At 42.1% G+C, this 1,153,433-nt stretch overlaps 11 protein-coding genes, 5 long non-coding RNA genes and 9 pseudogenes across 62 annotated transcripts; 15 read left to right on the top strand and 10 right to left on the bottom strand.

The window, feature by feature from the left end:
- Positions 1 to 8,223: 8,223 nt before the first annotated feature.
- On the top strand, positions 8,224 to 120,128 carry Sema4d (semaphorin 4D). 9 transcript variants are annotated; one of them, XM_074052383.1, is made up of 19 exons: positions 34,259 to 34,640; positions 81,415 to 81,726; positions 83,133 to 83,278; positions 86,374 to 86,436; positions 87,891 to 87,989; positions 90,837 to 90,930; positions 91,849 to 91,962; positions 92,835 to 92,986; positions 95,246 to 95,421; positions 95,505 to 95,661; positions 96,699 to 96,921; positions 97,737 to 97,852; positions 103,654 to 103,826; positions 103,900 to 103,943; positions 105,123 to 105,452; positions 107,608 to 107,817; positions 114,640 to 114,849; positions 118,466 to 118,563; positions 119,337 to 120,128. In XM_074052383.1, the coding sequence occupies exons 2-19, from the start codon at positions 81,621 to 81,623 to the stop codon at positions 119,361 to 119,363; spliced, it is 2,538 nt and encodes an 845-aa protein (XP_073908484.1). In that variant the 5' UTR covers positions 34,259 to 34,640; positions 81,415 to 81,620; the 3' UTR covers positions 119,364 to 120,128. The 9 variants fall into 9 exon arrangements, 8 of the variants coding, with proteins under 8 accessions (XP_073908479.1, XP_073908482.1, XP_073908484.1 ...); XM_020160944.2 differs by lacking the exon at positions 105,123 to 105,452 and having other exon boundaries at positions 34,261 to 34,640; XR_012440513.1 differs by lacking the exon at positions 105,123 to 105,452 and having other exon boundaries at positions 34,263 to 34,640; positions 114,617 to 114,849; positions 119,337 to 119,377.
- Positions 106,446 to 156,006, bottom strand: Secisbp2 (SECIS binding protein 2). Of its 7 annotated transcripts, none has more exons than XM_074052384.1 (18): positions 155,875 to 156,006; positions 154,760 to 154,908; positions 150,795 to 151,041; positions 150,423 to 150,564; positions 148,693 to 148,919; positions 145,251 to 145,329; positions 143,250 to 143,452; positions 140,718 to 140,840; positions 138,977 to 139,066; positions 137,629 to 137,752; positions 131,624 to 131,790; positions 130,659 to 130,797; positions 129,934 to 130,090; positions 129,037 to 129,257; positions 123,780 to 123,934; positions 123,309 to 123,498; positions 122,631 to 122,770; positions 106,446 to 111,605 (listed from the first exon to the last, which is right to left on the bottom strand). In XM_074052384.1, the coding sequence occupies exons 1-17, from the start codon at positions 155,908 to 155,910 to the stop codon at positions 122,667 to 122,669; spliced, it is 2,553 nt and encodes an 850-aa protein (XP_073908485.1). In that variant the 5' UTR covers positions 155,911 to 156,006; the 3' UTR covers positions 106,446 to 111,605; positions 122,631 to 122,666. The 7 variants fall into 7 exon arrangements, with proteins under 7 accessions (XP_073908485.1, XP_073908486.1, XP_073908487.1 ...); XM_074052385.1 differs by lacking the exon at positions 106,446 to 111,605 and adding an exon at positions 151,567 to 151,699 and having other exon boundaries at positions 121,897 to 122,770; positions 155,880 to 156,005; XM_074052386.1 differs by lacking the exons at positions 106,446 to 111,605; positions 155,875 to 156,006 and adding exons at positions 151,567 to 151,699; positions 155,474 to 155,844 and having other exon boundaries at positions 121,897 to 122,770.
- Positions 156,007 to 157,506: 1,500 nt separating this feature from the next.
- Positions 157,507 to 162,379, bottom strand: Cks2 (CDC28 protein kinase regulatory subunit 2). The gene is made up of 3 exons (XM_020160940.2): positions 162,182 to 162,379; positions 158,739 to 158,866; positions 157,507 to 157,924 (listed from the first exon to the last, which is right to left on the bottom strand). Exons 1-3 carry the CDS (start codon positions 162,238 to 162,240, stop codon positions 157,872 to 157,874), a joined length of 240 nt encoding a protein of 79 aa, XP_020016529.1. The 5' UTR covers positions 162,241 to 162,379; the 3' UTR covers positions 157,507 to 157,871.
- A 232-nt stretch (positions 162,380 to 162,611) lies between these two features.
- Positions 162,612 to 197,916, top strand: LOC141415542 (uncharacterized). 3 transcript variants are annotated; one of them, XR_012440514.1, is made up of 3 exons: positions 162,612 to 162,637; positions 163,173 to 163,258; positions 196,333 to 197,916. It is a non-coding gene; the product is annotated as an uncharacterized lncRNA (long non-coding RNA). The 3 variants fall into 3 exon arrangements; XR_012440515.1 differs by lacking the exon at positions 162,612 to 162,637 and adding an exon at positions 162,699 to 162,771; XR_012440516.1 differs by lacking the exon at positions 162,612 to 162,637 and adding an exon at positions 162,739 to 162,799.
- Positions 197,917 to 229,000: 31,084 nt separating this feature from the next.
- Positions 229,001 to 569,659, top strand: LOC141415543 (uncharacterized). Of its 14 annotated transcripts, none has more exons than XR_012440518.1 (10): positions 229,001 to 229,134; positions 240,848 to 242,852; positions 365,503 to 365,612; positions 372,617 to 372,673; positions 381,085 to 381,137; positions 386,761 to 387,291; positions 387,998 to 388,139; positions 388,233 to 388,406; positions 391,474 to 391,540; positions 391,809 to 408,450. XR_012440518.1 is itself a non-coding variant. In XM_074052391.1 (3 exons), the coding sequence occupies exon 2, from the start codon at positions 242,131 to 242,133 to the stop codon at positions 242,839 to 242,841; it is 711 nt and encodes a 236-aa protein (XP_073908492.1). In that variant the 5' UTR covers positions 229,001 to 229,134; positions 240,848 to 242,130; the 3' UTR covers positions 242,842 to 242,852; positions 391,477 to 408,450. The 14 variants fall into 14 exon arrangements, 1 of the variants encoding a protein (XP_073908492.1); XR_012440521.1 differs by having other exon boundaries at positions 393,413 to 408,450; XR_012440517.1 differs by having other exon boundaries at positions 391,477 to 391,540.
- On the bottom strand, positions 239,779 to 240,852 carry LOC141415545 (calcium/calmodulin-dependent protein kinase II inhibitor 1 pseudogene; annotated as a pseudogene).
- Positions 292,003 to 292,646, bottom strand: LOC109678198 (hypoxanthine-guanine phosphoribosyltransferase pseudogene; annotated as a pseudogene).
- Positions 393,778 to 395,406, bottom strand: LOC109678199 (spermatogenesis-associated protein 31E1-like; the record flags this gene model as incomplete). The annotated part of the gene is made up of 1 exon (XM_074052389.1): positions 393,778 to 395,406. A coding segment is annotated over one exon (1,629 nt), but the record flags the coding sequence as incomplete, so codon positions are not given.
- LOC109702329 (NHS-like protein 1 pseudogene) lies at positions 415,979 to 420,748 on the top strand (annotated as a pseudogene).
- Positions 435,338 to 531,742, bottom strand: LOC141415544 (zinc finger protein 782-like). Of its 11 annotated transcripts, XM_074052393.1 has the most exons (8): positions 531,115 to 531,287; positions 499,618 to 499,713; positions 499,047 to 499,104; positions 492,450 to 492,576; positions 475,354 to 475,455; positions 438,987 to 439,039; positions 435,926 to 436,043; positions 435,338 to 435,709 (listed from the first exon to the last, which is right to left on the bottom strand). In XM_074052393.1, exons 3-8 carry the CDS (start codon positions 499,059 to 499,061, stop codon positions 435,654 to 435,656), a joined length of 471 nt encoding a protein of 156 aa, XP_073908494.1. In that variant the 5' UTR covers positions 499,062 to 499,104; positions 499,618 to 499,713; positions 531,115 to 531,287; the 3' UTR covers positions 435,338 to 435,653. The 11 variants fall into 11 exon arrangements, 8 of the variants coding, with proteins under 8 accessions (XP_073908494.1, XP_073908500.1, XP_073908497.1 ...); XR_012440530.1 differs by lacking the exons at positions 499,047 to 499,104; positions 499,618 to 499,713 and adding an exon at positions 445,058 to 445,118 and having other exon boundaries at positions 531,000 to 531,128; XM_074052399.1 differs by lacking the exon at positions 499,047 to 499,104.
- On the bottom strand, positions 565,280 to 570,782 carry LOC109696440 (procathepsin L). The gene is made up of 8 exons (XM_020179494.2): positions 570,633 to 570,782; positions 569,539 to 569,675; positions 568,941 to 569,063; positions 568,692 to 568,838; positions 568,243 to 568,467; positions 567,308 to 567,470; positions 566,596 to 566,713; positions 565,280 to 565,712 (listed from the first exon to the last, which is right to left on the bottom strand). The coding sequence occupies exons 2-8, from the start codon at positions 569,662 to 569,664 to the stop codon at positions 565,613 to 565,615; spliced, it is 1,002 nt and encodes a 333-aa protein (XP_020035083.2). The 5' UTR covers positions 569,665 to 569,675; positions 570,633 to 570,782; the 3' UTR covers positions 565,280 to 565,612.
- A 1,892-nt stretch (positions 570,783 to 572,674) lies between these two features.
- On the top strand, positions 572,675 to 617,876 carry LOC141415546 (uncharacterized). Of its 2 annotated transcripts, XR_012440534.1 has the most exons (7): positions 572,675 to 581,273; positions 581,382 to 581,503; positions 593,757 to 593,847; positions 597,929 to 598,108; positions 599,112 to 599,307; positions 599,492 to 599,628; positions 616,965 to 617,876. It is a non-coding gene; the product is annotated as an uncharacterized lncRNA (long non-coding RNA). The 2 variants fall into 2 exon arrangements; XR_012440533.1 differs by having other exon boundaries at positions 597,929 to 599,307.
- Positions 599,606 to 625,194, bottom strand: LOC141415547 (uncharacterized). The gene is made up of 3 exons (XR_012440535.1): positions 625,107 to 625,194; positions 622,209 to 623,550; positions 599,606 to 599,726 (listed from the first exon to the last, which is right to left on the bottom strand). It is a non-coding gene; the product is annotated as an uncharacterized lncRNA (long non-coding RNA).
- A 14,024-nt stretch (positions 625,195 to 639,218) lies between these two features.
- LOC109696439 (carbohydrate sulfotransferase 1-like) lies at positions 639,219 to 642,086 on the top strand (annotated as a pseudogene).
- A 6,663-nt stretch (positions 642,087 to 648,749) lies between these two features.
- On the top strand, positions 648,750 to 651,077 carry LOC141415482 (small ribosomal subunit protein eS24-like; annotated as a pseudogene).
- A 384-nt stretch (positions 651,078 to 651,461) lies between these two features.
- LOC109696442 (spermatogenesis-associated protein 31D4-like) lies at positions 651,462 to 681,488 on the top strand. Its single transcript, XM_020179496.2, has 5 exons — positions 651,462 to 651,570; positions 652,630 to 652,733; positions 671,725 to 671,959; positions 677,678 to 677,726; positions 679,235 to 681,488. Exons 1-5 carry the CDS (start codon positions 651,462 to 651,464, stop codon positions 681,486 to 681,488), a joined length of 2,751 nt encoding a protein of 916 aa, XP_020035085.2.
- Positions 681,489 to 691,116: 9,628 nt separating this feature from the next.
- LOC141415698 (uncharacterized) lies at positions 691,117 to 710,965 on the top strand. The gene is made up of 4 exons (XR_012440661.1): positions 691,117 to 691,371; positions 697,846 to 697,972; positions 707,980 to 708,069; positions 709,293 to 710,965. It is a non-coding gene; the product is annotated as an uncharacterized lncRNA (long non-coding RNA).
- A 27,480-nt stretch (positions 710,966 to 738,445) lies between these two features.
- Fam240b (family with sequence similarity 240 member B) lies at positions 738,446 to 759,429 on the bottom strand. Of its 3 annotated transcripts, XM_074052668.1 has the most exons (3): positions 759,298 to 759,429; positions 747,119 to 747,300; positions 738,449 to 739,246 (listed from the first exon to the last, which is right to left on the bottom strand). In XM_074052668.1, exons 2-3 carry the CDS (start codon positions 747,295 to 747,297, stop codon positions 739,153 to 739,155), a joined length of 273 nt encoding a protein of 90 aa, XP_073908769.1. In that variant the 5' UTR covers positions 747,298 to 747,300; positions 759,298 to 759,429; the 3' UTR covers positions 738,449 to 739,152. The 3 variants fall into 3 exon arrangements, with proteins under 3 accessions (XP_073908768.1, XP_073908769.1, XP_073908767.1); XM_074052667.1 differs by lacking the exon at positions 759,298 to 759,429 and having other exon boundaries at positions 738,446 to 739,246; positions 747,155 to 747,432; XM_074052666.1 differs by lacking the exon at positions 759,298 to 759,429 and having other exon boundaries at positions 747,119 to 747,432.
- Positions 759,430 to 810,301: 50,872 nt separating this feature from the next.
- On the top strand, positions 810,302 to 833,781 carry LOC141415548 (uncharacterized). The gene is made up of 2 exons (XR_012440536.1): positions 810,302 to 811,171; positions 831,102 to 833,781. It is a non-coding gene; the product is annotated as an uncharacterized lncRNA (long non-coding RNA).
- Positions 833,782 to 847,325: 13,544 nt separating this feature from the next.
- LOC109702959 (transmembrane 9 superfamily member 3 pseudogene) lies at positions 847,326 to 851,531 on the top strand (annotated as a pseudogene).
- A 6,889-nt stretch (positions 851,532 to 858,420) lies between these two features.
- LOC109702961 (fidgetin-like protein 2) lies at positions 858,421 to 862,586 on the bottom strand (annotated as a pseudogene).
- An 89,433-nt stretch (positions 862,587 to 952,019) lies between these two features.
- On the top strand, positions 952,020 to 1,123,839 carry LOC109678496 (alpha-1A adrenergic receptor-like). Of its 5 annotated transcripts, XM_074052402.1 has the most exons (7): positions 952,020 to 952,165; positions 1,008,154 to 1,008,412; positions 1,009,624 to 1,010,173; positions 1,025,465 to 1,025,571; positions 1,044,833 to 1,044,945; positions 1,099,136 to 1,099,344; positions 1,123,640 to 1,123,839. In XM_074052402.1, the coding sequence occupies exons 3-5, from the start codon at positions 1,009,909 to 1,009,911 to the stop codon at positions 1,044,851 to 1,044,853; spliced, it is 393 nt and encodes a 130-aa protein (XP_073908503.1). In that variant the 5' UTR covers positions 952,020 to 952,165; positions 1,008,154 to 1,008,412; positions 1,009,624 to 1,009,908; the 3' UTR covers positions 1,044,854 to 1,044,945; positions 1,099,136 to 1,099,344; positions 1,123,640 to 1,123,839. The 5 variants fall into 5 exon arrangements, 4 of the variants coding, with proteins under 4 accessions (XP_073908503.1, XP_073908506.1, XP_073908504.1 ...); XM_074052403.1 differs by lacking the exon at positions 952,020 to 952,165 and having other exon boundaries at positions 1,007,927 to 1,008,343; XM_074052404.1 differs by lacking the exons at positions 952,020 to 952,165; positions 1,008,154 to 1,008,412 and having other exon boundaries at positions 1,008,987 to 1,010,173.
- On the top strand, positions 964,311 to 964,800 carry LOC109678498 (zinc finger protein 706 pseudogene; annotated as a pseudogene).
- On the top strand, positions 974,784 to 978,899 carry LOC141415549 (small integral membrane protein 15-like). The gene has a single exon (XM_074052407.1). It carries the CDS (start codon positions 976,400 to 976,402, stop codon positions 976,622 to 976,624), a length of 225 nt encoding a protein of 74 aa, XP_073908508.1. The 5' UTR covers positions 974,784 to 976,399; the 3' UTR covers positions 976,625 to 978,899.
- LOC109678497 (FGFR1 oncogene partner 2 homolog pseudogene) lies at positions 979,258 to 980,746 on the top strand (annotated as a pseudogene).
- Positions 1,123,840 to 1,153,433: the final 29,594 nt, after the last annotated feature.

Consider the following 1,153,433-nt stretch of genomic DNA (forward strand, 5'->3'; position numbering starts at 1 on the left):
CAGATTAAACACTGCTCTGGCTGTGACCGTGCATGCATTTCAGGATGAGATCAGTGAGCTCAGTGATGTGGGTGGCCCTCCCCAGCATGGGTGGGCATCACCCATGCTGAATAGAACAAAGAGAGGACAGAGGGAAGACATGTCCCCTCCTGCCTGTCTGCTTGAGCCGGGGGACATCACCCTTCTGCTCTTGGACTAGGATTTATGCCCCTGGTTGTCAGGACTTTGTACTTGGACTGAATTCCACCAGCAGCATTCCTGGACCTCCAGCATGCAGAGAGCATGCCTCCCATAATCAGGAGAGCCAATCCTTTGCGATAAATCAATCTGTCCTTCTCTTGGCGGATGATCATTTATTGATTGTTTCTCAGGAGAACACAGTCTATCAGAGAACCAAGTGAAATTGCCCAAAGATGTGTGGAAAAGATAAACACTAAAACTTTGTGCTTGTCACACAGTCATGCACTGCATAAGGCTTTCTGGTTAACAACGGGCCACATAGCCAGTGGTCTCAGGACCACCATGGCACCGAACGTGGGAGCTGTTGGAGCATTGAACTGCAGTTCATCACGTGCATGGTGATGATTACCATGCTCCCAGTCCTACAAGAGCACAAGCCAGGCACTGGTGGCTCAAACCTATAATCCTAGCTATGTGGGAGGCTAAGATCAGGAGGATTGTGGTTGGAGGACAGCCTGGACAAAAAAGTTTGCGAGATGTCATCTCAATGGAAAAAAGCTGGGCATTATGATGCTTACCTGTCACCCCAGCTACAGCAGGAAGCATAAAATAGGATGCTGTGCCATTGATTAACCTATGCATCCAGGTTTGTGCAAGGACACTCTCAGATGTCCACACAGCAAAGCACTGACCTTCAAGAGGGTGTGTGGACAGACAGCCTGGTGGTACGGCCAGAAGACGATGGGCTTGTGTCTCCTGATGCTGACATGCAACCTGATAGGAACATGCTTTTTATTTCTGCTTGCAAATGCAGAGCTCTTAGAGCGGAGTCTTCACTTAGTCTACGACTTCATAAAACAGCAGGAACTATTGTTACTTGGGACTGTGTGGGGTTTTCCCACCACACACTATTTCCTTTACTGCATTGGGTAAACAGCTCAGCATTGGGTTTTTTTTGGTGGCTCTAATCAAATGCAACAGTTTCTTGACTGAAGGAAAGGCGGGTGCAGAGTTTCCCTGGGACAGAGAGCAAGCGAAGCCCAAAAGTGTGTAAGTAGGTGTCTGATTGCCAGGCACCTATGAGACTCACAGACAAAGAGAAGGGAAAATCACAGGTCATAAGCTGGGTACCAGTGTCTCAGGCCTGTCATCCTAGCTACTTGGGAGGCTAAGACCAGGAGGATCACGATTTGAGGCCAGCCCAGGCAAATAGTTCTCAAGACCTCATCTCCAAAATAACCAGAGCAAAATGGACTAGAGGTGTGGCTCATGCAGTAGAGTGCCTGCTTTGGAAGTTCAAAGCCCTGAATTCAAATCCTGGTCCCACCGGAAAAAAAAAAGAAAGGAAGGAAGGCAGGCAGGGAGAGAGAGCAAGAGAGAAGAAGAAGAGAAAGAAAGAAAACCACAGGTCATAAAGATGAGCGTCCTCTTCAAAGAATCCAATGTTTCTATGGCAGAGATGCCACAGCCAATGAGTTCAGACACCTTCCCTGCTGGCAAGTCCACAGGTGGCCGAGTCTGTCTCCCTTACCCCACCCTGGCTCAGTGTCGCTGCCAGGGTTTGTCTAGAAGCTTCTGGTACATGTGCATACAGCATCGATCATGGCCTCTTGCAGCACGCTGGAAGTTGTGAAAAACAGTAAAATGGGTGGTGAAAGGCTCTCCGGAAAGTTCAAATGCTAGAGTGCAAGAAATGACTCAGACAGGGAGGAGAGCCCAGCAGGCCTGTTCCTCTATACAAGGAACGAATATGACCTGCCCGGCACTGCCTTTCTGTGGGGGAACTCAAGCCTTGGGGCCATCAGGGCTGTGCCAGTAGGGTTTTTGTTTGTTTGCTATAACAGCAAAATATGGGCTGGGCATTCCCAACCAGGAGCAGAGCCTCTATTTGACAGCTGAGCACACTGCATTTTTAATTACATACATTTACCTTTACTCCCTGCATTTTTGTGTTTTGGGATTGGTGTAACTTACAAACATAAAAGAGCAGAGTTCAATGCATTTTGACATATGTATGCACTTTAAGTAACTATCACTCACCCAAGTCAACCCATTGTGCCTTCTCAGTCCCTAATAAGAGTAACTACTACTCTGACATCCATCACTTGGTTATGTTTGCCTGTTTGATAACTTCATATGAACAGAATTATATAGAGGAGGACTCTTGTATCTGAGAGATTCACTCATCTTGATGTGTGGGGTTCTTTCTTTTTCATTGCTGAGCAGTATTCTATTCTGTGAATAAACCAAAGTCGATTTGCCTGTGCATTAATGATGGAATTTGGGATGCTCTATGAACACTCTTGTGTATGTCTTTTGGTGAACATATGCATTTAATTTTGTTAGTTATATACCCAGCAGAGGAATTGCTGGATTGTAAGGCTTTAGAAGTACTGCTAAGCATTTTCCCAAAGTGGCTGTACCATTTCACACTCCCAACAGCAATGTCACTCCAATCCTTGCCAACACTGGATATTTTCCATTTCAGACCTTCTAGTAGGTGAGCAGCTTTCCACTTACATCCATAACAGTACCAGTGCTATAGTGTGTTGTAAAATCTTTTAATTGTTCACTAACATCTATTTTCCCGTCCTAATATAATAAGCTTTCATCAGCTAGTGACTGCATGGACAAACGTTTCTTGAAGCTAAATGTGGGTCCATGAGTAGGTTCTGGCCAAGGGTATGTGACAGAAGTGATGAGTGCCATTTCTGATGGTGCCCTTGAATCTATTGCTCATTTCCTCTAGGTGTAAGAATCTATTGATCACATCATTTCTGGTGTAGCAAGTGTACTGAGCAAACTACTTCTGGTGTACAGGACCAATTGGTTGTGCTCTTCCCACCCTCGGAGATCTGCTGCTCAAGGTCTTCCTGGTCCCTGCGATCTGTCACATTCTTCTCTTTCTTGCTGAGCAGATGGGCTCATCCAGATGAAGGGTGACAAAGTTGCCTGCCAGTCCTGGTCTACCGTGGCTAAATAAACTTCTACCTAAACACTGAATTTTAGGTTATTTTATTACAGCAGGGAACTGCACCCTGCCATTCCTTGTTTGTCCCCCAGCTCTCTCACACACCTGGGAATGTGTTGTTTTGTCTGCTCAGTACCCATCGGTCCTCTGGTAACTGTTTCCCACCCAGCCGTGGGGTTTGGGACCATGCACCACAGGCAGGACCAGGTCTGACAGCTGTGGGTCCCAATCCCCGTTTAGAACCATGGGTCCATGGGATTAGCATGAGTCCTTCCGTGGGACTTGGAGCATGGAGAGAACCTTTGACGTTATCATTTTCGATTTTGGCTGTCAGTGGCCCTATGGCAGGATGGAATAAAACCAATATTCAAGCAGAACCAGAACCAACTAGGGAAAAAGAGGGAAGGAGTCAGAGAGAGGAAGGAAGAGGAAGGCCTGGCAGTGGACTCTCGGCCCTAGATTTAACTGCACCTCAGCACCTTCAGATGCTGAATTTCTGTCACTTGCCACCAAGAGTCCTGTCTTCTGCATGACACAGTAAACAAGTTTGAGGACAATTTTACATAAGCATCGTGGAAAAGGCTGAGGGTACAAAGTGCTTTTCCTTTTAAAAAGCATTCTTAGGGCTGGGATGTAGCTAGAGTACATAAGGCCCTGGTTCGATCCCAGCCCTACACACACAAGGAACTTTGATAGTCTCTGCAGAGCCCATTCAGATGGGCAAGATAAGAAATCCAGAACTAAATTTTTTCTACTAACCCCTAACTGAGACAAAGCATTTCCTTCAAGTATCCACACAGGCAACAAAATATGGTCACATTGGCAGGATGAACTTTTTTTTTTTTTTGGCAGTACTAGACTTTGAACTCGGGACCTCACACTTGCTAGGCAAGCACTCTACTGCTTGAGCCACTCCACCAATCCTTCTTTATTGTTGTTGTTGGGTAGCTTTGAGATAGGGTTTCAGGAACTATTTACTGAGGCTGGATTTGAATTTGGATTCTCCTGATCATGCCTCCTGAGTAGCTAGGATTACAGGTGTGAGCCACCACCTGACTAGGATGTACACTCTTGTCCCCAGTAGAAATCACAGCAATTCTCGGGACATATGTCAGTTGTCACAGAGCCTACAAAATCGGGTGGTTTATCACCACTTGAGACTACTTGTCACTTGCCCTCCCCTAGGGTGTATTATTCAACATGCAAATAAAGGAGCAAGTGGATCACATTTAAAAATATTTTGATAACTGGATTTCAGTATAATTGGTTTTCTTTCTAATCCTGCATTTGGCTTTCTGCAGTTAAGAGCGTCATTCTGAGAGGAGGTTTGTAGAGTTCTCCAGACTCAAAAAATAAATAAAAAACTCAAGAAGTAGACCAGAGAAGTAGAAAGAAAAATAGCCAGAAACAATTTTAGTAGAAGCCCAGCACAGGCTCCAACCTTAGATGAGAGATGTGCAAAGTGACATCACAGTGCCTAGTAGAGTGGGGACACTTAGCTCTGCTGGGGGCTCGTGGGGAGGTGCTGGAGGAAATGACGCTGGGTTTCTGACAATAGGCAAGAAGTGTAGGCAGGACCCGTGGCTCTGGCAGCTGGTGGCAGCTGTGGCCTTGGAGGCCAAGGGAGGAGGGGTCAGCACCGATTAGGCTAATGGTGAGTCACTGTCACTGATTTCAGATCCCCCCTGGTTGGACAGAGCACTGCACAGCTCCTTTGGAATATTTACAGTCCATTGGTGTGACAAAAGATGGCTTCATAATCCATGCTGTGCGCTCAGGGACCTGGGAAGTGTGCAGGAAGAGCGCTGAGAGCTAGATTACAGCCTTGACCAGATTTAGTTAGTGCTCAGAGCTCTGACAGCTGAGACGCAGCCCAAGGAGCAGAGAACAAGAGTAATGTCTGAACGGCTCAGCAGGCCTTCATTTATATTCTGCTGCCAGTGTGGTGTCTAATTTCCCAGGGCAGGTTTTCGTAAAAGAGCCCTCCACGGCTTGTGGGGGTCACAGTAATAGTGGGGACACAAGAGGGGGCCAGGGGCATCTGGAAGCCTCAGTGTTCTTTGCTTGTCTTCGAGGTAAAGCACATGCTCTGAAGGTGCCTGGGACTGATGAGTGAGGACTCTGTTTTGGAGAGGCTGGTCAGGTAAGGCCTATTCTGGGGCCAAGGACAGGATGGAAGTGGCAGTCACAGTATCAGAAGCCACTATGCAGGTAACAGGAAGTGTCCTGCAGGCAGAACACATTCAAATGACATCCCTCCAGTCTTCCTGAAGTAGGGGTCAATCTCTGGGGAGCCCCATTCCTCTCCTTTTTGAGTTTAGCCTGGACACAAACACCAGCAACCACAACTGAACACAAGGGGCCAGCTCTTCCAATCCCTCCCCTCCCCCCATTAATGGCCTGGACTCAGCTCCCAGCCAACCACACACACGGCATGCACACATGGGTTGTTGCACACTGTGAAACAGAAGCACAGAAACCTGTCTCCTGCGTGTCTGCTGGAGTGATGGTGGAAGTCAAGTATTATTTGTGCCATTTAAACTGCCACACCTGAGATTCTTTTAAATATGGGATTTAAATATTATCTCTTCAATATCCTTGCTCATCTGCATATAGGTGAGGTTGCTATTCTTCTAACAGGGAAATGTAGAAAAAAACCTGATGTAAGTATCCAAACACTTTGTTTCTGAGGGACACTGGATGACAAATTGGCCATTAGGCATCAGTGATATGCTTGAAATTAACATCGCAGGGGAAGGTAAGTGGGTCAGAGGAGGAGAGAGATACGACTTATTTTGCTATGTTACACTTATGTTCCAAATATGCCATGATAAAATATTCAACAACAACAGGACAAGCTGAGATGCCTTGGGTGGGGTCCCACACCATCGATTGTGCTGACAGAAGGGAACAGGGAAGGCAGCCCTCCCACAGGCTGGGTGTGTTTGAGAGCCATTTGGAGGTTTCACTTTTCTTTCCCATTCCCCCGGCATACACCAGGAATCAGACTTGAGAGGCTTAGGATTCTTGAAGGTCGTGAGGACAGAAATGTGGGCTCCAGGACAGCCAAACCAATGTCTCTTCTTTGCGCTGGGCTGCCATCTATCAGGTTCAGGGCATGTGACTCTGAAGCCAGGAAACATTTCCATTGTCATTGAGAAGCTCCTCTAGTACGTTCCCAGGTGGCCCCAGACCTGTCTAGACACTGGTTCTAGAGGGCTGGCTCCTCCTCTGGCAGAGACATCTGTCAGAAGTGCTCACAGTGGGGGGATACCCACTTTCTCCTCTAATTTCCACCTGTCTGTCCTCTCGTTCTGCCCTTCATAATCCTACAGGATACTGCTCTTCTCTGAACAACTTTACAAATGTCTGGATTCTTCTGTCTTGTGCTTCATACGTGGATTTTCCAGGCTGAAGTCTCCCAGGGTGACACCTACTTCCTCAAGCCATGTTGGCTACCTTAGACACTGAGGAAGGCACACTATTCTAGATGTGCCCCAATGGTGAAGAGTAAAGGAGAGTCCCCTTCCATCTGTGCCATACATCCTGAGTGTGCATCCCTTCCTGGCCATGGGGTGTTGTCAATCAGACCTGGCCTAATCCAGTTCTGTTAGGTTGTAATCCAGACAGGATCAGGGCTTGGATTCATGGACTCCTACAATCAGAAGAGAGCTTAGAGAAGAAATTTCCACTACTTTTTCCCTGTAACAGTAACGGTGCCCTATGCACTGTTCTCAGGTGAGGCAAGCCAGAGAGCTGAGGCCCAAGGTCACCTTGGAAGCAATGGAGCCAAGCATCAAGTTGAGTTTTGTTAGATTTCCACTGGAGGGTCATGATCCCCACCCACTAGAAGGAGAAAGGGTGGGCCTCACCCCCAACCCCCCACCCCTCTTGGCTGGAAGTCTGCATCTTAACCTTTGCTAGGTTGGATCTTGCTCTTTGAGCCTGGACACAGAGAGGCAGAAGCCTCCAGAAGGGAGCTCACAGGCACTTGCACCTTTTATCAGCTAGGAACTGCTTGGTTTGTTAACTCTCAGCAGTTTGTGTCTAAGCAGCCTTAGCCCCACCCCCAACCCCTAAGGACCATCTGTAGCTCAGACTGTCATGGCCAGGCCTGGAGAGAGAGGCCTGGGTCCTCACATTTGCAGAAATTCTGGCCAATTCATTAGGGAGCTGGGTTCCTTTCCTGGGGGACTGTGTCTCTGGGTAGGACTGTCCACCTGGCCAGTCACTGTGTGAAGCATAGTTACTGGTTACTTCTCTCTCCAAGGAAGGACAGAAGGAACATGGTCCTTCTGTAGCACCAACTTTTGGAGGCCCCAGTTCCCCAAATCCGCGGGTTAATTACAAACGTGTCTCACCAGGACCCTCGTGGGGGAACCCTTTGCCCCATGGAAAACTGAGGAGCTGAGGATTAGCATGGAGGGGAGAGGGTAGAAAACCCAAAAGCTCAGTAGGACCCTATTCACCTCACTCTGGGAAACTCGAGGGGCTGGGGGGCTGGCTTGGAAAGTTCTTGCCCCAAGTCAAGAGCCCAGTGTCCTGGGTGCCTGTGTGCTTTGCCTACAGATAGGTCAGGTCCCTGGCAGAGCTGGTATCAGGGCCTGGAGTGCAAGAATACCTTGGGGATTTGGGGGAGCCTGGAAAGGATGGGGTCAGTTCAGGCTCCCAGCAGGGCAAGCTTGAACATTAGGAGGTGGAGGGGATGGGGGCCCCTCTTATGGGGAATCTGTGTTTTACCCAGCAGAGACCAGGCCAGGGTAGGGGGCAGCCTCGGCCAGGCCCCTGGGGCCTGGTATGGGGGAGGAGGTGGGAAGTAGGGTGGAAGGGGGGGTTGTGGAAAGAAGGAGGGAAGGAAGGTGGAAGGGGGTCGGGGAGCGTTGAAAAGGTGAAGAAGGGGGAGGGGAAAGAGAAGGGAGGGAGTGAAGTTGGGGGAGATAGGAGGAGGGAGGAAGAAAGGGGAGGGACCAGGGGAGGGAAGAGAAGGCGGGAGGGGGAAGGGGAGGAGGCGGGAAGGGAGGGGAGGGGAGGGGAGGGGAGGAGGGGCCTGCGCGCCCGCTCCGCGCCCTCGGTCCCGGCGCCGGCCTCCGCGCCCTCGCGCCGCAGCATCCCCGCGCCGCCGGGCCTCCTCACCGCCCCCTCCCCGAGCCTTTCGCCTCCGCCGCCGCCGCCATTCTTGGCGCGGAGCTCGCGGAGCCGGGCCCTGCCGACAGCAGCCGCGCTCTGGACGCGCGTTCCAGGTAAGCAGCCGGGCCGGCGCGGGAGGAGGGCGCGTGGGACTGGGCAGGTGCGCGGAGCCCCCTATCCGCACCCCAGACCCCTCTCCGAAGCCCCCTTCTTGGATCACTGGACTCCTCCAGCAGCGCCCTCCCGGGACTCCTCGGCCACCCTGGACTCCCCTGGGTCCCTTCCCGAGCGCCTCCTGGAGCGCCACCTGGAGCCTCCAACCCAGCCCCTTTCCCGGACCCCACGGGCCCCCTGGAGTCCAAGCCGGATCCCTCCTGGTCCGCTCGGCTTCCCGGTTCCGGCCCAGCCCCGGCGCGCAGGTGGCTTCGGGCGCGGGGACGCGGGGCGCGCAGCCGACCTGGACTGGGGAGGGGGCGGCGCTCTCGGTCAGGCCCCGAAGCGGCCGGCGGGGTCGGTCCCCGTGGGTCAGGAGAGCTCGGGCCCGTCCCTGCTGCAGCCCGCCGGGCTCCCGTTCCCTGCGGGCTTCTATTTCGGTCACCGAGGCTGAGGCCTCAGCGCGCCGGATGCGGCGCCGCGCACTCAGACAGGTGGGGCAGGCAGGTCGGGTCGCCCGGTCGTGCCACCGGGCGCTGCAGGCCTCGGCTTCCTTTAGGATTTGGACTGCGTTTTTCTAGAACCGCCCTGAACCACAAGCCTTAGCTTGGGCTGCACCTGTTGCAGCCGCCCGGTGAGCTGCAGGAGGCTGGGTCTACTGGGGCTTGGCCAGTAAAAGCAAGGGTAGGATTGCTGAGCACGCAGTTGGTCTCTATTTATTTGATTTAGGCTTTTGGGAGGTGAGTAGGTGAATGGAAGTGTGGTTGCTGCAAATGAGGCCTGTTGCGGAGGGCCTGGCTCTGCTTTCTGGAGCGTTTGCCACTTGAACTTGCTCTGCTTTTGTTTTGAAAACCTCTCTGTATTAAGCACATCCCAGGCCCGTGGGTGGCCAGGCCCTGGCTGGACCTGGGGCCTCCAGCCAGCCATTTGACCCTGCTGTTCAGGTCCACCAGGCGCCACCAAACGGAAGTTTCCTTTCCAAGGGGTGAAGTGACATTAGTGGCCTGTCACCTTATATGTGCCCCAGGCCTTGGGTCTGCCTCCTGGCTGCCCAGCGAGGTTATTTGGGAATGTGTACTGTGTCCCAGAAACAGGCATCTTCAGCCAGTGCCCAGAGAAGATTGTGATAGAGACCGTAATGCTCCAATTGTCACTTTGACCGTTGGTGTCTGCACATCATGCCTGGGTAATCATCGCTGAGAAGCAGGACTGCCCCAGTACCCCATGGAGGGAGGGGATGGTGAGGGAATGTTTCTGTGAGCAAGGACTGTCTTCCCAGAAGGCCAGACTTGCAGACTGATTTTTTTTTTTTTAAGTGTCTGTAGTCAACATAGCAAATAAAACTAACAAAGAAACAAAAACACTTTGCTGGTACCAGGAGTAGCTCTGCCCAGGGTCCTTTTCTTGTGCCTTGTTGCTTAGCCCTGCAGCTGGCACTGGAGTGGGAGACTGCCTTCCACTCTTGAAAGTCTTGTCTGTCTGTCTGCACTCTGAACTAGAGTCAGTGAGTCTCTCTGTTGACAGATTGTGGTCTACTCCTGACTGGCACAGAGTTTGCTGAAAACGCAGTGTTGCAGAGACCCCCTCCTTAAGATGACCTGCCCTGGGCTGAGGATACCCAGGTGCCTGGCATGGGCCACGCTGACCCAGCTGTCTGGCAGGGTGGGGCCAGGGAGAGGTCCTTGATGACATCATCCACTTGTGGACAGTTGCCTGTGGACAGTGGATTGTCCTGGGTGGATGCTATCCAGAGCTGCCTGGTGGGTGTGTGGCCAGTGCTGGGGAATGCATGCTAATGGCTGGTGAGGGAAGAGGGAGGAAACCAGGATTTGGCCAGCAGCAGTATAATCAATAATGCATTGCAAAGATCAATGGTTTTCTCCACTCCTCCGCTGTGCTTCTGGAGGGAACCTGCCCAAGGATGGCTGGGCGGGGCCTGGAGGGTGGCTGGAATCTCTTGATTGCCTTATTTTGTGGGGTGAGCCTGGAGCCAAAGCTCCCCAGCTGAAGTGGGGGCCTGGGTCTCCTCTCAGGGCATCTCTACTGCCCCTGGTTAGGCCTACAATGCCCTGGAAGGGAATTCCCTTCCTGAATATTTAGTAATTTATAGCAGCCTTTCCCTTCGTGTTATGGATTTGCTTTTAAGGATTTTTGGAAAGGTGTATTGGTCCTAGGGTGCCTCTAAATCTCCCCGCTCAAGCTTCCTCTGCCCCAGTGCTGTCCATCTGTGCCAGTGCGCAGATGGATGACTGTCCAAGGTGGTTGCTGGGAGAATAGCTGCTGTCTGCAGCTCCCAACCAAGGGCAGTTCTCTCTCTCTTCTCTGTCAAGCAGGGTCTCGGTACGTAACCCAGACTGGCCTTGAACTTGAGATCTTTCTTCCTCATCTTCCTGAGTGCTGGGAGTACAGGTATGCACCACTTTGTCTGGCTTATTTCTCTCCTGAATGCTGACATTTCCAGAAGGTGAGGAGGAAGGAGGCAGAGGCTATCAAGGAAGGGTCCTCTTTCCCCTTGGCCCTGGTCCATTCTGAGCTTGGCAGGTGCAGTTTGGGCAGCTCCACCCATGCATCTCCACTGAGGGAGATGGCTGACCCTGGTTGACTCAGGGCGTGGCCCCAGGGCTGGGCTGGTCAAGCAAGCTCTTCTGCACGTGGCAGGAGAGGTCTGCCTGGGCCTCTGTGCAACTCTGCTGTCAAGAGGTGACGCAGGAAAAGTGGAGTTTTGTTAGGAGGGATCTGCTGACTCTGTCTGTTTTGGAGGGGTGCACCTCCCCTGAGGCTTGGGTGGTGTCCTCCAGAACGCCAGGGAGGAGCAGAGTGCTCTGTGCACCTTGCTTTCCGACTTGCCTGCCCCTCCCTGAGTGCATTTGTGTGTCGTGGGGGGTGCCACGACAGAGCCTGCTTCCTGCTGCCCTGCTGTCATCCCTGAGCTTGGACAGGAGCCCCATCACCACTTTGCTGCTGGGCCCTCGTGAGTCTTGGGGGGACCAGGGTCCCATCTTTTGTTTAAACTCTCAAGATGCTGCCCATGAGAGCAAGGACTACCCCTCCCCTAGGTCCTTTCTAAGTAGCACCCCGAGATTGTGGTTTTGGGACAGAGTGTGACTCAGAGTTCCCAGTCAGATCCACATTTGATTCAAGAGTCACTGCTTTCAGTGACTCTTGAGCTATTAGCAACACAGTTGGATGGACATTGGTCGAGGGCATGATGGTTTTAAGGAATTCCTTAATGACTGCAGTGCAGCTATCTTTACTTTTTAACAATGATACCAGCATTGCAGATGGAATCGTAGGGTGTTTGGGATCTGCCCAGGTCAGCGTAGGGTAGGAAGGGGATGAGGTTGTCTGTGGCAGACAGTTTGGGGTCTGAGTGTGAGAACCTGGGTTTATTATTCTGTTCTGGACACTGGTATGTACTTTTGAAATACTCTGTAATTAAGATAATCTAGGAACCTCAGTTTCATCCCCAAAACACACCATTGGATCTTTTACTTATGAAAGCATTCAAGGGTTTACATCAAGCACCCTGGTCTCCCTTAGCACAGAATGTATAAATGGCGTCCCTTAATGTGCACTTATGTAAGTATAGGCACTTGTGCATGGAAGCTCGCACTCCTGCACGCACACATCACGCATGCGTGTATCTGGAAGGACACACTTGTGTATCCATCTACACACTTGTGAAGAGCATCTGTGTGAGTGAATGTGTAACTTCAGTAGACTGAGCATGTGGAAGTGTGTGTAGTTCTGTGTGTGTGTGAATGAATGTAAGTGAGTGCATGTGGAGAGTGTGGAAGTGTGTTGAGTGTGGGGTGCCTGTGAGAAGGTGCATGTGCAACGGAGTGTGCAAGTGTGTGTGTGAGGTTGTGTGTTGGGGAAGGAGGAAAGAGGAGGCAGGAACCCATGCATTTGCTCGGCCTGTATTTTTTTTTTTTTTTTTTTGTGGTATCTGGGTTTGAACTCAGGCCCTCAAACTTGCTTGGCAGGTGCTCTACCATTTGAGTTACTCCTCCAGCCCATTTTTGTATTGGGTATTTTCAAGACAGAGTTTCACCAACTATGTTCCTAGGCTGATTTCAAACTGCGATCCTCCTGATCTCTGTCTCCCAAGTAGCTAGGGTCACAGGCGTGAGCCACTGATGCCCAGCTCTCTGGTTTGTTTCTGTTACAGTGGAATTGTTTTTGTAATTGTACCATTAGGTCATCTTAGTTCCTCAGATCGTTAAGTAGAAGGTGGTTGCAGCAGTTCACGTTCCTGTAGGAGTTACTTATTTGGATTTGGCTTTCCTGAGGCGGTGATCATGGTTATTGACCCTCGAACATGGGGTTTGTGGCACTGAAAGGAGAGCTGAGGAGGCTTTGAAGATGAGCTAGTGTCTTCTGGGGTAGGAAGAGTGACTTGAAGGCAGCAGAGTGTGGTGGGAGCCTGTGGGCCTACCCCCAGGGAGGGGGCCTTCCTCCACCTCAGCAGGGCTGTGCCTTCTCCTCCCATTGAGTGAAGGATCTGCCCAGTGACCTCGAATTCTAATTTTCTTAAATTTCTTGCCTGGACAGCCAGAGTGTAGGATTTGCTGGAATCTGGAACCTGGGGGTTGGTACTTTGTTGTTCTGGCCATGTGTTCAGGAGCTCTTGATGTTGTCTTTGTGGTCATTACCGTTGGCCTATGTTTTCTGAGAGAGCCCAGCTGGGCACGACAGTGGTGTGGGTGGCATGCCCCAGCTTGACCACACCTGTGAGGGTTATAGCTCGGGTTCATCAAGGTGCTGTTGTATGCCGCCTGCCTCTGGACTTGGCATGATACTGTTCCCCGGCTTCTTTTTCCCCACTCAGATCCTTCTACACACATCCCCTTCCTGGTCTGCGATCCTGGTCACAGGACCCAGTACTTCTGGGCCCTGGTAGCTGACATTCACATTTTGGGTTCTTGATGTGAAGGAACTGTGTGGGTCATCTCCCCTCCCCTGCCCTTATCTTCAGGTGACAGCTTTCAAGACCTCTGTAGTGATGTTTGACTTACAAATCAGGCCCAGCAATAGATCAAGAGCAATAACTAATAATAAAATAGAGTTACCATGCCAGCTCCTTCTCCAAGCTTCTGTTGACTTGCAGTATGGTTCTGGGCCTCTACTTGTTCCTGGGCTCCACAGACAGCTAGGGAACCAGGCTTAGCAGAGAGTGAGGGCCTGGGATGGTGACCTGTGACTCCCAAGGTTTGAGTGCTGCAGCTGGAGCTCAGGGGCCATGGGTGGGTGGCCTTCCCAGCTGAGAGCACCCGTATACAAGGCTTGGAGAAGGGAGACGGGCCTAAGGTGATCGATCATAATAGGTCTGGCCAGAAACTGAAGCAGACACTTCTGCTTCATTCAGGGTGAGCATGGGGGTTCATCCTGTGTCCATCAGACTGGGAGCGTCTTTCTGATGCGGGCTTGCCCTGAGCAACAGCCACAGGCTGTTTCTACCTGCCCCATGCACTAAGCAGTGGAGGACTGAGAGCTTCTCCAGGTCTGGTTCCCACCTCTGCCGTCCATCCCTGGGAATTTGTCAGAATGCAGTGTCATCATGAGTCAGGGACTGGGACCTCCAGGGCTTCTGATGTGCAGATACAGTGGAAGAACCAGGGTGCTAGGACAAGCCACCTTCAGGAGCAAGTGCCTGGTGGCAGGGCAGGCCAGGCCTCCATGAGGTCCTTGTTCTAACTGCACAGTGGTGTCATGTGCCTGCCACCATGATCAGGATGTAAGTCAGTGGCCTTAGACTGCCGCCTGCAGGTCAGATACGCCCCACCTGGTCTCCATCCCACCGTCTGTGGCTCTTCTGCCACCTGCAGCAGGACCGAATAGTTGCCCTGGAGACTGGCCCTAAGTACCCCCAGAATTTCCTCTTGACCCTTCGTACTTGGCCCCCACAATCCCTGACCTACTTAATTAGATTATTACAAGTGAGGTTTGTTTCTTCAGGAGGTTCATAGTGGAAGCTTGCAGTCGTCCACCCTTGACCTTGGGGGATCCATTCCAAGACTTGAGTGGATGCCCGAAATTGAGGGTAATACCAAGTCCTGTAGATACTGTGTTTTTTCTTATACATACCTATCTAGGGTAGAGTTCAATTTATAAGTTAGACAGGGTAAGAAGTTAGCAACAATAACTAATAATAAATGATATATGCTGTTAAAAGGCACGTGAATGTTCTCTCCCTCCCTTTCTCTTTCTCCTTTCCTTCCTCCTTCCTCTCTGCCTCCGTCTGTCTCTCCCTCTCCTGTGATAACTTACTGTACCTTATTAGCAACTCAGCAGATGATTTTTCATCTTAATTCTAGAACTTTCACCTTTTTAATTAAAGGAAACATTTAATGATTTCTCTTTGGCATATGTGAACTGTCTGCATCTTTACCCTTGCACTGGGGGCCATTAGTAAGTAAAGCAAGGGTTGCTTGGACACAGGTGCTGCGGTATCATGAGTGGATCTTATAACCGGGGCAGACATTAGGTGACTAACAGGAAAGACGCACTGGACTGTGGATGGTTCATGGCCCAGGTGAACAGAGCGGAATGGCGGGAGATTTCATCATGATGCTCAGGATGCCGTGCAGTTTAAACCTTATCAATTGTTTGTTTCTGGAAATTTTCCGTTTAATATCTTTGGATCCTGATTGACTGAGTAACTGAAATGCAGAAAGTGAACCTGCAGATCAAGGGGGACTACAGTATATTTCACACTCTGTTGTGTCTGCCTCCTTTTCCTGTGATGCTTTTAAGATTCTCGCCTGTTGCTGTGACTATCAGTACTTATGTCTTTGTATTGCTGAATGAATAGTCTTACATTATTTTGCTGTGGTTTGTTTATTTACCTGTTGGTAGATGTTTAGATTGTTTCCTGTTTAAAAGGTTATGAGTTAAAACTCCTCAACAAAAGGAAAATAACTGACAAGACATGGGTAAACCTACAGCACCAAAGAAGATGCATAAATGATAGCCAAGAAACACGTGAAAAGATTTCACCATTATTAATCACTAGGGAAGTGCAAATCAGATCCACTTTGGAATACCCACTAGAATGGCTTTCTTTTTTTTTTTTTTTTAAAGGAAAATAACAAGTATCAGTGAGGATGTGGAGAAACCGAGCTCTTAGACATTGCTGATGGGAATGTAAATTGGTGTGGCTGTTTTGGAAAGCAGTTTGGAGAACTGTTAAAAAAGTTAAACAGAAACAGGTACTCAAGCAAAAACTTAAGTACAAAAGTTCATAGTAGCAATATTGACAATAACCCACAGGTGGAAGTAAGCATCAGTGCACGAATGGGTAAACACAAAGTGGTACATGCACACGTGGAATATTATTCAGCCATAAAAAGGAACGGACCACTGATTGCTGTTACGATATGGATGAGCCTTGAAGCATTATGCTAAGTGAAAGTAGCCAGATCCAAAGACCAAATGTACACTATGATTCTATTTTTGTGAAATGTTCAGAATATTCCAGTCCATAGACAGAAGCACATGTTAGTGGTTGCCAGGGGCTGGGAAGATAAAATGGGGCTTAATTGAACAGGCTTTTTTTTTTTTTTTCTTTTCTTTCCCCTGCAGTGCTCGGGGTGGAACCCAGAGCCTGGCACACGCTAGGCAAACACTGTGCTGCCCAACTGCACCCCCAGCCCCAGGGTTTCCTTTTGAGGTGATGAAAGTGTTGCTAACTGTGAATAACTAAATGCCACGGAACTGCATACTTTAAAATGGTAAATTTTACCTTAGGTGCATTTTCCCACAGTAGAAAAATGATTTGCAAAAGTGCTATGAGCACGCAGAGGCAAACCTTACCCCAGGCGTGCTTTCCTTTCCCCCGGTGTACCTGCCAGAAGCGGAATTGCAGGGTTTGGTGGTGGTGTGTGGAGCTTTGAAGAGCCTGGCAGTGTTTCCCAAAGCACTTGCATGGCGTTGGCCTTCCACCACCCAGGCAGGAGAGTGGCAGGGGTTCCCATCACTTTATTTTGGCCATCCTTGTGAGCACCTTGTCCTGCAGCACCGCGGAGGCTTTGGTATTGCTTACTGCCTATCTGTGCCTATTCTTTGGGGAAGTCCCTGTTGCTCACCTGTTAGTTGGCTCATTTATTTTGCATTTGAGTCGTAAGAGTTCTTTATGTGTTGAGGATTCAAATGTCTGCCAGATATCTGTATTGCAAGTATTTTCTCTCAATCTGTGTCTTGCCTTTTTAATTTTATGAATAACGTCTTTCAAAGGACAGACTTTTTAGTTTTGACTAATCTGTTTTGTCAATTAGTTTAATATTTTATGGGTTTTTTTTGAGAGTGTGTGTCCTGTCTCTGCCTCTAACCCCTTGTCATCAAGATTTTATTCCATGTTTTCCTCTGAAGATGTGATAGTTTTAGCTCATATGTTTAACTCTTATTTCATGTGATTTTGTTGTTGTTGTTTTGGTGGTACTGGGGTTTGAACTGAGGGTCTCATAATTGCTAGGCAGGTGCTCTACTACTTGAGCCCCGCTGCCAGCCCAAATAGACATTCAACAAATCGTAACTATTGTTAACTTTTGTTTTTTTTGTCTGTTCCTTTTTGGTAGCACTGGGGTTTGACCTCAGGGCCTCACACTTGCTAGGTAGGGGCTCTTACCTCTTGAGCCACTCCACCAGCCCTTCCATTTCACATTAATGTTTTCACTAGGAAGCGCTAAGGACTGAGGTCCTATACATATTTTTCTTTTTGTGGCACTGGGGATGGAGCCCAGAGCCTCTGGCATGTAGGCAAACGCTGTGCCACCGAGCCACACCACTAGCCCGAGGCTCGTTGTGCGTGTAGATATCCAATAGTTCCAGCACCAGTGGCTTGACATAAATCTATTCTTTGTCTCGCCGGAATATCTTGGCCTCGTGACTGGAGTAACTGACTATATCTATGGCTTTGTTTCTGGATTTTGTTTGTTCCATTATGGCCGACTCCCCGGAGGCCCCAGTACGGTGTTTTCTGGATGGCTGTTACTCTGTAGTCCCTCTGGAGGTCAGGTAGTGTGGCAGTCTTCATTTTCAGCATTGTACTGTCAGTTGTTGATCCTTTGCACATCCCTGTCTACTTTAAATCACTTTATCAGTTTCTGCAGAAAGCCTGCTTGTATTTGACTGTATTTGCATCAACTCTTGGGTCCATTTGGGGAATTGATGCTGTAGCAATATCAAATCTCCTGACTGTGATGATGTCTGAAGGCCTTCATCTGAAAAGAAAGAAACCCATCTGCCTGGGTTTCTTTTAGTGGAGCTTTGTAGTTGTGAGGGTACAGGTCTTGCATATGTCTTATCTCATAAGTATTTCATGTTTTTTAATCTTATTATAAATGGATTTGTAAAAATAGCTTCAGTTTTACTGCTAGTATATAGAAATGTGATTATTGTTTGCTTATCCTCAGGCCTTTCCAAATTCACATGTTTAGCATTTTGGTATTCTCTTAAGCTTTTTAATATTTTCAGTATTCTCAAGGTTTGCTCATAGATAACCCCAACAATGACAAGTAAAGACTTTAATTTTTCTTCCCAGTTGGGTTCATCTTGCTGTAGTTGTGTTGGGGGGATTTATAAGCACATTTGTGAAGGTGCTGTTTCCTTGTTAGAAGTTCTTTCCTCGTTATTTGTTACTTTTTAAAAAGTGATTTTGTAGGATTGGTATTATTTTTTTCTTAAAACTGATAGAATTTAATACCGAAGCAGTCAGGGCCTGAGGTTCTCATAATGGGGAGCTTTTAGTAATATAATTGATTTCTTGACATAGGGCTGTTAAGATTTTGTATTTCTACTTGATTCATTTCTAGTAATTTCTATGATCTGTTGAGATATATTATATATACAGTAAACTCCACCTTGTTAACTGTACATTCTGAGTTTTGGTAAATGTATAGAATCATGTTAACTATCACCCAGATCAAGGTATATGGAAAATTTCTGTAATCCCAAAAATTCTCTTGGACCCCTTTGAGTCAGTTCCTCCCCCCAGGCCTGGCAACCAAGGATCCATTTTCTGTCCTTCTTGGCTTTTCTAGAATGTCTTGTAAATGGAAGCACATGCTGTGGCCTGAGAGCCAGCTTCCTCCAGAGCAGGTTGTGCAGGTGTTTGTGCAGGAGCTACAATGCTCAGGTCCAGGTGTAAGAGTGACCTTGCAGTTCTGAGGGATGACTTGGAACGAGGGGATCCAAGATAGGGGCAGCAGTTGTGGGACAGGAATGACACAGTGATATTCGTGGTGGCCTCTTCGTAAACGCTGGGCCAAGTGCTTTCTATTCGTTGCCTGGAATCCTGAGCACAACCCTTAAGGTTGGCACCGAGGGCATTGAACAGAGAAACTGTGTTCTTGGGGCCCCTCAGCCAGGAAGGAGTGAAGGCGTGATTTGAACCCAGGATTTGCCATCTCAAGTCCTGTAATGAGGCAGTATTTATTGCATACCCTGCGTCTGGTGGCAGTTGGTCAAGGTGTTTTAAAGATTTAAAGATGCGTGTACCCTTTGCCAGTGAAGTCTGAATGAAACTGGAAGTTAGTTTATCCTAAAGAATTATGAGAGTAAAGAAGCATTTGCTGAAAAGGGCATTTTTATTGTTTATAAATAGAAAGTCCCGAAGAACTGGTTGGGTGTAAGGGGTGTGGAGACATTGGTCAGTTGTTAAAGGTAAGAGTGTGATGTGCGTGTGATAAGGTTGTGATAACACACGGCAGGTGCTGTGGACAGTCGTGGGCGATGCGTTCAGTATGTACAGCGGGGACCTTAGCTTGCCGGGCTGTGACCGAATGAATGGTGGCCAGAGGTGTTGCTGGTGATGGCACATTTTTCTTACGGTGTTTCTCTGTATTTTCCTGACTCCTTGCAGTAGCACTCGTTTAAAATCATAAGGGCTCCAGTGACTCACACCTGTAATCCTAGCTACTCAGGAGGTAGAGATCAGGAGGATCGTGGTTCGAAGCCAGCTCAGGCAAATAGTTTACAAGACCCTATCTCAAAAAACCCATCACAAAAATAGGGCTGGTGGAGTGGCTCAAGGTGTAGGTCCTGAGTTCAAGCCCCAGTACTACACACACACACACACACACACACACACACACTCAAAATCGTAAGGGTAAAATCAAAGAAAAAGGCTGAAAATATGACCCTAGATTTCACACATGTGCACAGACACCACACAACACCATATGTAACACACAGCTATGTGTGCTACACATAGGCTCACCATCTACCTCTGCACCATCCCACACTTAAACACCACACCCCACCTAGAACCACAGCAGCCTGCACGCACACCACACCACACCACACACACCCCCCCAAACCACATGCAGCATACGTACATACATGCATGCACCCCATACACACATGAATACCACACATACATGTCATGTTCATGCACCTCAAAGAAACCACATGCCATGCAGCACACGTGCCGTATACATACACGCACACAGCACTTATCAGGCCACATATGAACCACAGCACGCACTCCACACCCTGTACACACCATGCACAACGCACACCACAATAAACCACATACACACCTGCATACCTACCGCTGAAACACACTTACTACATACACACTAAATGCCACACACACACACACACATACACACACACACACACACCATGGAACCCTACAACACAAACACAGACACACACATTGCGTGTCTTGAGAGCCCAACATGGTTTAGCTAGACTTGGCACAGGCTTGCTCACAAAGCAGGCAGAGTCTCCTAGCACGCTCTCCTTTTAAAGGGCACGCTTGCAGTGAGGCGAGCCAGCTGCTCCTGCCTCTCCCACACGCAGCAAGGCAGCGGGTAGGGAGGAGTGTGTGTTTGTGGGGTGTCGTGATGAGGAGGTGGCCTGCAAGGTATGAGTGGCTGTGGGAAGCCTCCTTCTGTGCTCTGGATTCTGGGTGGGGGCTGGACTGGGATGGCCAGGAAACCCATCTGCAAATGGGTTGCCCTCAATTTTTTTTGGGAAAGAGAGATGTTGCAGGGCGATGAAGTGATGTGTCTGCATTTATGTCCTTTGGCAAAGCTGGGATACACATGGAAGTCAGTGTCATTCAAAGCCAAACTTCCCAGAGGTTCCGGTGCATGTATGGTCTTGCTCAAGACTTGTTATTGCAGTATAAAAACCTCATGAGCATAGGAAACTTGGCTGTGTAGGTGGCTTGTGCCTGGTGACTTTCAGACTCTGATGGTGACCCCTGAGCAGTGTGTGGGGGCATCGTGAAGCCCACGAATACTCAACATCTTGCACTCATCCTGCACCCGGCGTGTACACACCGCTAAACCACCGTTTTGCTTGATACAGCCATATAGGATGCTCACTGACATTTTTAATCAATTGCATTTTATTTAAAAAGTGTGTTTGCACTCCCACATTGAAAAATCCTGATGTCACATATGGCGTCTGATCCTGTAGGTGACTTTTAGCGTCAAGTCAGCCTGCGCACGCTGGACCCCTTCACCCTTTGGTTTTCTCCACGTCCTGCTCATCCTCATCTTTGGGGTCTTGGGGTGGAGCACGGGCTGGAGCCTCCTGCACAGATGTCCAAGTTGTTCTGTCCACTGTAAGTTGGGGTTGACCACACACCCAGGAGCAGCCGGGCAGAGAAACTAGGTCAAAGCAAAGCTCTTGAGCAGGCAGAATTGGATATCTGGCCTGTGTTTGAAAGCTGAGGGCAGCCAGTGGCTTGGGTTTCAAGTGTGGAATCCTGAGAAGCTGCCAGCTCCCTCCGACTGCCCCTGTCAGCAGTGGGCAACTTCCGTCATGTCTGATGAGGACAGGTCTCTGGACGGGGACCCACATCCTCACAGTCCATCCACAAGAGCCCCGACCAACACTGCTTGTTTTTCGCCAGCTCAGCAAAACCAGGGAGGTGGTGAGAATGTGATCTTTAAAATAGATACCAATCACGGAACGGCCTGGAAAACAAGCCTTGGGGGAGTCACTGATCCCCATTTATTTGCAAGCAGCTGCTCTGTGACTCTGGAGCCATTGGGCACAGGTTTGATTTCAGTGGGAATGAACCGTCGTGTATAATGAGCACAGTTATTTCTGCAGAAAGGATGGGAGGCTCACAGACATCTCACTGTGAAAACGAGCAGAACTGAGCCCTGCTCTCTTCCCCTTTCAGAGGAGACACAGCCCAGTCCTCATCACATCCTCTGGAATAAGTGCTGATGTCACTGGGGAACTGCCCCGAGGTTTTGTGTCAGGACTATTTTGAGGCATTTTCTAGTAGTTAGGTTGTAGTCATTAAGTATGGAGAGACACTTTACCCAAACGCAGCTCTGTTCATCAGCTGGGAGGCCATGAGTCCCTCTTCCCTGGTGTCACCCTCTTTACAAGGCTCCTGCATGTTCTGCAGGTGACTTTTGCCAGTCTGGTGGTGGCCTTAGCCACATGGGACTAGAACGGTGTGGATGCCTCTGTGAAGTCAGAGCTCTGGATGCTTTGGATAGTGCCTTGCAGGTGTGATCTGTGTTTTTCTTTGCATTTTGAATTTCACAGTGCCTCTCAGTGCAGAGCTGATCTGAAGGTGGATTCTGTGGTCTGAGACTGTGGCTTCAAAGTTGTCTTCTGCCTGAGAGGGTAACCGGGTGTGGCCACTCCTTGACCGTCCCTCTGCTATGTACATTTTCTGTGTACCTGCCCCAAGGAAGTAGCAGAGACAGAGACAGGTGGTGGACAGTGGTGCCCAACGTGAACTCCTGGGAGCCAGAGTCTCTGACCTAGGAGAGGCCACGTGTGTTCTTGTTGCCTCCTCCTCAAGTAGCCAGGGCCTGCCACTCTTTCCTACAGGCTCCTAAGGCTTTACAGTGGCTCTCCTCACCCTGCTGGGTGGTGACATCTCTCCCAGCTTCCTGTCCCATCTTGCCCAGGGATGGACGTTTATGGAGAGGCAGCAGCAGAGGCTGCCAGTACCTGGTCCAGTCTCCATTTTCACTTTTCAGCTCATCCTTCCCCTCACAGGGAGGTGTTTGCCAGTCCCTGTGCCCCAGTGACCCCTGGTGATCACAGCAGAGTTAATTCTGGCTGGTTTCACTTTGTGTGCATCAGACGCTGCTGTGTGTCCCCACGCATGTCACCATCATCTGCGTGTGCCATTGGACTCAGCGCATGAAGGGCCTTTTCTTCCCTTGCCGTGTAATACGGGCTGAATATCCCTAATCCAACACTCTGAAATGCTCCAAAGTGTGAAGCTGTGAGTGGAAAGTTCTACACCATGAATCTTTTCTTTCATGTACAAGATTATTTAAGGTATTGTCTAAAGTTTCCTTCAGGCTCTGCATAGAAGGTGTATATGAAACATGAATGAATTTTGTGTTCAGACTTGGGTCCCATTCTCAAGATACCTCATTAAATTTATATGGTATTCCCAAATAGAAAAAAAGTCTTGTTGTTGTTGTTTGAACTTGGAGTCTTGCACTTGCTAGGCAGGTGCTCTACCATTTGAGCCATGCCTTAGCCCCCCAAAATATAGTCTGAAGCATTTCCGACCTCAGGCATTTCAGGGAAGGGGTCCTGAGCTTTGTGTTCTGTCGTGTCTGCCCCCACAGTTCATACACACTTATATCCACCACATGGACATGTGTCGCCTGCTAGAGGCCAGTTTGTGGCTGTTGTGAGTGAGGCTTCTGCATACAGGCAGTTTGATTCCTTCATTTTCCCTTTGGGACACCAGGAGCCCTTGGGGTTTTCTGGCTCCTCTTAGAGGGGTAGCCGCTTGCCTCCATCTGTAGTGGTGGTACCTGTGACTTAGGTCTCCATTCAGGGCTTGTATGTGGCACTGTCTTCAGCCTGCTCTGAACAGGAGCCTCTGAACTGCCTCCCACCCCCCCACTGGCAGTGGGACCCCCCCCACCTCTCCCACGGGGCCCTGAGGTCTCCCCAGCTGTACCCTCTGCCCCTCTCCCCAAGGCCTGTGGGAACCTTTCTGCCACTACTCCTCCTGAGTGCTTTTTTTTTTTTTTTTTTAATTTTATTTTACCGTTTTTACATTTTCTTACATGTGTATGTATTATTTGACCCCCACTCCTGCTTCTGGGCAGAGCCTGTTTTGCCCTCTTGTTCTCTGACTTTGTTGAAGAGAAAACATAGGAGATAATAAGAAAGACATAGCGTTTTTGCTAGTTTGAGATAAAGACAGCTATACAGAGAGATTCCCAGCGTTGCTTCCATGCATTGCAACTCACATTGGTTCATCTCTACCAAACCTCTTCACTACTTCCTGGTCCCCTTCCCATAGTGGCCTCTGTCAGTTTAAGATTACTTGATTCGCTCTTCTACAGTGGGCACATCAACCACTTTCAAGTTTTTGGTTTCCTTCCCTTTCCCTGTTCCTCCTGTATGTGTTCTCCCTTAGTGTGTGACCCATGTCCAGTAATATTACTGTATTTGTTTTAGGTCTGTAATCCACATGAGGGAGAACACAATGAGTTTTGGTCTTCTGAGCCTGGCTAACTTCGCTTAAGATGATGTTCTCCAGTTCCATCCATTTACTTGTGAATGACAAAATTTCGTTCTTCCTTGTGGCTGAATAAAATTCCCTTGTGTATAAATACCACATTTTCTTGACCCATTCGTTAGTAGTGGGGCATCTTGGCTGTTTCCATAACTCGGCTATTGTAAATAGAGCTGCAGTAAACATGGGTGTGCAGGTGCCTTTGTAATGACGTGGGTCGCATTCCTTTGGGTATATCCCCAAGAGTGGTATTGCTGGATCATATGGTAGATCTATGTTTAGTTTTTTAAGCAGCCTCCATATTGTTTTCCAGAGTGGTTGTACTAGTTTGCATTCCCACCAGCAGTGTATGAGGGTTTCTCCGCGCTTTGTTGTTATTGGTGTTCTTCATAATAGCTGTTCTAACAGGAGTGAGGTGGAATCTTAGTGTGGTTTTGGTTTGCATTTCCTTTATGGCCAGGATGGTGAGTATTTTTCATGTGATTTTTGGCTTTAGACTTCTTCCTTTGAAAAACTTTTGTTTAGTTCAGTTGCCCACTATTGGTTCATTGATTTTTGGGGAGTTTAGTTTTTGAGCTCCCTGTATATTCTGGTTATCAGTCCTTTGTCTGATGTATAGCTAACAAATACTTTCTCCCCCTCTTTGGGTGGTCTCTTCAGTTTAGAGACCATTTCTTTTGTTGTGCAGAAGCTTTTTCATTTCATGTAGTCCCATTTGTCCATCCTTTCTCTTAATTGCTGGGCCACTTGAATTCTGAGGAAGTCTATGCCTATACTTATTGCTTCGAGTGCATTCCCTGCTCTTTCCTGACTAACCTCAAGGTTTCAGGTCTGTCTGATATTAAGGTCCTGAATCCACTTTGAGTGATACCGGTCCAGGGTGACAGGCATGGATCTAGTTTCAGTTTTCTGCAGGTAGATAACCTCTTTTCCCAGCAACATTTGTTGAAGAGACTGTCTTTTCTCCATCATATGTTTTTGGTGCCTGTGTCAAAAATAAGGTAGGCATAGCTGTGTGGATTCATATCCGGGTCCTCTATTCTGTTCCACTGGTCTTCGTATCTGTTTTTGTGCCAGTACTGTGTTGTTTTATTGCTATGACTCTGTAGTGTAGTTAAAGTCAGGCATTATGATACCTCCAGCATTGCTGTTTTTGCTGAGTGTGGCCTTGGCTATTTGCAGACTTTTATGTTTCCAAATGAACTTTAGGGTAGATTTTTTTCATTCTCTGTGATGAATGTCATTGGAGTTTTGATCGGAATTGCATTGAACATGTAGGTTGCCATTTTTACTATGTTGATTCTGCTAATCCATGAGCAAGGGAGATCTTTCCATCTTCTGTAGTCTTTCTCGATCTCTTTCTCCATTGGTTTGTAGTTCTCCTTGTAGAGGTCATTTACATTCTTTGTTAAGTTTATTCCGAGATATTTGATTTTTTTTGAGGCTATTGAAAATGGAATTGTTTTCCTATATTCTTTCTCAACTGATTTTTGTAAGTTGATTTTGTATCCTGCTACTTTGCTGAAGCTGTTTATGGTATTTAAGGGTTTCAGGTAGAGTTTTTTGGGTCTTTAAGCTATAAGATCATGCCATCTGCGAATAGGGATAGTTTGACTATTTCTTTACCTGTTTGTATTCCTTTTATTTCTTCTTCTTGCCTTATTGTTCTGGCTAGGAATTCCAGGACTGTGTTGAATTGGGTAGTGGGGGGAGTGTCTTGTTCCTGACTTTAGGGAAATGGTTTCAGTTTTTCCCCATTAAGTATGATGTTGGCTGTAGGTTTGTCATTATAGCCTTCACTGTTTTCTCTTGCTGCACGGTGCTCATCAGCTGGCTGGCCACCTCCTCTCCTCTGCAGCAGGTGGCGTGTAGTAGTGTTCCTGGGCTCTGGATCCGTAGGAGGCCATGCGCTAGAGGACCTGCACACCAGAAGTGGCCCTAACAGTGGGAGAAGGCACCTGGATGCTTCTGGGGCATAAGGTGTCCTGGGAGGAGACCTTGAGAGTGGGGATCATCCAACAAGGATGAGGTAGGATGCTGAAGTCAAGAGCGCCAGGCTGTAATGCAGAACAGCCAGTGGCTGAGCGGAGAGAAAGCAGTGGCATTTTAAAAACACCGCAGCATTGGTGCCTCCATTGCTCTGACTGGCTGTGGGTATCTGTTCCTCCCCACAGACCTGGTTGGCTTCCTGATTGCTTTGGTAGACTGTGGCAGTCACAAGGCCGAATAACCTTCAGTTGTGACATCCATCATTTATTGGATGCTTGCTCTGGGGCCTGTGCAATGCCAGGTGATAAGGGGCCAGTGGTAGCCATGCAGTGGGGAAGCTGGCTCCACAGAGGCCTGGGAAGGGGATCCAGGATAGTCTTGGGGTTTGGCCCTCCCCACCCCCCCACCTGGGGCCCTATGTGAGGGACAAGCCTTTCAGTGACTGTAGCCTGCACCTACTGGGTGTCCCTGGATTTTGGAACAGAGATGAGTGATGCCAGCTATGGCCTTTGAGGCCCCTCACCCACAGAACTGTAAACAGTAACATGGGCTGCTGGGAACAGGGCAGCAGGAGCGGCAGAGGCCTCTCATGGGCTGTGCTGAGGATGACTAATTTTGCTTTGTGTAGCAGGGTCTTCCCTGCTAACTACCCTCAAAGGAAGTGTGCTCTGTCCTCACAGAATCTCGGAGTCACCGGTGGGCATGTTCTGAGGCTGCTGTGACAAAGTACCCCAAATTGGAGGTCTTATACAGCAGACACTGGTTCTCCCAGTTCTGGAGGTGGAAGTCAAAATCAAGTAGTCAGCAGGGCAGCATGTCCCTGCAGAGACACTGAGGAGGACCTGGCCTGTCTGTCAGCTTCTGGTGGCCCCAGGCTTTCTTTGTGGCCTGGTCACTCCAGTTGTCACTTGGCCATCTTTTCCATTGTTTCTGTCTTTTGTTCTGTGTGTCTCTTTTAAGGTTACTTAGTGTTGGGGTTAGGGCTCACAAGGACAGGCCATTTTGAGATCCTTCGCTGAAGCACCCTTTTTGCAAGTAAGGTCACGCACACTTGCAGGTTGTGGTTGCCCTGTCCCTTCAGTCTCCCATAGCATAGAAAACACGGGTGAAACGCTCATGGGGGCTGGACGCCAGGCTGGTGGCCTGGTGAGTGGAACAGGGCTGGCATGGGGTCTGGCAGGCAGTCACCTCCCCCGGGATGTATTCCAGCGGGATGGGGCTCTATCAGCAGGAAAATGGAAACCACTGCTCATCTTGTACTCATGGGAAGCCCTAGAACGGGAGGCCACGGGAAACCCGCTTCTTTGTGAAATAACGGTCCTGGCTTGGGGCAGACAGGAAGGGAGCCTTCTATCTACTCCTGTCAGTTTCTTGCCCTTGGTGGGGCCTGGGCTTTTAAGCAGTATCTCTGCAAAGATCCTTGTGAACTTTTCAGCCTAAGCAGGAAGGGATGTGTGCTGACTCACCTTTTCCTTTATTTTGATGGCATTTTTATTGTTTAGAAAATGAAGAGAGAAAGCAAAGAGCTTCCTTCTTGTGCTGGGTCAGTGCCACTAACAGCTTGCCTTTCTGAGGTGTTTTTAGTGGTGCCATTTTTCAGACACACACACATACTTGCTTCCATGAGCGCGCACACACACACACACACACACACACACACACGCACACACACACACACACACAGCCTGCCGATGGAGCTGTGGTCACACTGTGGAGAGTTTTGCAGCTTGCTCTGTCAGATCACACCTTGCCATAGATTTGCATGTTCTGAGTCATGCCTAGAGGCTTTGTCTGGCCCTCAGAGACAAAGATACCCCTTGTGGTATCTCTCTGATCTGCCATGCACCTGTCTGGTTTTCTTGGTGGGTATTGCTCTTCTTCAGACACTGATAAACATGGGAGTGCCAACCTGGCTGCCTGCCTGTGAGGTGTGTAATGGCCCCCGTGATTGGTGGAGCCTGAAAAAATAAACTGGTGGCTTCTGTGGCACCTGCATGTATGTTGGTGTGTGTGTGTGTGTGTGTGTACATGCACATGTGGACAAATGTTGACGTGCACATGTTCATGTGTGAATGTGTGTATGCGCACGTATCTGTGCACACGAGCACTTGCCTGCACGTGTGCACACAGAAGAGCAGTGCACAACAAGCAGAAGGTGTGTATTCTGGAAGGCTTTCCTAGACCTAAGAGGCTGTGCTCATTAGGAGGCCAACTAAATTTATTTTCCAGAAGTCGTAATTATATTCTTAGCCAAAAGATAAGGCTCACCCTCACTCGTCTCCTGGGCATCTAGTCTATGTACATTAAGAGCACGTAGGGGACAGCTATGATTGAGTGATGCCATTATCTGGGAATCACCCAGCGGTGCTCCTGTCCCAGGTCACATTAGCTGAGCGCCCCAATGGATGCTGTGTATATTCCCAGATTCTTTGCAGGCATGGTCTTCTGTAGGTGCTGTGTGTTCATTGCTCGTGGGATTTCCCTTCCAGTCAGGGTTTGACCTGAAGGGGGCACAGGCCTGGAGGTCTCTTGTGAGCCAAGGGTGGTGGCTTTGCCATGTCCCCAGAGAAACAGCCAACAGGGCATTTGTGGATAAAGAGAGACAAAATGTATCATGAGGAACTGGCTCGTGATTGTGGAGGAACAAGGCCAAAATCTGTGGGCTGGGTTAGCAAGCTGGAGACGCTCAGAAGTGGTGCAGCTCAAGTCTGGGGGGTCTGGGAGCAGGATCCCTTCTCAGCGGAGGTCAGTCTTTTGGCATTCAGGCCTTCAGTAGTTAGACTAGGTGCACCCACATTGTGGAAGGTCATCTGCTTTGCTCAAAGTCTCTGCTTAAAATGTTAACCTCATTCGAAGACCACCTTCTCTGAAGCATCAAGAGTGTCTGATGCTTCCACGGCTCAGCCAAGTCAGCATACTCGTTAACGTCGTACGTCAGCATTCCCAATTGGCCCACTGCGTTCTATCCCTTACGCTGTAGGTAATATAGGGAACTTACTCAGGGCTTGGCCTCCTTCTGGAAGCCTGTCCCAGGAGCAGGCAGGGCTTGGAGTTCGTCCCCAGAAGTCACCGGCCAGTGTCAGCATGGACGAAGGCTGATATTTCTTGCTCTGGCCGCTAGTATCAGAGTTCTGGTGCTCCTGTCAGTGGGGCCTCCCCCCTCAGCTGGCCTGTCATTTAATTGGTGCCATTGCTTCATGCCTGTCACTCTGGTTCCAGGTTTAGGCATGAGTAACTCCTTAGGTGTCCCCTGCTGGAAATGGCTTTGTCTTCTTGACTGCCATCGCAGTGCTCAGACATGCTAAAGTGTTTATTAGCAGAAAGCCTCTGAGTGCTGCCTCCCTGATGTTTCTTTTTTCTGGGAAAAAATATTTGTGTAAGTTGCGGTCTTGTTATCATTTTCCCTCCCCTCCGTGAACGGCTGAAGTTGGCCTCCCGTCCACCCCGCCTGCTCTTATCTGACCTCTGTGTCACATTGTTAATTTGATGATAAATAATTCCCTTACAAGAGAGAAACCCTGTCTGGGCATTCTGGTGTCTGCAGAGGCTCGGAAAGGAGCTGCCTGATGGTGCCTAGATGGTAGCGGAGAGGGTCCCCAAGATTGAAGAAGGAGGCTGGTTCCCCACTGGAAGTGAATGAGTGACAAATGAGTGAGTGGTGGAGCTGAGCACATGTCAGAAACTAGGTGTGGTTGCAGTGTGGAGATCGTTATTTGGGGGCCCTGTGATTGGAGTGTGTCCTGGGTCCTCTGTGCAGGTGGACTGACAAGACTAGGCTTTTGCTTATGGACTGGTAGTTGGTATGGGCCCCATGTCTTGCCTAAGGCTCAGAGAGGTGACACCCTGAGGAGGCCTGTCCTTACCCCAAGGCGTATGAGGGTGCACACCTCAGCACTGACTGCTCCCCAGCATTTGGGGTTTCCTGCCAAGCCTTGTCCGCCTGCTTTCTCAGAAGGCCAGGTCTTTCCGGGTAGCCTGGGCAGGCTGGGGTTTGTGGCTGGCCCACCATCTGGCTGCAGGTTCTTCTGCATACTGGCAGGGCTGCTGGAGATGGCTGGCACCTTGCCCCAAGAGCTTCCTCAAGGAGTGGCCTGGTGACAACGTGGGTCAGTGGGGTGGCTTCACACCTGCCTGCGCCTCCATCCTCAGGGCCTCCTGCTGTTCTTGGAAGTGCTGCTTGGTGTTTTCCGAGGCAGGGCACTTGTGACCGAAACCAGAAGCTCCAGTCTGGACCCAGCCCGACCTTCCTCTGCAGAAGGGTTTGGCTGGGAGGATAGGGTGGCATGGCAGAGGTCCTGCCCAGCCTGTCTTTCTTCTTTGAGATCCCAGGAGAGGCCTGGCAAGATGGTTTGACAGTGTACCACTTTGTAGCCCTTGGCCTCTGCCAGGAGGGTCGTGGAATTGTGAGACTTGAAAAAGAGATAAAAAATATTGAAGTGAGCCCATTTTGAAGGTAATAATCCACAGGTCTTGAAGCTTACTAGGTTTCACGGTTCACTTGAGGGCTTCTGACTGGAGAGAAAGAAAACAACTTGATATGCAGTTTACATAGACTATTTATTGGGTTCTTTCATTTGTGTATACAAGGGAAGATGGCTGGAAATCAGAAACATGGCGACATGTGGATCTATTTATGTTTACTTGTCCAGCATAATCTCTGGGTTGCTCTTATTTGGATTAAAATGTGAGTGATTTCTTAACCCAAACTCCCAGTTTAAGTGAAGGGTAATTTCTGGTGACATGTCTGCCCTGTGGAGAGCGGACTGTGAGTCGGCCGTGTTTATCCTTGGGTTTTATTGCTGCCAGGTGTCTAGAAGCTGCAACTTGCATTTGGACATCACGGGCCTGAGGTTTCTTGGCAACCAGTGAGGGTGGCAGGAGGACTCATGTGGAGCCTGGTGCCTGCGTGTCTGCCGAGTGGCTGAAGCACCTCTGTGCTGGAAACAGGGACCATGCCCATTTTTGAGGGAAGCCCAGGGAGGACCTGAGAAAGAGGGGCCCTGCTTTTGCAGCCAGGAGTCTATGTAGCTCTCTGTCCACATTCATTTCTTTTTAAGATTGTGGTCAGCCCAAAATATAGTATATGTATTATTCCCCCAGTGGATGGCTGAAACCATGGGTATTACTGTAATCTATATATACTGTTTTCTTCCTGTGCATGGATACCTATGATACTGTTTGTTATAAATTAGGCACATTGAGTTTAACAGCAGTAAACTACACACCAGCAAGCAGCTCACATTGGTAATCCTACCCACTTGAGAGGCAGATTTTGGGAAGATTACAGTTGGAGGCCAGCCTGGGCAAAAAGTTGATGATACTCCATCTCAACTAATAACTGGATGCTATGGCATGCCCCTGTCACCACAGCTGTGTGAGGGGTTGAGATCTGGAGGATTGTGTTTATAGGCTGGTCCAGGCAAAAGAGTTTGTGAGACCCCCATCCCAAAGGAGAAAAGCTGGGCAATTGGGTATGGTACACACCTGTCATCCCAGCTACCACAGGAAGTGTAAAATATGAGGAGTCTGTCAGCCTGGGCAAAAAGCACGGCCCTATCTCCAAAACATCCAGAGCAAAAAGGGCTGAAGATGTAGTTTAAGCAGTAGAGCGCTTGCTAGTAAATGTGAAGCCCTGAGTTTAAACCCCAGTACTGCCCCCCCACGCAAATTTAACAATAGCCAATAATAAAGTAGATCAATTTTAACAACACAATGTTATGTGAATGTGGTCTCTTTCTCTCTAAAAATATTGTACTGTACACCTTAGCAAACTCAGCATACTACCTTTTGTCTTCCCTTGTCGAGAACTTCCACTTTTTCACTTAGAGGAAGTACTTGCCAGCATCACGACTCCTGTGTTCCAGGGCTATTATTAAATAGAAGGAGGGTTACGTGAACATAAGATAAGCACTGTGATACTGTGACAGCCCATCTGATGATCAAGATGGCTACCAAGTGACTCTCATGACAGTAGTCTATACAGTGTGGATACACTGGAAAAGGGGCGATTGACACCCCAGTGGGATGAGACAGGTGATGTGCGATTTCATCATGCTACAAAGAATGGTTCATGACTTAACATTTATGAATTATTTTTAGAATAGTTTTGGCCCATGACTGAAACTGCAGAAAGTGAAACCTGAGATAAAAAGTGTACTCTGCTTGTTCAGGCCAGGGATGTACTTTTATTACTTTTTGGCTGCCTCTGTTTCTGTGGAGAGCAAAAAACATGATTCTTTCAAACTCAAAAGGATTGGGTAAAGTGCCTGGAGGTCTCTGTTTCCTGTGTAATTACTGGATTAAAAGCTTCTATTCCCGTGTGCACCTGAGCTGTGTGCACAAAGAAGGTTTGCACGAATGCACTCCAGTTGCTGGCCTCTGGTATTCGGGGAGGGGAGGAGGAGAGGGGGAGCTTTAGCCTTTTGAATTTCTTTTATTGCTTTTCTTTTATACATAAGTAGTTTTGAAATCTACTTTTCTGATAGAGAAACAGGTTGTTTTCTTTTTCTTTCTTTTGTTTATTTTGGCTTTTGAGACAGGGTCTTCCTGTATAGCCCAGCCTCCCAAGTGCTGCGATTACAGGAGTGAAGCCCATGCCCTACTTGGGTTGTTTTCTTATTGTGGGAAAGTATACCTAACAATATTTACCATCTAACTGTGTTTGAGTGTACAGTGCAGTGACACTAAGCACATTGATGTCACAGTGCCACCATCATCATCCATCTCCACAACTCTTCCATTTTCCCAGACTGGAATTTTTTCTTCAGCAAATAGCAGCCCCCAACCCCCTCCCTCTGCCCCTGTCACCTGCCATTCAGCTTTCCACCTCTACAGATTTGGCTCTGCATCTCAAGTCAGTGGAATATCACGCAGTATTTGTCCTCTCGTGTCTGGCTAAAAATAATTTTGTCATTATCAAATGTTAATTGTATTTATTTTTTAGTTTTCCCCCCCACATTTGTAGGTGGAGGTACAACTGGAAGTAGCCCTCCTTTTCTCAGGGAGACATGATATTCTGAGGAGGAAGTGTTGAGTTCGTGTTCTCTTCCCGTTTTACGTAAAGCATTCGTCATTGGGGTGTGATTGAGTCTTGTCCCTTTTTGTAATGCAAAATCTGGCAGCCCTAATAAGTTATTTTTTTATTAATTAGTCAATGTCATCTAGCAAAATAAATAGTCTTTTGGTAAATGAACACTTGACTTGGGTACACTGTGGTAGCAGAAGTTAAGGCATGGCTAATTGTTATTTCCCTGAGTACATTAAGTGAAATTAAAACCTCACATTTGGTGTATGTATACACATACCCAAATAAAGTAGTTAAAAATTGTAAATTATCATCCCTTTTGTGTATACAATGTGCTAATGAAGTTGCATAAAAGGTATATCTATTCTTAAAAAGTGGATTTTTAAAAAAATCCATCAATTTGGGCTGGAATGCAGCTCCGTGGTAAAGCGCTTGCCTGGCATGTGTGAGGCCCTGGGTTTGACTCCAGCATCAAAAAACAAAAGACAAAAATTAAATTAAAAAAAAAATAATGCATCAGTTGCAATATTAGATTGTATTTTTTCGGCTTTTATCCCAGGTGAAATTTATCCCTACATCTGTCAGATCTTTTTCTTTTTTTTGATCTTTTCTTTTCTGGTGCTGGGGATGGAACCCAGGGCCTCACGCACATAAGTTAAGTGCTCTACCACTGAGCTACATCCCAGCCCTCAAATCTCTTTCTAGTGACTTACAGTGAATCAAATACAGAGGTATTTTAAAAGATATTTTAAATTCCTTTTAATTGTTCTTCAAATTAATAAACAGTAAGTGATTATTTTGTTATCAGGTTAATGCTAGCTTCATTTAACTTGGGAAATAAATGTTTCTTCCTTCTCTTCTTTTTTTTTGGCAGTACTGGGGTTTGAACTCAGGACCTTGTTCTTGGTTGGCAAGGGCTCTCCCACTTCAGCTATTGCTCCTAGCCCTTTTTTTTCTTTTTGTTATTTTTCAGCTAGGGTATTGTGTTTGTGCCCCCAGCCTACCTGGTCTACCATCTTTCTACCTGTGCCTCTCGCATAGCTGGGATGACAAGCGTACACCACCACTCCCAGCTTGTTTGTTGAGATGAGATCTTGCTAACTTTTTGGTTGGACTGGCCTTGAACTGTGGTCCTCCCAATCTCTCCCTCACTAGCAGCTGGGATTCCAGGCACCAGCCATTGTGCCTGGCTCCTTTTCTTACTTTCTAGAAGAGATTATGTATAATTGCTGTTACTTCTTCCTTAACATATTGGGCAGAATTTGCCAGTAAAACCATCTGGCACTTTCACATATCTTTTTCTGAGGGTTTTAACTACACATTCAATTTCCTCTGTAGTTTATGGTATTATTGAGGTTATCTGGCCCATCTTAGGTGGGTTTTGTTCATTTATAGTTACTGAGAAATTTGATTTTTTCCCTTTAGACTGTGGATGTTATGTGATAGAGTGTTTAGTGTAAGAGGAGCCCTGGGAGGCATGTGATCAGGACTGGTAAGTTAATATGTGACCCCTTATTGACCTGCATGACTTCCGTGTCTCTAGAAGTGCGAAATTGCTGCCTGGGAGCAGCGATGCACTGGGAACGTCAGGTGGCTTTGGGCTAGAGCAGGAAGAAACCTGCAGCCTTCCCGGAGGGCTACCAAGATTTCTGCCTCCATTCCTGGTGTTCATTCAAGGCGACTGTTCTGAGTGGCGTGTTAATAAGTGCAAATCATTTATGGTATGTCTCTTTCCAGTAAAGGAACATGTTAGCCTGTTTGCAAAAGCCAAGCAAATGAGGCCAAATGGAGTGGTGTGTTGGAGTGGGATATTTTATTTAAGCAGAGTGCTTTGCTGCTTTTTATTTGGTGGCGCTGAGATGGCTGACAGTATCTCCTTCTCTGACATGTTGTCCCCTTTTGTTACAAGTTTTAAAGTAGAAGCTATTTGAATGACAGGAGCTGTAGATTTTGGTTCCTGGCCTTGACAGTACTGTAGCATCTTTCCATGTGAGGGGAAAGGCCACAGGTCTTTAGTAATTCTTTGAGCAAGGTTAATTTTGCTTCTTTTAATTAAAAAAATCTGTGTCACATTGGGCTTTAAGATAGGAGAGTGGTTTGTGAACAATAAAAGGAAGGTAGGTTTCTGCAAATGCAGGTTTGGAAATGGCTAATACAAAGGGAAGTGTGGGCTGTTGGGGACCCTGAGCCACCATGGGGCGCCGAATTGCAGTGACCACAGACGGCGGGGCGGGGGGGTGGGCAGCCAAGCCCCACGTGGTAACCTTCATGGTCTCTCTGTGTCTTCCTGCAAGTGGTTCTGTGTGGCTGTCGTCCCAGGGTGTTCCGTCTCAGGCTGTGCTCATCAGCTGCAGGCTGAGCGTCCTGCCTAACTGGCCAGGTGTGTAACTTGGGCATCAACAGTCTGGTTAGTCACACAAATTCTAGGTGACCCCAGGCTGTGTGAGGTGTAGTTCTGATCCCAGGTGCTCCAGCAGGCCGTGGCAGCTGGAAGTGAACCTGCAAGAGGCTAGCCACCCTTCCTCCCTCGTGGTCATGTCCACGCAAGGGTTGAAGAGCATTGGGACTTCTAAGTGTGGCTCCCACCTTACTATACAGTAAGCCATGTTTAAGTACAGTGAGTCAAAGGAGGGAGATCAAAACACCATTTGTCCCTCTGTGTGAGAGGACTGATTCTAGGAGCCTCTGAACACCCAAATCCTCAGACACGCAAGTCCCTTATACAAAATGCACCTCCTCGTGTATACTGAAGACTAGCTACAATCCCTAAGTTGGTGTGCATGCTATGTAAGTAGTTGTTTTTGCTGTACTGTTTAGGAAATAATCACATGTGTTCATCAGAGGTGTGGTTTTTCTTTTTTTTCTGAATATTTTGAGCTGTGGACGTATGACCTATATGTGACCTTTTGAGTCTCCTTTGGTGGGAGCCAAGTGCCCAGGAGCTGTAAGAAAGCTGCCGTTCCTGATGGTCACTAGACTTGTAGGTTTTCCTTTCCTTGATTTTGTGGTGGGATCATAAGGTCGCACCTGTTCTGGAGTGTCAGGAGAGGGCAGTTGGGGCTTGAGGGGACAAGCAGATGGGACCAGGCAGGTTCACACATCCACATATGGCTGCCGGGAAGGAGGCGAGTGCTACGCACCAGCCAGAGCCATGCCAGGAGCGGGCTGTCTGCTTCTGCTCATGGAAACTTTTCAGTCTCAATAACAAGGGGAAACCCAAGTTAATCTTCACGGTAGGGCTGTGAGCTCTGAAGATTAATAATTCACTTTCTTTCCAGGAGCTGCTGACATTTCAGGTTCTGTTCTGATTATTGTTAAAGAGTAACGAAACTCTCTTAGGGGCCTGCCTTCTGGAACTGTGGCCCAGAGCCCTCTGGCTGCATGGTAGGGAGAGTGCTGAGGAAATGGAGCAATGTCCTTGAGGAAGGTTCCAGTAGCTGGTGTTGAGTTCCTATTTGGAGTGGCCGCAGGAGTGCAGTGGTGAGCGTTTATGACCTGGCTGCACAGGACAGGCTGAGCTGCAGCCACCGACGTGTTCGTGTCACTGCGCAGTGGGTGCTGATGGCGAGGAGAAAGCACAGCTGGCTCAGCCTCGAGTTAGGCCATGCCCATGGGCGAACAGTGGTTCTCAAGTAAGACCGGGTGCTCCCTGGCTGACAGTGTGGACCCTCGCTGAGGGGCAGCCATGCACGAGCTCATGAGGTCTGTAAGCATTAGTGTGTCCCGGTGCTGCGTGCACACTGGAAGCCGTATTGCAGGCTTGGCACCCGGGTAATGCATCGTGGCTTCCTGCACCTGTGCTCTAACTTGGAGAAGGGAAGGTCCTGGGCAGCCACTCTTGGGTGCTCAGGCTTGTATTTTAGGAGCCCTGGAAAGAATCCAGATTTGCAGAAAGACAGGCATTTCTGAATACGTAAACTTAGCTATAGTAAAGTGAACAATGCAGTGATATTTGGAACCTTTGGTGTTACCACCTCCCTCTCTAGCTCTAAGACATTTCATTACACAAAAGAAGACCCTCCCACATACACCCATTAAGCAGCCACTCCCCATTCCCTGTCTCCTCAACCAACTCCATGTCTTTTGTGATTCTTTGATTTCTCCTTTGAAGGGGTCGTAACATCTCATTGTTTTTGTTTTTGGCAATTCTGGGATTTGAACTCAGGACCTCATGCTTTCTGAGCAAGGGGCTCTACCACTTGAGCCACTCCACCAGCCTCATAACACTTCGTTGGTTCTTTCAAGAATAGTGAGTTATAAATAACATTTTTAACAGAGGTCATTTTGTTTAAGCAACACTTTAACAGCCTGGCTGGCCCTCAATGCTCTCTCTGGCCCGTGGTGCTGGCTTCCAGGTCCCATAGCTGCCTCCTCCTGTCCCTTCCCCACGATGTGGTGGGCCGAGACCTCTCTTAAAAGTGAGAAGCGTGGCTTAGAGCGCAGGAGTAACACTCATGGGTGGTTCCTCCAGTCAGAATGGGGGACTGCAAGTGAGGCAGTAAGAGTGAGTCCTCTTCCCTGGCTCGTCCTCTTTGCCCAGACATGGCAGGGCGCCATGTATTTATTAATTGGCATGTGTGTACACAGGGCTGTGTTAAGCCTGCACAGTGTGCACAGCGGTGAGGGGAACATGGCACCAAAAGCAGAGATGCAGCCGAACAAGGAGAGGACTCCCAACAGAATTGGAGCCCCTGTGTTTGCTTTAGAGTTGTTCGTGTGAGTTGAGCAGGGAGCAGGGTCCCCTTCTCAGAACACCGAAGCCCCCTGTGGTCCTCTTGGGGCACTCGGACCCCTGGAAGCTCAGGCATCCTATATACCCTGTTCTCCAGTGGGCTTTAAGGATGAGGTTGTGACTTTTCCAGTGCCACTGCTGTTGGCCGATCTCCATATCACAATCTGTTTCCCTTGTGAGCTTTGCCAATGGTGGGACCAGCAGGGTTGAATTTGGGGTCCCTAGCTTCTCCTAGTGGGGAAAGGCCCTCCCCTGGCTGGGACATTGTATCCTCCTCTGCGTTGTATCTTTCCTTGTTGGCATATTTTCATCTTTTCCCCAGATCCCAGACACTTGGGGAACACACAGTCAGTTGCAATAGCCCCATAGTTAAGCTATGAACTGAAGTCAGCAAGACTTTTTCAGTGCCTATAATTGGAGTAAATAAGTTCCAAGCATTTGTAGGACAACAGTGCTGAGCCATTTCTGCGATTTCTTTCTGGGTATGCAGTCTGTCCTGAGTAGAGAGAGATTTTGGCACCATGTTCTGCAGTTTGGGAATCAGCAAAGCCCCAGAATTACCCTTCCTATCCCAAACCAGTTTAAGGAGCTGCTAGAAAAAGAGAATTGTCCCAGCCTTAACTCATTCATTATTCATAAAGCACTTTGGCCCAGGACCCAGGTGTCTCTGGCCACTGAGGTTTGATGATGTCTTGGCAGTTTCCATCTGTGTGCTACTACCCCAGTGTGAAAAAAAATGACTAGAGGTTTATTCTGACACTTTTCCTCATAGAACACATGCTGTCCTCGGGTGCTGGATCACCCTTGTCTTCCCGGTTAGTTGAAGACAGTACAACGCAGGCTGTAGCAATCTGCAGTGTAATTAGTTGTGTGGGTGTGTGATGTGTTCTGAGCTCCAGTGGTTTATAATTTATAAACAGTTCAAATGAAAAACAAATTGGGACTTGGTAAGGAAACTTTCATAGAAAGGTTATGGCAAAAGGGGGAAAGGATGTTATGTCTTTGTTATGTGTATGTAGATGTTACACATACATGCATGCATATTCATAGATGCTCTGACCAAGTGATCAGTGTCCCAAGGGTTAGACGGACGGTTTTGTTTTGTAGGAGCAGAGACCAGGCTGACAAGAACCATGTGTGGGTACAGGGCGAGTGTGGAGTGATCACGGGGTGCTCACAAGGCCAGGCTGTTTCCCCAAAAGGGACTCGGGGGGTGGGGAGGGAGGGTCCGAGGGACCTGGGGAAGGAGAGAAGCTAACCTGAGGGTGGACCTGAGGGTTTTTTTTTTTTTTTTTGCGACCCTTTCAGGCAGTTCCACTGGTCATTAGGAGGCACCAAGCAGGACCTGTAGGGTTCCGTGCCTGCCCTTGTCCTGCGTATACAGGGCATTAAGTCTTGGCCAGTCATATGAGGGAAGGGGTTTTCTTGCAGTGGTCTTTCCAGAACATAGCATGGGGTTTCTTATCTGTCACTGTTGTCCAAGACCTCAGGGCTGGTGTGAACTCAGCTCTGTCCCAGGTGTCAACCAGAGTTTTGCACAGAGTAGGGTGTGTTGTTGTGGCTGGCCCCACTGACCTCGGCTCCCTTACTTAGTCAGGTGGCCCTGACACACCCTGCCTAGGCCTCTGGGGCAGGGACTCCATCCCTGCTTCCAGGGGGCAGAGAGGAGATGCCTGTATGTGGTCCTCCCCAGGTTGCAGGGGAGAGGCTTGGGGTCTCAGCAGGGCTCTCTTCCCTCCAAGATGAGGTTCCCTGGAGTGTTAGAAACAGAGTGTGATCAACCCTTACCCTTTGGCAAGGTCTCAGCTAAAGGCCTCCAGTTTTCCTCAGGTCTCCCTGCAATCTCTGACTTCAGCTGTTTTTTCCTTGTGTCCTGGAGGTGGGGGTCAGGGCTTTCGATGCAGCCTGGCACGGCCTTGCAGGAGCTTGTCGTTGACAGAGTGACTGAGCTCATCCACTCCCTGACTCCCCCGTGTGTTCCTTGTCACCACAGGGCCTGCAACAGCTCTCCCAGGAACCCCTTAGAAATGCACGTTCCTGGCTGGGGTACCTCTGGGGCCCATAGATGCTCTGTTCACACCTGTGCTGGATTCTGCTGCAGGCGGTCTGTATGAAAACCAGTGCCCGGGGCTCAGAGTGTGTATCTGAGAGGCAGTGGGTGGGGGTAGAGTATTGCCCAGTGCTGTGGGGAGGGCATGTGTGTGTGTGTGTGTGTGAGTGTGGCATATGTGTGTATGGGTACGTACGTTTGTGTAGCTGTGTGTGGGTGTGCACATGTATGTATATTTGTCTGTATATACGTGGGCATATGTTTATACATGTATGCATGTGTATGTGTGCCTACATGCTTGGGGCGGGGGTGTGTGTGCCTGTGTGGCATGGATGTGGCTGGTGAGTCCTCTCACTGGGCTCAGGTGGAGAACCTTGTGACCATTCGGGAATCAGCTTTTCTCTGTGGTGTGCACATAATTGGTTCCCCAAAAGAAAAGTGGGGGCTGCTAAGTAGAGGACCGTGACATGTCTGTTGGAGAGCATTCAGGGTAAAAATGTCCCCAACACAGAAGCATGTTAGTGTAGTGACCAAGCTGCTGTCTGAGCCCCAGGCTGGCTCTGCAGTGTGAGAACCTGTTGCTGCCACCTTGACTGTCCCCCGCTGCTTACTGCTCCTGGAGAGCTTGTTTACACATTGTGTGACGACACACATGGAGCTGTGGCCCCACCAAAAAAAAAAAAAAAAGTGGGGTTGAGGAATCCCAGGCAGGGGTCCTGGCAGGCCCAGGAAAGGACTGTCCGGGACTTGGGGCCATCTGGGTGATTCTTGTGTTTCTAACTTGTCTCCTTTCTGGGGTGGAGTAGAGAAGAGGGCTCAGGAGGGAGGTAGCTTGACTCGGTTGGGGCGAGCCACCCCCTGGGTCTGAAGCCCCAGCTCCTGATGGGTTAGGTCACGGAAACAACTTGGAGATGCAGCCACTGAGACCTCACACCATCTGTGGCTGGTCCCTGAGGCTTGGACTTGAGGTTTACACAGACATGACTGTGTTAGATGGAGTTTCCAGATGTGACTTGTGTTGTAGCACACAGGATAGTCAAGTCTCTGAGTCCTGTCCAGGCCGTTTGCACAGCCTCCATCTCCTGCCCGCAGGTAGCTCAGCCCCCCGCCCCCATCCTGTTCCAGGCTTAGGATCCCCTCTGGTCTTGGCCTTCACATCACAAATACAGTAGTCCCCCATTATCTGTAGCTTCAGTTTGCTCATTTTAGTTCTCACAATCAACAAGAGCCTCAGTGCAATGAGATGTTTAGAGAGAGAAGAGAGACCACATTCACATCACTTGTATTACAATGTGTGGTTATAATTGTTCCATTTTATTACTAGTGATTGTTAATGTCTTACTGTGCTTGATTTATAAGTTTAACCCGAGCACAGGTGTGTATAGGAAAAAGCACTACCCACGGAGGCAGGTATCCACTGGAGGACTTGGAACATATCCCTGTTGATAAGGCGGAGACCAGTGCAGTCTGAATATAAAAGGCCATTTAAAGATGAATGCGAAGATCAAGACATATATTCTAGATGTGCATTGAAGTGGAAGCAAAAATAACTCTTTTCAGGGAACTTTTTCAGTGTGAAGTGGTCCATACAGACAGCTTTGCATTTTGTGGGTCCTTGGCATGGGGACAAAGCAGGCATTGTCCTTCCTTTTGCCCCTGTGATCCTGTCTGTATAATGCCATGCTGGAAATTCAGCAAGCATCAAAGGGTGGTCTCTACACGAAGCTGGTGTGTGTCCACCCAGTGAGGGCAGCGTCCAAGTGGCTCTGCGAGCCCAGCTCCCAAGAGTGGTCTGGGGTGCTGAGGCCCCCCTGCTGGCCTGATGGGTGGTGCTGGGAACACAGGGCACATGAAGGGACAGAATGCAAAAGGCTTGCAGGTCTTGGCTTGATGGGGGACAGGCTTCATGTGGACTTGTTTGGGAAGCCAAGAGTGGCAGGACACAGGCTATGCCTTACCCATGGCTTCATCTCTTAGACCCACACTGTTCACCCTGAATGTGCTCGTGAGGACACCAAGTGGAAAGTGAAGCACTTTGAGCTGTGTTGCTGTTTTATCGCCGCTTAGTTTTTCTTTCTTTTCTCCACCCATGCTAGCTTATCACAGTCCTGCAGCGTTAAGCTGTGGGAGTGTGCCTAGCCCCCGAGGCTGCTTCACCTGCAGTGAGACATCCCTCTAGGAGGTGTGCTTTATTTTTAGCACGTGTCTAAAGTACTCACAGAGCTGAGAGTAGAACGATCGTAGATTTAATTAAATGACACTGAAATGGGAGAGAATTATTTCTGTGTGTTTCACGAGGTCTGGGAAGGTCTCTCTGGTCCCCGGGTGCAGCCCTGTGAGGCTGTCACCTGGAAAGATGGCCAGGATCCTTACCCATGCCGCTCTGAATGCTCATGGATTCGTGAACAGGTCAGTGGCCTTGGCCGAATGCTGATCTGTGTGCCATGTCACCTGGAGGCACTCAGTGTTGCTTAGGAGCACCAGGTCATCCCATGAGCCGTGTGTAAGTGAGTGGGTCATCAGTTACATTCTGCGAGGGTCTGTCTTGCAGTATGTACTGGTTAATGAGCTATGAGCTATGTGACTAAAATGAGCTTCACCTGGTGACGTTTACCTCTAACGTGGCTTCTAGGAAACGGTGGCTGCAGTCTCGTGCTGCTTGCCTGCTGTGGCCGGACAGCGTAGACCTGTAGTGCTCTGGCTGCGCTGGGGTTTGAGTTTCCTCCCATCCAGACTGGGTTTCTGCAGACAGCTCCAGAGCAGCGTGGGATCTCCTCAGAGGAGTGGGCTCCCCACACACTGCGTTTCTCCTAGGGGCACCCCGCTCAGTCAGCTGTGCCCTCAGTGAGTACCCACCCCCAAGGCCCCTGTGTTGTCCAGGCTTCTGTCTCTCCTGTTTCTGTTGGCAAAGACACACAGCACGCTCACTGGTTTGTGACTGATTTGCCATGCCATGGCTGTGTCCTGAACACATTGGTTGGGGTGCTCAGCTGAGCTATGTCCCGTGGGAGGAGGGCCACCACATAACCCTCACCAAACCCCCACGTGCACTTGCCTTGGCAGCCTCTGGGGTCTGGGTGGAGGGGCTCTGTCTACACAGCTGGGAGGCACCCGATGGAGCCCTGGGAAAAGACCCCGGGCGCTCCACATCTGGCTGAGCTATGAATACCCCACAAAGGGCTCCTTTTGCCTTGCAGAGAGTGGACATGTGGCGATGCTGTCATGCACACGAGTAGAGCTTGTGAATGAGCCTTTCAGCAAGTGGCCTTCTGGATCATCCACACATTCCCCTCCGTGTGCTTAGGCCTCAGGGTGGGGAGCACGGAGCAAGCATTAAACTGTTGGTGAAGACAGACCCCAGGCATGGTCACTAGGCCAAGTGTGAGTGAGTTAGAAGGTGACGGGTAGCCAGAGGAGAAGCAAACTGAAGAAGGGAATAGAACACAATTCTAGAAGGGAAACCCAGGCGTCTGGCTGAGAAGTGATGGTTGATTGCTATCTGGGTATGGGGAGGAGCGTTCCTCACACAGGGTGAGGAATAGCAAGTACAAAGGCCCTGTGGCAGATGGGAGTGAGATAGAGGTGTTCAGGGAAGATTGCAGGGGCTGTGGGCTAAGGTAGAGGCAGAGAGGGCGTAGGCAAGAGGAGATGCAGTGGGTAGGAAGCTTGTTGGTGCTCGGGATGCTAAGTTGGGAGGGTTTGTGGAAGTTGTGGGTCAGGTGTGGGGGCCCCAAGGCTCAGCTTGAGCAGCTGGAAAGATGGAGGTTCTGCTTGGCCTCTGCCTGGGCTTGCCAGGAGACATCCAGCTTTGGGGAGGTGGGGGTAGGCTTAGGTTACACCAAAGCTGAAGATACTTCCTCAAGGGGAGGGAGCCAGCGGGTGCCAGGCCTGGGATAGGGGATATGCCCCAGGACCAGCCCAAGGGCTGGGTCTCTCTGAGTTCAGGCCTCCCCTGGGAATGCCTCCTTTACCTGTCCCTCAGGTAGAGATGAACCAATGCCTAGTTTTGTACTGTGCAAGCCTGGGAGGGCCCTGGGGGGGGGGTCTTTGTCATAGATGATGATGTTCGTGTACAGAGTAGAGGGATGGGGTTCAGAGTGGCAGCCAGGCTGCCAGGGAGTGATGGGCTGCAGGTGCCAGGTGAGATGGGCATATGGCAGGGTGAGAACAGGGACTTTAGGGAGTGTCATCCACATCTTAACTTGTTTCCTGAAGTCTTGGGGCAACAGTGGTGGTCCCATAGCACCTCCAGCTGAGCCCTGCCAGTCCTCTGAGCTGGACAGGAAGGGGGAAGAGCATGCGGGAGGAAGATGAAGTAAGACACAGGGAAAAGGTGTGTGTGTGTGAAGATGAAGTAGAGGCTAGAGTGGTCGACTGTGAGGAAGGATTTTCCTGTCCACTTGCCTGGACCATGGGGTGCCCAGATATGTGGTCAGACATTGCTCATCTCATCATCCAGGGTCTAAACAGAATAAGAGGGGCGGCAGGAAAATGCCCCTGCCAAACCACCTGGGAACTGAAAGGTTGAGTCTCTGGTTTCCAGCTTGCCGATCTCTTTCTCCCTCTCCACATCCTGTTGGTTCTGTTTCCCCGGGGAACTCTGGCAAACCAGGGACCCCCAAACCAGGGACCACTGGAGCCACCAGGCATGGGAAGAACCTGGAACAGGTTGGTTTTACTGGGACCTTGGCTTTGGTTGAATGACACTGATTTCAGACTTCTGCCCTCCAGGACAGAAAGGATAAATTTCTGTTGTTTTAAGCTGTGCGGTTTGTAGTAATTGGTTAGAGCTGCCATAGAAAAGCAGAAGGTAAGTATAAACAGTACTTTCATAGATACCCTGGCCACACCTCAGCCGTCATCTGTGGCTTAGACTTCAGGGCATGGCACCGCTGGGTCTCAGGGTGTGTGTGTCTCTTTATTTCAGTAGATCTCGCCAGATTCATTTCTGAAGAGATCTGACAGTTGGTCGTGGTGGAGGTCCCTGTTTCCAGCATCCTCTCTTATGGTGGCAGGCAGAATGACACCTTTGCCATACTCATTGTGGTCTCTCAGACCTGGTAAGTTTGGTGTCTTTGCTCCAGTCTTTGGGTCCTCCTTTGACTGGCCAGTTGTGTTTCTTGTGCCCATCTCTGTGGGGATGTTCATCCCCCTCTTGCCTATCCCCCAGGGCTGTGTTGTTGTAGAAACTGAGCCTGTGCCTCACTTCTGCTCTGAGGACATTATTCCCAATTCTGTCCAGCCAGATGACATTCCTTGATGATCAAATATGTCTTTCCTTTCTCTTTAGGCTTACAGGTACTGTGTTGAGATTACATGGCTGCCTTTTGATTTTCTGGCAGGAGTTTTATTCAGTGGGTTTCAGTTAAACTCCTGAGTGTGTCTGGAATACTTCTGCATTACATGGGTTAAGATGTCTGAGGGAGGCTATGCTGTACCTCAGTGGTACAACACTTGACTAGCATGAGCAAGGCTCAGGTTTCCAACCCAAGCACTGCTTAAAAAAAAAAGATGCCTGAGGTAGGGAGAGTCCAATCTTACTTGCTCCCAGTGTGCTGTACCAGTTACTCAATCATCTGTCATTTGGTCTGTGAATTAAACTTCACCTTCTGTGTTTTGTTAGGTTCTTGTGTTGACTGGGTTCCGGCTAGGGAGCTCTGCCCCATCCTGGTTGTTTGCCTTGCCCAGTGCCTGAGCCACACTGGTGGCAGTTTTACAACATGCATTGACAGCGGGAGAAGGAACTCCTCGCTGTGCCTTGAATTTGTGAGTAGAGGAGAGCTCCTGTACAGGAACGTGGATGATGCACATTTCTTCCAGCTCCTAGCAGAGGACAATAGGGGGCTGCCCAGGAGCCATGCTGGAGGGGCCGCCAGGGAGGAGGCTTTGGAAGTGGGGAAAGGAGCCAGGCGAAAAGGAAGACACTCACGTATGCACAGAATTACCCCAAAGATCATGTAACAAGTGAGCATCCCATGCAACTGGCATAGCTGTGTTAGGCACCTGCCCCCAGCTTGGGTGCCTCAGTGGGCAGGTATCGCACTTCCACATGGTTGGGTGCGTGTGTCACTGTCACAGATGTGTGTGCCTGACCTTGGCTGCCTGGCCCTGGTCTCCCTCAGAGTGTTATACTGAGGCCTTTGGCTGGTGACCCATGGTCTCTGAAAGCTTCCTGTGCTGCCTGAGCCCGGTAGGCCCCACCTACTCTGGGAGCAGGGTGAGGTCGGGGCCTGTATTTGTCTGTGTGTGATCCTGACCCCGCCTGAGCTTCAGGTGGAGGTGTGGAGAGTTTCAGATGCCTGACACCACACAGGACTAACAACTGGGACCTAAGGAGGCTGGGTCTCAGCTCCCCACTCCAAGGTGCACACAGGGTGAAGTTGACTAAGGTGCTGCAGGGTCAGAGCCATTCAGTCACTTAGCAGGTCCTCCTTAGGCCAGCCTGCTTCTGGGGTGGCAGTTAGGGGCAGGTGGGTTCAGGTGTGCTTTGCAGGGAGAGATCATTGTCTCTTAGACACCTGACAGTTTGTAGGAACAACCAGCCTGTGGCATCTGCTCTGAGGTCAGCGAGAAGGTAAATGGGCAGCTGGACCAAGTGGGCAGGTGAACACAGTAGTCAAGCCCCAGCCCCATAGGAAGGTGGACAGAGTGTCTGGTTCCAGGGGACAAGTGGACGTCACAGTTGCATCTACTACTGACCTCTTCCCAGGCTGGACACAATGATGAGCCCACCAGAGGTGTTCCGTGTTGTGACCCCCCCCCACCCCCCACCACCACCTTGTTGGCGCTCCTGGGGTTGGGTTGCTTCTCTGCCAGCTAGTGGAGTCTGTGGAAGTGGAGCGCAGTATCTTTTCAAAGTTTACCTTGGGCCTCAGGTGAAGGAGGCTGATCCCAGCAAGATTCATGCCTCATTTTTATGCACCGTTTCATCTCAGCCCTGCCCTTCCTCCCCTCCTGGTTGCTGAGCCTCTTGTGGGATTTGCCACCACCTGGTTTACTCATAATTGGCGTGCTCCTGTGACTTAACGGATGGGTCCATGCTGTCCTTGGAGAGCTGCTTGCGTTGAGTGGAGGACTCTTAGAGACTTGACAGCTCAGAGAGACCAGTCAGCTCACTTCTCCTTGGGTAGGGTGGCAGTGGGTGGGGATTGGGGCTCAAGCAGCCTCCAAGCCCACATGGCACCGTCTCTCCCAGCCTCTCCCATTGCTTTGGCTGGTGAACCTCACCAAGGCCACATCTGGGCAGCAGAGAGTCTCAGGCCTGAGCACATGGCCTGGGCCATCAGGAAGGAGGAAAATGCAGCCCCAGCTTGCTAAGTGCCCATGGTGAGGAGAGGACAGGTAACAACTGAGCTCGTGGCCTTGCTGGGTGTTGTTCTACACACCTGCTCTGTTCAAGATGTTAAGTAACAGGGCCTTGTAGTGTGCTGGGGAGGAGCTATTAAAATGCAGCTGCCATTTCCTGCACATCTGCCACGATCTGCTCCTGTGTCCCCGGGGAAGGGTAGACATGTCCTTTATCCATGGTGCTCAGCTCCCCTCTCACCTAGATCTGAGGCTGAATTTTAATGAGGATTTAGTCTGGTAGCAAAGCAGTTGCACTGGTGTTGGGGGTTGGAAAACAAGAAGAGCTGGGCACCCAGTGACAAGGCAGCCCCAGCCCCAGGTGGGACCAGTGGAAGCCAAGAGCTGTGGTCTCCAGATCCCCAAGGAGGAGCCACAGGACAATGGGATGTCCCCTGCCCTCCGTCTAATTACAGGTAGGAAGGAGAAACTCACATGATTGAGTCCTGCATGTGGAGGGAAAGCCAGGGGAGTGTTGGTGAGGTTGGTTTAGTTTAAGACAGATCTGTGTGTTAGGGGGGTCAGATTGGGCCACATTCACGAGGTGAAGTTTTGGGCTTGATGGGCACAGCAGAGGTTGAAAAGCCAGCCTATGTGTAACCCCAGCTTCTTCTTGCCGAAGAAGCAGTTTGCTCAGGGAGGTGGCTGTCATTCTTAGAAGACCTTGCTGCCCTGAGTGACTGGGTGAGCAGGCTGCATGTCAAGTGAGACGACTTTCAGGAACTCATAGCAAAGCTGTGTGCTACTTTTTCTTGGGTGAGTATTTGCCACCAGTGTGCTTGTAGGCAGTGCTGACCCTTTCTGGTTCAGGTGTCCGTTCAGGGTCACCTCCAGCCCTCTGACCAGGCCGGCTTATTTTTGGCACCTGTGATTCCCTGCATAGAGCTGATTACAGCATGTCCCCACATGCATGCACCCAAGCTCTTGCATGCTCCGTGGCAAGTTTGGATGTCTCTTCCTCTGGTGACTCTAGTCAGGGTAGATCCAGCCCCATTCTGCTCTGTTGCTACTTAGCATGGTGCCTGGCAACAGAAAGTGCTTAGAAAGTACTCCAGGTAGATGTGAATAGGTTTTGCACAAGGTGCCAAGTAGCTCAGAGAGGGAGGTGGTCTCCTTTTTTCCAGATCAGATGGAAGGGAGCAGCTGATGATTAGGGCATGGGTGGGAGGCAGATCAGATGTGACCTGCACCATTTGGAGCAAAGGGCTGAGATTTTAATCAGAAGGTAGCAAAGGACAGGTTGACAGCAGACATGTTGGACCAGATTTGGATTTTGGAAATGCTCATGCAGATGCACCATGGAGGGGTGGATGGACGTGTAGGTGGAGAGAAGGGTGTGGAGGCTAATGAGGAATTCACAGGAGGATACCATGCCATCAGGAGCAGGGGGGCATTACCAATCTGTTGGCCAGGGTCTTCTGCTCTACTTAGATAGAAATGTGAGTAGGCAAGGGCTGGCTTTTCTACCGCTGGTGGACCTGAGCAGACGGCTGATGGGGCTGGGCTGGCCCCTCAGAGACTCCTGGCTCTGGCTCTGGAGAGCAGGCGCTATGGCTCTAGACGCTCAGGTTGGAGGCTGTTGCTCTGAGCTTCGATCCTCAGCCTCCCAGCACTTGGTGGGGAGCGTGAGCCTCAGCTCTTAGCAGAAGCTAGTGGCAGGGTCAGCCAGTGTCACAACTCCCAGGTGTCAGGTGTCGGGACCCTTGACTCTTGGGGCTTGGAGGCTCCCTGGGACTCTTCCCTTGTCTTCAGCTCTTTATCGCTTTCTCTACGCTTCCACTGTCTTTGGTCATCTCTGCCACTTCTGCTTGCTGCCATCTCTGCCCCTGGCCACTCTCTGGAATTCTCCAGCTGTCCTGTTGGCCGTTCCTGTTGCCGCTGCCTTTACTGCTCCTTGGTCTCCTCTTGTGCTACCAGCTCAGCCTGCTCCACTTAGGAGCAAAATGAAAAGTAGGCCAGTTAGCCTTTTATGGAGCTTAAGGTTGCCACACCAGGGGGCAGCATAGGAGATGTCTCCCCATGGAGGAGCTGGTGTGGCCAAGGCATCTGCACCAATCGCAGCCTTCCGCTGGGTCACCAGGGGAGGTGCTCCCCCTGTGTCCTGAGTGAGAAGGGCTGTGGGGTGAGCAGAGCCCTCTGCAGTTCGCTGAGGCTTGTTTGCTCAGAGTGCTTCCTTCAAGGCTGGAGCAGGCTGGCTGTAGGTGGTTAAACCATAGTGTGTCTTCAGCCATGGCTGCCCTGGTCCTCGGAGTGACCGTGAAGTGTCCAAACACCTGGACTGCCATGAGGGCCACTACTGGGCAGGAGTGGCCTAAAGGACAACGAGAGAGTTGCAGAGAGTGGCCTTGAGTCCAGCCAGTTGGCAACAACCTGTTGCTCAGGTGGCAGTTCCCAGCTCAGGGCTGCCAGGTTAAGAGAAGGGACTGTCACATGGTCCCCTCTTAACAGTTTAATCATTCACGGAAAGCATTAAAAGGGTGTTTATAAGAAAGGCCTAATGAAATCTCAACACAGAACTGACGAGTCTAATAGCATTTAACAGTGCTTAATAGTATTTAATAACGCTTAACAGTGTCCTAACTCCTGCCCCAGTGCCCCAGGGAGAGGTGGTCCCTCTGATCTGTCTCATGGTGGCCACAACCAGGTCCGAGAGGTGAGACTCCCACTGCAGTTTGTCCTGGGTGGCCATGGATGTTGGTGCCACAGCTCTGGTGGCACTCAGGGTGTGGTGGTTCAGGGGGAGGACACTGACACTCTGGTCCCGGTTCTGTTCTGTGTGGACTGTTCTTGGTGAGCCCAGAAGCAAGCTGGTCTCCAGTATCCTGGACTGCCCCTCCCATGGCTGGCACGTGTACTTTGCAGCTCTGATGAGTTGGCCAAAGGGCCGGACACAGATGTAGGATTATTATTTGGCGTACTCTCAGGCTAAATAGGGCGAATTAATGCTTAAAACTGATGTTGGAATGTGGTGAGCCTGCGAGCTTGATCACCAGCCAGCCGGTTTTCATTCAGCCAAAACTTGGGCAGTAGATTCTTCAGTAGCTTTTTTGTCAAGAGAACATGTAGTGCCCGTAAATAGGCTTTAAAAATAGATACCTGCTCTTGCTTTTTACCATAAACAAATTGACAATTTGTCTTCTTGGAGAGGTTGGTCTGGTGCTCTCTAGATCTTCTATTCACTGAATGTTTTTAGACAAGTGGAATTGAATTTTGTGTCATGTCACGTCTATAGATAGCACAGGTTGGTGTTTGTAACCAGTAGCCTCTTTTTGGCTAATTAAAAATCTTCATATTTGTTGGTGTTAAGTCTCTAAGCACAGAAGAAATATTTTGCCCTATTACTGTTGTCTGTGCTTGTCCGAGATGCCTGGGTCACCCCTGCATTCAGGGCTGGACCCTGGTGTGGACAGAGGGGCTAAGAACCTGACCCAGGGCCTCACAGGCCATGTAAGGGGACCCAGTGGGATTCCAACATGTCTGTTTCTGGGATGTCCCCCAGCCTCATGTTCTCATGGCCATATGCTGAGAGAGCTGGGAGGTGGCCTTGCCTGGGAGCCCCCAGGGACTCAGTAAAGCTGTGGCCCACAGTGGCTCCCTGGATGAAGTGGAAGCTTTGTGGGACCCTAACCTGGTGGGCTATGGCATGTGTGGTGTGGGTGCTGGGCCTAGTGGCCCCTTTTCCCTGGATCTGACCCCTAGTCTCTAAGGTGGCCTTTCTCCTAACTCAGCCCTAGGCTGGTCCTGCTCAGCACCCCTGAATCGGCCCACACGAGAAAACAATCGGGCCCACATATCAGAACAGCCGTGCTATTTACAGAGCAGAGAATGGGGACAGACTTGTTCCAAGACCTTCAGGGAAGACTCTCCACTGGGCCTTGTTCCTCTGCTGAAGGGTGCCTTGTTGTGGCTATAGTGGGCCCAGCTGCCTGAGGCACATACCCCACACCCCACCCCAGAGGTGCCCCAACTGATAACAGAGCCCTTGAACCTCCGTGGTTAGCCCAGACAACCCAGACAGCCCTGCGTGAGTGTGGAGTGGCCACAGCAGATGTGTCTGAGTGCCCATCTTCCTGGTGGCCAGGGACACGCTGGTTGGTAGAGGATCGGGAGCCCTGCTCTAGAAAGGTGAGCTGTGTGACTGGGTGGGTGGGAGGGCTGGCTTTCCCTCTCCTCTGTGCAGATGGTTCCATTGTCCTGTTCCTCACCGCGCACCAGGGCCAAGTGGGAGCCTTTCTTCCAAACTGAGGTATCCAGACTCCGATGGCCACCTCCCTGCTGGAGCTTAGGAGGACAGAGTTGCTTGGGTGAACCATACAGGATTTGCCCAGGAGCTTGATCTGTCCCTGCTTTGAAGGTCCTAGACACCAGGTCCAGCTGTGGAGTCAGTCCACCCTCGTGTTGATCCTTGCAGTGGTTGGTGGGCATCAGAAGCTGAGCCTGGGGAGAGAGTGTAAGCCCCTTGGTCCACAGCTGACTCTGGGTCTTTCTAGGCAGTGATTCAGTGTCCATTGCGACACATTCAACCAGATAGGGATGCTGGGTGGTTGGCTGTGTGTGGACCCTTCTTTTATTGTTTGAATGCGTTTATGTTTTGGGCATCTCTGTTTTCACTTGTGTTCTGTAGGGAAAGGCTGGTGGCCATGGGTGCCTGGCCTGCTGCCTGTGTGGTGTAGACCCGTTATGGGCTTACCCAGACTGGGCAGTCCAGGGGCTGGGCCTTCAGGGCTGACTCCACACTCCTAAAGCTATGAGCATGACTGCTGTGCAGGATCCTGGGGGACACTGTTGGACTGGCCTCAAATAGCCAGGTTCTATAAACTGAGGTCCATGCTGGGCACCCTGTCCTGATGGTCCCTGTGTGTGAAAGTCAGAGGACTGGGGCGTGCATTGTCCTGGAGGTGGGAACAAGGAAGGGGAGGGGGGGAGACCAGAAACAAACCCAAAATAAACCAGAAAGGGCAGGGCCTGCCCTAAGGGAAAGAAACCTTGGAGCCCAGACAGAGGCTGGGAACTGCTGGGAGCCCAGAATTTCCATAGGAATGAGGGCTGTGAATGGGGCGCTGTAATCTTTCCAAAATTGGGGTAAAATTTGCATCTGAATGACTCATCAAATCAAGACTCTCTTGGAATGTGAGGTTCCTTGTAATTTCCCAGTGCCCTCCAGGGCCATGTGCTCCTTACTCAGCTTGCATTCTTCACATCCCTCCTCCAGGGACTTCCAGCACTGAGGGCAGTGTTAAACCCCACCCCCCACCCCACTCTCCACTGCATGGACCCAGGAACCCAGGTGGGTGCTGAGTGTTCCAGTGACCAACTTGGCCCCGAGACGGATTTGGTGTGGGCTTTCCGGTTATTAGAAAAACAGCAAATCAGTTATAGCCTGAAGAGACCTCACCTCAGAATACAGTGTTTTCTCTTAGGAAAAAGTCAGGAGTTGTGCCCACGCTGGGCATATTCCCAAAGCTGGCAAGTACAGCTGCCCTACAAGGCAGGACCCTGGCTCCGCCATTGGTGGAGGCTCAGCTTTCCTGCCTCCCATCACCTTTTCTGTCTAGGCTCTAGAGGCTCAGATTTGAGGGTTCACAGCAACACTATAGGGTCTGCAGGAGGCTAGATAATGACCTCATTCCTGGAGCCTGTGGATGTGCTAGGTTACATGACGGTGGGGCTTTGGGGCTGAGATTAAGTCGAGGACATTGAGGTGGGCAGTTACCCTGGATAATCCAGGTGGGTCCTACATGGAATCCCAAGTGTTCTTAAGAGAGACAGCCAGGGCAGAGAGGAGGAGAACCTTTACTCTTAGGTTCTGTTAGTGGAGACTGTTAGTTAAACTAACAAAAGACAGATCAACAGGGGAAAAGGCAGGCAGATTTTAATATTTTTATGTATGTTGGTGCTGCTGAGAAAAGAAGTGAAAATTAAAAGAAGCAGATAAATCAGGCTTACCTATGGGTGATAGATAAATTGCAGAGAAGTGACTAGACCAAGGGAAGAGGTAGTAATCATGTGACAGTGATGAGGAAATGTGTGGTGAGTGAAAGCTGCTTGTTCGTGCAGACTCATGTAGGTGCCATCTCCAGTTTCCTGGTGTGGGAATAGAGAGCCACTTGCCCAGGTGGAAATTGATGTCACTTTAATTACCAGAGGGGTCAGCACAGCCATCTCTTACATTCTAGGAGAGATTTCAGGCAGGACACAAAACTGGGTGAGAGTAATAGCAGTGAGTGAGGATAAACAGGTGAGAAGACAGGGAAGTTATATCTGCCATTTTTGTAGATATTAACACAACCAGGAAGCAAAAATACAAAAACCAGAGCAGCCTGCTCCCCTCCCATCACCTCCTTTTAGATGTGTGTTACCAGAACAGGGAGACAGAGAAGGGCTGTCTGCTTCTGCTTTCCCCTTTGAGATGTTAAGAAGCTACAAGGCCCCCTGAAGAGTAGAGAGACAGAAAAATGGAAGGCATATCTTGCAAAAAGAAGTCCTAAAATTCACCTTTCTGTTCCTGTGTTTTGGATCACTTCTCCATGTTTTAAAATAATAAATAGCAACCATTTAGCCACCTAGAACCATTGTGTAATGATTAGTGACTGCAAGAAGACATGACCACATGCGTTCTACCATCGCCCACCTCCTAAAATATAAAGGCCACAGATGAGAGCAACCATTTTGAGTTTCTAGTCCCAGTTCTTCTGTGGGGAGCAGGAAATGTCTCTCCCTTTCTCCCTCCTTCTCCCGATTTTATTTGTTATAGTAAAATAAATCTTTGCTAAAACTTCTACATTGTGAGACTCCTTGTTGACAGACATAGCTTTCAAGTTCCTGTGATTTTGTATGAAACTAGGAAGCCGGGGGATCCCCCTCACACCTCATCCAGTGACAGTAAAGTTTATACAGAAGGTACTTTCAGTGGTGAAAGTGGGTTTGTTAACGGCACTGGTGCAGTCTGTGATCAGAAGATCCTGATTTTTGTGCTCCAAATGGAAAAAATCCAAGCAGAGCACGTGGAGGGGTGAGGTAGTTGAGAAAAGGGGAGTCAGCTGTTCTACCAGGTGAGGAAAGGGAAGAAGAAGAAGAAGGGTGCATGGTGGGTGCAGGTGGAGTCCACCAGCAGGGAAAGAGTGCTTGTCTCCAGGCCCAGGAGGTTCCCACCCAATAATGAGTAATGAATAATGAGTGGGGAGGGGCATGGGGGGGTCCCCAGCCAGGTTTGGGTGGTCTGGCCCATCCCCAGGCAACTACATGAGCCCCAAACTTTTCGTACTTCTAACCTGCCTCAGGTTGTCTCGAAAAGAGACGTCAAGAAGGACCATTATGCCCACCCCGGCACAGGTTTTCATTGAAGCTTTAGGGATTGGAGCATCAAGTCCTTCCCCAAGACCCGCTCCTAGGGAGTGATTGACGTAAAAATTGTGGAAGAATTACAATATCTCAAAAGTCCCTCTGCACGTGCGATTACCCATGACCACCTAAGAAAAACCCATGGGGGGCCGGATTTAAAAGTACAATGACATTACAATGACATGGTAATAGACAAAAGGCAACTAATTACCTCTTGATCAGAGTAGCCCACTTTAACCTGATTAAATCAGAACTTGGTTTTCATTTGGGACCATGTGCAGAAATTTGGTCCCCCAAACTCGATGCCAGTTCCCAAATAATGAGAGCAGGGTTTCAAGGAAAAGGAAGTAAGGTTTCTTATTGTTTGCCAGACAAAGAGGAGAACAGAGAAATCCCTCTTAAAACTCCGTCATCCTAGTTCTGAAGGAAAATAGCTGATGTTTAAAGGAGAAGCTCAAAGCTCACTTTGGGGTACGTGATGGGGTGCAGGTCCTAGACCACACGTTGGCCTTGGGTCTTTTCAGTTGGTTGGCACCACCTCTCTGAAGCTGTATGTCTTGGTTGACAGAGGTTTTGACCTTTCCTGATGGTCAGAGATAGATAAAGAGGCGGGAGAGGGAGAGAGAAGATTGCCTGGTTTAGTTGGAGAAAAAGAAAAAACAAGTATTAATCTGGGGCTCCCCAGCATGGGGAGAGGGAGAAAGGAGAAGAATGCCGGTTTGAATCCTTGAATAACTAAGCCCAGCAAGACTGACGAGCACACAGGCTGGCTCCAGCCAAAAGCCTTTTCCCTCTTACGGCCCCAGTGACAAGGCAGAGCGAGTAATAGAGTAATATTCCGGAGCAAAGGTGATCTCCAGACCTCCTTATCTCTCCACATCAGGCCTCCTCCCTGTTTGGTAAAAGTCTGGTATGCAGCGTGTGAGCGAGAGGACAGGGCTCCCCGCACGTCTGCACTGAACCAAGGATCGTCTGGTGCCTTAGCACCACCCCGTCACTCGTGTCTAACTGTTGCCTGGCACTTTTATAAAGGGAAATTTATGCCTTGCTTTGAGGTAGAAAGGAGGAGGGCAGAGAGCCCCGCCATACACACCCATCTGCTGTTTCTCACTCGTCGTCAGCTCAGAGTCATCCTCGTGCCAAAGCAGCCTCTTTGGCATGTCATATTTAGATCCAACTATCTGGATTTGAAGAAGGAGGAAGGGGCCAGGTGCCATGGAATACAGGCAGCCTCTAGAATGTGGAAAAGGCAAGGAAATGTATTTTTCTCCCCTGCCTTGAGGAGGATCATGGCTGTCTCTTGGATTTTAGCCAGCCCTCTGCCAAGGTCTGACCTTCACAACTGAGATAATTTATTTGCTTTAAGCCACTGAGTTTGTGGTCATTTTTTACAGTTCCTCTAGGAAACCAGTGCTGCTCCCTAACACTGGGTCTTATCTTCAGAGGAGCTTCTTGGCCACTTAGAAACAAGGTCAATGACACCATTGTTGAGCGGCAAGGTGTTTAATGTAGGGCAAAGTGGCACAAGTGTTATACAGACTGCAGCATGTGTACAAGTCACCTGGAGGATGTGGCACAAGTGTGCCTGCATGCTGGCCTTGCCACAGGTCCCAGGCGGGCTCTGTGTAGACTGCAGGCATTGGAGGGCAGCTCAGGAGGGGCTGGAATCCTTTGGCCAGCAACAGATGGATAGAACTTAAGGATAGGAGGAAAGGGGGGCACTGCTGGGCGGGGTGCTCTCTGGCTTCCATTTCACTAAAGGAGACCCCTGCATCCTCTGGGGACTGGCACAGTCCAATATGGCTTAGCTCAGGAGCCCAGTGCAGTGGCACACACCCGTCGCCCCAGTTACTGTGGAGGCTGAGCAGGAAGGGTCACAGGAGTTCAACACCAGCCTGGGCAACATAGCAAGACCTTATCTCCCCCAAAAAAAAAAAAGGAACTCACATTTGCCAGACAAAGAAGGTCCATAGACTGGGTTTGCCTCCTCCCTCTTTGCACTGTCTCTTCCGCTGGGGCCTGCACTGGATGTGAGTCATCCATGCTTCCACGGTCAGGCAAGCAGCCACAGGTACTGGGCCTGCAGAATGGAGAGGTCATTGTGAACAGGGCGTAATGAACACCTTTTTCTTGCACTTGTGTTGGGCATGCTCAGTGTGGGAGGAGCTAGCAACAGGAGCATGTGGCCTGCTGTCTGGGTAGCTGTGGTTTCAGTGACAGGTGCCCAGGTTCAAGGGGCTGCTGCCTGCAGTGGCAACTGCTGTGCCCTGGACTCCACGGCAGCTCAGCCTCTCCCTGCCAGCTCTGTGCCCATCCTCCACCACAGAGCTGATACTCAGCTCCTCCCCCCAGCACACAAGGAACGTGATTTTCAGCTACATCAGCAACAGATTTGCTGTGTGGAGGGGCAGCAGGTCCTCCCCTCCATGGGTGGGTTCAGCCTGTGGGAGACATTTTGTGGAGTCGCTGTTGGATGCCTGTCTGTGTGAGGCACAGCCTGCCTGTGGTGAGATCAGACTCTGGGTCCAGGGAAAGAACAAGCCTGTGGAAGTGACTGGCAAGGTGCTGTTGGCCTGTCTGCGTGTGTGCCCTCCAGAAGACCACCCAACACTGCCCACAGCCTGTGCTGAGGACCTGCTCTGCTGGAAGCCTTGGGGACCACCCGGGCCAAGCCACCTCTCCTAGACCATGGGCCACTGGTCAGACTCATCTACTGACTTGGGGCTCTTCATGTGTTTATCGCCTCTGGTTTTCTTTCAGAACACACATGTATGTGCACACACGCGCGCACACACACGTACATATTCATAGTTGGCCATCTTCAGGGCTTTCCTGACAGTCAGCCTGGAGTTGGTGGCTGACATATATCTTGATTGAGAAAGTGACTTTTAGCCCAGGAGGTGATCAGTACCCTGCTGCAGAGTCTTCCCTTCTAGAAGTTTCCTTCATCCTGGCTTGACCTGGACCATGGCTGCCCTCTGTCCACTTGTTTCCTGCACATTAGCTGGTGTTGGGCGTGCTGTGGAGCTGGAGCCAGAAGGTCACTGTCGCTTAGCTGGCTCTTATGGCCTGTTCCCTACTGCTTGGGTTGAAGACTGGCTGGTCTTGAAGTGTAAACACGTGGAGACAATGTCAGATCCAGTGTTAAATCCATTGCCATGGTCATTCCTGTGTGTCCGTCTGACCCATGTAACCCACAGGGAGGTAGTGCAAGCACTCCTTGGATTGTGTGGTGACCCCTGCCCCTGTTTAGGGTGTCTCTCCAGTTCACCATCACGCCATGTGCATCCACCCTGAAGTGTGCTGTGGTACTCTGCCTGGTGTGACCCAAATGGTATCAGAGCTAGTTGACTGCAGGGCCTCTAGAAACATCCCCACCAGGTCTTCTGGGGCCATGCTCTGGCATGTGTGTGGTAGGGAGGGGGCTTTGTGTCTCCCCATCTGCAACAATCTAGCTTCTGTCCTGGGGTCTTGCCTGTCCTGCATGCCTTACCGGCAGCCACATGCAGGGTCACAGGAGCCTCTCCTCAGGGGCATGGAGGGGGCTCTTCAAAGTGCCACAGTTGGCTGTGTCTGAGTAGCTTCGCCAGCCCACAGGCCAGTCCTGACAAGCTCCCCAGCACATGGGGCAGTGGTTGTGTTGACTGTGCAAGTGGCCAGTGGCTAGACACCAGTCATGAGAGCTCCTTCTCCCGTTGAGGACTTCTCCCCACCAACAAGGCCCACATCTGCACATCTGTGCAGAGGTGATTCAGTGTCTCCTGACCGTGTGGTCCCTTTCTGGGTTCCAGGGCTTCAGGGCCCCACATAAAAGCCAATCATGACCAGGACGCTGACACAGAGAGCTGCTCTTTGCTTCTATGCTTGAGGCTAGGGCCTGCAGCGACTCTCAGTCCTACCCACATGTCTCTGTGTGAACCTGGAAAAGAATTGCCAGAGCCCATGTAATTCTGTGTTTCATTTCTGTTGCCCCTTCACACTGTTGCCATGGCAGTACACCATCCACATCGCCAATCAGAGCTACAGTTTCTCCAAGTCCAGGCTCACACTTGTGCCCTGGGCTTTGGTCATGGCCACCCGGATGGGTGTGAAGCAGTTGTTCTTGTTTTCTAAATAAAGCTTCCATGTGGACACCTGCTTTTGTTTTTTCGCATGGCTCCTAACCTTCGTTCTCCTACAACACCTAATCCCTCTCTCTTGCTGGGGATCTGCAAGTCCCCAGAGGCTGTGAAGTGCTGCCCTAGTGGCCATACAGGATGAAGGACCTTGGTCCTTGCTCCAGTGTCAGGGGAGGCCATGACCAGGGCTTCTGGTAGCCTGCTTTACTTGGCTTCGAGGTTCCTACTACAGTAGCTTGACTGTCTCGAACTTTCATCATCAGCCATCAGTCAGCCTTGTGTTCTGAGATCTTGGCTCCTGAGTCCCCTGGAGGGTCATGTGTATCCCCAGCTCACCAGAGAAGCATGGAGGAGCCACCTGGTTAGTGCAACCTCTGTCTGAGCCTGTCGTTGGCCACAGCAGTTCTGCTGTGGATGTTGTCACAGTGTTTGTGCAAAGCTCCTGTGCAGTTGTCTCCACGTTTGAGTTTGTACCTTTGTACTCGTGAGGTTATAGACCTGTGTGTCTTTAAGACATCTAGACTGTCCATGTCCTGGGAGTGGGCACTGTTGGTTATGCTCTTTTCCCACCACTGAACCTCTCCATTGCCTGGCACAGGGTTGGTGCCAGGTGGAGGATGATAGGCCAGGGCATGGCAGGAGCTCTGAGCCTCCACTTAGAAGCTGTGGTGCTGGGTGTTGGGCTGATGGCTTTTGCTGTTTCCTTTCCCTTTATTGGACTCTAATGGAGGCTTAACACTTAAAAATTTAGTAATCCAGATGACAAACACAGCCAAGATTGCAGAAGGCTCTTCCTCCCCACCTCCTTTTTCTTTTTTTAATTTTTTAAAAATTTTATTATCATATGTGCATACAAGGCTTGCGTCATTTCTCCCCCCTGCCCCCACCCCCTCCCTTACCACCCACCCCACCCCCTCCCTCTCCCCTCCACCCCCTCAATACCCAGCAGAAACTATTTTGCCCTTATTTCTAATTTTGTTGTAGAGAGAGTATAAGCTATAATAGGAAGGAACAAGGGTTTTTGCTAGTTGAGATAAGGATAGCTATATAGGGGTTGACTCGCATTAATTTCCTGTGCGTGGGTGTTACCTTCTAGGTTAATTCTTTTTGATCTAACCTTTTCCTGGTCCCCTTTTCCTATTGGCCTCAGTTGCTTTTAAGGTATCTGCTTTAGTTTCTCTGCGTTAAGGGCAACAAATGCTAACTAATTTTTTAGATGTCTTACCTATCCTCACCCCTCCCTTCTGTGCTCTCGCTTTATCATGTACTCAAAGTCCAATCCCATTGTTGTGTTTGCCCTTGATCTAAAGTCCACATATGAGGGAGAACATACGATTTTTGGTCTTTTGGGCCAGGCTAACCTCACTCAGAATGATGTTCTCTGATTCCATCCATTTACCAGCGAATGATAACATTTCGTTCTTCTTCATGGCTGCATAAAATTCCATTGTGTATAGATACCACATTTTCTTAATCCATTCGTCAGTGCTGAGGCATCTTGGCTGTTTCCATAACTTGGCTATTGTGAACAGTGCCGCAATAAACATGGGTGTGCAGGTGCCTCTGGAGTAACCTGTGTCACAGTCTTTTGGGTATATCCCCAAGAGTGGTATTGCTGGATCAAATGGTAGATCAATGTCTAGCTTTTTAAGTAGCCTCCAAATTTTTTTCCAGAGTGGTTGTACTAGTTTACATTCCCACCAACAGTGTAAGAGGGTTCCTTTTTCCCCCGCATCCTCACCAACACCTGTTGTTGGTGGTGTTGCTGATGATGGCTATTCTAACAGGGGTGAGGTGGAATCTTAGTGTGGTTTTAATTTGCATTTCCTTTATTGCTAGAGATGGTGAGCAATTTTTCATGTGTTTTTTGGCCATTTGAATTTCTTCTTTTGAGAAAGTTCTGTTTAGTTCACTTGCCCATTTCTTTATTGGTTCATTAGTTTTGGGAGAATTTAGTTTTTTAAGTTCCCTATATATTCTGGTTATCAGTCCTTTGTCTGATGTGTAGTTGGCAAATATTTTCTCCCACTCTGTGGGTGTTCTCTTCAGTTTAGAGACCATTTCTTTTGATGAGCAGAAGCTTTTTAGCATTATGAGGTCCCATTTATCTATGCTATCTCTTAGTTGCTGTGCTGCTGAGGTTTCGTTGAGAAAGTTCTTACCCATACCTACTAATTCCAGAGTATTTCCTAGTCTTTCCTGTATCAACTTTAGCGTTTGGGGTCTGATATTAAGATCCTTGATCCATTTTGAGTTAATATTGGTATAGGGTGATATACATGGATCTAGTTTCAGTTTTTTGCAGACTGCTAACCAGTTTTCCTAGCAGTTTTTATTGAAGAGGCTGCTATTTCTCCATTGTATATTTTTAGCTCCTTTGTCAAAGACAAGTTGGTTATAGTTGTGTGGCTTCATATCTGGGTCCTCTATTCTGTTCCACTGGTCTTCATGTCTGTTTTTGTGCCAGTACCATGCTGTTTTTATTGTTATTGCTTTGTAATATAGTTTGAAGTCAGGTATTGTGATACCTCCTGCATTGTTCTTTTGACTGAGTATTGCCTTGGCTATTTGTGGCCTCTTGTGTTTCCATATAAATTTAACAGTAGATTTTTCAATCTCTTTAATGAATGTCATTGGAATTTTGATGGGAATTGCATTAAACATGTAGATTACTTTGGGGAGTATCAACATTTTTACTATGTTGATTCTACCAATCCATGAGCATGGGAGATCTCTCCACTTTCTATAGTCCTCCTCAATCTCTTTCTTCAGAAGTGTATAGTTTTCCTTGTAGAGGTCTTTCACATCTTTTGTTAGGTTTGCACCTAGGCATTTGATTTTTTTTGAGGCTATTGTAAATGGAATTGTTTTCATACATTCTTTTTCAGTTTGTTCATTATTAGTGTATAGAAATGCTAATGATTTTTCTATGTTGATTTTATATACTGCTACCTTCCTGTAGCTATTGATGGTGTCTAGGAGCTTCTGAGTAGAGTTTTTTGGGTCTTTAAGAGAATGGAGTCTTACTATGTTGCTCAGGCTGGCCTCCAACTCCTGGATTCAAGTGATCCCTCACCTCAGTCTCTCCAGTAGCTGGGATGACAGGCACACGCTACCACACCACTGGAGAGGACCCTTTGACTTGACAAGAATGTCAACAGCCAGGGCTGACTCATCCCCTTACTGTGTTTTAGAGTCCAACTCATAAAGTAGTCACCAAGTGAATACAGGTGTCAGGTGACCAGTAGCTGCAGGCCATTGGTAAGGAGGTGCTCTTGAGTGGCAGCTCCCTGGGGTGGCTGGAGGTGCTGAGTGGGTTGGGGTGCAGCTCATCTGGGACTTCTGTGTATGAGCCTGGGAAGGAGGCCCTGCTTCCTCGGGTGCCCCACCCTCCTGGCTCTGTGTGCCCCTGACTGCTTGTTCTCTCCTTTCCTCTCCGGGTCTTTTTCCCCTCTCTTCTGTGGAATGTGACCTTAGATCTTCTCACAGAGAAGTGGCAAGCATGGTTCCCCTGGAGGTCACTCTGCATGAGTCAGGGCAGGTGGTGCCTGTGGTCAGGCACTACCCTTCAGGACAGGGTGAGGCTGGAGCCACCTGAATTTCCTTAGGCCCCTGACGACAATCTCTTCTTGTCAATTTCTTGGTGTGGGAGTGGGGTGTGTGTGGGGGGTGGGGTGTGTGTTTGTGTGTGGGGGTGTCCATCGTAGAAAGAACAAAATGGCCAACTTGAGAGTGTTGTGTTATTTTTCTTTTTTGCCAAACTGTGTTTGAATTTAGGGTCTTGCACTTGCTTGTCAGGTGCTCTACCACTTGAGCCACACACCTTAGCCCTTTCTTATTTAGTTATTTTCTGGATAGGGTCTTGCATCTTTGCCAAGGGCTGGCAGTCACCAAGTGAATGCAGGTAGGAGGACTGTGATCCATCTATGCCTTCCACATAGCTGGAATCATAGGCTCATGCCACCAACACCCTGCTCATTTGTTGAGATGGGGTCACACTTAAGTTTTTGCCCTGGCTGGCAAAAAGTGATCCCCTTGATTAGCTAGGATTATGGCCGTGAGCCGCTGCACGTGGCCATGGTTTTTAAGTGATTGCTTTTGGAAGGATTAAAGGCTATCTTGATGAAGGTAAAATTTAATAACATTACAGCTTGGCACCTTCGGAGGCCAGCTACAAAGTTGGCTGACCCTGGGTTGCAGCTGGTACAGGGTGGTCAAGCATGTGACCCCTAAGTGCTGTGTTCTAACTATAACTCTAGTTGAGTAATGAACGGGCAAAATTTGTGAGCGCAGAGCAGCACAGGTGTGCAGGGAATGAGGCACAGGCCTGAATCCAAAGTCACACTGGGGCTTGAGGATAGGGGTGGATGTGTGCCTCTAGGGACTCAGGAATGCCTTATGCCACTTCGCCCTCCCCAGCGAGGTACTGGGGGCAAGACCATCAAAAGAGAAAAGGGAGGGGTGGATGTTACAGTTGGAAAAAAAAAAAACCCATCATCCTTTCTAAGGACAGTACTGAAAAATGCTCCCAGTAAAATAATTACAAGAAAGTCCACAGAAGAAATTTAAAAAGCCATAAAAATTCTACTGCCTGTAACTGAGTGCTGGTGGCTTTTTAGTTCCTCCTGGAGGTCTGTCCACCTGTGTATCCGTCCACCCAGCTCAGTACTCCCCATGCTGAGACCCACATGCACTCACTGGGATGATTGGAGGTGCTGAGTGGAGTTGAGTAAGGGGGTCAGCTCACTCTGCAAATGCAGGAGCCACTGCTCCTCAAATGAGGAGAGTGCGGGGAACTATGTGCAGGCTGGGCCCTTCCTGATGAGATCATCATGACATACTACAGCGAAGGGCTCATTTACTATCTCCTCTGCATTTAATGACACATGTGTTCTTCTGGACTTGTCAAGAAACATCAGCTACATGCTATCATCATTTTCTTAACCTGTTCCTGATGGGTGCACATTTGCCATGATAAACTTTCACTATGGAGGCACCTTGTAGATAACCCTCCCTAAGGAGGCATGCTCTTGAACTTGTGGGACTGAGCAGGCTGAGCAGGTAAGCTCCTCGAGCAACTCGGGGTCCCCCACACAGCAGAGTCCTGCTTCCACACTCCCTGGTGAGCCACAAGTTGTGCTGGTTTTCTTCTCTGCCTAGGAAGATGTGGCCTATTTGCCTTTGATGCCAGGGTGGCTGTCACAGGGGATTGTCTCCTACTGAGGACTTGGGCACCTCTCATCAGTCTGGATGGTGGGATCATGGCCCTGTGTGCCGAGCAGTGTGAGGCTGGCAGTCCAGAGGGCCACCGTGCTTTGGCTTTTTGGTGGAGGAGGGAGATGGCTGTGCGAGGTGAGGTGGGACACAACGGGCTGGGTTGGGCAAGCCCCTGCCCGGTGGTTGGGATCATATTACTGAAAACTTCCTTTGGTTCTGACATTTTGCAATGTGGATGCTGCTTGTGTGTCTTGCCATCTCTACTCCCAGCCTGTCCTTCTTGGGTCAGGACAGAGTAGCTACTTGGAAACTTGGGTACAGATTTTATGGCAAGAGTTCTCAACAAGGTTTTATTATTTCGGTTTTCAGGTTCCCCCTCCCCTGCCACAACTTGACACTGGGCTGAAACCTGATGCTGCATTCACCCAGTCCACTTCAGTCTTTGAATGGGCTAACTTCCTCTTTATACTCTTTATAAACCGAGCAAAAAAAGGAAGAAGTACCACACTCAGTACTCAGTATGCTGAGCAGTGGGCACTGATCTGGAAAAACTCCCCAGACTTCCCAGATGCATGAGGAACATCTTCCCACAGTGACCCACACCCCACAGCAGGAGATCCTCACCGTAGCTCAGCAACTTGCTGTTCAGGCAGTGCCCCTGGACTCCTGGCTTGGAGCAGCATGAAACTTTTGATGAACTGGATGAGAAGGAGCTGAGTTCAGCTCAGATGGGATTCATGGGTGATTCGCTCTTCTGGGCTTATCTCTGAGTTAGAAATGGGAGCTTTCGCTTTCTGTGTCAGGCTCTAGGTCAGATGCAGAGGGTCAGACGATGGCCTGCCCTTTGATTAATCCCAGCAGGCTTTTGGAAACATCAAAGCTTTGAATTTCTTACCTTCAAAATAGGGCTGATCCTGGCTCCTAGAGTTTCTAGAAACCTTACAAGGAAGTCTGGTGCATGTGCAGAAAGTGCCAGCTGCTCCCTCCATCACCCACGTTCTTGGGGATGTTCCTGTCACTTAGGTAGCCTGAACTGTTCTTCCCAGCCTGAGAAGGCTTTTGCTGTGGTGGGAAGTTGACGCTCCCTCAGAGAGTCCTCAAGGTGACTCCAGCATGGGGCAGCTCCTGGGGGTATGTGTGGGAGAGCTGGACCCACACGGGGCTGCCAGGTGGGTGACCATCTCTTGGGGCCTGTGCTGACTGGGGGTGCTCTTGGACAAGTTGCCTCGGGGCCAGTGACCCAAGGCTGGGATGGTATGAGGAGTGATCCTGCACTGAGTCCTGCGTGCATCCCCTCTTCACCCCCCCTCATATGGCTAGATCCTCTGGACTTCTGGGTCAGGGTTCTGGAGCCCGTGGGTGACCAGACGACCCAGAGGGCAGAGCCCGACTGAAATGCGGTGCACTGCTCTGCTGCATACTGTTGTTTGTTGGTATCTGCACATTGGTTCCAGAACACCCACAGACCAAAATCCACTGATGCTCGAGCGGCTTACAGAAAATGGCACAGGGTTTATACCTGTGGTGCCTGGGGCTGAGCCTGTTAACTTCTGTTTTTGGAGGTACTAAGGGTTGGACTCTGCCTCCTTGCACTGGCCAGATGGGTGCTCTACCACTTGAGCCACTCCGCCACCCCTTTTTGTGTTGGTAGGCCTGACCTCCATCCTTCTGTTTATCCTTCCCCGTGTAGCTGGACGACACACACAGCCATTGGTTGAGATGTGGGGCTGCCACGGAGCCTGTGTTTGGGACCCCACTCTCTAGCCTGGCATCATGCAGGACAGTCCTGGCCTGGGCTTCAGGAGTGGACACCGAACTCTCTCAAGGCCAAGCCATTGTTCTGAAGCCAGAACGAGATGGCAGAGCCATTGTCCTGTAGGTGCAGCCTAGCTGATCTTGGTGTAATGATGTTCTAGAATCTCTTTGGATTCTTTTTTGGTAGATATGGGTTCCTGTGGATTCCGAGGCTTGGTGCTCTTGGCTTGAGGAGAAAGCTCTGTCTTGGCCACATGTTATTCCTATCCCACCCCTAGCAGTGAGTCCAGCTTCTTCCTGCCCTGAAGGAGACATGTTTCTAAGTGTCCCTGCGGGAGCTGTAGGGCCTAGGAAGTGTGTGTTGGTGTCCAGTGACCGTGACTCACCGGTTCCCCTTAACCTCGAGGTGACTTGCTGTATCTTACATGTTCTGAATCATCGACACACAGCATAGAAAAGAGGGCCTGCCTCTCATCTGGCAGGACAGTGCTTGTTGTGGGTCAGCCAGACCACAAACCCAGGGCTTGTGAACTCGGCTTACGGAGTTCCAGGCCCAGGTACCCTCCCTTGCCGGGGGACCTGGATTGCCCGGACAGGTAGGCTCTGGTTAGGGGTCCTGTTTGTAGTGTGCAGAAGAGTCCTTGGGATTGGGGTCCCTTTGATTACTGCAGTGGGTGATTCCTCTGTGGCTCAGCAGAGCTCTTTCCCTGGGCCCTTCCTGCCACTTTGGGGACTGCATTTCTGCTAGAGCCCAGATCGCACCTGTCTTTCTACTGACCTTCTTGCAGCCTCTGCTGCAGTATGGGATCAGGCAGACTTGAGTACCCCTTTGGGTCATGTCTGTATCATCTTAGTTTATTCTCTGCCTCTCATGACTCCCCTGGGTGGAAGTTGAGGAAAAGAAGACCAGCTCTGCAAGGCAGGGCGGATGGTGGATGGGAGCCATGATTGGGTTAGAGGGCTGGTTAGAATTTCCTGGATTATAGTGTATTAAACTCTAATCCAATATTGGATCATTTGGGTATTTGGAAACTAGAAACTGATGGAAATTCTTGCCATAACTGTGACAGTGGTTGTGCAGTAATTGCCTTAGGGGCAAAGGGAACACTGGTGCTCCCAGATAGTAAAAAGCTTAGACCTTCCAGGGCCAGGTGCGGTCGACCAGACAGGTGCAAGGTTGTCGTGTTGTCTTGTTTTTAGCACTTTACTGATGCTGTTCCCACTCACCCACAGTGACCACTCGGTGAACTATTAATGGGATGTGGGTTGGTTTGGTTTGATTGTGGTTAAGAAGTAAAAGAGTTATGCACCTACTCGGAAAACAGGGGCAGGAAGATGGCTTGGGCCCAGGAGTGAGGCCAGCTTGGGCAACATAGAGGGACCCAGACTCAAAAAGGAGCAGTCTCAAAATAACTAGCTGTGTTGAAGCTGCTTCCCTGATACCAAGGACCAAGGTGCAATTTCCAGGGTCTCTGGATGGAGGCAGGGCCGGTGAGAGAGTCAAGGGGTGATGCACATGAAGGGTGTGCACAGAAGAGTAGCAGTTGAGTCGGCAATAAGGTGGGACCTGGCAGCCTCAATCATGACCTCGTCCTCCTAGGAGGGGTGCAAACCCAGGCCCTACACAGAGTGTGAGCTGCAGCAGGTGGCTCCTGTCACAGGCATGCCACGTCATAGGGATGGGATCACAAGCAGAGCCTGTGTTGACTTGGGCTCCTGCCCATTCAGTCCTTGGTTATAACCTGTGGTCAAGCTGGCCTGACTTTGTAATTTTGCTGTGTATTTCCAAGGAATTGTTAAAGATGAAAGTATTTTACTAAAGGGTAGTATTTTGTGGTTTTGAGACTTAAAAAAGAAGTCCCCATTTGGGCCTGATCCTCTCCCCTCTTGCTGTGCCTTTACCATGGCCAGGAGCATTGGTGGGAGAGGGGGGTTTTGCAGCTGGGTTGGGCTTGGAGTGGCAGGGCAGGAGAACCCCCGCCTGGAGGAGATGGATTGGTGCCCTGGTGAAAGGTCATGATCCCCTAACCACCCCCGCCCCTCCCCGTGGACAAATGGAGGTGATCAGGAGCAGGGCGCAAGGCATCCCAGGCAGCTCAGGTGTCCCTGTGCTTTTGGGGACAGGAGGCATCAGCTCAGAACACAGCAGGAGAGCAAACACTCCCAGTCTCCAGTCACAGTGGCTGGAGCCCACAGGAAGCATCTGGTGTCCCTGCCACAGCCTTCACCATGTACAGTGGACGTCCCAGGGCCTGGGATGTGCTGTAAAGCCTGGGTTCATTGCAGGGCCTGGAGGGAGCCTTGGCTCTCACAGTGACTCTAGACCATTGTTGTGTTTCCCTCTGCACAGCAGTGCCATCAAACCTGGTCCACCAGGGCTTGGAGCAGATTCACTGGAGTGGGGGCCCAAGGGACAGAGGTGTGGCTGCTATTCCAGAGACAGCCAGCAGGCCACACATTCATGTCATGATCCAAGTCTCTAAGGTTGGGGCAGCAGGTTTGTGGTCTTCTGTTGCTGAGTCCTAGGAGGGTTCTTCTCAGATGTTAAACACTGGGGTCAGTTAGCTTGTACACGAACAGTGCATCTGTGTTGTCGCCAATGCCCCATGCTTCTGTGGAATACAGTGCTGAGGCTGCTGGAATCCAGCAGGAGCCTGTCTGGCTCTCTGAAAGGTCTTCACTCCCTTGCTCACCTTTCCTAAAGGTGGACGTTAATGTCTTTCCTGCTCAAGTTTTCCCCCACACCCAGTACATGAAAACTGGCTGAGTGGAGGTTCCTTGATCTACAGGACAGGGCTGTGGTGGCCCTGACGTGGGAGCTGAGTCACTGTGGCCAGGATTTCAGCTGGTGGCTTGAGGGTAGGGAGATGTATGGTGGAGAGAACGCAGAGGTCTGTGGGGTACAGGCTGGCTCTCGCATCTGGCTGCCTGTTATGAGGCTCCTGCAGACCCTGGATGAGCCAGAAAGCTGCTTGGTCACTGTACTTGGGGGCAAGGTCTATTCTGTAGCATATTCTTGGAGCTGCACAGGAAGGATGGAAGAACACCTTGCAAATCATAGGTCACCCTTCAGGGATACCAGATTGGAGATTGGGCCCATCCTCTGCAAGCCCCAGAGAGAAGAAGCAGGGTTCAAACCAGTCAGTAGTGTGATGCCAGCTGCCCTGTGAGAAAGGGTGACATGAAGATGGGGGACTCAAGACAGGTGCTCTTAGAAAGCGACACTCCTTCCCCTTGGGTGGCGGGTGCCAGATGGAGGCTGTACATAAGGTTTTGATGGTACGCACTGTTGGGTGGATGGAATGGGGGGTGTTCCCTGTGGTACTGTAGTCCAGGCCCTCCCCACCTGCTTCTGGCCAGGGTGAGGCACTTGAGCAGGAGGCTTGTAGCCCTTTCCTGCCCAGCTGTGCTGGCTCATGTTGGTGTTGCTACACCCTGTCCGCAGGTGTCTGTGCATGTGGACATGGGTGGCCCTAGCTGGCGGAACCCAGTCACTGGGCCACATCAGGCGTGGGACAGTTAAACCCTGCTTCTTGTTCTATCTTGCCATGTCATCTTAGCAAGGCAGGTGTAACCAACTGCATTTCATAGGTAGCAACACTCATAGTTAACACTCGCTAGTGTTCCACTAGGTACCAGATGCTTCTGTAAGCTCTTCACATAGATTAATCTTGGACCCTCATAACAGCCAGTGAGGCAGGTACTGTTAGTTTGCCCACATTCAGAACAAGGAAATAGAGGCCCAGTAACTTCCCCCAGAACACTCAGCTTGGTGAAGCCAGACTTGGAGCACAGATGGTTCTGATCCCAGGGCCCCTTGCCTTGCTCCTTTCCAGCTGTCTCCTCCAGGGGCTGAGGAGCACCTGGCCAGTCCTTCTGGGAAAGTGAGGGCGTAATGACAGAATGGAGGCAGGAGGAAGGCCTGTTGTCATCTACTGCTCTCCAGGCCTAGGTGTGGTCCTCTTTTGTGTTCTTGGGGATGTGGGAGGGGGTATAGACAGGACTTTTTGCATGTGTGGCAGGAGCCAGGAGATGCAGGGGTTGGGACTACACAGAGGGCAGTTACACAAGGAGGCTGTTTTGCATTCTTCTGCAGGGTGATAACTAATTATAACTTTTGGGGTTTTGTGTTGAGGAAGCAGAAAAAATGGTCTGAGTGGAGGCTGAAGACAAGCTGGCGGCCCCGGGGCCTGGGTGAAGTCCCTTGTGATTTAGAAACTGTTGGAGGCTGGATGTGGCCCCTGGGCTCCCGGAAGGCAGGAAGTGAGGACACTGACTGAGGAAGGCTGTTGGAGGCCTCTGGGGATCAGATATATCCTGCTGTCGTGTGTTGTTTCATGCCCTGACACGATGCTGAAGATACTGCTCATCTTTTCTAGCCGTAGAACGAGCAGTTCTGGACCTTCATTTGCTGGAGAGACGAAGATGGATTGAATTTCGTGAAAAGAGGTTTTCAGTTTCAGAGTTCTTGCCCTTCCCGTTACTTACCGAAGCTTCTCTTTGATGTCTAGCACCCTCTTTTCCCACTGAAGTGTTTCAGACCTGTCGGCGTGGGTTACCATGTAGCTTTCCCAGACGCCCATGGCTGTGGACTTGCTGAGATGCTGCCCAGGGTGGGGTCACAGTGCCTCTGCAGCGAGTCCACTGGGAGCACTGCTGCTGGGCCCTGGGAGCGGGCTATTCCCAGGACCCTCCATGTGCCCCCTTGGGCCCCCGTGACCCATTTGCTAGCTTGAGGATTCTGTTCATGCTTGGGGTATGCCAGACGCTGAGAGACCGGGCCGGCCTCAGGAAATGAGCAGTGGTTGCATTTGCTCTGAAAACAAGAGGAAAGCCTGCAAGGATGGAGCAGTGAGGGAATCGTTTATGATCAGGGAGCATCCCTGTCACTGGGGCCAGCCTCCAGACTGTCCCCAGTCCTGCATGAGGCCTCTGGCTATGCAAAGTGGAGTAGATCAGCTCTCAATCTAATTGTTGGTGACATCACTGGGCTTGGAGACTCCTTTCAGAGGGCTCTGTCACACCCTGTGTAGGGTGACAGACACGCTCCAGAAACCGTGCCCCACTGCAGGGTGGACATTTTCATGTTTGTCTTAAAAACTACCATGATAAACAAAGGGAAGGCTGGGAGTGTGGCTCAGTGGTAAAGTACTTGCCTAGTACTTGGCCAAAGTCCTGGGTTCCATCCCCAGCATCCCCCCAAAATAAAAAAGATGAGTATCAGTTTTTTTCTTATAAAGGTGTTGTCTCTATTTATCCCTTGCTGGCCTTATGCAGATGAAAAGGGTCTATGTCTGGCATTTATAGCCAGTCAGATGGTGCTTTTCCTGATATGTGAACTCTGCTGCCTGTCAAGGTGGGTTGTATTCAGACGGCTCATGTTGTGTGAAAGTGGCTGTAGTAGCCGGGCATGGTGGCACATGCCAGTAATCCCAGCACTCAGGAAGCTGAGGTAGTAGGAGCCGTGAGTTCCAGCCCAATCTGGACTACATTGTGAGACCCATCTCAAAAATGAAAAAGAAAGAAAGAAAAGAAAACGGAAGTGGTGAAGGCTTGAGGCCATACTTCCCCTTTGCTGGTGGGTATTGGCTGGCCAGCTGCCTTTCTTCCATCTGTACCAGGGCCTACAAACCACAATGGTCCCAGAATGGAAGGTCATCTGTGTGGGGTCCACAAGTTTAGAAGTGTGGCAAGAATTTGTTGTTGGTGCCTTTCTGAAGTGATGCCACGTTCAAGAGGATAGAGTGTTAAGGGCTTGGCTGTCTTTGTTTCAATGCGAAGTTTTCTGAGGACAACTGTCTAGAAGCCCTAGGAAAGACCCCAAGGCACACAATATAGGTAAGTCATGTCATTTCATGATCTGTGTTCCCAGGTTGGTGAAGCTCATACCCTCTAGAAGCCTAGTTGGATCTGGTAGACAGTTGGATACTCGGTGCCTAGATGCTCCTTGGGGCCAAGGTTGAGATCTAGCTGCTGTTCCTTGGTGTGGTACTCGGCACTGGAGCCCCTGGCCCGCCTTTCCCTTTACTTCTCCCAGTTCCCCACCTTCCTGGTTCCCTTGGTGGCTCCCCTCCCTGCTGTGTGGTGCCTGGTGGCCGCCCTGCTGCTAGAGCCTTGATGGCCCCCGTGTGGCACCAGAACGGTCACTTTTCTTTCGGGGGTTTAGGGAGGTGCTTGGAGAGATGCGGTGTGAAAGGAGGTTCTAGGTATCCTCCTGCCTTTGATGTGGGCCAGTTTGTGATTCATCTTAATTTTGGTCATTTCCAAGCCAAGCCTAATGTTAGAACAAAGAGAAATAACCAGTTTGAGATGTAAAAGCAAGAGGAAAACCCCATCTTTCCTTCCTCCTTTCCAAACCCCTCATTCACGGTGGCACAAGATAATGGGCTCGGTCTGCTTGTAGAAGTCCTGCCAGACCATGCCTGTGTGCTTGTGATCTGGGTGCCATCACTAGAGCACATTGCCTCTTTGGCAGGGCTGTTTTATGTGTTTATTTTTGGCAGTATGGAGGTTTGAACTCAGGACCTGGCACTTGCTGGGCAGATGCTCTCCCACTTGAAGCATATCCCCAGCCCTATTTTGCTTCAGTTATTTTTCCTCCAGGGTCTTGAGTTTTTGCCCAGGACCAGCTATGCCTCTCACATAGTTGGGATGGCAGGCGTACACCACCATGATCCTCCCAATCTCTACCTCCCAAGTAGTTGGGATTACAGGTATGAGCCACCGTGCCAGGCATAGGGCCATTTTAATCAGCACAGCCTCACTTCTCGGGTGGCCTTTGCACTTCTGATGTGAATTTGCTGGGTATATAGGTGTATATATATATATATATATTATACAAATTACTTGTACCTTGGGCTGGGAACTCTGTTTTTCTACTGGTCACTTTATTTAGGAACAGTTGTAAGTGTTGGCACTTGGGTTTCAATATCACTTTCCTAGTATTTTCCTCCCCCCCATAGGTCATTTATCTTTGAATTTTCTTGGTCTCTTTGAAGGAAAGTTTTTGAATGTTTGGGTATAAGGAAATTGAAGGGCTCTGTGCTATTTAAAGCAGTAAGAGAATATTCTAGCCGAGCCCATGGGGAACGGCTCTTCCACTATTTTCTATACTGCTGTTGTAAAAAGTGTGACATTCTTTCAGAGAAAAGAAGCACTTTTCATTTTTATAACATGCAGAAGAGTCAAAGAAATAGCAGGCAACCATCACCTATACCAAGAAACACGCAGGCGCTATGTGTGGGCATAAATTGTTGTTGTGTTGACTTCAGGATAGTATAGTATGGTGAAGACATCAGGTTTTTAATGAATGAATGAATTTTTGTTTTATCAAAGTGTATGTGTTTAAAAACAAACATTAAAAATTGAGTTTCTTGCCCATTCTCCTCCCTGTGTCCAGAGATGACCTCTTAACAGCTAGACGTGTGTCCATGTCTGTATGTGCTCACATCTGGTGTCTGTGTGAGTATATCCCTGTGTACACTTGTATCCTTGTGTGTGGCGCCTGTCTCTGTGTGTATCTGTGTGTGTAGACCACCAGAGACATCCTGTGTAGACCCAGTATGGAGCACGGCTCCCATGTTGCTCGGTACCTGCCCTCGCCTGTGGCAGAGGCATGAAATGTGCTCACGGTGGTCCATGCATACCTGCCCTGCTTTGTAACAGTGCGTGCTGACCTGTTCCCCCACCCCCCACCCCACTGAGGACTCAGCCCTGAGGGTCAGTCCTTGTCCATGTCCCCTTGCACACTGGTCATAGAACTGCCACCTGAGAGTGGCCAGGGCACAGGAGTGTGGACAGTGGGGATTTCTGAATGGCTCTCAGAAACCCTTCTTCCCACCCTCTCCAGCACTAACTTTCTGTTTGCCTTGTTGTCAGTGCGTGGTATTTTTTTTTTTTTTGATTTACATTTCTTTTGTGGAGTTAAGCACCTTTGGAATTATTTTTGAAGATACAAAAGTTTTATAAGATAGAATTAAGAATGCAAATAAACTCCAATTACAGCAGAGCTTCAGTGCAGTGTGTTTTATGTAATTTGGTCCTCTGTATATTCAGGCATGCCAGTGGCATTTCAAATAACTCCTCTGAGTAAATGCTGTCCTCTGGCATTCTGGAAACATCCCTGCTGTATTGTATGTGGTGCCCGGCTCCCAGGGGCCTAACAGCCCCTGGATTGAGTTATGGTTTTGGTTGGCTCAGGCTGCTGTGACAAAATTCTATAGCCTGAGCAGGTTTTGAATAACAGACACTATCTCAATACTGCAGGCTGGGAGTCCAAGATCAAGCAGATTCAGGGTCTGTGGCGGCCCACCTCCTTGTTAGTTGCTGATGCTCTCTGTCCTCAGTGGTGGAAGGGGTGAGGGAGGCAGCTCTCTGGAGCCTCTGTACCCCTCGTGACCTCACCACCTCCCAAAGCCTTCAACTCTTGGGCTTAGGCTCCCTTAGAAATTTATTGGTTGACAGAAACGTTCATGACAGCCACCACCAACACACATGATGTTGGTGACCTCTACAGGGCCATGGAGCATCAGTGACAGTCCTCCCTAAGGGTCTGGTCAGCCATCCCCCTCACTGCCTGAGAACCAGGTCACCTGGATTCCTTTTGACATCCTGGAGAGTAGAGTGGGACGACATTAGACCAGTGGAAGAGGGCTATTTTATTTGTCCAAGTGCTAGCCTGACCGGGCCACAGGACCCGTTCCCAAGCCGAGCATACATTCTGCACACTCTTTGCCCCTTCAAGGTGGCTTGAGGTGGCATACCTTGGGACAAAGGGTGCTAGCCAGCTGCCTGTGCTGGCTGTGTCCAACCTGATGCTGTGGCAGGGCCTGTGAGCTGGAATGTGGGTGGTGTGTGCTTTGCTACAGGGCTTTTTCAGTACTAAGATGCACTATGTGCTTGTTGCAAAAGGAAACGAAGCACAGTGTCACCAAGCCCTTGGGGACTGGGACTGGGCCTGGACGCGGCCATCGCAGCCTGGTGCCTGCTGATGAGATAAACGCACTTCAGACCAGGACAGGAGTCCCAGGGAGGGACAGGGTGGAAGGGAGAGGCCACGCTGCCCTGAGCACCAAGAGTGCTCCTGACGGCCGTGTCAGGGTCGCTTCAAGGTGGAACCTCTTCACATGGCCTTTTTCTTTCCCCATGCCAGTCTCAGAGCCCCAGTGGACACCAGCGTTTCCCACCATCTGTACAAGTCACTCACAACTGCCTGCTGGCTGGGCTTCCTGGGGCATCCACTGACACCTGTTGAGCACTTCAGGACTGCATGGCCCTTCTGCAGACCAGTCATGAATGCAGAACAAGATTCATCTTGACTCTGTTCTGTGACATTCTGCCATTGGGGTCTTTATCCTGTCTGTCCTGCCTTGTTGGTTTGGGTGCCATGTTGGATTTCCTGGTCTCTGTCTTGCCTCTAAGGGACTCAATCAGGAAGCCATTTTCATGTTCTTTACCACATGCTCTGAAAGCCACAGAGCAGGACGGTGGGGTGGACTGCAGGGGTCAAAGGGTCAGTGCAGGAAGGAGCCACCAGCCCTCAAAGCTTCTGGAAGCTTCTGAATGTTCTGGAAGAGGGATAGCTCATGCAAAGCTAGTGCAAAAGCAAAAGTAGTTTGCACAGTAGGGAGCAACAGAGCCAGGTTGCTGGTGGCTCCAGGAGCTCGTACCACTGCTCAGCCCCCTCCCTGTCCCCTGCTTGATGACTCGTCCCATTCTCCTGAAAGTGACCCTAGGGTCAAGGCTCCACGCAGACTGCTCACTGCCCACTCTTACCCACACTTGGGAGGCCACCTGCAGAGGTTGTGTGAGCTGTGTCAGGACCCAGGACCCACCGAGCTGTTTTATTCCAAGCTACAGGAACCAGGACACTGATTTCTTTCTAAATTCATTTCATCACAGTAACTAGTGCCCTTTATACGGCCTGCCAGGCTTGACTCTCAACTCCCATTCCTGCTGCCCGGAGATGGGAGTTTAGCCATCCCTTCTTCGTTCTTTTTCCTTCAAATTTGTTTTACTTTCGTTTCTTGACTTCTCCAATTTTTGTTATTTGGGCAGCACGTAAGACTCCTGTAATCCACTCTGATTGCATTTCTGTTCATGGACTGCTCTGCTTCCGCTGGCGTTATTAATTGCTTCATTTTGAGTGTGTGCACCTTCATCCTTAAAAACCTGTGTGTCTGTTACTAATTGATGCTCAGAGCCTGCCAAAGTCATAAAAGTTATTTCTGCAGACAAGCCAGTGGAAGCCATCAGTAACCCATGAAACCCCCTTTGGGGTCTGTGCTTCCCCACTTCCCAGCTCCCTACCGTCTGTGCCTCCTCAGGCCACACAGCCTGCTTCGCAAGGAAGGAAACCTGGGATGCAGCTCCCTTGTCCTACTGGGGCATATCAGTAGCTTTCTGAGAAAGGATGGGAGGGAGGTAAGAATTTTGAAAACTTGGGGTGTGATGAATTCTGGGTGAGAGGTCATCTTCCCTTGGATTTAGAGGCATCGCTGCCTCCTGGCTTTCAGCAGGGTTGAAGAGATTTCCGGTTCAAGTACTAACCAGGCTTGACCCTGGTTAGCTTCCAAGATCAGATGAGATCAGGCGCCTAGACAAGGCTGAGGAGATTTCTGTTACCTGTTTTCTTTCTGGAAGCTTTCAAGACCTTCACTTAGATAATGATCATTGTGTCTGAATGTGTGGGCTTCTCTCATTCACTGTGCTGCTTGCTGCATCCTTTCATTCTGAAACTCATGTCCTCTTTTTATTCTTTCTCTTCAAATTCCTTTTTTTCCCAACTCTTTTTTAGAGCGTCTGCTAGTTTAACATAGGACTCCAGAATTGACCCTCTAGTTTTCTTGTCTTCTGACTCTCTCTCTCTCTCTCTCTCTCTCTCTCTCTCTCTCTCTCTCTCTCTCTCTCTCTCAGTGGTACTGGGGTTTAAACTCAGGGCCTTGTGCTTGCTAGGCAAATCCTCTAACACTTAGCCATGTCCCAGCCCTTTTCTCGCTTTTAAAATATAATATTTCTGTCATAGCTAAGCACAGTGGCATAAGCTTATAATCCCAGCTATGTGGGAGACTGAGTGAGATAGGAGGACTAGGGTCTAAGGCCAGCCCCAGGCAAAAGTGTGAGAGTCTACTTGAAAAATAACTAAAGCAAAAAGGATTGGGGGTGTGGCTCAAGTGGTAGAGCTCCTGCCTAATAAGCATGAGGCCCTGAGTTCAAACTCCGGTACCACCAAAAAAAGGGGGAAAAAGCCTGACACATCATTCAATTTTAGGAAACCTGTTTTACCACTGGGTTTTCAATCAATTGGATATTTTATTTCTTTCATCAAACTTTTTTTCTAAGCTTTCAGTTCTGTTTCTTTGTGACTTCTCCCCTCCCAGGCTCTGGTTTCAGCTCTATTTAGTCTGAAAAGTCAGTTAGCAACTGTGTTACATGTGTGAGAGTAGCTGGCAAGCATAACCCTTACTGAAAATCAGATTGTGCAGGATAAAATTAAATAAGTTAATTTAAAAATCGAGGTGAAATATTCAAAACCCATTACTTTCTAATAATTATGCAAAATAGTAATTGCATCATTGTTTTTTGCATTCCGCTATTATGCATATTTTGGGGTTTTTTTTTTTGTGACTTGTCCACTGGGTCTGTGTGGTGGGAGTGCTGGGCACTGGAGTGTGGGGTTCACCCGCCCCGACACCTGTGGGGAGCTGACACCAGTCAGTGCTTTGTAGAACAGATCCCCACCCCCACCCCAAGAGCCGGCTGTTAGAGCCTGCCAGCACACCACTGGTTACCCTGCACCTAGGGTTTTTTTTTTTTTTTTTTTTTTGGGCATCTGTTTTCAGCCTTACAGTTTATGTCCTTTAGAGTGCCTTTGCTCTGAATTTGAGGAGATTTAAGATACATCTCTGTGTCCTGGGTGCTAGTTCATAGGAAAAAAAATCCTCCAGTCTCCTCCAACTCTTGGTGGCAGTGTGTTCCATGGGACCCTGGAGCATGGACTGTTCTCAAGGCCCTGAACAGGAACTGGACCTGAAAAGAACGATGCCTAGTGGGGCTCACATCTGCTCCGTGGCCGGGGATCGCCTGTGGCGTGGGTACTCGGTCAGGTGTCCAGGCCCTGAGGCCCTCACCTGTACCCCTATGTGACCCAGGAGTCCTCCTCGGGCTGTTTATTGGTGTTTGGTTTGGCAGTGGTAGGGATGGAACCCAGAGCTCTACCACTGAGCTACACCCCGAGCACTGTTGTTTTTTAATAGACTTGTAGATCTGTTGTAGGGTCCCAGGTACAATAGGCCTTACAGGTCCCCTGCCCCTCACGTACAGCCTCCTGCATTCAGCAGCTCCTTTGTCCCAGTTGATGAACCCACACGAACTGGTCCTCAAAACCTGAAGGCCATGGTCTCCCATGGGAGTCACTCCTGTGCTGGATGCCCCATGGGCTTGGGCATATGAATAAGGACCTGGGTCCACCAACACGGTGTCCTGAGCAGATTTCCCTGCCCTGACAGCCGTCTGCATCCCTGCCACCCTGCCTAGCTCCAGTTCTGCCTTTGCCAGAGCATGCCAAGCTGGAGCAGGAATTGCTCACCCTGACCTCGAGGTTCCTCACAGCTGTGATGTGGCTGGTGCATTTCTCCTTAGTGCTAAATAACATTCCTTCCTCTGCTGTAGCACAGTTGGATTGTCCACGTCCAGGCCCTTGCCACCGCCACAGCTGGCTTCCCGTGCCATTTACCGTCCTGTCTCTCAGGCTCACGTCAGTCTTCAGAGAGGCGTCCCCTCCATGTGCCTTGGCCTCTTGTGGTGACTTCCCTTGTTTTGTCACAGCTTGGAGCATCTCTTGATGTGCCTGACCCTTTGTCTGGATAGGGTACACAAGCCACCAAAGGGTCTGTGCCTGTCGTGTCCTCACTGATGCATCAGGTGCCCAGGTCAGGATGTTGGGGTGAGGGCACTCTGGCCGGGCCACAGTGTCCTGGTCATATGTGCACCAGAACTTTCCAAAGATGTTAAGCTGTTGGCTTCCTCCTCCTCTGGCCTGCACGTCATCTGTGACCCTCTCAGCTGAGTATCACCCTCTGCTCTGAAAGGGCCACTTCCAGCTCTCGTGGGTGGGGTGACTCCTGTCACATGGACCCTGCCAAAGGCCGAACTCCTACATAGCCAGGGGACCACCATTCCAGAAGGTGAGTGAAGGGCAGTAGGTGCAGAGCCTTCAGGGACTCTGCGGCCTGCCAGCATCACCACCACTGCCCTTTCCCTGTGTCTGGAGTCACATGCCAGGAACGTGGGATACCCAAACCACCGGGGCCATTCACGGGGTGTCTCTGCAGCCGGCTCACCAGCTCCCTGCACAGCTTCTGTGGGGTGCGGCCGGCGAGTTCAGACTCACCCATTGTATTTGTCAGAGAGTGGACACTGTCGTGATTAAATGCTTGTTAATTACATGTCCTGATGATCTGATACCGCTGTCTGTGAGACATACTTGTGTAACTGCATGCAGGCTGGGTGTGGCCACTTTTGTCTCACAGAGGAGAGTGACTCTGTTCTTTCAAGGAACTATAACCAAGTGTGGAGTGGAGGCCCTCTGAGCGTGTAAGCCAGTGAGTTCTCTTCGTTGGGGGCTTAGGTGATGACTGCTGCCTGTTCGGAGCTCCAGGTGGAGACGTTCTAGGAGCCACACTTGGTAATGGGCAGTCTCCAGACCTGTGGATGACGTGGGGCATGGGTCCATGTGGGAGACTTGGGGATAGGTACATTGGGAACATTCTTAGTGCTGGAGACCGACAGAGGGTGGCTGGTACAAGGCCTGTCTCGCCATATTCTGGTAGAGGGAGTGGGAAGAGGAACGGACCCTACAAGAGGCATAGCTAGGCTGTCCACATCCTGTGGCCCTCATTGAAAGCAGGTTTATGTCTGAGTGGTGGAAAAATATGTCATGTGAGAACTGACACAATCTGGTTTACAGTGACAACTTCTCTGGCCACTGCTGCTGTGTGGCGATTGGATTATGGGGAGTTTGTATCAGTTTGGAATTGAATCAGTCGGTAACATAAATCTGAAAACAAGTCATTTAAAGAGATTAACCATTTATGAATAAGTCTGGGATGGCCAGTTGAAAGTAGAAAGCAGGTGCAAAGCCTCCACCATATTGTCAAGGTCCCAGCTCCTGTGGGATTCCACTTGGTAGCTCATAGAGTATGATCCTGATTTTCCTGTTCAAAAGGTGGTTGCCAGAGCTCCAGCCATCAAAATTTGAGCTCTAGGCAGCACCACGGGAGGAAGAACTGAGGGCAGAAATGCAATTGCTAACTGAGTCAGCCTCTTTTCAAGAGCTTTTGTGGAGTTCCTATCTAATAACTTCCTCTTATAGTTCTCTGACCAGAGATAGGGAAGCTTGGAAATGTGGTGAGCTGGGCACACTGCCAACCTAAGGTAGTTCTGTAGAGAGAGTAAAGGGACAGGAAGCCAGTGGTCACCATCAGAGAAGACAAGAGTAGGGCGGGGTGGGGGGGTAAAAGGCTGCTGGGGAGGCTAGGATAAGAGGCTGTTGACTTAGGTTGGGGTGGTGGTATATCCGAGGCATGTTCCAAGTAGGGCAGTGCACTTGTGGGATTCACTGTGGGTTGGGACTCGAGGGGTGAGATGGCCCCTGGAGGCGCCTTTCTTGGGTGAGGATAGCTCAGCGTATTGTCATGAGCAACCCAGGCTGCAGCTGGCTTGGGGTTCCCCCAGAGCCCTTCCTATGTCTGAGACCCTGGCTAGCCGTGTGGAGTTGCAGATCTGGCCCCTTCATTCTGTGCTTGCAATGTGCAAACTGGTCTTCTCGTTCCTAACTAGTGATGCTGTGTGGACACTGATGACTCTGGTTTGGGGCAGAGGACCCGTTGGGTTCCGGTTACTGGGTCTTGTATGCCAGCGGGCTTAAGGAGCATTTTCTGACACTATTATTAATTGCAGTAGAGTTGGAAAGCTTGCAAGGTGGTACCCTCCATTGGGGCTGACCATCCTCGGGCTCAGGCTGATGTGGCCCATGTGTCCCTCTGCTCCTCCCTCACAGCTGGGTTTTAAATGGAGGGAAACAGCTACATGAGGGCCTTGTTTCACAAATGTCCCTTTGAGCCCACGCGGCGATGATGTGGAAAGCCTCTTGCAGCCCACGGCTCCTTCCCTGACACCTGTAGGTGCCAGTGCCTTGCGTGCAGACTGAGACCCTGTTGCACTGAGTGCCCCACTGGGTGGCCTGAGAGTGGCATCACTGTCCTGGTCACCAGCCCTATGGTGAGAGGGAGCAGCATGGATTTAAGAGAGTTATGTGGACTGTGTCTCAGTGCCTCATTCCCTCACTGTGGTGGAACGGGGCCTACCGAGTGGACACATTTGTGAGCTCGCCCAGCACAGGGGCCTCCGACTGCCCAGGGACACAGCTGTCCCTTCCTCCTTCTGCTTCAGTCTTTGGCCTCCTGCCGTGCCTGGTTTCAGGGCTGAGGTTGCCCCTTGGTGCTGGGTGTCCAGGGCTGTGTCATTGTGAGTCCCTAGCCTTGGCCTCATGCGCATGCGTGAATGTGTGTGTATGTGTGGCACGAGTACACGTTTGTGTAGGCACGTGCACCTGTATGCATGCACGTGTGCACTGCAGCTCTGTGGCCCTCTGGTCTCTCTGGACATTTCCTTCCGTCAGCACTAGAGGAATTGGGAAGGCAAGTCTCTGAGGGACCCACCCAGGCTCTGTGCATCTGGTTACCAGCCGTGCAGCAGCTGTGTGCTGGGCGTCTCCACAGTCTGCGTCAGGCCCCTCAATGAATCTGCCCCACAATGCAGGGTTGGGCTGGGGCAGAGGAGAGGCACTGAGTCCTTTGTCTGCATGGGAGGTAGCAGGAGTGGCGTGTGGCCTCACATCCCAACGTATGACCTTTCTTTTCCCTTTTTTTTTTTTCCAGTATTTGATGCCCAGGCAGTGAGAGTGGCATCCAGCCAGCAGGAAGATGTAGCTTCTGGGGGACCCTGCCACTCACTGGCTCCAGGCTGTGCTGCCAGTGCCCCAGCTTTGAGCAGCGTCCCGCTGATGTGACTCCTCGGTCTCCTACTGCCCATGAGCCTGTGCTGCTGAAGACCCAAAGCAATTGCCCCCCCCCCCGCCTCCCCAATGAGGATGTGTGGCTCTGTCGGGGGGCTGCTCCTGGCCCTGGTGTTGGCGTTTGGGACAGCAGTGGCATTTGCACCCATACCCCGGATTACCTGGGAGCACAGAGGTGAGACCCAGGGCTGTGCAGGTGCTGAGGATGGAGGGAGGGGACAGGACAGGATGGGATGTGCTTGGATGCTGGGATGGACTGCTGGATACCCGGCACTGGCTTTGTGTGAGCCAGAGGCCTGTGTGGCTGTTCAGAGGGATGCTTGCTAACCGGAAGCCTTCCCTGGCTTGCTCAGCCCTCTTGCCGGTCCTGCAACGTGCTGTTTGAATTGGGGATCCCTGAAGGGAAGTTTGCTTCCTTGTGACTGATGACAGCTGAGGCTGCCCGTGCACTTGGGGAGAACCTGGAGGAGACCAGGCCAGCAGGCGCCAAGCTTCCTGCACTGATGCACATGTGCTGTACACTAGTTTCAGCTGTGGTTATTTCCCGGCTAGGGAAGCCAGAGTGTAAGCATTGGATGCTGCTTCCAGGCAGGACCCAAACTCTCTCGGGCAACATTCCAGGCCCTCGTGACAGAGCCGGGACCTGAGTCTTGGTGCATCTTGCTTTTGCAAGCCTTCCTGGCTCTTCCTGTTTTGTTTTACACCTACTGTGTGCTGGGCACCGTGATTGGTGCTGGGGGATTTCAGTCCAATGCTATTACACTCATTAAACTATATAATAAGCACTAATTATAGATCAAGCAATTGAGCGACAACAGACATCAGCTCTGTTAAAGTGACTCACAGCTTCAGAGCATTGGGGTTGAACTTCTGACATGAGCGTGACACAGGCTGTAAGTGATACTGGAACAGAGAGAGATAATGGTATGTGCAAAGGCACAGGGAGAGGAAGGAAAGTGCCATAAGAAGCTGCAAAGTCTTCCTGAACTCCCGACTCTTCAGTCTTTGGATACTTGATGGTTAATGAATGGATACTTGATGTGGAAAGCCAAGTTCAAAGCACTCATATCGATGCCAGGACAGCTGGAAAGAAGAAACAGCTTCTTAAAAATAAACAGCACTTAGAGGGCCACGGTGTCCCATGCCAGTAATCCCAGCCCTTAGGATTTGAGATCCTGAATCATTACATACTTTCCAGACTTGATCCATGGATGATTCAAGACACATAGACACGAGGTAGACGGGCAGGTGGAGGCATCTGTCCTGTGGTCCCCTGGGAGGCTACTGAGTAGGGAGCTTGGAAGAGCAGTCAGGTGCGCAGCTTTGGTCACGCATCAGCTCCAGGGACCGGGCCGTGATCTGGTCCCTCGTATGCACTTGATGACTGCGTGGTAGGTCTGCCCTGAAGTATCCATATCGTTCCTCTGCTGCAGTGAGCATGCATCCGTGGCTGCACAGGTTTCCACCCAGGTGGGCTCGCTGTAACTGAGTGGTACTCTCAGGACTGGTCGAGGCTTAAAAAGGATCCCTCACCTCTGTCCTCCCTTCCCTGCCTCTGACGATGCCCCTTGCCTCCCACAGAGGTAGGTCTGGTGCAGTTTAATGAGTCGGGCATCTTCAACTACTCGGCCTTGCTGCTGAGTGAGGACAAGGACACCCTGTACGTGGGTGCCCGGGAAGCCATCTTCGCATTGAATGCTCTCAACATCTCCGAGAAGCAGCACGAGGTAGGTCCTGGGCCCCTGGACCCTGCTGCCTTCCATGCAGCCCCACCTTGGGGTGTCTGCTGGCAGCACACCCAGGGAGTGCTCCCTGTTCATCTTCTCCTTTTGAACTTTTTACCACGGGACAATCTCCACCATGCCCATAAACAGGCCAGGCTCTCATTCCTGCCTGGCATAGTCCCTGCCTCTGGTGGTATTGAGGCAAATCCTGGCCCCGCCTTCATCTGTGCAGTTCATAAAGGAAAGGATTCCTTTTTGTCCAAATATCCCAAAAAAGCATCCAAAATTCATGTCATTAAATACTTAGTCAGTGTTCAAAGTTCACCAATTTGCTCATGAATATTTTTATTTGTTCAAAGAGTTACTTTGGATGCAGTGGAAATCAGCTCGGCACCATCACTGCAGCCTGCCGTTCTGTCCATTTCATCTCCAGCACCAGCCTCAGTTTCCTTCCTGAGAAAGCCACTCTGCACAACTTGTGTTGTGTCTCGGCCTTGACGTGGCTCCTTGCATCCTTAAAGTGTCTAACATGGGCCCCTGTCTCCTCATATCCTCTGCTGGTCAGCTCCAGGGCTTGCCCTGAGCAGGGTGGAGAGAGGCAGGTGGTCCCCCTGCAGGCAGGGTCCATCCCCTGAACTCAGAGGCTTGTGAGCCGGGAAGCTGTATCTCACTTCTGCCTCTCCTTTCCGTCTGTCAGCCAGAAGTCACCTCTAAAGGGAAAGTGCCCTTCCCCAGCTGTTTGGGTCCTGGAGTCCAGTGCCTTTGGGAAAGTCAGGACAGGTGTTATGGTGGATTTTGGACACATTTGATATGCTTATGCTCATTGAGTTCAGTCCTTTTTTTATTTTTACTTTTGTGATGCTGGGGATAGAACCCAGGGCCTCATGCGTGCTGGGAAAGCACCTCCCATCCAGCTGCTTCCCTAGTCCTCATTTGATGCTCTGAGTGCCCCATTCCAGGCCAGTGGCAGCCTCTCGGGCTGGCTTCTAAGGTCCAGCAGTCTCAGGTTGCCAGGCTGTTCGAGGCTCATGTGCACATTTCATGTCCAGGTCTCTTACTTCTCTGTTACGTCTTTGTCACCAGGGTCTACCAGATTCTTCATTTGTATTTGTCACACCAGTGAGCTTTTTAGCATTACCCTTTGAAAATAAAGTGTTCATCCTAAGAGTCACAGAGCACAAGGTGCTATGGGCTCAGCTCCTTCTCAGCTCCTCCTCCTTCGTGGTTCTAGTCACTCCCTCCCTCTTGGTCACTTGGGCCAGGGCTGTGACTCCAGGCATTTCTCAGGGAAAAGCCCTGGGGACACGATCCAGGGCCTGTCCCCCTGTCCTTAGGGGTTCATGCAGGCAGATGATAAGCCACATCTGATCCTCCTTTTAACGTCTGATAGAAATTGCCAGTTCAGGTGGGACCTTGCTCAGACCTCGAGTCCCGATTGTGATGTCCATTGCTGTGAAAAATCACCCTGTGTGGTTTGTCTGCTGCATGGGCACCTGGTGGGAACGCACTGCGCTTGTTCAGATGGACCCCTCTCCTGGGCTCCCCTCCCCAGGAAGTTGTGTGTGCTGCCTGACACCTGTGTGAGTCTCGAGGTGGGGAGAGATGCCCTCTTATTATTTCCGCATTAGTTTTGGGGCCTCCTGCGGGGCTGGTGGGGGGTGATGGGACACTGGGGGCCTCAGTTCCTCCTTCTGTCTTGTGCTGTTTCCTACCCTGTGTGGGGGGGTTTGGAGGGTGGCTCCACCCCCACATCACCCTCATTTTAGGCAAGGTGGTAGTAACATGGATCTGCCTATGGACGGAGTTAAGCCAATAGTGCTTACCACCACCACAAGTGTGAGGAATTGTAATTCTGCTCTCCCCTGCGAGAGTCGGCCACAGGGCTCTTTTCTTCTTCAAACTGGACTTGCAAGTCACTTTTTAAAGCTTTACTAACAGGGATTAATTGCACACATTAATGTTTCCATACACGTATACACTGAATGCTGATGGAATCTGACCTTCCCCAGCCCCACACACTTCCCCAGGTTGACGTTCTGTCGTCTACATCTGAGAAAAGGTGCAGTGCTTGTTTTTCTGTGTCTTAACTTATTTCACTCCACACGACGTCCTCCAGTTCCATCCATTTTGCTGCCAATGACAGGGTTTCATTCCTCTTTACTACTGAGTGATACTCACTGTGTAAATATGCCACCCTTTCTTTATCCGTTCTGTCGATGGGCACCTGGACTCATTCCATGTCTTAGCTATTGTGAGTAGTGCTGCCTAAAATCACTTTTGCAAGGATGACAAAACCCACTTTAGGGTGTAGCTTTTTGGCAAAAGTAATTTTTCCCTACTTCCAATAGTTGTGTCTGCTATTCTTTTGCAGTGAACAAAAGTACTGTGGGAACCAGCCTTCCAGGCCCTGCTGGTTTTAGGGTGAGGGTCATAGAACATTCAGTAAGGCCTGAGACAGCTCCCCAAGTCTCCTTCCCAATCTGAGATTTTATCTCCAGTTTAGAAACCCCTGGGCTCTGAACTCTATGGTGTGCTTTTTAAACAGTACATTTTTTTTTTATCCCAGCACTTCCTTTTTCATCAATACTGGGGTTTGAACTCAGGCCTCGTGCCTGCTAGGCAGATGCTCTACCACTTGAACCAGGCTTTGTTTTTTTGTGCTTTTAGTTATTTTTTTAAATAGGCCTGGGCCAGTCTGAGCCTCTGTTCTCTTATTTAATGCTTCCTTATTTAATGTCAGGGCATACCACCAGGCCCAGCTATTTTTTTTTTTAAATTGTTCAAGATAGGGTCTCACACACTTTTTGCCCAGGGTTGATGTCGAGCCTCTGTCCTTTTGATCTTTGCTTCCTGAATAGCTGGGACTATAGGTATGAGCCAACACGGCTGGTCCCAGCACTTTTTTTTTTTTTTAAAGAAAAGGAAGAGCTGGGCACTGGTGGCTCACGCCTGTAATCCTAGCTACTCAGGAGCAGAGACCAGGAGGATCTCAGTTCGAAGCCAGCCCCAGGCAATTAGTTCCATGAGACTCTATCTCGAAAATACCTAACATGAAAAAGGGTAGTGAAGTGGACTCTTGATTTGTTCCTCCCTAACAGGTATACTGGAAGGTCTCTGAAGATAAAAAAGCGAAGTGTGCAGAGAAGGGGAAGTCGAAGCAGGTAATTTCTTTTGCAAGTTAAAAACAAAACAAAACACCATGTATTTCTTAGTTGCTTTAACCTCATACATGCTGCTACTTGTAGGCTGGGCATTGTGTGTGGGTTGTGTAGTTCTGTGGTCTCCGGTTGGGTCATCGTGACACAACAGGGAGGCTCCTCCCTTCTGTTCCTGTTCCTGGGATAGCCACTCTCACAGCAGGTGCCAGACATACAAATTGAACTTACTCAAATGGCCTGAGATGTTGACTATAGAAGACAACTTCCATGTCCAGACGACTGGCGCAGGGTGTAAAATTTAGGATACATCCAGCCTTAGGCCTGGAGGACTGTGAGGATTTGGGCACAGTGCCCATTTAGGGAGCACTGAGCCGAGTCAGTCCCTTGGGAGCTCTGGGTTACCCTTGCCACCCACAGTGCCACTGCATCCCCGCCTGGGGCTGGGCTAATGGGCAGATATCCAGGTTCTCAGATTATCAGAGCCCAGTTGTCCCTGATCATGGGTCACCACAGCTGAATTAGGCAGATTTCAGGAGTGGTTGGCTAATCTCAAAACAAAATTTCTTTATAATTCAAGAATTTTTCTTAAAAAAAAAAAGGTGCTTCCACTAAGGCATCTGTCTCTAAACCCAGTGTTATCTGAGGAGATGAGAGGGCAGCAGGCACTGCGATGGCAGGCTTGGCACAGCTAAGTGAAGTAGCCACTCCCACTGCCCGCCCTGTGCCAGGCCAGACAGTGGCCTGCGTCCCTCCTCCCAGCTCCGTGGAGGGATGATTGTGAATTGCAGCCCACCAGTTTGAAAACAGTCATGGCAAAAAAAAGTTTCCTGATTTGAGATAATTTCAGACTGTAGCATGTATAATCCAAGGACTGTTCACCCTGAAATAGCACAAGGGTTTGTAAATGGCACCTTTTGTTTTGCTGCTGAGGCCTTTATAATGTACAGATGACTATAACCCTTTTTTGGTCCAGCCTGTCCCCTTGGATGGGGCTGGGACTCTGAGAAGTGCTGTTTCAGTTCTGTGTACGCAGGAGTGGAGGATGGGGTTCCCTGGAAGGCAGAGGGGCTTTTGTACCAGAATATGTTTTCAGTAATTTTGGCAACAAAATAAGTGCTTAGAGAGAGTAAAATACATTTCTTTCTAGAGTGAATGTCCCCAGTGCAATTTGAGGTCAACTTGAATTGCTTTGTCTGGTCACCAGATCTTTTTCTGAGTGTCAATTAGTGACTGAACTGAAATTGTGTCTGACATCTGAAAAGTCTGTGGATACCACAGAGATAAGTATGCATAGCCCAGCTTTTGGAGTAGGTGTGCCCCGGGTGGGTGGGGTAAGGAAGAGCCCCGAGAGGGGCATGAGGAAAGGCAGGGCAGCCTGTGAGTGCACTTGACATGTGGATATTGAGGGCACTTCAGTGGCCAGCTGTTGATTTGTTGGTGTGTTCTTCTTCCTGCAGACAGAATGCCTCAACTACATCCGGGTGCTGCAGCCACTCAGTGCCAGCTCCCTTTATGTGTGTGGGACCAACGCGTTCCAGCCCACCTGTGACCACCTGGTAAGACCACAGACTCATCCCTTGAGTCAGCAATGGTCGTAGCAGCTTCGTCAGTGCTTAAAGCAGAGTGAGGTCCTGGGAATAAAGTGGTCTCCACCCCCAGAGCACCAGGATCTTCTCAGTTCAGCCCACACGGCTACTCTGAGCCTTGGCACTGGTTGGTGGATGGACATTTTAGAAAGTGTGGTGCTGGCAGATGTGCCTTTGGATCTCAGTGACCTTGCTGCAGTAGGCTCCAGGTCATGTGGACAAAGGTCCTGCTCCTGGGTGGAGTGTGTGCTTGGTTGATGCCTTCATAGGTCTTTGGATGTCACCATTCGGTGTCAGGGGCTGGTGTGACCCTGCCCACTGAGCCATCCTCCTGGATCACCCACTCTTGAGTGGTCTGACAAGTGGGGCCACCTCTGCCCCTCCCCAGTCTCATCCCTGACTGGTCCTACTGGCATCCTGCCCCGACCCCTGTGAGTGAGGTGGGGAGGGGCTTCCTCATCCTGACAACCAGATAGAGGGGGAGGCTTACGACTGTTCATCTGATTCTTTGAGGAGGAACTCTGTTTATTCGGATAATCAGAGGAGCAATTTGACAATAGTCACAAACAGGAGGAGGAGGAGTGTTTTAAATATCTAGATGGGAGGACAGAAATGAGCACATTTTCTGGTGACACTCCCTGGATGTAAATGAGTTCTTAACAAATGCAGAACATTCTTTGTGGTGGTCCCCCTTACCTGCTGGGGCTGCTTCCCAAGACCCTCAGCAGATGCCTGGTACTACTTAAGTAGTACCAAACCCTACATCTGACAACCAAGACGGCTACTCTGTGACTAACAGGTAAGTCGTGCGTACAGCAGAACACAGGGATGGCTCATGTCTTGGTCCTGGGCAGGGCAGGGCAGAGCAGGATGGCAGGAGGTCCCCATGCTACTCAGAACCCACAGTTGCTGCAATGGCTGAAACCACGGAGGGAAGAAGACTACTGAAATGAAAAGCTTTTTTTGCCAGAACCCTTAATTGGAATTTAAAAAAAGATATTCCCAGCTGTAGCGCAGAAGTAGAGCATTTACCTACCGTGCAAAAGACCCTGGGCTTGATCCTAACACTGCAAGAAAAAGAAAAAAAAAAAAAACATCCAACCTCGAGTCAGAGAAATGACAAGACAAAGTATGGACTCTAGGATTCACTCAGGTGGCTGGGTGTGGTTAGTGTGTGGCCATAATCCCAGCACTCAGGAGACTGAGGCAGCCTGGGCTATATATAGTGAGACCCTGTCTCAAATAAATAAGCAAACAAAAAAGAAATTCACTTCGGAACCTGGTGCTTGCTCACAGATGTCAGGTATGACACACAGCATGCATCTATCTACCTGGTGTTCCAGTTTGGTACCTCTGATGCTGGCAGCTGAAGGTGACACGGTATGGGAGAGGTGTTTCTGTAAAGACAGTCCTTAATAGACACTGCTTCTTGCTAAAGTGCAAAAAACAAACAAACAAAAAAGCAATTGAACTAGAAACATTTCGCACACTAAACATCTGGCTCACCTCTAGTTAACGGAAGCTGATTTCCATGGAGATACCTATTGTTGATAAACGCGATAAATACTTTAAATCTACATCTGTAACATTCCCTGAGACTTGAAATAAAAGATTTCTCAAACCTATAATGTCTATACTAACCACTTAGCTTGCAGCTGGGAATATTCGCGTCTGTGTGTACATTCATGTGTGCGTGCTTGCTGAAATACTGCCATGATTCCCAAATGCCTTTGCAAGCAGTGACATTTTCCTGCCTATATTTTCCTCTGATATCATCAGTATAGCTAAGAAAATGTCTGGCAATTCCCCAATATCATGCAACCTCCAGACCTGTCCAGGTCACCCCGGAAGCCCCAAGTGTCTTTTGCAGATGTAATATGTGGGTTCTATCAAAGGGGTTTACATAGCCACCCCACTCAAGTTTCCTAACCTGTGAATACTCTTTTAACCTGCCTAATACCAGCTGCAGCTGAGACCTTCCTGCCTCACTGGCAAGTGTTTCTAGCCAGTGTCCTCAGGCAGGGCTGGCCCGCTCCCAGCAGGCTTGCCCCATGGGTGGCTCTTCTGTCACTTACTGGTTCTGCCTGTTTTTCCTCCTGGGTGCTCTTCCTTATGTGTCTGTACCTGCTGCTTGAATGTTCAGGGATGGAAATGCCTCCTCCGTGATTTTGTGGGCATTCCCCCTGATTCGTCACCTGTCGTTGAATTTTGTCTTGTTTTTCCCTGTATGAGAGATTCTGGTTCTTTGTGAGGTTGGATCTAACAGGTTTGGGTTTCTGTGTGGGGTGAAGAGATTATAATCCAGGATCGAAATCCAGGCCTGTACTTTCTCATCGTGTAGCAGGGATTGCGTTGTCTATTCACGTCAAGGATCCACCTGGGATGGGCGTTGGTGAGTGGAGGGAGGGAGGGACTCTGCTTTTCTGGCTTTGTTGATAATAGCTCTCCCTGTCAGTGTTGATGGGAAAATTCTACGCGTGGGCTTCTGGTCACTTGCTGAGCACATCCTGTATTTGGTTCTCCCTGGCCTCTCATCTCCCTTAGAGCCACTAGTGTTACTGTCACCGTTTTATAGATGAGTAGACTGAAGCTCTGAGATCCTGCGTAGCCTGGCTGGGGCCTGAGGCACTGGTGTGGAGACCTGAGCTGAGTGACATGCAGCTTGGCTGGCTCCAACAGCAGGACCCATGTGGCCTAGTATCCATTTGCTTGGTCTCACAAAAATAATGAATCTGTAAAATTAAATGGCACAAAGACATGTTGTTACCATGGAAAGCCAGACAGCTTATGATGCCTTTTCTTTTTGTTCTGTTGTAGAACTTAACATCTTTTAAGTTTCTGGGGAAAAATGAAGATGGCAAAGGAAGGTGCCCCTTTGACCCTGCACACAGCTACACATCCATCATGGTTGGTGAGTTACCACACAGGCTTCTTCACCCCCAAAGATCATGTCCCCACATGGGGCCCTTGACCCCCCCTTCCTTCCTCAGTCCTGCCTCCCAGGGCCTCGTTGTAACATCAGCCACCTTACAGAAGGTCCCTGGGCACAGACTCCTACTTAGAGTTTTGAATGCATTGTTCAGAGGGATAGCCAGGCACCACCACCATGTAGGCTGTTGGTGCACACCATCCAGGTATTCTTGACTGGGAAGGAGGTTAGTGGCGAGTGGGCTGGGAACCTCATGGGTACCCAGTGTTACCCAGCATTGTGTAGACAGCCCTGTTACAGTGGCGCACGAAGGTTGTTTGCACTTTACGATGGTGTGGAATTGCACTCACACACCCTTTCAGTTTTCACCTTCAGTACTGTGGTCAGTGACATGCATGAGGAATTCAGTTCCTTCCCACAAAACAGGCTTTGGGTGAGATGCCCCTGCCTGTGCGCAGGCTGATGTCAAGTGTCCTGAGTACTGAGTACTAAGTTAAGGCAGGAGAGGCTGAGCTGTGTCGTCTGGGAGGGAAGGCGCACTGAATATATTTTGAGTTACAGTGTTTCCAACTTAGAATGGCTTTGCACTGTAACCCCATACTAAATGTGGGCGCATCTATGTTTATTATTATTTCACTTGATGCGGGAAATTCTTGCTCGTGTCTACTTACTGCCCTTTTACTTACAAGATGTAGCTGAACGTGGTGCCTACAATAATCTAGAGAAAAGACGTGGATGTAAGAAGCAGAAGCTTCATCCCACAAGTTGGGAGATGGTCCTTTCCCTTTCTACACAGGAGCTTCGCTGGGTCACAAAAACCATGTTAAAGCATCTTCACCACAGCCAAAGGGGGGGCTGGTCTAACTCCCCTTTCCCCTCTTTCCTCCCTGGCTGCTGCAGACGGAGAGCTTTACTCTGGAACATCGTATAACTTTTTGGGAAGCGAGCCCATCATCTCCAGAAACTCTTTCCACAGATCTCTGAGGACAGAGTATGCGATCCCGTGGCTGAACAGTAAGACGAGCAGCCGCCTGGTGGCCATGGCTGTGCCCTGGTTGACGTCCCCCTGGCTATCCCCAAGCCCTGACGTCCTGAGCGCATCAGTTCTGTGCAGAGGGAACTCTGGATGTGCTTAGGATCCACACCGGAGTCTTGTCTGGTTTGCTTTCTGCTACCAGAGCGTTGTTTCAGGCTGTTTTTACACCCTGCCCTGACAACAGTTTTAGGAGATTGTAAATGGAGACCTCCCACTCGTCATATTGGGATGTTGCGTCATTTCTGGTGGCCTTCAGGGCCTGGCCAGATGGGATCTGGGCTCCCTGTTGCCTCTAGACCATGCCCGCTTTGTGTCTGACGTTGGGGTGTGAATGGTGGGAAGCTGCTGGTACGGCTTTTCTTGGGGCACTGGCCAGAGGACCCTAGGCATATTTGAAGCCTCTTGGTCTAGGGACCGCTCCCATGGCCTGGGGTGTGAGGACAGCCAGCTTCTTCTCGGAGCGGGATAACCAAGAGTCTTGGGGCACCTGCTTCTGGTGGTTGGAGTTAATTGATTTGAGTCTTTTATTTAAAGTAACAGATGCTTTGATGACCAGCTGGGATGCCCCATCTGTTCTGGGGGTGCCTAGGGCATTGCACTGCAGGGCCACCACGGGGGCCTACCTCTCTGAGGCTGAGGAGGGTGGGACAGGTACTTCTGGGCTCAGAATCATCATCATTCCTGACCCTGGAGTGTGTGTGTGTGTGTGACATGGCACACACACACTCCAGACATCTTTGCAGGGAAGCCCCCGGGCCCTGAGGCTGTGCTGGCCAGTTTCTGACACCATGGGGAGCAGGCTGGGACATAGCTCTGTGTGCAGGGACCATTCTGTGTCTTCTCTTTGCAGAGCCTAGCTTTGTCTTTGCTGATGTTATCCGAAAAAGTCCAGACAGCACCAAGGGCGAGGATGACAGGGTCTACTTCTTCTTTACGGAGGTGTCTGTGGAATACGAGTTCGTTTTCAAATTAATGATTCCCCGCATCGCAAGGGTGTGCAAGGTGAGTGCTGCTCTGCCCACCGCTATAGTTCCTGCCCCGTGGAAATGCCACTTCCCCTGCTACCAGATCCCTTCCTGCCACAGATGTTGAGGATCCCAGCAGGTGCCAGGCTTTAGTTCTCAGGAACTCCGGTGGTGTCTTTGGATGCCAGTGGGTGTTGGCATTCCACACACAGTCAATCAGCTTGTGGTTCTCAAGCACTGTTCTTAGACGTCCCCAGACTGTAAGAAGTCAGGATTTGTTGAGTCGCTCACCAGATTCTATGGGAGTTGGATGAGTGAACTGAGAAGCAAGGGTTTAAGGTTAAGAAGTGAGAATGCTAAAATGTGTCAGACTTAAAGCTTGAAGTGTGCTTTTAAAAGCAGGTGCTTTGCACAGGAGACCTGCCTTGGGTCAAGTTAGGAGATCTCAGGGTGGTTTGGCTGGCATTTTGGGGGAGGCAGAGTGACAGGTCTTAGGGACACCATCCATCTGCACCCATGGAAAACATGATCGGCTGTGGTCAGTGGCTGGACATTCATCCCCCATAGAAGTCACTGCAGGTATAGTTGCCTTACCCTCCAGATGTCATCACTGTGGGAACACTCGTCACAGAAGCAAGAATCTCATGCCTGCAGTGCACAGAATGGTGCTTTGGATGCCCCTCCCTTAACAGCCACCCAATAAGGCAGGAAGCAGGAGCTCTACATACCTGAGTATCTGCTACCTAGACATTCTGTTGCCAGGGCTCACTGCCTCAGTCTCCCACTCAGTCCCGTACCCATGGCTGCCTTGCTTCTCGTGTTGCAGGTCTGGATACCACCTTGGCAGGGGCTCCGGTGTCCAGAACAGGCTGGTGTGTGATGAGATGGGCGGGCACTGCAGGGACATGGCTCCCTGCAGGTGTGCAGGTGTGCAGGGTGCTCTAGCAGCAGCACTAGCCAGAGGAGTTTGTGTTCTTCCTCACCTCCCCTCCTGAAGCTCCATAGCCTGCCAGAGTCAGACCTGCTTTGACCCTGACCTCGACACCGGGCCCCAGGGGGAGTGCACAGTATCTGTGAACAGGATCCCTCAGTATATACTGCGGCCTGCTTTCCCTGCAGGTCTTAGGTGAGCTTTTGTCCTCTCATCGGAATTCTTTCCTTTTCCCAGTGTTGTTTTCCGTGCTGGACTGAGGCCAGTGTGGGTGTGGCCCTCACTCCTCTTTCGCCCACCCTGCACACACAGCCCTTCCACGGGCTTCCAGGACCTGAAAATCACTGAGACAAATGGCCATGGACACTGAAAATCTCCTCTGCTAAAACATCAAAAGTCTTGTCCTCTTGCGATTACACAGTAGCAATAAAAATGGAGGTTTTCATTGTGTCCAAAATAAATAAGGATTCTTCCATCTCATAGTCTTCTGCATTCACATTTCCTGGTTTCTATACAGTTGTCCCCCAACCATGGGATATATGTCCCAAGACCCCAGTAAAGGCCTGAAGCCACGGAGAGTATTGGACCCCATATATACTGCATTTTCCCTATACATACGAACCTATGATGTTTAATGTATAAATTAAGCACAGTAAGAGATTAGCAATAATAACTCATGATGAAATAGAGTAGTGATAACAGTATGCACGAAAGTTATGTGAATGTTGTTTGTCTCAAGAGAGGCAAAACAAATAATAGTCTCAGACTCTTGACTGACCACTGGTAACTGAAACTGCTGATGAGGGGTCATCTGTGTTTCTCTCCAGATCACAGTCATATATGCTCCACAGTTGTCTCTCAGTCATGAGCTCAGTGAAAACTGTCTAAGAAGAACCTAGTACGTCCGAAGCCCTTTAGTTAAAATTCAGCAGGTAGAACAGAAGTAGAGGATCAAACCAAATCTTTCAAAGAGGAACCATCCACATGTTTGCCCAAGACAGGCTGTGGGATCAGAGGCAGCCTGCCGCCTGCTGGCCCATGGTGGAGACTGACAGGAGCCCAGAGCCAGCACCGATCAGAGCCCTGAGCTCAGTGGCACACAGGGGACTGTAGACGTGGCTGTTTTCAGCTGTCATTGAATGAGTTTTCAGTGAGAGGGTTTGGTCTGTTTTGCTTTGTGTTTTGATCCAGAAAGTCTGCAATCTGAGGCAACATGGAAGTAGCTTCCTTCCTTTTGCTCAGCAGAGCTGTGTTAGGCCATGCCCTGCACTGGTGAGGGCAGGCGGGCATTGTATCCTGTACGTGACCGCCTGCTTGTGGGGGCCATCTGTGCTCTCCCACCATGTCCTGTCTTTGGGGTTTCAGGGGGACCAGGGTGGCCTGAGGACCTTGCAGAAGAAGTGGACCTCCTTCCTGAAGGCCAGGTTGATCTGTGCCTGGCCAGACAGTGGCCTCATCTTCAACATACTGCAAGATGTCTTCGTGCTGCGGGCCCCAGGCCTCAAGGAGCCTGTGTTCTACGCACTCTTCACCCCACAGCTGTAAGTGCCCTTGGCAGGTGGGGCATGTACCCTCCTCACCGGCCCGCTGCCCTCTGGGCACTCATGTAGCCTCCCCCCTGCAGGAACAACGTGGGGCTGTCGGCAGTCTGTGCCTACACACTGTCCACGGTGGAGGCGGTCTTTTCCCACGGGAAGTACATGCAGAGTGCCACTGTGGAGCAGTCACATACCAAGTGGGTGCGCTACAATGGCCTGGTGCCCACACCCCGGCCTGGAGCGGTAAGTAGGGCAGGGGGCTTCAGGAGAGGGTTGTGGGCTGTTCTTCCTGTTCAAGGATCCAAATCCAGAGCATAAAACTTGACGCAGAGCTTCCCTGCGGGTTGGTCATCTAGCTACGTTAGGCTGTGTCTGCACCGGCCAGATGTCCTCTGGGACTGGGGGGGCCAAGGAGTGCAAGTTGGCTCTTCTCTGTTGTCTTTTGCCTGTTGTGTGACAGAGCTTGCCTCGCGCTGCCCAAATGAGGTGTGCCACTGGCACGGGCTGTTTTGTGAAATTAACATTGTGTAGTAGTTAGGATTGTTTTCTTCTCAGTTTTCTGCAAACGCCTCTGCACTCTCATAAGCTATCCTGTGCACTAGCCAATAGGAGTCATATTGTTTTCTCCTAAAAAGAGTAATAGGTGGAAAAAAAAGTTCTAATCTGAGCTGACTACCCACTCATTGTTTCCCATAGTGTGTGTGTGTATGTGTGTGTGTGTCTTAGACTCTTGTGTGGCCCCTAACCTGGTCCTCAGCCTCACCCGGGACCAGCTTTCTCTATGGGTGAGTGGCCCTGACGCCCTCTTTGTTCCTTCTGTGTATACTGGGTTTAATAAAATGTGGTCTCTTGTGGTTGTGAGTTTTGTTTCATGCACATTAGGAAGCTTGTACCAAAACAACTGTTCTTACCTTTTACCTTTGATGCTATTTTTTTATTGTTCCGTGGTGCCGGGGTTGAACTCAGGGCCTCGTGCATCCTTGGCAAATGGCCTGTGCTGTTTAGAATTGGGCTGTTTTCAGCAGTGCTTAGCATGCTTATCATGGAAAAGCTATGAAGTGATAAGTACTTTCACTTCAAAAGCTTGGTAGTTTTTTTATTGGTAGATAATTCCTGGATGTGCTTTAAAACTCTGTCCTCTGATTTCTGGGAGAGGCCACCTTGGTTACCCACTGTTCCTCTTTTGAAGAAGTTCTGTATGTGGTCCTCTAGTGCTGCACGTGCTCTGCGTGGTCTCTGATGGGCGGGGACGTTAACCAAGCGTGCTTTCGCCCTCACAGTGCATCGACGACGAGGCGAGGGCAGCCAACTACACCAGCTCTTTGAATTTACCAGACAAAACGCTGCAGTTTGTCAAAGACCACCCTTTGCTGGATGACTCAGTAACCCCAATAGACAACAGGCCCAGGTTAATCAAAAAAGATGTGAACTACACGCAGATCGTGGTGGACAGGACCCAGGCTCTGGACGGGACCATCTATGATGTCATGTTTATCAGTACAGGTGGGTTCTGAGGGCTTGACAGTCACAGGGTGTCTGTGTCTTTGGGTAAGAAAAATGGGAGATCCACTTAACTTTATGTAGGTAGATCTGGCATCTCCCTTGAGGTAACAGCCCAGAAGGATTTCTGAGAAGTTACCACACCTGAGCTTCCAGATCTCTGTGACTATCAGGCCACCTGGGGTGATTGTTAAACAGGCAAGTCCTGGCCAGCATTCGGGCTGTGCTATTGCAAAGAAGTCCCTGTTGTCACAGAACCAGGTGATGCTCATACTGGCAGAGGTTGTGAGCACTGGCTTGGGAGGAGCCATCTGCCTGGCATTTCCTAATTGCTGATGGAAGACCTTGTACCTGCTGCCTTTGAGGAGCCAGGCTGCGATGTGTCCTGTCCTATGGAAGGCGTACCTCCCTTAATCTGTGGACTCTAGAACAAGTTTCCTAGAATGGGGACCGTGGCCTGCAGCTATAGCAGCTGACTTGTGTGCCTTGCGGTCAGTAGCCTGGGACTCCTGTTAGGAGGAGTCCCCTGATGGGAGGAGTTCCCTAGAGAGGCAGGGGAGCACAGCAGCCACCTCACATGGAATCTGCCTTCCATTGTCACAGTGTCCAGTTTGTCCATGAAGGTCATTGACATTAGTCATGAGACAGGGGTTCATGCTTCAGAAGAAAATTGTAATAACCTGCAACTTGAATTCCTAATCATTTATTTTGCCAAAGGCTTCTCTCTCTCTCCCCCTCCCTCCCCTTCAAGAGAATGACTTGAGCGTGCTGAAGGGTGAATGTCCTTGGTGTGCTGACCTGTGCCTTTGACCTTGCAGACCAAGGTACCCTGCACAAAGCTATTAGCCTGGAGGGCGATATGCACATTATTGAGGAGATCCAGCTTTTCCAGGACTCCGAGCCAGTCCAGACTCTGCTGCTGTCTTCCAAGAAGGTAAAGGGGCTCAGACAGCATGGCTGGGTGGCTGTCTTACTTGGTGGCTGTCTTGGTGGCTTTGCACATCTGTGATGTGAGATTGGATTTTTTTGTTTGTTTGTTTTTGGTGGTACTGGGGTTTGAACTCAGGCCCTTATGCTTGTTAGGCAAGCGCTCTGCCATCTGAGCCATGCCTCTAGCTATTTTAGGTTATTTTTTAGATAGGATCTTGCATTTCTCCCCTTGATCCACCTATCTTCAGCCTCCATGTAGCTGAGACCACAAGTATGCTCCATCACATTCAGCTTATTGGTTGAGATGGGGGTCTCACTGGCTTTTTGCCATGCTGGCCTCGAATCCCAACCTCCCGATCTCCATCTCTTGAGTAGCTGGGATTACAGATGAGGGCTACCACACCTGATGTGAGCTGACCTTTGGGCTTGCACACGAAGTTGTTTTATGAACATGGGATCTGAAGTTTGGGAAGGAGGCAGGCAGAGCTGGGAAATGGAACGTCACTGAGCTATTGGGATAGATGGACAGCGCTGTGGTGAGGGGCACCGCCTCACGAAAACATATCTTGTGCCCTGAGCCTGCAAGCTCTCAGGCTGCTCTAGTGGAAAGCTATGTTATGTAACTTGTCAATGTGGGACTCCGTAAGAGAAATGGTAGGGCACTCTGTACAGCCCTGTCCACGTCGACACTGTACTTCCTCCTGAACCAGGACTACAGATGTTCCCTGGCAAGGCCAGACCGGGGCTTGGAGGGCTGGAAGCCTGGGCCACAGGTGCTCAGCTCTGCCCCATAGCTCCAGTTAACTGTGAACAAGACATGCCTGTCAACACCGATTGAAGATTTCAGCATGTCCTGAAATCTTCAAAGGTCATAAAATAGTTTTTTGATTTCTTTCAACTTTTAAAAATGTAAAACCCTTTAGCTACAAGGCTCTGTAGAAATAGCCAGAGGGGTTGGGCTGGGGGGTGGCTGGATTTGGCCTATTGGCTGTAACTTGCTGTTCCCTGTCATGTATCCACTGTGGCCTTATGAAGTGGTGCCGCCCCATTTTACTACTGGGATGGAGCAGTGAGGAAAGAACATGGGCTGGCCCAGATCCTGACTTGTGGGTGGCAGGCCAGTCTTGAGCTCTGTGCCTCAGTTTCCTCATCATATGGTGGGTAAAGGCACCACCTCAATGGGTTGGCATGAGGGTTATACAAGCCCCGTGAAGTGCAGGATCCAGGGGAAACTGTGGGCTGGGCCAGCACCTGTCCCACTGAGAGGTGTCACCTGCCCAGGGACCCTGTCCTGTGCTTGTCAGCCTAGGAGGCTTCCCTTTCCTGGTTGGGGTCCCTAGAGAGTTCTCATGGGCAGGCCCTATGCTGTGACCAGTTGACCTGGGACACATTTGTGGTTTCTGGGGCTGGCCTGGCACACGACCTCTTTCATTTGCACCTAATTTCCAAAGCCTGGCTCTGTGGCCAAAAATCTCAGGTTTGACTTGCAGTGTGCCAGAGCAGCTGGTGGTGGGGGAGGGAGAGGGATAGACATTCACACTGGTCCTTCAGTGGGCTGTCTCCCTGGAGTTGGTACTGGCAAAGGGCCTCTGCCCACCTGATGCAAGCCAGGCCTCATCAGCCCCTGGCAGTGGGCAGAGGATGGACCCCCGTCCAGGCAAACGGAACAGAGCTGACCTCTCAACAGGTGTGTGTTTGCAAACATCCCTCCAGGCTCTCCCACCCTCTCCCTCTAATTTGTGTCCACAAAGTGCAAGGAGTTTGGGGCTGGTTTTCAAACTCCTGCTTCTCGGTCCCCTGTGCTCTCAGCCTCTGCAAAACACATTTGGCTGCTGGTTCTGAAAGGGAAAGAAAATGAGATCCCTGTGAATGCTGGGAGACACCAGGTTCTGGGCATCCATGCTGGTTTTGCCACTTGTCTTCAGGGCCTTAAAGGAGCGAGAGATTTGCAGGGTGCCTGCTTTAGCCAGCCCTGGAGCTACTGGGTTGCCAGGGTGCTTTAGCCAGACTGGGTAGACATCTGGGAGGCCTCCACAGTATGTGTGTGTTCTTCAGAGAGAAGGTGGGGTGTAGAGTGGGGAGAGCCCAGAGTGAGCCCTCTCAATGCTCCACCCTGTCCCTCAGGGACCCTGGCCAGCAGGGCTTCCAGGACACATGGGTGCTGATCCCTGAAGGCAGAATGGGGAGAGTCCCACATAGGAGAGGTTACAGATCAGTCCTGTGTGCAGGTATGTGGCCATACTGGGGACTCTGGCCAGACAGAGAGCCACACACCAGGAAAAAGACCTGGTGGGGGAGTCCTGCTAGGCCACAGATTTGCCTTTCTCCTCAGTTGCCCAGGACAGGTGAGGAAGCATTACACAGGCTGTGGGGTACCGTGCCGCCTCCTTGGCCCAGGTGGGCTCTGGTGGATTTGGGATGCCTGGCTGCTTTGCTATGGCTGCAGGAAGCAGCTGGTCAGTGGCACAAAGGCTGGTCAGGTCTCTTTCATCTAGCTGGACAGGGTCCTTCTCTGTCCACAGTCAGGAGCTCATCTGTCGAAAGCCGAGGAGCAGCTGCTGTAGGGTCCTGCGAGCAGAGAGAGGGCCAGTGGCATAGCCCTCCTGTCCACACCAGGGTGGAGTGGCACTGACCTCACAAACCCATCTCCTCTAAAGACCATTATGGGCTCTGGCTTTTTACTGTGGTAAACACACATGACAGGCTGCACTGTGGCTCCATGGTAGAGCACTTGCCTGGCTTGTGCAAAGCCCTGAGTTCAATTCCCAGTACCCCTCCTCCATGTACAAAGTATGACTTGAAATTTACCATCTTACCTATTGTTTAGGTATACAGTGCTGTGGCCCTAAATATATATTTACTGTGCTGTTCAGCCATTGCCACCTTCCATCCCCAGAACTTCTCATTCCTGAACTGAAACTTAGTCCCCATTCCTCTCCCCTGCCCCTGGCACACCCAGTATTTTGCCTCTGTCTCTGAGTTTGACTGCCCTGGACACTGCATCTAAGTGGAACCATGCAGCATTGGCCCTTTTGTGACTGGCTTAAGTCATAGAGCACAGCCGCAAGCTTCTTCCATGTTGTAGCGTGTGGGTTTTAAGGCTGGGTAATGTTTCATTGCCTGGATAGACCATGTTTGTTTCATTTGTGGGTGGCCTCTTGGGTCATTTTTCTTTGACTGCTGTGAACATGGAGTGCAGATATCTCTGAGTATCTCATTTCTCTGGGCGTATCTGGCAGGTGCACTTTGCACAGCCCAGAGAGTGCAATGTGTCTGTGTTCATGAGGTCACTCCCGATTGGTGAGACGCAGCCTGGGTGACAATGGGGAGGAAAGAACTTTGGTGACCTGTATGGCTGGCCACATAACGCAGCACACCCTCAGGGCCGTGTGAACCCAGGTGCTGCATTCCAGGGATGTGGAGCCAAGTGTGGAACAGCATAAGAGGCAGGGCCATACAGGGCGGCTGCCCCCCTTAGTACACCCCACTAATGCTGTATACTGCCAGCCAGATGATTTTTTCTTTGCCTTTTTGAATCTGAAATGATTTCGGATTTATGGAAGAGCAGTGATAATAGCACAGAGGGTTCTCATGTCCCTACCCAGCCTCACCTCGCCTTGAGTGTCATAGAGGCAGCATACAATGTTGTCACCTCCATGTTACCCATCCCAGGACCCCATGATGCATTAGGGCATCCTTGTCTCTGCTTCTCTGCCTCCTGAGTCCTGGCCAGGCACTTTGTGGCATGTCTGACATTTTCTTCTGATGGTCCTGGGGTCATGGGTTAAGGAGAGCACCATGGGGACATGGTGTCCATATGCCTCCCAGCTGGTATCCTCAGCTATGACCTCTGTCCAAGTTTCTCTGCTCCGGGTGTCAGTATGAATGAGCACGGTCAGGCCCTGCCTCTCAGGGGAGGCATCTCAAAAACTGTGTGAGCATGGTTGAACCCACAGTCATTCATTGGCTTGGGGGAAATGGACTTTGAGACTAGGAAAATGCAGTCGGCCCTCTGTGGCAGGCGTTCCATATCTGTGAGTTTCACATTTGCAATTCAGCCTTAGGTGAAAAATACTCAGAAAAACAATTGCATCTGTATTGAACATGTCATCACTCCTGAAACACTTGTACAAGTGTTTCGGCAGTTTTTACATTGTATTGGGTGTTACAGGTCATCCAGAGATGCTGTAAAGTAGAGGGGGGAGTGCTAAGGTTCTACGCCAGTGCCACGCATTCTCAGTAAGGGACTTGAGCATCCGCAGATTTGGTATTGGGGGGGTGGCTCTGCAGACACTGAGGGATGACGGCACCTGCTTCCCCTCTCCTCTGCCTAGCATCCACTAGCAGGCTTGGCCTGGGTTAGTCCTGCCCACTCCCTGTAGCGAGGGGGTTTCCCTCTTCCTTCCACATTTACCCGTTGCACTCTGAAGTGCAGTTCAGTTGTCACAATTTGATTTTGTTTGAGCTCTGGTCCAGTCCCATCAGGGAGAAGTGGGGCCAAGTGTCCTAGAGGGTAGGAACCCCTTGGGATAGACCCCACCCTTCACAGCCCCTCACTCACCTCTCACTGGGCAGAGGGATCAAGTGGGGCTCCTCTTGGCCTGTCGGGGACCACCAGTTCTGCTCTGCCATGGTGTTCATGATCCTCACAGATGTCCCCAGCAGGGACTTCTCCCCTGGAAATGTTTCCGCACTTCCACCGTCCTGTAATTCTCGAGTGATCTGGGAGGTCATCTCTGTCCCTCTTTTGTGCTGAGCATCTGCCCAGGTCTGCACTGACTGCTGTTTGCTCTCATCGTGGTTTTCATCCTCGGAAGCATCTGTGTGTGTTGTGTTCAGGTGGGCCTGTGGGCCTGGGTCTTTGAGCGGCTGCAGCTTGTGAGACCTGGGTCTGCAGTAGAGACTGCTAATGCGGAATACAGCCTCAAAGGGTGGAGGTTGTGTTTTATCTGATTGTAAAATACCAACCTGTGTGCACGTTTGAGCATCTGTGGTGTTAGTCACAGGTTTTCTGGGATGCTAATGTGAAACGGACTCCCAGGTGGAGGAGAGTGTGTTGCCACCCTGTGCGTGTCTTGGAGCCCTCTCTGATTGTGCTCACTAAGAAAACCTAGCAGGCCTGGGGCACTCCACTGGCTCCAGGTGGGCTGTGTGCCGAGTCAGTCAGTGTCCTGTGAATAGGAAGAGTTTGGTGCTTTCTGTGTGTTCTTCCCTTGCAAACCTAGTCAACAGTGTTGTTCCTTCTTTTGTTTGATGTCCCAGCCTTCGATTTGTTCCTTGCACAGCCTTAATTGGTGTGTTTACACCTAGATGCTGGATTCAGACTCCAGTGACACAGCTCTCTGTTCACAAAGGACAAGATTAGCCCTCAGGTTGTGCCCTTTGGCCTCCAGCTGAGGTGCTGTCTCACCTGTGGCAAGGCCAGGAGGGTGGCCTGGGGTGTAGGCTAGGGGTTCCTGCTCCACAGGCAGGGGCGGCTGGTAGGGGAGTGAACAGCCTCCTCCCCAAAGAGAACCAGGCTCAGGGGAGGAGAGCTCTGCTAGGCCGAGGGTCTGCCAAGACAGGGTGGGCAGGATTCAGATCCCAGCCTTCCCAGTTCTGTTGGATACCAGGCACTGCCTTTTTCACACAAGCTGTAATTCCTGGTGGTCACAGATCTCACAGGCCTTGCTCAGTGGCCGATTCTAAGTTAGGGAGACCTTTCCTGCTCTGTGCAGCACTTGAAAATGCTCTGTCATCCCCACAGCTGGTGGAGAAACTCGGAGCCCCTGCCTTATGTCTGCTCTGTCTGTTTCCTGTACACAGGGCAGGAGGTTTGTCTATGCCAGTTCCAACACAAGAGTGGTCCAGGCCCCACTGGCCTTCTGCGGGAAGCACAGCAGCTGTGAGGACTGTGTGTTGGCAAGGGACCCCTACTGTGCCTGGAGCCTGCCCGCGGCTGCTTGCGTGACTCCGCACCAGGCCGAGGGCCCCAGCAGGTAGGGGTGGGACACCTTGGGCATGAGCCCCTTGAGTGCATGCAGTGAGTGACGGGTACCAATTGTCTTGCAGGGCTTGGATTCAGGAGATGAACGGTGATACGTCCTCATGCCCGGGTGAGTGGCTCCCTGTCAGCCATTGGCCAGGCCGCAGAACCATTTCATGGTGCTTCGGTTCTGTGATGCTCATGTGTTTTGTTTTTCTTTCTCCACTCTGAGCAGGGGGTGAAGTGTCATGTCGCAGACCTGTGATCTCTGTCCTTTGATTGCAGAACAAGTAGGCACATAGGGTGTTACTGGTTCACTGGAAAGCATTCTGTCTGCAACTGTCCTCTTTTCTCATTTACTCAGCTGGAGCTTATAACAAACCAAACCCGCTAAGAATGGGAAGAAAGGAGTCTATGAGTTCAGGTTGAGCTTCACTAATCCAAAAATCGCAAATCAGAAACTTTTTCAATGTCACTGTGACACCCCAAGTGGAAAGTTCCACACCATAAAATTTATCTCAGTCACAAAATTATTTAGTGTCAGGTAAATTTACCTTCAGACTATATGTATAAGATACATTTGAAACAAAAGTGGATTCCATGTTTAGACTCTGATCCCCTCCCCAAGACACCTATCTTATTACGCTTCTGCAAATATTCCCAAATCTGAAAAATATTGAAATCCAAAGCACTTGTGGTCCCAAGCACTTCAGACAAGTGACATGCAGCCTGTAATTAGTTCAGGTTGGTGTTCCCCTCAGGATCCCACTGCCATGGCTGGCCATTGGGGAATGGCACTGTGACCAGAGGTGGGGTAGGATTGGGCCAGGATGCCCTATCCACCTTCCAAGCAGGGGAGAACCCTTCTCCCCTCTCTAAGCAGACAGCAGTCTTCAGATTCAGAGAAGTAGAAAAGAAGTGTAAGGGTAAGACTGGCACTGACAGCCGGCCTCCCTTGTAGCTGCTAGCAGAAGGGTTTGGTGTCTGACTCAGGGTGCCATCATTGGATGCACAGCTGGCCAGGGGTTGGCCTCCCAGCCTGATGAGTTTTCTCCTGGGACTCGGGGTGAGAAATGGGATTTCTGCTGCTTAGAGCCGACTGATTTCCTTGTCCCTGGGGCTGCTATCCAGGGTTCGTCTTTGCTTTTTGGTCACGCATGTCTCTTATCTCCTTGGTTGTCCTGAAGATCTCATCTTGTTCCGGTGGGTGAGACTCTGTGTCGTCTTGTGGGCATTAACCTATTTTTGAAAGCAGCTGAGTTCACGTGCAGGGTTGTTGATGCTGTGCACATTTATTTTGATGTTCCAGATAAAAGTAAAGAAAGTTTCCGGCAGCGTTTTTTCAAGCATGGTGACACAGCGGAACTCAAATGCTCCCCAAAATCCAACCTGGCCCGGGTGGTATGGAAGTTCCAGAATGGTGTGTTGAAGGCCAAGAGCCCTAAGTACAGTCTTGTGGGCAGGAGAAACCTGCTCATCTTCAACCTGTCGGAGGGCGACAGCGGCGTGTACCAGTGCCTGTCCGAGGAGAGGGTCAAGAACAAGACGGTCTCACAGCTGCTAGCCAAGCATGTCCTGGAGGTGAAGGTGGTCCCCCGGCCCCCAGTGTTGTTCAGCTCGTTGGCTGCTCAGACAGAAGGTAGTAGGATCATCTCCAAGGTGTCAGCAGCATCTACCCAGGAGTCCCCTCCTGTAACGCCATCTGTGCGGCCCCCCTCCCCCAGGGCTGTCACCCCACCTCCCAAGCCTGGACCCACAAGCACATCCTGTGAACCAAAGATGGTCATCAACACCGGCCCCCAGATCCACTCAGAGAAGACACTGTATCTCAAGTCCAGCGACAACCGCCTTCTCATGTCCCTCTTCCTCCTCATCTTCGTCCTCTTCCTCTGCCTCTTTGCTTACAACTGCTATAAGGGCTTCCTGCCCGCACAGTGCTTGAAATTCCGCTCCGCCCTGCTGCTTGGGAAGAAAAAGCCCAAGTCAGAATTTTCTGACCTAGAGCAGAGCGTAAAGGAGACGTTGGTGGAGCCCGGCAGCTTCTCCCAGCAGAATGGGGAGCAGCCAAAGCCAGCCCTGGACACCGGCTATGAGACGGAGCAGGACACCATCACCAGCAAAGTCCCCACGGATAGGGAGGACTCACAGAGAATCGATGAGTTCTCCTCCAGAGACAAGCCGTTTGATGTCAAGTGTGAACTGAAGTTTGCCGACTCAGATGCAGATGGAGACTGAGGCCCCAGCCGCGTGTTCCCACCTGAGTCTCAGTCTGTGCGTGGAGAGTTTTGTGCTTAACCTTTCAGTAGCCAAGTCTCGTCATTGTACAGCGAACCTCAGCCCTTTGTTTTCTCGAGTTGAGCCTGTGACTTGATCCTCTGTCCTTTTAGAAAATGACAAGTATCACATCCCTATCCTGCAGTCCCTGGAGCGCTTTAAGATTCCCTATGGGCAGCGGCACCGATTTACCTGAGCCCTTTGTGTCGTGGGGTGGGGAGATGGTGACCTCCACTGGCTGAGAAGAGTTACCCTTCCACTTCCCCTCCTCGTAGCAGCCACTAAAAGATAATTTAATTCCAGATTGGAAATGATGTTTTAGTTTATCAGATTGGTAACTTACTGCCTGTTGTCCAGATTGGCACGAAGCTTTTCTTCCATTTAATTTTTTTTTTTTTTTTTGCTTTGATTGTGTTGTCTTTGGTCATTTTTTTAAATTACTGAAGCAGATGTTTTAATATTTAGAAGAAGATGTGCATTTTCTAGATTTTGTTGTATATTGGGATAAAATATGGCTTATGTTGCTTAAGATTCTCAGGGAGGACTTGTTTTTGCTAAATGCATTCGTTCTGCTTTTAGAAATGTAGACCTAAAACCACCTCTTGAACACACTCACCTTTTGACTTTTTACTTTATTCTTTGAAGGAAGCATCATTTTCAGGCATATTTTCTTTACTTTTTTTCCTTTTTTGACTCTCTTCAAGAGGAGGGCTATCCCACATCCGTGAGGCAGGCCTTCAGAGAGGGAAGGTGGCCCGATGACTCTGGGTGGTGATCAGGCTGGCCCATGAGGAGGAGCGTTTTACAATCCCACAGCCATGGCCGCTGGCTGAACCTCCTGTCCAGATGGACAGATGGAGCCTTCACAAGGACGTCGTTGGTGTCTGCCTATCTCCTGTCTCTTCTTGCTTCTATCTCACACCTACTGCCTGCGGGTTTCCCCCTCAGCCTCATGGACCTGGCCACCTGGGAGAGAAGTGGACCGGGGTGGATAGCTGCACACAGGACCACAGTCTCCCAGTGCATGTGGCCGTTCCAGACCCACTTCTGCCACTGTCTCTAAAGATGTGAATGGGTGGTACGATTTTAGCATTCATCTTACACTCCATCTCCCCAGTTTGTAAATACCCTTTAAGAGCAGACTTTTATTCCATGGCAAAGAGCAATAAACTGAGTTTTTGTGTGTCTGTGTGGACAGTCTCATCTTCAGCATGATGTGCTTTGATCATTTTGGTGAGATCATTTGTATTTTCTAAGATTTACTTTGTCTTTATTTTTCTACTTTGAATTGTATACATTTGGAAAGTATCCGAATAAATGAGAAGCCTTATTGTTGCTCTGGGCAGGCCATTCATTACTGAGTTACCTGTGTGGTGGCCCTCGTGGGGTGGTCTGAGGCACTTCCTTTCTTCATCCCTGCCTGTCCATTTCCTGCTGTGTTTCGCCTGCTCTGGCATGGGATGCGTTCCTGACAACTTCTTCCTCAGTTCCCTTTCTTTTCTGTCCTCTCTGTCTCACAGCCTCATCTCCTAAGCCCTTCCCTCCTCCTGGCTCCTCCTCCCTGTCCTGTCTGGGCCCCGGCTCGTCTTCCTCACCCTGGAGTCCCTGGCCGGACTTGGGCTCAGGGCCTGACAGCAGCACACGGGTCACCTTGCTGCCACCCCTCCTGAGTGACCAGGCACAACAGGTGCAGGCGCTGGGGACCTTCCACCTCTTCTGCCAGGCCACAGGTGAGTTGGGGCACGCTCTGAGGCAGATGGGTGCGGGGGGGTGGGGCAGGGAGTGCTCTGCCCCATCCACTTGGTCTCCCCACTTTGCCTACACCACCCACCTTGTTCCTGGCTGTGCCTCTGAGGTCAAGTCAGCTCATACTTTCACAAGATAAACTGTGAACAGACAGCAGGCGTCAACCATAAAGGGTCAGGTGTTTCAGGCTTCCGTAGGCTGTGACCCCAGCCAGTCAGCCTCTGTCACCCCTACTCAGTGTCATTGTAAAAGTAGCATAGACTGTGTAGTGAGCAGGCAGGTACTTACAGAAACCAGCTGTGGGCTAGATTTGGCCCAAAGGCCACTGTGGTATGGAAGGTTGCTTTCATGTCCCTAACAAATTGGAGGTTGATAGAGTTGGCTTTTTTTTTTTTTTTTTCTTGGTGGTACTGGGGTTTGAACTCAGGGCTTTGTGCTTGCTAGGCAGGTACTCTACCACTTGAGCCATTCTGTCAGCCTGGCATTTGGAAGTTTTTAAAAAGTAACTTCCGAGCTTCCAAAAGGGAAGTTGTATTAATGGTTTGCCTCGTGCTGTTTGAAATGTGGTACTGTTCCTGCAGACACAGGAGGGGCTGGCCCAGTGCTGGAGAATATTCCCGGGGGACAACCACTCTTGAAGGATGGCAGTTTGTCCCAAACCATGCTTTAGTTGTGTACCTGGCTTTGGCAGCACCCAGCAGCCCTGGTTTCTGTGTGCCTGGCAGGCTTAAGCCTCTACACAGAATGGAATAAAATGAACAAGGAAGGAAAGCAAATGCAGTTTGTCTTTTAAGACAAATTTTTAACAAACTGTCAAAACTGCAAAGAGATTTCTGTTAAGGCAGCTGTGGGAGCTGCCAGGTAGCTCTGTCCACTGTGAATGCAACACACCTCCTGGCAGGTAGTGGCCCTGCACAGGCTGTCCTCAGACCGTGGACAGGAGTTGTGACTGAGCACTGTGGAAAAGACAGACTTCTGACTGGCTGGCTCTGTTGGTCCAAACTCTCTTTTTTTGAGATGGAGTCTTGCTGTGTGGTCCAGGTTGGCCTTGAACTCTTAGGCTTAAGCAATCCCCCCACCTCAGCTTCTCAAGTAGCTGGAACTACTGGTGTGTACCTCTGTGCCCAGTGGTCCAGCGCCTTTGCTCAATGCTGTGGACCAAGGCTGCATGTTAATCTTTAGTCAGGTAATTTACCCCAGACAACAGGATGGGAAAGTCCTACCTGTCTCCATGACATCCGAATCTTTGGTGCAAGCAGACACCTTCACAGGCACACTTGGAAGCCTCCTCAGTGGTGGGGAAACACTGTTGGGTCCGTATGACATGGCAAAGGTCCCAGGGCCCCTTCACTGGCAGACACAGCAAGAGCCTTCACACTGCCAAACGAGAGCTTGGGAGAGAGTGAAAGCTTGGTGCCTTGGGGCAGTTGGACGGCGCTGTCTGATGCCAGGACTTCATTACAAAGGGGCTTGGAGCAAAATGGTAAAGGAAAGGTTACCTGAAGACATAAGAACTGCCGGAAGCCACTGCCAACGTGGGCAGGTGGAGTGAAGGAAAATGGTGATACTCTTGTCTCTCTTTCTGCACATGTGGGGCTGGGGCCTCCTGATCTGCAGCTGCCTCTGCTGGAGGTGCCACAAGAGCCTGGAGAAATGGTTCCTCTGACTTCCTATCTTTGGCAGTTCTCCCATGGGCCAGAATGCTAGTGGCCAGGGGCCTGGGAGTTGTGGAGAGCATGGTGGGAGCTGAGATGGGAGGGTGTAACCCTTTCCTAGCATTGGGATGGACTAATCAGGTGGGAGACAGGCCTTGAACTCTCCTGTGACCTCATGGCCACTGTTCTACCCATAGATACTTGGTTCCATCTGGGATCTTTTCTGTTCTCTTGTTCTATTGAGGCCACCTGTGAGGGAGGGTGGCTGATTGTGGTCCCCTGTGGGGTGGATCAGACCAGGGCAGACTTTTTTGCAGGCTTTGGCACGTGAGAATCCAGAGGCTGTCCTGTGGGCTTTGCAGTCTCAGAACAGGTTGCATGGTTGGGTCAGTCTGCAGACAGCCCTCCCTGGAGGGGAGGCCCATGTGGCCTTGAACTCCATGAGGCTTCTGGGAGAAATGAGAGCTGTGTTACAGGTTCTGCTTTTGACATTGTACCCTAAGGAAGCAGAAGACAGCTGTGCAGGTGAGGCCTGGGGCCCCAAGACTGCAGTGTGGCTCACTTGGCCTCTGTAGCCTCTCCCTGCTGCCTGTGGTGGGTTTGGAGCCTTGATTTAGGCTTTTTTTCCCCCAAACAGCTGTTTTTGTGGTAATTTTTATAAGTGGTTTGGGGCTGTCTGATTAAAGGCCTATTAGACTAAAGAGAATCTGCAGTTCCTGGGATCCTTCCTGGCACCCTGGCTCTGCTGGTAACCCTCCAAAGAGGGCTGACTGGAGGTCACATGGCCTGGCCTTCCCTTGTCCCACTCATGTCTCCGTGGAGTCAGCCATCCAGAACAGGTGAGGACAAGGCCATCCCTGAGGGGTCAGGGTGGGTCCACCTGGGGGAAATGCCCCGTGGTGTGTGTAGAAGGGGTTCCCTGAGAGATGGTGGAGAGGAGGGCCTGGTGTGGTGAGATGGCTCCCAAGTCAGGATAGACTGGACACGCTTGTGCAGTGCACAGGTAAGATGACCATGGCAGAGAGTCTCATGAAACTCTCCATCTCCCTGCCCCCATCCTCCATGCATGGCAGCTAAAAGGGCAGGGCATGGTTAAGCCTGGCCTTGGTTGTGTCCATCCATTATCTGACCTTGGAGCCTGCACTTGGATCCTTCCCAGCCAGAAGGACAATTTCCCTCCTTTGAGATCCAGTATTCACAGACTTGGTTGCTAGAAGAGCTGATAAATGTCTACGTTGGTGGCTGATCATGTTGCAGACTCTCTCCAGGCTGTGAGCAGCAAGTACCCTGGCCAGTCTCTTCTGAACTGACAGGATTGGATGGCAGGGGTATTTGGAGGCTTGTGACTCAGGCAGACACAAGTGATGTTTCCAATGGGCCCACAGCTGGGAGTTGGGAGAAACTGGGCAGCATGCAGGACATGCTTGGGGCAGCCTCTGCAGCATGGATTTAACTTTGTAGCCACCAGCTGGTGTCCGCTGATGGCACAGTGTAGATATGGTGGTCCTACAGACTGGTTTTAACTCTCACTTTCCCTCTCTCTTTAATCTCCTCTGCATTCAGAAGGAGTTGGATAGTTTAAAAAGAATGAATGGAACGTAAGTACTTTAAAAAACATCTTTCATGTCTAATGTAAGCACGTATTTGACCAATTTATGAATACTTAAAGATGTCCTCATAAAGGTAGGATTTGTGGCGAGAACATTTTGCATTGTTCCTCTTCACCCCCAAGAAAGCTTTTCTTTGAGGGGTTTTGCAGTTGAAGATCCCAACCCATGGGGTTTGGGTGGATTGGCTCCAACTTGAGCAAGCCAGATTCTTGTCCAAGGGCTCAGTCATGAGAACCTTCCAGAGGCTCCACTGTTGGGTAGAGCTGGTGGATGGTGGAGGAGACTGTGCTGCTTTTAGAGCTGACAGTGTTTGATGTTACAGAAAACTCATTACTTGATCATAACACCTCCCAAGAGTTCATTGCTCACAGGAAGATTCTAGCTGGATGCCCATCAGCTGGGGAATGGCTAAATAAAATGTGACATTGTGAAAGACACTCAGCAGTTAAAAGGAAGGAAATTCAGTTGGTCTCCTATCTGCAGGTTCTGAATCCATGGATCATCCAACTGTAGATCAGAAACAGGAAAAAAGAAAGAAAAGTTGCATCTGTATTGCACAGACTCTTTTTCTTATTGTATCTAAATAATACAGTATAACAACTATTTACACAGCACATAACATTGCATTGTGTTCTAAGGAACCCAAAGATGATTTAAGGGCTGGTGCAGTGGCTCAAGCGGCAGAGCTCCTGACAAGCAAGCGTGAGGCCCAAGCCCCAGTACTGCAAAAAAAAAAAAAAAAAGTTCAAAACACTTCTGATTGGGAAAAAACAAATTATGGAGTGGACAAAACAGTTCTGAACCCCAAAATAAGCCCCAAACACAGGCTTGTCCACTAGGCTGGGTCAGATGGACTGCTACACACAGCACTTTTGGAACAACTTTCAGATTTTCCTTCAAAGCTTTATGGTACATTCTACATTTCAAATTAGCATTTTTTTGTATCATAAAAGGAACATTTGTTTGTAATGAATTTTTAAATGCTAGGAAAATATATAAAAAAAATTTAACCCCAGAGGTAGACCCCACCAGCACCATGGCCATTTTCAGGTCCTTTCTCTGTGCATATACCTGAGTGTAACGATACACATATGTATATACATATCTACACATGTGTGTGCTTACATGTTTTTTCATTTCATGTTAGTGGGGCTTTTTCCTCAATATCCTTGTAAGAGATTCCCAGTGAATAACAGCATGGGTGTCCACTTATGTGGACTCCCACCCCCCCAATTTCTCAACTTCTCACCAACAGAAATAGGGTTGCAGGGTCCTTCCATGTGTCCCATTGCCACCTTGGAACTCATTCCTAAGATTTTCCAGTTAAGTGTCTGCTTTTTTTTTTTTTTGTGGTACTGAGATTTGGATTCAGGGCCTACACCTTGAGCCACTAAACCAGCTCTTTTCTGTGATGGGTATTTTTGAGATAGGGTCTCTGGAACTATTTGCCCAGGCTGGTGATCCTCCTGAGTAGCTAGGATTGCAGGCGTGAGCCACTGGCACCCAGCAAGTGTCTGCTCTTGAAAGTTCAGTGACAGTCCTAGATAGTGGGGAATTGTTGATGAAGGGACTGGACAAAGGTGAACAGATGGCAATGTTGGTAAAGTGAGGAGAATCATCACAAAAGTAATTTTAAACTAGAACTCTCCTCAAAAATCCAGCCTATGACACAGAAATCCCAAACTCTCTGGCCAGCACCTTTCTCCCAAAGTGGGAGTGCGAGACCTCCCACCTCTGGATGCCCACACCCGCACCCTGCTATACACTTGAGGACAATGCCAGGCATTCCGCCTGCAGGCATTCTTACAATCTTTTTGCTCTGTCATGATGTTTTACTTATGTCATGGTTTTTTCTATTTAGTGTTTTAAACTCCAGCTGGAGAAAAGGTAGTTCCTTTTCCCTGCTGAATGGCCTCAATGAAACCAGTTTGCCACTTCCAGATGGACTGGCATCTATGAAGAGTCTAAAGACTGAGGTGTTCTGGTCAAGTGTGGGTTACCATTGGGGATCAGCCGTGGGGTTTGTCAGGCCCCCAGGGCCCTGGGTAAGAGACACCCTTGTCCATGCTGTTGGAACGCCTGGCCTGATCCAGGGAGACATGCCTTCAGGACAGGAGGTGGCAGGGAGCTGGCGGGGCCTAGCCTGAGCAGCACCTGAACCTCTCAGGGTTACAGGGCAGGTCTAGCCTTTCCTATCTGGCCTGGTTCAGCTCAAGACCTCTGCACACACCCGGAGTAGGGCTGGGCCAGCTCAGACCCCCATTGGCATCTTCTTACACCATTCTGAGTAGGAGCTAGTATGTGAACCTGTCAGAGTAGAGCTGCCTCAGTTTGCTTTTCCTCCATGGAGGACAGGGAGCTGGGCCCCAGGATGGAGCCAGACCCACAGTCTAGCCATATGAAGACAGCCCTGATGGGGAAGTGACCTGCTGAGGTCACTGGTGGCCCTAGCACTATGACCTCAATCATGGTTCTCCACACATGGCACTCCCACCCCAACTGCCCCGGAACCAATTCAGGTTGGTTGGGCCTCTATCCTGGACCCTCCTCCAATAAGGGCCACACAGCCTCCTCACCTGTTGGCTGGGGAGGCCCTGAGAAAAGGCCAGTCTCCATAGGTCAGGCAGGGCCAAGACTGCTGTTCCTGTCTCTGCCTGTCACAAACTAAAGGTAGCCCCTCACTCTACCTTGGATGGGTTAGGTTGTCAGAGTGCTTGAAAATAGGCAGCCCTAGCCCTTATGTTTTTGGTAACTAAGCCTGGAGGGAGAACAGGAGTTTGGTGAAGATGTGGTGTGGCTGATGTCTGGCTACATGTCTCCGAACACTGGGCCTGCCTGTACATGAGGTGGAAAGCCCCGGGTGGGTGTGCAGTGCTTAGCTGCCCAGCTTAGTTCCAAGAGGCCCCCACCCAACCAGGGCCTCAGCTCTCCATTTGGCACCATCTGCACCTTCTTGAGACCCCAGTGTCTCCCTTGGGCAGGACAGGCCTTCACAGTCCTGGGTGACCAGCAGCCCACGCTACCTGGAGCCCTCCCCACACAGTGGGCCAAGCTCTGGGCCTCTTGATGCTGCAGGGTGAGCAGATGTGGCAGGGATGACAGTACCTTTGGGGGTTTCTCCATCTTCAGGGCCAGGGCTTGGAACCACTGGCAGGAAGGATTCCCAGCCCCTCAACCCCGTCCAGGCACTCCACTCTCAGGTGGGGGTGGACAATGCAGGGAGAAAACGTTGCGGGGGGTGGGGGGGAGGTGTTCAGTCCATGACTGCCTACTTGTGTCCTGAGAGGGCCAGCCTATGCATTTGAGGTCAAAGAGTAGAAAGCCCACGGAGCAGTGAAAGGCCTGAAACCTCTGCAGCCCTCTCCTGCCACTGGTCACTGTGGGCATGCTCTGGGGAGGCCCAAGGGCTGAACTGAAAGCTGTTTCAGATCACTTCTGGTCCAGCTGGTCCTTCTTCCCAGGGGACCCTTCCCCTGCTGGGCAGCTCCTGAAAGCCTGAGTAGGGATTCTGGGTGGAGGTGGAGACTTTGTGTTCCCTCAGGTCCGGCAGACATCCGCTTCACCTGGGAGAAACATGGGCGTGCTCTGGAGATGTGTGTGCCCATGCAGGCCCATGTGTTGCCTGATGGCAGAGTCCACCTGCTCAGCTGGCTGCGGGACACCATTCAGGAAAGCACAGAGTACCGCTGCTCTGCCCTCTCCTCCGCAGGGAACCAGACCTCCAAAGTGCGGGTCACGGTGCTGAGGCATGGTAAGTGATGTCCACGCCCAATGCGGCCCTTTTAGGTGGTGGTAACTCTCCTCGTTCCTCAGGGCACTCATGGCAGCATTTCAGTATGAGGATTAACCTAGTGGCTTTCCATTAAGAAACACAAGCACTTTTCACTCTACTTCCCCAATGCACACATGCATACATGTACACCCATGTGTTGGGACATGACACACACCTGCACATGCCATACCCATGCATGCCTGTATACATACACTACACACATGCCCGTATACCCACACATGTATACCTGTACACACGTCACACGTGCCAGCACCACACCCTGGCATAGCTGTACATGTACCAGACATCTACACATAACCATGTATGTACATACCAGACAACATACCACACATGCTGGCATGAGTGGTCACACGCACCATGTGTACATGTACACACACTTGCTGCCAGTATTCTACTTTCCCATATGGGAACTTGTGTTGTTTCCCACATACTTATTTCTGTTTGCTAGGTTCCCAGTTATCATGTATTCCACATCAGTTGTTGAATTCATAACTAATTGTACAGTCATCCAATCACATGATCTGCAGACATATCAGTGTCCAATCATGAGCCTCCTGAGAACCTGCTGGTCAGCTCCTATCCTGCACCAGGAGCCCAGATGCTGCCCTGGGACTGGCTTTCACCTTGAGATTCTGTTTTGGTGTCCGATCATCTGACTTCCCAGGTGTCCTTTTCATAATATGCTCTGTTTTGTTTGAGGGAGATGTCTTCCAGCACATCTCAGAAAGGACGCATGGCAAGAAATGTTCTGAGAACCTGTGTGTCCTTGAAGGAATAGTTTGGCTGGGTGTGCAAACTGGTCTGGGAGTGACTGTCCTGCAGCATGTGAGGTGCTGCTCCACTCTCTTCTGGTGCCCGGTACTTTGCCTGTGGCCCGTTTTTCTTCTCTGCTTAAAGTTTGTATGACCTCCTGTTTTCTCGAGCACTGTGGTATCTCACGATGGCTTGATCTTTTCATGCCTCGGCTGGGCCCATTAAATATGGAAGTCCTTGCCCTCCAATTCTGGAATATTTGCTTGAATATCTATTCACTATTTTCATTTCCCTTCTGTTCTTTTTCTGGAACTCTTTCTGAGCTGAGACTACTTGGACTGCTCTTAACATTCCACCTTCTCTTTCTTGTAATCTCTTTAAATTTTCCCTCTATTTCTTAGGTTTTCTCAGTTTTGCCTTCTAGACCTTAGTGACTGATTTTATTTCTATCACATATTTCTTAGGGCTTTTGTCATTCTTTTATTGTATGTTTCACAGGCGCAGCAGATTCTTTTCACTGAGAATACCGTTTTTTTTCTCGCACTTTTTCCAAGTTGCTATTTTCTGTTTGCTTTGGCATCCATTAATGCATCCCTCAGGTGTTTCATAATGTTGTCCATTTGTATCAACGAGGAGACACAAAGATCCCCCATGTCTCAGCAATTTCTCACCAAGGTATGGTCTCAGGACTTACAGTACCCGCATTGTGAGGGAACTCACTAGAAATACCAAGGAAGCAGGCCCTGCCCCAGGTCTGCCCAGTCAGACCTCTGGGGTGAGGGGTTCCAGAAATCGCTAGGTGATTTCCATACATACTGGAGAGAACCTGATGAGTCCAGCCCTTTGCCACTTTCGCGTATCACAGTCCTGGGCTCCTGCTAGAATGCAAATTCTGACTTGGCAGGGCTGGGTGGCTGGCAATTTAGCATCTCTGAGAGGCTTTGTGGGGGAGGGTTGTGGACTTAAATGGGGAGAGCAGGGACTTCCTTATCCATTGAACCCATCTGCTGTGCATCTAGCCCAGAGACCCTTTGTATTGTGCCGGGGCAGAGGGAAGGTCATCACCTGGATGGGTATCCAGGTGCTGGTGCTCACCAGTCTTTGAAGCCACTTTCAGAGGACTCAGCAGAGCTATGCTCTGGGTATTGCTGTGGCTGTGAGGTGGGTTTGAGAGAGAAAAGTACCTGCAAAGGTTCAGTCCTAGAACCCCAGCTGTCTACATTTGTGAAACACTCTGGCCCACCCATCCAACCCCCATGCTGCCATCAGGATGGCAGCAGCAAGGAAAGGAACTGGCAAATTGTGAAGCCTCATCCAAGAGTTAGAGGTAGCACTGCTGGCAAGTGACTATGCTGCCTCCATGAGGCAGGTGGGCAGTATGAAGTCTGTGCCTGCTTTATTATGTCTAATTTCCTTGTCTGAGAAGGTGGGTGCTGCAGTTGCCCCTTTTACAGAGGATGAAACAAAAGGCTAAGTGACTTGCCCAAGGCTGGCACCAACAGAGGACAGGCAGCTTTAAAGCCAAGTTACACAGAGGAGGCAGGGAGATAGATGACAGGATTACTGTTCAGACAGCTGTTTTCCTATCCTCTTCTGTTCATGATTTTCTCAAATGTGCAGTAAGCACACCTTATTTGTAGATTTATCACAGATGGTTTTGATGAAGTGTGGTCAAAACACAAAATTTCAATTCCCATGTATACATCTCAGTTGATGTGAAATTCTTAGTTCCACATTGTAAGTAGTGTTTAAATTCATGACCTGCTGAGTGTTTCCCTGCCCTGAATTTTGTGAAAATCTGCTGCCCCAAAGCAAATGGTACCTAAAATGCAAGGTAAAATTTAATAGCTTAATTTAAGTGATAAAGCGACAATATGAGATGTGTTGAAAGGCAATGTGTCTTTAACAGAGCTAGGCAGTGTTATGAAAAAAATGAATCAAGCATCCAGGGTACAGAGCTGAGCTCTATGCATCCTGAACATCCACGTGCTCTCCTCAGCGGTGGTCTCCTTGGAACCAGAGACACCAAGGGCCTACTGTACTAGGAGTGCTGCGGCAGGATGTGATTACAAAGCAAAATGATTTTCTGAAGAGGGTCCCCTGCTCTGCTCAGCTCACAGGCTGTTAGAATACAATCAGGCGAACTTGCAGAGCCCCCAAGGACCACTGCGGGGGCACTCCCCTCACCCTCCCACGTGTCCTGCAGAGGCCTGGGCTGCAGACTGGACAGGTACTTGGCACTCAGACAGACTACTGGGGCCCCTGCTTACTGGTGTCTGCCTCATGTAAGAAGGACTCATGTTCTTGGGAGCCTGCTTCTGAAGTCAGTGATGTGCTTCACTTGCGTGGTTGTCAGGTTTGTGTCAAGACACCTCTTTGGAAAGCCACGGAGATTCAGTGGCAAAGGACAGAATGTTCAGAACCCACAGCCTTGCTGGCTTCCTGAGGTGCCACATACCTTGGCGAGAGCAGAGGTGATCTGCATGCTCACTCTCACTAGAGGGAACTAAGGACGCTGCAGGCCCCTCTAAGCAGACCACTCACTTGTATGGCTGCGGAAAGCCCTCTTGCCATGGCAGGAACAGGAAGCAGCAATGGGAAGCAGAGGACAGGTTTACTGTGGCCTTGGAGAGAAGGTGCCACTGAAGGGGTAGGTGGAATGGCTTTTCTGAACACCGCCACAAGGAGAGCAGACCACTGGATAGGTCAAAACTGGGCCTTGCCCCTCACAAATGACCTGTGGTGGGGCTTTGGTGAACAATGTGCATTAGTGGTGCCACAGAGGACTGCAGAGCCATGACCTTGGCTGTTTGTCTTCCAGAGGCAGCCCAGCAGGAAAAGTGGAGCAGAGAGCTTGCTGCCTGGCAGGCTGTGGTCGGGGAGCACGATCGGCTGATGCAGGGCTGGAGGAAGGCATGGGTGCGTACTGACTACCCAGGGGATCTTGCAGGGACTCCCAATCTGTAAGTGGGCTACTCTTCAGCCTGCACAGATGTTTTTGAATTCTCCGTCTTGGCACTGAGGCAGGATTGGGAGGCATGAAGCCATCTGAATGGGCCCAGTGTTTGGACAGCATTCTGCAAGTACACAGGTGGGGCTGCCTGCAGGTGGCGCTCAGCTGGGCACTGCTGGGGAGCAAGGAAAGGTAGCATCCTGGGTCCAGCCCTAGTGGGGTCAATCAGCAGGTCCAAGGCTGCAGAAGCAGCGGTGTTCCCAGATAAGCCACGTAGGTGGAGGCTGCCTGGGCCACAGGCTCCAAATTCACTGGTGTTGCTTTCTTGGATACCACCAGAAGACAGGCCACACGAGTTGCATAGAGGTGGGGGCTCTCTACCAGCTCAAGCTGAGGGCCCTAAAGCCCTCTCCCTCCCCTTCGTTGGCAAAAGAGTGAGGGCTCAGTTGGTCTTTTCACACTAGAACATCTGCAGACTCTCAACCTAAGCCCTCCGGGAATGTGTGCTCTAAGCAGCCGGTTGGACCAGGAGGTGGAGCAAATGGGCTGCTTGTGCAATCCTGTCCCCTGTAGAAAAACCATTCCCAAATGCTTTGATGCTTAGATTCCAAGGGGATCCTACACCATGAGATGCCAGGCCTTTATTCCATCTGAGATGGTCTATAGGAGAAACTGGGTTGCAGAGCAGAGAAGACTCAGGTATTCTGCCAAGAATTCAAAAACTACCTTTTTCTTTCAGGAAAGCTGTAGCAAGGACACCTTCTAGCCACCAGGAGGCAGTTCCCAACCCAGAGCCTGATCCGACCCTGGCTCCCAGCCAGCCACCCACCCTAGCAAACTGAAGGCCCCAGCACCCACAGCAGCAAACTGTATTGCCCCTGGCCAGCTCTGCACAGCTCTCGGACCACCATCTGACCTGCCCCTCCCAAACGTTGGGCAGTAGAGAAGCAATGAGCCCTGAGTAGGCTTGGGACTGTAACCAAGACCTTTCAAGGTGCTTACAACAGAGGGTCTGGTGACAGACACAGGTGACCAGGTGTTCTTAGGAGATTCCAAACCGAAATATCATGTTAGAAACAGAAGTGTGAAGGCTCCTTTGCCTCTGGTGGCCACTCCTACTTGATCCCAGGACTTCCATTTCACATTCGAACCTCACCCAGGACAGCTAGCAGGGCTAATACAGCCCACCCCCATCCTGGTTTGACAGATGTTAAGTCCAGCCCGCTGCTGTGCCCATCTAAAGAGCTAGATGTTTAACCCCAGGGTCCAATCCTGGGGTGGGAAAAGTGAGATTCCAAGTGAAAACCCTTTGCCTTAAACCTTCAGTGACGATAAGGTCCAGTTTTGGATGGCTCTGTGATATCTGTGTCATTCTTCACTAATCTCAGAAGTTCTGTGGTTCCTGCTTATATTTACCCCACCCCACCCCAATGCTCCGCTTCTATAAAGAACACTAGGCATTTGAGGTAGAAAAGCTAAACAGGTCAATTATGCAAAGTTCCTGGTACCATATTAAACTTTTTTGACAGTAGCCTGAGTGATGAGTGTGTTCTCTTGTACCTGCTTGAGTCTCTAATTATTAAAGCTGTTAACATGAAGACTAAGTCACTGTGTGTGTGAACTTGTGAAAGCTTGGCCCTAGAGCTGCTCAGACATCTTAGACATGACTCTTCTTGATTGTGAAATGGCAGTTTTCACAGCTATCATAAAACCAAAACCTCTAATGAAAGCAAAACCATGCCCCTCTTGTGACACAGGGAGATACTGCATGTCTCCTCAGCCGTGTGGCCACAGCTCCCGTCTTTATCGAGCAGGATGTGTGTGGTAACAACCGTGTTACGAGATCAGCATACGGGTTCCTGCAGCTCACTTCCTGGATCCAACACAAAAAAGAATCCTGAAGCCAGCTGAGTTCTGGGCAGACACCCTGATTGCCACATTTGCCCTCTCCTTCATGTGGAGCCAAGAGAGCCAGCCACTGCTGGGGCACCTGCTTGGCCATCTGGCCATTGCATGCTAATCCTCCCCACAGAAACATACATACTCACGATATGAAAATTTTCTATAAAATCTGCATCAGTTTTCACTGTGGTTTATGCTTGCCATGTGGCTTCAACCATGACAAACAGCTACGTGAATACCGCCAGCTCTGGGTCCCTTCTCTTGGTGCTGTTTCCCAAAGTCTGGATTTAGTCAGAGCATGTTCTTACTTAATGAACCCATTATACACTTGAGGTTATAGTGGAGTGCCTGTAGCAAAATGTGGCTATGAGAAAGAAATTTGTGATTCTTTGCACTGCTGACACAAAGAGCTGCAAGTTCAATTTGGTACCCATCCCCTGCAACTCCCAGCACTGTTTGCCTCAGGCACCATCAGCACACCGGGTGAATGGGCTAGCTGAGCAGCACTTCCGTGCTGGCCTCAGCAGGAGTTCTCTACTGCCCACAAAGTGATGGCACAACCAAGGTGCCACAAGCCAGAACAGGATTAAGAGAAGGAATCCTGCGGAAGCTAAATGAGATGTTAAAAACTCACCTATGCATTCTGCTTAAGCCAGGAGCCTGGATTAGCAAAACAAATTCCACAAACCTACAGCTCTCCAAGAATGACCTCTGAGCAGGTCTTCACCTCCGGTAGACATTTAAAATATTTTTCTGACTTTAACTGCTGAGTGTAGCTAATAAGCTATTTGAATATTCCCCATAAATTAGTTTTGTAGCTTTTATTCTCAAATAATCTCCAACTTTCAAATTTACTACTTACTTGTTACCTACTGACACAGTGTGGGGGCAGGAAAGATCTCTCCTCTGACCCGCTGGTCTGGCCAGCTACATCTACCAACCATGTTGAACCAGCTCAGAATATGTCAACAATGGGCAGGGCAGGGCAGGGCAGGTGGTGCTCCACACACCAACCTCTGGTCATGCTACCACTGGTCAATGTATACTGTTTCTAACTCATTCTTCCAATCTTACTTGCTCATCATAAGCCATTCACTTCTCAGAGATCTATGCTGGCTGTGACTGACTTCAATTAATAGAGTTTCAAAGTCAAAACAATACCTGTTTGCTTGACAAGCAAAGAGTAGTGTAAAATTCTTTCCTGCTATGGGCTTTGGCAAAAAGAACCCAAGTGCGGGTTGGGGCTGAGCAGGGACAGACTTTAGCACTCAATACTTCTAGGGCTGGGAGTGCCAGGCACCATGACGACCCAGTGTCCAAGAGGGAAAAACCATGATGCAAGAAGAATCAGTAAGACTGAGACCATTGATAAGCCTAAGATCACCAGAGTCTAAAAGGAAATTAAATAATCACTCTTTATTCAAAATAAATAGCCCTCTTATTGCAGGAAAAATACAAAAGCTCTGTCCTCCTGGCCTCTAAGGCAGAAGCCACATTCAGAATATGTTCATTTAAAAAAAGAGCTGTAGATTATTAAAATGAAATCTAGGAATTTCAATATACCTGCTTCTTTGGAAAACAAAGACTAAAAGGAGTAATCCATGTCAAAAAGTCACAGGTTAGAATCTAACTTTCCTTCTGAGGCTCATTTTAGCAAATCCTCCGTATCATTAAGTAGCAGAGCTATGTCCCCTGAGAAAGGGCGCTTCCCACTGCCCGCCTGCTCTGACACCAGTGAACCCAGGGGTGGGGGCCCTCCCCACGATCCCCTGCAGGCAGCTGCACAACTGCTGCTTGCTGCAAACTCCCTTGCTTGGCTCATCTATGCTGCAACAGAGGGAACATTTCCTTAGCAGCTGGAGTACTCAGGATTATGTTTTCCAGTATTTTCCAGATCCACAGTATGCTCAGAAAGCCCAAATGGAAATCACCAGGCTCTTAGGAAAGGCTTCCGCTGGCATATGTGAGTCCATTCAGCAGGATCTGTGGCTATGAGGGCCTACAAACACTGTTTCCTGTGCCCTCTCAGGCCCATTAATTTCCAACTCAACAGTCATTCACCATACGTTAGGCCAGTGAAGAACTGAGAAGGAAAAGCCCCAAAGTCTTTTTCAAGCCTCCCCCTCCTTACCCAAAATACACAGACACACAGGAAAGAGCTCTCTTCTTATAAATTCAAGTTCATCATCTGAGAGGTTGACGCCTCCAGTGATTCTTCTAGCTCCAGGGCACATCGACTGTATGTTTCCAGATGTTTTCTCCAAATTTCAACTAAAATAGGAAAACAGCTCAAGTGATGAGCAGACACTGACAAGTCACCAAAGTCCATCAGAAACCAGCAGCATGATGGAGTGAGTTACAGACGCTGCCAGCTCACTCTGCTCAGGTGAGTTGCTGGCAGGTTCTACCTGCTCTTCCCCATCTGCCTGCCAGGTTTCTCCTTAATGAGCAGCATCACTCTCACTCCCCAGAGAGCAGAACTTATTGAGCAATGGCCTTGAGAAACTCCACTCAGCTTCCCAAGCTGGTCTTAGGTACAGCTGTCCTTAAGCTACCTCTGTTCAGGTGACACCTGGAGACAGTCACTGATGAGCCCTTGAAACTTCTAAAGTGTGCTAACATTTCTTAGGCAATGGCCTGGACTGATAGACCCTACTGCAGCTGTTCTTGGCATGAACCTCTGGGACTTATTATAGCGGGTCTTATAGCAACAGTACCAAGCTGCAACTCTCAGGCCCCTGATTTAACGGTGATAAACAACTTAAAGAGGACATTCACCCTAACACCAGACCCTTCACTGAGCACTCACTGTAGTGTGGTTCTTTTCCGGTGGAGGCTGGGGGATCATCTACAGAAGAGCAGCTGGGGTCCTGTGTGGGTGGGCTGGGAGGAATCTGAGGCCCAGCTCCTCCTGCCAGGTCCTGCTGCATGTTCTCCAGCATGGTTTTGTATGCCTGCCGGGCCACCATTGTCAGCTCGACCATCTTGTGGAACTGGTCCTTAGGCACAAGTGAGAGCACACAGGAAAGATGGTTAGTTTCCTGCATGCTCAGCGACAGCAACCTCCACAAGGAAGCAGGGCTAACACAGGTAGGATGGCCTACCTGTGATTCTCTGATGGCAGTAAGCCCACTGTTTTATAGGAAGGTTCTGCCTCAGTGGTAGCTTCTCAGTGCCAACCTACCAGAGGTTCTAGGCTTCCCTATGGGCAGGCACACAGGCCTCCTGTCCCCAACTTCCACCCATGGGCAGGGACCAGAGAGACTTGGGCTCAACTCACCTGGGCTCCATCATAGCTGAAGATCCCCACAACACTGACAGGAACTGCTTTGTTCAGACTACGCCCTAGAGCCTTGCGGTTGAGAGCAAATACAAAGGGAATGTTCTGCTCACAGGCATAATGGATAATGGTATGCAGGGTGTCATCCAGTCCACCTGGTCAGAAGACAAGGACATTATCACACAGGGCACGGAGGTGATATTGATTCTACAGTCAGCAACATACCCCACCCTACAATGTTATACTCAGGTCAATGACCCCTGCAAAATTCCACCAAGAGAGAGCAAGTCACAGCCACATGGTACAATCAGTTCTTCAAAATCGATAACTTCCCCCTCTTATAGAGACAGAACCAGGGGCTCAGAGATGTTAAAGACAATATCTCATGTAGCACAACTGGTCAGGCCCAGGGGCCAGGCTCCCAAGGGCTCACTGGCCCTACACCTGTTCCCTACACCTGGGTCTGCTTCCAGGTGAGCCAAGGCCAGCATGAGGCAGGATAGGTGGAAGGTACAGGTAACACACCTGGCCACCCAGAGTTCCAACATCGAGGAACAATCCCAACACAGGAGAAGCGAGTAACAGCAGTTGGCATGTCTCTATGTTTCAACAGCAGCCAGTGAGAATGCACAATCAAAGAGATGACTCCATTTACATGGGGAACCAAAGATGACAGTGGGCAGGAATACATTTATCAAGAAGTGTGAAAGATAAACAGAACAACTCCAACATGCTAATGTGCTTTTGGATAGAGATGATCTAAAATAACAAAATGCCAACTGTACATTATTAACTTTAAACTTTAAAATATTGTGACTGCCTACAAACAGGATTTCTTTGGTAAATTAAAAGTAGGAGACAATTTGAAGCTGGCATCACCAGGATACAAATTTGCAATAAAGCCACAACAAGATAAACAAGGAGATGCAGATCAAACAGAATGAAGGGTCCAAAAATAACCTGAATGTTTGAAAACTGAGTATGTTAGGAACAGTATTTTGAATCAGTGGGGCACGAGACCTTGGGGTGACTGGGTAGGCCTCTGAGAAGACTGATCTAGACTTGTACTTATGTCTTAGACGGAAATACATTCTACATATACATAAAAACATGGAAGAACCAGGGAAAAAAACAGAAAAAAAAATTTGAATAGCTTTGGAGAAGGTTTAAAAATAAAAGTAAAACTTATATGCAAAAACAAATAAATAAATAGGGGCTGTGCAAATAACTGAAGTGGTAGAGTGACTGCCTGGCAAGGGCAACACCATGACTTCAAATTGCAGAATTGAAACAAACAAATAAATACATATGTAAGAAAGCAAGCAAGCAAACCTGGTATGGTGGTGCACACCTGTATTCCAGCACTTGGAAGGTAGAGGCAGGAGAATCATGAGTTTGAGGACAGTCTGGCCTACATAGTGAGGCCCTTCAGAAAACCGAAACAACAAAACAATATTTACAACATGTAGTTTCTACAAAGCCAAAAAGAAGTTTTTTTGTTTTTTATGAAAAAGGGAAAGAACTAAAAAAATATTTGCAACTTTTATCCAAGGGCTAGCTTATTACAAAAAAAAGGAACAAGTTAATATAAAAAAATCAAGTTCTCAAAAGAAATATGCGCAAAGAATATGTGATTAGTTCAGAGGAAACAAAAAGTTCTTAAGTGAGAATATACTGACAGTTCCTAAGAAAAATGCTATAAACAACTTTCCAGGAGGGTGGCATGATTTGGAGGGTGGAGGGATGGGGGAAATCAGGCATGGGAGGCACTGCAGAGGTCACTAGAAGGCAGTGGGTCACATGCTTTAGGGTTACAGTTGCCCTTTCATGTCAAGTATTGAAACTGTAAGATACACATTTCTTATAAAGCAATTCTGAAAAACAATAAATGTTTGCTATAATTATTTAGAACTGTGAAAAAGTATCACCTGGAACCTAACTGCATCCTGCCCATAACAAATTCAAGAAGGGGACTTCTTAAAGGCACATCCTGTGTGACTCGGGAGCTGACTCTCCATCTGGTTGAACAGGGGATTAACTTTCAAGTTCCTTATGCTTCAAGCAGAAAAATACAGAAACAGATGATCAAACAAATACATTTCAAGTACATAAACATAACAAATCCTTAAGATGCCAATCAAGTCAAAACCCAGCCTTCTCCATCAAGAGGAAGGTGCTTCAGGGAAGGCAGGAGACTACAGATCAAGTATAGACACATCTACCTTTTCACTTTTTAAAGAGACAATTACATGGGAGGTGGCAAGAGCAAAAAGTTCTGGAAGCTGAAAATGCAATGGACAACTGAAGAAACAGACCTAAGCCAAGAAAAGCCCACAGCAGCCCTAGGGTCCCCCAAAGCTTGGCAACAGATAGCACCGTAGTCAGGCAGGACAGCTGAGGCAACATATCCCTCAGCTGCAGCCCCTCTGGTGAGGCAGAGAGGTGTGCAGGACCCCACATGCCACTGGATAGTGAGCATGAGAGCCACAATCCAAGAGCCACAACTGCCCTCCAAGTAGGAGGCAGGCATGTAACCAGCTTAGAGGGGAGAAGAGCCTCCCTCTGGGCAGCAGCCCAAACAATTCACTCTGAAGTAGAGGCTCTTCAAGTGGGCTCTTTATACCAGTATGATCACTGGGAAGTTGCTGGAAGTACTGACCTGCTGGGACAAACTCTGGAATCTGCATTTCACCAGCCCCATGGGTGACTTAGATGATGCCTGCACTTTGAGAACTACTACCCTGCAATACCACTCACAGCCCTGAGATGCCAGCCACACATCTGGAATTCTTTTAAAAGGGTCAGAGGACAGTTAGGAAAACATTACCAAAAGCAACCCAAACAAACACCAAATGCCCTGAAGGAAATGGAGGCTCCACAGGAGAACAACCTGGCATCAATGAAACACTCAAAGAAAGACATCCAATATATAGCTGCACAATTATAAAAGCAATGTTTAGCTGGGCGCCAATGACTCATGCCTATAATCCTAGCTACTTGAGAAGCTGAGATTAGCAGGATTGTGGTTCAAGTACAGCCTGAGCAAATACTTGTTAAGAGCCCCCCATCTCCAAAATAACCAGAACAAAATGAACTGAAGGTGTGGCTCAAGCAGCAGAGTGCCTGCTTTGCAAGTACAAAGCCCTGAGTTCAAGCCCCAGTCCCACCAAAAGAATAAAAATAAAAATAAAAGCAATCTTTAGGGGTGGGGTGTGGCTTAGTGGTAGAGAGCTTGCCTAGCATGTGTGAGGGTTCCCATCCCTAGTACTACAAGACAAAAACAAAACAAAACAAAAAGCAATCATCAGAGAACAAAAAAAAAAAAATCAACTCACAGAAAGAAAATGCTGTACAAAGTTGAAGAGACAGTTGAGAAATCCTAACAGGAAATTTAACTATAAGACCAAGCAAAAAGAAGCTGAGAGCAAAGAATAGTCCAGAAAGTCTAATGATGACACAGCTCCAGAAGAGCCAGCAGTCATGGAAAGGGTTACAGAGCAAAAACTCAACACATCATAGATCCAGAGACAAACTGCCCCACATTCTGGAAACCTAACTGAAGACAAGCTCCTGATGAGGAGAGAAGCACAAGAAGTTCTGATCACAAAGGATCAAGAATCAGAGACTAGATTTCAAGCAAGATATTCAAAAGTATCTCCTATGCACCCTTCCCTCCCCAGTCATAAGAGGATGTGTTCCAACCAAACAAGGGTGTACCCACAAAGGGAAGCCAACAGGATTGTATTAACAGTGTGTCCCAGTAAGAGCAGGGTAGAGGCCAAAGGTATGCTGGGGTAATAGCTGTATGAGGGGCACAGAGACCAGAATTAGTTTTCTTCAGATGAAATTTCAAGCTGCCTGATGCACCCAACTCTCTCAGAGCACACTGAGGCTGCTGGCCAATGGTGTGGGTTTAATTAATATTAAGTATATAGAAAAAACATTAAGTATATAGGCAATTAGGCAAACACCACAAAACAAGAACCGGAAGCCAAACTATGCATTAGAAGGCTGGGGATGAAAGAATAAAGTTCTTTCCTCTATTGGGAAGTTGACAAATAGGTTTAAAAACAAAACAAAAATGAGTAGTGGCCTTGCAAGCTACTTCTTTAGAGACAGGGAAGGAACTACACCAAGATTTACCTAAGGTCTGACCAGTGGGGTTTCTAGTGAAGGCAGAGAGCCCAGCTTGCCTTTTCCTGAAACAAATGTCATGTAACAATTGAGCCTTTTATCAGTGCAGAGGTATATAGTATACACTGTTGACCAAAGAGCCAGAAAAACATGTGGCTCATTCTCTACAATGACCCAAAGAGGCTTCTGGGTGCCACAGACGCACAGCCAGATGGACAAGTCCTGTCACGTTCTGGTCAGTGGTGATGCTGGACTTATATCGACTGAGGACAGGGGTCCAGTTGCTGCCCCTGGGCCTCCTGGGGCCTCACATGTGTCAGGAAAACCCCAGGCTTCAGTTGTGGAATAGCAACTGGAAAAGATCATCACTCAGGGTTTGGCACCAGGACCTGGACTTGTTACTTCAAAGTGTGACTCTGGCCAAAATGAAGTTTGCACACAGGAGGAAGGAATGGGGCCAGAGAAGGGCTGTGTGTATAGATGCCCCTCTTCTTCCCCAGCCCTGAGGACATGGAGGAGGGGTGTACATGAATGACAGCACTCTGCTCTTAACTACCAGTTATACTACTAAACGTGAAGAAGCACAACTCAGGCAAGTCCTCAGGAAGCCATGTTAGCACAAGTGCAGGGCAAACATGAGACACCACAGACTGAAGTATACTGTCACCTCATATAAAACATCTGACAACAAAACACACACCTTCTAGCTCAGGTAAAATGAAGATAAACCCATATTGGTAATGAGTAAGCAGAATGAGTTAATCATAACCCAACAACTTGCAGTAGGTTAGATACATCCCTCTTTAAGGATAGCTAGACAACCAGGCACAAGGTCTGCAGCAATTCTCACAAGCTCAATAGCAGCAGCCAGCACTTCCTTCCCTGCTGCCAGAGGAAGGTCGTGTGGGCTGCTGGAAATCCATGTGCAAGACCATGCCACCTCCTTGCCTCAGAATGAGGAGCTCAGTGGGCAATGAACCTGGGAAAAAACAAGAATGAAAGCAAGCCATCAATGCCCACAGTGTGGCCTGGCTCACTAAGCAGGTGCAAGGTGGATCATGAGGGCAGCACACTAGGCACTGCCACAGGGAGCATGTGCTATGGAATATCACAGAGCTCTTACCTTTCGACTGTATCTTCTCACAGTTGGGAGAAATGATGATGCATTTCAGTTTCCTGAGCTTTAGGTGTTTAAGAACTTCCCTCAACCCCAATACAAGCCGGCGTTTGGTCTTAGCCTTGACTGGATCTTTCTGGTACATACGATCTTGGAACCGAACCAGTTCCTTGAGTAGGTCTGTGACACAAGCGTCCACTTCTTTACTGAGCATCTGGCTGCAGTAACTGAAAGGAACATCAGATACCATGAACTTGGCCACTGGCTGCAACACTGCAGCTCTGAGATGTCCAACTCCAGAGAGAAGAGACAGTATCAGATTGGAAGTTGTTTGGATGCTAGCCCTCATCACTGGGACAATGGGATTCGTGATAAGTCTGATGTATAAAAGTGAAGAGTAAGCATCTCCCCACTACTCCCAACTACAAAAGCCAGAAGCCCAGGTCCTGCCCTCCAGGGCTTACACAGGGCCCAGTCTCACCACTCCCCATGCACCTCCCCATCCAGGATACAAACACCTGGACAGACTACCCTGAAGAGCAGTGGGAAGGAAGAATGCGCAAACAAGGAGAAAGTATCCTGCCCTTAAGAAACTATAGCAAGAAACTGAAACATGGATCCAGATTATCATCACTGCTACATCATCCATGCCCCACCTCAAACTAAGGGTACCTCTTGCATCACTACCAGCAGGAGAGAAGCCATAGCAGACACACACAGACAAAAATATTAGGCTAACCCCCAACACCTGCAGAACTAGACGATGCAATTTTCAACCAGGAAGGTCAAAGTGTAATATGGCCCAAACACACAGATTTATGGCACTCCACTCTGTAAGGATGGGAGAAATCAGTGCCAAACATAACCCTAAGCACCCTGCCTGTCCTGGCAGTGCTCACTTACTCCCGGAATCTCCGGCTGTGGATCTTGGGAAGGGCAGCATGATCAGGGGCAGGCTGGCAGGCCTCTGCATCCCTCTGGAGTTCTGTGCCAAGTAGTTCTTCTGACTTGCCCTCAATCACAGGAGTGGAGGAGACTGATTCTTCTGTCTCCCCTGGACCTTTAGGGAAGGGGAAAGAAAAAAAAAAATCACTGTACAACCTCTACAGGACCCTGTGACACAAAGCTCTGTGGTACAATCCCAAGGCGGTCCCACCTGCACACACCTGCCAACTCCCAGACATCCTTAGTTTAGAGGGCAGCAAATATCCTCAGGGAAAAACAGAAAAGTTGGTGGAGACAGAGGGTCAGGACAACTTTCTGGTCTTTCTGGAGGTGTGCCCCCTCCCCAAGTCTAATTATTCATTTTCACTGTGGTAAAATATACAGAAAAGTTACATTTTAACCACTGTGCAGTTCAGTGGCCAAATCCATTTTCAAATTTTAGAATCTGAAAAGTCTCATTATTGGGAGTGGCTCAAACCTGTCTAGCAAGTGCAAGGCCCTAAGTTCAAAGCCCGTACTGCCAAAACCAAAAAACAACATCGAAAACTTCCCTGAGGATCAATGTATACCACAAAGATGCAATGAGCTGGCAGAAGCCTGAACAGCTTCTGTGCACAGCTCACTGCTCTCAAGACTCTCCCATCTGAAAGGTTCTTAAGGTACAATCAATCAGAAACTGATACCTGTGAGTTCTGCCTGGTCCGGAGCCTGGTCATCAGCACCACTCTCTGCATCTTGTGCATAATCACTGTTAACAGCTAGGCTCAAAGCATTTTCTTGAAGTCGCTGCTGCTTTCTCTCTTGCCTTTCTTTCAAGATAATCTTTAAAATTAAACAAGTGACAAACCTAAAGATCTGTACCTAAAAGATAAGCTCTTCTGAAAAATAAACTGTCTACGTTCATTTTGTTGACTGAACTTGGTCATACCTTTGCAGTGGGGACATGCTCACATTCCCTGGGGACTAGCCCAAGTCCCCTCCTCCCCCCAGTATGAGAGTAGCATGGTCCCCCCCGGGGATGCAAAGCAGGTACACAGAGCCCCAGCTCTGAAGCTAATTCTGCAGCTCAACAGTCACCCAAACACAGGCATCTCAACGGACATGGAGCACAGGCACCACAAAAGAGCACATGTGACCATCCTAACAGAAGGTCAGAGCAGAAGTGTTCAACAGTCACTGACTGAACACCATATAGATCAGCCTGGGGAAGTGAGGCAGAATGTGTAAACGAGGAGTATCACTCCCCACTTTCTGGTTTTCTATGCATGTTCCTGCAAAGTAAGAAAAAGGAAGAAAATATTTTCCTTTCACAGAGCTGAAGCCATCCCAGCTTCATACACTCTAGCGCAGTGTTGGGAAAGCCAGGGCTCACTTATTAGCAAAGCATGAACACACTGTACAACATGTTCAAGTAATTTAAACTTTGTTTCTTTTTGAGACAGGGTCTTACTGTATAGCCTAGGCTGGCCTTGAATTTCGATTCTCCTGCCTTCCAAGTGTTGGGATTATAGCATGTGCCACCAAGCCCAGCTCAAATAATAATTAACCTTAAAAACTAAAGATGTAAGAGCCTGGAAGAAGTCAATATAGATCTGTGAAATTTTATCCATTTCCCAGTGCCTTGTTTCCACAGGAACATTCCACACACCTTTTTCAGTGAAGTGGGCTTCTTGGCTTTGGGGACCTCCCGCTGCTTCCCCTTCTTCACCAGGGGGGCGCTAGAGTCCAGGGGGTTGTGTGGGGTCTTCACCTGATTGAAGCGGCGGCACCGCTCCCCTGAGGATGCTTCTTTGGAAAGGACTGGCACCGCTCCAACTGCAACACAGTGGGACGCACGCCACTCCCAGTCAGACCCCACAACCTTTCTCATCTTTGTCAAGCAATCTTTGACCCATTCTTTCCACTGGCAGTGATTCTAAATGAAATTCACTCTTTTGGACAGGATCCCAAAATATAGCCATTAATCCACATTAACCCATGTATAGATAACCTTCTACCCATAGAACCCAATCTATGGTTTCTTAATGAAGTCCAGTAAGGTATAGATCATTTTTTTGACTTGGTATTTCTAGGTAGTCTGCACTTACCATTGTTACTGGGAACCAGTCCCCTTCCACTACATGGTCAGCTGGCACTGCCTTTGCAAAAGCTGGCTATTGGTTTCTGTACATGTGTCTTCAGCTCATATTACTTGACCTTATAAAGCTCTAGCAGTATTTCTATTTGATTCTCGAGTTTTTCAGACATAAACAGGTTGACCCAATCCCACCATGAGTAGTTGAGAATAATTTATCCACAGTCAGTGAATTACTGTGATTACTACTGAATACTTTAGTATAACTCTCCTGTTCTACCTCACTTCCTGTCCCAGTAACTGTTTCAAATCAATAGTTAACTCCTATGTACCACTCCCTACTCTTCTTATGAGACTGGTTCTCATATGTATCCCTGACTGACCTTGAACTCATTATTCTCCTGACTTAGCCTCCCAAGTGATGGGATTACAGATGTGCACCCAGTCCCCCCACTTTTCAGTTAGGAAAATTCCCAAACATGCACCAAAGAAAAAGAGACTGGTAAGTAACGAGTCCCCATGTACATTTCACCCTGCTTCAACAACTATCTGTGGTTTTCCAAATGTATTTTAGCCACCCTCCTTTAATTATGGAATATGATTTTTTTAAAATGTAAGTTTCATAATTCAGTTTTGCTCATTCCATCTCACCTGTGCAATTTCCTGCTTCAGTGCAAAACATTTCATTTATACAAGTTGTCCAAGACAACACTGTCTTCCAGGTTGCTTCTTGCCTTAGTTACAGCACAACTGCTCATATCTGCAGGTCCTTATTCCCCCACAGTGTTTGAAACTTATATGTGACTGGCTCAGTCCGTGCTCAGAACTGCTCCTTCACCTGGTACCCAATGCCACCACCAAATTCAGCCCCTTACACCTGCTCATACAAAACTTGCCTCCAGACCCTCAGTTCCGCAGTCACTACATCCCACTGCCAGGCAGCTCTTAAGAAGTATTACCACGAACACCATGCAACAAGACGTTTCCTGAAGACTCCTCAGGCGGCTAATTGTATCCTTTTTTGCGGGGACTGGGATTTGAATTCATGGCTTTGTGCTTGTAAAGCAGGCACTCTACTGCTTGAGCCACACCTCCAGTTCATTTTGCTCTGGTTATTTTTTGGAGAGGGGGTCTCCAGAACTATTTGCTTGGGCCTCCTACTTCAATCCTCCCAATCTCAACCTCCCAAGAAGGTAGTATTACAGGTATGAGCCATTAGCACTTGGCTTACTTGCATCCTTTGTAACAAACCACTACTCCAGTAATCAAACTGTTTTTCAGCATTCTGTGAGCCCTTCTAACAAATTATCAAACCTGAGGAGGGGGTCTTGGGAACCCCTAATTTTAGCTGATTAGTCATAAGCAAAGCGGCAACTTAGACTTGTGATTGCCTCTCTTGTGGGGACCAAGCCCTCACAGACTGGAGTCAGCTGCTAACTCTGAGCGGTTTGTGTCAACCTCGAGCAAAAGAATGAACAGCCAGTGTGTGCTGATGATGAAGGGAAGTTGAATCGGTGCATGGAAAACCACACATATCTGGTGTCAGAAATGAAGTTTGTGTTTCAGTGTTTTTCCTTTAACAAGAAATAATTATTAATATAGGTTGAATATCCCTCGTCTGAAATGCCTGGGAACAGAAGTGATTTAGACTCCAGACTTTTTGGATTTTGGAATTTTGCACAGATTTTACCTTGTTGTAGGATGACAGCAGGGTGATTTAGTTTTTTTTAAAAAAGTTACTACAAGAGATACACAATGAGGCATTAATTGTTGAAATGACATATTACCCATAATTTGCTTTAAAATACTCGAGGGAATAAAAGTAGGGCTACAGATGAAACAAGACTGGCCAAATAGTAAACACTGGAGCTGGGTAATGGGCAGATGGAAGGGTTCATCATATTCCCTATATTTTGGACTATAAAAAAATTTCCATAATATAAAAAAGTGAAAAGCAAAGACAAGACAAAACTTTCCATGGGGTGCTCTTTAAAATGCTGACTCCCTGATCCCATTCTGAGTCATTCTAAGAGTAAATCTGAGGTTTGCTTGAAATCTGGTTTCTGCAACACCCAGCTGGTGCCCACTGCTGGCAGTCCTGGGAACATGGGGTACAAAAAGAGGCACTGGTTTCAAGAATACGCTGTCTATTGGTGCCTCACCCACTACAGTGTAGTGCTCCAGGCTTTTACTAAAGATGACTGTAAAACAGTCACATAAAACTTACTTCTACATTAGCCACAGGAAGGCTACTTAGGTCACTAAATCATTCAGCAGCTCATATAAAATGACCAATCAGAGAAATCACATTTAAATTTTTAGCCTCAAAAAAACCTACCCCATCAGAGAGGCTAAAATTAGAATGCCTAACACCACTAAATTAAGGTGAGTATGTAGTTGCCAGAATCTTAATACACTATTGGCCAGACTGTAAAATAGTACAAAGCAGTTTGGAAATGATGGCAATTTTATAAACTAAATACCTACCCACAAGTCACAGTATTTCCATTCCTAAAAACAGATACTCAAATAAATACATGTACAAGAATATTCATAGCAGTACTATTCACAACAGCCAAAAAGTAAAAACAATTCAAACATCTAATAATCAACAGAGAAGATGCAAGAGGTCACCTAGTAAGACTTTATGAACTCAGGTTCTCCTAAGAAACCACATCTATATTCAAGAGTTTACAGACTTGATTGTGGAGAGATGGAATGTTGCAGATAAAGAAACCAAAGTTTATCTTGGGGTTTGCTAGTCCCTTTTAATTGTCATTTACTACCAACCTCTATATCTGACCTAGCTTTATTGTGACTACTAGATAAAACTCTTGGGATATATGCTAAGTTAGCTAGACTTCTGGCCTCCACCAACCCTAAAGATAAAATGTAATTACAACTGAATTCTGTAGTTCTGCCTTGTTGAAGACAGCATCGGAATCCTCTAAGATTTCCTCACCTTGCTAAAGATAACATTTAAATCCTACAGAAGACATGTCCCTGCTTCTCTGTGGTCTCCTACTTTTGTGACTGAGAAAGCTTACGTAACCTCCTTTACAAAGGAACCACTTCCTTCAGCTTAACTTGAGTTTGTGTTCCTGGGGCACTACTGCTCATATTTAACTCAGAGTAACTGTTCTGTTATCTCAGGTGTAATTTTACATCAACAACTCCATTTATATAAAATATCAGATGGAAAGCTTAGTGGGCATAGGATTTTCTTTTGGGCAATGAAATATTCTGGAACTAAACAGATGGGGTGGTCTAACAACACTGTGAATGTGCTCAATGCCATTAAAAGTTGTACACTTTAAGATGATTAAGCTACATGAATTCTACCTTAATAAAAGGAAATGACAAATAGATAAACAATAAATCTTAAAAATACCATGTTAAAAGAAGTCACACACAAAGGAGCACATACTGTAAGACTGGTTCTAATCATAGGATGATCTAGACCAGGAAAAGCTTTCTACGACAGATGATCTGCCTAGGGTGGCAGCAGGAATGGGCCAGGCAGGAAAGGGCCTGGGGAAACTTCAAGGGTGTTCTTCATAACTAGGGGTTTGGGTCACGGAGAATGATGCACTTGCCAAAAGACTTCAAATGGTGCAATTAAAAATCTGTGCATTTTGGGACCAAGGGAGTAGCTCAGAGGTAGAATGTGGGCGTCAGCATATACAAGGTCTTGGGTTTGATCCCCAGTACACACACACACACACACGCACACACACCATACACATGCACGCACGCAAACATACGCATGCACACCCCACAGGCACACACACTCACATGCACCACGCACACGCACCCCCACACCTCCCCACACGCACTCACACCACGCACACCCCACACGCACACGCACGCACACATCACACGCACTCACCACACCCCCACCACACACACACGCGCACACACGCCACACACCACTGCACACACGCAACACCACACGCGCACACACACATGCACATACACACGCACACACACATGTGCGCATTATGTTATAGGCCTACATTACATCAAAAAATAAATATCACATAAATAAACACTGAACTCTAGCTAATGATATGCAGGCTGTGCTTATGGGTAAAATACCATGAAGTCCACAACTTCACTTTGAAGTGCATCAGAAAAATAAAACATATTGCTGGATGGATAAATCAGCGTCAGCAAACTTTTCTTTATAAGGATAGATGGTTAATATTTTGGCTAATGAGCAACTGTCTGTGGCAGTAGTAGAATTAATTACCACATTACAATGCAAAGGCAACCAGACAATCCTAAAACAAATGGTGTTGGCTAAGTTCCAATAAAACTCTTATCAACAAAGCCAGGGACTGGTGGGCCAGAGTTTGCTGCCCTGACGAAGTTATGCAATACAGCAAACACAGCTAATTATTGTACAGTCTAGTGAGTACATGAATGTTCACTGTACAATTTATTTGGGTTTTCTGGACACTTGAAAATTTTCAAAAGACAAAAAATCCCAACTCTCCTGAAGAGACAGAACAAGTTAATTCTTTTTGGGATTAGCATCATAAAACCTGGCATATTTCCCTTTTTACTGACTACCAGGAACCTCAAAGACAAAAGGAAACCCAAGCAAATACAATGTGTAAAAAGTTTCTTTACTAATTTCTTTGGGTGCCTATGTTCTCATTTTTAAAAAATAAAGTGTTTCATAAAACTCTAACTTTGCCTCTGACCAAGATCCTCTTAACGTCTGCTTCTGGTAGCTGGGATTACAAGCACGAACTACTACCACATTCTGCCTTTTTATATTTTTTTGAGACAGGGTCTCACTACATAGCCCAGGTCGGCCTTGGGAGGTGAACACAGGAGGATTTCAAGTTCAAAGCAATCCTCCTGCCTCCACCTCCCAGGTGGTAAGATTACAGGAGTCAGCCAGTTGTCTTTTTTGGAGAACTGTGTTTTTAAGAACTTTGCTTCTATTTAGATTGTCTTTTTTGTTGTTGTTGCACTATAGGTGTGCTTATAAATTTGAATATTTAACTCCTACAGAGATATGATTTACAAGTATTTTCTTCCATTATATAAGTTATCATTTCACTTTCTTGACAATGTCCTTTGGTATACACAAAGTCTAATTTTGATGAAGTTCAATTTCTTTGTTGCTTATGCCTTTAGTGCATAAAAATCTAAAAATCTATTCTCTAATCTAAGGTCATGAAGATTTAACCATTTACTTGTAAAAAAGTTTTATAATTTTAGCTCTTATACTAAGCTCACATCCATTTTGAGTTCATTTCATCTATAGTGGTGAGGCAAGTGTCTGACTTTACTCTTTCACATCTGGAAATATCACTGTTTCAGCATCTTTCTGAAGGGAATATTTGTTCTTTTAATGAACTTGGCACCCTTGTCAAACTCAATTGGCTATAGACATTCAGGTTTATTTCTGGACTCTCCATCATACTATGTTTGTTCATGTGTGCTTATTCCAGTAGTACACTGTGTGGTTATATATAAATAACTTTTGATTACAAGAGAAAATATTTACAAAATAGTATCTCTGAAATCATTGTGAGACCTTGCTGAGATGACGTGACTCTTACCTGAGAACACAACTGGTCTAGAGGACTGCTTGGCATGCTGCTGCTTCTCCAGTGCTGCCAGCATGCCTCCCAAATCCAGCTGCACTGGAATCTGGCTCTTCTTTCCACTATTTTTAAAGTTACTCTACAAAGTTCAAAAATCACAAGTCTACTTAAAATACTATATTTTATACACTGAGCTTTTCATTTTACAAAAAAACGCATATAAATATATGTACAGACTTAAGACTATAAAAAACTTATCAATTTTTTAAAATCAAGTAATTAAAAAAAATCACTCCCATGCTATCTGCCAACATTACCATGGTTACATCCTTCTCAATTCTGGGCTTATAGCATCTCCTACATTTCTATCCGTATCTCCATTGTGTGTTAATAGCATACATTGACGTACAAAACATCAAGGCTTATAAGTCTGTGAGTGATGCTACTTGGTTAGAATTACTACCTCATTAGCACCATCCTCTCTCCAACTGCCTAAGTGAGCCAACAAACTGTCATGAAATTATTGGGACAGGACCAAAAGTCTATAAAGGCCCAAATCATACCTGCAAATGAATGCTAAATATAAGCCTCTATTATTTTTCTAGGCAAATGTTTTTGAAACAGTTGTGATTGGAGTTTTGAGACTATGTGAAGAGATGAAAGCCCTGTCCACTGTCTTACCACGTGTTCTCCTCCCATTTAACAACCCTGCTGGCTGAGGGTTTGTATCAGGGACAACTCCAAGTGCAACAAAGCAGCAAGGAGACCTGTTGCAGGGAAGGAGAATAAGCAAACTCTAACATGTGAAATGAAATCAAAGATAATTCTCATGGGGTTTAGAATTTCAGTTTTTATAGAATTTGCTGGAGAACAAATACTCCAAAGTATGCAAGTTCCCTGTCTAAATTATGACTCACAACTCCATGCTGAGTCTACAAGCTCAGGCTCAAGAATCACATCCCCTTTGCTTCTGTACTGACTGCTTAGACTGAAAATTTGTTGCCTCTCATTTTTCTTCTGTAACACAATACTGCTCTGTAACAAAATACTGCCTCAAAAAGGAACTGTTCCTGAATAAATGAAGTCAACTTTTTCTTTAACGTTTCATAAGATAGTTTCCCTCCTTTCTGACACAGCAACAGCAGTTACCAACAGTCTCAATACAAAAAGGACAAAACATTTTAGCTCAGAAGCAATTCTGCCTCAACAAACCTGAGGCAGTTATCACAAGGAGGAATAAATCAAAACAAAATAAAACCACCCATCTCAGCTCAGAGCCATTTGGTAAGTAGGTATTTTCAAGAGTTTAGTTTAGCAAGAAAAGTTAAGCCTAAAGCAACTGTGGTAGCAATCTAAAAATTACCTGTGGCTGCTGTTTAGACTGAAATTTCGGTGACTCTATTCTGTCTCTTCTTTCAGATGCAACTGCCAGATTGGGAAATTCCTCGGTATCCTAAGTAAACCATACACCCTTTAGCTCTTCATTCATGAGGAGAATGTAAATATGTCAAGGGCAACTTTCCCTGCTCATATTTCTTTCTTTAATATGACTGACCCACCAAGATCTCAAATGTGATACAAATACCCCCAAAACACTAACATAAGAGCTTCCGCTTTATTTAACTCACAGAGCAAATAGAACATAGTTCTATTACCTGTTCCAGAAAAAGAGAGGGCAAACCACCAAGTATCGTGGTACACCCCAGTGGTCTATAAAACAGACCTTGAACCATGGTAGCATAAGACTACCCAAAAATCTGCTATTTAAAAGATTGTTTTCCATTAGAAAAATCATCAAATCTAGATTCAATAATTTAAGCGTTCTAGGATTTATGCTAAGAGACAAAGACAATAAGCCAGTTTAAATTTTCTTTTTTTTTTAATCACTTAAAACTATCTTAGGGCCAGGAGTTGGTGGCTCACACCTGTGATCCTAGCTACTTAGGAGGCAGAGATCAGGAGGGTTGAGGATCAAAACCAGGCTGGGCAAATAGTTCATGGGACCCTATCTCAAAAAACACTTCACAAAAAAAAAAAGGGCTGGTGGAGTGAGTCAAGGTGAAAGCCCTGAGTTCAAGCCCCAGTACTGCCAAAAAAAAGAAAAAGAAGAAAATTATCTTAGGGCCAGGTGCCAGTGGCTTATGCCTGTAATCCTAACTACTTGTAAGTCTGAGATCAGTAGGATCAAGGCTCCAGACCTTCCTGGGCAAAAAGTTCTCGAGACCCAATCTCAGCAGAAAAAGCTGGGCATAGTGGCATGTGCCTGTCATCCCAGCTATTGCGAGAAGCATTTAAAAAAATCCTGAGGTCATTTTGTCAATATTTTAGGTACCATGGGGAAAGTGACATGGGAAGAAAGGGAGAGACCATGAACTATTCACTGGCACAACCATTATTTCTTTGCCACAGTAGGTCTTCAAATGGGTAATCACTTTCTTGAATGGATATTGCAAGAGCCTTGGAAACCACCCGCCCTGGTTTGTGGGAATGTCCTAGGATGGACCCTATAATGGACTCCTGGGCAGCACTTCTGGGACACTCTTGTGCCTACATAAGCAGCCAGGAGCCTGAGTCTGGTAAAGAAGTGTAAAAAAGCTGACCAGACTGATGAGAAATGTAGTCAGACTCTGGCTGTCTTAGAGTGCGTACTGTACGCACTTCTGAAACAATCACAGGTCACTTTTAGAAGGAGGTTTATGGAATTCTTGTAGCCAGTCTACAATAAATCTATGGCATTCTAAACCTCTATGGTGCAGCACAAGTCACCTGGCTAGAAAAGGATGTCCTGCAAAAGCCAACGTTCTAAAGCAAGGAAAGCAACAGAGAAGAGAACGGAAGGAAATATGAGTAACACAGCATACCAACTATTACATTTCAATACAAGTAGCTTTGCTCTCGACCATTCATTCGTTCAAATGTTTACTGAGTGCCTGCCAAGAGACAGAAGGAAGCCAAAAGGAAAAGGTGAAGATAATGATAACTACTATTTTCTTCAGCACTAGGAAAGGATTATTGAAGAAAATGTTAGAGATTTTCACTTACGAAACCTGTATGAACCCACATGTTTACGTATCACATAAAGTGAGTAATAAATATAAATATACTTCAATCCTTGGTGGCTCTTGAACTGTCAGGATTTCATAGTTTGTTACAGACTTTTCTTTCTTTTTCTTATTCTTTCTTGAGGCTTCATTTTGTTCAATGTCACCACCCTGTGATGTTTTGGGCTAAAACAACAAAAAAAAGCAAAAATCATGTGATTTTAGGGCATTCAATAGTATTAATAATGCCATATATTAGAACAAAATTAAGAAATTATGGTATCAAGTTGTACAATCTCAAGACAATTCCTTTTAAAGTTAGGCTCATCACTTATTTTTGAAAGCTCAAGCATTCAGTAGAATAATTCTAAAGGAAGCAAAATCTGGTGTAAGAGATGTAATGCTCAATTCCTTCTGAAAACTGGTGGACTGGACATGACCTAGTTATCACCTTAAGGAGATCAGGCTGTCATGATCCTACTAATCCAACCCGAGATCACTCATACATCCAGGTGTGCCACTTCTACCAGTGGAGCATGATGCCTGGTCCTAATCTGATTTGCCTGTGCATCAGAATCACCCTGAAGTCTCTAATCAGACACAAGCCTGATCCCCATGCTCAACTAACCTTGCCACTTGCACAGGCCCCTCAGCCCGGGCCCCTTTCTCAGTAAGGGCAGATGTACTTTTGGGCTCAGGGCTTTTGCAGTAAATACCCATTTGTGAGGGCTACAAAATGCTCACTCATTTACTAAAAATCACCTTATCTCTACTTAGCCCTTGTCTGCTGACCTTACTCATTTTTTTTTCTTTTCTTTTTTTTAATTTTAGCAACACTTTAATCTATTACACGAAAAATACTGTCCTTTCACCATACTAAAAACCTGCACTGCTCTGGCTTTTAAATTTGTATTAAGTGAAACTAAACATCCCGTCTGGAATCACCGGAGGCTTATTTCAAGGACTCAGTGACCACTGTGGCCGCCGATGCAGCCCCGGTGGAGGTTCCTGTCTTAGACCTCGCACAAAGGAGTAGTGCCCGACCCTGACCCGCACACGGACCCGCGGGAGAACCAGCCATCTGCACACAGACCCTCGGAGTGACCGGCCACCCACACACGGACCCTCAGGGAGACCCGGACGCCCCGCAAGCGGATCCTTGGAGGGACAGGCGGCCCCGCACATGGACACTAAGGACCCTCCCGCATCCGCCGAACCCCTCTGGGCACCGACATCCTCTCTCCGCTGCCAGGTGTCAACACCCCCGAGCCCGGAAGAGAGAACAGACAGGAGCCAGGCCCGCCTGCCACAAGCCCCGCAGCCCACAGCGCACCTGTCCCAGTCGGGGTCCCAGATGCCGAGCCCCGGCCGCACGCCACCAGACCAGCTGCGCAGCCCCGACGCACGCGGCTTGCCCACAGTGACTGCGGAGAAGCCATGCCGCCTTCATCTTTTTTTTTTTTTTCCTTTCCCCAAAGCACTCACCACTCTCTGACGTGATCGACATCTGTCTGTTAGTCTTTCTCCCTAGATCAGAATCTAAAAGAGACTTCTTAAATTTTGAGTTCTGCTTTGCCCAGAAGGAATTTACCCTTCAGGAATAAAAGATTCAGAAGCTATAAAAAGAATAAGCTTTCTCCCATGACCTGAAGGGACTGTTCATGGGACTCCGTTATGCGAAAAAGACAAATTTTAAGGGTGAAGTATACACAATATTTTATTTTAAAAAAGAGGCTGGGGTTATAGTTCAGTGGTAAAGCACAGCTTAGCATGTATGAAGCCCTGGGTTCCAAGGAAGGAAGGGAGAAGAAAAAGAAGCACCGAAAAACGAAACAGAGCCCCCTCTCAAACTGTTATAAATTTTTAATTTAAAGAGGTATGGGAGAAACAACTTTTCAATTGCTAAATGTTTGTAGCATTATATTTATCATTTCTGTAATAAAATTTCACAGTACAGAAAGTTTTAAAGGAAGAAGTCATTATGATAAGTATTGTTTGAAATGCGCAAAATGCAAAGCCATCTGGGTTTATAAAGATGACAAAAGATCTTAATTTTCTTCCTGTTAAGAATTTTTCTAAAACACTTCTCTTAAACTATAATCAAGAAAATGTTTTTTAAAAATGAATCTGGGACAAAAAAAAAAGTTAACTGTTAGAATATTAGCTACATATTAGAAAACTGGCTTGGACAGAAACTTCAGAGTTGGAACCAAAAACTAGACAGTGAGCAATTTTCTCGCCTGCACTTGGTTGCTTAGGAGCCGAGGACAGGCATGAGACCTGCCACCAACCACCACCCCATACCCCCAGAGCCAAGTTCTGTGAGCACACAGAAGGGAGGTCTCTACACAGAGTGGTGATAAATAAGCATGTCTCGCTCTGCTGTAGCTGTCCACATTTCACTTTTCCTTAGTCAAGGCATCATAAACACATACATACCTACCATTTACATGCAGCCACCATCACTCTCCACCTTCAGAGCTGTTTTTCTCTTACAAAACTGGAATTCTGTCCACATTAAACAGTAAATGCCAATGCCACTCCCCCCAGCCCCTGGCACACACAATCTTACTTCTTGTCTCTAGCGATGCATACCATCTTAGTAAGATGATCACGTTTCTCTTTGTTGTAGGAAGGATCCAAAGATAAAACTTCAGGTGTCATACTAACATTTTTAGGATCTGTTGATGAAGCAACCATCTTTAGGTTTATCATGGAAGTAACATTTTTAGGAGGTGGTGGTTGCTCTGAAGATAATGTCTGCCGAACAACGTAACCCATTGGTGTCCAAGATAACTCTGCTCAAAGATAACCAAAATTATAAAACAATCTCAACAGTAAAATAGAAATTACAGTTATTCAAACATGCATTACATGAGGTAACTGCTCAGAGCAAAACTAAACTATTGCCCAAAACATCCCCTTGGAAGCTACAGTACTCACTAAACTTGTTTTTCTTCTGGAAACATGCACACTAAATTTTTTCCCTTTAATTTGCAAGATTAATTGATTTTCCTACAAACTGGTTTTGTAACTTGGGTAGGGATAGGTGGGTAGACAAACAATAGTTTTGGTTAAAAAATAATGCACAACAACGTCCACATGGCAAACACATAGAATTAAAGAGCTAAAGATCAAATTTGGCCCTACTAACCTTGATTTGTACCTTTTAACATCAGAAGTCAAAGATCACTAGACTTCAGCTATCACAATAACTGGTAATTTATTTCTTTTAGAATACAGGCATAAGAACAACTACTCCTTAGGTGCCCATGAAACTCTATATACAGACAAAACAAAAGGACATCCATCAGGACATGGGCAAATGAACACCTGTCAGCAGCCTGTGGCTCCCCCATCAAGGGATTCATACTACTATAGACATATACATCCTTAGAGCAGCCTTGGAAATGAAGATCTATACTGAAGCACATACGTACCAAATATGGGAACATACAAGAAAACACACCAATGCAAACATTTGGGTTTTCTGTTAGGACAAGCAACTACAAAAATTCCAAAAGCAAGATGGGTGCCGGTGGCTCACGCCTGTCATCCTAGCTACTCAGGAGGCAGAGATCAGAAAGATTGAAGTTTGAAGCCAACCCGGGCAAATAGTTTGAGACACCCTATCTTGAAAAACCCTATCACAAAAAAATTGGGGCTTGTGGAATGGCTCAAGATGAAGACCCTGACTTTAAGCCCCAGTACAGCAAAAAGAAAAAATTTCTAAAGAAAAATCTACTAAAGTCTTTCTGAATATATTACTTTTTCACTTGGATTCTTTCAGAAGCCCTAAGTCAAAACTGTTTTCCTGACAGCAGAAATGCATCCACTGGCTTTCTCACTCTCCTGCTCTCTCATGAGTGTACCCTGGACTGTTTCAAAGGTTGTGTTGATGTCCAACACTGTGACTGCTAAAAGCTGAAGCAGATCTACAGTGCCACATGTTAAAAAGTTGCAAAATTGTAAAGCAAGGCTGCTTTCATTATAGTTTTTAAACTCTGGAGTATGTTATTTTTCATAAAAATAGGCTATGTTCAAAAGTAACACATTTATGATTTTTAAGCATTTTAAAAATTGTTTTAACTTTGGGGATGGGGTATGCCTCAAGGGGTAGAATGCCTGCCTGGCAAGCACAAAGCCCTGAGTTCAAACCCTAGAACTGCCAAAAATAAATAAATAAATAAATAAATAAATAAATAAAATAAAAGAGAGGAAAAAAAAAGTTAACTTCAAATATGGAAAATATTGACAGTATCATCCAAACAAATAGTTCATTGGGGTAAGAGGAAGGATCTCACTTTTTAAAGGTATTAGAGAGTTCTGAGACCAAAATCTTTTCAAAATAGGTAACATTGAAGGCAGGAGTCATTTCTGAGTTCATAAAATTCTCACTTAACTGCATGTATATCATTTAGAATTCTGTCTCTTGTGGGTGCGCTTAACTCTCGAAACTAATACGGATGTAAGTTTATCAACTCATTAGCTTCCTTAAAGCACTTAAAACAAAAACCACTTAATTACAAGAGTTAAAAAGGAGCTTGGAAAATATATGCCTCATTTTGAAAAATAGTATTTTGTAGCCACTCTCACCTCTTGTACACGCAGGGGAATTGGTAGCAGGAGTATCTGTTACAGGTTCACCTGGATTATTATTTTTCACCACTTCACCCTAAAAAGAAAATATATCAGATGCCATCAGGGAATGAAAGTTAAAATAATAATGAAACACCACCAAGTATCTTTTAAATGGCCAAAATGGAGAACACTGACAACACCAAATGCTGCAGAGCGTGTGGACAACATCACTGCTGGTGGGAATGTAAAATGGTGCAGCTATTTTGGAAAGCAGTTCGCAATTTCCAACAAATGAGCTGTCAAGCCCTGAAAATACTTGGGACAAGTTAAATGCATGTTACTAAGCCAAAGAAGCCAGCCTGAAAAGGCACATACTATTTGATTCTAACTACGTAACATTCTGGAAAAGGCAAAACTGTGAAGAAAATAAAAAGATCAGAGGCTGGAAGGTTTGGGGGAAGAGCTAAATAGGTGGAACACGGAAGATTTTTCAGGGCAGTGAAAGGACTCTGTGTGATACTATAATGATGGTAAATGTCATTATGCATTTGTCCAAACCCATAGAATACACAACAGAGTGAACCCTAAATTATACATGTTATGTGATGACATGTCCATGGAGGTCCAACAACTGTAACAAACGTAACATTCTGGTAGGGGATACTGACAGTCAGGGAGGCTAGGGAAAGTATGTGGGAACTCTGTTCCTTTTTCTCGATTTTGCTATGAACGTAAAACTGCTCTAAAATATAAATTTCTAGCCAAAAAAAAAAAAAAAGCCAGGACTGGCAGTGTGGCTTCAAGTAGATGAGCACCTGCCTAGCAAGTGTGAGGCCTAAGTTCAAACCCCAGTACCACCAAAAATAAAAGTGGAAAACAGCATGGCAGAACCACCCTCATTACTTTTTGGCTGGTAGAGTGGCTCAAGAGGTAGAGCCCCTGCTTAGCAAGTACAAGGTCCAGAGTACAGCACCCAGTAGCACACACAAAAAAAGTCAAACTATTTTTTTTCTTACTATTTCAAACTGAATGAACTAATACATTCAATGGCAAGCTTCCCTTGCCATTCTTAAAATCGGCAAATTCATGCTAATTAGAAATTCCAACATGAAAAGTTACTTCTTTTTGCCAAATCTCATTCTTAGAAGGTAAAAACAAAAATCCACTGTCTACAACTTAGGTAGTATCCCTCTACTACTCTGCCTACATAAACACTGTTTATATAAATATCATACAGTTTTACATGTTATAGAATAATGGAATCTTCTCCATAATGATATGCAACTTTTTTTGTGTGCAAGAGAGGGTCTTTCCACGTAGCCCAAGCTGGCCTTAAATCCTCAATCCTCCTGCCTCCACACCTCTCGAGTGCTAGGATTATAAGTGTGTACCACCACACCCAGCTAATGTGCAACTTAAAAAAAAAAACAAGAAACCAAAAACTTAACATACCACAGACAACTTTCCAGGTCAGGAGGCATATACCTCCATAACTCTTAAAGCTGCAGTGCTCTTAAGTGAATGCAAAAGATGACACTTACTAGCCTACATTCCAAAGTCCAAAACTATCCATCCCAATGTCCACAAGGAACAGAAGCTTGTAATGCATGTTCCCTTTTATGAAGACAGAAGGTTGCCTCACAAAATGACTGCAAGGCATATGATAACACTGTGTGGTGCGGGGGTGGCCAGTAACACCAGAGATAAAAATAAATGGATAAATTCAGACTTGATCTCATTAAATAGACAATGAATTTTAAATAATGTTTAAAGCTCGCATGCTTCATGAATTTACTTATTTGCCATTTTATTACTTCTGAGTCCAGTAATAAAGAGTAAAACTATTAAAATACCGTCAGTGACTGGGCATTATAGCTCAGTGGGAGAGCACTTGTCTTAAAAATGCTGGGTTCAATCCCCAGCTATAAAGAAACCAAACCAAACCAAACCACCATCTGTGCTTTTAATAAATATAACTTTTATGATCACCAAGGCCAATAAGAAAATACAAATGGCTTGCCTATTCATTGGTCAAATAAGTCGTACCTATTAACAGGGCATATCCAATGCAACAGTTGTATTAAAAAATATTTAATGACAGGGAAAAGATGCCAAAAAGCTTTAAAAAATTCAGACTGTATATATTGTACATATGTAATCCCAAATTCAGAGTAACTCGTTTTCATTTCTTCTACATACGGTTTTCCTTTCAGTTGTACAATTTCCAACAACTATATCTTCTTTTATACTTAATATTTTTCTGTCACTCACAAATACTACTGGTACAATAAGGTAACAAAGATCTCTTTTACAGAAAAAAAAATATCCCTCATATAATTCAAGATAGTAAGGCAATCAGTATGCAAATCTTCTTCCATAAACAGATGAACTTTTACTTCAAGTTCAAATACGTAACACTACCATGTAATAGGTGACCTTAACAGAGGGTCAGTCTTGCTCCTATCGGTGTCCCTGCCACAGTGGCACAGCATCCTGCACTTTTGTGTGTGGTGCTCATGGAAGTCCAGTCCGCCGCTGCACATCCCAGCACAGGGCTCAGGAGGCAGCCACACATCTTCAGTCAGTGCGTCAGCCTGTACCTAAGTCTCAAAAAGCAGCAACAACCCATGGTCTTGAAGAGGACTCATTCCTTTCTCTCTCCTCTTATAATCATCTGTCTCTCTCTCTCAATCCCCATCTCTGCCTCCCAAGTGCTGAGATTTTAAAAGGGGTAAGTGAATGGGTGAGCTGGCTTATCTTTCCTCTTTCTCCTTGTTTTTATACTGGCTTGCACCCTTATCTCTCCCTTTAGTGGAAATCTGTTAGAAGTCCTGTTAGGGATTATAAAACCAACACCATTTTCCCCCCTAGAAGTCTGAACTCAAAATCTGTTTGAGGAAAATACCTAAACTTGGTAGACTAAAACTTTGCAAACAAATATTGAATACTGTGTAATTTAAAATTGTAAAGCATCAAGCTTAAAGCACCTATCACAATAACTTTTGCTGAATTTGCTGTATCATTAACAAGACCAAGATATAGATAAAAAGCCTGGAAAATTCAGAAGTTATACCATGCAGTTTTAAATATTACTATTTTCATTTTTTGTCTTTTTCTCTGTGTTGGGAAAAGTGCTGCCAGAATGAACTATCAGTGCATGCAGACTCTGCCAGGACCTTTTTCTTCTTAGGCACAATACCTATGAGTTATCAGATAAAAACAAGTACGTTAGATGATTCTTTTAAAAGGATAGTGCACAAGGTGTTACAGCCTCAGTATAAATTTTTCAAATAACAGGGAAGGTCAGCTAAGTCTGTGATGAAAGGCCTCTCCCCAGTAACAGAGACTTCAAAGCCCACAGCAAGATTTAAGACACAGTCTTTGAAGTGATATAAATGAAAAGGTGTGTATTGAAGAAAAAGCGGGGAGGGCGCACAGACAGACAAACTCAACTCACCTCTGACACAGTTGCAACTGTTTTTCTCACTTCTCGAAGAGAATTATCAGTGGTGGCAGAGCGGAGAGGTCCCCACCTGGGTTGTTTTGGTACCTCTGACATATTATTGTTCTCTGGACCCTGCAGTTCAGGAAAATCCAATCTGCTAAATTCAAATTCAGGTTTGGAAGTAGATGCGCTTTTTGCAATAATTTTGGATTTCCTGTCTGCTCGTTTATGATAGCTGTCTGTAATTACAGAATGAAAAATAGGAATAAAAATCCACATACAGCTTTATGTGTGGTACTCAATCTTAAATTTCAGAGTAGATTGCTACTGATGCAAAATTGTTGTCAAAACATCTGAACTTTGCTGGTGTTACTAAACTTTACCATGACTAGAAACATCAATCACTCTGGGTGGGCCACTAAGCAGAAAAATCCAAAATGTACTGAAAATTTTAGGTGTAATTCTAAAGCTAATGAAATAGCTACCTTAAACAAGATTGCACAACTGGGCATTTTAGTTACTCATAATATAAATTTTAGCGTTTTGTAAATTTAAAGGGATTCTTACAAATTTTCTGTATGAAATAAATTTTCCACCTTTTAGTTTGCTGGGACAAAGTAGATGAAGGCAGACAGCACAAAATTTATAATCCCTTCCTCCTTAGCTGCAGTGGATGATGAGGTAGGCTGCAGTGACATGAAGCCCCTAACTGAACTGTGAGGCCAGAATTAGTACAATTACCAGTCAAACTTTCCTTTCACAGTTCCATGTGCCAGGTGGTTTATGAGTGAAGTGAATGAAAAGAGAAAAACTTATAAACCAAGCAATATAAATTATATATGTAAATAAAGTGGTTGCCCAAGTACACAATTATAGTTTGTAAATCATTATAGAAATAGGTGAGGTCTGTAATCAAACTTCACTAGTAAAGAATTTACAGAAAAACAAAAAAAAACACATGTGACTGGGGATGTAGCTCTGTGGTAGAGCATTGCCTAGCATACACAAAGCCCTGGGGGAAAAAACAGCTTTTGTGAGGCAAGGTGGTACACACCTATAATCCCAACACTTGAAATGCAGAGGCAGGAAGATCACAAGTTGGAGGACAGCCTGGGCTACACAGTGAGATCCTGTCTTAAAAAAACAAAACACAAACAAAAGAACATGACAAAATGTACAATCAATTTTCAACCAGATTAGAACAAAAGGTTTCAAAAGCCCAGAGTAGATGTGACTTGTGACACAAGTAAAAATGGCACCCTCAAGTAGGTATGACATTCAGGTTTTGTATTATGTAGGATGGGATTTTAACCATAATCAAATGCTTCCACATATTAAGTTTCCCATCAGAGGGTCGGCTCAAGTGGTAGATCACCTGCTTACCAAGTACAAAGCCTGGAGTTAAAACCCCAGCACGGAGAGAAAAAATTTTAAAAAAGCACATGGTTGTGATTTGTTTTTATTTAAGGGCATGTTTTAAAGCTTTCAGTCATCACCTACTGCTATGCGTTTTCAAACAAGTTCGTAAGATATAAAGCAAGCCTCTTCTGAGTCAACAATGCAATATGTACCACGCTGTAAGACCCTGCCTGAGATAAAATGCTTCCAGAATCCCACAGGAAGTTTAACGTCCTCGCTCCAGGTCTCATTTCTTGGAACAGTTATGATAAACAAGCCCATAGAAACAGTACTGTTTTGGGGATAAATGGGATGGTAGACATTATACTATAGTTTAATTTTACCTGATTTTAAACTATTCTCAGTGTGAATAGAAAGATGATGTGAACCTTTAGCTGATTTTATCTCAGATGATATCATACTGTCAGCTCTCTTACTGTTAAACTTTTGCTCATCATACATTTTTCTTTCATCACAGGGTTTTTTCTATAGGAGAGATTAAAAAATAACATGAAATAAGAAAACTACTGCTACTAAAAAAAGCTAGTATTTACAACTCAATTATTTAAGAAAAGGACAGAGTAAATCATCCTTCCAAAGGTTAAATATCACAAAAGATAAGCAATTCTTAAATATCATGCAAAGAACAATTCCTTAAATTTTAAATGCTAAAACAACCAACTCAATGACACAACAAAACCACAGCATTTCCTCACCTTAAACACTTTTGTTTCTTGTGGAAGAGGGCGCATGTGCTCATTCCGGGGCTTTACCAGCTGAAACCCTCGGTAACAGTTAGGTTGGCTGTAATCATACTGGGAGGCAGTCACTGAGCAAATGTTGTGTGTAGACTCAAGTGTATAAGGAGAATAGGAGTATGGATGGAGATTTATCTCAGAAGACAGGTACTGGGGAGGAAATGCTGAAGCTCCAAAGGTTGTACCTTCAGTATAGATTTTCTGTCTAAAAATGTAAATTTTAGTTGCAGATTTCATAACACAAACCAAGGACCTGAAGTGTTTTTAACACACTAATTTAAGCTTTTTATCATACAAGATTGTTTAGATCATTCATTCTAGCATAGGAAAACCCTCATTAAAAACCAAAAGAGCCAGGTGCTGGTGGCTCACACCTGTAATCCTAGCTACTCAGGAGGCAGAGATCAGGAGGAGCTCGGTTCAAAGCAAACCTGGCAAATAGTTCACAAGACCCTATTTCGAAAAATCCCATCACAAAAAAAAGGACTGGTGGAGTGGCTCAAGCAGCAAGTGTGAGTTCAAACCCTAGTACTGCGAAAAAATAAATAAAGCCAAATGATACCTGTTTCTCTCTCTTCAAAGAAATGATACCTCTTTAAACTAATGAGCCAGTGAGCCAGAGTCCATAAGCAATGTCAACAAAGTCAGAATATGCTCCAACAGTTTTCCACTTCCTGGCTATAAGGTATATGAGAATACCTCTCTCTGAAAACCCGGCCAGAAACCATACCCTTTGCTGAGGAGCTGCCCAACCTCCTTCCCCGGCCTCGGGCTTCTGAGGATGGTCTTCTTTTGCCCTTCCCTGTTCCAAGCCCTCTACAATATACTGTACACCACACGGCAGAGGCTAGGAATAACACGCCCTACAAACAAAGATAGACATCATCTTTAAAAAATGCTATTACTTAACTTGTTCAAGTTAAGCTAAGCTAAACTAAAATATAACTTAACTCGGATATATATATATATATAGAAAAATCTCTGCTTGATTCGTTTATGGCTTGGAAATCTAACAGAGGTCAAGTGAAAGTGAAGAATCTGTTCATAAGAGCAAAGAACGACTGACAGCAAAAGAAAGAAAAAAAGAATAACCTGAGTCCAAAAACTGGACAAATTCATACACAGATGAAATTTAGCTAAGACAAAACAGAGGGACAGGTCTAGTAATGGTCTTGAGGCCATCTTTCAGGAGAACAGACCTATACTGTATTTCCTATACAGCAAGCGTAAACTCTTCAGCAAGGCAAAGCTTAGCTGTTGAATACTGTCAGGCACCCGCTAGTGCTTTACATAGCTGATTGGTTAATTTATATTCATCAGCTGGTGCTTTCCCAAATCTCCACAGTGAATTGCAAGATGCTGAAAATGTTCAACAAACTCTTGCCAACAAACAGTAGCAGTTTTGGAGAATACTATCAAACTCAGGCTTAAAGAACTGAATGCTAATTCTGTTTCTGGAAAACCCTGAATAATACACCACTAAAGAGCAATTCTAGCACATAAAGGTAGGATTTCAACTTTTGTCAACAATCACACCTTTCTGGGGCTGGTGGAAGGCTAGTAGATCGCCTGCCTAGCAAGCATGAGGCCCTAAGTTCAAACCTCAGTGCCACGCAAAATAATAAATTACACCTTTTGATATTTCTTTTTTTCCTTTGGCAGAACTGGGGTTGAACTCAGAGCCTGACGCCTGCTAGGCAGGGGCTCTACCACTTGAGCCACTCCGCCAGCCCTTTTATGTTGAGTATTTTTGAGACAGGGTCTCACAAACTATTTGCCTGGGCTGGCTTCAAACCTCAATTCTTCTGATCTCTGCTTCCTGAGTAGCTAAGATTACAGTTATGAGCCACTGACACCTGGCTTGATACTTTTTAAGTACACCAGGCAACTCAATGATTTTATTACTTATTCTAGCGTTCACTATGGAATTTAAATGTAGTAAAAAGTCTTCATAATTGCATCACACAAGACAGAAAAACGAAAAGAGGAAACACACATATGAAAGCATAGGACCATAAAGCACAGGATCCTATTTTTTTCTTGCAGTACCAGGGATTGAACCCAGAGCCTTGAACTTGAGCTACATATGCCCCCAGCCATTTTGTTTTTGAGATAAGGACTAACTCTGCTGGGGCTGGCCTCCAACTTTTTTTTTTTTTTAATCAATTTTTCTACTTTTATTTATTTTTTTCTTTTATTATTCATATGTGCATACAAGGCTTGGGTCATTTCTCCCCTCTGCCCTCCCTTACCACCCACTCCACCCCCTCCCTCTTCCCCCCCACCCCCTCAATACCCAGCAGAAACTATTTTGCCCTTATTTCTAATTTTGTGGTAGAGAGAGTATAAGCAATAATAGGAAGGAACAAGGGTTTTTGCTGGTTGAGATAAGGATAGCTATACAGGGAGTTGACTCACATTGATTTCCTGTGCGTGGGTGTTACCTTCTAGGTTAATTCTTTTTGATCTAACCTTTTCTCTAGTTCCTGGTCCCCTTTTCCTATTGGCCTCAGTTGCTTTTAAGGTATCTGCTTTAGTTTCTCTGCGTTAAGGGCAACAAATGCTAGCTAATTTTTTAGGTGTCTTACCTATCCTCACCCCTCCCTTCTGTGCTCTCGCTTTTATCATGTGCTCAAAGTCCAATCCTCTTGTTGTGTTTGCCCTTGATCTAATGTCCACATATGAGGGAGAACATAAGATTTTTGGTCTTTTGGGCCAGGCTAACCTCACTCAGAATGATGTTCTCCAATTCCATCCATTTACCAGCGAATGATAACATTTCGTTCTTCTTCATGGCTGCATAAAATTCCACTGTGTATAGATACCACATTTTCTTAATCCATTCGTCACTGGTGGGGCTTCTTGGCTATTTCCATAACTTAGCTATTGTGAATAGTGGCCTCCAACTTTCAATCTCCTGCCTCCATCTCCCAATTAGCTGGATTACAGGCATGTACCATCATACTCAGGATTCTCATACAAGCACTAAAGCTGATACAGACCTTAAAAATATATCTACAAATAAATCTACACAATTAGGTGAAAAGCAACACTTATTTTTCTAAATTTAGTTAAATGTAGGAACCATTTTTCAAATACTCAAAAGGATGAGTCTTAGAAAATTTAAAGGAAAACAAACCTTTCAACTCATATTTAGAAGAACTTAAAACCAAAATGTAAGCCAGGTGCAGTGGCACCTGTCTGTAACCCCACCACTTGGGGGAATGGAGCTCCCAGGAAGACTGTGAGTTCAAGCCAGCCTGGGCTACATAGCAAGACCCTGTCTCAAAAATCAAAACAATGAAAAATAAAAATATAACCAAAACTTGTAAAAACCTATCTCTATAGGACAAATACAAAGCAAAATGGCTACAAGCAAAAGCCAACAATTTCCCAAGAATTATTCACACATTAAATATGAATATTCACTATGAACCACTAGCTATGGTTCCCTGAAAATGATTTTAAAAAAATAAACAGCATGTTTGCCACTTGGCCCTTCCTTCTTGCCTTTTTGTCTTTTATTAGGTATGTGTTTTTTTGTTTGGGGGAATTTTTTGAGCAGTGGTGATCAAGCCTAAGGCCCTGCACATGGTAAGCAAGTACTCTGCCACTGAGCTATATCCCTAAGAATGTTACATATTTTTAACTTGTATGAGCAAATGAACCCTACAACTGCATTTCCTATTAAGTGCAATGTAGTCTCCATCCTTTCCTGGCCTAAAATAACAATGAGTTCAGAGAGAAAAAGGCAGTCAAAACTTCAGTGTTTAGGATACAGTGAAGATGGGCTACTGGCTCAGATTCCCCTTGGATGGACAGCATCCTCTCTTTGTCTGCAAAACCTTAATGTGGTAGCTGTGGCATATCTCATAATCTAATCACAATTAAATCACAAGGCAAGACATTTACAAGATACATACGCAGTCACTGCTGGTTCCTGCACAAATGGATAGTAGGTGGCTGCACAGCTAGGGAAGACACATGCTTCTGAGGACTCCGGCCATGCTACGTTGAGGCCAGCAAACGTGGGGACAAACGGCTTGACATCTGCTGATAGCTTGATGCTCTCCTGAGGAAAAAAGGGGGTTTGGCTACACACATTCCGAGATTGGCTCAAGTGGTACTGCACTTGCCTAGCCAGTGCAAGGCCCTGAATTCCAACGCTAGTACCACCAAAAACCCTCCCCCCAATCGCCAAAACACTGCTGCCTAGTAAAAAACAAGAATTCGTTCGCTAACGATTTGTCCCCAATACTTTATTAGAAAAAGCAGTCTTTTGACTATAAAACTGAAGAATAAGAACCAAATAAAGTGGAGGTAAAATATTATGTAACAGGTCCACAGCTGACAACGTTAAACTCGGAAAACGTGTATTTTACCTCTCAACTTTAATTAGCTGTAACCAACAACCCTAGACCTATTCAGCCAAATGTACCTGGGGAATGCTTAACTCTAACTCTCACAACATCTTGCAGGCGTTTATTTCCAATGTTTTGTAAAGAAGTAACACCAAATATTTGCTTTTTCCTCAGTGAACCTCGAGATCTTTTGTAGGAAAAAAATCATACTGTCTTCACGATCCCTTGGAATTTAATAATATAAAGTGATTTGTTTTGAAATGCGTAAAGACTTACTTTCACTACAAACTTTGTACCCACGGCAGTCAATTAGTCTAAAGTTAATCTATGTGGTGGCCAGGGCTCCATCTAGCGGTTACGCTGAAGGTGTAGGGCGGAGTGCGGTCTAAGAAAACCCAGAGTGCCTTAAAAACCAGCAGCCCCTTGCCAGGGCGCGGAAGTCCCCACTCCTGATGCCGGGTCGCCGGCCTCTGTGGCATCACACACTACCCGTGGGCGGGACCCGGGAAACCCGACCGCAGTCCCGGGCGGGCTCGCAGCCACTCGCTGGGTCGCCGTCCTCAGCTCCAGCGCACACCCTCGGGACCAGCCCCACCGCCAGACTGAGATTCTGAGGCGAGCAAGACCAGCGGGCTGAGGCCTCCGAGAGCGCGCGTACCGGACCCGGTGGCCCTTACCTCACCTATGGGCTCCTGCGGCCCCTCCGACGCCATGGCGGCGGCCCGGAGGAGCCTACGCCGGGGAGGCCAACTGCCCGGCCCGCCCGACCAACGACTCGGCGTTTCCGCCTTCCGGGCGGAGCCGGGAAGTGCGTCACCTAAGCGCGACAGTATGTCCCCCTTCTTCCGGCCGGAAGCTAGCAACTCCGGGCATGCGCGGGCCGCACGTGGTGTTAATAGGCGCGGGGTTCTTGGTTGTTTCTATCAGGGTAGCGATTGCTGGTAACACGGTATGAAGCTGTGGTTTACTGTGGCCCCTGGCCTCAGGAGTCTGGCATTAGATAGGGTAAGAGGACTTCCTTGTGTAAGGTGACCCTTGAGCAGCCATCTGGAGAGAAGGGCTTTTGTAAGCAGACTTTGGGAAGCCCTGAGGTGACCTCCCCATCCTAAGACTGCATTTCCCTATGTTTCCCATAAGGTTGGCGAAGGTAGTAACTGCACACCTGCAAGTCCTACTGACCTGGAAAGCCCACGAGTCTATTGGCATTCTAAACTTATGAAAACTTCCAGCAATTTGGAATTTCAAAATTGCTCTTTCAATGTGCTAGGGCAAGTTAAGATGTAGAAAAATGATTTTCGCAGGTGGAAAAACCCTCTACACAAAGACAACACATGTGTTAGAAGTCGGTAAGGGGTGCGGAGAACAGGAAGTTGACAGAACCCTAGAGTGAATTTGAAAAATGTAGACCACTCAGAGGCTTGAATGGCGCATGTGGGTTTCGGGAAAATGAGTTGCTGCAGCGCGGGACCTTTGACAAATAGGAGTAAATTGAGGCAAACTGTAGGTTTCTTCTCTCCCTTGCAGACTTGACTACCAGGTTTTTATTTCAAGTAAGAAATAATTCCTGTTCAGGCTTCTGACCAGGTGGGTTCCACGGGTTTACTGCTACCTGCCCGAAAACACTCAAACCTGGGGTCTGATAGGAACCTGCTGGAGACAGAAGAGCAGCTGTGGCTCCTCCCTCAGGTAGTAGTTATGCTCACTAAGTGTAAAGGCACCTTTTCTCAACACAGAAGGGTCTTCCATTTTCTGGCCAGTCCAGCATTAAAGATTAAGATGTCTCTGCATTTAATTCTAAAATACCTAACAGTGAAAAAGGCACCCTACACGAATGCAAAATAACAAGGCATGAAGGTGTTTGTGCTTCTGAATTTTTAAAAATGCTGGTATTTTATAGGAAACATTATCTCCATTTCGCACATGGAGGAAATGATAAAAACAGGGTAAAGTGGTTTCTCCCCAAAACCACTGGTACTTAGTGGCAGTTTGAAGATAAGTGGAAGCAACCAGAATATTAAGTTGGGCTTTTCTGGTCATTTGAAGACTGTAGACAGTTCTTTAAACATTAAAAGCTGTAAAACCTACTTTGCCTCTAGTTTAAGATATATCCCTTATCATAAGTGAATTTAACTGGTACCCCCCCATCATACCAAGTTATTTTTAAAATTAGGATACATTAACAGTACAAGGGGATTTCACTGTGAAATGATGTGTATGTAGAGTGTACTCTGAACAAGTTCCCCTTTCCTCTATTCCCTTAACCTACACTTTTTCAAGCAGTATTTATACCAAGCTATTTTAAATGCATGTAACATTTCTTTCAAGTTTATTTTCTCAAGGCTAAAATTATAAAATTGAAAATCAGTTACAAATTAACTGTAAGAAAATATCAGTAACAGTGGTAAATGCAACATACAAACTTTATTTAACAAAAGTAACAGGTAAAGTCAAACAGGTACTTATATTAAAAGAAAAACTGTCTAGAAGAAATTAACACCTTACAATAACCTACTTGCAGTTGCATTTAACTGAGCTCTGTTGCTGTGAAGAATACAGCTCATGCACAGGTTTGGATGAATGATTTGTACATTTTTCAAGTATTCACTGAATACTACACCTTATATACACATATACATTAAATTTGAAAAAGATTTAATTGACGATTCCAGACATTTCATTTTTGTTGTTCCTTTGGAAGAGGTCGTCTAAAGAGAAGAATATGTGGTTCTGTGGAAAGAAAATGTTTATCATTTAATAATGATTATAAAATGGCCAAATTTAACTTTTAACAAAACTCAAAAGAATTTATTTGAACCAAAATACAATAAATCGAGTAAACAGAATATGAAGATGGCTTTCATTCTACCTCATTCAGTATCTGTGGTATGTATTCAAATTTGTTCGAAACATAAATTCTGTAAGTTAATTTGTTGATAATCCCAATGTAGAATATAACCCTACAAAGCATTAGTATAGTTTACTATTTAAGTCTGGAAAAACTTTTGGTTAATACCATATAATAGCACAAGGCACTCAGATATGCATAATGCAGGCAGCATTTCAGTTCATATGCTATGTTATTTAACCTTAATATGGCAGATAACATCTTGCCCTTTTAAGAGTTAAAGGAAAAGACAAATCATTTCTAACTGCATCAATATTATATACACAGGACTTAACACTTAGCTTTAAGAACTGACAATTTTTAAAGCAGTAGCTAAGACTATACTTTTGGGTATCATGTCTATAGTGTATTAAAGCAGCGGAACCTCTATTTTGTTTTTGTGTTAACTGGCATTTGCACTCAGGGCCTCATGATTATTGACTTAACTTGCAGGTGAACCAATGTATTACTTTTATTCCTGTGGTATCTTATTCACTATAAAATAGAAACTCCAGGGAGTTAAGGAATCAGTCATTTAAAAAAACTATTGTAACTTATTAGTTTACTTTGCGATATCCTTGAATGTCCATGTACCAAAAAAAAGTTTACATTCATAACTTTTAGTTCAGTTAACACCTTATAGCCAAACTTACTTACCTGGCTCATGAATCATGTAATGAACCCAGCCCAGACTCTGCTGGACACCAAGTCTCCTCCACTCCTCTTCAGACATCAGATGAGTTTTGGGTACTTGTTTAGAAAGTTCTCTGGGTAACATGACATGCCTGTCAAAAGACATAGCCAAGTATTAGCACTCTGTTCTCTCTGACAATGATCACTTTATATGTGTGCCTCTAAGATACCTACAATTTTAAGATTTTGTCCTCAAAACAATCTAAATTCTTTAAAGTAACTCTATATTACCATATTATAGGTATCAATCTTTAGTACTCTTTATTTGTATTCAAGTTAAGGAGCCAAGAAGAATGTGCTATCCAGAAGCAGAAGGCATTTAGGGTTAATCCCCCACACCCAACAGAATGCTTGCTACTCAATCTTAATTTTCTCTAGGAATAGAAGCCTAAAATGTAAGTTGGGCACCTGATCACACATCCCAGCTTCTTCTGCAGCTAGATTTGGTCCTTTGACCAAATTTGGACAACAGGGCATAGCCAGAATATTGCAAATCATGAGAAGTGTCTTCAGTGAGAAAGAACATGCCCAATACTTTCCTTTTTCTTCTTTCTGTTGTAGACTAATGTGATCAGGCAGCTACAACAGCAATCTAAGACCACAGTAGCAACACAAAATGGAGTTGCAACTACACTAAGGAGAATGATCCCTGATCCTAGAGTCATCCCAGCCTTGGACAATTAAGATACAGTTAACTTGTGCTTCCTGTTACTCAACACTAGATTATGGAGTAGAGACAAATTCTTATAAATTATTGCTTTATACTTCAGTTCCTTTGTTTGAAATTAAAAACAAAAATACTAACTGCAAATACGTGTCTGCAGCTAAATAAACCTTCAGTTTTCCAATAAGTTACCAGCCAATATCCAAAACTTTATTCACCTTAAGCAGGCAAGAATAAGTTTTTAACATTAAAAAAAAAAAAAAAAAAAGAACATGAACAATTGTAACTTTATGTGAAATTTTATTTTTGTGGGATTGGGGCTTGAACTCAGGGCCTCACTTCCTAGGCAGTCGCTCTACCACCTGAGCCATGCCACCAGCCCACTCTGTTTAAAAAAAAAAAAAAATCCCCCCAAGCACTGAATTATAAGATCTTTATAAAAGTCCTAATTCTCAGCCCCAGTTTTTAAACCACTCACAGCAGTATTAATATCATACAGAGTCACCTATAACACCAATTTTTTGACCAACAAGTATATGATCCTGTGAGTCAGCTGACTGGGTGGTTAAGTACAAATTGATCACACTTTCTGGCACATGTGCAAACTGAACCCTTAACTCAATTTAAACACCAAGTTGTCATAAATTTTAAGCTTGGTTAGTTAAGTACCAATTTTTTATTATTGCAGGCAAAGTGAGCTTCAGAACAATTTTATGTAGAAAAAGAAAGTGTGCTTACTACCATAGTCCATAGAATTTTCAACAATTCTGGTGAACTCTGTCTGAGGCCTCTCAATAGTGTACCAAGTACCACACTCATTCTCCCAATGCTGCTTAGCATCTTTTTTTGTTTGAAGATAGGGTCTACTATGTAGCCCAGGCTAGTTTTGAAGTCACAATCCTCCTACCTCTGCCTGGGATTACAGGTGTGCAGCACACCTGGCTCTAACATCCAACTTCTAAGGCTTTTTAATCTTCTACGTCTCAAAGAGAAATGTGATGCTTTTTTACATTTGCTTTCAGAGCATCTACACTGATGCACAAACAAGACATTTAGATAGAAGTTACCACCTGTTTCTTCTCCACAAGCCATGTAAAGCGGATCTCCATCAGGGTTTGATTATAATGGAAAAAAAAAAAAACTTTAAAGCTCACAGTATTTTACTACATGGACGGTTTTCAAACTACATGCAAGAAAAATTATTAGCCGGAGGCTCACGCCTGTAATACTAGCTACTCAGGAGGCACATATCAGGATTGTGGCAAATAGTTCGAGACACTATCTCAAAAACTCAAGTACTCCCCCGCCCCCCCCCAAAGTATCTCTGGAGATTATCCTCTTTCATAAAGGTGAGTGGCTTGGTCAATTAAGACTAGCTCCTGCCCAACATGGTGGGGCACACCTGTAATCCCAGCATGAGGACTGCAAATTTGAGACTAGCCTGGGCAATTCAGTGAAACCTTGTTTCAAAATAAAAAGGACTTGGGGGGGGGCGGGGGGGAATGAAGGGGATGAAGCCCAGTAGTGGAGCACTTGCCACTTAGGTAAGAATAAATCACTTCAGATATGCCAGTAGTTTCTTGTACACATGACCACACATAACTTAGTAAAGGAGGGTCCGTGCCTATCATAGGATTCATGCTGAGCATATTAAAAGTGAGTAATGAGACTACCAGCAGGTCTGATTTTAACGTTATGCCCAATAAACCCTTATCTTAAAAAGCTGGATCCACACGGTTTCAAACTGCAGAAAGCTATTACAGTTTACGTTCTGTACATTACTGGATATCTCCAGCTGGGATCTTTGTTCCCATCACATCATTGAAGATTACGCTAACATAGTACAAGATTGGAACTGTTTATTTATATAAAGACAAAATTTATTTAAAATGTATAGCCAGAGAAACATACGAGGCTTTCGTAGCTAGAAATGCAAACAGTGCAACCATTACTGACTCCTAAGACGGCCTGGAGAAACTCAGCTCCCTATGAAGACCTCCATACTGGGGGGGTGGAGAGTAAAGGCGGAGGCCACCCACTCTTAACGTCCTTTCTTCCTCAAACGGCATTCTTGCAAATCTATCCTAAAAGAGCAGTAAACACGATCACTACCCGGCCAAGGACGGCTTAGGCGCCAATCACCACTCTACATCTTGTTTCCCAGAATGCAACACTCTAGCCCCAGTAGGACAAGGGACTGGCTGAGATATTTAAGTTTTTGGAACAGAGTCTCGCTATGTAGTTTAGGCTTAGCGTCGAACTCGATCCTCCTGCCTCAGCCTCGCAAGACCTGGGACTCCAAAGTGGGCCACACTACACCCCCAAAGGCAAATTTGAAACGTCCCTCACCTCCCCCATTCCAGTATGCCCAGTTTACTAAGTTTACCCATCACTTTCTAGTAGACGGTTCAAAAGCAAATTAACCCCTCAAAGTCAAAGTTGTAGCTTCACTGACGCCCGGTTCTTGCGTCCCGGGCTCCCCGCAGAAGGTACCGGACCCGGGTGACCAGACTCCGGCGCTCTTCCGCCTAGAAACTCGCTTCTGGACCGACTTCTAACTCCACGCCCCTCCCGCCACAGGCGCAGAGACCCAGCCGGACCCGGACCCGGACCCGAGCCCGCTCTCCTCCGGACTCCTTCGCCCTCTCCGCGGGTGAACAAAGGCTCTCCAATGCGCCCCCGGCTCCGACCCCCGCCACACCCGCCCCGCCCCGCCCTACGGAGCCCTCCAGAGGCCTCTCACCGGTACTCGTAGTGCTCGTCGAAGTACTTGTCCGAGTAATAGATCTGCTTGTGCGCCATTCTACCGGTGCGCAGACGGGCAGAAAACAAAAAAAAAGAGAGAGAAAAGCGTGAAGAGTAGGCGCAGCGGGCCACACGTCCTCTCCAAGCCAGGGAAACGACTCGACTGAGACCAACGACCGCAGGCCAACGCTCTGGATTTGAATCCGACGGCCAGTTGCTGATTGGGTCGCAACGCCGTCCAATCGCCTTCCGCGCCAGCCACGACAGGGCTGGGCTAGCGGCCAGCCTATTGCTGCCTCTCTCCGCGGCATGTCAGCCAATCAGAGGCCTGTTGCCGGGTTGCCGTTAGGGAAGCGGTAGAGGGTTGGTACGGTGCGGGGGGCGGGGAATGCCTTGACGGACAGGGGCATTGGACTAGAAGGGCGGAGCCGGGACGTTAAGGGCCACAGAGCGCGTGCGTATGGGTTTAGAAAGTTCCAGGGTGGTGGGCGGTTGGGCTTCAGACTGTAGGGAGGGGAGGTGTCGCGGGATTTGGCGAGACCCGAGGCGGGATCGGGAACGCCGCGCGCGGTGCTCTGAATGGCCGCGGTGGGTGTTGTCCTGTGTCGCGCCAGCGGTCAGTGCAGTTTAACTAGCGGTCCGAGGCAGAGAGGCGGTGGGTGTTGAGGAGTTCCCCGCGCCGCCTCGGCTCACCTTTCAGGTGTCCTTACCTGACCGAACCCGAGCTTCCGGCACTCCCCTGGCTAGAGAAGCCGGAAGCTGGACCCGGCAGTCCGGGTCTGGAAAAGGGCCGAGGCCAGGTGGCTTCTCTTAGCCGAAGTCTGCCGTCCAAAACGGGGAAGAGTAAGATGCCTGTAACCGCCCAAAATAAAACCCTAAGTCCTGGTTCGTGGGAATAAAAATGATGTTAAAAATAAAAAGTACATGTAAAATTAAGTTATTGGAAGGCCTGGCAGGATGACTGACAGCTGTAATTCCTAACTGCTTAGGAGGCGGAGATCAGGATGAAAGATGCTTGAGGCCAGTTGGGCAAAAAAGTAGCGAGACCCCGATCTCAACAAACAAGCTGCTGGTGGTAAGTGGAACTTTAATCCCAGCCACGTGGAGGCAAACGTTGGATGCTCATGTTCTGAGGCTACTACGCAAAAATGCAAGACTCTATCCAAAAGAATCACTAAAGTAAGGCTGGGGTGTAGCTTACGTGATAGAACACTTGCCTAACAAGCACAGGATTCTTGAGTTCAATCCCCCGTACAACCAAAATAAAAAGTTACTGGAAGAAAACATGGCAAGATGTAAATAGTGGACATTTTTACGCAGCAGAATTAAAACTGACTTTTAGCATTTTTCACAGCTTCCACAATGAGCATATGTCATTTTCAGTTTCAAAGGAAATGTTACTTCCAGCACAGGGCAGAAAGTAAGGTGGCCCACTGCTTCCCTCCCACGGTATTGTGCTGCCGTGACAGACAGGTGGCTGTTAGGAAACGGCTTTCTTACTGTGCTGCAGGAAGGAAGATCGGGTGCCAAGGTGGTCAATCCTAACGTGCGCCCTTTTCCCGGTTGCACAGGGCCCGCTTTTATGTCCTCTAACAAGGTGAAAGAGAAAACAAGCTTTTCTGATTGCTTACAAGTGTAAAATTCACTCTTGACACTATAGTAATGGCACCAATTACCCCCTAATGCCAGCACATGGGATGGGATCTGGGATTAGAATTTCAGCATAGGAGTATAAGGAGTAAAACTCCGTAACACATGAAATACTTCAGGCCTCTATTTAAAGATGCCTTCTGCAAAATAGTTTCTGCCTGGAAGCTAGGGGGTAGGTGGGGAGAGGGAGGGGGTGGGGAGGTTAAGGGAGGGGCAGGGGGAAGGGGGGAGAAATGACCCAAACATTGTATGCACATATGAATAAAATAATTTAAAAAAAAGATGCCTTCTGCCAGGCACAGTGATGTATACCTGTAATCCCAGCTACTCAGGAGGCAGAGAGCAGGAGGATCCCAGTTCTAAGCCAGCCTGGAGAAATAGATCTCGAGACCCTAAAGGACTGGTGGAGTGGCTTACAGAGTAGGCCCTGTTTTCAAACCCTAGTACCAAAAAGGGGGGTGGGGGGAGATCACTTCTGAAAAAGTCTTCCTTAATCACCCTCTCTACAGTTAAGTACCTTGCTTTCACCTTTATTCTGTAGTGATAGAATCCTGCCACTATTTATTGCACTTTTAGGTACAGTTTGCGCTCCCCCCACCCCCATCTGCACTCTAACCTCCATGCAGCCAATTAGAGAGCATGTCTGTTTGTTCACTCCATGCCTAGCACACAGCAGAGTCCCTTGCCCCTGATAAGCACTCAATAATAAATTTTGAAGACATGTTGGGCATAATAATGTACTGTGAGAGTAAGGATGCAAACAAACTTAAGGGAAATCAGTTACTAACTTTGGGAGAGGAGAACTTGATAATGCAAAGCTTCCTAGAGGATGTATTTGGAAGAGATATTATGGAGAAATTCAAATATAGACTAGTACAATCAACTCCCATGATGCATCAGCTTCAGTAATTAACATTTTGCCAATCAATCATCATGCTCCATCTATTCCTCCTCTCTCTCTCTCTCTCTCTCTCTTAACAAGAGTATCTTGCTGGCCTTGAACTCATGATCCTCCTGCTGAGTACTCGAATACAGGTACACACCACCATGCCCAGCTTCAAAAAGATTAAAAAAAAAATTTAGCCACCAGCCATTACATTGAGAATTCCTTAGTATTCCAATAACTGGCTTAGATTCAGATTTTTCTGATTACCTCACAAATACTTTTTTACAGTGGGTTTGAATCTGCATCCAAACTTCAGCTTACACCTTGCATTTGGTTTTTATCTCTTAATAGTCTAATTGTTTTTTCTGGAGGGTGTGGTACTGGGGTTTGAACTCAGGGCCTTGAGTTTGCTAGGCAGGTGCTCTACTGCTTGAGTGACCCGCCCCACAGCCCTTTATGCTTTGGCTATTTTTGAGATAGGGTCTCCTGGTTTTTGCCCAGGCCAGCCTGAATTAATTGCAGTCCTACTTCTTACTCACCTATAGCTGGGATGACAGGCACACACCACTATGCCCAGCTTTTTTGTTGAGATGGGGGTCTCACTACCCACTCCTCAGGCTGACTTTGAATCTTAATCCTTCCAATTTCTGCCTCCCTAGTAGCTGGGTACAGGTATAAGCCACTGCACCTGGCCTCTTGCAGTCTTTAATCCACACAAAAACACACATGCCATCTTTAAAAATACCTGTTTATTAAAGAAACCCAGGATATTTATGCCTGTGAAATATTCCACTGCCTGGATTTGTGCGATTTTATTTTCATGGTATAATTTACTTTGTTTTTCTGTAACTTGTATTTCTTAAAATCTGGTACCTAGATCTAAATTAAAAAAAAAATCCATGCAGCTAGAAAGTAGTAGACTCACACTGGAGCCCTAGCTGTCTGCCTCCAGAGTTAGGGCTTGTCTCCCCCTCATCCTCCACTGGCATGCTAGGCACGTGTTCAACCACTGAGCTACATCCCCAAACCAGAGTGAGACCTTTTAACTGCTACTCTTTACTGCCTCTTAGAATTCCACTGGTCAAAAGCCAGGAGACTGAAGGGCCTTACCAATAGAGGGCTTGGCATTTGTGAAGGTCTAAGGAAACATGGAAGACCCAGAGAAGACTGCAGGTGTTTTCTTGGAATGCAGTGATCGTGAGGAGGAAGGTGGTGGGAAGTACGTCTGGGGGAATGGATGTGGCAGGCAGACAATGGCCCCAATGATGTCTACATCCTAATCCCTGCAGCCTATGGATACACTATGCAGTGAAAGATACAATGCAGGTTTGATTAAGGAGTTTGAGATGGGAAGATAATCCTGGATTAGGGCCACTGTGATCACAAGGTTCTTTTTGGGAGGGAGATGATAGGGTCAGAGAAAGTACTGTGACACAAGCAAATGTCAGTTATGTGATCCCATACTAAAAGTTGCAGGTGGCCGTTGGAAGTTGGAAAAAGCAGGGAACAGATTCTAGAAGAAAGTCCTGCTGTCACCTTGATTTTAGCCCTACTAAGACCTGCTTTCTAGAACTGTAATGTAATAAATTTGTGTCATTTTAAGTCACTGAATTTGTGGTAGTTTGTTAAAATAGCAATAGGAAACTAAGGTAGAAGATGGGGCCAGCCTAAGGGATTCTTGGACTCCTAGTTTTGATCAAAGTGGAGGCATCTTTTGTTCTTAGTCAGGTGAGTGGCACTAACATCAGATGGGGTAGGGTAACTGGGAAATGTGGAGGATGGACAGGAAGGAACCAGAAGGGATCCCTGTTAGGAGGCATGGCAGTCAATAGGATGCTTGTTATAATGAGGTCTCCTCCATGATAGCAGGGTTGATTACAGAGGATGATGAAAATGTGAAGGACAGACCCAGCAGGACTTAGTTTTGTTTTTTGTTTGTTTGTTTTGTTGTTGTTGTTGTGCTGGAGACTGAGCCCAGAGCCTTATGCATGCTAGGCAAGCACTCTACCACTGAGTAAGATCACCAGCCCCTCTGCTCCTTGCTTAGAAGTGGGCCTTACAGAAGTTCAGGTTTTGACTGGTGTTTACTTGGTGAAAAAATACTGGTCCTTCCTAAACTAAGATTAGAACATGCCCAAGTAATCACATCTTTGCCTTACATCTGGAATGTCTCTACCCCATCAGCCTACCGTCAGTGCGGTCACAAAGAGGCCAAAGACCAGCCCCAGTTGATCCCTAGAGAGTCACTCAGCAAACACTGAGCATTGTGCAAGGCAATGTGCTAGGAGAGCCTTACACCTGAGAATAACACTGATTCTGCTGCTCCTAATAATACTATCAAGAAGGCACTGTAGTTTTTATTAGCATATATGAATCGTACAAAGGAGTTTCACTGTGATATTCCATACATATGTATAATGAACCTCGATTAAATACACCCCCTACTATTACTCCCTTATTTCTCCCCCTTCTTTTCTTTACAGTTTTAAGGTTTCTTTATGCTATTTTTATAAATGCAAATAATGTACTTCAAGCATATTCACCACCCCATCACCCTTTCCTTCCAATCTCCCTTTTACATTCATGTAATAGTAGTAGTAGTAGTATTGTTATTTCTAGAGCTGCATATCTAGAAATGTGATAGTTTGTCTTTCTCAGCTTGACTTAGCTCCTTTACATGATCTCCAGTTCCATCTGTTTCATGAAAACCATACAATTTCATTTTTCTTTATGGCTGAATAATATTTCATTGTGTATGTATTTCACATTTTCTTTATTCATTCATCTGTTTGATGAGTACCTAGACTGATTCTATAGCTTGACTATTGAGAATAGTGCTGTTACAAACATGGGTGTGCAGATATCTAGATTGTATATTGACTTACATTCCTTTGAATATATGCCCAGGAGTGTTCTAGTAGGATCATGGGGTAGTTATTTCTATTTTTAGTTTTTTGAGGCGTCTCCATCCTGATTTCCACAGTGGCTGTACTAATTTACATTTCTACCAACACTGTATAAGGAATACTTCCCCACCCACACATCCTTGCCAGCATTTTAAAAAATTACTGTATTATTGTTATACTGGGGGTACATTGTGACATTTACAAAAGTTCTTACAATATATCACAGTTGAATCTACCCCCTCCATCATTCTTCTTTATTCTCCCCTCCCCCAGAATGTGTTGTTTGTTTTATTTTTGGTGGGATAGGATTTGAACTCAGGGCTTCATGCTTGCAAAGCAGGTACTTTACCCCTTGAGCTACTCCTTCAGTCCATTTTGCTCTGGTTATTTTGGAATCCTCAAGTAGCTAGGATTACAGGTGTAAGCCACCAGCCACCAGGCTGTTGATTGTTTTCTTGATGATAGCCATTCTGACTGGGATGAAATGGAATGTCAGTGACATTTGATTTGTATTTTCTTTATGGATAAGGATATTGAACATCATGTATTATTTCATGTGTATTTCTTCCTGTATTATTTGCAATTTGTACTTTTGAGATCTATATGTTTACTTCATTTGCTCATTTATTGACTGGATTATTTGTTCTTTTGGTGTTTAAATTTTTTACCTCTTTATATATTCTGGATATTAATTCTTTGGTGAATAGTGGGCAAAATTTTTTTTGCCATTCTGTAGATGTCTCTTAATTCTGGTAATTGTTTCCCTTTCTTTGCAGATGCTTTTCAGTTTGATAAATTGATTTGTCACTTCTTGCTCTTACTTTCTGAGCAATTAGAGTCCGATTCAGAAAGTCATTGACTATCCCTAGATCTTCAAGGGTCTTCTTTATGTTTTTCTGTAGTAGTTTCAAGGTTTCGGGTCTTACATTAAGACCTTTGGTCAATTTTGAATTATTTTTTGTACAAGGTGAGAGATACAGATCTAGTTTCAGCCTTCTACATGTGGATATCCAGTTTCTCCACCACTATTTTTCAAGGGGGTTGTCTTTTCTCCAATGTATGTTTTTAGCATCTTTGCTGAAAACCAGGTCACTATATAGCTGTCTGGGCTTATTGCTGGATCTTCTCTCTCCTTTTTTTGTGTGCACTGAGAATTGAACTCAGAGCCTCAGACATGCTAGGCACTCTGACACTTGAGCCACACCCTCAGCCCTGGATCTTTTATTCTATTCCATTGGAATATGTGTCTGATTTTGTGTAGAAGGTACTTTAAACTTTGCAAACATTTTTCCAGGGTCCCGACTGAGAATCTACACCAATCATCTAAAGTAGGCAGGGTGAATGAAAGATCAGTTGCAAAGCCCTCCTTGACTCAGAGTTCTCATCTAAACAGGATAACATTTTATTTTATTTAATTGATTTATTTTTTTTGGTTCTGGGGATGGAACCCAGGGCTGTAGGCTTGCTAAGCAAGCACTCTACACTTGAGCTATACCCTCAACCCTCGAGGCAAAATTTTAAACGTGTGTGTAATATCAAAAGTTTTGTTCATTGTGTCACTAGAAATGACTTTTGCCAGGGAATTCTATGTGTTAGGAGTGTGACTGACTGTGTACTTTAAAATATGTGTTAATCTTTTCTCTGCTAATGTGGGCACAAGGAAATGAACTAATTCAGAACCATCAGCACACAGAGTCAAGCTGAAGTTAGAGTTCCAAATGCTTACTCTCTATCGAATTCTGTTGATGTTCAGCTAATTGTGCACAAGGAAGAAGCAGGTCATGTGTGTCGTTTATTGACTGTTCTGTGGAAGAGTACATTTGTATATACTATTTGGTGGTTCTGGGGTTTGAACTCATGATCTCATGCTTGCTAGACATATGCTCTACCACTTGAGACGTGTCCCCAGCCATATATATAATTCTTGTTTTTCCCCAGTGGCACTGGGGTTTGAACTCAGGGTCTTGCACTTGCTGGGTAGGTGCTCTTCCAACTGAGCCAAGCTAGCCCCCTGTGTATAGCTCTTAATTAAAAATTTTAATTCCCCCCAAACTCATACCACTCTTCCTATTATGTTTTAGTTTTGTTTGAAAGTTACAGAACTACTAATTACTCTTTTTTTTCTCCATTAATTTTTTTATTAGGATGTTTGTGGTACAGGGGGGATTCATCGTGACACTTCCATATAGGCTTATATTATACATTGGTTAGATCATGCCCACCGCCTTTCTCCCTCACCCTCCTCCCCACCCCACTTAAAACTATTGCAAGAGGTTTCTTTGTTCCATTTTGTATACTAATCACTCTTATTACTAATTTAGAAGATATGTACAATATTAGAAGGAAAGTTCTGCTCAGTTAGCACAGATTTAATCAACTATAATCCCAATACAGCATCAACACAGAAGAGTTCAGGGACCTCAGAAAGTGTGCCATTTCTCCCCACCAGCAAACAGGCAATTCTGCAGAGCAGACACCAGCTGAGCCTTCTCTAATTAAATTTGTCCCATCACTCTTCACCTGTAGATGTGTTAGATCCTACAGGTTGAGGACTTGGTCCCTAAGACTACTCCCCACCACACACACACACACACACACACACAAACACCTCTGTTAATTGCTTACCCAGTTATAAATTCAGGTTCCCATGACCCCATTTGTGGGTTGGCTTAATCTGCTCAGACTTCTTAGAGAATTCAGGGAAGTGTCTGTTAACATTTACCAGTTGATTATTCAAAGGACACAGAAGAAGAGATGGCTAAGGGTGGGGTATGGAAGAAGGGTGGTATACTACTCTCCAGCAGTTTTTTTTTGCCATCTTGTGACTAATTCCTGTCCTTTTGGGTTTTTATGGAAGTTTCATTACAATTAAATCATTGCTCATTGGTGATCAAGTTAACCTTTGGCCTCTTTTCCCTCCCAAGAGGGTGGGAGCTAGGCAGTCCAAACCCTCCAATCCAGCCTAGGTTATTTCAGTGACCACTTCCCACCCTGGGGCTGCGAGCCACTAGTGAACTCATTAACACGCAAAAAGACACTATCATTTCAGAGATTCAAAGGATTTGAGGAGTTGTATACCAGGAATCAGGGGCAAGGACCAAACGTAGTTAGCAATATCAAATTACTGAACAGTATGAGGAGAAAAAAAAAGTGGTTATCTCAAAAAAACATTTGAGAGGATGGGGACATGGCTCAGTGGTAAAGTGCTTCCCTAGCATGCACAAGGCCCTGGGCTTGATCCTTAGGACAACAATAAAACGAAAAAACCCACAAACAAAAAATTTTTTTGATAAAGTTCACCACACATTTAAAATATAAACTCAACAAATCTACCATTTATTGATAATACCACTCTTAGTAGTTACGAATAGGAGAAAAGTTTGTTAATATGGTAATGGTACCTATAAAAAACAGTTAATATAATTCTTACGAGAAAACATTAGAAGCATTCCCTTAAAATTTTTCTATTAGCTTCAATTATATTGAATAATGTACTGGAAGTTTTAGCCAGCACAATAAAAAGAAGAAATTTAAGGCACAATAATTAGATAGGAATCAAATGGTTTAATTTTATTATATATGGGTCTGGTTTATGTATCTTGTTGCAAGATCAGTATAAAATGCCATTACATTCTTATATACATTCTTATATAGAAAACATACCTAAAAAGAAATACTACGTTAGTATCAAATGTCATATACCTAGGAATAAAGCCCCAGCAATCAAAATTACAAAATGTAAGAGGCTTAAACCAGGCACCTGTGACTCACGCCTGTAATCCTAGCTACTCAGGAGAGAGATCAGGAGGATGGAATTCGAAGCCAGCCCTGAACAAATATAGATAGAACCTATCTTGAAAAAAAATACATTACAAAATAGGGTTGGTGGAGTGGCTCAAGTGGTAGAATGCCTACCTAGCAAGCATGAAGCCCTGAGTTCAAACCCTAGTACTGCCAAAGGAAGTAGAGGCCTATGACTTGGATAAATGGAGAAATGTACTATGCTCATGCTCAGGAGGAGTTAATATAGTGAAGATACACATTTTCTCAAGATTGAACTTAGATTTGCTACAGTCCCAGTAAAAATACTGCATTCAAACAAACGCTTTAATTGACCTCCAGGGGTCAAAAAGAGCAAAGACACTTTGGTAGACTCCTATGAAGATCTTAACTTATTAAGAAGCTACAGTAATGAAGATAGTGTGACTCTAGCTTACAAAAACTAAGATCACGTGGGACTGAGTAGCCAAACTGACTCATAGAGCACGATAAATAACTTAGATTCAGTGGACCTTTGTGGTAGATATCCTCTATCATTTTAAGGATATTTGTTTGTTTGTTTGTTTGTTTGTTTTGAGACAGGGTCTCCTGCATATCCCAGGCTGGCCTTGAAGTCTTGATTCTCCTGTCTCTGCTTCCTGAGTGCAGCAATTCCAGGCATGCACCACCATGCCTGACTCATTTTAAGGATGTTTCATTCTTACTTTGCTAAGAATGTTTATCATAAATTTATGACAATGAATGTTTATCAAAAGTAAATGTACTTTACCATATATTCTAAAGTTCTTCATTTTTATATTAACTAACGATTGTTTTAGAATTATGGATATAAACTTCAAATAAAAAAATGAAATGATATTAGTAACAAATCTTAGAGTCAAATGGAAATATTATTATTATTATTGGCAGCACCAGGGTTTGAACTTAGAGCCTCTCACTTGCTAGGCAAGCATTCTTAACACTTAAGCCACTCCACCAGCCCTTTTTATGATGGCATTCTTCAAGATACGGTCTCCCAAACTATTTGCTTCGAACCCCTCAATCCTCCTGATCTCTGCCTCCTGAGTAGCTAGGATTTACAAGCATGAGCCACTGGTGCCCGGCTAGAAATATTATTGAAAAACATTTGAAATGCATTGAAAGCACAGTGGATACAAATGAACAAAGTGAACTAGAAGATCAGGTTGAAAGACAGCCCCAGAAAGCATAAGGGAGGGATTAAAAAAAATGTAAATACAAAGCAAAAAGACTCACAGTAGAAGTGACAACTCTCCTTAGAAGAAGAGTTCCAAAGAGAAAGAAAAAATAAAGAGGGGGAGGAAATACTTACACTGAGAATGACTGCAATTCCCTAGTTTTAAAGAAAGATAAAAAACTTCAGAGTAAAAGGACTTGTAGAATGCTGAACAGTATAAATTAAACATATATATATTTTTATATGTAATCATAGAAAGATTATACTGCAATTTTAGAAGATCAAAGACCAAGGAAAGTTCTAAAAGCTTCTAGATGGAAATTGCAGGTTACCTACAAAGCAACCAGAATAGCTGGACAATGGCAATCTGAAAAGCAGCACTGAAGTCAAGAAGAAAGTGGATCACTGTTAAAAAGTTTTGAATGAAAGAGTGGAAATAAGCTGAGCACAGGTGGCTCATGGCTGTAATCCTAGCTACTCAGGAGGCAGCGAGCAGGAGGATTGTGGTTCAAAGCCAGTCTGGGCAAATACTTCGAGAGACCTAATCTCAAAAATACTCAACACAAAAAAGGGCTGGTGGAGCGGCTCAAGGTATAGGCCCTGAGGTCAAATCCCAGTACCACACACACACACTCACACACACACACAAAGAGTAGAAACAAATACAGGACAACAGTGCAATGTTGGAAATAAAGCAGTCTCCCTAAGACTGCAGTTACTAATATCCTTTTGTCTGTTTTATGCTTAAAATTTATGTTCATAACTCAAGTCTGGCAGAGTGGCTCAAACAGTAGAGCACTTGCCCAGCAAGCATGAGACCCTGAGTTCAAACCCTAGTACCACCAAAACAAATTTATATTCATAATTCTAAAACTATTATTAATCACATCTAACTTAGTGACTTAGGATATGTGTTGTCTAAAAAAGGACAGATGTAAAAAGCTGTTTATTGTTCACAATTCAGAAACAATGCGAGTTGCAATACTGATTGATAAAACAGAGAGATCTTTGCAGGTGCTGATAAATTTAGGAAATTAAGTATATTCACAGCTGGGGAAAATAAATAAATATATATGTAAAAGAAAGAGATTAGGAATCCATCCCCAGAACTGTTCGCTACAGCACTTTGTTCTGCTAGCATCTGTAGTAGTAAAATTTAATGCTTCAAGTGCCACATTCCCCGTTGGGATAAATTTTAAAGTATTGTTCACAAATCCCTCCCATTCCAGTATGCTTGCCTTTTGCAATGTAAAGTCACCAACCCTTCTTTAGATAGGTGAGTCTATTTCTTCAAGCTTGGTCTGTTTGAGTTACTTTATCTGGCCAGTATAATATGGCTAAAGTGGAATTATGCAACTTCTGAGGTTTGTTCTTCAGAGGCATTGGCAGCCTCTACCTTCTCCCTCTTGCAGTGCTGCCCAGGAATGTAACCATCGGGAAGACACATAGAGAACTCAGTTGCCTAGCCATTGATTAGCATCAGTGACCAAACATGTAGGCAGTGCTGAACACAGCACAGAGACCAAGAGAAATGAATACAGCAACTGCCCAACTAACCCTCAGAATACTGTGAAAGAATGTCATTGCTTAATGACATTCATTTTGAGAGGAAGTTTGCCATACAGAGATATAGACAGCTGATTTGACCCCTTTAATCTTTGTGATGAACTCAAGTCTTGCAGAAGTGTACTTTATGGAGAAAAGTTAATTATGTTCAGAATCACAGTTTTAATGAAATCCACAAAACAGTCTTAATTTTCCAATCTCTGAAGCATTGGAAGGGCATTGGAATAGATCACCAGGAAAACACAATTTTGAGCCATATAGTGATGTGAAAAAAGTACATTTAAGCAAGTCAGTCTACATACCACAAAAAAGAGAAAAAAAATAGTTCAACTCATTTTATGAGGCCAGTATAACCTTTATCCAGAACCAGAGAAGGGGAATAGTAAAGAAAAAGCAAAGTTCCAGTCATTCCTATTTTAAATGCAGATGTGAATTTAGCTAACTGAAACCAATATTGTATTTAAAATTGCATCATCACTGGTGGCTCACGTCTGTAATCCTTGCTACTCAGAAGGCAGCCAGTCTGGACAAATAGTTCAAGAGACTCTATTTCAAAAAATACCCAACACAAAACAGGGCTGGTGGAGTGGCTCAAGTGGTAGAGCGCCTGCCTAGCAAATGTGAGGCCCTGAGTATCACCAAATAAATAAAATTACACCATCAAATAGAATTGTCTCAGAAAGTCAGTGGCAATGAATTTAATGGCAATGAGCCAGTCTACCAAGGTTACACCCATGCTTTTCACAATAGCCAAGATATGGAAACAACCAAGATGCTCCACTACAGATGAATGGATTAAGAAAATGTGGTATTTATACACAATGGAGCCATGAAGAAGAATGAAATCTTATCATTTGCAAGTAAATGGATGGAACTGGAGAACATCATTCTGAGCGAGGTTAGCCAGGCTCAGAAGACAAAAAATCACGTTCTCTCTCACATGCGGTCTTTAGATCTAGGGCAAATACAGCAATGTTGTAGGCCTTGGGTTACATGACAAGGGGAAAACATATACAGGAGGTATGGGGTTAGATAGAAAACCCAAACCCAAAATATGAAATCATTTGATGTCCCCACTACAGAGGAACTAATACGGAAACCTTAAAGCGACAGAGATCAACACAAGAAGGGGATCAGGAACCAGTGTAAAGATCAGTTAGAGATGAATCAACCTGGGTTGTAACACATTTGTACGTGAAAAGCAATGCTAGGAATCTCTCTGTATAGCTGTCCTTATCTCAGCTAGCAAAAATGCTATATCTTTCTTATTATTGCTTATTTCTACTCTCCAACGGAACTGGAGAAAAGCACAGAACAGGTTCTGCCTGGAAGGGGCGGGGAGAGGGTGGGGGTGGGGGAACGAGGGAGAAATGGCCCAAACAATGTATGCACGTGTGAATAAATGAATTAAAAAAAAAAGAATGTGTGTTCACAATGATTCCTAACTAATGGCCAAAGTAACACAGAACAGGGCAGGGGACACAGACAAAGATGGCTTTATCCCTGTGATTTCAGCGCGTGATCAGGTGGTGGTTTTCTTGGAGTCCTATCTACCCACTTATCCTCTTCCCTCCTCTTCTTTCCTTATTTCTTTCTTCCTTGCCACTCTTAAATTTAAACTTGTAATTTGATAAATACTAATTAAGGTGAGGATCTATATACATGTGTACATATGAACACATATATAACCATTTCTTTATCCACATTTACATTTTAGTTTAATTTTCTTTTTGAAAGAAAATTAATAAATGCTTTAAGAGACCCTGAGATTTGTTCTACTGTTTCAGAGCTTTAAAATTAATAACCCTGCCTGTTCTTTTTTTTTGGCAGTAATGGGATTTGAACTAAGAACCTTGTGCAGCAAGCACAAAGCAGACGCTCTACCACCTGAGCTGCACCCCACTTCTAACAAGCTTATTTACACTGCCTAGTGAATGACTAACCTTCTAGTGCCGCATTTGTAGGTGCATATGCTCCGTGCCTTCCACACAAGAGAATGAACTGAGCCACTCCCATCCCTAGGAAGTGGCTTTGCCCTGGAAGTGGTTAGAGTCAAGGTTCAGGAGGCAAGAAGAGCTAGAGGCTGAGCGAAATGTGACAAGGACATGAAGGCATGATGATAACAAGCACTGTGGAGGCTTAGGAACAGCATGGACCCCACTGCTGCCCACACATCAGTATGCAGAGGCCAGAACTTTCTGCTTTCAAGAGAGTTCATTTGCAGAGGATTTGCAGCCATGGTGTTCTACCTCACAGTTTGAGAAAGTGAGACAGATAAGGCCCCCATCCTGAGAGAAGCAGAGGAGTTAGGCTCCAGCCAGGCTCTTCTTGGCGTCTCCATCTACCTCTGGGGCTATTTTTGTGCCCCAGGTTCTAATGGTGGTGCAGTTCCCCCACACCCTTACAGTGATGTGGTCCTTTCCTATACAGTTATTTCCACTTCTTTCTTTCAGCTAAGAGTTTTAGTTGGTACTGGGGTTTGAACTTAGGTCCTCAAGCTTGCTAGGCAGGTGCTCTATCACTTGAGCCGTTCCATCAGCCCTTTTTTGGGTTGGGTATTTTTTGAGATAGGGTCTTGAGAACTATTTGCCCGGGCTGGCAATCCTCCTGATCTCTGCCTCCTGAGTAGCTAGGATGGCATGTGTGAGTCACCAGCGTCCAGCTAGCATACAGTAATTTGATAAGGTAAAATTATCCAGTCTATTTGACCCACCAAATCCTGGGCTGACATCAGTATGTCAGGGTGGCAATATCAGCTCTCACATTTGTCCAATGTAGGGTGTTTCAAACTCCTGTCTTTTAACACAATCCACAGAAGTACGTTTTACATTGATACCTGTGTCATGTGCATGTATGAGTGCATGTGCACACAAACACACTTCATTGGTGAATTTTGGTGAGACAATACCTGTTACGATGTGTGCTATAGCTCATCTCAATTTCCTTCTTTTCCAATTTACTATATCCCATTAGAAAAGATGGGACCTTCTAAATTAATTCCAGGATCCACCAATGGTTGTGACTGCACTTTGGAAAGTACGACTGTGATTGTTTCCTCTCAGCGTCACTCTTACAGCCCCATCTTCTGAGGAGATACTGTCTCATGAGATTTTCTTACAAGAAGAAAATTGACCAGTGAATGTGAGATTTCTGCTTATTTGGAAGCGATTTCCCATCACAGAAGAGCAGAATGGCCTTCTGCCTCCTGAGTTTAGTTGCACAACTCTCTCCTGGGAGCCAAGTACTCACACAATCGAATTTTTGACTCCGCAAAGCTGAGGCCAGCCAAGGATTTGGGTTCTCTCTCAGTTTGGAAGTGTGCATATGGATGATAGTGTACCTAGGTACCTTTCTGTCATGGTCTGAGTTGTGCCCCTCCAAATTCTTATGTTGAGGTCTCTCACCCCCTACTCAGAATGTGACTGTCTTTGGAGACAGGGCCTTCACAGATGCGACTAAGATAGAAGGAGGTCACTATGGTTGGTGGGCTCTAATCCAACATGACAGGTGTCCTCAGAAGAGGAGGAAATTAGGACACATATACAAGCATGTAGATACACAGAGGGATGACCACAGGGAGAAGGAGGGAGGCCTCAGAAGGAGGCCTTGACCTTGACCTTGGACTTTTCAGTCTCCAGAACCATCTGTTGTTTCATCCAGTGCTGTACTTTGTCTGACTATCAGAACTCCGTAGGTTTTTCCAGGCATTGAGGAATTATCTGCTTTCCCCTTACCTGGCTTCTGCCAAGTTCCAACAATCCTTCATTCCTATTGGAATTGTCATGTTTTATCTTAATTATTCACTGTGACTGAATTCCTCCATATGAAGCCATAATTTGATGAAGAAGAGTTTGTCAATAAATGCTTGTTTGATTGAACTCAAAATATAAGAACAAGTATTGTATCCTTCAGGATTGCCTCACAAATTTTTGTTGCAAAAAATTTTTGCTGTCATGAGGACATGTACACCCTCCCCACACACTGTACTTTAACCATGAGAATGCCATCTGAACTTCCTGTCATAACAGACACCTCTTCTTCAGCTCTTCCTACAGACGGCCATTTGGCTTGTTTGAATGCCTCCCTGCTTCATAAGGCAGCTGTATTAGTCAGTTTTCAATCACTACAACGTTTAACACATGGGCCTTTGGAGGATCGTCAACACCCAAACTACAGCTGTAGCCAATTTCTCCAGTTGGATCTTGATATTAGAATGTTCTTCCATATGATGCACTAAAATCTACCTGCTTTTGGCTTCCACACTGGTTCTCATCTCTGTTCTGGAGCCTAGAAGAATGAGGCAAATTTCTTTTTATCTAATAATCAGGCTGGTTAACCAGCCTCTCACTGCATAATCTCAATTTAGCAATGTATTGTCTATAGGGTGGCTTATCAGACAATAGAAGTCATTCCTTGTGGTGTCCTGCTTTGCCTCTAGAGGTGATGCAGTACAGGCAGCCAAGATAAAGTGCTTCAGAGGTCAGGCAGGTAAGGTAAACAAGAGAGGTCAGCCAAGAGTCAGCCCTGGTGACCTGTCTCAGCCTTCAGTTTTTGCCCTGTCTTTATTTTCATTCTGGAACAATGCAGTCATTCTACTTTAGGACAAAAATGTTATGTTACTACACAAAACTCTTTCCCATAAAAAATTCTTTTTCAACTTTCCTTACAAAATGCGTTCTCATATTTACAAGTTCCTTTACATTGACTCTCCACTACTTACTAGTTCCTTTCTGCCTTGTTTTATTTCCTTCCTTAAATTTATATTTTGAAAAAGTCCTTTAAAAAAAATCTCCAAATGAGACAAAATTGTTCTTTTCTCAATAAAAGAAATATTTTTTGTCTTTCTTATAGTTTTTCTTATCAAAAGCACACATTAATTTTCTTCTTGATTTCCTTACATATAGATTTACATATATTAATTAGAATTTTTAGCTCCTAGGAACCCAAATTTCTAGTGAAATCTTCCTGCCTCAGCCTTCTGAGTGCTGGGATTACAGGTATAGACCACCATACCCTCAAATTATATTTCTGATAAAATGGGCTGAGTTAAGGTCCCCTGTTGATATGACTACACTTTAAGATTTTCATTTGTCCAGATCATTTATGTGTATCAAATTTTTGGGTAAAGCAGTTCACATGGCAGGCTAGTTTTAAAAACCTTCTTTTATCCTTTCTTCCCTTTTTCTTCAGTTCCAAATGAGTTTTGGCTTAATTCTTCATTGTTCACATTTTGGCTAGCTCTGACTGAAGTAAAAAATTTCCAAGAGACCTGGAGTAACAGAACTATAGCAAGAAGAAGGTTCAATGATGCTCTAAAAAGAGGCAGCCTCCATTCGGTTCCAACTTACCTCTTCCTCACAGAAATCCAGCCTTGTGTCCATAGATACAGATTTTCAAAATAGATATCTGAATTCCATACTTTAAATTTAAAATCAGCTCATTAAAATAACGAGTGCACATAAAAACTAGGGAGACACAGTAAGTCCAATGTTGATTTCTTGGTTTTGATCATGTATTGTGGTTGTGCAAGATGTTAACATAGTGGAAAACTGGATCAGGGGGTCTAAAGAACTTTTTGTACCATTTTCACAACTACTTATGGCTAAAATGATCTAAAATTAAAGCTGAAAGATTTCCTTCTTGGCACTGTTTCACCTTCATATCTAAAGCATATTTTATCATTGATTTTTCTCTCCCATTCCCAATCCATTTCTAGATTATGTCCACAGGAAATCAACTCCAGGTTGCAGCCATGGGCAGAGCACACATGTCCAGTGACCCAGGAATACGCTCTGCCTATATAATGAGGGGTTTCCAAGCTATCACACTTTTTAGCCATAGCCATAACGACTGGACCTGTAAGGGTCCTATATGCTTTCTATGTAGGGAGCTATTTTTCTGGGGTTGCAGGAATAGCAGCTGTTCCTCTTGTACATACATTCCAGTACATTATAATTAATTATTATTTTTTTTAGTGGGATGAGGATTTTGAACTCAGGGCTACACTTGCAAAGCAGGTGCTCTACTGCTTGAGCCACACCTCTGGTCCACTTTTGCTCTGGTTATTTTGAAGAAGGGGTCTCATGAACCATTTGCCCAGGCTGGCCTTGAACCTTGATCCTCCTGATCTCAGCCACCCAGGCAGCTAAGATTAGAGACTTAATACAGTGCCTGCATCTGTCCCCTGCTGGAGGATGAGTCCTTCTGGGACCTGGAGGCTGTGTCCTCTGTGTCTCATTGCTGTTTCCAGATTAGGCCCTCATACCTCTGCCTAAAACCTCCCGCATGTTATATGCATGTATGAAAATAGCACACTGAATCCATTAATATGTACAATTAATATGCATGAAATTAAAAAGCCCAGTATGGCCTCCTGTGGAGTCTCTGCCAGCTTAGTTCTCCCTTCTCCTGTGAGTCTCTCTCACCAACTGAATGTCTACAATTTCACTCAGTTCTGATTCTATCTCCTAGAGTTAACACATACTCCACAAGTTAAAATCTCAGTCCCCACAAGACCTCCTCCATGCCAGATACCAGTGGCAAGTCCCAGGTTGTCACCAGAACTTCTGAACAACTGGCAATTGGATCAAGAGTGGTCACAACCCCCTCTTTGGTTCACAGAATTGATTTAGTGGTAAAAGATACTAAAAATCATACAAATAAACAGACAGAACTGAGGTTTGGTTCAAGAGGCACCTGCTTAGCAAGATGGGGCTCTGAGTTGAATCCCCAGTACTGCCAAAAAAAAATGTAAATAAACAAATAAGCAGCCAGATGAAGAGGTACATGGGGTGAAATCTGGATGGGTCCTGCACATACATGCTTTGGAACCCATGGAGTTGGGGTGTACCACCCTCCCAGCCTTTGAATGTGTGTTCACCAACCTCAAACTCTCTGAGCCCCATACTTTGGGCATTTTCACAAAGGCATTTCCCTCCACCTGGGAGATGGGGGTGGGGCTTGGAAATTCCAAGCTGCTTTTCATGGTGGGATGACCAGCCCCAGTCAAGAGTCACCTCGTGAACACAAAAGACACTCCTATCATGTAGGAAATTCCAAGGGATCTAAGAGCTCTGTGTCAGGAACCGAAGGCAGAGACCACATACATATTTCTTATGACACATTCCCTCACTTCCTGTCTGGCCCTAGACCTTCACTTGTGTTCCAATTTACTTTTCCCAGCAGCTGTTTCCAACAATCAAGTGCACAGGAAAGAAGATAAAAGGGCTTAGCTCTTCTTTCCTCCAGATCCTAACATTCACAGTCGTCTATGACGTTGGCACAACCTGTATAGCTCATACTTCATCAGTTATACATTGGGTTTTGTGTATGTAGGTCTATGCAATTTTGTCATGTACATCACACAACCAACACCACAATCAAAATGCTCAACTGTATCATGGCCACAGGATTTCCTCATTTTACTCCTTTGTAGCCATACCTCTCCCCCTCACCACTGCCTTCATTTTTTGGGTGGGTGTATGCACGGCAGTGGGACTTTGAATTCAGGGCCTCATGCTTGCTAGGCAGGCACTCTACCACTTGAGCCACTCCCACACCCTTTCTTGGGTTGAGTATTTTTCAAGATAGGGTCTCATGAACTATTTGCCCAGGGTAAACTTTGGACAGTGATCCTCCTATCCTCTGCCTCCTGAGAGGCTAGAATTACAGGCTTGAGCCACCAGCGCCCAGCTCTGCCTTCATCATTCTGTGAATTCATGACTGTTCTATAACCAGCACGTATCCTCTGAGACTGGCTCTTTTCACTCAGCACAGTATCCATCAAGGTTTATCTAAATTATTGTGTTTATCGATAATTTATTCCTTTTAATTGCTAACTGGTATTACATGATATAGATTGCTACAGTTTGCTTGACTATTAAAGTTTATTTTTTTATGTGATATGGAGTTTGAACTCAGGGCCTACACCTTCAGCTACTCCACCAGCTGCCCCCTCCCCTTTTTGTGTGTGTGTGTGTGTGAAGGGATTTTTTTGACATACGGTCTCAAGAACTACTTGCCTAGGCTGGCTTCGAACTGCCATCCTCCTGATCTCTGCCTTCTGAGTAGCTAGGATTGTAGGCATCAGCCACTGGTACCTGGCTTGTCTTTTCATTCTTATAAAAGGGTCTATCACAGAGTAAGCATTTTAAATCTTGGTAAGATCAAATATAACAAATTTTCCTCAGAAAGGTCATTCTTTTGGTGTTTTTTGTCTAGTTCTAAGTCCCAAGGATTTTCTCCAATGTTCTATTGCCTTACATTTTTATGTTTAAGTCCATGACCCATTTTGAGTCAAGTTTTGTATAAGGTGTGAAGTTTAGATTGAGATTTCTTCCTCCCCCTCGTCCTCCTTGCTTGTGGATACCCATTTATTGCTGTGTCATTTGTTGATGGCTGTCTTTTCTCTATTGAATTGATTTTGTGCCTCTGTCAAGAATTAAACAGCCATATTTGTGTGGGCCTCTTTCTGGATTCTCTGTGCTGTTCCAGGGATCCATGTGTCTATCCCTTGCTGACACTGTGCTGTCTTGATTTCTGGAATTATAGTAAGCTAGGAATGGAGGTTCCTCCTACTCCTACATTATTCTTTTGTATTTTTCAGTATGATTTTGACTTTTCTAGGGCCTCTCCCTTTTCACATAAATGTTAGAATGAGACTATTTCTACAAAAGAAAGTTTCTGGGATTTTGATAGGAATTGTTGCACAAAGACAATTTGGGAAAATCAACATCTATACTATGTTGGTTTTCTAATGCATAAACATGGTTTGTCTCTAAGTGTTTAGGTCTTCCTTTATTTCTTTCATCAACACTTTATAATTTTTTTGGTGGTACTGGGATTTGAACTCAGGGCCTCAGGCTTGCTAGGCAGGTACTTTACCACTTGAGCCACTCCATCAGCTCAACACTGTAATTTTAATTATAAAGAGCCTACTGATGTTTTGTTAGATTTATATTTAAGTAGTTCATTTTCTTTGAACCAATGGCAAGTGCTATTGTTTTTATCTATTGTCAGTACACAGAAAGGCAGTTGTTTTGGGAGCTAATTTTATATCATATGGATTTACTGAACTTGCTTATTTGTCTTGGAGTTTTGTTGTTTAGATTCCATGTGTTTTTCTACATAGGAAATTATGTTGACTGCAAATAAAAATTTGCAGTTAACTCACCAGAAGCACTTCGTGTATATGTAATGGGGGGTGGGGAGGAAAGGAGTTAGGAACTCTTCTGTGATCAGAAATTAGCAAATGATAGATTACAGGTGGTCTCCAACTTAAAATGATTCAACTTAAAATTTGTCAGCTTTACAATGGTGTGAAAGTAATACGTATTCAGTAAAAGCCATACTTCAAATTTTGAATTTTGATCTTTTCCAGCACATGTGACAGCATGAGCCACACTCTCCAGCTGCAGAAGGTATCCCTGTGCTAGGCACCCTCTCTGGTTTCCCTGAGGACTCAGTCTCCTCCTGAGGTCCCCTAACCAGTCCAGACTAGGTCATGCCTGCCTTTCTCATGTGTCTCCAGCCTTGATCAAATCAGCAGACACTAGAGTGTAGATAGTACAGAATGCACTGCACGTCCAGGAGAGAACAGCTCACCCTACTGAAACTCTTGACTGGTTAGAAACAGCTGGTTGGAACGGTATGAAAAGTACCAGGCCACTCAGTTAGCTTCCCACGCACAGATGCATGCATAATCAAGAATTCCAGAACTGTGGGAAATGCTCCCTTTTTAGGGGGGAACAGCAAAGACACATGTGGCCACTGAACAGCAGACTGGATAGAAAGACAGTAGGGAGAGAGGTAACTGCCAGGCCGAGGGAGACAAATGACAGGCTCTAGTTAGGGCTATGCTGAATGACTCACAACACCAGGTGGGTCACATGCCGAAGGGCCTCCTTCCTCTCTGTCGGGCATGTGGAACACTATAACACAACCACAACGAGCGACCTTAGATCAACTCCCCAAATGAGTGTGTTTTCATAAGAATAGGGAGTTGTTCAGATAAGTTCAGGATAATAAAATGATGGATAGTTGACCCTGGCTCACTGCATTTCTAGCAAAATACGCACAAGGATGTGAAGGAAAATAATAGGGAGCAGATTTGAAGTGGGGAGAGTGAGGTCAGAGTTCAAGTGGCATTTTTGGAAAGAGAATAAAAAGCTTACTTCTCGGTTCTTATTTTTCACAAGCTAGAAGTATGCAACCAGACAAGAATTTGTGGCTCTCCTCCAGCACGCAGAGACTGTCATGGGAGCCCATGGAGGAAAGTCCCTGTATACCAGCCTCCCTGCCACCTCCGACCGCCCTGAAATCCACGTTTGCTCTGGGAGAGGGGAGGGACTCCATATTTCCCAAAGGAATGTGCTGTGCAGCCTGTATGGACTGCTTCCCTGACTTTAGCTGTTCATATCTCACCATCTGCTCTGTGACTGGTGAACTTGAGGCTGCCTCAGCCTGGGCTCAGAGCCGGAGGGACTGTGTGTTGGGGTTGGGGAAATCTGGAGACCTCAGCAGGAATTCCAGGCTGCCATAGCACACCTTTGCCTTTGGGCATTAGTGTCACCTGTAGCTTAAGGGTCCAAGAGCATTTTTCCTATCTGGATCATTCACTTCTAGGCCTCTGTGATGCCTGCAGGGCACATTTCCTGTAAACCTGGAAATGTGGGAATTCAACCACCCTGACTCTGGCCAAATGGGAGAAACTCAATGTGGTTCATCTGTCCAAGACTCCATTCAAATGGTTGTTGAATAATGACCCAAGAAAGTCACTCTGTAAAGTTGCTGTCACCCTGTTCCAACTACATTCTTCTGATTATCTGCTGATTGACCTGTATCATCTGTTCTTAGACATACATTCTAACGCTGTGACAGTTAGTCACCACCTCCGCCAAGAGGTAAACTGTGATGTCACTGTAGAAGTGAGAACTCTGTCCCTTGTGTTGGTGGTGACTCTCTCCATTGAAGTTTTTTAAATTTTTGTGGGGAGGAAGCAGTACTGAGGTTTGAACTCAAGGTCTCATGCTTGCTAGGCAGGTGCTCTACCACTTGAGCCACTCTAGCAGCCTGGATTTGCAGTTTCTTAGCCTCTACAAGGAGACAGACCTGCTTCTTATTCTGTCTCCCTGTTCTGTCCACTTCTTTAACATCTGCAAGGAAAAGGGGATGGAAGGAGAGCTTGCTATTCTGATTTTTCAGTTTTTACTTCTGGTTTTGCTTTAATTTCTGATTCTGATCCTTATAATAGGTATTATTTTTAATTTCCTTGGTCTATCTATCTATCTGTCATGCCTCATTACCTGACCCCCAACTGAGGCCCATTTCCCTAGAGGTTAGAATTCAGAATTCTTCACATGTGTCTTTTTAGACTGAAAGAGGCACAGAAGAGCTAGGCAGGAGACAGCTCAAATGTCAGCACAGGATTTATTTATTTATTTTTTTTTTTTCATTTTTCTTTTATTATTCATATGTGCATACAAGGCTTGGTTTGTTTCTCCCCCCTGCCCCCACCCCCTCCCTTACCACCCACTCCACCCCCTCCCGTTCCCCCCCTCAATACCCAGCAGAAACTATTTTGCCCTTATCTCTAATTTTGTTGTAGAGAGAGTATAAGCAATAATAGGAAGGAACAAGGGGTTTTGCTGGTTGAGATAAGGATAGCTATACAGGGCATTGACTCACATTGATTTCCTGTGCGTGGGTGTTACCTTCTAGGTTAATTCTTTTTAATCTAACCTTTTCTCTAGTTCCTGGTCTCCTTTTCCTATTGGCCTCAGTTGCTTTAAGGTATCTGCTTTAGTTTCTCTGCATTAAGGGCAACAAATGCTAGCTAGTTTTTTAGGTGTCTTACCTATCCTCACCCCTCCCTTGTGTGCTCTCGCTTTTATCATGTGCTCATAGTCCAATCCCCTTGTTGTGTTTGCCCTTGATCTAATGTCCACATATGAGGGAGAACATACGATTTTTGGTCTTTTGAGCCAGGCTAACCTCACTCAGAATGATGTTCTCCAATTCCATCCATTTACCAGCGAATGATAACATTTCGTTCTTCTTCATGGCTGCATAAAATTCCATTGTGTATAGATACCACATTTTCTTAATCCATTCGTCAGTGCTGGGGCATCTTGGCTGTTTCCATAACTTGGCTATTGTGAATAGTGCCGCAATAAACATGGATGTGCAGGTGCCTCTGGAGTAACAGTCTTTTGGGTATATCCCCAAGAGTGGTATTGCTGGATCAAATGGTAGATCGATGTAGCCTCCAAATTTTTTTCCAGAGTGGTTGTACTAGTCTACATTCCCACCAACAGTGTAAGAGGGTTCCTTTTTCCCCGCATCCTCGCCAACACCTGTTGTTGGTGGTGTTGCTGATGATGGCTATTCTAACAGGGGTGAGGTGGAATCTTAGCGTGGTTTTAATTTGCATTTCCTTTATTGCTAGAGATGGTGAGCATTTTTTCATGTGTTTTCTGGCCATTTGAATTTCTTCTTTTGAGAAAGTTCTGTTTAGTTCACCTGCCCATTTCTTTATTGGTTCATTAGTTTTGGGAGAATTTAGTTTTTTAAGTTCCCTGTATATTCTGGTTATCAGTCCTTTGTCTGATGTATAGTTGGCAAATATTTTCTCCCACTCTGTGGGTGTTCTCTTCAGTTTAGAGACCATTTCTTTTGATGAACAGAAGCTTTTTAGTTTTATGAGGTCCCATTTATCTATGCTATCTCTTAGTTGCTGTGCTGCTGGGGTTTCATTGAGAAAGTTCTTACCTATACCTACTAACTCCAGAGTATTTCCTACTCTTTCTTGTATCAACTTAAGAGTTTGGGGTCTGATATTAAGATCCTTGATCCATTTTGAGTTAATCTTGGTATAGGGTGATATACATGGATCTAGTTTCAGTTTTTTGCAGACTGCTAACCAGTTTTCCCAGCAGTTTTTGTTGAAGAGGCTGCTATTTCTCCATCGTATATTTTTAGCTCCTTTGTCAAAGACAAGTTGGTTATAGTTGTGTGGCTTCATATCTGGATCCTCTATTCTGTTCCACTGGTCTTCATGTCTGTTTTTGTGCCAGTACCATGCTGTTTTTATTGTTATTGCTTTGTAATATAGTTTGAAGTCAGGTATTGTGATACCTCCTGCATAGTTCTTTTGAGTGAGTATTGCCTTGGCTATTCGTGGCCTCTTGTGTTTCCATATAAATTTCACAGTAGATTTTTCAATCTCTTTGATGAATGTCATTGGAATTTTGATGGGAATTGCATTAAACATGTAGATTACTTTGGGGAGTATCGACATTTTTACTATGTTGATTCTACCATTCCATGAGCATGGGAGATCTCTCCACTTTCTATAGTCTTCCTCAATCTCTTTCTTCAGAAGTGTATAGTTTTCCTTGTAGAGGTCTTTCACATCTTTTGTTAGGTTTACACCTAGGTATTTGATTTTTTTTGAGGCTATTGTAAATGGAATTGTTTTCATACATTCTTTTTCCGTTTGCTCATTGTTAGTGTATAGAAATGCTAATGATTTTTCTATGTTGATTTTATATCCTGCTACCTTGCTATAGCTATTGATGATGTCTAGAAGCTTCTGAGTAGAGTTTTTTGGGTCTTTAAGGTATAGGATCATGTCGTCTGCAAATAGGGATATTTTGACAGTTTCTTCACCTATTTGTATTCCTTTTATTCCTTCTTCTTGCCTAATTGCTCTGGCTAGGAATTCCAGTACTATGTTGAATAGGAGTGGAGATAGTGGGCATCCTTGTCTTTTTCCTGATTTTAGAGGGAATGGTTTTAATTTTTCTCCGTTAAGTATAATGCTGGCTGTAGGTTTGTCATATATAGCTTTTATAATGTTGAGGAACTTTCCTTCTATTCCTAGTTTTCTTAGAGCTTTTATCATGAAATGATGTTGGATCTTATCAAAGGCTTTTTCTGCATCTATTGAGATGATCAAGTGGTTTTTGTCTTTGCTTCTGTTAATGTGGTTTATTACGTTTATTGATTTTCGTATGTTGAACCACCCCTGCATCCCTGGGATGAAGCCTACCTGGTCGTGGTGAATAATCTTTTTGATGTGTTGCTGAATTCGATTTGCCATTATTTTGTTGAGGATTTTTGCATCAATGTTCATTAAGGAGATTGGCCTATAGTTCTCCTTTTTGGAGGTGTCTTTGCCTGGTTTTGGGATAAGTGTAATAGTGGCTTCATAAAATGTGTTTGGCAGTTTTCCTTCCCTTTCTATTTCATGGAACAGTTTAAGGAGGGTTGGTATCAGTTCTTCTTTAAAGGTCTGATAGAATTCAGCAGAGAATCCATCAGGTCCTGGACTTTTCTTTTTGGGGAGACTCTTGGTTGCTGCTTCAATTTCATTTTGTGTTATAGGTCTATTCAGGTGATTAATTTCCTCTTGGTTCAGTTTTGGATGATCATATGTATCTAGAAATCTGTCCATTTCTTTTAGATTTTCAAATTTATTTGAATATAGGTTCTCAAAGTAGTCTCTGATGATTTCCTGGACTTCCATGGTGTTTGTTGTTATCTCCCCTTTTGCATTCCTGATTCTACTAATTTGAGTTTTTTCTCTCCTCATTTTAGTCAGGTTTGCCAGGGGTCTATCGATCTTGTTTATTTTTTCAAAGAACCGACTTTTTGTTTCGTTAATTCTTTGTATGGTTTTTTTGGTTTCTATTTCGTTGATTTCAGCTCTTATTTTTATTATTTCTCTCCTTCTATTTGTTTTGGGATTTGCTTGTTCTTGTTTTTCTAAGAGTTTGAGATGTATCATTAGGTCATTGATTTGGGATCTTTCAATCTTTTTAATATATGCACTCATGGCTATAAACTTTCCTCTCAAGACTGCCTTAGCTGTGTCCCATAGGTTCCGGTAGGTTGTGTTTTCATTTTCATTGACTTCTAGGAACTTTTTAATTTCCTCTTTTATTGCATCGATGATCCATTCTTCATTAAGTAATGAGTTATTTAGTTTCCAGCTGTTTGCATGTTTTTTGTCTTTACTTTTGTTGTTGAGTTCTACTTTTACTGCATTGTGGTCAGATAGTATGCATGGTATTATTTCTATTTTCTTATATTTGCTGAGGCTTGCTTTGTGCCCTAGGATATGATCTATTTTGGAGAAGGTTCCATGGGCTGCTGAGAAGAATGTATATTGTGTAGAGGTTGGATGAAATGTTCTGTAGACATCTACTAGGTCCACTTGATCTATTGCATATTTTAGATCTTGGATTTCTTTATTGATTTTTTGTTTGGATGACCTATCTATTGATGATAATGGAGTGTTAAAGTCTCCCACAACCACTGTGTTGGCGTTTATATATGCTTTTAGGTCTTTCAGGGTATGTTTGATGAAATTGGGTGCGTTGACATTGGGTGCGTACAGATTGATGATTATTATTTCCTTTTGGTCTATTTCCCCTTTTATTAGTATGGAATGTCCTTCTTTATCTCGTTTGATCAATGTAGGTTTGAAGTCTACTTTGTCAGAGATAAGTATTGCTACTCCTGCTTGTTTTCGGGGGCCATTGGCTTGGTAAATCTTCTTCCAGCCTTTCATCCTAAGCATATGCTTATTTCTGTCAGTGAGATGAGTCTCCTGTAAGCAACAAATTGTTGGAGATTCTTTTTTAATCCATTTTGTCAAACGGTGTCTTTTGATGGGTGAATTAAGTCCATTAACATTAAGTGTTAGTACTGATAGGTATGTGGTGATTCCTGCCATTTAGTTATCTTAGTTGTTTGAAGGTTTGATTGTGTGTACCTAACTTGATGTTACTCTCTACTGTCTTGCTTTTTCTTATCCTGTGGTTTGGTGCTGCCTGCCTTTTCATGGTTAAGTTGGGTGTCACTTTCAGCACAGGATTTATTATTGGAGAAGAAACCCCGAGGATGGGAGTATCTAGTCAACTCCAGAATCCACTGCCACTTACAGACCTGGGGTAGATACAGGGGAGGGATCTAAAGGGGAAGTTTGGCTGGGTGGGAAAATTTTTCTGGAGTAGAGTTGCTAGGGGAAGCTAGCAATCCTAAAACAGAGGCCAGAGATTCCTCTCTTGGAGAGGACAAAGGAGGGTGGGCATCCCCATAACACTAACCTTGGCCTCCAGGCAAGAGAGAGAGACCAGAGCACCACCTCTTACAGGTGGGATTTTATAGGACTGTATGGGTTGTTTTGGGGAGGTCATCTTCGGGGCAGGTGTGCAGGGGTTGCAGCATCACTTAATAGACACCAACAACTGACTGTGCCACTTAAGAGAAATGAAAAATTACTGTGGAGGAAAAGAAGGCAATGTAAGCTGACACCGGAAATAGCAGAATAGGGTGGACCAGCGAGTGAGCTTTGAGAGGGCTGCCTGGTTTTAAGATGACTTTACTCTTGCTCTGACAACTTGGAGCCAGAAGACCCAGGTAAGCCATCACAATATGAATCTTGGGAAAATTTGTTATGCAATCATACACAGACACACACACACACACACACACACACACACATTTTGGCTGTTCCGGGGTGGTTTGAATTCAGGGCCTCACACATGTTAGACACTGTGCTACCACTTGAGCCCTTCTTTTGTGTTGGGTATTTTTGAGATAGGATCTCTTGAACTGTTTGCCCCAGCTGGCCTTGAGTCACTAGGATTATAGGCATGAACCACCAGCACCCGGCTATGTAATCATATTTAATTAATATAGTCCTTATGGAAAAACCACAGAGGTCTGTATATTTACTTGCATTTCTGAAGTATCAAATCTTCTGTAGATTATTATGATTCTTTTCAGTGAAGGGTAGGTTCAAGGAGACTTACTTAGGTCCATGATTGGTAAGGCAGCTGCAATTAGAAATCAGAGCTACAGTTTTAGCATGAAACTGAAACAGTAGAACAGTATGTGTGTGTGTGTGTGTGTGTGTGTGTGTGTGTGTGTGTGTGTGTGTGAATTTCTATCTGCTTTTGTTTGAAGTGAATGGCAAGAAAAACACTTTCTTAAAAACTCATGGCAGACCTGATTTTTGACAAAGGCACCTAAAACATATGATGGAGAAAAGACAGCCTCTTCAGCAAATCTTGCTGGGGAAACTGGATATCTTCATATGTAAAATGAAACTAGATCCATATCTGATACCCTGTACTAATACCAATTCAAAGTGGATCAAAGACTTTAATTTAAGGCCTAAAATTGTAAAACTAGTGCAGGAAAAAGCAGGGAATACACTGGAATTAATAGGCATAGGCAATAACTTCCTAAATAGAACTCAAAAGGCTCAGCAACTAAGAGAAAGGATTGATAAATGGGACTACATGAAAGTAGAAACTTCTTCATACACTGGAATTGAAGAGGCAACATACAGAATGGGAGAAAATCTGTGCCAGCTATACATCTGAGAAGGGATTAATAACCAGAATATACAGGGAGCTCAAAACACTAAACTCCCAAAGAATCAATGACCCAATGAAGAAATGGACAAATGAACTGAACAGAGCTTTTTCAAAGGAAGAAATCCAAATGGCCAAAAAACACATGAAGAAATGCTCAATATCCCTGGCCATAAAGGAAATGTAAATCAAAACCATGTTAAGATTCCACCTCACTCCTGTTAGAATGGCTATCATGAAGAACACAAACAACAACAAATGTTGGTGGGCATGTGGGAGGGGGGAAAGAACCCTCATACACTGCTGGTGGAAATGTAAATTAGTATAGTCACTATGGAAAACAGTATGGAGGCTCCTCAAAAAACTAAAAATAGACCTGCCATATGATCCAGCAGTACCACTGCTAGTCACCATATACCTGAAAGAATGTAAGTCAGGTATAATAAAGGCACCTGCACACCCATGTTTATTGCAGCATTAGTCACAATAGCTAAGCTATGAAAACAGTCAAGATGCCCCAAAACTGATGCATGGATAAAGAAAATGTGATATTTATATACAATGGAATTTTATTCAGCCACAAAGAAGAATGAAATTTTGTTGTTTGCAGGTAAATTGATGGAACCAGAGAGCATCATCTTAAGTGAAGTTAGTCAAGTTCAGAAAGTCAAAGGCCACATGTTTTCTCTCAGATGTAGAAGATAGAGCCAATGTAAATATAAGCAATATCATATATACATGGAAATATATACAGAACATGTTTCCAAACGTGGGACTGTTGGAGGAGACTAGGAGGAAGGAAGGAAGAAATGACTGACAGTGATTAATAATGTAATATATCACGTCTGTCTGGAACGAGACGTGAGGAAACACACTGAAAACTGTTAAAGGGAAGGCAGAGTAGTGGAGCAGGTTAGACTATTTAAACACAGTGTTTCATAGGTAAAATACCAAGGCAAAATCCCCATGGAACAATGAACAAACACTGAAACAACAAAGGACAGGAATGTAAAACAGCTCATGTTAAGGGGAAGGCACGAGTGGGAGGGGGAGGTAGATGAGGAGGGTGAATATGGTTGGTGTACCTTCTATATGTATGTGAATATGGAACATTGAAACCGGTTGAAGTCACTTGAAGAAGGGGAATGGGGTTGGAAGGAGAATAATGGAGGGGATGTACCAAACTAGGGTACAGTACATGTGTGTATTTATGGAAATGTCATTGTTGAGTTCTAGTTTTATTGCATTGTGGTCAGATAGTATGCATGGTATAATTTCTGTTTTCTTATATTTGCTGAGGCTTGCTTTGTGCCCTAGGATATGATCTATTTTGGAGAAGGTTCCATGGGCTTCTGAGAAGAATGTATATTGTGTAGAAGTTGGATGAAATGTTCTGTAGACATCAAGTAGGTGATGATAATGGGGTGTCAAAGTCTCCCACGACCACTGTATTTGAGTTAATATATGCCTTTAGGTCTTTCAGGGTATGTTTGATGAAATTGGGTGCATATAGGTTGATAATTGTTATTTCCTTTTGGTCTATTTCCCCTTTTATTAGTATGGAATGTCCTTCTTTATCTCATTTGATCAATGTAGGTTTGAAGTCTACTTTGTCAGAGATAAGTATTGCTACTCCTGCCTGGTTTTGGGGGCCATTGGCTTGGTAAATCTTCTTCCAGACTTTCATCCTAAGCCTATGCTTATTTCTGTCAGTGAGATGCATCTCCTGTAAGCAACAAATTGTTGGGTCTTCCTTTTTAATCCATTTCATCAAATGGTGCCTTTTGATGGGTGAATTAAGTCCGTTAACATTAAGTGTTAGTGCTCATAGGTAATGTGGTGATTCCTGTCATTTATTCATTTTAGTTGTTTGAAGCTTTGATTGTGTGTACCTAAGTTGAGGTTACTCTCTACTTTCTTGCTTTTTCTTTTCCTGTAGTTTGGTGCTGCCTGTCCTTTCATGGTTATGTTGGGTTTCACTTTCTGTGTGCAGAATCCCTTGAAGAATCTTTTGTAGTGGTGGCTTTGTGGTCACATATTGTTTTGGTTTCTGGTTATCATGTAAGACTTTTATTGCTCCATCTATTTTGAATGATAGTTTTGCTGGGTAGAGTATCCTGGGGTTGAAGTTATTTTCATTCAGTGCCCAGAAGATCTCACCCCACGCTCTTCTTGCTTTTAATGTTTCTATTGAGAAGTCTGCTGTGATTTTGATGGGTTTACCTTTGTATGTTATTTGTTTTTTCTCTCTTACAGCCTTCAATATTCTTTCCCTAGTTTGCAATTCCCATCAAAATTCCAATGACATTCATTAAAGAGATTGAAAAATCTACTGTTAAATTTACATGGAAACACAAGAGGCCAGGAATAGCCAAGGCAGTATTCAGTCAAAAGAACAATGCTGGAGGCATCACGATACCTGACTTCAAACTATATTACAAAGCAATAACAATGAAAACAGACATGAAGACCAGTGGAACAGAATAGAGGACCCAGATATGAAGCCACACAACTATAACCAACTTGTCTTTGACAAAGGCGCTAAAAATATACGATGGAGAAATAGCAGCCTCTTCAACAAAAACTGCTGGGAAAACTGGTTAGAAGTCTGCAAAAACTGAAACTAGATCCATGTATATCACCCTATACCAAGATTAACTCAAAATGGATCAAGGATCTTAATATCAGACCACAAACTCTAAAGTTGATACAGGAAAGAGTAGGAAATACTCTGGAGTTAGTTGGTATAGGTAAGAACTTTCTCAATGGAACCCCAGCAGCACAGCAACTAAGAGATAGCATAGATAAATGGGACTTCATAAAACTAAAAAAGCTTCTGCTCAACAAAAGAAATGGTCTCTAAACTGAAGAGAACACCCACAGAGTGGGAGAAAATATTTGCCAGCTACACATCAAAGGACTGATAACCAGAATATATAGGGAACTTAAAAAACTAAATTCTCCCAAAACTAATGAGCCAATAAAGAAATGGGCAAGTGAACTAAACAGAACTTTCTCAAAAGAAGAAATTCAAATGTCCAAAAAACACATGAAAAAATGCTCACCATCTCTAGTAATAAAGGAAATGCAAATTAAAACCACATTAAGATTCCACCTCACCCCTGTTAGAATAGCCATCATTAGCAACACCACCAACAGGTATTGGCGAGGATTCGGGGAAAAAGGAACCCTCTTACACTGTTGGTGGGAATGTAAACTAGTACAACCACTCTGGAAAAAAATTTGGAGGCTACTTAAAAAGCTGAACATTGATCTACCATTTGATCCAGCAATACCACTCTTGGGGATATACCCAAAAGACTGTGACACAGGTTACTCCAGAGGCACCTGCACACCCATGTTTATTGCGGCACTATTCACAATAGCCAAGTTATGGAAACAGCCAAGATGCCCCACTACTGACGAATGGATTGAGAAAATGTGGTATCTATACACAATGAAATTTTATGCAGCCATGAAGAAGAACGAAATGTTATCATTCTCTGGTAAATGGATAGAATTGGAGAACATCATTCTGAGTGAGGTTAGCCTGGCCCAAAAGACCAAAAATCGTATGTTCTCCCTCATATGTGGACATTAGATCAAGGGCAAACACAACAAGGGGATTGAACTTTGATCACAAGATAAAAGTGAGAGCCTACAAAAGAGATATGAGGATGGGTAAGACACCTAAAAAATTAGCTAGCATTTGTTGCCCTCAACACAGAGAAACTAAAGCAGATACCTTAAAAGCAACTGAGGTCAATAGGAAAAGGGGACCAGGAACTAGAGAAAAGGTTAGATTAAAAAGAATTAACCTAGAAGGTAACACCCACGCACAGGAAATCAATGTGAGTCAATGCCCTGTATAGCTATCCTTATCTCAACCAGCAAAAACCCTTGTTCCTTCCTATTATTGCTTATAGTCTCTCTACAACAAAATTAGAGATAAGGGCAAAATAGTTTCTGCCAGGTATCGAGGGAGTGGGGGAGAGAAGGAGGGGGTGAGGTAGGTGGTAAGGGAGGGGGTGGGAGGAGGTGGGAGAAATGACCCAAACATTGTATGCACATATGAATTAAAAAAAAAAAAACAGACCTGGTCAAAGGATGACCTGGTTGATCATGATTTCAGTTCTTGATTTGGGAGGGGAAGAAGTTATTATCACTGTCGTCACTTAAGGGAGCAGTCTGGTCAGGATAAGACAAGTTGTTCCATGGCGAGTGGTCTGTCCTGTGGAGGTTTCCTTGTTCTTTTTCTTGGGGCAGTTTCCTTCATCCCTCCTTGTAAACATGTTATCGATTCGTCAGTTCTATCCTTCCTTGATTCCAAGGTGGCTGCAAAGTGACTGCAGAGAGAATGGCTCAGAACAAAGAACACAGATATAAAATGGAGGCAGAGATGCCAAGTTTCTCCTGCTTTTAATTCGTGGGCCTAAGTGAAAAGGCAGTGCTTTTCAGCAAAAACAGTTTGAGTACCTGCTCTTTTAAAAAGGTAACAATCAAGCCAGTGCTGGTGGCTCATGCCTGTAATCCTAGCTACTCAGGAGGCAGAGATCAGGAGGATCGCACTTCAAAGCCAGCCCAGGCAAACAGTTCATGAGACCCTATCTCTAAAAAAACCCCATCACACAAAAGGGCTGGTGGAGTGATTCAAGGTGAAGGCCCTGGGTTCAAACCCCAGTACCAAGAAAGGAAGGAAGGAAGAAAGGAAGGAAATAAATGTCTTTTCTACCTCTCCTTTCTCTCCTTCTCTCTCTCTTCTTCCTCATATCCTTCCAGGTCTGGTTTCAGAACCAGAGAGCTCGAATACCAAAGAGAAGCCAGAGGAAACCCCCTGGGGAGGTAGCCTGGACACAGGTCTGCATGTCCAGTCCTAGACTGCCTGGGGTGGTCACCCCCAACTTCTCAGGCCAGCAGGGCCTTCCAGGAACCCAGAGAGAAAGATGCCACTTCTGGGAGTGGGAGCATGCTTCTAGTCAAGCTATTTTCTGGGGGCATATTGACATCTTGGGCTTGGACGTGGCCTTCCCTGACCTGGAGACTCCTGCCAGCATGCCAGGCAAGGTTTCTGGAAACTTCTGGTGCTCTCACCCCTCAAGTCTATCTGTGTTTCCACCTCCTGCTTCCCAACAGCTCTTCCCACAGCTGGAAGTCAGTGAGGCTGAGGCTCAAGTTTGGCTGGAGACATCTGGGCTGCTGTTACCCACGGACTGGGCCTGCAAGAACAAGAACAATGTCCTTCCTCTGGGAAGTTGGAATTAGCATGGGACTGGCACTTGGAGCCAGGAATGGCACCTGGGGATCCAAGGGTTTGAGAGCAGTCAGCACTGTCACCTCCCCAACTGCCTGAACTGAATCCAACTTTCCCCCCTCTGCTCTGGCCTCAACCACAACTGGTGGCAGGGCCTGCTGAGTGCCAGAACCAGTGTCCACCTCCCCCTCCCAGACAAGGCCTGTATGGGAGGCCCCAGAGCACTCAGCCCCCAGCCATGGCTGCTGTGGGGTCTGTACTTGTAGCTTCTGTCATAACAAAACAGAAAATGACCCAAGCAGGTATCCATCAGTGGGAGACAGCTGAACTAAACTATGGTTCATCTGGCTCATTTAACATTATGCAAAACTAAAATGGAATATAAAGAGCTGTATACTTTGCTATGGAAACACCTTCCAGACATACTTTTCAGGGAAATGTAGATGACGTCAGTATAGAAATACAGGGAAAATAAGGTGGGTAGAGGACCTAGAGGTTTTCCTTAATGGGAGAAAAAAGGACTTTTAAAAAAATCTGTCTTTCCTGAAAAAACCTACAATGTATGTGCTATTTTACAGCCAATAAAACGATGATGCATACACTGACTATTTCTTTTTCTTTATTGCTGGGGATTGAACTCAGGACCTCATTCAGGCCAGGCAAACATTCTACCATTGAGCTACATGCACAGCCTTGCCCACTGTTTCTTTCTCTTTTCTTTTCTTTCTTTTTTTTTTTTTTATGAAGGGTTTGCCTGGGTTGGCTTCAAATGCGATCCTCCTGATCTCTGCTTCCTGAGTATCTGGGATTACAGGCATAAGCCACTGGTACCTGGCTCCTGCTGCTGTTTCTTGAATGGATTCTCTCTCATTCATATTTGACCTGGTGTTCATGACATCTCTCCGTCCATCAGGTCTCACTTCTCCAGCATTCTTTCCCTATGTCCAGCCCAGTGCATCTTTCTGGTCATTGAGCATATCTCTATCCCTGGACACTTCCTTGAAAACTAGCTGTCCCCTCCCTATTCCCCTTGCAGGGCCTGATGCAAACTCCTGAGTACAAGAAATGGATCTGAGCAGAAAGACAAAAACATGCCATTTCTTCTCTCTTCTACTCACACAATCTAGCATAGAGCCCTTGGTGTCCCTCCCCTCTCCAACATCGGCCCAGCCACAGTGGGACCAGGAGAAGAGGAGAGGAAGAAAAGGAGGAGCACAGGAGTGATATGTTCAACCAGTGATGATGGGGAGGCTTCATGGTTGAGAAAATCAGAGACTCCCTTCATTTCTAGGAAGATCATATCTTTGGGGTTACTGCAAAGCAACACACAGCTGACCCTACTTGTGTATGTGAAGATCTAGTGTGAGTTAGTAACCAACAGCCCTGTACAGTCTGAGGTTAAGAAAACCCAGCGCTGTGTCCAGAGAAACACCTGGTCTTTCATATACTTCCCCTTCCGCTGAACCTCATCAATCTGAGGTGGTGATCCACGCAGAAACTCAGCATGGATCAGAGGCTGTGCTGCCCTTGGCACACCAGAGACTACTTTTTCTTCTCACTGGTTGCATGTGGAGATGGCAGCCTGGAGGAATGTCATGGGTCCCCTGCAGGGCTGTGGGGTGTGATCCCAAACCACTCACATACTGGTCAAAACACATCTGTAGCCTACAGCCCACCATCAGTTGAGGGGATTTATAATTCTCCATCAGGCTGAGCCCCTTTCAGGCAGAATCCTACAGCTCAGTTGGTCATCAGGGAGCTGGCCCCGCCTGGAGCTGGCAAGGGAGAGGAGCGTCTGATGCCAGAGGGCAGGATAGGAGCAGAGCTGTGTGGTGGGGGCTGGGCAGTTGCCTGCTGCTTACTCTTGGCCCTTTTAGCAGCCCCATGAAGACTCCCTTTCCTTTTCCCTTTCCAGGCTCCTCTGGCCCAGGCAGCTGACCTACAAAAGCCCTGAAGGGTGGAGGGAAGGGCCTTTAGTGGGCTGGGTTTCCCGTCCAGCTGGGCAACATTTCTTCTTTCCTAGAGCCTAGTTTTCTAACTCCAAGGGGCCATGTCAGTGCCCAGCTCAATTGGGATAAAAGCATAAAAATAAGAAATACATAAAAGATAACTCTGCTGTCACCATGGGAAAGATATTCCCAATAGACCAAAGTTGAAAGGTAAATGACAAACTTGTAAAGAAAAAGCAAAACATTTATGATGGCAGATAAATTAATAAATTCAGATGATGAATAGCAACCCCGGATAAAAGTGTACCTATAAATGTGGAATAAGGGTATTGGAAAAGTCATTCTAACATCAAAAAGCACAGTTTAAAACAGTGAACTGTCATTTAAATCCTCATATTTTATCAGATTTAAATATAATAGTCACATAAGGTCATGTAACGAGTTTTAGCCCCAAAACTATCTCACTTTGCAAACCAGCCTGCTTTCACTTATGCAAGTTTTTTCCAACAAGACACTCTGGTGGCTCACACCTATAATCCTAGCTACTCAGGAGGCAGAAATCAGGAGGATCACAGTTCGAAGTCAGCCCTGGGCAAATAGTTCCTGAGACCCTATCCCTAAAAAACGTACCCCAAAAATTAGCTGGTGGAGTGGCTCAAGCAGTAAGACTGCTTGCCTTGCAAGAATGAGTTCAAATCCCAGTGCTGCCAAAAATAAACAGACAATTTTCTCTTGGTCCGTTCTGTGTCCCTCTACCTCCAAGCCTTTCCCCCACAAGAGGGGGAAAAGTTTTTTTCAGCTCCAGGCGATGTCATCACTTTCCCCTCCTTATCTCACTGACCACTGCAGTGAGGGAACATTCAGGAGAGCAAGAGGTACAACTTCAGAAACTTACACCAGTACACTGTACTGGGAACTAAGCAGACCCAAGGCCAACATCCGGTCATCTTAGCTACTTAGAAGGCTAAGATTTGAAGGATCACAGTTCAAGGCTATCTCAGGCAAATATTTTGGGACCCATCTCCGAGATAACCAGCATAGAATGAACTGGAGGTGTGGCTCAAGCATTAGAGCACCTGCTTTGCAAGCACAAAGCCCTGAGTTCAAACCCCAGCTGGTGTGGTGGGACAAACCTGTAATTTCATCACTCAGGAGGCTGAGTCAGGGGACTGAGAGTTGGACCAGTCTGGACTACATAGCAAGACACTGTCTCAAAAAAAAAAAAAAAAGACCTGGCAGTGTTCTACCTAACCCCCTCAACTCGTAATTCCTGTTCCCTGAAAGCAAGATTTAAATACCTCAGGGTTTATTATGGCCTTCTATCTACACTTTTTAATTTGAGTTCTTACTGTGGTAGATGAGAATTTAATTCTTACAGTGCTTCCTCAATATCTGCTTTTTCCTATCTCTCATCATAACATTCAATGGTTTCTGTATAAGTTACAGTGTTCATATTATCACCATCCTTTTATTCACAGAACACGAGCTTATTCATATAAAGTCCTGATTATCTTCTCTTTCTGGCATGATTTTTTTTTTCTGTAGGACTAAAGTAAAAAGTGACTCGATTTTAGTTGCACGTTTGTATGCATAAATCCTCAAGCCTCAGATAAATATCTGAACACATACAGCAGCTCCATCAGTGCTCCCCAGCCTCTTCCTCCCTTTCTCAGAAGTCTCTCCTGGAGGCCTTGGCTCTCTCCTCCAGGCTCTGAGGTGCTTTCTTGACTTGTTTTCCCACTGCTACCTAGAATTTTCCTTTTCCATCATTTTGGGACTTTTTTTCTCTTCTTCCCCTTGTTGGAAGCCATGCATTAGGGTCTTTCTCTTGCTTTCCTCTATCATTTGGGGAGCATGTTGGCTTCCTGAGATGGGAGTTAATTTTTTAGGATTCTGTCTGAAAATTCCCCTTTTGTATACTTACTGGGTATACCTATATAGATATATGTCATATCTATCTAGTTATCATCCATTTATATCTATCTATCTATCTATCTATCTATCATTTTTCTATCCATCTATCATCTACAGGCAGTTTTCTGCTAGCTCTGCAAAGTTGCAAGCCTCCAGCTCAAGAAATTCCAAGACAACAAAAATAAAGAATTTAAAAAAGCAAAAGAAGAAATAAAGGAAACCATAGAAGCACTGCATAAATACCAAAGTGAAACAGAGAACATGATTAATAAAGAAATAAATGAACTCAGGACAAAAATAGACAACATTAAAGAGGAAATAACCCAGGATATGGAAAACCTCAGAAAAAAGAACAAAACAGAATTGCAAAACAAAACAGAAGGCCAATCCAGCAGAAGAGAACAAACAGAAGACAGAATCTCAGAACTCAATGATGAAATGGAAATTAAAAAAACCAAAGAACTATTAATTAAACAACTCAAGACCTGTGAAAAGAAAATGCAAGAACTCACTGACTCCATCAAAAGACCAAACTTGAGAATCATGGGCATCGAAGAAGGAGAAGAGGTGCAAGCAAAGGGAATGTGTAATATAGTCAACAAAATAATAACAGAAAATTTCAAAAATCTAGAGAAATCTATGCCCATACAGATGCAAGAGACTTCCAGAACACCAAACAGACCAGATCAAAATAGAACTACCCCATGACATATCATCATTAAAACAAGTTCAGAAACTAGGGAAAGAATATTGAAGGTTGTAAGAGAGCAAAACCAAATAACATACAAAGGTAAACCCATCAAAATCACAGCAGACTTCTCAATAGAAACATTAAAAGCAAGAAGAGCATGGGGTGAGATCTTCCAGGCACTGAATGAAAATAACTTCAACCCCAGGATACTCTACCCAGCAAAACTATCATTCAAAATAGATGGAGCAATAAAAGTCTTCCATGATAAGCAGAAACTAAAACAATATGTGACCAAAAGCCACGACTACAAAAGATTCTTCAAGGGGTTCTGCACACAGAAAGTGAAACCCAACATAACCATGAAAGGACAGGCAGCACCAAACTACAGGAAAAGAAAAAGCAAGACAGTAGAGAGTAACCTCAACTTAGGAACACACAATCAAACCTTCAAACAACTAAAACAACAAAATGACAAGAATCACCACATACCTATCAGTACTAACACAATGTTAGCGGACTTAATTCCCCCATCAAAAGCCACCGTTTGACAAAATGGATTAAAAAGGAAGATTCAACAATTTTTTGCTTACAGGAGACCCATCTCACTGACAGAAATAAGCATAGGCTTAGGATGAAAGACTGGAAGAAGATTTACCAAGCCAATGGCCCCCGAAAACAAGCAGGAGTAGCAATACTTAACTCTGACAAAGTAGATTTCAAACCTACATTGATTAAATGAGATAAAGAAAGACATTCCATACTAATAACAGGGGAAATAGACCAAAAGGAAATAACAATTATCAACCTATATTCACCCAATGTCAACGCACCCAATTTCATCAAACATACCCTGAAAGACCTAAAAGCATATATTAACTCCAACACAGTGGTTGTGGGAGACTTTAACACCCCATTATCATCAATAGATAGGTCATCCAAACAAAAAATCAATAAAGAAATTCAAGATCTAAAATATACAATAGATCAAATGGGCCACTTGATGTCTACAGAACATTTCTTCCAACTTCCACACAATATACATTCTTCTCAGCAGCCCATGGAACCTTCTCCAAAATAGATCATATCCTAGGGCACAAAGCAAGTCTCAGCAAATACTAGAAAATAGTAATTATACCATGCATACTATCTGATCACAATGCAATAAAACTAGAACTCAACAACAAAAGTAAAGACAAAAAACATGCAAACAGCTGGAAACTGAATAACTCATTACTTAATTAACAATGGGTCATTGATGAAATAAAAGAGGAAATTAAAAAGTTCCTGGAATTCAATGAAAATGAAAACACAACCTACCAGAACCTATGGGACACAGAAAAGGCAGTCCTAAGAGAAAAGTTTATAGCCATGAGTGCATACATTAAAAAGACTGAAAGATCCCAAATCAATGACTTAATGATACATCTCAAACTCCTAGAAAAACAAGAAAAATCAAATCCCAAAACAAATAGAAGGAGAGAAAAATAAAAATAAGAGCTGAAATCAAAGAAATAGAAACCAAAAAAACATACAAGGAATTAATGAAACAAAAAGTTTGTTCTTTGAAAAAATAAACAAGATCGACAGACCCCTGGCAAACCTGACTAAAATGAGGAGATAAAAAACACAAATTTGTAGAATCAGGAATGCAAAAGGGGAGATAACAACAAACACCATGGAAGTCCAGGAAATCATCAGAGACTACTTCGAGAAACTATATTCAAATAAATTTGAAAATCTTAAAGAAATGGACAGATTTCTAGATACATATGATCATCCAAAACTGAACCAAGAGGAAATTAATCACCTGAATAGATCTATAACACAAAATGAAATTGAAGCAGCAATCAAGTGTCTCCCAAAAAAGAAAAGTCCAGGACCTGATGAATTCTCTGCTGAATTTTATCAGACCGTTAAAGAAGAACTGATATCAACCCTCTTTAAACTGTTTCACGAAATAGAAAGGGAAGGAAAACTGCTAAAACATTTTATGAAGCAAGTATTGCACTTATCCCCAAATCAGGCAAAGACACCTCCAAAAAGGAGAACTATAGGCCAATCTCCTTAATGAACATTGATGCAAAATTCCTCAAAAAAATAATGGCAAACCGAATTCAACAACATATCAAAAAGATTATTCACCATGACCAAGTAGGCTTCATCCCAAGAATGCAGAGGTGGTTCAACAAATGAAAATCAATAAACGTAATAAACCACATTAACAGAAGCAAAGACAAAAACCACTTGATCATCTCAATAGATGCAGAAAAAGCCTTTGATAAGATCCAACAGCATTTCGTGATAAAAGCTCTAAGAAAACTAGGAACAGAAGGTTAGTACCTCAACATTATAAAAGCTATATATGACAAACCTACAGCCAGCGTTATACTTAATGGAGAAAAACTGAAACCATTCCCTCTAAAATCAGGAACTAGAAAAGGATGCCCACTATCTCCACTCCTATTCAACATAGTACTGGAATTCCTAGCCAGAGCAATTGGGCAAGAAGAAGGAATAAAAGGAATACAAATAGGTAAAGAAACTGTCAAAATATCCCTATTTGCAGACGACATGATCCTATACCTTAAAGACCAAAACACTCTACTCAGAAGCTTCTAGACATCATCAATAGCTACAGCAAGGGAGCAGGATATAAAATCAACATAGAAAAATCATTAGTATTTCTATACACTAATAATGAACAAACTGAAAAAGAATATGTGAGAACAATTCCATTTATAATAGCCTCAAAAATAATCAAATACCTAGGTGTAAACCTAACAAAAGATGTGAACGACCTCTACAAGGAAAACTATAAACTTCTGAAGAAAGAGATTGAGGAAGACTATAGAAAGTGGAGAGATCTCCCATGCTTATGGATTGGTAGAATCAACATAGTAAAAATGTCTATACTCCCAAAAGTAATCTACATGTTTAATGCAATTCCCATCAAAATTCCAATGACATTCATTAAAGAGATTGAAAAATCTATCATTAAATTTATATGGAAACACAAGAGGCCACGAATAGCCAAGGCAATACGCAGTCAAAAAGAGGTATCACGATACCTGACTTCAAACGATATTACAAAGCAGTAACAATAAAAACAGTATGGTATTGGCACAGAAACAGACATGAAGACAAGTGGAACAGAACAGAGGACCCAGATATGAAGCCACACAACTATAATCAACTTGTCTTTGAAAAAGGCGCCAAAAACATACAATGGAGAAAAGACATCCTCTTCCACAAATGTTGCTGGGAAAAGTGGTTATCTGCCTGCAGAAAACTGAAACTAGTTCCATGCCTATCACCCTATATCAATATTAACTCAAAATGGATGAAGGATCTCAATATCAGACCCCAAACTCTAAAGTTGATACAGGAAAGACTAGGAAATACTCTGGAGTTAGTAGGTATAGGTAAGAACTTTCTCAATGGAACCCCAGCAGCACAGCAACTAAGAGATAGCATAGATAAATGGGACTTCATAAAACTAAAAAGCTTCTGCTCATCAAAAGAAATGGTCTCTAAACTGAAGAGAACACCCACAGAGTGGGAGAAAATATTTGCCAGCTACACATCAGACAAAGGACTGATAACCATAATATATAGGGAACTTAAAAAACTAAATTCTCCCCAAACTAATGAACCAATAAAGAAATGGGCAAGTGAACTAAACAGAACTTTCTCAAAAGAAGAAATTCAAATGGCCAAAAAACACATGAAAAAATGCTCACCATCTCTAGCAATAAAGGAAATGCAAATTAAAACCATGCTAAGATTCCACCTCACCCCTGTTAGAATAGCCATCATTAACAACACCAACAATAACAGGTGTTAGCGAGGATACAGGGAAAAATGAACCCTCTTACACTGTTGTTGGGAATGTAAACTAGTTCAACTGCTCTGGAAAAAAATTTGGAGGCTACTTAAAACACTAAACATTGATTTACCATTTGAACCACCAATACTACTATTGGGGATAAACCCAAAAGACAGTGACACAGGTTATTCCAGAGGCACCTGTACACCCATGTTTATTGCAGCACTATTCACAATAGCCAAGTTATGGAAACAGCCAAGATGCCCCACTACTGATGAATGGATCAAGAAAATGTGGTATCCACTCTGGAAAAAAACTTGGAGGCTACTTAAAAAGCTGGACATCGATCTACCATTTGATCCAGCAATACCACTCTTGGGGATATACCCAAAAGACTGTTACTCCAGAGGCACCTGCACATCCATGTTTATTGCGGCACTATTCACAATAGCCAAGTTATGGAAACAGCCAAGATGCCCCAGCACTGACGAATGGATTAAGAAAATGTGGTATCTATACACAATGGAATTTTATGCAGCCATGAAGAAGAACGAAATGTTATCATTCGCTGGTAAATGGATGGAATTGGAGAACATCATTCTGAGTGAGGTTAGCCTGGCCCAAAAGACCAAAAATCATCTGTTCTCCCTCATATGTGGACATTAGATCAAGGGCAAACACAACAAGGGGATTGGACTATGAGCACATGATAAAAGCGAGAGCACACAAGGGAGGGGTGAGGATAGGTAAGACACCTAAAAAACTAGCTAGCATTTGTTGCCCTTAATGCAGAGAAACTAAAGCAGATACCTTAAAGCAACTGAGGCCAATAGGAAAAGGGGACCAGGAACTAGAGAAAAGGTTAGATCAAAAAGAATTAACCTAGAAGGTAACACCCATGCACAGGAAATCAATGTGAGTCAATGCCCTGTATAGCTATCCTTATCTCAACCAGCAAAACCCCTTGTTCCTTCCTATTATTGCTTATACTCTCTCTACAACAAAATTAGAGATAAGGGCAAAATAGTTTCTGCTGGGTATTGAGGGGGGGAGCGGGAGGGGGTGGAGTGGGTGGTAAGGGAGGGGGTGGGGGCAGGGGGGAGAAATGAACCAATCCTTGTATGCACATATGAATAATAAAAGAAAAATGAAAAAAAAAAAAGAAAATGTGGTATCTATACACAATGGAATTTTATGCAGCCATGAAGAACGAAATGTAATCATTCGCTGGCAAATGGATGGAATTGGAGAACACCATTATGAGTGAGGTTAGCCTGGTCCAAAAGACCAAAAGTCATATGTTCTCCCGCATATGCGGACATTAGATCAAGGGCAAACACAACAAGGGGATTGAACTTTGATCACAAGATAAAAGCGAGAGCACACAAGAGAGATATGAGGATGGGTAAGACACCTAAAAAATTAGCTAGCATTTGTTGCCCTTAACGCAGAGAAACTAAAGCAGATACCTTAAAAGCAACTGAGGCCAATAGGAAAAGGGGACCAGGAACTAGAGAAAAGGTTAGATCAAAAAGAATTAACCTAGGAGGTAACACACACACACACAGGAAATTAATGTGAGTCAACTCCCTGTATAGCTATTCTTATCTCAACTAGCAAAAACCCTTGTTCCTTCCTGTTATTGCTTGTATTCTCTCTTCAACAAAATTAGAGATAAGGGCAAAATAGTTTCTGTTTTTTCGAGGGGGTTGGTGGGATAGGGAGGGGGCGGAGTGTGTGGTAAGGGAGGGGGTGGGGCAAGGGGGAGAAATGACCCAAGCATTTTATGCAAATATGAATAATAAAAAAATAAATTAAAAAAATTAAATTAAAAAAAAGAAAATGCTAACTACCCGAATATGATCATTATACCTTGTATGCATATAGTGAATTATTACAATGCACATCAGAAATAGGTACAATTACAGTAATAGTAATTTAAATAATAATCACTTGGACCCATAACCTGTCCTGACGAGAACTCACTTGTCAGTGAACTCAGTCTGAACTCGTGAATCTATTCATAGATTTAAAATTCATGCCTCGTGTTCAGGAAGTAGTTACGTTTTGATTGTGGGATACACCCCATCGGTAATATTAGATTCTATGCAGTTCTTTTATTTCCTTTATAAAATGGGAAAAATCCTGAACTCCAAAGCACATTTCACTCCAAAGGTTTTGATCAGGTAGTTATCTCATGACACTCAAAACTCTGATGATTTTCTGCGTTTGATTAGAAAACTACAAACATCAATAATAATCACAATTTGTTTTATGCAACTAGTATTTATGCACAAATGGCCTGAGTGTTGATGGGTGCCCTAGGCACTTTGCCTACTGCCTCTCTGAATTCATTATGGACTGTGATTCCAGACAATACGCTCTGGAATTTCTTACCTTAATCAGGTTCTTTGGTTTAATTCCCTTAAAATCCAAATGCTCACACCATCCCCAAGGGGCATGCATCCTGCCTCTGGTACATCCGATGCAATACCATAACCCATTAATCAAGGGTTGTTTTGTTCAACTCACAGTTCTCCTATAAGATTTTGAAGCAGAATTTTCAATCATTTTACCTGCCCCCTTATAAGACTCATAAGTTAAACAGTTTACCCAGTGTCACCAAGCTGGTAAGTGGCAGATCTGTGAGAATTTTTCTTCTCTCACATGTTAACTTTCTTTGACAAACAAGGCACTGGGCCATAGCCACCATTCCCAGGAAATAACAGAAAATCCTATACTTTCTACCCAAACCTTGTCATGATTCATACAGTTCATACAGTCTCCTGGGTGATGGGAAAAATAGACAAATGAGAGGAATTCAAGTAGGGAAAACTCAGGGTGAGCAGGGACCTCCAGGGAGTGGGGTAAATGATCACCCAGCTCACGCTAACATTCACAGAGGTCTCAGGTGCTTCCGTGTCCACTTCTTATTCTGAACTTGCCGAGTGATCAAGAAGTGTCTGTGAAGCACTAAACATCAACTGTGTGTCAGTTTGGAGCTGAGTCTTGTGGGGGTTACTGAAGAAGACCCACTGCTTTCAAGTCTAATGGGAGAGAAGAGGTCACACACACAAACAACAGTCACCAGGACAAAGTTATGTTCATTATAAATGCTCCAGGAATTCAGGAGTGAGATGTCAGGTGGTCTGAGGTAGTCATGGGACTCTCCGTGGAGAGGTCTTGACAGGTAGGATTGGAAAAACCAATAGAAACTCCAAGATAGGTGTGAGCATAGCACATCATGGGCCTATGTGTCTGTCTGAGTGTGCCTGAGTGTGTCTGAGTATATGTGTGTGTGTGACTGAAGAAAAATAGTTATGGAAGAAAGCTGACTGGATTCAGTGGCACAACATTATCCTCAATGTCTTTTTGAAAACCAGACAAAGACTTTGGCCTTGAAGTAAGAAAACTGAGGACCCACTGGGAGTCAAGGGCAGGTGAGTGGCATTGTGAAGCCATTCTAGAATGAGGTTAGATCAGCAGTGATGGCAAGACATGGAAATGAGTGATTCATGTTGATGGTGAGGACCTGGATAGGGGTGTGCCTGGGAGATGCATAGGGCAAAGAGCAGAGACGTTTCAAGGCAGGCCAGTGGAATCAGAGGTGCTTTGAGAGAATCAGAGTGGAATTAGTAACAGATAACATTTGAACATGGAGTGTGGTACTAATGCCATAGATAGAGAGGGTAGACAAGGAAATGGCTCTAGAACACATTTGATTTGTATTTTATTCAACCTGAAATTGTAGTGTTTAAGTGAAACTATCAAAACTATGCTAGACTATGCCAATATGGTAGACTCCAGTCACATGTGGCAAGGTAAATTTAAATTTAAATTAGAAAAAATTAAAGCTTCAGTTCCTTAGTCAGCCTAACCACATTTCAAGTACTCCAGAGCTACTTATGGCTAGTGGCTACCAGATAGGGCAGCATGGGCATAGAATATTCCATCACCTTAAGATGCTCTAGTGGACAAGACTGGTCTAGAGCTCAGTAGCCAAAAGCAGCACATTGGTGAGGGGGAGGGCTCAGGATGGAAATGGGGAAATGATGAAGCAAAGTCAGTGGATCATCTCTTAAGGAGGAGGGTCAAGAGCAAATTTTGGGACACGTATGAAATTGGAAAGAATAGAAGAACAAACAGGAATTGCTTGAGGTTTGGAGGACGTGGAAGATTAAGCAGAGTGTAAAAGCCTGGAAACAAAAAGAAGAGACAATTTCAGTGAAGAAGGAGTGTTACCATTGTTGAATGCAGCAGCAAAGTCAGAGAGAAAGAGGACCCAAAGAAAAAAATTGTTTAGTAACCTCAGGTCATTTGTAACCTATGAGACTTGATGCAGAGTGGAGAAGAGTTGTCTACAGTGGGGATGTCCCCTGCTTTCTCAGACTGTGTTTTCAGGATCCGGGAAGAGCTTCAGTGAAAGGTAAGGCTCCAGGGGCTCCTTTACGAGGGTGGCCAGAAAGAAAGGGAAAGGGGAGCAGAGCCAGCTGATGAGAGAAGAAAAGAAAGAAGGGAAATACATGACATTGGTACCACCAAGGGCTTCATGGTCAAACTATGGTTTTGTTCTAAGAAAAGGAAGATGGGCCCATAAGACAGACATCTCCAGGCATTGATAGAAAGGACTGAAACCCAGAGGACATCCATGGGATTGAGCAGCCTTCACGGCCAGATGGATGAGCAAGGGGAGGGAAGAAGGGCTTGGCTTTGGGAGATTGGCTCCTCTGCCTTCCCCAGTCCCCTCCCCTCCCTTCTTCTTTAGAACTGATTTGCTTTGGGTGATGAGTTTATTGTGGACTAATACTCAATGCTTTATGTATATTACTTCATTTAATTCTTCAGGACATTTGGAGCAATAGATATTTCAATGTTCATTTCAGACAAGAAATTGTGGCAGAGGGTGGTTGAATAACTTGACCGGGCTCATACAACAAACACGTGACAGAGTAGGAATTGGGACCTGGTTCTGTCTGGTGCCAAATCTTGTGCCCTTGGTGTCCTCTGTGCTAATGTGACCAGCCTTTTCCTGCTCTGGTGAGTGACTTGGTCACAGCTGTGATCATGCCCACATAAGGATGTGTTTGCCCTCTATAGTCATAATTCTCCTCTTGTTACTGAAGGTGGAAAAATAGTTGTGAGAAAATAACACACGTAACACGTTCCAGTGTCAACCCAGCCTCCACGGGGGACAAAATGCTTAGCAACTCTCTCAAAGTAACCAAGACAAACCCTGACCTTTCAGCACTGTCTCCATGTAGAGTTAAATTTGTCTTCAGCAAATATGGTTTGAATAAATCAAGACTTCCTGTGTTAGCTATTTAACTGGGAAGGTAATATTTCCAATCTGATTTAAATTTTTTCTTTTGCCAAATTCCGCAGGGCAAAATATTAAAAAAAAAACTTTCCCAAGTGGGGTAAAAAAGAAACTTTCCCAAGTAGTGCATTGTTCTAAACCATCACTGCAGTCATAGTAAATATTACCTATACCTTACAAACAAAGTCTGGCATTTCCATGGTAACTGCTTTTACCCAGCTGATTTGCACCATGCAGTTTGTATAGGGCCATTGGCAAGACCTAGCTGTCTCACAAAGTTCAGGTGTCAATATCAAATGAATCATCTAGGGTGAATATTAGAAAGAAAAATATTGCACGAAAGCTCTCTCCTATCCATCCACCACCTTCCCACACCCTACCTCTTTGCTACTGTGATAACCCAGCGTCCAGAGCATCCCAGGGTCAGTCAGCCTCTCAAAGTGAAGGCACCAACTGCATTCTGCTGTGACATCTCTATATGTCTAAGTGTGTCTGTTGGAAGGGAGGTAGAGCCCACGCTTTATTTACTGATGCTGCCTCCCTCTGAGTATTCCTGAGTAATAGTGTTTCATAATGGTCGGAATGGAGATTTGATGGCCCCAGCCAGATGTGAACTTGAGAAAGTGCATATTGCCTACCTGTGATTCACCCCAGGATCCAGATGGAAGTGATGTCCGAGGTCAGCACTAATATCTGTCCAAAGGTGTCTCGTATGGAGAACATATGGTGTGAGGATCTGTTCTCTCCCTTGACTTTGGCTGAGTCAACCTGCCTGCAACGGCGTCCCTCCAAACAGGAGGGAGTCACAGGAACAGTCTGTGCCTTTCCTCCCCTCTACACCCTCCCCATCCTCCCAACCCCACCCTGTTTCTATTTTCTAGTCTCCAGGAAGGCAGGAAGGAAGAAACATGCCCCTTCAACCAAATCAGTTCTGTTTTGTAAAATGAACCCCAGCTCACCTCTTCTGGGAGACCACCCCAGAGTGAACTAGGATCTCAAAATATCTCCCATTCAAGAAATACACTGAGGACCTGGTGGGTGCCAGACTGCAACAGACTCTGACTTCAATGTGAAGGTGCAGACTGGCATGTGACCAGTCCCTACACAGGGCCATAATGGTCAGTCATATGGGTACCTTCAAAGGAGGTTAGTTGTCCACTGTGGGAGTCAGGGTGTCAAACTAGTCATAGAGAAGTGACTTGACTAACACCATCTATTGTTTTCCATATAGCTACCAGGCATCATCCATCAACTGCATTGTATCATAAGTGGTAGCTCTGCATACCCACATACAAGCTGACTTTGTATCTCCTTAGATAACAAAGATGTTGAGTGTGAAAAGCTGGTCTTTATTACAGTGGGTTCAATAGCTGATTCGTCCAAAATGGAGCTGAGAACATAGTGAGGGCATAGCTGTCTTTCCTCTGCCTCCAGAACTGAGGGGACCAGTGGAGGCAGTTTGTGTGAGGAGGTGGCTGTCCTATGATAGGCCTGTGGAGGGCAGAGGCCCTATTCTGTGTGTCCAGATGAGGGATAGATTGGCAACCAAGCCCTGAAGCTACAGAGGTGGTGGCTTATGCTAGTACTTTTATCTGACAGCATTTCTTTGGTACCAATGGCATCCATGCTTTCACCATGACTTCAAACTCTTGAAGTGCCCTGGCTACCCTTGCTCTGTGACTTGGGAAGCCTCCTGCCTTCCACGCCCAGGCTCTTCATCAGCAGAACCACAGAGCCAGTTGGAGGCACTCAGCACTTAAGCTCCAAACTGCACTGTACAGCCCCAACCCAAATTGGTCTCAATCAGCTCTGAATCGTTGGGCCCCAGCCTGATAGTAAGTACTGAATAAATATTTGTTGAATTAAATTAAAGAGAATCAAAGTCTAATACTCTCTTCAAAGGACATCATTAAAGAGAGATCCCGGCCAGCTGCACTTAATTTAATATAAAAAGTAGAGCAAGGGCTTAGATCTTCTACCTGTCCCCAAGACTTGCAAAGTGGCTTTGGTGACTTGCTCTTTAAACTGGTCTAAGTTGGCTTCCTCAGATGTAGATTCAGACAGATCCTGGAGCCGTGTCCTATGTTGTTAAATCTCTGAAAGTAAAGGGGAAAATAAGTTGATTATCCAAAGTACTTAAATGTGGCCTTATAAACTAAAGAAAGTCTTCAAGCAGCTTTTTGGTGTCTAAAAAAAAGATAACGTGGTATAAAACTTCTGTATGATTAACCATGTGTCCTGATTTGTACAACTCAAGCCTAAAAAAAAATCAGAATTGTCCTGATCGTGTGCTGTACTGCTTGCAAGGCATTGATGATGACCCTCTTTCTCTACATTCTCTGGTGCTTTGGTAGAGACAAAAGGGAAGAAGCACGGCAGGAATCAAAGCCAGGAAAGGTGGGACCATTCTGAGTCACACATCAAGCCACTGATTCTATTCCACCGTTAGCTCACCTGGGTGGGCATCGAATTGCCCCTGCAGAACTGTCTCATAAAGCACAGCTGGCTTTGCTGAACATCTGGCGATCCCAGAAAGGACACCAGTCAGACCTCAGGCTGTCTACTCGGGGCTTTTGTGGACTTTGACATGATTCATATTGTTTTTTGTTTGTAAATTTGTTTTTTTCCTATAAATTGTGCACCCCACTCAAAGCTGTTTCATTCCATATAATCATAGGGAAAAAAGAAATTTATAATCTGTTCAGGAACTGACAAGGGGCAAGCCAATGCTGGTAGAAGAGCGACCCTATTTGGTTTTTGATCTGTTCCTGTGGACCACTACTTCTCAGTGCTAATGTGCCGGCCAGATATCTTTCTCCTTGCTAAATAATAACAGTTCTGTTGGGCATAGCAAGGTGCAGGACCATCACCCAATTAGGAAGTGGGAGGGCTGGGACTCGAACCCAGGCCCTTGTAATCTGGGACTAAGGCATTTCCAGGTTCCATACTGCCTTTCTGGGCTGCTCATCTGTTCTGCTGTGGTCTCTTTGGAATGGCATTTTACTGCCCAGTGTAACATCAGCATCCACTTTTACCTACCTACCACCTAGCCACACACCATAGCTGGGCCCAAATCTGCTCTCTCTCTCTCTCTCTCTCTCTCTCTCTCTCTCTCTCTCTGTCTCCTCTCACTCTCTCTTTTCTCTCCCCCACCCAGGCAGATCTCAAAGTCAATCCTCCTGCCTCAGACACTCGAGTGCCAGGATTACAGGCATTCGCCATCATGCCAGCTACATCTCTCCTGTTGGAGAGTTTAACAACAGGCTTTAGCGTCATTACTATAGTAATATTTGCTGTTGTTTTTAGAATATTTATGCTTTCTGAGTGATGGATCATTTGAAATTTTCCTAACACAGTACAAGAACCACAGTGTTAGCCCAAAGGCTCTGACACTTTGGTGGGTTTTCTCTAATGGAAGGTGAAAGGGCCCTGGAGTGTTCGCATTCACAATGCCACGTCAACAAACTCAGTCATAGATTAGAACTGCAGTCCATCACCACCGTGGTGGCTCGGCTCCATTAGAGTGGAAAGAACATGGGGTGGTGAATCAGAACATCACAGGGCACATTCCTGCCTTGACTACCCACTGTGGATATGTCAGGGAGTGTCTCTGAAAGGACCTGCATTTCTTACCTGACAAATGGAGCGCCTAACAAGCTTCCCAAGTGCCTCTGAGTAGGGCTGTTTGAGACTCATGAAAGAGAAGTGATTTGAGCACCATAAAAGTGAGGTGTCATAAAATGTAAGGGGGTCTTGTTACATAGACCCCAGGGTGTGAAGAGTCATCTGCTAGATAGAAAGTGGTTTTTCTCTGATGAGATGTTTAACAGTGCAGTCGGGGGACAAGTGACACCGATGTGTGCAGAGAGATGTTTGTAGCAATGCAACTGCAGCTCTGTCTGTTGAACATAACAATAACAACTGGAGGTTCTATTTGCTTGGCACCTCTTTTTCTTTTTCTTTTTTCATTCTACTTTTTACAGTTTTTCTTTAAATTTAAAATTAGTGCCCAATAGATTTGGAAACGCTGGCTCTTTACACAGGTGACTTGCAAAGTCTGGATTGTGGGGCATCAAAAGTCCAGGGCCTGTGAGGAAGGAAAATGACAGCCTGCATGTGTTACCTGTCCCTGCAGCAGCAGGCAGGAAGCAGAAGCCACCCAGCCTTCCAGCAGGGCCAGCTGCAGCTGTGCCAGATGCTGGGTGTCCTGGATACCCAGGCGCAGAATGTGCTTTGCTCTCCAGACATTGGAGGAGTCATGAGCGTCATCGAAAGGAGTGCAGGTCCAGGGCATAGGGCTGCACTGTCTTTGCCAAAGCAATACCCAAGGCCCATGGGTATCGTGGCTGTTATGGGCTGATGGAGTGGGGTGGAGAGAACCCCAGGACAAAATGACATCCATGAGAGTCTGTGGTTGACTGGGGAAACAGGAGAACGCGAATATCCACCCTAGAAATATTAGAAGTGCCTGAATAATCAGCAGAAAGCCTGATTTACAGTTTGGGATCTATAGTTTATAAATTCATACAACTTTATAATCACATTTTTTTTGGTCATAGTGGGGTTTGAACTCAGGGCCTCATACTTGCTAGGTAGGCCCTCTACCACTTGAGTCACTCTACCAGCTATGTTTTGTGATGGGTTTTTTTTTCGAGATAGGGTCTCAAAAGCTGTTTCCTAGGACTGGCTATGAATCGCAATCCTCCTGATCTCTGCCTCCTGGGTACCTAGGGTTATAGGTGTGACCATCAGCTCTTTTGCTTTACTTTGTTTTTCAGATAAGGTCCTGCTTTTGTCCATGGTGGCCATGGAGTGTTATCCTTCTACCTTCACCTTCTGAATAGCTCGGATTACAGTCATATTCCACCATGTCCAACTTGTCTTTTGCGACAGCATCTTGATAACTTTTTGCCCAGCCTGGCTTCAAATCTTGATCCTCCCATCTCTCCTTCCTGAGTAGCTGTGATTACAGGCATAAGCCACCACACCCAGCCAAGTCAGTCAATTTTTATTCTGTACATGATATCAAATGTCTCCCTAGGTTTTTATTGCTACTGTAAATGCAATCTCATCCTTCCTCACATTCAAATGCTAATTAATGCTAGTGTTTTTAAAGCTACAGATTTTCATATATTTACATGTTTACAGATACCTCCTGGCTTTCTTATTATACTGCTAATAATTGTTTCCAACTAATCCATTTGAGTTATCCAAATTTACCTAATTTACCAGCTCTGCTTTTCCTTTCCAATATGTATAACTCATCTTTTTCTTGGCTAATCACATGAGCTGTTACTTCCAGGACAGCACTGAATATACGAGAACATCCAGTTGGAATATGACAGACTGCTGGCCTGGTCTTTCCAGATCAGCAGGCACATGTTACTGTGAAGCCATTCGTGATCTTCCTCTTCCCCTGTCATCGTTCCTCAAACCCTTGCTGATAGTCGGGCACCAGTTGCTCATGCCTGTAATTCTAGCTACTCAGGAGGCAGAGATCAGGAAGATTGCCATTCAAAGCCAGTCCCAGGCAAATATTTCCTGAGGCCCTATCTTGAAAATACCCATCACAAAAAAGGATTGACCAAGTGTCTCAAGTGGTAGAGCACCTGCCTAGCAAATGTGAGGCCCTCAGTTCAAACCTGATAGAAATAAGAGCCTCACACCATGAAGGACAGGCTTGGGAGAAAGCTGTGAGTTGAATACATTGTTTCATACTGTGGTGTGAGGAGACTGTAGGATTTAGGAGCTGATTAAGTGTCTGATGGTGATGTCCCTACATTTTTATAGCCTCTTAATTAGTCTCCAGAGGAGAAACCAAGTCACTCCTAGGCTGCTTGGTTGGGCTGTGACAAAGCAGTCACTGGAATTTGACCACCCTCTGTGCCTATCCAGGGGACAGTGGCGTCATCTGAGTCTTTACTTTGTGTTTTATTCTGGCTACCAATTTAAGCCCATATGTGAGGGACCCACTCCTGACAAGCTAAAGGGAGACAGAACTTATCCTTAGTTCTATTTCCAACCCATTCAAAAATAGAAAGTGATCCAGTTCTCAGGAACTGACATTTGTTCAGATGGGAACCTGAGTGCCTGCTTCTGCTGTGACAAACTCAGGGGGCATGAGGTCCATGTTACTCCAGAACTGTCAGCCTGGGAGTCTTGTCAGCATCTTGTTGGAATGGAGTCCAGGTAGACTTTTGATATGTCAGAAATTTTATACCTTGAAAATCAAAGATGCCCTGCCTTTCTTTTTTCCAGAGTTATGCACACATGCACGCACACGCACACACACGCACACACACACACACACACACACACACACGACACATCCATAACTTTACAAACACACACACACACCTGCACGTGCTCTGGTGCCATATGCCCCAACCCATAATCTGCACTGCTGGGAACACTGATGTCTGACAGTTCACAAGCTGAGTGTCACCTCCTGGTGGCACTCCCACCCTCTGCTGATGGGAGCCGCCTCTTCCTGGAAGCAGAAAGTACAGTGATGCTCCCAACTGCACCATTGCTCACTCTTTCTGTGGGGAAGAACAGGGGGTGAGGGGAAGAGAAGGCTAAAGGACTTGAGGAAAGTCACAGGGCTCTTGGTGAGCAATACTGGGTGGAGAGCAGCATAGCCTCTTCCAAGCCTGCAAAGCAGGCAGAAGCACGAACCAGCCTGGAGCACATGGCTACCCAGGGCAGGGAGCCACAGTGTGGGTGGCTGCTGCTGACAGCTGCAGAGATGGTGGAGAGGGTCACTAGGGGGCAGAGGTGGAAGGTGGAGTGAAGGTGGCAGGGAACTACATGCAGCAGGACTCAGGGTGACCTCAGTTCCCTGTGGGTGAAAATTTGCTCTTCTTGTCTCTGGGAAAAAAATATGAACAGGAAGAGAGCTGGCATGTTGCTGGTCTGTCCAGGCTAGACAATGGAAAACTGGATGACAATTCATAAATTTAGGAAAATCCAGTTAGGATATTTGGGCATACATGTGCCTCCTCCAATATGTATCACCGCTGTCACCTGGCACTCTGTAACCTCTGCACCCTTTCCAAACTGGCCATCACCAGTGGTGGGATGGGGTGTTGTCAGGGGCTGGTCCAGGGGGAGGCCTGAGGACTCACTGTCAGCCTGTCTACCTGAATGTTGGGCACAGCATTGCAGTCTGTCCCTGCCTGGGCATCGCTGGCATCACCTGTCCCCTGTTTGGTGTGGGAAATAGCACTGATCCTATGGGCTACTTCTGTGGCACATAATCATTACCCATAATAAGCATTTCAGAACTCAATCTACTTCTGCCAGTTGTTTTAAATCTTTCTTATTAGCTGTGTTAAGCACACTATCATCTTAATCTTCTGAATGTCCATGTGAGAGTTTGACAGTTCAGCAGAGCCTCTCACCTTTGCTGCTGAAGAGACACAATTAGATTGTAGTTCAAGAGGTTTAGCCTCCAGAGCAACCCTTGGCCTCCATTTCTCTCCCAGGATATATTTTTTTAACTGTGAATGACCTCAGTCTCCTGAAATCTGGCAGTAAAAGTGTGTCAGTGTGAACAAATACAGACTGATAACTTGTGATTTAACCAAATCATCAAACCTTGTGTAAATCAGTAGATAAAAAGGTGAGAGAGTGACGTTGACCTTGACCTCCTGGGGGAGGATCCTGCAACATTGCAAACCCATTCTGATAGGCTATAGAAACAATTTTCATATTCCAGAGGAGTCTGCACAAAATTCAGATACTGTGGAAGAACTTGGATCATTCTTTTCCTAGGGTGGGAGAATAATTTGGGTGGCTCGCAGCTGAGATGACTGTGGACAGAGCAGTTTATTTCTTGGTGAATTACTAAATAAACAATTGCACCTGCAAATTCTTGTCACAACCACAGCTGATGAGAAGATCCAGCTACACTGTCCGTCCAGCCAAATTGTCTTTGGTTTTACCTTCCTTTAACTCCTCTCTTTTCTGGGATGAAAGAATAGCATCTGACTCCAGAGTATTCTCTTTCCATGGTCATTTCTCTGTGGTCCAGATGTGTCACCTTCTAACCAGAACAGGGAATCCTGATGACTAAATTTAGGGTTCTGTCTTTGAGCCAATTTAAGAGAGCAAGATGTTAGGATGTCAGGTTGGTGGTGCATACTTATAATCCCAGCTATGCAGCAGGCAGAGGTAGGAGGATCATGGCCCTAAACTGGCCCTTGGCAAAAATGAGAGACCCTATCTGAAAAATTAAAGCAAAAATGATGGGATGTGTGGCTCAAGTGGTACAGTACTTGGCACAAGACCGAGTTCCACTTCAGGAAAAGAAAAAGTTGTTAGGGACACTGATACCAGAGCTACGTTCCTCCCCTTTCTTTGAAGTAAGTACATCCACCACTGCCTCCAAGTTCAAGGTCAGGTGCACGTGGACTAAGTCATGGGCACCTTTTGCTAGTATCAGAGTTCACTCAACATTTCACTTTCTGTACAGGAAACCTGCCCAAGAGCAGGCTATTACTGGTGGGTGGCAGGCACAGCTCTGGATGGGCAGTAATAAAGTGACAGCTCTTAATTTATGATGAGCCTAAGAATCACAGAGGAAGCTCATCAAATGTGTAGATTCCCAACCCCTCCCCAGAAATCCTGACTCTCAGGATGGATAGATCTTCCGTGGTTCTGACACAGGTGGCAGACTTGAGTCTACCAGAGCATCAAGGTGATGACCACCCTCACATATGCTTGGTGCTGTGTTCAAGCATTGGACTTTCCTTCTCCCTGAAACACCTCAATCCACACCCAACACACACACACATATTTAGTGTTTAAAAATGTGGGAACTCTCCAATGAATCAGCTTCTTGGCTTATCTGTCTGTTAGCTTAGGATTTTCACTGTTTTCTTGCAGAAATTCACTAGAGGCCTATGAAATGGTCTCCAAGTGACATGCTGGGGATTGCAGTCCTTTCCCGGGTGTTTATTTCCTCTGAGGCTGTTCTTCTGAATCCCACCATTGCCCATTTGCCCACCTTTACAAAGACCCCTCCATTCAGGGAGTGTGCCATGTTTCCAGAAGTGGAAGCAGGGATGACATGACTGCTCACTGTTTTCAAATATGTGATCGAGCACTTTGTAACATGGTCTGCTGTTTAGTTATTGCTGTTTCTCCTTTTTTCATGGATTCAACCACTTACCTTTTTCCTATTATTTTCTCATAAGTGAAATTTATAACAATTTTATGTGCCAAGGAAAATTTCAGCAGAATTCCATCCTTACTAAAAACGTGGGATGTATTGGAAACTTTGCAAAATTATTTAAGTAACAGACTTAACTTTCTTTTCTCACTTTTGGGGAAGATCCTCAGAGTTCACCTTGTTTTCTAGTTCTCTTTTCCCCAGGCAGCACTTTATTATAGATTCTAAGAAAGGTTCCTGAATTTACCTTGTTTTATGGTCATATTTTCATATCTCCTCCCTCTTTCCGTACCATTGTGTTCCAATCAGGATCTTCAAACTGGCTTTGTCAGTGAGCAAGGCAGGGGCCACACCAATCATTATGGATGATGGTGACAGCTAGAAAGCACCACTGTCCTTGGTGTGTTTCCCAGTTGCCAGCAATCATTTATCTAGTGTGGCTCTGCTGTGTTGAGACGTGACACTTCTGCAAAGTTTTGATATACCAGAAACTGTGCATGTACTATATACTTCCTCTAGCATGCAACTCTATAAGGCAGGTACTGCTCCTGTTCAAATTATAAAGGAAAAGGTACAAAAATCTCAAGAATATATAATTTGGCTCATAGAACTGGCATTTGGGAAAAGCAGGATTGAAGTTAGGACTAAAGTTGGGTCCAGGATGTCCTGTGTGAGGGTAGCACGTGCCCCCAGGTTATCATCAGAGGTATTATGGTCAGAACTCAGTTCTCAGTGTACAGGTCAACTGAATATCAGACTGCTAGCATAAAGATTTGAAAGAATTAAGACACTGATCCTATGACTTCATTTAATAGTGTTCTTCAGGGAGTGTGACCCTCTAAATCAAGAGGGATTTGTCATATTATGGTAACACCAGTGTCACAGAAAAAAAAGATAACAGAAACAAAGTCCATCCTTGGCATCCCAGGCTTTCTGTCCCAAACCCTACATTTGTAAACCCCTCTTATCCCCAGCTGACAGAGCTTGCCCCAGAGACAAGAAGCACGTTGGAATTAAAGTGTGACTGCCTGGTGCAGGACTTGTTACCCCTTCCAGACACCGTGTTTGTATGTCACAGGGATGGAACAAGGGAAGGGAGTTAGCGCTCTTGACCTTAGCACCAAATTTGGTGTCTAATGAGGACATGGGGCTGTCGTAACCACAGGTGAGTGGGAGGTATTTGTTTAGGACGCTAAACCAAAAAACAAGAGACATTCTGCTGACAGTGATACCCAGAACAGATTTTTAATACTTATGAAGTAAAAACTATGATTATTTGATTTTACAGAAGAGAAGGCAAAGTCTCAGTGTTAAAGTCTGAGTGTATTCCCCCAGATTCACATGTTGAAACTTTACCACCAGCACGATGATGTTAGGGTGTAAGACCTTTGGAAGATCTTTAGGCCATAAAGACAAAGCAATGATGTGTACATCAGTGCTCTTATGACACTCCATAGAGCTGCTCCCTCCTCCACCTTGTGGAGACACACCAGAAGATTTCATCTATGAAACAGGAAGGAGACCCTATCAAACATTGAACTTGACATTGAGCTTCTCAGCCTCTAGAATGGTGAGAAATAAGTTCCTGTTGTTTATAAGCCAGCTAGTGTGTTATTCAGCTGTAGCAGCTTAAATGGGCTCAGATTTGATATGTGTCTCACTTCACCCAACTAGAAAACGACAGAGCTGGGAGTTAAACCCACATTTGTCTTAGTCTGAAATATTTCTGTCAAACCTCAACACCTTCCACAAAGTTTTGGCTACAGTGAGACATATTTTGCCAGGTATCATGCTGTGACAGTTCTTAGAAAACCCAAGTATTCCATAAATATGAGTCATTGCCATATTAAATCATAATGATGAAAAGGTTAACATGTATTTAGTGCTCATCAAGTACCAGATGCAGCGTTAAGCAGTGTGCATTAATGAACTAATTTCATCCTTGTGCAGGACTGTGAGGGGATTCAGCTGTTGCACTCTGGTTTATAGATGAGAATACAGACACAGTGAGTTAGGGACTTGCCAGTCATGCACAGTTTTGTCCCCAATATGTATAGGCAAGGCATAGTGCAATGCTCTACAGAGCTAACAAAAGGCCCCAAACCTCACTGTCTCAGGAGGCCAATGTGCATATACCAGGGTAGCAAAGCAAGACAAGACAAGCCAGCACCAAGGCCATGGGACTGGACAGACCAGGAAGAGCCAGGCATAGACTAGATGAGCACATACCTACAGACTACAATACTTTGAACACCTCATGCAAATGCTTTTCATTTCAAAATAAACAATAGAATCATCTTTGTACCAATAGAATTGTAAAATATAGTTTTCAGTGTTCTTCATGACCCATGAAGGCAACAAGAGCTAGTGCCATGCAAGTCATATGTGACCCTGCCATGCCCTCCTGCATGCTTGTAAGTCCAAGGTCTTTGGGATGGCAGAACCAAATGTAGAAGAAGCCTGGGTCTCTCATAAAGGTCAGGGAGAGCTATTTTCAACTACCAATTGGAAACCTGGTCAACAGACCTCTGTCAATTGCCCTGGCATTCCTCACATCATTTTCTTAGGACAAATGAGACACTCTCTGGACAGACTGGGCTTTTGGCATGGTCAGTGTCCACCTCAGCACCTGGAGCACTGGAGGAATGAAGGAATGCAGCTGGTCCTTGTGCAAACACCACTTAACAGCCCTCAGAAGTGGGTTTTCTCTTTTAAGCAGGCATCAAATAGGCAACCAACTTTGCCCACCATTGTACTGAAAAAAAACACCCATGCAAGATGCTGACTCCTGTCCCTCAGGAACCATTAAATCAAGATGGGGCTGTTAAATCCAGGTCTAAGTGAGCATGCACGATAGATACCATTTGTATGAAGTTATGAGCTGAACTTGGGTCTATTCTAAAGAAGCCACAGGAACTCTGTGAGGACTGACACAGCAATGGAGACTTTGGGGGTGAGGGTGGGGAGCTTGACCTTGGACTTATGAAAGAAATAGGATGTTAGTCAGAATGGTTAGGGAATTTTGACAAGAATTGTTGTCAGACAAATATGATTTGGGAAGATGAGAGACCCGAGGATGAGCAGTGAAGAGTATTCACAGTCACTTCATAAGAAATGAAAGAAGGCAGAATTAGGAATTCCTCCCAACCTGCCTCTTCATTTTGTAAAACAATGAAACTTCCCCCTTGAAGTTTGATGGAAGAATGGTTAAAGGTAATGTGTGAGCCAGCTTTCTGTCACTGTGACAAAACACCTGAGATAAAGAACTTAAAAGGGAGGACGATTTTGGCTCATAGCTTTGGAGATTTTCATCCATTAGTCACTTGGCCTTGTTGCTTTGGGCCTGTGGCAAGGTAGCACATCATGGTGGGTGGACAGCAGGTGGCTTTGGGAACAGCTACCTCATGGCAGCCAGGAAGCAAAGAGGGAATGATAGGGGTTGAGTCCTAATACACCCTTCAAGGCCATGCCCCCAAGGACCTACTTTCTTCAATTAGGTCCACCTCCCAAACTTTCCACCACCTCCCAGAAGGATCAAGCCTTCAGCACATGGTCTTTGGGGGACATTTCAGAGTCAAACCATAACTGGTAGGCAGGAGAAGAGAAGAAGGGGGAAAGCTACAGATGGAAAGAAGAAAACAATGGTGAAGAGTGATGATTCACACAACCCCTTAGTGAAGAAATCCTCATAAAAAGTCCAGACACATTTGCTCACACCTGCAATCCCAGGTGCTCAGGAGGCAGAAATGGGAAGCATCACAGTTCCTGTCTGGCTACTGGCAAAAGAATGAGACCCCATGTAAAAAATATCTAAATCAAAAAGGCCTAGGGGTGTGGCTCAAATGGTACAGCACTTGCCTGAGTTCAAACCCCAGTAACACCAAAAAAAATCCCATAAAGTTAGAGGTCTTTTCTGCCCCTCTCCCACTATAGACATAGACCCTGAAGGTACAGCTAAACTCAGGGTGGGATGTGTGGGTGTCCATGGTTGCTCTGTAGCATGTGGGCATCATGTTTTTATACCAGTCTTAAATTCAGAAAAATCAAAAGTTGACAAATATTCAGTCCCATACCAGTGATCTGTGAGCTGTTCATAGGAACAATTTCTGCTCCAGCTGCAGTCAGTGTTCAGGGGAACATGGAAGCCATGCTCTCCTTCTGCAGGTGACTGAGAAGCTAGCATCCTCCTGGATCAGACAACTTTGTTGTCTTTTCTTCCAGGAATAAAGATGGACTCAGTCAACACGATGTCTACCTGCTCTCCTGCAATTAGCGTTTAAGTGACCGTCTGTGCGTATTAGTCACTCCAAGGAAATGAAATGATGCTATGGTAATTGGCCATGTGGTTTTCTTCACTTCCAGGAGATTTTACTTGACTCAGAAATCATTTTCTCACACAGGCCCTGTCTACACTCTTTATTTATCTAATCAGGGGGCATACAGGGGCAGCTGGAATGGGGGAGCGGTGGTGGTGAGAAGCACTAGGACAGACAGCATGTTATAATGTGCACAACATTTGAATGAAATGGAATATCTGGATTCTGGTCCAAACTCATAAGTTTTCTCTTCTATGACATTCTTATCTTACTCAACTGTGTCACGTATCCTATCTAATTAAGTCTCACCATAATCCTAAGATGTTGGTGTTGTGGCTTCCTTTCCATAAATAAGAAAATTGAGTTCAGAGAGGTTCCCTTGGCCAAGGTTTCCCAGCCTAGAGGCAACAAGGCAGGGACTGGATCTTGGTTGTAGGCTCTGCTGTCGACTTTTATTTTCTGCCTATTAAATACAACTGTACTGCCTGGAATACTCCACTGCTTTCTCTGTCCTTTCTTTGTTAGGAAACTTATAGATGCCAGCTTTTCTGAGCCTCTAAGTTCCTTTCTTTTGAAGTGGATGAAAACTACTAAGCATTCTTTCTACCTTTCCCTTTCCTTACTCCTGCCTCTTGTTTTGTTTCTCTTCTCTCTTCTCCCACATCCCAACCAGGACTAGTCTAACAGGTGTCAGAGGATGAACAGGGAGGGCAAGAAAGAGGAGACAAGCTGCTCTGTTCATCAAACACTGTTTGTGAGTCCTGGGCAATACTTTCTCCTAAATGAGCTCAGGGCAACGTGGTGTAGGGCAAGAGTGTGAAGTTTTTGTTTCTGGTTTTGCTGCCATCTTCTATTACTGTGGTGCTTTGGCTCAGCCAGGATCTTACACACCTCTGCTTCCTTGTCTAACTGCTTCAGAGAGGGGCTGATCCTTCAAAGTCACAAGAACAAACAAATATCAGGTGTAAATAATGGGACTGTGGTCCTAGTAGGGCACTGAATGAACAGGAAGAAGGGAGGTGAGTTTCCCGGTATCACAAATATGTTGAAACTCCAGGTTCCCTGATACCTACCCCACTGCTCTTGGAGTCAGTCCATTTGTTCCCACTTCCAGATTGAGGGAAGCTTGTTTTTCTTCATGGGATTCATACCTTTCAGGGAGAAACAGTAAACTACCTGTCATGAAACTTTTCTATTTCCCCTGCATGCTTGTTCGAGGGGAGCCAGAGATAGGGCTCACTGTGGACCACAATGTGCTATTGGCACATTCTCAGTGATGACCTATCTTGATAATGAATGCTGTGAGGTGATGCTGTGAGTGGAATAGAAGTCACTGCCCTTGCCCAGCCCTCACTGTGTATGGCAGCAGAGCTCAAAGGGTGACAGACACTGCAACGTGTGCTTTTTTAAGTGGGCATCACAGACAGCAGAGAAGTACACTTTGGAGAAAAGCTGACCACATGGTTTGCCTCCTGACACCACCCTCTCTCATTTCACTCATTTCTTATTACTTTCATATAACCAAAAATTGCAGCTCACAGTTGTGGAGGGAGGAGCATTCTTGGCCTGTATCCATAACAGCTGTGTGTTATCATAGTGACTACAAAAATCACTTTAGGTTAGATATTACAATGTCTTCAAATCAGGTTTCCATAATTTTTTTCTCTTCATTTTCTAACATTGTAGATCTGTGTATCTGTCGACTATAGAGTGTCCACTAGTAAAGTGTGACTATTTAACTTGAAATGACTCAAAGTTGAGTAAATGAAAAAATTCACTTCCTTGCTAACACTAGCCATGTTTCAGGTTCTCGGGAGCCACATGCAATGCTAAGCATGTGTGTGTGTGGCCTTGTGTAGCCCTCGTGAAACTAGTAAAACAATCTATGAACCAAGTACAGCTTCTCAGATGAAGAAGCTAAGTCTTAGCACCCAGATCACACAGCTGAAGGGTGGTGGGTATTGATCAGCCTGACTCCCAAATCTCCTTTCTAAGCTGTCATACAACCCTGTCCTGCTCATAGAGAAATGGCCACAAAGGGTACTTACAAAATGTGACAAGCAAATTTTCCTTCTGGGACAGTGAGCAGATGTACTTTTACCTATTACCCCTCTAATACAATGAAAAACTCTATATATCTATATATAGATATATAGATATGTTCATTAGACATTACACATAAGAGATTCTGAAAGGTGAGGAGAAGGCAGACTGGCTAGAGACTTTCAGACCTGAGGAATGATCCAGAGACAAATTCCCTGGGTTTTCTTTCCTCCCTTATATATCATAGTGCTGGAGCTAAAGAAGCAAACAATGCAGAAATTCAGGTACACACAAAAATCCTGGCAACCAAAGCCTTCTTTCATCAGCCAGAAGATCTGGATAGGGCATACAGAGCAAAGTAAACTTCTAAACAGTAACTTTTCTACTTCAATGAAATACACAGAAAGAAATATTATGATCCCTCCCCACCCATGTCAGCAAAGACCAAGTAGAGAATCCAGACTTCCACCCTTGCCAGGCTTCGATGTGGTACCTAACCCTCCCAAGAGAGGGCATCAAAGAAGATAGAGTAAGGAGTTAGGGCTTTCATCCCCAGCAAATGACAAAATCCCTGCCACATGCACCTTGATCTTAATAGAGACCACGGGGAGAGTCTGCACTTCCGTGTCTTATCTGGCAATATCAAGACACCCTCTCCACTCCAAGCCAGGGGATATCAGTGGAAGCCAGTGGGGGAAGAGGACTCTGACCTCCCACCCGGCAGTAATGATGAGCCCCTCCCCCCACCACTAAGGCATCAATGATGGTCAAGTGAATGTCAAAAATGGTATTTGAAAAAGTTTCCAAAAATCACAAGAAAGCAATCGGAAAAAACAGAGCAAAAACAACAGCAGCCAAAGAAACACACATGGAAAAATTAAATAGCAGACTTTAGCCTTCACATACCAATAATTACGTTAAGTGTTGATGGTCTAAATACATTAATTAAAAGACTGAAATTGGCAGAGTGAATTTTAAAGACACAATTAAATTATATTCTGTCCATAAGAAACTAAAATCAGATATAGTGGGACATACCTAATGGTGCTTTGATAAACATTTTTCATACTAAATACTTACATTTAGTATGAAAAGTTTCAAATAAATAACTTAATATCCTACTTCAAGAAACTAGAAAGTGAAGGAAATCAAAAAGGAAGAAAATTGAAAGGTAAGAGCAAAAATCTTTGACATTGTAAAGAGAAAGTCAATGACAGAAAGGATTGGGTCTTTGAAAAAAATCAATAAAATTGACAAGCATCTAGAAAGTCTGAGATAAAAAAGAGAGAAGACATATATTTCAAATATCAGGAGTGAAGTAAGAAATATCAAAAGGTAAGAAAATACCATGGGGACCTCTGTGCACATCAATTTGACAACGTACATGAAGTGGGACTAATTTCTTGGAAAGTACGAACTACCACAATCCACTCAAATAAATAATTTAATTAAGCAGCCCTACGATCTACTTAGGAGCTTGAATACGTAACTTAAAAACTGCCAGAAATGTCCAGGTGCAGATGGTTTTCCTGAAGAACTCAATCAAAAGAAAGATTAAAACAATTCTACACAATTTCTTCCAGAAATTTGAAGAGGATAGACTACCTGCCAACCCATTACAAAGCATCCATCACCCTGATACTAAAACCAAAAACAGTTTAAAAGCAAGAATGGTAGTCCTTCATGAATATAATGCAAAAACTCTTAACAAAGTAATAGCAAGTAGAATTCAGCCAGACATAAAAGGAATTACATATCATTACCAAAGGGATTTATTCCAAGGATGCAAGGCTTATTTAGTATTTGAAAATCAATCTGTGCAATTCATCATGTTAGTGTATTAAACAAGAAAAATCATGACTGGGTAAATCAATTCACAAAGTCATATGACAAATTCAACCCACAGTCATGAGCGTTCTCAGAAAACTAGAAGTAGATGGGCAACTTCCTCCACTTGATACAGAACATCCACGGCAAACCTACAGGTAACAGGACATATGGTGGTGAAAGAGTAAATGCTTTTTCCTAATATCAGCAACAAAGCAGGACGTACACACTCACTGCTACATTGGGGGAGTTCTAGCCAATCCAGTAAGGTGAAGAAAGGAAAGAAAAGACCAACAATCCACAAAGGAAGATGTTAAAAATTCTAAGGTTACAGAGCTTGGATAAAACTGTTTTTGAGATAGAGTAGCTGCACAGCCCAGGCTTGCTATTTGGCTCTGGCTGGCATTGAACTTGTGATCTTCATGCCTGAGCTTCCAAACTGCTTGGATTACAGGCGTGCACCACCAACAAGGACTGGCAATGCAACTGTGTTACATATTTGTAGTGCATCTGTTCTGTCCAGTGCTGTGTCTTGGGTGGGACATAGTTTCTTTACCAACCCAGCCTAGGCACAAGGGATCCCTATCAGTATTCCTTTGTTTTGTTCAATGTCTGGTTAAAAAAAAAAAAACAGGAAGGGAGGGGGAAGGGAAAGATAAGGGGAGAAAACAAACAAGAGAGGTAATTCATGAAATAGGAGAAAAAAGACCACAATAAAATAAAATAACATGGAGTAAGCTTTTAGTTCACTGAACCTCCCAAGGATAACAGCATTTAAATGCTGTTAATTTAATGCATTTAAATGCTACAGCATTTTGGTACATTTTTGCACACTTGCATTTCTATGCATTGTGCAGAGTCAAAGCTTAGAGGGGGGAAAAAAGCAAAAAAAAAAAACCTATGAAAAGTACTCTAAAAGAAACACAGGCTGCAGGTGGAAATACTTTTGGTAGAGGAGCTGTCAACTTCTGCATTCTGATTGCTTGGTTCCCACGAAGAAAACGAACCAATCAAAGTTGGTGTAGGGGTTCCTTCTCATCCAATCAGAACAAGGCTCCTGGCAGCCCTCATTTGAATACAGAGTCTATAAAAGGGCTGCTGGGACCACGTCCGCCATTTTTTCTCTTCGTGTGCTGGGGAGTGCACGCGCGTCTGTTCGGTGTCCCGGCCTCCGGCAGGAGAAGTGAGCAGCTCCGTGGACGTCGCTTGGACTCCGCTTCGTTCCTGCGGAAAGTCTCCAGTGCTTCTTCGTCCTGCAGCTTCTCATCCACGGTGAGTCTTCTCGTTATTAAAGTTCCATAGGGTGTCACAGGGAGGTTGTGACCACGGCCCCGGAGGGCCGTGCGGGGAAGGCGGAGCGGGGAAGGAAGCGCCACCTGCTTTCCTGGTTTTTTTCGCCTCTGGTGGTTTCCGGGCTTAGTTTTCGTTTGTGGAGAGGAGGTTTCTTCGGTTCCGTCGTCTTTGCTGGCGCTGGAGTCCTAGCTGTCGTGGAGGGTCCCCTGGCACAGTAGTGCTAACATTACTGTGCGGTTGGTAGCATTGGCCTCTCCGAGTGCAGGCTGTGGTCCCGAATTGCGTGAGTTAAGTTTCGGAGGAGTGTGCTGTGTCGTAGTTGTTGGTGACTTGCTCAGGTTCGTGAGTGTGCTTTTTAAAAGTACAAGTAGCATGTAAAACTCACTGGCCTTGTACTTGTTCTTCCTAATTAACGGGTAGTACCACGTCTTGCTGCTGGGTCCCAGGTCCCCTATGGTGTTCTGCATTTGAGAATCATTGTTACTGGCTATGAACTTGGTTGCATACGTTTATAGTATGTTAAGGCTTTGGGTGCTGTACATGTTGTTTTTTCTGAAATATGTTTTTGAAACATCGAAATTGTCTTAAGTCTTGTATTTTTAGGTCCATGTAACTGACAGGGCAGGGGCTGGTTTCAGAATTGTACCCAAATGTGTGGCGTTTACTTGGTCCCTAAAATAGTTTGCATGTAGCCCTGTACCCACTTATACTAACTTTTCAGCTTCCTCTGCAACCTCGAAGAAGCCACGTATCTGCTTTCTGTCTCTGTTTCCTTACTCCACACATTTCATACAAATGTCATCATATAAAGTGTTTTGTAACTGCCGTTGTTTCAATTAGCATTGTTTTTAAGAATTACCCATTTTAAAATTTTCTGTCAATACCACGTACTTTTTATTGGTAATATATTATTGTATGCATATACTAGTTTAAAAAATCAATTCATAAGTTGATGGACATTAGGTTGTTTTGAATTTCAGCTTTTAATTCACATTGCTATTGTGAACATTTGTATACAGATGTTTTATAATTTTGGATACATGGAAGTGGAATTGCTAGATCTAATATCAACATATGATCTGTGTTTAATATTTTGAGGAACTGCAACTGTTTTCCAAAGTGGCAGCATGGTCATATGTTCCCACCAGCAGTCCGTGAGGGGCGCATGTTCTCTTCATTCTTGCCAAAGGTTGTTATTGACTGTCTTCTTTATTATTGCCTTAATGGTGGGTGTGATGAGGTATCTCTTCGTCGTTTCCACTTGTGTTTTCTTTATGACTAATGCAGCCTAGCATCCTCTCATGTGCTGTTGACCGTTTGAGTATCTTTAGAGAAATGTATTTGTCTTTTTCCCATTTTGAAATTGTTTTGTGTTTCTATTATTGAGTTATAAATATTCTTTATTCTAAATATATGGCTCTTACCAGATATATGATTTAGAAATAGGTTTTCCATTCTGTAGGTTGACTTTTTTCACTTCCCTTTTTTTAAACGCAGGGCACTCTACCATTGGCCAATGCCTCTGGTCCCCTCCCTGTTTAAATTTAGAATTCATTTGTAGTACAAGGCAATTTCATGTGAAATTCCATGTGTGCATATATAGTTTTTAATCAAATTTACCCTCTGTATTATATTTTCTTCAAAAAGACAATTCAACAGAGGATTTAGTGGGAAATGAACAAAATGATTACCTAGCTCCTGACCCCAACAAATCAATGATAAATGTTACTAATAAGCTCAGTAACACAAAAAAAAAATTCTCTCAAAGAGGAAATCATGTATGAGATCACTGAGAAACTCATGAAGAAACTGCAAGACACAGTTAAGCAGAAAATACAAGATGCACTCAAGAAATATCAGGATGCCACAAGCAAAACACTTGAGAAGACACAGAAATGACTGGCTTCTGGGTAGCTAAGATTACAGGTGTGTGCCACCAGTGCCCAGCTAGGAAGTTATATCTTTAAATCTACTTTTTATTTTACTGGGAAAGTTAATTTTATTTCTTTTTAATTTTTGCTGTAGTAGGGTTTGAACTGTTGTTCTTACACTTGCTAGGCATGTGTCCTAACTCTTAAGATACTCTGCCAGGCTTTTTTATGTGTGTTAGGTATTTCTGAGATAGCATCTCACTTCTTCCCTGGGGTGGCCTTGAACCATGATCTTCCTGATCTTTGCTTCCTGAGTAGCTATGATTTCAGGCATGAACCACCATCACCTGGCTGGGAAAATTAATTTCTGTAGCCTGTATTTTGTTTTCTTCCTATCCTGTGTTTTTCATGGAAGTACACCCTTTAAATATCAAGTGCCTTTATGAGTGAGTTACATAGGTGCAGGGGCTCTTGTTGACAAAAAGTGACAAATTTGTATTAGAGACAGAGAAACTGGTTTGGTAGAAGCTAACCAGTCTGCTGATATTGTTTCTTCCAGTTATTCTTTGATTTTTAGCTTCCAAAATTAGTCATTTAATTTCTAGTTGTATAATAAGGTGATCTGACTTCTGATATTAGATAGCAATTGCCATGGAAAACATTTTCCAAAATAAAATTAATTTTTCATGCTCCTGTATTCAAGGCAATTGAACTGTATTCTGTGGACTTTAACTGATAAGAAAATTTTACTCTTCTCTCTCTCTCCTCTTTTCTCTCTCTTTCCTCTCTCTCTTTCCTCTGTCCTCTCTCTCTCTTTCCTCTCTCTCTCTCTCTCTCTCTCTGTCTGTCTCTTTCTGTAGCTTTTCATGGATACTGCCCCAACATAGGTATTCAGAAGCTTAACTACTTTGCACCTCTTTCTGATGAAACAAGTAGAATTGAATTTGTTAGTTGTTGTTGTTTTACATCCCATCCTTTCCTGTCTGCTTGTCTTAAATTTAGTCTCTGGTAGCTGATTCAATATTTTGTAACCGAAGAATATGTCTGTTTACATTTATGATGTAAGTTGAAAATAGTTCATATGAAAGATTTTATGGTTTGTGTGTATAGATAATAGTATTGAAGTGGTTTCTGTGATAGTTTATTGGGTTAATCATGAGTGCCTTGGTTTTAGAAGCATTGGAAATAATTTTTCTTTGATCTCTTGAGTATCAGTGGGTAGCTTTTAAAACTTACTTGAATATGTAGTTTGGCTGCTACATGCCCCTCTTGGCCTGTCCCCGAAACTTGGAGTGCAGTTACAATTTTGTGTGCATGATGATAATTCATTGTTGGCCAGTTTGTCACAGAATTAATGGTGACTTCTGATCATAGTGTTCTTGGGGTGACTTCTGATCATAGCGTTCTTGGGGTGACTTCTGATCATAGTGTTCTTGGTTATACTGCCTGGAAACCGGTGGGAAAGAAATAATGAAATTGCCTGTAATAATTGTTAGAGTTTTTCAGACCACAGGGATAAGTCAGGGACCAGAACAGGGACAGAGTGAGTCCACACATCTCTATTTCCTGTCTTATTTCTGGACCTTACTCCAGCAAGGGCCAAGAGGGCTTGTCTGGGGAGCAGTGTGAGGCTGGAAAGAGCAGTGAAAGTCACTCATATTAGAGTTTTCCTGCTGGCCCAGTGTTTAGGGTTGCCCTTTCAGCAGTTTTGTAGAGGGCCTTTTGGGTGGGGTTGCACAGCTGTGTACTCTTAAGAAGGAAAGTCAATTAAGAACTGTTAGGAATGTTAATTTATGTTCATTCCTTGATGTGTATTCTCCTAGATGTTCCCCCCCACCACCTTGGATTCACTTGAAGGGCTAGGAACAAGCCATTCAACTGCTTGTGCCCATGCCTGGCTGCCCCAGTGGGTAGCTGCCAGCCTAGGAGGCCCTGGAAAAACTCGGGTGCCTAGAGGACAGCCCAGCAGTTTCTAGTCCTCAGCTACCAGTCCTAGGAAGCCATGACTGCTAAAGTAGAAGCTGGGATTCCTGCTCCTTGGAAGACATCAATCACTCCAAGACCAGCCTCCCTGAACTCCACATGATCCCACTCACCCTACTATTCTCACTGTGTGGGGAAAGTATTCCTTGCCGAGTGTGTGCTGGGTGAAATTTGGGGCCACTTGAGCTCCACCTCAAGTCCATTTTATTGTGGTTATTTTGGAGATGGGCATGTGGCAAACTGTCCAGACTGGCCTCAAACCGTAATCCTCCGTATCTCAGCCTCTAAGTAGGAGTAGCCACAATTGCAGGTGTGAGCCACTGGCACCTGGCTTTGACTCACTTTTTGAGTCTACCTTGAGAAACCATCCAGTGGTTGTCCCTGCTGTTGCAGCAGTTGGCCCAGTGAAAGAATTCTCCCAAGTGGTCTTTTTATTTAGTTGCAACATTGTTTGAACCCAGGGCCTCACACTTGTTAGGCAGGTTCTCTACTACTTGAGCCACACCACCAGCCCTTTTTCACGATGTGTTTTTTTGAGGTAGGGTCTCCGGAATTAATTGCCTGGGAATGGCTTTGAATGTGGATCCTCCTTATCTCTGCCTGCTTAATCGCTAGGATTATGGGCTTGAACCACAGCGCTCGGCCCAAGTGGTCTTTTGACCACTTGTGGTCCTCTTCTTGAGTGGAGCAGGCCGAGCTGTTAACAGAAAGGGCGTCTGCAGCTTCGATGGCAATGAGAAAGCTACCGAGAGATCCAGAGCCACTGGCATAGAGACTGTGAGAAGTGGAAGACAACCAACGCTTGGGGAAGGACATAGCGGGCTGGAGAAGCTGAAGAGCTAAGGTTAGGAAAGGCAGGAGGCTGTGGACCCCGGTTCCTGAATGAATTCAGAAAGCTGCCAGAGCCTGAGAACAGAGGGTCCTGACACCCAGCGCTCAAGAGCCATAAAGCCTCTGCTTATTGTTGCCAAGGCAGGCTGCTGCTGTGAGCTGTGGCTTGCTGGTCACTGAGCCCATAGCAGTCAGTCCTCTGACCTGAGCACCTGCAGCTGTGCGTCTCTGGCCTGCGAGCCTCCACATCTGTTGAGTGCAGCCCATGGCTCTTGCACTCAAGGGCCTTGACCCACCAACACAGAGGAAGCTGGCCCTGCCTTCCTGTGATTCCCATCTGGGTAGAGCACAAGAGTGCCAGCTGGTAACTCATGGGCAGACCTTTCTTAGGCTTTCTGGCTCTTTCTTTTTCTTTCTGTGGTACTGGGAATGGAACCCAGCATCTTACGAAGATAAACAAGAGGTCTACTCCTGAGCTGATCCTTCAACCCCAGCCTTATAGTCCTTCGCCTAGAGTTGCATTCTATTTTTTAATTTGTCATTTTATTTAGTTTGTGAGTAGGTAATACATACCTGTGATTCAGAGTTCTGCAGCACAGACTTAGACACCTTCCCATTCCCTGGCTCTCTGTGCTTTCCTTCATCAGAATTGTGTTAGTTCTCATCTCTGTGACTGATGGCCTGACATAAGTAACTCAAAGGAGAAAAAATTTAGCTGGGAACCAGTGGCTCATGCCTGTAATCCTAGCCACTTGGGAGGCTGAGATGGGGAGGATCATGGTTCAAGACCAGCCCGGGCAAATAGTTTGTGAGACCCCCATCTCCAATATAACCAGGTCAAAATGGACTGAAGGAGGAGCTCAAGTGGTAGAGTGTGCTTTGCAAGTGCAAAGCCCTGAGTTCAAACTCCAGTCCCATCCCCCAGCCCCCGAAAAACAGTAGGAAAGATGTGTTTTGGCTCACAGTTTCTAGAGATTTTAGCCCATAGTTCTTGGCTCCTGGGCCATTAGTGAGGCAGAACATCATGGGGGTCACGGCTGGAGGAGCATGTGGAGAAGGAGGCTATTCACCTTATGGCATACAGGAAGGAGAGAGCAAGGAAAGGACTGAGACCAAGTTTAGCCCTATTGTATGTCTTACCAGAGATGTTCGTGCCTGTCTTAGTTTGTGTTCTCCTTTTATGACAGAATACCTGAGACCAGGTAATTAATAAAGAATCAAAACTGAAGCCAGGTATGGTGGTTACATGCCTATAATCCCACCACTTGGGAAGCTGAGAGAATTGTGAGTTCAAGGTCAGCATGAACTGCATAGAGCGATCCCGTATCAAAGGAACAAAAGTTTATTTGGCTTACGGTGTTGGAGGCTGGCATTTTCTTGGCACCTGGTGCAGGCTTCTTCATTTTCTTCCATTTCTCCTGTGCTGGCCTTTCTCTTCCTGTTTTCAAGAATTTTACTTTTACGTACCTTACACACTTCATAGCATGCGATTACTTTTGTTAAAACAATCACCTTTCAAGAGAAGTCTAGATGACAAAAATCTTTGATATTAGCATCTGTAGTGCCCTTCATTCATTGTGTAGAACCAGATTTCCAACTGGTATTGTCTCCTACCGGAAGGACTTCTTTTTACGTTTCTTATACAGCAGGTCTGCCGGGATGAACACTTGCATCCTTTGAATGTCTAAAATGTCCTCATTATACCTTCATTTTTTAAACGAGTTTGCTCCTACTGAATTGCAGGTTGACATAGTTTTAGTACTTTGCAGGTGTGGCAGTGCTGGTTTATCACTTTTCCCAACAAGACGTCTGACAGCTCATTTTTGTTTTCTGTGTAGGTAACATGGCCCCCTTTTCTTTGGCTACGTTCAAAATTTTCCCTTTGTCACTGGTTTTGAGCAATTCGATTATAATGTCTTGTGTGGTTTCTTCATCTTTCTTGCGTGTGCAGTTCATTGAACTTGAACCTGTGGGTTTGTAGAAATCAATTTTCTTCAGAAAAGTTTGGTTTGGGCCTCTTAGTAGTAGTATGTATCTCTTACTATAATTTTTCTTATAAATGACAGATCTATTGAGATGTAATTTCCATCCTATCCAATTCGTGAAATTAATGCCAATTTCAGTGGATTACCTTTCAGAATTTTATATAGTATTTAAATTTTGAATATTTATTTAAAAATATTAAATAATAGTAGTTATTATTTTGTGATATTGGGGTGTTAAGCCCAGGCTTTGTCCTTGCTAGGCAAGTGCTCTCATCACTTGAGCCACACAGCTAGCCGTTTTTGCTTTCGTCATTTTTCAGGTAGGGTCTCATGTTTTTTTGCCAGGGTCCATCCTGGACCATGTTCCTTCTTCTTACATCTCCTGCATAGCTGGGATTACATGTGCCACCATGCCTGGCTTGTTTTCTGAGATGGAATCCTGCTAACTTTTTCCTAGGTTTTTCTGGGTTTTTTTGTTGTTGTTGTTTTTGTTTTTTGTGGACACCAGCTTCTATCCATCTAACTTATGGAACATGTGGAATAGGGCTAAATTTTTGTAATGTCTTCTCCACTGATTGCTACTCTTACGTCTGTTCTGGCTCTGTTTTAGTGATTACTCTCCATGACTCATGGTTTTCTCCTTCTTTGTGTGAGTAGCAGTGTTTGATTGGGTGGTAAATGTGCATTTTTTTCTTTCCTTTCTTTTTCTTTCTTTTTTTTTTTGGCAGTACTTGTATTTTTGAACTCAGGGTCTCATGCTTGCTAGTCAGGCACTCTACCACCTGAGCCACTGTGTGAGCTGTATTTTGTGTTGAGTATTTTCACAAACTGTTTGCCCAGGGCAGGCTTAGAACCATGATCCTCCCCATCTCAGCCTCCCACATAGCTGGGATTACAGGTGTGAGCCACTGGTGCCTGCCAGTTGCTGCTGAGGCAAGTATTACTCGTGAGTTCTCTGCTCAGGGCCCTATGAGCTAGTAGTTTATATCTGATGGTGGTGGACAAGGCCATGTGGATGTCTGGCACCATCTGCTCTGGTCCTCTCCAGTGCTGCCTTCCTGGATCCCTGCAAAGCCCCCTCTTCCCATGTTCTGCTGAATACTTGGGACTGTTGGCAGATCCCAGCTTTATTCTCCTTGGTACTGTGTTCTGTGAACACTTCCTGCCTTGGTTTCTCTGGTCTTAACTCCATCTACTCAGTGCAGATCGTCTTCCAGAGCCTGCCTCAGTTTACCCTCCATGCAGTAGCAATGTTTGGAGGCCACTGTGAGGGGTTCATCTTTTTGTTTACCATGTCTCAGGGAGTACTGTCCCTTGCATGATTCCAAGATGTTGAAAAATATTTAATGTGTTGTTTAAAATTTTTTTTCCTAAATCATAGTAAATGTTGTCTTTGTCACACCAGGTGGGCTAGCACTGGAAATTCTGTGTTTTATTACAGATGTTATGTTTTTATTTTCATACATTGGTGTATTCTTCCACTTGAAATTTACTCTGCTGTGTGCTCAAGAGGTAGAGCCCCTGCCTTGCAAGTGCAGAGCCCTGAATTCAAAAACCAGAGTCCCACCACTAAGATAAATAAATAGATAAATAAAATAGTATACCTCGCTGTGAGGCTCTTTATTTATTTATGGAGGTACTGGCGTTTGAACTTAGGTCCTTTTGCTTGCTAGGCGGCATTCTACCACTTGGGCTGTGCCCCCAGCCCCCATTTATTTTCTCATATTTTAAGATGGCTACCTAACATCACTTATTTACTTGATATCTGGTTTGATTCATCTTCTCTCCCTTTCTCTTTTTCTCTTTCTCTCCGTAGTCTCACTGTGTAACCCAGTCTGGCCTTAATCTCATGCTCCTCCTGCTTCAAACTCCAAATGCTGAGATTACAGACATTAGCCCCTATGCCCAGTTCTCATTTATCATCCTTATCATGTGTCACATTCCCAAATGTGTCAGGATTCATTTTAAGGTTTCTCTTCTACTGTGTATGCTGATGAGGTGCCAGGAATACTCTGTTGTAGTAATGGTGGCTATTTCTTTATTGTTTATATATGTAGCACCTGGATCAAACCCAGGACCTTGTGCATACTAAGCAGTGCTCTTGCACTGAGAGCTCAGCCCTCTGGCTCTTTTGCTTGCTTATTCTGCCTTCTTTCTCCATGTGAACTTTAGAATCAAGTTGTCTGTTCTGTAAACAAATGCAATTGCTATTAATTACTTAACATAAACTTAGGGGGAAATCTCAATGACTTTTGTACAGAGAAACATGGCATGTCCTTGTTTGTTCATGTCTTTGTTTGGGTTGCTCAGTGTGTTAACTTTTCATCCCAGTCTTGTCCTTTCCTCGTTAAACTGCTTCCTAGTTTCTTTAGATGGATGTTTAGATTGTTGAACTTGCATCCTTCTACTTCTCTACCTTCTCTCTTTTCTATATTTTTTTTACTACAAATCAAAAGACATAAATTTCCCTACTTTCTCTCTGTCCCTAAATTCATGATTATTGATAAAATATATAATTCCCAAAGTAATTTTGAATTTCCTTTGAGGATTCTCACCTATGTGTTATTTTATAGTATGTTGTTTAATCTCTAATATGGGGTTTTGGTATGATTATTCTGTTAAAGATTTATAGTATTTTCCATTGCCTGATGATAGTCTTTGTGTGATAATTATTTTAATTTGTTCAGTTGCATTTTACATCTTGGAATGTGATTTATCTTGGTTGATGTTCTCTATGAACTTGAGAAGTATATGAATTCTGATGCTGTTGGATGAAGTATTATATTTTTTCATTGATAAATGGAACTGCTTCTTTCGTGGATAATTCTGATAGCAATTTCTTAGTTGTCTTACTAAACTAAATTAAAATATTGTCAACAGTCCTATTTCTGCTGCAGTTTTGTTAGTTTGTGCCTTAAGTGTTTTGATGTCTTGTTAGATGCATAAGTGTGAAGATTGTTTTACTTTAATCAAGAAGTAGCTATTTTGATGGTATGTATCCTCCTACTTCTTTTTTTAACACAGGAACAATTCTTTATTGTACATCACAGAAATAGCCCTGTGTGCTGGTACAAGGTGCAACATACAGAATATCAAATTAAGAAAAGAGGAAAATGGGAGGGGTAGGGAAGAGAAACCTCTTGAGGTCCAAAGTTGCAAACAAAAAGTGGTAAAAAAAAAATCCCTTCTGAAAGAGGCATTTTTGCAAGTTCCATGCAAAACAGGCAGCTGGACTGTCTTAAGAGAATCCAATAGATAACAGAAAAGACACTACAAGCATTCCTTTACATGGACTCAGAGCACCTGGGAAAAAGAAAACAAAATGCCTTTTGGCATTTCAAGATATTTGGCACTCTGGTGATTACATTTTTTTACAGTGCATTAAAAAGAATAAACAGACACAATATTAGAGAAAAAACAAGCGGCTCAAAGAACAGACTGCAGGGGCAAGTGTAGAAAAAGCACATGCATTTTTTTTGTTGTCCAAAAATTTGTCCATTTCCATTAACTTGGGCAAATAACTTGCAGCAACAGAGAAACACAAGCTTTAAAAATCATCTGAAAATAAAACAAGAATCCTTGCAGTGTATCATTCTTTAGAAAAGTTATCTTCTTGTTTTAAGCATATTCCTGATAACTTCAAAAGATGATCAAAATAAAACAGTATATATACACTGAGCATTTTTTGATTTTTTGTACATCCAAGGATAACGTAAAAAATGAACCTGGACAGCATTTCACATCCAAGTGCACAGACTCATTTTTGCAAGATTAGTGTAAACATTGGGAACAGCCAAATCAGCAAAGAATGCAGACACCTCAGAACACTTGGTGCTGCCTTCATTAAAGTGGTTGAAAATTCAGAACAATAATTGTGGAATATTCACGAGTTATGAAAAGAAATAGATATTAATTTTGACAAATAGCTGAAACAGAGAGTTTTACTTTCTTTATATGTGTGTGTATATAGTAATTTTTAAAATTTCTAATTTTATGTATTTTTTTATTTTTATTTTTGCTGAGGAGCCCAGAACCTTCACCTTCTCCTCCTCCAGCCTCACCTGTCTCTGGGCCTGACATGAGATACAGCTTGTTGATTTCATCCTGGGTAGGGATCTAAGAGTAAGTTTCACAGCGCTTTCTCTTTTTCGTGTTTTTTGTTTGTTTTGTTTTTGTGAACCCTGATCACCCGCCACTGTTGTCATTCTTTCTCTTAACTCATTGTCTTTGTGGGGTTTAGACACCAGGAGGTGCCTTGTCCATCCTATTCTTCAGCAGGTCATCAATCCTGTGATCTTGAATAACAAGCGGCTTGCTCTGGCCAATCTGGCCCAGCTTGGGCAGCTGCTTTTTCTTCTGGGCAACGAAGAAGTTGTTGGTGTCCTGCAGGTGGCATGAGAAGATGTGGCCCACATCCCTGCCTTTGCTTTAGGGGCTCAGCTTCTCATCGCCTTGGGGCAGCACCTCCGACACTGTCAAGTCCATGGCTCCAAAGTGGCACCTCCTCCACCCTCATCCCGGCCCGTGGTGGACAGTGTCAGCAGCGCTGGTGCCAGCCTGGGGCGGCCGGCCTGGGACGGCCCTCGAGCTGCAGCGAGAGGGAAGGGACACCGCTAGAGCAGGAGCGTGCAGCCCGCGCTAGGGACCCAATTAGCGCCAGCAGCTGTGCTGCTTGGGCTCCAGGCAAACTGGCCACTGCTCAGGCAGAGGCGAACAGGACTGACATCCTTGGTGTGGTAGGGCGCTTGGCGGGGCCTGTGCGGAGCCCTGCAAGGTGGTGATCTGTGGTGGTGGGGGCGTTGTCCCTGCGCTCTCTCTCTCTCTCTCTCTCTGTGGCCGGCATTCCCAGTAGCCCATCATTCCCTGGCGCCTCCTGCTCGTCCTTCTGGCCGGCCACTTCGCTAGTAATTGGTCCCATCCTGAGCTGCCAGGGTTCCTGCGCCCGTGCCTTGGCCTTCTGTAAGGCAAGGACAGCTCGGGTCAGTGAGCGGCGCAGCTGAGGCTGCCTGAAGGGGGCGGCAGCTCCAGCGGCAGTGGCGGCAAGCATCTTGCTTGCACTTCTGCACCGGGGGTCGAGCCTACCGAGTTCGAGATGGAATCGCATGTGGAGACGGAGGCGACCTCTGAAGACATCCTTGGTGAGTTTCCCGGGTCCCTTGGGATGTCTGCTGTTGGGCCCCTGAGGAAGCGGGGAGGATCCGGCGAGGGGTTCCAGCGGAAGGCCTAGGGATCAGTTGGTCCCCTGGTAGAAAGGTGCTGGGGGAGCAAGGGATTCTCTAAAGACCGAGCTGAGCGGCTTGGGACAGCCCAGCACCTATGATCCCGGATTGCCTGTGGCTCAGCTGGTCTCCGCTGGTTCGTCCCGGCCAGGTTCATTAGCGTGCCCCGCTCAGACTTTGACCCGCCGTGAGAGAAAAACTATCTCTCACCACAGGGCTCTAGGCTAGGATGCAGTGGCCAGAGTGTTGTGTTGAACGGACGTAGTGCCCCAAGCCGGCAACAGAACGTAGGCACAGTTCCCCTGTGGACCAAGAGGCGATCCGGGCCAGGACTGTCTGCCAAGCGTTTTCGTCTCTTGAGTGTGCCAAGCTCTGTTGTCCTCTTTTCCTTTTCCTCCTTCCCCGAGTCCCATGGGGCAGTTGTGCTGTCAGAGACCTGCTCCGTGTAGCAGAAGTTCCCCCGACATCACGTGCCCCTTCAACCATGCGTTCAAGTGCCAGATCAGTATTCGGCGTCCGCGAGAAAACCCGTGCCCTTTGTGCTCCTGAGCCTGGCTTCCTCACGTTCACGTGGTGTGCCCAAACCGCAGCCGTTCCCCCTCCAAGCAGGTCACATTCGGTCTTTTCTCCCAAAGTCCTCAACCTGCACCGCATTACAGCATGGCACGTTTTCTCGCTCAGTTCCTCAGCAGGCCATTAGGGTCGTTTCCCTAGCATGGGTGCGGTGACTGGTGCGTGCTCGTCACATTCGTGCAGGTGTGTCGGTTTCATATTTCCTTAGGGTCGAGCATTGGCGGCTGTCAGCATGGGTCAGGAGACTATCCTCTGATGCGATTCGGTCACGCTTTAGGTGCTTCAGGTTTGTTCTGGGCTCACACTTCCTCCATCCGAGCCAACTGCTTAGGAAGCGTGCATGCCCGCGCAAAAATGCACGCACGGATACGCAAACGCTCCCAGAATAATAGCGTTTTGGAGCTCCTTCTCGTCCCAACTCGGCTGACTAGAGCTTGGCCGATGCTGTGTGAGGACCTGAGTGGGTGGGAAGTTGTAGAAGCGTGAAACTTCAGCAGGCTGCACGTTTGGCATATGAACATCGTGCAGGCGGTGTGGTGGTGGTGCCCCGATGTCCTTTGCGTGCCTCTGCGCTCAGAGGAGGGGGTGCTGCAGTTCCATGAGTTACGCCTGGCGAGGAAGCAGGGAGGGAGTCGTTGGCCATGTGTGATGTCTGTTGATAGTATGTCAGGGCAGTGGAGCAAGGGGATGCGTGTTTGGGAGAGCAGCTGCCTTGCCGCCGTTGGTCTTTGCTGCTACCATAGGCAGCTCTCTTGCACCCCGACCCACTTGGCCCCAGGACCCTCTGTGCTCCCTCGAGTCTCGGCACTCTGGCATGCAAGTGGATACGCCCGAGGCTTCGTGAGTGAGAGAGTTTCGGCGGCAGATGGGAGGATTGCCCCGACACATTCAGGGCGTGTGAGGGTGGCCGAAATTCCCAGTAGCCCATCGTTCCCTGGCGCCTCCTGCTCGGCCCTCTGGCCGGCCTCTTGTCTAGGCATCGGTCCCACCCTGAGCTGCCAGGGTCTAGGCACCTGTGCCTTGGCCTGCTTTAAGGCAAGGACAGCTCGGGGCGCCGCGGGGTGCATCCGAGGCTGCCTGAAGGGGGCGGCAGCGGCTGTCGTGCTTCTGTGCCGGCAGCTCCAGCGGCAGTGGCGGCAAGCATCTTGCTTGCACTTCTGCACCGGGGGTCGAGCCTACCGAGTTCGAGATGGAATCGCATGTGGAGACGGAGGCGACCTCTGAAGACATCCTTGGTGAGTTTCCCGGGTCCCTTGGGATGTCTGCTGTTGGGCCCCTGAGGAAGCGGGGAGGATCCGGCGAGGGGTTCCAGCGGAAGGCCTAGGGATCAGTTGGTCCCCTGGTAGAAAGGTGCTGGGGGAGCAAGGGATTCTCTAAAGACCGAGCTGAGCGGCTCGGGACAGCCCAGTCATAACATGGTGGAGGGAATCAACGTGGCAACACAGAGCTAGTGTGCTAGAGCTCACTTTTATAACAAAGTCTCTCCCTTGATAATGCATTAATCGGTTAAGTGGATAGATTTATTTGTAAGGGCAGAGCCCTATGACCCAATCACCTCCCAAATACCCCATTTCCAAATACTATTAACATATAATTTTGGGGATTAGGCTTCTAACACAAGAATTCTGGGGACAAACGTTCACCCATGGCCCATGTTATCCTTCAAGTTTAGGACTTATAAGGAAATAGGGATGCTTTTAATCCACTCTAAAACATAAGTATTTTTATAATATTTTAATACTATGTGATAATGGTTTGGCTATTGCTATATTTTAATTTGAGTTACTCAGAAGATGGAAGGAGCTTGATATTCTATCAAATATGTTACCAGAACAGAAAACTCAAATGGATTAGAAACTTTGTCCCCTAAAAGATCATGGATGTTTTGATCTAATTTGTGGATGTTCATTTATTTGAACATTGAAGGAAAGTTTCTGAAAGGTCATTGTGATTATAGATTTCAGAATGAATTCAGTTTAAATTTGAATGTATTTCTTTTTTGCTTTGGGAATGTGTTTATGTAAACATTGCTTTGTAAAAACATTGGCAGTGGTGTGTGTATAATGAAAATAATTCATTACATTTATTGAAATCATATCTTCTGTAATGGCAACATCCTTAGGGAGGGGATGGAAGACAGTACCCATTAGATACTTTTCTGCATGTGTGACAGTATATTAGTTTTATCCAATTACCATCTGCCATCCATTTTGTATACGGTATGCGTAAAGAGCTCACTGCATATAAGAGTTCTAGAAGATAAAGGTAGACCATATTGTATTTATATTTGCAAATACTGTATGTACTAAATTAGAAATATTTATGTGCCATTAAGGTCTGGATAAAGGAAATACAGAGTTAAAGCAGACATGCCTCTCTTGTGCAAAGCTGGGGGTTGAAGATAATGTTTGGCTAGAAATGTGTGGTTCATTTGTGTGCATAGTTGAATTATCATAAGTTTCTGAATGTACCACTTTGATTTCAGTTTTCAATAGTTTCCTCAGTACCACTTGCAGAGTAAGAGTAAAGAATTTCTAGATAATTGAATTGATTTATGATTGCACTGCTGAAATACATATAATATAGATTCAATGATGGAATTGATTTATTGAGGAAACACATTTAATCAATTTCTTGACATTTAAAGAATTATACATTTTGTGTGAAATTATGCATTGATATGAGACAATAATTAGAGCAATAGATTCTGTCAACACTGTGGCACATGCAGTTTTGAAATGGAAAGACCAAAATTGTTTAATTTTTTTGCAGTTGCATACTTTCAGTCATACAGAGAAATACTAGTTTCCAGCATGAAATAGTTATCCAGGAAATATTTTTTAAAAATATTTTTAAAGAGTAAAAAAAATGAGCTGTAATCTAAACCATTCAAATACATATATACATACCCATACAAATATACCTGTACATAGCTCAAAAAAATCTATACAGATTCACAAGAAAACTTGCATTCAGATTGTAAATGAAAGCCTTTCATCAGTCTATGATTTTGAAAATTGGTGCATTAGCATGGTTATCTAGGGAGGCAGGTATAAGGCAAGTTTAATAGACCTCTGATTGAGTCAATTATGTAATGCAGTTGTAATATGACAAAGATCTGTGTGCATATACACACGTGTGCACATGTGTGTGAGCACGCATGTGTACATGCAAAGTGGCACTCAAGAAAACAAGAGGAAATGAGCCAGAAACATCTATATCACAGCATGGATTTTTGCCATTCCCTGTCTCATTGTCCCCACCGCCATACTACCATTTCCTGGCATCAAATTTAAATGAACTGCTGCACTGAAGAACTCATCTCAGGCTCTGCTTTTGGGAGAGATCCAAACTAATACAGGAAGTGTGTCTTGTTGTCCAGCCTGTTGTATAGCTTCTCTGGAGTATCCATCACTGAACATGACTTGCATCCACGACCAACATGAATTTCATGTCTATGATCCTACTTTCTTTAGGCATCTTCTAGCTCTGGACTTTACCCAATTCTTTCACATCTTATAGGAACCTGTCTATCTTATTTTTAATTTACTTAGGGATTCTGAATTCTTCTGAATAAAAGGTCCTTTAATCATGTGCTCAAATGGCATTGATGAAGTATATAATTTATTCCATTTGGTACCTCACATTGATATTCTATCAAAGCCTTAACTCAAAACTGTGAGTCCATTGTTAGGAATTTGGGTTCACTCAACTCCTGTCAAAGAGGCTGACACCAGTGTTTCTGACGTGGGGAACTTTTGCTGCCAACTCCCTTCTGTAAGAAAAATCCCCCAAATGTATGAGCTGAATGGGAACCGGGAGAGCATAATATAATCTATGATTCAAGTATCATTATGTTTATTATGAGTTCAAGAAATTTTAGGTTTTGAGTAAAGTACCTTACACAGGAAAACACAAAACAATGAAATTGACTAAGGAATGATTTGATGCACTGCAAAAATGTTTTGTGCTTTATAACATTGTGTTTAATGGTACCTTTTATGAATAAGTACACAATATACAATGTACAGTATTTTTTCCCCTACAACTGAATGTTCGTTGAGGTGTGGGGATCATTTGTTTATTTTTGTTGCTATCAAGTAATCTTTTACTTAGATCATTCAGTAAACATTTGTGGAAATAAACATGATGAAATACTACCCTATGACCTACTTGTGCTAAGTATTTTTATAGCATTAATTACTTAGCAAATTCTGCTACGTGTTGAATGAGTGACCTCGCAGTGAAACTTAAAATAGGATTAGGTGGTACCATCAACTGAAGAGAACTCAGAAATAACAAATAATTTTTAAAAGCTAGGAAAGAGCAAGGGCACACTAAGTATGATATAATAACCAGAAACAGTGATGTGAGGGCCAGACAGACATGAGTTTCAACCCTGGTTCTGCCACTCAAGGCCTGGGTGAAAATTTGCCTAACATCTCCAAACCTCATTGTAGAGGTTGTATAGTAACACTTATTTCATAGGTTTTTAGATTCTATAAAAGTTAAATGAGATCAAGCACATACCTACCCAAAATGTTTTTCTTATTATTTCCTTCATACTACATAACTGGTGAGTTGTAGATACCTGATTTAATCATTACATAAGATATATAAGTACTGAACATCTCATGGTACCCCCCAAATATGCATATTTTAATGTTTTTTATGTATCAATTAAAGTAAATTAAATAAAAATCTAGCTTAATGATGTTCAAACTAAGGTTCTTTTCATTGCATGAGAATAGGTCAAAACAAACATCTCTGTAGTTAGTAAGAACATAGGATTTGATACATTGGTATTTTTCCAAGATACCAGTATAACCTTAAAATATCCTCTGATTGATCTCGTTCATCAAGAGACCCATAGACTACTATATCAGGTGAATGACAATCTTTAGTGTTCTATTGGGAATGGTTTTGTTTTTGTTTTTGGTGGTGCTGGGGTTTGAACTCAGGCCTTCATGCTTGCTAGGCAGGCCCTGTGCCACTTGAGCCACTCTGCCAGCCCTGTAGTATTCTATTTGGGGCGTGAGTAGTGAATTTGCATCCTTTACCTTATAATAATGAACTCAAATAAGTGTTTCTTCCCTTAAGATAGTACTATCCTAAATGATGCACTTGAGAACATAAAAAAGTTACCTTTGGTTCTGTTGCTTGGACAGCTATTGCCATGGACGTTGTGGTGCATGGAGATGAGCTGATAATGGTAACTGTTATATGGTGGCCCTTTGAACCTTACTGCATAACGGATTTCACAAGGCTCAGGGTCTGCTAACACCAGAGATAAAGTTTGCATTGCTGTTCATCCCAAGCACAAAGAGGGTAATCTCTTTTCTGTCTGAATTAAGATTTGCTGTTAGATTAAAATTCACAACTAGAACAGTCAAGATCTGGTGTAACAATGAAAATTTATTCTAGAAATCTAGAGTCAAATACATGTTTTTTATTGTTTTGCTGTGTGGGTGTACATTGTAGCATTTATAAAAGTTCTTAGAATATATCAGATATATCATACTTGAATTTACCCCCTCAACCATTCTCCTTTATTCCCCCTCTCCCATTCCTGGAATGGTTTTAACAGGAATCATTTTTCATTTACATAGATGTGTACACAGTATTTGCGCTATATTTATCCTTCCACACCCTTTCCCTATCTTCTCCTCCATCCCACCAACGCCCCAGGCAGGACCTGTTCCACCCTCCTGTTGTCTGATTTTGTAAAAGGAAGGAAAATGACATTTTTGTTTAAGACATTACCATGTATATATGGACATTTCCATATATATACATATTTATAACCCCAATTGGTTCATCTCTATTTTTCTTCTTTCTATTTTATTCCCCTTCTTATTGTGGTTTCAGTGTGTTTAAAAATTCTGTATTTATTATTGTATAGAGAATATATCAGCAATACTCACCTTCTTCACTCCCTTCTTTTACCTTCTCCTATGTGATTTCCCCTTAACATGACCTGTTTTTCGTAATATTGTTGTATTTGTATTAGGTCTACATTCCACATATGAGGGAGAAACATGCAGGTTTTGGCCTTCCGAGCCTGGCTAACTTAAGATGATGTTCTCCAGTTCCATCCATTTACCTGTGAATGACAAGATTTCATTCTTTTTTGTGGCTGAATAAAATTCCATTGTGTATAAATACCACATTTCCTTAATCCATTTGTCAGTAGTGGGGCATCTTGGCTGTTTCCATAGTTTAGCTATTGTGAATAATGCTGTAATAAACATGGGTGTGCGTGTGTCTTTATAGTAACCTGACTTACATTCCTTTGGGTAAATCCCTAGGGGTGGTATTGCTGGATGATATGGCAGTCCTAGTTTTAATTTTTTTGAGGATCCTCCATACTGTTTTCCATAGTGGTTGTACTAATTTACATTCCCACCAAAAGAGTGTTTTTCCCCACATCGTCACCAACACTTGTTGTTTGTGTTCTTGATAATAGCCATTCTGACAGAAATGAGATGGAATCTTAACGTGTTTTTTGTTTTTTTTTTAAGTTTTAGCAAGAATTTATTTTAAGTATAGACAAAGTCAGAGGAGGGGGAGAGAAAAAGAGAGAGAAACATTTCTTGTCCTCATGCAGAAAATGGGAGCAAAGACTACTTAACGTGGTTTTGATTTGCATTTCCTTTATGGCCAGGGATGTTGAGCATTTCTTCATGTATTTTTCAGCCATTTGGACTTCTTCCTTTGAAAAAGCTATGTTCAAATCATTTGCCCATTTATTCATTGGGTCACTGATTTTGGGGGTGTTTAGTTTTTGACTCCTGTCTGTTCTGTTCATTAATCCCTTGTCAGATACATAGCTGGCAAAGATTTTCTCCCTTTCTGAGGGCAGCCTCTTCAATTTAGAAACCATTTCTTTTGTTGTACAGAAGCTTTTTAATTTCATGTAGTCCCATTTTGCAAGCTTTTCTCTTAGTTGCTAAGCCTTTTGTGTTCTATTTAGGAAGTCATTGCCTATGCCTATTAATTTCAATATATTCTCTGCTCTTTGCTGCACTAACTTCAAAGATTCAGGTCCTGAATATACTTTGAATTGACACTTGTACAGGGTGAAAGACAAGAATCTAGTTTCAGTTTTCTGCATGCAGATATCTAATTTTCCCTGCAACATTTGTTGAAGAGGCTGTCTTTTTTCCATCATATGTTTTTGGCACCTTTGTCAAAAATTAGGTGGGCATAGCTGTGTGGATTCATAGCTGAGTCTCCTGTTCTTTTTCACTGGTCTTCATATCTGTTTTTGTGTCAGTACCATGCTGTTTTTATTGCTTTGGCTCTGTAGTATAGTTTGAAGTCAGGTATTGTAATACCTCTAGCATTGCTCTTTTCGCTCAATATTGCCTTGGCTATTTGTGGTCTTTTGTGCTTTGAAATGAATTTTAGGGTTGATTTTTCAACCTCTGTGATGTATCTCCTTGGAATTTTGATGGGAATTGCATTGAACATATAGATTGACATTTTCACAATATTGATTCTACCAACCCATCGTGCATGGGAGATCTTTCTATCTTCTGTAGTCTTCTTAGATTTCTTTCTTCACTTGTGATGCTGGGATTACAGAAATGGACCACCATGCCCATTAACTTTTTTTAAATAAAGGGGTGGAGTGATTGGAATTTTGTTTTAAAATGATGAAAACATTTCTTTGGGAAAAGTTTTTCGAGTGACCTACCTGAGAGATGATAGCATCCTAGACTAATCCTGGTAATGAAAGTGGAGTGACATGGATGTATTCAGAAGATAGTTAGGAGATTTGTTTTACAGAAATGGGAGCATTATTCTAAATGTCATAGTGTATTCAGAAAAAAGGGCTTGAAAATTTCATACTTTATAAGTTGTGTCACATTTTTAATTTTTCAAATTAAATAAAAAGTAAGAGAAAACCCAAGATGCCATGTTGGTGAAAAGTTTGTTATAGTGCTCTTGGGGTTGACCTGAATCAGTGAGGACCCTAGGCCTGACACAAGCCAAAACCAGTCAGCCGCATTTAAGGGGTAAGCTTGATGTTGCTATGACTGCCTTAGCTTCATTGTGTCCCAAGGTGTCACCTGATAAATTTAGTGCTGCTAGTCTTGTTCCAGGGAGTCCCTTTAGGGAGTCACCCTTGGAACTAAGCCTGGTTACTCAACCTCTACCACTGTCAGTGTCAGGAACTTTCAGACATTTGTACTCACAGTATTCTCCAAAGTGCTGCCAATTAAAACAGATGGCCTGTGTCCGTTGAAGCAATTGTCCTTTGAGGAGCATGCGATCACTGACCCTTTTGCTAATCTCAGGCAGCCACCCAGGGACTTAGCAGCTTTCCTTCATCCATCCTCAAAGCATAAAGAGTTCATTCAGTAACTTCCTTCAAAGAGCTGATTTCCTTGCAGGAAAACTCCAGTTATTAAAAGTATATGAGCACAAAGAAAGGCCTTTTACTCTCCTTTAAGTGAGAAGGGTAAGAATACTCTTATACTTCTTGATGAAATACACCAACCTTTACTCTTCCACCTCAACTTTTCCCAAAGACAGAAAGGGAATTTCCTTGTACTTTCATAAAAAATAATGAAAAACCAACCTTATTTTAATTCTTAGGTCATTGGGTACAGTGGATTGTGTGTATGTTCAGGGTGACTGTGCTTATGACTGAGGGCTTATTATGTGTAAATAAACTATTACGGAGTTCAGGGGAAAGAGTAAGGCATTGTCTTTGGGAAGGATCAAGAAGAACAGAATGTCTTATAGAAGAATAACATTTGGGTCTGATCTTGCATACAAAATAGGACCTTGCCCAGTGCAGTAGAAGAAGCAAAGCAGGCAGGCAGAGGTAATACATTGTACAAAGGAATTGACCAATAATAATTGGCCAAGGCAAGAACATAGATGATATATGTCTGGGAGGGAAATCAATGCCAGAAGATGATTCTAGAAAGGTAGGTGGCAAATACATGGTGAAGACTTATATACTATGTTTAATAGTAAAGGCTTTTTCACAATGAAACCCACCAAAGACTATGAAAAAGAAGGATGGGTGCTTAAAAGAGTAAAATAGATGGGGTAAATTTCATCATAGTACATTATATGTATGTACTAAATATTACAGTGAACCCCTGTGCAATTAATTTATGCTAATAAAAATTTTAAGAACAGAGTTCAGGCTTTTTTTCCTAGGCATTGAGAAAAGATGCAACTTTCTGTATTTATTCATTTGATCAGATTTGCATTTCGAGGGTTGATGCTAGGAAAAACTTACAGGGTAAATGGGAAGAGAGTAACACCTGAGCTAAGAAAATTCATTCAGTGTTGTTGCAGTTGTCCTAGCAAGACATTTATTTAGCATCTCATGTGTACCAGAAACTATGCTAGGTGATTAACATATGCAGTTATGTTGAGAATACAGGCTCTGGAGTGAATCTGCCTAAATTCAAATCCTGACTTCTCTACTTTCTAGCTGGATGACTTAAGCAAATGACTTAACTTCCCTGTGCTAGTGTCCCCATCTATAAAATGTTGATAATCACATATGTATATTGGGATTGTGGTGAAGACAGAATATGAGACACTTCATTTTATTTCTTTTATCCAAATAACTTTCTTATTCTTACTCCATGGATGAGGAAATTGAGTCTCAAAAATGTTAAGACGTTCACTTGTGTCACAGAGGGAGGAAGGAAGAGTTGGAGCTGGTATTTGAGCCCAGCTTTTTGATTTCACAGTTCATGATGTTAATTTCATTTGTGAATGTTAATGCAACTGCCTGGGGTTGGGTGGAGGCTGGTGAATCTAAGTGACCTTTGGGGGATAGACTCTGCAGGAAGTGAGATGGCTTCTGCCATCATTCAAATAATGGAAGAGAGAAAGCATAGCAGTTCAAGAAATCTTTTTGTCAGCCTAAGGTGTTCTTAACCTCCAGGCTGCTATAGTTCTGCACAGAGGCTAGTCTGGGCATGTGCCAGGGAACACATCACCTGTCTCTAATGCAATTTGTTGATCTTGGATTTGCACAGTGATCAGAACTTACATGCTCACAGGGAATAGTATGTATTCTTAGGAAAGAACAGTATGTCATCCATCACACTCAGCCTAACAGAAGTTGTGTCAAATACATTCATGAACTTAATGCTCTAAAGTTCAAATGAGGCCTTTTCCAGATGATTTAAACAGTCATGCTAACAAGCCCTAGATGACCTAGAAGGCTTTTCTGCTTTGACTTCAAGAAAATGAAATATTTGTGAGTTTCAGTGCTGGGATGATCATGGGGTAGATATTTTTGGAAACGATAATCTTTTATTGCCTCATAATAAAGGACATAATATCATTAATGCCGCATTAATGTGATGTGTCTAAGACTAGAAGACAGGATATTTAAACACAGAGTCAATGGCCATTTTTACATTTGTAACTGACAGAAAAGGTTGCCACAGTCAGCACAGGTCAATAGCTATCCAGATTCCAACTTGGTTCTAAGTTTTACACATTCAAAGCTTAAGGTTATCCATCTTTCAGGTCAAAAGACATAGATTCTTGCTGAACAAATTCATAAAGGGATAAATTATGTACTAGAATATTTAGTTTATCATGAGATACTAATGTAGATGATAAATGATACCCCAAATTTAGATTTCCTAAGTAGTTCAGTACATTCCAAAGATCAAATTATCAATCTAAACATTGCTTCATAATGCTAGAATGAGAGGAGAAGGTGTAGATTGTCTTAAGGTATACATTTTCTGGAAAAATTACTTTTTTATTCTAAAATATTTCTGCCTCTGCCAAGACCATGCTGAAATTATATAGCCTTTGTCCTACAACAATTGACATGAATTAGAGTAATGCAGATGAGAAATGGCTTGAAATAAGACTCTACTGTGGGAGAAGAAGGAAAGAGTTGAGTGATATTTAAGAGGTAGACTCAATAGAATGTAGAGATGGATTGTGTGTGGGAAGGAGAAGTTGAGCTTATTTGTAGATTTCTAACTTTGAACTTGTAATCTAGGGATAATTATGAGCTATCCACATGGAGGAACCAGTTGGTATTGTCTTGGAAGAGATTTGATCTAGAAAGGTAGATTTGGAAATCATTACTATGTCTGTCTGTATAAGGATGTGATTTCCCAGGAAGTGTGCCTGAAAAAGGAGCAGAAGGTAACCTGTAGAATTCTGTGGCATGCCAACAGTTAACTGGCAGGTGGGAGAAGAGGAGCCCACAAAGGAGAATGAGAAAATGGTGGCCAGAGAGGTAAAGAAAAAAAAAGAGGCAGAAAAATGCTGTGTGAGACAAACTGGAAAGGTATTTCAATAAAATCAAATGTTACTTAGAGACCAAATAACAAAAACATGAAAATGTATGTAGTGTGTAACATCTAGGGATCCTCAGTTGTTATTTATTGAGTGCTAAAGTCAGAATTCAGATTGTGCTGTGTAAAAAGGTGAGTTGTAATAATTTCAGGCCACTCATTCAAGAAACCTGGCTGTGGGGTTGCATGATGGGCTTTACAAAATGATGGTACTTGAGTAGAGTTATTTGCAGATTAGAAAATGCTAGAAGAAGAAAGGATGTTGGATATATAGAATGGAGAGCAACAAAGGATACTCCCGATTTTATTGTTTCTTCGAATGGGACATTTTAAAAATAGTTACTATCTTGAATTCTTTATTGAGTATATAATTTTCTTTTTTTTCTTGGTGGTACTGGGGTTTGAACTCAGGGCCTCATGCTTACTAGATAGGCACTCTAACACTTGGGGCACATCCTCAGCCTTTTTTGCTTTAATTATTTCTCAAATATGGTCTTGCCCAGGCTGTCCTGTAGTGTGAGCCTTCTATTTTGTGCCTCCCACATAGGTGGAATGACAGGTGAGTGCCACCTCACCCTGGTTGAGATGGGGTCTTGCAAACTTTTTGCTTGGGCTGGCCTCCAATTGCTATTTTCTCAATCTCCCCTTCCATAGTAGGGAGTGGTTACAGGTGTGAGCCACCATGCCTGGCTGATACTCTCTGAGAGTGACATTTACAGATTCATCAAATTCTGCAAAATCTTCTACTTGGTTCCTGCTTATAAATAAGTAGAGGTCTGGTCCCTGGTAATATATCTGATTGGTTGTGCTCTAAACAGGGAGAAAGGTTGAAAAAATAGCATAAAGAAAATTTCTGTTCCAACTTGATGACTTACAAATTGTGCAGTCAGTTAGGGTTATACTTACTCGTAGAGACAGGATTCAAAGGATGTAGGCTATGAGTGCTTACTAACCACCAATCTCATTTGCAAATATATTTTTTATGCTGGATTCTATGGTGAGCAGACCACTCTGGGTCCCAGCTCTACAGAAGCATGATCTGATGCTGGAGATGAACATGAAACAAATAAATGCTTAGTGGAACATTTCTCTTAAGAAAATCATCTCAACTGATACAGCACTATAGAATGGTCAAAATGTAATTAATCACAATGGATTAAGATTAATTGGAAAGATGTTTTAATAAAGAAAGAGTTTTCAATACAGTCAAATGCCACATAAGAAAAACAATCTGTATTTTTGATAGAGAAAGTGTATGTCAAGGCCCTGGAGTAAGAAGTACCAGTTAACATTTTATGGACATCTTTGTTTCCCTACTTTTACCCTATATCATCTATATGTTTTATTTTGTGAGTGAAAGAGAAGAGATAGAAGCTTCATAAAAATAAATGGCTGAATTAACCAAAGATTTTCAAAGGAATAATTGATATTTTAGATGGGATAAAGAGTGAGAACTTGGGAATACAGAGTGCTTAGGTATTATGTAATTAAAAAATTTTTTTTGGTGGTACTAGGCTATGAACTTACAGCCTCACACTTGTTAGGTTGGCACTCTACCACCTGAGCCACACCTCAGCCCAAGTATCATGTAATTTTAAAAACTATGCATGTATTCACCATTGTAGATTTCTTCCTTTCCCAGTTCAAAAGGAAAACATTTCTAATAAGTTCCCAAATACTGCTGCTGCAAGTGGACAAGTTCTGTCTGCAGGCTCCTGGAGAAATCCCATTTTGGGGGGGGTGAGGCAGGTGCACAGGCACCAACAGGACTATTGAAATAAATCCTTAAAGTCACAAGCCTTCTGCTTCCAGCCTTGGTTCTCCAAGATTTGGTTCTCTCCAGTCTTGGTTCTTTGACATAATAAGGAAGTTCTCTCACACTCTCCTGGACAGTGGCCAAGATTGCAAACGTGAGTCTTTTATTTTTTCATTCATTTATTCCTATGTGCATACACTGTTTGGGCCATTTCTCCCCCTGTCCCTCCCCCACCCCCCTTACTTCCAGGCAGAACCTGTTCTGCCCTTTTCTCCAATTTTGTTGAAGAGAAGACATAAGCAATAATAAGAAAGACATAGTGCTTTTGCTAGCTGAGATAAGGATAGCTATACAGAGAGATTCCTAGCATTGCTTCCATGCATAAGTGTGTTACAATCCAAATTGATTCATCTCTACCTGACCTTTTCACTAGTTCCTGATCACCTTCCCATATTGACCTCTGTTGCTTTAAGGTTTCCGTATTCGCTCCTCTGCAGTGGAGACATCAAACACTTTCATGTTTTGGGTTTCCTACCTAACCCCATACCTCCCATATGTGTGCTCCCCTTGTCATGTGACCCAAGTCCAACAACATTGCTGTATTTGCCCAAGATTTAAAGTCCACATATGAGAGAGAACATAGGATTTTTGGTCTTCTAAGCCTGGCTAACTTAGTTCAGAATAATGTTCTCCAGTTCCATCCATTCACTTGAGAATGATAAAAGATTTCATTCTTCTTCATGGCTGAGTAAAACTCCATTGTGTTTAAGTACCACGTTTTCTTAATCCATTTGTCAGTAGTGGGGCATCTTGGCTGTTTCCATAACTTGGCTATTGTGAATAGCACTGCAATAAACATGGGTGTGTAGGTGCCTCTCGAGTAACCTGTGTCACTTTCCTTTGGGTATATCCCCAGGAGTGGGATTGCTGGATCATATGGCAGATCTATGTTTAGATTTTTAAGAAGCCTCCATATTTTTTCCAGAGTGGTTGCACTAGCTTTCATTCCCACCAGCAGTGTACAGTGTTCCTTTTTCCCCACATCCTCGCCAACACCTTTTGTTGGTGGTGTTTTTGATGGTGGCTATTCTAACAGGGGTGAGGTGGAATCTAGTGTAGTTTTGATTTGCATTTCCTTTGGGGCCAGAGATGGTGAGCATTTTTTCATGTGTTTTTTGGCCATTTGAATTTCTTCTTTTGAAAAAGTTCTGTTAAGTTCAGTTTCCCACTTCTTTATTGGTTCATTGATTTTGGGAGAGTTTAGGTTTTTGAGCTCCCTGTATATTCTAGTCCTTTGTCTCATGTATAGCCTGCAAATATTTTCTCCCACTCTGTGGGTGGTCTCTTCAGTTTAGAGACCATTTCTTTGTTGTGCAGAAGCTTTTTAATTTTATGTAGTTCCATTTGTCCATCCTTTCTCTTAGTTCCTGAGCTGGTGAGGCTCGGTTGAGGAAGTCCTTGCTTATACCTATTGCTTCCAGAGTATTCCCTGCTCTTTCCTATACTAACCTCAGAGTTTCAGGTCTTGATCCGTTTTGAGTTGATACTAGTACAGGGTGAAAAACATGGATCTAGTTTCAGTTTTTTGCAGGCAGATAACCACTTTTCCCAATAACTATTTGTTGAAGAGGCTGTCTTTTCTCCATTGTATGTTTTTGGTGACTTTGTCAAAAATAAGGTGGGCATAGCTATGTGGATTCATATCTGGGTCCTTTATTCTGTTGCACTGGTCTTCATATTTGTTTTTGTGCCAGTACCATGCTGTTTTTATTGCCATTGCTTTGTAATACAGTTTGAAGTCGGGAATTGTAATACCTCCAGCATTGCTCTTTTTGCTGAGTATTGCTGTGTTGATTTTCTTATGTAGCAAAGGTCCTTAATTCTCAAACCTGAGGTTAAGCATTTCAGAAATAACACTATCTTTGAAAATCACTTCATGGCCTCTTCTTTTATTCTAATTCCTTGTTAATGGATTTCTCCGTTCTAATTTTTCCCTTGGCTTCCTCCTTCCTTTTATCCTTCTCATTTATTTTTATGTTTAACTAGGATAAAGGAAGGCAAATATATTTTGATCCAAATTTCAATGTATAATCTAAGTTTCTAAGTTCACAGTGTGTATAATGTGAAATGTAAGAGACCTATCTGTAAACCAGGATGAGAGCAATCATGACAATGAGGGACTAAAACACATTGTTCTGATAAGTTGAGTGCAGAGTCTTGGGTTACTGAGTGAATTTTCAGGAATAAAATGCAAAGCTTTCAAAGCTGGTGCTGAGGTTGTTAAAGGTGGTCCTCCCTGAATCCAAATTTAAATTTCTTTCTCCCTCGTCTTTTTCCTACCCAAATCTGAGAACAAAAGTTTCAGGGGTGGAACTGTAATCCAGCACTCGGGAGGCTTTTCAGAAGGATCCAAATTTGAGGCCAGCCTGGGTGGGCTATCTAGTGAGACGCTGTTTCAAATTAATAATAATAATAAAGGTAAAGGAGGTCAGCTATCTGAGAAAATGTGACAAGTAAAGTTCATAAAAAAGCAACAAGGTAATAGAGTGTCCTGTTCAACTATGAGTAATGATGCTTTTTTAGTGTGACCTTCTGTTTTTTTGAAGTTCTGCATTTTTTTATCCCACCATAAAAATGTTTCAGTGTCTCATTTGACATTTTCTTTATATAGCAAAACACTCATATTTTGAAAAAAAAAAGAATTGTGAAAATGTTTGTCATTTTATTGGAAGGAAAGTGTTTTGTGCTCACCAAAAGGTTTCATAATGATAAAGACCTAAAATGAAAAAAATACCTGTGCAATTTATGTGAGACCAGTGGCCAGGAAAATTATGTACAATATTCCAGCTCAGTAATACCTTTTGATTCATAATAGGAGCTCAAATAATATAAAATACCAATTGATGCTAATTTACAAAAATTCACAGAAACACCTGAAAGCTGATAAACTGCACAAGTATTCAGGAATAAATTTAGAAATCAAAATAAGTCATATGTGTTTCCTTAGATGTTTGTTTACTGACTCTGGTTAAGATCTTTTCTTTTAAGAAAGTTAAGAAGCTTGATTATTTGGTTCATATCACTTGTAAAAAGTTAAACATGATCTCATTAATTATATTTTGGCTCTTTTAAATGATTAAATCCTAAGCCTGAGTTATTTTCAATCTACTTTGTAAAAAGAGCTAACTCCTAGTTTTCCCAGAGTGACTGTTGACCTGCATCTCTTCATTGAAATGAACAGACCAACATGCATTAACTGAAAGTTAATGATTATCACTGATCCAGCTTGATGCTAAATGATCTAGCTAAAGATAACTTGCAACAACAAACTGACCATCCATCTATGGCACTGCCTGAAGGGTTACAGTTAGCTCATAGAAGCGATGTGCAGGTTAGAAGGGCCAGCAGAGGTCATGCCAAGAAACGGAGTTGGAGGTGAAAGAGCACATCTTACCTGGATGGAGCCTGGCACTCTGTCATTTTAACAGTACACTAATTCCAATAAATTTCAGCACTTATGGCCTTGAAGCTTAATTACTCTCATTTGTCTTCCTAATAAATGATGCTAGAGCTTGAAGATGCCAGCAGTTTGCTCATAGTAAGTCCATAAATGAATGTCCAAGTTATCTGGGAATATCTTATGTGTGGATGTGAAGGATCACCCTATACCAAAACAGTAACGGAAACACTCAACTCAGAAGTCACAGGGCCTGTCAGGGTACCTTTCCTTTTTATTTATTACAAAAAAATTTTGTTAGGATATATTCATTATACAGGGAAGGATTCATAGTGACAGTTCCTATTAGGCTTATATTATACATTGGTTAGATCACCCCCACCCTCTCTCCCCCTCACCCTCTTCCCTGCCCCACCTAAAGCAATTGCAAGAGGTTTCTTTGTTCCATTTCATATAAGTATATGAAGTCCATCAACCTTAATTCTCACCTTAATTTCCTTCATTCACCCTTCACCCTCCCACTCATACCCCTCCCCAGACACCCACTGTATCTATTTTATAGTCCTGTCTTTCATCATTAATATTTAAGTTGATGTTCAAAGAGTCAGGGTATCCTTTCAATTGACTTCTCAATAGAATTAGCTAGCCTACATGTTTTTGGCACATGTAACGTCAGTACTTAAATAAACATATACATAGATGAATAAAATATGAAACAATTCCAAGAATGACAGATGAGTAGGACAGATTGGGTTTTAGTCATTTTCACTGAAATTTAATAGAAACAAATAAAAAACTGAAAATAAATTGCAGTTAATTTAATATACATAGATGAATAAAATATGAAACAATTCCAAGAATGACAGATGAGTAGGACAGATTGGGTTTTAGTCATTTTCACTGAAATTTAATAGAAACAAATAAAAAACTGAAAATAAATTGCAGTTAATTGAGATCCTACCCTCAAAATAGATTGAGTGGAAAGAACTTAGGGCTGTGTAGATCAGTAATCTGAAGTCAAGAGTGGGGTGCAGCTGGGGTGCAACTCAGTAATAGATCCCCCATAGTACAAAAAATAAATAAAAATAAGAAAGTCAAGGGAGAAAATCAAGGAAAAAGAAAGATTTACACTGTTTGGAAATGACACCTGGTGCTGGGGAATATGAAAGTGTTCATTTTATAAATTAATGTGATGCCTTACCCTTTCTTAAAAACTAGTAATACATTAAAAAGGGAGTGGAATTTTAGAATGCTTATTGAAATGAAACCTATATTGCAAACATCTTCTGTACAGATACTCAAGTTTTCTCTTAATTATGTTTCTATTTTCAGTCTCTAGAGCAAAGCACGCATTTACATATGGTGAGCATTAGTTTGAAGTGGTCTGTTAGCTTTTGTTAAGTCCTGTCATTAAATTTCTTGAATGAATTCCTATCCAGCTTATACTACCAAATCTAAAGTTTGTTCAGATGTCGAGACTGAAGAATTTCAAAGCAAGCAAATAGCCTCATGAGCTGGCACTAAAACACGAGAACTAGCTAGAAGACTTATGTTTTGTAGGTGGAGGTTAGAGGAGAAAAATAGTAATCACAGGATGAACAGTGAGAATTGTGAGACATGAGGAAGGAGAGAACAAAATGAGAAGGACTCTCACAAAAAGGTCCATCAGAGAATAGTGTCTATAGCATTTTACTGATCTCTGAAAACCCAAGATCTAACACAATACTAGAATGTTTTGGTCATGATGTCCTATTTATTGACCATTTGTCAGTGATGATGATAGTATATTTACTGACCATTTTCTCTGTCAATCTTTATTTACATACGTTAACTTGCTTTATTCTATAGAAACTCTTACTTTCCCCACTTTATGGCTGGAAAGATTGAGGAATGTAAAGTTTTTTGTCTGGCTGCACAGTTAGTACCTGGGAGACCTGGATTAGTAGGCAGGAACACATGATATGTAGTGTGTAGTTATTCACTCCAGTGAGTGACCCACTGAAAGCAAAGATTTCTGTGTGGCATTGGTGTTGGAAAGCCAAAGCAGCATTCTTTCCTGAAGCAAATGGCTGTACCTAGGAGCGTTTTGTCCAAAGTCTTAACAGTCAATTGGTTAGTATTTACTAAGCACCTGTTTATATGGAGGACCCTGTGCTAAGAATAGAGGACGTAAAAGTGAATCTTTTGATAACTGCATTTTCACAAAATTCACACTTAGTTTTTGAGGCTATAACAAAAAGTAGCCATAATGATAGTAATATTAATAGCTGCCACTGCTGAGTGGTAACATGCGTGGCATTTAACAATGTCATGATGTGGGTTTAGTTCTGTTTGTTTTATAGATGAGGGACTAAGACTTGTGTAGGTGAAAGTAACTTGATCAGCCTTATATGGTTAGAAACTGGGTGACCCAGGATTTGTACAAGCTGAGTACAAATGGATCTTCATGGAATGTGTGTGGAGTTTCCAGCAGGAGAATGAAGCTAGTCTTGCACCCATGACCAAATGATCCTTCTCTGTATGGGAATCCAATACTCTAAAATGGAAAGGGTCACTTTCCAAAGAAAAATGGATCTAAGCAAAAAGAAATGTGAGTGGTGTCAATCAATAAGACTTGAGATACCCCGAGCAAGAGACAAGTCTGTGAAAAGCCCTTCCAAAGAGCAAGCAAGTAAAATCCTATACAACTGTCATCAGTATCCATGCAGGACTGGTTCCAGAACACTAACAATGTGCAAGTCCATTATATGAAATGGTGTGGTGTTTGCATAGATTAGATTACTTCATCCAGTGTAAATGATGTATAAATAATTGTATTTTCTAGGGAATAATGACAAGAAAAAGAAAATAATTTATTTTTTGTGAATATTTCCAATCCACATTTTGGTTGATCATGTGAGTATTTGGTTCATACTGATCTCTTGGCAAAATAGAAATAAAACTTTTCTGGTAGAAATGCACTTGCTAAAAATTCAATAAATACAGTTTAAAAAATACTATCCATTCTGCTTTTTTGATGGTAAGAATTTGAAGTAAAAATTTATCAGAACTCTTTGAAGAGCAAAAATCTTGATGTAACACTCCAGAAAATATGTCATGTGTCGAGTTGCATATTTGATTACTCCAAATACTAATATTAAACACATTTGGATTAGTTATAGTAGAAATACTGAATTATCTCTGTTCCTGCTGTAGAAAGTAATATGATAAAATCACTACTGTATAAAAGGACTGTCAAAGACTATGCAACAGGCAAATCTCTAGTTATTTTTCTAGATATTAAGAATATTACAGTACCTGGAAGCTTTTAAAGCTATTATTGCTTATATATTATTTAAATTTTTTCTTTTTCTAAAAATACTCTGTTATTATGTATTTGAATTATTATGAAACTCTTCAGATTAAACTCACATAAATTGTAACCATTTTAAAGTGTACAGAGCAGTGCTATTTAAATGTTTTACAATGCCATGCTGCTGCCACCACTGTCTAACCCCTCAGTATTTCCATCATTCCAAGATTTCCTCTCCTTGGGCCCTGGCACCATGCATTGCCTATTTTGAACACTTCATATAAATGGAATCATACAATTTGTGGTCTCTTGTGGTTTTTATCCACTTAGCAGAATGCTTTCAAGGTTCATCCTTGCTATAGTATATATATATATCAATACTTCATTCCTTTCTTTTCATTCTATTTTGTCTAATAGTCCATTGCATGGATGTACTTCATTTTGGTTATTCATTCATCAGTTGACATGTGAATTGTTTACTATTGTTTTGAATACATATTTTGACTGTTATTAATGGATTCTATTGAACATGTTTTGTGTCAACATGTTTTTAATTGTCTTGCATATATATGCATATATATATATGAGTTGAGTTGTTCATAAAGTAACTATGTTTAATGTTTTAAGGAACTGATAAACTGTTTTCCACAGTAGCTGCAACATTTTACAGTTGTGCCAGCAATGTCTGAGGGTTTCAATTTTTTTTATTTCCTTGCCAACAGTTGTTATTTCTCACTTAAAAAACCATTGCCAAATTAGTAGATGTGAAGTGGTAGTTTATTGTGTTTTATTAATGTGAATTTCCTTAATGACTAAAGAGATATAGCATCTTTTCTTTTGCTTGTTAGCCATTTGTATGTCTTCTTTGGAGAAGTTATGTCTATTAAAATTCTTTGACCATTTCTTAATTAGGTTGTTTCTCTTTTACTGCATAGTTGTAATAGCTCCTTATGTATTGTGGATATTGGGCTCTAATCAGATATGTAATTTATAAATATTTTCTTTCATGTGTTGGTTGTCCTTTCATTTTCTTAGTAGTATTCTTTGATGAACAAATTTTTAACTTTGATGAAATCTAATTTACCTATTTCATCTTTTGTTTCTTATGGTTTTGGTGTTTCAGAAATCACCATCTAACTCAAGAAAATCCAAGATTTATATCTGTATTTCATTGAAAGGGCTTTATCATTATAGTTCTTTGATATATGAGATACATTTGCATTATTTTTTTTACATGATAGGAGGGAGGGATTCCAAATTCATTTTTCTGCATGTGGATATCTGGTTGGTTCCAGCACTATTTGTTGAAAGGATTATTCTTTCTTCATTTAATAACTTGAGGACCTTGTTAAAATCAATTGATCATAGTTTTAAGGGTTTGTGTTAGGTTCAGAATTCAATTACATCGATCTATATGTCATTCTTATACCAATACCACCCTGTTTTGAAATACTAGTATTTTGTTGAGGATTTTTGTACCTATTTTTATAAGGTATGTTTATCTGTATTCTTCTGGTCATGTCTTTGTCTACCTTTGATATTAGCATAGTATTGACTTCATAAGATGAATTAGGAAGTATTTCATCCTCTTATTTTTTGGAAAAGTTTGAGAAGAATTGGTGTAAAGTCTTGAAACATTTGGTAAGATGGAGCAGTTAAAACTTATGGTCCTAGGCTTTTTTTTATTTGAAAAAATGTATTACTGACACCATTTCTTATCATGTTATATGCCTAGTTTGTTTTCTTCTTGAGTCAGCTTTGGTAGCTTATGTCATGCTAGGAATATTTCTGTTTTATCTTGGTTATTTAATGTTTTGGTTTAAAATTGTCCATAGCATTTTATGATAATCCTTTTTATTTCTGTAAGATCAAAAGGGATGTACTACTGTTACTCCCGATTTTAGTAATTCGAATCTTTTATTTTTTAGTCTAAAGAGTTCTCAATTTAGTTGATCCTTTCAAAGAACCAACTTTTTGTTTCATTATTTTTCTCTATTGTTTTCTTTCTGTTTACTTTTGCTCTAATTTTTATTATTTTCTTCAGGTTTAGTTTTCTGTTTAAAATATTTTCTTAGGGGAGAAGTTTAGATCTTTCTTCTTTTTTAATTTTGGTATTTACAACAGTAATTTCCCCTGTGAGTGCTGCTTTAGCCTGCATTCAATCAGTTTTGATAAGATGTGTTCCATGTTTATCTATCTTAAAGTATTTTCTTATTTTTAAATTTTGTTCTCTTGATTTCTAATTTCATTCCAGTGTGTGTAGAGAAACATACTTGGCATAATTTTAATATTTTTAAAGTTTATGATGACTTGTTTTTATAGCCTAACACAATTCTTGGAGAATGTTTCATGTACATTTGTGAAAATGTGGTGGTGGTGTTGGGTGGAGTGTTCTATAGATGCCTTTCAGTTATGGCTTATAGTTGTGTTTAAGCCTTCATTTACTTGCTTATTTTCTGACCAGTTGTTGTATGCATTATTGAAACTGGCTTACTGAAATCTACAAATGTTAATGTTGAACATTCTATTTCTCCTGGCCCTTCAGTTCTATCAACTTTTACATCATTGCTTTGGGTCTCTGTTAGGTACATAAATGATTACAGTTTTTATACATTCTTGATGGACTGATATTTTTATCAAGATGTAATGTCCTCCTTTGTCTCTACTAACAATTTTTGTCTAAAGGTCTCTTTTTTGATATTTACATAGATACTCTAGCCTTTTTATAATTTGCATTGAAATCCATTTTTATCTTTTTACTTTCAACTTACTAGTAGTATCTTTCAATCTTTTAGATGACACATAAAAATTCATTCCCCTCATTCTCTCTTTTAGTTGAAGAGACTAATCAATTTATATTTAATATAATTAGTGATAAGGAAAGCATTAAATCTGCCATTTTGTTATTTGTTTCTAAATGTCTTATGCCTATTATGTTCAATTCTCCCATGGTTGCTTTCTTCCATGTTAACTATTTTCTTTGCGTGACTCGTGGTTTTTTTTTTTGGTAAAACCCAGATATCTTGAATATTATAATGTGGTAGCTTTAGAAATTTGACTGTCTCCTCTCACTACAGCTTATCATTGCTCTTTTGGATAACGATTGTTTTGAACTAACTTTCTAAAGTTGTGTTCTTTGTCATGTGTAGTCACTGTTCAATTTGCTCAGTGGTCAGCTAATGATTAGACAGCGATTTTCTCAAATGCTAGTATCCAAAAGTAACTGTCCTTTTAGAGGCTCTTATGTGTTTGTTGGCATACGAATGCCTTAGCCTTCACTTTCTTCTTGAACAGAGACTCAGAGTTAGTCAGGGTTGAGAGCTTAGGGCTTTCTTGGGTCTTTCATGAGCATGTATGCAATGCTGGACATGGGATGCCCTTCTAGATTCCCAAGAGTATTTGGGATCCTTTCAAACTTCTTTCAAAAGCCTCTTACTCTCCAATCTTTCATTCCAAGGTTTTTGATTAGTCTGTTTTTTGTTCTAATAGTTGTGTGTTGCCTTTGGAAGCAGCAAGTTAAACATTTGCCTGTAAATATTTTCAGCAGTGCACCCACATCAACCTCCTACCTACACACCCACCATCTATTTCAGGTGTGCTTTATCTTGAGTGAGATGCACACAAGCTTCTTGAGTCACACTGGTCAAAAAAAAAAAAACACCAATTTTTTTTTTCTCTTTTATTTTTCATATGTGCATACAAGGCTTGGTTCATTTCTCCCCCCTGCCCCCACCCCCTCCCTTACCACCCACTCCGCCCCCTCCCTCTCCCCCCTACCCCCTCAATACCCAGCAGAAACTATTTTGCCTTTATTTCTAATTTTGTTGTAGAGAGAGTATAAGTAATAATAGGAAGGAACAAGGGTTTTTGCTGTTTGAGATAAGGATAGCTATACTGGGCATTGACTCACATTGATTTCCTGTGCGTGTGTGTTACCTTCTAGGTTAATTCTTTTTGATCTAACCTTTTCTCTAGTACCTGTTCCCCTTTTCCTATTGGCCTCAGTTGCTTTTAAGGTATCTGCTTTCGTTTCTCTGCGTTAAGGGCAACAAATGCTAGCTAGTTTTTAGGTGTCTTACCTATCCTCACCCCTTCCTGTGTGCTCTCGCTTTTATCATGTGCTCATAGTCCAATCCCCTTGTTGTGTTTGCCCTTGATCTAATGTCCACATATGAGGGAGAACATACGGTTTTTGGTCTTTTGGGCCAGGCTAACCTCACTCAGAATGATGTTCTCCAATTCCATCCATTTACCAGCGAATGATAACATTTCGTTCTTCTTCATGGCTGCATAAAATTCCATTGTGTATAGATACCACATTTTCTTAATCTATTCGTCAGTGCTGGGGCATCTTGGCTGTTTCCATAACTTGGCTATTGTGAATAGTTTGGCTCTGGAGAGTCGTAAGTTGTCATTGAAGGTCTTCTGACACAGTAGTGGTAACATTTACTGTGCAGTAGATAGCATGTGCCTCAGAATTCTGATTCTGCCTTTCCCAAGTTCAGGCTGTGATCCCATAATTGCCTAAGTTAAGTTTTGGAGGAGTGTGTTCTGTCCTAGTTGTTGGTTACTTGCTAAGGTTCCTGAGTGTGCTTTTTAAAACTACAAGAATCATGTAAAAATCATTAGGCCTTGCATTTGCTCTTCCTTCTAAATTAACAGGGAATGCCAAGTCTTGTTGCTGGGTCACAGGTCTCCTATGGTGTTTCTGCCTTTTAGAATAAGTGAATTTGGCTATGAATACTGACTGTGAATTTGGTGTGTTAGGACTTTGGATGCCTTTAGAGAGTACATGTTGTTTCTTCTGAAATAAGTTTTTAAAACATTGAAAACCTTTTAAGTATTGTATTTTTAGGTTCATGTAACTGACAAAGCAGTAGCTATTTTCACAGTTGTATCCAAATGTGTGGAATTTACTTGGTGTTAAAATGTTGAAGTGAAATACCCTTATTTGCAACTTTGGCTTAAAAAAAATCAATGTCAAGTTCCATCCAGTGAGGCAGTAGGAGTCCAACCGTGCAGGTGCTGAGCTGCAAGCTTCCTGGCATAGTCTACCTTATCAGATTTCACTGAGGAGATATAAATACAAATTTTAATACAATATCAACACAGTAACAACACATAAACCTCAATCACCAGTGTCTCTTCTAAGCATGGGAGTCAGTGCACCTGTGCCAGTCTCACATCCACGAACCTGGCAACACATCTTCATTTTAATAAGCTAATTTACACTAGTCGACAGTATGAGTTACTACATACAAATACATTGTATATTTGAAGAACCTGATCCTTTTTTTATGAAAGAAAATGATAGTTTTTCAATTTAATTTTCTTGATTCTTTTCAAATGTCTTACCCCATAATAAGGTCATTCAGGTTTTTTGTGTTCTGTATTTTAAAAACGAGGAGGAAGGTTGAATTTTCAGTTTGGTTGATATGTCCGTAGCTCTTGTGTGCATGTGCAAACTCCCTCTCTCTTCTCTCAAGACTTACCCCCATGTCCCTCTGTCCCCATTCCTCCAGGGTCTCTTGTAGTTCAGGCTGTCTTGGAACTTGCTGTGTAGCCCAGACTTCTGGGAGGATAGGCATGGGTCAGCAACCCAGTTTGTACATTCTCCTAATAGGCCTTTTTAAAAAACTTTAAAGTGCAAAAGTCTTGATTTTTAAGCTAGTCAAATTGATGGATATTTTAAAAGTACTTCAGTCTTCTGAAACCTTCCCATTTCAGATGTAACTTAAAATTCACAAATGTATTTTAAATATATCTGAGCCTTAGGAACCGGTTTTATTGTCTCTGAACATTGAAGGGTTATTCCAGTATATTTGACAAACATTGCATATTTTCAAGGTGTATGCAATGATGACTTGATACATGTATACATTGTAATTGAGTATCATGAACTAATTTGCCATTTATCACCTCACAGATACTGCTTTCTCTTTGTATGGAGAGAATACTTAAGTTCTAAGTGCTTGTTAACTAGTCTCCATGCAGTCATTAGTGCTCTAGAACTTTAATAAAACTGAGTTTACGCTCCCTGTATCCCCTTTCCCAAACTCCTGACAAACACCATTCTATTCTTTCCTTGTAGAAGTTGGACTTTGTAGATTCCAGGTACAAATCAGTCACAAAGCATCTTTCTGCGCCTGGATTATGTGACTTAGTGAACATCTCTAGGTCCTAGCTTTTGAGTCTGTGTGGCCATATTGGCAGCATTTCCTTTTATAAGGCCAAACTGTATTCATAATGTGTGTATGGCACGTTTTCAGTGTATTTGTGGAGAAATGCTTAGGTGGCTTCCATGTATTGCTATTGCCCAGAATGTTGCAATGAAACGTGAGTAGTGCATGCACTTGAGATAATTTATTTTCTTGGGTGAAAGACTTGTAAGTGGGATTTCTGGATCATATGGTAGTTCTACTTGTAAGTTTTTTAAAGAAACTGTCTCTAACAGGTGTTAGGTAATACAGCTCACTATGGTCTTTATTTGCATTTCCCTGATAATTGGAAATAGAGTATCTTTTCATGTACTGATTGACCATCCTCCTGTCTTTGTGGGGAAATATTTAAACAGGTGTTGTGTATGTGTGTGTGTGTGTGTGTGTGTGTGTGTGTGTGTGTGTGTGTGTGTGTGTGTGTGTATGTGTGTGTGTGTTGCCAGGGATGCAACCCAATGCCTTTAGCGTGCTAGGCAAGCACTGTACCACTGACCACAGCCCCAACCGTTTTCTCACTGTTAAAACCGCTTTTTGGATATTGCTCCTTTATCAGATGCATGGTTTGAAACATTCTTCTTACTCTTTGTTTTGCTTTTTTTGCTTTTTTTTTCCTTTGTTGGAGTTCATGCCTACAGTGTTTGGTCTTCTACTTCTGATTACTTTTAGTTTGGTTTTTTTTTTTCTATCCAGTTGCTTCATTTTGTAGCATTCGTGTTGTAGCATATGTAGTTTCTTCATTTTGATTGTTGAAGGTATAAAGAAGTACATTTTGTCTTTTTCTTTTGTAGTTACTGGTTAACATTTGCGTTGTTTGCATTTTGAATGTGACCTCAGCTGCAGTGAACCCTTTGTTGCGTGTTGCCCTCAGGATGCTGGCTGATTCAGTGATCCTCTAACCAGTGTGGGCAAAGCTCAGATCAAGTGGAATACACAAATACCTGAAATGTACACATTTTAAGGATTTGATTTCCCAAGTTGGAAATTATTGAACCATGAGGAAGTCACTATTTTAAAGGTTCATAGATAGTAGATATATTCCCAAATGTTCAGGTACTGGAATTATGCTTAAACTGTTTAAATCAATAGAAGAGAAAATAATTTAAAAATAATACATAACGTTCAAAAGATTGCCTACAGAAAAACCAATGCCTGAGAAGCAAGTGTTGGTGAGAAAGAAAGTAGGCTTTATGGTGGAAGGAGATAGTCTGATTTCTCCAGACCCTATTTCCAAACCTTTGGGGGAGTATGGGATAGTTATATGAAGATAATGTTAGAGGATACGGTACGTACATGTAGTATTTCCCAGAAACTTGAGCTGTCTGATGTTTTCATTCTAACTAGAGATTATCTGGTCATGGAGCACTGAACCAAAGTGTAGGCATTTGAAATATAATTTAGGAAACTAAATTTATAATTGGATTAATGAACTAGAGATGGAGCTGCCAAAATGTGTTGAAGCGTGACAGCATTAGAGAATTGCAAGTTTGGACTCAGTTACAGTAGGGTATTTTTTTTCCACTTCTGGGGATCAAACCAGGGGCCTGCCTCACTGATAGGCAAGTGCTCTACCCCTGATCGACAGTCCCAGCTCCCCCACCTACACACAGACTTTTGAGATGGAGTTTCATTATGTCGTTCAGTTCAGCTTGATCTAGATTCAAGTGACCTTTGTACCTCAGCTTCCCCAATTAGCTTGGACTACAGGCATAGGCCCCCATGCCCAGCTCTAGTCAAATTTTCAGTGTTTTCCAAAAATGTGGAAATGAACTGAACAAAGATGAATGTGCTATTGAGGAGATTTTATTCCATGTACTGTTGAAAAAGTCTTTTTCTCTAATTGGTTGATACCCAGAAAGAACATTAACCAATCAGAGTTAGTCCATAGGAGTCTTCCTCATCCATAGTGTCTTCCAGGATAATTCATTTGAATACAGCTTCTATAAAATGGTCCGTTGTCATGTTTGCATCTGCCATTTATTTTTCTGAGAGTCCTGTTGTTCCTCTGCATTGGGATTTGTCATTACCCAGAAGTTCCCCAGAGCACCAGCCCCGAATCCTAAAATGAAGAGGTAAGGAGCACAGAGTGATGGTGGGAAGAAAGAATGTTCTTCAGGAGTGTGTGAGAGGTGCAGAAACAGGTTCACCCTGTATTGGAGAAGCTTTCCTGCTTTTTGTGCTCTCCATCCTACACAGACATGTGAGTCCTGGTGGTTCCTGTTGTCAATGTGTGTGCATGGTTTAGGTGTTGGGTCTGTTATCACAGTCCCTGAAGAGGTCAGGATGGGAGAAAAGTGTGACGTGTACGTTTGTACATATCCTCCTGGAGTAGGCTACTCGTTCACCAGGTTCCTCCTGTGGGAGCTGTCTGGTTGCTCAGCTTCTCCAGGTAGGAGAGTCTCAGGCCTGCTATGGAGAAGTGTGGTTCCATTGCTTGGACTTTGGCCTCAGGGCTCCACATTTGTCCACATCGGGTGGTGATTGGGCCTCGAGGATCACTTTGTGCTGTCAGAGGTTCCAGTTCAATTCCAGGAAGAATGTGCCTATTTGCCCAATATTACCAGGTTGGTAACTGCCAGCTGTCATTTTTTGGGGGGAGGGACACTAAGACTCCCTACTACCATATTGTTTCTTACTACATTTCACAGTTCTTTGGGTGTTTTTTCTATTTCAGTGGTTTGTATTCAGTGGCAAGAAGGGAAAACTAGATAAATGTTCTGCTTGTACAGGCTGAAGTTCAAGCTAACCGCCTTTTGTTGACTCAGCATTCTTCTGCCATTCTGAAGCCATTTATGTTGACTTTGAAGGTCTTCCAACACAGAAATAATAAGTCACCAAAATGATTTGTTGAATACATGGCAGCATTCCCCCACTGAACTCTGCATTCTGCTCTCTTTTGGACTATGTCCCCTTAACTATATGAGTAAGTTTCAGGGGAACAAACTGTTCTCATCTGTTCTGTGTCATGGTCCGTGAGTGTAGTTTTAACAAGATAACTGCCATATTAAATGTAACCTTTGCTCTTCATGCCACCTTAATTGGGAATATCAGGACTGTGTTGTCTACTTTTTTCAATCATAGGCAATGTGTGCAGATCCTGGTCATAGTACAGCTGCTCCAAAAAATTTAGTTTTGGTGTTGCTTGCTGTGGATTTTGGTTAGCAGGTACTTATAGTGTGTTGTTTGCTGGAATATTTTTAAAACCTTGCACTATGTTAAAATGTCTTTCGGGTCCACCGTGTTAGTGTGGTAGAGCATAAGTACCATATTTTTTTGAGTTGTATTAACGAGTGATATGTAGTTGGTGCTAAAATATTAATGTGAAATGATGTCCCAGTTTGTGAGTTTGGTTTTGAAAAGTCAACCCGTGAAGATACTTTGAAACTGAAGATTTTGAAATTTAAGGTAGTCAAATTGATGACTATTTAAAAATATTTCTGTCCTATGAAAACGTATCAGGGAGAAACCTCAATATAGTTTTAATGTGTTTTATTTTTTGCATTCATTGTGGCAAGGTTGACAAGTAAAGTAGTTCACGTTCAGCATGTACTTAGTGATTTGAGATGCGTGTGCATTGTGTATGAATGCCATAATCAAGTTAATTAAGATGTCTATCACCTTGCAGCCATCTTTTGAGGGGTGGGGATAGAGGTAATGCTCCCATCTCTGAGATCCTCCCCTCCCCTGGTGAGAACACTTCAGATCTCCTGTGAGCAGATTTCAGTTAGATATTGCATCATTTGTAGCTTGGCTTATCAAGCTGTGTACATTAGCGTTGCATGAAGTTACAAGCTGAGAGGGACACTGAGGCAGTTTAAGCTAGAAGCAACATTTTATTGTGCCAGCACAGACTCAGTGGACTGGTACCCAAAGTCTGAGCCCCAAGAACTAAGGGATCTCACCTTATGTACCCTGCAAGCAGGTTACAGAAGCAATAAAATTAAAAACAAGATTTAACCCATACAAGGTTCCATGCAGTTCTATAGGCTACTTCAGTCTAGTGCTAAGTGCTCTTCTACCCGTAGTGCTATGTGACCTTGTTCCCCTTTGGATTCTTAGGTTTTATCTCTCTGCTTTGCCATCCCTTCCCCCCTGCTACTATATCTGAACACAGGCCTAGTCTGTTTTCTTTTGATCCTCCTCCCTGCTACATTAGGACTCTAGCACTTCACTTACAACTGCATGTTTGTTCCTTTTGACCAGAATCTCCCCATTTCTCACAACCTGGGAATGGACCGTGTCATTCTCTGATTCTGTAAGTTTGACTTTCCTAAATTTCAAATGAAAATGAAATAAGGTGGTATTTTTCTTCATTAGGCTGTGTGAAATGTTCTTAAGAATTCATCCTTTTGGACATAGGTTGTCACAAATCTTTTGGACATACATTGTTACAAATGATAGAATTGTGGCCCTGTTTAAAAACAAAAGGAATGGCATTAGAATTTTTGTGTGTGTCACATTTTTTATTCGTCTGTCTACAGACAATTCAGTCCTTCACTTATCTTGGTATTTTGAATAATGCCACAGTGAGTATGAGATGATTTCATTTCCTTTGGCTATACACTTAAAAGTGGTACTCCTTGCTCATCTGTAACAGATGGTAGGAACCCACACCTCTGGGGCTCTGGGGCAGGAGTTAAGAATTATTAGAGCACTGTGAAATAACACTGTTAACTACTGTTAGAGCACTGTTAGTGATTAGTCTTGACTGCAAGCTCCTCGTATGGTGTTCATTTTTCCAGATGTTGGGAGTTGGGGAGGATTTACAGCTGTTAGACTCTTTTCCAGGACTGCTTGCCAGGTAAGCCACATTTCCCTCATGTCAGAACCAGCTTCTTTGACTCCAAAGAATGACTCCAGCTCCTAGAAGTATTGCCCCAGAAAGAAGCTTACACCAGACTCTTGTCACGCCAAGCCTGGGTGAACTGTAGAATGCCTTGTATCCACTTCCACCTAGGTGATGGGAGGGCACCTCCTCGTCAGGTGACCCGGAGGACCTGTGAGAGGCACCAAAACCATCCTTCATTTGCATGAAGGGATTGCCATGAGTGATAGTTCCTCCTACTCCTTTTTCTCCCCCCCGGTTTTTTCTTTTTTTGGTCTTACCCTTGCTCCTTCTCCTTGGGCTATTCAAGAAGGAGCGCTGCTTGCTCACTTGTGAGCAGCTGGGAGACATGCTCTTTTGCAGTGCTGACCCCTGGTTTTGCAACGTTAGGTCTAAATAACTTCTCTCAAGTGGTTTGTCTACATCGGATTCTCAATTAGTACAGCAGTGAGCTGGTAACTGAGTAGAGATGCAGCAGAGGTGGAGGTAAAGGCAACAGCAGTGGCAGGGTGGACAAGCAATTCCCATAATATCTAGAGCTGTGAGCAAGAGAAGCAACAGGGCCATCAGCAACTGACTGAGGTCTCCCTCATTGGCAAGAGCATCAGCAGGTGGCAGGGACATTGGCATCTATTCACCCACAGCAGGGAGGGGAGAGACTGTCAGCTGGAATGGCCTCAGGCTGACCACAGCCCATCAGGCCTGGGGAGGTGGGAGAAAGCAGTGTGGCAGGAGGATGTCACCTGCCCCAAACCCAGAGAAGAGTATAACACACCTCCACCACAGGCTGTCAATCACCCCAGGCACTAACTTGACAACAAGATGTGGAAGCCTGTGCACAAAACCTTCCAAGGGTTTTTTTTTTCCATTCTAGGAACTTTGTGTACAGTTTGGCCAGTGAGAATTTGTAAGAATTTGTTTTGTGAGTACTTCAAGGACTCAGTATCTACATTGAATATTTGTACATGGCAAAACGTAGTCCAGGAAAGTATTGTGACTTTCATTTCTTTTTGTCTCACAAGCCTATGTCACTCTTTCCCCACTGCATAAGAAAGTTAGTCCTACGGAATATACTCCTGGTATTCCAAAGGATTCACCCATTGGGTGTCTAATGGCTTACTGGAGTCAATTTAAGTCAGAGAGGCTCAAGAAAGAGACTAGCCCTCCTTTGTAACAATGCCTGGCCATAGTACAAAGTAGGATATCAATGAAATTGGCCAGAGAATGGGTCTCTATTATAGAAATGTGGGAAAACCCCCCTATGGCCAGACCTTCATGAAAATGTGTACAAGAACCCTAGACTGAAAAGTTCCTGTTGTGTTTATGGAACCACAATACCCAAGGCCCCTGAGTGTACATATCCTGAAGTACACACCCAATGGGACAAAGGTTAAAGATTCCAAACTCCTCTTTGCCCTTGATGGAATAAACCAGAAAGAAAGAAAAGGATGGAGCTTGTAGGCATCCTAACCATCATGTTAAATAATCTCAAAGAGGCCCCCTCTAGAGTTTACCCAATCAGAGCCACGATGCCTGAGTGTAGGAAACAGAGGGCACATTGTTGGAAGGAAGGGCTTTGTAAAAGGCACTGTCCTAACCTTACCAAGGAAGACTGGACAGAAAGCAAACCCAGTCAAGTCTGAGCAGGGGTTTCCTGATAGGGGAGATTGGCCCTTGGGTTATGTTTTGGAGGCCCAGGGAGCCTCAACATTGTCTTGGCCTGGGGAACTTCTTGCCATGGCAGGTGATTGCAATTTCCTGGATCTCATGGGTTAGAAATCTCTCTCTCTCTCTCTCATGTGTGTGAGTGTGTATTGTATGTCTAGATGCACATGTTTACAGGGCAACAGATTGACCTAAGGAAAATTGAGTGTTCATTTATCAAAAACTAGGGCCCAAATGTTAAAGGAAAATTGTAGGTAGATAAGACTTTAATACTGGCAAAAAAAATCTGATGTGCCTTTTTGATTAACCAAGTGCCCTTAAATTTAACTTCTTTAACCTTACTAAAGTGGGTCTCCTTGGGCCTACTTGACAAGGTTCCCTCCATGGCTAAAGAAAAGCATCCGCCTCAACCTTCTTGTTTCCACTGGCTTTCCTTGTGTATGGTTGGCCATGACCCCAGATGTATGGTGTGTCTGCGTGATAAAATGTCACAGGGAATTCTTTTCAAGTCCTCTCCAGACATGTGAGCACTCAAAGAGGTAAGATGGTTAACCTAAATGCTTTATGGTTCATGTGACTTAAATAAGTCTTCAGATGAACTAACCTAAAGTTGCTGGAAATTTTTCAAATAATTTACTGGCCAAATACTCTGGGTTTCTCAAATACAATATATTTGGGTCCTTTAAAGGCATTAAAACTCACAATTAGTGTGTAATAATAAAAGAAAAGTGCAAAAAAGGAAACTTAAGCTGTGATTTAATAAGTAAACTGGCAAAGTTCTTATTGCCAGGAAGCATAATTTCATAATTGTTTCAAATGATTATGAAGGAAGGCAAAAAGGAACCAGTAATAGGAAACAGGAAGGACACAGAAGTTTGAAACATGGAATATTTTAATTAAGAAAGTGAAAAGGAAGAGTGTATGCTTATGTTTGGTACATGGTAGGATTGTACATCCTCTCCCATTTGAATGTTTGATCAAGAGTGAACTCTTTTTTTGTCTTTCTTCATGTATTTATGTGTGCATACATTGTGTCATTTCTCCCCTCTGCTCCCCACCTCCTCCCTCTCTCCTCACCCCACCCCACTTTCAGGCAGAACCTGTTCTTCCCTTTTCTCCAGTTTCATTGAAGAGAAGACATCAGCAATAATAAGAAAGTTAGTTCTACTTGAGATAAGGATAGCTATATAGAGAGATTCCTAGCATTGCTTCCATGCAAAAGTGTATTACAACCCAAGTTGATTCATCTCTACATGACCTCTTCACTACTTCCCGGTCACCTTCCCATATTAACCTCTGTCACTTTATGGTTAACTGTATTAGCTCCTCTGCAGTGGGACATCAAACACTTTCAAGTTTTGGATTTCCTGCCTATCTCTATTCCTCCCATATGTGCTCTCCCCTTAGTGTGTGACCCAAGTCCAACAACATTACTGCCCTAGATCTAAAGTCCACATATGAGGGAGAATATACAATTTGTGGTCCTCTGAGCCTGGCTAAACTTGCTCAGGATGATGTTCTCCTGTTCCATCCATTTACTTGCGAATGGCTGAGTAAAATTGCATTGTGTATAAATACTATATTTTCTTAATCCATTCATCAGTGGTGGGGCATCTTGGCTGTTTCCATAGCTTGGCTTTCATGAATAGCACTGCAATAAACATGGATGTGCAGGACCCTCTGTAGTAACCTGTGTCGCATTCCTTTGGGTATATCCCTAGGAGTGGGATTGCTGGATCATATAGCAGTTCTATTTTAGTTTTTTGAGGAGTGTCCAGACTATTTCCCATAGTGGTTGTGCTAATTTACATTCTCACTAACAGTGTATGAGGAACCACTTTTCCCCACATCCTAATCAACATTTTTTCTTATTTGCATTCTTGATGATGATACAGGATCTTAATGTGGTTGATTTGCATTTCCTTTATGGCCAGGAGTGTTGTGCACTTATTCATTTTTTGTCCATTTGGTCTTACTTCTTTAGAAATGTCTACCCAGTTCATTTGTCCATTTCTCCATTGAGTCATTCATTTTGGGGCAGTTAGTTTTTGAACTCCATGTGAATTCTGGTTATTAATACCTTGTTAGATATATAGCTGGCAAAGATTTTCTCCCATTCTGTGGGCAGCCTCTTCAATTTAGTGACCATTTCTTTTGTTATACAGAAGCTTTTAATTTCATGTTGTCCTATTTGTCAATTCTTTCTCTTAGTTTCTGAGCTATTTGTGTTCTATTTAGGAAGTCATTGCCAATGCATATTAGTTCCAGTGTATTCCCTGCTCTTTCCTGCACTTGCTTCAACATTTCAGTTCTTATATTAAGGAACTAAATCCACTTTGAGTTGATACTTGCACAGGGTGAAAGACATAGATCTAGTTTCAGTTTTCTGCATGGAGATATCTAGTTCTCCCAGCAACATTGAAGAGGCTGTCTTTTCTCCATGGTATGTCTTGGGCACCTTTGTCAAAAATTAAGTGATCATTCCTTTATACATTCATTTCTGTCTGGGTCTTTTAGTCTGTCTTCATGCTGTTTTTATTGCTATGGCTCTACAGTATACTTTGAAGTTATGTATTATGATACCTCCAGTGTTGCTCATTTTGCTCAATTTTCTCATGGCAAGTCTGTTTTTTACTTCCAAATGAATTTTAAGATTGATTTTTCACTTTGTGATGAATGACAGTTGAATTTTAATAAGAATTGCATTGAACATGTAGATTGCTTTTTGTAATACAGCCATTTCACAATATTGATTCTGCTAATTCATGAGCATGGGAGATCTTTCCTTCTTTTGAAGTCTTCTTCAATTTCTTTATTCAGTGGTGTATATTTTTCATTGCATAAGTCTTTCACTTCCTTTTTTAAGTTTATTGCTAGGCATTTTATATTTTTTGAGCCTATTGGAAATGGAATGTTTTCCCATAGTCTGTCTCCGTCTGTTCGTTGTTGGTATATAGAAAGGCTGCTGACTTTTGAAAATTGATTTTGTATCCTGCTACTTGGCTGAAGATGTTTATGATGTCTAGGAGTTTTGGGATGGAATTTTCTGGGTCTTTTAGGTATAAGATCATATTATTTGGACATAAGAAAAGCTTGGCTACTTCTTTTCCTATGTGAATTCCCTTTATTTTTTACTTACTGTCTTAGTGCTATGGTTAGGATTTCCAAGCCTATGTTGAATAAGACTGGAGAAAATGGACACTCTTTTCTCATTTCTGACATTAGAGCAAACGGATTCAATTTTCCCCATTTAGGATGATGCTGAACATAGGCATGTCTTATATGGCCTTTATTATGTTGGGGTAGATTCCTTCTGCTCCGAGTTTCATCAGAGCATTTATCATGAAAAGATGTTGAATTTTGTCAAAGGCTTCTTCTGCAGCTGTTTATATGATCATGTGATTTTTGTCTTTGCTGCTATTAATATACTCTATTCCATTTATTGGTTTGCATGTGTTGACTTTATTATGTATGCTGTGTAATCTATTTGATATGTTGTTGAATTGACAGTGTTTACTTGAGAATTTTTGCATTGAGTTTTGTTAAAGTGATTGAACCATAATTACTCTTTTGTTGGACCCTTGTCTAGTTGGGGAATAAGTATGATACTGTTTCATAGAACGGTTTTGGCAGTGTTCCTTCCCTTTCTATTTCATGGAAAAGTTTGATGAATGTTGGCATTAGTTCTTCTTTAAACATCTGGTAGAATTCAGCAATGAATTTGTCAGGTACTGGAGTTTTCCTTTTTTGGAAGATTGAATTGCTGATTCAATTTCATTACTGTTAGAGATATATTTAAGTAATTTATAACCTCCTATTGTCTCAATTTTGGTTGGTCATATGTGTCTAGAAATTCTAGATTTTCCAGTTTATTTGCACATAGGTTTTCAACGTAATCCATAATGATCCCCTGGATTGCTTTGGTGTGTATTGTGATCTCCCTTTTTTGTTTCTAATTTTATTAATTTGGGTTTTTGCCCTACTCATTTTAGTTAGGTTTATCAATCTTAGTTATCTTTTTCAAAAAAATAACATTTGTCTCATTGATTCTTTGTATTGTTTATTTAAGTCACTATTTCATTGATTTTGGCCCTTATTTTTATTATGTCTCTCCATCAACTAGGTTTTGGTTTAGCTTGTTACTATTTTTCAAGGAGTTTGAGATGCAGTATCAGAGTGTTTATTTTAGATCTCTGTGTTTTTAATATACGCATTCATAGCTAGAAACTTTCAGCATAGCACTGCCTTTGCTATATCTCATAGGTTCTGGTAGGTTGTGTTTTCATTTTCATTAAATTCCTGGAACTTTTTGATTTCCTCACTTCTTTTATGAGCATGGGTCAAGGAGTGATGTGTTGTTCAATCTCAAGGTATCTGAACATTTTCTGCTGTTTCTTTGGTTGCTGAGTCCTACTTTTATTCCATTGTGGTCAGAGAGTATACAGAAGTTTTTTCAATTTTCTTAAATTTGTTAAGACTTGCTTTGTGACTTAAAATATGATATCTTTTGGAGAAAGATCCATGGGCTAAAAGAAGAATGTATATTTTGCTATTGCTGTAGGTATTTATCAGTTCTATTTGATCTATGGTGTCATTCAATTCTGAAATTTCTTTGATGATTTTTTTTCCTTTGGATGACCTTTCTGTTGGTGATAGTGGAGTATTGAAGTATCCCACTGTCACTGTGTTGGGGTCTATCTCTGCTTTAAATGCAGTAGTTTGTATTTAATGAAGTTGAGTGCACCAATATTCTGTACATGTGAGTTCCCAAAAGTTATCTCCACTTGATATATTGGTACTTCTATTAGTATGAAATGACCTTATTTGGCTCTTACAACTAATTTAGATTTGAAGTCTACTTTATATGATATAAATATAGCTACTCCTGACTGGTTTTTGGGGTCATTAGCTTGGTAATTTGTTTTCCACCCATTCACCCTTAGCCAATGATTATTTCTGCAAGGTAGATTTCTTATAAAGAACAAATCGTCAGGTCTTCCTTTTTAATGAAGATTGCCAATGGATGTCTTTTGATGAGGGAGTTGAGGCCATTAACATGCAGTGTTACTGTGGACAGGCATGTGGTGGTACTTGCCATTTATGGTGTATAAGGGGTTGTGTATATGCAGTTGATTCCCTGCTACTCTCTAATTACTTGTGCACTTTTCACTTGAGATTTAATAATTCCTGTCCTTTCATAGTTATGTTTATTTTTATCTTCTGAGGTTAGGATTCATTTGAATGTCTTCTGGAGTGCTGATTTAGTGGTCATGTATTTTAGCTTTTATTGATCACAGAAGGTTTTTATTTCTCCCTCAATTATGAATAATTGCTTTACTGGGTAGAGTAATCTGGGTTTGAAATTGTTTTCTTTCAGTGTTAGAAATACCTCACACCATGTACTTTTTCCTTTTAAGGTTTATGTTGAGAAATCTGCTGTTGTTTTGATAGACTTACCTTTATATGTTATATGATCTTTCTCGCTTGCACCCTTCAATATTCTTCCTTTGTTCTCTGTGCTAATTCTTTTAACTATAATATGCTATAAATTTCAGCAGAATTAAACATATATAATATATATCCTATATAATATATATTTTTATAATATGTGTGTTTATATATATCTCCTTCCCTGTTGGGGAAAGGAATGCATTTCCTCTGAGTTCAATGAGTACACAGGGTGTTCCACTCTGATTTGTAATCCTCAGGATTTATACTGCCTCCCTCATTCTGGGTGTTTTCTGTTTAGAAGGGGCTTGCTCTGTGTCTCTCCCATAGAATAAACATTCTGGGCTTCATGGCAATTGATGGTGCCCACTCTACCAAGGTAGAGGGGGCTCCACTCAAGATGTTAAAGTATAGGCTCCTCTTGGGTTGGCTCTCAGATTCAGCTTGATTGGGTAAGTGGTTCTTGGATTGGATCTCACAAGGAGCTGATGTGTGAGCATTTGCCACCCCTTCCTACCTGCCTGGCAAGCCTGGTAACAAGAGTTGAGCTGTTTGAGTTAAATTGCTTCTCTGGAAAGAAAGTTAGTGTCAGTACCTTACTTCTGTGAGGGATTTGAATGCATTGTTACTTCCTTAATTTTTGTGGGATGAGCCACTCCTCCACAGCACAAGCTCAATCAGCCACAGCACTTTGGGTAGCCAACACTCCCCTACCAGATAGGGCAGGAGATTTCACTCCATTTATTAGGCCAACAACTTTGTCCAGGAAGAGTGTGACCAGTACCTGCAAGCTGACTGGACTATGAGATTTCCTCTATGACAGAAGATGCTGCGAGCTCATTTGAATGGTTAGTTGTCTCTCAGTGGTCCCAAAGGTCAGCAGGTCTGGGATGCAAGTGGCAGTCAGAAGTTCCACATCTGCGATTCTTGGTTGTTTCAGGACAAAAGAAGCATTTTCTGAACTTGTTCTGTAGTCCTCTGCATTGACTTTTTGCTCTTCAAAGAGACAGATGTAAAGAATGAATAAAAATTACATCTCAAAGACCCAGCGGTGTTGCAGTCACACTCAACTACCCACACATGTGGGGGGCTGTTTCACTGTTTTGCACTGTACAAAGCTAATCTAAAGGTTGGTCATTGTACATTTTATCTGCTTATAGGCAACATCTTACTTTGTGGAGTAGACAGTTTTCCCCTGTTCTTGCTACCACAAACCTAAAGTTTACTTTTAAGGTTGTGAGACCTAAGTGTTCTAGGTTCTATCAGCAATCCACCATCTTGGTCTTTCTGTATAGTACAGAATTTAAAACTTAGGATGTATTCTGGTCTTTCTATAATTGGTCAGTCTGATTTCAGAAGTAAGAATAAATAATTATATAAACAATTGCATGCAGCTGTTTCCCCTCAGAGAGGGTTAATATTTGTGATAATTCTTTGCCAACATTTACGTGTTTTGCAACCATCACCTTTACCTGGTTAAAAAAAAAGGTTTTTATCATACCAAAGGAAACCCCTTACTCATTAAGCAGTCAATCCTTATTCTTCTGTACTTTCCAGGGTCTAGTATAAATAATGGTTTTAATATACTTATGCATTTACCTGTTCTGAATACGTCATTAAAATGAAATCACATACTATTAGAACTTTTGTGTCTGTCCTCATTGTAATGTGCTTGATGTGTGTGCATCATTAGACATGCCTTTAGCCTGCTAAAATGTGAACTTGTTCTGAAAATGTGGTTTGCATCTCTCTTTATAGTTTTTGCTGTAAACCTTGCTCTCTATCTTATTCTGTTCATTTAGCACCATGAATCCACTCACACTGCTCTTTTTGTTCTTATTTGCTGTAGAATATTTCATAGTATGTACAAGACATATTTTTCTCTTCTGCCTCCTATTAATGAAAAGCTTGTTGCTGCTAATTCCCTGCCAGATAAAACTGAACACTTTTTGAACACGTCTCCTTATGCATGTGCATCTATAACCGGTACGTGAATATCTCAGATATGTGCTGGACTGAGGTGGCTGCTCACAGGACATGTGCTTTATTTTCCTAAAACTTCCAACATTCCTTCCAGAATGCTCTGTGATTTACACTCAAAAGTGAGGGCTTAAACAATTCTGTCTCCTCACATCTTAGCTGAAACTTTATTGTCTACCTTATTAGTCATTTTTACGGTTGTGAAGTATTATTTCATTGTTTTAATTTTCATCTCCTACTTCACTGGAAAATTAAGCATCTCTTCACCTGGTGGATTTCATGTTCTTTTCTGGTAATTGGCCACCAAACCCATTACAGATTTTTTCAGTGTTAACCCCTTAGCTTTGCTGCTGCTGTTGTTGTTTTCACAGTTCATTTGTAAGAATTTGCAATATTAAAGTTTGCTGTATTATTTTAGGTATGTTTGGAAAAAATTAAAGTATGCCTTTTTCAACTCTAGTTTATTGACTAGAAATGCTTACCTGGCTAATGTTGCTTGGTGTTTGTTATCTGTTACCTGAATCTTAAAGTTAATATATTCTCCTCTTTCTTCTTTTGATATTTAATCGAACTAGAGTTCACTTCTTTACCCAAAGCTGAATAAATAAATAGATAGAGGAGAAATGCCATATTATTCTTAAAGAATACTTCCACTTAATCCATTAGAAGGAATGAGGGAAACAGAAAATCACCATTGTAACATCATAGTAGTACTGCTGCAGGCAATGCCTTGTTTTAATGCCAGGTAGCTTTTACATACTATGGTAATTTTCACAAATGTCTATAAAATATCTGAAAATAATCCCTTCCATACGTATAGCTAACTTCTCTTGAGTGTGTTTGGACTTGGGTCTCATTTCTAAGAAAGAGAAAGAGAAACATAGTAACATTCTATTGGGAGACTAAGACAGTTAACCATGTGGTCAAGGTTATCACAACTCTCACTAAATCTTGTTGATACTGTGCTCCCCTTGATACAGTAGAATAAACAATGCACATAGCCTCTGAGGTATTCTTCAAAAAAATCAAATTTTGTCTCCCATTATTTCCCCCATTCCCAGTCTGATCATGAGAAAATGTTAGACATACCATAATTGATACGTGTTTTACAAACCACCTGACCAATGCTCTTCAAAAGTATGATGTAAACCACCAAGGAGAGATTGAAAACTTTTCAGATTATAGAAAATTTAGGAGACACGATGACTAAATACAATACGCTACCCTATGTTGCATCCTGGAACAACAATAAAGGCCATCAATGGAAAACTTAATCAATATGAATGGGCTGCAGTTTAGTCACCAGATAGGTACACATGTCAATTTCTTTATATTGACCACAGTGCCATGATTAGGTAAGGTGATATTAAGGGAATCTAGGTGAAGGACATATGGAAGTTCTCTGTGCCTTCTTTGTATCTAATCTGCAGATCAAAATTTGTTTCAATATTACAAGTTTTTTTTAAATGAAAGCCCTCCAAGTAGTATAAGAACCTTACGTGAATTTTTCCTAACAATGTAGTGTGGAAGGCATTTTTAAGATGGATACATTTGAGCACATAATCGTATTTCAGTAAAAATAACATGACAAAAAGGTATGTTAAAATCATTTATTAAAGAAAACACTGGAAATTATCTTAGGCATCACACAAACAGGATCTGAACTCTCAGCTTCCTGGGTACCCTCATAGACGGGGGTTTTCTGAAGCTTGACACGATTCCCCTCAAAGAGTCTTGTGAGTCTCTCTCTTCCTAGGTGCTGCTCCTGGGTGCTGGTGGATGAGGTGCATGTCAGAGTTGTTCCAGTTATCTTCAGATTCTTGCTTTGGGTCCTGATTCCAAAAAAGCAGTCATGAGAAGTGTATCAATTGCAAGGTGACATTAATCTTTGGAGTTTTGAATGATTTTTCCTCCCTCATTCTCTTCTCCGTGGGATTTCCTACTTCCATTCCTAGTAGCTGTGGTCCATAGTATGAATGTTTGTGTCCCCCTCCAACATTTACATATGGAAACCCAAGAGCGCAGTGGTTTGGTGATAGGAAACTGGAGTCTTTGGGAGGCATCTTGGTCATGAGGGTGGGGCACTGGAGAATGAGATTAGACCTCATGAACTAGGGAACTTGATTCCTTTAACTATAGATCGTGTGAGGACACAAACAAAAGTAGCCTCTACAAGGCAGAAACAGAGTCTTCATCAGAGACCAGTCATGCTGGCATCCTGATCTTCCACTAGCAACCCCTAATGTAAGAAACATATTTCTCACATTAAGACCCTTGGGCTATGTATTATGTTATGGCAGTTTCAGCCAACAACACATGGGAAAATAGAAACAAATGAAATAAATTAATGGAGAAGAAAGTGTTGAGGAGCCCCACCTGAGCCCTACCTGCTTCCACAGATACGGCCATTTTCTAAAAGAAAGTGGGTTAGGAAACCAGCAGGTTGTTGCTTTCGTCAGTTATGCATGGACACAATTGTCCCACCTATCCTGCCCTGTCCAAGCATTACTTGCTTTTTTCCAGGGGCTTCATATTGCCAAGGACCTTGGGATTACCCTAAGGTTACTGATGAGTAGACAAGCCCGCATCCTCATGAAAACAAACATAACAAAAATCCACCAATACAGGGAGGATTTTGAGCACAGGCAAGCAGCTTCCATGAGGTTCTACTTGAGCCTCTTTTGTTGTGAAACTCATAGAATATAGTAGACATGTTTTCTGTGGAGCTCTTCTTCATTCCCTTCATTCCACTGCAAGATTGCTTCTGCTATATTCTCATTCTCTAACATTTTGGGTATTCTTCATGTGGTTATAGTCCTGAATCCACATCTGTATAAATTCTTCCTCGTCAAGTCTATTTCTCATTTCACATTTCTGTTACGTATCCATCAAGTCCTTTGCATCAGAACTCCTCGGTATTCCATTCACTCATGTCAGGACTGAAAGCCTTTCCAGTTTGTCCTATGCTTGGCTGAAGCAGACATACTTTTCCCTTCCATTTGGCATGGTAAGCTTCTGCCTGAGCCAAACTCTGCAATGCTGTTCACCATGTACTGGTGTCCTTCAAATGCTGAGACACATGGGTCTTACTCCCGCCCGCAGTCTTTAACCCCTTTCACAACTCCATACCCACCAGTTCAGTCTGTTGCATGGGATCTACAGTGGCACAAGGAAGACCAGAATTACCTCAAATCTTGTAGGTACTTGAGGTACTTTTCAACTATTATTTTTTATTCTTGAAGAGCATTTAGAAAGTATTCTCTAACGGATCCATATAGGAGTAACTTGAGACTTCTTTGCCTTCACCCACACATTACTCTCATTGAGGTACGTTGGTTTGGTTACATGTCAGCTTGATCAAAGTGGTGTTGTGAGGAGGCTACCAGGGAAGTTCAAGTGTCACCAGCATGAGTTGGTGGATAGATGTGTGTTTATCCATGAAGCCTATGGGAGTGTCTGGGGTAGAAGTTGTTAGGGATTGAAAGAAGTCAGGCATCTAGACAAGTTCTCCATCATAGAAAGTTTTTACATAACAGTAAAATCAGATTTTCTTCTATGTGGGCATCAGCATGTAAAGTAAAGAACATGTTACCAGAGAGCTTCCCAAGTAGAAATAGGGAAAAAAGTACAGTGAAATACCAGGAAGTCTGTGTAGGAGTTACATAGGGAAGTGACAAAATGTATTTAAATATACAAATGATTACTTTGAGGACTGCTTAAATGTCCCCACTGGCCATTGTGTTAACAAATTTTGTTCCCAAGCTGGCGATCTTGGAAAGTGCTTTCATCCTTTCCAGTGATCCACTGCTTGAGCAATAGTTACTGTTAGTTTTGTTTGTAACAGTGCACTAAAGGCCAAAATGATTAATGGATGAACACACATCCCTGTGGGTTCACCTGTGTGTCTCCTGTTGCCTATGGGAAATACCATATCCTGTCTGGGATCAATCTTCTGATTTGCTTAGTCAGTATTTTTTAAAATCAAGTGCACATTTTAAATGAAGGTCTACACCATGGGATGTATTTCAAATAAAAAAATTGAGGAAATTAATGTGCATATATAACCATTCAAAATGCACACATATGTGCACATATAAAAGATGTGTCTGGTTTTAGTCAGCAAAGTGTACACACCATACACTCAAATAATTAAAATAGTTAAATTGTTTTCTGCCTCTTGAAAAATATATTTCATAGATACTGATATCTATGACATAATTATCACACACACACACATATATATAAATGTATATGTATATATGTATGTATTCCAGCTAAACAAATATGTGTTTACTTAGGGATTATGCTTATAAACAAATACATATTGGATAAAGAAACATAAATACAAATGATAATTCTCATGGTTACCATGAGAATTTTCTCGCTAGCATTTAATTAAATGAAATGTACTAGAGCTAAAAAAAACACAGTAATGAAATAAAAATTTGAAGTGTTATTAAAATAGAATCAGGAAAGGTATGATTTTTCCCATGCCAACTCATGGATTTAAGGTGGTTGAAATGGGACATTTTAATGTGTTCGATCATTTCCAAGTTTCCACTAAGGCTCTGTGTATGGAACATAGCTATCCCTCTTGCACTGTCCAACTGACTAGGAAAGGACTGAGCTGGTTCTCAGGTCTCTGGGATGCAGCACAGTCTTTTCAACAAATTGTGTTGGAAAAAACTCCATATCCAAATGTGGAAGACTGAAACTAGGTACCTGTCTCTCACTTGGTAGAAAAATCAACTCAAAAATGGATCAAAGATCTTTTTGTAAGATTGAACCTTTACAGGTTAGTTCGAGAAGAATCAACTTTTATGTACTACATGCTAGGAATCTCCCTGTATAGCTATCCTTATCTCAACTAGCAAAAACGCTTTGTCCTTATTATTGTTTATACTCTCTCTTCAACAAAATTAGAGATAAGTGCAGAACAGTTTCTGCCTTGAAGCGAAGGGGTTGGGGGGAGAGGGAGGAGGTGGGGGAAATGGGGGGAGAAATGACCCAACCAAAACATTGTATGCACATATGAATAAATGAAAAAAAAAAAGATTGAACCTTTACAACTACTGTAGGAGAACACTTAAAGATATGGACAACTTTCAGAATAGGCCCCAATTGCTCAGGAAATAAGAGCGAGTATGACCAGTGTGTTAGCATCAAATCAAGAAGCTTCTGCAAATCAAAGGAAACAATTACTAAAATAAAGAGGCAACCTAGAAAATGGGAGACCTTTGCCACCTATTCATTGGAGAAGTAGAATTAATTAATATGTAGAATATATAAGGACATAAAAAGACTAAACACTAAAAAAATTAATGGAAAAATGATTGAACATTCTCAGAGAGAGTATAAAATGGCACATACATAAAGAAATGCTCAGCCTCCTTAGCCATAAAGGAATCACAATTGAAAACACCATCAAGATTCCATCTAATCCCAGACAGAATGGCTGTCATCAAGAATGCAAACAACAGGGGTTGGGGATTTAGCTCAGTGAAATAATGCTTGCCTGGCAAGTGTAAGGCCCTGAGTTCGGTCCCCAGCACCGGAAAAAAAAAAAAAAAAAGGAAAAAATAGAAAAAAAAAGCAAAACAAAAAAGACAAAAAAAAAAAAAAACAAACCAAAAAACAAGGCAAGAATGCAAACAAAAAATGCTGGCAAGTATTCGAGGGGGTGAGTAACCCACATACACTCTGTGGGAATGTAAATTAGTGCAGTGAACTATGGAAATCAGTATGGAAGTTCCTCAAAAAATTGAAAATTGAACTTCATTATGATCCTGCTATACAACTCTTAGGCATGTATCCAAAGGAATGTTAAGTCAGCATAAATTGTGATACATGCACACCCAATGTTTATTGCAATACTATTCACAATAGTCAAAATAAAGAATCAGCCTTGGTGCCTATCAACTGATAAATGGGTGAAGAAAATGTAGTATAAATACACTCTGCATCATTGTGCAAACATAGAAGAATGATATTTTGTCATTTGTAGGATACTGGATACAATTTGTACATAAGCCAAATAAGCCAGACTCAGAAAGAAAAATAGCATAATTTTTCTCTCTTATGTGGACATGGAAACCATCAGGACATGAGAGGGGTGAAATTGTGAGTCTTGGAGGGAGAATGATGGGAGTAGATTGTATGCAAATATGAAAAGTTTTAAAGGACAGTGTCCAATTTAAGTAGAAAGCAGTTTTTGATTTGTCATAATCAAAATTCCTCTTTTAAGGTTTGAATGAAGAATATTTCTATTCTTATTCGTTAAAAGTAGCACACTGTGAATTCATGTTAAATAAATGTGCTAGTATTTCCACTTTGCATTTAATTTGCAGTATCTAAGTATAACTCCTCCTGACAAGCTCTCAGTCCTTTATAAGTAGAATAACTGAGAGAACTTAGATGTACTCTTACTTTAAGATTCTCTCTCCAATGATCTTCTGTTGACTTTCACTATAACTTCTTATCAATGGTATTTCTTAATATTAACATTTGATTTCTCACTACCCTAGACACACACTTTATTCCAGAAAATCTAACTAGAACCAACATCTGGAAGACCACATTTCATTTTGTGAAGGTGAGGAATAGTTGAAAAATAGCTTCTCCAAAAGGAATAAATAAAGTGTCACCAAGGAAGGGGTGAGGATAGGTAAGACACCTAAAAACTAGCTAGCATTTGTTGCCCTTAACGCAGAGAAACTAAAGCAGATACCTTAAAAGCAACTGAGGCCAATAGGAAAAGGGGAACAGGTACTAGAGAAAAGGTGAGATCAAAAAGAATTAACCTAGAAGGTAACACCCACGCACAGGAAATCAATGTGAGTCAATGCCCTGTATAGCTATCCTTCTCTCAACCAGCAAAAACCCTTGTCCCTTCCTGTTGTTGCTTATACTCTCTCTACAACAAAATTAGAAATAAGGGCAAAATAGTTTCTGCTGGGTATTGAGGGGGTGGGGGGGGAGAGGGAGGGGGCGGAGTGGGTGGTAAGGGAGGGAGTGGGGGCAGGGGGGAGAAATGAACCAAGCCTTGTATGCACATATGAATTAAAAAAAAAAAAGAAAAACAAACTGACAAAATAAATAAATAAAGTGTCACTATAATATCCCTCCAGCCCATTCTCACAGTCACTTGCAGGCTGGGAGTCTAACCCAGGGTGCCTTCACTACCATTTCTGAGGGAGAATTCCACCTCCATAGTTTTCTGTGACTGTCACTGCATGAGCATGAGTGAATTTGATGACAACACCTTGTTCTCTCTCCTGGCTTCTAGGAATATTGGGTGTTTCTCTCAGGCACAGGAAACACATAGGATCAATTCACTTTTCCCTTCCACATTCTTCCTGCAAATATTTCTGGTAGGCAAGAGACTCTCTGAGGGAAGTAGGATAAATAAATATTTCATAAGAGCTATTTTGTGAATAACCAAATAAAATCTACCAAACCCCAGGTTTGTATATCCAGCTTTTTTCATAACTGCAAAAAAAAAAAGTGGAAACAATCAAATGTCCTTTGGTACAGAATGAATTAACAAACTGTGGACATTCTCCCAATGAGATATGCATTAATGAAAATAAATCATTAATTCATACAACAACATGGATGCATCTTGAATGCTATGTAGTATGTGAACAAAATCGAGACCCAAATGGTGATCCATGCTGATTCCATATAGACATGTTCAAAAAGTACAAAAACTAAAGGGATGGGAAGCAAACTAGTTATCACCAGGATGTGGGACCTGGGGAGAGAATGATGACAGAGTAAAGAAGGATGGAAGTTCATGGTGGTAGAGCCATTATTTGTCACAACCGTGGTAGTAGATATGTGACCTTGTAACTCTGTCCTAGTTTCAACTTTATGCCATGAATACAAATTTTAAAAATGAATCTAAATTTATTATAGATGAACAACATGCCCATACTGTCAGGTAAGGAAGAAAGGACACCATTACCTGCACTTAAAAAAAAAAACCTGTATTTTGTCTGAATATTGTGAGGCTAAAGACAGAATAGTTTAGAAACACTACGCTTCAGTTAACATATTGGTCACAGACTAAATTCTGATATTACCTTATAGGAGTAGTATAGTTGATAAAAATGCCACAGAAAAATATTCATTTTAGAATTTGATTTTATAGAGAAGCCAGACTGAATGATGGCTGTAGCCTTTCCCTGAGTTTGGAAATTCTGAAGACATGTGCCTCCAACCAATTTAGAAATCAGCAAGGGGAACAATAATGGGAGTTTCTTAAATATTTCTCCTGTCATCACAATCCTCGATCACACTTTCCTTTTTTGACAGTTAACTGAATGAGCTTCCTGTATGTGGTATCTTTCAACACCTCTGTCTTACAGTATTCCATAAAAGCATGCCAGAATACTTTGTCTTGGTATTTAAATCCTTCCATGTTTGGCTGCAGGTATGGGATTGTCAAGACACTGAAATGTAGATTTGGATTAGAGGGAAGACACCCCATGATGTGTATGAAAATCTTGAAGGATAAAAATGTATAAGAGATGCAGCATAGCACAACTTATCATGGAGAAGATGAGTGTAAAATGCACTGAATTAAATGAAAAACCCTCAAATTGTTGCTAATTATTAAAGACAATGAAGTGGATTTAAAGTAGTTTTGGGTGGAACTTTCAGGCCAAGAAAATGCATCCATGTATCCAGCCAGGACAAGAAGGTGAAGATAGGAGCCAATGTGTGATCTGGAGTACCATAGGCAGAATCCTTTCTAGGGAAGGAGACAGGGACTGAAATGATTCACTTCAGACCAGCTCTGCTGCTAAATGGAAGAAATGTAAACCCAAGTGACCGTGTGCTCAGAAGAAGAAAGAAAGCCTGTCTATGTATGTATTAACCCATGTGGTTAATCCTTCAGTTCATAAATACACACAAAGACCCACCCTACCGAGGAACTCTAGGTATGTAAGCAATGGAGGAAAGTCTTCATTGATTCTAGCATCTTTCCATGACACTAGCAAAACTGACACTGGACAGAAACCCTATGGATGTAAGCAATGTGGGAAATGCTTCAGTTGTTCCTGTTATCTATGAATGCATGAAAGAACCCACTGGAGAGAAACCCTATGTGTGGAAGCAGTGTGGTAAGACCTTTACTTATTCTGTTTATCTTCAAATACAAGGAATTCATGATTGTATGAAACCCTACTTATGTAAGCAATGTAGAAAAGGTTTCATTCATTTCAGTGCCTTTTGACAACAGGAATGAATTCACTCTGGAGAAAAATCCTGTTTGTAAGCCATGTGGTTAAACCTTCTTTTCTCCCAGTTACACTTGAAAACATGTAAGAACACACACTGTGGAGAATGCCTAACTATATACAATATAGAAAGTTTTCAATATTGTAACCTTACTAGCAATCGTGAGAATGCACTGTGAAGAGAATCGCATCAATATAACATGTGTTGGAAGGCTCCTACTCATCTTTCAGTTCCCAGATACACAGAACTTTACATGGCAGGAAGCCATGATTAGGAGAGAGGTACAGAAGTTTCCTGATGGCACACATGTATGAATGCATCTTGGATCAGATCTGTGAGTGTGGATAATAAAGTCAGGGTTTTTCTTTGTAATTTATTTATTTGCATTCAAAGACATTCACAGAAATAATCTGAGTAAGTGGAAAATACAGTGAACACTACTGAAACAGGTTTATTCGATTGAACAAAACCTCTTAGAGGCTGTCACTGATGTAAAAACTGCTTCTGACTTTTCTAAACACATGGCAGTACAATTAACAATATTCAATAACTTCTGCTCTTTCCTGAATATAAAAATTAAAACACCAATTAAAAAACTAATATATCTTCTCTTTAAATGTTTCTTACAGGTACAATTTCAATATTATAATTTAATAGTGGTGTAGTTTAAGAGATTTTTTTTCATTCACAAGTTAAACAACAATCACCCAGAGGAAACTGACAATCTGCCTGTAGGCTCATAGTGCAAAGAAAAAGATCAGGAATGCAGCAACTGACATTTCTAAAATATAAAACAGATAAAATCCTTAGAAGGTTCATGCATAAAGCTTTACTAAGCAGATGGTCACAGAACTAGAACATTTGATAATTTTTTTTTAACTTTTATTTCATTCATAGGTGCATACAATGTTTGGGTCATTTCTCCCCCCTTCTCCCTGCCCCTTCCCTTACCTCCCTTGCCTCCCCGCTCCTTCTCTTACCCCCTCTTACCCTTCGCTACCAGGCAGAAACTATTCTGCCCATATCTCTAATTTTGTTGAAGAGAGAGTATAAGCAATAATAGGAAGGACCAAGGGTTTTTGCTAGTTGAGATAAGGATAGCTATACAGGGAGTTGACATGCATTGATTTCCTGTACAGAACATTTGATAATTTGACTGGCAATGTCCATGGGACTCATGTTTTTGGACTCAGCTCTAGGCTTTTCCAGTTTCACTAGTGACACAAACATGATTCAAATCCCTCAAGTATTCATTATAGTCAAGGGCATATCCAACAACAAATTTGTCTGGAATTTCAAATCCAACAAAGTCTGGCCTATATCCAACACTTTGGGAGGTCCTTTTCACCAGCAAGCTTGCAACCTTAACCATCTTTGGGTTATGCTGCTTGACCAAGGAAAGCAAGTTTATATTGTTTTACCAGTGTCAATTATATCTTCAACAATCAAGACATCTTTCCATTTAAAGTGGAGAGACCATCTCCACCGATTACTTTTATGTCCCCTGTTGACTGGTCAATAGCAATAGCTCTTCGTTCTGATAAAATCTACAGTCATAGGAATGGATCTATCACTATTTCTATTCAGTGCTTTAATGCGATCCAGTAGGTCGGCAAAGAATTTATAGCCCCCCTTGAGCACACAGAGGGCTACAATGTGATGGCCTTCCATTTCTTTCAGCACATCTCGAGCTAGCCTTTCGGTCCTGTCCATAATTAGTCCATGAGGAGTAAACACCTTTTCCAAATCCCCGGCATAGTGATTAGATATACAAAATAAATCTAGGTCACGGCCTGGATCATCATCACTAATCATGACCCTGGGGCTGCAGGTTGCCATAAGGCAGACTGCCAACACACTGGCTGACCGCAGTGTGAGCAGGAAGCCTCGGAGATGCAGAGGAGGTGGTGCAGCAAGGCCTAAAGTTGTCGATTACAACATACTTTCCAAGTACAAAGTAAGTGAAAATGCCTCATGCAGTAGAATCCTACAGGTGTTAGGGCTGTGAAGGGTTTGATACAAAGTAATTTGTGTAGAATGTTCCATAAAATGCACAATCTAAGTAAAATACTCTAGAAGTGATAAAAAACAAGAAGAAAGCCTGTCTACCTGAGGGCAGAAAATCAAAAGATCTTAGTGAGATAAGTAAAGGAAAAGAGTCTACTGCTTTCAAGTAGATTCCCATAGGTTTCCATGGGGACATTACTTCCTAGCTCATTTCTCCTCCTAGATTTTGGTTCCAGCTGGTGATCAATTGGTTCTACTCTGTTTTACAGGACTGGTGTTTTCTACCATCCTAACCACAGCATTGCTTTTTCTACTTCAAACTCCAGCCTTGCCTCTCACTTCCATAAACACCTTTCCTGTTCTTGAGTTATTACATAACATAGAAACTTCAAGAAATTGAAGATTTTTTTCATCAATCGTTCCCCATGGCAAGAAACTTAGAAAACTACTCACCTTCCGTTATTCTCTAGTCAAAGGAAGGAAATCTAGCAGCAGTAAGACCCCGTGTGTTCATTTTGCTTTCACATGTACATTTACCCGTTAGGTAATTTTGAACCATTGCTTGAACCCACGGGAAATTCATTTAGTTATTTAGAAGGTATCACTATTCTTATTATTCATAATAAGAGGTGATTTGCTTTAAGTAGAAAAATTCATGCTTGCTCATGTGGTATGTCAGTTAATTAACATGTGCATGTCAATTGTATTTTACTGGGGATGATTTTATCAAAATTCCATCACTGCACAACCTGTTTGAGAAGACTGGAGTTTACATGGTCTGCCTCAGGCACCATGAGCTGGATTGTTTGCTGCAATTATATTCCTTCCTTCAGGACACGTCTACATTTACACTTTGTTCAGTGTGACTTGAGCCCTTCAGCCTTGATTTGGCCAGTGCCATAAGAGAATTGATGTGTGATTTCCAAGCAGCTGCTTCAACAGCTGCTTCAATACAGCCTATGAGGAAGTTGTGATTGGCCAATAGGGAGAAACTGTGCTGATGTTTTAACTATCCAGTCTTTGCCTCAGTAGCATACTTAATGTTTGTCTAGAGCCAGATAATCTGCCAAGTTAATTACTCTTTGTGGGAAGTCTGTCCTAGAGGTGGATGAGGAATTTGTTCATTGATGCAGGGAAATATGTCAGGAGATTGGGACTTTGGAAGAACATTGAACAAATTAGCAAGCAGACCCTTATGTATACAATTTGGATGACCTCAATTTCCAGAAATATTAGGCTGGATGTTTTTTGAGGGAAACAAAAACGTTTTCAGCAATAAAAATCAGCAGACTAGGCAAGGAGACAGCTTATAAACCTTTCTGAATTTTCTTAAGAATTAAACAGTATGCTTAAGCATTTTTTAACATCAACATATGCTTTGACAGAACGATTGTGCATTTCCAGCAGGTGTACACATGGCATTGTGTGCTAATAAATGAGTGTCCTTAGTATGCTGTTGCTTTATAACACTTTTCCATCTGGATACATTAGAAGCTTCAGTCTTAATTAATGAAACAGGAAGCCCACTTGGAATAGAAGGTAAAAGTTTTCTCATGTCCCAAAGTAAGTGGTGTTTTCAGTGGACTAATAAGAAAAGTAGTTGAAGCATGAAACATTTTTGACATTTTAAATAGTTTAAAGTTAGAATTACATAATAATTATATTCCTGCTAATAGTCCAGCAAAAAAAATACTTCCTTCAAGGCCAGAAACCACAAATGAAAAACAAGTCTTACGTAACTTTTCTGTGCTGTGGCTTTTATTAAATTTGAATATGGTAGTATTTAAAGATAAGATATGTTGTTCATAGTAGGTGTGTGCTGAGGCATCAAATAGATCTGAATCATGGAGACACATGAAAAGCATTTGCATTGTACAAGGGGTATGTGATTTTTCTTTGTGGTGCTGAGGATAGAACCTAGGGCTTTGCCCATGCTAGGCAGGCACTGTACCACTGGGTCACATCCTTAACCTGGGTACAGCATTTTCTCAAAATTCATTTTAGGAAATATTTTAAATGTGTTAGATGTTTAAATTTTTATGACTCCCTAAGTTTTAGATATGGCTTTCAGACACTGTATGGCATGTGGCTCCATCACCTGTCTAAAAGGATCTCTGCCCTTGAAGTTTCAATGCCACGTGTTTCTTGAGGCTGGTGAACCTCATTTGGAACCTGTAGCAGTTTGGATAATCCTTTGTGGTCTCTCCAGCCCTATGACTTAGGTATGCAGTTCTCTCATTCTCTCTTCACATCATCCCATTACTTGGGAGTGTTCAAGACCCAACAGAAAATTTCTCTGAAGCTTGTGAGCAAGCACTGGCATTTTGGATTATTACAGGAGGCACCTTCTGTCTGAAGACATCAAACTTGGTGCTACCTGCATTATCAAAGTTTAGGTTTTTTTCTGTGAACATCTGTAACTGCTTGGGCAATTCAAGAGCTTGATAAAGTTAAGCTAAATACTGTATTTCTAGGAGTGGTGAATAAATGGAAAAGTGCCAAAATTGTCACTTGTAACAAGAATTAAGAAGAAAGAATTTAAGATAAATAGGGAAGACTTATTCTTAAAATATCAAACAGCTTGTAAAGCAGGAAGAGGCAGCTCTCAGGAGAAGATAAAATTTAAAAAGCAGGTGTTCAGCAGGAGCAGAAATTGCTACTCTAGAAGAACTTCCCACCCAGGTCCCCCTGGTCCGCTTATGCAAATGAAGCAGTGTGCTCCATTCTGATTAGTTTTATGTAAAGGAGAGACGCTTCTATACCAGTTTGGTTGCCATTTACATATCTAGTACTGCTAGATTCTTGGTCCGTTGGGCATAAAATGAAGACTCTGGGACAGTTTATTTTGGCAGTTGCAACAAGAATGTGCATGTGTGATATGTGCATGTCACAAAGATTAGCTCGACGTCCTATTAGGAACACAATAGGATTGTGTGACTGCAGTCAGCAAATGGCTGTCAACACTTAGCTCTGAATTTTATGCTTAGTTGTCCTTTGGGTCCCTGCTTGAGATTCTGCCTTTTTAGGAGCCTGCACGGTGTACACTTGAGTCTGTCCATGAGTCCTGGGAGGTGCTGGGTTCGAGAGTGCTGCGGGGGAATGAAAACCACTGTGCTTGCTGGAAATGAAAAACACTGAGTGTAGTGCAGGTGGATAAGACAGGAATCCCTGTGGGGTGAGTGGAATTACTATTTCTTTCCTGTCTTGCCCTTTGGATTTTCTCTAGCCTGGGTTTCTCTGTGTGTGAGCCATTAAGAAATCCGATTTTTGCCCTGACTCGGTTGAAACCCTGCCTCCCTTGCTGACCAGATTTTTCCATTTTCTGGGACTTCAGAGAAGATGTCCTGCCTTAGCAGCCTAGGGCAGGACAAAGACAGGACTTTGGTTTACAGGATAATAGGGATAATGAGAACACAGTTACCATTAAAGAAGTTCCAGGGCTGGGGATGTGGCTTAGGAATAGAGGCCAGCCCAGCATGTCCTATTAAGTGTCTGAGAAACTGCTGCTGTGCCAGGTTCTCTGAATTATTGCACACAAGTGTGCAATCTCCACAGAGTGGAGATATTGCAGTCTTCTAATGAAGAAGTATGACAACTTTCGGTATGTGAGGTGGTTTGTTGAATTTTCCTGGTCTACCATGTTTAAGCTGGAGCAGAAATGTCTCTTGAAATGCGTGCTGTGGGAGCCTTTCCTTGTAGCCAGAGGGAAGCCCTGCTTTCAGCCTGAGCTTTCCTGACTCCTTCCTGTTACTTCTCCATCCCACGCCTGGCCTGAGAAAGAGGACCATGTGTCTCTCCTCTTAGGATAAACTCAGGTCTTTAACTGCCTTAAGCTCAATATGTCCTAGGAGTGAAGTATAAGTTTGATACATAGATTTTAGAAAGTTGTTCAGAACTCTCCCATTTGTGGTCAACTTAATTCAGTTGACGACATGTGCCAATCATGTGCCTGGCTGTGTAATAAAAGCTGAGGAAATAAAGATAGTACTGGTCCTTTATAAAAATGTGCTGCTTCTGTAAGACGAATATGGTCATTTACTTAGGAACACTGTTGTGATTTTAGAACCACCTGGACTATTTGGAACCTGTTCCTTTTGCTGAATGTAAGTTTTCAGTGGCCAGTTGAGAATGGTAATTGCAATTATTGAAATTTGCCTTTCCGCAGGTCTAAATTCTTTTCTTCTCAGGGCGTCAGAGCTGGACAGTCAGTGAGCACACAGGAAGAATCCTCCCTCCAGAGTTTTGATTCCCTGGAGGTTTTGTGGAGTCACCCAGTCTTGCAGCATCATTAAACAATAGATTTGATTCTTTCTGTTGTGTGGTCAAATAGGCTCCTAGACATCGAGATGGAAAAACAGCAAACAAAAATACAACTTCAGCTGGAGAAGTTTAAGTTTATGTCCTTCTCAAGAATGTGGCTTACATCACAATCTTTTTTTAAAATTTCTTTTCTCTTTTGTACTGCTTGGGATTGAACCCAGGGCTTGGAGCGTGCTAGGAATTCTGTACCTCTGAGCCATATCCTGGTAGCTTTCGTTGTTAGCTGAATTTAAAGGGCTGTTGATAAAGAGGGAACTTTTTTAAAAGGTCATTTTTTCCACATTTTTATTAGCACATATTAATTGTGCAATGAGAGAAATTTCATTGCGAAAAATCCATAAACCATATAGTATGTTTGATCATATTCACCTCCTCAATTACTCTCTATTGTCCCCCAACCCTCCACCCCCTTTTATTTTTCTTGCCATTATTAACTGGGTTTCATTTGGAGATTTTTCATGCACATATACAGTGAATGTTGATCATATTTTCACCCTTACCTTCTCTTTTCCCTATTTGCCACAGGTTTCCTAAAAGCCTCCTAAAGCTAAATGTTCACGCTATTTTGGTTTTAATGTTTTGAGAGTGTTTATATTGTAATTTTTTTCTCAAAAATATATTAGGCATTTCACCAATGCTGTGATGTAAAAAAGGAAACTAGTGTGAATCTGCTCCACTCTAGAGACTTTCTGTGTCATTTAATTGTAAGAGTAACCATCTGGATCCAGCTCAGTCCCTGAAATTTCTGAGTTAATGCAATGGCCATAAACTAAAGCTGTGAAATTGTGCATGAATACATGTTTATAATGGGAAAGGATGCCTCCTAGAAGTACACACACAAGTGCTTAAATTTGGACATTGCTAATGGCTGAGCATAAGCCCACTGCTTTTGTAAAATAAGTAACTTAGCCAAGAACCTGGAGTACTGTGCCCATTCTGACTTATTCTGATGTAGATATAACCATGTTCCATTGTAGGGTGAATCAGTCATTGAACAAGGAAGAGATCAGAAATCACTCCTGCTCTCCTGCTCCCTTGTCATGCAGGGCCGGCCTCTGAGGACCACAGAATTAAGCAGTTGGATTTGGTGGAATTTCTCAAACTCATGGCATGAAAAATGGTGCCAAGCATGCACTCACCTGAGGCGGGTGCAGACAAGAACAAAGTTCTTTCATATTCACCTTAACTTCCTTCTTTTACACTCGCTCTGGTATGTGACCTTCCCTTAGCGTGACCTGTTTTTCATAATATTACTGCATTTGTATTGGGTCTATACTGCACATATGAGAGGGAACATGTGACTTTGGGCATAGTTATACAGACATATGTATACATATATGTATATATACATATCACATTTTCTTATTTGACTTGTAGGGTATCGGGGCATGTCCATAGCTTGGCTGTTGTTAATCGTGCTATAAAAAACATGAGTTTGCAAGTGTCGTTATTGTATCCTTTCTTACATTCCTTAGGATATATGCCCAGGAGTGGTACTGCTGGATTTATGGCAGTTCTGGTGGTAGTATTTTGAGGAACCTCCATATTGCTATCCACAGTGGTTGTACTAATTTACATTCTCACCAAAAGTGTATAATGGTTCCTTCCCCTCCCCCATCCTTGCATCCTCACCAATGTTTTTTGTTATTTGTGGAGTTTTTTTGTGTGTGTTGAGGTTTTAACTCTGGGCTTCTCGTTAGCAAAGCAGGCGCTCTACCACTTGAGCCATAGCTCCAGTTCATTTTTGTCTGGTTATTTTAGAGATGCAGTCTTACAAAATATTTGCCTGAGTTGGCCTTGAAACATGATCTTTCTGATCTCAGACTCCCAAGTACCAGGGTTACAAGCATGAGTCACTGAAGCCTGGCTGTTGTTTGTGGTCTTGATGATAGCCATTGTGACTGGAGTGAGATGGAATCTTAATGTAGATTTGACTTTCATTTCCTTTATGGCCACAGATGTTGAGCCTTCTTTATTTACATATTGGCCATTTCTACTTCTTCTTTTGATTAAAAAACCATGATTGAAGGCAACTTTTGTTTAATTAGCATGATTACTCCAGGTAACTGGTTGGTTTTTCTGCATTAGGTTCCCAGGGAACTACCATTAGATAAAACCACTAGAGTGTTATATGGAGCTTAAAACAACTCTTCTTCAAGGAATGCACTTGACAATTTGATGTTAAGATACACCGGCTACTTACTTTCCAGCTAGGATGAAGTTCCTTTGGTCCTATACCATATATACTCCTCTGCTTCTGAACCACATTGTGGGCACCTACTGGTCTTGCTTCCACAGTGAGGAAGGAGAATAAGGAAATACAGGTAGGTCAAGAAGGGATGGAACCTGATCAGAGAGTATATCATAAATAAGTGCCACCTAGGACATGTCAACTTTAGAAAGCTTCTGATATCCCTTTTGGTGGATATCTCAGTAGCTGCTACGCCATAATAAAAAGTGGATATTTATGCAGAAGAAAATCCCAAAACTAGTACATGCACTGAGGACTGGAAAATCTGTCCTCAGGTGACCTTTTTAGAAAACTCTGTACTTAGGGACTGCATTATGCCAGAATGCATTATGAGTAGGGACATGCACAATTAAAAATAAGTTCTTATATAACTTAAAAGTAAGTTAAGTTATAATTATTTTTAAGTCAATAATATAACTTAAAAACATATGTACTATAACTTAAAAATTAGTTATGTAATATTCTCCTTGTGGACAAAGGTGTCAGTTACAAGAGACACCACTCATCCCCAGCTTGGGCCATAAATTGCAACATGAACAGGGAAATCAGCACCTTGAAGCTCTTTGCTCTGCTCTGGTGCCACATGTGGGACGATATTCCACTCTTAGTAAATCCATGCTTTGCTTGCTACTTTCTGTGCATTTTATCCACCAAGAACCTCAGTCACTCACACATAGGAAATGCCCACCCCTCAAATCCTCCAGACAGTATTATCTTGTCAAGTCAGCCAGAAGGTGAATCCCAAGAATCACCCAGTTGGTTTTTTGTTCTCTCTTGCTTCAGCATGCTTCCTGTGTATTCTTCTTCCCTTCCTCTCTTGGGAGAGCAGAGAATGCAACCTTGTTTCACCTGTACCATCCCTACTCTTTTTCTTTAGGTTTATGAAGCAGAGGGGGGGATTTTTCCCAGGCTTGGGTAAGCTTCAAGAAGCCTATTTTGCCTGTGGCAAGGCTTGTCATGGGAACACTGCTTGAGTGGACTTAGAAATCCATAAAGAACTTGATTGTCTGGGCCATCTCACAGAGCATTTATGTTCCCAGTACATTCTAGATGATGATCCCAGCTCTCTTCTGTTACACCCCACTGCTCTATGTTTTCTCCTAATTCTTCTCCCTCATCTGGTGTCTAAAAGACCAAATAATTACCCACTAACTTGCATTTTGCATTCTAAACTGTGGTGACAGGGTTAACATGTAATGAAATTGGGCTCTCTGTGTATGTTTCTCTCCTTTCTTTTTCCTTGTACTGAGACAGTTTTGTTCAAGTCCATTCTGGAGTTTTGTTATCTTAGTAGAACAGTACTATTCTATGTAATTCTTTGATTCATGAAAGGCCAATGGAAACAAAATGTGCAAAAGCACTCTTCTAAAAAACCAGATGGTAAGAGATTTTACATAATATCTGCAACTCAATGTGGATAAGTAGCAAGGTAAAGATTTTTACATAGTAAAACAAGGCTTTGTCTTAAAATGAATGATTGTTCCAAAGTAAAAACATGGATAAGAACAAAACTAAGAGTATCCCCTTTATTGTGAATAACTGGATAAGTTTGGGATTTTCCCTTCTTACTCTTATAATTAGGCACATGTCTAAACCTTTTTTGCTTGTGCTTACCAGGCAAGGGAAATATGATAATTGGGTAGATGCCAAAAGTTGACAGATAGGGAGTAATCCTGTGACATGCACACTCACTTGAGAGAAACAAATATATTTAACTTAGGGTGTTGAGTCTGTATTTTACAGGAATCCTCCCCAACTATTAGTGGTTTGCATTGAGAGACACTTTCATTTTAGCTCAAAAAATAAATACTGTATTAAGATGATTTTGATAGAAACATGTAACTCCAATTCTTTAACCAACTTAGATAGAAGCTGAATGTCTGGGAGCTTGTTTAATTCTGGGTATAGAGTCTATATTTCACAGGAATCCTCCCTAGCAACTACTGTTTTGAATGTTCCCTTTTGAGAACTGAATTTGCATGTTACAGGATTACTCCCTACCTATCACCATTTTCAGTTAGGAGAAACTTTAATTTTTATGTAAATTGGCATATATTGCTGTATTTAAGAGAAACATGCAACTCCTATAACAAAACCATGTAATGATACGTTATTGTTACAGAATGTCAGTGGAAAATAATAAAATCTATACATGACACTTTTCAAATGGACTGAGATGCCACCATAGGCATGGTAAGTAAATTATTCCTGGGACCAGGGATAACCTTTATAGTTAAAAAAAAGTCTACAATGCTTTCCCCCTATGCTCCTACTATATAACCCTGGACCAAGGTTGCCCCCTCTAATAGAACCAATACAGAGACAGATCCTAGCTAGATGAAGATCAGCAAATTAATTTTACTTATATGGCCCTTTGTCAGTGCTATGCACAATTGCTGATTCTTATTGATACCTTTACCAGCTGGACTGAGACCATCCTCACCAGAACAGAGAGAGCTGAGGAAGAAATTAAGGTCCTTCTCAAGGGAACCATTCATAGGTTTGGTTAAAAGTGATCATTCAGAGTCGTAACAGCCCAACCATAATTTCCCAAATCACTCAGGAAGTGACTCAGGATCTGGGAATTAATTTCCAACTACACTCCACCTAGAGAACTCAGGCATTCGTAAGGTAGAACTACAACCAAATTCTTTAGAAAAGCTTTAGAAAAGTTATGCTGAGAGACAACAGGTAGCTTTGTGCAGCTTTTGCTTTAATGAGGGTAGGAAATACTACTTGAGCTAAGATCCACATGGGCCTTTTGAAAATACAGTATGGAAGGTCCTTTGAACCTTGATCATAGATCCAGAGACAGCCACCTTAGGAAATTAGGAACTAATCTGGGTCACTTCCAGAAACCTGTTCAGGAGATAGGGATTAAAGTTCTCCCTTTAACTAAAGGAGAACAACTTCAAAAAAGGCCCAGAGAGCAGATGTTCATCCGCACATGGAAGAAGGGGACACCAGCTGAGCAACTCCAGCCCAGATGGAGGGACTCTCCTCAGTAACCTTCGCTTTGCTCACAGCCATTAAGGTGCAGGGAATGGCTTTTTGGAACCACCTTTCCAGAGTAAAATGCTAAGTAGCTTCTACATCATGATAAAAGTGCATGTTTGCACAGAAAGGAAAGTATCAGAACTAGGTCATCAGCTGAGAGCTTGGAAGCCTGTCCTCAGGTGATCTTCGTAAGTAAGGAAACCTCCTTAATTGGCACTTTGTACAAATGGACTGCATCTCGCGCATGTAATTTATGATGGGATGCATTATGGGTAAGGACACACACAGACAAAAATAAATTATATGCTCCTCCTGTAAATTGAAGCTGTCTATCATAAGATGGACTCCCCTATAAGGTTCCTTTCAGCCCCCTTCATCCCAGTTTTGCAACATGAACAGGCACATGGATGCCTTGACCTTCGCTCAGCTCTGCTTCCATCTGTAAGAGAGTATGCCACTCTCAATAAATCTATTCTTTTCTTGCTATTTCTGTGTATTTTGTTGAATTTTTTGTTCAATCTGCAAAGAACCTGGAGGTGACTAGACCCTGGATGGTATCAATAGGAAGACGCTTCTGTTTGTACATCACCTAGTAAATCGCCCCTGTGAAATCTCAGCTATGACCGCCTCTTTGTTCCTTGGTTTCATGGTAACTGTGTGCTAACTCTCATACCTACAACAAACTCTCAGAAGGCAATGTGAGGCCTAATGGTGTGTCTGGAACATGGCATGTGGGGCAAAAAGTAAACAGACTATTTTCATATAAATTCACACAAATTTGTCAATCAATGGAGCACATTTTTAAAGAACTCACATGTAAAACAACTTTTCAGTTCAAAATATTTTTATAGATTTTTTTCTTCATTCCTGTAGCTTCAATTAATTCCTACAAGCAAAACAGCCATTACAGCCCCAAACCTAACTTGGAAGTGTTAGCCTTGTTGGGATACATTAAATGCACCACAAACCTACCATCTGGAAATCAATCCACAATTCCATGCCCCGGCCTTTGGCATAGGCTGTTATCTCACCCTCTGTGCAAGCCAGACACAGCAGTCCTTTACATCTTTGCCTCCAAATATGCAGCCACTGTTGTGTCCAATGCAGTCATGTCAACCTTTCCCAGCATCACCAGGTCCAAATGGCCTGTGCTGCTTCAACTCAGCAGGAGGCACCAGCATCACCCTTGTCTCCCACCATCCATTCTCCATATGAGCCAGGGTGACATGCCTATCAGGTTGTCAGTCCTCCGCTTAGTACGTTGCGATTGTTCATGGACTAAAGGGAAAGACTAAATAAATCACAATAATCTATCAGGATGAAGTGTTAACTTCATTTCCTGCATGGGCCCTCAGTTATATTAAAAGATAAATATTTGTATAAACTATATATATGTATATATATAGCCTATAAAAATAATTATCTCCACACACTATATATGTATGTATGTGTTTACATGTATGATTGCCACACATATATATATATATACACACACACACATTCACAAAGGAGAATTGCATTTTATTAAAATATAAGACACATAGTTTAAAGTCTTAAACAATGTTAAAATCCACTGTGTGCTCAATTGATGATAAGTTATATATATATATACACACACACACATTCACAAAGGAGAATTGCATTTTATTTATTAAAATATAAGACACATAGTTTAAAGTCTAAAACAATGTTAAAATCCACTGTGTGCTCAGTTGAAGATAAATTCTGGCTCTCCTCTACTTGGTAAGTCTGAGAGATGTGCTTCCTATAGTTTCAGAAGTGAGACTAGAGAACTTACATAAGGATTTATGTGAGTCTATTTCCCTTCAGAGGACAAAATATTTGAGAAAAATATATTTTATTTCAGCGATGTTGATAGTGAATAATTCTTTTCTGTTGAATATTTCCATGGTTGTGCACCCATCTCCTCTGGTTATAAAATATTTTTATCACACCAAAAGGAAACTCCATACCCATTAAGCCCACTCCCAAGCTTCTAGAAACTGCTAATGGGTTTCTGTGCCTGTGAATTTACCTGTTTTGGATATTTTGTTAAAATGAAATCACACACTATTTGACCTTTTTTATCTGTCTTCCTTCACTTAGCATGATGTTATTCAGGTCCTCCATGTTCTTGTATGTATCAGCACATTATTCTGTTTATGGTAGAATTATGTTCGCTTGTGTGAATAAGGCACACATCTTTATTCATATATGGAAAGTGCTCATTATGGGATTTCATAGATGCTCGTCACCCACTGACCAACAGGCTTCACTCTCTCCTGTGCAGTAGGGTGTTTACTTATAATTGTTTCCTAGTTAAGAAAAAGTTCCTCCATTTCTTAAAGTTGAGATAATCAGTTTCTTCAGTATAGATATTCATATAATCAGTGTCTTGCAAAAAACTGGCTCCTATTACTTTTTTACTGTTATCCTTGTTCCCAGCCCTATTCTTTTCTATGCAAAATACCTCACTTTAATTTACTTGATGTGCATCATTAGACATGCCTAAAGACTGGTAAAACATGAGCTTGTTCTGAATATGTGGTTTGTATCTCTGTTGATATTTTGAACTATAAACCTTGTTCTCTATCTTAACCTATTCCCACAACCATGAATTTACTTAGTCCACTACTCACACTGCTCCATTTGTTTTTACGTGCAACAGAATATTTCACAGATTACGCCAGGCATATTTTTCTCATCTGTCTTCTTTTTTTTCTGTACTGAGGCTTGTACTCAGAGCCTACTTGAGCTACTCCACCAACACTTTATTGGAATTTTTTTTTTGAGATGGTGTCTTGTGAACTATTTGCCTGGGCTGGCTTCAAATCACGATCCTCCTTATCTCTGTCTCCTGAGTAGCCAGGATTACCAGTGTAAGCCACTGGCACCTGGCTCATCAGTCTTCTATTAATGAAGAGCTAGTAGCTGCTAATTCCCTGCCCAAGAAAAAGAGCCCTTTTATGTTTCTCCTTATGGACCTACAGACCTGTACAGGAATATGTCACATAGGTGCCAGACTGAAGTGACTGCTCACAGGACATGTGCTTTATTTTCCTAATACTTCCAACATTCTTTTCCAGAATGCTCTGTGATTTATACTCATATCAAGAGGCTTGAACAAGTCTGTCTTCACATATCTTAGCCAAAACATTGTCTAATTTATTAGGCATTTTGATGGTTGAGAAGTATGATCTCATTGTTCTGATTTTTGTTTCCCAGTTTACTGGAGAACTGAGCATCTCTTCACCTGCTGGATTTCATATCCTTTTCTGGAAATTGTCCATCCATGCCTGCTGTGGAATTTTTCAGTTTTAATTCCTTGTTTTTGTTGTTGTTTGGATAGTTTTTTAAGATTTGGCAATTCCAATCTTTGCTGAATTATTTTTAGATATGTTTTTAGAAATCTAAGGTATGCCTCGTAGGTGTTGTACTGTGTCTTCAAATGTCTCTAATAACTCTAGTTTGTTGATTAGAAATGGTTACTAGCTTAATGTTGTTTGGTGTTTATGTTATTTTCTGAATCCTCAAGTTAGCATTGTATTCTCTTGCTTCTGCTTTCCATCTTTTATCTGTCATGAGTTCATTTTTTACCCTCAAATCAGAATAAATAAGTAAACTGGGGAGTAATGACAAATATTCCTTAGAAAAGAATTCCAATTAATACACGTAGAATGACTGAGGAAAACAGAAAATCATCATTGGAACATCATAGTAGTGCTGCTGTAGTGTAGTGTCCATGGATTAAAGCCAAGTTCTTTTTACCCACTATGGTAATTTTTAACATATGTCCACAAAATCCCTGAAAATCCTCCCTTTAGAAGGTACAGCAAAAATCTCCTCCTCTTGAGTTGAGTTGGATTTGTGACTCACTTCCAAATCAGTAAAGAGAAAGGGAAACAGTAATTAATACTGCAGGAGCTGAGACACAGTGATCAAGTTTACAACTAGTAGTAGTCTTGTTGATAACAATTGCTCTCTGATACAGAGTGATGTGAAATACACATCACCTCTGTGCTATTACTCCACAAAATATATATCCTATCCCCCTTTTTCCCCAAAACCCATCTGATCATGAGAAAACTTTGGACAAACCAAAATTGATCTGTATTTTACAAGCAACCTGATCAATCTCTTTCAAATGTTATGTAAAGAGCAAGTAGAGATTAATAAATTTTTAGCCTGTTGAAAATTATTGAGACAAGATTACTAAATGCAATTCATTATCCTACATTGCATCCTGGAACAGTAACACACAAGGTCATTTGTGGAATAACTGGGTAACCTGAATAGGCTGTAGTTTAGTTACCAGGAATGCATACATGTACATTTCTTTGTATTGAGGACAGTCCCATGATTATGTGAGGTGACATTGTGTAAGGTGAATCTAGTTAAAGGATATGTGGGACATCTCTGCATTTTTGTGGCTCTTATACAAGTCAAAATTCATTTTTTTAAAAGTTGTTAACAATGAAAGTCTTCCAAGTAGTAAAAGAATATGGGAATCTTTCATAACATTTTAGTGTGGAAGGCATGTTTAAGATGGATGCATTTGAATACACAACTTTATTTCAATAAAAATAGTATGAAAAATGGTATTATTTCAGTGATTTTTTAAGGAAAATACTGGGGTAGTCACAGAAAGTATGTGGATTTCACATAAAGATTCCACAGACAGGTGCTTGCTGGGAGCTTGACACAGTTTCCCTTCAAAGTCTGTTGTGAGCTTCTCTCTGCCTGTTGCTGCTCCTGGGTGCCAGTAGGTGAGCTGCATGTCAGAGAATTTCCTGTTATTATCCAAGTCTTGCCTTGAGTCTAGATTCTAAAAGAACAACCATGAGAAGTGTACCACCTGCAAGGTAACACAAGAATCTCTGGAGTTCTGAGTTCTCTAAGAAACTTCTCTTTGGGGTTCACAACTTCTGTCATAGTAGGTGGAGAGAATGGGCTAAATGTTTGTCTCCCTTCCCCCAACATTTACATATGGAAGCCCAAATCCTCATGGGTTGGTGTTAGGAAATTGGATCTTTGGGTGTTAACCTAGTCATGACATCAGCACTCAGGAATGAGATTAGTCCTCATGAACCAGGGAACTTGGTTCCTCCATCTCTCTACAATATGAGGACACATATAAAAAGGAAGCCTCTGTGAGCAAGGAGGAGAGTTCTCATCATAGCCCAGCCACGCTGGCATCCTGAACGTCAACTTCCAGCTACCAATGTGAGAAACATATTTCTGTTGCATAAGTCCTTCAGGATATGTATTATTTTATGGTGTTCCTATGAGTTATGGGGTAGACACTGAGGTCTGTACCTCCCCTGCCCTGCGTAGGATTTACCAAGTCAACTTCAGGGTGCATACGTTGCCAAGGCCCTTGGGATTGTCCAGGTTGACAATGATCATATAATCAGCTTCCATGTGATCCTACTTGAGCCTCTCTTTTGGTGGTCAAACTCAGAGAACGTTGTAGATATGTTTTTACATTGACCTGTTCTTCAACCCCTAGAATCTCTGGAGACTGCAGGATTGTTTCTTCTGTGTTCTCAGTCTTTAGCATTTTGAGTCTGTGTCTAGCATTTTGGGTAATTTCAGTGATGAATCTATTTCCCTGTAAATTCTTCCTTATCAAGTCCATTTCTCCCGTCACAGTCCTACTACTTTCCCATCAAAGACCCCTAAGTGATATTTTCATTCATCTCGGGACTGTGAGCCTCTCTAGTCTGTCCTAAGCATGGCTGAAGCAGACATGATTTTGCTTTAAATGTGCCTGCTGGGCATCTTCCTGGTCCCTGCTCTGCAACACTACCCACTATCTATCTTGGTCCTTCAAATGTCATAGCATTATGAGACTTGCTGTCCTGCCCACAGTTCTTTTTTTTTTTTTTCATTTTTCTTTTATTATTCATATGTGCATACAAGGCTTGGTTTATTTCTCCCCCCTGCCCCCACCCCCTCCCTTACCACCCACTCCACCCCCTCCCGCTCCCCCCCTCAATACCCAGCAGAAACTATTTTGCCCTTATCTCTAATTTTGTTGTAGAGAGAGTATAAGCAATAATAGGAAGGAACAAGGGGTTTTGCTGGTTGAGATAAGGATAGCTATACAGGGCATTGACTCACATTGATTTCCTGTGCGTGGGTGTTACCTTCTAGGTTAATTCTTTTTAATCTAACCTTTTCTCTAGTTCCTGGTCTCCTTTTCCTATTGGCCTCAGTTGCTTTAAGGTATCTGCTTTAGTTTCTCTGCATTAAGGGCAACAAATGCTAGCTAGTTTTTTAGGTGTCTTACCTATCCTCACCCCTCCCTTGTGTGCTCTCGCTTTTATCATGTGCTCATAGTCCAATCCCCTTGTTGTGTTTGCCCTTGATCTAAAGTTCACATATGAGGGAGAACATACGATTTTTGGTCTTTTGAGCCAGGCTAACCTCACTCAGAATAATGTTCTCCAATTCCATCCATTTACCAGCGAATGATAACATTTCGTTCTTCTTCATGGCTGCATAAAATTCCATTGTGTATAGATACCACATTTTCTTAATCCATTCGTCAGTGCTGGGGCATCTTGGCTGTTTCCATAACTTGGCTATTGTGAATAGTGCCGCAATAAACATGGATGTGCAGGTGCCTCTGGAGTAACAGTCTTTTGGGTATATCCCCAAGAGTGGTATTGCTGGATCAAATGGTAGATCGATGTCCAGCTTTTTAAGTAGCCTCCAAATTTTTTTCCAGAGTGGTTGTACTAGTCTACATTCCCACCAACAGTGTAAGAGGGTTCCTTTTTCCCCGCATCCTCGCCAACACCTGTTGTTGGTGGTGTTGCTGATGATGGCTATTCTAACAGGGGTGAGGTGGAATCTTAGTGTGGTTTTAATTTGCATTTCCTTTATTGCTAGAGATGGTGAGCATTTTTTCATGTGTTTTCTGGCCATTTGAATTTCTTCTTTTGAGAAAGTTCTGTTTAGTTCACATGCCCATTTCTTTATTGGTTCATTAGTTTTGGGAGAATTTAGTTTTTTAAGTTCCCTGTATATTCTGGTTATCAGTCCTTTGTCTGATGTATAATTGGCAAATATTTTCTCCCACTCTGTGGGTGTTCTCTTCAGTTTAGAGACCATTTCTTTTGATGAACAGAAGCTTTTTAGTTTTATGAGGTCCCATTTATCTATGCTATCTCTTAGTTGCTGTGCTGCTGGGGTTTCATTGAGAAAGTTCTTACCTATACCTACTAACTCCAGAGTATTTCCTACTCTTTCTTGTATCAACTTAAGAGTTTGGGGTCTGATATTAAGATCCTTGATCCATTTTGAGTTAATCTTGGTATAGGGTGTTATACATGGATCTAGTTTCAGTTTTTTGCAGACTGCTAACCAGTTTTCCCAGCAGTTTTTGTTGAAGAGGCTGCTATTTCTCCATCGTATATTTTTAGCTCCTTTGTCAAAGATAAGTTGCTTATAGTTGTGTGGCTTCATATCTGGATCCTCTATTCTGTTCCACTGGTCTTCATGTCTGTTTTTGTGCCAGTACCATGCTGTTTTTATTATTATTGCTTTGTAATATAGTTTGAAGTCAGGTATTGTGATACCTCCTGCATTGTTCTTTTGACTGAGTATTGCCTTGGCTATTCGTGGCCTCTTGTGTTTCCATATAAATTTAACAGTAGATTTTTCAATCTCTTTGATGAATGTCATTGGAATTTTGATGGGAATTGCATTAAACATGTACATTACTTTTGGGAGTATAGACATTTTTACTATGTTGATTCTACCAATCCATGACCATGGGAGATCTCTCCACTTTCTATAGTCTTCCTCAATCTCTTTCTTCAGAAGTGTATAGTTTTCCTTGTAGAGGTCTTTCACATCTTTTGTTAGGTTTACACCTAGGTATTTGATTTTTTTTGAGGCTATTGTAAATGGAATTGTTTTCATACATTCTTTTTCCGTTTGCTCATTGTTAGTGTATAGAAATGCTAATGATTTTTCTATGTTGATTTTATATCCTGCTACCTTGCTATAGCTATTGATGATGTCTAGAAGCTTCTGAGTAGAGTTTTTTGGGTCTTTAAGGTATAGGATCATGTCGTCTGCAAATAGGGATATTTTGACAGTTTCTTTACCTATTTGTATTCCTTTTATTCCTTCTTCTTGCCTAATTGCTCTGGCTAGAAATTCCAGTACTATGTTGAATAGGAGTGGAGATAGTGCTGCCCACAGTTCTAACCCACTTCCCAAGTCCATACCTATCCTGTCAGCTTGGTGTAAAGTCACCTGAGGACTGACAGTGGAGAGAAGGAGGACACAATTACCTCAAATATGTATATACTGTTCAACTACCCTTTTATTCACTCCTGAAGAGAGTTGAGTTAGGATTCTCTAACAGCTCATGTTCACAGTAATTTAAGACTGCTTTGCCTGGCCCCACATAGTACTCACACTGAAGCTTGTCAGTTACATATCATCTTCAAAAATCCAAAGTGTTGGTATGTAGACAACCAGGGAACCTCAGTGCCAGCAGCATGAGCTGTGCAATCAACATGTGTCTGTAAAGCCACACAGTGATCCGGGCAGTAGAGTGTTAAGGGCTGGAGGAAGTCAAGCAGCTTGTCAAGGTCTGCATCATAGAAGGATTTTATGCAACAGTAAATCCACAGATTATTTTTCATGTGTGCTGCAGAGTGTGCAGTAAAGGGAGTGTTACCAGAGAGCTTCCAGAAGAGAGGTAGGACAAAAAACTCAGTGAGATACCAGGAACTCTGTGTTAGAGTTGTGCAGGGGGTGAAACATCTGTTTAAGTATACAAAAGATAACTTTGAGGACTGCTGTGCTTTGTACCTTAAAAGTCCCCCGAAAGCTCATATTTTACAGAACTGGTTCCTAGGCTGGCAGCATTGAAAAGTGGTGGAACCTTTAACAGTTAGGGTCTAGTGGCAGTTCCTTAAGTCACTGAGGGCCTACACCAGAGGGCATTGAGAAACCCAGCCCCTTTTCTTGGTCTCTTTTGCTTCATGGCCCTGAGAAGAGCAACTTCCTCCATTATGTGCTCCTGCCATGATGTGCTGCCTTGCCTCAGGCCCAATAGCAGTGGAACCAATTGACCACCTTTAAAACTGTAAGCCAAAATAAACCCTTTCTCTTCAAAAGTTGATTTTTTCAGATATTTTGTATAGCATGAGAAAGCAAACCCTGGAAGTATGTGGAGAATGTGTTCTACTTTCCCCACAAACATTTTCTTTCTTTTTCCATGTATTTCTTTAATTACAGATGCTCGATTGATTCTTCAGCCCTGGGATCGTTTACCTGGGAGAGGAAGCATGGGCATTCAAGAAATAGGCACACATAACCTGTTCAGCCAGATAAACCTCTCATTCATTTCCTTTTGTATTTTTGAGTTTTGCTGAGTCCTATGCTAAAACAAAAACAACAACCACGTGGCGATATTTAAGAGTCAAAAATTCTTATTTGTGTGTCACGAAGATTTCTAATTCTTCAATTTTTTTCTGGATATGACTGTGATTAGGGATGAAATGTGGATTTAATCATGGAGGCAGAGGTAAACAAAATGAGCCCTGGAGTCACTCACAGGACTGTGATTCACTGTTGGTTTCACACGGAGTTGCTTTTTGTTCTGCCCAAGTACTGTTTTTACTTAGGCACTGGGGATTCTAAGACAGAAAGTATTCAAAGAGCTAAGTGGGGGTGTCCATTCACAAAGCTGTCTCCTCACCTGCTGCTCCCAGGAACGAGCTCAGAGCTTTCATCTTTGCCAATGACCCACGACTTGAACAGAAGTTACTGCCTGTGTCACCTTGTAATGTACACTAAAGGCTTTATGGGTAAGTGGATGAGCATACATCCCTATGGGTCACTAGTGTGACTTCTGTTGCCTGTGGGAAATAACTTATCTCTGTCTGGCATCAATCTTGACGTTTGTTCACTTAGTAGAATGGATTTTTTAAAATCATTCAGTTCTCAAGTGCACATTTAAGATGAATGTCTACATTATGACATCATGGGTTCTCTCTCAAATAAAAACTAAAATTGGAAATCCAGCTACATATCTGACCATTTAAAATGCACACACATATGAGGCCATATAAAAGACATGTCTGCTGTTTCAAAAAAAGTACATTTGTTGTGGAGATGAAAATTTTTCAGCACCTGATGAAGCTCAAGTTTTTTTTTTTTTTTTGCTAAGAAATCATCCTGTATAATTGAACACATGTTCAATATTAGTCTGGAATTCTTTAAACATAAAACAGTGTGAATCTATACAGAGTATGCCACGTAACCTGTTGCAATGACATTGACAGTAAGGGTTTATATTTATTGAGTCATTATTGTGTGCTAGGCACTGCTCCATATACACACACTCAGCACAGAAGTGCTGTGAGTGAGGAGTAGCTATGTTGACTATTTTATTTACAAGATGGCTGCCTTTTAGCTTGCCAAGTGTACGTATTATATTCAGGGGCCTCAGGGTAGGAAAATCTGTAGGTAGTATTAAAAGTCAATTCATTTTTGCTTCTTCAAATTCAACAACTAGGATTTACTTTCTAAGTAATTTATCTCCTTAGAGAGGAATTATGGTAAGACTCAAGAGCAGTGGAAAAGATTGACAAGGTCCTTTTATTTACCAGGGACTAGAAATTTCTCTAACACATTAACCACCATTTGACTCAGTCAAAGCTAAATGAGATTTTTGTAAATTTATGTTTCAGTTGGGTAAAATGTAACAATTACTGATAGTATTAATATTACTGTTTGAAATCATTCATCTTTTATTTTGCTGATTAAAATTCACCATTTCTTTAAAGAGAAAAAAACCCAACCAGAAAAGGTGAAGTCTTGTGATATAAAAACACATGAAATGTAATTGAATGGCTGCATTTGGAAACTTAAGTCAGTAGGCAAATTGTTTTGACTTCCTAGTGTTAAAATGTTTATATTTTTATTTATTTATTTATTAGCATATTATAGTTCTATGGGGGTACACTGTAATATTTGCAAATATGCTTACAATACATCTTAGTTAGATTTACCCTCTCCATCTTTCCCCTTTATCTCCTCCCCCTGCCACTTCTTAGAACAATGTCAACAGGTCTTATTGTTCCATTTTCATATGTGAATACATATTACTTCTACAATATTCACCCAACTTCACCCTTCTTTATGCCCTCCCCTCCACCAAAACTATAGATAATGTTGTAATTAGCTGTTGGTGAAAACTTTTCCTAAAAATCGATGAATAGCATGTACAAAGAAATATATATCAACATAGTGTTTAGATAAATATTCTTTAATCTAAATTTTAAGAATTGTACTTTCTGACATAACATTGCTATGGAGAATTCACCAGTGAAAATTGTCCTAAGAAATGCCAAGGCCTCATAGATTCCACCGTGCAAAAGGCCACAATGAAAGGAGTTGACTCTAGAACACCCTATTCATTCCCTTGACTTACCCAGAGTTGGAGGCAAAGCCTACCTCCTAGGTGCCAGAAGAGATGCCCTGTTGAATTTTGTGCTCTAGTGTTGCATCCAAATTTGCTTTTGGTTCATTTGTGTGGTGGTATGTCTTCCAAGCACATTAGTGCCTCTAAACTGGAATAATGTTCTTGGTCATGTGTTTATAACAGCCCTATGCTCAGTGAGGTTTCTGGCACTGAAAGAAAGTGAATTGAATAGATCTACTCTGGATATGCAAATGTTACACCAAACAAGAAAGGTTGCTTGCTTTTTATATTAGCTTCAGTTTGCACAGCTTTATCTAGCAAACACACATTTATATCTACTGAATAGTTCCAGTTGTATTTATCAGTCAGGTGAGGATTATATTTAAAAAGAATATTATATGCAATGAAAATGTCTTTTTATGGTATTTTAGGAATTAAATTTTTTGCAATCTCTATCTTTATTCCTAAGTTGAATGTGGTACACAAAAATTACATGATGTTTACATAAATCAATTTTATGATGTATTCAGAAAAATCAAAGTTCTATACACATAACTCTACCAAATTATCCAACAGGTCAAACTCACTTTTTTCTCCTCAGAGTAACTGCTAAGGTCAAGAGCAGCTCTTCTACCAGTTCCTTTAAAATTTCATGTCAAGTTTGTATATATGAGAATTCTGCCCTGCCTAGCAGCCTGCAATCACCTGGGTCTATACACTTCTTCTTTGTCAAATATCAAGCAAGTTAAGTTAAATGGACTAAAAATACTTACCTCTTGATACTCATTCTTCTATCCAATTGCACCCATAAGGGGTTTTCTTTTTCTTATGAACTTTTGTGTTTGTTTTGTTTTTACTTAGCTCCCATATGTAATCTTTTGTAACTATTGCTCCTCATTCCTCCATTTCCTGTGGCTAGCTTTCCAAATTAATGGTCATAAATGACAAGTGTCATTTACTCCCTTTTGTGTCTCAGCTCTGCTTTCTACTGCATGAAGCACTCAGTGCTTTTGCTTCAAACTGTTTCTCCTGTAGCCATACTGGCTTTTTAGGACAACATTCACTGGAGCAGCTATGACTTTTGCTGCAGGTTGACAGAAACAGGAAAATGTGGTGATCTTTGACTCTCAAAGTTATAATCTCAGACAGGACTTTCTCATGATGGCTTCTCTACACTGCACTGCAATTATATGTTGGAAAAAAACAGAGAACTTCCTCAATGCAGGTGAGCTATGCAGATACCAGGTTCCCTGTCTGTTCTGCATGGTATGGAGACCTGTGCTAGTTGTATTTTCTAAGTCTCTTCCTCTTTCTGTTTTACACTTCTACCCCTGACCTCTGGCTGCACCATCATCACAACTTGATGCTGGAACACTATCTCCTTCTTAAAAGTCTCTGGATTTTATCAGGTCTCTGTTCACAACTAACTTTCAGCAGTGGAGTTTTTTATTTAATCAAGATATATTTACTGTACAGGGGGGATTGCTTGTAACAATTTCTTATATTTATTGAAGGATGAAATTCTTTTTAATAATTAGTCATGTTTATTTTTTATTATATTATTGTTATACTGGGGGTACATTGTGACATTTACAAAAGTTCTTATAATGTATCATAGTTCGTTACATTCACCCACCCTCTCCATCATTCTTTATCCCCACCACCACTATTCCTGGAATAGTTTTAACATGTCTCATGTTTCCATTTTCATAAATAAGTATTTAATAGTTCCATTACACTCACCATCCTACTTTTTCAATAGATACCATATGCAGTTAGATAGAAAATATAAGTTCTGGTCTTTTACCATACAGATTGGGGAAAACTTGTTCACAATAAATCCATTATTTATTGCAAGAGTCCAGAGAAGAGAAAAGCTCCAGGGCTCTAAACATAAAGTATGATAAGGAAGCAGAAATGCTAATTACCACAATTTATTTTCAGTACACATTGTATACATGCATTGACATGTCATAGAGTACCCATAAACGTGCAATTATTATATGTTAAAAATATTTTCAGTGCTTGAAAATGTTAACAGTCTAATTTAATTATTACAGCATATGTGCAAGTACCAAAATATTACATGGCACCCCATACACTTGTACAGTTAAAGTAGTAATTCAAATAAATAAATTGGTTTCTTGTTTGAAAAATTTATGTTACAGACACTTATATATGTGAAATAATATCACATATGCACATACACACACACATATATGTAAAAGTGTGATGATTAGAGATTATGCTTATAAAGAATACCTATGAGAAGAAGGAAAGTATATAAAAATGATAAATTTAGTCATAAGAATTTTCTCCCCAGCTTACATTTAATCTAAATGTACCATAACAAAAAAACCACAATCACAAAATTAAAAGTTTAAAGTGTTAATCTTATAAAACCAAGAAAGGGGTGATTTTACTGCTGCCCAAGTGCATGGGTTAAGATGGTTGATGTGGGGCATTTTAATGTGTATTTTCATTTCCATGTCTCCACTGAGCCTCAGGACATGGGCATTACTGTCACTCTTGAACTGTCCCACTCACTGGATCAAGACTGAGTTGGCAACTCAGGGATCTGGGCTCTGAGGCAGCCTCTTCCACAAATAGTGTGGTGATAACTCAATATCCAGATATGGAAGACTGAAACTAGGTCCCTGTCTCTCATCCTGTACAAAAATCCATTCAAAATTGATCAAAGATTTTTTTGTAAGACCTGAAACTTTGAAACTACTACAGAAGAACACACGCAGACATAGGAAATGTAACAAATTTGAGAATAGGCTTCCATTTCCTCAAGAAATAAGAGCAAGAATGACATATGCATGAGCATCATGTCAAGAAGCTTCACATCAAAGGAAACACCCATTAACTGATGAATTTTATCATCATACAGATACACTGTGTAAGTATTAAAGAGCAATAAAGAAAAATAAAATTGTCATTTGTAGGAAAATGGATAGAACTGGATATATAAGCTAAATAAGCCAGACTCACAAAGAAAATACCATGCTTCCTTTCATATGTAGTCTAGACTGAAATAAAGAGGCCTGAACACAAAAGGGGAAGTAGGGGGGACCATGAGGAAGTGGGAGGAGGAAGGTAGAGCAGGAAGAATATGATGGAAGTTGACTGTATGTAAACATGAAAAGCTCATAGTGAAAACCATTGACAAAAATTTACAGGAAAGCTAAAATAGGAGGTTGGATGAAGGTGAAATAAGAAAGAATCATGGAGGTGGTGAGTATGATCAAAGTAGATTGTATGCCTGTGTGAAATTAACACAATGAAATCCCTCATTTTGAACAATAAATAATATACCAATAAAACAATTTTTAGAAATTAGAATAATGGCTAAGTAACATACATGTAAATATCCAGGTATGATAGTAACCAATGAGTCGTGGAATAGATGTGACAGAGACATGATGAGTAGGTGACAGACACACAGATCAGATGTGGCTCTGGGCCTTAAACCCAAGAAAGTTGAGGATGAACCAGCAGCTGCAGCAAGGTACAGAACAGAGAGAAGTGCTTTGGGGAAAGCACCTCTTTGGTATAAGTCACTGGTGCCTACCCAGTATTTCATTCTTAGTCATTTAATGTAGCATACTCTGTGGATATATGTTGAATAAATGTGCTAATGTTTCCAATTTACATGTAATTTGTAGTATGTCATTGCACTATAACTCTAATGAGTTCTCAGTCCTTTATTAGACTACTTCAGACTTACTGAGTGATGAACTTAGGTGTATTTTTATTTCAAGATCCTCTCTTCAATCATCCTCTGTTGACATCCATCATTGCTTTGACCTATGGTGTTTCATAGCCTTAACATTTTATTTCTCATTACCCTGTACCCCACATTCCATTAAAGGCTATCTCACTAGAATTAACATCTAGAATAATACATGACATTTTAAGGAGGTGAAGAAGGTTTTAAAAGACAGCTTCTCAAAAGATAGAAATAGTCATGTGTTACCAAGCCATGCTCCACCCCCACTCTCTCAGTCACTTACTAGTTCTTTGTCTAGCCCTGGGTGCTTTCTTTTGCCCCTTATGAAAGAGAATTCCACCTCCACTTTTTTGCCTCAGTGAGCGATATTGATGGTACCCCTTTTGTTCTCTCTCTGGCTTTTAGGACTATTGGCTCTTTCTCGTGGAGAGGGGAAGCACAAAGAGTTAAGTCACTTTTCCTTTTCTCTTCCTTCCTGCAGAGATTTTTGGAGGCCAGAGCCCCTCTCAGGCAAATGGGTTTAATAATCTCCCTATCAGTTTTATTTTGTGAATTAGTGAAATTTATCAGTCACTACGCTTGTATAAACAGCTATTTCCACATTTGCCTCATCCACCATGAAATACTCATTAATGAAAAGAATACACCACTGATTCATTAGACAACTTGGATGAATCTTAAATGCCTTGTACTATGTGAGCAAAATCCAGATATAACATGGGGTCCATTGTAGGATTCTACACATACACATTCAGAAAGCACAAAATCTAAAGGGGTGGGAAGGACAAACCAGTGACCACCAGGATTTGAGACCTGGGGAGGGACTGATGACCAAAGCAAAGCAGGATGGAAACTTATGGTGGTAGAACCATTATGTCACAACATTAGTAAGTAAATACATGACCTATTCCTCTGTTCCAGACTGTATACCATGCAGTCAGAGCTGGTTAATGTTAATTCTTAACTGATATGTGATGATTTTATGAAAATAACAACTGTGATGCAGAGCTGAACATGAAGGAACATGAACTTTAATAAATGAATCCAACTTTGTGACAGATGAACAACATATCCACACTGCCAAGCAAGGAAGAAGGAATTCATTCACTTTATTTAAAAAACAGCAACAACAATATTTTGCCCAGATATTGTGAGGCTGCAGGCAGAAAAGAGAAGAAATACTACACTCTAGTTAGTACATTGGCCCTCAAATCAATTCTGAAAGTATTTTATAGCATTAAACATATGCTTCTAACGCATTTTAGGACTTGCCAGGGGTAAAAATCATGTGTATTTCTTAGAGGCTTTTCCTCGATCACAATTCTCTGTTCCACAATCATTCTTCACAGTTAACTGAATGAACCTCTTGCATGTGACATATTTCCATAACTCAGTCTTCTCCTGGTATTCCACAAAAGCATGCCTGCCCATTTCATCTTGGCACTTAAATCTTTTCATATTTGGCTGGAGCTGTGGTGTGTGGTTATCAAGTCCCTAAAGTGTACAATTTGGACTACAGAGATGGCATCCTGTGATGAGCATGGAAATCTCAAAAGGATAAAAATGTAAAGGGGATGAAGCATAGCACAACTTATCATGTAGAAAATGGGTGTAAAACACATTGAACTAATGTAACCCTTCAAAAACTGCCACTAAGAATGAAAGACATTCATATGAATTTGAAATAATTTTGAGAATGTAATTATTTTAAAATGTAATTGAAAGTATTTTAACCTACAATAGAGCCATCATATTCTGAAATTTGCTGAATAGATAGTGACAGAATATGGATGGGGAAAAAGCAAAAGAACTTCACTACTGCTGAAAGTTTCATTTTGGTCTCATATAATATCTCCTAGATTGCCTGGAACTTTCAGATTATCAAAATACAATCCTGATCTCATGGCAGACAAGGAGGTGGAGACAGGAGCACCTTCTGAGCAGGTCTACTATCTCGTTTCTAGGGTCAGACCGCTTAAAGCAGGACTGGAATGCACCAGTATTCTTGGGAAACTTTGTGACCAGTCTATGACCCACTCCCATTCCCTGTCACACACATTCACAGGCTTAACTGCAGACAGATTCTTGGTGCTTTTCTGGGTATGAAAATGCTCTACTGTGCTTCTGCATGGTGGGACAAGCTCCACTTTTCTTAAGGACATCTTTGTTCTGTTTGCTCAGTGATTTCTTTCTCTGGAGACTCTTTGCCTCATGCATCTGCAAACTTGCCATTCCCCCATCCCATCGTTTCTAGCCACACAATTTTTTTGCAATAGTGATCTCATTACTGGCTTTCATACTTGAATCCAAGACCTAGATCCCAAAATGTAAGAAGGGATGCATGATCTAGAATGGGATAGGCAGAATCCTTCCCATGACAGGTGAAAGAGGCTGAAATGATGCACTTCAGACCAGCTCTGGTGCTAAAATGGAGCAAATGTGAACTCTAGGGACCATGTGCTTAGAAGAGACAAGAAGGCTGGTCCACTGAAGGCAGAGGATAAACACTCTCAGTAAGAAAAGCAGAGGAAAATAAAGAGTCTCCTTTGTGTCTACCATGTGCAAGTGGGTTTCTTATTTCTCCATGGGATTACTGACTGGCACATCTCTCGTGGCTAGATTTTGTTTCTAGTTTGTGATTAACTTTTCCCTTCCTGCTTACTCAAGCCTGGTAAGCATACAAACTTTTCTTTAACAAAACTTCCAGGCTTGCTATTCATATACACAAAAACCTTTCTTGCTCTTGAATCATTAGCACGAATCTCTAAGAGTTGGAGGTTTTCACCCCAATACTACCCTTCCCCAAGGCAAGCAACCTACATTATGACATTCCATCAATTCTACTCTAGCCAAGAGAAGGAAATCTACAAGCAAAGAGACCCTATCTGAAGATTTTACTTTCACCCTTATGTTTATTTGTGTGGTAATTTTGAATCATTATCTAAAACCAAGGGAAATTTATTTATTTTCAAAGCAACACTGTACTTGAATTAAGAACTTATTATTCATAGTAAGAATTGGTGTTCTTTAGTAGACAAAAATTATACTTGCTCACGTGGTATGTCAGTAAGTTAACAGGTGCACAGCAATTGTGTGTTACTGGGGGTGATTTTGCCAATATCCATATACTGCACTATGTGGTTGAGAAGGCTGCCTATATCTATATAGAAAATTCAATGGACTCTTTAAAAAAACCTGCACAGTGCTGGTGGAACGGCTCAAGTGTTAGAGCACCTGCAAAGCAATTGTGAGGCCCTGAGTTCAAACCCCAGTGCCTCCACAAAAAACAAAACAAAAAAAACCCAAACCCTGCTGGGATGCATAAATGACTACAAAGATTAAAAAGCAACTCATTCTATGTGTGGTGGCTCACGCCAAAAATCCTGTCTCTCCAGGATGCAGAGATTGGGGGATTGTTGTTCAAGGCCAGCACAGGCAAAATGTTTGTGAGACTCTATCTCTACCAAAAACCCTCAGTGTGGTAGTACATGCTTGTCATCCCACCTAGATGGGAAGCAGAAATAGGAGGATCATGGTCCAAACTGGCCCAAGCATAAATGGAAGACCCTATTCCAAACCCATCTTCAGAAAATGGACTAACAGTGTGACTGGTGGGGAGAGGACTATGAGAAGCCTATGAGAACTTGACATAAGTGCAGTTATGCCCAATAATCTGCAGGCTGAGTTGGCACAGCCACAGCCACAGAAGGGGTAAAGGTAGAATGCAGCACAGTTGCCTTTCCTCAGATGTTTATGTTCAGAGAGTAGCTATGGCAGATTTCTCCTGTTACAATGTCATGCCTCTCCCCAAAACTGTTGCTCCACCTTTTTGTTTGCAACTGTATATAAAAGACTGGCTGAAGGAGGATGGGGCTGGCTGCCAGCTGCTTGCCTGAGGCCTGAGGCAAGGACTGAGACTTTATGAGTTATGCTAGCGATTACAGGAAACATGGGACAGTGCAAGTCATAGAACAAAGACTTTAAGAGATACTAAAGAAAACTTGCATTTTAATCTATCACCCCACAGAGGATTGTACATTTCAAAGAATAACAAAACTGTGATAGCAGATTGTCCCACAGTTAGAGCTGCAACTCGAAAGCCAGTCACAGTAAAGCACTAAGTGGCAACTTCTAGCAGTTCTGTAAATGTGCTAAGGCTCATCAGCTTGCTCCAGGGACCTCTCCAGTTTCACAGAAAGGTTTGCACTTCATTGCTCAATGCCCTAATCTCCTCCATACCCTACTTCTTGCACTCCTCTAGGTCCCAAGTATAGGGAGAACAAGTTAAACCCACATCCTTAAAATTACACATTAAGTGAAAAGGCACCTTCCTGGCCATCCCCACTTAACACCAGTGTGTTAGACATGGCCACTAGGATTTCCAACATTACAAGCCTGCCACCATGAGCTTAAACACCACCCCACGGCCTCACAGGAGAAGGTGTGAGTCATCAGGCATCAGGCACCAAGAAGAGAAAGAAGAGGCATTGGGGCCCATAGGTGGTGGGTGGTCTTTAGGGTGCTTATGCTCAAGGTGTGGCCTGAGCCGGATTTCACCCTGGTCACATCCTATACCCTAGCAGCCAAAGGCTATTCATCACTTAGCTGGTCCAGGTGGTCCTCAAGGTCCTCAAGGTAGGAAGGGAAGAGTGAGGGCAGGGGGATCATAGGGTGGGGGGAGAGTTGCATGGGGGATTGTATTCTGTAGTAAACAAAGGTAGTTTTGTTGGAGAATGCATTCAGGGGAGCTGCTTCTTTCCTGGCCTCTGTGCAGCTCCATGGAGTGAGGATGGCAAGGAGGAGAGGATCTGGACATGACAGGCTCTAGTGTGCACAGATGCCCAGCCCAGGTCTCCCTTCCAGATCTGTCCACTGCTCTGGAAGCTTCTGGGGATCCTGGTCATAATCCTCTCACAAGATCTCACTTGGTTTAGCGAGCTTTGTCTGCTCTTCCCATCATTATCTCTGTACATTAAAAATGTTTGGAAGGAGAGTTGCTTTCCATTCTCAGTCCTCTGGACCATTAACCCAGAAATACTATACCCTTCCCTCTATCCTCCTACTGCTTGAAATAGAGCCTGGAGATGCCCTTTTTTGTTTTCCTTGAAATTTATTTTCTTTCTTTTTTTATACTTTTTATTGTTTTATTATTCGTATATGCATACAATGCTTGGGTCATTTCTACCCCCCTGCCCCCAACCCTCCCTTACCACCCACTCCACCCCTCCCTCTTCCCCCCCACTGCCTTGCTACCCCGCAGAAACTATTTTGCCCTTATCTCTAATTTTGTTGTAGAGAGAGTATAAGCAATAATAGGAAGGAACAAGGGTTTTTGCTAGTTGAGATAAGTACAGCTGTACAGGGAGTTGACGCTCATTAATTTCCTGTGCATGTGTATTACCTTCTAGCTTAATTCTTTTTGATCTAACCTTTTCTCTAGTTCCTGGTCCCCTTTTCCTATTGGCCTCAGTTGCTTTTAAGGTATCTGCTTTAGTTTTTCTGCGTTAAGGGCAACAAATGCTAGCTAGTTTTTTAGGTGTCTTACCTATCCTCACCCCTCCCTTGTGTGCTCTCGCTTTTATCATGTGCTCAAAGTCCAATCCTCTTGTTGTGTTTGCCCTTGATCTAATGTCCACATATGAGGGAGAACATACAATTTTTGGTCTTTTGGGCCAGGCTAGCGTCACTCAGAATGATGTTCTCCAATTCCATCCATTTACCAGCAAATGATAACATTTTGTTCTTCTACATGGCTGCATAGAATTCCATTGTGTATAGATACCACATTTTCTTTTTTTTTTCTTTTATTATTCATATGTGCATACAAGGCTTGGTTCATTTCTCCCCCCTGCCCCCACCCCCTCCCTTACCACCCACTCCAGCCCCCTCCCTCTCCCCCCCACCCCCTCAATACCCAGCAGAAACTATTTTGCCCTTATCTCTAATTTTGTTGTAGAGAGAGTATAAGCAATAATAGGAAGGAACAAGGGGTTTTGCTGGTTGAGATAAGGATAGCTATACAGGGCATTGACTCACATTGATTTCCTGTGCGTGGGTGTTACCTTCTAGGTTAATTCTTTTTGATCTAACCTTTTCTCTAGTTCCTGGTCCCCTTTTCCTATTGGCCTCAGTTGCTTTAAGGTATCTGCTTTAGTTTCTCTGCATTAAGGGCAACAAATGCTAGCTAGTTTTTTAGGTGTCTTACCTATCCTCACCCCTCCCTTGTGTGCTCTCGCTTTTATCATGTGCTCATAGTCCAATCCCCTTGTTGTGTTTGCCCTTGATCTAATGTCTACATATGAGGGAGAACATACGATTTTTGGTCTTTTGAGCCAGGCTAACCTCACTCAGAATAATGTTCTCCAATTCCATCCATTTACCAGCGAATGATAACATTTCGTTCTTCTTCATGGCTGCATAAAATTCCATTGTGTATAGATACCACATTTTCTTAATCCATTCGTCAGTGCTGGGGCATCTTGGCTGTTTCCATAACTTGGCTATTGTGAATAGTGCCGCAATAAACATGGATGTGCAGGTGCCTCTGGAGTAACAGTCTTTTGGGTATATCCCCAAGAGTGGTATTGCTGGATCAAATGGTAGATCGATGTCCAGCTTTTTAAGTAGCCTCCAAATTTTTTTCCAGAGTGGTTGTACTAGTCTACATTCCCACCAACAGTGTAAGAGGGTTCCTTTTTCCCCACATCCTTGCCAACACCTGTTGTTGGTGGTGTGGCTGATGATGGCTATTCTAACAGGAGTGAGGTGGAATCTTAGCGTGGTTTTAATTTGCATTTCCTTTATTGCTAGAGATGGTGAGCATTTTTTCATGTGTTTTCTGGCCATTTGAATTTCTTCTTTTGAGAAAGTTTTGTTTAGTTCACGTGCCCATTTCTTTATTGGTTCATTAGTTTTGGGAGAATTTAGTTTTTTAAGTTCCCTGTATATTCTGGTTATCAGTCCTTTGTCTGATGTATAATTGGCAAATATTTTCTCCCACTCTGTGGGTGTTCTCTTCAGTTTAGAGACCATTTCTTTTGATGAACAGAAGCTTTTTAGTTTTATGAGGTCCCATTTATCTATGCTATCTCTTAGTTGCTGTGCTGCTGGGGTTTCATTGAGAAAGTTCTTACCTATACCTACTAACTCCAGAGTATTTCCTACTCTTTCTTGTATCAACTTAAGAGTTTGGGGTCTGATATTAAGATCCTTGATCCATTTTGAGTTAATCTTGGTATAGGGTGATATACATGGATCTAGTTTCAGTTTTTTGCAGACTGCTAACCAGTTTTCCCAGCAGTTTTTGTTGAAGAGGCTGCTATTTCTCCATCGTATATTTTTAGCTCCTTTGTCAAAGATAAGTTGCTTATAGTTGTGTGGCTTCATATCTGGATCCTCTATTCTGTTCCACTGGTCTTCCTGTCTGTTTTTGTGCCAGTACCATGCTGTTTTTATTGTTATTGCTTTGTAATGTAGTTTGAAGTCAGGTATTGTGATAATACCACATTTTCTTAATCCATTCGTCAGTGGTGGGGCATCTTGGCTGTTTCCATAACTTGGCTATTGTGAATAGTGCCACAATAAACATGGGTGTGCAGGTGCCTCTAGAGTAACCTGTGTCACAGTCTTTTGGGTATATCCCCAAGAGTGGTATTGCTGGATCAAATGGTAGATCGATGTCTAGCTTTTTAAGTAGCCTCCAAATTTTTTTCCAGAGTGGTTGTACTAGTTTACATTCCCACCAACAGTGTAAGAGGGTTCCTTTTTCCCCCGCATCCTCACCAACACCTGTGTTGGTGGTGTTGCTGTGATGGCTATTCTAACAGGAGTGAGGTGGAATCTTAGCGTGGTTTTAATTTGCATTTCCTTTATTGCTAGAGATGATGAGCATTTTTTCCTGTGTTTTTTGGCCATTTGAATTTCTTCTTTTGAGAAAGTTCTGTTTAATTCACTTGCCGATTTCTTTATTGGTTCATTAGTTTTGGAAGAATTTAGTTTTTTAAGTTCCCTATATATTCTGGTTATCAGTCCTTTGTCTGATATGTAGCTGGCAAATATTTTCTCCCACTCTGTGGGTGGTCTCTTCAGTTTAGAGACCATTTCTTTTGATGAACAGAAGCTTTTTAGTTTTATGAGGTCCCATTTATCAATGCTATCTCTCAGTTGCTGTGCTGCTGGGGTTCCACTGAGAAAGTTCTTACCTATACCTACTAACTCCAGAGTATTTCTTACTCTTTCCTGTATCAACTTTAGAGTCTGTGGTCTGATATTCAGATCCTTGATCCATTTTGAGTTAATCTTGGTATAGGGTGATATACATGGATCTAGTTTCAGTGTTTTGCAGACTTCTAACCAGTTTTCCCAGCAGTTTTTGTTGAAGAGGCTGCTATTTCTCCATTGTACATTTTTAGCTCCTTTGTCAAAGACAAATTGGTTATAGTTGTGTGGCTTCATATCTGGGTCCTCTATTCTGTTCCACTGGTCTTCCTGTCTGTTTTTGTGCCAGTACCATGCTGTTTTATTGTTATTGTTTTGTAATATAGTTTGAAGTCAGGTACCGTGATACCTCCTGCATTGTTCTTTTGACTGAATATTGCCTTGGCTATTCGTGGCCTCTTGTGTTTCCATATAAATTTAACAGTAGATTTTTCAATCTCTTTAATGAATGTCATTGGAATTTTGATGGTAATTGCATCAAACATGTAGATTACTTTTGGGACTATAGACATTTTTATTTTTACTATGTTGATCCTACCAATCCATGAGCATGGAACTTAAAAAACTAAATTCTCCCAAAACTAATGAACCAATAAAGAAATGGGCAAGTGAACTAAACAGAACTTTCTCAAAAGAAGAAATTCAAATGGCCAAAAAACACATGAAAAAATGCTCACCGTCTTTAGCAATAAAGGAAATACAAATTAAAACCACACTAAGATTCCACCTCACCCCTGTTAGAATAGCCATCAATAGCAACACCACCACCAACAGATTGTTGGTGAGGATGCGGGGGAAAAAGGTGGGAATGTAAACTAGTACAACCATGCTGGAAAAAAAATTGGAGGCTACTTAAAAAGCTAAACATTGATTTACCATTTGATCCAGCAATACCACTCTTGGGGATATACCCAAAAGACTGTTACTCCAGAGGCACCTGCACACCCATGTTTATTGCAGCACTATTCACAACAGCCAAGTTATGGAAACAGCCAAGATGCCCCACCACCGACGAATGGATTAAGAAAATGTGGTATCTATACACAATGGAATTTTATGCAGCCATGAAGAAGAACGAAATGTTATCATTCGCTGGTAAATGGATGGAATTGGAGAACATTATTCTGAGTGAGGTTAGCCTGGCTCAAAAGACCAAAAATCGTATGTTCTCCCTCATATGTGAACTTTAGATCAAGGGCAAACACAACAAGGGGATTGGACTATGAGCACATGATAAAAGCGAGAGCACACAAGGGAGGGGTGAGGATAGGTAAGACACCTAAAAAACTAGCTAGCATTTGTTGCCCTTAACGCAGAGAAACTAAAGCAGATACCTTAAAGCAACTGAAGCCAATAGGAAAAGGGGAACAGGTACTAGAGAAAAGGTTAGATCAAAAAGAATTAACCTAGAAGGTAACACCCACGCACAGGAAATCAATGTGAGTCAATGCCCTGTATAGCTATCCTTATCTCAACCAGCAAAAACCCTTGTTCCTTCCTATTATTGCTTATACTCTCTCTACAACAAAATTAGAAATAAGGGCAAAATAGTTTCTGCTGGGTATTGGGGGGGGAGAGGGAGGGGGCAGAGTGGGTGGTAAGGGAGGGGGTGGGGGCAGGGGGGAGAAATGAACCAAGCCTTGTATGCACATATGAATAATAAAAGAAAAATGGAAAAAAAAAAGATTCTGGTCTTCTTTTGGTATGAACAACGGTGTCATGTGCTGGGATATAGGGCAATTTATTGTACAGGACCTAATGTGGGATGGAGATGAAGGTGGTTGGTTTGGTAAAGAACACGGGAATTTGGCCTCAGCGTACACCTTGGCCACTGATGGTGACAAGGTTTGTGTCCAAAGTTGGGTTTGGACCACTTCCTGGGGTGCTTGCTCAGCTTGGGAAGGCTGTGGAGATCCATCAGCCTGATGTTGAACAGGGAGGGAGTTAGAGACTGTTAAAAACAACAGCCTTAGGTAGGGCAGTAGAAGCCCTCTTTCGAATCTGGGTAGTAGCCACCAGGGACTCACTGTGCAGAGAGGGTAGGCCCCAGAAAAGCTGGACCTGTTTCTCCTGCACTATGTTCCCCAGGTCTATGGAATAAGAAAGCTGTTGAGAACTGGGAAGCTTCTGCACTTTCCCTTTCATGGTCCAGAAGGGGTCTGGCCCAGTGTCTCTCTTGCTGCCTTTTGACTGCAATATGTTGCCTGGAATATCCAGGGGATAGTCTGGGCCCATTGACTGGGAAAGTGACCCCTTTTTGTCTTTATTCTCCCAGAGTTTTAGTTCTGCTCTTTTGGTGATCAGTGTCTCCAAAAGTTTCTGTACATTTTGTTTCATGAAGGAGGATCTCCCAACCTCTGCCTGCCAGAGTGTGGGGTCTCTGGAGGAGTTTTTATGTGGTTGGGGAAACAGAAATTCCTGGTGGTGTTTTGTATGTGCCCAGGTAGGAAACAATAAAGCCTTGGTAGTTGGCCACCACCAGAAGAGGAATGAAATGGGACTTTTGCAATAATCAAAGCCTGAGATGTTCCTGACAAGAGATGTCAGATATGAGGTATCTGGAGGGGAGGTCTGAAGGACAGTCCCCAGTGGGATTCTTTTCACTTCATTCTGGTCCTCTTGGTGTTCTTCTGATAGTGGTGAGCCCATAGTCAGCGGAGCCTTGTTGGGCAATGGTGAGGTGTTGGAAGAAGGATTTTCCACAATGTGCCTAGGTGTCTGATGGTCTATGGCAGGCCCTGTCCTTAATACTTCACTTGTGGTGTCACCACCGTGTAACAGTTCATGCAAGCCTTCTGTGTCACAGTGTTTCTCTAGGTGGCTATAGGAGACAGGAAGCACAAGACTTAGCCAGACTAGGCAGGAGTGGACACCTGAAACCCCAGCCCCTCTACTGCCCCACACATTCCCTTCAGAGAGCCTTTTCTCTCCCATTCCCCAGAACTGTATCCACATCTCACTGCAACCATAAATCTGTTGCCAGATGAGCTCTAGGCCTGATTTCACATCAGAGGTTTCAGTAAGAACATGGGAATAAAGAAATGACAAATTCCTTACCTTTCCAAAGTGAGAACCAGGTTCTGAGTTTCCTCTAGTTTTCTGAGGCAATCTCTAGTTACTAGAAATGGAGAATAGGTTACAGTGAAAAAAGTGTCAGTTGGCATCTTCCAGGAGGATGAGAGGACTGTTCCTTAGAGAAAATGGCATTAGATTCTGGATCCCAAACAACAGGTTCCAATGCCACAGAGTACTGATAGTGTTAGCAAGGCATACAGAGGGTCCACAATTTATCATGAACATCATGCTCTATTTCCACCATAACCTCCCTGTGAGAAGGAATGGGTCACCTCAAAGAGGCACAGGTCTTATGGAAGTGAAAGAGTTTGTCCACTGGTGAACCTGGAGGGCCCACCTGAAAATCAAGGCAGTATTACTCCACAGCCTCCCATCCCACCCACTACTGACCCACAACCATCCCCTGGCCCATCTTTGTTTTGCCATTCACAGAACATAGGAGATCTCCTGGGTTCTTATTCCCTCCCCAGGCAATTCCCTCTCAGAGTTTTGTAACTGACATCCTGGGAGCCCTGGTTCTGGTTGCTTAGGACCAGGGAGATCAAGTCAGCATGGGGAGGAAGCAGAGACCCTACCTTTCAGGATGCCAGGCTTCATCCTGTTTTTGTTCTGACCCCACTTCTCCTGATGCTAAAAGACAGGAAAGTAAAAGACTAGGGTATCTTTCTCCCTCTCCTCTCCCTAGACAGCTTCAGACATACCTTGTCCTGGATAATATGACATTCTGCATTTACCTCAGGATGCTTCATGTCCATTTCCTTCCTTTTAATCACAATGTAGGTAAAAATGTCTGTCTGTCTGTGTTCCAGTCCAGCATATCCTCCCTACCTCTATGTCCACCTGATCAACCTGTCAAAGATGGACTAAAGTTCATTTTCTGTTCCTTCCCCCTTGAGCCCAGACATTAGCTGCTTTCTTGGAGATCTCTGCTGGAAAACCATTTCTTTTGTAGTTTTTGTGACATTGACTTGTCCCTGGAGTATTTGTTGTTTCCCATGGTTTCGTATTCCACAATATCTTTCTGTGAACTCCCAATCTCCCAAATAATATATTCATTCCTTGCATCAACTCAGACATGAAAAATAACTTTCTTTTACATTTACTTAGCGTGGTGAAATTTCTGTAAAATTCATAGCAACTGTTTCATTTCATTTTATTATCTTCAACTATAGGGTCTGAAACAAAGACTTAATACTTTATTCTTAATTCACATGGCTAAATGTAAAAATTCAAACTTTCAAGGTGTGTTTTTGAATGTTTCTAGTATTTTACTGTTAAAATCAATTTAAAAATGCAGAAGAAACTTGGAAACTGTACACACACACTCACACACACAAGATTGACAAATTCTCCATTTTAAAATCTGAGAATGAACTATTTCTTGCAATGCAAAAACATTATCATAGTACTGTTAGTAGCATGCTCTTTGGAAGCAGCAAATTTTTCAGTCTTTCTTTCTCTGTAAATGTATTTTTCCTTCTGTTTTGAAGGATGTACTACTCAAAGTATTCTTGATTGACAATGTTTTTTCTTTTCCCTTGCTTTTTTTTTTTTTTTTTACTAACTTCACTACTATTCTGCGTCCATTGTTCTGTTTGGAGTATAGCTGTTGACCTTATTTTTGTCGTCTTGTACATGAAGAGATATTTTCCTCTGCTGCTTTTTAGATTCTTTCTTCATCTTTCCATACTTTGAGCATTATATTTCTAGGAATGGATCCATTTACTCTAGTTTTACTTGGAGCAGTCATTGAATCTTTAGATAATGTTTTCCATGATATTTGGTAAAATTTCAGGCATTATTTCTACAAATATTTTTTCTCCCCCCTCTCCTTTCTCCTTTATTTCTGAGAGTCATTGCACTCATGATGGGATGCTTGATGATCTAGATGTCTTGTTATCGCTCCCAAAACTGTATACTTTCATTTCCATTTTGTGTCTTAGTCTGTTAGCTTTGGCTTCCTATGTGATATTGCAAAAACGGTGAGAAGTAAGACGTTTGCCTTATTTATGAGCTCAGGTAAAGTTTCTCATTGTTCAGGGTGTTGTTAGTCAAGTTGTAGATGTTTTCCTTTATTACTAGTATAGTTTTTTAATCATGACTGGCAGTTGGAATTTTTCCCATAATTTTATTCTTCATCTACTGACCTGAACATGTAATTTTTTTCGTTTTCTTTTTGGTGCTACTGGCATTTTGAACTCATGACATTGTCCTTACTATGCAAGTGCTCTACTGGTTGAGCTACATGGGCAACTCGAATTTTTGTTCTAATGACTGTAGATATGATTGATTACATTGACTGGTTTATGAGTGCTTAATTAGCCTTTCATTCCTACTATCAAATCCCACTTGGTTGTTCTTTATATGTTTTAAACTTATTGTTGCCTACTTTTTGCTAATATTCTGCTGTTTGTTCATCATCTGTGTTCATGACAGGAAATGACCTGTAGTTTTCTGTTCCTATATTTTCATCTGATTTTGGCTTAGAATAAAGGTGGCTTAATAGAAAGTTAGGATGTACTATTTCTGGGTGCTCTGCCAAGAACAAGCCAGGCAAAAAAATACCTCTAGGATTTTGGTAAGAGCTCTGAAAGGAAGCTGAAATTAGACATGCTCCTTGAGAACAGTCATTCCTTGCAGTGTGCAATGGTTATTGCAAGAAGAGCCACTGTCCAAGACTTACTGGACGCAGTAGGCACTGGCCTACCTGTGGTGGGCCTTGTGCATGGCTTATTCACCATTCCATGGTCACTAAATATTTCCATTGACAACTGGGTAGTGAGTCAAGGGCTGACATTGTAGATGGCTCAGTGATAAGTGGACCAATGTTCTCTTCTGGGAAGGTGTGTCTGGGGTTTGCAATGGCCAACAAATGTGGGAATAGATATATGAACCAGGGGCACAATTGACTTGATGTCACGTATCTACACACATTAGCACCCCCATCCTTGGAAATATGCAGATGGTTGCTTCTCCTATAGTGCAGGCCCTTGTACAGACCCAGGCAGCCAACCTGTCCTGTGCGTACATATGACATACTTAAAGAAACTGCTAAAATGGGATGAAATTTATCTAAAGGGACATGATTGTCCCTAAATCATAGTGACTTGTTAGTGGCCCCCACCCAGTGGCACTTCTGTTCCCACATCTAGCCCTAAATGTTGACCTACATAAAAGAATAGATACACCAATCTCTCCTGTAATTATGGGACTACCAGGTTTATTATATTAACACTTTGTCTAACAGTGAAGGACATCAATGTGCTGTAATCTGTGTAGATACAGCTACTGTTCTTAATTTAGTATTTCTAGCAACAAAACAAATCAAACCAGCACTATCTAAGTACTTGAGAAGCTAATGTAATGTATTGGGACTTGAAAAGTATTTGCAGTGAATAGAGAACCCATTTCGGAGGTCAAGCTATACAGGTTTGCTCCCACATGTATGACGTATTGTGAAACTTTCATCTGCCATGACTTCCTCAGACAGGAGGGCTGGTATCCCCCTTGGCCAACTGGACTGAAGTCCTTGGAGATATATTAGTACATGTAAGTACACATACAACTAATGGGCCTGCTACTTATCTGGACCTGGGAGCTCTGTCCCTTTTCCCACAGAGCATTCATGTTAAAACTGTACATACAGATGCTACACTGCCAGAGTTGATACTGCCCTTAAATCCAGGATAAAGGACAAATCAGTGGTGGCTCACATGGCCTGTCACATTGAGGATGTGTCAGCTCTTTCATGACATAGGGTGAGAAATCTGTAACCCTCCTGTTTTTATCCTCATTGTTCCTATTGGGCTTGGATATCTGGTTACAGATGGTAGGTTAAAAATATATCAAGTGGCACAGTTATCTTCTTATCTGGTATGCCATTCTGCTGTAAGTTTTAGGAATCACCAATAGCCCCCTATCTACTGGCCAATGTGTGTTGGATACTCCATAGCATCAGCCTATACCTTCCACTGCCATGGTGTCTAATAGAAAGGGTGTCACCAGTGCAGCCTTGCTGGATGGTGCAGATCAACCTTCGCAAGATTCTGCTAATCATTTCTTTTCCACACATATTGGAGTCATTAACTGTTCTTTTTTTTTTTCTGTTTTCCATAGCACCTTTGCTATTACGAAGACAGAGCATTATGTATACATCACACAGGTCAAAACCCTCAAATCACCCAGGAAAACCCCACAATAATGCCTTGCTTGATGATGTCATCTTACAGGAAAGATGCTAAGTCATTGGTTTGGTTCCTGGGGCTCCTAGTAGAAAAAACTGTTTGTTAATATAACTGTGTCATTGTTTGCTGTCTCTTTTGTGTGTAGTCTGCTGTAGACTTTGACTACAAGATGAACTGCCTTCTGGCATGCTATCTACCCAATACCAAAACTTGTTGAAGGCTCAGGGAGCACTGTGTGAGTGAATAGGGAGTATATGAGATTGTAAGATCCAGTTATAAGGGTTAGAATTTGTATCTTCAACTTGACATGACTGAAGCCATATTTCTTTGTAAGGACCATGATTGTTGTAGGGTAACCATACTTGGTTTTTTCTGCATTGATTCCCAGGGAATTATTTTTAGTGCTATCAAGTCTAGTGCTATGTGAAGATTTATAATAAGACCCTTGTTGAAGGACTGTGCCTGATACTTTGATGTTAAGATATACCAAGTACATTCCAGTTGGATCAAGTCCCTTTTGTCCTAACCTATACATTCTCCTGGTTTTGACCCAAATTGTGGAGACCTATCTGGTCTTCCTTCTACAGGAACACCCTGTGCAATCTTAGATCTGTTTGCCTCTTATTCTTTGGTGTCATGCACCTTAGTGCTGATTGTCACATCCTGGAACAATCCTTCAATCAACTGTAGCAGCCTAAAAGGGAGTCCTGGACCTGGTTCATGTTTGGCGAAAATAAATAGACCATATTCATATAAATTCACATAGGTTTGTCATTCAATAGAGTGCATTTTTTAAAAAAAACGTAAAACACATAAATATTTTTCAGCTCAAAATAGTTTTTTCCCCTTTAATGTAATATAGTGGGGTGTGCCTCCTCTTATCCCATCATTACAGGACAAACAGGCATCACCTGTTGGCTGCAAGCCCAGCCAAGACCCACATCAGTATATTCCATGGACCACCAAAGTTACTAAGCTTTGTGCCAATTCTGGGTGTTCACTGACCCCATGTATGGGGACTGCAGCTTCAGTGGGCCATGGATTTGCCTCCTCTGGCCATAGTGGTGGTGCACAGGGTGCCAGGACTGAGGCTGGTGAACACAGAAAGTTGTGGCCACATCTCATCTTAGCCTGAGCAGGTTGCAATCTGCTGGGCTCTCACTGAGTGCTCCACAGGAGCTGGGCCTAAGCTCAAATCTCTTTCTTGTCTTGGGAGAATGGGGATTTTAGGTATTTTTGGGTATTAAGTGATATGTATATGTAGCCTTGGGATGTAAGCAGACTGTTAGAGTTTCACAAGTTGGACATATTTCTATGTTCCACCTAGGGTTATGAGGTGATATGTTTGTGTTTTAGGAATAGAGGAGCATCTCCTAACTTTAGAAGGAGGCAGTGATGCCTTTGTGTGGCTGTTATAGATATGTTTGTCTTCAGCTTTTGAGGCATTGTGTATATGTACAATTGCACATACAGGCAGTTGGATGTTATATTTGGGGATGGAGAATTATGTCATATATTATGAAGTATATGAGTTTGGTCTGAATGTATTTAGTTATTGGTAGAAAGTTTGTATAATTGTTATTTTGAGTTATACAGGGGATACGTAGTTTCATGAGGATGAAGATTGTATATTTATGTTTCCACTTAATGGGTGGTTGGATGTGTGTGCTCTTGTATTAAACATTGGAGAATGTGATTTTTCTTAGGAATTGAGGTGTATAAGTGTTTTATATTTGTTGCATGAGGGACTCTTGGTGTACAATCAAGCATCTGGGAGGCTGGGATTTTATGTGACTGAGAATTTTCAGAGATCATGGGACTGTGTTCTTAGAACTATGTATGTATGTCAAGAGGTGTGAGGAACTTGGTGATTATAGCAGAGATTTTATGCATATTTTTGGCTGTACTCTGTGTGTTTGTATTCAGACATCTGAATGCTAAACTCATATTAACTAGGTGTATGAATATATTCAGAAAATTTTAGGGCTGTGTATCCATCTTAGAGCTGTGGATTTGAGGTATGTACTACTACAGAAGGAACGGAAGACAGTTATATAAATGTGGAATTAGTTCTTAGGATGCTGTGGTAGTAACAGTGTATATGTAGTTTATGGTGTGACAGTTTGTGTGGTGTTTAGAGGAATATTTTTGTGAGAAATTTTTTAAATGAAGTCTAGTTTTTGAGTATGAGTGTGTATATTTTAGGACTTGAGAGGGGTATGAATGTGCCATTGTTGGGTTGGGTGTGCATTTGGGAGACCATGATGGGTGGATTGTGCTTCAGGCTGTTGGTATAGTTTTGGAGACTGTTGGAGGATTTTTGTGGATTGGTGATATAGAGTCATTGATTGTGTGTATGCACTTGGAGTTGTGAGTTTTTGTCCTTTGGGATTGATAGATGTTGTCAATGTGATAGCCAAAACAATTGACAACTGTTGGCCTGAAGAAGACTTTTGGAAAGACCAGCCCAGTACAGAGAACTGCACATTGCCCAGGTCAGCAGCACCTGTGCACCAGCTGCTCCACTCTCCAACCATGTTTGGGAAGGTGTGTTCTCTATGGATTCCATTGTTGTCTTTCCCCATGATAAATCCAGGCTTGACTCACTTTGAAATCTCATCCCTGGTAGGCAATATCAGCATAGAGTTACATTATGTGGGTTACTCTGCACTTTATTTGCAATGTCTCAAGCATTCATGCTCATCTAGACAATGCTCAGTTGGCTTACATTTCGAAATGCAATAAAGCAGACATGAATTATAACTTAAATAGGTTGGGAGTGGGACTGTATCTCCCACTAGAGTGGTACAGTATTTGTCTAGAATATGATAAGCTTTGGATTAGATATTCCTAGAAACTTGTGTCAGCTCTCTAACCATGGGCAAGACTTGTTAAACTCACTGTATCACAAATTTTCCTCAGTGAAATTGTTAAGAAAAACAGTGGTATCTGTACAGGATTGTGAAGATTAAACTGCTTGCACTAGTGAATTGCATAGGTTGTTGTCATAAATGATAGGTGAGTGATGGCTGACTGTTTGTGAATGCACAACATAACTGTTCCTTTCCCATTCCCATACATTTTGCGCTGGAGCTCATCTTCTGATGTAATTACTGCATAGCCTTCCTTCTAGCTCTTGTTCTATACTTGGCCCTGTAAAGTGCCTTCCTTTTTCCCTACATTGTCACCACAGTAGGTATCTATAGACCTGAAAATGGACATGTACCTCATGCTGGTTCCCTTTTAGGAGGCAACTACAGCAGAGGAAAGAGTATTGAGGATTGAGCTCTGTCTCTTCTATCTGCCCTCAAATTTGAATGTACAGCCCCTCTGTCCTTTTCTTCAGTTTCCCTGTTCCTTAAAGTAATTTCTGATTTAATTATCTCCAAAAACTTGAATGTATGTGTGTGTTTCCATGATACACATTTTTTGTTGTGTACTTCTTATAGGGTGTAATATCTACAAGAAAGTTGGTCTTTGTAGTTTGAAACAAACCAGCAGGTTAAAGTTTAGTGTTCATGCTTGATATGTAATAAATGAATGAAGGAATCAATGAATGTTGTCTTAGGTTGAATTCCCTGTAATTCACTCTCTGAGGAAGTATTATGTGGACAGTGTTCTCCTAAAAAAAGTGAAAAACATAGAGCACAATAGGGTGGGCAAAGGCAAAAATATAGCCCAGTCCCCCAAACAGTGTCACCTGACCCCAAGTGTTACTGGAGGGCTAACATGTCTCAGGGCCTGTCATTTGGTGTTTTCTCACTCTGCTTTATTAGGATCTAGATATGAAGGCATAAGAAGTCTGTGAAGCCTGTCTCTAGCTGAAACAAGTGCTGAAGAGTTGATAGCCAGGCAATTTACTAATGCCACCAGTATTCCCAGGAACTAGTAAAACTATCAGTGCACTGATATGAGATCTTGGTGGCATATGCCAATATCCAACCTGTCTCCTCCTTTTCAGCTCAAATTTATTTCTTCCTGTGCTTTCTTATAGTGGAAGAAAATGTGTGTGATTGTGTTCAGGGTTGTGTAAGTTGTGTGTGCTCTGGTTCCTTGTGTGTACTGAGTTGCCATTTGAATGTGTGAATTTAGTTGATGTGAGTAATTATGTACAAGGGAGGTTTAAAAGTTACCATACATATTTGTGGTGGGGTTGGAGTTTATATTCACATCTCAGCATTCTTCATATAGTTCATGTGAATATGCAGAATATTTGTAGAGAGCTCTTATGTGATTTTGAAGAGTGTGAGAATAATGATAAATACACATTGAATTCTGGTTAGATAGGTTATGTGTGAATTCAAACTTGTGCAAGTTTTACTGGTATGTTTGAGGAACATGGAGTGTCTAATATATGCATTTTGAGATTAGGGTTTGGTATGTCTGTGTATTTGCATCACGGATATATCTGTAGCTGTTTGAGAATTGAGGGGATATGTATGTGTGTGTGCAATGTAGTGTTTTTTCTCTGAAGTAAGCATGAAACAACACATGCTAGATTATCTGCTGTGACAAATAATTCTGCATCTCAGTAAGTTGCATGACAAACGTTTATTTCTCACTTAATTGAATCATTCCATTGATTAGTTACAATTCTGCTCACAGACTTGGCCAAAGTAAGGCATGTGGAGCATCTGGGTTCAAGCAAGTAGGGATGTGTAATCTCTCAGACCAAGACATTATGGTTAGGAACAGTGACTATCCTTCCTCATGAGAGGTCATCCACTTTGCATATGTTGTTAGAAATTGTTCCATTGCTATTATGTATATTTTCCCAAGAAACATAAGGAGGTTATGAGGGAGTGTGTTTAGGGGTGTAAAGGTTGCTGTGTGACCAGGGCTTCACTGTCAAGTATGGGATTTTTAGCGATAATGACTTCGGGGGCTTCATATCTGTGAGGTGGCAGCTGTATAATGTTGGAAATCGTGGGTGGTTGTGTGTGACATGCTGGCGTCTAAGAGGAATACCACGAAGGTGCCTCATGGAGGAATCACCTTGGGACAGTGTAAGAGTCCCTCAGATCCTCCGTTTCTCCTGCCGTGTAGGGCTCGCCAACCCATCGTGACTGCGCATGTGCAGGCCCTGGGACAGGGCGGGGCAGGGGGAGGCAGTGTAGCAAGTGCTGTCACCTTTGTGATCCTCATGGCCATGGCCATTGCACTTCGACTGCACCCAGGGTCCGTTTCTGACCTTTGGTGGAGAAACATAGGCGCAAGCACCGAGGACTTGGTCCCAACCGGTCGTGGCTCCAATGGCGGTGTCCAAAATCTGTTAGGAAAATGCAAAGGTAATGGAAACTCAGACCGGACACCTCGTAAGCATGGTTCTGCGCCTCACCAGGGCTCCCACACCTATGTTCTTAGTGTCCATGTGTCTCTGCAAGGCATAACTCCCAAAGTGCATAAGCAAAGATAGGCTTGAGGGAAACTTCTTAAATATTAGAAAAGCTTCATTCAGCTCATCAGAGAAATAGCTCATTGTCATTCAGAAATGATTACAGTTGCCAGAGACCTTCTGGTTGTTTCATGTTTGAGAATTTAGAGTGTCAACAAAAACATTCTGATTATGTCCCTCGGTGATGTTAGTGACTTTGCAGAATTTAATAATAGTGTTTTGCTCAGTTTGATGTTCTCAAGTCATGATGGACTTCCTGTGTATGCCAGATGCTGTCAAAAATCAACAAACGCCTTATGTGAAAATCAGACATTTGAAAGGAATTTTCAATAGAACAGTTTATAATGCATTGTTAAATTGTACACTACTTATCTGCTAGATGAGCAAAATTTATTAATGCTCATACGTGTATATGTGGATAAGATATTGAGAGTCATTGTGCCTATTTGATCACGTGAGGAGGTGTTTGCTTTGATTTCGAGGGCTTGGCCCTTGAGATTGTAGGAGTTCAGCAACATGGATGGTTTGCTACACATTTTTGTGTTCCTGTGGGAAATGTGCTTTATGAGTTCATAGTTTGTGGTTAAGTTGTAAATTTGATGATGAGACTCTAATATGTGCATTCATATGTGTGGGTGGTGGTGTCTGTATAGATAATTTGGGTATATGAAATTTATGATAGTGTTTGTGACATTGTGTAGGGTTGGGTGTAACATTGGAGGATGTGAAGTATAACATTTATAAACTCGCAATTGGGGTTAGGTGTGTGTAATTTGGGTTTTGGTTTATTTTATCACGGCGTTTTCACACAAATGGGATTTGTGAGTGAATCATGGCAAGTTCGTGAGAAATATATGCATGTGCCTATGGGCAATATTAAATAAATGCTTATGGATTTTTGTGTGGATTTACAAACCAACTAATATCCTGAGAAATTTTCTGTGTATTTGGGACTTGGTGGATGATTGTGTTTTTCAGAATTTGCATGTGTGTTTTTATCATGTGAGGGCTGGTCTATGTTTAATTGGGAACAGGTAGGAAGTTTGTATGATTCCACATATGGAGGATGTAGCAGTTTTTTATTTGTGTATATTTGGAATATGTGATGGAATATATGCAGGTATTATGTGATTGTGTGTGTGCGGGGAATGTTTGCATTTTATCATGGGCTGAGTGTGTGGATGTTTGATGCTTATGTAGAGTTCCATGTGTGTTGCATGTGTGTTTGGTAACACACTTCATGTGCACACATGTGTGGTTTTTCAGTTTTACTTTTGTGTGTGTGTGTGTACATGTGTGTACTGTGGAATTTGGACCCTCAGGGCCTCAAGTCTTGGAGACTAATGGTTTCTGTGTTTTGTATGTTTATATCTGAGTTGTGGGTATAGTTCCAAGGCTTTTATGCATGTGTATATTTAGGATCCACTATGTTCATTTTGCAATGGTATCTTTGATATGTTGGTGATGTTGCTTGTATGTATGGTTGTGGTGTTTCCATTTGGTCTTGTGTATTTAATAAGTATAGAATGTTTGTGGCTATGTGTGTATTTGAGCTCATGGAGCATGTGTATGCATCATGGTAGATGTGAGAGGTTTATTGTGTGTATTTGGAAATAGGCTATGCAGATGGTGTGTGCATTCAGAAATTGTGGAGTATATTATTTTGGTACTGTGGGAGTTTTGTATCTTTAGCACGATGCATGAGACAACTGTTTATATACTTGGTGCTTTTCTACAGCCTATGCATGCAGCCTGTTCATTGTGTACATATGGGCAGTGCATTTGGTTGTATGTGTTTATATAGGGTATATATTGTCTGTATGTGCATAATTGCACATACAGTGACATGTGAAGACTGAGGATGAGTAGAGTTTTTCTCTAGAAGTTTAGGTAATAACAGATGGTATATCTGTGTTCAAGGTGCAGGAAGAATTTGTATGTATGTGTCCACAAATTATGTGGGCTGTGTGACTTTGGCACATGTTTATATATTTGTGGTTGGAGTTGAGGCCTTTACTCAGTGGGACCCATAGATGATGTGCATGTATTTACATGAAAGGACATGTATGTGCTGAAGCAAGCTCATTTTAGCCAGTGGTGCACATCTCCCAGTTCCATGAAGAGTGGGAGCTAGTTGTACTTGTACATAGTCATGTTGGGACAGTTTGAGCAAATAAACTAAAAGTCAAGGCTTTGTTGCTTCCTTCTGGTGATATCTTATTAAGTAGTTACTAGCACACCTTGTGTGTGTGTTTGTGTGTGTGTGTTTTAGGTATGACCAGAAATTTCTGTGAAGTAAGAGTATCCAGAAAGAATGAGTACCAGTGTTAGACACCTACCTTAATTCTCAGTAGGGGATCAGGGGCTATGGACCCTTGTTTGTGTGCATTGACCCTGGACATTCCAAGTGTTTGCTTTACTCTAAACTAGGTCGTGTGGTCCTCACATCTAAGTGTAAAGATGACAAGGCTTGGAGGTCTGATAGTTGTCAAGAACATTACATTCAGGTGAATTCTGTTTGAGTGATGAACTGTAGTCATAACATTGTGATGATGCCTTGATAGGAGGTCAGATGAGACAAGTCCTCTCTTTTGTGAATCACCCTGAAAATCATCTGTAAAACTCCTATGGACACAACTATGAGAAGAAACACGATCCACCACACATTGTGGCTGTATAAGTCTGCAGAAACTGTGTGCCCATTTCCATGTGCACCTGGCATGGGTAAGACTACTGGTGTCAAGCAGGTCAGCTGTGTCAGAGTAGTTATGAACCAACCTGACTACATGAAATGTGAGGCTTTTCAGATATGTATGATCTCCTAGGTGCCTCAGTGGTGAGAGATTTTGGTTTTTGCCTTGGTAATCATATTTCAGTGTGTCATGTTTTGAAAAAGTTTATTCCTTTGTTTTCTGATGGCTTAAGGTAACTCCAGCTATAGGAAGCTTATATCACTTTGGTATTCCCCAGGTTATCTAGTTATCTAGTTTAATTTATTTCATTTTCTGTCTTCCATTGAGTCAATAATCAAAGAGGTATCAGAATGTTCAAAGTTGCTGACCCTCCCTGCCTCTAGCATCCCTGAGATGTGTACCAGGTTTTCTGGGCCTGGCTCATTACGATGAGTCTCTTTAACCTAGGAAACCAGAGTACAGCACAAGGCAGGCTTGGCTTTTGCAGGATGAGGTAGAGGTAATACTCAGAGGATGTAAATCACATATTATGGCTTAGTTCTTTAGTGTCCTCCAAAGGGTCATGTGCTAATGACTTAGTCCCCATCTAATGGCCCTGTTAGGTGATGGGCACCTTTTAAGAGGTGAGGCCTAGGGCAAGGGAAATTGGTCATCAGACATTTGACTTTTAAGTTGTATTGACATCCCAGCCCTACTCTCTGTGTCTCTGCTTGTGGCCACCATGACATGAACTGTATTTCTCACCAGGTGTGTTCCACCACGATGGACTGTCCCACCACAGGCTCCAGTGCATCATGACAACAGACATACATCAGGGTCAAGGGACCATGAAATGAAGCCTTTGGAACTCTATTAGAAAATTAGTGGTGTTTTCCCCTTTAAGATTTGTTTCATGGATATTTTTTAACTAGATAAGATTCTTAAGTGCCCATCAAATAATATTGTAGCAAGAGAATTGGTGTGTGCCTGTTGGAAATTTTAAATCTGTTACTGAGATTTACTGCACATTTATTTTGCTGATGTGTCCTTCCCACAGTTATCATTAGTAAACCTGGTTTTCCTTCCCTCGTCCTACCCTACATCCCTCCTTCAGAACTAGGATCTTGAACAATTTTACCAATGGTTTTATTTTTGAACAAAATTCAGGTAAACGCAGGAAATCTTAGTGAGGGAAGAAGAGGATGTGTTTGATACTGGAATTGCCCGGGGAGATCCAATGTATTCCCTTGCTGTGTGCATGTAATTTTTCAGGTACCTATCATCACATCTGTAACAGCTAGCCACTGCTGATAATTTTGCATTCTCAAACATTGTAGTCTTACTCATGATTTCCTTTGCTTGAAAGACGCTCTTCATCAAGGAAGCAACTGGATTCAAACCAGACATTTCTCCTCTTTGGTTCTTTGAATATTGTATTTATTGTCCAGTATTTACTTGCACAAATGAGGCTCATGTGACTTTGTTCTAGCACAAAATGCAAGTTCTCAGATAAAATTAATCAGATTGACATGATGAGTCTCATGGGTAATTTATGTATAGATAGATAGATAGATAGATAGATAGAGATATAGATAGATAGATAGATATAATGAGAACTGTTTGTGTAGGCTAGGCTACAATGTTTTGTAGGCTGGCAATATATACACATTTGACTTTTGACATCCTCAGCTTAGAAGGGTTTTAACATGTTACTTCATCTGAAATCTAGGAATACCTATAATTATAGCTTCATGGAAATTATGGTGACACCCTTTTAATGAAATTTTTTTGATTCTCATTTGCCTAGTGTGAATCATGTCAGTATCTGAGTTTCAAAATGTTAGGAGAAAGAGTACTTTTTTGTGTGTCATTAGTAGAATGTCTAACTAGGAAATTGTTGAAAGAGTTGTGGAGTGAGTCTATAGGGGAGTGCAACAAAATTTTCTGAGTGACAAACTTCACTAAGAGGGAGAGGATAAAATTGTTCCCAAAATATCTGTGAAGCAGATGAAAATTCATCCATGAAAATTGGAGCATCAGGCTACTCAAAGCCTGCAGTATTGGAAGCAGAGCTTAATGCCTGATTCTGGTGGGATCTCTGATGAGCAGAATGCTGATACTAACACTGACAGTAAGAAGTGTATTGGAAATTGGAAGATAGGCCCCTCATGTAACATTCTGGCAGAAATATTGTCCTCATTTTGCCCATTCCCTGCGTGTTTAAGTGAGCTCAGTTGAATGTTAACAGTCTATTAACCTGGGTAACTAAGTTGAAGGCAGTATAGCTTAAAGGTGTGAAATGACTTATCACTGGCTTCATTTACCCAGATTAATAAGCAAGATTTTGACAGTTAAGGTACAGTGCAAAGATTTGAAAATTTAACCTTTGGCCTGAAAGTAGTGGTGTGAAGTGGAGGTCAAGAAGGGTGTGGTTGCCAATGAAATCGATGTCCTTCAAAAGAGCCATGTCCTTTGCACTGGTTAGGAAATGCATAGAGTTCTTCTCAGGAATCGACATCTTTAATTACCCATTGCAGTATTACAAACCTAGTTGGTTTTTTTTGTTTTGTTTTGAGAAAAGAGCCCCAGTGCACCCTGCTTGCACAAGGCCAGCAAGGTATTGTCTTCCTGTCCAGCCATCAGTACACTCAGAGGCGTAGTAGACTATGGTTCAGTTGGTCCTGACTATGATTTGTGCTGGCATCAGAGGTTGGCCTCCCCCAATGATGCTAGTAGAGCAATCATGCAGAATGCAAGAGTTCTGTGGTCATAGAGGTTCTGGTGAAATTATAGAGGAAAGCCTGAGAGGCTAGTTAATATGTGGCACAATGAGAGTCCCTGTAAGCAGCCCCAGAGAGGGCCATGTATAAAGCTATGAGAGTGAACATGAAGCTGCCATGGAGACCCAGTGATGTTAGAGGTGACCAGAATGTGGACTGTCTGCTGTTAGAAGTCAAGGCAGAGACTAGAGCCTTTCCAGAAACGTGGCCTTGTGTGCAGCAGGCAGCAAGGCTGTATGGGTGAGGCTGCCCAAGATCTTAAGAGACCATATCCTGCCACCACAGATAGAGTTAAGGATGTCATGTTTGACATGCTAGGTTTTGATCTTGTATTGTTCTAATATAGCCTTGCTATGTTCCTGTTCCTCTCATTTGAAATCTGAACTATTACATTCGGTCATTGTATCTCAGAAATAAGTAATGTAACTTTATTTGCTGATTTTTAGAAGGTCCCACAGCTGAGGTTAATGCCAGAGTTTCAGTCTGTTGCCTGGCAAGAGAGTCCGTAATTAAAGAGCAGGAAGGGTGAGATGAGAAACAACTGTATTTAGCAACAGTGCGCCATGTCAGAAGATGAAGGGACAAGCCTGTAGTCAACTTCACTAGAAGTTTATGTTGCATCTATTATGTAATGTCACTTTAGTCTCAAGGGTGTGTGTGTCAGGGTCAGAGCAGTTCATTTTTCTTGAAAGTTGGCCAAGTCTGGAATATGGGTTAAAAGAGCATCTTATCTGAGTCCTGAGGTCACCAGGATATCCTGCAGCTGTAAATCTGAGAAAACAATGTTTAGAAGTTTGCTATTTCAAGTTCTGTACATCTGAATACTTCACAGCCAACTTTGCTTTGCCTTTTTATAAGGACCATTGTACAAGGATTAAATAAAATCATAGTTGTATCTTGAAGAAAGAGAGAAGAAAAAATTGACTCAGTGTGGGGCTTCAGCTAGAGTTTGCCTTCAGTCTTTGGACTTTTCAGCAGGTCAGGAACTTTTGAGAAGGTGAAACTCTTAAAGATGTTTGAATGCATTTTGCATTGTGACATGGACATAAGTACTTGGTTCTAGGGACAGAATATTATGCTTTGAATCTGAAGTGTCTGATGCTTCTTACATGCTTGGCCACAGCTAATAACCCTATTGGGAGCTAGTGGAATGTTTACAGAGGTGGGGCATAGTGGAAGGAAATTATGCCTTCGAGAGCATGTCCTTTAATGGAACATTGGGATAGTGGCCCCTATCCTCTCTGTTTCTTCATGGAGATGAGATAAGTAGTTATCGTACCCGACATATTTCTCTACCTCGTGATGCAGTACCTCAACACAGGTCCACGTGCAACAGAGCCATGAGATGATGAACTGAATCCTGTGAAAAGGCTAACAGAAATACGTGTGTCCTCCTTTTAAGTTACTCATCACAGGATTTTGTCACAGTGACAGAAAGCTAACACATCCCTTTTCTACACCACAGATGATTACAGCCAATATCTCTGTCTAAACTCACCTTATGTGGGTGAAAATAGCAGATAGCACTGAGGAATGTCAGCCTGGGAATCAGTGGTCTAGATCCTGCCCATCACCATGGCTTCACAAACCTATCCTTTGAGAAATAATACAGCCACGTGCACTTGGACTTTTGTGCATTTCAGGAGATATTGATTACTAGAAAACTCTTGGAGATGGTCTGAATGTATTTTGCATTGTGAAATGGACATAAGCATTTTGTTCTGGGGACAGAATTTATTTTTTGGATCTTAATTGTTTCTTAAAGATTCGTGCTTGATCCACAACTAATGGTCTTATTGGGAGGTGGTGGAAGATTTTCAGAGGTGGGCCATGGTGGAAGGAAGTTAGACCATTGGGGGCATATCCCCTAAAGGAATGCGGGGATACTGGCCCCCATCTTCTCTGTTTCTTGACCGCCATATTGTGGGGAGTTATCTTCACCTATGTCTCCATCATGATGTGCTGCTTCTGCACAGGTCCACTGCAACAGGGCCAGGTGACCAGAAACTGAATCCTTCAAACTTCTGGAAATAATACAAGTGTCCTCCTTTTAAACGTTACCCAGGTATTTTTATCTCAGTAGTAGTAAGCTAATACATCCCTTTTCAACACCACATGTGGCCCCAGACACTGTCTCTGCCCAGTTCACCTTGTATAGATGCAACTACCAGGGACCACTGTGGGATGTCAGCCTGGGACTCAGTGGTCTACATCCTTCCCATTAGCAAGGGCTTCGATCAGCCATCCTTGACAAATAATTTGTCCTCAGTGATTGTCAGTTTCCTTGAGATGAAGCCTGGACCTAGTGTGGATACAGGCTGAGAAGCCAGGCTACTACTTCAAATTCTGAAACCCATGTCAGGGTTACAGAACCTTGGATAGTGTTCCTAACCTCTCTGAGCCTCAGCTTACTTCTCTGTAAAATTGCAAAAACTCTACAGGGTTGTGAGGATAAGAGTTGACACCGGGAATGTCTTAGAGCAATGAATGGCATAATATAAGTACCTATCGTAAATATTAGGTAGTGTGCCTCCTTGTCTTTACAGACATAACTGTCCATTTCCATAGTACAATCCACCTGCCAAACAATATTCAGAGTCAGCATGTAATCTGATGTCCCAAGGGCACTAGTGATCCCTGCTCTTACTCCTAAAACCTCAGCCTCAATGTCTGTCGCAGAGAGGCATGAAGGCTTTGAGTCTGTGTCTCCTGCAGTATTTAGATCTCAGGGATGCAAATAGACTTGTTCACCTTCAAATCCTTTTAAATAGCCATTACACTGCCTATACCAAAGAGGTTACCAAGAATGGAGCATACAGGAAGACATGTTTTTGCCTTCCCACTGTTGAAGAGCAGAAGCAAGCAATTGGAAAAATTCTACTGTCCTGAGACTGCACTTGGTTGAGGGCATGGCAGAAGTGATCTGAATACCTGTCCTTACCTCATGATATCCCTGGTTCTATACCATGTGTCCTCCATAATCCTGCTTCCCACACTGGCTCTGGTCTCAGTTGTGGAACCTCCTTCTTGCCATCTTCCTCTTGTACTTGCTGAGGCTCCCAGCTGGAAGATACAGTCCCGGACAGCTACACGTCCCCATCACATGAGTGAGGCCACAGTGGTTAGGAGAGCCTTCTGTCAGAGCCTCCCCCAATCACTGACCTTCATTTGCAAAAGAGGAGTAAAACCCTGTGGTTTTCACACACTGAAAATTCATGTTGTCTGTTTATGTACAGTGTTGCCAAAGTAGATATCTGATAGATCAGAAAATTATCAGGTAGCTCATGTTAAGCTAGGGGTCCCTTTGTGAAGCCAACTACAGTAGCCAAAACAGTTCCACATGAGGGAATGTATGCTTCTTTGTACTTACATATTCTATTTTATTTTCAAGCACATTTCACTTCTGTCTGTAGAGCCCAGAAGATATATAGACTGTAATCAAGTTACTGACTCATGTCTCCAAAATCAAGAGTGTATCTTTGTTTGTGTGTGTTTTGTGTTCTTTGTATGTGTGTGTATTGAATACCAGGGCATTGTGTTCCAGTGTGTTGCATGTGTAGAAGGTGGCAATAGGGTATGATGTTTAACCCCGTGAATTATGTTGGGTGTGCATGTTTGATTATCATGTGTATAGTATTGGTGTAAATTTGGTAAATGCATGGTGAGTGCCTTTAGAAGTATATATCAGTTATGGCAGTCTCAGTGTATTACGTATTAGAGGATGTTCTGTGTGATTTTCAGGCTTGTATGTGTTTGAGAAAAGGTAAGGTTATATGGCTACTGCTTTTTGTGTTTATAATCAGACCGAAGTACTTATTTTTATAGCTGGATGTTTAGTAAGAATGTTGTAGATATGTATTTTTATGTAGAGAAAAGATGGAAGAATAAGGTTGTTAGGTATTTGCGGGTTTTAAGAGTATGTAGTGTAGGGATATAGACAGAATGTTACAGTTAAGTTGGACCTAAGATGGTCCAACTTAGGTTCCTACTTAGGGCTGTGAGGTGGTGTACTTGTCTTTCAGAAATGAACAAGGATATTGTGAGTTTAGAGGGAAGTAGTGCTCTCCTTGTGTGCCTGTTAGAGAGGTATTGTATATTTGGCTTCAGCTTTGTGAAGCATGGGGAGTATGTGCATAGACATAATTCAGACAGCTGTATGTGTTGTATTTGGGGATAGAGAATTGTGTCATATGAGGAGCATGTGAGTTTGTTCTGAATGTATTTTGTCATGGATGAAAAGTATGTGCAAATGAATTTTGCACTATGTAGATTAGTGCATAGTTTTGAGAGGATGAGGATTGCGTTTTGTAAGTTTTCATTTTAGGGTGGTTGGGATTATGTGCTTTTGTATTAAATATTGGAGATTGGATTTATTAGGGCTGAGGTGTGCACATGTTCCATATTTGTGCACGAGGGATTCTTTGTTTACAATTAGGCATATGTCAGTGAGGGATTTTATGTGACAGAGAATTTTCAGAGGTGAGTCACACTGTGTCCTTGAAACTATGCATTTATAACAGGAAGTTGGGAAGTTTGGTAATTGGTAATTGTAGTAGAGATTCTCTGCCTGTGTTTGGTTGTACTGTGGGTATGTATATTCAGATATCTGAGTGTTTAAGCTCATGTTAACGAGGCATGTGAACGTATTCAGGTAATTTGAGAGCTGTGTATCCATCTTAGAGCTGTGGATGCGAGTTGTGTACTTCTACAGAGGGAGTATAGGCCAGTTACATGTACATGAAAGTAACCATTAGTATGCTGTGGTAGAGATAGTGTATAGGGTTTATAGTGTGCTCTGTTTTAAGAGGAATGTTTGAAGGGAGAAATTTTTTTAAATGAATGTAGTTTTTGAATATGAGTTTGTGTGTTTTTGGATTTGGGAGGGGTTTGAAATCAGAGATGTGGTGAAATACATGGTTTGCTGCCACTGGTAGTTTAGGTGTGTATTTGGGAGACCATGTGGGATTCATCATGCTCGAGGCTATTGGTTTCTAGTTTTGGAGACTGCTGGAGGCGTGTTTATTTTGGAGTTGATTTTGGTATATCAAGGTATTCTGGGGATATGGAGTCTTTGTGTATACATTTGCAGCTGTAAGTTTTTGCCCTTCAGGAGTTACAGATATTATTTTATATACCTGTTTATAATCAGGGTGTATCAGGTTGACTTAGGTTTTAAAGTAATTCTACTAGTTGTGTGTCTATGTTGAGATGCAACAATATACACATTATTGAATATGTATATTCTGTGAAGAGGACAAAGTCTGATTTTTTCAGGGGATTTCGAATTCTGTTTATGCAGATTCTGATTATAGTTATATACATATAGGTGATTGTGTGGATTTCTGATGTTTGATGTGGTACATTGTGCATGTGATTTCACAGACTGTTGGGTATATTGGAATGCATAAGTGTGTTCCTGGGAAATTATGTGTATGTATGAGCGCATGGTTGGCTCCTTGGTTGGTCTGTCTCATGGGTGTGTCCAACTCAAAGTAAAGGCCATGGCCCTCAGTGTAGTCCTCATAGGAGCCTGCTCTGCCTGGCCTTTCTGGAAGTCCATGTGTCCACATGCCTGAAGTCATTGTGAGCATGCTTTTGGCAATACCAGGTATGGCTGATGCTGCAGTGAGCTATGTTCACCTTACCTTGGCTTCCCTATGCCCTGAAGTCACCTTTTCTTTTTCTTTGACACGTGGGCCAGGAGTCACCTTCTGCATATGGGAAGGATGTGTTATCTGTGTTCCCCTCAACCCCACAGCTGCTACAATAACATCAAAACTTCTTATTGTACTTTTGTGGTCAAAGTCTGGTACAAACCCTCCCTCCCTATCTGCCTGCCACTTTTGTGTGGTTTTCAGTACCCTCTTCTCTTTTCTACTGCATTTCTGTTCTCTCTTATAGAACATTCCTGCAATCTACTTCTAGAACTCATTTTCTTTAAATTTCTCATTTGTCTCTCTCAAGACTACAATGTATATCTAAAGATAATGGTCCATGCTGTATCCAAACCAACTGGCAACTGTCAGCCTGAGGAACACTCTTAGAAAGGCCAGCACAACGCAGACTGCCATACAGTGCCCAGGTAGGCAGCACCTGTGCACCTGCTGTCCCACTGTTCTACTGTCTCACCAGATTTAGAGGGTTGTGTGGGACTCTTGGATCTCCTTTACTTTCTTTTCCTCAGGTAGACCCAGATTTGACTCACTGCCAACTCACACCATTGGAAGGAAGAATCATCTTGGGGCTAAGTAATGTACAACACTGTGCATTCTGTTTGCAATATCCCAAGAATACATGCTCCTCCAGAATGCACACAGTTGACATACATTTCAAGTGCACTAAAGCAGGCGTAAAATATAACTTAATTTGTTTGGGGTGGGGCTGCATCTCAGTGGTACACAGTGCATGTCTAGTATGTTATAGGCCTTGGATTAGGTATTCCTACAAACTTCCGTGAGGTCTGTGACTCTGGGCAAGCATTAGCTTCTCTGCTAAATTTTATCTGTACAGGGAGGTGAAAATTAAACTGCTTGGATGGCATAAGTAGTTGTCACAAATGTTAGGTTTATGAGATCTGATTGTTTGTGTATACTCAATGTAACTGCTCTTTCCCTAACATTGTTCTCCTTCCCCTTCATATTTAAGGCAGCAGATCATCTTCTGATGTAATTCTTGCACAGCCTGTCTCCTAGGTGTTGCTCTATACTTGGCCCTATGAGCTGCTTTCCTTACAGTCTTCCTGTTGCTGTTCTGTCGTTGATGGGAAGATAAAGCAAGACTAGTCAGAGGGTCATCCATTATTACCACTCCCAATCACTCTCATTCACTGATGGGATTACATGTCTATGGTTTTTATCCACTTAACTTCCAGTTGACTCTACATAGTTTCTACTTTAGATATTAATACACCTGAAAATGAGTATGTGCTTCATGATAATTTTCTTTGAGGAGGCAACTACAGGAGCAGAAATAGTTTCCATGAAGGCATATACTCTGTCCTTTCCATTTTCCCCAAATGTGTATTAGCAGCTCTTCTGTTCTTTCTGCAGATAACCTGTTCCTTAATCTAATTGTTCAGGGTTGTTGAAATTGTGCATGATCTGGTAGTTTGTTTGTGTGTGTACCCAGATGCAGTGTGAATGTGTGAATTTAGCATATGTGAGTAATTGTGTATATAAGAGGTTTAAAAGCTACCATACATGTTTGTGTAGGGTTTGGAGCTTACATACATACACAAGTGTTCTTTCAGTGGTTTATGTGAATGTTAAGAATGTTTATGGAAAATGTTTGTGTGTATTTGAGTAGGGTTAGTGTAATGGGAAGTACATTTTGAATTCTGTTTATATAGTTTATGTGTGAATTCATAGCTTGTGCAAGGGTTATGCATGTGTTCGAGGAGCCTGGATTGTTTACTATATGCATTTTGAGATTAGGGTTTATATGTCTGTGTATGTGCATCATGGAATATTGTACTTGTATGTCATTACACATGGAGTTGTTTGAGGATACATGTTTGAGGATTTTTAAAGGATATGTAGTGTGCCATGTAGTGTTTTCCAGTGTTTTGGTGTGTGGCAAAATGATGAAATAGTACTTGCCACATAATCTGATATATGAAACAATTCTGGATCCCAGCAAGCTACAATGCTACAGGTAACTTAACTGCATAAATTCCATTGATCAGTTTTTGAGCAGTGTCTGGTGTCTTCACTTTGGATGCCATGGATTGAGCATCTCATCTGTGACAGTAACATATGGAGTTTTTCTGCTCATTAGTATTCTGTGGAATTTGTGCTTACATGTCATTGGCCAAGGTAAGTCATATGGGAGGGAGCATGTGAGTTCATCAATGTCAGGATGTTCAGTCTCTCAGACACAGACACCAAAAATAGGGACAGTGACTATCCTTCATGATATCTTGCCCGTTTTGTGTATATTGTTAGAAATTATTCCATTGATGTATTTTCCTAAGGAACATAAAGTGGTTCGGGAATGTCTATTCTATGTCATGTATACATTACATATATGAATTGAATGTATGTGGGTAGGTTGAATGTGTGGTTTTGGAAATGTGGTGCTAGGAAAGTATGGGTGGATTTGAGGGTCTGAGGATCGCCTCAACCTGTGATCCTCCAGTCTCTACCTCTTCAGTAGCAGGGTTTACAGGAATGAGCCATCATGACTAACCTTTATAATCATTTTAAAGTGTCATTGTTGTCAGTTTGGTAGTATTCTTTCAAATACTTTTATACTGGTATTTGCAAGGTATATTGAGCTGTATCTTTATCTGGCTTTGATATTAAGGTAATGCTTAGCTGCTGGCCTCATAAAAATAAATTTGAAATTTATTGGAAGTGTTTGGGAAGGATTGGGTTTAATTCTTCTTTTAATGTTTAGTAGAATTCACAAGGAACATTATCTAGTGCTAAGCTTTTCTTGTTTGGGGAATTTTTTGATTACTTATTCAACCATCATCAATGGTGTTTTATTTCTTCACAATTCAAATATACTAGATTGTGTATTTAAGGTGTTGTGTGTATTTCATCTAGACGCTCCAATTTGCTGTCCAAAATTTTTAAGTCACCTCTTAAAATCCTTTTTTGTTTCTGTAAAATCAGTGGTAATCTGCTCCCTTTAATTTCATCTTTTATTTACTTTACTCTTCTCACTACCTTAGAAAGCCCATCTAAAATTTATTTATTTTGTTCCTTTCCAAGAACTAACTCTTGGTTTTGTTGATTTTCTGTGTGATTTTTACTTGTCTATTTTGTCTCCACCTTTATTTATGCTAGATTTGTTTAGCTTGTTTTCTTTACCTAGTTTATTAAGATGCAGTTAGGGTTTAGATTTGAGACCTTTCTTCTTTTTTAATGTGTTTACAAGTATAAATTTGTCCCTTAGTAATACTTTTTCTATATCTCACAAGTTTTGACAGTGTTATCATTTTATTTGTGTCCAAAAAATATTTGCTTTTATCTTGTGATTTCTTCTTTTCCTCACTAATTGTTGAACACAGCATTTTTGGTTTTCATATGAATTTTGATTTTTCACTTTTCTTCAAGATATAACTTCTAGTGTTGTAAGATTTTTTTTAGGAAAAGATAACTTTGAATCATTTAAATCTTTTACCTTTTATTGAGATTGATTAGTTGCTCAAAATTTGGTCTATCCTGGACAGTATTCCATGTGTACTTGAGTAAAATGGGTATTCTTCTGTTCCTATTGGAGTTCTCTGTGTATGTTTTTTGATTCTGTTGGTTTATAGTATTGTTCATGTTTGCCATTTACTTATTAATCTCTGCCATGGTTCTTCTACCTATTATTGAAAGTGGGATCTTGAAGTTTTTAATTTTTATTCTAGAGAAATTTCTCCCTTCAATTCTGTGAATGCTTGCTTCATGTAGAGAGGAGCTGTGTTGTTTATTGTATATATTGTTGTAATTATTTTATGTTCTTTGTGATTTGGCCCTGATTGCTATTCTTAAGGAGCACATTCTCCTATTTTTTCCCTTTGTTTATGTTTAGATCTAAAGTAAATCTCTTATAGCAGGCTATAGTTGGATTCTGCTTGCACCGTCTCATACTGTGGGACAGAATACTCTGTAAATGTGTATTATATGCATTTTTCATCCATAGCATTGTTTAGTTCTGGATATTTTTCTTAGTGTTTTGTCTGGATGTTCTGTCTGTTGTTGAAAGTGGAGTGTTGAGCTCTCCCTGTATCATTTTATCTGGACCTATCTCTTCCTTTATGTTTAGAAGTGTTCCTTTTATCAGCCAGGGAGCACTGATGCTTGGTGTACTTGTATTTATGTTTAGAAGTGTTCCTTTTATCAGCCAGGGAGCACTGATGCTTGGTGTACTTGTATTTTGAACTGTTACAATCGTCTTGCAGGATTGTTCCTTTTATTAGAATGTTGTGATCGTCTTTATCTTTTCCAGCTGATTTTGGCTTAAAATCTGCTTTGTTTATTTATGAGAATAGTTACTTCTGCTTGCTTTTGATTGCCACATGGCTACTGCATGTTTTTCTGACCTTTTACTTTTAGATTGTATGTTTCATTGTTTGTGGTGTGTATTTCTTGTGGATCTTGCTTTTTCATCAAGTCAGATAATTCATGTTTTTCCTTGGAGAGTTAAATCTATTTACATTTAGGGTTATGATTGAGAGGTACTTACTGATTCCTGTGTTTCTATTGCTTTTTTCCCCTGGTTGAGCCTTATATTGGTTGCTTTTTATTCTTGGCATTATTCTTTGATGTTTTGCTAATTTACTGGGTTGATCAAGTTCTGTACTTTACTAATTTCCATGGGTTCCTAGCTTCCCCTTATGAATTTTATTCATTCCTGACCTCATGTGTTCGGGATTGTTTTTTCTTCCTCTTCTGTATGAAATATACCCTTGAGTATGTTCTGTTATGCATGCCTGTTGGACAGAAACCAAGTTAGATTAGCCTTATCCTAGAAAGTCCTTACTTCTCCATTTCAGTTGCAGGATAGCTTTGCTGTGTATAGTATCTTTGATTGGAAATTACTCTCTGAGTGTTTTCATTCTATTTTTCCTTTTTTTCCTGGCTTTTAGGGTTTTTGATGAGAGGTCTGAGGTGATTCTTTTGTTTTTACTGTTGTATGTAAGCTGGTGTTTTGCTCTTAGAGCTCTTAGTGTACTTTCTTCATACTCTAGTTTTAGGATATTAATTATGACATTATATGGAGTTGTTCTTTTCCAGTCATGTCTATTTGGAGTTCAAAAGGCTTCATGCACATGGGTATCTGTGTCTTTGTATTTAGTGGAATATTCCCTCAATCTTGTCCTCCATCTCTGATATTCTTTCTTCTGGTTTCCTTGATTGGTGATGATACTATCCACCATTGTTTAGAATTATTTATTGAGGTGGTCATTTCTAACATTTCTGCTTCCTTTTTTTTTCTAATTTTCATTTCCTTGCAGAATTTCTTCCATGTTGCTGACCTGATTTTTAACTGCCTTCTTCTGTTTATTTTAATTCTCTTCATAGTCACCGGTCATTTTTAATAGTAGACTTCACAGAAATTTCAACGAATTCCTTGTTTTTCCATTCAGTTGAGTTGTTCTGGGGTTTTGGAGAAGAGACACAGCCTTAGTTTTACATATTTAAATTTCTATGCTATGATTTGCTTGTCTGTTGGGCAAAGTTTCTCTTTTACTTCTTTGCATAAGTGGAGAACATACTGTGTTAAAAAAGTAAAAACTTTGACAATAAGTCCAATATGCAAATGAGTATGTAAGAATTGGAACCCTCCCCTTTCTAACCACTTAATTTGTGTGGGATCCTATCCCTGTGTTCTAGGTGGAGGATCTCGCATCCTAACACAGGCTAAAAGTATGATGACTGGAAACTGAATATACAGGAGGGGCATGGGGAAGGGCAGGGAATATGAAGATGGAAAGAGGAGATTGTATTGTAATTATAGAGAAATAAAGAATGGGAGATACGGAGAAAAATGAAGAACTTCTAAAAAGACTTAAAATTAGAAATGATTGTTTTTATTTTTTTTGTATACTGGATTTGAACTCAGGCCCTGTGCTAGCTAGTCATGTCTTCCACCACTTGAGCTCCAGAAATAAAAATTTTTATGTAAAAAAGAGAAAAAGAAAAGGAAAGAAATAGCCAAACAAAAATAAATTACATGAAAAGGAAAAAAGACAACTTTGTATTTCATGCTGGAGAGAAGTGTTGAGATTCTCTGCTTTTCTGTATTTTGCCCAAGTTATTTCCCTTGCATGAATTCTTATGCTTCAGGAAGGCAGAGTTGCAGCACTACCTGAGGGTGCAGACTGGACCCTAGAAGGGGTGGGCAACTGGGACTTTGTGGTTGACTCACTATGGGGCAATTCTCTTAGCAAAGCACTTTGCAGGCCTAGTTATTTTTAGATTGCAGAGCCTCTGCAGATAGTGGGTTTTCATTCTTGTTGCTATGCAGAGAGATATGAGTGGGGCAACTCTTTCCATGAGTTGGGACTTATTTTACAGAGTTCCTTTTGCTAGGTAGGGTGGGGCCACCAAACACCTAACCTTTTGCTGCTTTTCAGATTAACCCAGTGTAAATGTCCCCTTCTCTGTGTCTGTGGCCCACAGAGACATTGTTTTTTGCCAGACCTGAACCTCTCAAGAGAGGCAACATTGTAAATCTCCAGTTTCTCCGTTTTAAAACTCACCTGCAAGCCAGGACTAATCAGAGAACTCTGTAACCTAAGCTCTCAGTTGAGCCTGGGTGCTTTGTTCAGACATTGACCTTAGACAATTGGACTGTTATCCATGCATAGGGCAGGACCACAAAACTCTAGGCATTTGGCTGCTTTTCAGATTGCCCAGATCAAAACCTCTTCCTTTCTACAACCACCACTGGTGACATACATTTAGACTCTGTATTTGAGAGCTACAGAGTTCTCAGCTCTGTAGTTTCCATTGGTGCCTTGCCACAGTTCTCTGAGGTATGGAGAATAAACAGTAGTCTTATGTGATTATGACGTGTCTTGGTGAAGTAGTCACTTTCCCATCAGATCCCTGCACTGGGATTAAGATTTTCAGGAGGTGTGGGTTTTGTTCCAAAGCTAGGTCTGCCAGTCTTCTGTGGAAGATGCCTGGATTACCTTGGGGTGGAGGTTGTAGCTTCTCCTAGCCCAAGGTGTCTGTGGCTGGAGCCCTGGCTAGAGTGACAAATTGTTTCCTCTTTACTCTGCAGTCTTTGTGTTTCACAATATTTTTCCAGTGTCCTTTCCCTCTCTTGTGAATCTCACTGCTCTGCTATTGTCATTGCTAAGAATTTTGATTGAAGATGCCTGGCTCTTGTGTTCTGAATCCAAGCAGAACATGTGGACATAGTAGGGGAGATAATGAGTTTGTTATAGGTAAAGGGGGAAGGCGATTAGAGCTATGATCTCTGCCAGGTGGGGTGGACTAGCCATACAGGAGTAATGTTTGTATTAAGGAATTTTTCATACTGTACTTAACTTAGAGGTTGGAAAAATCTAGGCCATTCCTGGGTGCCAATTATCTACACTTGGGACGGTGTGTGTGTGTGGGGGGGGGGGGGTCCTGGCCAACTTGCATACACTTATGATAATTTTCAGGTCCCTAAGTCCACATGGGAGGAAATTTCCACAAATCCCCCTTTTTACTTAGCTCCACAGCTAACATTCCTCTTCTATGTCACTATTTGGTTCAGGAGATCATGATTACTTTGAAATCCTGCAGTAACTTCATAGCAGTCCATAGTAATGACATTATGATGCTGATTGGACCTGTGTGACAGGAATCACAGGAATCTTGCATGTCCTAGTAATGGATGTTTGGTTAGCTAGTTACTGGGCATGCCTCAGGCTGCCATAATTATTGCAAGGCTGTCTTCTGAACATGCATATAGCCTTCTGTATTCCAGAGACCCTCTCTGCCTGTCATCATTTGATCTTTCAGTTAGCAATAGCTGTGTACTTGTGATTCCTGAGACCATCAGAATCACTTGTTTGTGGTCTCCACACCCCTTTCACACATTTAATATTTTATGTATTAAATCTTACTCAATTAACTAGTGTTTTCCATCTGAACCCTGCCATGGCTTTTCTGACACACATCCCCATGGTTGGAATTCTCAGGATGGAATATTTTTCAGTTCATCTAGAAGGATGACAACTTTCTGGGCAATCTGAATCCATAAAGTTTTTTTTGATGTTATAAATATAATTAACACATATGAAACTCTTTTTCTTATCTATTAATTTCAGAGCAGGGAATCAGGTCCAACTTGTCAACCAAAGCAGCTGCTTCCTTTAGAGAACACTTCTGGGTATTCTATTTCAGTGCCCAACCCCGCCATGAGGTGGGACCATGACTAACTACATGTGAAATTTGTAGGTGCAGGACATGTCTAGGTCCTGGTTAGCTGGAAATATCACTAGATGTGTAGAACCATCACCACTTTCGCAAATGTCCTCCCACTTAGTTACATTTTTCATGGTGTCTGAATCATCCTGAAATATTCTATATTCCTAACAAGTTCACATTCCAGTTTAGAGAAATTGAGAAATGTAGCCATTTCTGAGATACTTGAGTATGTTAGCCTCCGGCTGATCACAGCTAGTCTAGCCCTTTCTTATGTTTGGTACATGGTAGGATTGTACATCCTCTCCCATTTGAATGTTTGATCAAGTGTGAACTCTTTTTTTTCTTTATTCATATATTTATATGTGCATACATTGTGTCATTTCTTCCTACCTCTACCCCCAACCCCCTCACTTTCAGGAAGAACCTGTTCTGCCCTTTTCTCCAATTTCATTGAAGAGAAGACATAATCAATAATAAGAAAGTTAGTTCTAGTTGAGATAAGGATAGCTATATAGAGAGATTCCTAGCATTGCTTCCATGTGACCTCTCTACGTGACCTCTTCACTCCTTCCCGGTCACCTTCCCATATTGACCTCTGTCACTTTATGGTTACTGTATTAGCTCCTCTGAAGTGGGGACATCCAACACTTTCAAGTTTTGGGCTTCCTATCTATCTCCATTCCTCCCATATGTGCTCTCCCCTTAGCATGTGACCCAAGTCCAACAGCATCTAAAGCCCACATATGACGGAGAACATACAGCGTTTGGTCTTCTGAGCCTCACTAACCTCTCTCAGGATGATGTTCTCCTGTTCCATCCATTTACTTGAGAATGGCTGAGTAAAATTGCATTGTGTATAAATACCATATTTTCTTAATCCATTCGTCAGTAGTGGGGCATCTTGGCTGTTTCCATAACTTGGCTATTATGAATAGCAGTGCAATAAACATGGGTGTGCAGGTGCCTCTGGAGTAACCTGTGTCACATTCCTTTGGGTATATCCCTAGGAGTGAGATTGCTGGATCATATGGCAGATTTATGTTTAGTTTTTTAAGAAGCCTCCATATTGTTTTCCAGAGTGGTTGTACTAGCTTACATTCCCACCAGCAGTGTACGAGGGTTCCCTTTTCCCCACATCCTGGCCAACACCTGCTGTTGGTGGTGTTTTTGATGACATGATTATTCTGGTTGTTTTTGATAACATAATTATTCTGGTTGGACAACTATAGTCTGTCACACTGAAATGATGTTGAAGGTTTACTTTATTTGCTTCCTGCTTAAACTTTCAAAGTGTACAGCATCAGAAAACTAGGTTTATTCCTTCCTGACACCACATACTCCGCACTCACATCAAATGATGTCTAACTTTGGGGATGCAGCTACAGACAATAGGACATTATCACCAACAGGGCAACAGGCAAGGTTGCTTCTGTTACCACCCTTGTATTGAAAAGGCTGGACAAAGAGCTAGCTAATCTTAGAAAACCTGTAGTGCTTGCACCCAGTCATCTCTAGCTTTGTCATACATAGCCTCTATTATGTTTACATGCATTCCTACTATTCTCTGTTTCTTCAGAGCTCTTATCATGAAAGGTTGTTGAATGATGTCATTCTTTTTTGTCATTAGATGAGATGATCATGTTTTGTGTGTTCCTGATTCTGTTTACATGCCATATTCTTTTTATTGATTCAAATATGTTAAACCAATCATGAATCCCTGGAATGAAACTGACTTGATCATGGTATACAATCTTTTCAATTGTTTTAACCACTCCCTCTATGATTCTGCTTGTTCCCCTTTACCTTTCTTAGAACAATTTCAACAAGTTCCATTATTCTATTTTCAAATATGAAAACAAAATACATCTACCATATTAACCCTTTCCTTATTCCCTATCCTCTCCCAGGGATACCCACCCATGGAAAGACCTGTTTTACCCTCCTGTCATTCAGTATTTAAAGTGTATATTGAGCAATACTTAGTCAAAAGAACAACACTGGAGGTATCACGATACCCGACTTCAAACTATATTACAAAACAATAATAATAAAAACAGCATGGTACTGGCACAAAAACAGACATGAAGACCAGTGGAACACAGTAGAGGACCCAGATATGAAACCCCACAACTATAACCAACTTGTCTTTGACAAAGGCTCTAAAAATATATGATGGAGAAAAAGCAGCCTCTTCAACAAAAACTGCTGGGAAAACTGGTTAGCAGTCTGCAAAACACTGAAACTAGATCCATGTATATCACCCTATACCAATATTAACTCAAAATGGATCAAGGATCTTAATATTAGACCCCAAACGCTAAAGTTGGTACAGGAAAGAGTAGGAAATACTCTGGAATTAATAGGTATAGGCAAGAACTTTCTCAATGGAACCCCAGCAGCTCAGCAACTAAGAGATAGCATAGATAAATGGGACTTCACAAAACTAAAAAGCTTCTGCTCAAAAAAAGAAATGGTCTCTAAACTGAAGAGACCACCCACAGAGTGGGAGAAAATATTTGCCAGCTACACATCAGACAAAAGACTGATAACCAGAATATATAGGGAACTTAAAAAACTAAATTCTCCCAAAACTAATGAACCAATAAAGAAATGGGTGAAAAATTTCCTGCTTGCCATGCAAGAAATGGGAGGAAAGATTCAAAATGATGGCTCTTATCTATAGGCTTTCTGCTTTCTGAGCTGGAAGAAACTTGTCATGGTGTTGGCGGGGCAGTGTTGAGAGTTCTGGCCTTCATGGGCCAAAGAATTGGGTAAAGAGGCAGAGGATTGACTCATGAGACAACAAGGTCAGCACAGAAAGTAGGATTTTTTAGAGAAAGAAAGAACTGAAGCTAGACCAGTGCAGTGGAGCCTGGAAACCATTGGCTCCATGCTGAGGTGAAGGCTGGGGCTTTTTATGGATGCTTTAACCCTGGGTCAGTGCAATGGTTAGGTGGGTTCTTTCCATTGGGAGTGAATTTGCACTCATACTCTTCTCAGTGAGCTGATCTGTTTGCCCCATATTGGGAAGGAACCACCTGAGAGCATTGTGTTTATCAGCTCTGTGGCAGATTTATGGACCATGTATCATCTCCTCAGGAGCAGGAATACAGATTTATAACTCCTCTTCAGGGTGCAGGGCTCATAGTGCTCTCCATGGGAGATAAGATACTGACTCACCCATCTGTCCCTTAGGTTCCCAGACCCAACAATGGTGTCTAGTAGCCCTAACCATTAGACAGTGGTACTGGTTGGTTAATATGGGTGCTTTATTATTCCAAAAAGTGCCTTCCCAAAACTCAGAGATAGTAAGTTTTAGGACTTTTCTTTGCCATATGCCTTCCAATTTTCTGATGCTATCCCTTTATGACTTCTTAGTATCTTAAAGGGGAAGGAAGATAAAGCTAGCCCTTGTATGTCTCCCTAGTCCTGTAATTTTGTATCTCTAAGGATGTGACTAATTGCTTTGATTTTTTTTTTTCAGTTTTTACTTCCTGGTTGAAATGTCTGAGTCTGGCTCTTTTAATTATTCATTAAAAATAATGAACATGATTTCCCTGTTGCCTGATTCTAACAGGCAAATCTATATCTATGTATCTATGTCTAATCTATCTGTATAACTCTACCCAATATAAGCATAATATACCTTTTCAGGTTTTTATGGAATATTAAGCAAGATAAACAGCATACAAAATTCTGGGCCAGAAGGAGAACCTCAACAGGTTTGTAAGAATCTACATCATACAGATTGTGTTCTTTCACTATAATGTAATAGGTTCTTAAAAGCTGCTTTTGCTGAAATGCCCAGACTTCTTACTTGGGCCCATGAATTAACTGAAACCAGGGTAATAGCTTGCAGTCCCAGCTTCCATTTTGTATCTGTGTCCTTTGCTTTGAGCTATTGATTCTCTCTCGCCATCTTGAAATCCAGGAAGGACAGGACCAATGGATAGACAACTTGTTGCAGGAGACAGAGCCACCCCCCCACCTCCATGTAACTATGACACTTATTATAACAAGACAGTGAGTTACTGGACGCCTGTGGCTGCCACCCATCATCACCAGAAAACACTGGACTGCTTGATAATGTGTAACTCTCCCCCATACCTAATTCTTCCTCCTCTATTTAAACCTAAAACAAATGTCCATGTGGCTAGATGAGTTGAAATGCACAACTTGCCTTTTCCACGCTTTGTCAATTAAATCTCCCTTCTTTGAACACTACCATCACTCGAATCTTTATTTGCTGTGTTGGGGAGAGTGGCTGACACATGATGAAACCCAGGATTTTGGGTGTGGGCCTGTAACAATAATGCCATGAAGTAAAGTCAACAGCAGAAAGAAATCCAGAAAACTCTCTCAACATTCGTTTAGCCCTGTTAGTTTTAAAACTCAGTAGAGTAGTTTATATCCACCTAGGATCACTGTGTCTTCACAGGCAGCTGATCCTTTTAACATTATGTGTTATCTTACTAAAGGATGTTTTGGTTGCCTCCAAGTTTCATCTATAAAGCTGGTATAAACATTTGCAGGTTTTGGGATGAACAAAAATTCTCACTCATTTGGTTAAACACTTGGGAGAGTGATTCACAATTTGTACGCTAAGAGTATGTGTAGGTTTTTTTTATAAGAACTATCAAATTGTCTTCCTAAGTGGCAGTATCATACATCATGCCCAAGGTCAATGTTAAGAATTCCTGTTGCTCCACATCTCCTTGGCTTAGTGTTTTGGATTTTAATCATTTTAATAGGTGTGTAATGGTATCCCTCTGTCATTTCAATTTGCATTTCTCTAATGTCACATGGTCTTGAACAGCTTTTCATATATTTATTTGGCCTATGTATCTCATTTTCAGTGAGGGATCTGAGCAGATCTTTTGCCCATTTTTCTTTGTGGCTTTTTTTTGTGGTAGCACTTGGATTTGACCTCAGGGCCTCAGGCTTGCTAGGCAGGAGTTCTTACTGCTTGAGCCACTCTGCCAGCCCTCTTTTGCCCACTTTGAAATTGGATTATTTTCATATAGTTGAGTTGACTATTTTTGAATACCTCTCTCTAATCTGAAATGTACTTTACAAAGTTTTCTCCCAGCCTGTGTCATCATTTTTCAGAATAATGTCTTTTGTAGAGCAGGATTTAATATTTCAGTGAAGTTCAATGTTTTCTTTCATGTATTCTACTTTTGATATCCCAGCCAGGAAGTCATTGTGACACTCAGAATCAGCTATTCCCTTCTGTGTCATCTACCAGAAGGTTATTCTTTTGGTACTATGTATTTAGTCTAGCAATCGCATTGAACAATTTTGTGAAAGATGTAATGATTGTGTCTCAGATTGTTTTTTGACATGTGATTGTACTGTTATTGCAATTCCACTTACTGACAGGATCATCCTAGCTCCATTAAATTGCCTTTCCTCCTATGTCAAAGGTCAGTTGACCATATGTGCATACATCTATTTCTGGGCTTCCATGTCTCCCACTGATCTGATCACCTGTTCTTCACCAATACCACACTATCTTGATTATATAGCTTGTAGTAAGTGTTTAGGTCAGATATCACTAGGTTTTTAACTTTGTTGTTCTCCTCTTCCTTCCTTCTCCTCCTCCTCCTCCTTCTGTATTGTGTTGACTACTGTGGATCCTTTTACTTTCCATCTAAACTTTACACAAAATGTTTTGCTGGAATTTTCATTAGAGTTGCATGAAATCTACACATCAAATTGTGGTGAACAGACATTGTAATGATATTGAATCTTCTTATCCGTGTATATGGACTATTTTTTCACTTATAACTTTGATTTATTGCATTGGAGTTTTATAGTTTTCCTCATATAGATCTTGTGTGTGTATATATGTAGAGTGAGAAAGAGACATGATTGTATATACATGTATATGTTGTCATATATGTATACATGATCATATTTGTATTTGAGTATGCATTTGTCTTTTGGATCTCTCTTCTTTCTACATAACAGAAATTGTATGACATTTTTCATTCTGAAGTTGGTTTAGTTCATGTAAGATGATGGTATTCAATTCCATATGTTTACTTACAATTGTAATTTCATTCTTCATTATGGCTGAAAAAATATATACAAATATGTGTGTATATGTATATATGTATGTGTATATATATATATAGTTAATGGGCTTTTGAGGCATTTTGTGCTTCTGTATGAACTTTAGGATTGACTTTTCCCTCTCTGTGAAGAACATCAGTTGTATTTTGTTGGGGATTACATTGAACATACACATTGCTTTTGGAGGCACCTTAACCTTCAGCTGTCAGGATCTGTGTCAGCTAGAAGCAGCATGGTGCTTGAGCACAGTATTGTCTACTGCAGAGACATTGAGATTCTCCTGTTTCAAGGCCATGTTGGATGTGCCAACTTGTGATCATACCTTTCTCAAAAGTGACTGTATGTGTCAGTTATAACTGCTGATGCTAAAGTTAGAGCTATAAAATAAATGATTATTCATAAAAAGTACTTTTCCCCTAAACTAAACTTTGTCTCCTTTCATTTTCTTGTTTGTTTTTTATGTGTTGGTTATTACTGGGCTTTGAACTCAGTGCTCTTGCACTTTCTAAGCATTACCCTAATCCTTTTCCTTTAGTTACATTTCAAGTAGGATCTTACTTTTATGCCAGAGCAACCTCAGACCATGATCCTCCTATTTATGCTCCCTCTTGCAGCTGTGATGATGGGGTGTTGGCACACACCCAGCTTCTTTATTTGTTGAGGTGTAGTCTGGCTTTCTTCTTGCCCAGACTGACTTTGAACTCTGATCTTCCAATCACAGCTTCCTGAGTATCTAGGATTATAGGCCTGTGTCACCACATTCTTTTGTATGCTTTCTTTTGGGGAAAGAATGAAAATGTGGCTTGGCACTGTGAGGGCTATCATCTATTTTATCAAACTGTTGGAGTTTCTCTATCAAGTCAGCTGGGAGTTATGATCCCCAGTGGCTAACAGAGGCCCAGAGAAATGCTCCAACTGCATGGATACCTTTTGGACTGCCTCATAAGCAAGGCTCAGATTACAGATCAGGCTCAATGACAGAACTACAGCATGAACTTCAAATGAGTTTTATAGCACATTGTGTTCTGGGGGATGTACAGCATTCTAGACCACACAGGAGGTCGGGGAGCCAAGGCAGAGAGAGGGGACATGAAGACATAGGTAGGAGGAGAAAAGGTCCAAGACTGGCCCCTGTAAAAAGAAATAGGAGGGACAATGCTGAACCTTATCAGTAAAATGAATAAAGCAATAAAGTTCTGAAGATACGGCTCACATGGTGCTCAAGTGGTAGAGCTCCTGCTTAGGAAGCACAAGGTACTGAGTTCAAACTTCAGTACAGCCAAATGTAACAAAAGAAAACTAAATCCAAGACAATCAGTTGTCAACTCTGACCAGTTACTTATTTTTTGACATTGTACTATGCTTTATGCTGTTTATGCTATTAACCTATCTGCTGTGTGCCTAGGAAATGCTACATGATTGTGAGAAATCCCACTGATAGCTTTGATGTTGGTCATGGTAGAAACTTACACCTTGGAAAATAGCAAATGCTACACATCATCAGAGCTTTTATTCTCAATAAGGCCCGTCAACACTGATGTTTGCTACAAGTTCTATCATTTTTTTTGCCTGTTCATGAAAAGGAGACAAAAAGGAAGAGAAGATGGAAGGACAGCCTCTGTCAGTGTCCTTGTTATTATGCACATGGTGATTTTCTCTGCAGGTAACTATGATGCTCCCTAGCCTCTGCCTTGCCTCAGGCATCCTTCAGCAGTTCCTCAGAGCTGACCAGCAGCCATGGCCCTGGGTTTGCAAGCCTAAATCTGAGAGATGGTGAGTCTGCTATTATCCTGCTCTTAATTCACCTTGAAGTTTAGAGAGGATTTATATTCTTAGTCATTTTCCATTCTTTTTTTTTTCTTTTTTCAGTTTTCTTTTATTATTCATATGTGCATACAAGGCTTGGTTCATTTCTCCCCCCTGCCCCCACCCCCTCCCTTACCACCCACTCCGCCCCCTCCCTCTCCCCCAATAGTCATTTTCCATTCTTATAGCTGAAAAATTAATTACATTCCATTTTATGAAATTGAAGAATATGATGCGTCATTTGGTTGCTTTCCTCTTCCTTACTATGAATTTGTCTGCATTTTATTCTGATAACTTGCCTCTATATTGATTGTCAGTAATTTCTTATAATCAAACTCTAATCAGAAGGGAATTAGTGCAGGTTAAAGATTATTTTCAATTATTTCATCTCTTCTTAGTTTTAGAGCACACTATAGAAGGGTGTCTAGTCAAGTGAGCTGATCGTGAGTAACTAAAACAAACAAATGAAATATATGAGGCAATGTTAGGTCTCTGGGGAGAGATTAAGCAAGACACCCCTTGACATCAATGTAAAGTGATGATGCCATGGCTAATGATGGGGCAATGGCTACTGTCTCAGGACTGCAGTGTGACAAGTCCGAAAGGATCCAGTTGCAAATAAGATTCCCACTCATTCTGCCAGTGAAGGAAGCTAGAGCCTTACTGTTCAGAGATGGATTAATCCATTTTTATTCTTGTGTGTCATTAAGTAAATTATTCCTTCTATTGAATAAATATTAGTTCAAAATATTAAGTTAAGTTGATACACTTGAAACTCCACTATTCCATTACTTGTTAAAGGGATAGATTATATTTTCTGTGAAAGATGAACTTGTTCAGGAAGTAAAAATCAAAATCGTCATCCTTATAAAATACATTTTGTAAAATAACACAGTATAACTACAGAATTTTGTATATTCCCCTCCACACACACCCTTTTTTTTTTTGATAGCACTGTGGTTTAAACTTAGTGCTTCATGCTTGCTAGGCAGGAGCTCTACCTCTTGAGCCACACCTCTATCCCTTTTGATCTGGCTATTTTGGGGATAGGGTGTTGCTTTTTGACCAGGTTGACCTGGACCTTGATCCTTTTATTTTGTTTACTGCTGCCAGGGGGATGACAGATGTGCACCACCCAGCTTTTTTCTGTGGAGATGGGTGTGGTAAACTTTTTATGCTGGCTGCCCTGTGACGGTGATCCTCTAGATCCCAGCTTCCTGAGTGGCTTGAGATGACAGGTGTATGCCACGGTGCCCAGCTATTGTTTTAGATGGAATCTTCCTAACTTTTTGCTTAGGCTTGGCTCAAATCAGATTTCTCTGATCTCAGCCTTCCAAGTCCTAGGATTACAGCTGTGAGCCACCATGCCTGGCTTTTCTCACATTTCCTAGCATCTCAAAGATGGTTAATTATAGATAGCTTGAATTCACTGTATCCCTTCACAGTGAAATGCAAGAAGTTAGTAATGGTTAAGCAGATATGTAAGAAAGAGAACAAAAGTCAAAATTTCCTGAGTTCATGCTGCCAAGTGTTCCCACAGTCGTATACTGTCATGGTCTTTTACCATGAAGAATCATTTTGGGGGTGAGATTTATGCTTGAAAGATCATTTAAATAATTTCTATCACCCCAGAAAAAATACGGTTTTTAATAACAGATATCAACTAAAAATTATCAAATTAATCACTTTTGTTCTTGCAGTTACTCTTCATACCCATGTAACATCTTAACTTCCCAGTGTCTTCCAAAATATTACAATAATGAAGTAAGAACTAAATGTATTTAAAGAGACCCAATAATTTAATTATTTATTGTTTTCTGATTTTCTGAGACAGAAACACTTATCACTGGATCTTCTACTATGAATCCTGCATACTGCAAGGGTTATAAATATAAAGAGAAAAAGTCTCAAAAGATTGTTATTTCTAATATGTTTAAATAAAACAACTCAGAATATGATAGGTGCTCATGAAATGACATTGAAAAGTTATATGCTATTTTGAGTCTACTTTTTGCATATTTAAAATAGAGTAAATGTAAGAGAGTAGCAATCACCTACAAAGGATTAGTTTTTATGGCTGCTACTGCTCTGGTTGCATTAAATGTCAATAACTATACTTTGAATCTAGTGTCAGATTTCATACTCCTTCTTAAAGCATGTGTTACAAACATGATTTATCAATATTTGTTCTGAAGGTTTATCTATGTATTCTCTGTTTAAAGCCAACAGACCAAAATCACCTTAGGCATTTTCATCGGCTTTGCAAACATATTAATTACTTCAATTTAGATTGTTCTCATGTAAAATATAGACACTATATAATGTGAATGATTATAATGGCTATAATTCGGGGAATTTTTGAAAATTCTGTTCATGAGTTATTGATGAAAATCTTGTCTGTTTCATGACAGATAGTTAAAATGTACTTGGCCCATGTGGTATTTATAGACATAAAAGTGGAAGCATCTTGCATGCCAATTTCTCAATTGTCTAGAAATCATTGAGCTCCCAGAGTTTTACTTTATTCAGAATTTGATAAACAATAGGTGATCACTGCCTCATATTTGGCACATGAAGCTGATGAGAGTAAATTGCCCGTATTTTATGTTACATGCGTTTGAATGTAGCCACAATTTTTTTAAAATTTGAAATTTAATGTACTTTATAATTTTAAGATATTTCATCATTTCAACAGTGAGAGTATCTCAATTAAAGCTTTATTTCACATTTTCTGTTTTATGTGTATATATTTGTTTTAATCATCTCATATACTTTTGTATGCATGTTGTTTTCTTGTGCTCTGTGGAAAGTAATGAAATATTTATTTGAAAAATATTAGCACTAAGTGAAAGAAAGGACTCTGTAAAGGGCACTGAGAGGGTTGAGTGGAGACCTCTGGGCAGATTCAGGCATTTCCAGGGACCTGTGGGCACTGAAGAACTTGATCCCTGAGCCTGTCATTGTATTGTCAGTATTTAGGAGGTCCCAAATGAAAAAAGCTGGTTTTTGTATAGAGAGTAATACTTTACCATTCAACACAGAATTAAATATTCTTATAGTTTATTTTTGAAGTCTCTCCTGTGCTGCATCTAGAGCTCCTGTTTGATTTTGGAGTTCTCACTTGATGTCCAGATAAGCATTTAACAAACTGATTCCAATATAATAGCTGCTACCTTTTTATGTCAAGAAAGGAAAGAGTACAGGAGTGTGAATGTAGTACAAATATTCTGTACTCATGTATGAAAATTGAAATAGTAGATATGTTGACTCTATTCCAGGAATGGGGGGAAAAGGGATAAAGGAGAATGGGAGAAGGGGTGAACTTAATTATGACACATTGTAAGAATTTTGTGTATGTCACAATGTACCCACAATTCAACAATAACATGATAATAAAAAAGAAACATAAAGTGGTGAAAAGATAACATCCCCAAATCCCTGAACAGAATTCTTCAAAACTTATTTTAAGTAGTAAAACTGCAACATTTAGATATAAAGCTGATGCATTTAGATATAAATTTTTTGAAAACTGGATTTGAGTGTTTGCGTTTTTCCATAAATACTAAATTATTTCCTAAAATTAAAAGATGGCTTATATTTCTCATATGAAAGCAAGATTGCTGAAATCTGCATTCTCAATAAGATCATTATATAATATCAACCTCATTTTTTCCTCACAAAAAAATCTCCAGAAGGGACTTTGGTGTGGTGTTGCATAATTGTGATTCCAGTACTTTTGCGACTAAGGCAGGAAGATTACAATTTTGAGTGCAGCCTAGGCTACATAGTGAGACCCTATTTCACTTTTATAATCACCCTGGGACTTGGTTTCTAAACAAGAAGTATGGGTTACTCTACCACCACACGCTTGCACCTATTATCATCATCATAACCCACACACCAGAGGTGTCATCTTCAGAAAAGTCAGTGGGATATTAATAACATATTGCTGAGCTATATGATCTCAGAATTAGTAATTTTTAAAGACCAACTAAAAGTAGATAACTGAAGGGGGGAGTTGTGGAATCTCAGAGTCTGTATGTCATAAGAAATTGTTTTACAGTTGGGCCAGTGGGGACGATTTTTACTTAAGGATGTACTGTTTGAGAAGCTGTACATTCTCCCTAGCTCAAGTCTCTGGAAAGTTGCAGGAGGCACAGAGAAGAAAGTCAGCAAACACCTTGACCAATGCAGATGAGGATTCTGCACTTTCTTTGGCTCCTATCCAGAAATGCTGCATGTATCTAACTGGAATTGTTACCTACTGAATCAGAGCTAGTAGAAATACTTAAATTTCTCTCTGCAAAATAGGCAGTGTGGTAGAAAAAAGCTTCATTGTGAAGCACAGAGCAGCTGGCCTCTTCCTTGAGAATGCCTGTGGTCAGTCACAAAAATTGTCAGCTAATCTCACTCCTCACTCACTAGTTCATCTACTGGAACCCTATGAATCATCTGGAAAAATAAACCAAAACAGGATGAAATCTCATTTGAAACAATGTTTCAATTCACCTTAGCACCTGTGGTATTTGTTACCTTGGCTTCTCTGCACAAAGCTAATGAGTTACAGAGGTATACTCTTAGAATGGGTGCAGAACAAAAAGGCAACCAGTCATTACTACCATCTCCACAGAAAGTTAAGTTGTTTTAGGTGTTTTCTCCTCTACAAAGCTGACTAAGGCAGCCCGCAGGCTGACCACAACTCAGGAGAATTTTTTTCCCTTTTATGTTCCTTTTCAAAATAAACAGCAAAATTTGAATCACTTCCTGGTGACTCTGTCATAAAAAGTGGCAGGTGACCACTGAGCACATCACAAAGTGGCTGCAGATCACAGTATTTGATGTGGTCCTGGCTGGAAATGAATCAGGGCAGTAATGCCATTGTAGAGTGCTTGAAGTTCTTCTAAAGAGTGATGGACGGAAATTGCTCACTGCTTTCTATGACTTCCTCCTGAATCCCCACACCAGCCACAAAACTAATTTATCCCCCCGTTGTCAGGACTGAGGTGCATATTTTTGCACCTCAGTGAACTCCTGAGTTTTATAACCCTGCTCTGTGCAAAGGGAGTCCTCTGGACACAGGTTTGTATTTCTATAAATCATAACATTTTCTCTGGGTGAGGCTTTTGGGGCTGGAGATGAAGGAGGCAGTGGAGAAGCAGCCTAGGGTGTGAGTAGAGGGTGGTGGTGTGATGAGCACCTTCTTTTTGTGTAAATGTCAGTGACCAAGAAAGAGTAATTACAAACTGCTGGGCACCACTTTGCTCCCATATGTATTGTTTCGTTTTTGGAGCTAGGGTCTCCCTTATGCAGTCCAGGCTGGTCTAAAACTTGCCATTCTCCTGCCTCGGCCTCTAGAGGCTGGGATTACAGGCATGTACCACCACATCCTACATGGTGCTTACAGATCTTCAGTGATTGATAATGAAAACTGATCAGCTTAAGAACAATTGATCTCCACTTCTAGTTGGTAGGGGCTGCCCTGAAGCATATAGCTTCTAAGCCTGCATTAGTGTATTATATGGGATGAGTCTCCTGGATTGCCCTGGGCTCCCTAGTAATCCACACATCAGTGCTCTCTCCCTTCAACATTTTACTAAAATTTAGAAAATGTGTCATCCACTCCAGCACATATGGATGGTCTGTTTGAGCCAGTGCACAGCGAGTTCTCCCTGTCTACAGTTTACCTATGACTATGTTTTCCTGCTGACATGAATTACCTCATGGCATGGAGATTCTGAAATTTCTCATTTTATTAATATACCCAGTTAATTTGCATGACATAGCACCTCCTGCCCACCGGTCATGAATGTGAAAAGCTTAATATTAATTAACTATAGTTTTTAACGCACGTTGGCAGGGATGTGACTGCACTTGTGCGACAAGCTGGACCCGGGGCTGTGCACTGGGAACATGCTGCTCTTTCCATTCCACTATGCTTCTCTACAAGTGTCTCATATTAGTTATATGTCCTAGCTTCCAGAGAAAATGACGATGGCGGGAAGATCATAAAATGGAACAGGAAAGTGTGCCATCAATGTGTTCTTACAATTTAATATCAACTATTGTGGGCAAGAATAAAGAACAGTTAACAGTACGTCAGAAATTTAAACTGCGTCATCCATATCAAGCCTAATTTTGATCTTGGTTTTCCCCTATGATGGAGGTACAGTCAAGAGCTCTGCCACTGAACTATACCCCCAGTCCTAATTTCTAACCTTCAAAGTAGTAATTATAAAATTGCAGCAGGAATGTTACTAAGGATTATTGCTAACTCTCCGCCAGAACTGTTCCCATTAACCAGATACTAGATTGGATCCTCTGACAGACAGTAGAACTAGGCAGGAAACTTTATATGTGGTGACCAGCCTTATTGTGAAGACAGCCGAGACAGGACCTGTTACAGAGTGAAGAGCACTAAGAAGACCCAATTCCTAAATTCAGTGCAGGCTCCTAGATTTGATTCTGTGCCAGAAAAAGGAACTGAGTGAAAAACTCAGAAAATACAGAGTGTAGTGTTGTTAATAACATTGTCCCAGAGACCTCTAGAACCTGTGCCATCATGGTGATTGTACGTAGTAACATTATATTGTACACTTGGAAATTGTAAGACAGGAGGTTTAAGTGTTCTCACCACAAGGGTTATGAGTATACATATGCTAATCAGTTTAATGTAGCCTTTCCACAATGCATGAATACGTCAAAACATTGCATTGCACATGACTACATACATACATAGGTTTTGCTTGCCAGTTGAAAGTAATGACATTTCTCAATGTTAATATGTTAATTTTGATGAAGATACCATGTGAAGATAGGTTAAAAAGTATGTGGAAATTCCCTATTCCCTCATTGCAACTGTTCTGTCAATCTGAAGTTATTTCAAAATAAAAGTTTAAAAATTCAAAAAAGAACAACCACAATAACAGCCTATTTAAATTTCTGCAGTAGGTTTTATTTTGTTTTGTCTTAAGGTAGTGCAGTTTGCTGTTGATCCTTCAGTTTCGGTCTCCTCAGTGCTGGGTTTACAGGTGAGCACCGACATCCCTGACCCTTTTTCAGATACTAAATCAAAGAACAAGATATTGCACTTTGGAAATGTTTGTACCTTTTAACAAAGATTTATTTCAGCAAATGAGGAAATCTTAGTATCTAGGATCTAAACGTTCTGTAAGCTTTATGTTGTATTAAATAAACAGCAGTACATGCATTTAGTGCTGTGTACAGAAGAGGTAGTCAACAAACGGTGTCTGCGCTCCCCACCCACACTGATGGATGTGCCTGATACCTACTTCCCTTCTCCTTACCTGGCAACTTGGCAAACACCCCACTCATTCTCTCTACTTACAAAACAGGGCAGGGACTTCAGTGTCAGTGCTACCAGTTCAAGAGAGGACGCCCATGGAAGTTACCAAAGTAGACAGTAATAGATGCTGGCAAAAATTCCAGGCCTTGTTATCCTTATTATCAAAGACTCAGGTTAGGTATCAGAACAGTGGGACAGTGGGAAGATGTGTTTAAAATGCTGATTTTGTTACATAAGGGTTTGCTTACAATTCACTTGTTTTTTACACATTATTTTATTAAAAGATGTGAGTGGCTTTCAAAATTATTTCTAAATTTTTATAATTACATATTAATTTAAAAGAGAAAATTCCACATGTAAAATGCAAATTCAAATGTAGCCAGCCCTCGGTGTCCCTGGGCTCCACAACCATACATTTGTCCAAACTGCAGCTGAAAATAATTTGAAAGAAACAACTGTGACTCTTAAACATATACAGGTTTCTTTGTTGTCATCCTGGCCAAAAAAAACAAAACAACCCCAAAACAGTATAACATCTGTCTGTTTTCTTGTGGTACTAGGGTTTGAACTCTTGGCCGTGCTTAAGTTCTATTGTTTGAGCCATTACCCCAGCCATTTCTCCTTTAGTTATTTTTCCCATAGGATCTCACTTTTAAGCCCAGGCCATCCTGGAATATGGTCCTCCTATGTATGCTTCCCAAGTAGCTGTCATGACAGGTGTGCACCACCACACCCAGCTTTTTTATTGGTTGAGATGGGTTCTCTTGAAAATTTTTTGCTGGGACTGACTTTGATCCATCATCCTCCTAATTTCTGCCTCCCAAATAGCTAGGATTGCAGGTGTGAGCTACCATGCCCAGTCCTGTAATGTAACAAATCTTTACATAGAATTTACGTTGTATTGGGTACTACAAGTAATGTAAGATGATTTAAAAGCATACAAGAAGATGTCAGTAATTTATATGCAAAGAATTTGTCATTTTGTATAGAGGACTTGAGCATTCACAGATTATGGAATCCAAGGGGGTCCAGACCCTCCATGAACGTTGAGGGACAATTGCACATGACTCATATTCCTATTAAACTGGAAGATGAAGTACAGCCACCATACATCCTTGGGCACCCACTAATTCTTCTGCTGCAGACAGGGCCCGGCCACAACAGAGCACAGTGGTGCTCTGCATCTGTTGTCTTCACTGCCTGGGAAGCTTCTTATCATTGCAGACAGTGAGGCATCACTTGCTAGATGGGGCTCTCTAATCTGCCATCTAATGCCTCAGATGTGTCCCATTTCCACACAGAAATCACCTCCATTTCTTGCCCATTGTTCTGTTAACTTGTTTTTGAAATGTCTTCCTTTCTTCTATGTCTGTAAGCACCTGAGTATAGGACTGTGCTATGAGCATCTTATCCCAACCTTCAACTAATGACTAAACTAGCACTGGGAGTCAATATACAAAGTATTTTTAGCTTTTCCTTGACAGGAATATTGCGCTGTCAGACAGCCCAGAGTGCTTCTGGGGGGACTGCAAAGGCATACCCTGTTTTATTGTAGCATCCCATCTTGCTGAAATTGTGATTTTTATGCATTGAAGGCTGTGGCAAGCCTGCATTGAGCAAGTCTATAGGCTCCATTTTGGTAATTCTTATAAAATTTCCAATTTTTTCATTATGATGTTACTTTGTTACAGTGATCTGTGACTTTGATGTTGCTATTGTAATTGTTTTGATGTGCCACAAACTGAGCTCATGGAGATAGGGAACATAATCCACAAATGTTGTTTTCTGATGTTTCATCCATCAGTCTTCCACATCTTTCCCTTTCCTTAGGCCCACAATATCTCTGGGACACAATTAGGCCAATTAATAACCCCACAATGGCTTCTAAATGTTCAAATAAAAAGGGAGTTATGTGTGTCTAATTTTGAAATCAAAAGTTAGAAATGAAGAGGCTTATCTAGGAAAGCATGCCAAAAGCCAAGATCTTCCAGATGTTGTACTGCATTGTTAGGCAAGTTGTGAATGATAAGGGAAACTTCTTCCAGAAAATGCCAAGTGCTTTTTCAATGAACACAAAAGTAATAAGGTGAAGAGCCTTACTGCTGATAAGGAAAAGTGTTGGTGGTCTTGATAGAAGACTGAATCAACCTTGTTGTTTAGCCTTGTGAAAACGTTGTTGTTCCCTTAAGTTGAAGGCTAATCTAGGGGAAGGTCTTAACTGTTAAATTCTGTGAAGACTGTAAAGAATCTGCACAAGAAATGTTGGAAGGTTTTCTGCTTGAGTATTAGGGTCTTTATTTTATATGGTTATTTTGTCTACAAGTAAAAGTACCATATCTGTTGAGATGACCATGTAATTTTTTTGTTTGTGCTTTTATTTGTCTGTGTTGAACCATCTTTGCACCCCTGGAATGAGTAGGAGAAGATCTGGAGGATTGATCTACACTCCTCCCACCCCCTGAAAAAGAACTACAGTCAAAAAGGGAAAAATAAATAAAAACTCACAGATCTTTCTATCTTTATCAATTGCTGGGTTTTTTTTTTCTTTGAGATAAGGTCTCACTGTGTTTCTCCATCTGGTCTCCATCTATGAGACTCAGGTGATCCTCCAACTTCTGCTTCTCAAGGAGCTGGGACTGCAGATGTGCATCAACCCCTTCCAGCTTGCCTATTTTTACTTTTCAAAAATAGGATGGTTGTTTCTTCCTAATTGAACTGTAAATTTTCTTTCATATACTAGATACAATCCATTATCAGTTATCTGTACTGTGGAAAGTTTCTTCCAGTTATAGTTTTGCTTCTCTCTCTCTGTCTCTCTCTCTCTCTCTCTCTCTCTCTCTCTCTCTCCCTCCCCTTCTCTCTTCCTCCTTCCCTCCTTCCCTCCCTCCCTCTCTCTTCCTCCATCTCTCTCTCTCTCTCCCCACTCTCCCGTCCTCTGTCTCATCTCCTTTTCTTTCTCTTACCTTTTATTTATTTTTTGGATATTTGAGTAAGGTCTTGTCACATATATCCCAGTTTGGCCTCAAATTTACAATCCTCCTGCATCAGCCTCCTAAGTGCTGGATTACAGGTATATCCACCATGCCATGCATTGTTTTCTTAACAGTATCTTTTGAAAATCAATTGTGATAACCTTGGTTTTCTCTACTGGTTAGTTTTTGTTTCTTCCCAATCAAGAAAGATTAGCTTAACCAACCAACATCAATGCACCTGCAGTGCTACAACCCACAGCATCTCCTGGGGAGAATACTTACTTGCCTGTTCTAACTTCTGGTTGCTCCTGGTGTTCCTTAGTTTATGGCAGTGTAACTTGTCTTAATTTCCTCCCTCCCATGGCCTTCTGTCATGTGTTTCTTCTCTTCAGTTCCCATCTTCTTTTATAAAGGCATTTGTCATTGCATTTTGAGTATGCCCAAATAATCCACCATGCTCTCACTTTGAGAACCTTCAGTTTTTGCAAGTACTTGGGCTCAAGATGTAGATGTACATTTTGGAAATCACAGCTGTACCCCTCTATGTCTGACCTTAGGTGAAGTTGCATGTTATTATTTCTTATCTGGGCATTCAGTTGTCCTGCTGTTATTTGTAGAAACCCATTCATTTCCCATAAAATAAATCACCTTAAAATTCTTGTTTGGAAATCAATGGACATGGATCTGTATGTCGCCAGTCTCACTCCTCTCTGTGTCTGTAAATAGCCCTCTATCCTGATGACTGTAGCTTTAATTATATATTTGTCCTTGAGATCATGTAATATACATCCTTACTTCTTTTTCAAAAATTGTTCTGGATATTCTGGATAATTTGAATTTTCTGATATACTTTAGAATCAGCTTACAGATTTCTACAAACATGCCGTCTTGGGTTTTGATTGTGCTCTTATCAAATATACAAATCAATTTAGCAAGAAAAGTCTCAACTTTACATCTGGTTAATAATATGAATCTTTGTTATGGCATAATGTGCCTGTTTCACAAGAAGAAAGCTAACAAAACAAGCTAAGTCTGTATCAGTTATTGTAGTGATTTAAAAAAAAAACAAGGGTTGTAGCAATAGGGGAGGAGAGACATGGTCAGTTACCTAGAAAGTAACCATAAATGACTTTTCTTTCTTTTAGTGTTAACATCTCAGCCCAAGTAGGAGTTATAAAGTCTCATTTCCTTAACAGGAGCACATGTGGAATTGTGTCTTCAAATCTCAATGTCTCGATTTTAACAGCTCCACACCTGGAATGAAGCTTTTACCACTCAACCCCTCCACTGGGGAAACTGAGGGACAGGGCCCAAGCCTCCTGTTTAGATATTGTGCAGTGGTAAACTGAAGTCAGAGCTCTAGAGGATGTATCTCTCAACAATACATCCCAGGCCGAGGAGGAGCAGGCAGAACAAGTACAGGGTGTGGCCTTGCCTACATTTGCATTCTCAGGATGCAGCTAAAGACTGTGCAGGTTGATTCAATGAGCTCTGAGGTTGCTCCTTGCAGGGTAGACCACAGTACTCCCATCCTTGTTTCAAGGCCACAGTTCCCTTGAGTCCATGTTTCAGGCCGCAGTCAGCCAAGCTGCACAGAGATAGGCAGAGCCAGTGAGAGGCTCCGGGTTTTATCCCAGTCTTATCCAGGTCTCCTTGTACACAGAGAAGTCTCTGTGGAGCCAGAGGGTGAAGACCCAGGGGTAGGGGTGGGTGGCTGGGTCTCAGCTGTGAAAGTAGTGCTTCCAGCCCCACGCTGTGATCTGCAGGAGGCTCATCTTGATGAAGACACAGAGACCAATTCCTTCAGCTCCCCAGGACCTCTCCCACTCTCAAAGGCCACACCTTACCAGGAAATATAAAATGCCTCCCTTTAGCTGCCTCTGTAGGGTAACCTCCAACTTATCTGCTGGAGACGGGGACCCTCTTGTCTCCATGGCATTGCACAGCCCAGATTGCAAAAGCTGTGCTATCAGGGAGGTGGTCTCTGAGAAGGCACTCACTGCTTTCCAAACACAAGCGTGGCTCTTAAGTCTCTGCTCCCACAGAATACGTCAGTAATCATCATGTATTTGTACACCATTTAAGAACACAGACTCCTATTACTCATGGTAGGAGACAGTGAACACACACTGTGTGCACCAGTGGTCAGGCAGGAGCCTATGCTAGGAAGAACAGTTTCAGCCCCACTGTGGCCCATGGAAGTTATTTTGGGTGGACACCAGGGAGAAGCCTATTGAGGGGGCCGAACGGGCCCAGGCATGGGGCAGGGGTATTCCAAGCACAGGGAGGGACAGCAGCAGAGGGCTGGAGGGAAAACTGCAGCATAGCTAAAGAGCACTAGGGGAGGGGATGGCAAGAGTGGAGCCATGGGGACATCCATGGCCAGAGCATGTCAGAATGTGAGGCAAAGGAAGACTTTTAGGCTCATTCTAAGCTGCGGGAAGCCATAGGAGGATAATCGGAAAGCTGTGGCTTCTGTAGACTTACCTTGGAGGGATTAATAATGAATCTCATTAGGAATGGAGGAATGGCTGGGCTGCTGATGAGGAGGGTACTGCTTTAGGCTCCAGGTGGACTCTCCTTTCCACCCTTGATCTTGACTTTCCAAATTGCTTGTTTGGGGATGTGGGAGTCTTAAGCCATTTCCTCCTCCCTCTCCCCAGCTAACTCCATGTACTCCAAGCTTTTACCTCATTCTTCCGAAGGATGAGATGGCAAAGGGTAAAGCAGCAGGGCAAAGTGTGACTGACAATAGGTTTGCTGAATCTATTGGTTATGGGCCTGATTTATAGTTGCATTTTTATAGCTGTGAGGCTCCTTATAGTTTTGTTTATTTCCTGTTCTGGACTATGTACTTCCTGAAAATAGAGAATTATTTGACCTTTAAGTCACTACTGTATTCCCACTTGTACTACACTGCCTGGTGTATGGCTCTTCCTCAAATCCTGATGTCTTTATGGACCTATGAGGGAGATACAGAGGCAGAGAGATAGAGATAGATGACAGATAGGTGATAGATAGGTAGATAGATAGAAAGAATCAAGCAACAGAGAATATCAAAGACACTTTTTCAGTTAGTGGAAACTCTTCTGTTTTTCCTACTCTCTCACTTTAGACTTGCAACTCCATAAATTCTTCCCTTTATCTTTTATGCTCCATGATGTGTGTATGTGAATGACTAGACACTGGCTGCTGTGCATTTTCTTGAATGGCAGATGGCAATCCGGACTGTGCTAAGTAATCGAGACCTCATGTTTCTTTCAGTAGACCTCCAGGTCATTATGACGTGTGCAGCAATACTTGAATAGCTGTCTAGACCAGACCACTTTGTAGCCTCTGGTGGATCTTCATTGTTATCAAACTTCAAAGAAGGACCATGCCTAATGGAACTCATAGGCCAGGCCACCATACTGCCTGTAATTCCTGGACCTTGAAGGGTTGATTTTCCTCATGGAGTCTTGTTTGTTGGTTGTACTTTGTTTTGGTGGCAATAGAATTCTAACTGAGGACTTTGCCTACTAATGCTCTGCCAGTTGAGCCATGACCACCTGGCCCATCTTGCTTTAGCATTTGAGGTAGGGTCTTGCAATTTTGCTTGAGTGGACAATTCCTCAATTTTCCCCTACTGTGCAGCTGGGCATGAAAGAGTGCCTCACCATACCTGGCCATAGCTCCTGGTGTCTTCTCTGAAAGAATGAATTTCTGCCTTTTATCTCTTGCCACTGTGTTGTCTTGTACTTGAAGTTAAATAACCATACTCTTCTCTCCTTGCACATTAAATAGTCTCATTATGGTAGGAATAAGAGAAGCATAAAATGAGCATTATCTACTATTTTCACTTTGAAAAATGTGAAGGCTGAATTATAATCAAGCACGTTCATTGTTATGCTTGCAGAAGATGGTGTCATAGCCCACACCGTTTATTTTGTTTAACATCTCAAAATTGAAAAGAATAACAAAAATGGGGCCGTTAAACACAAATAATTTGGCCTCAACCTATCTGGATACTTTTCTGATATCCTGTGTCCCAAAACTGTCACCTTCCTTAGTGACATGTAAGCTGCCCTGCTGAACAAACAACCTGTAATCTAAATAAATGGTGTAGTATATCCTTCTACTTGAGGAACTTAGTTTCAGCCAATCACAGCAGTAAAGCTTCAGCCAATCACACACAGCCAACTGATCAGATCATGCCCATCAAGAGAAATGCTGACTACATGCATCAGGTTCTTTCTGAATGGAACTTCCTTTTCTTTGGCTAGGAAGTACAGGAACAAGGCCCTGGCAATGGCTCCCATGAAGGAGCCCTCTTTAAACCCCAGTCAAATACAAACAGCCCTTTTTGTGGGCTCAGGGAACTGCAATGTCAATCATATGACTTTCTTGCTCTTTTACTCCCATTGTACCCTGCTGGTTGGGAGGGGTCAGAAGCCAAGGTCAGGGGCCTGTGTAGGGGAAGAGGTAGGAGCACCAACACGAAGCAGATGGAGAAGTCAATGCTGCTGCTTGCCAGTCTTGGCCCTGCCAGCTTCCCATGAAGGCCACCTGTACCCAAGAGAAACTTCTTTCCTTTCAGTGCAAGGTGACTGGAGAAGACACGGTGTTCTGATTTCAACCTGACCTTTTTGTGTTTGTAGACAATACCAATTGATTTTTCCTTCTTTGGATGTAAGCAGCTAAGCCATGGAGACCTCAGGTTTCACCCAGGGCCCTGGGAACCCAGCACCAGGTGCAGGTGTGAACAGAGTTGGTTTGAGGAAGGAACTCCACCAGGCCAACTTGTTCGATGTCAGTACTTGGACTGCAACAGAATCCTTTAACATCACTGTAAATTAGTAGAAACCTGCTAAATACCATGTACCCAAAAGTGATTTCAAAGTTAATCAAAAGAATTTTTAATTTATTTCTCTTAGAAGACTTTAAATGTCGAATACATACAAAACACTAGCTTTTATGTTAGAAAATCACATTGCTTTATTCTGGGAAAAAGTTGTGCATACTTTTTTTGGAAGGAAAATATTAAATTTAGGATAATAGGATAATAATAAAATAATGATACTAGTAGTATCATCCAATGAAAACTCTGCAGTGTTTTTATATTGCAGCAGAGTTCTCCTTCAGTGCAGTATTGTTAACTGAAATACTATTCATCCCTCTTTTCTAGGTCAAGAAGCTGAATTTTGAGACACTGAAGGAATTGCCCAAGTTATAGACCTGGTAGGTGGAACATTTACCTCAGTTCAGGGACCAAAAGGAACAAAATAAATTTAGACACTTTACAATGTTGTAATGGGCACTGAAAATAAGTATGTAAATATTCCTAGCATGAAATTATGGCAGTAACACAAAGAACATGTGAAAGAGTGGCCTTCTGAAGTTTCAGGATGACCCCTGAGCTGAGAAATGTCCCTGTGGTCAAGTCATGGGTATGGAATGACAGAGAGCCTGAAAGCATCAGAGAGCAGGTACTCATGATTCTAGGTTCTGAACAAAGGTGAAGCAAGAGTGACAGGCTTTGTCATAGTGAATGGATAATGAACAGGCATTCTCAGAACCAAAGAGCTGAGACAGTCTCCTTTCCTAGAGAAGTTGTTAGCCTTTTCCACTCCTCATCTACTGTGGCTGCCATAGCAGTATTTTATAGCCTTTAGAAGTTAGTTTCCCCTTCGTCAATTTTTTTATCTCCATAATTCCCACTTCCCTCTTTTACCTGCATCTTTTGTGAATGTTGTGGTGTTCTGGGTATGAGGAGCAGAGAGCACATGATTGTGTGGTGGAAACTGGCTGTTCTTATGACAGTGAGGTTCAGGGAATGTTGGTTCCTTAGCAAATCTCTGAGTGACCATGGAGATTTAGCCTGTTTGGAACATGCAGTAATCAACATTGTCCATGGGCAGAAATATAACAAAGGATTGTGTTTCAAGGGTGATTATGATGGAGTGGGTGTATTCAACAATGATGTATTGTAAGAACTTTTGTAAACATTAAGGGCACCCCTGTTCAATGATAATATGGTAATAAAAAAGAGTGATTATGAGTCTTACCCACCTTCAGAACATATTGGGGAAGCCATTAGGGATCCCTTGACTATCTGGATCTGGATGCATCATACTTTACTAATGTGAGCAGGACAGAAAGTATAACTTAGATATCTGGGAAAGAATGATGAAATTTCTTCTTGTGTGAGAGTCCTTTCGAAATAAAATGGGTGAAACTGTCCATAAAAAGTCTGTAAGGGAAGTGGCTCTTGGAATGCCTCTTTTCATTATTATTTGGAGAAGATCTTTATCCCTTGGTGCACTAGAGAGTCATCAAATGTTGCTACCTTTCACACCATGTTCTGGAGTGCCTGATCTATTGAAGTGGGTGTGAGACCTGAGAGTTGTGTTAAACAAAAACTAGCTCAACGCAAAATTTCTAATACATCCTGAATGTCATCTAGAAAGATTTTTATTGGGAGGTTTAAAAATCATTTCAGAACTAGGGATGTAGTTCATGGGTAGATATTTGCCAAGCGTATGAAAGGCCCTGGGTTTGATACCCACTATTGCAAGAAAACAAAAACATATCTTTTGCAACAAAATTTAAAAAATGAAAATAAGAGACATATAGTTTTGTTTGTTTCTTCATTGTCTCATGTTTGATATCCATGTCTTCTTGGAATGTATAAAATGCCAAAATGTTCCTAACATTTTCACTAGGTCAATCTCATTAAAATAAAATAAAGGTGACCAGAAATTCTGAAAATATACATTGCTTTATAACAGATTGAATCCCCTTGACTGTTTCTTCTGCTGTGAGAGCACAGGTGTTTGCAATGAAAATTGGACACAAATCGTTGAGGTAGCATATGACAGATATGTGTGCAATGACTGATGGGAATGTGGCTTTAAAGCACATTGTTCATTGTAGGTTTGTACAGTTTATCACACAATGATTTGACACAGAGGGATGACACATTTTTTTTTCATTTTTCTTTTATTATTCATATGTGCATACAAGGATTGGTTCATTTCTCCCCACTGCCCCCACCCCCTCCCTTACCACCCACTCTGCCCCCTCTCTCTCCCCCGCCCAATACCCAGCAGAAACTATTTTGCCCTTATTTCTAATTTTGTTGTAGAGAGAGTATAAGCAATAATAGGAAGGAACAAGGGTTTTTGCTGGTTGAGATAAGGATAGCTATACAGGGCATTGACTCACATTGATTTCCTGTGCGTGGGTGTTACCTTCTAGGTTAATTCTTTTTGATCTAACCTTTTCTCTAGTACCTGTTCCCCTTTTCCTATTGGCTTCAGTTGCTTTAAGGTATCTGCTTTAGTTTCTCTGTGTTAAGGGCAACAAATGCTAGCTAGTTTTTTAGGTGTCTTACCTATCCTCACCCCTCCCTTGTGTGCTCTCGCTTTTATCATGTGCTCATAGTCCAATCCCCTTGTTGTGTTTGCCCTTGATCTAATGTCCACATATGAGGGAGAACATACGATTTTTGGTCTTTTGAGCCAGGCTAACCTCACTCAGAATGATGTTCTCCAATTGCATCCATTTACCAGCGAATGATAACATTTCGTTCTTCTTCATGGCTGCATAAAATTCCATTGTGTATAGATACCACATTTTCTTAATCCATTCGTCGGTGGTGGGGCATCTTGGCTGTTTCCATAACTTGGCTATTATGAATAGTGCCGCAATAAACATGGATGTGCAGGTGCCTCTGGAGTAACAGTCTTTTGGGTATATCCCCAAGAGTGGTATTGCTGGATCAAATGGTAGATCGATGTCCAGCTTTTTAAGTAGCCTCCAAATTTTTTTCCAGAGTGGTTGTACTAGTCTACATTCCCACCAACAGTGTAAGAGGGTTCCTTTTTCCCCGCATCCTCGCCAACACCTGTTGTTGGTGGTGTTGCTGATGATGGCTATTCTAACAGGGGTGAGGTGGAATCTTAGCGTGGTTTTAATTTGCATTTCCTTTATTGCTAGAGATGGTGAGCATTTTTTCATGTGTTTTCTGGCCATTTGAATTTCTTCTTTTGAGAAAGTTCTGTTTAGTTCACATGCCCATTTCTTTATTGGCTCATTAGTTTTGGGAGAATTTAGTTTTTTAAGTTCCCTGTATATTCTGGTTATCAGTCCTTTGTCTGATGTATAGTTGGCAAATATTTTCTCCCACTCTGTGGGTGTTCTCTTCAGTTTAGAGACCATTTCTTTTGATGAACAGAAGCTTTTTAGTTTTATGAGGTCCCATTTATCTATGCTATCTCTTAGTTGCTGTGCTGCTGGGGTTTCATTGAGAAAGTTCTTACCTATACCTACTAACTCCAGAGTATTTCCTACTCTTTCTTGTATCAACTTAAGAGTTTGGGGTCTGATATTAAGGTCCTTGACACATTTTGAGTTAATCTTGGTATAGGGTGATATACATGGATCTAGTTTCAGTTTTTTGCAGACTGCTAACCAGTTTTCCCAGCAGTTTTTGTTGAAGAGACTGCTATTTCTCCATCGTATATTTTTAGCTCCTTTGTCAAAGATAAGTTGCTTATAGTTGTGTGGCTTCATATCTGGATCCTCTATTCTGTTCCACTGGTCTTCATGTCTGTTTTTGTGCCAGTACCATGCTGTTTTTATTGTTATTGCTTTGTAATATAGTTTGAAGTCAAGTATTGTGATACCTCCTGCATTGTTCTTTTGACTGAGTATTGCCTTGGCTATTCGTGGCCTCTTGTGTTTCCATATAAATTTAACAGTAGATTTTTCAATCTCTTTAATGAATGTCATTGGAATTTTGATGGTTATTGCATTAAATATGTACATTACTTTGGGGAGTATCGACATTTTTACTATGTTGATTCTACCAATCCATGAGCATGGGAGATCTCCCCACTTTCTATAGTCTTCCTCAATCTCTTTCTTCAGAAGTGTATAGTTTTCCTTGTAGAGGTCTTTCCCATCTTTTGTTAGGTGTACACCTAGGTATTTGATTTTTTTTTGAGGCTATTGTAAATGGAATTGTTTTCATACATTCTTTTTCAGTTTGTTCATTATTAGTGTATAGAAATGCTAATGATTTTTCTATGTTGATTTTATATCCTGCTACTTTGCTATAGCTATTGATGATGTCTAGAAGCTTCTGAGTAGAGTTTTTTGGGTCTTTAAGGTATAGGATCATGTCGTCTGCAAATAGGGATATTTTGACAGTTTCTTTACCTATTTGTATTCCTTTTATTCCTTCTTCTTGCCTAATTGCTCTGGCTAGGAATTCCAGTACTATGTTGAATAGGAGTGGAGATAGTGGGCATCCTTGTCTGGTTCCTGATTTTAGAGGGAATGGTTTTAATTTTTCTCCGTTAAGTATAATGCTGGCTGTAGGTTTGTCATATATAGCTTTTATAATGTTGAGGAACTTTCCTTCTATTCCTAGTTTTCTTAGAGCTTTTATCATGAAATGATGTTGGATCTTATCAAAGGCTTTTTCTGCATCTATTGAGATGATCAAGTGGTTTTTGTCTTTGCTTCTGTTAATGTGGTTTATTACATTTATTGATTTTCGTATGTTGAACCACCCCTGCATCCCTGCGATGAAGCCTACTTGGTCGTGGTGAATAATCTTTTTGATGTGTTGCTGAATTTGGTTTGCCATTATTTTGTTGAGGATTTTTGCATCAATGTTCATTAAGGAGATTGGCCTATAGTTCTCCTTTTTGGAGGTGTCTTTGCCTGGTTTTGGGATAAGTGTAATACTGGCTTCATAAAATGTGTTTGGCAGTTTTCCTTCCCTTTCTATTTCGTGGAACAGTTTAAGGAGGGTTGGTATCAGTTCTTCTTTAAAGGTCTGATAGAATTCATCAGAGAATCCATCAGGTCCTGGACTTTTCTTTTTGGGGAGACTCTTGATTGCTGCTTCAATTTCATTTTGTGTTATAGGTCTATTCAGGTGATTAATTTCCTCTTGGTTCAGTTTTGGATGATCATATGTATCTAGAAATCTGTCCATTTCTTTTAGATTTTCAAATTTATTTGAATATAGGTTCTCAAAGTAGTCTCTGATGATTTCCTGGACTTCCATGGTGTTTGTTGTTATCTCCCCTTTTGCATTCCTAATTCTATTTAGTCAGGTTTGCCAGGGGTCTATCGATCTTGTTTATTTTTTCAAAGAACCAACTTTTTGTTTCATTAATTCTTTGTATGGTTTTTTGGTTTCTATTTCGTTGATTTCAGCTCTTATTTTTATTATTTCTCTCCTTCTATTTGTTTTGGGATTTGCTTGTTCTTGTTTTTCTAGGAGTTTGAGATGTATCATTAGGTCATTGATTTGGGATCTTTCAATCTTTTTAATATATGCACTCATGGCTATAAACTTTCCTCTCAAGACTGCCTTAGCTGTGTCCCATAGGTTCTGGTAGGTTGTGTTTTCATTTTCATTGACTTCCAGGAACTTTTTAATTTCCTGTTTTATTGCATCGATGATCCACTCTTCATTAAGTAATGAGTTATTTAGTTTCCAGCTGTTTGCATGTTTTTTTGTCTTTACTTTTGTTGTTGAGTTCTACTTTTACTGCATTGTGGACAGATAGTATGCACGGTATTATTTCTATTCTCTTATATTTGCTGAGGCTTGCTTTGTGCCCTAGGATATGATCTATTTTGGAGAAGGTTCCATGGGCTGCTGAGAAGAATGTATATTGTGTAGAGGTTGGATGAAATGTTCTGTAGACATCTACTAGGTCCACTTGATCTATTGCATATTTTAGATCTTGGATTTCTTTATTGAGTTTTTGTTTGGGGGATGACACATTTAGCAAATCATATTGATAAACTATTTATTATAGATGGTTTTCTCTTTCAGACTTTATAACCACTCCAAATTTAATCATGATAAAAAATTAAGTTGAATCTGAGTGAGGTCTATCTTCCCAGCACTAGGGATGCATAGGCAGAATGATGGTGAGTATGATGCCAGCCTGGGTTCCCTAGGGGAAACATGTCACACACAAAAAATAGATTTGAAATGCATTTTCTATATGAAATCTCCCTTGATTGCTTTCCCTGTGTTCTTAATCTCTTAAATTTACTTTCAAAAGTTCCACTAACAAAAATGTATAAATCAATGGAGTACTAGAGGACATCTATGACCACCTGCATGCATTTTTTGATTCAGTGGCAATATCAGGGAGTGAAGAAGAAAAATTAGTAAGTATAAATTTGTATTAGTGGAGAATAGAAGGGAACCTTTTGAACCATTTGCTACAAAAGTGTGCTGATATTAGCTTTTCTGGTGTTCTTATAGAGAACGGACCTTCTCATCCTGATAAATAATCTGAGAGTCTGACCTTGTGACCCATAGTTGACAGATATCATTAAAATAGGTTTTATGAAGGTAAGCCGTGGATTTGTTCTTGAGTAATGAGAATAAGTAGTGTCTGAAGACTATTTTCCACTTTGGAAATGTCATTAGTGAGGTCTTTCATTGCCTATTAATGTAAATGTTGATTAAATGTACTCTTCTTCAATTCATATGTTTCAATGACCCTTCCCAGTACTTTCATGTATCTTAAACATGGATTAATTGATTTTAAAAAATTCTAAGCCGTTTGAAGCAATGTCCCTTTCAAGCCATGTAATGAATCTGACTGCCTGAGTGTTAGGAAATATGCATTTCCTACTATTCTTTTAAAAAATGAAATGTTGTAATTATTCTATCAGTTTAACTTGTGTTCACTGAACATTGAGACTTTTACATATGTAAAATAGATATGTATAATAAATGAAATATTATAATTTATATTTTGAGAATGGTCAGCTTGTTTCAGTTGAAAATAAAGCAAACCACGATTACCTGAAGTAGCTGTTGTATGCAGAACAATGTGCTCTCTCTTTGCCTAGCCCCGGGACAGTTGAATGTGAGTCCACATGACTATTTCCTAGTTTATGTCATCCTCTGTCAGTTTCTCCATTATCTTGTTTTTGATGTCCATTATTTCTTGCTGTGTATAAAGTATCAAAATGTTTAGAAGATTACTGTATGTGCATCTTAATATATTTGTAATAGATGGAGTAGTTTGAATTACTCTCACTTCCTGCAGGTCTTTATTTGGGTTTTCAACTTGGTCAGCTACCTTGAGTCCAGCTCTTGTTCCAAGCGAAAAGAGAAAAAATGTGGCATTGATACCATTTGACTAGATGGTAACTAAACCTGGATAAATAAGATATTTTCTCTCACTAGAGGTTGGTGGCATTTTCTTCATTTTTAAACTTGTGATTCTCTAACTGTAGATCAGATAAGAAGCTATTGAAAAACTGTAGAAACTAATTTTGTAGGTTTCCACTTGGCGTACACGTGGAATTTGTAATTCTTCTCTTCAGAGGGAAAGGAACAAAAATTGCAGAGAACTTTATTTGGAGGCCATGTGGACAACGTCTCAGGATCTCAGCAGGACCCAGACGGTGGTATAAGGAAGAATGGATGTGTGGTCCTTGTGGGAATATTGTGAGGTATCTATATGTCTTCTCTGTGTGGGATTCTGGAACACAATGATGTCTCTGTTGCAGTGAGATGTTTCTTTTGACTGTCTTCATGGTCTCTGTAGGATGAGGTTTTTTATGGAGGTATTTTACTGTCTCTATGGTCTGTTTAGGATAAGGGTGTCTGGGAAGACTGTGATATTTCTGTAACTTGGAGATCTGCTGGGGGAGGTCTCTGTAAGAGACCTCTGGGCAGTCAGAACCCTACGAGGCATGGGCAAGTCTCTGTATGTTGTCTCTGGGTAAATTATGTAATAACTCTGGAAAATCTGTGAAATATCTGTGGGAAGTTTCTGTGGGGCAATTCGGGATCCTTTGGGAGTTTGGTATGTAAGCTTCCCTTGCAAGTTCATTGTGTCATCCTCTAGTGACTGTGTATGGTGTCTGTGGGGAGGTCACATTTCATCCTCTAGTGCTTGTGTGTGGTCTCTGTGGAAGGTTATTGTGACATGCCTTAGTGACAGTGTATGGTCTCTGTGGGAGGTCATTGTGACCTCCCCTAATTATTGTGTGTGCTCTCTATTGGAGATCACTGTCACATCTCCTAGTGACTATTTTTGTGGTCTCTGTGGGCGGTCATTGTGACATCCCCTGGTTACTGTGTGTGTGTTCTTTAAGGGAAGCCACTGTGACAAAGCCTAGTGACTTTGTGTATGTTTTCTGTGGGAGGATATTGGGATATCCCACTAGTGAGTGTGTGTGGTCTCTGTGGAAGGTCATTGTGACATCCCCTAGTAACTGTGTACAGTTTCTAGGAGAGCAGTCCACACTGTCCTGGTATAAGTTCCTTTGTGAGGTCTGTGCTTATTGTGTGTGGAGATCTCTTTAGTGGAGGTCTCTGTGGGATGAAGTATGTGAAGTCTTTGGGAAATCTCTTCAAAGACTGTGTGTATCAGTGAGCTGTATCTGTTTTGTCTCCATATTCTGTGTGGGATTGTCATACTGAGGTTGCTGTGTAAGGTCTCTGGGAGTCTGAGATTTCTATAAAGTCTGGGAGGCTAAGTGATGTCTCTGTGGGGGACTGTGAGCTGTGTGTGTGGCAGTAAGAGGCCACGGTGGACATTTCTGCATTAGGAAGTCTCTGAGGTCCCACTTGGAGCAAGTCTCCCTCAGAGTCTCTGTGGGAGGTCCATGGGGGGGTGCGGTTCTGTGACATCTGTGTGAGGACTCTGAAGTCTCTGTATTGTTCTGAGGAACTTCCTTGAATGCTGCTTGTTTCCTCTGTCAGAAGTCTCTGTGTTCGTGTCCGTAGGAGTACATCCTTGAGTTCTCTGTGTGAGGGTCTTTCAGTGAGTGTCGCTGTAGAAGTCTCTGTGTGGGTTTCTATGGCAAGTTTCAGTGTGAGTCTTTGTGGAGCTCTCTCGGTGTGGGTGATGTGTGGGTGTCTGTGACAGAGTGACTGTGGAGGTGTTAGGGTGCATGTGTGTGGGGACATAAGGGTGGCTCTTTTGTGTGGGCCTCTGTGGAGGGGTAGTTCAGTGTGATCTCTGCACAGGTCTCTCTATGCATTGCTGCTAAGGTCTCTGTATGGATGGCTCTGTCCTGGAGTCTGTGAAATTGTGTGGGGAGTCTCTGGGAGAGACTTAGGGGTCTCAAAGCATAGGTTTCTGCTGAAGGCTGTGTAAAGATCTGGGGGGGGGTCTAATAGTGTGGGCCTCAATGGAGGTCTTCTGGGCCCACTAGCTTCATGATCTGAGGAAGTTACACTATCAAGATCTCTGGGGTCCACATCTAGCTCTTACACAAAAATAAACTGTCTCTCGTGACCCATTTTACAGTAACAACCTTGGCTATGTGCTTGTTACTAGGTTCACTCTTCTGGTCACTGTCATTATTATGCAGAGACAGGGCCTGTGTCAAGAGCAGCATGCAGAACCTTCACCTATACACCATGGGGTTGCCGAGTCCCACATGCAGAATCCTAACAGGCATGGGTATAGAACCATGCCCATGTCATGTGCCTCAGTGGTACCTCCTGGCACAGACCTCTCCAGAAAGGAATGATTGAGGCTCCTGGAGCAGCCTCCACATGGAGGACCTGGAGAATTGTCTGCTCCTCTCACTGCCTTGACCCAGCCTCTTTCCTACATGGGTGGGTCTTGTGATGAGCATTCTGGGATGGAAGCCGATAGAGGACTGGATGGCCATTCTTGTCCTTTCTCCAAGGCTGGAAACTCAGGCATTTTGGACAAGTCACTTCCCTCTCTGTGGACCAATCCCATCTGATTATTATTCCCCTTCTGGTCTCTGGGGCAAACAAGGTCTATGTGCCAAGACAGACTTGGTGTGAGAACTTAGGCCAGCCCATTGTTGCTCTTTGGTGCCCATATCTCCATTTGGAATAGTGCTGGTCCCATGTGCATGTGCAAAAGTCACCAGGCTATCACTGTCAGAGTTCCCTATACCAGGCCTTTCCACAAATTGTCAACTCCCTTCTGGAATTCAAGAGGCTATTTAATGCAGGTTTACTAAATACACTGTGAATAAATTAATCTTCCCTGCCTCAATGCCCTCCTTCCTCTCTAGTCTGTGTTGGAGTTAAGGGGATTTCTTGAGTTCTGTGGTCTGGGAGTCAGAGCAGGGGCCCATGGGGTAGGGACAGTGTGAGTAGCTGAGTCCTTGTGGTCTCATCAATTCAGGCTGGGAGGACAGGGGATTTCTGTCCATGGCAACCCTTATGGCACCTCCATGTCACTGTGCCTCCTCCTCTGAATAAAACCTTTACAATTTTTCTCCCACATTTCTCTCTGGGCCTGTCTCGTCCCCACCATGTGCTGGATATAATATACACAGGTCCACTCAGAGTGGAAGGCAGGTTACAGTTGGGGAGGGTAACATGCACCTGTGCATCTGTCCTATGACTGCCAGTGCCACACTGCAAGTTCCATCTTGGCCATTGGTCTACAGAGAGAGGAAAGCAGGGTGTCACTGCCATGACTTCTAGGCTGAGCTAAGAAGGGCGGGCGGGGTGCATCACCATCCCAGCCTCCATCAGAAAGTACAGGGGCTCCTGAGACATGCGTTGTCTTTTCCTCAGCAGGAAATACAAGGGCAAGATCCCTTCAATTCTGATCCTGCCTGCACCCTCTTCGTGACACATGGAGGTACGTGGCCCACGGGTTCCTTTGTTCGCTTGCTCCACAGCTACACAAGTTCAAGGTAGAGGTAGAGGGAAAGTTTTGGGAGGTGGGTTGACAAAGACTCTGGATTCGGATCTGTTTTGGTTGGCAAATCCTGACAAATCCAAAGACTTTCTACAGTTTGTTCCTGTAGTGACTGCATGATAGACACTTAAGGGGCAATGAGGGTATTTATAGTGAGGATGAATCCTCAGTGCCACTGTCTTCTCCCTGTGTGCCCCATTCCTTTTAGAAGCTGCTCTGAGGAAGGCCAGAGGCTGACTCTTCCCTACACCCAGCATGATGCAGAGAAGCTCATCCCTCTTACGGGAGAAAACATATTTATTAGGAAACAGTATATGTCTTGGTAAAGAGTCATTAGCATACAGCAGATTTGTTTATGTGAGGAGATGAGAAAGCTTTTCACAGCAGGAGAGTTGTGAGAAACAGGATCTGGTTAACCACACACGACATCTTTCTAAAGCCACCATGTTGGGTAATTGAGAAGGTGGCCCTAGGCACCTGCCCCACCTGGCCTATGCTGAGAGTTACTGGGTGGAGACACAGGGTCTCTGGGCAGCATGTTCTATTCTGCCCTGGTCTGTGGTCCATCTGTTCCTCATAAGGTGACTGTGGCCCTTGTGAGTGTCCTGGTGACAATAGCACGTATTCGTCATCACTCGACTTGGCCCTGGGTCACGAGGATTGCTGTAGTAGTAATGTCTGCCCAGGAGGGCCTGGGGTTTCTCTTTACACCAGCACAACTCTGATGAGCCACTTCGATGCTACAGCCCCAGCTTGTCCATTATGATCTGCTCAACGACCTTCGTGAGCACCCGAGCTTCAGCCTCCCCACCATCCATGAAGTCTCTGCTTGTGACAGACCCTCGGCTCTGGGTACTGGATGATGGGTGCTCATGTTTTGGCTGGGAGTCTTCCTGACCTTTGCCTTTTGTATTAATGTTAAAGTATTGCAAAATATTCTTCATCTTCCTTTTGATAGGGCTTTCTGGATGACCCTGTCCATTCTGTGGCAGGAATGGGGATGACTTCCTCCCAGTGGCAACGATTTCCCTGACCTTAGCATAGGGGCTCAACCCCCCAGCTTGGGAGGACCTCACTGCTGCAAAACTTTCTTCCTGTTGTCCTTGTGTCAGCCTCCCACAGTGTTTTCTCCTATCAGGGTCATCTGACATCTTTGTGTTCTTCTTTCCTGTAACCTTAACTCTGGTGAGATGTGGTTCCTGCTGGACCAGCCTGTGCACTTCCTTCTTGAAGTGGTCACATGGATTCTGAAAAGTGACCACATTGCTGCTAGAGGTGCACTGGGAACTGGATAAAGAGGACTGAGAATGTGGGCTATCTGTGGTGGGGAGCACGTTTACTTGGCAATCCGAACGGATGCCAGGGGCCATGCCCTGTGACTCCTTCGCTAACTCCATCTCCTGTTGAGATTCAAACACCTTAACTACGTGTGCTTTCAGGTTTGCATCTACAGGGTTCTGCCAAATAGAAAATCTAGTAGGGGAGGAGATGTTACTGGTCCCTGGCACCTCTGAACCCTTCAGTTCCAAATTTATGATTTGGGAGTTTGCCATCTTACTGGTTTCCATGTTCACGTCCGATGCAGGGGACAGCTTGTCCTCCACCTGCACTATCTCTTTGGTCACTGAAGGTTGGGACCCTGATTGGATCTCCAGCAATGTCAGGTTCAAGCCTGTGTCTCCTGATGCCTCATTAGCTCTCTCTTCTAGTAGATCATGCCTGTACATTGCTGTGCTCAGACCTGGCTCAATACTGCCTATCCCAGTTCCCAGGACAGTCCTACTCAGCTGGATTCTGTTCTTCAAATTGTAGGAGCTGAACTGCAAGAACAAGCTGTCCTCCTGTTCATGAGGATGGGCTTCTGCCAGCACACATTGTCCACCAGATGGGGTCACAGTCTCTGCCTTCTGCAGCTCTGCAGGTGTGTGGGCAGGGAACTGATTCTGCAGGGTAGCTAGTGACATTTTTCTTATCACCTTCTCTTTTCAAACTTTCTGAGGAAGTTCTTCCAGGAAATTGGCCACCTTTGCAACATAGTCACCTGAGGAAGGAATGGCAGGCTGTGGAAAGGGTGAGGCTGGAGCCTCACTTAAATTGACATTCATTGACTCAAGGACCTGAAGGTGTGGATCCCATCTGTGCCTCACTCGGTACCTTATGATATCTGTTTCTAGCAGCTAGCGACTTTTGGGATCAAGGAAGGAAAGCTCCTGGGAGGTGTTCACCCTGGATGGCTGACCCTCACTGGGTGCCTTATGTATGGGTTTCATGTGGGTGTTGGACTTGGGAAAATCATGGTTGGTAGCAAGCCAGGATTTACGCACACACAGAGGGATCATGCCTTCCTTCATTAGCTCCAACTTCCTGCTCAGGTGGACTTGCAGGATTTTTTCCAGATATTCCTTGTTTGGGTTTGTAGATAAGTGAGTACCTGAGTGACACTTCCCAGGCCTCAGCAAGCAGTGTTCTGATTCTTCCATCAGGTTCTTCAGTGATGGGCTCCCTGTACTCCAGTGTAGATCTTCTGGGTTCTTCCTTAAATCTTGCCTGTGAACCTTGCTTGGGTCGACTAGTTTGAATGTCACTAGACTTTTCTTAGATGATCTTCCAGAGTATGTGGACCCCACCTTCTGTATACCCTTGCTACTCTCACCAGTGAGATCAGAAGGCTTGATGGGCTGGAAGGGCCCATGCTTGTCCTTTGCTTGGCACTCATACTTCTCTGGGAATTTGTCCTCAGGCTGCTTCAGCTCCTGGGATGCCGGGAATCTGATGGGAGGGCAGTGCTGCTGCTCATCTCTGATGATGCTGTCTTGACTCTGCTTCTCCTCCTTGTGTTCCTGGAGCTCAGTTTTATCAAAATAGTCAGGAAGTATGGGGGTTGACTTGGTGGTGTGGGTGTCCTGACTGCCTGTGGGATGGTTGAGAGTGGGTTGCCTAATGGCTTCCTGAGAGTTTTGGAATTTAGAGGCTAAAACCTTCTTCCATTTCAGTTGTTTCTGCCAGGGACATTCCAGATTCTGGTCTTCATTTGGGGTGAGTGATTGTGCCTTATGCTGGGACCTAGAGGAAGTTATTATACAGGACCTAATCTGGGATGAAGAAGGTGGTTGGCTTGGGGAAGAACATGTCTGTATCTGAACCACTGATGGTGACATGCTTTGCCTCCAAAGTTGGGGTTGGGCTACTTCCTGGGGTAATTGCTCAGCACAGAAAAGCTGTGGAGGTCCTTCAGCCTGATGTTGAACTGGGAGGGAGTTCGAGACTTTGTTGAACGCAACAGCTTTAGGTTGGGCAGAAGAAGACCTGTTATGGACCCAGGCGGTAGCCACCAGGGACTCACTGTGCAGAGAGGGTGGACCCCAGAAAAGCTGGATGCATTTCTCTTGCACTATATTCCCCAGGTCTATGGAATAAGAGTGCTGTTGAGAACTGGGAAGTGCCTGTGGTCTCCCTTTCCTGGTCCAGAAGGAATTTGACCCAGTGTTTTGTGGGTTACCTTTTAACTTCACTAGGTTACCTGGAGAATCCAGGGGATAGTCTGGGTTTGTTGGCTGGAAAAATGACCCTTTTTTATCTGTTTTCTCCCACAGTTTTAGATCTGCTCTTTTGGTGATCAGTGACTCTAGATGTTTCTGGACATTTGGTTCTAAGAAGGAGAGCCCCCCAGCCTCTGTCTGCCAGTGTGTGGGGTCTCCCAAGGTGGCTTCAGGTGGTAGGGGAGACAGACATTCTTGGTGGTTTTTTTCATGTCCCCAGGTAGGGAAAAGTAAGGCCTTGGCAGTTGCCCACCACCAGAAGAGTATAGAAATGGGATGGTTTCAGGGGTCAAGGCCTGAGTTGTTTCTAATTATGGATGTCAGATATGAGGTACCAGGACCAGAGCTCTGGGGCACAGTACCCAGTGGGATTCTTTTCAAGTCAGACTGGTCTTCTTGATGTTCTACTGAGAGGGGAGAGACCAGAGGCAGTTGGCCCTGAGTCAGAGGAGCCTGGGAAGGCAATGGTGAGAAGGTGTTTGAAAAAGGATTTCCCATACTCTGCCTAGGTGTCCGTTGCTCTGTTGCAGGCCTTGTTCTCAACACTTCACTTGTGGTATCAGCATGTAACAGTTCATGCAAACCTTCTTTGTTACGGAGTTTCTCTAGACAGCTACAGGAGACAGGAGGCACAAGAAGAAGCCAGGTTGGCCAGGGGTGGGCACCTGAAGCCCTAGGCCCCTGCACTGCTTAACATGTTCACTTCAAAAGCCCTTTCCCTCCCACAACCCAGAACAGTAGTCATATCTCACTGCACCCTTGAATCTGTTGCCAGATAAGCTCTAAGCCTGGGATCACATCATTGGTTTCAGTAGGAAGATGGGAGAAAGAAGTGGCAAATACTTTACCTTTGCAAAATAAGAACCAGATTCTGAATTTCTTCTACTTTTCTGATACAATCTCTAGTCACTGGAAAAGAAGATTGGGTTATGGTGAAAAAGGAGTAAGTTGGAGTATTCCAGAAAGAGGAGTGGAATGTCCCTCAGAGAACATGACTATAGTTTCTGGATCCCAAATATCAGTGTCCAAGGCCTTTGGCAGTGTTAAAAAGGCACTCAGGGTGAGAGAGGGCATAATTGATCATTTACAAAGTGCTCCACCTCCACAATTCACCATTGCCTTCATAACCTCCTTGTATGGGAGAAGGGACATGCTGTCTCAAAGAGGAATGGGCCTATGGAAATGAAAGTGTTTGTCCACTGGTGAACCTCGAGATCCCACCCGCAAATCAAATTGCCCATCTCACTCACTATTGGGACACAACTGTCACAGAGCCCATCTCAGGTTTGCCATTCACAGACCCTCAAAATATTTGTGTTCCAATTTCCTTCTCAGGAGCCTCTCTCTGAGGGCTTCACAGCTGCCATCCTAAGAGACCTGGCACTGGTTGCTTAGGAACAGGAGACATCAAATGTCAACTCTGGGGAGGAAGCATAGAGCCTACCTTTCAAGTTTCCAGTTTTCTTCCTCTTTTTGTTCGGGCCCCACTTCACCTGATGCTAAAAGACAAGAAAGTGAAAAGCTGGGGCTCCATTCTCCCTCTTTTCTCTCTAGAAAGCTGTATACTCCCTGTTCTGGATAATGTGACATTGTGCATTTATTGAAGAGAGCTCTGTGTCTTTCCTTTCCTTTGGCTCATTTTTGTTTTCGTTTTTTTTTTTTTTTGGCTCATTTTTAATGTGGGTAAAACTGTTTTCTGTCTGTCTTCCTTGCAACACACAAGTGGGATTTCTTTGTGAGATCTACCATGGGTGTTCTCTGTCATTGTCCCTCTGCTCAGGAGCACAGACTTAGCCTTGCAGTTGCCTCTCAGCTCCCAATTGGGGTCTGATCCCTGAGGCCATAGACTATTCCATCTTCTGATGGGAGTCTCAGCACAGCCCTCAGAATGACCCCAACAGAGAGAAAACACATGGCTCAAGGCTCTTCCCATTAGAAGTGAACTGATGTTCAGGCCATGGGCTTCCCCCAAAGTACCCAACTGTGAGGAATCCAGCCCTTGGACACTGAGCTGCAGTGAGTGACTTCAGCCTGATACCTGCAGCATACTACATAGATGGTCTTAGAGCTCATGTGCATGACCCAGTGCCCACACTAGCCCTGCCCAGACCTACCAGTCACTAGGAGAAGAATGCTCTGTTCCTCAGATTTCCCCTCTGACATCATTCCTACTACTTGATTAAGAAAAATGAAAACAGTACCGAAAAAGAGATCCCCATCGTCTTTTTGGTTGTTCTATGCAGGTTTCTTACCTTCTTCCGGTTCTTCTTTTCCCCAGCTGGTGGTGAAGATGGATTACTCTCAAGGCAAGGCAATAATAGTAAGAAAAGCCCCAGTCCACACACAAAGGCAAGGATCATATCCATTGCCCAGGTGGTGGAGCTGGGGTTCAGCCATGTCTCACAAATGCTATTCAGAAAAAAGAGAAAATTCTCCATCATCTGAATCGCACTGTTGCTCTCAGGCAACTGAGCTCAGGGAGTTCACTTTGGGAGTAGGCTCTAGGTTACAGGCCTGCATCACAGAGCTGTGGCTTCCTCATCACAAAGTGCTCCTGAGGAGGGGTGCAGGGTGATGTAAAAAAGAGGCTGCACCAGTGCCTCCCCCCAGTCTAGCATATCATCCCTACCTTTATGTCCACCTGATCAACCTGTCAAAGATGGACCTTAGTTCGTTCTTGTTCTTTCCCCCTTGAGCCCAGACATTAGGTGCTTTCTTGGCAATCTCTTCTGGAAGTCTACCTCTTTCATAGTTTTTGTATCTCTGGCTCGTCTCTGGAATATTTTTTGTTCATGTGGTTTTGTATTCTCAAGATCTCTGTGTGAACTGCAAATCTCACAAGTAATATATTCATTCCTTGCATCCACTCATACGTGAAAAATAAATTTCTTTTACATTCATGTAGCTTTGTGAAGTCTTTAAAATTTTAATAATTTTTATCTCATTTTATTATCTTCAGGTACATGGTCTGAAATAAACTTAATACTTTCTTCCTAATTCATGTGGCTAAATAAATACAAAAATTAAACCTCCAAAGTATGTTTTTGAATGTTTTCAATATTTTGCTTCTAATAAAAATGCAGAAGAACCTTTTGAAACCACACTCATACACACACTTTCACAAATGAATCCTATGTTTGAAAATCTGAGAATGAACTATTTCTTGCAATTCAAACATGTTCTCATAGTATTTTTTGCAGCATGCTCTATGCAAGCAGCAAAACTTTCCATCTTTGTTGCTCTGGGAATGTAATTTTCCTTACATATTAAAGGATTTACTACATATGGAATTTCTGATTGACATTTTTATTTCTTGTTTTTTTCTTTGTTTATACAACCTCACTCTCCTGCTTCCATTGGTCTGATTGGGGTACTGCTGTTGATCTTACTGTTGCCCCTTGTACATGAAGAGATGTGTTCCTCTGCTGCCTTTTGGATTCTTCATCTTTCCCTACTTTGAGTGTGATATATCTAAGAATGGATACATTTACTCTAGTTTTACTAGAGCAGCCATTGAATCTACAGATCAGAGTTTTCCATTAAATTTCAGCCATTATTTCTATAAATATTTGTTCTCTCCCCCCCACCCCCTGTCTTTTCTCCTGAATTTCTTAGATTCATTCTACTCCTGATGGGATTCTTAATGATGATGTTCTAAGAGTCTGGCCTTATTTGCTGAATGGATGTTGGCTCCAGTGTGTTGTCTGGTTTTATTCTGTGGCTATACTTGCAGGCTCTTGATTCTGTTTCATTGATATGGTATCCATTTTTTCTCTACGATTACATTGTCTTGATTGCTGTTGCTTTATAGTAGTCTTGAAGTCAGATATTGTCAGTCCTACACTCCCTCCCTCGCATTGGTCTTCTGCAATACTGGTTGGGCACTTCTAGGACTTTTCCATGTCCCTATGAACTTTAAAATCAGTTTTTCAGTATCTCCAAATATCTTGGTGGAATATTGTGGGATTGTATTAAATCAATAGAGCAATCGTGGGAGCACTGACATCTTAAGGATATCCTGTCTTCCTATCCATGTGAACATGAACCATCTCCAAACTAATTTTTTTATTTCTATGATGTCTTCATCACAGTTTTATGGCTTCTTCATACCATGGGTATTGAACAAATTTGAGGTTCCTTCTTAAGCTGAGTATTTAATGTTGGGGATAATATTAGTGATATTATGTTCTAGATTTCATATTTCACTTGTTCATTCACATTATGTGAAAAGTTATAGGTTTTTGTATATTAATCTTTTACCCTTCATCTTCACTATAATTCTTTCACTCTGAAGTTATGGTTGATTTTGTTGGATTTTCTGTGTAGCCAATCTGTCATCTTAAAATAAAGACAACTTTATCTCTCTCAATTCTGTGTATCTTAATTTCTTTTTTGTGTCTTTGTCCATTGGTTTTCATTTCCTGTGTAATATTGAAAAAATGGTGAAAAGTGAATTCTCTGCCTTGTTTATGACCTTAGCTTGAAAGCTTTGAATTCCTCATCATTCATGTCACCATCTTATAGATGTTCCTAATTAAGCTGTGGATCTTTCCCCTTAATTCAGGGCAAAATATCAGTGAATGTGGAATTTTTCACATGCTTTTGTTCTGCATATACAACCATGAGCATTTGATTTTTCTTTTTTATTCTTGGCACTAGTGGCATATGAGCTCAGAGCCTTGTGCTGGGCAAGTGTTCCACCTCTTGAGCAACACTTCCAATGTGAGTGTTTTTTCTAATGACTGTTGATTGATTACATTGACTATTTATGTGTGCTTAACTAGTTTTTCATACCAGAGGTCAATGCCACTTTGTTGTTCTGAATACTTTTAAAATTTATTATTGGCAATTTTTTGCTAATGTTCTGTTGTTTGTTAGTCATCTCTGTTCTTGACAGAACCTGGTCTATAGTTTCCTGTTCTTACCATATTTTTGTCTCATTTTGATATTAGAGCAAAGGTGGCTTGATAGAAATTTAGTGTGTAGTATTTCTGGGCTCTCTGCCAAGAAAAAGAAAGGCAAAAAGTACATCTTAAGATTTGGTCACAGCTCTAAAAAGAAGCTGAAAGTAGCATACTCTCTGAGAACAGTATTTTCTGGTAATGTGCAATGGCTATTGAAAGTGGAGCCACTGTTCAAGACCTACCGGACATGGTGTGCACTGACCTCTAGTTATAAAGGATTGTGTGCATAGCCTATTTCCTAGCCTCAATTTATTATAGCAGACCCTTACTCTAAATAAGTGGTATGTGAATTTACAACAAGACTCTGGCTTTGCCAACAGTTTATGGAATCCCATGCAGTAGATGAGGTTGGGCCCATTTACTGTGAAACTGGCTCTCCATCCCAGGTTGCCATCCCAGTATATGGGATCACAAAAGTGGAAGAGAGAGAGGTCCCCCATACCTCAAAATATATTTGGATCCTGAAGGGGAACTAAATGCTTAGTTTGCTGCTTCAGTACAACCAGCCACTGTATCTGGCTTGAGAGGGGGAGAAATCAGAAGCAAATGGGCAGAATTATAAATGACTTGTGGCACCTCTTGAGCCATGGCCACTGGATATTTCTTTTGACAACTGGACAGTGAAACAAGGACTTCCATTATAGGTAGCACAGTGGCAAGTAGAACAGTGTTCTCTATGGGGAAGATATGTCTGTAGACTCACAATGAGGTAATGAATTTGGGAATGGTGGCATGAACCAGGGGCAAAAGTGACTTGATACCATGTATCCAATCACATAAAGATCTGCACAAGTAGAAATATGGAAAGTGATACATTGACTATCCTGCAGGCCCTTGCCCAGACCCAGGCAGCAGACCTGGCCTGTGGGTACATAGGAAGTTCTGTAGAAACTGGTAAATGGAATAAAACATAGCTGAGGGGGTAGGATTGTCTCTAAAATACAAAGATTCATTGGTGCCCCAACCCAATGACAGTTCTGTTCACATCTCTAGCCTATACTTTAACCCACATCCAGGAATAGATACACCTAGCTTTCCCATAAATATGGGGCCACCAGGTTTATCATATTGATACTGTGCCATGCAGTAAAGCGCATCAATGTGCTGTAATCTGTGTAGACACAGCTACCGATCTTAATTTAGTTTCCCTAGCAGGAAACCTAATCATAACAGCACTATCTAAGGACTTGGAATCTAGTGAAATGCATGGGGATCTGAAAAGGATTTACAGTGAATAAGGCACCCAGTTTGCAGGTCATGTATTCCTCAGACAGGAAGGTTGGCCAGCTGGACTGAAGTCCTTGGAGATGCATTAATAAATGTAAATACTCGTAAATCCAATGCTCCTGCTACCTGTCTAAACGTGGGAGCTCTGTCCCTTTTCCCACAGACCATCCAGGTGCAAAACTGCCAGAGTTGATTCTGGCATTAAATGCAGGGTAAAGGACAGTTCAGTGGGGCTCACGTGGGTTGTCACTGTGGTGATGGGTCAGCACTTTTGTGACACAAGTGGAGGAACGGCTAGTCCTCCTGTTTTGTCCTCATTGATTGTATTGGAATGTGGAATTATGTTCATAGATGATACCACACGTGGGCTAAAAAAGGACATCAGGGTGACTCCTTCTTGTCTGGTATGCCATTCTGCCTTTAGGTTTAGGAATTGCTCATGGACACCATCCTGCTGGCCAACAGGTATGGGATGCTTCATGACATTTGTCGGTAGCTGCTGCTGCCATGGTCTCTAACAGAAAGGCTGTCACCTTGCTGTATGGTGTAGATCAACCTTTGCAAGACCCTGCTAATCATTTCTTTTCCATCCATTTCTGCAGTCATTTACGGACTTTGTATCCTTTTTTCCATGGGAACGTTGCTATTATCAAGAAAACAATTGAGTGTACATCTTAGATATCACAAGTGTCGTGTAATGCATGAAAACCCTACAATAATGCCTCATCTGATAATGTCATCCTATAGGAATAATGGTAAGTCATTGGTTTGGTTCTGGTAGAACAAAACTCTTTGTTAATGTATCTGTGTTATTGTTCCCTATCTCTTTGTGCATGTGCCTCTATCTCAGGGTGCATTGTGGGAGTGGGGGGACACGTGAGAGAGTAAGAGCCTGTTACAACGGGTGGAATTTGTAGCTTCAGCTTGACATGACTGAAGTCACCTTGAGTTGTAAGGACCATGATTTCTCCAGAGTAACCCTTCTTGGTTTTTCCTGCATAGATTACAGGGAGCTATTATTAAACAAAACCATTAGAGTGTTACGTGGAGCTTCCAAGATCCTTCTTCAAGGAATGTGTCTGACACTTTGATGTTAAAAGTCTGTTTTATCCTAACCCATGTATACTTCCTGTTTTTGACCCAAATTGTGGGGATCTAGTTGGTCTTGTTACCATAGGAGCACACTTCTGTCTATATGTCCTGCAATAAAAAATCCTGTGCAATTTTAGATCCATCTGCCTCTTGGTCTTTGGTCTCCTGGCTCTTTGGTGCTGGTTCTCACATGCCGGAACAAACCCTCAAATGACAGTAGAAGCCTAATACTTAGGGCTGGAACTGGTCTATGTTTGTTGAAAGTAAATAGGCTGTTTTCATGTAAATTCACACTGGTTTGTTATACAATGGAGCACATTTTTTTACAAACACATAAAAATATTTTTCAGTTCAAAATATTCATGTACTTTTTCCTTTGTCATGGTATAGTTTACAATTTAAATGGGATACGCCTCCTGTTCTCTGATCATTACATGATAAACAGGCACCACCTATTGACCGCCAGCCCAGCCATGACCCACATCAGTATGTTCCATGGCCCACCAAAGTGTCCAAGCTCTTCTGCATGTTTTGGAGGTTCACCAACTTTGCATGTGGGGAATGTAGCTTTGGTGGCAGCAGGTTCTCTCTGCCTTTGTCATAAAGGTGATACACAGGATGACAGGACTCAAGCTCTTGGATATACCTCACATTGCCCCGAGCAAGTTTCAGGCTGCTTGGCATTCATTGAGTGCTCCACAGGAGTTGGTCCTGAGTTCAAATGTTTTTCTTCTTTACCTTGCTATGTGAGGGTAAGCATGCAAATAAACCACAGCTCCCCTGGTGAGTGAGCTGGCTCCCATTGTGGCTGACAGAGAAGGACAGGAAACAAGGGAAGTCATCTACAAATTCACTCTGGTTCAAGGAGACTAGGCCATTTCCTAAGGAGATTTGACTTGGTTTACACAACTGATTGGAAAATGATGGAGGATGAAAATGGTTGGGGAATATTCAAATGCACATTTGTGTTTGGATGAAAAGTTGATATTGATCTCCTTTTGGTTCTAATATTGGCATACAAGCTTTAAGTTCACCTAGGCTTTAAAGATCTTCCCCCAAGTCATGAACTAGAAGTGGATTCTGGTTTTTCTTGAAAATCCAATAATTCCTTTCCTCCATGCCTGTAGCTTCAGCTAACACCTGCAAGTAGAACATCCATTACACCCTCAGCCCTAACTTGAAAGTGTCACCTTTATCAGGAATCATTAAATACACCACAAACCCACCATGTGTGAAATTGAACCCATGATCCCACACTTGTTCCTTTGGTGTAGGCTATTAGTGTCTCACCATTTGTGCCAGAAGGGCCCAGTCACCCCTGACATCCTTGCCCCTCAGTATCCCATCACTCTGGTATTCTCCTAAGGCTGTGTCAAGTGCAGCCATGCCAGGCTTTTCCCTGACGTCATCCAAATCCAAGTGGCCTGTGATTCTTGACTTCTGCAGGAGACACTGAGATCCACCCTTGTCTCCCACTTGAACAAAGGTTGTCTTTACACATGCTTATCAGGCTGTTAATCCCCTTCTTAGTACATTGTACTTGTTCATGAGCTAAAGGGAAAGACTCTAAATAAACCACCACAGCCTTTCAGGATGAAGTATAAACCTCACTTCCAGTATGATTCTTCAGTTATACAAATAGAAAGTTATTTTTATAGATTCTCTATATATGAGTGTATAGGTTTTGTGTGTGTGTGTGTGTGTGTGTATACAATCCCAATACAACATATATAGACATTAATGTGGTTATATGTACATACATATATGATTCCTACACAGTTGATATTGTATACATGTGTATACACATATATATGCACAAGGACCACTAAATTTTTTATTAAAATATACATAGTTTAGAGTCTGAAGCATTGTTTAAATCTACTATATATTCTTTGGTCACAGTGGAAATTATAAAACTCAGGATATATTCTGGTTCTTGTCTAATTGGTCATTCTGAGATATGTGCTTCTGTTGAGTTCAGAAGTGAGACTAATTATCAGTAATGTCAGTAAATCTGGATTTACATGAGCCTATGCCTCTGCAGAGAAAAGCTACCTACTGTTTTCAATAATATTGGTGAAAATTATATTTTATTGAGTTAAATTTCACAGAACCTAAGATATTCCATTACATAGAGAATATGTACTTGACTATTTGGCGTCAAGTGCATTTACATGGTTGTGCAACAACTGCCTGTGTATATTTAGAAAACATTTTTATCATCCCATAAGGAGACACCATATTCATACATATTCTCCCCTGCTGGCAACAACAAATGACCTTTAAGGTTTGCTAATCTGACCTTCCAGCATAAAGGGAAAGTGGCAGGTGAGATCCATGTGACAGTTCCCACACCAGTTCTCACAAAATATAAATATCACCGTGCAGCATGCAAGGTTTGCTATTATCAATCCCCATCTCTAGAATTTATATTTTCAAGCAAGAAGTAAGTTATTAATACCTATGATACACAAAGTAGATTGAATATTTTTTGGTCCACATCACTTTTGTTAACACATGAATAGAGGCAATGGGAGTTGTGAGTGTTTCACATTTTGCTCATAATATCATGCTTTCTTCTCCTTGGATAAGGTGATTTCTAATTCTCCAGCTACTTACCATATATGCGTTATCTTCAAAATCCACTTGCAAATTGATTTCTCCATCAGTTGGGACTCTGAATATCCACTGGCCAATGATTATTGCTGCATAAAGGACTTGATCAATATTTGTTGTATGAATTAATTAATGAATAAAAAAACTGAGGGTACTACTTCAATCTGAATGACCTCCAACTTATCAAAGATATATTACATTACTTTCCAGACACTTAAGTGTGTGAATTTCTTGCAATTTACTCTTCACTTAATCCATTTAGGTGAATATAACTCAATTACTAAACATTAAATATTTCAAGCAATTTTATATCATGGAATAAATTAGAGTGTTTGGATTCACATGAGAGAATTCCTCTCTTCAAGCAAAGAAAAGAAATAAAGTTTTCATATTACCTCACAAGGAGTGTGTAAATAATTTATTGATAAGCCCAGTAAAATGTCAAACAAGAGTGCTGTGAGGGGTACAATGACACTTTTAGAAGGGCTTTAGAAATGATATCCCTCAGCCTGGGGTTGAAATGTAAGCATAGCAGATAGTACCTTATAAAGCCACAGAGGCACTTTAAGAAGTGGAAGGAAATTTGGTTAATCTATGACTTAAAAAAAATCTAGTAGCTTCAAATTGTTAGAGAAGTGTGGGTCACTGAGTTTGTGATAGGAAAGTAGACTCAGTGTTTTGGACTGGAGATGAAGCTTACTGAACAACCTGGGAGGAACCTTCTGTCCCTAGTACTTCCTAGCACAGCATTGACCCCTTAAAACAAATGTAAAAGTGCTACAGGCATACTTTACAGAGACTGCCTTTCTAAAGGCCAGGAGGGCCAGGTGAGGTACAATTACAAGGGAGGTGACCATTCCAGGGGTACCTAATAATCAGTTGTGTTGCTCCTGTGGGGTTTTTGTTTGTTTTTTGCTATTTTTCTGCTCTGGTTGAGGTCATCTCAAGGACAAAGAAATGCTGGGAAGGAGAGAAAAGCACAAAGTTCTTGGCTATCACATGGGACTGAGGTCACATGGTTGGAGCCTTCAGGTACCTTAAACATAGTTGATGACAACTATGTAGAGCGACTTTAAGGTGGCTTCTCTGAGCCCTCCTCTCAACTGTACCTTAGCTTGGCTGATGTCCTGTTTCCAGACTGCTTTGCCAAGGTTTATTGAAAATCCCACAAAGTCACTTTATTCATAATCTCCCTCCTTTGGTATCAAATCCCCAGAATCTACCTTCAACAAGAATCCTGTTAGCTCCAGTTAGCAAAAATTCACTTTTGCTTGGTGTCTACTCTTAATACTTTTCTATCCATCTACTTGCTTACTCTGTTCTGTGGATGTAAAAACCAATCTGATTTTGTTATTTTTAGAGTCCAGCCCGATCTCTCTCCCCTTTTTCAGCAGCCGTGAATAGTCTTCTTTACCCTTTTAACAAGTGGAATGAAAGAATTTTTCCTTTACTCTTCCTTTATCTCAGAGACATTTGTTTAATTGTGCAAAGAAGGTGAAAGAAATGTGGCAAAGATTCTGAATAGCAGAAGAAGATCTCCAGAGACTCAGGGCATTTAGGAAGTGATGAAGACATGCAATGTGAGATACTGTAAATAAGATTGCCTGAGAGCCAAACCTGGGAAGGAGGAGTGAACTGAAACTGAGGAGCTGTCCTTGCTTTGGTCCTGAGGGTATGTGTTCCTTTGGGCAGAGGGCCCCTGCCAGGTGACAATTGCCTGGAAATTAGGTAACAATAGTGGCAGCCCCAAAACCAACTTTCCCTGCTCTTCCGTGTTTGTGCACAGATGTTCTGGGTTAGCTGGTAGGTTTCCTTTTTCCTAAAAGTACAAGTTGTAGTAAGCCCAAGTACTTTATGTGTAAGGGACTAAGGAACCCTTCAAAGTCTAAAGAATCATTGAGATTCTCTAAGCAAGTACCTGGCACATCAAACTGAATTTATGTAAAGAGGGAAGACAGTGAAACTGATAACTAAGAGAAAAAGCAATATAGAGAAGAGTCACAGATTACCCAGCATAGAGTGTCATAGACAAGGATTTAAATACACCTGACCAATATATTCAAGTGTTAGAGAAAAGCCAGAGACAACACAGGAATTTATAAGAGAATTGGAGTCTATAAAAACCAAATGGATTTGAAAAATAAAATGTCCGATATCATGCCCTCATATGAATGTAAGAGTAAATTTTATTAGATTATTGAAATTAAGGTAGATTATTACAGAATACTACTGTACTGAAAAAATATGGTATAGAAAAAACTTGTCATAAATTACTAAACTATGCTCAAAATTTATCAGCTACATGTGATGGTGGTTCTAATAAGAAGGAAGGATACACAAAACTTCCTTGAGTAGTAAATAAACACTGTAGATAAAAATTCAAGAAGAGTGTCACTGATACTAGATAGTTTACACATTTCAGAAGAATAAGGCATTATATAACCCATTTACAAGGATGATTTCTCTGCATTTGAGTTCAGATTGCATTCCAGGTTGGATAGGAAAGGGGCAGAACTATTTTGCAGGACATATTGGCAAAGGTCTGATAGGCTGGGAGAAGTCATTATTTTTACTACCTAAGTTTCAATCTCTATGAAAATATCTTTCATTTTTCCAACACCCTGTTTATGGATAATATTGCAAAGTTATTATGCTTCATGTCAACATCTGGTTTCATATTGGATTTAGGAATGTATGATTGGTAATTTATACCCCTTGGACAGTAGACAGAAATGACACTATATCCTAGCGAATAGCCACCCATGCCACAACATATAATTTAGGCCAAGGGAAAGATTTCAGGTGACCTAAATACACAATCAACTTTGCAAGCTCTATAGTCCAATTTAATGTTTATTCAAAACAACAGCTACAAAACCAGGCTTCTTCTTCTTCTACTTTTGTGCTGAGATGTTCTGTGTTGGCTGCTAGGTTTCTTTGTAAGTATTTTTCTAAAATTATATGCTGGAATCAGCCTCCATGCTTCATGTATCAGAGAGGAAAGAACTCAAAGTAGAAGAAAACTTTGAGACTCTCTAAGAAAATGCTTGACATACTGTCAAACTGCAGTCAGATGAAGAAGAAAATACAACTGATGACTAAGAAAAAAAAAACAATATATAAAAGGCTCACAGATGACCCATTCTGGAATATAACAGACAAGGACCTTAAAAATCCTGTCCTATATATGGAAGAGTTAGAGAAAATCTGAGACAAAACAGGATTTTATAACCAAATTGAAGTCAATAAAAACCAAATGGATATTCTAGAGGTGAAAAATACAATATTGGATATCATGCCCACAGACACGTGAAAGAGCAAATGTTATTAGATTGTTGAAAAAAGAAGGTAGATTAATTTAAAAAAAATAACCAAAATGGATCACAACAGAAAAAAAAAGTAGAGGAAAAACTCAATCATAAATTATTTAGGACATGCTCAAAATTTCTCAGCTATGTGTGATTATAGTTCCAACAGGAAGGAAGAAAAAGAATGAAACAGAGACAGTATGCAAAGAATTTGAAGAGATAATTGGTTAAGTGTGCTCAAGATCTAATAAACAGCTTTAATCCAGAGGTTCTTAGAGAACCTGAAATAGGATTTTTAAAAGTATTATTACCATAATACTTGTTAGAAAACTGTTAAGAATCAATAACAAGCTGGACTTATTGGTGGTTAGCACCTGTAGTCTCAACTACTCTGGAGGCTGAGGCAAGATTGTTTAAGACTCAAGAGTTCAGTGCCAGACTGGGCAACATAGCCACACAGAGTCTCAAGGGAAAAAACTACCAAGAACAGCAAAATCAATGACAGAAAATATCTTAAAAGCAGCTGCAAAATACTTATGCAAGAAATTGAAGTAGTTCCTATCTTTCTCACTACTTAAAAAAACTTTAAACTGCCAATACAAATGTAACCTTCTCATTTAAAAACTGTCAACATTCTACTAGAAAATTCAAAATCAATATTTAAAAGACTTTGTTCTCAATAAATAAAATGTTTAAATTTTTGAGGTGGTTTTACTCATATGATATGGATTTTTGTGTAGGATCTGTGTTGAGTGATTTATTTGAAAGAGATAGTAAAAATAGAAAGCAAAGATGCTTCCAGGTGAAAAATAATGAATATGAACTTTCAAGGAAGTGTTCAGCAGAAAAAGCAAAAATTTTTCATCAGAAGTGGAGGAAGCAACTGGGTCTCCAGAGCACCTGGACAGTTGGAGCTAAGGAGTTAGTTTTCTGATTTATTGAACGAAGCACTACTATAAATTAAGCATTTACATTTTCACTGGAAGAGCACAGCTCTGTAAATTAAGCTACTCGAGAATGTGGGTTCACTTTCAAGATAATATGCTCTGCATGGAGAGAGAGGATGACATGTTCCAAAGTTCACTGGATCAGCTCCTGTGCACATTGCCCAGGCCCAGTGCAGTGAGATGTTTCACCTCCCTTTTAGTCCTTTTTGATTTGTGAATTACATTTTTTAAAGTCTCAGTTACATTAATAATGTTTCAGGGAAAAGTAGATTTTCTACAAATAAACCCATTTCTATGTCTTATGTATGTCCTTTCATTATCCTGGGGGTGACAACTGCAAAGTGAATCATGAATTTGATGAGAACAGTGGGGACAAAGCTGGAATGCAGACACCATGGACAGCATGTCTCCACACTTCCCAGGTACTTTAGAGGGTCATTCTCCCTTGATAAAGTCAGCCACTTCAAAGGAAACAGAGACAAGTCATGAAGTCAGAGCCCTTGACATGTGCCTAAATATATGAGATCACTTCACCTCCTAAATCCAACACATTCTACAATTTCTTTTCTACAAACCACTCAATTTTGAATATTTAGGGATCTGTTTGGTGCTCCAGTTGTTACTGTAGAATGACTTTAGTGGATAAACTCTTAATTAGCTTTCAAAAATATTTATGCTTAATTATCTTGCACTATAGAAATAGCAAGTATCAGTCTGTCTATATTATATTATTAAATATTATTCAACTCTTTGTTGCAGTAGGTTAGTTTGCATTGCATATAGAACTTTATACAACTAGAATCCTATGAGAGACATTATTTTTTGCCTGACTTCTTTCACCCTGCATAATTCTTTGGTGATTTATGCACCTTCTTGCAGTAGTTATCTATAATCCATATTTTAAATTGTTGAGCTTCATTAATTCTTCTTTGTGAATAATCCACAATTTGTTTACACTTATATCTGTTGACTGATAGTTACATCATTTCTAATTTGGGGCTATTGCCAATAAACACTTCCAATCATCAGTATTTTACTTTTAGCTATTCTAGTAGGTGCTCCATTCTAGTATGGTGCTCCATTGTGAATTTGGTTTGAACTTTTTGCAGAACTAGGATACCAAGGATCTTTCCAATGCTGATTTGCATTTCATTTCTGTTCTTTGGTAAAGTGTCTTTTCAGATCCTCTGACCCCTTTTAAAAAGCTGGGTCTTTTATAATTGGGTTTTGAGTGTTCTTGTATTATTGACAAGTATCTTCTCACAATTGTAATTACTATTTTGATTCTCTTAACCATGAATGCTTTCTTTCTTTCATTTTTTAAGAACATTTTTATTAGTATACCATAATGGTACAAGGGATTTCATGGTGACATTTCCAAATATGTTTACAATGTGCCCCAATTAGGTTCATCCCCACTATCATTCTCCCTCCTCCTCCTCCCCCCTACTTAAAAAGACTTTGACAGATTTAAATAACTCCATCTTCCTGCATGTAGGAAAAGTCATTGATCATACTCACCTTTCTTTACCCTCTTCATTCACCTTCTCCCACCAACTAGCACCCTTCTCCTAACATGAACTGTTTAAAATTTCTGTCCTTCATCCTTTAAGTCTATGTTCATTGTTCAGTAGGGTTTTGCCTTTGTATTTCACCTATGAATATATTGTACTTTAATCAGTCTGATCCCCTCTTGTACTCTTCCTGACACTTTCTCTCCCATTACTGTTCAGCAGTTCTCAATGGATTTTATTGTGCCTTGTTCCTACACAGATGTGGTGCATTTCAATATGATTCACTCTCTGACCATTCTTTTTTCCTTTCCTTCCTCTCCCTAGCCTCCTCAAACAGTAACAATCTTGGAAACATGTTCTGAATGTTTATGTACATATTGCTATACTTACATTTTTGTGTATGTTTATCATTTGGAGCTATCTTCAACACATGAAAGAAAACATGTAACATTTGTATTTATGAAAATGGCTTACTTACTTAACATAATGTTCTCCAATTCCATCCATTTCAGGGTAAACAACAAAATGTCCTTCTTTATTGTTGAATAATATTCCATTATGTGGTACATACACTACACACACATATTTATTTATGCCATATTTTCTTAATCCATCCATCAGTTGTAGGACCTTTAGTCTGTTTCCATACACTTGCTATTGTGAATAATGTGTCAATAAACATGAGTGTGCAAGAGTCTTTGTTGTATCCTGACCTAGTATTGCTGGATCAAATGATAGTTCCATTTTTAGTTTTTTAGGAACCTCTATGCTGCCTTCCATAGTGGTTTTAGTAATTTACATTCCCATCAACAGTGTATAAAGTTTCCTTTTCCCCTGCATGCTCACCAATATTTATTGTGTTTGTCTACTTGATAACAGCCACTCCAACAGCAATGAGGTAGAATCTTCATGTGGTTTGATTTGCATTTCACTTATGGTCAAGGATGTTGAACATTTCTCCATGTGTTTTCTGGCTATTTGTTCTTTGAAAAATTTCTGTTCACTTCATTTGCCCATTTCTTCATTGTGTCATTAAGTCTTTGGAAATTTAGTTTTTTGAGATCCCTATAAATTTTGGTTATTACTCCCTTGTCAGATGTATACTGGCAAAGATTTTCTCCCATTCTGTGGGATGTCTATCAACCTGATGACTATTTCCTTTGCTGTGCAAAGCTTTTGCGTTTCATATAGTCCTATTTGTCAACTGCTGAGCTATTGAAGTTCTACTTAGGAAATTATTGTCTATTCCTATATGTTCCAGTTTATTCCCTATTCTTTACTGTGGTTATTACAAAGTTTTAGGCCATATGTTCAGCTCTTTGATCCACTTGAACAGATACTGGAATGCGATGAATGTCAGGGATCTATTTTCAGTCTTCTACATGCAGATAGCCAGTTTTCTCAGCACCATTTCTTGTTTCTTTATTGTATGTTTTGGGATCCTTTGCCAAAAATCAGGAGGCTATAGCTGTGTGGATTTAGGTCTGGGTCTTCTGCTTTGTTCCAGTGGTCTTCATGGCTGTTTTTGTGCCAGCACCATGCTGTTTTTATTACTATGTCTCTGTAGGATAGTTTGAAGTCAGGTATTGTGACTCCTCCAGTGTTGCTCTTTTGTCTTGATATTACATTGGATATATTCAGTCTTTTGGGCTGCCATATGAACAATAGGGCTGATTTTTTAATCTCTGAGGAATGTCATTGGAATTTTGATGGGGATTGCATCAAACATAGATAGATAGATAGATACATAGATAGATAGATAGATAGATAGATATAAATAGATTGCTTTTGGTGGTTTGGTCATTTTCATGATACTAGTTCTGACTATCCATGAGCATGTGAGATTTTTCTATCTTCTGATGTCTACTTCAATTTCTTTCCTCAGTGATTTATAATTTTTGTCATAGAGGTCTTTCACTGCCTTTATTATTATTTATTGGGTTTTTTTGTAAATGAGACTTTCCTAAATTCTTTCTTAATCTATTCATTATTGGTATATAGAAATCCCATTGATTTTTGTATATTGATTATTATGCTGTAAACTTGCTGAAAGTGTTTATGTCTAGGAGTTTTTTGGTGGAGCTCTTAGGGTCTTCTATATGTAAGATTATGTCATCTGCAAATAGGGATAATTTTATTTCTTTTTCTATTTGAACTCCTTTTGTTTATTGTTTTGTGAAATTGTGTGTGCAAAACATTGAGCACATATAAATGAACAGCTATTATTTCCTCTTGATGTGTTACTTTTATTAGTATGGTTTGACCTTCTTTCTCTCTTCTGAATAATTTAGATTTGAAGTCTGCTTTATTAGATGTAACTATGGCTACTACTGCCTGCTTTCAGGTTCATTTGCATGAAAAATCTTTTCTCACTCATTCACCCTAAGGAAATGTTTGTATTTGTCAGTGAGATAAATTTCTCTTAGGCAACAAATCATCATGTCTTGCATTTTAATCCAGATCACCAACATATGTATTTTGATGGGGAAATTGAGAAATGAATGCTTTTTTTAAAGCGTATAATTTTATTTTGATAAAGTCCAGTGTGTGGATTTCTTTTCTTTCATGTATTTTGATTTTGGAGTCCTACCTAAGAAAGGAATATTTGCCAAGTACATGATCTCAAAATTTTTAGTCTATGTTTCTTCTAGAAATTGTATAGTTTTAGTTTTAATATTTAGGCCTATGACCCATTTTGAACTAATTTTTTTTAATGTTTAAGACATGAGTCAGATGTCTTTTTGAATCAAATGGTTTTTGGTTGGTTAAATTTTTTTTCTTTTATAGATGGATCACATTGTTCTGGTATTCTTGGTTGAAAAGAATATTCTTTCTATACTGAAATACACTTGTACATTTCAAAATCAAGGAATGTAGTCCTTTTACACAGTTCTATTCTAGATCCCTTGCATTTCTATAGGAATTATAGAATCAGATTATCAAATTCCATGAACGAGTTGGCTGTGTTTTGATTTGGGCTCCATCAAATATCTCAGGAACTAGGAACCCATGGACATCCTAACAAAATTGAATCTTCCAATAGCCATAGCTTATTTTTCAATTTTTTTTAGATCTTTAATTTCCCTCAGTCATGTTTTCTAGTTTTCAGTGCACATATGTTGCACATATGTTGTAAGACTTCTCCTCAAGTATTCCATATTTTGATGCTATTTTGAATAGTATTGTTCTTTATTTCTATTTCTGAGTGTTCACTGCTATCATATAACAATAATTTTTTTAAAAATACTGATCTTGAATCACAAATGTGTGAAACTCATTGTTCTTCTGGAATTTTTTTTCTTTTGCAGTAGTGGGGTCTGAACTTAGGGTCCACAATTGCTAAGCAGGTGCTCTACCAGTTGTCCCATACCACAAACCTGGAAAATTTTTAAAGATTCAAATTAATTGGCAACATAAATGACCATGTATTCTGTAAGTAAAGTGAGCTTTACTTTTCTCATTACCATTTGGATGGTTTTATTTTTCTTTCTTTAATATACACTAAGCAGAGCCTGTAGTAGCAAACTGAATGGAAATGGTATGTACTTACAGCACTTGTTCTAACATTGGGGGTAAAAGGGTTCAATTTTATACCATTAAGTATCACGTTACTGGTGAGTTCTTAATAGGTGATCTGTGGCAAGTTGAGGAACTTCCTTTCATCTGCTAAAATTTTTAACAGAAATGAATGCTAAAATTTTGTGAAATGCTTTTCCTACAACTATTGAGATGATTTTATGAATATCATATATAAATATGAAATATGTATACATATGTGTATACGTATATACACTTATATACATTTTTTTATGTTTATAAATAATCATATATAAACATCTTTATGCCAACGTAAACTCCCTTTTTCTCTTTAGTCTTGTTATAAGAATAACAATGTATTTGTTAAATGAGTTGATAAGTGTTTGCTGCCCTTTGGGTTTTTATAATACTTTAAGTAGAATTATATTATTTCTTTCTTTAATGATTGGTGGAATTCAGTATTACAGCCATGTAGGATTGGATTTTATTGGTGGAAAGATTTTAACTAAAATTTTTATTTTTTTCCCCATAGATATACGTCTAGCACCCAATGTATTTCTTTTTAGTGGGCTTTGCTTGCTTGAATCTTTCTAGAAATTTGCTTAGTTTTCATATTTTTTATTATACAGAATATGTAGTGATTTCCCTCATTTCTGATTCTTGTAATTTCTGACTCTTGACAAGATTTCCTGATCATTCTTACTAGAGACTTTCAAGGTTATAGTATTTTAAGAGCCACTTTTTGTAAATTTTCCTCCAATTATGTATTTTCTTTTGATTTCCATTTCTATTCTGATGGTTACAGATTTTTTCTCTTGATTAATCTGTGTTTTGTTTTCATTTTCCAGTGTCTTAAGAGGAAACTGAGAACACCTGTTACAGTACACAGTACTTCTTTTCCGATGTGCACACAGCACTGTAGTTTCACACCATGTACTGTGTTAATGGCATCTCACAGTGTTTGATATAATGTGTTTTATTTTCATACAGTTTGAAATGCTTTATCAGCTCCTTATTCATTTTTCTTTTGACTCATGGACTGTTAGATTTCTATCATCATTTGCTTCCAAATATTTATAAAGTTTCTAAAGATTTTCTGTTACTGACTTAAACATAATATTTTTCAGTACAGTTTTAGATATACATCATGGTTGCATAGATAATATATATCATTATCTATATCAGCACAATAATATCCTCTGTTATTTCCACACATGATTTCCCTTATTATTTACATCTTGCACTAGTGTGGCACATTTGCTACAACTCATTGCCAAATATTGGTTATTTTAGTGTTAACTGTATTCCATAGATTTTATTAAGGTTTAAACTTAGAATTATACAGATCAGTAGTATTTGACAAATGAATAATGACCAGTTTCCCCCATTGTAGCCTCAGTACTCTAAAAATCTGTTAACTTTTGAGTCAAATTTTATTGAAAAGATCAAGGAGTTCTCCCATCTTCATATCCCACTGACAAATCTTTTCTTCCTCCTCCTCCTATAGCAGATTGCTCCTAGGGCCCCCCTCTGCCTCCCTCTCCTGTGTTCCTTCCTCCACCACTGATGGAGTGCCTTCTGCCCCACCACTGATGGGTGCCTTCTTCCTCCCCCCACAGCACTGAGCCCTCTCCTTCCAGAGCCTCCACCTTTCTTGCTCACCTTAGAGCCCCCACCTGCCCCACCTCTGGACCCCAAATTCATGAAAGATACCAGGCCTTCTTTCAAATACTCTTGTCAGTCCGAGTCTTCCCGGGAGCCCTTCAAGCCACCTGTGACCAAGGAGGACAGCGGCAGGCGCCCCATGCCCCTGATCACCACAGAAGTGATGCAGAGGGTACAGCTGAGGCCTGTGAGAAAGAACTCTGGTGCGAGGCAGCACTACTGTCTGAACCAACAGCTCAGGAACAACGAACTCCAACTGCTCCACAGTATCACTTAAAGCCATCTGCTTTCCTCAAATCCCGAAATAGCATAAATGAAATGGAGTGTGAAAGCCAGCCTGCCTCCCTGACAAGCTTGCTTCCGATGCCTGCCAAGAGCCCAAGTCAGGGTGACCACGACAGTGCAGCCGAGCGTGGCAGCCCTCCGAGCTGCAGCCATGGAGCTTCGCGACTGGAGCCCAGCACTGGGGAGGCAGAGGCTTGGCAGGTCCCCAGGACTGCCCCATTCCCAGACTCTTCACCCAGCAAGAAGCCACCCCCCATCTCCAAGAAGCCCAAACTGTTCCTTGTGGTGCCACCTCCGCAGAGAGATTTCACAGCAGAGCCCACAGAAAACGGGAGAGAAGCCTTTCGAGGGGTGCCTAGCCCCACCAGGGTAGGAGAGGGCTCTGGGCACAGCCACGAGGCAAAAGAGAGTCCTGCAGCTCGAGCTGGTTCTCATGCCATGGTCCCTGGCTGCTTGGTTCTGGAGAGAGGAACTGCAGGATCCAAGTCCCCTGGCAGAGTGGAAGCCAATGCCCCCATGGTACAGCCTGACGCCTCTCCAGCCCCCTCGCAGAAGAGCCAGCTGAGAGCTGCTTGGATGGTGGGGGCAATGCAGAAAGCTGCCCATCTCTACAGGACAGAGAAGTAAGGGTGCTGGAGACCAGTGCAGCCAGTGCCTCCTCAGAAGCCTGTGACTTTAAGGAAGATGAGAGTGATGAAGTGGTGACCCCCACTAAACCCAGGACCACAGAAGCCCTTTTTGCAGCTATTCACAGATCCAAGAGGAAAGTGCTTGGCCGCAAAGGTTCTGAGGACGACCACTCCCGAAACTACTCTCCCTCCCCGCCAGTGACACCCACGGGAGCTGCCCCCAGCCTGGCCTCTCCCAGGCAAGTGGGGTCGATTCAGAGAAGCGTGCGCAAGAGCAGCACCAGCAGAGACAACTTCAAAGCCCTGCTGCTCAAGAAGGGGAGTCTCGGATGCCAGCGCGCGCATGTCGGCGGCCTAGAAGCTCAAGAGCAATGACCCCCGCTTCCAGAGGTCCAGGTCGGAGCCCGACGCCCCCGAGAGCCCGTCGAGCAAGAACAGGAGGGCGCAGGAGGAGTGGGCCAAGCACGAAGGCCTCATGCCAGGAGCCTGTCCTTCTCCAGGCCCCGGTACGGCCGCAGCCGCACCTCCCCACTCAGCGGCCAGCAGCAGGTACAGCACGCGGAACCGCATCCAGAGCAGCCGGATGACCGTCATCTCCGAGGGAGAAGGGGAGGCCGGGAAACCTGCGGACCCCAGAGCACACTGGGTGCTGGACGCAGCCAGAGAACAGTCCCTGGACGGACTCGCGCGAGCAGGTGAACCAGGGCCATCTGCCATGTGGCCCGGAGCTCAACACCTTGCAGTCTGGGGCTCCTGGCCCCCCAGGTGGGACAGCCAGGGTAGAGGACAGGGACCCTTTGGAGCAGTGTCGGGATGCTGGGAGGAAGGACAGTTAGGACCAGAAGGCACCTGATCTGGACGAGTTGGAGGACCAGAGGAGCTCTGCTCTGGGAAGCCTGAGGGGCCTTTCCTGGCTGTCCCTGGCCCCACTCAGCATGGGTGCTGGGGATCCAAGCACTGAGGATCACTGAGGTCTCACTTGCCACTTGCCATGTGGCTTTAAAGCAAGTAGAAGCTTAAACTTCTGAAAGTGCTTCCTGGGGAAGATTTTGTTGTTTCATAAATGCTGGGCGTGTGTGTGTATGTGTGTGTGTGTGCTGGGTGCGTTTTGAACACTTTCATTTTTTAACAAATATGCACGCTAACAGCCTGTACAGAAGTAGGAGAAAGAACGTCAGAGTTAAGCTAGGTAGAGTGATGGGGTCTTCTGGACTAGGTGGCATCTGGCTTGGGAGAATTATGTTTATGGAATTAGTGAGTCCTGGAGGAAGGGAGAAGGCCATTACTTCTTTAAATTAATAATAATAAAAAAAAAGAAGCAGTAGCACGGATACATGCACACGTGTGCTGCTGAGCGGACACAGTATAGGGAACACAATGGGCTAAGTGACTAAGTGGTTCCGGTACTTTTTTCAGGGGGAAAAAGGCTTTGTTTCTTTTTTGTAAAACTGACAAACCTGGAAGTGGCAATGCTGTAACCTGGTGCCTGCTGCTGTGCAGCTATGAAAGCGCATGGAGTTGACATGAATGTCCTCCTTAAGAAGCAGCTAAGCCCTTCTCTGAGAACTTGAACTTGACGTGATGGTATAGATGGGCCCAGGAGGCAAGAGGAGAGAGAAAAGAAAAGAAGAGTAAGTGATACACTGCTGGAATTTGTTTCCTGCTTAAGAAATAAAATTATTTTTCAGAATTAAATTTGAAAACTTGCACTACAGAACTGTGGGTGAAGGTTTCCCTTTTACAAGAGTTTTGTTTTGTTTTGTTTTTAACCAGAGTTTAAACTTCATTTGGCAATTTCTTATCACTTGAAATGTTAACATTTGCTAACTTTTGGATATTCTTTTGGTTATACCAAAGAAAAATATGCTATTTTTTTCCTTGAACTGCCTGCAGCATTGTGTCCTAATTTAGAAAGGTTTACCAAATCTATTATATATTATCTCACTTTGAAAAAAATGCTGAATAGCTCTTGTTAGTTAAATAAACTGATACAGGTTGGTAGGGCTTGGATATTGATTAGCCCTGGGGAACGAGTTTTTAGATTAAAAAGATTTTTTTGCAAAAAAAAAAATAAATAAAAGATCAAGGAGTGTATCTTCTTTCCTTCTTTCTTTGTGCTCTTCTTTTCCTTTTTCCTTTGCTTATAGATATAGATACAGTATTTTAATCTAATTCTTGAGATATTTCAAATTACACATTGTAAAATGTTTCATGTTACCATAGATATGTATGTAAATGTAACAATGAAATCCATCAAATTTTTTAAAAGGCTGTCCCTCTTCCAATTGAATGGACTTTTGATTTTTATAAAAGATTAGTTTACTATGTTTGTGTACTCTGTTGCATTTATCAGTTTGCAAATCCTCAAACTTTGTTTTCCAGGATGGTTGACTTTAATGGATCTTTCGTTTTCTATACAAACATTAGCTATTTTTTCTTTTTCCAGAAAATAACTTGAACTTTGCTAGCAATTATACTGAACTCATAGATCAAGTTGGAGATAACTGACTGCTCTTTTTCCTCTTTTAAAATATCATATATTAATAGTACAGGAGGATTTTATTATGATAATCCCATAGGTGCATACATTGTACTTGGAACAAACAACTTAGCTGTTAACAATAATGAGTCTTCTTATCAATGATCATGGAATAGCTCTTCATTTGTTGAGATCTTCTATGAGCTCAAAAACTTTTAATTCATCTTAAATGTCCAGCCTCCATACACATAAGAAAAGCCACAAAGTTTGTGGTATTTTGTTACAGTAACTTGGATGGATGAGATAGTTAATCTTTGGTAGTTAGTATTCCCCAAGAAATTCATCCATTTTATATAAGGAATCAAACTTGTAAGCATATCATTTTAATACTATTTCCTTATCCTTTTAATGTCCTTGACATCAATAGTGATTAATCCATCTGTTCTGATATTAATAGTTTTTACTTTCTCTGTCCCATTCTATCTTCTCTCCTCTTCTTGCCTTTTCCATTCTTCTCCCCACTCTCCTCCCTTCCTTCTTTTGCTGTTTCCTTTCACTGAATCACCTTTGCTATGGGTCTATCAATTTCATTGACCTTTTAAAAAATAAACTTTTGAGCTTTATTAATGTTTTGAAATTGATATTCTATTTTCAATTTCACTGAGTTTTGCTGTAAATTTTGTTGTTTCCTTTTTTTACACTTGCTTTAGGCTTTTCTCTAGTTTCCTTAGATAGATGTTTAGATTGTTCAACTAACTTCTATCTACTTTTCTACTTTCTACTTTTTCTACTGTGCATCAAATGGCATAAAATTCCATCTAAGTACCACTGTCTCTGCATTACTACAATTGTTGATTCTTGATAAAATATATAATTTTGAAATTAATTTTTAATTTCTCTTGAGAATTGACCATGTGGTATTTAATAGTGTGTTGCTTAATCTCTAACATGTAGTGAAACTTTGATGTACTTTTCTGCTATAGACCTGTAGTTTATCTCATTGTCTGAGGACATTTGTGTGATAATTATTTTTATTTTTTCAGTTGTATTTTATGTCCTGAAATTTTATCTGTCTTGGTTCAAGTTCTCTATGAGCTTGAGAAGAATGAGAATTCTGGTACTTGTTGATGACATATTCTATTTTACATTTTTTTTTATAATAAAGTGTATTTAATTGTATGCCTATGATATAGTTTTATAGTTGTACATTTACATAACATAGTTTAATGAAGTATATTTAACTATACATTTAGATAACATAGTCTTTAATGATGGCTGTTTACTAACTGGCTCACAGAAGCCCTAAAACTAATACCTGTTCCATTCTTGTTTTTTTTTGTTTTTTGTTTTTTTTAATCTAGGGAATTTTATTTTAATTTTTCTTTTATTATTCATATGTGCATACAAGGCTTGGTTTATTTCTCCCCCCTGCCCCCACCCCCTCCCTTACCACCCACTCCACCCCCTCCCGCTCCCCCCCTCAATACCCAGCAGAAACTATTTTGCCCTTATCTCTAATTTTGTTGTAGAGAGAGTATAAGCAATAATAGGAAGGAACAAGGGGTTTTGCTGGTTGAGATAAGGATAGCTATACAGGGCATTGACTCACATTGATTTCCTGTGCGTGGGTGTTACCTTCTAGGTTAATTCTTTTTAATCTAACCTTTTCTCTAGTTCCTGGTCCCCTTTTCCTATTGGCCTCAGTTGCTTTAAGGTATCTGCTTTAGTTTCTCTGCATTAAGGGCAACAAATGCTAGCTAGTTTTTTAGGTGTCTTACCTATCCTCACCCCTCCCTTGTGTGCTCTCGCTTTTATCATGTGCTCATAGTCCAATCCCCTTGTTGTGTTTGCCCTTGATCTAATGTCCACATATGAGGGAGAACATACGATTTTTGGTCTTTTGGGCCAGGCTAACCTCACTCAGAATGATGTTCTCCAATTCCATCCATTTACCAGCGAATGATAACATTTCGTTCTTCTTCATGGCTGCATAAAATTCCATTGTGTATAGATACCACATTTTCTTAATCCATTCGTCAGTGCTGGGGCATCTTGGCTGTTTCCATAACTTGGCTATTGTGAATAGTGCCGCAATAAACATGGATGTGCAGGTGCCTCTGGAGTAACAGTCTTTTGGGTATATCCCCAAGAGTGGTATTGCTGGATCAAATGGTAGATCGATGTCCAGCTTTTTAAGTAGCCTCCAAATTTTTTTCCAGAGTGGTTGTACTAGTCTACATTCCCACCAACAGTGTAAGAGGGTCTATTTTACATTGATAAAGAGAACTACTCAGTTCAAGGCCAGTTCTGTCAATTACTCATTTTGGTATGTTGACTTCTCCAACTAAAATAGTGGGCACAACAATTTATTGGCTGCAGTTTTGTCAGTTTTTACATTACATGTTTTGATATTATTTGCATGTGTGTAAGGATTGTTTTATCTTCTTGATAAACTCTCTTTTATCATTATGTAACACTGTACTTATTCTTTATAATTTTACTTGCTCTAATGTCCACTTTGTCTGCAATTAATATAGCCAATCTAGTTTTCTTTCCATTACTGTTATCACAGTACCAATTTTTCTTTCCCTTTACTTTTCATCTATTTGTCTATTTCTATTTAAAGTGGACTTTTGTAGACATTATACATGTAGATGGGTCTTAATCATCCATGCTCACAGTCTCATTCATTTGGTTGGTGAATTCAGACCACTCAGTTGTTAAGTGATTTTTTTATGTATTTGGATTAATATCTCTCATGTTTATAGTTGTTTTGCATTCATGGAATATGTTTTTTTATAAGATGCAAATACCCACCAAAGTGGTTTTTGTCATTGCATGTCACTGCAATTATTTCATTTTATTTTCTCACTTCAATATTACTTATGTATGCATTGAAAATATGTTTAAATTTAAGATATTTGACAGAATGAAGAAATCCTCTATAAGCTTAATTTTTTCTCCATATATCTTTCTACCTTATTCTTACACAAATAATTTGATCTAAAATATCAAATAAAATGCTTGGGTTTGAGCTAAATGGATTTCTAAATTTTGAAACTTGAGAAAAGTGTTCTCTTTGATTGATTTTATGAATAACATGCAATATCTATATTGTTTATTATGGACCAAATACATACTACAAGTTTTCATGCATTTATTTGGTTTTTTTAGTACTAGTGGAGTTTGAAGTAAGGGCCTCATGATTGCTAGATCACCTAGCCCATACCACAAATTCTTAATGGCTCCCAATTTTTTCTGCTAATAAAAGATCTTTCAGTTTCCTTCCTCAGTCTCCCAAGTATTCGTGACTATAGGATCACAAACTTTGCTCAGCCAAAAGCTAAGATAAAAAAAACAAGAATAAAAACAAAACAACAACATCAGAGAACTTGGTCATTTACTAGTAAAACTTTTTGAAACCACCTAAGCTTCTCTGAACAACTAAAGAAATAGTTTGTCTAAACATGCTAAGGGATAGCAAATGTTTCTGCTATCACTTAAGTGACATCTAACAGTAGCCAAAATGTTAGGAAGAATAAATTCAGATTAAATACATATTGGTCTCGCAAAAAAATTCCACTGAGATTCTGTAAAAGAATCTACATTTTCTTTCTTTTTTTTTTTTAAGCATCAGATGAAACTATTTTATTTCTTTTTTTTTTCTTTTGCAGTACTTGGGGTTTTTTTATTGTGTTGTTATTCATATGTGCATACAAGGCTTGGGTCATTTCTCCCCCCTGCCCCCACCCCCTCCCTTACCACCCACTCCGCTCCCTCCCTCTCCCCCCACCCCCTCAATACCAAGCAGAAACTATTTTGCCCTTATTTCTAATTTTGTTGCAGAGGAGTATAAGCAATAATAGGAAGGAACAAGGGTTTTTGCTGGTTGAGATAAGGATAGTTATACAGGGAGTTGACTCACATTAATTTCCTGTGCGTGTGTGTTACCTTCTAGCTTAATTCTTTTTGATCTAACCTTTTCTCTAGTTCCTGGTCCCTTCTCCTATTGGCCTCAGTTGCTTTTAAGGTATCTGCTTTAGTTTCTCTGCGTTAAGGGCAAAAAATGCTAGCTAATTTTTTAGGTGTCTTACCTATCCTCACCCCTCCCTTGTGTGCTCTTGCTTTTATCATGTGCTCATAGTCCAATTCCCTTGTTGTGTTTGCCCTTGATCTAATGTCCACATATGAGGGAGAACATACGATTTTTGGTCTTTTGGGCCAGGCTAACCTCACTCAGAATGATGTTCTCCAATTCCATCCATTTATCAGAAGAATCTACATTTTCAAAAATATATTTTTGAACTATTGTTTTGATGAGTTAAAACTTTAAGGATGAAAAGGATACAGAGACTTATTTTAGAAAGCCATACTTAAAATTGCTCATACATATTTCAATAGTTTTTGTTTAAGAACTGGAAAACTTATTCTTCAGAAAATATTACATATTTGCTTCAACACACTACTTATGTAGTGATTTATTAAATAACCACTCAAAATTATTAGGTAAGCCTTCCAATTACTTTTATAGTACAAAAGTAAAATGAAAGTTTACATTTTGGCTGTTTTCGTTTCCACATTACTTTTAGGTCTTGCAATTTAGAGGGTAATGTATTCTCAGTGAATATCACATTAGAATAAAATGATTCAAAATACAAATAATACTAAAGTAGCACTGTCATTTCTTTTAAAATAAAAAATCTAGAAGTTTTATTTTTCAGTCAATATGGAAAATAGCCTGGTCACACTAACAACCCAAAAATGTTTAGTAAAATTAAACATTCTTTGTTAAAAAACAGATTATAGGAAATATTTCTATATTATTATTTGTATTTTAAAAAGCACAAGATTCCAGTATTCACAAGGAATCTAAGGGAAAACTTAGATTGGATGAAATCCTGTTACTTTCAGCTCAATAAACAACGATCCAATGCTATTATACATAAACAAATACAAGTTTATAAGGGGAAATGTTAACAGTCGTAACTACTACAATCACTCATGGGTTCCGCACATTTCAATTAGATAATAGAAAATGTGTAGAAAATGTGTACAGCTAACAGACTACCTGCTTCACAAAATCAATGCCATCAGATCTCTAGATGAATATTCAAATTCAAACATAGCAATGAAAGCACTGGCATTTTTTTAAAGTGTTTAAAATGTAATGTAAACACATCTGATTGTTCTCTCTGTAAGCCACTTTCCACTGCTTTATAAGGCTATGCTTTTATGATTCTTGTTAAATAAATTTATTTTACATTGCTGCTTATGATCATTTCACTGTACATTCTTTTTGTTTTCATCATATTGTTGTTGCACTGGGGATACATTGTGACATTTACAAAAGTTCTTTAGCATATCATAGTTGAATTCACCCCTTCCATCAAGCTTCTTTATACTTTCTTAACCACAATGCAATCCTCAAGTTTTTTTGCAGACCTTGATGAGTTGTGCCTCATCAGGATTTCTCCAGAAAGTCAAGTTTCAACAGCCAGATGTGGTCTCCCTCCACATAGCTGCTTCACAGTGGCTGAGGCTAGGCTGCAGGAGAAGGTCCACTGCAGTTGAATCTCTGGCCTTCTTGGGGCTACCACACAGTCCTGAATTCACTCAGGCTCTGCCCCTTATGTCTTAGACAGTCTGAGGTTACTTGATTTTGTCTTTTGGTCTTCTCCATTTATCTGCCTTCTGTGGTTTTATTTGAGCACTTAAACATTTTATATAGTTTCATTTTCTTGTCTCTCTTGACATACTGATTACACTTTAAAGAAATTTTAGTTTCCATACACACACACACACACACACACACACATGCACACGCACGCACACACACACAAACAATATCCAGCTTCTTTGAGCTATGACTTGGGGGATTTGGATGGAACATCTTTGGACACAATTATTAGCAAGTTCCCCCACATGTCTAGATTGCCAGCAGCTATTTTATTCTTGGATTTGGTAAAGATACTTTGGATTACCCCACATTGGTAGCTAAATTGGAGAAAATAAGCTATCAGTCAGGATAGCACCAAGCCTTTCTTCTTTGATAAGTTGCAATCTGAAAGTTATGTGCACCCATTTTACATGGGGGGTATAATAAAACCATATTCTCTGTTATTTGCAGACTTGGTTGTGTGGACTGTATGTTGCCTTTCCTGGATGTCTTATTTCATGTGTAGCTCCCCAGACTGTCTCATGTAATTTACCCACAAATGGGGTTAACCCAGGGTCCAGTACTATGGGTTGCCCTCGTAATATAATCCTACCTTTCAATTAAATACTTACTTCCACTTGCCAGTTGCCACATTACAGAGTTGAGATTAATTTCACAATTCCCACATTCTTACGGAACTATATATGTGTGCCCAAACAATTACTTTCTGAAGTAACTTTGAAGCATTTTTGGTAGCACATATGCTGACCATGGGAAAGACAGAGGACTGATTTAATTTCCTGTAATCTTTCATACTATTGACTTTTTTGTTCTAATAAAAATTTACTGTGAGATTATCTGAAGTTCTGACACTAAATGTGGCCATACATAAACATTTCTCAAAGTTTATTTTATTTTTAGGAAGTTCTATTGCCTTATAATTCAGTCATTTAAGTAAAACATTTTTTTTTTCATTATAGCACCAGGCAATTCTATGGAAAAAAGCATTTTATCAGAGCTGGAGAATAGTTGGGCTGGTCAGACCTTCACATCTGCGGGTTCTAATCGTATGATTTCAGCTGGCTTTGGATCAAAAATATTTGAGGGTTAGAGGTGAGGCCCAGGAGGTAGAACACCTGCTTTGCATGCACCTGAGTTCAAACCCCAGTCCCACCAAAACTATGAAAAATTGAAAAAAACTGCATCTCTATTGTATGTGCAAAGATATTTTTCATATAATTTCCCCCTAAACAATGCAGTGTAACAACAATTTACATAGTTTAATGCATCCTGGAGATGATTTAAAGCATACAGGAGTATGGGCACAGGTTTTATGAAAATACTATATGATGTTTTCTATTAAAGCCATGAGCATGTTGGGTATTAGCATTTCTGGAGTCTGTTCTTAACACCCTGCTGTCCAGTTTCTCATCCTCTGCCATCTCCACAGTGCACACCAATGTAGAGTTGTCAGAGTGGTTGTTTAGTGCCTGTGCCCGGGCTCTGTATGTACTTGAAATTCAAGTTTATCTAATGCCCTATAGTTTATCTGGAAACATTGTGCCAAGGGACCTTTGCACATATATTCTCCTCACTCCAGGACTGAGATCCTTCCCAGATGAAGTCTTTGGTAAATGTCTGAAATTCATAAGGATCAAATTGTCACCAGAGAACAGATGAGGGGGCTCCCGCAGTTTCCCAGTTTCCACAAAATATCCTCAAATGTTGAAAATCATTTCAAAGTAACTCACAAGTAGTCTCACAAGGTGAAAGTTATAGCAAGGATTTATTTTAATTTAACAGGATAAAATACAGACAACAGAGAAAAGGAGAGAGAAACATTTCCTGCCCTCCTGCAGGACAAGAAAGCAAATAATTCCAAATGGTGGTTCTCAACTCCTAGTTTTGAAGCAGACTAAATTAGGGACTCACAGAAAAAACAATTGCATCTCAGATTAAGGATGCTTTGGCTCAGGAACCACCCTCATCTGGCCAGGAGTCACCCATGCCCCTCACCAATCATTGATTATTGGCTGTGACTCTCCTCTTTCGCCCCTTCCCCTAGGTTATAGGTTTTAAAAACACCTGAAAGGCAGAAATGTGCTCACTCAGTTTCCAGCTTCCACCTGGGCCCCAACCTGCTTCCCTTTGTGTTTCTCTTCCCTAACTTTTAATAAGCTCCCTTTACACCCACATGTCCTGCCACAGATTCATTCTGGTGGGATACAAAGAATTTGGAAGTCTTCTGATCACAGACTGCTCCAGTGCTGTTAACAGTCTTAACATTGGAGAGCTGGGGAAGTACATGTGGTCAAAGGTACTGGGTCTGGGTGGATGAGATGGCAGTTAAAACAGGGAAAGAGCCATCCTTGTCCACCCAAATCAGAGACAGTGTGTACTTTACAACTTCCTTTTGTTAGTAATGATTATTCTCCATCCATCCAAGGATCCGTGTAGCTTGTTTACATCTCAAAGAGGAAAGCAGAAGCAGGTAGGGCCTCTTTGTCCCCGCTTTTTTGTAACTTAGCATCTAAAGGGAGAATGGTAGGAGGCCAGTGGCTGGTCTCCTTGTTCCAGTGTAAGAGTCCAGCCCTTTAAATATTAATTTAAAAATATAAAATTTCCCTGTCTCCTCATCTATCTATCCTGCCTCAAAATAACTGAGATTTCAGGTAGTGCTGGCTTTCTCATAATGTACTTTGTTGCATTTTAGGAATAATGAGCAAAAAGAAACGTCCTGTTTTGCTTTGCCATAAGAATTAGCAAATCCATGCTTCTCCTAGAGATTCCAAGAAGCGGGAAGTTCATCTCTAGTGTGGGAAAACCTATTTCCTCACAGACAACACTGTTCTATTTCTCTTTTTGTATCTGCCTAGTTTCAGTTAATGTGTTTTCAATACATGTTGTTGTTAGTATAGGAATTTCCATCTCCAGGTATTTCAGAATTGATACTGAGAAAAGCCAGACCAAAAATTTGTAAAGTCCTCTCCACTTAGCATTTGGCAGTGTTGCAGTGCTTTAGATGAGAGGAGAAAATCTGTAGGGTACATACAAATGCATGCTTCTGTGGAGGAGTTTTCATTACCAATTTCTAGTTGTTTAACCACCTAAGACTTTGTATTGATTCATAATAAAATATTACCAGAGAAAATTTACTTGGTTAATTGTTGCTTACTGGTGTGATAAATAAACCTGTTAGAGACAAAAATGTAGAAGAGTGAAAAGAGTTTGCTGACTTCAACAGACTAAGACTTTATAGACTCATTTTAAAGAATGGTTTGATTTGTGTTTGAGTTCAGATTCTATTCCACCCTGGTTCTGAAAGAGGCAAAATTTTGTTCCAGAAAATATTTGCAAAGTTCTGATAGGGTGGGAAATATTAGACCTCATTTTCCTGGTATGTGAGAGAACATTGTGTCTTTCTCCCTCATCATGGAGGGAAGGGAAAGGACTCTGGGGACTTCCTAGTGTGAACAGACTGAAAGGTTCCTTCAGTAAATCAGCCGTTCAGCACCATTAGCCTTTCAGATAATTGAAGCACATAAAATGGAATATTTGAGAGGCAAACCTCTGGTCAGTTTTCTGGAAGACATAATGACTAACCTTGCAAATAAGAGAGACTTCAGCTTTCTACCTCAAGCCACCATTTTAAAATCAGACCATAAAATAGACCAGAGTGTGCAGCAAACAAGAATTCATTAAATTCCAGCACAGGACTTAAGCCTCAAAGGAGGCGCCCCAGCCAGTGTGAACACCCAGCTAGCATGGACATGGAACTGTGGGTGAGGACTTCTGGATGCTTCTCTTTTGTCTGCACAGACATGCAGACCAGGAGTGATAGGGAAAAGTCTTGAGTGCAGCAGATCACTTGAAATTTCTAGGTATTTTAATTAAGTGCATGAGGTTTGATCAACATGCATGTTTGAAGCAGAGGGCTTTTTCCTGAGAGATTAATGGGGGCAGAGCAGAATTGCCTCAAGGCTTCCTATCTTACAGCTGCAGGGGATTTCCAACTGAAAAGGGCTGTACAACTGCTAAGATTTTACAGTTGCTACTAGGAAAATTTACATGGTACCTGAGTGTCTCAAGGTCTTGTTTTCACCCCTCTTCACCCTATTTTCTGGAATTCCTCACTTCTATTTAGAGGCAGGCTAAATTGAAAGAAAGATGGGGTTGACCTCACAATTGAGATTCATGGAATCAGATGCATCATCTCTGGGTGTTAAAAGCTCAGCTTCCAAAGATGAATTTTTGAGAACACAGCTCATCAAACAGAACCTGAAAGGACACTGAGCTGTGTGTTTTGTGTAATGAAAGTGACGTTCATTCTCTGTGAAGGCTGTCTCTTAGTAATTGTTTCATAGCATTTCTTGCTTCGGGGCTTATGTTGAGAGTTGCTCTTAACAAAACTGTTGTATGTATGCAAAGTAAAGTGAATGTATTCCCACGTTAAAATAAGATAGGCAGAAATAAGGGTTAACAGGAAGAAAATGGTTATTGAAAACAAAAATACATGGAGTCATTGTTTAATCCGGGGTGACACTTGAGAAAGAATTTCAGTGCGCCTGGCCAACAACACTATGCTGTCTCCTCTCATGGGCAGGTCCAGCAGCCTCGGGGCTCATGCTCATGGCCTGTGAATACATAGAGGACTGAAGACTTTGGTCAGAAACACCAAATGTTCCGTTACAACTGGGCAGCCTCGATCATCTCTGCAGCTTTGTTTGAAACAAGGGGGTGTTGTGCTTGGCCAGTGCAGGCCCCTATCTTTTACAGTGTTAAAAGAGTTTAATGATAAAAAACTCCAGCAAGATAAAAGCAAGAAGGGTTTGATTACAGAAAAACAAAAGCAACAGGCTACCCTTAAGTTGAGAAGTCCTTCAAGCAATGGAGTTGAGGGGTATGGAGAGGCTCTTTCAGTTCTCCTTGTTGTGGTTCTTTATCTCCCAAGAGCAGCTGTCTCTCCAAGGCAGCTGTTTCTGGGCTGGAGCTTGCTGCTTTGAGTCATTCTCAGAAGCAACTCTTCCAAGATTCTGGTGATCTCTATCTCAAGTCTGCCATCCTAGATCTCCTTTCAAGTCCCCCCTCTTAAGTCCCCCCCTCTCAGTGACCACCCTAACTGTCCTTAGGGAAAAGGGATGATGAAATCTAGTCTCTAGCTGCTTCCTGCTGAGAGGGGGTGATGTTGGGCCCTGAGGGGTTAGGGTTGGCCATGAGGGGGATCATCAGGATGCTGCAGTAGTAGGGGGTGTTTTTTCCCATCAGAATCTGTAATTTGAAGTTTTACCAAGAGGAGACAAATTTTACCAAGAAGTTAAGAATATAAGGCCCAAAGATAAGAGGAAGATAGAAACTATAGGACATGCCAGGGGTCAGTAGAAATAGTCACTTTGTCTCTATTAAAGTAGAAGGTCCTTGCCAAAAATATGAGTTTGTGCCTAGAATGACATTAATGCCAGACAGCCAGACATGCATAAGAGCCACTTCTTTGCCCTCTTGGCTTTGACTATTTATTGAGAGGTCTGACACCAGAGCTCCAAGCAGTCTTTTCTGAAGATTTTTTTGATTGGTCATTTTGGTCTCTCCTTGTAAGAAATAGCTTCCTCTCAAATGTCCCATGTTGAGGGGGAAGCAATAATCAGGTCAGGTGGAGAGTCAGTGCCCACTAGATCCTTTTGGACAAATTTAAGGAACAAAGAGGTTTAGCAGGAGTTGCTCTTAGGAAGTGGGCTTCTAGATAATGACAATTCAAAACAAATCTAACAAAAACAGACATTTAAAAGATTAACCTAGTTGACACATAAGTACTTATTAGAGTCATTTTTTGATGGACTTGATTGTTAATATCCCGTGATCAGAACTGCAATGACAAAAAATAGTCATGGTTGGGGGTGGGGGCAGGGGGGAGAAATGAACCAAGCCTTGTATGCACATATGAATAATAAAAGAAAAATGAAAAAAAAATAGTCATGGTTCAAATTGTGATGGATGATTTAGCAACTAAGAGAACAATATGTCAGTGTCATTAACTTTTTGTTATAGTGTTTATCTGTATTTTAGAAGGCTTGATGCATTTGAAAAACACAAACATAATTTAATATACAGGAGTCTGCAACAGCATCACAGCTCTCTGGAGGTTACACATACATATTAGTTGTTACCCTCGGAGAAAAAACCTTAGATTTCCCATTGGTTGAGGGATCATTGTAGTGACCCCAAGTAATTTTAGGCACATATGTAGTACTAACTGCATTAGAATAACCTAAGACAATAGTTGTTTAACCACAATTATGAGGTCATTTAGAAGAGTTGATATAAACCAACTCTTAAATAAAATTTTATCTAGTTATGACTCAGTTATCTCAGTAGCCAAAACCCTGACAAAAATTAGCAGGTAACACAGGTAAATATTCATGATGATTAAGTGTGGAGTTAGGAAACTTGATGGCTGACATTAACAGATGTCTCATGACATATAGCAGGATTCTGTTGGAGCCCTCCAAAATTTACAGGCTCAATCTGACCATCACAGGCCAAAAGTTCCCTCTACCTTCCATGGGGAAGAGTTGATGATGCACATCCCACTGTTTGAGAGTTCATGACACACACACCAGTTTTTTAAGAATTAACTACATTCACTCTGTTGACTCCAATAAAGACTTGAGGTCTTAAGGCCTCCAGTGCAGCGTTCCTTTTTTATCCTCTCTGGAGAGTGTGCTCTGGCTTTGTTTTTTCTTTGCTTTACATAAGTAAATTCATCCCAATCTACATATCAGTATAGCAGCATCCTCTGTGTTTAGCTGCCTATCGCCTCCCTGGGTCCAAATAAACTTTTGTTTTCCTACTTGATTGTCTTGGTAAATTCTTGAATCAACTGTAGCACCAAAAATCCCTGTCAGTTATCTCTATTCAACAGAAACCTCTTTTCTCAATACCCTTCTATGTCTTTAAAAAAAAAAAAGCTTCTGACTGACTTTCATCTTAAAGTTACAGAGTCCATGTTCTCTGTTAAATAGAAGATGGCTTGGTAAGCAGCAGCTGCTGCAAACCCAAGGGGCCCAAAATGAATGTTATTTTTTTCTTGTCTCCCTCATCTGGGACCAGCCTGCTCTAGGTGACTTATGTCCATTAGGAACATGTCACCATCAGGTTACAGTGTCTTTTAGTCAATCTGGCCATTTCCTCTGAGGAACTCCCTGTTGACTCTTTTGGAGTCCAATTAAGGGAGCTCCTCTCATCCCATGAGATCCTCTGCATTTGGTGAACTTGTTGCTTGAATATGTAAAATTTATAGAATGTTAAATTCCAACTAAGGCTGGGTAAGATAGGAAGACCTTAAAATGACCCTGAACAGCAAAACTTTCAGCACAAGCAAGAAAAAACTGCAGACAGGAGGAAGGATATGCCACGAGTCAGAAATCTTTCTTAACCTTGTGACTGCCATTTTCCCTTTTTTCCATTGTTTTCTCACATCTATGTAACATTTTCTATAACGTTTAGGTTTTTTCCCTCCTTTCTGAAGAATAAGTCTAGTTGTAGGGTGGTGTTATGGTTAAGACTTTCCCCTTCTAGCCAGCACTCTTGGTTTCCTGAAGGATGTTTAGGCCAACCCTGGGTACAGTAGAAAATTAGTATCTTTCTCCTTAGGCTGTCAGGGTCAAGGTTTTTTCAATTCCTTAATAAGCAGATAAGGGGTGATCCCACAGAGATTTGGGAAATTTGAGCAACCATCTAAAAGATGGATAAGGGAGTCTGGTCATTCTAGGGAGTCTTACGTGCCTAGGCATCACCAGGGCCAGAGACCTGGTTCTCCCACTTGGAACCGTACTCCTTTTGGGGAGAAGGTATCCCTTTCTCCTGTCTCCTTCTGGTTGCAGGGAAGATACTTGGGCCTATCTGGATTGTGACCACCCTACCGGTGTGAGCCTGACCAGCGCTTCGATTATTTATATTACAACCTGTATAGCTAGCCATTTTCCAATTATTAAGAGCCTCTAGTTTAAACAAGATTCTGTTTTTAAAAAGGGCCCCAGGATGGCAAGGAGGACTAGGATAAATAAGGGAAGAGTTTTCCTTGAATGGCCCATATAACATGGTCCCAGGATGTTGTGAAATGGGAGTGCATTGCTCTTCAGGGTAGAGGGGTGGCCAAATTTTGATACGTGAGATAAAACCCATAAATGGTGCAAGCTATGCATTGCTTGCTAGCATCATGTCTCTGGAGTATATGTGATTCCCCACCTGTTCTGCCAAGTGCTGTATATAGTACACAATGTGTCACTATGTCCTTCTGCATTTTTTACCCATCCTTCTGGAGGACTTCTCCCTCCTCATAACCAGAAGGCTGGGATTTCACCTTTAAGTGAAAGAAACCCTGCTCCTATTTGCTCCTTGTGAGGGTCATTAGTCATGTGCCTGACGGTCCTAAAACTGCTGTGACTGCCTGAAAGGTCAAGCTACAGGCCTGGCCAGAAATATTGTTTCTCCTGGAGAATAGTATTTAATCTACAGGAAATTGGGTGGCTTTGTAATTCTTGTTATGGTCAGTAAATGAACCCCTTGCACCAAGAAGTAAAACTGAAAAATGTCTAATAACAGTAGAGTCTGTTCCAGATTACAGGGATCCCCTTTGGTGTTTTGGTGTTTCTCCAGGGGCTTGTGCCACTAGGAAATATAACCCTCTTAGAGGTGTAATCTATAAATTTCTAAGCTACATGAAGGGGCCTAAGCTCAGGCCCCATTACCCTGTGGGTTTGTAGTTCCTACATTTAAGAAAAGCACCTGGTAACTTGCCAATTATGAAACCCTTTTTTAAAAATCTCCCTTGCTTTGCAATGACATGTAAACAGGGGAGCAAATAGAAGGAGGGTTGTGAGGGATCCTTAGGGAGAGCACGAGAAAGCTTACCTTTGTGGCTTGGGAGTAGCCAGAGGACTTTCAGTACTTAGCCACCTTTGGGGCCTTAGGGGAGGCCAGGAAGTTGCACCCTCAGCCTTCCCACTGGGGAGTCACCCTGGCCAGAATACCCTTCATCTTGAAGGGAAACTTTCCTTTTCCACCGGCTGTTTTCAGATTCCCTCCTTAATAAGTCAGATCTGAAAGATCTGAGAGTAAAGTCAGGCTTACATTCCCTTACCATAGCCAGGGGGATTGAGCTGCCACATCCAACAAAGCATCACACACAGCGTCTTTAGACCAGCAGTTCGTGCTATTCACATGGAACTGACTGGCAGTTGCCCATTTTTCTGATATTTAATAGAGGTCTTTGCCTAAGCCCCAGGAAGGCTGGAAACAAAAAGCGCAGGAAAGCCATAGAGTACTGATTCTGAGCTGAAATATCTTGGACAGACGAGCCCCCTATTTCGATACCAGACTGGATTGTTGTTCCCAGCTAATGTCTGCATGGGAAATATTGCTGATAAACTCTTCCCTTGCTGGGGAGGGGAAAACCATGTGTGAATAAAGTGAGGAGGAGGAGGAGACTATAATTACAGTCATTTCTCAGGGAAGCAAGAGGGAAAAACTTTTCTTCCTCTGTTGGTTCTGCATGGATTTGTGTTCACTTAGATATCTAATATATAAAGCAAATTGAAAGTCTGACGTTTGTTTAAGAGACTCCAGTCAAAGGCATCACCGAAGGGAAAAGGATTTTCCTGGGAACACAGATGGGGCACAAGACTCCTTACTGTGGGTGGGGTAGTTTTGACTCAAATCTGACAGAGAAAAGAAACGCACTGTTGTCTGGGACAGAGAGGTTGGCCGCTGATCCTGGGAAGGTAGAGGGAATAGAGTGGTCATGGGAGAGAAAGATTCCCAGGATCGATGGCTCTAAACCCTGTCCTCACATCAAGGATGGTGGGCTCCTGCTCATGTAGCTATAGGCGGCCCAGTATAATCCCCTGTTGGCACAGGCTGGCTGCCACTGGGGTAGCCATACTGAGCATGGGGGAGCTTCTGTCATTCGTCAGGAGGAAAGCCCTTGAGAGAGAGGCATGGAATCAGTCAGTGAAGGATTTGGGCTGTGGCTAAGCTGTGGCCAGGGGGATCCCCTGGGAGGATAAGTCCAATGGATGCCAGAAGATCACAGACACTCCCTAGGCATTTTTCCTGTTTGGCGGGACTCATACAGACCTTGGAAAGGCGATGGAAATGCTGTGAAGCAGAGGTATCCCCCTATGGGCCACCAAGAAATGATGCACAGGTGCACTGTGCTCGGCCAATGCAGGTCCTTGTCTTTTACAGTGTTAAGAGAATTTAACAGTAAAAATCTCCAGCAAGGTAAAAGCAAGAAGTGTTTATTTGCAGAAAAGTGAAAGTGACAGTCTGCCCTTAAGCTGAGAAGTGCTTCCAGCAACGGGGTCTGGAAACCAGGTGCCCCCAGAGGGGTGTGGGGAGTCTCTTTTTATTCTCCTTGTAGTCATTCTTTATCTCCCCAGGGCAGATGTTCCTGGACTGGGATCATCACTTTCAGTCATTCTCAGAAGGAGCTCTTCCAAGATCCTGGTGATCTCTATCTCAAGTCCATTATCCTAGCTCTCCTTTCATGTTCATGAGCGCACACACATCCCAAGCACTGGTTCTTGGTTTCTTCTCTTTCACTGGAGAGTCCTGCCAACACCAAGTTCTCCTCCATATCTGGTATACACGCTGACTGCAGAGACACACACAGTGCTTGAAATATGTATGTGTGTATGTGTGTGTGTATACACACACACACATACTATATACATATACACACACTAACATATATCTATTTAGACTTCTAATATGATCATTAATTTGTTTCCTTCAAAAATTAAAAGAATATTAGGTCATAGGTCATACACAAGTACTGAAGAGTGTCTGATGAGTGAATGAAGGTCACTACCTTCTGTAACTGTTTTCCAAGATCCCAACAGCACCTCCCAGTGGTTCCCAGCACCACCGTCAGTGTTCACCATGACTACTGGTTTTTGGTGCGGGGTCCTTTCTGATTTTATGGCCCTCTGTAGAAGTGAAAGAACATAGATAACTGGAGTCAGAGGCTATGTGTTTTGATTAAACTCTCAGCAATTCTAGGGTTAACTGTGCAGCCTTCATAAGCTGTTTAGCTTCTGTGGTATTGTGTTGCTATCATTAAAGTTTTTTAGTGTGATATAGCAACAGTAAAAACACTTATTTTGTTCCCAGGCAAGTGTGGCCCCTACAAAGGTTATACATCTTTTCATCTTCTGATCGACTTGGGTAGAATTACATTTTTCTTGAACCTCATAGGCTCTCTGTACCCAAGTGTTCACATCCCCCATTTCAAAGATCAGGAAACAAAAAGTGTACACATGCTGAAGAACACACAGAGCCCTTAGCACATTAATTGATGGCACCTTGAGTGACATCTGTAAAACTTTCCATAGAGAGAAGACTAAAAGAAACTGAGTAAAGTCTTTATTAGGACAATGATAGAGGGGCACAGCCAGGCCAAGCATCAAGCTGGGTTTCTGGTTATGAGCAAACACGATGTGCCAGGAAACTGATTACAAGAATATTCTTTATGATACTCATAACAACCTGGGTAATGGGAAGCACTGATTTCTTTGTATGGTAGAGAAGAGCAGTCAACTCACCAAATGCACTCAACTAGACAGAAGTGGACTAGCAATCTAAGCCCATATAGGCAACTCAAGAACCTGCACTGAGTCTCACTGCACTGCCTCAAGCTCATGCACAGGGATGGGTGCCTTCTTCTGAGTCAAGACCTCAATTTCATCACAGGAAATATGGCAGGCTGAATCACACAGCCAGATCTCTAGGCCTTTAAAATCTTGGGTATGTGAACAGTGATGCAGGCAAGAGATAGCGGCTGAGGAAGAAGTAAGGTAAAGGAGCCTGACCCAGAGCTAAATTAATCAGGACATGTATCAATTAACACCTCTGAAACATGAGTCTCTCAGGAGATAGTGTTTTCATCTGTTCAGGCTGTTCTAACAAACTACCTTAGACTTGCCCCCTTATACATTACAGAAACTATTTATAATGATCTTAACTATTTATAAGGTCAAGGTGCCAGCAGATTCGTGTCTCTAATTCATAAATGCTTTCTTCCCCTTGCATCATTTCCATGTTCAGGCTGATGGTGTTCCACACAGACGCAGGTGTGGGTCACAGGCCACATGGCAAGTTCTATATGTGTTCACATCTCTCCTAGAGAGTCAGCAGAGCTTAAGCTCAAGATCCCTTCACTGTTCCTACTCCCAGTCTTCTGGAAACTACTAAGAGTGACCCCTGCCCCACATCCCCACTACCTCATCTTCTTTAGGGCTGCAGGATTTCAGAGTGACACTAAGCAGCGGTTCTCAATCTTGAGCACCAGAAATCCACGTGCATCTCAGCATGAACTGTTGCCCATGCCTTATGCCCACAGTTTCTGGTCAGTGAAAGATGAGTTCCAGAATCAGCTGATGCCCACATGACACTAAAGTGTAAGAAAATCTCACTTTGGCTGAGCGTCATGGCTCAAGCCTACAATCCCAGCTACCTGGGGGGGGGGGGCAGAGATTATGAGGATCATGGCCAGCCCAGGCAAAAATGTTTGGAAGAACCCATCTCAACCAATGGCTGGGTGTAGTGGTGTTCACTGACCTTCCCAACTCCACAGGAAAGCAAAATTAAGAGGATTACAATCCAGACTGGCCAGGGCATAAAGTAAGACACTCTGGAAAGAATAACAGCACAAAAGGCTGAGGACATGGCTCAAGACAGAGAGTGCATGCATAGGAAGTACAACTCCCTGAGTTCAAACCCCAGCTCAGCCAAAGGGAAGAAAGAAAGAAAACCTTGGCTTTAATGACTACATTAACATTTTAGGACTACCTTAACACCATACCACAGACTGTGCAGCTTAAATAATACACATGTATCAGAGAACGAGGTGTCAGCAGGGTTGGTTCTCCTGAGGCCTCTTTCCTTGGCTTCTTGACACTGTCATCTCCCTGTGGCTTTGTCTGGTCATCTCTGTGTATATCTGTGTCCTAATCTCCTCTTCTTATAAGGACACTGGTCAGAATGAATGAGGACCAACCTGAAGGACCTAATATTGACTACACTACTCCTTCAAAGACCCTCTCTCCTAAAACAGTCTGAGACAGTAGGGATTAGAACTGCAACATATTAAATTTTTTTTTTGGTGGTTCTGGGCTTTGAACTCAGGCTCCTTGTACTTGCTAGACAGGCGCCCCTATACTTGAGCCACACCCCCGAGCACCTTTGTTTGAGTTTGTTTTAAAATAAGAGTTTCCACTTTTTTGCCTGGAACTTGCCTCAGACAATCCTTCTACCTCTGCCTCCTGGTTAACTGCGATTATCACAGGCACGGACCACCATGACTGGCCTTCAACACATGAATTTTGAAGGACAAAATGCAGCCCATAGCAATGATTTCATCTAGAGTTTCTCAGAGAGACTTTGGATTTTTCTACTCCCTGAGCTCAGTATATTCACTTGCCTCTTTCCTTAGCAAAGTTGACATACAAGAAACTTTTTCAGGAAGGCCCATGGGAGTGGCAGTCAATTTCAGCACTACTTATGAATTCTTTTGTTTTTTGGAGGGGGATGTGAATCAGGGTCTCACTACATAGCCCAGGCTGGTCTCAAATACCTTTATCCTCTTGTCTCATTCTCTTGAGAGCTGGGATTACTGGTGTGCATTCTCACACCCAGCTACTACTTAAGAATTCTTGAGGCATCATGGCTCCTCTACTGATTGTCTTCAACTAGGTCCTCAGTATATACTGTACATGCTGAATAATCAATGGGTAATTCACCCTTCCTCCACAGAATCAATTTGGCATGCACATGTGACAGACTCAGTCTCTCTCTCTCCTTCTCTTTCTCTAACACACACACACACACACACACACACACACACATCACCAATGCATTTTTGTAGCATCTACCTGATTTTCCAGTCTGACACACTTCTTGCAGAATCTCTTTGTGCAGCTTTTGTCTGTGAAGAGGAAGTTATGCAAATACTCTGACATATAGATAGTAACAAGAAAATGTCTCCATGACATTCAAACCCTTTGAAGAGGAAGTCATAGTAGATGAGTATGGTGGCACATACCTATAATCTCATGTACACGGGAGGCATAGGTAGGAGGATTATGGTTTGAGGCTAATCCTGGGCAAAATCACAATAACATCTCTGAAAAGTAACTAAAGTTAAATGGGATAGGGGTGTGGTTCAAGTGGTAGAGTGCCTGCCTAGCAAGCATGAGGCCCTGAGTTCAAACCGCAGTACTGCCAAAGATGTAAGTAAATAAAAGGAAGTCACAGCTCATTTTCTGTATTATCTTGCCCTGTACCGTCTGCTCTGCTTGCATTTATCTCCTTTCAGTTCTTTGACAAGCCTGTATGCAAGCTATTTTCTTATCTGGAACACCCTTTCCTCCCCTCCAAATAGCACCTACTAAAGTTATGGTCTTACTTGCACCTGCACAATTAGTAATTCACAAATGCCTCTATCTCAAGACAGCTCCAAGAGAATTAAATTTGGTTTTCTTCCCCATTTATCTTCTTCTCAGTCTTTGTCACATATTTTTAATGAATGAGTAAATTAAAAGACTATGGGGAAAATAACACTAATGTTTTTGTAAAAGTTATAGGTGAAATGCTTTGAAAAAGATCCCAGAATACATTCTGCATTGTCTGCTGAGAGAATGAGTATGTGGTTACAAAAGCAAAGTCTTTTCTTCTATATCCTTACTTATTCCTTGAGTCTTCCACATCAAGGATCATGCAATAAAACATCCAATAAAAAATAATCACAGCTGGATGTGTGGCTCAAGTAGTAGAGCACATAGCAGCTCTACTGTCCTTGGGGAAGGTGACATAGCTGTGCCTCTGATGGTTCCTTGTCCCATTGCTATGTTGCCTCACACCTTTGACCATGCTGTTCCCTTCTCCTGGAACACCTTGTCCTCCAGCCCCAACTCACACTTCCTCAATCCACCCTCTTCTTCCCTGCAAGACCAGCTTAAGTCATGCCTATTCCAGGGCTTTTCCTTGCCAATACAAGCTCAGAATTCTATTAATCTTGTATGAAACTCTGTATGACCTGTAAAGTTATTCTTGGCCATTACTGTTGACGTTGTTATGAGAAGTTACTAAGATAAGTTACACAAATGCTTCTGGGACCACCTCTAAAACATGCTAGGGACTCAGAAATGAAAATTGTGACTACATTGAAAACCATGTAGAAGTGGAAGCAAAATAAGTGTTTAAAGTACTGGGGGCTGAGAGTGTAGCTGAGGGGTAGAGCACTTTTCTAGAATGCACAAGGCCTGGGTTCCACCCCAGCACTGCCAAAAATAATCAGGATTTTTCTGGACCTAATATCAATAGTAAAGATCAGGACCAGTTGTGGTCCTGAGCACTTAGTAGGTGCTGTCTCACTTGTTCCCTGCTGTCACTGGGGAAGATGGTTTCTGAACTACCCTGTGTGAGGATGAGGAACCTAGACACACAAGTTTTGAAAACTTGCACAGTAAGCAGAGTGGCTCCTGACCTCCTAATGGTCCTGCAGCCCTGTGCTTGCCTGACACAGAGCAGGGATCTGCTACCACCAGTTCACCTTCGAGGTAACATTCCCTTTCATCTGAACCTGAGGACCAGTCATTTCAAGATCCCTGCTCTGTCTGGCATAGCCAGCAACTGAAAACAGAAGTGGAAATATTTTGGCCCTCTAAAAATAGCAGCTTCTTTTTAAAATGTCCTGAAAGCAGTCTCTTTCGCAAATGTATCTCTTCAGAGCTCATGCAGATCTTCACTGTCTTCTCCTTCCATAGGAAATTAGATTTTGTTCATGTTGAAATTAAGATTTTGATTAAATTTTGTTTCCTTTGGAAGAATAAAGCTGTGTCAGACTTGAGAAGTGGATAAAATCCTGTTCTTTCCAGGAAGTGAATGGGAGTGCCTATAGAACCAGGGTAGTCTTGGGCTGATTCCAGGGACAGGCATCTGAGTGTGCTATAAGGCCTGACTCAGAAGCAGCCACGCTAAGCAATGGTTTTTAATCTGGGAGGCAGAAGCCCCATGACTGCTTCTGCAGAGTAGTCCTCACCCTGGAACTGGCTAGGCTTCCCCAGAGTCACTCAAGGGTCACTAAGGGTCTCCCTGCTCCTTTCCCTGTGTGGCCCAGTGAACTTCCAAGTACATCAGGCACTAGCATCATTTTTATTTCCCTTGAGCCTGCTACCATTTGAGCCATGCTCCCAGCCCATTTTTTGCTTTATTTATTATTCAGGTTGGGTCTCCCATAATCAGCTATGGTACAGTTCCCAAGCAGCTAGGATGACATTCATATAGTTCATTGAGATGAGAGGTCTTGCTAACTTTTGCCCAAGTTGGGCTGGCCTCAGCTGAAATCCTCCTGATATCTGCCTCTTGAGTAGCTGGCATCACAGGTGTGAGCATGGCACCATACTGACTAGGACCATTTTCTACATTCCAAACATTTCATCTGCTTCAGCCCTTGACACCCTTCAGAAATACTTGTAAACTGCACAGCAGTAATATGAAAGAGTGCTGGTTCTTAAATGACTGATTTTTTTCATTAAGAAGAAATACAGTCATTGGAAAGATGCCAGAACTCCTGGCAATGGTAACCTTTGTCTCAGGACTCCACATATTAAAACTACTTCAGTTATCTCTACTCTGATTTTGTAGAGGACCAAAGAAAATTGCTTGTCTGTGCCAGGGTTCCTGAAGCACTACTGCTTGCTCTAATTTATCTCTGCTTCTTCATTCCCCACTGGGTTCCAGCAGGATCCAGAAAGTGTTTCCAAATCATAGAATAAAAGGTACTCTGCTACTGTAAATTAACAAAATGTAAATAGATCTCATCCCTCAGTATCCACTGGTGAATTGGATCTGAGACTCCCCACAGATACAAAATGTGCAGATACATGTTTGTGCATATTCAGTACAGATGTAATTTTTTTCTGAATATTTCAACCCATGCTTAGTTGAATTCACAGGTGTGAAGCATGAGGATACACAGGACTGATTGTATAGAGGTTATAAAATGCAGAGACACACAATGGTCTGCTTTTGCAAAATAGGTTCTCTTGTCCATGACAGAGATAAGTGAAGGAACAGGTGGGTGGAGATCCTGGACTTCCAGCCTCCAGAAATAGGAGACAAAAAGTTCCTACTGTTGAAGCAACCCAGCCTGTGGTAGTATATTAGGGCAGCCCTAGAAAACTAATGGATAATGTAACAGACCAACTATTAAGAAGTTAAGTGATCCAGGAAGAAGATCATAACAAACATTTACTGAATGTCAGTCACAGTCACTGGGAAAACATCTCATTCTACAATGTCATGTCATGGGAATTGTAGTGGGAGGAGAATAGGTCAATCAAAAGTACAATTTCAGCAGGAAACATAAGCTCTCCTCCCTCACATGTAGCAGCAGTCTCAAATATCTGATGCATTCATCTTGATCAGGACCAACATGGTCTCCTACAGGGAATAATAAGCCACCACTGGGCATGAGAAGGAAGAGGGTAACTGATAGAAACTCACACACTTAGCTTAGATGACCTGATAAAGGAGAATCTAGGGCTGTTCCCTGGGAGGAACTCCCCAACTGGAAGGAGAAAATAACTTCAGAAGTAGAAAAGTACAAAAAATTCCCAGAGTTTGTCCTTTGCCCAGCTTCCTTCACTAGTGCTTTAGTCAGCTCAATGGAGAAGAATAGATTTCAAAGCATTTCACTAATATTCCTGGATATGCTCAGAAAAGCTTGGAGATGTGAGAACTCTCAAACCCAAGCTCTTTCTCTGGATAAGACTATAATGAAACTGGGGATACAGAAGACGGGGAAATTGTACAAAGAAAGATCTGGGGCCTGTTGTATTTATGTAATTAAGCTCTGTCAGAGATGAACAGCTTCAGAGAACACTCTATCAACAATGGTAAGATGGAAATATAGAGAATAAATATGTATTGCAACATCTTCAAAACCACATTACAAAAATCCACACAAGGTACTGAATGCATCACTGTCCATCTTCCTGGGAAGGTAACCTCTCAGGGGAGTCCAATGACAAAACTCTACAGTTCATGCTATGAAAATGGAACTACCACAATAGAATATACATAATTTTTTCCGTAAACATCCCTTCTGAAGTGTTCTCTTTACTTATGCCCATCTACAGTGGAGAAAGCCAGTGACTGATACTTTCAGTATTCTTTCTCTGGAAAAGCTGGCAGTGGCTTCCCAAAGCCAATTCTCCCAGTCCCATAATTCACCCTTACCTCATAGCCAAAGCCAGGACTGTCGGTCAAAACCTCAGAGGCACCTCACATCAAAAATAAGAAACAGCCTAAGATTTGTGGAATGTGAGTTTGGTGCTTGAACAACATAACAGGCTGTGTCCTGCAGGGAAGAACTGGACATGGATGCTTTAGGAGCATCCTCTATGTTTGCTGATTGACCCTACACAAGTCACATTGTTTCTCTGGACTTCTGGGGTTTTACTTGGAAGAAAGAAAATCTCAGGTCAATCTGTATGGTTCTTTCCATTTCTAAAGGTTTTGTGGCTTCACCTTCTTCAATTCATCCAGATTTATATTCATAAAAAACAATCTTCAGTCCACATAAGACTGTGACAATTATTGACAATGAATTATTAAAGTGCCACAGATTAGAAATACCACCTTCTGAATTTATACTGGATGTTTCTCATTTTGCTTTGGCTGCCCATCCTGCATTTTAGGATTCTCACAACATAGAAAGTGTTATGGGCTGAAGTGTGTCCCCCCAAAAGCTCACAGAGAAGTCCTAACCCCCAGTACTTCAGAATACTTGGAAATACAGTCTTTTTGGAAGCAGTTAGTTAAAATGACATCATACCAATGTGGGCCCCAAGCCAATATGACTAGTGTCCTTCTATTGGGGAAATTTAGCTGGGTATGATGGCACATCCCTATAAATACAGCACTCAGGAGACTGAAGGGGGAGGATCTTGAGTCCAACGGCAGCCTGAGCTACATGGCAAGCCCATGTCATACATGAATGAATCAATGAATGAATGAAGGGAGGGTGAGGACCAACACACAGGAAGAATATGCACACAGGAAAAACAACATGTGAAGAGTAGAGTGATACTTCACTGGCCAAGGAAATGCCAGAAAGTGCACAAAGCCCTGGAATACATCCTCCATGGCACCTCAGACGACCAGGGCCTGCCATAGCCCTGATCTCAGACTTCTGCCTCCAGAACTATTGGAGAACAAATGTTTTTTGATGAAGACCCTAGTCAGCAATGCTAGCAAACTGACACAACTTCTCAATGTAAAGCCAGATGACGGGTTCCTAAGCTTTCCCAGTTTTCCTGGGGGTAAGGCAGGAAATAAGTCCTTGGCTCTGGAGATCAGACACACTTGCCAAGTCTTGCAGTCCAGAGCAGCAGTGGCTGAAGGAATCCACCCAGGTGACTTGCAGTAAAGCAGTAGCTGCTCAACATAGCTCTCTCAAGTGCCCTGGCAGATGGTAGCAGCAAACGGAATCATCATAGCATCAACCATACCAACACTGAGGCCTGTGCCTGACCCTGAGCACACTGTCCTGTGTCACACTGGAGTTCGCTTTGAGTTTGGGCCTAGCGAGACTCCGTAAGTTGAAATGAGCATGTAGTTCAGTGGTAGCAGCAAGTGCAAGGCCATTGGTTCTACCCCCAGCAACAGAAAAAAACAAAACGAGAGGTTCAACAGGTTGCCCAATTCTTTCTTCTCAATTTCCTTCTTACTTCAAGAGAGATGGCTTCCATTGTTACCTAGAACAGCTCTGACTCAAAGTAGGTCTTTAGTGGTTGTCAATGGTGAATAAACCCTTAGTGTTACAAGTGTTATTTTATGAGCCACACAACTTCTACAATAATTCCAATTTACATTCTATGAACATACAAAAAATAATTACTGACATTTAATAAGCACAGACTCTTGCTGGGCTTCTTACCCCAACACACAGCACCTTGGGTAGGCCTTCATGGCAATCTGATGTTCATAGATGGGGAAACCTGTGTTTGGTGATAGGAGGAAGAGATGGTAAATACAGGATGGCAAGCCAGACATTTTAGCTTAATATGTGAAGAGAACTCATAGGAACAATACTGAGAATAAATTCTTTTTTAATTAATATTTTTTTTCATTAGCAAATATTATTTAGGATGATTCATTGTGACATTTACAGATGTGCTTACAATACGTATTTACTAGATGCACCTCCTGCATCATTCTACCTCTTCTCCTTCCCCAGTCTTACAATAATCTCAACCGATTTCATTCTGTTTTCATACACACACATGAATTACATCCACCAAATGTGCCCTCCTTTACGCTCTTCCTTTACCCTGCCCCGCCACTTATATTCCCCCATAGACAGAACCTATTTTACTTTCCTGCCCTATTTTTTTTGAAGTGTTATAAGGTGGTTTCACCTTGATATTTCACACACATATATATCATACTTTCATCAAATTAACCACTTCTATTACTTTCTCTTTCTCTATCACTCTGCGCCACTATTATTCAACAGCTTTCATGGTACTTTGTTATATTACACTATATTTATGTACAGATGCAAGGTATTCCATTATTACTCATTATCTATAATTTTCATTAGATTTTTGTTTGATTCTCTTTCATGTTCTTTGACACATCTCAGAAATCATCCCTTATGAGTACATAAAATGTCTCTTCCTTTTTTGGTCTTGTTTTACAGTTACATAATATTCTATTGTGTAGGTGTAGGATACCAATATTCTGATACATACATTTTTGGTACTCTGATATATACCTTTTAAACATGTTGAACAATATTCCACAAATTCAACAGGGCTCTACATTTTCTTGATGATTCTAACCATTGAACTGTGCTTAAGAATAACCTGGCTTCTTATTAACTATTTCTGTATTGGTTCCTCTATGCAGAGATTTTGAATCACTAGGTATAAGGTGTAACTGAGAAACCTATATTTGACCAACTACTCCCTCCCTTGCACTGGTTCTGGCATAGGAAGTTCACAAAGTCCCCTTTTACAGTAACCAGAGTGCAAGTCTGTGACTGGCTTTGCTACTGTGATGAAGAGAAATAGAGGTGACAGGATGAATTCACAGAGTCCTCCAAGTTTCTGCTTCTAGGAGCCTTCAAGTGGAATTATCATTGGTACTAACTCACCAAACTAGAGCATAAACTTTGCAATCCAAAAGCCTTCCCAACTGCAGTAAAGGTGCAGAACTGATTTCTCACACTTAAAAAGTAAAGTAATCCTAGGGCATCAGAGAAGAGGGAAGAATCAGAACTCACAACCTGCAACATTAAGTGTTGAAGACTCAGATTCTTAGGAAGTTGTTATGAGATTTTGGCAAGAATTCGTTCATACCATGGTCTGTAGCCACATGGAAGGAACTGTTTTGGATGAGAAGATGAGGATGAATTCACTTATGATCTCAATGACCATCAATCATTATAACACAGTGTGTTATTCCTATGGCTGGAAAAGGACTTGTCTCCATGAACTCATGCAGGACTTTAACCCCAAGATCCTAAGTTCATGGTATTAAGATGGTGAAGGTTTATCCCAACTATTGTGTTTACAGTTGGGTTTACTAAGTCATTGGCTAGTGCCCCAAGAGTGTATCCTGGTGGCTTTAAAGGAAAGGGAGAGAGACCGCACAGTAATAGAGCTACGCGAGCCATGCACGCCACCTGCCTCCTGTATTGAGATGCTCTGGACCACCTCAGGACTAAGCCAACAAATGGCTCTAACCAGATCCAAGTCAGTGGGGCCCTGCAAGAATCATGACAAAAATAAACATCACTTCTTTTTAAATTTATCCTACCTTAGTAGTACATTAGAGTAACTGAAGCTAATTAATACAGTTACTTATAACAATGAGCAAATGTTGGAAGTGCTTATCGGAGAAGATAAATAACTTCTGAATAGGTTTCACAGAGGTGGTTAATGACACAGGCCTAAAGGTGGGATGGAAATTACAAAGAGGCCTCCTCCGAGTATTGTCTTTGTACCCTTTATTGCTCTTGAAATTTCAATTAAATGTAGTTAAAACCTCTTCTGTAGACCTAGTTTTTATCATTATACCATGGAAGCAAAAGGGGTTAAATGAAATGACAGAGTCTTGAAAACATCATAAACAGATTACATCTAAAATGTTTACAAAGGCTGTATGTCATCATTTGGGGCTGTATATACAAAAAAATAAAGAAAAACAGCTCATAGCCTCACCATAATCTCACTGACTACAAATATGCATTCTAACTTGACAAGCTTCTTACTGGCAAAAAGTACCCTTAGTTTTGGCTCTGTGGTTGAACCCAGAGTTGTTTTATGAGTAATGTATTATTTTTACATATTTAATAATAGGCCCAAATTCTTGCTTAAAATTTTTTTGAAAACGTGAGACTTATTTTTGTGAACCTGCCACTATGTATGACATACTTTGCTTACAGGAAGTGTTAAGTAAACAATATTTGACTGCATTTTTACCTGAATATGACTCCCTTAAGTATTCTGTTCCTTCTTGATGAAAGTATTTTAATTTGGACTGTACCTATGAGGGTGCCTGAGAAAGCTTTACGACCTATGGGAAATCTGTATAGCTTTATATAAGATGCTGGAGCCTCTTCCCAGCCAGATCTTGCTGAAACCTAACAGAGGGGTGGGTGGCATGAACAGGGAGCTTCACAAGCATGTGTGGAGCAGGAGCTGACCTGTGTTGACCTGAATGCAAGGGTAAGAAAGTGGCCTAGGTCCTGCCCCCTTGGGCATGGTGTCACCCCCTCCCCCTGCATCAAGCCACACAGTGGTCTGTCCCTGCTTCCAAGGGAGTGTTCAGGTTCTATCTAGAATGTTGAGTGTTCTCTATTGCCTTCTGTGGCCTGGTCAGGCCTTGGCAACAGACAGAGCTGCTTTGGCATCATGGAGGGAGCCAAGGCCGCCACTCAGTGGTACTTGAGACTAATCCTGAGAGAATTCTTCAGGCATGTGGCAGGAGGTCCTGAAGAGTTGAAGCTAGGCCGAAATCCCTATGCATTGCCGTGGGAGCCGGTGATATGTGTGGTTATCCTTGGACTTTTTATTCTTCTGTGCTGTTTGTGGCTTTATGCAATGAAAGAAAAAAATCTTGCCATAAAGCTTTGTGAACTGATGGAAGAAAAATGCGAACTCCTTCAAAAAGTGAGCCTTGCCGAAAAAGAGCTTGAAGACTTAGAGTCATCTTTGAAGGATGCCAGCTTTGAGAAGGGCTCAACAGAGCTAGTAGAGAGTTTGAAGGCAACCTGTGAAAAGCTGGAGAGATCCAAATCTCAACTGGAAGATGAAATACTCTTTGTAGAAAAAGAGCTACAAGAAGAAAAATGCAAACATTCTGAACAATGTGAATTGAGGGCCAAGTTATCAAAAACGGAGCAAGAATTAAAAGATAGACTAAATTCCCTAACAGAACAACTAGCTGAAGCCAAAGAAGCCTGCCTAACACATCAAAACACTGAAGCACAACTGAAGGTGCCAATGAAAGATGCCTGGAATGAAAACTCCCAACTTCAGGCACACCAAAAACAGCTTCTCCAAGAAACTGAATCCCTGAAGAAACAAGTGTGTGAACTTAAAAAACAGAAGATAACAATTGAAGATTCCACAGTACGTGCACAACAAGTTCTAAATGATCAAGAAGATCACATCCAGTCTCTGACCGCCCATTTGCTGAACATGACAGACTGGACTGCTATACTTGGAGAAGATATATGTGATGGTGACTTGGAATTAGAAATGACAGATGGATCAGAAAAGGCAGCTTACCGAGAAAATCAGCCAAAAGGAGCTTTGAAGAAACTGATGTATGCTGCAAAATTAAACGCATACTTAAAAACCTTAGAAGCAGAGAAAAACCAGATTGAAACTCAATTGTGTGAAGTAAATAAAATCAATCAAGACCTCATGGAGCATATTAAAATTCTCCAGACAGAACAAGCTTGTTTACAATCACAAAATACACAGCTTGAAAATGACAATCAGATGCTTCAGCACAAAGTTAACAAAATGACTGAACTGTATTTATGTAATAGTAGGGAACAAAACAAAAACTTAATAGCACAAGGCAACTGCCGGCTAGAGATGGAGGAGAAACTTTCCAAAGTGGTGGAGAAGATCCTCCGTGCATCTAGAGAGCTGAAGAGCTACAAAATGCAAGCCAGATATCTTGAAAAAAAATGCACACAGACATTCTTTATTATCAAAACCAAGTTGTTAAATATGAGAAAAAAGAGCAGCTTTCTTTGATGTTAGTTGAGACTTCTGAAAAAAACCTCCATTATTTCAAGGAAAAAAACGAGCAGATGAGACAAGAATTAATTGAAATTAGGCTTCAAACCAAACTTTTAATCAAACATTCTCATTCACCTGATGTTCCACATACAGTATGTGGTGAAGAGCCTTGCCAACAGGGCCTCTCACCATTGGATCAACCTTCATCTGAAGAGAAGGCTTTTCTCTATCCTTCTGAAATGGAATTCAGTAGAAATGACACCAGTGAAGATCTTGGTAATTCAAATGTGCCTGACTCATCTCTGCCTGCTGGAAGCCAAGTAGTGGGCCCTGGCTTTATTCCTCTTGTCACAAGTCCCACATCCAATGGGTCCAAGGAGACAGTTAATGAAAAAGCAGCCTCTTTTCCTTCCACTGCCTCTAGAAAACATGCATGGAGCCTCTGAAGATTATATTCCATCAAGAGATTTCATTGCCACAGGAGGTCCTCAAAATTTTAGTATGCTAAATATATCAAAAATAATTGAAACAGTTTACATTTGATGTTTAGAAAAATATCCTTATACTGACCCATCATTTTCAGTTTAAATAACTGTGGTTACTTCAGTGATTATACTTTTCGTTATGGGATTAGGATTCTCTGGATAGTCTTTTCTAAGTAGATTTAAAATTGACTCTTATTTTGTTTAGATAGTGCATTTTATTTCCATTATATATTATTGTAGATAGAATACTTATTTTAACATGACTATATAATACCTTATTGCATGAGCAATAATAGGAATTTTATTTATGCAATCTTACAGTAGTAATATTTTCACTGCAAATGTGTCTTTATGTCAAGAAATGTATTTACTATAGGTTTACACAATTGTGAAAGTATCTTCATGCTTAATGAAATAAATTTCAAATTATTTTAAACTCTTGTTTGGCATTGATTATATAACCAGTTAATTTTCAAAAAAAGAAAAAAAAGAATTCCAAGGGAGAATGGACAATCTAGGAAAAGGCTGGAAGGCAAAAAGCTCTTCGCAAATAAAAGGTCCCTGCCAAAGATTTGTCTCCCTGCAAAAGGTTGAGAGGTGGCAGCAAAACTAGATGTGGTACATTCCCGAAAGTGATCTGATTTTAAATAGGAACACTCTCTAGTGTATCAAATATTACATGTAAGGAAAACACTCGAGGGACTAAAATAACAGTCTTCAGAGGAAGTAGTTTTGTAGAGGTTGCCTCCTTGCCAACCTCTGGGAAATGCCTGTATCCCACCGTTTCTTAGGCTTGAAGGTTAAGCCCTGGCCAAATCCTTCTTTTAGCACTATGGTTTAAGAATACCATTCAATCCTCCTGTGTTCTCTATGTCCAGGTGTCAGACCTCCATGAGATCTGAAGATCTGCTCTCTCCCCCAAATAAGTCTCTGGGTGTTTAATTCTGTCTTAGTGTTTGCTTCTGAACAGACCAGATCCAATGCAGAAATGAATGCAAAAAACTGAATTCATGTCTATACAGCCTGAAATCTATGTTCCTTCTACAATCCTCTCAAGATTGGTAACAGAAAGAGGTGGTTCCTGCAGCAAACACAATTACTAAGACCCTATAATCACTTAGGAGTCAAAAAGCAGAAGGACTTATTCATAACACTAAAAAAACTGGAAAATGAAAATCTTTTAAAAATCAGTTAAGGAGTAATTGTTAGTATTTCCCAAGGTATTTGACTATTTAGAGGATTACTTGTAAGTACTGAGTTCCACTGGCATGTATGAAATGTAGGGCTTGCCTCTACAGTTCTCAATGCTTGGACAATGGCAACTGAATTCCTGTTGTCAAGGCAGGAGGCAGCAAAGAGTCCTGTACATTTCCTCACAAGCCCTTCTCAAACTGCACACAAATTTAAGAATCAATAAGAAAGAGGAAAAATCATGGGTATCAAGCGCCCTAAGCAATGCTGTCATCCAATCAAGGCAGAGGCAAACAAATGTCTTTCAGACCAAGAAAAAAAGTATCTCCAACAGTTCAACTAAATCCCAGGGAATACCTCTTACCAAGAGACTGTAGAGATATTAGCCAGAAAAACCCACAACTGCATCACTTAATCCAGCAGTGTTTGAGAAACACACAGGATGAGAACACTTTCACTAGCCCACTTTGTGCTACATTGAAGGGAAATATTGTAATTTATTGGTTCTTTATACCACACCCAACTAGTAAAAGATATTTATCCTTCTGGCGGGGGGTTGTTTGACCTTAAGGAAAACTGAAGGTATTCCTAACAGAACAAAATAAGAATCTGAAGGCATTGCTGAGAAATTTTCCTTGTAATCAGGAACATCTCCATATTTTTATTTAGCACCTATTCCTAGAATATTCCCTGAGTCCATAGCTGAATGTACTAAAGACTCCTCTCTTCAAAGGATTTCTAATTCATATAAAGTTTGTAGGGAATGATGATTCAAACTCTCACTTTCTGAGTACTTCCTTTGTGCCAGACAAGAGAGACATACATGAAAATTCCAACAGCATTGTAAGAATAGTCTCTTTTTCCAGAACATACACATTTAGATGCCATACATAGAGATCAGAGTGTGCTCACAGGAACAGGCACACCAGGGTTATCTGGGAACTTGTGAGAAATGCAAAGTCATTGACCCCACCACAGCTCTCAAGCATGCACTGGGGATGTGACTCAGAAATCTGCATGCTCACAAGCTTTCTGGGTGGTTCTGATGCATGGTACCATGTTACCACTGATAGAGACAATAAGGACTGTGAGGCTTCTATAAGGTAAGACACTGGATGGAGCTGAGCAGTCAGAGAAGACACCTCAAGTTGGACCTCCAAAAAAGGTAAGCATGATAGGGACAGAGAGAAGGAAATGATAGGATAAGAGACCAAAGAGCAGATCTCCCATTGTTTTTCCCAGTGTCCTAAAGGTGATGTTTTAATGTTAAGGACAAAGCATGGTTTTTTTATTACAAGGGTGAGGCAGGTTAACATTAGGGAAACTTCAGGACTCATAGAAACTTAATATTATGTCACAGATTAACCACGTTCTAGCTCAAGGATATCTTCTCCTGGCCAAGGAACCACCCATTCCCTTCCCCATTCATTGATTATTGGGTGGAAAACACCTGGTTCCTGCCTTCCCATAGATTAGTGTAAATTTTAAAAGCACCTGGAGAAGACATGCACACTCTCTCAGCCTCCAAATCCCACCTGGGCCCCACCATGATCCTCTTTGTATTTCTCTTCCCCAACATTTAATAAACTCCATTTACACCCATGTGTCCTGCCATGGATTCTTCGCGCTGGGACACAAAGAATTTGGAAGTTTTCTGATCACAGACACCAACCCACCAGCAACAAGGGTAGATTTGAGAAACTTTAGACAAAGTTGCATCAATGAGTAATTCAGCTTATTCCTGTGCCCTGATATTTGATCCAATTTCATCTCACAGTTGCAACAGTTCCAGCAGTCACTGGGGTCTTAATAAGATGAATGGCTCCATTATTAAAGGCACATAAAAAACTTTCTACTCAGCCCCTTCCAGAACATCATTATTTCAGTTATCTTACAAACTCCTTTCAGTATCTCACTCTGTCCACTACAAGGAGGACTAGAGTTTGAAAGGAAATATTTACAAAGTATTAAAGAAAACTTGCATTTTAATCTATCACCCCACAGAGGATTGTACATTTCAAAGAATAACAAAACTGTGATAGTAGATTGTCCCACAGTTAGAGCTGCAACTCGATAGCCAGTCACAGTAAAGCACTAAGTGGCAACTTCTAGCAGTTCTGTAAATGTGCTAAGGCTCATCAGCTTGCTCCAGGGACCTCTCCAGTTTCACAGAAAGGTTTGCACTTTATTGCTCAATGCCCTAATCTCCTCCATACCCTACTTCTTGCACTCCTGTAGGTCCCAAGTATAGGGAGAATAAGTTAAAACCACATCCTTAAAATTACACATTAAGTGAAAATCTGTTTTCCATTCCAAGCCACTGAATGAAATCTGACAATGACCTCTCCCCCTAAGTAGGGCCCATTACTGTGTTTAGCTCCTCTTTTATTCATACAACAGTTTTATGATGACCTTTCATTGGGACAGGCACTCACCATGGGCACTGAGCATCCTGCATGTCCCTGCTGATTGTGACTGTTTGAAAAGTAGTCAAGCTTCTGGTAATAAGTTAGATCTAGACAGCCAGGATGTAACTACTTAGACCTGGCCTGGTTTCAGGCTCCAGTGTTTGATACCTTCTATAAATGCTTGAGCCTTTGCACCTAGACCCCTCAGTTGTGATGGAACCCAACTGTGTACAGAACCCATCATGCCAATGAAGGATTCACGGATGGCAGAACTGCTATCACTTTAGCAGTTCTGCAGCATTTTGCCCAGCAATGAGCAATAAATACTGTCACTGTGATGTCTGACATCTTGGTTCCTAGTTAGGCACCTGGAGAATGGCAGGTCTGCTCTTTGATATCCCTTGTGAGTCTCGGGTTCTTCCTGACACACAGGAAGTGTTGGGAACTGTACGACACCGTTGTTCTGCATTCTGCCAGAGGGGCACCAGTCCCTCAGTTATGGCAAGGGAAGCTGAGATGGAACTTGAACTGCTTATCAATATTTTCTGAGTCTTTTAAAGAAGAGATTGTGACCACCTCAATAGGTGTCATTGACTTATTATCATAGAATTCATGTCAAACTCTGCTATCAGTCCACTTAAAGAAGCTTATCAAGGAGGATCCAAGATGGTGACTAGGGTACGGAAGCAGATAGCATGAGCTCAGTGACTCCAAAACCTTGCTGAGATGCTGGAGCCACACTTGGTGGAAATAAACTACCAACGAGAATCAAAATTTTAATATCCTGAACCCCTGGCCCATAGGAAACTTCTACATGCCACATTACACTGAGAAAACTAACTGACAGGAATCACCACATATCAATCAATATTAACACTGAATGTCAATGGACTCAACTACCCCATCAAAAGACACTGGAAAACTGGATTAAAAAGGAAGTTCCAACTATCTGTTGTTTACAGGAGACCCATCTCATTGACAGAAACAAACACTGGCTTAGGGTGAAAGGCTGGAAGAAGATTTACCAAGCCAATGGCCCCCCAAAACAGTCAGGAGTAGCAATACTTATTTCAGAAAAAGTAGACTTCAAACTTACATTTATCAAACAAGATAAAGAAGGACACTCCATACTAGTAAAAGGAGAAATACACCAAAACAAAATAATAATTATTAACCTATATGACCAAATGTCAGAGCACTGAATTTCATCAAACATATTCTAAAGGACTTAAAAGCACTTATAGACTCCAACACAGTGGTAGTGGGAGACTTTAATACCCCCATATCATCAATATCTAGGTCATCCAAACAAAAAATCAATAAAGAAATTCTAGAACTAAATCACACCCTAGATCAAATGGACCAAGCTGATGTCTACAGAATATTTCATCCAACATCTGCACAATATACATTCTTCTCAGCTGCCCATGGTACTTTCTCCAAAACTGATCATATCTTAGGCCACGAAGCAAGACTCAGCAAATACAAGAAAATAGAAACAATCCCATGCATTTTATCTGATCACAATGCATTAAAATGAGAACTCAACAACAAAAACAACAGTAGAAAATATGCAAACAATTGGAAGCTGAACAAAACATTGCTGAATGATCAGTGGGTCATTGATGAAATAAGAAAGGAAATTAAAAGTTTCCTGGAAGTTAATGAAAATAAAAACACAACCTACCAGAACCTATGCAACTCAGCAAAGGCAGTCCTAAGAGGAAAGTTTATAGCTATGAGTGCATATAGTAAGAAAACAAAAAGAGCTCAAATAAATGACCTAATACTACATCTCAAACTCCAGAAAAACAAGAACAAGCAAATCCCAAAACAAGCAGAAGGAGAGAAATAATAATTCCCAGCACCACAAAAAAAACCAAAAAACTTCATATGAACATTGGCCCCCTTTCAAAAGAGGCATGACTCCTCAGATAACAAGTAATAAATCACTAGTCTAACCAGTATTTCCATTTCTATCAGCCTCCATTGTCTTACACATGTGGTAGTCAGTATGCCTATAAGATTCCTAGTACAATCTGACTCCTCAGTTGAAAGGTGGAAACTTGGAAAGCAGACAGTTCAATTTTGCTCAAATATGCAGTAACCATGTTGATAGCTCAATGACAAGAGGATAAAACCATGTTTTGTCTGACATCCTCTTCCACAGTCTCAATAGATCATCTCCTGCCCCCTAAGGGAAAGTTACAAAGAGTCTCCCTGTAAGCTGGGTGTTCATGGTGACATCTGTATTCCCAGGGGCTGAGGCAAGTAAATCTCACATCCAAGGTTAATTTGAGCTTTACAGAAGGGTTCAAGAACGGTCTGGACTACATGGTGAGACCCTGTCTCCAAAAATGAGTTTCCCAGGAAATAAGAGTTTCATACACATCCAAGAACATAGAGGCGGTCAGGTATAGATGGCAATTGACATTTGCTTTGGAAAGGATAAAATTTTAAGTAATTGATGGTTGGGAAACTGTTCATTTTGGAGGTAAAAATCTACATTTATTGCTCAAGTTCAGACTTTATGCTGAAAAAATAAAGCCTTTTAGGGTATTCGGTGAAGACCAAAAACCGTAACTGACTTCAGGTAGAAGTACTTCGTTGTCCTGTTCTATTATTATCATGTAAACTTCTTAAAGAGAGAGGGGGTAGAAAGCACCATGGCTCTGGTGCAAAAAGGGCACCCATTGTTGCCTTATCAGCTTGGATCTTACCAGCTGGTGATGCTGGACAAGTGATTTTCCCTCAATTAGTTCATAAATATTTCTTGAGTGCCAGGCATGGTAGTACATACCTGTATTTCCAGCTACATGGGACACAGAGGTAGGAGGATCAAGATCTGAAGCTGGACACAGGAACTTCCCCCAGATTACTGACCTGGAAGTGGTTTGCTGCTTCCTCATGTGCTTTTCTGTCCCAGGAGGCAAAGACCTACTCCGGGACCTCTAATGGGAGAATTACATGACATTCCTACTTTACAAAGGCCTCCAGCCCCTGATGATGTCCACAAGCCAGGTAGGCCTTACAACGTTCCCTTAGAGTTCCATGTCAAAAGTCAGTGGGGCAGAGGAGACCTTGCTTTAGGATGTGCATTTGTTCTTGTGAGCAGAATAGCACCACTGAGACTGAGATCCCTGTCATTCTTGGTTTTGAGTTGGGTATTGACATGGCCAATCATGTAGCTCCCTTTTCCCCCCTCAAATGCCCAAGGACACACCACAATACCTGCCAAGGTCCCAGGGGCTGGGTAGGAGTGCACCTGGAGCATTCATGATCTGAATGTGATCTCACATGACTCTCCTAAGTGTTCCAACCTTGGCAGTATTTCCTCTCAGAAAATGCACTAGGGTTGCTCTTCTGAAACCTGCCCTTTCTAGCATATTCAGGGTAAAGCTTAAGTCTATTACTATGAACGAGCCTCTTCTCCCCTCTTCTGGTGGGCACCCCTAGGAAGAGTGACCGAAACGATCAGCCTGCCTGTCCTTCAGCACCCAGAACCCAGAGGCAGCCAGAGACCATGGGGCCCAAGGACATTCTCCCCAAAGCCATGAATGAATACATGGACATTATGGACTGGCTGATGGTAACTCAGCAATTAGGCACTATGGATTCTGATGGAAACCAATAAGAGGAAAAAATAAAGAAGCAGCAGGAATCGGATGTGATGACTGTGGATTAGGATCTCCTGAGCCACACTGACAAGCTGTGCATTGAGGTGGACCTCATAATGGGGGTGGGCTATATCTGGGGCCCTGGTGTCAGCCAGAATCTGGGACCAGCATTCTGGTTCAAGGATTTGAGTATGATTGCTTGGCTGCTGAGGACTGTGGACATCTGTGTTTCTTTACTTGTGGAGTCATGATGAGTTCACAGCTGCATGGTGTAGACCAGGTTGTAGAGGTCATTGTTCCTTGCTCTTTCTGATGGTCTCACTGGCTTGAGGTATTGTTCCATGTAACACATATGGACACCCTCTTCCCCTGTTCCCAGGTAGAGACTATCAGTCACCCATGATTCATAGAGAATTGCTCTCCCTAGAACCAGAGATGTGTATTTTAGCACTAAATGAAGAGATGGAACAGGAAGCAAGACTACTCCTAAAAGATAGATATGGGAAGGAGTTTCAACAGGTAGGTTAGAAGTATGAGTACACCAGGATGAAACACAAAGTTGGTTCTCTGAATAAATAAATAAAATTGGCAAACTTCTAGATAAATTAACAAAAGAAGGAAGAAGAAGACCCAGACGCAAATAATAAAATCAGAAATGAAAAAAGTAGATATTACAATACACACAATGAAATTTAGAAGACTATACAGGAATGCTTTAGAAACCTATACTCCAGCAAATTGGAAAGTGAAGTAATAGTTCAATTTCTTCACACATATGACTCCCATTAGATCATTAAAAACTTTAAATAGATCTATAATAAGCAATGAGATGGAGACAGTTACAAAGAACCTACCAAGAAAGAAAAGCACAGGTCCTGAAGGATTCACTTGTGAATTCTACCAGACCGTTAAAGAAGAGGGAACACCAATACTCCTCAAATTATTCCATAAAGTACAAAAGGAAGGCTTACTGCCAAACTCATTCTACAAAGCGAATAACATCCAAGTACCAAAGTCAGGTAAAGATTGATCAGAAAAAAGAAAGTCATAGGCCCTTACCTCTGATGAACATAGACACAAAAATCCTCAATTATAAGGAAAAAAGAAAAGGGTGAATATTGTGGATGTATTTTGTTTTTATACTTGAAAATAGAGTCATGGTACCTGTTCAAACTGTTCTAAGAAGATTTGGAAGGGAGATGAGGGGGAATGATAGAAGGAGAGGATAAAAAATTGAAAATATTATATACCATATGCAAGTTGGTTTCATTCCAGGGATGCATGGTTGGCTTAACATATATAAATGAATAGACATAATACAGCATGTAAACATAATCAAGGACAGACATCATATGATCATGTCATCCAATGCAAAAAAAAGTTTGATAACATTCAGCATCTTTTCATGATAAAAACTATGAAGAAACCAGGAATAGTTGGAATGCATGTCAACATAATAAAGGTTATATATGAGAAAGCTACAGCTGACTGTGTGCAAACACTTTGGGTTTTTTCAAGATTAGAGATCTCTTTGTCTAGCCTTTGCATTACAAGGTTGGTAGCAGAAGCAACTGTTGCCTGTTGCCTGGTTGGTGATAATGTCCCTTTGTCTGTAGCTGCATCCCCAAAGTCAGACATCACTTGATGTGAGCGTGAAGTGTGTGGTGTCAGGAAGGAATAAACTTAGTCTTCTAATGATATACACTTTGAAAGTCTGATGTGGTAGCAAATGAAATAAACCTTGCTACATCATACAAGGTGATAGACTGTAGTTAGCCAACCAGTATAATTTTTAGCTCTATTAAGAAAAGACTAAGTTTACTGTGTTCTTTGGATCAGAAACTAGCAATCTACCATGGCATTATGGAGCAAGACATATAAGAAGGCATACTCACTTCCCCTATCTCAGTATGCAGATAAAGATACCACATACAAAAGACCAATACAAAAACTTAAACAAAGAACTATAAGCTTATGCTAGGGAGAATGCAGCATGGGGACTGGATAGAAAAGACAATCTGAATCCTTCAGAGAATATTATTGAAAGTGTTCAATATTACCTGTGGATAACCTAAACAGAATGAGAAATTTTGGGAACAGACGCAGAATTAAAATTATTACAGGGCTAGAACATGTTACTAAAATGGAAAGGAAGCAAAAGAGCATCAGGGTATATAGTAAATCCATGCACGGTTCAGTAATGAGGTTGGTGCATCACCATGCTGCTGTTATGGGGAAGCCTGGGAGCTGAGTAGTGGTTGAGGTGAACAAAGTGAGAGGGAGAACAGCAGTTCACACATTATAGAAGGCTAATTTCCAGGTCAGCAAGTACTTTCATTTTTGGGGGCAATGAAAGATAGTTTGGGAGTTAGAATAAATGATGGAGGAGTTGAAAAATCGAGAAAGAGAGGGAAGTTAGGATTTGTGAAATCATGTAGAAGACATGAAGGAAATTTGGAAAAACCAAATATTCATCCTTCAGATAAATAGCAAAGAAAATATATTGAGTATTCATAGCACAAGAGCACTAAAGCATGGAGTGTGTTAAAAACAAAATAGTAAGTAAATAATAGTAGATGGGGTAAAGAAATAATCAGTGGAATTATTCCTAAACAATATGGTTGTCATACAAGTGGTGAAAAGGATCAAGAGCATCTCACATGGTCTATGTATGTACAAAGATTCTTAGATTAAAAAAGGGAAATATTAATGTTTTGGGGTCAGTGCTAGACTTTTCACTCAGTGCCTCCCACTTAGGCACTTTAACCACTTGATCCATGTTCCACCCCTTTTTTTTGTTGTTTTTTCTTCAATTTTAGGTGGAGTCTTGCATTTTGTTAGGCTGACCTCAAACTGTGATCTTTGTCCTGGTGCCTCCCCCATACCTGAGATCACATAGTCTGTCACCATGCTTGGCCTACTGACTGAGATGGGTCTTGATGATCCTCCCAATCTCTGACTCCTCAGTACCTGGGATTATAGGCATGAGCCACCATGCCCTACTGAAAAAGGATAAAAAATCACTTTCAAAGCTGTTAAGCCTTGTTTTCCTCATAATCTAGTAGCATAAAACTGCAACAAACACATCATACTACCAGGCATGTAAAATTTATGTTTAAAAATTAACTAAAACACTTTTTAGGTTCCATTGTTAGGCCAGCTGTGCTGACACACACCAAACTCTCAGAGCTCAGGAGGCTGAAGCTAGAGGATCATAAGTTACAGGCCAGACAGCTACATAGCTAGACCATATCTCAAAAAAAAAAAAAAAAGAAAAGAAAAAAGTTAAAACATCAATGGTTATTGTGACTGGAATGAAAAGAATATCCTGAAAGCCTAGATAGGGATGAGAAAATGTGAATCCATGAAAAAAACACAAACTGAAGAAAGCATTTTATGTCAGAGCATATAGCAGAACTTTAAAAGACAATGCTAAAACAAAGGCCATACAAATGGTTAGGCATGTGTAAAATAAGAACAGAAATCAGAAATCTGTATGGATTCAGGTTGCCAAGAAAGTTGTCACCTTCATAGGTGAACTGAAAAAATATTCCATACTTAGAATTACAACCACGGGGATGTGTGTCAAAAAGGCCACTGAGTGCTTCTGATAGAAAACACCAGTTAATTGAGTAGGATTTAATATAGAAAATATTAACTGTGTGAAGGGGAATGCAGAGACCATAAACAAGTGACACTGATGGACTTGGGAATCATAACTACAGAGCTGTTGCTAACTGCAAGACCAAATGATGACAGGCTAAAAGGGTCTCTGGAACACAGAAGGCCATATGCATGCACAGGAGATGGCCTTGGAGTAATGATGGCAGCTAAGAGACAAAAGTAGCCTAAGGCATGCCCCATGGTTAGCTCATCAAACCTTGAATTATTAGGGCATGCAAGATTCTAGCCATTCCTGCTACACAGGTCTAATTATCATGGTAATGTGATCTACTATGAAGTTTCTGCGGGATTTTAAAATAATCCTAATCTCAAACATGGTGACATAGAACAGGAAGGTTACCACATATCACAGCAAGGCAATGATTGTCCACTTCTACTTTTCCATGAAAAAGCCAACTACTCATGAACCTCCTTAATGGGAGTGAATAGGAACACAATCAACAGCTCAAAACCACATGCCAAGTGCGAGATTCGATAGATAACTTCGAGAACAGATTCAAAATTCAGGATACCAACTATACATTAATATCACCAGAGTTTAAGGCTGTACATTACACTATCATCAAATATGATGCAAAGGTCATAATGGTGGATGGCCAAGGGACATGATGGATATAATCACATCTGCATCTTATAATTCTTCTGGCATAATTACTGTAAGACATCTTGAAACACATTATTCTTCCTGAGATATTACTGTGTACAAAGTATCTTTGGGGGGGTGGGGTTCCACTTGGTTCTTCCTTCCCCAATAGCTCTTTCTCATAAGTCAGAGGATCAACATGAGGACATCTATTCCACCTTTCCAGTCCAGCAGAGGCTATAGACACAGATTAGGTCTATGGATACTTTCATATTACAGTAATGTGCACTTCAGCAAATACTGCATTATTGTTTTCATAAGATCCTACTGTAACTGAGAGGCATAATTTTCTGATCCCTTGAGTGTTAGGTCAGAATTCAGACCTAATAGTCTCAATGACTGTTCAGTTGGGCAGAGTGCCACATGCATGTAATTGCAACACTTTGGAGGTAGAGGCAGGAGGAAGAGAAGTTCTAAGCCAGCCTAGAGTGAGAGCAGTGCTCAAGAAAAAACAGAAACAAAAACAAAAAAAAAAATGAAAGCCTGGCAGTGCATGCCTATTAATCCTAGCTATTCATGCTGCAGACAGGACAACAGTGGTTTAAGGCTAGCCAGAGTAAAAGTTAGCAAGATCTCTCAAAAATTAGCCGGCTGTCATGGCATACACCTGTCATCTCAGGTACTTGAGAGAATGCTACGAGGACATTATTAGTCAGAATTAACATAAGATTCTTTAAAAAAAAACAACTAAAAGCAGACAGACAGGAGCATGGCTCAAATGGTAGAGTGCTTGTCTAGCAAGTATAAGACCCTGAGCTCAATCCTTAGTACCACACACAAAAGAAGACTACATTTTCTTTCCCCAGTGGACAGAAGTATACCAAATAGCTTTAGTTATCTTTCAAAGAAAACTTGTTTTATCTATCTATTTAGATACAGATATGGATATGTAGACAGGTAGATGGATGGATGCTAATACTCGAATGCTTGAAATGATTCAGCATGCCCCTCAGTAATGTGTCTGTGTGTCTGTGAATTGACATGAATTTCTATACTGTTGGAAGGTACGATATCATTTATTTCAGAAACTTTGGGGTACCTACATTTCCATGATGCCTAGTGATACCATGGCATAGAATCAACTGCTGTAGTACCTACAAGGCAAGATGACCTTTTAACCACTCTTGCATTGCTGCATCTTACATAGTTAGAGCCACCTTCCCTCTAACAACTAACTGCTGCCACCTGGTCTCTGCTGGTTCAGAATCTCCACAACTCTATAGCCTTAAAAATACACTTAACATGGTCAGATCTTGCCAACTGCAAAGACACACCATTAAATTTCTCGAACATGCTGAGCCTGCCTCCTTATCAAAGAAACATCATCACAAAATACAAAAAATAATATTTATATCAATTAATGCCCTGATACACTCTGTTTTGTTTGGCAGTACTGGAGTACCAGGTCCTCCTGCCTGCTAGGCAGGTGCTCTACTACTTGAGACACATAACTAGCACCAAATCTCAAATTTTTGCCCAGGGCAGGCCTTGGGCTGTTATTTTCTACCTATGCCTCCGATTTAGTTGTACCACAGTCATTCACTATCACACCCAGCTTATTGGTTAAGCGTTAGCTTAACCAATATTGGGTCTGGAGGCCTAAAGGGCAGATGAGTGAGTCAGTATTCCATGCCCCATTGGACAGCACTCTGAGCCATGCACCCTGAGAAGGAGTTGTAAATCTGCATTCCTGTACTCTGAGGAGGAGATACAGGGTCTCACAAATCTGCCACGGGGCAGATAAACAAAATGCTCTCAAGGTTGTTCCCCCACCCCCACAAGGGGCAAACAGACCAGCTCATCTAAGAGAGCCTGTGCCACAAATCCATGGCCTAGGAAAAAAAGCACCTAACCCTTACTCTAACCCAGAGTTAAAGCATCTATAAAAACCCCAGCCTTCACCTGAGCAGGGAGCCACTGGTTTCCGGGCTCCGCTGCACTGTTCTAGCTGTAGCCTTTCCTTTCTCGCTAATAAATCCCACTTTGTGTACCGGCCTCATCTTGCAAGCCAATCAGCTGCCTCACGACCCAGTTCTCTGTCCTGCGAAGGCAAGGACCCTTGACACTGGCCCACAACATTTCACACTGGCACATAGCACACCCTTGGCCAGCTGGCCTTGAACCTCAAAAGATCAAGCCTCCAGATCTCTACCTGCTGAGTAGCTAGGTTTCAACATGTCTTCAACCATGTCTGCCTACCCAAATATACTCTTTAATCTATTTTTCTATATATAAATGGCTTCTTATTCTTTGAAAGGTTGTCATCTGAAAGCAACTTTGCAATTTTCTTTTCCCTAAAGCAAACTGATCCATTTTCTTTTGTCTGGGTGGCACACAAAATTTCATTAGAAACAGGGTAAGATGGCAGAGGAATACAAAATTTCTCATCAGATCACATGAATAAGAGTCTGGATATGAAAAAAAGAGTCTATATACCAAAGATCAAAAGAGAAGTGGGGCAGATAGTTAGGGACCGATTGGCAATATAAAACTATATAATTTAACTTAGAGTATCTCAGGTTAGAAGCCCTCTCTCTCTCACTCTCTATGAACCTCTCATTCAATTTCAAGTATTTTGTTAGATGTGGAGCTAAATGAAAAGGGGAATCTGTGGAAATTCCTCCCAAATGGACTTAGGATACCTGAAAATTAGCATAAGTGTATGCAATTCTGCCCAAAGCATCCCCTTTCCCCCATTCTCCCTTCACAATCCCACTTGCAGGTCATTGGCACCTGGGAATGGTCTAGGTTTTTACCACTCAAAGTTAAGAACAGTATAAAAATGCCGTACTACAACCATCACTCCTACATGGCTAGTCCACTCCACCTGACCAAGACTACAGCTGTGATCTCCTTTCCCCTTTACCTATAAAAAATTCCCTATTTCCCTTACTATGTCCACATGTTCTGCTTGGAGTCATCCATACTAGAACACAAGAGCCAGGCATCTCTGATCAAAATTCTTAGCAATGACAATAGCAAAGCAGTGAGATTCACAAAAGATGGATGGGACAGCTGAAAAATATGGTGAAACACAAAGGCAGCAGAGTAAACTAGAAGCAGTTTGTCACTCTTGCCAGGGCTCCAGCCACAGCAACCTCAAAAGGGGAGGCTAGAGCCTCCAAGGTTGGCCAGACAACCTCAAGAAAGACTGGCAGAATTAGCTGTGGAACAAAAATCACACCTCCTGATAATATTAACCTCAGTGTAGGGATCTGATGGGACAGTGACTACGTCCTTGCTGCTTTATGTCCTCTTCCATTTCTTTTTGTACCAGATAAAGGCTGGATGCACTGGACAACAAAACAAACTTGTGACTATTTGAAGTATAAACACATGTCCGAGAAGGATCCAAACGGACATCCAAGTTGTGTGTCCTTAGTGTGGGGCCAAATGGCTGTTAAGGAAACAAAATGCATTTCCCCAGAGACACTGTGCTTGGTGGCTGTGCGCTGAGGTTGGTACATGACAGCGGCTTCACTGGGAGGCCGGTGGAAGGGGCACCACCACGCCCATGGCACATATTACAGCCTGGCCCTTGGGATGCAAGACTTCCCTGGGAAGCCAGGGACACACTGGCAAAGGAGCACGATGAGGTCTCCCTCATTCTCGCTGCCTGTGCGGGACCGTGAGAGGTGCTGGGCTCATCTGAGCACCAACTTATGGTGCAGCCTGAGAAAGAGGGAAAATGGGAAATGGGGTGCAGGAAGCCTCTGGTGCCAAATGGGGATGGAGTGGCCTTCCTGCCCTTCTCAGTAGGTTTCCTTGTCTCCCAGTCCCACAGATTTTCCCAGTATCCCTTTTTCACTAAGAATGGGGAAGAAGCCACCATGAAGGATGGCCGGCTCTGTGCAGGTTTTCTGAGTGCTTGGGAGTAGTAATGAAGCAAAACTTCACGGGGTCAGAGTCCTTCTTCTGTCCCAGAGGACTCTGGTCTCAGTTCCAGGTAAACCCGGGCAGCGGAAACTGGAGGTTGTGACTCAGGTTGAGTAAACCGCACAAAGATGGGAGGAGCGGGGTTGGAGCGCTGCCCTGTCCTCTCCTTCCCCTTCTCTGGCCATCGGTGAGATTAAGGACAAGATGGCCATGCCAGGGTGTACTCCTCCTGTGGAAGGCAGTGAAAGGGAGCAAGCACTTCCAGTGGCAGAAGGAAGAAAGAATGACATCTCCAGCCCTCGCCTGCTCCAAGAACGTCATCAGCCATTGCTTGCTCTGGCCAAAGGGTGGGAAAAGACAGAGTGAAGAAGCTTTAGGAAAAAAAAATCAACTTCCATATTATTCGCTGACTGTCAGAAATGAACCTCTATAAGTTTATAGTGAAAAGGTCAATGACCCAATAGAAAATGGACAGAGGACAACATGAAAGGTCTATTCTAAAAGAAATACAAATGGCCGATATGAACTCATAGCAAAATTCACCATGCTCAAACACGGATCTCAGGAGCACTGTGCTGAGTGGAAGAAGCTGGACACCAAGAATACAGACTGCATGTGTCCAGTTACCTGGAATTCTAATAAAGTGACAGAGACACTCCAGTGACAAAGAGCAGAGACCAGGTGTGGGGCAGAGGGCCTTGTGAAGTAATGGAAATGCCCTGTACCATGACTGTGACGTGATGGTTACACAGCTGTATGCCTTTTTATGTATGCATTCAAAATTCACCAACCTGTATGGTTAAAATTGGTGAATGTTGCCAGGTGCCACTGGCTCACACCTGTAATCCTAGCTACTCATAGGCAGAGATCACGAGGATCAAGGTTTGAAACCAACCCAGGCAAGTAGTTTGCGAGACCCTATCTTGAAAATACCTAACACAAAAAGTGATGGTGGAGTGGCTCAAGGTGAAGACCCTTAGTTAAAGAAAAAAAAAAAGGTCCTTAGAGACTATTTGGTTCAACTCCTTCCTTTTGTATTTTATAAATAAGACAGAGATTATTATTATTCAAAATCACACAGCCTGCTAAAGGCCAAGACACATCCCAGTATAGACCTGTCTCCCCCCCTCCCTTTTCCCTCTCTTTTCCTTCCTTTCCTTCCCTCTCTCTCTCTCTCTCTCTCTCTCTCTCTTTCTTTCCAGAGAACCAAAGGCCCCATGCTGGCTTCAGTCTTTGTCTGCTGAGTGCTTTTCTACAGCGTCCCAAGCGGCTTCTCCCCAGATGGGATCAAGTCAGGCACATCAGCCAACGTGACATCATTTCAGCTTTCTTTGTCCTGTCCTCCTCCTTGGCACATTGAACCTGTGAACTGTGTCAACCTCCAAAAATCCCAGGCATCCTAAAGACCTTGATATGGGATACTTCCTTTAGACACATCTTCATTGTATTCAAACAGAGGAAGAGGCTGAGGAAGATGCATACTTTGTGATTTATTGCAAATAATTGCTCTATGCAGTTGCTGTGCTGCCTAGGCAAGGCTGAAATTTGTAGGACAGGCCATCAGGAAAAACAGCCAGAACTCTCTAGCAACAGCCAAATGCACAGGGACGCCTCAGCCCTAACAATGGAATAACACAGTATGTAAAATAGAAAAGCTTAGCTACTTAGGAAGCAGAGATCAGGAAGGAAATCCTCACTTAAGCTTCAGAAAGCCACAAGCACTTAAAACCCATGAACCTTCAGCTGATCATCCTTAGCCAATCCAATCTCTACCAGGAACTGGTGTATGTTCTTGCACTGGTCACCCTGTGGCTGAATTACTCCTCCATATTCTAGATGCCCAATTACAGTACCACTGCAGGCAAATTTCTTCTTTTTATAGTAGTAAGGTCTTGGATACTAGTGAGAGTAGAGTTTCTGGATAGCAGACATTGATACAATTCCTTTTCCTCAGTGGAAATGGCCTGTGGAAAGTGTCTGGGGAGAAGATGGGGAGATGGGGGGATGGATCTAGGATTTCTGTGTCCTGGGAGCAAGGAAAGTTTCCCAAGTTCACCTGAGATCCACTGAGCTCTGGTCACATACTTAGGTCCCCAGAGAGTTGTTGATTACAATTCAGTTGTCATTCTACTGGGTGTCAGTCACCCCACTGGAGACCCCAAAGGTCTCTGCCCTTAAGATACAGATGGGATCTGTAACTTGGTTTTGCTCGTCCTCCTGCTAGAACTCAACCACTCTTCCAAGATCATTCAAATTATCATTTCAATCTTTGAACCTGGAGAAAAACTCTTCTTTAACACTTGCCAAACTGACTTGTTGAAATTCCACTCACTTTCCACAGAGCCACGCAGACATCCCTGACCACCACTGAGTGCTGCATGTCAGCAACACTTTCATACAGAGCATGTGGACATGTAGAAGCTGGGAAAGTATAGAGCATGCACAGGCCATATCCCAGTGTAGGCGCTGATTAGTCTGAGAATGCCACCTTGTATGGTCCTTAGTCCCTTGACACCAAACCTGGGGTGCTGGCCACGGCAATGCTCAGGCAGAACCACCAGACTCAAAGAAAGCCTCACTAAGTCACCATGCAGGGGGGCTAGAAAACTGGGGGACCTGTGCCTTCTGCTGTCATCTGATACCTGTACTTAGAGTAGGAGGACAGTATCTGGACAGTGGGCCCTATGAACAGGAAATGCATGGAAAGAGATGATTGTTGCTTCATTGGGTCAGAATTGTGTTCTGTCCTGATCCCCTGTGTGGTATTTCATCTGGCATTTTAGAAGTGATCCTAAAGAACTGTCAGCTCCTTATTTTGACAGGGCAGTAATTCTAAAAGATGAAGCTTAAGGGCTGGCAGAGTGGCTCAAGTGGTAGATCGCCTGCCTAGCAAGGATGAGGCCCTGAGTTCAAACCCTAGTACCACCAAAAAAAAAAAAAGATAAAACTTGGTTCCTCAGTGTGGCCTATGGATGGATTTAAGGAGAAAGTTAAGATGTCCTTTTGGTCAAAACCACAGGCTGATTTCAGGAAAATTAAATCAAGATAGGGAGGCAACAGCCACTGGGGCGGGGAGGCTGGAGGAGGGAACAGGACACAAGGAAAAACCCTAAACCAGACAGGGGTCAGTAGCTTAGCAAAACTTCCAAAGCTTCTTTGGGGAAGATTTCTCTGGTTTTGGTTTTTGAGACAGTCGTAGAGGAGATATGAGATACTCGAGATATGGTTCCAGTTCCTTTTTATGGCCTCACAATGCATTTTTTGGACAGACAGAGTGGCTCAAGCTGGTTGGAGGTTTGAGATCAGCCTTGGCAAAAAGTTTATGTGAGACCCCATCTCAATCAATGGCTAAGCACAGTGGCCTGCGTCTGTCTTCCTGGCTATGAGGGGAAAAGACAAATAGAAGGATCACAGTCCGGGCCACTCAGAATAAAGCAAGGACCCTATTTCAGAAATAACCAATGCAAAAAAGGGTTGGAGGTGTAGCTTAGGAGATAGAATATTTACCTAGCAAACGTAGGGTCCTGAGTTCAAATCCCAGTACCACCAAAAAATGCATTTGTTTTGTTTTTGGAATTGATGAATGAACCTCGCTTACTTTTTTCTTCCCCATGAGACTGGGGTTTGAACTCAGGGCTTGGCACTTTCCAAGCAGGTGCTTTACCACTTGAGCCACACCTCTAGTCCATTTTGCTCTAGTTATTATGGAGACCTGGGGGAGGGGTCTCCCAAACTACTTGCCCAGGCTAACCTTGAACCATGTATTTCCAATCTCAGCTTCCCATGTAAGTAGGATTACAGGTGTAAGCCACTTCATTTCTTACATGAGACAGCACTGTACCTAATTGGCTACTCACCTAATTAGGCTTAAAAAACTGCCCATGAGTGGATCCTAGGGAAGGTGCAGGGCTTTTGTCTTCTAGAAATGATGAGGGAGGACGCACACAGGAGGAACAGGACAAAGTGCCCTCCTGGATGCTGGTGGGGCAGGAAGATTCAGATCCCCAGCCCTGTCCTGGCAGCATACCTTCTAGGTGGCTCATCTGTCTTTTCCTCCTTCCACAGTGACACCAGTGAGCTGGCATCTGCATCAAAGTCAAGAGACAATGGCTCTGGGAGCCTTGGGGCTTTACTTCCTATGCTTCAGCAATCACATTCCACGTCTCCGGGTGCCCTGGGGCCCCCGCAGTTGAGTTTGCCAAGCAAGGCATGGGGACTGGGACTGGTAGAGAAGGAAGGCCCAAAGCCCAGCTTTCCGTTTCTAAGCCCTGCTGGCCTGACTTGTATTGAAATTACTGCTTCACGTGAGGGAGGAACCTGGCATGACTCTGCACCCCAATGCCATGACCGCCCTCACTTGTAAAATGGGGTACACAGAAGAGCACTCATCTCCTGGGCAGTGGCTCTCAATGTAAGGTCGCCATCCCCAGCATCTGCATCCTTGGGAACTTGTGAGGACAGCAAATTCTGGAACACTACCCCTGACCTGCTGAATCAGAGCCTAGGGGGTGGGGGGCTCAGCAATCTGAGTTTTCCCTGAGCCCTCCAGGTGGTTCTGAAGCTACACGGAGAAGCACTGCCCCAGGTCGTGAAGACGGTGTGAAGGGGCGCGTGAGATGCTCAGAGCAGCGCTGGCACCTCAGAGTCACTCAGCTGTGAGCATCACCACCACCAAGAGCAGCACAGCAGGAATTTTCTCCAGTGACAATTTCCAAGCATGCCAGGCACTCACACTGTTAGCACAAAGGTCTTCTCTGCCTTTACCACTGACCATAATGAAACGCAGGGGATCAGGGTATGTTGGGGCAGGGCGGGGGATGCAAATCCATACATTAGTAAGGAAAGAATCTATTAATGGAGACTCTATTACAATAGGATGATGCTTAAAGCCTAAACCAGAGACATCTCAGGAAAGCAATGAGTAAATAATGCTTTTATGGGTAAATGGCTTTGTAAAGAGTACAGGGTTAGTAAAAAACAAAACAAAACAACAACAAAACCTGCTGTGTGGGTGTGGGAAAACCTAAAAATCTGGGGCAAAAATTGCTAGGGGAAGTTGAGGCAGAGAATGTTGTCTGTGGTCAAGCACAAAAGGCACAGATCTGGGCCTGAGATGGAACGAAGAAATGACACATGGGACATTCCCGCAGAGTTTAGGGCCTACCTGTCCCAGTCAGGGTGGCCTCAGTTTTTGACAGTTTCCATCAGACTTGTTAAGAAGCTGACTTTTACTTACACCATGGGTAACAGGATGAATATGGCCCCCAAAGAGATCAGATCTGAATTCGTGGACTTATAACTGTGGCTGTGATTAAGTTAAAGATCTTCAGATGCAGAGATTATCCTGGTTTACACAAGTGAGCTCTATGTGCACCAAGTTTGTAGGACTTTGGTGCAATAGCCGTAGGAGACTGATAGGCTTTGTTCCTTAAAAAGACTGTTTTTTCAGATTGGAGGAGGATATCATCTGGCATCCAGCTGAGAGTTTGTGGATTACAGTCTGAGACGAAGGGAGAAATTTCACAGTCAGTTCCCTTTGTAATTTCACTGAAATGCATCAGACGTGTTCCCTGTCCATTTGCTGAAAATCAAGTTTATTATAGTTATCTCGTTTTAACATGGAAAGATTGAGCTTCAGAAAAGAGGTTAGGAAAGGCTGGTGTAGAATGTGTAAGTAAATGTTGACACTATACAAGAAGAGGACAGTGAACACAAAGGAAGAGCTTCAGTAATTTATTTATTTAATTTTTTTTACAGTTCTGGGGCTTGAACTCAGGGCCTTCACCTTGAGCCACTCCATCAGCCCTATTTTTGTGAAGGGTTTTTCAAGATAGGGTCTCTCGAACTATTTCCGTGGGCTGGCTTCGAACCTCAATTCTCCTGATCTCTGCCCCCGAAGTAGCTAGGATTATAGGCATGGGCCACCAGCACCCAGCTTCAGTAATTCTTATTTCAATTACTTACTTGAGAAATTGGCTGGTGATTTAACCCTACAAAGTTAAATAACTCAGAACAGTAAGCTATTCGATAATTGGTTTCATGTGAACAACAGATCAAGACAGGTTGACCAGGCATGATGCCACATGCCTGTAATCCCAGCTACTCAGAAGGATAGACAGTCTGAGGGCAGCCTGGGAAAAGTTAACAAGACCTTATCTCAAAAAACAAAAGGGCTGGGGGCATGGCTTAAGTGAAAGAGCAAGTGTGAGGCCTTGGGTTCAATTCCCAGTACCACCACACAAACACACACACAAATTATAAGCTGTTTTACATTACAATTGGCAAGATTTCCATTATAATTATTTTCCAATATGATTGTCGATGGTAATAAATCATTTTGCAAATGGACAGTTTGCTGGATAGCATTTTAAAGAGTTGGCTCAGTGAATTTTCAAAAATTGGAAGGGTTGTGACATTGGAGACAGGTATTAGGTCTTAAATAACCCACTAAATTTGCCAGTTTCTCTACCATTTAAAACTTCCAGACTGGGTAAAGAATTATATCCTGTTTTACTAGTGAGCAAAAGAAGTCTCTATGATGTGCACCAGAATATCTTATCACAGACACTGAAGTTTAAATTGGAATCAGGAAGTTCTGCCAACGGCATTTTATCAAGAGTGGAGGCCAGAGGCCAGGTTTGGTCACTTGACTCAAATGTGACTTTATGAATAATTAGCCCTCATCAACATAATTTTGCAAAGAAGTAGAGATTGAAAAATAGGAAGAGAAATAACACGACTAGTAATACTACATTTCTTTTTTTTTTTTCCCCCTAGTACTGGGACTTACTCAGGGCCTACCTCTTGAGCCACTCCACCAGCCCTATTTTTTGAAGGGTTTTTCAAGATAGGGTCTCACAAACTATTTGCCTGGGCATCAACCACCGGTGCCTGGCCATAATACTACATTTCTGTAATGTGTTTTTAGCAAACTGTGTGTAAATAGACATAAAGAGACACTATGAGTTGGAATAAAGGTGCCGTCCATCTCTTGTTCAGTGGCCGTTTCCCATATGTCTCCTGCATTTAGGTATCTCTTGGTGTAACTTCAGATCTGGGGGACATAGAAGGGCTGTGTTTTCACCAATGCATTTCGAATTCCAAGAAATAGAGAGGATACCATTCTTTGGAGCACCTCTGCTGCTGGGACTGCTGCCAGGCTGTTACTCAAGGCGCACATCTTAATGCACTGGCAGGTTTTTCCACCCTGTGCAATCTTCAGGAGCTGTGGCCCAAGGGCAGCTATAAACCCACGTGTTAGAATAACTTAGATTGCTTGTGATAGAGTAAACAAATACACAATGGACAGACTATACAGCAATACAACTCTGACCCACAGAAGAACAGCAACTTAATCCCACAGCTCAGAGCACTCAGGACTTACTCAATGGCTGACAACTTCCTTATTTATCTATTCCCCACCCCCACCCTCATCCTCCCCACACACCCCCACCCTGTACTGGGACTTCAACTTGGGGCCTAACACCTTGAACCATGCCACCAGACCTTTTTTGTGAAGGTTTTTTTCAAGATAGGGTCTCACAAACTACTTACCTGAGCTGGCTTCAAACCTCAATCTTCCTGATCTCTGCCTCTGAGTAGCAAGGATTACAGGCATGAGCCACTGGCACCCTGCAACTTCTTTATTTTTTGCCTTTGCTTCCCACCCTGGGCAAACCAGAGGACACCAAATTTGCTTTTCCTCTCCTCTGTCTTTGGGCTGTCTCCCTTGTTATAGCAAGTTCTGAACAATAGCCTAAAAATCTAGCCTGTCTCTGCTTATTCCCACCTATGAATAATAATTGTGTCGAACACCATGATTAAGTTAGAAAAAAACTTAAGACTCAAGCTACTTACAGTGTTTTTTTTAATAGCATTATATATTTATCTTATTAATGGTTTTTTTTTTGAGACAGTGTCTCACTATGTAGCCAAGCTGGCTTGGAACTTATAATGTTCCTGCCTCAGAGGCCTCATGAGTTTTGGTATCACAGGCACAGGTGAGTACCACTATGCCTGGCGCACTCTTGCTTTTTAACATAAGTCTATGAGTCCAAAAATGTTCCTTTAAGAGCCGCTTTATCTACAGTACAAAGGTTTTAATATGCATGTTTTCATTTTTTAAATTCTTCTGGATTTTGCACAATAGATTTACTCCTTGATTAAATATGGTTTTTAAAAATACAATTCATTATTGATAGCAATAGACTAATTTTCTCATACTGTTTATAACTACAGTTACTGGGAACAATAATAAATCCACTTTGTGGAAATTATTGACATTTGCCTGAAATACTTTTGTATTTTATCAGTATCCTCCAGTCATTTTAAGAAGAATTATTCTTTGTTTCAGAGCAGTTTTGAAAAACACATTAAATTCATTTTATAAAATTGTTACTTACAAGTTCTAGAGTAGAGGTCAGTAAAGCTTTTCAGTAAAAGGGCAGAATAAATGCTGCTGGCTGTGCTTGCCATGTGGTTTCTGTGGCAACTACCAACTCTACCTTGTAGAATGAGCTCAGGAACAAACATACATGGGTGGGCTCCAATAAACAATTTCTCTTTATCAGGATAGGCAGCAGGCAGAGTATGACCTCAGGGCCATAGTTTGCAGAGTCCTATTTCAGAGTTGGTGAACTCTGGCTTTGCTATGAAGTCAGAGAGATAGGTTAAGGTCTACACTATCTAATACTTTCATAATCTCCTTATAATTTTTGCAGTTTTTATGAAATGGTGATAATTTATTTCCTGTACAATACTTAACATTTCATATTTTCTTTTAAAAATGTCTTTAGCATTAATAAAATGCCCTTTTTCTTATCTATGTTTTGATCTGAATTGAACCTGAAGTATGTGTGGTAAGTAACACTGAATTTTTATGTTTGTTACCTTAACAATTCATAACTATATTTTGAATTTACCAAATTACTGTTTAAGTATATGTCATTGAGACAACTTGATATCATTTACTTCTAAAAACCAAATTTATGGCTGGGCATGACTGTGCACACCTGTAATCCCAGCTACATGGGAGTGGAGATAGAATAGCAGTTTGAGGCCAGCACAGACAAAAGTAAGCAAGACCATGTCAAAAACAAACTTAGTGTGGTGATTCATGCCTGTAATCAATCCCAGCTATTCAGAAGGTGGAGGTAGGAGGATTGCAGTCCAAGGCTGGCTTGGGCAAAAGGGCAAAACCCTACCTGAAAAAAATCCTAAAAAGCGAAAGGCTTAGGGACATAGTTCAAGTGGTGGAGTGCTTGCCTAGCAAGTGTTAGGCTCAAGTTCAATCCCCAGTATTGAAAAAGAAAGTTATTTATATCCAGGCACCAGGGGCTCAGGCCTGTAATGCTCAGGAGGCAGAGGATGGTGGTTCAAAGCCAGCCTGGGCAAATAGTTCAGAGACCCTATCTTGAAAAAAACCATCACAAGAAAAGATTTGGTGGAGTGGCCCTAAGTTCAAATCCAGTACCACAAAAAAAATAGTTTATTTACATATTTGATGCAGCACATCTGTCTTACTCTGTGTCATTCTGTGGTTTGCATAGCTCCTGTGCAGACAAGAGTTGACACAACAGACCTGAGGCACCACCTCTAAAAAGGTCTGCTTGCAAGGTTAGCCCATGGCTGGAATCTGGTAAACTTAGGTTTCAAAAGCATTCCCAGAACTTCTAAGAGGGGCTCACTGAGCCAAAGCTATTTTGCACATACAATACAATTAATGATGAACACCTGCTTTCCATCTCAAAGTCTGCACCTTTACTACATGCTCCATGGAGGGTGCCTATGTGAACATCCCACAATAAAAATCTTGGCACCTACTCCCTAATGTCCTTTCTGAGTAGACAATATAGTCTGTGTGTTTATCTCTCTTCATTGCTGAGGGAATCAAGTGTATTCTGTGTGAACTCCTGGAAGCTTGTATCTGAGTCCCTATTCTGCCCTTTTTTGATTCATTTTGCCTTGTGTCCTTTCTGTAAAATTTTAGCTATGAGTGTGACTACATGCTGAGTTCTTTACCTCCTCCTACAGAATCACTGAACCTGCCAGTATTTAATAACTTACCTGGATAACTCCTGTTTAGGAATTCTTTCTCCTTATCTGATGACCATGGATCTTCTCCTTGTTCCAATGTGAATCTCAGTTCTGGTTTTATAAAGCAGTACCCTGTAAACAGGAAATAATTCAGAGATTGAGTTAGATGCATAGGTTCCACTGTTCCTGAACATGAAGGAAGGTACAACTTCAGAAGTGCCACACTGAAGGTGTTCAATGTACTTTTATGGGGGAAATGATAAGAACAAAACCCCCACTTTTTAAAAATTAATTAATCAATTTATTTATTTTATGGCAGCACTGGGGTTTGAACTCAGGGCCTCACACTTGCTACGCAGGTGCTCTACCACTTGAGCCACTCTGCCAGTCCCAAACCCCCACATTTTAAAATACTCATAATTAATCTTAAATCTCTGAATTACAAGCTTAAATAATATTACATTCTGAAATTATCAATGTCTTGGATTTTAGGTAAGAGATTTTATGAGAACTTCCATATCTGGCCACAATACAGTTAAATAAAGAGGGATTTACCTCTCCATATCAGACATCTAAAAATAATTATATAGAATATATAAAATGAGCTGGGCACTAGTGGCTCATGCCTATAATCCTGACTACTCAGGAGGCAGAGATCAGGAGGATCACAGTTCGAAGCCAGACCAGGCAAATAGTTTGTGAGACCCTATATTGAAAAAACCCATCACAAAAATGGGCAGGTGGAGTGGCTCAAGGTATAGGCCCTGAGTTCAAGCTCCAGTATTGCAAAAATTATATATGTATATGTATATATATATATAATATATTTATGAGTTATATTTACATATATGACATATATATGTGTGTGTGTGTGTATATATATACATTCCAGAAAATGCCCTCATACATATATATGAAATGTTATAGACTTTAGCCAATAGCCAGGGATTCTTGAGAACACAGAAACAAATAAGGTGAGCCCTAGGATTATCACAGGTTACTGCTAAGTGAATTTCCAATCCACAGCACAAAAAGAAACTATCAGAGATACCAGATTCAGTGAGTTAACAGAACTAAATGTTTAATGAAGCCATGGCAGCTAGATTTGTGGGGAAACAGCTGTGCTGACACAGTCCTGGAGATTGCCGAAGAGTCTCCTTAGTTCTGACTTGGAAGCATGCATGGAAGCCATGAGGGAGGGACCAGTGTGAAAGAATAGGCTGAAAAATCACCAAAGCAGCAGAGCTAGGATGTTTATACCTCAAGCCAGGGTAGAAAGTGTCCTAACTCATGACCACAATGACCAGAGGGTACTGCCTTAACAGAGGAGCCAAGCTAGTTCTAATGTGAGCTCTGAAAGCTTTATGACACAGGTTTAGTAAATCTTGAAAGAACTCTACTGATTTCAGGTAACTACATTCCAGAAAAGGCCCTCAAATATTTAAAAGACAACAAAATCTAGTACCCAACAGTGTAAAATTCCTAATATTTCACACCTAATAAAAATGAGAAGGTATGAATAGAAGCAGGAATGTACAGGTCCTATTGAGAAGAAAAACCAATCTGTAGAAACAGTACAAAATGACACAGATGATAAAATTAGCGCTAAGGCCACCAGAATAGCAGTTAATACTCCACAGGTTCAAGAAAAGAAAGTAAAACATAAACAACATGACAAAGGGAAGTTACAAAAAGTTCTAAGTTGAAATTTAGAATGAAAAGCATAACATATGAAAAGAGGAAGCAAACCAACTGTGTTAATAAGATTTCTGTTGCTGTGACAAGTATCTGAGCAACTGAAAGAAGAAAGATCTATCGACCTCAGTTTCAGTCCAAGGTTGACTAGATCCACTGCTTCGGGCCTGAGGTGAGGCAGAATGTTATGGCAGAAGTGTGTGGCTCACCTCATAGCAGCCAAGAAGCAGAGCACAAAGGGGCAAGGGACAAGATACCCTTCAAAGGCTCACCCCATAGTGACCTGGTTCCTCCAACAGGGCTCCACCTCCCACCACCTCCCAATACTGCCATCAAATTATGAAGCCAGTGATGGATTTTTCCACTGATAACCCAGAGCCCTTATGATCCTGTCACCTCCACATGACTGGATTTACCTGCTAGGGACCACACCTCCAACATGAGCCTTTTGGCTCGTATCCAAACCATAACACCAACCAAACAACAAATAAGAAAGCACTAGATAAGATTAATAAGCATATAGCTTTCAAATGCAAGAAGGCAGGAAGCAGGGAGAAGAGTATCTTAAGTGACACTCTGGAATAGTGCCCCCAGAGAAAAATGACCTAAGATGCATTCATTACTTTAAGACATGGCAATGAGAGCTCTGAAAGAAACCCAAAGTGAATAAAAACTGGGAAACAGCAGAATAATCCGCAATCTGTGCAGTCATATCCAGTAGTCTAACACGTGTACAGTCAGAATTCCAGAAGAACACAAGAGGGGAGGGAAGTAAGGTAATTAGAGGGAATGGCCAAAATTTTCAGTTTTGATAAGTTATCAACTCTTTAGAATACAAGACATTGAATGAATGCCTGAGACAAGATAATGACAAAATCTTAGGGCGCCCCTCTTCCCCTGCAATATAGTGATAATTATCAATATTCAAAAAGTATGGCTTCAATTTAAAGTTACTTTCTATACCAAGAACTACAACAGTTTCAGCTTGAGTGACAGAAGACAATATATGCAAACACTGAGATGGCATATATGTTTAAATTATCTGACAGGGATTTTCTTTATTTTTATATTCTTTTTTTTGTATTGTTGTGCTGGGGGTACCCTGTGACATTTACAAAAGGACTTATAATACATTATAGTTAAATTCACCCCCTCCATCATTCTCCTTTATCCCTTCACCCTCATTCCTGGAATAGTTTAACAGGTCTCATTTTCCCATTTTCATACATGAGTACATAAAATTTGCACCACAGTCACTCTCCTACACTCTTTCCCCATATCTTCCCCGCTCCAACTGTTGTCAACCCCCAGACAGGACCTGTTCTGTCTCCTGATCTCCAATTTTATAAAATAAAAAAATTACATTTTTGTTTGTATAAGATAGTTCTACAGGGAGTTTCTGTGTGACATTTCCATGTATAGATGTATTATAGCCTGAATTGGGTCATCTTTTCTACTTTAGTTCTGACAGAGATGTTAGATTATCACATAAACATTTTAAGAAGCTACAGTGAACATGGTTGAGATAAAAATTGGTAAATCACAGCAGAGAGATGGGAGACATAATAGTAGAGATAAATATAAAGAAATAAAGAAGATTTAAAGTAAACATTTCAGAGTTGGAAAATGACTAAAAATTCAGTAGATGGGTTCAGCAGCAGAATAGAGGACAGGGGAAATAATCCATGAACTCTGAGGTAGAACAGCAGAAATTACCCAATCTGGAAAACAGAAATAAAGTCACCAGGACCTGTGACACTCTAATATAACATCTAACACTGGTGTCACAGGAGTTTCCCAGTGAGAGGAAGAGGAGCTGAAAAGAAACAATGGCTTTCCAAATTAGTGGCTGTCAGAGGTTAGGGGGTGGTAAGGAGAACTGGGGTGACTGACTACAAAGGGGTAGCAGGAAGATCTGTTTGGTGATCAAATGGCTCTGTGATCTGACTGTGGTGCTGGGTACACAAATCTATACCTGTCTTAAATGTCTTAAATGCAGCTTCCTTGTATTGATGTTAACTATAGTGACGTAAGAAGTAACCACTGGAATACTACAGAATTAGGATTTAGAACTGTTATGTCTTTTTGGCAGATGGATGCTTGTGTCCTTATGTAAAGTCACTTTCTGTCACTGGCAACTTTCTTTCCTCTAAAGTCTACTTTACCTGATATTAATATAGCCAATCCTGCTCTGCTATGATTTATGTTGTGTGGTATAGCTTCTTCTACAACTTTACTTTCAACCTACTTTTTAATTTTTTAGGCAGTTTTTTTCTTTTTCTGGCAGCACTGGGGTTTGAACCCAGGAACTCATGGTTGCTAGGCGGGTGTGCTTACCACTTGAGCCACTCTCTATTTACCTCTTTTCTAATCTCTATTATTTTCTTCCTCCTACCACCTTTAAGTCTAGCTTGCTCTTCTTTCTTTCCTCCTGTAGGATGGAAGGCTAGGTTTTTGCTTTGAGATCTTTCATCTTTTTTTATAATGTATGCTGAATTCCCATCTTCACATGATTTTCACTGCATCAATTTTGGCACATTGTGTTTTCATCCCGTGTCTCCAGATGTGTTTCTAATTTCCCTTGTAATTGATTCTTTGACCTGTTGCGTGTTTAAAGATATGTTCTTTATTGTCTGTGACATTTCCAGTTTTCCTTTTGTTATTCATTCCAAGTTTCATTAATTGTGACTGGAAAAGATACGTTATATGTATGATTTTAATCTTTTAAAATTTATTAAATTTTGATTTGTGATCTACCATATGATCTGTAATAGAGAATGATTTGTGCGCACTTGAGAAAAATGTGTAGTCTGCCCCAATTGGGTGAAATCAACAGTGTATGTTTGTAGGTTCAACTGGCTTATAGTGTTCATATTCTCTATTGATCTGTCTAGCTGTTTTATTCATTAATTCATTCATTCATTGAAAGCAGAATATTAAAGTGTCCTACTCTTACTATAGAACTGTATATATTGCCCTTCAATTCTGTTGCTTCATAATAATGTATGTCCCTTTTTGTCTTCTGTAACAGTTTTTTAATTAAAGTCTCTTTTTTCTGATATATGATTACTGCAGCTTTCTTTTTCATTATTATTTGCATGGAAGATATTTTTGTACTACACCACTTTCAACTTACTTCTGTTTGTACATCTAGGTTTCTGTAGGCAGCACAGTTGGTTCATCTTTTGAAAAGTCTGTCTATTTAGATCTGCCTTTTGATTGGGGAGTTTATTTACATTTAAGGTAATTCTGGATAAGGAAGAATCTACTTTGGTTTTCTGCATAATGTCTGCTTTTGTGTTCAGTGATTTTCTTTTTGTAAAAACACATTTTGGCTTCCTTCTTCTTTCCTTCTGTGTATATTTTATAGGTGTTTTGTGTCCATCACAGAGACCATAGTATGTAAACTTGTCATCAAATTTAACTATCTGTTTTATATCTGGTGTTTGCAGATTATTCACATTTAAAAAGTGATTTTCGAGAAACTGCCCAAGCTATCAAGGGTATACATATTCGAAAAGCCACCAAGCATGTAAAAGACGTCACTGTGAAGAAGCAGTATGTGCCCTTCTGGCATTACAATGGTGGAGTTGGCAGTGTGCCCAAGCCAAACAGTGGAGCTAGAGACAGGGTCAGTGGCCCAGAAAGAGTGCTGAAGTTTTGCTGCACATGCTTAAAAATGCAAAGTAATGCTGACTTAAGGGTTTAGATGTACATTCTCTGGTCATTGAACATCTCCATGTGAAGAAAGCACCCAAAATGTGCTGCCATACTTACAGAGCTCACGGTCAGATCAACCCATACATGAGCTCCCCTGCCACACTGAGATGATCCTCACTGAGAAGAAGCAAACTGTTCCTAACCAGAAGAGGAGGTTGCATGAAAGAAAAATACACCCCAGAAGAAATAGAAGAAACAAAAACTTATGGCATGAGAATAAATTAATCATAAAATAAAGCAAATAAAAGTGAAAAAATAAAGATAAAAAGTGATTATTGTGGCTTGATTTTTTAAAACTTTTTTATTTGCTGTATTTGTTCTTCATTTTTTCCCCACCTATCTCTTTTTTGCCCTTTCTTCTTGTAAAGAATATTTTATATAAATCTATTTGATCTCTTCTCTTGATATATCATTCATACTTCTTTAAAAATCTTCCTAGTGGTTTGTACTAGTGCTTCCAATGCACATTTTAAAGTAATCGAAATGAAAGCAGTATACAAGTTACCTGAATACCCATTTACTGTGGCACTGTTCAAGCAAAGACTTGAAATCAGCCTAAGGACCATCAACAGATGAATGGATACGAAAATATGGTATACATACACAGGAGTATTATTAAGGCACAAAGAAGAATGAAATCATCCATCATGGATAGAATTGGGGGACATCATGCTAAGTGAAACAAGCCAGAGAGAAAAACATGCATGGCATGGGGTGTGTGTTCCCTTATATGGAAACTTTAAAAAAGAAAAAAAAAGAAGACCTGAAAGAAGGAGTCTGGGGACTGGAAAGGGAGAAGGGGAGAAGGCAGAAGAAGAGTGGATGGGTATGAACAATACACAATGTTTAAGTGTATGGAAATATCACAATGAGGCTGGATATGGTGGCACATACCCATAAGCCCAGAACTTGGGAAGATGAGGCAGGAGGATTGTGAATTCAAGACCAGCCTGGGCTACACAAGACACGCTCTCAAAAAAAGAAAATGAAACAACAAAACAAAACAACAAAATACTGAATTCCATTAACTTGCATAGTTAATATGTACTGATAATTATACCAATAAAAATTGATGACTTGGACTCCATCAATATTAAAAACTTATATTCAAGTGGTAGAGCACCTGCCTAGCAAGCACAAAGCCCTGAGTTCAAACCCCAGCATTACAAAAAAAGACCCCCATGAAAAGGAAAACACAAGTGAAAGAATGGTATTAAAATATAGAAACCACATATCTGACAAATGACTCATATTAGAACTATATAAATTCTTTTGCAGTGCTGAGGATTTCAACTCAGGACCTCACACTTGCTAGGCAGGAGCTCTACTATTTGAGCCATTCCACCAGTCCAAATTCTTAAAACTCACTGGAGAACATACACACATATCCAATTAAAAACTGAACAAAAGTAAAAAACAAACAAACCTGAGCAAAAGTCATAAACAGATATTGTGCTATCCAAGGATTCACAGATGGCAAAAGAACACATGAAAATATATTTGCTAAATATATTTACTGAAGTTCCACTAGTCATTTGGGAAATGCAAATTAAGACCAAAATGAGTTACTGTTATGTACCTATTATAACCACTAACAGAAAAACTAGTGACAATGACAAGTATTTGCAAGGATAGGGAGTAACCAGATTGATGGAAATGAAAACTAGTATAGCTACTCTGGAAAATATTTGGCAGTTTCTTAAAGAACAAAACATACACTTACCATACAATCCAGTGATCACATTCCTTGGCGATTACCCCAGAGAATTAAAAACTTATGTTTACAGAAAAACCTCAACATAAACATTCATGTCACCTTGATATGTAATAGCCCAAACTGGAAACCAAAATATCTTTCAATACATGAATGTTTAAGCAAACTATGACACATTTGTTCAGTGGGATACTACATAGCAAGAAAAGAAATGAACTACTGGTATATATGACAACCTTGATGGATCTCAAGGGCATGATGCTGAATGCAAAGGCCCATCTCAACAATCAAATACCATATGATTCCATTTATGTAACATTCTTGAATTAGCAATTGAAACAGAGAGAGAGTGGAAGCAGATTATTGTTTTTGGAGAGGGAGTAGGTATGATTATGAAGGGATATGTTACCACAGTGAATAGTAATCTTTGCCATGAAAAAAGAGTTCTGTGATTGTGGTGGTGGTTACATGAATCTCCATAAGATATAAAATAGCACAGAAGTTTCTTTTTTTCTTTTTTTTTTTGGTGGGATTGGGGATTGAACTCAGGGCTTCATGATTGCAAAGCAGACACTCTACCACTTGAGCTACACCTCCAGCCAATCCTGGCAAGGATTCATTTTCATGCATTGTACCAATTTTTATTTATTAATGTTGATACTGTATTACAGTTATATAGGAAGAAAACTGGAGAAGAGTAAAATTTTAACTGTTTTAAAAAATAACATCATGGATGACTACAGAAAAACTCACAACCAATACAACTAGCCAAAAGCAAAACTACCTCCCAGGATAACCCAGGCAGTGTCAATCCATGGGCCACAGAGCTGGGTAAAACAGAGAACAGACAGTAAGAATAACTAATCTCTCTTAACTACAATCTCTCTCTCCCAAGCTGCATGAGGAAATCCCTCTAGTCTTAAGGTTTCTAACATGGAAAAAGTGAGATCAAGGTTTTGCCACCATCCTGGGATACAGTTCAAAGAGTGTAACAATTGTTTTACTTATCATTATTTACTTTGAATGCAAATGAATTGAATTCTCCAATTAAAAAAAAAGACATAGATTTATGTCTGGCTGCATGGATTTAAAAAAAAAAGCAAGTTCCAACAATATGCTGCCTACAAGAAACTTTAATTATAAGGGCATGAATGGAAAATGAAAGGATGGACAAAATAGTCCATATAAATGGAAACCAAAGAAAATAAAAAATAAAAAGCAGGAGTAGCTATACTTACATTAAACAAAATAGAATTTGCTTAAAGATCTCTGTAAAAAGAGATCAAGAAGGCCATTATAGAATGATAAAGAGATCAATACCATAAGTAAATCATAAATATATTTGTAGCCATGACAGAGAAGCTAAAGCATCTTGTAACAGACCTACAAGGAGAGGCAGTAACACAATAATAGTGGAGTATTTCAACGCCTCACTTTTGAGAATGGACCAATCATCCAAAGAAAAGATCAGCAACGGAACTTGCAAGTTAAATTACAACCTCGATCAAACAGATCTAACAGACATTTCCAGAACACTCCAAATGACAACTCAACAACCAAAGAACATGTATTCTTTTCAACAGTACATGGAACATTCACCAGGATGGGCCATATGTTGGGCCTCAAAACAACTCTCAAGAAATTAAAAAACAAAAATCAAAATCATAGTAGGTAATTTTACTGATCACAATGGAACAAAACTAGAAATCAGCAACAGGCAAAATGGTGGAAACTCTGTAAATACATGGAATTAAACAATATGCTGCTTTATACTAAACAACCAATAGGTCAATGATGAAGCTAAAAAGGAAATTTAAAAATGTCTCAAGACACATGAAAATGGAAGCATGACATATCAAAACTTATAGGACACAGCAAAAGAAGTGCTAAGAGGAATTTTATAGCAATAAACCTCTACCTCAAAAAGAAATATCCTAAAGAAACAATTACACCACAGAGAATTAGAAAAACAAGAAGTAACTAAACCAAAAATCAGTACAAAATAGTAAGTGTGAAAGTAAATGAAATAGATAATAATACTATAAAAAAGATCAATGAAACAAAGAATTGGTTTCTTTAAAAAACAGATGTAGCCTGGTGGCTCGTGCTGGTAATCCTAGCTACTCAGGAAGCAGCTATAAGAAGAATTGCAGTACAAAGCCAGCCTGGGCAAACAGTTCAGAGACACTATCTCAGAAAACACCATCACAAAAAAGGGGCTGGCGGAGTAGCTCAAGTGGTAAGAACATCTGCCTAGCAAGTGAGAGGCCCTAAATTCAAACAACAGTGCCACCAAACCCTCCTCCATGCACCAAAACAAACAAACAAAAAAACCAGATGTAAATGGCAGACAGAATAAGAGAAAAAGAGAAGTTGCAAGTAAAATCAGAAATAAAAAGGAAAACATTTCAACAACTACCACAGACATACAAAAGAGCATAAGACACTATTAAGAACAATATACCAACAAAAAATCTAGAAAAAATGGACACATTTAACCCCCCAAAATTGAGTCACAAAGAAATATGAAACCTGAACAGACCACTAATAACAAGTAATCAGACTGAATCATTAATAAGTCTCCCAAAAAAGGAAAGACACAACCCAATGGCTTTACTGCTAAATCCTAACAAACATTTAAAGAAGAACTAATGCCAATTCTTTCTAAACTGTTCCCAAAACTAAACAGAAGGAAATTGCTCTGCACTTATTCTACAATCCAGCATCACCATGATATTAAAACAAGACATGTCCATGCAGTGTTGGTGTTACAGTGGTGAGCATAGCTGCCTTCCAGAACAAGACAGTGATAAAACTATAAGCCACTATCTCTGATGAACACAAATGTAAAAATTCTCAACAAGATACAAACAAACCACTGGGGGATTAGGTAAGAAGACAGAGGAAAGAGAACTGTGACCTCAGGGAAAAGGCAGAGAGATAAGATTGAGGATTCATAGTGTGTGGGGGGTAAGGGGTGGGGAGGGCAGTGAAAAGCTTATAGTAAAACAGGTGACCTGAAGCTCTCTGAAGAAGATGCATCTCCTGAAGACTTGAGACCTTGGCGGACTACATGGAATGTGGTAGGTTCAGAGCCAAAATTACCTTGGGCTGTCTTAAGAGGCCCCTTAATAGCAAATTATCCTAACTTTTGTGTGTGACCTAATATTCTCTTGACTAGTAGATAAACCTCTCAGAATGTAACACAAAGCTTTGCAGACCTCTCCCCTCCACCAGCTTAAACAAAGAATGCTGTAAGATAAAGTCTGAGACCCTTGGAAGGGTCATCCCCCTGTGCTGCAGCGGGTCTGCCTGATATACCTGCCCATGTATGTGATTGGTAAAGGAATTGACTCATGACTTTCTTTTGTTTCTGGAAACAAAACAGTGGCTCAGCCCTGTAATCCTGGTTATTTAGGAGGCTGAGATTGGGAGGATCTGGCTCCAGGCCAGCCCAAGAAAATAGATGAGATGCCCCCATCTCCAAAATAACCAGAGCAAAATAGAATGGAATTGTGGTGCAAGTGATAGAGTGATTTCAAGTGTTAAACAATGTAGTCCTGCCAAAACCAAACCAAAACATCGTGTAAACTCTTTCAAGGATGGGCATGTCGTTCAGGGTAATTTGAATCCATGTACCTGAGTCATGGTCACTCATATTTGGCTCTGAATAAACTATATTATTTCCTATTAAAAAAAGATACAAACAAACCAAATACAGGGGATGAACCAATTCGGGTTATAATAAGCATATACATGGAAATGTCACAAGGAAACTCCCTGTATAGCTATCTTAAACAAACAAAAACGTCTGTTTTCAGAGAACAGGAAGGTAAAACACGTCCTGATGGGGGCCGGTACCAGTGGGAGGGGGAAACATAAAGAAAGGGTGTAGGAGGGCGAACATGGTGGAATATTATGTCTCATGCATAAAAATGGAAAAATGAGACCTGCTGAAACTATTCCAGGAATGGGGGGAGGGGATAAAGGAGAATGATGGAGGGGTGAATTCAACTATGACATATTGTAAGAGCTTTTGTAAATGTCACAATGCATCCCCAGTACAACAATAATGATAATGAAAAATAAAGAAAAAAAGACACAAGCAAAAAAATTCAGTAATACATTGAAATAATCATTCATTATGATCAGTGGGATTAGCACTTGATCATAGACTCCAGTATGATTCAACAAATTTGATACATCACATTGGCTGAATCAAGGACAAAAACCATATGATCATTTCAACACCACTTCATCATAAAAACTCTCAACAAATTAGGTAAGTGAGGAATGAACCTCAACACGATGCAGGCCCATAGCTAATACAATACTGGAAGCTTTTTCTCTACGATCTGAGACATGTGGCTACTTCTAGTTGACATAGTACTGGAATTCTTAGCCAGAGCAATTAGGCAAAGGAAAGAATAAAGGAAGTCAAAGTGGAAGGGAAGAAGTCAAATCTTCCTTGTTTCCAGGTGACATGATCCTATACATAGAAAACTCCAAAGATTCCACCAGAAACTGTTAGAATTCATAAACAAATTTGGTAAGTTTACAGGATGCAACACCAACATACAAAAATCAGTGGTATTTGTATCCATCAATAGCGAACTCTCTGAAAAAACAAACCAAGAATACCATCCCATTTACAATATCTACCAGAAAATAAAATAACCTAGGAACAAATTTAACCAAACAGGCAAAGGATCTCTAAAATAAAAACCATAAAACATTGATGAAGGAAATTGAAGAGAAAAATAAATATAAAGACATCCTGTGTGCATGGATTAGAAGAATGAATATTGTTAAAACGACCATACTAACTAACCAAAGCAACCTACAGATTCAAACTACCAATGACATTCTTCACAAAAATAGGAAAAGCAATGTTAGGACTGGGTGTTAGCTGAGTGGGAGAGACTTGCCTAGCGGGTGGTATGGGGTTCTGAGTTTTTAATCTTAAAAATTCGTATTGAACCTTAAAGATGCTAAGTAGGCAAAGCAATCTTGGGCAAAACAGCAAAGGTGGAGGCATCACAAGACTCAAAATATACTACGAAACTGTTATGGTCAAAACAGCATGGTACAGGCATAAAAAGACATGGAGACATATGGATCCAAAATAAATCCACACTATCTATACAGCCCACTGACTTTCAACAAAGGTAACAGGAATACACAATGGGAAAAGGACGGCCTCTTCAATAACAAATGGAAATTTTGGATATTCACACCACGCAGAACTAGATGTAAGGCCTGCACAAGGGAAAGACTTCATGACATTCGATCATGCAAGGATTTTTTGTATAAGTCTCCAAAAATAAAGGCAACAAAAGCAGAAATAGAAAAAAATGATTTTAACGTCAAGTTAAAAAAAAAGAAAAAACAAACAGAAAAGAAACTTGTGTGCAGCCAAGGAAATAATCATCGGTGTGAAGAGACAATTCCAGAATGGAAAAAATACTTTCAACAATATGTCTGATAAAAGGCTACTGCACAAGAAACTCAACTCGAGAGCAAATGAACAATTCAATTAAAAAATGAGCAGAGGCCCTGAACAGAAATTTCTCAAAAGAAGACCAACTAGTATATGAAAAACATTCAACATTTCCAATCACTAGGAAAATGCAAATTAAAGCCACAATATTGCTTTACCTGTTAGGATGGGGATTTGTTAAGGACAAAAGATAACTAGTGTTGGCAAGAACGTGGAGAAAAGGGATGCTTATACACTATTGGTGGGAACCTAAATTGGTACAGCCATTATGGAAAATGGTATGGAAGTTCCTCAAAAAATTAAAAATATGGCTGAGGCCATAGTTCAAGCAGTAGTGTGACTACCTAGTAAGTGTGTGGCCATGAATTTAACCCCTAGTACTACAAAAAAACTAAAACTAAAAATAGAACTGCCAAATGACCCACATATCCAAAGGAAAAGCAATCAGCATGCTGAAAGATATGCCATGTTCACTGCAGCACTTTTACAGTAGCCAAGATGGGGAATGAACCTAAAATGCCCACCAACAGACATGCACAGTGGAGTACTATTAAGGTGTAAAGAGATGAAATCCTATTATTTGCAACAACATGGGTGAACCTAGAGGACAGTGTGCAAAGTGAAATAACCCAAGTGCAGAGGTACAAATAACGTGATCTCTCTTATGCATGGACACTACGAAAGTCAATCTCATAGAGGCTGAGAGTAGAACAATGGTTACCAGAGGCTGGGGGGAGTTAGTCAACAGGTACAAACTTTCACTTAGAAGAAATAAGTTCTGGAGCTCTACTGTATAAAAGGGTGACTGTGATCCACAATCATGTAGTGTATACTTCAAAGCTATTAGAAGAAAGCTGGGTGCTGGTGGCTCACACCTATCATCCTAGCTGCTCAGGAGGCAGAGATCAGAAGGATGTAGTTCAAAGCCAGCCTGAGCAAAAAAGTTCACACTATCTCGAAAAACCCTTCAAAAATAATAGGGCTAGTGGAATGGCTCAAGGCGAAGGCCCTGAGTTCAAACCCCAGGAATGCAAAATAAATAAATAAAAACAAAAAACCTGTTAGAAGAGAGGATTTTAATATTTCTTCACAAATGACAAATGTCTGAAATGATAGATATGCTAATTTACCCTGATTTGGTTGTTAAGCAATGTGAATGTATACAGAAATATCACAGGGTAACCCATAAATTTGTAAAATTATTACCTGTCAATTAAAAACATTAAAAAAAACCCTTTTTAAAAACAGTATAGGTGAAAAAATAAAAATTATGGTTGGGGATGTAGCTCAGTGGTTAAGTGTTTGCCTGGAATGCACTAGGCCGTGGGTTCGATCCCCAGTACCACAAAATAAAATACAATAAAATAAAATTACATTTCTTCTTAGAAAGACAAGTCAGAGATAGAAAGTAATGCAAAACATATATGTAATAGAAGCTCTAATCTTCAACTCAATAATAGAAAAAGAGCAGGGCACCGATGGCTCACGCCTATAATCCTAGCTACTCAGTAGGCAAAGATCAGAAGGATAGCAAATCAAAGCCATCTGGGGAAATATTGTCGAGACCCTATCTCAAACATTATCCAACCAAAAAAGGACTGGTAGAATGGCTCAAGTGGCAGAGGGCGTGCTTAGCAAGTGTGAAGCCCTGAGTTCAAACTCCAGGACCACCAAGAAAAAAAAAAAAAGAAAAAAGAAATCCCCAAACCAAAAACAACAAAATATGATCTGAAGATTTGGTCAAACCCTTTATTACTGGCTTTGAAATGACTGGAAAAAAAATACATTTAAGGTTCAACATTGTTACTCAGTACGAAATGCAAATTAAAACCAAGAAAAATGCAACTGGATACCAACCAGAATAGTTAAAAATAATGACTCACCAAGCAGGGTGCCTGTGGTTCATGCCTGTAATCCTAGCTACACAGGAGGATTGTGGTTCAAAAGCAGCCAGGGCAAAGGTTTTTTATCTCAAAAAAACCTATCACCAAAAAAGGGCTGGTGGATGGGTCAGGTGGTAGAGCACCTGCTTAGCAAGTGTGAGGCCCTGAATTCAAACCCCAGAACTGGGAAAAAAAAAAAAAAAAGACTCACCAAATGTCGGTAACCAAAGACATCTTTGGCCAGTTTGGAAACGTTCAGCAGCTTCTTAAAATATTACATATAGAATTACCAGAAGACCCAACAAGTCTATTCCTCAGAATTTACTCAGGAAAAATAAGGAAAAGGGTTAATCGGAAAGCCTCATGCTTGCCAGACAAGCGCTCTATCACCTGAGCTAAACACGGAGCCAGCCTTTTTGTTTCCATTTTGTAGCTGAGAAAGGATCTCCACTTTGCGCAGGCCTGGAACTAAAATCTTCCCTGGAAGTGGTGGGATGATCCCTCCTTAACATACTTTTCTACTTTTTGTTTTCCTACTGTGCAATCCACTTCAGTGGCAGCAGCCCGCAGGCAGCAGTCAGGCAATGGGCCCAGCCACAGCTGGCCCTGGCATGGACACTGTGACAGGCTACTACAGTAATATGCCTTCTTCCTGAAAGGCAATCTAGCAGGGTACTCTTAAAAGGTAATCTTCTGGGGATAGGTAAGACACCTAAAAAACTAGCTAGCATTTGTTACCCTTAATGCAGAGAAACTAAAGCAGATACCTTAAAGCAACTGAGGCCAATAGGAAAAGGGGACCAGGAACTAGAGAAAAGGTTAGATCAAAAAGAATTAACCTAGAAGGTAACACCCACGCACAGGAAATCAATGTGAGTCAATGCCCTGTATAGCTATCCTTATCTCAACCAGCAAAACCCCTTGTTCCTTCCTATTATTGCTTATACTCTCTCTACAACAAAATTAGAGATAAGGGCAAAATAGTTTCTGCTGGGTATTGAGTGGGGCAGCAGGAGGGGGTGGAGTGGGTGGTAAGGGAGGGGGTGGGGGCAGGGGGGAGAAATAAACCAAGCCTTGTATGCACATATGAATAATAAAAGAAAAATGAAAAAAAAAAGGTAATCTTCTGACAGAGTTAAGCTTGGTTTACAGACAGATAGGTTTTAACTTTGTAACTCTGGCCTGTCAAGATGCTACAGGAGTACAACTTCTGTTCTAAGACGCCAACTGTCACTCTAACCATGGACTCTAGGTAAACTGAGCTTCGGGGCTAAGTTGGTTCAACTTGACTAAAAAACACTTGTTCTTTACCCGGACCTTTCCCTCTCTGTGAGATCACACTGACTATGGGACAAGCCCTTCCCCCTTTTCCTCCTAAAGAGAGATCAAAGTACAGCATGATTCATCAACTATAGTTATGCAGTTCATTCAGAGGCAAGAGCAAAAACCGTGAACATCAGAATGCCCAGCCAAAAAGCAGAAACTAGAGCAGAAGGGATCAGAGTGGCTATTAATGTTTCCTATACTTCCACTAGGTGGTGACACTAGACATCTTTGGACACTGGATCTGCTTATATTCAGCTAACACTAACAGTATTTCTTTCACGCACAGCATGTGATTACTTTTTTTTTTTAACCTATATGCTTTAGGTAATCCTGATGGAATGCATGTATCAATCCAATGATAGATGGCCAACCCAGATGGCAGAGATTCCCAAATCCCTCAAGACTGAGGAATGAAAAAGAAAAATCTTGAGGACTAGGCAAGAGGAGAATGTAACAGGGTCCTTGGGTAGAGGAGCCCTAAAGGAAATGCCACGCTGGCAGGAAAATGACCCGCTCCAAGCTCTAGCTTCTGGCTCACAATGCCAGGAGGAAGACGTATCTCCCAATTCTAGTAACTTGGGCCCATAGATCAATTGACATGCAAATTTCCCGGCTTTTGCTTCACTGTTATGAGCAAGGTGGAGATGGACCGAGAATTTCTCTCTCTCCTATTTTGGCCAAAACTATAAATAAATTTGTTCTCTATTTTAAAAAAAAGAAAGAAAAATGAAAACACATGGTCACAAAGATTTGTATGTGAGTATCCATAGCAGCTTTATTCACAATAGACCCAACCTGGGAAAAAAACCCATGTGTCTACCAACTGGTAAAGGATAACAAAGTGTGGTATATGCACACAAAGGAGTACTCAGCAGAAAAAGCTACTAGTACACACAAACACATAAATGAGTCTCAAAAACATTACACTAGGTAAAAGAAGCCATACAAAAGGTGTATGTGTAGCTTATGATTCCATTTATATAAAATTTAGTGAGAAGGTAAAACTAGTGCAACAAGGAGCAGATCGGAAGTTGCCAGGGGCCGTGGGGGGAGCAGTGAAGGAAGAGGACTCCCTGCAAAGGGCTACAAGGAGTCTTTGCACTGACAAAAATATTCCGAGTCTTGATTTTGATGGAGGTAATCAACTGATTGCCTTGTACATTGGTATATTGGTACTTGATGTTCAATTGGTTTTCTGTTAACTCTATCTCAACAGAGGTGATCAATATTTTAAAAGGAAAAAACAGTATTTCACTATAGCGGGAGTCACATAACATGATCAGCTCACCCATGGAGACGAGGTGGCTGTAGTTCTCCAGCATCACGTCTCTGTACAGGGTCCTCTGAGCAGGGTCCATGTGCCGCCACTCCTCCTGTGTGACTTCCACAGTCATGTCGTTGAGTGACACCGACGCCTGTAACACCACACTTCTAATCAACTTGAGGGTTCAGAATCAGGGGCAGGAACATATTTTTGGAAACTAACTTATTTTGTTCATTGTTGAGGTATTAAAATAAAGTGCTTATAAAGGATGCCTATCATTGCCCTAAACCTGTCTTATACTTTAGGGTTATATAATTAGTACAAATTTTATTTTCATGCTGATTTATTTGTATTTATTTTTAAAAAGTAAAATTATACACTTATTGGCATTTAATATACTGAGGAAGCTAAGTGCTTTGTTTTTTAGGTAAAATTATTATAGAGAGGATTCCTATATACATTTCCAGTGAACCAAAGGATTATGCCGAATAATCTCTCTGGCACACACCCCAACCTAGGTTAGGTTAACGAGGAACCCCTGAAAATACACATGTAAGGCTGAGCGGTATGACACACAACCAGATACACATTTTAGGAGGAAAACTCTAACAAAATGATCCTGAGACAGGATAGCCAGGGTAAGGTGACAGAGAAATTAGAAAATATATTTTAAAAAATCAAGCCTGTTCAGGAGCTGAGACAGAACCAGGAAATACAGTGGAAAAATCACGACAACAGCAAAGAATTGAATCAACTGTTCAAGAATGTGCAGACCAGCATTCTTTCCACCAGCCCTCTTCCCTTTTAGGTGTTAAATGAGATACGCTGCCCTTGCAGAAGTAATTAGGCCTGGGAATAGAAGTGCCTGTTTTTTAATAAATCTGTGAACACATAAAAAAAGAGACACCCATGTCATAAGACCCTTTGTAAGGCCAACCCAGACCCCTTGAGTGACAGAATCAAAACAGGGCAACTGGGGGGTTTCTAGGTAACCATACATCAGGCGACCAGCTCTGAACTGGACACCCCCAGCACAGTTAAGGGACATAAATATCCCGGAATGAAGGCTGCCCATTGAGCCCTCTGCTCCCTGCTTCTGACAGCTTGTCAGTGGTGCTGCTAGCCTACTCGCCCTTTCCTTGTACCCTGCTTTGTCTTCCTACACTAAATAAATATTTGGTGGCTTGCTACCTTGTGTACCTCCTTCATAGATTACTTTGAGATTCATTTTGTCATTATTCCAAGGTCCTAGGGAGTCTTAGTGGCCTCAGAAAATTGAGAGTTCTGCTCTTCTATTGGGGAAAAATCCTCTCTTCCAAATACACTACTGGTGAGAGATCTTGTGCATTTTAGCATCTTTAGCAGTATCCTCGCCTTCTGTCTCTTAGAGGCCAGTAGCATCCTCAACTGTGATAATCAAAAACCTCTCCAGATACTGTAGAGTGTCTCCCAGGAAGTAGAATGATCCACAGTTAGGAGACATGGCTCTATATCAACAGTGGAGTTAAGCAGCAAAACAGAGGACCTAATTTTTTGGGGGGGTGGTAGGACTGAGGTTTGAACTCATGGCTTCAAACTTGTAAATCAAGTGCTGTACCACATGAGCCACATCTCCAATCTGTTTTGCTCTGCTTTCTTTGGAGATGAGGGAGTAGGGGGGAGGGTCTCTTGAACTATTTGCCTGGGCTAGCCTTGAATCACAATCCTCCACATCTCAGCCTTACAAGTAGCTAGGATTATGTCTGTAAGCCACTGGGCTGGCACAAAGGATCCAATTTAAGAAAAACAATAAAAATTTTTAAAAAAATGGGAAGCTAATCTTTATAGGAAACAAACTGGTCATTTTCTTGCATATCTATACACAGAGATGCTGCATGAGCAACTGGGTACAGACTCATGATACCTTACACAGAGACTGGACAAGTTAATGAGTAAGAAGCTGACTAAAGGGTCACAGTAAGGCAGATGTTCTTCATTTCCACTCAAAATACTCATACAACACACAGAAGCACTTATCTACTCCACTTTTGGCTACGCCTTCTTGGAACACACAAGGGAGGTCTAAAATGAAAATACTGATCTAGGAAACACTAGTTGTTAAGATGGTAACTGAAGTCATCAGAGGACATAGAAACTGAGAAAAGACCAAATACAAAATTCAAGGAAATGGTACTTAAGAGGTGAGGGCAAAGAAACATAGGACATGAAGGCTGGGAACAAATTTCTAAATGGTAGAAAGAGAACTCAAGAGATTACTCTACAGGCAACTAAGAGACAAAGAACTATAAGCACAGATTCCTGGAGGTCAAGATGACACACTGAGCACACACACTTATACCCCTGCCTCCTAAAACACACTTAGGTAAAATATAACACCCACTACAAGTGTGTGACAAAAAGGGAAATATAGGGGAGCATCTCAGCAGAAGATTGGACAATTCAAACAAACTCTGGAAGACTGAGAGCAAGAAAGTATTACATAAGAAAACCAGAGCAATGGTTGTTCCTGTGGGCAAGAGTGACAGGGAGCTGCTGAGAGCCCAGACAAATGCCCAAGCCCAGACTGTGTGAAGACCCAGGGGAGGTCCTTACTTTGTGTCCACCTCACAGACATCTTCAGGAAATCTTCTTGAGAGGAGCTCTCTACCTATGGTCATAAAAATGATTTAGGAGCTCAGGGCTGCCAAAGGCAGAAGCAGAGAGCTATTCTTGTATTTTAAGTTTCATATACTTCTATAGGTGATGACAAAGTGTAAGATTTCATTTTCTGATTGTTGATGGACTATGAATATTATTTATTTTATACTGGTCTTGCATCCAGGTAACGGGTAATAGCTTACCTATACATTAACAGTTTACTTGTAAATTCTAATAGTTTACCTGTACATTTTTCTGGGTTTTCGATATATGGCATCATGTCACCTCTAAAAAATGTGAGTTTTTATTTCTTCCTTTCTAAACCTTGGGACTTTCAACCCTGTGATATTTGCATCCTACCTTTCCTCACTGGGTTGAGATGTTACTTGTATCCTAATTAAGAAACTGTAGAGGGCTGGAGGTGTGACTCAAGTGGTGGGACGCCTTCCTAGCAAGCACAAAGCCCTGACCTTAGGCCCCAGTACCACCAAAAAACAAAAAAGAGACATAAAAAGTATTTGTGTCTACTTATGACTTTCTTTTCTGTTCCCTAGGTCAGTGCATTTCATGGACCAAGACCAAACTGCTTTAACTATTGAGGGCTTATAAAAAATTTCAGTATCTAGTAGGTCAGCTCCCTAACACTAGCTGTTAGTCAATGTTTCCTGTTTATGTATTCATGCTTAGTTTTCCCTAGGAATTTTTGAGTCCAAATAAGCAAATGGATCAATACATATATGAAAAGGAAAACATGATGAAGTTACTTAGATTTGAGTCATGGAAGTTTGAGTTCATTAGAAATCAGTATTATTCACCACAGTAACAGAGAAAGAGAAATATGACACAATCACATACAGTAAAGGATTCTGATGAAAGTTAATACCTATAATGATGAATTCTTAACATACTAAGAAGGGCTCATTCATAATTTGATGCAAAAAGCTATCCTGAAGAAACCCTACTATAACATTATCCTTTATACTTAATATGCAAAACTTTCCCCGTGAGAGTAGAAATCCTATATTGGAAAGTTTGACCAGTGGTGCAAAGAAAGAACAAGAAATAAAATTTATAAGACAGACCTATACCTCATACTATAGAGCAGTATGAAATTAAAATATACTCAAGATGAAATAAAATCAACCATGTTTTACAGGTTCTAAAAGGAAATGCCCAAAAAGACTCAGAATCCAGGAATCATAAAAGAAAACAAACTGCAGCCGGGCGCTGGTGGCTCATGCCTGTAATCCTAGCTATTCGGTAGGCAGAGTTCAGGAGGATCGCAGTTAGAAGCCAGCCCCATGCAATTAATTCCGCAAGACCCTATCTCGAAAATACCTAACACAAAAAAGGGCTGGTGGAGTGGCTCAAGGTGTAGGCCCTGAGTTCAAACCCCAGTATTGCAAAAAAAAAAAAAACTGCTAAAATCTGACAACACAAAAATTGATGTCTTATGGCAAAAAGTAATTAAGATGGCAAAAAAAAAAAAGGTCCTAGAAAATTGTGCAACTTATGTAATAGAAAAAGAGCTCCAATGATGTACTGGACAAGATCTTTAAAGATCTGCACATCAATTAAAAAGGGACAAAGGATACACAGTTCAATAAAAAAGACATACAAATAAGCCACAGATTAAAAAAAAAGTGTTCTGCCTCACCATGAAAAGCTTATAAAATTAGGTGGAGATGTTTTTTAATATCATTGGTAAAATTTTAAAACTTTGACACGGCTGTGGGGAAAACTCCCACACTTATACTGCTGCCTCTGCCTTAAAAGACACTAAAAAGTCTGATGACTTCAATGTAACTGTTAACACACCTAAAATTGTTTCCTGCTAGAATCAGGATTATTGAAATAGCTTCCACCATTGGTCCTGCCACCACCATCTCATTGGAGTCTAGCTTCAAAGGGTAGAGAGACTAAGTCCTTTCAGTTCTTAAAACTATCCTTTTTTATGCCTGGTGCTGGTGGCCCAAGTGTGTAATCCTAGCTACTCAAGAGGCAGAAATCAGGAGGATCACAGTTCAAAGCCAGCCCAGGCAAATAGTTCTGCAAGACCTTATCTCAAAAAACCCTTCACAAAAATAGGCCTGGTATAGTAGCTCAAGGTGAAGGCCCTGAGTTCAAGCCCAGTACCACAAAAAACAAATGAACAAAGTTATCTTTCACACCAAACCCTCTATTTCACTGAACTAAAAGGAGATGCTGTGTTCATGAGCTGGAAGCCCAATGTGACCAAGATGCTAATTCTCTCCAAACTAATCTACACTATCCTTCACTCTATAGTCTCTACAGATTAAATGCAGTCAAAATCAAAATCTCAGTGAGTCTTTAAAAAACAAAACAACTTTCTATAAAGAAGCAAAGGTGAAGATCCAGAAGAATTTGAATAACGAACAAAGTTGGAAAACCACATTACTGATTTCAACACTTGTGTAAAGAGATACTCATCATTGCAGTGTGGTATTAGCAGCAAGACAAACATTTCATCACAAGTAAAGGGAATCCAGAAACAGACCCATATGTATGTAGTAAACCGATGTCCCATAGTGGCACCAAGATAATTCAAGGGAGAAAGTATATTACTTTCACCAAACGGTGCTGACAGATGGGTGTGCAGAGGCAGAGAGTACATATATGACAAGTGCGTATGTAGGCAAAAAATTGCTAAGATTCTCACCCTAAAATTCTAGGTTTCAGATTGGGCCAACTAAAGTATATTTTGAACCTTTCTGATCAGCAATTTTTATGCTAAAATAGTGCTCAAAAGCTGATCAAAAAAGGAATTATCAGGCCAGGAGCAGTGCCTCATGCCCATAGTCCCAACTACTCAGAAGGAAGAGATCAAGAAGATCCAGTTCATGACCGCCTCAGCAAAAAGTTAGTGAGACCCCCCCATCTCAATCAGTAAGCCTAGCACAGTAGTGCATCTCTGAGATCCCAGCCATTCAGGAGGCCACAGGTAGAAGGATACAAGTCTGAGGCTGGCCCCAGGCAAAGATGTGAGACTCTACCTGAAAAATAACTAACACAAAAAAGGCCTGGGGGAAATGCTCAAGTGGTAGACTGCCTGCCTAGCAAGTGCAAGGCTCTGAGTTCAAACCCCAATACTGCCAAGAAAAAAATAAAAAAATTATCAATATAGCAGAGGGAATAAAGCCTTTGAAGTTCTAACGGAAGTCTACTGAAGAGCTCAGGAAAATATATTTTTAAATGCCAGTAAAAATTAACAATTTTCTATAAAAATGTAGTCACAAAAATTGCATTAATATAAACACAAACTGAGCATAGGGTTATGATAATTAATAAATGATTAATAAATTGGCTTCATAATCAAATCGTCCTACAAAAAGTCTTCAAAAGGTCCAAAATCACATGTAGGTGAAAATCTACATGTAACATTTTTTCTCATTCTAAGTTATTAGAAAAGAAAAAAGAGGAGCAAGAAAGTATTCCCTTTGCATTTTAATGAGACTGTAACCATGGTAACATAATTGGACAGGGAAACAGAAAGAACAGTATGTTCTAACTTGTGAATACAGAAATAAAAATCCTAGATAAATGTAGTAGCAAAAGCCTTAGAAAAGAGGTGAGTGCAAAATACCACACTTATTGGCAACTAGGGTCTCTACAGTAATTCAAGGTAATACTAGAAAATCCATATGTTAGATTCATGTATACGTCACTATGCACAGACTAAAGTTAACAGTTATAACTTTAGGCCAAGAGCTAAACAAAAGGTATTCAATACAATTCAATTCATATTCATGAAATTTTAGTAAACTGGTAAGTGGATGAACTTATTTACCCTAACAAAGGTTATCTATCAAGAGCAGAGAGCAAACCTCAGAGCTCATGGGGAAACTGTACATTTTCCCTCAAGACTGACTTGATCTTCTTCTATGTCTCCTTTTCCATTTAATGCAAAGACCCTTCCAAGCCTCGTAGATCCACTACAAAGTGGGATAGAAATAAAGAGCTCACCTGAGGTAGCTTCATTTTCTGTGGCTCTTGGGGATTGCACAGAACAGTGACAGCTCAGCTGGGGAGATAGGAGGACAGGGTCACAAGATGAGCCAGCCTCACAGCTCCTAGGTTCACTTCCCCAAATCTCACAGACCCAGCTGCAGAGTGGCTCTGAAGAAAGAGAGCCTTTTAGGCCTTGAAAAGGCCTGAGAAACACGTTCAAGTAGCCTATTCATCGCTATGTAACTCTGAAATGCTCATGGGCTTAAATCTTCTATTTTTCACTAAATGGACATAAACTTTTCGAGATTGATTTAACAAAAATACACGGTCTTCTAGACATAAAGACAAAGGAATAGTTTGATTAAAGTTTACCAAAGAATTAAATAGTATGGTTTCACTAAAAATAACTTACAGAAAAATACTCCATGTGCATCATTTATCTATTTCTCTTTTAAATGTTTACTTCCTGGTATAGAAAATCCACAGAAAGCCTAGTGAAAGAAATGTGGTGCTTTAAGGCAAGGACTTTGTTTTAATTAGATGTGTCTCAAAAAGCCCTTTTGGTAAGATCCATTTGGTGACTCACTTGTGAGACAGTAACAGCACTGTGGTTTCCTTCTGTCTCCAATTGGGTATCACTTGGAAAGTCACTGAGTCTTTAATATCCAGTTTTTAAAATTTCCTAGAATCAAAAATAAGTTTAGAAAACGTACATGTAACATCATTGTGGGATTCTCTGAAGTCAAGATGAACTTATCACTAGTGTCTCAGGTGGTGATACCATGTGTGAGAGCAGAGCAGCACCTCTAAAGAATAAAAAAAGGGAGTGATGCCATCAAGGAACAGGAGGATAACGGAATTTTCTTATCTATGTACTCCTTACCTGCAGACCAGCCTCATGAGCTCTGCAATGAAGTGGTCTTTCCTGGGCAATCTGCCCTGGGCCTTCCCAGCTCATGCCTCTATTCTCAAAGCTGGCCCAAACTTCCCATTGTCCAACTGCCTGCAGTATATTCTAGGAGTGGCAATGTCTCTAAGTGTGGGTCTTCCAGGGCAGGAGGATCAAGAACTGCTTCTGACCACGCCAATCTAGGACCTGCTTCTTTCTGAACTCTTGTCTCTGCTCTGAAGCTCTGGAGAGGGGTCTACAGTCAAAGAAAGGGTTTTTTTGTTTGTTTGTCTGTTTGTTTGTTTTGGCAGAGCTGGGGTTTAGAAGTCAGGACTTCAGCTTGCTCAAAGGTCCTCTAGCCACTCCGCCAGCCTTTTTTTTTGTGATGGGTTTTTTTCAAGATAGGATCTTGCAAACTATTTGCCCAAGCTAGCTTCGAACTGGGATCCTCCTGATCTGTGCCTCCTGAGTAGTTAGGATTACAGGCATGAGCCACTGTGCCCAGCTCAAAGAGAAGTTCTTTTCCAGGTAAAACTCCTATGCACAGAGGCCCCCCTGCTCCTTCTTCACAAGAGTTGCTGTGTTTCAAAGTGCTGGGGCCTGAATCTGAAAAACAAACTCTTTTTAGTGGCAAAATCTGACTCTTGGAATTCATTATATCAGACCCAGAAGAGAGACAGCCTAAGGACAAAAGAGCCAGGAGCCTGTCTGACCCAAGGGATCTGAAGAGGCACTAGAAACTCAAAATACATGTGACACACGCTAAGATTCCATCACTTCCCAAGGTACCGTTGTGTATTTGGGGACAGGTCAACTCAATGCTGGCTTTAGGCAGATGTGCTATCAGCTAGTCCTGAGACTAGAAACAAATCACACCTGCTCTTGAATCAGAGCTCGGTCACCTCCAGCTTGTGGCCTGACAAGGCTCCACCAACCTGAGCCTGTTATTTTTAATGGAAATGGTTATGCCGACCTCAGAGTGATGTGATGTCTACATGACTCATCCAATGTAAAACAACAAGGTGTCTTCTAAACATAACAGCCGCTGTCACTTGCTCAGGGCTTAGTAACCTGCTCTTGGTTGCTTATTCACAGGTTATGACATCTAAGTTTCAAAACACCACAAGGTGGTCATTATCGATATCCTCATGTTCACACGAGAAACCAGACTCTTGCCAGGTCACCCTGCTTACAGGTGACAGAGCTGTCCACCGCACCTACAGACCTACGGGTGAGCCCCATCCTGACGCCCACAGAGCCTGGGGTGGGGGCTCTCAGGTGTTACACCGGTGTTGTAGTTGCAGAAATATACAGAAAAGCTGTTGATTTTTATACATCAACATTGCTTCTTGCTGAATTGTCACAACACGTGGGTCTTTCAGTACATTTTTATGTTGATTATCTGGGATTTCCATGTTCATAGCAAGTTTGTTTGCTTTTTGCTGACACTTATAACAGGAAGCCATTCTTTAATACATTCCAAATAAAAGTGCAAAATTGCTGGTAAAACGGTATTAAATCAATCATAATGGCAACAGATAACTACTGGGGAAAAATAGATCATTGCTTACATTCATTCAACAAACACATTGAAAACAAACAAAAGATTTATTGAAAGCCTGATGTGCAATAGATATCATTCTAGATGCTGGGATCCAAACATGAAATAAAAGACAAAATTCCCTACCTACTCACATGACGTTTATGATCGGGGTTGGTATGGGAGAAGAAACACTAGCACACTAGAGAAAGGTGATAGATTGTGTTCCAAAAAATAAAAAAGGACTTGCAAAGCAATCTATGAATAGTATTGATAAGGAGCCATTATTACCAAGAAGCCTATATTGGGAGTAGGAAGGATTACTAGGACCAGGCAGAAAATGCCACCGTTGTAGGAACTGTGCCTTAGACTAAGACAAACCAGAGGGACCTACCTCTCCCTTGGAACACTGGGACAGGAGTTGATACTGTTAGAACACTGTGAAATACTGCTAAAGCACTGTTGGTGTTGATGATAGGCCTATATTGTAAGCATCCTTTTCGTGTCTATTTTCCTTGAGATATTGGTTGCTGGGCAATTTGACTCCTTGACAGTTTTTAGACCCTTCCCTAGTGCCTAACTGCCTTGAGTGGAAGACTGTAAGCCAAACGGCACCTCTTTGGCAGCCCATTGGACTTCCCTCATGCATCCCAGCTGCCTTGAGCTCTCCATGGATGCAGCCAGGAAGCTACTGCCAAAGTGGAACTCTGGCTCCAGGTGGTACTAGTCCAGTGACAACTTTTTCAAAGAGCTGTGCTGCACTTTTTGCAAGTTGCAAGTCTCTGCAACTCTAGCAGACATTTTCACCCAGGTCAGAGAGGGAGCACTTCCCCTGGTGGCCCAGCAGAAGGTCTGGATTACTGCAACACCCTTGCCATGCCCCCTTTTGGCTGTATAGGCAAGCTGTTAGGCCTTAGGATTAGCAGGGAAACACCCTCCTGTACTGCCCTCTACTGGCTCACGCCTGTTATCCTAGATCAGGAGGATTATGGTTCAAGGCCAGCCCAGGCAAATAGCTCCTGAGACCCCACCTGCAAAATAACCAAAACAAAATGGACTAAAGGTGTGGCTCAAGTGGTAGGGCACCTGCTTTATAAGCATGAAACCCTAAGTTCAAACCCAAGTCAAATCAAAAAAAAAGAAAGAAAAAAGGAAAAATAGTCTAATCCATGAACCCAGGATTTCCCCCTCATTTTTGTGTCTTCTTTTATCTCTTTCATTAATGTTTTGTAGTTTTCAGTGTGTAACCTCCATGGTTAAGTTTATTCCTAAATATTGTATTCTTTTTTTTACTCTATTTTAATTGAAATTCTTTCCCTAATTTCCTTTTCAGATAGTTTTCTGTTGGTGTAGATAAACAACTGAGTTTTGTATGTTTTATATAGTGAAACTTTGCTGAATTTGTTTGTTTATTCGAACAAGTTTTGCTTAGTTTTCAGCCTTTTCTGTACACTAGGTCATGTCATTTGCAAACAAGCTCAATTTTACTTCCTCCTTTCTGACTGGGATGTTTTCCTTCTTTTTCTTGTGTGATTGCTCTAGCCAGGGTTTTCATTGCTATGTTAAATAATAGCAGTGAGAATGGGCATCTTTGACTTTTCAAGGATGTAGCCCAAACTGGCCTCAAACTCACAACCCTCCTGCCTCAGACTCCACAGTGCTGGTATTACAGGTGTGCACTACCATCCCTGACTTATAATGGATACCCTTTTAAACTCCACCTGGGAACTTCTCCCTTAATTTCTTTCACTTTGGCTTAGTTTCATTTTTTTTAGAGTTTCATATAAAAGAAATCATAAGGTGTATTTCCTTTCATGTCTGGATGTTTTTCCTATTTAGGATGAAGTCTTTGCGATTCCTCCTGTGGTTGAGTATCAGCAAAGCAGGAGCACACTCACTCAGCAGTTTAGCTGCTCGTGAGGTCAAGGGGTGCTCATTGTGCCTGGTGGGCTTAAGCTCTCTCTGAATCCAAGACATGTTCCAATCTCAGGACCCAGAACTCTCTCAGTGAGTGTCCCACACTTCATTTAATATACCACCTCAAATTGGGGATTCAATAGTGGTTATAATTTTTTTGAATAATGGCCCAAACTCCCCAAATTTGATGAAAAACATTAATTTACATATGCAAGACAATTAATGAGTCCAACTTTGATAAATGCAATTAGATTTATACCTAGACACATAATAGCCAAACACAAAAAGAATATCTTTAAAAAGGAAAAAAAGATTTTTTTAAAAAAAGGTATGGCTAGCCAGTTACAGTGGCTCACTGCTATAATCCCAGCTACTTGAGAGGTGGAGCACAAGAAGGTCAAAGTCTGAGGTCAGTTGGGCAAAAATGTTAGTAAGATACCATTTTAATCAAAAATCTGGGTATGGTGGCATGTGCCTGTCATTTTAGCTATGCAGGAGGTATAAGTAGGAGAATTGTAGTCCAGGCCAGCTGACACAAAAAATGTGAGACCCTACTTGAAAAACAACTAAAGCAAAAAAGGCTGGAGGTGTGGCTCAAGTGGTAGACACCTGCCTAGGAACCATGAGGCTCCAGAACTGCAAACAAACAAACAAAACCATATCTATGATCCCAGCTACTCAGGAGGCAGAGGCAGGAGGTAGTGAGTTTGAGGCCAGCCCATGCAAAATTAGCAAGACCCTATCTCAAAAAAAGGGGAAGGCTGGGAGAGTGCTAGAGTGCCCTGAGTTCAACCCTCGGCTCTTCCCAAACACACACACACACACACAAAATCAATGTAAATTTTAATTCTCTTGTATTAAGTCATAAATGATCTATATTCCAGGTTTGTAAAATATCAATATAACTAAAAGCAGAATAACTGGGGTGTAGCTCAAGTGGTACAGCACTATCAAGCACAAGACCATGAATTCAATCCTCAGTACTGCCAAAAAAATTCACTCTTGTAGTGACTTTTAAACATACACTACATTATTTTTAACTTTCTGTGTACTTGTTATTTTTCAGTAATTCATTTGAAAGTCATTATACAGCAAGGAATATTATGATAGCTGATTATTTCAAAATGCATGATTTATAGTGTGTTGCCTGTATCTATTGAATGAGAACAAATTTAAAGATTTCTACAATTCAAAGAAGTTTCATTTTGCACAGGTTTAAATATGTTGTATGATAGCTGGGTGCCAGTGGCTCACACCTGTAATCCTAGCTACTCAGGAGGCTGAGATCAGGAGGATCGAGGGTCAAGGTCAGCCTGGGCAGATAGCTCTCCAAATACCAACTCCAAAATAACCACAGAAAAATGGACTAGAGGTGTGGCTCAAGCCTGCTTTGCAAGTGTGAAGCCATGAGTTCAAATCCCAGCCCACCAAGAAAAAAAAAGATGTCATACTATAAAGCTAATAATTTGTCAACACGTCCTTTCAGAAATTGAAAACTTCTCAAAGTTTTCAACAATATGTAGAACTTTCAAACTCAGTCTTCTTTTTCTGGTTTGTGGTTCCTTTTCAAGGCACGTGGCTGTTTAGGACCTGTATGCAGAGCCCTGGCCAGGCCTCTCACCACCAGTGTGACTAGTTCCCTTGACCTGACTGGGAGCGACTGTGGATTAAGAAAAAGATACCAAATCAATGACCTAATGATACATCTCAAACTCCTAGAAAAACAAGAATAAGCAAATCCCAAAACAAATAAAAGGAGAGAAAAAATTAAAATAAGAGCTGAAATCAATGAAATAGCAACTGAAAAAACCATACAAAGAATTAATGAAACAAAAAGTTGGTTCTTTGAAAAAATAAACAAGATCGATAGACCCCTGGCAAACCTGACTAAAATGAGGAGAGAAAAAACCCAAATTAGTAGAATCAGGAATGCAAAAGGGGAGATACCAACAAACACCATGGAAGTCCAGGAAATCATCAGAGACTACTTTGAGGACCTATATTCAAATAAATTTGAAAATCTAAAAGAAATGGACAGATTTCTAGATACATATGATCATCCAAAACTGAACCAAGAGGAAATTAATCACCTGAATAGACCTATAACACAAAATGAAATTGAAGCAGCAATCAAGAGTCTCCCCAAAAAGAAAAGTCCAGGACCTGATGGATTCTCTGCTGAATTCTATCAGACCTTTAAAGAAGAACTGACACCAACCCTCCTTAAACTGCTCCACGAAATAGAAAGGGAAGGAAAACTGCCAAACACATTTTATGAAGCCAGTATTACACTTATCCCAAAACCAGGCAAAGACACGTCCAAAAAGGAGAACTATAGGCCAATCTCCTTAATGAACATTGATGCAAAAATCCTCAACAAAATAATGGCAAACCGAATTCAACAACACATCAAAAAGATTATTCACCATGACCAGGTAGGCTTCATCCCAGGGATGCAGGGGTGGTTCAACATACGAAAATCAATAAACGTAATAAACCACATTAACAGAAGCAAAGACAAAAACCACTTGATCATCTCAATAGATGCAGAAAAAGCCTTTGATAAGATCCAACACCATTTCATGATAAAAGCTCTAAGAAAACTAGGAATAGAAGGAAAGTACCTCAACATTATAAAAGCTATATGTGACAAACCTACAGCCAGCATTATACTTAATGGAGAAAAACTGAAACCATTCCCTCTAAAATCAGGAACTAGACAAGGATGCCCACTATCTCCACTCCTATTCAACATGGTACTGGAATTCCTAGCCAGAGCAATTAGGCAAGAAGAAGGAATAAAAGGAATACAAATAGGTAAAGAAACTGTCAAAATATCCCTATTTGCAGACGACATGATCCTATACCTTAAAGACCCAAAAAACTCTACTCAGAAGCTCTTAGATACCATCAATAGCTACAGCAAAGTAGCAGGATATAAAATCAACATAGAAAAATCATTAGCTTTTCTATACACTAATAATGAACAAACTGAAAAAGAATATATGAAAACAATTCCATTTACAATAGCCTCAAAAAAAATCAAATACCTAGGTGTAAACCTAACAAAAGATGTGAAAGACCTCTACAAGGAAAACTATACACTTCTGAAGAAAGAGATTGAGGAAGACTATAGAAAGTGGAGAGATCTCCCATGCTCATAGATTGGTAGAATCAACATAGTAAAAATGTCTATACTCCCAAAAGTAATCTACATGTTTAATGCAATTCCCATCAAAATTCCAATGACATTCATCAAAGAGATTGAAAAATCTACTGTTAAATTTATATGGAAACACAAGAGGCCACGAATAGCCAAGGCAATACTCAGTCAAAAGAACAATGCAGGAGGTATCACAATACCTGACTTCAAACTATATTACAAAGCAATAATAATAAAAACAGCATGGTACTGGCACAAAAACAGACATGAAGACCAGTGGAACAGAATAGAGGATCCAGATATGAAGCCACACAACTATAAGCAACTTATCTTTGACAAAGGAGCTAAAAATATACGATGGAGAAATAGCAACCTCTTCAACAAAAACTGCTGGGAAAACTGGTTAGCAGTCTGCAAAAAACTGAAACTAGATCCATGTATATCACCCTATACCAAGATTAACTCAAAATGGATCAAGGATCTTAATATCAGACCCCAAACTCTTAAGTTGATACAAGAAAGAGTAGGAAATACTCTGGAGTTAGTAGGTATAGGTAAGAACTTTCTCAATGAAACCCCAGCAGCACAGCAACTAAGAGATAGCATAGATAAATGGGACCTCATAAAACTAAAAAGCTTCTGTTCATCAAAAGAAATGGTCTCTAAACTGAAGAGAACACCCACAGAGTGGGAAAAAATATTTGCCAATTATACATCAGACAAAGGACTGATAACCAGAATATACAGGGAACTTAAAAAACTAAATTCTCCCAAAACTAATGAACCAATAAAGAAATGGGCATGTGAACTAAACAGAACTTTCTCAAAAGAAGAAATTCAAATGGCCAGAAAACACATGAAAAAATGCTCACCATCTCTAGCAATAAAGGAAATGCAAATTAAAACCACACTAAGATTCCACCTCACCCCTGTTAGAATAGCCATCATCAGCAACACCACCAACAACAGGTGTTGGAGAGGATGCGGGGAAAAAGGAACCCTCTTACACTGTTGGTGGGAATGTAGACTAGTACAACCACTCTGGAAAAAAATTTGGAGGCTACTTAAAAAGCTGGACATCGATCTACCATTTGATCCAGCAATACCACTCTTGGGGATATACCCAAAAGACTGTTACTCCAGAGGCACCTGCACATCCATGTTTATTGCGGCACTATTCACAATAGCCAAGTTATGGAAACAGCCAAGATGCCCCAGCACTGACGAATGGATTAAGAAAATGTGGTATCTATACACAATGGAATTTTATGCAGCCATGAAGAACGAAATGTTATCATTCGCTGGTAAATGGATGGAATTGGAGAACATCATTCTGAGTGAGGTTAGCCTGGCTCAAAAAACCAAAAATCGTATGTTCTCCCTCATATGTGGACATTAGATCAAGGGCAAACACAACAAGGGGATTGGACTATGAGCACATGATAAAAGCGAGAGCACACAAGGGAGGGGTGAGGATAGGTAAGACACCTAAAAAACTAGCTAGCATTTGTTGCCCTTAATGCAGAGAAACTAAAGCAGATACCTTAAAGCAACTGAGGCCAATAGGAAAAGGGGACCAGGAACTAGAGAAAAGGTTAGATCAAAAAGAATTAACCTAGAAGGTAACACCCACGCACAGGAAATCAATGTGTGTCAATGCCCTGTATAGCTATCTTTATCTCAACCAGCAAAACCCCTTGTTCCTTCCTATTATTGCTTCTACTCTCTCTACAACAAAATTAGAGATAAGGACAAAATAGTTTCTGCTGGGTATTGAGGGGGGGAGCGGGAGGGGGTGGAGTGGGTGGTAAGGGAGGGGGTGGGGGCAGGGGGGAGAAATAAACCAAGCCTTGTATGCACATATGAATAATAAAAGAAAAATGAAAAAAAAAAAAAGAAAAAGATACAAAGACAGACATAGAGAAAAGCTGGGATCGGGTGGGTCCGACACTCCTGATGAGAGATGCCGGCGACCCCCTCTACATACAAACGCATTTATTTATACAGCAAGTGTGGGAAAGCGGGGTGAAGGGCAGGTCAACTTCTTATGGGTCCAGTCGCGTAGACAGCAGGAACAGAGCAGCTGTGGTGTGTTGTTATTTAGTACAGACTATCCTGACTCGTCAACATGCCATTTTCCCTGACAGGCAGCCTTGCTGAACCTTGCCTCCCCTTGGCTGGGTCCGTGCCTATCAGCCAAGAGGCCCTTGACAGAGCTGCGCTCATGCCATGGTCTACTTCCACTGCCTCAGTCTCCCTATTTCCAAGGCAGCCTTGCTGAACCTTGCTCACCTCCTTCATGCCGGGGCCTTGTCTTCTCAGCACAAAGGTCTTTGACATGGCTTTGCACATGTCAAAGTTCTTTCTCAGTCTGTTTAGTTACTGGCCTCCCACAAGGCCAACTCTCTATGGGACCAGTCAGCCTTGGGGAAGTTTCTCAGTCTCTCATATCTGTCAAGCGGGGGGAAAAGTGAATCTCATGGAATCAAGCCGATGAACATGAGGTCATTTGAGCAGCATCTGGTATGGGTGAGACTCAGTGACACCCATGCTATGGTGGTTGTCACTCTGCAGCTTCTTATGTTCTTGCTTTGTTTTGTTTTAGGAAGGGGTGCAAAGTCATTTGCTTGTGTTTGCCAGGGGGAAGGCTCCCTGGAACCACGCGTGCTTTGGCCAGAGAGCTGCACAAAAGATCCAGTTCTTGACATTTCCAGGAGGAAGGAAGTTTTCCTGGGGCTTACCCACCAGGAACCCAGGTTCAGGCATCCTCTAACTTGCCCTTTAGGTCAATTTGGCTGTTTTACTAGTTATGACTTCATTTGATCCTCACACCTGCCCTACTTGCCCATTTTACAGTTGAAAAAAAAGCCAACATGGACAGTCATTTTCCCAGGAGAAAAGTCACCCAGCTGGATGGTGGTGGCAATGGTCTCAGTAACTGCTGGGGTTCGGATCCTCAGGGACTGGACTGGGAGCACTGAGCACACAGTCCAGAGCCGCACACCAACACACCCTCAGATAGCCCTGTCTTCTAACAGTTTTTTTCTGATAATGACAGGAGGAGAGCCGGGAAGTAAGCACTTCTTGCCATTTGGTGCCCAGATGCTCCCTCTGGAACTGTCTTAAGCCTAGCAGAAGGCAGCTATAGTTCAAGAAAGTGGTGAGGGTAGCAACTCTGCACCATAGGGCCTGGAGGTAGAGCCCAAGAGCAGGTTTCAGACCCTGTCCTGCTTCTCCCAGTACAGAGGGCTTCTGGGACATGTCATTAAACTCATGCATTGGCTGGCCCACCTTGAGGCTTTCCTGGCTGCTTGCTCACCTGTGTTTACCTTTGGCAGTGGCAGTGAGGCATTCCAATGTGAGGTGAGAGGAGCCCTCCACAGGCCCTGCCGCACCCTGGACCAATTCCTTCACTGGAGGAATTGGCAGAAGACACAGGTCCCTTTCTCCAGGAAACCCTGGGGCCTGTCCCACTGGGGCTGCACGCAGTAACTACCAAATAATATGTAGTTGTTTTTAATGGTTACAGAATTGATTAATGTAATGCAATTAAAGTAATGCTACTGGGTAGTATAATGCTATTGGGTGACAAATTTTATGTTATATACATTTTACAACAATAAAAAATATCTAAACAACAGAAAGTCTCCTGTCCCATGGAAGGGCACTCCTTGTCTGTACCCACAGCCACACTCCCAGGTGCATCAAGGGAAGGCTATGGGTGTGTGGGGGGGTGTTGGAGATGCCTCTCACCACGAAGACACCAGCCTGGGCACCAGAGCCTCCTCTTCCACCCCTCTGCTTACACAGTCTGTCCCCTCCTCAAGGCTGAACCACCAGCTCAGAGTCCTGTGCCTGTCGTACCTTGCTTGTTGTATAAGACAAAGATTTTACATGAACCCAAGATGACCTTTGTATATGGGCCCCAAGATTTTCATGTCTTTACAGTAGGTAGATAACCATTTAGTCAAAAGTCTGATCAAGACAAACTTAAATGTGTATAATCCAATTGTTTGAGGTTATTTTTAACTGATATGTAAAACACAAAATTGCACATAATGCTGGGTTAGTTACCATGTGATATTTTAGTAAATGTAAACATTGTGTAATTAAACTTTAACTGGACATAGGTATTACAAAGTGAATTGTCTTTGTTTAAAACAATACAAAAATCATTTTTAAAACGCTTGATTCTACCTCCCACCCATTGTACTTTTGAATAACCAGTAATAAAGTTATTGGTATATATACACCCACATATTATACAGATATACATGCACATAGTACCTTATATTTTTAATTTGTTCCTTTAAATTAATTTTTAAATTAAAATAAAAATTCTATCTATTAATGAAGTAATAAATTACGCTAAACATAACCGAAACAAGCACACTTTAGTCATTTAGAAATTGTCTGCTCTGTGTCCTCTGCAAACTGTGTCCAACACCGACAGCTATAGATTAGATTAACCCCCAGACGATGAAGACCCCACGTCACTGCTGCCTTTGGGAGCTTTGTGATCCAAAGGCCCTCTGCTGGGCTGCGCATGCGCCCCTCTCCAATCCCCCTCTCTCCAAAAGTCCCCTTGCCCAGCTCCACATTAACTCTCCACAGTCCCACTCCTGAGGGCCATCTGCACACCCAAAACATCCTGGAGCAGAGACCAAACATAGCTTGTGAGTTGTACTGCCACCTTGTGGTCGTGTTTTCCATCTTGATCAGATCTGAGACATGGAGCACTGCCCAGACTCAGGCATGTGGAGAGAGCTCGGCTCCAGGAAACAGCAGTCAGCTGTTGGGGGGTGGAGTTAGCTAGCCTGGGCTCCAGTCCTGGCATCTTGCCATTAATTGGCTATGAGCATGGGCCTGGCATTCAGTCTCCCCGAGACCTGGTGTAGAAACAGGAATCATGGGAGTGCCCATCATGCAGGGCTGTCGTGAGGACTAAATAAGCTGTGGACATAAAGAGCCTGGCCAAGAATGAGCCTGCAAGGGGAGGTGGTCTTCTGTGTGAACGAAAGGGTAGGCAGGTTCTCCAGGTTTGTCAGGGCAGAGTTGTAAAATGATCTCTGGATGGTTGCAGGTTAATTGTCTTGATTAATTACTTGAAAACTTCTGTCTTTTACAACGTAACAAAATGTTGGAATAAAATATCATCTCAGAATTACACATCCAGATCATACATTGTATTAAGTTATACAAGTAATATTTAATGAATCATCTGGGTGGGGAAATTTAAGTGGTTTTCCATTTTTTTATTACATAAGAAACTTAGTGGTAAGTGTATCTATACTTATAATATTATTTCCTTCTCTAATTTTTAATACATTCATAGAAATGGAATTATGGGAGAAAAGGATATTTACATTTTTAGGTTTTGATTCTGTTGGAATTTTGTAAAATCAATTTTACTGAAAAACTAAGGTGAAAACTTTTAGGACATGTTTTCATCTTTTAAGAAAAATACACAGACACAAAATTTATCATCCTAACCATATTTAAGTGTACGGTTCAGCGGTAATGAGAACATTTACAATGTTATTCTACCACTATCACCATCTCTCCATAGAATTTTGTTTTAAAAAACTGAAACTTTATACCTACTAAAAATAATTTCTGCCATGCACCAGTGGCTCACACCTGTAATCCTAGCTACATAGGAGGCAGAGATCAGGAGGGTGGTGGTTTTGAAGCCAGCCCAGGCAAATAGTTGGCGAGACCCTATCTCAAAAAAACGCAACACAAAAGAGTGCTGGTATGTGACTTAAGTGGTAAAGTGCCTACCTCGCAAGCATGAGACCCTGTGTTCAAGCCCTAGTACCAGGAAAAAAAATTCCCAAGTAAGTTGAAAAGTTATGTCCACACAACCTGCAAACTGATATTTCCAGCAGCTTACTTTATAATTGTCAAAACTTGGGGGTGACCAAGATGAACGATCCATTCAGACAATGGAATATTCAGCAGTAAAAAAAAAAAAAAAGAAATGAGTTGGTGTTCATGCTGGGACACCCATGCAATACCACTGCTCAGACTTCCCTTCTGGTCTGAGGTGGGTCTGGACCTCCATAGTACCAATGTGTACCTGCTCTCCTGCTGACATGGAGCAAAAAGCTGGGCAGTTGAGCCAATGGCCAGTTGCATACTAGCCTGTCCTGGACAACGAGAAATCAACGGCCATCTTGGATATGTCTCTATCTTCCAGAAGAGTGGAGTACATACTTCTTGGAAACTTGGTGCACCAGGTACAACATTTTCCTCAGGGAACAGAGATACTGAGAACCTGTTTGGTCTCTGCTGAAGTACCCAGGCAGAATGTGGGTGAAGTGGGGTCACAGCTCCATGTGACCTGAACATGGTATGAACTGCTGCTCCCAGATGACTCTTGCTTCTTGCCAGAATTACTGTCCGGGAGGGTCTCCCTCCCAACCAGGGATGATGACATGCAAGGGCCCCCGATGATACCCTTGGGAGAGCATGGTATTCCAGGAGTGGCCGTCACCTTCAGTGAGAAACTGAGGCTGTCCTCAGTGGGCCACCATTCTCAGCTTCCAGTGGAATGTTAATGATGATCCACCCCAGCAATGCCTTCTTCATGTCCCCCAGAGCCTCTTTAGCACCAGAAATGTTGCCACGAACCCTGCGTCTATCTGCCCCAGGCTATGCTCCCCTCTATGGCTCAGATGTTGCCCACCCAGAGATCCCTATGACCTTGGGATGTCCCCAGCAAGGTTCCAATCATTGCTGACTTTAGAATCCCAGAATTCTCTTGTGAACCAGTCAGACTCCCAGGAAGGTCCATTTCTCTCTGAGCAGCCACACCTGCTTCACAGAGAGCAGAGAACTCCAGGGCCCAGGAAGGGGAACTCAGGAGAGATTCCCACATTTCAGGCCTTAATTCTGCAGATGTAACAACCATGGGCAAGTGTATACCACATACCCTCACCTCACGAATCACCAAAGCAAACACACAGGGGAGGAGCCCTGGAGATGCAGTAGGTACGGCCATACGTGGTCTTCTTACATTCTGAGAAGCTTGGACAACAGATGCAGACACACGCCAGACATGATGCAGGTGCGATTTGTGTGGCTGATAGTTCATGAGCTCTGACCATCTCAGGCAACACCAAAGGGTTCATCAGCAGCTGTCAGGCCATCAGCAGACAAATGGATGGTCTTTCTGCTCCTGGCCTTTAGGTCTGTCTCCTCTTCTTTTCATTTTGGTTTCTTAACCCAGATCCTGTTTGCCTTTGACCAGTCAGTTTCAATGGAAACAGAGGAAGACTAGGAGGCAGTTGAAGTCCAAATGAAATCTGGGACCTGTCAGATTCCTCAAACCTATCTTGGATGCCTAGCCTCTCTGGAGCCACTTACTTCTGCAATTAGCCAGGTGGGCAGATGGAACATAGAGATAGGGGCTTTATTAAAAGGCTCTTTATCTCCTGCCACTCCCAACTTGATCCTTGAGTGGCTCTCCTTTCCCTGTCACAGAAAATCCAAGTTCTTTATCTTCCACAGTTTCCAGAGCCCAACTACATTCAAATCTTGAACTTAGCACTCTCTAGCCATTTAACCTTGAAAAGGTCTTTGATCACTATGCTTTATTTCATCTAGAAAATGAGAAATCAGTACTGAACTGTGCTAGATGTGTCCCATGTACCATATGAGACTCTCCCGCCACTGACCATCCACAAGCCTGGAGTTCCTGTCCCTCCCCACTAGACATAGATAGAATGCCCCACCACAAGAATGGGATCTGGCATCTCCTGTAGCCACAGCAAACTACAAGTGTGGGGGAGTTAACACTCATAGGGTAGTTTCTGATTAATATGAAGTAATATGAGAGATAGGAGAGACCCTAGCAAATGCATTTCTACCATCTCCCCCTTCTGTGAATCGCTGCAAAGTCTTGTTTCTCCCCATACAGCCATGACCTCCCAAGAAGACGGTGGACACACCTGCTCTGACTCTTCAAGGTTGGTCATGAAGTAATGCCCAGCTTGGGAATGCATCCCCTTGCATTACTTCCCGTTCTTCCCTGCCTTACTTCCATGTTCTTATTCCTGATGCCTTGGGTTTGGACCTCTCAAATAGAACACCAGCATTTAGTTCTTGTTTTAGGCTTTGTTTTCCACATGGTTTGTGGGTAGAAGGAGAGGAGGACATTAGATTGGGACAGAGAAAGACAAACCTCACTGTAATTTCTCCTCCTCTCCCACCTAGCCCAGGTACCTGGACCTGGGTTCCAGACATTAAGAGGCCTATCCTACCCTGTTCTCTCTGGGACTGAGGGATAATGACTATCCTGGTAACTCACTCAGGTAGTTTATAACCCATTTCTGGATTCAGACGACCATTTTACTGACCAGCAAGCTAATAGCAAGACAGCAAGCAATCAGGTAGCAGAGTCAGGACCTTGCCTTCTATAAATATTGGTCTGATCCCACTCCAGTGCCAAGCACAGCCAATTGATGGCCACAGAGAAGTGACCCAGGTGTGATTCCTGTGGTTAAGGGACCATCTTGGTCTAGGGTCGGAGAGGTCCACCAGGTCCAGTGGCCATGGGGGAGTGGAACACCTAAAGAAGGTCAGAGAGGCTTTCTCGAGGAGATGACTTTTCTTTTTTTAAAATTAGGGTATATTCATTATGGGGGGGGTTCGTAGTGACAATTCCAATTAGACTTACATTGTACATTATTTACATTGCCCTCATCGTCTCTCCCCTTCAACCCTCTCTCCACTCCATTTAAAGCAACTGCAAGAGGTTCCTTAATTCTGTTTCATATAGACATATGAAGTCCATCTGCCATATACCATCACCTTAATCTCCTCCCTTCACCCTCCCCCCCTCACTAGTATTCCCCCACCATACCTGTTTTACAGTCCTGGTTTTCATTATTAATATTTAAGTTGATATTCAAAGGAGTGTCTCAATGTATGTCCACTGTAGGTGTACTTTACTTTGGTCCATTTGACACCTTCCATTACTCTCCCTTACCCCTTTGCCTCTCACCCTTTCAATAAACATCCTTATATCCTCAACCTTCACATATTATGTCATGCAATATTACTGATACTCTACCACTCTATCATTTTCTTTTCCTTTCCCTCTTTCCCCAAGTTCCATAGAGTAGTTCCACTGTTACAAACATGTTCTACATATGAGTTTGTATATGATCATGCTTTTTTTTGTGTAAATATTTATCTTTGGATCTATCTTCCACATGAGAGAAAACGTGGCTTCTGTGTTTCTGATCCTGGCTAACTTCACTTAATATGATGTCCTCCAATTGCATCAATTTACCTTCAAACCACATGTCATTATTCCTTATGGCTGAGTAATACTCTGTTGTGTATATATACCACAATTTCTTGATCCATTCATCAGTTATAGGGCACCTGGGTTGTTTCCAAAGCTTAGCTATTGTGAATAGTGCTGCAATAAACATTGGCGTGCAATGTCTTTACTGTATCCTGTCTTATATTCCTTTGGGTAGATGCCCAGGAGAAGTATCAGTGGATCACCTGGCAGTTCTATCTCTTGTTTTTTGAGGAATCTCCATAATGCTTTCTATAGTGGTTGTACTAATTTGCATTCCCACCAGCAGTATATAACAGTTCCTATTTCACTACAGCCTCACCGGCATTTTTTGTTGTTGTTACTACCATTGATTATGGCCATTCTAACTGGGGTGCGATGAAATCTAAGTGTTGTTTTGATTTAAGTCTTTTATAACCAGGGAAATTGAACACTTCTTCATGTATTTACTGGCCATTTGTACCTCTTCCTTTGAGAATTCCCTGTTTAATTCATGTGCAATTTTCTTCATTGGGGGCTGAGTTTTTTGAGTTCCCTGTAGATTCTGGATATTAGTTCCTTGTCAGATGAATAGCTGGCAAAGATTTTAGGGGATGACCTTTATTTCTACTAAGAGTGTAACGTCTAGTAATCCCTCAAGTGCTGAACCAAACTCAGCAATAAATGAAGAAGGAAGGACATTCCATGAAGAGAGAACACTGGCAGTATGCCACATGCAAAAGAACAGATGGGCACTGTAAGCAGGGAGATGGAAATTCCAAAGAAGAGTGCAATGAAAATGCTAGAAATAACAGAAATGAAGATGCCAATGGACTGAAGGTGAACAATGGAAGGCTCAGTAAGTTTGAAGATATGTCAAGACAAACTCCTCCAATTGAGAAAATGAATTGAAACTATGTCCTCACAAAAAAGAAATACGTGAATGTGTATAACAGCTTTTCTATAATTGCTAAAACTTAGAAACAATCAAAATGTCCTCAGTAGCTGGGCACCAGTGGGTCATGCCTGTAATCCTAATCACTTAGGAAGATGGCAATTTGAGGCCAGGCTGGGCAAATGGTTCTCAAAACCCCATATCCAAAATAAACCAGAGCAAAATGGTCTGGAGGAGTGGCTCAAGTGGTAGAGAGTCTATTTTGCAAGCTTGAAGCCCAGAGTTCAAACCCAATTCATCAAAAAAAAAAGTCCTCAGTATATAAGTAAAGTAATAAACTATGGAACATTCAGATGCTGGAAAATTATTCAGCACTAAAACAAATGACTTATGAAGCCAAGAAAGAAATGACAAGAGATAACTTAAACCATTGTTATGAACTGAAAAAAAGCCAATGTTACAAGAATATATACTAGGCTGAGTACCAGTAGCTCACACCTGTAATCCTAGCTACTCAGGAGGCAGAGATCAGGAGGATCGTGTTTTGAATCCAGCCTGGGCAAATAGTCCACGAGACCCTATCATGAAAAACCCATTACAAAAAAGGGCTGGTGGAGTGGCTTAAGGTGTAGGCCCTGAGATTAAATGCCAGTATTGCAAAAATTTTTTAAAAAGTGTATACTATGTAATATATATACTACATACTATACTCTATGACATTTTGGAAGTGACAAAACTAGAGATAGTAAAAGAGGATTTCTAGATCAGTGACATTATTCTGTATATTATGTAATGGTGGATACGTGCCATTATACATTTGTCAAAATGCATAGAGTATATAGCAACAACCCCAAACTACGAACTTTGGGTGATGATGCTATACGCCAATAGTAATTAAATATCCTGCTCTTGAGCAGGGCATTGATAGTAGGAGGGGTTGTGCATAGGTGAGGACTGGTTAGTATGCTGAAATTCTCTCTGCTTTCTACGCACTATTGTCAAGACTCTAAAACTGCTCTTAAAAATAAAGTTTACATGGCTGGGGGTGTGGCTCAAGGGGTAAAGCACCCACCTAGCAAGTGTAATGCTGAGTTCAAATTCCAGTAGTGCCAAAAAAATAAAGTTTACTAATAAATAGAAGGAACTGTAAAACTACAAAAGAAGAAAAAAAAACCACTAAAAACAAATAGAACTGAATATCTAAGACCTAGGAAACAATTACAAAAGATTTACAGACCTAGACTGAGAATCAGAATCCCCAGAATGACCTCAGTTGACACTTCTCTTATTTTTCTCTCTGGTAAAGTTTTGAAGGTGAGTTTCAGTGGATGGATGGAAAGGCACTGAGTCTGATTCTGCCAGAGATTCGGGAGAGAAGTGATTTAAGGAAGTATAGGAGGTTAATTGAGCTCACAGAAGGGCCCACCCCTCTGCAGAGGCAGATTTCAGAAGATTGGAGACTGTCCTTGAGACCAGTCACCTCTGGAGGCTTTAGTTAAGGAGCCTGAGTCATTGTCATTTCTGGAAGAAAACAGCACCATCACGGATGCTTGGATTGAACAGGGACTCCCTGGCTCCAGAGAAAATCCAAAAATTCTAACTCTTTCAATTTCATTGATTTCTTCAGAGGTCTTATGATGAAATCCAGATCTCTTATTACCTTTCACCTGACCCCTGTCTTTGGGCATTGCCCAAACAGAGGAAGGAGGCCTCAGAAGAGGGCATTCCCACAGACCCAATATGCAGGAAAGGTTTCCCTGCAGCCGAAGGGAACTCAAATACAGGAGAATGGGCCTCACCAGGATGGGCACACCAACACTTGACAGGATTCTATGCAGAGAAGGGGGAGTGGAACGGTCTTCCTCGCAACTCAACAACACGTGATTTTATTTAAACTAGGATATGTGCTTTAATGCATTCTTTCGTATCTAGTCATTTAACAAATATCTGTGCTTCTAGGATGCTTTCAGCTCTGTTCAAGATCCTTGGCAGGCAATGGTGGAAAATAGCCCAATGAACCCTGAGGACTTACACCCTACTGACACAGGCAACTGAATGAATAGACAATGTGGGATTACCAGATGGTGAAGGGAAAACAGGGATGATTGGATGATACTTGGAGAGATGCCATGTAAGCTGAGTCCTCATGGTTAGAAAGAGACAGGAATGCTGGGGGAGAATATTTCAGGCAGAAAGAACAGGTAGTATAAAGGCCCTGACAACTCACCTTCTGGGACCAGGGGAACTGAAACAAAGACAGTGGGGTGGGGAGGGTGGTGGATGGTGACCAGGGTGTACAGGTGTTAGCTGTAGGGCAATGTAAAAATTCCAGAGTGTTTTTAGTCTTATAATCAAGGGTGGCATGGGGAGAGGGAGTGTTACCTGATGGTTATTCTCCCTACCTCTCATTGACTGGAAGGAATAAAGCATGACATAAAGGGCAAGCACACAGGGGCACTGTAGTTTGGATCAGGAATGCCCCCATCCAAAAGGCCCATGTGTTAACGGCTTGGTCCTCAGTTTGGTGCTACTGGAAGGCAGTGAAAAGCCTTTAAAAGGTGGGGCCTCCTGGGGGATTTTATGTTATCTGGGGTGTGTCCTCAAAGGAGATTGTGGAGCACTGGTCTGTTTCTTTCCCTCTTTGCTTCCCAGCCATTAGTCAAATGGGTTTTGTTTTACCACACTCCTGAATATGGGCTGCTTTGTTACAGGCCCAAAAGGAACAGGGTCAACCCACCATGAACTGAAACCATCAAAATGTGGGCCAAAGTAAGTCTTTTTCTTTTTATATTGATTTATCTTGGATATTTGTCATGGTAAGGGAAAACTGACTACCACAAGGGTGTGCATGAAAGCACCAGGGGCTGGCCCTGAGAAGTTGCAAGGAGATGAAGAAGGGAAGACATTCTGGGGCTGTGTTGGGGAGGTTGCAGGGAACAGAGAACTGAAGTGTAACTCTAAGACATATTCTAGTAATGCTCTGTATTGTTGGGCAATATCCTCAGTAAAATTTCTATAGGAGACTCATGGAAAAAATCAGCAAGGCATAAAAATGCGTTAGACCCTGTGAAGCCTGATTTTCCTGCAGATAAGAGCATGGAATGAGGCATCGCCATACTGGATGTCCATTTGCTTTCTACGATACCTGAAGGCCCTCATGCTTAGGTGGCCTCACTTCCCAGTTGCTCCTACCACAGAGACTCCAACGGAAGGCAAAGTAAGGGTTCAAGTGAAGAGAGGACTTCCAGATATGAGGCATTTATAACCTGGGTTGAGCCAAAACCATGCTAACAGTGGGAATAGCAAGATGAATACCAAGTTTAGAGCCCATAGCTCACAACCACTGGAAGACAGACCTAAGAGCTAGAGCATAATTGTGTCAGGTGCATTGAGTTCTGATGCCATGACCTCTGTCACTGTCCCTGCAGCCTGCTGGAGGTGGGAGGGTGGGTCAGAGAGGGGTCTCTTGATGAGCTACCTCTGAGTTAAGAGGGATGGAAGTTATCCACCATGCTCTGCAAAACATAAGCTGCTGGAGAGTCACTTAGAGATCTTGTTATGATACAAATTCTGATCCACCAGGTCTTGGGAGGGGCTCAAGACCCTACATTGCCCCTGGATGCTCATGCTGGGATCAAACATGGAATAGCCAGGATACTTATATGACTATAGGGTAGGACTGGGGTGAGAATGAAGAGGCAAGGGCATTTCAGTTAGCAGGCATAGCACAAGAATGATACAGATTACTTGGTTTGGAAAGAGGACTGAAGAGTTTATGTAATTTTTGTGCTACACCTAGGACCCAGGTGGAATGGCACAATCACGAGGCAAACCTGATGCATCCTGTCTCCAGATCACTGCCCATTTTATAGAAGCATGACAAAGCACAGACATGAGCTATCCCTTGGGGAAGGCAGCCACAGACACCCTTCTTTATCTCCATAATCCCACGTCAGTACGCAGCCCCACATCCACTCAGGGGCTCATTCCAGGGAACCTCTCTTGACAGGGCCCTGCTCCTATCTCTCCTTATCGTTCCATTTCCCCCTAGAGTCTACCTTCTGACTCCCGCTGCTCTCTCCATCCTAGAGCAAGCCACCATGACCTGCCATGGAGCTCCGGCCCTCTTACTGGGTTCTCATTTCACTTCTGCCCCCTCGCACCCATTTCCACACAGCAGGCAGAGTGGACCCTCTAGCCAAAGGCCTGAGCATGTCAGTCATAAAGCAGAAATGCATGTGATGAGTGTGCAGCAGCCCGTCTCCTTGGGCCTGTCCCTGGCATCTGGGTTGTGAACAGCAAAGGTGAACACAGGATCCAGTGTGTCCTAGACAGGTTGGTTCATTCTTAGTTTAGGTATGGCAAATTACTAACAGTTTCTCTTTTCATTCTTAAAATTGCTACGGTTAGGACAATAATATGATTGCAAAATGATGGCTTGCTTGGGCACAACATTTTCCAGAATTGCAACATTTAAAAAATTACATAAACTTGCTGGGTGCAGGTGTCTCACACTTGTAATCCTAGCTACTTTGGAGGCTGAGATTGAGATGATTACAGTATGAGGCCAGCCAGTACTCAAGACCCCATCTCCAAAATAATCAGAGCAAAATGGACTGGAGGTGTGGCTCAAGTGGTAGAGTGCCTAATTTGCAAGTGTGAAGTCCTGAGTTCAAATCCCAGTCCCACAAAAAATTATATAAACTCATAAACAAGAAAGGCAACATGAGTTAATCTTAAATCTAAGAACAACCATGGAGTATCGAAGAGACTCTACTGCTTCCCAAATTCAGCTACCTTGGGAACATCACATTTTTGAGGTGAGATAATTCTATATACTTCAAGGTCAAAACTAAGCTATCTTAGTTCTGAGAAATCACTAATAAAATCTGCATGATATGTGAAATAGTTCACTGAGCATGCCTGGGTTAAACTAATGTCTCTTCAATACATTGTGGAACCCAGAGACTACACTTGGTCATCTTCTCACAAGAGCCATCCTAATGCCAAAGTCATGTAATGCAGTAAGCATGTGAATTATAGACAAATGGTCCAGCTATTTGGTTCAGATTCAAGGGCACTTTTGTGGTGAAGTAAGACATTGAATCTCAAGACCTACTATAAAGTTGAAGTTGCTATGCCAGGAAAAGTACTAGAAAGACAGGATCACGGGAGGACAGTGCAGTAGTGGATATTCACCCTTTCCACCCTTCCAGGAGTCTCTGATCAGTTGCTCTTTGGTGGGCCTTGAATTTGGGCATTTTTCCTAAACTCCTCATGATTCTGATGCAAAGCGAAGCTGGGGAGCCACTACTTTGGGATGTCAGCTCTTTGCTCATAGTAAGGAATCCTATGTCTTCCTCTGATTCAGCAGGTGGAAAACCTCTCCATACCTCATGACTCCATCAGTGTGCCCTTGATTTTTCACTCACTGTCTTCCTCCACCCTGATGTGTGCTGAGTTATAGGGCTTTGGTCACAAACAGGTCCTTGTCCAGCTTTGAGTCTAGCCACTGGACATAAGGATAAGGGTGGGGCCAGGGCATTTACCTTCCTTGCTCCTTCATGGTAAAGCTGCCTGGCATTGGCCCTGCCTGTGGGCATTGCACCATGCTCAGGAGCCTACTCTTCATGGCTCTTTCTTGGGGTTCTACCCACAAACCTTCCCAGTGACCTTTCAGATCAGGAATAATGATGGATGGACTGCCATTGGTCCCATGTTGCTGCCTCTAGTCAAGTCCTGTTGCTGCCCTAACAAATCCACAAACTCCATAGCTTCAAGCAACACAAGTTAATTATCTTAAAGTTCTGGAGGGCACAAGTCCAAAGTCAGTCTAAACTGGGCTGAAGTCAAGTCTCAGGAGGACTGGTGCCTGGAGGCTCCTCCTGCCCTTTCTAGCTTCTAGAGGCCAACTATGTCCCTGGGTGGCAGCCCCCTTCTCCATCTTCAGGGCCATTAACATGTGGTATCTTCTCTTCCCTCTGATGGTTGCTTCTCTGACCCACCTGTCTCCCTGTCTCTGAGCCCAGCTGGCTAATGTCCATAACCTCCTACACCTGGTATCTCTGTAGTACTCACTCTTTTCCATGGCACCTTCCACCTGCCCTAACCTGCTCCTGGTGCCTTAATGAATGTTAGTGTTGCTCAAAGGTGAAGCTCTCCTAACCACCAAATCTTTGGTTTCCTATTTTCAATATGTACACCCCTTCTCCCCAAAGCTGCTTTGCCTCTGTCCAGTCCTTAGCTGCTTCCCTTCTACTTTTCAACATATATAGCTCTTATTAGTTGTAAGAAACTTAAGATTTGTAAATTTCATCCTGTTCCAGAAACTTTAGAACTATCTTTTATATTTGTCATAAATAATCTTAAATATATATTTGGCTGCTACTACACACGTGTTACTTACATTTCAGGCCTATGCTAAAAATCCAAGCTAGTCCTGAACTCAAAGTATTTTTATCAAATATAAAAGACTGATGAAGCCAGATGCCGGTGGCTCTGGCTAGATTACAGATACCTGTAATCTAGTTACTCAAGAGACAGAGATCAGGAGGATCGAGGTTTGAAGCCAGCCCAGGCAAAACAGTTCAAGAGACCCTATCTCAAAAAAACCCATCACAAAAAAAGGCTGGTGGAGTGGCTCAAAGTGTAGGCCCTGAGTTCAAACTCCAGTAATGCAAAAAAAAGAAAGACATTATGAGCTGGACACCAGCTCACACCTGTAATCCTAGCTATTTGGAAGGCTGGAATCAGAAGGATCCTGGTTTGAGCCAGTTCAGGCAAATAGTTTGTGAGACTCCTCCCCTCCATCTCCAAAATAACCAGAGCAAAATGGACTAGAGGTGTGGCTCAAGTGGTAGAGTGCCTGCTTTGCAAGCATGATGCCCTGCCCAATTCCACCAAAAAAAAAAAAGACAAGATAATTTTCTGCAAAGCACAGCTTTACATTGGTTGTATCACCGGAGATGACTAGCTATTCCATGATTTTACTTTCTCCTCCCCCCAAGCTCTTCCCCTTCCCCAAGCCTCTGGGAACCACCATTGCATATATGTTTTTTGGTGGTACTTGGGGTTTGACTCAGGGCCTCAAGCTTGCTAGGCAGACACTTTACTATTGAGCCACTCCACCAGCCCTTTTTTTTTTTTTTTTTTTGAGACAGGTTCTTGAGAACTATTTGCCTGGGCTGGCTTCAAACCTCTATTCCCCTGATCACTGCCTCCTCAACCACTGGTGTACAGCTGTTATACTTTCTTACCTCTAGGAATTTGACTATTGTAGGTATCTCATATAAGTGGAATCATATAGCATTTGTCGTTTTGTGACTGACTTCTTCCATCTGGTATAATGTTGCAAGTCTGAGCGCCGAGGCTTTAAGAAGGCTAAAGAGAGATGGGACAGTGCGAGCCTGGGGGCAAAAGACTAAGAGTGATTAAGCTAAAGATAAACTAAGAGCAAACATGGGACAGTGAGAGCCTAAGGAAAGAGGTTTTAAACAAGGTTTTAAAGAAGACTTTAGAAGCAAGGTTTTAAAGAACTGTGAGGACTAAGGCCTTAAAGAATAAAGATAGAGAAAAGAAGCAATGAGGGTTGTGCATCTCTAGAGTGCCCAACACACCTGACCCCACTTTCTGTCTGTCTATCCTGTGTCTTTTCTGAATCTCCAGTCACCCCCTAGTTCAGCCCAGTTAGGTCCAGTAATAACCAGGAGCGAGAGAGAAAGCTCACTCGAACAAGGGAGGGAACTCGAAAAACAGCACCCCCTCCACCAAATGACATAGCTTCTGGGTCTACCTGTAAAAGGATTGAAAGAAAACCCCTAAGAGAGGTCTGTATACCAAGTTATAGCCCAAGTATCCACTGAGAAATGAATGGATATGTGGCATACAGAATATTACTCAGCCTTTAACAGGAAGGAAATTCTGGCCATATGCGTATGCATATGCATAACTCAAAGCCTTGGTCCTCTATCTTTCACTGTAAAGTTCTTCCTTTAGCCTTCTTTTTCTAAGGCCTATGTTAAACGGTGCAGACTTTCTATCAATCCCGCTTTAGCCATTCAGCCCTTCAGCAATTTCCCTTTAGTAATTCTTTTCCCCTCCAAAAGCTTCCCACACCAAAAAGCCCAAACAGGGTGGAGGTCTGGGGAGGGGCGTGACATTGTAACAGGAGAAACGTGCATTCCTGCTTCTCTGAACACAACTTAGGAGACACACCTATTCTGCCTTTCCCTGGTTTTGGCTGGGGCTGTGCCTATCTGGGCCTACAGGTAAATGAAGCTGCATCTCGCCTTGCTAATAATGTCCAGTTCTCATAGGCTTTTCATAATCCACTCTCCATAATTTGGTAATTCTACTTTCAACCTAGGAACTGTGCACTGTTTTCTATAGTGGTGTCATCATTCTATATTCCTACCAACAGAGCACAAGGGTTCTCTCTACATCTTCCGTAGCAGTTGATATATATTTTTTTAAATAGCAGCCAATCTAATACATGTGAGGTAGAATACCACTGTGGTTAACTCAAGTTTTAAAGACAGTCACTAGAGAAAAATAAATTGTTTTTTTAAAAATGTTTATATCCTAGAAAAAAAAAAGATTATGGGTTGGGGATGTACCTCAGTGGTAGAGCACTTGCCTAGCATACGCAAGGACCTGGATTCAATCCCCAGCATGACAAAACAAAACAACACACACACACACACACACACACACACACACACACACACACATACACATAATATTAGAGACTGTTTGCCAGACACGGTGGTTCACATCTGTAGTCACAGCATTCAGGAGCTGAGGGAGGATTGCGAGTTTGCTTTTGCAGCATTATAAAGTAAAAAAAAATGAAGTTGAATCATTGTTAAGTTGGGGACCATCTGTGCTTAGGAGTGGGATTGCTGGCCATATGTGATTCTATGTTCAAATGAGGAACCACCTGATAATCTTCCATGATAGCTGCACCATTTTCCATTCCCACCAGGAGTGCTGAGGGTTTCATTCCTGTACCTCCTTACCACCACTTGTCATTTCCTGTTTCTGTTTTGCTTTTTAATAAGATCTATCCAAATGGATGCAGAATGGCCTGTCATGGTGGTCTTGGTTGGTCTTCTCTAACTCTACTAGTGGTGCTGGGTATCCTTTCATCAGCTTATTAGTCATTTGTGTATCTTCTTTGTAGAAATGTCTATTTAAGTCCTTGCCCACTTTTTAATTGCTTGTTTTGTTGTTGAGTTATAGGAGCTCATAAAATTTATATGCTGAAACTCTAATCCACTATGTCACTGTTTGGAGAGAGGGCTTTTATGGGGGTGATTAAGGTTAAATGAGGCCATGACATGGCAGAAAGAACTAGTATGCATAGAAGATGAGGAAGAGATGCGAGAGAGCTGTCTTTGTCTCTGGCTCCCCACCCCTGCCTCTTTCCCTCCCTCTCTGAGTGTGCACAAAAGAAAGGTCCTGTGAGGACAGAAAGAAAGCAGTTGTCTGAGAGCCAGGAAGAGGGGCCACCAGAAACCAACAGTACTAAGCCTTGACTTTGAACTTCTAGTCTCCAAAACTGTAAGAACATAAATTTCTATGGTTTAAGTCATCCAGTTTGTGATTGTGTTTGTTTTTTGGGTGCCAAAACCCAGGAGTCCCTGATATTCTGTTATGGCAACCTCAGCAGATTAACAAACTCAAAAAAGAAATAATTACAAAAAACTGATCCATGTAGAACCTCTGGCTCTAAAAAAGACAGTATTGAGACCACGAAGAAACCAGGCACCAGTGGTTCACATCCGTAATCCTAGCTACTCAGGAGGCAGAGATCAGAAGGATCAAGTTTCAAAGCCACAAGGCAAACAGTTCATGAAAACTATCTCAAAAAAAAAAAAACCCATCCCAAAAAAGGGCTGGTGGAGTGTCTCAAGTGGTAGAGCACCTGCCTGGCAAGCCTGAGGCCCTGAGTTTAAATTCTAGTACCACCAAAAAAAAAAAAAAAGAAGAAGAAGAAGAAGAAGAAGAAAAACTAGAGAGAAAATATCTAGATATCACTTTTCCTAAAGAAACTTTGTGTGTGTGTGTGTGTGTTGGAGGGGTTTGAATTTAGGACTTACACCTTGAGCGACTCCACTAGCCCTTTTTTATGTTGGGTTTTTTCGAGGTACGGTCTTGAGAACTATTTTCCTGGGCTGGCTTCAAACCTGGATACCCCTGATCTCTGCCTCCTGAGTAGCTAGAATTACAGACATGAGCCACCAGCACCTCACTCTAAAGAAATGTTTTATAGAATAGGTATAACTAAATCAGTAATAAAAACCATTTTTTAAAATGGAAAAAAGAATCAAACAAGCACTTCCCCAAACAAAAAGATGCTTATTCTTAAACAGTAGGAAAATGCAAATTAAAAGCACACTGAAAAACTGTTATAAATCTAACGGCTCAAATAAAAAAAAAGATGTCATTAAGTGCAGCGCTGCAGAGCAACCAGAATGACTACAACACTCATGCCTAGTGGGAATGCAAACCAGGTTGACAGTTTCTTTCTTTTCTTTCTTTTTTTTTTTTCAGCCATCTGGATCTGTATTTATTGAAGCCAGTAATTAGAGATTTTCCTAGTGCTAGAAAGCAAGGTTCCAGAGGACTGCACACTGCACCTGGGTATAGCCACAAGCCACGGCCCCTTGGACTAAGGATGGTGGGGGATCATCTACCGTCCTAATTTTAAGTTAAAATTTTGAGTTTCTTATGACGTGAAATACACACTTATAAGACCCAGTAATTCTACTTACTCCTTGGAATTAGCCAAGAGAAAGAAAACATACGTTTAGATGCAGAAGGGTGTAGACAGACATGTTCATGTATAGAAACCATCCACATATACACCAACCAGGGAATGGATAAATTATGATTACATATATAACTACTTATCAGAACAAATGAACTACTAAAACATGAGCAAAATGATCTGTGGAAGATTGAACAGCACTACCTGGCTCCGGAATCTGTCACAAACTGTTTGGCTCTGGGCAAATCACTGACACTCTCAGGTCTAACTTCTTAAAAAGTTTTAAGTGAGTCAGAAGTAACGACCATGACTTGAAGCCCTATACCCGAATGGCAGTGTTTGGACAGAAGGCCTTTGTAGAGGTAATGAAGGTGGCTGAATGGACCGGTGCCATTTAAGAGGAGCATCCCTCACGGTGGTACCCTGTGAGGTCAGTGTTCAGAACAGCATGACTAGTACCACACGTGGTGAGGGCCAAGTGTGAGAGACAGCAGTGGAGAACCAGGGAACTGAGGCTGCCCCTGGGCAACAGAGACAGAATTTCCAACGTCAGCCAAGTAATTCCTCACCCTCAGATCTGGCCTTCACAAGCTCTGTGATGAAACAGCCTTTCCTGGGCAGCCTGCCCCTGGCCTCCCCAGGCCACTTGTTCTTCTCAAAGCTGGACCAAATATTTTGTCAGAGAGTCTGAGGTGGTTTCCAGAGATTGTGACATCACCACCAAACCTGGCTCATTCTGGGCAGAGAAACTGCTTCTGACTATGCAGACCTGCTCCTGACAAGGTTTTTTGGTTTTTTTTTTGTTTGTTTGTTTTTTTGAGGCAGGGTCTCACTGGGTAGCCCAGGCTGGCCTTGAACTTGAACTCTCACTTCTTCTGCCTGGGCCTCAGGAGTGCTGTATTACAGGCATGCACCACCACACCCAGCTCTGCCTTTCATTTTCTGAATCTGTTCCACAGTCTAAAACAAGGGGGAGACCGGGCCCCAGTGGCTCACACCTGTAATCCTAGCATCTTGGAGGCAGAGATCAGGAAGATCAAGGTTCGAAGCCATTTGAGCTACTCCTCCAGTCCATTTTGTTCTGGTTATTTTAGAGATAGGGTCTCACAAATTATTTGCCTGGGCTGGCCTCAAACTGCAGTCCTCCAGATCTTAGCCTCTCAAGTAGCTAGGATTACAGGTGAGAGCCACCTGCCTTGCTTCAGTTGACACTTCTTTTTCTGGAGGTCCCCTGCTTCCTACTTCACAGGGGCTGAATGCTCTAAGAAAACTGTTTTCCAGGAGCTGGAACCTGGGGCCTAGGAAACTAATTTTAGGGCCATAAACCCAACCCTTTGAAAACAGACAACCTGCCAGTACAGGGGGTAGGAACCTCTACTTGTCCAAGGGATCTGAGAAGACATCAACAGAATTCCCAGGAAACACTGGACAAACTCTAAGAGCCATTCTACATTCACTTCCCATTGTATCTCTGTGTACTGGAAGCAGGTCATAGTTCAGTGCTGTGCAGGTGGCAATCCTGGTTTTAAGCAGGTGTGATTAGACAGCGCCTGAGACTGGAAGGGCAAATCACATCTGCCCTTGAATCAGAGCTCCTCCATCACTAGGCTTGTGACCTGAGCACATGGCTCCACCGACCTGAGCCTTGGTTGTTATTTTTAATGCAGATGGTTAGTCTGACCTAAGAGTGATGAGATTCATGTAAGTCATCCAATGAAAACAAAGTGTCTAATAAACATACAGCAGTTGTCATTTAATCAGGGTTTAGTAATCTGCCCGGGACTGTTTGCTTTAGGGGTGATGACACCTAAGTTTCAAATCAACACCACGGCGTGCCCATTATTAAAACCCTCACGGTTAGATGAGAAACTGGACTTCACCAGGGCAGCGCAGGGATTTGCTCGGTCTTTCTCGCTCCTGCGTTCAGGGTCTCAAAAGGGAATTTTCCCACCTGCCGCGGGTAGAGGTTTTTCTGCGGTCAGGCTGGGCCCACTTCCCACACACCTGACTCACATCGTTCTCAGCTTCAGAAGAGAACTCAGCCCCACCTGCTCCCAGCTAGCTCCGAAACTAGGGTGCCTGAGCCTGGAGTCCCCTATTCTGCTACCGCTCTCTTGGTTAAAACTCCACTCCTCCCCGGAAATTGCCAGGCAAGGAAACTGTCCCGCCCCAGCCTGGAATGCAGAGTCGGGGGCGAGGAGGAGAGGGGAGTGTACATGAGCAGATGAACCCCGAGACCGGTTCCAGACGTCTCCCACAAACCTCCAGCATTCACATTACTTAGCAGCTTTCCCCTTTAACCGACGTTGGAGCGTTTGAACTCAGGGCTTCGTGCTTGCTAGGGAGATGCTCTACACTGTAGCCAGAGGCCTGGAAGATGTTTTTCTGGGTTCTCTCAGCACCCCTGGACTAAGTTTTTGGGCTAAACGTCAGCTTTAATCCAAATACAATGGGATCCTCCATCAAATCCCGATTGGAAACAATTTTGGAAATAGGCTTGTGGCCTGGCAGTTAGAAATTTAAAGAATATTATATTCATCAACTGTTAATTATATATTGGAAAGCATATATATCCTTATAACAGTGTGCACAGTGAAGCACTGAAAGTATTCCCCCTCTTAGAAACCAATTAAAGCAAACAGGACCAAAAGGTTTCATTTTCTTAAATCAGAGACCAGGCTATGGAGGGGCGCTCATGTGATCATTTTCTACTTTTTTTGTGTGTTTGAAAAATTTGCAATCCAAAGGAAAAAAGAAATATGCATTATGGGCCCCAAAATGACCACGTGGAGAGGAGTGATCCGGCCAAGAGATTCTTTATTGCCGGGTAGGAGAGGGAGAGAGCAGAGAGAGCCAAGAGAGAGAAGCAGGAGGGGCAAGGGCTTAAATACCCCTCAGTGGGACCTCAGCATGATCTGGTTGGTTAGGATCTTATGGGTCATGCTGATTGGAGGTTGGGGCAGAAGGAGGGTTCAGCTGGACTTGAGGCTGGACCGTGAGCCTGGAAAACAGAAGCTTAAGGGTGCAGTAAGAATTGAAACCTATCGGCGCCATTATTGGCAACACTCCTCCCTTTTTTGTTTGTTAAGGGGGCTTCAGTCTCCAAACTCATAGCTGCCCAGAGAAATCAAGATACATACAAGTATCTACTGCTAATAGGGTGTGAAATGTAAGTAAAATACCTGAACAAGGAGCACAACAGTACTATAAAAAAAAAAAATCATGACCAAGAGTTTATCTCAGGAAAGGAGAAAAAGCCCCCTCCTCCCAAAATGAACTTGAAAAACACACAAAACATAAAAATACAACGCAAAATGAGAATGAGAGCACGTCTCTGAGAGACGCCCCTAAACATTAGATGAGCATCCTATCGATTTCCACACCAGATGGGACATACAGTGGGCATGATATGTAAGAATGTGTTTATTTTTTTTAGGTGGGGTCTCGCTATTGGAACTCGCGGTTTTCCGGCCTCCGCCTGCCAAAGGTGGAACTTACCAAATTCCATCTGCTTAGCAGGTAACTGCTCCACATTAACCTAAGTCGGTTCTTAAAAATGAAATTCTGTCCAAACGGAGGAGGGGAAGGGCCGTCAGGAACTTGGCGTACTCACTTGAACAAACGCGTTAAGCTGAACTCCCCGCAGCTTTCCGGGAGACAGCGGGCTGCAGACCGCCCGCCGATCCCGCCGAGCGCGGAACTCGCACCCAAACCCGGATCACTGACCTAGGACCCCGTTCCGGGGCTCCTCCCGCACGCGAGGAGGGGGCGTGACCCACGGCTCGAGGGGGCGTGGCCCGCGGCTCAGGGGGCGTGGCCGCTCCACCTCCCGCGGCGCTCGGCCTCTTGGGAGGACGGCCATCAGGTGACGCTGGCTTGTCGCCACCCGCACCCCGCCCTCGGGGTGTCCCGCTCCTCGTCGGGCGGGCGGGCGGTGGCGGGAATCCTTACCTTGGCGAGCCGAGACGTCGAGCGGTGTCTCCATGTCTTCGATCAAGAGGCGACTTCGCAAGCACATGCCCGGAGCCCGCTTTTCCCCTGGCCGGGCGGCGAGTCTAGGTGTCCGTCTGTTCCCAGTGTCCAGGACAGGCCTTTTCTTAATCAGACTGAGTTCTCAGGGCTTGTTTTGCAAAAATGAGCCTTAGTCGATATCATGTGGGCTTTCTCTGGGCAAGACAAAAGAGGCTTTTCCATTAGCAGTTGTACTGGCTTCTTAAATGTTAGCCTTCTTTTTCGTTAAATGCACGTTTCTACAGAAAAACCTTTGGACTTGTAATGCGGAAGCGAATTACAACATTATGACCGGTGGTCACCCCAGCAGTTAGTTTTGTGATATGCTTGGCCACCTGACGTTGTATCCCTAGGTTGTTAAATGTAAGTCTGGGTGTTTTTCCTATTCATTGCTTAATGTACATATATTTAACGGTTTAGGGTGTACCTCACTGGCAGAGTGCTTGCCTTACATTCTGGAGGCCCTGGGTTCCATCCTTAGCATGGAAAATAAATTTAAATGCATGCTGTATTTGGTCAGAATGCAGCAGCGCGTAATGTGATCTTGGGAGCTCACCCCCGTCTATCCCATCTCCCAAATTAAACAAGGGTCTTTGTCCACAGCAAACACTGCATTTGCAAAGGCTTTAACACTTCAAATTGGCTCCTGGTCCAGTTAGTTATCTGGTCAAGACTATGTGGAACTAAATCATTCTTTTCCTTAACTACATTGTAAGTGTTTATCATGTTTATTTAAGCAATCCTTTGTGACAAATACAACCAATATTGCCCAACTATCTTTTGCATATTTGTGTTTTTTTTTGTTGTTGTTGTTGATAGTGGGGTTTGAATTCAGGACCTACACCTTAAGCCAGTCCACCAGCCTTTTGTTGTGAGGGGTTTTTTTGTTTTGTTTTGTTTTTTCGAGATAATGGTCTCACGAACTATTTCCCCAGGCTGGCTTTGAACTGAGCTCCTCCTGATCTCTGCCTCCTGAGTAAGTAGCTAGGATTACAAGCATGAGCCACCTGTGCCTGGCTGTATGATTTTTTTTGGCACAAATGCCAACCTCAAAATTGTCCAGTTAAAATGTGTATAAATTAAAACCTTTGGCCAGGTGCCAGTGACTCATGTCTGTAATCCTAGCTACTCAGGAAGCAGAGATCAGGAGGATTTCAAAGCCAGCACCATCTCCCCAACCCCACAATTAGTTCCCAAGTCCCTCTCTCCAAAAAACTCAACACAAAACTGGGCTGATGGAGTGGCTCAAGTGGTAGATCAATAATAAGCTTATCAAGTGTGAGACACTAAGTTCAAACCCCTCTACCACACACACACAAAACTGATAGATGCTAACAAATAGTCCTCAGAAAGGTTGCCATTTTATGCTGTTTCCTCACGTCAGCATGCATTTTTGACAACTAATTGAAGAAATGCTTAAGATTAAACATCAAGTTGCATACCACTTTTTTTTTAAGAAATACTTAAGTTACCATTTGTGTTCTTATGGAAAGTGATCTATGTGTAGATTCATTCAGCAAACATTTATTGAAAACCTGTTGCATGACAGATGCCATTCTGGATGCTGGCATAATAACAACGAAGAATAAGAAAGTTTAAAAAATTCCCATTCTGCTACAGGCATTGTTAACAGTGCTACACTCAAGGGACTTATGACAGAAAACATGGACAGGGTGTGACAGTAGAAGTCATTGTCACCACCAGACTTGATGCAGTGAGAGGGACTATTACCAGAACTTGGCAGAAAAGACCTCCCCAACAGGAACTGTGGCCTTACATAGTGGCATGGCATGGACAGAGCAATAGATACCCAAACCTCACTTAGGCTCCGCCCACACCAGTGAGCATTATATCCTATTGTGTGCCTCCACATGCTCTCCAGAGCTCTTGACAATTTTCCAGATAACTTTTTTTCCTAGCGCTGGGTTACCAGTCAACTCACCCAGCCATTTTGTCATGAATTGCCATGACTCTAAATTTAGGACACGTCTCCATCCACACAAGTGGACAACCAAATACAGCTTTCCAAATTCTACCAGGAGGATTTCTTTTTACCATAGGCCTTCAGGGACCTTTGAGTAGGGATCTGTGGATAAACCAGGAAGATGCTTGCTTTGCTTTCCCCTCGGTGGGGTTCATCGTGGACTCCCATAAGGGCTCTAGGGTGTGCTGTCATGCGTTGAGGCATTAGGGTAAGTACCATGTGAGTGAGTGCCTTGCCGATACAGTTTACTTTGGGGTCTTGGTTTTCTTGTTTTTGTTTTTTGGTCTGGTCTAGTATTTATTATTCCATTTTTGGCTTTGCATAACCTAATATTTTGATTCAGTGAAAGAAATTATCAAAGGTCATGCAGGATATTTTGGGTCACATAATCATTTGCTGTCCCATGTTCAGGAGTTTAGTTTATAGCAGATTAAGAAGCTACTTTTCAAATGGAGAACAGTTACGAAGTGAAAGCTTACCTTATTGCAAGACCCTAGGAATCTGAGCTACAGTGAATCGTCCAATCTGTGAACATGGTATGTCTTTCCATTTATTTAGGTCTCTGATTTTTTTATCAGCATTTTATGTTTTATGAATAGTAAGGAGAGCAGACACCCTAGCCTTGGAGGCAATTTTTTTTTCTTTTTTTAGCAGCACTGTGATTTGAACTCAAAGCAGGCACTCTTCCATTTGAGCCACTCCATCAGCCCCTTGGCAGCAAATTTTAAAGAAATGTTTAAAAGGAAAGCAACGAGATTTTAGCCATTATATGTGATGTCAGTTCCTCTATCACACCAAGGAAGGGCCCTTCTGTTTTTAGTTTGCTCAGTTATTACTATGAATGAGTGTTGGACTTGGTCAGATGTTTTTTATGTATCAACTGATATGATCATATGTTTTTTTCTTTTTGTCTGTGATAATTACAGATGATATTGGTTAATTTTCAAATACTAAGCTAGTCTGGCATTTGTGGAGTAAACCATACCCAGTTGTATTATATCTTTTTATGTATTTATGGATAGGATCTACTTACATTTTATTGAGAACTTTTTAACTTTTTTCTATGTTCATAAGAAAAGAATTGGTCTATAGTTTGTCCTCCTTTTTTTGTACTGTCCTTGTTTGGCATTGATATCAGAATAATGCTGGCCTTGTAAACTGAGCTGGGAAAATGTTCCCTTTTGTTTTCTGGAAGTTTATGCCAAATTCATGTTTTCATGTTATTTTATATTTGAATGTTTGGTAGAATTCATCCATGAAGACATCTGTGCCAGCAGATTTTTTTTGCAGTACTGGGGCTTGAACTCAGGACCTTTTTTTGTGATGGGTTTTTCAAGATAGTGTCTTGCAAACTATTTGCCTGGCCTGGCTTCAAACTTCGATCCTCCTGATCTCTGCCTCCTGAGTAGCTAGGATTATAGGTACGAGCCACCTGCGCTGGCTTTTTTGTTGTTGTTGTTGTTTCTTTCTTTTTTTGAGACAGGGTCTCAAAAGAGAGACTGTTTTGAGGTCAGGCTGGCCTCAAACTCTCAGTCTTTCTGCCTCTTCCTCCAGAGTGCTGGAATTAAAGGTGTGCACTGCCTTGCCCAACTCACATTTGCTTTATATCCCAGGACATGATTTGGTTTGGTGTTCCATGTGCACTTGAAAAGATGTATTCAACTGTCAATAGTTGGAGTGTTCAATAGATTTCCAATTAATTAATACTGTCATTACATTTGTTTTTATTTTTCTGACTGTCTACTGTTTCTATGAATTACTAATGGAGAGAAGTTGAAATCCTAAACTTTAATTGTGGGTATGTCAGTTTCTCATCTTCGTTCTGTCAGTTTTTGCTTCTTGAATTTCGAGTCTCTGTTGTTTGATGGATATATGGTTGATACGTCTTTTTCATGAATTGATCCTTTTATGGTGATGTAATGTTATCTTTATTTTGGTAATTTTCTTTCAGTCTACCTTGTCTGGTATAAATGTATTTATTACAATTTTCTTGACTTAGTGTTTATATGTTATAGCTTCTCTATTTTTTTACGTTTAACATACCCGTATTTCTTTTTCCTTCCTATATTATTATATTTCAAGTGGTTTTGTTTTATTTTTTGCTGGCACTGGGGTTTGAACTCAGGGCATTGCACTTGCTAGGCAGGCACCTACCACTCAAGCCACTCCCCCTAGCCCTTTTTTGTTAGTTTTCAGATCGGGTCTTGTGCTATTTGCCTGGGTTAGCCTCAGACTGAGGTCCTTCTACCTACGCCTCATGCATAGCTGGGTTTACAGGCAGAGCCACCATGCCTGGCTTGTTTTGTTGAGGCAGAGGGCATCTTGCTAACTTTTTACCCAGGCTGGCTTTGAACTACAATACTTCTGATTTTTGCCTCCCAAGTAGCTGGGATTACAAGCATGTCAGTGCGTTGGGTTTTTTTGCGGTATGGGCTTTGAACTCAGAGCCTCATGCTTGCTAGGTAGGTGCCCCACCATCTGAGCCATTCCACCAGCCCTTTTTTGTGTTGGGTATTTTTGAGGTAGTGTCTTGCTTTCATTTTGCCCAGGCAGACCTTCTTACCTCTGCCTCCTGAGTAGCTAGAATTGTAGGTGTGAGCCACGGCCACCTGGCTGGTGTTTTGTTTTTTTTTTTTTCAATCCATTCTCTCAGTCTCTGCAACCTACCATTCTCTACTGCTATCAATTTTTTACTACTTCAAAGATAATGTAGAAATTTTATGAGCTTTTTTTGTTCCTTAATCTACTCCCTGTATAATGTAAATGTCCTAAATATTATTTCTACTTACATTAAGATTCACATCAGTGTTATAATTTTTTAATTGAACCACCAAAACTAACTGAAATATGTAAGACAAGAGGAATTGCTGGGCACTGGTGGCTCACGCCTCTAATCCTAGCTACTCAGGAGGCAGAAATCAGGAAGATCATGGTTTGAAGGCAGCCCAGGCAAATAGTCTGAGAAACCCTATCTCAAGAAAACCCTTCACAAAACAAAAAAGGCTGTTGGAGTGGTTCAAGGTGTAAGCCCTAATTTCAAACTCCAGTACCGCAGAAAAAAGAAAAAACGTGGACAAGAGAAACCCATTTGTGAGATACCTTTTATGGGGCCTAACATAAGACCAAAGGTCAGCACAAGAGGGTGTCTCCTGCTGACTCATGGTCCACTTATAGAACCAGTAAGGGTGTTTGCACCAATTGCAGCATAGTCCTTCATTTGTACCAATCACATGCCTTTCACTGGGCCACCAAGGGAAGTGCTCCCCTTCTGGCCCAGGGAGCTAAAGATGCTATAGAGTCATCTAGAGTTCACCTAGGCTTGGCTTGCTTAGGATGCAGTTTTCCAAGGCTCTTGCAGGCGGTCTGGAGTATGGCCCTCTGTAGCGGTGGTCCTCACAGTGAATGTAAAGCTTGGCAGCCCAGCTGGTTGCCAGCAAAGGGGCTGCTTGACTGACAGTTCCCTGCACAAGGCTGCCAGGCATGTGGAAGGAGCTGTGAACTACCAACTCTAGAAAGTTTTAATCTTTCACAGAAAGCATGAATGAGATACTTACAATAAAGGCCTAACAAAAGCTTAATACAGAACTAACAGTTCTAATAGCACTTAATAGTACTTAACTATATTTAACAATGCTTAACAGTCCTTAACCCCTGACCCAGGGCCCCAGGGAGAGGTGGGTCCCTCTGATCTGTCTCACTGATTTCTTGAGTTACTATATATTTTTTTCAGTCTGAAGAACTTTCTTTATTTCTTCTTCTTTCTTTCTTTGTTTTTTTTTTTTTATTCATATGTGCATACAAGGCTTTGGGTCATTTCTCCCCCCTGCCCCCCCCTCCCTTACCACCCACTCCGCCCCCTCCCTCTCCCCCCTACCCCCTCAATACCCAGCAGAAACTATTTTGCCCTTATCTCTAATTTTGTTGTAGAGAGAGTATAAGCAATAACAGGAAGGAACAAGGGTTTTTGCTGGTTGAGATAAGGACAGCTATACAGGGCATTGACTCACATTGATTTCCTGTGCATGGGTGTTACCTTCTAGGTTAATTCTTTTTGATCTAACCTTTTCTCTAGTTCCTGTTCCCCTTTTCCTATTGGCCTCAGTTGCTTTTAAGGTATATGCTTTAGTTTCTCTGTGTTAAGGGCAACAAATGCTAACTAATTTTTTAGGTGTCTTACCTATCCTCACCCCTCCCTTCTGTGCTCTCGCTTTTATCATGTGCTCAAAGTCCAATGCCCTTGTTGTGTTTGCCCTTGATCTAATGTCTGCATATGAGGGAGAACATACGATTTTTGGTCTTTTGGGCCAGGCTAACCTCACTCAGAATGATGTTCTCCAATTCCATCCATTTACCAGCGAATGAGAACATTTCGTTCTTCTTCATGGCTGCATAAAATTCCATTGTGTATAGATACCACATTTTCTTCTTTCTTTCTTTGTACTGGAGTCTGAACTCAGGGCCTCACACTTACTAGGCAGGCACTTTTCCTGCTTGAGCCACTCCACTATCCCTTTTTTGGTGATGGGTTTTTCTAGACAGGGTCTTGGGAACTCTTTGCATGGGGTTGACTTCAAACTGTGATCCTCGTGATCTGTGCCTCCTGAGTAGCTAGGATTATAGGTGTGAGCCACCAGTTTTTCTTGGATATAGTCCTGGATATTATATTTTCCTTAGATACAGTTCTTGGGTTTTTCTTGGAAATAGTTCTAGGTTGAGCCAGTTGTAATCACCTGTAATCCTACCAGTCTGGAGGAGGAGGCAGAAGGATTGAAAATGCAAGACCAGCTTGGTTACATAGTGGTAACCTGTCTCAAACAACAAACAAAAAACTCTGTTGGCAGTTTAGTCCTTGAAAAATATGCCATTCATTCTGGTTTCCACAGTTCCTGATAGAAGACTTCTGTCATTCGAATCATTAATCACCTATAAGTGAAGCTTCATTTGTCTCTAGCTGCTTTTAGGAATGTTTCTGTGCTTGGTTTTCAAACACTTTAGTATGATGTGTTATGACATAGTTTATTTTGGTTTCTCTTATCCAGGATTTGCTTAGCTTTTTTTTTGGTGTGTGTAGGGGGTGGGGATTGGGATTTGAACTCAGGGCCTAGTACTTGCTAGGCAGGTGCTCTACCACTGAACCACACCCCAACTTGCTGAGCTTTTTGAATCTGTAGGTTTATATGTTTTTGCTGTTTGGAAGTCCCAGTCATTATTTCTTTAAATATTCATTCACTTGTAGGATTTTGATGACATAAATATCAGAGTTTTTGTTTTGGTTCTTTGGGTCACTTTGGCTGTTTTCTCTCTGTCATTCAGACTGGATAATTTTTATTAATATTTCTTTAGATCCACTGGTTGTGTTTTCTCTCATCTCCATTCAGCTAGTGACCCCATCAGTGAATTTTTATTTGTCACTGCATTTTCTGTTTTAATAATTTCCACTTGATTTTTCCTTTCATAGTCTATTTCTTTGCTGACAATTTCTATTTTCTCATTTTTTTGATGTGCTCACAATTAGTTGTAACATTTTTGTGAGAGCTGTTTTAAAGTCCCTATCAGATAATCCCAAGGTTGTATCATATCAGTGTTGCTGCTTTATGATTGACTTTTCTCGTTGAAGTTGAGATTTTTTTTAGGCTTTTAACATGATGTAAAATTTTGAATTGAGGTCATGGTCCTGTTTAAGTCTTTCATTTTAGTAGGTAATAAACCTCATAGCTTAGAACACAGTTCCTGGTCCAGTTTTGTTGACTGTGGTTCAAACATTATTTTAGTTTTCTGTTGCCTTCATCCTAGCATGTGGTGATCTTGGGTGGACACAATAGCTAAGAGAAACCCAACAAGTTCTGAGGAAAGAAGGGACACAGGATTACAGGTGAAAACCATGCAAAAAGACAGCTGCTGAAGACCAGCTCCAGAGGTGAGAACAAGGGGTAGCTCAAGTGGTAGAGCACCTGCCTAGCAAATGGCAAGTGTGAGGTCCTGAGTTCAAACTCCAGTACTGAAAAAAAAAAAAAGACATCAGAGGTGAGAACAAGCACCCACTTTCTCTGCAGAGAGCAATCCTTGGGCCTGGAGAACCCAATGGAGGACAAACCCAAGTCACTCTGCAGAATGAGCACATACAGAAAGAACATCATTACCTGGTTAGTCCATAGGTCCCCAAATCCCTCCCCCTCTGGATACTATGTAGCTTAACAGTTAACAGCCTGATTACAACTGAGACTTAAAAGCTGCTCTTGCTAAGGAGCTCTGACTCCATACTTGGGCCCAGGAATGAACTAAGGCAGGAAACACAGCTCTTTCCCATAGAAATGGAAGAATAAATTGATAGTGGGGAAAATGTAACTGGGACTACCAAAGGGGAAAACTTTTGGTTATAGCCAGCTTATCTGCTGGCCAGTTTACTCTGTGTTAAACTGACATTCTTTCTCTCTTTGTCTATGTGCTGGAGAGCCCAAAGCTAACTTCCTTTACCAATTAAACCAGGCAGCTTCTATCCCTTATCTCTGAACACCAGAGAAGTAAATCTGTCAGCCATTACATACAGCTTTGGAGGTGTGGCACCTGGACATCAGGAGAACCAAGGCTAGTAGCCACTCCAAGCCTGTGTTTTGTCACGTAATCCAGCTGAGCACCCCAAAGCTCCCCTTTTAAAAGTGGACATTTTCTCTCAAAAGTGGAACAATAGAGCCTTGAGAGGGTGACTTTCCTTGTCCTCCTCTTAGTCTGACAGATAATAAATGTTACTTCCTTTTGCTCAAAACCCTGCTCTCCTTAGCTGTAAATTGTGAATTGACATTGAGGCCCAGGGACCTGCTTTCCAGTAACATAATTTCTTTCAACCAAAGACATGGAGTGTGTGTAGCCACACCATAGCTGTGGTTTATGAAATCCCTACATTGGACAACTGGCATGTAAAATTAAAACAAGCTTGTCCCCAAAAGTAATCTACGTGTTTAATGCAATTCCATCAAAATCCCAATGACATTCATCACAGAGATTGAAAAACCAACCCTAAAGCTCATTTGGAAACACAATAGACCACGAATAACCAAGGCAATACTCAGCAAAAAGAGCAATGCTGGAGGTATCACAATACCCAACTTCAAACTATATTACAAAGCAATAGCAATAAAAATAGCATGGTAGTGGCACAAAAACAGACATGAAGATCAGTGGAATGGAACAGAGGACCTGGATATGAATACACACAGCTATGCCCACCTTGTTTTTGATAAAGCCTGCACAAACATATGATGGAGAAAAGGCAGCCTCTTCAACAAATGTTGCTGGGAAAAGTGGTTATCTGCCTGCAAAAAACTGAAACTAGATCCATGTTTATCACCCCCTATACTAGTCTCAAATCAAAATGGATCAAGACCCAAAACTCTGAAGTTAGTATAGGAAAGAGCAGGAAACACTCTGGAAGTAATAGGTATAGGCAAGGACTTCCTCAATAGAACCCCAGCAGCTCAGCAACTAAGAGAAAGGATGGACAAATGGGACTACATAAAATTAAAAAGCTTCTGCATAACAAAAGAAATGGTCTCTAAATTGAAGAGATCACCCACGGAGTTGAAGAAAATATTTGCCAGGTATACATCAGACAAAGGACTGATAACCAGAATATACAGGGAACTTAAGAAACTAGACTCTCCCAAAGTCAATGAGCCAATAAAGAAATGGGCAACTGAACTAAACAAATTTCTCAAAAGAAGAAATTCAGATGGCCAAAAAACACATGAAAAAATACTCACCATCTCTGCCCATAAAGGAAATGCAAATCAAAACCACAATTAAGATTCCACCTAACCCCTGTTAGAATAGCTATCATCAAAAACACCACCAACAACAAATGTCCCACTCCTAGGGATATACCCAAAGGAATGCGACTCAGGTTACTCCAGAGGCACCTGCACACCCATGTTTATTTCGGCACTATTCACAATAGCCAAGTTATGGAAACAGCCAAGATGCCCCACTACTGACAAATGGATTAAGAAAATGTGGTTATTTATACACAGTGGAGTTTTACTCAGCCATGAAGAAGAATGAAATCTTATCATTTGCAGGTAAATGGATGGAACTGGAAGAAGATCATCCTGAGTGAGGTTAGCCAGGCTCAGAAGACCAAAAATCATATGTTCTCCCTCATATGCGGACTTTAGATCTAGGGCAAATGCAGCAGTGTTGTTGGACTTGGGTCACACGCTAAGGGGAGAGCACATACGGGAGATATGGGGATAGGTAAGAAACCCAAAACTTGAAAATGGTTGATGTCCCCACTGCAGAGGAACTAATACAGAAACCTTAAAGTGACAGAGGTCAGTATGGCAAGGTGATTGGGAAGTCGGTCAGGTAGAGATGAATCAGTTCGGGTTGTGATACACTTGTGCATGGAAGCAATGCTAGGTATCTCTCTGTATAGCTATCCTTAACTCAGCTAGCAAAAACACTATGTCTTTCTTATTATTGCTTATGTCTTCTCTTTACAAAATTAGAGAAAAGGGCAGACCAGGTTCTGCCTGGAAGCGAGGGGGGTGGGGGGGCAGGAAGGGGGCGAGGGGCGGGGGGGGAGAATTGGCCCAACAATGTATGCATATATGAATAAATGAATAAAAAAAAAACAAGCTTGTCCCTAAGTAATCAAGAGGTCCCCAAGTACACCTTATTTTAAAAGACTGGTTTTACTAACTCATGTACTGCTGATCTAAATAAGACTCCTGGGCTTACATTTGTGTCTCCTCCTCAAAAAAGGCAGTGACCAGCCTTGCAAGAGCCACACTGGCCTGGCTTCAAAGTTTTTCAGTACATGAATAACAAAATAACTCCTCTGGCCTTTGCATGCAAGTTACACAGACTTTGCCAGAACTTTAGCCTTACATACAGGGGGCATGACTGTACTTTGCGTGTGCGTTTGCTACCACCAATCCTCTTCCTAGCGTGCCCAGCAGACACCGGAGGAAGAATAGCTGTTATCATCTTGTGTATGGAGAATACAGCATTGCACATTTAACCCAGATTAATGGCCGGATCAGTAACCTTTGCCTTTTCCATCTTGGCAACGCAAGTCATTTTAGACCCCAGATGTAGCCTCTCCGGTGATGGTGGATCTGAAACAAGAAAAGAGGCAGTCGGCTCAGCCTGCCAAGGCTTTCTAAGCACGCAGTCAACACTGTCCTATTTTGGCCAATGTGTTCATTTAATAGGGAGTGAGGATGCGAGTTGAGCTTATGTTTTCCCCACTTAGAATATCCAGTTCTATCACTGTTGATGGACAAGACCACCCTTCCCTCATTGATAGACCGTGGCACCTCTGGGAAATCAGTTGCTCAGAACACAAATGTGTGCATCCATTCCTATGCCAGCATCACACCATCCTTATTATTATAGCTTTATATTCATTCTTTGTTGCTTGGTTTTGGTGGTAGTAGGGTTTGAACTCAGGGCTTTATGCTTGCTAGGCAGGTGCTTTACTGCTTGAGCCACACCTCCAGCAAAGACAATGACTGATTATCTCAACGGGAATCTCTCTCTCTCTCTCACTCACTCACTTTTATTTTTGGTGGTACTGTATATTAATTCTTTAAATAAAATAATGTAAGTTCTCCAGCTTTGTTTTTATTTTATAAAATTACTTCCCTTATTGCCCGCAACCTGCATGGGTATGCTGTGTGAACCTGACTAAGAGTGGCAGGGAATGAGAAATAAGACACATACAGACATAAAACAGAAAAGCTGGGGACAGAAGGGCTACACGTTCCTGATGGGAAATGTGAGCACCTACCTGAGCCAGAGTGTTTATTTTAATAGGTCAGTACAAGGAAAAGACTCAAGTAAAAATCAAGCTTTAGCAATTCTTGATGCGAGGTGAAAGGAATGAGGTTTGGTGGGCTAATTTTCTTAAGGCTATAGAAGCTTAATTACAACCCATCAGTTCTGGAATCATCAAGGCACACAGGACCCCTTATCTAAGGTATTGATTAATCTGGCATCAGGGAGTCTCCTAACAGTTCTGGTAGTTCTGCATCAGGGGGCTGATATGCAGACACAGCATGTTGTATTCTTCAAGGAGATGTGAGAACAAAGATCAAGACACCAGGTGCTAGGAAAATTATGGTAGAAGAGGCTGTGCAAACTCCATTATTCCCAATCCAGAGTCATGCCTGGTTTCCAACAACTTATTTAGGTCTTTTGTTTTTCCACATAAATTTTAAACTTTCCTTGCTAATTTATTCAAAAGATATTGGATGGTATTATTAGACTGAAAACAGAGAGATAGACAAGGAGAAGGCTCAATGGCATCACAGGTTTATTCAGGAGAAGAAACTTGCAGAGGGGGTCTCCAGCAGATGCTAGAGCCCACTGCTACTTACAGACTGGGGGCTTTTATAGAAAAGGAAGGACCTGGTAGAGGGTGGTGAATTTTTTCACTGTGGCTTGTCCATTGTCCATTGCTAGGAGTAGTCAAGGCCTTGGGTCTTGTGTCCTGGTACAAGTGTTGGAAAACAGGACATTTCAGTCACAGACTGATGGCAAGAATAGGACCCTGCTGGGGGTAGTCAAGGAGCTAGGGCTTGTGTCCTGGCACAAGTGCTGACAAACAGGATGTTCCCTTTGGAGAAAATATCTCTATGGAAGCCAATGAAGTCTAGGGTGAAGCAGAGTTTAACATGGCGTACATGGTATCAATTTGAGGCCTGTCATGTATAAAATGAAATATTTTGGAAATGTGTGTATGTACTCATTGTGAGAACATACCAGAGATTTAAAAAATACTACTCATCTAACATGAAACTGCAACTGAAAAAATACCATTTTCATACTAAGTGTTCAGACTTTTATTAGTCAGGTGTTCAACATTTGTATAGATTGAGATGACTCCAAAAGTGTCCACTAAAAAAGAACCTAAGTTCACTGATAAAGTTAATTTGTGTTTTAATATTCGATAGGTCCAGCTGGCGTGATGGAGTCTGTAACTCCAGCACACGGACGGTTGAGGCAGGAGGATTGAGAGTTCGAAGATGTGAGAGGGCTACATGGGTGAGACCCTACCTCATAATGTAAAACAAAACAAAACAAAACAAAAAGAACAACCTAATATTCTCTAGGTCTCTGAGGAGAGAGATGTTGAAGGCTGTGAAAAAGGTTACTAGATCTGGGATTTTAAAAATAAAAATGACTTGCTGAGTTGTTGCATGGAAGCAGCCTCAGTTGCCTGGAGGTTGGGCATATTCATCCCAACCTCCCAGTACACTTTTCATTATTTCCTTGTGTACATTTCAGATGATAAATTCCTCTTAAGCTAGAGTACAAATAAAAATGAGGCCTTTCTATAAAAAGGGATAGGCTTCATTTAATCAAGGATATTTATTTAATTTATTTGCAACACTGGGATTGAACTCAGGCCCCATGATTGCTAAGCAGGCGCTCTACCACTTGAGCACTCTGCCAGTCCTAATCACGTATTTTTTAATTATCTCTTGATTCACTTTTTTACTGTAAAATGAGCAAAATTACAGAGGTTATATTAAGTTCTTGATTAAAAATACTACTATTTCATTTTAAAAGATGATATTTAATTATTCATTTTAATTTCTATTCATTGTAAACTATGGAACCATCAAGCCTCTGATTGAAAAAAAATTCACAAAAGCATCTGTAGGAAAGAATTTCCTGGTCTGTTGTGTGGCAGGAGGATTATATGTTTAACTATGAGTGTATATATTTTGATTGTGTCTACCTGTGAAATGCTAATGTCATTCTAGAAATTTTGAGCTTAAAAAATATACCTTATCCCTGGACACTATTGGTCCCAAAGACTAACTACAGTTTTCATTGCTGAATGTGTGGGCAGAATGGCTTAAAAATCTCATTGACTCAAAATGAGAAGCTTCTCTTGGGTTTGAGTAGCCTATGAACAGCAGTGATGCTGTTTTATCCATGAAGGAACAATTCAGAGAGAGCACCACACTGATCTTCTGAGAAGAATGGACAATAGGAAATGAAGACTGGAAAGACAGGATTCTGGGAGGATGACAGTAGTGGAAGGAGAGTTGTTTAGTGTCTTTGAATTACCCATTAAGAAAGAGCAAGTAGAAGCCAGGTGCTGGTGGCTCACACCTATAATCCTAGCTACCCAGGAGGCAGAGATCAGGGGGATCGAGGTTTGAAATCAGCTCAGGCAAATAGTTCGAGAGACCCTATCTAGAAAAACCTGTCACAAAAATAGGGGTGGTGGAGTGGCTCAAGGTGAAGGCCCTGAGTTCAAACCCCAATATTAAAAAAAAAAAAAAAGGCAACTAGATAAAACTAAACACCAGGGTTGATATTTCCAAAATCAAAACAACAAAAATATGACAGGATATCATCACAAATCCTAAAACAAACCACCTGAGTATGAGCAACATTTGCTGAAGAGGAAGCAAAGAAAGAGTGGGGAGGGCCAATAAGAGAACAGCAGTTCTGAAAGAGGGGGTTGCTCTGCCATAGCAGGGAGGGTCAAGGCGCCTGTGGAAGACAGACAGAGGTAGACTGAACAGTCCTGTGAGCTTGGTCACCTGCTAGGCTCCCTTTTAGGATGGGAGGGCCCTGTGCTGAGGTGAAACTGCTTAGTACAATCAAAGTGAAGCACGGCAGGGACAAGACGACAGGAAAAGAAGGCTTAGATTCAAGTGTGGGAGAAGAAAGGCAGGATATCTCCGAAAACAAAGGCACGTTATTTTGGAACCCTACATACAACCAATAAAAAGACAGAGGGCTGGAAGTGTGGCCTCAAGCAGTAGAGTACCTGCTTAGGAAGCACAAAGCCCTGAGCTCAAACCCCAGCCCATCCCGCCCTCCAAAGAAGAGCTTTGTGAAATTTGAAAGGCTTTTCTGAATTCCTTGTCTTTCTAAAACTTAACAAAATAAGCAATAGGGGAGATTTTTGGTTCTGCCAAGATGGACTAGCTCCCCATTCCTCCTAAGCCCTCCCTCTTATAATTAAACCCTGGAAATAAAACCACAAACAAGCAAAGCAGAGTCTAAAATGATGTAAGGAAGGAGCAGAGCTGTGCAGAGACCCCAAAACATGAACAGTGGGGTGATGAGCTCCATGAATTTCCATATGCACCTCTAACCCAGAACTAACAATAAGCATAGATTAAAAAAGCCCCAAGAAAAATCTGTTCTTCTTAGACAAAGGTCTGATGGCCTACCAACAGAAAACCTTCAGCCATATAGCAGCAGAAAAGCCACACTGCCTCTTACCCCAGCAGAGGCAAGCAGTGGCACTCTGCTGCCTCAGTCACGTGGTGTTGGCAGGGCTGAGCATGGAGCTAATCTCCCCTCCCCCTGGCAGAGGCAGGTGGCAGCTGCCTGAGTTTTTCAGGTCAGTGGTGGAGGAGCTGAGATTGCATTCTTGCTTAGAGCAAGCAGGGTCGTGTTGGTGGGGTGACTTGAGCCTGCATCCCCACCCAACAATGAAACTTAACAAGATAGTGCTAGGCAGAGCAGGGTACAACGGGGCTCTGCCTTTCCAACCGCTGTCAACGAGGCCCATAGGGAAACTGACCCTCCATCTCCACTTGGCCTCATAAGGAGGCAAAATGGGGACGTGTGGACACTGTTTGCCCCTTCTCTGATGTCAGGGATGCTCCGGGGAGCTGACTGTCCACCTCTACCCTGAGCAACAAAGTGGCGTGAGTCAGCCTTCTGGTTTTCCCTCTTTCTCCCCTCCTTCCCTGCTCTGTCAGAGAGCTGATCATAGTACCCTACTCAGAGTCAATAGGTGTGTGAGTCACTATCTTACTCTGGCCAGGACGGTGACTGTGGGATGAGGAAGGATGTGAACGTTTGTTCCACCCAGCTACTGCAATGCAATGTGAGTCAGTGCCCCATTTTTTTGGTCAGGATGGTTTGAAGAACCCAACAGGAAGCTGAGCAAACACACCCACCTGATCCTTGCACTACACCTGTTAAAAAAAAGACTAATGGGCCTGAAGGAGTGGTTCAAGTGGTAGAGCACCTGTCTAGCAAGCGTGAGGTCCTAAGTTCAAACTTGAGTACCACCTAAATAAATAAATAAATAAAAGACAAATAGGATCCACAGTCTTATAACGTGAAATATTGGGATATGATAAAAAAAAACCACTCATACCAAAAATCAAGAAAAGTGCAAGTCAATAGACACTAACACCAAAATAAATCAGATACTGGAATTATCTAACAAAGGTTTTTAGGTGATCACCATAAAAATGCTTCAGTGAGTAATTACAAATTTGGGGAGAACAACTGTTTTAAAAAAGTCTCACCAAAGAAAAATTATGAAAAGGAACACAATGAAAATTAGAGAATTAAAAATAATGTTGAAAATGCCAAATAAGCTCAGTAGTATATATAGTGAACAAAATAGAGAATAGAATCGATGAACCTGAAGACAGAACAATAGAATTTATCCGAGGTGAGCCACAGGTGGAAAAAAAAAGAAAACAATACCATCTTGAGGACTCAGATGATAACAAAGGGGTTAACATTTGTGTCATCAGAGACTCAGAAGGAGAGAAGAGGGACACTGAAAAGGCATTTGAAAAAATAATGTCTGAAACACTTCAAATTTGGAAAAAGACATAAATCTACAGTTCAAGAAGCTGAATGATCCCCAAACATGAAAACCCAAAGAAATCGATGCCAAGACATACCATGATTAAATTTCTTCAAGACCAAGGGGGAGAAGCTGGGCACTGGTGGCTCACACCTATAATCCTAGCTCCTCATGAGGCAGAGATCAGGAGGATCATGGTTCAAAGCCAGAAATAGTCAAGATCCTGTCTCCAAAAGCCCTTCCAAGGAAAGGGCTGGTGCAGTGGCTCAAGGTCAAGCCCCAGTACCACAAAAAAAAAAAAAAAAAAAAAAAGACGAAGGGGGGTGGAACCTTGAAAGTGTCAGAGAGTGACAACATACTACTTTATAGAGACCGATTCAAATACTAACGTATTTCTTTTTCTTTCTTCCTCCCCACCCCTCAGTTGGAGCCTAGGGCCCAGTGCTACAGCATCTACCCCTGAGCTATGTCCCCAACCCTCGAGTGCGATGTATTTCTTTAGGTGCTGGGGGTAGAACTCAGGGCCTGGTGCTTGCTAGGCAGATGCTGTAACACTTGAAGCAAGTATTTTTATTTTTTTATTTTAATACGTTTATTTCCAACGAGTAATTGAGGACGTTAAAAATGTCGAAAAAATGTTGATTTGGGGAATGTCCATGAAACAAATGCAGCATTAGTTAATAGAAAGAGATTTACCGCCCCCGCCCCCCAAACAGACAATAACCGGGGAGGAACAGCACCTTACTCCCAGACATCCCACGGGACCTCACGGTCCGCACTTCGGGCCCCAGCGCCCGCTGCAGTCCCGCCGGGCTCCGCTAGGGCGCGCGCCGCCCCCCTCCGTCCCCGGACCCGGACGGGCGCCGGGCGTCTGGAGACCGGGGCTGCCCGAGGAGCAAAGCCGGACCCCGCGGACACCCGAGGCCGCCCCTCGGCCCCGCCCGGCCTCGTCCCTCGCGGGACCGGACGGAGGACGCGGGGTCTCGAGGCCTGGCCGCTCCTCGGGAGCCCTCGGCCCCAGGCCCCGAGCCCCTGAAGCAGTCAGTGTTTCTTATTGGAGACTCGGGGACGAGAAGAACGTGAAGAACAGTCTCCAGGAGCTGAAAGGAAAGGCTGTCAACCCTGAATCCTGTGCTTAGTGATAAAATCCTTCAAGAATGAAAGGTCGAGGCCCTGGGTTTGGCTTCCAGTACCGCGAAAAAAAAAAAAAAAAGAAGGGGAAATCATGATTTTATACGATCTATCAGAGGAAGGAAAACTAAGGGAATTTTATGCTAGGCAAACGCCTCTCACTCAAGAAATGGCTGATAGAAAGTCTTGGAACTTCATTAAAGAAAGAACTGGGGATAAATACAAAAGATGACTCAACCTGTAATGAGTTTCTTAAGTCACATTTGATTGTTGAGGCAAAAATTGTATACCAACTACTGTGTCATTCAATGTATAAGGAAAATACAACAAAATTTATATTTTAAAAAGCGAAAGGATAAAGGGACCCAAATGGAAGTAAAGTTTCTAAGTTTACTCGAATTGGGTAAACACCAATTTTAACAGCCTGTAATATCACATACAGATGTTGTAAAACCTAGAGAAGTCACTGAGAAAATGATGCAAGGCTATATACTCAAAACACTCAAAATAAATCAAGTAGGAGCCTAATAGATGTTCAAATTATCCACAAAGAGCAAAACGAAAAATAGGAGCAAGAAATACAGGAAACAGAAAGAACACAAATAAAATTGCAGCCTTCTGATCTAATGTATCAGAACTACCTTCAGTGTAAGTGGTCTAAATACACTAATTAAAACAAAGATTGGGACAGTGGGCTTTAAACATAAACATGAAGCCAGGTATGGTGATTCATGCCTGTAATCCCAGCACTTGAGACCAAGGCAGGAGAAAAGACAGTTTGAGGCTAGCCTGTGTTACATAGTGAGATCCTGTCTCAAAAAAAAAAAAAAAAAAAAAATCCAAACAGCAACAGAAAAGCCATAAAACTTATATGCACTTTTCCCCAAGGGGGGAAAAAATAGAATAATGTGAAAACAAAATGTTTGTTGGAGGTGTCATTCGAGCATTCCTTCCTTTGGAAAGCTGTTGAGCAAGTGTGCACAGTCCACTTGGATGTGGTACAGAGCTAAAGTCTCACTTCTGGGCACAACTGCAGGGCTGCATTTCCTTCAGGCACTGAGGCTACCCTTGCCCTCGGAGACCACCCAGGACAGCCTTTGAGATCCACTAAGCCCACCAGCAAAAGTACCTACCCTGTACCACTAGAAATACCCTCCCCCCTCACCAGAGCTGACTGCCCACTAGACAGTGTCCCCTGCTGGGGACAACACTCCTTCATTGTTCCCTGCTAAGGACTGTCTGTCTCCAGAAAACAGGGGATACTAAAAAATTCCAGGAGCTTGGGATCCTCAAGGCCTTTTCCAAGACTGCTCTGAAAAGGCCAAGGACTTGCCTTGGAGAGTGAGGCTCTGGTCAATGTGACTGAAAACAACAACATTTTTATACCTCGTAGGAATTCTCTGCAGTATCCACTGCAGAGCCTACTTCTTTCTGTATTGTACCTCTCTTCACCCAAGACAGCATTGCTAGCTAGATACTGATGCTTTCCTGGACACCAGCAGCACTGTTCCTAAATTGCAACCTTCAGGCCCAACAGAACATCCAGACATGATGCCATGAAGTAGCCCTTACTGTCACCATCTCCTTCTCTCTCCAGACCTTTAATCTCATTATTGCAAACTTCTGGTGTCAAAATCACATTATTTCGAAATTATTGGTAATCAAAAATTAAGATTTTTTTGAGTACTATTAAACAATTGCTCCTTATACTGCACTTGCATTGATTATGGACGTGTAGTTTTTAATAAAACACGACATACACAAATATATTTAATCCTAACATATTTATATGTGTGCATAATTTCTATTAGTCTTTCTAGGGTTTGGAACTCCCTCCCTTTGTGAATGTTTCTCTTTGTTGATTCATTTTGAGTCTTGATTCTTTTATTGAGAGTGTGCAAGTTCTATTATAGGTGTGTGTGTGGTTCTTGCCTTCCTGGTGAGGATGGCTTGGTTTGCCTGTGAAACTATGGCTCTTCTAATAGCAATCCATGTGGAATAGCCTGGTTGACCTCCTCTACTTCCTGAGACAGGCATGTGACCCAGGCAGGGTCAGTCAGCATGAGCCCTGGATACAAGTGGGAAACCACTTTCCTGCAAAGAGTTGATGAAAGAGTGATCTGTCTGGGAGTGTGCCTAACAAGAAGCAGACCTGAGATCGAATGTTGAAGGCATCCTGTGAGGCTGGCTCCACCCACACCTGCAGCCACAAAGCTCTTCCTCTTACGTAAGCCAGTTTAAAATGGACTTCTGCCACTGGCAGCCAGCACCTTGTCTACTAGATCATCCCTCTAACTCTGTCACTACAGCTTCAAAAGTCATTTTCTTATAGAGGTGCTGGTGGTGCAAGAGGCCCAGCGGATTTGTTCTAAGAGCTGCGTTTCCCTAGCACAGGTAGTTTTTATTTAAATTTCATGTGTGTTTATGGTGGCCGAGTATGGTGGGATGCATTTGTATGTATGTGTGTGTTGAAAGCCTCACATCAGTGTCCCATCATATTCACTCAAATGGCTGATAAAAACCACTGAGAGATCCAACCAAGGTCACAGCCTAATTACTTACCACTGGGAACCAAGTACGAATTGACAGTACAAGGTATTTTAGTCTTCTTTTATCCAGTTCATATTGCTGGTTTGAATGTAAAATGGTGCAGCTGCTGTGGGAACCATTTGTAGTTTCTCAGAAAGTTAAATGCAGGATTAGCAGTTCACTTGCATACTTGTACACCAGTGTTTGTACAGTTAGTTATTCACAATAGCTAAAAGCTAGAAACAACCTGATGTCCATCAACAGATGAACGGATAAACAAAATGTGGGATATCCAAACAGTGGAATGTTATTTCACCTTAAAAAAGAATGAAGTTTTAATACATGGGAAACATGAATTAATCTTGAGGATGTTATACTAAGTGAAATAAGCCAGACACACACACACACACACACACACACACACACACAAAACAAGTATTATATGAGCTAGGTGCTGGTCACTCATGCTTATAATCCTAGCAAATTAGCAGGTAGAGAGATCAGGAGGATCGATGTTAGAGGTCAGCCAGGGCAAATAGCTTGAGAGACTCTAGCTTGAAAAAAAAACAGCATAAAAAAGGGTTGGAGGAGTGGATCAAATGGTAAGAGTGTCTGCCTAGCAAGCATGAGATCCTCAGTTCAAACCCCAGTACTGTCAAAAAAAAACCCAAGCATTATATGATTCCACTTATACAAGGTACTTAGAATAGACAAATTTACAGATACAGAAAGTAGAATAAATGTTATAGGGGTTTTGAGGAGGGGGAGTTCTTATTTATTGGGTACACAGCTTCTGTTTGGGATGATCCAAAAGTTGCCGATTGCATAAATGTGACAGTTGTACAACATTCTGAATGTACTTAATGCCACCAAATTGTACACTTAAAATGGTAAATTATAGTTATTTTATCATAGAAAAATGAAAAAAATAAAAGTTTCGCAGACATCAGTACTTCCTACTAAATATTTTAACAAGGATACCATTAACTATGATTCAGTTTGTTTACATTTTTCATTGATGTACAACTTACATATAATAAAATGCACACGTTTTAAGTGTACATTTTTTGAATTTGGACAAATGCATAATCCCTACAAACCCAAATCCTTGTAAACATGTAGAACATTACATCGCCCTAGGAAGCCTTTTCATAGCCTTTCCCAGTGGCGTGTCTGCTGTGTCTAAGAGCAGAATTAAGAGCCCAAAGCGAAGGACTGCTCTTTGCTCTTGCCTGCATTGCTTTTAAGAGTCCCATGTGCTTAGCAATCTGTTATATTCCTGGATGTGGAGGGACAGGAGAAGGGCTAGAAGACCAGGGAAAGGGTGCTTATCAGCGGGTGTAGTTGAAACCGGAGTATTGGCCCCAAGGCCCAAACTCCTGAGATTCCATTTGCCAGGTCCTACCACCAGCCCCTAAATGCCAAAGAAAGAGGCGTGGGGAAGGCAGAGAAAGGAGGTTTATTACACGGCTTGGGAAATGCCGTGGGACGTGGAGAGTAAGCACTCAGCTCCTTCTCGCCATCTTCGGGGTACAGACGTGAGTTTTAAGTTTAAGCAGACAAAAGAACGGGGGCGGGGGTGGGGGGGCAACAAAGGTTGACCATATCTCAGTCCTTAGTGGGGAGAGGTTCTGGAGTTGTTATCTGGATTTATTGCCAATGGCAGGTGGGCCATCCTGATGTAGTTTCTGTCCCTTGCCATGAAGATGTTATCATCTGTCTTTCCTGGCATCCAAGGTGTTTGCAAAGAGAATGACTTAGAGCAAAGACAGATGCAGAATGGAGGCAGGGCTGGGTGCCAGTGGCTTGCGCCTATAATCCTAGCTACTCTGGAGGCAGAGATCAGGAAGATCAGGGTACGAAGCCAGCCTGGGTAAATAGTGCAAGAGACCCTATCTCAAAACAAACAAACAAACAAACAAACTTAAAAAAGGGCCGGTGGAGAGGCTCAAGGTATAAGCTTTGAGTTTAAGCCCCAGTAGGTACTTCAAAAAAAAAAAAAAAAAGAATGGAGGCAGGGATGCCAAGCTTCTCCTGTTTTTAGTTAATTCATGTGCCCAAGTAAGGAGTCAGTACTTTTCAGCAAAAGCAATTTGAGTGCCTCTTACAGTCTCTGATCAGGAGATTCTCAAGTTCATTGTGTCCCATATTGAAGCATCCAAGCACGACATGTAAGTGTAATGGTGTTTATTAAAAGTTAGGGACTAGGATTACAAAAATGTCATGGTGGGACCAGGTGGAAGCTGGAAGCAGAGAAAGACTCTTTCTCTCTTCAGGTGCTTTTAAAACCTACACTAACCTATGGGAGCCTGGTGATTCCCATCCAATAATTGATGAGAGGGAAGGGCATGGGTGGTCCCAGTGCAAAGTGGTTTGAGTTGACCCTGGGCCGGGGTGTGGATAACCTACACACATTTGCAATTGAAAAGAAGGCTCAGCCTCTTCAACAAATGTTGCTGAGAAAAGTGGTTCTCTGCCTGCAGAAAACTGAAACTAGATCCATGTTTATCACCCTATAGTAGTATCAACTAAAAGTGAATTAAGGACCTTAATATCAGACCCAAAACTTGCAGTTAGTACATGAAAGGTGCCTTTGTAATAACCTGACTTGCATTGCTTCGGGTATATCCCTAGGAGTGGTATTGCTGGATCATATGGCAGATCTGTGTTTAGTTTTAAGGAAGCCTCCATATTGTTTCCCAAAGTGGTTGCACTAGCTTACATTCCCACCAGGAGCATATGAAGGTTCCTCCCCACCTCCCCAACCTCACCGACATGGAAATACACTGGAAGCAATAGGTATAAGCAAGGACTTTCTCAGTAGAAATCCAGCAGCCCAGCAACTAGGAGAAAGGATGGACAAATGGGACTTCATGAAATTAAAAAGCTTCTGCACAATAAAGAAATGGTCTCTAAACTGAAGAGACCACCCACAGAGTAGGATAAAATATTGGCTAGCTATACATCAGACAAAGGAGTGATAACCAGAATATACAGGGAGCTCAAAAAACTAAACTCCCTGAAAAGTAATAAATCAATAAAGAAGTGGGCAACTGAACTAAATGGAACTTTTTCAAAGGAAGATGTCCAAATGGCCAAAAAACACATGAAAAAATGCTCACCATCCCTGGCCATAAAGGAAATGCAAATCAAAACCACACTAAGATTCCACCTCACTCCTGTTGGAATAGCTAGCATCAAGAACCCCACAACAACAAATGTTGGCAAGGATGCGGGTGTGGGGGGGGAAGGAACCCTTATACACTGCTTCTGGGAATGTAAGCTAGTACAATCACTTTGGAAAACAATATGTAGGCTGCTTAAAAAACTAAACACAGATCTGCCATATGATCCAGCAATCCCACTCCTAGGGATATACCCAAAGGAATGCGACTCAGGTTATTACAAAGGCATCTGCACACCCATGTTTACTGCAGCACTGTTTACAATAGCCAAGCTATGGAAACAGCCAAGATGCTCCAATACCAATGAATGGATTAAGAAAAGGTGGTATTTATACACAATGATATTTTACTCAGCCACAAAGAAGAATGAAATCTTGTCATTTGCAAGTAAATGGATGGAAATGGAGAACATCATTCTGAGCGAGGTTAGCCAGGCTCAGAAGACCAAAAATCATATGTTCTTCCTCATATGCAGATATTAGATCTAAAACAAATGCAGTAATATTGTTGGACATGGGTCACATGCTAAGGGGAGAACACTTACAGGAGGAATAGGGACAGGTAGGAAACCCAAAACTTGAAAGTGTTTGAGGTGCCCACTGCAGAGGAGCTAATATAGTAACCTTAAACTGACAGAGGTCACTATGGGAAGGTGACTGGGAAGTAGTGAAGAGGTCTGGTAGAGATGAATCAGTTTGGGTTGTAATACACTTGTGCATGGAAGCAATGCTAGGAATCTCTCTGTATAGCTATCCTTATCTCAACTGCAAAAATGCTTTGTCTTTCTCATTATTGCTTATGTCTTCTCTTCAACAAAATTGGAGAAAAGGGCAGAACAGGTACTGCCTGGAAGTGAGGGGGGCGGGGAGAGGGAGAGGATGGGGGGCAAGGGGGAGAAATAGCCCAACAATGTATGCACATATGAATAAATGAATAAAAAAAAAAAGAAAAGAAGGCTCAGAGAGAGAATGTGTTCAACCTGAAATACAATATTAAGTCATATATGTTCTAAGAGTCCCAAACTTTCCCTAAGTAGTCTGTCTCACTATCAGTAGCTGACATATTGGACTGTTTGCAGGGTACGGCGAGTGAATGGTGGTGGCAGGGTGGCGGAAGAGAGCTCAAGGGAGCATAGTCTGGAATTCTGCCCTGAGCCAGCATGCCTCCTCAGAAAAGCCGTCTCGTTAGAACAATGTCTCATGGCATATTGCTTCACTGACCTCTCCCTAATTGTCTTGGCTGGGAACAGTAAGTTGGAGTCAACAGCCCAGCATTGGCAGAGACGTTCTCTGTTGCTGAGACCTGTACAGAAGACACTGGAGTCCAAATGGTGAGTGGCAGTTCTTTATGTGTGTGCTGTCTGAATGCAGTAACTGAACAGTCAGTTCACATCTCAGGAATACCAATCCCCGGATTGCACTCTTGCCTTTATCACTTTACCTAAAGCCCCTCTGTTTCTTCCCTTCCCAACTCCTTTACCAATTAATTTTTTCCTGAACTATATACTTCTGACTGTATAGTCTCATGAGAGTAATGCATATTGCTTCTTTTACCTTCTGGGGCTCAAGTGATCCTCCCACTTCAGCTTCTTAGGTAGGTAGGACTAAAGGTGCGTGCACTGTGTCTTGCATGTTGCTTATCAATTTTTTAAAGCAGAAAGAATTCTTTCTTTTTTTTTTTTTGGTACTATGGTACTTTTTTTTTTTCAAGTACTATGGCTTGAACTCAGGGCCTTGTGCTGGCAAGGTAGGTGCTCTACTACTGCAGCCCCAGCTCCAGCCCCACGTTAATTGTTTTTAAAAATTGAAAAAATATACCACCTAGAAAAAGTGTCTCTTTTATCACCTCCAAGGAGCATATCTGACTTATATCTTCATGAATATTAAAAAATGCACATAGGGGAATGCACATCTGTTTTTAAATTGTACTACATTATTCATTCTGCTGTATACTTGCATTTTGAAAATTGTATTTCAAGGCATTTCAATTGCCTTCGGGTAAATGGCTCTCCTAACTCCCTCAGCACTCTCTTCTTAAGGGATTTATTCTTTCCAAAGTCATGTGGATTAAATCCAGTGTGACAAATGAAACTTTGATAATAAAATGACCTGGTTGACTAAGAAAAACAACTTAGCTTCTCACAGTTTTCCATCCAGTGACTTCTGAACATGCTAAGGAGACTCTCTAGCCACTCTCCTGACTCTGGTCAAGTTCAACCGTAAGAGGTGCTTAAAACTGCTTTTGCTGAAAAGCACTGACTCCTTACTGGGGCCCATGAATTAACTGAACCCAGGATTGAAGCATGACATCTCTGCTCCCTTTTGTTCTTTTTTTTTTTTTTTTTTTTTTTCGGTACTGGGGCTTGAATTTAGAGCCTTCACCTTGAGCCATTCCACCAGTCCTTTATCGTGATGGGTGTTTTCAAGATAGGGTTGAATTATTTGCCCCAGCTGGCTTTGAACCTCGATCCTCCTGGTCTCTGCCTCCTGAGTAGGTAGGATTACAGGTGTGAGCCACCAGCGCCAGCTGTCTTTTGCTCAGCGCCATTCTCTCCTGCAGCCACCTTGGAATCAAGGAATGGCAGGAATGATAGATAACATGTTTCTCACAGGGACTGAAACATCCCCTAAGAAACAGCAGAGCCTTGCAGGACAGACCATCTCCTAAATGAGGACAATTACCTATAATGATGAGGCTGCACCCTGGAGCAAGAGTAATCATGTTTTGGGAACCAGATTACTCCCCTCTAGTGATGACTGTGATGACAGCTTCTCCCTTCTCCAGAACCCTCAGGCTGCGATAATGGTCAACCAGATCACACTTGTGACTGGAACTGTTTACCTATGCATATCTTTTGTCCCCTGCCCTAATTCTTTGTTTACTTAAACCTGATGTCTGTACCCTGAAGATGGCTGAAGACTGGTTGAATGCTTACTCTGCCTCTTCTGATGGCATGTCCTGGGCGTTGTAATAAACCTCCTTTCTCTGCCTTCACCAGGCCTCTTTATTTGGCCTATAGGGGCTAGTGCCTGGACCTGACATGTGATTTGGGCCTTGGGTCCAAAATTCTGGTTTTACTGCTGTGAAAAGAGCTTAGGCCATGTGTTCCAGGTAGCACACTGAGCGGTATGATTTTCCAGTGTCTTTACTGGGGGATGGGCAGAAAAGAATTAAAATACATAGCAGAGCACAGAAGAGAAACCTCACACTCTCTTATCATAGCACAAGCAGCAACTTCCAATCCATAGGTAGAAAATAGAGGACCGTAAGACCCTAATCCTGAGTCTTCTTGGAGTGCGTTTGATGTCAAATGAAATTATGTGACATGAAGCCTTTTGTAATCCTCCATGAATGCTAAGTGTTATGTTATTGTTTTAATTATTACTTTAGGAAGCAGTTTTAGACTGGAGAAATAAAAACTGGATCACTGAATGTTGGATGGCTAGGTGACCTCATTCCAGAAGCCCAAAATTCTGAAATAACTTCCTGTTAAAAAATGTGTCCATAAATAGTTTTCAATACCTATCTCAAACAAACCCTTCACAAAAACGGGCTGGTGGAGTGGCTCACGATGTAGTCCCTGAGTTCAAATACCAGTATCACAAAAAAAAAAAAAAAAAAAAAAGACTGTAACATAGAAGCACTGTCTGAGTTGCTTGATGACTGGCCTTGCAAATATTGGATTTGCCAATCCTTGCAATCCCATGAGCCAATTCCTTAGAATACACATTTTGCTACTGGTAGTTTCTAGGAGAAAAGAAACATAAGAATGAGTTTTCTGATTTGGCTCTATGGTTTCTGGATTTGATTCTCTAATCTGATGCAATTCAAAGGCAATAATGACTGTTTGCATTGGGAAAGGAAGCACTGACAGTTCATGGTGAGATGTGGCAGAAACACAATGTCACCACTGAATCCTCTAAATCAAACACTAAGAGGCACTTTTCTGGGTGACTATGTATTTGATACAGTAGGACTTTTTTTTTGTCAAACAAACCAATTCAAGACTAGCTGGTTGCTTGTAACTGTCCTGGACAAAGTAGGGAAAGAGAAGATGAGCTCAGGGTTTTGAATTCCTGACTCAAGTCCACACAAACCACCTGAAAATTTCTATATTTTCTGAAAAACTGTTACCTCCTGGTTGCCACAGAGCTATAGGATTTCTGGAAACCAACCCCAAGGTCTCATCCTGTGAGTGAATGAAATGCAATGCAATCTAAATCTCATCTCATTGGGTGTAGGCTGTTAAGAGTGATGGGTAGGAAATAGGATCCTAAAATTTAGAGGATATATGGGCACATCCTGGTGAGGTTGGAGACATTGAAACCCTAAATTCTGCTGAGTCTTTTTTATCAGGAGAAGCAGCTCTGCCATCCCCAAATGGGGAAGTTAACTTCTGTGCCTGGGAAATCTATAATGGCCACCCCTGAGGTAATTGCCCTGCAAGACACTGTTGGTTTTCAACAGTCACCAATACTCTTTGTTTACAAACCTATAACTAGATCAGATTCCTCCTCCACCATCCCCTAGGTGACACCCTGGCCTGTCTTCAGCAAGAATTGTCTTAGGTCTATTTAGCCTGAATTGTCCTTACCTCTGATGTTCCATCTTAGTAGTTTTTCATGCATTGACTCCACTGTGCTCCTTGGCTATAAATTTCTACTTGTGTTTGTAGGCTGAGCCCAATGTCTTTCCTTGCCTGTAAAAGCCCATTACAGCTGTCCTTACACCTATTGTGATGGTCTTGGATAAAGTCTACTTTACCATGCTTTTCTTACCCCCATGACTCTGAGAAATTAAGAGTATTCTTGAAGAGGTCTATGTTTACTCATCTTTACAGATCAGAAATTGTAGTGAGAACTGCTGCCAGCGGCCTGGGATCCTTCAATGCAATGGGAGTAATTGGCAGAGTCAAGTGGTGGCACTTAGTCACCAAAGACAAGGTGCATGTGATTATTATAATGAACAGCACAGTGAAAGCAGCAGGTAGAATTGTTCGACGTGTAGTAGCTTACAGAATTGGCTACTTGATCATCCTACCCATAAGAGGGAAATAGATGGGATAAACAGTAAAATAAGTTGAAAATTCTTACTTGAACTGTATGCACAGAAGAATTCACCAATGTTTAACTTGGATAAAAAATCAATTCCCAGACTTGAGTCAGTTTGCAGACCCAAAGTTCCATAAATAATGGAAAGTCATAGCCCCATTTCACTGCCAAAAATTTATACTGTTAATTTTTCTCTCAGCTGCCCCCAGAGGGACTTTCTGCCCTGGACCAAGATGGCAGCACGTTGATGGCAGGGAGAGGATTATCGGACGTTGGCTCTGAAATCACACTCAGAAGACTCCAGGAGGTCCATTCCATCACTGTGGTCCACAAGTGAAAGTAGGGGCTCATAGGAGTAGGTGGCCCATGGAGTCTTAGTCCAGGTTCGTCTGAGAGTAGGCCCCGTGTGGTGATCTCACCTGTGCTAGAATGAGTGACTGGAATTAATATACGTAGCAGTTGGCAGAATCCCTGACCTGAGAAGTAAGGACAACTGCCAAATGTAAGTCACTTGAACTGCCTCCATCTAGAGAAATAGCTAACCCATAGCAATCCTGCATTCTTGTAGGGATTGCAGAGATCAGGGCCACCTTCAAAGACTTCAAGGATGCAAGTGGTTGTTCCACATTCCCATTCTATTACCCAGTGAAGAAAACTTGCATGAATCTTGGAGAATGAGAAAAAATGACTGAAAACCTAAACAAGTGTGACACCAATTACAAATGCTATTCCATATGTGATTCCATCGCTTGAGCAAATTAACATACCCCCTGGTACCTCCTCTGCATTTACTGATCAGGCAAATGCTTTTCTCTTGATATCTGCTACCAAAGTCCACAGGAAGCAAATTTATTTTCAGCTGACAAGCCCAGCAACACACCTTCATTGTCCTGTCTCAGAGGTAGATCAACTCTCCAGCTCTGTCACAGTTTAGTCTGTAGGAATCTAAGTTGTCTCTCCTTCCCATAAGCTGTTACACTGGTCCATTACACTGATGACCTTATGCTGGTTGGAAATAGTAAGAAGTAGCAACTATTCACAAGACATTTGTGCGTCAGAGGGCAGGAAATAAGTCTTACACAAAGCCAGGTGCCTTCTACCTCAGTGAAATTTCTAGGTGTGCAGATCTGTGGAGACTGTTGAGATACCCCTTCTATGTTAGCTTTCTGTAGCTGTGACCAAAATAACTTAAAGGGAGGAATGATTTATTGTGGTTCATAGATTCAGAGGTTTCAGTCTGTGGCCCACTGGCTCCATTTGGGTCTGAGGTAAGGCTGAGCACTGTGGTGGTGGGAACATGTGGAGCTACTCACTTCATGATGGACAAGAAACAGAGAGAGAGAGAGAGAGAGAGAGAGAGAGAGAGAGAGAGAGAGAGAGAGAGAGACTGGGTTAGGTCTTCAAGAGCATGCCTCTAGTGACATACTCCCACCAGTTAGGCCCCATCTCTTCAAGTTTCCAGCACCTCCCAAAATAGTGGGGGACATTTCATATTTAAGCTGTAGCACCTTCTAAGGATAAGTCATCGCATCTGTCCTCTTCTACAACCAAAACAGAAGCCCAACACTTTTAGGGCCTCTTTGGATTTTGAAGGCAACGTTTATTTGGTTGCATTACTCTGGCCTCTTTGCTCAGCAACTCAAAAACCTGCGAGCTTTGAGGGGGGCCCAGGCAAGAGAAGGGTTCGCAACAGGTTCAGGCTGCCGTCCCTTCTGCTCTGCCACTTGGGCTATCAGATCCAGCAGATCCAAAGTAGTGTGCAGTGTCCGTGTGGAGCCACTGGTAGGTCCCTATAGATGAACCACAATGCAAGACCCTTAGAATTTTGGAATATGCCATCCTCTGCAGACAACTACTCTCCTTTTTTTTGCAGTGCTGGGACTTGAACCCAAGGCCTTCACCTTGGCCTATTTTTGTGAACAGTTTTTCAAGTTAGGGTCTTGAGAACTATTTGCCTGAGCTGACTTCAAACCGTGACCATCCTGATCTCTGCCTCCTCAGTAGCTAGGATTACAGGCGTGAGCTACCAGCACCTGGCACTACTCTCATTTGGCTTGCTGTGGTCTTAAGAGATTGAATGCTTAATCATGTACCCCCTACTTACCTTGTGACCTGAGCTGCCCATCATGAATCTGACCCTCCAAGACCTAAAGTTGAGCTTGCACAGCAGCACTCTCTCATCAAATGGGAGAAGGATGTATGTGATTGGGCCTGAGCAAGCCACAGGGGAGTTGCATGAGAAAGGCATCTGAATGCTGATGGTCCTCACTCCTGCCCTGACCTCCTCTCTCCCAGCCCATACCTATGGCTCCATAGAGTGTGCTAAGATCTGTTGACTAAGGAAGAGAAATCGTGGGCCTGGCTTACAGAAGTTTGGGGCAATATGCAGACATCACCTGAAAGCAGAGCTGCAACACCACACGCCTTTTTGGGGGACATCCTTGAAGGACGGTGGCGAAAGGAAATTGTTCCGGTGGACAGAATTTTGAGTAGTGCACCTGGTAATTCGTTTTGCTCAGAAGGAGAAATGGCTGAACGTGAGATTAAACACTGATTCTTGGGCTGTGGGTGAGGATTTGACTGGTTAGGAACCTGGAAGAAATGAGATAGGAGATTGGTGACAAGGTGGCTTGGGGAGCAGGTATGTGGGTAGATTTCTCTGAATGGGCAAAACAATGTGCAGATGTTTGTAAATACCAAGTGAATTGTCATCATAGGGTGACCTCAGCAGAGGAAGATTTTAAGAATGGAGTGAATACAATGCTCTTTCTGTAGATACCAGTCTGCCTCTTTCCCAGCCCCATGGGTTTGTGAACAGTGGCCATGGTGGCAAGGATGGGGGCCACACATGGGCTCAAGGCAGGGACCATGACAACTTGCTTCATTCTCATGTCCTTAGAGTCTAGCATAGTGTTGTCAGATAGGTGCCCAATAAACAGTTCAATGAGTAAATACACGAACTATGAGCTTAAAATGTAGTACCAAGGAAAGAAACCATGGGACAGCCCCTTGGTAAGTTTTACTTATTAATTGCCTAAAACTAGAGATGCTCATGAACATTTGTGATACTCAGTGTTTACAGTGAAGTGGCTTGGGAGATACACTAATATTTGTTCTTCCTAAGATGTCAGTTTTTCCTTTGTATTTTCCTATCAGTCAAAAGGGAAATGACTTTAAAACACCTGATTTCAAATTTCATAGGCAACATACACAAATGTGAAATGCACGTGGTGTGAGTGGGGGATTCCTCAGTCACTCCAAGACTTGCCCCTCCTTCAGTAAGATGTGTTCCAACTATACCCCCATCAGCAAAGCCCTCCCCTCACAATTGCTGTCATTTCCATCTCACCTTCCCTATGTCCTTTGCAATTTAACTAGGAAAACTATTTAGATGCTGGCATTAAATTTGTGCTTTCAACTTACTTTTTCAAGTCTACTGGCTTCTTTGAAAGATGCTTTTAAGGGCTTGGGGGTGTGTCTCAAGTGGTAAAGCACTTGCCTACTATATGCATGCAAGGCCTGAGTTCAATCCCCAATACAGCAAAAATAAATAAAAATTTTAAGAATGCTTTCAGATGACAGATGTGGCTTGGAACGTCTCACGAGTATAAAACATTTTAAAGACCTTTGAAAATTACAAAGCCTTCTAATAGCTCTATTATAATTTGGACACCTGAGGGTTGTTCTGCTTTGATAGGCTTAGAATTTTATTACTTAAATAAGAAGCCATCCCACTTTCATTCCATTTGTCAACTACATGTCTCATTAGAACTCTGGGGTTGTTCTAGGAATCTGTGGACAATGTTGAATTAAGACTGCAGCTGTAAAGTAAGATAAAGAAGTTCTATCTTAGGTTATGGATGAGGCTTAGTAAATAGAGCACTTGCCTAGCTCAAGCAAGGCCCTGGGTTCCATATCCAGCACTGCAAAAACAAAAACAAGGACATCCTTTTTCAGAGAAAGTGACTGAACATACTAGATGGCTGTGGAGGAAGGCTACCAAAGTTTTGCAGGATATGAGGTCCCCCTTAAGACTCAGTTAAATCTTTTACCAGCTTATCATTTGGGTTTCCTTACTTGACTGGGAATTCAAACACACAGTCATAGCTTTTAGAGTTTATACACACACATAATTGTTTAGCTTTGCAGAATATGGATTATTTCCACTGTTTTTTCCACTAATAAAAATACATGCTTGCTACAGAACAATTTAAATAATCAGTCCTACTTCACACACAAGTTTGGAGTATTTCCTTTCAGTCTTTAGAGCAAGCATGTATGTTTAATTTGTATTTACTATCTGTGTACTACACACGGTTTGTTTTGTTCCTTTCTGAGTTTATTTTTAAACCAGGGATTAGGTAGTTCAAATATGGCCTAGTGACTTCTGGCCTATCCTTCGCTGGTGATTTCTTACCCACCTTCCAAAGCCAAAGGTCTACTTTCAAAGCCTGGCCTAGTTTCCTGTGGACCTTGAACACACGTCTCATCCTATTTCCAGACACCTGAGATTTGTCAGTCCAAAGGTTGTTTTTGTCAACACTAGATAGCATGAAGAGCAAGGTACAATGGTCATCAGACTTGATAGAACAAAAACAAAACAGCAATCCATGGTGTCTGGTCTCTCCTAGAACTGCAAAGTAGTCAGGTAGTCTTTGTCTGCAATTCAGGTGTTCCAGTAACTGGCACTGTGACTTTCATCATATAATCTAACCACTTTAAGTCAAAGTAAGTGATCTTTTCTACTAAAACCTATGAATATGTGTCTGTTCATTTTCCTGAGTTCTTCCAGATGTCTTATTTTTCTAGATTTAAGAATTGGGTAAGTGCTAGAGTTCTATTGCACAGAAAAGTGAGAGTAGTTAATAATGTACACTTCAAAACATCTAGGAGAGGTTTTAAATATTCTTATAACGAAGATATCAACGGCCAGTCATGGTGGCCTACGCCTATAATCCCAGCACTTGGGAGGCTGAGGCCAGCCTGGGCTACATAGTGAGATTCTGCCTCAAACCAAAAGAAATGGTAAATATTTGAGGCACTGAGTAAGTTTATTAGCCCAATTTGATCATCTCACAATGATCAAAGAAAATGATATAACATGGTATTGTATCCATTATTGAATGTAAGCTAAAACTATGAAATAAAGAGTTGGGTTGCACACAGCCAATGGGCAGCTGACATAAAATTTGTGTATTTTTAACTAGAAAAGCCAGAAGGTCACCAGCATCTTTGTTTTCTGCCTAATGTACCATGGACATATTTCCCCAATACATCAAAAGCTGACACATCACAAACACAAGTTCCACCTTTATATACTGAACTAAATTTTATTTTTAAAAGGTAAAGAAAGTTTTATACATCCTTTTATAAAATGAAAATTCAAGTCTTTAAGCAGTGAGTTCTCAATATCAAAGCTGTTTATAACAGGAGTTAAAAGTAGTTGGTAACATTTTACCCTTGTAAAAATGTCACAGAATTCAAATTGTAACTTGGATCCTCAATGATTCAAGTGTCCTGGTGTGTCTTATACAATAAGGGTTGGTCAGTTTTAAGACAGAATTCCTCTGGACACCCAGTCCGTTCTGTAAGTCCTTTACTTCCACCTTCCAGCAGCTTGCAACTCATGGTGGGACTCACACGGTGGGATAGCTGGCTGCTGTGGCAAGTCCACAGTGGTTGTTCCTGTCCTTGGCTATTTTGACAAAACCTTCTGCACCCCACTCAGGACCCCAGCTGAAAGGTTTTTCCATTTTGTACCACAGGTTGAAAAAAGGAAATCAAGAAAATATTAGCTTCATTAATAATTAATACTTAAAAAAGTACTTACCATGTCAGACACTAGCATAAGTGCTATCACAGCTATATATAAAATATATAAATATTAATCCCTGCAGGTCTTTAACTTTTAAGAATGGAAACTGAGGCAGAACTAGGATTCTAATATAGCAGACTATCTCCATATCATATATTACATCTCTATGAAAGAAGAGTTGAGAATAAAATGCAAAGGCAGAACATCAAATGACAGGAGGAAGATGTCACACAGGCCACAATCTTTCAGACTTAATGAGGAATCAGCGGAGGCAAAATTAGACAGAAAAAGAAATGTTCCGAAACTGGAAGGTCCTACAACCTTTTACTTGAAATCCAACCAAAGGTTGTTTCAGAATTAAGAAACTTCAGAATTTAGAAATACAAGGTTATAAATAGACAGGAATAACCTCAACAAGCTTGGAATATAATCATTTTTGTGTGTGCTATTGGAGTTTGAACTCAGGGCCTCACGCTTGCTACTACTTGAGCCACTCCAACAGCCCTATTTTGTGTTGGTTTTTTCTTTAAGATAGGGTCTCACCAACTATTTACCAGAGGCTGGCTTCACTTTGAACCTTAATCCTCCTGATCGCTGCCTCCTGAGTAGTTAGGATTACAGGAGTGAGCTATGGGTGCCAGGTTTAAGCTTGGTATATAAATTTATAATAAAATACTAATACTTCATTCTAAATGGGAAAAAGATTTTTTGATTTAAAAATTGAACTTCTGTGGCCTTTATCCAAATGCTGATCCTAAATAAGGAGTCTTTTTCATTTAAAGTGTAATATTTAGAATTTTATACCTGTTCTTCACAAGCCAATATTTATTTTTGTCTGCATCTGTTCCTTCAAAACCATAGCCAATCACTAGGACACCGTGATCGAGGTCCTGGCTGCTACAATCTGGATCAAAATAAATGCCTGGAAGAGTAAAATCAGCATCGGAGTGAGATCCAATTAATGCATTATGGTGACTACTATCACCTGGATGAGTCTCAAAATTCAAAGAAATGTCATAAACAAATTCTACATACTGTGGAAGACCTTAAATATTTGCCAACAAATAGCAATGGTTGATTAAACCAACAAAATTCAAGAAGTCCAAGATAATTCCCCACTGTCCCACCTCCAACTCAGATCTACTTTCTTAAAGGCCAAGATGATTTAGACATTTATCTGTTAGCCAACATACCAATTAGCACAATTCTCTTCTAAATATAAAAAAATAGCACATACACATACAAACTTAAAATCTCATACCTGCCCCACAACAGGGTTCTTCCTCACAGCCCTAACTACTGCAACTGGAGAAGGGTTAAGTAAATTACATGGTATCTATAAACTAACAGTAGTTAATAATCATGAGGAAATGCTCAATTATGTCCAATGGAAACACCTCTATGTAAAATACACATTCAATATCGTAACAGTCTGGAAAGCAGGACTTCATAGCAGAGTCTGCCAGGCTGGGATTTTCCAGTTCTGCCTTACTTTCTGTAATAAGATAACACTTACCTGATTTGTAGAACTGGAAGGATGCATGACCTGCATCCATAGCAGCAGAAATGGGCCCCACAGTGGCCACTGCCTTCATAAGGGCCTTCTCCCGCTGTGGGATGTCCACGAACCCAGTGTCGTTAGCCACAGAACACTCAGGCCTGTACTTACAGGTTCCATCCTTTTAAAGTTAAAAAGGAAGAGACTTGATTACTACTACCACTTACTTCCTAGGGAACACTGAGTTCTAGAATCAGAACATTCAACAATTTGCTGCTTATGATTTTCAAGTCACCATTCCAGGAAGTGGAATGCCATTAGTTGATTTGAAACTTAAAGATCAGTTGAGTTGGGCACCAGTGGCTCGCACCTGTAATCCTAGTTACTCAGGAGCAGGAGGATCGAGGTTCAAAGCCAGCTGGAGCAAACAGTACTTGAGACCCTATCTCAAAAACAACCCATCACAAAAAAATGTTGGTTGAGTGGCTCAAGGTGAAGGCCCTGAGTTCAAACCCCTGTACTGGAAAAATAAATTAGTTGAGGGATGAAGTTGTGGCTCAAGTGCTAGAGTGGCAGAGCAAGTGCAAAGCCCTGAGTTCAAACCCCAGTATGGGGTTTGTGCTGCACAGAAGAACAATTACATGTTAACCAACTAATCAGAGAACTGTGCAAAGGCTAATAACTTATAATGACAGCACTAATAGTTTGGAGATAGTCACATCTAAAATGTGACTTCTAGGCTGGCAGGGTGGCGCAAGTGACAGAGCGCCTGCCTAGCAAGTGTGAGGCCCTGAGATCAAACCCCAGTGCTGTCAACACACACACACACACACACACACACACACACAACACAACCTCCCCCCCAAAAATGTGACTTCTAAAAAAGATGACTGTTATCTCTGAAAGTGTTCCACAAAGCTGAAATGAGAGTAAAGTAAGAAGCTTCATTTTACCTTTGCTTCATAAGGATAGGATTCCTCGGAGTCCAGGCCTCTGTTTTCCTTAATGTACTGGAAGGCATAATCCATCAGACCACCATCGCAGCCCTGGTTGCCTTGAGGCTTAGAACAGTCCACTAGGTTCTGCTCACTAAGTGGGACCAGTTTGCCAGTTTTCTGGAACATCTGTCCTTCCAGGGCACCAGTTGCACTAAAAGCCCAACAAGAACCACACTGACCCTGAAAAGGAAATAAAAAACTGATGGTTTACAAGACAAAAGATTGGCAACAGCTTATGTACTTTAATATTTTTTAAAAAACAGCAGGAGCATGGCGAGAGTCACTGAAGCACAATGTTAGAACAATGAACCGTGCATCACTCTACAATCTACCAAAGTGACTAGGCCAGTCCTTCTTGGCTTTCCCGTGGGAAGTGGAAGGTCTGAATGTTGACACTGCCATACCTGATTCTTCACAGGTGTCACGTAGCCTTTCTCTCTCCAATCCATAGACTTGGGGATGCTCCCCAACAGAGGTTCCTGAAACACTTTCCCCTTCTTGTGCTTCTGCCTTTGGAAGCCATTCATCACCTGCCTGAATTCTTCACTGGTCTTCAAGGAAACAGAATAAAAAGTTGAAAAGGCAAGAGATCATTATTTGTAAAGAACTGAGAAGAGGAAGCACGGTAGACAAGCAATGCACATCACACTCACCATGTCCCCAAAGGCATTCATTTCCATGGTGAAGCCATGTTTCCCTTGGTTGTGTTCCTCATTGTGGAGATCAATCATTTTCATGTTCTTCTCCCATACTGCTCTCCTCCAGCCTTCCTCATTCTAGAAGCAAACGTACAACTGATAGTTTTTATTTGTACTTAAAATCCAACCCATAGCTGGGTGCTCACTCCTGTAATTCTAGCTACTCAGGAAGCAGAGATCAGAACAATCTCAGTTCAAAGCCAGCCCTGGGGCATATAGTTCACCAGACCCTATCTTGAAAAACACACATTACAAAAGGGCTGGTGGAATGGTTCAAGTGGTAGAGGGCCTGCCTAGCAAGGGTGAGGCCCTGAGTTTAAAACCCCAGTTCTGCCAAAAATACAAAAACAAAACAAAACAAAACAAAAAAACCAGCCCATGCTCACTAAGTGGATTTGTATGCAGAGATGCGAAACTGTGGCTAAGGTGTTTTCTACATTGAGGTCACAACTGGTCTGTCATTAGATTACTGCTTCGGTAGCTGGCTACTCCCCAGCCATAAACTCTCAAGAGCAAGGACCATAATCTCCAGGACAGTTTTGATGTTACCAACCGTGCCATAAAGTCTCTTGTGTGTTGACTTCCACCGGTACCACTGCGTATCTAAGTTTTGATCAAGTTTTGGAGTCGCCAAGGCTATTCCCAAGCAACAGGTTGCCAGGAAGAATGAAAGACTCATGGTTCAAAAACCTAGGAAGGGAAAAGAAACGAGTAAATCGGATGAAAGCAGTTTATATATATAAAGTTAAAAGTCTCCCATAATAGAGTAGAAACATTTTAATTACTTTCCCATGTATAAACATAAAAACTGAAAAGGCTAATGATCTGCGTGGAAGAAACAGAGGCCAGGGATTAATTTTAAAAAGTTATTTAATTCAGCTATTGAAAAGAAAGAGCTTGATAAGTGCTCTAAGAATTCAAATAAACTTCAAATTTCAATTCCTACAATGCAAAAATTTGGATTTTGGTAATCTCATCGTCCCTTATGGTATAGAATCAAGGCAACAACTAAGAAACAAGGAAATGGTTCGTGCAGTTTACTGCTTACTGGCAGTACTGAGGTACGTCCAGCAGAATCTCACTAAGAAGGACATCTAATCTGAAGGAGGGGGCCAGGAGATCCCCAACAATTCGGACATCATTTTCCTTAACGCACAGCAGAAGGTGAGACTTGCAGGACGGAAACCTCTGAGAACACCCTCCTCCCAGGAGCTCCGGGTCCGGACCGAGCCCTCCCCCCCGCCCCCCCCGTCGACTCAGCGCCCATGGCCGAACTGGGCCGGGCCGGACCGGGGTCCTTCAGCTCCCGCCCTCCATGCAGGCCAGCCACTGTCTGAAGATGTCATGGCGGCGCTGGGAGCGATGCGCACCGGGACCGGGGACCCGGCTTGCGGGGGTCCCGCTGCCCTGTCTGACTCAGCCAGGCCCGCAGACTCGTGCGGGCCCGCACAACCCGGGACCCCGGCCCCTGCTGCACTTTCTCTGCCCCCTCCCGCGATCCCAAATCGTCAAGGACGGCAGAGCTCGGTAGCTCTGCCACTTCCTCTACCACATCCCTGCGGGGGTCGGAACCGGTCCGGCCCGGTCCAGCGCGGTCCTCCAGATCCATCCCGGCACCCTCGGCGTTGCAGCCCCGCGGACGCTCACCCGGCGCGGCTGCAGCTGCGCAGGCGCACTCCGCACACGCAGCTCCGCCGAGGTCGTTCGAGGTCCGGGAATCTGGCCCAGTCGCGCCTGACTCAGGCTTTAAAGCCCCAGGTCCGCGGCCAGGCCGGCTCCGCCCCCGCCGCCGGCTCGCGCTGCCATTGGCTGTGCCGGTCCGGTGGGCGGAGCCGTGCGGGCTGTCTGACTCCCGGCGCGTGACGCCGCTGGCTTCCAACCTGTCCTAAGGCCTCCTGCCTCCGGAGGTTCTGGGAAAGGTCGTCCCCTCGGGGCAGAGTAGGGTAGGGACCCTTCCTAGGAGTGTGGGGTGGGGGGCCGGTATCAACGAAGGTGCACGACTGAAGGCCCTGGTAGGAGCCTCGTGCTCCATGCGTGTTTTCAGCCTAACCCCGCTTTTTCCTGTAGTCTTTGGGTCCCCGGGATTTGAACTCAGGGCCTTGAGGTGCTCCGCCGCTCGAGCTACTCCGCCATCCCTTTTTTTGTGTAGGATATTTTCCAGATAGGGTCTCCCGAACTATTTGTGGGGCTGGCCTGCAATCGTGATCCTGCTGATCTCTACCTCCTAAGTAGCTAGGATTTACAAGGGTGAGCCACTGTTGCTGGACAGTCCTAGAGTTTTTTGGTTAAATCTGTAGGGTGGAGAGCCTGTGTGCTGTCATCTAATGGTTGCTGTGAATTCCCAGCAAAGGTGGGGCTGGATGGAGGAATACAGAACCCGAGGACACAGTGTTATATCCCATTTCAGGATGGGCTTCGACCGAGTTTGAGAAAAATCTGGTAGGAAAAGCAGATGGTGCCAAGGTCAAGGTCCAGGCCCTACAACGGAAGGGGACTGATGGGGGAAAAGGGGCCTCCAAGACCGTGTTTTCTAATGCATCCTGTCCTGGCTTCTGTGTTCAGGGGTTCTGTCCCCATAAGCCTTTCTCAAACCCACTAGAAATTATTTACAGAAAAAAAAATGGCTTAATAAAAAGGAACAAATTGGTTGGGAAGGATGAAGGGATGGAAGCTGCTACGTGTTCCTCACTCTGCCAATGTTTCTCTTGGAATTTTGGAAATTCACTTTAGTAATATGGGGGTTGGTGTTGAGCAATTTAGGGAAATGATTTAGCTGGAGAAAAAGTATATAGGTAAAGGTGTAAGGAAATCAAAGAAATGATTCTAAGTTTTTAATCACATAAGAAGCATGTTCATTACAGAAAATACATTGCAGAAAACAAACGTTGCTTGTCCCTTCCCCCACCACTTTTCTAGGCTTTTTTTTCCCCTACAAAAATGGAGTTATAGTTGTCAACTGTTACTGAAAAATTAAATGGATTGAGATAGATATAATTTTATCAATTTAAAAAACTAGCAAAAGAAATTGATAGCCTTTCTAAAAGCACAGACAAATAATTGTTCTTTAGAGAATCTCCTTATGTGGCCCAGGCTAGCCTCAACTTCCTGATCCTCCTGCCTCAGCCTCCAGAGTGTTGGGATTACAAGTATGAATCACCATAAATAAATTAATACACAAATTATTATTTATGTCTTTTAAAGTAGTAGAAGCCCTTCTCCCTCAAATGCAACTGTGGTGGGAAGCTCTCGGGTGGTGACAAAAATATACTATAAGTAGCTTGAGTTTTAATTTTTTTTCTAACTTAATCATGGTGTTCGAAACAATTATTATTCATAGGTGGGAATAAGCAGAGACAGGCTAGATTTTTAGGCTATTGTTCAGAACTTGCTATAACAAGGGAGACAGCCCAAAGACAGAGGAGAGGAAAAGCAAATTTGGTGTCCTCTGGTTTGCCCAGGGTGGGAAGCAAAGGCAAAAAATAAAGAAGTTGCAGGGTGCCAGTGGCTCATGCCTGTAATCCTTGCTACTCAGAGGCAGAGATCAGGAAGATTGAGGTTTGAAGCCAGCTTAGGTAAATAGTTTGTGAGACCCTATCTTGAAAAAAACCTTCACAAAAAAGGACTGGTGGCATGGTTCAAGATGTTAGGCCCTAAGTTGAAGTCCCAGTACAGGGTGGGGGTGTGTGGGGAGGATGAGGGTGGGGGTGGGGAATAGATAAATAAGGAAGTTGTCAGCCATTGAGTAAGTCCTGAGTGCTCTGAGCTGTGGGATTAAGTTGCTGTTCTTCTGTGGGTCAGAGTTGTATTGCTGTATAGTCTGTCCATTGTGTATTTGTTTACTCTATCACAAGCAATCTAAGTTATTCTAACACGTGGGTTTATAGCTGCCCTTGGGCCACAGCTCCTGAAGATTGCACAGGGTGGAAAAACCTGCCAGTGCATTAAGATGTGCGCCTTGAGTAACAGCCTGGCAGCAGTCCCAGCAGCAGAGGTGCTCCAAAGAATGGTATCCTCTCTATTTCTTGGAATTCGAAATGCATTGGCGAAAACACAGCCCTTCTATGTCCCCCAGATCTGAAGTTACACCAAGAGATACCTAAATGCAGGAGACATATGGGAAACGGCCACTGAACAAGAGATGGACGGCACCTTTATTCCAACTCATAGTGTCTCTTTATGTCTATTTACACACAGTTTGCTAAAAACACATTACAGAAATGTAGTATTATGGCCAGGCACCGGTGGTTGATGCCTGTAATCCTCGATACTCAGGAGGCAGAGATCAGGAGGATCGTGGTTCAAAGCCAGCCCAGGCAAATAGTTTGTGAGACCCTATCTTGAAAAACCCTTCAAAAAATAGGGCTGGTGGAGTGGCTCAAGAGGTAGGCCCTGAGTAAGTCCCAGTACTGGGGGAAAAAAAAAAAAAAAGAAATGTAGTATTACTAGTCGTGTTATTTCTCTTCCTATTTTTCAATCTCTACTTCTTTGCAAAATTATGTTGATGAGGGCTAATTATTCATAAAGTCACATTTGAGTCAAGTGACCAAACCTGGCCTCTGGCCTCCACTCTTGATAAAATGCCGTTGGCAGAACTTCCTGATTCCAATTTAAACTTCAGTGTCTGTGATAAAATATTCTGGTGCACATCATAGAGACTTCTTTTGCTCACTAGTAAAACAGGATATAATTCTTTACCCAGTCTGGAAGTTTTAAATGGTAGAGGAACTGGCAAATTTAGTGGGTTATTTAAGACCTAATACCTGTCTCCAATGTCACAACCCTTCCAATTTTTGAAAATTCACTGAGCCAACTCTTTAAAATGCTATCCAGCAAACTGTCCATTTGCAAAGTGATTTATTACCATCGACAATCATATTGGAAAATAATTATAATGGAAATCTCACCAATTGTAATGTAAAACAGCTTATAATTTGTGTGTGTGTTTGTGTGGTGGTACTGGGAATTGAACCCAAGGCCTCACACTTGCTCTCTCACTTAAGCCATGCCCCAGCCCTTTTGTTTTTTGAGATAGGGTCTTGTTAACTTTTCCCAGGCTGCCCTCAGACTGTCTGTCCTTCTGAGTAGCTGGGATTACAGGCATGTGGCATCATGCCTGGTCAGCCTGTCTTGATCTGTTGGTCACATGAAACCAATTATCGAATAGCTTACTGTTCTGAGTTTTTTAACTTTGTAGGGTTAAATCACCAGCCAATTTCTCAAGTAAGTAATTGAAATAAGAATTACTGAAGCTGGGTGCTGGTGGCCCATGCCTATAATCCTAGCTGCTTTGGGGGCAGAGATCAGGAGAATTGAGGTTTGAAGCCAGCCCACGGAAATAGTTCGAGAGACCCTATCTTGAAAAACCCTTCACAGAAATAGGGCTGATGGAGTGGCTCAAGGTGAAGGCCCTGTGTTCAAGCCCCAGAACTGCAAAAAAAATTAAATAAATAAATTACTGAAGCTCTTCCTTTGTGTTCACTGTCCTCTTCTTGTATAGTGTCAACATTTACTTACACATTCTACACCAGCCTTTCCTAACCTCTTTTCTGAAGCTCAATCTTTCCATGTTAAAATGAGATAACTATAATAAACTTGATTTTCAGCAAATGGACAGGGAACACGTCTGATGCATTTCAGTGAAATTACAAAGGGAACTGACTGTGAAATTTCTCCCTTCGTCTCAGACTGTAATCCACAAACTCTCAGCTGGATGCCAGATGATATCCTCCTCCAATCTGAAAAAACAGTCTTTTTAAGGAACAAAGCCTATCAGTCTCCTACGGCTATTGCACCAAAGTCCTACAAACTTGGTGCACATAGAGCTCACTTGTGTAAACCAGGATAATCTCTGCATCTGAAGATCTTTAACTTAATCACAGCCACAGTCTCTTCTGTATGAGATAACAGTCATAAGTCCACGAATTCAGATCTGATCTCTTTGGGGGCCATATTCATCCTGTTACCCATGGTGTAAGTAAAAGTCAGCTTCTTAACAAGTCTGATGGAAACTGTCAAAAACTGAGGCCACCCTGACTGGGACAGGTAGGCCCTAAACTCTGCGGGAATGTCCCATGTGTCATTTCTTCGTTCCATCTCAGGCCCAGATCTGTGCCTTTTGTGCTTGACCACAGACAACATTCTCTGCCTCAACTTCCCCTAGCAATTTTTGCCCCAGATTTTTAGGTTTTCCCACACCCACACAGCAGGTTTTGTTGTTGTTTTGTTTTGTTTTTTACTAACCCTGTACTCTTTACAAAGCCATTTACCCATAAAAGCATTATTTACTCATTGCTTTCCTGAGATGTCTCTGGTTTAGGCTTTAAGCATCATCCTATTGTAATAGAGTCTCCATTAATAGATTCTTTCCTTACTAATGTATGGATTTGCACCCCCCGCCCTGCCCCAACATACCCTGATCCCCTGCGTTTCATTATGGTCAGTGGTAAAGGCAGAGAAGACCTTTGTGCTAACAGTGTGAGTGCCTGGCATGCTTGGAAATTGTCACTGGAGAAAATTCCTGCTGTGCTGCTCTTGGTGGTGGTGATGCTCACAGCTGAGTGACTCTGAGGTGCCAGCGCTGCTCTGAGCATCTCACGCGCCCCTTCACACCGTCTTCACGACCTGGGGCAGTGCTTCTCCGTGTAGCTTCAGAACCACCTGGAGGGCTCAGGGAAAACTCAGATTGCTGAGCCCCCCACCCCCTAGGCTCTGATTCAGCAGGTCAGGGGTAGTGTTCCAGAATTTGCTGTCCTCACAAGTTCCCAAGGATGCAGATGCTGGGGATGGCGACCTTACATTGAGAGCCACTGCCCAGGAGATGAGTGCTCTTCTGTGTACCCCATTTTACAAGTGAGGGCGGTCATGGCATTGGGGTGCAGAGTCATGCCAGGTTCCTCCCTCACGTGAAGCAGTAATTTCAATACAAGTCAGGCCAGCAGGGCTTAGAAACGGAAAGCTGGGCTTTGGGCCTTCCTTCTCTACCAGTCCCAGTCCCCATGCCTTGCTTGGCAAACTCAACTGCGGGGGCCCCAGGGCACCCGGAGAAGTGGAATGTGATTGCTGAAGCATAGGAAGTAAAGCCCCAAGGCTCCCAGAGCCATTGTCTCTTGACTTTGATGCAGATGCCAGCTCATTGGTGTCACTGTGGAAGGAGGAAAAGACAGATGAGCCACCTAGAAGGTATGCTGCCAGGACAGGGCTGGGGATCTGAATCTTCCTGCCCCACCAGCATCCAGGAGGGCACTTTGTCCTGTTCCTCCTGTGTGCGTCCTCCCTCATCATTTCTAGAAGACAAAAGCCCTGCACCTTCCCTAGGATCCACTCATGGGCAGTTTTTTAAGCCTAATTAGGTGAGTAGCCAATTAGGTACAGTGCTGTCTCATGTAAGAAATGAAGTGGCTTACACCTGTAATCCTACTTACATGGGAAGCTGAGATTGGAAATACATGGTTCAAGGTTAGCCTGGGCAAGTAGTTTGGGAGACCCCTCCCCCAGGTCTCCATAATAACTAGAGCAAAATGGACTAGAGGTGTGGCTCAAGTGGTAAAGCACCTGCTTGGAAAGTGCCAAGCCCTGAGTTCAAACCCCAGTCTCATGGGGAAGAAAAAAGTAAGCGAGGTTCATTCATCAATTCCAAAAACAAAACAAATGCATTTTTTGGTGGTACTGGGATTTGAACTCAGGACCCTACGTTTGCTAGGTAAATATTCTATCTCCTAAGCTACACCTCCAACCCTTTTTTGCATTGGTTATTTCTGAAATAGGGTCCTTGCTTTATTCTGAGTGGCCCGGACTGTGATCCTTCTATTTGTCTTTTCCCCTCATAGCCAGGAAGACAGACGCAGGCCACTGTGCTTAGCCATTGATTGAGATGGGGTCTCACGTAAACTTTTTGCCAAGGCTGATCTCAAACCTCCAACCAGCTTGAGCCACTCTGTCTGTCCAAAAAATGCATTGTGAGGCCATAAAAAGGAACTGGAACCATATCTCGAGTATCTCATATCTCCTCTACGATTGTCTCAAAAACCAAAACCAGAGAAATCTTCCCCAAAGAAGCTTTGGAAGTTTTGCTAAGCTACTGACCCCTGTCTGGTTTAGGGTTTTTCCTTGTGTCCTGTTCCCTCCTCCAGCCTCCCCGCCCCAGTGGCTGTTGCCTCCCTATCTTGATTTAATTTTCCTGAAATCAGCCTGTGGTTTTGACCAAAAGGACATCTTAACTTTCTCCTTAAATCCATCCATAGGCCCCACTGAGGAACCAAGTTTTATCTTTTTTTTTTTTGGTGGTACTAGGGTTTGAACTCAGGGCCTCATCCTTGCTAGGCAGGCGATCTACCACTTGAGCCACTCTGCCAGCCCTTAAGCTTCATCTTTTAGAATTACTGCCCTGTCAAAATAAGGAGCTGACAGTTCTTTAGGATCACTTCTAAAATGCCAGATGAAATACCACACAGGGGATCAGGACAGAACACAATTCTGACCCAATGAAGCAACAATCATCTCTTTCCATGCATTTCCTGTTCATAGGGCCCACTGTCCAGATACTGTCCTCCTACTCTAAGTACAGGTATCAGATGACAGCAGAAGGCACAGGTCCCCCAGTTTTCTAGCCCCCCTGCATGGTGACTTAGTGAGGCTTTCTTTGAGTCTGGTGGTTCTGCCTGAGCATTGCCGTGGCCAGCACCCCAGGTTTGGTGTCAAGGGACTAAGGACCATACAAGGTGGCATTCTCAGACTAATCAGCGCCTACACTGGGATATGGCCTGTGCATGCTCTATACTTTCCCAGCTTCTACATGTCCACATGCTCTGTATAGAAAGTGTTGCTGACATGCAGCACTCAGTGGTGGTCAGGGATGTCTGCGTGGCTCTGTGGAAAGTGAGTGGAATTTCAACAAGTCAGTTTGGCAAGTGTTAAAGAAGAGTTTTTCTCCAGGTTCAAAGATTGAAATGATAATTTGAATGATCTTGGAAGAGTGGTTGAGTTCTAGCAGGAGGACGAGCAAAACCAAGTTACAGATCCCATCTGTATCTTAAGGGCAGAGACCTTTGGGGTCTCCAGTGGGGTGACTGACACCCAGTAGAATGACAACTGAATTGTAATCAACAACTCTCTGGGGACCTAAGTATGTGACCAGAGCTCAGTGGATCTCAGGTGAACTTGGGAAACTTTCCTTGCTCCCAGGACACAGAAATCCTAGATCCATCCCCCCATCTCCCCATCTTCTCCCCAGACACTTTCCACAGGCCATTTCCACTGAGGAAAAGGAATTGTATCAATGTCTGCTATCCAGAAACTCTACTCTCACTAGTATCCAAGACCTTACTACTATAAAAAGAAGAAATTTGCCTGCAGTGGTACTGTAATTGGGCATCTAGAATATGGAGGAGTAATTCAGCCACAGGGTGACCAGTGCAAGAACATACACCAGTTCCTGGTAGAGATTGGATTGGCTAAGGATGATCAGCTGAAGGTTCATGGGTTTTAAGTGCTTGTGGCTTTCTGAAGCTTAAGTGAGGATTTCCTTCCTGATCTCTGCTTCCTAAGTAGCTAAGCTTTTCTATTTTACATACTGTGTTATTCCATTGTTAGGGCTGAGGCGTCCCTGTGCATTTGGCTGTTGCTAGAGAGTTCTGGCTGTTTTTCCTGATGGCCTGTCCTACAAATTTCAGCCTTGCCTAGGCAGCACAGCAACTGCATAGAGCAATTATTTGCAATAAATCACAAAGTATGCATCTTCCTCAGCCTCTTCCTCTGTTTGAATACAATGAAGATGTGTCTAAAGGAAGTATCCCATATCAAGGTCTTTTAGGATGCCTGGGATTTTTGGAGGTTGACACAGTTCACAGGTTCAATGTGCCAAGGAGGAGGACAGGACAAAGAAAGCTGAAATGATGTCACGTTGGCTGATGTGCCTGACTTGATCCCATCTGGGGAGAAGCCGCTTGGGACGCTGTAGAAAAGCACTCAGCAGACAAAGACTGAAGCCAGCATGGGGCCTTTGGTTCTCTGGAAAGAAAGAGAGAGAGAGAGAGAGGGAAGGAAAGGAAGGAAAAGAGAGGGAAAAGGGAGGGGGGGAGACAGGTCTATACTGGGATGTGTCTTGGCCTTTAGCAGGCTGTGTGATTTTGAATAATAATAATCTCTGTCTTATTTATAAAATACAAAAGGAAGGAGTTGAACCAAATAGTCTCTAAGGACCTTTTTTTTTTCTTTAACTAAGGGTCTTCACCTTGAGCCACTCCACCATCACTTTTTGTGTTAGGTATTTTCAAGATAGGGTCTCGCAAACTACTTGCCTGGGTTGGTTTCAAACCTTGATCCTCGTGATCTCTGCCTATGAGTAGCTAGGATTACAGGTGTGAGCCAGTGGCACCTGGCAACATTCACCAATTTTAACCATACAGGTTGGTGAATTTTGAATGCATACATAAAAAGGCATACAGCTGTGTAACCATCACGTCACAGTCATGGTACAGGGCATTTCCATTACTTCACAAGCCCTCTGCCCCACACCTGGTCTCTGCTCTTTGTCACTGGAGTGTCTCTGTCACTTTATTAGAATTCCAGGTAACTGGACACATGCAGTCTGTATTCTTGGTGTCCAGCTTCTTCCACTCAGCACAGTGCTCCTGAGATCCGTGTTTGAGCATGGTGAATTTTGCTATGAGTTCATATCGGCCATTTGTATTTCTTTTAGAATAGACCTTTCATGTTGTCCTCTGTCCATTTTCTATTGGGTCATTGACCTTTTCACTATAAACTTATAGAGGTTCATTTCTGACAGTCAGCGAATAATATGGAAGTTGATTTTTTTTCCTAAAGCTTCTTCACTCTGTCTTTTCCCACCCTTTGGCCAGAGCAAGCAATGGCTGATGACGTTCTTGGAGCAGGCGAGGGCTGGAGATGTCATTCTTTCTTCCTTCTGCCACTGGAAGTGCTTGCTCCCTTTCACTGCCTTCCACAGGAGGAGGACACCCTGGCATGGCCATCTTGTCCTTAATCTCACCGATGGCCAGAGAAGGGGAAGGAGAGGACAGGGCAGCGCTCCAACCCCGCTCCTCCCATCTTTGTGCGGTTTACTCAACCTAAGTCACAACCTCCAGTTTCCGCTGCCCGGGTTTACCTGGAACTGAGACCAGAGTCCTCTGGGACAGAAGAAGGACTCTGACCCCGTGAAGTTTTGCTTCATTACTACTCCCAAGCACTCAGAAAACCTGCACAGAGCCGGCCATCCTTCATGGTGGCTTCTTCCCCATTCTTAGTGAAAAAGGGATACTGGGAAAATCTGTGGGACTGGGAGACAAGGAAACCTACTGAGAAGGGCAGGAAGGCCACTCCATCCCCATTTGGCACCAGAGGCTTCCTGCACCCCATTTCCCATTTTCCCTCTTTCTCAGGCTGCACCATAAGTTGGTGCTCAGATGAGCCCAGCACCTCTCACGGCCCCGCACAGGCAGCGAGAATGAGGGAGACCTCATCGTGCTCCTTTGCCACAGTGTGTCCCTGGCTTCCCAGGGAAGTCTTGCATCCCAAGGGCCAGGCTGTAATATGTGCCATGGGAGTGGTGGTGCCCCTTCCACCGGCCTCCCAGTGAAGCCGCTGTCATGTACCAACCTCAGCGCACAGCCACCAAGCACAGTGTCTCTGGGGAAATGCATTTTGTTTCCTTAACAGCCATTTGGCCCCACACTAAGGACACACAACTTGGATGTCCGTTTGGATCCTTCTCGGACATGTGTTTATACTTCAAACAGTCACAAGTTTGTTTTGTTGTCCAGTGCATCCAGCCTTTATCTGGTACAAAAAGAAATGGAAGAGGACATAAAGCAGCAAGGAGATTTGACATAGAGATGGCCATAATGGAAGAAAATTGTCTTGGCTCAACCCCGACATCCACCTAAAGTCTCTTTAATTGAGGTCTATTTACTGGAAAAACAACTGCATAATAGTTTTATTGGACAATTTAAGGGTATTTTTGTTCCAGAATTTCTTTATGGAACTCTTCAAGATTCCCATCTCTTACCCTGTGCTGTGGAATCTTGCCTGGAATCTGCAAATCCTCCGAATTTCTGGTGACTGGATGTTCACTCAAGATTCTGAAGTTTGGTTGTGACATATTAAGTCCCCTTCAAATCTTGAGTCTGACTCTGGGGTCCCCAGAAAGACTGGGAACCATTCTCAACATTTTCTGTGTGGGAGAGCACGTGCTTCACTGTGTTTCAACACAAGTAACCATGGCAGAGCTCTGTGGCTTGCTTCAATGAGTGCCTTCCACCGCGGGTGAGCCAGGTAGGCTTGGCCTCACAGGTATGTTTGTTCTGTGTTTCATATTCAGATGTGCGGCTCCAACAGTTTACTTTATCAGTTGCACTCTTTGTCTTCTGTGTGTTCTGTCAGGCATCAAGTACGGTGTCATCTCCATGTGGGTGCCCGGCAAACAGTAATTGATGGTGACCAGGGTAATGATGTTGATGAGTGACTCCATGAAACCAATGACTCACTTGGTTGAAGAGGCCCAGGTATAGCAGTTATGTAATGTTGTTTTACCAAACAGGTAATGTTTCATACCTCAGAGCAACAAAGAACATTCTGCCTGTTGGTGCTTAGTCACCTTTTCCAGTCAGAGGCCAAAAGGCTCTGTCTTCTGAAGACAGATCTTCTGAAAGCCCATGACCCTGGAGGCAGACCCTTCATGTGAGGGACACGGATGTTTCCTTTGGCTCAGGTGCCACCAAAACTGGTACCAAAACTCCCACAGTTGTTGGCAATCAAATAAACAAAAAGATGAAGCAAGAAACCTGAATCAGACCATAGAAACAATCAAACTGGCTTGAGGCTTCACAGTCATGGGTGGTGTTCCCACCCTCCGATGGAAAGCCCTTGACAGTTTCAAACAAACCGGCTGTGGATTGGATAAGTTTATAGGTAAACTTTGGATTTACCAACACTTGGGCCATTTTGACCTTTAATATAAAAATTTTGTATGACCAACCTAACAAAAGATTTAGGAATTATTTTACTCACAATATGTACAATTAAATATAAGTATATGCTGATGTAAAGATTAGCAAATTTTGAATGCTTGCTTTCTGGAAAATTTATACTTGTTCTTACTTGATGTTCCATTGAAGTGTAGGAACAAAAAAGTACTTCACATGTTTTCTAAAGTCAAAATTTAAAATTTGAGGGCTGAGGACAGCTCAGTGGTAAAATGCCTGCTTAGCATGCATGAGGCTCTGGGTTTGAACCCAACACCACACACACACACACACACATACATACACACACACACATACACACATACATACATACACACATACACACACATACACATACACACACACATACACACATACATACACACACATACACACATACATACACACACATACATACATACACACATACACACATACACACACATACACACATACACATGCATACATACACACATATATACATACACACACATACATACATACAAACACAGACACACACACATACATACACACACATACATACATACACACACATACACACATACATACACACACATACATACATACACACATATATATACATACACACATACATACATACACACACATACAAACACATACACACACACATACACACACACACACAATTGAAAATTAGCATTTGAATTTAGGAATATTTTTTTCCTGTGGAAAACTCCAATAGTGAAATCAGTATATTCTTGGGAGATAATAGTCCTCATCACCTTAAAGCAGGGGTAAATCTCTAGCCAGATGTGACCCATCATGATGAACACTTGTAAAACTGTGGATTCCTTTAGATAAAGTGTGCACTTTCCAATTCCTAAAGCCCTCCCCTACTCTCCAGATACCTTCCCCATTGGTCAGCACTTTCCTTCAGGGACTTCAAAGCACACCCATTGTCACTTTCCATCTTAGAGGACACGGATGTCTCATGGCTTCTCTTCTGATGTGATGAGGACCTCCTGGGTGGAGGAGTCAGGGAGAAAGCTGGGTCACCTCACAAACCCCCTGCGGTCTTGTCCTGTTCTCAGGCGTGAGCATAAGGAGACAAGGATCTCAGGAGATGGTGCTTAACTCCTCTCAAATCCAGAATATGTAAATACCTTCTAATTTTTAAATCTCTGTTTTGCAAATATAAAAAGCTTGATGATATTTAGCACTGATGAGAGTGTGGAGAGATGAGTCCTTTCATTTGCCAATAACTGATGTAATTTTTTGACCGGAAAATTGGAAATGTTTATAATTTAAAAAAAATGCATCTGGGCATAGTGGCATGCCTGTAATTTCAACATTTGGGAGGCTGAGGCAGAAGGATATGAGTTCAAGGCCAGACTGGCCAGACCCTGTTTCCAAAAGAAAAAAAAAGTATATGCCATATGATTCAGGAAATCAACTTATATCCTACAAAAATAGACATGTAAGTGTGAAGATTACATGTCATATAGTCAATGATTTCTTTTGTAGCATATATTATAACAGGAAAAAACCTTGAAAATAATCTGTATGCTTATCAATAGGGACTTGTTTAATTATGGTTACATTTGATGGCTAAAAAGAATGCAGTGCATCTGTGTGTACTTGCATTTCTGAGGGCAAAATGCAAAGCTCAGAACTATTAGACACGATCTATTAAACAAGAGTAACAGTAGACCTGGGTATAGTGGTACATGCCTGCAATCCCAGCTACTTGAAGATGGAGGCAGGAAGATCACAAGTTTAAGGCTAGCCCAGGCAAAGTTAGTGAGACCCTGTGTCAAAAACAAACTACAAATAAAGTGCTGGGGGCTTGGCTCAAGTGGTAGAGTACCTGCCTAGTATGCATGAGGCTCTGGGTTTAATCCCCAGTACTGCAAAAAAAACAAACAAACAGACAAACAAAAACCTCAGCGATACTTCATCCTGCAAAATTGTCCTTCAGAAGTGAGAGAGAGATAAAACTGAGGGAGTCCCTCACCAGTACACATACCTTACATAAAATGAGAAAGGGAGTTCTTCAAACTGAAATAAAAGCCTGCAAATCAGTAACATGAAAACATAGAACTGGACAACAGTGTCTCACGCCTGTAATCTCAGCTACTCAAGAGGCAGAGATCAGGAGGATTGCAGTTTGAGTCAGCCTGGGCAAATAGTTCTTGAGACCCTATCTCAAAAAACCCTTTACAAAAATAGGGCTGGTGGAGTGGCTCAAGGTGAAGGCCCTGAGTTCAAACCCCAGCACCTCCAAAAAAAAAAAGAGTGACAGAGAAGAAAACAGAGAAAAGTATAAAGCTCACTGGTAAAGTAAAATAGTCAGTGAACAAAATAGCAATGAGAAAACCTTACCTATCAGTAATTACTTTAGATGTAAGTGACTTAATTCACCAGTCAAAAGCTAGCGTGGCTGAATGGATTTAAAGAAAAAAAAGACTCCAAGATAGGCTGCCTGCACAGCCTTCACTGTTAGGACAGATGGACTGAAAGGGGGATGGGAAGACATTCCCTGTAAAAGCACACAAAAGAGAAGAGAGAGCTGGAGGAGTGGCTCAAGTGGTAGAGTGCCTGCCTAGCAAGCCAGAGGCCCTGAGTTCAAACCCCAGTACCACCAAAAAAAAAAAAGAGAGAGAGAGAGCAGGAGTAGCTGCATCCACATCACACATAGTAGACTTTAAGTGAAAAGCTGCAATAGGAGCCAAAAGTCATTATATAATGTTAATGGGATAACTCATCAAATGACATAATAATTATGAATATACATATGCACCCAATATCAGGTACACCAAAATATTAATAGACCTAAAGGGAGGAATAGGTCGCATGGAAATTGAAAATTCCAGTTCCAACAATGCACAGATCATCCAGACAAGAGCTAACAAGAAAAAACTGGATTTGAGCTACACTTTAGACCAGTGGACTGAAAGGCATAGACAGAGCATTTCATCCAACAGCGGCAGAACATTCTTTCCTTGCAAGCACATCCAGAACGTTCTACAAGTCTTAACAAGTCTTAACAAATCTGAGAAGAATGAAATCATTTCAAGACCATAATGGTATGAAAACAGAAATCAGTAGCAGGAAGAAAACTGGACAATTCATTAAAATTAAACAACATATTCCTGAGCAACCAATAGGTAAAAGAAATAAAAAAGAAAAATAAAAAAAATCTTGAGACAAACAAAAACGTAACAAAAACATACATAAATTTATGAGCTGAACCAGAGACAGTTCTTGGCTTTGCAAGCATGAAGCCCTGAGTTCAAAAGACAGTCCTAAGAGGAAAGTTTACGTGATAGACATCTACATTAACAATGAGAAAAGAGGCTGGGAGTACAGCTCACTAGTACAGCACTCACCCAGCATGCATCAGGGCACAAAGCACAGGCATGAGGTCCTGGGTTTGACCCCAGCACTGATGCCAGTCAAACACACACACACACACACACACACACACACACACAGAAAAAAGAAAAAAAGAGCTCAAACAAGCAACTTTCCTACTTCTAGGAACTAGAAAAAGAACAAACTAAGCTCAAAGTTAATAGAAGGAAGGAAATAATCAAGAATAGAGCAGAAATATATAAAATAGAGACTGGCAAACAACAGAAAAGATCAATGAAATCTAGTTTTTTTTTTTTTGAAAATTGACAAATCTTTAGATATCCTGATTTAAAAAGAGATAAAACTGCAATGAATAGAATCAGAAATGCAAAAAGGAACTATAGCTGATGCCATACAAATATAAAGAAGTGTAAGGTTGGGGAAAGGAAAGATGGCACAAGCAATGTATACACATGTAAGTAAATGTAAAAATGATAAAATAAAGGAGAGAAAAACATTACCTGCCCTCTACCAACTATGTTAATACTTTTAAGTTAAACAATAAATATCATATAGTAAGTTTATATATATATAAAAGAAGCATAAGAGACTTCTATGAACTATTACTACCAACATTCTACATGCTACAAGAAGTGGATGAGTGCCTAGAAACATGGATCCTGCTGACTGAATTATGAAAGAGAGAGAGATTGAATCAATAATAAAAATTCTTCTATTAAAGAAAGGCCCAGGACCCGATGGCTTCTTTGTCAAATTTTTATCAAACATTTAAAGAACCACATGCTTGAGGTGTAGCTAAGTGGGAGAACACTTTAGTATGTGCTAAGCTAAGGCTTGATCCCCTGCACCACACACTCCACACAAAGAATACCAGTCTTCCTCAAAGTCTTCCAAAGAATAGAAGGTGAGCAAGTTCTCCTGACTCATTTTGTGAGGACAGCATTACCCCAAACCCAAATCCAGTCAAGGATACTACAGAAGAGAAAGTCACAGGACAATACACTTGATGAACATAGGTACAAAAGTCTTCAACAAGATACAGAAATGAATTCTACAGCACATTAAAAAGATCAGAGCCTGTGACTAACTGGGGTTTATTCTTGGGATGCAAGGATGTTTTAACATAAGCAAATCAGGAAACAATACACCACACACAGAACCAAGGACAAAGAGCACAATAATCATCTCAGCAGAAGTAGAAGATGCATTGACAAATTCAATTGTTGATGATTATAAAGACATTCAGCAACTTGGGTACAGGAGGAATATAACTCAATACAGTAAAGACCCGTTATCATCAGTCCACAATTAATGTCATACACAGTGATGAAAATTTGAAAGTATTTCCTCTAAGATCAGGAACAAGACAAGGATTCATCATAGTACTGGAAGTCCTAGACAGGGCAATTAGGCAAGAGAAAGAAAAAAAAAAGCATCCAAATTGGAAAGGAATTAGTAAAATTGTCTTTGAAGATAGCATGATCATACAACATTAAAAACTGGGCATGATGGTGGCGTCTGTAATCTCAGCTACTTGGGAGGAGGCAGGAGTGAGGGAGGCTAAATTCGGGACTCATAGAAAAAAAATTGCATCATAGATTAACCATGATTTGGCTCAGGAACCACCCTCACCTGGCTGGGAACCACCCATGCCCCTCCCCACTCATTGATTATTGGCTGGGAATCTTCTTGTTCTCCCTTTCTCATAGGTTATCATAGGTTTTAAAATACTTGAAGAACAGAAATGCTCTCTCAGCTTCTGGCTTCTCCCTGGGCCCCACCATGCCTCCGTTTGTATTTCCCTTCCCTAATTTTTAATAAACTCCATTTATATCCATGTGTCCTGTCATGGATTCTTCTTGGTGGGATATAAAGAATTTGGAAATCTTCTGATCACAGACTATACCAGTGCCGTTAACAATGGGACATCTCAGACCCCATGTAACTTATGTAATTATTAGCACATCTCATGCTAAACTCCTTGTCTCAGCCCAATGCTATCCTATGCTGTTGTAAATTGTAAGACAAAAAGCCTTGGAATGATTCTGCCCTCTATTATCTCTCAGATAAAAGCCTGAATGTTGGTCACACTCCATTCTTATAGAGTGCCTAGGAGCTAGCTTGGGTACATGCACAGAGTAATTGTCAGTCACCCTAGCCCAACCCCCCAGCCTGCCCAAATCCCTCTCCTGTGGCTGGTTAGGACTAGTTTTTAAAAATGCCTTGAGACAGCACTTTCTGTGCTCCCTTCCTGTTCCCATCCCACCTGGTCACCTGGCCAAATGGGGCCCTTACTATATCCATGTGTCTTGTCTTACTTGGATGCCTTCTTGCCAACATGAAGAATTTGGAAATCTTCTGATCAGAGACCATGTGACCCTGTAACAGGATTGCAAGTTGTTTTTTTTTTTTTTTTTTGCATTACTGGGGTTTGAACTCAGTACTTACACCTTGAGCCACTCCACTAGTTCTTTTTTGTGATGGTTTTTTTTTTTTTTTGAGATAGAGTCTCTCCAACTATTTGCTTCAGGCTGGCTTTGAACTGTGATCCTCCTGATCTCTGCCTCCTGAGTAGCTATGATTACCGGCAGCAGGGAACAGGTTTTGAGGTCTATTGACTGTAGTCAATTACAATCAATAACAGTGTATTGTATATTTCAAAATAACTAAGAGTATATTTCAAATCCAGTAGCTCATGTCTGTAATCCTAGCTCATGTCTGTAATCCTCTATTTGCTGAGATCCTCCTGAGCAAATAGTTCTCAAGACCCCATCTCCAAAATAACCAGAGCAAAATAGACTGGAGGTGTGGGTCAGGTGGTAGAGCATCTGCTTTGCAAGTGCGAAGCCCTGAGTTCAAACCCCAGTCCCACTAGCAAAGAAAAAAATAAATAAATGGGTTTGGGTGGTTCATGCCTGTTACCCTAGCTACTCAGGAGGCAGAGATCAGGAGAATCACAGTTTGAAGCCGGCCCTGGGGAAATATTTCTCGAGACCCTATCTTTAAAATACCCATCACAAAAAAAGGGTTGGTGGAATGGATCAAGGTATAGGCCCAGAGTTCAAAACAAACTCCAGTACCACACACAGAAAAAATTACAATGATACATATTCCTCTGAAATTAAAACAAACGAGAAAAGTTGGTCTTAGGTCAGAGGGAGTACAGCTGTAAAGGCTACTGATTTTCATTCACAAATATGTTGGGGTCACTTCCAGCATTTGGGAAGCTAAAGAATAATTTAAAAAATTGAGACAAAAACAGATATTTCAGGCAAAGAAGTATATGCCAGTCAGGCGGTGGTGACTCTCTCCTGCAAGCCTAGCTACTTGGGAGACTGTGATTGGAAGGACCATAGTTTGAGGACAGCTTGGGCAAATAGTTCAAGAGATCCCATCTCCAAAATAACTAGAGCAAAATGGACTGGAGGTGTGGGTCAGGTGATAGAGCACCTGTTTTGTAAACTTGAAGGCCTGAGTTCAAACCCTAGTTTCACACACACACACACACACACACACAGACACACACACACAGACAAGAAAAAGAAGTGTATGCTAGTAGATGTGAGCACGCCCTCTCACTACTGATTTTGCTATATTTAGAAAGACATTGCCATGTCTTTGGGCCTCAATGCTTCCTTATCCCGGAAGACCTCTATAAAGCACTCCAGTGTTATCTGCTCACATGTCTGTCTGTCCTGAGAACCTCAGCTGGGAGGAACTGAAACTCTGCCAACAACCATGTGAGTGTGACATTGTCGAGATCTCCTGGGGCCCTGGCTGATGAGATGCCAGGATGACATCCTCACCAGGGTCCTGAGCCGAGGACCTGCCACCCTGCACCTGGACTCCTGACCCGTGATCCTATGAGACAGGGAGCGTGTAGTGTTGGGAGTCGGTAAGTTTCTAGTCATTTTTATGCTGACACAGTTGTGAACAGTAACAACTTTTTTTTGTGTGGTTTTTTTTTTAATTTTATTTTATCATTTTTACATGTACTTACATGTGTATCATTATTGGGACCATCTCCCACCATCAACAACAATTTTTGACAGTGACTCGAGGACCAGAGCAGCTTCTGCTCACTGAATGTTCCCTGTCATGGAGACCCTATAATGTCATCCCACTAACCAAGAGAACTTGGAACACAAAAGGAACCAAGTAACACAAATAAAATCACAGGAAGCAAAGAAAATCACTCCCTCTGTGACCCACAAGCATGTTTTCACATAGGGCTGATGGTCCCCTGGGGTTTCTACAAGCTTCCTGGGGATGGGTGGGTGTCCTGGTGGGGTGGGGACACTGTGGAGTGGAGCTTCTGAAACTGGAGTTTCGGACCCAAGGCCCAAACTCTTGGGATTCACATGCCAGGTCTGGCCACCCACCCCTAAAGGCCAAATAAAGAGGCATGGTGAAGGCAGAGAAAGGAGGTTTATTACACAGCTTGGGACACACTGTGGGAAGAGGCAGAGTAAACACTCAGCCCATCTTCAGCCATCTTCAGGGTATACACATTGAATTTTAGGTTTAAACTGACAAAGAATTGGGGGTAGGGGACAAGTTAAAACAGTCCTGGTCACAGGTGTGGTGTGATTGACTATTATCTCAGTCCTTGTTCTGTGAGGGTTCTGCAGAAGTTGTCATCACTGTCATCACTTGAAGGGAGTAATCTGGTTCCCAAGACATGATTACTCCTGCTCTAGAGTGCAGCCTTGTTGTTGTAGGTAAATGTCCTCATTTAGGAGATGGTCTGTCCTACAAGTCTCCTCTGTTCTTTAGGGAAGTTTCAGTCCCTTGTGTCACAAAGATGTTATGGACCATTCCTGTCCTTCCTAGATTCAAAGGTGGCTGCAGGACAGAATGGCTCAGAGCAGAGGACAATGGGTACAAAATGGAGACAGAGATGCCAACCTTCTCCTGGGTTTAGTTAATTCATGGGCCCCCGTGCAGAGTCAGTGCTTTTCAGCAAAAGCACTTTAAGCACCTCTTACACTTCTAACTGACTGCATTAAAGCCACTTTCCTGGAAAGTGGGCACTTTCTGAAGTGAGTCATGTCAGTCAGTTGACAGGAGCGCCTGAGACCTTGGGTGTCCCAATTGTAGACATGGGTGTCATCGGATAGTGTATGTGACACAATCCCACACGTCATCACACCAAAGCCAAGTCTCCTCCTTCAACTCTGACTTATTCTCCCATCTTATGGCGAGTTATGACCTTGCCCTGAGCTCTTTGAGGAGCACAGACTTTATTTGGTAGTGATCAGGACAAAAAAAGTAAATAATGGCAATCATTGCTGCCTTCTAGTCACTCTGTGCCAGGCATTGTGTCAGGTGGCTGACGCCTGCCTCACAAACCATTCTTTCTTTTTCCTTGCAAGCAGACTTTATTAAGAGCAGAAGGGCAGGACCTGCTACCAAGGACTAAAAGAGGTGCATGGTGGCTGTGCAGATGTACAATGTATTTTGTAAACAGACTTTTTTGGGGGTGGCAAGCACTGGAGTTTTAACTTAGGAACTTGCACTTGTAAACAAAGCACTCTACCACACCCCAGCCCCTTTTGCTTTCAGATAGGGTTCTTTAGCCTGAACTGGCCTCAAACCATGATCCTCCTACTTCTACCTTCTATGTAGCTGGGATTACAAACATGAACCATTACACCTGGCTTGTTCTTTGACATGGGGTCTCACTACCTTTTTGCCCGTGTTGGCCTTGAACCATGGATTCTCATATCTCTGCCTCCCAAGTAGTTGGGATTACAGGTATAAGCTACTGTGCCTAGACTACAAAAAATTTTAAAGGGTTTATGAAATGCTCTTGGGGGGGGTCTCAAATGCCCATCCAGCAAATGTGGTTTGGGTTGTAGCTTCATCAGGGCACATGGAGTTAGCACCACTAAAGGACAGGCTGGACTTGGGAGAGTGAAGGTCATAGCTCTCCAGCGCAAGAACATTCTGGAAACCATCCTTTCAAGGGACTGTTGTCCATTATAGTCATACTGACCATCTTGCAGAGGGGGAAACTCAGGCCTGAACAAGACAAGTCTTACCCCAGGTCACATTTGGAAGGGGACAGAAAATAACCTCTAAGTGAAGTCAAGGAGCAGTTTGGTAAATTCCGAGCTCTTGGAAATAGAACTCTTTGTGCTTGTGCCTGGTTTCCTGTGGATTCCCAGCCCTGCCTCCCTCCCACCTTTTCTCTTTGCTCATTTTCTCTGCATTCTTTTGCTGTAACACAGCAGCCTTAGGGGCTGGGTGCAGTTCAGTGGTGCAGAGTGTGTGCACTTTCACACATGAGGCCCTGTGTTCAATCCCCAACTCCAAACCTAACCAAATAACCCCAACCCTCCCAAATGTGAGTCTGACAACTTCTGTTCCATGAATCCTTCTGCACGTGGGTCACTAGGCTGAGAAGTCTCAGCAGCCCAGAAATTCCACTCTTAGAGGTACATCCCAAAGAAATGAAAGCAGCAGCCCAGACCTATTTACATGAATTTTCGTGTAGTGTTACTCACAACAGCCCAAAGGGGAAGAATCAGTGTTCCTCAAAGTTAGACTAACTATGGTACACCCTTACAATGGAATAGTTGCCAGCTATGAAAAGGAACAAGTGTGAATCACGTAGCCACACACAGATGAACCTGAAAACATTGTGCCACGTGAGGTGAGCTAGACACAAAACGTCTTGTATGATTCCATCCAGGTGACATATACACAATCACAGAGACATAACAAGCAAGGTAGAGGTTGTTGGGGCTAGGAGGAGAGAAAGAACGGGTAGTTGTTACTTAATGAATGTGGTTCAGGATGATGAAAAAACTGGTAATGGCTTCATGACACTGTGAATGTACTTAACGCCCGTGAATTGTACACTTAAAAATAGTTACAGTAGCTGTAACTATTAGTTACGTAGCACAATCCTAGCAGTCAGGAGGCTAAGGTAGGATCATAAATTTGAAGCCAGCCTTAGCTACATAGTAAGACCCTGTCTCAAAACACCAAAAAGAAGTTACGATGGCAAATTTGTAAATTTTATGTTATGCACAATTTACAGTTAAAAAAATAAATACAGGGAGCTAGGGATGTAGCTCCGTGGTAAAATGCTTGCCTCTCATGCACAAGGCCCTGGGTTGGTGCTTAGGTAGATTATAGATAGACAGACAGACAGACAGACAGACAGGTAGATAGATAGATGAAAGAAAAGTGTGAAGAGTTAAATTCTGAACTTTGGACAGCACATGCTCTAACCTCTTAAGGAAAGCTTGACTCAAAGGCGTACCCTCCCAATACTGCTGGGAGAGGGGCAAATTGACAAAACCCTCTCCATAGGAAGGGCTGGGATGGAGCTCAGCGGAAGAGAGACTGCCTGACATGTGCCAGGCCCTGGGTTCTATCCCCAGTGCAAAACTGACAAACAAAAATCCCCCCAACCTTTCCATAGGGGGAAGAGGCCCATGTGTTACCTTGATTTTTTGGTTTCTATGTAGGAGGAGAAAGGATCCAAACATTCCCAAAGGTGAGCATTTTTTTTCCCATCTATAATATTTGAATACATTTTCACTTTTTAAAATACAAAATTAAATGGCTTTAATTAAATCTTAGATTTGTGAGTGAAACATGGAAGATCCAACTTTATTTTTGAAAAATATCATTAGAATCACAAAGCTATTATGGTTACATTACAGTTTTATACTTTTCCATATTTCCAATATTTATTTACTTATTTACTTATTGGCAGCACTGGGGTTTGAACTCTGGGCCTCCTGCTTGCTAGGCAGATGCTCTACCACTTAAGGCCCAACTCCCCCACCCCAGAACTTTTTTGCTTTAGTTAATTTTCAGAGAGGATCTCTGCTTTTTACCTAGCTCAGACTCAGACCTTCTGCCAAGTAGGTGGGATTACAGGTGTGTGTTACCATTTCTAGCTTATTTGTTGAGGTGGAGGTTTTGACAGCTTCTTGCCAAGACTGGCCTCAAATTGCAGTCCTCCCTATCTCAGCCTCCTGAGTAGCTTGGACTACAGACGTGAGCCACCATACCTAGCCCCAAGGCACTTTAAAATGATTATGTTTTGAGTCTGTAGATGAACAATGACAGTATTAAAAATACATTGTCTGTACTGGGGCAAAGCTTCAGATAAATGAGGGGGAGAGAGAGAGGGAAGGGGGCATGGAGAGGGAGAGGGAGAAAGGGAAACGGAGAGAAGGAGGGGGATAGAGAGGGAGGGGAGGCTGCCTCCCCTCCCCCAGTCCAGGCTCCTTGGCAGCCCCACAGTTAACACCATACATGTCTAGTTTACTACTGGGGCTTTGAGTGAAGCTTCAGTGGAATGAATTTTTAAAACAATTTGCAGAGAAAGGGAATTTTTCAAAAATAACTTTGTGTTCGGTTGCATGTGGATAAATGACAAAAACTAACAAAGTATTCTGTTTGTAATTTCAAGACTGTCAGAGGGATCATCTCGATTAAGAAACTGCCTAAGCAAGCAAGACAAAACCCCTGGTGGCATGCAGTGTCCTCATGTTTTGCTGATGGTGAGTTTTACCCACAGAGTAACTTTCTGTAACAGATGGTTTTCAGGATAAGTTTTCTTACTGGAGCCTCTGAAGAAAAGGAGGCAGCATGCAGAGACACCAGTTGTCTTGGAAGCTGCACCTCGAGAATCATGGAGAGCAGCTTTCAGTCTTTACTGAGTAAAGATATCTGAGCCCTGGAGCCTGCTAACTTTCTGTCTCTAGGCTGACCAGGACTTGGGAAAACCTTGCTGTCACTTGGGCTTGAGCCCAGCTGTCAGCCTTGCATGGCTACAGCAGAACACAAGCTGCCAGCCATCATGGGGACTCCTTCTTAAGAGACTCTGATTGCTTGGATGTGACTGTCCCCTGGAACCTGACACGGTGTGCTATGAAACTAAAAGCAAACCTGGGGTGGTGGCAAGGTTTGCGACCTGCCTGATTGCTTGGAGCCACAGACAAGTCCAGTGAGTGAGTGGGTCACACACAAGTGCCCACAAGAAAGGACTTGTTCTTTAGCAAGCCATCTGCAATCAGGCCTCTGATTCAGCTCAGTGCATCTGACACAAAAACTAATTGCTCTCCTGTCTTATGATTTCTTCCAAAAACTACAAGTTCAGTCGCGCACATCACGGGGCTGGTGAATGCCCGCCCATTCCTGGCAGACTGGACTCCTGACCTTTTGGGGTGTAGGTTGTTTGTTATATCTGGCTTTCTGGGTTGGTGAGTTTGCAACAACAGACCGTTACACCAACTGCCTTTCCTCCTTCTCTCCTGGTGCACACACTTTGGCAAAACAAGTTGATGATTAAGATGCAGATATCTCTGAAAAAGAATCAATCTTTTCTCGTCTGTTCACTGGGTGAATCTTTTCGATGCAACATGGGGAAGCTCTGTAAGCATATTTCGAAATTTTTCATAACTCAGGATTTTGTCCTGAGCAACTTCAGAACTTGGCGTGTCTTTTCAGTTAAGTTGCGTAAAGCTGTTTTCCCATGACAGTGGCTTGACTTTTGCAGACAGACCTTCCTGATGACATATCTGAATGAGAGTAAGGGAATGATGTTTTTTGCCTATTGCAAGAGGAGTGGCTGCCCTCCCCCACTCCAGGCGTTTCTTTGCAGCTGTACTATTGACATGGTAAATGTGAAATTTCATTTTTAAAATGTTTAGCTACGGTTGCTGAAAAGGGCACATGGATTTTGCAACCCAACAACCCCATATCTAGAAGGCACAGAGAAGAATCAGAATGTTACTAATGATCTCTGATTTTCAAAGCTGTTCTTACAAGTTTTTCCCTCCTGAGAAACTCCATTCACAGCCTTTGCTAGCAGTGACAGGGTTTTAATTGAGAATGACCAGGGAAGCAGAATCACACTGGACAGTGCTGACTTCTCAAAAACAGACAGAGCCAGGCAGAAGGTAAAGCAACGAAGGCAAATTTAATTCAGGAACTGTCACAATAGGGGAAGGCAGCCCTCAGTTAAACACTGGGCTCCTTTCCAGACACAAGCGTAAGTGGGAAATTATGGCCAGGAACAGGGAGGGACGGCTTCACTAAGCAGAAGCATCCGGGTGATTGGATTCTCACTAAACTGACTTAGCAAGCTTGTTGAATCAGCTGGTCAAGGACAGAGCCAAGGTCAGGACTAGGACTGTCAGGGCTCAGCACATCCAGGAGATTCTCTGTCATCTAAGGTGCTGGAATGGCTCCAGCACCTGTGTTTTTCCTGCAAAACACTTCCAGGCAGCCACATTCCTGAAGCCAATGAATTGTCTGCTTCAGTCTCTCTACCAACAGAGTCTGGACTAAAAGTTTCAGAGTGAGGCTCCATTGTGGACAGCCACACTGGGGGTACTGCCTCATGCCACCTGTGTGGCATGCACAAACAGCTGAGGTACTTTTTTTTTTAAAGACAGACAGGGTCTCACTATATAGCTATATAGTTCAGGCTGGCCTTGAGCTCCTTTTTTTTTTTGTGATACAGGGATTTTGAACTCAGGGAATTACGCTCACTAGGCAAGCACTCTACCACTTGAGCCATTCCACCAACTCTTTTTTGCGAAGGGTTTTTTGAGATAGGGTCTCGAGGAACAACTTGCCCAGGCTGGCTTCGAACCTCGATCCTCCTGATCTTTGCCTCTTAAGTAGCTAGGATTACAGGTGTGTCACCTCTGCCATGCTGGTCTTGAACTTCTGATCCTTCTGCCTTGGCCTCCCAAGTGCTGTGATTACAAGTGTATGCCACCATGCCCAGAATTTTGTTTGTTTGTTTATTTCACTCCTTTCATCACATCCTGACTACCATGGTGCAGCTTCCACTCTGGAAGATGTTCAGGTCAGCTTCAGTTCACTGGCCAAGGTTATTCTTTGCCTGAACTGATGTCCACTTGGTTTGTAAGATGGAGCTAAAGCTCTCTCTTACAGTCTGGAATTTGTCTTAACCCCTAAAGGACAGAACTGAGATCAGTTCTGAAGGTCGATCTCACCCCCTGCCTGAGGTCTTACAGATAACAATTTTTCTACAAAGACCATTTAGCCAAGGGCCAAGGGGATGTGCTGCAGAGGAGAGATAGATAGCACAGCAGTCCCAAGATGCTCTGCTGCAGACACACCCGCTTGCGAGCGAGGCCCTTGGTGACACTTGGGAACCTGGATTTGCTGTGGTTCTCACAACCCTACCTGATAAGCACCTAAATTGTTTGCACAGACAATGTACTTTTTCTGGAATACCTGTTTTCTCCTGGAAAACAGGAATTTTTGTAGCTCATAGGGAAGAGGGTGCCCCTGTGATCAGCCCCAAAGTCTCTTATGAGCTACCTTGGTGGCCAACGCCTAGGAAGTGCTCTCGGAATTAAGCATGCCCTGTGCAATCCCACAGCGACACACTTCAGGGCCACTTGCCCTTTGTTTTTTTCTGGACTTCATAGGCATTTTCCCTCTGCCTTCTTTACTGTCATAAACATTAACCTTGAGTATAACAACTCACGTTGTCCTTGTGAGTCCTTCTAGTGAATCATTGAATGTGAAAACTCAAGTTGATCTTGGAGACTGGGACACAGAGTCCTTTCTCTTAAGACCTGTTCTCTCTGGAGAAACATAGAATTTGATGATGTTCATAGATACTTAAAAACATTTCTGTAATATCTCTCTGTAGCAATTTCATAAATACCAGAAAAGAATGGTCCAATGTATGTTACAGATGGTTTTTAAAAACTTGGATTCCTTTTTTTTTTTTTTGCAGTACTGGATTTGAACTCAGGGCTTACACCTTGAGCCACTCCACCAGCCCTTTTTTGTGATTTTTTTTTTGAGATAGGGTCTTGAAATATTTTCCCAGGTTGGTTCTGAACTACAATCCTCTTGATCTCTGCCTCCTGAGAAGCTAGGATTACAGGTGTGAGCCACCAGCGCCTGGCTTAGAACTTTCAACTATTTTTAATTTACATTATAGTAATTAGGTTTTAATTATACTCCTTAATACATATGTGTTTCCTTGGGTTTTACTTTCATTTTCATCAAATGTCAGAAGAATGCTTTCAAATGATGTGATCCTGGGAATTTTCCTCCTCTCATGAAATTCACCGTTGTTAATGGCATTTATATTTTTTAATTCAAAGCATTTTTTTTTAACAGCACTGGAGTTTGAACTCAGGGCCTCACACTTGCTAGACTTCCGTTCTACCATTTGAGCCACTCCGTCTGCCCACTTCAAAGCATTTTTATTAGCATACAAGTTTTACAAGGGGTGTTATACAAGGGTTGTTGATGGTATTTATGTCTGCAGTTCTGTATTTACTTTCTAGGGCTGTCATAACAAAATATTAAAAACAGAATGACTTGCAACAATAGAATTGCAACAATCTGTTGTCTTCAGCTGTAGACGCTGAAGCCTGAGCTCAAGGCATACATAGGCAGAGCACTCTCTCTGCTGTCTTCAGGGGAGGATTCTTCCTTTCTGCATCTAACATCTAGTGCTTGTCAGCAGTCTTGGTGTTCTTCAGCTAATAGATGCATCACTCTACTGACACAGCTGTACTCTCATTGCCAGGACTTGTTCTAATCACTTGCTTTTTGCCATCTCTTTTAATTTCTCAACAGCCAGTAAAGAAGCTGTCATCCACAGATGAGGTATGACAAACACACAGCTCACTCCTTTTCACATAAGCACAGCTTACACCACAATCGTGAGTTCAGCCTCAGCCTTTCCAACTCCTCGGTACATGTTTTTAAAAAACCCTGTAGTGCCAAGTCATTTTCCAGAGATGGCACAAACTTAAGGTAAGGCCCAGCAAGTGGTGAGTACTGAGTGTATTTGGTGTGACAGGTAACTGGGGTCAGAGTCCAAGACAAGAGACAGCTGGGAATGTAAATTGGCCAACTAAAGATGGTGACAGGCACAGGCATGAAGAGCTACAAGAATGATAAAAGTTGCTTTCAGCTAGGTTACTATAACATCAAAGAGAAAATTAATTTTGAAAAAGAACATATGAGAGATTAATTAGGAGGTAAGAGCAACAATCCAGCAGGGGAGCATGAAGCTCTGGATGTTAAAGAAGAGCAAAATGTCACTGTGATGTTTTTAAGCCAACAGTGCTGTCATTACCAAAAACCCTAGATACAATCAACACCCCCCTGGCCAAACAAACCACAACATATTAACCAAAAAGCAGGTTTGGGGACAAAAGTTTAAAATTTTTGTGACCCTCAAAAATTCACATGTTGAATGAGAGCTGTTAAAATTGTTCTGAGAAGGGGGGAGGGAGAAAAAAGAAGAAAGATGGAAGGGGTGAATCTAACTAAGATATAGTGTAACCATGTTTGTAAATGTCACAATGGCCCCCGGTACAACCATAATATGCTAATACATTAAAAAAATTCCTACATTGAAACCTACCCCCAGGGCAATGGTATTAAGTCAGGGGTCTCCTGGAGGCGATTAGGTCATGAAGACTCTGTTCCTGAGTGGATGGGGTTAGTGCCCGGTATGAGGGTTTGAGGGAGCCCATTCACCCCCAGATAGCAAGTCTACAAGTGTCTTGACCTCGGACTTCCCAGCCCCTAGAGTTGTAAGCAATACATTTATATTGTTTATAAAGTATTTTGCTATAGTAATCAGAATGGACAGAGACACCATCTGCTTGGCCCTGATGTGATGAGGTCTTTCATCACAGTGAGGGCCATAACCTGAGTACAGATACCATAACCAGAGGCAGAACTTAAGAAGGAGAAGTGCGTGGATGGAGACATATTGTGCTGTATTTGCTATGGCTCTTGTTTCAAGGCCCCACCCCCATGCCGTGGCCCCCAGAATGAATGGACCGGCCCAGGGTCTGTTTCTCAGGGAACTGGAGATGCTGGGACAGGAAGATGGAGTCCATCAGGTGGCTCTACCAGCAGTGAAGGACATCACTCTCTACACCTGGATCCCTGGGTCCTGCTTGTTTGGCTGTGACTCTCCAGTGATGAAGGCTAAGATGGTACACATAGCATAGAGCCTGAAAGGGAACTCAAAGGAATCTGCCCTGCAGGTTCTGGAGAGCCCCTTGTCCTGAATGGGGTCTCTTCTTTCTTTCTGCTTTCTGTGCACTTCCATTTTGCTATCTCCTTGCAGTTGTTAAAATTACACTTAATATTCTAGTATTTTTCTCACTTCTCTTATAGGTCTGTAAGAATGTACATGCAGACTTTCTACCCTTGTTGCCCAACTCAGAAGTTTCAGCTTATTTTATTTCGGGACTTCATAATTTGATGCATTCTCCTTTGGACGGAGTAGCAGACCTACCCAGCTTCATAAGTAGGTATGTGATTTTCCCTACAAGATCAATTCTTGTAGGAAGTTACATCCTCTGGATACTGAAGAGTCCTTGAGAGGAGACAGTTCCACTTTTCTGTGGTCCTGTAGGTAAAACAAGAGGTTAATAGGTACATGGTCCTCCCAGAAAGTCTTCCCCACCTACCTATAGGAAGTTGTCTGCTCTGGCCCTCCCAATGAATTATTATTTTAACACAAGTTGATCACTGTTCATTGAAGCTGCTGTGCAGACACTTAACATTTTTACCTTCTAACAAACAGGAGGATTGGGGAAGGAGTTCTGCACACTCACAGATATGGTTGAGTCACCTCAGAGACCGTCATCTGCAGAGTATGTTTGCCTTCATAGGATGAACAGGACTGAATACAATTTCATTATTTTACTGACTCTCAGTGAAAAATGGCATGGAAGGTGCCAAGAAACACCACCTGAAGGTGCATTTAGACACTCAGATCCTAGAGGCTAATAGCACAAGATTATAGATTTTAAATCAATTCTGCTGTAGTCAGAAAACAAACTCTAAAACTTTAACATTTACAAGTTTGTCACGGCTTCTTATGGCCTAGGATATGACCTATCATTGTAAATCTTTTACATGCATTTGCAAGTAATGCTTGAGGGCAGTTTTTATTGGCATGTATTAATTGTACAAAGCAATAGGTTTCATTATGACATGTTCATTCAGGCACATACTGTACTTTGGTCAAACTCACCCCTCTGTTGCCCTCTTTTATCCCCTTCCCCCGTCTCCCCTTCCATATCTCTACAGTCCCCTTTTTACTTTCATGTCCTTTTTCTCCCTTCTAAATTCCACATGATATGACACATGTGATACTTGTCTTGGTGAGTCTGGATTATTTTTCCTAATATGATGATCTCTGGTTCCATCCTTTTTCTAGCAAATGACATAATTTTGTTCTTTATGGCTGAATAAAACTCCAGTGTGTATATAGACCACATTTGGGCACCTAGCTGACTCCATAGCTTGGCTATTGTGATAATGCAATGATTGTGTCTCTATTGTAAGCTGACTTTGCTTCTTTTGGGTGTCTACCCAGGAGTGGTACAGCTGGACCATACTATGGCAGTTCTATTTTTAATATATTTTGAGGCACCTCCACACTGATTTCCATAGTGGTTGAACTAATTTATATTCTCAACCAACAGTGTATCAGACTTCCTCATCAACTTTTTTTTTTTTTGTAGTTGGGGCTTGAACTCAGGGCCTACGCCTTGAGCCACTCCACCAGCCCTATTTTTGTGAAGGGTTTTTCAAGATAGGTTCTCAAGAACTATTTTCCTGGCTGGCTTTGAAATGAGATCCTCCTGATCTCTGCCTCCTGAGTAGCTAGGATTATAGGCATGAGCCACTGGCACCCAGCTTATTTTTTGTATTCTTGATGATAATCATTCTGAATGAGGAGAGATGGAATCTCAATGTAGTTTTGATTTGAGTTTCCCTGATGGATAAAGATATTGAATTTTTATGTAGTCCAGGCTGTGTGGAACTCATTCAACCCAGACTCCCAAGTGCTGGGATTACAGGTGCACGCCACCACACCCAGCATGAGAATGTGTTTTAAGTCTTCGATTTCCATATATATAGTGTGTGTGTGTGTGTGTGTGTAGTTATATCAATTACTGAGAGAGAGGTGTGGCTCTAGAGAGAAACAGGAAGGAATTTATGTTAAGGAACTGGCTTATGTGATTGTGGGGACTGGCATGTCTGAAATTTGTTGGGCAGGTTAAGAACTGGAAATGTTAGGAGTAGATGTTGCAGTCTTGATTTCAAAGACACTCTGTGTTGAATGAGGTCTACACACCTTAGAAGAGCTAATCTGCTTTACTCCAAGTCCACTGATTTGAGTGTTAATCAGATTTTATCTTGCTGAACATTGGTGGCTCACATCTGTAATCCTAGCTAGTTAGATAGGGAGAATGAGTTGCCAGACTGGTCCTGGGAAAAAAAGTCTGTGAGACCCCATCTCAATGGAAAAAAGCTGGGCAACATCAGACCACTGGCCACCACAGCCTTACCAGGATGACACATAAAATTAACCATCATTATTGAGTTGTCATTAACTTGTCACCCAATCCTTTCCTCAAACCATACTTAATCTCGAAATGAAGATAGTAACGAGGTCATACTTCCACCTTACAAGATACAACTATCCTGCATCAACTGAAAATGCTCAACCTTCTTCCTGGAAGAGGATGTAAAGTCCTTGGGTGTTCCCTCTTCTTTTTGATAGCCTGTAACTCAAAGACCAGTTTGTAATGCCGGGTGCCAGTGGCTCACGCCTGTAATCCTAGCTACTCAGGAGGTAGAGAGCAGAAGGATCATGGTTCAAAGCCAGCCTGGGCAAATAGTTTGTGAGACCCTATCTCAAAAAAAAAAAAGCCATCACAAAAAAGAGCTAGTGGAGTGGCTCAAGGTGTAGGTCCTGAGTTCAAACCCCAGTACTGCCAAAAAAAAAAAAATGACCATTGTGTAAACATAATCCATCTTATGGATATCTGATAAAGGAGGGGATAGGGAAGAACAGAGAGATACATACACACACATATTCATGACTGAATAATAAAAAAAATACTCATAGGATTATAGTCTGTGTTTCCACAACCAACCACATGGTTCCCTACCGTTCCCTATTTTCTTTGCCTGTAGCAAAGCACCTCAGCTGGTCGTGATTCTTCTAGATAGGGTGGCTCAAGATTTCATTCCTGAGGGTCTCGGCGTAACCCTGCCTGGTTTTAATTTTCCAGTGATTTTAATCTTAGGGCACAGCAATCTTAAGAGAAGCTCTAGGGACTGCCTGTACTGCAGACATAGTCTTCCTTCAGTATTGCCAGGGAGAAGCAGCAGTCCAATTTCCCCTTGGTGATCAGGATCCGTGGCCCCAACCAGCACATGAAGTCCCATCTTTTCCTGTTGATTCAGAGGGCACGAGGAACACAAATTGGCCAAGTGGCAGTTTTAACTTCCAGTTCTATGGGATCACTACTGTGACACGTATATCACCAGAGTAGAAGGTTGCAGGGACAGAAGCAAAAATTTCAGTGATAGATCACGGGGGCAATGGTGCTGCCCCTTGATTCCTGTGAATCCTGGCTCTGAGATAAACAGCGTTGGATGCTGGCTGAGAGAACACTCAGCCTTCTGGAGAACCTTGCCCTAGTGCTGCCTCAGTGGTACTACTGGTTCCGCTGTTTTTTCAAACCATCTGCTTCAGGATGGTGAGAACATGATAAGAACAGTGGGTTGCATGAGCATTGGCCCCTTGCTGCCCTCATTTGATTTTGTGAGCAGAAAGCTGTGTGGAATACCATGGTGCTGTAAAGGCATTCCTAAGAAGCCTCACATGCAAAGAAGACAAATCTGTGTCCATTCCCTGACCAAAGTGGCCCAGTGTAATCAACCTGCTGCCAGGATGGTGACAGATTACTCCAGGAAATCACTCCATACTGGGGACTCAGTATTGGTCTCAGACGCTAGCAGATTGGGCACTCAGCAGTGGCAGGAGCCAGGTCTGACTTGGAGTAGAGTCCCTCGTGCTGAGCCCATGCACAACTCCCTTCCTTGTCACAGTGGCCATCTGTATGTGAGCCTTTGGGCAATGACAGCAGTGGCTGGGGGAGGTGGGTGAGCAGTGTCCACACAGTGGACCATCCAGTCTACTTGGCTGGTCAACCCTTTCCCTGCTGAAGTTTTTCATTGGAAAGAATTCACGTGGGACACAAATATCTTCCTTTTCCCCCTCTCATTCAGAGAGGTCTGTCCACATAACCTTGACCTTCTTGTCACCAGTTTTATAATCATGGTCATCACCAATTAGCCATATCCCATGAATTGGTACACAGTCACATGCCTCACTCGGTTTCCCTTCTAAGAGAAATGAATGGAGTTATATTTCTCAAAGTCCTGCCTACCGGGAGGATTTCCTGCCACCACTGTCCTTTAGAAAGGGGCTTAGTGTGTCACTGTCCACTTCCAGGTGGCATCTGTGTATTGTGCAGAACCATCTGTGAACGAGGGTCAAGTTTTCTAGTTCGCATTCCACTGATTGCAGGTGATTTCCCCTGACACCATAGCTGTGGGCTGAGTGAAAGTAATACAGCCAGAATGGAAACCATAGGCCCTGGGTCACTTCCTCATGTAACTTACATGTGCCTTCAGGGCTGTGCAAGCCCCATTTTATGGCTTGCTGAGTCAGACAGAACCCAGTCCATGACAGGCACCTTGGGTACAAGGTCTCCGAGTGGCTCATGATTAAGCATAGGTCTCTACCAAGGCCAGGAGCAAATGAAGAGCTAGTTCTCAGACGGAGAGTCGTTACCTGCAGAGGATGGTCTGACTTTCTTCAAAATGCCTAAAGGCCTACACCTGCCAGTCACCCATAGGGGATTGCCAAAAGTCCCAAGCAGCTTCCCTGTCTGCTACTGGCACTTCCAGCACCATTGGGTCTGCCGAATCACATGGCCCAGGAGGCAGGGCAGCCTGTACTGCAGCCTGGGCCTTTTGCACACCCTTCTTTGTTTTGTGTCCCACTCAAAGTTAGCAACTTTGGGTGACACTGGTACCTGTGCTGGAATAGCACATACAAATGAAGAATATATTGTCTCCAAAGTCCGAAGAAGCTCAGAAGATATCGTGCCTGTTTTTGGATGTGGGACAGTCTGTATTCAATAACTTTTCCTTTACCTTAGAAGGGATATTTCAACTTAGAAATGTAATTGAAGCAGAAGGCCCTTGGTTATTATTCCCCCTGGTGCTGGGGATTGAACCCAGGGCCTCATGTATACTAAGAGTCACTCTACCACTAAGCTACACCTCCCAGCAGAAGGCTTATACATTTTTGGCAGATTTATTTCCCATCCTCTGCTAGATAAATGTTTTGCCATTAAGTCTAGTTAGTTGCTGCTTCCTGCATAGTAGGTGCACTCTGCACAAGGTCATTAATGTGATGGACCAGTGCAATGTCTTATGGTAGGAAGTGGTGATCAAGATTCTTGCAAATGAGCTGGGTGCAGTGGCTCATGCCTGTAATCCTAGCTACTTAGGAGGCAGAGATCAGGAGGATCACAGTTCGAAGCCTGTCTGAGCAAACAGTTTGCGAGACCCTATCTTAAAAAAAAATAGGACTGGTGAAGTGACTCAAGTGGTAGAGTGCCTGTCTAGCAAGCATGAGGCCCTGAGTTCAAACCCTGGTACCACCAAAAAACCAAAAAAGATTTCTATAAACAAAACTGGGACACAGGACCAGAGAGTTGATCTACCTCTGAGGTAGGACAGCTAAGGTGTAGTGTTGACCTTACCAGCTAAAAACAAAACAAACTACTTCTGGTGGTTTTTTTTTTTTTTTTTTTTTTTTGTGATGGGTTTTTTCAAGATAGGATCTTGCGAACTATTTGCCTGGGCCAGCTTCAAAGTGCAATCCTCTTGATCTCTGTAGCTAGGATTACAGGCATGAGCCACTGGCACCCAGCTCTGGTGGTCTTTAATATATATATTACCAGGTTTGTAGCCACATAGAAGGGTCAAGGGGTGTTCATTTGCTCAAGCAGTGCAACCCCATCTGGTCCTCAGAAGCTGTGGACTCACTACCTAGTTAAATTTAGAGCTGTCATTAGAAATTATTCATGTGCTTTCCACACAGCCACAGCTGGCTGCCTGCAGCCGTGATGGGAGTCACCAATCTGGCACCCTTTCTGTCCTCGGTGACACCATTCCTGATCTCCACCACTGCTCCCAGACAGTTGTGTTGTTTTGTTTACTGGTTTTCCAAGTAGAGGCAGTTTTAGTGACTGCCATTTGGCCTGTCCCCTAGAGAAATCCTCACTTCACAGGTCAAGGACCAACATGGAGAGTATGCCAGTTGCTGAGTAGGACACAGTCATTGTCACTCTGGTGGAAGGCTGTGGGTCCCTTTGCAAAGGCTGTGATTAACAATATAGTCTTGGCACAAACTCGAAAGTTGGTACAGGAAAGAGTAGGAAATACTCTGGAATTAGTAGGTATAGGTAAGAACTTTCTCAACGAAACCCAAGCAGCACAGCAACTAAGAGATAGCATAGATAAATGGGACTTCATAAAACTAAAAAGCTTCTGCTCATCAAAAGAAATGGTCTCTAAACTGAAGAGAACACCCACAGAGTGGGAGAAAATATTTGCCAGCTACACATCAGACAAAGGACTGATAACCAGATTATATAGGGAACTTAAAAAACTAAATTCTCCCAAAATTAATGAACTAATAAAGAAATGGGCAAGTGAACTAAACAGAACTTTTTCAAAAGAAGAAACTCAAATGGCCAAACAACACATGAAAAAATGCTCACCATCTCTAGCAATAAAGGAAATGCAAATTAAAACCACGCTAAGATTCCACCTCACCCGTTAGAATAGCCATCATTAGCAACACCACCACCAACAGATGTTGGCAAGGATGCGGGGGGGGGGGGGGGGGGAAGAACCCTCTTACACTGCTAGTGGGAATGTAAACTAGTAGAACCACTATGGAAAAAAATTTGGAGGCTACTTAAAAAGCTAAACATTGATCTACCATTTGATCCAGCAATACCACTCTTGGGGATATACCCAAAAGACTGTGACACAGGTTACCCCAGAGGCACCTGCACACCCATGTTTATTGCAGCACTATTCACAATAGCCAAGTTATGGAAACAGCCAAGATGCCCCACCACTGACGAATGGATTAAGAAAATGTGGTATCTATACACAATAGAATTCTATGCAGCCATGAAGAAGAATGAAATGTTATTATTCGCTGGTAAATGGATGGAATTGGAGAACATCATTCTGGGTGAGGTTAGCCTGGCCGAAAAGACCAAAAATCGTATGTTCTCCCTTATATGTGGACATTAGATCAAGGGCAAACACAACAATGGGATTGGACTTTGAGCACATATAAAAGCGAGAGCACACAAGGGAGGTGTGAGGATAGGGAAGACATCTAAAAAATTAGCTAGCATTTGTTGCCCTCAACGCAGAGAAACTAAAGCAGATACCTTAAAAGCAACTGAGGCCTAATAGGAAAAGGGGACCACGAACTAGAGAAAAGGTTAGATCAAAAAGAATTAACCTAGAAGGTAACACACACGCCTAAGAAATTAATGTGAGTCAACTCCCTGTATAGCTATCCTTATCTCAACTAGCAAAAACCTGTGTTCCTTCCTATTATTGCTTATACTCTCTCTTCAACAAAATTAGAGATAAGGGCAAAATAGTTTCTGCTGGGTATTGAGGGGGGGAGCGGGAGGGGGTGGAGTGGGTGGTAAGGGAGGGGGTGGGGGCAGGGGGGAGAAATGACCCAAGCATTGTATGCACATATGAATAATAAAAAAATAAAAATTAAAAAAAATATATAGTCTTGGTAATGTAGCAGGTCCTTTTTGAAGGAAGCCCAGGCTGTACACTAGAGGCTATATGTCTGTAAATTGTCATGTCTGGGAATCATAAGGCCATGACTGATTTTTTTTTATCTAAGTTAGATCTTTGTTCACGTGATGTAGAACATTTTCACCTGTAGAGATCAAGTGAAGTTTTGTCTTTAGGTTGATCACCTATTTGACTTCAAGGAACACCATGAGCAGCCAGCAATATCACAGGTCTGTGCAAGTCAGACCATTCAGATTGGTGCTTTGACTCCACTGCCCATGATGGTAACCATGCACACCTTGCATTTGGTGACCAATTGCCATCATTTGTCCTCAAGCACCTTGGGTTCCAGGGCTCCCCATCGTGTGTATGCATCCCAATTCAGTGGCAGCAGTTAGCACTCTGACATTCATTTCCACAGCTGTCATGAGGAGTGTGTCCTCTGGATGCTCCTGGGGTGAGTGGGCAGGTGAAGTGTGACATATCCACTTTAACTTTCCCCTTTCCCTAGGTTCTGGAGGCCTTGCTCTATGGCTTGCCAAGGAGTTCCTGTTTCATTTGCTGTGGGCATCTCTCTGGTCTTGTGTGACTGGCATTGGGCTTATCTCCTAACGATGAATATCCATTCCCATGAAGAGTCCCTGAATTCTTCTGTGGATAAATTGAATAACTCTTGCACCTCCTCTAGAGTGTCTATACCTCCTCATGGGTCGCACTTTGTACCTCACCTCACAGGCCTACTGGGTAGGTTTAGAAGTACTAATAGGTGTAGAAGGAAGGAGGAGTGATAGGGAAGGGTCCTAAGAGACTGAGCACTTCCTTGCATAGAGAGGCCATTACAGTCTCCATGCAAAGCATAGTTACTCTCTTCCTCCGGGTCCATCTTCTAGCAAGCAGACTCATCAGAATTGTGGCTTTCCATGATCCTACAATACTTTCTGTACATTGTCCCCATTACAATTTTTCAGATTCCCATTTCTTCCCCACTAATGTCCTTACTTTAACAACATCTGCCCTACAAGGCAAGGAACTTAATTTGTGATGGATTTTAGCCAGTTACAGAGTCAGACTCTGGGTCAGATTTTCAGTGATCTTGGCTTTGAGACTTCAGGATACAAGAGTTTTTTCAGGCAAACTCTCTCAGCTCATGCGTGAGGCCCCAGAGCTGGGAGTTTAATCTTTGAGCTCATCTTTGGCTTGCCCCATTTTTGACAGAAGTGTTTGTGACCATGTACTCTTTCCTAATGGAAATGGAGTCATTAATGCCATTACATCAAATCAGAGTAGGGAACCAATTCCAGAAAATATATAACAAATTCAGAAAATATATAACAAATTCAGAAAATGCATCCTTGAGATTCTGTTCCCGCAGAGCCAGTTTTGGTTCTATATTTGAGTTCTTGAGAGAAACACATCCATTAGGATGTGTGTGTATGTTGCAGTCATGAGTCTGGAGGAGAGTTTCTTACTCCTTAAGGCCTCCAACTGATTGAATGAGGCCGCCAACCGATTAAATGGAGCCCACCCTTGTTATGGAATACAGTCTATTTAAAGTCTCACAGCAATATCTAGGCTGGTGTCTGACCAAGCAAATAATCTATATGAGTCACGGTCATCCAAAAACAAAACAAAAACTAATTGTGTGTGTGTGCGTGTGTCTTAGTCCATTTGTGCTGCTAAAAACAGAGTAACAGAGGCTTGGTTATTTATGATGAACAGAAGTTTACTTCTTATAGTTCTGGAGGCTGGGAATTCCAAGGTCAAGGTGCTAGCATTTTGTAAGGGCTTTTTTCTGTGTCATAACAGGCCAGAAGTCATCCCACGGTGGAAGGGCAAGGTCAGGGCAAGAGGGGACTGGATTTGACGTCTTATAACGGTGCCAATCCCATCCGTAAGGGTGGAACTCCCTGATCTAGTCACCTCTTAAATGTCCCACTTCTTAATGCAGTTGCAATGGTAATTAAATTTCCACGAGTTTTGGAGTGACAAACATTCAAGCCACAGACATGTGTACGGATGTACTTGCTATCCATTTACTATTACATATCTATTTATTTCTTTGGAATTTAATTATGCTGCTATAGAGACTGGAAGTCTCAAGATCTGTAGGGTAAGCTGGAGACCTGGAGGATGATATGTGAAGGCCCAAGGACTAGAAACCAAATGGTGCAGTTTTAGTAGAAAGGTAGGTGGGCTGGACATCCAGAAAGAGCCAATGTTCCAGATCTAATTATAGACTAGAACAGAAGGGTGCCACTGTCCACTCTGGAGACAATTCAGTGGGAAGAAGTCTCTCTTACTTGGGAGAAAGCAAGCCTTTTTGTTTTATTCAGGCCTTCAACTGATTGTATGAGGCCCACTCACATTAGAGAGAATAATGTTTAGTCAGTCTACTGATTTAAATGCTAATCTCATCCAAAAACATAATAGAAACACTCAGAATGGAGCTGGTGGAGTGATTCAAGTAGTAAAGCACCTGCCTAGCAAGCCTGAGGCTCTGAATTCAAACCCCAGAACCACCAAAACAAACAAATAAACAAACAAACAAAAAAACCACTCAATGATTTTTAACCAAATATTTGGGTACCCTCTTGCCCAGTTAAGTTGATACATAAAATTAGCCACCACAACAGGTATTAAATCTCCAAGGAACATTGTAGATTCATCTGTATCTATTTTAATTCTCTCAGTTTGTGCAGAGTGTATTTTGAATTTCTGTTCACAGGTACAAAACATATTTATGAATATCATGTTTTCTGTGTACGTTAACCTCTCTTGACGTCTTGATATTTCTTTATCTCTTGTAATAATAAGTCGTTAATAATTACTGTCTCCACATTATGATGATTTCTGATACAAATGATTCATACAATCTTACTGCTTGAGCCACTCTACCAGTCCTTTTTTGTGATGGGTGTTTTTGAGATAGGGTTTTTCGAACTATTTGTGGGGCTGGCGTTGAACCACAATTATTCTGATTTCTGCCTCCTGAGTAGCTAGGATTACAGGTGTGAGCCATTTTTATTCTTTTATTAGATTTCTTTAGTTGTACTTCTTTGCATTTTTAGTGGTTGTTTTAGGAATTACAATTTGAACTCTCAATTTATCACAATCTACTTTGCATTAATATGTACTGGTTTATGTTAGGAACCTTTCAACAGGGCTGGCTGGGTGGCTCAAATGGTAGAGCACTTGCCCAGCAAGCATGAGGCCCTGAGTTCAAACCCCAGTACCACCAAAAAAACTTTCAACAAAATTCCACTTATGTTCTTATTGTGATGGATTTTATGGCTATATATTTAATAAGCCTCCTCAATTAATTCTTCCATTGTGACTTAAAGCAGACTGTTTTTCAGAAAAGTGATAGTTAAAAAATGATCCTGTTTCTACCTCTTTTAATGGTCTTCATTCCTAGGTATCCAGGTTGCCATGTGGTATGAAATGTATCTTTATAAATTTTCTAGTGAAAATCTTCTGGCAATGAACTATCTCCATTCATTGAAACCTGATGTTTTAATTTTCCTCTTACTTTTGATTTATAATTCTGAGTTTATAATCCCTCCCCACTTCTTTCAGCAGTTAAAGACATTTCTGCATTGTCTGGCATGCATTACTGTTTCCTCTTCTATTGTTTTTTTTTTTTTTTTTTTGGCAGTACTGAGGTTTGAACTCAGGGCCTTGCACTTATGAGGCAGATGCTCTCCCCCCTTGAGCCACGCCCTCTGCCCTGCTTTTGATAAGCTTGCTGTCATTTGAATGGTGTTCCCCACTTTGTAACTTGTGTTTTCATTCCCTCTGGTAGCATTTCAAATTCTTTTTCTTTTTGTCTTTCAGTTGTTTGTTTATATAGTATCTCTCTCTCTCTATATATATATATATTTTTTTTTTCATATTTATCTTTTTTGGATTTTACTGAATTTCTTGGGTTAGAAAGTGATATTTTCCCCCCACCATATTTTGAAAATCTTTAGCCATTGTATTTTCAAAGATCAGGCCTAATTACACACAGGTTGATATCATGACCTGATGCTTCCCTGTTGGTCACTGAGGCTCTGTTCACATTTGTGCAATCAATTTCTTTCGCAGATTTTTACTCTGGATAATTTATATTGTGTTGTCTTCAATTTCACAGACTTTTCTTCCTTAGTCTCCAATATTAAGCTGTTCACTGACTTTTTTCATTCCAGATACCCAATTTTAAGTAAAGTTCAAAGATTTCCTTCAAAAGAGTTTCAAAGAATAAAATTATGATATATACGTGTGTGTATATAGATATACATCTATCTATCTATCTATCAATCATTTATTGGATCTCCCCTATGTGGCCCAGCCTGGAATTCACTGTATATTCCAGGCTGGATTTGAACTTTCAATCTCCTGCCTCAGCCTCTTGAGTGCTGGGTTTACAGGTCTGTTGCTCCACACCTGGCCTCTCTCTTCCCCACCCCCACCCCCAGGGTCTTCCCAAGTAGCCAGGCTAGCCTCCTGCCTCAGCCTCCCTGATGGGGTCACAGGCACATGACACCACACCCTAGCTGAAACCTTAATTGGCTTTATGTGGGCTGAGCAGAAGAGGGTGGTTTTATATAGACAAAGGCTAAAAAACAATGAAAAAGAAGTTTCTAGTGTAGTTTCTGGGTTGTGTTTTCTTCATTTCAGAAGGCAGCTGAGTCACTAGTGGGCTTTGTTTATGCTTTTGATAGGCTGTGTTAATTATGGTATTAAACTTAATCCTAGGGCATGTCTCTTCACTAAGATGTAGTCCTTACTCTTTTAAACTGTCTCTGAAATACTAAGGTGTTCATTAAGGTTTCTCCTCTGACTAATCAGAGTGCCTACATCCCTCAGCAGTGCACTTCATCTGGTGTCAAGATTTGTCTCAGTCACACAGCAGACAGCCTCTGGCAGGCCACAAGAAGTCAAGCCTCATGAAGTCATGGCCTGTAGCATTAGACTTCCTCTTAATTAAGATCCCCTGTTAAATTCTGTGTTATAATAATAATAATAAATTCCCCCCACACCCCTTGCAGGCAGGGAGATCCTAATATTCTTGGACTTTCCTGAGCCATAGGAGTGCCTTTTGTTATTCACAAATAGTTTACTACAACAGGAGTCTACGCTACAAGTGACTTGGGGCAGGGCCCCTAAATAGCCTCAGGCTGGAATTAGTTACCAGAAAGACTAAGTGATTAGAGTTTAGAACTTTCAACCCCACCTGACAACTATCAGGAAAGGGATGGTAGGCGAGGGACAGAGATTGAGCTCTGTGAAAGCTCTTGAATAATGAGATTCAGATGTTGGTGAGAAGGTGGCACACCTGGAGCCTGCACAGAAGCTCTGCACACCCACTCACCTCACATTTTGCCCTCTGCATGTCTTCCATGGGGCTGGCCCTGAGTTGTATCCTTTGGTAAACCAGTGAGCCTTAAGTTCCCCTGAGTTCTGTGACCTGTTCTAGCAAATTACATTACTTGGGGACCTGATGCTTATGACTGGCCCCTGACCTTGTGGAGTCTGGAGTTAATTCCTGTTAGTGTTGACTTGAATTTGTTCCGGGCTGGTGTTGAGAGTTCTTGCCTTCATGGGCCAAATAACTGGCTCATGAGGCAGCAGATTGACTCGTGAGACAAGGTTGGCACACAAAGTAGGATTTATTCGAGAAAGAAAAGTCTGCTAGAGCAGTGCAGAGGAGCCCTGCTGAGGTGAAGGCTGGGGCTTTTTATGGACGCTTTAACTCTGGGTTAGGGTAAGGGTTAGGGGGAGTCTTTCCATTGGTCATGGATTGATGTGCAGGCTTTCTTCCATGAGCCAGTCTGTTTGCCCCTTATGAGGGGAAGCAACCATGTCAGCATTCTGTTTATCAGCCATGTGGCAGATTTATGGGACCATGTATCTCCTCAGGGTGCAGGGCTCATAGTGCTCTCCATGGGGCATGGGATACTGACTCACTCATCTGTCCCTTAGGTTCCCAGACACAACAAATTGGAAAACACAGTTGGGTGTCAGGGGAGTCGGACAACAGACCTATGTTGTCACTGGAAGGCAGATGAGGAAGCTCCCACAACTTCCCAGTTTCCATGCAAAATCTCAGTCCTTGAGATCCACAGGCATGAAAAGCATTTCAAAGTATCTCGTAACAAGGTGTCTCACAAAGTGCAAGTTTTACCAAGGATTTACTTTAGTATAACAGAATAAACTATATACAAGGGGCGGGGAGAGAAAAAGAGAAACATCTCCTGTTCCCCACATAGGAAATGGGAGAACAGACTCAAAATGGTGGCCCCCATCATCTAGTCTTATACTGGAGGGATTGGAGAATACCACTTCTAGGTGTACCCAAAGGAATGCGACTCAGGTTACTCCAGAGGCACCTGCACACCCATGTTTATTGCAGCACTACTCACAATAGCCAAGTTATGGAAACAGCCAAGATGCCCCACTACTGATGAATGGATTAAGACAATGTATTTACATACAAAGTAAATGGATGGAACTGGAGAACATCATCTGAAGCAAAGTTGGCCAGGCTCAAATGGCCAAAAATCATATGTTCTCCCTCATATGCTGACTTTAGACCTAAAACAAATGCAGTAATATTATTGGACATGGGTCACATGCTAAGGGGAGAACATGTACAGGAGGAATAGGGAAAGGTAGGAAACCCAAAACTTGAAAGTGTTTGAGGTGCCCACTGCAGAGGAGCTAATATAGTAACCTTAAACTGACAGAGGTCACTATGGGAAGGTGACTGGGAAGTAGTGAAGAGGTCAGGTAGAGAGGAATCAATTTGGGTTGTAACACACATGTGCATGGAAGCAATGCTGGGAATCTCTCTGTATAGCTATCCTTATCTCAACTAGCAAAAATGCTTTGTCTTTCTTATTATTGCTTATGTCTTCTCTTCAACAAAATTGGAGAAGAGAACAGGTTCTGCCTGGAAGTGATGGGGGGGGAGGATGGGGGGGAACATGGCCCAAACAATGTATGCACATATGAATAAATGAATAAATAAGCCAAAAAAGCCCCAATGTGTTGTGTGTAAAAACAATACAAACCCCAAACAAGCTTTTGCCATTCCTCTCCTCTTCCTGCACTAGAGATTCCATGCCTTAATTGCCCTGATCCAAATTTCAGGAGCTTCAGCAGTTCACAAGACCATTGTTCCACATGAACCAAACCTCACTGTGCCTTAGCATGAAAATGAACACAGAGATAGAGGACAGGGGACCACCATCATGCATTTCTGTTCCCTCAAGGATCAGTTTCCTGACATGCTGGATATGCATTGCCTGGAAAAATTGCTTCATATTTTGTCTTTTTTTTTTTTTTTTTTGCAGTACTGGGACTTGAACTCAGGGCCTACACCTTGAGCCACTCCACCAGCCCTTTTTTTGTGATGAGCGTTTTCAAGATAGGTTCTCACAAACTCTTTGCCCAGGCTGGTTTTGAACCATGATCCTCCTGATATCTGCCTCCTGAGTTGCTAGGATTATAGGCGTGAGCCACCAGGTTGGCATATTTTGTCAATTTTTACAGTTGTTTTCTTGCGTGAAGGTAGCTTGGGGTGTTGCTGTCATCAGCAGAATGGAAGTAATGAAACCGGAATTTTGAACTCAAGGCCTAAACTCCTGAGATTTACATGCCAAGTCTGGCCACCCACCCCTAAACACCAAATAAAGAGGCATGGTGAAGGCAGAGAAAGGAGGTTTATTACATGGCTCGGGACACACCCTGGGAAGAGGCAGAGTAAACATTCAGCTCATCTTTAGCCATCTTTGGGGTACAGACATGAGCTATAGGTTTAAACAGACTGAAGAACTGGGGGGCAGGGGACAAAGGTATGCATAAACAGTTCCAGTCACATGTGTGATTTGATTCACCGTTATCTCAGTCCAAGGGTTCCCAGAGGGGTTCTAAGAAGATGTTATCACTTGTGGGGAGGCATCTGGTTCCCATGAGATGATTACTCCTGCTCCAGGGTGCAGCCTCATCTTTGTAGGTAATTGTCCTCATTTGGACAGGTGGTCTGTCCTGAACGTTCCAGTTCCTTATGGGAAATTTTTAGTCCCTTGTCACAAGGGTATTATCAGTTTTGTCCTTTCTGGAATCCAAAGTTATTGCAGAGTGACTGTAAAGAGAATGGCTTAAAGCAAAGACAGACACAAAATGGAGACAAGAGATGCCAAGCTTTTCCTGTTTTTAGTTGATTTGTGGGCTCAAGTAAAGAGTCAGTGCTTTTCAGCAAAAGCAACTTGAGCACCTCTTACAATAACAGGTATTATCATGGTGGATTTTGTATAAATAGTTTTAAAGAGATAAAGTTAGAGGCAGATAAGAGATTTCCAAAATAAGCTGTAAAATTGCTGGAATGAGATGAGGGCCTCACAGATATAGAGAAGAGATATGTTAGCTATCTAGGAGTCAAAATGGAAAAGAATCAGTCTTTGTTTGGGAAAGTTAAGGGAAAAGAGTTTGGGATGACTTCCATAGTTCCTGTTTGAGCTTCCTGAGTTGTGCTATCCAGAGATACAGGTCAAGTACAATACACACATGCTTCTTACAAAGAATGCTGCATTTATAATGAGCAACAAACTCCACTTAATAAGGAACTTCATGTCTTTAGGACACATCTATGCTGTATTAATATACATGGGATATACACACTGCTCTACAGAGGTTCACACACAGAATGTAATTGTTAGGGTGCAAAAAAGGAAGCCATGTTGGAACTGGACCCCTCCCCCTTGAAGGCGACTCATGAAAACGCTCCACCTGGCCCTAAAGAAAAATAGCCGTCCACCTTAAAAGTCCTTTACTAGAAACTCCTCACCTGTCCCAGGAGGAATGACCTGCTTATAACCCATTATCTCAGGAGGGTCAGCGAGTCATTGAGGATCATCCCACCCAGTGACATTCGTGGGGCTTCTCCACCCACCTCATAAACACCCCGAGTCTGTAAGCAGTGGTGGGCTACAGCTCTCTTGCTGGGGACCTCCTCTGCCAGGCTACTTCTCCACAATAGACCCTGTGCTGGTGTTTGAGCCGTCTCCCTGTCTATCCATTCTGCGCCATTCTTTCGTTTCTACCAGTAATTCTACTGCATTTTTGGGGTTTTGGGGCAGTGCTGGGCCTATACCTTGAGCCACCCCAGCAACCCTTTTTTTGTGATGAATTTTTTCGAGATAGGGTCTCACAAACTATTTCCCCGGGCTGTCTTTGAACCGTGACCTCTTGATCTCTGCTTCCTAAGTAGCTAGGATTACAGGTGTGAACCACTAGTGTCTAGGCATTTGTGTGTTTTCAGACTGAATTCCACATGAATCATCCTCTAAATGGCCACTGTCAAAGGCATATTTCCCTGAGCTCCAAGTGGGACAGTGTCCCACCAGGGTCCTTCTCCCTCAGTCAAGAGTGAAGAGCTTCTGCTGTGAAGTGAGCAGAAACCCCGGCCATCCATAATAAGGAGGCCATTAGTCAGGCACTGGATGGCTAACCTCCTGGGTTCTTCTCTGAAAAACTTCATCCTAGACCTCCCTCACAGACACCAGGTGAGAATGAGGAGAAGCAGAGCCCACTCAGGAGAAGGGACTCCAGTAGTGCTCAAGGAGCCCTGCCTTCCCTACCATGATTCTGAAGTTGGTGGTATGGTACTTTGGAAAGGTTGTGAACTGGGTTTGGGGAGTGAGTTATGATATTTATGGGCTTTTTTAGGGGGGCGTCCTCTTTTGCATAGAGATTCTTGACAATTTGGGGTCATTTGAGTTAAAAATTTACAAATCTGATAGAAACCTTGGACTCCACCACAGAAACATGCACTAACCCACAAACTGGGCACAAATGGACTCTATGTAGCCTATGGTTTTCTGTGTAGGGGCAGGCTGAAGGCTTCTAAGAATATTTATTTCTAATCACCTTATAACAGAGTCTGTAATGAGCTCAAGGAAGGGGATGCACACGGACCTAGAATGCAGAGATGCTGAAGCATGAAGAACTGAAGCAGGAAGGATAGATCAGGGAAACTGAGGCATGAGAAACAGCAACCAGGAATTTACAAGTAAGTATTGTACTAATGAATAGCTCAATTAAAAAACATATAGATACTGCTTTCTCTGCTTAAAAGCCTTTCACTCCCTTAATAAATTGCAACATTTTCTAAAAAAGTAAAGAGAACAGCAACTTCCCTCAGATCTTGCCCATGTGCCCAAAAATAATTAGTGCGCTCTGAGAACTAAGCAAGGATATCTTGAAAAAAGACACGAGCTGGCCAACAGTGGCTCACTCCTATAATTTTGGCTCCTCAGGAGGCAGAGATCAGGAGGATCTCGGTTCAAAGCCAGTCCTGGAAAATGGTTCATGAGACCCTATATCAAAAAAAAAAAAAAAAACACGTCACAAAAAAGGGCTGGTGGAGTGGCTCACAGTGTAAGCCCTGAATTCAAACCCCAGTACTGGCAAAAAAAAAAAAGTGTCTACAAAGAAAAGTGGTAATCACAAGGAAGGACATCTGCCTTGACCCATCCTTTGTTTAAAGGGATGTTCAAACATCTATGTCCTAGTAACTCCAATTGAATGAGGGGGCCAACCTTGAAAATTTTGGTCACAATTGATAATACAGTGTAACAGCAAAAGCAACTAATGATACCAGGTGTCTGAATGAAGAGGAACACTTTTTTCCTAAGATAAAGTTGAGCCAAACCCCCAACCCATTTTTTCACCCTAAACACCCCTGATATTAGAGCACTCATTACACCTGTTGTCAGATGTGTCTATACCCATGTCTGAGCTGTGTACTCTGTTTCTATCTTTCCTTTGCTTTGATTTACTAATAAACCTTCTTGACCTCCACCTTGTTGTGTCCCAAAATTCTTTTCTGTGACAACATCACGACCTTGGTATCAAAGGGCCAGGCACAGGCCTCCTCCCTTTAGGAGACCTCCTCCTAGGGAGGAGTCTCGGCTACACAGTGAGACCTTGTTTCTAAAAGAAAGAGAGAAAGTTCTAAGGTAACAACATCAGGGTGGCATTGGTGGTTCACAGAGCCTCTCCTGCAGTGGGAAGAAGCCAGCTTCATTTTGGGGTTTTGCTGGTAGAGGAGGAAAACCTGAACCTAATCACAACAAGTCATCTGATGCAATGAGCTAAGTGGAGGGAAATTCAACAGAACATGTCCTGAACTCCCCAAATGCACCAGTGTCCTGAAGCACAAAGCAAGGCCAGGGAATTAATCGCTCAAGGGGGACGAGAGACAGGACAGCAGAACGCAAGGCAAACCTTGGAGTTTATCTCGATTAGGGCATGATTCGGACAAATGATAAGATGTGAATAAGGCCTGTAGGTTATACTATACTGCTGTAATGCTAATTCCTGATTTTGATAAGCACACTGAGATTTTTTTCAGAAAATTACTTGGAGTGTTTACTCCCGTTTCCTGCATGAGAGCAGGACACATACCTCCCATTTCTCCTCACTTGAGCCGGCTATTCTAAAGTAAATTATTGCTACAACTTAAAAAATAAACCATTTGTTTTTAGGATATATATACTGAAGTACTTAAGAGCAAAGGAACCTTGTGTCTGCCACTTACTATTCAACATTATAGGATGAGAGAGCAATGAGAGAGAGAGAGAGAGAGGGAGAGAGAGGGAGAGAGAGGGAGAAAGAGAATATAGTAAAATGATAGTATTGGGGGAGTCAGGGTAAAAATTATACTTTATGTTCTTCTTGCAAACTTTCTATAAATCACATAAAAATTAAAAAACAGAGGAAAAGCACTTAGAAGCAGATGAAAGTATATATGCACCGACAGTGTTCATTGGCTATAAGAAAATTCCAGAAAGACTATGGATAATATAGTCAATCCCTAGAGGGTCAAACACTGCCAGGCATCTCTGCTTCTGACTACACAGAACCTTATTTTCTCCCATTGAATTTCAAAGTAGGAGGGACACTATAATTGTAGTCTTGAACAAATAGACATTTGGATAGGATACCTCAATATCATCAATAAGTCAGTTCTCTATAATTTAGCATAAAAAGTTAATGGGATCACAGTTAAAGTAATGATTTTTTTGCAGGGGGAACAGAATCTCATTATGTATCTAAGAATGCCCTTGTCCTGGCTATGGAACCCAGATTGGCCTCAAATTCACAATTCCCTGCCTCCATCTCCCGAGTGCTGGGATTATAGCTGTGTACAACCACACCTAGCAATGATAATGATTTTGAGCGGATACTAATGATTCTGTGGAAAAATAACACTAGACTTGGAAAATGCTGAAAAGAGATGAGGGAATGGGTGGGGTGGGCATTACAACATACAAAACCATTGGTTGTGTAATGGAAAATAATACTGTCCTCCAACTAAGCAAATGAATGAATGAAACAGACCTAAAAATCAAGAATATAAAGTTAAGTATGAATGGAACTCTAGTAGATCATACAGTTATATTTCAAACTAATGGGACAAAAAAAGGGAGTTTTTAATAAGCAGTGTTGGTACACAGCATAGCCATTTTGAAAAATGAGACCACTTTATTGCATAATATACCATAAAGATGAGAAATATAAGCCAGGTGCTGGTGGCTCATGCCTGTAATCCCATCTACTCAGGAGGCAGAGATCAGGAGGATTGTGGTTTGAGACCAGTCCTAGGCAAATAGTTCTCAAGACCCTATCTCGAAAAAAACCATCACAAAAAAGTGCTGGTGGAGTGGTCAAGGTGTAAGCCTTGAGTTCAAGACCCAATACTGCAGCTAAAAAAAAAAAAGACGAGAAATACAAAGCCAAGTATGTCTCTCCAACCTGGTTAACAAACTTTCTGAAAGTGGAATGACCTAGAATTCTCTGCTCAGCTCCCCTGCCCCCAGCTCTCGTCCCTTATCTCTTCTTCGTTAGGGCTCCTGGGGTCACCCCTTGACATTTTTGCATGCACATTTTAGGATAGCCACTTCTAAAAGCCATAATATCCTGTATGTTTGCCCCATCCAGCAAGTCCTCTGCTGTACGCCTGGGCCCTGTTTCCTTGTGCTATGGTTTGGAAAGTGTCTCCAGGCAATCCGACTGGGCAAATGTGGAACTCACGGCTGTGTTTCTCTTTCTTTTTTTTTTTTTGTGGTGCTGGAGTTTGGACTCAGGGCCTTCACCTTGAGCCACTCCACCAGCCCCTTTTTGTGAAGGGTTTTTTTCAAGATAGGGTCTCTTGAACTATTTGCCCATGCTGGCTTTGAACCTCGATCTTCCTGATCTCTGCCTCCTGAGGAGCTAGGACTGCAGGTGCGAGCCACTGGTGCCTGGTTGTGTTTCCCTTTCTTAAGGATTTAGTCTTATACTGTCTTCCAAAACCTGAACATGGTTGCTTCTCCTTTTTTTTCTTTTTTCATCTGATGCTATTTAAGGTGGAATGATATGCCCAAAGACTACTATTCTGTCATGGTTGGGGACTCTCTCACTTTTTTGTTTATGCGCTGAGGATATCTTGCCCCTTATTCCTGTAGGATGTCCTGTCTGGATTTGACATACTTTGTCTTCATGGTTTCATTTTACTTGTTTCTCTTTCTTCTGTATTTTCCACAAACTTTTAATTGTAAGCTACAGGCTTAATTATATTTCATTTTTTTTCAAAAATATTTCCTATTTAGGAGTCTTTGCTCCCATTTCGTGTGTGGGGAACAGGAAATGTTTCTCTCCCCACCCCCCACTTGTCTATACTTTATCCTGCTATACTAAAATAAATCCTTGCTAAAACTTTAAAACAATTTTCCTATTTGCACCAAAACAAAGGATATATAATGTGTGCTTAGTGATATTAAAACTGACTAATGGGCTGGAGTATTACCAGTCAGATCATCGCTTTAAAGTTCCTCATCACCTTGTGATGGTAGTGTTCACTCGTGTTTGTTAGCTAGGTGCTATTGCTTCACTAGGGTTACAAAATGGTCTTTTCTAATTGTACTGTTTCTCCTCTATCAGATGAAAAATTTCCGAAATGGAGTATTGACTAGTGAATTTATTTAAAAAATAGAAACACCACAAAAAGCAAACAACACTTGACAGAAGACAAATGGAAAATGCGCCATTCAGACAAGAGACAAAGGGCTAATTTAAATATTTTGAGTCCTAAAATTGACCAAAACCTGAAACAAAAAATACAAAAAAGTGCAAAGATATGAGCTTACAGCCTCTGTAAAAAGAAAATATGAATGATTCTAGCACCAAGAAAAATATGTTCACATTTATTGACAGTAAGCTATATGCAAACAAAAACTATAATTACATGTTTTTAAAGCTATGAAAGACTAAGATTCAAAATCTGGATACCTATTTTTGTTGGTGAAACTGTAGGGTAGGGTACACTTTCATATATTTACTAAAAAAAAAAGGACACTTCCTCTTACCATTTAAGAGAGCCATTTTGAATTTGGAAATTGATCCTCTAAGTATACTTGAACATGTATGAAATGTTATATTTAATAAGTTATTTATTACAATACTGTCTGTGGTAGCAGAAAACTAGAAAAAGTATTAGCTATGGACTGAGTCAATAAAAGTTCATCAGTACATGGAATAATCTATACCTGTTTAAAAGGTAGCTCTTTATGTAGTTCTATGAAATTATACAAGAGTTTGTTAGAAGAAAACATGCAATAATTCCTTACCCAATTGGTAATGTCTCTAAAACAAAAAGCTTGAATAAAAGGAACTAATTGATAAAATTGAGTATAATGAAAATAAGCTTTTGGCCAGGCTAGGAGGTGGTTCACACCTATAATCCCAACTACTCAAGAGGCAGAGATCAGGAAGATCACACACAGTTCTAGGCCAGTGCCGGAAAGGGGTGTGTGTTTGTGAGACTCTATCTCAATCAATAAAAGCTGGGCATGGTGGTGTGCCACTGTCATCCCAGCTGTACCAGAAGGGTAAACAGATAGGCGGACCTAGATTCAGGCTGGTGTAGACATAAACACACACCGACACTATTTGAAAAATAACTAAAGCAAAAAACGGTTGGGGGTGTGGCCCAGTGGTAGAGTGGTAGAGTGCCTGCGTAGTAAGCAGGAGGCCCTAAATTCAAACTCCAGTACTGCCAAAAAAAAAAAAAAAAAAAAAATCCCAGAAAGACCATGAATAATATAGTCAACCTTTAGAGAGTCAAACATTGCCAGCATACCTGTGTCTCACTACGTAGAACCTTGGCTTGGTGCTTCAATGTCATCCTCTCAGTAATTCAGAAAACAATAAGAAAAAAATCCGTAAGACTGTAGATCTAATGCTATTAAGTCAGCTTGACTTGTTTGATATTTAAAGACTGTTACACCATGAAATAGCAGAATACACATTCTTTTAAGTGCATGTAAACATGCTTACAAGATTAGTTCATGCTCTGGGTCAATACTTATCTCTTAAACTCACTGAGAGGCACAAATTAAATATATAGCTTTTACATGTCAGTAATAACTCAATAAAGTAGTTCAACAACTTTTAAATGAAAAATTCCATTCTAAATATCTTAGATGAACATAATAGTATTACATTAGAAAACAGAAATACTCAGATGCTGAGACAATCAAACCACATACTTCTAAATAACCATAGGTACTAGAAAAAAACCACAATGAATACTAGAAAATGTATTGAATTAAAGGATAATGGAAAATGGGAGGTTTAAGGAATACTGAGAGAAAAATGGTACTAGGATAAAATATTAATAAGCTCAATGATCCACTGGAATGCTAGAAAAGAGAAATAAAACCTAAGTACATAGAAATAATTAAATAATAAAGTACAAGTCAATAAAATGGGGGAAGAATCAATATGGAAAATGAAACTCAAAAATTGTTAAAAAGACATTAAAAGTTGATAAATCCATAGAAAGAAAGCACTATTTATCTATACCAGGAATAAAATAGGGGCATACTTCCATTCCTACAGACATGGAAGAGAGGAACGCTGAGTCCTCACATGGCACAAAGGATAGGAAGGAATGAATTCACTCCCTCACTGGCAGTGAGAATAGTAAATTTTAGGCTGTATTTCTGTGATAATGAAATAAAAAATTTTAAAAAACTCCATAATATATATTAAACAATGTACCATGCTCAATTGCAAATTGGGTCTATAGATTAAGTCTACATTAGAAAATCCATTATACTATTCACAGTATTTATAAAGGAAATAAATTATACTTTTATTAAAAGTTATAGAAAAGTACTCAATATAATTCATTGCACATTTATGAGTAGACTGCAATCTAAGGATCCTGAAGGGAAGCTACTTATCCAAACAGGTTGCCTACAAGAGCAGAGAGCAAACCTCAGAGCTCATGGGGAAACTACATTTTCTCTCAAGACTGATTTGATCATCTTCTATGTCTTCCTTTCCATTTAATACAAGGACCCTTCCAAGCCTCATAGATCCACTACATTACAAAATGGGATAGAAATAAAGAGCTCACCTGTGGTAGGTTCATTTTCTGTGGCTCTTGGGGAGTGCACAGAACAGTGACGGCTCACCTGGGGAGACAGGATGACGGGGTCATGAGATGAGCCAGCCTCACAGCTCCTAGGTTCACTTCCCCAAATCTCTAGACTGTCTGCGAATGACCTTCATAAGGAAACGGGGCCCTGTAGGCCCTGAAAAGGCCATGAAGGACCATTAGGGTGAGGATCAGATGACTGTTGATACTTAAACTAGTTGTTTTTAACTGTTGGACTTAAACTTAAGTCTATTGATTCAGCAGTAATGCATGTGTTCTTAGGGCTGATTAGCAGAGAAATATAGCATGCTTGAGGTCCTGGGTTCCATCCTCTGCATCTCAAACACCCCTAAAACCAAAACCAAATATCCACAAACAGGAAAGACTAGGAAAGGAGACGTTTATTAAATCCAAAGTACACAAAAGGATAAGAAAGTAAGCTAAGCTTTAGTCTGACACACACAATCTACACAAATGACAATTGGGAGCACCTACTTACTTTTTCATTAAAATTGATACAGGGTTTTATTTTTTTTCCTTTTTTCTTTTGGCAGTCCTGGGGTTTGAACTCAGGGTCTGCCAGGCAGGTACTCTACCATTTGAGCCACTCCTCCAGTCTGTTTTGTGTTGGAAATTTTCAAGACAGGGTCTCACAAACTAATTGCCTGGGATGGGCTTTGAGCCATGATCCTCCTGATCTCCTGAGTAACTAGCATTACAGGCATGAGCCACTGATGTCTGTATCTCTGAGACACAGATACAGTGTGTCTGTCTGTCCATTTATCCATCTATGCTAAGGACCTTATGCATAGCTCTGATATGGATGTTAAAAAATTGTTGCGGTTGTTCAGATGTCCTTTGTGATGCTTTTGGTGATTTACCTGTGAAGAATGAAGAGTGTGTTTGCCTCCCATGTTTGTAGCAAACAGGGAGGACAATTTACTGATGCCGTGGCCTGATTGAATGGGGGATGACCATGGAAACCCTTTGTGAAGACATTCTGCTGGGGTTTGGGAGATCACTTACTGTGACACCAGTGCAGCACATGTACAGCGAGGATAGGGGACTGGCGCCATTAAGCATAGCCAGGGCAGAATTTCCGCCTGTTATCCCTTGCTCCAGACTTCCTCACACAATCTCCGAAATGAAGTGGCCTTTCCTGGGCAACCTGCCCCTGGGCCTCTCCAGCTCACTCTGTCTTCTCAAAGCTGGCCCTAAACCTTCAGTGTCGCACAGTGGTGGCTTTGGTGGTGGCACTATCAACATGTCTCCATTTTCAGAAGAGAACCCTCTTACCGGGCTTTTTTACCTGCCCCTGTTTACAGGTGCCTGGGTTGTAATTTACTTGGGTTTTCTGGCTGCAGTTTGGGGTCTGGCCGCAGCCCCAGAGCCTGTGCATTCGGGCATGGTGGTCGGCCAGGAGCACGAGCTTTTCCCAGCCCGGCCCCCGCACTCCGGCCACGCAGCAAGCGTGTTCGAGGCCGGCCTTAGCCTCGCCCGCACAGGGCAAGAGGAGTCTCTCATGGGGCTGCCAGGGCTTGTCGCATTTGACCATGCAAAGAAAAGCCCAGGCCTCGCAGATCCCATACTTACCCGCCACGTGCTAAGTAAGGCTTGGTACCTGCTCAGGCGCTGAAGCGTCCGACGTCCACGAATACCAATAACGCCCGAAGCGGGGAGGCGGAGCCGGGGAGTGCACATGCGCAGAAGCAGCTGAGGCCTGCCTAGGCTTCTGCACATGCGTCAAATGATTTACGACATTTCCCACAAGCCTTTGCGTCTGCGCGTGAGGTGCCCTGTACAGTTTTTCTATTGTTTTCGGAAACGGTCGAACAACGTTAGTGAAACCTGACTGTGGTGTGAACATTAGCTAAGTTAAAATTGCCCTTATTAATTATGAAAATAATGGCATTATGTAGAAAAACACTTATTTTTAAAAAACATGCCTACTGAGGTATTTTGGATTGAAACTGTATACGTGTACCTGCAGTTACAACTTTTCAGTGGAAACAATTAGGCAAAACAGGGCGAAGTGTTTTTTAATAAAAATACATCCAGGACATAGGTGTATATGGCTACTTATTTCAGTGTCCTGATTTTCTCTTTGAAACTTCTTGTAATACAAAAAAATTTAAAGGAAATAAAGACAAAGTTATGTATGGCTTTTCCTCCACCAGTGTCTTTTAACCTGCTGAGTGAAATCAAGAATACTGTGAAATGTAAATTGCAGGGTTGTTAAAACCACACTTTTCCCTTCTCAGGGTCCAAGGGGTACCAAAGAATTAACTTGACATGGTAGATTAACAGGGGAACAGCATACAAATTTAATACAAGTTTTACGTGACCCAAGAGCCCTCATGAGGAGATAGCAAAGCTTAGGATGCTTTTGCATTGGGTTGAACAAAGAGAGGCAACTGTGGAAAAGTAAAGTATGTGGGAGGCCAAAGGAAGATAAGAATTATTTTAACAAGGTCTGTTTGTGCAGAAAATTCTCTTGACTTTGACCCTCAAGTGAAAAGTGTCTTTTTTTCTCCTGGTACTGGGAGAGTATCTTCCACATGGGAATTCTAATCTGTTCTCTAGAAGACAAGGGAGATCAGAATGCCCATCCTGTAGCTGCTGTTTTCCAAGTGCCCATAGCATGATGTAATCCTTACATCAAAGTGGCATAATTTGGGGGTGGCATAATAGCTTATCCTTCCAAATAAAATGGTAGGGCTGGGGGCCTGGCTCAAGTGGTAAAGTGCTTGCCTAGCAAGGAGAAGCCCTGAGTTCAAGCCCCAGTACTTCCAAGAAATAAATGAATAAATAAATAAAACGAAGCACAATATTACTGTAAAAGAAAAACTGTGACCAGCATGTTTACTTCAGGAAGGAAGGAAAACTATGAACAAAGCAAGATACCATTTCAAAAACAGAGAATACACAAAAATATGAATAGCAGAAAATAAGAAAATTGTTATTGTGCAAATCACACATTTCCCAGAGATGGACATAATATGCAGAAAATTTCTTTTACTGCATTATATGTATCATAGGGGGGTTTGAACAATATTATTTTACAACATGTAGAGAGTTAAAAATGTTAGCTCCTATTCACACTGAATGGAAAAGAAATACAAATGGTCCCTGATTTATGATGACTCAACTTATGTGATTTTTTTTCCCCCACTTTATGACGATGTGAAAGCTATAGCATTTAGCAGAAACTGTGCTTTGAATTTTGAACTTGGATGTTTTCCCAGGGTGGCAGCAAAGCAGTCTGATCTCTGTGCATCCCTCTTAAATTCTGTGTTGAGCAAGGCTGTTAAATAAACCTTATTGTTCCTTAAACTCTTGATGGTTTCCCCTGGTTTCTTTATTTTATGTAAGTGCACGTGAACAGTTATTTTTAAATAAATTATAAACACAAGTTTATTATTAAAATTCTCTAGTGTGTAACGTAATTAAAAGGAACTTTTTTTTTTTTGGTAGTACTGAAATTTTTACTCAGGGCGTCCCACTTGCTAGGCAGGCTCTCTACAGCTTGAGCCATACCTCCAGCCCATTTGGTTCCAATTATTTTGGAAGAGTCTCCGTGAACTGTTTGCCTAGCTGGCCTTGAACCATGATCTTCCCGATCTCAGCCTCTCAAGTAGTTAGGATTGCAGGCATGAGTCACAGACACCTACCAATTTCTTTTTGATGAATATTTAATTCCTTCATACTTTTCATGATCAAAAATCATATACAATGAATATTTTTGTTTGTCTAACTTTGTATATTTGTGTGATTTCTGTGCTGCACAAATGCCAAAAAATATATAATTGTTTAAAATGTGTACAAATGTGAAAATTTGAAAGATGCTAACAAATCGTCTTTAAAAAGGACATGCCAAATTATGTAGCTTTCCCACCCCCTTCCAACACTGGACACTAGCAGAGGAGCTAGATGAGTTTATTATTTGTATCATAGATGCATGTTTATATTGGGTTTGTGCTATTTGTCTCTGTTGTGTCAAATGCTTTATAAGTGATTTCTTCCTTTGGCATTTATATCTGGGCATTACTTTTAACTTCTTGTGGTGAGTGTTGGCCAAGTAAAAGTTTTAAGCTTTTACACAGTCAGATGTATCTTTAACTTTGTCTGTTTACTGCTGCTGTATGTTGAAAGACCATTCAAATCTAAGATGTAAAAATATTCACTCAGTTCTTCTAGCATTTCATGTGCAGTCTTTAAATCTTTGGATGCATTTAATTCATTGCAGAATAAAACTTGAAAGAGCAATGCAGTCCCCCTCCAACTACTTTTCACACAGTGTGCCAAAATTTAAACATCTTTCAGTTTTTCTTTATTAATTTGAAAGTCTACTTTTATTGTACATCAAAGTCCGTATACTTGAATTTTTCTGTGGATTCTGAGTTCTGTTCCTTGGATCTGTGAGAACTGTGGGACTCTCAGCACATAACCACTCCATGCACACCCTACGCTAAGAGACTTGACCAGACTATTATACGGCAGCAGGGGCTGTGTCCCTGGGATGACCCAACCCCCCATAGTGCCTGCCTGAGAAACTGAAGGTGGGCAAGAATTTTTTGATATTTTTCTAGTCAATGCTTGATGGATACTGACCTCCCATTCTTTGGCTATTTACCACAAAGGACTTACAACCATGAACGTGTATATCTTACAACACAGAAGCTTGTCCCTCAAGGACCTGAGAGCCAGATCTTTGAAATGTAGTCATCAGTCACGGAGAAGAAACACTCTGTGTCCCAGTCCCCGGGGGTCAATGCAATCCTAACTTCCAAAACTGTCCCTAGCAGATGCACCTGGGCTGATCCCACGTACACTGAATGACCTAACTTCTTTCCTCCTCTAACCAAGTACCTGTTCCTGCTTTCTCTTCCTCATCCTGCCTTGCAAAAGCCCAGCTCACCTCTGCACAAATTAAGAGGGATTTCTTCTTTCCCCTCCTGCCAGCAGTTACTGATTAAAACCTGACTGTTACTCCAGAGGCACCTGCACATCCATGTTTATTGCGGCACTATTCACAATAGCCAAGTTATGGAAACAGCCAAGATGCCCCAGCACTGACGAATGGATTAAGAAAATGTGGTATCTATACACAATGGAATTTTATGCAGCCATGAAGAAGAACGAAATGTTATCATTCGCTGGTAAATGGATGGAATTGGAGAACATCATTCTGAGTGAGGTTAGCCTGGCCCAAAAGACCAAAAATCATCTGTTCTCCCTCATATGTGGACATTAGATCAAGGGCAAACACAACAAGGGGATTGGACTATGAGCACATGATAAAAGCGAGAGCACACAAGGGAGGGGTGAGGATAGGTAAGACACCTAAAAAACTAGCTAGCATTTGTTGCCCTTAATGCAGAGAAACTAAAGCAGATACCTTAAAGCAACTGAGGCCAATAGGAAAAGGGGACCAGGAACTAGAGAAAAGGTTAGATTAAAAAGAATTAACCTAGAAGGTAACACCCACGCACAGGAAATCAATGTGAGTCAATGCCCTGTATAGCTATCCTTATCTCAACCAGCAAAACCCCTTGTTCCTTCCTATTATTGCTTATACTCTCTCTACAACAAAATTAGAGATAAGGGCAAAATAGTTTCTGCTGGGTATTGAGTGGGGGAGCGGGAGGGGGTGGAGTGGGTGGTAAGGGAGGGGGTGGGGGCAGGGGGGAGAAATAAACCAAGCCTTGTATGCACATATGAATAATAAAAGAAAAATGAAAAAAAAAAAAAAAGCCTATTTTTCTGCTTCAACTAATGTGTGTGTTTATTTTTGACATCTATCTTTGCATCATCTCTTTGTTTTCAGCATTTTTTCCTGGCTATTCCCCCATGTTATCTACCAAGATAAACCATAGAACAAGATTTTAGGGTCCAACATATAAAATGATTATGCTAAGATTCTCATTTGCAGTCTATTAAATTAATATGAATCGGTTGGTGAGAAATGACATCTTATAAAAGTAGTAACATCTTCCTAAAAACAACATAATTAAATATAATTAATTTGTTTCCTTTGAATCCCTCAATAGAGACTAGTCATTTTCTACATACATATGTTTGTGCAGACACATATTTCTTATGAGGTTTATTCTATTCAGTTGATTCTTATTGTGGTAAATTAGAATTTCAAATATATTTTAAAACCAGTTCTCATTTGACTATAGAAAATGATTGATTTTTGCAAATTGACATTTTTTCTTGTTGAATTATTTTATTGTTTTAAATAAATTTCGAATTATCTTGAATTTCAATGTCCACAGTAACAAGTTTTACATTGCTTTTTTTTTTTTTTTAGCATTGAGGATGCAACCCATGGCCTCTTGCATGCTAGGCCAGGGTACCACTGAGCTACACGCCCAGCCCCTGTTTTGTCTGCTTTTAAAATATTATTCACAATTAAAATATTTAATGATTTAGAGATAATAGGCCAATAAAAGTTTGGTGATATTATATTAAATTACCTTTAACTCAATAAAATATATTTTAAGGATCAATTTCAGAGATTGGAGAGACTTCTGGACTCTGACAGCATGAAGAAGTAGATAAATTCTTGCCCTAGATACAAGTGTAAAGATATCAACATCATTTAACATCATTAAAAATAACTATTTTGGGGTTCTCGAAATGGAGCAAAGACAAATGACAAGCTGACAAGTGCTTATTCATGAAAAAGCTAGACATCCAGATAGGGACAGTGAGAGTCTGAGGTCTTCTCTTTTTTCAATTAATTAACTGATTTATTATTATTGTACTGGGGGTATAGTGTGACTTTTTTTTCTTTTATTCATATGTGCATACAATGTTTGGGTCATTTCTCCCCCCATCCCCCTTACCCCCTTCCACCCCTCCCTCTCCCCCCATCCCCTCGCTACCAGGCAGAAACTATTTTGCCCTTATCTCTAATTTTGTTGTAGAGAGAGTATAAGCAATAATAGGAAGGACCAAGGGATTTTGCTAGTTGAGATAAGGACAGCTATACAGGGAGTTAACTCGCATTGCTTTTCTGTACATGTGTGTTACCTTCTAAATTAATTCTTCTTGAACTAATCTTTTCTCTAGTTCATGGTCCCCTTCTCCTATTGGCCTCTGTCACTTTAAAGTATCTGCATTAGTTTCTCTGCATTGAGGGCAACAAATGCTAGCTAATTTTTTAGATGTCTTACCTATCCTCACCCCTTCCTTGTGTGCTCTCGCTTTATCATGTGATCAAAGTCCAATCCCCTTATTGTGTTTGCCCTTGATCTAATGTCCACATATGAGGGAGAACATATGATTTTTGGTCTTTTTGGCCAGGCTAACCTCACCCAGAATGATGTTCTCCAGTTCCATCCATTTACCAGTGAATGATAACATTTCACTCTTCTTCATGGCTGCATAAAATTCCATTGTGTATAAATACCACATTTTCTTAATCCATTCATCAGTAGTGGGGCATCTTGGCTGTTTCCATAACTTGGCTATTGTGAATAGTGCTGCAATAAACATGGATGTGCAAGTGCCTCTGGAGTAACCTGTGTCACATTCTTTTGGGTATATCCCCAAGAGTGGTATTGCTGGATCATATGGTAGATCTATGTTTAGATTTTTAAGAAGCCTACAAATATTTTCCAGAGTGGTTGTACTAGTTTGCATTCCCACCAGCAGTGTAAGAGTGTTCCTTTTTCCCCGAATCCTCACCAGCACCTGTTCATTATGACATTTACAAAAGTTCTTACAATATGTCATAGTTGAATTCATCTCGTCATCATCCTCCTTTATCCCCCTCTCCTTCATTCCTGGAATAGTTTCAACAGGTGTCATTTTTCTGAGCTCTTCTTGTTTGGAGTTGTTCCAATTACTCTTTTCCAGTGCAGTCAGCAAGAGTGACAGTTTTTCTAGGCTTGATGTTTAAGCCAGGATCTGATCAGGAAAGAAAAACACATGGTATTTTGAGCAGGGAAAATGATTACCTCTTAAGAGAGGATTGGAGGAACAGGGGATTGATTAACTAATGAAAAGAAAGGTGAATTCTAAGGAATATAACAATGGTAGGAAACTGCTGTGGTTATCCCTGGAGCTGAGATCAAGGTTTTGATGAAGACCCCTCTCCCAGCCCTCCAGGCCATGACCTTGTAGGAGAAAGCACCTTAGTTCCTTGAATGGTGATAACTACAGAACTCTCAGCACACAGCTGCCCAAACCCTGCACTCAGAGACTTGACCAAACTCTAGCTTGACCTCTCCCGGCACCAGACTGTGTCCCTAGAAAGGCACCTGTAATCTAAAGTGCCTGCTTGAGAAAAATCAACCTGCCAGGAGAATTTACTGTTCATTCTAGCCAACACTTGTTAATAGGCCCTGATCTCCCTTTCTGTGATCATTTACTACAAAGGGCTTATGACAATGAACGTGTATATCTTGCAACACAGAAGCTTGTCCCTCAAGGACCTGAGAGCCAGATCTTTGAAATGTAGTCATCAGTCACTGAGGAGAAAGACTCTGTGTCCCAGTCCCTAGGGGTCAATGTAATCCTAACTTCCATAACTGTCCTTAGTAGACGCAGCTGGGCTGATCCCACGTACACTAAATGACTTTAACTTCTTTCCTCCTCTAACCAAGTACCTGTTCCTGCTTTCTCTTCCTCATCCTGCCTTGCAAAAGCTCAGCTCACCTCTGCACAAATCAGGAGGGATCTGTTCTTTCCACTACTGTCAGCAGTTACTGATTAAAATCTGTTTTTACTGCTTTAACTGATGTCTGGCTGCCTTTTTCTTTGGCCTTAAGAGAGAAGTCACACCACTGGAATTTGTTGGAAAAAAAATTGTCTTTGTTTCCTGCTTTCCTTACTAAATAAAACTGCCGGTTTCTTACCTTGTGACACTGCCTAAAATTCTTTTCCACATCCAGACTAAATAAACTTACTCAAAAATCTACGGAACAAGTTGAGGTCCTTTTGTTGTGGGATATTCAAGCAGGATACCAAGGCTTTTCAGGAAGCAATGTTTATTAGCATGCAAGCAGTGGCTCAGCAGATTCACATTCAAAGGCTGAGCCCCGAGAACAAAGGGGGCTCACCTTATATATCCTTGCAAGCAGGTTACAGAAGCAGAAAGCAAGGTTTAATCCCTATTTCCATGGCTGCATGGAACTCTATGGGCTACTTCACCCCCAGTGCTATGTGACCTTCTTCACGATTAGATTCTTGCAGAACACAGACTTGCTTGCTTCTTTTTTGGTCCTCCTCCCTGCGACACTTTCTCTCTTCACAGACCCTTGCTGACTCCCTGGCAGCACACCCTTACTGCCATCGAAAGCCTAGGGGTAGCTGTTCACATGAGTGTCTCACTGGAGACCCTCCATTGCCTGAGGTGGTGCCAGGGAAGCTGCAGGCTGTAGAGGCCTCCCGGAAAGCCTGCCCCTTCCCCCTGCCTCCAGCCCCCTGTCCTGGCAAAGGAAGAAAATACTTAAAGGGCCCAGACCTGTTTTCACAGATGACATGATTGAGACCCACTTAACTGATAAGGAGCACAGTGGGGCTGACCATGGAAACTGGCCATCTTGCTGCTAGAGTGAGCAGAAATGATTTGGTGCTGAGGATAAAATCTGACACTGGAAGCCTGGTCAGTAAAAGCAGCCAACTCCTAAGAAACAAATCGGCAAAATCCACAGGGCTGTTCACCTGAGGCTGCAGTCCCTGTTGGGGCAAGTGGTGCAACACAGAAATTGAACAGCAATATTCTGGAAGTGGGAGTTGTATCAGGGCTAGATAAGCCAGGTCCCTGGCTAACTGTAAACCTACATTTATGCTCAGGGGAGAGTCAAGAGAGCTGGACATACAGTAGAAGTCAAGGCTGCTGTGGGAACTGGCGGAATTTGGAAAATACCCCACGAGCAGACAGTGGAAGCCTTATAAATTCAAAGTATTTGGCTGCAACCCCTGTCCAAATCACTGGCTGACCACGCGGTTAGGGAGACACCCAGGCAGCTGCAAGAAAGCTACATTAAAAATTAAAAATAAGGATTTAAATTGGGTGCCGGTGGCTCATGCCTGTAATCCTAACTACTGGGGAGGCAGAGATCAGGAGGATGCTGGTTCCAAGCCAGCCCCAGGCAAATAGTTCTTAAGACCTATTGCAATAGGAAACCCAAATCTTCAAAGTGATGTCTCCACTGCAGAGTAGCTAATACAGTAACCTTAAAGTGACAGAGGTCACTATGGGAAGGTGACCGGGAAGTAGTGAAGAGGTCAGGTAGAGATGAATCAGTTCGGGTTGTAACACACTTGTGCATGGAAGCAATGGAATCTCTGTATAGCTATCCTTATCTCAACTAGCAAAAATGCTTTGTCTTTCTTATTATTGCTTATGTCTTCTCTTCAACAAAATTCGAGAAAAGGGCAGGATAGGTTCTGCCTGGAAGTGAGGGGGGCAGGGGGGAGAATGTAGGGGTGAGGGGCAGGGGGAGAAATGACCCAAACAGTGTATGCACATATTAATATATGAATAAAGAAAAAAAATACCTATCTCAAAAAAAAAATCATAAAAAAGGGCTTGGAGGAGTGGTTCAAGTGGTAAGAGTGAGGCAGGCTAAAGTTAGAGAAAGTTCTGGACTCATAGAAACTTCATATTGCATTCAGATTGACCATGCTCTGGCCCAGGGACCACCCTCACCTGGCAGAAACTACCCTTGCCCCTCTCCACTCATTGATTATTGAGTTCTGGTTCTGCCCTCCCCATGGGTTAGCTTGGGCTTTAAAAGCACCTAGAGCAGAGAAGCACACTCTCTCTGTCTCCAGATCCTACCTGGGCCTCACCATGCTCCCTTTTTGTATTTCCCTTCCCTAGCTTTTAATAAACTCCATTTATACCCATGTGTCCTGCCACGGATTCTTCCCAGTGGGACACAAAGACTTTGGAAGTCTTCTGATCACAGACTCCACCCTGCTGCCAACAAAAGTGCCTACCTATCAAGTGTGAGTCCCTGAGATCAAACCCCAGTGTTACCTTAAAACAAAATTTTAAAAATGAGCAGAGGCACTGGGAACTGGGAGCCCACTGTGGGGAGCAGATACCACAGTTTGGTCTGAGCAAGTAACTAAAGAAAAATAAAAGTAACAACGAGGAGGAAAAATGAGAATTCAGAGGGGCCACATATATTATCTAAAATGTCCAGCTTTCAATAGAAAAATTGTAAGACATGAAAATGAAAGCAAAGTATGATCCAAACTCAGGACAAAACAAACAAGTCAACACAAATGACACTTTGTGGGTCTAGGTATTCAGCTTAACAAAGAAAAACTTCAAAAACAGTATCATGGACTGAAAAATAGGCACAGTGTGTGTGTGTGTGTGGGTACTGGTGGGAGGAGGAAGGTAAAGGAAGGAGATTAAGGTGACAGTATATGGCAGATGGACTTCATATACCTATATGAAACAGAACTGAGAAACCTTTTGCAAATGTTTTAAGTGGGGGGGAGGGGGCTGAGGGGGAGAGATGATAAGGGCAATGTAAATAATGTACAATATAAGTCTAATCGGAATTGTCACTATGAATCCCCCCCACAATGAATATGTCCTAATAAAAATTTATAATAATAATAATAATAAAACAGTTATCATATGTCCAAAGAATTAAAGAGAAATTGGTGAAAATGGTGAATTAAGTCACTCCAAGGGCCTCTCCTTCTGTAAAACATTGAAAAATCAAGGGAAAAAAATGCAGAATTAACTTTATTGAACTTTAAATAATAACCTGAGGTTTACCAACCAAATAACGCTGAACCAAGGAAAAGGAAACCTAAAAACAGTAACAAAGTCTTGGGCGTTTTCACCTGGCCTTGCTCCACCCCCTTCTCTGGCTTGATGGCAGTCCTGAAGACAGTAGTGGGTGTTCCCCGTCGAGGTCATTGGTTCCGGGTCTTATTCTTAAAGAATTATGCTTGCCCATTCTCATCGCTGTGGAGGCTACTTGAAGGATTGATGCAAGGTGCTGTGTTCACCTGACTAGGAACCCTTAGGGACAAGGCTCAAGGCAGTCCTTGGAAACATCACCACAGGACAGTGAACAATCTGCAGCTGCCTGGGCGCAGAGTAACCCTGGAGGCAAAGTGCCGAAAACTTGAGCGACATTTAGAATCACCCACATATATGGGGACTTAGAGAGCTATGCAAATGCCTAGGGCATGACGTATGCCCAGGCAATGACCTTGGGAGAATAACCTCATTTCCAGTGTATGCAGCTAATTGATTTTTGATAAGAGTGCCAAGACCTTTCAAGGGGGAAAGAATACTCTCTTTGGTGGATTGTGCTGGGAAAGGAATGAAGTCAGACCTGTACCTAATACCATATGCATAAACTAACTCAAAATGGGAAAGTGACTTAATTTGTGTTAAAACCATAAATCTCTTAGAAGATAATAAGTTAACTCATATTCATTTTGGCTTTTGTGATGAATTCTCAAATTTTACCAAAAGCATGAACAATGAAAGAGCAAATAGGTAAATGGACTTCATTAAAATCAAAATCCTTTGCTGGGTGCCAGTGGCTCACACCTATAATCCTCACTACTCAGGAGGCAGAGATCAGGAGGATCACGGTTCAAAACCAACCCAGGAAAATAGTTCCATGAGAGCCTATCTTGAAAATATCCTTCACAAAAAAAGTGGTTCAAGAGGTAGAGCACCTGCCTAGCAAGTGTGAGGCCTTGATTCAAACCCTAGTACTGCAAAAACAAAAACAAAAACAAAATTTTCAAAATCTTTTGTCATGAAAGATCATTTTCAAGAGTGAAAAAAAGACAATTTGCCAAATGGGAGAAAATATTTGCAAATCATATATTTGAATAAGGGCTTAATATCCAGAATATAACTCAACAACTTAACTCAATTCAAAATGGATAAAGGGTTTAAGTATACATTTCTTCAAAGATCTTTTTCTTCTTTTGGTCTGACTTCTTTCACTCAGCAGAATGTTTTCAAGTCAACTGTGTTGTATCACATATACTCTTAACTTTTTTATGGCTACATAATATTCCATTTTACCAAGATACCACAATTTGTGTATCAGTTTATCAGTTGATGGACTGCTGTGAATATTTTGTTCAATGCTACTAAAATTTTTTGAGTACATGCTTTTAATTATTTGACGTTTATACCTAGGAGTGGAGCTCCTAGGTCATATTGTAATTCTCTCTTTAACTTTTTAAGGGAACAAGCTGTTGAAACCATACCATTTTACATTCCCACTACCAGTGCACGGTCCCAGGTCCTTCCATTTCTGTTGCCATTCTAGTGGGGATGAAGTGAGATCTAATTATGGCTTTGATTTGCATTTCCCACTTCCTGTTGATGTTAAATGTTTTTTCATGTGCTTGTCTATTATTTGCATATCTTATTTGCAGAAATATCTATTCAAGAACTTTGACTGTTTTTAATTGAGTTGTTTGTTGTTGCTGAGTTTTAGAAATTCTGGATACATTCTGGATATAAATTCATTATCAGATAAATGATTTGAAAATCTTGTGCTCTGTAGGTTGTCTTTTACTTTGTTGATGGTGTCTTTAATGCACAAAGTTTAAAAATTTTTGATGAATTTGATTTTTTTGTTTGATTTTTTTTGAGACAGGGTTTCACTCTATAGCCTAGGTTGGCCTTGAATTTGTAATCCTCCTGCCTCAGCCTCCCAAGTGCTGGGATTGCAGGCATGTTGACCAATTCAGTTAGTCTTTTCTTTTGTTGACTGTGCCTTTGGTAATACACAAAATCCTTGCCAAATACAATGTCATAGAGTTTTTGCCTTATATTTTCTTCTAGTATTTTTATGGTTTTAGCTCTTATATTTCAGTCTTTAATCCATTTTTAGTTAATATTTGCATTGTTTTAATTCTTTTATATGTGACAATCCAATTTTCTCAGTACCCTTTTTTTTTTTTATTCTGCCGGCCTCTGTGTTTGTATGTGAGTGCTACACTATAATGGCATCTGGTACTATAGATTTGTAGCAAATTGTGAAAGCAAAAAATGTGAGATGTCTGACTTTGTTCGTTTAGAGCTTGCTTTGTGTATTTGGGGTTCTATGAAATTCTATATGAACTTTAGAATCTACAGAATGCTTTGGATTGGTGTTGACATTTTAATGATACTAAGTCTTCCAATCTGTGAACATGGTTGTCTTTCCTATTATGTCATCTTTAACTTCAACAGTGTTTTTTAACTTTTATTATATAAGTCACTTCCTCAGTATTTAATCTTCTTTTTTCCCCCCCTTTTTGGCAGTACTGGGATTTGAACTGAGGGCCTCATGCTTGCTAGGCAGACTCTCTAGTCATTCCACCAGCCCTGTATTTCATCTTCTCAAAACACATCTTAAACACTTTGTTATTTAAGGAGTTTATGCCCAGGTGTGTGCAGGCCTTAGCTGATTTTGTTGGACTTACAATAGATTTTATGAGCATTCCAGTCAGATTGCAGAAAGGTTGAAAAAAGAGAAGAGTTGTGAGTTTTTTAAGAGCAAACAGGTAAAAACCAACAGCAACCTCCGAGGATCAGCAGACTCCTCCAGCACTGCAGAACAAGGGCAGCATGTGACAGAGAGGACACCAGGACATTTAGTCTTTTGACTTAATTTACTGACGTCTGTTTCAGTGACAGAAGAATCTTTAAGACATTAGTTTCCTTCGGGAGGAAAAAAGTAGAGGTACAATTTATTGGGAACTATATTCACTATACTTTCTTTTTCTTAAAAATGAAACTTTCTTATTCTTATGACATCTGTTTCCAGAATATCCAAAACCTGTAGTTTTTGTACATAAAAGCAAATAAATTCTGTTAAAAGGCATGAAGTCAATGCAAATGATTTTTTTTCACAAAGTAAGATTCTCCAAAATTATACCCTTCCCTGATGTACTATTAGGTTGAACCATATAAAACCAACATTTAAGCCAATATTTAATCATATTTTGACCAAAAACTATTTCAGTGTCATAGTAATGCACTTATAAAAGAACAAAGGTGTTAACATTAAGGCCATTTTTCTCTCTCTCACTGTACATATATACATATATATGTATACAAATGTGTGTATGTATGTGTGTGACTATATACATATATATAGGTGATCATATATGTATCTATATATACATTTAACTTATAGGTCTAGTTTCCACATACGAAGGGAAACATGACCTTTGACTTTGAGTCTGGTTTACTTCTCTTAGAGAATGTTTGAGGGGACTAAGGGAGTTAAGAGAGGGAAAGAAAAAGAGAATGAAAAATGTCACAACAACCCATCTATACATGAATATAATGTAATGTGCGGTACTGGAAGCTGTTGATCTTAGGGGAGGGAGCATGGTAATGAAAGGTAAGTAACGGGGTTTGATTTGATCAAAGCGGCTCGGCGCTGGAGTCGCCGCTGCTCCGGATTCCGGGACGCGGGGCGGGCGCTCCGTGAAGCTCCAGCGCCTGCGGCTGCTGTTCTGCGGTGCCCGGGGCTGCGGCGCTCCGGATCGAGGCCCCTGGCCTGCAACCTCTCGGACCCCCATCCCGCGCTCGGCCCTGGTGAACGCGCGGTGCTGCTCGAGCCGCCCCGGGCTCGCACCCCCAGGCCATGAAGAGGGGCCCGTGCGGGGCGCGGAGGCGGAGGAAGAGGAGGGAGGCCGAGGAGCAGGGCGCGGGAGGCGGAGGATGTCACCGCCGCCGCCGCCACCCACGGGCCCCCGGCGAGCCTGACTCCAGATCCGAGGATGGAGCCGGCGCTGCGCGCTGCAGCGGCTCCCGGCGCGCCCCCGACCAGGTAGCCGGTGCCCTCTCTCAGAGTGGTCAGAAAAAGATTGCTCTTCCTGGTTGTCCTTCTGGAGCTGTCCTTTTGACCTGGAATCCTGGGGTGACTTCACAAACCCCCATCACTGAATAAGCTGAATTCTAAAAGCCTGCAGGCCGCAGGGCTGCCACACAGACTCAGACCACTGGACTGCCACTGGCTGGGCCTAGGTAGCTGGCAGCTGAGACGCCGGCATGGACCAGTCCCCTTTGGGATGGGCAGAGAACAGAGAAAAGATGACCACCTGGGTACCAGTTCTCAGGGCTTGGAGAAGATGCAGGTGGCCCCAGGGATGCTATCAAGGGTGACAGGCAATGGCAGGGTAAGGCTCAAGGCATCCCTGAGTGTGGTAGTTAGGGGGAATTAGGCACAGTAGCAGTGATGTGTAGGGTAGATCTTGGGGTGCAAGAAACCAGTTTGTTGAGGGAGCTTCCAGGAATGGCAAAGTCTAGAGTAAAAGCTGTTTAGGCCTACTGGGGTGTGTGTGAGCCCTGGGCAAGAGCAGGTGTTTCCCTGGGTCTTCTGCAGTCTCCTGCTTGTGGGGAGCGGCTGGCCAGCTGTGCCTGCAGAGCTGGAGCCTTGGAGCCGCCCCATGAAGGTGCCCAGCCATGCAATGTTCCTGGAAGGCCGTCCTCCTCCTCGCCTTGGCCTCCATAGCCATCCAGTACACAGCCATCCGCACCTTCACAGCCAAGTCCTTCCACACTGCCCAGGGCTGGCGGAGGCCGGGGTGGCGGAGCGGCTGTGTGAGGAGGGCCCCACTTTCGCCTACAACCTCTCCCGGAAGACCCACATCCTCATCCCGGCCACCACACGCGGCGGCTCATCGTTTGTGGGCCAGCTCTTCAACCAGCACCTGGACGTCTACCTGTTCGAGTCCGTCTACCTCGTCCAGAACACGCTCATCCCCCGCTTCACCCAGGGTAAGAGCCCCGCTGACCGGAGGGTGATGCTGGGTGCCAGCCGCGACCTCCTGAGGAGCCTTTACGACGGTGACCTCTACTTTCTGGAGAACTACATCAAGCCACCTCCTGTCAATCACACCTCAGACAGGGTCTTCCGCCGTGGGGCCAGCAGAGTCCTTTGCTCTCGCCCCGTGTGCGACCCTCCGGGGTCCCCCGACCAGGTCCTGGAGGAGGGGGACTGTGTACGCAAGTGCGGTCTGCGGAACCTGACCGTGGCGCAGAGGCCTGTCGCGAGCACAGCCACCTGGCCATCAAGACGGTGCGCGTGCCCGAGGTGAATGACTTGCGGGCCCTGGTTGAAGACCCCGGGTTAAACCTCAAGGTCATCCAGCTGATCCGAGACCCTCGTGGTATCCTGGCGTCAAGGAGTGAGACCTTCCGTGACACATACCGGCTCTGGAGGCTCTGGTACGGCACAGGGAGGAAGCCCTACAACCTGGATGTGACACAGCTGACCACAGTGTGCGAGGACTTCTCCAACTCCGTGTCCACTGGCCTCATGCGGCCCCCGTGGCTCAAGGGCAAGTACATGCTGGTGCGCTATGAGGACCTGGCCAGGAGCCCCATGAAGAAGACCGAGGAGATCCACGGGTTTCTGGGCATCCCTTGGACAGCCATGTGGCCCGCTGGATCCAAAAGAACACACGGGGCGACCCCACCTTGGGCAAGCACAAATACGGCACCGTGCGCAACTCGGCTGCCACCGCCGAGAAGTGGCGCTTCTGCCTCTCCTATGATATTGTGGCCTTCGCCCAGAACGCCTGCCAGCAGGTGCTGGCCCAGCTGGGATACCGGATGGCCGCCTCGGAGGAGGAGCTGAAGAACCCCACCATCAGCCTGGCGGAGGAGCGGGACTTCCACCCTTTCTTGTGACATGGGCTTGCGGTGGGGGTGGAAGGCACGTGGCGCCGGGTTTTGATAACGGACCATTTTTAACTGTTGCCTTATTTCCCCTCCCTCTCCCACCCTGCCTTTGTGTCCTTCCTGGCTCCTGCCCACTCCACTCCCTTCTGCGTCTTTTTGTCTCTGAAATTTGCACTATGTCTCCGATGGGACTGGCTGGGGCAGAGGGCACGTGAAGTGGGGTACATCCCACCCCACCCCATTTAGACATTGGACCTCTTCGTGGACAGTGACGATGTTCACAAGCGCCCCACTCACACATTCACACACGCACACTGGGCACAGAGGAGAGGCGCCCCCTCCCCCAACACACACCTTGTCAAGCTTTTCAAGTGGATGAGTTGTCGGGGCATTGTGGTTTTTGCACTGTCTTATTTCTACAAGGTGAGAGGATTAAAAACAAAACCTCTCTCTAGTTCAGGAAAGGGGGGAGGGTCTGACCTTCGCCCATCCCTGCTTCCTGCCCCTGGCTCCCACTTCCTCCCTGGGAGCAGAAAAACTGCCCCCCTGCCCACCCTTGCCTGTCGGTGAGCAGGTTTTTAACTGTGAGGTGAATGTGGACCTTGTTTATTTTTTCCAGTCTGTGATGATGCTGTTTGTCTGTCTGAGTCTTGTGGCTGCCCCTGGACCAGTGATGACTGATGAATCTTTGAGCTTCTGATTGATCTTGGGGTCCATCTGTGATATTTCTTTGTGCCAAAAAGAAAAAAAAGTGAATCAGTTTGCTAAATGAACATTGAAATGCTTTATCCGTGTTTTCTGTAAATAAAAGTGTGCAATAATAAAAAAAAATTTGATCAAAGCATGATAAAATACTAAGGCGACCCCTCCCCTTGGACTATCAATATACACTTAAAAAATGAAGGGCAGGAGGGCAAAATAGATCTTTTCCACGGGTGGGTACCAGTGGGAAGGGGTGGGCATAAGAAAAGGGGGAATGAGGGTGAATATGGTAGATGTATTTTGTATTCATATATGAAAATAGGAGAATGACACCTGTTGAAATTGTTTTAAGAAGGGGGATGGGGGGAAGAGGGAAAATGATAGAGGGGATAAATCTGAGATATATTGTGAGTACTTGTGTAACTACCATAATGGATCCTTTATATAACTATTACATGCCAATAAATTTTTTAAAAGGACAACAGGCATCTGCAAGAGTGGAAAAAATAAAATAAAGGGCATTTAATAGACACTTCTATTTTTACATATCCATTAAGAAAGTCTGCTTAAAGTAGAACTTTGTTGAGAAAATCAACCAACAAAGCAACCAACCAGCCAATCAACCAAGTAACCAACCAACCAACCACCAACTAACCAATCAACTAACCAACCAACCAAACTGCAGCTAATGTGCACATTTCTGTGCACAGCAGCAAGTATTGCAAACAAGAGTTTACATGAGAGTAACTGAATGCTAGAGAGAAACATCTAGATGTGATGGTATCGAGTATGTTTTCATTAGCAGTGTGCCAAATGTAGAAAAGAATCTTCTCAAGACATTATACTTTCCTATAACGAAAAAGGTAGCAATTGGCTAGAAGCACACAGTACATGTCTACTGAAATGATGTCTGTGCTGGGGTGGAGCTCTAGCCTCTGGTTTTTCTCTGGCTTCTAATCTTGGGTTGGATGACCAAGGGTCAGTTCCTTTCTCTGAGTTAGGTTCCTCTCTGAGGGAGGACCTCTACCCCAGGTGACTTCTAGAGTTTCTTGCCTTTCTAAGATCCTGGGTTATCTGTGCATATCATTCCATTTGTCAACATGATATTAGACTGTGGAGTTAACCACAGACCCTACTCTTTGTCACACATATTACTGCCCACTCTTCTATCCAAGGTATGAGTGGGAAGAAGAAGTTCAGAAAATAAACTCCTTGATCTTTGTCTGGTCTGAGCTGTTTGACCAGAGCAAAACTGTATTCACAAGGTTGTCAGTGCTCCTCCTCTGGGTGTACAGTTTATCATTCAAAAGAATTGAAGGGGCAGCAGCTGTTAGTGGGAAAGAGGAGAGAGAAAGAGTTGAAAAGCCTGTTGGGTCCCGGGTTGACCATCCTAGACAGTGTGCTCCACTCAGCTTGCTGGGTAGTCCCAGGATCTCCCCAAGGCTGGCTCCATTCACGGATGCCAGTGACAATGGCTCTGTCCTATGGTCCCTCCCTGGGCCTGTCATTCAAAGTTGAAAGAGCAAATCCAACTTCCCTATCCCACCATTCCTCACAGACAGACTCCAGGAGGCAGAGCTGGCACAAAAGTTGCCCATTGGAGTAATGACTACCCCTGAGCATTTCCCCTAAAATTCTTCACTTTGTTGTTGTGTCCAAACTTCTGGTTAGAGGATTATCTGTTTCCCCAGCACAGCACCCATCACCCTGAGGTGCAGGTTGCAGACTTTCCTCAGGACCCCTCTCTAAACCTGAGGTGCTGCCTGATGGTGGGGAAGGCAGGTGTCAGAATGTCAGCCTGTGGCCTCCAGGTGACAAGGGCTCATGAGGACCAGGGAGTGGAATTGTGGGGCTCACTGCACAGAGGGGCCAAGTAGATCAGCAGGCCTAGAGAAAGAAGAGAAAGAAGAGTCAGGATCCCAAGAAAGATCAGCGTGATCCATTTGGTCATTTTAACTGTTGTGAGAGCTGTTATCTTTCTAGGAGTTTGAGCAACCATGAAGGAATCTGAAACACACAAAGAAACAAAGCAAAATGACTTAGGACCAGTCAGTTCAAGAGCAGTTTCTGTCCAGTGTCTGCTCCCAACTTCTCCTGTTCACGGCCACTATTTGGACTTGAGCCACTAGGTGTCACCAGAACACTGTGTACTAATGTTGGAGCAATCAGGGCTGGGCTCCACGTCAGCCTGGGTTGAGAACCTTTTAGAAATAAGGGTAGGTAGGTTTTGTGGGTTTTTTTTTCCCAGGGCATGTTATCCTGAGTGTGTCGATCATTTCAGTAGAGTGTCTTGCTTTGCTTTCTGACTTGCTTTCTTCCATGGGTAAGATTATCACATGGAAAAGCCGTTGCAAGGATTTTTTTTTTTTTTGGACTAATCTGCCCTATTAGCTCAGATCTGCCTGCATCATTGTTCATAGGTGGACTCCACGATCAGATCTTCAGATCTCTTCTCTCAGAACAGAAGACTTAACAATCATTTCCCCCTAATATTCAATGGCTTAAGTATAAAACAGATGAGGGAAAAGTCAAATGTATTTGACATAGTATTTAGTTGAATTGTCTATAAAACATTTGCTTGCTCAATAAATATGGAGTAAAATGTAACATAAACACATGGCCTGCTTCCAGCAACTGGGCCTACAAGGAATCACAATAGACCCAGAAATCAGAGTCAACACAAACTTAATAAAACTTAAAAAAAAAAAAAACTTCAGAGGCCAGGTGCGGTGGCTCACACCTGTAATCCTAGCTGCTCTGGAGGCAGAAATCAGGAGGACTGCCACCTGAAGCCAGCCTGGGCAAATAGTTCATAATACTCCGTTTTGAAAAAACATATCAGACCTTGAGGTGTAGGCCCTGAGATCAAACCCCAGTGCTGTACAAAAAAAAAAACCCCAAATCAAACCAAACCAAAACTTTAGAATATTAGAAGTTACAAAGGTTTTTTTTAAAAAAAGTTGTATTAAGTTTGTATTAATTCTAAATAGTAAAGTGGGGTGACTGTGTATAGTGCGTAATAACCTCTTGTATATTTTACAAATAACTAGAAAAAAGGAGTGTGAAGTTTCCATGCACAAAGTAATAATAAGGAGATGGAAACAATTAATTACCTGATTTGATCAATATATATTTTGTGTGCATTGAATCATCACATTGTACTCCATAAATGTGTACAATTATTACATGCTAATAAAAATTATTAAAATATTTACAGAGATGGAAATATTGCCTACCTTGCTTTGATCACTACCTGTGATATATATACATATACATGTATAAATTATCACTCAAGACCCCATAAATTTGTACAATTTACCCATTTGAAGTGTATAATTAAACCATCACCACAATGCAGCTTTACAATGTTTTCATCACCCTCTAAAGATCCCTTGTGCTCATTTGCACACAGCTACGTTTAAAATTTTATTGTCACAGGAAGATATACTGGCAGAAAATTAATAGTAATTTGTCTAGTGGAAGAAAACGTTTCTCTGCCTCATGGTGTCTCAAAATCACTTATTTAAATTTTGTTCACAGCCTTGCACCAGGAACAATCTGTGCTAACCAAGAGATTTCTCTTCTTGTTCCCCAGTACTGTCAGTCAGTTCACCATCCAGGGTCTTTGTGCATGCTGGGACCCCTTGTCTCGCACCCTCATTTGCCTGGTTCACTTCTCCAAATCTTTGCATCCTTTAGATTGTTGCTCACATGGCACCATCTCCCTGCAGTCTCCCTGGCTGTGCTTAGGCCTGCTCCTCCACACTTCATAGCCTCTGGTTCACAGAGTTTGTTTTGTTCAACTGGGATGTATTTCATTTTTCTTCAATATAGCTTTGAATGCTTTGAGGCTGGGGTGATGACAGAACCCTTTCTCCAGTGCTCCTGAACTCCTGGGGCTCCATTGGCCAACTGACTGAATAATTGTTTGAGGAGCAGAGGAAAATGGTGACAAGGGGGAGCGTGATTGACAGCACTGGACTGTAGTCAAGGTAAATTTAAACTTAGAGGGGCAAATCCATCTTGTGTGCCTAGAACCCTTGTGAAATTTAAAAGCAGGGTGAAGGAAATGAGATGTGTTGAGTGACAAATGTGTGTGTGTGCGTGTGTGTGTGTGTGTGTGTGTGTGTACTGGGGTTTGAACGCAGGGCCTACACCACCAGCCCTTTTCTTGTGGTGGGTTTTTTCAAGATAGGGTCTTGTGAATCATTTGCCCCGGGCTGGCCTTGAACTGCAGACCTCCTGATCTCTGCATCCTGAGTAGCTAGGGTTACAGGTGTGAGACTGTATTTTGCATACAGTATTTTGCATAATTCTGGCAAATTTGCAGGTGAGATAACTGAGGTTCAGATAAGCTAAGAAACATGATCTAGGGCACAAGTTACATGAAGTTAGAATTCAATCCCGTCTATCTGACAACAGAGGCCTGGCGTTTTCCACAGAGTCCTGCCAGCTGCATGCACACCTTCTCATGACTGTTTGGTCATGAGACTGGCTTTTTCCAAGCCACTGGGCAACCCTGTGTCCCAGGAAGAAAGTGGCTCTTCATAACTAGAGTTCACCTGGGAAATCACGTCAGAGAGCCTGAGTTTGGGCCTCATAAGGTCACTTGTCACCCTGCTACAGTGGAAAGAGAATATAGAGAATAATCGCTACCATATAAAAGAGAGGCCATTACCCTAAGTGATGTCTAAATGCTGCAGGGGTTCAAGGGAGAGAAAGTCATCTCCAGGTGGGAGAAAACAAAAAGCTTCATGAAAAGTGTGATGTTGGAGATAAACCTTGCAGGCTGTCAGAGAATCAGAGCCAAGCAGACAGTGTGTATGAAGAGAACTAACAAAGCAAGGGTGCAGTTACTTTCCTGAGAAAGACCCCTTGCAACGTTGGCGTTTGACTGGTGCCTGGGATTACAGGCATGTAGCACCATGCCTGGCCATTCATTTAAAGAATGTTTGCTCATACTTCTTAAATCATGGTTATATTACTGCTTGAAAGTTCACCATCTGTGTCATTTTATGGTTGGTGTCTATTCCTGCCTTTTTCTTTCTAAGTTGAAAAGTCCCTGGTTCTTTATATTCTGAATTATTTTGGATTATATCTGGATACCAGTTTAGGAGATTTTGTGTCTTGCTTAAAACTTCAGGACAATGTCTTTTGTTGTTTATCTCTAGAAGACAATCATCCAGATCAGAGTCAACATGCAAAGTCTTCCAGTGGGCTGTGGTTCTACTGCGAGTTCTGTGTTTAAAACATTCACATTGCTGCTTGGATCAGTCTTTCCTGAGCACCATCAAGGCCAGCCTGGGACCTTGGAGGTGGTCTGCCATGTAGCTCAGTTTCAAAGTCTGTGGAATTCTGCTCAGGGTCATATCCATGGAGCACATCTCAGAGGTGAACCAGGAATTCATTCAGAACTTTCTTCGATCACCCCCTCCATCTTTCTGTAATCTTCTTCCTAGTTCTCTTACAAGGAATCTGGGCTTCAGTCTCCCCTCTCTGTCACATGCTACCCTCACTTCCATCTGTATCCAGAGCTTGGGGCTCAAGCACACCGAGCAAAAGAGCAAAGGAGCTTCACGGCTCACTCTTGAAACCACAGCTTCTCGGGTGAGGCGAGCTCCCTTCCCTCCGAGGCTCAGTCTCGCCTGCTGATGCCTGTGGTCCTTGTTCAGACACCATCACAGCTATGGTGCTGCCTAGGTTGGCAAGAAAGGAAAACAGAAATAGACAGATACTGCCTGACTTCCAATGGCTTAGCTTGTGATGTATTGATCTTAGGATGGTATGAATTCAAAATGTAAACTAGGGATTGAACTCAGGCTTCTCATGTGCTTTACACTTGACCCACTTTCCCAGCCCTTTTGCTTTTTTAGTTTGTTTCCAGATAGATCTTTTGCCTGGGCTTGTCTTGATCCCTGATTCTCCTACCTCTGCCTCTTGAGTAGCAGTGATTACAAGCATGTGCCACTGTACCTTCCTCAAGATTTGAATTTTAAATTTTGATTTTTTTTTCCCCTGGGCTGGCAATATACAGCACAGTGCTCTTCTATAATTCTGGGCAGTGGCAAGAAGCCACAACTGCCCAGTCAGTCATGTGAAAAAGAGGGAAAATAAGTGACCCTCTCCGGTGCACTGGATCACTCAGCCATGTTGTTCAGTCAGCTGGGTGTATTGAATACATTTTCAGCTTTCTATAACTTCACATTATGATGATTTGGGGAATAACACCATCACAGTGTAGGAACATCAGTATTAGGGAATACACCCTCCTTTTGCTCACCTGAAAGGTCTCTCTATCCTCCCACAAATCAAAGAGTGGTGCTCTGGGGAGTCCTTCTGTTTATACTAGGCTGTGTTCAGCTTTCTTTAAGCTTTCTCTTGCCAGCTTGTGGTGTTGCTTGTTTTTAGTTTTCAAAGTAAGAAAAAATTCCATGAATACCCTTAGGTGTTATAAATTAGGCTTTCAGATTAATGCCCAAGAGATTTTTTTTCTTTTGGTTTTTATTTATTTACTTTTTTGGTGGCACTGGGATTTGAACTCAGGGCCTCATGCTTGCTAGGCAGGCACTGTACTGCTTAAGCCACCCCACCAGCCCTTTTTTGTGATGGATTTTTTTTTTTGAGATAGGGTCTCGAGGACTATTTCCCTGTGCTGGCTTCGAACTGTGATCCTCCTTATCTCTGCCTCCTGAGTAGCTAGGATTACAGGAGTGAGCCACCGGAACCCACCCAAGAGTTTTTTTTTTTGTTTTTGTTTTTTTTTTTTAAGGATAAGCCGTCTCTCAAATGGAAGGGACTCCATACAAGTCCAGTGTCCACTTATCTTCTGGCCATCTTTATATAACCTTTTCTGTAAAATCTGAAACTCAGTATTGTTTCCAGGGAATATGGAGTAAGCACATGTCACCCTGTGTCTCCCTCTGAATACAACCATATACCCTAGACAGAATTCATGGGACAGCTATGCATGAGAATTCTGAACACTAAATGTCTGGGAAGAAAAGATCAGAATTAAGAAATTCCACCAAATGCATAATGAATCTATCCTTTTTGTCCCTCTGGTGCCACCTGTCCTGAAATAATCCAGTCAAGAAATCATTCAGTTTGGTCTAGAGTGTTAGTCATGAAGATGGAGAGAAAAAATAGATAAGGACAGCCTTAGAGGTGGCATCAGAACTTGATGAGTGATTCAATAAATAAAAAGTTAGGGTGACGCCTGGAATGACTGGGTGGATGGGGAGCCAGGGAAGCCTGGCTAGAGTGTTAGTCATGAAGATGGAGAGAAAAAATAGATAAGGACAGCCTTAGAGGTGGCATCAGAACTTGATGAGTGATTCAATAAATAAAAAGTTAGGGTGACGCCTGGAATGACTGGGTGATTCTGGGGAGCCAGGGAATGCACAGAGAATGGGAGATGCCAAAAGGGTATCTAATAGGACAGAGCAGTAGTTATGATGTGTGTGTTAGAGATCATAATTTGGGACTATTAGGCTGATATTAAAAATTCTGATCACAGTGACTATGAATGAGAGAAAACACAGAGGGAAAGGAAAGTGCTGAGTCAGAGTTATGGGGTTGTACCAGGTCCAGACACATGGAGAAGGAAGGCCACAAAGGAGACCAGGAAGGGCTATCCCACAATGCAGTCCATTTATTTTGGTTCAGAGGCATAGAGACATTCAGATTTATTCTGCACCAGTCTGAAGGGCCCTCTGGCTTGACAAAGAGGCTGTTTTGTGATTTAAAAACTATTGTGTATAAATCCACCTTAAAATTCAAGTGTAATGTCAAGAGCCCCCAAATACCCAAATCAATTTAAAAGTTATTATTATTATTATTGTTACTACTTCTTTTTCAGTACTGGAGGACATAGGGCCCTGTGCATGGTAGGCAAGCACTCTACCTGTGAGCTATATCCCCAAACCAAAATTTAGAATATTTTAATTGACAACAATTGTGTACATTTGATAGTGTACCACCTGATGTTCCAGTGTATGTGGAGATTGAGGAACAGCCAAAATAGTATGGAAAAAAAAAGTTGGAGGGCTCACATTTCTTGATTTCAAAACTTGTCACAAAGCTACAGTAATCAAAACAGTGGAATACAATAGAGAAACCCAGAAATAAGCCTGCACAGATAAGGTCAAATTATTTTTTACAAGGGTGTCCAGTTCATTGTGTGGAGGAAAGGACAGTTTTTTCACAAAACGTGTGGTAAAGAGTATTTTGTACATTTTAGTCACATACATAAGAATGAAGTTGATCCTTACCTTACCCCATTTGCAAAAATTAACTCAGAACGCATTAAAGACCCATATATAAGAGCTCAAGACCATAAAACTCCTAGAAGAAAAAAAAATAAGTCAAAAGTTTCATTATATTATGTTGGCAGTGATTTCTCAGCTATGATCCCAAAGGCTCAGACAACAACAACAACAACAACAAAAAAAAACAGGCAAATTGGATTCATCAAAATTAAAAAAGAAAAAACCCCAAACTTTGCATGTCAAAAGATGTTATCAACAAAAAGACAACCCACAGAATGAAAGAAAATTCATTTATTTATTTTAGTTCTCTACAACTTCTAAAACTCAAAAATAAAGAATTAAGAATGAACAATTAAAAAAATGAACAAAAGAGCTGGGTGCGGTGGCTCATGCCAGTAATTCTGAGGGTCAGCTGCCATCATGATACAACCCACACTGGGTCAGACATTAGGGAGGTGGGAAAGGAGAAATAAAGGCATGAAATCTAAACTCTGAAATCCAAACAGAGCCTGAGGAGAGGCAGTTATTCCTCATATTCCAGCCGATGATTGCAGCAGAAGCAAATGGTCACTGATGTCCTTCACCCTGGAAAGACAGCTGTACCTAAGACAGAAATTTGTGAAAAAGTAGCTAAAATGTAAAAGACCACACCAGATGCCATTTTTTTGTATTTGGATTCAGAACCCATTTTGGTGGTGGAAAGATGACAGGCTTTGGTATAATTTATGAATCTTTGGATTATGCAAAGAAAAATGAGTCCAAATGCAGATTTTCAAGACATGGCCTGCATGAGAAGAAAAATGCCACATAGAAGCAGTGAAAGGAACGCAAAAATAGGATGAAGAAAGTCAGGGAACAGCAAAGGCCAGTTTTGGTGCTGGCAAAAAGCCAAAGGCACAAGGATTCTGCAATGATTTCATCTGTGGCAATTGTGCGGAGTTTTCATGAGGATTAATAAATTGTAAAAACTTAAGGAAAAAAAAGAAAGCAAACCTTCAGGACATGAAGGATGGCTCAGTGCACTTAGTGCTACTACTGTTTACATTTAACCTGGCTAAAATGGTAAATTTCATACCATATATACAGTCGTCCTGCATTTGTAAGTTCTGGATCCACAGATTCAACCAACTGGAGATTTGAACAAAATTCCAGGAAGTTTTGAAAAGCAAAAGTTGAATTTGCCACACATCAAACACTCTACTGAGTCCGGGTGAATGAAGTCACACGCAGGCTGTAGCTTTCTGCTTCTTGTTGGATCCTCAGTTTCTCTCCAGCCCTCACTTGAGCATGGTTCACCTCAGGCCTCATTCACACTGTGGAGTTAGACCTACGATGACTGAGTCCATACACATGTTCAACGTGCAGACTTTGTCTTCTTGTTATCGTTCCCTGAACAATGAATGCAGCGTAACCACTATTTCCATGGCATTAGGAGGAGTAAGTAATCTACACATGATAATAGCATGCTGGAGGGGTACGTAGGTTCCATGCAAATGTTTCATCCAAAGGTCATGATGTTCCCGTTGGTGGTCCTGGAAGCAATTCTCCCTTGGACAATGGTAGATAATTGCATTTTACTACAATACAAAGTATTTGTGAATTTATAAAACTGGGGTTGTTAGCTTGATGGCATTTGTTGGCAATGTTGCCATTGCTTATTGCATCATAGTTATGATATCTCATTGTCTCTAGAACTTATATGAATAATAGGATTTGATTTGAGGACTTTCTAGAAATGCCCCCCCAATGTCCTTAACCTACTAACTAAATATGAAGAAGTCTTGAGCTGGAAACCAAGCTTTTACTCCTCCAGTTAGACATGAGGCTTAATGCAGGTGAGAGATCACTAGGACCTACAAACCCAGTTTCTTTTCACCTTAACTGTGGGGCTTTGTATGAGATTTGTAAGTAACCTGCCTACTCCCACCCCATCCTGGCAACAGCACCCCGTTTCATCCGGGCATTCTTCCATCCAGGAGGCCCTGGGCTCTCAGGTCTGGAGCCCCACTCCCAGTCTCAGCAGGTGCACCTGATCAGTTGGGGAGGGGGACACAGTGAGAGAATTTCAGTCTCAGCAGAGTGGATGGCCAGGAATGCACCTGGGGCTGAGGAAGGCAAGCAGAGTCCCTCTCTGGGTGGATATCAGGGCCTGGGAGAGGGAACCTCTCCTTTCTGCTGGGATCAAAGGGTTTGGAGGAATTGGGTCAGAGTGGTCACCTTTCCCTGTGACGGGAAGAAGCCCAGTGACTTTAGGAGGAAATGAAACTAATACAGGGAAAAGTAAAACTGAGAGGAGAGTGAAGGACCAGTGACTTCATACGGATGGCAGGAAGAGTTCACATCAGAACTGGGGCAAAATGTCCGAGGGCTTAGAGGAGTGAAAAAGTGTAAAATGGACTAGCTTATCCCTTCAGCTCCTCACTGCCTGAACTGGCCACTTAATTTTAGAGCTGTTTGCCTCATCTTTACCCCTGTGCCCTCCTCTTGGTTCATTCTCTAGAACAGAGCAATGGAAAACCCATGAAGTGTGGGAAGTCAGATCTGCTCTGTGGCCCAGAAAGCCAGAAATCCAGCCAGCTGAGAGAGGAACAAAGCCAGCACATGGTAATTAGACAGCCAAGAAAGAGAAGCAACGTCAGGCCCAGAGAAGTGGACTTAAAAATAAAATTCCTTTCTGAGTGGTCTTTGTGTGGATCCCTCACCTTTAGCTCAAAGTGTCTCCTCTAACTAAAATGTCTTCTGATCTCGATGGTGGTTTGTGGGACAAACTTGACTGTCTTTGTGATCCTCATGGATAGCATTTCTGTCCCAGAGATCAAACTTCATTCCCTCTGATCTAGCACCTGGAGCTAGACACTCCCTGCAAACGCCAGATGCACATCTGTATAACAGTCACAATTAGCCACCCCTTGTGAGAATTGTGGAAACCTAGAAAAGGGTGTGTTTCAAAAATAAAATTGCAATTTTATTAGAAAAGAAATACAATTTATTTTAACACTGAAAAAACGAATTAGAATTCTCCGACTTTCCTTCCATCAGACTGACAGGGAGGTCTAAGAGCCAATGTGGGATGAAGCTAGGAAGAGAATCCACCAGATGGTGGTGTTCGCTTGTGATGATACAACCCACACTGGGTCAGACATCAGGGAGGTGGGAAAGGAGAAATAAAGACATGAAATCTAAACTCTGAAATCCAAACAGGACCTGAGGACAGGCAGTTATTCCTCATATTCCAAATTGTGAGCTATAAGCAGACATGCACACTCTGTCTGGGCAGGGTGTTTCTAACCCGGGCTGCCAGAGGTGGCTGATGTTTCTCAGAGGCACAAATCTTATCCATCCTAAGAGGCCGTCACCTCCACAACAGACTGGAGTCCTGGTCCCTTCCCAATGATGAGCTGGGATTCCTCTTGGAACTTGGTCAGCCCAAAAGCTGAGCCACATGTGTGGGTGAGGGGCTCTTGCAGAAAACTGGTGCCAGTGCTCCTTCTGTCACCTTACAGTTAAAAGTCAGGAGCAAAGAGTCATCTTGGCCTATTGGTGAGAGGGAGACTTTGAGAAGGACAGAAGAACCACCTAAACTGTCATCTCCTAGGTCACCTGCCACTGTGGCATCTCTTGGTTCCCTTAGAATTTGATGTCTCTCTCACCCTTCTTCTTTCCCACCATTCTGTCCCTCACACCTAGGAATTACTCTTGGTGGCAATCTTCAGAAAGTGCCTGGAAGTTGGCAGCTCACGGTTCCTTTGTTTCTGCCAATTTATATTTGGTTTTGGGGGGGTTTCTAACCAGCAAGACATAATGGTAGACATCAAAGACTGACCACTTTTATTTTCTTTTTAAATCAGCTCTTAAAACACTTCATACACATATACCTTCTGTTATAATGGCTTGGCTTCCTTGCTTATTACTTTTGAATGAGAAATATTTTTCTATTTCTCCCATCATGGAATCTATAGCTAAACACAGAGGGAAACTATGTTTTTTATACTAGATTCATTTAACAAAAAAAAAAGTATTTTTTGTGTGGATTTGGCTGCCCAAAGTTTTAAAATTGGAGTGAAAAAGTTTCCCATTAATAATTGGTTGTGGAGTATTGATTTTATGGGAGTTATTCACTGGACATATTCAGATGTACCACTGGGTATTGTTGCAAAGTGGAGATTTGTGCATTGCTTAATGACCAGATAAGTCCTGAAAAGTGCATCCTTAGCAACCCAGTCTGTTGCTGCTAGGGACACAGTGAACAAAATCAAACGAGATTAAATTAAACATGGGTGACAAGAATGTAAAGAAGACACTAGGGAGACACAAGATTTGGGAAGTTACTACTAGTAAGACAGCATATTGTTGTTTTTTTTGTAAGTAGAAGAAGTTCACTCTAAAATAATCACAAAAAGTGTAGTAAACACACAAGCCAGTAACAAGGTCACTTGTCATTATCAAGCATGATAGCTTGTTTACTCCAGCATCATCACCAACACATGAGTGCCATGTGCATTGTGACATTATGACAGCTAAGATGTCACTAGGCATCAGGAAGTTTTAGCTCCATTATGTTATAGGACCACCGTCATGTATTCAGTCCCTCTTTGACTGAAACTTCATATGAAGTGCAAGAGCGTACGTTGTTTAAACCTCTTCCGTTTCTTTGAAAAATACTAGGTGAGCATGTGGAGGAAAATGTGCACTGCCTATAATCTGCCAGTTTAATTGTTCATGGGATTTGTGAACGACGGAGAGTGAAAGTGAAGGAAGAGTAAGGTATAGGGTGGGAAATGCAAGAGCAGGTCTGGATAATGTATCACACTGAATGGCCAGCCTGCGGGAAAGGTGGAGGTCACTGACTCTGGTCAAACATTGACTAGGGTTGCGGATAGAGAGGAAATCCGTTGTGATAGCACAACTCTCTTGTGACATTCTCATAGCACTGTACCTTGGTGCTACCCCACAGTATTATGTGTATCAGTGCAATCATTTGCCCATGGCTGGCTTTGAACCTCGATTCTCCTGATCTTTGCCTCCTGAGTAGCTAGGCTTACAGGCACAAGGTACTGGCACCTGGCTTTGTTGGCATCTTCTGATCCACCACTCATCCTAGTGTGGCACAGAGAAGGTGCTCAAGGCATTTGGATGCAAGCAGATGCTTACCCATTGGCTCACACAGCGTTGTGTGCCTGCCCCTGGCCACTCTGATCTCACCACAGTCCTTGGAAATGACTCTCAGGGACAGGACAGGTGGGATGAGAAGCTTTCCCAAGGGGCAGAACAGCACTGCCACTAAAGGCATAGACCTACTCGCTCTTCATGGTCCCCCTTCTTTTGGAATTTATAATCTAAGGAGATCAACAGTACTGACCTAGGTCCACAGGACCGTGCAACTACAAACTGCGGTCAGCAGATCAGCCTAGAAAGTCAAGGAACAGGAGTCGATAGCAACATCCACCAGTAGCCCTCAGCTTGGGTTCAGAGGTCAGAACGGCTTCCCATGGGCAGTGACACTCCACTCAGAGTTGATGAAGCTAGAGAGGGCCCGTGCAAATGCCACCTGTCCAGAGGAAGAACTTCTCTGAGGACCTGCAAGAAGTTGAGAAGTGACTAGGTGAATATGGTTGAATATTATGTACTTATGAATGAAAATGGAAAAATGAGACCTGTTGAAACTATTCAGGGAATGGGGAGAGGCAAGATAAAGGAGAATGATGGAGGGGGTGAATTCAACTATGATATATTATAAGAGCTTTTGTAAATGTCACCATGTACCCCCAGTTCAACAATAATAAAAAAAAAATAAAAATCAGTAAAGAACATGAGAAGGAAATAGCATGAGGTGTGGTAAGAAGCTTGTCAAAGGTGGTGAAAACTGCCACTGGTGACCAGGTTTGAACTTTGACTCTGGTGTACTTGTGTCTTAGAAGCCTCGGTACATCACTGTCAACTGTGACACTCTGAATTAGCCACATAGCCGGTTTGTCAGTTCACAACCCCAAAGGTCCCAGCACTTTGGTTACGTTCAGCTTCTTTTGGCATAGAAAACCAACATGTGTTGGTTTTCCTTCACTTGGAAGGATCAGGAGCAGTGGTGAAAAACAGCAGTCTTCTGACCTCTTCTGACCTCTTCTTGCTGTTCACCTGTAAGGTGACAAACCATGACAAAGGCTTTAGGAATGTACAAATGCCACAGAAGATGGTTCCCACCTTCACCATATATATGAAAAGTCATTGTCAAACACTACAAAGAAAACAGGATTCCCAACCAAAATTTGAATGTAGACACGTTGTAAAGATGTCCACTCATGCTTTTAATTTAGCATTGATAGGAAATTGCTGTAAGTAAATATCATTTTTCTTTGCAACAAAATATAGTTTAATTGTTAGCTTAAATTAAACTTTGATCCTGCCTAATGGTACTAAATTTCAGTTATCCATCTGTAAATTTATTTTTACTTTGCTAAACAAATGCTGAAGGAATAATTAGAAGCTGGGCTTTAACTTTTTGTAACTGCTCATTTTGATTCTTGATTTAGTTTAAATCTTTCCCAATCTACACTTGTCTTTTTCTTGGTGGTACTGGGGCTTGAACTCAGGGCCCCATGCTTGCTACACAAGGTGTGCTCTACCACTTGAGCCACTCCACAAACCCTACATTTGTTTTTAATTGTTAATTTTTTCATGGTTTTGGGGGACTAAGATGAAAAACAATTAAGACCTTTAGCATTTATGATGCTTAAAAATTTAGTTTTCCTAGGATTTTAACAGCAACAACAACCAGAATTCGATAGCACAATGTTCCTGACTCAAACTGTCAAGTGCTGGGATTACAGGTGTGTACCACCTTGCCTGACTTAAAAACTAGTAGATTGGATACACCAATAATTACCTCACTGAGAGAGAAATCAGGAAAATAATAACATTCCCAACAGCACCACACACACACACACACACACACACACACACACGAGGATAAACCTAAATAAGAATGTGAAAGACTTCTACTCTAAAATTTATAAAACACTGAATAAAGAAATGGAAGAAACATCAGAAGATGGAAGTCCCTCCCATGTTTATGGATCAGGAAAGTTAATTTTGTTCAAATGTCCACACTACCCAAAATGATCTACAGATTAAGTTTAATCCCCATCAAAATACCAATGACATTCTTCACAGAAACAGAAAAAATCTTAATATAGATGCACAGAAGACCCCAAATAACCAAAAAAGCAATCTCGAGTAAACAGAACAAAGCTGGAGACATCTCAATACCTGACTTTATAACACACTACAGAGGCATAGTATCAAAGCAGCACAGTATTGGTATAAACAGACACACAGACCAATGGCACAGAGAGAGAGAGAGAGACAGAGAGAGAGAGAGAGAGAGAGAGAGAGAGAGGGCTCAGAAATAACTTTAAGCAACTGGTTTTGACAAGGGTGCCAAAAACATACATCAGAGAAAGGACAGTCTCTTCAACAAACAGTTCTGAAAAAATTGGGTATTCATGCATAGAAGATTAAAACTTGACCCCCAAGTCTCACCCTACTGAAAATCAAATTGAAATGGCCCAAAGACCTTAATGTAGGACTACAAAGTCTGAAAGAACTGGAGGAAAACATGGGGAAACACTTTAAGATTTTGGCACCATGGGAAACAAAAGCAAGATAACGGACAAATGGGATTGCATCAAGCAGAAAGCAAAGGAAACAGTGAACAGAGTGAAGAGATGGCTCACCAAGCAGGAGAAATGTCTTTGTCACTATTCATCTGAGAGAGGGTTAATAACCCAAATATATAAAGAACTCAAACAACTTAGCGTCAAAAAAGCAAGCAAGGCAATTAGAAAATGGGAAAATGAATGGGATAGACACCTCTCAAAAGAAGAAATATAAATGGCCAATAACTACACAAAACAATGCTCAGTGTTTCTAGCAATCAGGGAAGTGAAAATCAAAACTAAAGTGGGATTCTATCTGACCACAGCTAGAATGGTGGTCAGTTGAAACCATCCTCCCCCAAAGAAAAAGTGCTGGTGAGGATGTGAGACTGTTACATACTGTTGGTGGGAATGTGTATTAGTACGGTCACTATGGAAAAACAGTATGAGGCTGCTCAAAAATAGCTAAAAGTAAAACTACCATATATACCACTCCTAGATACAGCTGAAGAAAATGAAATTAGTGTACAAAAGCTATGCCTGCACACCCGTGTTTACTGCATGCCTATAAACAGTAGCCAAGATACGGAATCAGCATAGGTGCCCATAAACAGATGAATGGATAAATAAAATATGGTATATATACCCAATGGAGTATTACTCAGCTGTAAAGAAGAATGGAATATTGTCATTTGCAGGAACTGGATAGGACTGGAGAACATCAGGTTAAGGTCAATGAGCCAGAAACAGAAAAGTCAGGTATTGGATATTTTCTATCATATACAGAAAAGAAAAAAGATGATCTGAAAGCAAAAGAGGATTACAAAGGATTGGAAAAGGGGGTAGGGGATAAGGAGGAAAGAGGAGAAGAGAAGGTAGGAATCGAAAAGGTAGACAGAATCCCATTAATTTGTACAATTAATATGTGACCATCACAATAATGATAAAATGAAAATTTGGTCATAACTTGGCTGGGTCCCCTGTCTCTGGATCTCCCACAGAACTGCAGACACGTGTCAGAGGGGCCCTCAGATATCTCAAGGTCTGACTGGGGAGGCTCCACCTCCAAGCTCACAAAACATGACTGCTGGGTAGAGACACCCTCTCCGCAGGATTACTTTCAGCATAGAAATGTGATTCCCCCAGAGTGAAAGGCCAGGGCAGGGGTAGGCGCATAGGAGGAGGAAAAGACAGAGAACAATCATTTTGTAACCTAATCTCAGATGGAACCTTCGCCATATTCTAGTCCTAGAAGCAGGCCCCTGACACTCAAGAGGAGGAGATTATACAGGGGTGTGAACACCACAGGTCACTGGGAGTCATTAGCAGTGTTGTGGGGCTGCTTCCTGCAGTGTGGGAATTGGAGAGGCGAGGTGAATACAAAGAAGACATCAGAGGCTGTGGCACAGGATAAGCAGATTGTAGGTTGGACTAGGCTGGGAGTCATGGTGTTGGTGGACACAGAGTGGATGTCATGGAGACATATTTAGGAAGTAAAGTTGATAGGTAATGCTTAATGATCTGCTGAATGCAGAGAGGGAAGGAAGATAGAGATGCCATGGAGCGCCATGTGTCTCCCTTCCACACTGGACACGCAGTGGTACCATCTATGAGGAAAGAGACTGTGAAGCAAGGATGAGGTTAAGAGAGAAAGATCCAGGGTTCCATGCTGGAGGGCTTGTCACAGAGCCTAACACTCCGGGTCACCTTATTGGACATGCTGAGTATACAGGAGGGTGTCTAAATGCTGGGCTCGGAGGTGAGGTCCAGGTTTGAGATTTAAAAGTTGCTTGTGAAGAAAGTTCAGGGCAATGGGAGGAGGATTTAGGACTGAGTCTTGCTGAGTTCCGCATGTCATGATGGGTAAAAGAGGAGCCTACAAGATGGTAGGCAAGGCAGGCTACATGAGAGAGACTAAGCTTTTTGACAGGACTGGAGTTTGAACTCAGGGCCTCATGTTTGATAAGTAGGCACTCTACCACGTGAGCCATATTCCCATCACAGGATAAGCATTTTAATCAGAGTGATTTGGCATGACACATATTGAAATATCTAACATTTGTAGTGTAGGGGGTTTGATTTCTTTCTATTCACAGTCACAAACAGGATCCCATCCAATCTTCACAACAACCTAGTGGACAGCTGTTTTTCTCCCCATCTCAGAAGTGGGGAAACAGGTGAAGCAGGAGCCAGCCACGCAGGGCAGAAGCAATGATACGTGGCAATAGGGGTTCAGCCCAGGCCTCAAGGGCTTCTCCCTCCTGCACTGCATCAAATAACCTGAGGAGTTTTATTAAATTGGTTGCCTAGGTCCCATTGACCCATTGACTTAGAATCTCTGAGACTATGCTTCTGGTGTTTTCTTTTTTTAAAGCTTCTATCCCCATGCAGTCAGTCTAGAGGACTGTGTGTGGAGCCATCACACCGTTCAGCTTCTCCCTGGGCTCTTGGAGAAAGTCAGATTTTAACCAGCCAACAGCATTTGATTTGGCAGGAATCTCTCTGTAGTGAGGACACTGAAAGTCTCCATCAGTGTTCTGTTCCCACACTCACCTACAGCAAGAGAGACAGGGAGGTGGAGTTCTGTTATCATCTGGCACTCAGCAGGTGCCTATCAGTGGCCTCCTGGAGGTCTGTGACACTGTCAGCTTACTCTCTCCTTCCTGAACATTCTCCTTTGGGCTCTCTGTGGCACCTGAACCACAGGACCTCTGAGTAGTAAGAGTGGCAGAAGTATTTACATGGGGTGATAAATGACATCCTAGGTGAGTTCTTCATGATGTCAACGTATGATGACATCATTGCAAGACCACATTCTTATTTCACGAACGGTGTCTTCTGCAGTATTAGGAACCAAAGCAAAACCACATTAAGCCACGAGCCAGCAATCATAGAGACAGTGAACCCCTCAGCTGTGAGCACTGCTGAGATACAAACAAGCAGCCCACTAGAGCACCAGTAACAGAAGAATGCAATGCTCCTTTAAACTTGGAATTGTTTGTATGTCACTGCAGAAGCAACATCTGCTACTTGAGCCGGTGAATAAGTCAGCCCCACTCACTGCAAACTCAATATGCTGCATACCAAATTACTTTTGATTAAAAAGCTTATTCAGGAGCTAAATGCAATTACCACTAGGTAGACTTCTTTCAGCCAGCTGCCAAGGACTGTAAAGTGCAAGGGTTAGCATGCAGAGCTTCTATCCTCTGCAAGCCAGTGATGCACTGATTTCTGAGGCAGGGGTTTTGAGCATGTTTTCGGAGCTGCAGTTTCCAGCAGCACGGCCAGGGTATTGAGGGGGATGACCGTACCAATGAGGTCAAAGTGATCAGGTGTACTTTCAGTTTCATGGAAGGGGGTTGTTTGCATGGTATACAGCCCAGGATGGCACATGCTGGACCTGTTTTGACATGACTGACATATGCAACAGGCTACTTTTTTACAGCAGAGCTGACAGAGAACTAAGATGCAGATGGAAATGATGCAGTTAACAGGGATCAACGTGTCATGGTAGTGGAAAGAGGGCTTGAGAACAGAGAGGAGAGATACTGAAAGGGCATCTCAAGGCTGCGATATTCTAGAATAGTCTCAGCTTCAAACAGACTGTTCCATTGCCCCATAATCACCCCAGGGTTTGCACATCAAATGTGTCGTTAATGTGAGGGACAGGCGCTACCACCTACTTGTGCTCACATGGTTTCAGGCACCTTGAATACTTTTTCTTATTTAATATTCAAAGCAATGAGGTGGGACTGTTATTATTTCCACTTTGAGAAATGACAACAAAAGCCCAAAAAACTGTGGAGGTGGGATTCAAGTTCAAGAAAACCATGGATTTGCTGCGATGCTGTTCCATCTCGGCTCATATAAGATCGGCCACAGACACAGGAGCGGCTGGGCCAGTAATGTCCCAGTCCCCACTTGTGCCTCTCCCTTCTCCCATTGACAGCGGCTCTCAGGTGCTTCCCTGAGATCGTATTGTGCCCCAGAGATGTCCACGATGTATTTTAACTTAACACATGTCATTTTGTAGGAAAAGCATAAATAAGGAAATAATGACCCAGAGGGGGTGTGTATTATAAAAGTTAAAAATGAAAACCAGACACCGTGTGCTAGAAACATGTCATCACATTCGAAATATGTCAACATAGGTAGTTACTATCCTGTATCTTATTTTCTATTTAAGAAGTAGTGAGTGATTATACATTTATATGCTTTTTAGATTACTTTTCTCTAATTAACCCTGACAAATTTCTTTTTTTTTTAGTTGAATAGCTTTTATTTCTTCTATTTTGTGGAGCAATTTATATAAGATGGCTTTTATTTGTCCTTTGGAAGTTTGAACTCATCTCTAAAATACTTAAGCCTGGGCTTTCCCCCTCCTCCTTTGGAGGTACTCATTCCCATTTCAATTTCTTTAGCAGTTACTCATCAATTCATATTTCTGGGGTTCTGAGGGTTTTTTACATTTTGAGTATTTTTTTTATTGTTTTATTATTCATATGTGCATACAAGGCTTGGGTCATTTCTCCCCCCCGCCCCCACTCCCTCCCTTACCACCCACTCCACTCCCTCCCTCTTCCCCCCACCCCCTCAATATCCAGCAGAAACTATTTTGCCCTTATTTCTAATTTTGTTGTAGAGAGAGTATAAGCCATAATAGGAAGGAACAAAGGTTTTTGCTGGTTGAGATAAGGATAGCTATACAGGGAGTTGACTCACATTGATTTCCTGTGCGTGGGTGTTACCTTCTAGGTTAATTCTTTTTGATCTAACCTTTTCTCTAGTTCCTGGTCCCCTTTTCCTATTGGCCTCAGTTGCTTTTAAGGTATCTGCTTTAGTTTCTCTGCGTTAAGGGTAACAAATGCTAGCTAGTTTTTTAGGTGTCTTACATATCCTCACCCCTCCCTTGTGTGCTCTCGCTTTTATCATGTGCTCAAAGCCCAATCCCCTTGTTGTGTTTGCCCTTGATCTAATGTCCACATATGAGGGAAAAGATACAATTTTTGGTCTTTTGGGCCAGGCTAACCTCACTCAGAATGATGTTCTCCAATTCCATCCATTTACCAGCGAATGACAACATTTCGTTCTTCTTCATGGCTGCATAGAATTCCATTGTGTATAGATACCACATTTTCTTAATCCATTCGTCGGTGGTGGGGCATCTTGGCTGTTTCCATAACTCGGCTACTGTGAATAGTGCCTCAATAAACATGGGTGTGCAGGTGCCTCTGGAGTAACCTGTGTCACAGTCTTTTGGGTATATCCCCAAGAGTGGTATTGCTGGATCAAATGGTAGATCGATGTCTAGCTTTTTAAGTAGACTCCAAATTTTTTTCCAGAGTGGTTGTACTAGTTTACATTCCCACCAATAGTGTAAGACAATTCCTTTTTCCCCTCATCCTGGCCAACACCTGTTGCTAGTGGTGGTGTTGCTAATGATGGCTATTTTAACAGGGGTGAGGTGGAATCTTAGTGTGGTTTTAATTTGCATTTCCTTTATTGCTAGAGATGGTGAGCATTTTTTCATGTGTTTTTTGGCCATTTGAATTTCTTCTTTTGAGAAAGTTCTGTTTAGTTCACTTGCCCATTTCTTTATTGGTTCATTAGTTTTGGGAGAATTTAGTTTTTTAAGTTCCCTATATATTCTGGTTATCAGTCCTTTGTCTGATGTGTAGCTGGCAAATATTTTCTCCCACTCTGTGGGTATTCTCTTCAGTTTAGAGACCATTTCTTTTGATGAACAGAAGCTTTTTAGTTTTATGAGGTCCCATTTATCTATGCTATCTCTTAGCTGTTGTGCTGCTTGGGTTTCGTTGAGAAAGTTCTTACCTATACCTACTAACTCCAGAGTATTTCCTACTCTTTCCTGTATCAACTTTAGAGTTTGGGGTCTGATATTAAGATCCTTGATCCATTTTGAGTTAATATTGGTATAGGGTGATATACATGGATCTAGTTTCAGTTTTTTGCAGACTGCTAACCAGTTTTCCCAGCAGTTTTTGTTGAAGAGGCTGCTATTTCTCCATCATATATTTTTAGCTCCTTTATCAAAGATAAGTTGCTTATAGTTGTGTGGCTTCATATCTGGATCCTCTATTCTGTTCCACTGGTCTTCATGTCTGTTTTTGTGCCAGTACCATGCTGTTTTTATTGTTATTGCTTTGTAATATAGTTGGAAGCCAGGTATCGTGATACTTCCAGTATTATTCTTTTGACTGAGTATTGCCTTGGCTATTCATGGCCTCTTGTGTTTCCATATAAATTTAACGGTAGATTTTTCAATCTCTTTAATGAATGTCATTGGAATTTTGATGGTTATTGCATTAAACATGTAGATTACTTTTGGGAGTATAGACATTTTTACTATGTTGATTCTACCAATCCATGAGCATGGGAGATCTCTCCACTTCCTATAGTCTTCCTCAATCTCTTTCTTCAGAAGTTTATAGTTTTCCTTGTAGAGGTCATTCACATCTTTTGTTAGGTTTACACCTAGGTATTTGATTTTTTTTTGAGGCTATTGTAAATGGAATTGTTTTCATATATTCTTTTTCAGTTTGTTCATTATTAGTGTATAGAAAAGCTAATGATTTTTCTATGTTGATTTTATATCCTGCTACTTTGCTGTAGCTATTGATGGTATCTAAGAGCTTCTGAGTAGAGTTTTTTGGGTCTTTAAGGTATAGGATCATGTCGTCTGCAAATAGTGATATTTTGACAGTTTCTTTACCTATTTGTATTCCTTTTATTCCTTCTTCTTGCCTAATTGCTCTGGCTAGGAATTCCAGTACCATGTTGAATAGGAGTGGAGATAGTGGGCATCCTTGTCTAGTTCCTGATTTTAGAGGGAATGGTTTCAGTTTTTCTCCATTAAGTATAATGCTGGCTGTAGGTTTGTCACATATAGCTTTTATAATGTTGAGGTACTTTCCTTCTATTCCTAGTTTTCTTAGAGCTTTTATCATGAAATGGTGTTGGATCTTATCAAAGGCTTTTTCTGCATCTATTGAGATGATCAAGTGGTTTTTGTCTTTGCTTCTGTTAATGTGGTTTATTACGTTTATTGATTTTCGTATGTTGAACCATCCCTGCATTCCTGGGATGAAGCCTATTTGGTCATGATGATGAATAATCTTTTTGATGTGTTGTTGAATTCGGTTTGCCATTATTTTGTTGAGGATTTTTGCATCAATGTTCATTAAGGAGATTGGCCTATAGTTCTCCTTTTTGGACGTGTCTTTGCCTGGTTTTGGGATAAGTGTAATACTGGCTTCATAAAATGTGTTTGGCAGTTTTCCTTCCCTTTCTATTTCGTGGAGCAGTTTAAGGAGGGTTGGTGTCAGTTCTTCTTTAAAGGTCTGATAGAATTCATCAGAGAATCCATCAGGTCCTGGACTTTTCTTTTTGGGGAGACTCTTGATTGCTGCTTCAATTTCATTTTGTGTTATAGATCTATTCAGGTGATTAATTTCCTCTTGGTTCAGTTTTGGATGATCATATGTATCTAGAAATCTGTCCATTTCTTTTAGATTTTCAAATTTATTTGAATATAGGTCCTCAAAGTAGTCTCTGATGATTTCCTGGACTTCCATGGTGTTTGTTGGTATCTCCCCTTTTGCATTCCTGATTCTACTAATTTGGGTTTTTTCTCTCCTCATTTTAGTCAGGTTTGCCAGGGGTCTATCGATCTTGTTTATTTTTTCAAAGAACCAACTTTTTGTTTCATTAATTCTTTGTATGGTTTTTTTGGTTTCTATTTCATTGATTTCAGCTCTTATTTTTATTATTTCTCTCCTTCTATTTGTTTTGGGATTTGCTTGTTCTTGTTTTTCTAGGAGTTTGAGATGTATCATTAAGTCATTGATTTGGGATCTTACAGTCTTTTTAATATATGCACTCATGGCTATAAACTTTCCTCTCAGGACTGCCTGTGTTTTAATTTTCATTGACTTCCAGGAACTTTTTAATGTCCTCTTTTATTTCATCGATGACCCATTGTTCATTAAGTAGTGAGTTATTTAGTTTCCAGCTGTTTGCATGGTTTTTGTCTTTACTTTTGTTGCTGAGTTCTACTTTTACTGCATTGTGATCAGATAGTATGACGGTATAATTTCTATTTTCTTATATTTGCTGAGAGTTGCTTTGTGCCCTAGGATATGATCTATTTTGGAGAAGGTTCCATGGGCTGCTGAGAAGAATGTATATTGTGCAGAAGTTGGTCGAAATGTTCTGTAGACATCAACTAGGTCCATTTGATCCGTGGTATCTAGGATTTCTTTATTGATTTTTTGTTTGCATGACCTATCTATTGATGATAATGTGATGTTAAAGTCTCCCACGACCACTGTGTTGGAGTTAATATATGCTTTTAGGTCCTTCAGGGTATGTTTGATGAAATTGGGTGTGTTGACATTGGGTGCATATAGGTTGATAATTGTTATTACCTTTTGGTCTATTTCCCCTTTTATTAGTATGGAATGTCCTTCTTTATCTCATATGATCAATGTAGGTTTGAAATCTACTTTGTCAGAGATAAGTATTGCTATACCTGCCTGTTTTCGGTAGCCATTGGCTTGGTAAATCTTCTTCCAGCCTTTCATCCTAAGCCTATGCTTATTTTTTTCAGTGGGATGGGTCTCCTGTAAGCAACAAATTGTTGGATCTTCCTTTTTATCCAGTTCGTCAAACCATGCCTTTTGATGGGGGAATTAAGTCCATTAACATTAAGCATTAGTACTGATAGGTATGTGGTGATTCCTGTCATTTAGTTGTCAAACCTTAGTTTGAAGGTTTGTTTGTGTATACCTAGATCGAGGTTACTCTCTCCTTTCTTGCTTTTTCTTTTCCTGTAGTTTGGTGCTTCCTGCCATTTCATGGTTATGTTGGGTTTCACTTTCTGTGTGCAGAATACCTTGAAGAATCTTTTGTAGTGGTGATTTTGTGGTCATATATTGTTTGAGTTTCCACTTCTCATGGAAAACTTTTATTGCTCCATCTATTTTGAATGATAGTTTTGCTGGTTAGAGTATCCTGGGGTTGAAGTTATTTTCATTCAGTGCCCGGAAGACCTCACCCCAAGCTCTTCTTACTTTTAATGTTTCTGTTGAGAAGTCTGCTGTTATTTTGATGGGTTTACCTTTGTATGTTATTTGTTTTTTCTCTCTTACAGCCTTCAGTATTCTTTCTTGAGTCTCTGTACTTGTTGTTTTAATGATAATATGCCGCAGAGTAGTTCTATTTTGGTCAGGTCTGTTTGGTGTTCTGGAGGCCTCTTCCATCTGTATGGGCATAGATTTCTCTAGATTTGGGAAATTTTCTGTTATTATTTTGTTGAATATATTATGCATCCCTTTGCTTGCACCTCTTCTCCTTCAATGTCCATGATTCTCAGGTTTGGTCTTTTGATGGAGTTGGTGAGTTTTGCATTTTCTTTTCACAGGTCTTGAGTTGTTAAACTAATAGTTCTTCAGTTTTTCCTTTAATTACCATTTCATCTTCGAGTTCTGAGATTCTGTCTTCTGCTTGTTCTAGTCTGCCGGATTGGCCTTCTGTTTTGTTTTGTGATGGGGCATGTTATGTCTCGCCACTCAGTAGAAAAAGACAACAGCAGCCTGATGTTTTCTCTATCCCCAAACTTACAGCCGATGGTGGCCTCAGTTGGCTTCTTCCCCTCCTGGGTAGAATGGAAGTCCTGCTGACAATAATGGTAAACAGACAGCAGCAACAGTTAGAATCAGTTAGGCTCTCCTATCAGTAAATGGTGCAGGTACTGCTTATATTGTTTTGCATGCCTACAGTGTCTTTGAAGCCCTCACCTGGAGACACCGAATCAGCAGAGTATTATCATCCAGAGGCTTCCAGCAACAGAAATACTTCTCACTAAGCTCTGTTTGTCCTCATAGGCCTTAGACATCCCTCCCACCCCAGATGCAAGACACCTGGCAGCCAGGTGGCCACTTAGAAAAGAGCTCTCTCTAAACAACTACCCAGTGTAGGTAATCCAGGGAGAGACTCCTCCCATACCAACGGGTACCTGTTGATCAAGAGGCACTAGGAAGGGGGATCTTGACACGATATTAACTCAGTCTATAAAGTCTCATCCTCTTGAGCTAAAGCATCCTTTCATCCATGTCGGGACACTAACTCTTTGTCCTGAGGCAGCTCCTCTGGCCTCTCAGGCAGCTATAGCAAGGGAAATTGGGAGCAAAAGTGGTACCAGATAAATCAGGCAGACTTAAATTGTATTATAAGAGTGCTGAAATGAAATCATTATTGAACTAAACAGTCTACAAAGCCAGACTAATAACTAAGTGCTCATAGAGTGTGTGCTTCCTAAAATAAGATCTAAATAGGACCCAGAATCTCCTATTATAATAGCCAAAGGTTGAGCATATAATAGAAAATTACCCATCAACAGCAGCCAGAAAATTACAACGTAAACGTAAGATGACATTCAACAGACGAACACAGATGAATCAGTACTAGAATTATCTTGCAAAGATTTTTAAGCAATTACAAATTCTCTTGAAACAAGTAAAAAAGTACAAACTCTCAACAAAAATGTTTTATACAAAAAAAATCTATTTGAAACTATGGAACTGAAATACATAGCAAGCAATGTAAAACTCAGTGGATGGGCTTAGTTGTGTAGAGTTGATATGACAGAAAAAAATGGGATCAATGAACTTGAGGATGGAGCAGTACAAGTTCTCCAATCTGAAAAGTAGAAAGAAAGATTGAGAAAAGAGAAGTTTCAGTGATCTTTCAGATAAAAACAAGAAGATAATTTTCATGTCATCACAGTCCAGAAGGATATTGAAAAAAATATTTGAAAAAATGGTTAAAGGGCTGGTGGAATGGACCAAGTGGTGCCCCACCTACCTAGCACGTATGAGGCCCAATACCACAAAAACAGAACTAAAATCACCACCTTGAAAAAAATGGCTAAAAACTTCCCAAATTTTGCAAAAGATATAAACATGTAGATGCAGGAAGCTACAGGGAGAGTAAATGAGCCATACAAATAAACACTAAAGATATATTATTATAATTCTGGAATCTAAAAAGAAAGAAAACAGTCTGGAAGGCAGCCACAGAGAAAAAATGCATTCATAGAGGAACACCAGTGAGAATGAGAACATATTTGTCATGTGAAACCATCAGCCCCATGAACACATAGCACAATAGTTTTCTTCAAGTGCTGAAAGAAAGGATTGGAAACTAAGTTCTGTATCTGGCAAAACACTAATCTCTCTGTAGTATTCCTTACTATTGTATGTGAATATAGAATGAGTTCAAAAGAAAACAAGTGAAAGCGAAAGGGAAACTGATACCAGAGAAGGAAGGGAAAGTTTAAATCACGAGAGAAATGCAGAACTCCCCAACCTCCTTAGAGTAGGAGTTTTACATACCTGTTAGGTCCTTTGTGGTTTTGTGAGCCTCTCCTACTCCCCCACCCCTCTGCCTCTGCCACTCTGTAAATTTTTTTCTCCTCATCACCTGGAAACCTGCATTGTGGACCTGTCTGCTTAAGGATACAGTTTGACTTGCTTTTCTCTAAGATGATATTCTAGGACCTTCCATGTTTGTTCTCTCCCTCTCCCTCCTGTTCCTCCTTCTCTTCCTCCTCTCCCCCTTCCCATATTGTCCCTTTATTAAAAAGTTCAGGAAAACAAATTGGGGGGCAGTGTTGCTAAATTTATGAGTTTGCCCATTCTTGAAGACAAGGATATAGAGATAATAGAAAATAGTAATTGCTCTCCACGAATGCACAATTTCTGGAATGCATGGGCTCCAGATTGGAATCTTCACTAGCATGGTTGTGACCTCTGTTAGCAGAAGGCAGAGTGGTCCTCACCCAGAGGGACTCCAAAGGCACGTGGAGCCGCTTTGTAACTTAGACAGTTCATGCCAGAAGGCTGCTACCTCTGCCCTTCCAGGCCTGGGTCACTAACCCTCTCCTGACAGTATGCCTCAGTTGCCTCTTGAACATGTGTGATGTTTTCTGTCATTCTCTTCATTGGATCATCCTGTAAAACTGAGCCAAGATGCTTACATCTCAGAAACCACCTCTAGCTTCCTAGCCTTGGGACATACCATAAGCAGAGTATAATGATGACTTTTTCCCCCAGCAAAACAAAAACATGAGGAGTGTGGTTTTAGGCAGCACCAAACCACAGAAGACCTGATGTTTGAAAGGATTCTTAGGAGTGAAGCAAAATAAAGCTTGTTTTCTGAGTATACCAAAGGCAATATTAATTCACATGGAGAACAGATAGTACAGAAAAAGGTCATAGCTTTCGTGTCCTTTTAGCAGGAGTTGGCAAGTTACTGTTAAGTCCAGCCTTTACCTGAACATAAAGCTCTCCTGGAACATAGTCACACTGATGTGTTTATATAGTGTCCACGACTGCTTTCAGGATACACTGGCAGAGTTTATTAGTTAAGACAAAGGCCATATGGTCTGCAAAGCCTGAAATACTTACAGAAAAGTTTGTTGAGCTGTGATACATAAGAAAGAATTTGGGTACACTTATTGCATTGTAACTCAGTATGTTCTCCCAATTTTAAAATTCTGATATCCATAGAAAAGCTATAGCCAAAATGTATTCATTAGTGATTTCAAAGTTTCATAGATACTAGAAGTTAAATTTAAGTCTTCCTTAAAGAACAGTACATCTGTCTTGATTTAAATTATTTTCAAAATTTCCACAAACTTTATGTAAAGTAGTTTTATAGAGTCATATGATTTTATCACCTTATTTTAAATCTTCAACATTTTTTGAAAACAATTTTATATTATTTAACCAATAAAACTGGGACAGGAAACAGGACGTTTAGATTAATTAGACTTTTTGTGTAAAAGGAAACCATAGCTGGGCATGGCGAGGCATGCCTGTATTCCCAACTACTAGGAAGGTGGAGATTAAGAGCATTGTGGTCTGAGGTTTGCCCAGGCAAAAAGCATCTGAAAAATAACATAAACCAAAACAGGGCTGAGGCCTGGGTCAGGTGGTAGAGCACTCACCTAATGATCTCAGGGCCCTGAGTTCAAAGCCCATAGCCCCTCCCCCACCTACCCCCCCAAATTCTCATTTTGTTTTGGCCAGAAAGAATCAGGTAGCTTCTACCAAGGCCTGACTAGCTGGGCTTATTTAGACAGAGCCTATTTCACTTTTAAAAAATCAGCTCTAATTGGAACCAGTTGTCATGGAATGAGGCATAAAGCATGCGATCTCTTAGGCAAGTACTCTTATGATAGGTGGAAATTTTCCCTTTTAAAATGACTTGTGAAAGACTCCAGAAAAGTGGTTCTTGGATCGCTTAGGGTCCCTGGGAGTCAGACTCCTTTAAAGGGTTGTAGGTTAGACCACTGCTGAATCCCTGTTTTCTGATAAGAGAATCCCAACACTTCACCCTCTGTCACATTTGTTTATGAATGGGGGAGTAGTTTCATTTCATTTCATTTCATTTCATTTCATACCTGGATCTCTTAGCCACTATTTTATATTGCCTCTATTTGGGCAATTTCTAGGTGTCAGTGACTCCTAATTCAATCCATTGTTTCCTTATAGGAAAAAAAAAAAACACTAAAGCAAGTGATATTTGCTTTGTCATTGGGTAAAAACATACATTTGTGGAAAATGTTTCTATCACTATTAGTAAGTATGGCTTAGAAGACACACATTCAGTAACTAACTGCAGCAGTATATAGAGCTGACATTGCCTGTGATGCTGTTGAATGTTTTACTTTGCCTGACATTCAGAGCTGGTTTGTAGTGTGGGCTTTCTGTGTTACAGTACAGTTTTAGAACATTCTATTATGGGGCGGAAGGTGGGCCTCCAAGGGAAGTCTTTGTTGTGGACATCTGAGAAATGACTACTGGGCAGGTGTTAGCTTCCATTACCCATCATGATTCTGACCAACACTTTCTCTCCAGCAGCATCAAGGACAGAATTCCAGCCCCATCTCTCCTGCCCGGCGGCCTTTGCCAGTCCACAGTTCCTCAGACACCAGGTGGACCAGGTTTTTCCATCCATCCCTCCACAAGGATGTTACTGAGGGTTCTGTTTCCCTGTACTTCCACAGTGATGTGAACAATAGTCTTGCACAGACAGCTCACAAAGTTGTGCAACCCTCCATGTGGGATAAATCCCTAGCGTCAGCACTGCTAGGTAGGTGAAAAGACACACTGGGAACTCTGATGGCTTTATTAATGCTGCCACACAGTTGTCATAGGAGAGAAGTTCTGGACCCATGACCCTGTCTGCCAGGGGATCTCCTAGGACCTGTGCCTAACACATTTCTAACCAGTGGCTGTCAGAACCAGCCTGAGAACCTGCCAGTGTGATGGGGACAAATGACTTCTTAGGATGGTGTGCTTTGCTGTGTGGTCCTTGTCAGGAGGATGATGTGATGCTCGCTGGCCATCTTTGGTGAGTCACTTTGTCTGAAACAAATGGACTCCTGAGGGTTCTGTGTGGTCCAGTGGGGTGTGGGTTCATGGGCTGTGGGTTCTGGTCACACTGGGGTTTGTCTGTCTACTTGCTCATGTTTTTCTGTCATGTGGTCTGGTAGTGGCTGAAGTCAGACATTTCAGTTGTGGCTTCTGAAACTGGTGTCCTAGAGAAAACTTCCTAGCCGAGGAGGATGAAAATACCCACTTCAAGGTATTGCTTTTCTGCATAAGAACTTTATTCCATCAGGGCTTACCTTTGTAACAAAAGGACAACGAATCTGGCCCTCCCTTGTGGCACTTTGGTAGCCAACAGAAATCACAAAATGATGTGAAAAATCCAGAATAGGGAAGTAACAGTTGACAGAAAGGCTCTTGGTTGTCAGGGACTAGGAAGAGGGCAATGGGGAGGAAGGGCTTAGGGGTTGAGGACTGAGAAGATTGTCTTCAAGTGGATGGTGGAGATGGCTGCCCAACCTGGAGAATGCCTCCATGTCACAGAAGTGAACCTTTGAAGAGAGGAAAACGGTCAAGTTGTGTGAACAAAGTGGGGTTTCCTGGATGACATACAGGTAAGCCAAGACAGAGAGAAAGAGGAAGAGCAACAGAAGGGTGAGGGCTGGGGCAGGTGTGGGGCAGGTGCAGGCCCAGGGCCGGGCTCAGCTGCTGGAGTCTTGCAGAGGAGCCACTTGGAGCTCTGAATGTGCAGCTGGTGGCCAAGGCCTTGGTGATGCTGGCTCATGGTGCAGGGCTGGAGCTGGCGAGGGAGAAGGAGCTGGAGCTGGTGCTGTATAAGCTCTGGAGGCTTCTGTGACCCTGGCACGCAGCTGGCCCCTCAGCTGCAAGAGGAGAGAAGAGGAGCAGGAGTCCTCCTCTTCTTCATCCGCTCAGAGATGGCTCTGATGCTGTGCCGTCCCTACTTCTTTCTAGAGCCTCTGCCCTGTGTGCCTAGCCTGATGGTTTTCTCTTCCCCCCGGGTCCCTGTCCTCCTGTCCTCACATGTCGGCTGTGCCCCAGTGAGCTCCAGGTCCTCCAGTTGGACCTGAATTAGGAAGACTGTGCTCCAGGTGGGAGCTGACATGCTGAGCTGTGACTTGTCAGCATGCCAGCGTCTTGTCAGCATGACTTTTGGGATTCCAAAAAGACTTTTGGGGTGTTGCTTTGTCCTGGGATCATGGGGCAGGCACATAGTCTGAAGGAAGCCATGGGCCGGCAGGAGAGTGGCCTGGTCTTTTACCCCACATTCCTGCCCAGCGCTTCCTGTGTGGCTGGGTCAAAAATTATGATAAAAATCTATATAAAAAAACTCACAGCTGAGTGCTGGTGGCTCAGGCCTGTAATCCTAGCTACTCAGGAGGCAGAGATCAGGAGGATTTTGATTCAAGATACAGTCCAGAGACTCTATCTCAAAAAAACTCATCCCAAAAAAAGAGTGACTCAAGGTGTAGGCCCTGAGTTCAAACCCCAGTAAAAATATATATATATTCCTTACAGCCCATTCATGCACACATATTCAGATGTTATTTTTCTATCTAAACTTCATATATATTGCAATATATATTCAACATTGCAGATGTTGCTGTTATCTTATATGAAGAATAAAATTCATTCAAAAATAATTTTAAAAAAATTACTGTGGTGACCACTGTGTACCAGTGTAATTTTACAAAAGGTAAAAATTGGGTCTTTTATTAGGGACCTGCACATAGCCACAGCTATCAACATTCCATTTGCCTCATCGCTCATCAGAAGCCCTTTTCAACACATAGCGGGCAGGTGGGGAGACAAGCACTCCTCTGGAGTCAGCAAGGTCACAGGCTGTTGCTTGACCTCCAACTGCGCTCGTGCTGTCAGACAAGTCACATATGAAGGCAAACCCATTAGAATAACAGCAGATTTCTGAACAACTCTAAGTGCAAGATGCCCATGGAAAGACATAATTCAAACCCTGGAAGATAACATGACAATGGGATAAAACTAGCTCTCAACAACAAAAGAAACCATAGACAGTATTCAAACACATGGAGACTGAACAACATACTGCTGAAAGACCAGTGGGTGACCAAAGAAATAAGAGAAGAAATCAAAAAGTTCCTAGATTCTAATGAAAATGAAAATACAACCTACCAAACTCTGGGGGACACAGTAAAAGCCATGCTAAGGGGAAGGTTTAGAGCTATAAGTGCCTACATTAAAGAAACAGAGACTTCTCAAACAAACAACCTCATGATGCACCTTAAGTTTCTAGAAAAACAAGAACAAACCAAACCCCAAACCAGTGGACTGAGAAAAATATCAAAGATCAGGACTGAGATCAATGAGAACAAGACCAAAAAAATTATACAAAGAGTCAATGAAACAAAAAGTTGGTTCTTTGAAAAGATTAAGAAGATCATAAACCCTTCACCAACATGACAAAATGGAGGGGGGAACACACAAATTACTAAAATCAGAGATGGAAATGGGGACATAACCACAAATACTAATGATATAAGGGGAATAGTGAAAACCACACTCAGATTTCACCTCACCCCAGTTAGAATGGCCACGTTCAAGGGCAATAGCAACAACAAATGCTGGTGAGGATGCGGTGAAACAGAAACCCTTATATACTGCTGGTGGGAAAGCATATTAGCACAACTACTACGGAGAGCAGTATGGAGATTCCTCAAAAAGCTAGAGATGGAACTGCCATATGATCCAGTGATACCACTCCTTGGCATCTACCCCAAAGAACATAAGTCAGGATACAATAGACCCATGTTCACTGCAGCACTATTCCTGTTAGCCAAGCTATGGAAACAACTGATGAGTGGATCAAGAATTTGTGGTATATTTACACAATGGAGTTTTACTCGGCCATAAGGAACAATGACATGGTTTGGAGGTAAATGGATACAATTGGAGGACATCATGTTATGTGAATTAAGTCAGACTCAGAAAGGATAGATCCAGAAGGTAAACATACACAAAACAAGCATACACAAACTCATATGTAGAACACATTAGTAGTAGTGTAACTACTCCATGGAACTTGAGGGAAAGGAAAAAGAGGATAGAGAATCAGTAATATCGTAAAACATAGCATCTGTGAAGGTAGAGGTTGCAAGGATGTGCACTGAAAGCTGTTGAAACAGAGGGGCTGGGAGGTAAAGGGGGAAGAGATAGCAATGTAAGGGGTTGAACAGACCAAAATAAAGTACATCTGCAGCAGGGATTCATAGAGAAACCCCTTTGAACATCAACTTAAATATTAATAATGTACAGGGGGGGATGTACTAGTGGGAGAGGGGAGGGTGAATGAAGGAGATTAAGATGAGGGTATATGGTTGATGGACTTCATATACTCACATGAAATAGGACTTATATGAGTAGCAGGGAGGGCTGTTGAGGGGGAGAGAGGAAGGGTATGATTTAACCATTGTACAATATAAGACGGATTGGAACTGTCACTCTGAATCCTCCCTATAATGAATATATCCTAATAAAACATTTTTATTAAAAAATGATCAAGTTATCAGAGAGAGGAGGAGAGCTGTGTCTAAGGCAGGGTATCTCTTCCTTTAAAATTGCCAGGAAACTCTGTCTGGCTTCGAGCCCATCTTGCCCCACCACAGGAAATTAAGTAAGAGTGTTTGGCTCTGGTGACAAATGCAGGGCTTTGGGGTATTGGAAAGTTACAGGAAATTAGCAGACAGGACAGCTCACTTGGCAATAAAGTTTAGAAAAAAAGGTGTAGAACAGGGCTAAGAAGCAGGATTTAAGGTTTTTTTTAAACCTGAGAGCAAATGCTTGAATAACAGATGATAGATGGTTTTTGGACATAGCAGGGTGATTATATAGAACAAATATTCTCACGTGGTTTTCACGCAAGACAGTCTTAGAAAAGGATCACAGTTACATATCCTACATGAATAATAGGTGAGTCTAGATTCTTTCCTGGGGCACTGACACTTGTAGGTCACAACCCTGCCACCAGGGTCTAAGGCAATCCATTCCTTAATATACCATATCTGAGGCAGGTTAATGATAAAAAAGATGGAGACTCTTAAACATGTATGACTTACAATACTGTATTTCAGACTGAACATTTTCTTTCTGAACCTCCTTTTCAATTTCAAATATGCGCAGAGTGAAACCCCCTAGTCCTGGTAAAGCCCAAACTCCTGTCCACTCCCTGATGATTGGTTGTCAAGGACTGCCCAGGCTTTCTCCCCTCCCATCAGCTAGCACAGGGTTAAAAATGCCTTGAAAACAGAGAGAGCACTGTCTCTGCTTCAGGTTCCCACCTGGCTCACCATGGCCTTTTGTAACTCCTTTCCCTAACATTTAATAAACTTTTATGATCACCCCCACTATGTCTACATATCCTGCCGGCCTGGATGCATCCGAATAGGATATACGAATATGAAATTTTCTGTTTACCAGCAACTGTGACATATCCCTCCCCCTACTTTGAAAAAAAAATCACACAAATGTTATGAAATCGTAGAAGTGGACTGGGAAGTCTGTATTTTAGAGTTACAAGTGAGGTCAAACTAATGAAAGATTGAAATGAAAGGAGGAAATGACTCCTAGATATGAAAATAATACATGATTTGCCAAAGAATATGTGTATATGCACGTGGAACATTAGCCAAAAGTCTGTAGAATTCAAGCTTCATTAATTTCAAAAAAATAAATGTTAAAGACTTATACCCAAGAATGCTTAAAGTTTTAATTATGTGCATTTTAGTTTTGTGATTTGAGTCATTCCCTCTGATTAAAGACATCAATCAGTAATCATTAGTTTACTCTTTAACATTAACAAAACTAAAGAAGTGAAAACTATTAAGTTTTACATGTGAGTTAAGTGAAAAATATTAACTTTTACATGTGAGTTAGTGAACGGGAAACAGATTCTGTAGATAAGACGTACTTTTGTGCCCCTGAGAGCTTAAGTGTTTGGGTGAAAGAGAAATTTCCAGGCAGTTGTCAGACGTTCAACACACTGGAATTGGCTGGGTCCAAGTCAAGCGCTCTGAACTATAAAGGGAGCTCAGGTAAAGATCTTGGTCACAGAGGGAATGAACAGAAAGGTTCTCTAGGATAACTACATGAGATGGGGAATGGGTGGCACTGGAAAATGGAGCAGCAGGGCTGGGCAGAAGGCTCTGCTGTGCTGGTGGGTGGGGGAGGGGCTCTTCAGACTATCCCCTTTTGTGGGCCTCCCATGCTTTGTGATGTAGGCTGCAGACCTGGGTATATAGCCAAGCCCACAGCCCACTCAGAACTCAGTTGCCTCAGGCAGCAGTGCGATTCAGATTATGGAGAGTATCTCCTTTCTGAAGAGCCACATAGAGCTATGGCTGAACTATAGCTCAGCTTTCTTGGATATTGACCCCAAGTGCACCTTTCTTAGTGCCTTGGGGTTGCTACTTCTGTACCTGTGTTACAGATTATCGAAACCAACTTTACCAACCCACGCCAAAAAGAACATCCGAAAGGTAAGAAACTAGGGTAAACCCCAACAAAGAGAGATTCTTTGTTGGTGTTTTCCATCTCTGTTCTTACATTACCGAATGAGTTTGGTTGTCTCTGAGAGACATCTGACATGGGAAGTCCGAGGAGAAGACAAAACATCATGACTCTAGGCTATGCGTCTTAGTAAGTGAAGGGGTTCATGGAGAGAAAGGTTTCTATCTGAAGTCCACAGACTCCCTCTCTGCCTGTGCTATAGGGGTTCAGGATAAAATCCCAAATAGTGATTCTGATTGGCATAGCTAGAGAGATTGGCTTTCATGAAGGCTGACACTTGATCTGAGTCCCATCCCCATGTCAGGTGTCCCTTCACCAAGCATTTCTTTGTGCTGGGCTGGTCAGGAGAGCTGTGCTGACCTCTGAGGGCCTCTGAGAAGAGCCTGGAGCCTGAGCTCTGTCCCCAGGACACAAGGTCCTCTGAGGAAGCACAGATGTGATTGTTGGCTGCAGATTCTATGCTCTCCTTTTGACTGAGAGCCCCAAGTGTGGACAAAACCTGCCTTCACCTTTAAAAGCTAATAAAAGAAAGCAAAAAATCTCTGTTAATCAAATGGACAGTCATATTCTACCTGGTTAGTGGATGTTGGACTGGCTACAAAGAGAGCAGTATAAGTGAGTCATAGCCCCTCATTCTTTCCTTTTTTGTTCCCAGCACCAGGGCAGATATAAGAGGAGGAGAGGTGCGTTTACAGATATGTCTTCCTATTTGACCTGAGCTCTCCAAGGGTGCGGCCTTGAATTCCCAGCCCCATGGTCTCTGGGGCAGTCAGTTCCTAGACAGTCTCTCTCAGCACACAGAACCCTCAGAGGAGAGGCTCACAGGAAAGCAGTCATTCCTGAGACACTTCTCAGAGTCTGCACTCTGCTCAACCGTGGGCATGAGACCTGTACAGCGGGTACTGATGACCAGTGGTGACATGTCATGTCGAGGTTGGACTTCACGATGCTTTAGGATCAAAACTTATGTCTCCTGACATTGTGTAAAGTGCTTTACCCCTTAATATGTTAAGCAGCGTACCTATCCTAAGGGACTCCTGTAAGATGCTTATTTATTTCTAAGGGACTCCTGTAAGATGCTTATTTCTAACTTCATTTTGTATAACCCACACGCTGATTTTCCAGGACACAGGACTTTCCGGAGAAAAGTGGAGGAGGAGGAGAGAGAAGCAGAAGAGTGGAATAAGCTGCTTTGCATTGTGACAAGGTGATCTTCATGTCCTGATCCTGTTTTAGTATGTTCCATGCATCCCAGGAATTCAGTAAGCCTGCCCTAGTCAAGGGAGGGGCAGCCACAGCAACAGGCATAACAATGGGGATCTTGGGGACAGGCTACAGAATGGATTGTGAGGTCATATGTATGTGGGAGAAAGTAAAGGTCATACCAGGCTTCAGGTTTTCCACCCCTACTATGGCATCAGGCCCTCTGTTCTTTTGTGTTGGTCCTGGTTATAACTTTGCATTTTGTCTCCCTTAGCCTCAAGGACAAGCAACATGATTCCACCCGCTTTCAAAAACTGCTATGTCCAGACCCCCTGTGTGGGTTTTGCAGTAAAACAGCTACTGAGGTCAGTAACCTGATATCTCTGGCGTCCTTGGAAGTTTCTACAGCTTCTGAGTCCCCAGTGGGATCCCCAGCATCTAAGAAAGAGTCATCATCATCCCTTACCTCTCCTCTCTCAGAAGTCCCTCCAGAACATCCAAATCCAGGCCCTACACTTGAGCCTTCCATTCTCTTACCTAAACAGGACACTCCTTTGGAGGACTTACCTTCACTCTCACCACTGGATGACTCTCTGCCACCAGAGCCTAATTCTCCCTTCAATGCTAAATTCCCCATGGACTCACTCTCATCCCAGAACCTTGCCTTTCCCACTCCCCTACCTCATCATACCCAAGATGCAGACCTTGTGTTCCCACAAGATGCCACTTTGCCTCTGGAGGGCAGCCCTGGTGGGTTGTCCACTTATTATGACCCAACAACCAGGGCCACTCGCCATTCCAACTTGGCAACATCAGAATTTTCACAGAGAGAGCCTGGTGAAAAGAACTGCTTCTCTTCCACCTTGGCACAGTATGAAGCCACACAGGATTTCCTTGCTCTCCATTCTTCTGAGGCCTCTTCTGGAGGTGACCCTGCAATATACCTTAAAGACCCTGGCAACCTCTCATTTGTCAACCTTGATGTCCTCTCATTCCTGGAGAGACAAATCAAAGAGAGAGGTGATTTCTTAATATTGAAAGAAAAGGAAAGGCAAACAGAACCTTTTCCAAAACAATTTAAACTAGAGTACCAACTGAATTCTTCAGGGAAAATGTTAGAGTCAGTTGCTGATCAGCAGGACTCTGCAGTCTCCCTTCCTTTTGGGAGCAGCAAAGGCAAACCAGTGCCCCAGCACTGGCACATGCCTCAGCAGCCTCCATATCTAAAGAACTCTGAACATGAGTCACCACAAAAAGATACCCAACTTTTCTGGGGTCTTCCATCAATTCACAGTGAGTCACTGAGCACTACTATTCCTGCCTCAGGTGACTCTTTCTTTATCTGCTTCAACAGAATGTTCAGTGCTTCTACAATCCATGAATCCCCAATCCTTCCTCATCCCACACCTCCATCTTTGCCTGAGATCCAACCTCAAGCCTTGTACCAAACACTGTCCCAATCTCAGTCTCAACATCTCCATCCTGCCCAGGACAAGGCCCAGCTTCAGTCCTCTCTCCCAATCCTGCCACCATCTCCTCTACCCCAACTTAGGAAGTGTGGAGTCCATTTTCATACACCTCAGAGTGAGGCACTATCTCTATCACCATCTGAAATTCACCACCTGGAATATAATGTGTTGCAAAAAAACCTGGAGAGTTTGTGGGGTTTACCCTGTGTGATCCAAAAATCCCAGGAAAAATTTTGTCCTCCAGCTCCCAACATTTCATTGGTCAGCAGGTCCTCCAAGACCCATGTTCAGATCTCCATCCTCCCTGGAGATTTTCCCCTCAACAATGAGCTCCAGAAGAAACTGGAGCATCATCTTCAAAAGAGGCTCATTCAACACCGCTGGGGTCTGCCCCACAGGATCCATGAGTCTTTGTCAAAGATGAGCCCCCTGATAGAAATTCCCTCTGAGTCAAAGAACAGTGATGGAGTCTCATGGATCTCTTCCTTAAAGAATCAGAACAGCAAAGAGCTGAACAATTTCCAACTGAGCCAGCCCAATACCTTCCGGAAGAGGAGTTCAGAGATGTTTCCTCTAGAGGAGGGAGTGGGGAAGGAACAGGGACATAGTTTAGAGATTGGCCCAGATGATCATCTGGCCAGTGATCAAGATGGGCCTTCAGATAATGGTCTAGGCTGTGACTCTGAGACAGACACAGTAAATAACTCCGAGAGTCTGTCCAGGAATAATTCAAGAACCTCAGTGCTGAGCCTAGATCAGAACCAACTTAAGGATGCCATGGAAATACATTTGAACAAGAAATTTGAGGAACTCAGTGAAGGTCAGACTCCTAGCGCTGTGCGTAGTTCACAGCAGTCTATGGAGATGACCTTGCCCCCACCTGAGAAACCCCCCTGTGAAATAAAGCAGAGTGATTTGGCACCAATGATGGGCAAAGGCAGTGACCTGAACATTCCCAAGGATATCTCCCTCCCTGATTCCAAGAAACGAACGATTTTGGAAGACCATATTAAACTTTTTCATATGAGGATGATTAGTGGCCTTCCTCAGAGGGTCTAGGAATCAATAAATAACTTTAATGTAAGAGGAGAGCAATCTCAGGCTTGTCCTGACTTCAACTTTCCATCTTCTACCACCCTAATTTCTGAGGTGGATTCCAACCGTGGGGTCTCCAAGGCCCTCAGAGGAAACCCTAATGCTTACATTAAAGAAAAGATGGGGACAAATAATCCAGTCCCCAAACTAGATTATCGCCTCCCTGCTGCCTCACCTGGGGGCAAGGAAGGGCAGGAGCCCCAAATGCAATCATTCTCTGGTATCGAGAATGATCATATAGCCAACATTCACAGAATGGATGACAAACAGCTTTTTCCACACCAGACCCAGAGTGTCATACAAAAGGCCAGTCAGAAACAGTCTGTAGTGGGCAATACATGCATCATCCCAAACCTGCCCACAAGAGCATCTGAGGCTGTACCTGAGCCAGTTGATAAGACACTGAGCTCCAGAAACACGGTACAAAAGCCGTGGGTGGAAAGAACATATAGGGGAAAGTTCTCCCTCTCTACTAACTCTAGGGAGACATTTAAGGTAGAGGAGCTCTGTGGTCTCCAACCACGACCTAGTATGTTGACAAGCAGAGACAGGGGCAAGTTCCCAGAAAGTACTCAGAAAGTACCCTGGCCACTGAAAAGTCCCCAGGGGGAACATCAGTTCCTCACTATCCTGACGTGAATTCAAGAAAAATAGAAATGACCCTGGCTAATGAAAAGTTCCCGAGGGGAACATCAGTTCCCCATTATCCTGATGCAAATTTTAGAAAAGGAAAATCTACTCTGATCACTGAACGGTCCTCAGTGGGAACATCAGTTCTCCATTATCCTGAGGTGGATTTTCAAAAAGTAGAAGCTACCCTTACCACTCCAAGACCCCCAGTGGGATTGTCAGTTACACATGATCCTCAAGCATGTGATTTAAAAAATCAGCTGATAAAAGAGTTGAAGCTGAAACTGGAGAGCAGGAAGCAGAGCCAGGCTCAGAGCCTTCCTGCTGATGTGCCCCTGGCCTCAAACGCATCGACTTTCAAGACTCCTGACCGTGGGGTCCCTAGTGGCAATATGGCAAATTTCCAGGTGCTGCATGTCCAGTTGGACAACACAAAGACCAACCTGGAGCAGGGTCAGGAGCCCTGCATCACCGAGCATGACTTGCAAAAGGGTCAAGGAAAGAATTTGCCATCAGCTGCCAAATTCACGAGCCATTCTGTGCTCAAAACAGGAGAGTTTGGTGGAGGGGACGCACGGTTTGAGACATCCCAACCCAGGAGGAAGAGCTGCTACCCTCAGGACAGGGCATCAGAGAAGATACATGGGAGCAAATCATCCTCAACCCTGTCACTGAAGGGACAGCCTCCCCCTGAAAACCGCTTCAAAAACCAGATGAAGTACTTTCTTCAGTGGCTTTGCCCTGGAACAAGAGGCAAAGGGCAAGGAAGTTCAATGAGAAAGGGCAGCTCCCCATCCTCATCTGTGCAGGGCAGAGGACTAGGTAAGGGGAGAGCTGCCTTTACTGGGAATAGCAAAGATGAGAAGGACACAAAAGGTTTCACAAAATTCCTAGGGGAAAAATCTCGGAGAGATGCAGTAGATGGCACCTGCCCCCAAGGGCCCCTTTTGTCTTCTACAAAGCCTGGGAAAACTCAGACAAAGGCAAAACTGCAGGTCCAGCACAAGGCTGATCCTGTCCAGGGGCATCACTTCACCCACAAAGCTTCCTGCTCTAAAGTGCTATGTGCCCAGTCCTGCAAGCAAGAATGTGCTTTTTCTGACCTGAGTTATCTTAAGAGGAACAAGCAGATAAGAGAAGGGGGCGGAAAACCCCCAACTAGTGTGCCATTTAAGGAGCAGAGGCGTGCTCCACCCTTGCCCAACAGGGAGCCTGTGCCCCAACCCAGCTCCACCAGCAGGCCTCAAGAGCGGCAGGTGCCTCTGGCTGCCACTACCATTCTGGAAGGCACTAGGCTGGCAAAATTTTCCCCGATGTTGAAAGATAACATTGTTCTTCAGCATTTCAAGGGAGGAAAATTTCCTTCCCCCAAATAAATAATTCACTTCTCCAATAAATGTTCTTCAATAAACTGCATATCTCCAGTAAATGTTCTTACAGAAGTGCTGTCTTTTTTGTGGGTACTGGTTTTGGGCAACTCAGGGCTTGTGCTTAGAGAAAGGAAGATGTGCCCCTTTCGAGTGCCTCTACTGGCTTCTACAAGGTTACCAGTCTGCTAGAGCTCTTGTTGAGGAATGACTGGCCCCAACCCCAAATCTCCTTCCCTCCCTGTTGAAGTCTGAGGATTCAGTGCTTCTTCTTCCTACCTCGTAGCTTAGCCACAGTGACATTGTATGGTAGCTCACATTTTCCCCCACACTGATTGCTTCCTGTCCTCCAAAGTCGTAGGGAAGACAGGTCTTTTTAGCTGTAGGATCAGGGGTGGGACTATTTTTCAGAATAGAGTGCGTGACCCTATTGTGGGAGTCTTTGAAGGTACTGCTGCAGTGCACACTGGACTGGGTGGGGCTGAGTCTAGGAACGAAGAGGATGCTGCTGAATAATCTGTCATTTGGGCCATGGTGACGGCTTTCTAAAGCACACTTTGACCTCGCCTTGGAGGTTTCCCTCCTGACAAATCACTCAAGGGAACCGGATCCCCTCCATGGTTATTTCTTCAGTCTGCCCTGGGCTGATGACATTTTTGTAGAGAAAAAGCAAACTTGAGCTGTCAGTGTAGGAATGTCACACAAGGTAAAATAAAGATGAGAGGAGAAAATTAGAGTATGAAAGTCAAAACATAAAGGGTAAAGACTGACCTTGCCAGTAAAATTAACACTTATGCCCCATTACCCCACATCATGACCTGTTCCTCTTTTTCCTACTGTGATCCTATCAGCACTTCCTCAGGGCTGATGAAGACACCTGAAGGTTTACTCATGTCATACTGGCAAGTGTACTTTAGGTGGGACTCTTGGAGCACTAAATATCTGCCAGGCTCTCATCAAGCTACATCTGTCTCTAGGAAAGGTGACCACCTTTCATCCATACTTGACAACATGCAGGATCTCTCCCTTAATGAGTACAGTTCACATGTCTTTGATCTACCTGGGCTTGGTGGAGCCATGGCAGATCTCTCCCGGGTTACCTACACCTCATATTCCAGAACTGAGTCCTCAACTCTGCACAGGGTCACAGGCATTTGGGGGCTTATTATGGACCTGTATGTAATGCTTTTATTGTTCAAGTCTGTGCTTGAAGATATCCACTCTTAAAGTAGTTGTCTGGAGGAAAGATAACGCCTCTTGTAAGAGACTCAAAATTTGGATGTTTCCTACATCAGATATGAGAGACTGAGAAACTTCCCCAAGGCTGACTGGTCCCATAGAGAGTTGGCCTTGTGGGAGGCCAGTAACTAAACAGACTGAGAAAGAACTTTGACATGTGCAAAGCCATGTCAAAGACCTTTGTGCTGAGAAGGCAAGGCCCCGGCATGAAGGAGGTGAGCAAGGTTCAGCAAGGCTGCCTTGGAAATAGGGAGACTGAGGCAGTGGAAGTAGACCTTGGCATGAGCGCAGCTCTGTCAAGGGCCTCTTGGCTGATAGGCACGGACCCAGCCAAGGGGAGGCAAGGTTCAGCAAGGCTGCCTGTCAGGGAAAATGGCATGTTGACAAAGTCAGGATAGTCTGTACTAAATAACAACACACCACAGCTGCTCTGTTCCTGCTGTCTACGCGACTGGACCCATAAGAAGTTGACCTGCCCTTCACCCCGCTTTCCCACACTTGCTGTATAAATAAATGCGTTTGTATGCAGAGGGGGTGGCCGGCATCTCTCATCAGGAGTGTCGGACCCACCCGATCCCAGCTTTTCTCTATGTCTGTCTTTGTATCTTTTTCTTAATCCCCAGTCGCTCCCAGTCAGGTCAAGGGAACTAGTCACACTGGTGGTGAGAGGCCTGGCCAGGGCTCTGCATACAGGTCCTAAACAGCCACGTGCCTTGAAAAGGAACCACAAACCAGAAAAAGAAGACTGAGTTTGAAAGTTCTACATATTGTTGAAAACTTTGAGAAGTTTTCAATTTCTGAAAGGACGTGTTGACAAATTATCAGCTTTATAGTATGACATCTTTTTTTTTCTTGGTGGGCTGGGATTTGAACTCATGGCTTCACACTTGCAAAGCAGGCTTGAGCCACACCTCTAGTCCATTTTTCTGTGGTTATTTTGGAGTTGGTATCTGGAGAGCTATCTGCCCAGGCTGACCTTGACCCTCGATCCTCCTGATCTCAGCCTCCCGAGTAGCTAGGATTACAGGTGTGAGCCACTGGCACCCAGCTATCATACAACATATTTAAACCTGTGCAAAATGAAACTTCTTTGAATTGTAGAAATCTTTAAATTTGTTCTCATTCAATAGATACAGGCAACACACTATAAATCATGCATTTTGAAATAATCAGCTATCATAATATTCCTTGCTGTATAATGACTTTCAAATGAATTACTGAAAAATAACAAGTACACAGAAAGTTAAAAATAATGTAGTGTATGTTTAAAAGTCACTACAAGAGTGAATTTTTTTGGCAGTACTGAGGATTGAATTCATGGTCTTGTGCTTGATAGTGCTGTACCACTTGAGCTACACCCCCAGTCATTCTGTTTTTAGTTATATTGATATTTTACAAACCTGGAATATAGATCATTTATAACTTAATACAAGAAAATTAAAATTTACTTTGATTTTTTTTGTGTGTGTGTGTTTGGGAAGAGCCGAGGGTTGAACTGAGGGCACTCTAGCACTCTCCCAGCCTTCCCCTTTTTTTGAGATAGGGTCTTGCTAATTTTGCATGGGCTGGCCTCAAACTCACTACCTCCTGTCTCTGCCTCCTGAGTAGCTGGGATCATAGATATGGTTTTGTTTGTTTGTTTGCAGTTCTGGGGTCTCATGGTTCCTAGGCAGGTGTCTACCACTTGAGCCACACCTCCAGCCTTTTTTGTTTTAGTTGTTTTTCAAGCAGGGTCTCACATTTTTTGTGTCAACTGGCCTGGACTACAATTCTCCTACTTATACCTCCTGCATAGCTAAAATGACAGGCACAAGCCACCATACCCAGATTTTTGGTTAAAATGTTACCTTACTAACATTTTTGCCCAACTGACCTCAGACTTTGACCTTCTTGTGCTCCACCTCTCAAGTAGCTGGGATTATAGCAGTGAGCCACTGTAACTGGCTAGTCATACATTTTAAAAAAAATCTTCTTTTTTTCTTTTTTAAAGATATTCTTTTTGTGTTTGGGTATTATGTGTCTAGGTATAAATCTAATTGCATTTATCGAAGTTGTATTCATTAATTGTCTTGCATATGTAAATTAATGTTTTTCATCAAATTTGGGGAGTTTGGGCCATTATTCAAAAAAATTATAACCACTATTGAATCCCCAATTTGAGGTGGTATATTAAATGAAGTGTGGGACACTCACTGAGAGAGTTCTGGGTCCTGAGATTGGAACATGTCTTGGATTCAGAGAGAGCTTAAGCCCACCAGGCACAATGAGCACCCCTTGACCTCACGAGCAGCTAAACTGCTGAGTGAGTGTGCTCCTGCTTTGCTGATACTCAACCACAGGAGGAATCGCAAAGACTTCATCCTAAATAGGAAAAACATCCAGACACGAAAGGAAATACACCTTATGATTTCTTTTATATGAAACTCTAAAAAAAACGAAACTAAGCCAAAGTGAAAGAAATTAAGGGAGAAGTTCCCAGGTGGAGTTTAAAAGGGTATCCATTATAAGTCAGGGATGGTAGTGCACACCTGTAATACCAGCACTGTGGAGTCTGAGGCAGGAGGGTTGTGAGTTTGAGGCCAGTTTGGGCTACATCCTTGAAAAGTCAAAGATGCCCATTCTCACTGCTATTATTTAACATAGCAATGAAAACCCTGGCTAGAGCAATCACACAAGAAAAAGAAGGAAAACATCCCAGTCAGAAAGGAGGAAGTAAAATTGAGCTTGTTTGCAAATGACATGACCTAGTGTACAGGAAAGGCTGAAAACTAAGCAAAACCTGTTCGAATAAACAAACAAATTCAGCAAAGTTTCACTATATAAAACATACAAAACTCCGTTGCTTTATCTACACCAACAGAAAACTATCTGAAAAGGAAATTAGGGAAAGAGTTTCAATTAAAATAGAGTAAAAAAAAGAATACAATATTTAGGAATAAACTTAACCATGGAGGTTACACACTGAAAACTACAAAACATTAATGAAAGAGATAAAAGAAGACACAAAAATGAGGGGGAAATCCTGGGTTCATGGATTAGACTATTTTTCCTTTTTTCTTTTTTGATTTGACTTGGGTTTGAACTTAGGGTTTCACGCTTATAAAGCAGGTGCCCTACCACTTGAGCCACACCTTTAGTCCATTTTGTTTTGGTTATTTTGCAGGTGGGGTCTCAGGAGCTATTTGCCTGGGCTGGCCTTGAACCATAATCCTCCTGATCTAGGATAAACAGGCGTGAGCCAGTAGAGGGCAGTACAGGAGGGTGTTTCCCTGCTAATCCTAAGGCCTAACAGCTTGCCTATACAGCCAAAAGGGGGCATGGCAAGGGTGTTGCAGTAATCCAGGCCTTCTGCTGGGCCACCAGGGGAAGTGCTCCCTCTCTGACCTGGGTGAAAATGTCTGCTAGAGTTGCAGAGACTTGCAACTTGCAAAAAGTGCAGCACAAGCTCTTTGAAAAAGTTGTCACTGGACTAGTACCACCTGGAGCCAGAGTTCCACTTTGGCAGTAGCTTCCTGGCTGCATCCATGGAGAGCTCAAGGCAGCTGGGATGCATGAGGGAAGTCCAATGGGCTGCCAAAGAGGTGCCGTTTGGCTTACAGTCTTCCACTCAAGGCAGTTAGGCACTAGGGAAGGGTCTAAAAACTGTCAAGGAGTCAAATTGCCCAGCAACCAATATCTCAAGGAAAATAGACACGAAAAGGATGCTTACAATATAGGCCTATCATCAACACCAACAGTGCTTTAGCAGTATTTCACAGTGTTCTAACAGTATCAACTCCTGTCCCAGTGCTCCAAGGGAGAGGTAGGTCCCTCTGGTTTGTCTTAGTCTAAGGCACAGTTCCTACAACGGTGGCATTTTCTGCCTGGTCCTAGTAATCCTTCCTACTCCCAATATAGGCTTCTTGGTAATAATGGCTCCTTATCAATACTATTCATAGATTGCTTTGCAAGTCCTTTTTTATTTTTTGGAACACAATCTATCACCTTTCTCTAGTGTGCTAGTGTTTCTTCTCCCATACCAACCCCAATCATAAACGTCATGTGAGTAGGTAGGGAATTTTGTCTTTTATTTCATGTTTGGATCCCAGCATCTAGAATGATATCTATTGCACATCAGGCTTTCAATAAATCTTTTGTTTGTTTTCAATGTGTTTGTTGAATGAATGTAAGCAATGACCTATTTTTCCCCAGTAGTTATCTGTTGTCTATTATGATTGATTTAATACCGTTTTACCAGCACTTTTGCACTTTTATTTGGAATGTGTTAAAGAATGGCTTCCTGTTATAAATGTCAGGAAAAAGCAAACAAACTTGCTATGAACATGGAAATCCCAGATAACCAACATAAAAGTGTACTGAAAGACCCACGTGTTGTGACAATTCAGCAAGAAGCAATGTTGATGTATAAAAATCAACAGCTTTTCTGTATATTTCTGCAACTACAACACCGGTGTAACACCTGAGAGCCCCCACCCCAGGCTCTGTGGGCGTCAGGATGGGGCTCACCCGTAGGTCTGTAGGTGCGGTGGACAGCTCTGTCACCTGTAAGCAGGGTGACCTGGCAAGAGTCTGGTTTCTCGTGTGAACATGAGGATATCGATAATGACCACCTTGTGGTGTTTTGAAACTTAGATGTCATAACCTGTGAATAAGCAACCAAGAGTAGGTTACTAAGCCCTGAGCAAGTGACAGCGGCTGTTATGTTTAGAAGACACCTTGTTGTTTTACGTTGGATGAGTCATGTAGACATCACATCACTCTGAGGTCGGCATAACCATTTCCATTAAAAATAACAGGCTCAGGTTGGTGGAGCCTTGTCAGGCCACAAGCTGGAGGTGACCGAGCTCTGATTCAAGAGCAGGTGTGATTTGTTTCTAGTCTCAGGACTAGCTGATAGCACATCTGCCTAAAGCCAGCATTGAGTTGACCTGTCCCCAAATACACAACGGTACATTGGGAAGTGATGGAATCTTAGCGTGTGTCACATGTATTTTGAGTTTCTAGTGCCTCTTCAGATCCCTTGGGTCAGACAGGCTCCTGGCTCTTTTGTCCTTAGGCTGTCTCTCTTCTGGGTCTGATATAATGAATTCCAAGAGTCAGATTTTGCCACTAAAAAGAGTTTGTTTTTCAGATTCAGGCCCCAGCACTTTGAAACACAGCAACTCTTGTGAAGAAGGAGCAGGGGGGCCTCTGTGCATAGGAGTTTTACCTGGAAAAGAACTTCTCTTTGAGCTGGGCACAGTGGCTCATGCCTGTAATCCTAACTACTCAGGAGGCACAGATCAGGAGGATCCCAGTTCGAAGCTAGCTTGGGCAAATAGTTTGCAAGACCCTATCTTGAAAAAAACCCATCACAAAAAAAAAGGCTGGTGGAGTGGCTAGAGGACCTTTGAGCAAGCTGAAGTCCTGACTTCTAAACCCCAGCTCTGCCAAAACAAACAAACAGACAAACAAACAAAAAAACCCTTTCTTTGACTGTAGACCCCTCTCCAGAGCTTCAGAGCAGAGACAAGAGTTCAGAAAGAAGCAGGTCCTAGATTGGCGTGGTCAGAAGCAGTTCTTGATCCTCCTGCCCTGGAAGATCCACACTTAGAGACATTGCCACTCCTAGAATATACTGCAGGCAGTTGGACAATGGGAAGTTTGGGCCAGCTTTGAGAATAGAGGCATGAGCTGGGAAGGCCCAGGGCAGATTGCCCAGGAAAGACCACTTCATTGCAGAGCTCATGAGGCTGGTCTGCAGGTAAGGAGTACATAGATAAGAAAATTCCATTATCCTCCTGTTCCTTGATGGCATCACTCCCTTTTTTTATTCTTTAGAGGTGCTGCTCTGCTCTCACACATGGTATCACCACCTGAGACACTAGTGATAAGTTCATCTTGACTTCAGAGAATCCCACAATGATGTTACATGTACGTTTTCTAAACTTATTTTTGATTCTAGGAAATTTTAAAAACTGGATATTAAAGACTCAGTGACTTTCCAAGTGATACCCAATTGGAGACAGGAGGAAACCACAGTGCTGTTACTGTCTCACAGGTGAGTCACCAAATGGATCTTACCAAAAGGGCTTTTTGAGACACATCTAATTAAAACAAAGTCCTTGCCTTAAAGCACCACATTTCTTTCACTAGGCTTTCTGTGGATTTTCTATACCAGGAAGTAAACATTTAAAAGAGAAATAGATAAGTGATGCACATGGAGTATTTTTCTGTAAGTTATTTTTAGTGAAAGCATAGTGTTTAATTCTTTGGTAAACTTTAATCAAACTATTCCTTTGTCTTTATGTCTAGGAGAACGTGTATTTTTGTTAAATCAATCTCGAAAAGTTTATGTCCATTTAGTGAAAAATAGAAGATTTAAGCCCATGAGCATTTCAGAGTTACATAGCGATGAATAGGCTACTTGAATGTGTTTCTCAGGCCTTTTCAAGGCCTAAAAGGCTCTCTTTCTTCAGAGCCACTCTGCAGCTGGGTCTGTGAGATTTGGGGAAGTGAACCTAGGAGTTGTGAGGCTGGCTCATCTTGTGACCCCGTCCTCCTATCTCCCCAGCTGAGCTGTCACTGTTCTGTGCACTCCCCAAGAGCCACAGAAAATGAAGCTACCTCAGGTGAGCTCTTTATTTCTATCCCACTTTGTAGTGGATCTACGAGGCTTGGAAGGGTCTTTGCATTAAATGGAAAAGGAGACATAGAAGAAGATCAAGTCAGTCTTGAGGGAAAATGTACAGTTTCCCCATGAGCTCTGAGGTTTGCTCTCTGCTCTTGATAGATAACCTTTGTTAGGGTAAATAAGTTCATCCACTTACCAGTTTACTAAAATTTCATGAATGTGAATTGAATTGTATTGAATACCTTTCGTTTAGCTCTTGGCCTAAAGTTATAGCTGTTAACTTTAGTCTGTGCATAGTGACGTATACATGAATCTAACATATGGATTTTCTAGTATTACCTTGAATTACTGTAGAGACCCTAGTTGCCAATAAGTGTGGTATTTTGCACTCACCTCTTTTCTAAGGCTTTTGCTACTACATTTATCTAGGATTTTTATTTCTGTATTCACAAGTTAGAACATACTGTTCTTTCTGTTTCCCTGTCCAATTATGTTACCATGGTTACAGTCTCATTAAAATGCAAAGGGAATACTTTCTTGCTCCTCTTTTTTCTTTTCTAATAACTTAGAATGAGAAAAAATGTTACATGCAGATTTTCACCTACATGTGATTTTGGACCTTTTGAAGACTTTTTGTAGGATGATTTGATTATGAAGCCAATTTATTAATCATTTATTAATTATCATAACCCTATACTCAGTTTGTGTTTATATTAATGCAATTTTTGTGACTACATTTTTATAGAAAATTGTTAATTTTTACTTGCATTTAAAAATATATTTTCTTGAGCTCTTCAGTAGACTTCCGTTAGAACTTCAAAGGCTTTATTCCCTCTGCTATATTGATAATTTTTTAATTTTTTCTTGGCAGTATTGGGGTTTGAACTCAGAACCTTGCACTTGCTAGGCAGACAGTCTACCACTTGAGCATTTCCCCCAGGCCTTTTTTGTGTTAGTTATTTTTCAGGTAGAGTCTCACATCTTTGCCTGGGGCCAGCCTCAGACTTGGATCCTTCTACCTATGGCCTCCTGAATGGCTGGGATCTCAGAGATGCACTACTGTGCTAGGCTTACTGATTGAGATGGGGGTCTCACTAACTTTTTGCTGAGGCGGTCATGGACTGGATCTTCTTGATCTCTTCCTTCTGAGTAGTTGGGACTATGGGCATGAGGCACTGCTCCTGGCCTGATAATTCCTTTTTTGATCAGCTTTTGAGCACTATTTTAGCATAAAAATTGCTGATCAGAAAGGTACAAAATATACTTTAGTTGGCCCAATCTGAAACCTAGAATTTTAGGGTGAGAATCTTAGCAATTTTTTGCCTACATACGCACTTGTCATATATGTACTCTCTGCCTCTGCACACCCATCTGTCAGCACCATTTGGTGAAAGTAATATACTTTCTCCCTTGAATTATCTTGGTGCCACTATGGGACATCGGTTTACTACATACATATGGGTCTGTTTCTGGATTCCCTTTACTTGTGATGAAATGTTTGTCTTGCTGCTAATACCACACTGCAATGATGAGTATCTCTTTACACAAGTGTTGAAATCAGTAATGTGGTTTTCCAACTTTGTTCGTTATTCAAATTCTTCTGGATCTTCACCTTTGCTTCTTTATAGAAAGTTGTTTAGTTTTTTAAAGACTCACTGAGATTTTGATTTTGACTGCATTTAATCTGTAGAGACTATAGAGTGAAGGATAGTGTAGATTAGTTTGGAGAGAATTAGCATCTTGGTCACATTGGGCTTCCAGCTCATGAACACAGCATCTCTTTTTAGTTCGGTGAAATAGAGGGTTTGGTGAGAAAGATAACTTTGTTCATTTGTTTTTTGTGGTACTGGGCTTGAACTCAGGGCCTTCACCTTGAGCTACTATAGCAGGCCTATTTTTGTGAAGGTTTTTTTGAGATAAGGTCTTGCAGAACTATTTGCCTGGGCTGGCTTTGAAGTGTGATCCTCCTGATTTCTGCCTCTTGAGTAGCTAGGATTACACACTTGGGCCACCAGCACCAGGCATAAAAAAGGATAGTTTTAAGAACTGAAAGGACTTAGTCTCTCTACCCTTTGAAGCTAGACTCCAATGAGATGGTGGTGGCAGGACCAATGGTGGAAGCTATTTCAATAATCCTGATTCTAGCAGGAAACAATTTTAGGTGTGTTAACAGTTACATTGAAGTCATCAGACTTTTTAGTGTCTTTTAAGGCAGAGGCAGCAGTATAAGTGTGGGAGTTTTCCCCACAGCCGTGTCAAAGTTTTAAAATTTTACCAATGATATTAAAAAACATCTCCACCTGATTTTATAAGCTTTTTATGGTGAGGCAGAACACTTTTTTTTTAATCTGTGGCTTATTTGTATGTCTTTTTTATTGAACTGTGTATCCTTTGTCCCTTTTTAATTGATGTGCAGATCTTTAAAGATCTTGTCCAGTACATCATTGGAGCTCTTTTTCTATTACATAAGTTGCACAATTTTCTAGGACCTTTTTTTTTTGCCATCTTAATTACTTTTTGCCATAAGACATCAATTTTTGTGTTGTCAGATTTTAGCAGTTTTTTTTTTTTTTTTTTTTTTTGCAGTACTGGGGTTTGAACTCAGGGCCTACACCTTGAGCCACTCCACCAGCTCTTTTTTGTGTTAGGTATTTTCGAGATAGGGTCTTGCGGAATTAATTGCCCGGGGCTGGCTTCTAACTGCGATCCTCCTGAACTCTGCCTACCGAATAGCTAGGATTACAGGCATGAGCCACCAGCGCCCGGCTGCAGTTTGTTTTCTTTTATGATTCCTGGATTCTGAGTCTTTTTGGGCATTTCCTTTTAGAACCTGTAAAACATGGTTGATTTTATTTCATTTTGAGTATATTTTAATTTCATACTGCTCTATAGTATGAGGTATAGGTCTGTCTTATAAATTTTATTTCTTGTTCTTTCTTTGCACCACTGGTCAAACTTTCCAATATAGGATTTCTACTCTCACGGGGAAAGTTTTGCATATTAAGTATAAAGGATAATGTTATAGTAGGGTTTTTTCAGGATAGCTTTTTGCATCAAATTATGAATGAGCCCTTCTTAGTATGTTAAGAATTCATCATTATAGGTATTAACTTTCATCAGAATCCTTTACTGTATGTGATTGTGTCATATTTCTCTTTCTCTGTTACTGTGGTGAATAATACTGATTTCTAATGAACTCAAACTTCCATGACTCAAATCTAAGTAACTTCATCATGTTTTCCTTTTCATATATGTATTGATCCATTTGCTTATTTGGACTCAAAAATTCCTAGGGAAAACTAAGCATGAATACATAAACAGGAAACATTGACTAACAGCTAGTGTTAGGGAGCTGACCTACTAGATACTGAAATTTTTTATAAGCCCTCAATAGTTAAAGCAGTTTGGTCTTGGTCCATGAAATGCACTGACCTAGGGAACAGAAAAGAAAGTCATAAGTAGACACAAATACTTTTTATGTCTCTTTTTTGTTTTTTGGTGGTACTGGGGCCTAAGGTCAGGGCTTTGTGCTTGCTAGGAAGGCGTCCTACCACTTGAGTCACACCTCCAGCCCTCTACAGTTTCTTAATTAGGATACAAGTAACATCTCAACCCAGTGAGGAAAGGTAGGATGCAAATATCACAGGGTTGAAAGTCCCAAGGTTTAGAAAGGAAGAAATAAAAACTCACATTTTTTAGAGGTGACATGATGCCATATATCGAAAACCCAGAAAAATGTACAGGTAAACTATTAGAATTTACAAGTAAACTGTTAATGTATAGGTAAGCTATTACCCGTTACCTGGATGCAAGACCAGTATAAAATAAATAATATTCATAGTCCATCAACAATCAGAAAATGAAATCTTACACTTTGTCATCACCTATAGAAGTATATGAAACTTAAAATACAAGAATAGCTCTCTGCTTCTGCCTTTGGCAGCCCTGAGCTCCTAAATCATTTTTATGACCATAGGTAGAGAGCTCCTCTCAAGAAGATTTCCTGAAGATGTCTGTGAGGTGGACACAAAGTAAGGACCTCCCCTGGGTCTTCACACAGTCTGGGCTTGGGCATTTGTCTGGGCTCTCAGCAGCTCCCTGTCACTCTTGCCCACAGGAACAACCATTGCTCTGGTTTTCTTATGTAATACTTTCTTGCTCTCAGTCTTCCAGAGTTTGTTTGAATTGTCCAATCTTCTGCTGAGATGCTCCCCTATATTTCCCTTTTTGTCACACACTTGTAGTGGGTGTTATATTTTACCTAAGTGTGTTTTAGGAGGCAGGGGTATAAGTGTGTGTGCTCAGTGTGTCATCTTGACCTCCAGGAATCTGTGCTTATAGTTCTTTGTCTCTTAGTTGCCTGTAGAGTAATCTCTTGAGTTCTCTTTCTACCATTTAGAAATTTGTTCCCAGCCTTCATGTCCTATGTTTCTTTGCCCTCACCTCTTAAGTACCATTTCCTTGAATTTTGTATTTGGTCTTTTCTCAGTTTCTATGTCCTCTGATGACTTCAGTTACCATCTTAACAACTAGTGTTTCCTAGATCAGTATTTTCATTTTAGACCTCCCTTGTGTGTTCCAAGAAGGCGTAGCCAAAAGTGGAGTAGATAAGTGCTTCTGTGTGTTGTATGAGTATTTTGAGTGGAAATGAAGAACATCTGCCTTACTGTGACCCTTTAGTCAGCTTCTTACTCATTAACTTGTCCAGTCTCTGTGTAAGGTATCATCACTCTGTACCCAGTTGCTCATGCAGCATCTCTGTGTATAGATATGCAAGAAAATGACCAGTTTGTTTCCTATAAAGATTAGCTTCCCATTTTTAAAAAAATTTTTATTGTTTTTCTTAAATTGGATCCTTTGTGCCAGCCCAGTGGCTTACAGACATAATCCTAGCTACTTGTAAGGCTGAGATGTGGAGGATTGTGATTCAAGGCTAGCCCAGGCAAATAGTTCAAGAGACCCTCCCCCCTACTCCCTCATCTCCAAAGAAAGCAGAGCAAAACAGATTGGAGATGTGGCTCATGTGGTACAGCACTTGATTTACAAGTTTGAAGCCATGAGTTCAAACCTCAGTCCTACCACCCCCCCAAAAAATTAGGTCCTCTGTTTTGCTGCTTAACTCCACTGTTGATATAGAGCCATGTCTCCTAACTGTGGATCATTCTACTTCCTGGGAGACACTCTACAGTATCTGGAGAGGTTTTTGATTATCACAGTTGAGGATGCTACTGGCCTCTAAGAGACAGAAGGCGAGGATACTGCTAAAGATGCTAAAATGCACAAGATCTCTCACCAGTAGTGTACTTGGAAGAGAGGATTTTTCCCCAATAGAAGAGCAGAACTCTCAATTTTCTGAGGCCACTAAGACTCCCTAGGACCTTGGAATAATGACAAAATGAATCTCAAAGTAATCTATGAAGGAGGTACACAAGGTAGCAAGCCACCAAATATTTATTTAGTGTAGGAAGACAAAGCAGGGTACAAGGAAAGGGCGAGTAGGCTAGCAGCACCACTGACAAGCTGTCAGAAGCAGGGAGCAGAGGGCTCAATGGGCAGCCTTCATTCCGGGATATTTATGTCCCTTAACTGTGCTGGGGGTGTCCAGTTCAGAGCTGGTCGCCTGATATATGGTTACCTAGAAACCCCCCAGTTGCCCTGTTTTGATTCTGTCACTCAAGGGGTCTGGGTTGGCCTTACAAAGGGTCTTATGACATGGGTGTCTCTTTTTTTATGTGTTCACAGATTTATTAAAAAACAGGCACTTCTATTCCCAGGCCTAATTACTTCTGCAAGGGCAGCGTATCTCATTTAACACCTAAAAGGGAAGAGGGCTGGTGGAAAGAATGCTGGTCTGCACATTCTTGAACAGTTGATTCAATTCTTTGCTGTTGTCGTGATTTTTCCACTGTATTTCCTGGTTCTGTCTCAGCTCCTGAACAGGCTTGATTTTTTAAAATATATTTTCTAATTTCTCTGTCACCTTACCCTGGCTATCCTGTCTCAGGATCATTTTGTTAGAGTTTTCCTCCTAAAATGTGTATCTGGTTGTGTGTCATACCGCTCAGCCTTACATGTGTATTTTCAGGGGTTCCTCGTTAACCTAACCTAGGTTGGGGTGTGTGCCAGAGAGATTATTCGGCATAATCCTTTGGTTCACTGGAAATGTATATAGGAATCCTCTCTATAATAATTTTACCTAAAAAACAAAGCACTTAGCTTCCTCAGTATATTAAATGCCAATAAGTGTATAATTTTACTTTTTAAAAATAAATACAAATAAATCAGCATGAAAATAAAATTTGTACTAATTATATAACCCTAAAGTATAAGACAGGTTTAGGGCAATGATAGGCATCCTTTATAAGCACTTTATTTTAATACCTCAACAATGAACAAAATAAGTTAGTTTCCAAAAATATGTTCCTGCCCCTGATTCTGAACCCTCAAGTTGATTAGAAGTGTGGTGTTACAGGCGTCGGTGTCACTCAACGACATGACTGTGGAAGTCACACAGGAGGAGTGGCGGCACATGGACCCTGCTCAGAGGACCCTGTACAGAGACGTGATGCTGGAGAACTACAGCCACCTCGTCTCCATGGGTGAGCTGATCATGTTATGTGACTCCCGCTATAGTGAAATACTGTTTTTTCCTTTTAAAATATTGATCACCTCTGTTGAGATAGAGTTAACAGAAAACCAATTGAACATCAAGTACCAATATACCAATGTACAAGGCAATCAGTTGATTACCTCCATCAAAATCAAGACTCGGAATATTTTTGTCAGTGCAAAGACTCCTTGTAGCCCTTTGCAGGGAGTCCTCTTCCTTCACTGCTCCCCCCACGGCCCCTGGCAACTTCCGATCTGCTCCTTGTTGCACTAGTTTTACCTTCTCACTAAATTTTATGTAAATGGAATCATAAGCTACACATACACCTTTTGTATGGCTTCTTTTACCTAGTGTAATGTTTTTGAGACTCATTTATGTGTTTGTGTGTACTAGTAGCTTTTTCTGCTGAGTACTCCTTTGTGTGCATATACCACACTTTGTTATCCTTTACCAGTTGGTAGACACATGGGTTTTTTCCCCAGGTTGGGTCTATTGTGAATAAAGCTGCTATGGATACTCACATACAAATCTTTGTGACCATGTGTTTTCATTTTTCTTTCTTTTTTTTTAAAATAGAGAACAAATTTATTTATAGTTTTGGCCAAAATAGGAGAGAGAGAAATTCTCGGTCCATCTCCACCTTGCTCATAACAGTGAAGCAAAAGCCGGGAAATTTGCATGTCAATTGATCTATGGGCCCAAGTTACTAGAATTGGGAGATACGTCTTCCTCCTGGCACTGTGAGCCAGAAGCTAGAGCTTGGAGCGGGTCATTTTCCTGCCAGCGTGGCATTTCCTTTAGGGCTCCTCTACCCAAGGACCCTGTTACATTCTCCTCTTGCCTAGTCCTCAAGATTTTTCTTTTTCATTCCTCAGTCTTGAGGGATTTGGGAATCTCTGCCATCTGGGTTGGCCATCTATCATTGGATTGATACATGCATTCCATCAGGATTACCTAAAGCATATAGGTTAAAAAAAAAAAAAGTAATCACATGCTGTGCGTGAAAGAAATACTGTTAGTGTTAGCTGAATATAAGCAGATCCAGTGTCCAAAGATGTCTAGTATCACCACCTAGTGGAAGTATAGGAAACATTAATAGCCACTCTGATCCCTTCTGCTCTAGTTTCTGCTTTTTGGCTGGGCATTCTCATGTTCACGGTTTTTGCCTTTGCCTCTGAATGAACTGCATAACTATAGTTGATGAATCATGCTGTACTTTGATCTCTCTTTAGGAGGAAAAGGGGGAAGGGCTTGTCCCATAGTCAGTGTGATCTCACAGAGAGGGAAAGGTCCGGGTAAAGAACAAGTGTTTTTTAGTCAAGTTGAACCAACTTAGCCCTGAAGCTCAGTTTACCTAGAGTCCATGGTTAGAGTGACAGTTGGCGTCTTAGAACAGAAGTTGTACTCCTGTAGCATCTTGACAGGCCAGAGTTACAAAGTTAAAACCTATCTGTCTGTAAACCAAGCTTAACTCTGTCAGAAGATTACCTTTTTTTTTTCATTTTTCTTTTATTATTCATATGTGCATACAAGGCTTGGTTTATTTCTCCCCCCTGCCCCCACCCCCTCCCTTACCACCCACTCCACCCCCTCCTGCTGCCCCACTCAATACCCAGCAGAAACTATTTTGCCCTTATCTCTAATTTTGTTGTAGAGAGAGTATAAGCAATAATAGGAAGGAACAAGGGGTTTTGCTGGTTGAGATAAGGATAGCTATACAGGGCATTGACTCACATTGATTTCCTGTGCGTGGGTGTTACCTTCTAGGTTAATTCTTTTTAATCTAACCTTTTCTCTAGTTCCTGGTCCCCTTTTCCTATTGGCCTCAGTTGCTTTAAGGTATCTGCTTTAGTTTCTCTGCATTAAGGGCAACAAATGCTAGCTAGTTTTTTAGGTGTCTTACCTATCCCCAGAAGATTACCTTTTAAGAGTACCCTGCTAGATTGCCTTTCAGGAAGAAGGCATATTACTGTAGTAGCCTGTCACAGTGTCCATGCCAGGGCCAGCTGTGGCTGGGCCCATTGCCTGACCGCTGCCTGCGGGCTGCTGCCACTGAAGTGGATTGCACAGTAGGAAAACAAAAAGTAGAAAAGTATGTTAAGGAGGGATCATCCCACCACTTCCAGGGAAGATTTTAGTTCCAGGCCTGTGCAAAGTGGAGATCCTTTCTCAGCTACAAAATGGAAACAAAAAGGCTGGCTCCGTGTTTAGCTCAGGTGATAGAGCGCTTGTCTGGCAAGCATGAGGCTTTCCGATTAACCCTTTTCCTCATTTTTCCTGAGTAAATTCTGAGGAATAGACTTGTTGGGTCTTCTGGTAATTCTATATGTAATATTTTAAGAAGCTGCTGAACGTTTCCAAACTGGCCAAAGATGTCTTTGTTACCAACATTTGGTGAGTCTTTTTTTTTTTTTTCCCAGTACTGGGGTTTGCATTCAGGGCCTCACACTTGCTAGGCAGGTGCTCTACCACCTGACCCATCCACCAGCCCTTTTTTGGTGATAGGTATTTTCGAGATAAGGTCTCTCAAGCTTTGCATTGGCTGCCTTTGAACCACAATCCTTCTGTGTAGCTAGGATTATGGGCATGAGCCACAGGCACCCTGCTTGGCGAGTCATTATTTTTAACTATTCTGGTTGGTATCCAGTTGCATTTTTCTTGGTTTTAATTTGCATTTCGTACTGAGTAACAATGTTGAACCTTAAATGTATTTTTTTCTCGTCATTTCAAAGCCAGTAATAAAGGGTTTGACCAAATCTTCAGATCATATTTTGTTGTTTTTGGTTTGGGGATTTCTTTTTTCTTTTTTCTTTTTTTTCTTGGTGGTCCTGGAGTTTGAACTCAGGGCTTCACACTTGCTAAGCACACCCTCTACCACTTGAGCCATTCCACCAGCCCTTTTTTGGTTGGATAATGTTTGAGATAGGGTCTCAACAATATTCGCCTGGGCTGGCTTTGATTTGCTATCCTTCTGATCTTTGCCTCCTGAGTATGTAGGATTATAGGTGTGAGCCATCGGTGCCCTGCTCTTTTTCTGTTATTGAGTTGAAGATTAGAGCTTCTGTTACATATATGTTTTGCATTACTTTCTATCTCTGACTTGCCTTTCTAAGAAGAAATGTAATTTTATTTTATTGTATTTTATTTTATTTTGTGGTATTGCAGATCGAACCCACAGCCTAGTGCATTCCAGGCAAACACTTAACCACTGAGCTACATCCCCAACCCTAATTTTTATTTTTTGACATATACTGTTTTTAAAAAGGTTTTTTTAAAATGTTTTTAATTGACAGATAATAATTTTACAAATTTATGGGTTACCCTGTGATATTTCAGTATGCATACACATTGCTTAACAACCAAATCAGGGTAAATTAGCATATCTATCATTTCAGACATTTGTCGTTTGTGAAGAAATATTCAAAATCCTCTCTTCTAACAGGTTTTTTGTTTTTATTTATTTATTTTGCATTCCTGGGGTTTGAACTCAGGGCCTTCGCCTTGAGCCATTCCACTAGCCCTATTATTTGTGAAGGGTTTTTTGAGATAGTGTGAGCTTTTTTGCCCAGGCTGGCTTCGAACCACATCCTTCTGATCTCTGTCTCCTGAGTAGCTAGGATGACAGGTGTGAGCCACCAGCACCCAGCTTTCTTCTAATAGTTTTGAAGTATACACTACATGATTGTGGATCACAGTCACCCTTTTATACAGTAGAGCTCCAGAACTTATTTCTTCTAAGTGAAAGTTTGTACCTGTTGACTAACTCCCCCCAGCCTCTGGTAACCATTGTTCTACTCTCAGGCTCTATGAGATTGACTTTCATAGAGTTCATGCATAAGAGAGATCACGTTATTTGTATCTCTGCACTTGGGTTATTTCACTTTGCACACTGTCCTCTAGGTTCACCCATGTTGTTGCAAATAATAGAATTTCATCTCTTTACACCTTAATAGTACTCCACTGTGCATGTCTGTTGGTGGGCATTTTAGGTTTATTCCCCGTCTTGGCTACTGTAAAAGTGCTGCAGTGAACATGGCATGTCTTCCAGCATGCTGATTGCTTTTCCTTTGGATATGTGGGTCATTTGGTAGTTCTATTTTTAGTTTTAGTTTTTTTGTAGTACTAGGGGTTAAATTCATGGCCTCACACTTACTAGGTAGTCACACTACTGCTTGAACTATGGCCTCAGCCATATTTTTAATTTTTTGAGGAACTTCCATACCATTTTCCATAATGGCTGTACCAATTTAGGTTCCCACCAATAGTGTATAAGCATCCCTTTTCTCCACGTTCTTGCCAACACTAGTTATCTTTTGTCCTTAACAAATCCCCATCCTAACAGGTAAAGCAATATTGTGGCTTTAATTTGCATTTTCCTAGTGGTTGGAAATGTTGAATGTTTTTCATATACTAGTTGGTCTTCTTTTGAGAAATTTCTGTTCAGGGCCTCTGCCCATTTTTTAATTGAACTGTTCGTTTGCTCTCGAGTTGAGTTTCTTGTGCAGTAGCCTTTTATCAGACATATTGTTGAAAGTATTTTTTCCATTCTGGAATTGTCTCTTCACACCAATGATTATTTCCTTGGCTGCACACAAGTTTCTTTTCTGTTTGTTTGTTTTTTCTTTTTTTTTAACTTGACGTTAAAATCATTTTTTTCTATTTCTGCTTTTGTTGCCTTGATTTTTTGAGACTTATACAAAAAATCCTTGCTTGATCAAATGTCGTGAAAGATAGTGTGGATTTATTTTGGATCCATATGTCTCCATGTCTTTTTATGCCTGTACCATGCTGTTTTGACCATAACAGTTTTGTAGTATATTTTGAGTCTTGTGATGCCTCCACCTTTGCTATTTTGCCCAAGATTGCTTTGCCTACTTAGGGTCTTTAAGGTTCAATATGAATTTTTAAGATTAAAAACTCAGAACCCCATACCACCCGCTAGGCAAGTCTCTCCCACTCAGCTAACACCCAGTCCTAACATTGCTTTTCCTATTTCTGTGAAGAATGTCATTGGCAGTTGGATCTGTAGGTTGCTTTGGTTAGTTAGTATGGTCGTTTTAACAATATTCATTCTTCTAATCCATGCACACAGATGCCTTTATATTTATTTTTCTCTTCAATTTCCTTCATCAATATTTTATGGTTTTTATTTTAGAGATCCTTTGCCTGTTTGGTTAAATTTGTTCCTAGGTTATTTTATTTTCTGGTAGATATTGTAAATGGGATGGTATTCTTGGTTTGTTTTTTCAGAGAGTTCGCTATTGATGGATACAAATACCACTGATTTTTGTATGTTGGTGTTGCATCCTGTAAACTTACCAAATTTGTTTATGAATTCTAACAGTTTCTGGTGGAATCTGGAGCTTTCTATGTATAGGATCATGTCACCTGGAAACAAGGAAGATTTGACTTCTTCCCTTCCACTTTGACTTCCTTTATTCTTTCCTTTGCCTAATTGCTCTGGCTAAGAATTCCAGTAGTATGTGAACTAGAAGTAGTCACATGTCTCAGATCATAGAGAAAAAGCTTCCAGTATTGTATTAGCTATGGGCCTGCATCGTGTTGAGGCAGAACATACAATTTTTGGTCTTTTGGGCCAGGCTAACCTCACTCAGAGTGATGTTCTCCTGTTCCATCCATTTACCTGCGAATGATAACATTTCATTCTTCTTCATGGCTGCATAAAATTCATGGTGTATAGAAACCACATTTTCTTAGTCCATTCATCACTAGTGTGGCATCTTGGCTGTTTCCATAACTTGACTATTGTGAATAGTGCTGCAATAAACATGGGTGTGCAGGTGCCTCTGGAGTAACCTGAGTCACATTCCTTTGGGTATATCCCTAGGGGTGGGATTGCTGGATCGTATGGCAGATCTATGTTTGGATTTTTAAGAAGCCTCCAAATTTTTTTCGAGTGGTTGTACTAGTTTGCATTCCCACCAACAGTGTAAGAGGGTTCCTTTTTCCCCCCATCTTTGCCAACCCCTGTTGTTAGTGGTGTTGCTAATGATGGCTATTCTAACAGGGGTGAGGTGGAATCTTAGTGAGGTTTTAATTTGCATTTCTTTTATTCCTGGGGATGGTGAGCATTTTTTCATGTGGTTTTTGGTCATTTGAATTTCTTCTTTTGAGAAAGTTCTGTTTAGTTCACTTGCCCATTTCTTTATTGATTCATTAATTTTGGGAGATTTTAGTTTTTTAAGTTCCCTATATATTTTGGTTATCAGTCCTTTGTCTGATGTGTAGCTGGCAAATATTTTCTCCCACTCTGTGGGTGTTCTCTTCAGTTTAGAGACCATTTCTTTTGTTGAGCAGAAACTTTTTAGTTTTATGAAGTCCCATTTATCTATGCTATCTCTTAGTTGCTGAGCTGCTGGGGTTCCATTGAGAAAATCCTTGCCTATACCTATTAGTTCCAAAGTATTTCCTCCTCTTTTCTGTACCAACTTTAGAGTTTGGGGTCTGATATTAAGATCCTTGTTCCATTTTGAGTTAATACTGGTATAGCGTGATACCAGTTTCAGTTTTTTGCAGACTGCTAACCAGTTTTCCCAGCAGTTTTTGTTGAAGAGGCTGTCTTTTCTCCATGGTATATTTTTAGCACCTTTGTCAAAGACAAGTTGCTTATAGTTGTGTGGCTTCATATCTGGGTCCTCTATTCTGTTCCACTGGTCTTCATGTCTGGTTTTGTGCCAGTACCATGCTGTTTTTATTGCTATTGCTTTGTAATATAGTTTGAAGTCAGGTATTGTGATACTTCCAGCATTGTTCTTTTGACTGAGTCTTGCCTTGGCTATTCGTGGCATCTTGTGTTTCCAAATAAATTCAATGGTTGATTTTTGAATCTCTTTGATGAATGTCACTGGGATTTTGATGGGAATTGCATTAAACATATAGATTGCTTTGGGGAGTATAGACATTTTCACTATGTTGATTCTACCAATCCATGAGTATGGGAGATCTCTCCACTTTCTATAGTCTTCCTCAATCTCTTTGTTCAGAAGTTTATAGTTCTTGTAGAGGTTGTTCACATCCTTTGTTAAGTTTACACATGGGTATTTGATTTTTTTTTGAGGGTATTGTAAATGAAATTGTTTTCATATATTCTTTCTCAGTTTGTTCATTATTAGTATATAGAAATGCTAATGATTTTTCTATGTTCATTTTATATCCTGCTACCTTGTTATAGCTGTTGATGGTGTCTAGAACTTTTGAGTAGAGTTTTTTGGGTCTTTAAGGTATAGGATCTTATTGTCTGCAAATAGGGATATTTTGACAGTTTCTTTACCTATTTGAATTCCTTTTATTCCTTCTTCTTGCCTAATTGCTCTGGCTAGGAATTCCAGTACTATGTTGAATAGGAGTGGAGATAGTGGGCATCTTTGTCTTGTTCCTGATTTTAGAGGGAATGGTTTCATTTTTTCACCATTAAGTATAATGCTGGCTGTAGGTTTCTCATATATAGCTTTTATAATGTTGAGGTACTTTCCTTCTATTTCTTGTTTTCTTAGAGCTTTTATCATGAAATGGTGTTGGATCTTATCAAAGTCTTTTTCTGCATCTATTGAGATGATCAAGTGGTTTTTGTCTTTGCTTCTGTTAATATGATTTATTGACTTTCGTATATTGAACCACCCCCGCATTCCTGGAATGAAGCCTACTTGGTCGTGGTGAATAAACTTTTTGATGTGTTGTTGAATTCGTTTTGCCATTATTTTGTTGAGGATTTTTGCATCAATGTTCATTAAGGAGATTGGCCTATAGTTCTCCCTTGTGGAGGTGTCTTTGCCTGGTTTTGGGATAAGTGTAATACTATCTTCATAAAATGTGTTAGGCAGTTTTCCTTCCCTTTCTATTTCATGGAACAGTTTAAGGAGGGTTGGTATTAATTCTTCTTTAAAGGTCTGATAGAATTCAGCAGAGAATCCATCAAGTCCTGGACTTTTCTTTTTTAGGGAAACTTGATTGCTGCTTCAATTTCATTTTGTGTTATAGATCTATTCAGGTGATTAATGTCCTCTTGGTTCAGTTTTGGATGATCATAAGTATCTAAAATCTGTCCATTTCTTTAAGATTTTCAAATTTATTTGAATATAGGTTCTCAAAGTAGTCTCTGATGATTTCCTGGACTTCCATGGTGTTTGTTGGTATCTCCCCTTTTGTATTACTGATTTTACTAATTTGGGTTTTTTATCTCCTCATTTTAGTCAGGTTTGCCAGGAGTCTATCGATCTTCTTTATTTTTTCAAGGAACCAACTTTTTGTTTCATTAATTCTTTGTATGGTTTTTTTGGTTTCTATTTCATTGATTTCAGCTCTTATTTTTATTATTTCTCTCCTTCAGTTTGTTTTGGGGTTTGCTTGTTCTTGTTTTTCTAGGAGTTTGAGATATATCATTAGGTCATTCATTTGAGATCTTTCAGTCTTTTTAATATATGTACTCATGACTATAAAGTTTTCTCTCAGGACTGCCTTTGCTGTGTCCCATAGGTTCTGGTGGTTGTGTTTTCATTTTCATTGACTTCCAGGAACTTTTTAATTTCCTCTTTTATTTCATCAATGACCCATTGTTCATTAAGCAGTGAGTTATTCAGTTTCCAGTTGTTTGCATGTTTTTGTCTTTATTTTTGTTGTTGAGTTCTAGTTTTATTGCATTGTGATCAGTTAGAATGCGTGGTATAATTTCTATTTTCTTATATTTACTGAGGCTTGGTTTATGCCCTAGGATATGATGTATTTTGGAGAAGGTTCCGTGGGCTGCTGAGAAGAATGTATATTGTGTAGAGGTTGGATGAAATGTTCTGTAGATATCAACTAGGTCCATTTGATCTATTGTATATTTTAGATCTTGGATATCTTTATTGATTTTTTGTTTGGATGACCTATCTATTGATGATAATGGGGTGTTAAAGTCTCCCACAACCACTTTTTTTTTTTTGGCGGTACTGGGGTTTGAACTCAGGGCCTCATGCTTGCTGAGCAGGGACTCTACAACTTGAGCCATTTGCCAGCCACAAAATTTCTTATTAGCATCTAATAACCTTACCCTCTCATTTGTTGTTGTTTTTCTTTCACTCACCATATTTATTATTCTTGATTTCACTAAATCAAGAACTTTATAAGAATGTATGTAATATCTTTTTTAAAATGATGCCAGTAAAAATATTTTAGCATGTATTAATTGTATGAAATAATGGATTTCATTGTGACATTTTAACACATGCATAAAATAACCTACTTGTATCATGTTCACTTCCTAACACTCCCTCTTACACTGCTTTGTCTTCACCCATTCCCTTCCTGTTTCCAGTAGTCCTCCTTCAATCCCCTGCCTTTTCTTCCCTCCAGATCCCGTATTTAAGAGAAAATATGTGTTACTTGTCTAAGTCTGGCTAATTTTGCTTAATACATGATCTTATTAAAAAAAAGCCAACAAAACACTAGTAGTGATTACAAAGGTGAAGTAAGAGGCTTAAATTAGATAATTAGTTTTCAAATAATCAACATTGATTAGGGGAGTAATAATGTGCACTTTAGTAATACCTCATATTTAAATTGTTACAGAGATCGCAATATGGTGGACAAGCCATTGATGAAATTCAGGACACCAGGCAAGAATTTCATTTGCATAGATAGATCTTGATTTCCTCATTGTAAAATGAATGAATTTAATTAGCTAATCTGCAAATGCCTCCCAATTCTTTGATTCCTAGGAGAGTAGAATCTTCCTTGAATTTCACTGCTGGCAGTATTAAAGGGTAAGAAAAACTTGTAGTCAGTGAGGATTAAGGATTCTAATTCTGGTTCAAATGACTTCTGTGACCCTCAGCAAATTTGCTTAAAAGCTCTGAGTTTTAATTTTCTTCAAGCGTCAGAAATAAGGATATTTCATTGCACAGCTAATGAAGTCTTTAAGTCATTTTCAAGAGTATAAAAGACTATGTAAGAAAGTATTATTCTGTAGTTGAGACTTATGTGCTTGTTTTGATCCAGGCAGAAAAATGTGACAGATGAAGATAAAGAAGTGAATGCTCCCTGAACTGCAGCAGAGTCACCTTAAGTTAATAGTGGCAAAATAATGAGGTAGTAAGCTTTCACTATGTATTAACTTTTAAGATTTTGGAAGACAAAATTTAGTACATATATTTGATCAATAAATTCAGTTCTGATTGTGTTAAGTAGGCATTATATTATCCTAATCAATGAAATCCTTATAATATTAATGAAATGTTGTAACCATTTTCATATAAATCTTATATGGCCATTTCCATATAAATATTAGTAATATATGGACCATATGTTACTAATAGATATTTATTTATTATTCGTACTTTAAACTGGTTAAATGCTTTATTTTATGGTATGTGTATTTTACCACAATAACGAAATAGAAAGTTGGTGTTCAAAAGTTTTTAAAAAGAAAATTATCTTAGATATTCCTGGGAAACCCAGAATTGTTTTACATTTACTCAGAAACAAATCCACTCCTGTTCGTGTACTTTGGCTTTCTTATTTAATTCCTTGCCTCAGAGTTTTTGTGGAATAAGTCACTTGTCTACTGCTATACTGCCAGTGTGGCCCCCTGGCACACACAACAGGGTGAATCCTTTCTTGCTGTGAGCCCATGTTGCAAGTCCTGAATGGCCTGAATGGCACAGGTTGCCATTTGGTCCTCTCTACCCCACAGCTGAGCTGTGTTCCATGGAAAACCTGAGAAACGCCCATGTCCCTGGTGCTCTGTGCCAGAATCCACGCCCAAAGCAGTGTGCTTGTGCCCTGAGGTGCTCCATGTTACTCCTGGAGCGGCTTCTGTCTCTGCTATGGTTTGAATATAGCTGCTCCTTTTTTTTTCGATGCTTAATTTTTTAAAATTTATTCATATGTGCATACATTATTTGGGCCATCTCTCCTCCCTGCCCCCGGCCCCCTTCTTCTCCACCTCATCCCCCTCGCTTCCAGGCAGAATCTGTTCTGCCCTCTTCTCCAATTTTGTTGAGTAGACATAAGCAATAATAAGAAAGACATAGCTTTTTTGCTAATTGAGATAAGGATAGCTATACAGAGAGATTCCTAGCATTGCTTCCATGCACATGTGTATCACAACCCGAACTGATTCATCTCTACCTGACCTCTTCAGTACTTCCCCGTCACCTTCCTGTAGTGACCACTGTCATTTTAAGCTCCTTTACAGTGGGCACATCAAACACTTTCAAGTTTTGGGTTTCCTACCTTTCCCTATTCCTCCTGTATGTGTTCTCTCCTTAGCGTGTGATCCATGTCCAATAATGTTACTGCATTTGTTTTAGGTCTAAAGTCCACATTTAAGGGAGAACATATGATTTTTGGTCTTCTGAGCCTGGCTAACTTCACTGAAGATGATGTTCTCCAGCTCCATCCATTTACTTGTGAATGACAAAATTTCATTCTTCTTCGTGGCTGAGTAAAATTCCATTGTGTATAAATACCACCTTTTCTTAATCCATTCATCAGTGGTGGGGCATCGTGGCTGTTTCCATAACTTAGCTATTGTGAATAGTGCCAAAATGAACATGGGTGTGCAGGTGCCTCTGGAGTAACCTGAGTCGCATTCCTTTGGGTATATCCCTAGGGGTGGGATTGCTGGATCGTATGGCAGATCTAGGTTTAGATTTTTAAGAAGCCTCCATATTGTTTTCCAGAGTGGTTGTACTAGCTTGCATTCCCACCAGCAGTGTATGAGGGTTCCTTCCACCCTCCCACATCCTCATCAACATTTGTTGTTGGTGGTGTTTTTGATGATAAACTAATAGATATTTAAGTTCTTTCAAATACTTGCTCATGTAACTTTATGCCACAGCTTTATCTTTGGAATGAAAAGATTCAGTGAAAAAGAGAGATGACTCCTTAAAATGTTTTGGGGACTGTGTAGCATTTTATTTTCTGTTCAGCTCCTGTGTCTGTTCCCAGAGGTCCATCAGTGTTGAGGGAACATCCATAAACCATCTTCTCATTGCCCCAAGAAACACTCCCTTGTTCTCTTTCATTACACTGTAGTGAGTTAGCTTCATCCACACATTCCATTTTACCCTTCTAGCCAATAATCTCTTTCCCACTATGATTATTTTTAACTTTTGAGTATGGAAACATGAAAGGTTTATGGAGGTATTGCCATCCCAATGCTCAAATGAGTCACCAGTGTGAGCCTGTCAGCTTCTGTCTTTTTTAAATTAGGATATATTCTTTGTGCATTGTGACAATTCCAAATAGGCTTACATTGTACATTGATTAGATCAACCTCACCATCTTTCCCCCAGCCCTCCTCCCACCCCACTTCAAGCAACTCCAGAGGCTTCATTGTTCTATTCGTATAGGTGTATGAAGTCCATCAAATTAGTTCCCTCACCTTAATCTCCTTCATTCCCCTCCCCCTCCCACCAGCACCACCTCCACACTGCACCAGTTTTACAGTCCTGTCTTTCGTTATTAAGCTTAAGTCAATGTTCAAAGGGGTTTCTTGAGGTGTCCCCACTGTGGTTATACTTTGGTCAGTTCAGCCCCTTCCATTACTCTCCCTTACCCCTTCTCTCCCACTCCCCATTTCTCAACAGCTTTCAACACATTTTCTTATCTCATCTACCTGCACAGATGTAATGTATTATGATATTGTCCTTGTCAGCACCTTAAAGTCACCAAACCACAAGCCTCTCATTAGTACAAAGTGCTAATTTGCACAGAAATGAAGAGCAGAGTCACAGGGTTCAGAGAGACTGAGGGGGAGCCAGAGCTGCAACAAATGAAGATATCTTTGCAAATATGTAAAAATAATCTCTAAATTACTTAATCCAGGCTAAAGTAAGAACAAAAGACAAGATATAAATTACTAGTATCAGAAATGAAAGAGGGAGCACCATTACTGATCAAATAGCCATTTGATCATTTAAAAGGAAGTAAAGCAATAGTATGGACAGTTCTATGCTCACAGATTTATTTATTTTTTTTCCTTTTTCTTTTATTATTCATATGTGCATACAAGGCTTGGTTCATTTCTCCCCCCTGCCCCCACCCCCTCCCTTACCACCCAGCCCGCCCCCTCCCTCTCCCCGTCCCAATACCCAGCAGAAACTATTTTGCCCTTATTTCTAATTTTGTTGTAGAGAGAGTATAAGCAATAATAGGAAGGAACAAGGGTTTTTGCTGGTTGAGATAAGGATAGCTATACAGGGCATTGACTCACATTGATTTCCTGTGCGTGGGTGTTACCTTCTAGGTTAATTCTTCTTGAACTAACCTTTTCTCTAGTACCTGTTCCCCTTTTCCTATTGGCCTCAGTTGCTTTTAAGGTATCTGCTTTAGCTTCTCTGCGTTAAGGGCAACAAATGCTAGCTAGTTTTTTAGGTGTCTTACCTATCCTCACCCCTCCCTTGTGTGCTCTCGCTTTTATCATGTGCTCATATTCCAATCCCCTTGTTGTGTTTGCCCTTGATCTAATGTCCACATATGAGGGAGAACAGATGATTTTTGGTCTTCTGGGCCAGGCTAACCTCACTCAGAATGGTGTTCTCCAATTCCATCCATTTACCAGCGAATGAGAACATTTCGTTCTTCTTCATGGCTGCATAAAATTCCATTGTGTATAGATACCACATTTTCTTAATCCATTCGTCAGTGGTGAGTATGCTCACAGATTTAAAAGCTCATATGAAAAGGCTCAATTCCTAAAAAGATACAACATACCAATACTCACACCAGGAGAAATAGATAATCTAAATAGCTCTACATCTACTAAAGAAGTTGAATGAATGATTATCTTCCAGAACAGAAAGCACTAGGCTCAGATGAGTTCATAGGTGAATTATAATGAACATTGAGGAATAAATGATGTCAATTTTCTGTAATTTGTTCCAAAAAATAAAGCAGAGGGAACACTTCTCTCATCTCATCCTCTGAGGCCAAATTACTTCAATACCCAAACCAGGTAAAAACACTATAAGACAGGAAAACTATAGGCCAGTATTTCTCATGAACATAGATGCAGAGGTCCTCTACAAAGGACCTCACAGTATAGAAAGAGTTATGTACCACCATAACCAAGTGAGATTTATTTCAGGTATGCAAGGCTGCTTCATTTCAAAACCAATTAATGTAATACATCAAATAAACAGACTAAGGAAGGAAAAAATATATGATCATATCAGTAGATGAAGAAAAAATATCTAGCAAAATTTAGCACCTAGGAAACTGGCAAACTAGGAAAACATCCTCAAATTGATAAGAATGCCTGCGAAAAACCTATAGTCAACATTATAATCAATGATAGGAAACTCAATGCTGTCCCCCTAAAATTGGGAACAAGACAAGGATGTCCTCTCTTATCACTTCTATTCTACTGTGTACTGGAAATCCTAGATGATTCACTAAGACAAGAAAAGGAATATAAAAAGTATATGGATTGGGAAGGAAGGAATAATACTGTCTTTGGTCACAAACACCAATTTTTCAGTAGAAAATCTCAAAGAATTAACAGAAAACCTCTTGGAACTAGTAAACCACTGCAGGAAGGCTGCAGGATGTAAGTTCAATACACAAAAGTCAACTGCCTTCCTATACCAGCAACAAACAGGTAAAATTTGAAATTAAAAATAAAACATCACTTACATTAGCACCAAAAACAAAAGGCTTAGGTATAAACCTAATAAAATAGGTATAAGACCTACATGAAGGAAAACTATAAAAGTCTGATAAAAGGAATCAAAGACCTACATAAGTAGAGATATATCTCGTGTTTCAATATTGCTAAAATGTGAGTTCTTCCCAATGTGGTCTGTAGATTCAGTGAAATTCCAATAAAAATCTCAGCAAATTACTTTGTGGATATCAATATACTTATCTAAAGATCATAAGGAATGGCAACAGACACAGAATACCAAATAATACCAACATAATACCGAAGAAGAATGAAAGACACAACCCAACTTCAAAACTTACTTTTTTAAGCTCTGGTAATCAAAGATAGTCTGGTATTGATCAAAGAATAGTAATAGATCATTGGTATAAAATAGAGAGCCCCAAAGTAGACCAATAAAAATATAGTGTTTAAGGAGGGAGCAAAGGTAATTCAGTGGAGAAAGAATAGTCCTTTCACAAATGGGGCAGGAACAACTGGACAGCCACATGCAAAAAGAGAAAAAGAAGAATCTAGCCATAGACCTTTCACCTTTCACAAAATTAACAAAAATGGATCATAGACCTAAAGATGAAACTTATAGAAGATAAATAGGAGAAAAGCTAGATGACCTTGGATTTATTGATGAATTTTTGACACATCAAAAGCACACTCCATGAGAGAAAAATAGGTCAGTTGGCCTTCATTAAAATTTAAAATGTCTGCTCTGTTAAAGACACTGTTAAGATATACACGTTCCAGGAATGCGGGGAGGAGGGATAAAGGAGAATGATGGAGGGGGTGAATTCAACTACGATATATTTGATATGTTGTATGAACTTTTGTAAATGCCACAGTGTAACCCACCCTATGACATAAATTAAAAAGTTTATACTCATTTGGAAAAAAAAAGACACTGTTAAGAGAATGAACAGGCGAACAAGTCACTGCAAATAGAGTGTAATTAGGGGCTGGTACCAGCACACTCTTTGTGTCACCATGTCCATTGTCTCCCCTGAGTGCCTCAGGTCAGTGGGGAGCAGTTCTTTTTTGGAGAGATGGGTGTGTGTGTGTGGGGGGGTGTTTGTGGGGGTTTTAAACTCAGGGCTTCAGGCTTGCAAAGAGGGAGCAGTTCTTTGCTCCTTCTTTGATGTCTATATTAAGAGATGAAAGAATGTCACTACAAACATAATTACTACTAAAATTCCCAATAGAATATCCCATTCAATAATGCTAAGACTTTCATATGCATGTAAATTTATGGTAATGGAAAATGCATAACTAAGGTTTGAGGTGTTTTCTGTGATAAATGTATAACATGATGATTTTGGAAAATTTGGAAAACTTTCTAAAGTATAGAGAGGAACATGTGAAGAAAAGACTGCCCAGTGATGGTTCCTTTACAACTTGGCTGCACTTCTTAAACACAAGGTGCTCTGATTTGTGTATATAATGGAGTTGAGATCATACCCAATCTTGTCTTCTTCTCTCCAACACTCAATGTATGAATATTTTTCACTAACAGAAGTTCAGGTATGAACTCACTGGGTTATTCTTCCCTAAACATCTGCTGTTAAAATCGATAATTTAAATTCCACATCTAAACCTGAAACTAGCTCTTTATGATTGGGGTCTCCAAACCATTTTTCTTGGGGAGAGAAACCAGCCGGGACTCAGCACATCAGTTGTTGCCTTTGGTAGCCTACAAGAACTCACACATTACCTGGAATCATACCCAAACTAACTTAATTCTTGTGCCACTTACATTACCTTCTATTTCCTATGCTTTATAAAACATTCCTTGCATTTGAATACATTTCACTTTTAAACTAAAATTCCATTTTTTTTGTCTGTACTGGGGGTTTGAATTCAGGGCCTCATGCCTGCCAGACAGGCAGTCTACTACTTGAGCCACTCCACCAGCCCTTTTTTCTGTTGGGTATTTTTAAGATAGCAATTTAAAATATGTAATATAAATTAATATTTAATAAAATTCAATTGTTCAACAATGAATCATTTAAAATTTATGTAATTATTAAATATTTAATAGTCAACATTAATACCGATTATTTAAAAATAAAATGTAATTAAAAATATTTAATATAAATGTCAAATATTAATTTAATAATGTTTTTGAGATATTAATAGTCTTGGCAAACTATTTGCCTGGGCTGGCCTCGAACCTCGATCCTTCTGATCTCAGCCTTCCCAGCAGCCTAGCTAAACTAAAGCACGTTTTAGGGAGGACCCCTGGGCAATTTCGCGGCTTGGGAGCAGCGGCGAAGACGCCAGCGAGCCGGTGGCAAGGGCGCCGATGCAGCCCAGTCGGGGCGGCTGCGGGAACAGGCGGGGAAGCCGGACAGACGGAAGGACGGACGGACTGACGGATGAGCTGTCCTGTCCCGAGCGCGGCTGCCGCCTTCCCGCATAGTTCCATAGTTCGCTGAACAAGCCCAGCGCCAGGAGTGGCGCGCTAAGGCACCCGAGGAGCCTCCAAAGGAATTCAAAATATGGAAGTCAAACTGTGTACCGCCTCCAGAGACCTACGCCACTGAGAAGAAACCTCCGCCTCCAAACTGGATGTGGCAGTAAAATGGTGGAACATCCACGAGGACAATGGTGACGATGTCCCCAGAGGGCTACGAAAGCCAGGCTCCCACCAGAAGGAGAGGAGACTCTGGAATCGGATGATGAAAAAGATGAGCACACATCTAAAAACCGCAGAGGAGAGCCAGGAGAACCAGCGAAGAAAAAAGAGAGAACAACTAATGGCAAAATTCCCTGGACCGCTAAACTTGTTGACATGTGTCATTGAATGAAATAGTTTGATATTGTGGATTTTATTGATTTTGTGGCTATTATGACAAAACATCTCCATGAACGTATACATCTTAATGAACTAAGAAGTATTGCCTCGAGAATTTTCCACTGTAGAATTTTTTATTTAAAACGTGTATGTAAGGAGAGGGTGGGGGCAGGGGGGAGAAATGACCTAAACAATGTACGCACCTGTGAATAAATGAATGAAAAAAAGTGTATGTATTTAAAACTCAGATGGTGACCTGTGATTGTGCAATTGACAGTACTTGCAAGCACTCTTGCTATCACAGGGCTGGTGACATGCTTTGAGAGTTTTGTCCCATACTGACATAACAATGTTCTGTGAACCTTTTATAAAGGAACATATTTTTAAAGTGAATATGTTATAATGTATTGTGAGCTTGTGGGTGCTTTTCATTAGTGTTTGTACAGTGTAAATAGATCACGAAACAAAATTACTTATTCAATATTACAATTACTGTGCAACATTAGCGTTCAAGTATTTGTGACACTTACCTTCTTGCCATGTGACATTTTAAGGTGTAGTGGGAAAGTACAAGTGTTTATGCCTAAATTCTCTGTCTTCCGCAAATAACCTTGTAAAGTAGACGTTAATGTCCTCATTTTATAATAGAGAGCTTGAGTAACTTGTCCAAGGCTACATGGCTAGTGAGTGCTGAATCTGGAATTTAACTCAGGACACTTGAACTCCAAAATCACATTTAACCACCCGTCCACCATCGAAGTTTAGTCATTTTTTAGGAACGACATTAATTGTCATGTCATCAGGAACTCTTCGTTGTAGTTAATAGAGAGCTTTTCCTTCCCTCATTGTGTGACTGCACCTTATGTTGTGTGATTCACTAATTTTCCTGTTAAATAGTATGCTGAAGATAAGGCTCTTCTACAGAGGGTTACCAAATTTACCAAAGAAAAATACAGGACACCCAGTTAAACTTGACTTTCAGATAGGCAGTGTTTTAGTATATGTAATTTTTGAGATATACTTAAATTAAAAATTTATTTGAGATTGAAATTTAAAAATAAAATACCTTTTAAAAGGGAATTTTACATCATTACTGCAAAGCAAACTTCAGATCACTTGCCATAGTGAGTCACGGTAGAAATAAAGGTAAAAATAAAAGCGGTTTTCTGTGTACTAATTTAAATCAGTTATCTCCAGTGTGGCACACTTTGGGGGAGTACCGAGTTGATGAATAGAACCTACTTGTCTAAGTGGTCTGGTAGCATCCCTTCAGAATGATGATGGCGTCAGCTGGTGGAAAAATCTTGCATAGGGCTTGCCCGGGGCTGGTGAGAGCATCCAGGCGCATACCTGGTACAAGCCAAAAGAACAAGAAACTTTAATGACATGTTCTAGTCCACTTCTCATGTTGTTAAAGTTGCCATGTCATTTTGAAATCCATTTTATCTCAGAAGCCAGTGAATTGTTCCCTGGGTAAGAAAGTGTTGATTATAAAAACCTTTGAAGGTCCTGAATTGGCCCACTTGTCTGTGGCCCCAAGCCATGTTCCATACTATGGTTTGAGCACAAGCTTAGACAGGTTTCCTCCTTCCCCATGGCTGCAATAGGAACTTTAAATACTGTCCTAGCTACAAAGGAGAGGGTGGCCGCGGGTCACGCCTTTGGTTTCTCTCTCCCTGTGTTAGAAGGGTACCATTCTGACCACGAATAGAAAACCTGGTGACCAAACTATTCCTATGATTTCCTATGGCATTTTTAGGATGAGTGACAAGGACCTATAAAGGTAAAAGCAGCTCTGTAATGACCATCTGTAATGGGCTGGGATTGTCACACAGGTTTTCACTCCTTCCTGGATGACTTTCCCCGGAGGACACACATATGTCACAATGGCTCTTGGGTTTTGGGGTGAGGTTAACAGGAATTTTCAGCCTGTATTAATGTGTCCTTAGGGAATTTTAAAATGCTGGGCATTGCTCCAGCACAAGACTCTTAGCAAATAGTAGGTATGGTACTTTTTGCCTGGTTGACTCCTTATACAGAAGTTCTGAGAGCAGAAACAGGATGTGGTTTTTATAGGTTGTATATAGATAGATAGACAGATAGATAGATAGATAGATGGATATAGATATAGATATAAAACTAGATGCTGGTCACAGACAATCCAGGTTAAAAAAAAATAAGAATCTACTGGTGGGGAATCCTATCTGTAGTAATGTAGTAACTAAAAATATAAAAGAAAAAAAAAAACAGTCACTTTCACAAAGAAAATGTAAACCTTTGCCAATATTCACCGAAGAAGGTATGAGTAAATAGCATAGAACTATTAATAAGATTAAATTCCAGTGAAAATCCCAGTGGGGTTGAGGAGCAGGATTTGACAAACTAGTGCTAAAATTCTTCTACAGGTAAACATCAAGATACACCAAGAAATCTTTGAAAATCAAGAGTATTAGAGAATTTAAAAGATATTATGGATCTTTATGCAGATATAAGTTTATTATGATACAGAGGGCATAGGCTATGAACAGTACCCATCTTCCTAGGGTGAATATAAATTTATACACATCAAAAATGGCACCACAAGGCTGGCAGAATGGCTCAAGTGGTAGGGTACCTACCCAGGAAGTGTAAAGCCCTGAGTTCAAATCCCCAGCACAGTGGTGCAGCCCAGCCCATGTCTCCGCCATAAAAATCACTTCATTAGCAGGTCTGACCCAACCCCAGGTATACAAAGACACACTTGGTGATTATCTCCCAGGAACTGGTCCAGGGTCAGACATCTTTTCAGGATGCAGGGTTTGAATGCTCCAGCCATGCTGAGCCAACCCTTTACTGCACAGAGACTCCTTGGTAGGCTGTGCAGAGACATAGAGCCCAAGGAGGGGGCTCAGGCAGTTGTCCATAAAGAGGGAGGGGCAGGGTTCTAGGAGTGGTAGAATGGCTTGGGAAGAACTTTGGCTATTGCCTGGCCTTGTGCACCGGGCCAGTCGTCCTAAGGTTAGGGCTCTGGTTTGGAGGCAGAGGCAATCAGGAGGGATGGGAGTGTTGATGTCCAAGTCATGGTGTTTCAGGGCCAAATGTCCACAGCAGAGCCCGCTGGGAAGCCTCCTCGTGGCTTGCCAATGGCAATGGCTGCTGATTGCATTTTAGCATCAAGGCTGGGACTTTTTACATTGAGCACTTGGTTAATTTCTAATTGGAGAATGAAGACGTCCAAGAGGTTGAAGGCATTGTTGGTGATTGAGATAGCTTCACCTCATGATTGTTGCTATGGTTTCAATAAGTATCCCCCCAAAGGCCTATGTGTCAAAGCTTGGTCTCTGGTCTGGAATCTTTAAGAGGTGAGGCCCTAGTAGGAGGAAGTGATGTCACCCTGGGACATGCCCTGGAAGGAGATATTGGTGGCAGCGAGGTTTGAAATCAGGGACTCATGCTTGCTAGGCAGGTGCTCTACCACTTGAGCTGCTTGAGCCACTCCTGGAAGAAGAGATTGGAATCCATCTCTTTCCTGCCTCTTTTCTCTTCCTGACAGCCATGACGGGAGCACCTTCCTCGACCACATGCACCCACTATTATGTGCTGCCTCACCACTGGCCCAAAAGCAATGGGGACAACAACCATGGATGAAAATCTCTGAAACTGAGAGTCATACTAAATGTTTCTTCCTTATAAATCAATCATCTTGGATTTTTTCTTATAGTAACAGAAAGCTGATTAGCAAATGCTTGATGTTCTATTTTTTTCTCTCAAATTCTTTTTTGTTTTTAAACCCCAACTGTGTTATGTCATTCCAGAATGTTTTAAACATATCTTTTACTCTTTTCTGGAAAAAAGGATATTTATAAAGATTTGACCACTTTGTGCCATGACTATACCTTGACCGTACAGGGTCATACAAGACAATAGGCACCAAACAAGATTGGGGAAGGAAAACATGTCACCAGAAAAGGAATCCTCACAGAGTAGACTTAACGCAATTGTTTTTACGTTTTAATTCAAAGACCCTGCTCGTCCTGTCTCCATGAGCACTTTTCACAGTTACCAGTGCTTAATGGCAGAAAACAAGGAGAAACTGAAGGCAGACCCATTCCTTGGAAAGCAAGACAAGACAAGCTCAGAAAGACAAGTAATGCATGTTTTCACTCATATGTGGAATCTAGACCTTAAAAAAATATGACACAATTGTAGAAGGGAGATTGTTAGGGAGGCGGGGGGAACCAGCAAGAGGGAGGAGGGAAAAGGGGAGGGTTATGGTGGTAAATGTGATAGAAGAACATTGTATACACATATGAACATAGCATAATGAAACCCACTAAAACTGCTAAAAGGTGGGTGGAAAGGAGAGCTATCAAGAAAGTAATAGAGGAGTGAATTTGATCCAAGTATGTTATATGTCTGTAGGTAAATATCACAATGAAACCCCTTTGTGCCATCAATTTATGCTAATAAAAATAAAAAGACAGGTATGTAAAAATTATTAAAAAATTAAAGCAGGAAAGGATACCACACTATCATTTGTATCTAGGTGTGATTACACAGAAAGGCAGAGAGAGTGACTTAGTTTCTTGCTGGCAAGTACTCACTCCTGGGAACCAGATGGGCTCTCCTGAGACAGGGACAGTCTGATCCGGCTCTACACTGCCTGGGAACAAACAGGACATCTTCCATGTCTGCCAGAGAGTCTTCTCCTGTTAGTGGAGCACCCATGGTTCTATCAGAAGAGATTACAAGCTAACAAATCTTGCAGAGGCTGCAATGCTTTAATCACTATTTCTCAGATTTATGTTCAAAGCAATTAAGGAAGGCTGTGAAGTAAGAGCATAAATCATTAGATGAGCAATTGACATTTAGTGCCCCGTTATCAGTGATTAGCAAACACTCTGAGCAGTGGGTATCAGCAGACCTCAAGAGCCATCTCAAATTATATGGAACTCCAATTCAGTGGAGCAATTCAAAATCTAAATAGAAATGGCTTTTCTCATTTAAGATACTTTGACTTAACTAGTGTCAAATTATGGATGAACAAGATTTGGAGAGGAATGGAATTGAACCTCTTTCACCCAAGAGTCCCAAACAGTAAGTCATAGGAAAGAGCTGAAAAGTAGCAATGGTAATCAAAGCCTGGGGCTTTCTCTGTATCTCAGCCATACTCTGTATCCTACTAAAATGCTGAGATCTATCCAACCCGATCCTGCTTCTTAACTATAAATTTGTAATTAGTAAGCAAAACAAAGCTAATAAATTAGAAAAAGGAACTCAGGCTTTAACATCCTTTTACCAATCTTTATAAAAGTTCTGAGTCCACTGTTTGATGAAATGGTTATCACTGCACACTTTTGTCCTCAGTAGTGAGGTATTTGGTGTACCTGTCTGAGGTGGGACCTCGGAAGAACAGAGAAGGAGCTTCTCCAAGTTCAAGAACAGCAACTTTCCCCCTTAGCATGTGGTTATTCTAACAGCAACAGACCCAGGACTTACAGCAGGACAGCATTATCTCAAATGACTGGGAGGGAGCATGAGGAAATTAGAGCCAGAGCTTGGAAAAATGTCACAGATTGTGGGCAGATGAAATTGGAATTAAAAATCACAAAGTTCACTGGAAAACAAGGGAAGGTATGCTTGGTGGAAGAAAGTCTACAACTCACATTCTATGCTATCTCATGTAGCCTCTGTTTAATGGAGAAAATAAGTAGTTCTGGAGTTACTTATCAGGGAATGGTCAAACAGAAATCCTTACTCTTTTTGAGATAATCTTAGGTAAGGACTGAGTCTTCTTCCATATTTGGTCTCTTGATTTTCCCACAGGGCCAGGAATTCTTGATAACTTTCTCCTTGTGGGGAATGATTTACTCCCAATGGCATGCTTGGTGGGTTTGAAACCTAGATAGGCAGACAGAAGCTATGATAGCAGCACTTCTCTCTCTCTCTGTCTATGACCTGTATCTCTTTATCTGTCTATCTATTTGTCTGTCTATCTATCTATCTATCATCTATCCATCCATCTATCCACCCATCCATCCATATATCTATAGGATTTCAGGGTAATCAGAGCCCTGAAGGACCTTTTTAAATCCTACCCACTGTTCAGATCAGTAGGTTCTTTCTTCCCTGAGGGAATTTCAGAAAATGAAGGAGGTAGAAGCCAAGCTTAAATACAGTGCAGTTTCTCTTCTGCACAAATCTTCATCTGCTATAAACTTTCATGCTTGTGGGATGACCCAATCAATATTTTTGTAATAGTAATAATAAAATAGAGCCAGCAGCTCAGCCTGGGTGTTCAGAAGCCAAGGGATAATGGCATTCTGGCTGTGATGCCTCTGTCCTTGTTTACATAGCAAATGCGGCTTGCATGAGGGCCCTTGGGAAGATGCCCTCTCATACTTGACGCTGACTTCATCTGGTACAAATAGAGGACTTGGAGGAAATGTGAGTCCCTTGTCCCCAGAGGTCAACATTTATTATGTAAACACTCACAGCCCCTCTCTTGTCTTCACTGGGCTACACATCACAGCTATGCTGGTGGCACACGTCCAGCTGCTCTTTGGCCCATCAAAGGAATTGGTGCTCACCTCTGACACTTTAGCTCACTGGGTGATGGGCTCACCAGGCCCCCCATCGCCAATAAAACTGTTGTCCTCTGGCTCCTGTGTCCTGTGGTGGGTAGGACTTAATCTTGATGGCGACAGTCACCCTCTGCTGCTCACCACTGTCCTCTCCCATCAAAGGGAGCCTCCCAACCACCTGCAGACCACTGCTACTGTGAAGACCAACCTGACATCCAGACCCCCATGTCTGAGTACCCTGGCGTGTACCTTACTTTTGGAAATCAAGAACGACCCCAACACCTACAGTAGAGAGGAACTGGAAACTTAGAAGTGAAAACTTGTTCTCTGAAGTCCCAGCTAGCTTTGGGCTTAAAGGTACCACACCAGCCTGACCTTGCACATGGTGATAGATAATAGAAGGTAATGATAGGTGAGTGACTTTTAGTGATTGTTAGACAAGAGTGGATTGTCTTTGCCAGGTTATAGATTTATTCTTCTCTTTCCAGATTTATACTTCTCTTGGAATTCTTAAAATGTGCTGGGAGGGGAGGAAAAAGAAATGAACCCTTTAGTCATAGGGCCAAATAAATGGCCAAATCCTCTAGATCAATTGCCTTGACACAAAGTAACATCTAAAGTTACATAAAGCATGAACATATTCAGCAATTAAAAAAAAACCCTGATTAAAAGTTGTCAAGTAGTCATTGAAAACTGGATGCAGGAAAAAGCAGCAGGCCCCAAGTTGTAGATCAGTGCTGGGTGCTGATCTCCTAAGCTGTGTGGTCTCAGGCAGGTCACCGAAACTCTCTGGGCCTCGGATCCTCATCTGGTTAGCATGGACGTGAAGAGTACATGTGACAATGATCTTGAGGGCACTTTGCCAGTTCTGGTCAAACATTCTCATTTTAGAATTTATTGCTTTTGCAGCTATGTGAATACGGTGTTGAGACATTTAAAAATTCTTCACCCCATGTGGCGGAGTTCACAGAGCCTGACTCACCGCTTCTGATTGGCAAATGTCAGCCACACCCGGTGTTGGGATGGGTGTGTGCATCGGTGGTTGAGCAGTGCTCTTGCCAGACTGTACTGACGAAGCTGCTGGTGTGCAGGCTTCCTCTCTCTTCCCTTCCACTTCTGCTCAGAGCCCTTCTCCCATTCCCCACCACCATAGCATGGAACCCTACTTTGGGCATCAGGTTGATTAAATAAATGACTTCTGAGTTGTAAAACAGATGTGTTTGCACCTAACACTCTTTCTTGGAGCCCTCACTCTGGGGGATGCCAGCAGCCATGCCATGAGGACACTTGAGCAGTCCTATGGAGAAACATGTGTGGCCAGGAGCAGAAACAACAACCAGTGGCCTGGTACCAACAACCACTACCAACCTGCCCGATGGTTGAACTAGCTGATATCAAGTAGACACCCCAGCCTGACCTTCTTCTGACTGCAACCTCATGACAAACCCTGAACCAGAACCACCCAGCTAAGCTGCTCCTAAATGTTTGTTCCACAAACAACTGTGAGAAATAATAATTTTTTTTGGTGGTGGTGGTGGTGGTTGTACTGGGGTTTGAACTCAGGGCATCGCGCATGCTTCTGTTTTAGGCCCCAGGTGAACCAGAAGTCTGTACATATTCAGAAGAGGATTTCTACAGCCTGGTGGGAGACCATGGAACAAATTGCTATGTAAGAATAACAGTGAGGAATTTCACACAGCAGCAAACCAAACACAGAGACTGAGGCCTTGTCCCCAAAAGGCCCAGGTGAGGAAGAGGAGAAGGGAGAGGCTGGCCAGCTGGGTGAGCATTTGCCTCAGGTCACTTGTAGTTTGGTCTCATTATACCACTTTTGTCCTTTAGATGTCATTGAACATCTCCCAGCTTATGCTGTAGAGACACTGAGGAAGGTTTGTATTCACCAAATGAGGAAAGGTATGGTTAGGCCAGTGACCCATTATCACAGCTGCCTCACCAGTTGGCCACCAGGGCCTCCCAGAGCAACTTCAGCTTCTGTAGTCATTGTTAGAGGACAGATACTGCCCCTGCACCAATGACCACAACTAGAAAAGCACACTAGTCCTTCTCCTGGCTAATTCTCAGGGCACAAAGAGGAATTTAATTCCCATCAAATGCCAGATTTTGTGGCCACAGGACTACTTTTTCAGATTAGATTAAAGAAAGCTATATGGTGCCTTCCAACTCTGTTATTCTTCCTCCATGTTCCTTTCCCACCCTTTCCTCATGTTCCATGATTTCAGCAGTAAGACTAAAAGAGCCATTCAGAATGCATGGTTATGTGACTTTGACAGCAAAATGGTTCAAACCAGAAGTGCTGGAAAGAAGTCAGTGCCTTAAGAATCATGTTAAGTGTAAATAATGTACAACATAAGTCTAATCAGAATTGTCGCTACAAATCTCCCCCTGTATAATGAATATATTCTAATAAAAGTTTATTTAAAAAAAACAACAAAGAAGAATGTCTCCTCAAAAAATGTTAGCATTTCTCAGGCTGGAGGTGTGGCTAAAGTGGTAGAGCACCTGTCTAGCAAGTACAAGGCTCTGAGTTCAAACCCCAGCACTGCCAAATCAAATAAAATCAAATACCCATTAAAAAAAGTTAGCATTTTCTACAGCCACGAGGCTCTCTCTCTCTCTCTTTCTTTCTTTCTTTCGAGACTGGGGTTTGAACTCAGGGCTTCACACTTGCAATGCAGGTGTTCTCCTGCTTGAGCCACACCTCCAGTCCATTTTGCTCTGGTAGTTTTAGACATGTGGGTCTTGAGTTCTCTTTGCCCAGGCTGTCCTTGAACCTCAATCCTCCGGATCTCAGCCTCTCAAGTAGCTAGCTTTGCAGGTGTGAGCCACCCTTGCCTGATCTTTTTTGTAAGAGTATCAGGGACAGGAACACACATTGCAGAATAACAAGAGCCTCTGGGAGACTGGGACTCCAACCACAGCGTATTTATTCTTGATGTCTACACACATGGTCCTCAAAAAGCACACACCTAAAGGGAAAGTGAGCAGGTATAGACATCACTGGAAACTGTTCTAAGTGACAAAGTTAACGTTTGACAATGTAACCATTTATTGAAAGGAATACAAAGGCAGAAGGTTCTGTGTCAGGAGAGAAAATTTTGTAAATAAGGATCAGAGTGGAAATCAATTTGAGGAATAATAATTATGATGAAGGTGATTTTTTTTAATCATGAAAAGAACATAATTACAAGCCAGGGGTGGTGGTTCAAGTCTGCAATCTTAGCTACTTGGGAGGCAGAGATCAGGAGGATTGCAGTTTGAGGTCAGCCAGGGCAAATAGTTCTGAGACCCCATCTCCAAAATAATCAGAGCAAAATGGAGGAGTGGCTCAAGCAGTAGATCACCTGCTTTGCAAGTGTGAAGCCCTGAGTTCAAACCTCAGTTCCACTAAAAAAAAAAAAAAAAAAAAAAAGCAAAAAGGGCTGCTAGTTTGGCTCAAGTGGTAGAGTACCTTCATGGCAAGCATGAGACCCTGAGTCCAACTCCTAGAACTGCCAAACAAAAGAATATAGTGATAAAACGCTGTTCCTCCCTGAATGGTTTGAAGTCCTTTCAGATCCGGTGGAAGGTGAGAGAGACACTGCAAGTCAGATGAAAGAACCATGAAAGATTTCTTTTTTCAAACAAAGGAGCTTTGGGAAGCCTACAGGAGGTAGAAGAGTTTGTGGAGGAGTGCGTGAGTCTGGCTGCGAGTGAAGCTGTGGTACCACCATTCTGCATCGGGGGTGTTTTATAGCTGATATGGAAATGGATGAGCTGTGACGAAGGCAAGAGGCCTGAGGGTCACGGCCATGTGGCAGGGAAGGGAAAATGTGGCAGAGGTGTTGAAAGGCAGATTTGTAGATACAAAAACAGGGAAACCTCAGGGGGAAACGGGAAATGTGGGACTGTGAGACGCTTTTGGTCACTGGAACCTTCAACTCAGTGGGGCCAAGGCTGGACGTGGTGGTGAACAGATGTGAGGAGGCTTTGTGGGTGACCTCATAGTAGGCGCCTCCCCGCCTTTCATCACTTACCAGGCCAAGGGCCTAAGGGGTCATCTCAGCTCGAGCTGATCCTGGAGTGGGAGCCTTGTGCACTTCATTCCTCCCTTTGATCCAAGAGATTATGTGCTCTTCACTGAGTTCTCTGTGAGGAGGGTGGGGACAGGCAGGATTTAGAGGAATCCCAGGGGACAGTGCCTTGTAGAGGTTACACTTGGAGCAGAGGGCATCCAAACTATCCTCCTGTCTGCAGAAAACCAGGACAGGATGCAGTTTCAAGATGGTGCCTGCATAGAACACTCCAGCAGTGGACGCCAAGCTTGGGCCATGGCTCGTGGAGTTTTGAATGGCTTTTAGGTTTTTCAAGGTACCAGGCCATCTTGATCACTGTGATGCTACCTCGCAGACAGCTGGAATGTCAACACACACTGACTGAGTGACCACAGAGCATGCAGTCAACTGCCAAGGGTTCAAAGGCCACAACTCTACTACTTACAGCTATGTTCACGATGCAAAATGACCAGAAGGCCATCTCTATACTCAAGGATGCCATTACTGAAATACAGTGCCAAATGCCAGATGGAACTACGAGGAGCTAAGGTTTTGGGGCCAAAGCCAGATGCCAAGTCTGGGGGCTCCTGGTCAGCTGCCTGATCCAACAGATCATCTGCAGAATTAGGGTGCTGCTGGCATTGACCCTAGTGTCATGAGCAGTGCCTAAAGTGGGAAGGGTTGTATGACTACAAGCTGCTCTTGCTGTAACTGGCTGGCATCTCGTGAAACCCCAAATCTACCCTGTCTGTCCCCATAAAGAGCTACCTTGAGTCTGACATGATTGAGTTTTCCATGAACTTGGTTTCAGAGAAATCCATCTCTAGACCTTACAACCAATCCCAGATGGGGACAAGGGGCTGTCTGCAGAGGAGGCAAGATCAGGCTGACTGTCTTATGTACAAGAAGGCCTACTTTATGTTAGCTACAGAAATCACAAACTGCTTGAGAAGTCTGATTCTAGATTCAGTAGACTTGACACTTGGAAGGACAGATCAAAGGAAAACCTAGTCTTTATTTAAAAACTGAAAGATGTTTTCCTCTTTGGTGAGAGATAAAGTACAAAGAAATAGTGGTGGGACAAAAAGTTTCAGGTTTTTACAGGTGCAGCCAAGATTCTTCCCTGGCATGGAGTTTGAGACAACACTGAGCCACACGGTTTTCCACAGTAATGTCAATAAGGTCACTGTGGGTGGGATTGTGCGTCTTCTTTTGTACATTTACTCACTTACTGAATTAAGATTACTGAATTCTTACCATAGGTCCCACGCTCCTCCAGGCCCCAAATGCTGCCATGACTCTTGTCCAGTAAGGGTGACAGACACCCTTGGGACAGACCCACCATTGATGCTAACTAAGTACGGGAAGCCCAGAGTCTGTGTGACCAGGCACCAGGAATGGCCTTGGAAGGATGAGGTTGAAGGATGATTGAGAACTTGGGGGTGCTTGCAGCAGCAGCAGCAGCGGCAGCATCAGGGACACCCAAATCGAAGCAATCCAGGAAGCATTAGCATGACCCCTGAGCAACAAAGACACACACATTTGTCAAGCATTCGTACTTATGCACAGCAGTGTGAGTGCATTAGATGTTCCTGCACTGGATACTGAAAGTGGCTGCAAGGGCAAGTTTTCTGTTTTGTGTGTGATACCATGACTTTAATAAGGAGGGAAGGGCAGGATGGGGAAGGTTCCCCTGCAGGCAGAGGAAACAGCAGGCATGAGTGTCAGTAGACTGAGAGAGAAGCCGGCAGGGCTGGCCTGTCAGGGTCGGTGTACGGACCAAGGCAAAGCTGGAGCTGCAGGAAGATGTGCCCCACACAACCTGGTTATCTGTCTTTGTCTGAGAATCTCAAGAGAAACTGGAGGGCTTTCAGGACTGGTACACAATCAATCACCCTGAACCAGGTTGGAGAGTAGGTGAAGATGTGACTGACTGGTCAGAAAGATGTCAGAGCTCTTCAGGAGAGAGACGACTGCCAGCTGGACTAGGCTGAGAGAGAAATGAGTAGATTTGAAAAAGTTTGGAGCATAAATGGCTGAACTTATTGTTGAGAAACATGTCCACCGGGGCTGGCAGAATGGCTCAAGTGGTAGAGTTTTTGTCTAGCAAGCACAAGGCTCTGAGTTCAAACACCAGTACCACCCAAACGAATAAATAAATAAATAAATAAATAAATAAATAAACACCTGCACATATCTGGATGGAGGTGCTAGTGCCTGGGGCAGGAATCACAGAGAGAAGGGTAGAGAAATGGATTATGAGTCTTGTAGTCCTCGGTGAGTTTTCCAGCTGTCGGGATGGGGGATCCCGCACATGGGGTGTTGACTCAGGGCTCATTCAGGCTTGTACTCATGTCTGGCAGCGTTCCAGGGATACTGCCTGAGTCACAGCATAGCACTGTCTTCTGGGTATGTCTGTCAGAGGACACGTGAGGACTCAGACCATTCCCAAAGACAATGCACTAGGCAGGTTTGCTCCACTAGGCAGCTGACACAGGCAACTTCTTCTGAATAGCTGCTGCCAAAGAAGCCACACTAGCTTTGTGACAAAATCCTGGCTGGGCCATCCATAGAGTAGGTGGTAGAGAAACTGGGGTTGGGTGCATGCAGCTGGGAAGCCATCTGCATGTCTGAGTCTGCCCAAGGGTGGGCAGTCCTGGGAGAGCTTGTGAGATGTTTGCATATAGGACAGACACTGGGTGCTGAAGGATGGCAGCTAACCTGGTGATGGAAACCCAGTCACAGGGTGGGAGCCTCTGGGACAGAAGCCTTTAGTTTAATGAGCTTGGAAGAGAAAAACAGACATGGTTGACATCTACATTGTGTCTGTGAGCTCCTCCCCTCCCTGCCTCTAGCTCCTCTGGGATCCCTATGACCGTCCCAGCCTTATTGTGAACTAAGCTCACGCTTTATTCAGGCCCCACCAGTGAAAGACATGTAAAGGCTCCAAACAATCCAATGTCAAGAAAACAACATGCACGGCATGCCACCTAGGCAACTATGCATGTAACAAATGCCTGCAATTAGTCACACACACTTCAAGAAATAAACACTGGCTGGATTGAATAACAGCCTTTTAATTATGCCCCTGGACAGAGTCTTCTCACAGTGGATGCAAGTATATGGGTCAAATTCTGGGGCAAGTTCAGAACTTGAACTCTCTGGAAGTGGCTGGCCGTAATCAATTTAAAAGTAGATTAGGGTGTGAGAAAAACTGTTTGCAGTGATGACTCACCCTCACATTTGAGGGTTAAATATGTACTAAGGAAAACTTGTTCATCTACAAAGATCAACCAAGATGACCTTGGTGTGTCAAGAAAATGCGACACTATGGTTAAAGCTACCCATAAACGAATTTGACAGCCATGTCTAAGGAAAACATCCTATTTTGACATTCTTTTTTTTTTTTTGGTAGTATTAGGGTTTGAACTCAGGGCCTCACTCTTGCTAGGCAGGTGCTCTACCACTTGAACCACTCCGCCAGCCCAACATCTTATTTTGAAAATGGAAGAGTGGTAATAAGGAGTGTGAGGAAATGGTGGAAGGGAGGATGCATGGCATTTGCTGTGCTCCAACTCTACACTCACTAAGCACCCCTCCCTTCTACATTTGCCTCTGCTTCTTGGCTTTGCTGCAAGTGGAAAGAGATACTACCATGCTGGTGCAATGATTCTGCATCTCCCAGTTAAGTATCTCTTGCTGTAAAATGCTCCAGTGTTATTTAGACGTACATGAACTTGTTGATAAATTAGCTTAGAATTTGTCAGTTTGGTATATCCTTCCTGTAGAGTCTGTGGGAGTAGCAGTGTTTTACATTAAACAGACCATTCTGAACTGGACTTTTGGTTTACTTCAAATCCCATTTCATATCAGAACTGGTTCAAATGTTCTCGTCTATGTGGTTCTTAGACCAAAGTTCAGTATTTGAGGTGTCAGGACCCTTTCCCTCTTCGCTGACTGGTGTCCAGAGTCGTCTGAGACCTGTTGTATAATTCAGAATCTGACTGGCCATTGTGCCTGTCCTGGGGGGATGCTTTAAGTCTTTGGAATGTCCTGAACCACAGCAGTGTCTTTGTAATTCATGAACCCCTGGATCACACCTAGTTTATGCTAAGGAGATGACTCAGCCTGGGGACTGGTCACCAAAAAGGCCAGTCTTATGACTAGAGGGCTGGGAACATGAGCCAACCTGGCCTCCATGGAAGGAAGGAGCACCTGCGAAGGTTTAATCACGTGACCAATGTTTTATCAAACTTGCCTGCATCATGCAGGCCTAGTAAAAATTTTGGACACTGAAGCTTGGAGTGGTGGAACTTCGATGTTATGAACACTTTGATGTGGGCCTGAGAGTGGATGCATCCTGATTCAACAGGAAGAGGCAAGGAAGCTCTGTGCGTAGGACCCTCCCACATCTGCCCTTTGTCTTTTATTAGGCTGGTCCTAATTTGAATTCACTATGGTAAAGCTGTAATTCTTAAGTACAGTGTTTTCCTGAGTTCTGAGAATCATTTTAGTGAATTGTAATGGGACCCTTCTGGACTCAGCCAGTTGATCAGAAGTGCAGGTGACTTGGAAGTCCCCAAACATGTGGCTGGCATCCAAAGCGATGGGATGCTTGTTGGGGCTCCTGCCCTTTATCCTGTGGATTCTGGTGCCAACTCTGGGTGGTTAACATCAAAACAGGATTGTTCTGCAGTGTGCTGTGCCCATGGCAGAGGTAGGAGGTATCCTTGATGTATTCTGGGGTCCCATGAATTCTTGCTGGAACATACACTCCAGGTAAGGTTAGTTTTTCTTGACTTTGTTCCACGTCTTTGTCAAATGTGTCTTGGGAAAGACACACTTACCAATGTGTAAATGGACATTTTTGTTTATTGTCACACCATTGAAACAGCTTGTAACTTTTTTTTTTCTGGTGGTACTGGGGTTTGAACTCAGGACTTTGTGTTTGCTAGGCAGGCACTCTACTGCTTGAGTTCTTCCAAATCATGTACCCAAATGGACCAGGGCTTCATGCACACTTTCTCATTTGCTCCTTCCCAAATTCCTGTGCAGTAGAGTTAAGTGAGTAAATTAGCTTTCTGTCACTATAACAAAATATCTGAGGTAGTCCATTTATTGTGAGAAATATGCTCACCTGTTCAAACTCAAGGAATGGACTCAAGAGTCCAGTGGAGTCTAGTGAAAGTGAGACTTTAATGACAACCTTACAAGGTGGGTGCCTGACTAGCAGAGATCCCAGAAGCTGTTACAATAAGCATTATATTGCTAAGTGCTCAAGTCCCTTCCTCAGTCCCTCATTAGCTGAGTAATATGGGGTTTACATTCTTTTCCCAGATGTCACCTAATTCCTATTGATTTATTTAAATTATGCCTTTTGGGAGTGGTCAAATTGTAGACCCTGGCTTTAGGTGGTTATCTGCCTTTGTGGCAGGAAGGTCTCTATGTGATATGTGCTTTCTGGCACATAACCCATTCCCTCACTCTGTCATGATTTACCCCGCCCAGTTTAAGTTCCCTTATTGGTTGCCCCTTCCCCAACATCCACAAGCTAATACACACATGGCTAGGGTTAAATGCTTTGAAAATGGGCCACCACTGACTTTCCTTTTTTTTTTTTTGTGGAACTGGAGCTTGAACTCAGGGCCTTCACCTTGAGCCACTCCAGCAGTCCTATTTTTGTGAAGGGTTTTTTGAGATAGGATTTCAAGGAACTATTTGTAGGGGCTGGCTTCGAACTGTGATCCTCCTGATCTCTGCCTCTTCAGTAGCTAGGATTACAAGCGTGAGCCACCAGTGCCCGCCATTTCTAACATTACAAAGAGGAAAGTTTTATTTTGACTCTCAGTTTTGGAGATCAGGTGGCTCCACTGTTTGGGTCCCAACTGAGGCAGCACATCATAAAGTAACTCATATTACAAGCCAGGAAGGAAAGAGAAAGAGGAAAGGTTGGGGCCACAGTCCTCTGAAAGGGGACCTAAAGACTTCCCAAAGGTCCCACCTCCTAAAGATTTCACCATCTCCCAGTAGCCCGAACTTGGGGACCAAGCCTTTAACACAGAGCCTTTGGGGACATTCAGGAGCCAAACCTTAGCAACCAGGAAGCTGATGCCTACAGAGGTTAGGTAATGTGCCCTGAGGTCAGCTTGCAGATCGCCTGTCTCCAAAGCCCATTCCCCTAATCCCTGGGCTCTGCAAATGACAACTGGTTATTTGTATTTCAGTCTTGGTCACAGTCCCAACAAGCACCACGTGAAGGCCAGATTTGTAGACTTCTGTTCTTTGATTCATCCCTTTCCCAACCACCACTCTGTGACAGTCAGATGCACAGTAATTGTTGACTGGTGATGAGTAAATGTTTACTTAAAATACGTGAACTTAATCTCCCGGAAGACTAAGAGAAGAGAAGAGAAGAGAAACATGGTCTGGCCACTCTTGGTAAGAAGTGAGCTCTTGTTAATCTCTTTTATTGGTTTTTAAACCAAGTTTTAACAACCAAACTCAATCACTTGACCTGGTCCTCCCCATCATAAGACTTGACAGACAGGGATCAAACATAAGAAAGAAAGTGACATCTCTGAGGTTACCCTCCATGTCCACTCAGTATCACATTTAGAACATGTAAAGCAAGTCAGGTCCCTTCCCTGAGCCTTCTGTACTGCAGGTGGACAGCAGACAGTTAACAGGGACAAAGAAGGAAATCATGTGAGTCAACTCCCTGTATAGCTATCCTTATCTCAACTGGCAAAAACCCTTGGTCCTTCCTATTATTATTATTTTTTTTTCATTTTTCTTTTATTATTCATATGTGCATACAAGGCTTGGTTCATTTCTCCCCCCTGCCCCCACCCCCTCCCTTACCACCCACTCCGCCCCCTCCCTCTCCCCTCCCTCAATACCCAGCAGAAACTATTTTGCCCTTATTTCTAATTTTGTTGTTGAGAGAGTATAAGCAATAATAGGAAGGAACAAGGGTTTTAACCACTCTGGAAAAAAATTTGGAGGCTACTTAAAAAGCTGGTCCTTCCTATTATTGCTTATACTCTCTCTTCACCAAAATTAGAGATAAGGGCAGAATAGTTTCTGCGGGGTAGCGAGGGGGTGGGGGGAGAGGGAGGGGGTGGGGGAAGGGGGATTATTCTCTTACATGGAATAATCCTATTTTCTTTCCTTATCATCTGTGTATGGTCAAGGAAAATGTTGCTCAGGCAATCAGCCTTGGTTCCTGGTTCCTAACGTTCCCTCTCTTGTCCTTGTCATGGTCATCTGGGGAGGCCTGGCTTTGTGCTTTGCCTGCACTTTAGTGAGGTTTCAGCTCTTGGGGCGTTTGGGGGAGGTGGCCCAGTGTTGTAAATAATCTTCTGGTTTACCCAGTTGACTGGGTACTGCCCAGCTGGTCCACAAGCCTGGGTCACTAAATCTTTCCTGACCAGTGTCCTTCCCCCTGTCCTGTAGATGGTGTTGTCTCCTGGGCTGGGCACATCCTTTTCAGCTTGTCTGCACTAAAGCAGCCCAAGTGCTGGGCTCTGCTCTGGAAGTCCGGTGTACTTTTCAATCCTGCCATTAGCTTGCTTTGTGAAAAGGGAGCTTTTTGCTCTAATTTCTCCCTTCACTGCTATTGAGTTGTTTCGCAGCTATCCAAAAAGACAAAAGGACCTTTTGTTGCTGCTCAGTTTCAAGCATCAACAGTATGCTGTGACATTGAGTACAGCTTTTTTGAGCAGCTGAGCTCACCTCTCAGTTGTCATACTGTAAGATTTTGCCAGTTTTTCGTCCACATTTCACACAAGATTATTAAAGGGGAAGTGCTCATTAATTTTGAAAGAAAGAGCTTCAAGTTCAAAGGTGTTTATCTTGAGTTGCAGCACAAGGCAAATTTGCCACTTTGTGGTCCCTACATCTCATCATTTAGGCCATGCTGTTATTTGTACATTCATTTGTTGGGAACCAAAAGCCACAGTCTGACAAGGTCACTGTGGCTTAGCAGCATTCTGACAAGGTCGGAATCTGCAGGTGCACCATGTCTCTATCATGGTGGGAAGGAACGCTAAATGGTTTACCTTGATTGAAAAAAAAGAAGTTTATACTTAGTCAAGGACACTGGCAGTAGGAATGCCAAAACAGAAAGGTTATAACTAGGTCAGAGTGTTTTTGATGTTTAAGTCTCTTCCTCTTCTGTGTAAAGCTTGCTGAGAAAAATAAAATTTTGCCAGGTGGTTCCCAGCTTTCTGGACATGTGTCTTGTCATTCCCTTCCCAAGTGAGTGAGTCCTTTCATGTGTCTTGTATGTTCATTCCTTCCCTGAGTCCTTTCAGGTCAAAGACCTCTGCGATCCCAGCATTCCTTCACCTTGGAAAGAGTCAAGGACCTCAGGGGGGGATATTCTCCAAATAAAGCTGTTTGGATAATCATAGTTTAACAGACAATCCCTAACATCTGTAGAGTGCATTCTGCATGCTGTGCCAGGGTTGTTTGACTATGTTACTATGATGAGTTGTTAGAAAGTTTGATGAGTCTCCATGGCCTATGTGGTGAGGCCCAAACTCCTTAGTGCAGTGTGTCAAGGGCCTTCCCCACTTTCCCCCAACCTACCTTTCTTCTCCCTCCAGCCCCACGTTGTTAATTGCACAGAGCCACTTTCTGCCTTGGTATTGCTGATCCCCCAGGGCCTGGGCACTTACTCCTTGGGAGTCCACCAGGCTTCCCTAGGTCACACCCACCCAGGGCATCACTCAAACTCCTTCCAAGAGTTTGTCTTCACTAGATTCTACACCCTCAGGAGAACCAGTTCTCAAGTCTGGTTGAACATGGGTCTCCTGGGCATCTTGACAAAAATACAATTCCTAAATCCCACACTGGATCAACAGGATTGGAGTCTCTCTGAGTGAGATCCAGTAATCTGTGAATTTAAAACTGTTTTCCACATGATTTGGATGGTTCAGGCTTGGGAACCACTGCCCTAGATGAGTCATACATTTTCTGTGGGTTCAGATTGGTGAGAGCCAGGAGGAAGTGGAAAGAGGGATGAGGAGGAGCAGAGCTCAGGTACATTGGGGTTCTCTCTGTGAAGGTGTTGTGTCAGGTGCTTTGCACCTGCTCAGTTAATCTCAATGATGCTTTGCCCATTGCTCCAGACAGGAAATCAAAGCTCAGGTGGTTCGGCACCACATCCAACTCCCCATTAATAAGTAGTGGAGCTGTTAGTAGAACCAGCTCTGGGTGTATTTGGGCTCTTATCCTTTCTATGGAGCCCATGTTAGATAAGTGTTAGTTAAAATAAATGAACATCTGGGGCTCACTCCTCTACATTCAATCACCCTACAAGACCTATACATCTACTTGTTCCATTTTCTTTCTCTTGTTGTGGTGACTGCGCATGGTTGTGGTGACCATGGACCACTTCCTAACTCACCTCCAGTCATCTCCTGTTATTTGCCTTGAATCTCATTTCCCAGCTGCAGCTGAGCCATCATTTAAATTCACAGACCCGCCATTGCTACTCTGCTCATGGTACATTTTACCACAGATAAGACTTTCATTTTCATATAGACAAATATGTCTACTTTTTCCTTTGTAGCTTCAAGCTTTTCAGACTTGATAATGAGTATTCGATGAATATGACCTTCCCTGCCCTCTGGATTTTTAATGCAAGTAGCAATCCACAGCATTGCTTTAATGGTGTATAAAGAATTCATACACATTAACATCAAAAGCGAACTTTCGGAAAATGGAGAGCGGGTATAAATAATCACTTCACAAATGAGGAAATCCAACTGTCAACAAACAATTGACAGGAGACCCCCATTCACTAGAGGTTGAAGAAACAACGAATGTCACTTTATATCTGTCACACTAGAGAAAACTGAAAACGGCTATGACACTTACTGTTGGCAATGATGTGGGAAGAAGGTTACTCCTATAAACACTGGTTCAAATGGAAGTTTCTCCAACCTTTCTAGAAAGCATTCTAGTAACATATCAAAAATAAAATCTGGACTGGCAGAGTGGCTCAAGTGGTAGAGCACCTGCCTAGTAAGTGTGAGGGCCTGAGTTCAAACCCCAGGGCTACCAGTGAAAACTGTTTCTTCTAATATTTCCCACCCTTGGGAATATTATTTCCTAGTATAAAAACCCTAGTGTAAAGGATCTATTGGCAATATTTTTGCTGTTGCATTGTACAAATGGCAAAGCCTTGGAATTTATGTGCCTGTCCAGCTCTAAAAAACATAGTTGACTTTATTATGGAACATACACATTGTGGGTTAATATGGCTCCATTAAAATTGTGAATTGGAAATAAATTGACCTGGAAACATTTGTATGAGGTACAGTTGAGTGGAGAAAGCACTATGCCCAAAAACAGAACATGGTCCTATTTTGTATAATGTCCACAGGAATACATAGATGTACACCACAATTGTGTCTGTGTATTTGTGCATGCTTAGGTTAACATGCAGAAAACTATTGGAGGTTATTTATATAGGTTTCTGGGTATAAGGACCAAAGAGAGAGCAAGTTCAGAGAGCAAGGACTAAGGAGAAAAGGTTAATCAATTATTGCAATTAAAATGAAATATGCATGGTGCTGAAGTTTGGATCTTGAATGTCCCCTGAAGCTCATGTGTTAAAGGTCAGGTCACCAGCCCATGGCACTATGGAAAGATGGTGGAACCTTTAGGAGATGGGGACTAGTGGGAGGAAGTTAGGTCACTGGGGGTGTAGTTTGAAGGGGACTTGGGATGCCAGCCCCTTCCTGCCTCTTTGCATCCTGGCTGCCGTGCAGTGAGCAGCTTCCTCTACCAAGTCGTCCGATCATGGTGTGCCACAGGCCCAGAAGCAATGGGCCAACTGACCATGGACTGAAATCTCTAAAACTTTGAACCAAAACAAAGCTTTCCTCTGTTTAAGTTGACTACATCTCATGTTTTGTCATGGTGGCAGAATGCCAGCTAAAAGACAATGTGATCATATTTGTGCTATTATGTGAAATCATATGCATATGTGTTTGTGTAGTAGAAAACCTGAAAAATTAATAATGCAAATATAATCAGTTCATTCCTCCTAAAATGAGTCTATGGATCTTTTGTTACTCTGTGAATAAATCCAGCTGCTTTAGCCTGGCTCCAGAAGCCCCCGATTCCTTGCCACTCTCTTATATATGAGCACCTCACATTCTCTGTGTTGCAGACACCCATGTCCTTTGTCACTCCCCGGGGGTCCCCAGATCTCTAACCACTGTTTCTTGCTTCTCCCTAGCTTTTCACACTTGATGTTTACTTTGACTAAGACACCCTCCCTGCCCTATTCTCTCCTGTGATCCGTATTCATGCTTTCTTATATATATTTAAGGGGCACAAGGCGATGTTTCTGTGTACACATACCTGATGAAATGGTGCTGTCATCTAGGTCTCAGCTTAAGTATCAGTTTCTCCTCACAGGGCTTTCTCTGACTCCCAGATGTGGTTAGATATCTCGATATTTATTCCCATGATTCTCTGTCCTTATCAAAGTTCAGCCTCCTTTCCAGAACTGCTCAGACTTTCCCGGCAGCAGTGTGCAGCTTATTTTTGTATGTGAATTGAGTAAGAGCCCCAGGGGGACGGGGGGCACTGAGCATTGATCTCTGGAATTGGTCACAGTGGGGATGGTGGAAATAATCTCTCTAGTTCTTCTCCTCCTCCTTCTTTTTGGTGAGCCTGGGGTTTGAACTCAGAGTTTTGAGCTTGCAAAGCAGGTGCTCTACTGCTTGAGCCACACTGCTAGTCCATTTTGCTCTGGTTGTTTTGGGGTCATACCCCCAGTGCATTTTGCTCTGGTTATTTTGAAGATGAGGTCTTTCAAACTACTTCCCTGGGGCTGGCCTCGAACTGTAATCCTTCCTTTCTCAGCCTCCCAAGAAGCTAGGATTATAGGCATGAACCACGGCTCCCAGCTTCTCTAGCCCTTCTTGCCACCATGGCTCTCTCAATTGTTATGAGAGCTGTAGTTTTCCAGAGGAAGGAGGCTATGACAGCACATGGCTTATGAGGGCTTATGATGTCCCCTCCATCCCTGTGTCAGACTACGTCAACCACACCCTCCATGGCCCTCTGGTCACCTGTGTCCCTTGGCTGCCCAGAGCTCCCCATTCTACACCCCTCTGCTTCTGTTCTTCAGTAAAGATCCCAGGCAGAGGAGCCCTTGTCAGTGCCAATGTAGAAGGCTACCTGCAGCTACCTGGTGATGGTGCTTAACACCTGAGAGGAGGCTACTATGAGGGTGATTTTATTTATCTTATTGTGCTGGGTGGGGGTACGTTGTGACATTTACAAAAGTTCTTATAATATGTCAAATATATCATAGTTGAATTCACCCTGAGGGTGACTTTAAATTCCAGAATATGTCTGGGGCAGTTGGGGCTGACACTCGCTGTATCACCAGAAAACTGTATCAAGAGAAGTATAAAAGAATGAACCCAGGGCAGACAATGCCAAGACAGAGCCAAGGTCAGGGCATGACACCAAGTTTATTTGGCAACATTCTACTTCAATGCATGTTTCTGAATAAATGTGATTATGAAAAAAACCTCCAAATTCATAGGGAGAGAAAAAATTAATTTAGTTCATTTTCAAACCAAATTGTTAAATTTTGAAAATAACAACAGCTTTATTTCTGCAAGCAGTTGTGTTTCTGTATGCACAAAAAGGTGCAAAAAGGAAGAGAAAGACTTTGACTTTCTTATTTCAGGAGATGTGGGAAGTCAGATTCCCATCAAGGTCATTCCCCTCAGAAGCACAGAGAAAATATCTACATTTCAAAATGAGAAGAAAATGTGGAAATAGACTATACTACATGGGTCTTTGAAGACTGGATGCTAAGTACAAGAGCTTTTTGTATTAAATAACCCACCTCCTGCCCCATTTGTGGTCACCCTGTCCTCTGTGCAAGAAGGAGTGAGTTGGATAATAACCCCCATTAGCACGGGGGAGGTAAATCCCTTCACAAATGGGACAGCAAGTGGAAAGTGTCCTGCTTAGTAAGTCAACAAAACTTGGGTATTAGTTTTTTCTCCTAGAACAATGTTGTTGGTGGCTTCTTATCTTTAAGGTTGGTGAGAAGGGAAACTCTCAGTCTGCGGACTTTGCCTGCTTTTCCTTCTCGTCGGGACTGTCTAGCATCTTCAGCCTCTGCTCCAGCCTCTGCTTCCATTCCTCTCGGAGCCTGAGGAACAGATACCATACATGTGCCTGGTTAGTGCATTTGTCACCACATCTGTCAGTCCACTGACAAGTTTTCTATTTCTTTTCATGAGTATTTGCTGCGACTGGAGTTTGAACTCAGGACTTCACACTTGCAAAGCAAGTGCTCTCCCACTTGAGCCACACCTCCAGTCCATTTTGCTCTGGTTATTTTGGAGATGAGGGTCTCTTGAACTCTTTGCCTGGGTTGGTGTTAAATGGCAAGCCTCCTGATCTCAGACTCCCAAGTAGCTAGGATGACAGGTGTGAGCCATGGGTGCCCAGCTTCTCAGGAATAATTTTAGGAACACATAGCCTTTACAAATGAGTAAAGAAAGGAAAAGGAATAGAAGAATGGGTGAAGGCTATAAATAGGTAGTTTCTCCCCAAATTTAATTCTTCCCAAATTGGTATTGTACTCAATGTAATTCCAATCAGCGTTCCAGGGAGACTTTTCTGTAGCCATTGACAAGATGCTTATCTAGGTTCTGTATGGAAGGACTGGGGCCTATGGTTCTAGCTACTCAGGAGGCTGAGGCTGGAGGATTCCTGGAGCCCAGAAGTTTGAGGCTAGCCTGGGCAACATAGACCACATCTAAAAAGTGAATAAATAGATAAATAATATATGAAAGGCAAGAAAAGGGGTAGTTTAACCAGAACAGCTCTGAGGGAGAATGAAGTTGGGAGACTCATACTATCTGATTTTAAGACTTAAGAAAGTTACCATCAATGAGTAACTTCAGGAAAGGAACAGGAAAGTGGGTCAGTGGTGCAGAGAAGAGTCTAGAATAAATGCACACTAATATGACAAATCACTTTGTGACAAGGGGCAGAGGCAACTCAACGGAGGAACAATAATCTTTTAACAAATGGTGTGGGAATATTACGAATTCATGTTTAAAAAAATGGACTTTGGATCCACTGTGGTCTGAATGTGTGTCCTCCCCCAAATTCACAGATGAGATTTGAATCCTCCAGAGGAAGGTCATTCAACTCTGCTGGATTGCAGTCCCAGAAGAGTATGGGAAGAATCTCGAGGTACTAGTGGTTAGAAAATGCACTCTTGATAAAGGAAAATAAAAATATACGAAAAAGAGTAAAGAAAAATTAGATTCACCTTTACTCTTTCACTCTTATGACTGACCCTAAAATGAGTACAATACTTAATTAACTCTTTCCCTTTCTCTCTCTTTCTTGAGAGAGATTCCCAGAGGCAAAATGCTATAACCTAACAGAATAAATATTATGAAGGCTGTAGGGACCAAATTGGCTCCAGAAAACCTTCTTAGTTAAAAGTCTGCCCAAATGTGGGCCAGGGAAAGAATGGCAGGAGTCTGGTATGTTATCCTGGTGTTGGTGGAGCCTGCTGCTGAGGCACCTTAGCAATTAAGGCCTGAAAGTGGACAGAAGAATGAGGAACTGGAGGATGTGGAGAGGACACTGGTTGCCACCCTCAACTTTAATAAAAGTGCCTGTCTGAAGAGAGAAGTAAAAGATGGAACTGCTGCTCCCACAGTGGGCTGCTGCCTCCCACAGGGCCCTGGCACAGTGCTTGGCACCCTTGCTCAGAAGACATTTTACTTAACTGCTAATTTGTTGAGCATATGTGGCCTTCTATTTTAGTATCTACTTATAGCGATTGTCATAAATTTATTTCTTCGTTGTGGTTATTAAGAAGTCATCCTGCATTTTAAATTGCAGTCAACAAGTCTGCCAATCCATAGACTATTCAGGTCCACAAGCTGTCCTGGTTACGCATCTCCAAATTGAAGTTGACTTCTGTTAGCTGACGGCTGCTGCCTGGGTGTTGCATTGAACTTGATGGACTTTGGTTCATTCATTAATAAAAGGAGCTTGGAATTCTTTTACTTGGTGGGGTGGGCCATGAAAATGCATCACTCAGAAATGGGGAGTGTAAGTGACCAGGGCCTGCAGCTACTTCTGCAGGACATAGGGTGTCCATGCTGGGCAGTACTGCAGGTACAGATGGATCTGCTTCCTGTCAAGTGCCATGGCCAGACTTCTTGTAGGCTGCTCTCAGCCTGTGACCTAGAAGGGGGAGGCACCCATCCAGACCCATTCCTGCAAATCTGGAACTTCTTTGACAGTGACTTTGGCTCAATGTCTTCCTGTCAGCCTGTCCTAAACTTCTGTGGCTCACTGTGCTGTCTACCCAGTTGTGCTTCCCCTCTCTCTTGAGAGGAGGTCAGCTCAGGTCTGCACCGCAGTCTCTCGTGAGACTTGTAACCTTCTCTGGCTTCTTGGTGGTAAGCTACCGCTGGCTCATGGTAGGCATGAGATTAATTATTCATTTTTCAGAGACCTTTGATTATTAAATACAGACATTGTTAAAGTAAAAGTAAATTATATAAACTTAAGGTTAATTATATTTAAACCAAAGATGATAAAGATACAAAATTCATCACTTCCTAATTATTTTATTACTTCATAGCAATCTATGCTCTTCTGGTTTTAGGTCTTTTATATCTATCTGGATGGTGAAAGAACTATATGGTGGAATTGCTACACCAAACTGTTTTCTCAAGTCATCAGTGACATCAGTGGTGACTTCAGCTAGACTGTGGTGGGAACATTGACACCATGGAAACTGGCAAATGCTACAAAACATGCATGACTTGATTTACTGTTTTGTTCACTGCATGGACAAAGGATTGGCTCTCTGACCTAATCTGACAAATCACATGCTTTTATAAGCAAAGTTTTATTGGAATGCAGCCCTGTTCATCTGTATGTATTGCTGCAGCTACTTTCACACTATAAAGGCAGAGTTGAGTAGCAATATAGACTACATCAACCATAAACTCCAAAATATTTACTGCTTGCTCCTTTTCCAAAAAGTATTTACTGACCCCAGGTCTAGTTTAAGGAGATGATGGAGGATCTCTTAATGAGGTGCAGTCCCCTTCAAAGCGCATCCTGTCCAAAACTATCACATTATGAGCGACAAAAACTTGAGGAAACATCCTTTGGTACCAGAAACCATTATGACCAATAACGTGACTTCTTCACTGAATTGCACAGTAATCAACCACTTATTTGGGGACTGATGTCCAATCAGACTTAATTTTGACTGTTGATTGGCTGCAAATTAAGAGGCGGGGAAAAAACTGAGAAGCAAGACACAGTTGGCTAAAGAGCAGTTTCTTATTGTTTGTAAGTTGTGTGCTCTACAGCTTTTCCATCAGGGAGGTTTATAGTGAACTTGCACGTGTACACACATGCATACATTGTTCCCCAAAGAGCCAGCCATTGAACGTCATCAGCACACCACTACTTCTTTCCCATTCATCTTTTACAGGTACTTTTCCCCAATGAATCTACCTCACAGCCCACCTCCCCCTGGCATCCATTTCTTAGAGGCCCTGCATCAAAGCGTTGGTAGGGTGTTCTGGGAATACAGTTAGGAATCTGGGTTCATACACACTGATTCACTTTTTATAGCGGCCATATCACTATTTATTGCCGAACAGTGAAGGATGCAGGTTCCCTTCTACCCAAATGACCTTTAAATCTTGGCTGATGAATATTTAGACAGATGGCTACTGCTTTTTGGTCACTATCTTACATCACAGCTCTTGCTTATTTTGGGGTACTCAGTAAACTGGTGAGTAGAAATGCATAGATGAGTTTTTATTACGTGATAGGGAAAGTCAAGGTGAGGAAGATGATGCTGAAACATTGTGTTGGGTCTGGAGACCTAAAGAGCAGATGAGTGAGTAGCCCATCCCTCATGAAGAGCACTATGATTCCTGCATCCTGAGAAGGGGTTGTAAATCTGCATTTCTGCACCCTGAAGAAGAGATACGGGGCCTCATAGATCTGCCATAGGGTTGATGAGCAAAATGCTCTCAAGATTGTTTCCCCCCCCCAGTAAGGGGCAAACAAACCAGCTCATCTAAGAAAGCCCTTGAATCCATGGCCAATGAAAACAGCCCACTTAGCCCTTACCCAAATCCAGAGTTAAAACATCCATAAAAGCCCTAGCCTTCACCCGAGCAGCGAACCACCAGTTTCTGGGCTCTGCTGCACTGCTCTAGCTGTAGCCTTTCCTTTCTCTGCAATAAATCCTACTCTATATACCAGCCTTGGCTCACACATCAATCAACTGCCTCCAGAGCCAGTTCTCTGGCCTGTGAAGGCAAAGACCCTCAACACCAGCCCCCAACATTTCACACTGGCAGGTAAAAATTAGAATAGAGATTCAGAAACATGAAAGCTGCAATACAACTGGCATGAAATCTCCAAAGGAACATTTTTACCTTCATTCTAGAAGTACTGGCCTCAGCTTTCAAATGGAGACCAAAATCATGCTCATTGTTTATTGTTCTAGAATCTTCTGATTTGTGGAGTTGCAGTTAATGTCTAGAAACTCAGATCCTCCTTGATAAGGATGAAGCTTTAACTAGAAAGCAGGGTGGTGCTTGTGAGGATCAAGTCACCATCATAATGTCCTTACTGGGAGCCAGAGAGGATCAACTGAGCCCAGGCTTTTATTTTTTTATCATACATCAGGCATTAACTACATATGTCACTTTGGGTCCTCTAAGAACCAGTCTTAGGGCAAAGAACTGAAAAAATAAAGGCAGCGGGGGTGAGGGTGGGGACTGAGTGGTCAGGGAGCCTGTAGACGTCAATGTTATCCTGACATCTGTGAAAAAGAGAGAAGGAGGAGGTAATAGTGGGGGTAGAAAAACCCCTACCACCACCCAGTTGTGAGAAAGCTTGGGCTGGGTGATGGGGAGACCCTGATCAAAACCCACCCCTCAGAGGAGTGCTGTCACCCAGGAAGTGCCCTGGTCCAGCTTCCTGGGGAAGTGTGGCCTCAGGTCAGACAAGATGATGGCTGCAGAAAGGTCACAGCTCAGCTAGTGTTGTCCACCAGCTGCAGTCCCCAAGGCAAATTACCTTCAGGAAGCTCTGGGTAGGGCAGGCCAGTGGTTGTCACACTATGTAAAGAGCAGTAGTAAGAGTAATCCCTGTCCTTGGGACTTTGTAGTTGACTGAACTCTTCTGCCATTTCCGATCTCAGTCCTTCAGACTTACTTTCTGTGCTTTTGCATTAATCTGAAATGCAGGATGGTTTTGCTACTCCTACTCCAATCTAGCGGGGATATGGCTCTACAGTGGTTTTTCCACAGTGGGGAGAGATGGGACAGAGCCTGGTGTGTGTGACCTGCAGCTCACTTAGCTGGGTTTCAGCAGAGAAGGACATGTCTCCTGACCTGTCTGACTCAACTTTCTAACCGTGTTTCCTACTCCCTTAGTTTGAATAAAAAACTCCACCCCCACCAAATTTTCTCACTGCTTAGATTAACTCTTGTAAAACGTTTGAAGCAGCAATTTCATTCAGCTAGCAGATTATGAGCTGGACATTTTGTTGTCTGAAGCTATAAGCATCCTGACTGCTAGTACTTACCATCAGTAAGCAAGGGAAGGGAAGGAAGGGAGGGAGGAGGGAGGAAGGGAAGGTAAGCAGGTGTCAGAGCAGAGTGGGTGATCTTTGTATGGGCTTGATTAAAACCTCTCTCTCTCTCTCTTTCTCTCTCTCTCTCTCCCTACCTCCCCTCCCTTCCTTCCCCTTCCTTCCTTCTTTCCTTCCCCCTTCCCTTTCTCCCTCCCTCCCTTCCTCCATTCCTTCTTTCCTTCCCCCTTGCTTCCTTCCTTCCTTCCTTTCCTCTCTCTTTCTCCCTCTCTCCTAGTCTCCCTCCCTTCCCCCTTCCTTCCTTCCTGTTTTGTCATCCTAGACAAGCACCCTACCATTGATTTATACCATCAGCCCCCTCTTTCTCAAGTCCATCAGATTTAATGTCTCCTTGACACCGTGAGTTCTGTTAAAGTCACAAGAGGTATTTTGAAGACCACACTTCTAACATTAAAACATCATTTTTTTCACAGTCACTGTATGGTACTCAGTTATGACTGCAGGCTGGTCACTTAGATTTAGATTTAGATTCAGTTGGCCACAGGATTTATCATCTAAACTGAGATACTTTGAAAATAAAAGGAAATGAAATAAACATTATACCTGAATGGTAGCTGTATTCTGGCAGGTCCCAGGCAATCCAGGAGGTAGGACTAACCTTTCTCAAAGTGTTCCAACCAGTTGCTTCTTAAGAGTTCCAAAGGTCTCCAAAGGACCAACCCACACATGCTGTGTGGCAGAGAAACTACGGGCACATGGGGTTCCAGTTCTGGGCCACCTACTTCACCTTGTGTTGCTGCTCTGGGACCACTGCAGATACATCAATTACCAGGGAAAAATGGCTTCTCTCCAGTTTTGGCTGTCTCCTCCATCAAGGGATCCACAGGTGTGTGCTAAACACACCCCACCCAGCTTTACACAAGGTCTTACCAGGTCAGCTCAGCAGAGGGAAAGGAACATAAGACGTGACTGTCTTCCTTCTAGTCACAACAGGGCTGGTGGAGACGTTTGAGAGTTTTGTCTCTTGTTTACTTACAACATTTCCTTCCTCCTTCCTTCCCTCCCTCCCTTCCTTCCTTTAGGACCTGAGGACCTGAGCGGACGCTTGAGCTCCAAGGCACTGCACCTGTGAGGACAGGTGCTGGCCAGTGTTCAGCGGTACACTGCAGGTGGGACATGTGACTTCTCACATAGGGAAATGTTCCCCTTTGGGCAGACTCCTTTGACTAGAACAAGGAGTTCCCAAGACTCTTAATAGGTATCATCCCAGGAATGAATCTTTTTTAATTTAAACTAGTCTTTCACACAGACATACATCTGTCTATAGTCATTTCAAGCCTAAAGCCTAACCTTGAAATTTAGTTGAACCTCATCAGCTGGGGATTGTAAGAGTGAAGAGATTTTAAATAACAACCTCAATTTGTTTGTGTTTTAAATAGAATTGTCTACACAGGAAGTCACTGGATCTCAGTAGGGACCTCTTTGTCTCAGGGAGCCTTTGTCATAATATGGGAGGAGAGTCCTACTGACATGTAAGGTTGAGCCAAGGATAAGAAGCTTACAGCAAAGGCAGCCCTCCACAGCGAGTCTTCTGCCTGTCAGCAGTGCTGACAGCCCAGTGAGAAACAGGCTGATACCCCTGAGAGGTCCTGCTAGGTTTTCCCCCGTTTTCTTTTTGTGGTACTAGGAATTATACACAGAGCCTTGCACTCTACATTTTAAGCCACATACCCAGCCCTTTTGTTTTTCATTTTTGTTTCTGAGATAGGTTCTTGCTACCTTTGCCTGGACTGGCCTCGAACTCACTATCCTCTTGTCTCTGCCTCCAGAGTGACTGGGACTATAGCATGTGCCACCACACCCAGCTTAACCTTTTTTTTTTTTTCTGTATTTTATGATATTTTGACATCTTCACAAGCTTGCTGGCTGGGGACAGGTTGCTCCTCCAAGACCAGCCTTTTTTTAGAGACAACAAAAGGCTCAGTCAATATCCAAACCAACAACTCCCAGATCTACAGCCCCACCCCAGCCAATACCTCCCCTGCCCTAAAGCATCCTGGAACCAGGTACCAATCATCTAGAAACCATCTCTGTATCTGATTTTGAACTAGCCCTTGAACTGTGTGCTCTTTCTGCTTTGCCTTTCCCATGAAAGCCCCCCAGAAGGCTCTGGCAGACTTTCCTGCTACTTCTCTCTACTGCCACCTGCCCAAAGCCCATCCTTCCCATGAGCTGGCAGGACACATGGTGCCCCAGTGTAATAAGCCTCTTCCTCCCCTCCAAGCCTGGATCTCATTCCTTCCCTCAGCCGTCACAGACTGCAGCACCAAACCCCATCCTGCAACAGTGGATGATGAAAATAAAAGCAGTCAAGCCCCTCGACACATCTGGTCTATTTCTGGGGAAACCTACTTTGAAACAACAGCGGAGAGGGGGTCCACCACGTACTTTCTCAGGGCGCTTCTGCCCAGGCGGTCCTCCTCCCGTTCTCGGTAGCACGTCTGTTTGCTGATCTCCTTTTCCCAGAAGCTTTTGAGCTCTTGGCATGTCTCACAGCAGAAGACTTCCCGACGGATGTACTGATTGTTCATGCCCTGAAACACGAGAGACAAAGCAAGTCCAGCCCTGCAAATCGAGCTACTCCAAGTAGGGGTGGGTTCCAATCCAGACCCTGCCATTCACGCTTTGTTTGTGTGACTTCAGACACACCACAAGCTCAAATTAGGAACTCTTTTCTCAGCTGCAAGGCAAGAGAACAGTGAGGTCACAACACAGTCTGAAAAACTTTGAAATGAACAGAAATGAAAAGGGTGTCAGCTAACCTTCCAGATCTTCTGATTCATGACCTGGTTCATGGTCTCTGAAACATTTTATAATTCTGTAAGTTACAGAAAAATTACAGTAATTCAAATGATTCTTAGACCTAGATGTTCAAATAAATTTTTCCCAGTGGATGCAAATGATATACCTGCTCATATTGATCAATTTTTCATCTACTGTAAATTCACTTCATCATTCTTTTTTTCCTTTGATACAGTGTCTCACTGTTTTGCTTCAGCTGGCCTCAAACTTACAGGCTCAAGTGATCCTCCTCCCTCAACCTCCTGAGTAGCTGGGACTACAGGTGCATGCCACCATGCCTGGCTCTCATATGAAGATTTATTTTTTGGTGGGACTAGGGTTTGATCTCACGACTTCACACTTGCAAAGCAGGCACTTTACTGTTGGAGCCACACCTCTGTCCATTTTGCTCTGGTTATTTTGGAGATAGGATCTTGAGAACTGTTTGCTTGGACTGGCCTTGAACCTTGATCCTCCCAATCTCAACCTCTTCTACAGCTGGGATTACAGGTGTGAACCACTGGTACCTGGCTCATTTGAAGACTCTTGATTGCCTATATATGTGTTTTTGAATTTTCCTTTGAATCAGTTATGTTACTAATATTTATAAGTAAAATGAAATTTTTGTCACACTTTAATTTTATGTCTATGGGACAGTTATGATTTTAACTTTACTAAACAATATCTTTTGTGATGGGCCTGGTGGTGCACACTTGTAATCCCAGCACTCAGGAGGCTGAGGGAGAAGGATCACAACTTTGAGACCAGCCTGGGCTACACAATCCTTTTAACATTTAGTTCACAGTTTGTGTGTGTGTGTATAAAACGGATAGATAAGCAAAACCTCTAGTCACATTGCAGAGCAAATCATGGCACTCAGTAAATGTCAGGTCTTTCTCATCTTCCTGTGTCGTTTTTTGATCAACCACTGTGTGACAGATGTGCTATGCACACTGTCCTTGGGGTTGCTCTGTGAAGTGGATAATTCTCTGCTCACTGTTCAGATGAAGAAACAGAGAGAATCTGCCTGTGTCTTCATCCCCCGAAGTGGAAGAGCTGGGATTTGAACCTGGGTCTGCACATCTTCATACCATGCCAACTGGTCCCTTTGGGTCAACCCAAGGATTGGGCCTGGGAAAGGAGCTTAGAAAAGACTTCAGAAATAATTAGCAATAGCATTTTATAATTATAACATATAATAATTTATATTTCATTACATTCTATTACATTTATAATAATAGAATCTGATGTCTGTTTCAGAAGGGCCACAAAACCTTCCCCTTGAAGGGAGTAGCATGTGTAAATGTCTGAGGCAGGAAGGAGTTTGGAACACATAGTAGCTTCAGGTATTCCATAAGACTTAAAAAGTGCATTCCTTTCATCCTCCTTCCTGGACCCATCTTCTAGCCATCTGGTCACTTCTGTAGCCAGGGCTGCCCTGGGCAAAGCTGAGCCAGGAGCACACAGTGCATGGTGTGGTGAGGCAGCTCAGAAGGAAGGAGACTGAGGGAGAAAAGAGAGACAGACGGCAACTCCCAAGTGACCATTGTCCGCCAGGTGCTCTATGGGGACTGCCACTTGTAACACACAGTTATGCCAGAGCCATTGATTTCTCCTTATAACCTTTTATTTAAAAATTAAAACAAAAATTGCCAGGTCTGGTGGTGCAAGGCTTTAATCCTGGCACTCAGGGGACAGAGGCAGAAGGATGGTGAGTTGGGCCAGCCTGAAAGACTCTGCCTCAAAACCTATTTTTAAATTGATCAGTAAAAGTTGTGTATCATCATTAGTACTCAGGACATTGTGTGTGCACGGTGGACGGCAGCAGGAGCTAATTAATGGCTCGTTTTGCACAGATCTTAGAGGTGTTCATTGACCTCTGGAGGCTACAGCCTGAGCACGCTTGGGAAGCCTATGCTGTCCCCACCACCCTGATGCCCCCTGAAGGGGAGTTGGCCAGCATTGGGTGCCCTCTCCCCCTAGAGTCACTTCCTGTGACTGATAGACATGGAGGTGCTGGTGTCTTAGTGGGGTTTCTTGAAGACAGGGACTCGTCTTATTTGGGTTTTTTTTTTTTTGCTGCCTTGATACGTTTAATAGGTGTTCATTATTCTTCATTAAATTAAATGGCCCTTTTCCAAATAGTTGTTTGCACAGAAAGAACTTGCAGGGAAATGGTAGTGGCCCTTTTGGGTTATCTCAGACATGCAGGGAAGGTCAGAGCAGGGCTTCTTCTTTTTTTGTCTTTTGTACTTCCTGGGTCAGAGCAGCGCTCAACTCTTCTGGCTTCTGCCCTCTCTCCAGACAGAGACTGTGCTCTGGGGCCTCTGTGAACTCTGGGATGTCCTCTAGCCTGAGCCAAGCACCCCATCCTATCTTCCAACCGCTTTAGTTTCCTTCCCAGGCTAATGGATTCAGTGCAAAGCTGGAAATTGGAACAACATGGCAGATTTTACATTTTTCAGTCATAGGATGGAACACCTGTTGCCTGTAGCCATTAGATTCCCTGGGGGTTTAGATGGCTTCTGGGTGAATCCAAGGCCTCTCATTTTCCCCAGCTACAAATGAGAGAAGAAAATATGACTTGCTTTGACCTGGGAGGAAGAGGTTTTACACTTACAACTCAGGAAGGCAAAAAGTAATATCCCTTCTCCACCTGATTTATTCACTTATTCCTTTACTATTAAAAGGTCCTAAATAAATTTCAAGTTCAAGTTAGGCATCTGGCATTCAGAGCAGATAGTTTGGTCAAGTTGGGGCTCAGGGAAGTGTTTTCTTTTCTCAGAATTTAGAGTTGACATTTTGAGCTGGAGAGCGTCAGGGAGGAGAAATCCGAGGCCTGCACAGGAGGTGGGTGGCTTGATTTTTTCACATCTGCTGTGTTTGGCAGGAGAAGGGTTTACTCCAGCAGATGCACCACTTGCACAACCAAAGCCAGAGGAAGTCAGGTGGTTGAAGCAGAGTGGTGTCTGCCCGGCCTGCTTCCTGTTCTCGTTGGGGTGGGGAAGCACCTGGGGGGCTCTGCCTTCAAGGAAGACCCTGAGTGCAGCAGCTGTACCCTTGGGAGGTCTGAGGAAAAAGTCACCGACTCAGATGCCCTCAAAGGCCAGGCAAGCAAAGCTACTGGCTCTTTATTTTTAATTCTTTTTCCAGTGCTGGGGATCAAACCCAGGGTTTTGCACATGCTCAGCAAACAGTCCATCACTGAGCTACACCTCCAGCTCTTTGTTTTTTCAGGACTGTCTTTTCCGTGGCCAAGTTTGGCCTTGAACTTATGATCCTTCTGTCTCAGCCTCCTGAGTGCTGGGATTACAGGCATGCACCATCACACCTGGTGCTGTCCTTTGGTCTTTAACAGCATCAGCTCTGCTTCAAGACAGCACATTCGAAAAGGAGTCCAACACCATAGGCCAAAGAAAAGATGGCTTTGCGCTGGATGTGGTGGGAGGGCTGCCTGCTTGCTCCCCATGGGGGATGCAGTCTAAAACTACAGCTGTGGCCATCTGCCTTTTTGCCTTACCTCTTCCCAAAACTTCCTCCCTGTTCCCTCCCTTTCTTTCTGCCTCCCTCCTTCCTATGGAATCCTCTGAGAAGTTCCGTCCCTGCCTCTGAACCTGAGCATACAAACACCACCCTAGGTGTCCAAACCTGCCACTGCAGTCACTCCAGCAGCAGCTGGGAGCTGAGTTCTTTCTTAGGCCTCTCCTCTCCACTGGGGACGTGTGGACACACTCAACCTTACTGTCCCTGTCCCCACCTCACTCACCAGGCCTGCAGGCTGGCCTTGAACTCGTGATCCTCCTGTCTCAGCCTCCTGAGTGCTGACATTAAAGGAATGCAGCCAAATTGGTGAGAGAACTGAGGAGGAGGGCAGAGGACTTGTTGCCATTGTGACTTTAGCCAAACAAACTCTTCTCTCACTCTGGGCACCAGTTTGTTACCCATGAAATGGAGATTAAGGGTGGTAATGTAGAGGACAGTGCCTCACACATGTTCTGCCATTTATTCCTCAAATGTCCCCAATGCACAGGCAACATGCATGTCCTCAGGGAGTTCACAGTCTGTCGCCCGCCCCTGGCAAGCACGAACAGGGTTGACTGACAGTGACGTACTACCTTGATAGGTTCTCATGGTCTTCGGTTTATACTAAGTATCGAGTACTCCCTGGTCCTTCACTCAGCCCATAGGAAGGTTTATTTACCTCTGCTGCTGGGCCATCGAAATTAGAAGCCCAAGGTCACAGGGATTACCGACCTTGTCCAAGGCCTGGTGTTGGACCCTGGACAGGGACTCCTTTAGCAAAAAGCTTCTGGTGATGAGGCTCATCTTGTGTCACTTAGGACGTTCTCTTTGCAGGCTCTTTGTGGTCACTGAGTGACACTGACTGGGTTAAAGAAGTGACCTTCTTACTACAACGGATGGTTGTTATGACTGGGCTAATGATGGCCTCAGTCATCCCCAGTCACATCACAGCCCAGCCCCTCATCTTGCTGGAACCCGCTGGGGAACTTGAACTTGAGCTTAGAGGATTACGACAACTTGTGTAAGAGCAAATGCACTTTTAAACCAGCTCTGCCATCCTTCCTCCTGTTTCTTTTCCCTTTTGCATGCTTTATACTTACCTTTCTTGTTTACTGCTCTCTGTGAGCACCTGGTATGCATGAGCTGCTTTGGACCCTCAAGAGATAGAATTGACAGCAATTTTAGGAAAATAGCAAAATAAGGCAGCAAACAGGAATCAGAAGTGTTCAGTTGTCCCTGGAGGCTGGATGGACAATCTAAGCTCTGTGGTCGCTGTCTCCACACCATACCTATCCCAGCAGAGAAAACATCATGAATGCACTAATGCATCCAGCACTGTCGCCATGGAGGCTCACATGACAGCGAAAGGGAAAACATCCCTCTTTCCACCTCTTCCCTCTGTGGGGCCAGGCAGCAGGGGAGGCTGCTGTGCTCCTCGTGGGATGGATAGAAGTAAGAAACGCTAGGAATGTGTAGACATGGAACCTGCTCAGGAACCTGAGCTCCTCTGAGCCACTGTCAAAGAACTAGAAGATTCAGCTCCTGTTTTTGACATGAAAAAAATTTCAAACGCAAGTGTCTCTAATTCTGACTTTTTTCTTGTAAACCCAACTTCAGATCTTTACACTGACCCCCTCCAAGTTGCAATTTGCTGCTTTCATCCCCAGGTGTGCACAGGTGTGTGCGTGTAGAGTCTCTCCTCAGGCGAGCCTGTGAGTACTTTCCAGTCCCTTCCAATCTTGAGAATCTCAAGATTCACCCAGACAACGGTGTTGTCCTCCATCCCCAAGGACATAAAAACCAAGAGCAGTAAATTTAAATCAGTCTAGTGGCAAGAACTGGTTATTTTTATAGTTAACACTTAGGGATAATACCTGCTTCTCTATGCTCACTTAAAAAAATACCAGGTTCACTGCATTCACCTTTTCATTCCCCAATTCCTATAAAATCACGGTTATAGACACCTATTTCTTTTCTTTAAGATAGACGGTATATTTGTGTCTTAGAAAGAAGTTCAAGGGAAATAAAATTACTGGGACAATCTGAGTGGGTTCCTGAATAGCTGGAGATTTTAACTAAAACAGAATTTGTAAGAAAAAAATGTTAAATTTCTCCAAGGTAGCAGGGTGCCCATAATCCTAGGTACTTAGGTCAAAGCCAGCCTGGGTAAATAGTTCATGAGACCCTATCTTGAAAATACCCAACACAAAACTGGGCTGGTGGAGTGGCTCAAGTAGTAGAGCACCTGCTTAGCAAGCGTGAGGCCCTGAGTTCAAACCCCAGTATTTCAAAAAAAAAAAAAATTCTCCAAGGTGACAACTCTGCTGTGATTATGTCAGAGTGACCATCTTCTTAGGAAGTACACTCTCAAGTATTTAGAAGTAACGGGTCATGATGTGTCACCTTGTTTCCAAATGGTTTGAAAAACAAATGTAGGTAGACAAGGTGAGTGATAGAGAAAAAGGTGATGGTGCTAGGTAGATCTGTTCTGGCAGAATTTTTTCAATGCTGGGGATTGAACCCAGGTCATGCATTGTAGACAAGTGCCCTACCACTGAGTTATATCCCCTGTCTCAATTACCCTGTAACTATTTGCAATCTTGAAATCATTTCTGAGTTAAAAAAAATCATAAAAATTGCTTTCATCTCTTTACAAGAGAAAAAAATGCTGTGTGGCACTCCAACCTCTGTAAATAAGCTGCAGATACACTGTAGCTTTTTAAACCCCCTGTGTCAAGCATTTTATACCATCAAAAAGCAGGAGGTGGAGGCACTGCAAAGGGACAGGAGGAGCCAATCTGAAAGAGTTCCCAGTGGCCACCGCTGGAACTACTTGAGGAGCAGAACACAGGGTATCAAGAACAAATCCAAATTGATATAAATTACTGACATAAATAAATAAGTGAAAGAAAAAGACTGATGTTTCTTTTCAGGGAAATTTCAGTGAGTGAATTCAGGAGTGAGGGAGATAGAAAATCACCAGAACAGCCTCACTGGACTTTAGGCTCCATTGCAGAAAGAGAAAAGGAACAGGAGAAATTGAAGGGGAAACAGGGCATTTGCACAGCCTCGGAATGTCTCCCGAAGTTTGTGCATTTCCGTGGAGGTTTGAACTCATGATCGAATGTTCTTTGATGCCCACCTGCACTGAATTCTCCTCCCAGGGGGTGATGTGTAGACTGAGGAGAAAATAGGAACTTTACAGTGCAGAAACAAAAGCCACCTTAACCAAGCAGGTAAGGTTCAGAACACTCCTAGGAAGCTTTGCTGACTTCATGCGCCACTGATATGATCGGATGTGACAGAAGGACCCACTGCCTCTGGGTGCACTTCTCTTAACTCTAGAAAGCTCAGTCTGTTTCCCAGACAAGCACAAATTCAGGGACATCCCACAAAACACCCGACCATTGCTTGTTATAAGTGTCCAGGGGTGTGTCGTACAGTGTTAGAGTATTTGCCTAACATGCACAAAACTCTGGGTTACCACAAGAGTAAAAAAAAAAGTGTCAAGATCATGAAAGATATGGAGGGGCTGAGAAATAGAATATATATACCCCATATAATTTTTTCTTATTTATTTACTTTATTTGACTATTTGATAAAGGAAGAGCTAGGTGGCAAAAATTAAAATAAGAAAGAACAATCTTAAGAGAGAAGGGGGGGGGACATTAAGAATCCGTAGATGGTCTCTCCCCACATTTGTCAGCAATTAATTAATTAATCACTAATCTGTTCATTATTTGCAAATTCAGAATCTCTGTCCGATGGACAAAAAAAACAAAGTTATTATTTTTTTACATGTTTAATTAACACATGTTGAAAGACTGTCTCTAAAATGGGTTTGGCCAGCTCTAATCATATCACAGTATGGTCAGGAGTTGCTGAAGGCAGTCTTGGGGCTTTCTGGAATTGGAGAAACTTTTTTCTCTTCAAAACATAGAGCCTTTCCAGACTGGGGTGTAGCTCAAGTGGTAGAGTGCCTGCCTAGTGTGTGAGAGATCTTCAGTTCAAACCCCAGAATCACCCAAAAAACAAAACAGAACAAAAAAACCCAAACATAGAGCCTTTGAATTCTGTTTTCCTCTCAGTTCACTGTGTGAACTCAGGTGTCAGTGGGTAAAGCCAAAGCCAGGACATCTGCAACCATCTCTCCTACCTCCTTAGGAAGGATGAGAGGGAATGGCAGGTTCCCGCAGCAGCCAACCTGGGCTGATGGTTGGAATATATTTATAAATTTGTAGCAGTCATGTTGAAATGTAACTCACATATCATAGATTTACCTTGGCTTCTATTTTAACCTTGTCTCTCATATATATGTAATGTGGTTCCTGGATAGGATCCTAGAACAGAGAAAAAAACCTTAGTGGAAAAACTGGGGAATGTGAAAAAATTCTGCAGTGAATTGCATCAGTGCTAACTTCATAGCTGTAGCAAATGTTTCATGGGTACATAAGATGTTGACATTAGAGAAAGCTGGGCAGCAGATATATGGGAACACTCTATGCTATCTTTGTGACTTTCCCTAAATCTAAATTATTTTTTCCAAATAAAAAATTTTTACAAAGCTGTCTACTAAGCACCTCTGTCTTCCTGACGCCACCAACGTATGTGAATTGTGGGCGATCCTTACTTGAGGAAGACTTTCCATGACATAGGCAGGTGCCATGGAGCTCTGCTCTGCCTGTGTCATGGAAAGAGAGCCCTGGATCAGGGCATGGGATCAAACCCAGGACCTTGTGCATGCTAGGTAAGTACTCTACTACTGAGCTCCATCCCCAGCAATGGGTCATCTCTTGATTTGCAAATGTCAACAATGAATTTATGACATTTTAAAGCATTGTGAAGAACATGTCTGCTGGGTAATCTTGGCCTTCGGGCATTCAGTTTTTGAGTCCTATGTGTACTAATGAATTTCTCTGTCAACCAGGCAGCTATGACTTACACTCCAGAAGAAGTGAAGCGTACACAGATGTGGGATTAAAATAAAATGCCATAAAGTATAAGAACCTGAGTTCTACTCTCCCCCTGCTCCTCTCCCCTACCTCTCACGACACTGGACACCTCTGCAAGTCTATCCTGGTCATCTGGTCTTTCAGTTAGATGGGTACTCATGTAACTGGGGCTGGAAGGGACCGGGGAGGGCACTGAGTTCATCCTGCCTTGCACAGAGATGGTTTGCTGACCCTCTGAAGCTCAGAGCTTCTGTATGTGGCTGAGGTGGGGCAGGAGCCAGGCCTCCACTCTCCCTGGCTCTGACCCCATGTGCTTGTCCCTTCAACTAGACTGTCAACTGATTTGGGCACCTTAATCCAGTGCCCTTCAGTGTGTCCTCCATGCGGACACCACTCACCTGATCCAACACATCTCCAAAGACTTTTGAGCTAAAAGTAATCATTTCTCTAGAAAATGATATTTTGCTCCAATTAAAAACTTTTTAAAAAGTAAGTTAGCCAATATACAAAATTCAGCTGAGTTGTTTCTCCCTTCCCCCTCCTCCAAACTGCCATCACAGTGGCTTGTTGGCTGTCACAAATCAAGGCCATTTGTTTTTCAGAACAGAAAATGGTTATGTGCCTTTTTTTTAAGGCAGCAGGCACTTGCCAGGCTCTAATGTTCCCAAATCGTTGTGTTTCCAGAAACAACTTTTTTCTTTTAGAAAACGGAGTAAGAGTTCCTTAGTGATCTACAGAGATCAACTTTGTTGAGTGAGAATAAAACCGTGGTGGGGAGTCCCACAGTCCCTCCCTCCCCCCGACACACACACACAGGGCATGCTCTGCAAACACACTGGATCATTCTGATCGATACAGTGAGATTGCTCAGAAATGAGACAGTGAGAGGGACTGTCAGGGGTGGAGGAAGCAGTCCCAGACAGCAACTCAGCACATGGGGAGACCCACAGAAGAACAAGACCCATGGAGTAACATTTGCCTCCTCTCCTCCCCAAAATATTTAAGGACAGCTCCCCTTCTGCCATTTTCTTTTTGTTGTGATGGTCTGTGTGTTTGAGAACACACATGAAAACTATTGCATGTCATAATTTCTTTAAACTTTCTTACTAAAAATCTTCAGAATAACTTGAGCTAGGGTTAGAAAGTCTTACACTATTAGCAAAGATACTCCTTTGAGACTCAAATTTTTTAAAAGCTAAATATAGCTACATACATGGTATAATATTTCAAAAAACAGTGAAAGATATTAAACTAGAACCAAACGCCTTTCTCGTCCTTCCTCGTTGCTGCCTGCAGTGTTGCCCCCGAGAATGATGTCTCAGTGACATTTCCTAGTTAATGAAAGCACGGTTGCATTTAGAGTCTGCTTTTGATTATGCAGGTGACTTATTTAACCACCCCCATATTGATGGACACTTCAGTTTATTCTTATTTGGGTCTGTTATAAAAACTTCAGACTGAGTTAAGTGCACATGGGAAGCATCAGTGTCTACAGGTATCACTGAACTCGAACTTTACTGGGTAGCTCCATTTTGCCCTCTGCAGTAAGTAAGGCCAGTGTGAAAATAATTTGGGGAGAAATCTCTTCTAGTTTCCTCTAGGGCAGGAAAGACCAGACTGTCCATGTATTTGCCTCTTAGTGGAAAGACACAAGACCACGTGAAGGTCAGACACTCAGGAGAATATGCCTGAATGTTTGTCCCACTGTCAGTGGCACTGTGTTCAATTAATGAATAAACAAATCATGGCACAGGTAACCGATATGTCTTACTTTAATTACACTTCATCCATAAAAAGAAACTATCATCATTTGAACAAATAAACAGACTTGAACCAGTGCTATGTAAACTTATTTACTGATTTTCTACTATGCTAATAGGGAAGACACACAGACTGAAGTAAGTCAGAAGAAATAGCCAAACTACCAACAGCAGACAGGCAGTCAAAATGGCCAACTATAATTTCTAAGTCTTTATTTTCTTTGAATGGTATTTGGCTTATAGTTACCATATTACTATTAATGTGTAGTGGTTTCTTAAATGTGTTTAGTGCTTTTTATTTTATGGGTTCTATTTACTTTGCTTAGAATGTTTATTTTCAGTTCAGTCTGCTCATCTGGGAACTGAGGTGCCTGTCCTGGAAGTTCACTGAGGGCCCCTGGTTCTACAAGTCAGGAAACTCATCAGGATTAAGATCAAAGGAGCAGTGAATGTCTGTACCTTCAGAATTACAGGGACTTCATGTCCCTTTACCAAAGGGACTGTTCTTGGATAGATGAGCTGTTTTGTTTCTCTGCATTCCTACAGCAAAAGTAATTTTTGGTGGAGTTTTATATCAGTTTTATAATTAAAGGGAGAATCAGTTCTATTTGCAGTAATCATTACCAATTTAGAACAGTCTTTACTTCACTGGTGATTCTTACATTTACTTTACTAATTAGCTTACCCTTGAAGAGTACTAGAACTCACTTTTAAATGAATTGTAAATTAAATATCCACTTAATCAAACAATGTTTTGTTGAAACTTGATTTTGTGAGGCTCATGCATTTATATCTGTCTAATGAGGGGCTACAGAACAGTTCACTGTATAAACTGAAGGGAAAGGAAGTTGTGTGGCTTGATTTCCCAAATTCCAGGTCACTCAGCTGAGTAAACACCTCAAATTAAAGATTAATACTTGCAACCATCAGCTTCTTAAGAAAATGTCCATGTCTGGCACCTGTAATGAATGTTTCCTTAGGACTAAGTCATCCATCAATCAACATGAGGTATAGCTCTTATTTTGTTGATCTTACCAGAGCCTGGCTCAGAGAGGTTGACTGATATCTGGCTTTTCCACACTCTTCAAATTGAGAGTCAAGCATCACTGACATTTAGAGAAAAAGATGGAAAAATAGAGAGGGGAAAAAAATCTTTTTTGTTGTTCTTATAATATAATAGTTATTTCAGTGATGTATTTGAAATAATTTCAAACATCTGAACATAAAACTAAGCATTTAAACTTACAGAAACAATTGGATATAGGTTTCTTCTTAAAGCATTCTTTTAACATAAATATAATTTATACCATTTTACATAACTCACTGAAACAAAAAAATGTGGCCAATTTAAATCTTACTATTGGTTCATTTAAGTCATTCCTACCTGGTTACAGGTGAGGGGAAAATGAGTTCCAGGGGCCAACAAAGGCCACAGGTATAATGGCATGTGCCTCAATACCCAGCCCCAAATGGGAGACAATCTCACACTTGACAACCCAAGTTCAGCATACGGTACCTTAAAGGTGAACTTGCAGGTGAACTGATATCCTGTTAGAGTGCAAAGAAGGGCAAGTGTCCTGGCCCCTGCTCCTGCCTCCGCACCTCTGGTTTGGGAAGGTCAGGGATGTTGTACTGTTCTGAAATCTCATTGTTGTAGCTCTTATATATGGAGTGGAGGGAGTTGCAGAAACCCTTCAAAGTCATTTGAGCCAAATTAGTAGCAGAATCAGACAAAATCTTTCCAGGGACATTGTAGCCTTCCCTTGTGGTGAGAGATGGCTCTTAACAAATTCCATCTCTTGCTATCCCACCCGTCCCAGGGCAGAGGAGCTTCTGTTCTGGCAGATCCCAAGAGTGCTATGATTGGCTCAAACCAGGAGGGGTGACTTAGAACATGTACTGGATTATCCTGCTCCTTTGTGGCTTGTGAAAAGTTATCCTCTGCCCCTGGGTGTGTAAAAGGGACTGGAATGGTGGGGCAAGTCACACTTGGGTGTAACATTACAGGAAGACTTAGTGAAGCATCTTGTACTTTGGAACCATTAATCCTTGACTAGAAGCTGGTGATGACATATCACGGTCTGCTAAATCCTCAACCAGCTGGAGCAGGAACTGACCCCTGCCGAGTGTTTCCAATAGGTGCATCCAAGTGACATCGACTTCTCATTTTAGGGTGGCTCTTATCCCAATATGGAGGAGCACATTTTGTCCTTAGAAAAAACTTTGAGAATACTCACTCATCTGATGACAGACATAGCTCTGGTTTGCATCAAATCCTTTAACTATGCTGCTAATTGCATACCCATTGCTTGGTTCAGTGGGTCTTAAATTTATAACTTTCATTACAATTGACAGCCTCATCTAATATTGATGTTCAGATTTTATCTTGCTGAAGTGCTAATATTTAATGTTGAGTCTGTGAAACTAATAAGCCCACTTACTATAAGCTGGATGCCTAATTTAATAGTAGAACCAAATTTTATAGATGAATTTTTTCCCTCCTTCCCTTCCCTCCTCTGTCTCTCCTTCCCTCCCCTCCCTTCCTCTTCCCTCCCTCTTTTCTTCCTCTTTCCTTCTTTCTCTTCCTCTCTCCTTCCCTCTCTTCCTCCCTCCCTCTCTTCTTCCCTCCCTCCTTCCTTCCTCCTTCCCTTCCTCCCTCCCTCTCTCTTCCCTCCCTTCCTTCCTCCCTCATTCTTACTTAAGCCATTAGAAAGCTTTAAGAGAAAGGTTGTCAAAATGCTTCTTATCTACTTGTCTTCTAGCAACTTTGTCAACAATGCAGTAACATGGAGTTTTGCACAATTAACAGTTTGTGGGGGAAAAGTATAAAAGAGTAGTGGGGGGTGAATTTGATCAAAGTACATTATATGCACATTTGGAAATGGCACAAAGAAGCTCCTTTGTATAATTAATATATGCTAATAAAAAGTAATAATAAAACCCAATTTGTTCCACTTTAAAGAATGGGGACTTAAGTTTTTCCCAACTCAACTGAGGTTTCAATCTCCAAGTACAAGGGTGGGCAATCTTGACCTTGCCTTTACATTTTGTTTGACTTGGAGGACATTGGTACAGAGGGATTTGGTCACATGGTAAGGAAGTGGCAGAACTGGGATTTGAACCCAGGCTGGCTGATTCTGCAGTCACCAGGGAGACTTCAGCACTTCCACCATCCATTCCCCTATCGAGAAAGGGGAGTTGATCTGAAGGAGAATAAAAAATGACAGGGCATGTGCTCAGGTCATGCCTTGCAGGACCCCTTGATCTGGAAGAGCACCCAGAAACAAGATGAGAAGCTCCAGAATACTAAGCACCTGTATGTACCAAGCAGAGATGTGCACACCCATGGGGCTCTGAGACCTGACAGATTAGATGCAAGGAGAGCAGAAAAGAAAAAGGCAGAACAGAAGAAATACCCTGTGGAAGACAATCCAGCCACATTTATTTTCTTTAAAAAAAAAAAAAAGAAAACCAACTCCCAAATCAGGCCAGGGAAAAATCCCACCAGTGAGAGGGGACTGCTGTAAACCAACTTACTCCCTTCCCTCCTTCCCTTAGCACACAGCTACAAATCCCCAGTTCTAACCACGGGAAGTCACAGAGGAGTCACCGGAAAGGTCCCTCTGAGACTAGGGGGACTTGGGGAGATGAGGGATGGGGTGTTGATGCACCTGCACCTGCTCAAACAAATGGGTGCTGTGGGGGAAGAAACTTGCCACTAACAAGCACGGAATGGAAAATCTCTCACTTGATGCTTTCTCTCAAACTGCCTGTTTTGGAATCTGGCCATGGCCTGAACTTGTGGGTTACTCAGGCAGCACTTTTATTCCTATCAGCACACATCCAGTTTGAGTTCAAATCCTTATGTGTGTGCAATAACCAGTTCCAGCAGAGCTGTCAGGTAAATGGGTTAAAACTCTTACACAGGATCGACTTTCATCAGATATGATACACACAGACATGGAAGTGGTTGTCTTGGAGGAAGATGTTTACATTCACAAATTCTTGGAAACAGGTGCACTGTGACTGTCATGCTATGTCTGACAGGGCCACAGGGGGAGCACTAGGATGGGGGACAGCATGGCTCAGAGACTTTGCTATTTCAGGAGAAGGGAGGTGTGACACAGGGTTGGTATATGCAAATTTAGGATTGGATGGTTTGAATAACTTTGAGGGGCTGTAGATTTCAGGCTAACCTAGCTCAGTGCCCTTTTGAAAACATTAATTAACAAACTCATTAATGTTTTCATGGTAAAATTCATATAATATAAATGAGCATTTTTTTCAATTTGAATGTGTACATTTCAACACCATTTGATACGTTTGCTGTGTTGTGTAACTGTCACTACTGTTAATTCCAAAAACATTTCCATTATCCGCAAAGGAAAACTCAGACTGTAAAGCAGAAATCCCCATCCACCCCTCAGTCCCTGGCAACTACTAATTGTATTTCTGTCTCTATGGATGTACCTATTCTGGATATTTTATATAAATGGAATCATAAAATATGTGACCTTTTGTTTCTGGCTTTTTTTTTTGTTTTGCAGTACTGGGGTTTGAACTCAGGGTCTACACCTTGAGCTATACCACCAGCTCTTTTTTGTGATGAGCTTTTTCTTGAACTATTTACCTGGGTTGGCTTCAAACCGAGATCCTCCTGATCCCTTCTCCTGAGTAGCTAGGACTACAGGCGTGTGCCACTGGCACCCGGCTCTGGCTTCTCTTGTTTGGCAGAATGTTTTCAAGATTCAGCCAGTTGTAGCATGTCAGGACTCTGTTAGGGCTACATAATATTCCATGGTATGGATATACCACATTGTATTTTATTTGTTAATTTTTTTTCAGAGCTAGGGATTGAACCCAGGCCTTCACATACACTAGGCCAAAGCCCTACCTCCAGTCTGTGCCATCATTTTTTTTTCAGTGCATCAGTTGGTGGACATTTGAGTTGCTTTCACCGTGTGGATATTGTGAAAGGCGTCGCTGTGAAGACTTGTGCAGAAGTTTCTGCTTGAACACCTGGCGTTAATTCTAACACTGCCTGTGTGTCGTAGATAAGGTCTTAGTGGAACACATCAGTGCCCGTTTATGAGGCAGTGTCGGTGCAGACTTTAGTAGAGTCCTTTACAGAAATAGCTCATCACCTCTGCAAGACCATGGAGTTAGGGAAGCGCAGTTCCTGAGATGGCCAAACCCTGCTCACCTTGCCTTGTTCTACTGCAGTGAACGACTTTGCTGTAAGCCTGAGCCTCAGGCTAGAGGCTGCAAGGTCGGGAGTTACCTGAGAAGGAAGCTGTGAGTGCTGTTCAGAAATAAGAAGGGATCCTTGTTCTATACCAACATCCTCTACCTCCAACTCTCATCGGAGCTCTTGCAAGTGGAGGTGTGCCTGGAGCACGACGAATGCTGTAGTAACAGTCCTGTTGGAGGGATGGACGCCCGGCAGCTGCACCAACTTCAAGTGGATTTGGTGGTAGTGGCTCTGGCAACAGGATGACAGATTTATTTTATCTAACTAAAGGCAATTTTGGTGTCAAATTTTGAGCATTTGGACCTTTCAAATTGTATCATCAGTCCTCATCCAAGTGTGCAAAGCGCAATGCTGCCCAGAGAAGGTGCCCAGAGTGAGCATCTTTCCGGAAGAGGGTCCTCCTGGTCCTTGTGCTGGGTGTTGAGCAAAGTCATTCACACTGGATGCTCCCTAAACCCGTGGCAGGGCTTGAGCAACGTCAGATACATTGCTTGAAGGTTTTATTTCATGTTCTTTTTATTTGATAAATGTTTTATTTTAGATGACTTTGACCTTCACCAAAAAGTTACAAGGGTATTAGAGGGTTCTCATGAAGCCCACAGTGCTTATTACTGGGCATCCTTTATTATTCACATCTTACTAAATACAAGATAGATTATTTTAAAAAGTGTGTGGGGGGAGGACCCCTATTATTTCTCTAGTGCAAAACATAGAAACCTGGTTTCTAACTGTATAAAATTTATTTATTTGTGCTGTAGCGTTTGCTATGACGGCAAATAGCAGAACAAAATTGTGAACACTTCTAATTGTATTTACATGAACAGATAGATGGTGTTCATATATCCAATATATATGTATCAAAAAATGGATAGTTATACACCACATTTCATGCTGGTTATCTCAAAGTTGTGAGCAGAAGGGAGAGGCGGGGAGGGGAGGTGGATAGAGGCTGGAAATGGCCAAGGAGAGCCAGCTTTGTTCCAGCATGAACGACACTTGTTAGGACCCAGTCAGCCCTAGCTGGGGCTGCTAGCTGATGGAGTGGATGTTAAGGATGAAGGCGAGGTTTTCATTTTTATTAAGTGTTTCTTCTGTGTACTATGCTGAGCATTTTGCTACCTTCTGGGGTACAGAGTGTCTGACCTCAGCATCGTCATCCGGGGGACCGCAGACTCTGCAATGGGGTGGGGTGGAGTTACAAGTTGGCGTGTTATTATTATTTAGACTGAATCTGTAGTCTTCCTATGGTGTGTGACTGCTAATGTATCTGCTCAATTTAAATGTTTTTATTCTCCTTGTTATTTTTACACCTGGTTTTGTCGAGCACTGGTGGCTCACGCCTGTAATCTCAGGAGGCAGAGAACAGGAAGATCATAGTTTAAAGCCAGCCTGAGGCAAATAGTTCTTGAGAACTTATCTCAAAAACAAAACAAAACAAAACAAAACAAAACATCACAATAAAAGGGCTGGTGGAGTGACTCAGGTGGTAGAGCCCTTGCCTAGCAAGTGTGAGACCCTGAGTTCAAACTCCAGTGCTGCCAAAACCAAACAAACCAACCTGGTTTTACAGGGATTACTTTCAGCCTGCATAGCTTAGTCATCAACTAGTGATTGGTTGTAGTTTGTGCTCAAGACCTTGAGCCAGTATAGCTTTCATTGTTGGTTGATGGATCTAAGTGGGGTGGAAGGGTGGATTCAAATATAGGCAGTTTACAAGCCTGCTCTGGATTTTGTTTTCTGCCATTTCTCCTCATGTCTCTTGTGCATCCACATGGCCTTGTACTGAACCAAGGACAAGTGGACAGCTGGGTGCTTTCTGGTCTCTTGCTTGTGTGCAGAGCTCTGTACACCTGCACCTTTGTCCTTACTCACATGCCTCAGACCACTGAGGATATGTCAGGCTCACCAAAGTCCATTCTGGCCAGCTCATTCCCAGACCTCTCTGTGACATTTCTTCCTAGTCTGTCACTGCCCCCTACCAGAACTGCAAAAGCTCAGGCTAGTTGTACTGCTGGTTTTCCCTGTTTGTTTGCAATTAAGATTATGTTTGTTTCCAGCAAGCACTCCGGGCTTTGTGAGCATCACTTGAAATGTAGTCAAGTACTGCTTAACAAGGGGGATCAGTCAGGAGTGTGTTGTCAGATGATTCTGCGGCTGTACAGACTTCCTACAGTGTACTTACCCAAATGAGAGGGTGCAGGTCAAATATTCAACTTGGCTTTTTGATCCCGTCCCAAGATATGGCAAACATGAGATACACAAGGTTGACGCTAGGGCACACTAAACAGTAAACTTCTTCTTGTAAGTAGGAGTGCAGTCTACCAAAATAATACAATAGTAAATACATAAACCAGTAACATAGTCACTTATTATGCATATTGTGTGAGCTATATCTTTTTTAATTTTAATTTTTTTATTATTCATATGTGCATACAATGCTTGGGTCATTTCTCCCCCCTGCCCCCACCCCCTCCCTTACCACCCACTCCACCCCCTCCCTTTCCCCCCCTACTCCCTTGATATCCAGCAGAAACTATTTTGCCCTTATCTCTAATTTTGTTGAAGAGAGAGTATAAGCAATAATAGGAAGGAACAAGCATTTTTGCTAGTTGAGATAAGGATAGTTATACAGGGAGTTGACTCACATTCATTTCCTGTGTCTGTGTGTTACCTTCTAGGTTAATTCTTTTTGATCTAACCTTTTCTCTAGTTCCTGGTCCCCTTCTCCTATTGGCCTCAGTTGCTTTTAAGGTATCTGCTTTAGTTTCTCTGCGTTGAGGGCAACAAATGCTAATTTTTTAGGTGTCTTACCTATCCTCACACCTCCCTTGTGTGCTCTCGTGAGCTATATTTTTTATATGTACCTATCCAGTAGGATAGGCTTTTCGTTTGTTTGTTTGGTGTTTGGAACCAACGTCTCACTATAGCTCAGGCTGGCCTTCAGCTCATTATCTTCCTATCTCCACTTCCTGAGAGTGCTGAGATTACAGGTGTGCCCCACCATGCTCAGATCAAACTTTTTCTTTTCTCTTGCTGTGCCGGGATTGAACTTTATGCATGTCAGGCAAGTGCTCTACCATGGAGCTGCATTCCCATCAGGACAGGTTTGTATATACCAGTATCACTACAAATACTGAGCACTGTGTGGTGTTACCATGGCAACAGCATCACTAGGTGACAGGATTTTTCAGCTCCATTATAATCTTATAGGACCATGCACATGCCATCCCTTGTTGCTCAGAACATCATCACGGAGCCCCTGACTGAAAAAGGAGCACCCTTTGTCCGTGGAGTCATGGGGCTCCACCCACATCCCTGCACTGCTGGAGCTGCAGGAAGAGACATCCCAGATTCCCACTGTTGCACTCTTAAGTTCAATAGTTTTCCTTGGGCCAGTTCTTCTCAATTGTCCTGTGTCACTGGTTGATTTCTAGAATCCTTAAAGTTTGTTTTTCTGACAATTCTGCAGTTTTATTATTTTTAGAGAGAGAATTTGAAGAGATATGTATTCCATCATTTGGAATTTTTTTATTCATTTTTAATTTGTTTAGCTCTCTCAAGATGATTCCAGGATACAGTCTTAACCAAGACTCCCCTTTATTTCAAAGAGAGTTACTCCACTTACTCAGCATCATCAACGGTGGACAGCCCCGCTCACATTTGGAAACCACCTGTTTCTTGGTAGGTCAAACAGCCTTACTTCAAGTTAGTACTGCCATTATTTCTACAGACAGGCAGACTCCTGACCTGGAAGAAATGACTAACGTTCCTCAGGAGGGAATTATTATTTTAAAACTTATTTGTCAAGCATTTACTGAACACATCCTATAAGAAGGGCAGGCACTGAGTTGAGCAGGGCACCACCATCGTAGGCTCTTAGTACTGAGGCAGGAGGATAGGGAAGTACAGTTTAGCCAAAAGGGGGTGGAGATGGGCCAGATAAAATATCATAAAAGCCCTCCTAGGACACCCTCCTTTAGGAGACATCTGGTTGGGAATGTCCTTGGAACCCCTATTTGTGGTTACCTCAATAGTCACCACATTATGATAAAAGAGGTTTGTGCAGAGGGAAAGTCCTGGAGTTAGCACATGCTCTGAGTGCCGGGGAACCTGTCCTCAGACGACCTTTTGAGACAGCCCCTACTTAAAACTTCATACATGCATGTAATTATAACAGAATGCTCTATGGGTAGGGACAAGCCCAGTCAGTCACACCTTTCAATCACCCTAGCCCCTCCTGCAAAGCCCACCCAGATTTTTCCCTCCATTAAATTGCTCTTTGAACAAAGATGGGGCTTCTGTGCCATCTGGTCAGAGCCCACTGCTCTGTCTTGTGGTGTTTCCTTCTGTCTATACGTTCCTGTTCTTTCAATAAAACCGACTACTGCTTTCAATCTGTGTCCCTGTCCAATGCTTTGATCTGAGATGCAAGGACCTGAGATCTTCTCCACCAAGGTCAGCTAAGAGCACCCACCAGTAACAGTACCACCATCACAAGTTCTTTCCTCTTCATAGCTGAGGAATTGGTACTCAAGCCACACAGCTCATGGGCCTCAACCTTGGATCTGATTCCATGGACAATACTGTGGAGCAGGGGCTCAGTCCTGGCTGTACAGAATACTTGCAGAGTCTTTTATGCTCGCATCTGTCAATCAACTCAATCATAATCTCTTAGGAGAATGGGTCCAGGGCAAAGGTACATTTGAACGAGTGGTATTAACCCTTTCTGGCCACCAAAACAAGTGGCAAACCAAAAGAACTGGTCTAAAGGCAGTGTTGGGCCAGGTCTCCCCAGGTGGATGGATGCTGACTGTAGCAACACTGGGGCTCTGCTCGCTAGGCTGGAGCGGGTGTGGCAGGGTGGTTGCAGGGCAACGTGAAGAGATCCCAGAACACTTTGCCCCTCAGCTCTGCGATATTAACAGACAGCACTTGGGTATTCAATGCTAGGCTGAGTTGTGGATAGTCACCTCAACCACAAATAGAGCAGTGTGTGACAAATTTATACACTTTCTGTGTTATATACAATTTCTATACACAATATATGAATGTGTGTAAATGTATGTATATATACATTTGTAGATATACAGGGAGGAATATGTAACATATTTAAATCTACAAAAACATGAACATATGTAAGTAAAATGTGGAAGCTCACATTATATGTAGCTGTTTTTACTAGACTGCGGTGCATCACTCAATAGTGCTGAAAACATAAATATGCTTTTATGTATACACATACAAATGCAAACAAGTTATCTATTTATAAGTAAAGACACACAGATAAACATAAGCTGAGAACCACATAAGCTAAAACTCTCTCATTCATACATAGGAACTTAAATTCACACCAGAACCAATGGGCACCTCACCACCTACTGACAAGGATGGGCAAAATGCCCAGGAAGTCCCTGGCTGCCAGTTCAGGTGGCTTTTACCTGAACACAAGCAGCAAGGCAGTGTACTTTTTTATTGATTTTAAGCTTTTGGAAAACATCTTTCATTGAATAAGTGAATATATGCAAAGAATATATTAATATTGACACTTTGTATAAAATAGCTGTGGATCAGAATTAATATCCTCTGATTCTATATTTGCTATTAGTCTTATATTAAAGTAACTTAATTTTATTTTATTTTTTACTTTTTTCATGTTTATTAGCATATATTCATGGTACGGGGGGATTCACTGTGCTAATTCTCAATAGCCTTACATTGTACATTCGTTAGCTCACCCCCACCATCCCCTCCTGCCCCACTTAAAACAATTACAAGAGGTTTCATCATTCTGTTTTGTATATGTATATGAAGTCCAGCAACCATACTCCATCACCTTCATCTCCTCCATTCACCCTCCCTCTTCCCACAAGTACCCCCATACTGTACCTATTTTACAGTTCTTTCATTTTTAATTCCAAAGTCAATGTTAAAAGGGGTTTCTTGATGTATTCCAGCTGTGATTGTACTTAACTTTGACCCCCTTTGGTTATTCTCCCTTATCCTTTCCCTCCCACATCCCATTTTTCAACAGCTTTCAGCACATATCGTTATGTCCTCTACCTGCACAGATGTAATGCATTTCAATATGGTTGACTCTCCTTCTCTTTTCCCTTCCCTCCTCCCCCGAGTTCCATAGAGTAGCTGCACTATTACAAACATGTTCTACATATAAATGTGTATATGATTTTTTTCCACTTATTCATGTGGAAAAAATATTCATGTGCATACAATGTTTGGGTCATTTCTCCCCCCTACCCCCCACTGCCTCCCTTTCTCCTTTCCCTCCCCCCCCCCCCCCCCCGCTTCCAGGCAGAAACTGTTTTGCCCTTATCTCTAATTTTCTTGAAGAGAGAATATAATATAATATGATTTGTTTTTGATATACAAAACTTCTGCACAGCAAAAGACATAGTCACTATTCTGAAGAGGCTGCCCCTCGGAATGGGGAGAAAATCTTTGCCAGCTACTCATTTGATAAGGGACTAATATCCAGAATATACAGGGAATTCAAAAAACCCAACCCCCCAACGAATCAACAACCCAATGAGGAAATGGACACATGAATTGAATATGGCCAGTAAATACATGAAGAAGTATTCAACTGGCTATAAAAGAGATGCAAATCAAAACTATACTAAGATTTCATTTCACCCCAGTTAGGATGGCAGTGTACTTTTAACCACACCATCTAGCATGGGTTCAGGGAGCTTTCCTGAGTAGGGAAGATAGGCTGCTCTGGCAGCAGCCAGTCTGCCTGGGGTAACACAATAAGAGTCTCAAGAAATGACCCTCCCAGGCATGCAGGGTGGTGGGAATTTGGGGGGCAAAAGAGAAGACCCCAGTGTTGAAGGTGTAGGGGAAGTTTTAAATTTATTTTTTCCTCTGAAGTTTTGCTAGACAGGCGCTCTACCACTTAAGCCACTCCACCAAACTCTACTCTGAAGTTTTGATAATTTTAGTCTATGAAATTAACTGATAATAGACAGATAGCAGGAAAAAAGAACACACAATCTTTGTCACATGCTTATGGCCTGGGACTGTGAAACTCATGGAGAGGCAAGATGGCTGGCCCAGATATAGACCCTAAAGGGATAGGGGAATAGGGGCCTGGGCTTTTGGGTGGGAGGGACAGTACACAGCCTATGGAAGGCTGGGGGTGGGGAAGATGTACAGAACAAGTAAGGGTCATTTTGTGCCCAGAGGAAGTATCTCAGGTGACGACCCCTCTGGTCATTTACCTGGAGCAATTGTCAGACCCCTCCCAATCTTTTCCTCTTGTGGAAATATCCTGGAAGGCAGGGATAGCAGAAAGGCTCATACCTACTCCGACTGTTGCTTTATTTAGTGTGGCTAGATGTCCATTTCTTTTTGCAAAAGGACGGATTGTAAGAGTCATTCCTGTGTCTGAAATTTCTCTGAAAATTCAAGTCGATATATGCTGAAGGAACAGGTTTGGGTGGGATATTTCACTCCCACAAGGCCACACCTTCCAAAGCAAGCTCACTTAGTGTGAGTCTTGAGAGCGTGGGGTGTAGACCTACGTCGGAAACACCTGGGTGCTAGGGCTTTGGGGACTACTCGTTGAGAAACGCCTAACATGGGATTTGTCTGCCAACCACACCTGGCTGATAAATCAGGTTGCCAACTAAGGGAAGGCAAAGGTCAGTGAAGAACTGAGTGTAGGGGGGGGGTAAAAATGGCACCTGGCTAAAAGGATGGCCTCCAAAACAAAGAAACAAAAAACCTTGCCTCACAGCAGTCACTGGATTCTGAGGGCCAAGCATAGGCCACCCCATGCTGAAGGCTACGCTTTGGTGAGCAAGCTGGTTCTGTCTGGATCTAAGCAGATGTAGACACACCTGGTAGGTGGGCCTGGATAAAACCTGGATTGGAAACACCTGAAGTCAGCCCCCTGGCTGAGGAGGTTGCTGACATAGAGGATTGGCCTGGCAAACCTTTCTGAGCAACACAGCATGCTGGTCAGCATGGGGACAGTGTAGGGCTCTGACTCTCCAGTTGGATGGATGGTGTGGGTGCTTGGGCCAAGCTGGGGTGTGTGGGGGTGGGGCATGAAGTGAATATGAGCAAGGGAGGAGGATTCAGAGCCCTGAGAACATGGGCCACTTGGTCCACAGCTCTGTAAGATTTCTGAATATCTCACCTTTCCTGTATCTGTCAATCCTCTGGCAGCTTTATTCTTAACAGCCAGAGGGGTTCCTGCAGTACAACTCTGGTTTTTCGGGGTTCATTGGAGTGTTCCCTGGAAATGAAGATCGTTGTAGTGTCAGTCGCCAGGTTGATGTGGGGAAGGGGAGTGTGCAGGTAGTAAGATGAAGGGAGGAGGGCCTCGGGCTGCTGGGGGGTTCCCAGGCCCCTGCTGCTGGCTACACATTCCTGGGCAAGCTGGTTTTGGCTGTCTGCTCTAACTAGCTCTAGACAGCCCTACCTGGTGGGGCTGATTAAAACCTAGATTGGAAACACCTGGCCAGATCCTGCGATCACATCCCCTTTTTTTGAGGGTCACCCAAGACAGACTGGCCCTCCAAAAGCTTCTTGATGAAAGAAAGCTTGATGAAAGAAAGACCCACTGTCTTTATCATGTGATAAAGTAGGCAGACATGATTTTAAATAGTGAATCTTTATATGAGTGAGAAAAATGATCTTTTATATCAAAGTATTTGTTACCCTCTTAGATTACTTAAAAATTCCTCAGGTCACCATCTTAGGTGACTTGCATGTTTAAAGGGTCATTGTTTCCTGTATAACTCCATTGCCCACCAAACTGCATGCCCTAACCCATCCCCCTTTAACCAATCGAGGGAGATTGTGAACCTCTGACCTGGACAAATCCCAGGTGAGGGGCAGGTACAACTGCCATCTTGTGCTTGCTTGTTGCTTAGCGGGAGTGAGCACATGCTTGCACCTTCCTGATCAAGACAAAATTGCCTTGTAAAGATTTTCTGTCTCTTGTGTGTCTGTGTTCAGCACTGGAGGGTTATTAATTCCAATATATGCAAGGCTGAGAGAGGCTGCTGGGGAGTAAATACCTTGACCCATGGTAGAGCCTGATAGATGTCAGTAATCACCACACTCAGCACCAGCCACCCATCCTCCCACCCTCAGTGGGGTCACTGGATCAAGGGTCATAGAAGCACATGGCTCTTGATGAACACTTGAAACTGTGCCCTGAGAAGATTGCACTAATTCATACAGCTGGCCTCTGGCCTGCTGGCAGATGTGGGTGGATTTGAGAGCAGTCCCAATGTCTTGGGGTCTGGAGCAGCTGTTGACTGGGTTTTCTGAGGACCCATCTCACATTTCCTAGGACAAACTCATCATCTCTGCTGTGCCCAAAACATGGCAGCTTCTTGCTGTAGGGGAGAAACAGACTACAACAATGGCTCCTCCTAGTGCTTCAGCCTGCTTTGAGTTCTTTGCCATATTTAGGGACAAAATAGGCTCAGGAACGAGTGCGTCCACCCCAAGGGCACCTCAGCAGCACAAGCTTTGGGTAATGTGTGCAGGAGGGGGAAGGGGGTAATTTGCAACAAGTTCCCTCCTGCTAGTCCTGTCCAACATGGACCACGTGGTGGGGTGGGACAGCTGCTGACAGCTGTCAAGGAGGAAGGTCTCGTCTCCATCCATGCCCCTCAGTCCTGACTGAAGCTGGAGGGGGGTGACTCAGCCTTGTTCCCAACTCTGAATTTGTCATCTTCTCTGTGTGGGTGATGGAAATTTAGCGCTGGGGTGGGTGAATGCTCAGAGGGTTGCCTTACTACAGGAAAGAATTAACGAACTTTCTACACCTGCCCCCACGTCCTGACGCTGACGATCATGTCTGGAATCCTTGTGACCTCTATGGCTCTTCACATTTTGGGTTTGTGCCTGGTGTGTGACACATTATCCTAGAAACACAGAGGACAATACCTGAATGGTCCCCTAGGTCACCCTGACCCACAATGTCCAATACACACAGATTATAGGGGTGGATGTGACCCTGGGCTGCTCCCTCACCACAGCCCTGGGGTAGGGGGAAGAAAGGGGGCTTTACTGCACCTCCATGGCTAGTACTATCTCCCCACTCTGAGGCTGTGCCTTACTTAGGAGGGAAATTTGGGCTTCTGGTGCTCTGAATCTACTTGAGTGACATTTGAGCTGGACTCTAATAAACTCTGTAGAGAACACTCTGAAGCCTCTGCTTAGAGATTTTCCCCTTCCCTTCTTTTCCCTCCCCTCCCCTTCCCTCTCCCCTTAACTAGTTTGAAATCCCTGCTCCCCTCCCCTCCCTCCTCTCCCTCCCTCCGTCCCTCCCTTCCTCTTTTTCTCTGCTTATGTGATTTCAACTCCAACAGTACTAGTTTAACACAAGTGTTTCAAAGGGCTAATTTCACTAGGAAAAAGAGCATCTCAAGGTTGTCCCGTGTAACTGATTTCAGCAGTGTCTCTCTTGAACACGTGTTATAACTGAACTGGAACCTGCTATTATCATTGTTGTGCCTGCTTTTTAAATATTACAATTTCTTCACAATATTAGGTAGAGATACAGGGGAGAAAGCAGTTAGAAATAAAATGTTTCTCTCATGAAACAGAAAAAAGTTTAATTTTTCTCTAAGCAATTTTTTCATCTCTATAGTTTAGAACCATTTAAAAATGATGACCAAATTTGTTAATTCAGATTCATATTTTTAACTTTAAATTCTGAACTTTTCATATTTTGAACTGACTAGGTTTCATGGAATAGGTTCTCTGGGCTACATGGTTAGTGATCCCTTCCTACAAAGTGCACAGGAGTCAGTCCCTCAGTCCTGGGGAGGGATGTGCTGTCTTTACTCACCTCCCATTGCTGCCCATGTCGGTGACAATGTCTAAGGTCTGGCTGAGGTGTTGGCTGGGGCTTTTGGGCTGTCACATTGCTGATTTTTCCTTCTTCCTGGCTTTAAAAAAATTATTGAAATCTGAGACTGAAATGACTGACGACTAGAATACTTTTAGAATATGTAGCACACACACAAAAGTATAAATAAAACACAACTTACGGTTCCCTAGTAGATTGTCTATCCTGCCAAATTGATCATAAACAGAAGCCTGGCAAATAAAAAATTTTATTATTTTTTATGACAAAAGTTCAGAACCTGAAATAAATATGCAAGCAGCAATTCACATAGGCATAGAACTTATCTTCAAAAATATTAAGACTAACTGAACAGCACACTTTTCCATCATTTGCAGATTTTGGTTAATGGTAAAAATGTTAGGTTTATCAGAGATTAAAAAGATGTGTGCATTTTCTTCAGTTCAAAGGAACATTGATGAGTGCATGAGATCTAGCCTTAAGATTCCAGGTGTACCCCTTACCTGGATGACCTCTGTCCTTCCCTGACACAGAGGCTCCAGGACCTCTCTCCCAGCCACTGCAGGTCTGAGAGTTCCCCTCTCATCAGTGCAAGTGAGGAAAGATTTCTAAGGCACATCCATCCAGACAGTTCCCGTAGCTGAAGGTTTGTTTATTCCAGATTCTGGGCTCAAGGCATCAAGGAACAGGGTGGAAAGAGACACCTTGGACTCAGGCTGCCCTCTGTCTGTACCATACAAAAACAGAAATGAGGCCAAGCACTAGCCTGCATAGAGCTGCTCTGCACCCAAACACCTCACCTGTAATTTGTAATGGGATTATCAGATGTCAACATAAAATCAAGTTCAGGAAGGAGAATTATTTTGTGAAGGTCAGGATTCATTCCTATTAGACTTTTTATTCCTAAAATAAAAGAATTTGAATAAACACCACCCAACAGCTTTTCCTATTGGGTGTACTTCCTGACCATATAAACACAACCTCTGCTTGACTTCCAGCTCATAGATTGGGGTTACTCCTAGTTGTTAGGTGTCTTTAGTTGGCTAGAGATAAGAAAGTAACTGAGTATCAGGAGCCTGAGGGACCCCGAGCCCTGGGTGTGGTTGCTCAACTGTGTCTGAAACCTCCCTAGGCACATTCATCCCTCAGCTGCTAACATCAGTTCTGGCCACTCCACCTGTAGGAGCTGCCTTGGTTTCAGATTCCCCAATGGACCAGTCCTGGTAGAAGATGTGAGGGTGACAACAGTAAAGGTGAAGCCAACAGAAGTGGGGTGGATGCCAGAGGCTGTAATATGAGGAAGCGGAAAGACATCAAATGGGTGTCACAGGGAAGGCAAACTACCTTAAATCTTTGTGATCTCAAATGCTCTGGTAATTAGGTGTTTCTCTTGCCTTAATATCTTCAACTGGAACATGGGACACACCTTATCTCTTACCTGCCTTGGTGAAAATTAATAGTTTAAAATAATGCTTTCACCCCTGTTCATAGCAGCATTCTTCACAACAGCCAAAAGGTGGAAGAGACTCCAGTTTCCATCTGTGTGTGAGAAGATAAACAAAGTGTGCTCTGCACATGCATTGGAGTATTAGTCCTAAAGGGAGGAAAGTCTAACACGTGCTGTAACACGGATGAAACTTAAAGACAGTTATCAAAGAGAAATAAGTCTTCACAAAAGGACGCACATTGTATGATTCCATTCATAAGAGCTTCCTAGAATACTCACTTGAGAGACAGAAAGTAGAATGGTGCTTGCCAGGGCCGGGGGAAAGAAGGAATGCTGGGTTGGTGTTCCCTGGGGTCAGTTATAATTGGAGAACATGAAGAAGTTCTGGCGATGGATGGTGGTGACAAAACATTGTGAGTGCACTGAATGTCTTTGGACTGTGCACTTAAAATGGTGAAAATGGCACGTTTTACATTCCATGCATTTCACTGCAGTAGACTTTTTAAAATGCTTTCTGGCATAAGCAGCACATATAGCAGTGCTCACGTCTGGCCCGTGTGTTCTGATTCTTCCCAGAGGCTGCGCATTGGAAGCTGCCGTGAGCTCCAGGTGTCAGGAGACCCTTTGCCGGGCCCTGTTGCTCCACTATGATCCCTGGGTGAGTCAAACAGCTTCCAGTTCCTCATTCCTGAGGGCTCATTGGCTACTTCTTGGATGAGTAGTTTGGTTGTGGCAGGGATTTGTTGTAAAATAGACCTTAACTTCTGGGATCCACTGTGGGCCTTCTGCTCCCAGTCTCTAGCTAAGAACCAGAAGGTGACTTGTTGGGGAAAAAAATGAGCCAAGAGTAGCATTCAAACCACCATGAAGAAGTATCCCTGCTACACAAGGGCATTTCAAATCCAATGGGCCCATGCTCTTTGGTCTCCAGTCTTTCTGACTCCATCTGTATGCTGTTCAGGGAGCACATTTCTTCTTTGGTCTGGTAGGGTGCCATTTTGAAATTATCAAAAGAAAACTTTATCATCCGTACTGTTTTAAGGTCTGAAATGAGTATAATAAATAATGAAAGAAAAATCTTTTTATCATTCATAGTTTTGTGAGAATCAACCAAAACCAGGTCTTTTCTGTCAAAGGGGCTACTATATAGTATAACTACTGTTTTCCAGATGTCAGCTTAATTTCCCTGAATTGCTGCCTACATTGCACATGTGCTTAACCTGGCAGGGTTCCTGTCTTTGAACAAAGAGGTGGTTTTTTTTTTCTTCTTACCTGAATAAGTTCCTGCTATCACCAGATATCATATCTTAGAATGCTTGCTTAAGAAGATTGTTGCTCAGAGGAATTTCCTTGCCCCCCAACCCCAAAGTGCCCTTGCCCCCATGTGTCCCCTTTGCAAAATTAACCAATTGTAAAGACTGTGAACCCAAACCCATTTAATCAGGGTGAGGGGCGACTTGCATTGGAGATAAAAACTGAATGGACTTCTCACTCGGTGTGCTTGCTAACTGGACTCATTGTCTGTGGCACACCCTTCTGCAGAAGTAAAGTTTGCTTTGTCTAGTGACTTCCGAGTTGTGTCATCTCTCTTATGACACCCCAAAATCCCAATTTTATTTCTAACACTTTCTTAGTTTTACATTTTCGTATCTTGAGATAATAAACATAGCTATATCAATGTGAGCTTTTGACTTAGAGTAGTTTGATACTTGTTGGTTTTTTATATTGGGTAACTTTTTTATCTAGCATGAGGCTCCATTTCCTTATCTGTCAATATAGATAATAATTATCTCCCAGATGTGCTGAATGGTTTAAATGACATAATGTATGTAGCATAGGAGGGACTTGATAAGTGTTAGGTGTTTCTCTGGTTTGGGCTTTTATTGAGTTCAGCAATACAGTTAGATTTTTGCTTTTCTACATCGAAGACATCTATAATTTTTGGAGGATATTTTATCAACTTGCAGCAATGCTTCCATCAGTATTCTTATTAGAATTAAAGCAAAATTAAATCACCTTAAAAAGAGAAACTTATCCTCTAGCAAACTCTTATTCTGAATATTAGTATTCAGAAAACATGTTCTGTTTTGCATTCTTAATTCCTAGCAAGGCATTTCCAGAATCAGACATCTAAGCACAGGGAATCTATCTGCTCTCTTTAATGCTCAGGTTTAGGAAGAGGGTTCTTACCTACCTAATCAGCCTATAGCATCCAGGCAACCAAAACTATCCTTTCACACATAGCACTGTTGATCAAGTTCTGTTGGGGGCTGGAAAAACATTGAATTTTTCCTGTTGTCAAAAGAAAGAGATTTTCCCCTCTATCTCTTTTCTTAGAGTATTTTTATTTTATCTTATTTGCAGTACTAGAGTTTGAACTCAGGGCTTCATGCTTGCTAAGCAGGTGCTCTACCACTTGAGCCACTCCACCAGCCCCTAGAATATTTTATTAAGAAAACTTTTTGCTGTAAATCTTTCCTCTGTCCCATCATTATGTATGTTTTATACTTTTCTTTTTGCTTCTTTCTTCTCTCATGCTTTGGGTCTGTCTCAGGCCAGGCCTTCTCCCCCTTTTTTTCCTTCTCCTTCTTTTGTTTGCTTGTTATTTTGGAATAGTTTCTAACTTAGAGAAAAATTGTAGCTTTACTGCAAGAATCTCCCACATGCTACTTTTTTACCGAGATTTATCTATTGTTTGCATTTTAATGTATTTGCTTCACCATCATCTATCTCTCTGAATATTTATCTGTATAGACATCATTGTATATCTGTACTATGTATGCATGTATAACGTATATACCTGTGTATATATCTTATATCTGTGTGTGTGTATGTTGCTGGGGATCAAACTTAGGGCTCTATGAACACGAGGCAAGACTGCACCAGTAAGCCACATCCTCATCCCTGACTAAATGTTTTTTGAGTCACTTGAGAATCAGTTGCAGACATGATGTCCCTTACCTCTAAACACTTTGACACTACTGCTACTTTTTCTAGCAGTTTTCTAAGGAGCCATCCATTGATCCCAAATAGTCATTCATTTATTTATAGTTTTGTTTGTGTCAGATCTGTATCAATATGAACTCAGATTCTTACTTTATTTCACAAATTATAATCCATGACTATCACTGTCATTGTTTGTTTTTGAAACTCAAATTATCCCAGATTTGGCCAGGGGAAGCCCATGAACTTGCTCCTGTATCCTTTTGATAGAGCTTTGTCATTCTTGGAATATTTTCATACTTTTTGGTAAACCAGATGTCCATATCTAACCAGATCTTTACCAAGATGTCCAGATATATCTATTTGGGATAGATATATTTTGTCTATCCCAGGCTCTGAAGCAGTCTTTTTTCCCCCAAGTGATTTCTAGCTCATTTTCAAGGAGAATTGCAGTTAGAAACAAATGTTCAAGCATTAATAGGACTCATTGCTGTTGGCTTGGCATGCCTTCTAGGCTTATCAAGGAAACAGAATTAGAGGGGAGGGGTATATGTATGTATACACATGCATTTCTTCTTCCTTCCATATTTTCACCTATCATTTGTGTATCTATGCATCTTCCTATCTACCTATGTATCTGTCATCATTTATCTAAAATACCAGTCACATGACGTCTCCATTTCTAGCTCAATAGGCATAATTCAGTCTTTCCTCTTGCAATCCTTGTAACTCAATTTTCCAACAGGGAGAAACCTGGGATGCATTGTCTTCAATGTGTTTATTTAGTCATTATAGAAGCTTAGAATACACAGAGAGTAATTTGAGAGAGTTTTTTTCTATGCTACTATGAAAACCAAACCTACTATTGTTTAATATTGTTACAGCTTTTTAAGGCAAAATTCACATGTAATGAAATGTAGAAACTTAAATGCCCAATTCTATGAGTTTTGACAAGTGCACGCACTATGTTCCCAACAAGACTTAAAACATTTTCATCCCTCAGAAAGTTTCTTCTGTGGGTTATATTTGCCTTGTGTTAGCCAGTTTTCCATTGCTATAACAAATGTCTGACACAATCAATTTACAAAGAGAAAAAGCCTATTTTGTCTCACAGTTTTGGAGTTCCAGTCCATGATTGGTTGGCCCATTGCTTTTGAGGTTGTGTTGGGGTAGCACCTCATGGCTGGACAGTGGGATAGAGCAAAACTGCTCACCTCATGGCTAGGAAGCAAAAAAGAAAGGAGAGAAAGAAAGGGAGAGAGAGAGAGAGAAAGAAGGAGAGAGACAGAGAGACAGAGACAGAGAGAGAGAGAGAGAGAGAGAGAGAGAGAGAGAGAGAGAGAGGAGGAGAGAAGTAACCAGGATCCTACTCTGGGAATAAGTTTTTAACATGGACCTTCAGTGATCATTTCAAGTCCAAATTATAGCACACGCACAGTAGGATTTCATATAAGTTCAGTCATTCAGTATGTTTTCTTCTCTGGCTTCGTTCACTAAGAGTAGTTTTGTGATACTCAGCCCCATAGTATCCGTAATTCATTCCTTTTTTATTGCTCAGCAGTATGGTATCATACCACAATTTGTCTCCTGTTAAATATTTAAGCTGTTTACAATTTTATTTTTATTACATTTTACAGTTTTATTATGTGTAAAACTGCTATAACAGTTTTTGCACAAGTTTTTAATTTCTCTTGAGTCAGTGCATGACTGGAATTTCTGGGTCACAGTGCCAAGGTATGCTTAGTTGCACAGGAAAGTGACAGAAAATTTTCTACAGTGATCATAACATTTTATGCTTCTAAGAACAAAGTCTGAGAATTCTAATTGTTCCAGTTCCTGGCCAACATTTGGTGTGGTCCAACATTTTAATTTTATTTGTTCACATAAGTATTTAATAGCATCCCAAGGTGAATTGAATTTACACTTCTCTGATAGTTAATGAGGTTGGACACTTTGTCATGTGCCTCTGGCCACTTTCATATCTTCCCTCATGATGTGTGTATACAAAGCATTACCTGTGGAATTGTTCATTGTTTTATGTTGATTTGTAAGAATTCTTTATAGATCCTGGAAATTGTTCGTTCTCTGTCAGATATGTGTTTTGCAAATATTTTCTCCCAGCCTGTGGCTTGAAAATTACCAAGACCTCATGCCAATTCAGTCAATCACTTTAAAATTAGTTAAACTCCAAAGATAAAAGGAAAAGTGTATTAGACACTTGTAGAAAAACAAATGATAAGTCTCTTTAAATGGATGCATGCAATATTGTCTCTGTCACAAGGGCAGAGGTCACAGGTTGTTGGAGAAAAAGAAGAGGCGAGGGCAGAAAAGGCTAACTCGGATGGCAACACCTCAAGATGACCTTCAGACCTCACTCTCATGGGTATGAATTTTCAACAGAGTTATAAATACTTTATTTGTATTTTACTTAATCAAACACATTTTGAATGGATATTTTTCTATTATTTTTATTATCATATCATTGGTGTATTGGGGGTACATTTTGACATTTACCAAAGTTCTTAGTTGAAGTCACCTCCTCTATCATTGCTCTTTTTCCCTCTCCTCCCCCCGATTCTTGGAATAGTTTCAACAGGTCTCATTTTTCTGTTTTCATACATGAGTATGTAAATATTTCTATCATATTCACCCTTCTGTGCCTTTCCCTATATCCTCCCCCTCCATATGAATATTTTCAATGTTTTATTTTGGATATAAATAATTTCTTGGTTTCTCTAAGTACTGAGTCTTGTTGGAGACAGGAACATTTTAAAATTTGGCTCCTAATGTTGGTAATGTTGTTTGTCACCAAAACAACAAGAAGGAAAATGAGGAGGATTCTCAGAGATAGCAGTGTTGGCATGATTGCAATTCAATTCTTTGAAATCAAGTCTTAAAGCAATATTTTTCATTTGACTTTCATGTGCTTCTAATCTCTCAAGAGCAGGTGAGCTTCTGATGCTATATAGTGTTGGAATGTAGATACCATCGAATGAGAAAAAGAGTAACAACTCTTTTTCTGATCTCTCTGAGATCAGAAGTTCACACCCAAAGATGAGGGATTCTGCAAGAGGATGACTTTATCTCTCTACGGCCCATGGGTTTTAATAGTTTAGTAGGAAAAAAACCCCACTAGAATGACATATTTGAATTGGACAATGTTATTAAAAGCCAAGGAAAAATAAATTGTGTTGTATGAAAAGTCAAGAGAAATGTAATACAAAACACACCAAATTTTATGTTTTCTGTCTCTAGAAAGTTCCACAGGAAATCAGAAGACAGGGAACTGGCTGGAAAGAGCCTGGTGCCCAATGACTGTAGCTGATCCACTCTGTCCCTAATTAGTTGTGGGACATTAGCAGGCTGCTTAAGTGTTTTGGAATTCCATTTTCTCTGACCTAAGACAGAGGTTGGAGAAGGGATCAAGGACGTGACCTGTTGGAGTTGGTGGGTCATGAAGTACTCAGGCACTGGAGGGAGGGAGGAGGGGAACCACCCACGTGGGAATTCCACAGTAGATTCTCCTTGGGTGGTCCATGCAGGGAGACCACGAGGAAGGCTTGCTTCTGATGAGGGTGCTAGATAGATCTGCAGTGCCTTCCACTTGCCCACACCTCCTCTGGCCATTAGGTAACAGTTGAAAGACCCAAATTTTAATGGCTATAAAAGCACACATTTGTGAGCCAAGGTTAGAGGAGAGGTGGAAAGTGGGTTCTCAGTCAGGAATCCTTTTGCTCCATTTGAGGCTTTCAGTGCAGTTTTTCCACCTCATTGCCAGGTAGTTCCTTGTGAAATTTTGCTACTCTTTTATTTTTCAGGAAAGGGCTGTGGACCCTTAGTGTGCCTGACCCCAGGATACCCTGGTGAGTTACAGGTGGGGCCTTTGCTTGCATGGTGTTTACATTTTAGGGGGACAGACAGACACACAGACACACAAACTGAAGTCAAGTCTAGTGCACCAAGTGCCATGATGAGGTCCCTGCAATAGAGTAGTGTGTGAGAGCAATGTGTGCATGTGTGTGAGCGTGTATATGTGTGTGACTGTGTGCATGTGTATGTGTTCATGTGTGTCCACACACACATGTGAGTGTATGTGTGCATATGTTTGTATGTTCATGTGTGTGAGGGTGTACATGTGTGTATGCATGTGAGCTCACTACATGTGCCTGTATATATGTGTACATGTGTGAGTGTGTGCACATGTGTAGGTGTGTGCGCAGGGTGCGTGTGTGTGTGAAAGAGTGTGTGTGCATGTGTGTATGTATGTGAGCGTGTGTGTGTGTGTGTTTGTGTGTGTGTGTGTAGGGGCAGGGTCAGTCACAGGAGGCTTCCTGCATGAGTTGAAGCCCAGGCTAAGACCTGAGACACAGGTTGGGGCAGGAGGGAGGGGCTTTGCTGGCAATGATTCTCCCAGGGGAGATGAGAAATGGGGGAGGGTCCTGCCAAGAAGCACGGAGGAGGGAGGGGCGCAACTCTCCATTCAGGGCTTTCTGTGTCAGGTTAGAGGGAGATCCTGCATCCTCAGGGCAGGAAGGAGTCAGGAAGTTGAGGGCAGTGACCTCCTGGAGGGGGAGTTTACTCAGTATTTGCCATCGGTCTGTGGAAGTAACACCCAGTAGCATTTCCTCTCAATGTGTGCTTCCTGGGTCAGAAGCATCGTCACACTAGGTACTTGTCAGAAATGTGAATTCTTCGTTCCCATCCCAACTCTAGGGATAGGGCCACCAAGTCGTGTTTCAGCAAGTCCCTCAGGTGACTTCCTTGTGGGGTAAGCTTGAGAGCTATTGCTCTTGCTGCTCTCTGTGTGACCTCCAAGTGACCCTTCTTTCAAATGACTGCATGCTAGTCATTCAATAGATGCTCTGTGTCTCTTTTACTGGGTTGTAGGCACTTTTAGGCTGTTATAAATAATGTGACAGCGGATGCCTGGGCACATTTAGCTTGGTGAACTTATTTTGCTATTATTGAAGTATACTTCATAAACAGTGAAATTCACAAATTTTATGTGTGCAGTTTGATGAGTTGACAATTCATATGCCAAATGTATCCTACAACTCCATCAATCTATGATTCCAGATAGAAAACAAGAGCCTCAAAGAAAAATTACCACTTGATACTGGATTTTTCTTTTTTTTTTTTTTTGAGACAAGGTCTCCCTGTGAGCCTAAACTGGCTTTGAATTTGTGATCTTTCTGCCTCTGCCTACTGAGTGCTGGGATTACAGGTGTGCATACCATGTACCACACCACTTGATTCTTGAATGGAATTTCCCTGAAATGTACTTTGGCTGCCAATATATGAGAGGGTCAATTTCTCATATCCACACCAGCTCTGGTTATCATTAAATAGCATATTTTTATTAATCTCATATCTGAAATAGTTCTCACTGTTACTTTGATTTGCATTAGTGTGATGGTCATTTCCCTCGATAAGTTTATTCACTCTTTATACTTTCCCTTCGGGATGTGGCCAGGAGATCTGTCAGATTTGAGTGTAGAATTCACTTACCCTCTGCCCAGAGTTATTTCTTCCAGGAACCTCTCCTGACACTTCTTCACCCTCTCACTCTACTGCACTCTCCTGAACTCCCTCTTTCTCTGGACTTCTTAACTAGTTTAAAAGCATTTCCTCATGGTCACCGCTTTCCCCCTCTTGGGTCTCCTGGAGACTGGGACTTCCATCTCTGTTCCCAGAACCCAGCACAGTTTCTGGAATGTGTTGATTTCCCTTTCCCTAAGTCCAAATTCACTTGCTGTGTTTGGGAGAAATTAAAGAGAACACTTAGACATTATGGCTTTGGTTAGTGATCTAAACTCATGGCCATTGAGAAGATCACTGAATCCCAACAACAACAGCCCCAACAAACCCACAGTCCTTTCCTCTCTCCCAAGCTGGAAATGATTGCAAATATACTGCTGATATTGGATGTGGACTAAAATATCCACTCTACACCCGCAATGTGCACCTAACAACTGTCCTGTTGCCAATCCTACTTCCTGGCTGGGCCCTTCCAGCTGGTTGAAGGAGTGCTCCTGCCATTGTGGGAAAGGCTGGCTTTCACTTTTAGGTGAAGTGGCAGTTTGGAACTCTTTCTCATCTACTCCTGATTTCTTTCAAATTCAGCAGGTATCTATGGGTTAATTACTAGATGCTAAATACAGAGGGGACCTTGAAGATCTCTAAGTCACAGTCTTGTCCTCCAGAGGTCAAGACCACAATAGCTCAAAGTAAAGGAGAAGACGAAATTGATGAAATGCTGTGGAGGAAGGGGGTCACCTCTAGAAGCCAACACTGACACAGTCAAGGCCAAGTAATCTGGAGGCAGGCATGATAGATGGATGACAGGAGAGATCCTCTGGCAGAAGTGGCTTCAGAAAAGTAAGTCTGTTTTTTTTTTTTTTTTTTGAGAATGGGGACCCCCATGGTAAAGCACTTACAAGTTTCTTTCTGTGATAGGGCCTCACTGTGTAGCCCAGACTGACTAGGAACTCATGGTCCTCCTGCCTCAGCCTCCCAAGTGCTGGGATCATGGTCTGAGCCACCATATCCAAAACAAAGCAGTTCTTCGGTGCATTTTGGACCCTCTTCTCAACTTTTAATGGCCTGAAGTCAATTAAATGCAAAATGATGGAGGGAGACTGCACTGAGCAATTAAACCATCTGCAGCAAGAACTCATTTTACATTCATGGTGCACTATGAAACCCATCCAGCTGTGTGCAGGAATCGCTTTAAAAAACCCACAAAACCACCCATCTTTCTCAAATTTTCTCCTTGGGAAAAACTGTAGATTCTAGTAGAGAAGTGCCATAATCAATTGAGATCTTTCCTGAAGATGAATGTTTTGTTTATATTCTTCTTTTGTGTTTTGGATGCTTTGGTTGTTTTCAAGTATTGATTAGCAAGTAATAAATAGCTCATAGACCACTCATTAAAGGCTACATTTAGCATTTGGCAGACTTTACAACAGTACGGTCTTTCAGGAACATAATTGTGCAATTATACCTATTGAGTTTGGATCCATAAACGTTTACTAAACACCTGTTTAAGGCACTGCTGCAGGTGCACAGTAAGAAAGAGAATTAAGATGCATCTTTCCCTTTTTCCCCTCCACCCCAGCCTCTGATGGAGGGATGAATTCAACTATGGTATATTATAAGAACTTTTGTAAATGTCACAATGCACCCCCCACTACAATAATTTGTTTAAAACTCAGTAATGTAAAAAAAAAAATGTCTGGAAGAAGATTTACCAAGCCAATGGCCCCACAAAACAGGCAAGAGTAGCAATACTTATCTCTGATAAAGTAGACTTCAAACCTACATTGATCAAATGAGATAAAGAAGGATATTCCATACTAATAAAAGGGGAAATAGACCAAAAGGAAATAACAACTATCAACCTATATGCACCCAATGTCAATGCACCCAATTTCATCAAACATACCCTGAAAGACCTAAAAGCATATATTAACTTCAACACAGTGGTTGTGGGAGACTTTAACACCCCATTGTCATCTATAGATAGGTCATCCAAACAAAAAATCAGTAAAGAAATCCTAGATCTAAAATACACTATAGATTAAATGGACCTAGTTGATGTCTACAGAACATTTCATCCAATTTCTATACAGTATACATTTTTCTCAGCCACCCACAGAACCTTCTCCAAAATAGATCATATCCTAGGGCACAAAGCAAGCCTCAGCAAATATAAGAAATAGAAATTATACCATGCATTCTATCTGATCACAATACAATAAAACTAGAATTCAACAACAAAAATAAAGACAAGAAACATGCAAACAGCTGGAAACTAAATAAGTAATTGCTTAATGAACAATGGGTCATTGATGAAATAAAAGAGGAAATTAAAAAGTTCCTGGAAGTCAATGAAAATGAAAACACAATGCACCAGACCTATGGGACACAGCAAAGGCAGTCCTGAGAGGAAAGTTTATAGCCATGAGTGCATATATTAAAAAGACTCAAAGATCCCAAATCAATGACCTAATGATACATCTCAAACTCCTAGAAAAACAAGAATAAGCAAATCCCAAAACAAATAAAAGGAGAGAAAAAATTAAAATAAGAGCTGAAATCAATGAAATAGCAACTGAAAAAACCATACAAAGAATTAATTAAACAAAAAGTTGGTTCTTTGAAAAAATAAACAAGATTGACAGACCCCTGGCACACCTGACTAAAATGAGGACAGAAAAAACCCAAATTAGTAGAATCAGGAATGCAAAAGGGGAGATAACAACAAACACCATGGAAGTCCAGGAAATCATCAGAGACTACTTTGAGAACCTATATTCCAATAAATTCAAAAATCTTAAAGAAATGGACAGATTTTAGATACATATCATCATCCAAAACTGAACCAAGAGGAAATTAATCACCTGAATAGACCTATAACACAAAATGAAATTGAAGCAGCAATCAAGAGTCTCCCCAAAAAAAGAAAAGTCCAGGATGTGATGGATTCTCTGCTGAATTCTACCAGACCTTTAAAGAAGAACTGATACCAACCCTCCTTAAACTGTTCCATGAAATAGAAAGTGAAGGAAAACTGCCAAACACATTTTATGAAGCCAGTGTTACACTTATCCCCAAACCAGGCAAAGACACCTCCACAAGGGAGAACTACAGGCCAATCTCCTTAATGAACATTGATGCAAAAATCCTCAATAAAACAATGGCAAACTGAATTCAACAACACATCAAAAAGATTATTCACCACGACCAAGTAGGTTCATTCCAGGAATGCAGGGGTGGTTCAACACACGAAAATCAATAAACATAATAAATCACATTAACAGAAGCAAAGACAAAAACCACTTGATCATCTCAATAGATGCAGAAAAAGCCTTTGATAAGATCCAACATCATTTCATGATAAAAGCTCTAAGAAAACTAGGAATAGAAGGAAAGTTCCTCAACATTATAAAAGTTATATATGACAAACCTACAGCCACCATTATACTTAACAGAGAAAAACTGAAACCATGCCCTTTAAAATCAGGAACAAGACAAAGGTGCCCACTATCCCCACTCCTATTCAACATAGTACTGGAATTCCCAGCCAGAGCAATTAGGCAAGAAGAAGGAATAAAAGGAATACAAATAGGTAAAGAAACTGTCAAAAATATCCCTATTTGCAGACGACATGACCCTATACCTTAAAGACCCAAAAAACTCTACTCAGAAGCTCTTAGACACCGTCAATAGCTACAGCAAGGTAGCAGGATATAAAATCAACATAGAAAAATCATTAGCATTTCTATACACTAATAATGAACAAACTGAAAAAGAATATATGAAAACAATTCCATTTACAATAGCCTCAAAAAAAATCAAATACCTAGGTGTAAACCTAACAAAAGATGTGAAAGACCTCTACAAGGAAAACTATACACTTGTGAAGAAAGAGATTGAGGAAGACTATAGAAAGTGGAGAGGTCTCCCATGCTCATGGATTGGTAGAATCAACATAGTAAAAATGTCGATACTCCCGAAAGTAATCTACATGTTTAATGCAATTCCCATCAAAATCCCAATGACATTCATTAAAGAGATTGAAAAATCTACTGTGAAATTTATATGGAAACACAAGAGGCCACAAATAGCCAAGGCAATACTCAGTCAAAAGAACAACGATGGAGGTATCACAATACCTGACTTCAAACTATATTACAAAGCAATAACAATAAAAACAGCATGGTACTGGCACAAAAACAGACATGAAGACAAGTGGAACAGAATAGAGGATCCAGATATGAAGCCACACAACTATAAGCAACTTATGTTTGACAAAGGAGCTAAAAATATACGATGGAGAAATAGCAGCCTCTTCAACAAAAACTGCTGGGAAAACTGGTTAGCAGTCTGCAAAAAACTGAAACTAGATCCATGTATATCACCCTATACCAAGATTAACTAAAATGGATCAAGATCTTAATATCAGACCCCAAACTCTAAAGTTGATACGGAAAGAGTAGGAAATACTCTGGAGTTAGTAGGTATAGGTAAGAACTTTCTCAATGGAACCCCAGCAGCTCAGCAACTAACAGAGAGCATAGATAAATGGGACTTCATAAAACTAAAAAGCTTCTGCTCATCAAAAGAAATGGTCTCTAAACTGAAGAGGACACCCATAGAGTGGGAGAAAATATTTGCCAGCTACACATCAGACAAAGGACTGATAACCAGAATATATAGGGAACTTAAAAAACTAAATTCTCCCAAAACTAATGAACCAATAAAGAAATGGGCAAGTGAACTAAACAGAACTTTCTCAAAAGAAGAAATTCTTTTTTTTTAATTTTTATTTTTTTATTATTCATATGTGCATACAATGCTTGGGTAATTTCTCCCCCCTGCCCCCACCCCCTCCCTTACCACCCACTCCGCCCCCTCCCTCTCCCCACCACCCCCTGGATACCCAGCAGAAACTATTTTGCCCTTATCTCTAATTTTGTTGAAGAGAGGGTATAAGCAATAATAGGAAGGAATGAGGGTTTTTGCTGGTTGAGAAAAGGATAGCTATACATGCAGTTGACTCGCATTGATTTCCTGTGCCTGTATGTTACCTTCTCAAAAGAAGAAATTTAAATGGCCAAAAAACACACAAGAGAATGCTCACCATCTCTAGCAGTAAAGGAAATGCAAATTAAAACCACACTAAGATTCCACCTCACCCCTGTTAGAATAGCCATCATCAGCAACACCACTAACAACAGGTGTTGGCGAGGATTCGGGGAAAAAGGAACCCTCTTACACTGTTGGTGGGAATGTAAACTACCACAACCACTCTGGAAAAAAATTTGGAGGCTACTTAAAAAGCTAAACATTGAGCTACCATTTGATCCAGCAATACCACTCTTGGGGATATACCCAAAAGACTGTGACAAAGGTTACTCCAGAGGCACCTGCACACCTATGTTTATTGCGGCACTATTCACAATAGCCAAGTTATGGAAACAGCCAAGATGCCCCACCACTGATGAATGGATTAAGAAAATGTGGTATCTATACACAATGGAATTTTATGCAGCCATGAAGAAGAACGAAATGTTCTCATTCGCTGGTAAATGGATGGAATTGGAGAACACCATTCTGAGTGAGGTTAGCCTGGCCCAGAAGACCAAAAATCATCTGTTCTCCCTCATATGTGGACATTAGATCAAGGGCAAACACAACAAGGGGATTGGACTTTGAGCACATGATAAAAGCGAGAGCACACAAGGGAGGGGTGAGGATAGGTAAGACACCTAAAAAACTAGATAGCATTTGTTGCCGTCAACACAGAGAAACTAAAGCAGATACTTTAAAGCAACTGAGGCCAATAGGAGAAGGGGACCAGGAACTAGAGAAAAGGGTAGATCAAGAAGAATTAACCTAGAAGATAGCACACATGCACAGGAAATCAATGCGAGTCAACTGCATGTATAGCTATCCTTATCTCAACCAGCAAAAACCCTTGTTCCTTCCTATTATTGCTTATACTCTGTTTTCAACAAAATTAGAGATAAGGGCAAAATAGTTTCTGCGGGGTAGGGAGGGGGTGGGGGGAGAGGGAGGGAGCGGGGGAAAGTGGGGTGAAATGACCCAAACACTGTATGCACACATGAATAAGATAAAAATTAAAAAAAAAGTTTTGATATTAAGTGCCCAGCAGGGTGACTATAGTCAATAATAGTGTTATAGATTTCAAAATAACAAGAGTAAATTTCCAGTGTCTCACCACAAAAAAAGATAGGTAATTGAGGTGATGGAAATAATTCATTTATACATTGTATACATAGATTAAAATATCACATTGTACCTCCAAAATGTATATAATTATGGTTTGTCGGTTAAAATAATGTTAATAAAAATGTAGAAAATAGGCAAATGGGAAAAATACAGATGTATCTATGACTCCACAGCATTCATGTGTAACAACTGTTATAGATCGAAGATCTTGTTGTGACAGAGGTCATCATGAGGGCTTTCCTTGGTGCCATGGGAGGACAGAGGAGGAGAGAGTGGTACTGGTGAGGCAGTGGCAGGGTATGTGAGTGGGACAACAGAGAAGAGGGAGCGGGGAGGAGCAGTTTGGGATTGCAGAGGGCTGAGGGTGCATTTTGGCATGTGGGGAGGGTTGGGAAGAGGTGGGCAGGAGAGGAAGCATGCGGTGGGGGGCAGGCACATCGTGAAGGCCTTGAATGTCAAGCTGCAGCCATGAAACCCACTGGAGGCTTAGTGGCATGAATAGCCTTGGAGGAGACTGGGTTTGGGGTGCCAGTCAAGAATCTCTCTGAATGGTGTGCAGCTCTGAGGAGATCTGGAATATTTCTGAGGTTCAATGGAAGGAGGCAGATTCGGTTTTCATTTTGATTAGGTAATTTCCGTACTAAGCAAGCTGCAGGAGGTGGTGGGGAAGCATAGCTTGCTGAAGCTGTGATGGCACAATGCTACAGATTGGCAGGATTACACAATAGGGATTTAGTTCTCCCAGTCCTGGAGCCTGAAGTACAAAATCAAGGTGTTGGTACGTTTGGTTTCTCCTGAGGCCCCTCTCCCTGGCTTCTCAATTTCTCAAGGTCCTCCTGTGGTCTTTCCTCTGTGTGCATGTCTTTGACTCTCTCCCTCCCTCCCTCCCTCCCTCTCTCTTTCCCTCGTCCACCCTCTGTTCAAAGAAGGACACCAGACAATTGAGAATTAAAATTCACCCTTAATTGTAATGTCTTCATTTTAAGTTAATCACTTCTTTAATTGCCTTGTTTCCAAATGCACTCACGTTTTGAGAAATTCGACTTTAATGTATATTTAATATATTGGAAGGGACCCAGTTCAGCCTGGAACACCACGCAGTAGAGCTTTGTGGTTGAGCGCATGAGCCCAACAACCATACTACTTGTGTTTGAATCTTGAATGCTGTCATTCAATAAATTCATTGATTCTCTGTGCCTCAGTTCCCTCACCTGTAAAAGGAGGTGGCCATAATAGCCCTCACGTCGTGTTTACGTATATGTAAAAGTATGTATATGAAGTGTTCAGAACAGTGCCTGACAGCAGCGCTATGCAGTTTTCTTACTAACATGACTTTGGGCAGAGGGATGGCAATTCTGAGGTCAATTCTGCCCTGGTGTCCTTGGCATTCTTTTTGTTTTGGAGACAGAGTCTTGCTATGTAGCCAGACTAGCCTAGAACTTTTGATTCCCTTGCTCTCCTATCTCAGCCTCCCCAGTGCTGGGATTACAGGCATGTGCCACCATGCCACACTTGTTTTCAGTGTCCTTGTTATAACCACAAAGCACATAGCTTAAGATAGTGGTCCTTGGTCTTGGCCTCAGATTGGGTCATCTGGGGAGTTTTGGTTAGCCTGCTGTCCATACTAACTAACTCAGATGTCAGATTTTTTTTTTTAAAGCTTTTAAGCAATCCTAACATGCAGACAAGATTAATCAATGCTTTAAGTCCTTTAATTCTTTGGGAAACTGGGAAACCATGCTTAATTAAGTGGCTATAATTAATTAACTTTACTGTCCTCAACAGCACTGGCAGCACCCCTGCACTTATAGGATCTTGGGTCCTGTTGTACAATTACTGAATCAGATTCCACAGCTTAACAAAGGCCATGTAATTCGTATGCACATTAGGGTTTGAGGATTCTGAGAAGATCTTCAATATCTATGGGTGTCTGCAGTTAAATAGGAAAATTTCAAGTTTCTTTGTAGTACAGAAGACAAAGTGATGCTAATAGAGCCCGGCACAGTGGGGGTCTTAGCACAGTGGAGATGTCGTTTGGAAGGTGATAAGATGTGTAAACATGGGAGACATGAAAGTATGACTGAATTTAGAGTCAGGATACTCAAGCAGAGGTCCCAAAGCTGTGTGATATAGTTCAGCAGTTTTGGGCAAGTCATGTAAACTCTTCAAGCCTCTGTTTCTTCAAACATTTTTTTTCATTGATTGAATTGATATTTCTCAAAGTATTTAAAAATTTTTTATTTTCTTTAACTGATACAAAAATCATAAAGATTATACATATTAATGAGGTGCCATTGATGTTTTGATACATGTGTAGTGTTTAAATCAGGTAAAACATATCCATCCTCTCAAACATTCACCATTTCTTTATGTTGAGAACATTTGGGATCTTTCCATATAGCTTTGTGAAGTATACAATGTGTAATTGTTACCGTAGTCACCCTTCTGGGCAACAGCACACCAGAATGTCTTACTCCTGTTTAACCATAATTACTAGACACCATCAACCTTTTCTCACTCCCTCCCCCTACTCTCTCCAGCCACTGACCGCCATTCTACTCCCAACTTGCATGAGATCAACTGTCTCTGATCCCACATGAGCGAGACCATGTGATTCTTGTCCTTCTGTGTCTGGCTTATTCCACTTAGCACAAGGATCTCCAGCTTCACCCATGTCCCACAGATGTCAGGATTTCATTCTTTTTTGGCTGAATATATTTCAGGGTGTATCTGTAACAAATTATCTTTATCTGTCTATCAGTCAATGGGTACTTAGGTTTTTTTCCAGTTCTTGGCTATTGTGATTAGTACTGCAATGAACATGGGAGGGCAGATGGCTTTTTGACACTCTGGGTTCATTTCCTTTGGATATACAACACATACAGGTATATAAAAGAGCTTAGCATCACTAATCCTCAGGAAAATGCAAATCCAACCCCAGTGAGATATTACCTCAGCCCAGTAAAAATGGCTGTCATGAAAAAGACAATAGATAACAAGTGCTGGTGAAGATGTGAGCAAATGCAATGCTTGTACGTGGTTGGTGGAATGTAGATTAGCATAGCCATTATGAGGACTCAGAATTTTTAAACAGAACTACCATATGATCCAGCAATGCCATTACTGGGTACATGGCCAGACATCTTTTTTTTTTCTAACAGACATCTTACTTTTATGTTCTTTTATTAGTGTACATTACTTGTACAAAGGGGGTTTATTATGACACGCCCACACATGTATAAAATGTACTTTGATCACATTCGCCCATCTACTGCTCTTCCTTATCTCCCAGCTCCCTTTCCCCTTCCACATTCCTAACAGTCCCCCTTTTACTTCATATCTTTCCCTCCCTGGTAGATTCCATGTAGGAGAGAAAACGTTGATGCTTGTCTTTGCGGGGCTGGCTTATATTTCACTTAACACGATGATCTCTAGTTCCATCCATTTTCCTGAAAACAACCTAATTTTGTTCCTCTTTACGGTTGAGTAATACTCCATTGTGTATACTCCACAGTTGCTTTAGCATTCACTCACTGATAGGCTGAGTCTATAACTTGGCTATTGTGTTAATGCAGTGATAAACATGGGTGTGCAGGTGTCTTATAGTAAGCTAACTGATTTTTTGGGGTGTATACCCAGGAGTGGTATAACTGGATCATGTGGACGTTTTCTTTGTAACTTTTTGAGAAGCCTCAATGCTGATATCCATAGTGGCTAGACTCATTTACATTCCCACCTGCTGTGTATAAATGATCCCTTTTCTCCCAAATCCTCACCATTTTCCATAGCTGTTAAATACTAGAACTTGTACTAGGTGTTGCGTAGAGTGTCAAAATGAAATAAACAACACCCTCACAAACACAGACATTAAACAGCAAACAAGACCCATAGGGAAATAACTTACAAAGACTGGGGGTGAGGCAGTCGAGGACGTGTGTAGCAGCAGCACAGTATGTATTCTAACCAGAAGTTAGGATGTTCGAGGAGCAGAAGAGTGAGCAGTTCCTTCATTCATTCCACATTCTCATTATTGAAAGTGAAGTATGCATCAGGTACTCTTCTGCTTTTCCCCCAATACCTATGAAGACACAATCCAACATTCTGGTTAGGAAAAACTGACTGTAAGCAACATAAGTTAATATTTCCTAAAGGCAGAATCCTAGGTAAGCACATCCCAGGGCACAGAGAATAGTGATGTAGACCTTAAGGTGGGACCACGTTGTCATGTTCACAACAGGAAGGTGGTAAGTGAACAGTGGAGTTAGCATTGCAGAGGTGGCATTGGCTGTCTGGGCCTGGAAAACCATGGTAAGATTTTGGCTTCTGGGAATGTGCTCCAGGATATGATGGAGCCACTTGCACACCCATGTTTATTGCAGCATTATTTACAAGAGCCAAGCTTTGGAAACAACCCAGATACCCTAAAACTGATGAATGGATTCAGAAAATGTGATATATACACACAGGGGAGTTTTATTGAGCATAAAGACGAATGAAATTATGTTGTTTGCAGGTAAATGGATGGAACTGGAGAACATTCATGTTAAGTGAAGTAAACCAGGTTCAAAAAGTTAAAAGTGGCATGTTTTCCCTTATATGTGGAAGCTAGGCCTAAAAGTTAATGAATATATGGAAACATACATGATCATATATATATATATGAGATCATATATATATAGTGAGAGAGAGAACAAAATTTTATTACACAGTTTGTCTGATGGGGCTACAGGAGGCAGGAAAGTAAGAAAATGTTAGAGGATGAAAAATATTGAAACAGCACATCTATTTATGAAAATAATATAATTCACTGTATAGTAAGCTCTTGAATATTAGGGTAGCATGGTGACAGAGAATGAGTAAGTAACAGGGGAGACTAGGGAGTTAATTTGAATAAAGTGTGATATATACAGGCCTGAAGTACCAGGCAAACCACCCTTGGACTATCAATCATATAATATTATAAACAAATGAAGGGCAGGGGGATAAAATGGGTCTTTTCTAGGGGTGGGCATCAGCAGGAGGGGGTGGGTACAAGGAAAGGGGGAATGAGGGTGAATATGGTAGATGCATTTTGTATCCATATATGAAAATAGAAAATTGAAACCTGTTGAAGTTGTTCTAAAAAGTAGAGGAGGGGGTAAATCCAACTAAGATACATTGTAAGCACATATGTAAATATCACAATGTAGTCTCTGTACAATTATTATATGCTAATAAAATCACTTAAAAAAAGATTTTGGCTTCTGTTCTGACACTGCCTCATTGATGTTCTGTCTGATTCCACCAGGACTGATTGGAGGGTTTTAAGCACAAGAGTGACGTGATATGAATCAAATTTACATGGAGTGTCCTGGCTGCTGAGTTGAGAATAGACCTTAGAGAGGCCAGGGTAGAAGAGAGACTAGTCAGGAGGCTGGGGTTATAATCCAGGCCGTCAATCATGGAGTTGGAAGTGGTCACATTCAGTATATGTTCTGCAGGACTGATTAACATTTATTGCAGTAAGAGGAGTCATCCAAGGCTGAATCCAAGGTTTTGGTGTGAGCAATTAGAAGGAAGGAGTGGTCATTAACTGAAATGGAAAAGACTGAAGATGGGCTGGAGGCACATGAGCTCAATTTTGGAAGTGTTAGGTTTTATATGTCTATGGACATCCAAGTGGAGATGTGGAGAGGGATTAAAGGTGTCTAGAGAGAGAAATGTTGGGGTCTTTGGTGTTTAGACTGTGTGTAAAGATTTAGGCTGGCTAAGATCATCAAGGGAAGATGTGTGGATAGAGAAAGAAGGCCACGCACTGAGTCCTGGAGGACAATGGACAGAGGTCAGGGAGATGAGGAACAAGTGACAAAAGGGATGAGAAGTTGGCCAGTGAGGAAGGTTAACCAGGAGTGGGGCTTCCAAGGGAACAAGGTATATTGAAAAGTCACATACTGTTGATTGGCCCAATAAGATGAAGCCTGAGATTGGACCATGGGGGTGTCAGTTACCTCAACACGACCCATTTCAGTGGGATGTGGGAGTAAAACCAGGGTGAAGTGACTTAGTGACTTAGTAGAGGGACTGAAGTAGCAGCTAGAGATGATGCTTCTGAGTTTTGTCATAAAGAGGACGGGGAAATCAGAACAGTATCTAGGGGCATGGGGAGGGCTTGCCCTTCTTTGGGTTTCTCCAGAGGGAGGTCTTTAGGCAAGGATTCTGGTGGAAGTGGTTTGTTTGGGGTGCTCAGGGACCCCAGAGGAGGCAGGGAAGCTAGGGGAGTGACGTGACCCAGCTTTCTGAGGACAATTTACCAAGCCAGATCTCACTGTGGGTGACAGAGGTCAGACCTACGGGGAGACTTTGGGAAATGGGACACACACACCAGAATGATCCCACCCAAGGGGTGATAAGGACATAGTATTACATACCAACTCTTGTCAGTTTGGGTGGAGGCTGTTCTAGGGAGTGTTAATTTACACTTTGGGCTTGCTAAGTTCAGATGGAAGACAAAAATGGAGGCAAACAAAAAGTCCTTGTTTGAAGAACAGCAACTGAGAGGTGAAAGTAAGGACCATGCCATTGAAGAGGAAGCATGGGAAGAGGCAAAACAGCATCCATTCCAAGCCCAGAGGCACTTTTTAAAGAGAAAAGGTGAGATCAAAAAGAATTAACCTAGAAGGCAACACACACGTACAGGAAATCAATGTGAGTCAACTCCCTGTATAGCTATCCTTATCTCAACCAGCAAAAACCCTTGTTCCTTCCTATTATTGCTTGTACTCTCTCTTCAACAAAATTAGAAATAAGGGCAAAATAGTTTCTGCTGGGTACTGAGGGGGTAGGAGGGAGAGGGAGGGGGCGGAGTGGGTGGTAAGGGAGGGGGTGGGGCAGGGGGAAGAAATGACCCAAGTCTTGTATGCACATATGAATAATAAAACAATAAAAAAAAAAGAAAAAAAATAAAGAATGGTGGGAAAATGCTGGGTACTGGTAGCTCATACCTGTAATTCTAGCTACTCAAGAGGCAGAGTTCAGGAGGCTCATGATTCAAAGCCAGCCTGGGCAAATAGTTTGCAAGACCCTATCTTGAACAAACTCATCACAAAAAAGTGCTGATGGGGTGGCTCAAGTGACAGAGCAACTGCCTAGCAAGTGTGAGGCCCTAAACTGAAACCTCAGTACCACCAAAAAAAAAAAAATGATGGGAGAAATAAAAGCATGTTTGTTGATGGGAAGAATCATTTGTGTGCACTCATGCATGCGTGTACTGATGCATGTGTGTGTGCATGCCTGTGTGTGTGTAGGGGTGATGGGTAAGGGGGAAGTTGCTAGGATGATGCACTTGACAGGTAAGAAACAATGGGATGTAGCACATGGGGCTGGCTTGGGATGCAGCACAGAGAACCAGCAGGAAGATGGCACACTGAGGTGCAGATGGCTGCTGAGAACGTGTACACTGTTCTGAGTGCTTCAGTCTCCTGAGGGAGCAGGGAGTAAGACATGCGCTGAGAGAGAGATGGGGTATGAGGGACAGCAGGCTTGCACTGGGGTCGGTGATGCATTTGGGTCAGTCAGTTGATGTGGTTTCTAGGCAGCTCTATGGCTCTAACTTCTAAGCCTGTGACCAGAATTCAGAGTCCCCAGATATGGGGTTAGAAAGTGAAGGGCTCTTTTCTGTGCCTGGGAGCCACCAAGAGCTTTTAGTTAAACAGAGAAGTGGCTGCCAGGATCGCAGAGGTCCTTGACCTGAAAGGGCTCAGAGAAGGAATGAACAGACAAGACACATGAGAGGACTCACTCATTCAGGAAGGGAATAACAAAACACATATTGAGAGGGCCAGAAGGCTGATGACCAACTGGCAAATTTTAATTTTTCTCAGCAAGCTTTATACAAAAGAGGAAGAGACTTAAACATCAAAAACACTCTGACCTAGTTACAGCCTTTCTGTTTTTGCCACCCTGCATTCTTACTGCCAGTGTCCTTGACTAAGTATAAACTTTTTTTTCAATCAAAGTAAACCATTTAGCGTTCCTTCCCACCGTGATAGAGACATGGTGCACCTGCAGATTCCGACCTTGTCAGAATGCTGCTAAGCCGCAGTGACCTTGTCAGACTGTGGCTTTTGGTTCTCAATAAGTGGTCAATCCAAGCAGGCTTCAGAGTCAGGATGTAGGGGGCTGGTGGGGAAGTGAAGGCAGGTGTAGGATGCTTTCCAGACCCCATGAGTTCTTGGACTGGGAAGTAGAAAGGAGCAGGTGGGCAGGAAATTGGGCTTGGCATTGTCTCAGGGCTTCAAGGGCAGTGAAATGCTGGTGCTCTGGTTGCTTGTGTTTGCCACCTCGGAATTTCCATCAATCTTTGATTTCTATTCAGGTACCCTTGAATCACACCTCCTGATTTAAATTAGTGGTCTTAACACTGGGTTGTGCATGCCCCTGGTATATGCAAGGATTTTTTTATGAGATACTAAGGAATAGTTTTAGATCTCTTCAGGTTCTAAGAACTAGATATCAACATCCAAATATTGTAATTAGCAATGAAATAAACATTTAGTTTAGATTGAGTTAATTAGGTTATTAAAGAGGAGGACATCAGAAACATGACTGAACATTGACTGAAAATGAAAATCTCACATCAAACTGGGGGGAAATGTTTTGTTTATGACCAGGGCACCATGATTGTTTGTTCCCTAAGGTGAGGTTATTTTATTTACACCAAGAATCCAATGGTGCTGTTTCACATGGTGAGTTTCTTAATTGCGGTTCTATTAAATTGGAAGCAAGGGGAATTTTTTTTATTTAGTTAGTATGCTGATGATGAAGTACAAAGAGGGAAAATGCATTTGTTTTAATGAATTCCCATGGAGGATTGTCAAAAGCAATCACTTTATATCCTTTTTTTAACTTTAAAAGTTTTAGATGGCATGGTTACTAAAGGGAAGACACCTATTTTCTCCTTGAGCTTTCTCTTTTCTGCCATCTTCTGATGTAGTATGAGGGTCTTGTTGGATTTGTGGCTGCCTGATATTGGACTTCAGCCCCTTGCAACTGAACTAAATAACTTTTCCTTTATAAGTCACCCAGTGTCAGATATTCTGTGAGAGCAACAGAAAATGCACAAAGATACTTTCTCTTTGCAAAATACTTTTCTGCACATCATCTTCCCAGTTAGAAATGATCTGTGGCAGGTACTCCAGAGGCACCTGCACACCCATGTTTATTGCAGCACTATTCACAATAGCCAAGTTATGGAAACAGCCAAGATGCCCCACTACTGATGAATGGATTAAGAAAATGTGGTATTTATACACAGTGGAATTTTATGCAGCCATGAAGAAGAATAAATGTTATCATTCACATATTTATAGGAGGAAAATTTCTCAATGTGTGGCTGATAAATACCCAGGCTTGTTGATATTTTTATCATGCCAGTTTTCCCAGAACAGAAGTCCCTGATTTATTACAGTTTTTAAAAATAAAATCTGGAACACATTTCCCTATTGAAATTATATGATAAATGGTGATTAAGCATCAGAAACCTGCTTAATCCAAAATATACCTGCAGTATACTAATTTTTGTACTTTATTGCCAGAACTGAGGATGGCGGGTCACAAATCACTTAGTTGCAGCCTTGGTCTCTAGAACAAAATTCTTCCTTTGGTTACCTGTGTTTTGGAGTCACCTCATTTTCCCACTGAAAAAAAGAGGGACATTCTTTTCTCTTTTCACCCACGTGCAGGCAGTGACAAGGTCACTTTCTTCTCAACCTTTCCCCAGTAGCTAAAGTTTAAGAAAAATATTTGCTCTCCTCCCCTGCCTGATAAACAGAAGGTTGGCCAGGTGGAAAAGACCAGGGATTTTTTTTAATGGAAATTTCCAAAGGTTCATGGGGGAGGTGAGGAGTGGAAGAATGGGACTCACTTCAGTGGGGGGAGAGTCAATGATTTTGAAGGTGAAGAAGAAAATTGGCATTTGATGAGTGCCAAAGGAACTGTCCTATAGTTTCCAGTTGTAGATGAAAATAACACAAAGAGATGTAGACCAGGGCTGACTTTAGCACATTGTGCCACATTGATGCCTGAATGACACAGGCACTGAGAGGGTGCCACTCCAAGGGGCAGGCAGCTGCTCTGGGTAACTGTCATTTGTATCAGAGACGACATGATGGGACAGTGGGATCCAGGCTCGGTTTTCTTTCTGTTCTCTTGCATCAAAGATTCTTCTCAAGGCCTCTCTAGAATTGATCTAGTTATGAACTTATAGCTCTACGAGTAGCTTAGTGTTCCCAATTCCCTAATCATGCTAGCAAGCTGTTAGCCTCGGAAAGAGTCCTCTCCACATGTGTCTTTTGGTGTCATTCAAAAGTTGACTATTTGCTCTGACTTGGTATAGAGAGTATTTTATATCAAACTAGATAAACACAAATTGCCCATGGGGATATCTCCTCCATCTCGATTTTCTTCTCTGTTTGCTTCTTTGTTTTTAAAGCCGTCTTTAGAAATGTTCTCTTTTCTTAAAACCCAGTTTCTTTCCTAACACTTCGTAGTCTAATTTCTTTTCTCCTGTGCAGAGTGATAGATCTGGAGACCCAGGTCTCTCCGCTCAGGTTTTCAGTGATCTCCCCTGATCTCAAGGAACGAGTGAGCAGAGAGATGTCACCCGAGGGCGAGGGGAGAGCTTAGCTCCAGCTCTTGCTGTGTATGTGGCAGGAAATGACACTATCCTCAAGGAGAAGGGACAGAGAGGGTGAGAGGCAGAGACCCAGACAGACCCCTGACTAGGCAACCTTCCACTTAGCCCAAAAGTTACTCGCTTCCAGACATCAGGAAAGTCTACATTTGGCCATCCCTCCATCCCTCCACTCAGATGAGCCAAAGAGGAAACAGAATATATATATAATAAAATTAAGCCATTGGTTCGTTCATATATATATATATATATATATATATAGAGAGAGAGAGAGAGAGAGAGAGAGAGAGAGAGAGAAAGAGAGAGAGAGAGAGAGAGAACCAATTCAGATTATAATACATATATACATGGAAATGTCACAATCAAATGTATAGCTATCTTAATAAACAAAAATGTCTTTTTTTTTTTTTGAAAACAGAGAATAGGAAGGCAAAATGGGTCCTGTCTGGGGTTGGTACCGGTGGGAGGGGGAGGCTATAAGGAGAGGGTGTAGGAGGTGCATGTGGTGGAGATGTTATGTCCTCATGCATGAAAACGGGAAAATGAGACCTGTTAAACTGTTCCAGGAATGGGAGAGGGTAGGGATAAAGGAGGATGAGGGAGGAGGTGAATTCAACTATGATATATTGTAAGAGCTTTTGTAAGTGTCACAATGTACCCCCAGCACAGTAATAAAAAAGAAAACCACTATACCTCGCTAAACATTAATTAAATAATATACAATAAATAAAATTATATAGGTCATATATGGTTATATCATATATAGTTATATGTATATATTTTTTAAAAGGTACTGACTTTCCCCTGGGAGTGTCAGGTTATCAAAGACTGTCTACAGGTTAACCATGAATGTAGCAAGTTCTCAAGAAAGGAAAAATCCGGGAATATGTTGAAAACATTTGTCTTTGGAGTAGCTTATCAGTTTTCCTACTCACCTAAGATTACAGAAAAGTAGGAGGATGTAAAAGCAGTAGATAGGGGAACTCTCCACTAGTCAAATGTAATCTGGTTCAGACTCGTGGATGATTTCATATTTCTGAGGCATAGCTGGAACAATTCATCTTGGCAAGGACCTCCCTGCCCCTACTATTTTTGATAACAGCAAGAAAAATGAAGTCTTTCTAAGATACATTGGCACTTCCACATGGCTGACATGATTGACCTAGAAAATGCCTGGCCACCTCTGTGCCAATCACTTAGCTTCTGTTTTTATGGGAACTCTGCTAAGAATCTACCCGTGTTCCCAGCCTTGATCTCCGGCTCAAAGAATAGGTCTTCAGTGAAAGATTCCATAGGAAAGAAAATATACTAGAACCACCTGACACACCTTCAGTAAATCATCCTTTGGGTTGAACTATAGGCAACCTCAATTAAACCTTTTCAAACTTTTGCTTCTTACGGGTAAGACTTGGACTTTCACGTTTGATGATGGGAGGAAATCTAAGAGAATGAAAAGTAAATAAATAAAATAAGGGAAAAGAAACAAGTTAAGGAACAGTGAAGTTTTTTTTTTTTTCCCTCCAGTTATTTTGAGTAGGAAACTGTGAGGCACATGCAAGAATCCACAGGAAGTTGGCAAGCTTTCTCATTACCTGCCTGCAGGACATTCGTGGGCTTTTTGCAAAGCTATTATAAACTAACAAATAGACAAGATGGATGGCATTGTAAATACACCTAGTGTGAAAATGGAGTGCAGAATAAAATGATCCAGATCCAAAGGGCAAATAGTTAGCTGAAGAGAAGCTTCAACAGCTGCAAGACAGAAGTGGCATCAGCTCTGATAAGAAATCAAGCCCTGACTTTGGCATTAATTTTCTTGAGGATGATAAGATCTGTTCTCTATTACCTGTCACCGTTCTGTCATTCATGTCGGGGCCACTGAGTGATATTTAAGGTGAGAAGCACAGAATGTATTACTTCATTGATTATAATTGAAATGACTTCTTAAATTAACATAATGATAAATTATATGATATTACTTCTTTGGTTTAACGAGATCAATAGGTCAGATGTGAAAATTAAATGTCAGTCAACAGCGAATGGACAAAGAAAAGTCATTTATATACAGATTAAGTTATACTTGGTGACATTAGAAACATTGAGTCATTGCTCCTTAGAATTCAAAATTTCATCTGACCAGTAAAGTTCCATTTTGTTCATGTTGGCACCCAAATTATTTTCAGACATTTTTGTCTAAGCACCCATCTGCACCTTTTCTGTTTAGTTTAGGATTCAGGGCTGGAGTCAGCTTTGGGGCTGTCCTTTGGGGTAACCTCCCCTGCACCCCTCCAGCCTTGACTTTGTGCCCGTGGGACTCCATGCATTCAGCGTCACTTCCTTGACTTTCAGGTTTGACACAGAAACTGTAAAGCTTCCTTTTCATGGTAGTCATAAGAGAGAAATTACTTATTAGGGCCTCACGGATTTACAGCTGTACTCAGGATAGTATAGTTATGGATGTGTACAAGTCCAGAACTTCTCTGAGGGAATGAAGTCCCACCTGAGTAAATTCTCTAAAGAAGAACAGAGGGTGGGAGACTAGTCATTGTTTTGCTGTCGCTGTCTTAAGCTTCAGACCTTGTGCTAACCAGTATGCTGTAAAACATAACTCATGAATTTTACTTTCTTGGATATCATTTCTGCCTATTTCCAGTGGTGCTGATAATAACTGCCTTATCTACTTTATAGCACTGTTATGTGAGACAATTAAAACAGATAAGTATTTTAATAAGTATAAAGCCTTACAATAAGCAGTGTTATTGATATTCATAAGGCATTTTACAAACAGTGTCGGAGAAATGGATTTCTCTGCTTGTCTCTTCCCTTATCCTCTACCCGGGTGGAATTAGATCTTCTTCTTCTCCTCCCGTGACACCTACACCTGTGTTTTCACTTACAGAATCTGATCTTGTGTTTTTCTTACTTGAGTGTATATCTTTATGGGACAAGGGACATCACTTATTCAATACTGATCAGAATAGTAACTCATTCATAGTAACTGTCTCTGTAAATATTTGGTGAGTTGAATTTTCTTAGTCAGCCGGAGTGGTCTTTTGGATGACAGTAACCACTTGTGAAAAGCTCATATATAGACCTCCACGTCTGTCTATATTACATGTATCAAAATGGTGTTAAGAATGCAGTCACAGGGTGTTTGAGGTAGAGAGACCTTGAATATCATTGAATTTCTCAACAGCCTTTTAGAGTTGAGGAAAGAAAGACCCAGTAAGGCCAGGCACCAGTGGCTCGTGCCTGTGATCCTAACTACTCAGGAGGCAGAGATCAAGAGGATTGCTGTTCGAAGCCAGCAAATAGTTCAAGAAACCCTATCTAGAAAAAAATCCACCAGAATAAAGGGTTGGTGGAGTGGCTGATGGTATAAACCCTGAGTTCAAATCCCAGTACTGTTAAAAAAAAAAAAAAGAAAAAAAGACCCAGTAAAAAGCAGGTCACTTAATGTCACATGCCTGAAAAATGATAAAATAGGATTTAATTTCAGGTCACTTCACTGTCTTTCCAGTATTCTTTTCTCATCAAGGGCTCACAAAAATGTTTAGAATTTTGCACAGAAGACATTATATATTTACCAAGTATTTCTGAAAGTGAGAGCAAAATTTGAAAATTGTAGCAAAAAGATCTTAAGGCTTATGAGGGCAAGATTATAATTTAAAAAAATACTTTATTTATATAATAAACAGATTGTTGTGCCTGTGGCTATCAGTTGTCTGGATTCACTCACCTTTAACAGCATTGTGAATATGAATTAACCTTCATTGGATTTCTTTATTAACAATGTCTTTCATAGAACAGAAAAAAATTAATTTTGATAAAGTCCCATTTATCCATTTTTTTTTTTTCATTCATGGGTTATGGTCTTAGTGCTGTCTCTAAACCCTCATAGCTAACCCCAGGGACACTCAGATTTTCTCCTCTATTTTCTTCTAGAACTTGATAATTTTGTGTTTTCCTTTAAGTTCCCTGATCCATTTTGTGTAAGTGTATTGCGAAAGGTTTGGAGTTGTTCGGGTAACCATTTGCTCTAGCTCCATTTGTTGAAAAGGCCATCCTGACTCTAGAATTGCTTTTCCTCTCTGGTTAAAGATAAGTTGACTGTATTTGTGTAGGGATAGTTTTGGCTCAATTCTGTTTCATCAGTACATGTGTCTACACTTTGATCAATACCATGATGTTTTGTTTATTGTAGCTTTATAGTAAATCTTGAAGTTGGGTATGTTAGTCTTCCAAGTCTGTTCTTCTTCAGTAATGTGTTGGCTATCTTGAGTCCTTTGCCTTTCCATATAAACTTGAATCTGCTGATGTCTTTAAAGTAGTTTACTGGTATTTTGAATGTCTACATCAAGTTGAGAAAAACTGACATCTTGGCATTGTTGTGTCTTCTATTCCATGAACATGAAATATCTATTTGCCTGAATATTTAATTTTGCCCATCAGAGTTTTCTGGTTTTTATATATAGAACTTAATCACTTGTCCATTTTTGGCTGAGATCAAGTATAGAACCTGCACTTATTTTGTTGACTTCACGTGTAATTATTTCTTTTTAATTGTTAGTGCTGTAATAAATGGTATTATATTTTTAATCTAAAATTCCAATTATGATTGATATATAGGAAAGCAATTAACTTGTATATTAATCTTGTAGCCTGTGACCTTGCTATAATTGCTTGTAACTTCCAGCAGTTTTTGTCAATTTTATGTTGACTTTATACATTGACAACCATGTCATCTAGCTCTCTTCCTATTTGCCTTTAATTCCCTTTTCTTATCTTATTTCATCAGTTGTGTTGTTGCATGTTGTTGAATAAAACTAGTGGGAGGAGAACTGCTTTGTTTTGCTCCTGATTTTTGGGGGGAATCTTCTAGTTTGTCACCAGAAACGAATGATATTAGCTGTAGATAGTGTGCAGATGTGCTTCATCAAAATGAGGAAGTTCCTTCTATTCTGAGTTTGTGGAGATTTTTCACATGGTTGATAATTACCCCATTTGGTCTGCATCAATTGATATAATTATATAATTTTTCTTCTTTAGCCTGTTGATGAGGTGGATTACATTAAATTTTTGGTATTTTGAGACAGGGTCTCACCATGTAGCACAGATGGGTCAAACTCTTAATTTTCCTGTCTCAGCCTCTTGAGTGCTGGGATTATAGGCATGTACCACCTCACCTGGATGCATCTATGTTCTTGAAAGATTTGGGTTTGTAGTTTTCCTTTTAAGAAAGGTTTCAGTGTTAGGGTAATGCTGACTTCATAAAGTGAAGTAGACATAGTCACTTTTCTGGAAGAGATTGTAGAGAATTGGTGTAACTTCTTCCTTAAATATTTGGTAGAGTTTACTAGTGGTCTTGGTTCCTGTTTTTTTGTAAGGTTAATATTAGTTACTGATTCAATTTCTTTATGAGATATAGGCCTCCTGTTCATGTTATCTGTTTCTAGTGTGTAAGTCTTCATTCAGTCTCCAAGGAACTGGATCAGTTTATATAAGCTAACACATTTTGTTTATTTTTCTTTTTATGGTCATTTGATCAGTTGTAATAATCCTTTCATTTCTGATATCAGTAATTGTGTCTTTCCTCTTTTTTATTTGATAATCTACCTAAAGGTTTATCATTTATTTTTCCCTTTTCAAAGAACCAACTTTTGGTTTCCTTGGTCTTTATTATTCTAATTTTCACTTCACTGATTTCTGCTCTAATTTTTATTATTTCCTGTCTTTGGGCTGTTTCAGGCTTAAATTGCTCTTCTTTCTCTAGTTTCCCCCAGCAGTTGCTTAAATTATCGATTTTAGAACCTTCTTTTTAAAAAATATGTGTCCAATGTTATGGATTTCCCTCTAAAAACTTGCACTGTTATCTCTCAAATTTGTTAAGTTGTACTTTCAAGTTTTCAATTTTAATATGGTATAGTACATTTTCATTTAGTTCAAATTGTTTTTGGATTTATTCTTTCACCTCTGTGTTATTTAGAAGTGTGCTGATCAACCTCTAAACATTTGGGGACTCTAGCTATTTTCCTGTTATTTATATCTCATTGAATTCTATTGCAGGATGAGGAAATACACTGTATGACTTCTTTTCAATTTGTTGAGAGGTGTTTTATGACCAAACATCAATTTTGGTGAATGTTTCACATGAGTTTGTAAAGACTGTATTTTGCTGTTGTTGGATGGAACATTATATAAATATCAAAATTAGGTCAGGTTTATTGATAGTATTATTTGGGTCAACTATGTCCTTATTGACTTTCTGTCTATTGGATCTATTGATTACTGAATGGAGGGCACAGGAACCTCCAATTCTAACAGATTTGTCTGTTTTTCCTTGAACTTGTAACTTTTTTTTTTTTTTGAGGTACTGAGGCTTGAATTCAGGGCCTACACCTTGAGTCACTGCACCAGCCCATTTTTATGAAGGATTTTTTTGAGATAGGCTTTCTTGAACTATTTGCCTGGGCTGGTTTCAAACCATGATCCTCCTGATCTCTGCTTCCTGAGTAGCTAGGATGACAGGCGTGAGCCACTAGCCACTGATATCCCACTAGTAACATATTTTGACTTATGTATTTTGCATTTTGTTATTAGGTACATGTGTGTTAGGCATTGTTATACTTCTTGAGAATTACCCATTTATCATTTTGTAATACTTCTCGTTACATATGATAATTTTCCTATTTTAATAACTGATTTTTCTGAGATTAATATAACTATCCCATCTTCTTTTGATTAGTGTTACCATGGTATATCTTTATCTCTTAACTTATTTTATCTGTGTGTTTACACTTAAAGTGGGTGTTTTGTAAATAATATAATTGAATGTTTTTAATCTAATTTAATAATCTGTATTTTTCTGGGCAGGGGTGCTTCTGGGAATCCAACTCAGGGATTTGAGCATGTTGAGTGTGCTCTCTACCACTGAGCTACAACTGCAGCCCAATCTGTGTTTTTAATTGGTGTATTTTTACCATTCACATTTAAAGTGAATATTGATATAGCTGGATTGATGTCTGCTATGTTCATAGCTGTTATTTTAATTCATTGCAGCTATTCCTTGTCTGTTTTTACCTCCTGCCTTTCTTCCTTTTCTGGTTCCACTTGAACAGTTCATATGTCTCCCTTTTTTCTTCTCTCTTAGCATATCAGTTTTATTATTTAAATATTGTTGACTTGTTGTTCTACAATTTTCAATGTATATTTTCCACTAGTCTAAATCTGCTTTAAAACAGTACCACACTGCTTCACAGGTGACACCTTTCCTTCTGTCTTATGCAAACCTCATAACACAGTGCTGCAAATTATTCCTGCTTTACCATTTACTTATTTTATTTATATGCTGCAGTCACCCAATACATAGTTACTATTATTACTGTGAATAAAAAGTTGTCTATTATATAAGTGAAGAATTAGGGGAAAGATTTTATTTCCGTTGGTATCTTCTAGTACTCTTCCTTTCTTTATTTTAATCTAGGTTTCTGACCTATATTACTTTCCCTCCTTTTGGAGATTTAAAAAAACAATTTCTTGTGAAACAAGTCTACTGGTCCATTTTTGTTTGCCTAAGAAAGTCTTTCTGTCTCACTGTTAAAGAATAATTTCACTAAATACATGATTACAGGCTATTTTTTTTCTTTCCTTTCCATACTTTAAATACTTCATGCACACTCTTTTCTTGCTTGTATCTTTCTGACCAGAAGTCCATTATAATTTTTATACTTGCTCTTTTATAGGTCAAATGGTTTTTTCCTTCCATAAGCATCTTTTGATAATTTTTGTTTTTGGTTTTCTGCAGTTTGAAAAGGATATAGCTAGGATTTAGTATTGTTTTGTTCTGTTTCTATTTATTTCACTTGAATGTTTCCAGAGATTTCTGGATCTATGATTTTGTGTCTGTCATTAATTTTGGAAAACATTTTCTTTCTTTGCCTTTTGTTATGTTATTAATATGTTGTTCCATCAGGAATTGCTGCACAGTTCTTGACTATTTTCTGGCTTTGTGATTCATTTCCTTTTCTCTTTGCATTGCAGTTTGAGAAATTTTTCCTGACATATCTTAAATTCTCTGATTCTGTTTTTGGTCATGTCCAGTCTGCTGATGAGCCCATTAAAGGGATGTTCATTTCCATTTCCAGTTATTTTTATTCCTATGATTTCCTTTTGATCCTTTCATAGAATTGCCATCCCTGTGATTGAACTCCTCATCTTTTCCTGCATGTTCTCTTCTTTTCCGTAGAGCCTTTAACATATTAATCATTGTTATTCTAAATTCTCTACCTGATAATTTGGAAACCTGTCAGATTTGAGGCTGGTTCTGTCTGATATATACTTTGTCCCTTCAGGCTGTTTTTTTTTTTTTTTTCCTTGACTTTTAGCATTCCCTATAATTTTCTGTTGAAAGTCAAATTTGATGTATTAGTAAAAGGAACAGAAGGAAATAGGCCTTTGTGTAAAGTATTATATTATTCTGGTTAAAGGATGACTGAATTTAATGCTTGCTCTAGCTGTAGCTGAGACTTCAAATTCCTCTGAGATCCTTTATGTCTTCCTGTTGTAGTCAGTCTTCCCTAAGAAATGTGCTTTTCAGCTTCTTCAGCTGTAGTCCACTGTTATTATAATGGAGCCTTATTGATTGGTGGTTAGGTGTGGGGGAAGGAAAGTGTGAAGTAATCTCATGACTAAACTTTGTTTTAAGTGGACCCCAGGCCCTGGATGTGACATTCACAAGTGTTTCTTGGTACCTTTTCCCTCCCTTTCTGTAAGACCAGAAGGCTAATGGGGGGGCTGGAGCTGGACAAATGCCTATCTCAGCAGGTAGCTAAAGCTCTTTTGTCTTAGAGAGCAGGCCTTGGTGATGGGGAGTTACCACTTTTCCTCTCCTGCTGACATAGGCAAGAAGTGATTTTCCTTTGTTCTTCACTATGAGAAGCTGTTAAATTTCCTGGGGTAAAAACCCAGGAAAGGGTGGGGTCCTTTCAACACTGTAGCCTTTGGGATTTTCTCATTTTGGTCCACACTGAGCCAGTTAACACTGTGTCAAGATTACCATTTTAGTATTCCTACCAGTTTATGGCTTTAGCAGCCTCTGCTGCTGGTAGGCTGATCTCAGTTATGTTTCTGTCTGTCCAAATTCTGGGGTTATTATTTTCCCTGTGACCTCAACTCTCTGATAGACCCAAGAAAAGGAATTAACTTCCCATTTGCTTAGGCTTTTTCTTATTTTAAGAATAGGAGTGACAATTTACAAACTCTTTATATATTGCAGTGGAAACCAGAAGCCTTGCTTTTAAGCAATGACTTGCTTAAAATTAATTAATTGCTTTTAAGCAATTAATTATTGCTTTTACAAAAACAAGTGTGCTACATTATCTAGCCATAGACACACTGACACCAAAAACCACCATGTTAGACAAGTAACGAGTTCTGACTGACATAATAATAGGAGTGCCCGCTTCATGCGAAGGATGCAGACCCATCTGAAAGCTTCAATCCCATTTGCTCAAATGCGGGGCTGTTTTAAGCAATGAGAGTCTAAAGCTGCCAAAGCACCAATTTCCCATCTCCCTGCTGGACTTGCCTGATGCCTGTCTGTGGCAGGCCAGACACTGATAGACAATTTGGCAGACATTGCACAAACAGCTTCTTCCAGTGGTGCCTCCAGGGAGAAGCAAGGCAGGTCTGTTGCCTTTGTTTACAACATTCTTCCTCAGAAGAGCTGCCAGCCTTTTTGCCAAACCAAACAGAAAGTAGCCTTTGCTCTAGCTCATGAGCTAACATGACTACTTGTACCACAGAAAGATAGATTATTCTTTGTTTTGTTTTGTTTTGAGACAGGGTCTCCCTATGTAGCCCAGGCTGACCTCGAATTTGTGATCCTCCTGTCTCAGCCTCAAGAGTGCTGGGATAACAGAAGATAGGGATTTTAAGAATATTTTTGTTGTTCCTTTTCTTATTTTTGAGGGACAGAGAGAGAGAGAGTGAAGAGCCAAGGTTGAAGAAAGAAGACCGTGGAGAGCCAGGAAAGGGAAACTGTGAGCCCCAGTCACTGGAAAAGATCCAGGGAGCTGCCATGCCCTAAGGACCCAGGGTCTGCTAGACTTGGACAAGGTGCTGCCTATGCTGCTGTCTGCTGCCCCCACCCACTGCTGCTGGAAGCAAAGGATTACAATAGTTGCTGAGTACTGGGACTGCTGGGGGGTTAAGCCCAGAGTGAGAAACCTCCAACCTGAGTCTTGGAGCCATAGGTCCTGGAGTTCTCAAGGCTTAGAGCTTCAGCCTGGGATTGCCAGCACTAGAAGAGCTTCCCCTTATCCCCCACAGTTCCTATCTGGGTAGAGCAAAAGGACTCCAACCAGCTGATTGGTAACAAAGTCACCTAAGACTCATTGCTGGTACCACAGTAGATTGGAGCACAACAAACGATTGGAAACCTGTGTGCTGCGGAGCCCCACTTGGAGCTCAGGTACTGGGGATCTAGGAGCATGGGGAGAGCATGTCCCAAGGGGTGGCGCTCAGCCTGTGAGTGGTGTTTTCCCCCTTTTCTTCTCTCATTGTTCCCTGACAGGGCTTATCAGCTTTCTGGGAGAAAGCTCCAGAGCTAGGAATGTGGCTCAATTGGTAGAGTGCCTGCCTAGAAAGTGCAAGGCCCTGAGTTCAAACCCTAGTACCACCAAAAAAAAAAAAAAATGTTCTCAGGGAGAAAGCGCCACATGGTCAAGTGATGCACTGGTTGCCCATAGTGACGGTCAGCTCACTGGTGCCTCCTCTTGAACAAATCTCCCATCATCCCCACCTCGCTCCACTTTGCCCTCACTCTTGCAGCCTCGATTGTGCTTTGTAACAAAATAGCTGGTAAGGAAACTGCCTCAAGCTCTGCTTTCTGTGGAGCCCGGGCAATGACCCTGTGGGACTTCTACTGGTATCATAGTCCACACAGAGAGAAATGTTCTTAGAATCATTTCTGGGAACGCTGCTTCCTGTGATGCTTTTAGCATTTGGGCCTCAGTGCTCCATGGAAACTACCAGAATGATTAGCTTCAAGGGTTCTGAATCTGTTTTCATCCTTTCCTACCTATAAAAGTCCCATGGGGGCTCGATGAGGAGTTGCACGTGCATTCTCCTATGTTCCCTCCTCTCTTTGCACACCCTGTTAACTCAGATCAGGATCCTGTCCTAGAGGAGAAGGTATAAACTCTGACAGACTCTCAATAACACAGGGAAAAATCCTGCCAGCAAAGCAAGAATGATAAACACAGGAGTAGCCAAAGAGAGTTCAGCTGTTTTTTGTTTGCTTTGGAGCTAAATTTTCACAAAGCAGTTCAGGTTATATTTGCTCCAACTTTGCCTCCCAGCTGGAAAGCATTCACCAGTCTGGGGTGCAGAGTGGAGGAGGGGAGATGGGAGTTACAGAAAATGACAAATGCCTGGCCCTTCCCTCACCGGGAGGAAAATCCTCTAAGATGTGCATCAAGCAGATTAGAACATTCTGCCTCCTTTGACTGGCTGTTATTATTTTCATGTAAAATAGTGAATTATTGAAATATAAATAAAAATCCAGAATTTATTTATTTATTTGTGGTACTGGGGCTTCAACTCAGGGCCTATAACTGGAGCCACTCCACCAGCTTTTTTTTTGTGATTGGTTTTTTTGAGATAGGGTCGTGTAAACAATTTGCCTGGGCTGGTTTCGAACCATGATCCTCCTGATCTCTGCCTCCCTCAGTAGCTAGAATTACAGGCATGAGCCACCAGGGTCTGGCTAAAGTCCAGACTTTTAAAAGCCCGATTAATTCTTGAGCTGTCTCCAGGCCTGTGAAAAACACAAACCTGTAGATGATAAACTAGTGACAGTTGGCGAACATTTAAGTCACTAGGAATAGTTCGAGGGTCAGGATGAGTGATTGATAGGGTGGCAGTTGTGGCTTTAGTGGGAAAAGATCCCATTACCTTTAAAGAAGTACCTAACTTGGTAATTAAGCATCTGGAGGATGAAGTCACTAGGAGTGGCAGGTGTGGTTCTAGCTTCTCTGACATGGCAGTTTTAGGATTAGGTGACACACACTGGAAATGTGTCCTGTCTAGAACCTCTGACTTGAAGATATTGTTGCTTACTTAGAAGAAGGAGAAGAAAATGGTTACATTAAACATACTACATTGGGGTCTGTTAACCAGTAGCTATTTATGTGCCCACATAGTGGTTCATTAGATACTGTTGGTTAGAGCTGACTTTTTCGGTCTCCACACTGTAGACATTGGGGACTAGATAATTCCTTGCTGGGTGAGGACTTTCCTGTTTGCTGTAGACATTATGCCACATTCTTGGTCTTAACTAGCTAGATATGAACAGCAAACTCCACTTCTAGTTGGGACAACAAAAATTGTCCCCAGACATGGCCAAAAACCACCCCTGGCTAGAACCACTGAGTTTGGTGCAGTGGGGAGAAGCAGGAGAGTTGTGGCTCTCAGGGCTGCCCCCCAGGACCTGATGGCCTCATTTGTCAGCAAAGATGCAGGGACATAAGAACCCAGACAGGAGCGAATAATCAGGCACAGTACGCAGCTATGAAGCATAGACAGGCCACGTCTTAGATGACTGCTTTGTGGGCACGGTGCTGTGGCTATAGTCCTTTTTTTCCTGTCATCCATTCATCAAACATTGAATCAAGTGTTAATTTTGTGACAGATTCCATTTTAGGTTTGGCAATACATTAAGGAACTGTTCATATTCAGTTTGGGGAAGCTCTGGTTGGCATGGTGTGAGTATGTCCTCCAAAGTTTTATGTGCAGGAAGTTTGGTCCTCAGTGTGGTGAGAGAGGTGGTGGAAACTTTAAGAGGTGGGGCCTGGAGGAAAGTGATTAGATCATTTAGAGGCTTCCCTCAGAGGGGCTAATTGAGCACTCTGGGGACTCTGATTACTTCCTGCAAGAGCAAGCTGTTATAAAAAGAGCAATCTTTGTCCCTACTCCTTTCACTTCCTGTCTCACCCTGCGACCTCTTCTCTATTCCTGTCACTGTATTGTCATTTGTCATGAGGTCCTTGACAGAGGCCAAATAGATGGGGCCACTGATCTTGGGCTTTCAGTCACCAAAACTGTGAGGCAAATATACCCCTTGTCTTTATAGAGTAGCTAGTCTTGGGTATTTTGTCATAGCAACAGAAAACAGGCCAATACAAGGAGAGAGACAATTAGACAAATTAGGACAATTAGCAAAACTAGAATTATAACATAAAGTTGGTAATGAGTACTTATGAGAAAAATTGGGATATAATAGGGTAGAGAGACTCAGAGGATGTTCGGGGTCTGTGAAGACCTCTCTGAGAGCCCATATTTTCCTGTAAAGAATAGTTCTCCTTCTCTTTTTCATGTACTCATGAACATTCATTGATTCAAATGTTATGTCCCATGAAGGTCACTGTGAGTTTTGGTTCTCAAGCTGTCCTAATGGAGGTTGGTCCCACATTTCTGCCCCGACCCCTTTGTCTTTCAGTGATTTCTGGCATAACATGTGAATGGTTTGACATCTACTGTCATTGCCTACCCCTGGAATTAGCCATTTCCTCAAGGACTGGCGTTATTATTGAGGCAAAACATACAAAATGTGTGGAAATCACACTAATTTTAAGGGAATAACTCAAACGAATTTTACTGTATGTGTTGTAACCAGTTCCTGGCACCTGGAAAGTTCTGCCCTCGCCCCCAAGAGATGATTCTGTCATTTTAGATCTCTAATCTTACTCAACCATAGGTCTGTTTAGATTCATCCATATTCTTGTATACAACAGTAATTAATTCCTTTTCATTACTGTATGGTATCTGTCAATTTTTGATGGATATTTTGGTTGTTTATAGTTTTGAATAAAACTGATATGCATTTATTTATTCTTTTGGTGGTACTGGGATTTGAATTTAGGGCCTCACACTTGCTAGGTAGGCGCTCTACCGCTTGATCCACTCCGCTAGCCCATTTTTGTGATGGGTTTTTTTGAGACAGGATCTTGTGGAACTATTTGCCCAGGGCTGTCTTGGAACCACCATCCTCCTGATCTCTGCCTCCTGAGTAGCTGGGATTACACACGTGAGCCACCGGCACCTGGCTGATTTAAAGATTTTTTTTAAAACAAGTTTATTGTCACATTAAAAACAGCTAAATAGCTAAGTAGGGTTTTCACGGTGGAATGAACTAATAATTATTTCTTTAATTTTGTAGCCTGTGTCTTTTTTACTCAATTTCCCTCGCTATCTTTTAGACTGGAGGAATTGCACACATTTCTCTTACATAGAAATGGGTTCCTTCTCTTCCAAACATCCTTGCTCAGCCCCGTGAAGCTCACCCTTCTCCATCAGCAGGGAGCAGGTAGTTGAGGTCCTAACTACCACTTGAGGCTCATCCACACCTGTGAAGGGAGCAGTCAAATGACACTGAAATATAAGGGAAGTGTGATGACTAGTCCTCTGATAGAAAGTGACTCAGTGGAGCTCAGAGCACCTGGGACTTTGATGTTCATTTCGTGTGACGGCTATGAGACTCTTCCAGTCTGAGATGTGACCCTGGCTGACTGAAGTTTTCCATGCTGCATTTTGACATTTATAACTGGTGACATGGAACATCCATCCAGGAGATCCTGACAAGCCCTGCACCTGCCAAGGCTCCACCGCAGGTGCAGCAGAGGTGCAGGGCTGCACTCAGCTTGCACTGCAAGGTGGCCCACGTCCCTCCCATCTTTCTCCTGAGGGTGCCTAAAAAGAACTGGAAGACTGCCAAAAACCAAGAAAAAAGGCAAAGTGAGTATAAGAAAAGAAAGGAAATAGTTTCTAGCTTCTGGAAAGAAAGCCAGAGACATCCCTGTCTCCCATGGGTGACTTGGGTGGAGGAGTTAGATCACCCATGCCTCAAGGCAAAAAAGGCCCCAGGTTGCACATTGACCCAGAACTCTGTGGCTGTGGAGCCTCCCTTGCCTTTCCTCTGGGGTCATGCTGTATATGTTTACTTACATGTACACACACACAGATATACACACATGCATATACATGCATGTACACATACAAACACACACATATACATACAAAAGCATGTACACACATGCACATATACACACGTATGGATATATGCATATACATGCACATAGGCACACACACCTGCAATATACAGACATGCATACACATATACGCACATGTGTGCACACATATGCCATGCACACATTCATAGATATGCATATGCATGTATACATGCAATAAACATGCATAGATACTCATATGCATACACACATGCATACATTTTCAAATATGGTTTTACGGTCTCGGATAGTGTCTTTCTATTTCTAGTCTCTTGAGTTATGATGTCATGAAAGGACTTTGGCTTTTGCCACGTGCATTTTCCATATGACTTGAGATGGTCATGTGTTTTTATCCTTCACCTTGTCAATGTGATGTATCACATCGATTGATTTTCATATGTTGAACCATTCTTTTTTTATTTTTTTATTATTCACATGTGCATACAATGCTTGGGTCATTTCTCCCCCCCTGCCCCCACCCCCTGCTGAACCATTCTTGAGTTCCAGGAATAAAATCTGGAATTTCGGTTCTGGAATTTTGTTTGGTTGTAGTAATAGTTGTTTTACTGTGCCACTGAATTCAGTTTGCTAGTATTTTACTAAGGAATTTTTGCATCAATATTAATGAGGCATATTTGTTTATAGTTTTCGTGTAGTGTTTTTGTCTATCTTTCATATCAGGGTGATGTTGACCTGATAAAATCAGTTTGAAAGTAGTCTCCCTCTCCAATTTTTTTTTGAGGAAGTTGAGGATAACTGTTAATTTTTCTCTTAAATGTTCAGTAGCTTCTCCAGTGTAGCCATTGGTCCTGTTTTTTCTTTGTTGAGAGACTTTTGAATTCTGATTCATTCTCCTTAGTGCTTGTGCATACATGTGTGTATATATAAGGACAATATAAATGTAATATAGGTACATACAGAGCTAACAGAACACTCAATGGTGAGACTCTGAAAGCTCTTCCTCAAAGATGAAGAAGAAGGCAGAGGTCCACTCTCTCTACCTCAATTCAAAACAGTTCTAGATGTCCTAGCCTCAGCAGTTAGGCAGGAAAAGGAAATAGTCACCCAAAATAGGAAGGAAGAAGAAAAATGCTCCCTCTTTTCAGATGACATAATTGCAGATGACATCTTCTGTAGAAAGCACAAAAAAATTCCACCCAAACTATTAAAACTAACAGAGAAATTCAGTAAACTTTCAGTTACATGATACAAAATGAATGCACAAAAATCAGCTGTGCATCTATACACTGACAATGAGAACTTCACAGGCATCTAAGAACACAATCACATTTGTAGTGAAATCCAGAGGAATAAAGTACTTTGAATAAACTTAAGCAGAGAAGGGAAAGACACTTTTGCTGAAACTAAGATATTGCTGAAGAAATGAGAGAAGATGCAAGAAAATGGAAATACACCCTGTGCCCACAAACGGCAAGACAGTGTTGTTAAAGTGTCCACACTACTGAAAGTGATCCACTGATTCTATTCAGTTCCTATCAAAATCCTAATGGCAATTGTGCAAGAAATAGAATAAAACCATCCTAAATTCATGCAGAACTTGGGGACCCTGAATAACCAGAAAAAACTCTTGAAAAAGAACAGAGTTTATATATATAAAATATTAATCAAAATAATGTGGTACTGTCATAAAAATAGACATATAGAGCAATGAAGCAGAAATAAACTTTTACATGTTTGGCCAAATAACCAACAAGGACACCAAAAGAAAACAAAGAGGAGAAGACAGGTTTCCACAACTGGTATCAGAAAAACTGGATATCCACCTGCAAAAGAATGAGGTCACGTCCTTACCTTACAAAGTGTACAGAATTAACTTACAATATAGATCTAAATGTGAGACCTAAAATGATAAAACCCCAAGAAGGAAGCTGAGGGAAAAGTTTCATAGTGCTGACTTTGGCTATAACACCCAAAAAATAGAATAAAAAATGATTGGGACTGAGTCAACCTCAGAAACTTCTACCAACAAAGGAAACCAGTAATAGACAAGGCAGCCTGTGGAGTGGGAAAAATGTTTTCAAATCTTATCTATAAGGAGTTAATATACAGGGTATACAGAGAACTCCTACAACTCAGCAACAACCCCCCCATAACCTATTAAAATTAAGCAAGAAGCTTGAAAAGACACTTCTCCTAAGAAGATATACAAATAAACAACAGCATCTGAAAAAAACATTCAACACCACTAACCTCTGGAACATGCCAGTTAAAATCAGATTCAATCAGGATGATCACTACAGAAAACAGTGAAAACAAATGGAGACACTGGAACCCTCTACACTGTGGGTGGGATGTAACATGGTATAGCTGCTATGGAATATAGTACAAGATTCTTCAAATAATTAAGAATAAGACTATCAATCTCACTTCTGGGTCAATATCCAACAGAATCAAAGGCAGGATATGGAAGAAGTATTTCTACACCCGTGTTCAGTGCTGCTCTATCCACAATAATCAAGAATTGGGAGCAACTCAGATGACTATTAAAAGATGAATAAAGAAGCCAGGTGTAGTGGTTCATGCCTGTAATCCAGGCATTCAGGAGGCAGAGCTGGAGGATCACAAGCTGGAGACCAGCAAGACCTGCGTTAGTGATGTCTGTGAAGATGTGTGATCACCTGGTCTTCAACCTGCTCGTGTGACATGGTTCACATTTTGGTATTGACAGTCCTGCCTGCTGGGTGTCACCTCAGTCCCACCATACAGGATGTTAGGTTACTGTGTTTGAAAATCAGAACACTTAAAGAAACCGTGTGAGCAGAATCAAGATACTCTGTGGGAAAAAAAATGGTGAAATGGATCCCGGTTTGAGAATCTTACTGCCTTAAAATGAGGCACAGCACCTAACATCTGTAATCCCAGCTACTGGATAGATAGGTGGAGATCAGGAGGATTTTGGTTCAAGGTAAAAAGTTAGTGAGACCCTATCTCAACCCAGAGTTGGGTGTGGTGGCATGCACCTGTCATCCCAGCTACTGCGGGGAAGTATAAATAAGATTGTGTCCAGGCTGGCCTGGGCAAAAATGTGAGACCCTGTCTGAAAAGTAACTAAAGCAAAAAGGACTGGAGACGTGGGGACATGGGGTAAGAGGTAGAGAGCCTGCCTAGCAAGTGTGAGGCCCTAAGTTCAAACCCCAGTACTCCCCACCTTCAAAGTAAAGATTGATATGCAACCTTGTATTTTTTTCTCTTGACTCTTTAGCCAAGTCCCCAGGGCTATCTTGCTCATATTTCCTTGAATACACTTGTGTGATTTCTGTCACATTACTGTCTGGTACTTTGCACAGGAGGACCAGGTCTTGGTTTGTCTACCTCCAGTGGGACGTTGAATGTCAAAGAGAAATCCAAGCACGTCATAGGTTTTCTCCCCTTCACCTTTTAAGTGGTTTCCAATTCTCCATGGAAATGAAAGTTCCTGATGTCTTTAATGGGCTTCTGAATTTGTCCCTCACTCTCAGTCTTCTATCATTCTCCTGTAGACTATTTCCTGGTGCTAGGGTATCTGAGCGCATGCTACCTCTTCATCCTTCTGCTTTCTTGTTCAGCTCTTCTGTATCCCTTACAGACTCTGCGAAAACCAGCACAAATAAAAATGTCTTTCAGAAGTGGCATACCCATAACAAGCTCTGTCACAGGATAGCTCATTTCTCCTACCCAGATCCCTAGTGCCCTACCACTGATGTCTTGGGGCACGGTACTTAGTTGCCTGGTATCTCAGTTTCATTACCTGTGATTAAATCAGAGAAAAATATCTACCAATTTGCAAGCTGCTAAAAAAACAAAAATATCTGCTGACATCATCACATCTCCCTTAGAGAAAAATTTCCCCTGGCATGATTAACATCCCAATTCTAAGATCTTTTCCAAAGTGGTTTTCTTAGCCAACCCCCCAGCCTTTGCTGGCATTGTTCTTTCAACTGAGAGCACTGTCCCCATTCTGTCCACCTGAGTGAACCTCCGGCAAGCTGAGCCAGGCTGGATCACAGAGGCTGGGCCAGCTCCAAGGTGGTGAGTACCATGAGTGGCACAGTTAAGGCTGCCTCTCCTCTGGTTTGTCCTATGACAACGTTACTAGGCCTCTGAGGCATTGCTTTTGATGTGTCCAACTTGTGAAACTTCCCTGACCGTCCTTCCTGAGTGCAGCGGTGACTGCCTTCCTCTTGTGGCTTTGGAATTCGTGTTGTAGGATGGGCATTGTAGACCTGCCAGACTTACTGCACCTTCCCGCTCCACAGTCACCTCAACCTCCTCCCCATGGCCTGCAGTTCAACTCCTGAGGACATGAGCTGTGTCCTGCTTCACTGTTTAATTGTCTATAATCCCCTCCATGGACCAGGAACTGAATAAATACCTTTCAAAGTGGACAAAAGCAATGTGGAATCTGTGATGTCCCATCCCACAGCAACACCCTCCCTCTCAGTGGTACACCTTCTGGAGGTCACTCTCCCACGGGGGTGGGGTGGAGTGAGGGCAGGTGTATTTTCACATGGAGGCCTGTACTCTATAGACACTGGGATCCTGGTCAGACACACTCTGCATGAGCAGACACTGTCCTAAGTGGCACAAGGAGCTCTGTCTAGGTTCTTAACATGACTGTGGAGGGCTTTGAGCTCAGAGAGTTCCTCCAGAGAGTCTGAAATGCACTTCTCAGTGAGTATCATTGAACTTAATTTTAGGTCACTTCTCTCGACCAGTAATCTCTTCCTGAGAGGAGGAAGAGAAGACTTAGGGGTTTGAGAGTTCTTGCCAATGCTTGTTGCTGGCTTCCCTTCATGTAGAGGGGTTCATAAAACAAAGGAAAAGAAAAAACAAAAAAACCAAACCAAACCAAACACCAAACGCAAAACAAATGAAGCATCAGGAAGAAGCCTGCAAGGAAAACTTCAGATAATTCCAAATGGAAACGATGAAGGACTTGAACAGAGAAAAACTGATAGAGCGAAAAAGGAAAAGAGTCGAAGCTTCAGGTTTCGGCGTGTGATCAGCACTCTGCAAGATGAGTTTTTATACATCTCTAGGTGTATGTTTTTACATTTTCAGAATCAAAATAAGACCAAGAAACTGAAATAATTTTAAGGGACTAGGAGTGCGGCTCAGTGGTAGAATGCTTGCCTGTCTGGTGCAGTGCCATGGGTTTGATCCTCAGCACCACCACAAATAATAATAATGCTAATAAATTTGTGTTTAGGCACCAAGTGGATATAGATGTGCCTTCAGCTGATGACTCAGGCTTTCCTGATTTCTCAGGTCACCAGAACAATGGGCAATACTTAGAGGTTCCTTTATTCACCACACTCTTCCATACAAATTTTATGAACAATCAACATGGGAATTTTTACCATGATACAGTAGAATAGAAGAAAATGGTGCTTGAAAAGGGTAGTGAGTTTCAGGTATTGAAATGCTTTTGTTTTGATAAATGTCACTTCACCACCTGTCCCATGAAAAGCCATTTACTTGAAGAATCCACTAACCTGCACTGTTATCCACCCACTGACTGGCAACCATCTTTCTCTGACTTTTTTTTAAGATTGAAAAAAAAATCATAGCTTGAAGATGTTTTTTACTAAAGGAGGTAAGTAATGCCAGAAGAAGAAAGTTACAGCTATTATGCTTTTAAAAATTATTTCACAAATGAGACATTTTATCTTAGTGGAACTATTGACCAAATATTAATGGATGACTATATATTTTGGTTTTTGGATTGAGCCAGGTTTTAGCAATCAATATCTAGAGCCCAGAACTATGATCTTGGTAAACTCTCTGAGTAGCTTATGTTATTGAATATAATAGAGCAAAATAGATTTCAGGAAAAGTAAAGGGTTGAACAATTGTACAACTGTTAATGTACAAATCCTTCTTCTGGAGAAACATTTATTGCTTCTAAGATTATGAAAGAGTGGGCTATATCCAAGCATGGCTGATGAAACTTCAATTTTTCTAAAAGCCTAGGTAAAGTGGGCAGATTACTAATAAAAGAACTCTTGAGCCTAACATAAGCTATGAAAGGCACGAAGGTATGAAATATTCTATTTTAAATGTAGCTTTTTATAGTCTATTTTTTCTGTTTAAGGGTGTGAGAGAGGGCTCCAAGATTGGTAACTCTAAGACCCCTGCAGTGTCAAGACTTTTCTTGACTCTCTTCAGCCCTGGGTTATCAGTTTCCAAGAGAGGGGAACTTGCTTATATTGCTATTTTTGCTTTAGATTTATGTTAGGTGACATTAAGACCATTCATTCATTGGACTTAAGAATCTTGTAGTTACAAATTGGAAAGCCCAACATGATATCTGTGCTGCCTGTCATTTTGATCTGAAAAATATATAAAAATCTTAGTTTCTGGGAAAACAATCAATCATACAGTGCTGGTGTTAACAAAAATCCTGAAACCTACACAGAGGACAATTGGTGCTAAATAATATAGTTCTGAGTCTTCTATACTTATTGAAATTGCAACAGAAATTAGGTATATAGGAATTTCCCCTACGAATAATAAAGATATAAGAATATTTGGCTTTAAGACTACTATAGAATTATCTTCCCCATCTGTGTGTAGGATTCCTTTAAATATCTTGTGCAGTGCTGGTTTAGTGGTCATGAATTCATTTAGGTTTTTTTTTTTTATCATGAAAGGTTTTTATTTCTCCTTCATTATGAGTGATAGCTTTAGCGGATACATTAATTTAAGTTGACAGGTATTTTCTTTCAGGGCTTGAACTATATCATTCCATTCCTTCCTTATTTTTAGAGTTTCTGTTGAGAAATCTACTGCTATTTTAGTGAGTTTACCGTTATATGTTACTTCTCGTTTTTCTCCTGTGGCTTTCAATATTCTTTCTTTGTTCTGTATATTTAGTGTTTACACTGTAATCTGTGAAGGATGTTTCTTTTCTTTTTTTTTTTTTTTTCATTTTTCTTTTATTATTCATATGTGCATACAAGGATTGGTTCATTTCTCCCCCCTGCCCCCACCCCCTCCCTTACCACCCACTCCACCCCCTCCCGCTCCCCCCCTCAATACCCAGCAGAAACTATTTTGCCCTTATCTCTAATTTTGTTGTAGAGAGAGTAGAAGCAATAATAGGAAGGAACAAGGGGTTTTGCTGGTTGAGATAAGGATAGCTATACAGGGCATTGACTCACATTGATTTCCTGTGTGTGGGTGTTACCTTCTAGGTTAATTCTTTTTGATCTAACCTTTTCTCTAGTTTCTGGTCCCCTTTTCCTATTGGCCTCAGTTGCTTTAAGGTATCTGCTTTAGTTTCTCTGCGTTAAGGGCAACAAATGCTAGCTAGTTTTTTAGGTGTCTTACCTATCCTCACCCCTCCCTTGTGTGCTCTCGCTTTTATCATGTGCTCATAGTCCAATCCCCTTGTTGTGTTTGCCCTTGATCTAATGTCCACATATGAGGGAGAACATACGATTTTTGGTCTTTTGAGCCAGGCTAACCTCACTCAGAATGATGTTCTCCAATTCCATCCATTTACCAGCGAATGATAACATTTCGTTCTTCTTCATGGCTGCATAAAATTCCATTGTGTATAGATACCACATTTTCTTAATCCATTCGTCAGTGCTGGGACATCTTGGCTGTTTCCATAACTTGGCTATTGTGAATAGTGCCGCAATAAACATGGATGTGCAGGTGCCTCTGGAGTAACAGTCTTTTGGGTATATCCCCAAGAGTGGTATTGCTGGATCAAATGGTAGATCGATGTCCATCTTTTTAAGTAGCCTCCAAATTTTTTTCCAGAGTGGTTGTACTAGTCTACATTCCCACCAACAGTGTAAAAGGGTTCCTTTTTCCCCGCATCCTCGCCAACACCTGTTGTTGTTGGTGTTGCTGATGATGGCTATTCTAACAGGGGTGAGGTGGAATCTTAGTGTGGTTTTAATTTGCATTTCCTTTATTGCTAGAGATGGTGAGCATTTTTTCATGTGTTTTCTGGCCATTTGAATTTCTTCTTTTGAGAAAGTTCTGTTTAGTTCACATGCCCATTTCTTTATTGGTTCATTAGTTTTGGGAGAATTTAGTTTTTTAAGTTCCCTGTATATTCTGGTTATCAGTCCTTTGTCTGATGTATAATTGGCAAATATTTTCTCCCACTCTGTGGGTGTTCTCTTCAGTTTAGAGACCATTTCTTTTGATGAACAGAAGCTTTTTAGTTTTATGAGGTCCCATTTATCTATGCTATCTCTTAGTTGCTGTGCTGCTGGGGTTTCATTGAGAAAGTTTTTACCTATACCTACTAACTCCAGAGTATTTCCTACTCTTTCTTGTATCAACTTAAGAGTTTGGGGTCTGATATTAAGATCCTTGATCCATTTTGAGTTAATCTTGGTATAGGGTGATATACATGGATCTAGTTTCAGTTTTTTGCAGACTGCTAACCAGTTTTCCCAGCAGTTTTTGTTGAAGAGGCTGCTATTTCTCCATCGTATATTTTTAGCTCCTTTGTCAAAGATAAGTTGCTCATAGTTGTGTGGCTTCATATCTGGATCCTCTATTCTGTTCCACTGGTCTTCATGTCTGTTTTTGTGCCAGTACCATGCTGTTTTTATTGTTATTGCTTTGTAATATAGTTTGAAGTCAGGTATTGTGATACCTCCTGCATTATTCTTTTGACTGAGTATTGCCTTGGCTATTCGTGGCCTCTTGTGTTTCCATATAAATTTCACAGTAGATTTTTCGATCTCTTTAATGAATGTCATTGGAATTTTGATGGGAATTGCATTAAACATGTAGATTACTTTTGGGAGTATCGACATTTTTACTATGTTGATTCTACCAATCCATGAGCATGGGAGATCTCTCCACTTTCTATAGTCTTCCTCAATCTCTTTCTTCAGAAGTGTATAGTTTTCCTTGTAGAGGTCTTTCACATCTTTTGTTAGGTTTACACCTAGGTATTTGATTTTTTTTGAGGCTATTGTAAATGGAATTGTTTTCATACATTCTTTTTCCGTTTGCTCATTGTTAGTGTATAGAAATGCTAATGATTTTTCTATGTTGATTTTATATCCTGCTACTTTGCTATAGCTATTGATGATGTCTAGAAGCTTCTGAGTAGAGTTTTTTGGGTCTTTAAGGTATAGGATCATGTCATCTGCAAATAGGGATATTTTGACAGTTTCTTTACCTATTTGTATTCCTTTTATTCCTTCTTCTTGCCTAATTGCTCTGGCTAGGAATTCCAGTACTATGTTGAATAGGAGTGGAGATAGTGGGCATCCTTGTCTGGTTCCTGATTTTAGAGGGAACGGTTTTAATTTTTCTCCGTTAAGTATAATGCTGGCTGTAGGTTTGTCATATATAGCTTTTATAATGTTGAGGAACTTTCCTTCTATTCCTAGTTTTCTTAGAGCTTTTATCATGAAATGATGTTGGATCTTATCAAAGGCTTTTTCTGCGTCTATTGAGATGATCAAGTGGTTTTTGTCTTTGCTTCTGTTAATGTGGTTTATTACGTTTATTGATTTTCGTATGTTGAACCACCCCTGCATCCCTGGGATGAAGCCTACCTGGTCGTGGTGAATAATCTTTTTGATGTGTTGCTGAATTCGGTTTGCCATTATTTTGTTGAGGATTTTTGCATCAATGTTCATTAAGGAGATTGGCCTATAGTTCTCCTTTTTGGAGGTGTCTTTGCCTGGCTTTGGGATAAGTGTAATACTGGCTTCATAAAATGTGTTTGGCAGTTTTCCTTCCCTTTCTATTTCATGGAACAGTTTAAGGAGGGTTGGTATCAGTTCTTCTTTAAAGGTCTGATAGAATTCAGCAGAGAATCCATCAGGTCCTGGACTTTTCTTTTTGGGGAGACTCTTGATTGCTGCTTCAATTTCATTTTGTGTTATAGGTCTATTCAGGTGATTAATTTCCTCTTGGTTCAGTTTTGGATGATCATATGTATCTAGAAATCTGTCCATTTCTTTTAGATTTTCAAATTTATTTGAATATAGGTTCTCAAAGTAGTCTCTGATGATTTCCTGGATTTCCATGGTGTTTGTTGTTATCTCCCCTTTTGCATTCCTGATTCTACTAATTTGGGTTTTTTCTCTCCTCATTTTAGTCAGGTTTGCCAGGGGTCTATCGATCTTGTTTATTTTTTCAAAGAACCAACTTTTTGTTTCATTAATTCTTTGTATGGTTTTTTTGGTTTCTATTTCGTTGATTTCAGCTCTTATTTTTATTATTTCTCTCCTTCTATTTGTTTTGGGATTTGCTTGTTCTTGTTTTTCTAGGAGTTTGAGATGTATCATTAGGTCATTGATTTGGGATCTTTCAATCTTTTTAATATATGCACTCATGGCTATAAACTTTCCTCTCAAGACTGCCTTAGCTGTGTCCCATAGGTTCCAGTAGGTTGTGTTTTCATTTTCATTGACTTCTAGGAACTTTTTAATTTCCTCTTTTATTGCATCGATGATCCATTCTTCATTAAGTAATGAGTTATTTAGTTTCCAGCTGTTTGCATGTTTTTTGTCTTTACTTTTGTTGTTGAGTTCTACTTTTACTGCATTGTGGTCAGATAGTATGCACGGTATTATTTCTATTTTCTTATATTTGCTGAGGCTTGCTTTGTGCCCTAGGATATGATCTATTTTGGAGAAGGTTCCATGGGCTGCTGAGAAGAATGTATATTGTGTAGAGGTTGGATGAAATGTTCTATAGACATCTACTAGGTCCACTTGATCTATTGCATATTTTAGATCTTGGATTTCTTTATTGAGTTTTTGTTTGGATGACCTATCTATTGATGATAATGGAGTGTTAAAGTCTCCCACAACCACTGTGTTGGCGTTTATATATGCTTTTAGGTCTTTTAGGGTATGTTTGATGAAATTGGGTGCGTTGACATTGGGTGCGTACAGATTGATGATTATTATTTCCTTTTGGTCTATTTCCCCTTTTATTAGTATGGAATGTCCTTCTTTGTCTCGTTTGATCAATGTAGGTTTGAAGTCTACTTTGTCAGAGATAAGTATTGCTACTCCTGCTTGTTTTCGGGGGCCATTAGCTTGGTAAATCTTCTTCCAGCCTTTCATCCTAAGCATATGCTTATTTCTGTCAGTGAGATGAGTCTCCTGTAAGCAACAAATTGTTGGATCTTCTTTTTTAATCCATTTTGTCAAACGATGTCTTTTGATGGGTGAATTAAGTCCATTGACATTAAGTGTTAGTACTGATAGGTATGTGGTGATTCCTGCCATTTAGTTATCTTAGTTGTTTGAAGGTTTGATTGTGTGTACCTAACTTGATGTTACTCTCTACTGTCTTGCTTTTTCTTATCCTGTGGTTTGGTGCTGCCTGCCTTTTCATGGTTAAGTTGGGTGTCACTTTCTGTGTGCAGGATCCCTTGCAGAATCTTTTGTAATGGTGGCTTTGTGGTCACATATTGTTTTAGTTTCTGCTTATCATGGAAGACTTTTATTGCTCCATCTATTTTGAATGATAGCTTTGCTGGGTAGAGTATCCTGGGGTTGAAGTTATTTTCATTCAGTGCCCGGAAGATCTCACCCCACGCTCTTCTTGCTTTTAATGTTTCTGTTGAGAAGTCTGCTGTGATTTTGATGGGTTTACCTTTGTATGTTACTTGTTTTTTCTCTCTTGCAGCCTTCAATATTCTTTCCTTAGTTTCTGAACTTGTTGTTTTAATGATGATATGTCGTGGAGTAGTTCTATTTTGATCTGGTCTGTTTGGTGTCCTGGAGGCCTCTTGCATTTGTATGGGAATATCTTTTTCTAGATTTGGGAAATTTTCCATTATTATTTTGTTGAATATATTACGCATTCCCTTCGCTTGCACCTCTTCTCCTTCTTCGATGCCCATGATTCTCAAGTTTGGTCTTTTGATGGAGTCAGTGAGTTCTTGCATTTTCTTTTCACAGGTCTTGAGTTGTTTAATTAATAGTTCTTCGGTTTTTCCTTTAATTACCATTTCATCTTCAAGTTCTGAGATTCTGTCTTCTGTTTGTTCTATTCTGCTGGATTGGCTTTCCGTTTTGTTTTGCAGTTCTGTTTCGTTCTTTTTTCTGAGGTTTTCCATATCCTGGCTGTTTTCTTCTTTATTGTTGTCTATTTTTGTCCTGAGTTCATTTATCCATTTATTCATTGTGTTCTCTCTTTCACTTTGGTGTTTATACAGTGCTTCTATGGTTTCCTTTATTTCTTCTTTTGCTTTTTCAAATTCTCTATTTTTATTGTCTTGGAATTTCTTGAGTGTCTCCTGTACATTTTGGTTGACCCTATCCAGTATCATCTCTATAAAATTCTCATTGAGTACTTGTAGTATGTCTTCTTTTAAATTATTCTTGTAGGCTTCATTGGGTCCTTTGGCATAGTTTATCTTCATTTTGTTGGAGTCTGGCTCTGAGTTTCTGTTCTCTTCATTCCCCTCTGGTTCCTGTACTAATTTTTTGCTGTGGGGAAACTGGTTTCCTTGTTTTTTCTGTCTTCCTGTCATTGTCTTTGGTGTTGTTACTGTCCCTGTACTGTGTGTAATTAAGTATTTTCTAGCTTGTAATAATAACAATGGTAATATTGAGAACGGAAGAGTGAGCTGAGATGGAAAGCAAGAAGTTAAAGAAAAGGGGAAAACAAATATACAGACAAGAGGGAGAAAGCAGAACAAGGTATCAGACAGGAGAGTTTCAAAGGTATAAACAGGGAGTGTTAGTGTACTAATCGACAGTAAGGTGAACAGACAATAGAGAGACAGAGAGAGGATTGAAAATCAAAGATAAAAAAAATAAAAAATAAGTATATGAAAGTAATATCTATTTATAAAAATGAATTAAAATAAAATGGAAAATAGGAAATTAAAAAAAAAAAAAAAACCAAAAAACTTCCAAGTTTATATGCAATGCAATTTCAGTCTTAATAATTTGGATGTCCGTCTTAATCTCCAGTCCTGGAGTTGGTGCCTCAGATGTTGTTCTGTAGTTGTCTCATCAAAGGGGATGCATAAAGTAGAACAAAACTACACTCACACACACACAGAAGAAAAAATAAAAAAAAGGCCCCACCAAGTGTCCCCAGTTCAAATGCAATAGTTTCAGTAAGTTTTTCGGCTTGCAGGTGTAATTCGGTTGTTCTCTCATCAAAGGTAGGGAGAAAAAGAAAAAAAAGCGTCTGGAGGCAGTTCTGAGAGTGGTATCTGCAACTGTGGCTTGCCTGCCTGCTGCTCTCAGCCTGTAGCTGGCGGCGTTATTTATGCAGATCTCTGGGGTGAGCTAGCGCTCACCTGGTCCCACAGGCTTTGTTTGCTCAGAGTTCTCCTGTGCGGGGGAGGGGGGCCTCTGCTACAGGCTTTTCCCTTTCCAAGCACTGGGAAAGGCGACACTGCCCCGAGTTGTCAGGCCTGCGTGTTTATTTACAGTTCACGTGGGAAGTGGGTCTTCCCTCCTCTCACAAGCATCCCTGCTCCTGGTTGCTGGCGCGCCCCGCTCCCGCCAGAGCCTCTCCGGCCCGCCCGGCTCGTTTATTTACAGTCCCGGGAAGGAGTCCCTTCCCCCAATCTTCAGCGCTCAGGGCGCCCCACCCTCTTTCCAGCGTGTCTTAACTGTTCTTATTGCTTAGTACTCAGTTTCTCTTTTTTTCCCGGGTGGAGGTCAGTCTGTCCAGGGGGCTATGCTGCTCTGGCCCAGGCTTGTCTGTGGGGGAACCGCGGTACCGCGAAGCTCACCTGGTCCACGTCTTCCCAAGCGTATGGGCGCCGGCCACTGGCGGCCCCGGGGGCCTCCTCGGTTCTCCGTTTAACGTGAAGTCAGGATGTTTCTTTTCTAATCTTGCCTGTTCAGTAGTCTAAAAGCCCCCTGTACCTGAATGGCCCTCTCTTTCTCAAGATTGAATTTTTCAGCTATTATTTTATTGAATAGGTTTTCTATGCCTTTAGTTTGTGCGTCTTCTCCTGCATCTCTGTCCAAGATTCATAGGTTTGGTCTTTTAATGGTGTACCAGAGGTGTTGCGTGTTCCATTCATATATTCTTTGTATTTTTCCTTTGTTTTTGTCTGATTGATCTATTTCCTCTACTTTATCTGCAATCCCTGATATTATATATTTTTAACTTATCCCATCCTATTAGCAAGGATTTCAACTGAGTTTTTAATTTGAACTTTTCATTTCCAGGATTTCAATTTGATTTTCTTTTGGGATTTCTGTATCTTTATTGAATTCCTCTTTCATATCCAGAATTGTCTTCCTTATTTCATTCAGCTGTTTATTTGTATCCTCCTTGAATTCATTCAGGTATTTGTACATGTCCTCTTTAATTTCATTGATCATTCTTATCATCTTTGTTTTGAGTTCATTGTTTGAAATTTCATCTGCTACACATTGTTCACGTCCTTAAATTCCCATGCATACATTGTGCAGCTCAGTTGGTGCAGAGAAGCTCTCAGTCTGTTCCTCATTATAGTCAGTTGTGTTTAAATCAAAGTGTGATCTGCTGAGTGTTTCCCTAATTTTGTGAAAATATGCCTCTCTCAAAGGAAATGCTTCCCCAAAAGCAAGATAAAAGTTAAGTGATAAAGTGAACATTTTAGACTTGTTGAAAGGTGGCATGTCTTTAGTGGAAGTTGGGTGGGGTTATAGGAAAAATGAATTAAACTTCTGTAGTGCACTACTGAGCCCTATGCATTCTGAGCATCGTGGTTTTCCCTCAGCGGTGGACTCCTTAGAACCATATACCCACAGTTACCAAGGGTCTGCTGTAATTTTGATTCTCAAAATCCCAATATATTATTTGTAATAATGAACTTTTTCAAGGAATATGTCATATTGTGTTTTCTTTTTTTGATATTATGTTTTCTTAACATAAAGATATTGAGATGAATGACTGTGTTCTTCTGATCAATGCTGAATTATAGTTTAGTGAGAGCCACTGAAATTTCACAGATAAATTGAGGAAACTGTAAAAAATAACAGAATACTCAAGCCAATTGTACACTGTAGAGAATGGGTCATTTGGGACAGGTACATTTTTCTAGTAGGTATTATTTGAGACCTAGAGAGAGAAAGTCACTTAACCTGGGGGTAAAATGAAGTACAATGTTGGAAAGGCAACTAACTGACTGACTTAATAACTCACAGGTAGATTGTGCCCCTGGGACTCAAGAAGCAATAGAGTCAGCAACCTAAAATCTGCTAGGAGCTGGGTCAGCTCCTTCCTCTCTGCTGCTCTTGGGGCTCTTGGTACAGACTGACTTTCTTGAGAAAGAGATGGTCATAGTGGCCCAGACTGGTCAGGAGTCCTATAGCCCAAACACACATATTTGGAAGATCTGGGTCATGCATCCCTTGTCATTCTTTGTAGGGAATATGGAAACATCACCCTGAAATGGACTGTCTGCATTGGCCAACTTGTGTATCGAGCCAGTTGAGTATCTGAAGTTTATTTGCTTAATATTAATCAAGCTTAAAGTTTCCTAAATTGTATTATAAGCACCTCAGGGTTCTGTTTTGAACACAATTAAAGCTTTTTGCAATGTATCTATGTGCTGACCTGTGCATCATTGACTGTCAATGAAACACATTGTGTTTTCTGGGTCTGTGATCTAGAGTCTATTTCTTATGCTTTTCAGTTTTTGAGCTGCTAGATGTCACCTATCATGATTTATTGTCCTTTTCTCCTTTACACTTTTTTATGCTTTATTTTGGTTTGGAAGTCAACAAAATCCCTATTATAATTAAATATCAAATAAGGATATGTAGTTCCTATTTCATTTTTTAACTGAAAAATAACTTCTTTTTGAGAAAATGTCATGAACTTAGACATGATTTTTTACAACAAATTTGCTTGTTCTGATAATTAGCATTCCTTGTAGTTCTCTGTCATAGACAGAGCATTGAATAAATATGAACACAGTATGAAGTGTGGCCCCACTCTTTCCCAGTCATTGCAATTAACAATGACATGACAATGACATGTTTTACATCAAACCTTTATTGATTCCAGGAATTTGAAATTTACTTCTAAAAGCTGTTTTTTGGGGGGCTAAATATGTAAGTTTTGTGAACCTGTGCTGATCTGATTATAGCACAAGAGGCAAGAAAAGCCCAAATACCGCTCATTTTGTCAGTGGCCATGTTTTGCTTTCTTTCCTGGCATTGAGAGAAGTTTCTTAGCATTATTCACCAGTTTTCTTCTCAATTAAATTCATATTTTTCCCATTATTTGCATAGATTTTGGAGATTCTGTCCTTAGTTTTTCACTGCGGGCTGTGCTGTAGTCACTGTGCATCAGCCTGTGGTCCACACAGACCCGGGAGCACTGGCTGCTTTGTTGTGCTCTTCGGCTCTGTGTGCTCAGAGTCTTTGTGATGAGTCCCAGTTTTATTTCGTGTATGAGTTTCATTGGCAGAAAATCATTATACCCTATTTCCTTGCTTAATGCTCGCAAGACATGGATTTGGCCTGCTGTGTTCCTGACTGAGTGCTCAAAATGGATGAAATGCATCTGTTGTAAATAGATATTGACTAACAGAAGAAGCAGCAACCTGTGAAACTCAATCCAAATCAAAGCCTTTGTTACTATTTTTTGTTAATGGTGTATTATTTATTCAGATAATTTGAGACTCTCCTATACATGTTTAAGAATGTCATCTCAGTTTGAATTTTGTTAGTTAATAAGAAGTTCACATCTGTATTTCACTTAGGTTTCTTATAATCTAATTACAGTTTGGGAACAATAAAACAGTTCCTTTTTGGTAGCATATTCAATATCATTGCTATATTCCTCATTACTCAATCCAACCACAATAATTTCAAGTATATTTGAAATATTTTCAGCAGCATAGTGATTGCTGAATGATAAACTTTTAGTGCTTAAAATGGCATTTAAAAATCCATGTAAAAACAATGTAAATAAAATAGTATGGGCAAAATAAATGCTTCATTTAAGAGAACGTTTGGTTCTTCTGAGGTGAATTAGGACGGGAGGAACATGGGGGCGCTGTTGTCATAAAAATGTGAAGAACCTGCTAGGCAAAAACACTGAGCTGGAAAACATATCCAAGATCAACTTGTTTGGATAATAACATGTAAATGGACTAGATTTGTCAAGAGTTTTTGACATTTTATCTTCTGTATTCTTTCTCTTCCTCCCCCTCACATCCATCCCAAGGCACAGACATTTTATTTTGCATTTTAGACCTGCTACGTCTGTTTGATGGAGCTGCCTTTTATATTTTACTCATCACTGTTGTGTGTAAGAATTTGAAGGGATGTTTGAGCCATGAACTTGCTGTGTCATCTTGACCTGGATGTCATCTGGCTCTGTGTGGAAAAGTTAAAATAATCTGGCATATGTATATAGACACTTACGTGTCTTGATTGGCTTAATTTGAGCAACAAGGTGCCAAGCCACACTGTAGCTCTTACATGTTATGGTTGTGATGCACAGGAATGGAAAATGCTGCAGCTTTGACTAAAAGTTCTTGCTGGCCCTCTGTGTCCAGTTAATAGGCTCATAACAGCATCATTTTGTTATGCTCAGGGCTTGTGATTTCATTGGAAGGAGAAATACTGCAGTAGGATATGTGGTTGGGAAGGTGTTCCTACAGATAAGGGAAAATGGGGAATTAATCTTCTCATAGCATTTTCTAAGAAATTAAATACAATTTAACAATCCTACATTGTGTGTCTACCATGTGTGAAACAACACTGATACCTTGAAAAGATGTGGTCTTTCAGATGGTGCAGCCACAACACAGTGACCACACCATTGATCTGAATATTCATGATCTTGGTGATGAACCAATTATCCTCTTTCTTCAAGAAAGTGATCATAGCCAGGCATAGTGATGCATGCTTGTAATCCTTCTGTCTCCGGCAGAGACAGAGGCTCATGAGTTTCAGGCCATCCCAGGCAAAGTTGGTGAATTCCTATTTCAAAAACAAAATAAAAACAAAAGGGTTGGGGGTGAAACTCAAGTGGTAAAGTCCCCAAATTCAATCTCTGATACCACACACACACACACACACACACACACACAATTAACTTAAAAAGTGAAGGAAAGAAAGAGAAAAGAAAGCAGAGCAAATCCCTGCACACCCTGTCGACAGGACTTTGCCTCTCTCCACGCTCACACCTTACCACCCCTCCATCCGTCTTCTCGCTCAGCTCTTTTGCTGTGCTCTCTGGAATTCCTCATCAGCATTGTCTCCACAAGCACATCCTTTCCTTAAACCTGCTTTTTAAGTCCTTGCTTTGACTAAAGTTGGTCTTGCTTCGTGACATTGTTCCTTCAACCCCACGTGCTCACTGTTCCTTCCAGACCATTGTCCTCCTCCGCCTTAGGAAGGCTGAGCTCCTTCCTCCTCAGACTTTGGTGTCATTGGTAATATCACCCTTGTTGTCTTAGTGTTCTCTAGAGAAACAGAACTGATGGGAAACACACATGCACACATGTACACACATGCACAAGTGTATCGATAACAAAATCAACAGGAAATAGCAGTGGAAATTACAGCCCTCATTTCTATAATTGGTTACATGGCAGTGGCTGGTCTTTATCGTGACCCCCTTCTCCTCCTCCTCCTTCTTTTTCTTCTTCTTCTCCTCCTTTTTCTTTTCCTTATCCCCCTCCTCTTTCTCCTCCTCCTTCTTCTACCCATTCTGCATTTCCTTTTCCTTCAGCAAGCACCTCAGTCAGCCATGACTCTTTACCTGGTATAGTAATCTGTTTTGGTTAGGATCTAAGATGTCCATCAAAGGCTCATGTGTTGAAGACATTGGTTCCCAAAGTAGCAAAGTTCAAAGGTGGGGGTTTCAAGATGTGGTTGGATCATGAAGACTCTGACCTAATTGGTGGGTTAATCCCTGGATGGGTTCATAATTTGATGGGCAATTGAGAGGTGACAGAATTTAGGAGTAGGCTTTTCGGGGCTATATCTTGTCCCTGGACTCTTCTACCCTCTTCCTGTCTGCCTCCTGTCCACCATACTGTGAGCTTCTGCTTCTCCATATGCCCCCACCATGTTGTTCTGCTTTGGCATGGGCCCAGAAACAATGGAGCCAAGTGGCCATGGCCTAAAGCCTCTGAAACCGTGAGCCCAAGTAAGTCATTCTTCCTTTAAAGTTATTTGTCTCAGGTGTTTTGTCATAACAGTGGGCAGCTGACTAATCCGTAACCCAAACCTTCATTTCTGAAGGGTTTGGATAGTGCATTTGTAGTCCTGCCTGGATTGGATTATTGTAGTTTTCCATTAACTTTTATCATAGGGCATGCAATGCTAAGAGACGCCCTAAGGAATTTCCTGTGCTGCAGACATACTCTTCCTTGTCTCTGTTGTGGAGTACAAATCCAACTTCCTCTTGTTAGTCAGGATCATTCACCCAGCCTGCACAGTAACTGCCTTTTTGGTCTGTTGATTCAGAGGCAGGAGGAGTGCAAAGTGGCCGGGTGTCAGTCTATACTTCAGGTTCAATGGAGCCATTGTTGTGTCTCCTGCTGGAAGCATTCCTCCCCCTGTGACTAACACTGCAGGCCACCAGGCCATAAGATCATGAGAACAGTAAGTAAGCAGTTGAGAACTGGGTCACCAGGGATGGTGGCGAGTGGTTTCCCAATAATGAAATCTTTGTGAGCATACCTTTCCAACATCCCTTGATTATAGGTTTTCAGTGTTCACTGAGGGAAGTTCTGAAGATTTGAAGACTGAGGGGGTCCCATGATCTGCTTTCTACAAGCTGGAGAGCCAGGAAGACAGGCAAGGTTGTTCCAGTGTGAGTCTAAACGTCTGGGAAGCAAGTGTGCTGATGATATAAGTCCTAGTCCAAGGGCAGGAGAATATCAAGATTGTAGCCTAAGTGGCCAGACAGAGAGAGAATTCTGTCTGTTCCTTTTTGTTCTCTTTAGGTCTTCAAAAGATTGGGTGAGGTTCACACACTTTGGGGAAGGTAACATGCTTTATTTGTACTTTATTTACAAACTCAAATACTAACCTTTTCTGAAAACACCCTCACGTAGAAATGTTTCACAGACATCTGGGCACCCCATGTTCCAGCCAAGTTGACATGATATTACTATCACACTCATCCTTTCTTCTATGACTCTCCCATTGCCTCCTTATGACTGAAATCTTCAGGGCCTCTGCTCCTCCCTTCCATATTGATCTTGGTAAGATCAACATCTGTGTGGAGGTGCAGCCAATTACTGTGATCCCTGGTCACAGACCTTACCTCATTTCTCAAAATTTAACATATTACTTTGTAAATGCATGGTTTGGGAGAAACCAGTATGCTGAATTATGCAGAAAAATTGTATCTGAGAAGTCTACAACAAATAAATAGTTTTTTAAAATCCTGAGTTTTAAATTTAAAAATTACATGGCAGAGAAACTAAAGCAGATACCTTAAAGCAACTGAGGCCAATAGGAAAAGGGGACCAGGAACTAGAGAAAAGGTTAGATCAAAAAGAATTAACCTAGAAGGTAACACCCACACACAGGAAATCAATGTGAGTCAATGCCCTGTATAGCTATCCTTATCTCAACCAGCAAAACCCCTTGTTCCTTCCTATTATTGCTTCTACTCTCTCTACAACAAAATTAGAGATAAGGGCAAAATAGTTTCTGCTGGGTATTGAGGGGGGGAGCGGGAGGGGGCGGAGTGGGTGGTAAGGGAGGGGGTGGGGGCAGGGGGGAGAAATGAACCAAGCCTTGTATGCACACATGAATAATAAAAGAAAAATGAAAAAAAAAAATAAATAAATAGAATACTAAAAAAAAAAATAAATAAATAAAAAAAAAATAAAAATTACATGGATATTTATTGAGCAGCAAAATTCACTTAAATTATATCCATTGTTTGACTGGGCACCAGTGGCTCACACCTGTAATCCTGGCTACCTCAGAAGCAGAGATCAGGAGGATTGTGGTTCAAGGCCAGCCAGAGCAAATAGTTCTCAAGACCTTATCTTGAAAATACCTAACATAAAAAAAGGCTGGTGAGTGGCTCAAATCCTGAGTTCAAACCTCTTTACTGAAAAAAAAAAGATTGCTTGATTGTTCACATAGTAATTGATTTAAAATTTTGTTTTAGTCTGGACAATTTATATCAAGCACAGATACCAAACAATTTCTAAATTCCTGTGGCTTAAAACACACATGTTGTGTGTTCTGTCAGAGGACAGAGGGCTCTGCTCTATGTGAACACTCAGAATCCAGGCTGCCACTCTCTTGTCCCTGTGTCAAGTGCAATTCAAGGTCACTATAGCTGGGGAAGGAGATTGGAGAACCACAGTGGGACTCTTCCATGGCACCTCACTCTCTCGCATGTCATGGTCAGACCTAGTCATGACGCTCTGTGTAATGACAGCAGTGTGTGTGCCCCAGCACTGTAATGCTAACACAGTCTCGTTTCAAACATCCCTGGTGTTCTGTGGCCCTCATTCATGGTACAACTTTCTAGATAGGAGAATGGGGAGAAAACGTGACTTTTGACTAGTGAAATGAAGAGGAAGACTAGGTGAATGCCAGAGCCTTGGGTTCAAGGTCAAGACTGTGTCATCAGAAAGTATGTGGAGAGGAAGCTCTTGGGGGGAACATGCAGAGGCTGTTATGCATGCTTAGTGGGACATGGGATGGTTCCATGAACATTCCTAGTTTGTGGTGTGTGGCACAGGGAGGAAGAACCAGCTTGAGGCCAGGAACTGCAGGGGAGATGAGCAGGGTGAGGAGGAATTTGGTGGTGGATGTGAAGGTCAGACCAAGGAGGTCAGATTTGTGGGAGTGGCCAACAGGGAGCCACTGTGTCATCTGAGCAGGGGAGCAGAAAGCTAGGAGCTGAGCCATGTGGGGTGTGCAGATGGTATCGAAGGGAAGTCTGCATTTATCATTCCTGTGATATGTTTGTATTTGCCAAGTACTTTAAGAGGCTTAGATTTTTAATAAAAATGTGATTTTAGTTTTACTGTTGGGAGCTATGTGTTACCATTTGGGACTTTGAAAGCTCAAATACATAAATGACATTCACACACATATTGTAATGGTAGTTTGCAGGCAGAATTCATTCTTAATCCATTGGAATGAAAATATTTGCCTTGTATTTTTGTTGGCATTTTGAATGTTTCATTCCTGCATTTTATTCATTTACTTATTCCATTGCTCCAGATTCATCTCTGAGAAAGGACTTCCACAATTTCTTGCATCCTCAAAATTATTCTTGGATTTATTATGAATACCAGTTGAATATCAAAGTTTAAACAGCAAGTGGTTAGAGTTACATAATGACGTGAACAGGAAGGTCTGTGCTCACAGCAGACAGTCACTTCCTTCTGTGGGCACGTTAGACTAATGCAAATGTGGTGGGATATATATCTATATCTTCACAGTCTTGTTTAGTCTGTTTTTACCCCAGGTTTTTGAAGAAGAAATGGCGGGGTCAGAGGGAGAAAGGCACAGAGAAAACAAAACAAAGAGAAAACAGAAATGAGAGACAATTGGTTGAGTTGTGACAAATTAGGAAATTTTTAATGAGAGAAACTGAGTTCATGTTGAGACCAGCTATCAGAACAAGTTGGGAATGGCCTGTTTCACAATTCTCTCCTAGTTTCTCATTTATACCATGCTTGGAATTAATAATAATTTGTGCTAGCTTATTGAGTTATATGTGGTTTCTTTTCCTCAGGAAACAAATTTGAAAAATGGCAGGCATTAATTACAGATACATACTACGTCTGGGAACACTCTCAAACTCTCTGGTCCAAATGGGAACCAAGCCTGTTTCTCTTGTTACTGTTAGCACAGTGTTCAGATCCACTCAGCTGACCAATACAGGCCTCTATGTTAGCTCTGTATTAATACTACTGCTTTTCCAAGAGGAGGAAGGCAGGAAAGAAGGAAGGAAGGGAGGGAGGAAGGAAGGAAGGAAGGAAGGAAAGAAAAAGAGAAAGGGGAAAGGTATAGTGGTGCAGAGGACAAATGAATGGATTCTGATTTTCATCTATTTATTTTGGGATGAACATATTAATAATTTTAATTTATCTAGCTCAATAGAAGTGTATTTGTCAAAGGCACCACCAAAATGCATGAATGCAGAAGCAGAGCACAGCCAGAAGGGAATTAAGTTTGCCTCTGAAAATCACTACGTGTGGTATCATTAGGTTATATTTTATGATAAATTTGCTGAGGCCTGTTTTTTATGATGTGTAATGTGTGTCGAGCTGCTGGTGGTGAAATAATATCAGTGGGATTTTCTCTTAGGGCACTTGATCCATGTGGGACGTATCACAGTGCATAGTAAATTCTGATGGTTGATTTGGTTGAAGGAAAGGAAATCTGGTGAGAAATAAGGTGAACTGATAAATATTTTCTCTATAAGTGTGTACTAGAATTATAAAACTGGTCCTCAAACTCCACACCCTAACTCCCCAGAACCTGTGAACAGAATAAATTCGTGCCCATAGTCCTGTTATGGCATGTAACACAGTTGACCTTAAAGTCGGGAGATTATCTGTGGGCCCAATCTAATCATGTGATTTAAAAGCAGAGCGTTCTCTTTGGCTGGTAGGGAGGTCAGAAAGATTCAAAGCATCAGGGGAAATGAATATATATATTGCTGCCCCTGAAAGGGAGGGGTTGTATGGTTTGAAAGGCTGAGAAAGGCCTCATCTGATAGCCCACAAGGAAATGGAACCTCAGTCCTTTAGATGCAAGGAACTTAATTCTGTCACTAACAGGAATGAGCTTGGAAGAGGATCTTCCGGTCTAGATGTGCTAGTTTTCTGTCACTATAACAAAATACCAGAGGTGATTGATTCACAAAGAGAAAAGGTTATTTTAGCTCATAATTTTGGAGGCTCCAGTCCAAGATATCTTATCCTATGTCTTTGTGTTTGTGGGGAGGCAGTACCTCATCATGGGGGCACATGGTGGAACAAAACTGCTTATACCCCAAGCCTGGGGCCAAAGAGAGGAAGAGAAAGAAACTAGGGTACCACATGCCCTGGAAAAGGATGGACCCAGTGATCTGTAGACCTCCACTAGGCCCCACATCCCACAGGTTCTACCATCTCCTAGTAGCACCACCCTGGGGACAAGCCCCTCAACACCTGGGCTTTTAGGGAGCATTCAACCCCCAAACTTCAGCACCAGGTGGGAACACAGCTAACTCACCCCTTGATTTTAGCCTTGTGAGACCTGAGCAGAAATCAGAAATCCCAGCCACCTCAATCTGGACTTGTTGTCATTATCATAAAGATAGTTGAGATAAAAAATGTTATCTTAAGTTAAATGTTATTTTAAACCTCTAAGTTTGTGATAATTTGTTATACAACAGTAAAACGATGTGTTAGTGGCCACGTTAAAATGAGTAAATCTTCATCGCCTCTCTTCCCTTTCTAGCTCCTTCCTTCCCTCCAATCCCATATCGTTCTCCCTGGAAGATACATTCAATTTCTCTTTGAAACAGTATTGCCTTGAAACATAAAGAGCAGCAATTATCAACTGTTGTTTATGAACAAAAAGAACCCGAGGCAGAGATGAAAAAATAATAACCTCATCTTCATAAAAAACGTGTTTTAGTATGTGAACTCTTATTTATTTATTTTTTTATTTTATTTTTTTAATTTTTATTTTATTCATATGTGTGTGAAGAGTTTTTTGAGATAGGGTCTCTTGAACTATTTGCCCAACTGGCAGTATGTGAACTCTTAAAGTCTGCCAATCAAGTTAAGTAAACCGTTTGAGTCCTTTTGCAATCCCCAACATGTTAAAGAAGTCATCACCCAGAAGGAAGTAGACCTCCACACCCACGCTAATCAGTGCCTGTGATTATAAGAATGGGTGACATTCGGCAGAAGAATGGCCTTACCTCATAGGGTAGTTCTGCTCCTTGCCCAAAGGAAGCCTACTCAATCACTTGACATCCTGTTGCAGAAGCACAGTGAGCTGAGATTCAATGAGGATCTTGTGAGGTGTGGTAGGCGTCACCCCAGCCTGTCACTCAAAGGGATGGTGCTGCATCCCCAGTGTCCTATGAAGAACGGAAGTTGCCTCCAAAACAATGACTACTTTGTTGGGTCTCCCCTAATGCTCAACTGTGCATGTGGGCGGGAGAGGCATTTCCCCTTACGCTTAACTCCTGGGGTGAGCGCAGGAACCCCCAAGAACAGGTTGATGGGTTGCAGTGCCCTTGCAAGAGATGGGATGTTGGTTAGGCATAACAAAAGCATCTTTCACCTGCGTGATTCTTTCTGCTCTACCAACTGCTTTCTCACAGGATTCGCTGGGTTGAGCTCTGACATCGTTGCACTTTTGAGATAGGCAGAGTCTGTAATGTGTAGGAAGTGCAATTTCATTTTTGATTAGCCTCTCCTAGGAAGTATCTAGAAATGAAGGACTCCCTGACTTTCTTAACTCTAGATCAAATTACTATTTGAAAGAAAAACTTATATTTGAAAAATCACTTTAATTTTTTATTTTTCCTTTTAACTGTCCATGACAAACCTAAGTCATTCCTGCAGAGTTTGGGATGTCTATCTCCTAGCTCTCTGATCCATCCAATGGGCAACAATAAGATCTCTGCTTAAAACGTCTGTAAACTTCAAACTGTGTGCAGAAATTGTCTTCTTTAACATTCAATACTCCCAGAAATAAATATCTACATCTTCTCTGTGTACAGTTAAGGCAATAGTCCTAAAGAGTCCTGCCTCACCTTGGCATAAAAGATAAGTTACAAAGTTTGGGGTAAGTTACAAAGTTCATTGCTTGCATGTGGGAGAGGTGAGGCATTTCAAGAATTGTTTGAGGGAAATAAAGCAATGCAGGTGGGTTTGGCAGAGCCAGGGTCCAGGTACCTCTGCTATGGGAATTTTGTCTTTAGAATCAGGGTCATGATAATGAGGAAAGCAGATGACTTGAGAATACCACACAGAATGACTACTGTTTTCATGAAACACCTTCATTCCTTCTCCCACCTGACTGTTGGGGCACTCAGTCAGAAAATGATCACCTCAAAAAGATGAAAAATTTTAGCCACAGCAAAAACAGATATTAGTTATTTTTCTAGAGTGAACCTATTGGCTCTTGCATTATTTTACCAAATTCTTGGAGAAATAGATTCAATGTCTACAAATGTTAAACCAGACTCAGAGGACCTGATTACTCCCATTTTAGAAGCTGCTTCTTTTGGAATATAGGATGCTAATAAGCTCGAACAAGCACTTGTAGTCCACAGTTCTTACTCTTTTTCTATTCCACTGGAAAGTCTGGGAGCACTGAAAAAGGATTCCCCTTGTCCTCTGTTTATTAAGCAATGACAGTGTGTTAACACATCTTTTACTTTGGCTATGTCTTAAAGCTTAAATTTGGTTTTCACCTTCCCACACTCCCACTTCTCCTAGGGAGTTGGGTCTCATTACTCATTTGCTTAGGCAGATCCCATCCTTGTCACCAGTGGTCACATTCTGGGGTCTTTGGAGTCTTGGGTGGTCCAAGTTAATCAGCTCCCCAGGGGAGATTTTTCCCTTTCATTCAGATTGGGGTGGAAGGTGAGTTGAGCCTGGTGATGTCCCCTGGATGGATGGGGGAAGGGGGGGAGCAGGTTGGTGGCTCCCACCAGATACTCTCAGGGTCAGATGTTAGAAATATATTTAAGCTGTTGGGGATATCACAAGATAAATGACACAATTCAGAAGTCCATAGGCAAGGGAAAATTTACTTCTGAAGAAGGGTGTGCACCTGACAAAGAGTCTGGTAAGCAAACACACTGGGTGAAAGTCCACTTAGATTTTATCTCTAACACAATGCTGCCACTCGCCTAGATTGGGCAGTATTTGGGTTCACAATCTACATGGCTGGTTAATTGGAAAAGGGCCAGGTCAGGGAAATGGGATTTGGAGACAAAGAAGTTTAAATGTTCAGGGAAGCAATAACTGTTTTAGGTTATCAGCTCTGGAAACAGGGTGTCTAGCAAAAACAGAAATTTGCCTGGCTGAGGAAAACAACCCTTTGTTCTTAATGGAAACTTTTATCAGGTTAAACTTTTTATCAGGTTAACTTTTATGTCCATGAAGCGAGCATATGGGAAGCAAGTTAGTGAGGCAGTTATTACTGATTAAATTCTTTAACAGAGAAGACCCAAACTAGCTGATTCTTACATCAGATGACCACCTGATAGGGAGGGTTTCTGTTCTGAGAACATTCTTAAGAGTTTCTACCCCCTCTCTTATGCATTCCATCCAGATCAGTCACCAGGTGCTTCTTACACAAGAGGAGTTTATTCTTGTTTAGAGCAGGCTGTGTTTTAAGGTTCCTGAAAATTACATCTGTTCTGAGACACTCCTGTCTCTAAGGCAACCAAGATTTTTAGGTCTTGTTGTCATAGAGACCTGGTAATCCCTGCACCAGGAATGGAAATCCACAGTCATGGATGGAAATACCTTTCTCTAACCCCATACAACTTTGCATTAAACAAATTCACCAAGTGCTACATAGTTTAGGCCGTGTGAGATGTTTGAGTGGCCTAATTACTCTTATAGCCACAATACCTCTTTTATAGTGCAATTCAAAAGCTATCCACACTCCTCCTCATGCCCCGTTCTCCCAAGAACCTAATATTATCAGATTACAATGTGATTAGATTATTATTGAAAGTTTATGTTTTTATGACTTCACACCTGCTAGTCTAAGCTTTGCCATCTGCTGTGCTATGATTAGTATTTCAGGAACATTTTCCTTTCTCTAAAATTAAGGACTGTCCACTTTGGGGGGTATATTTTGTTTTCTTGTACTTACTACTAATGTTGAAACAAACTTTTTCTTAGCATAATTTTTCTCTAAAATCGGACCTAATACAAAGGTACACATACATCTCATTAATTTGGGAGGGATTACAGGAGGCAGTGATGGGCGATGCGTGGAGTACGAGAGAAGAAAAGCAAATGTAAAAATGACAAAGGCTCACTTTGGAGGCAGTGGTTGCTGCTGGGACCTTAAGAAGAGCTCTTCAGGTTGTGTCTTGGGATTGTTCACTTGTTGGCTGCTGTCCTCCACCTGAAGCAGGTTGCCCCCAGAGGGTGGAGATGGCTAATGTCTTTCACTTCCAGGGCAGTGGTGGGTTTTGCAAGTGTCCTGAGAAATGTCAGCAAAGCTCATTGTGGAAGGCAACTTGGCCAATGCAGTGGTGCTGAAGTCAAGACAGGTGGAGAAGGTGTGGCTTGGGTAAATGACAGGGCACCTGCCTGGCTGTATGGAGCTGGAGAGGGACTGGCCATGTGACTTAAGGTAATGTGCTCCACACCATCTTTGGCCTTTAGCACCAAAGTCACCCTTTCTTTCAGGTGTAACTCATATTGCCCACTCTGAACGTTGGGGGAGCCTTTGGTCCAATTCAAGCATCTTGACTTCACACTCCTGGTATAACCTGCTCAGTCACTCACAGATCCATCTCTGTGCAGGTGTCCTCTGCTCTCTTCTTTTGTCTTTGTGGGCTTATTATCTATTTTTTTTTTTTTTTTGCAAAGGTAATCCCTTATTGTCATTTCAGTGCTTTCAAGAGGAAATAGATTGAAGGCATGCTTTACATCTGCTTCCTGGAGCCCACTACACTCTCATGGTCCTGAACCTTTCCAGGGAGGGGGCACCTCTGCGGTACACAACACCTCATAAAGGTCTAGATGAATAGGAAAGTAAATCATTTTAATATCAAGATAACAATTGAATGTAAACAAGCCAAACCAGCCAACTGGCTATACAATTATTTACTACTAGAGTACTACTAGGGTATACACTGTATACCTTTCCTTTTACATTTTTATACATTTGCCGTAGTCTTACATGTGGAATTTGACTTTGTTCTCCTTCAATTAACATTCCTATACCATTTCAAAAGTGTTAGTTCACATTTTTCTTGGGGAAGTATTGGGGTTTGAACTCAGGACATCCTGCTTGCTAGTCAGGTACTCTAAAACTTCAGCCACTTACTGTGTTGAGTATTTTTTAGAGAGGGTCTCACAAACTTTTTGCCTGGTTTTGAACCATGATCCTCCTGATCTCTGCCTCCCAAATAAGTGGGATTATAGATGTGTGCCACCATGCCTGCCTATGTTAAAGATTTTTGCCAATTTTTTTCTTCTATGAGTCTTATAATTTTAGTTCTTTAACACTTCAATTCATTTTGAGTTGATATATTTTGCATTAGGATCCAACTTTGTTCTTTTGCATGTCATAACCTGTTTCCTAAACTTGTGATTGCAAAGACTCTTTTTTTTCATCAGATTGCAAAATAGAATCTTTAGAAAACAGAAAAGAGCTAAAATTATTTAATAAGAAGTGTAGTTATGTATATCATTACAGGGAACATCCTTTGTTTGTTAAAAGAGAAAATTAAATTTCTTATTGAAGCAGAAAGATTCCCCATATTACTCATTGTGAGTAAATATGCCACTTTATCATTGAGAGTACTGATTGTAAAATAAAATAACTTTAGGAGACAATGGTGTGAATACCATGAGGACATCAAATAAGGTAGGTGAAAGGGGAGCGAGGGAGTTTCCCATACTTGTCTGATTGGAGATTTTTCTAGGCGATTGCATTCTACTGTCTTAATCATTGCATCATCCATCTCCCTGTGCACGGGGAGAGACATCCAATAGTTTATAGAGTGAAATTACTTGAAAGCTAATTTGATTTTGTATTTGGAAACAAACAATTCCCAACAGTCGTGTTCCTTCCTTCCTTCCCTCCTCCCTCCCTCCGTCCCTCTTTCCTTCCTTCCTTCCTTCTTCCTTCCTTCCTTCCTTCCTTCCTCCTTCCTTCCTTCCTCCCTCCCTCCCTCTTTCCTTCCTTCCTTCCCTCCCTCCTCCCTCCCTCCCTTCCTTCCTCCCTTCCTTCCTTCCTTCCCTCCTCACTCCCTCCCTCCCTCCCTCTTTCCTTCCTTCCTTCCTTCCTTCCTCTCTTTTGTTTTTTTGTGTGGTTGGTAATGGGAATTGAATTACTTGAGCCATGCCCCCAGTCCATTTGCTTTTTCATTTATTTTTCAGATAGGGCCTCATGCTTTTGCCTGGGCTAAACTCAGACTTTTTGAGATAGGATTTCATTCATTTTTGCCTGAGCTGGCCTCAAACTGCAATCCTCCTGGCTATGCCTCCAAAGTAACTGGGATTACAGGCATATATTGTCATGCCCTGCCCTAAATTTTAGTTTTGCAACAAATGCAATGATATAAATGCTAAGATTCTAAAATTCTTTCTTTCTTTTCTTTTTTTTTTTTTTTGACACAGGGTCTTGCTAAATTGCCCAGGAGAATTTTACCGGTTCTCCCTCCACACACAGTGACATGTTTTGTTGTTTGCTTGTTTGTGTTTCTTCGAACCCAGGGCCCTGTGCACGTTAGGAAAGCACTCTATCACCAAGCTACATCCTCAGCCCCAGACACGCACTTTAAGGGCGTCCTGGTTTTTGACAAATGCAGGGTCTCTGCCTCTGTGGGTTTGGGGCGCCCCTGGTGGTTGAAATTTGCCAGGCGTTCATGGCCACACCTTAGGTTTGCAGATGCGGGACTGGCATTCACCCGGCCACTAACTGAAAGCATGCGCTCTCAGCTAGGAGTGGAAAGCAGAGGACGGGAGGAAGGGTGGCTGTGGATTTGGACCCACGAGAAGCAAAGGATGAATTGTAAGCAGAAGAGAGGCCCAGGGGGCTGTGTCACATTCCCTGCAGAAGGCCAGCTGCTCTCCTCAGTGCACGTGCGTGTCCTTCAGAAACAGGGGCTCCTGACTAAACAAATTCTGAGATGTTCCCAATTTCATTCCCAGGGCAGGAGGGTGGGGGGAGAAGAGGGGAGGGGAGGCAACTAAGAGCTCAGAGCACCAGTGACAGACTGTTTCACCTCCCTGAGTGCATGTTGAAACCTTGACTTGGGCCACCTTGATGGTGGTCCATCATGGTGGACCACCGGGCATCACTGTGCCCTGTTCATATCCCAACCAGCCAGGCGCTGCTCTGTGGGGCCTGTCCTCCCGTCCCCCACACCATGCTCTTCATGCTACCCCACCCTCTTATCCAGCATCCGACATAGGCTTGGTGTACACAAGTCATCTTCTCCCCGTGTACACGAGCCGTCTTCTCCCCGTGTACACGAGCCGTCTTCTCCCCCGTGTACACGAACTGTCTTCTCCCCCGTGTACACGAGTCATCTTCTCCCCGTGTACACGAGCCATTTTCTCCCCGTGTACACGAGTCGTCTTCTCCCCGTGTACACGAGTCATTTTCTCCCCGTGTACACGAGTCGTCTTCTCCCCAGATGGTCGTAATAAAATGCCCTCAGCTCCTGGATTCCACAGACACTTTTCCAATGCCCTCCACTCTTGCTGGTGGCACTTGTGAAATTTGTCCCTGGACCTGGTCCTTTTTCTGACTGGCACCTGTCAGGGCTCTTTCCTTTCAGAGGTGTCTCACTCTTGAGAGGTTTGCTTTTACACCCTACAGACAAAAATGTGGTATGGGGCTGTGGTGTGCTTAAGTGGTAAGAGCACCTGCCCAGCAAGCATGAGGTCTTGAGTTCAAATCCCAGTACTACCAAAAAAATATTATACAACTGGCAGGAGATTCTTAGGTCCCTTGATCAGTGGTGACCGTGGTCTTTCCAGATTGGTTAATTCATAGTCAAGTGTTCCCTGTATATTTGTCTGTGTCACCACGTAGACCACGGGGACTCAGCTCCAAGGAATGAGCAGGTGGAATGATTGACACTGGAGTTTGCTGATGGAAAAAGAACTGAAAACTGTCACTCTGTGCATATGTAAAGTGACTTTCCCTCCTAAAGCTTGCTTATGGGAAGCTCGTGACAGGGAAAACACATTGGCAATGTGGTGTCATGAGAGAACCTGCTGAGCTGTGGGGAGATGCTCCCTCCCGGGTCCACATGCCTGAGTTCTCTCCCAGGTTGTCACCAAATGAGCCTGGGTCCCCTTGGTCTCCCAGAGCCTTGGTTACTTATCAAAAGAATGTCACAATCCCAGCTAGTAGGACCCACTGACTGCTCCGAGCTGGGTCTCAAAACACACCTGCTAAGCTGAGATACTGCCTTAGATCTGAGGTCCCGCCAGCATTGTCCTGCTCCCCGACAGCAGGTGCTGTGGGAGCCACTCTGGGACACAAACCGAAAAGCCTTCTGGCCTCATCCAAAATCTCCTCATCTGTCTCAGAAAAGAAGACTGAGAAATGCAGTCACCCCAAAGGACTTCGTTACAAGATAATGTCTGTACTCAATGTGAATGCACTCAAGGTTGAGTGCAGTCGAATTCCAAAGAGAAATATTTAAAAATTAAGTATTTTAAAATTACTTTTGGTGGTACTGGGATTTGAACTCAGGGCCTTGTGCTAGCTGGGCAGGTGCTGTACTGCTTGAGCCATACCTTCAGCCCTTTTGTTTTAGTTATTTTTCAGGTAGGGTCTTGTGCTTTTACCCTGGCCAGTCTGAGGCTGCAGTCTACCTACCTAAGCCTCCCTCCTGCATGGCTGGGATTAGGTGAACCATCACATCTGGCTTGTTTGTTGAGACAGGGACTCCCTAACTCTTTTCCCAGGCTGGCCTTAAACTACAATCCTTCCTAGCTCCACCTCCTGAGTAGCTGGAATTACAGGTGTTCATTACCATGCCTGCCCCTCCAAAGAGAATCATCGTAAAAGCTAATTTTTGTTTCTGAGTCCTTTTATTCCCCTAATAGTCATTTTCAGCCTTACCTATAGATAAGGAGTATATGAGCTTCTGAATCATGTTAGGTAATGGATAATTCCACTTCAAGTAATAATTGTGTCTTTTCTCTTGTCTCTAGTAAGTTCTTTCTGGCAAACATTCAGAAAGCAGAGGGGAATTTCCTCTTTGTCTGCCCCCTGACACTTTTTCACAAAATTATATGTAGTTGTCTCCCGTTATCAAGACCCCCACTGGGCCCCTGGGACAATAGTTTGCACCAAATCCATGTACAATTGAGACCACTACCAGCTGGCTAGCAGACAGGCAGTGAATACAGCATGGACACACCAAGCAAAGGTATGATTCATGTTTTGGGTAAGATGAAGCAGGATGTTAAGAGATTTTATCATGCTGCTAAGAGTAGTGTGTAATCAGCTGGACGTGGTAGTACTTGCCTGTAATCCCAGCTACTCAGGAGGCAGAGATAGAAGGATCATGAGTTCAAGGCCAGTCCTGGCAAAGTTAGCAAGACCCTATCTCAAGAACAAAATGGGGGGGGGACGCTGTTGCTGCTGCTGCTACCCCGAGCCCGAGCGGACGAGCAGGAACACACATATCAAGATAAAGAGGAAGTTGTCTTCTGGATGAATACTGTTGGGCCCTACCATAATCGCCAAGAAACCTGTAAGTACTTTTCACTTCCATTCTGTGTGGGGTCAAAGAAAAGTATCAGCCATTACCATGAAACTCTGGGAGAAGCACTTCAAGGAGTTGAGTTGGAATTTAGTGGTCTGGATATCAAATTTAAAGATGATGTGATGCCAGCTACTTACTGTGAAATGGGCTTAGATAAAGAAAAAAGAGGTGCATTTGTGTATGCTATCAAAAATCACTACTGGTCCAGATGTACATAGATGACTTACCAATATGGGGTATTGTTGGTGAAGCAGATGAAAATGGAGAAGATCGCTATCTGTGGACCTACAAAAAACTTGAAATAGGTTTTAATGGAAATTGAATTGTTGATGTTAATCTTACTAGTGAAGGGAAGGTGAAACTGATTCCAAATACTAAAATACAGATGTCATATTCAGTACAATGGAAAAAGTCAGATGTAAAATTTGAACATCGATTTGACAAATATCTTGATCCATCCTTTTTTCAACATAGGATTTATTGGTTTTCAATTTTTAACTCCTTCATGATGGTGATCTTCTTGGTGGGCTTAGTTTCAATGATTTTAATGAGAACTTTAAGAAAAAATTATGCCCGGTATAGTAAAGAGGAAGAAATGGATGACATGGATAGAGACCTAGGAGATGAATATGGATGGAAGCAGGTACATGGAGATGTACTTAGACCATCCAGTCACCCGCTGGTATTTTCCTCTCTCATTGGTTCTGGATGCAGATATTTGCTGTATCTCTCATTGTTATTATTGTTGCAATGATAGAAGACTTATATAGAGAGAGGGGATCAATGCCCAGCACAGTCATATTTGTCTATGCTGCTACATCGCCAGTGAATGGTTATTTTGGAGGAAGTCTGTATGCTAGACAAGGAGGAAGGAGATGGATAACACAGATGTTTATTGGGGCATTCCTTATTCCAGCTATGGTGTGTGGCACTGCCTTCTTCATCAACTTCATAGCCATTTATTACCATGCCTCAAGAGCCATTCCTTTTGGAACGATGGTGGCTATTTGTTGCATCTGCTTTTTTGTTATTCTTCCTCTAAATCTTGTTGGTACAATACTTGGCCAAAATCTGTCAGGTCAGCCCAACTTCCCTTGTCGACTCAATGCTGTGCCTCGTCCTGTACTGGAGAAAAAATGGTTTATGGAGCCTGCAGTTATTGTTTGCCTGGGAGGAATTTTACCTTTTGGCTCAATCTTCATTGACATGTATTTCATCTTCACATCTTTCTGGGCATATAAGATCTACTCTGCCTATGGCTTCATGATGCTGGTGCTGGTCATCCTGTGGATTGTGACGGTCTGTGTGACCATTGTGTGCACGTACTTCCTGCTGAATGCAGAAGACTATAGGTGGCAGGGGACAAGCTTCCTCTCTGCTGCAGCAACTGCAATCTATGTTTACATGTACTCCTTTTACTACTATTTTTTCAAAACAAAGATGTATGGCTTATTTCAAACATCATTTTACTTTGGATATATGGCGGTATTTAGCACAGCCTTGGGGATAATGTGTGGAGTAACTGGTTACATGGGAACAAGTGCCTTTGTCCGAAAAATCTATACTAATGTGAAAATTGACTAGAGATCCAAGAAAACATGGAACTTTCTCCTTCATAGTGGTGGAACTTGCACAGCAAAAAAACAAAACAAACAAATGCAAGAAGTGATTTGGGCTTAACATTGGGTACTTGGTGGGTCTCGCTTTTGTGGATGGCTTAAAGTAACATCTATTTGCATTGATCCTAGGTTCTTACTGACTGCTTTCTCCAACTGTTCTCAGCAAATGCTTGGATTTTATGCAGTAGGCATTAGTACAGTACATGGCTAATCTTCCCAAAACTAGCTCATTAAAGATGAAATAGACCAGCTCTCTTCAGTGAAGAGGACAAATAGTTTATTTAAAGCATTTGTTCCAATAAAATAAGCAGAGGGAAACTTGGATGCTAAAATTACATAAATAGAAATCTTCCTGGCACTTAGTATTTCTATGTTACTGAAAAAATGATGTTCCAGAGAGATTACTTTTTTTTCCTTTTATTTTTACTGCCATTGTTGACCTATTGTGGGACATTTTTATATATTGAATCTGGGTTCTTTTTTGACATGTTTTTCGTTGGTTTTTCCCTCAATTTAACTGCATCCCTTTTAAACAAACAAAAAAAGAATTTAACATTATTAAATTCTGCATGTAATATATTTACTGTTATCTTGTTGGACCAATTTCCCATTTATTTAAGATTATCCACTTACATCTTAATTACATCCAAAGAAGATACATCCAAAGACAGAGTTGTACTCTCTATAATGCAATTTACTGTATAGTTAGAAAGCAAAGTGTTAAATGGAGAAGATACTTGTTTTTATTAAACATTTTGAGATTTAGATAAACTACATTTTAACTGAATATCTAGTTTCCCCCCAAGTTAGTCTTACATCTTTTTGGGGTTTGAATGAAGGCTTTACATAAGAAATTATTAAAAGCAGGGGAGGGTGGGTAATAAATGTATATAACATTAAATAATGTAACGTAGGTGTAGATTCCCAAATGCGTTTGGATGTACAGATTGACCGCAGAGTACTTTTTTCTGATGATAATTGGTGTAGAAATGTGTGAATTTGGATGGTTTTTTACATCTTGCCTACCATTGCACGAAACATTGGGGTTTCTTCAAAATGTGTGTCATACTTCTTTTGGGCGGAGTGTTGTTTTCTTCTGTTTCTTTTCTGAGACTCCTATAGGAGCTAAATTTGTAACTTAGAAACATTTAATTTTGTTAATCCTGTCTGGGACACTTAAGTAACATCTAAAGCATTACCACTTTAGAATGTTCAAATAAAATTTCCTGACCAAAAAAAAATGAACAAAATGTATTGGGACTGGCAGAGTGGCTCAAGTGGTAAAGTACCTGTCTGGCAAATGAGAAACCCTGAGTTCAAACCCCAGTGCCACAAAAGCAGAACAAAATATAAACAAAAAGGATGGGGTTAAGACTCAGTGGTAGTGTGAGGCCCTGGGTTTGATCTCCAGTCCTGTAAAAAATTTTTTTTCAAAGTTTAAGAATAGTGTGTTGTGAATTGTTTGTTTCTGAATTTTTCCATGTTAGCATTTTCAGTTGAGTTGTGGGTACCTGAACCCAAAGAAAGTTTGGGGAACTATTATGTCTTGACTTAATATATGGATTTAACTGGTGGTGTGGCTGGTGTGAAAAAACTCAGACTGTGTTTCCGTTATTAACCTTTTCTGTCTTCCATTATTTTGAAGGGAACACACAACCACAAAAGAAATACTACAATTGTAAAGAATGTGATTAATGGTAAGTGTGACCATTATTTCTTTCTTAACAAACAGTAAGCAATACAGTTCCAGTAAACAATATGCAGTATACAGTTAGTAAGCAGCACAGATTGCCTCAGGTATGTAGAGCTACGTCTCTGCATTGGGACCATTTTGACTAGCCTATATTCTCCCCAAATCACTGTCATTGTAGATTTATTTTAAATCCAACAGAAATCACTGGAACTGAATTATTGGACTTTGGTTTAGAGAGATCGCTTCCAACTTTGTGCACAATTTCCATCCCTTTGGCACTGCAGTCTTCAGCAGGTTCTGTCATTTGTGTAAGGCTGTTGTTGAATTTTCTTGCTTAGATTATATTGTTTCTGTTCAGACAAAAAAATCCATCTATTCTACTGTTTTGTCTCTAACACAAAGAGGGACATTATGCAAGAAGGCAAGTTATACATTTGTTTTGCAGCTGGGGTATTTGAAATATGGCAGACGTTTGGACCTGTTGTGGAGACCCAGGCTGAAAATGCTTCATTGCCTATAAATATCCTCCCTCTGACTTTATTATAAAGGAATGAGCTAGGCCATTTTTATACTCACACATTCCATCCAAACAGGATTGAACAATGAGCATGGATAGCTGAATTTGCCTTCCAGTACAAATGGTTTTGTCCCATCGTCTTCACAAGTCATTGTCATAGTCTTGCATTCTGATATTGTGAAGTAGATAATAAAATGAGCTCTGCACTCCATCTGTCATCATGACAATTGCATGGCTGCACTTGACCCTCTCTGCATGGGAAATTTCAGACCAGTCACACACTGCTGCACATAGTCATAGCAGAAGCTTGGACTGGTTTTCCTGTGAGAAGGGAACATGGAGTGTTGGTTGGAACCCAGTGTTGAGCTACCCATGGTCTCGCTGCTGGTGGGCTTGGTGGAGAGGCTAAACCCTAGGAGATGAGTGGGGATTGATCCAGGAGCACTCCAGTGCCCCTGACACAGCTCTGCTCTGCAGCTTTGGATGGGTCCCTGGAGTCTAAGGAAGAAAGTTCCAGCCTTCTTAGCCTTGTCCCTGTTAACCAACTTAGGCTGATTTTTTCAGAGAGTTCTCCCAACTTCCCTGATCCACACCATCTGAAGGCTATTTGGGAGACAACCCGAAATACTCATGTCTTCACATTGTGGGTGCACTGTTCTTTCACCTAAGGAAGTTCATTTTCTTCTCTGTCTAAAGCTTTGGTAAAGCTTTACCAAACTGCCTCCCCTGCGAGGCCCCTTTCCATCCTCTCACCCCTGTGAAATCCCCTCTCCCTCTTTTGCTTTTTGGCCATGTTGTACCATTTCCAAGAGCTCCCTAGTCACCTCCCTGCTTAGTACTGGCCCTGCATGACTATGAATTCCTTGTGGCAGGGATTCGATTTCTTTTCAGAGTTCTATATGAAATACATATAGTGTTTGGCCCAGGCAGTGTAGTAACTAGAAGGTACCCAGTAGGAGTTTATTGCATGTGCGTGTCAAAAGATGCTGTCTGCAAGCACAGCTTCAAAAATATCACTGGAAGCAAAGGAGAGGGAGTGTAAAGACTGGTCCCCAGGACCACAGCTGTCACTGAGTGAGGGCGTGTTTACACCTTACGTCTACTCTGCAATTGCACAGTTGAGCCCGTTTGGAGTTTGGTAAACCTCTTTGTGATTTGAGTCCTTGAAGATATCCTTCTAACTTCATACTTATTTATGGAAATGTATATAAATGAAATTGTTTGATGACATGGGCATCTCTCCTTTACACGTGGCAAGCCAAAAACCACATCTGAAAGTGCTGTTTCCTACACTAGGCTTTTTTTTTTTTTTTGGAGGGGCGGGCCCCAAATAGCAGGCCCACTATCTCATGAGCAAGCTCTGCCAGCCTTTTTGTGTTGGTTACTTTTGAGATAGGTCTCACTTTATGCCCAGGCCAGCGTGGACCACTGTGCATATTTCTGCTTCCCCATGTAGATGGGGAGACAGGTGTGCACCAATTGCACCCAACTTTTTATTGGCTGAGATGGGTCCCACTAACTTTCTGCTGGGCAGGCCTTGAACTACAGTCCTCCTGATCTCTACCTCCTGAGTAGCTAGGATTTCAAGAATGAACCACCACACCTGGATCACTGAGCTATTTTTTAAAAGAAGCACCAGCCTTCTTCCACCTATATAAAATTAAACATATATTTTGACAGTAGTTAAGTGGGCTCCTATGGAAGAGATTTTTGAGGAATTAAATTGGTCAAAAAAATCAAAGTGCTTGTTTTAATTTGCTAACCTGATTTGAGGATTTAAGACAAACAACTATGGTAGCTAGATCAAGAGGATTTATAGGAAATGATGAACAGACCTCATGTATAAAATAAGAGTCATAGTTCTTGGTCCTGGCTCATCTGTCCCTCAAGCTTGTAGCTTACTGAAGTTTATCCCAGCTGGGGACTAAGCTGAGATCCAGCTTTAGTACCTAGATTTTAGGCCGAGAGGTCACTCCAGTGAGCCACTTCTTTTGCTGAAAAACAGCAGAGCTGAGTTTTATATGCAGTGACATCAGCTAGCCCCACTCTGCAGGTCTGAAGTCTGTTGGATGACATTTTGAGTGGAGCAAGGGAATAATTTGTTGAAAATAAAGATGGAAAATAAGTCTTCCTATTATGTCAGTGCCACAAAAAAAGGATGGGAGAGGGTGCCCTGCCATGTGGCAAAGCTAAGCCACTGAAGTCAGAGCAGAGGGTGAGAATGGGTTCTGAGTGACGACTGAGATGAGAGTAGATGCAGGTTGGTGTTCACTGTAGGCTGTGGACACAGTTCAGAACCAGTTATGAGAAAGAAAACAGTGGCAAATAATACTGTTCTCATCCTACAACCCAGTGAGTAGCCTGCAAACAAGCCATGATCATTGGATGTCTTTTTCAGGAAATATCACAGTGTGGTCTGGAAAGCAGCATTAAAAGCAGGACATCTGAAATCAACCAACGGATTGATTAAAATTCAGTGTATTTATTCAATGTCTACTGCAGTAGACTGGGTGATGGTCATTAAAGGTGACAACTCCCAGTCCTTGGATGTGTAAATGTTACCTTACTTGGATAAAGAATCTTTGCAGATGTTATTAAGTTAAGGATATTAACAGGAGGAGATTACCCTGGCTTTTCCAGATGGGGCAAGTGTGATGGAAGGAGCCATGTGACCATGGAGACAAAGACTGGAATGATGAGGCCACAAGTTAAGGTCCGTCAACAGCCAGCAGACGCTGGAAGAAGCAAAGAACAAATTCTCCCCTGAGCCTCTAGAGGGAGAGAACCCTTCCCGACACCTTGACTTTGGAATTGCAACTTCCAGGAATGTGAGAGGAAACCTTTCTGTTGTCACCCAGTTGTGGTAATTTGTTACAGCAGCCACAGAGGCTAACACATACATGGCATGTGGGTCCTGGGGAGAATTTAGGCTGAATAAACACAGCTTTTGTAGCATTCTTGTTCTTCCCAATACTCAGACAAGTACATTGAGAAGACTGGAGAAAGTGGTATTCGAATTTATTTATCCAGAAATATCTGATCAGAGCTTTTCGTGGGGAAGTCATGCTCAGCTCTGGGAATGGAGCATGGGCAAACAAGCAAGATTCCCTTCCCTCTCCACAGGTCTGACTTTCTAGTAAGTACAAAATAGCTTTAATGCTATGAAAGTCAAGGGCTTGGTGCCATTGGTTCCAACAGGGAGGATCAGGGAAGATTGAATCCTGATGTGACTGAGATGAAGAGATCATAGCCTCATGAAGGTGCTGAGCTACAATGCTGGGGAGTGTGCAAGGCCTCAGAAAGCTGGACGAGACCATCACGCTGGAGAGTACACCACCGAGAGCTAGAATGCATCCTTCCCAAATCGGCCTCTGAAATTGTATTATGATATTTGAAAAGCTAGTCCTAAAGACTGCACTTGGGGCTGGGCACTGGTGGCTCACGCCTGTAAATCCTAGCTATTCAGGAGGCAGAAATCAGGAAGATCGTGGTTCAAAGTCAGTCCTGGGCAAATAGTTCACAAGACCCTATCTTAAAAATACCCAACACAAAAACGGGCTGGTGGAGTGGCTCAAGTGGTAGAGCACCTGCCTAGCAAGTGTGAGACTCTGAGTTCAAATCCCAGTACTGCCAAAAAAAAAAAAAAAGATTGTACTTGGATGTGCTTACAGTTCAATTTCGTGGATCTCACGTTGCTTATGCTTTCAGACAGTTAACATTTATGAATTCACCCATATGATGTTCAGGTGTCAGGGAATTTTAAATGAATCTGATATTTAAAACAATGCTCCCATAGCTCTTAGCCTTGGCTTACTATTGTAGTCTGGTGAGTGGGCAGGTTTGCTGCATAAACTATGGTCTAGAAGCAGAATCCAAATACATTTTTGCACAACTCAGAGTTGTCAGAGTGCTGTGTACAGGTTTTTGGATGCAGCCTGAAGATTTGTAAAATTCTGCTTCCTCAGTCAGTGATTCATTTATGAATTCATGAAAATGACAATAATATGAGTAAGTAGCTCGGGCTGTCCCATCACCTTTTGTAAAAGTCTCCAACTAGTGATGCAATAGACTTTATGTATGAGTTTAACAAGAAAGAGCATCCGCTGAAATGTCTAAAGTGGATAGATGCACCTTTTTTGAGTAGGGACATTTTGCAAGACCCTTCTGTATTCTGAGGTAGGAATTCAGATGAAATATTAGCATTACCAATGCTATACAGTTCTTGTAAGCATCAATCTGGTTTTTAGAATTTCTCTGAGTAGATAAAGCAGGCCTCCACCTGCTTTGAGCGAGGCCTGTCTCATTCACTCGGAGCGAGGCCCCGACTGGGCTTCCAGGAAGATCACTGGGCTCTGGTCAGGTCCCAGACATGTTGGCCACAGTACCAGGAACTTAAATGGACACTGTTGGGTCTCTTTTAACTGGAGGAATCTGCAACCTCCTTACTATGATCTGAGCTATAATTTTATCGCATGTTATAGTTAAGTTTGTTAGCAAGTCTGAACATTTTGCTTCTGATGCATTTTGCTTCTGATGTCACCACTGATGCATACTCTAATTAAAAAAAAACACTAAGAACATCATGCCAGGTGCACAGACTGCACAGTGCCAAATCAAACCCCATCAGAAACTACTTGTCTACAGGAGGAAACAGCTCCTAAATATTTTTTGAGGGAGGTTCTTTATCAATTCGTGCTCTTTTTATGGGGTCATGTTGACGTTTCCTACAAATGAAAGCCAGGAGAGGAGCTTCTATAACAACAGTCATATGATGATGTGTTGATGAATCTATACAACGCAAATTTCAAAAGATTTTGCTTGAGCTCCCAAAACAACTTCTGAAACATCAAACAAGCCTTCTCAGAGTCAGGAAGAAATTTTGTAATTGGGTTATTATCACTGCATCATCTCTTGAAGCAGTTCTGTTTTATTTCCTTTACTTCAAAAAAAAACTTAAATTTTTTTCTACTCTTTTGAACTATGAATTAAATTTATTTCTTTCACTGATACATGAAAACATAAAACTATGAATGTATTAATGGAGCCCATGTGGTGTTTCAATACATGTATATATTATATCGTGCTTAAATCAACTAAATATGTCTATCTTCTTAAGCATCTATCCTGTATTTATTATAATTTTATTTTCAACATTCCAAAGATACATCAAATTCTGTCAGGAAGTGAATCAAGCAGTTCTTATTCCCCCCCCCCCACTCTGGAAAGCACATCATCACTTTAATACTGTGTAATACTTTCTTTTAAAATACAGTCTCTTCTGAGGTAGACAGACCACAACTGCAGAGCATCGTCAGACAGGAGATAAATACGTCCATGTACAACACACAGCAAAATGAGGTAGAAATGGTTACAGCTGGAGGATCCCAATCCAATCTGAGTGGAGGAAGCAGAGGGCCAGCGTGCCCTGCCCACACCCCACCCCTGGATTCTTTGGTATGTACACACACACACACACACACACACACACACACACACACACACACACACACTGCCAGGGCTGCACTTGCTCTGCCTCCCCACCCTGTGCCCTTGAGCTAGGGGCCATAGACTGGGGGCTGTCTTCTTGTGCAAAGCTCCCAAGCCTGGGGAACAGGAAGATCCCAGCAGAGGAACCAGTGGGGACCCTGGGGCTTGGTCCACCAGTTCTACCCCCTACACACACACATAGGGCTGCCTGCCTCTTGAAGGGATGGCTGGGATCCCAACCACACTTCCACAACACCCTCCACCTACCCACCCACACATACACCTGAGAGAACCCCCTCACTCCTTGCTCCCTAAAGGATCTTTGGCAGCAACACTGCTTTGAGGCACCAAGCCCAGCACTTGATTGGCTGGTTCCAGAGAGAGGAGGCTCATGGAGAGACCAAGGGTGAAAGGGGACACAGAGCAGCTTTCTATTAGCCCTCCTAGGCCAGCACCAGCCCTCAGCACCCTGGGCCAAAATGTCTCCCTCTGGGAGAGACAGGTGGCAGACTAGGACTGCAGGGGCAGGCAGGGAAGGACAGGAGAGGCTGGGGCAGGAGGGAGGAAAGGAGGAGGGTGAGGTGTCCCCCCTTTGGACCAAAGTTCAGGGCTGTGAAATGGGGGACCATCAAGAAAAACTGATGGGAAGGAGAGGAATATGGTTGTCAGCAGGCTCAGAGCTGAGATGTCAGGGACAATACCCTGCCCATCTCCAGGCCTAGGCCTGGGACTCTAGGGGAGCAGGGAGGCACATTTCTCACGAACCTTCTCTGCTGAGGGATGCTCTCCCTCCCACAGCTCTCAGAGAGAAGGCTGCTGAGGGCTAGCAGCTGAATCTGAGCCCAACGGGACTTGTGGCTAGACCTTCTTCCCTCCTGGGGGAATCCTTGGCAGACTTTATGGGGTACCTCTCCCTAGGCAGGGAAGGGCCTGGTGAGATGACCTCTCTGGGAACTTTCTGCCTTCGTCACCTTAAATTTGGGCACCCTATCTAGGGCAAGAAATGTGGAAGAGCACCCCAACTCTGGATAGCCCTTCACAGAAAACCTGAAGCTGAGGGCTGGGGCCCAGAGGAGAAAGAAGCTTGAGAGGAGCAAGACCTACCCACCCCCCTCAAATTCCATCCCTCTACTCCTGCCCACAAACCGGGCCCTGGGGAGGAAGCCCTTACAAATACATTCTGCTTCTGTCCCAGGAACAGTGGGTTTGTGTCTGGGTCTTCCTCTGCCCTCCCCCCACGGTCTCTCGGAGTCTTCTGGGACAATTTGCTCCCCTGGATGGGGGCACACGGGAGAGCAGCCAAATTCTAACATTCTTTCTGAGGTCACTTTCTTCCTGAGTTGTCAAAAGAAAAAGAAAAACAGCAAATTCTACTCATCTTACAAAAATAAGAGGCCTAAAACATTAAACAAGCTACGCTTCTGGGACTTCCCCTCAAAACAAACAAAAAACCGCTTCTTTGGGTGTTTTTTTTTTTCTTTTTTTCTTTTTTTCCTTTGCTTGTCCTCCCCTCCCCAAGACCCAGGGTTTCAGTTGGGTAAGGGATAAGGGAGTGGGTGAGGGATTCCCTACTCCCCCCTCCTTAGCCCCACTACCCTCAGATCTCCTGCCAAGGGACAGGCATGAGACAGAATGAGAGGGACAGAAGGCAGGGAGGGGCGTTGGAGCATAGGGACGGTAGCACGGGCACACCAGAATGAACAGGAGAGAGCAGAAGCGCAGAGGGTGATAGATGGAGAGATGGAGACAAGAGGGTGGAGCAAGAGGAAGAGGGACAGCTTCGGGGCTTGGGGGGGAGGGTAATGACAAAGTGAGGGGAAGAGAATTCTAAGCAAATGCAGAGGGGGAATGGGGAAGGAGCGAGCCATTCGGACAGAGAGGACACAAAAGGATTGCGGCGAGAAAGCAGGAGTTCCTTAGGCCCGGGGTGCCAGCCCATGTGGGCCTCCCCCCATCCACCCGGCAGACATGGAGAGCTTCCCGTCCACAATAAATAGGAAAAACCTGAGTACGCGGCGCATATGGCATCGATCTGCCTGGCAGTGCATTTTCCTTCCCACGAAAAGCAAATCCACCGGCAGAGCCCTCGCAACTCCTACGACGCGGAGGGAGGGAGAGCCGGGGAGTCCCGCGGCCTCCCCCGCGCGCCGTCAATGTCCGGAGCCGTGCATTTTGTCCCACTCCACGAACGCGTCCAGCTCCGTGGGGGAGGCCCTGGGGTCCACCTTGGCTAGCGCCGCCTCCAAATCCTTGTAGGAGAGGGGACTGCAGTCCCGGGAGGCCCGCCGCAGCCGCTGCCTGCTGGCACAGCTGTCCCAGCTCGCCCCCAGAGAAGCCCTGGGTGCCCTGAACTAGGGCCGCGAGCTCTCGCTCGCTCAACGCGCAGCCCTGCTGGGCCGGCGCCCGCTGCAGGATCTGTCCTCGGGCGGGACTGTCAGGCAGCGCCACGTAGAAGCGGAGGGTAAAACGCCGGCGGGTCGCCTCGTCCAGCACCGCAGGCCGTCAGCCCGCGCGCCGCAGCCGCTGTCCAGGTGGGCCAGGAGCGGCGCCTGCTGTGGGGCGCTGGCGCCGTCGTCCCTGGCGCGGAGCAGCGCACCCAGCTCGCGGATGAGGAGCCCTGCGGGCGGACGGCAGCGCGCGGCCGCGAAGGCGCCCTGGAGGAGGCGCGCGCCCTCGGCGGCGCCCGGCGCGGCCAGGCTCGCACCGCGCAGGCGCAGCAGCGTGGCGCCCAGCTGTGTGGCCAAGCAGCGGCCGAGCAGCGCTTTGCCGGCGCCTCGCGGCCCAAAGAGCAGCACGGTCCTCGGAGGGCGCGGGCTGCCCGGGTAAGCGGGCGGCCTCAGCAAGGGCCACACCAGCTCCTCCTCCAGCGCCGCCTTGAGCGCGCTCTGGCCTGCCACGTCTGCCCATCTTGCTGGTCACCAGCTCTAGCGCCCCCGGGTCCACACCTTTGGGAGAGTCCCCCGACGGCACTGCGAAGCCTCCTCGTGGAGTTGGCGCCGGGGTCCGCTCCGGGAGCTTTTCAAAAGGCTGAAGTTGTGGGCCGTAGACGGAGGAGCCCAGCACCTTGAGAGGCACGCCGCCACGGTATTTGCCCGACGCCTCCTCCGCGGCTCCCGGCGGCTTCGCCCGGAACCCGTTGCCGCGACACTCGCCGTTGTCCGCGGCGGGGTAGGAGGTGGCGTCGGCCGCGGGGGCCTTGGCGGGCTCGTAGACGTAGTTGCGGTGGCGGTCCTCTGCGCCCTCATCGGCCGCCTTGCGCTTCAGCGACACGCCGGCCTCGGCGCCCGCCACGGCCGCCTGGAAGCCGTAGGAGGTGGGCGCGGGCCGGGGCGGCGCGGGCGCGGGCAGCGGTGTGGGCGCCGCCAGGCCCGAGGGTAGGCAGGGGGTCGGGGGGCGCCGGGGGGGCGCCGTAGCCGGGCTGCGCCGCGTAGCCCCCCCCGCGCGGTAGTTGTAGAGCGGCGCCGAGGGGCCGTACCCGGGCGGGGGCGGGGGCGGCGGGGCCAGTGTGGCGCTGGACTGCGCGCAGGAGCCCGGTGCCGGGTAGCCGCCGACGGGCCCCCGCACGCATTGTCCGCATACAGGGCTTCAGGCAGGTTACCGCTACAACCGGGGAACTCCCGAGGCCCCCGGAACCTTCCCCCGCGCCTGGCTTGCTTCCCGGGAGGCCCTCGTGGAGTGAGGCCAAAGGGTAGGGCGGCTCCGGCCCAGGCCAGGACTCAGGGTCCCCCTTGGCGCCATTGAGAAAGGTGGCATCGCCGTAGCCGCCCAGGGGCCGGGCGCTCGTAGGGCGAGTCCAGGGCCCCCGAGTATTTCCCGGCGTAGCGCTTGAGGAGGTTGGAGGCAGTGAGGGCAGAGATGTCATCGTGGGCCCAAGCATAGTGGCAGCGCTGGCGACCCCCGGGGGGCAACTCCAACTTGTGGGCCGGCGATGGTGTGGTGGAGGAGACGTCCAGGTGCTGCTCTGGCCACTGGTTGAGGGGCTGGGCGTGTTCCGGTGTCCAGTGCGTCTTCGACAGAGCTCGGCATCCCGGCCGGGTCCTAGGTGGGTGTGCGCGGCCTGGGGGGACGTCCGGCCCAGGGACCGGGCCGGGGGCGACAGGCCGGGGCTGGGGGGCAGCGGCGCTCACCATCCTGGAGCCGCTGCTGCTGCGGCTGCCGCGGCCGGGAGCGGGACTGGGCAGTGGGGGTAGCCGGACAAGGGGCGGCCCCGGCTCCCACAGCAGGCAGGACCCCCACCCCCGCCTCCCCTCGCCCGCCCCCAGCGCCCTCCCTCGCGGGCCCTGGCTCCCCTCAAGCAGTTCTTATTCTAAGACTCCAACTGAGGAAGATTTTTTTCATTTTTAACAGTTTAATGTACCGACACAGACAAAGATGCATACATTAGTTTTTCTTTGTACCTGTTTAATAAATGTGTGATTCCTATGTCACAGTCTTGCGGCATTTAACAAGGCAAAATGGGTCCTGTTTGGGTGTTGGCACCAGGAGGAGGGTGAAGACATAAGGAAAGGGTGTGTGAAGGTGAATATGGTGGAAATAGTCTGTACTCATGTATGAAAATGGAGAAATGAGGCTGTTGAAGCTATTCCAGGAATGGGGGAGGGGGGATAAAGGAGAATGATGGAGGGGTGAATTCAAATGTGATATGTTGTAAGCACTTTTGTAAATGTCACAATATTGTTGTCCCCAGTACAACAGTAATAAATTAATAATAATAAAAAAACAATGGAAACCATCTGAAAAATGCAGGGTTAGGTAATTTCGTCATGGTGGGAGCATCACAGAGTGACTTTCACAAACTAAGATGCTGTGATGACACCAGGCAATGTAATCTCAGGGGACCACCCTTATGTATGTGGTCCCTCATTGATCAAAATGTAGTTATGTGGTGCATGATTTTATCAACATAGAACAATGGCATGTAATAGGCACTCAATAATGGTAAATGAACAAATGAATGAACTTTTTCACCTGTTCATGATGTTATTCATAATATGTTTATTTTGTAATTTCTCTGGGAAAACATCTCTTTCCTCTTAACATCTCTGCAGAGGAAGTTGTCTAGGGCAAAATAAGTTACAATATAGTCAGGTACAGTGGCTCAAGCCTGTAATCCTAGCTACTTGGGAGGCAGAGATTGGAAGGATCACGGTTCAACGCCAGCCTTGGCATAAAGTTTGGGAGACCCCCATCTCAGTTAATAGCTGGGCTCAGTGGTGCACATGACTGTCATCCCAGTTACCATGGGAAGTGCAACATTGGAGAATTGTGATCCAGGTTAGCCTAGGCAAAAAGAAAGACCCTATCTCAAAAATAACCAGAGCAAAAAAAATGGGTAGATGTGGGGCCCAACTGGTAGAGTGCCTGCCTAGCCCTGAGTTCAAACCCTAGTACAAACAAAAAAATAATTAAATCAATCATGATATAAACTGTCACTGAGCTGGCACTGGGTCCTGCAGCACTTGCTGACTCTGGAATATTGGTCTATCAGTCAGCAGGTAGTGGATGAGGAGAGCGGTGTGCATGGCTTCCTGGTAAGGAGGATGGCACATGGGCTGTTCTGCTATAGTCCGACTCAGTGTTCTCCATGTGACATTTTCTACATTACTGTCATGAATGCAAAGTCTTAATGATATCATTTGTCTGAGAGTAAACTTTCAACACTCACGTGTATATAGACTGGCTTATTTTTATTATTTGGTAAGAGCAAGTAGATAGATACTACTGTGGTGCTTTAAATGCAAGCCAGGCCAGGCAACAGTGGCTCACGCCTATGATCCCAGCCACCTGGGAAATGGAGATGGGGAGAATCGAGGTTCAAGGCCAGCCTGGGCAAAGTTCACTGACCCCATCTCATCTAATAAATGCTGGATGTGGAAGAACACACCTGTTGTCCCAATTATAAGGGAAGCACAAATAGGAGGACCAGGATGGCCTGGGCCTAGGCATGAGACCCTGTTCAAAAAACAACTAATGCAAAAAGGTCAGGGGGCATGGCTCAAGGTTAGAACTCCTGCCTAACAAGCATAAGGTCCCGAGTTCAAACTCCAGTACCACCTAAATAAATAAGTAAATGCATTTTGGGATCTCGTGGGTGAATTTAATTAATTATATAAGTTGATAATATTTCCTTGAAATTTTAAAAACATATCAGAAATCTGGTAGGTTGAGTCAATACAAGACATTGCGTTATTTTTTAAGGTTCAAGTCAACCAGGTAATGACTGTGAGAGGTTTTTGGCATTGAGACAGGTCACTGTTTTCATGTCTTCTATTACTACTTACTGAAGCAAAACTGATGATGATATCAAATGTGAGATTTTTTTTTTCTTGCTGCCTATTCAATGTCTTTGGTCACCACCCTTCATCATATCTATCCAGCCTTCCAGCTCTGGCTTAGTTTGTTAATGTTTTATATTCTAAAACACTTTTCTAGATAAGAAGTACAAAAGTAAAACTTACCAATTCACCATGATATTTAGTTAGCAAGACATGACTAAATACTTTGTGTGGGGCAAGTGGTTTATAGCACTATGAAGTAGATCCTAGCTATCATTTGAAAGTTTAAGCACATCCACATTTTGCTCTGGATTAAGCAACGTTTTTCCATATGTCTATGGTATGTCCTTGAACTTGCTCACCTGACTTATTTCTACAGATTTTCTTCTCATTTGGCTGACTGAAGCAGCACAGAGCATCCTGTGAGTGCCTTCCATGTCCTGTGTTCTAGGCTGGACACTATGCATACGTTATTAAACACATCAGCTTAATGACGGAGGTGGCATTATTTACGGGAGAATGAAAACTCAGGGACTTGAAGCTGCCCGACGTTGTGCACTGAGTAGTTGAGCTGGGATGGCTGGTCTGTGACTTGTCGGATTCTAAAGCCAGTGTGTTTAGTGCAGTCAATTGGAGCGACTTTCATTAACATAGAGATCTTGAGCTCCATCTTTCTTATTTTCTGTCTAACCCAGAAGACATCCCATTCCACTGCTGACCATGAACTTGTTACATTGGAGGAGGAAGAAAATAAAATGCCAGGAATGATTTGCAGAACACAGCCTCCTTGCTTTTCTCCTTGCAATGTGCAAGTGATGGAATTAAGTGGACTCCCTGCTTTCAGGATCAGGGAGGCATTTGAAGATTTGTTAAGAAATGCACAGAAAATGGAGAATGATACCAGAGATGTTGGAATAGGCAGCCCCAGACCTCATTCTGCACCCTCCCTCCCCCGCTCCGAGACCCCAACTTAACAAGAGTGAGTCTTTGTGAGAATTCCAGAACAAGAATTCACAGGACCTCAGGCAAGCTCAAAGCTGAGAATGGTCACCCTGAATTGGGAAGACAAGTCAAGTCATTTCATTTTGACCATGATATATGCTTCTCCAAGCTGGCACAGCACAAAACCATTGTGAGAAAAAGCCCAGTGAATGGCATTGGTTTTGGAGGGAAGGAGAAGAATGGACGTGTGTCTGTGGTCTGGCTTTAAGGGAGGTGATCAAGGGACTGGCCTTCCTCTCCATATGGCTTGTGCAGGGAAGGGGAACCAGTGTACTTGGGTGCTTGGGGGAGGGGAAGAAAAGAACTCAGTGGCTTGATGTGGCTCCAGAGGACCTCATATCAGCTTGGAGTGACTGGGGAAAGTGCCCAGTTGTGGGAGGTGAGGGGAGCATGCACTCAACACAGGTTTTGGGGGGCTACCAAAAGACAGATTTCTGCCCCACCTGACAGAATTTGGATATCTGCTCCCCCCAAAAATTATAAATGGATTACAATATGATCCAGAAATCCACTTCTAAGTTTATATCCACAAGAACTGAAAACAGGAGCTGGAAAGGATGGCTACATATTCACGCTCACTACAGCATTATTCACAATAGCCAAGAAATTGAAGCAACCTGAATGTCCATGGATGGATGGATGGATGGGTGGGGAGACAAATAAATGGGGAGATGGATGGATGAATGCATGGATGGATGCATGGACAGAAGGATGGATGGATGGATGAACAGATAAAGAAAATGTATTGTGCATACACAATGGAAAGTTATTTAGCCTCAAACAGGAAATCCTGTCATACTCTACAATATGGTTGAACCGTGAGGACATTATGGAAAATGACATAAACCAGTCATAAAGAGACAAACATTGCATGATCCCACTATGTAAGGCATCTAAATTAAAACTTTTAGAAACAAAGAAAGTAGAATGGTGATTGCCGGGGGTTGTTGGAGGGGATATGGGGAATTGTTTCTTACTCAGTACAGAGCTCCAGTTTTATAAGATGGAAATTTCTAGTGGGATGCTTTACTCCAATGTGTTAACCCTACTGTACCACATTTTAAAATGAATAGGATGGTAAATGTTATGTTTTGTGTTTTTATAATTAAAAGAATAAACCAGAAAATTACAGAGTCATGTCTAAACTGAGGCCCCCTGTGGTAAGTGTTGAATTTTTGTTCCTCCCTCCAAGATATGGAATTCCTAACCCTCATTATCTGCACATATGACTTGATTTGGAAATAAGGACTGTGATGATGATCAAATAAGGAGGTTATTAGGGTGGCCCTGTTCCAATATGACCACGTCCTTATAAAGGGGAAATCTGAACCCAGAGGCAGACCTTTGTGGTGAGAAGACCATGCAAGGAATAAATCCTAAGGCTACAGGGAGCTAAGGGAGGCACAGGCTTGTCTCCTCAGAGCCCTTGGAAGAACCAACCCTGCCGATACCTTTATCTTGAACCTCTGGCCTCCAGAACTATGACACAATAAGGTTCTGTCATTCAAACCACTCCATTTGTGGGACTTTACTGTTGAAGCTCTAGGAAAGTAATGTCCTCCTGGATTGGGGTTGCAGGGCTGCCAAAATCACACCCTCTTCCTCCAACACCTGAGATCAAACCCAATAACACAGCCCAAATAATCTACAAGTGACATTTTGGATAAGCATTCAATAATTATGCATCTTTCCCATTAATTATAAGTCTTTCACACAGTGTTATACACTACATATTTTTATAATATTCTTCTTATAAATTATAGCTAATGACTTTGTTTTTCACAGTATTGGGGCTTGAACTCAGGGCCTTCGCCTTAAGCCACTCCACCAGCCCTATTTTTGTGTGTGTGTGTGTGTGATGGGTTTTCAAGTTTGGATCTTGCAAACTATTTGCCTGGGTTGACTTCAAACTGTGATTCTCCTGAGTAGCTAGGATTATAGGCGTGAGCCACTGGCACCTAGCTAATGACTTTTTTGGGGCAGCACTGGGGTTTGAATTCAGGGCCCCATGCTTGCAAGGCAGGTGCTCTTACCACTTGAGCTACTCCGCCAGCCCTCTAATGACTTCAAAAAAAATATTTTCTTACCTTTTTCTTTCAAGGGATATGAAACAAAGATAAGCTCCCTGTCCTCAGAATTGAGCTCTTCACTGGGCATGGTGGGGTATGCTTGTAATCCCAGCTACTCAAGAGTCAGAAGTATAAGCATCACAGTTTGAGACCAGCCTAAGCCAAATTGCAAAAACTAAACTAAAGCAAAAAGGACTGGGAGTATGGTTCAAGTCGTAGCGTGCTTGCCTTGAAAGGGTGAGACCCTGAGTTCAAATCCCAGTATTGCCAAAAAATAAAATAAAACAAAAACTGCATGAAAAAAAAAAAAGAATTGAGCTCTTCATACTAAACACTTTTAGAGTATTTTTACAAATTACAGTGCTTGGGGTAGATTGAGTTACCATGTCTTTAGGCTGGTGTGGGGAGGGGCTTGCCATTTGCATTGAGAAAATATCTCTTAAATCATAAGTAAAGGAATACATGGCTTTTAATCTAGAGCAAAACTCCAGATAAGTGCATGCATTACCACTTAAAAGCTGGCATCATTTTGAGAGGGCTCTGAACAAGCAGTATGCAGCCCTGACCTGGGGAAGGACACTCTGCTCTTTCTGGTAAGAATTTAATGTCTAATTCTATGAATCATTTCTGAAGGCATGTGATTGGGAAACAGATTTACAATCACTACATTTGAAAAAAAAAAATCCCAGTCTACAAACTTCATTCTTTCTCAATGGGTTGAATATCATTGAGAGAGACTCAGGGCAACGAGGTCACATTGGGATAGGTGGCACTGCTACCAAAGTCCTTCCCTCAGAACTGAAGACTCTTCGTGGTGATAGCCTTTGTTATTATCATACTACATGTTAGCTAAAGTTTCTAACACAGGTCCCCCTCCTGTTAATGGTAATTCAGACAACACAACCATGGGGTGATGACACCATTAATCTGTCTTCCTTCCTATAAGTGTGAGAATTAAGCACTGCTATTACTGTCATTCCGTCAGCTGCTCATTACTGCCACAAACTCATGCTCCAGACTAATCATGCTCTCAGTGATGGTACCATGACATCTCTGAACACAAGTGACAGTGAAAGTAGCCCACCAGAGTGAGCACAGCTTCTGTGGGCTTCTGTGTGTCTTAGAGGCATGTGCATGTGGCTGTGTCCTCATTACACATAGGCTATCTTTCAGGGTTTTATTCTTATGAACTCCTCAGGAGTCTTAGAAAATAAACTTAGGAAAATGAGATGGTATACACTGAGACTTTTCTTGTACGTTATATGTGTATCAACTCAAAGGAAAAATATGGACTATTTTAAGAAGTAGAAAATATCTAGCAGAGAGAGACAAATCTTTAGAAAGGATGGGAATGATCAAAGTGCACATGTATTCAGAGTTCTAAGGTGGTGAGTCTCTACCAAGATGATTGCTGAATTCACTTTAAACAAACAAAACATCAAATTTATGGGGAAAATGGTGTTTCTCCACTAGAAGATAAAGGAGGAATCCTTTTTACACTGTACTATTAGATTATATTCTCAATGCATAATGAAACAGTCACTGTGGCTCAAGTCTATAATCCTCGCTATTTGGGAAGCAGAGATTGGGAGGGTCATGGTCCGAGGCCAGGCAGGGGAAATTGTTACCAAGTCCCCATCACAACTGATGGCTGAAGTCAGCGGTGCACACCTGTCATTCCAGCTAACCAGGGAAGTACAAATAGGAGGATTACGGTTGGTCCAGGCCAGCCTGGGCCTAGGGAAAGACTCCGTCTCAAGGTAACCAGCACATAAAGGGCTGGTGGAGCGGTTCAAGTGGTGGAGCACCTGCCTAGCAAGTGTGAGGTCCTGAGTTGAACCCTCAGGACTGCCAAGAAAAAGGACAAAGTTAAAAGTATCCACACCTGGTTGGTGATTAAAGAAATAGGAATTAAATGAGCACCAAAAAACCTAGACATTTTTTGATAAATGCTGAGACACTGTGAGAATTAAGATATTACAAAAAGAATGTGTGTGCTTAAAAATATCTTGAGTAATTCCCTAGTACCCAAAGTATAAAGCCCCTTGGAGTTTAGCTGTGTTTATCACAGGTAGTACATAGCTCTGACTTTGTCCCTGAAATCTTAGCCACAGTGCTTGTGGATGGCCTCCAGGTGGTTCACACACACTAATACCTTAGAGCTACCACCTCAGGGACCACCACCTCTACTGTGTCCCCAGGCTGTTTTCCACTTCTATCTAAAAGTCCTGCTATGCAGGTCCTCAACTTTGGTGCCCATCACAATGACATAAGATGCCTGCTCTCCAACTCTAGGGAGTGTGACACACTGATTCTGGGCCCAGGCCATGGAATGCGGTTTTGTTTTAACTGAACAGTGGAGCTACACAACTAATTCTCATGTCCAGATGTGGGAGCCCTCCCGTGCACCCACCATCAGTTAGGTGTGGGCTCGGCATCCAGGCCTTGTGCTGCTTCTTCCCTGCCATGGTTCTGGATGCACCTCTGAGTTCCTCTGCCTCTTTGCTCCTTCTGATCTAAAATTGACATAAACGGACCTGCACTGACAACCCCACGAGTAAGACAATGTCTGGAAAGTATTTGTTAAACACAGGATGTTACATGTTTTAGAATATTCAGCTCACTGAGTCATCTACAAGTCTTCAGCATAGAGATGGCCCCAAGACTGCCAACAGGCACTCTTCTCAAGGGCAGTCACCTGTCCTTGACCTTGTAGGTTCTACATGCTGGTGCTGACTGCCCTCTCAGCTCATCGACTAAGGTCAGTGTCCAGATCTGCAATAGCTCCACCCTCCCAGGCTGTCCTTCTATGGCTGACTAGTAGGCCAGCTGTGTATGCTAGCTCAGCCACAACAGGCCCAGATTCTTCAGTAATGCAAGAGTCAAGGTCAGAGTGATAAGGACTGAGATGAATTGCATCCTCATGTGCTTCAGCTCTGCCTGTGGGATACACAGACATTTCTATGTTCTTTACATCAGTGTTTTCTTCCTCATGTCAGTCCTGTGCACTCGGACTCCAGCATCAGACACCGAGACACCAGCCTACAGAGGTGGCAAAAACAGCTCCTCTGATCACACACCACCTAGTCCCTGTAAGGAATGTTCAAATAAGAATTAGTATGCACACATATTGACAACCATCAAATCTCCTATGTTTTGGCTTCTCTGATTGAATCATGGCTGATACAAGAGTACAAGCAGTGTAATATTAATTGTAGGGAGATTGTCATCAATTAAATAGGGCAACCACTGAAATAGTTGAAAAGGAAACAGAGATGAAAATGGAATCATAAATACTTAATCTGAAAGCATATAGGAAAAGAACAGAAGCAAGAAATAGTAAACATCAGAGCAAATTGAAAACCATTAAAACCATTGAGGTTTAATGACCTAAACCCACCAATGAAAACATAGATTATCAAACTGGAGAAAAGGAAAGTGTCAACTACAATCCATAAGAAATCCACTTTAAAATAAAGGCATGCAGGTTAAAAGCAAAAGCGTGACCATGTAAGCATTAGACACAGGCGAACTTGAGAACAAAGAGTGTCCAGATGCAGAGGGCCAAGTGTGGGAAGTATAAGAAGGCCAGCTCATTAAGACGTAGCAATCTCAAACATGGGTGCACCTGAGAACAGAACGGCACGATGCATAAATGTCCCGACAGAACGGATACACAGAAAAGCAGTGAAGACATAGAGGAGTGGAATTACATTGTCAACCAAATTGACCTACTTGATGCTTAGAGAATGAGGCCCTCGACAGCAGCAGTTTAGTAGATTCTTCTCAAATATCCCTGGAACATTCTCCAAGATGACTGAATTCTGGGCCATAATGCAATCTTTGAAATTCTAAAGGATTGAAACCAAATGAAGTATGTTTGATGATAATAGCAGAATCACATTATAAATCAGTTACAGAAAGATACCTGAAAAAATCCCCCAAATAGTTGGAGTAAAATCAACTCCCTCTTTTTTTTTTTTTTTTTTTTTGAATTTTGTGACAAGATCTTACTATGTAGCTAGAACTCTCAGTCCTCCTGCCTCAGGTTCTCAGGTGCTGGGATTAGAGGTGTGCACCATCATGATGCCTGGCTTTAAACAACTCACTACTGTATAACCCACAGGAAAAAATGAAAGTCACAAGGGAAGTGAGAATACATTTTGAATGGCCAGATGCCTGTGGCTCACGTCTGTAATTGTAGCTACTTGGGAGGCTGAGATTGGGAGCAGAGTGGTTTGAGGCCAGCCCAGGGAAACAGTTCTCAAGAACCCCATCTCCAAAATAAAGCAAAATGGACTGGAAGTTTGGCTCAAGCAGTAGAGCTCCTACTTTGCAAGTGTGAAGCCCTGAGTTCAAACCCCAATCCCCATAAAAAAAACCATATATATAATATATGATATATAATATATATATGTATATCTATTGAATGAAAATGAAGCATCAGATGTTTGGGAGATGCAGATAAAGCAATTCTTAGAGGGAATTTATGTCATTAAAGTTTACAAAATGCTCTCAAATTAGTGATGTAGTTTTGCATTAAGGAATTAGAAAAAATCAAATTAAATGCAAAGCATGAAATAGGAATGCAATAATTAAGAGCAAAAATGAATGAATTTGAAAGAAGAACCACAATAGGGAAAACTAAGCAAATCAAGTTGATTCAAAGCACATCCCTATAGCCTTCTCATCAAACAAAATGGAAGCATTTTATTAAACCATTATATTTAAATTCTTCTTATTTTATTATCTATTTATTTTATTATTTATATTTAATTTTTTGTTAGGTTGTTTTGGGAAGTGATTTTCATATATGTTAGGGTGGCAAATATTAAAGCCAATATTAAGCAGTGCTAATTAAGTTAAATAGGCTCACAAGTTTCATTTACTCAACCTGCAATTTTATCAGTGCTACCTTATCAATGTCTTTAAAGGCAGGATTTCATGGAAAATTTTAGCTACACTCTGCAAATACTGTCTTTCACCTGAAATTTAGTGTGCTAGGTAAAAATAATATCTAAACTTGGGACTTTTCTAGAACAAATGTGAACCAAAGCATGAGCTGGTCTTTATGAAGGAAGAACAGCCTGTCATTTTTTAAAAGTGAGGATATTTTATCAAAACATGGAGGTTCTCTTGTTCACTTTCTGATCAAGGGACTGGACAGGACCACACACTGTAGCCAGGATGAAAACAATCCAGACATCTCAGGAAGAAAGGGTCACATGAGTGCTCACCTGACTACTATTGGGGTTGGCGGTGGGAGGCTGGGGCAGGCTACACCCAGTGTCCTGCTACCTTTGCTCTGATCCAGGGGCTGCTGGAACCCAGATTAGAATATTGCAGAGACAGCCACTGGATGACAGCTGCCCTGCCACAGGAGACAGGAGAGAGACACAGCACTGCTCAGAGGTGCTGAAGCTAGCAGCAGCTGTATGTACCCGTTGCTGATGGAACAGGGAGAAGGAAGATGTACAACCCAGGCAATTCTAACTCACTGACACTGAGCACCTTCAGGGTGCTCTGAGAACCCTAAGAACAAGAAAGTCTGGGACATGCAGTCACCAACTCTCCAGTGTTCACTCAACAAGCAAAAGCACAGGCAGGAGGAGGACATTGGATTCTCATTGTCAAACAGACTTCAATCAAATAGGAAAACGCTGTGAAGCAAAAGGACGATGGAAAAGTGGGTGGCAGAGCTGTGTGACACTGTCTGGATTCCATGGCATTGGAACCAATGTTTTCTGATCAGCCAAGCTGCCCTGGTACACTGGGGAAATCACAACAGTTATGCTTTCTTACTTTAGCATTTGGATTTGAGGGTGCCTTTTATTTTCATGATCAAGGAAGAGAAGCTGCTACTACTGTGATGGCCTGTGTAGGGCTAGTTTTGCTCATTTTAGTTTGGTGGCTGTTTTTGGTAGGAAGAGGCCTTTTAACAAACAAAATTTACCCAGTCTTAAGAGCCCCTTGAAAGCAATGCCAGAGATAAAAACATCTTTTCAATCATCACCACACCATGGCATTTGCTTCAGCTTATGTTCGAGTATCTGAGATAAATCCAAGCCTAATTTGCTGTTTTGCCTCCAAACCTTGTGGGTTTATTATTTTTTTCTGTGTTAGCTGGAAAAAACCCCTCCCCCCAAAACAAAACAATTATCAGTCTCAACAATTGGTCACTTGAGTAGGGGATATTTGTTTCCAAAATCAAAAATATACATATCACTGGGTACTGGTGGTTCATGCCTGTAATCCTAGCTACTTGGGAGGCTGCAATCAGGAGGATCACAGTTCAAGACCGGACCAACAAATGGTTCACGAGACCCTATCTCGAATATAACCAGAGCAAAATGAACTAGAGGTGTGGCTCAAACAGTAGAGTGCAGGCTTTGCAAGTGCAAAGCCCTCCACCAAAAAAAAAAAAAAAAAATCTGTAACAACAGAGATGGTTACAGCTACTGTTGACTTCTTGTCATCCTCCAACAGGGCTCTGTGAGATTTGCCACCCTGCTTCCTCTGAGTGGAGAGCAGGAGTGTCAGGTGCTGATGCTCTGTGAGAAACAATGACAGCCAGAGGATTTCCTCAGAGCTTTGGTGTATATCGTTCTGTATTTTCTGCAGCATAAAAACCATCAATGGCACTATTCATTTCTAAATGCTTACAAGGGAAGTTGGAATGCTAAAATCATCTCATGGTTGGACTTGAGACAGCAGCAAGGAGATGGGATTTGCTGTTGTCATTTCCAAGTTCATCTGGTCCTTGTGTATGTGTGCAGTACTGAGGTTTTGCACACAGGGCCTTGTACTCGCTAGGAAAGCCCTGAGTACAAAACCAGGAGCCATGCCTCCAGCCCTCATCTGGTTCGTTGGGATGGCAAATAATTAAGGCTGGATAAATTTTTAGGGAAATGAAGAATCCATGTTCCTTTGGTAAAATACTTCATCAATTTAGTTTTGAGCTAAAGACTAGGTTTATTTTCCTGGTTAGAAAGATAGTGTCAAGGTACCAACCTGGTTAGTTTGGATGGCACATGCAAAATTGCCTTTAAGTGACTTGTCACTGTAGCCTCATGGGCCCATCATGAAGGCTGATGTCACAGACATCAAAACAAAAATCGCCGAAGAATTGCCAGGGAACTGACTCCAGCCAGGGTCCCAAGACAGGAACAAGGAAGAAACCAAGTTATCAGACAAGTCAGAGCTGGGTGTTGTGAAATCCTTTCTCATATCTGTGCACACTCAGCATCACAGAGGTGGCCTGGTGCTTGTTATAGACAGATAGTCACCCTCCTCTTTTTCCTTTGGTCTTAGAACCTCTAAGTTTAGGTAGGCAGACAGCCTCCTGTTTGAAGATTGTATTTCCCAGATTCTGTGCCATTAGGTGCATCCCTGTGACTTAATTCTGACAGTGGGATATGAACAGAAAGGGTGAGTGCACCTTTTTGACCTTACTTTTTTTTTTTTTTTGCTATATTGGGATTTGAACTCAGGGTCTCACACCTGCTAGGCAGGTGCTGTACTGCTTGAGTCACTCCGCTGTCCCTTGACCTTACCTTTAAAGACAAGAGATAAACCCTTCAATTCTCTTTTCCCTTCCACACCTAGAGGACAATGTGATGATGTGGATGAGAGAAGTGCCCTAGGGAAGCAACAGATGGGGGAGTCTTGGGCCCTAAAGCCATGGAGCTACAGAACCAGCCCTGGATTCCTTGGCATGGGAGAGAGATGAATTTCTATCTTATTTCAGCTCTGGGTTTTGGGATCATTTTATAGCAGCTGTGTGTTGGCTACCATGGTAGATGTTATTTTATAAAAGGAGAAACTAAGTCTTAATGATTTACCCAAGGTCACATTACTAAGAAGTGTCAGGGTGAAGTTTCTAGTAAGCGGATCTGTGGCTTCTCACATTGGTCATTGCACATTTGCATGGAGTTGGTGATTTTCACAGGAGTGCATAGCTACTCAACTAAAAAATGGATCCACTCTCAGTGGAAAGATTCCCCCTTCAAATAATGTTATTTGGAGGGTGGTTCCTAGAATAAAGGAGGGTTTACAAGAGCATGGAGATAAAAAACAGTTGCCTAAATTTACATACTTGCACTTCCCACGTATACGATAGATCTTTCTCTTCTGGAATGTCTTAAAACACTGTGGCAATGAAATTCACAATTCTTTGTGGTTCTTGAGTTCAGAGGGAAGGTTTATTCACTGTCCAGTGTCTGAAAACATATACAAGCACAGTAACTACTTATTTAAATCATCTTGGCTAAACTGTAATCAAAATCTACATTAAGCAAAATAATCCTATTTCTAGCTCTATGAGTTAGGTAATTAGAATTTCTCATGAGAACATCCATTTCTTCTCCCAACGCAAACAGTAATTAAAGGGAAAACTATGGGAAATATCATTAATTATGATTTCTCTTGAATTAAGAATCCTTTGTTACTATGGCCAAATTTTTACCATGCAACATCAATCCTTCCTCAATTATGATTACGTACTAATGACATAGTTCTGTTTATTTTTTGTCTTTTCCTTTCTAGGCTCAGTCAGCTTAGTACTGGTATCATTTGATACAATAGGCTAGATTAACTCATGGCTATGGATTCCCTCTCACAAATGAAAAAAATTCTTGGGGGGTCTCTTAAGAAGTCTATTCCTTTGATAAAAGCAATACCATGCTTTGCCTATTCTGTGGTGTGAGGTAGTAAAATATGCTATTAATACAGGTATCTTGGAATTTTGGCTTTCTTTGCTCATTTCAATTTCTCTATTTTAGGATGTCAGATCTAGCTACCTTTTGGTTTTGAGTATATCAATGATATGACTGATTGGAAGATTTGAAGATAGTTTTCCTGATTTTTCCTTAAAAATGGTAAGAACTGAAAACCCCAAGGTGCTGTAAGTAAACTGATAAAGGTGAAGGCTTTTTGAAATTAAGAAAATTTAAATTGCTGCTTAGTCATTTATGTACTTAGATAATAAACATGTAAGTTGGTTGAGGGAGAGGATGAATTAGAGAGGGAAACCAGCCAAGGGGAAAGACTGACCCTGCAAACAGCATTAGAGCGCCATGTGCCAATGACACGCCCTCCGGGAAGATTTCCCTAGAGAAATGTCACCTATGATTCCATTTTGATTATAGACAGCGAGTATCCTTTTATATCTTCCTGCTAGTTAATGTTTGTGAAATTTATGGCCAAACATCATTTTGCTTGTTTGATAAGGATGTGAAAAATGACTTATTAATATGTGAAATATTACTTATTAAAAAGTCCTTTCATTGCCTGGAAATCTAAGAACTAAGGTCACAAGACCACTAAGATTGGGTTGTCAATGCACAGTGAGAAGTGGGAGCATTATTTCAAGTAGAATGGGAGTTAAATGGCAGCATTCTGATTTGTAATTCATGGGAAAATCAAGAATAGAATACAGTGCTACCTAGCAATAATGGATCCAGTGGTTTCACTGGGGACATAACAAATTAAATCCCAGAACTGTTGCTGAATAGATTGCAGGGATTGAAGGTCTGCTGTAGAAAAGAGAAAGCCTGTAGGCCAGACTACAATTTTCCTGACAAGCCTGAGGCTGTCACTGGGAAGATCAAAAAGAGGTAACAAGTCATTCCTGCCCTAATTGCTGGCCGTGCTGAACTATGATGGGAGGGGATGTGAAATCTCTTAATAGGCAGAGCCCAGTTTTCCAAACTGTAGTTTTGAGAGGCCAAAGCTTATTAGTTTATTCTGTATGTATAAATATTGCCAGCAAAGGGGGGCCAGAATTGTCTCATACATTGTTCTGATGCAGAGAAAAAATTCCCCTGAAGTCTCATCATCAAATACTCCCTTGTGTAATGCTACATCCTAGGCATTTGGGGGTCATTGGAGAAGCATCAACAGCAAATGTGGAGGAGGCAGTGTCACATGGAGCACCTGAGAGCAAGTGTGGTTTGTATGACCCTGGCCATGTACACAATTGGGAGCATGCATTTGTTATTACCAGAAAAATGGTCCTGAAAATTACCTTGGTTCTTGCATCTGGTAGAATTCAAGCAAGATGCAAAGATTCAGTAAAAGTAACAGTAAGGTTTATTAGAAGAGGAATATGCTTTCAAAAGACTGAAAGCAGGTTGTCTCTAGAATGAGAACAGTGGGGTCAGGGGAAAATGTCCTGTTCCCCAGCAGGAAATGGGAGCAAAAACTCAAAAAGTGGTCCCCATCTCCTAGTCTTGTACTGGACAGCTAGAGGAATACACATGGTCAAAGGTGGCTGAGATGGCTGTTAAAACAGGAAGTGGTCATTTTTGGCCCCTGGGATAATTTCCTGAGTTTGGGTCATTGACTAATCTACTAGTTCCTGCTCTAATTGATAGAGAGTTTCTGTTTGAAATTTCTAACCTTTGCTCTATCTAGCTCTTAGGTCGGGGTCTTTTTTTTGTTACATTCACTTGTGAAAACTTCCCTGTGCCAGACATAGCTGGTATTTAGGATGTGGCTTACTCTTGTGTAAAGAATGAATTAAGCTGCAGGGTAGTGGCTAACTTTAAAGCACACTGTGATAGCCCCTAGGCTCTGGCTACCTGATCTTAAATAAGAGATTAGTGGAATTGGGAAATTTAATTCAAAAGATTTCTTCCCATCTTCCTCTTATATTTACCTGCTACCTGTCAGTGGGGACCAGGTGGAGAAAGAATTGGAGCTGGAACCATGAAAAGCCCTCTTATGTCCTGGCTCCCACTCACCACACTAAGCTCACGGATGCTCCTTTTTCATGTACTTAACTGGTGACTTTTGTCACCTGATTTTCCAGAGTGATCAGGATACCTGAAATATCTCAGGTGGCTCTCTCTAGAGGAGGCAGACTAGAGCAGAGGGCGCAGGACAGGGGAATGACTTATGGAATCTCTAAGGACACATCCGTGTGAATCTTTTGGTCTATGACCTACTGAGTAAACTGAGAATGAGGTCAGCATCTCAAATTCATGGCTCTGCTTCATAGATGGGGTAGCGAATATTTTCTTGATGGTAATTTTCACAAAGATATGTTAATTTTATATGCAATGATACAAAGATGTGGGTGTGTGTGATGTGTGTATGAACATTTACAGGTGTGTGAAAATTTGAGAACAGCCACTGGTCATTTCTATGAAGCAGAAACAACTCTACAGTGCTATACAAGGGATAATCTATTTATCCCCAAACAAAAGCATCTACTCAATCACTAATTCTAGCTGCTCCATTGACACATAAACTGTGTGACAATGATCTCCATAGGTAACCAAGGCAACCAGAACTACTTAAGGTGAGTTGGCCCCAAAGGACAGGTCACCTTCTAGTCTACCAGCTGGTTACAATGATGTAATGACAAGGCAGAAGAGTCAGAATGATTTTTCATGAGGTCACTGGCCATTGTTGGCTTTGACAGTAGAAGAGGCCATGAGTCCAGGAATGTGGTAGCCTCTAGATTCTGGGAAGGGTACAAAACGGATTCTCCCCTAGTGCCTTCAGGAAGGAACTCAGTTCTCCCAACACCATGACTGTAGCCTAGTGAGACCTATTTTGGTCTTGTAACCCACAGAACTAAGATAATTTTTGTGTGCAAAGGTACTGAGTTGGGTAACTTGTTATAGCACGAGAAGGAAACTAATATAACCACCAAGGAAAAAACTTCCTCTATCCATATACTATACTTCTTATTGATTCTCTGTCTGGAGACTCCTAATAATTGGGCCAAATAACTTCTTTCTACTTGTCCCCAAGTCTCAGCTTTGGGAAAGTTGACCCAATAAAGAGATGTGGTTTACAGAGTGTAGAGAGCTTTCTTGTGCTCCATTCCTACTGAACCTAACTGGGGGGCAACTAGAGATGCAGAAAGGACAAATGATAGAAGACAGACATGCAGAAAGCCGGGGTCAGGTGTGTTGGGCACTCGGATGGAGACACACGACAGCCTCATTGCTTTTTTACTTTTCTTCTCTTTACTCTGCTTCTTTTCTCTATCTTTAAAACCTTACTTCTAAAGTCTTCTTTTCTGTTCTTTAAAGTCTCTCTCCTTAGACTTGCTCTGTCCCATGTTTTCTCTTAGCTTTTCTTTAGCATAATCTCTTTTAAAGTCTTAGTCCTCAGACTTGCACTGTCCCATGTCACCTTTAAAGACTCAGTGCTCAGACTTGAAGACAAACAACAGCAGCCATGCCTAAAAACTGCATTAGCGTAACTCTTAAAGTCTTGGACCTTAGACTTGCACTGTCCCATGTTCTCTTTTGTGTTTCTCTTTAGCTTAGCTTTTCTAAAGCCTATGTATAAAGTTCCCAGTGCAGAAAGCTGCTCTGGTGGAGACACACAGCAGCCAGCGGCAGTGGCACCCAATCAAAATCTCCCATCCCATCAAAAAACCTTTCGTACCTCATGTCTTCCTTCAGCGAGTCTTTTATATCCAGTGGTAAACAAGGAGGTGGAGCAACAGTTCTGGGGAGGGGTGTGACAGTGTAACAAGAGAAACCTGCATATCTACTTCTCTGAATGTAAACAATTTAGAAAAAGCAGCTGTGCTGCATTTTGCCTTGTTCTGTGGTTGGGGCCATGTCAAACTCAGCCTGCTGATTACTGGGCACAGCTGTGCTATGTCAAGTTCCCATAGGCTTCTCATAATCTCCCCACAACACAGAAATGTTTAAAGCCATTCAGATGCAAGAGACATGGCTAGCTTGCTCTAGTCAAGATAGGTGAAAAAAATGTAAACTGAATTCTTACCACTGACTAATCAGCTAAATCCACTGGTCCTCAGTAGGGAAGGCGTACTCAGAGATGCTCCAGGGACACAGGGGGATGCAGAAGATGAGTTTGCTCCAACATCTTCCGAGATTTTCTAAGTGCTTTCCATGTGTGTGATCGTCTGCTCCTATTAGGAACCTTTTAAGGGAGGCAGGGAGGCTGAGACCCAGGGCTAGTCAGTGGCTTCCTCGGTGTCACATGCAGAGCCTTGGTCACTATATCCATGTGTATGGAAAAACAATAATGATATGTCATAGGGAACCAGTGGAAAAGTTAATATAGCTCGCTCCATTTATGGAAGCCCACAGTTAACATTTAAATAATAGAGAAAACGTGATTAAAGTGTTAACCCATCTGTTGAGATGAAAAATAACATGTGTTACTACCTTTCATTCCAGATAATTTAGTCAACCCATGTGGTTTTTTTTTTTTTTTTTTGTAGGAAAGTAGTTCATTATGTAAGAGTAGTGATCAGGTCAAAATCTACTATTCTGATTAAATTTCAGACTTATCAATACACTTTTTTGGTGGTACTGGGGTTTGAACTCCCACTTGAACCATGCCTCCATCCCTTCTTTTTACTTTGACTATTTTTTTAAATTTTAGTTTCAGATACAGTCTCCCTTTTTGCCGAGGCCAGCCAGGACTGCAATCCTCTGATTTTATGCCTCTTGCCTAGCTGAGAGGATAGACATGTACATCCAGCTATTGATTGAGATGGGGGTCTCATGAACTTTTTTTCCTGATCTGGCCTTAATAGTCCTCCCAATCTCAGCGTTCCAAGTAGCTAGCTCAATACATTTTTAATACGCATTCTTGATTAATGAGGGTAACTGTTGGGAGCCGACAGGTATATTGAATAAGCTGCATGTTTGAGTTTGGCACAGCCCCAAACTGCAGAAGGGAGAAAATAAAGTTATGCCCAGTAATTTGCATGCGTGGATTGGCACAGCCTCAGTTGCAGATGTGGGCAAGATGCAGTACAGCTGTTTTCCTAAGATGTTTACGTTTGGAGAGAAGCAGTCACAGCTTCCTCCGTTCCCAAGGATTACAATGTCCGCCCCCTCCACTGAGAAATGCCTCTCCACCTCAGGTTGCTACTGTATATAATAAACGCACAGAAGGTGGAGGCTGCTGGTGTGTCTCCATCCAAGCACACAGCCTTCCTGGCCCCAGCTTTGTGCATGTTTGGTCTTTTGTCTGTTTGTCTTTTCTGTCATCTCCTGTTGCCCCCCAGTTAAGGTTTCTAGGACAAGCTTGTGTGGGACTCGAGGACTAACAATATTTTTTAGATCTTAACTGATCTAAAAATGAAAAATACCAAAATTAAATTGTTTCTCCAGGTCCACGTCACCATATTAATACCTTATTCTTGCATTCCAACATGTTACTATCTAGAAATAATCTGTACATGGTATTTTCCTAGCTCATGTAAATTCCTTTAAGATGCAAACTTGGAAACAGCACAGAAATTTTTTTTCAGTCTGATCACTGCCACATCTTGATCACTTTTTTTTTTTTTTTTTGTGGACTGTGGTCTGAACTCAGGGCTTTGTGCTTGTAAAGCAGGCACTCTACCGCTTGAGCTACACCTCCAGTCCATTTTGCTCTGGTTATTTTGGAGATTTGTAGTCTCTTGAACTATTTGCCCAGGCTGGTCTCGGACTGCAATCCTCCTGTTCTCAGCCTCCAAAGTAGCTAGGATTACAGATGTGAACCACTGGCGCCTGGCCTTGATCACTCTTTCAAAAAAAATATTTTAACAACAGTTAGGTCTTTCTGGGTTGATCTATTTATATAAGATACAGGTCACACAACTCATATATCTGGAGACACATGGTGAATCCAATCACCCCAAACTCAAACAGTGCAGGCTTTTTGCATTAAAGCACTGAGGAAGTGTGAGGACAGCTGTGTAAGCAAGATTTTCACGTATCCTGGGCAGGCAATTAGGCTGCAGGACCACTTAAAGAGCTCTTACTTCTAAAACAATAAATGGCTTCCAGTTGCATCTTTTGACCTATGACTATCTCTTTATGAATAAACTGTTATGGATTGAATTGTGTCCTGTCCTAAAACATAAATGTTGAAATCCTAATCCCTACTACCACAGAGTCTGGCTTTATTTAACAATAGGGTCTTTAAGAGGGCAATTAAATTAAAATGAGTCCATATGGTAGACCCTAATCCAACTTGACTGATGTCCTATTAAGCAGAGATTAGGGTGCACATCCAAAGAGGAAAGCAGATCTGAGGACCGAAGGAGAGACATGTCAGAGAAATTACTTGTCACAAAAAAGAATGAAGTACTGATACAATATGGATGAGATTCAAAAACTGAAAACCAGAGGACAATGCTACAAGAAATGCATGCTACTCAAAGGAAGCCAGTTACAAAAGGCCTGCTGGAATCAGGCTCAGTCCTCCACGGGGCATCAGTGGTAGCTGTTAGATAATGCAAATGAGAACTAGGGTGCCTGGTTGACTGTAGTGTCCTGTCTTCAACAAGATATGTCACTGCCTGTCATGGGGGTGGAGCTGTGCCTGACTGTCAACCAATAGGGAGGCTCCTGTGCAGGTAGGCAATGCCAGACTCCTCAGGCCTCCTGGCACACCTGTGGACCACAATGCGTTTCATCTCCAGTGCTCCAAAGTGGGGACTTTTCCTCCATTCCTGTGAGACCAGTGAATAATGAAGCAATTTACAGACGGTTTTTAGAAGAGGTTGTGGGACACTGATCAGAGCGCTGCACCATTTGAGGGTGCTGTTGAGGACACAGTAATTTTTCAGGGAAGTTCATGCTTTTCTCACACAGTGAGTCCCTGAAGGTCACTGGCTCTGTTTAGGCCCTTCATTACCATGGCTGACATGACCTTAATACAAACGAGATGTTTCCAAGAACAAGGAGCTTTCATTTGCAATGATTGCCAACTTGGCTTTTTGACTTTACAACACAAAGAAAAATGCAATTTGTTATTTGGGCAAAACCAAAGGAAAAAAAAAAAGAAAGAATGACTGCAAATCCAAGCTGGAGTCCATTACTATGAGGCCTAGGGCTCTAAAGAAAGGCATCTAGCTCCAAGAACGGAACAAAACCAGAACAGCCGCCTGGAGGGATCAATGATGTTTCTGCTGAAGCCCCCACCTGATCCATCACAGGGATGAGCCAACAACCACCTGTGTGCACACCCCACGCTGGGGAGGGGTTCTGCCTCCTCCCTCCTGAAACAGACTTTACGTCTGTCCATGGGGCTTTTTGGTACTAAGCAGAAAGATAGATCCATTTTTCCTTGTTCTGGTTTGCACCCTCGTAGCTGCATAGCAGGTAAGAACAAGACTAGAACATTCTCACATGTATCTTCCTCAATCTCACTGGATTTATATGTTTCAACTCACCCTATTACTGGCCCACCTCCCTGTCCAAAAGGTGGTTCATTAAAATTTGAATTTGAATTCTATATCCCTTTAGAATCTATTTTCATTTGGAAATTACATTTATCAGTGATTGGTTAAGATTCATGAGTACAGAGGCAGAAGTGTGGATTTTTCAATGAACTCTTAAATAATCACATTGCTTAAATCAAAACCGGGTGAATGTCTACCTAGTAATTATTAAATTATTTACTTTCTTTTTTTAGGGTATCATGAAGACAGCAACAGTCTATGTGTTCCTTTGTTTTCTATGGAACATGTAAAATATATGTATATGTAAATATATGTTATATGTATAAATGTGCATATATACACAAATATAAGCAACAGACATTTAAATTTAAAGATTAGTCTCTGATAAGTATTGAGTATTCAAAGAAAACTCATACAAGGGTATTCATTTTTTAAAAAATTTTATTCATATGTGCATACAATGTTTGGGTCATTTCTCCCCCCCTTCCCCACTCCCTCCCTTACCCCCCCTTACCCCTCGCTACCAGGCAGAAACTATTCTGCCCTTATCTCTAATTTTGTTGAAGAGAGAGTATAAGCAATAATAGGAAGGAGCAAGGGTTTTTGCTAGTTGAGATAGGGATAGCTATACAGGGAGTTGACTCGCATTGATTTCCTGTGCATGTGCGTTACCTTCTAAATTAATTCTTCTCCAACTAACCTTTTCTCTAGTTCCTGGTCCCCTTCTTCTATTGGTCTCAGTTGCTTTAAAGTATCTGCTTTAGTTTCTCTGTGTTGAGGGCAACAAATGCTCTCTAATTTTTTGGATGTCTTATCTATCCTCATACCTTCCTGGTGTGTTCTCTTTATCTTTTTTTAAATTGTTTTATTATTTATATGTGCATACAATGTTTGGGTCATTTCTTCCACCTTCCCCCACCCTCTTCCTTACCCGCCCCCCACTTCCCTCTCCCATCCCCTCACTACCCGGCAGAAACTGTTTTGCCCTTATCTCTAATTTTGTTGAAGAGAGAGTATAAGCAATAATAGGAAGGACCAAAGGTTTTTGCTAGTTGAGATAAGGATAGCTATACAGGGAGTTGACTCACATTGATTTCCTGTGCGTGTGTGTTACCCTCTAGGTTAATTCTTCTTGAACTAACCTTTTCTCTAGTTCCTGGTCCCTTTCTCCTATTGGCCTCAGTTGCTTTAAAGTATCTGCTTTAGTTTCTCTGCATTGAGGGCAACAAATGCTAGCTAATTTTTTAGGTGTCTTACCTATCCTCGTATCTCCCTTGTGTGCTCTTGCTCTATCCTGTGATCAAAGTTCAATCCCCTTGTTGTGTTTGCCCTTGATCTAATGTCCACATATGAGGGAGAACATATGATTTTTGGTCTTTTGGGCCAGGCTAACCTCACTCAGAATGATGTTCTCCAATTCCATCCATTTACCAGCGAATGATAACATTTCGTTCTTCTTCATGGCTACATAAAATTCCATTGTGTATAGATACCACATTTTCTTAATCCATTCGTTGGTGGTGGGGTATCATGGCTGTTTCCATAACTTGGCTATTGTGAATAGTGCCGCAATAAACATGGGTGTGCAGGTGCCTCTGGGCTAACCTGTGTCACAGTCTTTTGGGTATATCCCCAAGAGTGGTATTGCTGGATCAAATGGCAGATCAATGTTTAGATTTTTAAGTAACCTCCAAATTTTTTTCCAGAGTGGTTGTACTAGTTTACATTCCCACCAGCAGTGTAAGAGGGTTCCTTTTTCCCTGCATCCTCACCAACACCTGTTGTTAGTGGTGTTGCTAATGATGGCTAAAATATATATTTTTATATATCTGGGTCCTCTATTCTGTTCCACTGGTCTTCATGTCTGTTTTTGTGCCAGTATCATGCTGTTTTTATTGTTATATACAAGGGTATTCAAATCTAAGTTTACTGGGTTAATATTATTCTTTACAGATGAATTAATTATTATTGCCTAGGTTCTCAGATCCCACAATGTCAGGGTCCCTGTCATCCTTCCCAGCAGGTGTGAAGGGCAAGTGGGGAGCTTGCTGCCAGGTCTAGGTAGTGGTGAGGCTGGCATGGGGTGGAGGGCAGAGGATGGCCTCCCACAGGTAACAGAGGCTTGGAGGACCCAGAGCTCTGCACCTGGGCTCCATCTGGAGGTCTCAGCTATGTCCCCTCTGAGGCTCCTTCTGTTCCCCAGCCTGCTCACCTATCAGGGGACACAAGGATGATGTGGGAGGGATTGCCATACCAGTCACCCAACACTGCCTTTACCACTGCTTCTGGTAGCATCCAGAAGATTTGCCTGCCTTGTTGACACCTTTGGTTAAGGGGGCCTGGTTGGAGCCCCATACCATCCTGCCAAGTTCCACTTACTCACCACCATAGCAGATTTCACTTCTCATCATCAAGTAGGGAAGGGGAGGAGACAGGGGTACTGGGCTTCTGTGGGACTCTGGGCCTTCCGGTGACTCCCTGACCCAATGGTAAAGGGTCCTGCTCTCAGCTGGTGACTGACTGGCCAAACCCTAAGAAAGTGATGAAGGGAGGCAGGGACAGGACTTCAATGACAATGGGGTGAGGGAGGGGAAGGCAAAAGAAGTCTTTGGTGATAAGAAGTCAGGTGGAAACCCAAACCACAGCATTGTGGATTGATGTCAGGGATGAGAAACAGTGGTCCTGGGGCTCCACTGAGCCACCAGGCGGTGTGTATTTCACAGGAGGCTGGACCTCCATTCAGTTGACCTTGTGCCCATGTGGGACTTCCCTTTCGCACCAGGTGTGAGTCCTCCAGGATCCTGGTGGGGTTTCTTGGACCACACTGAACGCTGTGAGTTCTGTCTTTGTTTTGCCCTCACGTTCTCTCCAGCATTCTGGCCTGGCTGACTGCTGCTCCTGCCCAAGAGTGCAGCTCAGGGGACCCTTCCCCTCACGAGGATGTGGTACCCTTGTACCCCAGTCTTAACTTTCCAGATCTATGAAACTATCAGGACCTCTGAACACACATTCTGTTCAGTCTCTCAGACCCCTAATATGGAAGAACCAGCAAATGCCTTGATTGGGGGAGGGTGCCAGCTCCCTTCCATGCTTTTTTCTTCTCTGGGATCTTGGGTTAAGAGTCCTGGCTTTCTTGATCACTTTCTGATACCCGCTGATAGCTTAGCTTTGGGTATTTGATCTATTTATTACCTATATTTTGGTGGCGGTGGGATGAGACACTTCAATGCAGTAAAGATGTTTTTGATATCTGAAACCTACAGAAGAATGAAGACCTATGTGACTTAGCTTCTCACCCAGCAGCTGTAGGATTCACATTAACTGAAGGTGAGCATGACCCATTGCTACAGACTTGCCTTGGTAACTGAAGTAAAATTCATGTAACATAAAAGTAATGATTTTCATATACACAACTCAGTGACACTTACTGCAGTCATGATGGTGTACAGCCATCAACTCTGTTTAGTTAGGTCCAAACATTTTCATCGCCTTAAAGGGAAGTCCCATACAATAAATATTAAGCTTTTCCTCCTGGTTCTAAAAAACACGAATCTGCTTTTTATTTTCCTCTATAGATTTACCTATTCTGGATATTTCATACAAATGGAATTTTACAGCCTGTGGCCTTTTGTAACTAGCTTCCTTTGAGTAGCATGCATTTTTTGTAGCATTGTCCTTTGGTTTTCAGTTTTTGAATCTCATCCATATTGTATCAGTACTTCATTCTTTTTTGTGACAAGTAATTTTGTCTATTCATCCTCAGTGGTCATTGAACTGTTTCTATCTTTTCATTATTGTGACTAGAATACTCAGTATAATTTTTATATCCACATGTGTCATGCTTGTATGTTAGGTAGATGCTATTCTCTGTAATGAACAATTGAAGCTATATTTTTTATATACAACCTGTTCTTACAAAGTGCTTTTTTTGTTTTTTTTCTGGTGATTTGGGATTTGAACTCAGGGCCTCACACTTGCTAAGCAGGTACTCTTATCATTTGAGTCACTCTGCTAGCCCCTTACAAAGTTCTTGATGGTGGATTCCTGTTGTTCACAAAGGCATCAGGAAAGGTGGTCCTGAGCTCTGGTTACTGACCCCCACCCTTTCTTGGGTTCAGAAAGTACAGCAGTCCCCTGCCTTACCCGCTGGCCACCCCACTCCCATGTGTGCACAGCACTGTATGCACAGCACTCCTAGAAGCACAGCACTGTGACCTTGAAGAAAGCCCTTCATCTGCACAGTGGGTTGTGCTCAGCACCCTTTAGTAAGCATCAGAGATATGCAATTAAATTACACCATGCAGGACAAAAGAAAAGCCAGTATGAACTGGGACTAAAATTGCTTAAGGAAGAAAAGCATTCGATCAGCAGTTGTTTCACTGAGCTTCTAGAACTTTTCAGTTTCAGTCATTACTGGAGAAACCGGAAAATTTCAGAGTCTGCTTCACTGTGATTTCTTGAGAACTTGTCTTCATTTTTTTTAGAGATGAATGTGGAGGATTACAATGGAAGGAGCAGCTACAGTGCATTACACTAGTGACTAGTCCACGGTCCTCTCCATGGCCCCTGTGCTGGGTACCATTATAGTTCTGATTTACAGGTGGGAACACAAGGTGCTGAAGATTGGCACAGGTGGGATCCATGCTGCAAAGCAACATGGTGACCCAACATGGGTTTTTATCACAAAAATATGCACCAGTTTTCCAATTCTTATTCTATATTTCTGCTAACTTGAAAAAAAGCTTCACTTATGTTAATGTGATCAAAACCAACTCCTGAGGACTTTTTCACGTTTAACAGCATTGGAACTTTGCTTTTTCCACACCTTGAAGGAATGTGTGTCAAGGCAGTTTTGAGACCTTCAGATTCTGCTTCTGCAGGTGGATCAAACATCATCACCAGGTGGTATAATCTCATTGTGACTTGTTTGAGTGGTTTGTGGACTTTGCATCCTAATTTCTATCCTAATTTGCATCCTAACTTTATAATGCTGGAGTGTCAATGGACAGCTGCATGAATAATTTTGTTCAAAAATAAAGATGCAAACACTGGAAGATTGGGGAAAGCTATTCTGGGGTATATGTTAGGAGTGGACAGGATTTTCTTGCTTTGGTATTTTCACACATTTTTTAAAATTTGCTGCCTTTTAAGTTGTTTTAAATTCTACTTATTTGTCTTCCTTCATGGACCTGATGCATGAAGAAAATTATTTTTTAAAAATAAGTATCTGAGAAACCAGGATTTTAATTGTAAGATTACTTACGGTGGTTTCCTCTATAGCTTTGCTGTATTTTTAAGTTTGCTCTGCATAATAGAAACATTTTTATGTTTTTTTAATTAACTTATTTTGGAGATGGGGTCTCATTATGTAGCCCAGCCTGGCCCTAAATTCTTTATTTTGTTTGTTTGTTTGTTTATTCATTTTTGGTGATGGAATAGGCTTTGAACATAGGGTTTTGTGCTAACTAGAGTCACATCTCCTTGAGCATTGATCCTCTTGCTTGCACTCCCAAGGGCTGGGATTACAGGTGTGTGCCACCATGCTTGGCTAGTAGAAGTGTTTTTAAACATTAAACAAGATATAATTGTCTTATTCCTTTTTAAATTAAAAGCAAATAGACTGAAAACAGTACTTGTTGGATTAAAAACTACCAAGTCACATTTTAAGAATATCAGTCTTCATATCTTCTTAAATCAATTGGTTCTTTTAACTGTTAGGAAGACCTAATAATTGTTGAGCAGTGAGCCAGGCATTATTAAGGCATATGAAGGACTTTATAGCTCATAACCACCATGAAAATGACCTTCCACATGTTCCATGTTATAAGTGAGCAGCCTGAGTTTTAAAGGGTACAATGCCCACCCCAAGTCTTGCCGGTGGTGAATTTTGGAGCTGCCTTGACACCAGGCCTTGCTTCCTCCCCAGCACCCATGTCCCCTCATCTCCTGAGCCTTGGTTTTGTTATACCCTGTCTTCAAAACAAACCACATTGTGTAACTAAACTAGTAATCATGAGTCTTTTTTTTAACACAGCACCTACCATCTTCTGTAGTTGCACTTTCTGTGGTAGTTATACACAGTCAGGCTCAGTCTGAAAAAATTAAAGGGAAAGTCCCAGAAACAAATGACTTATACGTTTTAAAGAACAATATGTTGTTATAATTGTTCTATTTTAATATTATTAATCTCTTCCTGGGATTACTTTATAAATTAAACTTCATTGTAGGTGTGGGTGTCCAGGAAAAAGCATAGTTTATGTAGGATTTGGTGCTGTCTGAAGTTTCAGGCACCCACTGCAGGTCTTGGAATGAATCCCTCATGGGTAAGGGGACATTATGGGAATGTTAATCCATTTGTTATGTTTTTACACATTCAAGGTAAGTGTTAATATGATTGCTCCCCTGAAGTAGCTTGTCTGTGGGATTTTGTAATATAATTAGAAAACTGTAAAGTAGTAATTCAGACCCCAATTTAACAATAGAATTCTGATACTCACCACCTGGAGTAAATCTCAGATGCTACAAATTTAAAAGACTGCCCTTGCTTCAGACATCAGCAATAATTTGGGTGTCCCCATACTATCTACACTTCTGAACAACTGGCCACAAATATGGGGGCTCTTAGGACATTTATAGGTTTGATCATTTGCTTATTCTAAACATTGAGACCAGCTAGGAAGAGACACCCATGGTAAGGTCCAGGAATCCTGAACTTGGAACTTCCTGCCCCTCCCCCAGGGAGTCTGGGCTCCTCATCCATCCAGCACACCAATGTGTTTTCCAACCAAGAGGTTTTACCAAGCTTAGATGTCACCCATTGTCACTGGGCTTTTATTGCATAGCTGTGATTGAATACTTGGCTACATGATTTAATTCAGTCTCTGCCTCTGCCTCCTAGTGTACCATGTTTCCCAAAACCCTTACCTTCCAACCACATGGCTGTACTTTCTGTCATGGCTTCTTGCATCCTAAGCATCCATTCTGTGCAGCCCAAGGAGCTTATGACTAGCAATGACACTTCTCTCTTGGGAATTTCCAAAGGTTTTAGAGTCTTTCAGGAATCAAAGACAAAAGCCACACAAACTCTTTTTGGAAGGGTTTATTATTTATTTATTTATTTGGTAGTGCTGGGGTTTGAACTCAGGGCCTCACGATTGCTAGGTAGGCACTCTACAACTTGAGCCTCTGCCAGACTTTCCAATGGCCTTTAGCATGTTTCTTTTTACATGCCTCAATTTGGAGGAGACAGTGTGAGAGAAGGATAGATAGAAGGCTTTTGACAACTAATTTTCTAATTCATTTGACTGTCACTATTAGTATTAATTCTTACCAATAAGACCAATGTTTGGCCATATTGCAATAAAGTGACAGTAACTTGAAAACTAAGTAAGAAATGCTGACATGTGTCTAGAGTCTCATTAAGTCTTTATAATTAGTCTGGTCCACTATTGTATCGTATAACCACAGTGACTCCCAGAATGAAGCCTCTTAGATGTTTCCAGGCTTCCATTTGTTCTCCCAAGGTCCATAAGCAGGAGGAGTGCTTTTATCAAGGCCTGGCTTCACTTCCCTCTTCCCAGGATCTAGGATGGCTGGGCTGAGAGACAATACGGTGGTGTGTTCTTCGCCTCTTTTAAAGCACTAATGTAATACTGAATTCCTTCATTGACTAGCCCACTTTTGGGATAGTTTTTCTGCTGTCTAGTTATCCTCAAACGTTTCCACATTTGCAATGTTTGTTAGGTTGTGCCACCATGCCACTGTGCTGAAAGTAATGCCAGCTCAGCAAGTCCTTTCCCCAAGTCCTCCCACCCCATTCCATAGGACTTGTATAGGTACCTTCATATAAGCTGGTGACATTCTTCACCCATTAACAATACATCTGCATTCCCTGTCAACCCCAATTTTGCCAGATGGGATAAAATCACACACTACCTCATCCAGCCCTTAAAAATGTTGTCATAAATGTTTAAAAGCAAAGTTGTAAGCCGGGTGCTGGTGGCTCATGTCAGCCAGGGCAAATAGTTGGCTTTGCCAGGGCAAATAGTTCACTAGACCCTATCTCAAAAAACCCATCACAAAAAAGTGCTGTTGGAGTGGCTCAAGTTGAAGGCCCTGAGTTCAAACCCCAGTACTGCATAGTTACAGTTTTTGCTCAGAAATTACCTCTGCTTCTGGTATGCATCCCTGGTCCTGGGACCATTGCAGCAAGCAGATAAAAGAAATCTGAGGTGATGTGGGGAAGAAAGACAAGCGCATAGCCACGTTCCCTCTTCAGGAAGAATTACACAATTGTGCCAGCTTCTTCCTCTGCCCTTTCTTTCCTGTGTCTCTCAGAAAAGTAGAAGAATCTATCCAGTGGAAGCACTCCCTTGATCCCCTTCATTTGGAAAAATGTATTAGTATATAATAGCTGTACATATGATTATTATTTTCTTTGGCAGCACTGGAGTTTGAAGTCAGGGCTTCATGCTTGCTAATTGGGCACTCTTACTCCTTGAGCCACTCTGCCAGCCCTTCTTTTGTGATGGCCTCCTGACTAGGATTACAGGCTTGGGCCACTGTTGTCTGACCATACAGGGGATTTTGTTGTGACATTTCCATAGGTGTACAATGTATCCTGGTTTTGTTTATCTCTTTCATTATTATCCCTCTTCCTCTTCCCCTTCTTGAAATGGCTTCAACAGGTTTCAATGTTCCATATTCATACTTGTATAGAAAACACATTGACCATACCCACCGTCTTCTACCCTCTTCATTTACCCTCCCTCTCCCACCATTACCTTCCCTGAATATGTCCTGTTTTATATTCCTGTCTTTCATTGTTTAAGTGTGTGTTCATTATTCAGTGACTCCATTCATTTTAAATATAAATACATAGCCCAAAAGATGTGTAAACCAGACAGCCATGTCTATATCTCTCTCCCATTTTAGAAGACCCATTTTTTTTAAATTGTCCATTCCTATTCTTTGTTAAACTAGTCCTCCAAGGTCTGAAGAAATGTGACTTGTTGGCTCTAATCGGTGCAGAATTTTCTGCTCTGGTTCTTTTTATATATTCTGAGCATTTGCATCTACCACTGGGTAAGCAAAAGTCTACAGAAAGTGTACATTCCTGACTGGACCCACTTGTAGCCACTCAGGGACACTGGCATCTTTACCACTTGACAGCCTTCCTCCCAGGGAGTCTTCCCCATAGCCATCTATAGTCTTTGTCTCTCCTGTTGGCAAACAGAGCAGTCTTATTTGGCATTGTGTTTCCAAAGGCACAAAAGGAATGAGTCAAATTTAGCTTATTTCTGCCCTATTCTACTCCCCCACCCATGCATTTCTTGGAGGCAGGTGACACCTCAAGGGAGCACATCAGGATGTCCACTTATTGGCTCCAATTTCCTTCTGATGCTGACATGCCTTACTTTAATGTATTCTTCAACTTCCTGTTGTGGTTTCCACAGGGTCATACCCTATATCAGCATCCCTCTAATAGGCCCATTTCCCACTGCTCTTCTGCTTGACCAGCTCAGGTGACTCCAAAGTCAGGCCTAGAGAGAAGAGCCTGGCTGCTAATGAGCACACTGAGTAACCTTTTACCACTTGACCACACTCCCAGCACTTTACCAGTTTTAGACAGTCCCTTTGATGTTGGTAGTATATCACAGGGTAGAGGTAAGCTTTACAACACATTAAATTTATGATCAATGCCTAGGCTTTGAATTTTATAAAACTCCTCAGTCATATATATGGTCAGCCTTCTGCATATGCAGGTCTGAATCCAAAATTCAAGCAACTGTAGAATGAAAACTGTGTTTGTATTGAATACATATTAACGTCTTTCTTGTCATCATTCCCTAAACAATACAGCATAATAGCTTCTTACATGGCATTTATGTGGCATTGGGTATTACAAGTAATCTCAAATGACTGAAAATACATAGGAGCATGTGCACATGTTATATGCAAATATGATTCTGTTTTACATTAGGGACTTGAACAGCTGCAGATTTTGATGTCAAGGGGGTTGCTGTAACCAGTCCCCAACCACAAGGAGTATGAGACTCTTTTGCTACAGATTTAAGCAACAGTTCACATTTTTATCCAGGTTCACCTCAAACTGTGTGATCCTCCAAATCCCGACCTCCTGAGTTCCTGGGATTGCAGTCATAAGCCAAAAAATATTCTAATACAGGACAAAGAAAATAAATCACATTTGTCTTCATGACTGGATTAGATAGCAAACTATGTTGTGCTGGTGAGCTTCTAGAAACCCAAAGAAAGGAAATAAATCTAGGAAAAAGGACCCCTGGGAAAGAGGAAAACCAAGTGGGCCTTCTGCCCCCATCTTACTCAGTAGCCTGACCAAGCTAACATTGTCATGCTTATAAACAAGACATTTCTGACCCAATAGGATCAAACATAAGGCCAGACTACCATTTTTCCTAAAGGGAATCCCACACCTGTATTTTTTACATTGGAGGAGTCACAAGTCTAAGGAAATTTTTATGTCATAAATAACATATCCTGGGACTGAAGTTGAGTAGGAAACCTGCACTGTGCTGTTCTTATTAAACATAACCCACAAAAGAGTCACTTCAGGGTTGAAGTGAAAGCAGAGGCCAAGAGAGAATCCTAAAATCCTGGAGAAGTCTCAACACCATCATGAGGCATATACGTAAACCCTGACACACATATCTGGTCAGAGCAATAACTGGTGGCATTTCTACCCATACCATGACTGTTTAAAGAAAGTGGGCTGCATCCTCGGTCTTTTCATTCACAGCCTCTCTCATGCACTGCTGGGGTCATTAAGCATGCCTGTATCAAATTCCTGTCTTAGGCTGTGACTACACCTTCATTATGCAGAGCACACACTGTCTCTACCAGTACTTTGGTTGCCTTTTCCATGGTTTTGTTGTGATGGCCTTGTCTCAGTTGTGCTGTAGTCATTGTGTGAGAATCAGCTAAAGTCAGGTCTTTTCTATCAAAGGAGTTTATGTAAAACTATCACTGTGTGGATGCCAGTGAACCTCCCCAAATTGCTGCCTACATGCTTTGTGAAACGTTGCTTGATCTTGCAAAGTTCTTGAGGTCAAAGAGCTGTTCACTGCCAGATGTCCTAATCTCAAACCACTTGCTTAAAGATGAATGTTACCCAAAAGAATTTTCTTGTTCTCCCTGCTTCAAGATCCCCCTTACCCCACATGCCCGCTTTTCTAAGTAACCAGTTGTAAATATTGTGAACCCAAACCAGTCCATCAGGGTGAGGGGCAAAGAGATAGAAACTGAGCTGACTCCCTGCTCAGTGTGTTCTGCCTATCAGACTATGGTCTATGGCTGCACCCTTCTGCAGAAGTAAAACTTTTCTTTTTTGTCTTGCTGAGCAACTCCTGAGTGTTTGGGAATGACACCTCTAACATTTGCAGGGAACTTTGTATTGTGAGATTGAAGAATGCAAAGGAGCACAGTTTTTTTTTTTTTCCTGGTCCCCTTCTCCTATTGGCCTCAGTTGCTTTAAATTATCTGCTTTAGTTTCTCTGCGTTGAGGGCAACAAATGCTATCTAGATTTTGGGTGTCTTACCTATCCTCATACCTCCCTTGAGAGCACAGTTTTATTTAAGCAGAGAGGAAAAGCTGGGTTTTATTTAAGCAGAGAGGAAAGGAGTAGATAAGCCCCCACATACATGGGAGGGGGCTCAGAAAGGCTATATATTTCCTGATTGAAGAGAAGCTGGTTGTGTCTCTGAGTTGTTGGTCTACTCATGGAATGTACATCTGTCAGTCAATGGGACCACAGGGGGACAGTGCATGCTCCCCGTTTCTTTTCTGATTGGCTCTGAAGTCCAGCACACTGACTGAGCACCCTATCAGGACATGGTTTACATGCTATTTACATGCCTCAGCAGTTTCAAGGCTTGAGTGAGCAGTTTCAAGATTCCCCACTCTCCACACCTGTTTTCAGCTCAAGGCTTCTTGGCCCCTCCACCGAGGACCCCCACCCTAATCTTCCTGACCAGTCTCTATCTCCGAGCTTCCATTCTCAGATTTTCAGAATAGTTCTTACTATAGCAAGTGTTGATGGGATGGGATATTGGTCCACCTCATACCTTCTATGTGTACTGTTCCAATCTGATAGCATCAGAGGGATTGGATTGTAAATATTTTGACATATATGTCGACTTGGGTTGGAAGTGTTTTAATGCATTTGCCAATTTTGTAAGTGTTTTGATGAGTATGTCTTGTCTTCTTTCATTGACATGAAGTACTGACAGACTGTGTTCTCAGCTGATGTATGCAGCCTCTTAAAGGGCCACACATCCGTCCCCTATAATTGCCACTGCCTGGGCTCTTTTCTTGAAGACTAACTCAACAGTTACTTAAGTAGCAATGTCTGTTAAAGTGTGATCAGCTATTAGAACAATGTGTGAGGTTTTTTGGTTTGGTTTTGTTTTCTGGCAGTGCTGGGAATTGAACCCAGGGTCTTGCATGTGCTAAGCAAGCACTATACCACTGAGCTATATCTCCAGTCCTTGGTTTTTTGAGACAAAGTCTCACTGTGTAATTCAGGCAGGCCTTGGGCTTGCAATCCTCCTTCCTTTGCCTCCTAAGTGCTGGGATTACAGACATGTACCACCACGCCCAGCCAGTGGGTACTTGACAAATTCTTGTTGACCAGATCTCTAACCTGATGTGTGAATTTCTTTCCCGCTTGGCTGGAGAGGCTAAGATGTGATGCCAATTTGAGAAGAGGATGCTAGCTATTGTAGATGATGATATTCTACAGGCTTCAGTTACCTGCAGGTTAAAGAGTCTGAAAACAAACTAAGTCAAAACAAGGTATGACAAAAGCAAATATCCAAGATAGGAGGGAAAATCTGATGATAACAGTATCCATCCAATGCCTGAAGAAGTTTGAGAAGTGGCATGGAAACAGTGAACCAAAGATTGCACCAGCTGTGCACAGAGCACTCCTGGCCTCCAAAACATGTTCTGAAACTTCTATAATAATGGACAAATGTTAGCATACTAGCCAATCTCAGATCTAGTTTCAAAACCCTCTTGCTCAAACTTATAATTAAAAGAGAGTTTGTATAAGCCCAACTGTCGAAATTTAAAGACACTTTTACCAAGGTCCATTTTATTCATGCAAATATTAAATGACCAGCAGATACACCGGCCTGAGCCTAGTGCTTGGATATGAAGAACGGGAAAGGAATCATGTCATGAAACGTTGGTTGTGTTTCTTTGTCCCCAGAAAGGTTGTTTTGTTGTGTTTGTGATGGAAAGGAGACTGAAGGGTAGGTGGCACGAGGCCCTCACAGTAACGTGAGACTGGTGACAAAGGGACTGGCTCTAAAAGCACAGTACAAGGGCAGTTGTCTGTCACAGGCATGGGCTGAGGAGTACAGGAGACAGTGGGGATGTGCAGAGAAATCCCATGGGTCAGGTTGGACACCATCATGAGGCATCTGTGCTGACACTGACAAAAACAGGCTAGTCAGAGGACGCCATAACTGATGGCCTTTCTGCCTGGATACAATGTCTGGAAAGAGAGTTGCCAGCACCCTGATCTTCCTGATCTTTCACTCACAGGCTCTCTCACATTGCCCTCTATCTTAATTATATCTGCTGCAGAATCTTCAACTCAAGAGAAAAAAATGTGCATATAACTAGTGTTAAGATCTGAGATAGGAAGAATGAATGTTCACCCTTCCTTTCCCAAAGACTTAACCATTTTACCATTTGGTTGCCACCAATCCTGATGATAATTAGTGGGATATAAAGAATGAAGTTGAAAAAGTAACCATATCATTACATTTTATACTTTAGAGGTGACAAAAGGAGGAAGGAAGAAAATGAAGGAAGGAAGGAAGGGGGAGGGAGGGAGGGAGAGAAGTAGAGAGGAAGGAAGGAAGGAAGGGAAGGAGAGAGGGAGGGAAAGAAGGGAAGAAGAAGGAAGGAAGGGAGGATATGTTAAGTGAGTATCATAGAATGGGTGAACTTGTTCAAAATATACTATGTGCACCTAGAATTATCACAATGAAACCCCCTTGTATTATTAATGTGTGATAATAAGAAACAGTTAAAAAAGAAATGTTATAAAAAGAGAAAGAAATGAAAAAAAGGAATGGATTCAGTCTCTCGATCTGATTTTGTTTATATTTTAATCATGAGATTTTGGCAATGATTTTGTATTTTAAATATATATATATGCATATATATTTAATATTCTTGTGAAAGTGCTAGAATGTTTTATATAGATTATCTGTTGTTTTTTTTGTTAAATTGTTAAGTTCTCTTTTTGCTTTCAAATTGAAGTGGTTTCTTCTGAATTTTACTGAGAGAGCTAGCTTAGAAAAGAAAAGTGATGACCATGAGATTGTTGAAAATGTAAAGGAAATGGACAAACCTCTGTCCTGTAGACATGCTTCCTTCTTTTTCAGAGTTTCTAAACTTGAGCTTGGTAATCAAGACACAACAGTTTATCTAGCACAGCTGGATTCCCTGCTGTGATGGGGCGATATTAGGTGACTGTTGGTGGATGAAGGTGGGGATGGGTCCAGGCCAAGCAATGTGCACACTCATGTTCCCAGCAATAGTATGAAGACAGAGAGAGAGAAAGAGAGTACCCAGGAGGGTCCTCTTTCCCCACCCCCAATCCACCCTTCCCGCTCTACTCCCCAGTCACACCCAACTCAATGGAAAATGGAGAACCCAGACTTCCAGGGCCCCTGTGGGAAGGAGGAGGAGAGGACAAGTTTCTTTTTTCTGTGTCCTCTGCCCTCTTAACAAGAGCTCTCTGTTTTAAGACTAGTGTGGCCAGTGTTTCATGTGAAATCAGCTGCCTCAATCCTAAGAAAAGTGAGTCTTGTGGGAGACCAGAAACTGCTCCAAAATTTCTGCCAAGGTAAACACACCCAGGGAGTTCAATGACAAAGTGTCTTCATTTTGAAGTAAAACAGGTGAATGTTGGAGATTTGCAACTTCTGGGACACCAGCTTTAAGGCATGAACAGTATAGAAGTAGTGATGAGAATTTAGAATAAAGAGCAAGCAGAAAATTTTCTTCAGCAATTTATGTCATTTGCCAGTGTATTTCCATTTGTGGCTTGGGAGGACACTGTCCAGAGAAAGGTCCCAAGGATATAAAACTTCGACATGGTTTTGATATGAAGTAGAGATAAAGGTAAATGCAAGTAAGTCCACTCCTTCCTTCCCTTTTCTCCCTCCCTTCTTCCCTTCCCTCCCTCTCTTCCCTCCTTCCCTCCCTTCCTTCCCTCCCTCTCTCCCTCCCTTCCCTCCTCTTCCTATTCCTCCCTCCCTCTCTCCCTTCCCTCCCTCTCCCTCCCTTCCCTCCTATTCCTTTTCCTCCTTCCCCTCCCTCCTTCCCTCCCGCCTTCTTTCCCTTCCTCCCTCCTTCCTTCTTCCTTCCCTTCCTTCTTGTTTTCACCCACCTGTTGTTCCGGGTTAACAGGCACAGTGTACTAAGCAAGTACACCATTTTACCAGCCACTGCACACTCCCTTCCACACAGGCTGTACCAGAACACACACCAGGAAGGCATGCGAGTGTCTCTTTCCCTCAGCCTTTCCAGCAGAGTGTGTCAGTCTCTCAAATGAATCATTGTGAATGTTTCACTCTTAGAAACATAAATGAATATTACCCTCATGCAAATGCAGGATCCATTTGTCATTACACCCAGATGTTTTAAATAACCTGCTTGCAAATCATTTTTAATTAAATGCTGATCTGTAACAAGTGGAAAGCGCCACCACTGCTACTTTCCCCAGCCATTTCACTTTGCCTGTTAGAGCCATGTTTGGTCTTTGCTTCTTGTAAGATTCAGGTGGGTGAGCTGAAGGCAGAGTCTGTGGGTGTTTTGGACCTTAGGAATCCAGTGTAGATTTAACAGCAAGAAAGAGACTGGCACTGGTGGCTCAGACCTATAATCCTAGCTACAGGCTGAGATCAGAAGGACTGTGGTTTGAGGCCAGTCTGGGCAAATACTTTGTTAGAGCCCATCTCCAAAATAACCAGAGCAAAATGGATCAGAGATGTGGCTCAAGAGGTAGAGCACCTGCTTTGCAAGTGCAAAGCCCTGAGTTCAAATCCCAGTCCCACTAAAAAAAAAGAAAGGAAAAGAAGAGCAAGAAAGGAAGGAAATGAAAGGCAGTCAAAGTACAATCATCTGCCACCTTAACGCAGAAAAAGCTAATCTACAAGCCTGCTGGTTAAGCTCTCTAAACACTGTTTATGCAAGGTATCTCTTACGTTCTCTTTCTCATGAGAGAAAGAGAACACACATATGTGTGTGCATATGTGGACTTTAAGGTGAGGCAGGCAATATCTAATCAGTTTTAGTATTCAATTTGCAAATGTACAAAACTCTTTCTGCACGTAGACTTGTCAGAGGTCAGAATATTTCAGAGGCACACTTTCCACACTAAGTCTAGAACATCCTGCCCCTCTCAGAGTTTGTGACCAGTGGGTCCCAGCAGCTGTTCTTTCCCACTGCCAAAAAGCTCTCCTGGTAAATGCAAATATTCTTTTTCTTTATGTGTATGGAAAGGGTAAATACCAAGAATAAGTCACCTACATGGAAAATTAAGCCTCTTACTTGCTGAGACATCTGTATCAGGTAAGAAAATACCACCTAATTAGAAATTCTGGAAAAGCACACTCATTTTTATATTTATATGCAATGCTATTTCCTTTGGAAATCAAATGCTGACTTTGAAAGTGTGTTCAAAATCAAAGCTGGGCTTTCTCTTTGCAGGATATGCCATGCTGGGCACTGCAACATACCTGTCAATTTTTGAGCACTTTAGTGTTTTTTATTTTTTTTATTTTTTTATTTATTTTTTTTTCATTTTTCTTTTATTATTCATATGTGCATACAAGTCTTGGGTCATTTCTCCCCCCTGCCCCCACCCCCTCCCTTACCACCCACTCCACGCCCTCCCGCTCCCCCCCCTCAATACCCAGCAGAAACTATTTTGCCCTTATTTCTAATTTTGTTGTAGAGAGAGTATAAGCAATAATAGGAAGGAACAAGGGGTTTTGCTGGTTGAGGTAAGGATAGCTATACAGGGCATTGACTCACCTTGATTTCCTGTGCGTGGGTGTTACCTTCTAGGTTAATTCTTTTTAATCTAACCTTTTCTCTAGTTCCTGGTCCCCTTTTCCTATTGGCCTCAGTTGCTTTAAGGTATCTGCTTTAGTTTCTCTGCATTAAGGGCAACAGATGCTAGCTAGTTTTTTAGGTGTCTTACCTATCTTCACCCCTCCCTTGTGTGCTCTAGCTTTTATCATGTGCTCATTGTCCAGTCCCCTTGTTGTGTTTGCCCTTGATCTAATGTCCACATATGAGGTAGAACATACGATTTTTGGTCTTTTGAGCCAGGCTAACCTCACTCAGAATGATGTTGTCCAATTCCATCCATTTACCAGCAAATGATAACATTTCGTTCTTCTTCATGGCTGCATAAAATTCCATTGTGTATAGATACCACATTTTCTTAATCCATTCATCTGTGCTGGGGCATCTTGGCTGTTTCCATAACTTGGCTATTGTGAATAGTGCTGCAATAAACATGGATGTGCAGGTGCCTCTGGAGTAACAGTCTTTTGGGTATATCCCCAAGAGTGGTACTGCTGGATCAAATGGTAGATCGATGTCCAGCTTTTTAAGTAGCCTCCAAATTTTTTTCCAGAGTGGTTGTACTAGTCTACATTCCCACCAACAGTGTAGGAGGGTTCCTTTTTCCCCGCATCCTCGCCAACACCTGTTGTTGGTGGTGTTGCTGATGATGGCTATTCTAACAGGGGTGAGGTGGAATCTTAGTGTGGTTTTAATTTGCATTTCCTTTATTGCTAGAGATGGTGAGCATTTTTTCATGTGTTTTCTGGCCATTTGAATTTCTTCTTTTGAGAAAGTTCTGTTTAGTTCACATGCCCATTTCTTTATTGGTTCATTAGTTTTGGGAGAATTTAGTTTTTTAAGTTCCCTGTATATTCTGGTTATCAGTCCTTTGTCTGATGTATAATTGGCAAATATTTTCTCCCACTCTGTGGGTGTTCTCTTCAGTTTAGAGACCATTTCTTTTGATGAACAGAAGCTTTTTAGTTTTATGAGGTCCCATTTATCTATGCTATCTCTTAGTTGCTGTGCTGCTGGGGTTTCATTGAGAAAGTTCTTACCTATACCTACTAACTCCAGAGTATTTCCTACTCTTTCTTGTATCAACTTAAGAGTTTGGGGTCTGATATTAAGATCCTTGATCCATTTTGAGTTAATCTTGGTATAGGGTGATATACATGGATCTAGTTTCAGTTTTTTGCAGACTGCTAACCAGTTTTCCCAGCAATTTTTATTGAAGAGGCTGCTATTTCTCCATCGTATATTTTTAGCTCCTTTGTCAAAGATAAGTTGCTCATAGTTTTGTGGCTTCATATCTGGATCCTCTATTCTGTTCCACTTGTCTTCATGTCTGTTTTTGTGCCAGTACCATGCTGTTTTTATTGTTATTGCTTTGTAATATAGTTTGAAGTCAGGTATTGTGATACCTCCTGCATTGTTCTTTTGACTGAGTATTGCCTTGGCTATTCGTGGCCTCTTGTGTTTCCATATAAATTTAACAGTAGATTTTTCAATCTCTTTGATGAATGTCATTGGAATTTTGATGGGAATTGCATTAAACATGTAGATTACTTTTGGGAGTATCGACATTTTTACTATGTTGATTCTACCAATCCATGAGCATGGGAGATCTCTCCACTTTCTATAGTCTTCCTCAATCTCTTTCTTCAGAAGTGTATAGTTTTCCTTGTAGAGGTCTTTCACATCTTTTGTTAGGTTTACACCTAGGTATTTGATTTTTTTTGAGGCTATTGTAAATGGAATTGTTTTCATACATTCTTTTTCCGTTTGCTCATTGTTAGTGTATAGAAATGCTAATGATTTTTCTATGTTGATTTTATATCCTGCTACCTTGCTATAGCTATTGATGATGTCTAGAAGCTTCTGAGTAGAGTTTTTTGGGTCTTTAAGGTATAGGATCATATCGTCTGCAAATAGGGATATTTTGACAGTTTCTTTACCTATTTGTATTCCTTTTATTCCTTCTTCTTGCCTAATTGCTCTGGCTAGGAATTCCAGTACTATGTTGAATAGGAGTGGAGATAGTGGGCATCCTTGTCTGGTTCCTGATTTTAGAGGGAATGGTTTTAATTTTTCTCCGTTAAGTATAATGCTGGCTGTAGGTTTGTCATATATAGCTTTTATAATGTTGAGGAACTTTCCTTCTATTCCTAGTTTTCTTAGAGCTTTTATCATGAAATGATGTTGGATCTTATCAAAGGCTTTTTCTGCATCTATTGAGATGATCAAGTGGTTTTTGTCTTTGCTTCTGTTAATGTGGTTTATTACGTTTATTGATTTTCGTATGTTGAACCACCCCTGCATCCCTGGGATGAAGCCTACCTGGTCGTGGTGAATAATCTTTTTGATGTGTTGCTGAATTCGATTTGCCATTATTTTGTTGAGGATTTTTGCATCAATGTTCATTAAGGAGATTGGCCTATAGTTCTCCTTTTTGGAGGTGTCTTTGCCTGGTTTTGGGATAAGTGTAATACTGGCTTCATAAAATGTGTTTGGCAGTTTTCCTTCCCTTTCTATTTCATGGAACAGTTTAAGGAGGGTTGGTATCAGTTCTTCTTTAAAGGTCTGATAGAATTCAGCAGAGAATCCATCAGGTCCTGGACTTTTCTTTTTGGGGAGACTCTTGATTGCTGCTTCAATTTCATTTTGTGTTATAGGTCTATTCAGGTGATTAATTTCCTCTTGGTTCAGTTTTGGATGATCATATGTATCTAGAAATCTGTCCATTTCTTTTAGATTTTCAAATTTATTTGAATATAGGTTCTCAAAGTAGTCTCTGATGATTTCCTGGACTTCCATGGTGTTTGTTGTTATCTCCCCTTTTGCATTCCTGATTCTACTAATTTGGGTTTTTTCTCTCCTCATTTTAGTCAGGTTTGCCAGGGGTCTATCGATCTTGTTTATTTTTTCAAAGAACCAACTTTTTGTTTCATTAATTCTTTGTATGGTTTTTTTGGTTTCTATTTCGTTGATTTCAGCTCTTATTTTTATTATTTCTCTCCTATTTGTTTTGGGATTTGCTTGTTCTTGTTTTTCTAGGAGTTTGAGATGTATCATTAGGTCATTGATTTGGGATCTTTCAATCTTTTTAATATATGCACTCATGGCTATAAACTTTCCTCTCAAGACTGCCTTAGCTGTGTCCCATAGGTTCCGGTAGGTTGTGTTTTCATTTTCATTGACTTCTAGGAACTTTTTAATTTCCTCTTTTATTGCATCGATGATCCATTCTTCATTAAGTAATGAGTTATTTAGTTTCCAGCTGTTTGCATGTTTTTTGTCTTTACTTTTGTTGTTGAGTTCTACTTTTACTGCATTGTGGTCAGATAGTATGCATGGTATTATTTCTATTTTCTTATATTTGCTGAGGCTTGCTTTGTGCCCTAGGATATGATCTATTTTGGAGAAGGTTCCATGGGCTGCTGAGAAGAATGTATATTGTGTAGAGGTTGGATGAAATGTTCTGTAGACATCTACTAGGTCCACTTGGTCTATTGCATATTTTAGATCTTGGATTTCTTTATTGAGTTTTTGTTGGCGTTTATATATGCTTTTAGGTCTTTCAGGGTATGTTTGATGAAATTGGGTGCGTTGACATTGGGTGCGTACAGATTGATGATTATTATTTCCTTTTGGTCTATTTCCCCTTTTATTAGTATGGAATGTCCTTCTTTATCTCGTTTGATCAATGTAGGTTTGAAGTCTACTTTGTCAGAGATAAGTATTGCTACTCCTGCTTGTTTTCGGGGGCCATTGGCTTGGTAAATCTTCTTCCAGCCTTTCATCCTAAGCATATGTTTATTTCTGTCAGTGAGATGAGTCTCCTGTAAGCAACAAATTGTTGGATCTTCTTTTTTAATCCATTTTGTCAAACGGTGTCTTTTGATGGGTGAATTAAGTCCATTAACATTAAGTGTTAGTACTGATAGGTATGTGGTGATTCCTGCCATTTAGTTATCTTAGTTGTTTGAAGGTTTGATTGTGTGTACCTAACTTGATGTTACTCTCTACTGTCTTGCTTTTTCTTATCCTGTGGTTTGGTGCTGCCTTCCTTTTCATGGTTAAGTTGGGTGTCACTTTCTGTGTGCAGGATCCCTTGCAGAATCTTTTGTAATGGTGGCTTTGTGGTCACATATTGTTTTAGTTTCTGCTTATCATGGAAGACTTTTATTGCTCCATCTATTTTGAATGATAGCTTTGCTGGGTAGAGTATCCTGGGGTTGAAGTTATTTTCATTCAGTGCCCGGAAGATCTCACCCCACGCTCTTCTTGCTTTTAATGTTTCTGTTGAGAAGTCTGCTGTGATTTTGATGGGTTTACCTTTGTATGTTACTTGTTTTTTCTCTCTTGCAGCCTTCAATATTCTTTCCTTAGTTTCTGAACTTGTTGTTTTAATGATGATATGTCGTGGAGTAGTTCTATTTTGATCTGGTCTGTTTGGTGTCCTGGAGGCCTCTTGCATTTGTATGGGAATATCTTTCTCTAGATTTGGGAAATTTTCCGTTATTATTTTGTTGAATATATTACGCATTCCCTTGGCTTGCACCTCTTCTCCTTCTTCGATGCCCATGATTCTCAAGTTTGGTCTTTTGATGGAGTCAGTGAGTTCTTGCATTTTCTTTTCACAGGTCTTGAGTTGTTTAATTAATAGTTCTTCAGTTTTTCCTTTAATTACCATTTCATCTTCAAGTTCTGAGATTCTGTCTTCTGTTTGTTCTATTCTGCTGGATTGGCCTTCCGTTTTGTTTTGCAGTTCTGTTTCGTTCTTTTTTCTGAGGTTTTCCATATCCTGGCTGTTTTCTTCTTTATTGTTGTCTATTTTTGTCCTGAGTTCATTTATCCATTTATTCATTGTGTTCTCTCTTTCACTTTGGTGTTTATACAGTGCTTCTATGGTTTCCTTTATTTCTTCTTTTGCTTTTTCAAATTCTCTATTTTTATTGTCTTGGAATTTCTTGAGTGTCTCCTGTACATTTTGGTTGACCCTATCCAGTATCATCTCTATAAAATTCTCATTGAGTACTTGTAGTATGTCTTCTTTTAAATTATTCTTGTAGGCTTCATTGGGTCCTTTGGCATAGTTTATCTTCATTTTGTTGGAGTCTGGATCTGAGTTTCTGTTCTCTTCATTCCCCTCTGGTTCCTGTACTAATTTTTTGCTGTGGGGAAACTGGTTTCCTTGTTTTTTCTGTCTTCCTGTCATTGTCCTTGGTGTTGTTACTGTCCCTGTACTGTGTGTAATTAAGTATTTTCTAGCTTGTAATAATAACTATGGTAATATTGAGAATGGAAGAGTGAGCTGAGATGGAAAGCAAGAAGTTAAAGAGAAGGGGAAAATAAATATACAGACAAGAGGGAGAAAGCAGAACAAGGTATCAGACAAGAGAGTTTCAAAGGTATAAACAGGGAGTGTTAGTGTACTAATCGACAGTAAGCTGGTCCGCGTCTTCCCAAGCTGTATGGGCGCCGGCCACTGGCGGCCCGGGGGCCTCCTCGGTTCTCCATTTAACGTGAAGTGGAGATTCTCTGCGCCGGCTGGAGATGTGGAGGAGTCAAAGTTATGCCTTTTCTCGGTGATTATGCCTGCAAAGTGTGTCTCCAGCGTCTCTCCAAGATTTCACTATAGGAGGGTCGCTTTCTGCTTCCTACCTCTAGCCGCCATCTTGGAATTCTCCACTTTAGTGTTTTTTAAACGAAGCAATTATTGTTGATAAACTTCATCATTGTTAGTCTAGGACAATGAAGTACTTCATTTTTTTTTTAAGTACTTCATTTTAACCCAAAAACAGTTCTCTGACTATAGACCACTGCTGGCATTGACAGATATGTAATTCAATGTCCACAAATCTTGACATGCGTACAACCTCTGATCAACAGGGCCTCAGCTAAATCTGATTTCACCTTGGAGGAGTGATGATGTCTCTGAACCCACATCTGAAATTATTTAGCACTTTATACTGACATAGTTTCACCTTAAAATACATATATTTAAAAAAAAATGACACTTTCCCCTAGAAAATCTTGACATGTTAACGAAATGCAGAAAGGTTTGAATGGCAAGACTCCAAAGGTCAGTAGTAGAGTGAACTTTAAAAATGAGTCAACTATTCCATGTTGAGGAATTCAGTGCCCACTAATTATGTTGGTCTATCAGCCTGTAACTGGTTAGTTGAAAGACAACCACAAAAAAATCCCAATTTCAGAATCTCATTGCTCCCAGGATAGACAGAGATTAGATCTTATCAAATAACACGTAACTATGTTGTATTCATCAGTGACCAATTCCTCAGAACATACAGCTAGCTAAATTATCAATTTCCACAATTTGTAGTTCGTTTTCTTCTCGTGCTACAGGGTATAAATATTTGCCTGGGTGGGTTCACATCTGAAGCTTTGTTTTCAGGATTCAAGGAGTACTTCCTGTTGTGTGTCAACCTATGGGTCAAGAGTGTGTGACAGTGAACATACATGCTTTGTGTGAAGGCAGCCAAGTGGAAAACCACTATTCTCCATTAATATCTGTCTAGGGAAAATGTAAGATGATGGTTCTTCAACCTTAGCATGAACTGCAGTCACCTGGAGGACCTGTCACAGTGTGGGAATAACGTGTAGTGCTGCCTTTGTTGCTACAACAGGTAGTAGTGCTTATCACTGTACGTAATAAAATGGTTCTGTTAAAATTACTCAAGGGCCCACTCTAGTTCCTTTATCCTGAGGCCTAAATTATATGGACAAATGAAGCTATGTTTTATGACCAATTGGTTGACCAATGAACTAAATCATTGAGCCTTTCCTTAAAAAAAAAAAATCATGATCAAGCCTCATTTATATGCTGGTCCTTTGTTTATCATAGTGTGGACAAATTTGGAAAAATAAATGTTTAACATATTTTGCCATGTTAAGTGACAATTAATGCCCATTCTTGCTAAGCTAGGCTAAGTCACCTGGAATAATTTTGACAGAAGGTGAACCACCCATTATGGCTGTGAGGGACCATGTGGTTGAGTTTCCAAAACAGGATGGATAATGTGACCTTGTAAAGAAGGAAGCACACTCAGGTGGAGACCACTTGGTTACTTACTCTGGAACTTGCCAGAGTCATAGGGTTATTCAATGAAAATCAGAGGCACAGATCATCTGTCACAAAGTGTCACGGATGCGTGTGCACGGGTGGGTAAAATGCTGTCTAAGTAACATGTCCACTATAATTCTGCACATTGCCTTGCTCTGTAACATCACCCAATGAATATCTCATGTGAGTGATAACTGAATACATCATGGATTAAAATAGCTTATCAATAAATCCTTCTTATGTATATTCAGCTCTATTTCCTGATTTGTAGTCACCTCAGAGAAGAGGACTTAGTGATTTCAATCTATCCTCCTTCTCAAAGAAGGAGAGCTATGACCACCTCTGGCCTTTCAAACACAGGCATGTGGCATGTTTCTCCTCACAGTCTCTGGACATCCACGAAATACTCCCAGACACATCTCAAGGATAAAAGATGTTCTCCTCTTCTCTGCCAGTTCAAACTTCTGCTAAGTATGGGCTGAACATCTTCTAATGAGAAATACTTATAAACAAGTAAGTGCTTCCTAAGAGTTTCAGTTTGCAACTATTTCTTTCTCCTTGGAAAAGTAAACTAGAGAATCTGTATGAAACATTGATTACAGAACTTCTAGTACACTGTAAGCAGTCAATAAATACTATCTGCCATTATTATTTTTGTTTATTATTTGAATATGCTGAGGTATAAATGAGTATTCCAAATCTTGCTACAGTTCCTGGAAAATCATAAATGCCTAACAGGGAGTACTAATTATTTTTCTACATACAATGTACCAGGGATTGCCAACCTAGTTCATATCCAACTTGAACTGGGAACATTTGTTTCCCACTAGAGATTAACTCAAGGGTTGAAAATGAGTGCTATATTTTCCTATTCTGTCACTGTCATATCAACACTCTGTAAGTCAGTCCTCTAACTTAATTTATAGTTCCTAGATAAATCTTAATCCAGTTTAATGAGCAGGGTTGATTCTATGCAAAATAATGAAGGAGTGATGGCTTCCACCTCCTATCCCCTAGGGCTCATTGGTCTCTTTGTGTCCTGACCCTACTGTTCTGAACCCTGTAATCTACTCATCCTATTCTGTTTCTATACTGTTCCATTTAGTAACTCTTGCTAGGGCGTCTCCTCTGTTGGACATTGCACTTAAAGCACAAACAAGGCACCATTCATTCTCTCATTTAAAGGCTTTGCTTAGGTAATTATCAAACATCACTGGCAGTGGCATAAACACTTTTTCTGGTCCTTTCCACAACAACAGTAATAGTTAGCTCAGTGTGTTGAATATTATTGACAGTATCCTCTTTCATATCTTACTATTCCTCTTTTATTGAAAAAATGTTTTTTTTTTATGAAATGTGTGCTAAAAATGTTCTAAGAGCCTGCCTTCTTACCAAATTCTCTGAAAAGCTCCTCCTAGGTATTTACTAAATAATTCCATGTTCTACTATCATTTATTCTGCCATGGGAGACATTTTAAGAACTCTCTTCTACTGAACTTACTGTAATAAAGTTGAAGCTTGCTGTTTTGTCTTGTTACATGTCGTGCATAAACGTATGCACAGTTAGTCCAGTACATACATTAACCACAGTAACTTTGTCCTCTCAGGGTTATGTTGCTGGAATAGGAATCAGGAGGCCTGAATTAGCCCTGGCTGTCCTTGGTTTACTGTCTATTCTGGGACAAGCATGTTAGCACTTTGGTCTCTAGCTCTACAAAGTAAAGGTTCAGATAACCTACAAACTTATTCCAGCTCTGACATTCTAGAATTTGGTTGAACTCCAAGTAAAAAACTCTTTTTAAATTTAATAGGAAGTCCTCTGAAATATAGTCTTGAAGGGGCCATGAACCAAAGGTGAAATAGAATTATCTGCAATATGCATGCTGTGAATTAGCTGAAATATGCCTGAGATATTATAGAAATACATGTCTAATGGAGAGAACTGTGTTTATAAAATAACATGCTTTTAAAAATTGAATGTGTTATTCTATGATAATGTGGATGATAAAATTAAGAAATGCAGAACTTAGCTTTTATTGTAAATGAGTGGGCAGAAATTTAAATAACAAGGATGGGCAGAAAAGTAACAAAGAGAGCAAAACAAGAAGGCAAAATGGTTGATCTTCGAAACTCAAGGGATGTGTCAGCACTGAGCAGTGTGAACCCAATGATGCTTTGATCTTTGTTGGAAGCTGTGTGTCACTCTTGCAAGGAACATCAAGAAATTCAAAAGAGAAAAAAATGGTAAGAACAAGAGTGAGCATCACACATGACCACTGAATAAAGATGAAAAGGGTGAACTTACGTAAAGGAAGACATCCCAGTGTCTACAAGGGTGCCTTCTGTGGTAGGACTTTATCAACCATGTGGGCTAACTATGGTTGGAGAAAAGCAATGAGAAGGACACCCACTAACTTCCTTGGGCTTTGAAACCAACAACAAACACAAGAGGTACTAGGGGAGGCTTCAACATTATTGATGTTGATGATGGAAACACAGAGAAGCATGACTTTGATCAGGTTTGGGCTTCTCAAATGTTTTAAAGACACATGGGATATTAAAATGGGATGAATGTAAAGGCAGAAACAGTGAAATCACAGAGTGTTTCTGACTAGTAAGAGGAAAAGTAAGCAAATGCCTCTCACCCTGGATCTCCACCATCTCTTCTGAGCACTGGTTTTTCATTCCAGATGCTCAGAACACCCCAGCCACTGTCCAGAGTTAAGTCCAGCAGTCATCTCAAATGTCATGCATTCTTACCAGAAGAGAGGGGGAGGGAGGAGCAGGAAGGGGAGGGGAGAAGAGGGGAGGGGATAGGAGGGAAAGGGAAAAGAAGGTACATACTTCAAGAACACACTACTTCTTCCAACCAGGCTGCCACCCATTCAGCTATGAAGTTAACAATGGGTTAATCCATTGATAAGGCTAGCTCCCTGTTGTGATTCAATCACCTCTCAATACTGCCAAGCCTTTGACACGCAAATCTTTGGAGACATTTTGTATCCAAACTGTCACCATTGGTCTTAAACCTTACTAAACTGTAGGAGAATACTTCCTGGAAGGCAGGCACACATTCTTCTACATTTATCATCCACATATAGATATTCTGTATTCTGATGGATGCACATCTTCCTGGTGCATCTCCTACAGCAGTCTTTTAAGCATTCCCGCTCTTATTCTTCACACAGCATCTTAAAGTGCTGCTGGCTTATGTATATCATTCACATGTACAACAAAGAACTTTTAACTTTATGAAACACAAATACTTATTAATATACTGTATTTTTATTATTTTCACCTCATTGGGAATGTTAGAACATTTAGGGACCTCTATGTACTATAAGGTTAAACAAAGGAACTTAGGGCAATGATAAAATGAAGACTGATTAGCAAGAAAAAACTGAATCAAGTTGGTACCCACACTGAAAGCCATAAGGACTTATACAGCCATTGACTGCAGGAGAGTAATTTGGTGCTGAGTTCTTGGTAGATAGAATGAATAAGGACAGAGTTAACCGACAGGAACCTATTGGTCATAATTTAAAAGCACACCTGTTAGAGGAAAGGCAACATTTTTGGGGGACAAGCTCTAGGAGAAATGTTAACCCAGGGCATGATGGAAGCCAGCGCCTCAGCAAGATCTCTGTAAGGAATTCCATTGTAAATCTGACTGTAACACTGGCCCTTGGTTCACCTCAAATATACAGCTTGAATGAATTCACTGCATGACTTAAAATCCTACAAGATCAAGCCACTGTTTCCAGCTCCAGAAGAGCCCATCTCCTAACTGAGCTATGGAAATCCCATTCTCCTTTCTCTTTTCCAAACAGCTGGGTCATAGGATACAGAATGGCTATATTAGAATCAACTAATACAGCTGTATTTTGCATTTCTACTTTGGGAATTTTCATGAGAAAAACCCCATAGTGACACAGAATAAGCCTATGATGATGGAGAGAACTGAAGACTGCAGAGTGAAAAGCTAATATTTAGGTGGATGTTGTCAATACTCCTGATTTATCTGTGCTGTTCTTTTTACACAGGGGGAAGAGGAAAAGAAAACTGAAAGGTGCAAGTTCTGATATGTAGTTATCTTTGTTCAGAATATTTGAGCAAGTGAAGCAGGTTTTCAGGTGACTGGTTTAAGTTATATTTACTAGGAGGCTGAAGTTTTGACTGATATCATGGATGAGTAGGAAGACTTTATTTTCAGGGCATGTCTAGTATAAGTATTTTGTTTCTATTTTTGTTGGATTTTTTTAGGCTGTACATTTTGGTGAGTTTGGAATAAGAAACACCTGCGAAGCCATCACCACCATCAAGGCAGTAAACACATCTATCACAAACTTCTGAAGGTTTCCCCTGGCCTCTTTACTGTGATTATTATTGTTTTGCTTAGTAAGAAATCTTAACATAAGATCTACCTTCTTAGCAATTTTAAGTTATGGTACAGTGTTGTTAGCTATACACATTATGCTGTATAGATTTCCATAACTTACTCATCTTGCAGAACTGAAACTTTGTACCTTTTTACCACCACCTTTACACTTCCCCATCCCCCCAACCCCTGGTAAACACCATTCTACTCTATGAGTTTGACTGTGTTAGATTCTACACATAGGTGGACACATAGAATATTTGTCTTTCTGTGTCTGGGTTATTTCACTTAGCCAAGTGAAAATCCAGGTCTATCCGTTGTTGCAAATGACAGGACTTCCTTCTTTTTTAAGGCTGCGTAATACTGCACAGCAAGTAGATGCCATGGTTTCTTTAGCTATTCATCCGTTTCAGTAGACACTTATTTGTTTATATATCTTGGCTATTGTGAATAATGTTGCAGTGAAGATGAGAGTGCAGGTATCTCTTTAAGATTCCGATTTCAATTCTTTTGGGTCTAAATGTCCAGAAGCAGAACTGTTGGATATTACGGTAGTTCTATTTTTGATTTTTTGAAGAACCTTCACACTGTGTTCTATAAGAGTGTACCAATTTACATTTCTGCCAACAGAGTGCAAGAGTTCTATTTTCTTCGCATCCTTACTAATACTTATCTTTAAAAAATAGCCAAACTAAGAAGCATGAGGTGACTTTAATTTCTCTGATAACTACTGATGTTGAATAATTTTTCATATAGCTATTGGCCATTTGTATGTCTTCTTTTGAGAAATGTGTAGTCAGGTCTTTTGCTCATTTTTAATTAGTTATTTGGGTTTTTTTCACTCTTCATTTGTAGGAATTTCTTGAATATTTTGCATAGTGACCCCTATCAAGTATATAGTTTGCAGACGACTGAAATTGGACACTGATTCTATGCTATACACAAATATCAACTCCAAATGGATTACAGACTGAGATGTAAGACCTGAAACCATAAAACTCCTAGAAGGAAACCTCAGGAGAAAGATCCTGGGCACTGGTCATAGCAATATGTCGGGCATTGACACCAAAAACACAGGTGACAAAATAAAAATAAGCAAGTGGGAGTATGTGAAATTAAGCCTCCTGCAAAACAAAGAAAATAATTAATAAAGTGAAAAGGCAACCTGTGGAATGAGAGAAAGAGTTAGCATAAATGATTATATGGATAGAATCTGTTGAAGAAATTACATAGTGAGTGCTTTGAACTGTAACAAACATAATACTCTACCTATGAAAGAAGCCACCATGTTCGTTCCAAACTTCAACCTAACCATATTTAAGAGAAAGTAAGTTGGCTACACGGTGCCAAAGAACCCTAAAAAATAGAAATCTATTCAACCAATTTATCCTCTGCATAAAATAAGGAAGTTAATAATAAAAATATCCTTCACTCATTAATCATAACACTCTTCATTGTCTACTTTTAGAAGAGTAAACAGAAAAACACCTAAACTAGGTTATTGCTATGTGATCAGATCAACCACTCAACCATTCTTTTCCTGTTCTCTGCCCCTGAATTGCAGAGTGGAAGATCATCAGGGGCAGCATTGTGTACCAGGCATCAGGCATTTATCAACCACGCTCTGTAAGCTAAACTGTTGTGTTCAACCCCATGCAGAGTATGCAGAAATCAGGCCCCAGGCTCAAAAGATCTTGAAAAGATTCCAGAAATTGATTCCACAAACGAATCATCATTTGTATGCCTGGCACGCAAAGGGAGTCAAGGAGGAGGATTGCACCTATACCATGAGCATGACTGACGGGGAGGTGCCTCCATTGTCCTCCTGCTAGAGAAAGTGAGAGATGTCTGAAGGTAGAAGACTCCTCCCATTCATAGCGCACACACACTGTGCAAGGAAGAGGAGGGGGAGGACAGCTTCCATTTGAAATGATTGAACATGAGAATGAAATTTAAATTTGGCAGGATACCAGTGACTCCTCCCTTTAACTTATGGCAATAAAAACATCTCTAGACATTGCTGAACGTCCCCCAGGAGCAACCCCCACCCCCAGTTGAAACTCCCTGCTTGAGGAAAGATGTGAGAAACAGCAAGGGTCTCTTTTTTCACCTGTAACAGAAAACTTGTGCCACAAAGTGAAAATTAAAGGGAATAAACCCACTGACAAGACATGGAAAGAACAGATGTTTTCTGGCAGAAACAGGGAAAAAGCTAGTGGTGCTTTGCAAATTACTAGAATTGCTTCTCTATGCAAGGATCTTGGCAGGCCGCCTCAGCAGGCCAGAAGCTAGATTTGCTTAATTTTTATGCCAAATATCGATTGATTTTCTTACTTGTACTCCCATGGCATTTTTTTCAACTAAATGGGAGTGTATGAAACCAAATCAGAAAGATAGTCTCTCTGTCCATGATAAAAGGCAGTGCAGATAGAGTTGGGTAGACACAGAAAGAGTGTTCAAATACATAGCCCTTAAGTTCACAGTCTGGGTCCAGTCCTGAATGCTCTACTGTCTGTTCTTTGACATGTAAATAGTCACTTTGCAGGCCTAGTTCACATGCAGCTTCTCTGTGGGGTGGCCCTGATTTCTACAGGGATGTGTTGTCTGTCTCTTTTCTGGCCTTTCCCAGAACTCTGCTCTTGATCTGAGGGTATATCCATGTCATTCTATAAAGCTAGAGTCCATAATCTTGAGCCCAATAGTTAGCTCATTTCCAGGCACAACTGGGTGTCCAACTAGTGTTTATCATATGAATAAATGAATAATGAATGAGTGGATGAATGAATGAATGAGTGAATGGATGGGTGAATGAATTAGTGAGTGAATGAATGAGTGAGTGCATTTATCAGAAGTTGAAACGAATGTACACCCATGTTTCAATTGGGCCACATATGTATGGCAAGACCCCCTCTTCTCTTCCCTATGCTGAAGACAATCGATAGTAAATGACATGTGGTAAAGCACTGTAAGACTATTCAAGGTGGGGAAGAGGGAGACTACCTGAGGTAGGCATGGGGGCCCCCACAGTGGGATTTCATAGTGGAGGAGAAAAGCCTGGACTCTAAATATAGCATGAGTAAATTGGAATTTATAAACAAAGGCCCAGTGGGGTCAGTGGATGGAAAATTAAGAGAAAACATCAGATGTGCATTGATCCAACATAAGATCTCAGACTGAGCAATTTTTTTAAAAAAAATAGATCTATTGGCTTACAGTTCTGGAGGCCATAAAGTTCAAGAGCATGGCACAGGCGAGGGCCTTGTGCGGCTTCAACTCCTGTCAGAAAGCCCAAGGGCAGGCAGGCTCACATGGAAGAAAAAGAACATGGGTCGTCTCACTTTTTAACAACCTACTCCTGCGATGACTAATCCATGCCTGCAAGAACTAACCCATTCCTGCTAGACGGGCAATAATCGTTCCCAGTGACCAATCCATCTCTTAGTAGCCCTACTACCTCTCAACAATGCTACACTGGGAATCAAGTTTCAATGTGAGTTTTGGTGGGGACAAACCACATGTAGCTCTCACCAAAGGGGAGAGGCAATTCTGGCTAAAACACCTAAGGGGACTGTTGCTGAAGACAGGTCAGGGTGATGTGACATCACCTGGGGGATGGTAGAGGTTGAGGATCCCAATCAGGTGTCATGGGTGAGGTGATCAGGCATTGAGACTGGGGAATTCTTGCTAACTCCACTTTGTAGGGTTCTTGCTAAACTGGATTCTGTAAGGAAGTACACAAGTAGGCCTAGGAGAATGATTGTTTTTGGGCTGAGTTTTCTAAGAAGACACTAGTCCAGAAGATCCCAAGTTCTCATATCATCTGAACAGAGAATTGGATAGAGACACAAATTGCAAAACAGTAGCAAAACTTCATTGAAAGAAAAGGGAAGAAAGAGGAAGAGGAAGCACCACAAGAGAAAAAGTGGTGGGTTCTGCCAGGTAGCACAGAAGCATTGATCTTTTTGTTTAAAGACCAATTTAAAGTTGTAAAGCTGGAAAAATCTGGGCAGTCCTTAGGGAGGGACTATGGTGGCTGGCAGGTTTAATTAACCCAGCCTTGTTGCTGTTATGCCTTGTTGCATAACAGGGGTATTCTGCACATGTGCTTATGCTAAATTTAGGTCTTATTTGTATGTATGAGATGTAACCAATATTCATGAAGTCCTGAGTAGAGGACTTGGCCTGGGAGGTCTCTGTTAACAAACAAGTCAGTCCCAAAGGTGCTTCTTTAGACACAACCTTGCAAAGATACTTACGACTGCCAGGGTATTTATAATTTAGGGGGGATTTCTTGCTCTAGAGCTGGCTCAGGGTGGTGCGGGGGGAGTATTAAAAAGAAAAGTCTAGAAATGGGGATGTCTGTTTGCTTAAGAGAAGGGAGACCCATGGCCAGTTATTTTCCTGTTGCTAGCCTGCCTCAGGATCAGGAAGCTGACTACAATTTCGTCAAATCCAAAATCTGTCACTTATAAGGAAGGAGAGAGTCCAGCCTCGTTTCCCAGCTGGTTAGTTGTGGGTTGGTTAATATTGCTCACTGACTAGTACTTCACAGCACATAGAGATGGTGTGTACACTCCCTGCCTCCCAGCCGCCTCTTTGTTTTCCTCGGGACCCACACACACTGGCTGAGCCCAGCAGGAGGTGTAAGCCTTCCAACAGCCTCTGCTGCCCCTCTCAGGGAACAGTAGCTCTACCTTGGCCCCACCCCTGCTTACCTGCTGTCTCATCCTCTTTTTAATCAGATGTGCTAGAGAAGGTGGCCCAACTGACAGATGGCAGAAAAACGGTGATGAAGTAAGTCATGGTGATCCCATTATATGTGGTGATTTAGGAGGAGCCTGTAACCAAATTCTGAGTCTTAAGGGAAAATCTCAGAGCCCCGGAAAGAGCTCCTCACTGACATTAAAACAAAACAAAACAAAACAAAAAGGTGAGAGGAGGTCACTTCTCTCCTGCCACCAATGCTGTCCTCTCTACTGTGATGGCTGTAGTCCCTTAGGACAGAGCCCAAGGACAAGGAATAGCACACAAGGAATGGCACAGCAGAGCCATTTGGGCTGGATGACATCACAGTGCCTGGTGTGAACTCCCCTTAAATTGCCCTGCCTTCTAGATTCTCTCTGGTGAAATTTAACTATTTGAACCAATTGAATTGGGGTTCTCTCTCAACCCTTGTATAAAAGGGTTACTTACTGGAGGATTCCGGTGATTTGTGAGCACTTCAAGGTCATCAGATCACAGGGGGTGGATTTGGGGAAGAGTCCTGAAGTGGGCTTCATGCCCTAGGTTAGCTTTTGTTTTAAATATCCCCATTCCATGACAAATATCCCTGCTGTGCCTTTGAAGGAATGGCCCTGGTTTCTTTGTAGGTCTTCTCAGTGTTCAGTATGCGTGCATGAGGGCAGCAGATGGGGGCGGTGGTGGAGCAAATGGAATTGCAGTGAAAAGTAATTATAGCAACACTGAAAATTTATTGCTGAAGTCACAGCTAAAATTTGGCAGACCCTAGGGCTCAGCCTTGGCCTCTTTGCTCAGCTCACTCACTCATCCTCTGGGATATTTCTTCATTTTAGAGCCTTAAGTCACAGTCACAGAATGAAGAATCCCAAGTTTTTCTCCACTCCAACTTTTCCTCTCATTTCCAGGTTGACGTAGTGACCTGCCATTACACATCCACTTGCATGTCTCAATGTCGCATCCAACTTAAAACATCAAAAAAAAAATGAACTTCTAAACTCTCTGCAAAGAGATTGAAAAATTAAATCATTTCTGGTTTAAGAAGCAACAATTCCATCTACCCACCCACTAGGGAAAAGTGTTGGAGACCTTGCAGGTTTCTTTCTTTCTCTCATATTTACATGCAATTCATCAGTAAAACCTACAGGCTTTAACCTCAGCCTCTGCCGCAAACCTTACCACATTTCACTCTCACCTCTGCTGTGGTTTGAATGTCTGTCTCTCCCCAAATTCATGTGTTGAAAATTACTTACCAGTGCAACAGTGTTGGGAGGGCAGGTCTAGAGGGAGGTGTTAGGTCATGAAGACCCACACTCATGAGGGGTTTAATGCTTCAGGAAAAGGGTTGGAGGCGTGGGCTCCCCACGCCTTCCCACCTGCACACAAGGAGCAACATTCCTCTCCTACGGAAGATGCAGTGCTCATGGTGCCATCTTGGAAGTAGAGACTGAATCCTCACCAGACACCAGACCTGCCTGCACCTTGATCTTGACTTTCCCAGCTTCCTAAACTAAGAGAAATAAGTTTCTTTTTTTTTTTTATAAAATAACCCGTCTAAGGAATTCTGTCATAACAGCAAAAAAAGTTCTAAAGCAACTTCTGGGGTGAAGTTAGACACCCTAGAGGCAGGGATGATGCCGTCACCTCCTGCCTCACTCCCTGCTCTGTTGTCACCCCTGCAGTCCATCCTCTTGGTGCTGCCCAATCTATCTCCTACCTCACAATCCAAGTGAAAGTCCTCCAGCATATGTGTACCATGTTTTGAACAAAGTCTACAGCCCTTTCCTTACTAGGCTGTTCTGAGATATGTCCTAACTGTCACATGAAATTGACCCTAGTAACCCTGGAGACGTTTATGAGTAGATACACAGGCGTTCCTGGATTGGCCATTGGCATAGCAGTTCCTATGTACTTATGGTTGAAGTCCTCAGAGTAACTGATGTATCAAAGGAGCACTAACACAGCCATCCACACTCTGGTCCCTGAAGGGTTGACCTGTAACGGTCTGTTACTGCAGTGAGCCTTACCCAGCTACCTGCACATTGTCTAACTGCCTTGTGGGCAAAGGTAGGACCAACTGGAAATGCTTCGGGTATTTGAACTTTTCCAATCACCAAACATTTTCTGTGATATTAGTCCATGAGGCAATCAATTACTCCTCATCCAGTCTGGAAATGTAAAATCTAATTATGCTTTGGAAAACCTTCACCAATTTCTGAGTTTCAGAAAAGACTTTTCTTTTTTTGTTGTTGTTGTTTTTGTCATTTCCCTCATCCTAAATATAACTGAAATGCAAGGAATGAGCGCCACAGTGATTCTGCCAGTGTCCAGATGGGCGTTTCTGTTTTCCTTATGATGGCTGTGCCACTGAACGTCAACTAATATTTTCAGCTATGCCAGGTTGTCAGCCAACTCACAAATAGGACTGATGGTTAGTATTCACAAAATGTTTATCCTCAGATAATAACTCTATAATAATGCTTTGTTTCTACTCACTTAGATCTTAAAAATCACATAAAATGGAAAAATTTGACTTACTGATAACTTCTCAGTCCTGTTTGGATAAATAAGTAACCTTGTGGCTGACATGAGGTACTGTATTTGGGGAAATGCCAGGGTGTGGGGAATTTCAGCTACATATTAAGATGACATTTCTACAAAACCAAAATATTTTAAGTAGCATTTTATCTGTTTATACAGAGTATTAATGAAGGAAGAATAAAACCAGGCACTTTTAAATAATAAAATTTTATCATTCAGCATAATTTGTTTGAAATAAATGCTTTGAAAAGCTTAAAAACTTCTGTAGGCTCTGCTGGTTATGGTGTGTGTGCTTAAAAACTTTTGTAGGCTCTGCTGGTTATGCTGTGTGTATATAAAAATTGTAGGAAGGGGTGTGAATCAGTCAACTAAAGTGTTTTCCTTGTTTTGATATCAAATCTATAGTAGTTGAGGAATCAATTTGATGGTGTTTTGTGAGTCTTTAAAAAACTTTTTCTACTTAGAAAACAGCGAAAATATATAGAAAACACATTTTGGGGACTGGTGGAATGGCTCAGGTGGTAGAATGCCTGCCTAGCAAGCATTGAGGCCCTGAGTTCAAATCCCAGTGCCACCAAATAAATAAATAAATAAATAAACATATACACACACATATATTTTGATTACTGTGAAAAACAAATATTTTCCAGATTTTTCTCCTTAGTGAGAATTGACTACTGTTACTGATCAGGATCGATTAGCTATCTGTGTTCATATAGCCCCACCTATACTCTTACTGAATAATCAGGCTTAGGAGAGATTAAGTGGTGGTGTGGTACTATTTAAGAATTGACCAGACCTTTCACCTCGTTCTGTGATTATTTGAACTTAGTTTTTGCTTCAGCGCCTGAAACCTCAGGGAGAAAACTGAAGAATGGAGCAGAGACCCTCAGGTGCAGAGAGGGTATGGGGTCTCTCCTCCGCTTTCCTGCCTCCCACCTCCCTGCCCCTGGGACAGAGCTAAGACTGCCAGGGGAAGCTGTCACAGGGGAGTCCATCCCTTCAGCCACACAGCCCCTGCTCACCCCTGCAGTCAGAGCACTCTGCCCAGGGCTTGCTATCTGCTCTTATTTCAAGCAGACCTTTTCTTACTGAGTTTAAATGTAACTCCCTATAATTACCTGGTGATATAGCCTGACATTAGTGATCTTGTAGCCACTAAAAGATCCCTGATATGTTAACGTGACTTATTTCTAAAGCTCAGTGTGTGCAGTTCCTGTTGTAGCAGAGGTACCTTAACTGTGGATATTCGTTAGGAAATGGAAATATTTTCATGTCATAGACACCGTACTCATAGAAAAACTGCGTGCATATAAATAGAACATGGAGGTGCGTAAAGGCTGGAAACAAATAAACAATGTTGTCAAAGACATTTTCAATCTGTGAAAACAATAGAATGAAGACCGGAGGTGTGGCTCAAGAGGTAGAGTGCCTGCTTTGGAAGTGCAAAGCCCTGAGTTCAAAACTCAGTCACCCCCCCGCCAAAAAAAAGGTAAAATAAAGAGAAAGAAAAGGCAGTGGGGCACATTTCTGAGTACAGATGCATGACAAAATGAAAGTGAGCACAGTTATTCCTACTGGGAAGAAGGGGTGAGATTAAGAAGGAACACCCTCTAGGTTTCATAGAGAGGGAAAATTTTGGTTTGTTTCTAAACTTGAGTTGGGGCATTCGTGCTCACTCTGTTCTTATTGTATGTAAGTTATTGTATTTAAGGTAAGTAGGCTTATGAATATTACTTTGTGTCTATGTCTGCTTCCTCCTCTTCCAGAGTTACATGGTATATTTCTGAACAATATGTTGTTAGATTTGCATAGTTCACCATTTTCTATAAGTGGAAGCATATTTTATATGTTCTTGAGCAGCAATTCTTCTTTTGGCCAATATTACACTGCTTTCATGCACACGGCTTCTTGTAGCTGCAGTTCATTCTTTTTCACTACTGTATCTTATTCGATGGCGTGCATGTCCACAATTTTTATCCATTTACCGATGGTGTGCACGTGCATCGTTTCCATTCATGTGATTAAAACAAGGCTGCTGTAAACATTAGTGTACATACCTCCTGAGCTCTGTGCCTTGGCCAGGTTATTTTACCTTTCCATACTTCAGGTTCTAGCATATTAAAATGGAGACACGGGTTGAGCATCACTTACCCAAAATGCTTAGGACAGCAAGTGGTTTGGATTCAGAATTTATTCAGATTTTGGAGTATTTACATAATGAGATATCTTGGCCATGAGGCCCAAGTCTAAACAAAAATTCATGTATGTTTTATATACACCTTTTGCAACATAAAATTTTATACACTATTTTTAGTGCACCTGCATTTTGACTGTAGCCCATCATACAAAGTCAAGGTGGAACTTTCTACTTGCATCGCACTGTCAGCACTCAACAAGTTTCGACTTTCGGAGCATTTTGGATTTCAGTTTCTGGATTAAGGGTGCTCAACTTGTACTTTTGTTTACCACGTGGGTTCCCGTGATGACGCAGTGTGACTATGAAGGAAGTAAGTGTGAACGCTTAGCAATCAGCTCAGCACATCATGTTATTAGTATGTGAAGGCTTTTTTTTATTGTTTTATCATTCATGTGTGCATACAATGCTTGGGTTATTTTTCCCACCTGCCCCCACCCCCTCCCTTACCACCCACTCCACCACCTCCCTCTCCCCCCATCCCCTTGATACCCAGCAGAAACTATTTTGCCCTTATCTCTAATTTTGTTGTAGAGAGAGTATAAGCAATAATAGGAAGGAACAAGGGTTTTTGCTGGTTGAGATAAGGATAGCTACACAGGGAGTTGACTCACATTAATTTCGTGTGCATGTGTGTTACCTTCTAGGTTAATTCTTTTTGATCTAACCTTTTCTTAAAAATTTCAGCCAAAGGGAGAATCCCCAAAGTACTGAATCATGAACATGAAAGGTTAGATGACAGCTCAGAGGTCATGGAAATCCCTCTGCTTCCAGCCAGTGACTTTCTACAACACTCAGCCTCATGGCCATTTGACCCACATGTGGCCTTAGGTTCCCCTTTTGGGCATCTGGTACAGTTGTGCTAAGAGCAATGTTACCTGTTGCTCTGAGCTACTCTTGAAATGTTTTAAGTACAGGTTTCTGGTACTGCTTAGGTACAGTGAGGACAACAGTCAGGAGCCGATAGTTTTTAGTCACAGTTCCCAAGGCCACATCAGAAAGCCTGGGTATCTTTCAGGAGGAAGAGGGACCAGGAGGAAAACCCAGACAGGAATCTTTCTTATGTTTTCCTTGGGAAGGAATGGGTGAGGTAGGGTAGGCAGGCTTGGGATTGGCTGATTTGAATACTTTCATTGGGCATTGGGTGTAGAGACTGTGCCAGCGATGAGCGCTATCCCTCTCTGTGATGATTTAGGACAGAAGAATATTGACTTGGGGTGGGAGGGTCTGAGAAGGATAACAGTTAGGGGCTGCGGACTCTGGATTGGTTGGTTTGAGCGTGAAAGACTTGAGAGTGTTTTGTATCTCTAGGAGTTAACTTATGCTGGGGAAGGGCAAGTCCACCCCAGTCAGTGAGGCCTCAGATGCAGGAGCATCAAGAATGCCAACTTTCCCTTTTGCCTCACTAATGTCCCCCTGTTTTTCCATTCTAACAAAAGCCTCCAATGGGATTTCACCAGGAGTTTTTGGAACCACTATGCTGGGGGCTCCTGTGTTAAGGAGTCCCAAAAACATCTCTTTCCACTCCCTGGCCATTTTACTCACTCCTGTTCATGTGGCCTTGGTGTTCGCTAGGGGCCAGGCCAGAGGAGCCGGCCTTCTTCCCAGTCCTGTTTTAATTATATTTATTGCAGGACCATCACCCCTGGTTATTGGAGGTCAGTTTTCTCATTGTCATTTTTAAATTCCCTCCAACCAGGATAGAGTAAAGTAGACATATTTAAGGCCCCACACTAAGTCACACTACTCCTTCCAGCATGGCCAGCCTGCCCTAAGAGGAAAACAGGTATGGCCAGCCTTCCTGCTTAAGACTCGTTAAGACTGTATATGAATGCCTTCAGATAAATAAAGGTACTCTACCAGTACAGCATCCCAAAGGCTAGAAATGACTAATGCAGAGCAGGAAGTGCTAGCCACCATTAAAGAAATAGAATACATGAGGAGTAGGGGCAACTGAGGGGCTGAGGTTTCATTACTGGAGACATGGACTGATGCATTTATGATGCCTGTGCCGTGGAATGTGGGGAAGAGGCATAAATATGATCCTGGAGGCAGCTGCTCTGATTGTCTTGATGTAGGGCTGTTTGTTTTGTGGCTGATGCCAATGTTTCTCAGCTTGATCACTCACTATCATCACAATTAATAAAAACAGAAAACAACTTGGCTTTTTCTATAGATCAAATCCATTTAAAAAGATGGAAGCATATGCTAATTTTGATTCTTCCTATTTACCTCAATGTTCTTAACATCTATCAGAGTGCTCAATACATAATAGATTCCCTGTAAGTGTTTATGGAATATGAATGGGTGGATGGATGGATGGATGGATGGAAGGAATGGGTGGGTGGATGGATGAATGGATGGATAAGTGGATGGGGGTGGGTAGGTAGGTGGGTGGATGGATGGATGTATGTATAGGTGGATGGGTAGATGGATGGTTGGATGGACAGATGGGTAGATGGGTGGATGAATGGATAGATGGGTGGATGGATGTATGGATGGACAGATGGACAGATGGGTGGATGGATGGATGGGTAGACAGACAGTTGGATAGATGAGTGGATGGGTGGATGGATGGATGGGTAGACAGACAGTTGGATAGATGAGTGGATGGGTGGATGGATGGATGGGTGGAGAGCTGAATAACTAATATTATTTTCACTATGTATATTTTTCTTTTAGCCATAAATATGTCTTCCTTTTTATAGGGTTCTATTTATCTTTAATGGGTCAAACAATAGTTTCAACAAAAACTTTATTTGTTAACCTCCCAAGTAAGAAGGCAGAGCCTTCCCACACTGCTGTTTGCTCAGGGATAATATCTAGCTCACATGGACTCACTCTTCTTCAACAGCTGCTTCCAATAGAGAGAAGCTGTTCCTCCTTTTAATGTTACATAAAAGAAATCAGTTTTAAATTTCCTTCTGATAAAAGTCAAAAATCAAAAAGTAAGTCATAAGAGAGACACTCTTTTTTGTTTTTTGGTACTGGATCTTGAACTCAGGGTCTACACCTTGAGCCACTCCACCAGCCCTTTTTTGTGAAGGGTTTTTTGAGACAGGGTCTCATGAACTATTTGCCGGGGCTGGCTTCAAACCGTGATCCTCCTGATGTCTGCCTCTTGAGTAGCTAGGATCACAGGTATGAGACACCAGCACCCAGCTGAGAGACACACTCTTTAGTGAGTTTCTTACATATGCTTGTAGTCCTCCCCAAATGTGTCTTTTGTCATCTGAGGTGGTTGATAGGGAGGAGGGGCAGAGGTCATATAGAATGAGCCAGGCCAATGGACAAACAGCTGTTTTTAAGGTCAGACTGCTTCCATTTCTTATCTTAGCCTGCATTGTTCGTGAAGATGCTGTATCACAAGGTAATTATCAAGAATTTAACTGTCAAGTATGGCTATTGGAGAACTAGGGCAGTATTCTGCATATGCCAGGCTCGAATCCTAATTTTTATTGTGAAATATTGAGATTATGAATGTAATTTTGTTACTTTATAAAGAATCTGCATAAGTTTCTGTCTTAACTTGTTTTAGCTCTACATTTCTCATTATTTGAAATCAGATCTCTTTTTGATAAGCATGAAAGAAAATAACATGATCAGAAATAATATGTGGGCACCAGTGGCTCATACCTGTAATCCTAGCCACTTGGGAGGCTGAGATGGTGAGGATTGCAGTTTGAGGTCACCCTAGGCAAATAGTTCATGAGACCCCCCCATCTCCAAAATAAACAGAGCAAAATGGGCTGCAGGTGTGGCTCAAGTGGTAGAGTGCCTGCTTGCAAGCATGATGCCCTGAGTTCAACTCAAGTCCCATTAGGAGGGAAGGAAGGAAGGAAGGAAGGAAGGAAGGAAGGAAGGAAGGAAGGAAGGAAGGAAGGAAGGGGGAAGGAAGGAAGGAAAGAAGGAAGAAGAGAAGGAAGGAAGGAGAGAAGGAGGGAAGGAGGGAAGGAAGGAAGGAGAGAAGGAGGGAAGGAGGGAAGGAAGGAAAGAGGGAAGGAAGGAAGGAGGGAAGGAAGGAGGAGGGAAGGAAGGGAAGGAAGGAGGGAAGGAATAGAGCGGGAAGGAGGGAGGGAATAGAGGGAGGGAAGGAGGAAAACAAAAATAATCTAACAGAAACAAGAGAGTAGTGGTGGGCAGAGCTTTTTATGCAGCTTTTGGGTTAGTTGGTCAGAGAATGGATGAGAGACTAGAGAAGAAAGTGATTATAGGGTCACCATAAGGAAGGTGGTAAAACAGTTGTAAAGATGAAGAGGCCTTTGACCAGAAACCTAACAGAAAGGATGAGAATTATGTAGGACTGAAGTAAGAGCTAAACAAATAAGCTAAGTCTCTGATTCCTTCTTTGGGGACACTTTGATGTGTGCTTTGAAAGTGCATTTCTTTCTGTTCTTGTCAAAACTACAGAGGAAAAGAATTATCTTTCCAGCACCCATCTTTTTTTTTCATTGAATTGTATACTTTATTTATTTATTTATTTTTTATTGCTTTATTATTCATATGTGCATACAAGGCTTGGGTCATTTCTCCCCCATGCCCCCACCCCCTCCCTTACCACCCATTCCACCTCCTCCCTCTCCCCCCACCCCCTCAATACCCAGCAGAAACTATTTTGCCCTTATTTCTAATTTTGTTGTAGAGAGAGTATAAGCAATAATAGGAAGGAACAAGGGTTTTTGCTGGTTGAGATAAGGATAGCTGTACAGGGAGTTGACTCACATTAATTTCCTGTGCGTGTGTGTTACCTTCTAGGTTAATTCTTTTTGATCTAACCTTTTCTGTAGTTCCTGGTCCCCTTTTCCTATTAGTCTCAATTGCTTTTAAGGTATCTACTTTTAGTTTCTCTGCCTTAAGGGCAACAAATGCTAGCTAATTTTTTAGGTGTCTTACCTATCCTCACCCCTCCCTTGTGTGCTCTCGCTTTTATCATGAGCTCAAAGTCCAATCCCCTTGTTGTGTTTGCCCTTGATCTAATGTCCGCATATGAGGGAGAACATATGATTTTTGGCCTTTTGGGCCAGGCTAACCTCACTCAGAATGATGTTCTCCAATTCCATCCATTTACCGGCGAATGATAACATTTCATTCTTCTTCATGGCTGCATAGAATTCCATTGTCCAGCACCCATCTTTAGGTTCATGGCTGAGGCATGCTCTGAGGGTGGAATTTTGGCTTTCTGACATCAAAATGAGGCAGGATGGGTAGGATTAGGTGACAGGGAAACTAGAACACACATTTTTAAGGCTAGATTTAAGAACTGAGACAGAGCTGGGTGCTGGTGGCTCATGCCTGTAATCCTAGCAACTCAGGAGGCAGAGATCAGGAAGATCATGGTTCAAAGTCAGCCCAGGCAAATAGTTTCATGAGACCCTATCTCAAAAAATCCCTTTACAGAAAAGAGCAGGTGGAATGGCTCAAGGTGCAGGCCCTGAGTTCAAGCCCCAGTACTGAAGAAGAGGAAGAGGAAGAAGGAGAAGGAGAAGGAGAAGGGAGAAGGAGAAGGAGAAGGGAGAAGGGAGAAGAAGAAAGAAAGAAGGAGAAGGAGAAGAAAGGAGAAGGAAAAGAAAGAAGAAGTAGAAAGGAGAAGGAGAAGATGAGAAGGAGAACTGAGACAGTATCAGGAAGGGAGAAGGGAGAAGAGGGAAGAGAGAAGAAGAAGAAAGAAGAAAGAAGAAGGAGAGGGAGAAAGAAGAAGGAGAAAGGAGAAGGAGAAGGAAAAGAAAGAAGAAAGAAGAAGAAAAGAAGAAAGAAAGAAAGGAGAAGGAGAAGAAGAAGGAGGAGGAGGAGGAGGAAAAGGAGAAGAACTGAGATAGTATGAGGAACTAAAGGTGAAAATTAGCAGAGCAGAGAGGAACCCATAGCACTTAGGTGCATTGCTTCCATAAGGAACAGATACCTGTGTCACAAGACTCTTTGATTATAAGGCCAACTCAAGACCCCTTGTCTCCATGCTTTGGCGATACTGTAAAAAAGATGTCTGGAAAAGTGCTAGGAGGTGACCATACATCCAGGTGGCCAACTTTGAACTGGAATCCCCCATCCTAGTTAGGGGACATAAACGTCCCTGGGACAAAGACTCCCATTGAGCCTTCTGAGGACTTGTCAGAAAGTGCTGGCATACTCTCCTATTCCTTTCTCCCTGCTTTGTCTTCCTTCACTAAATAAATTTTTGCTGGCCTTATACCTTGTGTGCCTTCTTTATGGATTGCTACTAAGTATTTTTAGTCATAAGTTCAACTTCCTAAGGTTCTAGTGTGTGAGTGGAAAATTGAGTAGAATTGTCTTCCTCTATCAGGGAAAGCTCCTCTTTTCCAAATACCCCTCATGGTGACAAAAAATGTCAAATGTCCATACTTGCACAGGCCAAAGTGAAAGGTCTGTGTTTGTAACCTGTTTGAGCTGCCTCCAAGTTCCTGAAAAATATCATCCTTGCCATTTTGACCCATACGTCAGATGGGTTATCTATAGCAAAGCTAATGGGAGTGTACTGCTTAACTAGGTGAACTCCAGGATTGGTGATAATGGCAAGTAACTAAAAGCTAGTGAGGTTGGGGCTTTCTTCATGTTTTCCCTCAATTTTAGCATGTCAGAGAATTTTTTTCTTACCTTGCTTCATGTGTAAGAGCTGACATTAAAGAAACAGAATGTGTAAGGCATGCATGCTCATTTACTAGCAAGCTGGTGGCTAGTGCAGCTTTCTTAATGGCTGGTGCTGTATTTTGGGGTTTTGGATTCTGAGCTCTGAGAGGTTACATCAGGCCTTGTGCACTGGCTAACCCCAGGCAGTTTGGGATATAGAGTCCCACTGTTATGAGTGTGTACTCTGAGCCCGGGGTTTCTGTCTCATAATTGGAAGAATGAAAAGCAAGGGGGAGGGGATAGATTGTGATATTTACCTATGTGCTTATAATATATCTTAGATAGGTTTATCCCTCCATCATTTTCCCTCTTCCTTCCCTTCCCCCTTTCTTAGGACAATTTCAACTGTTTTCCTTCTATTTTCATATATGGATACAAAGCACATCCACCATATATACCCTCATGCCTCCTTTCCTTGTGCCTACCCCCCTCCCACTGGTACTCACCCCCAGAATAGATTTATTTTTCCCTCCTGCCCTTCATTTTTGTTAATTAAATGTATATTGATAGCTCAAGAAGGTTGTGCCTTGGTACTTCAGGTCTGTATCTATGAAGCTTTTATCAAATTAACCCCTCTTCTCCCTTACTTACTCATTCTTTATCACCATGCTTCCCTAATATTCCTAGGCTTGGTGGACAAGAAGAGACAAATTTGAACTAAGAATCAGTGGTATATACCAACAACCTAGAAGCAATAATCAGACTTAAATAAACATTAGTGAAATAATTTTGTAAGAAAATTTTTAGGGACTGTCAAGTGAATTTTTTTGGGGGGAAGTTAAAATATAACCAAACAATGATACATTTTAATGATATTTTTTATATTTCCAAAATTTCTTTCATTCATAACCTCTGATCAGCTTCTAAATAAAAATTTGATATGCAAAAAAAAAAAAAGAAAGAAAAAGCAAGAAGAGTGAGTAAAGTGTGAGTGTTTATTGAGATTAAAAAAAAAATAGTAAAGAGTAGAGCTCCAGACCTGGAAGGGTCCCAAGTGGGTTGCCAAAGAAGTGATGTGGTTTGAGGTTTTTATCATTTTCTCCAGGGCATTGGTCAATCTCTATGCTAATTGTGTGTGTAGAAAGCAGCATTCTGGTTGGCAGTGCCTACAGTGTTCTAATTAGTTGTATCCTAGTCCTCATAGTGTCCTTATTCTGGTCTGTCCTGCTTTTCCCTTTTTCCACTTTTAAGGGATGGAAAGGAGGTCATAATGTAGGTCTCCATTAGCTGTACTAACATCAGCTCACTGCCTCGCCTACTTGCTCAATAGCTGCATGCGACAGACCTCAGAGGAAAGTGACCAGATTCTGGGGACATGTCACTAAATATTTAAACGTGGCACCTTCATCTTGCACAAAAATGAGAACACAATAGTATATAGTTCTTGTACTAAGGGAATCTGTGTATAACCTTTAGCAGGCTGTACACCCCATAGTAAGTGCCTACTAAATGCAAGCATTTTAGACATCTTTTTCAAAACACACATTCCCTTAGGTTAAGGCCATCGGCAAACACTGCTCTTCCCTTAAACTCCTGGGTCACTTGTGTGATGAACTTTGTGATTCACAACCTAAGAGAGGAATCAGAACCCTATTGACAATGTGGTTTATCAAAGAGAAGTTTTAAAGAACACAAAAGCTACACATTCCTTCCTTAAAGAGACTCACTTGTCTTTTGCCTACACAACAGAAATGGAATTTGAATTTATAATTAGGGCATACTACATTGTTTGTCTTCTTGAAAGTGTGAATTATTTAACTGCTTCCCTCCCCCCCTTATTTTATTTTTATTTTTTTGCTATTCCATTTCCCTCTTTTTTTTTTCTTTTATTATTCATGTGTGCATATAAGGCCTGGGTCATTTCTCCCCCTGCCCCACCCCCTCCCCTACCACCCACTCCGCCCCCTCCCTCTCCCCCCCCTCAATACCCAGCAGGAACTATTTTGCCCTTATTTCTAATTTTGTTGTAGAGAGAGTATAAGCAATAATAGGAAGGAACAAAGGTTTTTGCTGGTTGAGATAAGGATAGCTATACAGGGAGTTGACTCACATTAATTTCCTGTGCATGTGTGTTACCTTCTAGGTTAATTCTTTTTGATCTCACCTTTTCTGTAGTTCCTGGTCCTCTTTTCCTATTGGCCTCAATTGCTTTTAGGGTGTCTGCTTTAGTTTCTCTGCATTAAGGGCAACAAATGCTAACTAATTTTTTAGGTGTCTTACCTATCCTCACCCCTCCCTTGTGTGCTCTTGCTTTTATTATGTGCTCATAGCCCAATCCCCTTGTTGTGTTTGCCCTTGATCTAATGTCCACATATGAGGGAGAACATACGATTTTTGGTCTTTTGGGCCAGGCTAACCTCACTCAGAATGATGTTCTCCAATTCCATCCATTTACCAGCGAATGACAACATTTCGTTCTTCATGGCTGCATAAAATTCCATTGTGTATAAATACCACATTTTCTTGATCCATTTGTCAGTGGTGGGGCATCTTGGCTGTTTCTATAACTTGGCTATTGTGAATAGTGCCACAATAAACATGGGTGTGCAGGTGCCTCTGGAGTAACCTGTGTCACAGTCTTTTGGGTATATCCCCAAGAGTGGTATTGCTGGATCAAATGGTAGATCAATGTCTAGCTTTTTAAGTAGCCTCCAAATTTTTTTCCAGAGTGGTTGTACTAGCTTACATTCCCACCAACAGTGTAAGAGGGTTCCTTTTTCCCCGCATCCTCGCCAACACCTGTTGGTGGTGGTGTTGCTGATGATGGCTATTCTAACAGGAGTGAGGTGGAATCTTAGTGTGGTTTTAATTTGCGTTTCCTTTATTGCTAGAGATGGTGAGCATTTTTTCATGTGTTTTTTGGCCATTTGAATTTCTTCATTTGAGAAAGTTCTGTTTAGTTCACTTGTCCATTTCTTTATTGGTTCATTAGTTTTGGGAGAATTTAGTTTTTTGAGTTCCCTATATATTCTGGTTATCAGTCCTTTGTCTGATGTGTAGCTGGCAAATATTTTCTCCCATTCTGTGGGTGTTCTCTTCAGTTTAGAGACCATTTCTATTGTTGAGCAGAAGCTTTTTAGCTTTATGAGGTCCCATTTATCTATGCTATCTCTTAGTTGCTGTGCTGCTGGGGTTTCGTTGAGAAAGTTCTTAGCTATACCTACTAACTCCAGAGTATTTCCTACTCTTTCCTGTATCAACTTTAGAGTTTGGGGTCTGATAGTAAGATCCTTGATCCATTTTGAGTTAATCTTGGTAGAGGGTGATATACATGGATCTAATTTCAGTTTTTTTCAGACTACTAACCAGTTTTCCCAGCAGTTTTTGTTGAAGAGGCTGCTATTTCTCCATCGTATATTTTTAGCTCCTTTGTCAAAGACAAGTTGGTTATAGTTTTGTGGCTTCATAGCTGGGTCCTCTATTCTGTTCCACTGGTCTTCATGTCTGTTTTTGTGCCAGTACCATGTTGTTTTTATTGTTATTGCTTTGTAATATAGTTTGAAGTCAGGTATTGTGATACCTCCTGCATTGTTCTTTTGACTGATAGCTGAAGTACGTCCAGACAATGGAGTATTATGCAGCCAAAATCAGAAATGAGATAGCAAGGCATGAAAAGACATTGAGGAAATAAGACGTACTGTGAAGTGAAAGAAACAAGTCTGGAAAAGCTATATGCTGCATAAATCCAAGTGGATGACCTTCTGGGAAAAGCAAAACTATGCAGGCAGTGCAGATATCAGTGGTTGTCAGGGTTTCTGGGAGTGGGAGGGATGGTGGGTAAAGCACAGAGGATTTTGGGTCAGTGATATTCTGTTCGGTACCATACTGGCAGATAACTGTTGTAACTTACTCATAACTCATACACTGCACAACACAAAGAGTGAGCCGTAATGTAAATTCTGGACTTTAGGTAATGATCATGTTAATATCTACTCATTTATTAGAGCCAAGGTAACAGGAGATGTTAATTAACAGGGGAACCCTGCAAGAACCACCTGCCCACCTACTCATTTCAGAGGTGGCCCCTGTGGGCTACAACTGAAAAGCACCCTGCTTGCATTCCCCTGTCCTGTTGCAGGTGACTCTTCCTCTGACTCCAGGCCCAGCGCTCTTTCTCAATACAGCCATTTCCATGGAGCCACATGGCTGCTGGCTTCGGTCTACCCCACGTTCCCTCCATGCCCTGTTTAGTTGTTCCTAGTGGGGACAGAAAACAAGACTTAACTGAATAACACACTAGGACTCCTACTTCTGGGGGAAAGAACCAGAGACTCTGGTTCCGGTGAACTGAGGTGTGATTTGTGATAATGATTTTAAGCCCTGCCCCAGATTCCCAGAAAACCGACTGGGAGAGATGACAGCTTCTGAATTTGCAGTTGACTTTGCCTCCCTCTGTGCTGAGAACTTCAGATTTGCTTATTACACCATATTCCTCACAAGGAGCTTTTTCGTTAAAGGAATTACAAAAGACAGACAGCTGAATACATTTTATGATTTCTGCCTTCAATCATAGGAGTTGCTCTGGGCTCTAGGAGAGAAGAAATCTAAATCCAAGACCCAGTGCTGTCTCTTCTGTGGCACCATTACCACTCGGTATTTTTCCTGTGATGAGAAACAGAAGGCTGCTTCATGCCTGGCTGCCTATCAAAGGAAGCAGTTTTCATAAATCCACACGATGGAAAAAGTTCTCACACTTCTGAGTAGACAGGAGAAACATGGTTTTATCTTCTACCTGCTGCTAACCAGAGGACCAGAGAAACACATTCTTCTGAGGACCAGCAAAGAGAGGACAGAAGCCACCAGAGCTCCTTCCCAGTGTTGGGACCAAATCAACAGTCAAGTTCACCAGCCAGCTGTCAAAGCTCTGACTGGAGCTAGGATAGTTTCACAGCAGAAACAACAGCGAAGTTAAGGATTTGACCACTATGGGGAAAAGTCATGCTTTAAATACACTCTGTCTTTTATCTTGTAACTATATATCTATCTTTTCAGGGGCAAGATGAAGTGGGGAGATGTTTTATGAACCTTTAAACAATAGTAAGAGATGAGGTCATTACTAAAGGATCCACACAGCATGTCTGAAGTTGCTCACAACTACTGTGTATAAAATGAAAGAAGAAAAGTGATGGCCATGCAGGAAAAAGTGACATTGGGCTGGAAGTGTACTCAGTGTAGAGCACTTGCTTAGCATGCATGAGGCTCTGGCATCCATCCCCCCAAACAAAAGAAAACAACAAGGAAAGCTTGGCATTGGCTGGTATCTCTTCCTCTTTCATTCCTTTTTCTGCTTGACACCCTCCCTGTTCTGAGCTCCCACGGTGTTTATCATTCTAAGAAATTTAATTATACACTGTCTTGCCTTCACAGAAAGAGAATTCCACAGTCTGAAAGAAGCCAGCCTTTCATGAAATCTACACCCTTATTTCACAGAAAGAACCCCAGAGCTTCTGGGATTAATGCTGTTTCATAGACAAGAGTGGAAGCCAGTCTGTAGCTAGTCTTGGCTCTGCTATCTTTGGAAGTGGATTCAGGTCTTCCCCAGGGGTTGTGGGGTCCCTGAGAATAGGAAGCAGGTGCTAAGCCATGGTCCCCTGTGACCCTCTAGAGGGTCACATGGTAGGAGCTGGCTCAAGACAGGAGCTAGGTGAGTACCAGTGACTGACACATGCTGACCTGTAAGCACTATTCCCATGGGTGAGGCCTCTCTTTCAAATCCTCCAGATGGGGCAGATTCATCTAGACAGTCTTATAAAATATTCCATAATCAACATACAAATACAAATTATCACTTGGTTTGGGTAGGGGAACCATGCATACTTCAAATTTATTTCTTAAGTTTTTCTGTAGATCGTCATCTAAGACCAGTAAAAAAGTCTTTTCACTCTTGATTCAAAGCACAAATCAAACTGTAACTGCAGATCTATACAAGAGAGAAGCCATGTGACAATGGATTATGAAAAATCTTTGGCTCTGTCCCTTTATATCTATCTAAGAAAGGCATCTATCTACATCGATAGATAAATAGGAGTCAGAACTGGATGCTGGTGGCTCATATCTGTAATCCTAGCTACTTGGGAGGCTGAGATTGGGAGGTTCACAGTTTGAAGCCTGTCATTTTCTAAGACTCCATCTCCAAAATAAACCATAGCAAAATGGACTGGAGGTGTGGCTCAAGCAGTAGAGTACCTCCAGTCCCCCCAAAGGGAAAAAAAATACAGGATTCAGATTTGAATATTTCCTAATGCACAAGGAAAATTGAAATTGAGACTCAGAAAAGCCAGTGGTTGATTTCAATAATTTAGAGGTAGATTAATATTATAAGTATTATTATTCCCATTCTGAGTACTTCTCAATAGAGTTTCAAATGTGTGTTTTCCTGAGAAACACCATTTTGCTCTGTCACCCACCATTACTAATGCCCCAGTACTAACTACCATTGACCTTGCAACCTCCAGAAGAAGGGGAGCAATAATTTGCTAGTAAGAGATGCTATGGTTTTCATCAGGCCTCCGAGTATTTTCTCCTTCTAGTTTTGCTATTTTAATTTTAAAGTTTCTTCTTCAAGTTTGATTGTCCATTTTCTATTGCCATAACAAAGTACCTGAAGCTGGATAATTTAAAGAAAAGAGGTTTTTTTAGCCTACAATTCTGAAGGCTCAAAGTCTAAACAGCATGGCCCAGGTTCTGATAGGTTTCTCCCCAACCCGTGCCCAGCCTTGGACAGATGGCAGATGGCATCATGGCGGGAGGGAGTCTAACATGGTGAGAAAAGAAGCTAGGAAGCAGACAGGGATGGGGCACACTTGTTTATTACAACTTAGTCTTTGGAGGAAACAAGGTCCCTTCTGAGGATGATCTCCACAACAGCCTAAGCCCTTCCTACTGGGCCCTGCCTCACCATCTCCACCGTGGGGACCAAGGCTTTAACACAGTGACCCTCGGGGACAAACCACATCTTAACCGTAGCACCACATGCCAACATTAGGTGACAGTTTGGGGACATTTTGGTGTGTTCTTATCATTCCAGAAAAACTTCATTAACATCATTGTTTCCTATATTAATATTTTATAAGAAGCCACATCAGATCTGGACACACACTCACACACATATTTTCATAGGAGCCACAGACAAGCTTTACAGATACGGGAACATAATATGTTCATACTTTAGAGGCTGGGACCTACTTAGTAAGATTTTAAGAAGTAGCATGTCTACTTAGAGCATTATTATTCATTCAGTTGCTGAATGAAATATGATCTGAGAACAGAAGTTTAAGAAAACAAAATAGTTTTAAAAAAATCGCTGAAGGGTCCATGAAAATATTTAGATTATTTCCTAGAAGTAATTTTCATTCAAGAACAAAGTGGTTACTAGGTATACTCTTTTTACTTGTCTTTGAAGGAATTCACAGAAGAAAAGGCATAATTTACATAAGGGCAAAGCACAAGAATCCCACTCACCATTTTATACTGACTCTAATTAATTTATCCAGAGTAAGACACTAATTTTTCTATTGCTGTGACTTAGAGATTCTGACTCAGTGCCCATTACTCATCCAGTCTCAAACACCATGGCTGCCATCTCCAAACCACTGAATGTCCAACTGGAGCCAGTTTGAACCATTTCAATGTCAGATTCACTTCAGAGGAAGTGATTTTATATTCTTTTCTTCTTTTCTTTTTTTTTAGCAAGTGGTCCTAGATTGGGAAAAAAGTTGCTAATAACATCCTCTACTCTTATCATAGACAGACAGACAGATTCCTGACACGCTATTATCCATGAAAAACCTTACTTTTGTTGTTTTTCTTTTATTCAACAATTTGAGTCAAAAGGCAAGATAAATACATTGTTCTGACACTGATGGAATGTTCATAGCTGTGACTATTTTCAGGGAACAACAGTTATCTAGGTAGAGTTGGGGGTTGGGGGGCACATGGCACCCGCCTAGCAAGCTCCAGGCCTTGCGTTCAAACCACAGTAACAAAAAACACAGAAACAACAACAACAAAACAGAAAACACACCGAAACAATCAAACAAACAAAAAAAGTCATCTAGATAAAAGATGAAAATTCTTCTACTATTGAGTTCTTTTGCTCATAATTAAGTTAAAAGTCTTGCTGGGTACTGGTGGATCATGTCTGTAATCCTAACTACTCAGGAGGCAGAGATCAGCAGGATCTCAGTTCGAAGCCAGCTCAGGCAAATAGTTTGCAAAACCCTATCTAGAAAAAAACCCTTCACAAACAGGGCTGGGGGAGTGACTCAAGGTGAAGGCCCTGAGTTTAAGACCCAGTACCATCCCCTGCAAAAAAGTCTAGGTATTTGATTTAGTGGATTTTACTAAAAACAAAATGTTTAACAGATCATTTTACTGATAAGCCCAATGACTGTCACACAAAATCAGATTGCTTCTTCCTGCATTCAAATGTAAAAACATCTTGCTATTTGTCTGCTTTTATGTATTCATATTTTAAGGGCTGGTATTTATTTGTTCCTTAGCTCAAATAACATATGATTTTTTCCATTGTAATGATGGCAACTTAGTCATTTAAAAAGAAAAAAACCAGAGACCTACTTTCAGGTGATATATTACTTGTTCATTCTGTGTTCCAATGATTAAATCTCTTGGTGACAAATATAATTTTAAAAAATAATCTTGAGTTTCAATTGCTCCCAACTCCATCATGTAAACAAACCTGACTAAATAATTACTTTGCAATAAAACAAAGGAGAAGTAAAGGATGAAGGGACATTTTAAAATCTTTTTCAGAATGGTTTTGGTCTGAGCTGTTAGGAGAGTCTCCCCTCAAATGGGTTGAGCAAGCACACATGCATAATCTGGAGATGAGAGCTCCCCAAGGAAGAGCGCCATGAACTCTAAAATCATGACACAAAGTGTAAGAAAAAAATATCTGTAAAGCCAAAGTCACCAGCTCTCCTCTCACCCCAAACTAGCAAGCTTTCTCAGATTCAGAGTCAGAGGACTGTCATCATTGCAGGTGATGCATCTAACTCATGCTCACATCTACTTAATCATCAAGTCCACTTTACCTCAAGGTATAGCTGTCAGTCTCATGGATGCAATGCCACCATTGTGACTGATCGTGTCATCACATGTTTAAAACCAGTGTATAGGAAATATCCCCCACCAGCCCATGTAGTGAAGGCTTGATCACCAGCCCTAAAGCTATTGGGAAGAGCTATTGGTGGGGCCTCGTGAAAGGAAGTTATATCATTGGGCCAGGCCCTTGAAGGGAACATTGGGACCCCACCCCCTTCCTGTCTCTCATTACTTCTTAGCCACCATGAGGTGAACAGGCTTCCTTTACCACACACTCCTGCTGTGATGTACTGTGCCACCACAGGCACAAAGCAACAGGGCCAAGTGATTGTGGACTGAAACCATGCTTTAAAATAAACCTTTCCTCCTTTTAACTTGGTTATCTCAGGTATTTTGTCAAAATAATATAAGTCTGGTTTAGGATCATCCCAATACCTAGGAGATAAAATCCAAGTTTTTAACTAGGCCTCTAAAACCTCACATGGGGCCTCCATTCTTTTCTGCTCACTGTCACATCCACCTTCCTTCAGGCCCTAAACACATTGCTATCTCCTGTCATAACAGTTTATCTACAAGCCATTTCTACTTTCTGAGTTGCTCTTCTTACTATAAAAGCAAGAAGCACTCCACAGCAACCTTGGGCCAGGACACAAAGGATCTTCTAAACCATGAAAATAATATTGAATGTGATCCTGAATGAGATGAATATTTTTTTTAAAGACATGATTTGCTGTCTTAAAAAGAGTACTGGGGATGTCTAGCAGAGGCTGAAGCCATGTAAGAATCTGTGAAAAATGTATTGTCTTTTGAGTTTTCCAACTATTTTAAACCATTCACCAGAGTCACTATTCACAGAGTCAAGGTTATTGTCCTCCACACATCGTGCACAATCCCATCTCTAAGGGCTGACGTTGGTCACACCCCAGCCCACTTCTAGAAGTGACAGAGTCCTTAGTGGTGTGCTGAGCTGGCTAACATCGCAGGTAGCATCACACTGCAAAGAGCCAGCTCTTAAATGTCTATTTTACCCGCTAGGTATTCAATACAGCCTTTATAAAGAAAGTGATTGTGAAAGGATTTGTACCAGAGGACTTAGCAAATGCCACAGGTCAGAATTTCTTTTCCTTTTTGTTTTAGGAAGCCCACTTGGCTTCACACACCAGACTTATTCTGTAAAAAATCAGCGCTTTGTTCCCAGATCGAACTTACATCTATCAACAGTGAGCTAGAAAGCAGATATATCCATTTTCTCCCTTTACTACTTATTTAAATATAGTTTTTATTAATAACTTTGAAGATGTAAAATTTACGTAAAATAAACTTCGTAAATATAGACCATCAACTTGACAAGGGTGGAAACCATCATCACAACCAAGACAGGAGGCTGATCCACCAGCCCCTGAGGTGCCTGTGCCCTTTGTAACCTGCATGCTCACTCCTCCCTGTGCCCATGGCAGGAAGCCCATGGCATGTTGTCTGTCATTACAGACTTTTGAATTTTCTCAAATTTCATAAAAATAGAATCTTACAATATTTACTCTTTTTGCCTGTCTTTTATTCATCATGCTCACTTTGAGATGCACTCATGGTGTTGTAGGTATTAACAGTTCATTTCATTCCATTTTAATGTTGAGTAATATTCCATGGGATAGATATACTACAATTATTCATCCACTCTCCTGCTGATCAACATTTTGGCTGTTTCCAATGTTTGGTTACTAAAAGTAAAGCTGCTGTTAATATTGGTGTACACACAGTTGTATGGACATTCGCATTAATTGTGGCTTTTTAAAAAATTGTTTTATTATTCATATGTGCATACAAGGCTTGGGTCATTTCTCCCCCCTGCCCTCACCCCCTCTAATTGTGGCTTTTTATTCCTTATTTTTCATGATTTTTTTTAATGCTTCAACATCTTGCTGCATTTCTGATCTTGGAGGCACTGCCCTCACTAGAATTACATAATTCCTAGACAGCAAAGAATCACCTGGAGTGTACACTTCAGAATGTACCCTATATCCTGCTGGGATTACTCAAATTATCCAATCCTAACCCTGTTTACTCTGTCTCACCCCTCTCTTCCCATGATAACCACATTAAAGGCTCTGGTCACAGCTATCCCCCCTCCCTCTGCCTCCTAACATACCTGAGCTTCTCTGCATGGGGCCTATGTCATGGTGTGCCTGCTTCTCTTGGGATCTATGACTACCGTGAACTACTTTTTCAATGCCAGTCATCTCCTGATTTGTTGGCCTAATCATACCTAAATAGTAATAATTATTTATACTTTAAAATGGCATATGTTTTATTTCTCTTGGATAAATATTTAGAAGTAAAATGAATAGATCATATGATATATGTATTGTTAATTTTTAAAAGAAATCACCACACAAAAAGGAAAATGATAGAAAAGTATCTCTTATGAAGGTAGACCCAAAAATACTTGAGAAAATATTAGCAAGCTGAACTCAAGAGTATATAAAAATAGATTATACACCCTGATTAAGTAAAATTTATCCCATGTAAGTGAGATTGGTTTAACACACAAGACTCAATGAAATGTATAATAACAATAAAAAATAAAAACAAAAACCCATCTGATCATCTCAATAGATGTAGAAAAGGCATTTGATAAAAAACAATAGCTAGTCATGGTAAAATCTCTTGACAAAAAGTAGAATAGTGGGTAGCATTCCCAAGCCAATAAAGTATAGAAAATTCTAAGAAACACACACCCACCTTTTCAAACTAATGAACAAGTATAGCAAGTTCTCAGGATACAGTATTGATGTAACAATCAGTTGTGTGGGTTGTGGTGATAGTCAAACAAGTATAAAACTCATGTCCAAATTCATCCATGTAGCTTTTGATGTGCCAGTTATACACAACTCAATAAAGTCGAGGGGAAAACACTTGTTTTTCTATATACAAACTATGAGCAACGTGAAAGTGAAATTAAGAATTTGATTTGATTCATCACAGCATCAAGAATGAACAAAAACTTGGGAATGGATTCTTAAAAAAAAGTGCAAGACTGCTACACTGAAAATTATAAAACTTTGTTGTTGGAATTAGAAGCGAGCTAAATAAATTGAAAGATACCCTAGGTGCAGGGACTGGTAGACCCAGTGTTTTTAAGATGACAATCCTCACCCAAGAGATCTATAAATTTAATGCAGTTCTTAAGAAAACTCTAATGTACTCTTTTGCAGGAGTTGAGTCAACAGCTTTTAGGAAAAGAAAAAGTTGGAAGATCATCAAATTTATTTCAAAGCTACAGTTATCAAGACAATATGGTAGTTGCAGAAGTATGGATACAGATCAATGAAGCAGAATTGAGAATGTAGAAATAAATCTATAGATTTAATTGATATTTGACAAAGGTGCCAAGGCACCTTTCCATGGGGAAAAGGACAGTCTGCTTAATACATACTGCTGGGAAACTTGGATTGTTATAGGCAGAAAGATGAACTTAGACTTGGACTTATATAAAAATCAATTCAAAATGGGACTGCTGATGTGGTTAGAGTGCCTGCCTTAGCAAGCACAAGGCCCTGAGTTCAAACCCCAGTACCAACAAAAAAACGACAATAAAAAAATTAGTTCAAAATGCATCAGAGATTTAAATACAGGAGCTAAATGTAAAAAGTTTATTCTTTCACAAAAACTGTGAACAAAGTCTTTCAGACCTTTGACAGATATGTAAGATAGAACACCAAAAGCATAGTCCATAAAAAGAAAAAAAAATAAATTGCACCACAATTGAATTCAAAACTCATATTTTATAAGACTCCAGTAAGGGGCGGGGGTGTGGTTCAAGTGGTAGAGAACCTGCCTGGTAAGTGGCAGGCCCTGAATCCAAACCTTAGTACTGCAAGAAAGAAAGAAAGGAAGGAAGGAAGGAGGGAGGAAGGGAAGGAAGCAAGGAAAGAAGGAGGGATGGAGGGAGGAAGGAAGGAAGGAAGGAAAAAAGACACCAGTAAGAAAAAGAAAATCCACATTACAAGAGAGGAAATATTTGTAAAATGCAACCCAACAGTAGGAAATACAACCCATCAAAAACCTGGACAAAATAAATGGTCAGACATTTTGCCAACTAAGGATATATGCACGGTAATCATCCTATGACATAAGATTAGCATAACCATTGTGGAAGAACAGATCAAAACCAAGATTACACAATGGTTCACCCCCACTAAAATACTGACAATAAACAAAACACTCAAAACAAACATTGGCAAGGATGTGGAGAAAAACAGCCATGATATTGCTAGGAGGAATATAAAATGACACAGACACTTTGGCAAAACAACTTGACAGTTTTCCAAAAAGTTATAAATAAAAGTACCATAACCCCCACAATTCCACTCCTAGGTATGTTGTAACAGAAATTAAAATAGAGGCCACAAAAAGACTTGTAGGTGAGTGATTGTAACAGCACTATTTATAATGGCCTGAAAGTGGACATAATTAAAGTACAGTTGAACAGATGGATAGAGAGACTCAATGTGGTATGCACACAATGGAACACCAGTCGGCAATGAAAGAACAAATCACCAACCAGCACATTATTTTATGCAGGAGACCCCAAAACATTATGCCAAATAAAAGAAGACAGCCACTGAAGATTACACAGTATATGACCTCTGTTAGGAAAATGCTGCACATCGCACACAAAGGAGGCTCACGAGAGGTATCTCATGCCCAAAAGTTTAATAAGCAGGCTGGCTGGCCAGGAAAAAATGGCGCAGCAGCTTCTCTTGGAGGGTCTGGCCTTAAGTAGCATTTGGGAGAAATCAAGGGCTAGGGATGGGCAAAGGGAGGTGGCAGGAGATAAGGGACAGTGGGGCTTTGTTCTGCAAGGGATGAGACCAGCTGCGCTCAGGCTGCAGAATGGTGGCAAGGAGCAGCTCTTATCAACCTCATGTTTATAAAATGTTCACAAAAGCCAAGTTCGTATAGAGAGAAAGTACGTGAATGGTTGGTTCCTTGATCTGTGGGTGGAAGTGGGGATGAATCCCAAATGAGCATAAGGAATCTTATGGGAAGAGGGAATGGATATTTACTAAACCAGTTTATGGTGCTGATTGACAGCTAGGTACAATTACTAAAAATCATTGAATTGTACACTTGAAGTGGGTGAATTTTATGATATGTCAAAAATATCTCAGTAAAGGTATCAGTGAAAAAGAAACTGTCTTCATATTGGTTATGCTATTTTGTACCTCCAGCAGTGCATGAGAATTCCGGTCACTTCCTATCTGTCAATGCTTAGCTTGGTTATTTTTAGCCAGTCTGACAGGTGAGGAGGCACTTGGAGTGTGTAATCCAGTCAGCTAAACTTCCTCTTGCCGATGTGGGCTCTTGTCTGTTCTTGGGTTTCTTGGCTCCAGCCCAAGTCTGGTATTCTCTTGTCATTAGTTCTGTGACTAATCCATTGTTTTTCTATATGTTGTATTTGTGGTAAGAAGCTTTCTGGTGTTTGAAATCAAGAATGGTGGCCATAATAGTTTTCATCTTTTTTTATCATATTATTGTTGTACTGAGGGTACATTGTGACATTTACAAAATTTCTTACAATAAATAGTAGTTTTCAAATAGAGTTTGATAGGACAATGGTAGAGGATTATTTAGGGTATAGATAGCACTTGAAATCACAAATCATCTTCAGACCTTAATAAAGAGCCAGTCACATCACTGAATGTCTATTTCACTTGGCTCATATAGACTGGGCAGTCACAGTTTCCTGGACAGTGTGGAGTTTGAATGACACGTTTTGCTTCTTTAGCATACCTGGCATAATTAGAGGGTTTTAACAGTAGTGTTCTGGGTCAAATAGTCTTCTTCCAAATTCATGTCCTTCCAAGAACATCAGAATATGATCTTATTTGGAACTGGGGTCCCTGCAAATGTGATTGTTGATTTAAGATGAGGTTACAGGGAGTATGGTGGAATTTAATGCCAATCTGGTGATGTCCTTACAAGAAGAGGGGAAATGTTCAGAGACACAGGCACAGGGGAGAGGCAATGTGACACAGACACACAAAGAAAGGAAGACCATGTGAAGACCCAGACACAGAGGAAGACAACCATGTGACAATGTAGAAAGATCTTTGAATTATGCAGCTGCAAGTCAAGGACTGGCAAGGGTTGTCTGCACCTGCCAAAAGCTAGGACAGAGTTCTGGAAGAGATTCTCCCCCTGTGAGATAAGAAAGAGCCCATCTTGCCCTAACCTTGTTGTGGTTACCTCTGCCTCCACAGCTGGAAGAGAACAAATCTCTATGGTTGTTAATTACGGAGATTAAAATAATCTCTTAGTACCATCTGTTTTGTGATATTTTGTTCCAGTTGCTCTAGGAAGCTAAGTTAGGTAGGAAGAACTAAAATGTCTTCTGTAGAGCACAGTCCAAAGGCAAAAGTGTTACTAGGTTTTAAGAAAAACTAAGTTGTGAAGACAGCAAATACTAAAATTCCACTTTTCTCATTGCCTTTAATATATAAATGTTCATTTTGGCTTAACAAGGCATTCAGGATTTTTAAGATTTCTTGAGAGTAACCATTAACATTCAGTGAGGAGAAGATTTGACAGAATTCTTCTACCTCCCTTTGAGATTCTCCCTTCTTCAGAGAACTACAAAAGTTTGAGAACTGAAGGGTATGCTTTCCAAACCATCTACCTGGCTGATCTGTGAGCTATGCAAGTCATTTATTTAGCTTTTGTAAGGTGAAAACCTACCTAGTGGCAGATTCGGTATTGCAATATAGTTCCCTGCTCCCCATGCGCAGGATTTGCACCCTAAAATTCCCTTATGGAGGCTCACTGTAATTCCATGGGTTGATTGGTGAAGCTATAGATTAGACTCCAGAAATATATGACTATCCCCTCCATCCTCACCAGCTCTGCCAAAATCTTGCTTAAACATATCCTTGTCCCCACAGCTCTGAAGTAACCAGTTGCATCCACCTGTGGCAGAAAACTTTCTTTGGCATAGAGTAGGATCCCATTAAATATTTGTTTAGTACATAATTGTTAGAGGCTCAGGTGTGTGTCATATTTTGATGAAGAAGTTTGTGGATAAAACTATGATAAAATTATTCACCTGATAATTGTAACATGAATCATTTTGATCATTTTGCTATCAAAAAAGCATGCATTTGGTATAAATGGTACCACAGGGAGTACCTAGGAAGGATGCATGATTCTCTCTTTGTAAGATGCTGATATCGTGGCTTCAAATAACTCTTGTTATAAGAGATGAGGTCATGCAAACCTTCCTTAAGCACATAGGAAGGCTAGAAATGACAACAAAGATCAAACCATAGATACAGAAGTCTATTGGCATACATCTAGTTTTTTGAAAATAAATTAATGATGCAATACTGATATTAAAAATTTTAAGTACACAGCAATGACTTGAGTTCCTATAGAAATGTTAGTGAGTTTTCACTGACAGGTTTTCAATAAGAATGCAACTAACAAGCAAGAAAGAATGTGTGAACAGCTTAGTATTTCTCTAGTTTAATGTCAGACTCTGCGTGTTTTGTTTTTTAACTACAGAAAAAAGTACTTAAAGTCATCCTTGAGACAGGAATGTGGTCAAACATGATAAGAAATCCTGAAAGCAATGCTGACTTGCCCATGTCCATCCTAGGAAATACCTGTACTCCTAGCAGGGTTTTGATAGCACAGGAAATAATGATCCCATTTGGATGAAAAGTAAATGGTGACCCTGATCATGACAGTAAGAGCAACACTCTCAAGTCCCACATGAGCTTGTCCTAGAAACCTGAGGGTGATGGGAGACGTGGAAAGGATGACAGACAGAAGACAAAACAGGCATAAAGTTGGGACCAGGTAAGCTTGTGTGCTTGGATGGAGACACACCAACCCCCCACCTCCTATGAGTTTGTTATATACGGTAGCAACATGAGGCAGAGAGGGGAACAGGAGGAACCTGTGACAGCTTCTCTCCAGACATAAACATTAAAGGAAAAAACAGCTGTAATGCGTCTTTCCCACTTCTGCAGCTGAATCTGTGCCGATCAAGCGTACAATTTTACTGAGCATAAGTATATTTGTTCCCTTCTGCAGTCTGGGGATGTGCCAAACTCAAACATGCAGCTTATTCAATACACCTATCGACTCCCCACACAACACACCAGCATTTATGGTGAAAAACTACAATAGAGTGTGGTTGTCTGTCTAGATAGTTGGAAATGAACAGCTGAAATGGCCACTGATGGTGACCATTTGGTCAGATAGTTGGTGCCTTATAGACATGAGGCCTAGAGAATTAAACTTAATGACCTCTTCCTAGATGAAATGTCTTTTTTTAGAACAAATATTACTGCAAGGCATGGATTGAGTCCTACACTATGTTCAACCTTGTTTCTATCCTGCTGGATTCTAATTGAGAGGGAGATTAACAGAGGAGGGATCAGCAGAGGTAAGTGAGACAAGTTGTATGGGGACATGCCTATTTAAATCTTGATATTATGCTCATGATGAATTACATGAATTTTTACTTTTAAAATATTTCATTAAAATATTATTTAGCTTCATTTCTGAGTTTTGTGGTTCCTTAGTAAATTGTGTTCCTAAGGGGAGCACCTCACTCACTTCACCCTGCAACAGATTCTGCTCCAGGTTCACCTGGGACCAGACCTATAGAACAGAGATGGCAACTCCTCCACATGGAGGCCTCTCTACAAACTACCTGAAGCCCAAGGTGTCCCATGTTACAGAAACCAAGCCTAAGATTCTGGAAATGGCATGGTAACTGTGAGGTCTCTGAACAGGAGCTTATATCTAAACTTTGTGACTGTGATAAATCGTTGAGAACCAGAACATCGATCTGCTAAGCTTCTCCCCCTTCATTGCTTTTCTACAAGTGCAGTTTTCCTTTATGTGATCTCAGCAAGTGGCATTTGCTTTTGCCTAATATATTACTTTAGTTTTTAAAACAGTCCATGTTCTTCCCTCCCTGAAAAATGTTGCTCTTATGACTGACATAATGTCAAGTCCTATTCAGTGACTGGAATTACAGCACAGGGCTCAAATTAGGCTTTGCAGCTGTTGCTGTTAAATTTAAACCTTTCTGAATATGCTAGCTGAAAGGAAAAAAGTTCTGAAATTGCATTTTCCTCTCTCAGGGCTCATATAAAAATCACTACAGGAAAGAAGAAATGAAACAAACTTGTGTGTAACTGGATTAGTTTTTAACTCATGAATCTGACTTGTTTCTCATAGGAAACTATATAAACATAACAGCCATGTGTGAAGTCACGCTGGCACAATACTGATGGGGAGAACACTGACCAGTGCTCCCTTAGAGTCTTTCCATGGTGCTGGTCGTAAGTGTCAGTGTCAATGCTGTATCTATGGCACAAGTGACCACCACTGCAGGGAAATGCGCATCAGCTCCAGGACACCGTCCTGTCAGCAAGACACGGTCACGTTGCTTCTCGCCTTAAGTTCTCCAATCAAACTAGCAAGCTCAGTTAAAGAGATTGTGAATAGGAAAATTCAAAAGTCGCTGGGAAAAGGAGCCACAAACTAGAACATGCACAGAAGCATCTCTTATAAAAGCAAAAACTAGTAACCAAAAAGGAAAGACAAATGCCTGAAGCTCACAATGGTGCAACTGGGTAAACAACATGTGGCCTATGCACAATGTAGACAAGCTTACAGCCCTGAAAATTAAGAGTGTTCCCTGCGTCTTTAGCTATGTCTATTAGCATGTCTGAACACTGTCAGTTTAAAATGCTAATTCTGGCTCTGCTACTGCAGTGTTAACTGCATGCCTCATATTCTCCTACTGCAAAGGCAAGTACGAAAGCCTCAGGCAGGGAGGGGTGGTGTGCACCTGTAATCCCAGGAAGGAGGACTGTGAGTTCAAGGACAGGTGAGGAGTAATTAGGACAAGAAGGGCACAGTGTCTGTCAGAGAAGGGCCTGGCTTCTTGAGCTTCAGGTTTGAGGTGTAGCCCAGTGGTTAAGCATGAATTTAGCACGTGCAAGGTCCTGGGTTTGATCCTCAGCCCTAACTCCCCCAAAAGAAAGAAGTCTGAAAAGAAAAACATTGAAGTACATTATATTTGTACATGAGAATACTATAAGGAAACCCTGTTGAAAGGGTGGAGGTGGAAACGGGTTTAAGAAAGAGTGATAGAGGGGGTGAATTTGGTTGGAGTATGTCATTTGCATGTATATAAATATCATAATGAACTCCCTTTGTACAATTAGTTTAATAAAAAAAAAAAAAGGGCAGCTCTATTCTATGCCAGAAGGGATACCTACGTAGTGTGGCCACATCTTATTTGTCATGAGAAGCCAGAAATCTGAAATTTTATAAGAAATCTGAGTTTTAAATATTGGAAAAACTGTGTTGTGCTGGCAAAAATAGAACAAACCTGAAGGTCAAAGGTGCTCCAGGGTATCCATGATACCAGAGCTAAAGCTTAGACAGAACAGAATTTGAAAATAATTTGTTTAATGCCAACTATTTCTCAGGCTCTGAGCTAGGTTCTGGGGGCACAATAAAAGAAGTGCCTCCCCTCCACCTACCCAGATGCCTTCTCCTCTGAACTGGACATCTGTCTATGGTTTACCACCACCAAGATCCTTCCCGACCTAGAATATAGAAACACGACTGCAGGCATGTTCCTCTTTTGAGGGCAATGATGATGGCTTCCTGAATGTCTTGACTGATGTAAAGGTTGGTGGTGGGCGTGGATGGAGCCCAGGACTTGGCAGGTTGCAGTCTCTCAGAGCCACTATGTCACACAGTCTCTAATACATGAGAGGTAATTTTCACACCTGATAACCAAAATCCAGATAACCACAAATGATCAATGTGCCTGCTCAACATGGAGCTGGGATGGGTGCTGAGGAGCGTAATGAGGACAGAAAACCAGTTCTGGCTATCCGGCAGGTCACCCAGGCCAAGGTCATCTGATCATGAGAGGACAGCAATGGAACATTGCCAAAAATACAGGGAAAACAAACTCTCAACTATTTAAGGGCAAGAATCATGGGTTTTGAGGCTCAGTATTTCTCACAAAAGCTGTAACTACACACATAGTGCATACTTCTATCTCAAATATTAATAATTTGTTTCCATCTAGGGATGAGCACCCTTTCTTTCTGCCTTAGAATACCTCCCAAATCATTTCTATTGGCATCACTCATTTCTCTCAGTTTCCATTGAAATTACTGTCATTCATCTACATTGTACCAGGGGCTTGTTCCTTGTCTTTATGAGAAGAGAACATAGCTATGTAGCTATTCAGATCTACCACATAAAAACATCAAATGATGAACTTAATGTGCAAACTATCAAAGCATAAAACATGTTCACTTACACAATGCATAGGAAATATTTGCAAGCACTGTCTTTGCCCCAAGTTATGAAGGAGATTTCCTGTGATGAATTCCAGGGTAATGTGACTTCTGATTTCTTCTCTCTGGGCTTTGTTTGTCATTAACAATTTGCAATGCTTCATTGGACATCTAAAAAGTAAATCATTTAAGAAGATTTATGGTGGCAAAATACAGGGTAAGAAAAGAGGATTAAAGTTTTATGACAGCAAAAGAAACAATCCACACAATGAAAAGGCACCCTATTAAGTATGAAAAAATATTTGCAAACCATTGATCTGATAAGGAGTTAATATCTACCATATATAAGAACTCCTTGATAGCACAAAATAAAACAAAACAAAACTAATACAAAGTCCAGAATTAAAATGGTGCACAGGACCCCAGTAGACATTTCACCAAGTGGCTAACAGGTACATGCAAAGCTACCTGTCCAAGTGGCTAACAGGTACATGCAAAGGTTCATCGGGGAAATGCAAGTGAAAGCTACCATGAGGTATCACCTCCCACATGCTAGGAAGGCCTGTAGGTGTGTTTGTTGGAAAGTATGTGGAGAAACTGGAACCCATGTATGCAATTGGTACAAATGTAAAATGATACAGTCGCTATGGAGAAGTATGGAAAGTTCTTTAAAAATCAAAACTAAACTATGGCAATATGATCCAGCAAACTCACTTCAAGGTGTTTATCAAAAGAAGGAAATGAGAATCTCAAAGAGATATTTGTACTCTCATATTCACTTTAGCATTACACTACAGTAGACAGGATGGAGAAATGGCTAAATGCCTCTGACACATGAATGGTTAAGAAAAATGTCATATATCCATACCATAAAATAATGAGTAGAAGGAAGTCCTACCATGCATGACAACATAAATGAACCTTGGTAACATTGTGTCTAGTTAAATAAGCCATACAAAGGACAAATGAAAAAGAAATTTCTTTTAGTGTGCACCCTAAAAATGGCCAAATTCATAGAAACTGAGAGTAGAATAGTGTTTACGAAGGATTGGAGGGAAGGTATTTGCATGTATAAAGTTAAAATTTCAGTTATTCAGGAAGAGTAAGTGTGTTCAACATGGTGCCTATAGCTAAAACCACTTAACTGTACACTCATACACTTAAAATGTGTAAATCTCATGTTAAGTGCCTTATCACAGTTTTAAGGCTTTAGACCAAATGAAAGAAATGTTTTACAGGCTTTCCATGGGCTGTAGGTTTCAAATTACAGGGAAACTATTCTGGGCTAGTGACTACTGTCTGTCCTGCTCTACTCTTACTTCTCCCTCAGGAAGACCTGCTGGAATCTGTGATAACTTAGTTTTCCTACTCACAGGATGTCCCAACAAACTAAGTTCATTTATATATGTTTGATATTCTCTGCATGGTTTGTGAATTTAAAGGAAATAGCCCTTCTGAATGGGCTAATGACTTCTGATCAAATCCATAGAACTTTTCCCATCAAATCCAAATCCTTCAGTGAGATCCTATAAGGGCAGTAAAAGCCACCTCCAAATATAAAGATGCTGCTTGCTAATATGTTAAAATACATGGCTTTTTAACATACCCCCACGGACATTTCCAGTATTCTAGTGAGGGTAACCTAGACCTTCTCTCTCTTTCTCTCTCTCTCTCCCCCAAACACACCCCCAACATACCAACAGCAGTGGACTTCCCCTTTGATTCCAGAGGTTAATGAGTTAAATTCCATTGTTAGAACTTTTCTAAGATGTATCAAGTAGAAATATGTCCTACAATTTAATCCTCACTGCTCAGATCTTACACATACCACTCTGAAACCAACAAATGTCCATTTGCTCCTGTAAAAAAGATAACCTAGGCATTTTGGTCAACTTCCACTGTATTTTTTTTGTTTCAAGATAACTTTTTTTTTTAATTGCTATGCTTGGGATGAACCCAGAGCTTTGTACTTGCTAGGCAAGTGCCTGACCACTGAGCTACACCCCCAGCCATGGTTATTTTGGCAGGGGGTGTCTCCATGTAGCCAAGGTTGGTCTTCAATTACTTTATAGCCTGAGATGCCCTCGAACTTGAGATCTTCCTATCTCTGCCTCCTGAGTGCTGGCATTACAGGTATACACCACCATGCCTGGCTCAAGATAACTTTCATGTAAATAGTTAATATTGAAACGTTAAGCAATGTTCTTCAGCTACTTGCGAAAACTGGGAAAAATATGCAGCCCAGAGTCAGAGCCTCTTCTCTGACTCTGCCCATCCCAAATGCACACAGACACGCACTAGAATATTCAGACTTACCTCTGCTACTTGGTATCTCTGGTAGGGAGATGTAGATCTTTTCCTTTGGATGAGTAAAAAGCAAACCTGCTCTATGTTTTTTATTTATCCTTTGGAGAAAGCTTTGTTTCATCACATCACAGGGTTTTCTTTCTCAGCCCTGTCGCACCCAGGCCACTGAACCTTTGGCAAGGCCACAAGCACTGCCACATTGCACACCAGTATTCTAAGAAAAATAAACTGTAACTTCACTACTTTTCACTCTAATTGCTAAACAACAGTGAGAGATTGTTTAATATTTTGACAAGAAATGTTAAAGGATGTAGAATGTTTGGTTTTTCACTCAGCATTGTGCTGAATCAAAGCTTAGAGGGGGAAAAAACCAAAAAACCCATTCAAAGTACTGTAAAAGAAACACAGGCTGCAGGTGGAAAAACCTGTGGTAGAGGACCTGTCAACTTGTGCATTCCGATTGGTTGGTACCAAGAAGAAAACCATCCAATCAAAGTTGGTGTAGGGGTTCCTCTCATCCAATCAGAAGAAGTCTCCAGGCAGCCCTCATTTGAATACAGAGTCTATAAAAGGGCTGCTGGAGGCCTCTCCTGCCATTTTTTGCTCTTCTCTGGCTGAGGATGGTGCACGTCTGTTCTGCGTCCAGGACTCCGGCGGGAGAAGTGAGCAGCTCCGGTGGACTCCGCTCGTTCCGGAGACACAAACCGTGTTTCCTCCTCCCGGAAAGTGCTCAGTGTGCTTCGCTCTCCAGCTTCTCGTCTCCTGTGAGTCTCCCGTTATTGAAGTTGGGTAGGGTATCACAGGGGGGCCGTGACCACGGGCCCTGGACTCTCCCCAAGTGGAGGGCGGAGTGGGGCAGGAAGAGCCACCTGCTTTCCTGGCGGTGAGTGGACGTTTTCGTGGAGTGGGTGCTGGTGGTGCAGGTGCCCTCTTGAAGGAGCTGCCTGACCTCCTTGGCATTTCTACCTAGCGGGGAGAACCTTAGGTGGAAAGGATTTTGCTGCAAATGTTGGGGTTTCATTCTTTATGGGTAAATAATACTTTTTTGTATATAGTCCACATTTTCTTTAGCAATTCTTGTGTAAATTTCTACCTATCATTAGTTTTTGTGAATAGTGCTTCCATAAATACAGGTGGTATGGTGATTTCATTTCCCTTACTCATGTATCCAGAAGTGGGATAGATAAACCATTTGGCAGATCTAATTTTAGTTTTCTTAGGAGCCTCCACAGTGTTTTTCATAATGGCTATATAAATGTACATTTCCATCAACAGCGTATCAAGGGTGCTGTACATCCTTGACCGGATTTCTTAATTTTTAAAAAAGTAATAGGCGTTCTTACTGTGGTGAGATTAAATCTCATTGTTCTTTGATTTGCATTTCCCTGATAGATAATAATTTAAGCATTTTTCCTTATTTTTTGGCTGTTTGTATTTGTTTTGAGAATTATCTATTCAAGTAATTTGCCGATTTTTCAGTTGGATTATTTGTGTTGTGTTAAATTTGTTAGGACATACGTGTTTAGAAATTTACCCATTTCTTCTAGGCTTCCTGGTTAGTCTAGCAAAAGCTTTGTCAGTTTTATCTTTTTAAAGAGCCAATTCTCTGTTTCACTTCATCTTTTGTTTGCTTAAAGACTCTGTTTCACTTATTCCTTCTGTGGTCATTGTTATTTCTTTCCTTCTGCTAATTTGAGGTTTGGTTTGTTCTTGTTTCTCCAAGTCCCAGAGATGCATGTTTTGGTTACATGAAATCTATTTTTTTATGTTGGCACTGATTGCTATAAAGTTCCTCCTTAGCACTAATTTTACTGCATCCCACACGTTTTGGTATATTGTGCAGCCATTTGCATTTCTTTTGAGAAAATTTTAATTTTCCCTCTTGTATTTCTCAAGTATTCACTCTTCACTCAAATGTATGTTGTTCAGTCTCCATATGTTTGTATAATTTCTAAATATTTTTTATTGACTTTTTTTCTTCCACCATGATCAGAAAATATAAAGGATATGATTTCATTTTTTAAAAATTCAACACTTGTTTTGTGGCCTTAATATATGCTCTATTCTAAGGAAAATTTCGTAAACTGATGAAAGAATGTGTATTCGGCAGCCATTGGATTCAATGTTCTGTAAATGTTAAATCCATTTCCTCTGGAGTATAGGTTAACTCTGGTTTGTTTTTTTTGCGGGGGTGTCTGGATGATCTGTCCTGAGGTGTTTAAATCCCCCACTATTAACATATGGAATCCTATTTCTCCCTTAATGCCTAATAGTGTTTATTTTATGAAATTGGGTGTTCCTATATTAGGTGTGGTAGATTTATCATTGTATCTTATCATTGAATTAATCCCTTGATTATTACATAATGATCATCTTTGTCTCTTCTTAATTTTTGTCTGAAAGTTTACTTTTTTTCAGATGTAAGTATATATACTCTTGTTTACTTAAATTTCCATTTGCTTGAAATGTCATTTTTCATCTTCTCACTTTCAGCCTGCCTACTTGTGAAGTGAGTTTCTTCTAGACAGCATATTGTTGGGTCTATTTTTAAAAATCTATTCAGCCATTTAATCAGTCTGTTTACATTTAAAGATGTTATTGGTAGGTTAGGACTTACTCTTGTCAAATCATTAATTTTCTTCCAGTCTTTTGAATATTCTTGTCATTTTTTTCCTCTCTTGTCCTTCTTTGTGGCTTGATAGTTTACTATACTGATAATATTTGATTTTTTTCTATTCCTCTTTTGTGTACCTAGTCTTTTAGTAGGATTTATTCTTTCACATGTTTCCATGACGGTAGTTATCTTTCTTTTACTTCTGGGTATAAAACTCCCTTAAACATCTTTTGTAAGACTGCTCTGGTAGTCGTGAATTTTCTCAGTTTTTGTTTATTTTGGAAGGTGTTTTTTTCTCTTGTGTTGCTAAAGGATGGCCTTGTTGAGTATAGTAATTTTGGTTGTCCATGATTTTCTTTTAGAACTTGGAGTGATTTTGGTTGTCTGTGATCTTCTTTTAGAACTTTGGGTATATTCTGTTCCCTCCTGGCCTACAAGACCTCTGCTGAGGAATCTATTGTTGCTCTAATGGGTGTGTCCTTAAATATGACTTTATGTTTTTCTCCTGTTGTTTTTAACAGTCTTTGTCCTGTGCTTTTTGACAGCTTGGCTATAATGTGCTATGAAAAGATCTTTTCTGGTCATTTTTTTTTTTTTGGGATTCTATATACCTCCTATACATGGATATACATATGTTTTCCAAAATTGGGAAAGTTTTTTGGTATTATTCTATTAAGTAGCTTTTCTATGCCCTGAAGTTTCATCTCCTCACCTTTGGGTATTCCAAAGATGGAGGTATTTATTCATTTAATGGGGTCCCAAAAATCTTAAATGCTTTCTTCATTCATTCATTTATAGTCTCTCTTTTTCTTCTTTCTCATTCTCACTTTTTCTCCCTCTCTTTCTCTGGATCAGTTATTTACAAGACTTATGTTCAAGTTCAGATACTCTTTTAAAATTATTTATGTTTGAATTAGCATACATTAATATGAGGGTATTTATTATAATTCTATACATGAGCATTATATTTCCAGTTCAGATATTCTTTCTCCTATTTTAGAAGAAATTTTATTGTTGCTTTCAACTATGTGTTAACTTTCTATCACTGTGACAAAATACCTAAGAAAATCATCACAAAAAGAGGAGGTTTTATTCTTGCTCATGGTTGCAGAAGTTTCAGTCTATGGTTATTTGGCTCCATTGTTTCTGGGCATGTGATCAGGCAGTATCTCATGGTGGAAGGGCAGCATATAGCAAAACTGCTCATCTCATGCTGGCCAGGAGGAATGTGAGGTAGGGAAAGAGAAAGAGAGAGGGAGGAAGGGGAAGAGAGAGAGAGAGAGCACACACAAGGGACAAGGGACAAGATAGAGCCTCCCAATGCATGCTGCCATTGACCTAGTTCCTCAAACTAGGCTCTACCTCCTGAAGTTTCTACTACGTCTCAGTAAGTCCATCAAATTATGAATCCACCAGATTAATCAAATGACATCAGAATCTTCATGAGTCATTCAACTTCCAAAATCCTGTAATCTGGCAACTAATCTTTTGTACATAGACTTGGGATACATTTTGTGTTCAAACGATAACAGACTGTAGTTTTCATTTGACTTGCTGACCTCTTTATTTTGAACATTTCTGTTTTGCTTTTTTTCTAAATCTCTATGGGGTGAATTTTTAATTCATATCCCACATTGTCTTCTCATTTTCACTTAACTGTTTATCTGTATTCTCTTGGATACCATTGAACTTTCTTACAAGCATTCTTTAAAATTCTCTATAGATGAGGTGTTCCATCCATTTTGATTTCTAAAGACTCTATTGCTAAAGAGTTATAATCCAATTTCTTAGACATATTGCATTCTTGCTATATCAATTTTCCTCTTCTCCACCCTCCCACTCCCCTCCCCTTTCTTCCTTCTTCTCCTTCCCCTTCCTCTTCTTCTTCTTCTTCTTCCCTCCCTCCCTCCCCCCACCCCCCATCCCAGCAGTGCTAGAGTTCAAAATCAGGGCCTTGCTCTTGCAAGGCAAGTATTATTACCACTTGAGCCATGCCTCGACTTTCAATTTTCTTCCACCCCCCCATCCATACTTTAGCCACTCCAACGTGGCTTCTGTCCTTGTTATCCATCAAGAAAGCATTTACTTAGGCCATTAGTAACTTGTATTCTTCTAAGTGCAGTGGGCATTTTGATCATCTTTCAGTCTGTATTCTATTTGACCTTTAAGCAGTGTTTGGCACTGTTTTGTCTCCTTTTTAAAACACTCACTTCTTTGTGCCATGCTTTGAATGTGTTCTCCGAAGTTCATGTGCTGCAATAGCCAAGTTATGGAAACAGCCAAGATGCCCCACCACTGACGAATGGATTAAGAAAATGTGGTATCTATACACAATGGAATTTTATGCAGCCATGAAGAAGAACGAAATGTTATCATCCACTGGTAAATGGATGGAATTGGAGAACATCATTCTGAGTGAGGTTAGCCTGGCCCAAAAGACCAAAAATCATATGTTCTCCCTCATATGTGGACATTAGGTCAAGGGCAAACACAACAATGGGATTGGACTTTGAGCACATGACAAAAGCGAGAGCACACAAGGGAGAGGTGAGGATAGGTAAGACACCTAAAAAACTAGCTAGCATTTGTTGCCCTTAACGCAGAGAAACTAAAGCAGATACCTTAAAAGCAACTGAGGCCAATAGGAAAAGGGGACCAGGAACTAGAGGAAAGGTTAGATCAAAAAGAATTAACCTAGAAGGTAACACACATGCACAGGAAATTAATGTGAGTGAACTCCCTGTATAGCTATCCTTACCTCAACTAGCAAAAACCCTTGTTCCTTCATATTATTGCTTATACTCTCTCTACAACAAAATTAGAAATAAGGGCAAAATAGTTTCTGCTGGGTATTGAGGGGGTGGGGGGAGAGGGAGGGGGTGGAGTGGGGACAGGGGGGAGAAATAACCCAAGCATTGTATACACATATGAATAATAAAAAAAAATCAAATAAAAAAAAAAGTTCTTGTGCTGGAAACTTAGTCCCCAATGCCACATCTGGAGAGATGGGACCTTTAAGAAGTGATTGGGTCATGGGGGCTCTGTCTTCATGAGTGGATTAATGCTATAGTGTGAGGTGGGCTGGAGATTGCTAAAATGGTTCTTCATAAGAGGTTAGGTTCAGCCAGCTTCCCTTCATACACTTGCTCTTTTGACTTCTAACTTTCTGCCATGGGATGATACAGCAAGAAGGCTTTCGCCAGACACAGAAGTCAGTCTTGGACTTCCCAGCCTGTGGAACTGTGAGCTGAATAAACCTGTGTTGTTTATAAATTTCCCAATCTCTGGTATTCTCTGATAGTAGCAGACAATGGACTAGGACATTTTGTTTCCATGGCATGGCACTCTCCTGGGCTTCTCTACAGGCTCAGTCTTTTCAGTTGTCATTGTAGGTTCCCCCTTCACTTGGCCACTAACTATGGCTTTCTTCAGGCTCAGCTCTAGAACTTTCCTCTTCTCACTCTATCCTCATTCCTTATATGTTCTCATCCATGCTCCCATAGCTCCCAACTTCATATGTCCACATAAGTCCTCTCCTTTGTACACTGGACTTCCAAGTGCAAATTCTATCTCACCATCTCTACTTGGACTGCTGAAGGCTACATGAAACATAGCATATCCAATATCAATGTCTTGGTCCTCCACCTGTCCAAACCAGCTCATCTTCCAGGGTCCCTCCATTGCTGAAGGGCACCTACCTCTCCATCCCATCCCATACCACTCTGTACCATTTGCTCTGGCTTTGAGTCCTACCAGCCTTCCCTTCAGTCTCAAATGGACCATGTCTGCTACCTCAAGAGGCATGCTGTTTGCTGTTTGAGGAGCTTGCTGGGCTGCCTGTCTCTAGTTCACTTGGATTCACTGTCCTGATCCCTTCACAAGCATTAGTCTGCCGTTTTCTTGACATCCAGTCTACCCCAGGCCCATCTGAAACCATTGTCCCTTGCTTCATGTAATTGCATGTTTGTCCCTCAGTGTTGACTCTTTCTCTGGGTTATGAGCTCCATGGAGGCAAGGACATTGTCTCTTTTCACTTTCATTTTATTCTAGGGCCGTGGTTTTTGAAATGAATAAATGAATGAATCAATAAAAAGAGAGAGTTGATTTCCTGCACTGTGTCAGTTGCCTTTCTTTTTAATTTAACATGTTTTCACATATTGACATTTTATTTTTATGAAATCTAATGTGTCCATCTTTCCTATTTTAAGGCCATTTTTAGAATGGCCTTTGTCACCCCAAGATTATGAAAATATTCACCAACATTTCTCTCCAGTACTTTTATGGTTTCATTTGCAGGATTTAATTTTTAAATCCATCTGGAATTTATTTCTGAAAGAAGTAAAATGGTGCCAGCTATTTTGTAACTTTCAAAACTTAGCTATATCCAGTAGTGTGGTGTCATTAAAGATAATAAGATTTGGGGTCAGATTCTAAGCTCAGATCCACTCACCGTGCAAATGTTAGCAAGTCATTTAACCTTTCTGGGAATTAGCAATGAACTTTACAGGAAGAGTATGCAAGGAAAGAGATGGTTCTGGAGTCCTCATGAACAAAATAGCCACTAAAGAGACCAGAGTAGAAGGATGAGCTGATGGCTAAGAGCATGGACTTGGGTCAGATAATCTGAAATCCATCACTGTTCCCCTCATTTTCTTCTCTATAAAACTGCATCTAAATAACATCTTTCTTATTGTAAAGGTTAAATAAATTAATGAATGCAAGTATTTAGACTATGCCTAGGTGTTGGATAAGTAAGAAGCAATAGTTCTCAAGAAAGGATGGCAGTGTTTCAGTGAGTGTGACAAGATTTCCCACCCACATGCTCCTGAAGAAACCAGGAAAGTATGTTCTTAAAACACAGTGACAGCCAAGAAAAGGAAGTAAAAACACCAGTTGACTGAACAGACAACCAAAGTAACTCCCAGGTCTAATTTCCTTTAGTTCCTGCAAATTGATTGCCTGTTGTCTGTTCTAAACTCAGGAAAAATAACTATTTTTCAGTTTTGTTTTGTTTTTATGTGGTACTGGGGATTGAACTCAGAGCCTTGTGCTTGCTAGGTAAGCACTCTATTACTTGAGCTACACCTCCAGTTGTTTTGCTGATTTTACTTTGTTTTTCAGGTAGGCTTTCACACGAATTTTGCCAGGCTGGCCTCCAACCAGATCCTCCTAGCTCTGTCTCTTGAGCAGCTGGGATCCCAGGCATGCACTACTGCACCTGGCACTGTTTTCCAGTTTTAAGAGAGTAATTTTATTAAATTCAGTAAATGGCCAGGTGCTGGTGGCTCACACCTGTAATCCTAGCTACTCAGGAGACAGACACCAGGAGGATGGCAGTTCAAACCAGCCCAGGCAAATAGTTTCACCAGACCCTATCTCAAAAACCATTCACAAAAATAAGACTGTTGGATTGGCTCAAGGTGAGGGCCCTGAGTTCAAGTCCCAGTACTGCAAAAAAAAAAAAAAGAATTCAGTAAATGACTGCCTTGCAATTTATTTTTAGAAAACAATTTTATATGGGCAGGTTTAATAATATAACTAGATATTAATATCTGCAGAGAGCCAATAAATGTGTCACATAGTGTATAAGAAGGTGGGATGGAGAACAATCACCTCACATATCCAATCATAAAGAATATTTTCATTATTATTTTGCCACTCTAAAACACAAGGGGATCAAGGAGGGTTAACAATATAGTCTCACAGAATAATAACACTAAACCTCATTTTGTTCTTCCTTTCTTTCCTGGTATTTCCGTAGACTTTAGACTTGGAAATGGCTTAGCCTCACATGCAGGGCCAAGCCAGCACGTGGCGTCCAGAAACAGGTTTTAATGTTAAATGTCATTGTAGTTCTCCTTTGCTGAGTTCTTATGGAGGACGTCTCGCTCTGTCATCTAGAACTGCCTATCATTTCGCATTTTGTCACATAACTAGATAGATGGGTTACCCAACTAAAGATAAAATAAATCCGTTTCATTGTTTTGCTGGAAAAAAATGTTTTTGATTTTCTGACATATTCACTTCTACAACAGAAACACATTGTCAATTAACAAGTTCCCACAGAGAACTCAGATGCCCGTTTGACATCAGTGATCATAAATGCAGTTTAGGTATTTTAAGTTTAGTTAAGCCATAAGAAATTTATCATTTTTTTCCATGAGCGATTTCCATACAATATATTGAATCAGGGAAGCAGCGGTTATTGGAAGCTTGAAGACAAAGGGGCTGTCTTTCTACCTATATTTTATGTTGGGGGAGGTTTGACCGCCTGGCACTGTCTTCTACCAGTGAGTTACATAACGGGATGAGGTGGGAGGGAGGGAGGGTGTATACAGTCAGCTCTTCATAGTGATTTCCAATCCACAGGTTCAACCAACGATAGAAAACATTTGGGAAAAATGTGACTGTACTAACATATACAGATTTTCTTGTCATAGTTTCCTAAGAAATGCAGTACAATGAGTATTTAGGTAGAGTTTACATCATATTAGGTGCTATATTACTCTAGAGATAATTTAAAGTCTACAGGAGGATGTGCATATCTCATATGCAAACACTAGACAGTTTTATGTAAGGAACTTGCACATCTGATGATTTAGGTGTCCAGCGGGGGTGTGATGCCATTCCCCTGTGGACACCAAGGGTTGGCTGTATTCCCTACTCTTATGCAAAAAGCCACATGGCTCCCTGACTCTGGCTGTCTGTGTTCATTATTACCAGTATAGATCAGTGCACTACCCACTTCTCACAGCTCTGAACACCCCAGCCTGGTCTTGGATCCTTCTGTTACTACTTCTAGGTGGATAATTCCAGCCAGCTCTCTCTTCACTAGTGGGACTGGTTATCTTGAAGGCAGGAGTGAGATGCCCCATTTGTACTATGGTTCAAGTCTAATTTAGGACTGCCAAGTGGTGCTTTAACCTCCACCTGCCATCCTGTGTTTCTTCTTTGCATCTTGGAAGCCAGAGAGGGAAAACATCTTTTAACTGGGACTCCTGCTCTCATGGCATAATATGACCAGTTCTCTTGGTCAAGGCACTAGGCTGAGGAGCAAAATCTTCATGACAAATGTCAACAGCAGCAGTGAAATCCCAGTTCCCAGCTCTCATGTGGAAAGACCACTACTCTAATCCAGTCAGTTTTCTGTTAGTATACCTAGGTGTTCATTATCTGAAACAGCAAAAAATCAAATATTATTCCACTTTAATTTCTACTTAAAACCAAACAGATATCAGCTCCTATGCATGGAATATTTACCCAAACAGGAGGAACAAGAACAAAATCACTTGCTGGTTTACTTCGCCAACCCTAAATCAACCCCAAATCAACAAAATATTCCCGTCTTTGATAACTGTTCTCTCTAGAGTTTGTCTTTTTCAGTTTTCTGAAAAGCAAAGACCTCAGATGGGATATGACTATTTTTTAGTGCTGGGATGAAATTGTGTCACTTTTTTATGGGAAACAGCTCCATGTCATGCTCTCTGCCATTGTAGAATTTCAGAGAGCTCTGTTGACCTCATCAAGCAACATTAACCAATTGCTCAAAGACTGCTGTCTGGCCCTACAAGTTACCACATGCACACTACAAATATACCCAAACAACCTAGGTGAGCACTGGCAAGATTTATTCTTTTTATTATATTATCTGTTTACTTGAGAATATGGCTTACTTTACTTGGAGAAGGAACTATTTACATTTTGACAGTTATATTAGCTTCCTTGGGCTACCATAACAAATTGCTGCAAACTTGGTGGCTTATACCCACTGAAATTTATTTTCTCACAGTTCTGAAAACCGGAAGTCCAAAGTCAAGGTTTCGATGGGGCCATGCAGCCTCTGAAGACTCTAGGGAAAATTCTTTCTTTGCCTTTTCCAACTTCTGATGACTGCAGGCATTCCTTCGTTTATGGCTGCATAATACCAATCTAAGCCTCCATTTTCACATGACCTCTTCCTCTGTGTTCTCTCTTTGAGATCCTTAATTCTAGCTGCAGTGACCATTTTTCCATATAAGGTAATATTTTCAGGTGCTAGTGGACATATCTTTTAGGTGGCTACCTTTGAACACACCATGCCAGGTGTGTAAGGATAGGATGTAGAAATCTAAGCTAGCTGTCCTGTTTTTCTTATGTATTTTAATTATTTAGAGCCTCTAGAAACCACTACCTGCTTGGAGCTTCCCAGCTGTCTCCATCTGGACTCTAGCTCTTTGCTAGAGAGAAGAGGGCTAAGTTGTGTACTGATTTAAGAAAGATGCATTGGAAAGAAGGGTTTCTATAACGGCATACTAGTTAGCTTTCCATCACAGAAACAAAATCCCTGAACGTTACCTATGATGTAAAGGAGGTTTATTTTAGCTCATGGTAGTGCTGACTCAAGTCAAGATCAGGTGGCCTATGGGCTTGGGCTTCTAGTGAGCATAGCACATCATGCAGGGAACACATGTCAGGGTCACATCTCAGGCAAGAAAGCAGATAGAGAAAGAGAACAAGTAGGGTCCCTCAATCCCTTCTTGGGACACAACCTTAATTACCTATACCCCCCATGAGCCCCGAACTCTTAAAGGTTCCCAAAGGTACCACCCTGAGGTATGGGACCTTTAACAGATGGGCCATTGGGGAACATCAGCATCCAAACTGTAATGAACAGTATTTTTAATTCCCCACCAAAAGCCTACTAGGGGATTTTTATCAGCTGTTTCTTGAAACTAAACCTCCTAACGCAATAACTACTTCCATGGCCATTCCCAAGCAAAGCCACCATCCATACTAAACCCAACTATTCACCTTTCCCACACCTGTTCCTGAGTATCCACCCAAGAACTGACTTCACTCATATCTAATGCATGACCACCATCAACAAATTAACATTAAACCTTCAACAGCAGTCCTGCCTCATTTTTCTAATATGTCTGCATTTCACACTCTATAACAACTAACTCCTACCTTCTCCTCTGTCCTAAGGAGTCTGACTTCCAACACTCTTACCTGATTGTCTTGTATCACACTTCACTGATGAAACTGAAAATCTTAGCCAGCCATGATAGTTCACACCTGCAATCACAGCTACTCAAGAGGTAGATTTAGGGAGGATCATAGTTCAAGGCCAGCCTGCAGAAAAAGTTAGAAAGACCCCCTGTCAACCAACAAGCCAGGTATGATGGAATGCATCTGTGGTCTTAGCTATTTTGGAGGCATAGGTAAGAGGATCACAGTGTGAGGTCAGCAAAAATATGAGACCCTACCTGAAAAATAATGAAAGCAAAAAGAGCTGAGGGTGTGGTTCGAGTGGAAGAGCACTTGCCTAGCCAGTGCAAGGTCTTGAGTTCAAACCCCAGTATTGCCAAAAAAAAAAAGGGGAGATGGCAGTGGCAGGAGTGGGGGGTAGAGAAGTCTTTCTATCCCCAAATTTGTAATCAGTGGATGACTATATCCAGCATTTCTGCCTCCTTCTTGCTGCAAATGCACAGCCTCTGTTCCTATTAGACACTCTCTTCTTTTGGGTTGTTTCTCATAATCCCTCCTGGAGAGTCTCACCTGCAGTCAGCCCTTCTCCTCGCCAGCCCCAGCCCCTCCCCAGACATTGTTCCCACTAGTAATCCAAGTGTGTGATAGTAACACCAGGACCTCACGGAACACCTCCTCTACGTGAAGGTTCTGTTTTCCCTCTGCCTTTGTGGCAATGTTTGCTCATTTTCAACTCATTTTCCTTGAGTTTCATTGCCAGTACTCTACAGACGCCATGCATGCGAGTGTCTCAAGGCCCCTTCATGCTCTCAGCTGCAACGGGCACCTCTATGTCTGTATCTTTCTAACTTTTATTTGAAAATTTCCCCCGTCCTTTAAAGAGCTCGACACACTCAGTGAGTTTCAGTTTCTGTTCTATGCATGACTTTTAAAAAGACTACATCTAATTTATGCCAAGATAAAATACTAGAGCCAATCTGCCTAACTCATTGTTTTTTCCTCCTGGGGAATATGATTTTTACTTGATTTGATTAGTTTTTCCTTAAACATTTTAAAATTATTATCATTGTGCAAGAGAACTGATTTTTTTAAAAGAAAATCCTGGAGGAATCAAATTGCATATCTATCTGTTTTAACAATATTACCAGTTAAATATTACCTGATAAAATCTACATATTTACAAAATGTCACTAGGTTTCTAAAATCTACCAAGATGGTAAATAATCATCTCAAAGACTAGCAGAACAGATGCCGAGGGCTGGCCTGCCTCAGGCTCAGGCGGCCGTGGGTGCGCGTGGTGGTGGCAGCGGGCTGTTGTGCTCCTGGCCCTCCTCTTTCCCTTCCTTGGCGGGTGAAGGAGGTCGAAGCGTTGCTGGGTGCGCTCTCCCTTCCTTCCCTCAGTGACCTCCCCGGCCCTCTCGCGCTGCGCGGTCTCTCAGACGCAAGACTGTCCCGGCCCGGACATGGCTCATGGACAGCAGAAGATTCAGTCTCAGCAGAAAAATGCCAAAAAGCAGGCTGGACAAAAGAAGAAACAAGGACATGACCAAAAGGCTGCTGCAAAAGCTGCCTTAATATATACCTGTACAGTCTGTAGGACACAAATGCCAGACCCTAAGACCTTCAAGCAGCACTTTGAGAGCAAGCATCCTAAGACTCCACTTCCTCCAGAATTGGCTGATGTTCAGGCATAAAATTGTTTACAGGTGAATTCATGACACCTTTGATTCTACTATCTCAGACCTTAGGTAACAAACCTGCAGCTGCTTTTCTAACAAACTGTTGATCAGAAAAAATAAAGGGGCTACAGAAACACTCATTTTTATGCTGTTCCCTTTTGGGCTTCATGCAAAGACAATTCTGTGTAAATGTACAGTTGACTCTGATTTGGAAATCTGAAAATCAGTCCATCCTTCTTATAAAAAATTTTTTTACAATTGTAATTATATTGATGTTCACATTGTGTAAAATAACTCATTTAATAAAGTAGCACTTTGATTTTACAACATCACAGGACAAACGGTTCTAAAAATTCTGTTCTAACTTTCCTTATTATTTGCCTTATAAAAATCTAATGAATCCATCAGCTAGAATTGCAAGTGCAGTTCTTATCTCCGTAGATTCCTTAAACTAGAGCAGACTCATTCATTAAAATTGTGCACATGAGTTTATTGGCAGCTGATGGTCTAGGCTGAACAATGGCTTATCTCCTGAGTTAGTATATTGCAATTATGTATCATTGCCCACCTCTGATCATTTCCTGTGGTTCAAATTGGAATAAAACTTGCTCTGTGAAATGGCTCTAGCTCCAGCCAGGGGTGCCCTGTAGATAACTGATGAATTCATAAAAGTGATAGTGAATCCTTCTGAAAGATTTGGTTCTGAGGTATATGCCATAACCAAATAATCATTAGGTCTGTTTGATACAGAAAAATCTGATGGAACAAATGTAAACTGGTAAAAATATTTGTTTTAGAAATTATAGTAAATTCTTTGCAAATTGTTCAAGTTCTTTTGAAATGGAAACTAATTTTTGAAGGAGTTTTTGGAAACTATTATTTGACCAATTTGATCAATGAAGTTTATCTTAACAGGAAAATTGGAATGACTTGTGGCTGGTTAATTCCCAAAATACACCCTCTCCTTTGTTTTCTAAGTTAAATATTGATTTTAGGAATTTACTTTGTGCTGGTTACTAAAATCAAAGACTATGTGTACAGTCTTACTTCCACCTGAACTAGAAAAGTATTAAAGTAGGCCAGTATTCACATTCTTTTGGCTCTAAGGATGGGAAAGTAGTTTTGTTCAGTTAGACAGGGTGAATCCTATCCAATTAAGGAAGACTAATTTTAGTGTGCTTTTAATTGCTTTTGTGGACTATTATACAAGTAAACTGCTGTATCTGGGTTTAGATTTAAAATTAGCATAATAGGAAGAACAGTAATTACTGGTAACTGCTTAGAGCCACAAAACTGATCCTGTGGATGACAAAATGCATTCCCTCTGACTGCTGTAACTCATCACTGCATTCATTTTGTAGCTTTGCATATTCTTACCACCTTGTGTGTCTTCACTGTAAGTTTAAAGTAAGGTATTTGCAAGGAAGAGCTCCAGTGCATATAATTTCTTAGCAGTTCCTATTCTTAGACCCTTATTTTAAGAGTCCTTTTGTTTCATAGTATTTAATTTTGTAAGTTTCAGATTTAATATCGGTCATTTCTTAATGTGTCAATTACCAGAACATTAGAATTTAATTGATTTTCTCTGGTTGGATATTATGGAAGTTTTGGTTAAATTATAATTTAAAAGGTTTTAAAAATGCATTGGGCATATATATGTTTGTTTTTTAGTAACAAATCACTTAAAACTCATTCACAAGTTTTGGTTTAATTTTTTTTTTCATTTGTTTTACTGATTAATTTAGAGTAAAAGTTTTTTGTTCTTGTATTTAATTCTTTATAAGCAGCCTAAGATACCATATTTAACTATATTTCAGTAATGGGGAAGTAGTTGATTGATCTTGCATAAGGCATTAATTCATAATATGGAGATTATTAGTATATTCCCCTTTTTATTGTGTTTGAGTTAAATCTGCTATAAGGAGAAAATTAAAAGTCTTAGACATCTTTGTGACTTAATTTGAAGATTCTTTAATAGATCACAGCAAAGTTTGTTTTAAAACTGTTAATGGTGTTTTCAAAGACTTGATAAAATACACTGAGAGAGAATTGGTCCATTTGTAATTCTGTATTTACATTAGTTGCCAAAAAGAATGGGGTTGAGATTAAACTTGTTTCCATTCTCTTCATATGGATATATATTCCAGTGTTTAACTGACACACTGGGCTTCAGTTGTGTGCGGTAATGTCCTATTAAAGCAGATGTTAAAGAAAAAAAAAAGACTAGCAGAACATTCATTTTCTATTAAAGTGATTGAAGCACAGTTTTGTGCAAAGATTGTTAAATCTATAGATTGAAATTTCACTTTGTACCCCATAAACACACACAATTGTCATTTATTAATTAGAAAGAAAGAAGGAATGAAAAAATGAAGGAAAGAAAGGAAAGGAACAGGGAGGAGAGGGAGGGACAAGAGAGAAAAGAAGAGGAAAGGAGGGAAGAGGAGAGGGGAAGAGAAAAAGGAGAGGAGAGAGGAGAGGAAAGGAGGGGAGGGGAGGGGAGAACAAGTGGGAAAAAACTCCAGGTAAGTTTAGTGTGCAACTAAGTTTGAGAACCAGTAAATTACCTCATTCTTTTCCAGAATAGTTATCTTTCAAATTCAACTCTCTCACACACCTTTAAAAAAGGGTTTTATTACAAATTTCAGGGGACTCTTGGGATTGAGTTTGTTGCATACACAGAAACCAGTCCTTTATAATGGGAAAAATGAATGAATGAATAATAATTCTCAGTTTAGATATATAATATTCTCTCAGGCCTCTGATGGATGTGTCTACCTCTGTACCCACTGGGAAATAAAAGCTTCTAAAGGGTGCTGGGCATGGTGTACATACCTGTAATCCCAGCTAGTAGGGAAGTAAAGGTAGGTAGGTAGATCTCAGTCCGAGTTGAGCCTGGGCAAAAGCATGAGACCCTAACTAAAAAATAAACCAAAGCAAAGGGGACTGGGGCATGGCTCCAGCAGTAGACCACCTGCCTAGCAAGCACAAGGCCCTGAGTTCAAACCCTATTGCCAAAAAGATATGTAGTGTGATTTGTGGAGGATATAAAAGCATTTGAACCTAACCTATCTCATAAGTTTCTACACATCATAGGGATATTCATCTTCAAATTTATATTCAGGTAGCACAGGGATATCATTTCTTCCTGAGTTACAAATATGGCTCTGATGATGTGGTTTATCTGTTCTGTAATGGCCAGAGGAAAGGGGAACCATTAGAATGGCTTGAGAAGGAGCCTCGCTCCCTCAACCCTTGTCCTAGAAACTATGCTCAATGTGTGAGATCTGAGAAGTGCTGGTTGGAAAATAATTTTTACATATCTCTGCTCGCCTCAGAGGGCTGGATTGGAAAGTGGCAATTATTTTGCTGCGACAATGAAATGGCTCCACTTTTAAACACACACTGGGGATGAGCAATGCTGGCAAAATGGAAACTCATAGCACATTGCAGTTTTTCAATTATTAAGAGGGCATTTTCCTTGCAGAGTTGGGCTATAAATAAAAAATAAGTAAATGAAATATTCCCAGAGTACAAGTGTATCCCAAGACTGATGGTAATGTTATTATAAAAAGAGTATTAAAAGTGAATTAAAATGATAGTTCTTACATCAGTGCTTAAGAATAGAAAGATGACAATGCTGTCATATAGACTGGGATACCACTGCTCAGTTTGCCATGTGCAAAAATATGCTTCAGAAATTGACACAGAGCCTGCAGAGTTTTCTCCTCTCCCCTCTCCTTCTTCTTTTTTTATAGGACTAGGGTTTGAACTCAGGGCTTCACACTTGCAAAGCAGGTCTCTATTGCTTGATCCACACCTCCAGTCCATTTTGCTCTGGTTAATTTGGAAATGGGATCTCACAAACTATTTGCCTGTGGCCTCAACCTGTGATTCTCCTGATCTCAGCCTCCCAAGTAGCTAGGATTACACGTATGAGCCACCAGCACCCAGCTTAGAGTTTTCTTCTTAATTTTCTCAGCACATTAAACACAGGAGGAAATACAAATTTTGTTATTACTGAACTCATGTCTGCTACTCTATTTTAAGTGAAATACATTTAATTATGATTGCCAAGGTGACTGATCTTATTAGACCTGTTTGAATCCCAATTCTTCACGGAGCTCGCGGTCTCCATTGGCTCTTCCTGCTTCCCAGAACACACATGCTTTGTTTTCATCAGACTGTGTCTGCCTGTCTCTCCACCCATCCCTTCATAACCATGCCAGATCTGTGTCCGCGTTTCAGCTGCCTTCACAGCTAGACCATCTTTTCTCCCATCCCTGGGGAAAGCATGATCTTTTTTCAAGGCACCCTACAGTCTGCACCCCTTCAAGAAGCCTGCAGGTGCCCTGGCCCACGCTGGTCTCGCCTCTCTCTGAGACCTACTCCACTCACAGTACTATAATGACCACACGTGATTCTAGCCCCTGTGCAATTTTTTTTTTACTCCACGCAGGACTGTTGCCCTCAGGTTCCAGGCTCAGGGCACACAGGTGTCTAATGTTAAAACACCAAACCCATAGTATGCAAAATGACATTGTGCTTATGTAAAAGCAGGATCCCTTGGACACCAAGGACAAAATTGTGATGGTAAATTTTGTGTGTTCACTTGCCTAGTCATGGGTGCTGAGACATTTGGTCAAACTTTATTCTGAGTGTGCCTGTGAGGATGCCCCTGGATGGGACTTGCATTTGGGTAAAACAGATTGCCTTCTCCACTTGAAGTGATTGTGTCTCATCCAATCAGATGAAGATCCGAATGGTACAAAAGGTGAATAAGAGAGCTCCTCCTTCCTGGCCGTCTTTGTGACATTGCTCTTCTCCTTGAACTGGAGCTTATGCAGTCAGTTCTGGTTCTCAGGGCTTTGAAGTCAGGCTGGAGCAATAAAATAAGGTCTCCTGGGTCTCCAGCTTGCTTACCACACAACTTAAAACTTTTAGCTTCCATAACTAAGGGAGCCAATTCCCTACAATAAGTTGCGTACAGTCACCCTTCATGTCTGTGGATTCCACATCCATGGATTCAAGCAGCTGCACATCAAAAATAGTTGGAGAAAAATTTGCTTTCCTACTGAACGTGTACAGAATTTTTTGGGTCATCATTCCCTAAATAATATTGTGTAACAACTATTTACATAACAGCATTTATGTTGTATTCAATATTGTAAGTAATATAGAGATGAGTTAAAGTCTACAGGAGGGTGTTCGTAGGTTAGATGCAAATAACACACCATTTTATAAGAGACTTGAGCATCTGTGAATTATTTTATCCTTGGGTCTTAAAACCAATCCTCTATGCATACTTGTTTCATTCTCTCTCTCTCTCTCTCTCTCTAACACACACACACACACACACACACACACAAACACACATTATCCCAGACTATTGGTTCTATTTTTCTGAAAAATCTATACTAATACAACAATCTCAAAATGGAAGAAGGCCCCTATGCAGTTGTTAAAATGTTTGGAGTGACTGGCTGATGTTTTGTGCCTTTAAGCATCAGTAAAATATAAGTTGAATTTAATTCTTCTTGAAGAGTAATCCAAATGTAAAATTCTGTTACTGATTTTCTCACTACTCGCAAGGATCTTGTCCATTGGTATAATATCATGTTAACATCATAGAACAGGTTGGTCTGTGGGCCTCCTTTCTCCTCACAGGTCCCTCCCGAGTTATATAATCTACCTGTAAATGGCAGGTCAACATTTTATTCTGGGTGTGAATTGCTGTCTACTGTAGACTACTAGCAAGCAGTTCTGGTTGTTCCTAATTCAGCCCACACTGAATCTGTGGGATCCCATATCCAGGTGTATGTGAGGAACCAGTGCACCACTGCCCTTTTTCTCCCCATGTCTGAGGTGAACTTGAACACATGAGTCTTCTGCTCCTGCTGGCATTGCACTTGCCAACACTGCCATAATTCTGTAAGTCAGGGAGGACCACAGCCTCCATGCTGTCTTAGATTCAATCGAGAATATTTTACACCCAAACTGACCTACATTTTCAAGGTTACAGCCTAAGAACTAAGTGTGTCTTTGCCCTCATTTTACTGCCCTGTGCCCTCTGCTTCCCACAGCTTGGTTAGAATAGATTAAGGTAGAAATTCCAGCTAAATATTAGAACTAGCTTGGGAGCTTTTTAAAAAGAATACAACTGTATTGAGTTCTAAATCATATAGTGTATAATTTCCCATGTAAAATGTTCAATGGGTTTAGTATTTTAAATGGTCCTGTAACCATCACCACAATTTTAAGACATTTTTGTACTCATCCCTCACCAGCCTCACTATCACCGCACCCAGCCCTAAGCAACCACTAAACTCCATTTAGACTGTATTGCATGTTTTGGATATTTCATATACACGGAATCATGCAATACATGGCCCTTTACGCTTGGCTTCTTTCACTTGACATAATTTTCCAAGGATTATCTATGTTGTAGCCTGTACCACTCCATTCTTTATGGCTGAGTAATATTTTATGTATTACCATATTATGTAGACCATATTTTGGTTTTTTTTTCCATCAATTGATGGACATTTGAGTTGTTTATATCTTTTTGGTCATTATAAACAATGCTTTGATTAACAACCTTGTAAAAGTTTTTGTATAGGCACACACTTTTATTTCTCTTGGTTTATACTTAGGAGGGTTGTTGGTGGGTCAGTTGATCATTCTGCTTAATTCTTTAAGAAGCTATCAGATTGGTTTTGCTAAGTGGCTGCACAATTTTATATCCCTATCATCTGATTTTTCTACATCCTCACCAAAACTTATTATTATCTGACTTTTCCATTCTAGCTGTCCTAGTGGGTGTAAAGTTTCTCATTCTGGTTTTGATTTGCATTTTTCCAATAGATAATGGTGGTGAGCACCTGTGTTTGCTAGCTATTTGCTTTTTTGGAATATTCCGATAATATCCCATATTTTAATTCTCTCTCTCTCTCTCTCTCTCTCTCTCTCTCTCTCTCTCTCTGTCTCTTGACAGTGCCTTGCTATGGGGCCAGGCTAGCCTCAAATTTCTAGTCTCAACCTCCTAAGTGCTGAGATTACAGATGTGTTCCACTAGATCTGGCCAATTAATTTATCGTTTTAAAAATTTTAATTCAAGGCAGGCACTCATGGCTCACTCCTGAAATCTTAGCTACCCGGGAGGCTGAGAGCTGAAGGGTTGCTGTTCAAGGCCAGCCCTGGCCAATAGTTCACAAGACCCCCATCTCAACAAATAGCTGGACATGGTAATACATACCTACCATTGCAGCTACAGCAGGATGCACAAAATAGGATTGTGGTCCAGGTCAACTTTGGCATAAAGAGAAACTCCCAAAAATAACCAGAGTAGAAAGGGCTGGAGGCATGGCTTAGGTGGCAGAGTACAGGGGCTGCTGCTAGCTGGGCCTTCCAGGAGTCTATGGTTGACACACCCTCACACACACACACACCAGCCTGTCAGTCAGGGCAGCAGCCTGTCATCCCATAAGCATGCTGCCCTTCGCCAGCCGTTCTTCCCCTGTCTGTGGACTTTGCTAGGTCTGCAAGGCCCCTTCACTTAGCAGACAATTGGATGAGGTTCCCCCCCTCGTTAGATCACCTGCATCTGCTCATCCATTCACTCACTCTACAATTGTTCGATTGCTTTCTTCCAGATGCTGATCTAGGTTTGTGGAGATGCTCCGAGGAAGCTTATTTTCTAGTGCGTGAATAGTAGGACATTAAACAGAGCAAAAAAAAGTATACTATGTTGGCTAGTGACAGGTGCTATGAAGGAAAATAAAGTAGGCAAGAAAGTAGAACATCCTGGGCTGCGTGTGTGTGTGTGTGTGTGTGTGTGTGTGTAAGGTGTATGTCCCTCAGATGACATTGCTAAGACTCATAATGACCTATGGCACTCACACAGCAGCTAGGAAACAAGTTTTGTGACTCCTGGTCCCAATCTTTCCACATACACCCTCATCCTCTATTTTACCTGCTGTGGACTAAATAATGCCCCCGCCTAAAAAGCAAGCATTGGAGCCCTTACCCCTAATGTGGCTGCATTTACATGTGATGTTATGACAGGATTCATGTCTTTATAAGAAGAAACTCCTGAACTCTCTCTCTCTCTTTCTCTCTCACCCTCCCCTACCCACCCACCCCCAGTTCCCAGTTCTCCTTACCACTACCACCACATGAGAATACAGGAAGAAATCAGTATCTACAGTCCAAGAAGAGAGTCAGAGATGACCAAATCCTGCCCTGACCTTGAGGACTTCCCAGCCTCCAGAACCGTGAGAGGCAGAGGTTTTTTTCTGAGGCTGCTTGCTATAAGGCAGCCAGGCTGACTCTCTCATTGCCCCGCCTGTTGATAAAACAGGTGTCAGAGTGCTCATTGCATGCCCAGGTGGATGTGTGTCAAACACTAAGAGGGAGATAGAAGTGAAACTGGAAAACAAGCTATAAATGATGTCTTTCCTGCAGCTGGCTGACTGTAGTGAGCTAACCTCCTCAGACACAGCCTTCACAGATGACTTGTTCCACTAATTCCATGGCACAATCTTGACTTTTACAACAGCTATCAGGGCCATGTCTTTGCTAACATTTCAGGAGAGATTTAAACAGTGCTGCCTTGCTGTCTTGTTCCTTGGGCACAAGCTGAATGTGAAGGTGGGGGTGGGGACAGCTGGGGACCCACAAGCTGTTATTCTCACTCTCCATCTATCTGCTTCCCTGCACAGTCACCCAGTGGGAAGGCAACCGACCATGGATTTCACTTGCAATACTGCAGACTCAGGAATATTATCCTCATTATTTTATTACAGAAAATCCATTGTATTGGGTACTCTAATATTACCTTTTTATTCCTGAAAATTGGAGACTCAATTTTTTATTCTTGTAAGAATCCCTGCCAACAAAAATACTGATATTTAAAGCCTGGAGTTGGGGGTAGGAAAATAGGGAGACTGTGTTAGAATTATACTGATCCAGGATCTGGCAAATGTAAATGGTGTGGTACACACTGGTTAGGTTTTGGAAGATACAAGAATCTACAGCAAGCTCTGTACTAAGAGAGCTCTGTGAGGCTCACAGAAAACATTCAGAAGCAATATGAAGCCAAGAGATATGTGCAAACATTGAATTGCTTCTCCCTGATTTCTGCTAAATGTAGATTATGAAAAGGAAAATTAATATCAAGTAATGTATTATTCATGTACATATATACATACAGCTGCATATGGAGATGCTCCTTGACTCATGGAGGGATTACAACCCAATAGACATATTTTAAATTGAAATATGTATTCAATACACCTAACCTACCCATCACCAACATAGCTGAATCTCACCCGCCTTGAACATGCTCAGAACACTAGCCTACAGTTGGGCAAAATCATCTCACCCAAAGGCTCTTTTGTAATAAAGTATTGAATAATTTGTGTCATATACTGAATACTGTAATGAGAGTGAAAAACAGAACGACTGTGTGGGCACCCTTTTACACCATCATAAAGTAGAAAAATCCTAAGTTGAAACATCATAAGCCTGGAACCATCTGTATGATTCTAGAACCACTGAAACATTGATGATATCATTCAGAAAAAGTGACATATGACAGGACTGGATGGAAGCAGAGAAAAATCTAATACCATGCACAGAATGGAAGTGGAAGGCACTCCAACATGGGGACACTGTGGGTCCTGAGGAAATGTTCAGGGAGCTGGTCATGGGCACTGCCATATTGCTGAGCTATTGGCACCTGCGGAAGGTTCATCCAAACTGCAGCCACACAGCTAGGACCCATCAGGAACAGCCTTAGGGGAATTCCTCATGGGAACCGTCCATCTGATGAGACCACCAGCAGCCACAGCTCAGGCTTCCAGGTGCCAGTGACCTACTCTCACCTTGAAATGGGGCTAGAGGTTGGACACCAGGGCTCTGCCTGGAAGTAAACTGAGCTGTCCTGTCTCCTTCCAAGTACACTGAAAAATTCAGAAAGAGAATGATTTTTTAAATCTACCATCTTTTTTGTTCTATTCATTTTTGAAAAGACATTTTATTAACCGTATGTTCATGGTGACAACATATGTGCTTACATTGTGTCTTAATTAGAGTCATATCCTCCATCACCTTCTTCCTCATCTCTTCTTCCCTACCTCTTAGAATAATTTCAACAGATTTCTTTGTTCTGTTTTCAAATATGTATACAAAGTATTTTGACCAAATTCACCCTCTTTCACCTTCTCCATTTATGCTCCCTCTTCCTCTGGTACCTGCCCCTGGACAGGACCTGTTTTACTTCCTGCCCTTCATTTTTGTAAGTGTATATTGATTGTTCAAGGAGGGGTTGCCATGGTATTTATTGCACTTTAATCAGATTAACCATCTGTATTATTCACTCTTTTTCTGTTGCCCTACTCCCCTATTATTCAACAGCCATCCATTCTTAAACGAACGACTCACATAAACTCCCTCAAATCCTAACTTTATAAGCCATTCCTGGGCAAACCTGGATCTTTTCTTCAAGGAAAACAAACAGAAAGCTATTTGAATCTGCCATATTTCATATTGAGGAATGAATGTCACTTTTTCTTTCTTTTTTGTTTTGGGATTTTTTTTGGAACAGTGACTCACTAGGTAGCTCAGACTAGTCTTGAACTTGTGATCCTCAGGTTCTTCAGTGCTGGGATTACTGGCATGTACCACCATGCCTGGCCAAATGTCATCTTCTGAAATCCACAGTTACCAGAAACAAGGACATTTTAAAGAAACTGTGTTATCATTATTCCCAGTTTCAAAGAGACACTGCAGGTATGAGATTAGAGCCAGTATTCATAAAAAGTAGATTTTTTGAGACCAAGAAGGAAAATGCTGATGAAAACTTCAATTTCTGGAATTTCAATTTCATGAAATATTGATATTGTGTAAACACCACAGAAGATCTCATCAACAAAGTAGAGGATGAACTCTGAGAGTCTCTGAGAACATGAAGAAATGAGAAAAGCAGAAATGAGGTCAGACAGGTAAAAAGCAAGGACAGACAAAATACATCTAATAGTAGTCCCAGAAGTGAAGAACAGCACACCACAATAACGTATGTTTTTAAAACTTCAGCAGAAAATTTTTCTAAACCAAAGAAAGACTGCTAAAGTCTGCAGAAAGTTAAGGTCAAAGATAGCATAGCAAAGTTTTTAAAAACTTAAGAACAAATCAAGTGTCCAAAAGACATCCAGGTGGGAAAAAAACCAAATCACTTTGCAAGGAATGAAGATCAGGGTGACTGCAAGTTTCTTTGTGCATTCAGCACTGTGGGAGAGAATGAAACCACATCTGCAGAGCATGAAGGGGAGGTATTGTGAACCCAAAAATCTGCACCCCATTAAAATATATTCATAAGCACAACAGGAAAACATTTTTAGACCTACATCGGATTGGAAATTCTGTCATTCACAAGCTACTCTAGAAACAGTTACACAGAGCGAGCAGGCGGACGGGTGTGGCGGGTGGCGCCCTGCTTCCGGGCCTCGGCTCTGCGAGCCCTGCCGGTCTGCGCTCGCCAAGGCCAGGCGGGAGCGAGCACGGCTGCCCCGGGCGGGAGGGCAGGAAGAGGGAGCTGGAGGAGTTGGCCCTGAGCAAATGGGGAAACCGGGGTGAGCCTGGTGGCCTGGCTCTCTGTCCAGCCCAAGGAGCCCCGCTGGCGTTTTTGGCGGAAAAGAGCCTATCTCTTCCTGAAATTTCCTAAGGCTGCTACAAAGATGTTTGACATAAAGGCTTGGGCTGAGTGTGCTGTGGAATGGGTTGCAAAGGACCCGTATGGCTTCCTTACAACAGTTATTTTGGCCCTCACTCCACTGTTCCTAGCAAGTGCTGTACTGTCCTGGAAATTGACCAAGACGATTGAAGCCAGGGAGAAGGAACAAAAGAAGAAACAAAAACGTCAAGAAAATATTGCAAAAGCTAAACGACTTAAAAAGGATTGAAAGAATGAACAGGATCTGCAACCAGAGAAGAATCATTTGGAAAATCAAACAGCTTTGGAAGGACTCACTAAGGTCTTTGGATTTCACAATAGGATTTTACTTAGTAAATTAAATCTGACAATACGGAAGAATCATTTCAGTTCTGACCTCAATACTGTAATAACCTTTAGGCTTGAGTATAAAAGTTTGTTGGTATCTGTTGGCAGTTATTTTAAATTATCATATAGGTGAAACATCCCCAATTTGAAAATTCAAAACCCAAAATGTCCCATAATCAGAAATTTTTGTGTACAAACATGATGTCACAAGTGGAAAATTCCACACATGACCTCATCATGAGTTGCAGTCGAAACACAAGGTGCACTGATAATACTGTATGAATTTTGTGTTTGGACTTGGTTGCCATTCTCAAGCTGTATCATTATGTATATGCAAACTTTCCAAAATCTGAAAAACATCTGAAATGCTTTTGATAATTCTTCCCAAACATTTCAGATAAGGGATACTCAGCCTGTAGTACATATTCTTTATAGCTGCATCTTATATATTGAAATGAAAACATCCTGTGGAGAAAAAGTACTTCTGATTATAAACTCTACTCAAATAGTGATTTAAAATGGAACAGAATCTTTTGTCCTCTTCCGGACAAAGGATATTAAGAATGTATAAGTCAGAATTGCTCTCTCTGAGGTGAAAACTTTGCTTTTGCTTAAGAGATACAGTATATTAGTCACATCTTTTATCATTAGTGCTTATTGGAATGGAATAATTTCTGTTTTTCTCCAAGCAAAATGATACTAATCAATGAGTACATCTGTTTTCTGCATTTTTCTGACATTAGCCTTTGAGTCAACTGGTAATTATGAAGACACTCTGCATTTTCTAACTTAATTTTTATAAAGATTTCTCTTGAATATCTTGAATATGTAAAATACCACCTACTGGATATAACAATTTTTGTACTTCTGAACACTGCCATTTTCTTAGATGGGTTGTTGAGAAGAGTAATAGTATGATTTAAAGCTTGCAGTAAAAATGCCAAATGCTATAACACCCTGGAATCAATTTTTTTCTTGAGCTAACTAGAACTCTGAAATAGTCATCAAAAACTTTGTTTTTTATATAGATAATACTTTTATTTTAATTCTGTTCTTTGTTTTTATCTTGTGGTAGTGATACCATATTTTTGATGAAACAGGTTTCAGGTGAAAATTAAAAATTCAGATTTCTTTTGAAGAATTCCTAAGGAGTTAAGTCATACTTCTTAAGTGGTAAAGAAAGTCTTAAATTTTGAAAAGAAAAATGATGAGTATAGTAGTGATTGCACAAACTAGATGAAATGACAGTGTGCTATAATTAGAAATACAGAGCTAAAGAATCAGTTAAGTAGTAAAACTGGAACTTTTGACTATTAAACATGACTTTTCTTAATGCATGGTCCAGTAATTTTATTCATTGCAGTATTTTAATAGCTTATTAATGTTTTCTGCACTTCAGACAATGAATTCTAAGTTACAGTAATTGTATAGGAGCTCTAATTTAAAAATGAAACTAGATACTAAAATAAATTTGATACTTTTTTATAAAAAAATAGAAACAGTTACACAGAATTTTGCTGCAGAAACTGGATTACATTAAATTCAGAATACAGTAAGGCTTGAAACCTTACCATATACAGACTGAGCTCAATCATACAAACCAGTGCAAATATTAAAATATGTTAAGGAGATGATTTATAATGAAAAGGTAATCAGATAGGCCTAAAATTTCCATACCCCATAGATAATATTTGAGAATTTAGAATGGGGAATAACAGAGGCAGCACTGCCAAAAATTAAAAAAATGGAAACATCTTATCACATGGCTAAGCATCAATAACAATTAATACTGTTTCATGTTTCTTCTGAGTTTAGGAAAATAGATTCTAATATGATTTATTAAAAAAAACCTTACAGGTTGGGTGTGACTCAAGTAGTAGGGTGCCTGCCTAGCAAGCACAAGACCCTAAATTCAAACCCCAATATCACCCCTCCCCCCAAAGAAAACCTTAAGGTAACCAATACTAGAATTAAGTATTACATTATAGTTTCCAAATCATTGAAGAACAAATAAAAGATAAAAATAATTCAAATTCATATAGAAAAAAGTCAGAGAAAGATTAAAACCACAAAGCATTAATATTAGAAAGAGTAACGTGTTTTAAGTTTATTTGATGGAATTTTTAAGCCCAAGCATATGTAAATAGGTAAACTTTCTCCTACCAAATGGCAAAATATATCAAATTGTTTCATAAGATCAATGCCAACTATCTGCTGTTTATTAAAAACAGATACAAAAGAGGTACCAAAAAGTCAAAACCTTTTTCTATTTTTTTTACTATTTTTATTAGCATACATTAATATGTACAAGGAAAAGTCAAAACATTTTAAGTGACAAAAATGGAAATACAAATGAAAAATATATAGAGTGAAAATGTCAATATAAAGAAGGAAAAAGAGTGCTCCAATAGCGGTAGTTTGAGACGGCCAGCGAAGGTTTCCGCGACGCCAGTGATGGGCTTGACCCCAGCTGTCTCTCCAGCGCCCTTACCGCTGTCTCTCCAGCGCCCTTACCGCTGTCTCTCCAGCGCCCTTACCGCTGTCTCTCCTGGCTTTTACGTCTATTCACTGAAGACACGAACAAGGACGCCAGGTCCCGTGCCTTCGGCGATAGGTTCTGGTTCGCAGAAGCACCTGTCCTAATCGCCACATCCGATAGCTGCAAGGGATTGAGAACGGAGTACTTCTTTAGAAAATGAGTTGCACAATTGAGAAGGCATTTGCTGATGCTAAAGCTCTTGTTGAAAGATTAAGAGATCATGATGATGCAGCAGAATCTCTGATTGAGCAGACTACAGCTCTCAATAAGCGAGTAGAAGCAATGAAGCAGTATCAGGAAGAAATTCAAGAACTTAATGAAATTGCAAGACATCGACCACGATCCACTTTAGTTATGGGAATCCAGCAAGAAAACAGACAAATCAGAGAATTGCAGCAAGAGAACAAAGAATTGCATACATCCCTAGAAGAACATCAGTCTGCCCTGGAACTTATAATGAGCAAGTATCGAGAACAGATGTTCAGATTGCTAATGGCTAACAAAAAAGATGACCCAGGTACAATAATGAAGTTAAAAGAACAGCACTCCAAGGAGTTACAAGCACATGTTGACCAGATAACTGAAATGTAGCAGTAATGAGGAGAGCTATTGAAATTGATGAGCAGCAAGGTTGCAAGGAACAGGAACGAATATTTCAACTTGAACAAGAGACCAAAGACTTGAGAGAGATTCTTCAAATAACTCGAGAATCATTTTTGAACCTTAAGAAGGATGATGCATCAGAAAGTACATCTTTGTCAGCACTAGTGACTAGTAGTGATCTGAGTCTGAGGAAGAGCTGAAGGACTGAAGCCTGGAGCTTCTTACAGGGCCCCACATACTCACTAGGACTGGCCTATAAGTGAATGAATGAACAGAAAACTTAATTTCAATCAATCCTTTCTATTTCCTCATTAGTATATACAACAACTGGCTAAGAAATATCAACCAAAAAAATGTATAGTTTATGATCATAAACTTTATTCCAAAACATAACTGAAAAGTAGAAACTGAACCTGTTTAATTGGTGAACAAATGAAAGGTTTTCATAGTGACTCCTGAACATAGCAAAACCTGTCAGCAGTGCTATTGGCTTTCTGGATACTATGTAGATAAACTTAAATATTCTCAGTAAATATATGGGAATTCATAGAATTATCCCAATTTAAAAGTATCAGAATATGGTTTTGTGAATGGAAGATCTTTATACTAAATTTTATCCTAGTTTGGTGTCATAATTAACAAATAGCTTAATGTACCATGAGACTTTAGCTTTAGTAATTGCCTGTTTTCCCATTAAATTCTTTGTCAAAGAAAACTCATGTGTAAAGAGTGTACAAATGTTTTATGTGTACCACAAACAAAAGTGATCATTTAATTATAGTTAACTTGCCATAATTGATATTTAGCTAACATCTATAACTTGCTTAAGTGTATGAAATATCACTTCAGTAATGAAAGAAGGAATATTACTTTCTAAGAAAGATCATATAATAAACATATTTAGTAGGTTAAATTACTTCTTTGAAAGAATAAGTTTTGCTTCTCTGTTAAACATTGTTCTCTTCTCTGGTTGATATTGAAGCAAGTTATATAGTTCATTTAGTCAGCAGAGTTGAAACATTTGATATAGCAAAATAGGTATGGTCAGTTCAAAGAAAATCCAGAACTACTCTGGCTTATGGGACCCTTTTTTTTTTTTTAAAGTAATTACTCTTCAGATACAGAAAAAGTAGATTCAGGTTTCAAAAAGTCAATTTCTAGATTTTTAAACTGCATCTGCTCATCAAAACTAAGACTTTTTCATTTGGAAAGGAGGGATAGCAATCTGTGGATTTACAAGTATTTGTTTTTAAATATATATATACAGTAAATAGTTTAAAAGCCACCAGATCAGAAATGTGTGTGCTTTAACACCAATTAAAACATGTTTGCTTTTTATTTTTAATGATTAGAATTAAAGAATGAGTATCAAATATACTCATTTATATTAATTACATATTTAAATTAGCACATAGAAAATTCTTTTGAATATGTAGTTTGTTAAATAAAAGTTTGGGAGGAGAAGGATAGAGGAGAGACTGACTAGAAAAGGACTAATGGCCCAAACATTAAATAGATTTCTCATTCAGAGGCCTTAATGTTTTATAAATTAATGGGATTTTTTTTTATTTTTAACTTTATTTGGTTTTAGGAAAATATCCCTTGACTTAATGGCACATACAAATAGTTTTTATCCCAAGTGATAATTAAATTAGCTACACAGTTAAGATCAAGTGTGAGGCAATTTGTTTTGGCAGCTCTATAATAAAACATTACTTGAAAATAAGTACTTTTATAAACAAATGAGTTAATTTATTCTTGGTCTTCTTGCTTGGATATAATTTTAAGATCTTGGGTATTAAAATGTTTACTTTGTTTTTAGCAAGTTTTCCATCTCATACTTTTATTTAAACAGAATCTTAAATTTATGTCTAAGAGTATGTACTACATAAGAGCCTATTTTATCAATAAAGATGAGTGATTAAAAATTGAAAAAAAAGATGGAAAAAACCTGTGTTCAAAAATACTGTGTAAGAAAAATCATTTTCTATTGACAAAATATGTAATCTAAAATTAAGATGTTATTGCAAACTTCCTTCTGACACACATTGTATTAAAATACATACAGCAAAATCTGCTAAAACCACAAACAGACACCAAAAATAATGAAATAGCACTCGGATGACTTCAAAGCTTTACCCTCACCAGACAACAGATAAATATGTGAACTGTTGGTGATCTCAACAACATCCTTAAAGTGACTGATTAGACAGATATGATAGCAGTTTACCATTAAACAGAAAAATGCATTCTGTTTCAAGCATGCAAAAAATTATTGGCATAATTTCTGGGACCTTTTTTATGAGGCTATAACAATAAACAAAATAAATATAGTGGAGTAGAAAGTGTACAGGCCACAATCTCCTGACCATCCTGCAATAAATTTAATAGCAAAAACAAAAAAAAAGTCACACAAACAAAAAAAATCCGGACAATGTTGTGAACAATTCTGGGATCAAAGGGGCGATCAATATCACCATTAGAGACTATTTAGATTATAACAACAGTGAAACAAAATATATACCAACATTTACGGCATGCTGCTAAAGTTATACTCATATGTTCAAGTTTCAGAGAACAAATCCTTACGTGGTTTAAACTACTCCAAAAGACTACTTTTCAACAATGATTTAGGATACATTCCTACCATAACTAGTGACTTATCATTTTCAGTTTGAAAAGGTAGCTAAATGTTGTTGGTAGAGATGAACTTGACAAAATAAAATGTATGATAGATGATACTCTCAAGGAATCCTCTGAAAGTAACCCTGTCCCTTCCTGTTGGCATAATGTCTAAGTCAGAATAGAGTGTTGAAACAACAAACCAAGATTCTCCAGAATTGCCACATCACGCCCTCACCTTCACCCCACATTTATCTGAGTCAGTTCCCTTTAGACAGTGTGCACTTTGTGGCTCATGAATATTAACAATTTTCCATCCAGTCCCCTGTGCTGGGCTGGGCCAGAAGTGGCCTGTACTTGTGGTGAGCACAGAATTTATGCAACATAAAAGACTGCAAGTGGCAAGGAGCCAGCGTAGGAAGAAGGAATAGGGTGAGCCAGCAGGGGAGAAGGGGACAATAAGGTCAAGACTAGCAATAATAAAATGGATTATTGAAGCTACACACTGTACTGCTGATTCCTGGCACATGACATTCTGGAAAAGGCAAAATTGTGGAAACAGTGAGAAGATCAGTGGTTGCCAGGGGCTGCAGGGAAGGAGGGACGAGCATAGGGGACTTTTAGGGCAGTAAAACTCTTCTGTGACACTGCCATGGTGGGGATATGCCCTTATAATTTTGTCCAAAGTTATACAATGCACAAACTCTGGACTTCAGTCGATAATGACGTCTCCCCATTGGTTTATCAGTTGCAGTAATGGACTCCGCTATGGCAAAGCTGTTAAAACTAGGGGAAGTTGGGCAGGTGTACTTTCTCTTCAGTTTTTCTAGAAACAAAAACTTGCTCCAAATAAAACAAAACAAATTTAGTCAATGTCATTTTATTCTTCCAAGATCCCATGCAGTATGCTACATATATCACTTACATCACATTGCCTTAAGAGATCTTGACTGTATTAAGATTTTCATTGTTATTGTCATTATTTTTAATGTGGATTTGCAAGGTTGATTGACATATAGTAAATTGCACATCAAAGGATATTAGGTAAAAGCTAAAAAAGCCTGAGTGAAGATTTTTATAAATTAGTATGGACTTTGCTTAACAATATACAAATATTGTTTCATTAATTGTAACAAATGTACCATTCCTAATATAAGATGTGACTAATAGGGAAAATAGGTATGGGATACATGGTTATTCTCTGTACTATCTTTACAAGTTCTCTGTAAATATAAAACTTTTCTAAACAATAAAATTTATTAGAGAAAAAATTTAAAAACGAGCAAAAAATTTAACTATTTTTTTAAGTGGATAAGTACGAGAAATACACCATGGAGATCATGACAGATTCTGCAGTCCAACGCGGAGCTGGCTAAGCTGAGCCTAGACACAGTTCAAGGATGCAGAGTGGCCCCTGCAAAGAGAAGGAGGTGGGGGAAGAAAGGTCCAGATGTGCAGAGTAAGGCAAAGGGAGAGCTTCCCTGCATCCTCTCCAGGGCAGCGCCCTCCTACTGTAATTTCTTCATTATACAGAAGCAAAATCATCAACCCATCTTGAGATCTGTAAAGATGTATGTCTAACATGTGCTTGTCTTAAATGTGCTTGAAAAGTTCAATTTAGTCTTGGCATAAATGCAAAAGGTCTGTAGCCCTGGTTTCTTAACCCACAGAGGTTTATCCCTGTGATACAAGATGCAGATGCTGACCAAGTGACAGCAAATCCAAGGTTTGATGCCACTGGTCCAGTAGCTAGAGACAGATACAGGTAAACTTCTAAAGTTGTTGCTTGAGATGGATTTGAAAAAAAAGCCGGGGGGTGGGGAAGGTTGAACTTGGAAAAAAACACACTTCAATTAAAGATACTGAAAATGTTAAGAATAGTAAAGTAACCTTTGTGTCTATGTGTTTGCACTACTTCTTTAGATTACATTTTTAAATATTATTCATTAATAGGCCCATTGTTCTGTTGCTAGGACTTTGGCTTATCCCTAGGAAAGCTATGTCAGAAGTTACCTTTGAGTTTATAATGGACTCAACACCCTCAGCAGCTTTCTCTGTGTCCATGGAGAAGCCATGAGCAGTACAATTGTCCCTCTGTGTCAGGGGTTCAGTTCCAGGATCGCCGCCACGATGTCAAAATCTGCAGATGCTGAAATCTTTTATATAAAATGGCATCACATTTGCAAATAAGCTATACACATCCTCCTGTGTATTTTGAATCATCTCTAGATTTCCTGTATTACCTAAAGCAATGCAAATGCTACGTAAATCGTGGATATACTGTATGGTTTGGGGAATAATGACAAAGAAGGAGGTATTTATCCAATGCACATGAGATTTTTATTTTTTTATAAGTTTTTATTAGGATATATTCATTATACAGGTGGGATTCATAGTGACAATTCTGATTAGGTTGGTTTGCCCCAACTAGTTACATTGCCTCCATTATCTCCCCCCCAAACCCCTCCCTGCCCTACTTAAAGCAAGTGCAAGTGGTTTCTGAGTTCTATTTCATATAGGCATATGAAGTCCAAAAATGCCCTCACCTTAATCTCCTTCATTTACACTCCTAATAAACACACACACACACACACACACACACACACACACACACACACTGTACCTATTTTACAGTCCTGTTTTTCATTGTTAATATTTAAGTTAATATTCAAATGGGGTGTCTCAATGTATGCTCACTCTGAGTATAACTTTATTTTGGTCCATTCAACCCCGTCCATCACTCTCCCTTTCCCCTTTACCTCCCACCTTCCATTTTCAACAGCTTTCAATACACATCCTTACATCCTCAATCTTCACATCTTATGCGATATTACTGATGCTCTGTCATTTCTTTTCCTTTTCCTCTTTCCCTGAGTTCCACAGAACAGTACCACTGATACAAATACATTCTACATCAGAGTTTGTATATGATCATGCTTCTTTTTGTGTATAGCTTTATCTTTGGATCTATCTTCCACATATGAGAGAAAACATGTAGCCTTTGTCTTTCTGAGCCTGGCTAACTTCACTTAACATGACGTCCTCCAATTGCATCAATTTTCCTTCAAACCATATGTCATTATTCCTTATGGCTGAGTAACACATGAGATTTTAAGACTATTTAAGACTATTTTCTACCCTTGGTTGAATGTGCAGAAACCAAAGTCCTCTTTTTTGTTGCTATTGCTGCTGCTGCTGTTGGTGCTAGAGATTGAACCCAGAGCTTTGCACAACCTCTAGCACTGACCCACACTCCCAGCCCAATTCTCTTATTGATTATACAGCTTTTAAGGAATTTTCTTAGTTTTCAGTTCCTCATCTGTAAAGTATATGCTGAAATGGGGTCTCCCTCACATCCTACATCTTGGGAGGGAATTCAAGAAGTTAGTTTTATACCAACTATTGGTTATAACCTTCCTTTAACAGCAAAACCTCAGAAAAATGTAAATGTCCAGAAATTGGGGAACACATAAATAGATCATGGAAATTCTTATGCTAGGATAATATGCTATAAAATATACTTACAGAACTTTGAACAAAGTGAAAAACTATTTTGTTATAGTTAGGGAATGTTTAGGGAGGAGGACCTGTGTATAATTCTGGGCCCACCATTTGTTAACATTGTGACATATAGCAGGTTGTCTAACCTCTCTGAGACTCAGTTTCCTCACCTGTTAAATGGAATGATAAATCTGTCTCTTAGGATTTCTCTAATGATTTAATTAGATACCCTATGTGAAATATCAGCAGCAAGGTAATCCAGTAAGAAGACTGCAAATTCCCAGTGGCTCAAATAGTAAAAGTGGATTTTTTGCTCAAACTTCAAGTCCATCAGGGGTTGGCTGAGGGCCAGGTAATCTTCACTTGAGGACTCATGTTGATAATATCTGCTGTCTGTGGTATCACTGGCTACCGTAGCAGAGGGGAGGAACTTAGATCTTAATGTCTGTGTCTGAAATATCTCATGGCTACGCCTAAGTTCAAGGGACAGGAGGTGCAATCAGGACACAAATAGCATAAGTGAGTACCACAAATACTGATCATGGTGCCTAGTACCTGGCATCCTTGCAGTTAGTAGCATTTTCACATGTACACATGGAAGATGAAGAAAAATGAAATGATGTGTCACCACTTTAATAGCCCTGACTTTAGAGTATCAAGTTATTGATTGCCCTTTTCTGCTCCTATATTTGTTCTGTAATTACAAAATATAATGTGTATTTACAACCTCTTTTTCTTTTTCTGGGACTGGGGTTTGGACTCAGGGCTCCACTTTTGCAAAACAGGTATTCTACCTCTTGAGCCACACCTCCAGTTCATTTTGCTCTGCTCATTCTGGAGATGGAGGGTTCACAAACTATCTGCCCAAGCTAGCCTCAAACCTCTATTCTCCTAATCTCAGCCTCACAAGTAGTTAGGATTACAGATGTGAGACAACAACACCCAGCTTAGACCAGTTTTTTAAAGAAGGTAGATGGACAAGAATAATATTTGTTAGTATTTATGCATTGCTTTTCTCAGCAAGTTTTTAAAGGCATAACTGAATTTAAATATCATTCTTCCTTCTCTTCTTTAACCACAACCCTGGATGCTTAGCTGCTATAAATTTTAAAAAGATAACACAGTCTGCAAGCAGAAGAACAAGGAGGTTGTAAGCAGCTTGTGTATAGCTAACATTAAAGATTAACATGCTCACATGATAGCAAATGCTAGAATATGGTAGTCACACACAGTTCTGCAAACAGCCTTGTCATAAGACACTATAATGAGACTCCTATATAATAGCCAGCCTTGTTTCAAACTGTTTGATCAAAGTTTAGATAAAGTGCCCCCCAAATCTCAGCTTGCTCTAGTTCAATAAAATTTTAAAGACATTACAGTCTTTGGTTAAAATATCCTTAAGTAGCATATTAAAAATTATAGCCTCTGTAATGGAAAAAGGTTGTTGGATGTTTTTAAGAATTCCCTAAGGACCAAAGAAACTCTGAGCTTGTATTTAATAAAATAGAAACTTCTTTCAATGGTATTGCAAATTTCCTCCATTAAATTTCTCTCTATTCAGCAAGGAAAACATTTTCTTTGTGTCTACATACACAGTTATCAACCATGACCCTGCACCCCAGTCTGCTTCCCTGACCAATGGTGTCCCCAGAGTCTGGGGACAGGAGCTCATTGCTTTGAGTCACAGTTGTGTGAGCCAAAGATGTCAGTTTTGTTCTGTTTTTCATTTCTTATTGAGAACAGGGTTATTGGAGAAAGGAGTTGGAGTTAAATGGTGCTTATAAACCAAGCCAGTGCAGCACAGTGCTACACTTCTGCTAAGGAAGACGGTGCAGAACAACCAACTGAAATGTGTGGCCCTTGATTGTTTCAAACAAACCAAAAAAAAATATTTGGGTTACAACTGAAGAAATTCCACCATAAGGCTATGTAGAAGTCAAAAGATTATTATTAATTTTATTAATCTAATCATGACTAATTTTATTATATATAATGATATTGTGCTTATGTAGACAAAGGTCTATTTTTTGGAGATATAATCTGAATTATTTAGAAAGGGTGAATATCATGATATCCATTATATTCAAAAAATAGAAAAAATATAAAGCATATATAAAATATGTTGTTACTGAATGTAGATGATGGATATATTTAGTTGATCATTATAACATTTGGTCTATTATTAAAATTAAATTTTTGTATTTCACTTCAAAAAATATTTAATTACATATTGTACATTATACAATATATTATATATTACAAAATATCTTAAATTATTTATTTAAATATTTTTAAAGTTATTTAAATTTTTTCATTAAAAATTTTTCAGTAGTAGGAAGAATATAAGGTATGAGATACATTAATAAAATCAGAGACTTTAAGATCTGGGGAGGAGTGAAGAGTACATTTATTCCAACAGCCTCACTTTAGAGATGAGGAAATTGCTGCCTGCAATGACTAACAAGCTCCCCAAAGCTACAGAATTGGTTGGTGGCAGAGCTCAAAGCAGAACCCAGGTCCCCTGACTCCCAGGTACACGTCTACACTACATTCTGCTTCCTAGAGTCTGTATTGCATCCATTTGGCTTGAGACTAAGCCACCACAGCTGCCACTCCAGAGCCACCACTCCACCTCTTCCACGTCACCTGCTGTGGCATTGGACACTATGAACACAGATGTCCCTACCACCACTATGAAATGACAGGAGCCCCAATCCCACCTCAGGTGCTGTCCCCAGGAGTAATTCAGCAATGGGAAAATTGGCACAGCTCCCTCCTCCTTCCAAGTCTGGAACTGTCTCTACCACAGTGAAGGGAAGGCTCCTTCCCAGGAGACACATTAGCTGAACTATACTTGCATTTCTCTAATAAATTATTTGGCTTTTTAAAAATATATATACATCTTTGAAATGTGTTAGCAATGAGCAGGAGGAGGAAATTATGTGGATTAAATATGTGTTGTGTTCTCAGCAGGAAATCCCACAAGTATTTAGATGAGTTACAAAATTGTAAAGATGTCTGAGATTGCAAAACCAAAGCGATTACACAGGTTGTACTGATGAGATTAAACTGTTAATTTAATTCCCATATTTCATTTTAGATTTGACATCTTTAAATCTAACTCTTTTTAAATTTTACTTTGAAGAGATATTTCTACTTTAGTTATTTATCGTATATATTGCAGGCACATAGCGTGTTTTCACACACATTTACATGATAAGATCATCACCAGTAAGGCAAATTAGCATATTCATCATCTCACAGTCACCTCCTTTTTTGGTGTTGTAGCTGTACAAATTTCCAGCGTACAATGCAATGTTATGAACTACACTCTTCTCTGAGTCTCTAAGCTTATGCATCCACATAACTGAAACTTTATATCCATTGACCTCTATCTCCCTTTTTATAGGGAGAGTTATTGAGGGTAAAAAGTTGAAAGATTATGCAAAATACTGTATTTGCTGAGAGAGAGAGAGAACATTACTTTTTTAAATGACTGCTCTGTTCACAAAATTTTATCTTGTCACTTAGCAAGAAATTTTAGCTCCTTGTTTGACATTCAGCTGTGGAATTTCTACTACTTTCTGGTTATATTTAGTGAATCTCCCTCGATGGGTTACAGCCAACAGGCAGACATGAAATAGAAGAAAGACTCTGAACAGTGCACATGCATCCTGCTCTGTGCTCTGCAGACTCCAGGGCAGTGCACAGAATCTCATCTCTTGCTAGTCTCCTGGCACCTCACTCCTCAGGTATCAGAACCTGCACCAGCTTCCAAACTCCTTCCATCTCCAGGGCTCTTCCTGGTCCTAAACTTCATGACAATGCTGTTCCATTGCTGTTTGCATTTTAATGTAAGGTAACACTGTATGGTTGAAAATAACCCCCAAATTCTAGAACTAAAAGGTATAATGAACAAAATTAAGAATGAAATTGGCTTAAGATTCACACACCATTTTATTTTTATTTTAGTAGTTATCCCCAAAACTCACTAATTTAAGTGAATATATTTAAGAACAAGGCATACATAATTGAAGAGAGAGAACTAATAAACTAGCATATAGGTCAGAAAACTTTATCAAGAAAATTTTCCCACATTTCTTCTCTCTCACTTTTTTCATCATTAGTGTCCTAACAAGAAGAAGAAGAGAGGGTTGGTTGTGGTAGTACACTCCTGCAATCCCATTTACTCTGGAGGTGGAGGTAGGATGAGCACACACAGAGGCAAGCTCAGGCAAAAACATGAGACCCTGCCTGAAAAACAAGCTAAAGCAAAAGGACTGAGGTGTGCACTTGCCGAACAAGTGCAAGGCCCTGAGTTTTAGCACCAGTATTGCCAAAAACAAAGAAAAAGAGGAAGACCAAAGCTCTCATGCTCTCTCCCTCTGCCACTTGAAGACACAACAAAAAGAAGGATGGCCTCACCTGAGGAAAAGTGTCCTTACCAGGAGTCACACTGCTGGCAAGCTGACCTCAAACTTCCCTGCCCCCAGAATTAGTGTCTGTCATTTAAGGCATCCAGTCCACAGCATTTTGTCATGATGGACAAGGCAGACAAAGATACATGCATTAACTGATTTAATCCTCACCATGAGCTAATGAACAGCAGTTATTATTGCATACATTTCACCATTGAAGAAAAATGAGGCAGATAGGTTAAGTAACTTGTTCACAACCACACAGGTAGTAAATGAGATACTCAACATCCAAAGCCAAGAAGCCTGGCTCCCAAGCCTCTGCTTTTATCTACTATGCTGCTCTGAGAGGCCAGGTGTGAGCACCCTGGATGGACCCCAATGTCACCCTAGAAGATCACATGGAGTTCTGGGAAATAAATGAAGGAAAAAACCAAGATACCTGAGATTCTGCTGATATGGCACATGGGGAGAAAGTGTTAACCTGAGGAATGAACAACTATGAGAATAACTGCAAATAAATGCACATCTGGTGACTTACTTGGGCTCATTGCTGACCATGGGTTTCATGTTCTGTGTATCAACCTTTGATTCCCCTGTTCTTGGGTAACTGGACTAGGTCTCAGGAGCTGAAGCCGAAAAGCCCAGCAGAGGAAGCCAGGATTCCTGCTGAACTCTACAAAGATTCTCCCAACAAATGCCCCTAGAATGAATGCAGCTGCTTTCCTCAGTGGCTTGTGGTAGACAGTTGTGCCCTTTCCCATCCTTGGTGACTGCATTTGGTACTGTCTATCACCCAGCCTTATGTTAATGACCTGCCATGAAAATTAGGACAAATTGTCTTAACTCAGATCAGTCCAAAAGCCATGGAGATTTTTCCCTTGGCACCTCTGAATTTACCCCTTCACCAAACGTGTTCTCTTCCCTGCACCTGACGTCATGGTCTGTCTGTTGCAGCCATCACTACACCCCCCATGGGTGCACATATTATGTGCATTTTAGCATGCAACAAGCTTGCTCACAAACAGCAGCTGGAAACTATTTGCATTTCTTCAAACAAACATGAAAAATCTGAAATGTCTTAGATGTGCACGATTTTACCTTGAAAAAAGACTCCTCTTACTGCTCCAGCTGACATAGCTGCAGGTGGCCTGTCTTGCAGCAGATAAAATCTGTCCCATCCTGGGTACACACTGCTAGGATGCAGAAGGGGCAGCCAGCACATGCCTGTTGGGCAGTGCAGAGAAAGAGCCCTGCTCTGATAGCTTCATGTGATCTAAGCTCACACAGGCCTAAAAGGAGAATTGACTATTTCCATCTGAACTTGGCCTGGCATCAACACTTCTTGAATCTCTGGTCTGGGTGCCACGGGTCCTGCTGCCAATTTCTCATAACTCATCTGGAGGCCTGGGACAGCTCAAAGGTCGTGATAGCCAAAGCAACTCCAGAGCGTGAGAGAGTAGCTCTGGGAGCAGTAGCCGGCAGCATTCAGGGACCCGAGGCCAGTTTGGATGGAAGCAAATGTTCCTTGTGGAATCTCTGAACACAGAGGGAATGAGTTATAGTGAGCAGATGTGTTGCTGCTTGGGAAGATTATTTTGCTCCAAAGTAAAGTAGAAACTGTGACCTATGAAAGTAGGTGGCCAGGCTGATGTGTGACAGGCAGAGCCAGTGTGTGACAGCCATAGATAAAGGTCAATTTGCATGTGATTCAAAACACTGAGGGCAAAGCCACCCTAAGGAATTGTCATGTACCAATATGTGCCCAGGTGCCAGGGCCCCGGAGACTTCCCTCTTCCAAAACTGCCCACATCCTCATACCTGCTTTGACTGCTGTGTGAGACTGTCACTGCGCTCCTTGTAACTTCTCAGGCAGACACAGCAGAGACTTGATGGCTGGAGGTCCTGTCTACAGTGTATTCAATCACTGGTGAGGTTTCTTAGTTGGAGGCTGACGTGGATTGTGGTGCTGCTCCACTTGCCCTCTTATTTGGAAAACTTCCTTGGGTGAAAGGATAGAAGCTGTCTGGAGGTAAGATGTTCCCAGTGTTGAAGAACTTACTGTACCTCCACTGACCCAGTTTTTTTAACAAAAATAGGGAGCAATTGCTACTTCTCATTTTAACAGCAAAAGAGCTGTAGGTATTGTCAAGACCCAGCCATACTCCATGTCAAAAATGCACTCATATGTTCCCATTAAATTTCTCTTTAATACTTATCATGTATTGATGTCTTTATTTATACGTCTTTGAACTCCTTATTTCAAATTCTTCATATTTGTAACATTTGGCACTTTTCAAAATAAGCATTCAATTAAAAGTCTGTTGAAAAACTGTCTTTAGTGTTCCTTGTCCTATGTTAAATCTTTATTTTCTTTCTTTTTTAAAGTTTTTTGCTCAGTACTGGGGTTTGAATTCAAGGTTTCATGTTTGCTAGGCAGGTGCTCTACTGCTTGAACCACACTTCCAGCCCTTTTTGCACTGGTTATTTTGGAGATAGAGTCTCACTTTTGCCCAGGCTGGCCTGGACCATGCATGACCTTCCTATTTTACACTTTGTGCTGTGGCTTGGCAGGCTCATGCCACAATACTTAACTTTTTCCCATTGTGTTGGGGTCTCCTAACTTATTTTGCCAGGGTTGGCCTAGAGCAATGGTCCTCCTGATCTCAGCCTCCTGTGTATTTTAGGATGTCAGATGCACACCGCCCAGCTATTGGTTGAGATGGGGTCTAACTTTTTGCCTGAGCTAGCTTCAAACTGCAATCCTCCAGATCTCAGCCTCTCAAGTAGCTAGGATTACAGGAATGAGCCACCTGTATCCAGCTTATCCTGTTAAATCTTTAAATGACAGAAACAACAGATCAAAAAAATATATGTCACTTGGAAAGAAACCTATTTAACTTCCAGGTCCCTTTTTTAACTTCTCACACAATTGCAGTGAGCAAGAAAATGAGAGGGAGAAAGATAGCCTGCACTGAGGATAACTGTCAAAAAATACTCCTTATGCTACCCTGATACGGGCTTCTGCACCAAACATGCCAGAACACTAGTGAGAAGTTTAAAAGATAGAGTGGCTCCATCATTGCTCTCATCCAATACCAATGGATGCACAGGACCAAATTCGAGGACAGCCTACCCTAAGAACAGAAACCCAGAGGAAGACAGGCCTGGAAGACAGTCCTTTTCTGCTCAGGACCAATTCCAGATCTTCATAGGTCAGTTCCTAGAGACTTGTGGTGGGACAAGACTTTCCCCGCAGTAGACTGAATCAGTTCACACAACTCCCCCTAAAGACTTCAGCTCACAGGAACATTGGCCAGCAAGCAGCTGTCCCTGGATGTGCTGCTATCTAAGGTGCCATAAACCAGGGCTGGGCAAAACTGCTCTGTAAAGAACCAAACCATAATTAGCTTGGGCTTTATGGGTCACACATATCTCAGATGCATGATCTTCTTTGGTTTTTGCTTGCTCTTTTGTTTGTTTTGATAAACTTTAAAAATATTTTTGAAACATTCTTGGTTGGAGAATCTACAAAAAAAAAATTTAAGCAAGGGGGCCATATCTGGCCCATAGAGTGTAGTTTATTAACTCCCAAAAAATGTCAAATTGGCTGCTAGCTGATAGCACTATTTCTAGTTGATGATATTTCCAGCCCAATATTAAGCTCATTTTGTTTTGGACATTTTTCTAGTGAAAAGATTTAATTATGTAGGTTCAGGAAACCTAGGTCTCTACCCCTGAGTCACTGTGTGACTTGGACTAGCTTATTTGATTTCTTTAATCTTCTTACCTTGTGTTAAAAATGTGAACATATCAAGCATCTTATAGGGCTGTTCAAAGAATCCAACGAGACAAAGTATACGAAAGCATTTTGCAAACCATAAGCTCTGTTTAAATGCTTCCTCTTGTCACTGTTAATGCTACTGAGCTTCAGGAGGCATAATTACTGTGGTGACATTAAGGGTTAGCTTATATGTATACCATCCCAATGACACAGTGTGGGAAAGTTGCAAAGAAATATTGGATTGAATCATAAATTATTAGAAAGCTTCGGACTTTTCTTGGAAGTTGTTATTTTGTTTGTGTGGGAAACTACTAGTAAGGAAAAAAGTTGCAGTCTCCTGACTTTCCACAATCAAAAGATAAAAAAAACACAAAGGAAAAAAATATTTTTGTAAAAAATATTTTAGATGTCAGTTTCAAATGCCAAAGACTGTTTGCTCCTGAAATTAAAAAGAATGAAGATTCATTTCTTTAGAAAAAGAAGAAAATTAAATATTCCTAAAAATTAACATAATGTCCTTGAGTAAACAGAAAATTTATTATCCAACTAAATGATGATTGTGACCACATTTCCTTGTCTAATATGTTTGGGAATTAAACAGTTATTAACTATCATCAACTTTGAAAATGCACAAAACAAGTTTATATTCTTCCTGTGACTCTCTTGAGGTATTTCTAAAAAAAAAAGTTATTTCAGGATGTCAGCAATTTGTGCTGAGTAGCAATAACAAAGTGTGTCCCCTTACAAAGTGTGTATCTCAAGACATATAATTCTTCAATCTCTCTTTTGATCTTCAGCATTCAACATCAGACCCTACTGTCCTTTAAAAATGTTGACATTTTTGATACTTAACTCTCCTGGTTCTTTTATTCTCTAGCTCCTTTTCTTGCCCTAGAAACAAGAGAATTTCCCAACGTGTTTTGATTGTCCCCAAACTTTCTCCTGGACTCAGACAAATAGAATAATCTCAAGCAATAAAAACCTGGACATGGTGATGGATGCTTGTCATCCCAGCTACACAGGAGCATAGATGGAGGACCACAGTCCAGGTAAACATAGACATGAATACAAGATGCTATCTGAAAAATAACTAAAACTAAAAGGGCCAGGGACATGACTCAAGTGGTAAAGCACCTGCCTACCAAGTTCAAATTCCAGCTCCACTGAAAAGAGGGCCAGGAGTACTCTGATATCAAAGGCAAACAAAAGAAGAAAATTACAGCCAGGAGTGGTGAAACACATCTGTAATTTCAACACACTGGAGGCTAAGTTAGGAGGATGATGAGTTCAAGGCCAGCCTGGACTACATAGCAAGTCTCTGTCTCAAAAGAATAGGAAGAAAAAGGAACAGAAGGAAGAGAGAGAGAAGAAGGATACAAAGAAAGGAAATCACAGATCAATATCTTTGATGAACACAGATGCAAAACAACTTAACAGAATATTAGCAAATCAGATTCAAAGCACATTAAAGGATCACTCACCAAAATCAAGTGAGATTTGCCCAAGTTTGGTTTAACATATGCAAGCAAATTAACAAATGCAATGGATTAACAAACCGAAGGGGAAAAATCATATAATCATCTTGAGATGCAGAAAAGGCATTTGAAAAACCCAACAATTTATTATAAGGCCTCTCAAAAGATTGGTACAATACAATAAAAATAGACCGTATCTCTTTAGCCCACAGATAAAACAATGCTCAATGGTAAAATACTGAAAGCTTTTCTCAAAGATCAGAACTGAAACAAGTATACCCACTCCTACATTCTATTCAACATCAGACTAGAAGCACTTGCCAAAACAATTAGAAAAGAGAAGGAAATAAAAGGCATTCATGTGGGGAAGGAATAAGTGACATCAATTCTGCTGCTGGTGTTATGATTTGATACCTAGAAGAGTCTAAAGACTCTACAAAAATGTGAATAAATAGTCACAGATTACAAAATACTAAGTAACAAAATTTGGCAGCATTACAATACACTAACAACAAACTGTCTGAAAAAGAAAACAATGTCTCTTACAGTAGCAACAAAAAAAGAAAACACTTAGGACTAAATTAACCAAGGATGTGAAAGAGCCCTCCATTGAAAACAGACACTGATGAAAGAAACTGAAGACACCTGTGCTTATGGGTTGGAAGAATTAACACTGCTTTCATGTCCATATTACACAAAGTCATCTACAGAGTCAATGCAAACCTTATCAAAATCCCAAAGACATTTTTTATGGAAATAGAAAAAAATCCTAAAATGCAGATGGAGCCATAAAATTAATTCAAGACAATCTTGAACAAAAAGAACAAAGCTGGAGGCATCACATTACTTTATTTCAAATATATAGTAAGACTATAGCAATCAAAACAACATGGCACTGATCTAAAGACAGACGATTAAACAATGGAACAGAATAGAAAACCAAGAAATGAACCCATCCCTTTATGGTCAATTGGCTTTTGGTAAAGCTATGAAGGACATAAAATGCAGAAAAGACGTTCTCTGTAATAAACACTGTTGGGCAAACTGTACATTCACATGCAGAAGAATAAAACTGTGCTTGTCTCACACAGTATACAAAAATCAATTCAAAATGGATAAAATATTTAAACATAGACTTAAAACAGTAAAGCTACTATATGAAAACAGCGAGAATGTGACACATTGCCAATGTCACAACATTGTCTTTGTTTTGAAAGATATTTTTAAAATTTGACCCTAAAAATTCTGGCAACAAAAGCACAAGTTAGATAAATGGGATTACCTCAAACTAAAAAAGCTCTGCACAGCAAAGGAAATAATTAACATAGTGAAGAAACAACTTATGGTATATTTGTCAATTTAATGTTATTACAATGAAGTAATTCAGGCAACTATCTTTATAAACAGAAAAGGTTTTTACACCTCACAGTTTTGGAGTTTGATCACTTCTGGCAAAAGCAATCCTGGCTGCAGTCACAACATACATGCAGACACGTATCAGACACGTATGCATGTAGGAGCTGTGCAGCAAATGTCAGAGTAACAGAGACTGGGGCCTCACAGTCCCTTCTGAGAGAATGCCAGCATGACCTAAGTACATCCTATGAGACACCACCTCCCAAAGCTTCTACCACCTCACACAGGATACTTCTGTGCACCAAGACTTTAGTCACGAAGGATGAGCACTGGGGCACAGACCACAACCAAACCATAGCACAGCAACTGGGAGAAACTATTTGTAAGCTCCATGCCTGAGGAAGGGTGAATTTCCAAAATATATAAGAAACTTAATTCAATAGCAGAAAAATAATTCCAAGAAACCCAATTAAAAATGAGCAAAGGGCCTGAATAGACATTTCTCAAAAAAAAGACGTATAAACAACAAAAGATATAAGAAAAAATGCTCAACGTAATCACTAGGTAAATGCTAACTGAAACCACAATGACATCACCTCATGCTTCTCAGGATGACCTCACACTTGTTAGGATGGCTATTATCAAAAAGAGGGTAGACAGCAAGGGTTGGTGAAGCTATGGACAAAGGGAATTCTGTACTGTGGGTAGACTGTCAGTCAGTACAGTCACTGTAGAAAATGACACAAAGGTTCCACAAAGCACTGAAAACAGAATTATCCCACAATTCAGCAATCTTGCTTCTGGATAGATATCCAAAGAATTTGACACCAGTGTGTTGAAGAAATCTGCACTTGTATGTTCACTGCAGTATTAGTCACAACAGTCAAGATGTGGGTCAAGAGATAGAAAATATACACAATATATACACAATGCTTAAAAAAAAAGAAGTGTATCATTTGAACCAACAAGGTTGAAAGTGGAAGACACAGCACTCAGTGAAATAAGCCAGGTCCAGAATGATAAATATGAAACAATCCCACTTATGTGCAAATTTCAGACAGTCAGGTCATAGAGGTAGAGTGCAGAAGTGGTTTCCAGAGGCTGGGGGGAGGGGAAGGAAGAGTGTTGGCCAAAAGGAACAAAGTTCCCATTACGCAGGAGGAATATGCTTCTTGCAGTCTCTTTCACAGCATGAAGGCTACAATTAAAAATAATGCACTCTCATTTCAAAATTGCTAAGAGGCTAAGTTTATGCTCTCACCACAAGTAATGGCAAGGATTTGAAATGATGCATGTGTTAATTAGCTCGATTTAATCATTCTACATTGCATACATATATTATATCATAGCATCACTTTTACACCATAAATGCATAAATTATACTTTATCAATTTGTAACCTTAAATTTTTAATTAAAAATTAAGAAAAATCCTGACATAAATTAAAGAACATCTAGAGCTTAGTAAAAAAAATTTACTTATCAAGACTTCTAGGATGTAGCTAAAGTGACACTTAGAAATGAATTTATAGTCATAAATTTCTTAAAAAATAAAGATTGGTCATAAACATTGTAAAATACAAAGATTAAAATTTGTTACTTAACACAAAAAACTAAGATATTTGTGGTAGGATAAACCAAAGGTGATGGGAGGAAGGAAAGAAATAATAAAGATAATGAGAGCTATTAAATTAATAGAATAAACATAAGCAAAACAACAAAAGAGAGGATGGGCAAAATCCCATCTGGTATTTGGATAATGTAGACAGCTTGCAGGAGGAACAAATCAGGAGCATTTAAATCATATTATGAAATTTTTAAAAAAGATAAAAGTAGGTAAGTGTTTTAGAAGTTGTAAGAGAATGTCATGAAAATGAATATGCCACTAATTACAAAAAGCTAAATTAAAAAATGGAGAAAATAATAACAAAAAGACAACCAAAGTAAATTATAAGTATCAAAACAATAGGCAAATTTTCTTACCCCTTTAAAAAGGAGTATTTTATCATTAATTTAGGTATCTTATCATTAACTTTATCATTAATTTAGCTGATTTACACAACTTCTAAATGACAAGTGTTCCCATTATTTTAAATTGTTCCAGAAAACAGAGTGTTAATTCCATCTTTTTGTTTTCAGTTAATACAATTTTAATTCCAAAGCAGGACAAAGATAACATAATAAACATCACTACAGAAAATTCTAAATAAAACACAAAAATAATTGAAGCAAAACACATGTAAAAAGAAAACATTATATTAAGCCCAAGTGGCCCAGCATGGTGGTACACATCTCTAATACCTGCAATCTGAAGGTTGAGGCATGGGTATCATGAGTTTCAGACCATCCTGGACTGCATAGTGAGACCCTGTCTCAAAAAAAAAAAAAAGTAAAAAAAAAAAGAATTAAACTCAAGTGTATTTATTCAGAAGTGGAAGAATGATTCATTATGAAGAAAAGCATATAATTCACCATATCAATAAATTAAATAAAAGTGAAAAATTATATGATCACCTTAGCATGTATAAAAACCTAAAAAGTTCTTTGCAAATTTTAAATAGATAGGAACTTACTTAACTGATAAGATTGTTTCCCAAAAGACACACACATATTGTACTAAACTCTAGAAGCATGAGATCAAGGCAAGAATGCCTATAATCACCCAGAAATCCAGCATTATCCTAGAGCCACTGAGTTACAAAAAGAACAGGACAGTAAGAGGAATAAGAATGTTTAAGAAATGGATGAAATTTTCTAATGCAGGTAATTGTCTTTATAGAAAATCCAAGATAATCCATAAGTTAAAAATTGAGAGAAATTTCCAATTTTACATCCTTGAGATGCCAGAGGACAGAGTTTGAAACTGGAAAAGCAGTAGTAAAATTAAGAGAAAGGCCCAAGAAAGAAGGCATGAGCCCCAAAATCTGTATATAAAAGTCTGCCCAAATTTTGGGGTGAATATTGAATTAGTGACACATGGGGATGATTCCACAGATGTGACAAAAACTTAGCTGAAATCCACAAAGGGAACTTGCAGCTGAGCTGATGCACAGGACCCAGGAGACTGAACTTAGAGTCCTAGCAAATTAAAAGTCTTCTGGAACAAAAATCAGCACACTTAAGAGGACATAACTAAAAACAGGCCCCATATACATAACCCACTCTGCTAGGCACATGAAGAAAAATGAAAATGTGATCTGATTCAAGGGGAACTGTAGTGAGTAGAAACTAATTCTGTATCTACTTAGATGTTGAAATTATCAGAAAAGATTTTAAAACAGCTATCATAAATAAACTTGAGCATTTAAAGGAAGAGATAGTCCCAGTAATGAATGGGTGGGCAATGTTACTGGAGAGAGGTATGTTGTATGTATCCCATACAAAAAACACTAATAGATATGTTGGGAATAAAAAACATGCCAATGAATTGAAAATAGCAAATGGTCTAAGAGAATTTTGGAAATTGCAGGGAAAGAGAAAATGAGGCAGGTTGAAAAGTAGTCACTAGAAATTTTTCACCACTTAAAACTCTTTACTATGCCCAATTTAATGTACAACAAGAAAAAAAGATAGAAGGGTAAAATTTTTTTATAAAAGGAAATTGCCTATATTAAAAAAATAATAATAATAAGACAGAAAAAAATGCCATAAAAAAGCCAGCCTCAGTGATGCATGAGATGAGACCACATGATTTTAATGTATGTGCAAGTAGAATCCTAGAGGAGAAAACAAAGAACATGCATAAGTTTTCTGGAGGGAAGTCAAAACCTTAAATTTACAGGTTCAAGAAGGTCATCAGGACAGATCAAACAGAAACATAGACACGTTATAGCCAAGCAGGCAAAGTTCAAGCACAGAAAAAAATTAAATCAGCAAGAGAAAAATCATATATCACCTTCAGAGAAGCAGTGTTAGAAATTTGAGTGACTTCTCCAACAATAGAACATATATCGTCTGGAAAATAATCTTGGTGTATTAAATGTTTTAAGTAGTTTACTCCCAATTAAAGTTACAATTTAACGTGGTTCCTTCCTTTCCTCATACTGAAATGTTGAATGTTGCTATAACTCAATTTATCAATTTTTTCCCAAGTTCTCTTTTTGGTGTCATATTCAAAAAGAATTCCCCTAACTAATCAAATGATCCAAAGAGCAAGCCCCATAACTACGACTTTCACAAACTTTTCTCCAGACAAATTCTTCGGTGGGCAAGAATCTGTTTCTTCTTGGTATCTTGACTCACAGAAGAAGTCATAAACTGAGTCTCCTGCTATGGTATACAATCAACATGTAACAGTCATCTCCAATGCTTTAGTGTCTCAAGTATTGATCCACTATAATCAATGCCATCATTATCATCTTGCTGTATCTGTGGTAACCACTGATATCTGCAATTTCTATAGATGCTAACTGAAAGGTACAATGTGGTAGGAGGTGGAGGTTAGGGGTCTTGCTTTAAGGATGAGTTTACACAGCAAATAAATTTTTTAAAATAAGATTTTATCTTTTAAGGACAGTCACCACTACAATGCCAATGGAGTATTAACCCCCTCATGATGTTCTAAACAAATGCTCAACTTAGTTCATTCAAAATTTGTTTTCTCATATTTTAGAAACTCACTTGTCACTGAAAATATCAAACAGAAGCTGAAAAAATCTGTTTTCAAGCCTTTTTGTTCAAGTTTTTCCCAGCTGGTAATATAACATTTCTTTCAAGAATTTCCCAGTTACAACCAGTGCTATAATCAGATTGGCCTGACTTCTGATTTTTTTTCTTATAGGCTTATTAAAATCTTCTTCATTAGAGTCACTTGATTGGTATGATGAAGCAGAAAAATGATGAAGGTGGTTACAGAAGTGAAAATAAAAGAACAGTAAAATTTTTGTTTTATTTTGCCTTTTCTGATGCTGGACAGAAGAAGAAGATCATTTTATCAATTTATGTCCCATGTCTCCTAGAAAGTGAAGACCTGTTACCTCATTGGCAGGTAAATTAACAAGACTGGATAAAAACTCTGGATATTGATCCAGAACCCAAGCTCGTCTTTCAATAAAAGAGAAAAAGCACTTCTCATTTTAAGCCTTAACATGATGTCCTATTATTTGTTGAACTGCAGCCAAAGGAAATTAATGGGCAGGCTCCTTCTTGACACTCACTCTGCAAGACATTTCAGGAGGACTTTAAGAAAGAACTTTGAAATTGGTGCAGATTCCCATCTGCTCATCTGACTTAATTTCAGTCCTAAGTGGGGAAGGAAAATTTGCTGAGCAGGGAGAAGTAAGGAGGCCCCATAAGTTTTCATGAGGCCAACTATCCTGATCGTAGAGGAGAAGTAAATGTCTGCAAAATATGCACAAAGTCTGGGCAGACAAGGTTAATGGGATGCCAATGTAGAGCATGTCACTTTGTGACATGTTGATTCTGGTAGAGCTTCTCTGTATAAATTAATCAAATTTTTCCAGTAAATATCTATGATGAGAAGAAGTGACAACAAATATCCATCCTTAATAGATGCTTCAAGAAACAGATGTCAGGCATGTTAATGATGCAATAGATTTATTGGGAAATGCTTGTGGATGAAAGAAGAGAAGGAGTTTGAGAATCAGGGAGGGTCTCCAGACTGTGACCCCTAGTTGGCACCCTAGTTGGCACTCTGAAGGAGAGGGGAAGGAAGGAGGATTGGGAAAAAAAATGTCAGACTGTTGCATAGTTGCACAAAAGTGTTAGCAGGCATGAGACAATCTCCCATTCAGGAAATAGATCTACACTCTAACCTTTGCCATGCTTATCCACTGGTTGGGACTGCCTAAAGGAAGTGAGGCATGGACACAGGAATGGATCCAGAGGGCAAAAGTCTGACACTGTCAGTCAACTATCCTTCCTTTTGCAGGAGATCCAAGTAGCATGTTTTCATGGCTGCCATGATATAAAAAAAAGTTCTTACAAATCAATAAGACAGGAAAACTCCAAAATAAAAATAGGCAATGGACATTATACCAAATTGGCTGTCAGCCATTCAGAACCATCACCCTCCACCACCACCACACACATACACACACATTCTTCTCCACACTGCAATGACTGGAAGAGGTTCTACCTTTGGGATTCTGAGTTGTTATCCACCCATGAAAGGAATACCTATGGGATTTGGGAACATTGAAGATGAGCAGAAGTCACAGTTCACCCTGTGCCAGTCTCAGGCTTCCTCCAGCGTACATGGAGGTTTTCCTGTGGGCTTCTGTGTCCTGCACATCTGTGGAGCTGTAGGCAAAACACATTGTTGGTTTCTTGAGATTTTTCCCCTTCCAGATTTTCTGAAAGCAAGTAGCAGCTTGCCCAGATATTTCCACCTTCTGTAGTCATCTTTGACTTCTTTGTTCAATTGTTTGTAGTTTTCTTTATAGCGGTCTTGCACATCTTTGTTACGTTTACTCCTAGGTATTTGATTTTGGGGAGGGGACTATGGTAAATTGAATTTTTTTTCCTATTTTCTTTCTCAATCTGTTCATTGTTGGTGCATAGAAAGGCTAAATTGATTTTGTATCCTGCTGTTTTGCTGAAGCTGTTTTATGGTGTTTAGGAGTTTTTAGGAGGAGTTTTTTGTGTATGACCTTTCTTTTAAATGTTCATAATCTTTAATCCTCTAATTACAGCTATAGAAATTAATCTTAAGAAAAAATGTGGTACAATGTTGCATCTAAGAACATTTATCATAGTATAAGTTATAAAATTATAGGTCAGAAATTTTTGCAAACCCTAAATATCTTAATTCTTCACTTTATCCATACTGTCTTAGCCTGTTCAGGTTAGCATCATAAAATGTATTGCCTAGGTAACTTATGAACAGCAGAAATTTATTGCTCAAAGTTCTGGGAATCAAAAAATACAAGATCAAAGCACCAGCAGATCTGGTGTCTGGTGAGGCCCTTTCCTAACGGCCCCTTCTATGTTTTCTCACATGGCAGAAAGGCAAAGATGCGCTAATCCTATTCATAAGGGCAGAGCCCTCACGACCTAATCACCTCACAAAGGTCCCTACTCAATGCCACCACCTTGGGCATTAGGTTTCAGCATGTGACTTGGGCAGGAGAGGGGACATAAATATTCAGCTCATAGTATGTACACAGAATTAAATTGCTATGTAGCTGGAATACATTAGGTTTTGGCACAAATTTAATATGAAGATGAGTTCATGAAATATGCAAGTGAAAAATAAGATATATAACTACATGACTACAGTATTGTGTAGAATGTATACAATGAATAATCTGTGTATTGTATGCACACACATAATGAATCTATGTATGCATTTGTTTTTCTATGTATATAATTTATACCCATGAGCTAAATCTAGGAAATTGTGACAAATATTTAACAGTGGCTATTTCTCCAGTGATAGGATTACATATAATGTTTTCATACATTTCTGACTTTTAAAATATACTAAACTAAGCATGTATTTTATAATTAAATACAAACCAGTAAGCATTTTAGTGTACCCATAGCAGTCAATCAGCCAGTGGAGAAATGAGGCAAAGTGTTTGTACACTTGGGATGGATATTGATTCAAGTTTTTTTACTTTCTTTATCAGCTAACATTTGACAAAGGAATTGATGGAAATTGGTTAACATGGCTTAGCTTACATTTGCTATGCAAGAGTCAAGTTACCTGGTCCTGTATAGACAGACTTGATTCCCTGTTTCCACTATGATATTCCTATAGCTTAGGAAAGGCATGATGTAACTCACAAGATTCTGAGCAAGTTATTGTCTAGGGATGATGAGAACTTAGGCAAATGAAGCCAAAGACAAAATTATTATCTCAACAAAGCCTTCCTTCAATGACGTCTGTACACTGTGCAGTTTTCTCTGTTCGATAGGAACACAATGCTTGTTTGTATTGATGCTGCATCAATATCTTTCTGAGCAATGTTCTTCATTTTCCTCCCACTTGAACTTTTTAAGCCTTGAGAGAATTAGTTGAAAAACCAGGTCTTTGGGTGGATACTGACATTAAGCCCTCTTTCTCTGTCACTTGGAATCATAAATCCTGGAAAACAGTCCTAATTCTCTTGTGTGTTATTTTCTAAGAGAATGATTGACAGACTTTTTTTTAAAACCTCAAAATCTCTCACATTTACTTCGTTCCTAATCACTGAGCCCTGCCAATTGAAGGCATCAGGTATGGGTGGACTGTCTAGGCCTTCACACACACACACACACACACACACACACACACACCATTGATGCAACTGTTGTCAATCTCCTTTCCCACTTCTGTCCACCCATCTGAATCCTGCTCATCAAGCAACATCTCCCACCAGCCTTCCCAGAGCCTCCCCTTCACTGGATCTCTCAGTCTCTATCTGAGACCTCACCTGAGGTTTACACCTTAGGTTGAAGTGAGAGAGGCCCCTCATTGGGGTTAAGACTAAGGCTTTCCCCTCAGGACAAAGGGTCCATGGGACTAACATGCTATGCGTGCCTGAAGCCTGCACCTTCCCTTATAGCCCATGCTCTTGGGTCCATAAAAATCCCTTGCTGTCAAACAGCCACACAGTCTTTTTCAAAGTCTTTAGATCTTTTACTTTGTCCCATCCAACAACATCACAGGTACATCCTAATACCCAAGGCCAGGAGTCAGCTACCTGTATATGAGGTGTTCACCCTCATTCACACAGCCCCTCAAGTTGTGGGGCTAGAAGGGAGTGGGGAGGAGGAGCAGCCAGTGTCCAGAGCCAGCTTTCTGAACTTGTCATGTTGAGTCATTCTGATTTTGCCATTGGGCCCACGTGAAATCCTCGGGTCATTCTGTACATCTTAAACTGAGTCTTCCAGTGTCCATGGACTACCATGAGTTATTTCAATTTAAGGACACATACAAGGTGAATTTGTTCAAAGTACATTATATTCATGTATGGAAATATCACAATGAAACCCCTTTGTGCAATGAATATATGCTAATAAAATGGTTTTCAGTGAAAGAACACACTACATAAACAGAAAGGGAAAGGAGTGAAGGATGAATAATACAAGAGTTGATACATTCTGAGCAGCATTCTTGACACAGATGGTTCATTCAGTCCCATAATGATCCTGCCGGGCTTCATTGCCACCCTTTGAGAATTAGGAAAACAAGACTCTGAAAAGCTGACTTTTACCACGGGCTCACGAGAAGATGGAGACAGCGCCGTCAGGGCCTCACTGCCCTCTGCCCTGCGTCTCCCTGGTGTCTGAGTCATCCATATCAACCTCGCCCTCAAAAGTAACTATTCCATGGATACTTTCCTGTTTGTGAGGTGACAACATCTGAAAAGCAGACCCTGATGCTTCACTTTGCAAAGACTAGTGCTCAAAGGAAAGGAGCAGATTTGAAAGACCTGACTGGTCCCATATGTGACTTTTCTGGCAGACCTAGCATCAGCTAGTTCCTTATCCAGGGTGAGGTATGGTCTTATTTATTGAGGTTGCAGGATTAGGAATCCCAAAGACCTTCGTAAATTTTGACCTTGCACAACTGAGCAATTTTCAGTTGTTTTACTTGCAGATAACACCACTTCCCTTGTCTACCATGGCACAGATCTTACTAGGGAACAAATGCTCATAGCATGAGGTTAGTGAATATGAAGGGAGACACATGCATTCTGCTAGGGAATGAGATTTCCGAAGAGGAGCCTTTATACACATATTCAGTGATATGATATAAAAATGGCAGGGAACTGGAGAGCAGTGTCCTACACCCGAAGGGACTGAATCCCAGAGACAGTAGGTGGTTTAGTCATCAGAGTGGGCTCAGGCTACAAGAGCAGTATTTCCTGTCTGCTCATCCAGTGTACTCTTTCTACAGCTTAACATTCAGTGTACGGATTGAGCAATATATTTTTAAATAATATTAAAGTCACATCAAAACAAATGTAGGTGGTGGGTGTGGGCATTGTCTCTAGAGACATGGGGGCAGGGAGTTTTGTGTATAAAAGAAAAGGAAATTAAATACTTAGTCTTTGATGGTACAGGATTCCCTCAGCCTCCTGTGGACATTTCCCTGCATCATGATATTTATTGATATAAAAGAGTCTTCCAAACATCTCAATTGAAAAAGGTAATGAAAAGAATAAAGTTTTGTTCAAGGGAAGGAATTTAACCATATACTACTGCTCAGAGTTATCATTTTATTATTAAGCTTAAGGAACCTAACAAATACTCCTAGAAATGATGCATTATCTGCATCGATGAACATGAAGGAAAATGACTTAAAAAGCAGGAAAAATTTTTGTTTCATTTTAATTTTCTGAAACACGCATGATTTTATTCAACCTTAAGGGAAGTAGAGCATGGGATTTACCAGGAAGAAAAAAATAAGTAAATAAGACTGGTCGAGTCAACTTTCCATACTCCACGTATTAATGAATCTAAGAGCATTAAAGAGAAGTGACACTCACTGGTTCAAGAATAGGTTTTCTTACAAAAGCTGGAAAACTACAGCGAGACCATAAGGTTTTCAAAATCCACTTGTCTACAGAAGTGAAAGAGGATTATATTTAACAAAGATTTAGATGTACTCACTTTCTGGAAGTATTTTATTACAATCAAATTTATTAAATTTTATCCTATTTACTTACTTTTAAAACATCTGCAAATGATATAATTTACCCGCACATCTAGTGTAACACTATGTCTCTGTATTTTAACAAACCTGGGCCTCGTGTTAAATTAAGCTGTTCAAATTGACTTTTGAGGGGGATTTCTGTGAACACACCACATACACAGTAAATGCCTTGAAAGGGAGAGTGCCGATTCTTTTTTAAAATCAGACCTTTTAAAGTCATTTACTCTAAGTAACTTCCCTCCCCCAACACACACACACACACACACACACACACACACACACCTTTTTAAAGAAAAACGAAAGAAAAAAAAAAAGGGGTGGGCTGCAGGCACTTCTGCGGTTGCCAGAGAGGAATATGGTAAGAGCAGGAGATTACGGTACTAGCTGGGCTACTGCCTGTGTTGCTTCAGCGGGAGCTGCAAAGTTCCTTGCCTGTCTTTTCTGGTGTCGAGGAGACGAATATTAAAGGGGTGACTGTGGAGTTAATGATTGGCTATATTTTTTTCTCTTTTTCTGTGTCCACTATTTTAAGAATATTCAGGTAAAGCAGTGCGACTCCAGAATTTGAGGACATCCATGCTGGAGGGGTGAGTCAGCGAGTGCAAAAACGATTAGGATTTAGTTCCTCGGAGACTGTCCCCTTCTCAGCGACCAGAGAAGAGGCGATAGGCAGCTCCTGGGACTGAAGCTGGCCAACTTCTCCCCGCCGTCACGCGCTTCGGGTGAGTGCGCGCGGCGCGGGGCCACCCGCAAGGCCGGGTGGGCGAGGACAGCGCTCCACTGGCCTCCAGGTGAGACCGACCCCCACTTAACCCAGGGCCTGGGCTGTCTTCCCCCGGTTTTATGCAAACACCCTACCCCATCGCCCTTTCCCATATAGATTCTGGGAAGTTCCTTCCAGTTAACAAGTGTTTGCTTAACCCTCTGTTTCATAGCCCCGAGTAGGAAAAAGCGAGTTCTGCAGTGGCAGGTCTTTAGTGTCGCCTATGAAGGCTTGAATTTGGGATTTTCACAGTAGCCTTCGCCTGGGATTCTTGTCTCAGGGCCTAAACCTAGATGGAAAGTGGGCACGTCCCCACACCCCGCACTCCTGTCCAAAGTCCCCGAGGACCTTTTGCGGTTGTGGAAATCTAAGTTTCTTACCCAGATCGTGGCCCCCAAACCAGAAAATCCAAGGCGTCCGAGGTCCGCTGGAGCGCAGGCTTGATTTTTATACGCCTACAAAACCCGCAGTGACTGTCACTTGCAAAGCCCCTTCTGCAGAGCGATGCGCGCCCCACCCCATTCCCCAGCAGCCCGGGTGTGGCTCGCGCGGCTCGAGCCCCTGCGGCTGGTGACTCTCTGTCTTGGAAACCCAACCAGGACCGACCTGGGTGGCGTTTAGCCCTCGGGACCGCTGGGCTTTGCTCGGGACCTGGCTCTCGGGCCAGCTTGGCTGGTAGGCAGACCCGCGCGCTCTGAACCTACCAGTGCAAATTCCTGTGGCGTGAGCGTGCGTGTGGCACTATCCCTGCGGTTCCCGGGTCTCAGAGGTTCCCTCTCCCAGGCCGCCCCGCTCCAGGTGACTGCAGTGCAATCTGTTCAAATGACTACCGGGTAGATTCTCCGGCTTGGCTCACAATGACCCACGCCAGCCAGCCTCAGTCGCGCCTGGGAGGCTTCAGGATTTTATTTTTCGGACGCCGACGCTTGGGTTTTTTTAAATTATTATTATCGTGGGTTTTTCTTTTCTTTTCTTTTCTTTTTTTTTTTTTTTTGAGGGGAGGAGGTGCTTTAGATCTTGAACTTGGCCAGAGGTAGAGAGGCAGAATATGCGCAGGCAGGATCCCGGCAGTGAGGGCGCAGGGTATGCAGCACGCAGTCCCTTCTCGTGCCCCGGTGTCGCCTCGGATCTGTTGAGTAAAAACCGCTCCTGAACCGCAGTGTCAGCGGGGCTGCCAGCACGGCCTAGCCCTCCAGGGCGCCTGGCTCACCGTGCACCTTTCTCTTTGCGCTCTTCCAGCAGGACGCAGGCAAACGGAGCTCAGGCGCCACCTCGGTCCGGTCGCAGGAAATATTTCACACCCGCATCACCCAGCTCAAACACGAGCCCACGATGGAGAAGCCTAGTCGAGGGTAGCTGCGGGCAGGAGTTATCATCTGCAGCGCCCGGATGCCGATGGTCCCTGCCTTTCAGCGTCGACGGCTGGCCCATTCTAGCCCGATCAGCCAGATCAACAAGGAGCCAGGCTACGTGCTCTTCTAGGCTCTGGGCTCCGTCTATGTACCACTGACCATCATTCTGGCCATGTACTGCCGCGTCTACGTGGTGGCCAAAAGGGAGAGCCGGGGCCTCAAGAAGGACAAGTCAGACTGGGAGCAAGTGACATTACGCAATCATCGGGAAAATGCTCAGGCGGAAGGAGGCGGGGTGGGCAGCGCTGAGAACAAGACGCACTTCTTCGTCAGGCTCCTCAAGTTTTCCCGGGAAAAGAAAGCGGCCAAAACGCTGGGCATCGTGGTTGGCTGCTTCGTGCTCTGCTGGCTGCCCTTTTTCCTAGTGATGCCCATTGGTAAGTCTTTGCAGAACCATTTCTTAGTATGTAGGGGTCTGCAACCCCCAAGACTCACAGTCAAGGGTAGCAGAGGGGTCTGCGCGTGAAAAGGCTCCCTGATGAAAATGAGAAGTTTCATTCCCTCTACCCCAGTCTCATTCACATCAGGTTCTGGGGCACTTTTTCAACTACTGTAAAGTGGCCGCTAATTGATGCAGATTAATTGGTCTCCTTAATAAGAGTGCCAACTTTTCTTAGTGCCTTTAAGCTTATATTTAATTTAAATGTACCCCAGCTCTCTGACTCTCAGTCTCTACCAAGGGCTTGGGCAGATCATGAAATGCCACTTTCACTCTGCTACTGAGGAGGAATGCAAACTCCCTTGGCCTGAAAACAAGCAGCATGCTGATTCAGGGCAAATGTGTGATTTTAGTATTGCCTTTGATTGCTCATAAGGGTTTATGTTGCTATATCTGTATTAAATTTATTTTCTGGGGTCAGCGTGGAAGAAACAAAAATTATTTTATGTCCAAACCAATTTAAACCTTAAAGAATTCATATTTCCAGTAGGTAAATATTTATTCCTTTCTTTTGTGAGCTAAGCATTAAAACATACACTACTCTTATCCCACATCACCCAGGAAGTTGTAGGTGACACTGTTTGAAGATAATACAGTGAAGTTACAAATCCAGTTTTTTACAGATGCTAAATTAGCTGTTGTCAAAACTAATTAGCTCATTATATGTACCAGCAAGCTGATCCACTTGGAATAGTGGTTTATCTCTGAAAGACCTTCAGTGAGATCCCAAAATGGTTGTTTGCTATTTTTAATTAGTGAACTCAAACATAGAAACACACATTGATTACCCACTACCTCTTAGCAAACAGATAGTCACAGTAAAAATTCATAAAAAGTCCATTTCAAGTACCTCAGTGCCAAATTTCAATGGCATGAATGTGAAGTACTTCACTTTGCAACTGTGTTGTAATTGTAGCTATTATATCTGAGTGCCAAGTATGCTTCAGACATTTTTATCTTACTAGTTCTTTCAACAACTTTTATCCTGAAATCACAGGTGGGGAAAGGGATTCTTCAGCTTCTAATACCACAGCCACCTGTAGCTATTTAAATGTGAGCTGAAATTAGACAATATCAAAATTCGTTCCTCAGTCTCACTAGCCATCTTTCAAGGGTTCAGTGGCCACACATGGCCCACTGGCTTCTGTCTTTGGCAGCAAAAATACAGATTATTGCTGTTATTACAGAAACTTCTATCCAACAGCACTTCTAGAGAGGTCTTTCCAGGTCCACCACCTGGTCTTCCACTGTCCCTGCCTGTCATTGTTATTTAGCTTGCAACTGGAAGGACATCACAGCTTTGAATTTACTGAAATAACATTCTTTACCAAGCCTCTGCCAGATCACCAACCTCCCTGCTTCCCACCTTCCTGCTTCCCACCTCTTCCTGACTCTTGAACTTGACACATTTATCCACATATCTGCTTGCTCAGTATTTATTGAACACTCGTCTTAAGCACTTAGGGTGAACAAGGCAGAAAAGTCCTTGCCCATGAGATGTTTGCTTTTTTTTTTTTTTTGAGGAAACAGATGTAAACAAATAAATATAGTCCCAAAAGTCAAGAATTAACAAGCCCTAACAGGTAATGGAACAGGTGATCTTGAAAGACCTACCTGGAGAGGGACCATTTGAGCAGAGCCCTGACTGTCACAAGGAGCCAGGACTGTAAAATCTGCAGGAAGAGCTCCCAGACAGAGGGCACAGTCAAGAACAGAGATAGGGGAAAGCCTGACTTGCTTGGGGAAGAGCAAGAGGGATTGTCTGGCTGTTATTTTAAGGGATGATTCTGACTGATGACTGGAGAATGAGCTACTGGGGGGCAAGAGTGCAAACAAAGAAGCCATTTAGGAGCTGTAGGAGAAGTCAGTTGAGGGGAGAGAGGTCAGAGGTTCTGAGGCCCTGGACTTGGGTGAGACAGGTAGAGGTGGCAAGTGTCATATTCAGAAGTTACTTCAAAGATAGAGCTACAAATTTGGAATGAGGTATGAGAAAAGAGGAAAATTAAGGATAATTCCCAAGTTTGGGACCTGAATAACTGGGTAAATGGTGGTGATTTTTACTATAATAGGAAAAGCAAAAACAACAAAAAAACAGAGAATGACAAGCTTGGAAGGAGCAAGTAGGAGAGGGAATTTGGATCATTATCTGTTTTGTACACTATGCTGAGAATTGTCTGTTAGACATCTAAGTAGACTGCCAGGTAAGGAGTAGACATGTGAATTTGGAGTTTAGGTGCACCACCAGTAAAAACCAGAACTCAGCAGCACCTGCAAATCCTCAGGAATGGAGAGCTGGGGCAGGGTGGGGCGGGGAAGGCATTGAGAGAAAAAAAGATGGGAACTAAGCCTGGGGGTTCAGATACTTGGGTGTCAGGAAGAGAAGGGTGCAACCCACAGAGGAGGTAGAGGAGGGGTGACCTGGGAGGCAGGAGGAAATTCAGGAGAGCTGAGGCAGAGGAAAATGTTAGAAGAAGGCAGGAATACTCAACCATGTCACACACGGCTGCTGGGGAAGTAAGAGGAGGACTGGGGACCAACAGCAAGTGGACTTGGCAATAGGAGGTCCTTAGCAAAGGAGGCTAATGGCTTCCATTGACCAATGGGAACAACACCGACTGTGTGCTTTCTACAGACAATGAAAGGTGAAGTAGGGACAAGGAAAAGAGACAAGTCTTTGGAAGAGTTTGCTAGAGTGGTGCTGGGAAAGGGGGTTTTGCTGGGGTATCTAGAGGGTCATCATTGGTGGGGAGAGAGCATCATCCTAAGTTCTCCTGGGATGGTGGAACAAAGAACACTAGCAGCACAGGCAAGAGAGAAGATGGGATTCAGTGCCCAAGAGGAAGAAGTGACAAAGAAGGCAAAAGGTGTGAGCACTAGGCAAGAAGCCAAGGAGGGAGAGATAGAGGTGTCTTCCAATAATGGGCTAAGAACAACGAGGAAGGGATAGGGTGTGTGGCAGTTCAAGGAGCAAAGAGATGATGTGAACACCCACCTCTGAGAGTGGGAGAAGAAATACACCATGCAAACGTGGTGGAGTCCGAAGTCCTGATGGGACTTAGGGGAGTTAAGTCAGGGACTTAACATAGCACAACTGAGGAGGCTGTGTGACGCTGGCCATAGCTGAGCAGCTGAGGGTAGAGGGATATGGCTAGGGATGGATATGAGTTCTAGGTAGCAGGGTGAAGAGGGGACAAATGTCCGTTAAGGGACACAGACTGGGTCAGATTAGAGCACACACGGAACCAGGGAATAGAAAAACTACAGGGACTGTGTTGGTGACCAGTCGCTGTAGAAAGATGAAGTTCCAAGGCCAATGTCCTGCAGGGGAAGGTAGAGGTATCAGTCTTCGTACAGCCTCCCTCCTAGGTCTGTGCTCTCAGGGGGTTAGTAATACTGAAGTGAAGACATAATGGCAGAGGTGTGTTGTGGTAACACAAGCTTCTGTATTCTGTCTCAGAGTCACTGGACTTCCTTTAAATCCTAAGTCAGGGTGTGGCCACAGTGAAACTGAAAAGTTACACCTCACAGTGTCTGACCAGGCTGCTCAGGAGAGCAAAGGACCCCTAAACCCACAGATCTGCAATTTCCTAACACCAAGTCAGTGCAAAGCTATTTTTCCCAGGGTGTATGGGTGGTTTAAAAGGCCCCAGCACAGAGTTAGACAGAATGACAAAGATGGGTAAAGCAAACCCCATCCTTATAGGGCCTCGCAATCTAGTTAAGGAGACAAACTGTGAATGTTGAACACAGGGCTAGGAGATTGGTGCTCTACTGGCATTATTACCAGATGCTGAGGAAAACAGCACTTATCTTCATCTGGAAGTCATCGCAGAAGCTTCCAGAAGTACCACTGCTGACTGAGCAGGTGCTTAAAAGAAGACAGCACTTCTTCTGCTGGGCTCTCAGCTATGTGTTATTTGTTTTTATTAACAAACTTAAGTCTATTTTTCATGCAAAATGTGAACCAAAAAAATAAATACACCATTATGTTATCATACCCAAGGGACATAAGCTTTTAAGTATGACAAGTGCTCTCCAGGGAAAAAGAGGTTATCAGGCTGCACTAGGCTGTGGGGGACCAAGGCAACAAAGATGAAACCAGAGCAGGGCTGAGCATGGCATACAAAAAGACTTTGTGTCCTCCTGGCTGTCACACCTCACTTTTTCCAAACTTCTCTCCCCTCAAGGCTGTTCTGCTTGCTGGATTGAACAGTGAAATTGCAGGTAGGAATTCAACTTGCCTGGTCTTCGTTCATTTTTGCATCCCAAATGCTGAGTTGAAATGCAGAGCCCCTCAGCAGAGGGAGGTCACATTGGAGCTTGCTGTCTGTCATTTTTACCTGGCAGTGAATGTTTGCAAAAGTACATTTTGGTTGTGGAGATGAGTAGAGAGAATAAAAAGGTGTTATCCTTCAACCATGGAAGAGAAGGAAGGATGAAGACAGCCTCCCAGAAAGCTTCACTGCCTGGAGCCTGTGCGTCATCTGTACCTGTTTCACCTCCATGTCTAGTGCCTACTACTTCCAGAGGCAGTGGGCCAAATGGAAAAAGAAGACAGGGATGAGATTGAAACCTAGGTTTTCTTTTTCATAAAACAGGCCAGCTGCCTCCCATCATGCCTAGTACAGAGCAAATAGCAACAGTTGTTAATCTTAGCAGGATTCATGTGAATCACGGGTTACTGACAGGTTGACAAGGATGTTGAGGTGGAAGGTGGATGTACTTGGAGGTACAAGAAAGAGAGAGCATCAGAAAGAAAGGGATGAGGGGGTCAGCGTTTATTGAACTTGCATGTCTGCATTCTGGACACATTCTCCAGTTTAAATAAAAAACCTGGACCTATGCCATTGCTATTAACTCTGAATCAAAGGAGGCAGTATTGGGTTGCAATGTGACTTACAGGGACAAAGAATATTTGAGAATTATGTTTAAAAAGAGACTGTGGTAGGGAGGGAGAAGATGGGATGCTTGGAGAAGGTGGAGCTGACCAAGTGTTCACTAGGTAGAACCAATGATTCATCCACTCAGCAAAATTTCATAGTGCACCTACTGTGTGCCAGGCAGCTAGAGAATCACTGGTATAACAACAATGAATCCCAGCCCTAATAGAGCTGAAAAGCTGCACAATTAAATCCTAGCAAAGTACAGAGGTGATATATAAACCATGCAAGAAAAAAGAGCCAGTATATATGATCATATGCAAATTTCATGTAATGACTGTGATTTCTCAGTGAAGACCAGAGATAACCCTAAGCATTGTTTCACTGAAGGTACAATGGGATCAGTCCCCCTTTTTTGCAGTCCTGGGGTTTGGACTCAGGGCCTCCCATTTGCTAGGCAGGTGCTCTAATACTTGAGCCACACCCCCAACTCTTTCAAAAAATTTTTTTTCTTTTTTTTAGCCCTTTTTTGCTTTAGTTATTTTTCGGATAGTCTTGCATTTTTTGCACAGAGCTGGTCTCAGACCAAAATCTTTCTACCTATGCCTCCTACATAGCTGGAATTACAGTTGTACGCCATCACACCTATCTTATACTGAGATGGGTCTCACTGATGCTTGTAAGAATTTTCTAGAAGGCCACTGTGGTTGGACATAATTGGTGTCAAATGAAACTGGTAGCAGAAGGACCAGACTAAACAAGACTTGGTAGCCATTTTACAAGTTGTCTCTATCCAAAGATGACCAGGGAACAGAGATGACATGATCGAATTCATATTTTAAAATATCAAAGCCTCAGTTAAAAAAAAAGAAGATGTGATCAGACCAGTCAGGAGGCCTTTCCACAGGACAGGGTGAGATATAGCCTGCCAGGTGTGAGCCTTCTGACATACCTGTTAAAATTCTTATTTCCGGAGCTGGCCTCGCCCAGGAATGGCTCCTCACTGCCTCCAGCGTCTGGATTTACAAGGAAGCACGTCTCCTGATCACAAATAATATAACCAGACTTGGCTTTAAATTAATTTTGGCTCTCTCCACAAGACAAAGAGTGACGGTTTACCATCCTATTCTGGAGATATTGACACTGACTTCTCATGGTGCTTTGAACAATGGCTGACTCTCCCAATCAGGCAAATCTCATGTTGAATAAGTGGTAACTCCTTGGTCACTTAGCAACAAGCATGGTGGTGTTCCTTCACGCACAGTGTCACAGTGGGCAGGAGGACACTCTTGGAAGGCAATGTCTTTGTCTAACAAACTTCCTATGTTTTAACTGGGGTCTCTAGCTTGCTGGTGTGACATTGTATACTGATTTTTATTGTAAGCAGTGTATTTCTTTGCTATCTGAACATTTATTTCCACATTGTTGTTAGTCATTTAAATTTTTTCTTTTGTGAAATCACGTACCTTGCTTTTGAGTCACTTTTGTTTTCTTTTGGTGGTACTGGGGATTGAACTCAGGACCTTGGCTTGCTAGACAAGTACCTTACCACTTGAACCAGCCCCTTTTGACTTAGTTTTTGTTTTGTTTTTTTTTTCCAGATAGGGTGTTGTTTTTGACTGGGCCTCAGATCACAATCCTCCTATCTCTGCCTCTCATATAGCTGGGTTTATGTACATGTAATTTCCCCCCCCCACACTTTTTTTTGAAGTAAGGTGTCATTTAACTTTTTTTTCCCTAGCTGGCCTGGAACCAACATCCTCCCATCTCTATCTCCCACACAACTGGGATTACAGGTGTATACCACCATGCCTAACCTTTGGGCTTCTTTTTCATTTGCTGTTCTTTTTTAACTGTAAGTTCATTTTATCCATTGAATATATTAATCATGACAAAAATATTGAGTTGGCTGACTTCTAATGTGAAAAAAATGTGGATGAAAAAATGTGGCTTCTTTATTTTTCAAAAACCCATGTGCTGGATTTTCTAAGAAATACACACACACACACACACACATATACTTTTATTTTAATCTAGTATTAGAATACTATTAAATGGATCATTATAAACAACAGAAATTTATTTCACACAGCACTGGAGGCTGGAAAGCCCAAGGTCAAGGTACCTGATTTTTAGTGAGGGCCCACTTTCTGGTTCATACAGCACCTTTGAAGTGTTCTTTCACACAGTGAAGAAGCAAGGCCTCTTTCCTAATCCCCTCCAGAGGCACTGTCTCCTAATACATCAAGGGTTGAGATTTCAGCATCTTCATTTTGGGGGACACAAACACCCAGACCGCAGCACTTGGCCTTTCAAAACTGCTCTCTAAACTGCTGACTAAGCCATGTATCTTACATAATCTCAGGGTAGTCAGGGAGGGCTTTTCTGTCAGTTTTTCTGTCACTATGATGAAATATCTGAGGCAATTAACTAATAAAATGAAAAGATGTATTTTGCCTCATGGTTCTGGAGGCTCCAGTCCAAGATCAGGTGGCTCCATTGCTTGACCCTCTGACAAGGGTGGAACATCATGGCAGGAGAGGTTGGAGGAGCAAAGCACTCACTTCACAAGCCAGAAAACCAAGCAAGAGAGAGGTTGGGGGACCAGGGCCCCATAGTACCCTTTGAGGGCATCTCCTCCTTACAATAGCCAGCAAACCTCCCGTAAGGCCCCACCTCCTAAAGGGCCACAGCATCTCCCAGTAGTGCCACACTGGGAACCCAGCCCTTAATACATGGACCTTTGGGGACACTCAACATCTAGACTATAGCACTGCCGTGGCCCTAATTGTGTCCTGTTAATTTGTTTATTTCAATGTCCTGCACTGAGAACATTAATTAACCCATCTAGTCCTTCAGTTCTGGTCTCCAGCCTCACGCTCATGTCCTCCCGAGGAATCTGAGACTGCTGGCCATGGACCCTTGTCCTGCCCAATGGCCCAGCTTCACCCAGTCCTTACTGCCACCACAGACCCTCAAGATTTGCCTCTGACTCTACTAGCTCCTGGCTGGGTGACACTTGCTCTATGACCATTAGCCAGGGAGACGCTTGTTCCCAAAGGCTCCCATGAAATCTCTGTCAACTTCCAGAGCCAGATTCTCTGCACTATTTCCATCCCTGGTCTCCGGACACAGAGAGCCCTGCAGCAACTTCACACCAAACCCATGAAGCTAACCAGACTTGCTCCCTGTCCTGCCATGCTGACTGTCACCTTAGCAGGTGTGGTAGTCCTCAGTTAGGGACCCCCTCCTCCTGGACACCCAAAATAGAGAGTGGCAAAAAGCACCTCTGCCGGGCTTTGTCGTCACACCTGTATCTTTAAATGCCTCTGTCATCCTTGTGGAGAGGAACTGAGAACAAATGCTTGGCCACCTCCTTCACAACCTCCTCCTCCTTATTTTTTTTTAAAGCTAAACAGGACACTCTTCTTCTTCATCTTCTTTTTATTCATTTTATTTATTTTTTATTCTTTATTGTGCTGGGTAGGGGTACATTGTGGTGTATCATTGTTATTGATTAGATTTTATTGATGTATAGTTGATATACAGTAAAAAGCAGACACTTTAGGATATAATTAAATGATTCTGAAAAAATTGTATGCAAACCTGTAACTACCATGTCATTTTTGTGGTACTTGGATTTGAACACAGGGCCCTATACATGCTAGGTGAAGTCTCAACACTTGAGTTGTGTCCTCCCTCTTTTTGTTTGCATCTTGTATTTTTTTCTCTTTGTTGGTACTGGGGTTTGAACTCAGAGCCTCATGCTTGCTAGGCAGGCACTTTAGTACTTGAGCCACTTCGCCAGCCCCTTGCATCTTCTTTATAGAGTTTCACCAACTTTTCCCAGGCTGGCCTTGAACTCATGACAGGACACTCTTCTGAATCATGACCTCCTCTTTCCCAGGGTGTCACATGCCTTCTATGATATAACAATAGCCAGTGGACTTCTGGGAGAGACAGAGAGAGGGCTAAGAGGGGACTAAAGATGGGGAATTTCTTAAAATATTATAAACCTTGCGTGTATGCATCTTATTGTGTCAATGGTTCTTACAGACACATGAACATAGGAAATTTTTATCTAGTCCTACATTTTAACCTCATGGAATTTGCCTTCTGCAGGGTGTCTGAAGAAACCCCTCCAGTGCTGGTCAGATGGTCACCTTAGAAGAGTCATTTCTATTAAATCTGGAAGTTTCTGTTTGTATTTTGATAGATGGTGTCTAACTATATTAATTTTTAAATGAGTTTATCCAGACACTCTCAAAAGCTTTATCAAATAATCCATCATTTCCTGTCTTTTTGGAAAACCACATTTATTGAATAAAAAAGAGTCTTCAATCATTTATTTCTCTCCCATTTATCTGTCTCTCTGCTCTCACTTTGATGTCACATTATTTTAATCATAAGCCATTTTGATAGTTTCTGGTTTAAAATATCTGGATGAATATTCTTTTTCAAAATGATCTTGTCTATTCTTGGATGTCTGTCCATCCAGGGAACCTCTGGGCTCATTAAGTCGCTCTGTGTATTCCCAGTCTACTTGTGAACTGTTGTTTTCCTTTTGCTTTTAATTACGCTTACTAAGCTCTCCTGAAAAAATGATTATAGAATGGTGTTGAGAAATGCTGTTTTGGTATTTCAAAATTAGGTATGTCACTGGCTGTTGGTTTTAGATTGATATACTTCATCAAATCAAGGCTGTGTCGTTCTACAGCTTACAGAACTATCTATACAGATGGATTTTAAATGCATTTTAGAGTGCAATTTTGTAGAAAATGAATTTTCACTTGTACAAAGCACTGATTTTTCAATACCCACCAATATAATGTCCTTTTTCTGTTTTTGGTTTTTTTTTTTTTTTGAGATAGGGTGTTTCTAAATAGTTCAGGTTAGCCTCAAACTCACTATGTAGCCCAAGTTGACCTTGAACACAAGAATGTATGCATGTACCACCATACCTGGCTAATATAATTTTTATTGGCATTGATTTGGTATATTTTATTGGCACTGGTGCCCTACTGTATTCTTGGATTAGATGCTACTTGGTCAGCAGGCATTATTCTTGTTATGTTACGACTCCGTACTAAAGCTTTTGCTCCAACTTTGCATTTCTATTTCTGTGTGAAGTCAGTCTACTGTTCTGTTTTACTGGACTATTTGTCACAGTTTGGTACCAGGTTTACATTAACTTCAAAAACAAATTGTAACATTTTTCATTGTTTCTACAGTCTGCAACAGTTTAGATAGCACAAGAATTATGTGTTCCTTGAAGGTTTGAAAAACTTGCCCATAAAATGCCTGGGCTCAGTTCCTTTTATGGATGCTGCTCTCTGACACTGGTTTCTGCCTCTCCCAAGAGCAGTGATCTATCTTGATTGTCAGATTTGAGACATTTTATTCCTTTATTTTCCATTTTCCTTGTCCTCAAGCTTTGCTATTTTAGCTTGGATTTATACATCAGTTCTGGAGCCTTTCATTCCTTTGCTATCCTTCTCATTTCCCATATTACATACTTATAATTTTGTGTTTTGCATTCTCTGAAACTTCCCAGAAGACTATTTTATTAGGTCTTTCAGTGAATCCAGCTTCTGGATTTGTTAATTATTTTAATTTATTCTACAATGCATTCATTTAGTTAAATAAACCAAGATTTTTCTGTTTTATTTTCTGGCTATTTTTGCATTTCAATATTAGCTTACACACAGAATGTTTAATTTGTGTATGTTCATTCTTTCCTTTCTAAGATTAAAAACAATCAAAGCTGTGTGGCTTCCTCTAAGCAAACTTTTAACTCCTTTCCCTGTGTTTTATTAGCCTGCATTCTCATCCGATTGGTTCTTATTTTTACTTTTGATATTTCCTTTGTTCCGTATAGATAAGGAAGGAGTTCTCAGTGGTGGTTCATTTAAAAATTGTCTACTCTTTTGAAATTAATTCCTAATTGACTTCACTATGTTGAGAGAGTATGAGATACATACTTTCTAGCTATGGAAATGAGGTTTTATTTAGGACTTGCTATATAATCAACAATTTACATGTTTGATAGATTTAATGTTTAATAGATAAATATATTAGTAATTTTAATAGTGGTTCTTTCAGCTCTCCTTTACTTATTTTTCTTTTACCCTATCAGCAATCTATGTTATTTGTCAAATGCTGAAAGAGCTATGTAAGCTGTCCTACTGCTATGAGTTTCTTCCAGTGGACCCATTTTCCTTTACAGAAGTTCATGTAGTCGCTGATTGGGTAAAGATTGATTCTGTAGCACCTTCATTTAGCAGGAACATAAAATTTCACCCCTATGGTTGTTCTGTGAGTTGCATTAAGAATTTAGGAAGGTTCTGGAAGTTCAGTTTGATCTAGAAGTCACTGCCTCCATGCAGGCTTCTTCCACAGCCATTCCAAAGCATGAAGCAGAAGTGAGAGCCACCTGAAGGGTGGGGGTCATGGTTTAAGACAAAGCCTGCCTGTCAACACAGGTAGAGGACAATGACATGTGGTCCAACTGGACTTTGTTTTGTGGTCTTGGTCATAAGAGGATGAGAAGAAGTCATGAGAGTTTAACAAGTCTCTTCCTAGGAAAACAAGTGTCTGGATATGTATGATGAGATAGGAGGTAGGAGGTTGTCTTTGTCACTGGGGCTGCTGTGACAGAGTCCCATAGACAGGTGCCTTAGACAGCCTGCATCTATTCCTCACAGCTCTCGAGGCTGGAAGTCCCAAGATCAGGGGGCCTGCGTGGTGAGTTTCTTTGTTCACAGATAGCCACTTTCTCGCTGTGTCTGCACATGGAGAAGAAAAAATGTTTGCTTCTTCCTTTCCTTATAAGGCCACCAATCCCATCTTAGGGGGATTGACCTCATTGAATCTTAATTATTTTCAAAGACTCCAACTCTTAATACTATCTCATTGGAGATTAGCGCTTCAACATCCAAATCAGAGACATCAGGACTCCATCCATCATGTCACCAGTGCTTATAATGCCACTTATGGTAACAGAATCACTCCAGAATATGCCTGTAGGATGAGGTGGTGATGCTGGTGTGAGATGAGGAAACTGAAGCACAACAGAGATTACAGGACTTCTGGCTGGAGCTGTATAGCACCTTCCTAGGGACAGGGGATTTTGCCACCAGATCAAAATCCTGGGCTCTTGTTCACCTGGTTCTGTCCCTTCCTCTGCATTTCTACCTCCACCTGTGAGAAGGGAATCTTGCCTTGAGCCCGTGGCTTTCCAACCTAATTTCAGAACTCTCTGTGCAAAGGAACTGCCACCTAAAAATCCAAAATGTAACTGGAAAACAGAGGCGCCATGCTGGTGGCAGCAGTGTGGAACCTTGAGTCCTGAACACTCAGTGCTTCCCTTCTGCTGGCAGCTCCGCAGAGGGGGTCAGAGCACAGGCTGCTCTTGGTGCTGATGGTGTCTGATTCCAGACTCAGCAAGTGATACCATAAGAGTTCTGCAGGAAGCATGCTTTCTGTTTTCACAGGGGAAGGAGGCGAGGGGACCAAGGCCCCTGGGCTGTCATTCCTCTGGAATGCCGGCAGACCAGTAGGCTTTACCCAAAAAGGGTTGGAGAAGGGAACATTTTGCACACTCATTTTTTTTAATGTGCTATCCACATTTAGCTTATTGCCACGGCATTTAGTCGTCATTTAGAAACCCACTGTTTGCAGGTTGATTGTGTACTTTGATTGCTCAGGATGAGAAATGATTTTGACATTTAGCTACAATCTGCATTGGTGTCATGACCCCTCCACCCCACGATTTCCCTGTTATTGGAAAATTACTAATGGACAATCTGTGAAATGGATTTTTTAAAGGAAACTCTAAAAGGAGATGAAATCCCAGAATAACATTCCTAATTCTCAACCAGGGACAACTTTGACCCCAGGGGATGCTTTGATGATTTTAAAAGACATTTTTGTTTATCACAATGCCACCCATGGGCCAGGAGATGCTCTTGCTGTACTGTGGGTTAGACCAAGAAAACTGTAAAACCACTGGCCCATGACAGGGAATGAACCAGCCCAAAAGGAAAGGACACCACTAATAAACCCTCGCTTTTGTTATATAAATTTCTAAATGGTATCCAAATATTTTAGAAACACCACGTTTAAAGCAGAACACTAATTTTTTATTATCATTCAGATGAATTTTTATTATCATTTATATTTTCTTATTAGGTTTCCAACATCTTGGCTAGTGATTTAAAAAGAAAATGCCTGAAGTCTCCAGATGCCTGAAGGCCCCTAAAGACACTAATTGTCTTTCTACAAGTTTTTTTTTAATTGTGGTAAATTACACACTGACAACATTGTACAACACTCACCGCTATCTAGTCCCCAAACATTTCTGTCACCCCCATATAAAACTCTACCCATTGGCAGCCACCCCTCCCCTCGCCCCTGGCAGCCATCAGTCTGTATGGGTGTGCATTGTCAACACGGCTTATGTAAGGGGCATATAGTATGTGGCCTTTTGCATGTGGCTTCTTTCATGTAGAACAATCTTTCAGAATCGTGGCATTTACAGCACACCATTGCTTTTTTGTGAAAATAATATTTCATTGTATGGATATACCATATTTTATTTAACCATTATGGTTGATGGGCATTTGAGTTGTTCCTAACTTTTAGCTAATATGACTAGTGCCACTAAAAGTGGCACATATTTGTTTGAATACCTGTTTTCAATTCTTTTAGATAAACACATGGAAGTGGAATGGCTGAGTCATGCAGCATTCTATGTTTAGCTCATGGAGGAACTGCCAAACCATTTCCCACAGTAGCTGTCCCAGTGTGCACTTCCACCAGCAATGAATGTATGAGGGGTTTGCAATGTTTTAGTCATTCTGCAGCTTCACCACTACTTGTTAGTTTCATTTATTATTGTTAGGCCCACCCTCACGAGTGTGAAGCTGTACTCACAGGGTGGCTGGTTTGGCATTGGTTTGGCATTTCCCTAATGGTGGGGAATATCCTCTGTGTGCTTATTGCACACTTGTTTATCTTCTTTGGAGGAATAGTGATTTAATGTGATTGCCCATTTTTAGTTGGGCTGTCTGTTGCTGTTGACTTTCAGAAGTTATTCATGTATTCAGATACTAGAACTTATCAGTTATATGTCTTTCAAACATTTGTGTTCTGGAGGTAGCCTTCGATATTTTTTTTTCAGATGGGGGTCTCACTAAGTAGCCCATGCTGGCCTTGAACTCAATTCCTCTGCCTCAGCCTCCCAAGTGCTGAGATTCCAGATGTGTGCCACCAAGGCTGGCTTCACTTTCTTCAGTGTCCTTTTATGTACAAGTGTCTTTAATTTTTGAGATGCAATTTATCTACTTTTTCTTTTGTTTCTTGTATTTTTGGCATCATATATAAGAAATCATTGTCTCATCCAAGGCAAGAAAGATTTATTCCTATGCTTTCTTCTAAGGGTTTTATAGTTTTAACACTTATAGTTAGGTCTTTGATCCATTTTGAGTTAGTTTTTATGTATGGTGTGAGGTAAGGCTAGTCCCAGTCTTCAGCATGTAGACATCAGGTGGTTCAAGCACCACTATTGAAGAGTCTCTTCTCTCCCTCACTCACAGGTCTTGACACCTTATCAAAATTCAATTTTTCAGGCTGGGTGCCAGTGGCTCACACCTGTAATCCTAGCTACTTGGGAGTCAGAGATCAGGTAGATCATGGTTCAAGGCCAGCCTGGGTAAATAGTTCATGAGACTTTATCTGGAAAATACCCCACACAAATAAAGTCTAGTGGAATGGCTCAAGTGGTAGAGCATTTGCTTAGCAATTGTGAGACCCTAAGTTCAAACCCCAGTACTGCCAAAAAAAGAAAAGTTCAATTTTCTATAGACACATGGGTTTGTTTCTGGACTTTGAATTCTCTTCTATGGCAAAGCATTCTATTCTGTATTCTACATGTAATCTTCTGCCAGTGCCATGCTGTTTTGACTACTGTTGCTTTGTGGTAAGTTTTGAAATTGCTACACAGTATTTTGTACATTTCTAAAAAGTAATGAAGGGTTTCAAAATGACTACCTCTTTCTTTCTATAGAAAATTATGTAAAATAGTGCAGAAATATAATTTCTTTGGAATTTCCAATTTCAAAGTCTCTGAAGATAAAAAGTCCAATATTAACGTATTCAGTGGTAATAAAATATTTTAATTTTTAAAATTTTGAAAATTGAAAATGCTAGAGGAGATTCCAAGATGGCAGCGAGAGGGAGGAAGCAGAAAGCATGCCTCCTAAAGTGAAATCTTGGAGAGATGCTGGAGACACACCTTAAAGGCAAGGTCACCGAGAAGAGGCAAAACTTTGACTCCTCCACACCTCTAGCCTTCACAGATCATCTCCACTTCACGTTGAACGGAGAAACCAGGAGGGCCCGTGGGTTGCAGCCAGACACCTGTGCCCAGATGGCTTGGGAAGACACGGACCACAAGGTGAGCTAAATGGTACGTGGTATTCCCACAGACAACCAAGGGCCAGATCAGCATAGCCCCCTGGACAGACTGAGCCCCACCCAGGGAAAAAAGGGAAACTGAGTAATAAGCAATAAGAACAATAAAGACACATAGCAAAGAGGGTGGGGAACCCTAAGTGCCAAAGGGGGTGGGAGGGGAATCCCTCACAGAACTCTAAATAAACAAGCCAGGCTCAGAAGGCAGGAGTGGTGGCACAAGCCCAGCAACCAGGAGCAGGAAAGCTTGTAAAGGTGGCGGAGGGAGGAAAACACCACAGGAGGTGGGGGGAACCCACTTCCCATGTGAGCTGTAAACAAACACACTGGCCTGCAGGAGCAGCAGCACACGCCCAGCAATCAGGAGCAGGAAAGCTTGTAAAAGTGGTGGTAGGAGGAAAACTCCACAGGAGAGGGGGGAAGACCCACTTCCCACATGAACTGTAAATAAACACGCAGGCCTGAGAAAGTGGGTGCAGTGTCACCTCCCCCAGTGTGCTTGGAAAAGGGAAAGCTTGTAGCAGAGGCTCATGCACAGGAGAACTCTGAGTAAACAAAGCCTGAGGGGCCAGGTGAGTACTAAGCTCACCCCTGAGATCTGCATAAATAAAGCCTCCAGCAACAGCAGGCTGAGATCCCTGGGCAGGCAAGCCACAGCTGCAGATAGCCATTCACAGACCTGTCTCCAGACTCTTTTTTTTTTTCTCTTCTCTCTCCCTACCTTTGATGAGAAAACATCCAAACTACACCTGCATGCTGAAAAACTTACTGAAACTGTATTGCATTTGAACTTGGGACACTTTGTGGGTTTTTTGTTTGCTTGTTTTGTGTGGTTTTATTCTATTTTATTTTTCCCTTTTGATGAGACAACTACAGAACAACAACTGAGGCAAGATCTCCAGGATTGATTGGAGGCTGAGGGATGAACACCAAAATTATTAAGACTGAAACTTCATTGCATTTGAACTTGGAGATTTTTTTAAATTTTTTATCTTTTTATTTTTTACTTATTTTATTTTATTTTATTTTTATATGTATACATATATTTTTTAATTTACTTATTTTTTATTTTTATTCTTATTTTTATTCTTTTTATTTTTAATTTTCAATCCTCTGTCTCTCTAATGTTTGTTCAGCTTACAGTTGATTAGTACCCTATCTTTCCCTGTTTATATCTTTGAAACTCTTTTGTTTCTTTGTTTTGTTTTTTTCTACTTGTTTGTTTTTTCTGTTTTCCTTTAACTTCTTTGCTTTCCATCCCCTCTCACCCTTCCATTCTAAATATCACTAGTGCTATTATTACAAGCCAGAAAATACTTAATTGCACCCAGTACAGGGACAATAACAACACCAAGGGCAATGATGGGAAGACAAAAAAAACAGGGAAACCAGTTTCCCAACAGCAAAAAATTAGTACAGGAACCAGAGGGAAATGAAGACAACAGATACTCAGATCCAGACTCCAACAAAATGAAGATAAACTATGCCAAAGAACCCAATGAAGTCCACAAGAATAATCTAAAAGAAGAAATACTACAGGTACTCAATGAGATGATACTGGATATGGTCAACCAAAATGTACAGGAGACACTCAAGAAATTCCAAGACAACAAAAATAAAGAATTTAAAAAAGCAAAAGAAGAAATAAAGGAAACCATAGAAGCACTGTATAAATACCAAAGTGAAACAGAGAACATGATTAATAAAGAAATAAATGAACTCAGGACAAAAATAGACAACATTAAAGAGGAAATAACCCAGGATATGGAAAACCTCAGAAAAAAGAACGAAACAGAATTGCAAAACAAAACAGAAGGCCAATCCAGCAGAATAGAACAAACAGAAGACAGAATCTCAGAACTCAATGATGAAATGGTAATTAAAAAAACCAAAGAACTATTAATTAAACAACTCAAGACCTGTGAAAAGAAAATGCAAGAACTCACTGACTCCATCAAAAGACCAAACTTGAGAATTATGGGCATCGAAGAAGGAGAAGAGGTGCAAGCAAAGGGAATGTGTAATATAGTCAACAAAATAATAACAGAAAATTTCAAAAATCTAGAGAAATCTATGCCCATACAGATGCAAGAGGCTTCCAGAACACCAAACAGACCAGATCAAAATAGAACTACCCCATGACATATCATCATTAAAACAAGTTCAGAAACTAGGGAAAGAATATTGAAGGCTGTAAGAGAGCAAAAACAAATAACATACAAAGGTAAACCCATCAAAATCACAGCAGACTTCTCAACAGAAACATTAAAAGCAAGAAGAGCATGGGGTGAGATCTTCTGGGCACTGAATGAAAATAACTTCAACCCCAGGATACTCTACCCAGCAAAACTATCATTCAAAATAGATGGAGCAATAAAAGTCTTCCATGATAAGCAGAAACTAAAACAATATGTGACCACAAAGCCACCACTACAAAAGATTCTTCAAGGGGTTCTGCACACAGAAAATGAAACCCAACATAACCATGAAAGGACAGGCAGCACCAAACTACAGGAAAAGAAAAAGCAAGACAGTAGAGAGTAACCTCAACTTAGGAACACACAATCAAACCTTCAAACAACTAAGACAACTAAATGACAAGAATCACCACATACCTATCAGTACTAACACTTAATGTTAGCGGACTTAATTCCCCCATCAAAAGCCACCATTTGACAAAATGGATTAAAAAGGAAGATTCAACAATTTGTTGCTTACAGGAGACCCATCTCACTGACAGAAATAAGCATAGGCTTAGGATGAAAGACTGGAAGAAGATTTACCAAGCCAATGGCCCCCCAAAACAGGCAGGAGTAGCAATACTTAACTCTGACAAAGTAGATTTCAAACCTACATTGATTAAATGAGATAAAGAAAGACATTCCATACTAATAACAGGGGAAATAGACCAAAAGGAAATAACAATTATCAACCTCTATTCACCCAATGTCAACACACCCAATTTCATCAAACATACCCTGAAAGACCTAAAAGCATATATTAACTCCAACACAGTGGTTGTGGGAGACTTTAACACCCCATTATCATCAATAGATAGGTCATCCAAACAAAAAATCAATAAAGAAATTCAAGATCTAAAATATACAATAGATCAAATGGGCCACTTGATGTCTACAGAACATTTCTTCCAACTTCCACACAATATACATTCTTCTCAGCAGCCCATGGAACCTTCTCCAAAATAGATCATATCCTAGGGCACAAAGCAAGGCTCAGCAAATACTAGAAAATAGAAATTACACCATGCATACTATCTGATCACAATGCAATAAAACTAGAACTCAACAACAAAAGTAAAGACAAAAAACATGCAAACAGCTGGAAACTGAATAACTCATTACTTAATTAACAATGGGTCATTGATGAAATAAAAGAGGAAATTAAAAAGTTCCTGAAATTCAATGAAAATGAAAACACAACCGACCAGAACCTATGGGACGCAGAAAAGGCAGTCCTAAGAGAAAAGTTTATAGCCATGAGTGCATACATTAAAAAGACTGAAAGATCCCAAATCAATGACTTAATGATACATCTCAAACTCCTAGAAAAACAAGAAAAATCAAATCCCAAAACAAGTAGAAGGAGAGAAAAATAAAAATAAGAGCTGAAATCAACAAAATAGAAACCAAAAAAACATACAAGGAATTAATGAAACAAAAAGTTTGTTCTTTGAAAAAATAAACAAGATCGACAGACCCCTGGCAAACCTGACTAAAATGAGGAGAGAAAAAACTCAAATTAGTAGAATCAGGAATGCAAAAGGGGAGATAACAACAAACACCATGGAAGTCCAGGAAATCATCAGAGACTACTTCAAGAAACTATATTCAAATAAATTTGAAAATCTTAAAAAATTGGACAGATTTCTAGATACATATGATCATCCAAAACTGAACCAAGAGGAAAAAAATCACCTGAATAGACCTATAACACAAAATGAAATTGAAGCAGCAATCAAGAGTCTCCCCAAAAAGAAAAGTCCAGGACCTGATGGATTTTCTGCTGAATTCTATCAGATCTTTAAAGAAGAACTGATACCAACCCTCTTTAAACTGTTTCACGAAATAGAAAGGGAAGGAAAACTGCTAACACATTTTATGAAGCCAGTATTGCACTTATCCCCAAATCAGGCAAAGACACCTCCAAAAAGGAGAACTATAGGCCAATCTCCTTAATGAACATTGATGCAAAATTCCTCAACAAAATAATGGCAAACCGAATTCAACAACATATCAAAAAGATTATTCACCATGACCAAGTAGGCTTCATCCCAAGAATGCAGAGGTGGTTCAACATATGAAAATCAATAAATGTAATAAACCACATTAACAGAAGCAAAGACAAAAACCACTTGATCATCTCAATAGATGCAGAAAAAGCCTTTGATAAGATCCAACACCATTTTGTAATAAAATCTTTAAGAAAACTAGGAATAGAAGGAAAGTACATCAACATTATAAAAGCTACATACGACAAACCTACAGCCAGCATTATACTTAATGGAGAAAAACTGAAACCATTCCCTCTAAAATCAGGAACTAGAAAAGGATGCCCACTATCTCCACTCCTATTCAACATAGTACTGGAATTCCTGGCCGGAGCAATTAGGCAAGAAGAAGGAATAAAAGGAATACAAATAGATAAAGAAACTGTCAAAATATCCCTACTTGCAGACGACATGATCCTATACCTTAAAGACCAAAGCACTCTACTCAGAAGGTCCTAGACACCATCAATAGCTACAGCAAGGGAGCAGGATATAAAATCAACATAGAAAAATCATTAGTATTTCTATACACTAATAATGAACAAACTGAAAAAGAATATGTGAGAACAATTCCATTTACAATAGCCTCAAAAAAAATCAAATACCTAGGTGTAACCTAACAAAAGATGTGAACGACCTCTACAAGGAAAACTATAAACTTCTGAAGAAAGAGATTGAGGAAGACTATAGAAAGTGGAGAGATCTCCCAACTCATGGATTGGTAGAATCAACATAGTAAAAATGTCTATACTCCCAAAAGTAATCTACATGTTTAATGCAATTGCCATCAAAATTCCAATGACATTCATGAAAGAGATTGAAAAATCTACCGTTAAATTTATATGGAAACACAAGAGGCCACGAATAGCCAAGGCAATATGCAGTCAAAAAGAGGTATCACGATACCTGACTTCAAACGATATTACAAAGCAGTAACAATAAAAACAGTATGGTATTGGCACAGAAACAGACATGAAGACAAGTGGAACAGAATAGAGGACCCAGATATGAAGCCACACAACTATAATCAACTTGTCTTTGAAAAAGGTGCCAAAAACATACAATGGAGAAAAGACATCCTCTTCCACAAATGTTGCTGGGAAAAGTGGTTATCTGCCTGCAGAAAACTGAAACTAGTTCCATGCCTATCACCCTATACCAACATTAACTCAAAATGGATCAAGGATCTCAATATCAGACCCCAAACTCTAAAGTTGATACAGGAAAGACTTGGAAATACTCTGGAGTTAGTAGGTATAGGTAAGAACTTTCTCAATGGAACCCCAGCAGCACAACAACTAAGAGATAGCATAGATAAATGGGACTTCATAAAACTAAAAAGCTTCTGCTCATCAAAAGAAATGGTCTCTAAACTGAAGAGAACACCCACAGAGTGGGAGAAAATATTTGCCAGCTACACATCAGACAAAGGACTAATAACCAGAATATATAGGGAACTTAAAAAACTAAATTCTCCCAAAACTAATGAACCAATAAAGAAATGGGCAAGTGAACTAAACAGAACTTTCTCAAAAGAAGAAATTCAAATGGCCAAAAAACACATGAAAAAATGCTCACCATCTCTAGCAATAAAGGAAATGCAAATTAATACCATGCTAAGATTCCACCTCACCCCTGTTAGAATAGCCATCATTAACAACACCAACAATAACAGGTGTTAGCGAGGATACAAGGAAAAATGAACCCTCTTATACTGTTTTTGGGAATGTAAACTAGTTCAACTGCTCTGGAAAAAAATTTGGAGGCTACCTAAAACACTAAACACTGATTTACCATTTGATCCACCAATACTACTCTTGGGGATAAACCCAAAAGACTGTGACACAGGTTACTCCAGAGGCACCTGTACACCCATGTTTATTGCAGCACTATTCACAATAGCCAAGTTATGGAAACAACCAAGATGCCCCACTACTGATGAATGGATCAAGAAAATGTGGTATCTATACACAATGGAATTTTATGCAGCCATGAAGAATGAAATGTTATCATTCGCTGGCAAATGGATGGAATTGGAGAACATCATTCTGAGTGAGGTTAGCCTGGTCCAAAAGACCAAAAGTCATATGTTCTCCCTCATATGCGGACATTAGATCAAGGGCAAACACAACAAGGGGATTGAACTTTGATCACAAGATAAAAGCGAGAGCACACAAGAGAGATATGAGGATAGGTAAGACACCTAAAAAATTAGCTACCATTTGTTGCCCTCAATACAGAGAAACTAAAGCAGATACCTTAAAAGCAACTGAGGCCAATAGGAAAAGGGGACCAGGAACTAGAGAAAATGTGAGATCAAAAAGAATTAACCTAGGAGGTAACACACACACACACACACAGGAAATTAATGTGAGTCAACTCCCTGTATAGCTATCCTTATCTCAACTAGCAAAAACCCTTGTTCCTTCCTGTTATTGCTTATATTCTCTCTTCAACAAAATCAGAGATAAGGGCAAAATAGTTTCTGTTTTTTCGAGGGGGTTGGTGGTATAGGGAGGGGGCGGAGTGTGTGGTAAGGGAGGGGGTGGGGCAAGGGGGAGAAATGACCCAAGCATTTTATGCAAATATGAATAATAAAAAAATAAATTAAAAAAATTAAATTAAAAAAAAGAAAATGCTAACTACCCGGATATGATCATTATACCTTGTATGCATATAGTGAATTATTACAATGCACATCAGAAATAGGTACAATTACAGTAATAGTAATTTAAATAGTAATCACTTGGACCCATAACCTGTCCTGACGAGAACTCACTTGTCAGTGAACTCAGTCTGAACTCGTGAATCTATTCATAGATTTAAAATTCATGCCTCGTGTTCAGGAAGTAGTTACGTTTTGATTGTGGGATACACCCCATCGGTAATATTAGATTCTATGCAGTTCTTTTATTTCCTTTATAAAATGGGAAAAATCCTGAACTCCCAAGCACATTTCACTCCAAAAGTTTTGATCAGGTAGTTATCTCATGACACTCAAAACTCTGATGATTTTCTGCGTTTGATTAGAAAACTACAAACATCAATAATAATCACAATTTGTTTTATGCAACTAGTATTTATGCACAAATGGCCTGAGTGTTGATGGGTGCCCTAGGCACTTTGCCTACTGCCTCTCTGAATTCATTATGGACTGTGATTCCAGACAATACGCTCTGGAATTTCTTACCTTAATCAGGTCCTTTGGTTTAATTCCCTTAAAATCCAAATGCTCACACCATCCCCAAGGGGCATGCATCCTGCCTCTGGTACATCCGATGCAATACCATAACCCATTAATCAAGGGTTGTTTTGTTCAACTCACAGTTCTCCTATAAGATTTTGAAGCAGAATTTTCAATCATTTTACCTGCCCCCTTATAAGACTCATAAGTTAAACAGTTTACCCAGTGTCACCAAGCTGGTAAGTGGCAGATCTGTGAGAATTTTTCTTCTCTCACATGTTAACTTTCTTTGACAAACAAGGCACTGGGCCATAGCCACCATTCCCAGGAAATAACAGAAAATCCTATACTTTCTACCCAAACCTTGTCATGATTCATACAGTTCATACAGTTCATACAGTTTCCTGCGTGATGGGAAAAATAGACAAATGAGAGGAATTCAAGTAGGGAAAACTCAGGGTGAGCAGGGACCTCCAGGGAGTGGGGTAAATGATCAACCAGCTCACGCTAACATTCACGGAGGTCTCAGGTGCTTCCGTGTCCACTTCTTATTCTGAACTTGCCGAGTGATCAAGAGGTGTCTGTGAAGCACTAAACATCCACTGTGTGTCAGTTTGGAGCTGAGTCTTGTGGGGGTTACTGAAGAAGACCCACTGCTTTCAAGTCTACTGGGAGAGAAGAGGTCACACACACGAACAACAGTCACCAGGACAAAGTTATGTTCATTATAAATGCTCCAGGAATTCAGGAGTGAGATGTCAGGTGGTCTGAGGTAGTCATGGGACTCTCCGTGGAGAGGTCTTGACAGGTAGGATTGGAAAATCCAATAGAAACTCCAAGATAGGAGTGAGCACAGCACATCATGGGCCTATGTGTCTGTCTGAGTGTGCCTGAGTGTGTCTGAGTATATGTGTGTGTGTGACTGAAGAAAAATAGTTATGGAAGAAAGCTGACTGGATTCGGTGGCACAACATTATCCTCAATGTCTTTTTGAAAACCAGACAAAGACTTTGGCCTTGAAGTAAGAAAACTGAGGACCCACTGGGAGTCAGGGGCAGGTGAGTGGCATAGTGAAGCCATTCTAGAATGAGGTTAGATCAGCAGTGATGGCAAGACGTGGAAATGAGTGATTCATGTTGATGGTGAGGACCTGGATTTGGGGTGGCTGGGAGATGCATAGGGCAGAGAGCAGAGACGTTTCAAGGCAGGCCAGTGGAATCAGAGGTGCTTTGAGAGAATCAGAGTGGAATTAGTAACAGATAACATTTGAACATGGAGTGTGGTACTAATGCCATAGATAGAGAGGGTAGACAAGGAAATGGCTCTAGAACACATTTGATTTGTATTTTATTCAACCTGAAATTGTAGTGTTTAAGTGAAACTATCAAAACTATGCTAGACTATGCCAATATGGTAGACTCCAGTCACATGTGGCAAGGTAAATTTAAATTTAAATTAGAAAAAATTAAAGCTTCAGTTCCTTAGTCAGCCTAACCACATTTCAAGTACTCCAGAGCTGCTTATGGCTAGTGGCTACCAGATAGGGCAGCATGGGCATAGAATATTCCATCACCTTAAGATGCTCTGGTGGACAAGACTGGTCTAGAGCTCAGTAGCCAAAAGCAGCACATTGGTGAGGGGGAGGGCTCAGGATGGAAATGGGGAAATGATGAAGCAAAGTCAGTGGATCATCTCTTAAGGAGGAGGGTCAAGAGCAAATTTTGGGACACGTATGAAATTGGAAAGAATAGAAGAACAAACAGGAATTGCTTGAGGTTTGGAGGACGTGGAAGATTAAGCAGAGTGTAAAAGCCTGGCAACAAAAAGAAGAGACAATTTCAGTGAAGAAGGAGTGGTACCATTGTTGAATGCAGCAGCAAAGTCAGAGAGAAAGAGGACCCAAAGAAAAAAATTGTTTAGTAACCTCAGGTCATTTGTAACCTATGAGACTTGATGCAGAGTGGAGAAGAGTTGTCTACAGTGGGGATGTCCCCTGCTTTCTCAGACTGTGTTTTCAGGATCCGGGAAGAGCTTCAGTGAAAGGTAAGGCTCCAGGGGCTCCTTTACGAGGGTGGCCAGAAAGAAAGGGAAAGGGGAGCAGAGCCAGCTGCTGAGAGAAGAAAAGAAAGAAGGGAAATACATGACATTGGTACCACCAAGGGCTTCATGGTCAAACTATGGTTTTGTTCTAAGAAAAGGAAGATGGACCCATAAGACAGACATCTCCAGGCATTGGTAGAAAGGACTGAAACCCAGAGGACATCCATGGGATTGAGCAGCCTTCACGGCCAGATGGATGAGCAAGGGGAGGGAAGAAGGGCTTGGTTTTGGGAGATTGGCTCCTCTGCCTTCCCCAGTCCCCTCCCCTCCCTTCTTCTTTAGAACTGATTTGCTTTGGGTGATGAGTTTATTGTGGACTAATACTCAATGCTTTATGTATATTACTTCATTTAATTCTTCAGGACATTTGGAGCAATAGATATTTCAATGTTCATTTCAGACAAGAAATTGTGGCAGAGGGTGGTTGAATAACTTGACCGGGCTCATACAACAAACACGTGACAGAGTAGGAATTGGGACCTGGTTCTGTCTGGTGCCAAATCTTGTGCCCTTGGTGTCCTCTGTGCTAATGTGACCAGCCTTTTCCTGCTCTGGTGAGTGACTTGGTCACAGCTGTGATCATGCCCACATAAGGATGTGTTTGCCCTCTATAGTCATAATTCTCCTCTTGTTACTGAAGGTGGAAAAATAGTTGTGAGAAAATAACACATGTAACACGTTCCAGTGTCAACCCAGCCTCCACGGGGGACAAAATGCTTAGCAACTCTCTCAAAGTAACCAAGACAAACCCTGACCTTTCAGCACTGTCTCCATGTAGAGTTAAATTTGTCTTCAGCAAATATGGTTTGAATAAATCAAAACCTCCTGTGTTAGCTATTTAACTGGGAAGGTAATATTTCCAATCTGATTTAAATTTTTTCTTTTGCCAAATTCCGCAGGGCAAAATATTAAAAAAAAAAACTTTCCCAAGTGGGGTAAAAAAGAAACTTTCCCAAGTAGTGCATTGTTCTAAACCATCACTGCAGTCATAGTAAATATTACCTATACCTTACAAACAAAGTCTGGCATTTCCATGGTAACTGCTTTTACCCAGCTGATTTGCACCATGCAGTTTGTATAGGGCCATTGGCAAGACCTAGCTGTCTCACAAAGTTCAGGTGTCAATATCAAATGAATCATCTAGGGTGAATATTAGAAAGAAAAATATTGCACGAAAGCTCTCTCCTATCCATCCACCACCTTCCCACACCCTACCTCTTTGCTACTGTGATAACCCAGCATCCAGAGCATCCCAGGGTCAGTCAGCCTCTCAAAGTGAAGGCACCAACTGCATTCTGCTGTGACATCTCTATATGTCTAAGTGTGTCTGTTGGAAGGGAGGTAGAGCCCACGCTTTATTTACTGATGCTACCTCCCTCTGAGTGTTCTTGAGTAATAGTGTTTCATAATGGTCGGGATGGAGATTTGATGGCCCCAGCCAGATGTGAACTTGAGAAAGTGCATATTGCCTACCTGTGATTCACCCCAGGATCCAGATGGAAGTGATGTCCGAGGTCAGCACTAATATCCGTCCAAAGGTGTCTCGTATGGAGAACATATGGTGTGAGGATCTGTTCTCTCCCTTGACTTTGGCTGAGTCAACCTGCCTGCAACGGCGTCCCTCCAAACAGGAGGGAGTCACAGGAACAGTCTGTGCCTTTCCTCCCCTCTACACCCTCCCCATCCTCCCAACCCCACCCTGTTTCTATTTTCTAGTCTCCAGGAAGGCAGGAAGGAAGAAACATGCCCCTTCAACCAAATCAGTTCTGTTTTGTAAAATGAACCCCAGCTCACCTCTTCTGGGAGACCACCCCAGAGTGAACTAGGATCTCAAAATATCTCCCATTCAAGAAATACACTGAGGACCTGGTGGGTGCCAGACTGCAACAGACTCTGACTTCAATGTGAAGGTGCAGACTGGCATGTGACCAGTCCCTACACAGGGCCATAATGGTCAGTCATATGGGTACCTTCAAAGGAGGTTAGTTGTCCACTGTGGGAGTCAGGGTGTCAAACTAGTCATAGAGAAGTGACTTGACTAACACCATCTATTGTTTTCCATATAGCTACCAGGCATCATCCATCAACTGCATTGTATCATAAGTGGTAGCTCTGCATACCCACATACAAGCTGACTTTGTATCTCCTTAGATAACAAAGATGTTGAGTGTGAAAAGCTGGTCTTTATTACAGTGGGTTCAATAGCTGATTCGTCCAAAATGGAGCTGAGAACATAGTGAGGGCATAGCTGTCTTTCCTCTGCCTCCAGAACTGAGGGGACCAGTGGAGGTAGTTTGTGTGAGGAGGTGGCTGTCCTATGATAGGCCTGTGGAGGGCAGAGACCCTGTTCTGTGTGTCCAGATGAGGGATAGATTGGCAACCAAGCCCTGAAGCTACAGAGGTGGTGGCTTATGCTAGTACTTTTATCTGACAGCATTTCTTTGGTCCAATGGCATCCATGCTTTCACCATGACTTCAAACTCTTGAAGTGCCCTGGCTACCCTTGCTCTGTGACTTGGGAAGCCTCCTGCCTTCCACGCCCAGGCTCTTCATCAGCAGAACCACAGAGCCAGTTGGAGGCACTCAGCACTTAAGCTCCAAACTGCACTGTACAGCCCCAACCCGAATTGGTCTCAATCAGCTCTGAGTCGTTGGGCCCCAGCCTGATAGTAAGTACTGAATAAATATTTGTTGAATTAAATTAAAGAGAATCAAAGTCTAATACTCTTTTCAAAGGACATCATTAAAGAGAGATCCCGGCCAGCTGCACTTAATTTAATATAAAAAGTAGAGCAAGGGCTTAGATCTTGTACCTGTCCCCAAGACTTGCAAAGTGGCTTTGGTGACTTGCTCTTTAAACTGGTCTAAGTTGGCTTCCTCAGATGTAGATTCAGACAGATCCTGGAGCCGTGTCCTATGTTGTTAAATCTCTGACAGTAAAGGGGAAAATAAGTTGATTATCCAAAGTACTTAAATGTGTCCTTATAAACTAAAGAAAGTCTTCAAGCAGCTTTTTGGTGTCTAAAAAAAAGAAAACGTGGTATAAAACTTCTGTATGATTAACCATGTGTCCTGATTTGTACAACTCAAGCCTAAAAAAAAATCAGAATTGTCCTGATCGTGTGCTGTACTGCTTGCAAGGCATTGATGATGACCCTCTTTCTCTACATTCTCTGGTGCTTTGGTAGAGACAAAAGGGAAGAAGCACGGCAGGAATCAAAGCCAGGAAAGGTGGGACCATTCTGAGTCACACATCAAGCCACTGATTCTATTCCACCGTTAGCTCACCTGGGTGAATATGTTTACCTGTGGGTTTGGCAGATATTTTTCCAGTTGTTATGTGCCAGCCTTGCTGCCAGTACTTGTCAAAATGTGTCCCAGAACCTGACTCCTTTTCTGGCTACCATCTGCAATGGCTCAACAAAGTTTTGGAGTTTTTTTGGTGTTTTGGTGGTACTGAGTTTGAACTCAGGGCTTTGCACTTGCTAGGCAGGCCTTGTACTGCTTGAGCCACACCTCCAGCTCTTTCTTCGCTGGTTAGTTTTGTGATAGGGTCTTGCTTTTTGTCCAGGTTGGCCTGTACCATGACCTTCCTACTTTATGCTTCCTGCCGAAGCTGGGGTGACAGGTATGCCCAGCTATTGATTGAGATGGAATCTTGCAAACTTCTTGCCTCGGCTGGCCTTGAACATTGATCCTCCCAATCTCAGCCTCCCAAGTGGTTAGGATTACAGGCTTGAGCCACCAGTGCCCAAGGCAATAAAGTTTTATTTTATTTCAAAGAACCCTCTGCCTCCTCCTCCTTCTGGGAGTCGAACCCAGGGCCTCACACTTGTTATACAGATACTCTACCCCATTTGATCCATACCCCTGGTCAAAGAGAACCCTCAGTCTTAAGCATTTCAGTTCTACAGAAGAATCTTACATAAAACTCTGAAAACCCCAACTAATATTACCCTCTTCCTCTCCCCCTCCAATTTGGTAATGTCCCTCTCATCCTTTCTTCAGAAAAAGAGGAAAATCCCTGGACTCATAGGCTTAATTTTCCCTGGCTGAATACAGAATGGTGACCCAGGGTTATCTTCTTCAATAGTAAGAAGTCACCAAGAGGGGAAAAGGGAGAAACAAGCAAGAAAAAAGAAAGGAAAGGAAAGGTCTGGCAGAGTAGCTCAAGTGGTAGAGTGCCTGCCTTGCAAGCATGAGGCTCTGAGGACCTCCAAAAAAAAAAAAAAAAATTGGTCAGATTTAAATACAATGTAAATCAAGTAACATATTAAAATACAGAGAAATATATTTTGAGAGTTATTTTCTTTTTTTATTTTATTTTATTATTTATATGTGCATACAAGGCTTGGGTCATTTCTCCCCCCTCCCTTACCACCCACTCCGCCCCCTCCCTTCCCCCCCCACCCCCTCGATACCTGGCAGAAACTATTTTGCCCTTATTTCTAATTTTGTTGTAGAGAGTATAAGCAATAATAGGAAGGAACAAGGGTTTTTGCTAGTTGAGGTAAGGATAGCTATACAGGGAGTTGACTCACATTAATTTCCTGTGCGTGTGTGTTTCCTTCTAGGTTAATTCTTTTTGATCTAACCTTTTCTCTAGTTCCTGGTCACCTTCTCCTATTGGCCTCAGTTGCTTTTAAGGTATCTGCTTTAGTTTCTCTGCGTTGAGGGCAACAAATGCTAGCTAATTTTTTAGATGTCTTACCTATCCTCATATCTCCCTTGTGTGCTCTCGCTTTTATCTTGTGATCAAAGTTCAATCCCCTTGTTGTGTTTGCCCTTGATCTAATGTCCACATATGAGGGAGAACATACGATTTTTGGTCTCACAGAACTATTTGCCCAGGCTGCCTTCCAACTGTGATCCTCCTGATCTCTGCCCCATGAATAGCTAGGATTATAGATGGTTTGGGTGTGCCTCACCTCAGCATACTGTTAGTGTCCATCCAGCTGTGCCCTGCAAACATAAGGCTGTAACAGCCCTCTGTGGTCCCGAGATCGGGCCATGGAGAAGTCTGTGTCCACAGCATCTTCAATTTGTGGTTGCTTAAGTTTATCTAACTTGTATAAGTACCAGGCCACATGTCATGTCATCTGTAGAGCTCCTACCTTTTCTGTAAAGTTGGTTTTTTTTTTTTTTTGGTGGTCCTAGAGTTTGACTTCAGGGCCTAATGCTTCCTACGCAGGTACTCTTACCAAGTGAGCCTCTCTGCCATCTCTGTTGTATGGAAAATACCCTGATGTTGGGTATTTTTAAGTTAGGGTCTCAAGAACTATTTACCTGGGCTGGCCTCTAACTGAGATCCTCCTAATCTCTGCCTCCCAAGTAGCTAGGATTACAATCATGAGCAACCAAAGTCTGGCTCTGTAAAGTTTAAATGCTCCCAAATGCTAGGGCTAGCTCAATGGTAGGGCACTCAGTTAGCATGCATGAGGCCCTGAGTTCAATCCCGAGGACTCCAAAAGGAAAAATGATGTTCCTAGATGTTGACAATTTCTTCGATTTCCCCAGACTGATGCTTTTCTTTATCAAAAAGCCATTTCAATCATTTACTGAAGGCTTTATAGTCTTCTATGTTTTGGTGAAGAAAATTACAGTATTTTTCCCATGGCTAAACCAGTAGAGTAGGAATGTGGGTTGTTCCTCTGCCTAGCACTCCATCCAAAGAGACAGATCCTCTCCCCGGGGCCTCCCCACTTCACCCACGGGAATCTTTCCACTGCCCTGCTGGTTTACCACGTGTTGTCATTGTTGCCTTTTGTCATTTTGTATAGAAAACAGATAGCTTTGCTTCTGCAAGTGTTTCTGAGCTTGTGGGGGACAGGGAGAGAAGGATAGGGAGTGAATCCTTCTGGTTGTAATAAGCAACATTATTTCTTGGGTTCCCATCTCTTTCTTAAAGTCTCCTGATATCTGCCATCTAGGTAAACAGATGCCTAATTGCATACTTTTTACTTCAAATAACATTTGCTCACATTCCACAGGGACTTCACTTTTCTTTTATTAGGAGGAGTGAACCACAGTTAAATTTATAGGAGTTCTTGAAGTGTGTTTTGCTTACCAAAACAATAGCTTAGCAAGAATAATTTTTCTTTTTCTTTCTTTTTTTTGTTGGGTCTAGAGTTTGAACTCAGGGCTTCACACTTGCAAAGAAGGTGCTCTACCACTTGAGCCAAATCTTTAATTTATTTTGCTCTGGTTATTTTGGCGATGGGGTCTCAGGAGGCCTGGGCTGGTCTCAACTTGTGATCCTCCCAATCTCAGCCTCCCAAGTAGCTAGAATAACAGACTGGGCACCAGCTCAAGAATAGTTTTTCTTTTATTTCAGCGGCACTGGGGCTTGAACTCAGGGCTTTATGCTTGCTAGGCAGGCACTCTTACTGCTTGAGCCACTCTGCCAACCCTTTTTTGTGATGGGTTTTTTCTAGATAGGGTTGTGAGAACTATTTGACTGGATTTAAGCCATGACTGTCCTAATTTCTGGCTCCTGAGTAGTGAGGATTACAGGCATCAACCACAAGTGCCCGGCCACATTTCTTATCCTGGATAAATTATCTGGTAGTAACCAAGGGAAGCATCCAAACTCACCCACCAGTCTCTGAGCCTCCAGGGTCGGGGCCATCCCCAAGGATTGTTGGGCACTGAGCAGTAAACGATATTTCAAAGAAATCTGCAGCAGTGTCTCGTACCCAGCTGCCCTTCTGCGGTGTGACCTCAGGACTTGTGCATCACAGAGACAGGCTTTAACTAAGAGCATGGAAAAGTGATTGGATGTAATGCCCAGACTGGTCACAGGAGACCTGCTGTGCCTGCCCCCTCTCTGTATAAAACACACCCAAAATAGAGTAACTCAGGACAACACAGAAAAACAATTTGCCAAAACAACTTATTTGTATAAGTGAACAACCACCAGATGTTGGGGTAACCAGGCACTTCTGAACTTATCAGACTAATTAGACTAAACTAGAGACACATACAAGGAAAGGTACTTCAGATGGCAGCATGGTACAACCTGTCATTTCATCACAGACCACTCCCTTGCACTTGTCACCGGGTAACCAACTCCTGCCTGTCCTCACACTCAGATCTGTGCCATCCTCCCTGCCGCCAGTGCTGCCCACTGAAACACCCTCTGAACCTTTCACCTCAACACCTCCATGGTAGGTTTATTAACCCAGTACCTGACCACCTGCATTGACTCTTTTGGGGTTTTTTTCTTTGGTGGTACTGGGATTTGAACTCAGGACTTCACACTTGAAAGGCAGGCATTCTACCACTTGAGCCACCCCTCCAGCTCCTGCACTGACACTTTACATTGACTCTTTAGCTCTTATAGACTCTGCCCTTTCCACCTTTCTGTAACCTCGAAATACTTGCTTAGAATGTGGTGTGTGATTTGAGTGTTATAGGTACTAATGATTCAGATTGAAGTGGAATAAAGAATTTGCCATTCTCGGGCTGGTGAAGTGGCTCACATGGTAAAGTGCCTGCCTAGCAAGCATGAGGTCCTTAGTTCAAACCCCTGTGCTGCCAAAAAAAAAAAAAAGAAAATTTGCCATTCTCATTGTCATGACTTCAAGCAAAACCAGGAGTACTCAGTGAAGAAGTAAAGTCCATAAAAATCAATGTAGTTTGTGAATCTATTGATATTTAATAAATTCTGACACTGGAAGAACATGAGCTTGACAGTTAACATGGCTCACTTATGATATTCCTTCTGCTTCCTTTGCTGTTGCACATTCCTGAGCATTTTTTTTTTTAAAGACCCAGCTTCCCTGAGAAAGGGACCACATGCAAACAGATATCCAGCCAACCTCTAGTTGTTCCAGCCCTTTGGGCCAAGGTCAGGTATACAGAGGGAGCCATGTTGGATGTGTCAGCCATAAGCCCCTGGCACATCTGCTCATTGGCACCACATGAAGCAGATCTACCCAGAATAATTCTGTTCCAGCTCCTGACCTATAGAATTTTGCACAGATAAAATGATGGTCACTCATTGTGCTCTCTCTCTCTCTCTCCCTCTCTCATTTCCTCTTGTCTCTGCCTCTCTCTCTAGCTAATTTTTGGATAGGGTCTCACACTCTTTGCCCAGGGTCAACCTAGGACTGAGGTCCTCCTACCTGTGGTCTTCCACATAACTGTTGTTACAGGTGTGCACCACCCTGGGAGCAGGTCTTGCTAACTTTTTACCCCGGCTGACCTCAAACCATGATCCTCCCTATCTCAGCCATTCAAAAAGCTGAGATTACACGTGTAAGCCACTGCACCCAGTCTGATGGTTTTTATCTTAAGCCACTAAGTTTCTGTGTGGTTTATCATTCAGTGAAACAGCCAAGTGGCCAGATGTAGTAAAGGCTTCCAGAAGCCTGGCAGTGAATGGTGGCAGGAAAATCCAGGCACAGCAGGGGGTGCCACCAAGCTGCACAAATGCTTCACAGCCCCTGGTTTCCATGCACGCTAGGAAGCACATTAATATCAGAGATTCCAGGCAGGCACTGGAGGCTCATGCCTATAGTCCTAGGTCCTCGGGAAGCAGAGATCAGGCAAGCCCAGGCAAATAGTTCGAGAGACACTAACTCGGAAATACCCAACACAAAACAGGGCTGCTGGAGTGGCTTAAGGTGGAGGCCCTGAGTTCAAATTCCAGTACTGCAAAAACAAAAACAAAAAATTAGAGATTCCACAGATTGAGTCAAATCCTGAGATTGGAGCTACCACTGAACACAGATTTAACTCTGCAGACTGGGAGAAAAGGCACTCAGAGGGCCCACAAAGGACCAAAATGTGTCTCAGAAACTGAACTGCAGACTTCTTTTCAGGTGAGACCAGATGCACAAAATAATTCAATATGTCAACCATTCTGATCAGAATACTTGCATCCAAATCTGCTTCTGCACTTGGCTCCATTATCTCTTTGGATCTTTGTGTCTGCTGTGCAATGGGCTAGGAGTCCCCTTAGGTTCCAGGGAGGTGCAGAAATAGAGGGGCAAAAATAGATGGGGGATGATGATAGCCCACTGCTGAAACACAGAATGCAGAGGGAGAATGTTGATGGAGGAAACCGTAAAGGAAGCCAGAGCCCAGAAGAAACCAGATAGACTGCCAGCTGTAGTTGTAGTGGGAGTGAGGGTGTGCCTTCTTGGGGAAACAAGACCAGGCCCAAATACAGGCCAGGCTTCATTAAGACATACATTCAAGCCCAGCACACCTGGTGTTACCACCTCACACCTGTAATCCTAGCTGCTCAGGAAGCAGAGAGCAGGAGGATCACGTATCAAAGCTAGTCCCTGGCAAAACCCATCACACACACAAAAAAAGGGCTAGTGAGTGGCTCAAGGAGTAGTCCCTCAGTTCAATCCTCAGTACCACATTCCAAAAAAAAAAAAGACACACATTCTAGTTAGATGGGAGACACAGTTCTGACCAAGAGCAAGTCAGGGAAAAAAAAAACAAAACCAAAAGCAAGTCAGGCCTCCAACTCCCAAACAAAGAAAAAGATGTGCCTTGTTCTGATTTGAATATGAAATGTCTCCACAGACTCATGTGTTGAATGATTGTCGCTCAGCTGGTGGCACTCTTTTAAGAGGTTCTGAAACTTTAGGAGGTCACTGGGGATGTGCCCTTGAAAGTGATACCTGGTCTCTGGTCCCTTCCTCACTCTTTCAGGTTCCTGTCCATTCTGAGTAACCACCTCCACAGGATCCTGCTGCTGTGATGTTCCACTTCACCCAGACCCAGAAACATGGAGCCAAGTGACCATGGACTAAACCTCTGAAATGGTAAGCCAAAAAAAACAATTCCTCCAAGTTGTTTCTTGGAGGTATTTTATCGCAGCAATGCAAAAGTAACTAATATACTTACATAGGAAAAATTCTCACCAGCAGTTCCTCTCTGGGTTATTTCATGCAAATAAGGGCTTCAAATAATAGAGAGGTCCTTTTGGACTAGTCAAGATCTGGGCTCAGCTGGAGGCAGCTCATCGGTTAGCTTTGACTAAGGTGAGGCAGACCTCAAGACTCCACCCAACCTGTGCCTGAGTAGGATGGTCGTGCTTTTAACTCTGGAGTTCTCTGAGCCCAGGTTTCCACTGAAGTCCTTGTTTCGATTTGCCATGAAAAAGCAAACCAGGTATGATCTCTACTAGGCCCCTTTTCAAGTAGCTAATGGTTTTATCCCCACTTTAAGGTGGTTCCTACGTTTCTCAGGGGTTGGAGGGGGGCATAGTCTGGAAGAAACTGCTGTCCCTGTGGAATTGGGACAGGCCAAGGCTGAACAGTTGGGAGCAGGAGAGATGTACGGGCTGAAAACCAAGTAGTGTTGAAGACCTGTGTATAGAGCAACCAACTCCCCCCCCCACATACACATTGTTACCCAGAGGCAGGCTAGAATTAGGGAAAATTTGTGACTTTTTAAGACCTGATTTGCAGCACCCTGTTCCCCCTCCCTGACCGGTCCCCTCTGAGCCCAGAGAGCCCCATTTCAATTGCAAGTCCTTTGCTAAACTACAGTGGAAATTTCCTCCCTTATGGACTTGGGGTACAGGAGAATTAGCACAGGTGTACGCATATGCCGCCCAGCTCCTCCCCCTGGCCCAAAGGCCATTGCAAATGGGGAGTGACACAGATTTTCTCCCCACCTCCAAGGGGATCCTCCTGATCTCTGCCTCCTGAGCAGCTAGGATTATAGGTGCCATGGGCCTCTCCAGGTGTTTCAGAGCCACTTGGTGTCCACCTCACAGAGAAGTTTCTGTTTCATTGTCATCTACCATGGTTTGGTCACTCGGCAGCAGCCCTCTTGGGAAACACTGAATCCTCTATCTACATCAGTCCTGGTGGACAGAGTGACCATCTGTGTAATCCACTATAAGCCCTGTACACAGAATAGCAAGGAGTAATACATGCGCTCAGGAAGGACGTGGCCAGCTGGAGTACACACCGAGGTGTGTGCCCAGGTGAACAGTCCCTCATGCTGGAACAGAGGAGGTGATGGCTAGGGATAGCCAGTTCTGTCTACTCCTGCCATCCCTGTCCATCTCCCAGAGCTTCAGTCACCTTTTTTTTTTTTTTTTGGTGGTACTGGGGTTTGAACTCAGGTTATGGTACTGGGATGCAGCTGAGTACAATGCTTGACTAACATGAACGAGGCCCTGGGTTCTTCCATCTCCAATACTATAAAAGATCATAAATCAACAAACAAAGAAATAGTTTTTTAAAAAAATGTTGTTATGAAAAAATGAATAGCTGGACTGGTGGAATGGCTCAAGTGATAGAGTGCCTGTCTAGCAAAGCATAGCAAACACGAGGCCCTGAGTTAAGCCCCAGTACTGCAAAACAAAACAAAACAAAAAAAAAGTGAATAGATGAAAAGCAAAGAAAGGGCTTTGAACCAGTTACTTGATGTTCATATGCAAAGAAATTGTGAACAATGGTTGTTCCATTTGACTTCTGGCAAAGCCCCTTACTTGATTTTTTTTTGTTGTTGTTAGTGTTGGGGTTTGAACTCAGGGACTACACCTTGAGTCACTCCACCAGCCCTCTTTTGTGATTTTGTTTTGGGGAGTGGGGATAGGGTCTCAGGAACTATTTGCCTGGGCTGGCCTTGAACTGTGATCCTCCTAATCTCTGCCTTCTGAGTATCCAGGATTACAGATGTGAACCTCTGGTGCCCAGTTTTGGCAAAGCTCCTTAAAAGAGAAGCACACAGCCAGGTAGCTCAAGCCTGTAATGCTAGCTACTCTAAGGCAGAGATGAGGAGATCAAGGTTCGAAGCTAGCCCAGGCAAAACAGTTCCCAAGACCCTATCTTGAAAATACCCAACACAGGGGTGGGGGCAGGGGGGAGAAATGACCCAAGCCTTGTATGCACATATGAATAATAAAACAATTTTAAAAAAAAGAAAATAAATGTATAATCTGAGGGAAAAAAAAGAAAATACCCAACACAATAAAAGGGCTGGCAGAATGGCTCAAATGGTAGAGCACCTACTTAGCAAGCATGAGGCCCTGAGTTCAAACCCCAGTACCACCCAAAAAAAAGAAGATTGTTAAAGTATAAGCTACACAGGTTGTTAAGTGTAGGACACATACCCTGGTGGCTTGTCCTCCTCTTGCACTGTTAAGATCAGAGATAAGAAACAGGGATGAAGAGTTTCCAGTTACAGCTCAGTGACACAGCTCTCGCTCAGCATGTACAAGGCCCTGGGTTCAATCACCAGCACACACACACACACACACACACACACACACACACACACACACACAAACACCTAAGAACAAAAAATTGGGGGCCAGAAAACCTAAATATTTATCATTTGTTTGGCAAGCTCTTAGAAGAAAAGTGGATAACCTTAATATTTTTCACAAACAACCATATGTGCATTACCATCCAGGAGAAAAAAAAAATCTGGATGCTTAACTATATTTTGTTCTATTTTTAACTGATCTGGTTTTGTAGTTCTGTCTTTACAGAACTAAAATGAAGACTGAGCCTCTTCTGTGGGGGCCTCTTCTGTAGGGTCCTCTATTTAACCTTTTCCTTTGACAGTTGGGCTCTTTTCTCAGTTTCCAGGTCAAGAAGAAGCCACATTCCAGTGAATGACCTAAAATGTTAGTGTATGGTTAGGGTGTGACTCAGTGGTAAAGTTCTTGCTTAGCGTGCTTGGGGCCCTGGGTTCAATCTTCAACATCACAACAAAAACAAGCAAGCTGGGTGCCAGTGGCCCACGCCTGTAATCCTAGCTACTTAGGAGGCTGAGATTTGGAGGATCGCAGTTCAAGACCAGCCTGGGCAAATAGTTCAAGAGACCCCATCTCCAAAATAACCGGAGGAAAAAGTACTAGAGGTGTGGCTCAGGCCATAGAGAACCTGCGTTGCAAGCTGTAAGCCCTGAGTTCAAACCCCAGTCCCAACAAACAAAACAAAACAAACAAACAACAACAACAAAACCAATCCAAAAAACAAGTTAATGTGAAGTTTATGCAGCTGTTATTCTGGATTTTATTAATTTTACTTGTTTTGTGGTGCTGGTCCTTGAACCCAGAGCCTTGTACATGCTAGGCAAGTACTCTACCACTGAGCTATGCTCCCCAGTCCTATTCTGGATTCTATTTAGAACATCTTAAAGCATTAACACAAATTATTTTGGGATAGATGAGTACTTTGTTAATTTTTTTCTATAAACTGTATTTGATATTGAGAAGCTGTTTTCCCCAGGACTCTTTAATTTTTTAGGTGTAGGGATCATAAGTTATCTCCATATGGCCCTCAAAGCCTGACTCAGTGCCCTCCCTTTGAAACAGCATCAATATAGCATCTATTAAAAGCTCTTTCATTTTTTTAAAGTAACTAAAACCACTCTTGACTGGTAGTTGAGATCCTGCAAGTCATACACAGGCTGAGAAGTCATCCAGACAGGAGTGGTCGTGAGCATTTAGAATTTTCATTTTCTTGTACTGTGAGTCAGTTTTCTTTCATGGCAACCACGTATTTCATGGAGGGTGAAACAGAGCATCAATATTTGTGCCAGTGGCACTCATATATCTGGCCACACTTAATTGACTTATTTCCAATTCTAGGCAACACTTCAGATGGTGAATTACACAAGTAATATTGGCAAATTTATACCTGACTTCTGTTTGTTCATGAATCAGTCTAGCTTTTCATTTCCCTTTCTCATTACAAAAGAGTTGCTCAAAGAGGAACAGATAGAAAACTCTTCCGTATGCGTTGTCTTTTTCTCAGCAGCCCTGGGGTTTGAACACAGGGTTTCACGCTTGCTAGACAGGTGCTCGGCCACTTGAACTACTCCGCCAGCCATTTTTTGTGTTGGGTATTTTTGAGATAGGGTCTCTCGAACTATTTTCCTGGGCTGGCCTCGAACCTCAATCCTCCTGATCTCTGCCTCCCAAGTAGCTAGAATTGCAGGTGTGAACCACTGGAGCCTGCAAGCAGTAAGTCTTAAAGGTGAAAATTAGTTGATGTTGATGAGTGACCTTGTGGTATTCATGTTCATGCTACAAAAACTTGGGGACATATTGTGTAAGTGTCCACCCCCCCATTTTTCCCACCATTTTGGGTCTCCCCACCCTTCTTCCCCCAGCACCAGAGGCTCCAGTGGGCATGGAGTTCCTCCTCTGACTCTGAGAATGAAGAAGTAAATCCTTAACTTTAAACTTGGTACTTTCCTACCAACCCCCTGGGAATCACCCATCTGCTCTCCTAAGCACACTCTTTCCCCACTCATTCTTCTGTGGTCAGGCAGGAAGAGTAACCACTGCTCACTCTTTACTAAATAAAGAATCGGAAGCTCTAGTGCCAAAGTCACATTGGTGATGGTTCAGTCACTGGAGGAACAGGAGAAACAACTAACAGGTGTCTTCTCTTTCTCTCAACCACATTAAGGAAAAATTATTCTGATACTTGATAAGACGATAAGGGATATTTTGTTCAAAACTATTGCAGGGCTGGGGTGTAACTTAGTGATAGAGCACTTGCCTCTGTATGTGAAGCCCTGAGTTTGACAATCAGCACTGGAAAAAAAAAAAAGACTATTGTTATAGGGAAGAGAGAATGGGCTCAACTCCTAATTCAGCAGAGACTTCTGGGGATGTATAGCCAAAGATCAGGATGGAAGGGAGTGGCTAAACGATTTCTAAGAGGAGAGATCATTAGTAGGGATTCTTGCTAAACTAGCTGCTCTGGTTTGGACAAGTGTCTTTCAAAGGCTGTGTGTTAAATTCTTAGTCTCCAGCCCATGGTGCTCCTGGGAGTTAGCTGAATCTTTATGAAGGAGGTAGGGCCTAGTGGAAAGAACTTAGGTCATTGGGGGTGTATGCTCGAAGAGGATATTGGGATCCCACCACTCTTTGCCTCCATATGCCATGAGGTAAGCAGCCTCCTTTGCAGCTCATTTGCCAAGTGTACCCTACCACATTGTGCTGCCTCACCACAGGCCCAAAAGCAAGGGGCTAAGAGACTGTGACCTAAAATCTCTGAAACTGTGAGCCAAAGTAAACCTTTCCTCCTTGTAAGTTGATTGTCTCAGGTATTTTGTCATGGCGACAGAAAGCTGACCAACACACTGGCCCAATAGGCTTCTTGCCAAAGGCAGGCAGGCTGAGAACATAGACTCAGAACTTACCACTTCGTCAAAGATGGAGGCTGAGAAATTTGACCAGATGTCAAGAGTGGACTGCTAAGTTGATTTTCTGGGGGTTTCACTCTCTTTCTCTCTCCCCCTCTCTCTTTTTCACTGGGGTGTCATTATGTTGCCTAGTCTGCTCCTGAACTATTGGGGTTCAAGCAATCCTCCTGCTTTAACCTCTCCAGTAGCTGAGACTACAGATGTGCACACTCCACCCGGCACCATGGAGTCTCTTTTTTCTTTTTCTTTTGGTGGGACTGGGGTTTGAACTCAGGGCTTCATGCTTGCTAGGCAGGTGCTCTACCACTTGAGTCACTCTGCCAGCCCTGTTTTGTGTTGGGAACTTCAAATCATGATCCTCCTGATCTCAGCCTCCCATGTAGCTAGGATTACATGCATGAATTAGCAGCAGCCAGCCTGCTCTGGGTATTTTGGAGATGGGATCACATGAACTGTTTGCTTGGGATGGCCTCAAGCCTCAATCCTCTCAGTCTCCCAAATAGCTAGGATTACAGATGTGAGCCACAGCACCCAGTTCCATGGAGTCTCATCTACATATGGACACTGCTGTGGTTTGACATAGCTTGTCTAACAAAGGTTCATGTGCTAGAAACAGTGTTGCAGTGTAGGATTGGTGTGCAGCTGTCAAGAGGTGGAGCCTAGCCAGAGCAATAGGAGTTGAGGTAGTTCTCAAGAGAGGGCCGTTATGAAAGCAAGACGGGCCTCTCCCTGGTCTCTCTAGCTTCTTGTCTCACCATGTGATCTCTCCCATGCTCCCACTATTGTGATGTCATCTACCATGAGGTCCTCACTAGCACTGAGCTGAAGCTGGTATCATGTCCTTGAACCTCCAGAACTATGAACTAAGCAAACCTCTTTTCTTTCTAAAGCCTCCAGGCTCAGGAATTTCATTATAGTAGTGGAAAATGGACTAATACAGGTCCTCACCACTAATCACCCCCAAAGGCCCATCCTAATATTAATACCATCACTTTCAGGGTTTAAGGTTTCAGTACATAAAATTTAGGGGAGGGATAGCACATATTATGATCATAGCAATATTATTAGCTCTTAAGAATTCCAAATTCTGATAGTAGCTATTTGTATATTGCCCAGATTTTAGGGCAACTATGGTGCTGTGGGATTTAAAGTCCTGGTTCTGTCACTTGAACAAGTTCCTTAATCCCTCTAGGCCTCAGTTTACTCATTAGTGAATGGTCAGAATAAGTGTGTGTCCCTCAGAAGGCTTGTGTTCAAGGCTGGAAGCATGACTCAAGTGGTAGAGCACCTGCCTTGAAAGCACAGAGCCCTGAGTTCAAACCTCAGTACCACAATAAAATAAAATGAGTTAGTATATACCTTAAGTTTGATCTGAAATTTCCCCTGAAGGTTCAAATGCTAAAGTCTTGGTTGTCAAGTGTGTGCAATTGGAAAGTTGCAGAGCCTTTAGGAGGAGGGGTCTAGTGGAAGGAAGGGAGGTAATTGAAGTCATGTCCTTGAAGAGGTCATTGGGACCTAGTTCCTTCCTCTCTCTTTTTGCTCCACCACGTGCTCTGGCCATTGATGTACTGACTCTCCACAGGACCAAAGCCACAGTGCCAATCAACCCCAAACTGAAATCTCCAAGGCTGTGACCCAAAATGAACCTTTCCTCTGTATTAAGTTGATTGTCTCAGGTATTTTGTCACTGCAACTGAAAGCTGACTTATACAATATATGTAAAATAGTTAGCATATTACCCAGAACATAGTACCCCTATAAATGTCACCTTATTATCTAACTGTGGAAAGAGCTTAACAATAATTTATACTTACAGAAATCTCATGAACTTTGTAGTGAACATACTACTTTACAGATCATGCAGGAGTAAAGAAATTTCATAATCCTGAAAGAAGTCACATTCTTTATTTACCTCCAGACAGAAAACTAAGGGTGAAAAAATATCATATAAACATAGTTTAAAGGAAAAAGAGCTTTGAAAAAAATTACAATAGGGCTTTATTTTATTGAAAACAATGAACTATAAGGATGGGAAGCCAGTCACTGACTGTGTTAATGATAGTAGGATCGTCACTTAGAGGCATCTCTAAAGAACAATGACAAATTGCATCCCTCCTTCCACTTGGTTCTGTATGGCCCCAGCAATAGAATGAAAAAGTATCAAAACATAGCCTCACTCCTTCCTGACAACACCAATCATCCCAAGTTCATTGAAACTTAACTGTACAGTCTACAGAAAAGAGTATTGTGTTAAGTAATTTTAGATGTAAAAATAGCTAGTGTTCAAAACAATGGAATATTATTCACCACTAAAAAGAAACAGGGTATCAACCCATAAGACAGAGAGAAAACTTCCTGCTTAAATGTGTTATGGCCTCAAATTGCTCTAAAAATAGTCTGTTTTTTAATGCACTTACTGTGCAGAAGGATATAGAGATCCACTCAAAATTTAATGACTTTGCTTCTTTACAATAAAATATTCAACTAGCATGAAATTAGCTAGTGCAAGTGGTTGTGCTAACAAAATGAACTTGCTCGGAAATGTATTTATTCAAAAGTTAGTATGCTAATGAGCTAAGCATGCACTGACAGCAAACACTATCTTTATCAATTCCCTTGATAAAATAAGAGAAAGATGAGGGATCAATGTTTTCCAAGAAAAATTTTAAAAGAATGACAGGAAATGATGTTGCAAATTATTTTCAGATTGTCAGCATTGGTTTGGTTTTTTGTTTTTTTTACTGGCACTGAAGTTTGAACTCATGTCTTCGTGCATGCAAGGCAGGTGCTCTTATTGCTTGAGCCACTCTTCCTCCAGCTCTTTTTTGTGATGGGTTTTTTCAAAGGTCTCAAGAACAATTTGCCTGGGGCTGGCTTTGAACTGCAATCTTCCTGATCTCTGCCTCCTGAGCAGCTAGGATTATAGGTGCCATGGGCCTCTCCAGGTGTTTCAGAGCCACTTGGTGTCCACCACCTCACAGAAAAGTTTCTGTTTCATTGTCATCTACCATGGTTTGGTCACTAGGCAGCAGCCCTCTTGGGAAACACTGAGCCCTCTATCTACATCAGTCCTGGTGGACAGAGTGACCATCTGTGTAATCCACTATAAGCACACCAGACCTTTCTGGTCATTAATTATTCAGCCCAAAAGAGATAACCCCAAAGGAATATCTTCCTTTCAGTCCTCCCAAATATGACACTGGTATTTGAGAAAACAGGAGAAGCAAGAAAGTCACTCTACTTGCCCTTTACCCTCCGCTTCTAAGCAAGTCCTGAAACCTTCATTCCAGAGCTGCCCTCCCTCCACTTCAAAGAGAGAAATCTTATCTCTGAAGACACAGAGGTGTCAGAGAAGAATACGAACAAACAGGCTTCCTGATTCCGCCCAGGTCATGACCATTTGATCATTCCCCCTTTGTTCAGTCTTACTTGCACATGCTGTCCACTCATTATCAGTTTTATCAAACAATGCAATAATCACTTTTTTGTCCATAGCTTTGCTTTCTGTGGTTTCAATTATGTCAACTACAGTTCAAACATGTTCAGTGAAAAATTCCTGACATAAACAATTCATAAGGTTTAAATTTCATGCCATTCTGAGTAGCATGATGGGATTCTACACCATCCTGCCTGGGGACCATAATCATTCTTTTGTCAGTGTATCCACACTGTGTATGTTACCCTCCCATTAGTCACTTATTGTTGTCGTCATTATTAGATCAACTACTGTGGTGTTTGTGTTCAAGGAACCCGTATTTTACTCAATAATGGCCCCAAAGCATAAAAGTAGTGGTATTTGATTGTTATATTGTTCTATTTTATTATTATAATTGATTGGTCAATGGTTCTACTTCAATATTAGTTTTTGTTGTTAATCTTTTACTGTGCCTAACTTATAAATTAAGATTTATCATAGGCATGTGTGTATAGGAAAAAAAAATAGTATATATAGGTACTATTTGCCCAAGCTGACCTTCAACTACAATCCTCCTGATCTCAGCCTCCCAAGCAGCTAGGATTACAGCCACCAGTGCCCTGCCAATCAATGTGGTTAATAAAAACAAAACAAAAATAAATAGGCTGGTGGGATGATTCAAGTGGCCTGAGTTCAAACCCCAGCAGCGCCAAAAAAAAAAAAAAAAATCGGCCAGCCGGGCACTAATGGCTCATGTTTGTAATCCTAGCTACTTAGGAGGCAGACATCAGGAGGATCATAGTTCAAAGCCAGCCAGAGCAAAGAGTTCAAGAGACTCTATCTGGAAAAAAACCCATCACAAAAAGGATTGGTGGAGTGGCTCAAGGTTTAGACTTTGAGTTCAAACCCTAGAACCACAAAAAAAAAAAAAAAATCAAAAACTCTCCAGGCAATTCCAGTGCAAGTCACAGATGAGATTTGTTACACCAGGAGAAACAAACACACCCAACAGCTGTCCACTGTTGATGGAACTGGAGCCTGGGACAAAGAGTAAAGACCAAAAATGGGGCTGGAGTGTACCTCAGTGTTAGAGCATTAGCCTAGCATTTGTGAGGTCCTGGGTGTGATCACCAGTGCTGCAAAGATGAAAGGAGAAAGGGAGGGAGGAAGAGAAGGAAGGGAGAGAGGGGTGGGCAGGCATATATAGATCAGGAGGCTGCAACAGGAGGATTTCTTGAGGCCAGGAGTTCAAGAACAGCCTGGACACCATAGCGAAACCCAAGTCTCAATAAAATAAAATTAAATTGAATTAAAAAAAAAAAGAGAAAGAAAGCTAGGCACTGTTGTCTCACACTTATAACCCTAAGCTACTTGGGAGGCTGAGATTGAGAGGATCAAGGTTGGAGACCAGCTAAGACAAATAGTTTTCAAGATCCTGTTTCAAAAACACCCAACATACAAAAAAAGGACTTGCAAAATGGCTTAAGCAGTAGAGAATGTGGCCATGAGTTCAAACCCCAGTGTTGCCAAAAAAAATTAAAAAAAAAAAATAACCAGAGCAAAATGGATTGGAGGCATGGCTCAAGCAGTAGAGCACTTGCTTTTCAAGCTTGACACCTTGAATTCAAACCTTTGTTCCACCAAAAAAAAAGAAAATTAATTAATTGATTAAAGATCCTAGCTGGCCCCACTTGTTAATACCTCACAATGGGGTTAAAATTTCAACATGACTTTTGCTGGCAAGGTTCAAAACATAGCAACATTCAAAAGTCAATTAATGTAACTCTCTACTGTTACATTGGAAAAAAGAAAACCATGAGATCACTTCAATGAACGCAGAAAGACCATTTGACAGAACTCGGCATTCATTCATGGTAAGAACCACAGCAAACTAAGAATAGAGAGAGAGACATCATCAACCTAAAAAAGAACATCTGCAAAATTCCTAGAATTAGCATACGAAAGGAAAATCCTAATTTAGTTATTACTTCTACACTTGGGCTCAGTGCCTTCAGCTGTCTATGATACCTACACTCAAAATTTGTTCTTTTTCGGGTGACAGCATATGTCTGTGTGTACTAACCACGTTCCTGGGTTCTGTAACTTGTGTTTCTTGTCTAACTGACATTCATACACGGGATTTTTGTTGGTTGGTTGGTTAGTTGGTTTTTTCGGCACTGGGGTTTGAACTAAGGGCCTCACGCCTGCAAGGCGGGTGCTCTAGCACTTGAAACACTCCACAGCCCTGCATATGTCTTATTCTAAACAACCTGGTTCTATACCTGAGTCATCTCGCCCTGGCCTCCTGCCTCCCTCATCGCCCTTCACCCACCTTCATGAGAAGTCCACCTCCTGCGGGCATGATTTTCTTTTTTAAGTTTTAGCAAGGATTTATTTTAGTATAACAGTAAAGTATAGAGAATGGGGAGGGGAGAGAGAAAGAGAAACTGTTCCTGTTCCCCACGAAGGAAATGACAGCAAAGACTCTTAATCATCATGGGTTTTTTGGGGCTTTTTTTGGTACTGGGTATTTGAACTTAAGGCCTCGCTCTTGCTAAGCAGGCCCTCTCACTTGAGTCACTTCACCAGCCCTTTTTTGTGGTGGGTTTTTTCGAGATAGGTCCTTGTTGCCCAGCCTGGCTTTGAACCTTGATCCTCCTGATCTCTGCCTCCTGAGTTACTAGGATTACAGGCATGAGCCACCAGTGCCCAGCATCTGAACATGCTTTTCAAATTCAAACCACCTAATCCAGAGCCTACACCTCCAACCACTCCCTTATCAAGCTCTCACACTCTTCCGATTTGGATCTTAAATGCCCTCCAGAGCCTGGCTTAGGGCAAACCCTAGCCCCACCAAAAATAAAAATGGCCCCCAAAGGCCAGGTGTTAACGGTCTGGTCACTAGCTGGTAGCACTGTTGGGAGGTGGTGGAAACTTTAGAAGATAGGGCCTGAGAAGGAAGTGAAATCATCGTAGGTGCACCCTTGAGGGGGATCCTGGGATCTCAGGCTCCCTCCTCCCCCCGTTCCTGGCCACCATGAAGTCAGCTTTGCAGGCTTATTTACCGCTGCCCTGATGTGCTGATGAGCTACAAGTCCAAATCAATGGAGGCAACCAAAGATGAACTGAGACCTCTGACAGTGAGGGCCAAAATAAATCTTTCCTTCTTTTAAGTTGATTTCTCACAGCAATGGAAAGCTGACTAACAAACACACTCTGGGCCACTGTCGCCCTGTCCTCATCACCACAGGCCAGGCACCAGACAATCAGGGGAGGGCCATGCATCCCAGATCTTGCTGTAATTGTTCAAACGAGACAACTCAAAACCTGCCTATGTGGCCTCACCTGTGGCTTCCCATTGAATCACCATAAAGAGTCATCTTACCTGCAGCTCTCCATCTCTTTCTGGCTCCTGGAGGATCCTGGAGCCTCCTCAGATACGACCATCACCACTGTCACCAAGACAGCACGTTTTGCCCCCCTCTTCTGAAAATGACAATATAAAATATATCTGGCCTTCACCTTTGGGTCCTATTACTGAGCACCTAAAACCTTTGGAAGTCCCTGAATGTTGGGCTCACCTACATGAACCTCACCTCCAGTACATTTTCTCTGGTTATTTTGGAGATGGGGGTCTCCAGAACTATTTGCCTGGGCTAGCCTTCAACCAACAACCTCCTGATCTCAGCCTCCCAAGTAGCAAGGATTATAGGGATAAGCCAGTGGGTGCCAACCTTAGGGTCTCTGAAAACTCTTTAGGAAGATATTTTTCTTTTCTTTTGACACTGGGTTTGAACTCAGGATTTTGTGCTTACTAGGCAACAAGAGTTGAACTGCCTCTCAGACAACAATGGCTTTCTTTTTTTTTTTTCCCAGTACTGAAGTTTGAACTCAGGGCCTACACCTTGAGCCATTCCACCAGCCCCTTTTTTTGTGATGAGTTTTATTGAGATAGGGTCTCACAAACTATTTCCATGGGCTGACTTCAAACCTCGATCCTCCTGATCTCTGCCTCCTGAGTAGCTAGGATCATAGACGTCAGCCACCAGTGTCCAGCAAACAATGGCTTTATTATTGTGACTGGGACCTGCCTGACCAATTCTGAAATGATAATGGACCAGACCACACCTTTGATCAGGACTATTTAATTATACATATCTTTTACCCCCTACCCCAGTTCTTGCTCTGTTTAAACCTGTACCCCCAAGATGAGCTGGAGTGCTTACTTTGCCTTTTCCTTTGGCAGGCGTGTGCTGTGTGATAAATCTTTTTCTCTGCCCTCGCTATTACTTGTCTCTTTATTTGGCATTATTGGGCAAGTGGCTAGACCTGACATGTGGGACCCCTGGAGTTGGGTCTCTGGCCTCGAACTGTGGCTACATGTTGAGAGATTTGAAGACTCAACATAATAAAAAGAACAATTCTGCCCACATTGATGTATGGGTGTAATTCCTATCAAAATCCCTGTATAAGAAGGCTATGGTTGTAGCTCAGAGGCAAAGCACTTAACCTAGTATAAAAAAGGCCTTGGATTTGATTTATACCACCATAGATACAAACAAATCCCAGCCGGAATATTTGTAGACATAGTCAAGATCATTCTAAAATGGATATGGAAAGGCAGAAACATAACTCAAACTAGAATAGCTAAGTAATTTTGAAAAAAGAATAAAGTGGGAACAATTGTTTACTTGACTCAAAGACTTAGAATGAATGTCTCCATAGCAACCAAGACTGTGTGGTGTTCATTGAGAGACATTTAGATCAACAGAACATAACAGAGAACTCAGAAATAGACCCATATAAGCATGCCTAACTGTTTGGGAAAAGCAATTTAACAGGGAAAAGATAAGTTCTTCAATTGTTGATACTGAAACACTTGGACGTCCATAAGAAAAATAAAACTAGCCGGGTGCTGGTGGCTCACGGCTGCAATCCTAGCTACTTGGGAGACTGAGATCAGGAGGACTGAGGTTTGAGGTCAGCCAGGCAAATAGTTCTTGAGATCCCATCTGCAAAATAACCAGAGCAAAATGGACCAGAGGTGTGGCTAAAGTGGTAGAGCACCTGTTTTGCAAGTGCCTCATACCCTGTAGAAAAATTCATTGAACAGGAATCATGAACTTAAATGGAAAATATAAAACATTTAGGAAAAGATCATAGGTGCAAATCTTCAGAATATAGAGTAAGGCAGAGCTCTTAGACTTTGCACCACAAGCACAATCTCGGTGGAAAAATTGATTCATTGATACTTGGGTTCCCTAGTGCTCCAGTACAAATTACCACAATCGGGGTGACTTAAAACAAACAAACTTTCTCTCTCATAGCTCTGGCAGCCAGACAGCTGAAACCAAGGTGTCAGCAGAGCCATGCTACCCCTGGGATCTCTAGGAAAAATCCTTCCTTGCTTCTTACAGCTTCTGAAAGTTACTCTTAACTCTTGGCTTTCCTAGGTGAGCAGATATATCACTCCAGTGTCTCTGCTGCTGTCTCCCTTGTGGGTGTCTCTGTACCTCTGTGTCTTTACCTTCATTAAAGGACACCAGTCAAAGCATTTAGGGCATATCCTAATTCTATGACCTTAACTTGATTTTGTCTATAAAGACCCTATTTCCAGATGAGGTCATATTCACAGGTACCAGAGGTTTGGACTTAAACATATCTTTTGGGAAAACACTATTCTCCACACTGTTAGGCGTCATCAAAATTAAAACCTTTGATTGTGAAATACCCCATTAAAAGGGGAAAAGACAAGCTCCAGGTGGAAGACAATATTTGCAAACCACATATTCAACAAAAGATCAGCCCTTAGACTATAAAGAACTCTCATAACTCAACAACAAAAAATCATCAGCAAGTCAATTAGAAAATGAGTAAAAGTCATCAAGAGTCATTGTACCAAAAAAGATATGTACCATGTCAAAACCCATAAAAAGGTGCTATGACCAGGTGTTGGTGGCTCAAGCCTGTAATTCTAGCTACTCAGGAGGCAGATATCCAGAAGATCCAGGTTCAAGGTCAGCGTTGGTAGAATGGCTCAAGTAGTAGAGATCCTACCTAGCAAGCATGTAGGCCCTGAGCTCAAATTCTGGTACTGCCCCCCCAAGAGGTGCTAGGATGGCTAATTTTATGGGTCAACTCTATAATGGCTAGTCCACATTATAAGCAGAAAGGTGTCTGCCCTTCCCCCACCCTCCCCAAAAGGGCAAGCCTCCAAGTATCCAGACATAGGCAAGTAAGGCACTGTGTGGCAGCCTGCCTTTAAAAATTAAAATTAAAATTAAAAATTACCATGCATACAAAGCAGCAGGAAAACAAGTACCATCACATGGGGCCAGGACTGTTGCTCAGTGGTATGGCACTTGCTGGGTTCAATCCCCAGCAACAAACATATACACACACACACAATTGTAACAATTGTATATTTGTTGAGTTAATGTATTTTGTGTGTGTGTGTGACTGAGGTTTTTGCGTTTGCAAAGTAGGCGCTCTACAGCTTGAGCCACACCTCCAGGCCATTTTACTCTGGTTATTTTGGACATGGGGTCTCAAGGACTATTTGTCTAGGGTTGGCCTCAAACAATGCTCCTGATATCTGCCTCCCAAGTAACTAGGATTACAGGCATGAGTCACAGGTGCCTGGCTGTGTAAATGTATTTTAATCCAAGATTTTAAAAAATTGGTGTAACATTAATGAAGTAAAGTCAGCACATAGCATTAATATTCTGGCATCAAGGAACAGCTGTGCAGGCTTGGTTTTTTAAGTAATTTTAAACTTGAAGAGATCGCAGGCTCAACAGTCTTGTGATTGTAGTATAAATGTGCAACTGAACAACTGGTTTGACTTTTTTCAAAGGAAGTTTGACTCTTTGCAAGCAGTATGAGACCGTTCACATAACTTGCAAATTATTCATTTGTAAGGATTACCGACTCCTTCGGAAAATTATGTTTGGTAATCAAACAACTGAGCTCCTTATAAAGAAAATCAAATATTTGTAAGATGATTAAGGGAACTTAAGGGTAAAAGCTGCTCCTTAAAACTGATTTAAAAGGTTTGCTAAATCCTCTCTCTTCAACAAAATCAGAGATAAGGGCAGAATAGTAGAATAGTTTCTGCTGGATAGTGAGGGGTAAGGGGGGTAAGAGGGGGAGTGGAGAAGGGAGGGGTGGAGCGGAGGGGGAAGAAATGACCCAAACATTATATGCACATATGAATAAAATTTAAAAAAAAAAGGTTTGCTAAACACAAAAAGAGAATAATAAGTTTGGCTGAAAGAAGACTAGGTATTTTACATTTTAAATTTTTACCAATTTTTTTTTTTTGGTGGTATTGGAGTTTGAACTCAGGACCTCACACTTGCTAAGCAGGTGTTCTAGCACTTGAGCCAGTCCAACAGCCCTGTTTTATGTTCTGATATCTTGAGATAGGGTCTAGGGAACTATTTGCCAGGGCTGGCTTTGAACCTCTTATCTTCCTAATCTCTGTCTCCCAAATAGCTAGGATTACAGGCGTGAGCCACCAGTGTCAGCTTAATTGTCAATTTTTTGTTATTGTTGTTTTTGCAGTACTGGGATTTGAACTCAGGACCTCACTCTTGGTATGAGAGGCTCTGCCACTTGAGTCATTCTGAGGCAGGATAGTTAGATGAGGAGACAGGGAAATTATATTATTTTAATAAATATTTAAAGGGTCAGAAAGTGACATTGGAACAAGGAGAGCCATTGCAGGTAGCCCCCCCTCCCATCTCCTTTTTAGATGGTAAGTTATAGGGACAGGGAGACAAAGAGGAGCTACCTGCTTGTGTTTTCCTCTTTGAGATGTTAACAAGCTACAAGGATCATTGGAGGGGAAGAGAATAACAAAAGGGAAGTTCTAAAGCACACCTATTATCTCTATGATTTGGGTGGGGTGTTGGTGGGATTGGGTGTGATTTGGGAGGATGATCCCTTCCTGTTTATTTTTTTTTTTTCAGTATCAGGATTTGAAATCATCTTGAGCCACTCCACCAGCCCTTTTTGTGTTAGGTATTTTTGAGATAGGCTCTTGTGGAACTATTTTCCACGGCTGGCCTCAAACCGTGATTGTCCTGATCTCTGCCTCCCGAGTAACCACGATTACAGGTGTGAGCCACCTGTGCCTGGCTGACGGCTCCCTGTTTTAACAGCCATGTCAGCCACCTAGATGTATTGACCACATGTATTTCTCTCACGTATCCAGTATAAGACTAAGGGATGGGGACCAACATTTTGAGTCTTTGCTCCCATTTCCTACAGAACAGGAAATGTCTCTTTGTCTCCACTCTCCCCCCATTGTTCTCACTCAGGAGACAACCTGCTTTCAGTCAATTGAAAGTGTATTCCTTTCCTAATAAACTTTACTGTTACTATTACCAAGTCTTTGTGTCTTCCTTGAATTCTTCTTCCTGCTGGGTGCAAGAACTGAGGTAAATTTTCAAGGCTATTTTTCTTCTAACAACTTCACCAGCTCTGTTTTGTGTGTGTATGGTATTTTCGAGATAGGGTCTGGAGAACTATTTGCCTGGAGCTACTTTGAACCAACATCTTCCTGATCTCTGCTCTGCAGGAACAAACTTTTCCATCTCAAGCAGTACTTATTTTATACATGTCGGGCATTGTCTGTGTAGCCACCTTGGTACCCTTGGGAAACTGGTTCTAGAACCTTGTGGAGGGGATCTTTTACATAAAATTGCATAGTATTTGCACGTAACCTAACCATAGCCCCCAATTTAATAGCTAATACAGTGCAAATAGTTGTTAGTTTGTATTGTTTAGGAATAATAACAATTTAGAAAGTTCAGTATAAGTCATGCTCACACCTGTGATCCTAACTACTCAAGAGGTCAAGATCAGGAAGATCAAGGTTTGAAGTCAGCCCTGGCAAATAGTTCTTGAGACCCTATCTCAAAAATGCCCAACACAGAAAAAGGGCTGGCGGAATGGCTCCCGTGGTAGAGTCCCTGCCTAGCAAGTGTGAGGTCCTGAGTTCAAACCCCAGTCCCACCAGGAAAAAAGAAAACAAGGTCAGCCAGGTGCTGGTGGTTCATGCTTATAATCCTAGCTACTTGATGTTGGAAATAAGAGCCCTGAAGACCACCAATTGAAGATGCAGAAATGGAGAACTGCCTCAGCAAGGCAAAGTTTACTTCTGTAGAAGGGTGAGCAGGCACACGGGCACAGCAAGCATAAGGAGTAGACCAAAGCCTGCATTTTTATCCCTGATGCAGAGGGCTCCCTGCCCCCTTTACCTAGATTGCTCGAATTTGGGTGCACTATCTGCTTGCAATTGGCTAATGCTACACTAGGAATTTGGGGAAGGGGTAGGTAGTAATTTTGGCATGAAAACAGAGCTCAGTGAACAAGAACTTGTAACTTCCTACACTTTCAGCCTCAGCATCAAAAAAATTTCCTCCAAATATTGACACTAGTCATCCCTTTGTGGCACTGTGATTGCCCTGGGGCTCCCTCTGAGCACCCTTCTCTAACTCCACAGGCACTTCTCCAGGTGATTCATCCCTTAGTTAAAGTGGTAGCCTTCCATTTGGCTGCCTGCTTTTGGTGATGTAAGACTAAAAGGCAGGATCTTAGAGATTTTCACTGCATTGGTAGGGTGGCCGCAGTCCAACCAGTCACTACATTTCCTTCAGTCCTGGCCACAGATGGCAGAAGGAAATCACAAGACAGGGACTCCTGCTTTGTTAGGTCAATCCCTAGTTGGGATGCCAACAAGAAGGGAACTGACCCAGTCTTTTTTTTATTGTTCTTCTAGATGGGACATACTCTCTCCAGTCTCCTGGCCTCAGTACCAAAGTGGTCTCTGCTGACCTGTTTAAAAAAAAAAAACCCTCATCTCTCTTTATATTGAGGCCTGGCTCCAATATCCCTTGGGTGACTAAGAGAAGTGGCCTTCAGAGGGCTCCTTAAGTTATGATACCATACTCCAATTAGAACTTTTCTGTAAAAGGGAGGAAAAGTGGACTGAGGTTCCCTATGTCCAGCTTTTCTTTTATCTCTGGAATCACCTGGAATGGCTCCATAATTGCTATGTAGACACTCAGACCTGGCTGTTCTTTGTAAGCCACAGGATAGTGTGGAGAAGGAGGACCAGAAAATCCCCTTACGAGTGACAAGGCCCCCATCCCTACTGCTACTTCTACTGTTCCATCCTCTGCCCCACCTTCTGAGCCACCCCAGTATTTGGGATCTCCTAATGAATGTTTACCCCTTCAACAGGCAGTGGTAGGAAGAGAGAGAGTCTATGTCCCCTTCTAGTTATTAGATCTAAGGAGATTAAAAAGGATCTGGGTAGCTATACTGATGCCCCACACCAGCGTATCCAGGCCTTTATTTCTGTGATCCAAACCTTTGAACTGGCATGGAAAAACATTATGCTTCTCCTGGACCAGACTCTTTCCTCATTAAAAAAGGAGCGGGTCCTCACCCAGGCCACTCAGGTTGGAGACGATTTCCATGTACAATGAGCCCCAATACTGTGGCACCTGGAAATGAGGGGATGAATATGTCCATGACAATGGGGGCACCAACAATCCACTTGGTAGATCCACATTGGGATCAAAATGATAAGGGGGATGAATGGCATCACTGCCACTTCATCCATCTTATAGTGGAAGGGCTTAATAGGGCCAAAGTTAAACCTCTGAACTATTCCCAGGTGACTGCAGTACAAGGCCCTGATGAAAACCCCTTTACCTTTCTACAACATCTTAAGGATGCTACCTGAAAGCATACCACAGTGGACCCAGAGTCACAAGTGCGAGAGGTTCTTCTCAAAGATAAATTTCTAACTCAATCAGTCCCAGACAGCTGTAAAAAACCCCAAAAGTCTATGACTAAATGGAAAAAGTCATTGGAGCAACTAATGCAACTAGCCATGTCTGTATACTATAAATGGGACATCACTAAAAGGAAAAAAAAAAGGATTAAAAAAAACACCACGACCTAATTGCAGCTCTCAGGGAGTGCCCCACCTGAGGGGGCCGCACATCCTGAATTTGCTACCGTTGTGGATAGGGAGTGGTACTTCCACAGGGAATGCCCGAAAGGGGACAGCCAGGACCTAGCCCTGGCCCCCACCGGGACCCTGCCCTCTCTGCAAAAGTAACCACTGGAGGTCTAAGTGCCCCCGCCTACAGATGGAAGGCAGGGTGCCACCTGGTATGGATTGATGGGTCCTGGGGCCTCCTGTCCATGCTCCACTTCTTAACAGCAATGTTGAGAATCCTTGGGTAACCATAATAGTAGAGAAGCAAAAGGTCATCTTCCTCCTAGAAGATGAAGTGGAGCCCATTTCTCTGTCTTACCATTCTCTCCTGGTCCCCAGCACAATGATAAGGTTATCATTTGGGGCAAATCTGGCCAGCCCCCACAGTGCTATTTTACTCGGCCTCTGGCCTGCTCTTGGGGAGACCTTCACTTGTGTCACTCTTTTTTCATAGTCCCTGAAACTCCAGTGCCCCTGCTGGGATGGGATTTACTATCTCAACTAAAGGCTCAAATACCTTCAAAAGGCCCAATATTACTCTGTACTAGACTTAAAAGATGCTTTTTTTTACATTCCTCTACATCCTGACAGTCAGCTTCTGTTCCCCTTTAAAAACACCACTAGCCCCTCACAATAGTTAGCTAGCCAATTCATGGTCCTCCTGGAACAAATATGGAGCTGGGCTCCTTAAACATTACCTCTGGCTGGCCCCTTTTTATGCCCCTACTAATATTCCTATTTGGGCCTTGTATAATAAATGCTCTCTCCAGATTCATATCTCAACAGGTCCAATGGATCAAATTCCAGCACTTAGTAAGGAATACTCACCTCTGCTTATGCATGAGCCCTCCATCCAGTTCTATCTGGAGCCTCTGGAGACTAGAATGTCAACCCCTGAGACCAGAACCACCACACTTAGTCCCCATCACCCCACTGTCAGCGAGAAGCAGCTAGACAAGCCATCACCCCTCTCCCCAACAGCAGTTGGGTACTTCTCTCTGAGGGGGGACTTGTTGGGTCTGGGAACCTAAAGAAAAGAAAAAAAGTTCTGTACACACATAACTCTGTTGGGTCTGGGAACCTAAGGGACAGATGAGTGAGTATCTCATCCCCCATGGAGAGCACTATGAGCCCTGCATCCTGGGAAGGAGATACATGGCCTCATAAATCTGCCACAGGGCTGTTAAAACAGAATGCTCTCAAGGTTGTTTCCCCCACAAGGTAAAAACAGACCAGCCCATCAAAGAAAGCACTTGGGCATGCAAATCCACAGCCAGTGGAAAGAACCTACCTAACCCTTACCCTAACTCAGAGTTGAAGCAGCCATGAAAGCCCCAGCCTTCACCTGAGCAGGGAGCCACCGGTTTCTGGACTGTGCTGCACTGCTCTAGCTGTAGCCTTTCCTTTCTCTGTAATAAATCTACCTGTGTGTGCACAATCTGTGTCTCATGAGCTTATTTCCAAACCCATCAAAGACAAGAACCTACATCACTGGCCAATTACAACTCTTTCAAAACCATTTTTGATCCCTGGTTGGTCTGGGATGAGGGATGAGGGGTCTATAGAGGGCCTCTTTTCAGTAACTATGTAGCACTATTGTAGTAAAAAAATGTTTTAACAAGACAAATCAGTCACCTCCCCTTAATTCCGAAGGATGACTTGTAACCCAGAATGCTAGGCTTTTCATTTGCCATCCTGAGGGCAGGGACCAACACCTTCCACAGTGGAGTCAGCTAGCTGGTGGCCTGGAGGACAGGCGATCCAGGGCAATTATGCAATCATTTGCCATTCACTATTCTGGGAAGAGCTCCCAGGGGTTCATTGACCTTTGTCCTGGAGAATCAAAATCCATCTTTCCTGGACATAGTGATAGACTCCTATTCCTATTAACACATTATCATCACCACATCACCACCACAAAGCACTGTCACCAGGCTGACTCTCTCTATGCAGATGGCACTGAGGTGTTCCCCCCAGCCCTGGCACTTCCTGTCTTTGCAGTAGTTCACTTCCAACATGTGGAATATAAGGCAAAGAATGCCAATTTGGTCAATTTATCACATACAGATTAGCAGATATGTAGGTTAATATTTTAATATAGTAATATACACTTTTGGGTTTTTCTCTGTAGTATTAAGACAGCCTATCATTCTAATATAATGTTAATATGTATACACACACACACATTAAAAGTATAGTTTCTTGGGGTTTTTTTTTTTGTGTGGGAATAGGATTGGGGTTTGTAGTCAGGGCTTTGAGTTTGCAAAGCAGGCATTCTACCACTTAAGCCACAACTCCAGTCCATTTTGCTCTGATAAGGTCTCATCTAACTATTTGCCCAGGCAAATAGTTGTCTTGAACCTCGTTGCTCCTGATCTCAGCTTCCCCAAGAAGCTAGAATAACAGGCCTCTTGTTAAATGTATAGGTTTTTAACTGCCGAATCAAGCACACTTGCAACTCTTTACATAAAATATTCTAAACCTCCTACCTCATGGTAGTATTGATTAGGAGACAGAAGTAAGCCTGGCTCTGGTGGCTCCTGCCTGTAATCCCACCTACTCAGGAGGCAGATATCAGGAGGATCACAGTGTGAGGCCAGGCTTGGCAAATAGTTCACAAGAGCCCATCTCCAAAAAAACAAGAGCAAAATAGCCTGGAGGTGTAGTTTAAGTGGTGGAGTGCTTGCTTTGTGAGTGCTTAGTTCTGAGTTCAAACCCCAGTCCCACTAAGAAAAAAAAATTCTTGACTTTTGCTTTACAAAAGAGGCTTCGAGGCAACAACATTTTGAAGTCTACATTCAGGGTTGGAGACCCAAAACGTGCAATCCCTAAAACTATACTTACTTGGGAAATTTGGGAAGAATACGCAGGCCCAGCACCCCCTCTCTCCTGTGATGAAAAGGACTTCTTCAATCCAGGACAGAGACTGGGGATCCTATGAAAGGCCAAAAGGAGGAGGGATTTGGACCAGGGCTTGGGGGCTGGTTGTTCTGGCAGGAAGCTTCTCTGGCCCTTGGCTGCTATGGCTTGGAAGTTGGGGTCTTAGGTGAGTCTCAGTGGCAAGGGCTCTGTCCTCCCACAAGTGCACCTCCCCTGGGTGTTATCCAGGATGTGTGTTATCTGTGAGAATGCCACAGCACCACTTCCTGGCCCTAGGCTTTGCTCATCCTCAGATTCATCCTCACACCCAGAGCAGGTGTGATCAGTCCTAGGATTCTGCTGAGGCTGGAGCTTATCATACCACCTCTGACTATAGTCAGTAGATGACACAGTCTCTTTTTTTTATTCATTTATTCACATGTGCATACATTGTTTGGGTCATTTCTTCCCCCCATCCCCCACCCCCTTCTTCTCTCCCCCACATTCCCTCACTTCCAGGCAGAATCTGTTCTGTCCTTATCTCTAATTTTGTTGAAGAGAGAGTATAAACAATAACAAGACAAAGCATTTTGCTAGTTGAGATAAAGATAGCTATAGAGAGAGATTCCTAGTATTGCTTCCATGTATAAATGTGTTACAACCCAGGTTGATTCATCTCTAACTGATCTTTTCACTAGTTCCTGATCCCCTCTTCATATTGACCTCTGTCGCTTTAAGGTTTCTGTATTAGTTCCTCTGTAGTGGGGACATCAGATACTTTCATGTTTAGCACTTTCCTTTGCCAAAGGAGCCTTTCCCTACTCCTATTCAAGGATTCTTGCAGCTTATTAACATGTCAAAGAGGAAGGCAGATGCAGGTAGCCCCTTTTTATCTCCCAGTTCTTGTAACTTAACAGCTAAAAGGAGGTGGGAAGGGTCCAGCTGCTCTGGTTTTTCAGTCTTTACTTCCTCATTCCAATGTCTGAGTCTGGTGCTTTTAATACTTACTAAAATAATATAACTTCCCTATCTATCCTGCCTCACTATCCAGGCTACCCATCTAGTGGATACAAATAAAGCTTTTGGTATATTTATGTATCTATTATCATAAATAGTGTTAGAAAGTTTTTATTATCCTCAAAATAATTTTATTTATTTATTTATTCATTGCAGTACTGGGGTTTGACCTCAGGGTCTCACCCTTGCTATTGCTGGAGGGCTGCTGCTCCAGGGGTTCTTGTCATCACTGGGTTTAGGAATAAGCTCATGAGGCACAAAGAGTGCACACACAGGTAGATTTGTTCTGGATAGAAAAGGCTGCAGCTTTCTATCTTTCTGCAGCAGAGCCTGGAAACTGGTAGCTCCTGCAGAAACAGCAGAGGGGCTCTTTTATCTTCTGTCAGAAGGAGGGGATGGAAGTTTTCTTCTTCCCTCATTTGCATGGTCAGCACCAGTCAGCAGCCTATGGTAGCAATATCTTGTATTCCACCTGGTGTTTTTCGTCCTGCTGCTCCTTTCTGGGGCCCACTTGTGAAACAGCTCAACTTGTAAAACAGCTTAACTTGTTAAGGGAAGTGGACCCACAGGGCTGCCCTCTCCCTGGGACTGTCTAAGACCCAGAAAGTCACAAATTCTCAAAAATGTTTGAGACCCAATAAGTCACCAATTCCCAATACTAGGCAGGCACTCTACCACTTAAGCCAATCCACCAGCCCTTTTTTTGTGTGTTGGGCATTTTTGAGTTAACTATTTGCCCATGGCCATCTTTGAATCCAAGATCCTCCTGATCTCTGCTTCTAAAGTAGCTGGGATTACAGGATGAGCCACAGGCACCTGGCTTATATAATCCTTTTAATGAGTACTACATCAGTTCAAATCCTGTTCTCAAAAGCTTATTATAGGACTGAAGATGTGCTAGAGGGCTTATTTTACAAGCATGAGGCCTTGAGTTCAAATCCCAGTCCCACCAAAACAAAACAAAAACCAAAACCAAAAAAACCCTCACCTTATTACAGGGTTGTCAGAGTGGCACAAGTGGTAGAGTGCCTGCCTAACAAGCACAGAAGCCCTGAATTCAAACCCCACAAGTGTTTTTTTTTTTGTGATACTGGGATTTGAACTCAGGGCCTCACACTTGTTAAGCCAGCACTCTACCACTTGAGCTTCCACCAGCCCTACAAAAGCTTTCTACATGGTCTCCTATATTTAAAAATTCTTCCTCTAGCAGGCACTGATGGCTCATGCCTGTAATCTCAGCTACTTGGGAGGCTGAAATCAGGAGGATCGAGGTTCAAGCCCAGCCTAGGCAAATAGTTCTCAAGACCCAAATCTTCAAAATAATCAAAGCAAAATGGACTGGAGGTGTAGTTCAAATGTAGAGCACTTGCTTTGGAAGTCCGAAGGCCTGAGTTCAATGGTGAAACTCCTTCATATGTGTGCAGTTCAGTATAAAACTTATTTTGATCCCTGACATAATTGAAAGTGAGCAAGGAGAGTTTAAATTCTCCCAATGTCTTGATAGTCAAGATGAACCTGTGCAGTGGCTCAAATGGTAAGAGCACCTGCCTGACAAGTTTGAGTCCAAACTCCGGTGCTGCCAGAAGGTAAAAAAAACAAAACAAAACTGATAAAATAGTCAAACCTCACAGGCCCCATGTTCTAATGAGGCAGGAGAGATAGATGAGGAGAGACAGGGAAATTATATTATTCTAATAAATATTTAAAGGGCCAGACTCTGACATTGGAACAATGATGTAAAGGCTGGAGAGCCAAAACAGCTAGTCCCATGCCAACTCCTGGGATTTGAACTCAGGGCCTATACCTCAAGCCACTCTGGCAGCCCTTTTGGCGAAGGTTTTTTTTTTTTTTGAAATAGAGTCAGGAGGAACTATTGGCCCGGGGTGACTTTGAACTATGATCCTCTTGATCTCTGCCTCCTGAGTAGCTAGGATTACAGGCATGAGCCACTGGTGTCAGCCTCCCATTTCCTTTTAGATGGAAAGTTATAGGAACAGGGAGACAATGAGGAGCTACTACTTCTGCTTTCCTCCTAAGGTGCTGCAAGGATCCTTGGGTAGGTGGAGAATAATCATGTCTAACAAAGGGACATTCTAATGCATGCCTATTGTTCCTGTGCTTTGGGAGGGTGACTCCTCCTGCTTTTAACAGCCATCTCAGCCACCCAAACCCATTATCTTTGACCATGTGTGTTCCCCCAGCCTCCAGTATAAGACTAAGGGATGGGGACCAACATTTTGAGTCTTTGCTCCCATTTCCTTCTTGGGGAACAGGAAATGTTTCTCCTCCCTCCCCTATTGTTCTCACTCTGGAGACAACGCACTATCAGCCCGTGGAAAGTGTATTCCTCTCGTAATACTTTATTATTACTTTTACTAAATCTTTGCATCTTGCTTGAATTCTTCTCCTGCCAGATGCAAGATCTGAGGTAATTTTTTTTTTTTTAGTGGTACTGGGGTTTGACCTCAGGGCCTCATGCTTGTGAAGTAAGTGCTCTACCACTTGAGCCACTCTGCCAGCCCATGAACCACGGTAATTTTTAAGGTTATTTTTCTGCCAATACTAATAAACCCACATACCCAAGCCAGGTGCCAGTGGCTCTCGCCTGTAATCCTAGCTACTCAGGTGACAGGGATCAGGAGGATTGAGCTTTGAGGCCAGCCTGGACCCTATCTTGAAAATACTTGGGAGGAGCTCAAGTGTTAGCACACCTTCCTATCAAGCATGAGGCTCTGAGTTCAAACTCCAGTACTGCAAAAAACCCAAAAACAAACCTCAGCATTCCCAGGACAAGTAACACATGCATTTATATAAACAGTGGTCTAATCCTTCTGTGCTGTAGGGAGCATACTATCTTATGGATGTATTCTGTCCGAATCTCTCTGTCTTGCAATTTCAAAGATCGGAAATCACAGATAACAAGAGCAAGTAAAGCAGGTGAATTTTTGAGAGAAAAGTAGCATTGGGTAGAGCTTTCAGAGTTGGGAGGGGTCCTAAGAGAGGGTGCCAGAGAAGGGACATGGTCTGACATTTTTATCCATCTTCTCTAGGTTATTGCTCAATCTGCTAATTAGGTATGCAGAAAGCAGCATTCTGGTTGGCTGTGCTGGCAACGTTCTGATTGGTCATGCCCTAATCCTCAGTGTCCTTATTCTGGTCTGTCCTGCTTGTTCTTGTTTCCCCTCTTTAAGGTCACAGTGAGGACATAATGGAGCTTTCCAGGGGCCCTTCTATCTCAACAATAAGAATGGGTCTTGTCTCTGTTCTCTAGGTATTATAAGGGCACAGAAAATACATGTTAACAAACCAGTACTGGTGTGAGTACTCAGTGCTATAGGATGTAACAGGAGAAAATTTGGTTATGTGCACAGTCTGGGGAGGCTTCTTTGTGGAGGTGATGTTTAAAAGCATTTAATTGCCTGGTGTGCAAAAAGTGACCTGGAGGGAGGTGGCAGTGTGTCAGGGGACATGGGAAGAAAAGTCAGACAGTTGGCCAGATGGTGGATGGTGTTACTGCTGTGTCTTTCTTGGAGTCCTTGTCTCAGTCAGCATTTCCAGAGTACCATGTGATGGTCCCTCCGTGAAGCATAAACATGTCTGTATACGTAGACTTCGTGTCCCCTGTCTCAAACTCTGTTTGACATCTGTTTGGTCAAATGGTGGAAGTGAGGCAGGAGAGACAGATGAGGAGACAGGGAAACTGTATCAATAGATATTTAAAGGTGAAGAGGAAGATGGCCTTGAAACAGGGTCGTAAAACATGATAAACTGTCAATTAAAATCTGTAACCTCAGACAGAGCTGTAAAGCATGAGGAATTGCCCATTAGAGCCATGCAAAAGTTCAGGACCAAGATGAAAGGCACCATGCAGAGATAAGCACCCATTCCCGCCTTTCTTTGTCTCCACTTGTAAATAAACTTTCCAAAGCAGGTCTCCCCTGCTGACCTTATCTAAACAACATTAGGTCCCTAGCTCACTACCAGCCCAATTAACCTAAACAATGTTAGGTCTCTTAACTCACTGGTTAGAACACTGTAAGCTGAACACATTTTTGTAACCTGATGCCCTGCACTGCCTCTTAAATATCCTGTGAATCCTTTGTTCAGTGCTCAGACACAGGTACACTTCTGAGCCCGCTGGTGTAAAAATAAAATGTGAGTTCTCCACTACACTGAGTGTTGCTTGGTTTCTTATCTGACTGTATTGCCACAACAAAGGGACAGAATTGACATTGCGATATGCAGGTAAAGGCTGGAGAACCAGAGCAGGTAGCCCCTCATCTCCTTCTAGAAGCTGGTGCCAGCAAGTGTTGATTTCCTTTCCTTTCCCCTTTTTGAACTTTACTGTATTTATTTTTTTTTCAAGTCTAAGCAACTAGCTTGCTTAGTGTGCTTCATCCACCTTAATTTACGTTAGATCTTTACCTGGTGCCTACTTGATGGCCTTAAAATTGCTCTAAGTCCTTCCTAGAACAGGTCCTGTATGACTTACGCACATAGCCAGAGATGGGGAACATATACCTGCATACAGTGAGGAGATTTCATGCTGAAGGATATCTGGGGAGAGAAAGTGGTGCTACACTAGGTCAAGAGTATCAGAGTAGGAGAGGACAGAAATCCTCCATATGGTGGGGACTTCGAGAACAGAGCCATGAGAAGAGAGTTGTAGAAACCATCTAGGATTTGAATCCCAGCTAAACGATAGCCAAACTTAGTTTTAACTCCTGTGTGGGTATGTCTGTCACTTAGGGAGTGAGATTTACCTCATCAGGTGAGTGTAAGCCTAAATGCAGTAATTAATAGAGCTCCTGGCATATGGTAAAAGCCCAGTGGACATTAATGATGATAAAACGACCTGTAATTTAGTATGGCTTGTATGTCTTGGGATGAATTTGGGAACAGATTATGAATTCTCCATTTCTTTTTTCTTTGGCAATACTGGGGTTTGAACTTGGCTTCACATTTGCTAAGCAGGCACTCTACTACTTGAGCCATTCTAGCCTCTCCGTCAACTCTGTGAATTCTACATTTCACATGGTGTGGTCGGTCTTTACTTTTCAGATCAGAGGCACCATTGAACATAGGGCCAGGTCCTATGTTTTAGAGCACGGTGAAAGGTGTGTTGGAGTAACTGCCAGTGAGGACCTCTGATTTCCAGTGTAGTCTTTTAGAGAAGTAGTGGAAGTCTTGGAGGGTGGGGGGAGCAGAGGAAGCAGTTTGTCTGGATTTGGGATGCTCAATGTTATGTTAAATTTGTGATCTATTCAACATGGACATCTTCCAAATGTTTGAGAGAGTAAATGTAAAGACTAGTTAAAGGATTCCCCCCTTCCCCCATGCATGCTTGCTATAGTGAGCACAGGCTCTACTACTGAGTTATATCCCAACCCTGAGACTAGGAAAGCATTTAAAAAATACCATTTGGGTGGTCCTGGGGTTGGATTTGGAGCTTTGTTGTTGCTTCTCAGGTGCTCTACTACTTGAGTCATGTCCCCAGTCCTTTTTATTTGTTGAGATGGGATCTTAGGAATTTTTTGCCCCAGCTGGAAAAAAATCTCTGCCTTCTGAGTAGTTATGATTACAGACATGGGTTACTGCTTGGGCAGAAGTTTTTTTTTTTAAACCAGATTATATTTGTTCATAGTTAAATTACTCAGTTTGCCTGTAGTTATGTTCTTATAACCTAGGTTTAATGTTTGGATCTGTCTGCAAATGATCTCACTTACATCATGTATCTGAATTTCAATTACTAACCTGAGTTGGGTCCTGACTGAGGTGATGAGGAAAGAATGTACTTTTTCCTGCATACAACGTTGGGGGTGGTTGAATTGCTTTCTCTCTCTTCAGGATCATTGTAGACCCATGGATTTTTATGTATTCATTGTGTTTTAATTAAAGTCATTCTTTTTTCCTCACCTTGTCACAACTTGAGCATGTTGGTCCTTTCAAGCTAATTCTCTTTCCTTTGACATGACACTTTAATCTTTGAAGTTTTTTTTTTTTGCTTTCTGACACGATGTGTGAGGTTTGTATTATGCTTTTCCTGCTAAGTACCTACTGACTGTTTTAGCTCTTTGTGTTGGGATAGATTGTATTAGATGCCCAAGTCTGGGCTTTGAATGTCCTTATTGCTACTAGGATGTCCCTGCTTTCATTGGACAGATTCAGGAAATGCATTTTGATATTGTTTTGATTCTTGAATCCATGTAACATCACAGGGTTTTTACTTTGAGTTTATCCTTTTTTGTCTAACATTGAAAATTTGTGTTCTTACCACTGCTAATATTAATTGCTTTATCCTACACTGTAGACGTAATAGTTTGAAAATAAAAACTAAAGCAACTGTAGGTGTATGTTTGATTTACAGTGCTTTTTGTTCTTATAATGTAAGTACATAAAGCCAGGTGTAAGAATCCCAGCATTTAGGAGGCAAGGCAGGCTCCTGCTTAGAGGCCAGCCTAGGCTGCAGAGCAAGTTTGAGAGTAGTCTGAGCTATGAGACCCTCTCTCAAAAGACATAAACATGTAAAGTTGACATTCTGAGTTATAAAGCTATTCAAAAATATTTTCTCTTAGATAATGTTATTAGTCTGATAATTGTTTACACGAAATCCTTAAAATCCTTAACCTTTAAGGATTGCGTCAATAAAAAAAATTTTCTTTTTGGCTGTTTTGTGAAAGCAGGGTCTTGCTAAATTACCCAGGTGGGCTTAGAACTTGCTATGTAGCCCAGGCTGACCTTGATCTTGCAATCCCCCGCCTCAGCCTCCTGAATATTGGGATTATAGGTTCGCACCTCTATGCCCTTCCCTCTTAAATTTTTTTTTTTTTTTTTTTTTTTTTTGGAGCTACTGGGGTTTGAACCACAGGCCTTATGTTGGCTAGGCAGGCGCTCTACCACTTCAGCCACGGACCAGCCAGCTCTTTATTTTTTAATTGTGCTTTTTCACCATGTAAAATATTTATGTGGACGTATATATAGTTCAGAAATCAGAATTGTTTTTAAGAAGTCATATTCACAGTCTCACATTCTCTCCATCATCAGTCCCCTCCTGCTCCAATTATATTAGTTTCTGCTCTGTTCTGGAGTTTCGGTTTTGCAAATAGAAGTATATACATTTATTTCTTTTTTCTTATAAGCAGCATTCTATATACACTGTTCTGCTTTTTATTAAATGCAGTTGACCCTTTTTATCCCTGGGTTTTGTATCCAAGGATTCTAGCAACCACAAATTGGAAGTATTTGGGGAAAAAAAAATTGCATCTGTAGCAAATATGTACAGATTTTTTTTCTTGTCATGATTCCCTAAATAATACAGTATAAAAAGAACACAAAGCATTTTCATTGCATTAGATATTATAGGTAATCTAGAGGTGGTTTAAAGCATATGGGAGGATTTGTGTAGGTTATATGTAGTACTACCCCATTTTATGCAAGGGAATTGAGCACTGGAGGATTTGGTGCTGATGGTGGTTGTGCTGGAACCATGAATACAGAGGGATGACTGTGTTCTGATCACTTTATTAGTAGCTCTACCTTTTTTATGCTGGAACTTATTTTTTTATTTTAATTTTCTTTGGTGGGACTGTGATTTGAAGTCAGGGCTTTTGTGTTTGCAAAGCAGGCACTCTACTGTTTAAGCCACACCTCCAGTCCATTTTACTCTGTTTGTTTTGGAGATGGACCTGTCTCCAACAGTGATCCTCCCAGTCTCAGGTTCCCAAGTAGCTAGGACTACAGGTGTGAAACACCAGCACACTGTGGAACTTATTTCTTAATGATGAACATTTGGATTGTTTATAGTCTGTTCCTTTTATAAATAATTGCTGAAGTGAATCACCTTGTGCAGGTATAGCAACTTTTAAGATGGTGAGGTTGTTAGGTAATAGGTAAATACATTCTTAATTTTGTTAGTGTCAAAAAGTTAAATTTTAAGAAGGCAGAGCTAATCATAAAACCCTTATTTATTTATTTATTTATTTTTCATTTTTCTTTTATTATTCATATGTGCATACAAGGCTTGGCTCATTTCTCCCCCCTGCCCCCACCCCCTCCCTTACCACCCTCTCCACCCCCTCCCTCTCCCCCCCCTCAATACCCAGCAGAAAATATTTTGCCCTTATTTCTAATTTTGTTGTAGAGAGAGTATAAGCAATAATAGGAAGGAACAAGGGTTTTTGCTGGTTGAGATAAGGATAGCTATACAGGGCATTGACTCACATTGATTTCCTGTGCGTGGGTGTTACCTTCTAGTTTAATTCATTTTGATCTAACCTTTTCTCTAGTACCTGTTCCCCTTTTCCTATTGGCCTCAGTTGCTTTAAGGTATCTGCTTTAGTTTCTCTGCGTTAAGGGCAACAAATGCTAGCTAGTTTTTTAGGTGTCTTACCTATCCTCACCCCTCCCTTGTGTGCTCTCGCTTTTATCATGTGCTCATAGTCCAATCCCCTTGTTGTGTTTGCCCTTGATCTAATGTCCACATATGAGGGAGAACATATGATTTTTGGTCTTTTGGGCCAGGCTAACCTCACTCAGAATGATGTTCTCCAATTCCATCCATTTACCAGCGAATGATAACATTTCGTTCTTCTTCATGGCTGCATAAAATTCCATTGTGTATAGATACCACATTTTCTTAATCCATTCGTCAGTGGTGGGGCATCTTGGCTGTTTCCATAACTTGGCTATTGTGAATAGTGCCGCAATAAACATGGATGTGCAGGTGCCTCTGGAGTAACAGTCTTTTGGGTATATCCCCAAGAGTGGTATTGCTGGATCAAATGGTAGATCGATGTCCAGCTTTTTAAGTAGCCTCCAAATTTTTTTCCAGCATAAAACCCTCATTTAAAACTATCAATGGCTGAGCACCAGTGGCTCATGCCTGTAATCCTAGTTACTCAGGAAGCAGATCAGGAGGATCATGATTTGAAGCCAGCCTGGGCAAATAGTGCTTGAGATCCTATCTTGAAAAAACCCATCACAAAAAAGGGCTGGTGGAGTGGCTGAAGGTGTAGGCCCTGAGTTAAAACCCCAGTACTGAAAAAAAAAGTCAATGGCTTCACATTGTTTTGAGAATAAAACATAATCTCAGGAATATCCAGTTATTCCTACTTATCTGTGGAGTGTATTTCAAGACCCCAGCGGATGCCTAAAACCTCACATACCACCAAGCTGTGCTATATATTTTTCTTTTTTGGGGGGTTGGGGTACTGGGTCTTGAACGCAGGGCCCACACCTTGAGCCACTCCACCAGTGTGTAACCTTCCCTTGACTTGGTGTCACTCATTTTAGGAGACCTCTTGCTGAAGTCTTTGTATAGGCTCAATGCTTTTTGGAGCAGAGTTGCCATCAATTGGAACACATTGTTTTGTCTTCCACCAGCACTGATCATGCACTGTGGCTGTAACTTTTGCAGGTTGACATGCAACAGCAAAACTATCCTGAATTTTTCCTTGAAAGAATTGTTCACTGAAAGAAGATTCATTCTTCCCATAGATCTTGACAGTCTTGGCCTATGGTTTTTTTAAAAATTTTTAAATTTTTCTTCTTTCCTTAAGTTTAGAACTTTAACATTTTCACTAAAGGAAGCATTTTGTGGCTTCTCTTTGGTATGTCCAAATTGCCACCGTAGCTATTTTTGTGCTTTGGGACCATTATTAAGTGAAATAGGAATGACTTGAACACAAGCAGTTTGAAATACTGCATAAGTGCTCTGTTAACCCAGATGGCTACTAAGTGACTAGTGGGTGGGTAGTGTATACGATATGGATACACTGTAGACAAAGGATAACTAACATATTTGATAGGACACAGCAGTGTGACACAGGATTTCAACATGCAAGTCAAAAGTTTGCAATTTAAAGCTTAGGAATTCTTTATTTCTGGAATTTTCCAATCAGTATTTTCAGACCTGAGTTGCCACAGGTAACTGAAACTGCCTGGGAAATGAAACCATGGATGAGGGAGGGCAATAGTTCATGTTTTCTTTCGGCCTGTTCTTAGCCTGTCTGGCATTTCCTCTGCTTTCTTTAATCTGGCCTTTCTGGGCCTTCTTTAGTCTCTTATGCTCACTGTCCTTTTCTCCCCTAGGGATCTTAGTATTTGTTCTTTTCCTCTGCCTGGAATACTTTGCTTTTAAAAATTATCCATAGTCATCCTTTAGAGTTGGCTCCAGTATCACTTTTCATGAAATTTCTTTTTGTGACTAGAAGTGGAGAGGTTGGTCTTTACTGATGTCCTTTACCTACTGCAGCAGCCATCAGTTTTCTGAAGTTGAGGAGTTATTTTCCTGACCTCCCTGAAGTCAAGTCCTCTTAGTTCGTTTCAAAATTACAGTGTTGTATTGCCTTATAAAATTAATTGATTTTTGTTTTCTCAAAAACTTTCATGAGCTCCATGAAAGTCAAGATTTTGTTCTTGCCCATAATTTTCTAGTACTTGGCTGAGTAACTGGTTTTTTTTTTTTTAAATTATTGTACTCCAATGACTGAATTTTGTGAGTGCTCAAACTTGCCTGTGCAGTGGTTAGAATTAAATAATGAGTAAGTTGAGGCTGTGCAGTTAAAGGGCTTGGTCTGCTGCACAGGTGTCTGTCAGGTGGTTAGTTGCTTTTTTTTTTTTTTTTTCCTGATGTTGGGAATTGAACCTGGATCCTTGCACATGCCTACCACTGACCTACACCCTAAACCCTGTAATTTTTTTTCAGAATCACATAAGGTTCAGATAAAAATACAACCACTAGGTTAAAGAAATAAATGGATCTTTTGTTTTTTAAGGGACTTACTACAGCAAATCAAGTTTACACAGAACAGGGCCTGGCTAAGCAGTCTCCATAAAGCTTTAAACTTTATGGAGTTCAGAGGGCAGATATTTAGGAAAGGGAGATGAGTGTAAAGTGAGGAAGAGCAAGAGTAAGTTGGATGCCATGGGCGGGCAGATGGAGGAAAGCTGTACCTCTGACCTTTGCAGTGTGGGTGGCCTGCAAGAGCAGGGCATTGGCACATGTACTTAACCCAGGAGGCAGACAGGCTCAGGGGCACCCAGAGGGAGAGGCAAGTCAGAAATGAGCATAGTGGTGTGTGCATGGCATGGCTGCTCCTTCTGTGTTCTCATCTGCTGCACAAGGCTCTGTTGTGGCCCACCCAAGCCAGATATGGGAAGGAAACTCTGGCGAATGTAGTTCAGCTCAGCCATGTCAAAACGATACAAAGCAGAATGGTGAGTTTAGGGTTGAAAATTCCCAGCTCAAGTTCACATAAGGGACCTAATGGCTCCTTGACTGCCCTTTGTAGGTAAGGGCGTTGATTGGGAAGGAATGGAGTCTTAAAAATGGGGCGGGGGGCATATGATCAGAAGGAGTTGAGCTGGAGGCCTGGAGTGCTGCTGTGCCACCTTTGCCATAGAAGCAGCTTTCCCAATCCATGCTGGAGGAAATTCCATCTCCCTGTGCCTGAGACACCTGCCACTCTCTTTTTAAGTAGTCACTTTTTCCTCAGAACCTACCCCATTGTTTCTCTTTTGGACTTGTAATGAGGAAACTTAGGAGGGATGTATATTGCACTCTAAAAAATTGTATTGTCTTGCCACTATATAAACAGGAAGCTGGGGGGAATATTTGTGGGGGTGGATCTTAAAGGTGTGAGACAATTGTGGGAAGAACAGAAGGTTGGATTAGACAGAGTTTATTGACAAGGGCCCTCCCTCTAAGTAGAGGTCTGTTTTCAGTGTTTTAGCTTGAAGTGTTAGGCCTCTAGCAGTTTGGTCCATTGAGATTTAAGATGCCACCAGAATTCCCTTGGCACACTGTCAAAGGAAGGAATCCAAGACTTAGACTAGAGAGATAGGCATGTTAGTGTGGATTTATCAGCCACACTGAGAGGATTCAGAGGTTATTTAGATTGCAGCTGTAAGAAATAAATTTGAAAGGGGAACCCCAATATCCTTGAAAGTCTGAAATCTGTCATGGGATCTGCTGCCTCTGAACTGAGATCTTAAATACAATGGGGATAATTGGTGCTTAGAGTTGCAGGGGGGTGGAAGTGGCTCCACCTACTCACCAAAGACATGGATGTGGTAATCAGAACAGTTTGACCTGTATCAGAACAATATTGGCTAGTTGATCATATCCCTAGTACTGAAATGAGGGAGCAGTGTACTAAAGTCTTAGTTCATATGTAGAAAAGCTCTAGAGCTAGTGAATAGGAATGATTAAAAGTTTTTTGAATGATCAAAAGGTTTTTTTTTGTTTGTTTGTTTTTTTAAAGGTATTACAGATCATGTGCAGGGCCTTGTGCATGAGGCACATACTCTTACCACTCAGCTACATCCCCAACTCCACATTTTGGCCCTGAATTTGCAGGCTTGAATTAGCTCACAGAGCCACAACACTTTGATAAAAGAGGGGAACCAGATCTACTCAGGAGACCTCCTTCCTTCTTCTTCCCTCCCTCCATCCCCCCTTTCCCCTTCCACAGAGATTTGAACTCAGTTTCAACACTTGCAAAGCAGGCACCGCTTGACCCATACATTCCCCCCGCCAAAAAAATGCCCATTTTGCTTTCAAACTATTTTGCCTCGGCTAGCCTTGAACTTCAATCCTCCCTGTCTCATCCACCCAAGTAGTTAGGATTACAGGCATGAGCCACCAGCACTTGGCTCACATACTTTATTTTTAAAAATCCTCTAAAACAATTCTAAATTACAGAAGGAAAAAAAAATCAGGAAACCTTTGGGATCTTTTGTTCAATTTCTTTGTCCCATATGTAGATTTTTACTTGAGGGGGTTTCCACTTGCAACAGGAAACAAGAAGAACCTTGTATGGAGTCTGGATCACTGGTAAATTCTGCTGATGAGCAGCCTGCACTCAGAGGCCTGAAGATTCAGGGAACAGTTTTTCTGAACTGCACCTGAGATGGAATAGCTAAGTAATGTGCTTACTGTTGTTTGTTTGGTCTTTGAGGTGGGATCTTGTTCTGTTGGCCAGACCTGTCTAGATCCTCCTGTCTTAGTCTCCCCAGTAGCTGAGACTACAGGTGTGAGCCATCGTACCTGGCTTTGTTAACAAATACTTTCTAAAGTAAGGATCATTTAAACCACTTTTCTCTCCCACTAATTCTCTTGAATTTGAGAATGCAGATGTTATTATCCTGGCTGGCTCTATTGCCACCAGTTCCAGTTCCTTGTGCCCCACATCTTGTTCAGGGCCCACTTCATAATTCCCCCCCCCTTTTTTTTTTTTGGCACTACTGGGATTTGAGCTCAGCCTACATATTAAGCCATTTCAGCAGCCCTTTTATTGTGATGGTGTTTTTCAAGACAGGGTCTCCTGAACTATTCGCCCAGGGCAAAAAAAATGATCCTGAGTAGCTAGGATTACAGGCATGAGCCACCTGTCCCTTCCCCCTCTTACTTCTCTCTCCTCCACTTCCCTTTAGTACTGGGGTTTGAACTAAGGGCCTCATACTTGCTGGGAAGGTACTCTACCACTTGAGCTACTCTGCCAGCCTCCTTTTTTGTGTTGGTTATATTGAAGATAGGGTCTTGTGAAGTATTTGCTTGGGATTTCAGGCGAGAGCCACTGCATGTCCCCCTTCCCCCCTTCCTATTTTTTACTCAAAGTTTCTTCAGTAATTACTACCATTGATAACAATAGGCTATAAATGTATCAGAATTTTGCCTTATGGTTCAAGTAAGACAACATTGCTGATTACTTTGACAACAATTCCTGACTTGTTTCTAGTTGTGTAAACTTAAGAAAGATGCATACAGGTTTGTATATAATATCAATTGATTCACAGAAATGCCATTTATTCATATGTGTATACATTGTTTGGGCCATTTCTCCCCCCTACCCATCCCCTGCCCCCTCCCTTCCCCCCCCACCTCACCCCCTCACTTCCAGGTAGAACCTGTTCTACCCTCCTCTCCAGTTTTGTTGAAGAGAAGACATAAGCAATAATAAGAAAGATAGAGCGTTTTTGCTAGTTTGAGATAAGGATAGCTATACAGAGATTCCTAGCATTGCTTCCATGCATATGTGTGTTACAACCCGAATTGATTCACCTCTACCTGACCTCTTCACTACTTCCCAGTCACCTTCCCGCAGTGACCTCCGTTGTTTTAAGGTTAATATATTAGTTCCTGTACAGTGGGCACATCAAACACTTTCAAGACCAAGTTTTTTGCATCTCAGATTCAGTGATCATACACTGATGATAGTTCTTATAATTTGCATTCTCGTCTGTATGCTGTCAACTCAATAGTTTGTTTTACGTCACACTAAGGCTGAATTTGAAAAGTTTGAGATGGGATTTGAGAGGTAGGGCAAAGGGGAGAAAGGATAGAAGAACCGAGAAATACAGTCACAAATACAAAGTACAGCAAATGGTGCAAGAGCACAATACAGTGATGTTGGATGAGATCATAGGATTTGGCAATATGAAAGTCATTGTTTAATGACATCATGAGTCAAATTCCAGTGGAGTAGCACAAGGGAAGAATTGTTTTTGTTTAAGGGTAATGGAAATTGAACATAGTTTTAACCAAGGGAAGGAGTAGAAAAGGAGCTGAAATAAAAGAACAGTCTCCTCTAGTGCTTAAACAGTGACTTAGTTGCCACCTCTCAACTCTGCGTGTCATTGTTATTTATGGAGAATTGACCTTGCTCTGCCTACCTGAGCAAGATTGATACTCTTAGTGGGTGGCAAGAAAGTACTGTAAGTAATCTAGATCAGCAGAGAAAGTGGGCAGGAAGTTGGGAGGACTGCCCACCTGCTCTGCCCCTCCACGTGAGTGAGCATGTTCTCTTTGAAAGGTGTCTTTTCTCTGTTGGAGTGTTTGTGCTCTCATTTTTTCATTCTCTGTAAATGTTAAGCCAATATTCTTTCATTTTGGACCTGCCTGATTTTTCTTTTCTTTTTTTTTATTGTTGTGCTAGGTGGGGGAAATTGTAGCATTTACAAAGGTTCTTACAATGTGTCAGATATATCATACTTGAATTCACTTCATCCACTGTTGTTTTTTACCCCCTCCTCTGATTCCTGGAACAGTTTGAACAGATATCATTTTTGTATTTACATACATGTTTATACATTATTTGCACTATATTCATCCTCCTACCCCTTTCCCTACCATCTCCCACCCCCCCACCTCCCTCCCAAGAACCTGTTCAGCCCTCCTGTTCTCTGGTTTTGTAGAAGAAAAAAACATAAAAGGTACTAAGAGAAACATGGCATTTTTGCTAGTTTAAGATAAAGATACAGGGAGATTTCTTGTGTTGTCTCCATGCTTATATGTGTTATAACCCCAGTCGTTTCATCTCTACCAGTCCTCTTCACTACTCCCTAGTCTCCTTCTGGTATTGATCTTGGCCAGGTTAAGATTATTGTATTCCTATACAGTGAGCACATCAGCCACAGTCAAGTTTTGGTTTCCTTCCCCTGTCCTGTCTTCCTGTGCGTGGCCTCCCCTTAGTGTGACCCATGTCCAGTAATGCTGCATTTGTTTTAGGTCTGTAATCTGCATATGGGGGAGAACATGTGGCTTTTGGTCTTCTGAGCCTGGCTAACTTCACTTAAGGTGATGTTTTTCAGTTCCATCCACTTACCTGCAAATGACATAATTTCATTCTTCTTTGTCTGGGTTTTCTTCTGAAAATTTTTTGATGTGTAGGTGGGGATGAAATTAGTAATTACTCTACAAAATATTTTGATCCAAAACACAGAATATAAACTCTGAGCTAACTAAGATCTTCAGGTTCTAGGGTGTTTGGTGTGTGTGTGCCCAAGTTCCTCTGCTCCAGTTTGGGTAGATGGGTACTAATGTTGGCAGCATTGTTTTTTTTATTGATGAACTTCACAGTATCAGTTTCTTGTAACATTCTTAGGTTGAGGTTTTACGTGCTTTGCTCTATGTTGGTAAATTGCCATTTTTGAAGTTAAATTTTTACAACATAGTTTTGTTTGTAACAGTGATCTATGCATAAGTAAAACTGGTTTTTAATTAATTGGGAGGGGCAGTACTGGGGTTTGAACTCAGGTCCTCAAGCTTGCTAGGCAGGCACTCTACCACTTGAGACACACCTACAGCCCCACTATTTCACTTTTCATGTAATAATTGCATCTCCTGGGGCTGAAAGTATAACTCCTCTAAGTGTAGAGCACTTGCCTGGCATGTGCAAAGCCCAGCATTTGCTTCCCAACATCACAAAAAATTAAGAATGAAAAAATTACCTATGTACCATTCTCCTAGTTTAAAGTATGTTTTTGTAACTCCAATTCTGGCATCCCTGTGGGTTTGTTTTTCTTGTTTCTTTCTTTTTTATTTTTTTTCTGTTGATAATGGGGTTTGAACTGAAGGCTTCACACTTGCTAGGCAAGCAGTCTACTGCTTGAGCCACTCCACCAGCCCTTTTTTTGTTGGTTGACTTTGAATCATGATCCTTCTGATCTTTGCCTTCTGAGTAGCTGGAATTACAGGTGTGAGCCACTAGCACCTGGCTTCTTGTTTCTTGTTTGTTATTTTCTGCTGGGTTTTACTTATTTTATCTTTTTGTAGGCACAGTTTGTGTGTTCACATTAATTTAGTAGATTACATCTTAAATATTGCTAGAATAATTTGGGATCTAGGATGATACTTCCAGGAAGGATTTATGCTTGCTTCTACTAGACATCTGAGGGAGTGGGCAGTCTGGGATCCTGTCCGTTCAGTTGTGGGGTAAAGATAAGGAGAGTTTGTGCTATGCTTCTTAGAGCCTGTCTGCTTCTGTCTTCCACTAGCTCCCAAGTGGGCAGTTCAGGATTCCAACTCAAAGTGAGATGGGTTTAAGCAGTGTCTCTCCCCCATCTTCCTTTGGTAGTCTCTAGGTTGCAGTCCTATGTTTCCTAACCTTGTGAAGCTGTCAGCCTCAAGCTGTCCCTTAACACTTGGCAGATACCCTCTCATAAAAGCAGATCCTTGGCAGGATTTCCCTCTCTAGATCCTGCCTCTGTGATGTTGGACTATCTTTCAAGTTCTTTGACGTCTTCAAATATGTTTAGTATGGAAGTTTTCATTTGTGTACAAAAGTTGAGAAAATACTGCAAAAGAACCCACTTTATCCTTCCTTGTATATACATGTGACTGCAGCGTACAAAAGGACAGCACATATGGGCCTGTGTCCAGAGTTCATTCTTAACTGAATTGTTAGCTAGAACTTGGACATGGTCTCTAGCTCCTTTTCCTAGCTGTTGGGCTTTTTGTCTCCAGGCTCAAAGCCCCAACTTTCTAATTCCTTACTTGGTCTATTTAGTGTGACCAGCCCTCTTCTGAATCACTTTGTTAGTATTAACTATTTGGGAACTCACTTTGAATCAGAGACATTCCTGTCTTTCTCAGGACATTTCAGGGACTTTCCAGGAACTGGGACAGAGGCCAGCCAAGTTCTTTGTATATATACAATATGTGTGTGCTATATATATATCTATATATATCTATATATGTATAGCAATATCTACATATATATATATATATATAGCAGTCACAGTTCTGTGTTCACAGTCATGGCAAAGGACCTGACCTAGAGTTGCTGCATAGCTGGCTAGTGCTGTGCCTCAGCTACTCATAAGTAACAGGTCCCTCTATGTTGTAGTGGCAGGTCTAGTAACTGTCGGCCTAGTAGTAGTTGATGAGTTAGGATATTAAGAGATGACAACAAATATAGTGGGTTGGGAAGATCTGTGACTTATGTTGTTAAGAAAGTGGTGCTACTGATAATACTGTGATTTGTTGCTTATCTTCATGGTGGGAAGAGGGTGCTGTATTTCAGAAGGAGGTAGGAAAAAATGAAGATGGAGATTTTCTCCTATTTAAATCCATGGTCCTTGTGAATTTTGTCCATGGTTTAAGAGCTCAGTTATTAAAACTTGGTATTTAGCTGTTAGTGGTTTAAACTCTTCAGTGATTTTGCTTAAATTGATAAAGAGTTTGGGGCTCTGAGGACCTTAAGATATCCACTTGGTACATATGATAGCTGGTTTTCCCAGATCTTAAATAACTGAGCATTGTAATTCCTTTACTAGAATTAAGGCATTCTTTTTTCTTTCTTGCAGTGTTGGGAATCAAACCCAGGGCTTTACACATGCAAAGCAAATATTCTGTCACTGATCTGCATCCTCAGTCCTGACTAGCCATGTTAATCTTTGGAACATTTCTAATTGGAATTTCTAATAACTTCTTTCAGATATCTAGGAAGGTTGTGAATTGATTTTTTGTTGTTGTTGTGTATTGGGGTACATTGTGACATTTACAAAAGTTCTTACAATATATCATAGTTTAATTCACCCCTTCTACCATTCTCCTTTATTCCCTCTTTCCCCAGAAGGTTGTGAATTATATTCCTAGTGGATTTTTTTTTCTAGAATTACAAAATGTAAAACTATTGAGACTTTTTTCTCTTCATTTTTTTGTTCAGGAATTTGCACTTGGTAGGCAGACACTATTGCTAAGTCATAACTCCAGTCCCAGCCCCCCCACTATATTGCCTAGGCAGACCCCAAACTCCTGGGGCCAAGTGTTCCTTCTGTCTCAGCCTCCCAAGCACTTACCTTTTTGTGGTAAAACTTTTTTTATTGAAAAAATCAAAATGGACTGCAGATCATCTGTGTACTCACCATCCAGATTCAGAATTGGAAATATTTTGCCACCTTTCCTCGCCTACTTTTAAAAATGACTCAGGAATAGGTTACATACTTTTAATCACCTCTTTGGTAAACCCCTGTGTTGCTATGGCCAGTTACTCTCCTTCCTCCACTGACTACCGCCCTAGACTTTTTTTTTTTTCCTTTGGCAGTACTGTGGCTTGAACTCAGGGCCTCACACTTGGCTAGGCTTTGCTAAGCAGATGCTCTGTCCCTTGAGCCATTCCACCAGCACCCCCTCCCCCTAGACTTTTTATTTAAATCATTTATTCATATGTGTATACATTGTTTGGGCCATTTCTCCCCCCTACCCATCCCCTGCCCCCTCCCTTCCCCCCTCCTCCCTCTCCCTCCTCACCCCCCTCGCTTCCAGGTAGAACCTGTTCTACCCTCCTCTCCAGTTTTGTTGAAGAGAAGACATAAGCAATAATAAGAAAGATAGAGCGGTTTTGCTAGTTTGAGATAAGGATAGCTATACAGAGATTCCTAGCATTGCTTCCATGCACATGTATGTTACAACCTGAATTGATTCACCTCTACCTGACCTCTTCACTACTTCCCAGTCACCTTCCCATAGTGACCTCCGTTTTAAGGTTAATATATTAGTTCCTGTACAGTGGGCACATCAAACACTTTCACGTTTTGGGTTTCCTACCTTTCCTTATTCCTCCTGTATGTATTCTCTCCTTAGCATGTGACCCATGTTCACTAATATTACTGCATTTGTTTTAGCTCTAAAGTCTGCATATGAGGGCCTTCTGAGCCTGGCTAACTTTGCTTAAGATGATGTTCTCCAGTTGTATCCATTTAGTTGTGAATGACAAGATTTCATTCCTCTTCATGGCTGAGTTAACTTCCATTGTGTATAAATACCACATTTTCTTAATCCATTTGTCAGTGGTGGGGCATCTTTGGCGTTTCCATAACTTGGCTATTGAGAATAGTGCTGCAGTAAACATGGGTGTGCAGATACCTCTGGAGTAACCTGAGTCACATTCCTTTGGGTATATCCTTAGGAGTGGGATTGCTGGATCATATGGCAGATCTGTGTTTAGTTTTTTTTAAGAAGCCTTCATATTGTTTTCCAGAGTGGTTGTACTAGTTTGCATTCCCACCAGCAGTGTTTTAGGGTTCCTCCCGCCCCCTCCCCCAACATTTGTTGTTGGTGGTGCTTTTGATGATAGGTATTCTAACAGGGGTGAGGTGGAATCTTAGTGTGGTTTTAATTTGCATTTTTGGCCAGGGATGGTGAGCATTTTTTCATGTGTTTCTTTTGCCATTTGGATTTCTTCTTTTGAAAAAGTTCTGTTTAGTTCAGTTGCCCATTTCTTTATTGGTTCATTGATTTTGGGGAAGTTTAGTGTTTTGAGCTCTCTATATAATCTGGTTATCAGTGGTTTGTCTGATGTAAAGTTGGCAAATATTTTCTCCCATTCTGTGGGTGGTCTCTTCAGTTTAGAGACCATTTCTTTTGTTGTGCAGAAGCTTTTTAATTTCATGTAGTCCAATTTGTCCATCCTTTCTCTTAGTTGCTGGGCTGCTGTGGTTCTATTGAGTTTTCTGCAGGCAGATAACCACTTTCCCCAGCAACATTTGTCGAAGAGGCTATTTTCCATTGTATGTCTTTGGCGCCTTTGTCAAAAATAAGTTGGGTATAGCTGTGTGGATTCGTATCTGGGTCCTCTATTCTGTTCCACTGGTCTTCATATCTGTTTTGGTGCCAGTACCATGCTGTTTTTATTGCTATTGCTTTGTGATAGAGTTTGAAGTTGGGTATTGTGATACCTCCAACATTGCTCTTTTTGCTCAGTATTGTCTTGGCTGTTTGCTGTCTCTTGTGTCTCCAAATGAACTTTAAGGTAGATTTTTCAATCTCTGTGATGACAGTCACTGGGATTTTGATGGGAATTGCATTAAACATGTAGGTTGCTTTTGGTAATATAGCCATTTTTACTATGTTGATTCTACCAATCCATGAGCACAGGAGATCTTTCCATCTTCTGTAGTCTTCCTCAATCTCTTTCTTCAGGAGTTTGTAATTCTCCTTGTAGAGGTCATTCACATCCTTTGTTAAATTTACTCCTAAGTATTTGATTTTTTTTTTTGAGGCTATTGTAAATGGAATTGTTCTCATATATTCTTTCTCAATTTGTTCGTTGTTGGTGTATAGAAAAGCTAATGATTTTTGTAAGTTGAGTTTTGTATCCTGCCACATTGCTGAAGCTGTTTATGGTGTCTAGGAGTTTTGGGGTCTTTGAGGTATGGGATCATGTCATCTGCAAATAGGGATATTTTGGCTGTTTCTTTACCTATTATATTCATTTTATTTCTTCTTCTTGCCAGGTTAGGAATTCCAGGACTATGTTGAATAGGAGTGGAGATAGTGGGCACCCTTGTCTCATTCCTGATTTTAGGGGAAATGGTTTCAGCTTTTCTGCATTAAGTATGATGTTGACCATAGGTTTGTCATATATAGCCTATATAATGTTCAAGTACATTCCTTCTATTCTTAGTTTTCTTAGAGCTTTTATCATGAACTGGTGTTGAGTCTTACCAAAGGCTTTTTCTGCATCTATTGAGATGATCAAATAGTTTTTGTCTTTGCTTCTGTTAATGTGCTGTATTACATTTACTGATTTACGTATGTTGAACCACCCCTTGCATTCCTGAGATGCAGCGGACTTGATTGTGGTGAATGATCTTTCTGATATGTTGTTGGATTCAGTTTGTCATTATTTTGTTGAGGATTTTTGCATTGATGTTTATTAAGGAGATTGGCCTACAGTTCTCCTTTTTGGCGGTGTCTTTGTCTGGTTTTGGAATGAGTGTAATACTGGCTTCATAGAATGTGTTAGGCAGTGTTCCTTCCCTTTCTTTTTTGTGGAAAAGTTTAAGGAGAGTTGGTATTAGTTCTTTAAAGGTCTGATAGAATTCAGCAGAGAATCCAACAGGTCCTGGGCTTTTCTTTTTTGGGAGAATCTTTATTGCTGCTTCAATTTCGTTTTCTGTTATAGATCTATTTAGGTGGTTAATATCCCCTTGGTTCAATATTGGATGGTCATTAGTATCTAGAAATTTGTCCATTTCATCAAGATTTTCAAATTTATTTGAATATAGGTTCTCAAAGTAGTCTCTGATTCCCTGGATTTCCATGGTGTTTGTTGTTATCTCCCTTTTTGCGTTTCTGATTTTACTGATTTGGGTTTTTTCTCTCCTCATTTTAGTCAGGTTTGCCAGGGGTCTGGCAATCTTATTTTTTCAAAGAACCAGCTTTTTGTTTCATTTTTGTATGGTTATTTTGGTGTCTATTTCATTAATTTTGGCCCTTATTTTTATTATTTCTCTCCTGCTTGTTTTGAGTTTTGCTTGTTCTTGTTTTTCTGGGAGTTTGAGATTTAGTATTAGGTCATTGATTTGAGATCTTTCTGTCCTTTTAATATATGCAGTCATGGCTATAATCTTTTGTCTTATGACTGCCTTTGCTGTGTCCCATAGGTTCTTGTAGGTTGTGTTTTCATTTTTATTAACTTCCAGGAACCTTTTAATTTCCTTTTTTATTTCATCAATGACCCACTGATCATTAAGCAATGTGTTACTCAGCTTCCAGTTGTTTGCGTATTTTCTGCTGTTGTTTTTGTTGTTGAGTTCTAGTTCTAATGCATTGTGATCAGATAGAATGTAGGGGATTATTTCTCTTTTCTTATATTTGCTGAGGCTTGCTTTGTGCCCTAAGATATGATCAATTTTGGAGAAAGTACCATGGGCTGCCTGGAAGAATGTATATTGTGCAGATGTTGGATGAAATATTCTATAGACAACAGCTCGGTCCATTTGATCTAGGGTATGATTTCTAGAATTTCTTGATTGATTTTTTGTTTGGATAACCTATATATTGGTGATAGGACCCCCCCCCCACCAGACTTTTAAATAGATGCTTTCTACATACAGAAAATTGAAACTATAGCTGAGTGAGTCAAGCCACACACCCTCCATAAAGATTCATTTGTTAACTAGCTGTACAAAGTACGATTGTTTATTGAACCATTTGAAAGTTGCATTAAATTGCAGACATTATGACATTTCCTAACATAAGGAGACTCTTTTTTTTGCATCACATATTTAAGAAAATTATTCCTTCTCTAATAACTATAAATGTGACTAGTCCCTATAGTCACATTTTAGCCATGCACCCTTTTGCATGTAATTGTTTGCAATAATATACATTCCTCCCACCATGCTATAGTTAGATTCATTTTCTCTCAACACAAAACACTTCTGTGATCAAGTTTTTGTTTTTTTTTTTTTTCCCCTCCGCTCTCTGCAACACCAACCAGTTGTCTGTTTCTTTGTGGATAACAACTGATTGTCTTAACATTTAATTCAGTTCTGACACTGTCTACCTATAAACATCATTAGATCCCACAAGATCACTCTACTTCTGTGTCACTCACAAATCCAGGTCGTTCTGTGTTTCTGACCCACTGGATATAAATTAGGGATTCCCAAGACCTACCTTCCAAGTCTAATAATTTGCTAGAATGGCTCAGAGAACTCTAGAAAAGTTCTGGAGTTACATGCTGGATTATTGTTTTATTACAAAGCTTCCATACCCTCTCTAGGCACTTCCATGTGCTCACCTAGTTGGAAGCTCTCTGAACCGAAAGCTCTCTGTATAGGTTGTTTAAGGGTTTTATTGAGATCTTATTACTTTCCTAAGTCATGGGCACATCATTGGCCCTTTTCCCCTCTCTGGGTGTTTGGTGCTGAATGTTCCAAACCTCTAGTCCTGGTAGTTGGTTCTCCTGGTGACCAGCATCCATCCTGAAGCTATTCAGGGAGTCCTTAGCCCATCAATTATATCATTAGCAAAAAGACACCACTTACATATTCTAGGGTTTGGGGAGTTGTACATCACACCTGTTGAACCTTGTGATACCAGTTTTAAAACAACTTGTTGATAGCCCAAACTTCAGTTTATACTTGCTGGTTTTTAATTGTATGCCTATATACTTTTTCATGGGTGATTCTGGTGTTAAGATTTTAAGATTTACTGTTTTTGTTTAAACAGTTACAGAAATGTATTTTCTTTGTATAAATAGCGTTATTAGTAGCAGTTGGCAACAGATCTTTGATATGTAGCTTTACTTCATGCTAACTTCATAAGTTATACTGCTTTTATATCAGAAAATTTGAAATACTCATTGTTTTGGAGACAAAATACATTGTCATTGATTTTGTGGTACCCTATCCTTTATGGGAGCAGTTCATGGTTATTTTTAAAATAGGAAACTTATTTCAGCAGCTCTACTTGGAGTTTTGAAGTGTGAATGACCTTGATTGACCCGGTTATTGTAAATTCTGTGCTGCCTTTTTTGTTTGGCTTTGGTCGTACTGGGTTTGAACTCAGGACCTCACACTTGCTAGACAGGTGCTCTACCACTTGAACCACTCCATCAGCCCTTTTTTGTATTGAATTTTTGAGATAGAGTCTGCTGAACTATTTTGCCCAGGTCTGGCTTTGAACTGTGATCCTCCTGATCTCTGCCTTCTCATGGCATGAGCCACCAGCACCAGCTGACCCTTACACAGAAAGGTAGATCAGCCGGGTGCTGGTGGCTCAGGCCTGAAATCCCAGCTGCCCAACTTTTTATTACAGAAATTTTTGAACTTAAACACAAGTTCAAAGAATAATACTAGTTAACATTTATGTGCCCTTCACCTAGTTTAATAATGTTTTGGCATATTCACTTTATTCCTTGTGCATGTATCATTTTCATTCTGAGTCATTTCACATTAGCTTGTAAATGATCATGAGTCGAGTTCTGTAGACATTTCAGTATGCATTTCCTGAGAGTAGGTATATTCTCACGATAACCAATGTCCTTGTTGTGCTTTTAAAGTTTAATAATTCCATAATGTCTAATATTTAGTCCGTATTTTCCCAATTGTTTTTTATACCCTGCCAACCCATCTGTTGAGTTTACTCATTGCATTTGATTGGGTCTTTTTAGCTCCTCTCTCTCTTACCTGTTTTCTTTTCATTTGCAGTGCTGGGGATCGAACTTGGCCTTATGCTTGTCAGGCAAACACTCTACCATTGAGCTAAATCCCCAAGCCCCATTCCCCCGCTTTTTAATCTAAAGTGTGTCTGCATTTTTTTTAATGACATTGATTTTGAAGAATATGGCTCATTTATTATGTATAAACTTCCTCTTTTATGAATTTGTCCATTTCATCATTGTGTTGACCAGATTTAGGTAAAATTTTCTTGTGTTTTTGAGACAGGATCTTTATGTAGCCCAGGCTGGCCATGAACTCATCTTCTTATCTCCGTCTCAGGAATTCTGGGATTTCATGGGGAGGGGGTGTAATGACATGCCACATGTATCCTTGGCATAGGTAAAATACTCAGCATTATATCAGGAAGCTGATAAAGTGAGCTTGACTCCCTGTTAGTGGTGCTAACTTGATATCCCAGTAAGGAGAAGCCAGTTCTCTCCATTGTAAAGCAACACTTTGCCCTTCATAGTTTGCAAGCAGCCTATTCTAGCCACCTTTCACCATATGGTTTTGCACATTTTTAAAATAGAATTTTTATTAGGATATATTCTTTGTAGGGGGGATTCAAAGTGACGATTTCAATTAGACTTAAATTGTACATTATTTACATTGCCCTTATCATCTCTCCCACTCACCCATGGTTTTGCATTTTTTATGAATCTGAGAATAAGCTGTTTCTGTCTCTTTTTGAATCCAGGACCTCATATGCTAAGCACTGCTACTGAAGTATACCCCCAGGTACTGGTCTTTATTTTTTATGGTCTTGTGATTAAACTTCACTTGATACAATTTTCCATAGCACTTGGGAAGAAAGTATAATTTCCACTGTCCTAAAAACAATGAGATTTTGCTATCAGCATTTAATGTCTTTTTTATTTTGGCAGCACTGGGGCTTGAACTTAGGGTGTCACACTTGCTAGGCAGGTTCTCTTACCACTTGAGCCACTCTACCATTCCTTTCCTGTCAGTATTTAAAACTTAAAAATTCCCTCAGCTTTTCTTACTGTGTTAACCACTTAATAGAATAATTTAAGGTAGAGATGGTGTATGTCGTTTTAGAAAGCTTGAATGTAAATTAAGTTTAACTAGTTTTAATCAAAAGAGAGCTTTGCTTTAAGGATGCTCTAATTCATCTGATTTTTCAAAGTATTATATGGCACCTGTTCAGAAAAACTAGGGGTTTATTAATTAGCACTGTTTTCCTTTTGACCTCTGCATTTCCTCCTGGTTTTAACAGGAGTTGGGATAAGATTAAACTATTAATTGTAACTCAAGAAAATGGGGAAGAAATTTTGCATTGTTATATTTATTGTTCAAAGTCACCTTGCTTTTCTTCTCCTACTACAACTCTTTCCAATTTCTGCTTATTTAATTTGGGATAAATCGATGTAGTTTTGTAAAGAACAGCAGGAAAAAAAGAGGGTGAAGTCTTGGGATAATTTTTTAAAGTTGGGAAATACATCGTTTAATGTATGCTGATGAAAATATTTTATTGGTGAGAGATGTGCAAAAGACAAGGATGGGATTGGTTAAATAAGTGGCAGGGCTGAATTTACATACTCAGGAATTAATCTGTAGTACTGGAGCAAAGGGTCACTCTGGTGGTGGGACGGTCAGTAGTTCTGTTGTTTCTGTTTTCCTCGCTAGCTAACAGCAAGCCTGTCTGCTGAGAGTATGAATAGTATTGCTGGACTCTTACTTGAGATACAGGGTGATAAATTTGAAGTGAAATTTTACATGTTTCTTATCCATTTTTAGTGTTTTAGTTGCAAGCACAGTAGAAGAGAGCTGGGTGGAGGAAAAAAGTGGGAAATTGAGCACAGCACGAAGTAACCATTGTGGTTGTGATAGATCATTCCAGGAATCTGAGTCAGAAATAAGGCACTTAAGTCCTTCAGGGACATAACTTTTTTTCCAATAGAAAAAGGTAAAGATTGGTTGTGTTAAATCAAAATTTAAAAACCAAGAGATCTCTGAAATAAAGGGTTTGCAGAGACTAGTCCTGGACATATTGTCTTCAGCCACTAGCATTATGGCCATATAGCAGTTGGAAAATATCCACCAGATGTAAGAAGCCAGTGTGTTTTTCCCAGCTGTGGAAAGTTCTTTGTGGAGTACACCTCTGTGTTTGACTGCCAGAAAGCCATGCAGGGCCTAACTGGCCACAAGTTCGCCAACAGAGTGGTTGTCACGAAATACTGTGACCCCGACTCTTACCACCGCAGGGACTTCTGGTAGAGGCGGCTGGGGGAGGATGGGGGCAGGGCTGGCTGGGGGCTTCTCCCACCCCCCCCTTTCCCCCTCTGAAGATGATGGGCAGAGGAGTGACAGCTGAATGACAGCCGGCAGCAACTGGAATGGCAGCAATTAAGGGGGGGGGTGGGTGGTGGGTGGGGGTTAGGGCAGGGAGGGGACTGGGGAAGTGCACACAGGCCCACACAGACACATGCACCCAACACAGACACAGAGGGAAGGGGTTGGGATGGGGACCGGGTGCACAGCAGGGCGGGTAGGACCCCATGGCCCCTCCCAAAACAGCCTCCTTCTCCCTTATGCCCCTTTTCTAACCCCCCCCCTTTCCCTATGGTAGGAACATAGTGTGTTTATATTTTATGGCCAAACTATTTTGAATTTTGTTGTCTGGCCCTCAGTGCCCTGCCCTCTCCCTTTGCAGGACCACAGCTCCTGTCCTCTGGCTTCTGGTCCTCCCTGGTCTCTGCCTTGGTTTCTTAAGTAGTTGGTTCTCTCCTCTTTAGTCTTCCCTTATCTGCTCCCAGCCCTGTGGCCCCTGTCCCTCTCCTCCTCTCTGTGGCAGTTTCATATTTGCTAAGACAAATTTGCTCATTAAACATTTTGTTTTATTTAAAAAACAAAAAGTATGTGGAGAAGAAAGTATAAATTGTTTACAGTAGACCTACATTGGCTGTACATCAGAGGGTCCAGAAAACATGAAGTGGCCAGCATCCTGGGATAGGATGATTCCCCTAAGAAGCGCTTGTTGTTTCCTGGTTGGTTGGTTCTGCAAGCGGAATGTGATGTTGCTGTAACAGCTAATCTTCAGCATACAGGAAAGAAATGTGGAGCAGTTTTTTTTTTTTTTCTTTGTTGGTTAGCCCAAAGCTGTCAATGTAAGAAAATTTTCCCTTATCTCTTCCTTTCCTTCATCCTCTTCCCTGTAACTTAGGACATATCAAAATCCTTCGCATCAGTTGCATCAAAGAATTGTTGAGTGGGAAGATTAGTGTAAGAAATCGGAATGATCAGAGGTGGTTTTGAGTGTGGGACACTTGAAGTAAAGATATTATTGGAGGTGCTGCAGTTACTAGTGACTAAAAAGGTCTAATTTGTGACAGTAGATGTGACAGTGGAAATAGGCAACTCAAGTATGGCAGGTACTTTGAAGGGAGGATGTCTAAAAGTCCAGGGGACAGTGTTGAATATGTATGGATGTTGGGGTTGCCAAGAATGTTAATGGGAGTCTTGGTGGAAAAGAAATAAACTAGGTATCGAAGTCAATAAATGTGTGCAGATGACTAGAAGGTCACCTATTAGGTGAGGGCTGTACCAGAAAAGGAATAGTAGTTAGTACTAGTGTGTGTCATGGAGATTCATGTAGGAGAACTTGTGTAAGGATATGCAGTGAGAAATGTAAGCAACCACTGTTAACACGGAGCTGTAGGTGGGGAGGGGCCTGTGATGGTGGTAGACAACATGTTACTCTTGCAAAAACATTTTGCAAGATCTGGAGAGATTTGGGCAGGAAAGGAAAAGAGGTGATAAGGGTCTCATTGGATAATGTTAGTGTGGGAACAGGGCTGAACGAGGCAGGCTGAGAAGTTTTAAGTTTGTGGCGTTGAACCAGTTAATGAGAATTTGGGGAGACTTACTGTCCTGGGAGGACAGGTTCTTGGAGAAAGGTGGGTAACCAGCCAATTGTCCTTGGTAGCCTTCATCATAGGCATGCACTCTGTTGGTGGGTAGGATGGGGAAGCAGGTTGGGTGTAGCTCTTACGCCTTCAGAAACACTGGAGCCCTTGCTTAAACCTCACACTGGCAAGTGCTGCCTCTAGAATGGGTGCTCTTCCTGTGTTTTCATCTATACTACTTATTGTTGTTTGACATAGAGCTTATTTTGCTTTTTTAAAACCATGCTGGAAGTTGAGGCCAGGGCTTTGCATCTGCCAGGCAAGCTGTCCAGTACTGGGCCACATCATCAACCCTGCTTTCTTATTTGTTTACGGTTTACTATCTTCCCTCCAACCTAAGTTTCCAACACTAAGCACTTAGTGGATATTTGTTGAATTAATTATAAAACCATTGATTTTTAATCTATTTTTATTCAATGATTTTTAAAAAGGCTTATGTATTTTAGTACGGTTATGTTTTCAAGATAGGTTATCGATAAATTGCTTAGGCTGACCTCAACTTCCTGGACTCAACTCTTCTAACTAACTCAGCCTTTGAAACTTCAGGGACACTGCAACTCCTGGTTAGTTTAGAACTTTTACCTTTAAAAAAAAAAAAAAAAACCTAAACTGAGCCAGGTGCTGGTTGTTCACCGGGAGGCAGAGACCAGTTTGGTCAAGGTTTGAAGCCAGGCCTGGCAAATAGTTCAAGAGAGCCTATCTTGAAACAAACCATCATAAAAAAGAGCTAGTGGAGTGGGTTAAATGGTAGAGTGCCTGCCTAGCAAACATGAGGCCCTGAGTTCAAATCCCAGCAATCCCACCCCCCCAAAAAAGTTAAACTGATTTCTCTCTCCTTCATTAGACATTTTAATCATTTTAATGATTTTTTATTATACTTTAGGTTTTTAATTAGGCATTGTGTAATTTTGTAACTTGTGAAAGATAAACAAATTATAGGCATTTACACAAAGGCTGGGAGCTGTGGGATGAAGCATCTTCCCCACAAGGAATAAGCCCTCAGTTGAAACCCCAGTACTGTCTAAAAAAAAAAAGATTAATACATGAGATCCAGATACATGCAATGAAATCCTCCCCCAACAGTATTGGGGTTTGAACTTAGGGCGTCCACACTTGCTAGGCAGGTGTTCTGCCACTTGAGCCATTCCACCTGCCCTCTTTCAATGAAATTTGTAGGTTTTTGGTGTGTATCGTATGAGAAATATATAAGAAAATATGTTTCATTATGTGGGCTATAAATTTCTGGAGCCAAGTTTAGTCTAAATGATAAAGCTGCTTTCATAAAATGACTTAATGTCTGTATGGGTGATGAAGTTTCTTTGATGTTCTCTGAAATTACTGGACTCTTTCCTTTAGTTTCTGCAAGCTTGGGAACAGAAAGAGAAAAGTGAAGCTTTGTTGGCTGTAATCCTTTCTCCTGTCTTTCACCCAGCTGTGCATCCCTCAGTGACCGCACACCCACACGCTGCTGTTGCTTGCTTTTGCACTCTGGCTTGTGGTTTAGTCTGGCGATGGGCTGTGCTAGACTAAACCTTTTCTGAAATCCCATCACCTACCTTTTGTGATTTCTAGCAGCAGAATGCATTAGGATATATTGGGAAATGTTTCAGTTGTCTCTGAATAACTTGGGTCTCGAAGATGTTCTTGGCTTCCTCTTTTAAAAGGTATGTTGCCTTATACCCTAACGCTTTGTCCAGTTTTAGGAATCCAGGTTGTAGGAAATACAGTTAATTGCTTTGAGGAAAAAGTACATTTTACTAATAAATAGTTTTATACATTTTATGTTATATTTAGTGACTCTTTAGGCATATTGCTGTCTTGATGCTCTAGTAATGAACTAATTCACTATTTTACAGAGTGCTTGTGATTCCACGTATTTTTGCTGAACTTGTAAAAAAGACACTTGGATGGTGGATTAACAAGAACACTGACATTCCGTGGAAAGTTTCAAATTGGAGAATATTGAATTTTCACCCTAGCAAGCAGCTCTGCTGCTCACGTAAATACAGATGAATGAAGACCCCATTCGGAAAGACACCTGGCCAGCGGTCCAGAGCTGATGCAGGTAAGCAGCTCAGCTCTGCATGTTTTAGTGTAATGAGCTTTTTGAAACAGATGCTTTCACATTACGTATCCCCAGAATACCTAGTGGTTTGCTATACTTGAAGCTTTGTGATTTCCAGTGTTTCTTGAAAAGGGAGGAATCACAGTAAATCCCTTTTTCTATATATCTTAGCAACTTACAGATACTTTGTATATTTAGCAAGTAAATTGTAAATATAAATAAAATTTATTTATAAAAGTACCTGTTTAATAGGAGTATAATAAAACCAAGAATTTTTTTTTTTTTTTGGTGGTATTGGGGTTTGAACTCAGGGCCTTTCATTTGCTAGGCAGGTACTCACACCTGAGCCACTTTACCAGTCCTTTTTTTATGTTGGGTATTTTCGAGACAGGGTCTTGTGAACTATTTGTCTGGGCTGGTTTTGAACCTGGAACCTCCTGATCCCTGCCTCCCACCCAAGTTGTTAGGATTGCAGATATGAACCACCGGCACTTGGTAATACTGAGCAGTTTTAAGGAAGAAAGATAAACTCAGTTCTTAGCGTATTTGAAGGGCTTTTACTGGTATTGATATGGAATGAATATCTAAGAGGAAATACATTAACTCTTGTTTGTGGTACACAACTAATACAAGAATAGACATTTAGATTTTACCTGAATTTTACCCTTCCCCAAAGATAAAATCTTGCAGGATACATCATAAAACAGATAGGTGATAACCTTCTGTGGTACTCAACTTCCTCCTCCATTTCAAATACGCATTTGAACATTGAGAAGTCAGTGATAAAATTGTCACGTTCTCAGATTCTGCCAGCATAATTATTATAGATCTGTTACTATGTGAGTTCAGAACTGTTACATTTTTATTTACTAGAAAAGTCACAAAGCCTCAGATTTCCGAGGAACTTCTTTTTGTTCCTCTTTTATAAAGATTTAAATGTTTAGATTTGTTTTTTATTTTTGCATTACTGGCATTTGAACTGAGGATCTCACACTTGCTAGGCAGCATTCTGACTTGAGCAACTTTGCCAGCCCCTTTTTTGTGTGTGTTGGTTATTTTCAAGATAGGGTCTCTCACAAGCTATTTGCTGAGGCTGGCTTTGAACCTCCATCCTCCTGATCTCTGCCTGTCGAGTAGCTGTGATTATAGGTGTGAGCACCCGGCTTCAGGATTTACTGCTGTTTTTTTTTTTTTCTTGGCAGTATGGGGGTTTGAACTCAGGGCCTCACGCTTACTAGGCAGGCACTTTACCAGTTGAGCCAACCCACCAGCCCAACCCACCAGCCCAACCCACCAGCCCGTCATTTTTTTAAGTCCTCCCTTTGTTAGGAAGAAAACTTGCCAATCAAGTGATAGAAGTAACTGAATCTCAACCAAGAGGTTTTTTCCCCCCCTCAAAGGGAGAGGTTGTTAATCTCAATAAGTACTTTGATCTCATGTTCTCTTATCCTTTACTATTTCTTATAGCATATGGCATAGAGCTAATGGCAAAGAAAGACCTATGCATTATAGTTGTTCTGTTGTTAGCTATTACTGCATAACAGTCCATGATGTTACTTCTTTTTTTCCCCCCCTACTGTTGGGTAGTTAAGGAGAGGATAGGGTGATTAATGTGCTTTTTATCCCCTAGTCTCATACAATCAGCACAACACAATACCTCAAGTCATCAAAATGTTGGAGGGGAAAGTATTTCTTCCCACCAGCAACCTAGTGATTCTACAGTACATACCAGCTGGGCACCCTCCACTTCAATTCCTTTTTTCTTTTTCTGATCTCTTTCTTTTTGTGGTACTAGGAGTTACACTCAGGGTCTTGCCCTTGGTAGACAGGCACTTTTACACTACCTGGAAATAGTGTCAGAACGGGCTGTAAATTTTTCCAGAACTCCGTTCTCAAAACTCAGGAAGCGCTAATGCTTACCTGCTTGTTATAAAGTATGTTACAAAGGATACAGCTTTGCATAGGGTAAGATATGTGGGAAGGGGCACAGAACTTCCATGCCCTCACCACCCTAAACCATCCTGCAGACACCTTCAGATTCTAAGCAATTAGGGATCTCTCCAAATTTAACTGTGTTGGAGTTTTATGGAAATTCTCATTGTGAAGGTATGATTGATTACATCATTGATCATTTGTGATGAGATTAACTTTTATCCCATTCTTTCTAGAGGAGAGTGGGGCTCAAAGTTCTAACCCTCACATTCTGTATTGGTCTTTCCATTGACAAGTCTCCCATCCTGAAGTCCCATCCAGCTTCTAGTCATTTCCTTAATATACAGAAGATAGTTTTACTACCTTAGAGATTCCCTAGTTTCTAGGAGTTATGTATCTGGAAACAGGATGACCAAATACATATTTCACAATATTACCATAGTATATCCTGTTTTGGGAAGATTGCTGACCCTGTGATCAGTATTGTTTATAAAGTTAAGGTTTACTGATTCTTCCTGTTAATGGGCAAGTGCTCTGTTGCTTTTAAATCTCTTTATCAGTTACTAATGTGTCTACTTGCAAATAAAAGAAAATTCACCCCCAAAAGGGGTTAAATAGTTTCTTGCAACCAGAGCCCAGGCAGGTATTCCAGAGTTGGTATGATGCCTCACCTATTCCATTAGGCAGTGGCGATCCCAAAGGCTTCCTGGCTCACATACCTGGGTGCTGGCTGGTAGAGCTCTAGGTGCTTCCTATCATGTCTGTTTTCCTCTGTAGGCCTTTGGGCAGTGGAACTTCTTATATAGAGTCTTCTGGAGCAAGTAGAACTCACACATGCTAATTGCTGCTTCATTCTGTTCACTGAGGCAGTCCCAAAGGCTCACCAAGGTTCAAGGAAGGGAACATGGACTCTGCTTGATGAGAGGAGTGTCAAAAGATCTGTGGCTGTTTTAAAACTGGCACAGGAAGATATGTTGTGTAGCTAACTTCAGTGTCTGCCACAGTCTCCATGCCTAACCCAGGCTTTGACATAGAGTGAGTGATCCATAAAAAATTGAAAATTAAAATCTTACATTCTCTATTTCTTTTGACATACTAGAGATTTCTATTTTGAAAATAAGGTTTATATAATTATGTTAGAATTTAATTGGTTACTAAAATAGTAGTTTATATAAAACGTAAGCACAGTGAGTAGCAAGTCTTTTCTGGTGGTGGTACTGGGAACTGTGAACTAAGGGCGTTGAACATTTGAGGCAAGTTGCTTTACTGTTGAGTTACATCTTCAGCCCAACAAGAACTATTATATGGTTTAAAAACAATTTTTTTTTGTATAGTAAAAGTTGCTCTTTCTGCTAGTTTACAAAATGTTCCAGTATTTCTTCTTCTGTGAAATACTTTAATTATACTGACAGGTACAGGGATTTGTAATGACAGATACCCATGTACCCAATACTTATATTTAGCAAATATTTTTGCCATTATATATTTTAAAGTTTTTTTTAAGAAAACTTTTTTTGCTAGCAGTACTAAGGTTTGAACTCAAGGGATTATCCTTGCTAGGTCGGCATTCTACCAATTGAGCCATGCCTCAGCCCTAGAAAACCTTTTATTTTTATCAAAGCAATAAAACTGTGTAGTTGAATAAATAGGTGACATTTTTAATTCATTTGGACTTTTACTTTCAAAACTGGTAAAAAATAATAGTATTCAAAGTTCTTTTGATCCTTAACATAACATCTCTCTCTCCTCCTGCCTCCTAATAAGTTTTTTTTGCTATGTAAATATTGAATGTTGTTGAGCCATGCAGTGAGGTCAGCCTAGGTTACATAACCAGACCCTGTCTCAGAAAACAAACCAAAATTTTAATAAGATAAGATAAAATAAATCTCAAAATATACCAGTCTTTATTTTCCCAATCCAGAGAACGGAGCTCATACCCACCTTACAGGAATATTGAGAAGATTGAGTAAAAGTGGCTTTCATACCATGTGCCTAGCAGAGTGGCTCAATGCAAGCCCTGAAGCTGTGTTCAAACCCCAGTACCACCAATTAAGTTATATATTAGTAGAAAGAAAGAATGAGCTGGCCGCTGATGGCTCACACCTGTAATCCTAGCTACTCAAGAGACAGAGATCAGGAGGATTGAGTTCAAAGCCAGCCTGGGCAAATAGTTTGGAGCCCCTATCTCAGTTGGAGGACAAGTAAGGTTAAAAGTGGCTTTCACACTAAGGGTGTAACCTGAAGACAATTTCATTCCTAGCATCACCACCACAACAAAAGGGAGTGGGATTTGTTTGTTTGGTTTTGGTTTGGGAGGGATTGCTTTTGTTTTTTCTGTTTTTTGAAAAATAGGTGCTCAGTTTGCACTCAACCCCACCTCTCTTGGTCAAGAAGACAGAGAAGAAAAAAAAAAAACATTTCTACGTTACCTGAATTCGTGACTCAGGAATCTGGGTCAGCCTGGCTAGCTCTTCTCTGATGCTGAAGCCAGGATACTGGTTCCTTTCAAAGGCCTCAATAAGGACCTTGTACTGCTCTTTGCTGAACTTGGTCCTCTTGCGTCTACCGCCTCGCTGGGGCGCTGGGAGAGTCGCGTGGTCTAAGAAGAGAAGGGACAGGGGACACTGAGCCTAGGCGTGGTCCACTAGACCATCAATCCCCTGCCGATTCCGTGTAGGACCTGCAACTGCCCCACAGAAAAGGATTTTGTTGTGCACAAAGCCCAGGCGACCGTTCCAGAGACTCAGTGCTCCCTCTGGTCGCAGCACCCTCTGCCGAATTCCAAGAAATAGACCCGAACTAGGGTGCAAGGACTTGCCACCACTCCCAACTCGGAGTTCCACCTTTTTTTTGTTGTTTTTGCAGTACTGGTCTTTGAATCCAGGGCCTACACCTTGAGCCACTCCACCAACCCTTTCTTGTGAAGGATTTTTTTCGAGATAGGGTCTGGGAACTATTTGCCCAGGCTGGCTTCGAACCACGATCCCCTGATCTCTGCCTCCTCAGTAGCTAGAATTACAGACATGAGCCACTGGTGCCAGGCTCACCTGCATGTCTTAAGACTCCACAAAAGTCACTGCACCCTGAACAGCTTGGCGAGCATTTGGAATGAAAAATGTAACTACAACCTTGGGGTGATGACATTGCTGTCTCGCTATGGTTGCCCCGCTGATCTCTAATTTGCTGGCTCAAGCGATCCTCCTGCCTCAGGTTCTCCATGATGTGGGATTACTTTATTGTGCACAAACATTGACCTGGGCGCGAAGGGATTTTCAACTCTTCTTTTACATTACATGTAGCCTATAAAACTGTGGCTCAGCCTATTAATCCTATCAACTTTTGTTCCTTGCTAGGCCCAAAAGACACAAACATTAAGAATTGCTAGCTAGGACATCGATCTACCATTTGATCCAGCAATACCACTCTTGGGGATATACCCAAAAGACTGTTACTCCAGAGGCACCTGCACATCCATGTTTATTGCGGCACTATTCACAATAGCCAAGTTATGGAAACAGCCAAGATGTCCCAGCACTGACGAATGGATTAAGAAAATGTGGTATCTATACACAATGGAATTTTATGCAGCCATGAAGAAGAACGAAATGTTATCATTCGCTGGTAAATGGATGGAATTGGAGAACATCATTCTGAGTGAGGTTAGCCTGGCTCAAAAGACCAAAAATCGTATGTTCTCCCTCATATGTGGACATTAGATCAAGGGCAAACACAACAAGGGGATTGGACTATGAGCACATGATAAAAGCGAGAGCACACAAGGGAGGGGTGAGGATAGGTAAGACACCTAAAAAACTAGCTAGCATTTGTTGCCCTTAACGCAGAGAAACTAAAGCAGATACCTTAAAGCAACTGAGGCCAATAGGAAAAGGGGACCAGGAACTAGAGAAAAGGTTAGATCAAAAAGAATTAACCTAGAAGGTAACACACACACACAGGAAATCAATGTGAGTCAATGCCCTGTATAGCTATCCTTATCTCAACCAGCAAAACCCCTTGTTCCTTCCTATTATTGCTTATACTCTCTCTACAACAAAATTAGAGATAAGGGCAAAATAGTTTCTGCTGGGTATTGAGGGGGGGAGCAGGAGGGGGTGGAGTGGGTGGTAAGGGAGGGGGTGGGGGCAGGGGGGAGAAATGAACCAAGCCTTGTATGCACATATGAATAAAAAAAAAAAAAAAACAACTCTTTGTCCAGAAAAACAAGCAAATAAACTGAAATCAGGATATCTTAAAAAAAAAAAAAAAAAAAAAAAGAATTGCTAGCTAGGTGGAGTGGCTCAAGTGGTAGAGCGCCTCCCTAGCTAGCTGGAAGTCCTAAATTCAAACCTCAATACTGCCCCTCCCCCAACAAACTTACACTTTGTATCATTCAATGTATCCATGGTTTCTTGTTGTTTGTTGCTGCTGTTTTTAAAAAAAGAGTTGCTAAAGCCAGGTCTCTAGCTACTCAGAAGGCAGAGATCAGGAGGATCATGGTTCCAAGCCAGCTGGGAAAAATAGTTTGCCAGACCCTATTTCCAAAATACCCAATACAAAAACAGGGATGGTGGAATGGCTCAAGTGCAAGAGTGATTGCCTAGCAACCATGAAGCCCTGAGTTCATAACCCCAATATCACCAAAAAAAAAAACAAAAAAACAAAATTGCCAAAAATCCCAATGTAAATACATATCATGGGAGATAAATGTAAATAAAGTCAAGGATTTTTATACATTGGCATTTGTATTTTCGGATGTAACCTGGGGAAGCCCCAAGCCTCCCTATGAACCTTGTCCCTCCCCTTTGTTGACTTGTGACTCAGTGCATGGCAGAATTTATTCAGAGAAATTAAATAGGTAAAATAGGAGACCCAGGAGAAGATAAGCTCCACCTGGCAGGCTTCCTCTTCACAGGGAAGAGTCAGAGAGCTCCCAGGAGAGCCGCCCACCCTGGAAAATGACACATTCACTTTCTTACACTCAGGACTTGACAGAAACCATTACCTGTGCCGCCTGAATTCTTCCAAGGTGGCTGTCAAGGTTGGGCTTGGATTTCTTGGCCTGTGTGTTAAGTCTTCCATGTCCAGCTCAACACTGAAAGTTACCCTGGGAACCACATCAGGCAAGACCTGCTGTTCACAAGACACCACCAAAGAGAAAAGTCCCCAGATCCCTAATTCCTCCCGCCAGCAAAGGAATAGGAGGCCAAGCACCCTGGGAAGGGACTCATTGTCTGAAGCCATGGCCCAACTGTGTTTCTGGTGTCCTCGATGACCAGGAGCCTCCATGGGAACAGATTGCCTCTCAGCAGCCAGCAGGCTTGTAAAAAGGCCTGGCGGGACCCGCCCAGTTTGCAAGGCCCACCTCCCAGCTCTCTTCTCTGGAAAGGGATGTTCCCAAGAGCACTCAAGACTCCTGTTGAGAGCACAGAGATTTTTTTCTTCATTTGCTTCCCCAGCCTTGCAGAGATATTAAAATTGAGCACCTCCAAGTTTGAGCTTCAAAAACATAACCTAAAGTCGCCTAGGATGGCCATAACGTGGTGTAGAACTCATGGTGAGCACTCTTAAGTCATCGGAGAATGATTGGGGTGCAGTCACAGAGGAATTGGGTAGAGACTGGAAAAGAAACTCTGTGCGTCCTGAATGTGCCCCTCCTGTTGGGTGCCTCCAACCCTGGAGGAGAGTGGGCTTCCTGGTGACACTTCCTCACTCAGTTACATGGACCCCTCCACTGTTTGTTTTCCTTACTCAGATCCTCATCATTATCAAACACCCTCCCTTCCCACACACCCAGTGACAGTTTCATCATGAAAGGAGCATCCAAACAGGGTGCATCATGCCTACCAGCCTCCAAGATGGCCATGAGTCCAGAATCAGATTTGTACCATATCAGTGCCCCACTTTCTTGAATTTGGGTGGGCTGATCAAGGCCAATGTTCTCAAGCAGTCAGGAAACCTAAAATACAGCAAGGACAAGACTTTGAGGACTTCACTTTGAGTGGAAAGGCAGAGGGAAAGACAGAGGTGAGTAGAGACAGGGTGGAGAGCTACACATCTGTTGTCTTATCTCACTTGGGAGATTGGCAGGGCAGGAGGTTAGTTACAATTGCATTTTAATGACCATCCAGTAGTCCCTTTCAAACTGCTTTAAAGCTTTATATTGTTTCTAGCTGGATTAATTTGCAAGTGAAATGTTTTGGGGCATCCAAATAAAGTCTTTTGGGGATTTCCTTAGAAAAACAAAGGAAAAAATTATTCTCACCAAAATCTATGTTGAGCCAATTTCAATATCAAAAGGAGCAGCTTTGGAAAGACATAGAGGGTTTGAGCAGAAGTCGGGTAGAAAACCATCCTCAAATGCTGCTGAGATGTACATTAGTGTCCCCCCACCCATGTCCCTTCAGTTTCAGTTAGTCGTTGTTCAATTAAAGCCTGAAAATTCTAGAAATAAACAATTCAGGAGGTTTAAATTGCACACCTTTCTGAGTAGCACCATGACATCTCATGCTGTCTCATTCGATCCTGCCCAGGGTGTGTCATTGCTTTGTCCAGCATATCTACACGTTAGTCCTTCAGGAGTCGTCCCAGATACCAGATCAGCTGTATGGGTATTGCAGTGGTAGTGGTCAAGTCCACCTTAAGTAGTAGCCTAATGCTATATTCACAATACCTATGTCATCCGCCTCCCTTCACCTTATCACATAGGTATTGTGTTATCTCACACCATCATGGAAGGAAAAGAGTAAGCACAGCATAAGATATTTTGAGAGAGAGAGACTACATTCTCATATTTTTCATTACAGTTTATTGTTATAATTGTTCACTTTATTATTAATTGGCATAGTGAAAATCTGTGCCTAATTTATAAATTAAACTTAATCCTATGTATGCATGGGTTGGAAAAATACATGGTACATACGTAGAGTTTGGCATGCTCTGCAGCTTCAGGCACCATTGGATGACCAGAATTCTGTACAGCTCCTTGCTGATAACCTCCTATCTGAAGAATATGGACGGGAACTCCAATCCATCTGTTCTTGCTCTGGTTTCCAGGAATTTTAGAAAACGGGAAACTGTGGATCTCCATTCCAGCAAGGTGGGAGAGGCAGCCCACAGACAAGAGTGCTGCCAAATTCCCTAGGTTTTTCAATGTTCACCAGGTCTTATAGAAATTATCTCCAAAATGTTGGGTATAGTGCACATGCCTGTAATCCTAGCACTCAGGAAACTGAGGCAGGACGATGACACCCTCTTCTCTATTTTATCTTCCTGTGGTCAAATACTGCTAGTATTTTATTATGCACTTTCATTCAGCTAGGATAAAAAATATACATACACATAAAACCAATTACAGCTGGCAATGTGTTTCCTCTTAGCTTAGAGAGAGAAAATACGTTATCCATTAGGTGAGACAGGGAGGAAAGGAATTTTTATCTCAGCTGTCTGTGTCCTTACTCTCAGTCTTGTCTCTGACTTTGTTTTCTAGTGAAAGCAGATCCCCCCATGTGGGAGTTAGATGACTGCTCTGAAATCATGCTCCAATACCTCCCTTTTCATTGGTGCTGGGGCACAGGCCCTCACCTGAAGTCCAAGGGTGAAAGTGTTGACTCTACCATGTGTGGGTGACGTTCCCTTAGGCTAAGTGATCTCTATCACCTATCCTCACCCTACAACATTGGCTTAGGTAATTGTTTCAACAGTTATCTGATTACAGTTATAACCTCAGGAGAAAAACCTTGGAGAAGAGTTACATCAATCACTTGGACAAGGGAAGTGTATGCCCTCTGTCTGGAGTCTCTTTTTTTTGTAGGTACTGGGACTTGAACTCAGGGCCTTCACCTCGAGCCACTCCAGCAGCCCTATTTTTGTGAATATTTTTTCCAAGATAAATTCTTTCAGAACTATTTGCCCATGCTGACTTCGAACCACTATCCTCCTGATCTCTGCCTCCTGAGTAGCTAGGATTACAGGCAGGTCTAGTCCATCTGCATCTCAAAGACCTTTTCAGAATAATCTATAGTGAAAACCTTAAATCAATCTGCAGTAGGTGAGATTCCGAAGCAATGTGTCCTAGGAAAGCCACCTATAGTGTTCCTTAGGCAGGCGGTTCCAGATGGAGGCAGGGAGAGGCAGGGAGGAGACAGAAGCCCCCCAGGTATGTCCTTTTTCTGTTCCAAGATGTAATCCTAAATCCCACATTAACGGTTTCCAAAGGTGATTTAGGAAAAAGATGAGAGAAGGGCATACTCATTTTCTCATAAGTGCAAGGGGTTCAGGCCACCGTTGAGGCTAGGGCTTTCAGGTCCCAGAGATGGGCCTCAGCCTGCCTGAGGAGCTCTGGTAGCCCTTGCATGGATTCTCAGGTTCTGCGTCCCAGCCTCCACCTGGCTCTCCTGGTCCTTAATTAGCTTGCACCAGGTGGAGCTCTTGATATCCAATGGCATCAGGATAGCCCGATACTCTTGCAGCTGCTGAGCCATGGCCTGCTTGGCCTACTGTGGAGCAACTGCCAGCTTGGCACTGGTGTCCTCCATGGTCACTTCCTCGTGCTGCCCAGCATCAGTGCTGACAGGGACGCCTTCTGACATTTAAGGCTCTTGGTCTCAGCCAGGAGCCAGCAGATGTTCCTGTTCATCTTGGCGATCTCAGACTTTGTGCAACTCATGTCATCTCCATCTTCCCAGCCAACTTCTGCAGCTCCTCCTATGGGATCTGGTACATGCTCTCTGCCCTGCTGCAGCTGGAGATCTCATATTGGTCAAAGACCTTGGCAATGATGCCATCCACATCCGTAGGTGAGATCATGTTTGTGTCCAGGATCTGAGATTGCAACTCATAGACCTCTTCATACAGCTGCCTGACAGCTTGGTCTTCTCAGTCAGCTTTTCCAGGTTCTATTCCAGCTCTATCTTGTTCAAGAAATTCATTCACATTCTTCTTGAGGAAGACAATCTCTTTCTCCATCTCCATATGCAGTTTTTTTCTTTCTTTTATTTTATTATTTTTACATTGACTTACTTGCATATCATTGTTTGGGCCACTTTCCCCTCCATACACTTGTTAATCAATTCTTCCTCCACTTTCCTTCAGTCCTTCCTGAACTCCTGCATGTTTCCAAGCTGTGCCTCCAGCGTCAGCTCCTCCAGGCCCATGGTGCCCACCTGCCCATAAAGGTTGTTGAGGTACCTCTCAAGTATGCGGTTCGCGTTGCCCCCATCCATCTTCTGCTACTGCAGAGGACTCCACCTGATCCAGGAGCCAGGTCTCGTCAATAAAGGAGGAAAGCTTGTTGCTGAGAGTCTTGATTTGCACCTTCTGCTGGAGGTACATGGCCTGCATGTTGGGTTCCACCTTCAGCATAAGAGGGCTCAGTAGGGTTCACTGTGACAAATTTGTTGGCACCCATATCACCAACCTCACCCATGCTGGCGTCCAGGCCACCCTGCCTACTGCTGCTCATTTAGGAGGAGCTTCAGGAGCTGACAGCAGGCACCAGGAGTACCCATGTAGGAGCAGTTGGCTGAAGGCCCAGGGCAGGACGTAGATACCCTGAAGGACTTCTGGGTTACCCTGATGGGCATGGTGGAGGCTGGAATGAAAGTGGGCAGACAAAACCAGATAGAGATTTGAAAAGCATGGCATTGGGCCAGGTGTGGTGGCATGTGCCTGTGATCCCAGTTACATGGGAGGCTGAGGTTAGCCCCGGGCAAATACACCAGATCCCACTGGAAAAATAAAAAAAGTAAAAAAGGGCTGGGGTATGGCTCAAATGTTAGAAAGCCTGCTTAGCAAGGCTGAAGCTCTGAGCAAAAACTAAAACAAAACAAAACAAAACACATTGCAGGATCCTAGGTTAATAAGACTACATTTAAAATTTTAGGAATCTCCATACTATTTTCCACAATGACCATTTCACATTCCCACCAATGCACTATGGTTCCAATCTTGCCACATCCTTGCCAACGCTTGGTACTTTCTGGGTTTTTGTTTATTGATAGAAGACTTCCTAATGGATGTGAAGCAGAATTTATTTATTTGTTTTTTTATTTGTGTGCTACTGGGGCTTGAACTCAGGACCGACACCTTGAGTCACTCCACCAGCCCTGTTTTGTGATGGGTTTTTCGTGATAGGGTCTCATAAACTATTTGCCCGGGCTGGGTTCGAACCATGATCCTCCTGATCTCTGCGTCCTGAGTAGCTAGGATTGCAGGCGTGAGCCGCTGGTGCCAGGCTGTGAAGTGACGTTTCATTGTGGTTTCTATTTGCCTTTTCCTAGTGATGAGTGACACTGAACAACTTTACATGTGCTGATTGGCCATTTGTGTATCTTCTCTAAAAAATGTCTATTCAAACACTTTGCCCTTTTCTTCGGTGGTCTTGTTATATTTGCTTTTTGAGAACATAGGGTCTCATTATGAAGCCTGGGCTGGCCTTGAATTTGCGATCCTCCCTCAGCCTCCTGAGTGCTGGGATTATAGTTATGTATAACCATGCTCAGTCACATAGCTCATTTTCAATCTAACTTTTGTTGCTGTTACTGGGCATGCTACAACTTGAACCACACCTCCAGTCCATTTTTGATCTGGTTATTTTGGAGATGGGGTGTCCCAAATTACTTGCTCAGGCTGGCCTTGAACTGCAACCCTTCCTATCTCAGCCTTCCAAGTAGCTAGGATTACAGGTGTGAGCCACTGGCACCCAGCTTGATCTGATTTTTTTGTGTCATTGATTTATAGCAGTTTTTTATACTCTAGCTATCATTCTTTTATCAGATATATCAATTACAAATATTTTCCTCATTCTATAAGTTCTTTCACTTTCTTGATTGTGTTCTTTGATACAAAAAAGTTTATGTTTTGTTGAAATCCAACTAGTCTCTTTTTTATACTGTTGCCTGTACCTTTGGTGTCATATCTGTGAATTCATTTCCAAACCTGATATAAAGAAACTTTTTTCCTAACTTTTATAGTTTTAAATTTTATATTTAAGTCTTTTACATACTTTCAGTTAAGTTTTGTTTGTAGCATACGGGTGCAACTTCTTTTTTTTTGGATGTGAATACCTACTTTTCTCAAACACCATTTGTATCTTTGTTTACTTATTTTGAGGATGGACTCAGGACCTTGCAGTTGCTGGGCAGGTGCTCTCCACTCAAGCCACGCTGCCAGCCCTCCGTTTGTTGAAAAGACTGTTCTTCCCGCCATGAAATTGTTTTGGCACACTTTGGTTTTCTGTTCTAGTCCATGGGTTGTTGGTTTGTCTCTGTGCCTGAGCCAAACCATTTGGATTACTATAGTTTTGTAATAAGTTTTAAATCCACCTTGTTCTGAGATTTTTTGGCTCCTTGGGTCCAAAAAGCCATTTTGACAGGCACAATGTGGTTGGTTTTTTTTTTTGTTTTGTTTTGTGTTGTTTTTTGGTGGTACTGGGGTTTGAACTCAGGGTCTTGTGCTTATTAGGCAGGTGCTCTACCACTTGAGCCACACCTCCAGCCCGACAAGCACAATGTGAGTACACATAGCAAATTATATTTTTTTCCTATGTAAAATACTTGGTTAGACACTTGCATAGAGAAATAGATGAATTTTTTTGGGTCATGTCACAAAAGAGTAGATAAACGCAAATTATAGATCAACCGTCAAAGTAGCTGCTAACTAAAATGTGGAATTTCAGACTCGGATTTATAACCCAGGGCAGTTTATTTTTCAGCCAAAGGCAAAGAGTTGAATAAACTAATGGGAGCTCCAGAAACTGTACACAAAATGATTTAAATGGCTATGGATGCCCCTCTGGTGACAGTCATCACATTTGGGGAACCTGAAATACTATGGAGGGCATCTCCTACTTCTACTCCCAAACAGGATTAATCAAGGAAGCCCATGCCTGGCTCTGGAGCCCAGGCTCTGTGGCTTGCTTGTGCCTTTCCAGATTTTTCTATTACTGCAATATGCCCCACGGGACAATCAATCCTCTCCCAGTAGGAGGGTTGGAGGTCATAGGAACACCTGTCAGGGGTTGTGAAAATGTGCCTATCAATGGGTGCTGGATGCATGGGAGATGGAGATCAGGCAATGAGAGGGAATAAAGTTCAGGAAAACCTGTAGAAGGGGTATGTAGTGTACTACTGATTTAGTATTTAATATCTGTAACTCTTGTGCTCTGAAAAAGAGGCTGTAAAAGGTGAGTAGTGGAACAGTCTACACAGTATTTGTGACAGGCTCTTGGAGCAAATGCTCTCGGTAGGACCTGAAGAAGCTTTGTGATCACCAGAAGAAATCACTTTGTTATTAAAAGCCTAGTTCATATGGCATCAAGGGGGTGAGGGACGGGAGAATGGAGACTTAGGATTTAATGGATATAGAGGTTCAGTTTGGGAGGATGAGAAAGTTATGGAAATGAATGGAGTCACGGCTACATAGAGATTTACATATCTTAATACCACCAAGCTACAAAATTTAAAAATGTTTAAATTGGTACACTTTTCATTATGTGTAAATTGGTACACTTTTCATTATGGATATTTTAACACAATAAAAGATACTGCAGTTTGACTTCATTTAATTTAGGCTCATGATGTTAGATAACTTGCTGTTTTTCCTTCACTGCAAAGGCAAGAGGAAAGGTGTTACCTGAAAGAACCTTTACTTAGCAGCACATGGCTCATCTAACAAAGCTAAAAGGCAGCAAAATACTGATTGTTGGATAGCAGATTGATCTCATTAGAATGTCATTAGAAGTCAGTGGATTGTGATCTATTTAATGGTTTTTATCTCTGAGACTCTTATTAGTTTGTCAATAAATGTTGACGTTAGTTGAGTCAAGAACTAGTTCTCTAACAAAAGGTGAAAGAATTAAACAGTAAGGTATTTCCATGAAGTTCTGGGATTGGCCCCAAACAAGTATGTGCCAGTTTATTTAGTGAGAAGTAGATGTTAAAGTTGAGTTGATTCAAATAAAACTATGCATACACCAGGATTAAGGTGAACTTTAATTAAAAATTAATAAAATAGTTCAGTGGTGGACAACTTATGTAGAGTGCAAAAAGATAAAAAAAAAAAACCTCAAGGAGGCATCTATTTATTTATTTATTTATTTGATCTTCATTAACTTTATTTCCGTAGTGGTAAAATAGCTATAGAGTACAGACCCAGGGAAGATGCCAAAAGTGAAGAACTACACGAGTTCACTCATGTGGAGAGGAAAGCTCAAGGGTGACTTAGCCAGTGTAGCCATGCTTCAAAACAGGCAACAGGATTTGGAGGACTTGTGCACATATCATTCTTAGCAAAATGGGAACCTCAAGTGAATTAATTGAATACAGGGGATTTCTGGGGCGTTTCCTAAACTCCCAGTCTTAACTCTGAGCTTTTGTTTGAAGTGTGGAGAACAGGACTGAGGCCTCTGAGTACTACTATAGTTGTGGATACAAGAGAGGGGCTGGGCTCCCTCCGTCTGCAGGGGTTCAAAGAGGTCAGGATGATTGAACATAAATCTTTTTAGAACTCTTCCCAAACAGGATCCCAGGGATTGGGAACAAAGTACTACCTTCAGCCTTAGAGGCATCTATTTATTGACAGACCTTTCAATCCAAACTAGTTTTAAATTATGTAAATAGCTAATGCATTCTTATCCTTCATTATGCTAAATATGGTTCCTACTTTTGCCCCCACCCCTACTCCTCATAAAATGACTGGGGAACAGTGAACATTCCTGATTTCACTTTAAACATGTTGGAGGGAAGTCATATCTAAGCATCATTATCATTTTGGTTACAGCTTAAGTGCCCAACAGGAAACACTGTCAAGAACACTGACAATGTTAATCTTAGTGTGTGTGAGAATAGATGATGGCTACCTCTGTCCTGTCAGCAGGCTGGGTGTGTATAGGCTGTGCTGTAAAGAGCACTGTCTTGGGCTGGCTGCCTCCTCTCAGTGAGCTGGCTTGAAGAGAGCTTGACTCCTCTCTGTGTCTGCAGCACCTTGTGGTGCTTAGTACTGAAATGTTGGCTGGATGAATGAAAGGTACCGTTTTGGATCCCCAAATCCCATGTGGGCCCTCCAGTCCCTCCTTTTTCCTATCCTTCATCTCAGCTCATTGGTCCTTGGATCTCAGTGATCAGTGCAGTGTTTTTCCTCTCCTGTACTTTGTCTGTTTCTGCTGTGGTTTGATTGTATGGGTCTCCCGTACCCCCATATCCCTATGTTGGAATCTAAGTCTCAATGAGATAGTTTGATCTTATGCAATGTGTTCATGAAGGCAAAGCCAATAAACATAGCCAGGAGATAAAAGAGTGTAAACAGGTTTATTTCTTACAGCAATCAAGGAGAACACCAAAGATAGCTCTCATATCAATACCTCCCAGAACAAAGGAAGCGAGGAACTTTTCTGGGGGAAACTTACATCTGTTCACATAGTAAAAATTTGTCATCATATTTAGAGGCTGACTCATTCCTGAGCATGCTCACTGTGTGGTCATTTACCACACTACATCTTCAAAAGAGTGCCATACAAGAATGTCTCCTGGGTGGAGAATGTAGAATGATAGTGAGGAAAATGTACTGTAGGTCACCTAAAAGAGAGTGTCAGAGTGACTCAGTGGTTTTGACTGTTTCATTGTGGGTTATTTACATGACCTTATCTGAAACAAACAAAACTTTGAAGAATGCTAACAGTCATATAAAGGGGTAGTGGCTGACTCTTTTCCCCCAACATAGGTGATGATCTGTAAAATTACCTGCCTAGAGTTAGAGCTCACAATAGTGTTAAGAGGTAGAACCTTTAGTAGGTGATTAAGTCACACTGGCTCCATCCTTATGAATGGGATTAGTGCCTTGTGTAAGGGCTCAAAGGAACCAGTGAGGCCCTTTGCCCTTCCTGTTCTTCTGCCAAGAGAGCACCCAACAATCAGGTGGTGTTAGGAACAGGCCTCAGCAGACATTGAATATGCAGGTACCTTGATGTTGGACTGCCACACTGCCCGAACTGCAAAAAGTAACTTTCCATTATTTATACATTACTCATTCTGTAGCATTTTGTTATAGCAGCAGGAATAGACTAAAAAAAACACACCGTGACTTCAATGAATTAATTTTTCTCTGAGACTGGCTCTGTACACAACTTACATTTAAATCAGCAGAACTTTCAAGTTGATAATTACGAGTATTGTGGTTTCTTTTTAAAAGAGGGACTGAGATGGCAGCTCTTCATTGCTGTCTCACAGTGTAGGTGCTTTTCACTGTAAGCCACACACTGAGCTGAGGCTCTACCTATCCTTTAGCCGTTTGCCTCTATGTGAATTGTTAACTTGAATGAATGTACTATATATTTTCTTTGTACTGTTACACTATTTATCAGAAGAGCAATATGCATTTGTTCACTTTAACATTGTATTGGTTTCCTGTTGTAGCTATAAGCAGTTGCCTGCATTTTGTGGCTTAATATAAAACAAATGGTCGATAGTTCTGATGTCTGGGTGCATGTGGCTAAATTCTCTGCTCAGGTGTCAATGGGTATCATTTTTTATGTGTGTTTCTTTTTGCTGTGATTTGTTTTTTCTGCAGGCTCTGGGAAAGAATTTTAAGTTGTGTTAGGGAAGACTTAGCCCCATCCCTATGTTCAGTGGCTTTGGGAAGAATTGGAGGACTAAGTGTATGGTCATACTCGTACCCTGCCACTATAAGTCAGTCATAAGTTAAAGTCAGCAAAGGGAAAAGAAACATGGGTGGAGTCCCGAGGTCAAGCAAGGTCCTCTTCCAGCACTGTCACTTTTAAATGTCCTGGCCTGCTTTGGATCAACATGGTAATCCAGGTCACTTTCATGACCTCAGTCACACCTGCACAACACTTGTCTCTGTGGTTGACATATATTCTCAGTGTCCATACATTAGGACCTGGGCATCCGTGAGATGATTCTGCATTCTACACCGTATTTACACATCTCTGATATTTTTCCCCTGCATTTAGTTCCCTTCCTATCAACATTTTCTACTCAATTGGAAGATAATTTACTGTGTTGTGTGAAATAACCTCACGATGGTACCTCTGAGCTTGTGCCTGCACAGGGTTGGGAGGTGATGGTCATCCCTGTGACTGGCTGCTGGTTGCTGGCTCATGACCTCACTGCCCTAAACTCACTCCAGGAGTAAGACACGTATTAAATTTCTCTGTGGAAGGCTGATATTTACTGTTACACACACAAAGGCAAAATTGAATACTTAGTCCCCAGTATTAGAAATATGTTAAATACTCCATGATTCTGATCCTATCTATGATGTATGCTAACGTTGTCTAGTAACATAGGATTTTAAGTCACTTGCTCAATTGTCCAAACACCTTGCCATGTGCATTCCTTTGGGATATTGATTAATACAGGAAGTACAATACATGCATTTCTAAATGTTCAAAAATTCCAAAACTGAAGCACACTGGCCACAAAGTCTTCATCTAAGGGGTGTGGGTTAGTAAGACCAATTACTAAAGGTTATTTATTAAAATGGACTTATTTTTAATGACTATTCTTTACTTCTGGTGTGCTTCATGTTAATGTATTTTCGTGGTTGAACTGGATTTGTATAAGAAAAGAAGCAAATAAATATTCAAATATGCATCCATTTAAAGGAAGAGGAAATTTTGATTTATATGTGATATGTCTTAAATCAGAGAAAGGCATCACTTCTTACAAAGGACATAGTATTCTCTTTGGACATACTTGATGTGCAGAGAAAATGTCTGCTTGTGAAATATCCTTGAAGAGGAATCACTGTTTAATTAAGATTAGGTGAATGTTCATGTTGAAGAACACATTTCCTATCAGATGTGACAGTGATTTTTTTATTGGCCACTTACAAAACCACTTGGTTTCTTAAGGCATGGTGTTGAGCATCCATAAGGAGTTAGAAGGTGGGTTGGGAGTTTAGCCCAGTAGTCAGCAAATAGCCCAGTGTTCTCCTGAGGTGACTGCACAGGCATACCTCATTTTAGTGAGTTGAATTTACTCTCCTTTGCAAAATTTGCAACTTTTATAAATTTAAGATTATGGCAATCCTTAATTTTTCATCTCTCTTGTCACAATTCATTCATTCTTGTAATATTTCAAACTTTTTCATTATGATTCTACTCTTCACTGTGATGTGAGGTCTATGCTATTTATTTTGTTGAGTCACAAACTATGTTCATGTAGACAGTGAACTTAACCCACTTTTGAGATATAATTGGACCAAGTAATAACCTTCCTTTGCATTTGAGTGTTCAAGAATAAAGAGAATCAAGAGTCTCTCATTTTTACATCAAAATCTAGAAATGATTAAGCTTGGACAGGAAGGCCAATCAATACCCAAGAGAGATGGAAGTTGTAATGAGTGGTTGTTAGCCAAGTTGTGAATGCAAAGCAAAAGTTCTTGAAAAAAATATGAAGTGCTACTTCAGTGACCACAAAAGTGAAAACATGAAACATCTGTATTGCTGACATGGAAAAGTATTAGTGATCTGGATAGAGGATCTTTTCTGCCACAGTATTTCCATAAACTATAGCCTAAGCCAGATGAAGCTCTTAACTCCTCAGTTCTGTGAAGACTGTGTAAGGTGATGAAGCCGCAGGAGAGAGATTTGAAGGTTAGTGAATGGGGTTTGAGGAAAGAAGCTGGCTTTGTAACATAAAAGTTCCAGGTAAAAGATCAACTGCTGATGTAGAAGTTGTATCAAGTTATCCAGAAGTTTATTTAATATAACTCATGAAAGTTACTACACAATAGATTTTTAGTGTAGGTAAACAACCTTATACTGAGAGGTAAATGCCTAGATTCAAAGCTGAAAGGACAGGGACACTCTCTTGTTAGGGTCCAGTACAGCCATGAGTTTTGAATTAAAAATCAATTTTCATTTACTGTCCCAAAAATCTCTATAAAAGAAAAGGCCTAGATTACTAAGGGCCCTGCTCCTCAATAGCATCATTTGGGATCTTAATAGCAATATTGAATCTCAACCCACATCCTAGTGTACTGAATGAATAAGAACCTGCATTTTAAGATTCTTGGGGCATTCAAGTACCAGTAAGATTGTGAGGAACGTGGACTGAGATGATCCAGTTCCATCCATGGGAGGGGTTGCTCAGCCCCATATGTATCACAGAAGCCTGTGCCACCTGCTCAAAACATGGTATTTGCATGCATGTGTTACCCCAGAGGATGACCTTCTCTGCCCTGGGACCTTAAAACTCTTGTTCTGAGGGCCTTGCATGAGTCACTGACCTAGTGGAACAAATCCACTGCTTGCTAATTGCTTATGCAGTACAATTCTAATTTATTAATTGATCACAACCAAGTGGCTTAGAGTTAGTCCTGTCTTCTATAACTATAACATTTCCTGTAGATGTGCATCCTACATTAACTAGGGCTTTGGGTTTTTTTGTTAAAACATCATTAGAAACATAATTTTGATATCAGGACCAGAGTTGTGATTCAGAATGCATTGGCAACTTGCAATTTACATTGGTATTTTTCTTCTATGCAGGCTCTCTGTATAAAAGCCATTCTTCAATGAAAAGGCTACTCATGTATATTTGAGAATATGTTCTACTGTAAATAATTCTAATTAATAGATTTCTTTTACCCTGAGATCATATATGACACAGATCCTTATTGAATGAAATAGAAATATCCAACTATTTAAAAATTATTTTTTGAATATTTTTGAATTATTAAGCAAGAAAACAAGTAGAAAGTGTAGATTGACTAATGAGTAATATTGTATTGAGGATGTGTCAATCCCACGATACTCTATCAGACCTCAAAGGACTCTTAAAAGACAGGAGAGTGAAATATTGGAAGCACAAGGAGCAGAATGGAGCTTTATTTATATCTGCCATGTTTTATTTATAAGAGAAAGAACTGATGTACGTTGTTAAGTCTACATCATAGGTTCTTGTATTGGGGGTCTGTCTGAAAAAAAGATAAAAGGATATTGCTTTTAGATTTAAAGTTTCAATGCAGAGATTTGCAGGTTTTGTAAGATTTATTCCTCAGAATTTCATATTTTGATGCTATTTTGAATGGGTTTTGTTCTTTATTTCTATTTATATGACTAGTGCTATAAAATTTTTGGAATATTGATCTGGGATCTTGTAAAGTTGGCAAACTCAATTATTGCTTCTAGAAGTTTTGATTTTTAAAAATGTTTTGGCAGTAACTGGAGTTTTAACTCGGGGTGTCATGCTTGCTAGGCAGGTGCCCACTGCTTGAGCCATGCAACAAACTTGGGATATTTTTTAAAGATTCACTTGGGCTGGTGGTGTGGCTTTAGTGGTAGAGAACCTGCCTAGCAAGAATGAAGCCCTGAGTTGATTACCTAATACCACCAGAAAAAGTCAGTTTAATTGACTATATAAATGATTTTGTCGTCTTTAAGTAAAGTTAGTTTTAAATTGTTTTTACCCTTTGGATCTTTCTTTGGGGGAAGGGGTTTCCTTGTCTTAATGAAGTAAGTATGACCTCTAGTAGCAAACTGAATAGAAGTGGTATGTACCTACAGTATTTCTTGTTCCTGTACTTTGATGGAAAGGGTTCAGTTTTCTGCAGTTTGGTAAAATGTTACTCGTAAGTTCTTACTAGATAATCTATGTCAGGTTAAGGGACTTCCCTTCTGTTCCTAGTTGGCTTAATGTTTTTAGAAGAAATTGATACTAGATTTTGTGATACATTTGTCTGCATCAATAATTATATGGATATAATCATGAAATCATGTATAGATATATGCATATTTATAAACATCTTTATATTATATATTTGTATATAGAAGGTATGTACATATGTAATGATATACACGTATATCTCTACTCTTTCTTCATTTTAAGCTGTTAATATGGAGAATTACATTGAATGATTTTGGAATGTAAATCCAACCTCGTATTTCTGGGTAAAACTTTGTAATGAAATATCATGCTTTTTACATATTGTTGAATTTATTTGCCAAATTTTATTTAGAATGTTTGCATCAAAAATTATGAAGGAATCTTTGTTGTGTTCATCTTCTATAAAGCCTTTTTCTGGTCTTGTCATGAGAATAACAGTGAGTTCATTAAATGAGTTGATAAGTTTTCTCTGCCCTTGAATTTTCTGCAAGAGTTTATGTAGAATTACATCATTTATTTCTTTAGCGATTAGTGGAATCCGATATTGTAGCCACGTGAGTTTGGATTTTATTGGTGAAAAGAATTTTAACTACAATTTCAATTTCTTCCATAGACATAGGGCTATTGAGCCAATGTATTTCTTCTTGAATGGGCTTTGGTTTTTGTATCTTTCAAGGATAGCAGTTGCTTATTTATTCCCATAAAGGTATTGCTAATCCATTCTGATTTTTTGTTTAATAGGTATAGAATATGAGATGACATCACCCATAATTCTTACAATTTCTCTCTCCTCTCAGACAGTCCTTATCATTCTTCCTAGAGAATGGTCAAGGTTATTATATTTCAAGAGTCAGATTTTGCAGAATTTCCTCCACTTCTTTGTTTTTATTTACTTGATTTCTCTTCTCATTTTTTTTGCTTGTTTGTTTGGTGGATTGAGGGATTGAACTGAGGGCCTCACATTTGCTAGTCAGGCACCCTAACACTTGAGCCATGTCACCTGACCTTGCACTTTGAATGTTACTATGATTTTTGAAAAGATCTTATCATGCCAGGTTCTGGTGGCTCACTCATGTAATCCTAACTACTCAGGAGGCAGAGATCTGGTAGATTGCAGTTTGAAGCCAGCCTGGGATAATACTTCACAAGAACCTATAGTGAGAAAAACTCATCACAAAATACAGCTGGTGGGGTTGTAACTCAAGGTAAAGGTCCTGAGAATATATGTTTTCAAAATATTCCTTAATATTCCTCAATATTCCCTTCATGTATTCATATACTGGGTATTCCTATCCTGCTTAGGAAATATTTCCCTACTGAAGGTCATAGGAAATTTCATCCTAAATGTTTTTCCAATGTGATTTGTACAGTTAGGATTTGAGTTCTGTGGGTACGACCAGAAGTTAGAGGGGCAAGGTTGTAGTTCCTAGGGCCACCACTAAAGCTTTTACATAAAAAGATGTTATCAAAACTACAGTTAAAATGGAACAATAAAAACTATTCATATAATCCAAATAAAAGAAAGGGGAAAATTGAAATGAAAAACAGAAACACAAGTGAAAAGTTACAATTTCTATTTGCTTTGGAGCTATGGATTGTGCTTCTAATGACCCTTTAGATAGATTTAGGGAAAACTGATACCTTCAGATATTCAATATGAATATTCAATATCTTCTTCCTGCTTGTTACTTTTTAAATTTTTTTATTATCATAAATTAATGATAGGGGTTTAACTGTGCTATTTCCAGGCAGTTTTACAAAGTACTTTGATCAAACCCACCCCTCTGTTACTCTTCCTTAATTCCCTCTTCTGCCTGTAATTGTGATTCTTGTACTCTGCATTTATGAGGTTTTTGTTTAATATCACTCAATAAAATTTTATAATACTCTCCATAAATGTCTTGCACTATCTTCTAAGAAGTTCTCTAAGGTACTTTTTACTTGTTTCCATTTGATCTTTCATTGTCTCAGTTGTATACTGTTTAGAAATAAACTCAGTTTTTGTATATTGAGCTGATAGCTAACCAAGTACTTTTGGATTTTCTGTTATCTAGATACATTTGTAGTTTCTTTTATTTCAGTCCTTATGGTCTAATTTTTTTTTATTTTCTCCTTTTTACTGATAGGATTTTCAATACAGTGTTTACGAGAAATTTCTAGTAAAGACTTTCTTTCTGGTTTTAAGAGAAATTCATCTAATATTTCCCTATTTAGTAATTGGGTGGAAGAATCAATCTTTAGTAGCTGAACTTTTCATGAATTTTCCAAACCTATGTTAAAGTAGACATTATTTAAATAAAAAGGATATAATATTACAATTAGGCAATCATATTAAAAACAAACTATCTGCCCATGCATGGTGGCCACTCCTGTCATCTCACCTATGCAATAAGCATGTGTAGAAGGATCATGGTCCAAGGCTGGCCCCCACAAAAACAAACAATAGCCACAAGACCTTCTTGTTCAAATGACTAAAGCAATAACAGAACGAAGACATGGCTCACATAGTACTCAAGTGGTAGAGCATCTGCCTAGCAAGTCCAATGTACTAACTTCAAACCACAGTGCTGCCAAATATAACAAAAATAAAACCAAGACAATAAATTCTCAATTCTGACCACTTGTTACTTATTTTAGGACATCATACTATGCCTTATGATCTTTAGGCAATTAAGAAGGGAATTATTGAAGGTTATAGATTATTCACAACTATTTCATCTCTTCTTTGCTCTGAACAGGTTTTGGAAGGGTGCCAAGTCGAGTGAGCTGATCATGAATAAGTAAAACTAATACATAAATAACTAAAATACACGATCCAATGCCAGGGCTACTGGGGGGACCACATGACATTGATGTGACCTGAAGATGCCACAGCTAATGATGGGGCAATGACCACTGTCTGAGGATTGCAGTGGAAACAGGGAAGAAGACCACTGTTGCAGGTAAGATTCCCACCCATCCTGTCAGCGAAGGAAGCTAGGGGCTGACTTTTGGGAGATGTATTAATCCATTCATACCACTCATGTGTCATTGAGTAAAATGCTTTTTCTATTGAATACGTAATATTTCAATGGGTTAAGTAAGTTAATACCCATGGGAGCTTGTTTGGCAGTTCTGGCAGGGGAGCACAGCTACTTGCATACCCTTGACCTAAATGGTCCTCCTTTATCCGGGATGGGTGTCTTCTTTGCCCAAGGGCACAGCTTTCAGAGGGAAACATGGTCTACATGACCTCAGATTTAGTGATTTTTAAAGCCAACTGAAAGGAAATAACTGAGGGGTAGTGGAGGGGGCCTGAATCAGAGAGGTGAAAAGTACAAAGGGATGGTTAGTGTAAATGAGACTGAACCAGCTGTGTTTGCTGTCTTATAATAATCAAAGTTATAATTCTGTCCTCCTATGGGATCCTAGAGACTGAGGTCTTACTCTCATGATGGTTACCTTCCTGGAAATGGCTCTTAGGTCCTTGAGAGAGGCTTATGCTGCAACAGACATGTATTTCCAATTGTAAGCCTTTCTTTTAGTGAATAATGAGCAGATGGTTTGGCCCATCCATCAGGAGCTCGTTTTTAAAATGTACATTCATTTCCTCCATATTACTGGAATTTCATGGAATCTCAGATTGATCGATATAAATTTATATGCTTTTGTATAACTAATTTTGGAAATCCACTACAGGCTGTGTCTACATTTCATAAGGAATTGTTTTGTTGTCATTGCTGAGAATTTTGATCTGACTCTTGTGTTCTGTATGGATGAGTCCAAGTAGAACACATAGACATAGTAAGGGTGATAATGAAGTTTATTAAAAGGGTAAGGGAATTACAGGTGTGGTCTCTAACAGGTGGAGTGGAGGAGCACTGAGCAGGAAAAAGCAGTGATTTTTGTTTTAAGGTGTTTTTTTCACCATCCTTAACTTGGAGTTGGGGAAAATCCTGTGCTGTTCCCGGTCTCCAGTGGCCTGTGGGCAAGGGTGGGGGCAATGTGGGCAGACTATACATATACTTATGCCAATTTTCAGGTACCCTAAGTTCAGGTGGAGGAAATTATTTCCACAGTTCCCTTTTTTCCTAGCTCTACAGCTAACAACAGATTTACAAGTGAACTGAGCCCCCTACATTCAATGAGAGGTTCAGAGTGAGAGAACATGTCTAATCTGAGATGCACTAAGTTAAGTTATATAGATTTGAAAGTCCCAATCTTTCCCTAATTCCTATCTGCCTTAACCTTCCTCCAAGGGACAATAGCCTGAAAAAAATTCTTTTGTGTAGGTTGCTGGGGGAGGTTGTCCCTCTTTGGTGTCTGCTTTGGACCTGACAAGGGGCTGCAGACCTTGCCTAACAGGGCTATTGCCCCCTCCTGCTGCCATCCCTTGGGACTCATTTAGTCATCATATAACTTCTGTTGTTAAGTCTTTGTCTAACCTAATCAATGTTGTTCATGGGAATCTCGTACACTTCCAGAGATTGATAGCCCTGTTGTGTACGATTTGGATCCTAAAGGCTTTCACCCTGGAAGAGAGAAATTTGCTTAACAAATTTAGAAGTCTTGACTGGAACAGGAGCACTGATAGGAACAAGGCACCAGAAGGGGCCTTGCCGGGTGCAGTAGCCAGGATGCCCAATACCAAGTCTTAATCCGAGTTTCCCAGCACTCCACTGGTTACAGTGAGATGGGAAGTTCTTTCAACTATTAGAAGATCTGTTTTTCTTTTATTTTGAAAAGTGATAACCATCAGATAGTTTTGGTTCATTTTTTCATCTGTTAATAAAATCTTTAGACAGGTTTTGGTAATATAAAAGGGGGGACAGGTAGCTTTTGTATTTTGGGAGCTGTTTTTGCAGTTACTTTTGGCCCAGTTAGGAGAGGACCGGATTGAGTGGCCTTTTTGGTTCATTCTACATTGTAAGTGTGGAACTTCAGAACTGATTATTTAGGGTAATATCTATATTAGGGGTCAGGTGTACCAGGATACAGGTGCCAGTCCAAAGTAGAAACATTGATAGAAATGAGTCCCTCACACGAGAAATACTCCTGATGTTCCCAAGCATACGTTAAGCTCTATAAAAAACATATGGGAAGGTATGTTATCCTTATTTTTCCATACTAACAAGGTTTTAGCCCATTTAGCCCCAGTAGTTTTAATTAGAAGCTGGTGTGTGAGATTTTGGGAAGTTAGAGATAGGATTTAAAGGGTAGGATATAAAGAATCCTCTAGGCAATGGCCAGGGCCATGTGTTAGTACCAGGAGAAAAATAAGACAGAACACTTGAAGGAGCTGTCTCAAAGTTTTACAATACACAGAGTGGTTATATTCGGGGACTGGAGCTGAAAGAGGCACAAGAATAGCCAAATAAAGCATATTAAAAATATTTTTAAAAAGAGTTTCAAAGCAAGAAGCCCACTTTTGTCACAGGAGAGGGATGGAAGAAATAGGCATTTAAAGTTTTTACTTATTTAAGTTGAAGCCTTTTGGTTCCTCTAGTTTTTGGCCTTCTGTTAGCTCACAGGAGTATGTGTACTCAGGCTGAGCTTGGTCAGAAGCAGATTCTTCTGTCACAAGCTTTACCCTAGAAAGGTGAATCCAGCTATCCATTCTGTATACCTTGACAGCCAGGAGAGTGGCCAGGATCACTGCATAGAGGACCTTTCACTTGGGCTGAAGCTGGTCAGTGGTGCTCCTTCCTTCCAGGAATTAATTGACACCTGTTCTCCCAGTTCAATTCTGAGTTATTCCTTTTCTTGGAGCCAGTAGGACTTTGTTTTCCAATTTTAGGATTGCTTGTTGAAATATCCCTGGATCCATTACACATTTTCAAAGACTGTCAGTCTCATGATCTGTCACCAAGTTATTGGAGAGAAACGGCCCTCCACAGAGCAGTTCAGAAACGATAAGGTGGATCTTAGCCCTTGGGGTATTTCTGATTCTCAGCAGGGCAATAGACAAAAGCTGAGTCCCTTTTCTGCAGGTTTTATGGCAAAGTTTGGCCAAGGTCTGTTAGATTGTTTATTAGGCCTTTCCACCTTACCAGAGGATCAATGTCTCAAAGATGAAAGTAAATGATATTTAATTCCCAAGGATTTGGCAACTTTCTGGGTGACCTGTGATATAAAAATTGGCCCATTATTGCTCTGGAGAGTTGGCACAGACCAAATTTAGGAATGATCTCTTTTTTTTTTTTTTGAATTCTGTAAAAGTTTCTCTTTTTTTTTTTTCAGGTTTTTAAAATAACCTTTATTAAGTTAACATGTGCATTACAGGAAACAAACACATGAAGCAAAGAACAAAATCATCCATAGCCACAAGCAGTACAGTTGGACTGTCCTAAATCCTGTGTACACACAACGATCCATTTTAGGTAACTGAGATCGTATGGTCTGTGTCATGCTTTTCCACACATTGTGAATACTCACCAACTTCAAAGCCCCGGCGTTCTGCAGGTGGCGTGGCCAGCTTCCCTGGAGCCTGGGCTAGGAAGGGGGTGGAGTCTGGTATGAGGCAGGGCCAAAGATTGGGCAGAGCAAGAATCAGCAGGGGCAGAGTCAGTAGCAGTACAATTAACTTTTTGTTACCATGTTTATCTTTTTTTTTAAATTTTATTCATATGTGCATACAAGGCTTGGGTCATTTCTCCCCGTGTTTATCTAAATTTTGTGTTTTAGAAGGCTTGATATACTTGAAAAATATAAATATATATAGTATACAGGAACCAGCAACATTATCACAGCTCTATAGAGGTTATATATACATATTAGTTTACTTGTTGCTCTGGAAGTAAAACCTTAGATTTTCTCATCAGTTGTGGGAGAACAGTGTCAGTGACCCCAAATAGCCCAGTCACAGACACATGTAGGGTATCAACTGCATCAACTGCATGATCTTAGAATCACCCAAAACAGCAGTTGTTTAACCATGAGGTCGTATAGGAAATTTTACATAAACCAACCCTTAAGTGAACTTTTATTTAGTTACTCAGTTATCTTAGAAGTCAAATCCCTGACAAAAATCACCAGAGAACACAGGTAAATATTATGGGGAGGTGTGGAATTAAAAACTTAATGGCCAAGAATTATGGCTCAGATGTTGATAGGGGATCATATCCCAGATTGTTGATGTTAACAGATGGCTCATGACATACAGCAGGATCCCGCCAACCTGTAGTTCGTGGAGTCCCCCTAAAATAACAGGCCCAATCCGGCCATCCTAGGCCAAAAATCCCCTCCATCTGTCCTGTGAAAGGAGTAGGACTAACATCTCCACTCCATTGACTCCAATAAAAACTGGAGGTCTTGACCTCCACTGTAGTGCTCCTTTTTGAGTTTTTTTTTTTTCTTTATCCTATCTGGAGGGTGTACTTAGGCTTTGGTTTTTTACTTTGCTTTACATAAGTAAATCTGTCTCAACCCTCATATCAGTGCAGAAGCATTCCCTGTGCTCAGCTGCCTCTTGCCTCTCTATATTTTAATAGACTCTTGTTGTCTTGATAAATTTGTGGATTAACCTGTAGCACCAAAAATTCCTGACAGTTATAGTGACAAAACAAAAACTATCTTAAGACAGATTTTTGGAAATGTTATCAAGAGCAATATAATATTTTTAATTTGTTGCTATGAGCTTAGAGAATTAAGTTTTAGTGTAACATCAGTACATTAAATCTTTACCTTACAAAACCTATAATGTAACTAGATTTTGGTCAACTCAATCACGTACATAAGCGTTTATAAGTCCATCTTTTTATGACAACTTACTCTGTACCTTTATGACAACTTATTTGTATCCTCTGAAAGACCTTGACTTTATCCTTTTTTTATTTAAAAGTATTTTTTAACCTTTTGTTTTTAAAAACCATATCCTCAGCATATACATATTTTGTTACTTGTTGAAAATAACTCATAAACCCTTTTAACTTAGAGTGTTATATTTGCATGAAAAAAGCAGAAAGAAAGCAACCTTAAAATTATTTTTTGTATAAAAACAATTTATACAAAGTACATTTGTTAGTTGACCCACATATTATAAGAGAGAATTAAATCCCAGATTTTATTTAAGACAGAATGGAACAGGCTAAGGTCATTTTTTAACTACCCAAATTTCTTTTTCTCCTCTGATCTGAGCCAGAATGTTAACCTGAATGCCTGCATCCTAGTGAGACCTGATTGAAATAAATTTGAAAACTGGTTTTCTTAAAAGTAGCAGAACAGAGTAACAATTTTTTTACATTGAGTCTATAATAAGTACTGTCCTCAAGATGTTTACATATTCATATGTAAAAAGCTTAAGCATTTTATAACAGAGATCTTTAAAATAAACACCTTGGTTTTTTGTTACTTTGAAGATCACATTAACCTTATAATTGCAGTTTAAAAACCATTTTGATAATGCTTACACACACACACACAAAGGTTTTATAAATTAAGCATGCTAGGAAAAAAGTCACCTTAAGCACACATAAGGTGAGCTGCAATTCCAGGAGCAAATTAAAATTTGCCTAATGCTTTAAACAAATACACACATACACACACAATTAGAATGCATTCTCAAAAACAAAACCTTTTACATTATATCCAAAGGGGACCACAAACTAGAGAAAAGATTAGTTCAAAAAGAATTAATTTAAAATATAACACATATGTACAGAAAGCAATGCGAATAAACTCCCTGTATAGCTATCCTTATCTCAACTAGCAAAAACCCTTGTTCCTTCCTATTATTGCGTATACTCTCTCTTCAACAAAATTAGAGATAAGGGCAAAATAGTTTCTGCCTGGTAGTGAGGGAGGGGAGGGAGAGGGAGGGGGCAGGTGGAAAGGGAGGGGGCAGAGGTAAGCGGGGGAGAAATCACCCAAACATTGTATGCACATATGAATAGAAGAAATAATTTTAAAAAAGCAGTGTGCTTGAAAGCCGAGCATCCATCTGCAGGATTCATTCTACTCACCATTGCAGGGAAAAAAAAAAAAACTTTTACATTATATCCAAAGGGCTATTCCATGGAATGGTGGATATGCTTCTGTTCTCTTGCAAGTCTTTCTCTTTGGAACTGAATTTTTGTTACCAATCCTTTAACCTCAGTTGTGGCTATTTCCTGGGAAAAGCTCAATCCCAACCCCAGTACTGGAGGGCTTTTTGCATTTTACCCCAAGTGCTTTCTTTTTCCGTGTGTTGTTCCCCATCTTGGTCTATCTTGCTGATGGGAAAACCTGGTAGGTACCCAACCTCCCTAATTCCCAGAGGTGTCTCACACACTTTCACCCAACTCCCTAAACCTGAGAGACTGGTTTCACCCCAGACAGGGTTACTCAGGGTTCTCTGGGAGGTGATCAGGCTCCCCTTCTGTCTCCTAAAAGCAGGCCTAATATTCAACCCAGTTTCTTACCAGTCTGACAGGCAGGACACCCAATTGGCTCCCAAGCCTTCTCTTATTTCCTCTGAGAGAGGCAAGTAGGATCAACAGGTCCACTGGCACCTGGTGGAATGCTCTCCCCAGTTGGGGATGCTGAGTCCCAGTGACAAGAAGGTGAAAACACTATCTCCAAGTCTCAGATGAGCCCCCATAAATGTTATGGGCATCTCAAACAGAGACACAGAATACTGAGGTTTTTCAGGGAACAATATTTATTAGCATGCTGACAGCAGCTCAGGAGATTCACATCCAAAGGCTGAGCCCGAAGAACAAAGGGGGTTCACCTTATATACCCTTGCAAGCAGGTTACAGAAACAAAAAGCAAGGTTTAATCCATATGTGGTTGCATGTAACTCTGTTGGCTACTTCACCCACTACTATGTGACCATCACATTTAGACTTTTTATCTCCATGCTATGCCATCCCCTTCCCCTGCTACATTATCAGAACACAGATTTGCTTGTTTCTTTGGGGGCCCTCCTCCCTGCTATATAATTACAGCCTATTTAAGATTCTGTGGTGGGTTTTGTTTTGTTTTAAAGTAGCCTAGTTGGCTTTCATTCCTCCTGCTTCACCCTCCTTATTTCTGGGATTATAGACAAGGACCACCACACCTGACCTTATTTAAGATTCTGGATCAAAGAACAAGAAATTGCACTGAGAAAAATTTAAATATTACAATAGTGTTTCACTGAAAATGGGGTCTAAATGGTCTGTAAGCTTTATGTTGTATTAAATAAAAAGCTCTAAATGGAGGATATAGTCAAGAACCAGTGTCTGCACTCCCTACACACATTGATGAGGGGCCTGGTGTCCACTTCCCTCTACCCTACCTGGCAACCTGTAAAATCTGACATTTTCTCTCTACTTAGAAAACAGCAGGGACACCAGTACTAGCAGTTCATGAGAGGATTTTATGTAAGTTAATAAATAGCCAGTAATAGGTGTTGACCAAAATGCCAGGCCTTATTATGCTTATTATGAGATAGTCAAATTAGGTATTAGAACAGTGGGGAAAATGTTCTAAAATTCTGCTTTTGTTACATAGGGGATTTTTTTTTAACACATTTGTTTTCTAGGCATTGGTTATTAGCAAGAGATCTGAGTAGCTTTCAAAACTTTCCAACGTTTTATAATTGCATATTAATTTAAAATGGAAAATTCCACATGAAAAATGGAAATTCGAATACAGTCAAACATCATTCTTCATGGACTCCACAACCACAGATTTATCGAAACTGTAACTGAAAATAATTTGAAAGAAAATACTGTCTACTGAACATATATACAGGTTTCTGTGTTGTTATTATGAGAACAATGCAGTGTAACATCTCTCTCTCAGTGTTTTTTTTGGTACTGGGGTTTGAACTCATGGCCTCACAGAGCTCTTATCCCTGGAGCCATGCCCCCAGCCATTTTTCCTTTAGTTATTTATTCAGTAGGATCTCACCTTTATGTCTGGACCATGCTGGACCATGATGCTCCTCCTATTCATGTTTCCCAAGAAGTTGGGATAGCAGGTGTGAGCTATCAGCTTTTTATTCATTGAGATGGGGTCTCCTAAACTTTCATTGGTGGGGCAGGCCTTGACCCACCATCCTCCTAACTTCTGCCTGTATAGTAGCTGGGATTACAGGTGTGAGCTACCATGACCATTTCCACAGTATAGCAACTCTATATAGCATTACATTGTTTTAGATATTACAAGTAATCTAAGATAAATTAAAGTACACAGGAAGATATGGATAATTTATGTGAAATAAGTAAAAGGAAATCAATTTTATAATGTATTAAAAGACTGTTTATTTTATATTTCTCATAGCCATCTAATTACTGTGAAGTCAAAGTGATAAGTAAGTCACTTTCAGCTTATTTATTTTGTTCAATTACAAAGTAGTTTGCATTGCCTTAGCATTGTTAACGAAGGAAATTCATTCTTCTATAACCTCAGATCCAGTGACACTTCCAAGAGTTACTGAACATGTAAAAATGCATGTAATGAGAATGTCCCAATAGAGAATCTGTTCAGAAAACAGGTCCTACCCTGGTATGAACACTGGGACAGTGTGGCCCTTTTCATTCATGGTTTATAGGTCACTAAGAGATTCTTTGGGATGGTAACTACTTTAAATTATTTTAGATCATCAGTGACAAATTCCTTCTGAATATACACTCAAACTCCTTTTAGATGCTTTAAATTTTGTTTGCTTAAAATTTTAATTATCAAGTACATATACTATATTGCATTATTTAGTATTTAATATCTGTAAGTCATGCTGTACCCTGAAAGAGGCTGAAAAGGAGATCACTGGAACAGTCTGCACATTATCTGTGACTGGGTGTTTGAACACGCTTTGGAAGTAGAGACACTGCAAAGTTTGTCAGCAGGTGAAGATTTCACTTTTTGAATAAAAACATAGTTTATATGGTTTCCAGGGGCTAAGGGAAGGGAAAAACAGGGAATGAAATTGAATGGACACAGAGTTTCAGTTTGGGAAGAGGAGAAATTTCTGGTGATGGATGGTGTGATGACTACACAGTCATGCAAATATCTTAATGTAACTGAACGGTATTTGCATATGAAACAAAGAAATATTTAAATAATGGATCCATTAAAAAGGGAGAGGCCTTTTTTTTTTAAATGGAAATGCAAGCAGGTCTTAAATCACAGAAAAGGTTTCAGCCACTGAGGAAAGGAAACAAGGTGTCTCTTAAGAATGAACAGTCTCATCTGATGTGCAGAGTAAATATCCTCCTGTGGAATGTCCTTGAAGAGGAGTCACTGTTTAAACAAGGTCAGATAAATGTTCAGTGGTAAAGAACACACTTCCTATCAGATGTGACCAACTGTGATCTTCTTTTTTCATTATTAGCCTCTTATCAAACCACTTGGTTTATTAAAGTTAGCTATCAAGCACCCATAAAGGAGTTAGAAGATGGTTTGGAAGATCAGCGCAGCAATGTCAGGCATCCCAGAGTTCTTCTGAGGGGAGTGCATGGCATACCACATTTTATTCCACTAAACATTCTGCCTCGCTAGAATTGTGATTTTTATGAATTGAAGGCTGTGACAATCCTGCATTGAGCAAGTCTCTGTCTCACATTTTGGTAATTCTTGGAATATTTCAAACTTTTCCATTATGATTCTATCTGTCATAGTAATCGTTGGTGCTGCTATTGTAATTGTTTTGGTGTTCTGGAAATATTGGCAGATAAGAAATCAAGTGACACTCAGAGAAGTGGGAGAACTCAGATTTTTTTTTTTTTGTTTTCGTGCTGGCAGTCCCAGGTGAGCTCATACTCAAAATTTTGGGCCCCAGCAGTGAAACCACAGGATTCTTAAAGGGCGGTGCAGGGGATTGGATTGCAGGGAACATGCTGGTTGCTAATAGATGGAATTACACTGGGGTTAGGGAACCTGGGTTGTTTAGGTAGGAGCAGCAGGAGGGCCTGTTTAGAAAAGTTTATTTACAGAAGGAGACAAAGGCAGGAATGGGAAGCAGGGGATCTATAGAGGGAAGTCTGTTTAAAGAAGGGGACAAAGAATGGCAGGAATGGGTCATTATCTCCACATGGGGCCTTTTATCTTGGCCCTGGACTCATTTTGTGGCTTAACTAGGAATTTATTGTGTCCCATAACCTGCTTTGAGGTGATCTTCCTGTTCATTCCCCCTTTTGATGCTTTTCCTACTTGTTGACAAGCATTGACCCTAGGTTCCTGGGATTCCATCAGGTTCCTCCTGTCCCAGGGTTCTGTATTGCCTTCATTCACAAGCTAATAAAGTGAGCTGTGGCATTGATAATGCAAGGTCTGAATATGAGGGCCAATAGGAGCTTGAAAAGAGGACCAGCCAAGGGAAGAAGCCATGAGGCCCAATTCCAGATGCTGCTCCATCTGTTCCAGATACTTGCTAATTCCTGTCTCCTACTTGTGACCTGGTTCTGTAATTGTTGAGCCATGTCTCTGACTCTTCCTGACTGATTCACATAAAAGCAATATTCTTCATTTAGGAAAAGGCAGAGTCCCTCCCTTTTTTGGCAGTAAGTCCAACCCTCTCTGATTTTGGAGGACCACTAATGCCAGAGAGTCCAGCTGGTCCTGCATGGCCACTATGGACCTAGCTACTTGTTGTATGTCATTTGTTAAGTCTGCTGATAATTGATTATGGTAGGAGGCTGATGAGGCAATTCCTCCTATGCTTGTTCCTATCACAGCCATTATCCCTAATCCAATTAATAAAGGTATGAATTGGATAGCTCTCTTTGATCATGAATGGGCCAGCGAAGGTACGGGGAGGGTCTGGTTGTTAGGCACTATGTTTATCTGGGGTTTGAGAAGTGCTAATGTGAAAATGCCATTCCAGTTATAGGCAAGCACTGATAAGCAAGGGTCCTGAAGACAAAAAAGGTTCCTGAGCTGCACCATGGTCTGTCAACTGTACATCTAATGGCAGTGGCTGTACAGTTTTGGATTTGGGCACATTGGCTAGCAGCCAGTTCCCCCACTGGATAGTATCCTCTTGAAGTGTAGATACAATTGGGGGCCTTCTGAGAAAACTGGATATTGCTTACTTTGGGTTTCATCTTCTGTAGGCATAGTCACTGCCATTGTGAGGGTATTGGTTCTATCAATATAAAGCTTGTGGTTCCTCCCTGGGTGAAGATGATTTGGGTGCCAAGCTTTGTTATTAAGTCCCTTCTATGAAAAGGAATTGGGCATCCTGGTAGGTACAGGAATTCGTGAGTCACCATGTGCCTTCCTAATCCCAAGTAGATTGATGGGTCTCATAGGAGGTTGATCATGGCCTGGGGATTTTCTGAATAAGGTGGTGTGTGGTACCTTTAAGAGGTCAGTTGTACTGAAAGGCTGGTAATAGAGGACAGGGCATCTGGGCTGCACCAATCTGCTGGGGCCCTGTGTCTTGCAGAGAGGCATTTGTAGAGCCCTGGCCAGAGGGCCTGGCACCTGGGATGAGTGAAAGCAGCAGTTCAGGGGCTGTAGACTCAGACTCCAAGTCGTTGATGGGTGTGGGAGATTACTGGGGCTAGGAGGCTGCTGATGGGGCTGAGGGGGCTCACTGAAGGTTGTGGACTGTCTGGAAGAGGTGGTACTGGCTGCTGTAATGGCAGTGCACTGGGAATGTACAGCGGAGGCACAGGTGGTTCATCTTCTGGATCCCCTTGCAGAACAGGTTTGGTCGGCTTATGGTCTTTAGGCTTCATTACCTGGTCCATGAAAACTCTGCTCTGTCTCTTTTTGTTGGTGCAGAATCAGAACCAAGGGAGCATGGTCTGAGCCAACTGAAGACAGGAGTTGATATGGTGGAACTGAATGGGGTTTCTGGTGTGGGGAGTAGATTATGAGAAGCCTATGAGAACTTGACATAAGCACAGCTGTGTTAAGTAATCTGCAGGCTGAGTTGGCACAGCTCTGGCTGCAGAAGGAAGCCAGCACAGCTATGTCCAATAATCTGCAGGCTGGGATCAGATGCAGAAGAAGGCAAGGGCAAAATGCAGCACAGTTGTTTTTCTTAAGATGTTTATGTTCAGAGAATAGTGATCACAAGTTCTTCCAGTTTCCTGATAACTACAATGTCACACCCCCTGAGAACAGCTGCTCTACTTCCTTGTTTGCCACTGTACATAATAAACTTGCTGGAGGTGGACTCTGCAGCCTTTCAGCTGTGAAGCCATAAACTTGAGCCTGAAGAGTGGATGAATCATACCCCTCCTTCACACACACACATTCACACCACAAGTTATTACAGTTTTCCTTCTCTTCTTTTGGGAAGAAGGAATTTCTCTCAGAGATTCCCAGGAGTTGATCAGGCTCCCTTTCCACCCAGTGCTATGGGACCTGACTGAGGGCTGACTTTCCCTGGGGGCTTACCAAGTCGGTGACATTGCCAGGCAAGTTGGTCCACTTCTTGGAGTCCATTCAGGACAAGACTACTCAGAGGTTTGGGGCTCTAGGGCAAAGGAGGACCCAGAATACTGTTGGGTGGCACCCTGCCTCATTTGGTCCCAAGTCCCTCCCTACTCCAGTGCAGTCCAGCTGCCAGCCAGTGGCTCAAGGGGTCAGAACAGTTGGTATCTCACTTGGGCCTCCAAAAATGTTGTGGAAATATTGCCAGATGAGAAACCAAGAAACACTCAGAGAAGTAGGAGAACTTGGATTTTTATTATTTTATGTCAGTGTCCCAGCTCATACTCAAAATTCTGGGTCCCCAGCAGTGAAATCACAAGACTCTTAAAGTGCCATGCAGGGGATTGGATTACAGGGAATGTGCTGGTTGCTAATAGATGGGCTTACACTGGGGTTAGGGACCTAGTATTGTTTAGGTAGGAGCAGCAGGGGAGCTTGTTTCAGAAAGTTTGTTTACAGAAGGAGACAAAGAAAGGCAGGAATGGGTGGTTATCTCTGCATGGGGCCTTTTTTAAATTGTTTTATTATTCATATGTGCATACAAGGCTTGGGTCATTTCTCCCCCCTGCCCCCACCCCCTCCCTTACCACCCGCTCTGCCCCCTTCCTGTCCCCCTCACTCCCTCAATACCCAGCAGAAACTACTTTGCCCTTATCTCTAATATTGTTGTAGAGAGAGTATAAGCAGTAATAGGAAGGAACAAGGGTTTTTGCTGGTTGAGAGGAGTTGACTCTCATTAATTTCGTGTGCATGTGTGTTACCTTCTAGGTTAATTCTTTTTGATTTAACCTTTTCTCTAGTTCCTGGTCCCCTGTTCCTATTGGCCTCAGTTGCTTTTAAGGTATCTGCTTTAGTTTCTCTGCGTTGAGGGCAACAAATGCTAGCTAATTTTTTAGGTGTCTTACCTATCCTCACCCCTCCGTTGTGTGCTCTCGCTTTTATCATGTGCTCAAAGTCCAATCCCCTTGTTGTGTTTGCCCTTGATCTAATGTCCACATATGAGGGAGAACATACTATTTTTGGTCTTTTGGGCCAGGCTAACCTCACTCAGAATGATGTTCTCCAATTCCATCCATTGACCAGCGAATGATAATATTTCGTTCTTCATGGCTGCATAAAATTCCACTGTGTATAGATACCACATTTTCTTAATCCATTCATCAGTGGTGGGGCATCTTGGCTGTTTCTATAACTTAGCTATTGTGAATAGTGCCGCAATAAACATGGGTGTGCAGGTGCCTCTGGAGTAACCTGTGTCACAGTCTTTTGGGTATATCCCCAAGAGTGGTATTGCTGGATCAAATGGTAGATCAATGTTTAGCTTTTTAAGTAGCCTCCAAATTTTTTTCCAGAGTGGTTGTACTAGTTTGCATTCCCACCAACAGTATAAGAGGGTTCCTTTTTCCCTGCATCCTCACCAACACATGTTGGTGGTGGTGTTGCTAATGATGACTATTCTAACAGGGGTGAGGTGGAATCTTAGTGTGGTTTTAATTTGCATTTCCTTTATTGCTAAAGATGGTGAGCATTTTTTCATGTGTTTTTTGGCCATTTGAATTTCTTCTTTTGAGAAAGTTCTGTTTAGTTCACATGCCCATTTCTTTATTGGTTCATTAGTTTTGGGAGAATTTAGTTTTTTAAGTTCCCTGTATATTCTGGTTATCAGTCCTTTGTCTGATGTATAATTGGCAAATATTTTCTCCCACTCTGTGGGTGTTCTCTTCAGTTTAGAGACCATTTCTTTTGATGAACAGAAGCTTTTTAGTTTTATGAGGTCCCATTTATCTATGCTATCTCTTAGTTGCTGTGCTGCAGGGGTTTCATTGAGAAAGTTCTTACCTATACCTACTAACTCCAGAGTATTTCCTACTCTTTCTTGTATCAACTTAAGAGTTTGGGGTCTGATATTAAGATCCTTGATCCATTTTGAGTTAATCTTGGTATAGGGTGATATACATGGATCTAGTTTCAGTTTTTTGCAGACTGCTAACCAGTTTTCCCAGCAGTTTTTGTTGAAGAGGCTGCTATTTCTCCATCGTATATTTTTAGCTCCTTTGTCAAAGACAAGTTGGTTATAGTTGTGTGGCTTCATATTTGGGTCCCCTGTTCTGTTCCCCTGGTCTTCATGTCTGTTTTTGTGCCAGTACCATGCTGTTTTTATTGTTATTGCTTTGTAATATAGTTTGAAGTCAGGTATCATGATACCTCCAGCATTGTTCTTTTGACTGAGTATTGCCTTGGCTATTCGTGGCCTCTTGTGTTTCCATATAAATTTCACGGTAGATTTTTCAATCTCTTTAATGAATGTCATTGGAATTTTGATGGGAATTGCACTAAACATGTAGATTACTCTTCCCAGCCAACTCCATGTGCACCAAGCCTTTACTTGTGACTCACTGTTCTGAAGAATGAGGTGGCACAGGGTAAAGTCTCAGGACACAGTGTGTCCAACAATAGCTTTACTGAAGCCAATGGTTATGGGCCTCAGGTGCAGTTGCAGTTACACAGCTGCGAGGCTCTTTGTAGTTCTGTGTTTTTTCCTGGACTAGGTACTTCTTGTAAGTAGAGAATTAGTTCTTTTAAGTCATTGCTGTATTCCCACTTTTAGTACATTGCCTGGTGTGCACCAGTTTCCCAAATCCTGGTATGTGTGTATGAGAGAGATAAAGAGACATAGAGATAGAGATATACAGATAGGTAGATAGATGATAGATAAGTAGATAGATAGATAGATAGCACCAGGCACACAGAGAATATCAAAGACACTTTTTCTGTTAGTGGAAACTCTGTGTTCTTTCCTACTTTCTCACATTACACTTACAAGTGCATGAATTATTCTTTATCTTTTCTGTGTTATTTGGTACTTACTTAAATTTTAAATAGCCATACTTCTCTCTCTTTGCCCTTTAAATAGTCTCATTATGGTAGGAATAAGAACAGCATGAAATATAAGCACTATCTAGAAATTTGACATTGTGAATTTGTGAAAATCTGTATTAGAAACAAGTAGGTTCATTGAGATGGTTGCAGAAGATGGTGTCCCATCACAAACATTTTGTTCAATGTCTCAAAGTTGCAAATGATAAGAAAAATTGGGCTGTTAAACACCAATAGTTTGGCCTAAACCTGTCTGGATACCTTGGTGATATCCTGTGAACCAAAAGCACCCACCATACTTAGCAACATGTCAGCTAGCCTGCTGTGTAAACAAATTGTAACCTAACTAGTCAATATAGTATATCCTTGTACCTGAGCAACTGAGTTTCAGCCAATCATAGCAGTGGAGCTTTAGCCAATCACAGCTGATCAGACCTTTCCCATAAAGGGAAATGCTGACTTAAGCCATCAGGTTCTTCACAAATGAAACTTCCTTTTCTTTGTGGCTGAGTAAAATTCCATTGTGTATAAATACCACATTTTCTTGATCCATTCATCAGTTGTGGGGCATTTTAGCTGTTTCTATAGCTTGGCTATTGTAAATAGTGCTGCAGTAAACATGGGTATGCAGGTGCTTTTGTAATAAATTGAGTCACATTCCTTCAGGTATATCTCTAGAAGTGGTATTGCTGGATCATACGGCAGATCTATGTTTAGTTTTTTAAGGAGCCTCCATAGTGTTTTCCATAGTGGTTATAGTTGCTTACATTCCCACCAGTAGTGTATGAGGGTTCCTTTTTCCCCACATCTTCACCAACATTTGAACTGATATTTGATATTACAGCTTAAATCTGAAGATATTTGGTAGGGAGAATTCCTTCTTCCTGGGAGAAACTGTCTTTTTTCTCTTAAGACCTTCAGCTGAGTGGTTACACTAGAGGAAGGTCACACACAAGAGGGGTAGGGAAACTGAGAACTTGAAAAGGTTGATATAGAAACATGAGTATAGAAATCTTAGACTGAAACTACCATAAGAAAGGGATTAAGGTAGAAGGAAGAAAATTAGAAAAGATAAACCAATTGAGGTTATAATGCATACATGGAATTATCACAAGGAAACTCCATGTTTAGCTACATTTATGTCAAGCTAAAATGTCATGTTTTTTTTTTTTTTTTTAAATCTTTTCTCCTACAAAACTGGAGAACAGGAGGGCAGAACAAGTCCTACCAAGAGGAGAGATCTGGCCTAGTAAGATGGGGGAGGTGTTAGGGAAAGGAGGTAGGAAGATGAATACGATGCAACAAAATGTGTATATATGTAAGTAAATGCAAAAGTGGTATCTGTTGAAACTTCTCCAGGAATCAAGGGAAAGAGGAATGAAGGAGAATGTTTTGAGGAGGTGAATTCATAAATGATATAATTGATACATTGTAAGAACCTGTGTAAATGCCACAATGTACCCCCACTCATTACAATAATAAAGGGGAAAAAAAAGAAATGTTGCTTCTCCAAAAAAAAAAAAAAAGAAAGAAAGAAAAAAGAAACTTCCTTTTCTTTGGCTAGGAAGTATAAGAGCAAAGCCCTGGCAATGGCGTCCCTGAAGGAGCCCTCACTGAACCCCAGCCAAGTGAACAGAGCACCCTAAGGACTCAGGAAAGTGTAGTACCCATCAAGTGACCTGTTCTTGCTCTTTTACTCTCACCTTCCTCTGCTGGAACTGGAGGGCTCAAAGGCCAAGGTTATTGGGCCTGTCAGTTGGACAAAATAGAAGCACTAAGACACAGCAGATAAAGAAGGCAGTGCTGCTTGCCAGCTTGGCCCTGCAGGCTTTTCTTGAAGATCAGCTGTTCCCAGGTGAGATGCTTTCCTTTCAGTACAAGGTGACTGGAGAGGACACAGTGTAATGCCTATAACCATCTCTTCTTGTGTCTGGACATAACCAGCTGACTTTTCCTTATCTGAACATAAGCAGCTGAGCCACGGGGACCCCAGGTTTCACCCAAGGTCTCCAGCAGCCAACAGCAGGTACAAGTGTGAACAGGGTTGGTTTGAGAAACTTCACCAGTCCAACTTGTTCAAAGTCAGTGATGGGATTGCAGAAGAGTCCTGTAACATCACTGTAAATTAGTAGAAACCAGCTAAATATTGTGTACCCAAAAGCAATTTCAAAATTACTTTGAAAGAATTCTGTGTATTTTCTCTTAGAGGACTGTAAACATTGAATACAAAGACAGCACATGATGTTTTAACAGGCATTGAAAATAAGTATATGAATATTCCTATCATGAAATTATGACAAGAATATGAAAAAGGGTGGCCTTCTGAGGTTTCAGGATTACCCCTGAACTGAGAGGTATTCCTGGGTTCAGCAGTCATGGTTTAGGAATGGTAGAGAGCATGAAAACATCAAGAATCAGGTGTTCATGATTTCAGGTCTTGAACAAAGGTGAAGCCAGGGTGGCAGGCATTGTCACAGTGACTGAGGGTGGGCCTGGTGACAGCACATGGCATTCTCAGAAACAAAGAGCTGTGCCAGCCTCCTTTCCTAGAGGGGCTGTTAGCTTTTTCCATTCCTCATCTAGTGTGGCTGTCACTATTTTATGGCCTCTAGAAGTTAGTTTTGCCTTGGTCATTTGTGAAACTGTGGTGGTGTGGGTATGAGGAGCATGAAGCATGTGTCTGTGTGGAGGAGAAGCCTGTTCTCCATACTGCAGCATGGCCCATGGATCTGTGGTTCCTCTGCAAACCTCTGAGTAACCATGGAGACAGCCTTTTTGAAATATGCAACAATCCACATTGGCCACGGGCACAAGTACAGCAAAGGATTGTGCTCCAAGAGTGATCATGAGTCTGACCAACATTACGGAAAGTATTGGGGAGGCCATTAGGGAGCCCTTGACTATCTAGATCTGAATGCATCATACTTAGCTAATGCTGTGAGCAGGACAGAAAGTGTAGCTGTGGATGTCTGGGAAAGCCTGATGAAATTTCTTCTTGTGAGAGTTCCTCTTCAATAAAAGAAAAGGTGAAACTGTCAATACTACGGCAATTTTTAAAGGGGGATGGCGCTTAAAGATAACATGTGAAATGACTCTTATTCTTCAGAAATAGCTTTATCCACTGGTGTACTAATAAGTCATCAATGTGGCAAGATTCCACCCCTTGTTCTGTGTTCTGCAGCATCTGATCTATTGAACTCAGTGTGAGACCTGAGACCTATGTTAAACAAAAACTATATCAAAACCAAATTTATAATAAATTGTGAGTGTCATTTAGAAAGACTTTTATCTGGAGATTTAAAAGTCACTGCAGAGGCCAGGGATATAGCTCATAAGTAGAGCAGTTGTCTAGCATTTGCAGAGCCCTGTGTGCGAGCACCACTACTGCAAGAAGGAAAACAAAGACAAAACATAAAATGTCATTTGCAGCAAAATGTAAAACATATTGAAAACAAAATACATATATTTTATGTTTCTTCATAATCTAATTTTTGATACTCATTTCTTGTTATGTATGAAATGCCAAAATGTCCGTAAGTTTTACATTAGGTCAAACTCATTAAAATGAAATAAAGGTGGCCAGAAAGTCTGGAAATATTACTGATATGTTTGTAACAGATCAAATCTCCTTGACTCTTTCTTCTGGGTGAGGTCACAGTGCTTTCCATAAAAATTGGACACAGATCATGAGGCAGCATATGAGAGATGTGAGTGCAGTGACTGATGGGAATGTGGCTTCAATGCACTTTGTCCATTGTAGGTTTGCACAGCTTATTGAGCAATGAATTACCACCCAGGTAAAACTCATCCAGCAAATCATTTTGATAAGCTTTTTAATATGGATGTCAGTTTCAGACTTTATAACCACCCCAAACAACTTTAATTCAAAAGGTTGAAAGTAATGACTCAATTTAGTCATGATAAAAAATCAAATTGAATCAGGGCGAGCTTGTGCATGCCGTCTTCCAAGCACTAGGGGAGGCTTAGGCAGAAAGCATGGGTTGGATACCAGCCTTGGCTGCATAGGGACAACCTGTCTCAAAAATACCAATTTGAAATGCATTTTGTATATGGAATCTCCCCTAATTACTTTCCCTGTACTCTTGTGTCTTAAATATATTTCCAAAAGTTCCACTACCAAAAAATATAGATTAATAGAGTACCAGAGGACATCCATGCCCACCTGTCAGCATTTTTTTATTCAGTGGCAATATCAGGGAGTGAAGGAGAAAAATCACAAATTTAAATTTGTGTTTATGGAGAGTAGAATGGAGCGTGTTGAACCAAATAGGTCAAAAGAGTGCTGGTGTCAGCTTTTTTTTTTTTTTTTTTTTTTGTCTCCTTTTAGTGAATGGACTGACCCTCTCATCCTGATGAATAATCTGAGCTTGAAGCATCGACACATGGTTGACAAATGTCATCACAATAGATTTTATGAAGGCAAGGAGTGGATTTGCTCTTGAGTGAGGGGTAATCGGTAGTCTCTCTAAAGACTATTTTCCCCTTTCGAAAGTGCTGGGCATGTCATTAGTGAGGTTTTTCATTACTCATTAGTATAAATTTGGATTAAATGTACTCTTTTTTCAATTAGCATATTTCAAAGATCCATCTCTGTAGTTTCATGTATCTCAAACATGGACTAAGTGATCTATTACGAAAAATTCCAAATGTGGAATGTGCCCTTTTTAAAGACCTTTTATAAATCTGCATGTGTGAGTCATAGAAAATATGCATTTCCTACTATCCTTTTAAAAAATAAAATCTTCCAATTAGTCTATCAGTTTTTCACTGAATATCAAGCATTCATATACATGACATATGTCTGATAAATTAAAAATATCAAATAATTTAATATTTAAATATATGTGTAATATATTATATTATCACATTTTGAGGAATGAATTATTAATACTCCTATGGGTATGAGTGTCATAGAAAAAATAGAAATAATGCCAGTAATCTGATGTGGTTTTTTTGTTCTTTGTTTCTTAGGGCAGTACTGAGGTTTTTTTTTTTTCTTAGTGGAACTGTGGTTTGAACAAAGGGTTTGTTCTTGCAAAGCAGGCTCTCTACTGCTTGAGCCATACCTCCAATTCATTTTAGTCTGGTTATTTTGGAGATGGGGTCTTATGAACTATTTGTCCAGGTGGCCTCAAACCATGATTCTCCCAATCTCAGCCTCCCAAGTAGCTAATGTTATAGGCATGAGCCAGAAGCGCCTGACAGATACAGTTTGAACTCAATCTCCTCCTTGCTAGGCAAGTGCGCTACTACTTGAGCCACAACCCCTGGTATAAGGAATGTGACTCTTTTATAAAATAATATCTTGGTGGTTGCCAGCTTGTTTCATTTGAAAATAAAGCCAAACCCATAACCCTGAAGTAGCTGCTGTGTGCAGAGCAGTGTACTGTTTCTTTGCATTGCTCCTTGGGAGGTGCTTCTTTCTTGATTTATTTCATCCCCTGTTAACTTCTCCATTATCTAATTTTTGATTCCCATTGCTTCTTACAATGTATAAAATGTTAAAATGTTTAGGAGACTTACTGTAGGCACATGTTATTAAAATACAGGCAGCATACAGTGTGGAAATATCGACTATCTTTATAATAGGTCAAGTGGTTTGAACTGCTCTCACTTGCTGCAGGTCTTTATTTGTGTTTTCAAAGTAGCTATCTTGAGCTCAGGTCTTGTCCCCAGTAACAAAAGAAAAAAAATGTGACATTGTACCATTCCACTAGATAACTAATCTTGAACAAAGGAGGTTGGTTATTTTGTTCATGTGTAAACTTGTGATTCTCTAGCTGTGAATCAGATGAAGATGCCAGAAAGCTGTGGAAATAATTTTGGAGGTCTGTACTTTGAATGCTTCTGTTCAGAGGCAAAGAAACAAAAATTGCTGTGCTTTTGCCCAAGCAGAGGACCTCATTTGGGGGCCATGTTGGCAATTTCTGAGGGTCTCAGGGTTCTGGCAACAGGGCCAGCTGGTGGTACAAGGAAACACAGATGTGTGTGGAGGGGGTCTCTGTGGGAAGTCGTGTGACGAGTCTGTGCAACTTCTGTGTGTGAGATCTCTGAAAGAAGGTGAGGTCTCTGATGTAGTGAGATGTCTCTGTGAACTGTCTCTATAGTCTCTGTGGAGATTATGAGGTTTATCTAAGTCTGAGAGGTGCCATGGGATGTCTCTGGGTCAGATCTCCTGTCAGAACTCTATGGGACAAGGACAAGTCTCTGTCGTCTTGGAGTAGGTTGTGTGTGAACTCTGTGGAAAGTCTATATAATCATTGTGGGAGGTTTCTGTAGGGCCACGTGAAGTCCTGTAGGAGTTTTCTGTGTAAGGTTACCCAGTAAGGTCAGTCACTGTGTCACCCCTAATGATGGTGTGTTTGGTTTCTGTGGGAGGTCAGTCCATGCTGGCTCTGTGAAAATCTTTTTGTGAAGTCTGTTCATGTTCTGTGTGGAGGTCTCACTGTGGAAAGTTTCAGTGGGATGACGTGTGAAGTATCTGGGAAATCCATTCAAGGTCTGTGTATACCAGTGAGACAGCTCTTCACTGTCTCAATAGTAAGTCTTTCTGTGGAGTTACTATAGGAGGTCTCTAGGGAGTCTGAGATTTTGTAAGGTCTGGGAGGCTGAGTGATGTCTCTGTAAGGGCGCTTGTGTGAGGGCCGTGGGCTCTGCCTGTGGTAGTGAGAGGTCATGAGGGGCATTTCTGCACTAGGTGGAACAGGTCTTGAGGCCTCATTTAGCGCAAGTCTCCCTGAGAGTCTCTGTGGGAGATCTGTGGTGGGTCTCTGAGATGTGTGTGAGAACTTTGAAGTCTGTGTCATGTTCTTATGGAGATCCTTGAAAGAGGTTTGTGTTTTCTGTCAGAAATCTCTGTGGTGGTGTCTGTTGGGGTCTCAGTGAGGGTGTTTTTCAGTGGGAGTCTCTGAAGACATCTGTGTGCGTGTTTCTATGGGGGTATTTCTGCATGTGTGTTTTTGAAGATATCTCAGTGTGGTCTGTATGGGTCTCTGGGGTACCTATGAAGGTGTCTGTGGAGGTCTTAGTGGGCCTCTGTAGAGGAGCCTAAGTCTGGTTCTTTGTGTGGGTCCCTGTGGAGGGGCAGCTCAGAGTGTTTCTCTGTACAGGTCTTTCTGTGCATCTCTATGGAAGTCTGTGTGTGTGTCTCTCTACTGGAGTCTTTGAAGCTGTCTGGTTGATATCTGGGAGGAACTTTGGGGGGGTCTCAAAGTAGAGAGGTCTACACAAGACTGTAAAGATCCATGGAGGTCTGGTAGTGAGGGTCTCACTGGAGGTCTTTGTGGTCTCTTCTGGTCTATAGCCTTACTCTCATAGAGGTCAGGGATGGCAGCAGAAAGCATAGAAAGTTTCTCCCTCCTGCTTCTGGCTAGTCCACCAGTTTTGCTATCTGTGGAACCTGTACCCTCAGGACCTCTGGGGTCCACGTCCAGCTCCTACCCACAAAGAACCTGCTTCTCAGAACCCACTCAGCAGTGACAGCCTCAGGGCTCTGGTTCTGCTCTTGCTGCTAGGCATACTCTTTAGGTCACTGTCATTTTTAGGCAAAGACAGGTCCTCTGCCAGGAGACCCTGCAGGGCCCATATCCACACACTGAGCACCTGTCCAGCTCCACATGCAGACTCCTGACAGGCATGCGTGCAAGAGGAATGGCTATGTCATCTGCGTCAGTGTCCCCTACTGCCACAGACATATCTACAAAGGAATGAGTGATGTTCTTGGAATGGTACCCCATATAGGACACAGCACAGGAGGTTCTGGAGGATTGGCTGCTCCTCTCCCTGCCTGGGTCCCTTCTGGTTCCCATGTCTTATGATGAGCATACTGGAACAGAAGTGGAGTCAGGCCCAGCAGGGCCACTCCTGCCTTGCCTCCAATGCTGGAAGCTTAGGCTTTTTGGACAAGTCACTTCCCCTGTGTAGACCAATCTGATCAATCTTCCCCTGCTCATCTCTGGGATAAACAAAGACTAGGTGCCAGGACAGACTTATTGCAAGGACCCAGGCCAGCCCATTAGTCCTCTTTGGTGCTCACATCTCCCTTTGGAATAGTGTGGGACCCATGTGTAAGTGTAAAGGTCACCAGGCTGCAAGTCACAGCCAGAGTTCACTGGACCTGGCTTTTCCACCAGTTCTCAATTCCTCCTTTCTGGAATTCAAGAGGCTGTGATGTGAAGGTTTATTAAATATACTGTGAAGAAATTGATCTTCCCTGCTTCAAGGCTCATCTTTCTCTCTAGTCTGTGTTGGAGCTAAGGGGGATTCTTGAGGCCTGTGGCCTGAAAGTCAGAGCAGGGGGCCCAGGGGAATGGCCTGAGTGAGTGGCTCAGTCCCTGTAGTCTCATCACTCTAGGCCTGGAGGACAGTGGCTTTCTGTCCATGGCAACCCTTATGGAACCTCCATGCCACTCTCCCTCCATTGACTAAAACCTTTATAATTCTTCTCCTACATTTCTCTCTAGACCTATCTTGTCCCCACTATGTGATGGGTACTATTACACACAGGTCTGCTCAGAGGGGAAGGCAGGTGACAGTGGTACAGGGTAATATTCCCCTCTGCATGCTGTCCCATGGCTTCCACTCCAATGCTAGTGTGCATGTTCCATCCTGCCCACTGCTCTACAGAGAGAGGAAGACAGAATTGGTGTCAATGTCACTACCATGACACCCAGGCTGAGCTACATGAAGCAGTCAGGGTCCATTCCCAACCCAGCTTCCAACAGGGACAGCAGAGGCTCCTGGTACAGGCTTTCTCTGTTCTTCACCAGGAAACCCAGGGGCAAGATTCCTCCACCTCTGAACTCAGGGCCACCACTCTATACCCTCAACATTTCTGCAGCCTCTTTGTGACATGTGAAGATATGTGGTCTACAGATGCACAATTTCAAGGCAGAGGTAAGCTAAACTGTTGGGACAAATAGATTGAGCCAGATTCTGGAGTGGAGTTTCCCTAAGTTGGCTCATCCTGAAGTATCCTGAAGACTTTCTATAGTGCCTACAGTGTTTCCATAGTGCCTGGATGAAGCACACTTAAGATACATTGAGGAAATTTGGGGTGAGGGTGAGTCCTCAATGCCACTGTCCCCTCCCTGTGTGCCTGATTCCTCCTAGAAGCTGCTCTGAGGGGGACCAGATGCTGACAATTCCCTACACCCAGCACGGCACAGACAGAAGCTCATCCCTCTGTTGTGATTAATCATAATTTATTGTGAAGCAATACATTTCTTGATTAGATGCCATGAGCACATGGAAGACCTATTCATATGAAACAAGAAGAAAACCTTTACTCATCAGGAAAGTTGTGAGATACATGATCTGTTCACCAGGCAGAACACCGTTTTGAAGACACCGTATTAGATAATGGTGACGATGGCCTGAGGCACCTGCTCAACCTGGCCTATGTTGGCCTGGACTGGCTGGGGACACAGGATCCCTGGGCGGCATGGCCTGATTTGCATCCATCTCTGGTCCACCTGTTCTTGGTTGGGTGACTGTGGCCTTTGTGACTGTCCTGTTGACAACCACAAGTATTTCTCATCACTCAATTTGGCTTTTGGTCGGAGGATCCCCTGGGGCAGTAATGTCTGCCCAGCAGGGCTTGGGCTTCCTCTTTATGCCAGCGCATCTCTGATGCGACACTTCTATGCTGCAGCCCCAGCTTGTCTTCTACGATCTGTGCAACAAATTTCATGAGCCCATGGGCTTTAGCTGCTTTGGTGACCTTCATGTGTCTGCTTGTGACTGACCCTTGACTCTGGATAGTGGCTGATGGAGTCTCAACTTTTGGGAGGGAGTCTTCCTGCCCTTTGCTTTTTGCAGTGGGATTAAGATACTGCTGAAAGTTCTGCATTCTTTTCCTGAAAGGGCTTTCTGGAGAAACCTGTCTCTTCACTGGTGGGCAGGAGGAAGTCTTGCTTTCAGTTGTTCCTATTTTCCTTATCTTAGCAGATGGGCTCACCCTGCAGGCTTGAGTCAGCCTCATCCCTGCAAGCCTTTCTTCCTGTTGTCCTTGTCTGGGCCTCCCACAGTTATCTCTCTCATCAGGGTGATCAAACATCTTGCTGTGATTTCTGTCTGAGATCTTAACTCTGGTAACCCTGGGTTCCTGCTGGACCTTCATGTAACCCCCCTCCATGAAGAGATTACATTGACCCTGGGAAGTGGTCGCATGGCTGCTGGCCATCCTCTGGCTGCTGTTCAGAGAGGCCTGAGAAGGTGGGCTATGTGTTGTAGAGAGCATATTTGTGTGGCAGTCTTGATGGATGCCAGAAGTTGGAGCACGAATCTGCTACTCTGACTCAATCCCCACTATGAACTCAACCTCACTAAATACTTGTGCTTTCAGGCCTGCATCTTCTGAGTCCTGTGAAATAGAAATTCTAGAAGGGGAGTGGCTTTTACTGGTTCCTGGAGACTCTGAACTGTTCAGATTGACATTGATGATTTGGGAGCTTACCAGCATGCTGGCTGCCATGGACACATCACCTGCAGGGGATATCTCCTTCCCTTCCCCCACTGTCTCCCTGGTCTCTTTGGCCATTGATGGTTGGGACCCTACATTGATCTCCAGCAATATCTTGCTCAGATTAGGGTCTCCTAAGGCCACACCTGCATTTTCATCCTGTTGTTCATGCTTGAACACTGCTGGGCTTAGACTTGGCTCAAGATTGCCTCTCCCAGCCCCCAGAACAGTGTTCTGAGTTCTGATCAGGAGGTTGCAGGTGCTAGACTGAAAGGGTATGCTGTCCTCCTGCCCAGAAGGATGGGCTTCTGTGGGCACATGTCTATCACTAAATGTTGTCTCTTTCTGTGCCCACTGCAAATCTGCTGCTGAGTGGGCAGTAAAAGTACTCTGCAGAGTAGCTACTGACATTTCTCTTACCACCTTTTCTCCTGAACATATCTGAGGAACTTCTTCTGGGAAATTGGTAACCTTTGTAATATAGTCAGCTGAAGAGGAAATGGCAGGCTGTGGAAGGGGTGAGGCTGGAGCCTCACTCAAGTTCACATTCATTTGTTCAAGGGCCTTCATGTGTGGCTCCCATCTGTGCCTCACCTGGTATCTTACGATATGTGTTTCTAACATCAGGTGACTTTTGGGATCAAGAAAGGAAAGCTCCTGGGAGGTGTTCACCCTGAATGGACGACCCTTAAGCGGTACTTTTTTTATGGGTTTTGCTTGGATGTTGGACTTGGGAGAGGCATGGGTGGCAGCAAGCCAGGATCGATGCACACACAGAGGGATCATGCCTTCTTTCATTAGCTCCACCTTTCTGCTCAGGTGGACTTGCAGTGTTTTTGCCAGATGTTCCCTGTCTGGGTTTGTTGATAAATGAGTTCCAGAGAAACACTTACTGGACCTCACCAAATAGTTTTCTGAATTTTCCTTCGGACATACAAGTGATGGAATTTCTGAACTCAAGTATAGACCTTCTGGGTCCCTCCTCAGGTCTTTCTTTATATCCTCGCGTGGGTCATCTCATTGGATCATTGCTAGACCTTTCTTAGAGGTTCTTCCAGAGCATGTGGATGTAACCTTCTGTACACCCTTGCTCCCTTCACAAGTGAGGATAGATGGGTGTGTGGGCTGGGAAGATCCATACGTTTCTTTTATCTGGTACTGACATTTCCCTGAGAATTTGTCCTTAGGCTGCATCAGCTCCTGGGATGCTGGGAATCTAATAGGAGGGCAGTGTTGCTGCTCATTTCTAATGAGTCTGTCTTGAATATGTTGTTCCTCCTTGTTCTTCTGGAGCTTGGGGCTCTGAGAATCCCCAGGAAGGACAGAGGGTGGCTTAGTGATCTGGTTGACCTGACTTCTGAGGGGAAGTTTGAGATTGGATTGACTAATGGGTTTCTGAGATTTTTGTAGCTTAGAGGCTAAAACCCTTTTCCATTTTAGTTTCTTCCGACCAGGCCATTCCAGATTCTGGTGTTTTTTTGGGATGAATGACTGTGCTTTGTGCTGGGATGTAGAGCAAATTACAGGACAGGAGCTAATCTGGGATGGAGTAGAAGGTGGTTGATTTGGGAAAGAACATGGGAGTGTGGCCTGGGTATGGACCTGATCTATTCCTAGTGACATGGTTTGTGTCCAGAGTTTGGGTTGGACCACTTTCTGGGGTAGTTGCTCAGCCTGGAAAAGCTGTGGAGGTCTATCAGCCTGAATTAGCACTGGGAAGCAGTTAAAATTTTTGTTGAATGAAATAGCTTCAGGAAGGGCAGAAGACCTCCTGTGGACCCAGGCAGTAGCCACCAGGGACTCACTGTGCAGAGAGGGCAGACCCCAGAAACATTCTCTGCATTTCTCTTGCACAAGGTCCCCCAAGTCCTTGGTATAAGAGACCTCCTGATAACTGGGAAACTTCTGTGGTTTCCATTTTGTGATCCAGAAAGGGTCTGGCCTGGTGTCTTCCTTGTTGACCAGTAACTTCGGTATCTTGCCTAGAGAATCCAAGGAGTAGTTGGGAGTCATTGATTTAAAAAATGAGCCTTTTTAAGATTCCAAGATGGCAGCTAGAGGTAGGAAGCAGAAAGCGACCCTCCTATAGTGAAATCTTGGAGAGACGCTGGAGACACACTTTGCAGGCATAATCACCGAGAAAAGGCATAACTTTGACTCCTCCACATCTCCAGCCGGCGCAGAGAATCTCCACTTCACGTTAAACGGAGAACCAAGGAGGCCCCCGGGGCCGCCAGTGGCCAGCGCCCATACGGCTTGGGAAGACGCGGACCAGCTTACTGTTGATTAGTACACTAACACTCCCTGTTTATACCTTTGAAACTCTCTTGTCTGATACCTTGTTCTGCTTTCTCCCTCTTGTCTGTATATTTGTTTTCCCCTTTTCTTTAACTTCTTGCTTTCCATCTCAGCTCACTCTTCCATTCTCAATATTACCATTGTTATTATTACAAGCTAGAAAATACTTAATTACACACAGTACAGGGACAGTAACAACACCAAGGACAATGACAGGAAGACAGAAAAAAACAAGGAAACCAGTTTCCCCACAGCAAAAAATTAGTACAGGAACCAGAGGGGAATGAAGAGAACAGAAACTCAGATCCAGACTCCAACAAAATGAAGATAAACTATGCCAAAGGACCCAATGAAGCCCACAAGAATAATTTAAAAGAAGACATACTACAAGTACTCAATGAGAATTTTATAGAGATGATACTGGATAGGGTCAACCAAAATGTACAGGAGACACTCAAGAAATTCCAAGACAATAAAAATAGAGAATTTGAAAAAGCAAAAGAAGAAATAAAGGAAACCATAGAAGCACTGTATAAACACCAAAGTGAAAGAGAGAACACAATGAATAAACGGATAAATGAACTCAGGACAAAAACAGGCAACGTTAAAGAAGAAAACTGCCAGGATGTGGAAAACCTCAGAAAAAAGAACGAAACAGAACTGCAAAACAAAACGGAAGGCCAATCCAGCAGAATAGAACAAACAGAAGACAGAATCTCAGAACTTGAAGATGAAATGGTAATTAAAGGAAAAACTGAAGAACTATTAATTAAACAACTCAAGACCTGTGAAAAGAAAATGCAAGAACTCACTGACTCCATCAAAAGACCAAACTTGAGAATCATGGGCATCGAGGAAGGAGAAGAGGTGCAAGCGAAGGGAATGTGTAATATATTCAACAAAATAATAACGGAAAATTTCCCAAATCTAGAGAAAGATATTCCCATACAAATGCAAGAGGCCTCCAGGACACCAAACAGACCAGATCAAAATAGAACTACTCCACGACATATCATCATTAAAACAACAAGTTCAGAAACTAAGGAAAGAATATTGAAGGCTGCAAGAGAGAAAAAACAAGTAACATACAAAGGTAAACCCATCAAAATCACAGCAGACTTCTCAACAGAAACATTAAAAGCAAGAAGAGCGTGGGGTGAGATCTTCCGGGCACTGAATGAAAATAACTTCAACCCCAGGATACTCTACCCAGCAAAGCTATCATTCAAAATAGATGGAGCAATAAAAGTCTTCCATGATAAGCAGAAACTAAAACAATATGTGACCACAAAGCCACCATTACAAAAGATTCTGCAAGGGATCCTGCACACAGAAAGTGACACCCAACTTAACCATGAAAAGGCAGGCAGCACCAAACCACAGGATAAGAAAAAGCAAGACAGTAGAGAGTAACATCAAGTTAGGTACACACAATCAAACCTTCAAACAACTAAGATAACTAAATGGCAGGAATCACCACATACCTATCAGTACTAACACTTAATGTTAATGGACTTAATTCACCCATCAAAAGACACCGTTTG

Source organism: Castor canadensis, chromosome 13, assembly GCF_047511655.1.
Source record: "Castor canadensis chromosome 13, mCasCan1.hap1v2, whole genome shotgun sequence".
Lineage (NCBI taxonomy): Eukaryota > Metazoa > Chordata > Mammalia > Rodentia > Castoridae > Castor > Castor canadensis.

Coding starts and splice junctions, on each gene's coding strand:
- Sema4d (XM_074052378.1), top strand. CDS start 81,621: ATGAGGATGTGTGGCTCTGTCGGGGGGCTGCTCCTGGCCCTGGTGTTG. Junction 81,727..83,132: donor GATTACCTGGGAGCACAGAG/GTGAGACCCAGG, acceptor TGCCTCCCACAG/AGGTAGGTCTGGTGCAGTTT. Junction 90,931..91,848: donor CTACACATCCATCATGGTTG/GTGAGTTACCAC, acceptor TGGCTGCTGCAG/ACGGAGAGCTTTACTCTGGA.
- Secisbp2 (XM_074052384.1), bottom strand. CDS start 155,910: ATGGCGTCGGAGGGGCCGCAGGAGCCCATAGGTGAG. Junction 130,091..130,658: donor GGACCAGGCAGAACTCACAG/GTATCAGTTTCT, acceptor CCTTCCCTAAAG/GTCCAGGGGAGACAGAAGAA. Junction 122,771..123,308: donor CGGAAAAGAACCACACTACA/GTGAGTGCTCAG, acceptor TTCCTATTTTAG/TTGAAATTTGGAGAAAACAT.
- Cks2 (XM_020160940.2), bottom strand. CDS start 162,240: ATGGCGCACAAGCAGATCTATTACTCGGACAAGTACTTCGACGAGCAC. Junction 158,867..162,181: donor GACGAGCACTACGAGTACCG/GTGAGAGGCCTC, acceptor GTCTTTTGACAG/GCATGTCATGTTACCCAGAG. Junction 157,925..158,738: donor TTACATGATTCATGAGCCAG/GTAAGTAAGTTT, acceptor TTCTTTCCACAG/AACCACATATTCTTCTCTTT.
- LOC141415543 (XM_074052391.1), top strand. CDS start 242,131: ATGAACATCGTGCAGGCGGTGTGGTGGTGGTGCCCCGATGTCCTTTGC.
- LOC141415544 (XM_074052392.1), bottom strand. CDS start 531,035: ATGTGGAGCAGTTACCTGCTAAGCAGATGGAATTTG. Junction 492,577..530,999: donor TGCTAAGCAGATGGAATTTG/GTAAGTTCCACC, acceptor GTGGTGTTACAG/GCGTCGGTGTCACTCAACGA. Junction 436,044..438,986: donor GTGTCAGACTGGAAAATCAG/GTAGATGCTACA, acceptor TCACTTCTACAG/AGGGCCATAAAATCAGAAAG.
- LOC109696440 (XM_020179494.2), bottom strand. CDS start 569,664: ATGAGTCTTTCATTCTTCCTGGCAACCTGTTGCTTGGGAATAGCCTTG. Junction 568,468..568,691: donor TGACACCTGTGAAGAATCAG/GTATGGCAGTGT, acceptor TTTCCTTTTCAG/GGTCAGTGTGGTTCTTGTTG. Junction 566,714..567,307: donor CTTCCAGTTCTACAAATCAG/GTAAGTGTTATC, acceptor TTACTCTTCCAG/GCATTTATTTTGATCCAGAT.
- LOC109696442 (XM_020179496.2), top strand. CDS start 651,462: ATGACTGAGTCCATACACATGTTCAACGTGCAGACTTTGTCTTCTTGT. Junction 651,571..652,629: donor CATGGCATTAGGAGGAGTAA/GTAATCTACACA, acceptor TTCATTCTCTAG/AACAGAGCAATGGAAAACCC. Junction 677,727..679,234: donor CCAAAAAGAACATCCGAAAG/GTAAGAAACTAG, acceptor TGTCTCCCTTAG/CCTCAAGGACAAGCAACATG.
- Fam240b (XM_074052666.1), bottom strand. CDS start 747,384: ATGGCAGGGTCTGGATTGGAACCCACCCCTACTTGGAGTAGCTCGATT. Junction 739,247..747,118: donor CTCTCCGCTGTTGTTTCAAA/GTAGGTTTCCCC, acceptor TCTGTTCCTCAG/GCTCCGAGAGGAATGGAAGC.
- LOC141415549 (XM_074052407.1), top strand. CDS start 976,400: ATGTTTGACATAAAGGCTTGGGCTGAGTGTGCTGTGGAATGGGTTGCA.
- LOC109678496 (XM_074052402.1), top strand. CDS start 1,009,909: ATGTACTGCCGCGTCTACGTGGTGGCCAAAAGGGAGAGCCGGGGCCTC. Junction 1,010,174..1,025,464: donor TTTCCTAGTGATGCCCATTG/GTAAGTCTTTGC, acceptor CCACACCTCTAG/CCTTCACAGATCATCTCCAC. Junction 1,025,572..1,044,832: donor GGGAAGACACGGACCACAAG/GTGAGCTAAATG, acceptor TCACTCTTTCAG/GTTCCTGTCCATTCTGAGTA.